Below are 1,153,433 nucleotides of genomic sequence, written 5' to 3'. Positions count from 1 at the left end.
TTAACAGGGGAAACATCTCTGTTAATAGTCACAGAGCTCTTCGGTGTGATTGAAGGAGCTGAATGTATGTGTTATAATATGTTATGTGCAGATTTGTTGATCATACAAGCACTTTGGAGGGTGTTCCATCCCTGAGCATTAAATATGTTTTATTAAAACAAGTACACTGGAAATAAATGCCATAGCATATTCTGTGCATGAGATGAGCAGAGTATAATGGCCCCTTTCTCCCGTCTGAAATAAGGGCGTCTTATTCCAAGTTATTTGCATCCCTCGATACGGGGTGTCAGGCTGGACGGACGGCGAGGAACACGAGGATTAAACGTACAAAAGATATTGATGTACACAAAAGAAGCGCGAGGCTTGCAGGTAGAATTAACAAGACTAACACAAGAAGGGGACAAAGCCCCTCGGAAGCCTCCGTGGGCGTGGGGCCCGCTACTACTCCCTGGCAATGAGCGGCAGGGGCGGTGGAGCCCACCACGCCGCAGCCCACGTCTGTTGAAGAGATCGGGGGATGTTGCGCGCGCTTTGGGCAGGGGGCGAAGGAAATTCGGGGGCCAGATTGTGCTTGGTCATATCTGGCATGGGTCTTGCACCTTTGAACTTTGAGTTTGACTTCAAATGGACATGTAATGTTTTGTCCATCAGGGTGAAGGCACTGCACTGCATATACTTAATAAGACTGCTCACATGCATCTCCATGCCTAGCCTTCGTTTAAGCTTGGCTGTGTGTCGTGTGCAATCTCTTACTGGACATCTGTAGGTGCATTTTTAGTATTAGTTCAGTCTCTCTATGTACTTGCTCCTTTGGGAGACGTGTGTGCATTGCCTTGTGCAGATATGCGCGGGAGTGTTCAGAGCCGCGTTGTTGATATGTCTGTGTGCATCTCCACTTGGGAATCGGGATCTCTCTGTGTCTGTACGTAACACACCCTTTGGCTTCACCCGATTATCTACCTTTTGGTGTACCTGACAGACTCACCTGAGGCCTGGGCGGCCTGCTGCAGCTTCAGGGCAGGCAGGCGCAAGCGCCGAGCGGGCAGCCGAAGAGAGGGCAAGGCCGGCTACCCAGGCAGCAGGGGCAATAATCAAATTATGGCCTGGGGTGCTGCACTGTGACCGTGATGGTCTATTACTGTAGTCACTGTGGCTGGTGGCTGGGGCCTCTGTGAGATGCCCACCTCACAATCCTGACGCACACTTTTTTTTTTCACAACAAATTTTTTACTGAGCAGTTTAAGCAGAGTAAAACTGTGGCTCCCCACAGTCAGGAGATCGCCACCAAGAGTAATGGCACAGTTTATAATGCAAGCACAGTGTCCAATCAATAAAAGGAGAAAAGCCCAAAAAGAACAACCCCTTTACCCACCCCTATCCCACCAACTACCACTACCCCATTACCCCACAACCCCCCCCTTTTCCTATTCTAATCCCAAGCACGTGTGTATATAATGTATTCAACACTTGGGTGTGATGTGATAGGTATGCCACAGATCTCAGGCCCACGCGACACATCTCGTTTATATGTCCTCCTCTCGTTCCACTGAGGGATCCAATGACAGCCCCCTATAATCAGCCCACCGCTTCCAGATCCTAAAATGCTTACGGGGGCATCCCCTTGCTTCAAACACCGGTCTCTCGAGTCCCATATAGTAGTCCAGGCCAGCCTTCCATGCACACAGGGGGGGGGGGCTCGTTCTCCCTTCCACGCCCGGGCCAGGTCTCTTTTGGCCACAACAAGTCCCAACAACAGTAAGTGGCGCTTATATATGTTTCCACCAATACCCTCCATTACATGGAGCAACCCCAACCGATGGGTGCGGGGAAGATCCCACCCCAGGACCTCAGACAAGCAGCCCCATACACCTCTCCAGAAACTAGACAGTCTAGCACACGACCACACAGTATGCAGCAGCGTACCCGGTGCGGCCCCACAGCGCAGACACTCCGGAGACTCAATCAGTCCCGCCTTCCACAGTCGCTCTCGGGTGTAATAGGCCCTATGAAGATATTTGAATTGGATTAACCGAAGCCGCATTGCAATTGCAGTCCCTCGTGGGGATTCCAGGGCCTCCCTCCAATCATCCTCGTCTAGAGGACCAACATCCACCTCCCAGGCCGCCCTAAGGGGAAGCAATGTGGAGGAGCAATGAGTAACCAGTGTCTGGTATATGCGGGAGACCTTCTTATCCCCTAGGTCTCCCATAAAGACCTTCGCTTCGACTGGACTGAACTCAGGGAGAGACTCCAAGTGAGCGATACTGGGGGCCAGCGCATGACGCAACTGTAAATAGCAAAAGAATTGAGATTGGGGCATGTGGAACTCAGTACTGAGCTCCTGAAATGATTTGAGGGTGGCCCCGGACATCACATGACCCAACAACGAGATCCCAATGGCATCCCAGCTATCAAAACCCACCAGAGTAGAAATCTCCGGGAGCAGTCCATTGTTCCACAGCGGCGTTTCCGCCGTTAGCTTACCCCACCAGCCCATACGGCGCAGCGTATGTCTCCAGACAGCGAAATCTGACGCGCACTTTTAAGTGCGCTTCTGCGCATGCCAATCGTCACCAGCCCCACCCCGAAGACAAGGACTTGCACAGACAGACACGGAGACATCTGCGCGCTCGGTGCGCGCCAAGCACCATAATTAATAAAGAGACTCAGAGAGGCCCGCTTGGGGTCCGGCAGCCGTGGACATGCATGCGCGCGATTTAATGAATAAAGACGCTGGTCTGGACGTGCGGTGCTCACTGCACACTATTTAATTCATGGTGGCTCCACCTCCGCTGAGTGAGGGGGCCCCTGGAGGACCCAGGCCCCCCCTCCCCTCCCAACACGACCTGGAGGCTGCAGGAGCCTGCTGTGTTACACCATGGCCTGGTCGTGCGCAACAGCCGTGCGGGAAATGAGATTTTGATCTCTTATCTGATCACCTAGATACCTATCTCATTTAATCCCTTTTCGGATCGATTATTGACTGTCATTGAGTAAAAGGCAAACCCATATAAGTTAAATCAACCCCATAGACTGACGCAACTCTGAAGAACCACTTACGACCAGTAAAGTTTAAAGGTTTATTATAAAACCAAAGTCAATTGCAAATACAAGCATCTCAATATAATGTTCAACAGGTATACAGGTACTAGAAGGAACATGAATTCCCTAAGAAATCTCAGTCTACAGAAGAAAACAATCAAAACTAATTCGAAAATCAACAAGTTGAATAGCATAGACACAAAGTGGATATGATGCGTCATTTACAGAAAAATAAAACAGGTTAAACTGTCCCTACTCTATGCTAGATGGCATCTCTACTCAGCAAGTTCTTTACCTAAAAGGTGTCAGCCGTTTGACTTCCGAAGAAGTTCAAACTCTCTTAGTCTCTGATGGAAACCTATGTCGCGTAGCAGTACCCTTTCTGCCTACCCATCCGCTCTCTAAGAGTCCTCAGGCCATCTGCTCTGCCTTCTCCCCGGGGTGCTGTCCCTAATACAAAATCACAGTGTGGGTGGAACGCCCCTTTGAGACGCCCACCACGTACACATTTCACGTAGTCCTGCTTCTGGTTTTTTCCATAGTTTCGCTTCTTTGAATCGTCTGTTAAGTTGACCTTGCTTCCCAGGCACCGTCTCCGTCGTGCTGGTACCCCCATGACATTCCGGTTGACTCCTCCAGACCAGAGCCTATCTCCTCAAACAGAGCTCTATTCATTACAATTGTAATTTGTACCCCCCTCGCACCTGGAAACAGACACTTCGAAACAGGGCCCCAAATTCCAAGCGTCCCTTATCTCACTAGGCCGTAAAACTTCGACCAGCATTGGCAATTTAATTTAACGAGACTTTTGACTCTTGGCTCGCACGTGCAGATCAAAGCTATCCCCCTATCTCTGTGAGCCCACTAAATTATATGCAGTGGACTGCACTCTTGCGAACCCTTATTTTGTTAGGTTAAAATAACATATGAACACACCACTCTATAATTCTACAAACTCTTCTATACGGTATGACTGTTAACACACATATATATATATATATATAGAATAAGCAAATCATTGATTATAATCGAATCCATGTTACATGAAAGATGCAATGTTATACTCTCATTCTTACACAGTGCTATGTGGTCTGCACGTTTCTTCAATTTGCATTTCATCTCTTTCTCGTTTAATAATTGCATACATGAATTCTATTTAGCACGTTCTACTGTTCTTAAGCCTTTTCACACATTTCTATATTAGCCCAACCTATATACGGGCCTTTCTAATTCTAATGCACACTCTAGAGTAAATACGGATACATATCCTTACTTATTAAGTTACATGTGCTAACTTTACGCTACAGGCTTGTAAATATGGTACGGACATACTTTTCATTCAAATTGCGCTCTCTCAGTTCCCCCCTTTGATGACCTCTAGGGGTCATCACTAACACTTCAATTTGAATGTCACACTGAACTGGTTGCAAGGCTCCCCCTTTTTATCGTTTCTAGAGCTCTCAAGCTTCTATATTGATGATCTTGCAAAGCAGCTAATCTCCTTTCTCGCTCTCTCATGGACCTTTGCAACCGGTTTGATCTATACCATTTGTACATCCTCACTAAACCCCACAATATGATTATGCAAATCAAGATTATGAAGATAGGTTTCAGGATATACCACACAACACTTTTCCCGAGATTGGCAAACCAACCTCCAACTTTACCCATTCCATGACCTACTTTTTCCCAAACATTTATCTTTGTCAAATCTTCGATTTCTTGATGTATTTTTGTAATATTTTTTATAACCTTCTCGAGTGGTTTTGAATTGTCTGGAATGGAAGTGCAACATTCCTGGACCTTCAAAGCCTTGCAGACTCCGCCCTCTTTTGCTAGCAGAACATCTAAAGCAAGACGGTTCTGAAGAGCCATCGCCCTAATCGATTGCATCTCTCCTTCTACTAGCATCAATGACCTTGCAGTATTGGCAGACAACCTATCTACAACTGTAGCTAATCTCCTGATCTTAACATCATTAAGTATCAAACCTAAAAGAGGAAACATGGCTCCAAATACATCTCCAACTACCTCAACATCTCCTACATCCCTTTTCCCTCTTGCCGAAGCCTTTCCCTCTATGATCTCTAAATCCTTTGCATGATATATTTTGGGGAAGACAATTGCCAAATAACATGAACCATACCAATTGTCAGGCAATTTTACATAGGCATTTCTTCCACATACAAAATATACATTAGGAATCACTTGCATCCCTTTCATGAAATCTTTTGTGTAATATTCTAACCGAAAAGCATGTTCACAACTAACTTCACCTACAAATACACTCTCATAATATGTCTTGCTTCGAGTCAAACATAGCTTTCCTTTCTGTGTCCTATCTAGTGCTATTGGACCATTACTACCCTTCTTTTTGTGTGCCTTTTCCTCTTCGGTCCAATCTGTTTTCCATTGTCCTGACATTTTCAGAATCTTCTGCCTCCTGTAACGGTCATCAACTTGTCCAATGAACTTCTTCTCAATCTCTGACACTTTGCAAGTCAGATTATTTCGGCGTGCATATGAAGTATCTAATGTATCCCAGGGAAGAAAGAATTTTGCTAGTCTATCTTCCTTTTTATAGTAGTCCCACTTATTCATTTGTTTATAATTCGGGACTTCAGGCAGTACCGAATCATAATTTGAAAAGTAGTACTCAAACCCCTCTCGACCATAAAATATACTGAGCAGTAAACTACATGTTATCCCATATGTCAGTGGAAGGTGATGATATCTGATGCCTTCATCTACGGAAGCCGGCAATTGCATACAGACAAAACAATCCTTGGCCTCCATGGCATCAATATACTCGTACAATAACTTGGCATATGCGTTTGTCCTGAAATTTCCCTGTGACTCATCTATGTGTAACCTACGGGCTTCATCTGCCAGTAACGCCTTTTCACGTATCACATTGCTCTCCTCCTTCTCTCCAACAAGAGCAGGTTTCAAAGTCGTTACAGGCTTTACATCTGTTGTCTCTTTTACATTTGTATGTCCTACTATGTATGATACTGTGACTACTATGGCTATGAGAGAAATTACTACAGCTACCAGTGTGCCTATTATGCATTTGGCCTTTCGGTTTGGAATGCCAGTCTCCATGTTATCAAACAGCGTGGCTCTCCCTTTTTCGAGGAAAAGTTTTCTTTTCAGGTCTTTATTTGCATTATTTGATTTCTCAGTCTGTGAAGCGCTCTTAACCAACAAAAGTCTCTTTTTCAACAAAGTCTTTTTATTTTCAGCAACAGACAACCCTAGCCCTTCTCCGTCCTCTAAATGTAATCCCTAATTTTCTTCTTCTTTCCACTTGGCGCTAGGTTATCTTCTTCTTTATGGCTTAATCACAAAAGTCTTTATGTATCTACAATGATTCTAGTGCCAGCAGCTCTAATGGCATATTCCAACAGTTCTAAACGAAGGACTTTTTCTTCATGTGCTGGTATTGGATGACCCAAAGTTGGACATTCTAATCGATTCAGCACCAGGTCCTTGATCTGACTTAGGTAAAGGGGAACGGGGAGTGTGAATGTCAGTAACCCCTCAGTTTCGATTCCAGGTGTCAACATCCGTACTTCCACCGTCACAATTGGATCGAGATTGGTCACCTGCACCTCTCTCACCCTCCCGGACCTCTGTCCCCAAGACATCTGCTGCTAGATAGGTCCACTCAGGGGTGGCGTATCTTCTGCAGGGCACACGTACCCTCCTTGATCTTCTCGGACTCTCAGAGCCTGAGTCCGTAGCTCCTTCGTCTAGATCTGAATCTTCAGAGATCGGGACAAGGGTTCTCTCTGGATTTGCTCTCAAGCTTGACCTTCTTCTTCTTTCCGGCCAGCTAGCTTCTCCACTCCTTGTCCTCCTGCTCCTTGTTCTTGGACTCGTCTCTTGACCACTTACAGCTTGGTCGGTGTCTGACTCGAACGCCCAGCTGCTTACTCCTTCTGAGGCAGCTTCGGTCTCACTGGTATATTGACCGTCCTCGGCCTGGTCAGACACGGCCTCAGCCTCTTCAATCACCTCTACAGCTTGACTTTCCCTCTCTGTGGCTTCTCCGCTTTCAGCTGGATTTTCATCCGAGAGAGGAGCTGTTTCTTCCAGAGGTGCTGGAACTCTTCGGGTGTGTGAGGCGTGGATCCAGTTGGGCAAGCCTCCACACTTTACTGCAGTGTTCGTAACCAGTATGACTTGAAATGGTCCACGCCAGCGCACGTCTAGACAGTTCTTCCTGACGTGTTTCTTCACCAGGACCCAGTCCCCCGGACAGAGGTCATGGCACAGGTCCTGAGCTGATGGAACCTCTGCAGCCTGCACCGATCGTCTCACTCTTTCCTGGCGCCTATTCAGGCTCCTGTCGTGTGCCGCCCTGAACCATGCATTGAGGGCTTCGAACTGTGTTGGTCTGGGTAGAGGTCTCGTTGCGAGCATTACCGCTTTCAGCTGATTCAATGCTTCTAACCTAAACGTCCCGTATCTCGGGAACGTCAGTTCCTCATTTCCCTCTGTTAGCTTGCTCCACTCGGAGATCCATAGTATTGAGTGTAACCCAACATTCACAGCCATGTAATAAGCTGGTGTGCCCTCCGGTGGGGCCTCTTCCCCCGCATACGAGTTCCCTCTATCTCTCTTAAAGATCGCCCTTAGACATTTAAAACACTTCATTTTCAAGACTCTACGATTTCCTTAATTTCCTTCCTTATTTACTTCCCGATGGCGAACCACCAATCCCTGTGCGGCTCTCGCTGACCAGCCTATCCCAGCGCGGCTCTACACCAACCAGCCTATCCCAGCGCGGCTTGCTCTGACGTCACTCGTCCCCTCTGCAGCAGTTCCCCTCCTTTCTCAGCTCGTCTCCCGGTCTTGCATGCGTCTCATTCATACATCGAAAAATGACTACTTCCGACCAAGCGATCACTTTTCTTGACTGTACGTCCACAGTCTAACTGTAATTGTCACCTCTACTGGCGAGACGTCTTTCACTTACGTTCAGACGCTCGCCTTAACTGATAGGTTACTTACACACAGTAAACGTCCGACCAGCGTCCGTTACTCATACACTCACTCTGACATTCCCCCTATCACGGTCCTACGGGCGATCAATGGTACCTCATGACCCCCTTCACAATGGTAGACAATTACTCTGGATGTCCGATACACCCGAACCACTTAAGCCCCTCTATAGACTTAAGATTTTCCCCGGTTGCGCGCGCTCACAACCGTCTCACAATCACACTACAGGCATTCAACTCCGCTTGACATTACAACACAGGTACAACACAAAACACCGCAATCTGGCAACGCATGACCCTTATACTCACTCTCGACCGACTCTGCTGCTTTTTCTCTCTCGCACCATCAGCACCTTCTTCGGCAGGTGGCTCTTCTTCTGGTCGTCGATGACTAGGGGCCTTGGGGTAATCTAGACCTAACCTAGGTTGCCTTCCTCAAGAAGCCAACCATCTTTCTCTGCTACCAACTGCGGGAAAGGAGATTTTGATCTCTTATCTGATCACCTAGATACCTATCTCATTTAATCCCTTTTCGGATCGATTATTGGCTGTCATTGAGTAAAAGGCAAACCCATATATGTGGAAAAGGAGCCCAGATTACTACCGATGCCCAGGCCGCTGGCGCAAACCGCCTCTTAGTTCCCATGTTGAATAGTTACCAAATAAAGAGACGGGCGCTGGAAGCAGGAATCAAGAACGGAGTTTAATTCTCATGAGGAGAGCCAGTCATTTCGGACACGAAACACGGTGTCTTTCAGGAGGTGCTCTAACAAGTGAGCTGAGACTCTTTCTTTTATACCTTACAAAACACTTGATAGTACAATCAGGACAGTGTGACGCAAAAGAAAGACATCCCTATAATCCTCGTGTCAATCCTACCCCACATATGTTCACAATAGGGACCCTTGACCTGCTGATAAGAGGGGAGGGCAATCACGCAGCTGAGTGTTCCGTCAACTGTTTAGGATGTGTGCGCCTGATCATAGCCCAGGGGGGTGGGGTGGCTAGGATCAATAGTGGGTCCTTTGAAGAGGAGTGACTTCATACAATAAGGGCAGTAAATGGTATCTCCTGGCTTAGGCGATGGCCTCGGACATGTGTGGTCAGCCGGACTCGGGGGAAGGGGTCATCAAAGGAGTGGTATTCATGCCGCGTGGACAATCGAGCGCGGAGGGAAGGCTTGTCAACAGAGGGGCATTCATGGAAGGAAAGGAGGTGTTGGTCAGGCGCGGCCGTGACTCTCAAGGACAGGGTCTTGCAGAAGAAGGTTTATGACTTGCCCATGTGAGGAGAAGGGAGGGGGGGGAGCCAGGGTGGACACGGGGACAGAGTCACATAGAGAGAGAGAGAGAGATCTTATGACCAGTACAAGAGAGAGCGGGGGCAGTCAGGTGCAGCTGGGGAGGGCTATGTCAGCTAAGGCGAAGGATGCCTCTTCAAGAGGGAATGGGGGGTTTTGTGCGGGTCAAGCAGGAGAGTTGCCTTTCACAGCAGGGTCGCGCAGAGGGAGAGGGTTTCATGGTCTGTGCATGAGAGAGAGAGTCTAAGATACGCGCAGGAGGGAAGCCGGGGATTCCAATGGGTGAAAGGCCATGGTGCCTAGAATGGCTGTACATATGCATAGGGGTATGGGCTCTTACTGGCAGAGTGATACGGTCAATAATTTACGGTATTCATGGTGCCCACGGGGAGAGGAGTGGGAGAAGAAGGGAAATGAATGCTGTTTATGTACATCAACTTCTTCAATTTCCACAGTCGCCCCTTTTTACATTACAGCAGTCATTTTTGCAATTGATGGGTTTTACAGGTAGACAGGCATCGTTGATGAATTTGCATTTTGTCGATACTAACATTTGGCGTACAATCATAGACAGTTGAGGTGATGGGCAGAATGCAGCACATAGGAAATTGCATTTCGTTGTGTTCCTGACAATTAAACGCACTACATAGCATAAATCTTTCTAACTTAAAAATGTGACCAATGAACAGTTTTGACCAGGTAGTTGAGAGCGGAATTCAGTTCAATACACAAGATTTCTTCGTCACAGTGTCTTTTTTATCAGTGAGCCATCACTGGTAGGCTCTAGTCCGAGTACTTTCGTTGGCACTGTTGAGCACCGGCGGTGGAGCTATAGGTCCAGCTCGGTTCTATCCTTACGCGTTGCAGGGTGCGGTCAGTCCTCTGCTGTTTGACCACAGTCCTGTTCCCTAAACAATCCGTTTGGCGGCGCCTTATGCTCGGCACCTACATTTCCGTGGCAACACCCTATTCCCACTGGAATGCAGTTCTTTCCTTTGGCAAAAAGTCACGTGGAAAAGAGGGTGAGTGTGGTTCAAATAGTCGATAGGAGAGAGAGGGCGGAGTTGGGTCAGAGTTCCTGGGACACACAAAAGGGACCAAGGGAGCAAAGGATAACAAGCAGGCAGGCCCATCAATCGAGCCCAAAGAAGGGGGACGGAGACTCCAGGCACACGTGGGTTAGCAGACGGAGGGCTTCAAGGCGGCCCGTCATTTTTCATTTTCCACGTTGAAATTGCGGTCTCGTCCCATATCCTGTTGCTCTGCAGCTCCACCTTTGGTCGAGGTCACACGTGTCCCAAGATCTGCAGTCAGGCTGTACGTCGCATCTGACCCATCTCCTTCGGTGATCGTGAATCTTTGAATAGGTACAAGACAAGGTTTTAGAGAAATGGCAGAAGAAGATATCTACGCATGTGAATTCCTCCCTCAATTCTACGCATTTGGGAGATACGCTCACTGGTCACAGTCAGAGGTCCATTACTAAGCAGTGCATGTGTCAGCATTCCTACTGAGTTCATGGCAGGTTTATTCATCGTCTTATTTATAACTCAAGTGAGGTAAATGAGATTCCCATCAACTGTGCATTACATCATATTCAAAATTACGGAGCATTTCCCTTCAGGACTGGCTAACCTTTTCAAACAGGGCGGGGGTGCCATCATCGAGAGTCAGGCAAAACAGGGTTTTCTCGAGGGTCAACAGCTACTCATGGTCATCATGTTTATATCCGGGACAGCAACTGGAGTCTATCAAAAAAAATGGGGCGGGGATGCTTCGGGCGCTTGCGCTTGGGTGCAAAAGGGGGTGGGGCGATCTGGGCATTGGGGTTCAATCTAGACGTTGGCGTTCGTCTCTGAAGAACAGACATAAGGTGCCATTGACATACAGTTCCCCTATAAATGGCCAGATTTGGGGGACTTTAGTCGTCTTACCTGTCCTTTCCTTTTTCAGCCAATTCAAGTTCATTCATTTTGCAGAAAGGAGAGGCAGTAATATGGCGAGATACAATCATTTTAGTTTCGGTCAATTTCGTTGAACACCTTCGCGTTCAATATGTATCAAATCAGACTGGTGCCGGTGGGGCACAATTTTACCAAAAAGAGGGAGAGAAAATAGGGAGACTTTCATAGAGAGTGAGAGTCGTCCGCAATCTAAACGAGCCATTCGGTACACGTATGACATGGAGAGAGAGAGAGAGAGAGAGAGAGAGAGAGAGAGAGAGACGTGTACGAAAATAGGTCATTTAGTGCGCTCACAACACAGAACAGCAAAGGTCAGGTAACACGCAAATACAGACAGAGGGAAGACATAAATCCGTACATTACATACACACAAACTCAGACAGGGAAGACGGCACATGCATTACACATATATAAGACATTCACGACAAGACAGGAAACAATTGTTAGCCAACAAGATCTGTTTTATATCCTACGTATCTTTACTATCCTATTTATCTACGTGCTTAGCTCTTTTTACCCTTCCCTCCTTTTCTTTCTCGCCCGTTATCTCTGTGAGTGTTCTCAATTGCCAATACTTACACCTCGGTTGGTCGGTCAGAAATTAACCTGGTCACGCTATTTACCCATGGTTGGATCTTAAACCATTTTTCAGTTCCTTCCTTTGGTGGGAAGTTCTCCAGGCTGAGGCAACGGCAAGTATTGATCGGGAGAACAGTCGGACAGCTTGGCTATATCTATAAGAGTGTGAGAAAGGGGGCAGTGCATTTTGAACATCAGCAACATTTCTAACTTCCCAGACGGGTGGTGCCGTGGTAACCCTTACCCGTATATTTATCTTTGTCCTTTCCCTACCTAGTCAAACGTCCAGTTACATTATTTAACGCGTCATTTCTAGTCAATTTTTCGTCATTCAGTACCTGTCCAGTTTCTATGTCAGTCCATCCTCCCAGTCGCTATGTTCTAAGGAGGAACAGTCATGTTTAAGTCTACGTCTTTAAAAAACTTATCGTTATGAGGACTATGCACATATTCCCTCCTTCCCTTTTCGTCGGTGGTTCGACCATCGCTCTCCCATATTTCAGCCGACGTTCTGACGTGACCTGCAGAAGGGAGGAAAAAGAAGGGGTGGGGGGCAGCATTCAAAGTACATCAGCATGCAGTAGTCCGAAAATGTTTTTACCTACCACATACTCGACCTATCTCCGCGTACTGCATTTCTTTACCATCTCGGCGTTTAAGCCCAGAGGGACCAGTAATGTCAGATAGATAATCATTGACGATCTGCGTATCTACATGAGTTACTTGGTCGTAACCCTCTTTGTCGGGTGCAAGGGTGACGGTCAGGTGGCATTTCTGTGGTGTCGTTTTAAGGGTGTCTAAAACACTTTTCTGGCTGCCTGTGACACATAATGTAGCTGCTAAATATCTGATCCTTTTTGATCTACATCTTTCATCATACTTATTCTTCGCTCACAGTAGCAAGACATCCAAAATTCATTAATGCAACTGCTACAACCATGCTTTCTTTTTCAAAATGCTTTTAATAAAAAGTGTTGAGGTACAAATACAGGCCTACAACTCAGTGGGCCGGCTACGAAGCAGATTGAAACTGTACATAAGAAGAACGAAGCTGGTGGCAGTTCATTGCATAAAGTGCAGCAGTGCAATAAAATCGCATTAAACTTCCCTACAGAGCAAGCATGATGCATGTCAGTAATTCATCTTTAATAAATTCATAAATTCATTATCCAATGTTCATTCATTACCTAAATTACACCAATTCATTTTCCAAATCATAATCAGTACCCACCCTAAGTCAGTTCATTGTCCAAGCACATACTCAATATCCTTCGTATCTACTTTCATTATCCAAGAAAAATACATACATATCTCGGGGCAAAAAGCTGCGCGGTCAGGGTGCAACAAAGTTTAGTCAAAAAGTCTCATTTTGTGTCGGCGCCATTTTGGGTGGGGTCAGGCGAGTTCCATCACAGTCAGAATATCTCCAATGACTCGTGGTTGGACCAGAACCTTCCGTTGGAAGTTCAAAAAAGTTTTGAATCATGTGGTTAACAGTTCTAACAATATGGACCATTAGTCAAAGAGTGGGGAGGGCGGCAACAATTTTCCTACCGGGTCATTCTGGTGTTCCACCGGAACTGAACAAGTCTGTGCCGTGGCTGCATTTTAGCCATTTCCTATCCGAGGCTGGCGCCGGCAGGAGTTGCACCGATGTCGTGGTTCCCAGTGAGGGGGCGGGGGCGCCCATGCGGAGGGATCGGGGTGCCCCCCGGCTCTCATAGAATCTTCAAGGTTGAGGAGAGAAAGCATGGGGTGCGTGTCCGTCCTGGGCAAAAGACCGCTTTTTGATGTTGACCCTCTTTAAGTAAGAGCATTGGGGTGTCGCTGGAAGCCTCCACCTGGAGGGAGGTGGGGGAGGCTCGTTCGCGTCACCTCCCCCTTCCAGCGACCCCGCGCCGTTCCTCGGCTCCGTCGCTTCGATGTTGGCCGTGCTGGCTATTGAAGATGGGGGGGGGGTGGTCGGCGGCTGAGGCAAGACAGCCCCCCCCCTTCCTTTTTGACAGGTGGCGGGACTACCTCCAACTCTCCAGGGGTGGACATGTGGCGGGACTACCTGTAACTATGCAGGCGATGGCATGTGGCGGGACTACCTGCAACTGTCAGGCGTTGGGTGTAGTTGCGGCCATTATAGCACAAAGAAATGCCGCCATCCTTGCCTTGGCTTCGCCCATCAACGAAAGCCGGATCGGGTGAGAGAGAGGGGTGGTCGGTGGCCGAGGCAAGACAGCCCCCTCTCTCCCCGCGGCCTGCAGGGCGGCAGAAGAGAAGAGATGGAGAGGTCCTTGTCATTCTTTGGACCGCCTGCCCAACATCATCTCCTACTGACCGCAGCCAGGCGAGCCCCTCGTGCCTCGAGGCCTCGCCTTCCGGGTGGGCGTAACCGCGGACCTGTTGCACTTCGGGAGCTTCCGGAATGGGGGTAGGTACCTATTGAATTGTTTCTATTTCATGTGACCGTTATTTTGGGCGTGGCGGGCAATGAGGCAGACATGTTGGGAGCAGGAATAGGCAGTAGAGCCTAGCTACCTCGTGGCTATCTTTTGCTGTCAAACTTTTCGCCATTTTATATTTCTTATTACGAACTATTTCTAATGTTTCTTATTTTTAGTGAAGTCAAAAGCTCATCAGGGGGTTACTGACTTAGCCTGATTTCTTTTTATTTTTCTTTTCTTTCTCTTCCTTAGCGTGTTTCGAGCTAAAGTTTTCTGTTAGTAGGGAACGGTGATCACTTCATATTTTTATGTGTCCTTTTCACTAGGGGGTACTTCTGGACGGACCAGACGAGTTCCCTCCAATAAATGGTCCGGGGTGGAACTAGATTATCGATCAAGAGGGGAACATATATTCCTTCATTAGGGTATCATCCTGGACAGACCGAGCGATGTACTTCCACTTACTAGGGTAGCCTCCTGGACGGACCAGATGGTCTACTTCCACTAAATGGCCCATGAGCGGGGAGCATATGTCCTCCATAAGGGTAGTCTCCTGGGCGGACCATGCGAGCTACCCCCCAAATAACCAAACAGTGGGGAGTGGGTAGGACTGACGAGTTCACAAAGGGGCATAACCTACCCTTTACTACTTGCAAAGACTAGACAGAATATTTCTATTCCACGTTGTTTGCAAGTAGAAAATACCTCAAACGAAACAATTCCTGGAACAACAATGTCCAGGCAACCAACCAATCAGTGGGGAGAAAAACAGGCATGACGGATTACAACGGGGACAAACGTCTGCATTACCTGCCCTTCGCTATCCAGAAAGGAAGACAGAATATTTCTACTCGTCTCAGTTTGTAGACAGGGAAGATCTCAAAGAGCAACAATCGATTATTAATCGATTTCAAACAATCAGTGGGGAGAAAGGTAGGCATGACGGATTACAACGGGGACAAAAGTCTGCATTACCTACCCTTCTCGATCTGCAAAGAGGGACGACGTTCCTATTCGCCGCTGTTTGCAAACAGAGAATGTCTCGTTCTCCAAAAGAGAACCAATATGTCAAGTAGCCTTCAAAGCTAAATGAACCAATACCAACAATATCAGTATACAAATACCGATTCCAATACAATCAATCAATCAATCAGGTGGATAGAACTACCCTACCAATCAGGCGTAAAAACACCCTACTTAATCTTACCCGGACCGGACCATACGGACAGTTCTTCGACTTCCTCCTCCAGCGCCCGATCGTTCTCTTACTCCATGTAGCATTCCTGTGGGATTCCAGTCAGGACAATAGGTCACTCAAGAGAGGTCCGTTCAGAATTGGCGAAGTTCTTTTGATCGGCAGCCGGGCTAGGGCCCTCTCAAGGCAGGTATACTCCGATCACTTTAGATGTTCGCTTTTTCGTCTGGATCTCTCTTACCGAACCTTATGTCACTGATGGACCCCGCGTTGGGACGCCAATTGTGGAAAAGGAGCCCAGATTACTACCGATGCCCAGGCCGCTGGCGCAAACCGCCTCTTAGTTCCCATGTTGAATAGTTACCAAATAAAGAGACGGGCGCCGGAAGCAGGAATCAAGAACAGAGTTTAATTCTCATGAGGAGAGCCAGTCATTTCGGACACGAAACACGGTGTCTTTCAGGAGGTGCTCTAACAAGTGAGCTGAGACTCTTTCTTTTATACCTTACAAAACACTTGATAGTACAATCAGGACAGTGTGACGCAAAAGAAAGACATCCCTATAATCCTCGTGTCAATCCTACCCCACATATGTTCACAATAGGGACCCTTGACCTGCTGATAAGAGGGGAGGGCAATCACGCAGCTGAGTGTTCCGTCAACTGTTTAGGATGTGTGCGCCTGATCATAGCCCAGGGGGGTGGGGTGGCTAGGATCAATAGTGGGTCCTTTGAAGAGGAGTGACTTCATACAATAAGGGCAGTAAATGGTATCTCCTGGCTTAGGCGATGGCCTCGGACATGTGTGGTCAGCCGGACTCGGGGGAAGGGGTCATCAAAGGAGTGGTATTCATGCCGCGTGGACAATCGAGCGCGGAGGGAAGGCTTGTCAACAGAGGGGCATTCATGGAAGGAAAGGAGGTGTTGGTCAGGCGCGGCCGTGACTCTCAAGGACAGGGTCTTGCAGAAGAAGGTTTATGACTTGCCCATGTGAGGAGAAGGGAGGGGGGGGAGCCAGGGTGGACACGGGGACAGAGTCACATAGAGAGAGAGAGAGAGATCTTATGACCAGTACAAGAGAGAGCGGGGGCAGTCAGGTGCAGCTGGGGAGGGCTATGTCAGCTAAGGCGAAGGATGCCTCTTCAAGAGGGAATGGGGGGTTTTGTGCGGGTCAAGCAGGAGAGTTGCCTTTCACAGCAGGGTCGCGCAGAGGGAGAGGGTTTCATGGTCTATGCATGAGAGAGAGAGTCTAAGATACGCGCAGGAGGGAAGCCGGGGATTCCAATGGGTGAAAGGCCATGGTGCCTAGAATGGCTGTACATATGCATAGGGGTATGGGCTCTTACTGGCAGAGTGATACGGTCAATAATTTACGGTATTCATGGTGCCCACGGGGAGAGGAGTGGGAGAAAAAGGGAAATGAATGCTGTTTATGTACATCAACTTCTTCAATTTCCACATATAAGTTAAATCAACCCCATAGACTGACGCAACTCTGAAGAACCACTTACGACCAGTAAAGTTTAAAGGTTTATTATAAAACCAAAGTCAATTGCAAATACAAGCATCTCAATATAATGTTCAACAGGTATACAGGTACTAGAAGGAACATGAATTCCCTAAGAAATCTCAGTCTACAGAAGAAAACAATCAAAACTAATTCGAAAATCAACAAGTTGAATAGCATAGACACAAAGTGGATATGATGCGTCATTTACAGAAAAATAAAACAGGTTAAACTGTCCCTACTCTATGCTAGATGGCATCCCTACTCAGCAAGTTCTTTACTTAAAAGGTGTCAGCCGTTTGACTTCCGAAGAAGTTCAAACTCTCTTAGTCTCTGATGGAAACCTATGTCGCGTAGCAGTACCCTTTCTGCCTACCCATCCGCTCTCTAAGAGTCCTCAGGCCATCTGCTCTGCCTTCTCCCCGGGGTGCTGTCCCTAATACAAAATCACAGTGTGGGTGGAACGCCCCTTTGAGACGCCCACCACGTACACATTTCACGTAGTCCTGCTTCTGGTTTTTTCCATAGTTTCGCTTCTTTGAATCGTCTGTTAAGTTGACCTTGCTTCCCAGGCACCGTCTCCGTCGTGCTGGTACCCCCATGACATTCCGGTTGACTCCTCCAGACCAGAGCCTATCTCCTCAAACAGAGCTCTATTCATTACAATTGTAATTTGTACCCCCCTCGCACCTGGAAACAGACACTTCGAAACAGGGCCCCAAATTCCAAGCGTCCCTTATCTCACTAGGCCGTAAAACTTCGACCAGCATTGGCAATTTAATTTAACGAGACTTTTGACTCTTGGCTCGCACGTGCAGATCAAAGCTATCCCCCTATCTCTGTGAGCCCACTAAATTATATGCAGTGGACTGCACTCTTGCGAACCCTTATTTCGTTAGGTTAAAATAACATATGAACACACCACTCTATAATTCTACAAACTCTTCTATACGGTATGACTTTTAACACACATATATATATATATAGAATAAGCAAATCATTGATTATAATCGAATCCATGTTACATGAAAGATGCAATGTTATACTCTCATTCTTACACAGTGCTATGTGGTCTGCACGTTTCTTCAATTTGCATTTCATCTCTTTCTTGTTTAATAATTGCATACATGAATTCTATTTAGCACGTTCTACTGTTCTTAAGCCTTTTCACACATTTCTATATTAGCCCAACCTATATACGGGCCTTTCTAATTCTAATGCACACTCTAGAGTAAATACAGATACATAGCCGGGTCTGGTGGCTCAGTGGACTAATGCGTCCACTGCAGGGGCCTGTGTTCGACCTCATGGTCACAGGTTCAAATCCCGGCGGGTCCACTCAGCCTTTCATCCATCTGAGGTCGATAAAATGAGTACCATTGAGTTGGGTAACAATAAACATCTGTTATTCAGCGCCAAGAAACCGCTGGGTGAACGTGCGCTTTACAAATACACATGTTATGTTATGTTATGTTATATCCTTACTTATTAAGTTACATGTGCTAACTTTACGCTACAACTTGTAAATATGGTACGGACATACTTTTCATTCAAATTGCGCTCTCTCAGCCGCATCATTTAAAATGTAAGAACTAAGGACCAGATGTAGGTAAATGTCATTTACCGATTTTTAAATACCGAATTTTACCGATTCGGTATTCAAAAATCGGTAAATGACATGTAGGGAAAAATTCTGTATTTTTTACCGAATCTGTAAGATTCGGTATTTACCGATTCGGTAAATACCGAATCGGTATTTGCTATTGAATCCTATGGGCCTTGAAGCCCATAGGATTCAATAGCAAATACCGATTCGGTATTTACCGAATCGGTAAAAATACCGAATTGCTAAGGGGGACAGGGTGTCACTTTGACACCCTGTTGCACCCCTGTAACTGGCTTTTGCGCCATGTGGCACACAGACATGCCCTTAGGGCATGTCTGTGTGCCACATGGCGCAGGTGTACATGCACAGATGTGCATGTACACATGAATTCGTAATTTACCATGCAATTGTATTGCATGGTAAATACCGAATTCTTAATGCCCTGTAGCACTGTTAGACATGCTACCTACATCTCAAATTACATATTCGGTATTTTTACAGAATGGTAAATTTACCGAATCAGTAAAATTTACAGAATCGGTAAATTTACCGATTCTGTAATTTTACCGATTCGGTAAAAAATACCGATTCGGTAAAATTACCGAATATGTCCATTTTAGGTGCCCCTACATCTCCATAGCCCTTTACTGGTCGGAAACGGCCGAAAATGGGTATTTTCGGCCGATTCCGATCTGTAAAGGGCTACCTACATCTGGCCCTAAGAGGCTTGCTTAATTAATCTGCTGAGTGAGGGGGGCCCCTGGATCATGGGGGCCCCCCCGCAATGCGGGGGCTGCGGGGCCTCTGTTACGCCCCTGCACATTCATCATCACTGGTGCTACAGTCAACCTAATGTCTGGTGATTGGCTCAAAGTGCACAGACCCACTCCTCTACTGTGAAATACCATAATAAAGATATGTAATGTGTATGGTTTGGTAACACCTCGCATATTCTCTGCAGATATAGGCTACGAAACTCATCTTACAAAAGCTGAAGTTTTTGACACAAAGCAAGCCTCAGAACCCTGCTCAGATGCTGGATTGCTGACAAGCTTCAGATAAACCTGTGTGCCATCAGAATCAGGGCCCGCGACCTAGACTGCATCTGTGGTGCATATAGTGATCTTGTCAAAGACATTATATATCTAAAAGGGAAGTTAATAAAACTGCACATTGGTGACATAGTCCGGCCTAATGCTCTAAGCCACTAAGGGATTGATTTCAGTTTGTCAAATTTGGTTACTAGACATAAACTTGATGGATATCCTATCTGGCATATTTAAACTACAACAGAATACACTTCACTTGTAATGCGGCACATTTGATGGCACTTGTAATAAGGAGGCAGAATATTCGTCATGTTTGTGATAGTGTAACTCCTCCACCAAACCCTAAATCAGGCTCTAAGTCATCAAGGAGTGGCATTTCATATATAAAACATAAGTAGTCGATTAACTTAGCAACCTCGAACAAGCTGAAAGGAAGCTGAATTGAAGGAGAGGAGGGACCCTCCCCCTATGTTCTGCCATAAGTAGTTGCCTAAAAGGACAGTGAGCTTGATGCTGTGTGAATGTGCATGAACAAGCACCTACCAAACATAGCACATTGAGGGCATATCACTGTGTATGTTCATTGCAAGACTTTGTGGCAGAGGTAAATGAGATATGATGGTTTTCAAAGCTCTGTCTCACACCTGACTGTGATCAGCTGCTGCTGTTTGGTACAGAATCAAGAAAAATCATCATCTCTAGAATGCATGTTGGCCTACAATGCTTTAAGGGCCTCCATTTTTCAATGTCCAGTGCAATTGAAGTATTTCAGGACAAATTTTGATGGGCTCTATTAGGATTGATCGGTGTGAGCAATTGCATCATGGTACAGGCAACCACAATAAATGAAGACAATGATCACCTCAGAGAAACCATCGATAAGCACTGGGCTCACCCTTTCATTGCTCTACCCTATACTCTCCCTCAACTATTCACCCACTACAATTCATACATACGGTTCACCTCATAGAAGAAATATTCTGCAAGAACTCCTTTACCATCCCATTAGGTATGGGCGGAAAATCCGTTTCGCTCGCGGATTTTGCAGATTTTCGGGAAATTCGCAATCCGCGAGATTCGCGAATCTCCCGCAAAATCCGCAAATCCGCGAGCAGCGGATTTTGCTCGCACTGCTCGCACTGTTCGCGTGAGTTCGCGGCTTCCCAGTACAACTTCGCGCCCCGCGAATAAGTGCTAAATTGCAGAAATACGATCTTAGCAAAACTGAAACTACTTGCCAGGTTCAAAAGTTCAGGCTCATCATTAGTAGCCATTTCCTGTAGTGCTTCCTGAGGGGCCCCTCCAGAGTTCAGTTGCCAGTTGCAACTATTATGTGACCCTGCTCTGAACCTCAGAATAGTTACACATATGCCACAAAGGTCCTGAATTACAGCTAAGGGAGACAAGCAGGAGCCAGGCTGGAAGTTAAAATCCATTAATCAGCCCCTAATTCATTATTGTCAGTTGGGGCAGGGCAGGTGTTGTAACTAATTTTGCAACAATGAAAGCACTTAGCAAGTGCAAAAGATCACTAATCAGGGCGCACTAAGGAAGCAGGTGCCAGCTAAAAAAATATTCTGTGACACATTAATCAGCCCCAAATTAATTCAGGTCACTTGAGGCAGGGAAGGTGTGCTTTGCTTTGCCGAAAATAATGTACACTGGACAACCAGAGGGTGTGGTGATGAAACAGAGGGTGGCATGGGTGGGCCAGAGGGTGGCATGAGTAGTCAGAGAGTGGCAGTGGTGACAGAGAGTGGCAGTGATGAAGCAGAGTGTCCCAAACAGGCTGGACACGTAGAAACAACAAGTTCGCAAAACTTGCGACCCGACAGGTAAGTTCGCAAATTGCGAAATTGTAAAAACCCTCGCGAACTGGCAGAAACACGGGCGAACACAAAAAAAAAAATCCGCAAATTCGCGGGAATTCGCGGATTTTGCGGATTGCGAGTTCGCAAATCCGCAAAATTCGCGAACGCGAGATCCGCAAAATTTGCCCATGCTTACATCCCATCTCATCGAGGCACTTTGTAGATCACTCCATTGGACACCACTAATGGTGTGAGGAGGGGCCCTATGATGAAGCATGCTACCTATTTTGTCCCCTAATGATCCTCCAAATATAGAGTTCATCATAGTATTGGACCTGGTAAAAATGTTCGTGGTATTAGTAGAAATGGTGCGAGAGATGCACTGTGGTTTCTAAGCTACTCCATTTATGACCCCTTTGTGTCTTTCATGACAAGAGTGACATTACCTTTTTTAGCCATCGCTCCTCAGCTATGGGAATTGCAACTTCGAGGCAGTGGATACACCACAATTGGTATCAGAACGCAGTTTATATTAACAATCAAAAACTAGATTTACAAAAAACTCACATTCAAGACTGGCCCTTTGTGAAATGTCCTAAAGGACAACTCTCCATGGTTTTATAAAGAGGAGAAAAAACAGGATGTAGAAGATATGAAGGATGCACTCTCTGCCTCCACCACTATGAAATATGATGTTCAAGCAAAGCTGATGCAATTGGCAGTTGATGTGAGTCGCACAGGGTTGCAGCTACAGGCAGATGGAGAAAGGGCTTCCATTGTGGATGCCAACAGGGCGTTGGCTGAAACTGAGCAAAGTTACTTGGACATTGACAAGGAAGCAATCCAAAGTAGATGCAGGCACTTCTATTTATATCTATAATAGAGTAAGTGCCAGTTGGCTAAGGATCACAAGCCCCTCATTCCAATATTCCAGAGTTCCTTGTGCAAGCCTCATCCTTGCATCAAAAATGGATCTTACAATTGCAGAAATTCTCACTTGAAGTATATTATACAACAGGTACCACTAACACAACAGATTATCTGACCTGGTACCTCTGTCCTGCAGCAGAATGGGTAGTTAAGGGTGGTAAGGGTGGTGGCAGCTCCCTGCTACTCCCGCTTTGTTTTGTGGCCATATTTCGAGCAGCGGGGATTTTTACTGTGTGTTCTGTGTTTTTAGCGCATAGATCGAACTTTTTTTAAATATTGTACTTTATTCTGCCTAACCCCCTTTTATTGTGCAGGAACATCGCGGATGAGCTTTTACTCACCCGTTCTTCTTCGTTAAGCCTCTCCTGGCCCCCTCTTCACCGTAGCTGCTATTTCCATTGTGGCGAGGGTGGGGCGGCCATCTTGAGCGTAGTCCTTCTCCCCAGCAGAACTGGTGGCAGCGTTCTAGCTGGTGGAGAGAGGACGCGCCATAAATTCAGCTGAGGGCAACAGTCTTTGCGGTGTGTTAAGGGTGGTGGCAGCTCCCTGCTACTCCCGCTTTGTTTTGTGGCCATATTTCGAGCAGCGGGGATTTTTACTGTGTGTTCTGTGTTTTTAGCGCATAGATCGAACTTTTTTTAAATATTGTACTTTATTCTGCCTAACCCCCTTTTATTGTGCAGGAACATCGCGGATGAGCTTTTACTCACCCGTTCTTCTTCGTTAAGCCTCTCCTGGCCCCCTCTTCACCGTAGCTGCTATTTCCATTGTGGCGAGGGTGGGGCGGCCATCTTGAGCGTAGTCCTTCTCCCCAGCAGAACTGGTGGCAGCGTTCTAGCTGGTGGAGAGAGGACGCGCCATAAATTCAGCTGAGGGCAACAGTCTTTGCGGTGTGTTAAGGGTGGTGGCAGCTCCCTGCTACTCCCGCTTTGTTTTGTGGCCATATTTCGAGCAGCGGGGATTTTTACTGTGTGTTCTGTGTTTTTAGCGCATAGATCGAACTTTTTTTAAATATTGTACTTTATTCTGCCTAACCCCCTTTTATTGTGCAGGAACATCGCGGATGAGCTTTTACTCACCCGTTCTTCTTCGTTAAGCCTCTCCTGGCCCCCTCTTCACCGTAGCTGCTATTTCCATTGTGGCGAGGGTGGGGCGGCCATCTTGAGCGTAGTCCTTCTCCCCAGCAGAACTGGTGGCAGCGTTCTAGCTGGTGGAGAGAGGACGCGCCATAAATTCAGCTGAGGGCAACAGTCTTTGCGGTGTGTTAAGGGTGGTGGCAGCTCCCTGCTACTCCCGCTTTGTTTTGTGGCCATATTTCGAGCAGCGGGGATTTTTACTGTGTGTTCTGTGTTTTTAGCGCATAGATCGAACTTTTTTTAAATATTGTACTTTATTCTGCCTAACCCCCTTTTATTGTGCAGGAACATCGCGGATGAGCTTTTACTCACCCGTTCTTCTTCGTTAAGCCTCTCCTGGCCCCCTCTTCACCGTAGCTGCTATTTCCATTGTGGCGAGGGTGGGGCGGCCATCTTGAGCGTAGTCCTTCTCCCCAGCAGAACTGGTGGCAGCGTTCTAGCTGGTGGAGAGAGGACGCGCCATAAATTCAGCTGAGGGCAACAGTCTTTGCGGTGTGTTAAGGGTGGTGGCAGCTCCCTGCTACTCCCGCTTTGTTTTGTGGCCATATTTCGAGCAGCGGGGATTTTTACTGTGTGTTCTGTGTTTTTAGCGCATAGATCGAACTTTTTTTAAATATTGTACTTTATTCTGCCTAACCCCCTTTTATTGTGCAGGAACATCGCGGATGAGCTTTTACTCACCCGTTCTTCTTCGTTAAGCCTCTCCTGGCCCCCTCTTCACCGTAGCTGCTATTTCCATTGTGGCGAGGGTGGGGCGGCCATCTTGAGCGTAGTCCTTCTCCCCAGCAGAACTGGTGGCAGCGTTCTAGCTGGTGGAGAGAGGACGCGCCATAAATTCAGCTGAGGGCAACAGTCTTTGCGGTGTGTTAAGGGTGGTGGCAGCTCCCTGCTACTCCCGCTTTGTTTTGTGGCCATATTTCGAGCAGCGGGGATTTTTACTGTGTGTTCTGTGTTTTTAGCGCATAGATCGAACTTTTTTTAAATATTGTACTTTATTCTGCCTAACCCCCTTTTATTGTGCAGGAACATCGCGGATGAGCTTTTACTCACCCGTTCTTCTTCGTTAAGCCTCTCCTGGCCCCCTCTTCACCGTAGCTGCTATTTCCATTGTGGCGAGGGTGGGGCGGCCATCTTGAGCGTAGTCCTTCTCCCCAGCAGAACTGGTGGCAGCGTTCTAGCTGGTGGAGAGAGGACGCGCCATAAAATTAGCATGCCTGCTTCAACGCGCAGCGGTCGCGCATGGCGGGCGCGCCTTAGGCGCGCCGAAGGTAAGCCAAAGGTCAGCCCGTCTGCGCCCGTCCGCGTCTCGGACGTGGCGGACGCAGGACGGGCTGCCGGACTATTATCGCTCCTGCCCAGACCTAGCATCTCATATACTCGTGCGTCTCTGATGGCGCTTCGCCCTTCCTTAGACAAAAGAGCTGACTGTACTATACTCGACCCTGTTAATCCTTACCCATGTACTACCTGCGGTTATTCCTGCAGCATTCATGATACTGCCAGTCCCGAACCCGCCTCTGGCGTGGGTTCGATCTCGGCAGCTCTAATAAATGCCCGCTCTATGAGCAAACATGCTCTTGACATTTACGCTCTATTAGAAGAGGGCACTTTAGACCTGTTGTTTATTACAGAAACGTGGCTGAATGAGTCTTGTGCTCCTGATATTGAATTGGCCATTCCTAGAGGGTTCAAAATCCAACGGAAAGACAGGAAGGATGGCAGGGGTGGGGGGCTAGCAATTATTTTTCGAGAATGCTGGGTTCTTAAGGTGGAAGACTCAGATATTTTAGCTGAAGGCGAGCTTTTAAATTTTGCCTTAGGTCTATCCCCTCATTTCACACTGGGCTGTTCCCTTATTTACAGGCCTCCAGGTCCTTCTGGCCCCTTTCTTAAAGCTCTCTCTGAGACTCTTGTTCCCCGAGCACTGAGGTTCTCTCGCTTTTTAATGCTGGGTGATTTTAATATACACGTTGATGTCCAGGACTGCCGAGAAAGAAAGCTGCTATATGACTACTTTGATTTGGCCTCCCTTACCCAATGGGTTTCCTCCCCTACCCACTCTGGTGGCCATATCTTAGACATTGTATGCACTAATTTCCCACTGATGGTCGAGGCCCCACAAATAGTTACTTGGTCCGACCATCAGCTGATCAGATTCTCTTGGTCCGCCTTGAGAGACCCCCCTAAGCCTGCTAAAACAATGGGCCCCCCAAAAATCAACGTGGGCAATTTGATGACCTACCTTGATTTGAACAGACCCATCCTAGGGGTAGATATGGATTCCGCGCTACAGGTCTTTGACAGTTGGATGAATGCAGCGGTGACTTCTTCTTCGAAGAAGGCTGATCCAGGCAGAAATAGGATGACTCCTTCTCAACCCTGGTATTCGCCCCACCTCCGTACTCTGAAACTTGCTTGCAAGAAACTGGAGCGAGCATGGAGATCAGCTTACTGTCCACAGGCTAAAATAGTGTTTCGCGCAGCCCAGCGAGATTACTATACTAGCATTAAACATGCAAAAACTGAGTTTTTTTCTAAAAGAATTGAGAGAGCTAGTAACAACAGTCGGGAAATTTTCTCGATAGTGAAGAGCTTTCTCTCTCCCTGTGCTGAGCAGGTATCCATGAGCCCTTCTACTGAATGGTGTGAAAAGCTCTCCTCCTTTTTCCTAACGAAAATTGCTAATATTCAACACAGTTTGAGAACAGTTGGAGGAGGCGATAAGATGATAGATAACAACGAAACTAAGGTTCCTCCCACCATCATCATGGAGAGACTTTTCCCTCCTTCGGTCGAGGATACCCTGGCTGCAATTAAATCTTTAAAATCTGGTGCTCCCGGGGATGTCTGCCCGGCCCGGGTGTTGGCTGAAGCAGCCGAAGTTGTGGCTTCTGAAATCTCCCAAATAATAGGACTATCTTTTTCCACTGCAACTGTCCCGAAAATATGGAAACAGGCTAAGCTTTTGCCATTGCTTAAGAAAACAGGCGCTGATCCTGCTGTACCGAATAACTACAGACCCATTTCTCTTTTACCAGCTATGGCTAAAATTGGTGAGAAGCTGGCATTCTCTCAGCTTAATGCCTTTGTGGAAACTTCAGAGGCGTTACATCCTGCCCAATCTGGCTTTCGTGCAGCCTACAGCACAGAGACAGCGCTGGTGGAGGTTACAGAGGCGATTAGAGGGTGCTTGGACAGTGGCGGCAGAGCGGTCCTAATTTTATTGGACCTCTCTGCTGCGTTTGACACCGTTCCTCATACACTTCTCTTGGCACGTCTGGCCGATATCGGCATAGTAGGTTCTGCTCTGGAATGGGTGAAATCCTTTCTTACAGAAAGATCTCAGCAGGTCTGGATTCCTCCTTACTCATCCTCGATCAAATCCCTTACTACAGGAGTGCCTCAGGGCTCTACTTTGAGCCCCCTCCTTTTTAATGTATATCTCACTCCCCTTATTGTTTTAGCTGAACAAATGGGAGCAAAAATAATAGCATATGCGGATGACACGCAGCTCCTGTTTACGTGGCCAGATGCGAACACTGACACTGAGGTAGTGCGTTCATGCCTCTCCGCTGTGTTCAATTGGTTAGCAGCAGCACAGCTGAAGTGCAATGAAGATAAAACTGAAATCTTACTATATGGCCAGTTTCCGTCCAATTTCAGAGAAACTCTATGGCCTTCTGATTTTCCCCAGCCAGGCACCGTCAATATCCCTGCTAAAAATTTGGGAGTCTGGTTTGGGGAGGATTTGCGATTCAAGGCACACATAAAAAAAACTCACTGGGGTGTGCTTCGGGTCCCTAAAAGCTATGAGGAAGATTTTTCCTTATCTGCCCTCTTCAGCAAGAGAGTCGGTCGCAAGAGCCCTTATTCTATCACAACTTGATTATGCCAACTCTTTGTTGTGTGGCTCTCCGGCTTTTTTGGTCTCAAAGCTCCAGATTATCCAAAATGCGACTGTTCGCCTACTGTGCAATGTGCCATATAGAGAAAGTACTCGGACTCACATGAAAGAACTACATTGGCTGCCAGTAGCGCAGAGGATAACCTTTAAAATTCTTACTATAGCTTTCAAGGCAGTTCATGACCTTGGCCCCTCTTATCTGAGAGACAGATTTTCCCGCTATGTCCCTACTCGGGCTCTGCGTTCAGCAGATTGCAATTTTTTAAGAGTACCCCGATTTCAGCGAGTTCGCTTGGGAGGCCAATCTCTTGCTGTTACCGCGGCCAGGACTTGGAATACTCTCCCCCTCCCCCTGAGATTAACTGAAAATTTTGTGACATTTAAGAAGGCACTTAAAACTCATCTTTTCAGAATTGCTTACTAATTTCTTCATTGAAAAAGAAAATTTCTGTTCTCTTCTTTCCCTTCGGCCACTTACCTGTTTCTTTTTACGCGCCAGGACACTCTGGTAGTATATGAGCGCGATATAAAACAGCTAAAAATAAAATAAAATAAAATAAAATAAATAGTAATGCTAATGAAAAAGGACAAGGACTACTGGTAATGGAGAGGTCAAGACCCCTCCCAATCTCCTTGAGAGGAGGTTAGATAAAGAGTATTTACGCATGAAGTTCATCAAATTGCCATGAAAGCAACATCTGAAAATTGATGGAGGCTTTGTAAGAACAGTTCTGTTGCAGGAAGGTACAATAAACACTATGGGCCATATTTACTATGTTTTTACGCCATGTTTGCATCACAAAAGCAATGAAAATTGATGCAAAATCTTTTTTTACCTATTTGCGTTCCAGCGCTAAACCTGTTTAGTGCTGAAAAATCACTTGTTAAATTAACGCAAAGCAGTGCATAGCACTGCTTTGCATTACTTAGCGCCAAGGGGGTGTTCCATGGATGGTGCATGGGCATTCCCATGCAACCACCCAAGGTTTTTGATGTCAAACCTTATTTGCTTAAAAAAGTAGAAAGAGTTTTGTGGCAAAAAGCTGTGCCCATTTCAAATAGGCACTATGAAGGAGACATGCTTTGAGTTCTCCTTTCTTTTCCGACTTTGCATCTGTGTTGCACTGTACAGCACACATACAAAGAGGGAAAAGGTTTAAAGATAGTTCAAGCATAGAATTCTGTACTGGAAGGGTATACTTCCAGTTCAAAACCTATGCTAGACTCACGTGACACCCTTGTGCTATGGTGCAAAGGTGTGTTCATTGCACACAGCAACACATTTCTGCACCAGCACTAGGGAGAGGTGAGGAGAGCATCATACCTCTGTAAATATGGCGCTTTCCTTCTAAACCTGCACATCACAGCATTTACAGCTGTGCACTGCTCTGCATGATCATCTAGTAAATCTGGGCCTATGTTAGTTGCATGTGATGGACTCTTGCTATGATGACAAGGCAGGTAAAGGCCATCTCACCGACATGGCGGCTGGGTCACACAGTACATCACTGAGTTGGGAAGACAACGACAAGTGTCAGAAAAAAATATATGGTACCCCATTGTAAACAACTTAATCAACAACTTAGTAAGTGAATCTGCAGCATGCCAGGGATGGGGAAATCTGGACAATCTGCTTGTTGCCCCATTAGTACTGGAAACATTACTGCAGTCAGGGGAAGAGCTGACTTTGGCATTTTGCCTGATGGATCCAACAAGATGGCAGACATTAACAACTAAACCAAATATCTGAGGTTGTAAAAATTCCCAAACACCAATAAAAAAGGTGAATCTAAAGCTGGAAAAAGTTATGAGCATCCATGGTCGAATGAAAAAAACCAAAAACAGAGAATGGAACTTCTTTTCAAGGGTTAGATGTGCTATATCATTACAGATCATTTGAGTGCTCAGCTCTTCGGCTCTCCATGCCAAACCAGGCACATGGCTTGGCCCTGCCACCTGTAAGGGGGTGCAGTGTCACTTGGAAGCCATCCCTGCTCCTAGCGTCCCCTTCCCTGCACTCATGAGCCCTCTTGCCTGTCCCTCAGCCTAGCTCGTCTAAAGCATTAACTTGGAGCCCCACACCATCACCTGTACCTCCTGTGCCAATCTCACTCACCTTTCTCTGCAGCTCATATCTGCAGTGCAGGGCTGAAGAATTGGCCTGCTGGAGGATGCAGGGTCGGACTTGGGGAGGAAATAGGCCAGAGCACCAAAATAAAAGTGGACCCCATTAGTGAATTAGATGGCTAGAAGAGTGGTCCATGTTTTCAAATTAGGTACATTTTGAACTTGTAAAGTGCATGTTTTTGCAAGGTATGGAGGACTGCATGGACTTGAGCTTATTGCAGACAATGTATCTTTAACTATCAGGGACATCAACAGTAAACCCAACCAAGCAGAACATTAAACAGGCCTAGAAACAATCAGCACTACCCTGACCCACATCATCAACACCTTCAACACATCCCTCACTTTCCCAGATGAATGGAAACTTGCAAAAATCAAATTCCTAAAGAAGCTCACAGTCAACCCAAATCAACTGAGCAACTTCCAACCCGTCTCACCGCATCCTTATCCAGGCGAAGTGATTGAGAAGGTCATCAACAAGCAACAAACAACCCACTTGGAACTTTACCATCTTCTAGACAACAATCATTCAGGATTTAGAAAGAACCACAGCACCGAAACAGCACTCATCATGGCCACCAGTGACATTCAAATCATCCTGGACCAAGGAGAAACAGCAGCTCTCATCCTGCTCGACCTCTCTGCGGCCTTTGACATGTCCCCCATAACACCCTCATCAGAAGTTTCAACGAGATTGGTATATAAGGATCTGCCCTAAACTGGACCTATTCCTTCCTTACTGGAAGAACCCAAAGGGTCAGGCTTTCACCCTTCTTCTTAGAGACTAAGAAATTGATATGCGGAGTACATAAGTATTATCCCTTAGCCCCACACTTTTCAACATATGCATTACTCTGCTCACCAACGTCATCCAATAACAAGACAGCACCATCATCTGCTACGCCGATGGCACCCAACTCATCCTCTCCCTGATAAACAAGACAACCACTGCCAGAACCAATTTCCCCAACTGCATGATCATGGTAGCCTACTGGATGCAAACCAACTGCCTGCAGCTCAACTCAGACAAGATGAAGTACTGATCTTCGACAAAAAGACCTCCCAATGGGACTCCACCTGGTGGCTTTTGGAGCTAAGATCAACACACACATCCACAGACCACACAAGAAATCTAGGGATCATCCAACATCAACATGAAGGCTCAAGTCAATGCACTAAGCACCACCTGGTTCTACATCCTATGGATTCTGCGAAAAATCTGCAAATGGCTGCCTCAGAATACCTGATGGACCATCACACAAGCACTCATCACTAACAGGCTGAACTAATGCAATACTCTCTACACCAGAACATCCAAATAACTCCTAAAGAGACTTCAGACCATCAAGAACACCACTGCAAGATTCATACTCGACCTCCCATACCGCACTCACATCACACCGCACCTCAGAAGCTCCACTGACTCCCCCGCATTGACAACATTCAAACTTCTCATTCACACACACAAAGCCCTACACAACACAGGACCAGAATACTGGAACAGCTGCATAAACTTTAACGAACCCACCAGACATCTAAGGTCTGCCTCACACTCACCCACACACATTTTCCACATCCGAAAAAGAGAAGCACAGTTACTCACTACATTGATTATGGTAGGGCTTAAGAGTCTGGTAGGGGCATTATGGGGGTGTGGCTTTGAGGCAGGCATTTATCAATATCATAATTTTCTTCTTTAATGTAAAGCACCGTAGTCCCCTTTTATAAGCCCAAATTTGGCTAATATGTGTAGGGCGTAATTAGTATTTGTTGCAGTTTTATATAGGTCGAACTTAGCCGAAGGGTATTAAAGCCTTTTACATGAGAAGCAGAAGTTTTACATGAAACCGTAATTTTTGTTTTCTTGGCACAGGGAAATTAAAGTGATTTGTTCACAATCACAGCATGTTGAGCCAACCACGGGAATTCACCTTCCAGTTACATAAAGCAAAAAAGTATTCTTTCATGTAGAACTTGCGCTTCTCATGTAAATCACGTTATTGACCTCATATTAACTTTGAACTATATATAACTACAAGAAAAGTAACAATTGAACACTGCACACATTAGTCAACTTGGCCAAAGGGCGTTAAGCATTCTGACAGCCAATGCCAACTGTATTCCAGTGCAGCAGCCTTACACCCTAACTGACAGCGCAACAGTTCCAATGTTGGGGGCTGTAGCCATCAGACCACATCTCTTTACTCCTGTCACGCTGTCAGTTTGAGTGTAAAGCTGCAGCAGCCACCTAACATTGGAATGCACTCACCATTGACAGTTTGCCACACTGACATGTGCCAACTGAAAGCATTGCATTTAGCAGCACCTGCTCTACACATACTCATACCCCACAGCCTTAACCCCAGCTTGCCACTAGAAGTAACGGTACTCTCTTGATTCAAGGAAAAGTTCCAGTACTCAAGGGGAGAACACTGAGAAGTGTTGGTACTCAGTACCGGTGAGTACTGGCCAATTTAAAGCACTGCCTATAGGCCAGTCAGACCCTGGCAGAATTTCCCCTCAACAGCACATTTTTCAGCAGGAGATTGTCACTGCTTTTATGACAGGGATGCAAAACTTTACTTCATGAAGTGAGAAGCTTCTCACTTAATCTCCCGGCACCCTCCTAGACTAGTTTCATAGGGTCATGGAGAACGGTGGGAGAGTTTTGGTGAAGGGGAGAAATTCCATGATACAGGAAAGCTTTTCAGCATTGGACAGTTGGCACAGTCGGAGAGCAGGCCTGCAGGTGGACAGAAGTGCATCCAAGTTTAATTTTGTGACAGTGAAGTAGAGAAGGTTCAATGCAATGCATCAAGCAGATGGCAAGCACCTGGCTTCACAAGTCTGATCCAAAGCAGTAACGGTGGTGGTCCACTCGTAATGAGGCTTCTGGTAGGGTGCAAGTCAATGTCAAAGCAAAGGTGCCATGGGCCCTCAAGCAAGCAATGTAAATGAGCCCCCAAAATACAGTCATAATTGAGGTTCAGAGGGCCCCCTCACAACACTGGGAATCAGTGCCACTACACCTGCTGCACTATTTATAGCTACACGCCTGATGCAAGACCAATAAATACCAATACTTTAACAATGCCATGGTAACTTTTGTTTCTTCCCAATATTGTGATTTGTATTTTTTCGTTTGTCATCCCATGGTAGTTTAGCAGATCATGAATGCAAGACCTCACAGTGTACATATGCAGGCACAAGATGCGAGAGGCCAACACAGCATACTTAGCTGTTGAGGTCGAAGGCCAAAGCTGTGATCATTGCTGAGGCTGCTGCATGTGGTTGCTCGCCATGACGCAGAAGTGGCCCAGAGTGCTTGCACCCTTCATGCTGCTGTTGACGAAATGACGGTTGCCATAAACATTATAGAGGCTGCAAAACAGGATTTGCTCCATCAACACACTGTCCCCCGCTCTTGAGGTAAGATGGGTGGTGTGCTACCTGCTCACAGCTCGGGTCGGCATAGTGGGTGGGGTTGGGCTGTGTTGCATGGTGTGAGTGAGCACTGTACACTGTGATGTTGGGTGTTAAGGTGAGTTGCAATACAAAAAAAGTGGTTGAGACAGGGTGTCACCGGTGTGGCTTCCCATGGAAATGGTCGATGGAGAATGAGGTCTGTGAGATTTTATCTGATTGCATAGTAACAGATGGATTGGTGATCAGTGAGACTCAATTGGGAGCTGTTTATTAGGAGTCCTGGCCCCTTGATATACCTCCATAAATAAATTGATGTTCAGAGATTGTCATTTTTGATTTGTGTTTTTGTATCAGTCAGTCATAATCACTTTATTTGGTTAATTAAAACCATAAAAGCATGCTAAAAAATCCATTGATAGAACAGAGTAATACATAATCAACGAGCAAAAATCAATCAAACATAATATATGTCCAAGTTACAAACTGTACATAATTTAAAAGTTTAAGAAAGGAATAGGTTTATAGTGCATAATATTCATCAACCAAGCTTACAGGAAATTCATGTTAAGTTAAAAGGGAATAAGCATTTGATATATCAGGTCATGTGGACCCCCTTTTTTTCCTTTCTCTAACTGCCTCCACCAAGAAGCTAGCAACTTTAAACATTTCCCATGGATTCTTCAGCATCTGAAAATATATTAAAGCTGGCCTAGCCTGCAAAAAGCCTTTGTCCTTTAAGATTGGTAAACTAAAACGTTCACAAATGTGCAAATAATGCTCACAAAACAAAGTGCAAGTTGTCTTGAGTGGAGAAATTGTCACAGGTAAAGGGACCCAAATCCTCGCCTTTCTCCACCCCTGAGGTTCGACCAATAAAAAGTGCAGATAGTTGAGTCTAACTCTTACTAAGAGAAAACGATGTTGGGGCTTAGTGACTATCTCTAAGTAAAGCTCCATGGAGTGGGTAGTTTTTACTATTTGATGGGCCAGAACTGTCAGTTTCATCAGCTCTCTAGTCTCTCTTTTTACATGTGCCATGAGTAGGAAGGAAATCTTAGCCCATGACAAATCTTTCTTAAGTAGTTTTTCTGGCATATCAAATATCTCTGGGTGTCCTAATAACATTACTGTCCTTTTTACGTGACTCAACCAGGGGATACTGCTTGCTCTATCTAGTGCTAGGCAATTACGCATGATCTCCTGATTAAATTCTAGTTCAGGATTGGTCCAGGTCGAAATCCATTAGAGTAAAGGGGCCATACTGATCAAATCTGACACGAAACAAATTGCCATTTCTTGATTAATAATATAAGAAGGTATTGCTTGTGGAAGAGCAGGCTTCACAATAAATTATTTTCAACTATTTGAAGCTCTTCAGCATTCTTGTTTCCCCAGATTTCTGAGCCATCATTTAAAATAGCAATACTTTTGCTCTATATATGTTTCTGCGTAGTTTGCACTGGCTTTGCCCCCAATCTGAGTGCAAAATCAAGCACCGCTACTATCGATCTGACCATGGCATTTCTCTTGGCTTTCTTTTGTGGTACCCATGTGCTCCTATTGACAAACAAGACGCCTAGGTACTAGAATGTAGTGATCCTGGTTATTTCATTTCCTTCACAATAATGTGCTTTGGGTTTTCTTGATTTGGCGCCCATAATCATTGTGTGGGATTTAGAGAAATTTATTATAAGATCCAATGATCCCATACAATCGGCAAAGGAGCTCAGAAGACACTGAAGGTCAACCCTGTATGGGCTAAAAGAGGAGCATCATCTGTGTGATATCTTTACTGGCTCCACCCAGAATCTAATTTATTTGTATAAAGGGTGAACAGTTGGGGGTCTAAAATGCATCCCTGTCTAACTCCTCATATAATATGTATGCCCTGTGTATGGTTGCCCATTTGATCAAACCTTACAGTGGCCGTAAGATCCTATGCAGATTAGATAAAAAATTAACAATGTTTTTATCCATACCCATTGAGAGTATCAAGTCCAAAAGTTTAGATCTGTTCACTCGGTCAACGGTAGAGGACATATCCATGAAAGCAAGGTGTGGTTTGCCTTTCTTAGCAATGGTATATTTTCCTGCTAAAAGATGCAGGTTGAGACACTGGTCCATGAACCATTCCTACCTTTCCTAAAACCATATTGCAGGTTTGACTAAACAGTACACTCATTGATCCAGTCTGTAAAATGCTAAAAATCACTCGGTGTAACAGTTTAACTCCCGAGGCAATCAGTGACATAGGCCTATAGCATTGTGGATCTCTTCCCTGGTCTTTTTTAAATAATAATTGACTTGGACCAAGATCCCGACAGCCCATATCAACACACCATATTAAAAACATAATATTTTTGACCATATTGTTGTATCCATCTTGAAAAGATCAGCCGGGACCCTATCCGGGCCAGGAGCTTTATTGCTTGTCATTTGGGTAACGGCCACAGCTACTACGTTTTGGAGAAATCCAAATCATAGCCTTTAACCATAGGTGGTGTACCTGTGGGTCTCTGTCCGATCTGACTCCATATATGTGTTGAAATGATTAAACCACTGCTCCTCCGGTATATTGCATTCCACAGTGGTATCACTAAGGCCAGAGACAAATGGTTTATTGACGATATCCCAAAACTTAGCACTGTTCTTAATAAAATTTACGGACAACAGATCATTCCAGGTTTCCTGTTTAATTTCTGTTTTACGGGTGCTTAGGGCCTGCCTGTACGCTTTACTTAGTGAAGCTATTAAAGTTCTATCTTGGGGTTTTTGTTTCAACACAGAAAGTAACTTTTGAAGGGCAGCTGTACAGTTAAGATCGAACCACCTCTCACAATTATTAGAAAATTCCTTATTAGAATATGAGAAGGCGCTGAACACGTGCTTACAGATCCTGTCATATAATATAAGAATCTCTCCATCCATTTGCCTACCCTCTTGGCAGAGGTCTATCTCATTCCCAAAAGTATTTAATAGGTCGTTTAAAAAAAGATCCGATACTACCTTGCACCATTTAAGTCTGCCCCTTAACCCTTTTTAAAAAAATTAGGCGCTAAGGTGATCCTCTCCGTTTTAGGTGTATCCTTGAGACACCCTAATAATGTAAGGTGTATGGGATTATGGCCACTGAAATGTGACCATTGAGCGGCGTTGTCAGATACCAGAAGAAGTAAAGCTGCATTAACAAATATGTAGTGAATTGTTGAGCTCACCCCCCTTCCCGTAAAGGAAGGGATACCAGCCTCTTCATTCTTAAGATTAGGATATAACAGACCAAATTCTGATAAAATGTCCTCTAAATATCCACCTTGTTGTGTATGTTTGAAGTGTATCTGTAGATAGTTACCTGGACCAAGGTTATCAGTAAGCTGACAATTCTTTTTGCCTGTATGTCTATTAAAATAAATAAAATAACCGAATACGTGATGGTTTGTTTTTCCCTGTATAAATCTAAGAAGCGATTTAAACGGCATAAATGCTCATTTACAGAAGATTTATCGAAAGAATTATAAAAATTAACAAACAAGTACTGTCATATAGTTACTGCTTTTCTATATATTGTGTTAAGTTAGCATGAGTTTATTAAATATTTAAACAACATATTTTCCTTCGGCTTCAGTTTGCACACGGCACATAATTGTTATTGTAGCTTTCAACCTAGACGAAAGATGTGATTTATTTGAGAATAATATGTTATTGCTCTGATATCAGTTGTGCTTGGTACACTTGGTACACTGTCTGCACACTGAGAACTGCACCCTCTAAGAATAACCTAACACAAGGTTGCTGGGAGGCCTGATCCTCGCACCACATTAGACATAACACAAATAATGTTGCTGCCAACATTGGGCTCTAAGCAGGTTTAAGATAGAGTTACTGAGAATGCAAAAACACACTTGATGGTGCTTCGCATGCAGAGAGTTGGTAGCTGACGATGTGATCTTCTTCTGCTGACATTTAGAGGTATGGGCCCGCCCTGCTAAAACCCAAATGAGACCTTCTTAGATATAATATAGTATGCTAAATAGGGTGCGCGAAATATAGGTGATACAGATTTCTATAGATTTTGCATTATAATATGCTATCACCGTTCGCTTACTATGGATTAGTGACTATGCTGATAACTCTGAGTTTTATAATATGTATGTTGGTATTATATAAGATACTGCGTTTGAGAACCTTGCATTGAAAAATAAATATTTCAAACTTGCACGTGTGTTCTTTTACTCCCCGTTGTGGTTTGAAATGATTACAGAGCGAAAGAGTGTTCATGTGTTCCACGATACCTGAGGTAACCTAAGTTCATGTTCTGGTTTGTCTAAATCATAGGGAGTTTGTTATTACCAATGAGACACTGTAGCTAGCTCGGTAAGGGGATTTCTGATACTAAGGTGAGTTTTGGGTCACCCTAATTCACCAAGGTTCTAGATCTCTGTGCACAGTTCTGTGGGAGAACGGAAACCCTGCTACATGGCGCCCATACGTTGTTGGCCTTATATCATGACACTCGAGTAGTTTATCATTCAAACCTTAACCCCTTCATTCCCGTTTCCGGAAAACGGCGGTGTCGGAAAAACCTACCTATTTTTGAAATAGGTCTTTTCAAGCTTGAATCTATCTAAAAATGGTTTCCTTGAATTACTACCCAGTTGTGCTACAAAGTAAACTTTGTTTTTTCACATTCCTCTGCAGTCATGGCACAAGCCGTGGACATCCCGCTGCATAGTCGCATTGCGGTGCGGGACCATTTCCGGGCTTATGATGTCCCTTTGGAAGGCTTGGCTGTGGTTATGGTGGTGAGTGCGGAACATGCTTACCCTTACGAACTCTTTTATTCGTGGGTGACATTCCCGGCGGTAGACGCTAATTCGGGAGTGTTCCATTCGTACACTCCCTCTGCTGTACCTGTGGTTTATGCTCCGTACAGGGCACAAGAAGTACCTATCGATGTTTGGCAGCATGGAGTTTGGTTTGGTGGCGCCCTACCCCATTCTTTAACGGCTCCGAGGTTAGGTCCTTTGTCCATTCCGGGCACAAATTGGCCCGCTTTGGCTGGATCTACTCCTCACCCTAACTGCGCCACTTGTAACGTAGGTGACCTGCATCGTCTTCACGAGGTCGCGGTTGAAGTAATCAGGGCACTTGTTCATTACACAAGTTGTAATGTTCAAGGCGCGGCCCCTAGGGGTGCGCAGCTTCAAGCAGGTCAGGCTGGTTTGAAAATCAGTCCTGTCATGGTGAATTCAGTTATGGGCAAGAAGCCCTTGGATAAGGATGAATTTCCTTTCTGGCTTGCCGAGAAATTTGACCAGCTGGAGGCTGTGTTTCCTAATACGACTCCTGGTGAAAAACACCGGATTCTTACGCTTAGTTTGCCGAAAGATTTGGCCCCTGAGCTTGTTGACTGTGAGACATGGGGTAAGACTTTTGCGGCTGTATATTCGAGGTGCTTCGGCTCCCCGTCTGTGTCCAATCTGTCTACGGTCCTTAAACGTGTTCAAGATGATCACCGGCCGGAATCGGCTGTTGAGTTGAGTTTGCGCCTATGTGGCTCCTTTGAAGTGGTACGCGATCTGATCCTTGCGAATGTCAAGGGGGATGCAGTGTATTTTCAAGTAGCTAACGCTTTGGATCTGGTGCCCAATGCCGAGAAGCCCCGATAGTTAGCAAGGATAATTGTGGCGGCTTATAAAACCGTGGGTCGCAATAGTAAGGGTAATAAGCCTTTTTCTACTAAGGAGAAGAAGCAGCTTCGGAAACTGACGTTCAACCCAAGTCCAAAAAACAAAATTGGCCTAAAATACAGAATCAGGGTAAGCAACAGCAACAACAACAAACACAGGTTTCGCGCCCTGCGTCTCCGTTGCCTGCGCAGTCGGAACGTGTTTATGATTTGCGCGACCGCGCGATGATTAAATCACCTGAACGTTTTCAGGCTTCTGACCAACGCTCTCCTCGTTCCTTTCAGGACTCATCTGCTCCGTCAACCGGTGGTGGAGGGGGCGGCAGGGGCCGGGGTGGCCAGCAAGGACGTGGTCAGCCCCGCCGGTGCAGACAAACAGGAGGGCTCTACGCCTCAGAGACCGCAGTTTGCCAAGAAGAAAGTCGCAGCCTTAACGGCGCATCGCTATGCCCCAGATTGTGAGAACGAGGCTTCGGAATCTGACTTGGGCTCTGACCTTGCTGGACAGCGCGGTGGAGATTATCATAGTGAGAGAGGCCCTCTGTCCACTACTGAATGTGACAGCGACTGACACTTATGTTGTGATTGAGACAGCTGATACAAGAGTTGCTCCCCCTGATAGACTTTTTGAAATTGTCCTGTTAATTGAAGGTGACATACAGCGTACCATAAAAGGGGTATTTTGGGAAAATCTTTCGTCTACGTATGACATTTTGCTTTCGGAGGCTGACTGGCCCCCACCCTTTGTGCTCGCCGCTCCGAGAGGGGAGGAGGTAATCCTCCCCAGTTTCGCGAACACTGTTTCAAGAGTGGAGGCGCGGCACTTTGCAGAAGAGTGGGCTCTGGCGCTTGCACCGGCTGTGTACCATAATCAGTGTGGCTGGGATAAATTGTCCCCAAACCACGAGATTCCTTTGCGGTCTCAGCCGCAGCCTCAACCTCAATATCCCATACGACGTGAAGCAAAATCTTCAGTCGCAGCGATCCTTGAACAATTGGAATATCAAGGTGTAATTGAAACGTGTGTGTCACCGATGAATAACCCCCTTTTTACTGTAAACAAGCCGGACGGCTCTTACCGTTTGGTTTTGGATTACCGGCATTTAAACTCGCATTGCCGTAACTGTGCAGTACAGAATACTCACGGCTCTGCCCTTGTAAATAGTCTTGTGCGTAAGCGGTTCAAAACCACGCTTGACATTTCCAATGGTTTTTATGCCCATTCATTGGACAGTCTAAGTTCCCAATGGACTTCTTTCACATGCGGGGGGGTCCAAAAAATGTTTCGGCGTCTCCCAATAGGCTATAAGAATAGTCCTGGAGTATTTTCCGCCCGCATTGTCTCTCTGTTGGAGAGGGTCGACCCAGATGCTTGTACCTATGTGGATGATATCTATCTCACGGACGACGAACTTTGGGAGCATGTGTGTCGAGTGAACAGTATTATTTGTAACTTTGCAGACATGGGTTACAAGCTTAATTTAGCAAAATCGCACATTGCAGAGTACACAGTGTTGTTTCTAGGCTACGAACTAACCAATGAGGGAAAAGGCTTGGCTCCTCACTTCCTGGAGAAATGCGCACAGTTGCGGTCTCCGACAACACTGAAAAAACTACAATCTTTACTGGGCTTTTTGAATTTCAGAAGAACTTACATTCCGGAATATGCCCAGCGTATCAAGCCTTTGTATGCTTTGATACAACCATCTTTTTCCAAATCATGCTGGCTGCCTGAGCATTCAGCTATTCTGCAGTCATTGCAAGCTGATTTGCTCGCTTCTGAATACTTACAGACTCGTGATAACCAGACCAACCTGGTGATAAGAATTGTCCTGGGGACGGTAGGTTTCACGTGCCTAACTTTTAATGAAGGAGATACAGTACCTATGGCTTACAAGTCACACTTGTACACTTCGGCTGAGTTGCGCTTTTCCACTGTGGAGAAAGTTTTGACGGCTGTGCAGATGGCAATTCTCAAGGAACGTGCTCTGTCACAGGGAAAACGCATGTTGGTTGTTACCCCGTGTCCTGCCTTGAAGGCAGTTACGAAGGCCAGTGTACCAAATTCTAAAGCTTTGCACCCTCGGTGGATTTAGCAATGCGGCCGTTGGAGGATTTCCATTGCATCATTTACACTGATGGTTCGGCGCAGGTTGCGCATGGCTCTAAACATGCCTACGTTTCCGCATGCGCCATTGTGGTCGGTGCCATGGTGAATGATGAGTTCAAGTCCAGTGTCGTGCACACGCAGACGCTTGGAGACTGCACCGCACAATTGGCAGAGCTTCGTGCTCTGATGCTTGCGTTGGAGTAGGCAGATCCGAGTGTGACGACTTTGATCGTGAGTGACTCTTACTACTGTGTCCAGTCTTACAATGAGAACTTGTTCTTTTGGGTTCAGAATGAATTTTGTGATTCCATAGGTAGCACTATAAAACATAAAATGATCTGGGTTCGAGTGGCGGAACTCAAAGAGAAGTTGCCACTCGTGTTTGTAATCCATACTCTTGGCCATCAGCACGTGGGGGTCCACGCTGTCCGTAATTCCCTTGCTGATGAAGCAGCGAAGTCAGCAGTATCAAAATACTTAGTTGCAGCAGTCACGAGGTCCAAAAGTAAGATAGATGATGACGTCTTGGCAGTGGTTGCTGCTACTGAGAAGGGAAGTAAATATCCTGCGGGGTTCCCTTCTAAATACACATACCACTTAAGTCCCGATAAGGTTCCTTATGTGAAAATTCCTGAAGTTGGCGAACGTTTAATTCCCAACTCGGATCGCAGGGCTGCTTTGATTACAGCGGCTCATGAAGGTGTGGCGTCTGCGCATGCGGGCGTCTCAGCCACTGTAACTCAGCTACAACAGAGGTTCTGGTGGCGGGGACTGTACAAACAGACGCGCGATTATGTCCTTCAATGTGACATTTGCCAGCAGATTAAACCTTCAACTGCTGCGTGGCCGCCTCAGACACAGTTGTATATTTCTAATAAACCACTGGGTTGCGTTTATTTAGATCACTGCGGTCCTTTTTCTTCTGATACTGCATATAAGTACATCTTAGTAGCAGTTGATTTATGCACACGCTTTGTGTGGGTCTGGCCCCATCGGAGCGCTGATTCACGGACTGTCATTAAGGATTTGCGAGTCTTTGTAGGAATTTTTGCCTGTGGTACCTTCCATTCGGACCAGGGTCCGGCTTTCGCCTCTAAGGCATATAAGGATGCTAGGGTTTTGTTGGGGGTCCAAGTCAAGTATTCGTCCCCGTACAGACCCGAGGGCAATAGTGTAGTGGAACGAATGAACCATGACTTAAAGCAATCTTTGACAGCTCAAGTTATAGGCACTGGCAGAAACTGGTTGGCCCACCTCAATGGCGTTCAGCGTGCGCTTAATAATCTCCCTAGAAGGTCTCTGGGTGGGCGGACCCCATACGAAATGCTCTTTGGTATCAAGATGTACGTCCCTGACCTCGACGGTCTAGACTGCAAGGCCCAGGCCACGGCCTTTGACGTAGATGAACATTGCAATGTTTTACAGGATCTACAAAAGACCAGAGACAGTCTAGCAAAGGAACATTTGCCCTCCACATCGGATGATGCGTTGCAGATCCCGGTAGTTGGCTGGCTACCCCAAGTTGGAGAACTGGTTCGAGAGAAGATCGATAACAAGAAAGAGTTTGGTCCCTCATATCGTGCACCGGTTTGAGTTCTTGGAGTGAAGGGCACGAGAACAGTCATTTTACCACCACTTCCAGGTCGTAAGGAAAACAGACTTATCTCTATTGACAATGTCAAGACACACAGGGTGGCCGATTCTTCATAGCATGACACCGGCTGTATCCTGTCCTTCCATGGTGAGGCATTCTGTGCTGGCTATTACTTCTGGTGCAGAACAGGAGGTGTCCCTCGAGATGCCTGCTATATCCAGTCCTTTATTAAATACTATTCCTGTTACTAACATTGATGAGCTGAACTACACCTATCCTGCTGATTTATCTATGCCAGATTTGCAGACTCGTTTGGCCGACCAGTCCAGATTCTCTTTTGACTCTGTTTCGGAACTTTCAAAGAAACCCTCAACTATTGCAAAATATGCCACCTTATTTAAAAAACATTTTTTAATTCCCCCTTGGACATACATTTGGTTGAGTCTATTTTCATTTTACCTTTTTATGTCAATTGGTTTTGTGTTTTATTTTTTCCGCCTGATCGATGGCCACTATGTTAAAGAAAGAACAGGAATTCGGTACCTTAATGGAACATTGGCCCCTCTTTCCTCTTCACATTCAGCACACAGACTGAAACGAGACTTGAATACAGTCAACATTACTGCTTGGCCTGTCCTTGATGGGATTGTGTGGGATGCGGTTAGATTTCAGATACATGGGCCCACTGAAGTGATTAATGTTCCGAATGTGCTTAGAGTAAACATGGGAGATGTGATTAAACAAAATATACGTTCTGATGATTGGGATATTCAGGCCGTGGAAGCATTATTCTCTGATTTGATATATTATGCAGCTTTTGATGCTGAGGATTTAGATTCTGTTAATTATGGTGATTTGTTTTGCTTCCAACATTATGGTAATCATTTTCTACATAAGACGAATTCCAGGAGGGTTGCTGTGAATTACACACAGTGGGAACACTGCCCAGCTCCATTAATAGGCAGCTCCAGTACATTTCTGAAAAAATACACTTATTACACTTATTTTACAGACTTTAATCAATCGAATCCTGAGTCATTTTATTTCAAAATGACACAAAAGCCCATGTCCAAAGTTAGACTTACCAATACAAAGTTGCTGTATTCGAAGTCCTTTCTATACAAATTAGCTGTTGATGGCTACGAATTCTGGAAAGGAATAATTGACCTTAAATCGGTTCGGGGTAGCAAAGATTGGCAGGTACAAGGCACTGAGGCTTTGCACCGTGCATGTCTCATCCCGAATCACATGTTGTTTCTAAATTCTACTATTTCCCAAACAACATGCTTTGGATTGGCTACTTCTAAAAAATTAAATACACCAATTATCCCCGAATTAGAAGAATATTCAGGTTGGAGTAATTTTTCTGAATTGTCTATTCGTGAGTTACAGTCTCTATTACACAATTCATCCTTTAATGTATCCAATTTGGATCCAAAGGGTTGGCTGATGTGGCAAAGAAGTGCTGATTCTTGCCAACGTCGCTTTCTGGGGTTGGCTGAAGGGTTCACACAAGTCAGAACAGATCCCCGTTTTGAAACTGATTATACTGTCACCACTTACTCTGTAGGGAAACTGTGTCAGAATTGGTTACAACATTCCACTTTAGCTGCAGTTAAACTACATCTGTCTCAGTTAACTGAAAATGTGGATTTAAATGATTTTATAAAAGGCCCGGCTAAGGGTAGGTCTAAACGGTGGATTTATGCAGTTTACAATGAAATTTGGAAATTTTCGCAAATTGAAGCTACTAACCGCCTGAGGGCAATTGACCAAGCAAATTTGGAGAAAGTGCTTGCAGTTGTCGATAACAGTATTAACATGCTTTCTTCCCGAATTTACACGTTGAACAATATTGTCTCTTCTGTAGTTGACATTGTGAATGATGAAGTGTCGGTATTGTACCATGGACAAAATCAATTGCGTTCTGTAATGCAGTTTGCATGGACACTACAGACTCTGAAAGCGGGTCGCGTGCCTTGGAGTTACATGAACGTGTCATCACTATTTGCCCCATTTAATTTGACTGACAAGCAGTGCATGCTTTCCATGCGAGATGCATCATTTTATATGTTACACATTGAAAAGTTAGAATCTTTGCCCTTTTCTGTAGCTGAGGCAGCTGCTGCTACATGGCTTATCAATGGTGTTATTACTTTACCATTTGCTTTGTATAAATTTACTAATTGTATGCGGTATATTGCAATAGGGCGATATGAACCGCTAGGCAGTGCTTTCCTACATGAGGCATGGTCTTTACCATACACATACAGATGCCTGAAGGATGGGAAGGAAGTGAATCTGAATGGTGAAGAATGCACACAGTCGCCTGACCGTTCACTGATATGCAGACACATCCAGTTGCATGGTTCTTGTAATCAGGACCGGCCTAATTTAGCCTGTGTTTTAAAAGGCACACCGGTTCCTGCAATAGTTCCCACATTCACTTTATTGACAAACGGTAGTTATTTACTTTTGAACAACAAGGACTGTTGTGGGTTAATGGTCGGTATCCCCTATGTGGTTACTGTATCAGAACGTGTGGTGTGTTGCAAGAACGTGTTATATCCACCCACGCATGGGAATTCAGATGTTTCCATCTGGCCGCGCATCCCAACCTTGAAAGCGGAGTTCAATGGTATGAGCCGAATAAGGGCTCTTTTGTCTCAAAAAGAAGTGGCCCTGAGCTCGGCCCGTGAAACTTATGTCCTTCACATTGCTAACACACGCACAGAAGTTCAGGCACTTTTAAATACTGACTTGCCGTTTCATTTCTGCGAGTTAGTTCATCAAATCTTTAATGCCCCCTCCACGTCTGGGTTGGCTCATTTTTTTAAATTGGTTAGTAGTGGTCTCGTGACTACATTTGAAAAGATTTTTGGTGTCATCCCCGCTTTCTTTCATTCAATATTTTCGAGTTTGTTTGGCGGATTCCCTGTTTTGCTGGCGCTAGCTGCAGCAATTTAATATTATTCTGCTTCCTGAAACATGGATGCCCATCCTGCGCAAAAAGCCGCTCAGCCCCTTCTAACACTGTTTCGCAACCGGATGCTTGATTCCTATGGCACCCTGCCGCTTGCGACTTTAAGCACGGCATTTGGATTATCGTTTCGATTTTCCTATTTCACATGTGTCCAGCCTGTGTTTCATTGCCTGAGCTGCGATTTTGACTGGGCCATTGATTTGTGTCTCTGCTTGCCGTTATCTCCTGAAGTCGATTTTAATCACCTGATGGGCTCCGTAGTTGCTCACGAGTTTGTTTGTTCTGGCGAAAGGATTATGGCCTTGGCAGCGATGCATGGACTAATGGGCCAGTGGTACGTCCCCGCAGCGGCGCATGAGTTTCTGGCACATAGCGTTCTTGAGAACCCACCGAGTTGTCCTCTGATGTTGCTAGAGGGTTCGGTGCTGGAGGAGCACGTATGTTTTTTCCCATTGCCTAATTGGATGGCTGAACTGTTTTCGGATGATGACAGTGATTTCATGTTGGAAGCTGTGGCTACCTATTTTGCATATTCTATCCACCCATGAGTGGCTTTGGAGACTTTCACTATAATGGCACGTGACTTTTTAGTAATTGTGAATGGTGCCTTTTCTCTAACGGACATTCGACTTTTATATGTTCAAGGCCTATGATTTTATTTTTGGCCTCCAGTTCAAGACTTTTATTACATTTTTGTTTGGCCACTATAGGCATTCATACATATTTTGTATTATTGTTTTTATATACATCTACATACATTTAGCTTGGCTCAATATTGTTGAACTCTGCTTTCATGTTATGCCTTTATTATGATATTGGCTTGTTCTTTTTGACCGTCCTCGGATCATTGGGGGGGTGTCATATAGTTACTGCTTTTCTATATATTGTGTTAAGTTAGCATGAGTTTATTAAATGTTTAAACGACATATTTTCCTTCGGCTTCAGTTTGCACACGACACATAATTGTTATTGTAGCTTTCAACCTAGACGAAAGATGTGATTTATTTGAGAATAATATGTTATTGCTCTGATATCAGTTGTGCTTGGTACACTTGGTACACTGTCTGCACACTGAGAACTGCACCCTCTAAGAATAACCTAACACAAGGTTGCTGGGAGGCCTGATCCTCGCACCACATTAGACATAACACAAATAATGTTGCTGCCAACATTAGGCTCTAAGCGGGTTTAAGATAGAGTTACCGAGAATGCAAAAACACACTTGATGGTGCTTCGCATGCAGAGAGTTGGTAGTTGACGATGTGATCTTCTTCTGCTGACATTTAGAGGTATGGGCCCGCCCTGCTAAAAACCAAATGAGACCTTCTTAGATATAATATAGTATGCTAAATAGGGTGTGCGAAATATAGGTAATACAGATTTCTATAGATTTTGCATTATAATATGCTATCACTGTTCGCTTACTATGGATTAGTGACTATGCTGATAACTCTGATTTTTATAATATGTATGTTGGTATTATATAAGATACTGCGTTTGAGAACCTTGCATTGAAAAATAAATATTTCAAACTTGCACGTGTGTTCTTTTACTACCCATTGTGGTTTGAAATGATTACAGAGCAAAAGAGTGTTCATGTGTTCCACGATACCTGAGGTAACCTAAGTTCATGTTCTGGTTTGTCTAAATCATTGGGAGTTTGTTATTACCAATGAGACACTGTAGCTAGCTCGGTAAGGGGATTTCTGATACTAAGGTGAGTTTTGGGTCACCCTAATTCACCAAGGTTCTAGATCTCTGTGCACAGTTCTGTGGGAGAACGGAAACCCTGCTACAGTACTTTGGACGCATTAAAGGGCATAATCTGAACCACAAGACAATTGCCAGACCCTGAATCCAGTTTACAATGGTTACCTCTGACGTTTAAAGAAATTAAGGTTAGTAGACCATCCTCTGATCTGCCAGCTTCAGAAGACCGGGCGGGCTAGAAATACGTTGTATAACCATCAAGCCAAAGGGTATTCTCGGTATCCCAGTTTTCTTGGAACCCTACCACATCATACTCCCTTAATAGACCAAGCCACCTCAGGTCCTCTATTTTATTCTTTATAGCCACTATATTCCAACTAAGTGCCTTAGAGATTTACTTTGATCTGGCTGCCTCTCTCATTGTTATACTCATAGTGAAAAGGGTCTGATTGACGGGGAGCAAATCAGGCGTGGAGGAGTGTCTTATTAGTCAGTCATTAGTATCTAGCTGACTCAGGGGGAAAAATCTGGTTGCTGATTTGCAGTTATTTTCTACTGCCCTTTCTCTAGTTACCACAGCTGGGATTAAAGGGCACGTAGGTGGATGATAGGAGCTCAGGGAAAGTGGACGACCATCCCTGTTCTTATGTCTAGTACCTAGCCCATTTTTAACTAACCCTGGGGGTATCTAGACATGTCTGTGTGGTCTACATCCTGGTTTTCCACTACTGGGCAATACAAATAGCCAAGAGGGAATGCTTTTATACCTCCCAGACCTTAGTTACTTCTTTCTCGAAAGAGCCAGCAAGCTACGTTAGTCTGATCAAAATTAATAATAATACAACACCCTCATCCGACTTGGCACCCCAAACAACCCAACGCACCAGCCTGGCCATTATAATGTGAAAAGAAACTTTAGCCCCCCATTCAACAGTTTTGTGCGCCAGAATTTTACTTTGCAAATCAGCTCATCTTTAGTTTCCGCTGTGTTGTCTTTAAGGGGGATACTCCTACTAACATTGCTACTAGAGGAGTGGCCTCTGGTGATAAATGGAGCCTGCATCTACTACCAACCCAGTACGAGGGGGATTTACTTCGCTCTCTCAGGGAAGGAGATTCTGACAGCAGGTGACACCCCATATGGTTTTGAATAGCAGCCGCCTGTCACATTTCTTTGTTTTCCCTGATATAACATTGTCAGGCTTTAAGGGCCCGGGGTGTTGAATATTATGTTGCGCTCCCCTCGTCGGTCCTATCTGTTGAGCACATGAGATGTTTTGGACAATATTAGGCATCTTATGCATCGCGTTATTATAATTTGCCTCAAGATTGGAGTCCATCATTCAGCTAGTTTTGTCATCATGCCTTGTAGAACATTCTTAACACAAGTCCTCCCTGAGTGTGCCGAAGAATGTCTCCAGGCATGTTTGAACAAGGAGTCCTACTGCTGCATTAAAGTGTGAGTTCAGCCAACCCTCCTGGGCCAAAGCTCCTTCACCCCCTCCTGAGATGGAAAATCAGTTGTAGAAGCACCCTGCTTAGTACCTCTTTTCTGCCTTTTTTTGTTGGGGACCATAATCGAAGCAGGGGATACATTTCCAGCGAGTCTTCCCCCTTTTTTGTCATTGGACCCTGTGAAAGGGTCAAAGGACTTTGTATGGTCTGGATGGGAGCACCATCCTCCATGACTAAATCAGTATTAATGTCTACTGCGAGGTTCCTTGCAGTGGCACTACCGTAGGGGGAGTATTGATGGGTACTGCTCCACCCCCTAGGCCAAGCTGTTCCTCCACATCATGAATTTCATCAGTTAATGCCCCTACAGCTGTTGTTAAAAAAGGATATAATGGAAGCACAATCACGTGGCACCTTTGCCTTTGCTTTAACCCCATCAATACTACATGGCAGTTTGCGCTTACCCATGGTGGCTTCAATGTGAACGAGGGGTGGCCCTGATGGAGCGAGGTGGCAAACACAAAATTTTGTGTACCCCTCATGAAATCAATGTCCCATAACAATAATGTTTACTAATTGCATGTTTTGTGAAAATAATCAACCATAGAATAAGATGCACACGTTTTTTTTATTTTTGCTTTTTAAATTACACACAGGGAATACTAATTCTGCTTCTATGTTGCAATAATACTAGCTAATATGTATTGTTGTTGTGTTGTGGACTAATGCATAGCTTCAATATAAACAAAATGCTATTTAAATGTTCTTTTGTATATGTTTTGTGAAAAGAGAGGGTCGATTATGTAAGTATAAAACACATTTGTGTGGCATATTGCTAGGTAACGACTAATGGGAAACATTAGCATGGGGGGGAGGTAAACAGAATGGGTTTCATTTTTAAAATTAACAAGAATTTCTGTTTGTTTCTATGATAGTTCCGAATGTGGCCTGTGAGGACTAGTGAGAAAATGGCCACTCTGAGCTACTGCGAGTGGGTATTGGTCTGCGCAGGCGCGCCAAAGATTTCTGCCAGCGCAAGTGAGCTGACTGTGCTTGAGGGAGAAGTTCAAGGTTGCATCACCCGGAACCTAGGATGGGTGCCAAGCATGAATGAGTGCTTATCCAAGCCATGGGAAAGAAGGGCAATGTTGCTAAAATGCAATGTGCCTAGGCCACAGACTGCTTAAACAATAGACGATTATTAAATTAGCTGAATCATGTGAATAACAAATGCTGTAATGGTGAGGAAGTGCACATCCACCCGAATTTATCCAATCAGAACACAAGATGGTGATGTTAGTTACTTTCCTAGACAGATTAAGTTGAGAATTCGGGTATAAAAAACCCTGGACTTGTGAGGTTGGGGTTGCTTTTTCCATTTCTATCGGAGATGCTGCCCGTTTGATGACTGATTCCTGGATGTAAGAACTCTTATAATTTTTCTTATTTGTTTGCTTTGCAGGACTGTTAGGATAAGATGAGGGTGTTAGTCAGGGATGTTAGGAGAGATTGAATTTGGAACTATCTGTTCTTTGCTAAAACTTTACTGAATTCTATAATAAAGCGATTTTTCTGAGCTCTTAATAAAATGATCACGTTTTGGAAATAAAGTTTAAGAATTATTGAATAAAGAATAAATAAATGCATAATGTCGGACATACTAAAAGTTTGCTTTGAATAAAAGTTAGATAAATGAAGAAATAAAAGCTGGTCCTTGTTTCTTCCTACGCCTAATTTTCGTTCTAGCAGATCCATTGCCATTATGGTCGTGTGTCTGAATATAAGTGTTTAATATGAAACCATGGTAAACAGTTTTGAACTTTTAGTATAAATATTAAATAAGTTTTAGACGCTCCACCAAATGTTACAGCATTTCTCCATTGCGATTCACCAGAAGCCTTGAAGCCAAGTGTAAGTGAACGGGGAAAATGCGCAGTGTTTTGGGCCCCACTGGTGCATGTTTTGAGTGTTTAAAGGTTTCAGGGAAATGGTGAGTGATGATTAGAAATAATTTCTGGAGCCGCGCTGTAGCAGTAAAGCCTCTGTCCGATACTGACGGGCCCAGATGGGCAAGCCCTTGGCCGGGCTTTGCCTGGGCCTGGCCCGGCCCGGGCATGCCCGCACGCATCCCGCTCTGCAGAAGCCCTGAGCTGGATGTATCTGCCTCCAGCTGCGACAGAGACACGTTGGTGCCTCCTGGCACGAAGCCTGCTTGGGGATGGAGTCCCCCAGGTAAAGTGCGGTATGCGGCGGCTGTGAAGGGCTCCCCTGCTGCAGGATCCCTGAGCTGGCTTTATGTGCCTCCGGGTGCAGCAGAGACATGTTGGCACCTCCTGGCACGAGGTCTACTGGGAAATGGAGTTCCCGAGGTAAAGGGCAGCGTGCGGTGGCTGTGAAGGACTGTGAAGTTTTTTGTAGCATTAGAGAAGTAATTTAGCTTGGGTAGACATTGCTAATCCATGCAAAATTTTTTGGAGGGCATTTTTTAAAATGGCAGATGTGTTGCAGTGATGATGTCATATTTCAGGAACCATGAAACCTATATACTTCATCTTGTTGTCACAACATAGGTTTTGGGGGTCAAGAAGTGTTTCAGAGACAGAAATAACTCCTTAGAGCAACTCTGCCGCAAATTTCCAAAATTGCAGATCTATATTGATGTTTTTTTAGCAATCATATTGGTAATTTATTATTTAATATTGTTTTTCTTTCAGGTTTTCAGATGATTCAAAGTCGTAAACATGAGCGAAGCAGGTGTTAGCAGAGGATCTTTACCTCCTGACTGAGTGTTGCTAACTACAAAATCTGAGGTCTCCTTCAACAATGAAAAATGTGTCATATGCCAAACTAATCCAGAGAAAAGCTAATATCAACTGCGGCTTGAAAGAAGAGAGTTTGAGATACTGCAGAAATATGGAAAGACGAAGTTCACTAAATATTGAAACTGATGGGTAAAGAGGATCAAATATTTTATCATTGTAACACGTGCTACAAGTCTCATACAATGGAAAAAAGCCTGGAAATAATTTGGCCAAAAATAGCAGAAACCAGTGAATTATAACAAGAATCCGAGTCTTCTGAGAAAGCAATGATAACCAAACCCCATGCCCATCCACTTAGAAGATCGATGGCTACCCCTCGTCCACCTCCAATAACTGATCAGAAAGCAAAGGATCTTCAATGTGTTATCTGTGATTTTATAGTCAACCAGGGTACTTGTTCCTATTGTGAAAAAGAAAGGGAAAATAGTTGGAATGTGTGGCTCTGAGGGGAATCTTCCTTATTTGGAAGTGTTGCCCTCACACACCCATATAGGTGTCATGCTTAATCATAGGGCTTTGCTCCTTGTGGGGCCGACACTACAATGCCCCATGGGCCCTGCAAGAGGGCTTTTTGGTGGAGATCTTTTTGAATCATCTGTGTTGGTGTGAGGAGCTAAATGTCTAGTGATAAAAGTGATCCAAAATTACCTTAGGGAAATCAAATAAAATTGTATTAAAGGTTCCTTTGGTAAGGTTAAAAAATAAGTCAGGATAATGCATGCAGAGCTAGGAAGCACCACTATCTGGTATGCATAATGTAATGAACTGTCAAAGTTTCATAAATCAGGTCGACATGTTTCACGCCCTGTTATTCTAAACCAGATCCTCAGCGTTTCTTCAGGACCAAAAGTGAGTACTGTAGTATAAGGAGAGTGTTTTATGTATTGTCTTATGTTAACCATGGTTCTAACACATTCGATCAATAGTATCTGCAGTATGCTCAACCCAAAAGGAATCGATAAACCAACCCCTAATAAAGAGCCAAAGTGTGCCTTAGGTCAAGGCAGAGGACTGCGTAATTATTGTTGCGGTTTTGTCTCGGGTGTGAAGTAGCGCTCATGATCTATCCCTCTCCCTGCTGTCCAGTAAGTTATCTGTAGTTTAGCCAGAACAAGGGCCAAAGGGACTGACAAAAGAACAAAGTACATGGTATGTGCGTCGCCAAGGGCAAACATGGTATTATCTGCAGTTACTTTCTTCCAAGATGACATTTACTGCTGAGTAGCTGATCTAAACAGTGAGGTGAATGTATTTGCAGCAGGTTTGCATGCCCATCCAAACTGTATGTGTGCATACATTTGAACATATGAATATGTAATAAGCCCCCAGCAGCAACATAACCACCAGCCTTCAGATAAGTTTGTACTCTTTGAAAAAGCAAATTAAGTTGTAAAGCCACTCTTGAGTGCTGGGAAAATTTCACACTCAGTGAGATCAGAGAAATAATGGTCAACATTGATTAAACCGCAAAGATCCATAATAACAAAATTAATATTTTTCTGGTGAGAATGAACAATGACAGAATTTGTTTTTGTCAATCTAACAAAAGGAATGAGCCACCTCGGTGTGCTGAATTGACTCCTGAAGTTCTTGCTGAAAGATTTTATCACAGGATGCAGTAAAATTAGCAGGAACCATTTACTAAATGTCCTGAAAGATTTAGATTTTTCACTTAATGACAAATGTTGTGAAGCTCCAGAGCTCTGCAATGGAGTTGATAAGAATGCCTGATGTTGTCTTAACATTTTTTACATCATTGTTTAATCAGTAAAGCAAAACAATTACAAACTAAAGTTTTTGAGTTCATAACAAAAGCAGACAACATTGATGTTGGCTTTGAAGACATAAGCTAGGGAATGGAAGACAACCCCATGATCTGACAGGCCTATGCTGTCCAAATGTATGGTCTTTTCCAAATCAGGTTTTATGTATTACATCATGGCAAAAAGAAAACTCTGCTACACGTGATGACTGCCCACGCATTCTGTGACAAATGCAAAAGTAGAGAGCTAATCATTTCAATGATTAGGATTGGTGCATCAACAAGTTATTATGACATAGTACGGAGCAGGAACTTGTTAGCAGCTTATGCTGTGAAATCTTGTGAATCTGACAGCACACCACTTCCAAGACACTTTACCAGGAAAGGTTTTAAAATTGCTGCTCTTGGTAATTTTGAATTTGAAAACAGCTCTTTTTTGTTTGGAACACCCAGCGCACATAATACTGCCATGGTACTTTTCAAGACTGCACCAATGTAGTAGCTGCTGGAAAACAAGCTGTGTCAGCTGTAGGCAGAAGCAACTTACAACCCAACTGCCTTGCCAATGTGTGCAAAATCACTACAAGCCATCAACACGTCCCAGTCCACCTGAAAGATTCAAAGTGGCTGAGGGCATGGATCTTCTTCTACTTAATGCTGCGGTCCGCCAAGCTGATTAAACTGAATTTATCATACATTTTATTCGGTGCGGACTGAAGGATGAAGAAAAACCAGTTCCTCCGTGGGTTAGAATTTATGCTCTGATCTCCCGGAATACCGTCCCACTGAAGAAGGTTTGGTTTTTACCAGTAATACCATCTCCAGTTACAAATTACGCAACAGTATACACAGCTCTAAAAAAATTCCAAAATATGTGGGCTCCGCTTGAAGACCAGCCTATCCTGCCAATTTTCTGTGATGAAGGTGTTTACCGTATTTTAGCTGACATTTGTATGAGCAATCCAGTAGAATTTTATGATCTTTATCCAATGATGGACATTTTTCACATGGCAAAAGTGTATTGCGGTGTTAAGAAAGTTATCTCAGTGGATGTGGCTTAGACGATGCCCTTATTGAAGAAGAAATCTTGGGAAGCAAAACAGTCTAGTCAGTATTGAGTGGAACCCATTATGTTTGTTCATTGCAAGGTGTGCTCACCATATCTGAGGCTATAGAAACATTACGTTGGAATGCTTTTTGGAACAAGAATGACAAATTAGGATAGCATATCTTATCTCAGAAATCAACAAGGCACAGGGTGCACTTCATTCAAACGACATAATGCAAAGCCAGGCAATGTTCAATACATTCAGTTAAAAATCAGAAAACCTGAAAACCAAGTTCATATTCTTTGTGAAACAATATGAAGAAAAATCAGAACTTTGCAAGCACTGGGAAAATGTTTTACACATGATAGCTCTAGTGAAAAACTTGGTCCTGATCTGGAAGGTGATTGGGAGCTGCATGTGAAGACTGTGGAGTCACTGATTACTGTGTATTGCTAATTGGATTGCATAAACTACCTGAGATATGGGACCTGGTATTTGGAAAGATCGAAGAAGCTAGAGGTGAAAAGAAAATACCTCCACAGAAAATTCATCCAAAGACATTTTGTGATGAAAGTTTCAATGCTCTGGCTACAGATATGAGACTGGAACAGATGATCCAGAGATGTTCCATAGATCACAGAAAAGATCCAGGGGAGTTGTTGGTCAGAAATGTAAAAGTGAAAATGTTGTTCAATGGCGGCTAGTTTACCATGAATTCCTTTCTATTTGCAATATTTTTTAAAACAGGTGACAAAGCCAAAATTAATGGACCATCATGAAACTGTTCCGCACAATGAGCACTTCAATAAACATGCTGCAAGCCTTCTTCATGTAATGCAGCAGCAAGAAAATCCTCTTGAAATGACTGAGCCTGTGCGACTAAAAAATCTTTCTGATCAAAAAATATGTGGATAACGATAAAAAGACACATCTTCCAGATGTCCTGGAAGAATCAAAACTATACACAGAACTGAAGCAGGAGAGATTTGTATTGAAACAGAAAAAGCTGATTGACATACTCACTAAATCTAAACATCCACACTTTAATTGCTATAGTAAGAGGTTCATCCAACCATCTACAACAAAACAGGTTACAAAAAACAACTTTCGCAAGCACATAGAGATGGATGTGGCAAAACAAATTCGGGAATTTATTAAGGACATTCTGTCGCATGATCTTCTTCCAACAAAGGCATTATTTGATGGAGATGCTGCAACCAAACCAGTGAAACACAAACTCAAACGGGAGCTTTGAAAAAACACTTTCACCTGAAGAATTTCAGTTTGAAGAGGTGTCCTCTTTGAAAACTTATGTTGTTGTGTACTATATGTCAGAATTGCGAATGGTCAATATTTTATCCATGCAAAACTTCAGAGAGGTCGTTCAGACTGTTCTACAGAAGTCAAAGTCAGTTTGAACCTTGCAAGAACTGCTCATTGTCTTTGACAGTTTTCTTGAACTATCTGTCGAAGAATATGAGAAAATAAGACAAATGTCTCCAAGTGGAACAATTGACCTTGCCTGCATCAAAACTTCGCCACCAATACCTTTGCAACGTGATACATTATGGTCATCAGCATAAAACAAGATGAACTTGGAGATGTTAACTTGCCTATGCATTGCTGATGCTTCAGTGAACACTGAATTTCCAATTATTGCAAATGGAATAATTGTCAATGAAGAGTTGGTACTTGCAGAGATATATTCAAAAGGTACGAGCCATATTGTTCAAGAACTTAACATCAAATTGGAGGAAGCTGACCTTCGTGTTTTGCCACATGTTGAGTGGGCTGTCCGAAATGGTTCCGATTGAGTCAATTTACTGTCAAATGACACAGATGGTATTATTGTGTACTTAGATTTGTTGCAATGTTCATGAGTCAAGGATTGTCAGAGTTATGGCTACGTTATGGAACAGGCAAGAAAATACACTTAATCCCGCTTCATATTCCATACAAGAAACTCAACCCAGAGATGCCCAGTGTCCTTATGAGTGATGACACGGTGAGAAAAACTATAACACAGCTTTGAGCTTTGACTGCTGAACCTATGAAGCTTTTCCGAGAATGAAGTAGAGTGTTGCTTTAGTGACGTAGAAAAATATCTTGTGCTTGTGGTTAAAACTAGTTCTGACTGTCACACATTTGATGATCTTGGTACAGTGAGTTCAAGAGATCAGTCCCGCTAAGTGACCTTCCACCGATGGTATATTCTGTGAATTAACACATTAAAAGACCATTCTACTTGATCAGAAGATGTGTAAATGTTTTGGATCATGCATATGTAGAAAAATATCGATGTGAATTTGGTTGGGAAGATATTGATGGGGTGTTAAAACATACATCTAAAGCCTCTACCCACAGATCACACGTACATATACTTGCAAAACCTGTGCTACAAACAATGTCCCTGTCGATATGTTTTTCTCAAATGTTCAACATTTTGCAAATATAACACGAGCAATTGCCAAAACAAATAAATAAAGTGAACTATGAAAATGTGTCTAAAACCGGAGTGATAAACATTATTTCTATTTCATATATAGGTCATAAACATTGTTTGGCGTATAATTAAAGGATTGAAAAACATTATTATTTGTTTCATTTCTATAAATGTCTCTTTTTCCTCAATTATAGTCGCCATTTTGGAAAAGGGTGGCAGGTTTGCTCTGAGGAGTTATTTTCTATCTCTATGAGACTACTTGACACCCAAAACCTATGTTTTGACCCCAAAATTAATTATATAGGTTGCATGGTTCCTAAAATATTACATCATCACTGCAACACATCCGCCATTTTTACAAATGTTGTCCAGAAAAATTCAGCCTGGGGCAGCAATGTCTACACAAGCTAAATTATTACTCTAATGATCCAAAAACACAAATCAAAAATTAAAAACACCGGACACCAATTTTATTACAGAGGTATATCATGGGGGCAGGATTATAGTAACTGGACACCCCTTAATAGATATTATCTCCACCTTGGTCTTGCACAGTGAAAAGCCCAATCCAACTTTAATGAGGCGACTTGAGGGGAACCAATGATGTGCTGCAATTTCTGTGGGATATATTAATGGTTGTCTGCTCGAGGAAAACTCTTCCTTTTATTCAATTGAAGTACAAGTTAAAGGAAAGGTTTTGGTAAAACTAGATCCTGACTAGTTGGTGATAATTTGTGACAACTGATGTAAATAGAGAAATATCTGACATAGGAGAAAAGTACCCAAGTGTAAATTATACAGGAGTTAAACTTGGGAGCAAAGTCCTGGTTTCTCCAGAATAAGAGTTAGAAATATTTGTAAATGTTGGTATTGACCTGGAACTGTAATTGGAAGTAGTGAATTATTACAATAATGGTGAAGGATAAATCAGAAATCTTGAAATCAACGCAAAGTGTAATGGTCAAGAATGAACACGGAGCATTTATAAATTTGGAAATAAAACAGCAAAAATTGTCCTGTGATTCTGGTATAATAAAACATAAGGAATAGGGTGATAAGAAGAAGACAGTATTGGGATATCAAAGTAATGAAACACAAATCATAAATGTATTCAAATGATTTATTGGTGGATGTGAAAATAGAACAGTTGAAAGTCCTCAGAAAATGTACGAGGTGGGGGAGATTGAGTTCAGCTGTAAAAATATGATGTCAAAGAACAAAAAGAGGATTAAAAGGAAGGATAAGGACAGAATAAGAAAAAAATGCCTTGTCTCATGAAGTTCATATTAAAAAATTCAAATATAAGCCAAACAAGAAAATAGAAAATACAGTTAAATGAATTGAAGGTAAAAACTAAAGACATAACAGGTTTTTTTTTTTAACGAATAGGATGGAGAAAAATTTGTAGCAGAACAGAAAACAGAAAAAAGTAAAGGAATGAAACAATCAGGATGACTACAACAGTGGACAACAGCAAAAAATAGATCAATGGTATGTGAGAGTTTCAACCCACTGAGAAAAGTCAAAGATAAAGCTGAAATTCGTAATATAAAAAAAAGTTACCAGAATTAAGATTCAATGCAGAATTTGGGATCACTCAAGTCTTAAAGGTGTGCCCATGGAACTTATCACCAAAAAAGAGAGATATAATCAGTGGGCAAAATAATAGGAAAAGCATTAGTTTGAACATAAATCACTAAAAAAGTGATAATTAGGCACAAACAGGGGAATAGTAAACATGACTTAGTGGTACTCCCATTGGATGAAATTATTTTGATAGACCATGAGTTATTTCTACCCTTTCACAATAATAATAATTTGATGAATGTAAAGAAACAAGGAAGAAAGAAAATGTTTTTAAAAAAGTCAATACCAGATTGAGATTCACAAAGAAAGGATCACACTAATTGGATTCCCGGAACATTATCAAGCAGAAGAGACTGACAATGAAGGAAGGGATACACAAGCTTAAACCCTTTGGCTAAATGGTTTTCTCCAAAAACAACCTCAGAAGATTCAAAGAAAATATAAGAAATTGAGGATCCAAGAATAAGATCTCAAGAATATAAAAATGGAGGAAGGGCAAGGACACGGAGGTAAAAATATATTTCTATGAAGGGGATAAATGTATTGGAATGACAATAGTTAATTTCAGAAATACAAATGAGCGAAATAAGAATTAAAATATAACACCAATAAGGTCCCCAAATTCTGAAGAGATTTTTCTGGACAAAGAAAGTATTTTGATTCAAGGCACTGAGGGTTATTAACGATTTGGATTCTGTCTTCAAATTGCAAAATATAACTCTCTTTCATTAAAGATAAGAACTGTGCATATATTCTTTCAAAGGTAAAAGTTACTTTCAACTCTCAATGAACAACTGACGAAATATTCAAATTTATAGATGAATAGAATTTGGATATGATATGATGTCAGGTGAATTCAAGATAACTATAAAAATAATGAAGAGAAATAGCTTAGAGTATTTAACATAAAAACTAATACTGGCAAAGGATTTTACTGAAATCAAAATGTAACAATTAAAGGTATTGGACATTTTAGAGTACTCCAAATAGAAAGAATATAAACTTTAGATTAGAATTGGATAGCAGAAACTATCAATCCACAAAAACCATATGAGACTTAACTACAAATATTAGAAGATCGCATCATGGAACATAGCTGGGTTAAAACGAAATAGAAAAGGATTCAACTGTTTATTAGAAAAGGATGACACAATGATAGTCATATTACAAGAAACGTGGTCAATTACAAAACAGGTATTTAATACCCATCTAAAGTTCAACATAGATTAAAAAAGTGTAAGTAGGTGTATGGTAAACTTTGTGGAGGACAAACGATACTGATATCATCATTACTGAATTTAGAGGTAATCAAACTCTACAAAAATCTAACCCCGTGCGCAGTTCGCATAGTAGCGCTATGCGTAGCTACGCGAAGTGCACTTCGCTCTACACAAGCTATGCGAACTGCATAGTGCGGTAGGGAAAATGCTGTTTGCACTGATTGCACAGTGTCGGATGCTTGCCCGCTCTGTGCAATCATTGCAAACGGCATCTTGCACAGTGCAATCGGTCGTTTTCTGCTGCTCGAGTAGATGTGTACTCGAGCGGCAGCTTTCTCAACGCGGACTGGTAGTTTCCTATCGCGAGTGGCCGCGAGCATACGCGACCACTCGCAATGAGAAACCTGACCTCCCCGCGTTGAGAATCTGGCCGGGAGGTTTACTTTCCACGCTCGCGATCGGCAACTTGATGTTGATGATCGCGAATGAGGAAAAAGTTTCACCGGTCACCAGTCGCCAACTTGACTTTGAGGACCGCGAGCAAGCAAAAAATGCCTGCTACGCGCTTTTGCACTGTGCTACGTGCAATTTGCGTAGCGTGTAGTAGTGCAAACTACGCATGCTCCGCAAGCATAACGTAGTCCTACGCCCAGGCCTACAAAAATCTAAATCCTTTTAATAGGAAGAGTCTAAAACATGAATCATTTTGTAAGTAATAAAAAGTATAATATGACAAATAATGTGATTGTAATAGATATTCATTTCCCTCCTGGTAAGCAATTTGATGAAGATTTTACATTTTAAAATGTGATACTTACTGATGCTGATTTACAATATCCAAAGACTCAAGTACTTTTAATGGGAGACTTTAATGATAAGATTCCTTCCCAGAATGATGATAGTGGTAGAAATAATTCTAATGCTTGTGAGAAAGTCATCCTTTCTACCCTGACTAGCACTGGTTGTTACTAACTCTGATTGTGCTCTGGGCTCTGCTAACCAGGCCCAGGGCCAGTGCTCTGTTTAAAAGGTATATGGTAATTAGGTGTAAGTACCACTGGTCTGACCACTTACCTGTAAGTCCCTAGTATATGGTAGGGCATTTAGGTTTAGAGACCCCAGTGGATTTAATGCACTTAAGTGTGTACTGCTCTAGTGTATGTTATCATTTTAACCCTAGCCCTGCTTTGAAGGCTGTTTCTAAAATAAAATGTGTCCAAATTCGACTTTGGAATTAAAAGTGTTATACTCCCTTTTTATTACATATATGTCACCCCTAAGGTCTGCTCTTGGTGCCCCAAGGTTAAAGTGCATTGTACATAAAAGCACAGACATTATATAATGTGTTTTATATGCCGTGATGAAGGAAAAACTGCTAACTAAGGGTCGATTAGGATTGCGGTGAATCCGCATCCTCTGGGCCGGCGGAAGCCACCGCCGGCCCGGAGGATGCAGATTCACCGCTGCGGTGCCTTCAAAGACCCCCCGCCACATTAGGATCGCCTTCCGACCGTGGTGGAAAAGCTCTTATATGCTGGCTGTGTCTATCAGACACCGCCAGCCATATTAGGATGGGCAGAAAACATGCTTTTCCCCCACGGAAAAGCATGTGGTCCTTCGTGTTTGGGGGCCCGTTGCGAGCCCCCAGGGTGTTGGGGGTGCACATGGGGGTACCTATGGTACCCCCCTGCTTTGGTATGCACAAGGTGGCAGGCACCACACGGTGCCTGCCAAGTTGTGCACGCCAAGGCTACACATGCATATTTTACATTGTGGCGGGTGCTGCTTAAAGCAGCACCCGCCGCAATGTAAAATATATGGGATGTGACCGCCAGGGTGGCGGTCACATACTAATTCATACGGAGGGAACGCGGCTGCCCTGCGGAAGGTCCCTCCACCTCGGGGGTGGCGAACGGACGCTGGTCCGTCTGCCATCCTAATAGGCCCCTTAGTTTTCCTCATTGCAGTGTTGTTAGCTCCAGAGGATAACATGTGAATGCTTAAATAAACCTTCATAAAGTCTAAACTTCGACAGGAGTGAGCTAGAATCATATTTCAAAATATCAAAATAATAGTTACAATACATTCAACAACTTGCCAAGGTTGGATTTATAATACCTATTGCAAGAAAGTAGTTTTACAACGTGCTTTCCTGAAGTTACCAAAAACAGCCCTGTGGCACCCTCTTCTGCACCAGTCTAGGTGTGAAGTGGCCTGGGGCCGAAACCAATTGGGGTCCGTGAAGGTAAGCCTGGTGGGGTGCAGCGGGAGTGTGTTGGGAGGTGAGGACGACGGAATAGAGAAAATTTAATGAATAAATAAATCTGTCGACATCCCCACCACCCAGCCCCACTGCGTTTACCTGCATGGACCGCTACTGGCTGAAACAATGGAAGCATCTTGTGTGAATAGATCTGCTGCCTGCAGATACCAGGACAGAAAGGGGGATGGGTAGCCAAAGTATTCTTCAAAGGGAGAAAGACAGATAGTACAGGAACCAGTCCTACCCCCACTTTCTTCACCCCCAGCCAGGTGGGAGCTCCTGTCATTCAAGTAGGAGAGGGTCTGGAAGGGGAGAGTAGAGGAAAAGTTAGTCACACCTGTGGGCTGGGTCAGACAGACCTAAACTCCCAGGAGATATTGTCTCAATTTTTTATTTGGCCTGAAATATGTATTCTGGGACAAAAATAGGCCACATTTCCAGGGAAGTGGTCATTACAGAGGGTAGCAACTTGAACCCTAATGGTTAGCGGTGCCCCCCTTGCTAGACCAGAAACTGCAATAAATATGGGAGAGCGGCACCGCACCTCAGATCCCTTTGTTGGAAACGTCAGAAGAAGAAGGACTTCCCTGCTGAAACCATGGACTGCACAAGAGAAGACTGCACTCATATGGATTGCACAGCTGCACTCTCGAGGATTCGCAAAGGGAGGACTTTGCCTGGCTTCAAAGATCAAGGAGTGGACTCCCTGATCAGCAACAGAAAGAAACAGGCTAGAAGAAGTCACCTGCATCATCTCCAACAAGGACAAGACCAGCTGACCAGTTTTGAATGGACTTTACTGGATTTGACCAGGTGCATTATGGGGATTGTAGTCCTAATACCAAGAGGCCAATCAGAGTTTCTGGATGCTTGGATGGTGCTGTGGACGCTTCATGACCCTCAAAGGACCTTGCAGAAGAAGTTCGGAAAGTTTTAGAACTTTTGGATTACGTTTTGGAACAAGCTCCATAAGGTGACCGACCTCAATGATGAGAGTCAAACTGGCTATGTTGAATCGCGACTTGGCCTGACTGTGCGAGTTTGCCCCGCTGAAACCTCTGGAGCTCCTCGACAACAAAGACAAAGACCTCTATGACTCACCAAAACATTGTGCTGCAGCAGGCCACCATTGTTGATCCAAAGTCCGGATTGTTGAAGCTGACCATTTGAAAGTCAAGAGAAAAAGCTCCAGAAAAGTGACTTAGTCTGAAGGCAAAATTTGACAGGCCTCAACCACTTGTTGTATCCGACCTGTTCTCCATCACGGTCAGTCAGAAAGAAATTCCCTTTGGGCAGATAAACACTAGTACATAAGTACTCACAGACATACAAAAAAACTACTCAACAACCCACATATCGCACGGAAGCAATGTAAACAGGTGAGAATTACTATATATGTGAAAACACTCTGAAAATAATTCAAATTCTTAAAACAATTTATTAAAGATACATTACATCAAGTAAAAACTAAAGATTGGGAAACACATAAGGACGGTACAATAATCAATAAAAACAACATTCAAGTAAAAAAGGAGTGTACAGGGTGAAAGGATAAAAATCAAACAGAAAGCATTAGTTTTGAATTTCTCCTTGATTTATATTCCCAGATTTGCTCCTTAGGCGTCGACGCGTTTCGGCGGTGCTTTCAATTTAATCCGCCTTCATCAGGACAGTTTATAAATAATGTTTCCCAAATAATTTCTCAAGCGAGAGATAAGTCTGGAGATGTATTATAAGGGGTATTCAGCCTCCTTATCATCAAGTAGAGATATTCGTCCAGCAAATAATTTTCTCTCTATATTTTTAGACACTATTAAAACTTAGTTGCTTTAGACGTAAATACGTCTTTGTAAGTTCATGGTGATCTCCAGCACAATGGCTAGAAGAAACAATAAAAATGCTAGTCCGTTAGCACGCAGTAATTTATAGCTTCTATTCCGACTTCCACGTCTTATTCAAGCATCTTTACAAGTCGGTCTTATCATAGATTCAATTCTCGAATCCGGACGTTCTGCGTGCTTCTCTCCGTCTTCTAGCCGGGAAGACGGAGAGAAGCACGCAGAACGTCCGGATTCGAGACGCTTAAGGGTTTGCAAAGAGGGATTTCGCCGTATAGTGGGTATCCTTGGACCGCAAATCATTGAATCTATGATAAGACCGACTTGTAAAGATGCTTGAATAAGACGTGGAAGTCGGAACAGAAGCTATAAATTACTGCGTGCTAACGGACTAGCATTTTTATTGTTTCTTCTAGCCATTGTGCTGGAGATCACCATGAACTTACAAAGACGTATTTACGCCTAAAGCAACTAAGTTTTAATAGTGTCTAAAAATATAGAGAGAAAATTATTTGCTGGACGAATATCTCTACTTGATGATAAGGAGGCTGAATACCCCTTATAATACATCTCCAGACTTATCTCTCGCTTGAGAAATTATTTGGGAAACATTATTTATAAACTGTCCTGATGAAGGCGGATTAAATTGAAAGCACCGCCGAAACGCGTCGACGCCTAAGGAGCAAATCTGGGAATATAAATCAAGGAGAAATTCAAAACTAATGCTTTCTGTTTGATTTTTATCCTTTCACCCTGTACACTCCATTTTTACTTGAATGTTGTTTTTATTGATTATTGTACCGTCCTTATGTGTTTCCCAATCTTTAGTTTTTACTTGATGTAATGTATCTTTAATAAATTGTTTTAAGAATTTGAAATATTTTCAGAGTGTTTTCACATATATAGTAATTCTCACCTGTTTACATTGCTTCCGTGCGATATGTGGGTTGTTGAGTAGTTTTTTTGTATGTCTGTGAGTACTTATGTACTAGTGTTTATCTGCCCAAAGGGAATTTCTTTCTGACTAACGTCAATTGCGGAACCCTATCCCTTTGGTTTTGGGGTCCCTCTCTCTTTTATTAGAGCTCCATCACGGTCAGCCTAAAACTTTGACTTGGTCCCGATCCAGTGCGACCAGATAGCCGAGGTTTGCACTTTTCACTTCTAGGTGCTCAAAAGCACTTTTTTGCTTTTAATCTTTAAAAATTCATTTCTCTGGGGGAGGAGCCAAGCTCGACAACGAGATGGCCGCACGTTAGCTCGGCTCCGCCGTCCTACCTGCCTAAATTCTAATATCCTGTCGCTCATCCTGCCCAAAACGGACAACAACTTATATGCAGAGCTTTGCAGTCACTTACCATCCATCCTGGTGGGTCCGGTGCTCGGTGGATCCACAGCAGCGTCCTCCCGGAAAGTGCGGCCTCCCCGGGGTTGAGACCGGGGCCTCGCCCTTAGCGAGTTGCCGGCGAGACGGTGTCGACGGCGGCCTCGGGTGGAGGTTTGGGGCCGGCCGAAAGATGCCGATGTGCGAAAAGCCCGGAGGCAAATGAACGAGCCTGGGACAACTGTCCGGTGCTCCAGAGGTGGTGTGCGGCAAGTTGTGGGTTGGGGACGCCGAGTTTGGTGGCTCCCCCCTTTGTTGCCGTCCGGCCATACCAGGCTCCTTTGCTCGGTGGCGAAGAGGGATTTTGGCGGAGCGGTGTCGCCGGCAGGTCCCCCTCTTTTGTGGTCACCATTTCAGTGCTGTTGGTGCTGCTTCTGCGCTTCAGGGGGGTCCCGCCGGGGTTCTGCTGTTGAGCTCACCCCTGGAGATGAGTCCGGAGAGACGGCGCAATTGTCGCAAAATGGCGGCTGTTGCCATGTCCTGTGCGGGGTCCCGGGATGCCGATTTCTTGCCCTTGTGCCCCGCTTGGGCCTATACTGGTGAGCTCGAACCCACGATTGGCGACGTCCTGCAAGCTTTGAAGACCTGGAGGTCGACCATGGTCCGGGACTCCTGTGTGCAGGGGGATGTGATGGCCGCCATTGCTCCCAGGCCCGCTCTTGCGGACGCGGATGGGCCCGGTGAGGTCGTTGATTGTTCCCCGCTTTCTGGTTGGGGTAGCGATGATCCGATACAAGAACGGGTGGAACCGCTAGTGTTCATTGACACTGGTATACATGGATGCTGTGAACAGTTTCTGCTTTGCCCTCGGGAGAAGGGGTTCTATTGGCTGCTTTCATTGAAAGTCCAGCAACTTTTCCACTGCCTTTCTTTATCGCCATGTCCTATGCCCACTGGATCTATGCACATTGCGACGTTGGCGAAGAAAGGACTAGGATGAACCAGTTTCTTACTTCGGAGGACTACTAATCGGTGAATGGAGTTGTGGACTGCCCTACATTGTGATACTTTGTTGATTCTTTCGTATTTACGTATAACTGAACACTTGCTAGTTTCGTTTTGGGCCACGCTCATGGCGTCTGTGGGCGGGGGGCAGGGGCCGTACCATTGGCTAAATGGTTCCTCTCCCCAGGCTTTTCCTTTTTCTCTCTTCTTTTTCCGATTCTCTATATTATCTTTCCTATATTTCGGGTTCATAATTAGGGCGACAGGCACGCTGCTGGGGGGGGTAGGCCATAGCCTTCTGCAGGGGTGCAGGGTGGGATGGGTGGTTTAGGGTCTATTAGGTAGTTCTTTGTTTCTATGGCTCTTTTGTGTCCTTTTCTTGGATCTCCACGACTGTGCGTAACCCCGCGGGGTGAGTTACTGTGAGGGGAGGGATAGGTATTTTGGGTAGTATGGTGCCCGTAGTACTGTTTCTCCTGAATTGCTTGATCCGTCCCCAAGCACGTTCGCTAGTTGTACTGTTGCTCGCTATTACCACTGGGGGGCGGGTACAGTAACGTGGAGTCCCCCTACTTCCCTTTCTCTTTAGTATTCTTGTTTTCTTACTTCTAGGGTTGGGATGTATAATGATAGAAACTTATCAGTTTCCCTGATGGTTTTTATTACTGCGGAATCGCTGTTCAGTTTGTTTCTGGGTGCATGTGGTCGGGCGTGGATACTACCACTGAGGAACTATAAGCGAACTTATGTTTTGCATGCTATGGACCTTTCTGATTATTGCTTTTTGGCTGTACTGCAATGAACCAGTTGGATTATTCCCCGCCACGTACACCATGTTGCTACCTATACAACCGATCCTTTCTTCTTTAATATATAAAATTAACCTCCTTTGATCCTATGTCGAGTGGTTCCAGTTAGTTAATAACATTGACTTACAGCGATAGGTAATATCATCTAACCACTCCGTGCCTTTAATTGATGATGGTGCTTTCCAGTTTTGTTCCGTGGCCGGCCCCCGGGTTGTAGGCCCGTATTTGTATGCATCCATTTCCTCAAATAAAGGTTTTCAAAAATTAAAAAAAATAAAATCATTTCTCTGGTTCCCTACATTACATTATTGTCATTTTAAAGATACAAATATTCTCTACTTTTATAAATTGGTGTTGGATTTTTATTGTGTGTTGTGTCAACAGTATGTACTGTTTTGCTGATATTAAATGCTTTACACACCTGTCTCTTAAGTAAGCCTGACTGATTGTTAACCAAGCTACCAAGGGTTGAGCAAGAATTCCTTTATTGAGACTGGACTGGACCTTATTTGTGATTGTGGTGTTATTACTAGCTGTTGATACCTACTTGCACCTAGTAATAAATCACCTTCCAACAATATATGGAAATTTCATCACAAATGTTAAAGAGTGATAAAAGACGACGAAATTCAGGCAATTTTATGTACAGTCTGGGAACTGTTAATAGAAGGCTTTCAAAGAATCAACTGGCATGTGACTCATTCAATAATGGAAAAAACAACCTCTATCATTAACCATAAAGGTAGTGTCAGTAGATTTGATCCACCAACTTATGGATTTTATGATTATGGGAGACATTAAAAGTGGCTATTGACACTTTAACACACACCACAAGGGCATAACATTTGTAAAATGAGATAAATCATAGGATGATAAATAATAACAGAAAATCAAAAAGTCAGTATTGAGAAAATAAAGCATTTTATAATATATTCTTAGGAGAAAAGTACAGATGAAATACTGAGAGAATATAATGACTTTCTTTTGAAAAGAAATGAGACTTTTCTAACATTTAAAATGAAAAATGAAAAGAATTGACCCCATTAAATAAATCAATGAATTGCCATGAGAAATTATAAAAAAATTAAATAAAGAAATTAATTAAATAAATAAACACGGCAAGTTTCTGTATTGCATTATTAATCACTGTAAACAATATTGACAAAACTTGAGGAAACTTGATTATGAAGAAAAGAGGAGGCACTGTGGATGAAAGTAAAAGCATCACTTTAAAAAGTAATAAATGAATTCGGGACTACCTTGGAATAACCTGGTCACCTATAAAAACGTATCTGTGGTTCTAATACCTGAAAGAACTGTGATTCATTTTATGACGCAAATGTATAGTATTAATGAACTACAAGACACTATTTTTACAGAGATAATAACATCTGTGTTGATGATTATTTTAGAAACCATGATGGAAAATAATGAACATATAAAAATTGAAAGCCCATCATTACTGGAAATAGATTCATATATAAATGATATCAAGTCGTCTTGTGCAGAATGTCCAAATGGATTTGGTATAGATATTATTAAGGTGGCTCCAAAAATGTGGGCTGCATTGCTCCATTCACTCTGTAAAACAATTATTCAAGCGAAGAAAAAAAACTGAGTCATGGAAAGGGATCAATTAAATATTACTGTATAAAAAGGAAAAAAAAAACTTTCCGGTAAACTTTAGAATGATAGCTCTCATGGATACAACAAGAACATGCTTTCCATACTGTTGCACCCTTTGGAGTTGGAATAGTAATTTTTTTCCCTACGCTATCCAACGCTTTCCCTACTGTTGCACCCTCTGGAGTTTGAATATTAATTTTTACCCCTATGAAATCCAACGTTTTCTGTACTGTTACACCCTCTAGAGTTGGAATAGTAATTTTTACCCTTACTCTATCCAACACTTCCTACTGTTGCACTCACTGAAGTGGGAATAGTCATTTTTAGCCACCTGCTATTCAACGTTTTCCCTACTGTTGCACTCTCTGGAGTGGGAATTGTAATTTTTACCTCTACGCTATCCAACGCTTTCCCTACTTTTGCCCTCTCTGGACAGGGAATAGTAATTTTTACCCCTATGCTATTTAATGCTTTCCCTACTGTTTAATTTTCTGGAGTGGGAACAGTAATTTTACATTCTACGCTATCCAATGTTTTCATTAATGATTTTTTTTTGGGGACTTTAAATAGTATTTTTTTTATGTATTTAATATTTTTTGCATTATTTTAGATTATGTTGTATTTAATTAACTTTTAAAATATTGAAAGTATATTTAATTTTTTTAATGTATTAAATATAATTAGTTATTTTTAGTTATCTAGGGCCAGATGTAGATGGCCGTTTCAGGCCATTTACCGATTGGTAACATCCGATTTTGGCCATTTCCGATCGGTAAATGGGTGACAGGTATGTAGGGGGCATTTTTTTACCAATTCGGTAAAATTACCGATTCAGTAATTTTACTGAATCGGTAAAATAAAAATTCGGTAAATTTACCGAATCTGAGGCTCCCAGATGTAGGTGGGACTCTTCTGAGTCCCAGAGGCCTTACAGAATCTGTGTTTTACCATCAAATCCAATTTGATGGTAAAATACCGATTCCTGTGTGCATGCACATGTGTGCATGCACACCTATGCCATGTGACAGGCAGACCTGCCCTTAGGGCATGTATGCCTGCCACATGGCACCCTAGCCTGTTTTGGGGGTGCCAGAGGGTGTCAAAGTGACACCCCCTGCACCCTTGTGAAAATCGGTATTTACCGATTCGGTAAATACCGATTCAGTAATGCCCATTCATTCCTATGGGCTTCAAAGCCCATAGGAATGAATGGGCATTACCGATTCGGTATTTACCGAATCGGTAAATACCGAATACTTCCGATTCGGTATTCCAGCACATCTGGAATACCTACATGTCCACAGCTTAGATTTACCGATTTTTAATTACCGAATCGGTAAAATTCGGTAATTAAAAATCAGTAAATCTATTTTATCTACATCTAGCCCGTTATTATTTTATGTGTGTAGATGTATTTGTAATTTATGGTATTTGTTATTAATTTATAATTAATTAAAATAATTAATAAATAATGTTATTAAGTAAGTATATATTATATATTGTATGTTTATTTTTAATTAAAGTTTTATTATTAAATATGTATTATTTATTAATTTTAAACATTGATAAATATGTTTAAATATGTCTAATTTATTTATAAGTATTATTTTCTTTATTTAACTTTTTTTTTACAGAAAAAAACCCAATATTTTTATTACGATATTTTTAACATCGATATTTTAGTTTCGATATTTTTGTACTTACCATGTTGTAGATAGGGTGTCGATATACTTGCCTTCGATATTCCAGCGTCGATGTTGCTGTAGGTCGATATTCTGTCCGTCGATATTCTGTCAGAGATTCAGGACTACTATCTTCAAAATTGCCACCCGTCCCTCTAGCGATAGTGGTAACCTCAGCTATTTATCCACTAGCTCCACCAGAGAGTGAACAGCCTGCCCATAATTTAAGTGGATAATGTGAGTGGTATCTAGGTGAATGTGTATGCCAAGGTATTTTACCGAATCATGGCACCATTCGAGGGGGAATTCACATTGACACAGCTTCGTACTCGTGGTTAGTGGAAAAATAACAGACTTGTGCCAGTTTATGCCCAGCCCTGAGAATCTACCAAAACTGATAATTTCCCTTATGAGGGCTGTTAGGTTAACATGCGGCTTCCGGAGGTAGAGGATGGTGTCATCTGCACAGAGGGAAACTAGGAGAGGACCGGTACGAAACTGTAGTCGTCAGTGCAAATGGCGTTCTTGAAAATGCCTAATCAGTGGTTCCATTGCGAAGATTAACAGGAGTGGGAACAAAGGGCACCCTGTCATGTCCCCCTAAACAGACGAAAGGGTCTGGAAAGGGTGCCATTCAAACAGAGTCTCACCATGGGGCTGCTGTAGAGTAGGGCTACCGTGGTAATGAAGCTTAATGGTAAGCTCATACGTCGCATCCCTTCTAGGAGGAATGGCCACTTCAAGGAGTCGAATGCTTTCTCCGCATCCAGTAATATAGCCGCCGCAGGGGTTTCTGGTTGTATTCTGTGTAACACCGCAAACAGTGTGCGCAGTTTTAGGGAGGTAGACCGGTGAGGAACAAAGCCTGATTGGACCGGGGAGGGAATGTACTCCATTAGTTGAGGCAGCCTATGTGCAAGCGCCTTGGCCAAGATTTTGTAATCCATATTGAGTAGGGATAGAGGGCGATAGGAGCCTGTCACAGGGATTCTGCTCCTACACAGAACTGTCCATAGAGACTTGAAACCTCAGTGAATTAGGGTGAGCCAAAACTCACCTTAGCATCCAAAATCCCCTACCAGACTAGCAATCAGTGTCTCATTGGTTCTTACACACCCCCAATGATTAGACAACCCAGAACATGAACTTAGAACACCTCAGGTAACGTGGAACACATGAACACTCTTTCATTATACTATCATACTAGTCCAAAACGAGGAGTAAATGAAGACACATGCAAGTTTGAAATATTTATTTCTAATGCCGTGTTCTCAAGCGCAGTATCTTAGCTAATACAAGCAAACATATTATAAGCAACAAGGTTATCAGCATAGTTACTATTCCATAAAATACAAAGGGAGAAAGCATGTTAAAATGCTAAAGGGAAGAAGGCTAAATTACACCTAAGTCTTACCCTCCATTGCTAGTATATTATATTATATCTAAAGAAGATCTCTTTAGGTTTTAGAAGGGCGGCCCCATACCTCTGGTCTTAGTAGAAAGGGATCTCATCATCTTCTACACCAGCTCTCTGCATGCGAATATTCATCAAGTGTGTTAGCATGCTCTGCGCAGTGCATTATTAAACGCGCCAAAAACAGATTTGGCCACAGCTGCATATGTGTTATGTCTAGGACATGTGCTGATCAGACCGAACAACAACCACTGTGTTGAAATAACCTTGAAGGCCTCGGCACTCACTTTTCAGACATAGCTTACCAAGCAAAGCTGATACTATAGGAAAAACATATTATTCTTGTGTGAAGCAAAATATTCTACTGGGCTCAAAGCATTAATAACAGTATGTGCCGTGTGCAGAAGCAGAAGAAAGGAAAAATTGTGTTTAAATGTCTAAGAAGCTCATGCTAACTTAACACAGTGTGAAGGCAAAACCTATCTCCATGAAAAGCCACAATGTCTAGGAACTTTGCCAGGGTTTGGGAGGAGAATTATTACGGCCTCCCGGAGCATGGGGGAGAGAATTTGCTTCTCTAGTGCTTCTGCATAAACCTCAATAAGCTGCAGGGCCATAAGATCTTTGAACTCCTTGTAAAAGTCTCCTGTGAAGTTGGCCAGCCCCGGGGCTGTGGAGCCCCGGAGGGTGTCAATGGCAAGTGTGACGTCTGCCACTGATATTGGTACCGCCATGAAGTCTTGCATTTCTTCTCCAGATACATCAGCGTGATCTCTGCGAGGTAATCTGTTTGGGCTGCACTGTCAGACCCAGCCCTGGAAGTGCAAAGTGTGGTATACTATTCTTGTATACTATTCTAGGAACTCATCTTGGATAGCGACAGTCGTGGCAAGCGTGTCACCATTGGTGGAGTGCAAGTCAGTGATGTATGATTTGCTGTTTGGCAGCCTCAGCATTTGTGCTAACACTCTCCTCGGCCTCTCCCCCTCCCCATAACGCCGAGCGGTGTGGTACTTCCCCAGATATAAAATCTCCCTGTCTGCAGTGTCCCTATACTCGGATAAAAGGGCGAGCCGTGTTTCCGGGTTGTCCGGGTTTGGGGTCCCCGAGCATTTGGAGTCTTATGCGGCGATGTCTCGTTCAATACGGGACATCGTGTTGCGGAGATCCCTGAGCACTCTGGCGTGCTTAGAAATATAAACCGCTCTAAAAACGGCCTTGAAACCCTCCCAGAGCACCGCCCAGGAGTCAACCGAGCTGGTATTAATCTCAAAAGAGTCTTCTATAGCTTCTCGCACTTCTGCCTCAAACAATTTTTCCTGTAGAGCTCTACCAGGGAAGTGCCACTGTCGTTCGTACCTCTCTGGTCGTAGGAGTTTCAAATGTAACACTATCGGGGAGTGGCCAGAGTGGAGAAGTGTGGCTCAATGCTTAGAGCGGCAGACCTTGATGCAGAACGCTGGCCAGGGACCAGGGTTCGATTCCCGCCTCGGCGGGTTTCGGGCTTAAATTCCTCTGACCGGATATCTTCGCCTCAGTGCCGATTCTAAGCATGGGTCCCACGCTGCAACTCTGGGCAATAGCTTGCTTAGTCTCCACAAAGGCCCCCTGATACACAAGGGATGCCTGGTTTCACCATGGGATGCCCAGGAGTGGACACCCCACAAGGAAAAGCCAGGAGGGGTTCCCTTGTGGTAGGAGTACAAGCGCCGGGATGCCTCTGGGTCACTGTTCGCGCTATACAAATACGCCACATTTACATTTACATTTACACATGTCCTAGGGAGCGCCATGTAGGAGTCAAACCAATCTGTAAGTTTGGGAGAGAGGAGCCAATAGTCTATCCTGGTCTATGTATTATGTTGACCTGAGTAGTGAGTGTACTCGGTTAGAATAGGATGCGGTTCTGCAAAATATTAACCAGTGTATTTATGTCACAGATGTCTCTCAGGGCTCGCAGTGCCCGTGGTTTAGTATCAGGGCTCAGGAAGTGCTGCCCAATCTAGGGTCCTTTAATAAGTTGAGGTCCCCGCCCAATAGTAGCTTTTGAGGCATGTATTTAGCAAGCTGGGTGCTCAGTGCGTGGAAGAACTCGGGGCGTCCACATTTGGGGCATAAACGTTGCTCAGTGAGACCCTGTGTCCATAGAGGGAACCAGTAACAATGATATATCTGCCTTCTGGGTCACGGACTACGTAGCTTAGACAAAATGGGACTCTTTTGTGTGTCAGGATGACGGTACCCCTGGCGTAGTTTCTGTAATTTGCAAAAAACCTATGTGCGCCCCAGTAGGCTCCAAAGCACGCCGCATCCGTGGGGAAGGAGATGTTTATCTTGCAGGTATGCTATGTCTATCTTGTGCCGGAGTAGGTAATGAATCACCTGTCGCCGCTTGTGGTTATTGTTGAGGCCTTTGACATTCCATGACATCAGGGTTAGTGACGTGTAGAGGGTCCTCAATATTACCTAGGCATGACATTTGGGCTAAGTGTGTGATCAGTCCTGTCAGAACTGCAGCAAGCATCAAACATTTCTAACAATGATAAGCTAAAGTGTAAAAACTAACAGTTAAAGTATACAATCCCCATTCCCCTGCCTCCCCCCACCCAGCCGCCTTCTAATCCAAAGGAGGCCAACCCTCTGTGAATAGTCGAACCTTAAATACAAAGGCCCCTCTAGTTGAGCTGATGTGGCCCAAACATAGAGTTCCCAGGAGAAGATAAACCAACTCAACGGTTACACCATGGGGGGTGGCAGCATGGGGTCGAACCAGCCATAGGCCGTAACAATGAAAAATACAATAAATGTCCTCCAATTCAATACATTAAGTGTATTAAACCAAGCAAATGAGTCAAGCGGTGCCAGCATTGTAAAAGAGCGCTGCACTCGCATCTGAACTGCTGTGGGGCGGGGAAGAGAGGGATCCTCCCACCGTGGCCTGCAAGTTTCGTTGCCTGTATGTGCGACAAAAAACCTGCACCTCCATTGGTGTGTTAAACATGCGGGACCTGCCGCCCACATTTACTCTTAATCTCGCCGGGTAGAGCATGCCATATTGGAGTCCTAGGTTTCACAGAGTGGCCTTCACCCCATTAAATTTACGACGGGACAATTTCGATCCCTGCCAGTCTACATCTAAGGGTTCTCTCGCCAGTCTCAGTGTAGTGTCCCGGTCTCTGAAGTTCAGGAGGCATGCTATTATGGTCCTGTGGGGGTAACCGGGGTTAGGCCTGGGGCCCAGCGACCTGTGGACCATCTCTACTACGAAGCCAGGTGTGAAAGCCTCTCTGCCAAAAAGGTCAGTGAGCAATTTCTCTACAAAAAGATCCATCTGTCCGGGCTTCCAAATCTTCGTTCTTCATGGTGACTTCTTTGAGTAGATGCTCCGTTCGTTCTAGCTATTTGAGGAACTGTGCGGTCCTATCCTCGATGTCCGATATGCGAGCCTCCGCCACGTCAAGTCGCCGATTGTGTACCTTTATTTTGACCCCCAAGTCAGCAATGTTCTTGTCTAAGGTATCAAAGGCCTTGAATCCTGCCCTCATTTCTTGTAGTAGGGAGGCAACAGCCTCTTCGGTGGGCGCGGAGTGTTCCATGGCGTGTGTTTTGTCGGCCGTTTCGGGTGGGTTCAGGGATGTGCTTTCCGCCACTTTCTCAAATGGGAGGGTTCTCTGTTTGGGATCCTTACGTCCCATGCCACTCTGAGGGTGCCAGGGGGTGATGCCACTCAGGCAGGCACTGGGAGAAGCTGCCCCCGATACCGGGTCAATCACAGGATTCAGTGTACTGTGAGCAGCTTTAGGACCTTCGTGTAATGGGTATACTCCATTGATATCCTTGCTGGGCACAGGGAGGCAACCTCAGCGAGAGTCTGCAAAATGGCGATTACCTGACTAAGAATTGGGCCTAGGGTCAGTGCAGAGGTTAGATCCGGATGTGTCCCCTCTTGCCCGCACCTGGATGATTGCTAGGAGGAGTGTCCAATTTTTGTGCAGGCCTGTGGGAGATCTGTGAATTGTGGGCACCAGTTTGTTGTACATTCACAGTGCCTTCACATCTATGGCGCTCTGCAGTCTGTGGCAAGGTGCTCCTTGCTCAGGGGTAGTTACAGGCTCCGGTGTGCCTGTGACCAAATGGCACTGTCTGTGTGGTCATCAGTAGCCCATGGGCAAAGTGCGAGGCAGACTGCCGATTTTAATTCCGGGCCGGACACGCACATCGGATCACCGAGGACGCCGGGTCGCTGGATCGCAGGTTTCTCCCCGGCCGCTCACGGATCGCTGTATCTCCAGAGTTTGGGGTGAACTGCATCTGGAGAACGATACTCCAGGGGCAGCATCTCTTCCGCTGTCAGATGCTTTGTTCTCAGAGCATAAATGGCCGCATTTTGTTGGGGAAATTGTTGATGGGCTGGAACAGCCACCAGAGCTTCTCTAACAAGCAGCCATCTTAGCCGCCGGCTTGGCCACGTCCCCCCGTCCTTTTGCATACTTTTTTTGGGGGCAGTTTTTTTTTATAAACTTTATTTTAGATTTTCAGATTATATCACAGTTATTTGCGTTCAATCATGTCACAGTGAATCAGCATCCAATCATAACAATCGCCCCCAGCAAATGCCCATATACATCATGTCATAGAGAAATCATACAATGTAAATGCCCAACTTAATCATCTCACAGACAAGAGGGGAGAGGGTCTATGTACAAGTCTTCCACCCCGAACCCCCTAAATCACTATAGTATACCCACAAAACAGGGGTGGAGATGACAAAACAAAACACAAACTCAACACAAGTGTGCAAACATTGGCACACTCGTGGGTGGTGAAAAACGACCCTCACTCACACACATTGTGTGTGACATGCTTCATCATAGGGTCTGCTACAACATCCAGGCGTAGCCACACACCGGACAGAGCATAGGGAGGGGGAACAGAAAAATACACAGACAAAGTGTAATACAACGTTGAACGTGACCCTAGTGTCCACAAACAACAAATCAAGACTGAATACAACAATAGACAAACAAAATTGCAGTAGATAACATTTAAAACTGGCTCCTGTATACCTTAGTCAGCTTTATCTTTAGGTTCCAAGGTTAGGATTAAAAAGATAAAAGGCGGTGGTGCCGAAGAGGGCTATAAAGGCCCACTCGCACCCCACTCTCACTGCTTTCGTCAACATGTTTCGACCTCTATTCGCCATTGATAAATGGGTCACTCAGGTCTTCGTCAGGACGTCTTGTTGTCCCAGTCTTATGTGATACCCCTCCTACCTCAATTAGGTGTTAGGAAGGGTATAAGTCACTATCACCCGGCGCGGCACATGAAAGAAGGGGTCGATCGGGGAAGGACTTCGCACCAGAACAGTTGTGTACTCTGGGACTCCTCTCTCCATGTGCCAGGTCAAGTGACTGATTTCGGTAAACTCCTTATGTCACCGTGTTGGCGGAATTCCCTCCACATAGCCTAATACTGATGGGTGAGCGTATGGGTAGTGATGTGGGTGATGGGCAGTTTTTCACCACTCACGAGTATGCCAATGCCCAACTTAAACCTTTGGATAATCATAACAAGGATCACAGTATCATGTTCAAGGCATCCATGAGCCAGTTTAGAGGCAAAGTCCAAAGTAATTTACCCACAGGTCCATGGTAATAGGAAGTTCATATGGCAGCAGGGGATGCGGCACTCGACTCTGTAGTACTGTGTGATAAAAGAAACTCCTTAAGAGGTCCCTAGATATCCCTGGGCCTAGAGTCTACAGGCAGTAACTCAGCATACGTGGCATTTTGGTCTTGACAATAGATCAAATCATCCATCCATTCCTTAAATTTTGGGGCACAACCCCTACCCCATCTGTATGCCACCCTCTGTTTAGCCATCAACAATGATAACGATACAAACCTCCTACACAAAGTGGGTATTTGTGCTGTGTATCCCAACAATGTAAGCAGCGGATCCCTCACCAGAGCACTGCCAGTCATACTGTCCAGTGCTGTTAGTACTTGCTCCCAGTAATCATGTATGGTTGGGCACTCCCACGCTAAGTGAAAGAATCCTGCCCCGCCTGTCTGCACCGGTCACATCTATCTATATCAGTCAAATTGAATCGAAATTTCTTCACCGGTGTATAATATAACCTATGCAGATCCTTATATTGTATGATTCGTAACCAACAGCTGGCGGGATCTGTGCCATTTGTACACAACAATATTGACATTGTTCATCAGTTATTTTTCGCCCCAAGTCCTCACCCAAGTGTGCACGGGACTTACTGTGTATTCCTGCTCTGTTTGCTCTGTTTTCTCGAATGCAATTGTATAACCCTGACACAAGATGTTTCCCATCTGTGGATCCCAGCATTTGATGAAGTTGAAGGAGGCATACTGGTTCTTGAGGGAAATCTGGAAGTATGAACCGCATCCCCTGTCTAAGGCGTACATAGAGGAACATATCCAGAGGCGTAGCTTACATTCCCAGAAGAAAGTGCTCCATCGAGCGAAACCTCCCATTATGGAAAAGATCTCCCCAAGTGACTATTCCTGCACGCTTACACAGCCCCTGAAAACCCTTCTCCTGCAGCAGCAATAAATAAGGATGAATCGACAATGGGAGCCGCGGGGAGTAAAGAGCAGGCAAATTCAGCAGCTTAGTTATCTGGTGCCATGCGTCTACCGTGCCAGTGACAGTGGTGGGTGGCGTCGCCCGTGTGCTGACAGGCCCATCTATTATTCCGGTCAGCGGCACTGGGTCAGCAAGCCAATCTGCTGTAGCTATCTGCGGAATATAGCGAGGAGGGTGCATCCAATAGTAGGCATAGTGCGCCTGTGCGCTTAAAAAATATATCTCGAAATCAGGGATGTCGAAACCATCCTGCTCGTATGGCCTCATCAATGTTGACCAACTAAGTCTCGACTGTCTCCCCCCAACAATAGTCGCAGCAACTCAGAGCGTAACATTTTAAAAAAGAACCTCCCTGGCGTATAAGGTTTATTAAGGAACAGGTAGAGGAACTGGGGAAGTACGATCATCTTAATAAGGGAGGCTCTCCCAGCAAATGAGAGAGGCAATATCCATTGCGTAACATTAGCATTAAAGCGTGTTATGGCCGTACCATAGTTTGCTCTTATGCTTTCCTCCCTGTCTCTGGTCACTTGGATGCCAAGATTCCTCAGCTCCTCATCGCACAATTCTATTGGGAAATCAAGCGGGAATTGCCTTACCGCCAGTGTAAGGGGGAAAACTTGGGATTTCCCCCAGTTGATGCCTATTGCAGAAAGCCGACCAAATTTTATAAAGTAAAGTAGATGGGGTTAATATTCTGTTGCGGATCTCTAATATAAAGCGTGATATCATCCGCATACAGCGATACCAGTATCTGTCAAAGACAGCAGTGGAATGCTTTGTCTTGGTGCAATTGTCTCAGTCCAAAAGCCAAGGGCTCCACCGCGATGGCAAAAAGAAGCGGGGACAACAGGCACCCCTGATGAGTGCATCTGGAAATTATGAGGGGTTGGGACAAATGGCCATTAATCAAAACCCTAGCAGTGGGACGGTGATATAATAGTTCCAGCCAAGACAGGTACATCTAAGGGAAACCCATCCTCCGTAGCACTCCGAATAAATAATCGCACTCCACCGAGTCGAACGATTTTGTGGCATCTAAAAAACCTGCGGTGAGTGGGAAGTCAGGCACCACATTCTAGATTAGCAAAATAAAGTCCTAAGATTATGGGAGGTGGCCCTGCCAGGCACATACCCCGATTGGTCAGGCAACACGAGCTTATCTAGTAAAAGGGACAGCCGATTAGCTAAGACCTTCGCCAAGATTTTCGTGTCGCAATTCATCAGTGACAACTGCCTATAGGAGTCACGGAACTCAGGAGGTTTCCCAGGCTTTAGCAATGATGTGACTATCATCTCTCTTAATGAGGAGGGATGTATTCCCACTTCCAATGACTCCTCATACACCTCCTTCAGGACTGGTGCCATGATGTCGATGTAAGCCTTATAAAATTCAGCCGGTAGGCCATCTGATCCCGGTGCTTTACCATTCTGAAGCTGCATGATAGCCTCCCTAATTTTGTAAATCTCGAATGGAATACCTAAGATCTCCCGCTGGGTATCCCCAAACCAGCCTAGCGCCACATCCCCAATGAACTCCTCTAGATCTACGTCACCATGCCTTTGAGATGTACATAGTGCAGTATAGTGCTCAGTGAATGCATCCAAGATGCTCAGAGAGCCACGATGTGGTGGCTTACCCGGCTCCTGTATTTCAAAAACATGTGTTCTGAATCTAGGACCCTTTGTCACTGCAGTCAGCACCCTCCCTGGTCTTTTTCCCTCCCCATATTTACGTGCTGTCCAGTACCGTCCCCGAAACTTCACCTCCTTGCGTGCAGTATCTTCATATTCAATTAAAGTTGTACAAAAATCTTTCAGCACCTGTCCCACCACCCCTGCGCCATTCGCCTCTCCATCCCTCTCAGACCCTGCTCCAACTTACGTATCGTGTTTTGTATGTCCCGCAGGACCCCAAAACTCTTGGGCATGCAGTGCCCACGAATTGTGACTTTAAATGCTTCCCATATCATTTCAACACTGTCAACAGAGCCTTTATTCCAGACGAAAAAATCTTTGATTTCCTCCCCCAGCACGGCCTGAAAAACCATATCTAAAAGGGCCGTGGGTTGTAACCGCCAACTCGGCCTAAGCCTATCATACCCCGGAGGGGAGAGTGAGACCTTGACTGGGCAGTGGTCAGAAAAGGTCCGAGCCAAATGTATAGCATTGCTGATTGTCGGCCCAAGTCCCCTTGTGAGCAGGCAGTAATCTATCCGTGCCCAGGTTCCTCTATAAGATGTGAAATGCGTACCTTCATGTTGTAGGGGGTGCGTATATTTCCAGCTATCAATTAGCCCACCTTCCTCTATTATTCCCTGCAGAACTTCTTGTGCTTTGGTGAAGTGCTGCAGACCTGCATTGGATCTGTCCAATTGTGGATTTAGTGTAACATTAAAGTCACCCCCCCCAGATAATGTGTGTCAATCCAATTGTTAAGATGTTACCCCATAAATTAGTAAAGAATACTAGGCAGTCCGAATTGGGGCCATAACAGTTGGCTATTGTAACGGTATCCCGTCCCAGGTGCCCCATAGTACAACGTATGTCCCTTGTGTGTCCTCTAACACCCCCAACTTCTCGAAGCGCGTGTGTTTACTAAAAAGTAAGGCTGTGCCTTGGGCATAAGAGGAGTAGGAAGAGAACACACGGCAGCTTGCCCATTGACTAGCGAAGGTATTTGGTGGCATGTTGTGCAATGTGAGTTTCCTGTAAAAGCGCCACGTGAATCTGCTGCCTATCCAGGTAGGCTAGAACCGATCTTCGCTTCTCCGGATCCCCGAGGCCCGAACATTTCAGGAGATTACTCTTAGGATGTTTCCATCCTCCTGTGTCATCAAACCAAATGTCTCTCACCTGAGCCATATATTTTGAGAGCATACATTCCAACTTCTGCATGCATAACAAGACATAGCTGGTAAAAAAAACCTGTGCATTTGTGTTACTGTGACTAACGTACTTCTCTCTCCCCCCTTCTCCCTCCCCCCGGAACATCCCAATCATGTAATTTCCCCCTATTTTACAAGTCCTGCCATTCAATACCTGACTGTATTTGAGCAAGGCCACACATCTTAACATCCGCGCCCACAACAAGATACTTCTGGGGAACCAGATCTGTGTATTGGTTGTATTACAACAATCAAACTCCCCTCCCCATACCCCCCTCCCACTGAAGCATCCCAATCACGCCAGCAATGCGTAACCCTCCTCCCTATTTACCCCCAGCTTCTCAAACAGACCAACAGGGTCCATTCCATCCCCCCATAACCCTAAGAGAGAAGTGAAGAGAAGCAACAAAAACATAGTAGAGATAGTGGGGTTCTCCAAGATGGGGAACACGCCAGGGCGGTCCACGAATTCCTCTTGTCAGTCTGAATGCCGTGCCTCACGCAGCTATGGTCCAGAACCGACTCAAGGGTGACCGACAATGCGCTGTTTAATCTCTCCTCGCAAAGCAACTGTCTAGGCCAGGGCCGATTCCTGTATGTGGTGCATTGCCTCAACACCACATAACACCATATAACGATATTCACTCCTCTACCGGTGACTGCGATCTAGGAGAGCCTACAGATTCCATCTGTGATCTTTTCTGCTTCTTAAGTTGCTTGAGGAACTCTTCTACATGTTGCGGCTTTCTTTTTAAATGTTGTGTTCCCTGATGAATGACACGGAGGCGAGCTGGATACAGAAGGGCATAATCAATCTGAGCTTGTCTGAGCTTTTTCTTAACTGCTAAGAACTTACGATGTTCCTCCTGCACATGTATCGTGAAATCCGGGTACATAGTGAAGGGTATACCATCATAGGTCAGTTGTTTTTTCTCCCTGGCAAACCGTAAAGCAACATCGCTATCGCTATAGCTCAACAAATGAGCAATGATAGGTCTAGGGGTACTGCCAGGAGGAGGTTGCGGTCCTAATGAGTGATGTACCCTCTCAACTACAAAGTGAGGAGAAAGCAGTTCAGCGCCCACCACAGATTGCAGTAATTTCTCAATGTACTCCTCCGTCCTACCCGTATTCGTACTCTCTGGTATGCCCAGCAAGCGGATGTTGTTTCTCCAACTGCGCGCTTCAATGTCCTCATTCTTTGTCGCTATTATTTTGAGAGGTTTATCCATTGCCGACGTTGCCTTCTGCAGCTGGGTAGCAGCATCCTCCACATCTGAAACACGCTGTTCTGCCTCCTAGATGCGTGTCTCATGGCCTTCAATTTTCCGTGCAATAGCATCCATCCGTGTTGATACCGCGTCCATCTTGTCAGACATATTTGCGAATCCTTGTCTGATCTCCAGCAAGAGTGACTTCAGGTCATCGTTCGGCATCTGCTGCTGTTCCTGTTGAGATGCTGCCGCATCAGCATCTACTTCCACTTTCTGCTGTCTAGTGGCTTTTTCCCCTCAAATGTCAATCGAGGTTGGCAAGCATCTGGCTTCCCCATTGTATCCCTGCGTCCCACTGCAGCTGCCAGTGTGCTTTGGTCACTATTACCACAGAGTTTCAGTGCTCACACCTAGGCGCAATTTGTAACAGTTCCGTCACTCAAGCAAATTGCAGAAGCACCCACAATTTATTTGTGTTACTGTAGCGGTGATTCTGGCAGGGGGGCCAGGACAAGATGAGGATGCCCACTTGAAGCCGTGAACATCCAACACAGTCTGCAGAGCCACCACTGCAGACCCACTGCCCACTTACAGAGCTTCACAGTGTCCGCACCTTCAGCCCGCAATTCCATGCTTCTATTGAAGTAAGAGGTGCCTCCTCATCATCCTCACTATTTGTTAGGCATGCAGGGGTCTTGTCCCACCAAGGTGCCGCAGGCACAGTCCAAACTCCTCAATAGTCGCCCCTAACCCTTGACATCTACCTTCCCCCACCTGAGCCGTCACACTGTAATGCAAATATGTTGAGCCCGTCCCGTCAGGGATTCAATGTGGGGTACAGTTTCCGGCTTACCTAGTACCAGTGTTGTGGGCCTACCGTTCTTCCTTCATGTGCCCAGATGCAGTGTCTCAGTCCTCTGGGCCACACCCTCTGTGTTGTGGGCCAGCACCACAAAGTCTCCTCAAGCACAGCTCACGCCCTTCCAAGTCAGGGCTGTGAAAATAATGAAGGCACAGTAGCGTCACTCTCTGAGGTAACCCTCCATTCTAGTCGCAGGTGGGGACCCTTCACTGCACGTTCGCTTTCGCAGCCTGCTCATTGCGTGAAGTTTTCTAGCAATCATTCTCTTTTGAGGAAAAACTATATCTGCTCTCAGCCTCTCCGCACATCAAGTTAGGCAGCATCGAGCTGAGCATTTAGCGCTGTGCCGCCATTAGGATAATATGCGCGGCCGGGACTCCTCTCTTATCCGCATCTAAGATGGCCGCTCTCCACGGGACTCGGACTCCCCACTTCACTCTTAAAATATAGTTGCCACACAACGTCATATGGCAGGAAGTTTACTGCTCCCGCTACACTCACTGTATGTGTATTCTGCAGGGCTAGCCGCTCAATGCCTACATGGAAAGCGGGCACGCTGCAGGTCCGTCCGCCGATCCTCCGTCTCAGCCCAGCCGCCTCGTGGAAGCCCCGGCCTCTCGCGCCCTGCTGTGCCGAGCAGCAGTTCCAGGGACGTCCCAGCACAGCCGCGGCTCGCACTACTCGCACTTCTCGCTCCCACCAGCCGTCGGCTCCGGCCCAATACTTCGCACCGCTGCAGTCCTGAAGGCATCAATGAAAATTTTCCTAGCTATCGTAACGGAAAGTTTCAATTCTATTAAGGACAAGGAGGCGAGGATTATGCAGTCCTTTCTTCTCTTTATTGTAATGAGCACTTCAAAGAAAAACCAATCAAAACGTTTTTATCGAACCACAACTACCATGAGCATATGGGATACAGTGTCCATAGTAACCAACGTCCAATCATGGATCCGTCCGCTGTATAACTAGCCATGACATCCTATCCTCTTCCTCGTCTTCTCTGTGAGGCAGAATCCCCGGAAAACTCTTCATTCCTTCTGATCTTGCCCTAAAGCAAATAAGAAGACCGTTAACCAGTTCTTCTTACAAGAAGGAAGGCAAAAGGCAGTACACAGTATGCACCAGAGACTATAAAGTTTGACAACTTGAGCGTTACCAGGTTGCAACATGAATCCTAAGAAAAACACTGTTCCAACACAATTCATTGCATTAACACAGTATTGAAGCAAATCGTAAAATGAATACTTACTGAAGTACGAAGGTGTACGGGTGGGACGAGACCGTCCCGTCTCGGGAGGGATAATCCTCGCCTCCTTGTCCTTAATAGAATTGAAACTTTCCGTTACGATAGCTAGGAAATTTTTCATTCTATGTCAGGACGGAGGCGAGGATTATGCAGTTTCAAAGCTTATCCACAACAAGCTCTGCCGCTCCATAGATAGGCTTGAAGTAAAACTTTTTGAATGTAGACTCCGAGGACCAGTCTGCTGCCGCCATGATGTCCTCTAGCCTACCGCCCACCTGAATGGCTTAGATGCCATGGCTCCCCTTACGGAGTGAGCTCCAAACCTGGTCACATCTATGCCCGCTTCGGTCATAATCCAACTGACCCACCGAGCGATAGATGGAGCCGAAACCGCCTTAAAAGGCTTCTGCAGTGCTATGAGGAGTTGCCGTACCCCGGGAGGGCGGCAATCCTCGGTCAACTCCTCGTACGCCTTGAGGCAATGCACTACACACAACTTTGGATGATCCGGAAACGTCGGGTATGATACTGACCTGATGCTAGTTTTTGTACGTCTAGCCACTGTGAATGTCACTCCCTCCGGAGTAAACACGCGTGCCGTGATATCCAATGCACGCACGTCGGAAACTCGTTTACAAGAGACCAGACACAGCAACATCGCCAGTTTAGCTGACAGTTCTTTCCTAGTCAAATACCGGTTGTCACGCCAGGAGTTAAAAAACCTGAGGATGATGCTGACATCCCAGAGATTGCGATACCTGGGCATTGGAGGAGAGGAAAGTCTGACACTCTTCATGAGCTTGCAAACCCAAGGGTGCTCCTCCACGGCTTGCCGTCGATGTGAGAATGTCCCGCCGAAATGGCAGACCTGAAAGAGTTAATGGACCGATATGCCAAACCCGAGTGGGTTAGTTCAACAAGAAAATTCAGAATGTGGGTAACGTCAGCCCCCACGGGATCGGCGTGTCTTCCCAGACACCAACGACGCCACTGTTACCAAACCGATCGGTACCTCTTGACGGTACCTGGGGCCCAGGCCCTGCCGATGAGTTCCGCAGCGCCCGCCAAAAGGCGCCCGTCCTGCCAACATCCCCAGAAATCCTCCATGCCATGAGGACTAAGGTTTCCTGAAGTACCAGCGGGTGCCCCTCTCCCAGGGGCCCCAAAAGTAATGACGGGAACAAGGGCAGACGAATCGGACAATCCCACGATAGCTCCAGCAGCTAGGGAAACCAGGCCTGAGCCCGCCAAAAGGGGGTCACCAAGACCAGCGAGGCTTGTTGTCGGCGAACTTGTGCCGCTACTCGAGGAATCATGAGGAAAGGGGGAAAGGCGTAGCCCTGTTCCGTCGACCAATTCTTTAAGAAAGCATCGACCGCGATTGCATCCGGGTCCGGCCTCCAGCTCACGAACCTTGGAAGTTGACGGTTGAGCCTGGAAGCAAACAGGTCCAGTGAGAACGGACCCCAGGTCTCCCTCAAGGCTTGGAAGACCGCAGTGTGCAGCCTCCAATTGCTGAAATCCAGGAAATTCCTGGAATGCCAATCTGCGATCGAGTTCTGAGTGCCCGGGAAATATTCCGCCAAGACTGAAATCCGTTTCTCTAGGCAATAGTGCCAGAAGTCCTGAAGGACTGGGTTCTTTGGACCCAGCGGTGCCAGGGCACAACACCTGAAACCTTCGTGGGTAACCTGCTCCGGCGTACAAGTCACAGAGACACGGGACACTTCCTTCGGCGTCAAAGAGTCAAGGTTTATTTACTGCAGGGAACACAGAAGTCACAGGAAGTACATCGAGTGTAGTTCGGGGAGACTGCTTCAAATTGTATTTGTGGATCGCTCCTTTTATACAGTTTTTACCCATAGGATAACATGATACACAATAGTTTACAACCTGGTTCCCACAAGTCGCTCTCAGAGGGGTCGCTTAGATCACTTTGAAACACACAAGATCCGGAACATAAGTGCGGAAACATTTGGCGGTTCCCAACTGTAAAAACCCATCTTCCCACCATTAGCAAATTCCAATCAGCAGTAAAGTAGATCGAAATAGGAACGAAGACAGGTGCAGAGGAAGACGGAGACAGTAGGGAGATCGGAAAGGGTGTAAAAGGGGAGTGTCGAGAAGCACGAGATACAGGCATCAAAGGGACGTGCCTAATGAGATGCACGACTGAGACAATAAGCCCGTGCGGCAAGATGAGCCTCGAGCGGCGCCATCTGCCTTACAGTAGCATCCCCCTCGTCATAAAGACACTTACAAAGAACATGCGTCTTCCGCCATATCTTGGGAGTCCCAGGGTCGCGAAGCGGACAGCGTCCGTTCGCTGGCTACTTGAGGGCAAGAGACAAAATGGATGCCGTATCTAAGATGGAACCCGTGGGTACAGATGACAAACCCACATAACAAACGAACGGTTTAAGTTAGCACAGCGAAACTGCGCACACTTACAAAACTCGTCATTTGCGGTTCATAGATACTAGACTCGACCATATTCGTGCGAGTTAAAAACACCACTTACAATTGTCACGGAACCTCAGACGCTCCTTTTGCCCTCATGTAGGCAAGCACTAGTCGGAATCATACTCGATATTCATCAGACCATCAAGATGTCGTTGTAGCATAGCTCTGTCCAACCGAGTCCCCTTGGTAACAGATGGTTGTCTCATACACGTTGTAGCACAGAGGCCACATAAGGCAGGACCACACTGCACACAAAGGCAACACGTGAACAGGAACACTACCACAACCCCGATGATCGTCAGAATCTTCCAACCCCAAGTCGACACCAGGCCCCAAAACCAACCAAGTAGCGTCCAATCCCCTACATCCACGTGTATGGATTCGGAGATCTTGTGCAACTTCGAGATGGCTTGATAGACAGTAGGAGCATTATCTGGAATGAAAATGCAACAGCTCGAATGGATCACTTTACATACCCCACCGCGATCTGCTAAGACAACATCTAAAACCATACGGTTTTGTAATGTCATAAGTCTCTCCGCCTGAAGTTCTGTGGTGATATTACCAAGGGCACTGGCAGTAATGTTAGCTGTCGATTCTACCACTCGAGTCAAATGTCTCAGGTTCCTACTATTAACCATAGGTCCCCAAAACGGGAGGAAACCCTTGAAAAAGTCTCCTGCCTCTTGACCGGCAGTATCCTCTTCGCTAATTACGCCTCGTACAACTCTAGTCTTATGATAATCGGCATCTACAGTAAACGTCGGAGGCAACAGATTTGCAACAAAACATGAGCCCATGAAGTCTGCGGGCAACCATGTGTATGCACGATCATGACAGATAAAGTATGTACCCTTGGCAGCCAGAAACACAGGGGACGGGGACATTGGCAAAGCGTAACTTTCAGTGCAAGCACTTACTCCAAGTGAGGCTTGCGAGCCACGACCCACAAGACAAAGATTACCAGTGTGGGGTACGACCCATATTGGAGACGAGCTTTTAAGCTGCTTTTCATTAATGAACATACTATATTCCCCTCTACTTAGGACCCTATAGGCTTGTACCTCTTCTTTAGGGATAAGAAAAGGATCATGGATCTCATCTTCCATCTCCTCTATTGCCATCGATAGCACCCACTGATACGAGGTAGGACCAGCGTTGGGGGAACGTTGTTCTGGAGTGGGGTGGAAACCCAGTGCGCTTCGAAGCATTGTTTGGAATGCTCGAGCTGACCCTTGGGAACTATACGGTAACACCAGATATGGAATTCCCTTACCCGTAGTATGTGGCATCAACCCACACACCCAACAATTAGTAGTGTTAACCACTAACTGATGCTGATGGAGGAGCTGGATAAAGGAATTGTTGCGGAATTCTACACGTCTAGCCTGTTCGTGTTCTGGTAACATATGAAAGGAATGAGGAGAAGCAGTAGAAGTAATGTTAGGGTAAGGAGTAGGAGTAGGGGTAGGAAGTAAGAAGTAAGACATAGTGTAATACACCCCACCCGCCAAAAATGCAGAAGCAGTTAAAAACAAAACAAACAACTGGGATACAAAACATTTCGTACGACTAAGTTTCTGCAGCTTGACTCTATATGCCTGAGCTCCTTCCAAATCATTCAGCTTCGAAAATGCCATTTCCCTACGACCGTCCGCAACGTTTCTTGACGCACTTCGTTCTGTGCAGCAATAGTCAATCCCCAGGAGTTCCTAGGAACCGACGGTCTTTAACCTAGTGTCAAGACCTACTGTCCAGAAGGAAGTACGCGCGCGGCCCTACGGCCCTCAATACACAATATGTATATATTAGCACAATATTTCTCAGCTGTGGAAGAAAAAGATACAAGGAAGAAGCTTGATATATATATATATACAAAACAATTTTCAATGATACGAATGTTCAAAGTTGATCATGGGAAACGAAGATATTGCAGTTATCAATTTCAGCAAAGCAAGCAAATTTTTATTTGTCCTTAGTGTGAGATCGCAAAGAATATCGATGTTTCCCGGGACGTGTCTGCACGTCGAACAAAGGATCTGTCGAAGAGACAGCGTCCTGCTGATCAGTTCGTTGGTCTGGTCTTGAGTCTCTTGCTGACAAATGTTCAACAGTGGCTTTCTGCTGCGCTGAGGGTTCTCCAACAAGCTGTGCGTCGCTAAAAGGTACAAACGCCGGCAATGTTTCTGTTTCTGTTGACGCAATGCCTTTCCTTACCCACGGGTCTGCCGACAAAGGAATAGGGACTCGCTTACAATGGGTAGCATGTACCCAATTTTTCCGCCCCTCAAGACGAACGGCAGTCCTCGTGGCCAGGAGCACCTGGTAAGGTCCGGTGAAGCGAGGGTCCAGATTGTTTTTTCGTGAAAAATTTCGGGTAACCACCCAATCTCCGGGCTGGAGCTGGTGGCCTGGACCCTCCGTCTGCGTCGGCAAGGCGTCGTAAACCTGTTGATGAATTAACCTCAGTTTAGCAGTCAAGTCATGTAAGTAATCAATCAACATCGGAAACTCAAGATCAGAGAATATTCCTGGCCTAGGAACCCCCCACACATTCGCAGGACGGCCGAACACTATTTCATAGGGACTGAGCCCTATTCGGGAGTGTACAGTCGCCCTAGTTGACAGTAATGCTAGAGGCAAAGCATCAGGCCACGAAAGTCCAGTCGTAGCTTGAATCTTCGCTAATTTTAGTTTAAGGGTGCCATTGTACCCTTCAACCAATCCAGCTGACTGGGGATGATTGGCGCTATGGAATTTCTGATTTATTCCAAGGCCCTTACACACACTCTTCATCACACTTCCAACAAACTCACTTCCGTTATCTGACCACACGACTCTAGGCATTCCATACCGAGGAAAGTATTCCTTCAGTAGGATTTTCGCAGTAGACAAAGCAGTATTGTCTTTGAGGGGATAGGCCTCGATCCATCGGGAGAATGCGCAAACCACAACCAAAACGTATTTCAGGTTATTGCATCGCTCCATATGGATGAAGTCCAATTGGATCACCTCAAAGGGATACAAAGGAGGAGCAAAACTGCCAGGGGGAGTTGGGGTTCCTTTGCCAGGATTGTACATTATACACACCATACAATTCTTCACCAAACGTTCAGCACACTTAGTAATTCCATCATTCTTCCACACATCAGCCAACAACTTGCAAATACCTTTCGCGCTAATATGTGCTAACCCATGTGCCATTTGCACAACGGCCAGTACATACGCATCAGGCAACATCCATCTTTTCTGATCTGACAAATCAATCCAGCAACCATTCACATCCAACCTTCCCGTACTTTCTTTCCACTTCATCTTTTCAGTGTCGGTGGCCTCATTCTGAATTGCTTTCACACTCTCTATAGTATTCTCACACATACTTGATTCTGTAGGCCACCTAACCGAATTCGTCACATACATTCGAGTGCTAAGGTTCCGGGCAGTCTCCTTAGCAATCTCATCTGCAAACGCATTACCACGACCAACATCATCCGTCACTTTACGATGCGCACTACATTTAACAATTGCAACTTGAGCAGGCAAAGTCAATGCATCCAAAAGATCGTTCACAAGCTGGCCATGCTGTATTTTCGTGCCATGTGACGTCAAGAAACCACGTTCTCGCCACAATCGTCCGAAACTATGCGCTACACCGAAAGCATACTGACTATCGGTGTACACATTCACACGTTTACCTTTTGCTAATACACATGCTCTAGTAAGAGCGATCAGCTCTGCAGCTTGGGCAGAATTCTGATTCAATCTCGCAGTCTCAACAACAGTATTCAATGTCACCACAGCATAAGCAGTAGTCACATCACCATTCGGCAATTTAAAACATGACCCATCCACATACAGGATGCCATCCGGGTCTTCCAATGGGGTGTTTTTAAGGTCCACACGACCTTTTGTTTCCTCCTCTGTCCGCAAGTAACAGTCATGTTCTGTTACTGCATCTGACTCTGCACTAATTGGTAACAAAGTTGCCGGATTTAGGACATTACAACGTTTTATCTGAATGTGGCTTGCCAAGAGCGTCAATTCGTACCCAGATAACCTCGCACTCGTCAAGTGCTGAGTTTTCGTACGGTTCAAAAGAGTATCGACTGCATGCGGAACCATCACCGTAAGCATATTATCCATGACCAATCCTGCTGATTGTCGGATGGAGACCGCAGCTGCCGCAGTTGCTCTCAAACAACTCGGCAATGCTCTAGCTACTGGGTCTAAGGTCGAGGAAAAATATGCACATGGACGTTGCTTACCACCAAAAGGTTGCGTTAAGACGCTTAAAGCACAACCTTCCCTCTCGTGAACATATAACGTGAACGGTTTACTGTAATCAGGGGTACCTAACACAGGAGCCGAACACAATGAATCACGTAATTCAGAAAAACTTTTCTGACATTCTTCCGTCCATGGTAAAGGAGTCGAAACATCCTTGCACGTAAGAGCCACCAATGGTTTCGCTAGCAATGAAAAATTAGGAATCCACTGCCTGCAGTACGATGTGATACCTAGAAAGGCACGCACATCTCTTTGGGTTTGTGGCACAGCCATGCGCGCAATCGCTGCAATTCTCTCTGGGGTCAATCTCCTTCCCTCCTTTGACAATAAGTGACCTAGGTAGGTTACTTCTTGACAACAATATTGGAGTTTAGAAGGTGACACCTTGTGATTTAACTCACAGAGATGTTGCAGCAACGACACTGTAGCAATTTTGCAAATGTCCTGAGTATCAGCAGCCACCAATAAGTCGTCGACGTATTGGATTAAAGCCGCACCAACCGGCAACCTAAACGCATCTAGTTGACCCTTCAAAGCTTGACTGTAAATCGATGGACTTTCACAGTAGCCCTGAGGAGCGCGTTTGAACCGGAAGCTACGTCCACCAAGAGAGAAACCGAAAAGGTCCCTGCTCTCTTCGGCAATCGGGATGCTGAAAAACGCATTTTTCAAATCAATCACCGAAAACCATGAAGCTGTAGCTGGAATCAGAGTCAGTAGCGCCGTAATGTCAGGCACAACAGGGAATTGAGGAACCACAATTTTATTCACCTCCCGTAAATCGATAACAAAACGATAAACAGGCGGTTTGGTAGGATCAGTACGTTTAAGAATGGGCAGTACAGGACTATTGCACACGTTTCCCCGAGTTTCTTCAATGACATCTTTCTCGATCAAATCATAGATGATCGCTAACAAAGCTCGTTCACCATCAAGGGAGATACGATATTGGGGAATACGTGGCAATCGCACATTCGATTTCAACTGAACAACATAAGGGGAGATATCAAGTAGGCCCACGTCATTTGGACCCGTCGCCCACAAAGATGCAGGAAGAGAACTCAATTCCGGTGGAAGCTTATCGAGGGACAAGTACATGGGAGAGACTACCCTCTCTCCTAACGTAAGCTTTACACCCGCAGGAGAACAATACAAAGTCGCATACAAGCGTTTAAGCAAATCCAGACCCAAAAGATTTTCGCCACAACCAGTAGACAAAATCAATGGAGCTTCGAGCTCACGTGGCCCAATTTTAAGGGGCAAAGGGCGCGAAACTGGATTGCTAACGGGGGCGCCAGAGAATCCAACGGAAACATTTGTTAAGCCAGACAAAGGTGCGCCAGGGAGTTTCGAATGCATGATAGAACTTTTCGCTGCACCAGTGTCCAACAGAAAAGGCTCAACGACGCCCGATGTAGCAACTGCGACGTAAGGCCCTCTCTGATCAACCGGAACTGATACCACTCCCTCTCCTTGTCTTTGGCTGTCCTAGTAATTACTATCGTCAGGTCCCTGATCGACGTAATAATCGTCTACATTGTACTGCGCAGATCGTCCTTGCGATGATCCACGTTGATCGAAACAGTTATTAGAATTTGATGAATGGTCAGAGCGATCATTCTGAGCACCACGACCTCTACCACGTGATGCGTGCTGTGCACCACCACGACCTCCTCTAGACGAATTACCACCACTACGGTCATTTAAAGCAGGACAATTGAATTTAATGTGTCCCTCCTGTCTACAATAAGCACATTGATTGTACCCTAATGGAGATCTCTGAAAAGATGAATCATTACGCGGCTGCGATCGATTCGATTGCGACTGCGATCTATTCTGCTGAGGCGCATTCTGATTAGAACGCGGCGGATATGCTTGTTGTAACAACACTTTAGTTTTCAGCTCTTTCGTCTTTTTATCGGCACGGTCATTTTCCTCTTTTTCTCTATTTTCGTAATATTGTGCCGTAGCCAATATCTGAGCTGAGGTAGAAACGGCCCATGAACTTTCTGAATTTTTCAATTTATGGCTCAAGTCGGGCAATAAGTTCGATACGAATTTATCCACAAACAACCTCTGTCCACCCTCAGTACCCATATCCTGCCCACTATGATCGACGAATGTTTCCTCGAACCTCGTAAAGAAGTCTGAAACACTCTCATCTTTCTTCTGCTTACAGGCTGACAACTTGTCCCAATTTACCCTCATAGCTGGCATAAGCGTTTTCATTAATGTAATGATTCGCTGGGGAAGAAGTTCAATCAACTGATCGGGTTTAGTAGCAGCCACTTGTCCAGCGTCTGCCGCTGTAATGGCAGCCCAATCACCACCTAATTCATTCGCGTGATCTTGGTGACGAATCTTGGCCCATACCGGTTGCGGTACGACATTGCCAAACAACATGTCGATATCGGCCAGATTCATTATCGTAGCGTCTACGAGCTGCGATAATTCTTTGTAATACCCCGCAGGATTTTTGCGAGGATCAGGCAAAGTTTGTTTCACCTGAAGCACTTCCGATCGTTTCCAAGGGAGGTGTATCCACACTCTCTGGAAATGTGCTGGTATTGGAGCATTAGCATTAGTATTATCAGCGGGTACCCAAACTGGCGGAACTTCACGCATAGGATATTGGCCAGACCCATCTCGTTGTTCAATGTCCTCAACGAACAATGCATGAGGAATAGGAGCGGGACGAAGAGATAGCAACCGCTCAATAGCACGTCGGACATTAGTGTCGACTATCAGTCCAGTTGCGAACTGAAGCCGGAGTTCAGACAGGGCGGTCAGCACCTCGTCAGGCGCATTGGCCGCTATCTGATCATGTAAGAACTTGCACATTTCATCAAACACATATCTCTGAGTAGGTATGTTGAATTGATCAAACGTTTCGAGGACAACACGAGGTGGATTTCTAACAGGGTTTATCATCCAACCCATCGCCATATTGTATAGCGCAACACGTTCTCTATTACCAGGAAGCTGGCTACGTCTCTGTGGACCATCAGAACCTGCAGACCCAAAAACAGGTCCGAGCGACTGAAAGAAGTTTGTCGCAAGGGGAGAATCACGATTACGAGTAGAGGGAGAAGAGTAAGACACAGGACTAACAAGAGAAGGAGTAGAGACGTTAGCAGCAACAGGGGTTAACAACACAGGAGCAGTAGCGTGAGCAGTAGCGGGAACAGGAGTATGTGGAAGCGGAGGAGCAGTAGGAATAGAAATAGGCAAAGGAGCAGGAACAGTCGGAAGAGCAGGTGCAGGTTGAGGAACTGGTGGAGGAATAACAGGTGGAAGAACAGGTACGGCAGGGACCACAGGAGCTGCGGTACCCTGTACGTACGGAGGTGGCGACTTCATAAGATAGGACATTAAAGAATCCTCAACTGCCTCTTCCTTCTTATCCGACTCCGTAGGCAAAACAGGATAGCATTTGTCTATGGACATACGCTGTAATCTCTCAAACACTTCCTTATCCTTATCCTCCTTATCACGCTGAAACTGCTCAGCTTTCTTCACTATAGTAGCAACAGTATCTCGCTGACTACGTTTATTTTGTCTGATCTCTTTCTGTCGGGCTTCTTTGCGCCAGAACCGAAAGGCATCAAACATGGCCGGCCTTGATTTACGTTCGAACAACTTTATTTCCAAATTATCTAAGATCGACGCTTCGAAGCTACCGTGAGGTGGCCAACGAAGATCGCCGTCTTTCTTTGTATATTTGATCCAATAATCGTTAAAAGCAATCGGGCCTAGCCCATGTTTGCTATATAAGTCATATGTAGGAGTTCCAACCGGAGGTATCGGACACGAGTCCTCCAGCAGGGAATCCGCACCACAAGGTCTAAAGCAACTGAACAAAGTACTGCGACCAGGCATCTTGCACACTAGCCGAGTTTCACAAACTTCAAGGGTTACGGGATTTCGGGATTTACCAAGTCCCAGCAAAGAACTAAACCCTCGGTCTTTGGCGGCTGCAGTCGTCAAACAAATACAACAACAACAAAGTACGCTAGCAAAGTGTCACCGACAAAAACACTCACACAGCGTGTACAACAAAGACACCCGCTAAAGTGTCTACAACAAAAACACTCGCTAAAGTGTTTACAACAAAGACACTCGCTAAAGTGTCTACAACCAAGAACTCTGGGAGCGACCCACAAATACTTAACTCAAAGATCAATGGCGTCCTCAGGAAGGCCCGTCAATCGTCTCGCTATACCAAGGTCTACGCCAGGCGCCAAAACAGGTCTACAGTCAGGGCAGCAGTCCGTCGCAGCCGTTAGGAGGCGGGAATCTTCGCGGGAAAAGTCTTCGGGCCACTTATTTCGACAACAGGATCGATGAAGCGGGGTGCACCTTCCCTCGGAGATTTCACACGAAGTTCCTCACGATCGTCGGGCTTGGACCGGTACCACTGATGCAGCCCCACGTTGGGCGCCAACTGAAGGACTGGGTTCTTTGGACCCAGCGGTGCCAGGGCACAACACCTGAAACCTTCGTGGGTAACCTGCTCCGGCGTACAAGTCACAGAGACACGGGACACTTCCTTCGGCGTCAAAGAGTCAAGGTTTATTTACTGCAGGGAACACAGAAGTCACAGGAAGTACATCGAGTGTAGTTCGGGGAGACTGCTTCAAATTGTATTTGTGGATCGCTCCTTTTATACAGTTTTTACCCATAGGATAACATGATACACAATAGTTTACAACCTGGTTCCCACAAGTCGCTCTCAGAGGGGTCGCTTAGATCACTTTGAAACACACAAGATCCGGAACATAAGTGCGGAAACATTTGGCGGTTCCCAACTGTAAAAACCCATCTTCCCACCATTAGCAAATTCCAATCAGCAGTAAAGTAGATCGAAATAGGAACGAAGACAGGTGCAGAGGAAGACGGAGACAGTAGGGAGATCGGAAAGGGTGTAAAAGGGGAGTGTCGAGAAGCACGAGATACAGGCATCAAAGGGACGTGCCTAATGAGATGCACGACTGAGACAATAAGCCCGTGCGGCAAGATGAGCCTCGAGCGGCGCCATCTGCCTTACAGTAGCATCCCCCTCGTCATAAAGACACTTACAAAGAACATGCGTCTTCCGCCATATCTTGGGAGTCCCAGGGTCGCGAAGCGGACAGCGTCCGTTCGCTGGCTACTTGAGGGCAAGAGACAAAATGGATGCCGTATCTAAGATGGAACCCGTGGGTACAGATGACAAACCCACATAACAAACGAACGGTTTAAGTTAGCACAGCGAAACTGCGCACACTTACAAAACTCGTCATTTGCGGTTCATAGATACTAGACTCGACCATATTCGTGCGAGTTAAAAACACCACTTACAATTGTCACGGAACCTCAGTCCTTCGCCAGATTCGCTAGTGCCTTGGACCGAGGTCTGCCCAGGCGATTGATATACTGTACCGCCGACATGTTGTCCATGCGCAGCAGGATGCAGCACGACACCTGGTTCTGTGTCAGAGACTTCACCGCAAAGGAGCCCGCTAGAAGCTCCAGGCAGTTGATGTGAAGCTGTAGCTTGTCCTCCGACCACCAGCCCCCCATGGTGACGTCGCCGCAACGGGCTCCCCAGCCCGCTCTGCTGGCATCCGATTCGATGATGAGGTCCGGGCTGGATCCGAAGATCGCTCTCCCGTTCCACGCACTCATGTGTTCTATCCACCATCGCAACTCCGTCCTCGTTTCTTCCGTAAGGGAGATGAGTTCGGAATAAGCAAGTCCCTTCTGGAGGTGTTGCGCCTTCAGGCGCTGAAGTGCTCTGTAATGTAACGGGCCCGGGAAAATCGCCTGAATCGAGGATGATAGAAGGCCCACTATGTGAGCCAGGTGCCGGAGGGAGATCCTGTCCCTCCTCAGAGTCTGGAGAGTTCCTTGCGGATCTTGTTCACCTTCTGCTGCAGGAGGCTGAGGCAGGCCGTGTCGGAATCTATGAGGAAGCCCAGAAAGGTAATCTGTCTCCTCGGAAGAAGTTCCGACTTCTGAGCATTCACTACGAACCCCAAATCCTTGAGTAGGGCAATAGTCATGGTCAAGTGCGACCGAAGTCGGTCCGGTGACTGATCCATGATCAGGATGTCGTCGAGATATATGATCATCCGCACACCTCTCTCGCGTAGCGTTTCCACCACCGGCCGAAGGAGCTTCGTAAAGCACCAGGGGGCCGACGAGAGGCCGAATGGGAGGGCTTGAAATTCGAAGACCTCCTCGTTCCACAAGAACTGCAGGAAGCGCCTGTGAGGGAGAAAGATCGGTACCGTGAGGTACGCGTCCTTCAAGTCCAGACAAACCATCCAGTCCCCCTGTAGGAGAATGTAGCGAAGTAGGTGGATTCCCTCCATCTTGAAGTGGCGGTAAATCAGCCACTCGTTGAACTCCCGTAAATTGATGACCGGGCGAAACCCTTTGTCCTTTTTCTGGACCAAAAAAATGTTGCTCAAGAACCCCGCAGGATGAAGGCGCGTTCTGCGAATCGCACCTTTTTTGAGAAGTTCTGTAATCTCATTTCCGATAAGAAGTCTGTCCTCTGTGGAAAAAACCAAGGGACGAGGGCGAACCCTCTGGTGGGGAGTGCCATAGAAATCTATCCGGAAGCCCTTGACTGTCTGGAGAACCCAAGGGTCTGAGGAGATTTTGCACCAGTTGTGGAGATGATCCCGAAGTCTCCCCCCCAGAACGGATGGGGAAAAAAGGGTAACACTCACCGGATGGGCCTCCCGGTGCATTGGTACCACCGTGGTAGCCTCTGCCGCGCCCTCTGCCGGCGCCTCGACTCGGGTAGAAGTTCCCCTGGCGACCGTCGTTCCAGCCATTGTTACGGCGTTGCTGGGCTTTGTTGTTAGGGCCTTGCTGGGGTTGGCGGCCGGAAGAGCGGCCCCGTCCTCGTCCGGCCCATGCAAAAACCCGTCCGGGGAAAATTTTCTTGATGGAAGTTTGAGCTCTGTCTAACGCAGAGAAAGTCGTCAAGAACTTATTCAATTCTTTTATAAAAGGTTCCCCAAAGAGTTTGCCTTGTGCAATAGGGCCCGCCTCCGACGTGGCTAGATCCCCGAGCTTCGGATCGATCTTGATGAGGAGAGATCTCCTCCGCTCTGCCGCCAACGCACAATTCGCGTTGCCCAGGAAGCATAGGGCTCTCTGTGCCCAACCTGCCACGACCTCCGTGGACATCGCCGTCCCCGACTCCTTGGCCCTCTCGGCCAACTGGATAATCTGGGTCACGGGACCCACGGCGTCCAGGAGCTTATCCTGGCAGTTGCGCCAGGATCGATCTATGCCCCTCCTGGGGTCCTTCATAAATTTAGCGAAGAACGCATAGAGCTTTTCGTCGATGTCTGGAGTGGCTGCCACTCTGCCCTCCAATTTAGTGCGAGGGCACTCACCCCGCATGCGGGTTCGAACCTCTTTTTCCAGAGGTTGGCGTACCTTGCCAGCCACATACACCGCTACTTTGGGGTCTGGGATCCATTCCGACGATCGTGGATGGTAGATCTTTGTCGGATCAAACATATCCGGGGTTTTGTCGTCCCCCTCAACCGATCCCGAAGAATGAGAAGCAGGGCGCCAAGGGCGTCCTGAGTACCCATCCTCCTCGTCCGAGGAGGTATCATCCTAGGTAACACCCTCTCCCTCCAAGGGGAAACCATCTTCCTGGTCAGAGTCTGGGGCGACCTCGTCGCCATCTTCTCCGGGGTAAAAACCCTCCCGGCAGGGTAAATTTTTAAGCGTTCGCACAATCTTGCGGAAGGAGTCCCTCAAGCGATTGAACTCCTCCAAGTGCCCCGCGTGACGCTTCGCTGACTTTTTCCCCCCCCTGCGCGCCCTTGGTTCCGCGGTTCGCAGGAACTGCGCCACTGAACACCCCGGGGATGCTTTGGGTGAGGGCATCCACTCTCTCCCGCAAAGGTGCCAGTACCGAATCCAGCGCCTGCGAAAGCGCGCGACCAACCGCTGGTGGCAAGGGCTGGGACCAGCCAGGTTCCTCCACCTCCTGATTGAGGGGGTTTGACTGTTCAGCAGTCTGCATTTTAGCGAGGGTGAGAGCACTAAACACCTTGTATAATTTTACAGAAGGTAGCCCCCTCGCCGGTGCTCCGACAGTACCGCTGTCAAAATTAGGGTGCGGTGACTGACAACCGCCACTAGATGGCGTCGCGCACGTTGGGCGCGCTAATACACCGAACCGGTGTCAGGGCGAGGGTTGGTGAGTCAGGTGAAAAAAACCCTGCCTCAGCGCACCGACCCGAGGGAAAAGCACCGCGAACGCAGCCTTAACCCAAGCGGTGGCGCCCCACGGAGCTGAGGGGAAGCGAAGCCGCTCTCCGCAGAGCCCGCGCTGAAAACGGCAGAGACGGCGCAAGCAGCGCCTGACGCACGTCGAGCTGCCGAAGGGTTTGACAAGAGATTAAGCGCGCCGCCAAGCTCAGCGCTATTGCACAAGAAAACCACAGTAATAAACCACCAAATATACACGTCAGAAAGATAAAAGGTTTGACTTATCTGACGAGCAGAGAAGAAAGAGGAAGAGGATAGGACGTCATGGCTAGTTATAGAGCGGACGGATCCATGATTGGCTGTTGGTTACTAAGGACACTGTATCCCATGTGCTCATGGGAGTTGTGGTTCGATAAAAACGTTTTGATTGGCTTTTCTTTAAAGTGCTCATTACAATAAAGAGAAGAAAGGACTGCATAATCCTCGCCTCCGTCCTGACATAGAATTCAGCTCCCCATGCTTGTGGAATCATGAAGTTAACGAAGAGAAGGATAAATGACGGATTCTTCTGCCGGTCTGCGGGAGCCTCACTCTAAGGCGGCCATTCCGCTCGTGCGCTCCCTAGCGCCCCCGTCCTTTTGCATACTTGACCGCTAAGCACTGGAACTCCCTGCCCCAGGAACTCCACCTAGCTGCCATCCATTTTTCAGTATAGGTTTAAATTAAGCCATATCAATTTCTCTATTGCCCTAGACAAAAACTTGGTTTCTGTTGCCTATACAGTCTAGTTCTAGGCATCAGTTGTGCTCCATAAAAATGTAATTCATTCAGTAATTTTCTATAGGCCTACATCTAGGGTATAAGGATCCTTTGAGAAGACCACATCTATAATAATGTCTCCATTTCTTGAGCTCACATCTGGAGTATTATGTTTGGTTCTAGATTGTTGGTCTGGAATATTGTGTTTGATACTGAAGTACACACCTTCTGCGCAATCGAAGGCTGTAGTTAAGGAAATTAACATTTGCCCCGCCCCATATCTGCAAAAATTGTACTCTCAAGCTGGACCTAAAAATGGCTTTTACAGTGAACAAGAAAAAAAAAGCGAAGAAGATTGTATTATGAAAAAAAACAAAAGCAAGAGTGGGGTAAAGGATTGAATGTGACAAAATACATGAAGATTGGGCATAGTTTTGGGATATACTATAGTTACTCAGGCATTCCAATGAAAGCACTGAAGGAGAAAAGCTAAATCCAAACTCCCAAATGGCACAGCAGAGAATCTAGCACACTCCTCTGGGCTGAGCCAGGATGCCATTGACAAAGTTTCAACCAAAGGCTAAAGCAACATTTGAAGGTGATTTTTTTAATAATGAAATGTTTTACATTTATATTGATATTAACCCCTGCATATTACATTATATTTAGTGTGTGCTATTCACATTTAAATCGATTAGAGCTAATGTAGGCCTGCATTTCAAAATGGCTAATATTTTGTTGCCATCTTGATTCACATAATATGTCTTCCTTTCTTTCAGGAGAAGCTGAGGCTGCTTTTACAATGTGAATGTGCTCATGTTCTCATGAAATGTTTTCTTTTTAATGATACATGTAGAATGTACTAAAAAGTTGTTTCAATGCACCTGAAGAGTACAGCTTGGTAATGTGTAAATAGTTATGTTGCAGATAACTTTAAATGTAAAGGACGTTTTGCAAAGCCTTACCATGTAGGAGCTTGAGAAAATAATGAGCTTAGCTTTCTACTTGTGCCTTAACCCGATTGGCTTGTTATAGGTGTATCAAATGTTATAATTGTGTGGTTTAAGATAATGTAGTGTAGATGAGAAGGCAAACATCTCTCTTTCTTGACGTAGTAGCAGAGCCGTTCCCCAACTTAGTAGGGTGCTCTCTCTTTATGAGAGAACTGAGTTGCTAAATTTCTTGCTACTGGAGATGATTTCCTAATAACTTGCAATTTGCTTTTATGATCCTAATTGATTTGAACTGCATAGCAATTGATTTGTATTCATGTATTAACGATTGACCACTCATTTGATGATTTGAATGTGTAAGAATGTGAATCATTAAATAAACCCTTATGGTTTGAACTTAACCACTCTCTGTCTTCCTTGTGGAGCGTAATGGGCTTCACATTATTTGAATGTTTTGAATATTGTTGATTAGCCTGAGTTGGAAACAAAAATTCATCAGGGACAACTTCATGGGCCCTGAATTTGCACCAGAATTTGCACTACAACAGCACTCCAGCACATACATTTGAAGTGGCTGCTCCAAGACCACAATGTGTTCATTGAGCACAATAGGACTGACAGAGGCATCATCGGACCTTAAAAGTGATGGAGAGATGACAGAATTACTCTGAATTCCTGGGTTTTTACATGGGCAGTATTCCAATTCGTTGCATGTTTTGTGTCTTTACACAAGGGGAGCAACTGCAAATCAGCCTCAGTTACTTGCCCAATGTAGGCAAGGTATGCCCATCAGTCTAGAGGGTCACTTTGAAGGGCAAGGGGTGCCAAGCAGTCTTGGTGAGTGGATGGTATGTGGTGTGGCAATGCCCACTAGCCTAAGTGGGTGCCCAGATCTGGGTCATGTCACTCGCTCATAAGCTTGTGTTCTAGTTTTTAGAGGCCGCAGCCTAGCAGTTCAGGCTGGCCTGCCCATTAATGAGTGTAGCTAAGCCTTGAGTATGATAGGTTCCCTCCTGTAATGAACAAAATACAAAAATAGATTGAAGATAATGTGGTAAAGCTTAATACATGCATTTTCATCCATTGCTTTTTCAGCTTTGATTTACCAAATTCCAAAAAGCTTTATTCGACGTCTTAGGTCATAAAAGCACAAACTTACATTTAAGTCCATTCACAAAGTATCTACAAGCAATTCAAATATACTCTAATGAAAATTGCTACATACCCCCCCCCGATTAGAGAAAATATAAAATCCTAAATTTCTATATACAAGTCTAAAATGTTGTTAAAAGTCAATATGCTAAAATCTTCGTGAATACACTACAATACTTACTAGAATTAATACCAATTATAAAAGGAGCAATTGATTATACAGAAATGCATTACAGCCTGGTAAAAGTGCTAATGGACAGAGGCCTCGTCGTGGGACCTCACTCTTACGGCCCACACGCACCCCAAATATTTAGCCATGGCTATAATAATCGCTTCAGTGGTATCACTTCTTATGATTCTTTCCGCCTCATGCGCCGTTCTTGTTCCCAAGAGCTTGCAAATTGGAGTCAACCAGGTACAACGTGGAGCTTTATAACCAGTGCATTCAAACAATACATGGGTCAACGATTCTTTTCCTATCCGGCATACCAGTCACAAATCATTTCTAGGTGTGGACCATTTGCTAATAAAAACTCCTAGTGGCAGATACCCACCCTAAACTGAAAATATAATTTTCGCTCAAAGGGTTTTATATTAAAGTCTCAATATTGTTCTAGCCCCAGTGTAGGTTTCCACTCCAGAAAAAGCCCTGTGAGGGAAAAGGACTCGCATCTTCTCACTATGTTGGTCTGGGCCATTTCCCAATATTTGGCCTTCAAGACCATTTTTCCAGGAAAATGTGTGTTTTTGGGATCATCCCAAAGAGGACTCATGCCCATATTCAATAGGGTTGCAAGTTGTCTTAGCCATTTTATTTGGTGCAGTGTATCCACACTTATTACATCTAGAAAGCCAGCTGCATACTCTGCAAGTTCTGGAGCAAACCACAGTCTACACCAGTACAAGAGGGGACGTAGTTTTGCAATTTCCTCGATTGGCTTTCTCTAAAGGTCGTTCAATAATGGTTGTGTCGGGGTACTCTGGGGCAGGCTGGTTATATTCCTAAGGAACCTATTTTCTGAGATAGAAAGTTTAGCTAAGTTCTCATGACCCCAGAGTTCTGCACCATATAAGGCAGAGTTGATGACTTTCATATTATAAATCTCCATAGTAGGGCTAATTATCTTAGTAATAGAAGTATTATATTCATTTTGGAGCACCCACGCCAGTTGTCGGTGTTTTAGGGGTGCTATATCGACCTGATGTGACCAATTTAGCGCCTCCTGAATGTTGACCCCCTAGATATGTAAACTCCATAACCTGATCAAGTATGGTGTTATTCAACATGATACCCCCCTTAAAGGCCATCAGTTTTGTTTTGGACACATTGACCTCCATACCTCGGCTAGCACAGAACTTTTCAAAAATTGTTAGTGCTCTCTGGAGCCCGCTTGGTGTTTTGGAAAGGATCAATGTGTCGTCCGCAAACATTAGTATGGGAACTTTTTCGCATGCTAGTATTGGTGCGTCTGTGGGGGTTAACCTCATACAGTTCACTATCCCATTAATATATAGGGAGAATGGGGTCGGGCCAGTACACATCCTTGTTGAACTCCCTTCTGTCCTGGAAAAAATTACGTGACTTCACCCTGCTTATCCCCATTGGATCTTAGCCTTGTTATCCTCATGTAACGTGATGATGAGTGTCAGCAAATCAAGTGGTAGCCCCATTTCTTGTAATGACTGCCAGAGTTTGTTTTGGGGTACAAGGTCAAATGCTGCCCTAAGGTCAACAAAGACAGCGTACAAACTTCCCTTCCCCAAGTTTACGGTTTTCCAACACAGCAAAATTAAACACTTGGTCGATTGTGCTGGTAAGAGCACAGAACCCTGCTAGAAAGGGCAATAGGATACTGAATTTGTCCATCCAATCATGCACTCTATTGGGCACCAATCTGCCCATCACCTTTTGTAGAGAGTCAATGAGGCTGATTGGCCTATAACTTCCTGGGAATGATTTGTCCCCTTTCTTAAAAACAGGAATAATCTCTGCCCATTTCCAGGATTCTGGAACCGACACCCCCTGGGCAATAGCATTTGACAGTAGATAAATGTACTTGTTCCATCTCACTTTATCATAGATAAATACATCCCCCGGAATTCGATCTAAACCCGGAGTCTTCTCAGCCATAATTGATTTCAGGGCCACCTCGACATCTGCCTTACTGAAGACTGCCTCCTTAAATAATTGCTTAAAAATACTGCCCTTTATTTCGTGCTCACTTGCTGCATATTGTGGTTTGAAATGGTTTACCCACTCCATTTGTGAAACATGATTTTGGGGCTGGGAGGCATGCCCTCCTCTATCCTACTTATGTACACTCTAGAACTGCTTGGGGTTCCTGCTAACACAAGCCTCCTTTAGCTCATCCCACCTTTTACTGTCCCATTTCCTTTTTGCCTTTGTTTGCGCCCTCCGGTATATAGCCCTTGCAACTCGTACCTCTGCTGGGACCCCTTGTTTTATAGCTACCCCTAGGTCTACATGAGCCTTTTTGCACTCTAAGCTATACCATCCCTGTATTTTGGGAGCTGATGCCTTTTTTGATTTGCCCCTTTTGCTAAAATGCGTACGCAATAGTACAGAAAACTCATTATATATATGCAAATGTGTCGCTTTAAGTCTATCGGATTAATTACACTGGCCTGTAAATCACTAATGGCCTGATCTAGCTCTTTATTAATGCTAGAAAGCATTAACGGTAATTCTTTTACCTTAGCCCATTTTACTCGCCTCAAATCGTTTGATGGCGCCCGATGGAGCTACCTGGTTTAGCTATAGGGGAGACAGTTTGGGGATTCCCTCCTTGACGTCACCTACCAAGTCGGTCTTTAGACAGACTTCCTTTCATCTCCCCCTGTCATCCCTTCCCGCATCCTCCCTCTATTTATGTCTCTCCTTCTCTCCTCTCTCAATGTATTGAGACTGAACTATTTTGTCCAATGCCCGATGGAGCTACCTGGTTTAGCTAATGGGGAGATGGCTCGGGGATTCCCTCCTTGGACGTCACCTACCAAGTCGGTCATTAGACAGATTTCCTTTCATCTCTCCTGTCGTCTCTTCCTGCATCCTCCCTATATTTATGGCTCTCCTTTCTCTTCTCTCTCAATGTATTGAGACTGAACTATTTTGTCTGATGCCCGATGGAGCTACCTGGTTTAGCTATAGGGGAGATGGGCCGTGGATCCCTCCTTGGTCGTCACCTACCCAGTTGTTCTTTAAACAGACTTCCTTTCGTCTCTCCCTGTTGTCTCTTCCCTTATCCTCCCGTTCTCACCTTCCCTGCCCCCTCCACTACCTTTCTTTCCTCTCCTAATGTATTGCCTATTTTTTGACGTATTGTATAATTGTTGATCTTTTTCTGTTACATTGTTATCCACATGTAAAGCGCTCTGATACCCTCAGGTCTAGCCAGCGCTATATAAAACTCTTTAAATAAAAAAAATTAAAATAAATAACTAGCTAGCGTATTGTGAGGGACTTTAGGGTGTGAAAGGTCCTAGTCCACACATAATGGGTTATGGTCACTTTCCAGTCTAGCTTGAATCCTCATGTCCTTCACTGTATGCCAAAGTGCTAAGCTATCCAGTACCTATTACGGCCATTGTCAAATGTATTAGCCCCCATTTTGTCAGACAGTGTGTGGCAATTAACAGCCCGCAATCCCCTTTCCATACATATGGAATTAATTTGAATCACCGGGTCTGACCACCTTTTTATTGGGTCTAACTCCTGCTTTGGAATGCCCCATTTTACATTTTCCTCATCAGACATATTACCCTCCTCACTCAGCAGTGGCTCAAACGTCGCATTAAAATCCCCCCCAACGATATTATATGTGTCTATCTGGCTACCGTCAAGAAGATCGTCAAGAGCCGCTAAAACTCCAGACTTTTTCCACCTGGAGCCTCGCACATAGATATTGTATATTTATGTAAACTCGCTTGTATCCCTAGACAATCCAGGATATCCTGACTATGGGTGGGCAGAACTTGAATATTCAGCCCTAAATATTGCTTTTACCCACATTGTTAGGCCATCTGATGGTCTCCCTTTAGGGCCTTTTAGCGACTGGGATGTGAACATTTAAATACCCTACACAGTAGAGGGGGACTGCTGCCCAAGTCTCTTGAAACAGACAAATCTCAAACTCCTCAATAAAAGCATACCACTCTGGGGATCCCATCTTAGAACCTAATCCAGCAATGTTCCATGACAATAGTGTTTTCATTACAAGTAATGTGCTAACAGCCAGATGTCCTCTTAAGGCGTGAGGGCTTGGGTTAACCTCTTGTTCTAATCCAACTTTCTGTTCAGATGACAGGGAACCCTCTTTTACACTCAGATGCAGCTCTGATGCTAAACGTTCATTCACTGACGAGCTGCCCCTGTGGACCACCTCGGTTAATTGCTGTACCTCATGCCTCTTGGCCACATTCGCCGCATTTCAATCTATATTATCCAGGGTGGATACCCCCTGGAGCCTAGTTTGATTGCGCTTGTGTAAACAGGCATTCACTCTACTCTTAGGAGAGCGTTTAAACTGGATGACTGACTGTCCTGGTGTATTAGTACGAAATTCTAGGGCAAATTGATTTTCCGCTAGATCCAACCTGGCCATCGTGAGCTAAATACAATCCAGGAGGTTAGCAGATGCCACCAACGTACGGGCTTTTACTATATCTTCCCTTATTACCAAGCGGCATCCTCTCACTTGCCGTATCCAATGGATGAATTTATTTATTAGGAAATCCTCACTTTCGGGTCTTCTTTTAACATCTAACCTTGGTACATTCACCATAAAGATTTTTAGAGGATTAGGTATTTCCATAGGGTGGTGAGCTGGGTGCATATTTCTCTGCTCTGCCTCTAGCTGGGTAGGATGTGGTGCAGTATTTTTATTATGCCATACCAGGGCCCTCGTCCCACCTGCTGTATAAGAGGTTTTATTTTGAATGTTAGTAGAATTTGGAATGGGTCAAGGTTTTGATAACAACAGCCTTGTGTTCACTGGCCAGGGCCTTCCCAGGTTGGATGAGGCCCCATCTACATGAATTTGGTTTACATGAGGGGCAATAGCTGGTATAACCCTAGGTGTTACCTAAGTAGATAAGAATGTACCCTGTGGGTGACCTGGGCCTCTTCTTTCCCTTGCATCCCCAGGTTGCGTTGGGATAGGTGTAAGTGATTTTACCAGCAATATTAAGTCCTCTATCTGTCCTCTCATTAGGCCCATTTCTTGTCTTAGCAAAGTAACTTGCTGGAGCAAGTCTTGGTGTTCCTTTGTCAAGGCTGTCCCCATTGCCCTTCCCCGCTCACATGCACTCGGTATCAGCTGAGTTGCCTGTAACGCTTCTTCTCTACTGCTTTCGTTTCGGATATGTCCACCAGTGGGAGGAATCTATTAGTACAATGTAATACGGTGGTGGTGTGTCCTATATTAGCTGTACCCCCTTCGGCTGTTTCTCCTCCAATGGTTTTATTGACAACATTCTTTTTAAGAGTTTTATGAAACATAGCCGAGATGGTGGAAGTGGTTAATTTGGCAACAGGGGACGGCCTGGGGGGAGTCGGGCGCAAGTAGGTTGTACTGAGGGTTCTAGCTCTAAAATGCCCTCACACTCCTCAATCAGGGTGTCTATCCAATCTAAGACACAGTTACTGCCTGCGTGCAGCTGAAGCTTTTTGCCTCTTTGCCCTTTCTGCCCCAGTCTAAGCTATTACCTCCGGCCTCATCACAATCCTCTCTACCTTCCGGTAGCTTTCTGTTACCCATAGCTATCAATAAGGGTCAGACAGTATGGCCTCTTCTATCAAACAGTGCACAATACCTACTATTTACCACAATGTATTGCTACCATACGTACACTATCTCCTATATACCATCGCTATACAAAATGATGTGTTGTGTAGTTCCTATATTCCCAATAGGCTCTGTGCATTGGAATAACATAAACGATAGTTTAGACGTAGGACTGAAGTCGACTAGGTCTCTATTGAATATGTTAGACTTGATTTGTGAATGCCAGCTAGCTCAGAGGTCACTAGAAACTTTCTCGAATACACAAGAAGGGATTCGTTTCTGACAACCATATAACATGACAACTTTGTTCCCCAAGAATAAGGAATGTATCTCCAGAGTCGCGGAAACAATAGATGGCTATTTCACTCAGTCAATCGTGCATGCTTAGTTTCACCAGAAGTGCAGAGAAATAGAGAGGCGGGCATTTTCAATAAAAAGGTTATTTATTGAGCAGTCTTCTTTCTCATGCAAGAGAAGTGAATTGCTACAATCGCAATACTTGTCATAAAGTAAAGTGCGTACAGTAAAAAGAGTATTATGAAATAATACTTTAAAAGCATTTATATGGTTTTTAAACCATAAGATACTTAAAATGGATAAAATACATACAATGATAAAAAATGACTAAACGTACTCAACTGGTGCTTCTAAGATATGCCTACCCCGGTGTACCTAACCTAAGCCTAGTACATGGGAAGGAGTAAGTGAGATGTAGCTTGAGTTAAATAGTTTCTGCCAAGAATCTATCCAAGAATTCTCTAAGGGTCTAATCAGCTTCGTACCTTGTTTATAGAATGTAGGAGGTCTTGTATCTCTCTCTCAGGACTCGATCTCCCAGTAACCCGCAAGGGTAGCCAGGAAACACCGGAGCTGGATTTCTCGGCAAGAGAAAAGACAGCGTCTCTCTCAGTGCGTCAGCTGGAGGGTCGGCTTCCTTCAGCACTCTACAGCAGGGCGTCGGGCAAGTAGCTTGTCGATCTGCTCCAAACCACCGTGTGTTTTGCTAGGGCAGATGCTGGTATATTTATACCTGGAAGGTGCCGAGTTTGACGTAAGGTTGGACATAATACGTCAATAAGAACTCGCAGTTCTTTTAGGACTCCAGGAGTTCTAGGACAAATCAATACAGAAGCAGGGGAAAGTCCCGGACTGCTGGAGGTTTGGTCTCCCCAAGAACGCGTTGTGATTTCTAGGAATCTTTGGAAGTAGCCATGCCGTATTTGGACTACATTGGCTGTGTCTAAATATGGTTATGATTCTGATGCCTATATAACGATAATGAGTTATACCTATATAAGGGCATGAATCGGGAAAATTACACTATAGCCCTAGATTCGTCTACAACAGATGGACTAGAATGATCAGTTTCTGAGATTCATTCAAGCCCTTCGTTTTTCTCAGCAATCTGGGATGCCAAAAGTGGTTGTCATGATCACTGTGCCATAGGATTCACCCTATACTCTACTGACAAGGCCCAGATTGGTCAATTCTGGTCTGGGGGTTGCTTGTGTTCCTGTTCAGCCAGGACTTGACTTGGCTCTTTGGGTTGTGCTATTCCTATTGGAGCAGACCATGGACTTTGAGATGACATGGTGGTTGAAAAAAACAATGGGTGTGTCCCAGTAAGGGTCCGATTCCGATTTCGGCCGGAAGGGCTCGGAACCATGTTTGGAGCCCTTCCGACCGATTCGGTCAGTGCCGTCCGGATTCCTTTCCAACCGAGCGATTCCGATGGGCTTGGGCAGAAAGGAATCCGACTTGGATTTCTGGATTGCGAACGACAGGCTCGGAGAGCCTGTCCGCAGTCCGGAAATCCCTCAGTATTCCCCTGGTCGCCTCTTTACGACCGAGGGAGTAAGATGGCAGCTTTTCACTGCCTTTTCGTGCACGAAAAGGCAGTCGGAAGCTGTCTCTGGGGGCCAGCAGGGTCCCCATGGGTGTGAGGCTGACGGATGGCAGCCTGGGGGCACCTAGGGTGCCCCTCTGTTGATCCCTGCACCCGGTTGCAGGCTCCTTGGGGTGCCGGCCACAGGGTGCAGGGATGAACTGCACCCCTGCTTTCAGCAATGCAGGCAATCATTCCGCTCGGAATGCATGCTTGTATTGCAAGGTATATGAATGCGACCAAACCCTGTTCGATCGCATCGTACTAGCAGGGCTGTAACCGACGACAGCAGGTTGGTCGGTTACAGCTCCAGGCCGATGTCGGACGGACTCAGACATTGGTATCGGCCCCTAAGTAGTAAATACCAGTGACTGGGATCAATTCAAGCATTCTTGTTTATATCATAAAAAGTAATAGAGCAGATCCATTTTGCACTATTATTGCTGCAAAATGAGTAAGTAAGTTCTTTTCCAATCCATGTTTTCAATGTGTTATTTTCAGAAACCTTTAGAGTGCTTCAAACAACGTGCTCAACTCCAGCGCTTCATTTGTAAATAAACAAGTGCCCGCACACAAGGTATTCTTCAGGAGGCCACTGCAGCTTGCAATACTGACAGTATAAGTGCTTGCTATTAAACACCATACTCCTGTAAATCTGAGAGTTTGGACAGTTCCAGGCCTCCCAAACAGTAAGAATGGCCTCGACTCGCTAGAATAATTTTTTAAAGGTGCGTTTAATTGCTAAACCGATGTGCTTTCCTCAAAAGTAGACATATGGCGCCACCATGTGGTGGACTGTCATAAGTAAGTGCCTGTGTTAATTAATACTTAGGTGCCCAACTGGAGCATCAGCGAACATCGGCACAAATTAAGTACTTGTCCAACCGTCTAGAACATTAACGCAATTCCAAGTCTATAATTAGTGATATCATCACCAAACAAAATAATAGGTGAGAAATGAAAAGCATACTGGGGCATATTATTAAGGGGGTTTATCTCCGCTTTCTTGGCTTTAAAAGCCAAGAAAGCGGAGATAAAATTATCTCCCTATTACCTAGCTGTAGCTAACACCAGTTAGCGACAGCTAGTAGGAGATAGCAACCATCTTGGGCCCCACTTTGCATGTCAGTGATATTTATCACTAATGACATGCAAAGTGAGCGTGCCAAGATGTTAGCGTCTGAAAACAGTTGCTAACATCGCTATCTCCTATTACCGACTTTTGGAGATATTCGCGCTAAGCGCGAATATCTCCAAAAGCTAACACCTGCCCTGAGCAGTCCTTAGCCATGTTATCCAATGGGAGGTGGATAACATGGCTAAGAGCATTAGCTCGGTAATGCATGAATATCGCTGACTTTTCAGCGATATTCATGCTTTGCGGCGATTTTTATCGCATTTGCGATAAACCTTGGTAATACCAAGGTTTATTTGCGGTAAAAATCGCTGCAGCTCAGCGGTACATTTTTGTCTCTAACCAAGCAATAGCGATAATTATCGCTATTGCTTGTAAGTTGGTAATATGCCCCAGTTGTTCCTAACCCTGATGTCTAGAGTCAGAGCTTCCATGCGTCACAACTCAAGCTGCAAGTAACTCAAGTCCAGGTGCTTCGAGGCCTGTTCATGCCATTAGAAATTCAGGAGTACTATTCTCATAATGCAATGAAAACCTAGAGTAGTTGAGCTATTTATTCATGGATCTTTAAATCTTCAGTGATGTGGGAAGCCACTTCACATGATCCACTTTACACATACACACACACACACACACACACACACACACACACATAAACACACACAAACACACACACGCAAAGCAGTTCCCATTTACTCTCAGAATCAAGCTGCCCCTCCAATCACTCATTGACTCTGTCTTTCCCTTTGACTCAGTACAGTAATCTGCTGCCTTTAGCTAGGCTTGTTCTAAATGCCACATACATACATGGATCGGATCCTTTATTACAGGCTTTGGAGAACCCTGGTCCACAGCATGTGCTTTAGTTCCATGATTACACCCACTTGATATGGTCCCTGTGAAGGGTTCCCCTGCATAAGTGGGGCCTCATTTACAATATTTTGATGCAAGGCAGCAGAGCAAGCCATCCTGCTGTACCCCCATGTGTCAAAATAAAAGGGCAGGAATGCACCATTTCTACAAGATATTGTGCATTCCAGTCCTTCTACCCTGTGCCGGTGCACAAACAGCATCTGTGCACCAGCGCAGACACCCTTATGTCATTTTGCAAGGGTGCTGGCGCTGATGGGACAATTTTTTGTGCACAAAAACAATCATTAAACATTAAAGGCATTTTCCTCTTTTTACACGCATAGAAAGAGAAAAAAAGAGGGGAAATAAAAGTATTTCTCCACGTTGTGCCACTCTTACGCCTCCCCTGGGGAGGCATAGGATTCTGACGCATTCCCAGATTTATAAAACATTGTAACTCAGGGAATGTGTCAGGTTCCATGAATGTTGCGTGGGAATGCTCACAACAGCACCCAAGGAATGCACCTTTCAAGCAGAATAATGAGTGAAAGGGCTCATATTCACAAGGCCATAAAAAGTCACACAGGGTGACTTTAAGTGACCTTGTAAATATGGGCAAGCCCATTGCACTGCCGGTGGATCAAAAGAAGTGACGCACAGACGGCGCAATGGGCTTGTAAATGACGCAGGTGGTTTCCTTGCTTCCCCTAGTCTTATGGCCTGTAGCGTGTGTTTAGCTCTAGGCTACATACTAGCTTTGAAAGGCATTGCCACAATGACTATCTCTTCTTGAGGCCACTTCCATTCCGTATTCCTCTGTTTCCCTAAGTAGTATCAGATAAGCAGTTCCAGTGTAAGGACTTGCCATGGATGAAACGGCATCTTGCCATTTCGGTGCTCCCCTTACTCCTAGCACCAAATAATTTTAACGACATGTTTTGCTATACTGCGCTTTGTGCGCAAACTGTTAGTAGTTGCCTTAAAGCAGGGCTGGTCCTGAAATCAAGAGGCAATTGGCAGGCTCCAGTCAAAGGCCACAGCAGGTCATGCAATCCCTTGCATCAGTTGTGCCTCACACTTGATGCCCGGGATGCCCTCTTAGTGTTTGATTGTTTCACCTCTGCTTTCCTCTTGTGATATATTTCAGTTGTTTCTATATCACATGGGTACCAGGCTGGTATTTCTAGAAAGAATCTAAGGGGCTTATTACAGATAATTATCACTATTGCTTGGTTAGAGACAAAAAATTACAGCTGAGCTGCGGCGATTTTTATCGCAGATAAACCTTGGTATTACCAAGGTTTATCGCAAATGCGATAAAAATCGGCCGCAATGCATGAATATCGCTGAAAAGTCAGCGATATTTATGCATTACCGAGCTAATGCTCTTAGCCATGTTATCCTCCTCCCATTGGATAACATGGCTAAGAACTGCTCAGGGCAGGTGTTAGCTTTTGGAGATATTCGCGCTTAGCGCGAATATCTCCAAAAGTTGGTAATAGGAGATAGCGATGTTAGCGACTGTTTCCAGTCGCTAACATCTTGGCATGCCCACTTTGCATGTCATTAGTGATAAATAGCACTGACATGCAAAGCGGGGCCCAAGATGGTCGCTATCTCCTACTAGCTGTCGCTAACTGGTGTTAGCGACAGCTAGGTAATAGGGAGATAATTTTATCTCTGCTTTCTTGGCTTTTTAAGCCGATAATACGGAGATAAACCCCCTTGATAATATGCCCCTAGGAGTTTCTAAGTGGCCTGGAAAAAATTCTAACATCTGCTGCACCAACATGCAATGTGCAGCTGTGGCTTTACCTGACTTGTGGTAGCATCAACACAGCTTTTATGTAGAGCAATTTGATGCATACTTAGGGCCCGTTTACAACTTTGGCAGTGTGACAGCGGGTTTGGCATGCCGCCACCCCGCTCCCACATCGCCAAAACCTTGTGAGCACTGCCCTTCGGATTACAAGTTTTCTTTTGTCAGGTTGGAGTTTCTTTGGCGGTCCCACTGCGGTTCATCTGAAAATGAACAACAGAATGGGAGCGCCAAAGGCAGTTTCTGCATGGCATGGACTCTGCAGTCCATGCCGTGCAGGAACTGGGGTGCGTGCACACAGGGGGGCACCCACATGTGCCCCCCTGTGTGCACCCCCTTGCACAGGACGTAGAGGGGTGCCGTGGCGGTCCGACTGGCCAAGTTGTAATGGCAGTCGGACTGCCGGTCCAGTGGTGGCAGGACCACCACCGTTGCGCCACCATGAGTTTGACGGTCAAACTCATAATTAGGCCCTTAAAGAGCTCTTAAGAGACCTCTGGTGAGGAATGACTTACACATTCATCCATGATTTTCCTGGCGTTCTGGAACTTGCGGTCCTCATTTTCTAAACGAATAAACAGAATTACAAATCCTAGAATGCAAAGAAAAACAAAGCATGGACTAGATGAGTTACTCTAATTTGAAAGTGGAAAACTTGAGAGCTCTGTATTAAGGGTCCTTTTTGTGGTTTGCAAAACTCTAAAAATAATATGAAGTAAACGTTTTGCAAAATTATTTAACATTTGTTTATTGCACGATAGGCAAATTGATTTATTGCTTGCATGATACATATTAATAAATAGACCCTGCTGACTTTGCACAGTTTCTTATATGTGCATTATGCAAATAGAGCAAACTTATTTTTCTTCATCTTTCTAGGGTGAATAATGGGACAGAAGGCAATGATGAAGAAGCAAGGGGTGCCCAACATAATTCCTGCAGTGGCAGATCAATGCCACATTTTTAGGATATCACACAGTTAAACATTGCATACAATGACTATAAATGAAGATCATGTAAATAGCCATATGTGTCTATCCTGAAAATCTGGCATAGATTCAGGGCTCCTTGGCCTACTTTGGACATCTTCTGATTTATGTTATATAGTTTGTGGACCACATTCAACTTTAACCATTCCATGTTAGGCAAAATGTCGACAAAAATATTTAATGACTTGCTTCATTTTGTTTCAATATAGAGTTGGCTTTACTCCCTATAATTATAAGCTTTCCCTGGAATCGCCTTTTTAAAAAAAAAAAACAATTGCGTGCTATTGGGATACACTGGTTAGATCAGTGGTATGAGGCTCCACTATTAGGAACTGAGGGGCATATTATCAAGAACAGCGTTAAAATTATCACTGGTTTAGCGGCAGAAAACTGCAACTAAATTGGTGATTATGGGCTTGATAATATGCCCTGGAGAATTCCAATAGTAGCCCATGGTAACACCAGAACATGGACTTCTATTGGAATTCTCAAGGGCATATTATCAAGCCCATTATCGCCGCTTTAGCGGCAGTTTTCTGCTGCTAAACTGGCGATAAGTTTTAACGCCGTTCTTTATAATATGCCCCCGATTTCTTCATGAAGTACATTGTAGGTAAAGTTTGGAGAGAACAAAAATTCCGAGGAATGGAGAAAATAGATGTAACAGTAGCTGATACCACAAAGATGTCTTCAGCAGCAAAACATACCAAAAGGGGGCAGAGCATAATTTACAAAAATGTGACACGCATTACTTAATAAACAGTAACTTGTATAACAGGGATTTTAATAAAAACACAGAGACCGCGGTTTTGTTAGGAAAATGAACCACATTGCTAGTCTAAAAATGCAATGCAAAACAACGGATTTTTCATTTTTTGCACGGGAATCAAAGAAATGTAAACAAGAATAAAGAAAAGGAATTCATTTAATTTCAATGGTATGTTTTCGGGGGGTGATTGTTAGTTGAGAATCAAAAGAAACAATTCACATCTATATTTTGGTCAAATGCTAAGGGCCTTATTTATGAAGGCCTTGCGCCGCCGGTGCGTCACTTTTAAAATAGGAAAAAGTGACGCACTGGCGTCGCAAGACCTTCATAAATAAGACCCTATGGGGCAGATTTACAAGCCCCGTATGCCACTTTTGCGCCACCGGTGCGTCACTTTTGTGACGCAGCAGCGGCGCAAAGCCAGCGCCATGCTGTGGGGTATCTACAACGTGATGCATCTAGGGAGCTGTGTCAGGTTTCATGTGGGTGTTCTGGCGCAAGGGGGGGGGTTCCGGCGCAGGAACGCCTCTTAAAATTGGCTGAGTGAAATCTACAAGATTTCACTCAGTCACTTTTACGACCCCGCTGCGTTAAAACCTTGCACCTGCTTGAAGCAGGCTTGACGCATCATGTTACACATAGGTAGGGTTGGCACAGTGCTGGAGTTGCATCGCGTCCTCTAGGCTACGGCAGCAGATGCGACACGCATCTGCATTTCGTTGCGCCATGACAATGCGGCGCATTCGTGGTGGCGCAAGGATTACAATCTGTGTCCCAAGTGTCCTGGCGCATGTAGCTGCACCTTAAATCATTGGTGGTAACATTTCCAGATAAAAATGGTTAGGCAGATTTACAAGCCCCTTGCGCCACTTTTGCGTCATTTTACCATGTTAAAAGTAACGTAAAAGTGGCGCAAGGGGCTTGTAAATCTGCCCCTGTGTCTGCTAGACCCAGTTGCAGGGCAGGAACTTTTAGATATAGTACTATATATATATTAAGGGATCAACCAAGGGAAATTCTATTGGCTAAATAAAAAAAATGCAAACGAACAGACAACACTGGAAAGGGGCGACCACTCGGTCCCCCCGAACGTATGGTTGGGTGCCCCGATCCTCCCGGGAAACCATTTTGGGCAGGGGGCGTGTCCCGGCTGGTATGCCCGAAGCGTCGTAGCCGGGGCGCGCCTTTTCCCGCCCAGGAGGGGTTGTCCTAGACACCTACACCGATGACCACGCCCAGTAGGCGTACCAGAGGAGGGTACACGCCCTCCCGCAGAAGAATAAATAGAGCGGGAATCCGAAGAAGCGTCCTCCTGTTCCTGTGCTCTGAAGGCTGCACCCACTCGTTGCTCGTGAGCCCTCGACGGAACAAGCAGCAATTTTGAGAACTTTTAATTCTTGTGTTTCTCTTTCAGTTATTCGAAGTCGAAGAGTCCAGGACCTCGTTGATCGTCTAGGAGCGGATACTCGAAACCATGGCTGGCAAGAAAGCAGAAAAGGGTTCCGAGACGGATAAGGTTCTACGCCTGTTGACAAACTGGATGGCTTGCATGGACCGGAAACTCGGACAAGTCCAATCGATCGGTCGAGGTCTGGCGGAGGTCAAAAAACAACTGGCTGCACTGAGCAATCCCGGTAACCCTAGGAAGGTAATAGGCCTGGCCTTGCCGGGAATCGTCCCAGAGGGTAGAGGGAAGCGGGTCAAGAAGAGGGCGGTTTCAGGGGAGGTTCCGGTCCCAGAGGTACCCCCGGCCGCCCCTGTCACACCGGCAGACAACCCGGTACCAATCCCAGTCGCGGGTCAACCGATCCCGGTAGTGATTACCCCCGCTAACGATGAAGAAATGCCTCCTGAATTGGCCACCCAGTTGGCTGCATGGCTCAATAAAAAGGCGGGGGGGCCGAGGCACCTGGAAACATGGCCGAACAGGCCAAGCTACTAATCCAGCAGTTGCGGCAGTCGAGAGATGCCGCAAAGGTGAATCTTCCTCTTGTTTCCCCACAGGTGGCACCGGTAGGACCTGCAGTTGGTCTCGAGAAAACGGCGGGAACAACGACCGAACCGGGTAAGCTCGCTTTGCCAATGGCAGGGGAGGGCTCATTACCCTCAAGGCAGGAGAGGGTAGCACAGCACATCCCTATGGCCACGAAAGAGTTGATATAGGGAGACAAATATGTCAATATGTTTTCATTATTAACTGACCATCGCGAGATGGAATATGCTAAAACCCAGAAAGATTTGTGGCACCCGAGCGTGTGGCGCGCCAAGATGGCAGAATTCAGGGTGGATGAAATGGTAACGAATTGGGTGAAGGCCTTTGCAATATTTACTGCAGTTATGGGGGAAAGTAAACCTGAGGTGTTAACTGAATTGTCTTGGTATCAAACTCGTATTATGGATTTTTATGCGATGTATGAGGGAGAGGAATGGAAAGGTTATGACATGAAATTCCGAAAAGCGAAAGAATATGATGCCTCCCTGACATGGGACTGCCTCGACTCGGTCTCATGGCATAAGCAGCTCCTGCCAGGGGCGGCAGGCACATCCTCGCCGGGCGGGATTGGGTCGGGGGTCTTCCGCCAAAAGCCCGCGGTGCCCTTTTGAGCAGGCGCCAGTGGCGATCACCAGCCGAAAACCGGCGGGAATGGCGGCAAGCGGGGGGTCTGTTGGGGCTTCAATCGAGGCAACTGTAACAGACCACAAGGATCATGTAGGTTCAAGCATGCGTGTGCGGGCTGTGGGAATTCCTCACACCCGGAGAGTTCATGTAGATCGAAGAATAGCGGGATGGGAGGAAAGGGAGGGTCCAAACAGAAGTGAGGTAGAACGTTGTGACCAATTGCCTACACCCGTTGATCTCATGGCTATGACTCCTTGGTTGAACAAATACCCTGATCATGTCTCCGCTGGGGTGTTGAGGAAGGGATTCTTACACGGCTTCCACATCCCGGCGGGGGATTTTCGAGGGGACACCTTTTGTAAAAACCAGTTATCGGCGCAACATAACCCAAGTGTGGTAGAGAGAAAAATTGCGAAAGTGGTCAGCTTAGGGCGAGTGGCAGGGCCTTTTCAGCGCCCACCGGTGGCGGATTTCGTCTGTTCCCCATTAGGGGTTGTCCCGAAGAAAGACCCGGGGGAGTTTAGGCTTATTCATAACCTGTCTGCTCCAAGGGGTTCCTCGGTGAACGAGGCCATTGACCCAGAAGTCTGTTCGGTGTGGTACGCATCGTTCGATGAGGCCGTGGCCATGCTGAATCGCCTGGGCCCCGGGGCGCTGATGGCAAAATCAGATATCGAGTCGGCGTTCCGGTTGCTCCCGGTACACCCGCAGGATCAGCGTTTGCTAGGTTTTGCATTCCAAGGGAGTTATTACATGGATAAATGCATGCCTATGGGTTTCTCCATTTCTTGTGCCTATTTTGAAATGTTCAGTTGTTTTTTAGAGTGGGCTTTTACAGAGGCCACAGGGCATGGGCATGTTATGCATTATCTCGATGACTTCTTGTTTTTGGGAGCAGCCGACGAAACGAAATGTGCGCAGGCGCTGCACGACTTCTGCATCCTCATGAGGGAGTTTGGAGTCCCATTGGCACCAGGTAAGACGGTTGGACCATCTACTTCACTGGAGTTTCTGGGAATTGAGCTCGATTCGGTGGAGGGATGTTTCCGTTTGCCGATGGGAAAGGTGGCCAAGTTTAGGGCTGCCTTGAAGCTATGCCTTGGTAAGGAGAAAGTGACCCTGCACCAGTTGCAACAAACAGTGGGTCAGCTTAACTTTGCCTTGAGAGTCTACCAATGGCCCGCCCCTTCTCACGCTCTATTGCACAAGCTATGGTTGGTCTCAAAGAAGGACACCACCGTACGAGACTGTCTGCAGAGGTTCGCCAAGATATGCGCATTTGGTTGGCATTTCTGGCGGACTTCAACGGTCGAGTAGTGTGGAACAAGCCGCCAGCGTCTTCAGATGAGCTAGGTCTGTGGACCGACTCGGCGGGGAGCGTGGGATTTGGCGCAATTTTTGGTAATCGATGGTCGGCGCAAACATGGCCGGCATGGTGGCACTCCGGCGGTCTCACAAGTAACATTGGGTTCCTGGAGCTATTCCCCATTTTTGTTGCTCTTATGGCATGGCCAGATGATTTCAGAGACCGCTCAGTGGTGTTTTGGTCTGATAATATGACTGTTGTCGAATGCATTAACCAACAGGCAGCACGCTGCAAATTGATCTTGAGATTGTTGAAAGAAGTTGTGCTGCTTTGCATGAGACTGAATGTACAGTTCAGGGCGAAACATGTGCCGGGTGTACTGAATCATGCGGCTGATGCACTCTCTCGTTCACATATGCAGGCGTTCAGGGGTTATCTACCCACAGCGGACCTAATGGCGGCACCATTCCCCGAAGCACTGTGGCTAATCGGTGCCCCGGATTACAAGACCTCGTGGCAGCAAGCTTAGCCCCCAGGACGAGTAAGGCATACGAAGGAGCGTTTCGTTCCTATTGCACATTTTTGGGTCCGGCAGGGAATCAGAATTGGGGTCAGGAGGAATCCTTCCTGGGGTTCCTGGTAGCACTCCACAGAGAAGGCCGATCAGCGGCAAAGGCCAATAGGCATAGGGCGGCCATTTCATTCATGGCGCAGGTGCATGGCATAAAAGACCCAACGGGTTCCTTTTTGGTGAAAAAAGCCCTTCGCGGCTGGCAGCGCCTCGAGGGTCGCAAGCAAGATGAAAGGCGCCCGATTGGCTTAGATAGGTTGTCCCTACTCATAGCGAAACTAGACGAGACATGCTCCTCCCAATTCGAAGCGGTTCTGTTCCGGGCAGCTTTCGCATTAGCGTTCCATGGGGCTATGCGGGTGAGCAAACTGGTCGCAAGGAATAAGAAAGACGTTGAGGGAGGCTTGTGCAGGGATCACGTCCAAATTAGGGGTGATTCGATAGTGCTCGCGATAACCAGGTCCAAGACCGACCAAGGGGCTATGGGAAATAGTGCTGTTGTGCAGCGCGCGCGAGGGTCCCCCACGTGCCCGTTACTGTGTATAGAGGAATACTTGGCACTAAGGGCGGCTACATGGGGGGAGAGTTTGCTGCGGCACAAGGATGGCACCCCACTGACGAGGTTTCAGTTCCAGAGGGTGCTGCCACTGACAATCGCTGCTGCGGGCATGGACCCGTGCGATTTTGGGACCCACTCCTTTAGGATAGGGGCTGCTACTGAGGCTACAGCCAGGGGTCAGAGTGCGGATGAAGTGAAACAGTTGGGACGATGGTCCTCGAATTGCTTCAAAAGGTATGTGCGAGTGCACATGTTGTAAAGATCAATTGACGTACACTCACGCTTCTTGTCTTTTGTTTTAATTACAGTTTCGCGAGCCTGTCACGCGGGGCGGAATTTGCAGTCGACCCAGTACCAGGAGACCAGCGGTCATGGATCACCGTCTAGAGAGAGAGTGGTATGGGTCGTGGGCCACTCATACGTGTGGCGCGCCAGGGACGTATTCAAAGCAGGTGACGCGACTCACGCAGCTGGGGAATACGGGTACAGAGTGGCCTTCCATGGGAAGGGTGGGCTCTGTTTTGACCAATTCGAGTCATTTGTTGAGGGTCTCTTAGGGCGGCAAAGGTCACCGCCATCTGTAGTCATAGTACACCTGGGGGGCAATGACTTGGTGACACTGGGTAGGCGAGTGTTGTTTGAACAAGTTTTGTCTGCTGTTAGCTGGTTGGCGAAAAGAATCCCGGGGTGCACGATCGCCTGGTCCCACATGATTCCCAGGAAGGTATGGCGGGGGGGCCTTTCGGTGTCAGCACTGAACCATTCGGTGAAAAGGGTTAACAATAAAATTGGTAGACTGTTTCGCTTTTCGCAGTTGCATAGCATTCCTCATGGGTGTATTCGGGGTGATCACATGTATCTGAATGATGGGGTTCACCTGTCCCGGGAAGGGAATGATTTACTCATAGGAGACTTCATAGCATGGCTAAGGGGTTTGAGGAAGCATGACCTTTAGGAGGAGTAGGGGGGGCCGGATAGTCGGTCAACTATCCGGCCTGTGGCGGTAAGGTCATGATCGGTGAGCAGTAATTTCAAGGTCCCTAGAGGGGGGCGCCACCCAGAATGGATGGGAGCGCCCGGGGGGAGGCGGCCATTGGCCCCTCCCATGGGGAGGCGGCCATTGGCCCCTCCCATGGGGAGGCGGCATCCACTAAGGATGGGTCGCCTAAGGGGAGACGGCCATAGGCCCCTCCCAGGGGAGGAGGCGGCTATATGCCCCTCCTACTAAATCCCGGGGGCCGGATATCCGCGACGGCGGATAGAGAGTGTGGGGATGGGGGGGGAGTCCACGCTGTCCTTCCTACAGATACCTCACACGGGAACTCGGACGACCTTTAAGATGGCGTCGAGTGGAAAGGGGGCCCCCACCACGACAAGGGAAGTTACAGTTGGCAATGAGGGTAGAGTCCTCTGCGCATGCGCCACTTACACCGTGAGGGCGAGAGTTTTGGTAGTAGGGATCTGACACCGGTTAAGACCTTGCCGTTGGCCCTTAATGCAAGGATGTACAATTTTAATTTAGAATGTATGCATTGGCAGGATGTTAGACTCGGCTAGGAAACCTTTGTATTAGAGATCTGTTAAGGTTAGCCAAAGAACATGTCTTCATCGAAATGTAATAAATGTAAAATTGTACATGATTATGAAACTTTTATTTAATGTTTTACATTTTGTTTCATATTTTAATAAATACGGCCGGGAGGGTGACTCCCTCCCGCCTTCCAAAAGTTCAAGCCTGCGTCTGACTTCCCATCCTTGGGGATTGTGTTGGGAGGGGTGACGGGCATCCCGGCCATATTAACTGCAGCTATGATTTCTAAGATATAACAGAAGAAACCCTGGGGAAAGGCCTTGCTAGAGGTAACACCACCTCTCTTTGAAGAGCATTAAGGAAAAAATCAAAGAAAAGGCGGGTTGGTTTGGAATTCTTTCATGAAGGGGAGGAACGGGGCTTTGTTTTGAATGTGATAGGTCTATTGAGATTCCTCGAAGATACTAAAAGAAAACAACAAGAGCGGGTGCCAAGGGAACACGAGGCTTTTATTTATTAATTTTTTATTGTATTTAGATTCTTTACCCTATATTTTGTTGTTTTGAAGGGATGACCTGTTGTTATGTTGACGCCCAGGCTGTTTGTTGCTGCTCTCTTTGTCTTCCGTTTTGTTGTTGTGAAGGGATGAACTGGCGCTATGCTGACACCCAGGATGTTTGTGGCTACTCTATTTGTCGTCCATTTTGTTGTTATCAAGACATGGCCTGTACATGTCAGGGCTTCCTGGCTGTTTGAGGCTGCCTCTTTAAACAATTCTGCGACCACTTGGTCAGGGAAGTCCAGTAAATCACTAAAAGCCAAAATGAAAAAAGTATTACCAATCAATCATTTGCAAAATCCAATAAATTCATGCATAGTCCTAAAAAAGAAAAGAGACCAAAACAGTTGTTATTTTCTCAAGTATCTATAAATATCACTCCAAAGCACCTATCTAAAACTAAACATGTGCAATATACACAGACAATGCACAAGAGTGCTGATCAATTCAACATGACTGCTAAAAAGACTAAACACTTGGGGGCCTATTACGATGTCGGAGGTAAGGTCGCCGATATCAGGTTGGAGGCCTTACGACTGACATCGTCGGTTTCAATTCCAACCGGCCGATTTTGATTCAGCCGGTTGGGAATTGAAACCGGCCGGTCATTCTGGGTGGCAGCAGGGATCTTAGTTTGGGATGATCAGCCCTTGTGTTAATGGACCACTATTGTGCACCAGGGGAAAATTATCAATTAAATTAAAAAACAAACGAAAAAGAAATTGACAGAGGGCACGGTCCTCATTGAAATAGCCTGATTTCCCACCCCTGATGCTGTTTTTACTCGTGGATCGCTATTGTGCCCCCTGGGGAATATTACAAAAAAAGTGAAAAAGAAACAGAAATGGACAGTTGGGGTTTGCCCTCATTGAAATAGTTACCACCAACAGGGGCAGCCCTATTACCAGAACCAGGGGAAAGGTAAAGACTAGAATCCTAACAAAGGCTCAAGTAACTTATTACATACAACATAAACTCGAAATGTGTTAAGAATACATCACATAAAACGCAACAAACTATACATAAAATAGCGATATTAACAAATAATGTTAATAGATGATACCCCTACACACACTCAAACATGTACACAATTTGTTAATAAGACAATAGCATTAAATCTGATGAGATGGTGTGCTCTTTTTTATGCAACAACCAATATAAGGACAGAGTAGTTTTTGGGAGGCACCAGGGTGACATCACAAGCCGGCAGATAAGTGCACTTCTGCTGCTTCTAGTGGGTTTTAGTCTGTTAGGATGACTCTCCATGTTTGTGGGAGACATTGTTTGAAAGGGGAGAGTCCCCCCTTTCTAAAGATGCCTCGTACAAACCTATTCCTGCTAGTGGATCGTGCTCATGGCGCTATCCACGAGGAGGAACACCACTAGGACAATGGAGATCAGTGTTTAAGGGAAACGTATTTCCCTTAAACACTGATCTCACTCATTGCCAATTCATACAGGGCTATTTTCAATCTTCCAAAATACGTTTCCCCGGCTCAGATTCGATTAGAATTTGGTATCCTGAAACAAACTCTAGAGAGGCGGAGCGTATATGCAACAAATTGGCATAAAATTCGCAATGCAGATGCTGGATCTTTATGTGCAAACCTATGGGAAGAACTACTTCGGCACCTCACCCTTGCGCCGAGAGCCTACTTATATGAATCACTCAAAGTTCTAGGCCTGATTGATACCTGGGAAACATCAATCGATCTCTTGTCCTTTAAAAAAGTAGCTAAAAAATCAGCTAGCATCATCTCAGCGATAGAAGACAAGAAAGACCTAGCAAACAGAGCACATGGATGGCTAACGGTGGGTGCCTATGAAAAACTGCGGCCACAAGCGTATTTCAGTATCGGCATGAAAATAAATGTTAAAGAAAAATTCCTAAAATTACGACTTGGGGTAATTCCCATACTTCCACATCTTCCACCTTGGGAGAGAAATAACCCTTCACAGCAGTGTCGCATGTGCAAAACCGGCAAGGAGGACATAATTCATGTGATTTGCATCGACCCTAGCATAAAGGACTTGAGGTTCAATCTCTTACGTCCTTTTTTTAACCTTCATGCCGTTCGGACCTGTAGACAGGCAGCAATACTGTGCTTTTCTACTAGCGACACTAAATTGAACTGTCAAGTTGTGAAGTTCTTTGACCTAATAAGAAAGAGACTTAACCATGCTAGATGAACTTTTTAAAATCCTTTGATGGTAACCATAAAACTGTTAATAACACTGTAATTTTATGCATCTTATTTTTTTGTTATGTTTAAGTAACAACAACTATGGACGTTTTTCAATTTTGTAAAGATTTTAATTAATCATATACAAATAAACATTTACTTACTTTACAGTGTTTAAGGGGTTGGTCCTCGTGGTTAATGTGCCGACCACCCCGGCCTCACCCCCGCCGGGGCCCATCAATAAAAGAAAAAAAACACGTTTTTTTTCCTTAGGGGACACAATTGTGCCCCCATAGGAGGATAAATTATATTATATTTAATGTAAGGGTGGTGTGTGTTCTGGTGTTAGGCTGGCTGTGTGTAGGCTAGAGCTTGGTTTGTTGTGTGCATGGACTGGCGCTTGCTGGCAGTGTGCATGGACTGGTGCTTGGCTGATGGTATGCATGGATTGGTGCTTCCCTGGAGGTGGGCGTTGACTGGCATTTGGCTGGTGCTGTGTATGGCTGGTGTTGTGTGTGGACTAGTGCTTTGCTGGTGGTATGTGCAGAGTGGTGCCTGGCTGATGGTGTATATGGACTGGTGCTTGGCTGGAGGTGTGCGTAGACTAGTAGTGTGTTGGTGGCTAGTAGCCAGTATGTGCACTGACCTGCTTGAAGTGTGTTTGTCAGTTGCCTGATGTTTGAATGCTTGGTGGTGTGATTGGTGTGTTAGTCCTGTTGGCATATGAGAGGGATGGGCCCTTGAATGGTACTGTTTGTAAATGTAACTGTTGCATTGTGTTGGGCCTGAAGCTGACAATGAGAATAGTTTTCTGTGTCTAATGCATGAAAGGCATGTGAATCGACTGAAAAGCGGTTGGAGCCTTGCTGCGGCTTTACAGCTCATGAGCTGTAAATAAGTGGATCTCTGATATGATATTGAAATTATTTACAATGACTTTTGCAGAATTTATTTCGTGAAGCCATTAGTGAATAACGTTTTTTTCTATGAACCATTTACTTACCCATGTGCCAAACCCAACCAGTAGGCCTGTGATTGACTAGTGGATGGGTGTTAAATAATGTTTTGGGATTTATTTTACTTTTACCATCAGTGCATACTCTCTGTAGTGAACACCTTCTTCCCACTCATCTTTATGGAAACTGGTCACTTAGGGAATAATATGTGGCATGTTTTGTGCGGATTCCACAAGGCTTACTTACCCAGAAGCCCTTATAAATTTGATTAATTGACTAAACATATATTTTCCTCACATTTCTGTGGGGGACAGTTGTGGGATCACCGGGTCAGAACAATGTTCCTACAAACCAGCATTTGCCCAGGTCTCCTGATAAAAATGCTACCTCACTTGCGTGAGTGGGCCAGGTGCCGCAACAGGCAGAGGTCCATAATGTACTGTGTAGACATCAAAAGTATCTATCACAAAACAACTTGGTTTTGCAAGGGGAGCACCTGTGTTTTAGGTCCCGGGCTCATCAGCCATCTATACAAACCTACCAAACCTAGACATTTATGAAAACTAGACACCTGGTGAGTCCAGGGCGGTGTGACTTTCATGGATCCCCCAATGTTTTTGCACCCAGAATACCCTTCAAAGCTCACATTTAGCCAAAATGTCAAATTTCCGTGTGAGGAAGTTGTGGGATCACCGGGCCGCCAAAAATTTCCTACCACCCAGTGTTCCCTCCCCCAGTTCTCCCATTAAAAATGCTACCTCACTTGTGTGGTTGTGCCAAATGTCCGCTCCAGGGAAGGGCCCAAAACGTATTGTGGATACATCAAAATGATCTATCACAAAACAGCCAGGTTTTGCAAGGGGTGCACCTGTGTGCCCGGCCAAAAACACAGGTGCCCCCTCCTTGAAAAACCAGGTAGTTTTGTGATGGATCATTTTGATCCCTTCACAACACATTTTAAGCCCTTCACTGTCGGTCGCACATGGCTCACCCAAACAAGTTAGGCTCCATTTCTCTCCGGAGACTTTGGGGAATGCTGGGTGGTAGGAAATGTGTGGCTGACTGTAGTTTCCAGGACATTTCCTCACCTAAATATAAGGACAATTGTTTTTTAGGCAAAGTTTGAACTTTGCACAGGACTCTGGGCAAAAAAACCTGAGCAGAGCCACATAAGTCACCTCACCCTAGACTCTACCAGGTGTTGAGTTTTAAAAAGTTCTGGTTTCATACGTTTCCGTAGTCGAAGGCTGAGCTGGCCCTCAAATTCCACAGCTACCCACATTCCAAAAAACACATTGCGAAAAACACGTTTTTCAGTGTAAAACGTGGTGTCTACGTTGCGTTTGGTGCCCTTTCGTGTTGGGGGCACTTTGCCTACCCACACATGTGAGGTCCCGTTTTTTCTTGGGAGATGTCAGGCGGTAGGAAATGTGTAATTGCTTGCAGATTCCAGGAATTTTCCTCAGAGAAATGCAAAACAAAATTGTTTTTAAGCAAAGTTTGAGCTTTGTTCTGGATTCTGGGGAAAAAAAACAGTTGAAAGCCATGCAAGTCACCCCACCCTGGACTCCCCCAGATGACTAGTTTTGAAACATGCCTTGATTTGGTAGGTTTCCCAGGTGGGGCCCAAAATCCACAGCTACCCACACTGCAAAAAACACAAAATGTTTTAGTGGAAAAATTTGATGTTTCTACATTGTGTGTGGCACCCTTTCCTGTGGTGGGCACTTGTCTTACCCACACAAGTAAAATGTTTTTGTACTTGTATAGCGCACAGCTACCCGCAGTGGGTTTCCCGGCGCTTGTACGAATACCGCAAGGGAACCCTTCCTGGCTTTTCCTGTGAATTGTCCACTCCTGGGCACCCCCATGGTGCAGACAAGGCATTCCTCGTGTTGTGGGGGCCATTGTGGAGACTAAGCAAGCTATTGCCCAGAGTTGCAGCGTGGGACCCATGATCAGAATAGGCACTGAGGCGAGAATATCTGGTCAGGGGAATTAATGAGCCCGAGACCCGCCAGGGGAGGAACGAGCCCTGGTCCCTGGCCAGAGCTCTGCATCGAGGTCTGCCTGCTCTAACCATTGAGGCACACTTCTCCACATTCTCCACAATTAGGTACTGTTTTTCTCGGGAGGCTTAGAGGAACAATAGGTGATAGGAAATTTGGGGTTGCCTGCAGATTCTATGGTTTTTCCTAAAGAAATGCAAGGAAAATGTGTTTTTTTTTAGGCAAACTTGGAGCTTTGCATTGGATTATGGGTAAAAAAACTGGTGAGAGCTACACAAGTCACCCCACCCTGGACCCCACCTCGGGTGTCAAGTTTAAAAAATGTGTTTTATTGGTAACATTCCCTTATTAGGCTCCTTGTTAAAAACAAACATTCTTATAGGTGAAATATGATATCTCCTACTTTGCATTTTGGGGTGTTTTGTCTCGCAGGCGCAAAGCCCAGCTTCACAATTGGGGTATCATTTTTATATGGAGACATTTGAAAATACAGAATAGTAGAATTTGTTTTATTACCAGTTGAATATCTCTACGTATGTGCCTTTCAAATGGAAGCAAGTGGGTATCATAGAAGACATTTTACAAAATGCCCTCGGAAACACATGCCAGTATGGGTATCTATAAATTCATGGATGTACAAACTACCACTGCTCCTAAACTCAGTATCTGGTGTACTATTCGGAAATACAAAGCTTTCCTTCATACTCTTTATCCATTCTTTATAATTTACCAAAAGAGTTACTGTTTAAGTCTGTACACAACGAAAAATAATTGTAAGCTGCAGCTTGGCTGGTGGCTCTGGGTACCTCAGGATCTTGGAGAACCTACAAACCCAATATATCCCACAACAGGAAGGGTCCAGTGGATGTAATGGTTTATTTTGTTTGAAAATCTTCCATAGTAAGGAGAAGTTACAGATGAAAATGTAGACACAAATGGCTGGTTTCTTCAACTCATTTTCTAGATATTTTTTTATTTCAACTGTTACTTTTTGTAGCAAAACCTTGAATGATCAACACAAATGACTCCTTGTTTAATTCAGAATTGTGTCTAACTTTCAGAAATGTATAGCTTTCCAGGATCTACCATGAGTTTCATACCGGTTTCCACCAAAAACTGGAGGGAGGTTGAAAGCACAAAAAATAGGAAAAATTATCTATCTCCCAGTAAAATGCCAAAACTGTACTAAAAAAAAGTGGTTTTCTGAATCAAGTTTATTTGTTCCAGATAAAGGGAGATGGTGATTTTAGCAGTGCAAACCTTTCATTGATAGCATTTCCACAAAAAACATGCGCTCTTCTGCAGAACTTTATTCACATTCCCCAGTAAACATATTTAGCCATATTTTGGCTAATTTCTCAGTCTTCTCCAGGGGAATTCACAAACCCTGGAACCTTTTGATTTCCCAAGATGTTAGAAAACAGGATGCAAATTTGGTGTGGGATACTTATTTGGAAACAGGTTTATGGAGCCCTACCACAAATAGTCAAACAAGGGCTCAGCATTTTTTTTTTGGGGGGGGGGGGGAGGCCTATCATTTAAGGAGTTAGGAATTAATAACATTTACTTCCATCAGATATCATAGTAAAAGACTGCCATTTTGAAACAGTCTTTAAGTAAATTTCACTTAAATCTATCAAATATCATGGTATAAGTCACAGTTAAATACAAGGTAACACAAAACACATCAGTATATACCTATTAGACTAGTATACTTCCTCCAAAGACACATGTACAGTTACACACATCAGTTGGTCATGAATTATACTAGTGAAAATAGAGAGATCTACTCCGATATACACAAAAATTGACATTTACTTAAGAGGGACACACATTTAAGCAAATATGTCAATGATCAACAGTGTATTATTTACAACCGAAGGAGGCCTTTAATGATCTTTTAAGTCAGAGTGACACTATGAGCTTTAAACCTAGAACTACTGGTGGACTATGATTAGTCCAAGAGAAAGGTTTTCATAAATGTGATCACTGCATCTACTGTGAATTCTCACCTGCTAAAGCTCTAAAGTTTGATGATCATATTAACATGAAAGTGTGTCATATACGTGACTTTTATTTTGTATTTATGTTATTGTCTGTATTTGTAAGCAATTGTATGTTGGATCTACAACTAGGAATTTGAAATTAAGGTGGCACTCTCACTTAAGGGCTATACAAAATAACAATGCTATGCATCCTATTGTCGTACATTTTTTAAACGAACATACCTTAAAGAACATATCAGATTTTAAATTCATAGGTGTCGCACAAGTACAACCTCATGGAAGGGAGGGAGATAGAATCTTGGAGCTCCTTTAAGCTCTATGGCAGTTACTCTTCTCGTTATACTAGGTAAGGAGTGGCCTCATGGGGAAAGTGTATAGTTTAAGTTGTCATGTGAATTCCTTCCAGTCAACACTTAGATTTGCTATGCTATTTCTTTTTTTTTTTCATCTTATAACTGCCTTCAATTTGTAACTTGAGCAAATCACTGCTAATAGGGAAACCTTTTTTGAAAATATGAATTGAGGTCATTATTGTATCATATATTGTTGTGTCTTTGAGTGATATTTTATGAACTGCAGAAAGTTATATTTGATATATTATGTTTTTTAACAATGGCAAGTGTGTAACTACACATATGTCTTTAGAGGAAATATACTGGTGTAATAGGTATATACTGAATTGTTTGTGTTACCTTATATTTGACTATGACATAAACTGTTAGATTTGATAAACTTAAATAATGTTGTAAAATGAAAATCTTTTATTATGATACCTGATGGAAGTAAATGTAATAATGCAATGAAAATTCTTAAAAGAAAGATTTTTGAGGTTTGTGCATTTTTTGTTAGGTGTATAATTATCTGAATGCCATATATTTGTTTGGATTGGAGATAATATTTGCTTTTCAACTAAGGGACCATTTTTGATGTCGGACGGAAAGCCATCTGACAGTTTGTAGGAGGCTTTCAGCCCAACATCGATAGTTTCCCTCTGACTGTCGTATAACAATACCGGTGTTCAGAGGGAAACCTGCTGGGGGAATGCGCTGCACTTTCTGAAGGAGCCCGTCGGAGCATTGAAATAACACATAATCCCATAATGAGGGTGGAGCCAGCCTCGGCTCTGTCGTCAGGATTATGATGTCGTTTTCCCACAGCCTTTCCATGACAGCCTTTCCAACATGGAAAGGCTGTCGGTAAATTACTTTGGGGGCTCCTTGCAAGGCCCCCTGGCCCTCCGCTATGGGCCTGGTATCCCCCTAAACATTCCTTCACCATGTGACAGGCACCACATGGTGCCTACCACATTGTGCAGGAATGGTTACAGACATCAATTTTACAATGGCAGCTTGTTCTGCGGCACCTTTCCACCAGATGCACATTCTGTATTGCTTCTGACTGCCCACAGGGTGGCTGCATCCAAATTCTGCGTGTGGAACTGCCTACCTATGGTCGATTTTGAAAATGTTTGATAAGTGATCAAAAAAATCATTTTGCTTTTTTATTGAATTTTTTATCTAGTGGAACTGATCAATAGGCCCTGAGAAAGCGATTTTTGTTGTGAAATACGTGTTTGCCTATTTGTACTTGAAAAATAGATCTATTAAGAATATATTGGGGCAAATTATCAACAATAAGTGATATTTTTCGCTAAATAAGCTTAGCGAAAAAATTTTTATCACCGCGCATCGCCTGATTTTATCGCAGAGATAACGTGGTAGTAGCAACGTTTATCTTCAAAGCGATAAAATATCCGGCAATAGCAGCGAAATGCGTGAATATCGCTAGTAATTCAGCAAGATTCAGGCATTATCACTAATAGGGACTTAACCTGTATATCCACCTCCCATTGGATATACAGGCTAAGAAGTGGTCTGAGCAGGCGTTAGGATTTGGGGATATTCGCTCTTAGCGCAAATACTTTAATCGCTACGCCTGCGTTGAAAATAGGCGATAGCGATGTTAGCGACTGCTTTCAGTCGCTAACAGGTTGGGGACGCCCACATTGCATGTCATTAGCGATAAATATCGCTGACATGCAAAGTGGGCCCAAACCACTCGCTTTCACCTAAAAGCTGTCGCTAACTGATGTTAGCGACAGCCTGCTAATGGGGCGATGAAATTATCGCCGCTTTGCAGCCGAAAACGGACGCAAAAGCGGCGATAATTTATTTTCGCCTGCCTTGGTAATATGCCCCATTGTTCTTTTTGCCCCTCACAATTCATTCGGTTTATGAAATTTTGAAACCGTGTTCCTGTAGAAGCAGGTAGGCACACCCTGAGGAAGCATTTGTTGCCAGTCTATGCGAATCTGCCCCAGTTTTTTTTATTTATTTATGATCCTGTATCTGCAGCTAGACCAGTAGAAGTCATTTGTACCTGGTCATTTTTATTGAATATGCTGAGCCCAAAGAGGTTTTCCTCGAAACCGTTTATTAAGGAATTTAACCCCAGAATCAAGTGAGAAACGAAAAGCTTCTGCTCTGAATCTTTTCTATTGCAGGCTGGCACTTTTTAGCAGCAATGATTCAAGCAAAAGCACTGCAATAAGATAACAATTTTACGACAAGTCACTTATTTCTACTTTACTTATATGTCTCAAAAAGTCAAATGTATGTCAAAAGTGCTCAATTACCTCAGACACTTTTCAACCTGCTTGTACTTTTTCAGTGGTGCCTGGCTGCCGTGCTTCAAGAGCAAAGTACTCTCTGGCGAGGGAAAATGAAAAAAAAACTGTATGGCAGGTGAAAACGAAAGGAAAACATTAGCTCTAATTTGCAGTAGAAGAGAAGCATTCCCTGCAAACATGACAACTGGCGGTCAATGTATGAAATTGCATTTGTATTATTTGATAACTGCATAATGAAGAAGAACATCTATAAAAAAGAAAAATACATAATTTGTCTAGCTAGGCTAATCAGAAAATGTGTTCAATGGTTTCATAATGGTTGGTTTCAAGGCCAAGATGTAGCATGCAGTGAATGTAGAAAGTGCTTTAGTTGTCTTGCCAGTCCAAGTCCACCCAAAAAATCATAGATAGGTAGATATGTCTATATTTTTTTATAGATAAAGGTATATAAAAAGTATATATGCAAAATGTAATATGCTATTTATTAATTTGTTGAGAGTGGGGAGGGGACTTGACTCACAGGCCCCTGCTTGTGACCCCCTCCCTTCCCTCAACAAACATATTATGCGCTGTAAATCTACACACATGGTTTATGCTTTGACATGTTTCATGCCTATTTGCTTTCTCAAATATATTTAAGGAATACAGAATGCAAGGTGTTAAACTTGTTTAGCAAGGTGAAATTACACTTGAGTATTGCAATATATAAAGAAATATATACAAAGAGGTACTTTCAGTCAAACCCCTTCAACTCTTCTTCCATTTGTCTATTCAAGTGCCATCCCATTTTGTTCCCACCCACTACACACTGCAGCAATGGAAAATGGTCCAGCCCACTTCAGCCGCCTGCTGTCTTCACTGTGGGGATGGCCTTTTCTCTTGCTCATATACACATCAGCCTCGAAAGTAGTACACATCAGTGCCTGGTCTGGTGGATCAATGACTGCTATTTCTTTTTTTCATTTGTGTTTTCAAAGGATCATTTTTTATTTCTTTTGTTGCAATTCTATGTGTGCCACCTTCAGATAGCAGCATTGTAACTTTTTAATTAATTTTATGTGAGTTACATATGATGGGATTGTAGCGCTGGCCCCACAAGGAGCAAAAGCCCGATGATGAAGCATGACACACACATGGGTGTGTGAGGGCAATACCTTCCAATACGGAAGACTCCCTCACTTTACACACTCCAACCTTAGGTTCTCTGTATAGGAATAGTCACCCCCTCTTGTTCCTGATTTAATTTCTTACACTGATTCAGAGCTCCATGGAGACTTATCCGGTTATGTTCCATTTGCAGGGCAGATTGCTTAACATATTTTCATCTACCTTTAAATCAATCTGAACATTCCACGTGAAAACTACTGTGGAAACTCAAAGAATTTTACCTTTCAATTTGAGACATTAATTTTTGCTGCCACTAAGTCTGGGAAAAATAATTTTATCATTTAATGTACAATAAGGAAATGTTAACAAAGGATGCATAGGTTCTCCAGACTGTTTTGTAGTTTATATCACTGCCATCCCAAAAAGGTTCCCCAAAATACTTCCTTAACACACTAAAAAGAGATATTCATAGATTAAGAGATCCATTCTCTTACGTTAAAAGAAGTTATCAACAAAACCTCCTTTCATCCCAAGTATTTTCTCAGTAATGTATTTCTTGTAGAGAAGAAAGGAGGAAGTTTCTGTTTGGTGATATATCTCAGAGAGTTAAACTCTAGGACTCTTTACAGAAATTTCAAGATGACATGTAGCCATCTTCTCAGAGGTCTTGTAAAAAGGGAGATGATCTAGTTTGTTTGGATATGAAAGCTGCCTCTGTTGCAGTACCAATATACCCTCCTTATCATTGCATCAATTTCTTTGGAAAGATGAAGTTTAAGAATTTTAGTTCTTCCTTTTGGTCTTTCCTCAGCCCTTTGGTGTTTCAACAAGCTTCTGAAACCATACACAGAATTCTTAAGAGCCCTAGGTCTTTGTCCAATGTCTTAATTAGACAATATACTTCTAATGTCTCAAGATCCGAATGTTCTATAATCTTAATTATCTCTTTCTATATACCTCCCAGACATAGAGAAATCAGATCTCTTTAACTATTTTCTTAGTGTTTGCAATAAATGTCATCTCAACATCGTTATCCTTACTAGTTCGGAAGATGCAATCCATCAAGGAAGAGATCTGGAATATTCTCACAAAAACAAATGAATCCGTTTTTGTTGCTTGGCCAGACTTGTGGGCCTATCAGCTTCATCAATTCAAGCTATTTTCCTGTTCCTTTACACTATTTTGCCCTTCAAAGATTAAAAGTCTTCATTTAATAAAAGGCCTATCTTTCTCCGATCAAATCCAACTCCCTATGGAGGTATGTCAGGCATTACAATGGTGGCTGGAGCCACCATCTCTCATGCACTGTCTAAACTTGATTACTCCAATGGCCTCTACAAGGGAACATCTTTATCAACTATGAAAAGACTACAACAAATTCAGAACTATGCTTATAGACTACTTATTCATGTAAAGCCACAGAGCCACAACTCGCCTGCCTTGAGGGCCCTACATTAGTTACTGGTTGCCAGAAGATCCACCTTCAGACTGCTTTGACTCACCCACAAAGCAATACATGGAACAGGACTACTTTTCATCAGGAATAAAATCACCGAATACATTCAGCAAAAGAACTTTCACTTCAGATTGGGACCCGCCTCAGAGTTCTAGCATACAAGGAAAAAACGATGGGCGGTACATCTTTCTCTGTCCAAGAAGCCAAACTATAGGATTCACCACCCTGAAACATAAGATCCACGGATAACCATCTTACCTTCAGAAGACGACTCAAGAGTTGGCTCTCTCCTACATGACCATCATACTCAGAACACAAATATACTGCATATACTTTTGTATGTGAACATGTATAATTTGATTATATGTATGTGTTTAGAGAAGCGCATTTCAAATATATATATATAAGGTACTCCGCTTCTATTGCACATATCTTCTTTAGCAGAAAATGGACACAGACCCAAAAATTGAAATTAAAAAATAACATTTTGAAATGTAGGGTTTATCAAATGTTTAAAGTAAGAAAGTATGTATGAAAGCTATATTTTTTTAGACTGCAATTTCGTAAAATATGCTCACTGAAAAATATCTGATTAAGTAAGTTGTAAGGATTAGAATATGGGTGAGGGTGGGTGTCCCGCTCACGATCGCACAGTCGCTGGTGGACCAGGAGGGTAGGTATGCCATATTCAGGGGTGCGCTTGATGGCAGACAGATAGTGCTTGCATCGATATATGCTCCCAACACAGAACAAGCTGCGTTCCTCAACAAAATATCACACATCCTTGCCCCTTGGCATGACATTCCTATGCTTTCAGGGGGTGATTATAATAGTGTCCTTGACGTGTCACTAGATCGCTCCTTCCCGTCCCTTCCGGGCATGAGCACACACCACGCTATGAAGGCACTGACTAACTGGCTACACATTGGCCCCCGAAGGATGCTTGGAGACATAGACACCCCCAAGATAGGATATACTCTTATTATTCCGGTGCCCATGACCTGCAAGTGTGACTGGACCGTTACATGCTCTTGGACGATCTGCTCCCCCATGTATCGGAGGTCTATTATTTAGGCCGGACGCACTCTGACCATAACCCGCATATTCTAGAGGTATCATGGGAGCGCCCCCGCCCTCCAATTCCAACCTGGTGGTTACAACCGGATCTTTAAATGGACGCACCCTTCCGGGACCTGCTGGCTGCCAGCATCCCCCAGTATTTTGAGGAAAATGCTGGCACGACCACAACGCCTTTGGTGGAGTAGGATGCGTTCAAAGTAGTGATGAGGGGGACCTGTCTTAGTGAACGGGCAGGTATGCGGCGACAACTAGAGACAGATCTCACGCGCCTTGAAACTGACCTACTTCGTAGGGAAGAAGAGGCACTGGCGGGAAACACTGGTTACTTGAAACGACTTAGAGATGAACACTCCAGATTACTGGACCGTCTCCGTAATATAAAGTACGCAGCACACTCAGCGCGCACCCATCACATGGGAGATAAACCTGGCAGGCTGCTATCGTGGCTGATACGACAAGACATGACTGGGATGCCCGTGACAGCAATACAAAATGCACAGGGAGTCATAGGGCACACCCAAACAGATATACACCGTGCTTTTGAGGAATACTACTTCACAGTATACAGGTCTTACATGACAGCCACGGACATAGACATAAAAATTTCCTGTCCACACTACAGTTGCCACAGCTTACGGCTCGTCAGCAGGAGGAAATAGGTGCCCCTTTGCTGCCGGAGGAATTGAGGGATAGTATATACTCTCTCTCGAATGGAAAAACACCTACTCGGATGTACTGGTACCAGAGCTGTTGCGGGTATACGAGGCAGCACTGGAGTACTCAACACTTACCCCCACATAAAATGAGGCAACGCTGGTCTCTCTTTTGAAGCCCGGCAGGAACCCTGACTTCCTGGGTTCTCATCGCCCTTTGGCCCTGTTAAATACAGACTATAAAATTCTTGCTTCGGCCCTATCTAAGCTTCTTGCCCCGTTTGTGCCGACCCTAGTGCACTCTGACCAGAATGGATTTATACCTGCCAGAAGCACCTCCCTAAATATTCGGTGACTCTTCCATATCCAGAAGTATGCCACGGACCGCTGGCCCAGATCTGGTTGCCTGGTTCTGGACCTGGAGAAGGCTTTCGATTAGTTGGAGTGGCCTTATCTCGCAGCGGTCTTACGTAAGTATGAGCTGGGGGATGACTATCTACAGCTGGCGCAATTACTGTACCAACGGCCCACGGTACGAGTTCGCTCAGGCAAGCTCCTGTCTGACAAAATCAGGGTGAGGCGAGGAACCAGACAGGGGTGCCCTCTGTCGCCGCTACTTTTTTCCCTGGCTATGGAGCCTTTAGCAGCTCTTCTTCAGGAGGGGGGGGGGCAAAATGGGGCATCCCCTTAAGAGACGGACTACAAACAGTGTCCCTATATGCGGACGACCTGTTATTGAATTTACGAGATCTTCATGTTGTTCCGATGGAAATATCAGCCCTATTCTGTAGATTTGAGGCGGTTTTGGGCCTCAGGGTAAATTGGGCCAAATCAGGTGCCTACTCTTTCAGCGAGGACCTAGCCGCAGCTGCAATAATCTTTTAATGGAACTGCACTTAATTGGTATCCGACCATGTTCAGATACCTAGGAATATATTTATAGGTCCCAGGAAGACATGCTGCAGGGTAATTTGGTCCGCGCAATCTCCTCAATCAGAGCACAGATGCAATTCTGACAGTCCTTGCCACTCAACATAATGGGCCCCTATCCAAAAAGATTGTGCTACCGAGGTTATTATATTATTTAGCGAACCTCCCGGTGTATATCCCAGTAAAGCTTGTCAGGAAAATGGAGGGGATACTCCGAGGCTTGATCTGGAATGCTGGGCGACACAGGGTAGCACTGCAGAAGCTATATGCACCCCGTAAAGCGGAGGCTTAGCAGTCCCTCATCTAGAACTATATTATTTAGCGGCACAACTGCAAATGGTTGCAAGGTGGCTCAACGGCAGAAATCTAGCGGACACGGCAACCGGAGATACAGACTGGGCGCAGGCCCAGATCTGTGAACTGTTTCAACCCTTAGGGAACACCCCTCGCCTCACACAAATACATGTCGATTTGGCTCACAGATGTTTTAAAAGGAGCCTTCTTTTAACAAAAGGCACACTCCCGTATGACCAGGTACTACCGCTCCTCGGGACACCCAGAGGTAGAGACACCATGACGGATACGGCACTGGCGCCCTGGGTTGCAGTGGGTGTGGAGACGCTTGGGGATCTGTACACAGATGGTCCCCTGCTGACTTTTGCGACCCTGACGGCGGAAACCGGGTTGCCAACAGGTCAGTTTCTTTTGCACGCAGCCATTGTGCGAACATTCACACAAAGGTGGGGTGACATGTCCAACAAACCGCCGACGCACCAGTTGATACAGTACTTGCATGTGATGGGGGAGGGATCACATGTAATACATTGGCTGGTATAAGCTTTGCTCGTTCATGTATTGAAACCGCTACACAGACTCCGCACATCCTGAACAGAGGACAGAGGTCGCCCCTGGACGGATAAAGAGTGGGAACGTGTTATTGCCAGCGCCACGCACATACCGCGAAACTCACGATTCAAACTCATACAAACTTCTATAGCACGCAGGGCGTATCTTTCACCAGACAAAATAAATAAATATTTTAACGTCACCACTTCTGAATGCCAGAGGTGTCGTCTCTTGGGGGCTAATCTGCTTCACATGTTATGGTCCTGCCCCCTGCTTCTACCCTATTGGTGCACGGTATCAGACACACTCACTAGTTGTGCGGGTATTGAGACGCTCTCCACGTGGGAAGTCTGCATCCTGGGGCTTTACAAGAGGACCAAGGCCAATAGGGCTGGCTTCAGGTTCCGGGACCTGGGCCTCATTACTGCGAAACGCCTCATAACTAGGAGGTGGAAACATAGAGATCCACCAGAGACATCACATTGGGTGAAATCATTTGAGACCTGGGCACGGGCGGAAGGCACCACCCTATACAAGGAGGAGACGGTAGGGTTGCGAAAATATCCCATCGCGCAGATCTGGGACAAAATGCTAGGGAAGCTTACTTGCTCTACTGCTGCACAACATACACCTCCGACGTAACAAACGAGACCGGATACTTGATGTGCCACCCAACCGCCGACACTGCGCTATGCTCACATGCTGCCCCGACTGCTATCATTGAGCTCGGCAGGAACCTCACGCTTCCTTTGGGGGGATAAAGAGTGAAAAAAAAATACTGGGGGAGGGAAAAAATAGGATTACAAAATTGCCCCCACAACATCACACAGATAATTAGAAACACAGCTCACACACCATGCTCACATGCTGACCTAGCGATACCTGCACCGGGAGGGCACTATAGGCACTTGAAACACACACACTCGCTCGACTGACGTCTCTCTTTTTGTTTTGAATTATTATTTATGGTAGTTGAATTAAGTTGTATTGTTATTATGTTGAATGGGAAAAGACAAAATATATCTGATGCACAGAGACTTGACGTTGGCAGATACATTGATCTAACTAGTTGTGACATGCAATATGATACGAGTCCAGAGTGAGATCTCCCTGCGATATCTCCTCATCTGTGCGCACTGATGTTCTTACAACTTACCATCGCTGATAGGGAGAGGCAAATGTAGCACCTTTGCCCCGGCCCTCCACTGGAGATGACAGACTGTGCGGGCCTAAGGAGCCCAAGGAGACCTGGATATGTACATGGGACCCCCCACCCAGAACTGGTTGGCGAGACAGCTATGTGTAGGAACTGTTTGACCTGTATACATAATGTTATGTTAAGAGTGATTCCATTGACATGTCGCCATGTACAGATGCTTGTGAATTAAAGTACCAGCAAAAAGAAAATGCAATAAAGATATTAAAAAAAAATAAAGTAAGTTATAAAGATTAGTAAGCTGTATTTCAGATGGCATCGACAAATCTCCAAATCCTCTTCTCTAACAATATGACACTTTATTACAATATAAAAAGTGACACGTTGTTACAGTAAAAAGAAAAGGAAAATAAACGTATCAATACAACAGAAGATCAATAACGAAATACTTTCAAGCAGTGAATATTTTAGAGCTTGTTTTCTCCGGGACTTCAAAATGAATAATTCTCGTGGCGACGGTTCATAAACTCCTCTGAGATCATAATAACTGTGAAAATTATAATATACATATTCGCAGTATATAATACCAAGGTGGAAATAAACTAACAACCAGAAGCTGGTGACGTTGCAAATACATCTTTACTCTTGGCGCCGGCGGGTCAGGATCTCCTCTGAGATCACAATGACTGACAATATTATAATACACATATTGACAGTATATGAGCCCTAGGGGAAAACAGACTAACAACAGGAATCTGGTGATGTTACTTATAAATCTTTAGGGTTTGCGTTGATGGGTCACCAACACCTCCGAAGTGAATTACAGTGTCAATATTATAATATACAAAGTCACAATATATGAGCTCAAAGGAGTCAGAAAAGGAGCAGTGCTTCCTGTATTCTGTCTGTTGTTGAAAACAAGCTGCTGATGTTACAGAAAAAAAGGCAAAAACAAGCAATAACACTTTTTTAAAAATACAATTCTTTAAATATTAACTAATAGCTAAGTAGTATATATATCTACTATGCCATAATCAAACAACTTACAACTCCGGAATATGTTTTGTTGCCGCAAAACAAGAATCCAACGCTAGAAAAGGGAACCTGCATCACAGAATGGACACAGATAAATAACTTACAAAAATGAAACTAATCGAACAACGGGTGTGGTTTTTATACTTTTTAGTTAGCCATTAGCCATTTATATGCCACGTTTTACATTTTACACATGCTCACGTTTTCACTGTTAAACTTGTGCACGTGTTGGGAAAAGTTACAAAATGTGAAGCTGTAAAGGTTTCGATTTCGATTGTAACACATATAAGGTCCTTAATATGTACATACGTTGGCCAGCTTAAAAACTGTTACCTGGCAAACCGTGTCATTTCCATTCTCATGACTAAAAACATCTAAATAGAAGACATAAAAAAATATATTGTTCACAATAGAAGAAAAAAAAATACTTGCTAATATTTGTCATCACTATGCTGTTAAATTTTAAAAATGCCAGCATTTGTAAAGCATAGAGCTACCCCCGGAAACGTGTGTCGGCACTCTTGGGCATTGGGAAGATTAAGCAAGGTGTTGCCCACAGTGACATAGTGGTGGGCTAACATGCTGTTGGAGCCGGGAATTAAACTGTGAATGCTGTTGTTCAAAGTCAGGTATCATAGGTGCTGCTTCACACTTTTTCTACACTTATATGTTATTACTGCTAATTAAGTTATAAACATTGGTAAATTATAAGTAGGGATCCCTGTTTTTCGTTTTTACTTATTTTTACAGATAAATATAGACAGCAAACTATTTATTTTCCTGCCTGTATTTGTTTTAAAATGTTGATAAAAATGGAAATTGGGTTATTTTTAGAGTGACTCTGAATGCTGTCAATCATGACTACTAGGCCAATAGCTCTGTCGTTCTAAAAGTAAGAGAGTTAAAACAATAAAAGAGTTTGAGTAAAGAGGCTTAAACAGCAATAAATATGCTCGTATAAGAAAACATGCACACTTTAATATCAAGGTTGTGCATATTTTATCATCTGAGTGTGTTTATATGACTGAAAACGGTCAGTCCTTCAGGCATAAGTGCATATTTATCAGAAAAATAAATGTGGAAATATACTCATTTCAAATTCATTTTTTCACAGAACCCAAAATGTATATGGGTAAATACAGATACAATTAGCAAAAACAATATGGATTAATACAGACGGAAATGCCCAAAAAATAAATACCATAAAACCGGGAGCCATCGTTATAAGTTATAAAAGACTACTGTTACAGTTAGTTTTTCACTACAAAAAGTATACACGTCTTTTTAAAATTTACTTAAAAAACATTATAAGGTTCTAGGGACATTGTAGTTAGAAATTGGAAATTAAAAACCTTTGAAATTCACTGAAAAAAACATAGGTTTTACCGAACTTATAGTTAGAAATTTGCATTTAAAAAACCTTAGAAATTCACTGAAAAAAACATAGGTTTTAGGGGCGTTATAGTTAGCTGGACATTTCACCAGTACAAAACCATAGAAATTCCACCGTTATAGTTAATTCAACTAACTATAAACCGCGCCCCTGCAATGCACTGCTCTTCACGTCACATATGACATAATTCGTGGCATGGTCAGTGACATCACATTATGCAAAGAGTATGCCATTCCCCAGGGCGGACAACGTGTTACAGAGGCAGGAGGAGGGAATCCTCCTTTTCAGAACTAGAGTCCCCACACACCGAGCAAGCTGGGTGTCATGCTTTATCATATGGACTTGCTCCTCGTCGGGTCGGCGCTGCAATACCCGACGGGCACCCATAAAGGAGCTCTTTAGTGAAGATCTTTTGTTCCTTGCCGTATTGTGCTGAGGGTGTGAGGGCCCTAAAAAACAGTATAGATGTGATGTGGGTGGGTGACATTAAAAACGGTTAGATAATCCAAATAATTTTATTAAGGTGGTTATCCACCTTCTTAAAAGAAAACAGAGTGGCCGCTCTCTGGCTCTATGGTCCAGTGGGGCTAGGCTCAACTCTCACAGTGTGGTCGACATGTTTCATGCATTGTGGTCAATACTGATCCATTGCATTTCATCAGGACCTAGTGTATATACTATCTACAAGTTGCGGTGGGTGAAGAGAATCCTACCTGCCACACTTCATGGATACGAGTGCAAAGTACCGCCAATCCTAGTTGTAACCTATAGGGGGATGACATGAAAGCAGTATGTAGTCACCAGATACTTTGATCTTGCAGACAGGTCATATCATCCGACATTCTCATAACAGTTGTCCATCTAGTGAGTAAACAGGGATTGTGTAGTCTAACCCCTAGTTAAAAAACAAGGTGTGATTAAAACGGAGACTGGAATACAAAGATGGCTAAAAGAGAGACTAGTGGTAAAACTGGAAGCATTCCCTAGATAGGGAGTCAAGTGTCCAGAAGGTAACTCACCTACCTGAAGGTTAAAACTCACTCCATTCAGTATTTGGGCTCCAGACACCAGTATTGTGGTGTCCTACAGAATTGGAGGCAAGGTAAATAACAGTAAGTTAACACTGGTTTACAAGTTCAACAAGGTAATGAATCCCTGCTGGAATTGGTGTCCAAATATCGGGGAGAAGGTAGGATACAAAATTACCACCCCTCCCCTGTCACAGGGGAGGGGTGGTGTTTCAAATTTCTAAAAATAAATTAGGAACGGGATGTTGGGTTAATAGGGGATAAGGGGGGGGAGTGTTTTAAAATAATGAGTAATAATTATTAAAATATATATTTAATTTAAAAAAATCGAAGTTTTCATTTTGGTAATTGAATTTAAAATTTAGAATTTCTAAAATAATTTTTGGAGTGGGATGTTCGGTTAATAGGAGGTAAGGGTGGGGAGTGATTTAACATTTTGATTAATATATATTAAAATTAGAAATGTTAATTTAAATTTTTGATTTTTTGGGGAGGGTAATTGATTTAAATTTTTCTAAATTATTTAAACATTTCAGGAATGGGATGTAGTGTTAATAGGTGCTAGGGGTGGGGAGTGTTTTAAAATAAAGAGTAATATTTAAAAAACTATTTTTTTATTTTTAAAAAGAATTTTGTTATTTAAAAAAAATATTTAGGGGGCGTGGCCAAGATGGCGGGGTGAGCGGACGCTTCCTCCCGTAGCTCCTCCAGCCCGGCTCAGCTCGAGCCCCGATTCCTGCGCCTCTCTCCCCCCGCGGCCGCACTGCGGGCGAGGGTGTTGTGCCGGAGTTCCTGGGGCACATTTTGGTGCCACTTTGACTTCTGAAGCCCCGGGGGAAGTTCCCGAAAAGTTTATTCGGAGATCGCTCCGAGGATTAGAGCCAGGGTCGCCCCGAGGAGAGGAGCCTGGAGGCGGAGCGTAGCGCGGCGCTGTCCGCGCGCCTTGGCTGGCCCGAGTGCTGAACAGCGGAACGCCGGAGATCCCGAAGGAGCGGACTAGACGGACTCCGCGGAGCGAGGTGGCTTCCTGGCGGTGCCCTGGTGGCAAGCACCATTACTGGGAGACGGACCTTAGCCTGTACCGGCGATCCCCCCACTATCCGGGGTCTCGAGGGGCGACGCCTTGCGAACTCCGCGCCCGGAGGCGCTGGATGGCGGAGTCCAAGCAGTGCCCGTGCCGGGCAATCGACTGGTGATCAGGGGAGGCACCGGGTTCGCACTTTCCGGACCCGTTATCATTTGAGAGTTGCCCACGGACTTGCTGGCCCGGGCTGCCTTCCTGGGTCCCACCCTCCCGCCATCTCGTCTTTGTGTGGCTGAGCCCGGTGGCCCCTGCCCGCGCCCTTCTCACACGGGAGCCTTGACTCGTTCTGGTGCCAGCTCATCTACTGCCCTCCCTGGGAACACGAAACGGGAGGCCTACTCTTCGGACATTGCTACCTGCCCTGCTGGCCCGAGAGCCGTCTTGCCCATGCCCGGACCGCCATTTTGTCGCCTGTGACGCACTACTCTTGTCCTCGGCGAAGGCCTCACATCTGGTGCCCGCGAGCGGTGGCGCTCGCCTACAACAACTGATTCTGGGCTTTGCCGGGCCCCAAGATGACTGGAAGACGTGGCGCGGCACGGGGTGATCGCACCTTGCCGGAAATGCTCGGCAGGTCCCAGCAACTACGCGACAGGACGCAGCCGTCCCCGGGGGCCTCCCGGGCGTCAACGGACGCAACTGCGGGCGAGCCGCCGGTCACGCGGTCCTTCATGGAGGACTTATTCACCTCCCTCAAGGAGGAATTTCAGACTCTTAAGACCGAAGTGGCTGGAGAGGTCCGGGAGGTGCGCAGGGAAGTTGAGGGCCTGGGCGAACGGGTCGAGACTGTGGAGACGGCGGCTCAACGCCGCGATGAGGAGATAACCCATCTCCAACAGGACGTCCTCCGCCTCCGGGAGCAATGTGTCGAGCTCCAGGCCCACTCGGAAGACCTCGAGAACAGGTCCAGGAGGAACAACATCCGGGTCCGAGGTGTTCCATCCGCTGATGAGGGTGCGGACCTGGTGGCATATCTGCAGGACCTGTTCCGTGACATCTTGGAGGAGGGCGAGGATTTCCCCATCCGCATCGACAGAGCACACAGGGTGGGCCGCCAGCGCCAGTCATCGGCACCCCCGCCTGATATCCTGGCATTCTTGCCGGATTTCCCTCTAAAGGAGCGCATCATGGCTGAGGCCCGTAGGAAGCAACCATTGACCTTCCGCGACAGACCTGTGGCGCTCTATCAGGACCTGTCTGCCATCACACTGCAAAAGCGCAGGTCTTTCCGCATCGCTACGGACTTCCTGCGAGAGCACGAGACAGCCTACTCCTGGGGTCACCCCTTCCGTCTTATCTTTCGATGGAATGGGGTGTTGCATCAGCTGCGCTCCTTACAAGATGTCTGCGGGGTGCTGGGTCTTACTGCTACGGAGGAGGACGGGGCTACACCCGCATGGAGGCGCCCTGAGCGGCGGGGCCGACGGAGGTCGAGAAGGCGCCCATCGTCGGCGCCGGTGAGTCGCCCGGACTCGCCCACCATCAGAGCTGACATGGCGGAGGCCCTGAGGACTGCGGCCAGGAACTTGCCTGAATCTACTGGCGTGGCCTTGACGGCCTAATTTTCTCCGGGGGGAGAGACTCTTAGCTTTCACGATGCTGGGCTGGGGGCTGGGGGGCGGGGGGGTGGTGTGTGGCTGGACGTCCACTTGATTGTTTTCTGCAGACTCGCCCATCTGGGCTAGACTGAGACTATGGGGTGTTGTTTTTTGCTTTTTGTTTTGGCTGGTTGCCATCAATGGTTTTTGGGGGGGTTTCATTGTTGGTTTGTCGTGGGGGGGGTCCCGTCCGAAGTTGTCCGAATGAGTACGATGCCGCCTCTGGCCTTCCCTGCGCCCCTACCCCGCGCGCCCCCTCCGCTGATCCCCCGCCAGCTGCATAGCGCGCTGTTTCCCTGGAGGCGATGCCACCCTTGAAGGTAGTGACCCTTAATGTCAAGGGTCTGAATAACCCTGTAAAGCGTAGGGCGATCCTCTCCCTATTGGAGGGGTCGCAGGCGGATATTTGCCTCCTGCAGGAGACCCATTTACTCTCCAGAGATTGCCATAGGTTGCGCTCTGCCAAGTTCCCCACGCAACTTTTTTCCTCTGCTGCGACTAAGACCGCTGGGGTGGCCATTCTCCTAGCCAGTTCCTTTAGGGGGGAGGTGCTGTATAAACATGCCGAGCAGAAGGGGAGGCTCTTAGTGTATCGCATGCGCTTAGGAGGTGTTACCTTTACGGTTGGTTCGGTCTACAGCCCAAACGATCACCAGGATCGTTTCCTGGACTCGGTGTTGGTGGACGTTGCTGCCTCGCCCGACCGCCATGTCATCTTGGGGGGAGACCTGAATATGGTCTTCGACTCCACTCTCGATAGGTCTGCCCAGCGTTTTCCGCAGACAGGGGAGCTTTCTAAAGCGGTGCGGGACCAGATTGCAGAGATGGACCTGCATGATCTCTGGCGCACCATGCATCCCACCGATAGGGACTACTCCTACTTTTCCCACGCACACCGCACTTATTCGCGGTTGGATTATCTTTTGGTGAGCGGCCCACTTCGCTCGGCCGCTACGGCGGCGGACATCGGGGTCTTGTCTCTGTCCGATCATGCGCCGGTCTCCGGAGTTTTTGCGTGGCCGGCGCCCCCCCCCTCGAGAGGGATGTGGCGGCTTCGGGACACGCTTCTTCATAAGAAATCGGTGGTGAAGCGAGTGGAGGAGGTCATCCAGGACTACCTGACCCACAATAGCAACTCTGACACGTCCCTGGCTACACAGTGGGCGGCTTTGAAAACGGTCGTCAGGGGAGAGTTTATCTCCATTTCCTCGGCGGAAAATAAGGAACGCCAGCGCAAGAGGGAAGAACTGACGGCGCAGGTTAGGGAGCTTGAGCAGGTCCACCGCCGGACGGGGGCACCTCGGGTTTGGAAGCAACTGAAGGCGGCACGGAAACTCCTCTCTGCGCTGGATCTGGATCGGGCGGAATACGCAGCGCTGCGCCTGAAACATGCCTTTTACACCGGCGGAGACAGGTGCGGTAAGCTCCTGGCCCATAGGCTTAGGGTTGCGCAGCAACGCAATGTGGTGAAGGAGCTGGTGGGTGTGGATGGGATCCCGGTTTCTGGTGACGCGGAGGTGGCGGATACCTTTCGATCCTTTTACGAGGCACTGTACGCTTCAGAATCTTCCCCACCGGGAGAGGCTGAGGCCTATCTGGAATCCGTGACCCTCCCGGCCTTGGACCCCTCCCAGGCGGACCATCTAGAGAGGGACATTCACGTGGAGGAGGTCCTCTCCGCGATCGCACGGCTGAAGCATGGCAAGGCCCCGGGCCCGGATGGTTACACGGCCTTGTTCTACAAGACCTTCTGTCCCACTATCGCCCCTCTCCTGGCTCGCTTGTTCAACTCCTTCTCCGAACCGGGCGCCATCCCACCGGACCTCCTCTCGGCGACTGTGTCGGTTATCCCCAAACCGGGGAAGGACCGGACCTTGTGCGGCTCGTACCGGCCCATTTCGCTCCTAAATGTGGACCTCAAGCTTTATACCGGAATCTTGGCGGCCAGATTGGGTCTACACTTACCAGGTTTGGTGGAGGCAGATCAGGCCGGTTTTGTACCCGGTAGGCAGACGGTCGACAACACGAAGAGAGTGACGCACGTCCTGGAAAAGGCCTCACGCGTTCCGGGGGAGCGGATGCTGCTATCAGTCGACGCGGAGAAGGCCTTTGATAGAGTTCATTGGCCATACCTCGAGCTGGTCCTTGGGAAACTGGGGATCGGCGAGAAGTTCCGCACTATGGTCTTTAATTGCTACAGGAGACCGTCGGCGTCAGTGCGGGTCAATGGACACAGCTCCAGCAGCTTCACCATTGAGCGCGGCACGAGACAGGGTTGCCCTCTCTCGCCGCTCCTCTTTGCCCTTTATATGGAGCCGTTTGCGCAGAGGATCCGCGACAACCCGGACGCTATTGGGGTGAAGATGGGGCAATACACACACACTGTCAGCTTATACGCGGACGATGTCTTGTTGACCCTAGATGACCCCAGGCGGTCGCTCCCTGCCTGCGTCCAGGAGTTGAACGCTTTTGCCCGCGTTGCGGGCTTTAAAATGAACATGACCAAGTCGGCTGCACTGGATGTGTCGCTCTCTGCCGACACCAGACGGGACCTTCAAAGTCTCTTCCCTTTGCAGTGGTCCTCCTCCACGGTGCCTTACTTGGGCATTTTGCTTGCTCCCACCCTGCCTGCCATGGTCGCAGCTAACTATTCCTCTCTAGGCACAAAGATAAAAGAGGAACTCGGCCGTTGGAACAAGGGCCTGCTTTCGTGGCTGGGCCGTATTGCGGCGGTGAAGATGACGATACTGCCCCAGATCCTGTATCTTTTCCGCGCTCTACCTCTTCAGCCCCCCGTGGGCTGGATACGGCAGGCGCAGGCAGACATCTCCCGCTTTGTGTGGCAAGGCCGTAAGCCTCGGATGAAGCGGGTCCTCTCCATGCTTGCCCCAGAGGCGGGAGGTCTCGGGGTCCCGGACCTCCGGAAGTACTTTCAGGCGGCGCAGCTCCGGTACCTGGTGGAGTGGAGCCGGTGGGAATCGGACAAACACTGGCTCTTTCAAGACCAGGCAGTTGCGGGCCGTACCCTCCAGGAGGTCCCGTTCCTACGGCGCGCTCACCGCCCGCCTAATCTCTACGCTTCCTTTATCACCCGGGTCCCGCTAAGAGTGTGGGACGCGGTGTGTGAGCTGCGGGAGCTCACCACTTTTCCGTCGCCGTTCTCTCCCATTGCTGACAACCCGGACTTCACTCCGGGCCTGGAGCCGGGGGCCTTTTCCCACTGGGTGAGTGCGGGATGTAGAGCGCTCTTCCAGATCTACGGGCCGGAGGGCATGCTCCCCTTCCAGCAGCTCCGACAGGAGTTTGGCCTGACGGAGGGGGACAGACTGCGTTACATGCAGGTCCGCCACTGGGCTCTTCAACCCTCAGTGCGTGACGTCGCCGCCCGTACGATTACACCCTATGAGCGATGGTTGGTGACCCGGGCCTCGGACGCCAAACTCATCACTGATTTGTATAAATTTCTCCAACCCCCGCCGTTTCACTACCATAACCCGGGGAGGGAACGCTGGCACAGGGAACTGGGAAGGACCCTGAGCCACAAGGAGTGGGACAAGATTGCGTATCGGGCGAGGCACTCTGCGTACCACACTGGGCTGACGGAAACCTTTACTAAAGTGTCCACCTATTGGTACTACACCCCGGAGCGGCTCTACGAGATGCGCAAACTAGGCGATAAGGGTTGCTGGCGCGGCTGCGGACAGGAGGGCACCCTCACGCACATTCTCTGGGAGTGCCCGGTGCTGTCGGCCTACTGGAAGGAAGTCTTAGATGAGGTGGATAGGCATTTTGAGATTGAGCTCCCGCGCTTCCCCGCATATGTCTTGCTTGGCCTCCCCAATGACTTGATGTACCCGCTGAAATCCCGCAGGGGCAGGCAGATTGCGATTGCGCTCGGCTCAGCCGTTCAGAACATACTTGTCCTCTGGCGCACCCCCACTGCCCCCTCTATCACTGGTTGGTTGCATAGGCTCTGGCAGGTACTGGGTATGGAGAAGATATCACTAATGGTGGCTGGGAATGTTGACCAGTTCGAGGAGCTCTGGCATCCCTTTTTGGCACTGCTGTCCACGGAATTTCGCGAGCTGACGTGCCCACGGTACTTGCGCCTCCTTAGGCTGACTCCACCGGCGCCTGCGGCGGAGTGATTGTGCGGATTGGGGACCGGGGGCTGGGGGAGGGGAGTGGGGCTATATACTTCTAATGCTGCTTTTCGGACGGGGATGTTGGGGTGTTGTTTTCCTTCCTTTCCTCCTTGCTTTTCTTTCTTCTCCTTTTCTGGGGTCGAGGGGCTGGTGGTGTGGTATGCTTCTTTTTTGCTGTGCCGCAGAGTGTTATTCTGACTGGCCTTGCTTAGGGAGTGGGGGCCTGTGGGGGGTTGTTTACAGTGCCTTACTGCCTCATGTTTTTTGCCTTGTTACCCTCTGGGGCACCCTGCCTCCCTCTTCTTCTTCTGACTCGCTGCAACGTTTCGCTTTTTGTAATGTATGTTTGCCTGACCTCCTGGTCCCCTCCCCGTGTTTTTTATGCCTTAATAAAATACTTTAAACCTAAAAAAAATATTTATAAAATGTGAAAGTTAAACAATTTTTTATGAATTGAATATTGAATTATTAGTGCATAAGATTGTGTTTTAAATTAAAAAAAAGTAAATTGTTTAAATTATAATTAAAAAAATTGTTTTGATTAAAATATTTTATTTTTAGAAAGTTAATGTTAATGAGAACATTTTTAAAAAAATGAATATTTAAATTTATAGTTCTCATTAAAAAAATGTAAAGTTTTTGAAATGTTTATATTTATTTTGTTGTGGATTGGAGAGAAAAATATACATTAATTTCATTTTTTATAAAAGTTAGAACTATATTTAATAATTACTATTCATGTTTATTAGTTTGTTATTTTACAGCACCTTCCCTGACTTTCACCTGACTGGAGTGGGAATAGTAAATTATATTGGGTCAGTGTCCAGCACCTTCCCTGACTTTCACCTGACTGAAGTGGGAATAGTAAATTATATTGGGTCCGTGTCCAGCACCTTCCCTGACTTTCACGAGACTGGAGTGGGAATAGTAAATTATATTGGGTCAGTGTGCAGCACCTTCCTTGACTTTCACCTGACTGAAGTGGGAATAGTAAATTATATGGGTCAGTGTCCAGCACCTTCCTTGACTTTCACCTGACTGGAGTGGAAATAGTAAATTATATTGGGTCAGTGTCCAGCACCTTCCTTGAATTTCGCCTGACTGGAGTGGGAATAGTAAATTATATTGGGTCAGTGTCCAGCACCTTCCTTGACTTTCACCTAACTGGAGTGGGAATAGTAAATTATTATGGGTCAGTGTCCAGCACCTTCCCTGACTTTCACCTGATTGGAGGTGGAATAGTAAATTATATTGGGTCAGTGTCCAGCACCTTCCCTGACTTTCACTTGACTGGAGTGGGAATAGTAAATTATTTTGGGTCAGTTTCCAGCACCTTCCCTGACTTTCACCTGACTGAAGTGGGAATAGTAAATTATATTGGGTCAGTGTCCACCACCTTCCCTGATTTTCACTTGACTGGAGTCGGAATAGTAAATTATTTTGGGTCAGTGTCCAGCACCTTCCCTGACTTCCACCTGATTGGAGTTGGAATAGTAAATTATATTGGGTCAGTGTCCAGCACCTTCTCTGACTTTCACATGACTGGAGTTGGAATAGTAATTTTTATTGGGTCACTGTCCAGCACCTTCCTTGACTTTCACCTGACTGGGGTTGGAATAGTAAATTATATTGGGTCAGTGTCCAGCACCTTCCCTTACTTTCACCTGACTGGAGTGGGAATAGTAAATTATATTGGGTCAGTGTCCAGCACCTTCCCTGACTTTCACCTGACTGGAGTGGCAATAGTAAGTTATATTGGGTCAGTGTCCAGCACCTTCCCTGACTTTCACCTGACTGAAGTGGGAATAGTAAATTATATTGGGTCAGTGTCCAGCACCTTCCCTGACTTTCACCTGACTGGAGTGGGAATAGTAAATTATATTGGGTCAGTGTCCAGCACCTTCCCTGACTTTCACCTGACTGGAGTGGGAATAGTAAATTATATTGGGTAAGTGTCCAGCACCTTCCCTGACTTTCACCTGACTGGAGTGGGAATAGTAAATTATATTGATTCAGTGTGCAGCACCTTCCCTGACTTTCACCTGACTGGAGTGTGAATAGTAAATTACATTGGGTCAGTGTCCAGCACCTTCCTTGACTTTCACCTGACTGGAGTGGAAATAGTAAATTATATTGGGTCAGTGTCCAGCACCTTCCTTGAATTTCACCTGACTGGAGTGGGAATAGTAAATATTATTTGGTCAGTGTCCAGCACCTTCCTTGACTTTCACCTGACTGGAGTGGGAATAGTAAATTATATTGGGTCAGTGTCCAGCACCTTCCTTGACTTTCACCTGACTGGAGTGGGAATAGTAAATTATATTGGGTCAGTGTCCAGCACCTTCCCTGACTTTCACCTGACTGGAGTGGGAATAGTAAATTATATTGGGTCAGTGTCCAGCACCTTCCCTGACTTTCACTTGACTGGAGTGGGAATAGTAAATTATTATGGGTCAGTGTCCAGCACCTTCCCTGACTTTCACCTGATTGGAGTTGGAACAGTAACTTATATTGGGTCAGTGTCAAGCACTTTCCCTGACTTTCACCTGACTGGAGTGGGAGTAGTAAATTATATTGGGTCAGTTTCCAGCACCTTCCCTGACTTTCACCTGACTGGAGTGGGAATAGTAAATTATTATGGGTCAGTGTCCAGCACCTTCCCTGACTTTCACCTGATCGGAGTTGGAATAGTAAATTATATTGGGTCAGTGTCCAGCACCTTCCCTGACTTTCACCTAACTGGAGTGGGAATAGAAAATATTATTGGGTCAGTGTCCAGCACCTTCCTTAACTTTCACCTGACTGGAGTGGGAATAGTAAATTATATTGGGTCAGTGTCCAGCACCTTCCTTGACTTTCACCTGACTGGAGTGGGAATAGTAAATTATATTGGGTCAGTGTCCAGCACCTTCCCTGACTTTCACCTGACTGGAGTGGGAATAGTAAATTATATTGGGTCAGTGTCCAGCACCTTCCCTGACTTTCACTTGACTGGAGTGGGAATAGTAAATTATTATGGGTCAGTGTCCAGCACCTTCCCTGACTTTCACCTGATTGGAGTTGGAACAGTAAATTATATTGGGTCAATGTCAAGCACTTTCCCTGACTTTCACCTGACTGGAGTGGGAGTAGTAAATTATATTGGGTCAGTTTCCAGCACCTTCCCTGACTTTCACCTGACTGGAGTGGGAATAGTAAATTATATTGGGTCAGTGTCCACCACCTTCCCTGATTTTCACTTGACTGGAGTCGGAATAGTAAATTATTATAGGTCAGTGTCCAGCACCTTCCCTGACCTTCACCTGATTGGAGTTGGAATAGTAAATTATATAGGGTCAGTGTCCAGCACCTTCCCTGACTTTCACATGACTGGAGTTGGAATAGTAATTTTTATTGGGTCACTGTCCAGCACCTTCCTTGACTTTCACCTGACTGGAGTTGGAATAGTAAATTATATTGGGTCAGTGTCCAATACCTTCCCTGACTTTCACCTGACTGGAGTGGCAATAGTAAGTTATATTGGGTCAGTGTCAAGCACCTTCCCTGACTTTCACCTGACTGAAGTGGGAATAGTAAATTATATTGGGTCAGTGTCCAGCACCTTCCCTGACTTTCACCTGACTGGAGTGGGAATAGTAAATTATATTGGGTCAGTGTCCAGCACCTTCCCTGACTTTCACCTGACTGGAGTGGGAATAGTAAATTATATTGGGTAAGTGTCCAGCACCTTCCCTGACTTTCATCTGACTGGAGTGGGAATAGTAAATTATATTGGGTCAGTGTGCAGCACCTTCCCTGACTTTCACCTGACTGGAGTGTGAATAGTAAATTACATTTGGTCAGTGTCCAGCAACTTCCTTGAATTTCGCCTGACTGGAGTGGGAATAGTAAATTATATTGGGTCAGTGTCCAGCACCTTCCTTGACTTTCACCTAACTGGAGTGGGAATAGTAAATTATTATGGGTCAGTGTCCAGCACCTTCCCTGACTTTCACCTGATTGGAGTTGGAATAGTAAATTATATTGGGTCAGTGTCCAGCACCTTCCCTGACTTTCACTTGACTGGAGTGGGAATAGTAAATTATTTTGGGTCAGTTTTCAGCACCTTCCCTGACTTTCACCTGACTGAAGTGGGAATAGTAAATTATATTGGGTCAGTGTCCACCTCCTTCCCTGATTTTCACTTGACTGAGTCGGAATAGTAAATTATTTTGGGTCAGTGTCCAGCACCTTCTCTGACTTCCACCTGATTGGAGTTGGAATAGTAAATTATATTGGGTCAGTGTCCAGCACCTTCTCTGACTTTCACATGACTGGAGTTGGAATAGTAATTTTTATTGGGTCACTGTCCAGCACCTTCCTTGACTTTCACCTGACTGGGGTTGGAATAGTAAATTATATTGGGTCAGTGTCCAGCACCTTCCCTTACTTTCACCTGACTGGAGTGGGAATAGTAAATTATATTGGGTCAGTGTCCAGCACCTTCCCTGACTTTCACCTGACTGGAGTTGCAATAGTAAGTTATATTGGGTCAGTGTCCAGCACCTTCCCTGACTTTCACCTGACTGAAGTGGGAATAGTAAATTATATTGGGTCAGTGTCCAGCACCTTCCCTGACTTTCACCTGACTGGAGTGGGAATAGTAAATTATATTGGGTCAGTGTGCAGCACCTTCCCTGACTTTCACCTGACTGGAGTGTGAATAGTAAATTACATTGGGTCAGTGTCCAGCACCTTCCTTGACTTTCACCTGACTGGAGTGGAAATAGTAAATTATATTGGGTCAGTGTCCAGCACCTTCCTTGAATTTCACCTGACTGGATTGGGAATAGTAAATATTATTGGGTCAGTGCCCAGCACCTTCCTTGACTTTCACCTGACTGGAGTGGGAATAGTAAATTATATTGGGCCAGTGTCCAGCACCTTCCTTGACTTTTACCTGACTGGAGTGGGAATAGTAAATTATATTGGGTCAGTGTCCAGCACCTTCCCTGACTTTCACCTGACTGGAGTGGGAATAGTAAAGTATATTGGGTCAGTGTCCAGCACCTTCCCTGACTTTCACTTGACTGGAGTGGGAATAGTAAATTATTATGGGTCAGTGTCCAGCACCTTCCCTGACTTTCACCTGATTGGAGTTGGAACAGTAAATTATATTGGGTCAATGTCAAGCACTTTCCCTGACTTTCACCTGACTGGAGTGGGAGTAGTAAATTATATTGGGTCAGTTTCCAGCACCTTCCCTGACTTTCACCTGACTGGAGTGGGAATAGTAAATTATATTGGGTCAGTGTCCACCACCTTCCCTGATTTTCACTTGACTGGAGTCGGAATAGTAAATTATTATAGGTCAGTGTCCAGCACCTTCCCTGACTTTCACCTGATTGGAGTTGGAATAGTAAATTATATTGGGTCAGTGTCCAGCACCTTCCATGACTTTCACATGACTGGAGTTGGAATAGTAATTTTTATTGGGTCACTGTCCAGCACCTTCCTTGACTTTCACCTGACTGGAGTTGGAATAGTAAATTATATTGGGTCAGTGTCCAGCACCTTCTCTTACTTTCACCTGACTGGAGTGGGAATAGTAAATTATAATGGGTCAGTGTCCGGCACCTTCCCTAACTTTCACCTGACTGGAGTGGCAATAGTAAGTTATATTGGGTCAGTGTCCAGCACCTTCCCTGACTTTCACCTGACTGGAGTGGGAATAGTAAATTATATTGGGTCAGTGTCCTGCACCTTCCCTGACTTTCACCTGACTGGAGTGGGAATAGTAAATTATATTGGGTCAGTGTCCAGCACCTTCCCTTACTTTTACCTGACTGGAGTGGCAATAGTAAATTATATTGGGTCAGTGTCCAGCACCTTCCTTGACTTTCACCTGACTAGAGTTGGAATAGTAAATTATATAGGGTCAGTGTCCAGCACCTTCCCTGACTTTCACCTAACTGGAGTGGGAACAGTAAATTATATTAGGTCAGTGTCCAGCACCTTCCCTGAGTGTCACCTGACTGGAGTTGGAATAGTACATTATATTGGGTTAGTGTCCAGCATCTTCCCTGACTTTCACCTGCCTGGATTGGGAATAGTAAATCATATTAGGTCAGTGTCCTGCACATTCTCAGAATTTCATCTGTCTGGAGTGGGAATTGTAAGTTATATGTTTTTTATATTGGATTGAGAAAAATATTGTTACAACATTTTTGTTGCAAAATCATAAATGCTTTTTAAAGATTTTTAAGTGAAATATAACATTTTAATATATAAGTATGAAAAGATAAATCACAAAACAAATTTCAACAAATGGTATTGTTTGACAAAAAAAATATTAGTATGAACATTTTCATTTACATGATCTATTTATATTAGTGAAAGTACAGAAAATATTACAACAATTTTTTGTTTATGCTAAACCTTAAGGTAAAACAAAGTTATTACACTACATTTGTTTATTTTAATAAATATTTCTTATTTCAAATAGCATGTCTTTTTATAACATTGATTTTTTGAAACATATATACAGTTTATTTTGCATTTGAGAGATTTCTTAACATTTATATTTTTAGGAAACAATCATCAACAGTGTTACATATATTTTCAGATGTTTTTTATTAGATATTTAATTAATAATATTAATATATAATATATATTAATTTAATTAGTTATATATTTTTTGTATTATATTACCAGAAAATAAAAAACAGGTAAGTATATTTTTAATTTTTTTCATGCGCCATATATATATTATAAACATTTAGATATATAGAACATATTAATAATAATAATTAATATTTAATTGTAATTATTATTATTAATTTACAAAGGTTAGTTTATTATAAAGTAATTTTTACAGTCACAGGATAAACAAATGTATGCATACAGTCAGGTATAATGCATGATATGTATTTTTATAACATTTATATACATAAAAAAATTATTAATAATAATAATTAATATTTAGGAGCTCAAAAGTCCGCCCGCCATCCTGTCGGAATTCGGGACCGCCCGCCAAAAGGGCAGGCGTCCCGTGGTGGGTATTAGGATGTGCCCACAACAGTGGCGGGCACATCCTGCATTTTTAGCATTGTGGCGGGCAGTGCTCTCTGCACCGCCCGCCACAATGCTAAAAATACATTGATGCATTTGCTTAAACAAAGCGGCAGGCACCATGCGGTGCCTGCCGCTTTGTTTATGCAAATGAAGGGGGTACCACAGGTACCCCCTGTGTGCACCCCTCACCTCTCCTTCACTCTGGGGGCCGCAGGGGGCCCCCAGAGTGATGACCGCATGCCTTTCCATGGCGGCTTCGCTACTGCGGAAAGGCACATACAGACGCCCATCATAATATGGCTGGCGGTGTCTGATAGACAATGCCACCATATTTTGCCTTTTCTGCCCCGGCCGCAAGGTGACTGGGGCGGAAAAGCGACGGACGGTCTTTCCGTCCGCCGAGGTCCCCCCCGCCATACTAAAATGGCGGGGGGGAAAGGAGTGTGGATGTCGGGCGGGGGTAATCCGCCCGACAACATAATGGGCCTATAGGTATTAATTAATATTTTTTATTTACAAAAGGTACATTAGTTGTAAAGTAATTTTTAAATTAATAGAAAAATTACAATAATATATACATTGAAGTATAATTTTGTATATGTATTTTTTTCTAAGTTATACATATCAAAATTATTTTTAATAATAATTAATAATATTTGTTATTAATAGGTATTATTAATTTACTAATGTTAAATAATTATATAGTAATTTTTAATGTAGAATAAAAATGTTATTTGTATATTCATTGAAATGTAATTTGTAATATATTTTTAGGGTATTTTTATATATTGAAGAAAGTATTAATAATAATTATTAATATATTATTATTAATTATTATTGATTTACAAAGGCTAATTAAACATATAGGGGCGATTCCGATCCGGTAAAAAGCGCTCCGAATAGCCGTTCGGAGCGTTTTTCCCGTACGAATCCTACCCTGCACCGTCCCCCGTACGTATGACGAAGTACGATACCAGGAGAACATACAAATCAAATCCCCGTACGAGTCTCACTCGGAACCCGCTGTAAGCAACATCTATACGGTTCGCGGCTGGTTTATACGACCCAGCAAGTACGATACGTGTCAGGTACGCACCGTACAACCCTTTTTCTACGGGAGCTGAAAACAGTCGTAAAAGCAGAGTTTGCCCCGAAACAGGTACGGTACGGCCCCCCCCGGGTACGGCGCATACACCCCATGATCGCAGGGGTACGGTGTGTACCCCTGCGATCATGGGGGGTACGCTCTGTATACCCAGCGTACATGGGGTATGCACATTACCCCATGTACGCTGGGTGTACGGCACGTACCCCATGTACGCTGGGTGTACGGCGCGTACCCCCCATGATCGCAGGGGTACACACCGTACCCCTGGGATCATGGGGAGTACACGCCCTACGGTGTGTATGTGATTGTGCTCTTTTCCATACGAATCGCCCTTACTTGACGTGGACCGTACGACTCGCGTCTTAATACCCCGGTCTGGATCGTACTCATCGGGTCGTACGGCGTGTGTATGAGTCCTACGGAGATGGCTCCAGATGCAATTCGTACGGATGGTAATTTTACAGGATCGGAATCGGGCCCATAGTAATTTTTAAAGTCACAGAAAATTATTTATGATATTTAGAGTCCAGTATTATGTTTTATTTTTATTTATAGCATTGTATTTAATATGTTTAAGTTAATGCTTTAGTTTTGCAGGGACTATTTTTTAACCACGTTATGTTATTTTGCTTCATTCAGGACTGGAGAATCTCACGGTTGGATGCTGTGTCGCGTTGGGAAAGGTAAGATTATTTTTAAGTATTATTTGTTAGATATTAGAAATGTTTGAGTGTAGTTGGGAGGTGTTTAGTATTAGTTTACTCATTTAGTTGTGGTTTTGGTATGCTTTAGGTGTTCGTTGTACTTTTTAAGGAGGTGTCGTGATGGTGTTTTTGAGGCATAGTGTGTTTAGTTTCTTTTATTAAATTTATGATTATATATATATTGTATATTAATGTTAATGTATTTTTGGAAATGTTTTGGGGTGTTTGTGTGGGTGGGTTTGTTTTCGCAATTTTTTTACAGGTTCCTGGTTTTCGCGGTTCCATTCCGGGGAAGGATGCGTTTTTTTTTTTTTAGAGAAGAGTGTATTAGTTTATTAAACTAATCTTTTTACACTCTTTTTCCATTTTTCGTGGTTTCCTGGAGCGGTTTTTAATGTTTTGAACACTTTTTCGTGTTTTTAAGGGTTTCCGATTAATGTTGCAGAGGAACATGCGTTTTATTTTTACTAAAAGTGTGTATATGTTACTTTAATTTTTAGAGTTGACACACTTTGTTTTCTCGAGATTTCCTGGAGCGATTTTTACCTTTTTAAAATTAATTTTCGGGTATTTAAGGGTTTCCAATTTATGATGGAGAAGAAGAGGCGTTTTTTATAATTAAAAGTGTGTTTTATTCTTTAATTAATAAAATGACCACACTTTTTTTTACTCGGGATTTCCTGGAGCGGTTTTTCCTATTTTGACATTTTTTCGGGTTTTTGAGGGTTTCCATACTTTGGATTTATATTGGATTACCAGTGGAGTTTATGGATTACAAGTTGATGGATTACATCTTCGACTGCTACATGAATTGTAAGTTACTTTATTTTCATTTATTTGGGTGGGAAATGTTTTTGTAATTGTGTTCTATTTTTTGTATGTTTTTAAAAATAATATTTAATTGTCTATATGTATTTGGTCAATGAAAATAAATATGTATGACAATTATATATTATTTTTGAAAATATATTTATGTTTGTTAAATGATTTTATTGTATTATATTGAGTATTTTTATGTGTGTATAGGAAATTTACAGGAGGCTTTTAGCTATTAGAGATAGATAGTCTAGGCCTTGTGTAGAAGGATATAATGTAACCTGACTTTGAAGTAGTCTAAACATTTGTTTAGTTTGTTTTGTTAGTTTAGGTCCTACTTGAGTTATTGATTGGTGTATGCGTAGCTCTTGGTAGCTCTGTTCTTTTTCTAAAGCTTGTAGTTCAGCAGGTTTTCCTCTGCTAGTGGTTGCATGGAAGGTATTGTGCCATCCTTCTACACTTGCTTCTTGGTTTAGTGTGCTTAAGTACACATTCCACCAAGCAATGTGAAATTGTGGTTGGCGTCTGTGTCCAGATCGGTGTAACCTTTCCACCCATGTATTCTCAAAGTAGTTGAGGAGTGGTGCTAGTTTATCCTCATTTTTTTGAAATATGGGCTATCTATTAATGTATTATAATGTTCTGCTACGTCAGTGACAGGGACATATTCTAGGGCAATTATTTTTTTGACTTTTGACTTGGTAAGCAAAAGTGCTATCTGTAGCATATTGGAAGCTTAATGACCATTTTTGGAGATGTCTCCAAATGCTATGGTTGAAATGGTAATAGCAATCTTGTATTGCTGTATGTGGAACATTTTTTAAAATAGAATTAATCATTGCTAATTCGAAATCAATAATTATTTTTTGGGGAAAATAATTATTGGTTTCTTGTTTTATTGTGTTTATTACCTCTATATAGGTATTTTCTTGTTTGTTTGGCAATAGGCAGTAGATAAATGGTATGTTAGAATGATGGTATAATCCATGTATGGTGTAGAGCTGGTAAAATAGTTTTGGGCATGTTTTAAAAGTCCCATCCATCATCCAGTGGTGGCAGTCTTGTAATTTTCTTATATTGTTAGCAGTAGCAAACATTATAATTCTGTTGGTAGGGCATTTGTTGTCATAAAGCAAGACTTGGTCTTTATTGTGAGTTATACTCAATTCAGGGGGTATGACAACTTCTTCTAGTGTTTTAGGATTTGGTAGACTTGTGCTTGTTACTCTTTTTTTTAGGGAGTCAATTGAGGGTAGTTGTCCTGATGCATGTTGAGGAACCTTTAAGAGTTCCTCTTTTAATATTTGTGTTGTAGGTTTTTCAGTGCTAGTACTTGCCTCTTTTATGCTTTCAAGGGCATCTCTGACCTCTATTTCTGTGATATTGGGGGGTGATTATGTTCTTTTTTGCTTAGTACTCTGGATTCTTCAGTTATAGCTCTGCCATAACATTTATTTGAGTAGTATTTACTACATTTCCAAAATACTTTGGGGCCCATTACGATGTCGGGTGGATTGCCCCCGCCAGGCTGGTGGTAGCCACCGCCAGCCTGGCGGGGGCAATCCGCCCGACATCCACACTCATTTCCCCCCCCCCGCTGCCATATTAGTATGGCGGGGGACCTAGGCGGATGGAAAGACCGTTCGCCGCTTTTCCGCCCCGGTCGCCTTGCGGCCGGGGCGGAAAAGGTTTAATATGGTGGCGGTGTCTAATAGACACCGCCAGCCATATTATGATGGGCATTTTGGAATGCCTTTCTGCGGCGGCGATGCCACCACGGAAAGGCATGTGGCCTTCACTCTGTGGGCCCCCTGTGGGCCCCCAGAGTGAAGGTGATGTAGGGGGTGCACACAGGGGAGTACCCCCCTGCATTTGCATATACAGGTGCCTGCCGCTTTGTATATGCAAATGCTGCATTCCATTGTCAGCATTGTGGCGGGCGGTTCTGAGTGCTCCGCCCGCCACAATGCTAACAATGCAGAATGTGCCTGCCACTATGGCGGGCACATCCTAATACCAATCACGGGACCCCCGCCCTTATGGCGGGCGGTCCCCAGTTACAATAGCCGCCCGCCATCCTAATGGGCCCCTTTGAGTCCTGTCTGTCTTTCTTGAGTATACACATACCCCATATAACATAGTAATAGCTTATTTTTCTGAGACATAACAAACTCTGCACCTACAGTCATGTTTGTATTGGTTGTGCTAGGAAAGATTAGAAAGAAACATATTTTAAGTGTAAATGTTGTTATGAATTTTGTAAATGCATTACATTTTCAATTATTATACTTACAATTATTCTTTGGTGCAATTTGAAATGTTCAGTATATTTTTTCCAGCTTTTACTTGTATTTTGATGATGTTTTTTCTGTTGGTAGGAGAACAAATATTTAGTTATTGTATTCTTTTATGTAATTTTGAGAGGGTTTTAGAAGGGAAAGTCTTTTGCAGTTAGCATTTTAAGTTTGTTAAAATATAGAAAATATATACTTACTTTGGCAATTTGTGGAGTTCTTTATTTTGAAGGAGTAAGTTTTGAGTATGTATAAATTATCTGTTAAGGAGATAGTACACAAATAAAATATGTATTACAATGTTGCCTTGATAAAATTCATTTGGTGTGTTTTACTATTATTTAAAATATATACTTACTTTGACAATTTGTGGAGTTCTTTACTTTGAAGGAGTAGGTTTTGGGTGTGTATACATTTTCTATTAAGGAGATAGAACAAGAATAAAATGTGCATGAGAATTTTGCATTTAAAAATGCAGTTGGTGTGTTTCCTAATATTGAAAATATATACTTACTTTGGAAATTTGTGGAGTTCTTTATTTTAAAGGAGTGGGTTTGGGGTATTTATAAATGTTCTGTTAAGGAGATAGTAGAGAAATAAAATGTGCATTACAATTTTGCTTTGAAAAAATGTATTTGGTGTGTTTTAGTATTATGTAAAATATATACTTACTTTGGTAATTTACTAAGTTGTTTACTTTGAAGCAGTACGTTTTGGGTGTGTATATATTTTCTGTAAAGGAGATAGAACACAAATAAAATGTGCATTAGAATTTTGTGTTTAAGAAATTGCAGTTGGTTTGTTTTACAATTTTAGAAAATACTTACATATACTTATAAATAAGTTGTGCAAGGTTTAGTGCTGTGTTTTGGAGGTGTCTGTAGAGTCGATATAAGTGGTTTAAAACAAATGTTAGTTAAAGTGTTTGATAAAATACTTTGGATTGTAAGCTACTACTTTTGTTATAATTTAAAAACAGTTTAACTTACTTTGTGTATTTCTGTAAGAATCTTGTCTGGAAGAGTAGTTATTTCTGGAAACAGTTGGGCAGCGTGTCACCTTCTTCTTTAGAGTTAGAAGTAGGAAGTAACAGTTGAAAATGTTTCCTTTTATACTGTGTTCTTGATTAGTTGTTGTATTTGATTGGTTTATTCAAGAATGGGAGCATTTTATTGGTTGGTTTGAATTTTTTTCTTTAATTGGCTTTTTTTTAGGTAGAGGAAATGCTAGTAAGTTACTAATTATTGTGAAAATATACTTTGATCGTTTTTCTATTTTAAATATATGTTATAATTTCTAAAACTGTATTTTGAAATTATGTTATTTATTATTTATTTAATTGAATTGTTTGTATTATTTTTCGTGTGATAGTTTAATTGTTGTTGTTTGTGTGTTATTTAATTTGTATTATATGCTATATATTTTTCGTAGTGTATTATTTTATAAATATCTATTTTTTGTTGTTGTAGGTATAGATTTATTAGTCTTTTTTACATATTGGATATTTTCTAATATTCGATGTTTGTAGTATCTATATTTTGGTGTTCAATATTTTTGTTGTGTACTGTTTATTTTTGTAGTAGACGATATTATTTCTCTCTATATTTTGTCTTTCGATATTGTGTCTTTCGATATTTATATTTGACTATATTTTCTACTCGATATTTTTATACTTTCTTAAATAGGTATTATTGTTCGATATTATGGTTTTCGATACATCTTGTTTTTCACCTTCCAGTGCCCTATGATTGTCGAATGAATTTTTCATTAGGACATACACCGAGGGTCTGAACAGCTGTGTGTGTACAAGGACACATGTGAATCCCAGTGTGCAATGGTTTTAATTTTTCGTTTCTCACTTATTTCACTTTTTTTCTTTTCGATTTGGCAGTATAACAGTCATACATTATAGACTACGTTATAAGATGGCCCCAAATTGTTTAGCAATTTGCATTATAATGCTGGTACATCATTTACGTCAATGAATGAACATATGACATGCTGCGATTCGATATACTGCAAATGAAGCACAGGGCTACTGAAATCAAAAAAACCACGAGGCAAAATGCGTCTCTCAGTAAGCGGGGCGTCTGCACTACTAAAGTATTTTATACTTTGAGAATTGCTCCTGTGAGTGCTTTCCGTCTGGTATTGAAAAATCATTGATACTTTGTTGCAAAATATATATAAATTGGCAAGATCCCCACCAGAGTATCCACAGCACAGAGGCAGTCCACAGTGTTTTTCTTTTCAGGTAATTTATTTCATCAGCACCATGTGCAAAGTAAACAGGACGGTCGAAGCATTTTGGCTGTTGCCTTCAACTGGACCAGGAAAATATATATATATACATATGATCACCAACGCAAGTAAACTCGCACTCCACCAGGATTATGTTTCTTAGCAGGTTTATTTCAACAACATGTCATTACAACATGCTGTTTCTAACCAACGCGTGACATGTTGTTGAAATAAACCTGCTAAGAAACATAATCCTGGTGGAGTGCGAGTTTACTTGCATTGGTGATCGTTTGTTTACAGGGAAAGCCCGTCCCTGCAACTCGCACCGGGTGTGAAAAGCTGTGCCTTCTGTAACGGGATCATTTTGGTGGATAAAATATATATACATATGTCTGTGAGCAAGGGCGGATGCCCGAAACGCGTCAGATTGCTTGGTTCAGCTTATAAATAAAATCTGTGCTTTAATAATTACTGGATCCGCGTGATTTCCTGGGTCGCTGTGGTCGGAGCCTGGGAGGTTGCACTTGTTCGATATATATATATATATATATATATATATATATATATATATCAATGCGAACGGAGTCCCAATGAGCACTCAGGTCCAAAAACAGACGACAGGGTCCAATTCTTTAAGCCACAATGAAGAGGTTTGTTGACAGCATAAACCCGTCTGACTCGTTTCGCGCTCCACAGATCGCTTGTTCATACAACATGAGTCGATAAAGTTCGTACTTTAAGAACACTTTCAACACAGTGCAATAACCAGCATAGAAAGCGGACTCTAGCCTCTTTTCACAAATGAGCGCCATCTTAGGCTTTGAAAATTCATTACACGTAAATACAGTGATGAAACAGCTGAAATGTCAGTACTAATACCATCTATGTGTCTATTCTCAAGTGAGATCAAGTGGCTGCTGTGCTCAGTTCAATTGTTGAGACGAAACCGCTTCAAATGTAAAAACCGAGCGAAGGTTGACTAAAATGATCTCTGTGATGCATTGTATGCCATGTAGTGTATATGCGTCAATAGGAAAGTAACCTACGCGCATCGAGGAATACTATGCATATCTTAGCTGGTGCATGTGATCGAATAGAGGGCAAGTATGTAATCAGCACTAGTACGTGTCTGAGACGTCATGTGGTGTATGACATATTGCGAGTATGCTCACATACACAGTGTAAAAATTAATTATAGTGTATTGAGCACAGTAAGTTGAAACTCATGGGCCTGGGATTACGGCTGGTTAGTGCCATGGATTATAATCATAAGGATCTTGGTTTACAGCTGGTTAGTGCCTGTGTCTTGTGTCTGGTTAGTGCCTAGTGGCCCACAATTACAGCACTGCAAGGGTTCATTGTTAGCGATAGATGTGCACCTTCTGGCCCTAGGTGAGCATACTTAGGTGTAAGTCTGTGTTACGTATGTAATTTCCTCCATCTTAGAGGACGAACTTGAATAAAAACCTTATTGTCATAAACAATATAGAAAGTGCACATGATAATAAATTTAAAACCAATACAATCCACAGAATATACTCGACACAATGAAGAGAAAATAGAAGATGAATCACGAAAAAAGGATTAGGGTACCAATGCCGCAAGCCTGAGACAGCATCCCTCCCTTCCTTCCTGTGATAGAGAGAAGAGAAGAAAATTGGACATCTAAATTAGAAGAATTTCAATTTCTGACAAGTGCATTCAAAATTTAGAACAAACAATAGTACTCAATGCATGTGTTTCAAATATTCAGGAATTTTTTACTCAGAAATGACCTGCTCAGAGTGTGTTGTCTGATCCCTTATGTTTAGTACACCCCTGGTCAAGCCCTATCCTGACGTATTAACGTCTTAGCCCTGACATAGTGGAATCGAGTACAGGGGATGAAAGGGAGGGGGGATGACTGAGTCGGGTCATTCATTTTGCAAATGTATGGCCATCTCTTCATCCATATTGTGCCCTTTAGGATATCGAGTGCACATGCTTATTATGTATCTCAATTCTTTTTTTTTTCTTTTTGTCCTTATTTGCCTTGGCTCTCTTTGGGAAGCGCCAGCCACCATGCGTATCTATCCCAAGCAATTTCTGGGGTTTTTATCTGGATGTTAAGACTGGACCAAGATACGATGGAATAAGCGGCAGAAGGAACATCCACAGAGATCAAGGTGTTTTATGACCTGCAGACCATATTGTTTAAGCGAGGAGACCTACGGAACTGGCCCATGGAGCTAAAGAAAGGCATAATCATAGAACCCAGGAAAAAAAAAAAAGAAATCCTACTACCAATATATTAGGAGATCCCAGAAGGCACACTTTTTCCTACTATGAGATCTAGCCAAATCCAACCTAGACACTGCGTATAGTGAAGTCAGCCAGCCTGAGTGAGATGGGGCAGCGCAATCCACCCAGAATTTACATATTTCTCTTCTAGCCATAAGAATTGCATAAAAGAGGAGAGATCTAGCTTGGCCTGTGACATTGTCGTCAACACCGAAGATGATTAAAGGAAGATTGAAGGTCAGTGAAGTCTTCAAGATAGAGTCCAGAGTTTTCTTTACCTCAGCCCAAAAGGAGCTGATTAGCGGACTATCCTTGAACATATGAACATCCGATGCTTCGGGAAGGCCACATTTATTACAAACTTTACCAGACAAAAATTTTGACAGTTTTAGAGGGGAAAAATATGCCCTCTGTGCAGTAAAAGGATGATTACGTTTCAGCCAAGCAGGTTTTACTATTTTATGCAGGAGGCTCATATTGGTGCAAGTTTGAGTAGTAGCTAAGCCCCACCTTCTTTCTTATAAATGCCCAGCTTTTAGCTAATGAATAAAGAATTTTTAACTTAATTAAAAAAAAAAATTGTGATCTCCAAATTTAAACAAAAAACCTTCTTCCGGTAGACCTTCTCCTTTCAACATGGCCCGAAACAATTCACCGCCTGATGAGTTGGTAGGTACCTTTAGGAGCATTTGCGAATGCGAAAGCTGGAAGGCTCAAGCATAATATTGTAGGTCCGGTAGAGCCAAGCCTCCCTTTTCCCTCCTCCGCCTAACCTTTTCCATGCAAGTCTTGTTGTTTTGTATTTCCAGATGAAGGAATTTAATTCCCTTTGACATTTCTCTATTTGCTTGGTGCCAAAAGCCAGAGGGATAGTATTAAAGAGAAATGTGAACTTAGGCAAGATGGACATTTTTCCTATATTAATCCTCCCCAGAATAGACAAAGGGAGGAGAGCCCAAGACTTCCTCTGCTTTTGGCACTCCCTGAACACCCGATCTAAGTTCTGTTCAGGGATCTTGCCTACCTCTTGCATGATTCTTATCCCCAAATATCTCAAAGAGGAACCTACATTAAGTTGTGTGCTAGGAATATTCCATGCCATAATTTCAGTCTTGTTGGGGTTTATTTGATATCCTGAGAACTTGCTGAATTCAATCGCGTTAATCACTGTTGGAAAAGCTAAGTCGGGGTCAGCTGTCATGATGAGGATATCATCGGCATATAATGCCACCCTCTTTTCCCATCCTCCAAATTTAAAGGGAACAATGTTAAGCTCTTCCCAAAGGACCTAAGCAAAAGGCTCGATGTAAAGGTTAAAAAGAAGAGGGGAAAGCGGGCAACCCTGCCATATACCTCTCGTGATGTTAAATATATCAGACTGTTCACCAATAATCTGGCAGTCGGGCCTTATACAAGAGTTTAATGGCTCAACAGAATCTGTTTCCCAAATAAAATTTTGCCATGACCTCCGACAGATAAGCCCAATTAACCCTTTTGAACGCTTTTGTTGCATCGAGGACAAACACAGCGAGCGGGAGTGAGAAGGTGGATGCCATATCTATAGCACCAACCAGATCGTACGTTAAATCTGATAATTGATGGCCCTTGATAAAGCCTTTTGATCTGAGTGAATGATGTTGCCTACAACACCCCCCAGCCTGTTTGACAAAATAGAAGCGAAGATCTTATAATCGCTATTGAGGAGGGAAATAGGACGATAGGACCCGCAGTCAGTTGGATCCTTCCCGGGCTTAAGAATCAGCCCTACTGTGGCCTCACTCCACGAGCTAGGAGGATCCTCTCCTTTGATAAGGATATTATTGAAGACTGTCACCAAAATAGGAACAATGTCTTCCTTAAGTACATGATAGAGCTCCCCTGGCAGCCCATCCAAACCTGCCGCCTTTCCTCGTTTAGACTGGGAAATGACTTTGCTTACTTCCGACTCTGTGATCTCAAGCTCTACGCCTAACATCTGGTCATTTGAAATTTTAGGAAGAGAGACCCCTTCTAACTAGACTTTCCTATTTGTGCTGTCCTCAATAATATCTTCCTTATATATTTTTGGGAAGAAATCCCGAAATGCTTTACCAATATTTACATTAGAGAGACAGGGGGAGATCTCACCTTCTACCACGATTTTTTTAATATAATTTCGAATCTGGTCAGATTTTATTTTCCAGGCAAGAAGTTTCCCAGCCGCCTCGCCATATTCAAAGTGGGAGATTTTGCTCACTTCCCATCTTCACGCGATTCTTTCTTGCAGTATGGTTTCAAGTTGGGTCTTAAGAGAATCTAATCTTGTTCGATCATCTCTGATTTCTCTTCCGGTGCCTATTATTTGCTCAATACTGCTCATCTCATCTTCTAGGCCCCTGATGGCATCTCTGTATTTCTTTTTTCTATAAGAGGCTCTGTTAGTGATAGACCCATGCAAGAAAGCTTTCAAAGAATCCCAAACTAAAGAGGTCTTAGTCGAATACAGATTTGTGTCGAGGTAAAACTTAGTCTCGGCCCGGAAGAAGCTAATTTCATCTTCATCTAGAAAAATAGTGCGATCAAAAGACCAGGAACTGTGAGGGCACTGCTGTGTCAGAGTCAGGTCAAAAGAGATTGCAGAGTGGTCGGAGAGGTGAGATGGCAAATAGCAAATATTTTGGACTGAGTCTTTGATGTTATAACTGAACAGAGCATAATCTATTCTTGATTTGTGTTTGTATTTTAAATTTATAAATGAGACCCCTAGTTGATCCCCCGCTCTATCTCTCCATATGTCAGCTAACCCAAGCTGCACCATCGATGTTAAAAGGAGTTGTCGTGACTTGGAGGGAACATTAGCTCTTGAATTAGGTGATTTATCCAAGAGGGGGTCTAACACAATGTTAAAGTCCCCTACCCAAATTACAGGGTCCAAAACACCTAAAAGGTGAGAACAAATAATTTCTAAGTACGACGGATCGTCCTGATTCGGACCGTAGTACCCCACTAGGGAAATAATTGTCCCCCCTAGAGATACTTTCAAAATTAGCCATCTGCCACTACGTTCTTCGTTGTACTGTAAAATAAACAATAGCCCCCTAATATTTGCAGATTGATCTGTACAGATGGAACTATCAATCTACTTCTGATTTTTCAATATGGCGGTAGTCTCAGATTTCAAAAGATGTGTCTCCTGAATTGCAATGATCTGGGCCGGGGAGTCTCTCAAATACTGAAGAATTCTGTCCCTTCTGCTCTTCATGCGCAGACCATTAACATTCCAGGATAAACACTGGAAAGAAGTCATGGAGTCACGGTTTCCTCAGCTATCTCTAAAACCTCCAACAAAAGAAATCTCAAGAAAAAAGCAACCTGAATGTGGCTCAAAAGCGCCTGATATCTGATGAGTGCTGACAAATGAGGAATTGTTACCCTTTTACCCCCCTTAACCCACCCCCCTCCCTTGGGAAACCCATCCCTACTTACTCTGGCTAGGTGATTAGCCAGAATTTTCGTCCTCCAGCTACCTCCAACTGCTCATCATCTCCTTTACTCTAGGCCCCACGAATATTTATGAGTGCTAAGGGAAAGAAAAAGTGCTAAAATAAGATTGAAAAAACGGGCACAAATTACTTCCCGTATTGATCAGTATGAAGGCATATTTCTGGGCCCCTTAAATTTTTACTTCCTTGAAGTTATTAATGTGTTTATAATATGTGTTTTTGGTTTCCCTTTATTTATTTATTTTATGTATTTATATATTCTTTTTATTATTGTTATTTTTTATTTATTTATTTATTTGTTTATTTATTTATTTTCCCCCCTTCTTCCCCCCTTTATCGTCCATCCCAATCTGTTTTCTTTTTTTATTTTATAAGGTTCCCCTTAAAGTAAATAACATAAGCGATCACCGCTCACTGAACTCAACACAAAGGATCATTATTTCATTACATCATTGATATTCGCGTGAGATATCCCCTAAAGATGTCAACAGATCATCTGCCTCGCTTGGGGATCTAATATTGTACATCTTGTTGTTGTACATAATTTTCAAAAAAGCGGGAAATCTCATCTGGACCGTAGCACCTAAAGACCTGAATTTCTCCATTCTTTGACCTAGCTCGCATTGGCGATCCAAAGTGACCTTGGATAACTCAGAGCGCACCTCAAATGGGAAATCCGGGCCCCTTACAGATTTTAGTTTCAGGGCAAGGTTTAATATATTTTCTTTTAGGGAGTAGGTAAGAAAATTAATCAGAATGTTTCTGGGTTTAGTCCTGGCTGCATTCAATCTAAAAGGATCTCGATGCACCCTCTGAATATCCTGCTCCAGGAGATCAACAGGTTCCTCCAAATTCAAAGATTCCTTCAATAACATTGCAACGAAGGCTTTAATATTGCTCCCTTTTTTGCCCTCCGGAACCTTCACTAACCTTAGGTTATTCCTTCGTGAATAATTCTCAATAGATTCCATCCTCTCTTTTATCGCATCTCCCTCCCTTCGAAGGACTTGAATTTTCGTTTCAGCCGTCCCTAAGTTGGCCTTAAGCTCATCTACTGAGCTCTCAAGAGATTCAGTTCTTTGATTGAGCAAGTCCACTTTCTTTTCCAGGACATCACATGCTGCTCTGATTTCTGTTTGATTATCGGCCGAAACCTTGAAGCCCTGTTTTATATCCATTTTCAGGGATGCAAGAAGTGCCCCAATTGAAGACTCAGCTGAAGACTCAGCTAACTCTCTTTCCCCTGTCTCAGAGAGAACAGTGGACTGAGAAGACCCAGGTGTAGCAACAGATATTTGTTTGGAGCTCTTGCTTGAGTTAGGCTCGTCAGGGTTAGGGATAGTGGGAGTATTGCTGTTTAACCCAAGTGATAGGTTTACAGTAGGTAGTTTTTCTGTCATGGTAGAATGGGCAGTACTAGGTTCTACAGGAGGAAAGTCAGACATGAGTGGTAGAAACTCAAGAGGGTGTTTGTATATCTCATTTGAAGCCTCATGATGGATATTCAAAACCTGGGGCTGGACCCTAAAAAAGGATTGCAGGGACGGAGTAATCCGAACAGTATTACTCTTAAGTGCTAATTCCTTCCCAGCCCTCCTCTCTGCCCTCTTCTTTCCAGAGTTCCCCCTTGGGGTGGTACCGTGTGCCAAATCAGAGTCCTGATCCGATTTTGATTGAAGGATCCCCCTGCGCCGGATGTTACACCTTAAATCAAAAGTATCTGTGTCTTCAGTGCCATCACCGAGAGCAAGAGGGCGTGTATCACTTTGAGATAAAAGGGAGCTTTTAGTAAACTTAGAGCGCTTTCCCCTTCTGCCTAGCCCCTTTCCTGCTTTTATTCAATAACTCAGTGGCTTTTGTGGCATGTGATCCAGCTTCCGTCCTGGAGACAACAGAGTGAGGGTCCCCCTGTTTGAATAAAGAGACGCTCTTACCTCTGACTTATTCAGGCACCCCCTTCTGTAGAAACTGTCGCTGTTGCCCCAGTGGTATCTTCCCCTGAAGCGTGTAGCTCTGAAATTGCGGTGCCTGCCGATTTAAAAAAAAGCACCAATCCCAAGTTTACTGGTGCTGCTGGTGCTGGCGCAACTAGAGCTCCCCTGAGAAAGCCCACGCAGAAGGCCATGAGCTGTCGAACTTCTGCCGCGTCTAAGCTCCAGGGCAGCACCAGCCCAGCGCGGCAAGAGTGGGAGCCGCTTGATGTTACTATCCGTGTCTCCGGAGTACATTCAAAGCCGCTGACTCAGCCGAGCAAAAGTAGGGAAAAGAAACAAAAATCACCGCATCAGACGGACACCAAGGGTATTCACAGCAAAGCAGGAGGCAGCCACCCAGCGTAACCCGCGTCCGAGGCCGGCAGGCAAGATGAGAGCGGGCGCCGAAAATCTCCACAATTGGCGGCTCCAGCTCCAGCGTTCCAGTGCCCCAGCGTCCCGGTCTCAGTGGCAGGAAGGAGGGTTAGAAGTGGGAAAAAAGAAAAGCGTCTAGTGCTCACGCCCATGTGGTTGCCCGGAGCATGCTGCCTCGGGGAGGAGAGAGATGCAGAGGAGCAGCGGGAGAGGATGAGCGCCTCCGCTTAGCTAGCGGGTACCATGTTTCCCCCCGTGTGCCATCTCGATTCTTTATGCCTGAGTTTCAGAGTACGGTCGCCACCCCTCTGATTCAGATTTACCTGTTCTACAATGAAGAATGAAAGTTTGGTTTGGTCAGAAAAGTGATATGCCTCAAATTAACGGGCTATGGGGTTTTGTTTGTCATTCTTTCTTATGGCTCAGGTATGTTCGAGAACGCATTTCTTCGCCATGTGTGTTGTCCTACCCACGTACTTATGGTCACATGGGCATGCTAACACATATATTACAAAGGCACTGGTACAGGTCAAGAATTGATTTATTTTTTTCATGCTGTTAGTACTGGGATTCCAGTAGTCTTTGGCCATATGGCTGTTGTTACAGGCTTTGCAATGTCCACATGGATAAAACCCGTGGAGATCAACACCTCTGTTGACACTCAGACTGCCAATGTTGTTGTGTACTAATGTGTCTTTCAGGTTGCGACTGCGTCTGTAAGTTATGCTCGGGCGGTCAGGTAGTGTGGTCCCAATGATCGGGTCCCCTTTGAGGATATTCCAGTTTTTGTTTATGCATTTCCAGATTTGATCGGAATTGCCATTGTAGTTGATAATGATATGAGTCTGGGATGTGTCAGTGTTCTCTTTCTGCGTAGTTTTGGTGTTACTAAAAAGGGTTTCATGTTCCACCACTTTTACTTTATCGGTGGCTCTCTTTATTACCCATCCTGGGCAACCCCTTTCAAAAAATCTTTGAGTCATTATGTTCTGTTCTTTGGTGAAATCTGCTTCAGTACTGCAGTTTCTTTTGGCTCTGAGCAGCTCACCGTAAGGAATACTCAATTTGAGATTCTCTGGGTGGCTGCTCAGGCCATGTAACAGTGTGTTCCCCGCTGTACTATTGCGGTAAATAACAGTGTGAAGTGAGTTGTTCCTAATCTGTACCTTAGTGTCCAGATATTCTACTTCCTTTTCACTTATGTTACATGTCAGAGTGATGTTCAGCTGATTCTGATTTAATCTGGATATGAAATCTAAGGCTTGTTCCATGGTGCCTCCCCAGACAACAAAAACATTGTCTATGTAGCGCAGCCTTCCAATAACTTTGGCAAAGTCATTCTGGAAAGTGCCACATGCCCTGATGTCATTCTCCCACGCCCCCATGAACTTTGCAAAACTGGGCGCGAAACATGTTTCCATTGCCGTGCCATGCATTTGAACATAGATCTCATCATTAAAAAGGGAAAAGTTATTCATAAGACAGTACATGATCATATCTAGAATCATAGTTGTATGTTCGAGGTAACACATCTTTCTTCCTTTCAAGTATCTAGCACAAGCTTTGGTTCCTTGTCGGTGTCCAATTACTGTATAAAGGGAGTTGACATACATTGTTATTAATAAATAGTCTTTTTCCCATGTCAGTGTGTCTACTTTCTCCAGAAAATCATTCAGGTACCTTACGTGGGAGGGCAGTGTCATTACATATTCTCTGAGGAAGTGATCTACGTATTGAGAGACATTTTCTAAGACATTTCCTCTAGAAGAAATTATTGGCCTGCCAAGTGGATCTATTCTTCATTTGTGAATTTTAGGAAGCAGATAAAGAATGGGCAGTATAGGATGATCTTTTTTTAAGAAGCAGAACTCCTCCCACTCTATTAGACCCATGTCTTTCCATTCGTCAGTTTTACCAGATGGAATGATGGTATATTCAGATCGATTAGATTTTCTGTAAGTTCTGGTATCATTCAGTTGGCATTCAGCTTCCTTAATGTACATATCTCTTGGAAGAATGACAATGTTACCACCTTTGTCGGAAGGTTTTACCAGAATGATGGTGTCTACAGCAAGATCACACATTGCTTTTTTCAGAGTTAAGTTGAGATTATGTTTGAATCTTTTCATTTGTTTGGGCCAATTGTTACTTCGAAGATCTAGTCATTATTTTCCTACCTGATCCTGGAACGTATCGATATTATTGTGGTTCATTTTAGGTAGAAATTTCGATTTTTGTTTGAACTCTGGGCAGGCAGCCTGATACTGTATTATATCCATGGCATCAAGTATGCGTAGTGCATCTGTACTCAAGTTGAGACCATTCTCATCATTACTTAATTCGTCAAATGCCATCATGGTGTCAATATTACCTATTACTATTTAAAATTTGGATAGGTGTCTTTCCTCAGGCTGCATGGCTTTATGATTGGCCGGTTTCAATTTATGCCATTTTTTTAATTGTAGCTTTCTGCAAAATTTGAAAATATCAATTCTATCATCAACATAATTCATGGGTACCACTGGGTAGAAGGATAACCCTAAGCATAGGGTTCCCTTATCTTTATTACTAATTTCCTTAGTCAATACATTTACAATGGTTTGGTTTACCTGTTCATCATCCATGATTAATTCCTCTTGTCTCGAGCATGTTTGTTTCCCACATGCTCTTTTCCATTCTCCTTTTTGTCTATGCTTCTGTTTGCATTTCTTCTGCCTCTTGTTCTGGTACCCCTTGGTCTTCCTCTTCTGCTTGATCCCGTTGTGTTCTTCTTCTCCCTGAGTCTGGAGGATGATCTGGTGGCTTGCCGGCTCTGTTTTATGAGCCGGTACTCATCTAAAAAAGTCAGGCGTCGTGGTACAGTTTCTCCTTCCGAATTGGAACTTTCTGAATTCTCGTTATTTGAGTCACTTGTACTTTCCACTTCTGCACCATGTTGTTTGTATGGTGTATTTCCACTTGTGCCTGTTGCCTGAGCGGTTTCATATAAATGGTCATATTTTCTACTGTGTCTTAAAATCCGTCCAGCTTCATAATCTCGACAGTCTCTGTGAAGTTTATATTGTTTTCTTTTTTTAATATCTTCTTCCATTGACTTCAATCTTTTTTCATCTCATCAATGAATTTGGTGATAGTATCTTGGTCGGAATGTTTGTTGATTTCGTCTGCTAGAGTCACAATTTCTTTTTTAATGTTTACTCGATCAGACCAGGCATATTTTACTAAAATTTGAAACATATTTCTTGAACTTGCGACCATTCCTCCAACATCTGGGGATCCGGCGAATCGTAAGATGGAGTAATGTAATTTCTAAAGCCTCTCAGGGCCAGATGTAGGAGCCTTAATACCGGTCGGAAACGGCCGATTTCGGCCGTTTCCGACCGGTATTTGGCTTTTGACATGTAGGGGCCATTATTTTACAGAATCGGTAAATTTACAGATTCGGTAAATTTACAGATTCTGTAAAATACCGAGGCCCTTAAGAGTCAGTATTTTACCACCCAATCCTATTGGGTGGTAAAATACCGAATTCAGGTGTGCATGCACATCTGTGCATGCACACCTGTGCAAATTGACACACAGACATGCCCTTAGGGCATGTATGGGTGCCACATGGCACACACGCCTGCACTTGGGGTGCTAGAGGGTGTCAAATAAGCATGGGCGAATTTTGTGAATCTGGCGTTCGCGAATTTTGTGAATTTGCGAACTCGCAATCCGCAAAATCCGCGAATTCTCGCGAATTTGCGGATTTTTTTTGTGTTCGCAAGGATTTCTGCCAGTTTGCAAGGATTTCTGCCAGTTCGCGAGGGTTTTGTACCAGTTCGCAATTGCGAACTTACATGTCGGCTCGCAACTGTCACGATTATGTTGTTTCTACGTCTGGTTCATCATCACAGGTTCCCAGCACCCTCTGTTTCACCCCTGCCACCCTCTGTTTCACCCATGCCACCCTCTGGTACATCAATGCCACCCTCTGGTTCATCATCACTGTAGATTATGGGGGGGAAAGCAAACACACCTGCCTGCTTCAACTGACATGAATTAATTTGGGGTTGATTTATTAATGTGTCACTGTTTTAAAATTCCAGTCTGGCACCTGCTTCCTTATCTGTAATTTGCTTTCTGTTGCAGTGCAATTTTTTTTCCAGGACCTTTGTGGCCTACTTGTAGCTATTCTATGAGCCTGCTGTGAGGGTCAGAGCAGGGTCATACAATTGTTGCAACTAGCAACTGAACTCTGCAGGGGCCCTTGTCAGGAAGCACTACAGGGAATGGTTACTAATGATGAGTTTGAACTTTTGAACCTGCTGAATGCTTTTTTTGTGTTCGCAAGGAATTCTGCCAGTTCGCAAGGATTTCTGCCAGTTCGCGAGGGTTTTGTACCAGTTCGCAATTGCGAACTTACATGTCGGCTCGCAACGGTCACGATTATGTTGTTTCTACGTCTGGTTCATCATCACAGGTTCCCAGCACCCTCTGTTTCACCCCTGCCACCCTCTGTTTCACCCATGCCACCCTCTGGTACATCAATGCCACCCTCTGGTTCATCATCACTGTAGATTATGGGGGGGAAAAGCAAGCACACCTGCCTGCTTCAACTGACATGAATTAATTTGGGGTTGATTTATTAATGTGTCACTGTTTTAAAATTCCAGTCTGGCACATGCTTCCTTATCTGTAATTTGCTTTCTGTTGCAGTGCAATTTTTTTTCCAGGACCTTTGTGGCCTACTTGTAGCTATTCTATGAGCCTGCTGTGAGGGTCAGAGCAGGGTCATACAATTGTTGCAACTAGCAACTGAACTCTGGAGGGGCCCTTGTCAGGAAGCACTACAGGGAATGGTTACTAATGATGAGTTTGAACTTTTGAACCTGCTGAATGCTTTTTTTGTGTTCGCAAGGATTTCTGCCAGTTCGCAAGGATTTCTGCCAGTTCGCGAGGGTTTTGTACGAGTTCGCAATTGCGAACTTACACCGCACGCCGCAAAATTGTATCACCAAGAAAAAAAAATCCGCTGCGTGCGAATTTGCGGATTTTCGGTAAATTCGCGCGTGTTCGCGGATTGCGAATTTACTGAAAATCCGCAAAATACGCGAGCGTAACGGATTTTCCGCCCATGCTTAGTGTCAAAGTGACACCCCCTGCACCCTTGCTGGATTCGGTATTTACCGATTCGGTAAATACCGAATCGGTATTTCCAATTGATTCCTATGGGCTCAAAAGCCCATAGGAATCAATGGGGAATAGCGATTCGGTATTTACCGAATCGGTAAATACCGAATCTTACAGATTCGGTAATTCAAAAAAAATAATTACCTACATCTCCCTCCTTCTAATTTATTGAATCATAAATACTGAATCGGTAAAATTCAGTATTTATGAGTCGGTAAATTAGATTTACCTACATCTGGCCCTCAGTATCATATTTTTATCCAGGTAACCTTTGTGAATAAAAGCTGGATATATAATTGCCTTTGTGTGGTTCCTTCCACATGGAGTAACTCTATTCGATTTGGATATTTGCGGTCGAACCCCAGCCGCGGAAGGAGCCCAGCTGCTAAAACAGCGTTCCCGTGGTGAGGCCATCCAAAGGTGCTCATCGGTTTGGGAAAGGTAATCCGTCACGAGGAACTGAGAATGCAGCAAGTTTTCATATGGGATTGCCATCAGCCCACTGTGGTTTTATTTATTGATAAACTTTGCGGACTGCAGACAGACTCACTTGAGTGTTATTGCTGACAACTTCAAGCACCAGAAGGCCTTAGGAAATTCGGGCCTCACCCACATGGGAGGAGTGAAAAAGTATAAGTTGTTTAGCTTCTAGCTCTGCAGTTCGCTTTCAGCTGCCAATGATTAAGGGTCACGAGAACCCGAAACGCGTCTGGCATGGCAAAAATCATAGATGCAGCCCAGTTGAATCCTGCATGCAACCTTCGTGAATAAAAGCTGGATATATAATTGCCTTTGTGCGTTTCCTTCCACATGGGGTAACTCTCTTCGATTTGGATATTTGCGGTCGAACCCCTGCCGCGGAAGGAGCCCTGCTGCTAAAACAGCGTTCCCGTGGTGAGGCCATCCAAAGGTGCTCATCGGTTTGGGAAAGGTAATCCATCATGAGGGACTGAGAATGCAGCAAGTTTTCATATGGGATTGCCATCACCCCACTGTGGTTTTATTTATTGATAAACTTTGCGGACTGCAGACAGACTCACTTGAGTGTTATTGCTGACAACTTCAAGCACCAGAAGGCCTTAGGAAATTCGGGCCTTGCCCACATGGGAGGAGTGAAAAAGTATAAGTTGTTTAGCTGCTAGCTCTGCAGTTCGCTTTCAGCTGCCAATGATTAAGGGTCACAAGAACCCGAAACGCGTCTGGCATGGCAAAAATCATAGATGCAGCCCAGTTGAATCCTGCATGCAACCTTCGTGAATAAAAGCTGGATATATAATTGCCTTTGTGCGGTTCCTTCCACATGGGGTAACTCTCTTCAATTTGGATATATATATCTATATATAATCGCTCCAGAAACACCAAACGCACGAGTCACTCTGAAAGCGGGTGCCAGTAATGCGATGGTGTTCACGTTTACAGATTCAAGCTCCAATTCCCTCACGGATACCCAGCCGGGTTGGAAGGAAAGCCAGCACTCACGAAAACATCAGCAGCAGTTTCAGCAGAAAAGTTTTATTTTTCGAACAAACGCGTTTCGGGAATGAGATCCCTTCGTCAGTGTTAACATCGGAATGCACTGCGCGGCACCATTATCTGTGTTTGCAACCCTTATTGACACAAACAACGGACTTAGTTGGTTACACACAAAATGCGCGCCATCTTGAAATGTGTTAAGATTTCACAAATGACCATAGAAACATATCGCATTTTAATGTATCAGCGTGTAAGTCATTTCTAACCATTCACTATTTCATCGACATAATGCACATTAAGGCAACACTTGTCATAAAAACGGTTATTTGATAAACAATTATGCCGTGGATCGGCTACCCATAACTTATGAAAGATCATGTCCTAACTGTTTAGTAGGTACAATTAATCACAGAACATCACTCTGAGCAAAAGTAGCATTGCACAAGACAATGCTCATTCTATACTTGATGTATCATATTTATATTGTTATATTAAACAAGATCTAGCCGTGGATCGGCAATTGCAGCCTTGGTGGCCGCTAAAATCTCAGAGTAATGTTAAGAAAAAAATGACAAACTTTACATATAGTTTCCATGGCCATCAAAAATTACATTGGAGTACATCCTCAATTAAAAATCAGAATTTACATCACTCTTGTGTTTAGAATATAAAACAAGCTAATATACATTCTAAACATGTATCATTCAACCCAAGTGAGTTGACAATTCTTCCCCAATGTTCAGTCCCTTCGGAGCCCTAGTTTCTAGATCGATAATGGAAAGGGGCGACCACTCGGTCCCCCCGAACGTATGGCAGAGTACCACGATCCCCCCGGGAAGCCATCTTGGGCGGGAGGCGAGTCTCGGCTGGTATGCCCGAAGCGGCGTAGCCGGGGCGCGCCTTTTCCCGCCCTAGAGTGGGTTGGCCTAGACACGGACGCGGCTGGCCACGCCCTAGGGGCAGGCAGGGGCGGGTTTACGCCCGCCCTGAAGACGGATAAAAGGAGAAGCAAGATCCGAAGGCATCCTCTTGTTCCTGTGCTCTGAAGCTGCACCTCCTCGCTGCACGTGAGCTCGAGACGGAACGAAGAGCCAATTTTGAGCGTTGTAATCGTTCTTGTTTGTTTTGCAGATACTCTGTTGGAGAATGCCGAAGAAGGCTGGAAAGCGCATGACTACTGAACAGATGCTGCGCGTTCTCATGAAGGAGATGACCGAACTAAAGAGGCGAATGGATAAGAACGAGGAAGGGGGACCGAAACGTCCTTTGGCGGGAGCAGCCCCGGGAGGGAAAAACAAGAGGCCCAGGAGGGGAGCAGCGGGAGAGGGCATCCCGGGTCCCAGTGCCCCGCTCGAGGCACCAACTCCCGTGCCGAAGGAAGGGAATCCGATTCCCGTTGTGGTCACCCCCGTGTCCGAGGAAGATATGCCGCCCGAGCTGGCAGCACAATTGGCAGCGTGGTTGGGAAAAGGTAGCGAGGGCGCCACGGCTGTCGACGCGCAGGAGCTAATGAAGCAACTGCGTGAGTCACGGGAAGCAGCGAAGGTGTCCACGCCGGCTGCAGCAGTAGAGAAGCCACAGGGGACGGGTTCAGTAGCAGAGACAACGTCCGGTGCAGGTAAGCGGCCATTGCCGATTGCGAGGGATGAGTCGGCACCCTCTCGTAGGGAAAAATTGGGTCAGCATGTTCCTTTGGCTATTAAGGAAAAGATATGGGCAGGGGAGTACGTAAACATATTCTCGTTGCTTACTGATCACTATGAGATGGAGCATGTCAAGGGCCAGAAGGAGCTCATGCATCCGAGTGTTTGGCGCGCAAAAATGGCCGCCTTTAAGGTAAATGAAAACATTGGCAATTGGGGCCAAGCGTGGGGGGGTTTTACATCGCTCTTGGGGGAGCGAAGGCCCGATCTGTTACCCGAATTGCCGATTTATCAGTCACGAATCATGGGGTACTCGGTATCACACGAGGGTAATCATTGGTTCTGCTATGATAACCTGTTTAGAAAAGCTAAAGAACATGATAAAAACCTAACATGGGATTGTTATGATTCTGTGTCATGGTCCAAAATGAAGGAGACTGGTATGTTAAAATTGCCATTAGTGGGGAGTATCGTTGGCGAATCTTCCCGCCAGTATGCGGGGACGCCCTTTCGGTCAGGTGCGGGTACAGACAATTACTCGAAGCCTGCCGGTAACACAGGAAAAAGGGGGGTTTGTTGGAACTTCAACAGGGGTAAATGTACTAGGCCCCAGGGATCGTGCAAATTTAGACACGAATGTAGTGGGTGTGGGCAATCATCCCATCCTGAGTCCACGTGCAGAGCCAAAACAGGTGATAACGGGGGTAGAGGAGGCGCCAAACAGGTCTAACATAGTCCGAGGGGCGCCTTTACCTACCCCGATTGATACCTTGGCAATGATTCCTTGGCTCAGTGAATACCCGGATCGTACTTCTGCTGGGGTGTTGCGGAACGGGTTTTCTTATGGTTTCCGCATCCCAGTGGGGGACTTTCATGGTGCAACGAAATGTAAAAATCAGCTATCGGTCTTTGAGCATACGACTGTGGTACAGGATAAGATCAGGAAGGAGGTTACTCGAGGCCGAGTCGCCGGTCCGTTTAGTGTACCACCGGTTCCTAATTTTGTTTGTTCCCCTTTAGGTGTGGTCCCAAAGAAGGACCCGGGTGAGTTTCGGCTGATACATAATTTATCAGCCCCACGTGGTCTTTCCGTAAACGAAGCGATAGACCCGGAAGTGTGTTCGGTGCGGTACGCATCCTTCGATGAGGCCGTAGCCATTTTGAATCGCCTGGGGCCCGGGGCGCTGATGGCAAAATCTGATATCGAGTCAGCGTTCCGGTTGCTCCCGGTACATCCAGACGATCAGCGTCTCTTAGGTTTCATGTTCCAGGGTCGTTATTACATGGATAGGTGTATGCCGATGGGGTGCTCCATATCTTGTGCCTATTTCGAAAAATTCAGTAGTTTTCTACAATGGGTCTTCACAAGGAAGACGGGTTTCCAAAATGTGATGCATTACCTTGATGGTTTTTTGTTCCTGGGGGCAGCCGGGGACCCGGAATGTGGGCAGGCTTTGGCACAGTTTTGTGTCTTGATGAATCAGTTTGGCGTGCCATTGGCACCAGGTAAGACTGTGGGGCCTTCCACTTGCCTCGAGTTTCTGGGGATCGAGTTAGACTCCGCAGAAGGTTGTTTTCGTTTACCAGCTGACAAAGTGTCAAAGTTCAGGACATCCCTGCAGATGTGTATAAGGGGACCTAAGGTTAAGCTGCATCAATTACAGCAGTTAGTTGGCCAGTTGAATTTTGCCCTCAGGGTTATACCAATGGCCCGCCCCTTTTCCCGTTCGATCGCTCAAGCCATGGTCGGCCTGAAGGAGTGCCATCATCGCACAAGGCTCTCGGCAGAGGTCCGCCAGGACATGCGCATTTGGTTGGCATTTCTGTCGGATTTCAATGGTCGAGTCGTCTGGAACAAACCAGCCGTGTCCTCTGAGGAGCTGGGGCTGTGGACAGATTCGGCAGGGAGCATAGGTTTCGGTGCCATATTCGGCACAAGATGGTCTGCACAAACGTGGCCGACATGGTGGCATGACAGTGGACTGACAAGTAACATTGCTTTCCTGGAACTGTTTCCCATTTTAGTGGCCCTGAGAACTTGGCCCGAAGGGTTCAAAGATCACTCTGTGGTATTTTGGTCTGACAATATGACCGTGGTCGAGTGTATCAATAGTCAGGCAGCACGATGCAAATGGATTTTGAGACTGCTCAAGGAAATTGTTTTACTTTGTATGCAATTGAATGTGCTATTCAGAGCAAGACATGTCCCAGGGGTAATGAACCAGGCGGCTGATGCACTGTCTCGTTTTCGTATGCAGGCTTTCTGGGGTTTCCTTCCCACAGCGGACCCGGAGCCGGCACCCTTTCCCGAAGCTCTCTGGTCTCTCGGTGCCCCGAACTTCGTAACCTCGTGGGAGAGAGTTTAGCACCCAGGACGAGGAAGGCATATGAAGGGGCGTTCCGGTCCTATTTGGCCTTTTTGGGGACTGATAGGGAGGAGCTTTGGGGCCAGGAAGAGTGGGTGGTGGATTTTCTGATGTCCTTACATCGGGTCGGGAAATCGGTGGCCACGGCTCAGAGGCATCGGGCTGCCATTTCCTTTGTTGCTAGGGCTCACGGGATCCATGACCCGACAGCGTCTTTCGTTGTACAGAAAGCGCTACGGGGGTGGCAACGCCTGGAGGGTCGCAGAGTAGATGAGAGGCGCCCGATAGGTTTGGATAGGCTGGCCCAGTTATTATACAGACTCCCTGCTACGTGTTCATCTCAGTTTGAGACAGTGTTATTCCGAGCCGCTTTTACGCTGGCATTCCATGGGGCTATGCGGGTAAGCGAATTAGTGGCGAGGAACAAGCAGGATGTTACAGGAGGATTGTGCCAGGAGCACGTCCAGATCAGAGGGGAGACGATGACGGTCTCATTTGTCAGGTCCAAGACCGATCAAAGTGGGATGGGTGACTGCGTAATCATACGCAGGATTCCCGGGTCCTCCATGCGCCCGGTAAGGTGTCTAGAAGATTATTTAGCACGAAGGGTGGCATCATGGGGGGGGACCTTGTTGAGACACGCTGACGCCACCCCACTGACAAAGTTTCAGTTTAAGCGGGTGCTTGCGTTGTCGATTGCCGCTGCGGGCTTGAACCCGGGCGAGTTTGGGACCCATTCCTTTCGGATAGGGGCTGCTACAGAAGCAACAGCCAGGGGTCTGGATGTGGAACAAGTTAAACGGGTGGGGCGTTGGTCCTCCAATTGTTATAAAAGGTATGTGCGGTTGCACATGTTGTGAAGCTGTAGCAATATACTCACGCTTCTTGTTTTTGTTTGGTTTTCAGTTGCGCAAGCCTACGAGGCGGGGCGGACTTTGCAGTCGACCCTACACCGGGCCAGCGGTCAGACATCACCGGCTGTGAAAAAGGAGGTGTGGGTTGTGGGCCACTCATACGTGAGACGTGCCGCAGACGTATTCAAGGCAGGTGATATGATTCACGTAGCTGGGGAATACGGGTACAGTGTGTCCTTCTACGGAAGAGGCGGTCTCTGTATTGACCAGTTTCAATCATTTTTTGAGGGTTTGCTAGGGCGGACGAGGTCACCGCCGTCTGTAGTGATAGTACATCTTGGGGGTAATGATTTGGTCACCACTGGTAGACGACTTCTTCTTGAGGCGATGCTTTCCACTGTAAGTTGGTTAGCGAGGAGAGTTCCAGGGTGCACAATTGCGTGGTCCCATATGATCCCACGAAAAGTGTGGCGGGGGGCTATTTCAGTTCCTGCTTTAAATCATTCTGTTAGGAAGCTTAATAACAAAGTGAGTAGGTTGTTCCGTTCCAAGACACTGCATGCTATTTCACATGGGTGTATTAATGATGACAGTATGTATTTGGGGGATGGAGTGCATTTGTCTCGGGTGGGGAATGAGTTACTCATAGGAGACTTCGTAGCATGGCTAAAAACGTTACACCATGACCTTTAGGTAGGAGTGTTGTGGGGGGTCCGGATAGCCGGTCAACTATCCGGCCTGTGGCGGTAAGGTCATGATCGGTGAGCACTAATTGGAAGATCCCTATGAGTGGGCGTCACCCAGCACGGATGGGAGCGCTCGGGGGAGGTGGCCATTGGCCCCTCATCGGGGAGGCGGTCCCTTCTAAGGATGGGTCGCCGAAAGAAGAGGAAAGGCGGTCAAGGCCCCTTCCTGGGTAGGAGGGGTTACAGCCCCCTCCTGGGGAATTTCCCGGGGCCAGGACGTCTGCGACGGCAGATATGGTAAGTTGTGTGGGGTTTGGGGGGGGTCTACGCTACCTTCTAGATACCTCACACGAGTCCTCGTACGACCTCTAAGTGGCGTCGAGTTTTATTGGGGCCCCCGTCAAGTCAAGGGAAATTGGTAATTGCACTTGAGGTACGCCTCTGGGCCGCCCCTCACAAGTGAGGGCGATATTTCTGGGTTAGGGATCTTGACACCGGTTACGACCTTGCCGTTGGCCCTTAAACGTTAGGAGGTACAATTTCAAAATTTCAAGTAAATGTTTTGCAGGATGTTAGTTCGGCTAGGAGAACCTTTGTATTAGAGAATCTGTTAAGGTTAGCCAAACATCGCAATGTGGTAATGAAATTGTACATAATATGAAACTGTTTATTTAATGTTTTAATTTTGTTTCATATTTTAATAAATACGGCCGGGGGGGTTACTCCCTCCCGTCTTCCAAAGACTCCAGAACTGTTTCCGGTTTCCCATCCTTGGGGATTGTGTTGAGAGGGGGTGGCGGGTATCTCAGCCATATGGAAAGGGGCGACCACTCGGTCCCCCCGAACGTATGGCAGAGTACCACGATCCCCCCGGGAAGCCATCTTGGGCGGGAGGCGAGTCTCGGCTGGTATGCCCGAAGCGGCGTAGCCGGGGCGCGCCTTTTCCCGCCCTAGAGTGGGTTGGCCTAGACACGGACGCGGCTGGCCACGCCCTAGGGGCAGGCAGGGGCGGGTTTACGCCCGCCCTGAAGACGGATAAAAGGAGAAGCAAGATCCGAAGGCATCCTCTTGTTCCTGTGCTCTGAAGCTGCACCTCCTCGCTGCACGTGAGCTCGAGACGGAACGAAGAGCCAATTTTGACCCACCCACCAGCCCCTGATGACAGCAAGTGGTTTTGAATAAAGTTGATGGATAACTCTGATTTTCGTTTACAGGTTGTGGTATTATCGTGATGATTTTGAGTATGTAATAAAGAATGTCGATTTGTGTTACGTTTTGCAAATAAAAAATTCTGCTTTAGTGTTCATTGGTAAGCATGCTTTTAATAAAAGTATAGTTGCTACTGTAATTTTAGTTTAGTCATTTAGTTAGCATTGTCGTATTTATTTTGGTCGGGCGGTAAGGTCATGATCGGTGAGCACTAATTGGAAGATCCCTATGAGTGGGCGTCACCCAGCACGGATGGGAGCGCTCGGGGGAGGTGGCCATTGGCCCCTCATCGGGGAGGCGGTCCCTTCTAAGGATGGGTCGCCGAAAGAAGAGGAAAGGCGGTCAAGGCCCCTTCCTGGGTAGGAGGGGTTACAGCCCCCTCCTGGGGAATTTCCCGGGGCCAGGACGTCTGCGACGGCAGATATGGTAAGTTGTGTGGGGTTTGGGGGGGGTCTACGCTACCTTCTAGATACCTCACACGAGTCCTCGTACGACCTCTAAGTGGCGTTGAGTTTTATTGGGGCCCCCGTCAAGTCAAGGGAAATTGGTAATTGCACTTGAGGTACGCCTCTGGGCCGCCCCTCACAAGTGAGGGCGATATTTCTGGGTTAGGGATCTTGACACCGGTTACGACCTTGCCGTTGGCCCTTAAACGTTAGGAGGTACAATTTCAAAATTTCAAGTAAATGTTTTGCAGGATGTTAGTTCGGCTAGGAGAACCTTTGTATTAGAGAATCTGTTAAGGTTAGCCAAACATCGCAATGTGGTAATGAAATTGTACATAATATGAAACTGTTTATTTAATGTTTTAATTTTGTTTCATATTTTAATAAATACGGCCGGGGGGGTTACTCCCTCCCGTCTTCCAAAGACTCCAGAACTGTTTCCGGTTTCCCATCCTTGGGGATTGTGTTGAGAGGGGGTGGCGGGTATCTCAGCCATATGAAACGGGACTCCAATCTTCTCAGTGTCTGTAATCTGTTACCCCCTCGGGGATTTTCTACAACTTGGTCTAAACAGAAATATCTGAGGAGATTCCTGTCACTATCGTGTTTGATTGCAAAATGCCTGGCTACCGGGTATGTGAAATCCTTGTTCACAATAGCCCGCATGTGCTCCAACACTCGAAGTTTGACAGGATTGATGGTACTTCCCACATATCTATACGAACAGGGACATATCAGGCAATATACTGCATGATCCGTATGGCAGGACATAAATTTGGTGATTTTTCTCCCACCTTTACAGCCTGTAACTTCATATGACAGAGTTCTTTTACTAGCAGAACAGGCTTTACATTTTCCGCAAGGAAAAAAGCCTTTGACATCCTTTAATGTCCCTATCTGTTTCTCCTGTGGTTGTAGAAAACTGTGAACCATCTCATCACGCAGTGAACGTGCCTTCCTGAAGGTTATCAATGGTTTCTCAGGAATATCAGACCCTACTATTGGGTCAGATTTGAGAATATGCCAATGCCTTGATAAAATAGATCTTAATTTAAAGGAATCCGCAGAAAAAGGTGTAATCATGCAGAAGTTCATTTCTTCAGGGGACTCAATTTTTTTATCTTCAAAGAGGGTCCTTTGAGGTATCTTTCTAACTTTCTTTAAAGTATCTTGAAGGAGGTTCCAGTTATATCCTCTATTACAGAATCTCTCTATGCTGTCAGCGGCCGCTGTTTCAAAATCCTCATCCTGTGTGCAGTTGGGCTTGAGTCGCAAAAATTCCCAGTAAGGGATATTCTTAATGAGTTTACGGGGATGACCGCTAGAAGCGTGTAAAACGCTATTACCAGCTGTCGGCTTACGATAAAGTTGGGTGCAGATTTTCCCGCTTCTTACAGTCACTTGAAGATCAAGATAATTCACCCTTTCTTTATGTATCTCCCCTGTAAATTTAAGATTGCACTCATTTTCATTCAGCACTTCTATGTACCGATTAGCCTCATCAATAGACCCATCCCACACTAGGAACAGGTCATCGATATACCTGCTCCATAACACCACCTTGTTGTTCCAGGTGGCGTTCCTGGGGGCCCAGGCTACCTGCTCCTCCCACCAGCCTACGAATAAATTCGCATAGCTGGGGGCAAAGCAGGAGCCCATCGCCGTACCAGAGCGCTGTTGATATAGTACATCCTGAAATGAAAGATATTATTGTATAGACAGAATCTTATAAGTTCCAATAACATCTTATTATGAGTGGCAAATTTCAATTCTCTTTGATTCAGGAAAAATTCAACAGCTCTAAGACCTTGCTCATGGTCTATGCAGGTGTAGAGGCTTGTTATGTCTAAAGTGATTAGTACATATGAGGGTTGCCAGACAAGGGGTTCCACTTTCTTTATGAAGTCCGTAGTATCCCTGATGTAGGATTTCAGAGATAATACGAAGCTGAACAAAAAGTGGTCCAAAAATTTAGAGAGATTCTCTGTGAGGCCTCCAATGGAGGAAATGATGGGTCTGCCAGGAGGGGCTTCAATGTTCTTATGCACCTTGGGCAAATGATAGAAACAAGGAAGAGTAGGGTTCATTGTTTTTAGAAAAAGGTATTCATCCAGATCGATCATCTGCCTATCGTGCCATTTCTTGAGCAAGTTGTGTAGTTCTTCGATACTTGCCCAGTACTCCTTTTTCGTGATGGTAGCATAGCACGACGTGTCTTGGAGCTGGCGCATGGCTTCTGCAACGTATTGTGGTCTGGACATGATGACAATGTTGCCTCCTTTGTCGGAGGGTTTACATACAATCGTTTTGTCCTCTGTCAAACCCTTGATCGCCGTTTGTTGTTCCTTTGTGATATTATGATGCTTATTCCGATGATTGGATCCAATCCTCATCGTCATCAGATCCCTGATGACTACATCCGAAAAGATGTCGATAGCATCCATGGCAGTTTGGGGGACAAATCTAGAATGCAATGGGGAGGGTTTTGACTTTCTCTAAGAAATACGACCAGCCACGTAAAGAGGTTGCGAGAAAAAACCTCATGCCGAAAGGCAACATGGAGATAAGAGTTGAGACCTCCGACTCAGACGTCACTGCAAGTGAATTATCTGAAGATGAGATGGCAAACACCACTGCAGCACCTTCGACATCAACCACCAAGACCCCTTTTCAAGAGGAGTTCACAGTCATCCAAGAGAGCTGGCTCCGAGATGGCAAGAAGAAGCCCACAGAAAAGGTAGACAAACCAGAAGGGGAGGCTGGAAAGGGAAGAGGCAGAGGACAAACAAGAACAACTGCAAGGGTTACCAGAACTCAAAGGAGAGGCAGATGGTGAATGCCTCGGATCAGCTAACCATTGTTAATTTATCACAGAGACAACTAATAACCATAGAGGAGTCCGTTTTAAAACTAGGACTCACTTTTTGTCGTTATAAAAACTTGGAATACACACAGACAAGAATTGATCTGTATAAGTTCGTTCGAAAAGTCAAATTACATAAATTCTTTAAAACAAAACCGACTGCCAAAGAAGCGAAACATCTCAGAAATAACAAAAAAGACACTGATCTATTATGTGTAAATGATTTAACTGCTTGTGAGGTTTTACAGAATCTAAGACGAGAAGCTGACATGGAACCGCATACAACAATCAACTCCTTAACACAAAGATTGGTTGATGTGAACATTGTTCAAGAAGCACCCAGGACTGACTTTAAACTTGCTTCTAGATTTGTCCCCCAAACTGCCATCGATGCTATCGACATCTTTTCGGATGTAGTCATCAGGGATCTGATGACGATGAGGATTGGATCCAATCATCGGAATAAGCATCATAATATCACAAAGGAACAACAAACGGCGATCAAGGGTTTGACAGAGGACAAAACGATTGTATGTAAACCCTCCGACAAAGGAGGCAACATTGTCATCATGTCCAGACCACAATACGTTGCAGAAGCCATGCGCCAGCTCCAAGACACGTCATTCTATGCTACCCTCATGAAAAAGGAGTACTGGGCAAGTATCGAAGAACTACACAACTTGCTCAAGAAATGGCACGATAGGCAGATGATCGATCTGGATGAATACCTTTTTCTAAAAACAATGAACCCTACTCTTCCTTGTTTCTATCATTTGCCCAAGGTGCATAAGAACATTGAAGCCCCTCCTGGCAGACCCATCATTTCCTCCATTGGAGGCCTCACAGAGAATCTCTCTAAATTTTTGGACCACTTTTTGTTCATCTTCGTATTATCTCTGAAATCCTACATTAGGGATACTACGGACTTCATAAAGAAAGTGGAACCCCTTGTCTGGCAACCCTCATATGTACTAATCACTTTAGACATAACAAGCCTCTACACCTGCATAGACCATGAGCAAGGTCTTAGAGCTGTTGAATTTTTCCTGAATCAAAGAGAATTGAAATTTGCCACTCATAATAAGATGTTATTGGAACTTATAAGATTCTGTCTATACAATAATATCTTTCTTTTTCAGGATGTACTATATCAACGGCGCTCTGGTACGGAGATGGGCTCCTGCTTCGCCCCCAGCTATGCAAATTTATTCGTAGGCTGGTGGGAGGAGCAGGTAGCCTGGGCCCCGAGGAACGCCACCTGGAACAACAAGGTGGTGTTATGGAGCAGGTATATCGATGACCTGTTCCTAGTGTGGGATGGGTCTATTGATGAGGCTAATGGGTACATAGAAGTGCTGAATGAAAATGAGTGCAATCTTAAATTTACAGGGGAGATACATAAAGAAAGGGTGAATTATCTTGATCTTCAAGTGACTGTAAGAAACGGGCAATTCTGCACCCAACTTTATCGTAAGCCGACCGCTGGTAATAGCGTTTTACACGCTTCTAGCGGCCATCCCCGTAAACTCATTAAGAATATCCCTTACGGGGAATTTTTGCGACTCAAGCGCAACTGCACACAGGATGAGGATTTGAAACAGCGGCCGCTGACAGCATAGAGAGATTCTGTAATAGAGGATATAACTGGAACCTCCTTCAAGATACTTTAAAGAAAGTTAGAAAGATACCTCGTAGGACCCTCTTTGAAGATAAAAAAATTGAGTCCCCTGAAGAAATGAACTTCCGCATGATTACACCTTTTTCTGCGGATTCCTTTAAATTAAGATCTATTTTATCAAGGCATTGGCATATTCTCAAAACTGACCCAATAGTAGGGTCTGATATTCCTGAGAAACCATTGATAACCTTCAGGAAGGCACGTTCACTGCGTGATGAGATGGTTCACAGTTTTCTACAACCACAGGAGAAACAGATAGGGACATTAAAGGATGTCAAAGGCTTTTTTCCTTGCGGAAAATGTAAAGCCTGTTCTGCTAGTAAAAGAACTCTGTCATATGAAGTTACAGGCTGTAAAGGTGGGAGAAAAATCACCAAATTTATGTCCTGCCATACGGATCATGCAGTATATTGCCTGATATGTCCCTGTTTGTATAGATATGTGGGAAGTACCATCAATCCTGTCAAACTTCGCGTGTTGGAGCACATGCGGGCTATTGTGAACAAGGATTTCACATACCCGGTAGCCAGGCATTTTGCAATCAAACACAATAGTGACAGGAATCTCCTCAGATATTTCTGTTTAGACCAAGTTGTAGAAAATCCCAGAGGGGGTAACAGATTACAGACACTGAGAAGATTGGAGTCCCATTTCATTATCGATCTAGAAACTAGGGCTCCGAAGGAACTGAACATTGGGGAAGAATTGTCAACTCACTTGGGTTGAATGATACATGTTTAGAATGTATATTAGCTTGTTTTATATTCTAAACACAAGAGCGATGTAAATTCTGATTTTTAATTGAGGATGTACTCCAATGTAATTTTTGATGACCATGGAAACTATATGTAAAGTTTGTCATTTTTTTCTTAACATTACTCTGAGATGTTAGCGGCCACCAAGGCTGCAATTGCCGATCCACGGCTAGTTCTTGTTTAATATAACAATATAAATATGATACATCAAGTATAGAATGAGCATTGTTTTGTGCAATGCTACTTTTGCTCAGAGTGATGTTCTGTGATTAATTGTACCTACTAAACAGTTAGGACATGATCTTTCATAAGTTATGGGTAGCCGATCAACGGCATAATTGTTTATCAAATAACTGTTTTTATGACAAGTGTTGCCTTAATGTGCATTATGTCGATGAAATAGTGAATGGTTAGAAATGACTTACTCGCTGATACAAAAAAATGCGATATGTTTCTATGGTCATTTGTGAAATCTTAACACATTTCAAGATGGCGCGCATTTTGTGTGTAACCACCTAAGTCCGTTGTTTGTGTCAATAAGGGTTGCAAACACAGATAATGGTGCCGCGCAGTGCATTCCGATGTTAACACTGACGAAGGGATCTCATTCCCGAAACGCGTTTGTTCGAAAAAATAAAACTTTTCTGCTAAAACTGCTGCTGCTGTTCTCGTGAGTGCTGGCTTTCCTTCCAACCCGGCTGGGTATCCGTGAGGGAATTGGAGCTTGAATATATCTATATATATATATATATTGAAATCCTCCATGCTCTCACAACCTCCTCTGGGTGAAGAGAGAGTAACGGACACCCAGTTGATAGTTTTTGCAAGATTTTTATTGCTCTCACTCCTCACATCGATGACAACAATATATATCTCAAACAACAGCCGCCCACGACATCTAGGGAGCCTCCAACCCTCAGGCCTCAGTAAAGCGGAGAAGTAGCACCCCGTGAAAACAGCACAAAAAAAACAAAGCACTGAAGCCCAGCTGCTAACCAAATCCAAGCTTATTATTCAACAATAATGGTGACAGCAAACAGATTTCCTGTCGCGTTTCGTCTCGGGAGTGAGCCTTGATCACCAATCAATGCATTAACATTGCTGAAAGCACAGCCCGCCGCAATGCCAAAAATGCAAGTTGTGCATTTGAATGCACAATGTGACAGGCAACGCACGGTGCCTGCCACTTTGTACATGCAAATGCAGTGGGGTACCATAGGTACCCTCAATGTGCACCCCCCACCCCCAAAATACCATGGGGCCCGCTACAGGCCCCCAATGGCAAGGACCGCATGCCTTTCTGTGGCGGCGTTGCCACCACGGAAATGCAAATCCCCGCATGTGTCCTAATATGGATGGCGGTATCTACCAGACACCGCCGCCACATTAAAATCTTTTCCCCCCCGGCGGAAAACCCGCAGATGGTCTTTCCGTCTGCCGGCGATCCGCCCGACTTTCTAATGGACCCCTATGTATTTACACAATCAGGCTACCATGTGACTCAATGGCTTCAAGTTCTATATTTCCCAGAATTCACTGAAAATATTAAAAAAACATTTCTTCAGAGTGCAGTGCAAAATTTCAAATAAATCATGATTGCGTCTCTTCAACACTTCTATCACATGCTGCATCATTCTTTTTTCAGTGCCCGAGTTCTTTAAAGTGGACCACAGTTAATCGAAAATTCATCAATACAGTCTGACACATAGTTCCTCATTTTTTCTTCCGATATACTAATTTCAGTTACATACTGGATTCTTTCAGCATGCTGAGGTCTTTATTACACATGCTACTGGCACACTTAATAAAATATCCCTAAAGCAAGGAGCCAGAAAAAGTCTAGAGGAGCTGACATACCTCTCCTGTATCCCTTGCTCACCTCCATGTGTTCAAAGATCAGGATAAATCCTCCTCTTGCATGGGGCCAGAGGTTTATGCTCCCGAATCCCAGCAAACAACAGCAGCATCCGACATCTAGGAAGCCTCCGACCCTGCAGGGCAGCCTCACTAAAGCGGGAACAGAGCACTCCATAACAACTGCACAAAAAACAAAGCACTTGAAACCGAGTTGCTGGCCAAATCCAAGTATTTTATTCCATGATAATGGTGACAGCACACTGATTACCTGACGTCACACACACACATATATATATGTATATATATATATATATATATATATATATATACATATATATATATATATATATATATATATATATATATATATATATATATATATATATATATATATATATATATATATTTCGAAGTTCCCAAATGATAGTGCTCTCAGTCCGCAAAATCACACACAACTCCGCTGCTGCTCCAAGGGTGTTTATTAAACTAACAACATGTTTCGGCTGCGGACAGCCTTGATCACGTTAGTTTGTTGACAGTTTTAATGGTTAATAAAGTGTCGGTAAAGAAACATAGAAACAGGACTTGGAATCACATTTTCTCCGAACAGGGTTTGCCAGAGAAACAATGCCTTAATTCATGTAGTGAGGTCTAACATTGCAATTAATGAGCCACATCTGCTAGCATGAACAATGTTATGTTCAAAAAACAATCGATCAAGCAATAAATAGTGGCAGCGTAATGACGAATGTAAATTAGAATTTTAAAGACATTAGTGCTTGTATCTCAAAACAAAATTCATTCGTGCCGATTCAAAGGGCAAATGAGAAATAACAAACATTGCGATCTTAGTCAACAAAAACAATGAACTTGCCGCCATATTTGTAGTTTTACTAGGACGGCACAAAACTACTCGGTTGTCTTAATGTACGACAGGGTGAGGGTTGCCCCGTGTCCAAGCGGTTGTACATGCTAATGCAGTAGCACAAAGGAGTTAAATATGCCTTATCTTTTAGTGCGGAAAAAGGCAAAATATTCCGGTACACTTGTGTGGGTAACCAAAGTGAAATACAGACAAAGAAATCAAAAGTTAACACATGTATAGATAACAACGAATTTAGGAAATTCTAATACATTTCCTATCGATGATGTAGAGAGTAACCATCAAATGGGGGAAGGAAAGTCAATCAACATTCTGATGAAATCTCTATGTTGGTAAAATACCACTGTACTCCAATGAAAACAAGAATCAAGGTACTGTAGATTAGTACCGGTGCATATGAGATCTATAAGTTCTGGTTCTACCACATCAAGTCCATGGTTGAAAAGACGCCCCCCACAACGGGGCCTACCATACTAAACGAAACTGTCGAGATGTCAAAGTGAAGGTGTGACGTGCTCTTGAAAGAGTGATAGTATAGATTCCAAATCACAGGAAACAACAGATGAGTGAGGTGATGACGAAATTCTGTGCTAGGTGCCAATCTATCAAAAACAACATGAGAGAACAAAATTAAGAACTCGACATGTCAATAAAAAGCTTACTAAGAGCATCATCTTACAAATAAAATAAACTGTGCAAACATGCATGAGAGAGGAAGAATGAAAGAGCATGAAAAAACATACATTTCATAAGAGCATAAATAATGTAGCTAGGCAGAACAGCAGTGTATATCAGGTTAGCTTGAGTTATTCTCTAAGATGGACTGCTAACTCCTCTTCCTGGTTGAGTCCCCCTGGGGCCTTGCTTTGAAACTCTATTATATACTTGGACTCTTTTTGTCTTAGTTTTAAGGTCCTATCTCCTCCCCGGGGATTTCTTTCCATGTGTTCCAGTATATGGTAACTCATCTGTGCTGGGTTAGAAAAATGTTTTGCAGCAAAATGTCTTGCTACAGGATATTTTTCATTGTTGTTAGAAATGGCACGGTAATGTTCAAGTACACGACTTTTGGCCTGTTTGATGCTGCTGCCTATGTACCACAGGCCGCAAGGGCATACAATTACATAGATAACAAAACTTGTACTGCCTGTGAGAAATTGAGTGAGTACTTTTTTTATCCCATTATACTCTACGTTTTTTTTGTGTATACTAAATCTGCACGCCTTGCAGTGACCGCAAGGGAAGAAACCGGCCAAACCAAGGTTCTGCACTTTGGGATAGATGGTGATATCACTTTTCACCACCATATCACGTATGGACCTTCCCTTTCTGTATGTTATAAGGGGCCTGCTGGAGATATCGTTACCGATCACGCTGTCTGCGGTAAGGATGTTCCAATTCTGGGATACAATTTTGTGAATCTGCTTGGATTCAGTATTGAACGTGAGGATGAGACGCATATGTTCATCTTCACTGGTGATATCAGTCTCCTTGTCTTCTAAGGTTTCAGACCTATCGATGCCATCCGCCCGGGATTTCGCTTTTCTTATCACCCACGCTGGATAGCCTCTATCCCTGAATCTCATTGTCATTTCAAGGCTGACTTGCTCGTATGATGCATCAGTGCTGCAATTTCTTTTGGCCCTGAGCAGTTCTCCAAAGGGGATACTCCACTTGAGAGTCTCCGGATGACTGCTCAGGGCATGCAACACACTGTTACCTGCAGTGGCTTTTCTAAACAGGCAAGTCTCTATTTTACCATTGATTGCCTCAATTTTCACATCTAAATACTCTGCAGTAGTGCTACTAATGTTGCTGGTAAGTATAATGTTCAAATCATTCACATTGAGCCTTTTCACAAATTCTCGTGCCATCTCTAGGGACCCACTCCAAATCAAAAAGAGGTCGTCGATGTACCGCCACCACGTGTTGACATATTGCCAAAATTCTGTGAGACTAGGGTCTGAGCGGATGCTTTGCTCCCAGTGCCCCAAAAAAAGGTTCGCAAAACTGGGAGCAAAGCATGAACCCATCGCTGTCCCAGTAGTTTGTCTATACAGGACCCCATCAAAGACAAAATAGTTGTTACAGAGACAATACGACATCATGTCCACCAGCATTTTGCTGTGTTCTCTGAAGCGTAGTGGACGTCCTGCCAAGAAGCTCGCACAGGCTTCGAAACCCTGTTGATGGTCAATAATGGTGTACAAAGATTGTACATCCATGGTAATAAGAAGATTGTTCTCTTCCCATTGTACAGCTGATAGTTTTTTCAGAAAATCTTTCGTGTCTTTTATGTAACTGGGAAGATCGTGTACCCATTCTCTAAGAAAAAAGTCAACATACTTGGATATGTGTTCGGATACACACCCTCTTGAGGACACTATGGGTATCCCCGGTGGATTCGCTGCATCTTTGTGGAGCTTGGGGAGTAAGTACAGCGCCGGGAGTATGGGATGATCCTTTTTGAGGTACCTAAACTCCTCCCACTCCAAAATACCTTGATCTTTCCATTCGATGAGTTTATCCCAGAGTGTCAAAATGCTATTTTTGTAGAGGTCATAGGTGGTAGTGGTATAATATTTATCATCACCTAATTGTCTTAAAGCCTCTCTGGTATACATTTCACGGTCCAGAATCACTATGTTGCCTCCCTTATCAGCAGGGCGGATAACAATAGATTTGTCCTCCATGAGAGAAACAAGTGCCTTCCTTTCTTGCGGTTTTAAATTCTGTTCCCTAGAAACTCCCCTGCCCTTTTTAGTTCTTTGAACACATATCTGTTTGTTCACACATTCGTGGAAGGTGTCTAGATTATCATGGGGCATGTTGGGAATAAAGGTAGACTTTGGTTTGAAACCGGATAGTGCACTGTTGTCTGTTACAAATGCTGCCTCATTCAGCATTTGTGTAGTGGAACCAAGATCTGCTTCCTCTTCAATGTCAGAGTGAATGCGGTCAAGTTCTATAATATTGATAATGCTGTCCACATCACCAATGCAAAAGTTATCATCAATAGTGGTATGGGTAGGTCCCACCTTGCCTTGATAACCCCCCAGTCTTTTGAGTTTGTGCCACTTTTTAAGTTTTAGTTTGCGCACAAACTTGAATATATCAATGCGTGTTTCACAAAAACCAAAGGGCATAGAGGGGCAAAATGAAAGACCCAAACTTAGGGTAGATTTTTCCAAAGTTGACATTTGCCTTTTAGAAAGATTTATCACGGTTTTATTTACCAGTTCCTCATCCATCATTGGCCTCTCTTGGATCGTGTTACGATGTTTCCTGCGTCGCCTCTTGCCTTGCCTCTGTTCCCACCTCTGGAAAAGCCTCTTCCCCCGGTTGTTCCTCTGTTGCCTCTTCCTCGTGCTCGTCCTCTGCCCCTCGGAGTATATACCACTGGTGCCGGAGTCTCCGCTGCCGCCCGTCTGCTCTGGCGCAGATGGCGGGATTCCTCCAAAAAAAATTCACCTTGGGGGGTCGTGCATCAGGCGCGATTGTTTCTTCAATTGATGCATCAGATTCAGTGCCACTCGAGATTATTGATGTTACCCACACGAGTGTACCGGGATATTTTGCCTTTTTCCACACTACAAGATAAGGCATATTTAACTCCTTTGTGCTACTGCATTAGCATGTACAACCGCTTGGACATGGGCCAACCCTCACTCTGTCGTACATTAAGACAACCAAGTAGTTTTGTGCCGTCCTAGTAAAACTACAAATATGGCGGCAAGTTCATTGTTTTTGTTGACTAAGATCGCAATGTTTGTTATTTCTCATTTGCCCTTTGAATCAGGACGAATGAATTTTGTTTTGACATACAAGCACTAATGTCTTTAAAATTCTCATTTACATTCGTCATTACGCTGCCACTATTTATTGCTTGATCGATTGTTTTTTTAACATAACATTGTTCATACTAGCAGATGTGGCTCATTAATTGCAATGTTAGACCTCACTACATGAATTAAGGCATTGTTTCTCTGGCAAACCCTGTTCGGAGAAAATGTGATTCCAAGTCCTGTTTCTATGTTTCTTTACCAACACTTTATTAACCATTGAAACTGTCAACAAACTAACGTGATCAAGGCTGTCCGCAGCCGAAACATGTTGTTAGTTTAATAAACACCCTTGGAGCAGCAGCGGAGTTGTGTGTGATTTTGTGGACTGAGAGCACTATCATTTGGGAACTTCGAAACGTAATTTACCGGCGTGCTCGGCCGGCATTGGTGCCACCTCCCTCGGGGCCGCAGTCAGCGTCTACTGAGCGGACTTTGAAACTCATTTATCCGCGATGACACAGGACCGGCGCATTCAGCTATTTGGACCTTGGTAACTGCACGGATACTTTGAAGGAGAAGGTAAGAGCGCAAGCCTGGGGGCCGCCGCAGTTTGCCATACGGGGGGAGGGGCAGTCTCCTTTCGGCGTCTGTCACCGCTCCTGCGGAGGCATTTGCAGTGCGGACCTCGATTCTTGTCGTTCGAGTCCTGAAACCTTCCGTATTGCACACTTAGCTTATATGAAGCAAGGCCAGCTCCTTCATAACTAAGGTGTGTACACGGATATTCCACGGTACACACTAGGTCCATTTGGATCTTACTAACGTGTCTTTGGAGGCTGAGACGAAGAAGACTGTGTATCATACGTTTTCAGTTACTGTTTGGCATTCAGCACGTTAAGGAGCAGTTTATGCGCAGTAGGAACTTCACACTCATTGAAGGGATCGCATTATTCAGCACAAACCCTGCAATCACATCAGCCCCGAGGGGTGCAACTAAAATGGAAGAGGATGATGAAAGGAGAGCAGCAGCACAAGCCCGTTTCTCGAGACTTAAGAAAGGGGCGGGACAGCCCAAAGAAGACAGAACAGAGTCCCCACCAACTATCAAAGAAAAAATAGAGAAATTAGAGAAATTAAAAAAAAGGGAAATCTCTAAATGGTGGGAGGCCATTTCACTCCAAAATTACATAGACCAAGACATGGTTCCGCGTGGTCTAAGGATCTTTACAACACCCACTTACGAAACACCCAACCCAGCCATGCTGAAGGACTGGTCAGAGAATTCCGCCTTAAGTTCTAAACGTATGCTTGAAATATTGGTTAAGTATGCGTGGATCGATCGAGAAGAACTTCTGAAACAAATTAAGGAACTAATGGAAATGATCAAATCTGAAGCTGATGAAGAAACAGCTAACAACCTGATCACCCCCATGAAAACACGCCTCAAACACTATGAAGAAGATATAAAAGCAAGAAAGGAGAGGAAGTTGGATCGTGACTACAACGATTACGAGAGTGGCAGGATCTTAACGTTTAGTCGAAAATATGACCATCTGTATCAAACTAAACCTAACTCCACAATTACCACACCACAAAATGTGGAATCATCAATAATCTCGAGTGGCACTGAATCTGATGCATCAATTGAAGAAACAATCGCGCCTGATGCACGACCCCCCAAGGTGAATTTTTTGGAGGAATACCTCCATCTGCGCCGGAGCAGACGGGCGGCAGCGGAGACTCCGGCACCAGTGGTATATACTCCGAGGGGCAGAGGACGAGCACGAGGAAGAGGCAACAGAGGAACAACCGGGGGAAGAGGCTTTTCCAGAGGTGGGAACAGAGGCAAGGCAAGAGGCGACGCAGGAAACATCTTAACACGATCCAAGAGAGGCCAATGATGGATGAGGAACTGGTAAATAAAACCGTGATAAATCTTTCTAAAAGGCAAATATCAACTTTGGAAAAATCTACCCTAAGTTTGGGTCTTTCATTTTGCCCCTCTATGCCCTTTGGTTTTTGTGAAACACGCATTGATATATTCAAGTTTGTGCGCAGACTAAAACTTAAAAAGTGGCACAAACTCAAAAGACTGGGGGGTTATCAAGGCAAGGTGGGACCTACCCATACCACTATTGATGATAACTTTTGCATTGGTGATGTGGACAGCATTATCAATATTATAGAACTTGACCGCATTCACTCTGACATTGGAGAGGAAGCAGATCTTGGTTCCACTACACACATGCTGAATGAGGCAGCATTTGTAACAGACAACAGTGCACTATCCGGTTTCAAACCAAAGTCTACCTTTATTCCCAACATGCCCCATGATAATCTAGACACCTTCCACGAATGTGTGAACAAACAGATATATGTTCAAAGAACTAAAAAGGGCAGGGGAGTTTCTAGGGAACAGAATTTAAAACTGCAAGAAAGGAAGGCACTTGTTTCTCTCATGGAGGACAAATCTATTGTTATCCGCCCTGCTGATAAGGGAGGCAACATAGTGATTCTGGACCATGAAATATATACCAGAGAGGCCTTAAGACAATTAGGTGATGATAAATATTATACCACTACCACCTATGACCTCTACAACAATAGCATTTTGACACTCTGGGATAAACTCATCGAATGGAAAGATCAAGGTATTTTGGAGTGGGAGGAGTTTAGGTACCTCAAAAATGATCATCCCATACTCCCGGTGCTTTACTTACTCCCCAAGCTCCACAAAGATGCAGCTAATCCACCTGGGAGACCCATAGTGTCCTCAAGAGGGTGTGTATCTGAACACATATCCAAGTATGTTGACTTTTTTCTAAGAGACTGGGTACACGATCTTCCCGGTTACATAAAAGACACGAAAGATTTTTGGAAAAAACTATCAGCTGTACAATGGGAAGAGAACAATCTTCTTATTACCATGGATGTACAATCTTTTTACACCATTATTGACCATCAACAGGGTTTGGAATCCTGTGCGAGCTTCTTGGCAGGACGTCCACTACGCTTCAGAGAACACAGCAAAATGCTGGTGGACATGATGTCGTATTGTCTCTGTAACAACTATTTTGTCTTTGATGGGGTCCTGTATAGACAAACTACTGGGACAGCGATGGGTTCATGCTTTGCTCCCAGTTTTGCGAACCTTTTTTTGGGGCACTGGGAGCAAAGCATCCGCTCAGACCCTAGTCTCACAGAATTTTGGCAATATGTCAACACGTGGTGGCGGTACATCGACGACCTCTTTTTGATTTGTAGTGGGTCCCTAGAGATGGCACGAGAGTTTGTGAAAAGGCTCAATGTGAATGATTTGAACATTATACTTACCAGCAACATTAGCAGCACTACTGAAGAGTATTTAGATGTGAAAATTGAGGCAATCAATTGTAAAATAGAGACTTGCCTGTTTAGAAAAGCCACTGCAGGTAACAGTGTGTTGCATGCCCTGAGCAGTCATCGGAGACTCTCAAGTGGAGTATCCCCTTTGGAGAACTGCTCAGGGCCAAAAGAAATAGCAGCACTGATGCATCATACGAGCAAGTCAGCCTTGAAATGACAACCAGATTCAGGGATAGAAGCTATCCAGCGTGGGTGATAAGAAAAGCGAAATCCCGGGCGGATGGCATCGATAGGTCTGAAACCTTAGAAGACAAGGAGACTGATATCACCAGTGAATATGAACATACGCGTCTCATCCTCACGTTCAATACTGAATCCAAGCAGATTCACAAAATTGTATCCCAGAATTGGAACATCCTTACCGCAGACAGCGTGATCGGTAACGATATCTCCAGCAGGCCCCTTATGACATACAGAAAGGGAAGGTCCATACGTGATATGGTGGTGAAAAGTGATATCACCATCTATCCCAAAGTGCAGAACCTTGGTTTGGCTGGTTTCTTCCCTTGCGGTCACTGCAAGGCGTGCAGATTTAGTACACACAAAAAACGTAGAGTATAATGGGATAAAAAAAGTACTCACTCAATTTCTCACATGCAGTACAAGTTTTGTCATCTATGTAATTGTGTGCCCCTGCGGCCTGTGGTACATAGGCAGCAGCATCAAACAGGCCAAAAGTCGTGTACTTGAACATTACTGTGCCATTTCTAACAACAATGAAAAATATCCTGTAGCAAGACATTTTGCTGCAAAACATTTTTCTAACCCAGCACAGATGAGTTACCATGTACTGGAACACATGGAAAGAAATCCCCGGGGAGGAGATAGGACCTTAAAACTAAGACAAAAAGAGTCCAAGTATATAATAGAGTTTCAAAGCAAGGCCCCAGGGGGACTCAACCAGGAAGAGGAGTTAGCAGTCCATCTTAGAGAATAACTCAAGCTAACCTGATATACACTGCTGTTCTACCTAGCTACATTATTTATGCTCTTATGAAATGTATGGTTTTTCATGCTCTTTCATTCTTCCTCTCTCATGCATGTTTGCACAGTTTATTTTATTTGTAAGATGATGCTCTTAGTGAGCTTTTTATTGACATGTCGAGTTCTCAATTTTGTTCTCTCATGTTGTTTTTTATAGATTGGCACCTAGCACAGGATTTCGTCATCACCTCACTCATCTGTTGTTTCCTGTCATTTGGAATCTATACTATCACTCTTTCACGAGCACGTCACCCCTTCACTTTGACATCTCGACAGTTTCGTTTAGTACGGTAGGCCCCGTTGTGGGGGCAACTTTTCAACCATGGACTTGATGTTGTAGAACCAGAACTTATAGATCTCATATGCACCAGTTCTAATCTACAGTACCTTGATTCTTGTTTACATTGGAGTACAGTGGTATTTTACCAACATAGAGATTTCATCAGAATGTTGATTGACTTTCCTTCCCCCATTTGATGGTTACTCTCTACATCATCGATAGGAAATGTATTAGAATTTCCTAAATTCGTTGTTATCTATACATGTGTTAACTTTTGATTTCTTTGTCTGTATTTCACTTTGGTTACCCACACGAGTGTACCGGGATATTTTGCCTTTTTCCGCACTACAAGATAAGGCATATTTAACTCCTTTGTGCTACTGCATTAGCATGCACAACCGCTTGGACACGGGCCAACCCTCACTCTGTCGTACATTAAGACAACCGAGTAGTTTTGTGCCGTCCTAGTAAAACTACAAATATGGCGGCAAGTTCATTGTTTTTGTTGACTAAGATCGCAATGTTTGTTATTTCTCATTTGCCCTTTGAATCAGCACGAATGAATTTTGTTTTGACATACAAGCACTAATGTCTTTAAAATTCTAATTTACATTCGTCATTACGCTGCCACAATTTATTGCTTGATCGATTGTTTTTTTAACATAACATTGTTCATGCTAGCAGATGTGGCTCATTAATTGCAATGTTTGACCTCACTACATGAATTAAGGCAATGTTTCTCTGGCAAACCCTGTTCGGAGAAAATGTGATTCCAAGTCCTGTTTCTATGTTTCTTTACCGACACTTTATTAACCATTGAAACTGTCAACAAACTAACGTGATCAAGGCTGTCCGCAGCCGAAACATGTTGTTAGTTTAATAAACACCCTTGGAGCAGCAGCGGAGTTGTGTGTGATTTTGCGGACTGAGAGCACTATCATTTGGGAACTTCGAAACGTAATTTACCGGCGTGCTCGGCCGGCATTAGTGCCACCTACCTCGGGGTCGCAGTCAGCGTCTACAGAGCGGACTTTGAAACTCATATATATATATATATATATATATATATATATATATATATATATATATATATATATATATATATATATATATATATATAACACACAAAGTTCGCCAAAGCTTGGAAGAGCCTCACGCAGGTAGGTAAAGTGACGTGCATTTATTCAGGAAGGCTGCAGGCAGATTAAGTACAAACACACCCTCTAGTGCCGACGCGTTTCGAGTCTGTTCACTCTTCTTCTCGGGCAAAGGCATTCAGCGGAGACAGCTGAGGCAACCATTTAAATCTGATAGTTCCCGCCCCAGTGGGCGTGGCCGATAACATTGCATCTTGGTATTCGTGGTTGCGATGAAAACTCCAGTGAGTCTGTCTCTCCGCATCTTGCCAAACATTAAAAACCACAGTGGGGTGAGGTAGTTGGCACTTGTAGCTGCTGCATCGTAAGTCCTCCATGAGCACTACCCCCTGCAAGGATCACGCCGTGTGGTGTAATCAACTGCGTTAGCAGCTGGGCTCCTCCGCGACCTGGACCGGCCGCAACATCTAAACACACAAAGTTCGCCAAAGCTTGGAAGAGCCTCACGCAGGTAGGTAAAGTGACGTACATTTATTCAGGAAGTCTGCAGGCAGATTAAGTACAAACACACCCTCTAGTGCTGACGCGTTTCGAGTCTGTTCACTCTTCTTCTCGGGCAAAGGCATTCAGCGGAGACAGCTGAGGCAACCATTTAAATCTGATAGTTCCCGCCCCAGTGGGCGTGGCCGATAACATTGCATCTTGGTATTCGTGGTTGCGATGAAAACTCCAGTGAGTCTGTCTCTCCGCATCTTGCCAAACATTAAAAACCACAGTGGGGTGAGGTAGTTGGCACTTGTAGCTGCTGCATCTTAAGTCCTCCATGAGCACTACCCCCTGCAAGGATCATGCCGTGTGGTGTAATCAACTGCGTTAGCAGCTGGGCTCCTCCGCGACCTGGACCGGCCGCAACATCTAAACACACAAAGTTCGCCAAAGCTTGGAAGAGCCTCACGCAGGTAGGTAAAGTGACGTGCATTTATTCAGGAAGGCTGCAGGCAGATTAAGTACAAACACACCCTCTAGTGCCGACGCGTTTCGAGTCTGTTCACTCTTCTTCTCGGGCAAAGGCATTCAGCGGAGACAGCTGAGGCAACCATTTAAATCTGATAGTTCCCGCCCCAGTGGGCGTGGCCGATAACATTGCATCTTGGTATTCGTGGTTGCGATGAAATACTCCAGTGAGTCTGTCTCTCCGCATCTTGCCAAACATTAAAAACCACAGTGGGGTGAGGTAGTTGGCACTTGTAGCTGCTGCATCGTAAGTCCTCCATGAGCACTACCCCCTGCAAGGATCACGCCGTGTGGTGTAATCAACTGCGTTAGCAGCTGGGCTCCTCCGCGACCTGGACCGGCCGCAACATCTAAACACACAAAGTTCGCCAAAGCTTGGAAGAGCCTCACGCAGGTAGGTAAAGTGACGTGCATTTATTCAGGAAGGCTGCAGGCAGATTAAGTACAAACACACCCTCTAGTGCCGACGCGTTTCGAGTCTGTTCACTCTTCTTCTCGGGCAAAGGCATTCAGCGGAGACAGCTGAGGCAACCATTTAAATCTGATAGTTCCCGCCCCAGTGGGCGTGGCCGATAACATTGCATCTTGGTATTCGTGGTTGCGATGAAAACTCCAGTGAGTCTGTCTCTCCGCATCTTGCCAAACATTAAAAACCACAGTGGGGTGAGGTAGTTGGCACTTGTAGCTGCTGCATCGTAAGTCCTCCATGAGCACTACCCCCTGCAAGGATCACGCCGTGTGGTGTAATCAACTGCGTATATATACATATATATATATATATATATATATATATATATATGTATATATATAGAGAGATATAGATATATATATACATATATATATATAGATAGATATATATATATATTTATATATTTATATATATATACAGCAATAATCCTGAAACTTCGGAACCTCTGTCTCCAAGAAATCAGGTACAGACCTTCAAACAATGTGCTCCAGACAGAAGATAATTCAGTGTATAATCTTTATTTGTAGTTTAGCCAGCATGACGCGTTTCGTATGCGGGGCAGCAGCCTTGATGACATGACACTCCGGACATAGTGCTCGACTTAAACAGAAACACTTCCTGGTCAGGCTAGATTGCTCGGCAAATAGAAACAGAAAAAAATACTACTAATAAACATATAGGTATCCTGGATCCAAATACACAATGAACAAGGTAAATCGTAAATACTAGCAATTAAAACATAAATATGTTTTAAAACCAGATAATATGTTTACGATAAAAAATGCAATACAAAAGGTAAATATTGATAAAAAGCTGTAAAATCAGAATCAATCAATATTATTATAGTCCTAAATGCAAATGAAGGCCAAGTGGCCAGATGAAACCATTGTATATTTCTAGGGTCCTATTTAGATAGATTAAATTTCTGTGTCACTTGCAAATATAATCAACTCCTTAAAACATATATAAATATGTATATATACAAATGCATTAATTAGAACTTCATTCAGCACCTTCATAGATAAATAACGTAACTGTAAGAACTCATGGATATTTATAGACCTACGTACATTACTCAATCCGCGTTGTCAATACTTGTAAGGGAATACACACATCATTCTTTTCTTCTCGGAAACTAAGAATACATAAAAGTTCATTTGTTACTCCAGTTTTTTCACTGTTGGTTTCTTCTTTAAATTGATACTTCCAGCAAAGATCAGCCAACACATGTTTTATCTTTACAGACTTTTTCAAGGCAGGAATATAAACATAATACATGTTGTTTTAGTTTCTACAAAGACAGTGGTTGAAGTATATATACTTATTCGTTCATAATCTTAACAGACTAACAACCAAATGTATAGAGATCATATGCCTTAGATATTCGTACCAATTTTATATTTCAAAGAAAAATGGTAGGACTACTTTCAAGAAAGTAAGAATATACATATACTGAGAGAAAAAAAACACAGATATAGTTCTCTTGACCCAAGATTTCATACCAAAGGACAAAGATGTTAAAAGACACCAGTAATAATAAGATCAAGCCTTCACCAAAGGTCGTGTCCAAAGTGTTAAGGTGATTCCACCCAGTTGTGGAAAAAATAATATTATTCCCGATCCTAATAATGTTCCGGCTTTGTTGAAAATGCCACGTGTGCATGTGTAATTCCCGGAACAGTATTACAAGCCCAAAGTTTCTGTAACAAGAATATTAAAAGGACGTCAACTGCAAGACTTTTGGAGATGAGACCCATGAGAGTGTACACAATGCTGATATTAGAATTCCAAAACTTAACTAATTGGTGTATATCAGCATTGCTTCCAAGTATAATCCTATATAGTAGCTTAATATGTTCACGTAATCCTGGTATCTGGAATAGCACTGAACATAGTACCATAGCAGCACGAGAAAAACACTGAAAGTTGGCGGTTCACGAACTTCCGAATAAATGAAGCATAACTGTCATGGATCTAAGTTCAAGTCATGTTTGAATCCACGTTATAGTATTCCCAACAATCAACTGATATCTATAAGAAAGTAATACGGTCAAGACTTGTTTTATGAGTGGTATCACAAAGAACGCATAGTCAACATATATCTTGTTGGTGATCAGTAATTGAACATTAACGTAGTTGTGCACATTACCAAATACCTACTAATGTGAAGACCATGAACAACTTTTTTTGCACATATAAAAACCCAATTTGGAGCCCCATGTTACACATTGTAGTCTTGGTAAACAAAACCCATAGTACTCCCAATTAGATAAAGCAATAGAGTAGGTTATAATCACCGTTGTATTAGTAGTAAATAAGAAACAATAATTACCAAATATGAGAAGTCAAATCTCAAATCAAAAGTGTGCTGCTACAATAAGCCACAATAATACAGAAGTGCTGCAGCCATAATGAGGAAGTCCCTGAAAAGCTTCCTCGCAGTGAACATGAATTAGACAGATAAATATAAACCGCTAATTTTCTAAGCCATGTCTATCTGCCATTACAATGGTAGTCTTCATCCAAGTCTCTAGTGAAAAACACTTACCCGAAAGTAACACCAAGCGTATCCCGAAACGTAGGTCTGTGCATGGCGCAATGAGCCTGAGCGTCTATTTCTCTATTTCGTTTATAGGCCGCCCTAGTCATGTGACTCCCTTGCTTCCAGTCGATAAAATAGTATAAAAGGTTCCATGACGTGAAATTATAGGCAGCGCCATACTGGAGTAATAATATTGTGCGTAACATGAGGCCCTTCAATTTTCTTGAACCTAAAACTGTGGTATGTAACCAGAACGAGGAACAAAACTATATTGGTCCATCGATCCAGGAGACAATTTATCAAGGCCAAAATACCGCACCAAGATTAGGTTAGAATATGAATCAACAAAAAGAAAATCTAGCTACAAACAAATCGTGGGTCGATAAAACTATGAATAATTCTTTGAAAGTAAAAGAAATAGAAGAGGATACGAGGTATAAAAAAAATGGGACAACCTAGTGATTGTAAGAAGTGGTCATAACAAGCGAATTACATATGAGGAACACCAAGGCAGTGAGGATAAAAAAAGTGAAGCATGGTTGCCAAAAAAGACTGCTCAAATAATTTTACACCATTGTATGACTCACAGGGCTATCATGATATTTTGAATAGAGGAAATATCCTTCGGTTGTTGAAATCAATACCAACATTAGAAAAAGTAACAGCTGAAGATATCAAATGTGTAGGTTTTTTACCAAACCCTGAAGGCAGATATCCTCTAACGTTGTTAACAGTGGCCACTGTGTCTATAGCGGATCTAATCATGCAAGAGTAAGGAATCTTTCATAATTGGGGGATACTAATCAGTCAGCCAACCCCTAAGGTATATCCAACACCTTTTTTAAAAGAAGAAAGCCTACCAAAAAGGACAAAGTCAGAAAAAGACGATTTAGTCTTTTCTATATTAAAAAAAACACCTTGGAAAAACAATTTGTGAAGATGAAAAGTCTTCTAAAGAAGCAAAAGTAGAAAACATAAATGGAATGAATGAAAAATGGATAGTGACAGCATTACATGGTAACGAAGAACATGCACAGAACATATCACAGGTATTAGCAGAAGAACAGAATATGGCCATTTTTATAATAAGGATGTGCTCATGGAACATAAATGGAATATGTAAAAAACTAAAAGACGCCCAAATAGATGCATTATCAAATTCCAGTCACATTATACTACTGCAGGAAACGTGGGCAATGGACCCATTTTTGATACAATGATATAAAGGATATTTTGAACCTGCAATCCAAAAACACAAATTTGGTAGTCCCTGTGGGGGGCTAGCAATATTCTTATTGATTGATCCGAAAGTTAATCACGAGCAGTTAGTTACGAATAATTCGAATCTCCTTGCAGTAAAATTGAGATATATATCTGGCAAGGGTAGGAAACCCAAAAACCTTCATTTTAATTAACATATATATTCCCCCAAAACAGACCTCAAGGAAAGACATGTGTGCTGCACTTCATAGCTTTCTACTGGAGCAAATTTTGGAAGAGCCTTTGGCAGATTATATTGGAACAGGTGATTTTAATATAAACTTGTTAATATCCTTCTTACGGGATGACTTTATCCAGTCCCAAAACTAACAATGGGCAATCCCTGAACAAACAACGGAACCTAGAATAAATACCAAACAAAATTTAATGGGGAGAAACTTTTTGATGGATATGGAAGCATTGGGACTAAGAATATTAAATGGTAGATTTCCAATGGACATACCACCAGCTTGGACATTTCACTCACAAAATTTTAATTCACGAATCGATTATACAATGGAATCATTATATACCTTTAACAAAGTGATTTCCTACCATCTGAATTAAGTGCCTGATAGCGACCAGAGCCAACAAATAATGAATATAAAATGGTCCTGTCAAAACCTCAAATGTATTTGACAACGCAAGATCACACATGTACCATCAATTATAGGAAACTTATATGGAAATCAAATATTTTGGATGATACAAAAGAAAAAGCACAAAATCTAGTTCAAGAGTGTTTTAAAGATATAATCAGGAGGACTGTAATTTAGCGATAGGAAAAATTTACACAGGAAATAATGAAGTCTAATGAAATGAATGTGTACAAAAAAAATGAGCGACCCAAACTGAAACAAGGAAAAACTAACATCAACCTCCTGCATACGGTGAGAAAAATTAAACGGACCCGTAACAGACTTAGGAAACAGCTGACAAGTTTCCATATAATGCAGATATACTGGTAAAATTAAATAAATACTAACTATAATCTGAGGAAATTCATTTGGTATGAAAAAAACAAAGCCAGACAGGATTTGTGGACAAAAATCTTTCATGCAGGTACTCAAACGAACTCAAGGGAGTTTTGGAGAATGATTAATGGTCTAGCTAGATCTAATAAATCTGGGGTAGGATCCGCCCTACCTGAAGATGAATGGTTAACATTTCTTATAAAACACCTAAACCAAGAGAATACAGCTAATATTTATGGTAACACACAGAAAAAGATGGTTAAATCAGAGCTAGAATGTGATTATGAAATTTATATAACTAAATCACAAGTGACCAAGCTAATAAAGAAACAAAAAGATAGGGCACCAGGTCTTAATGGTATCCCGTTTGCACTCTACAAAGAAGAACCAGATTTTTGGTCCACATATCTAACTGAGGTTTTTAATGAAGTGGTTCAGAGTGGATTGATTCCGAAATCCAGGAGAGGGTCATTAATATCTCCTAGTTTTAAGAAAGGAAACTGCCGGAGATCTACCGTTTAATTACCCTTCAAGATACCGATACAAAACTGTTTGCTGGGATTTTATTAACAATTCTAACAGATTGGGTAAAGGAAAAGCAGGTACTGCCCCCGAATCAAATAGGCTTCATCAAAGGAGTTGGAACCTCTACAAACATATTAATATTATCTGTATTAATGGATAAGGCAATTTTAGCAAAACAACCCTTGTACTTTTGTTTTGTGGTTTTTAAATCGGCTTTGGATTGTGTTTAATAGACAACTTTTGTGGACAAAACTCAAAAAACAAGGAATTCCTGACATTACTAAAAATGATTAAGCTTTTGCACACTGATCTTGGATCAGGGTGAGGATTGGTGATAGTCGGACACTAACAAAAGAAATCCCTACTTCTGGGGGATTAAAACAAGGGTGTGTCCTGGCCCCCCTGCTATTTAATTTATTTTAAGCTGATCTCTCTACGGCTTTGAATGAAGTTAATGCACATCCTCCAAGGTAATCAGACAAACAAATATCCAACTTCCTGTATGCAGACGATGTCATACTCTTAAGTCAAACCAAAGTTGGATTGCAACACTAATTGATTGTATCTCAACGTATGCAAATGACAATTATATGGTAATAAATGAAGCAAAGACCAAAGTAATGGTTATTACAAAAAACGTGCAACTTAAATATAAATACAAATGGTTGTTGAATGACACTGAATTAAAACAAGTTGCTTCCTATAAATATCTTGGTGTTATTTTTAATGACAATGGAAATTTCCTACCGCAAAAAAATTATATCACAAGAAAAGCAAACAGCTTGGTAGTGGCATTTAGGACCATACAGAAAGCTATATGTGACTTGTCTTATCACCCCTTTTTAAAAGTAATTGTTGTAAAACTATCACCAACTCTGACTCACGGTAGCGAGGCAATAAATGGGAAAGACGCTGAGATCATTAATAATGTGGTTGCAAAAACTTATAAAATGTTATTCTCCCTGCCAAAAAACGCCTCACAAGCGCAAGTGAGGCTGGAATTTGGGTTTAATAACCAGCTATATGCAAGGAAAGGGCAAGCCCTTAAAGTGTGGAATAGAATAAAAAATGATCAAGAAAACCAAATGTCTCGGCTGTTATGGCAAGAAGTAAAAGATAACAGGAAATGACATGTTTGCCCTATCTAAATACAGCGCTAGAAGAATTTGGCATAATACCGATTTGGAACATTACAATCGCTCAGGAAATCTTCAAAAAAACGATTAATAAACTTACTAATCATCTTTCCTTGATAAAGGATAAAGATATACTTGTAAAAAGAAATCATGCATGACCAATTATGAATGGATTCCCAAGAATAAAGGTCCAAGAATATTTTGAAACATCGTGGTCAAAGAAAAACAAACATATCTTTATTAAAGCTCGATTTGGTTGTCTGCCAGGATTATGCCACTTACCCCCATGGAAGAAAACAGAAGAGGATAATCTATGCAGGCTAGGTAAATCCGGTCAAGAGAACATTATACACTTTCTGTGTCTTTGCCCCGAATTAGAATACGAAAGGAAAACTACTCTTAAGAGGCTATTTAACAATCATGGAGTAAGGACATGTAGGCAAGCTCTGATAGCATTTTTAAATTCTGATTTATTAATGAATTCTGCAATTGTAAAATTTGTATGTGCCGTTGGAAAAAAATTGGAGGTATTTCATCTGAATTGCTAATGGATTGTGTTAATACATATTATATATATTCAATTTTTTGATATAAACCATATATGATTTATTGTTTTATAATTTTAAATTTGATGACATTTTAGCTACTTTTGTAAGATTTTATTTAATCAAACAAAATAAGTAAACTTGAAACTTGTAACATGGAAAAAAACGATCCATAAAGTTGGGTTGTTAGCATTTCATATATACTAATATATATTAGATAAAATACAGCATATTTAAAATCTCCATTACATAGGAGTTCAAATGTTATCTCAAAAGATTCAAAACCATCCCACCCATTCCCAGTCAATTATGGATAGATAGTGCCTATGGCCGCCATGTTTGAGAGGCCAACGGTCCCTTGTATTGTAATTTAAATGTATTATAGGCCTCGCATGTAGAACTGAAGTCCTATACAAATACTCCAAATTTACCTTAAATGATCGTTTTTGTCTAGTGCACAAAATAAAAGCTGTAAGTAAATGGTGTCCCTGTAACAAAGTTGTTACAGACCCATCTGATTTAAATGAGCATACCAAAGTATGTGTTCAGAATCATCCTTAGTTTTGTTTAGTCCAAATAAAATGTAAATCTAAATTACAGACTGCACTACTAATACAGGTCGTTTTAAAGCACTCAAAAAAGACAAGAGGTAGAGCTCACTAGTCTCCGATCCAAATAGGAGTTATGGCATTGTCAAATAACCCAATTATGTGGGAAAATCGATCCAGAGAGTAGATAAAGTAGATAAAGTTCATAGAGGAGGAAGTAAACAATATATATAACAATCATTGATACAAGGTAGTTCAGATTTACAAATTTGAGTCCATTGATCCAAGATCTAAGATCTCGTTTGAGGACCACACAAGACGGGTGACACGCACATGTTTTGGCATCCTGAGGGGTCTCAGGAAGACATTGGACTTACTGCCAATGACAGCCAGGAAAACCATGGTCCATGCCTTAATAACATGAAGGCTAGACTATGGGAATATCCTCTATTTGGGAGCTAATGCCGAGTGCATTCAGAAGCTGCAGCGCATACAGAATGCGGTGGCACGCCTGGTCCTGATGCTGCCTAAGAGAGCCCTTCGAAGAGGGCGTTGAACACACTACACTGGCTTCCGATTAGGGAACGGGTGCTGTTTAAAGCCTTATGTGTTAGTCACCGAATTATACAGGGGAAATGGCCCATCTATCTCCATAACCTGCTAACCCTATAGAATCTTACCCGGCAGCTGAGATCTAGCAGGACGGGGCAGGTCCAGGTTCCGAAATTCAGAAGAGCGAGGATGTGAAGGCGCTCTTTTGCGTTCTGGCAGCTCAACAATGGAACAAACTCCCTCTGAGACTCCGGCTGGAGACGTCAGAGCTGGTATTCCGTAAAGAGATGAAAACTTACCTCTTTCCCAAAGAGTAGGCCTGGGCTAGGTAGCGGGTGGGTGGGATGAAATAGGAGCTTGAGGTGCTCTGGTTAAAGCCGCACTGCAGCGTGGGGACACACTAGCCTAGTGTAACCAGGCGCTTTATAAACTCAGTTATTATTATTATTATTATTAACTTCATTTTTATACTTAACAAGAGTCATGTTACACAATTATTACATATAATTTCCAGAAACTTTCTGATCATACATCATGTAAGTCATGATGAAAAACATGTAGCTCCCTATCCACATTGAGCTCTAGGTCCACGGATCTATCAGCCGTCTAGTTTCTAGTTTCCTGAGTGGTAAAGTTCTGTCTCCATCACGGACATTTTCATCAACTACTGCAATGCTATGAAAGTTAATTCTTACAATCTCAGATGTTGCATGTACATTATTGTAGTGAACAGCAAGTCATTAGTTGGTATTACGATTGCAAAATGCTCTAATATGCTCTTGTATCGTTCTTTCAGGGGCCTAATTGTACTGCCCACATAGATAAGGCCGCAGTGGCACACAATACAGTACAGTACACATTTAGTGTTGCAGTTTATAAAATGTCTTATCTGCTAAACCTGTCCTGTATTGTAACAAAAATTCATTGTTTTGATTGCTGCATTTTGGCAAACATTGCATCAAGTGCACCTGTAGAAACCAATTGGTCTATCAGGAAACCATGTTTGTGGCTGTCCTATCTTTTTTGGGTGAATGTAGGATAACCACAGAATGTTTCTCTAAATGTCCTACCTCTGCTATATTTGTGGTTTCTTTGCCTCATATTTATCTAAGCTGTGATCCAATTTCAAAAGATGCCAAGGCCTGTATAAAAGTTTTAAAACATCATGACTATGTGAATTATATTGGGTAATAAGAGCCACATTGCTCCTTTGTCTTTTTCTTTTAGTGCCAGATCTTAAAAGGTTTGAGTGTGTTCTCTTCCTTATATTGCTTTGTGACTTGTCTAGTGTGAACGTATCATATCCTCTAGGTGTGAATCTGGATCTCAAACGATCTGGTTACTCCTGAAAAATTATGTCATTGCTGCAGTTCCTTCTCAAACGTGTCATCTCCCGAAAGGAATAGCTCTGATCAGTGTAGTAGGATGCGCACTATCCGCATGTAGTACAGAATTACACGCAGTGGGTTTGCGGTAAAGCTTAGATGCAATCTTGTTGTCTTCTCTATACAAGGTGATGTCCAAAACGTCTATCCCCTTCTTAGTGGCCGGATATGTGAACCCTAAAAATTCCTTGAGAGTTACATCATCTCCACCCCAAATCATTAACAACTTAGCTGCGGCGCAATTCCCTCCCCAGTGCTGCGCTGTCCATTCGAACTAGTGCTGAATGAACGTCCAATGGACGTGCGCAGCACTGGGGAGGTAGTGCTGCCGTCGGCCAACGCACCGACGCAGCACTTAAGGGGTTAAGATGTCATCTATAAATCGCCCCCAATAAATGATACGATCCTGACATGCTGGGTGTACAACTTCTCCATATATGGTGATGTTCAAAAAACCCCTATAGATATTAGCAAAAGAGGGTGAAAATGTAGAACCCATGGCAACCCCAGATGATTGTCTAAACCATGTACCTTTGTGTAAGAAAAAGTCATTTTCTAAGGTGAAATGGCATATCATTTCGATAGATAGATATTAAGTTAGAGCCTCCATGCCCTTATCCAATGAAATGCTAGTATATAGAGCATTGACATCAAGAGTAACAAATGTAAACTCATCTGACTAAGCTAGACCATCCAATTTATTCAATAAGTCCTTTGCATCTGATATAAATACTGGTATATTTTCTACTATGGTCTGCATGAGTATGTCTATATACTCAGAAATATGTTCTGTGGGTGACCCAATCCCTGAAATAATGTGTTGACCCGGTGGCGAGGTGCAATTCTTATGTATCTTAGGTAAAGTATAGATATATGGGGCTCGCGGTGATGGATTGAATAGATATTTAAATTCCATACCCGTCAAAAGGTAAGAGTTCCGCCAATAGCTCAATTTCTTTTCAATTAATGATGTTACCCCCATCAGTGGGTTTTGTGGTACCATAATGTGTGCGTTAGTTTCCGCTAGTTGATTGTCAATTTCCTTAATATGGTATTTAATATCTATTATAACAATATTGCCCCTCTTATCCGCCTCTTTGATTGTCACGTCCAAATAGCCTGACAATCCTTGTAATGCTGTACGTTCCTCTATACTAAGGTTGTCTTTAAATTTGCTGTGTTTGTGGTTGAGTTTGTCTTCAAACATATATGTTACAGCCTTGTAAAATGAATCAATCAGATTCTCAGGAGGTAACAAGGGTACAAAGGTGGATTTTGTCCTAAGTCCACTATCTATATTTAAATATGCGGCTATGCCCAAATATTGCAAAATTCCACCAATGGTTGATGCTGGCCCAGTACTTTCATCCAATGACAACAACATTTGCAGATCTTGACTATCTTTAATTGTTTTGTCACTTTTAGAGGCAGAAAAAAATAGGAATAGGGCAGGGTTTCTGATTGGCATCAAAATACTTTTCGAGTTTTAGCCTTCACACAAATTTAAACAAATCAATGTGGATCTGAGTAAAACTATGTTTTGACATTGCGCAGAAACGTAAGGCTTTCTTCAATACATTGGTTTCTGCAGTAGATAGTACAAGTTGTGATAGATTAACAATTGAAATCTCATCACTTTGGGCATTAACAATAGTAGTATTGGAGACAGAAATAACCTTAGGTACACCACCCACTCTAGCACTTAGTTCTTTTGAATGTGTGATGTGAATCTCGTTGCCATTCTTTCTGCCTGGTTTGTACCTGATCTTCCTTCCCCCTCGCCTGGTTCTTTTGTTTTTGTAGTTTTTTTGTTGAAGTTTGATCTGGTTCCCTTTCGGTAACACTCTAGTTCCGCTAAAAAAGAAGAGGCTATGTTGGTGTAGTCCCCTCCCCCCATAGTTGCAGATGTCCTCTCTCGAGATTCACTTGTTTCACTAGTAATACTAGATAAATCTGACTCTCTAGCTGAAGTCGAGGCAACAGGCATTACTTCATTACGCACATTCGGTATCCCTCTAGGTTTAAATTCATCAAACTTTTTGGCAAACGTAAAGATTCTATAATTGTTGTCATCTCTTCTAGGTTTTCGCATTTTCTTATACCTAATGTACGTCTGGTGTGCACTAAGAACTTCTCTCAAAATCTTATCTTTTTTTTCAGTCGCTTCTTTAAGGTCTGTACGCTGATGAGCGGTGTTACCCATCATCAGCTAGCCTGGCGGATGAGGGGTGTTAGCCCAAAACCGGTCCCAGGATGCTTGTTTCCGGTTCAGGGAAGACCTGGCTTGGCAGCTTGGGCTGGACTGTTGCAATGAGGCACAGGGTCAAGACTGATTTGCATAGAGCTGGGTCTGAACTGAGATTGCGAAGTGATCTGTGACTGGGGGTAAGTGTCTGAAAAGTGTCAGCACTTGGTCCATCATCTCTTTGTGTTTGCATCATTTGATATATTACATGAAGCACATGATTTTTCAATAATCTGTAACTAAGCAAGATTTTTCAACACAATTAGTGCCTGTTCATGAGTATCATACGGAGATGAAGCACCTAAAATAGACAAGGAGAGAAAAGGAAGGAATGAGAATGAGAATTAGGAGAATGAAGAAATCATGTTTATTTTTAATATATATATATATATATATATATATATATATATATATATATATATATATATATATATATATATATATATATATATATATATATATATATATATATATATATATATATATATATATATATATATATATATATATATATATATATATATATATATATATATATATATATATATATATATATATATATATATATATATATATATATCAGGGCCATGCACGGGGCGTGGATTGGAGGCCCATGGAGCTGGCTGCGTGAGCACCGAGCTTCGAGGTGATCAACATGAAATCCTGAATAAACTCGGCCCTTCGGACCACCCGGTGGCACCCTGAGCAGCAGGCGAGGTGCGACCCTGCCCTGGGGCCGGCCCGGCGACATCCGAGGCATGAGGTGGGGGCTCTGGGTGGTTTCCCCGGCCCGGGCCAAGCGGTGGCCGATAGGCTCAAGATGGCGGTGGCGATGATGCAGAAAGAGCGGGCCTCCAACTGAGGCGATGCGGGGCTCTCGGATTTGAGAGCAAGAAACGATCGGGACTGGAGAGGGGTCGAAAAGCGGGCCGAAAGATTGAAAGAGTAAGGCTGTGCCCGTGTGGGTTGCGAGCTGCGGTACCCTGCGAGGTGGGCACTCTGCAGGAGGGCGGCCTGCAGACAGCGTGAAGGCGTACTTTGAGTGAGCGCACCCTGCGGCCTGGTTTCCTGGTACGGCGCCCCGTGGATAGGAGGCTGTATGGCGGAAAGGAACTGTAGAGCATCGAGTGGTGGACCGCTGATGCCATCCTGCTGCCTGGGTGAGTGGGGTGCGGCCAGACCTGCGGCCCTGGGCTGCGGAGGAGGTCAGGGGGCCAGGGGGAAGGCTGCGGCCTGCGAGCCACAACGGGGAAGGAGGCCTGCGCGAGAAGAGAGCTAAGACTCTGCTGGGAGAGACAGCTGTGGGCCTGTTTGGTGGCTGGCGAGAGGAGAGCTCACGTTTATTTGAGGAGGCTGCATAGGTGAGACAGCCACGCACCTGAGCACGACTGGCGGAGGTGTGCAGCACATTGCGGAGGGGAGCTGGTGGTGGTGACCAGGGCCTAGAGTGCGTCGGAACGAAGAGCAGAGAAGGTTGTGCGTGCTGCGGTGCCGCCAGAGAGGGGAAAACCACGCTGCCAGCACTTGTCGCATGACGGTTCACTGGCCTTGGCCTGGCACTGCAGGAGGGGCACGAAAGGAGTGGTGCTGCGAGCAGTGAGACAGCAACGCATTCATTTCCAGGGGGGACCGGGTCGTGGCCCCTCTGCCGATGCTGGACTGCTGGGTGCAAAGGCACGCTATCGCTGATTGGGCACTGGGGGGGCCCGGACTTGGTCGACACCACTGGACCTCAGATTGCGGAAGGGGGCTGATGGCCTACATACAGTGTCACCGGGGCTGCTAAGGGAATTCCTCCCTGATAAGCGGGGCACCTGACCTCCTTTGGGGAAGAAGCAGGCGCTGGTGCCACTTTGGGAGCCCGGGGTACCGCGGTGAGCAAACTTACACCTGCCCTGTAGCAGGAGGCCTCGACCATGTGGAAACCGAGAGGAAAACAGGGGGGAGCAGCCCAGCCACCGGACGGTGAATTGCAATCCCAGGCCAAGCCGGAAGGGGCGGAGGAGGCCCAGGACCCCCAGTTGCAAAAACTGTTTGACTGTATACTAGCGGCGATTGCTGAGTTGTGCACAGCCCTGCAACAGGACATTGCACAAGTAGCGACGGGGCTGGGACTGCTGAGAGCAGACCACTCTAAGCTGGTCAATAGGGTAAAGCAGGTGGAAGTAACACTACAGGAGGTGACCCCAGCCCAAATGGTGTTGGAGTGCAAGATGGTAGATGTGCTGGATCACGTACGAGCGTTGGAGAAGCGTGCAGAGGATGCCGAAAGCCGGAATAGGCGAAACAACATTCGCGTGGTGGGCCTACCTGAAAAAGTGAAGGGGTCGGATATGGTGCACTATCTGGAGCATTGGTTGAGGACAGTGGTGGCGGCGGAGGGACTATCTCCCTTCTTCACATTGGAAAGCACACAGAGTGCCTTCTAGGCCACCACAGCCGGGGCGCCCCCAAGTCCGGTGATAGCTAGGCTCTTGAATTATAAGCACAAGGACCTCCTACTCCAGAAGGCACGGACGGAAGGGCCGTATCAAGTCGACAACAGTAGAGTGACTATATTTCCGGATTATACACTGGAGATCCAACGCCGCCGCACTTCATTCCTGGCAGTTAAAAGAGAGTTGAGATCGGAAGGCCTTCAGTACTCATTACTATTTCCAGCGAAATTGAAAATCATGCTGGATGGTGGCACTCATTTCCATGACACCCCAGAAGACGCATGGGCATGGCTGGAAACTTACAGGGCGGGAACAGATCGCCAGGGGTGACGCTTGCAGGGGCCCTCAGAGGGACTTCCCCAGCGCAAATTGCAGCACCTTCGACTCAGGCGGGAGGGTGTGCAGAAACCGTCACAGTCCCAAACTGAGTTGGAAAGGCAGTACGCGTTGGAGGCAGTGACAGCGTTGTCTAGCAGCCAGATGTTGCAATCGCCAGGGAGCAAGGACATGGAGCAGGACAAAACACAATCAGACACAGAGACCTCGGACGTTAGGAGTGTTCGGATGCCGCAGGTCACTCCGGCCACGGCTGATGGACTCCTGGATGAGTGATGGATCGAACCTCCGATGGTTGGAGTTGAAAGGCTGCCGGAAGAGCTGTAACCAGACCATGTACTATCCTGTAGTTGAGCGCTATTGGCGCAAAGTGAATTGAGAGGAGGTTTTGGAAGGCTGCTCCGGGGCGGGACAGCACCTCAATGCACTGTGATGTGTTGAATTATTGACCGGTGCGCGGGTGGGAGAAGTTAGCTGTGTTTTCTTGGGGGATCGCAGCACGGTTACTATAAGAGCGAAAGCGGTCACCTGTTGACGCTAAGCCCCCCCATTGCCCTAAAGGAATGCCTGCAGTGGCTACTTCTGGGCTTAGGTATGTGGTCTGTGTTGGAATGGTTTGGATTGGGACTAACAGTTTTGTTTTAGGACCTGTTCTTGGGAGGGTGGGGGGAGGGGGAATTGGGGGACTGGTTGTGGTATGGGGGTTCACCAGTGTGTTCATTTCTGCATGAGGAGGGGAGGAAAGGTTGACCTGTGATGATGGGGGCAGTACCTGATTTGCGATGTATCATTTGGAATGTACGGGGGCTACACACGATGACAAGGTGCCACAAAGTTCATGCATATCTGGTCAGGAGAGGGGTACATGTAGCACTGCTCCAAGAAACGCACCTCACTAAATCAGAGGGACTGGTACTGCAGCGTAGATGGAGGGAACAGGTTTTTAGTGCATCTTAATCAGCGTTTGCGTGGGGGGCTTTGATCTGGGTCAAAGCTGGAGTCCCCTTTCAGGCAACTAAACAAACGATAGACGGTGAGGGCAGATTTGTTGCGGTTGAAGGGTGTCTGTATGGCAGGGAGGTATTGGTAACATTATGTAGTATTTATGCCCCGAATGTGGACCAGACGAGATTTCTGGACCGAATATCCGGTACTTTGGCACATTATCTGGAAGGCCCGATAATATTGGGAGAGGATTTTAATTCAATAGCGGATACGGTCATGGACAGGTCTCACCCCCCCTTACAAGATTTCCCAGTTCGTAGATTGTCCAAGTATAGACTTGATTGGCAGACTAGATGAAATTTGGTGGATGTGTGGAGGACACATCACCCGCAAGTTAGGGATTATTCTTATTTCTCAGTACTGCACAAGCTTCATTTTTGGCTGGATGCTATACTGTGCTCCGCGTTGGTGGTGCCATCCATAACCCACTCTGAGTACCTCACTAGAACTCTATCCGATCACAACCCGTTGCTGGTTACCTTACATTGGACAAGGGAAAAGGCCGAAATCCCTACATGGAAATTGCGCCTGAGACGTTGGATGACCCAGTGTTCCATAGAGAGGTGGGTTAGGGGATAACGCACTACTTTCATGAGAACGCAGGGACTGCTTCAACTAGGGCAGAGGAAAGGAACGCCTTTAAGGTGGTGGCAAGAGGGCTATGCATAAGTAAGTACGCTGGAGTTAGGAAGGCCCTGTTGCAGGACGTTGAAAAAGCAGAACAAAGGCTGCGGTTGGTGGAACAGGCGAGGCCGGAACACCTGGAGAATCAAAAGGAGGTAATAGAGGCTAAGGAGATGCTGGCTATGGAGGTAGAGAGGTTGTGCTGTTTTCATTACAAGAAATATGTTGAGAAGGTTCATGAGGAGGGAGATAAGGCAGGGACGCTGTTGGCATGGCTGGCTAACCCCATACCACAGGGCTCCCCAATGTTGGCACTAGGGGCGGGTGCGAGTACTACGATCTACACTCAAAGTGGGATCCTGAATAGGTTCCGGGATTATTATGAGAATCTCTATGAGAGTACGTTAGCAGCAGGTGAAGCAGATATTGAGTCCTTCTTAGAGAGCGTGACTCTTCTGCAGCTGGATGACGAGCAGGCGAAACAGTTGGGCCGGGACATTACACTCGAAGAGATTAGGTGTGCAATTAAACAGATGGCGAAAAATAAGACCCCGGCAATAGATGGATTGCCTGTCGAATTTTATATGCACTACATAGACTTGTTGGCGCCAAGGCTGCTGGAGGTCTATAGTGAGGCGTGGGAATTGGGACTGCTCCCGATGACGATGCGAGAAGCCCTCATTGTTCCATTGCTAAAGGTGGGTCGGGATGGTACGGACACGGCAGTGTATTGCCCCTTGTCAATGCTCTCCACAGATTATAAGATCATAAATTGGATCTTGGCGTCGCGCCTGCTACATGGTACAGCTGACTAGCCTGGTACATGGTACATGATCAGGCTGGGTTTATCCCAACCAGGAATAATGCTACCAATGTGAGGTGATTGGTGAGGGTTTTGGGAGAAGCCTGCTATGGCTCCCCATGGCTGCAATCCTCTCAGTGGACATAGAAAAGGCCTTTGATAGCCTAGAATGGCCGTATCTGTATAAGACCATGGGGCACTTTCGGCTGGGCGAGGCGTTTGTGGGGTGGACGATGGTGTTTTATACCTCGGCAGTGGCTAGAGTCAAAGTAGGGCAGATGATTTCCCACCATTATGCGGTAGCCCGTGGGATACAGCAGGATTGCCCACTATCCCCGGTACTATTCGCTTTGGCAATAGAACCTCTGGCAGCACGAGCCCGGTTGGGACAGTGGTACGAGGGCCTAGCGTTTAGAGGGGAACAACAATACATCTCGCAATATGCGGATGATTTGTTGATGTTTCTGGCAAATACGGACGATGCACTGGCGGGGGCGGCACGATTTGTATCCGACTTTGGCAATGTTGAAGGACTGTAGGTTAATTGGTCTAAAACATGTTTACTCCCAGTGCAGCCAGGGAGGTTGGCGCCTGTGATGCCAAAGAACGTGCGGTGGGAGCCGTCTTGTTTAGCGTACCTCGGGGTACATATCTACCATGAAGCCAGTGACATACTAGAAGGCAATATAGGGAGGTGCGTGCGAGCCCCAAAGGGGAGCATGGCATTTTGCAGTACCCTTTCGTTATCAGTGATGGGAAGGATAGCATTGCTGAAGATGGTGGCACTCCCTCGGCCACTGTACTTTTTCAGAGCCTTACCTATATGGGTACCATGCTCCGTGTTTGCCCACTTGAAATCCATGGTTGTGGGGTTCATTTGGGGGCCTGGGAGGTGCAGAGTGGCTCAAAACCGCTGTTGAGGCCAAAGGCGGAGGGCCGACTGGTGGTTCCTGACCTGGAACTGTATTATCTAGCGGCGCAATTGCAGGTTCTTACACAGGCGGTAGCCATGGAATTTCGGGGGGCCCTGAAGCTTTGAGAGGCGGTGGAATCCCAAGACATGTCCTGTCTTTCGTAGTATTGCAGCAGCGATTGGACCTTCAGGATCTCTCCTTGGAAGAAAAGACACTGAGGTTGTGCTGGAATAGGAGTCAGCGGAGAGCGGGTGTGCTCCACCCTTATGTGCCTGAGATACCACTGGGGATGCTGACAGCATTACCCCATGGAGGAGACTGGATGTTGTTATGGGAGTGGGAGCAAGCAGGGATCCAAGTGTTAGGGGACCTCTATTAGGATGGAAAGTTGCTACCTTATCAGGTCTTACAGGAGAGGTATGATCTCCCTAGGGGAGGTTTCCTGCTACATGCTGCCCTGGTGCGTGCCATTCAGAATCATTGGAAGGGGGGATTGGTAGAGCCTAAAACAACAATGGCGTGTCAATATGTGGTGATGGCAACTGGTAAGTTTAAAGCAGTGACATGCCTATACTCGAGAATGCTGAATGAGGGATTGGCTCCGGTAGATACGCTACGGATAAAATGGGAGGAGAGCATTGGGAAACCCATACCAGAGGCCACATGGGGACATATTCTGCACAGGGCATGGAGGGGCACCAGAAACGCACAATTTCAATTGGTGCATTTATTTATACTACACAGGGCGTATTTGACACCTGGCAAGATCATGAAATATTAAAATGTTAACACTGCAATGTGGCCTAGATGCGCTAGGGTGGGGGCGGCGTTGGAGCACATGCTATGGGAATGCCATAATTTAGGGAGTTATTGGAGAGAAGTGGGAGAACTATTAAATTCAATCACGGAGCGCCAATTAGACTTTGATATGGCCACATGCATATTACACTGGTTCCCTCATACTTCCAAGACGAAGGTGACGAGTAAGTTTGTAGATAATGGGACTGGTGCTGGCCAAAAGAGAAATATCGATGCGCTGGAAATCAAAAGAGGGTCCCAGCAGTACGAGATGGAGGGCTGAGCTGATAAAATGGGCTAGTGGTGAGGGTGCTATTCGCTTCCAGCAGGCGCGACGTCTGAATAATGAAAAGGCGCTGGATGCGGCAAGAGCATGGGAGGAGCTGGTTCAAACCCTGATAAACCAATCATCTGGGAAAGACCGAGAATAGAGTGAAGGGGTTCAAGTAGGTTACTGTAACACCCAGTAGGGGCATCCTGGCTTTCTATCAACATGAGCCCTATATATTGTATTATTGTTGGCACACTGAACACACCGGTGGTAGGGAGGGGGGGAGCAAGGGGAGGGAGTTATCATTTGTTCATTAGTTTAGGAATAGTATGTAAGCAGTGTTGATTACTTGCAGCAATGCATGAGGACTGGCGGTATGGTGGAGTTATATTCCTGCATGGTTAAGTGACTGCGGGGCATGACAGTTATCTGGCAGAAAGTTGATATGTATTGGGACCCACTGACAACTGTGGAATTGGGGAGGGTGGATGGTTGTTAATTGTGATGGTGATTACATGATTGACAGATAAAAATCAATAAAATATGTTTTCAAAAAATCAGGGCCATGCACCTAGAGTGATTTGTACTGCGAAAATTTCTCTTGAAGCAGTGGAAGCAAAGAACCAAAAGCAATCATGCAGGAAGTTTGAGACAAGGGCAACATGCTATTTTGTGCCCTGGCAATAAATGATTACTAGTAACGCACCAATAAATAATCCATAGCATCAAGGTGACTGGTAAGAATGTGATTGCAGTCTCAAAGCATATGTGAAGAATAGAAACATATAAGGGCAGATATAACTACAAGGAAGTGCACTGTTGTATCCAAAAAACGGCGGCAGATTTGGGAGAAATCCAAATATACACCCATATAATGATACAATCAATTTCTAAGATAAAGAAATTCAGTGAGTATAACGTATATTCTGGTGTAAGAGACTAGTATAGTAATAATTCAGAAGACCCTTCCTAGTGCTGAATCTATTGACACACATTTTCAATATGATACGAGAGTAAACCACAAGTGGAAATCAATGTCTGTCTGGAGAGGATTTACAAAAATAAATCTAGCTTGAGAGCAATGTGTAAAAAATAGTTCTTCCGATTATGGAGAGAGTCTTATCAGCAAAAGAGAAAGATATTATCAGTGCAGATGGTGGGTATTACCTTAATAGAGAAGTGGTCCCAAATGAAAACGTATTTGTGGCATGCTGAACCAACAGCAATGTACAAAGCAGAACATGTTTACAAACAGAGGGATTAGAAATAAGACAGGCTCAAAATAGAAAGAAGAGCATGCTTGCAAACAGATGAAGTAGAAATAGGACTGGGTTAAATAGTAATAGTATATGTTTTTGAGAAGACAGCAGCCATCTTTGAAGGGCCTTTAGTATTGATAGGCCCCATTGAGAGACAATCAATTGTATAGCAAGAATAGAAGAGAAATGGGGGTCATATTATTATCAAAATCATGTAAAATATATTGTTAAATGAAATCATTCTCTTGTTGTCATAATCTCCACTGGTGTGCAAATAATCATATTGTAATAAAAATGCATCAAATGGACATAATGCTGACAAAATCATATTGTGTGAATGTGCGCCAAGGTCATTTATTAAGTAATGCAGTCATATGAATTATGATCACACAAGCGTAGATCAGTCCGGTTTAATCCTCTTTAAAAACAGTCCGTCTTCAGAATCCATTTTAGTTCAGTTTTGTTGAGAATGGCCGAAATGTCTCCTCCATGCATAGGGACCTTAATGACTTCCACAACCCGCCATTTAATGTCAGTCTCGTCATGTCCACACCTTTGGAAAGGTTCCACCAGTGGTGCATTTGCCATCTTGCATCTTATTCAACTCCTGTGTTGGCAAATTCTGATGCATATTTTTTGCGTAGTTTGCCCTACATAACTCATTTTGCAAGGACACATAATCACATAAATAACATTCTTAGTATTGCAGTTAGAAAATTCTGTTAAAATATTTTTCACTTTGTTCTGAACAAACTCTTTTGTTTCAAATGTGTATTCGCACACACTGCATTCTCCGCATTTGAAATCTCCAACCAAAGATGTGGATCCCCACAGGTTGTGCAATGTTAAATTTGTCATAGTAGTAGGAAGGCATGCCCCAACTAAGTACTCTTTTATGTTCTTTTTAAAGACAAAAAGTGGGCGTTCAATGGATAATTGATCTGTATTTAGGATATGCCAATGTCGTTGAGTTCATTAGAAATTGGTGAAAAAGTGGTCACACATATCATTTTATCTGAGCTTTTTTTATTGCTAGGGGAGAGTAGCATCTCACTCGGACTGTACCATGCCCTCTTTATGGATGTAGTGATAAGGTTGCGTGGGTAACCTCTGACCAACACTTTAGTCTTGATCACCTCTGCTTCTTTGAAGAGATCCTCTTTGAAAAAGCTATTTCTAAGTTTCCTAAGAAATTGTGAGTATGGAAGTGAGTCCCTCAGTGCTCTGGGATGAAAGCTTGAGTATGCTTATAATGTGTTTCATTCAGAGGGTCTGCAATATAGGGTAGCGTACAGTAGCCCATCATCACTTCTATCAGTACGTCTAGAAAGGAAATGTGTTGTCTATAGAATTGAATGTGAATGTAAGACTTTTACAATGTGTGTTGAGCCCAGTGATAAATGTGTTCTCATTATATGACATGCATTTGCAAAGCACAAGTGTACCCGTATATATCTTGGCACTGAATAACAGATGTTTATTATTACCCAAGGATACTCATTTTATCAACCTCAGATGGATGAAAGGCTGAGTGGATCCTCCGGGATTTGAACCTGTGACCATGAGGTCGAACACAGGACACTAAGCCACCAGACCCTTTCCAATCATGAAGATATCATCTATATATCTCTTTCACATTAATATGTTGTCATTGTATGATTTCCTTTCAGTCAAAATGGTTTGAGTCTCTATTGCATCCATAAAAAGGAAATGCAAAATTTGGGCCATAGACACCCCCCATGAAAGTGCCCTTGATTTGCTGATAATAACTCCCTTCCAATAAGAAAAAAAATCTTTTTGAGAGTCAATAACAGAAGATCCATAATGAAATCTGATGGGACTGTATGAGGCCGTTCCCTGTTCCGAAGGATCTGTCTAGTCCTGGGACCACTGCATGTCCTTAAGATTGAAACTGAAAAGTTAAATTTGTCTTTTTTTAATGCATTCCATTTTCCTTTGAGGAAAACGGGCTCTATTTAAAAAGAAAAAAAAAAGACATGGTGATCTTCTGACCCAGCAGGCCACCATCCTAGGGAGTGCTAACCATTTCTAATGGGGTCACAAATTGTGTCTGGCTTATTAATATTCATGAGCAGCCACAGTCCGTGCAGGTTACAGCGGTGGAGCAGTGGGGCGTGTAAGGGGGGATTACGAGTGATGATGCGATGGAAAATTAATTACTTATTTAATATTCCCTCTGCATTGTCCCTCGAAATCCCCCCTTACACTGCCCCACCGCTTTTACCAATATGGACCGCGGCTGTTCATGAGGCATGCAATTTGTGATCCCATTAGGAATCTCAAACAGTGTCTGAGACACTGTTATGCATCCTAATTTGCAAGTCGCAAATTGGGAGTCGTTAATGCGACACAATTTGCAAGTTGCAAATTGGTGGGTCATACATCTGGCCATATATCTCTAAAGTAAAAAGTAACTATGTGTCTCTGTTAAAATGCATATTTTCAATTTGATTTGTCATATCAGTACTGTCTTTTACATAGCATCTTGTTCCAGGTACATATTCTTTGATGAACAAATCAATGTATCTTCCAAATGGTTCTAGAATTGAGCCACACCCAGAACTGATTGGTCTGCCTGGGGGAGCTGCTTGATCTTCATAGATTTTGGGGAGGGTGTTTATCACACGAGTTCTAGGGTTCCTGGTGTTAAGAAAAAGATCTTTATTTTTATTAAGGAAACCTTCTTTCAGACCTTTTTTTAGTAAGTGATGAAATGGCAGTCTGTAGTTCCTTCGTGGGGGTTCTGTTGAGTCTCAAGTAGTGATCATTGTCTGCGATCTGTCTCGTGATCTCCTTTTTGTAATCAGAAATTTCCCTTGTCGGCAGTTTCAACAATAGGAGTTTTGTTCATTTTCAGTTTATTGAGCGCTTGTTTTTTGGGTAACTTAGCGATATCTTTTAATACCAGCTTTTCAAATGTGAGAACTTCAGGTGGGATGGCGGAAGATGGGGGGTGAAAACGTAGATGGGGGTTTGAAATTGGTGTATGCCTGAGAAGGAGTGAAATAATTATTCTTTAAAACAGAACACACCCTGATTTTCCTAAAAAACCTGAAGATATCCATTTGTAATTAACACAAATTGGGGAGGGTCGTGGGCACAAAGGATAGTTCTTTGCTCAATAACGATATTTAAGTTGTGGATAAATTGTGGGTAGACATTAAATATTGGGATGGTTTGGTCATTTCTTACGTCTATGAAAGAAAAGGGGATGTTTGTTACTGCTTCTCCCATTGGTAGTATTTGTGACAAGTTTGGTTGTTGTGTGTGTGTTGCATGGTGAATCCTAACTAGCATCACTACATAATACTCAAAGTTTCTATAGCAGGTATAAGTCAAAGTAAGACATTTTTCTGGCATCAGTAAACTAGGCAAAAAGTACCTAATTGCTGCATTGACACTGGCAAGAGTGGCAGGAAATCTTTCGTTCTATTCATCAACTCCGTCAGGGGTGCACTGATGGACAGAAAGGTCCTAAATCACAAACAGCATTTTGGAGTATGCAGGGGCCAAGAAAAGGGGGGGGGCAAAAAAAGTGTGTGTTCCATGTTAAATCTCATAGGGATTTTGAACATGTCTACAGCCCGAACTGCTGGATGGAATTACATCAAATTTGGCAGAAAGGTAGGTTTTGGTCCGGAAAGCATGCTTTATGTTATTTGGCGTAAATCTGTTCAGTAGTTTTCCAAAAATTAGAGAAAAACCAAATTTGTATATCTAGGGATGTGACTCATCTGAGGATCCGACAGTCCCTGTGCAGATATCTGATTGGCTGCCAACACTTCAACCAGGAAGTGTTGGCAGCCATCTTGGGATTCGGCTTTAGCAGAGTCCCAAAAAAAAGGTTTTAAAAAAAAGGAAGAGGGGGCAAAGTAGGGATATCCTGACCCTCTAGCCCTGTATGCTGTGGTCTCCCACCACGGCAAAACAGCATTTACATTTTTTTTTGCTGAAAATCACACCGGATTAGGGAATTCAGCAAAACAAAATGTTAAAACATGTACGGTTTCCCGCTCTTGTTACATTATAAATGATGGGGGCACACGGACCCTCATACTAGGGCTGTTTTTAGCCCTGGGGACTACCACCTCATCAGGGCCTTATTTAAATATTGGAAGGGGACTCCCCCTTCATTGGGCTTATGGAAGCCCCAGGGACCACAAACTCTCTTCCACCTCCACCACCTCCCTGGGGCTCATGTAAGCCCCCCTCCGGGGGTTATAATATGACCCGGGGACCACCACCTCCCTAAAGCAACATTGAAAAAATGCTGGGGCCGCGCAGACCCCCTGTGACCCAGAGACCACTACTTCCCTATGGCAAATTTAAAAAAATGGGAAGGGGCAGAAACAGATAAAAGGATTCCTCCCACACACAGAGAGCTGCATATTTAGCATTGCCCTACATGTGGGAGCAATGCCAGCTCCCACTGGACGTGAGGAGCCGGCAGTGACCACTGTGGCATTTAGGCTCCACCTGCAGTCTCCAAAGGTGCAGACTGTGTGCCCCCACATGACAAGGGGCCTTATGGGATGGGGTCCTTGGTACTGAAATTGGCCCTGGAAGGGGAGGCATAGCACCCACTGAATAGTGGGCAGGTCCGCGAGGATGGGGTCCCCAGGGACAAAATCGCCCCTGGGAGGGGGACTGCATTGCCCCCTCCGCTTGGAAAAAAAGTCAAACGGAGACCATGGGTCTCAGTCTAAATTACCCTAAGTATGCAAATACATATATTCTTCTGCAAGCTTTGCCCATTTGTCCACGCCTTGTTTGAAATGGGGTGTCTGGTTGGCTCGGGTATGCAACTAAGCCAGGCAGAACCAACCGCTCTGGTCAAGGTAAGGGAGTTACACACGCAAGATAAACTGCTCACCCCCTTGGTAGCTTGGGAGAGCAGTCAGGTTGAGCCCAGAGGCAATGTGTAAAGTGTTTGTGCACCACACACACACACCAGTGGCACACTAGGCACACCATAAAAAGAGACTCTACACAAGGTTATATAAAAATATCAGTTTTTATTGTACATATTACACATTAGACCACAATCACATTAATCACTTTGCCAACTGGGCAATTGTCACGACATTACAAGTTAGTGCAATCCAGTAAATCCTTCTAGGGTGCACAAGTCAGAAAAATACCATTCATGTACATAATAATAAGATCCTGAAATTATACTTGTTTTCCTGTCATTACACGGCCTAGAACAATCAGTGCATAAAATGCAGATTGGGTTAGAGTAAGTCACTATGAATTGGCAGGTAGCATCACACCTGTGCAGTCTATAGTAATAAACTCCTTATCACCCAATATGACCATCAACACATGAAACATGTGATGGTCAAAACATATGATCACCAAGACCATCCCTGACATCAATCACCCAATATTACGAGGTAACATCCGGTACCACCCTGAATTCCGAGAGCACAATACTTCTGGGCTTCTAATGCCTATATTTTGGTAATCTTCCGCGACACGTAGATGGCAGGGCACCCCTGCCCACCTACAACTGTGAATCGGGTAGTTCCAGTGATTTTTATGGCAGGGAGCGGGGGCCTCCTTCCAGGCTTAATCCTGTACTGCCCAATTTACAGGGGGCTGTTAAGCGCATTCTCAAGGCCGCTCAGACCCAATGTAGGGAAAATCCCTTCCACGTACCGGCAACCCGCTATCGACCTCGCTGGGCTGCCAGTGTCAGAAAAAAAGAAAGGTATGAATAGCGCTGACCTCAGCTGGTCTCCACGCGGCTCCATCCTCGGTGGCACCACGGCGGAGGCCCCAGGTTGTGAGAGAGGGTCCTCACTGCTCTCAGTGCTAGGCGAAGTGTCCGGCTGGACAGGACTGCGGCTTCCTTCTAGTGCACCGGTGAACTGGCCATCCAGAAAAAGGTAATTGGCACGGATCCCTGTATGCACTGATCATCGTATCTCCTATCTGTTGAGATGCACTCAGCTGGTGGCCAGCGAGGCAGAACTGCGAAGGCTCAGACCCCAATGCAGCAAATAGCCCAGTCACAGAGCTGACACAATGGCAAGAAGTTGAAGATATGCAGTCACAGCACCTGGCCCCAGAAAGAAGCACTCCTCCCTGACGCTAATCCTTTCACAAGTAGAGTTATAAAACATAGCACTCACCAGTGCCACCTCTTCACCAAGACAGGGCAAAAATAAAACAAGCTCCTCCCAGGCTATATAGGTATCAAGCGCTCACCCTGCGCTCTGCTTACAAGGACAATGGGGCATAAGAGCACACCTGTGGAGCACTGGGGGCACCATGGCAGGAGTGCAGGCAGTAATGTTATGTTATGTTATGTTATTTTGTGTCTTTTATAGCGCTGGGCTACCCAAAAGAGTGTCCCGGCGCTTTATTGACAACCTAAAATAGACAAACACAACACACAGATTAAAAGAAACAGGGTCAGCAGAATACGGAAATCTAGGAAGCAAAACGCCAAGTTTTCAGGCCCTTCCTGAAAGCCAACAGATTAGAGGTGCTAAGTAACGTCAGGGGCAGAGAGTTCCAAAGCTGTGGGGCCCGGAGCATAAAGGAACGACCTCCCATACGAGCCTTCCTCACACGAGGGACAATGGCAAGGAACATCGACTCTGACCTCAAAGATCGGGAAGGACGATAGGAGACAAGCCTCTTCTGAAGGTATTTAGCCCCTGTGGCATAAAAGGCCTTGTGAGCAAGAGTTAAGGCTTTAAAAACTATCCGCTGTCGGATAGGCAGCCAATGAAGCGACTGCAACAAGCCAGAGACTCTGACTCGCCTATGCAGGCCAAAAATGGCACGTGCTGCCGCGTTCTGGACCACCTGCACCCGTTGCAGGAGATATTCCGGCAGGCCAAGATATAGGACGTTGGAGTAGTCCAGTCTTGAACCGATCAAGGCCTGTACCGTAATCCTCCTGTGGTCCTCAGAAAGCAAAGGGAAAAACTTCCGAAGCATGCGGAGAAGACCAAAGCAGGTGCCAGTGAGGGCAAGGATCTGAGATCTTAGAGTCAGACCATTGTCAATTTTGATCCCCAAATTCTTAGCTGACTGGCTGGCCACCATACCTGCCAGTCCGGATCGGATTGACAACCGAAGAAGAGCACCTCCGATTTATCTGAGTTGCACTTGAGGCTGTTCAGTTGGAGCCATTTAAAAACAGCCCCAAGGCACTCATGGATACTCTCACCATCAAAATCCTCTCCTTTCCGACAGGTAAAGAGCAGCTGGGTGTCATCTGCGAATGAATACGATCTGGGCCCCGAAGGACTCGGCCAGAGCCGACAGAGGGGTCATAAAGATGTTAAAAAGAGTCGGGCTCAATACAGAGCCCTGCGGGACTCCGACTCCCAATGGCGGCATCTCAGCAGAGCTAGAGGAGGCCCAGACCGTTTGTCGGCGGCCGGCCAGAAAATATGTAAACCAGCTGAGCACCGTCCCCCTCAGACAGATCTCATGAAGTCTGACGAGCAGATCCTCATGGGGGACGGTGTCGAAGGCCGCCGACAAGTCGAGCATGATCAGCATGGCTCTGCCACCCAAGTCCAGCGTCTCCTTGATGGCCTCAGACACCTCCAGTAGCGCCGTCTCAGTGCTGAGATTAGGATGAAAGCCCGATTGAGAGGAATGAAGCAGATCGTGTGATTCCAAAAAATTAGAAAGCACGTTATGCACGTGCTTCTCCAGGGTCTTAGCCAATGCAGGGAGAAGAGAAATAGGTCTGTAATTGGCCAAGACCTCAGGGGCGAAACCGGGCTTCTTGATAAGGGGAATGGCCATAGCCTGTTTCCAAGCCGAAGGGACCACACCCTGGCTCAGAGAAAGATTCAGGAGGGGGTTGACCCACGAATTTACCACTGCCGCCATCTTCGCCAGAAATTTGGCCAGACATGGGTCGAGCGGCGATCCAGATTTAAGATTGGCCAAAAGTGTCAGTGACGAAGCAGTTGAAATAGGCGGAAAGTCTGACAGGACTGGCCCTAGGGGAACCGATGGAACTGGACCAGCCTCAGAGCAAGGGGAGACAACGGCCGGCCGCGGTGTAAAGGAGTCCTGAATCAGCTTAATCTTTGTGGTGAAGAAGCATGCAAGATCCGATGCCCACGTCTCTGTGGGGGCAGTCTGGGTAGCATTCGACCGTGGGGCAACAAATTCCCTGACGATCGTGAAGATCTCTTTGCAGGAATTCGAGGCATCGTCAATCCTCCTAGCAAAGTACCTCTTCTTCTCAAGGAGAATATCTCGGTGATAGGCTTTGACCACGGTTCTGTATTCGAGTCTGGCAGCTGGATCGTACTGAGCTCGCCAGGCCCTTTCCGCCACCTTGCACTGCCTGCGGGAAGCAAGCAGCGCTCCAGTGAACCAAGGAGCAGAAACCCATTTAGGCGATGAACGGGGGGCCCTCAAGGGGGCCAAATCATTCAACCTGTCCACAAACCAGGCCTGCAAGGACTCCAAGTCCCTATCCAAAACCCCCGTAAGAGGGCAAGGATGTTCGCACAGTGCCTGTGACAACATTTCTGGAGTCACCCGGTGAAATGCCCTTGACGCTGATCCTAGCTGTCTAGGGGCACTACTCAGGGGTTTCTTTTTGCCCAGTATGTAAAAGGTGACCAGTCGGTGGTCAGTCCACAGGACCGGCAGAAGTGCCGTCACCTCTATGGGGGACGTGGAAAAGACCTGATCCAAAGTATGGCCTTTGTCATGCGTTGGTTCAAAGAGATAGGGGGCTAAGCCCAAGGGAGCCGTGATATCGGATAGTTTAATCACGTCTGGGTCCAAAGCATCGTCCATGTGAAAATTGAGGTCACCAGCCAAAATGCAATGGTCTGTTCTCATGGCCAACGTTGACATAACAAACTGGAGCTCTTCAAAAAAAGTACCTGCTGGACCAGGGGGTCTGTACACTAACAGCCCTTTCACTGACTGATGCGGCGCCAATGCTAAAGAAAAGGCAAGGGATTCAGACCCTTTGATAGCCTCAGTGGGAATAATAGAACATACAACGGATTTCTTCACCACGAGTGCTACACCACCGCCCCTTCATTCCAGTCTATCCTGCCTATAGATGCTATATTCTGGAGGGATCGCAGAAGCGATATCCGGGTTGGAAGAAGCTCCTAGCCAGGTCTCTGTAAGCATCAGGCACACCGGTTTTTCCGTAGTCAAGAGGTCAAAGAGCTCCTGAGCGTGACTGCGCACTGACCTGGTGTTTAACAGCATACAAAGATGCTTCACAGAGGCCACCTTCCGATCAGGGAGTGTCCGTGGAACATTGCCTGGCGACCAGCCACAACCCGGGCATCTCCTCTTGCCCCTATAGTGACCTGGAAACACCTTAAAGCAGACGCACGATACCTTTTGTAAGGACCGCAGTTGCGAAGATGTATAGCAGACCATAATAGCTCCAGATGAAATCTGTCCACCAGATCCAGGCCTCCCGCCGCTCCGACTGCCTCCGGGACGCTGACGGGCGCAGACGGGCAGGACTCTGGCGCGACTCCGGCACAGCGAAGGCACGCCTGCTGCGCAGGTCCACTGCGCGGAGGAGGGAGCTTTAAATAGGAGTCCCTCTGGACATCCGGAGCGATAGACCACTCACTGTTGGTGTTCCCCGTACTAACACCACTCCAAGATGGCGCCCGTTCTTACCCCACCACCCGGAACCGGGAACTGGACCCGCGAAATGCGGTGGATGCCAATTAAAATGCAGGTAAGAGGGCCCTAGATACTACAAGCTAAAAGCAGGGGTTAAAGAACAAAAAAACAAATTAAATAAGAAAAGGGAGCGTTTAAAAGAAAAGCGCGATAATGAAGCGCCAAGCGTTTGTGCAGCCTTCAGTGTCTCATCAAGGGCTTTCCCCCCGGATGCTCGCCTTAAATAGGAGTCCCTCTGGACATCCGGAGTGCTAGACCGCTCACTGTTGGTGTTCCTCATACTAACATCACTCCAAGATGGCGCCCGTTCTTACCCCACCACCCGGAACCGGGAACCGGACCCACGAAATGCGGTGGATGCCAATTAAAATCCAGCACACAGGATCCTTTGCAGGCTCAAGAGGCAGTCCTTCCAGCAGAACAGCATAATTAAGCACAGTTCTAGTGGTGGTTTATGCTGGCAGCATGAAAGCTTCTCCTCTGGTGCAGTCTGTAGTGCCAGCCGCAGCTGGTTACAGGTCCATGCAGTGTCAACCATCATGGGGTCACAGCCCCTGTACTTATAGTGCAAAACTCTTTGTTCTGGGGGCACTTCACAAACTTTTCAGATGTGCACAACACCCCTATTTACATCTAAAGCCTTGGCCCCAGACACACTACAAGGTGGGTGGCGACAGCATTGTGAAAGTCGGGCATAGCCCTATTCAGGTGCAGGTGCAACTCCTCTCACCACTTTAAATGCAGACCAGGCCAATTCTGGTGCAAGTTAAACTCCTCAAACTACTCTAAATGCAGCCTGGATCTATTCAGGCCACTGCTGAGTCACCCAGGAAAGGCAGGACACACCTCAACCCTCCGTTGTGACTGTCTAGAGTGAATGAACATCCCCTTCTCCTGTCAGTCTAAACCAGACAGTGAATAAAAATTCAGGCCGGGCACAAAGAGTCATAGGCACACAGAAGTGCCTACTTCTAAAAAAAGCATTTAAAAAAAAAATAATTATAAATCTTTTTATTAAATTCAAGCAGGTAGGTGACATAACATAGGAATACAATTATTTATGCACATGATAATCTTTCTTCCCACAAAGTCTGATGGGATTCACTTTTTATACATGACATCTTAGAGTTATATCCTACATACTGATTTCTTTTTTTCATTCCGGGGCAACTGTGCTAAGGGTGGGTGGATCTAACTCCCCCATGGTGCGGGGGTGCAGGGGCACCCTTTATACACATTCCATATATCACAAATGTTCTCCCATTTTTTGGGACATCCCCTCCCAACATAGACTGCTTTCTTTGCCACCATACACCAATCCATATAACGTTTCCATTCTCTTAGGGTTGGTAGTTCACTCGATCCCCATCTACGGACAACGTTACACTTAGCTACCATCAGGCCCAGGGTGCCCCAAGTCGAAGTCCTCCCACACCTTCAGTAAACACCATTATGGGGCCGGTGTGAATTCTATTCCCATTATTCCTGCCATACAAGCAACAGTGGCTTCCCAATAGGTTTGGATTCTTTGACACTCCCATAGAATATGAAAGAAGAACCCTCCTCCCCAAGGCCTCTATTATAGAGGTTTTCTGTTTTCCTGCTCATTTTATGTAATGTGTTGCAGGAAATGTAAGCCCTATGAAGGATTTCGTGTTGGCCCGAATGGCCACTTCTTTAGGGGATGCCAGAATTTCTGGCCAGTCATCTTCCAGTAAGTACCTAATGACTTGTCCCCAGCGTTCTCTCAAGTTAGTCCCTGTTTCAGGCATGGTATTAAGACTTTTTTGATACGTCAGTGATACATCTTTGTGAGTGAGATGTTCTTCGAGGAGTCTACACTCCAACGGCGAGGACTCAGGTATTGACTCACCCCGGGAACTACCGCTCTTATGACATGTCGAATTTGGAAGTACTGAAGAACACGGTGGGGGCTAGTTCATTCCACTGTTGCAGTAGTTCAAAAGATTTCATGTCTACCCCTGTGTGCAGGTCACCCACCCTTAAGGTCTTGATTAAGTCCTACTTGTCAAATCCTGCTATCGACCATATTGTGCTCAATTTCTGAGAATCCCATAAGGGTGTCACTTTTGTGATGTTGTCTTTCCACCCCAGTTTAGCCAGTGTTGAGTGTCAGACTTTGACTGTTACTGCTGTTGGTCCCTCCACTGAGAGACACCTCGGGTTTGTATGTAGCGTCCAGAGATACCCTCTCAGTTAGAGATTTAGGCGATCTATTCTGTAGGCTCGTTCAGAGGGTGGCTGATGATACCAACTTGCTTATTGTTACAAGTTGGGCTGCCCTATAATAGAGCCTGGGGCAGAACTCGATGGGCCCTCTCCACATAGAAAATTTTGGCTGGAGATGTTGCTGGATAAGACTTTCACCAAATAAATCAGGTGTTTGTCCTTCTGCGTGCTCTGGGACTCCAAGAAAGCAGACATTATTACACCGCAATCTCCCAGCTTGATCTTCCAGTCTAGCCTCCAGGGTAGAATTGAGCGCTTGGATTTCTTTCATTTGGGCCTTAAGCGCTGTGGTGTCTGGCACTAGTGATGTATTAGTACTTTCCACCTCTTGTACTCTCACACCCATGTTACGCAGGTCCGCTCGGATCAATGACACTTCTGTCGAGACAGAATCCAATCAAGACTCTAGGGCAGTTTTCACTTTTTGTTTTGCAGTCATTACATCATTGAGAGAGGTAGAGGGTCTGTCTGCCGCTGCCCCCGCCTCCTGGGGGAGGCGTCCCTGAGTGTTCTCCCTTGCTCCTTGTTATCTATCTGTTCGGGGTCTCTTCCAGCCTGCACCTGTTTTCTTTATGGGTCAGTTCCTGCTGCTCTTATACTTGGGGCCCTTGTAATGGCAGGGTTTTTGGCTCTATTTAGCAGTGATATAGACTTTAATCTTGCTCACATCTAGGATAGGTATTCTTAGCTTGTGTTGGCCCTTTTAAGCCCTTTCTTCCAGACCTAGAAGAGGCCATCTATTGCCTATTGGCTTTGGCCTGTTATTTTTGCTTATAGTAGAGGTTGGATCCTGTGGTCCTGACTTTATATTACACATTGGTATGGTTTATGTAGGTACTCTGACAGAGCTAAGGGTTATTTCATCCTTCTCAGGCGTATAGGCCCAGAACTAGAGGGACTCCATCTTGATGGAGCTGAGAGGCTTCAAGGGTAAAGGTAAAGTTTATAGTTAAAGCTGTTGTTCGCTTGGAGAGAACCGGCTCAGGCTGGCCCTTATCGAAGGAATGTATTTTTCTCCACTCCGAAGACACAACTTCAGGCTGGCCAGCTGGGAACGTGTCCTTGGTACGGGGAGGTACAAGAATTTGGTGGGCGGCAGGTTACTGGCCGTAACTTTCCATGAAAGGACAAGCTTCCATATTAGCGAACTACAGGAGAGGAGGAGTGTTCATTCCAGCTTGTGTGCAGTCCAGCTTGGAGGTCAGTTCAGCTTGGAGTCAGAGCAGTGTGGTTCTTGCAGAGGAGAGAACAGGATGTCTGCTGGAGCTGCAGAATAGAGTGCAGTTCTGGAATGGAGAAAGAAGGCAGATGATTGCTGAAGATGAAGAGAGAGAGCAGTGCAGAGAGCATCAAAGAAGGCTGTCAGCTGGAGCAATTGAACCAGAGGCGTGGTGATGTGGTGACGGAGGGAGAGACAGAGAGAGCCCTGATCCCACCAGAGTCAGAGAGAAATCTTCCTTCTAATAGGTGAGGTAGTCTGAACTAGTCCCCTTTACAATTACACCTTAATCTTGTCTTTATTCCCTAGGCTATTGTATGTCTAATCTTTTCCCTTTCAGCGGTGTGTTAAAAGTTCCTGTTACCCTGCAGATAAATTGTATGTCTAATCCTTTTCTTTCAGCGGTGTGTTAAAGTTACTGCTAGTTATAGAGACCCCATAGTTTTGTGTATGTGTACTTTATCATTGTTACAATAAAACTTCCCCATTTAATTAGTGAACTAGTGTGCATGAGTTTTTTTATGATAAAGCTAGCCTGTCTTCTAACCAGTTGCCGTTGAGCCACTGATGGATCAGAAGGGAGTAGGAGCGCTTAAATCAAGGAATAACTCAATCACATAGTGTGTATATCTTTGTCCCCATACAGTGAAGGTAATCCCATTTCCTAGTCAGGTATTACTGTTTGAACAGATGCTACCCCTGATCAGGTAAGTAATAGTGAATAATTAGGGAGATAGGAGACCTGCAACTAAGGGATAAAGTTAGTACACCATCCCATAATCCTGTAAACAGCGTCTTCTGTTCCAAAGCATAGGTAACCTTTTTCTCCTAGTCAGATGTTACAGCCAGAACAGATGCTGCCCCTGATCCGGTAAGTCTGAATAAATAGGGAGAACAGGGAGCCCTTGAGCTAGGGAATTGTTGACACTAAGTAATTCGGCCATCCCATAATAATATTGTAGTAGCAAACCCTTAGTGAATAGAGAGAGAGACTTCCCAACATAAAGAGACAGAGAGCTGAAGGTATTCATAGGAAAGTGGTCGTCATTGGTAAGTGGCGTTAATGAGAGCGCTGGGGAGGAGACCAGCATGGAGGCCTGCCGGATTGCGGGCCGTGTGTAAATGAGAGCGCTGGGGAGGAGACCAGCGTGGAGGTCTGCCGGATTGCGGACCGTGTGTAAAGGAGAGCACTGGGGCTGCAGACCCACGTGTGTAGACATGCCAGATTGTGTGTCATATCTGCCCCAGGGTAGATTAGTCTGGGTCTGAGTGGCCGCAAGACTATAAGGTATGAGTGTGGTGTAGGGCATGGATATCCTTAGTAATCAGTGAGTATTCTTAGTATCCCTATAGATTTAGTGGTGTTTCTGATAATATGAGCTTGTATATTGCGAGTTCCCCATCCTCAGGTAGGTACCCAGGTGCCTGGATAGATGGTCCTGAGGAGGGATGTGGTTACGTTCTGGCTGGGTTAGAGGGGCCCCTAGGGGCTGATCCCATCTAAGCAGAAAATCCGGCCATTACAGCCCTTAACGTGTCCGCTCCAATGTTCTTTTCCCCAGGGGACTGCAGGGCACACCACCGCAGAACCGCCCGGGGCACCCCTGCTGTTTCAAGGCTTCTCCCCCCAGGTGCCGTTGTCAGTGTCCGGTGCCTCTCTCCACTCGAGGTCTGGGCTTTGCTTGGTAGTCTGGGTCGCACTCCCGTAGTCCAGCCGGACCCATGAGAAACCGCCCTTCAGCACTCTCCTCTGCTGCACTTACTCTCCGCAGCCCTCAGACGTCATCTGCCGCAGGTGTGGGCCACATTAATGATGGATTTCTAGGGGCATTGGGAGGTTGGGGCTCGGAGCTGCTTCAGGCAGCAGCCATCTTCAGTCGCTGGCAAGCCACGCCCTAAAAGTAGCATTTTTTAAATAGTAATAAATCTGCTTTCACCAATAAGCAAGATTTATTACTATTATTCAAAACATATCAAACATGGCCATGCTACCCCTTTCATATCAGAAATTACCACTGAAACACATATCAGGGAATCCCCAATGCAAGCCTATGAGAGAGCAGCCTCACAGCAGTGAGAAACCAAATACGTTATTTGTCACTATGAGGACATGCCTCACAGTTAAGGCACATGTCCTACCTTTACCTACACAGCACCTGCCAATAGAGCTTGCTAGGGCCTACCTTAGGGGTGACATATGTAGTAAAGGGGGAGTTTCAGACGTGGAAACCACTTTAAATGCCACATCATTGCGGCAGTAAAACTGCCCGCGCATGCCCTGCAGAGGCCTGAGACGGGTTTGAAAGGCTACTTCTCTGGGAGGCGCATCAGCGCTGCAGGCCCACTAGTAGCATTTAATTTACACGTCCTGGGTATATGGGATACCCAGTACAAGGGCCTTACAGGTAAATTAAATATGGCAAACAGGTGTAGACCAATCTTCGCAAGTTTACAGGAGAGAGCACATGCACTTTAACACTGATCAGCAGTGTTAACTTGTCCAGAGTCATAAAACCAACAAACATAGGTCAGAGAAAATACAGGAGGAAGGCTGAAGGTTTGGGGATGACCCTGAAAAAAAGACAAGTTCCAACACACCTCATTTTCCTTAGTTGTATGTAAAGATCTTCCCACCTTTTCCCGTGCAGATGGACAGGTTAACAAATGGTCAGAGAGCATTTCTAGATAATTTTGGTAATGCCTTATTGATGCAAAGGAATACGAGGACATCTCCGCCAAACAAAGGAACTCTTACTTCACTTAGGTAGGAGGAAGTACCCTCTTCGGTAGAGAGTTTACCTCTTTGTAGTCTTGTCATCTTCTCTTGACAAGGAATCAAGTTATCACAGATTTGTGGATGAAGATGCTCAAGGAACCAGCGGCAAGGAGCAGGCTCGACTAGGCGGCAAAGCACAAGGTACCTTTTGGAGTATATGTGACTATATAGGACACTGTCCCCTCCTTGACCAATAAGCCAGTATCCCTTAAAATCTAGGGTTTAGCTGACCTATACCTCAACTCAGGAAGGACTCTTCTGAGTTTATCTTTTGTTTTTTAGTTAAAATAAATTTAGTGACAAAACTCCCCCATGTTAGTTAGGGATCACTGACTCTGAAAAATGCCCAGGCCCGCTACGCTACATAGTAGAGCAGAAAAGTGTTGGCCTAACAGTGGGACGGTTCTTAACATACCATCTTGCCTTAGTTTTTAGATATGCCTGTAGTCCTCAATTAACAAAGGTATTACACCGGGGAACTGCGGGTATTTTTATTTCACTCGTCTGGATCCCTCCTTTGTCCAGTAGCTCTTTATCCAAGAACTTACTTCTGGTCTTAGTACAACAGGAGGTCAAGTCTGACCTCGTAGCACTGTCCTACCAGGGTGGGAGGAGGTCTCTGGTGATGAAGCATGACACAACAATCTATTCAGTCCAGCTAAGTGTCACCCACAAAAGGCAGGATGGTGGACACACCTCAACTACCCTTGTACCTGTCTACAGTGAATGCAAATCCCCAGCTTCCGGTGGACACACCTCTACTCCCCTTGTAGCTGTCTATAGTGAATGCACATCCCCAGCTCCTGCCTCTCCAAACCCACAGTCAATACATAAACAGCAGAGGCACACAGAATGGGTAAACAAGAAAATGGTTACATTAAAAAAGTGGCATTTTCAAACAATATTTGAAAAACCATCTCCCTAAAAATATGTTTTTATTAAATTCTGAGTTCGGAGAGCCTAAACTTTGTTTCTCTATCTTTTCCCAATGGAAAGTTATACTTGAAAGATGTCACAAGACAACTCCCATGCTAGCCTATGGGACAGATAGCCTTTTAATAGTGAAAACAAAATTGACAGTATTTCACAATCAGGAAATGTAAAACAACTCAGTTTACTGTCCTACCGCTTACATACATGACACCTTGCCCATGGGGTACACCGGGCCTACTTTAGGGGTGCCTTACATTTGAGAAAAGGGAGGGTTAGGCTGGCAAGTGGGTGTACTTACCAGGTCGACATGGCAGTTTAAAACTGTGTGCACAGACACTGCAGTGGCAGGTCTGAGATACTTTTACCGGGCTACTCGTGTGGGCAACACAATCAGTACTACCGACCCACCTGTAGCTTTTGATTTACAGGCCCTGTGCACAATCAGTGCACTTTACTAGGGACTTAACAGTAAAGCAAATATGCTAATCATGGATAACCAATTATAATCTTAATTTACACAGAGAGCATATGCACCTTAGCACTGATTAGCAGTGGTAAAGTGCCCAGAATCCAAAAGCCATGAAAAACAACCTAGGAAAAATAGGAGGAAGAAGCAAGATATTTGGGGATAACCATGTAAAAAGGGTCATCCATCACTGTTTTGTATATTTATTGTGTAATCCTATGTGGAACGGAGGTGGCTAGACGTGGGTCAAAAGCACACCATGCTGTACCTAGTTGATGAGTCCATAATGGTAGTGTAGTTCCTATATTCCCAATAGGCTCTGCGCATTGGAATAATATACACTATAGATTTGACATAGGACTGAGGTCAGTATGTCTATCGAGTTTACTAAACTTAATTGTGTGTGTGCTAGTTAACTCAGAGGCCACTAGAAATGTTCTCAAGCAAACAAGAAGGGATTAGTCTCTGACAACCGCATAAACATGATAACTTTGTTTCCCTTAGAACCGGAACAATATCTTCAGAGTTGTGGAAACAATAGATAACTATTTCACTCAGTCAATCGTGCATGCTTCATTTCTACAGAGTTGCATAGAAATAGAGAGACGGGCGTTTCAATAAAAGGGTTTATTCAACAGTCTTATTTCTCATGCAAGAAATATGAACTGCTACAATCGTTAGACAGAATGCGAAGTATAATGTATACAGCGTGATCAGTAATATAAAATAATACTGTAATAGCATTGTCTGTTGCTATGACATATATAAAAATACATACATAAATAACGCAGGCTAAAAATACTCAACTGGTGCTTCTAAAATACTCCTATCCAAATGTACCTAACCTAGGTCTAGTACCAGGGAAGAAGTAGGTGCTGTTTAGCATAAGTTTAGTTTCACCAAGAATTGCCAAAGGTTTCTCTAGGTTCTAATCATCTCCATACCTTAGAATGAGAGAGGTCGGTATCTCTTTCTCGGGACTCGATTTCCCAACACCTGGATTCTCGGCAGGAGGATGTCAGCTTCTAGTCAGTGCATCAGCTGGAGAGTTGGCTTCCTTCGGCACTTGCTGTAGCGAGCTGCGTCGTGCAAGTAGGTAGTCGAACTGCACCGAACAACACCATGCTTTGCCATGGCAAGTGAAGGTATATTTATGCCTTGAAGGTGCTTAGGAATGCCAGTATTGAGGTAAAAGTCGGGCATATGAACATCATGAAGGAACCCCTAAGGAAAAGATGTTCATACATAGTAAATGAGTTCTTGGGGAAATCAATATCCAGGCAAGGGGAAGTCCCTTCAGCCTAAGAGTCTGGTTTTCCAAGAAATTGTTGTGACGTAGATGAATGGATGGAAGTAGCCATGCCTGTATTTGGGTAGTATGGGCTATGCCTAAATAAGGACTGGATTTATATGCCTATATAGGGCACAATGTGAATTGTACCTATATAAGGACATGAATCGGGAAATTCATTCGGAATCTATAATCGAACACAATAAACTAGGGAGAAACCTGTCCTGGGTCGCTTGTGTTCTCAAAAAAATGTATGGACTGGTGTCATGCTTCCTCATCTGCAGTCCTCGCTCTTTAAAAACCACGTTTGATAAAGAGCGTGCCAACACCTGGAGACAGGAAGGTACTACTATAATTAAGTGGGGGACTGTGCTAAGAAAGTGAGTGAGTGATGTTAAAAATTGATGCAAATACTGCAAAATATTTAAATGTGCAGGTTTTGCTCAATGTTAAAACTGGTGAAGGGAACTTTGGGGATTATTGCCCCATTCCCATTAATGTCTCCATTAATGGAATGGGGCACTAATCCCATTAATGTATCCAATAATGGGAATGGGGCACTAATCCCCCAAGTTGCCCGTACTATATCAAACATGGTTTTTAAAGAGCGAGGAATGCCGATGATGAAGCATGACACCAGGTGGTGTGTGAGGACAGTCCATACATTTTTTTGAGATGCCCAACAGCACATAGGTTACAGGCATGGTGTGCCTTTACCCCCAGCAGGAATCAGACAACTTGTCAGGGTAGCTTCATATTGTGTGATATATGTTATAGTTAGGTTCACAATTTACAGACACAAAACCATAGAAATTCAACAGTATGGTTAGAGTTATCTCAAGAAACTATAACGTGTGCCCTAAGGTAACTATAACTCGCGCCCTTGCCATGCACTGTCAAATACCCCCACATATTACATCACTCAGGATATCTTCTATGACATCATTGATATCAGGGCAACATTTGCTGTAAAAAAATGTATGACAAAACTGCGCATGGCAGGGGCGTAAGTTATACTCACCTTAGGGCACGAGTCATAGTTTCTTGAGATAACTCTAACTATAAATTAAAATTGTATAGTCCTCATTTAATGAACTTATCGGCCTATACGCATTAACATCCCTCGGGCTCTTGCCTTTCTTAACAAAACTAACTATAGTTGACTCTTTAAAATCAGCTAGGATCCCTCCCCCTTTTTTTATTGCATTAAAGAGTTTGACCAGAAAGGGTGTCAACTCCTTCATAAAAATGTAATAAAATTCTATTGGAAAGCCATTGTTTCCGGACGTCTTGCCAATAGATATTATAGAGAGGGCTAGTTGGATTTCTGTTGCAGCTATATCCGCATCTAAATCTAGAATTTGTACAGAGGTTAATTGTGGGAGATTTCGAAAATGAAAATAGGAGGCTATAGACTCATTTGAGACTGTATATTTTGCCTCATATAAATCCTTATAATGCTGCAGGAATATTTTGGCTAATTTATCCTGCTCTGAGACAAGCACATCTGCCTGTGGTACCACCAACTCTCTGATTGTTGCTATTTCCTGTTTAATTCTAGTTGAGTGGGCAAGCAACTTTCCTATCAACTGTCTTTCCTTATAAACCTGGTGCTCATGTAGCTGTGAACTCTGGATTTCTTCTAATATAAAAAACTCTCTTCATTCATATTTCGCTTTCTCTAATTGGCTGCTGACATTATGTGATCCCAGACGTCCATTACTCAGCTGTAGTAAGTTGTCAGCTGTGGACTATAATTGTGCTGTATCTGCCTGTAATTTTTTTAATTGCGCTGCTGCAAAGGCACTCTAAACCTAAAACAGAGATGCAGTACCCTTGTTGGTCAGAAAAAAAGTTGTCTATAGCTTTACTTATATCTGACACCCATTGCTGGTTAGAAAAAAGAGAGTGGTCCTTCTGCCACCTGGTGAACAGTCACAATATCGAATTTTTAATATTGAAATGGGAAAATATTGAGTTTTAAATATCGAGTGGATATAATATCGGGTATCAAAAATATAGTGGTGCCGAATATCGAAATTCAGGTAAGAAATATTGATTTTCAAAATATGGAAGTTAGTAATATTGACAGTCGTGTTGTTAACAATATCGAATTTTTTATAGTGTTTTAAGTGTTAGTATATGTGTTAAAAGTATGTATTATTTTTGTAATGTATGTTTGAATTTTTTTAAAGCAATGAATTTATGTTAATTAATTTTTGCATAATTTAATTTCCAAGCGGGTTTTGGGTTTGTATGGGAGTAGGGTGGGAAAAAATGTAATGATAATAAATTAAAAATTAATTCTTAGGAATTAATAATTATTTTTAATTTAATTTTGCATTTTAGTTCTGTAGCGGGTTGTGGGTTTATAGGGAAATAGGGTGGGAAGTAATTCAATTATAATTAGGTAAATAGTTTTTTTTATTTATTGATATTGATAATTAATTTATTGTTAATTAATTATTAATTGGTAATTGATTTTTATTAATTTGTCATTATTTTTTATGAATTGATTAATTGAAAATTATATTAATTGTATTGATTTATTATTCGGAGTGGGTTGTGGGTTTATAGGGGAATAGGGTGGGAAGTCATTTAATTGTAATTAAGTAATTATTGAAATAATGTTTGTGTATTGATAATTAATTTACTGTTAATTAATTATTAATTGGTTATTTTTATTATTTATTCATTTTTGGTATTAAAAATTAATTTGTTGTTAGTTCATTATTAACAGGTAATTAATGTTTGATAATTAATAGGCATTTGTATTAATAATTAAATAATTATTAAATAATTTGTCATTGGTAATTCCTTTTTATTAATTTTTATTGGTATTCATAATTAATTGATATATATTTAATTATTAAATCATTACTTTCCCTACTGTTACACTCACTGGAGGGGGAATAGTAATTTTTACCCCTACGCTATCCAACACTTTCTCTACTGTTGCACTCACTGGAGTTGTACTAGTAATTTTTACACCTATGCTATCCAACACTTTCCCTACTGTTGCACTCTCTGGTGTGGGAATAGTAATTTTCACCCCTATTCTATCCAGCACTTTCCCTACTGTTGCACTCTCTGGAGTGGGAATAGTCATTTTACCCCTACGCTATCCAACACTTTCCGTACTGTTACACTCTCTGGAGTGGGAATAGTAATTTTTACCCCTACGCTGTCCAACACTTTCTCTACTGTTGCACTTACTGGAGTGGGAATAGTAATTTTTACACCTATGTTATCCAACACTTTCCCTACTGTTGCACTCTCTGGAGTGGGAATAGTAATTTTCACCCCTATGCTATTCAACACTTTCCCTACTGTTGCACTCTCTGGAGTGGGAATAGTATTTTTTACCCCTACGCTATCCCACGCATTCCTTACTGCTGCTCTCACTGGAGTCGGAATATAAATTTGTACCCTCCCGCTATCCAACAGTTTCCAGAATGTTGCACTCACTGGAGTGGGAATAGTCACTTTTACCCTCCCGCTATCCAACGCTTTCCCTACTGTTGCACTCACTGGAGTGGGAATAGTACTTTTTACCATCCCACTTTCCAACGCTTTCCCTACTGATGCACTCACTGGAGTGGGAATAGTAAATGTTACCCTTCCGCTATTCAACACTAAAAATATTGAATATTTTAATATATTATTAAGTTAACAAATATATGTATTAAAAAATAAAAATGCATATTTATTTATTTTAAGGTTAAGTATTTTTAATTATGTTTTACTTAATTCTATTCATTATTTCATTATTTTACATTATTTTTAAGACATTTAAAAAATTCGATATTTTAACAAACTCTAATATTTACAATGATATTTTGGAATCAATATTTTTGTACTTACCTGTTTGTAGATAGGAAGTCGATATTCTGTCATTCTATATTTTTTCATCTATATTTTGGCAGGTCGATATTTTTCTCCTCGATTATCTGTCAGTGATCCTTGCCACCTGGGCATCGCTCTCTTATACTGGCCTTGACTTCGAAATCCACATTAACCAATGAATGGTCAGAAAAGCCATTACCTCTTTTATCAGACCCCGGACATTTAAGCGAGCGAGAGCTTTTAAAAAAATCTATATGTGCAGCAGATTTAAATTGCTGTGAATAACAGGTTTTTTGGGAAGATCCCATATAACTGTTGCACCAAGGATCGATCATAAAATACTCCCTTTTCAGTATATCAATTAATTTCTTTTATGGGGTTTTAATTGTTTCTTTGTTTTGTTTGAGGTATCTTCGGCCAAATCCTGCATGAAGTTAAAGTCCCCACCTAAAACTATGGGTCCTATTGCTTGTGGCCTACTTGCTTATCTGTAGGATTGCTTTAGCGTCATCAGTTACCGGGGCATAATAGCTCACTAAGTGAATCGTCTTGGCATTAATTTGAGTGGTTTTCCAGTTCCATCTACCACTGGGGTCCTGTCTCACGTGTGTGCCTGCCCAATCAACTGTAAAACAAATATAAGGAATCCCTTTCCATGTATTTAAGATAAAGAGACTGCAGTCTCTTGGGGATCCATATCAGAGAAAAAGTGGTGACACACTCAGTTGTATCTAGGGTTGTATCTAGATCGAGAAATTTACAATTTCAACAGGATAGATCAGTATCAAGCATTTTGAAACATGATTTCTGCTTCGCACAATAAAATGTTCGGACAACGGGATTTATCAAAAAATGTTCTCCAAAATGTATTGTGTATTTCTACACAAATCATTTAAAAATTCACATGTATTCTTAAAAACATTTCATAATTAAAAACAATGTTACAATTATACAAAAGAAAAATATGTTGACGCAGCGTTTCGGTGATATAGATGGTCACCTTCTTCAGGACAATTTTTAAAATTTAAAAGCACTAGAGTTAAAACAAAAAAGTGTAAAATACTTGTTATGAAAACTGAGTTATTCTCATATTCATTTTTGCAACACTCAAACATTTATGCATGATACACATTATAATCCCTCCATTGTCCTTGTCATTCTTCAATTGCTGTTACAAAATTATTCAGATTAAACTTTATTCAAAACAAAACATTTCATTTCTCTATATGGTAATAAATGTTATCTTGTTAATACCATCATACAGGCCTAAATGCTATTTGTTGATCCAACAACCTCCTTGTGTCCCCCATTTTCTCTAGATCCAAATTCAATCATAATGTTTTCTTGGGATTGATTTTAATCTCCCAGACCATCCCTGTATACTTCCCAGTTTAGTTATTGGACGATGTTGCTCAGTTATTATTTCATGTGAGCTATCTAGGCAGTCTCTAGGGTCACCCTGCTTAAATTATCTATTATCTTTTGTGGTTGCCTGCATAAGTCGCACAGCCACTGTAGAATTTGATTATCAAGTGTACCCACTCCATACCTGAATCAGTTGCTACGAAGTTGCTGTAATCAATTGACGAGTTCGGAATCTGGCATTTATTTCATCATTTCTAAGATTTTAGAAAAAACATACTCGTCAGGCAGAGAGTTATGTATTGTTATAAAACTTACTCTGCTCTGTCTTAATTAAAATGACCTTGTTATTATGACGGTTGTTCAAAATGTCAGTCGATTATTACTTCCTTTTGAATACAACCCCACTCAGTGAATCCTTAATGCTCACTGTTTGAGAGAGACATTGCTTTAATACATAATACATTATGTTACATTCTGGTTTTTATTCTACCCTCCTGTCTATATTCAGTTTCGTTTGTTTCAGCTTTCACCCAGTTAAGAGATAGTTCCTCATCTCCCCAATTTGTCCCTCTTAAGACCACTCAGTCGGTTATAGCATATTGGTTGTTGCCTTTCATCTGGCCTATCCCCATATTCTCAAGGATGGCTGGATCTTCTATTGCCCCCTTTGTTTTACAAGTAAACTTGTGATGTTATTTAAAGTGATTACCTTAAAGTTTCATTTTAAACTCCTAAGAAGGATGGCCGTTTGGGGTTTCTTACACAATGTCAGAAATTCTTGCTACAAAATAGAAGCGGTCGGTGTTTACTACAGTTTTTACTTTCCAAAGGACCAAACTAGTTAAATACTATTAGGTTTCCCTCTTACCTGGCATCTCTATAAGCAGAGTGTAGATTTTTCACTTTCTTTTAAGGCAATCTGGCTGTACTGTTCCTTATGGCGGTATTGTACTTTAGTTTCTATGGGGATAAAGAGGTACAGAGGGTTATTTTAGTTTACGATTTTTACGGGTTCGGATCTCTCAATCTAGGGGTAGCCTCAAGAGCCGCGTTTCCACTTACTTGTTTTCCTTTTTTCTCTCCGCGATTAGAGCCTTCCCGGACCGTCCTTCAGGGCTGTATTACCATTACTCGCCCTCGGGTTCTGTTTTTATACACCTCCTAATAGGTTGTTGAGAGTTGGATCCGTTGCACCTGTGTTCTCACCTCTCGTTATGGGCCGTGTTAGAAATTCGGCCATCTTTCAATGTTTCAGCCTGGCTTCAGTCGTATTAGCCACTCATACTTAATTTATTAACCCGGGTGCCCATTATGCTGTTTCTTACTACCACTCGAGTTGTGACTATTTAAAAGGATGTTTATGTACTATTTTTACCGATATTCGGCAGTTGAGCCCGATGTACAATAGTATTTCAGGATTCGGGTGAGATTTGTGGCGGCCATCTTTTAGTATTGTTTATCAATCCACAAAGCACGTTTATGTGGCGGACATCTTATACTGGCTATCGGACGGCTTGTGTTTAATGTGCCTGTTCCTTTCATCCTTGTTCTGTTTTGTTATTAAATCGGTACAGGTGTGTTATTATTGTCACTTTCTAATATTTTTGTCCTTATTTTATATGGACTTACCGGACTCATGTCGCATTTACAACGGTCGTCTTTTTGTATTATTGTGTTTTGGGCGTCGGACATTTTGGAATGGTTTTAAGGGCATGTGTATTGTTAGGCAACTTCTTTTTAACCTAATTTTGGGTCACTGTTTCATCCCTTAATCTACATTTTTAAAAATCAATTATTTCCAGTTTGCACCCGCAGTTATTTCGAAATGGGCAAACATCTTCCGTTGGCCAATCCGATGGTTTCCCTCCTGTCCAGGGTTTAAACTTCGTACATTGTAAGCTGGTTTAGAGGGCGTGTGTATTAATAAACAACTGCTTTTTAACCTAATTGTTTTATGTTCTGGGTCACTGTTTTCTCAGTCATTATGCGTTTTTAAGCATGAAATTATTTTCAGTTTACATACACAGTTATTTCTAAATGAGACAAACACCTTCCATTGGCCCATACGATGGTTTGCATCCTGGCCTATGTAGTGTTAGTATAAGGTTTTACAGCTCTTGATGCTACCCCTAGATTGAGAAAGCGAACCAATGGTTCAGATGCTCCGTCCATCACCACCCCCTTTTGTACCACTTTGTTCGCCATAAGTTTGGCAGGGTATGCTCAGACGTGAGTCCCATGCTCACTTTGCCACTGGACTCAAGCAAGCCGGGCTGAAAGCGGCTGAAATGCCAGAAACCGGTCCTCGGAAGCTTGTTTCCGGTCCAGGGAAGGCATGGTTTGGCAGTTCGGGCTGGACTGCTCTCATGAGGCACAGGGTCAGACTGATTTGCATATGGCCATGTCTGAACTGAGGTGGCAGAGTGGGCTAAAGGACGGTGATGGATTAAACCCAGATCTCTTGACTGGGTGTGAGTGTTTGATTGGTTCAGATGCTCCGTCCATCACCACCCCCTTTTGTACCTGTCTAAAAGAACTGTCATTGCCCATCTGAATGAGAGGGAAGAAATGAGCTGGGTGTGGAAAACTCAATCACTTTGTGAGGGTCTGTTGCTCAGGAAAGGATCGGGGACAGCGAACCACTGTTTATACAATCCCAGAAGTGAGAGAAAGAGGCAGCGACATGGATGAAGATGATACTGAGGAGCATACCATCCACCTCATTTTCCCCCTTGGCACCGCCGCTGAAACCTCATGCTGGATGCCACAATGTCAGATATGGGTCAGAGACAAGGTCACCATTACTGTCGGCTGAGGCTTATGGAACTTTGAAACCAGTTCCAAAGTTGAATCCGGCGACAATCAAGGTGTTCGCATATGGTCAAGACAGACCTCTTGTAATGCGAGGGAAGTTCAAGACAACCATCAAATGTGGATCCAAGTTTGTGGAGTCTAAGGAATATGTGGCTGAAGAGGGACACGAAAAGTGATGGGGACCATCATCTGGGTTTCACCAATTGTTGTAACCCAAAAGCCCAAGCAGCCTGGTGAGGTGAGAATATGGGTTGACATGTGCATGCCCAATGTGGCAACCAAGAGGGAACGACATATCACACTCACAATAGATGACATGATTGGAGAATTGAGTGGAGCCAGCTTGTTTTCAAAATTTGATTTACGTTCAGGACATCACCAGCTAGTCCTGGATGAGGAATCTCGGTACATCACAACACTCTCAACTCATGTCGGCCTGAGGCACTACATCTGTTTAAGTTTTGGCATCTCCTTCATGGCTGACGTGTTTCGGAACACCATTCAGTAACTTCTAAATGACCTCGCGAGGTCATTAATGTCAGTGATGACATTGTAATTTATGCCAAGATGGTTCTGGAACACAAAGTGCGATTTAAAGAGGTCCTCCAGAGGATTCAGGAGTACAGTCTAACGCTTCACTGCAACAAGTGTGAGTTCTTACATCGAAGGTTACACTTCTTTGGATATGTATTGTTGGCTGCTGGAGTAACACCGGATCCTGACTAAGTCTAAGACATTAAGGAGGCTCCTGCAACTGCTGCCGTGACAGAAGTTGTATCTTGCTAGGGAGGGTCAATTACTGTTATTCGAGACCTCACTACTCTGACGTGGCCCCTACGTGAATTCACCAAAGTATCCGTCCCTTGGTCGTGGGGCCCGACCCAAGTAGTTGCCTACCAGGCCACTAAGGATGACCTTTCGGATGAGACCATGCTGGCCTAATTCGACCCTCATAAGAACGCTACCATTGCTTTGGATGCCCGCCCCAAAGCTTTGGGAGTTGTATTGATGCAGCATTCGTCTGTAGAGAATGATTTGGTCCTGGTGGTGTTTGCAAGTCGCTCACTAACAAACACTGAGCAGAGATACTCTTAAATTGAAAAGGAAGCAATAGCCATCTGATGGGGGTGTCGCCATTTTTACCTGTATGTATATAGTAACTCGTTCACTGTAACCACGGATCACAAACCGCTCATTCTACTGTTTAAGGGCACTGCCACTAAGCCACATGAGTGACTGAAAAGTGGAGGCTCCATCTTCAAAAGTACAATTGTCAGGTGGAGTACAGACCTTTATCTCACAACCCAGCTGATTATTTATCTAGAAATCCTAGGGCGGCCACTCCTGAAGAAGAAGCAGATGCTGATGAGATGGAAGAGTATGTCTGGTATGTGACAGCCCAAACTTGTCATCTTCCCCTTTCCATGGAGGCCATCTGTCAAGCGGACAGTCAAGATGAATGCCTTCAGAAGGCTTTGGAGACAGTGCAGAATAACCAGTGGCATAATTTCAAGAAGGACTAAGTTGTGCATACCCCAGAGGCATGAAAGGTCATGGAGGAGTTATATCACATTTGCTATGAGTTGAGTGGGGACCCAAGTGGATACTTTTTGAGAGGACATCGCCTTGTCATAGCCACAGCCCTTATGGATTGAGTCATCGAACTTGCCTATGTGGGACATCAAGGCATGGTCAAGACCAAAAACATGTGGCGAGCCTAGGTGTGTCTTCCCTTAATGGATGAAAAAGTTGAGGATGTGGTTAGATCTTGCTACTGGTGCCAGGCCTCGGGAGATGTAAATTCTCCCTCCCTGTGGTGACCCAGAAGGACCAATACGTCCATAGATATGTGCCAGCCTTGATTTGGGGAGCTTGCCGGATGCAAGACACATGTTTGTAATGATTGATGACTACTACAAATATCTGGAGGTGGAGGTCATATCATCTTTGAGCGCCCGCGATGTGATACCCAAACTGGAGAAAATAATGGTCACTCATGGTCTGATTAAAGAACTAGGAACTGACAATGGCCCTCCCGTCCATGGGCAAGAGATGGTGGCATATTTGAATTACTTAGGAATCACTCACAAGAAGATCACACTGAGGTGGCCGCAGTCAAATGGGGAGGATGAAAGATTTTGTGAACTTTGAACAAAGTCATTCGAATTGCCTCTGCGAGCCACCAACCTTTCGAATTTCCAATATATTCATTCCTTCGAGAGAATACCGCCAGACACCACATTCTACCACTGGTAGGACACTGGGGCACCTCTCCATGGGCCGAGTTGTTGTAGATTCCATTCCGCACCATCCCCGCTGGTTGCCAGATCCTGTTGACGACTGCCAAGTCTATGGGACATGTCAGAAATATATTGCTCATGCAATTCATCACCGACGAGAAAAGGTGTCTGACTTACAAGGTGGCGATGTGGTGTTGGTTCAAGATCGATGTCCTGGCAGCATGTTACGATTGCCTTTCAAACTAAATCTCTGGACCATCATCCATCAGAAAGAGACCTGCATCACTGCGAAAAGGGGGTTTGAGACAATCACTCTGAATGTTTCAGCCTTCAAGCGCTTTCATCATTGGCCAGTACAGTCGCTGAGTTGCCCCTCTGGCACGTGATGAGCACGAGGACGCTGGTGGATTGAACTATTCGGAGCAAGTGCTGCCGGATCCCAGTGAGGACATTCCAGGGGTTCAGAGGGGGCCGGAGATCCTGGGGGAGATATCCTTTTGGAAAATAGCGTGACCCTGAGTTGGGTGACGTCCCCTAGTCAAAGCTAGGTCCCAAAAATAGGGTTGTAGAGTTTTTTTTTCCAGTTTAAAACTGCGAATCTTTCAACACCAATCCAAAACTTTCATGTTTCAAGATTCTTTATTCTTTATCTTTGTTTTATTTTCATGTCTTCAAATCAGTTCGAGAAAAACAATCATTGGCATCCAGCCTTATACCCCATGTTTCAGGGTCACGCTATTTTCCTGTATACTGTACTCCATGACGGAGAGTACACCCTAGAGCACGCGACAACAGATTGAACTCAAGTGAATTTCAGTGTGCAAGCGTGATACAATACAGGAGATATCCTTTTCCCAGGCCCCTGTCATGCTGGCTGGACGTAATGCCTGCACCCGAGACAGTTTGAGAAGGAATCCAGGGCGTCCATAAGACTGAGGGTTCATTTACTTCATTTATTTATTTATTTATGCGATTTTATATAGCGCGAACTTTACCCGAAGGTGTCAGAGCGCTTTACATAAGAACCAGTTAAAAAACATAAGGATTTAGGATTACATGCATTACATAAAGGATACAAACACAAAAAATTGTAAATGTACAAGATGTAAAGTCACACAAGGAGGAGATACAAATGGATACACTCTAAGAGTCACATAGGAATGGTAGATAGAACAAAGGTCTACTGCATATACTAGTGATTTCAGTTATCTCTATATACATAGGGAAGGGATATGACTGAATATACTCTAAGAGTCACGTAGGAATGGTAGATATACAAAGGTCTACTGCATATACTAGTGATTAGAGTTACCTCTATATACACAGGGAAGGGATACAAATGGATATACTCTAAGAGTCACATAGGAATGGTAGAGAGTACAAGGTCTACTGCATATACTAGTGATTAGAGTTATCTCTATATACATAGGGAAGGGATACAAATGGATATACTCTAAGAGTCACGTAGGAATGGTAGATAGAACAAAGGTCTACTGCATATACTAGTGATTAGAGTTATCTCTATATACACAGGGAAGGGATACAAATGGATATACTCTAAGAGTCACATAGGAATGGTAGAGAGTACAAAGGTCTACTGCATATACTAGTGATTAGAGTTATCTCTATATACATAGGGAAGGGATACGGATGGATATACTCTAAGAGTCACATAGGAGTGGTAGAGAGTACATAGGTTACTGCACATATTAGTGATTAGAGTTATCTCTATATACATAGGGAAGGGCTACGAACGTATATACTCTAAGAGTCACATAGGAATGGTAGAGAGTACAAGGTCTACTGCATATACTAGTGATTAGAGTTATCTCTATATACATAGGGAAGGGATACAAATGGATATACTCTAAGAGTCACGTTGGAATTGTAGATATACAAAGGTCTACTCCATATACTAGTGATTAGAGTTATCTCTATATACACAGGGAAGGGATACAAATGGATATACTCTAAGAGTCACGTAGGAATGGTAGATAGAACAAAGGTCTACTGCATATACTAGTGATTTCAGTTATCTCTATATACATAGGGAAGGGGTATGACTGGATATACTCTAAGAGTCACGTAGGAATGGTAGATATAGAAAGGTCTACTGCATATACTAGTGATTAGAGTTATCTCTATATACACAGGGAAGGGATACAAATGGATATACTCTAAGAGTCACATAGGAATGGTAGAGAGTACAAAGGTCTACTGCATATACTAGTGATTAGAGTTATCTCTATATACATAGGGAAGGGATACGGATGGATATACTCTAAGAGTCACATAGGAGTGGTAGAGAGTACATAGGTTACTGCACATACTAGTGATTAGAGTTATCTCTATATACATAGGGAAGGGCTACGAACGTATATACTCTAAGAGTCACATAGGAATGGTAGAGAGTACAAGGTCTACTGCATATGCTAGTGATTAGAGTTATCTCTATATACATAGGGAAGGGATACAAATGGATATACTCTAAGAGTCACGTAGGAATGGTATATATACAAAGGTCTACTGCATATACTAGTGATTAGAGTTATTTCTATATACAGAAAAGCACAGTTCCATGAAGTGGGGATGCAGTCACAGCACCAAGGGGGGGGGGACAGAGAAAGGCAGGAAAGTGAGACAAACGAGAGAGGGAAGCAGATAGTAATGAGTGAGACAGTGAGGAGTGTGTCAGAGGCAACAGGAGAGACAATGGAGAGGTCGCTAGGACAGAGGGGGGAGGTCAGAGATCACTAAAATGGCGGAGGAGAAAGGTAGAAGAAGAAGCGAGTCATAAAAGAAAATGGCGAGGAGCACAAAGGTCCAAGTCCGAAAGTCCAGGAAGAGGGCTACCATAGCCAGCAAGTCTGGGGGTGGGGGAGAAAGACAGTCCGCAGTAAAGTCACAGCCTCATTATCCATGAGGAGCTGGGGCAGAGGAGTTTTATCAGGGGACCTGGGGTCGGGGAAAAAAGACCTGAGCTCCGATGTCTGGGAGAGCTGGGGGCAGCATCGGACTGGTAACGCGGGCACTCGGGCAATGCCCGAGGGGCCGGTGTCTTCGTTCCAGCTCTGGGCTGGTTTTTTTGCAGTCTGGGGGGACGATTTGGGTGTCCCAGTGAGTGCCTGAGTGGCTTTTTTGAAAGTATATAGTCATCCATTACCTCCCGTTTAGGAACGGGCAGAGATGTCACTCTCTTGCTCTCCTGGACCAGCCCATTGGTATATGCAGATTGAGCGGGGGCATGGGGCCTGAGCAGAAGTGGCCTCACTGGTTTTCAGGTGTGTTTCACCAGTGTAAATTAATCTGTGCTTTTTTTTATAACTCCCCTTTCTTTTTTTATAAAACTTCTCTGAAGCAGGGTTTTGCGGGCAGACAATATGCAAATGTGGGCCAATTTTTTTTAGCGCGCCCGGGCCGATTTTTATTCCCAATCCAACCCTGGCTGGGGGGGTCATGCCTCGGCCTCCGATCCTGAGCTCCGATGTCTGGGAGGGCTGGGGGTCCTGGGCTAGGGCAGGGCACAGGGGAGCATGGTGTGCAAGATGTCTGTCCCCTCCAGGATTAGCCCCGCAGCACAAGAAGCAACAGTCGTACTAACAGCAAGCTTGTGTAACACGTCACCAATTAGGTATGTGACTTTAACACATGTGTATTGTTTTATTTCGTGGGTTGCATCTTGGAATGTTAATTAGATTTCTAAAGCGCGCGAATACCCTGGGGTGTACCCGTTATTGCAAGTAAGATGTGATATTGATATTGTGCTGCCGTCACGATGTTGCAACAGGTTTTTCTTACGTTTCATTTTTGGGGAGAAATGTAGTGTCACGCCTGTGACGTAACAGGTGCATCGCGGGGCTTGTAAAGGTAGTCCCAACTAGAGGGGTGTAAATGGTTGCCCCCTGTATAGCTGAGCTGCTATGGTTCATTCCGCACCATGTGGTGCCTAGTTAATAAATAAGACCCCCGCCGGATGTGAGGTCACTAGACCCGGCCTGGGGCTATACTTACTACATCACTGTGTCTGCGTATTTTTCTTGCTGCAACGTAAGGCCAGGTATGGCCCGTGATATCAACTGCCTGCGTGTCTGTAAGTCACCGGTCAAACGTCACATTACACTGGTGTTAGGTTGGGTTAGAATTTGTAGGCAGGGGCAATTCATGGCTTGCCAAGTGATTCGATTTTTGTGACTGTCTGGACAGTGATACAGGTTTAGCTGCACTTGACATCGGGAGCTGCAGCAACTTATTGACTCAGTCACAAAGAGGAGGCAGTCGCCAGGCCTTTGTGGCACCTTAGAAGGCTGTGGTTTCATGTTGGAAAAAAAAAACCTGTTAGCAGCCGCTGGGACTCAAAAAGTTGAATTTCATCGTGTAAATTCTGACTGTGGCGGGAGCTCGGCCCCCGTTGTGATCTCGTGGGGTCAGCATGGCGACGAAGCACGTGCTGTTAGCCCCTTAGTCCCTGACCCTGTTAGGTCAGTGGCCATGGGGCAGAACACACCCTGCCCTAGTGAATAACGAAATCTATCTATCTATCTATCTATCTATCTATCTATCTATCTATCTATCTATCTATCTATCTATCTATCTATCTATCTATCTATCTATCTATCTATCTATCCAGTGGCAACAGATACGAAGGTGGACACGTAGTGTGTGTGTGTGTGGGGGGAGGGAGGGGGGTGGGGGGGTGCAGAACACGCAGGCGACCGGAGATGTGTGCTGGGGAAAGAGAGTGCACAGTTGGTGCCAGACAGGCAGGGGGTGTTAATTAAGTCCCTGGTGAGGAAGAGCCTGTTGAGGTCACTCAGAGTGGCATCCCACGGGAGGGAAGAAAACACAGGAACATTATTGATTGCAATTAACCCCCTCCCCCATTCTGCCTGTCCCCTCCCCAATCTCTCCCTGCCCCCTGTGGCTTCTGCTTCACAAAGGAAGAAAGACAAAAGCAAGAGTGTGGGAGGGGGCAAGGGGCGCGCTTTACAGATGGGTGCAGTAAAGGGTGAGCGCTAGGAATATGTGAACGAGAAGGGAAGGAGATGAGAAAGGGGGGACACACACGAGGGCCACAAGAAACAGAACTAGAAAATGGGATTTAAAGTGTGAAACGGTATAAAAGAAAGAAAGTGGAAGAGAAATACAGTAGTAAGCAAACAGATAAACAGACATAGAACGAAATAGAATGAGAGAATGGCTTACGTCAGGTGACGAGAAATATAAATAGTTGGAGAGAAAAACAGAGGAGGAAAAATGTCAAGAGAAGTAGAGACGGGGGAAGGACCAGAAGGGAGGATGGAAAGGGAAGAAAGGAAGAGAGGGAGGTGTGGAGAGAGCAGAAAGATTGGGGGACTGAACAAGAGATGGGGAATTTGGGAGAGAAGGTGAAGGCACAGAAACGGGTAAAAAAAGAGGAAATGGCGAGAGAGAAGCAGCAGGAAAGAAAGGAAGTGATGATGGGTGGAGGTGGCATAGGGAGATATGGAGAGCGGGACAAGAAGGAAAGATGGGAAAAGGGGAGGGAGGGAAGAAACTGAGAAATAAAATAAAAGAATAAAGGGGTGGAAGAAATGAGAACTGAGTATATAGCACGAAGATAACACAGAGAAGGGATGATATCTAAAGGGATGGGAAAGTGTTAGAAAGGGAACAGGAACCAGGTGAACGTAAACATAGAAAGAGACGGATGGGACGGGAAAGAGATAGCGACAAAGAGAGGTGTAGTCACCGGGGGGGGGGGCGAGACAATAGGAGAGTGAGGAGACATGTACTCCGGGCTTCCAGAAGCTCAACCTGTCTCCAGAGTGCTGAGGGGGAGGGGGGATAATGTCAGAGGGAGGGGACGGAGAGGAGAAGGTGGGGAGGGCTGGGGCCCGCGCTCCCTCCATCCTCTGAAGATCGAGGCACCGCACTGAGCACCAGCGGCCAGAGGAGGGGGAGGCTGGGACCGCGGCTGCACCTCGTCCTCACCTCGCTCCTCTTTCTTCCCTCCGCAATCTCGGACAGTCGGGCTTGGAAGGAGCGCCCCTCCGCTCCCACCACCTGTCGAGGGAAGTCACTCCGAGGCGCGCCAGGTGAGCTTCAGAGGGGGCAGAAAACCAGAGCTGGACAGTAACACTCGGCTTCACTCTTTTTGGACTTGGCACCTGCTGGGCACCCCTCCAGAGGGTGGTAAAGCACTACAGCAAATAAAGCGCCTACAAGAAGGTCCTATTGGCACTCAGGGATGAAGAGAGAACGGTCTTGGTTCGTGTAAGGCGCTCCCTCTATTGGAAAGTTTTTCCCAGTCCGGGAGCGTTTTCGAGGTGCATGGTGCCCCAGAAGAGGAGTAGAGGCCTTCTGCGCCCCCTTTGGTAGCTGCGACCCTCTGGTTCTAGCGGGAAGGAAAGCAAGTCTGTGCGTGCGCCCCACCTGGCCAGCGCTCACCCACTGGGTGCCAGAGGTTGGACGTTGAGCGTGTCTGCAGCCTTTTCACCAACTTTCACCTGTTACGGGTTACAGAAGACCAGCCGAGCACGGCTGCACTGCCTTTGCCAGCTTGATCCAGTTGGACATCGCTGAGGGAGCGGCAAGTGGCCCTGTTTCCCCTCCACCTGCTCGGCTCCGTGGGCATCACGAATGGACGAAAGCCTCTTCACATCAGAAGGTGGTCACTGAGAGCACCTGCTCCGCCGAAGCCAGCGTGGGCCCTTTAGGCATCAGCAAGGGGTTATTACGAGTACCCAGGTAAGGGCACTTTATGTAAACCTGTGTCTTCTTCGCCAAATTGGAGACTTAGGACATCCCGAACGGAAGGTCAAGTGATTCTGCCGTCCCTTCAAACCCTGAACCCACTGGGCATTACAGGAGGAACATGGAATGAGGGATTGGCTGTTGGGCGAAGTAGCAAAGCTTCCTGCACCCCGGTCACCAGCCTGGACATGGGAGAGCTCGCGCTGAGTGCAGATGTGCCCTCTTCACCAGTGTCAGCCAGTTAGTCATTCTGAAGGAACTATACACTAGGTATGTGTGTGCCTCATTAGACCGTTTCTACAGGTTTGACATCCCAGACTAAACATTAAGTGCGCCTGTGGCCACACCCCATCCACCTATTGGACTTCCCACAGCAGCGTCGCTGCGCCCAGATTCAGGTTGCACCCATCAGGTGTTCCAGAGGGCAGGTCAAGCATCCTTGGATGCCTTTGCCAGCTCGTTTCCATCACTAGGATAACGCCAAGCGTCTTGAAGCCTGCTGCTTCGGTTTATAACCACTGGGTCAAGCGCTACGACGAGGATAGCGCACAGGTGGGAGACGGAGCGAGAATAGCGCCTAGAAGAAAGAGAAGACTTTGTGTTACTCAAAGTGAAGGAGCAAAAGGATTTCAAAGGAAGAATAAACGGGCAGAAGGAAATAAGAGGCAACACAACTTTTACGCGGTGGCGTGCCCACTGAACACTGGATATTTGCCGCTGAAGTGACTGGGAAAGACGTCCCAAGTCTTTGTAGCGGTTGGCATCACACTTGTCCACAAGCATCAACCACACAGCTCATGCCATGCCGCACACACGCCTCTTGTTATTGGTGACGGCAGTCCTCGCGCTGTGGGCAACCAGAGCTGCCAAGCTCAGCCCCGTGGTGCAACACAAGCGGGCACTGGTGATGAGGGCAGACCGGAACCTGCTGCCCAAGGAGGGGGAACGCTGCCGCCTGGGGGGCGGAAACCGTCGACCTCCCCAGGCCCCCCAGCACCAGCCTTTCGGAGTTTACCCTAGAAGCCCCCCGTCGACCCTTGGGGGTCTCATGAAGGGAGATGCAACGGGGTTACAGAGACAGCCATCCACAGAGGGGTCTCTAGTGGGAAACGCTCCCAGCCAGGGTCTGAGGAGAGTCACGAGAAATGCTCCGGCCATGTGGTCTCCTGCTGGCGGGGACGGCGCATCTGCAACAAGTCGGCACGGCCACGGCAGACGAGGAAGCAAGCACAGTCCTCACAGCAAACTGGGCCGCGGCATTGGCCAGGCCGGCCTCGAGAACGGTGGAAATGGCGGGAGGCGGCCAAGGCATGCCGAGGCACATGCCAACGATCACATTGAGGTATTCCACCCCTGGCACCAGCACCCTGGGCACGGGCCTAAAGAGTGGGACGAGCCACTGCCCGGCCCTTCACATGCAGCCCGTAAAGAGGTGGCAGCTCTTTACTTTTCCAGAAACCGAGAGGAAGTGCTAGTGGTGAGGCCGGAAGTGCTGGACAGGAAGCTGCCCAGAAAGGAGTTCACCGTGGAAGTCTGGGTAAAGCCGGAAGGAGGGCAAGGCAACCCTGCCGTCATTGCAGGTAAGGCTTGTATCAACACGTCCAAGTCAGGCTATGTCCCTCCTCAGAATAATGCCCCCCCCTCACCCCACCCCCTTGTCACACATAACTCTAGTCTATCCCTAACACCGCAAACACAATGTACCTTGGGGCCAATTTATTTTATGTCTCCAGGAAAGCATGCTCCAAATCCTGAGCTTTCCTTTCACAAACTACTGTAACCTGGTACTTTAATCTGATTGGTTTATTGTGAGACAATGCCACTTCTCCCAGAATGCCCTGAATTATTAGTTACTTGATCCCAGAGGCTGCCTAAAGATCGTCTAGCCTGGGAGGCCAAGTTGTTTTAGAGCAATAAAGCGATGTTGTACTGCACCGGCCCCCACAATGTGCGTGCAGGGTTGTCATTTACTATTCGACAGTCTTGTGTTTTTTTTCACGCATCACTGCTAAACATGCTTATCACAGAGGCGAGTAAGTTCTGTTGGCTGAAAATCTAAGACTGCTGCACGCCACCCTCGAGGCATGAGATCAGTTGGCATCGATGTATGCGCTACATAAAGGCCACCTGTGGTAATGCTGGTGTGCTGGGCGAGCCTCCCCTCTTTCAGGGGTCGATAACATGATGAGAAGAGGACACAGCTATTTCTTAGAGCGCAGCACGACCCTAGACATCGGCAGCGCCCGAGACAACGAGCATGCACGATTCCCAGGTCGTTTCTGAGTGAAAGCAAACTCGTGCAAAGCGCCTTGAGGCGGTGGGGGTTGTAGCGCGCTCGAGTCCAGAGCCATAAATGCATACGATGTCTGGCTCATATCAGCTGCTTAAAGTCTGATGTACCCGAGGTGGGACATCTTCAGTGGCCCAGAAAGGCCAGGGCTGCATGTCTGAGTCGCACTCATGATACGGTCTCCCCAGCATCTTTTTTTTGTGTTAGGGTGGGAGGTTGGCGCTAAAACCTGTGGACTATCCATATGCACCCCCAACTGATGGATTGAACTCCTTACTATAAATACAATCCTTGTTACTTCCAACTGAGGAATAAAGAAAACGGATAATAAAGTGATTCGCCCAAGATCACTCAGCGTGTTGAAGTGGTGAAGGAACGATTAGACCAGCTCATGTCTCTTGCTTCCATTAAATTCAAAGGGTTAACCAGTAACGGACTTCAGCTGCCAGGACACCTATGCACTACAAATAACCGAGTAATAAAAACAACAGGGCATTGATTTTATAGAGAACTTCATGACACCGTTTTAGCGTTTCTAAGCAATATGAAAGGTGTTGCCATTACTCACACTAATTCTACTCACTTTTTCACATTTATAGGGTCGAATATCTGAGTAGAGACTTGTTTTGCACTCGTGACCTCCCGGCGACACCTGCTGACACTGAGTTATCAGGCTTATCTTGGTCCAGTAAAAGGCTTTTATTTGAGAACTTCTAGAATTCTGTATTTTAGAAGATGCAGTCCTAGGTAAGCAAATTGAAGCAAATATATAAAGAGCAATCCCAGAGCGGGATTCTAGAAGGAAAGGTTGAATTTGAATGTAGTTTCTGAGGTGGAAGTTTTAGGCAAGTGACACTTTTCAGGCTCTCCCTCATGACCTCCTCCTCGGACTCCCTCACTGCCACCCTCCGCCAAGGCCCCTCATCTCTCCATAGCCCCTCCCCCTAATGACCTCCTCGGACTTCCTCACTGCCACCCTGCGCCAGTGCCCCTCATCTCTCCATAGCCCCTCCCCATCATGACCTCCTCCTGAGACTCCCTCACTGCTCCCCTCTGCCAGTGCCCCTCATCTCTCCATAGCCCCTCCCCCTCATGACCTCCTCCTGGGACTCCCTCACTGCCACCCTCCGCCAGTGCCCCTCATCTCTCTGTAGCCCCTCCCCCTCATGACCTCCTCAGACTCCCTCACTGCCACCCTCCGCCAGTGCCCCTCATCTCTCCATAGTCCCTCCCCCTCATGGCCTCCTCGGACTCCCTCACTGCCACCCTCCGCCTGTGCCCCTCATCTCTCCATAGCCCCTCCCCCTCATGACCTCCTCCTGGGACTCCCTCACTGCCACCCTCCGCCAGTGCCCCTCATCTCTCTGTAGCCCCTCCCCCTCATGACCTCCTCGGACTCCCTTACTGCCACCCTCCGCCAGTGCCCCTCATCTCTCCATAGCCCCTCCCCCTCATGGCCTCCTCCTGAGACTCCCTCACTGCTCCCCTCTGCCAGTCCCCCTCATCTCTCCATAGCCCCTCCCCCTCATGACCTCCTCCTCGGACTCTCTCACTGCCACCCTCCCCCTGTGCCCCTCATCTCTCCATAGCCCCTCCCCCTCATGACCTCCTCAGACTCCCTCACTGCCACCCTCCGCCAGTGCCCCTCATCTCTCCATAGCCCCTCCCCCTCATGACCTCCTCGGACTCCCTCACTGCCACCCTCCGCCAGTGCCCCTCATCTCTCTGTAGCCCCTCTCCCTCATGACCTCCTCGGACTCCCTCACTGCCACCCTCCGCCAGTGCCCCTCATCTCTCCATAGCCCCTCCCCCTCATGACCTCCTCAGACTCCCTCACTGCCACCCTCCGCCAGTGCCCCTCATCTCTCCATAGCCCCTCCCCCTCATGACCTCCTCGGACTCCCTCACTGCCACCCTCCGCCAGTGTCCCTCATCTCTCTGTAGCCCCTCCCCCTCATGACCTCCTCGGACTCCCTCACTGCCACCCTCCGCCAGTGCCCCTCATCTCTCCATAGCCCCTCCCCCTCATGACCTCCTCCTGGGACTCCCTCACTGCCACCCTCCGCCAGTGCCCCTCATCTCTCTGTAGCCCCTCCCCCTCGTGACCTCCTTGGACTCCCTCACTGCCATCCTCCACAGTGCCCCTCATCGCTCCAAAGCCCCACCTCCTCGGATTCCCTCATTGTCACTCTCCAACAGTGCCCTTCATCAAATTAAATTATACCGCGTTGGGTCATCTCAGGCGGTGAAATTAGGGCACCTCATTGGTGGCCATTCATGTCTGGGGGGAGACAGCGTCCCAGAGGGGGCCTTCCTTGATTTTAAAAAGAAGAACAAATAGCCACACATTCTCTTACCTGCTGGTTCATTGTCACAGCCGATGTGATAAGCAGCTGCGGGGCCAGGAAAGGCGAATCAGGATAAACCAATCACGCAACTCTGAGGAAGAAAAACAACCTTCAGAAGAACGTTTTAAATGAAAGTGGCCATTTACTACTGGCCTTCAAGACGTCACTGCTAGGGCCAGGCTCATGGTTGGGTGGGCCATTTTCATGTCTGGGTGGGCCTGGCCCACCCGCTAGGACCGATACTAAACACTAATTCATTTCTAGACTTTTCAAGAGACGATACAGATAGATATGTATACTTACATGTATTGAGTTTAAAAAATATTTCTTTTACTTGTGTCCATATTGGGTACACTATTTTGTTGCCAGCTGTCTACATTGTTTTTGCCTGGATATTTTTCTATCCATTGTTTAGCCCTGATCCAGGAATCTGATTTCATTCAGGGGGTCCCTGTTTAACGCCAGAGAATGCAGAACAATGTCATACATTCACCCCAGTACAGAGATCTGGGCCTAAATCCATCGTTGTTTTTCACTCCACACCACCACAGTTCAGACGTGGCCATATGCAAATCAGTCTGACCCTGTGCCTCATGGGAACAGTCCAGCCCAACTGCCAAGCCATGCCTTCCCTGGACCGGAAACAAGCTTCCGAGGACCGGTTTCTGGCATTCCAGCCGTCTTCAGCCAACTGGACGGGCCTGCTCCACACAGTGGTGTGGTGACTGTACCTAAAAGACGCAATCGTAAAATTAGCTCACTGAGCCGTCTTGTCCGCAGAGCATGTGCCAAGGTCTTTGCCCAACGAGAACATGCTTTTAAGGTGAAATGTACAAGCTGTCCACTGGCAGTTTTCCCACCCGTGAATTAAGCTCAGGTCTATCTTATAGGTTACATCGTTTTGCATGCCAGGAATTCCAGGCCCACGCTGTTAATAGAATAATTCAAAATAACAGGTCCCACAATGCATAGTACTCCTGGCCACCACGCAGCACTGAAAGTAAATGCGTGGGTCAGTCAGGTACTCAGTCGTAGAAATGACCTTTCATCCACCAGAGCCATTGCATAAACAACGTCAGCAGGTGGGAGACTACATCACACAGACTTCCACAGTTTTGAGCTGTACAACATCGGAACGCGTAGTTCAATTAAACGTACCAAGCCAGCTGCGGGCTCGAACTGAACTCACAGTTTAAAGTTTGTCGTGGTGTTTAAGCTAGCCGCTCTAGGCATGCTGGGATCTGTGGACCTATATTTATAATGGGAAATACACTGGGAAATCCCGCATTTATTCTCAATCCAATAACTTTAACAGGATGATACTGTAAACCAGTCTGAGAAAGGATTCGATTCGAATCGAGAAATTCATGCTGTGCAGATCTCTGCTGCAGGCGCATTAACCAAGTAAGCTTCCTTAGACACTAAAAAGTGCAGACTCTTCCCCTTTTCTTCCTTTCTCGCTCCAAAACTTCACATGTGAATTTTTGACCCCAGGAGTATTTTCAAGTTATTTGCATCTGTTATGAATTGTTCCTGCTGGCAGCTGCTTGGCTCACAGTCCGCCTGCTGCTTGTGATGGCAACCGCAAGAACGGTAATACAACATTGGCTAATGGTCAGCAAAGTGGCTCAGTGAGTTTCATGCATGCTCCTGAAATGTGCAGTGAGCCGGAGGTCACAAGTTCAAGTGCGTTCAGTGCTGACAGCCCTTTCAGACTTCTGATGTTGATGAAGAAACCACTGTTACACGTGGTTATTTTAATAAAGCCTTTTATGACGACATACCTGATTTGCCACTGTAATAACAGGCGCCATAAATACTCACTACATTTTTTCACCAGTGAAGGATGGAACGCTTGGCTAGTCCAGCCCGGATTGTAATTTAAGACCTGCAGGGTACTCGCCGACTCCTCTGCGCCAGGGGCTCATCCCACTGAGCTGTATTTCTGTATGCAGCCTTGATGCCCAAGGGCGCCATCTCCATGTGGCGAAATGGCATGTCATGTTGGGTTTTATGTAACACTTACGCTATCCTTGTTAATATTTTCATATTTATTTAGACATTTTCTAAAGCTCACACTCATCCCCAAAGGGATATCCAAACGATAGACAAATTCAAGACCAAGAAAACACCAAACTAAACAAAAGTAGGGAACGGGGGTAGAACATGTAAAGAAGAGACACACCACTAGTCAGAGAAAAACCATGCTCTCAGTGAGTTCCGAAAAGCGGTAAATTTATGCAGGGCTTTAAGTGAGCCGAGTCCTGCCGGTGCTGAGCACCGCCATTTTTTAAACGGGGGCCTCGAGATGGGTCCCTATCGGCTCTGTTTTGTGCCCTTGCACAGGCGTGCAGTTTTTTCCGGACTGCAGTCAGTGACAGCAGGCACATGGATGTGTGCGTGCTCACACTGCTCACTTCTCACTAGTGGAAAGTTACGACATGACGTCATGCCAGGTGACCGTTGTGGGGGAAGGGAAATAATTTATAGAGAGTAATTTTCTCTCAGGATTTCCCTTCTCTTTTTGAAAGCAGGATCAGCAACATCGTCCTGGTGTCACCAAAACTTTAAGTGGAAGACGTTTCAAAATATTATATACAGCAAACCATAGTTGCTGCTTATTTACCTTATGCAACTAACAACCACGACAAAGCCAATAGTCTTGACTTGTAGGTATGATGTTACTTGTATCATGCATCTCGATGCAATGACAGAAGCAGCAAAATACCCATTGGGCAGCACACTATGCTAAGCACAGATTTTTAGCTTATGTGTTTTTAAGTCACGCCCTTAATTACTTCGGCCACGCCTCCTTGAGAGAGGCCCCCGTTTTTTCATTCCACTTAAAGCCCTGAGTTTATGCGTCAAACTCAGTTTTCATGGAAGGTCGTTTCAGTGGATGGCTGCCAAATAGGTAAGGGATCGTCTGTCAGTTCTGGCTGATTGGCTTACCTGAGCCCTTCAGAGGGTTAGTAGAAACAGACTTTATTCCTGAAGATATTTGCACCTGTATTGTAAACCTCCCTGGTGCCAGGGCCGGACTGGGAGCCCAAAACAGCCATCGCAAGTAAGAAGGGCCGCCAGAGCCCACCCTCCCCTGTGAAGCACTGCTACTAAACAACACCATACCCAAGCACTACTGCTTTTGTTACTGGGGGGCCGATATTGCAGCACAGTCGCAAAACCCCCTCACCGCTCCAATCCAGCCTCCTGGGGAACCACCCGATCCCCGCTACTGCTAGTCCGACCCTGTCCAGTGCACATGGCAGAGCAAAGTAAAAATAGCTCTCTCACCTGTAGGAAGCCAGCAAAGGGACTTTACCCTTAAGGGTTCTTACAGAGGCTCTGTTGGAAAAATTACAAATCATACAAGCAACTACATTTTGAATACTTTGCAGTGGTGTAAGGAGATAATCAGGCATTTCGGCATATAGGGCATTCCCGTAATCAAGCCGACTTGTAATAAGTGCTCAAATTATGATTTTACGGTGATGGTTAGGAATTCCACTGTAAATCCTGCAAAGTGACCACATGATTCCAAGGCAGCTCCCACACACTGCATTTGCTGGATCTTTCATAGAAGTTGACTCATTAACGAAGAAGCCTCAGGGCCTGATTCACAAAGGTAAACTCACACTTTTGTGTAAGTTTACGATTTTTTGAAAGTCACTGAACAATTTTACGTGTAGTATCTTTACGACTGCAATGTTTCCTCACTTCCGGCAGAGATGCCACACATAAAAAGATAGGCAAAGATTGCTTTGTGAATTGAAAATAATCGTAAACTTACACAAAAGTGTAAGTTTACCTTTGTGACTCAGGTCATACATTCATATTTGCTTTCTTGGGGCTCAGAACCAAATCCAAAGTGTTCAGCCACCAAGTGCCGTTCCAAATAGAGTCCGCCTCTGTAAACAGGAGTACCTCTGTTTTGTCTCCTTTAAGTTTCAAGCTTCAAAGCACGAAAGAGGAACATGAGGGAATGGGCAGAGGGAAAGCAATGAGCACAGACCTCCTATTTTTCCCAGGTCCCTTCGCGAGTAGCCCATCCAATCCAGGTTTTTTGCATTGCATTCTGGGACTTGTAATCCTCTTTACCTGTTTTACAATGAGAGCCATAAATCAGAGAAAGCAAGGCTGAACCTGGATTGCATGAGTTACTCACGCACAAACTTTCCAAATTTGTGAGAACTGCAAGCCTGAGGGAAAGAATAGGTAAGCGCAAGATGGACCTCAATGCTTTTCCTCGTTGGTTGCTTGTGCCGTGCCTACACTGCCCTAAATCCATTTCAAAGCACTACAGGGTGAACCGAAGGGGCATGAGTAGAAAATAAGCAAGCCTTAGGGTGAGGATGGTAAACAGGCCAGGGTTGTAAAGAAAAGGAGTTGGTGGGGCACAGTAAGGGTTACTACAGGAAAGATAGTTAAAAGAACACACGCAACGGCAAACATTATGGGTTAATAATCAGGGAACTGTCCTGCAAAAATGGAGAGTAAGCAGATATGTCGAGGACACACACACTGTGTCTATGTAGCACCTGCTTTGCTTTCCCCACTCTCTACCCCCCTCTCTCTCTCACCATCTCTTTCTGTGGGTGGTCATGTTAAAGTGCTCTGCAGGGTATTGAAGTGCTGGCCCAGAGCCCTCTTCTGATCCTGCTGCCTGCATTGCACAGGCGGGATTGCCACATCAGGATATCATCTTTTAAGTCCTGTGCTTTCTCCGAGAACCTAGTATGTTCTGGGAGTCGTAGTCTTGATTTGTTGCATTTCAACCAATTAGACAACACACCTGATGACAGCACAGGAAAGTCCAGCACTTAAAAAACAAACAGTGCACTGTATTGTATTGTATGAGATACTTTTAAAACGTGGCTGCCACCCAACGGGTATCCTGGGGCTGGGATTACCAAAAAAAGACACTGTGTGTGACTGAATTGAAAGGTATCTAGGAATTAATCTCTAGGAAAGAGTCTAGTTTTCAACTCCTTCCTGAATCATGGTAGAATGTTCATTTGTCTCAGCTCGATTGGTAAGGAATTCCAAAGACGAGATGCGGCAAAACTAAAAGACCTACCACCTAATCGGGCTCTATTGATGCGGGGGTTACAAACCAGATTGACTGAGGAGGACCGTAGACTTTTAGCTGGGCAGTACCATTGAAATTTCCTCTGTATGGGGTTTAGGCCCCATTTTGTGTATTGCTCTGTAGACAATACACAGTGCCTTAAATTGAACTTTGCTCTATCGGTAGCCAATGAAGATCTTTTAAGGCAATTGAGGCTGATGCACTGCGTTGTCTAATTAATGCAAGCTTAGCTGCCATGTTCTGCATTCTTTGCAGTTTTTTCATCAAGTAAGTTGGTGCTCCTAAAAGTAGGGCATTGCAGGAGTCTAATCTGCTCATAATAATACCCCTTACCACTTAAGGTCTTACTGAGGTCGGTAGAAAGGGTTTCAATTTCTATGCCGAGGTTTCTGTACCCAAACCATAAAGTCCTAGGAGTGCAAGTTAGCCGAGCCAGACCAGAACCCCTGGCAAAGGAAAAAGGTGAAACTAAAGCCCGGACGTTTCTGAGGCCCATAAATGAGTAGCATTGTCCAGATTTTTAATCTGTATTCTGGGATTTGTAGTTTTGTGATCTCGTTTGGCTGCAAGCTCTACAATGGAAAGATAAACAGCCGATTGGCTGAGCTACTCACCTGTGAAATCTGAGGGTTCTGTTAGGCCTCCTTTAAAAACAGATAGTAGAGTTTTCTTAGGCACTTTTTCATTTTTGTTTTTGTGGGAAAGGATTCCTGAAGGAAAGAACTACAATATTTAAGTTTTATTTTTCAGCCAACTGTTTTTTAAGGTTGGCAGAGAATCTACACAGAAGATGCAGGATAGAAAAATGAAGTGAAGAAAGTTGCACTATGCATACCAAAGAAGGATGGGCCATGTTACACTGCACAACTGACTTTTTTTAACTGCCTGCTATACATAATGCCCTCTAGCCATTTGTCGGGACATTGTCATTTAAAATGTATTATTTTATCATAACGCCTTTTAATATTTTCTCGGGAAGATTGAGCCTCAACACCCTGGGGGATGTTAGGGAGATAAATACCTTTGCACCCTCCCAGGAGTAATGAAAGAAACACACAATACCACAGTTTGCTCAGGAACATATGCAATGTATTTTTCTGTGTTCATGCATACTTGCTGGCCTGCAAGGAAGAAGTCAGTGCACATACTGGGGCTCTCAGCTTGCTTCTTCCCTGAGTGACTGGTATCAGGGTCATATATGCACTTATTAATGCCATCCTAGCAGAACTAAAAATAACGTGGTGCCAAATATGGGCAAAGAGAGAGATTGACAAATATGGGTAAAGAGAGTATTGGAGTAGACCACTCAGAACCTCTGGAATTTTCACTGATTTGTGAGAAACCTGTGCTGTGAGATTCACCACTTGGCTCAGTTTATTTAAAATGTTCCCAAATCGAGAAACTACCTCCTCTAACCCCGAGTGTTTTGGGTATATATATATATATATTTCTTTGTGCCCAATAAAGAAAACTTGTAAGCTTACCCGGCTGGTGCGGCTTGTCATTCCTTCGCTTTGCGGGAAGTTCGAGTGAATATATATATATATATATGTATATATATATACATATATATGTGTATATATCTATCTATATATATATGTTCTCTCTACCTCTCTCTCTTTCTGTCTCTCTCTCTTCCTCCTCCTCCTCCTCCCCCTTTACATTAACATGTTCGAGTACAGGGTGCTTTCACATAGATATGTGTATACATATGCTATAAAGATCTTTTCTTTAATTACATGTAGTTATTGGAGGTATAGAACACGCCGTCAAGGAGCTGATCCTGTCTGCTCAACCTCACAGCCAGGTCTCTTACGATTTCTGTTTCTATGTGTTAGTAGCTCGTCTATGCCGGATTGTTTCTTTGTACTTTGTTATCTGTGGTCTGTAACCCCCGGATGAGCAGATGACCCCCAACAATGCAAAATTGTGGAAGGCATGTACAATTTGGACTACTCACAACTGATAAGCCTTTGGCATCGTTGATTCAGGGCACAGTTTTGACTTGCTGTTCTCACAGGTCCAACATTTTTGCATTTCAAGCAAGAGTCCCTCTCCTGGTCTGCTCATGCTCTGATCTACTTCACTGTATTGCACGATTTCACAATAACGAAGATTAACAAACCTCCTTCCATTTAGTCATCAAGGGTAAGAAATCTATCAAAAAAGCTGCTGACATCCTCCATGCCTCCTCTGATGATTCGCCAGGCAACCTAGATCACCTCAATCAAATCACTACCACTTACCTTGATGAGGTAATCCCACTCAAGAAAATTAAAATCTCCAGGAGCAATACTATGAGACACAATTCTCAAAAGCCCCTGGAAAAATGTCAAGCATCCCTGCCCACAGACTACCTTGTTACATCTGTGACCCCAGCTACAAATCCGTCATACACCGAGGAAAGACCTTCATCAGTTTTGATTATTGGTCCTGACAACTCTCCCAGGGAACTCCTTTTTGGTGTGTTTTAAGTGGGCTGAATATAGTGGGGTGTCTCTAAAATGGGCATGGCCTAAGAAGCATAACTAGAGATGTTACCAAGAGGCGTGGTGTATATAGTTAAGGGCGTGGGTTAAAATATATGAACAGAAATCGTGTGCTTCCTATAGATTGCCACTGGATCAGTATATTGGTGCTTCTAATTGAACTTTCTGTTATTTCATCCAGACATATAACAAAGGACAGATGGCTAGAACAAGACAGGAAGTGTTGGACTGGTCAGTGCTTTTAACCTGTTTACGATCAATGGGTAGCAATGATTTTTTTGTGAATAATTAGGTTTGAAAATCTTTCAATTCTGAAAATATGAGAGGGACTTTCACACCTTGACATCACTTTTCTGTGCAGTTTCTCTGTTAGCTACTTACGCCCTATTTCCGCCAACATCTTTTAGGAATCGATCATCCGCGCATCTAACACCTCATCTCTTTCCTCTTCAGCAACTTCGTTTTATTGTCTCTTGCATGCATTTCCTTGACTATCCTTCACAATCCTAATGCACACACTCACTCACCTGTAAGCAGTGCCTTTTCTTCTATTTTTGTTCTGCCCATACTTAGACATCTGTGTACCTCCTTCACTCTCTATCGCACAGAATCACAGGCAAAATTGGCACTAGTGACCATTGCTCCCTGCGCTCTGTAGAGAGGCCAAGGGTTGGATGAGCATATATTCTGAATACTTTTATGACCCACTGAGAGACACTATGAGAAACTTCCACTTCTGGCTGCACTCCAGAGCTCTCAGTCATGCCTCATCAAAACACCCTTCCACAGACTGAACTCACACAGTTACCTAGAGGCGCCTCAGTACACAGTGCTACTATGCAAGCATAACACTCTTCACACAAAACAGCACCCTTGACATAACAACAACTGATGGGGGATACAAGATTTATTAAAACATGTAAAATGTAAACCGGGATGGCATCGCTGACATGGATTACCTTAATGATGTTTACAGTTGTTCAGAAGTTTATCAGTGTTTTTGCCTGTAAAGTTAGGAATTTGAACGTAGGGCCAGATAGAGAACCGCTTTAATGTTAATTTTTCATTAATGCCGGGTCAGAGATCAGAAGGATCCTTTCTGACTTAAATCCCTGGGGCCTTATTTATGAAGGCCTTGCGCCGCCGGTGCGTCACTTTTAAAATGGGAAAAAGTGACGCATCGGTGGCGCAAGGCCTTCATAAATAAGGCCCCTGCTCTTTAGCCTCTAGAAGTCAAGGGCGGTTCCTCTTAAGGAGCGTTAAGGGTGGTGCCCCTCCCCCATTCTGAGCTGTCACCCACTGCAGGTGGAATATATGAGCATTGGCAACTTTAGTGTGGGGCAGGACAGGCTGCCGTACTATGCTCGCAATATTGTACGTGGAGGAGACGTGGTCTGTCACAGCCATCAGGGGTAACAAGCACTATATAAATACAAACCTTTTTTCCTCTTCTATCCTTCCACTATCCTTCCGAATCCAAATAACTGACTAACCTATCCACCACTTTAATTACTTTCATATTTCACTATACTAATTCAACAATAATCCTTTATGGGTCCCGGAGTAGCCTGCTACTCATTGAAAAAGTGATTCAAAGCCTCTTCAGGGATAGTAAGCAATAATAAATGCAATTACAATACAATACAGTGCACCAAGTGACATCATACATCTGGATGGAAGCCTGCTAGTGAAGTATGCATGTCCAATTGACTGCTAGCTTTAATGCGGCCAACCTGACATGCATACATTTGCCATTTGAATCTGTGCTGTATGAGAGCACTAATTGGACAGAAACCCTGTCCCCTGTCCTCTAACGGAGTGCTGGGATGACCCTCTCAGCCAATCGCGATGTTGTTTTCAAGTTTTGTGTTGAAATCCAGAACATGAAAACAGCGTTGTGATTGGCTAAATTTCTAGTACCTCTCACAGCTCTTTGCTGCCTCCACACAGGAGACACTAGCCCATATTGACGGAGGACACAGAGAAAAGGGAGGTCGGCATGTTCAAACTCCCAGTGGTCTGTCAAGCTGCAGGAAAAGTACGCTCATTTTTGTGACCTTATTGTTGAATCGATTCTCAGTGTTTAGTGTGGCATCTGCTCTCAATGTTGAGAGCAGATGCCAGGTTCGAACCTGACCCTCGTTCTCTGCAACTCTGACCTACATATGCCTATGCACGTAAGGAATGGAAGTGGGAGGATTTTGTTCCTGGGAAGGACACCAGGCCAACGTGACAATGGCCTACAACCTGAGCAATAGAACAGTAGCCAGGCCCCTTCCCTTGCTAAATTTCTCAACCCCTCCCCAGCCCTCCATTGCCTCGGGCACTGGCCTAGCAGGGAAGGGGATTGAGTATAAAACAGGACTGATGTGCCATCCATAGGGGCAGGGGAGGGGGGCTAGCTGAGGTGAAGATGGCCCAAGTCTACAACATCACCTGTCCCCCACAGCAAGTCCAACGTAAAAATCTACCCTTCCCCACCCACAGTGTCAGAAGGCCCATGTGCTGAGGTGTCAGAAAAAAACACAGTTTCTGGGCTTCATTGGCCCCACTGGGGCCGAGGTGAAAATGGCAATCATCAGATCCCCAGCCCACCATCAGTGCGATTGTTTGGCAGGGGTTCAAGAAGAAGCCACAGCTGAACATACCCTCTAGGGCCATATCACACAGCCCCCCCAGGAATGCTGCTTTTATCTCCCTGTGTCAGTGCCCTCTGTGGGCTGGGAAAGGAAACACGCATTGGCATAGCCAATAGGTCTCGCGTTTGGGACCTTATAAGTATTTAATTATGCAGCACAATATCCTTGGTGTAACAGCAACTGTTGAATGGCTATACACTTAGAATGTCCCAAAGGCGAGACCTATTGGCTATGCCAATACTTGTTTGTTTTGAAGTGAAGCGTCTACAGTCTAGACAGGTTTGTTATGGCTTCTACAAATCGTTTTTTTTTTTTGCAACAATTTCTTATTTGTAGAAAAACATGATACAAATGTTGCTTGCAGTGACTAATCAGACATGTCAATTACATTGGGGAGAAGGGGAGGTGGAAAGAGAAATTGGTGGGGAAGTAGTTAAGAGCAGGGAAGGGAGAGAACGGAAAAGATAAGTGGAACAAGTAAAATATGTAACAATAGATCACATCTTTATGCCCCTTATATAATCTTCAGATCACAGATATTCCAGTTGTACATCACAAGGGTGTCCCCATATATTGATAGCAAAATTCCAGTACTCAAATGGGGGCAGAAACATATTAAAACATTTTTTGCTGGATAAGATTAGCTTTTATTGAATAGCCAGGTAACATTGTCAGTTGTCCTTCGCCGGATATCTTTCAGATACCAACTCGAATTTCATTTCAGCTCCTAGAGAATGTGTTCACTCTATGCTGTCCTGGCCAGTCCAGTTAGCCAATCTCTCTTTATTCTTTATTCCGGTCTAAGTAGACCATCAAAGCACAAGTATTAAAAAGTACAAAATAATGATTACATACCAAGCAATCAAGGTCAAAAACATTCTGAGTCCTATCTTAAAACCATTAGACATTGGACTCCAAAGAATCAAGTGAGATGCAGAAAGATTTTCCACTTCAATAATTCATAAAAATTATACTATAAATGATATCCCATTAAACCACCAGACACATACGAGTTTCAAAGGCTAATAGCAGATTTTAAAAAATGGGCAACCCTAAAACACATTTTCTCCTTGCATAAGAACTGCAGATAACCCAATCATCCTTAGAGGGCAGTGTAAATTGCCGCCAGGGCCCCAGAATACATCTCCTGTCCGCAGACATCAAAGTTGCCAACTATCTCAGTGTGTGTGAGTTTAAACCTCTGACGTCTGTGAGCCCGTGAATTAAAGTTGGAAGAATGGATGGAGTAATGTGCATGGAATGTGTTTGCAACATTTCTTACCACACATCTTGACAATAGCGTTGGAGCTTATTACAGTGCCATGAAATATGTTATACGTCGCAGTGAGGTTCAATCCACCCCAACACATGCCGGTGAGTAGCGAACCTCACTATATAAGAGGTGTGGAGGTAGATACCATGAATGGAACATTTTTTTAAAACAAACGTTTAATCTTAGTTTCCCGAATTACTTTGTCATGGGTGCAACGTCGTCCATTCAGCGTTCATTCTTGGTGGAGAACATTTTGCCACTGAAGCCTTGCTGCAGATTCCATGAGTGTGGAACAGTGCATTCAAGGGAACTATAGAAGTGCAGATACTCACTGTTCAGAGTACTTCTTTGCTCCTGGGAAGTGCCAAAACTCTCCCATTAAATGTATTGCGGCACTGCGAAGTGCAGGTGCTTTCCCTTTCAATTTAAAGAAGTGCAGACACTGATTAACTCACAGTCCTTGACCATTTAAAGCACTGGTGTAGACTATAATATGCGTAACAAGAGACAGGGTCGGACTGAAGCAGAAAATAGGCCTAGGCATCAAAATAAAAATAGCCCCCATTAGTGAATTAGGTACCTTAAAAAGTGTCCCAGGTTTGCAAATAACGGCAGTTTTAAACTTTGAAAGATAAGCTATATAATTGTTTTGTAAGATCAGGAAGACTGCATGAAATATCAAATAAAATCAAAACAAAAAACCGGCCCAGCAGACTATAAAACAGGCCCACAAATACTTTAAAAAAAATACAGACACACGCGCTAACCTGTCACAGAGGCCCACCGGGCCCTGCCTGGTTGCCCAACAGGCCAGTCCGAGCCTGACTATATATCCCTGATACCAACTCGCTCCACTACCCGAACATGTACTTATTTTATAATTGGAGAACTGGGCCCAGGCGTCGGAGATCTTGAAATAGTTTGTATCCACATTCAGTAAACACTAGTTGTTGAGTGGATTTAATGCCCTTTGCGCCCCTCAACCCCCGGGGACGGGTCTCTTTTAAAGCAGTTTGTTCCTATTTTCTGTCGGCCGTCGAGCATTTTTTTTCTCTTTTAGCCCTTTACAGTTGTGTTCTAATGCCACACGCAGCACCCCTTGGCAGCTTCTGCTTCCTTGGCGTTTTCCCGAATTTCTGAATGTTATGAAGGCAAGACAGCAAGAGATTGTGGTGGGAACCATTTTTGGAAAGTCCCTTATGTGTTTTTAAATCCAGCGCAGCGTATTTGCGCATGTGTCAGGCATGCTGTTCCGTGTCGGCCTTTCAGCTGTTTCGTTTTGTGTAAGGAAATTGCTGTGAAAAAAGGAGTATTTTGCATGGGAGCTTGCCGGGACAGAAGATGGCAAGGGAAAACACCCAAAACCTGTGAGCTCCAGAGTGAATCACGGGTTCTATATATGATAATTCTAGCAGGTCAGAAAATCCCAGCTTTGAAACTGCTTGTTTTGTTTTTTAAGTCTGACCCACAGAGAGTTTTGGATGTTTTGGCAGCCTCATGTCATAATAAACAAGCATTAGAAATGCAATAGGTCTCGCAGCATTAGAGTTAGTGCTTTTAGAATTGTTTATGGGTTTTTTTGTAAATCTTTAGCATGAGGTTGAGGGTGAGTGAGGGTGAGGGGTTGAGGGTGAGTGAGGGTGAGGCTGAGGGGTTGAGGGTGAGGGTGAGTGAGGGGTTGAGGGTGAGGGGTTGAGGGTGAGTGAGGGTGAGGGGTTGAGGGTGGGTGAGGGGTTGAGGGTGAGGGGTTGAGGGTGAGGGTGAGTGAGGGTGGGTGAGGGTGAGTGAGGGTGGGTGAGGGTGAGTGAGGGTGGGTGAGGGTGAGTGAGGGTGGGTGAGTGTGAGTGAGGGTGAGTGGGGTGAGTGTGGGTGAGTGGGGGTGAGGGTGAGGGATTGAGGGTGAGGGGTTGAGGGTGAGGGGTTGAGGGTGAGTGAGGGTGAGGGGTTGAGGGTGAGTGAGGGTGAGGGAGGGGTTGAGGTTGAGGGGTTGAGGGTGAGTGGGGGTGAGTGAGGGTGAGGGGTTGAGGGTGAGGGGTTGAGGGTGAGGGGTTGAGGGTGGGTGAGGGGTTGAGGGTGGGTGAGGGGTTGAGGGTGGGTGAGGGGTTGAGGGTGGGTGAGGGGTTGAGAGTGAGTGAGGGGTTGAGAGTGAGTGAGGGTGAGTGGGGGTGAGTGAGGGTGAGTGGGGGTGAGTGAGGGTGAGTGAGGGTGAGTGAGGGTGAGTGAGGGTGAGGGGTTGAGGGTGAGTGAGGGTGAGGGGTTGAGGGTGAGGGGTTGAGGGTGAGGGGTTGAGGGTGAGGGGTTGAGGGTGAGGGGTTGAGGGTGGGTGAGGGGTTGAGGGTGGGTGAGGGGTTGAGGGTGGGTGAGGGGTTGAGAGTGAGTGAGGGTGAGGGTGAGTGAGGGTGAGGGGTTGAGGGTGAGTGGGGGTGAGTGAGGGTGAGTGAGGGTGAGGGGTTGAGGGTGAGTGAGGGTGAGGGGTTGAGGGTGAGTGAGGATGAGGGGTTGAGGGTGGGTGAGGGTGAGTGAGGGTGAGTGTGAGTGAGGGTGAGTGAAGGTGGGTGAGGGTGAGGGGTTGAGGGTGATTGAGGGTGAGGCGTTGAGGGTGAGTGAGGGTGAGGGGTTGAGGGTGAGTGAAGGTGAGGGTGAGGGTGAGTGAGGTTGAGGGTGAGTGGGGGTGAGTGAGGGTGAGGGGTTGAGGGTGAGTGAGGGTGAAGGTGAGTGAGGGTGAGTGAGGGTGGGTGAGTGTGAGTGAGGGTGAGGGTGGGTGAGTGTGAGTGAGTGTGAGTGTGGGTGAGGGATTGAGGGTGAGGGGTTGAGGGTGAGGGGTTGAGGGTGAGGGGTTGAGGGTGAGGGGTTGAGGGTGGGTGAGGGGTTGAGGGTGGGTGAGGGGTTGAGGGTGGGTGAGGGGTTGAGGGTGGGTGAGGGGTTGAGAGTGAGTGAGGGTGAGGGTGAGTGGTTGAGGGTGAGTGGGGGTGAGTGAGGGTGAGTGAGGGTGAGGGGTTGAGGGTGAGTGAGGGTGAGGGGTTGAGGGTGAGTGAGGATGAGGGGTTGAGGGTGGGTGAGGGTGAGTGAGGGTGAGGGGTTGAGGGTGAGGGGGTGAGGGGGTGAGGGTGAGGGGGTGAGGGTGAGTGAGGGTGAGGGGTTGAGGGTGAGGGTGAGTGAGGGTGAGTGAGGGTGAGTGAGGGTGAGTGAGGGTGAGTGAGAGTGAGGGTGAGTGAGGGGTTGAGGGTTACACAAGGGAGCATTCGTATTATAGCTGCATTAGTACCTGCAGTGAAGGGAAGTGATTCTCAGCGTCCTCTGGATAATAGGACCATTTTACTAGATGAGCTGGGTTTCGCCTCAAGAGGAAAGCTGGAGCAGTTGCTGATGTTTCACAGTCAAGTACAGTATTTTATGGGGCGATCTACTGCAATGCTCAAGCAAGTCACTCTAGATGTATTTATTTTTTTTAAACCCTTTTGTTCCGGCAAGCATTTTCCTGTTAGAAACTCCTCCTAAATCGAAGTTTTAAAAATGTCGTTAAACCCACAGAAAATCCGGAAGCTGCTCAGCACTGATTGGTAGCGTAATCCTGCTTAATAATTCGACATTCCAAAACAAAAGCAATGCACAACATAGAGGTACAGTATAAAAACATGTGCAGATAAAACAAGGTGCATAATGTTTGCACGATGGTAGCTTCACTCAAGCAGGCACTTCAGTCTGTTAAAACAATCATTACTACACAGAACTCTGCAAATCTTTAAGGAAGGCAAGAACATACATAATATTTATGTAAGTAAGTGGACTATCAGGACTAGAAAGTTCCGCCTACTGACTACTGCATCTCCTCATTTCAAAACTTAAATTCTGAAACATTAAATAACTGTTAAACATTTAGTTAGTTTTGTTAAGGAGCGGCTATGAAAACAGTTTAGATTTGTTGTGGCATTAACTAGTTTCACTTTTCCAAAGCCTTAGGAATACAAATGCGTGAGTCTACAATATATGAGACTAGTTGTCTAACACTTAGCAGGCCTCGAGTGACTAACTCAGACACTGCAAGGACTAACGCGAGCTACCATATTCCTGGTACTTCTTTAAGGATCACGTAATGTCGGCAGTAAAATAGTTCTTTGGGGATGAGAGATGTCCTTGAAAATAACAGGAACGCCGCTCAAATAGTTTTACTCCCGTTAATCTATGGGCGGGCTCAACATTTCGTCTGCAAGACAGTGGCATGATGCTAGAGTAAAAATAGACGCTGACTCTCTCGTGGGGACAAGACTGACCAGCATATTTACCGGCTCTGCACAGGGCAATGATCTGCTACCGGTCCCGAGTAAGAATTGCACAAAGACCCTAGAAGATTGTGGCAACTAGTTGGTCAAGCCATTCACGCCACCGGTAGCAGAAGCCGTCGTGCAGCTTGGTCACAAGCTAGTTACAAAACTATATATCGGTACCTGAAATAAAGTAAGCTATATTAAAAGTTAACAAGCAATTGAGGCTTGACTTACCGTAATACAGGCTACACGTTGAGAGGTGCGCACGCCTACAAATCTTCAGGGCTGAAGGCGGTAAACTGTTGAGGAGGGGGGAGGAGAGATGCGACACGGCGGGAGGGGGCGGTGCGGCTCAAATAAACAAACAAGCCGGAGGGAAGAGAGGGGAGGGGGGAGGAGAAATGCGACACGGCGGGAAGGGGAGGGGGCGGAGCGGGTCAAATCAACAAACAAGCCGGAGGGAAGAGAGGGGAGGGGGGAGGAGAAATGCGACACGGCGGGAAGGGGAGGGGGCGGAACAGGGGAGGGGGCGGAGAGGGGACATGCACGCGCCCGTGACTTTTAAGGTCAATGCGCATGCGCATAAGCTTAATGCGCATGCGCATTGACCTTAAAAGTCACGGGCACTGCAAGGAATCGCCACGATTCCTTGCAGTTTGGATAAAGAGTGGATAACTCGCAATACTCTCGCCTTGCTCGATGCGCATGCGCATCGACAGGCGAGACCTAAAAAGTAGTACAAAAGGCGGTGGTGATGGACGGAGATGCCCCGTCCATCACCACCCCCTTTTGTACCGCTTTTGGCCGCCATAAGTGTGGCAGGGTATGCTCAGACGTGAGTCCCTTGCTCACTTTGGATTCAAGCAAGCCGGGCTGAAGACGGCTGGAATGCCAGAAACCGGTCCTCGGAAGCTTGTTTCCGGTCCAGGGAAGGCATGGCTTGGCAGTTCAGGCTGGACTGTTCCCATGAGGCACAGGGTCAGACTGATTTGCATATAGCCATGTCTGAACTGGGGTGGCAGAGTGGGCTAAAGAACGGTGATGGATTAAACCCAGATCTTTTGACTGGGTGTGAGTGTTTGATTGATTCAGATGCTCCGTCCATCACCACCCCCTTTTGTACCGATAATAAAAAGTAAGCATCAATAAAATAGCAAGCGCGTTTCTTGCGATAAAAGGAGGCAGCAGGGGGAGGAGCGAGAGGAGGGGGCGAGTGAAAGTGTTTCACTTGCGAGAGTGAGCAGCGCCAGGAGCGATAATTGCTACCATATGGCACCCCGCGCTCCCGCAAGTGAATCGCCACAAGTGTACGCGTTGCTTTTGAAGGCAATGGAACTCGCGCACGTTTTTGGCTGAAAAGCCAAAGCGATTGCAAAAGGTCTTTATGCCTATGCAGCGCATGTGAGCTGCATAGAAGAGACCTAAAAAGCGGCCCACAGAGGGCACTGAGGTACCGGCTCATCAGCCAATGCCTGACTGCCCGTATTGCCAATCCGTCCCTGGACATAACCAGAATTAAATGGCTGTCATCATGTCTCCACAGCACTCAATGTTAACACACATTAAATAGAACCCTATACAAGCAAACAGAGCACAGACATTTCAATGTGCTCTCAACAGCAATGCCAACCGATACATACCACTGCAGCACACATTAAGACAGAACTCTGAACATGCACCTTAAAAAGTCCTAAAATGCCACAAACTAACTATTTAGGTCCTATCAGTGCCACCGAACCCAATCAGACTCCGGTCCAGGGTGGAAAAGCTTCCAAAGTCTTACCCTGCCCTGTGACGCTATACTAGTGGTAAATTGTAGGAATATAAAAAAGTGATAAATAACAATTTATAAAGCATAATCTGTCTGTCTCGTTGAGGGCAGAAATGTAAGTGGATGAAAAAACTGGTGGGTCCCTCAAAGGGGCGTGTTCAAAGTAATTAAGGGCGTGGTTTAAAATACGGAAGCAAAGTTCTGTGCTTAGCATAGTGTGTTGCCCGACTGGTATTCTGCTGTTCCTGTCATTGCAGCACATGTATAATACAAGTAGCATTATACCTACAAGAACCAAGGAGGATTGGCTTTGTCAAAGGTTGTTAGTTCTTTAAGATAAAGAAGCAACAACTATAGCTGTGTTCAATAAATCAATCACTCAGGAGAATTTTTAAGCGTACTACTCACCCGTGAGGGTCTCAAGTCGCTGTGTGGGGAGGGGGGGGGGTTGGGTGAATATAATATTGAAAATGCTTCAGTTATGAAATGATGAGACTATAAAATATCTTCCAAGTTACATCAAACACTGTGAAAAGTGTTACTGCTGCAAAGTTAACTTTTTTGTCCACCCTGGCGGTGTGGGCAAAAATGAAGAGCCCAATAGGGACCTATCTCAGCACCTGCTTTTTAGAACTGCCGTTGCTAAGCACCAATAGGACCCGGCCCACTTAAAGCCCTTGAGATAGGGACCGTAGAGTGGAGCAGAGAGGAAGGCAGTTGCACCCTTTTGGAGCAGTAAACAGTGGCGGCCGGCATGGATTGGGGGTGGCGGGGCGGAGGTGAGTGGGAGAGAGGGATGTAAAAAAAGAGAAAAAAACATACCTCCACGTCACGTCTCTCCACTGTTGTCGCTGTGTCTCTCCTCTGTCTTCTTGCCAGGAACAGGAGCTACTCAGGATCCCCAGACCAATCACAATACAGTAATGCAGCGTTGTGATTGGTCTGAGAGCCGTGGTTCGGTGCTCAGCCAGGGAATGGGAGCCTGGGTATGTTCTGGGTGGAGAACATTCTTTTTTGTTTAAATAGTTCAGCGTAGTGTGGACCAGGTCCCATGGGCATCGGAGCGCTGCGCAAATGTTGGATACAGTTTTACCCTCAAGAATAGAATTAAAATTATGAAGACTTGATGGTGATGGAACAGTTGATACAGGAGAAGCAATGATGTAGTCATCATGAATCCTGAGTCGACAACCTCACCATCTCGCATGTTGGGAAATATTTTATCACTGGAATAAAGAGAATTTTGAAATTTCGAGTGATAGTGACCTTGCACTGTGGGGATTCACAAAATGAAGCATGGACTTCCTTGTATACACTCTTAGTAGACCCATCCTGACAAACACCGACTGTATCTCTTATCCTTTGAATTCAGATTGGGAAGTTCCACAAAGTGCATTTCCAGCCAAGAAAGCAGATACTTAGGTGCATCAGTAAAGTAAGGCCCATTTAGTTGTAAAGGCTGCCTTCACATCAATAGTTCAAAACACTTAGAAGTCCTCAGAAAAGAACAAAGGTACTGCTCAAAAAGATTATGGACAACGATTGTGGGCCATCTACAACCAGCAAATGCAGGCCTGTGAAAGGGCAACTCTTTCAAGTAACCATCCCATTATATTGGTTGCCAAACGAGATGTCCACATTGTTCCTGTGCAACTGCAAAAATGAAGACATTTCTCTGCTTGGCAAGTACAACTGCAGGTCAAAGTCCGGCTGCTCCCAGCTGCAAGGTCAAAGCCATAAGGTCTAGCCTTTTAAGTATGTATTTTTTGCAAATATCCACAATAGTCAGTAAAAGTTTAAAAGTAATAAAAAGTTGAAATACTGCTGTCCAAGGGTTGCAAACGCGTTTTAAAATAATTTAAAAATGACACATGGCAACCAAAAAAAACATGAATTGATTGCAGAAATGAAAGCGGAGATTAGACCACCAGCCCTGCCACAGAAGTGGACTGTTTTTAAGGTGAACGTACTCATGCACATAAGGAAAATTCTGTCATTTACCGCATAAGAGAACGAATGGATAAAGTGGATCGACCCGTTGCCCCATACTGTGCGCTGTGGTGAGTACAAGCAAGTTGTGAATGACATTTGCCCGGACCAAATGGATGAAGATGGCCGACCATGAGCCTGAGCATGTATGCATTCATGTATGCTTTTTAAAAAAAAATTTTTTATGAGGATGGTGACACAGCTGAAGCTTTCTCTAGGCCAGACCTAAAACAGGAGTTAAAGTTCAGTCTCTATATGCGCGGGTACTATCTCAGCTGATGGGAGCCATCTTGAATGATTGAACAAACATATACATTTAAAAAGCAGCCGTTATAAAGGCGAGTCACAAGGTTCATTTACTCAGGCCATGCTTTGTCTCCTTCCTAAAAAAGACAAAGACACGGCCTATCTCCCTTATAAATACTGATTGCAAAATGTATGCAAAAGTATTAGCCTTGCGGATTAATTAAATCATCCCTGATCTCACAAACATATATCAATCTGGCTTTGTTAAAGGACGCTCCATTACGAATAACTCAAGAACTCTTCTCAACATCATTAATCTCGCTTCTAAAATGAAAACCCCTATTGCGGCCATTACATTGGATGCCGAGAAGGCTTTTGATCGTGTTAATTGGGACTTTATGTTCGGGGCCTTAAGATGGCACGGTTTTAGTCCTCATATCATCCGATACATTCATTTACTATATTCTGCTCCCTCTACTTCCATTTGGGTCAATGGTGCACAATCCAATTATTTTTCTCTTCATAGAGGTACCCGGCAAGGTTGTCCTCTTTCACCCCTTTTATTTGTCCTTGCTTTAGAACCTTTCTTAGAAACAATTTGTCGATCCTCTTCCTATTCTGGTTTTCTTTATAAGAATGTTGAGATTAAATATACAGCTTATGCAGATGATATTATGCTATATGTTTCCAATCCATCCACCTCATTACCTGCCCTCTTTTCCCTGTTACAGGGCTATTCCCTAGTCTCAGGTTATAAATTGAACGTTGATAAATCTGAAGTTCTACCTCTTAATACATTTTGTCTCTCTCATCAGTTTCATGGCTCTGGTTTTGAATGGACCCCTACTCATATTAAATGTCTTGGTGTTCTTTACGCTAACACTATCAGGGAAATCATTAGGCTTAATCATAAAGATGTTCTTAACAAACTTACTTCTCTTACTAATAATTGGACTCCCCTCTTTTTATCTTTGTGGGGTCGTCTCGCAACATTTAAAATGGTGCTATTCCTATTGTTAATTTTTGTCTTTCAATGCTCCCTATCTCTCTTCCACTTTACTTTTTCAAATCTATAAACCGTCTGCTAACTACATTCTTATGGAATAATCGTAAGGCTCGCTTATCTCTCTCTCGTTTGCAACAGGCCAAAAACCTAGGTGGTGTAAACTTCCCCAATATATCCCGCTTTCACTCCGCTTTCGCTCTTAAACAGATTTGGTCTTTTTTGGATGATTCAGTTTCTCTCCCCATAACTGCTTGGAGCTCACTGGAACTTGAACAAATTGCTCCCTTTTCTTTCCTTACTGCCACTCGTCTCTGTCATCCGCCAGCACGTTTTCTTGCCCCTGCTCTCAAACACTCTAAGACACTCTCTTTATCTCTTTACCGCTCATTTTTATCGCAAGCTGAATTACACTCTCTTACTCCTATTTGGTATATTAAATCCCTTAGACTCAATAACAAAGCGCTATTCTGGAAGGAGTGGATCGATAAAGGCATTATCAATTATACTCAAATATTTAAAGACAATACCCTTCTCACTTTTCCTCAGCTCTGTGATACTTTTCATATCTCTAATGCACATTCCCCTCAATATTCTGCTCTTACACTTCCTCTCACTGATTTTATTTCTCAGCAATCCTCATTACCTACATCTTCCCCTACTTCTCTTTCTTTACCAAACTTTTCACTTCCCCTCAAAGAAGCTGTTATTTATAATACACTTTTTTTCTCAAACGATACGAGAACAAAAACTAAACTAGAATTACTCTGGGAGCGGGACCTAGTTCAGGAATTTTCATTTCAGTCATGGGATGCTATTTGGTCTAAAATACATACTGTATCCAGTCCACCAGTACCACACAGACATGTTATTTTTTCTATAATAGAATCTTTTTTACACCTCAAGACTTATGCAGATTCAAATTACTTGAGATTCCAAATTGTTGGTGCTGTTCTCATAATACTGCTGATCTTATGCATATGTTTTTTCATTGTCCTCTTGTTCACTATTTTTGGTTGAAAGTTTGGTCGCAATTGAACAAAATCCTGAATACATCTATTTGGAATGTTCATTGTGATTCTCGCAAGTTCGTAGACCTTGCCTTGGCAATTGCTTTTCAAGTCATTACCACCAATTGGAAAGATGCTTTTAAAATCTCATACATTGCTTGGTGGAACTTGCTCTGTCATCATCACAGACTTGATCGTGCCTTTGCTACCACGACCACTCTGTTAATCAAAAGGGACTTAATATGGTTGCCACTAACTGATTTTCTTTCTAAACATGTTTGAAGTTTTCTTGCTATGTGATGCACCTTTTACTCTTTTATTTATCTTCCTAAATATTTTTTTTTTGTCGTATTATATTGTATTCTCATTCAAATGTATCAGCTATTTTGTTAGGCTATTCCCATCTTTCCTTCTCTTTTTCTTTTTCTCTTTTGCCCTTCTTTTCTTTTCTTTCTCTCCTTTTCTCCTTTTCTCCCTCTTTTCTCATTCTCTTCCCCCTTAAATAAAATTTTTGAAAGCTTTTTCCCTTAATAATGTTTCTATGCCCCCCCCCCCCTTGGGGACATTTTCTTCATTCATATTTTATTAATCATACTTTAACCCTATTATTTTTGTATTTTCTGTATTGGTGTTTACATTGCTTATTTACTTCAATAAAGCTTTTTAAATTAAAAAAAAAAGCAGCCGTTATAAGTCTGGCCATTGTGCGCATCTTTTTTTAAATCACCAGCATCAAACCACATGAAGTCTACAGGAAGAAGTGCAGCGATCACAAGCAAGGCCTTTTTTACAGTGACTCACCACTCATAAAGATACCTTTACTAACCTTCCCTTCAATTCCCTTCAATTAGTGTGGCTCACTGGTTAGAGGCGGCAGACCCGAGAGCAGAGGACGGCCCGGGACCAGGGTTCGATTCCCGGCGTGGCAGGTTTCTGGACCAGGGTCAGCGGACTCGATAATTCTCTCGCCTCGGTGCCCACTCTGATCAGCGGTCACACTCGGCAACTCTGGGCATTAGCTTGCCTCATCTTCACTAACGGCCCCCCAGACCGCCGGGGATGCCTGGTCGCACCCTGGAGATACCCATTAAGGGACCATCTCTCAGGGAAGCCAGGAAGGGTTTCGCAGCGGTCGAAGCGCCAGGACGCCTACGGGTAGCAGTGCGCTATATAAATGCCAACACATTTACAATTCATACACTGCAATTTGAACAAGGGCTTGTTTTTCTATAAAATTCCTTCGATTTCAAGAGCGTTTCAGAGCAAAGGGCAGGTGGAGATATGAAACAATCACAGAATCCTAGCAATGTTTCCGTTATCCTGACAAAGACCCGACATAACGAAGAGGATTACTGAGATAACAAAGAAGTGACTTAGAGGAATTCTGGGACAGGCAGTACATTTCTGTGTCGATATTCAAGGCCAGTGCAAACCAGTCAGTCCAAAATGTTTATTTTCGATTATTCAGCTATCGAACATATAAATAGTATAAAATACTACAAATATAGTTATACTTTTTCAAGATTTCTCGACAAACTATGTGCAAATTGCGGAAAATGACATTAGTAGGCACATTCCTGTGTAATGACACAATTCTGACGAGAAACTCAGCATTTCCCGTGAATACTGCAATTCAGGATATCTGATGGAACAGGCTCTTACGGGTGGCAAGAGTTACTACTAGAAAAATTGTTAAGAATTATCTGATTTAACTGTAAAGATAAGCCTGGGCCTCATCTTGAATTTCATAGTCAAGATAATGTAGGCATTATCTTGATGTATTTGACTTCCCCTGAATCATGAGTCCGAGTCACAGGCCAGGCCTCTTTTTGCTCACTTTTCTGTCTTTCCTCTAGTGTATGTCTCCGCCTTGGCCTGTGTCTTCACCCGTTCTGTCTCCATAGCCTTTGGTGGATGTGAGTCCTCCACAGACAAAGGAGTTGGCGAGACAAGGTTTCTCTCCCATGATCCCTCTCTGTCACTGACCCACATGCTCTACAAGTCCCTGCTGTCTGACCATCTCAATTGTTCTACTTGTTCTGGAGTTCCTGTCCCCACTCTGTTCTCTTCCTGCTCACAGTCCCATCATTACAGTGGCTCTTGCTCCCACTACTCTCTTCTTGTGCAAATGTTATAATTCTGATTCAGTGCTTAATTTGTAAAATATTAAGTGCCAGGACTCTCGTAAGGAGGCCACCCCAGCTTGCACCACCCATCGCCACTGCCAGAGCTGCCAATGACAATACGTACACACCTGCTAGCAATCACTATCTGCTACAAGTGTGACAATTCAGACTGTTCTAGGCCTCAAAAAGCTGTGAGAATGGCTTGGGAGGCAGATATTAGTTGTTTTAATGTTGATTTGATTAATAAACAAGTGCTGTTGTGCTCATCTCTGTATTACACAAACTGTGCCACCATGTGGCAGCTGTCATTAGTAAAGGTGTTGACAAATAAGTGACGGTGCTGAGGAACTGAAGCCACCAGCTCAAATTAAGCACTGTTCTTATTGACTGATCTTATGTGAACAATATCTTTAATGTACTAATAAGAAAAACAGAACTTGGGCTGATTATATCCCCCTGTATGTAACAATATGAATAGACTTTAAATATAAAACCCACTGCTAATTCTCATTGCAAATAAAACAACAAAACAACTAAAAGTTCCGACATTATATTTACATGCATCTGTACTGTAATATGCCATAAGCCCCGTCACAGCTGGCAGCCGTTCCACTCAATAATCACACATGTTTTTTAAGCTTTCAGTATCCTTTTAATTTATTTGGCCAACTGGGATGAGGTTATGTTTTTCTCGAATGGCCTTTTTTAGGTGTCTTTTAGCCGTCTGCTGTCGAAGACCTGTTTTGGACAGAATTAATACTTAAGTGGGCTTTTGGACATGTCATTGCTTTCTGTTGGTTAACTCTCTTGTCAGTATCATTTGCTTGCTTCTGATTTGATGGATTTCCTTTCACTTCTCATGTTTCCCCATCCCCTGGAACATAGATTATTGAAATGCTTTTGATTGGATGGCTTGCATCCTACCACCGATTACTTTAAGAGAGCTGCATTTTTAGGATTCACCTGCGCAACGATAGTGCTTTGCTTGTGAAATCTCTTGTATTTATTATATCTGAATAGGAGGTTCTTATCCGTTCCCATGGCCTAATTACTGTGTTCATTCCCTTTTGTGTGTATTTTGTTTTGTGGGAACTTCCCCTGCTGCACACAAAAAAGGGGCATATTTTCAAAGAAGGGCATTAAAACTATCGCCTCTTTAGCGGCAGGAAACTGCTGCTAAAGCGACAATAATGGGCTTGATAATATGCCCTTGAGAATTCCAATAGAAGCCCATGTTCTGGTGTTAACATGGGTTTCTATTGGAATTCCATACAGCATATTATCAAACACATTATCGCCGTTTTAGCTGCAGTTTCCTGCCGCTAAAGCAGCGATACTTTTAACGCTGTTCCTTGATAATATGCCCCTTAATGCCCCAATACTGTTATGAATGTACGAGCATACGTTATGACACATCTGCTAAAATGCATCATCATGCATTTTTCTTTTTTTTTGCTATTACTGTTGTTGAGCAACAGCACTACAGCAATAACCCTTTTTGTTTTTTGTTTGATGATGCTGGCATAAAGTATTGCCAAAAACAGGAAGCCTGCATTTACAAAAAATGGCCAGATGTTTTGGCTTTGTCAATGCTTGTCTGTATTTGCAGTGGAAAGACTTATCTTCCTGTCTGTAACATTGGCACCTAACACATTGAATGATTCAAAAAATAATTTACACCCTCTGGGGACAAATAAAGAATGCAGCACCTAAAGAGGACACAGATTGACATGCGCCATTTTTACTTTCCCAGTATTCCCCAAATAATGTGAAACATATTTCCCTATCAAATGTGAAGTACTGGCCCATTTAAGACTAAAGTACAGATATTATTGCATGCATTTGCTATTCAATATCCTCACAGTAAAGCTCGCTGTGAACCTGCAGTGTTACTTCCATTGCACTAACACCAGAGATTGTTTGTGCCTCTAACTCAGAGTTAAAGTACAGGATGCTTGTCACATGCTTTTTTTCTGCCTTTCCTAGATATTTCCCCACTGGTAATTCTGGTACTTGTGTGTACCTGTTAATTGTCTTCCATCTCCCATTCTTATTCTGACTAGTGGAGGGCGAAGTTGCAAGATCTTTAACCTTGCAACTTTAAAAAAAATACACAATAGCCTGGCAAAAGCAAGTGAAGGAAAAAAAAGCCACAACCCACCTGTAATGCACGAAAGAGGCCCTGCGCATAACGTATTATGCCTCTGCAGCTGAACTGGGAGTGAACTTCTGGTTCAAACTGAACAAGTTTATTTCCTTTTCCTGCTGCCGGAAGTCCCAGGGCGAGACTTCCAACAGCGTAAAAGGACTGGGTTATGCGAGTCGCAGCTGAGAAACACAAACCAGTGATGCCCTGAAAATGTTAGGCTGAAGATATTACTGCACGGAGTTGGATGGGTGAATTAAAACCATATCAACCTCAATCATATTCGAAAACGTTAAACTTCATTGCAAAGCATAAAGTTACCCATGATTGTTAGACCCCATGTGCATAGCATAGTATCTCCATCGGTACGCCGCTGCCCACAGCCCCAAACCCAAATAACACACATACACCAGTTATTGGAATGAAGAAGCTGCAGGTTTATTTGTTATACAAATAAAAGGTGGGTTATCTTACAGGCGATCCCGTCTGCCCCGCAACCCCTCGTTGCAAGGTACCTGAAGTTTTAGCCAAAGAAACACCAGCGACCATAGCCCGGTATTGAACTTAGGAGGATAAACTCCTCCCACCAGTGGACCTATCGTCCACCCATTCCGCCCTCTAAACAAGGGAGAGTTAACTCAGACCTTCCTCCGCCGGGCAGAGCTCTATATGGCAAGCCCCCGGTTGCTCAGGTTTACAACCGCCCTAAGGACTAACAGGGCGCTGTCGTACCCCAAGTTCCCAAGAAGGAACCCCTTGGAGCATGTATGACTTATGCACGGTGCGCTTTGCAGTGGAGCCTTCAGGTCCTGTTCCTGCGCCTTTCCTGTTTTTGGGATCGCCCTGTAACTCCTCCTGCAACAAGAGACACATTAATACATCAATACTGTCCCCCTCCCCACTTCCCCCCTTTTCAGCGGGTGAGGGAGGGGAGATGAAAAGGGGATCTAGAGTCCAGGCGGGGAGGGGGCTGCCTACGGCCGGACTGCTGGCGGGGAGCAGCCAGAGATGCGACCTATCTAAGGAGGGGGGCAGCAGTAAAGAGGGCGCGTGATAGGAGGGGCCACCCTTGTAAACCCTCCCCTGGCCCCACCCCCTATCCAGCCCCCTAGCTCGCGCCCCCCTCCCCCCCTGAGGATGGGCTGCCCGGCTGCCCACGGAAATACTACAGGGCCTGCCCTCCTACGGGGTCCCCTGCATGGACCATGGGCAACCTGCATAGTATCTCCATCGGTATGCCGCTGCCCACAGCCCCAAACCCAAATAACACACAGACACCAGTTATTGGAATGAAGAAGCTGCAGGTTTATTTGTTATACAAATAAAAGGTGGGTTATCTTACAGGCGATCCCGTCTGCCCCGCAACCCCTCGTTGCAAGGTACCTGAAGTTTTAGCCAAAGAAACACCAGCGGCCATAGCCCGGTATTGAACCTGGGAGGATAAACTCCTCCCACCGGTGGACCTATCGTCCACCCACTCTGTCCTCTGAACAAGGGAGAGTTAACTCACGCCTTCCCCAGCTGGGCGAAGCTCTATATGGCAAGCCCCCGGTTGCTCAGGTTTACTACTGCCCCAAGGACTAACGGGGCGTCGTCGTACCCCAAGTTCCCAAGAAGGACCCATTGGAGCATGTATGACTTAAGCACGGTGCGCTTTGCACTGGAGGCTTCAGGTCCTGTTCCTGCGCCTTTCCTGTTTTTGGGATCGCCCTGTAACTCCTCCACAGCCCTGGGTGTGGCCACCGCTGCACCCAGAGCCCCCACCACTTAGCTCCCTGAATCTCCTCTATTTGCAACTTGCTGCCTCTAGCGCTTCCCCCAGGTCCAGCCCACAGCATTCAACGGATTTCGCATGCAGCAGGACGTGCCTTATGAATCCCTACCCCAGCATCTACGTGAATTTAGCGTGCCTGCGTTCACGTGCATGCGGGCTACTTCCCACGCTTCCTGGGATCTAGCCCGTGCCATATAGGTCTAGGTGTCAACTCTGACCACCAGAGGCCACACGATCCCAGCTCACTGCTCAATGTGCTTGGGTCCCCCCTCATTGCTTCCAGCAGTCGCCGACTGGTTCTAACCTTTCTACTTTTTCTCCTCTACCTGCTCCAGATGGTGAGAATGGCTATCCCTATCCTGGCGAAGCCAAGGTTGGCCATTCCTGAGTACAGGTGTTGACAAACACTCCTACATCCATTCCTGATTAAGGCCAAGGTATGGTCTGACCCACGTTCCCCTCAGAGTCTAGCACCCTGCCCCACTAAATGCCTGGCAGCCAGCTACTGCCCGTGTCTTGGATATGGACTGGATTTTTTTTTGTCCTGGATGGACCCGATTCTGGTGTATGCCTGCACCTGTCCTGGAGGTCTCGAGGATCCCGCTCTTGCTAGTGCGAGCAAACTAGTTTGACTCCCTCGGCCCTGTCCCTTTACCCCAGGATTACCACTTTTAAGTCCTGCCGGTGAATGTCCCCCTTAAGCGAAATGGCTGGTATGGGCCCGCATAGCCAGCAACCCTTCGCCTACCCTGCCATAACTTAACCTAACCTGTCCCACACGTCGCCCCATTGGGGCGCTCGTTGGACCCAGGTGGCAGAAGCAATAGCCCTAACCAAGAGCCTATATCATGTTGTGCAGCTATGGGACACTACTGTTTTTCCCTTACGTCCTTCCCTTCCTAAAATTGTTGTCTAAGCTCTCCTTCTCGGGACAGACTAACCCCTACTAAATAGTGCCTCAGGTCAGGATTGTGGACCAGAATTTACTATAAATAATTCTATTTATTCTGAAAACTATACATGTTCTGTACCGCTTCCAGCTGCTGTTACAATTTTTGATAAGGTGGTGCGAGATAGTAAACTGAACTAGGATGTTAATACCTAGATACGCCAGGTGGGGACCTGTTTTGAAATACTCAGAGTTGTCAATGAACTTGAAAAGTTAATGATTTTATTTTATACCACTTGAGTTTGTTTTGGCCCGGGGGGAAGCAAAGGAGCGTCCGCTTACCTTATTCACGACGCTCGACGATGAAAAGGGGATCTAGAGTCCGGGCGGGGAGGGGGCTGCCTACGGCCGGACTGCTGGCGGGCAGCAGCCAGAGATGCGACCTATCTAAGGAGGGGGGCAGCAGTAAAGAGGGTGTGTGATAGGAGGGGCCGCCCTTATAAACCCTCCCCTGGCCCCACCCCCTATCCAGCCCCCTAGCTCGCGCCGCCCCCCACCCCTCTCCCCCTGAGGATGGGCTGCCCGGCTGCCCACGGAAATACTACGGGGCCTGCCCTCCTACGGGGTCCCCTGCAGGGACCACGGGCATCCTGCAAATCACGTCCGCTCCCCTAATCGGGACATACATTTTCCATAAGTGCCAACATTTTAGAAGAGGAAAGCAGAAGACTTGGAAAAAAAGAATAGGGAGAATGTATTTCCCCCAATGCCCATTGACTTCTATCAAAGGAGAGGCAATTTCAGGTCTCCTAAATCAGGTCTATCAGCATATATGATTTACCCAACTTCCCATTAAAGGGATCTTGTGGTGGGCTGCATTGGCGAGAATGGAGACGCTGCACCAAGTACTGTGTAGGAACCACCTTTATTCTAATTGCGGAGGGAGAGCACCGGGGTCACTAACGCGCATAGGAAACTCAGCGCGAAACGGCCGCCAGCGCTCCTGGCATGCCTCTCGGCATCATGTGGTGTTAGCCACTAGAACGCTACACCACATATCTCCTTCTTGTAGATAAACATAACAGCGTGAACTGTGGACCACACAGTGGTGCTATAGAGGTAACATTCAAAGGCTCTGAACCCTTAACACATGTCAATACATTGTGGAAGGGGGGGCAATGGAAAAAAAGGATACATAACATAACGGGAAATCACATTTCATATTCTCTTTTTGGTAACACTATTGCTCTGCCTATGCGGGGCGTGTGGTGGGTGCTTGTGTCGCATGTGTGTCCCTGTGCGTGTTCTGGTTTCCCCTGTGCTCTCTTGCTGGTCACTATTGAGAGCTGTGGAGTTTTGCTGCATAGTGTCTGCTTCCCGGGCTTGGTGGCGTTCATGTGGCCTGAGCTGTCGTGTGTTTTCAGGACTCCCCTGTTCTTGTGTATTACTACTTTCACCTTCATTGTCTCTTGTTGTATTGTGTCTCTGTGTGTCTTTCTCTGGTCCGTCCTCCTCGTTATCCGACTCCCAACTGGTTGTTCTGGTGCTTGTTGTGGAGTCTTCCTTGTTCCATCCCATCACTTTGTTGCATTTGGCCATTCTACTGTGGGACCATATTTTGCCATCACTTAGTAGGGCAGTTCTCGAGTAGGTTTCTTTGACTTTCAAGGGCTCACTAAACTTGCTTTCGCCTTTCCTATGTAGCTGGGCCAGCTTCACTCGGACCCATTCCTCTTTTTCCAATGAAACCTATCTCATGCTGTGTGTCTTGTTGTAGTGGTCCATGTAGATTTTCTGGGCCTTCTCTAAATTGCTTCGGACAACCGCTGGGGACCACTTTCTCTGTACAGTGAGGTTTAACCAAACTGTGATGTCTTGTGTAAATGGGTCCCGGCCTCGTAGAATCTTAAACGGGCTGTATCCAGTCGTTGTGGGAGTGATGCCGTAAGCCCATACAGTGTGTCTGATTTCCATCTCCCAGTTCTTCCCTGCACTGATGGCTGCTTGGACGGACCCCATGATCACGCCGTTGAACCTATCTGCGAGGCCATTCTCGGCCGGGTGGTTCACCGGGGTATGTCTAGTTACGATGCCGTTTCTCTTCATGAATGCAGTCTATTTGTCCGATGTGAACTGGGGGCCATTGTCACACTTGATGGTCCTCAGAATTCCTTCTCTCAAGAATGTAGCTGTGAGGAAAGCTAGGATCCTGTCCTTGTCCACTTTTCACATAACTCCACTTCTGGCCACTTGGAGTATCGATCCATTAACACAAAGGCATACTTGGGTACGCCCCACGAGTCAAGGATGGGACCAAGGATGTTGACCGACAACTCTTCACATGGGCTGGTGGCAGTGGTGAACTTCTCCATCGGTGGTCGTAGCCTGGACTGTGATTTGTCTGCGTTGCTGCACTGCTCGCAGGCCCTCACGTGCTTCTCGATATGGTTGTCAAGTGTGAGCCACCAATAATCGTTTTTGACTCAACTCTTTGTCTTCACTATTCCTAAATAGCCTTCATGCAGGATCGTGAGTAGTCGTTCCACCAATTGTCGTGGAGGAATCACTTTGTCCCCTCTTAAGAGAAATAGGGCATTCTCACTGATGGACAATTCCTCCCGCACTACCCAGAATTTCCGGCGGTCGGTGTCCAAGTGCTTCTTCTTAGGCCACCCCTGCGTGACAAACTTTTTCAAGATGGGGGTCTGTCTCGTATGCTGCCTTCCATTCCTGCGCACTGATGACTTCTTCCTGGCCATTTGTGAATGCTGTTGTGTACTAGTCCCATTCTGAGTGTGTTGGCGCTCCTTCCATTGCCGCCAATCTGCTGAGGTAGTCTGCCACTTTGTTCTTGTTCCCTGGTAAGTATTCAACATCATACACGTAGTCCAACAATCTGAGGGTCATTTATACAATGCATGGTGTGGCGCAGGCATGGTGGCTAGGTGTAAGAACTTTAACTAGTGGCTCGTGGTCCGTCCTGTGGAGGAACCTGGAACCCCAGAGAAATTGTCAGAATTTTTCCATTGCCCAGACTGCCGCCAGTATCTCCTTCTCTATGATGCTGAACTTCTCTTAATTGGGAGCGAGGAAGCGGGACGCAAAACTGACGGTGGTCATAGAGCCATCCGTGGACTTTTGCGACAGGACGGCTCCCAGACCCATGTCACTAGCGCCTGTGGTGAGGATGGAGAGTGACGGCGACTGGCTGAATCCGTATAGAGGCACGGATTCGCAGTTCCCCATCGGAAATGGCCGACCAGCTGAAGGCATTTTTGTCTTTAAGTAACTGACGTAGGTGGTGTGTCTTGGTGGCAAAGTTTTGCACAAATTTGCTGTAGAACTCGGTCAATCCTAGGAATGAACAAACTTCTTCTTTTTTCTGCGGAGTGGGTGCAGCCATGATTGCTTCTACATTGGATCTCTTGGGAGAGATCCATTTGTCGCTTATTTCGTGGGCCAAGTATGTGACAGAGTGAAGGCCAAACTTGCACTTTCCCCATTCTGCAGTGAGGCCGTTCTGCGATAGGATCCGTAGTACAGTAGCGAGTTTCACATCATGGTCTTGTTTGGTTTTCCCCATCATCCGGATGTCGTCCTGGAAGTATTGCACTCCGTTGATGTATTCGAATAACCTGTGCATACCTTTCTGAAACACGGCTGCAGTGGATGCCAGGCAAAATGGCATCTATCAGAACCTGTAGCATCCAAATAGTGTGATGAAGGATGTAAGTTTCATACTTGAGGGGTGAAGTGAAATTTGGTGATACGCCGCTGTGAGGTCGATGGTTGAAAACTATTTGATTCCCTTGGTCTGGGCCAACATTTAAGTAATTTTGGGCAACAGACATATGTCCACTATGATGTTTTTGTTCAGTTCCCTGAGATCTATGCAGAGACGTACTTTCCCATTGAGCTTGCATGCCACCACTAAGGGTGCCAACCATTCAGCACTATCTACGGGCTTGCTCACACCATTGTCCTCCAGGTACTGTAGTTCCATTTGTACTGCCTCCCTGCAATTGAACAGGATGTTCCGTACTTTGTGGCATACTGGTGTGGCCCCTTCCTTGAGGCAAATTCTGTGCGTAAATTTGGTGAGCTTGCCTATGGTGCCACCAAAGGCATCTTTTAGTGTATCTCCTTCCGGTGTTGGCGGATTGTCTGTCATGAGGACCTGGCTTACGCCTCCTGGATTAAGTTAAAACCCTAATGTCCCTCAGTCTGCCCACCCTAACACAGAGGGTTCCTTTTCTGCCACATACAGTTGCCAATTGAAGTCCTCCCCTTGAACTCAAATCGGAGTGTGCGAAAGCCTACCATGGGGATCTTTTCTCCTGTGAAGGTGACAGGATGGACGTCCATGGGGTGTAGGTGAGAGCCTTAGGTGTGCATGAAGTCCCTCTCACAATTGTTGTGTTAAATGATGGTGTGGGGGGACCCTGAGTCTGCCACCATGGAAACCTGTATTCCCCCAGGGGACAATAAACAGGAGGGTTTCTTAGTGCTGTAGCAATCAATACCCAGAATCTGGTCATCTATGCATAGAATACTGTCCTCATCTGCTACCCCTTCCACCCTTTCAGTGTCGGAATCCTGCATAACACATTTGACAGAGGAGTTGCTAGGTCTACTTCTACACACTTTCCCAAAATGGCCCACCACCCCACAAAATGAGCATTTTACACCGAATGCTGGACATCATCTGTCACTGGCTACGTGTGCTTGACTGCCGCACCTGTAGCAACTAGTCTTGTGGTCACTGGGTGCTTTGTGGGGTCCTACTGCTTTCGACGTGGGCTTCCTGTTGTACCATGCCCCAACCATGGGTGGGGTTTTGAAATTGTGGGCTTTGGTGTCAGTCACTTTGCATACTGAGGCCTTACTCTTGCTGTTTTTCTTCTCGCTGCAGCCGCACATTTTTTAGAGAGTTCTGCTTTCTTCACTATGGCAATGATCTCGTTGAGCGGGGCATCCCCGCTAACCCACAAATTCTCCTGTATATTCGTGTTGACGGTGTGCATTATGAAATGGTTACGTACCAGGTCATCGTGGAGGTGGCCAAATTTGCAAGTGACCACTAACCGATTCAGCGCAGCTACGTAGTCTTCCACAGACTCAGTGTCCGTTTGTTTCCGTTTGTTTCCGTTGGAAGAAGTTATAGCAGCCTATGGCAGTGCAGACCACAGATTGGTAGTGACTGTCCGTATCTTCCATCACATGCTGGAATACGTCATCGTCGTTGGGGGGGTCTAGTCTTCTTTACCATGTTCTCATATACCCTAAGACCCTCCGGCCCCAAATTATGCAAAAGGATTTTTTTTCTGTGTATGCTAGAAAACACCTCTTCCCCTTCGTCTTCCAGAGTAGACAAATAATTCAAGAAATAACATTTTCAGTCCTCCTACTTCATGGCTGGCTCCCCCGGTTTTGGCAGGAAGGGGACTGAATTGGTGAGGGAAAATGTCTACGCACACGTGCTGGCTGGGTGATGGTGCCGGGGTCCAACGGGTATATCCCAGGAAATGCAGAAGGCTAGCTAGCTGAGTTATGGACCAAGCCAGTCCTGTGCACTTGGCCATCAACGGTGTGTGTCCCCGATTCTTCTGCGCAAGGGGCCGGTGTGAATGACAGGAATGCTTCGCTCCTCAACCCTGTATGTGCTCTGTGGGTGCTCTGGGGAGTCGCCAAGTGTGGCTGCAGGCTGGGGAGATTCCTGTAGGTAATCTGCTCCCAGGGCTCGCCTCTAAGGGTACTCTGCAGGTTCTCTGGTGGGGCTGCAGGATGTGGCAGGTTGTGGGGATGAAGGTCCCAGGAGTTGATCATCTCCCCTCACAGGCTGGCAAGCACTCCCCTAGGCACTTACTGTGGAGGAGCTGGTCCTTTGAGGTCAGGCTCGCCGGCTGCTGGGCTGTGGGTCAGGGCTTCCAGCACCTGCCTGATGAGCGGGTCATTGGAGGTCTGGCTTGCTGGCTGCTGGGCTGGCATTCAAGGCTTACAGCACCTGCCTGATGCTGCTTTCAGGATATCGGCGCCTAGGTCATCAGTGGGAGGGCGCTTCACATGTCCAGGATCCCTCTGCCACGCTCTCCCTCCTTTGCAGGATGTCTGCGCCGATCGCGGGGCTTATTTTAATTTGCATGTGGAGTAAGCGCTGCACAGCGTGCCTCGAGCACCAGCGTCATCGCCAATTTGTGGTGGGCTGCATCGGCGAGAAAGGAGACGCGGCACCAAGTAGTGTGTAGGAACCACCTTGATTCTAATTGCGGAGGGAGAGCACCGGGGTCACTAACACGCGTAGGACACTCAGCGCGAAGTTTCTTTGGGGTACTTGATTTGTACCCTACGTTTGCATGAGGAGGGGATTCAGTGTATAATTCCACTTGAAATCTTGCAAATACTTGTCATTTGTGTGTAGAATTTTGTTATGTGTTCATGGTAGTTTATTCCGTTTTCAAGAAGCATTGTCTGGACATTAATTTATTGTTATTTTGTATATTGGTGCGGGTTAATTTTCTAGCTCACTTCAGCCTTTGACTGCTTTGTTTCATAACCCTATAAATTAAGTGCTTAAAGGGGTACTTGGTTCCCAGTGTGAGGCAAAAAGACACAGATTATGAAAGGCAACCATTGACAAAGCTGAGGCCCATAACTATTGACTGCCCTCAGACATCTCTTGCCTGGTTTCTCAAACACAATAAGAAAGGGCTTTGCATTATGAACTCTGATAAACGTTATACGAAAGCATTTTACCTTGTGAACCCCTTGACCCACACCATGGGAAGGAGAATTATATTGTGAACTCTGTACACAAAACTACAATCGCAAAGGGGGTTTACATTGTAAACTCTGACTGAGCTCATAAAAAATGGGGCTGTCAACTCTTAAAAAATGCAGTCAAGTCAAGAAAGCTTTATTCGATTGTAAGCAAACAATCATAAAAGCGCAATAGCAGAAAAAATACATATAATATACACTTCGACAACTTGATAAAACATTATTAAACTTTACCTGCTTTCCTGAAATTCATGAAAAAAAAACTAGATTAGGATGAAGACAGTTGTTTTCTTAAGCGCAAGACTTGTTTCAAATAAGTGACCATTCTGAAAACAATGTCGACATTATTTAGTTGTTTTAATGCCATAAGAGTGGGTCGACATTGGCGAAGCCCAAACCATTTTAACACAGTGACAATGCTCATTTTTCTGGCATCCAAGTAGTATTTGCTGAAGAGGAAACGTGGATCGATGTCTGCTTTGAGCTGTTATCACATGGGCACGACTGTAAAGTTTGGGACCAGTCGTTCGCTTTAGGCAGGGTAACTAATCTGTAGAATATTCCCAAACAGAAGCGATTTAAAAGGAACCTGTCGAAATCACTTAGGACCACGGTGAGGTAGGGTTGAATATTAAAAGTAGTTAAAATCAATTGATTATTCAGGACTGTAGGTTTTACAAATTCATTTGACAGCCTAGCAGAGTCAAGTAGAGACAGGCCCATTAGTTTTAGTTCCTTCCTGGTTAATTCCTTTATGGTACTGGGGTTAGTAAAATACTCAGCGTGATCGAGATCTTGGAAAAACTTTTGCACATAGCTCATTCAAGGGATTCTCCAGGCTCTATCCAATTTCAAAACGTCCAAAATGATATCTCCATTTAATTTTGTCTCATTCTTTGACCAGAGTCTGTGCCATAATAGCACTGGCTCGAGTTTTATTAAATCTGAAACAAAGGAGAGCACCAACTCCGCATGACATATGGTTGCGAAGGTACCATTAGGGACCGATAAGATATACCTTAAAAAAGAGTTTTCTACTCTTTGAATGGGGAGCAAATCAACGGGTCTCCAAACCCCAGTCCCATAGATTGCCGCAGAGACGCACTTAGCTCTATAAATTTTAATAAGTGCCTCCGGTGGTCTTTTCCCGAGCTTAATTGCAAAGGCTCTAAGAGCGGACGTGGTGCGCAGTAGTGCCAATTTTTGGGCCGCCTGTGACCAGGAGTCATTATGGGCAAAAAGAATGCCCAAATATGAGAATTTCTTGGTGACCCCTATCTTTCGTCCAGACACAAACATACTTTTAGGTTTTTTAGTACTCGAGCCACAGGCATAGTGAAGGTCTTGGAGGAATTAATTCTTAGGCCGATCTCATGCATAAATTTGGAGAAGCTATCCAACAGCCTCTGCAGTCCAATACTGGTGCGGGACATCAGTACTGCATCGTCTGCGTATAAAAGGGCTGAGATAGGTCGTCCTGCCACTTGGGGAAAGTCATGGTTATCTTTTAGGAGAGCCTCTCCCAGGCCATTTATGTACAGGTTTAAAAGAAACGGAGCAAGGACACAACCTTGTCTAACTCCGCTATTAATTGGAAAGGAAGCTGTGCGTTCACCCTGCAGCCCGCAACACACACGAGCGTTAGCGTCGCTATAAAAACGTTTAAGAAAATAAATAAGCTATGAATCAACCTCCATTGTGTCTAAGATAGACCAAAGTTTATCATTCATCACACAGTCAAATGCCGCTGTGAGGCCCACAAAAAATAAAAATAAATTCCCCCCCCTTGGCCCTAGTATATTTTCCGACTAAAAGGGACAGGTTCAGGCCCTGCTCAACGGTACCTACTCCGGCTTAATGTCTTCAGAGGCAGATTTAAGATTCATGTCAATGTATACTTTGAGACTTCCGACCATGCTTGACAGTGAGCACATTGTCATGTTTATTAAAGAAAACAGAATTGGTTTATTGGTTAATAAATGTGGTGACAAGGCAGAAGCACTCTGATTTCACATTTTGTAAATGACTTGACAGAGCCTGTAGGTTCAACCTTTTTGATTGTGAAAAGCCAGCATTGCTTTTTTTAGGATTAAAGCCTGCTGGTGTGCAAATTGTCACACAGCATTCACAGAAGCAGACATTTATAGTGTTGGTTGCCCCAAGGGATATTTCTTTAGAGTACATGGTGTCTGCCCTGTTAATTCTGTTCTGCAAGCCCCTTAAATGAGGAGTTCCAATTTGTAATTCCCTCTGAAATCTTGTAACGATTTGTCATTTTGAGCATAGTATTTAGTCATGTGTGCATTAAAGCACTTTTACTTTGTAGCACAAAATCAATGGTTGAACATTGATATATTGCATGGTTTTTTTGTGTGGTACTCAGTGTGGGTTTCTAGCCCACGGTAACTCCTGAGTCTTCCTGGAGTGCCCTGTCTCAATACCCTAAGAGTCAGTTACAAATAATGTTCACATTGTGAAATTTGTGACAAATGCATTAGAAAGGGTGTTACATTGTGAGCTTTCTGAGAAAAGCAAGAGGAAAGTGTTTTATATTGAGAACTCTTTGACAGCTACAATAGGAAGAACGTCCTTTGACAAACACAACGGGGAGGGGCTGTACATTGTTTAACACTAGGAGATCTTCCAACACAAATCTTTAGTTCATATAGTGCTATTGAGGTCTTGACTTTGTGTAGAGTTGTAATTTTATGTTGAGTATAAGGGGCTCATAACGATGGCGGAGGGGCCGCCACTGACGTGCCGGCGGTCCCTGCGCAATCTGGCTCCCATTTCCCCTGCCACATTAGGATGGCGGGGGAATCGCTTACTGACCACGGTGGTCGGAAAGACCGCCCTCCATGCTTCCGCCATGGCAATCATCACGATTCCCTGGCAGAGTGGTTAGCATGTGTGAGATGGCAGCAGTGCCTAGCAGGCACCGCCCACCAGATTGCAATGCTGGCATCAGCAAGCCTTTCCATGGCGGTTCCACCTCCATGGAAAGGCTGGCGGAGCCGGGGTTCTGGGGCCCGTTGTGGGCCCCCTCTGTGTGGGGGGAGGGTCAATGTGCACTGAGGGGTACCTGTGGTACCCCCCTACATTTCCATGCACAAGGTGGCAGGCACCGAGTGGTGCCTGCCACGTTGTGTATGGAAATGCACTATGTGCCATTTGTGCATTGTGAACGGTGCTGCTGCCAGCAGCACCATCCTCAATGATCAATGGCCTGGATACACCAGCCATATTGGCGGGCATATCCTAATACACTGAGTGGGATCGTCGCCTTACCGGCGGCCGGTCCCAGCTCCGCAACGATGGCGGCCTGACTGATGTCTGCCCGCCAACGTAATGAGCCCCTTAGTTCGGTGTGATTTAAGTTCCCTTTCTTTTTAAAAGTATATGTGGTGGATTGGTTAATTAAGAATTTTGTGCATGTTATGGAATACTTGTCTTTATTTTTTTAAGTACGCTGTTGATATTTAATTAAATATATGACCAAAGTGGTAGCTACTCTGACATTTAAACTTTGGGAACGTCTTGCCTCAGACACCTGTTTAATTCATTCACACCGAGCTTTTGAAGAAAGGGGAAAATCTGTTCCCTCTCCCACGTCTGGCCACATTGTCTCACCCACTTGCATTAGATTTGTGCCTCATACGTTATTTTCAGGCTGAACAGTGTGCACAAAGGGAAATTGAATGCTGATAAAATTATGGTATTAGTTATAAGAAATCATCTTTAGACCTGGACTTACGTTTTTTGGTTACTGGATTTTGGCTTACTCCCAGCCCCCTTTTAAAATGTTGGTGTTACTATCAGCGCTGCTCTTACCGTCTGCCTACATGTCATCAAGACTACTGGCACATGTTCTTCCCTTATTACAGCCTTAAAGAAAATTGTTCCTTAACTTTGAGTTGAAGGGGGAGATTGATGATCCAAGAGTAGCTATCTCATCCTGTCATCCTGTTTGGATTGAATCAAAGCAGTGTTGCTTTGTTTACCAATGCTTTAAAGCCGTGATTCTTAACCAATTGACCTCTGTGGACCTCCACTGAATCCCTAATTGAAGACAGTACTCCCAAGCAAGCCTTGTAACAATAATATGCAAAAAACCTGGAACAAGTACTCAAATTGCTAAATATTTAGTCATTTCACAACTGAACGAATATCAAGATCCACATTTTAATTGATCCACTGCCATTGTGGGCTTCTTTTCCTCTACTCTACACTTTGTGGTGCACTTTCTTGCCCATGTGCTTCTCCCTAATTCACTCCCATTGTTTTCACTCCATTTATTTTTCCGCCCCACTCCCCATTGCTTTCTCTCCCCATTTGCTTCTCTCCCAGCATCGTCTGTGTTGCTTACCCCACCTGTGCTCTGTGTGTTGCTTCACCCAAGTCCTCTTGTTTCTTTTTCCCACCCTCTGTGATTCCACCACCATATTGCTTTTGTATTACCACCTCCCTGCACTCCACGTTGTTCACTCTCACCGTTAGTGTTCTTACCCCATCCACACCTCATGTGGCTTCCCCTGCCCTCCTTTTTCTTCCACCAATTCTCAGTGAGTCCACCTCTCCACCATCTGCATTGCATCTGCGCATGTCCTGCGCCCCACGTTGCTGTCTTTCGCTGTTAGCTTGTTTCTCCCACCTGTGCCCCTTTTTTGGCTTCGCCCAACCTGTTACTCCTTCCACCCACCCCCTTCCTCCATGATTCCTTTCAATCTGCGCTCCACATTGCTTTATCTCACCTGTGTTTCTCCCTTTGCATTTGAATCTTGGAAAAGCAGAGGATATTTAGTTCAGCTTCGCCAGGGAGCAAACGACCTGGACCCCATTTGGATCGACTTTGCTGGGGAGCAATTCGAGCTGCTCTATTTCTAAAGTGTGTCTTTGGTGTCACGGTGGGTGGCGGGGGAGTCAGCATCTTTCACTGAATTGCATACATTAGAATTGCTAATTACAAATTGAACATATGTAAACATTAATATGTGCGTACTGGAAAGAAGCCAAGGATAGACTGAGCATGTCATCTGAATGCTGTTATGGCCCACTGACTCACAAGCTTTACTTACATAAAATATGCAATGTATATACAATAATATATTGCTAAAACCATTGGCAAAGTTAATAGGTCCCAAAGGCAAGGCCTATTGGCTTTGCCAATACTTGTTCAATTTTACTGTTGAACTTTGCCTGGACACAGTTTTGAGAGATATTACTAAAACGTAATTGTTCAAGACAAAAGGCTGTCCTGGGGGGATGAGGGTTAGTGCAGCACACCACATGAATTAGCAAAGTTCCTTCCTGTCAGTCCAGGCCCTGGGTTGCCTGTGTGCACACTGTTCAGCCTGAAAATAACATATAAGGCACAAATCGAATGCAAGTGGGTGAGACAATGTGGCCAGACGTGGGAGAGGGAACAGATTTGCCCCTTTCTTCAAAAGTTCGGTGTGAATGACATCAGCAGTGCAGTGCGAAACGTGGTAGGATATTAATGCAAGGCCAATCACCCTGCAGCTTACACATAACATTGAATGGTAATTGGCCTGTTTTTTTAAAGTCTTGCTGTCCCTTTGCTTGGCACTCCAATTTATAGTCATTGGAAGTTATCTTAATGATGTGCCTGGTACCCAAGTCACTTAGGGCCATATGTAGGTAACTTGGAAATACCGATTCCTAAATACCGAATGTTACAGATTCGGTATTTAGGAATCAGTATTTCATATGTAGGGAATAATTCGGTAAAAAATACCGAATCGTTAATATTCCTTATTACCGAATCGGTAATACCGATTCGGTAATAAGGGATCACCTACCCATTCATTCCTATGGGCTTGGAGGCCCATAGGAATGAATGTGAATACATTTGTAATCGTGGGAGGTATTTCAAGGGCGCAGGGTATCCAAAAGACACCCTCTGGCACCCCTGAAATGTGCATGCGTGCACATGTGGCACACATACATGCGCTAAGGGCATGGATGTGTGCCACATGGCACACTTCAAAAAGCAAAAAAGTGCTTTTTGAAAGGAAATCACTATTTACCACCAACTAGAAATTGATGGTAAATAGCAGTTCCTGAAGACTGAGGTGCACTGTTTTATTTGCTACCTACATTGCATTTAAGGAATCGGTATTACCTATTCCTTAAATGCAAGGCCATAAGGAATCGGTATTAAGGAATAGGTATTTACCGATTCCTTAATACCGAATCCTCCCTACATCTGAAATGCTTAAATACCGGTTGGTAACGGTGAAATTTAATGAATTTCACCCTTACTGACCGGTATTTGCCCACCTACATATGGCCCTAACTGTCTAGAATGATGATGACATACCTAGTCAAAAAAACAAATGAAGTGATTTGGGGCCCGATGTAGGTAAGTTCATTTTACCACTTCTTAAATACCGAATCATACCGATTCGGTATTTAAGAAGTGGTAAAATGGAGGTGGGGAGATGTAGGTATTTCAGATTCGGTAAATACCGAATCGTTAAGATTCGGTATTTACCAATTCTGTAAATACCGAATAGGTAAAGCCCATTGATTCCTATGGGCATTGAAGCCCATAGGAATCAATGGTCATTACCGAATCGGTATTTACCGATTCGGTAAATACCGATTTGTGCAAGGGTGCAGGAGGTGTCACTTTGACACCCTCTAGCACCCCGAATTCAGGCATGTGTGCCATGTGGCACACAAACATGCCCTAAGGGCATGTCTGTCTGTCACATGGCACCGGTGTGCATGCACATATGTGCATGCACACCTGGATTCGGTATTTTACCACCCAATTGGATTGGGTGGTAAAATACCGATTCTTAAAGCCCTGTGGCACTCTGACATGTGCCAGCTACATCTGCATTTACAGAATCGGTATTTTACCGAGTCTGTATTTAGCGATTCGGTAATTTTACCGAATCGGTAAATACAGAATCGGTAAAATACCGATTCTGTAAATGCTTGCCCTACATCTGAAAACCGTAATACCGGTCGGAAACGGCCGAATTCGGCCGTTTCCGACTGGTATTAGGGCACCTACATCGGGCCCTTGGTGTTTAGACTCATTTGATACATTTAAACAATGTTTCACCCATTATATAGCGCTTCATCAAGATTACAGAATAAAACATGAATATAATCAGTACCATTTTTTCAAATCATCAAAAAATTATTCATAGATACTATTCAATTTTTTATTGTTGTGCAACCATTATTAACTTTTATTACGCACACATTGTTTTATATTACATATGGGCCCCATCAATTGGGTTTCCATCAATTTCATCACTAAGCGGCTGATTATAATGGTGGTCAGACAAGCGTCCGACCGCCATCCTGTCGGGAACGGGAACGACCAACAGGGAGTTGGCGGTCCCGCCAGGGAAATTACAATCCCACTGCCGTGGAGGCTTTTGGAAACATGCCTTTTAGCATTGAGACTTGTGCTGAGGGCTGCAGCACAAGCCTCACTGCTATGAGGCATGTTTGTGAACATCCATGCAATGTGTGGCAAGCACCATGGGGTGCCTTCCACACGGTGCAGGGACGTTTAGGGGGGAACGATAGGTGTCTCCCAGACCCCATACCGAATGGTCCTGGGGTGAAGGGGGCCAACTAGGGGCCCTCAAAGTCACTTTCCACCTGCCTTTTCATTGCAGGTTAACCACCATGAAATGGCTGGTGGTAAGGGACATATTAATCCCTACCGGGGTGCCTGAGCAGCCACCACCACAACTGTAGGGATTGCAGTCCCTCCGACAGTCTGACGGGGTCCTTGAGCTCGTCAGAAGCGTGGCGTTTGGTCTCGCCACCATCCCTTCAACTGCCCGCCATCGTAATGCGGCGGGTGGTCCTGCAGGATCCGATGGTGGTGGGACTGCCACCAAAGGCCTGACTGTGGTGGTCCCCTCGTAATCAGACCCTAAGTGATTATTAATATGACATACGTAGCAAACATGGCATCTTTTACTCTTACAAGACACCTTGCATTTCCCTGTCCTTACTAACACAACATATTGTTTAATGTTGCCATCTCAGATGATGAGTAGGCATGGGTGAAATTGCAAATTAGTGTTCATTCAAAATTCACATGATTTTCGGGAAATAATTGTATTATGTAAAATAAACTTTGTGCAATAATATGCATCAAAATTGTACCTGTGTTATTCCCTCCCATACAATAGTCCCACAAGGTACTCTCTCAAAGTAATTTCCTTATATGTTCGATAGCAGCCTCGGCTACTTTGCTTATGCATCATATAGTGCCGCAGTGGACAATGACATAATATCCATACATAAAATATCGAACAACAAAAATATTGAAAATTAAATATTGCTACCAAAAATATTGACTCTGTGTACTTAACTAAAAAAAGCCACAAATATTGTAAACACAAATATCGTTATTAGAAATATTGATTTTTACACATATTGAAAACAAACATATCGGGAAAAGAATATAGTTATCTTTAAATAAACATATATCAAAAATATTGATTCCCACAATATGAACTGCAATATTATCACCACAATAATTAAATAATCATAAATAAAAAGATAAAAAAACACTTTTCACATAAAACAATTACTTTAAATAAACCCTAAACTTGTTTCAAACATTTGAATTAAATAAAAAGATACTGCCTCCACAAAATATTTACCATTAACCCCCAAAAGAATGATATATCTAAAATATATACAAAAAAACCCTCCAACAAATTAACACCAACCTAAATATTGATAAATATATATATATAAATACTTTTATAACTAAGACTAATAATAATAATTATATATAAATATATATATATATATATTTTTTTTTTTGATAACTGCTATATTGAAGTAAACACTTCAATATTGCATGAACTGACTGCATAACAAAATGCCACTGCCTTCATAAAAATGTGAAGGACAATGAATGAATTGTAACCGTTTACAAATGGCTGCAACATTTGTAGCAACCTGGATCTCAGCCGCCTTTTGTAATCCCTTTTCTGAGGCAATGAATTGGTTTTATTTTTTTCCTCCCACTATGTTCATGTTTGATGTATTTTAAAAATGACGAAAATGTTGGTGCTCATTGACATTGAGAAAGGCGTGCAACCGAAACGCGTCTGTCCTTGTAGCGTGTAGTTGTGAAGTGAAATAAATATTGAAAAAGCATTTCTCTAGTGTACGCCTCGATTTGTGACCGAGTGAAGGTCACGTTTGGGAATATATATATATAAATATATATTACCTACTGGAGGTCGGCAGTAGGTAGTTATAGTTAGGACCTAGTTACCATAGGAAAATGGCAACACTCTATTCCCAATAACGCCGAATAACGAATCTTCGCGAAATGTTCAAAACTAAATCTTTGTTGATATCAGCTCCTATGCTGGAAGTTTGGGGGTGATTTGTCAAGCGGGACCGAGAAAAAAGGGGGGGTTACAAAGCGTGTTTTCTCCATGTTAATTTCTATAGGAAACATTAGACAAGACTACAGGTCGAACGGGTGAACAGAATTACCCCAAATTTGGCAGGGAGAAGGGTATTGGTCTAGAAATCACGCTTTTGTTTATTTGGTGTAAATCGGTTGAGTAGTTTTTGAGAAATATTGAAATTTACAGATATCGATATCTGGGAATTCTGCCATCTGATTGACTGAGGCGTTACGAGCACAAGCTTGCTGCTGATTGGCTGCGAGCTACGCGAACGGTTGCAACTAGGAAGTGTTGGCCGCCATTTTGTGATTCTGTTGAATCGAGTAAGGGGAAGGAATAAGGGCAGAAAAAAGTGGGAAAGAGGAGGGTAGGAGCACTGTGAGGTCTATGGGGTGGTTACGGTGTGATGTAGAGGGAGTGTGAAGCAAAGTATTTACTCCTACCAGTGTGAAAGTGCTGTTTTGCCCACTGTGAGATGGTGCTGAGGTGAGGTGCTGGTACACTCCGGGATGAAAATGTGCGTGTAAACCGTGAGCTGACTGCTGTAAACTGATGTGATTTGGGGGCTGTAGCATACTGGCCAAAGCAAAGTATTTACCCCTACTGGTCTGAAAGTGCTGTTTTGCCTACTGTGAGATGGTGCAGAGATGAGGGTCCGGTGAACTCGGCGATGAAAGCGTGTGCCTAAACTGTGAGCTGAGTGCTGTAAACTGATGTACCGTGGGTGCTGTAGCACACTGGCCGAAGTGAAGTATTTACTCCTACCAGTGTGAAAGTGCTGTTTTGCCTACTGTGAGATGGTGGTGAGGTGAGGTGCCTGTACACCTGGGGATGAAAGTGTATGCCTAAACTGTGAGCTGAGTATTTACCGTTACCGGTGGGAAAGTGCTGTTTTGTCTAGAAAGAGACGGTGCAGAAGTGAGGTACCGTTAAACTCTGGGATGAAACCCTGCGCCTAAACTGTGAGCTGAGTGCTGTAAACTGATGTGCTCTTGGCGGTGTAGCATATGTGTGCAGGTGGTGTTAGTATGCGTTTATGGTATAGCGGGAGTGGGAAGCAAAGTACTCACTGGTACCGGTCTGAAGACTCGGGGATGAAACTGTGAGTGTAAGTTGTGAGTTTATTGTTGTAAAGCGATGTGCTGTGGGTGCTGTAGGATACTGGCCGCTGTAGCATACCTGTGTAAGTAGTGTTAGTGTGCGTTTATACTATAGAGGGAGTGGGAAGCTAACTACTCACCTGTTCACAATTGAGATGGAGTTGATATTGTAGATGAGGTAGTCTTGTAGGAAAAGACAAAGCTTCAGTGTGTACTGTCTGCACCACTTATATGTATCATTGCAGGCTCTGCACATGTTTTTTTGTTTTGCGTATTGCAAACTGTAGAGCTCAAGTGAATGCCACGTGGCTGTGGGCCCTTGCTGAACGCTCTCTCTGGCCTCTTCTGCAGAATTCAGTATTCACATTTGCAATTGAGTCAGTATTGTAGATGATGCAGTCCTGAAGGAAAAAACATTGCTTCAGTGTGCCCTGTCTGCATCCCTCATACGCATCATTGCAGCCTTTGCAATTTTTTTTTTGCTTTGCGTATTGTAAACTGTAGAGCTCAAGTCAATGCCATGTGGCTGTGGGCCCTTGCTGACTGCTCTCAGTGGCCAACACTGCAGACAGCTGTGTTGACTATTCAGATCAAGTCGGTATTGTAGATGAGGTAGTCCTGTAGGAAAAGACATTGCTGCAGTGCGTACTGTCTGCACCACTCATACACATCATTGCAGGCTCTCCACACTTTTGTTTTGCTTTGCGTATTGCAAACTGTAAAGCTCAAGTCAATGCCACGTGGCTGTGGGCTCTTGCTGACTACTCTCTCAGGCCTACACTGCAGATAGGAGTGTTCACAATTGAGATCGAGTTGATATTGTAGATGAGGTAGTCTTGTAGGAAAAGACATTGCTCCAGTGCGTACTGCCTGCACCACTTATATGTATTATTGCAGGCTCTGCACACGTTTTTATTTGCTTCGCGTATTGCAAACTGTAGAGCTCAAGTGAATGCCACGTGCCTGTGGGCCCTTGCTGAATGCTCTCTCTGGAATATACTGTAGACTTCAGTGTTCACATTTGACATTGAGTCAGTATTGTAGATGATGCAGTCATGTAGGAAAAGACATTGCTCCAGTGCGCTCTGTCTGCACCACTTATATGCATCATTGCAGGCTCTGCACATGTTTATTTGCTTTGCGTATTGCAAACCGTAGAGCTCAAGTCAATGCCATGTGGCTGTGGGCTCTTGCTGACTACTCTCTCAGGCCTACACTGCAGATAGGAGTGTTCACAATTGAGATCGAGTTGATATTGTAGATGAGGTAGTCTTGTAGGAAAAGACATTGCTCCAGTGCGTACTGCCTGCACCACTTATATGTATTATTGCAGGCTCTGCACACATTTTTATTTGCTTCGCGTATTGCAAACTGTAGAGCTCAAGTGAATGCCACGTGCCTGTGGGCCCTTGCTGAATGCTCTTTCTGGCATATACTGCAGACTTCAATGTTCACATTTGACATTGAGTCGGTATTTTAGATCATGCTGTCCTGTAGGAAAAGAGATTGCTCCAGTGCATACTGTCTGCACCATGCATATGTATCATTGCAGGCTCCGCACACGCTTTTTTATTGCTTCGTTTACGACACACTGGGCAGCTCAAGTCACCTTATGTAGGTGTGGGTCGTTGCTGACCGCTCTCTGAGGCCAACACTGCAGACAGCAGTGTTCAGAATTCAGATTGAGTTACTATTGCAGATGATGTAGTGTTGATGGCAACAGATATTGCTCCTAGTACGGCCTGTCTACAGCACTCATTATTGCTGGCTGTGCACATGCTGAATGCTATTGATGTGGCTATGTGAGAGCACTAGAACTGATGGAGTGTTTATGATATAATCTTTTTGTGTATTATTTCAGATCTATTGATTGTGTGTCAGTATACCACAAGTTGTGGTTCTTTTACAATAGAATTATTTCTGTATTATTTCACATCTATTGTCCCTACCTTACTGCAGCACAAATTATTGATTCTTTTAATATTGAATCTCTGTGTGTGATGCAATGATTACTGTTTTAGTTGATTCTAGCAGCAGCCATTCCCGAGGGCTGGTTTACACTCACCCTACATGCATCCAGCACAGACGTCACTGGATATGTGACCCTGGTAAAAAAAAGGACTTGAGCGCACATGCCCGTACCCACTTCCAGTATCTATCTGTGTCTGTGTATTATTTATCAATGTATGATACTGTCTCTGGCCGTACTATATTATGTTGTACTGTAGACAGCGTATGCAACCATGTTACCTCTAGTATTGGAGAACATTTTGGTATTGTAACTTTTAGGTGTATGGCTATCACAGATGGAAGGCTACTTTACAGAGCATGAATATTGATGAAAATGATCGTTGCATGTTGTGTGTAGTGTAAGATATGTGTATATTGCAAAAAAGTTTAGAACAAAGCTCTCTGAGCAGAAGAGGTGTGTTTCCTAAAATGCAGTACGGACATTGACTACAATGGGTGGCGTTTTTGAACTGTTATAATGGGAAATGTTATGAACTAATGAAATGGTTTTTTAGTGGTCACATGGCAATCGCGCATCTAGTGCGCAATGAGATCGCACCCAATGTGATTTTGAGAAAATATATTTACTATAATACAAGTTTATTACAGTTAGAAATATATCTGTTTAAAATATTTTTAATTATCGCTTGCTCTAATATACACTTTAAAGTTATTTAGATATAGTTTTGAGACAAACAAATTAGGGAATGGCATATGTGGCGCGATATCGTACGTCTATGACGTAACAGAGGGCATGGCAGAGTGCATTCGTCGCATTTGGAACACACAGTGGTGCCACCACATACGTACATGATGTAACGCACCGCTTGGTAGTGCGTACCGGTCGCATCCCGCAGTAGCAGCCGGCGTGACCGCATACGTACATGTTGTTATGCGGGACGTGGTGTTACAAACCCGTCGGATACGAAATGTGCATCATTTAAATGTGGTGGATAGGATTTGCGTGCTGATCGAGGTTTGTAGACTACTGTATGGGACTGTAGTTTTCTAAAAAAAAAGCTTGATATGCATATTGTTTGGGGAAGATATAAAGCATTACATAATTTTTAAAGGTAATAAAAGTATAATAGAGTTGCAAAATATTAAAAAACAATTAGAAAAAATATGAAATTAACATTTAAAAAACCTTTGAAATTCACTGTAAAAAACCATAGGTTTTGCAGACGTTATAGTAAGGAATTAGCATTTAAAACATCTTAGAAATCACTGAAAGAACCATAGGTTTCAGGGACGTTATATTTAGTTGGACATTTGACTCATATAAAATCAGAGAAATTGGCCAGTTATAGTTAGTTGAGCTAACTATAACTCACGCTCCCGCAATGCACTGCTGATGACGTCACATATTACATCACTCATGACATGGTTAAGTGACATCACTGACAACATCATTGATGACATCTCAAATGACATCACTGATGACATCATCCACATGGTAATCTGATGCTCATACTAATGCCTTATATAAATAAAGATGCACGCACTCTAAAATACAACTACTATTTTCAAACCAAACACACAAGAATGCCAGATACTTGAGAGCACTGACTATTTCCTAGGTCTATACACACATACATTGTCTTACACATACAGTTACTCATCAATACAGTACTATAATATGTACTGATACATCTATACATACACTCTACCACTCATCCATAGAGTTAGTCACACACCTATTCAGTCAAGAAAAGAATGAATTACATACTCATTTACTCATGTATACAGTTATATACACCAACTGAGTTATGTATACACACACCACATCACTTATTTATGCGGATACTAAGACATACTTATTGTCTTATACAATCACTGATACAAGCAGACACTCATTTATACAACCAATCTTCAAATAACTTACTCTCACGTTTAGTCATTTATATACTCCAGCACTCACATATACTGCCTTAAAACATATGTAGTTACTCACACATATACCACTGAGACATTCATTCACTCACCAACACACCCGTACACACACTAACTCACCCATACAGCCCTTCCCAGATGCACTTTTAAATCCATACAACCAGTTAATTACCCACTCAGACATCTGTGCACAGAGTCACACCCCCTCCACTGATCCACACAGACACTCAGGCACTCATACAGATACTCAGACAAGAAATCAATAACCCATATAGACACCTATGTAGCTACTCACCAACCCATGCAGCCGCTTACACACCAACTGAGAGACTAATACAGACTTTCACACAGTTTAGTCACTTACCCATGCATTCAGTAAGACACGTTCAATCACTCCCTTATACAGTCCGTCATGTGCCTACAAAATAATCCCGTCAGGCACTTGTAAATCCACTCATTCTTCAATACACCTTTGCATAGATATATATGAAAAATATTTAAACTTTACAGAAACACACATTCACTGAATGATGTTATCAGTGATGTCATTTGAGATGTCATGAGTGATGTCATCAGTGATGTCACTGACCATGTCATGAGTGATGTAATGTGTGACATCTTCAGCAGTGCATTGCGGGCGCGCGAGTTATAGTTAGCTCAACTAACTATAATTGGTGAATTTCTCTGGTTTTATATGAGTCAAATATCTAACTAACTATAACGTCCCTGAAACCTATGTTTTTTTCAGTGAATACATATATATATAAATTCAAACTATACTAAACCACCAAACCAATAGAAGCAAGCAAATAATTAAATTAACAGTATAAACGTCACTCTGATTTCAACAACTAAATACTTAAAAAACAATAAATGTCCCTATCACAAAGGTAGCTAACTTCTGCAATTTACTGTGCTGGGAGATGAAACAGTGTGCTCCCACCCCTCCCTGTCTGAAAAGGCTGCCTTGAGTCATTGAGCTGACGAGCTTGTGGAGATGCATTTGTGCACCTGTGAGAGGTACTGAGACCTGAAAGGGTTGTGGCAGCCTGCTCAGCAACCCCAGATTAAATTTGTTTTTATCTCTACTGATGACGGATGATATCCAGAAACACGTGTCTAGAGATTTACAGCACTAACCTGCACCAACTTTGGTGGAATACACCAGGAAATATTCATGTAAGCATGTAACATGAACTACATTTTACCATAATGCTAAGGGGCAAACTGTGCTGGGAGGTGAAGCAGTGTGCTCCCACCCCTTCCTGTTTGAAAAGGCTCCCTTGAGCCAATGAGCTGATGAGCTTGTGGGGATGCACCTGTGCACCTGTGAGAGGTACTGAGACCTGAAAGGATTGTGGCAGCCTGCTCACCAACCCCAGTTTAAATTTCTTTTGATCTCTATTGATGACGGATGATATCCAGCAACATGTGTCTAGAGATTTACAGCACTAACCTGCACCAACTTTGGTGGAATATTCCAGGAAATATTCAAGTAAGCATGTAACATGTACTGCATTTACCATAATGCTAAGGGGCGAACTGTGCTGGGAGGTGAAGCAGTGTGCTCCCACCCCTTCCTGACTACAATTAACTAATTGAAAGCTCTTTCTACCAACAAAATGAAGACAAACATAAAGGACTTTTACAAAGGCAATTGGGTTGGCAGACTTCACCACTCTGGGCACAGACGCCAACCCAAATACCATGGGGGAATGTCTATGACAGCACGTTAGCACAGGAAGCCAAAAGAAACGCAGTGGAAGGATGGCACAATGCCTTCCAATCCACATTAGGCAGAATTCAAACTACAACAATCAAAGCACCAGACCCACCCATCTAGTGGACTCAACCCCACACAGCTCACAAATAGAGTCCTCTGGAACGCATCAAGGCCAGGTCAATGTTCCCCCACTCACGCCCGTTTGTCCAACTCCCAGACCACGGAGGCCGGACCTTCCACCGGAGGCCAATAGATTAATGGTGGTTTTAGCGGGTGCCCCTCACCTAAGATCAGGGGAGAATGAGGATTACCAGTCTCTCAAGAAAAAGGTAATCAAATGGCTTAATTGGAACCGACCCCTGCCTCCCCAATATAATAACGAAATCATTATGGTAAGAAGGGTTCCATGGCTAGGGAAGACTAGGAAAACTATAGTGGGGGACTGCATCATGGTAACCTTCAAGGATCCAGGCACGGTCCGACACATTTGCAGAGGAAGGAACCGATCCCTAGATTCCACCATACAGACCCTCCCAGTATCTTTCTTCTTCCCCCCGATTCCTAAGCGCCAGGCCCCAATATACGATGACTGGATAAGGGTGGAACATAGACGTAATCACAATGGCCCTGTACAACGCCCTTATTTTCAGCCACCAGATACACCTTTCTGTGACTTCAATCGCTTTAACTGCCTGGACGGCTTGGATGGGGTCGACTGACTTACTGCCTGTAAGACAGCGTCAGGGGTTTCGAGCCCCTATGGGTCGCTCGAGCATTTTATTTTTGCCCCCGGCCCAAGCTCTGGCTCATTGAACGATCCATCTGCCATAGATCACGGCAGAATTGAATTCTCTCACCTAGTCACTGATGGAGAAGTCCCTGCTGAGGGGATAACTTTGGCTCCCCTCCATGCGGGAGAGGGGGACAGGGGTTCTATGGTGCCGCATGTAACCTATGTTGCCCTCGCTCCAGGCCTTGCAACACAGGAGGAGCCAGGCCCGACCTCTTCCAATCTTTGCACTTTGACATCACCCACTCCTGAACATCTGAGGATAATCTCCTGGAACATCGCGGGACTAGCAAACAAACTGGAAGAGCCGACCTGGGAAAACTATATAGAAACTGGCGACATATGCATGTTCCAGGAAACCTGGGCTAGAGAGGACTTTGGACACCAAGGCTACGCATCTTTTTTTATTCCAGCAAGGTGGGAAGGTAAAGGCCGCCCCTCAGGGGGCCTTGTGATATGGGTTGCTGCTCACCTGGGCTGTGCGGCATCACGGCTCCCATGCAACTCCGATGACATTCTGGTGGTCTCACTAACATGGCCAAATAAAGCAAACCTCTTGCTGGTTAACATCTATTCACGGCCGATGGGAAAGGCAAAAGAATCACCGACTTTTAACGAACTCTCGAACTTTTTATCTGAACTGTCGACTGATTCATACTATGTGGTGGGCGGGGATTTTAATTCTCATTTCGAGCCACTCCCCGGCCTTCAAGAAGGGTTCTTATCAGATGAAGAAGCTAGGTGGGCAGTACCAGGGGTTGATGTTCCATCGCCGAAGGCCTGGACCCCATTGGCGCTGCAAATCACTGCCCTCACCCTAAGGTATGGACTTAGAGCGTGTAATGGGAGAGTCAACTCGGACACACCAGGCAAAAATACTTACAACCGCCGGGGAAGAGAGTCACACTTGGACTATGTTCTGGTCCAACTAGCGAGGTGGTCTACCATACAAGATTTTAGGGTAATAGACAGGCTGGACAGTGACCACAATGCCCTTGAGTTAGACCTTGTTCATCCAGCACCCCAGGGCTTAGCGACCCAGGAAGAAGGGAACCACCCCACGCTTCTCATAGATAACAGCAGGAGAAGACTCAGGTGGGAGCAAATGGTCACAAAAAAGGACAAACTCCCAATGCTCTATGCAGAGATTACCCCTATCTTGGAAATTGTGGGGGACCTTGATAGTGTGGCAAGTAAAATAGACATAAGGAGTAAACTGTCTGATGCCCACAATGAGTTTATAAAAATTGCGGCACCCCACTTCATATGTAAAGTCCGGAAGACAAGAGAGAGGTGCCATGGCAGAACTCAATGGTACAATGTGGCCTGTAGACGGGCCAAAACAGAACTCCTCGGAGTAATAAAGGAGGGCAAAGGAGGGGAACGCCTTAAGCAATGCAGGCATGCCTACAAGAAACTTCTCGCCCAGGCTAAAATAGAATGGGAGGAAAGCCAGTGGGAAGAACTCACCAAGGCCCTAGCAGTGCAAGACCAACGCCTGTTTTGGAGAATGGTGAACGGGGGATCAGGGAGCTTACATTCGGCTGTGGAGCCTAACATAGCTCCTGGAGTGTGGCAGGCCCACTTCCAGTCCTTATATAGCGCTGAGCCCGGAGAACTCCCCGCGGTGATCGAACCAGAGAGGCAGGGCTCTCAGGCGGATCAAATAACACTGAGGGAGGTCACTGCTGCCATTTCAGGCCTGGCTTCAGGGAAGGCCCCTGGGCTGGACGGGCTACCGGGAGACCTGTACAAGCAGGAGCCCACCGTCTGGGCGCCCTACCTCGCTGCTCTCTTTAATGGCATTCTCGGTGGGATGGAAATCCCTAGTATTTGGCTGGGGGCTGAGGTGGTCCCGATTTACAAAAAGGGATCCCCCCTCCTCCCAGCCAACTACAGACCAATTAGCCTGAACGACGTAGCGCAGAAGTTGTTCGGCAGGGTCCTCCTGAACAGGCTTCAGGAATGGATCGAGGAAGCAGGTGCCCTCAGTCCATACCAGGCAGGCTTTAGGAAAGGGGTATCGACTGTGGACCAGGTCTTTAGATTGAACCTGGTCTACTGGAAGACAGTGAGGTTCGAGGGTGGCAGTTTGTACACGATTTTCGTGGACCTACGAGCCGCCTTCGACCTCGTGCCCAGGGGAAAACTCTGGGTCATTCTGGCAGGGATGGGCGTACCACCAGACATCTTATTGACCTTACAGAGGCTGCATCACAACAATTATGCCCAGGTAAGGTGTGGGAGGTCGGGGGAGTTGACTGAGAGATTCCCCGTGGGCAGGGGGGTAAGACAGGGTTGTGTGCTGGCGCCGACCCTGTTTTGCCTCTTTGTCAACGGGGTAATCGCTCATTTGAACGCCACTGATTACACAGATGCCCCCAAACTAAATGGCAACAGTGTGCCCGCAATAATGTTTGCGGACGACACGCTGTTGGTATCCAAAACTCCCATGGGCATCCAAAGGATACTTGATGCCTTTGTGGACTTCTGTCAGGACAGAGGACTGGAAATCAATGCCATGAAAACCAAATACATGGTATTGAACCCAAGCCCCAAACAGCGCCCGAATCCACTGCTGGGAGCAGCACGGCTGGAAAGAGTAGCCACGTTCGAATATCTAGGCGTGACACTCAACGAAAATATGACCTGGGGGACCCATCAAACCAGAGCCAACCTTAAATTAGTACAAATTACCGGGGGTATTTCCCGGATGATGACCGGCTCGACCTATCGCCCATTGGGGGCCCTAATTCAGATATATAAGGCACAAGCCAGGGGGGCGATCTTGTACGGGGCTGAATTGTGGGGCCATACTCCATCTCGGAATCTGTTAGCCACGGAAAACAGATTCGTAAGGCAAATTACCGCACTTCCTCCCAGCACCCCACTTCTCCCTTTGAGGCTTGATCTAGGGCTACGGCCTCTCGCCGACGAGATAAGTCTAAGACCCATAGCCTTCTGGCGCAGGCTTTGGAGCAGTGACGATCTCGCCGACTACAGGGCGGAATTGGTCGAAATATTAAAACACCCCAAGGCGCTCAGTATCCCCTGGGTCCAAAACATCCAGTCAGTCTGCACAGATCTGGGGCTCCCCGAATTGTGGACTAAACCAGCAGATACAGCACCCAGAATCTCTAAGAGATTTCTGGCGAATCTGTATCATGAACACAAAAGGGAAAGGGCTTTAGCTACCCAGACAGAGGGGTCCCTGTCCTCTAAATTCCTGCAAAATAAGGACCTTTACGCATTTGAAAGGGCTTTTGATCCCATATATCCCGTTCTCACTAGAAAGTTATTTCTCCAGTGGAGATACGGCACACTGCCTTTGCGCTCCTTTTCTAGTACCTGGTCGCAAGTCCCTTCCACCAAGTACTGCCCCCTTTGCGTTGACAAAGAGGAAAATGACTTGCATGTGATTTTTTTCTGCCCAGCATATAGGGCAGCCAGAAAGTACTGGCTGCTGCCTCTGATCAAGAACTTGGGTGGCAGGGAATATATGCCTATGTATAGGATTCTAAAATATGATGTTTCCGGCCCAATTGTTTTTGCGCTTGCCAAATTTTTTACAAATGTGTGGTATACACGTAATCGTCTTTTAAAAAATGCTGGGTAGACTGTTGAATTGTCTTATTTTTAACATTGTTAATAATGCTTGATGTGGATTTTAAATCATGTACTGATGTTTTATCAAATCTGACACAATTATGTGATTTTTAATTTATGTGTATCTTTTATGACCAAATGGTCGAAATAAAGATTGAAAATGAAATTCAAACTACACTACTCAAATTCATAGAAGCATTACAAAAAAAGCAAAGCTACCAAACACTACGAATAGAGCAATCTGTTAGCAAAATTGGCCCTAAACTTAGCAAACAAACCAAAAGAATGCACTATTTGCTACAATTTAAGGTTAAACTCTTCATAAATAACAAAGGAGTAGAGGGGCATATTACCAAGAACCTCGTTAAAATTATCGCTGTTTTAGCGGCAGGAAACTGCTAACCTGGGCTTCTATTGGAATTCTATAACGCATATTACCAAGCCCATTATCGCCCATAAAGCAGAGATAATTTTAACAAGGTTCTTGCTTATATGCCCCATGGTAGTTAGAAATGATAGCCAAAAGCATATTAGAAATAATTGTTAACCCACCTAGGTCCTCACAAAGTATCACAAACTACTCTGGGTCCTCATCTTAAGATAAGATCTACTTTTTCTTTATTCTATTGCACATTTGTTCACTTTGGGCACTTCTTATGCATAGGAAGTCATAGTCTGCTCCTTTTGGCCTTGACACATTAACCCGGGCACGACGCCCTATAGGTTCCTTATCATGGATCCATTTATGTTCAACCACTATGGTGAATGTATTTAATTCTCAATGGTACTATCTCATGATACAACTGATGGTGTAATTTTTACACTTATGGTAAACATACATTTCAATCTGTATGTACCTTTTGCAATCTTGGCTAATATAACGTGGGCACTATGCCACTGTAATTTGCAAACACAATGTTTGAATATATTTATATTTGTTTTGCCAAGTACAAGATTGCGCAATTAGACTGTGCATAATTCAAACAGTTTGCGCACGCACACTACTGAATGCGACTACCGTGGTAGTTTTAAACTTACATTGTTAGTAATCCTTTTGATATATTCATAATCAACAAGTACAATATATAACAACGTGTATTTATTTTGCTTTTACATCCCGGGCAGTGATATATTACATTTGACTCATTATTGTATACATTACAATATGGCTGCCACAGTCATCATGACTATTTGCATTTCAGTAGTCTGTTTATTATTTCTGAAGCTATGTAAGACTTCCTTTCACGTATGGTATTTTGTGTGATCAAATCATTGGCGAAACGCGCCACAAATACATTTTGGTATTCACTCCAAGAGCGACTTCTTCTTCTAGAAGACCATGGGGCCCATTAGGATGTAGGGCGGATCGCCTCTGCCCGCATGGCTGTCGCGGTCAATCCTAGCCCGCCCGCCACCCATTCCCCCGGCCACATTAGTATGGCGGGGGGCCCGGCGGACGGGAAGACCGTCCACCGCTTTTCCGCCCGGTCAATGAGTTGACCGGATGGAAAAGTGTTTCATATGATGGCGGTGTCTGCTAGACACCGCCATCCATATCAGGATGCAGGCGGGAGGGTGCCTGCCACGGAAAGGCATGCAGTGTTTGCGTTTGGGCGCCCGTTGCGGGCCCCCAGGATGTTGGGGTGTGGGGGGTGGCACATGGGGGATACCTATGGTACCCCTCAGGAGTACCATGCACAACTTGGCAGGCACCGTGCTGAGTGCACCGCCCGCCACAATGCCAGGATGCGCCCGCCACTCTGGCGGGGCATCCTAATTACCCACACGGGACCAGCACCCTTATGGCGGGCGGTCCCAATCCCCGAAAGGATGGTGCGCTACATACCCTCTGGGTATGTAGTGCGCTATATAAATTTATTGACTTGACTTGACTTTTGTGTGCAAGATATATGTGACCAAGGCGAGGTGATCGCTGAAACGCGTTGGGTTTTTCCATCTCTCAAACTTAACATGCTGGAATAAATTAATCCTTTATTGCACCAGAACGTGGATGTGGTGATTTTATCGGAGTGGAGTGCATTGGCAGAACTTGTTTTTGCTGTGAAAACTTGTAATATATATTTATATATATATTCACTGAAAAAAACATAGGTTATAGACCATATATAGTTAGGAATTCGCATTTACAAAACCTTATTTTACTCACACAAAACCATTGAAATTCCATATATAGTTAGTTGCACTAACTATATATCGCGCACCCGCAATCCACTGCTGATGATGTCACATATTACATCATTCATGACATGGTCAGTGACATCACTGATGACATCACTGATGACATCTCAAATGACATCACTGATGACATCTCAAATGACATCACTGATGACATCACTGATGACATCTCATTTGACATTACTGATCACATCACTGATGATATCATTCATGTGAGAATACGATGAACCTCTTCAGACTCTAATATAACCTTAGATACAATCAGTGTAAACAGACACTCACAGACTGTCACTCATCCATGGAGTTACTCACACACCTAGTCAGTCATGCAAAGAATCAATCACACCTCCATTTCCTCAACTATACAGTTATACAAACTTTACTTATTCAAACATATACTAACACATATTTACTCTCTTATACAATCCCTGATACAAGTTCCCAATGATCCATACAGCCACTCACACATTCACTGGCTCTTATGCACAGTTATTTATATATGTCAACTCTCACATGTACTGTGTTTTACATATGTACTTACTTTGACATGTAGCACTGAGATATCCATTCACTCACCAATACACTCATGCACACAGTCAACCGCCCATACAGCTGTTTCCACATGCACTTTTGAAACCATACATCTAGTGAATCAACTGCTCACACATCTATGCACAGAGTCATAAACCTTCCAGCCACCCACACACACACTCAGTCTCCCATACAAATACTTGGGCAACCAATCAATAACCCATATAGTTACTCATATAGCTACTTATCAACACATGCAACAGTTTACAGAACAACAGACATAATGATGCACAAATTAAGGCAGTTTAGTCACTAACCCATGCACTCAGTGAGACACATTTAATCACTCACTCATACAGTCAGTCGTGCACCTACTAAATCCTTCATCCAGACACTTATACATCCACTCATTCTTCAATATGTAAGACATATTTTAACTTTACAGAAACATACAGTCACTGGATGTTGTCATCAGTGATGTCATCAGTGATGTCATTTGAGATGTCATCAGTGATGTCATCAGTGATGTCACTGACCATGTCATGAATGATGTAATATGTGACATCATCAGCAGTGGATTGCGGGTGCGCGATATATAGTTAGTGCAACTAACTATATATGGAATTTCAATGGTTTTGTGTGAGTAAAATAAGGTTTTGTAAATGCGAATTCCTAACTATATATGGTCTATAACCTATGGTTTTTTCAGTGAATTTTCAAGGTTTTGTAAATGCTAATTCCTAACTATATATGGTCTATAACCTATGGTTTTTTCAGTGAATTTTCAAGGTTTTGTAAATGCTAATTCCTAACTATATATGGTCTATAGCCTATGGTTTTTTCAGTGAATATATATATATACATACATATATAAACATATATCATCTGTATATCTATATAAATACAAACATAAATGCATGCATACATATACTTATATGCATACAGATGCATGTTATTTACATGAAAGTTGAAAAAACACTAATAAAAGCAAAGCTAAAAAGCCACCTCATTACAAACAGAATGGCTTTAACTTAAACGAGGGCGAGATCTATTGCATTTTCAATGCTTGTTTACTTTGGTTCCATCAAGAAGGCATTCAGATGTGTCACACATTTGCCATAAATTCTGAATGTTAGCACTCTAGTTGCACATTAGATCACTGTAGTAAAGCTACTGCTCACCAGGGACGTCTGCTGCTGGTATTCAAAGTGCATGTTTCAGTCTGCATGTCAGAATTTTTTTAATGAAATAGAAGAGGATTTGAGAAGTCACTCAAAATGATCCCTAATTTTTCTTTCTGAAGCACTAATCATACTTTCTATGGCAAAATTAACCCACTCATGTTGTTCCTTTTTAAATTGAGTGTTTTCAGACTTACCACTTCATTCCAATCAAGATGGCTTCTGGTGTGCCATACTTTTGTCATAAGTAAGACTGTTAGCGCTCTAGTTGTTCTTTAGAACACTCTGGGACATTCTGTCATTGGGCTATACTTGGGGTACATCTGGGTGATATTTGGGCTACATTTAGGCTCTTTTGTCTCTGGTGGCCATCTTGGGAGACTGTATGTCAGAATTTTTTAATGAAACTGAAGAGGGTTTGAGAAGTCACTCAAAATGTGCCCTAATTTTTCTTTCTGCAGCACTAATCATAATTCATATGGCAAAATATACCCCCTCATTTTGTTCCTTTTTAAATTAAATGTTTTAAGAGTTACCACTTTATTCCAATCAAGATGGCTTCAGGTGTGCCATACCTTTGTAATAAGTAGGACTGTTAGCGCTCTAGTTGTTCTTTAGAACACTCTGGGACATTCTGTCATTGGGCTATACTTGGGCTACATCTGGGTGATATTTGGGCTACATTTGGGCTCTTTTGTCTCTGGTGGCCATTTTGGGAGACTGCATGTCAGAATTTTTTCATGAAATAGAAGAGGATTTGAAAAATCACTCAAAATGTGCCCTAATTTTTCTTTCTGCAGCACTAATAATACCTTCTATTGCATAATATACCCCCTCATTTTGTTCCTTTTTAAATTCATGAGATATTAGTTTTCTTTCAAACAATATTCATGATATCACAGCAGAAGGTTTTTTCACATGGTAAAATCACCTTAGAACCCACCACAATTCCTAAAACGAGTATGGTACCATCAACAAATGATTTATAATGTAACTAAAGTCCTAAAACCCTCTATTAACTACAATGCTTTTTAATGAGGTGCTATCATGTATATTGGTCCCAAGATGGCTGCCAAGACTTCTTGGATGAAGTGCTGACAGCCAATCAGATCAGATGTGTGGTTAGGCTCCGCCCAGATATATATCTTTTTTTGAACCTAACTTACTCAAAATCCACTGGAGCACATATATTGAGACCTAGCAAAGGCACATCGGGCTAACAGTCCCTACAATTTTGCCAAGTTTCGTGCAAATCCATTCAGCCGTTCGAGCTAAAAGTGAGGCCAACCGCCCTATGGAAATTAACATGGGAAAAACGCGTTTTGGGACCCCCCTTTTTTCTCGGCCCCCCCTTGAGGAAACCCCCCCAAATTGTCAGGTGCTGCTCAGAAACAAAATGTTCCATTTTCCTGAAAATTTCAGCCAATTCCGTCCACAAACGCCAAAGTTATTAGACATAGAATTTTCAAAAATCCCATAGAGAAAAAATCCTAACTATATATACCTACTGGCGACCGCCAGTAGGTAATATATATTATATATATATATATATATATATATATATATATATATATATATATATATATATACATATATATACATATATTTATATATTCAAAACAAGTTTCCATACTCGTCTAAAGAAACGTACTTGACACTCCAAATGCATGCATGAAGTTTAATGGCAGGAAACAACGCGTTTCACCTCTCGGCTTGATCACGTTTCAGCCGTGAAACCCAACAGTGTCCTTTAAATTTTGTTGGTAAACAATGAAATAGGACTATCCCAGTGTGAAAAACAAACAGTGCAAAATAGTGGCGGCCATTATTGACTGATGTTACAAAGTGTATTACACTTGTATAATGCAATACCGGACTGAAAATGCAACGTTTCAGTTATATATAACAATACAATAACGCTAATGTGTCTTAGCATTTTGCGTGGACCTTCTAAATAAATGTCACAAATGTACTGCTGTTTTGCCACAAACATTGTCTAGTTATAGATGTACGCATGATTGTGTTAGCGTCTAATGCGACATTGTTTATAAAAGTTCGACTTCCCAGTGTTGTTGACGTCCCGCCCCAGTGGGCATATTATTTGATATAAGAGTTTGTTTGTTCACAGCGTCCATTTCGATTTATCACATGCTAAGGTCCCGCCCCAGTGGGCATGTGACCTGAGGTATAATAGCATTAGTCCATAGTTTTGACCCATCCGTTGCAGATCAGTCCATAGAATAGTTTTCAAGTTAATGGTCCAACCAAATCATTTCAGAAAGCCTATAAAAAGTTAAAAATAAGTATAAAATCAGACACCTGGAAAGCAACAATAAATGCAAATTAAGTACATATTTCATTCAGTATTCATGAAAGGTGTACAGCCAATTCTTCATTGGAATTTAACCCATTAGGGGTCATGCATTCAAAGTCTATTATATATCTCGACTCAAGTTTTCGTAGGGCCAGTTTCCTGTCACCTCCACGAATTCCCATATCGATCTTGTCTATCACGACCATTCTTAGATTGTTCACATTCTGGAAATGTTGCTCATGGAAATGTCGTGCTACAGGGTACTGTTCATTGAGATTCTTGATCGCCCTTAGATGTTCCATAACTCTCTTCTTCGCTGTATGTATTGTACTGCCTACATACCATTTGTCGCATGGGCAGATGAGTACATAGACACAGTACATGGTGTTACATGAGAGTGATTTGCGAATAGCAAATTCCCTGCCAGTAGTGGGGATGGTTAAAGTCACACAATCTTTACTATTTTTACACGCCTTACAGTTTCTACAGCATCTGAAACCTGGCTTGCCCTTGATAAGGTTTTTACTCGTGACAGAATTGTGGCTCATTTCATCCTTTAATGATCTACATTTTCGAAATGTAATCTGGGGGTTCGAGTTTAGATGCATTTTCAGGTGGTTATCTGTTAGAAGGACATGCCAATGTTTTCTAAAGATTTTTAATTTCATTGGCTTGGCCCGAAAAGGTTGTAATGAACCTTACTTTTTCGTCCTCCGTTGTTACCCGGTTGGGGTTCAACAGTTCATTTCTAACAGTGGCATCTGCCCTCAAACACGCCTGCCTGATGGTTTTGTTCTTATACCCACGTTCCCTGAAACGTATACACATTTTCTCTTTCTCAGCTTCATATGCTTCATCGGTGTTACAATTTCTTTTGGCTCCGAGCAGTTCCCCGTAGGGTATACTGTCCACAAGGTTACGTGGATGAGAACTTCTCGCACTCAAAAGACATTTTGCCATCTGTCTCCTTGCGGAACAGACTGGTATGTATGGTCTCGTCCTGTATTTCCACTAAAACATCCAAAAACTCGATCCGAGTTTTGTGTATGTGTTCTGTCAGTGTGATGTTCAAATTGTTGTTGTTCAGGAGCTGTACAAATTTCCTAGCAGACTCTGTAGTGCCAATCCAAATCATAAAAATATCATCGATGTACCTAAGCCACAGGACAATTTCGTTGTTGAATTCATTGTATTGCGTGGACACCTGCTCCTCCCACCAGCCCATGAATAGGTTGGCATAGCTGGGGGCAAAGCAGGTGCCCATCGCTGTGCCCTGTGACTGTCGTTACATCTGATCGTCAAAAATAAAAAAATTGTTGGTCAGGCAAAACAGAATCAGCTCTAACAGCATTTTTGAGTGATTTGCAAAGGAAATCGATCTCATTTTTAGAAAATGCTCAACTGCTGTAACCCCTAGGTCATGTCGTATGCAGGTGTATAAGCTACTGACATCTAGAGTAACTAAAGTATACGATGATTCCCAGTGTATTCCTTCAATAGTTTTCAGGTAGTGGGTTATGTCTTTTAGGTAGGTGGGTAGAGACATTACGAAAGGTCGTAAATAGTGATCGATATATTGTGAGGTATGTTCAAGTAGTGATCCCATAGATGAGACAATGGGTCTCCCAGGGGGGTCTGTTGCGTTTTTGTGAAGTTTTGGTAAAAGGTAGAGGATGGGAGTCTTGGGGTGGTCACATTTAAGATATTTGTATTCGTCCCATTCCAACAACCCTTTGTCTCGGTAATCACATAGCAAATTCTCAAAGGCCATTTTAGATGATCTAATGTCTTCAGGGGTGCAGGTCTGATAGCACGTGATGTCACTTAGTTGTCTCTTACCCTCCTGTAAGTATTTCTCCTTAGTGAGCACCACTATATTCCCCCCTTTGTCTGCATTGCGGATTACAATATCAGTATCATTTTTTAAGTCTTCCATTGCCTGTCTAAGAACTGGAGATAAGTTTTTCTTAGTATTAGGCAACTTTTTGTTTCTTAGTTTTTTGATATCTGATAGTACTCCTTTCTCAAAAACCTCAACAGCTTCACACACAATGTTAGGTAAAAACTTTGATTTAGGTCGAAAATCGCTTCCTGGGTTCACATCACAATCCTCATTGTCTAAAAAATCTTCTCTTACAATGTTACCTGAGGAGATTATATTCAAAAGATCAACATCATGGCTGTCAATAGCATTAACTACACCAACATTCACATCAAGGGCTGTACTCTTAGGATGGGTTTCAAACCATTTTTTCAGTTTCAGTTTTCTAGAAAAATAGAACAAGTCTATTCTGGTTTGTGCATAGGTAAAATTGGTAGAGGGACAAAAGGATAGTCCTAGCGACAGAACTTCAGTCTCATGTACAGATAATAGTCTTTGTGAAAGGTTCATTACCGTCATACTTTGGCCTTGCTGCCCCTCGTCATTACTCCCACGGATGTTTTTTCTGCGTTTCTGTCTTGTTTTGGCTTGCTTGTTCCTCTTGCTCTTCCCCGACCCCCTCGTCCTCTTCCTCTTTGAATCCCCTGGTCTTGTTGTTGCTCTGCCCTTCCTTGATTCAGTACTTGGAACTGTAATAAAAAATTGCACTGTTTTCTCTGAAGTTCATCGTTAATTGGCTGGTTAAGCCCACCGTAGATAGGTCAGAGAGGCTGCCATCCGATATATCACTCTCAGTTACTTCAGCTCGAGAGGTGGTACTCTGATTTAATTTTGTTCCCGTTGTTGGCTTATCAAATAAATGGTCATACTTGCGATGGAAAGTGAGAGTACGACCTGATTGGTAATCTTTAAAGTCTCTCAGGAATTTACGCTGTTTTTTTAAAGTAATTTCCTCTTCGACTTTGGCCATTTTAATTTCCAAGTTCTTCATAAAATCATCCAAGGCTTCTTTAGTCATCAAAGTGCCTAGTTCTACCATCAGGCTCTCAATTTGTTCTAGTAGTTTGATGCGGTCTTTTAGTGCATATTTTACCAATATTTGCATCATAGTTGTAGAGCACGCCGTAGAGTTGCTTGACCATTCCTCCAGCATTTTCGGGGTCAGGGTCTTCAAAAGTTGGAATGGTAAAGATCCTTAAGCCACGCGGTACCCTCGCTACTTCTATGTAGCGTTGGAGTGACTCCGCCTCCCACCATTTGGAGAGTTCTTTCTTGTGTAATTTCTCCATTTTTCCAAGTAATGTCTGAAGGTGTATATATATATGTATATGTATATATTCACCACGATTCTTACTTTTCCATTAAATAATCAGCCCGAGCCCAAATCCATAAAGCGTGTAGATTTATTCAAAACAAACAACAAATATATATTTATTTTTATATTCATATATATATATACACACACACACACATCTATATTTTATTAAACCAAAACAGAAAACGAAATCTCAATTCATCACAAGAAATAATTACAACACATAATCCAAACAATTCCTTCACATGCAAATCACTTAAAAATAACATAAACTATATAATATCACATTTACCACCTAAAATAAATTAAATAACAGTTCTGTAGCTGCAGCTTTTCCTCGGTTGCCTCATTTAAAAGTTAGTAATCCACAAACAATTTGTAAAATAAATCCCCCCAAAAATGTAAAACTATTACAAATCCAATCAAAATCCTTCAAAGCAATCCAAAGTGTCTTATTTCCCAATAAAATAAAGAACTGCTCCAGAAATCCTCCCCAAAAAGGAAATCAAAGTAAAAACTATTGCTTTATTATAAACCAAAACTGATTCCTTTTTTAAAAAAAACATTGACTCCAAATGCCGCATTCGTAGACAAAAACTGTAAATTAAATGTAAAAAATCCACCAGCAAAAGACCTTACAGTCCCAAAAATACCTATACATAACAGTTAATCACCAAAAATAACTAACATCACACAATTTAACATAGCCCAATAAATAATACATTACTGAAAGTGTAGAAAAACGCAAAACAACAAACTAGTGTAAAATACTAACAGCAGTACATCTATATATGATATATCTAAATATACCAAAAACTCACAAACAATACTGTAGCTACATTTTAAACCTGTCTACTAAATTCCCCTACCTTCAAAACCCTTAAAAAATGTTTTAAAAAAAGACTTACCTGTCCTGATGACCAGCAGCACCTTACAGCGACCTCGTTCCGGGAAAATAGACTAAAAATAAAACAAATAGGTTACAAAATAGAAAGTACCAATAGAAAACAGCTGCAAAATTAAACTAAAATAAAAATATCTCCCCATAGAAATGAAGGGGAAATATTAAACAATGTTGTATAACATTGTAAAAATATTGTAAGTATACATTTAACAATATTATAAAATATATACAATTATTTAATATCTACTCATAAAATATATGTCAAAAGGGGTGACATTTACTATTCCCACTCAAATGTAAACCTATCTGGGAAGGTGTTGGACACTAAAGGGGTAGTTTACTATTCCCACTCTAATATAACCATATTGGGAAAGGTGTTTGACACAAAATAAATGACATTTACTACTCTCACTCCAATCTCAGCCGATTTGGGGAAAATATTGGGCACTAAAGAAGTGACTCTTACTATTCCCACTCCAATCTAACCATAATGCGGGAAAGTGTTTAATGCTAAAGGGGGTGACATTTATTATTACCACTCTAATCTAAACCAGTTCAGGGAAGGTGTTGAATATTAAGGGGGTGATATTTACTGTTCCCATTTGCATCTAACCATATTTGGGGAAAGTGTTTTACACTAAAGGGGTGCGATGTAAAATTCCCACTCCAATCTAAACATATCAAGGGAAGGTGTTGGACACTAAAGGGATGACATGAATTTGTCCCACTCCAATCTAGCCATACTTCTGGACAGAGTTGAAATGTACAATATCCACTTAAAAAACAATTTGCATAACATTTTACAAAAGAAAAACATTACAAACACAATCAATACTTCCTATTCTTAAACAAATTTTGTAACATAAAACGTACAACGATATTATCTAAAAACATTAATCTAAACTACAAACCTTTATATACATATTTATATTTTAAATGATAAAATTACTATTGTTATTACTGGTAAAATATATATACTGTTCAAAATTATTCACTGCCATTCATAAACTTAACAATAGAAAAACACAAATTAACAATCAAATTTAAAAAATATACAAAAGACAGTTATTTAAATTGTTTAAAAAAATATAACTGACAATTCAAATTTTTATTTAATATTTTTACATTTTAAGCAATTTTTTAAAAATAAACGTAGAAACAATTCTAAATATTCTATTTAATGAAGATTTTTTAATGTTTTTACTATTTTATAATATGTAATTTATTCTTACTTGAAAAAATACTTGGTACCTTCAACATACATCTTAATTAATGTTAAATGTAACTATATTACAATAATATTGTGATAAAAATAATTGTAACAATTCTATATAATTAATTTGCATATCTTTAAAATGCTTACCTTACAATTTAAATCTAAAACATCAATTGTTTAAAAAAAATTAGCATGCATATTTCTTAAAACCCAATATTCAGCTACTAAAACAAATATTCAAAAATTAATTATATACATTATTACAATTAAAAAGACACATTTCCACAATTTCATTAATAAAACAATATCTTACTAAAACACCACTAAAAACAAATAATAAATACAATCAAACAAACTACAATACATTGCATACCATTGAAAACAGCACTGAAAATTATGCTTTTACATTCGATATTCCTGTCCACGATATTTTTGACATCCTGATATTCTTTACAAAACAATTTTTATTTTTTATTTTATCAAACAGTTCCAAATAGTGGTACAGAGCATTAAATAAGACTTCAGAGACAGCAGTACTGTTACAACCTTCCACCTCTAATCTTGCACTCCTCAGAGCCGCCGCTGGGGCCAATTATAAAAAAAAACACATTCTCAATGGAAAGGCCTCCTTCTTCCGCTCTCAACTTGACCGGGCCAAAAATAGACCCAGTGAACTATTTAAAATTGTTAAAAATCAAACAGCCTCTGCCCCTCCTAAGTTGTTGGCCACTATTGAGAGATGCAAAGAAATTGCAAACTTCTTTTTGGAAAAAAATCACCAGGATTGATCAATCCTTTATCTTTACTCCCCCCTTAACCCATTATCCCCCCATGACCCACCTGCCAATTCACCTTCCCTACATGCCCCTCCCCCTGGCGCTTTGCATCCCCCTCTTTTTGTCCCTCCTCTCGACCCCTGCTCCACCAACCACCAGAAAAAAAATAATGCCTCTGCATCATTTTTACACCAGTCACCGAACGTGAAGTCCTCAACATCATTACCAAGCTTAAACCATCTTCCCATTCCAGAGATCCTCTCCCTGCTAACCTGGTCCAAGATTTAAAATACACCATTGCTCCATATTGGACCACTATCATCAACTCTTCCTTGACCTCCGGTTGTGTCCTTGTCTCCCTTCAGCTTGGACAAATCACCCCTACCCTCAAAAATTCTACAGTTGAATCCAACGACCTTAACAATCTTCGTCCCATCTCTAACCCTCCTCTTCTATCTAAAGCCATGGAAAAATGTGCCCTACTCCAATTGGACAAACCCATTGACACCTTCAATCTTTTGGACTCATTTCAGTCTGGCTTTAGAAAGGGTTGCAGTACAGAAACTGCCAAGCTTAACATAATCGACGAGCTTCATCACTCACTCAATCAGGGGGAGTCCACCCTGCTCATTCTCCTTGACCTCTCTGCAGCTTTTGATACTGTCAATCACTCTACCTTGCTTAACACTCTGAAAGATCGTTTTGGCTTTAATGGTTTTGTCCTCAAATGGTTCACCTCCTTTTTCCAGCACAGATCCCAACAAATTAAAATACATGACTGCCTTTCTAAATCCATGCCGGTCTCCTTAGGTGTCCCCCAGGGCTCTATTCTCTCGCCATCTCTATTCAACCTCTTTATGGAACCCCTCGCCCTCATCCTTAAGCATGCTAGAATGAATTACCACCTCTATGCCGATGACACCCAGCTTTACTACAAGATTAAATCCTGTGTGGATGTTCTGCACCTCAATGAGCCCTTGACCAAGAGTCAATCCTGGTTTCATCATAATCACCTGAAACGCCACCCTAAAAAAACTAAAGTCATTCTTTTCTCCCCTAAAAACAACCTACTCCCAATTCAACACTGGATTACTGACCTTAAAGCTCTCAACTGTTTTCTCACCAAATCCAACTCAGTTAAATCCCTCGGAATCAGTATTGACCAGAACCTCAGTCTTACTTCCCACATCAAAAATGTGGCTAAAGGTGCACTCTTCAGTCTCCATCACCTTAAGAAAATCAAACCCTTCATACCTGCAGATGACTTTAAATTAGTTGTTCAATCCCTGGTCCTGTCCTGAATTGACTAGGGTAACGCCACTCTCTCCGGAACACCGAAAGTCTACTTAGCCCCAATCAAGTCCATCCTTAACCTCGTTGCGAGGCTCATTATAGACTCACCCGCTCTCAAAACCCTCAAATGGCTTCCCATTGAGGCAGATCCATCTACAAGACTGCTTGCATTATGCACAAAGCCCTTCATCAAAACACTCCACTGTACCTCTGATAAACTCCACAAAGCGGGCTGGTCTAGAGCATTAAGGAGCACTAACACTCTTGTTCTAGTCCCGCCTCTGTTAAACAAGAAAGCTACTCAATCCCATTCTTTCTCCGGAAATGCACCTACCATCTGGAATTCCCTCCCTAAAGAAATATTTTGTAACCCCTCCTACCTTAGCTTCAAAAAGGACCTCAAGCTGCTCATTCTCAACAAATATTGGGGCCCTTAATCCTTTTATCTGGTCGCAAATCCCCTTCCTCCTCCCTACTGTATAGGTCTCATCCCTATTGATGTCCTGACTCCCTTTCCCTCCCCTCTTTACCTACCTTCCATACTACTGCCATTCTCCTGTAAATTCCTCTTGCTGTTTAGGCCCATGCACTCATACTATTTCATTACCCATCACCTTCCACTGTTCCCCTCCACTTTTACTCCCCTCCTTTTCTCCATCCCTGACCACAGCGCTCTCTAAATCCACTTAAGATTGGTTGTTTACCTAATGTAATCCTTATTGTACCTCCCCTTTTTTTATCCGTACTGTTTTTCATGTTCTTATGGCTCGTATATGTCCTCATTGTCCAAATGTTTCATGTAATCTTTCCTGCTTAAACCCTTGTAAAGCGTTGTGATACCCTCAGGTCCAGCTAGCGCTATATAAAACCTTTTAAATAAATAAACAGAGCAATTGAATATCAATACAACAAGGTTAAAAACATAGTGCAACAACCCATGACTATGTGGCAAGGCCCAAGTCTCCTACCTCATGTGTAATTCATATACTTCAGAGCTATATGAGTGCATATCTCCAAAGATGGACCATGGTCTAGTTGGGCACAGCTCCAGTTGTATACCGATGTATCCAGCCCATTCTCTCCACATTTTTTGGAGTTTTCTGGGGGCACCCTCTTGCCATGTAAATTGGGCATTCCAGTCCCATCCAAAAATTCATGCTTTTGGCCCACTGCTCAATGAAGGGAGCCTCAGCATCCTTCCAGGCTCAGGCAATATTTTGTTTCACGATGATAAAACCCATCAAAAGCAATGCCCTCTGATACCTGTTACCCTCTAAACCATAGGGTCTCTGGGTATGCTCCATCCCAGCACTACTCCCTCTATACAATTCAGTACACCCTTCCAGAAGTGAGAAAGTGTGGGGCAGTGCCAGAATGTATAAATGAAATCCCCACTTGGGCCATCACATCGCAAGCAGCTCCCCATAATTATCAGTCCCATGCGATCCAAACTTGCTCTAGTGAGACATATGTGATAAAGCAGATTAAGCTGTATTAATCAAAATTGGGAGGCTATTACCGCCTCTCTAGCAGCCTTCACCGCCTCCCGCCAATCCTCATCATCCATCAGTTCCAATTCCCTCTTCCACGATATCCTCATCCCAGTCATCGGGTCTGGTAAATTTCAGAGAAGCATTTTATATATGTCAGATAGCTTATGGTCTTTGATGTTTTTGAGGAGAATCTTCACTCAAGTGGGGAATATTCAGTGATGTCATCCTCGGATTGTATATTGGGCAAGAGTGCATGCCGGAACTGGAGGTAGCGAAAGAGCTGCATGGGGTGCATTTCATATTCTGATTGCAAATCTTGAAAGGATTTCAGTGACTCATTGTGCATCACGTCACCTAATGTAGTGGAGTTAATGGGTCCCAAAAAGAGAAACCACGGAGGACTCCGACTTGAGGAGGTCTGTTACCTTGCCACAATGGAGTTTCCAGCGCCAACTTGCTTGCCCAGCCCATGGATTTCGCAGCAGTAGTCCAAACTGGCAGTGGCACTCTCATGGTGGAGGGCAGGTTTTGATGGGGGGTCACCACTGTATAACAAATGTGGGAGGTTGCTGCATCCATCACCCATCTCTCCGTTGTGTATTCCGGATCACCAAAGTCCTCAAACCACCATTCATTTATTATGATTAAGTGTGTTGCTCTATAATACAAAAGAATGTCAAGAGTAGCTATCCCTCCATCAAATATGGGCTGGCAGCATTTCCCCAGGGATATTCAGAGGAGACACTCAACCCCCTAGTAGTGTCCTCCTATTCAATAGATTGTCTTTATAAAAAATGCCTTCCCAACTTGAAAGGGTAATTTTGCAGCTGGTATAGGAGTGTGGGAAGAGAAACTATTTAAAAAATGGCAGAATGTCTAGGGAGGACAGAGGAAGAGTGGATCAGTATTTCACTTCCTTTGCAAAGAATTCTAGCTGTCGGTGGAGCTTGAGTTCATAGGACTGCAGACAATTATTGTTAATGAAGACACCTAAGTACTTCAATCCAAAGGGAGTACCCGCATCTCCTGCACCCATGTCATGACCGATGGGCAGGGAGCAATGGTGTGGATCGAGGGCTCCTGGATGTTCATGTGAATGCCAGGGTACGAATCAAAGATCTGAAGGATCTCAAGCACCCGGTCCCCCTCATTTCCAGATCATCTAGAAACATCAGAACATCCTCAGTGCACAAGGTGATTCTGGCACTTATCTCAGGGGACCATTGAAAGTCCCAGAACAGCGTGCCCATTCGTACCCATGCCGCCAAGGGTTCGATTGCCAAAGCAAAGAGCAAGGTTGACAATGGTTGCCTCTTTTTATCAGGAGCTTATTCAAGGTCACACCTCCGACACACATCCTGGACCTGAGGTTAGTGTACAGGAAGCGTAAATACCCAGTAAACCTTTGCTCGATCCCAACGCGAGGCAGAAGAGCTAATAAATACTCCCAGTACACGGTTTTCCTTAAGGCTTCCAAGAGTAAGGCTCGGTATCCGGGATAACCTCTGCACAGTTCAATGGTATTGTGGACCCTGTGTATATTCTGCTAAGTGATGTGATGGGACATAAACCCAGCTTGAGGCAGACGAACTAGGTGAGTGATGACTTTTGTGAGTTCAATGGCCAATATTTTGGCCAAGATTTTCACTTCCGAATTCAATAATGAAATTGGTCAATAGTTTTCGCAGTGTGTATTGTCGAATCCCGGTTTGGTGACAATTTCAGCCGCTTTAAGATCCAACCACAGCTCTTCATGTGTTACCGCCTCCTTGAGGGCCACCAGCAATAAGGGACCAGTCTCGGACCAGACCAAATGCCAAAACTCTACTCAGAAACCGTTAGGACCCCGCCACTTGCTTGCATGAAACTGCGATAGTACCGCCCATAGTTCCTGAAATGTGACTTCACCTTCCAGGGACTCACAGTCCATGGATGATAGATGGAGTACCGATAGGTTCACTACAAATTGATGAAGGTCTGTATGCAAAAGCACAAACAACCTGCACCCATAGTTACCTCACGGAATGTCTGGTGAGTCCCATGAGTGGTCATCATTGGCAGCCAGTATAGCTGAGTCTTCCTCTGCCTCCAAAGAGTTATCGTTCCTGGGGTATCATTCTGGTCCCATGGACCGGGCTCTCCTATCTATGCAGCTTGGCTGCCTTGTCAAATCTGTGCACCATTCTCTGGGAGGACCCCCAGCACCCCTCCCACCCATCCTCCCATACCCTCATGACGGATAGTCTCCTGTTTTCAATGTGGGGTATTCCTCTACCCAGTCCCAGACTGCTTCAAGAGTGTCAAAGAAGAATGTCTTTTCCTGAAAAAGGACTCTGAAGTGGGCATGGAAGAGAAGCATAAAGGTGACTTCCATGGCCCTCAGTTTTTGTTTTACTTCATGAAAGGATTGTATTTGCTGTTGGACCTTAAAAGTGTAATCTGGAAAGATCATCATAAGAGTTGAGTGGCAGGTCAGAGATCCTATCTTGCCCGCCAGTCTAAGAACAGCATCGCGATCAGCATTGTTTAGCACCCAAACTAAGAATGGGCAAAGTGGTGTGCCCACCGAGGGCTTGGCATTCAGTGCCCTGTAGGCCGGTTCTATTGTGAAACAGTTTGACACCTCACCTGGGAAAAGCCAGGTCAGAAACCAGCTGTATATGAAAGCGGTGGGTGTAGTCCATTCAGCACCCTCACCCTCCAGGTTGCCTATATCGTGCAGGTTGTTGCACCTTGATCTTCCGTCCTCATCTTCAATGTAGACCTCTAGTTGTCCCACCAGGCACTGCCGATGTACCAGGTGAGTCTCATGGGGCTTGACTGCATCTTCAGTCTTCAGTAACTCTGTGAGTTGTATTCCGCAAGTCTTCTCTGATAAGGGCCAGATCAACCTTCAGTTCACCCATCTTGCACTCAAAAGTGACTTCAATATCTTGGATTGCATGTAATATAGAGGTCTGTGACTCTTCGACTTTTGATGGGCTGTTGCCGGCTGCACCTGCCTCATCCAGGGGGGCTTAGTAAATTTGTCAATCTTCTGTTGGGAGGTAGTGGCCGCTAGTTTGTCTCTTGCCATGAGGCAGTCAGATTGAGGTAATGTCCAAGAGAGTGTAATGAGAAGCACAAGACAGTATCTTTCAAAGTTCAATCAGGAATGGGTCCTCTCCCTCCTCCGACAACAGCTTAACCAAACAGCCCTGAGGCTCGATTACTGCCTCAATACTGGCGAACATCCCAGGTTTCTGGAGGATGATTGGAGGGGAGACGAAAAAAGACATGGAGAGAGTAGAGTATGACCCACCAGAGGTCAGAGGCAGCCTCCGCTTGTACCCTTTTGTGTGCAGATTACAGCCGCTTGCAGTCCATCGCCACGCCAGAGTCGCTTCCTGCACACCATGCATGCTCAAACCACTTGCTGGTCCCTGAGCCCCTCTAAAGCCGGCTCCCAGTCTCTGCATAGGTCTCCTCCACTCCTTCACAGATGAGCAGTGGGGCAAGCCCAACTCTGTTTTGCCACATTGAGTAAGCCAGGTAACAAACTCACTGCGGACCCAGGGGCAAGCATATCAAGAGGAGGAAGGCAGAGGCTCCGGTGTACAAGGCCACTTCTACATCACCCCCTATGTTCCCCTCGGTACAGGTCTGTGGATGCTCTTTATGGCCTCGGTGCCACAGGTCGGGACTCCAAGGTGCACTGGCTGCACAGCTCCCTATATTCACAGGGCCCAACAGTACATATACTCCAGATTTGCGGCAAATTAATATATATGGGCCCTCAATGGTACAGTCTAAGCCAATGGCTCCCGCTGGAATGACAATCCGCTCTTGGTTTACACTTTCATAGTAATGGGGGGAGAGGTGTCCCTTTCTCTTCTCCCCACTTTCAATGGCAGGCGAGGCCCCTGGTCACCGTGCGGGAGCCCCCTTGGCAACATGCAGAGCAAGGCTATGGTTCCTCTTCAGCACAGCCTTGTGGGGCTCTTAAGTTTGTCCAGCTGGCACACCCGGAGTGGCTCACCTCTCAGAGGCCACCAACAGGCTGCCACTCCGTAGACTTCAACCGCCCCCCAGGCGCCCACCTATTAGTTCTAGATCCCCCCGGGTCTACACCCACATATTTGCTGGGAAATGCAGTCCTCGCTCACAGCCTAGCCTAAAATGGTTATCGGCTGGGCTGCGGGTGTTGAAGGGAAGTTCTTCTTGCCCCCCTGGCTGGTATGGAGAGTCGCTAGATCCAGCCTCAAGCCAGCAGATGCTGCTCTGGCTGACACCACAGCTGACAAGCGACTCTGTCGGCTGCAGTCGTGGTCGACTGGCGATGTCAGATGCCATCCCAGGTGCTCCGTCCCCCCTAGTATCCGGCCAACAGTTGGTGTAAGTGCGGTGCTGGATGTCAGCTGCCTGTGGCAGCTCAATCTGGGCAGAATAGCCCTGGGGAGAACTGGTTACAGCGGAGATTTTGGATGCGAGTCAGTGGAGCACCTCAGAAATGGCCTGATATTCTTGACGCAATGTTTTTGTACCACAATATTATTTTTCCAATATTTTGTCCAAGCACCGCCACAGCACATGTCCAGGTTCTCATCAAGACAGTTTGGAACTTATAGCTGAAATTTGACAAAACAGTGTTATTGTGAAAAAACAAAGCACATTTAAAGTTTTCAAAATCCATTATTGATGTTTATGGAAGATTCCTCTATTTAATAAACATTTAATCAGGGCCGCCCTAAAGGTGAGCTCCTGCTGCCACAGTTCCCGAGCTGCGTAATCTTAGAATGGGACCTTCAAAGTCTCTTTGAAACATGTAGAGAAGTGTGTGTTCTCTATAGCCCTTCAAAACTCAAGATTGGGTAGAGCCACAGATTGATGAAATAACTTTCAATATCCCAAATTACTACCACTTGCCAATATCACTACTCTGGCCACAAGATATGATGAGAGAAGCTGCCTCAAACGAGGTGTACCACAGGATCAAACCGACATGTGTGGTGGGCAGATTCATTTGTTAGCGAAATTTCAGCTAACCATACAACTTTTGAAAGCCACTCCGTAACCTGAGAGATATCATTTGGCTGATTCAATATAATTTTTAGTGATGGATTGAAGAAAACATACTTCCACTGCCAAATGTCTAGCTAAAGTTTTCAGACCCTATGATATTGTTATTAGCAAATTTTTAACAATGTTCTAAAATTGCCAATGTGTATACTTTATTTCATTACTAGCAGCCTGTCCTGACCTTGCCCGGGAGCAACAGGCTTCCCCGACCCCCGCCCGCCCCGACATTGTCCAGCAGCCCGGGCCCCCGCCCGACCCGTACCCCTCCTGCCCCGACCCCCGCCTGCCCCGACCCCCGCCTGCATTCTCTTTTCTCCTGCAGCCCGGGCTCCTGCCCAGCCCGTCCCCCGCCCATCCCGTCCCCCGGCTGCCCCGACATGGGTCCCCTTACCTCAGCCCCCGCTCCTCCCGCCTGTCCACTGCTCGCACCGCCGCTGGCCTGACCGCTGCTCCTCACGTCGCCGCTCCTCCCCCGCGCCATGTCTGCCGCTCCCTTACCTCAGCCGCCGCTCCTCCAGCCTGTCCGCTGCACGCACCGCCGCTGGCCTGTCCGCTGCTCCTCACGTCACTGCTCCTCCCCCGCGCCATGTCCGCCGCTCCTCGTTGCGCTCCTAGACGCCGCTCCTCCCCGCGCTCCTGACCTAAGCACGCACGTCGCGGCTGGCGCTACTTGGGAGGGACTACTTTCTTTTTTACTGTAAATTTTGTAAATAACGTTTTTTTGTAAATTTATATAGCCTATAACCATCTACACACCCTGACGATTCCAACGGTGTATCGGGTGTGTGGATTGGCGCTGTGGTTCCCGAGTTTACCCGCCTCAAAGGCTGAAAGTTCTTCCTTTATTATAGTAGTATAGATTTTCAAATCAGAGGAATAGCAAATGCTGCAGGTGGACACATTTTGACACGGTCCATCTTGCTTGTTGCTCACAGGTTTCTTCAAGAAAAGTTATATCTGTCTTCAATTGTCAGATATGTAACCTAGCCATTATATGCTTCATCTACTTCATAGCTAGTTTTATTCACCTTCACAGTGGAGGTTACGATGGAATATCGAAATCCATAATCTACAGGCTGATGGAAGAACACTCATGTCGGCATCATACAACTGCATCAGATGCAACAAAAAAAAAGTTTGTAATTTTCAATCATGTAAACATCTATTCCCAAAAGAATCTTTATTCCTTCATTGACGAGGGTAGAGGCAGAAGCGGCTGTCGGTCGGACTCCAGCCCACGTTCCCACTGTCCCGATTATGATGTGCCTTTCTGTGTGGCAACTGTGGTGGGAATCCCTCTTACTTCGAGTCAGAAAGTTGGAGGAAATGAGATAAAAACATACCTTTCCTGCTTCCAGCTTTAGTTTCCATCTTGTACTCCATCGACCAGGTCCCTCCTTGGCTGCACCTACTTTACTCCGCCGCAAAATGACTTCATTGTCACTGAGATCTACGGTAGGCTATCTGTAAAATTGTCCTTAACATTGTATATGACAATTACTGTAGCCTTGTATACTTCTGCATTGCTCTTACATGCAATATTTTTCTTAGGTGTCAAGTAGTAATGCTAATTTTCCTACTCATCAAGGTAAAATGAACAAACCTGTATTGACACTTAAAATATATTAATGTTGTGGTGCTTGTGGGCATTGTGCTTGTGGTGCCTGTGGATGTGCATTCAATAGCTTGTGTCTGCTGTTTGTGTGGCATACAATATGTACCAAAAAAGGGCATAACACATTGCCTACACATACATTATGACACATTCACAACATATATGTGTAGTAAGATAATGATGAGTAGCACTTATCTGTCTCCACACCAGCATGGCCACACTCCATCAGAACTCCGCCGCCAGGACACAGCCAGCACAACTGGAGAATCTAAATCAGCTCGAAGCAAACCTGCCACCATGACGGCAACAGAGTATTGTTAGCCGCAGCAGTCCCCTGTCTATTTCTGCAACATCTATATACGGTGGGCAGACCGCCGTCAGCTTAACCGGGTACTTGGGAATACCGCCATGGCCGGACAGCTATAGTCCTCCCAAGATCCAAATCAGGCCCTAAAACCCAATGAACTGACAGTTCTTTTTAGGTCAGTCCTCTATCTGCATAAGACCTACTGTGGGGTTACCCAGCATTTACAGAAGTCCTCAGCTGTCCATCGCTTACCTTGAGTGGCTTTCTTCTCACTTTCATCTGCTTGGGTATTATTCAAAAGCTTTTCATTTGCCAGCTTGATTATCTTGTGTTTTATCTTGTGTTTTACCCTCCCTGTTTACCATCTCTCTGCTTGACTGGCTTCTATCTTTACACTGCTCACTTTTAGGATTTTTTTTTTCTTTTTGGTTAAGCACTTCATCAGAGTGCATGTTTTTTCCAGCTCTCACCTTCTCCACCCAAATACCAATTGCCATGTGCTATGTTGTTCTTGCCTTCATGTGCTTCTTGCTCTCGTGTGTGTTTCTACCCTGAGCCATGCGCTATACTCTTCTCTCCACCACCCCCAAGCTCTGTGCTCCTCTCTTCTTATGTGCTGCACCTCCACCCCTGTGTTTCTCTCTCCTTTGTGACATTCTTTCCCCTTCCTCTTCCCACTAAATACCCCCAGTTGTTTCTCTGTTACCCTCTTCCTACTTGCACAGTCCTTAAAAAAAAGATGCGCTTTTGTGCTAAAAAATCTTATTGTTATGTTTATCAAGGCAAGTGATACCCTTGTCATTCCGCTGGCCTAGGCATGAGTCATCGCACGTTCAAGCATCATTGGAATGACGCAACACTTGCATCGGTCTCATTCTACAGCATTTCCTTATTTATACTTATTGTTTGTTGATGATGCTACAGAGCATTGTGAAAACAGCCAACACAGTAAAGCATCACCAAAAAGCCATTATGTCCCAAAGGCAAGGCTTATTGGCTTTACCAATGTTTGCTTAAAGTTACAAGAATAAATAAGAATCACAGTGATTAAAACACACGTGTGCTATAGAACTTGGTGGCGGGAGACAAAAAGGTTCAATTGGGCCCATACCCTCTCTCAGAGGCCAGCAGTGGCGGCTGGTAAGGGACAGGTGTGGGGGCAGGGGAAGGTGCGGTGGGTTTAGGAAATACAAAAAAGAAAACATACCTGCTTTTCGCCATCACCGTTGCCACCGCCATTGCCAGCTGCTGCCTCACTGCTGCCTCTCCTCGAAGGAGCAGCAAGCACCCAGGCTTACAGACTCCCCTGACCAATCATGAAGCTGCTAATAGCAGCATTGAGATTGGTCTGAGCGCCATTGTTCAGCGCTCTGAGAGGGAAAGGAAGCCTGGGCATTTTCTCCACCCAGGCAATAATGCAGCCTGGATGGGGAACATGCAATGTGCGCATGCAGGGCCGAACTGGCCATAGCAGGTACCAGGCGTTTCCCTGGTGGGGGGCATTTTTGGGCCCTTGGAGCCGTTTTTGTTACTGGGGCGGCAATATCGGCCCCCTGTAACAAAATCGGCCAAATTGGCCCCAGCAAACAGCTCGGTCGCAACTCCTCCTCCACCCCCAGGGAGGGGCTGGCCCTAGCAGTTTGCCAGGGCTGGTTTTTGTTCCCAGTCCCGACCTGTGCGCATGACTAGCCAGTTCGAGACGGCCGGCTGGAGTGACTGGTGCTGCACTTTAGGTGCAGCACCAGTCACTCCTTTTCCCTGACGTCACGGACCCCAGCCCCGTCCTATCCTAACCTGGCACAACTGGAATACAAATAATTAAAAAATAATAATAACTTGTTATTATCATTTTATTTTTCGCATTGTACTGTTTTTAATTTAAGCAGTTTTGCGATGCTCCACCGCTTTGGCGTAGGAGCCGCCACTGGGGCCAGAATACCTAATTTATTGTGTTTCATTTGTATTCAGACCTTTACTTAAATAACAATGCCAACTATCCGGGTTTCCTTGCTTCCTGCTAATGAGGTTGCTACATAAAATTAATTCAATGCACCTGATCCAGCGGGCTACCAACCTGCGGACATCTATCACTACATACTCATCTGGGCCCATAAACACACTCACTCATTTTAGGTTGGTGAAAACCGCTGGGGATCAAGTCTATAGGGCTAAAATTGTAGGTTTATTTGAATATCAATTCTCTAATCTTTACTGACCTGAAGCCCTTTCTATAACTAATGGATCTATTTTAGTTGAATAGGATTTGATGATTATAACATAGGTTCATTTACCTGATTATCTCACTGAATAACCATAGACTCGGGTAAGTTTTAAATGTTTATCAAATTAATCTTAAGAGCAGAACAAATTACAGTGTTAACTCCATCTTTCGGAGGAAGTAAGATCGGTCTATCCAATTTAAAATAAGATTTCACAACAATTAATACCCCAGGGAAGACAAGATAGAGAGAGAAGGCACATTGACATAATACACAGAATTATATTTACCTAGGATGGTGTGGAAATCAGGCCCCTCTTGCCAAGAGTTAATGGGCCCCTTAGAAAGTTCAGGTGACATGTACTTCGGGACAGGATAGGACAAGATAGATGACCTCCTCGGGATTCGACGCCTACGTCTCACCCCTCTCTGATACTAACTTCCTCCTCAATTCTTCTGCAATCCTCTTCTAATTCTATTACCTGCTCGATTCTTCTGCGACCTTTTGCTTCCTAAGGTAATCAATCAGCTTTCGGACCGCATCTCGGTCTCTCAGCATTCTGACTGCAACTGCTCTAACTAATCTAACTAACTACCCCAATGATACTTTCTTAATGGCATGTACCACCCCCAAATGTTTCACACTTATGAAACTCCTATTTCTGATTGGACGAGCTGAGGGGATGATCATCACACCATGCTAAGTTTAATCATTTTTCTTTAGTTCATTGTTTTAGTTCCCGTCCATTAATTTGTTCTCCCAAGCTTTATTTCCCACCCATATTTGTAAACTTTATCAACAACAATGTATGCAATTTCACAGTTGTCCATTGAAACTTCAGGATGTTCAGCTGGTTCCCAGGACATGTGTGGAGAACGTCCTTGGACGAGTCCCAAGACTTGAGCTCACTGTTTTGGAGTTGTCCCTCTTGCGCATGCTGGCAAAACCATGCGGGTGTCAGACTTTAGCATCATTCAAAGGCCCAAATACAAACTAATAGAGAGGTCAAAAGACAGAGTATTAAATTAAAAATAAAATTATTTCACCGTATACCACCTATCTCTACTCGCATCCGATTTACTTATAAAAATTATCTATGCATAAGCACTTAGTATATAACTTGGTTTAGTTTCAGCAAAGCAGATGCTTAGCAAGTGAGTTTCCAAATGGCCATATTAGATGCTATTGCGCAGAAGCAGAATTTTCCCTCAAAGCGTTAAGATGTCATGCAGCTGACGCATGTGCAGTACATTTTCACGCGTTATCAGCTGTCTTTAATCACATTCGGGGTACTTGTTAGTAAAACACATAGGCAAACTTCCTCTATCTAGAAATATACAGAATGTTGTGCATAATTAGTATTACAAACACTATTAATACTTCATTATGGGATTATATGAGAGGATTGCGTTCGAGCAAGTCTCTTTTATACGTGCCCTTGCTCCATCACTACATCCTTAAACAAGTCGTTTGATGGTGCAGGCCACACAATTCTTAATACATCTCAACTATTGAAATTCCCTATTTTAGGGTTGTGCTTCTGGCCTGTTGAATCGTTTGAGGACATTCAAAATGTGGCATCAAGCTTGCCCTTCAGTTGTCCCACATTCCTCCATCATCAACAGCGCCAAGTACTTCTATGCACTGATTACCAGTCTCCAAATGAGTCGCTGTTAAGGCATGTTTCCGGAGTTGCGCACTTTTTACCAGTTTGGTCTCCCTTACCTTCAACAGAAGTTTCTTAAATACCTTCTCTCTAACCAGTTGAGATCTTTTACTGCTAACCTTATGGTAGTGCCTGAGTCTGGCTTTGCCAGGCTGGGTGGGCAAGCTTTCTCTGTGGTGGCAGCCAAACCATTGGAATTCTTTACGGTTACATCTGCAATTCTGAAATCAATTACTACCCTTTGGGTACCTGTCTCTAGTCGCAGCACTGCCTTTGACTAGAAGAATATGTGCCTTCTTAGTGCCAGCCAGGCCTGGGCAAAATGGAAATTATGCAGGTGTAATTTGCATAATTTCAGGAATTTGGCATTACATTCTTTTATGTGTAATTCACAAAATTATGCATTATGCCGCTCTGAGTAATTACATGTCATTTTTGATTAAAAAAAAGTTACCACAAATGCGCAAACCCTGGTTAACATTTCCTGCGAATGAACTACAACAGAACACGAGCGGCTTTTGTTAGTTGTGTTTTGCTTTTTCGCACTTTCTGTCATCGCAAAATGCGTCCTTGAGTTAAAAAAAACTTGATGCAAGGAATGACGGATTTGTATTGCACAAAATTACGTGTAATTTTGTCTAAATTTGCCTATTTATCCAAAAGCAAATTCACACATTTTACACACCTATACCTAGCACAGGGATGCTACTCAGGTAACAGTGCACTTAATAGGTTTATTTTATATTAGATTACATTACAAGGCATTAAAAGCTGTAACTATCCAAGTTTTAAATCTCCAGGTAATTCACATTTGAGGATCAGAAGACATATAAAAGGGAGCGAGAGTCGGCATTCTTTAATTTCGCTGTTTGTCGAAATGCAAACTTTTTGACGGAGTTACGTGAGATAACGGAGCAGGAATTACTCCAAAATTGGTTTTACGAAAACCTTGTGAGGCAAAATATTACCATGAACGTATACAGCTATGCGATTTTCTAGGAAGATCTGCTTAGGAATGTTATGAGACGTAGGGAAGCCCAAGCGATGACGTGAGCGCGTACTATTTACGTAGCACATTCCTTTACGCTTTGCTGCGTTTAAATACGTCTTGTGCTCTGATGAGAAAGTAAGTTGATTGATGAAACATTTCCGTTGGGGAGAAGACACAACATTCAGTTTGACAAAATTGTGAATCTCAGTCTCTGAAGATGAAGGGTATCGGAAACAGTCTGACAATGTACCAGAGACAAACACGGCACCTGAAAAGCCCATCAAAAGAACCCTCAACGTGGTTAGCGAATGTTTACTAAATAAACCAATTTAAGGTAATAGGCTTAGGGAGGTCTGGAGAAGCAGAACTTCCAAGGCAGCCTGCAGAATGCAACCTTATGAAAAGTATATTAACTTTAACAACCAGTTAGTTTCCTGTATAGGCAACTGTATACTCAAGCACATTGAGTGGCAAAATTTTTGCAAACCTGGGATTTATAAATATATTTCTGTTTTTTTTTTCAACATATGCAATAGAACTTGAGGGTGCTGAAGTAATAAAAAATAAAAAATACTGCTGTCTAATTGTGCATGTTAGCAAAAAGAGTAAGTCAGCGCCTAATTTGTAAAGAAAAATAGTGCCGGGTACCCTCGACAGGAGGACACTAGAGCTTGCACCATCCGTTGCCCCTGGCAGCACTGCAAATAACAGTACCAACACACTACTAATCATCACACTCTTAAAAATGTGACAGTTCATACTATTACAGGCCCCCAAAGATATAAGAATGGCTTTGGTGGTAAATACTAATAATTGGAAATTTAAATTGAAATAATAAATGGAAGTAGTTGTGCTCGTAACCAAATTGGCAGACACCACTACCATGTGGCAGACAGTCATAAGCCCCGGTGCTGGCAATTAAGTGACGGTGCTGAGCACCGGAAAGCACAAAATAAGCACTGGAGCAAGTCAAATATGAACTATTCATGGAAAAAAAAGAAATGAAAGGAGTACATTGCCAATCAACACTGGCAGTGAAGTGGATTGTTTCTTAGGTGAAAGTGCGCATTTGCAAAGCAAAATGGTGTCACTTATACACAAAAGAGCCAGTGGCTGAAGCAGGTTCATCTACTGCATCATGCTGTAGGCTGTGGTGGACATAAGCAAAATTTGAATGACACTTCAGCAGACCAAGGATGAAGAGGGCTGACCAAAAGTCTCTCTTGCCTCTTTTCCCTTCTCTCTCTCTCTCTCTCTCTCGCTCTCTCTCTCTCTCTCTCTCTGTCTCTCTCTCTCCTTATGCAAAGTGAATTAAAATAGATACTAATAATGACTACATTTTGTGAAGAAAAATAAATTCCCTACTCAATCGGTATCTCTTGTTATGGCTGTACAGTATAGGGCTGGGCTCATTGACCCATCAATAATATAGGAATCGAGATAGATTGCAAACTGGCCAACACACATGTAAATAATCTCCATTTAAACTAATCACAGGTGCATTTTATTCATACAACATCTTTATAGATATCTTGAAAACCTTACTGGATTGTACTGTTTAACGTGTCATTACATTCAGCTTTATTCTTACAAAAACCAAAAGTAATTTCACTTTTTTGTCAGTTCAAAAGAAAGTTTAATGGAAGTAAATGTGTTAACAATATAACTAAGATAAGAACATCATATAATAGAAAAGTTACATGTAATGTATCAATTGTATAGCCAAGAAAACAGGTATGGTTGAAAGTAAAAAAAAACAAGCATTTACAATGCAACGGTTTCGCCTTTGCAAAAGTTAGAGCTATTGGCATTGTAAATGACAACATTTTTATTTATGTGTTGGTTTTGAAAACAGATAAATAAATGGCATTGTTATTTACATTGGCAATAGCTTAATCTCTCGCAAATGTGAGACCTATTGTACCCTACTGGACGAGCTCAGCAGACAGCAATTACTTGCAGACGAGTTCTATAACACAACAGTGACACTGCTAAATCCAGCGGATGTATGACGTTACAACGCAGGCTATTACAACGCCTGCCGTTACAACACGGTTTTTACATCGCATACCATTACAACGCATAGTGCTTTTAGGCGCTGGATAGTGAATTATTTAATTTACTATTCCAACTCCAGTCCCCGTGGATAGTAGGGAAGGTGTTGGATAGTAAATTAAATATATTCCCTAGCCTAGAGCGCCCCCCAGCGCAATGCGTTGTAATGGTTTGCGTTGTAATGGGTGCGTTGTAATGGTAGTGCGTTGTAATGGTTGCGTTGTAAGTGATGTTTCCCAATCCTGCGCTTCACAATAGAAACAGAAATGATACATTAGAAGATTACGAGTGAACAAATTACAAAAGCAGACGTTAAGTTACAGGAGGCAAAAGTGACAATTGTGAGCAAACAAAATACACGAGGTAGCAAAAGGTACCTTACAGGAGGAATATACCAACTCGAAAGTTTCAAACCGGAATCACGGAGCGGCCACGTCCGCTGGTTCAAGACGGCGGAAGGGAGACACAAGAGAGGGTCCATGCATTAAGGGTACAACTGTGAGAGCAGAGGAAGAAGCAAACACATGAGTCGGAGTCTCAGCGACTAAGCGAGCAAAGCCAGCGCGTAACACATGAAGCAGAGAGAGCACAGCCGGGCATGGCCAGCACCAGATTTTTATCCTGGTAGGGGTATTGTAGTTTATGCCCAAACAGCTCTTGAATGAGAATAAAGGAATACCATAGGATAAAGTGTACTTAAATATTGAGATGATGTGAGAAAAAAACGAAGAAATAAGTACTTTAAAAAAACACTAAAAGCCCTGGAAGGACCAACACATGGTTGACAGCTGCATTTCCCTTCCAAATACTAATGAAAGAGCGAGCCAAGTAATTGGATTCCTAGTCAAACCCCAAAATGTAAACATTAACACTGTGTTTAGCAATCACAAGTAGTTATTTCCCATGAGAGTTCTTTCAAGAAAATCTAAGAGGACACAATATTTTCCGCGCACAGAGCTGAAAATGCATTGTTATGAAAGAGTAACACCAGGCAGGAGTAGGAAAGATAACAAGCAACGAGGGGGGAGGGGGGTGAGGAGCTCACACACCAACATGGGGGGGGGGGGAGGGGGTGAGGAGCTCACGCACGCATTTTAGGTCATGGCATGGAATATCACGCCAAGACATTTTACCACTGCAGGTCCTCTGAAGGTGGTGTTCTAAATGTGTACAATTTGAGCAGCCCTGGAGTGGTTAACACATCTGTGACTTTTGCAACAGCTGCGCATTCACAAATATAGCTGGTCTTAACCCACTAAACTGGAAGGATTGATCTTTACACAAAGCTTTTTGGAAATGATTAGGCGGTGTGACGATAATGGTGAACATCCACTGCTGATTTACATACAGGGCAGACATTTGCCACGGAAGTAATGGTCGCCGGAAACAACATTTCTGATGAATTGTGGACCCTATTGAAATATGGCATTAATGAATTCCAGGGGTGTTAAGACCAGACCTACCTTTGCACCATATTCTAAAGAAAGATTTATATCAGAACATTAAAGGTCTACATTTTACATTCATTAAAAAGATATTCGCCTTAGGCTTAGAGTGTGAAAGATGTTTAGGTTTCAGATCAGAAAAGCCACTTCTTAGGAAGACTGGTTTGTCAGAATACAATATCGATTCCTCATACACCTTTAAAATGCAAAATGAATAAATAAATTTAGGAGGACAGGGCATTTATAAATAATACAGGCAATATCATTAAAGCAAGCCGGGTGCAAGCCAACACTTCTATTTAGAAGTCCAAGGGACAAGAGGTACAAAATAACATCTATATGGTTTAGACTGCACAAATGTAACTATACGATACAAATTACTCCTATGACTGCTAAAACCGTGCGTGCCTTTTAAATATGAATCACTCAGTCGTTAAAACGCGTAGCCTTGTTTAACTGGCACCCTTCATTATATGCTGATTCTTGAAATAGACTGACTTGTCAATCACTCTGGGCAAGAATAATTCTAGCAGAGTCTCAATAAAAGCAGCCCGGACAAATAGATTGCATCTGGATAAATATAGACTCCACTCTCAAACATGCCTGTCTGAATAATAATCATCATTATTTTGGTTAAGCCAGTGAGTCAGGATCGCAGTTGTGTGAGCTAGGATTTCAGATGAAGCACGACTGATATCACATACTGCGACCAGGTCCCGGATAGCTCTCAATACCGATAAGTCATATCAATCCGGATAGTTATGTTTCAGCACAAGGCCTTGTGGGTATAGACTAGACTAGAGCAATCCACTGCACACTACCTATGTGTAAGGGGCTGGATGCTTTACCACACTGCCACGCACGCACATGCAACGAGGAGGGGAGGGGGGTGAGGAGCGCCCGCACGCACAAACAATGAGGGGGGGAGGGGGTCACAAGCAGGCAACAGAGGCACACACAAAAACTAGGGTGACCAACCGTCCGTAAATTTCACGGACAGTCCGTAATTTCGGCCGTCTGTCCGTTGTCCGTGAAGGATTCTTTAACGGACGCCATTTGTCCGTCATTTTAACAGGGCACCGGTTGCTCCACCCTAAAGCCGGCACAGCTTGCACCCACCTCTTTTCTTCGCTCAGATGCTGCACCAAAGCTCCTCCGATCCCCCGTAGCATTTTAGAGGCACAGCGGGATGGCTACCCTCACACCTCCAGCCCTTGATGACCTGTTATGAGGTGCTTCGAAGGTGCAGAGGGAGGGGCTGCCGGTTCAGGAGCAGCGACATCTATTCACATGCAAACAGCCCTGAATTAGTCTTGTATCTGCTATTTAGAGGGGGGCTCACACATTCCATTTCTACCCAGGGCCCCAAACATCCTAGACTCGGTCAGATTACACCGAGGCAGCACCTGCTTCTCTTTACCGAGCGTAATTACTGTCACTAAATTGTAAGCAAACTCGGTTCTTCAAACATGCAGTCTATAATGTAAGAAAATAAAGAAATGGCACAATCGCACCCACACTGATTAACAAAGTATGGAGGACAATCAGTTCAATCAGCTCTCTTAGAGTATCTCCTGTAAGTACTGTACATCACAGTGAGGGATGGGATTTTGGACAGAGAGCCTGGCTTCTCGTTGTCTTGTGCAGGAGAGTAGCCCAAGATGATACTAGAATACTGCATGCCCACCCCCGTGTTCCCTCTCCTGTGATGGCTCCTGCCCTCCCCTCAGTGATGGCACCTGTCCCCCCATGTTGTGGCTCCAGTCCACCTACACCTGTGGTGGCTCTTGTCCCCCCCTGTGGTGGATCCTGTCTCCGCCCTGGGTGGCTTCTGTCCCAGTCCTGGAACGGCCCCTGCAGCGAGGGTGACGTTCTTGATGGGCCTCTTCTCAAAAGGGCTCAGCTCAAAATTAATATGTAAAGGTCGGCGAGTAAGTAAGTGAAGGGATGGGTGAATGGCTGGATGAATTAGTGAAAGGGTGAATGGATGAATGAAAGATTGAATAAATGGCTAATGAGAGAGGATGGATGGATTGATGAGTGAGGGGAAGGATGGAGAGAAAATGTAAATAGCTGGATGTATGGGTGGAAGGGTAGCTGGATGATGGATAAGGGGAAAGATGGATGAGGGGAAGGATGATGGATGAGGAGAAGGATGGATGGATGGAGGGGAAGGATGGAGGGGAAGGATGGATCGATGAGGGGAAGGATGGATGGAGTGGATGGATGGATGGGTGAGGGGAAGGATGGATGAGGTGAAGGATGGATGGATGAGGGGATGGATGGATGAGGTGAAGGATGGATGGGTGAGGGGATGAATGGATGGTGAGGGGATGGATGGATGGATGAGGGGATGGATGGGTGAGGGGATGGATGGATGGATGGATGAGGGGATGGATAGAGGGGAAGGATGGATGGATGGATGGATGGATGGGTGGGTGAAAGGATGGATGGATGGATGGATGGTTGATGAGGGGAAGGATGGGTGATGAGGGGAAGGATGGGTGATGAGGGGAAGGATGGATGGATGGATGATGAGGGGATGGATGGATGGATGGATGATGAGGGGGTGGGTGAAAAGATGGATGATGAGGGGAAGGGTGGGTGAAAAGATGGATGATGAGGGGAAGGGTGGATGGATGGATGATGAGGGGAAGGTTGGATGGATGGATGATGAGGGGATGCGTGAAAGGATGGATGGATGGATGATTAGGGAATGGATGGATGATGAGGGGGTGGGTAAAAGGATGAATGGATGATGAGGGGAAGGATGGATGGATGATGAGGGGAAGGATGGATGGATGATGAGTGGGTGGGTAGAAGGATGGATGGATGGATGATGAGGGAAAAGGATGGATGGATGATGAGGGAAAAGGATGGATGGATGATGAGGGGAAGGATGGATGATGAGGGGAAGGACGGATGGATGGATGGATGATGGGTGGGTGAAAGGATGGATGGATGGAGAGTCGGTGGGTGAAAGGATGGATGGATGATGAGTGGTTGGGTGAAAGGATGGATGGATGAGTGGGTGGGTGAAAGGATGGATGGATGGATGAGTGGGTGGGTGGATAGTGGGTGGGTGAAAGGATGGATCAGTGGATTGGATGGTGGGTGGGTGAAAGGATGGATGAGTGGGTGGGTGGGTGGATGGTGGGTGGGTGGATGGTTGGGTGGATGAGTGAAATGATGGATGGATTGATGGATTGATAAGTGCAAGGGTGAATGAATGGACGTATGAGTGAAAGGGTGGATGTAAGGATGGATGAGTGAGTGAAAGGGAGGGTAGATGGACAAAAGGATGAATAGATGTGTGAAGGAGTGAAATGATAGATGGATGAGTGATAGGATCAATGGATGGATTCATGAGTGGATGAGTAGATGGATGGATGGATGGGTGGGTGGATGGATGGATGGAAGGAAGGATGGCTAAGTGAAAGGGTCGATGGAGAGAGAAAGGGAGGATGGATGGATGACTAAAATAGTGGATGGGTGGAAGGATTAGTAAGTGAAAGGATGGCTGGATTGGTGAAAGGGTAAATGGCTGAATGGATGAGTGAATGGATGGATGGATGGGATAAAGAGTGGATGGATAAGTGTACATATGGATAGGTTGAAATGGTGGATGGATGGATAATGGAGATAAGTGAAAGGATGGATGAGGGGATGGATGAAGGAATGGATGAGTGAAATGATAGATGGAAGGATACATGATGGATAGGTTTGCAAACGGTTGAATATGGTTGGAAATGGCTGGGCTTACTTATATACTATTGCGCGACCTCTGATGTGTCTGTAAAACGTACCTATTGTCCTGAAGTTTTGTCCTGAATTTTGACCTCCTGTCCTGAATTTGTGTCCTGAATTTTGACCCTTTGTCCTGAATTTTTACACTCACTGTCCTGAATTTGCACCAATGCCAGTTGGTCACCCTAACAAAAACAGGATCACACACAGGAAAACCAGATCACAAGCAGGCCGGCGTGTGTGTGTGGCTTACAAACAAGCACAAATCAGGGTCAGTAACACCGCAGCTAAAGTGACAACATTTTACAACGTACCAGTGGAACTTGTGACCTGCACGCCTAAATTGCCTTTAGCGAATAAGGCTGCTGCCCCACAATAAACAGAAGGAAAGGGAGTCCTGTCACAAGGAGCAGTTCACTTCCGGTCTTGGTGCGTCTCCGCAGCCCGGGATGGAATGCCAGGAATCTATGGCCCGGGACAATGAACAATCAGGACACTTTGCTCTACGACACAGCTTCTCGATCTTTTCCAGCAGGGAAGTCACGATGTTCTTCTCATGCAGGAAATGCTCGAACCTCTGCTTTAAGGACGTAGACAGACATGGTGAAAGCTCCCCTTCTCCTGTAGGTCGGCGAATGAGACACAACGATGGGAGCTGTAGTCTTCGCTCCCCCTCCGTCCGAGATTTCTGTGGCGTTAGGGCTTCAAAAGTATTCAAAAGTAGGATACACTGTAATCTCGTCTGGCTGTCGTCTGTCAGTATCACACCACACAGAAGGCACACAAATGTTTGGGAAACTGAAGATAGTTCAGACCTTTAGCAGATGAGATAACAGACAAGTGCAGCAATTTACTGACCTTTGACCTTGCATCCTTTCTGCAATCGCATTTTAAAGTTTCCTGAAACTACACACGAGAGCACGCTCAACCACAGTATAGCGATTTTTAAAATCACCAGAAAAGTGTGGAACTCACGTAGACATACACACACAACGGGTAAGAGAGAGGTCGGAGGTTAAACACAATTTTTAGAGCTGCTTAAAATAACGCGTGCAGTTTAAGAACTTTTACAGTTACAAAAACACAAAATGCAGACTTCGACAAATGTACCGGACGTATATGAAATGCGTGAAATATATATACCATATCAGACGGCATCTTTGTAGGGGTAGAACTCCATAGTTAGATGCACGATGTATGCATCGGAGATAATGCTGAAAGTGGTACACTACAGCCGAACCCACAAACATACACACAAACTATATACAGGTCCATAACACGATAAACCTATACACGCAGACACTGAAATCTATCTATCTATCTCTCTCACACACACACACATACAGATACACACGCACACAACCACACACGCGCACCTGTACTATGCCTGCAGCTAAATGCAAGGTCTGTCGAGAAGTACGCTCTGCAATTAATACACTCAGAGCAACTGCGATGACATTCGATCACAAAGATTGTGTGCAGATCCCTGACGTCACAGACACACACACAACCGATATTGTGGCCTTCGACGTGCAAGGGTGTGTGCACGGGCGCGCACGAGTGCCGGACCCCCAAACTGTGGAACAGGCACCAGCAGCGGCCGGGAGCAGATCGACACTGTGTGTGAAACCATTGATTGGCCGCCGCGGATGCAGTCTCAGGGCTGGTGCCCTCGCGGCAATAAAACGGCCTTTGTTAAAAGGCGGAGCAGTCACAGAGCGCTTCTTGCTGCTGGGGGTCATGATGACACGAGTGCCGCGGAAGGAGGCAGAGGGTGGGCTGTCCCACCAACAGCCACCCTGAATTTGCAGTCCTTATTGCCCGAGTCCAGGGTGTACATAATAATAAGTCCTGCTTCCTGTGAAAACAAATTAACCTACCCCCAATGCACACAACGCACAACAACAAATGCGCGCCACGCACACTCAGCGGGTCCCGCCTTCCTGACACCCGAGCTCACAGCTGTAGTCCCGGCGCTGACTCGGGTAGTTTCACTTTCAAGAGTGCAGCCTCCGTGCTTCAACATCTAGATACTGCAGCCGCCCTCACTACACCCCGCTTACATCCGTACGTCTGTATTGGTGACTACACTGGCCCGACCTCACGGTGGAATGTGCACAGTTACACAGAGAAGGCCCCGCCACCACACAACAGTGATGCCGGTCAGTCGGTTGCCACAGGAAAGAGTTCCACTGTGGAGGGGGTGAACGGGCCCTCGTCGTAGGTACCTGTTAGGTCCCCTGTGTCAGCTCCGTGCGCTTTCCTCCTCTTCCTCGGTGACGCGTGTCCGGTCGTCTCTTTTCATACTGCATTGTTGACCCGCAATGAGAAAGTTTCATTCTAACAGTCCACGTGTCTCTGTTGTTCGCTACATATACAGTGGGTGCGATAGACTAGACGGGGAGGAGCGAAACGAAGTGGGAGGGAAGGAGCAAGAAAGAATGACAGAAACAATGTCATTTTGAGATTTGGGGGCGTGTTTGCGTGCTCTCCCCTTCCCATTGGCTGGAAGGTAAAATTCCAGCCAATGGGAAGAGGAGATTGCGGGGCTTAAAAAAAGACCCGGAAACGCCCCCAAATCGCGTCAAGGCGGACCCTAAACTCAGTGACGCTCCTCTCCTCCAATGGCTGGCCAGCATTTCCGAGGCCAGCCAATTGAGAAGAGGGGCGTGGTCAGGCCCCCATACTACACACAAAAGATTTCGGCTCCGCCTACTGCTCACGCAGTGGGACGGTAGCCGAAACCTAAAAAGTATCATAAGGTATCACACCAGAATAGATAAATATCAATATACAACAAAATTACATCATATGAAAAATATGCAAGTATAAAATGGAGAATACAGTACCAGATAAAACAGAATAAGTAATTTAACTTCGCACTTTAGTTGCCTACCTGTTTGCACTTTTCTTCTTTGGACTTTAAACCCCTCACCCCTCTGTTTGCCACTAGGAAGTCAGCTCTGTGCTTCAAAAGTCAAAAGCACACTTGTAAGCTAGGTAAAATGAGAAAGGACAGAGTCGCCTGCCCACAGGATCGTAGTCCAGAGGGAGTGATAAAACACATGGAAGATGCGTGTTACTTAGGTTTCCTACCGGTCTGCACAAGAACACCTGTCTTTGTTGCACGTCAAACCCCTCTGCTTTCCCCGTGACGTAGGATCCATGGTCAAAACACACACTAGGCTGAGCCTCCAGTCCACAAGGATCATTTGCTAGAATGAGATATAAACCAAACAAGAGATTCACCTCCTAGCCCATCCCCACAGGGGATATCAACAGGCCAGGATGATAGTGGTCTGTTTGTTAAAGGAGACCACCGCCGTTGAAGGAGAAGAGGCTCCACCAAGAAAGGACGGTGAACTGGCTGTGTGGCCGTCTTGTGCAAAGTGTACAGAGTCCATCACCGACATTCCATCTGGTTGGAACGTGAGGGGCAGGGGATGCTACTCAACTGCATACAATCTTGACCCAAATCACCCTTTGATAAGAGGTCAACACAATACAACACATTCATAATGCAGACAGTCAGTATTGTGCTGCACTGCCACTGTACAAAAAAACTCAACCCTCCTTTTTAAATTGCAAAAAGTACAAATACGATCAGCAATTTAGTTTTTTTGAAAATTGCCCTTTGATCTGTCCAGCTCCTGATCCGCTCTTATTTTTAATACAGAAGCCTAAAAAGTAATGAAGATACAGAAATAAGATTAAAAGTATAACTTTATCTTTGTCCTAAGCAGTCTGGTGAAACTGTACAATTAAAATTGCACTTCTTGTTAAACATGAGCACGCCATGTCAAATAAGGTACTTTACAACATTTCTCCTGGCAACTTAGGACTTAGTTTAGAGTTTGGTGGATGTTTTACTCTGTCACACAAGGAAGGGCTCATCTGTCCGCGTTATTACAAGTGTCCTATTACATAATGCACTTGTGATAGGAAGGACAGGATACCTGTGCCCTTTTGTAATGGGACACCCATCTGCCAAACTCTAAGTCAGTCATTTATTGTCCTCGGAGGTGTGCCCGAATATGACACGTTTACTTGAAAAAGAAAAATCCGATGCCAAATGCTTTCAGGGTGATGGTTTCATTTCCTTGCTAAAGTGGTAGAGGTGCTTTAATAAATGCCTTAGATGCCACTATCAATGTTTTCCACTATCAAACTAATACATTTGAACTTCACGTTGAATTTTTACAAATATTCGCTAATTATGTAATGGAAACTAATGATAGATTAGAGAGATTACATTTTTCGCAAAAGAGAATGTTGGAATTAAGAATTTGAACTGCAATTATGCCACAATTTTGGATGAACTAAACTCTGCCAGGTAGCTTTAAATTTGTAGATGAATTACGAAAGAGAATCTCTAACACCTCCCTTATTTACTTTGTCTGAATCCATTCAGCTACACCTACCCTGTCAAATAATCCACATTGCTCAATCACAGAGCAACCATAGCCCCCTAAGTGGTAAAATTCTGTGGCTGCAACCTGCTATGAGGTCCAGAAAATAAACAATCTGAAATAGTTGTTTTGAATTTAGATTTGAAGGTGAATCTGCATTACAAAAAACCCAGATTTTGAAGTATCTAATTTGAACTAAGGCCCAGAGTAAATGAGAAACAATTTACTTCAGGTATCTAATAGTTGGCTAATTTAACCTTGTTCTTAGCAGGTATTGTGCGAAGGGCCAATTTAAAAAAAACATTAGTAAATCAAACACCTCTGGTGTTGGCTGCCAAGCTTTGGCTTTGCCCATGTTTTTGAATGGTTTATGTAAAAAACTGTGCAAGGGGACTACTTTTGTATGACCCTTTGCCCCATGTAATAAGATGTGGTGGGTGGAAAACATATGAATGACACACTGACAGACCAATGGATGATAAGAGCTGGCTCAGACCCCCTATAAGTAAGTATATATTACAAGTAGAATTTTATTAAAATCTAAAAGTCTTATAGCACTATTAGCACACCATCCCTATGCAAATTTCGAAAGAGAATCACATAATGTCACAAACTAAAACAGAATATAATGTTCGACTCACACAGCGTTACCCATTGCAAGAAGTAAATCGCTGGTGAAAAAGATTTATCCTGTGATTACCAAACAGTTACATTCCATAAAAAAATAGCCCCATAGCGCCTGACGATAAAAGCAGAGAACAAAAAAAAGCATTTTTAGTGATTAAAACAAATGCAATTAGCATATCCTAAACAAGCACTCAAACCTGCGTTCAAAAAACAGCCTTCTAGAGAGATTTCAGCATGCCCTCATGAACACAAATCTGCCTCAGGACAAGTGTATTCCCTAGACAAATAATCCTGCTGAATTTTCAAATGAACCCACTCAGCAATGGAATACGTCAGGTATTGTTTGGTTGCATGCCAATTTGTAATTTGCAGGTATGTGTTTTTCTTATGTGAATCTATCAGCAGCCCCTTTTTTTTCTACACAGACTAAGGTGACCTACATGCCCAGAAATGCGCAGCCCGCTTGACAGGCTAACATTCAGGGCAGTAACAATTTCAATTGTGAAAAACTCAACACCATAATTTCATGGCTTTATCTCTGTTGCAAATATTTAAAAAAGCACCCCTTTTCACCACCTCGAATTGGGTCCTCACAGAAATTGGTCACAGATAAGTTGTGATCGATGGTCACTGGAACTTAACACTAGATCTGGTGGCAAATCCTCTTGGTTGGCAAGACATTTGAAGCAAGGCAGACAAGGATCTGCAATGGCAGATCATTCTCTTTTTGATCCGTGGAAGCGTCTTCATTCCACAGAATGTGATTATACTTTCTTGTCCTGCACGAATGACTCAGAATCTAGAATACACTATTTCATGCATGACACAAACTCGTATTCTCCCGAGAATTTCAAACTGCACCATTGGAATTAGCTGTGTATTTGATCACGCCCAATCAACTTATAGCGAGACTTAGATCTCTCGATCCCAACAGATAGATCTTGAAGTGTGGAGAATCCTAAGTATAAAAAGCCAGAAGAAAAGTAGAACTTGATACTATACTTTAAGAGTTATCTAGATCACTGCTTCCCACAACCCAATGTTTAGAAGAACAAACTTTCACGACCCACCAAGCTTTAAAGGAAATGAGGCGGGTGATTTTTTTATTTATTAGTGGACATGCTCTCAAAATGCTGTATATTACCAAAATCTATCAATCAATCAGGTGATTGTAAAGTGTCACTACTCACTCGTAAAGGTCTCAAGGTTAGAGGGGGGGGGACAGCTGGGCCGCCGAAGGCACTGTGGTTCAGTCAAAGAGCCAGCTCTTGAGGTACTTCCTGAATTGAGGCAGTGACAGTGATTGCCTGAGGTGCAAGGCAGAGTGTTACAGGTCTTTGCTGTGAGGTTGGAGAGAGATCTCATTTCGGCCATGGTTTTGTGGATACGTGGGATTGTAGCCAGGGCCAGTTTGGCTTAGCGGAGGTCTCCGGTGGGTGCGTTGAATGCGAGGCGGTGGTTAAGATTCGCAGGTCCTGCATTGTGTAGAGCTTTGTAGGCGTGTGTGAGGAGCTTGATGGTGATTCTTTTGTTCACTGGGAGCCAGTGGAGGTCTCTCAGGTGGCCAGTGATGTGGCTGCGGCGGGGGATGTTGAGGATGAGTCTAGCGGAGGCGTTCTGAATGTTCTGCAGTTTCTTGAGAAGTTTCTGGGTGATGCCCACGTAGAGTGCATTGCCGTAGTCGATTCTGCTGCTGATGAGTGAGTGGGTGAATGTCTATCTGGACTCAGTGGGGATCGACTTGAAGATCTTTCAGAACAGGCGTAGTATGTGGAAGCAGGATGATGAGATGGCATTGATCTGGTGTCTCATGGTGAGCAAGGAGTCCAGGATGATGCCTAGGTTTCGCGCATGGTCTGTGGGTGTGGGGGGGTCCAAGTGCTGTGGCCCACCAGGAGTCCTCCCAGGTGGAGGGGGTGGATACCATGATGAGAACTTCGGTTTTCTCTGAGTTGAGCGTGAGGCAGCTGTTCTGGATCCAAGTGGTGACGGCCTTCATCCCATTGTGGAAGTTGGTCTTGGTGACTGTGGGTTCGTTGGTGAGGGAGAGAATCAACTGGGGTGTGTCGTCAATTTAGGAGATGATGTTGAGTCCTTGGTTCCTGACAATGGCTGCGAGCGGACCATGTAGATGTTAAAAAGAGTCGGGCCAAAGTAATATACTGTTTGCAATTTTTCTACTACTGTTCTGTAGGTACATTGTGACCGATATTCTTAATAAATTGTGAAGTCAAAAAACTGTCCTAAGCTTTGCTCAAATACTGAAAAAAATGATACCTTATTAGCACACAAATCATAAGTGGGGCTTGTCCCTGGGCGTTCATACCACAATCATCTGTGGACTGGCTTGAAGCGGAAAGGGTTTTGGTCTGGTGCAATAGGCTTATCATAACTAGAATGGGAATTGGCCCAAACTTAGCAATTAGAAAAAAATAATTCTTTAATGACATTTTGTTATATCGCAACAACAGATCACAGACATACATCAGCAAATATGTCAGGACATAAGGTTACAGTGAATACAATAGTATGACAAGATGACAGCAAACAAGATGGAAATGTAATTAGCGTACATGTAAACTTGTTTCATCATCACAGCAAATGGAGTGGACATGGTCATTACGTTCCGTAAGGGTGATGACAAAGATAGAAATAAGACAAAAAAAGCATTATTGTTGAAACAAAAAACTCTAAACAACGGACCAGGCCCTCAGGGGTGGCAACTGAAGCAAATATCATGACCAGTACCAAAATAAGGAATATGGCAGGAGCATCTGTGCAATAGGGGACAATGGCATAGGGCACACATCCCATGAGGTAATTTAGAGCACCCAACATGGCAAATGAAGGTGTGCCAGGTATCCCAGGGCCCTGTACAGAGCTCACAATCAGGCCGGTCTCGACCCCAAGGCATCATACAAAATCAACCACTATGTAGGTGCTTCTAATTTGTCCTGAAGTTTGAGCACATATGTGACACATAGTATAGCAGCACTACCACCCACTAGCTGTAGATCATGGGACATGGATTCAGCCTCAGCGGATGCCCTCTGTGCACTACTTAAAGCTAACATCTGATGGAGGGTGTCTGTACTGCCTTCCAGGACATTGCTATCAAGAGCTAAAATAGGTTCATGGCCGGGACTACAAGTTTCATGTAGTGTTTGGTGTATTTCTTCCATTTGGTAATCCCTTGCAAGCACATGGAGGGGTCGGGCGGTAATTCCACATCAACCACTGACTAGATATGCTCCATCAACTGCACCCATACTCGTGCCAGTGTTGGACACCCCCACACCATATGTAGAAAAGTCCACTTAAGTCGTGTGTAAAGATGCACTGTAGCCCATGATGATGCAGGGTTGGGTTCTCTTGTCCCACTGCCCAAGTAGTTCTAATCTCCAAGATGACTGCATTATAAGCCAGAAATAGACCAGCCCATATGCGTCCTGTAGCTACTGAAAGGAACACAAGGTGCCATCATTATATAAGTCACCTTTGCTGGACACTCCAGCTTCTCGCCACAGTGTCGGAACATGCGCACACAGCAGGGATCTCATCCAAGGCATGCTCCGAAACAGCAACTGTGGGGCATTTGGTGGCTGTCCGTGTCAGAATTGGATGTAATTTATTCAAGCAAAGTTTAGTAGCGTTCACTAGTCTGCCCAGCCACCTGGAGGGGATCCATGTGTTAGCAGCCAGACCAAGACCTGTGTGACCAGCTCTTCCCAGATTGCCCTACTCTCCCCTATTGTGTCAGCCACTGCATGGGCCACTGTATCTGTACCGCCACAAAATATAGATCATGGTCGTTACCTCACAAACCACCCTCCATCATCGGCCACAGGAGTATCAAGTCAGAGTTTAGCCCTCGCAGGTCACCGAAGAAGGCTCTAGTTCAGATCACCAGTATCGCTGCAAGACAATATAACATCCGCAGAAGTACTATCATCTTGGCTGTGGAATTGACCTATTGACACCCAGGTCCGCCCTTCATTACTGTCTAGTAGATACTTGCCGGTGTGGTACAATTAACACCAAAGTACTGGAATATCTCATGGCACTAGGGTGGGTGTGTGGGCTCCAGCTCCTCCATATTAGCATGCTCCACCCTGCACAAAATAAAAGTACAGGATTTCCCCATCTACTCAGGGCCTGTAATTTCTTTGAAAGGGTCCAGCAGATCAAATAGGGCTGGCAGTACTTAATTGTGGACTCGTAAATAAACCAGCATATTATGTGCATAGAGGAAGACTGTGGGCCAATCCTTTCCAAATGCCACACCCCAGTTTGGGTTCTTGTTCGCAACAATGGGACGAGGGGCACCATGGGTAGTGCAAAGTATATGGGGGATAGGGAGCAGCCCTTGCGTATATCTCTGCCGATCCCAAAGTAATGCAAATTTTGGGTGTCCTGTCCTGACCCTGGCTCGTGATGTTGGTTAGACAAACCGACAAACTCAGGTCCCATCCCCAGTGCCTCCAGCATGAATCGCAAGTATGACCACTTTAGGGTGTCAAATGCCTTCTCAAAGTCCAGGTTGACCGCCACTGGAAGTTCTATGGCATCCTCAACTGCTCCCATAATGTGACATCACCACTGTGTATTATAATAGGTGACCCTGGGGAGGATGAACCCACCTGGTCAGGGTGGACCAGTGACCAAAGCAGTCAATTGGCGATCACCTTGCTTAAAATCTTATAATCAATGTTGAGCATTGATAGTGGCTGACAAGACCTCAACTCGAAGAGATCCTTGTCTGGTTTGGCCAACACCATTATGAGGGCCTCTCATAGAGAATCAGGCAACAGGCCCCGCTGGTGCACCGCTTGTTAAAGTAACTGGGGGGCAAGGTTTGCCCTGAACATTGCACAATATTCCACAGGGAACCCGTCTGTGCACTGAATCTTGTTCTGGGCCATATGACAGATATCCACCTGTATCTCCTCTATTTGTAAGGGTTTCTTCAACTCCTGATACCGCAGAGGAGCGGTCAGAATGCAATCCGGGGGAGGGAAATACAGCACCTCGTCATACTGGATGAAAGACCTAATTTATGTCCACTTGTGTGTTTACAATATCGCAGCAGCCACACCAGAGTATGTCCCGGCTTGTCACCTTCTGCATGCTTGTGAGCCAGAGACACCTTGTAATCGATGTTATTAAGGCGGCACAACTCTTCTCTATGCTGACACCAAAGCTCAGTCAGATGTGCCCGTGCCTCACCCACTAATATCACCCCTTACTTGGCCATCCACAGGCACGCCTCCAATTCTAAAACGCTGTGGAGGAGGGAGGATCGCTCCCCCCATGTGGACTTAATACACTGACCTCGCACTGCCTCCTTCATGCGTCCCATTCTATTTCCTTGGTTCCCACTGATCCCTCGTTTTCCTCAAAGAAGTGAAACAAGGTTGTGCTTATGATGTCTCTAGAGGCCGTTTCAAGAAGGGCTTCCGTCTGCAGTTGCCAAGTTGGTACCTGTGCCCTGACCTCCCCGCAATGAAAGGTAACCTTGTGAGGACTGTGGTCATGTATTGTCAGGCCCAAGTATTTAGTGCTAAACACGGAAGCCAGAACTCTGCTTTCAGAGGATTTAATCCAACCTGGTGTACCTGGTGGCCCGGAGCATAATAAGAGTATTCCATCTTCCCCGGTGAGCCATCCGCCAGACATCATACAACTGCACTGTGGCTGTCCATTGTCTAAAGTGTCTAGTCGCATGGAGGCCCTGGGTCCCTGGGAGGGGTATCAAGCAATCCAAGCAATCCATGTCTTGCAATGTATACAATTGAAATCCTCTTCCCAGATATCCTGTGCTTGGGGTTCCAAAAGCAAGGCCGTCTACAGGACGTAAACGAACTTGCCCTAAAGCGTGTTTGGTCCACTGAGAGGGGTTGACCATCCAGTGCTCCCGCTAGCAGCACATAGCGGCCTTCGGGATCCACCACAACTCTACTCTGCACATAGCGCACCCCTGGAGCAATACAGACTAGAACCCTTTGAGCATTAACGGAATGCCCAGTGCCAAATACCTGCCCACTGCAGCGCCTGGACACCTTCTCTAGTTCCTCAGCACTGAGGTGCTTCTCCTGGAGGCAAGCAATTTGAATGTGCCTACACCTATGGTATGCACATATCCTGTGTCGCCAGTTCCGGGTTGCCTTGCCTCTAATATTCTAGGTCCCTACATTGTATGTGTTAGCCATGTGTGCTGAGGGGCTTCCCATGGCCAGGGACTCTTAGTTTGTCCTCCCACCATGCCAACCACTACTCTCGCACTCTCTTCAATGTCCTAACAACAGAAATTGCAACACAACATTAATTCCCTCACCCTTATCTTGGATGCTAACAGGCATTGTGACACAAAGTCCTCAACAGTGCAATAAGTAACTCACACGTATCCTTAGTGCTAAAAAGTCCTTGCAGAAGTCTCAGGAGTGTTAGGCGAAGAGTTATATGTTGCAAGAACTGGTGACCAGCCAGACGTCCTGGACCCAAATGCGAAGTTTGTATAGCAAAGAGCCCCCTTCATAGCAAACATGAAAACCAGGTGATACCTAACTATCTCCATCAAGCAAGAGCACAGGCCACCACACTCACCATTAGTGAAAAGTCACAGATCTGGGATTTCTCTTCGGGGCGATCTTACAGGCACAATTGTGGTCTCCCTATTTGAGGTAACTGAACTGAGGGCGCCCTGTACTTATTCAAGATATGAATCAGGGTTCAGGACCTGAAATCTGTTGATGCCATGGAGGGAGACCTCCACTACCATCTGATCTCATTCCTTAGCAGCCTGTCCCTCAGAGGGGGGACCTCCTGGCTTGCATGAGTAGCAGTGGCGCCTAGGCCTCCCTTCGGACCAGCCCAGTAAATCATCTCCAGCTGCTCATGGCTGGTCTTGCACCCTCTTGGAGCATAACTATGCCCATGCCTTCTCCAGGATGGGAAGAAATGAGTTACATCAGCAGCCACTACTTTGAGCTTGGCAGGATAAAGTAATGCATACACCAGTCCCAAAGTATGCAGTTGTACCTTGACATCTCTGAAGGAGTTACAACTTCTCTGAACCTCTCCTGTGTAGTCCGGGTACGCCATGATGTTGTTTCCATTGTAGGTCCAGCAACCTCTTGCTCAGACAGTTTCAGTAGGAGATCACTAAATGTATAGTTGAGCAGGGTGCTATTACTGGACCTGAGAGAGCCCCTGAATGAGAGGGGGGAATGGGGATCCTGTGCACCCTCTCGATAGAGAAAAACTCTGATATCCGGTTAGCCAGGACCGTAGTCGTCAACCAATCCTCCAGGAAGCGTTCTATGTTAGGGCCTTCCAATCCCTTGGGGAAGCCCAGTAAATGGACTTTGTTGCACCGAGAGCGCTTCTCAGCGTCCTCCGCCTCACTTTGTGGTTGCCTACATTGGTTGGCAATGTTTTCAGTTGGTCCTAGATGGTAATGAGGGAGTGTTGCATCGAAGTCAAGGAATATTCTGCATCATACATTCTCTGCGTAAGTTTGACATGGTCAGCCCACACCAGCCTAGTCTCTATTTTGATTGCCCCCACTTGAACATCGATAGCAGTTTTAGAGTCTTATATAGCTTGTATGACCTTATTGAACATCCCAGTGTGTTTTTCGAGGGTGCATTCTAACTGGCTAATCAGGTACATCGGTGCAGTGGAGGTTACCAGCATCACCATGAAAGATTGCCTGGGCAGAGACTTGCAGCTGTACCATGCCCCAGCAGCTGCCATCCATAGTGACCAAATGTATGGAATAAGGGGGACCAAGTCCTGGTTGTTAATAGTGCACTGGGGGGAGCAGGGATGGGAAGGAGCACCAGCCAGCCGGCACCGGAGGAGGAGCACAGCAGGTGAAAGTGAGTTATCAATTACAGAGTGTTAGTTCCATAATGTCCAAGGCCCGCATTGCTGAACGTGATGGGTGTTTATCCACACGAAGCAAGGAAGGGGGAGGGCATCCCACACAGATCCGCACTTCTGTATGGTGGATTTAGAGAAACCCAGGACCCTCTCTGAGTGGCTGCCCTCACCGCAAAACGGTGGTCGGGGAACTATCACTCTCAGGGGATGAACCCCCACATACCACTCATCTTTCGCCACCAAAGGAGCAACACCATGGTGTCAGAAACATATTTGCGCAGACAGAATGTTTTTTTCTTTTCACGCTTGATGCCAGAGACAAACTTACAATATAAGCGAAAAACGCCAGAGATGTGGCTTGGCTTTACACACTGCTTGTATCTTCTTGACAAACAATTTACTCGAGGAATAGCAGTCTTCATTGAGAGGAGACGATGTAGCATATTAGGCAGAGTTGCTGACTTTAGAACTGGGGCACCCTGTTGGAGTCTCAAAATCCTGTGATTCTTGGCAAACCTGTTTCCCCATGCCTATGAGCAAAAAATGAATGTGTCCTTGTGTAAATTATTTTTTGCTCATGACACCCAACTTATCTTGTCCCTGGAGGGGAGTCAATTGATATCTTTGGAAAACTTTCATGCCTGTATGCAGGACACTGCAGACTGGCTCAAAAATAACTCCCTGCAATTTAACAGTGACAAGACAGAAATATTATGCTGTGCAGTTCGGAAAGTTCCACTCTCACTCCCAACTGGCTTTTGGCCTATCCCCACGGTCACTCCAATGATACCCTCGGAGATGGTGCATAATTTGGGAGTCAGTTTTAATGATAGACTGAGTTTAGAAGCTCAAATAAATAAAGACAGATGGGAACTGCTTTGCACTCATTAGAGTGCTACGGAAGATTGTGTCAATGTTACCAACACAGGTCAGAGCATTGGCAGTAAGGAGTACCATCTTGAGTAGGCTTGACTACTGCAATGCTCTGTTGCTGGAGTCCCCAAGGTATTTGATTGGGAGACTCTAGAGAATCCAGATGATGGCGGCCAAATTAGCCTTAATGAGGTCACGACGCTCATCAGCCTCCCAGGCGCTTATGGAGCTTCATTGGCTCCCAGTCCTACATAGGATACAATTTAAGTTGCTTTGTATTGTTTTTAAAGCTCTGCACGGTATGGGGTCCAAACCGCTGCAGAACAAATTTGAATGGTATGTCCCCACTCGCAGTCTCCGCTCTTCGTCAGCAAAATTGGGGAAAGTCCCCAGGTTCCGAAGAATAAAAAGAGGCAGAGCTTTTACCATTGCAGCGGCTCATCTTTGGAATAAACTTCCAATCGAATTGAGACAGATGGAAGACCTGTTGCAGTTTTGGAAGAAAATAAAGATCTGGCTTTATCCTTGGATATAATTTGTAAACCTCCTATAGCCCTTGGAACTTTGTTGGTAGGACATACCTATCTTAGCGCCAGGATACCCGTTGGGTCACAGTGCGCTTTATAAGTACTGATAATAACAACAAAGCACTCCAATGCCTATGTTTGTTGTCCATGCTATATAGAACTGCAAAAAAGATCATAATCCTTTCATGTTTTTTTAAATTTGTGCCAATTGAAGCCGTAACTGCAAGGCACTCCTGTTAAAGACACACACATGGCTTTTATGAACTTAAAAAATATGTTTTGCACTTCCCCGATTTTTTGTGAACCACCATTCAATTCAACAGGGGGTATCCCCTTTCACTTGTGTTCGCTGTCCATTTTTCCCCCGCTGTCAGTTGTTTCCCAACCACCACACTCCTCTCTTACCTAGCTTCTAAATTACCATATTTACAGTAAAGGCTACGCGCAGGAGTCAGAAACACATTTGTACAGACAGAATGTTTTTTTTCTTTCACACTTAGTGCAGGAAACAAATTGCACAATATAGATGACAACCATCAGCGATGTAGCTCTGCTTTACACGCAGCACTTATCTGCGAGACAAACGATTTTCCTGAAAGGAATGCCATTCCTTATTGAGAGGAGACGTTGTGGCGTAATGGGCAGAACTGCTGACTTTAGAACTAGAGGACTTTTTCCGAATCTCTGGGTCATCTCAACATTCTGTGATTCTAGGCAAATTACTGTTTCCCCATGCCTATTAACAAAAAATAAATGTGTCCTTGTGCAATTTCATTTTTGCTCATGAGAAGCGCTCCAAAACTTTTGCTTCAAGTTTGCGCCATATAAAACTGCAAAAAAGAAAATAATAATCTATGTTTGTTTTATTAATTTCATACCTGCGCCTATTCAAGCAATAATTGTAAGGCTCTACTGTACAAGACACACCCGTGGCTTTATGAACTTAAAAAAATACTGTTTGCACTTAACTCACTTTTTAGTGAAGAGAACTGGGCTTTCTTTCGGTGGCACAAGCGTTCATTCGGTTAGGGGTATTCTAGAGGAATCCAGAACAAGTGCATCCAGCAGGGGGAAGTGAGAAAATATTACTGAAAAATAGTCTATAATGTGATTTGAGAAATTTGACAAGAGAGGCAATTCCAAACTGCTGAACACAAAGTCATTTAATTATGCTAGTTATTGGCCCTCAGCTGACTAATGCACCACACCTCTTCATAGGGCAGGTAAGGAGGAATAGCGAATACTTACAATTTTGTTGGCAAAATATATGTCACTTCCTTCTCTCGTCCCTTCCGAAAATTCACTATTCTGTTTTGATTGATATGGCCTAGAACCTTGACTGGCAGACACTGACTGCATTCTGGACAATATGACTCGGTGCCCCCACTCTCAATGTTCCAAGAAATGTTCCAGAATGCAGCAATAGGCTGCTACACAGTGCTTGCCCACCAGAGGCGGCTTTGAGGATGAGAAGCAATAAAGGACAAAGGCCCACATGCATCATTGTTACATTTTGCACTTCCTAATTTGCGAAAAAATAGGAATCGCAAATTAAGAAGTGCAAAATGCTATGCATCATTGTTTTCGGTATTCATTTGGGATTCGGTAAAAAAAATCGCAATTTTTACCGAATCCCAAATGAATACCGAATTCTTAAGTGCATTTTCGCAATTCCTATTGATTCCTATGGGCCAAAAGGCCCATAGGAGTCAATGGGAAGGCATCAGCAGATTGCGAGTGGCACTTTGAAAATTTCATGGGTGCAGGGGGGGGTCCAAAGGACCCCCCCATGCACCCCTGAAATGTATTTTTCGCATCATGTTTCACACACACATGTCCTAAGGACATGTGTGTGTGAAACATGAATGTAGAAAAAAAAACATTTGCAGCATTTTAAACACTTTTTCCAAATTTACCGAGTGGTTCAACCACTCGGTAAATTTGGCACCCTAATTGCGACTTTGCACTTGTGAAAGTAATGATGCATTGCTTTTAAGAAATCGCACATCTGCGACTTCTTAAAAGCACCCCCAATTTTAGAACTCGCAACAATGTTACGAATTCTAAAATTGCTTCATGCATCCCAAAAAGCACTTTTGCATTCGCAAACGGCCGATTTTAAGTAATCGCACCGTTTGCGACTACAAAAATGCTTGATGCATGTGGGCCTCAAACCACACCCTAGAACAGTGATGTCCTTAATTAGAAATCGCTATTTGGTAATCACAGAATGCAATGCAACAAAACAGAGAGCCAATAACGATTCTCTAATTGAGATTCCTTATGAATCGCAAGTGCAATTAAAGAAACGCTATTTGCAAATGCCACTCCATTCTTTCCTAAAGGTCAAGGCCCATAGGTGATCTAGCATTACCTAAATTGCGATTCGCTATTTGCATTCCCAATTTAGGGAATCTCAAAAAATTGTGATTACCTAAAATGCAAATTCTTTTTTTTTCATGCATCAGACGTGTCCATTTTGCGATCATAAATCGCCGATTTTTTCGAATCATACTGTTTGCAGTCACAAAATTGCTTGATGCATGTGCCCAATTGTCTTTACCTCTCACACTCTTTGCTTTTCTCAGCACCTCTCATTTGCTGATCCTTTTCTAATAGCTTCATCTCTCTCCTTTTGGCTTCTTATCTTTCTTATTCTTTTTCTCTGTCTAGTGCTCTGCCTTTCAAAATTCTATTTTTCTCTCATTCTCTCTTTTTTGCCTTCTCTTACATTTCCTCAAGCTCTTCTTTTCTCTCTTTCTCTGTCACTTTCTTTCTGTCAAACCACCCTCTTTATTGTACACTTTCTCTCTCCGTTTCTTTTTCACAGATTTACTTAACGCTTCTCTTCTTTACTACTTTTGCACACTCTTGTCTTCCCCTCACCTAAATTGTTCTTCCTCTTGTGCTGTTGTAAGACCCCTCACACTTTTCCTTAGGTGGTGTGAAAAGGGCTGACAGTTTTACTTTGGATCAATGCAAAATGCCCAGATGGACATTGTCATAATATAATTTACTCCGTTATCTCTATGGATTGTGCATTTTCCAATACATTATGGAAGGTGGATTGAGTCGGTGCGACTGCATGTGTCTGGGTCTGTGTCTGGGTCTTCTGACTGGCAGATACATATGTGCTTTGTGAGAATGGAATGTTTATACGAATTTCTCAGATGAGATGAGACAAAGGTCTTGGAAAAAGTTCCTGGTATGTTTGACCTGAGAGCTGACAATGACCGAGATTTGCCGAAGCTAGACTGTTTATTCCTTTTCCCTAGTAGTGAAAGAGAGACATCTCCCTCTTCTCGGGGCGCTACATTGTTCCCTTAAAATGACTGTTGTCCTGCATGACTGTGAAGTTAGATGAGCAGTAGACCCAGGATTATTAGGACTCCTCGGGCTGTATTATGGAAAGGGTTGCGGGGGCGCAACAGACATGTGCACCCGCTTTGCATGTCCCCGGAGCACTATGGTATTACATAAAGGAGGGCAAATGCTTGTGCTGCCCTTTCTGTAATAGAGATAGCGCTGGCACTCCTATAATGCCAGCTCTATCACCAGAGGGTGTTCCCTAATTTGCATGGGGGTGTGGCCCCATGCAAATGAGGTAATCCGTTTGCCTCTGTGCCCACTCCGTATTGTGGACGCAAGTGCAGAGGCAAATAAACTGTCAGTGTGCCCTCTGATAGCAGCCCTCTGGAGGGGGGAGGAGGTGTCTTATGGACTCCCCAGACATCCCCTTGCACTGGGCCGGACTGGGAACCAGAACCGGCCCTGGCAAAGTCCTCGGCAGGCCCCCCTCCCCCCTCCGGGAGGAGAAGGGAGGGGGGAGAGGTGCGACTGCGCTCTGTGACAGGGCCGGTTTTCGGCCGTTTTTGTTACAGGGCCGTTTTTGCAGCATAACAGCCCTGTAACAAAAACGGCCCCAGGGGCCCAAAACCGGCCCCCAACCATGCGGCCCACCGGGGGATTGCCCGGTGCCCTCAACGGCCAGTCCGGGCCTGGCCTTGCAGGCGGATGAAGTTACTCACTGCACCCACTTGAAAGGGTATCTCTAATCCCCCTTAAAAGTGTAGGCGGTTGCCGTCTGCATAATTAAACAGAGTGGCTGCTTCTAAGTGGCTTTGCATTTCACTTGAATAAGCTGCACGACACCTCGGCTGGCCTGGGGGCAGCGCATTCAATCTAATACGGTGCACTCTCATTGTTTACGCAGGACGCACCTTTTGAAAAGTGTGCCTGGCGCAAACAAAGAGAGCGTGCCACATTCTGTAGTATGGTTCTGTGGCCTTATTATACAAGGGCTCCAGAAGTGCAAATGACGTTTGCGCCCGCTTTATGCAGCCTCCGGGGCACTTTGCTATTACAGAAGGGGCCGTAGATGCTTCGCGGCCCCTTTTGTAATGCAGATAGCGCAGGCTTACATACAGCACCAGTGCTATCATTGGAGGACGTGCCCTCATTTGCGTGGTGGTGTGTCCCCATGCAAATTAGGGAATCACACTGCCTCTGCAATGTATTACCGATGTGGACGCAGTAGCAAACAAGCCTTTAAAAGGTGCACAGAAAGTGTGCCGTGAAAACGAGGCGCGCTTTCAGTGTTACTTCTAAATAAAGCCCTCTAAAGGGCTGAAAGGGGGTCACATGGACCCCTCCAGTCTTTCTCTTGCAGGCAGGTGCAGTCACTCACTGCTCCCGCCTGCAAGGGGAGCTCTAACTCCATGCTGTGAGCACAGTAAGGAGCAACTTTTAAACACCTGCTCCGTATTTCTCTTGAATGCGTTACCCCGGGTGCACCACAAGTTTGCGGCTGCCCCAAGGGCAGCTCATGCTTCCTGATAGAGCACACTTTCCATGTTTGCACCCAGTGCACCTGCAAGGTGCGCCGTGGTGCAAACATGGAAAGTGCGTCCAATCCGTAATATGGACCCTGGTGAGCCTCATGATTTCAGGTTTCTCTCAAAGGTGTGGAAGAGACAGACGCATGACTTCTTGGCCAACAAGAATTATACCCCAGTAAAGTTAAAATGAAAGGATGAAGGGATGTGATGAAAGTGAACGAGTGTGCCACCTGTCCTGATATTTAGTTATAGTCAAGATTGAGGGATCTTAAGAGAATGAGGCATTACCTATTTTAATCCATTCCTTAATTAAGCACAACGAGTTCTCCTTCTCACTTCATGGGAACGTGTTAGGAAAAATATATATAATTTTGAAAGCATTGGTAAAGGTAGTAGGCCTGGTTTGCATCTTCAGCTATAAACCAGACCTAAGACTTTGCCAAAGTTGCTGGGCACACTGAAATTGCCTTTCAGCAGTGGCTCAGTGATTGGAGCATGGGAGAAGCTGGGCATTCTGAATGTTATCAGTGGCCAAGCGGCTGAATGATAGGAAAAAGGGTTGATCCTTGAAAGGAAACCATCAGAAAATGTTTCTCCATAGAGTTTAAAAAAATGTGCCTCAAGGTAAAAAAAAAAAAAAAGAAAAACAATCTCTTATGTATACAGTGCATATGAGATAAAGAAAATAGAAAAAAGTGTGATAATCAAGTGCACTTGTTAGATGTAAAACAGTGCCTCTTTCACTGCAATGGAACCACGTCCCTAGAGGCAGAAAGATACACGAAATCGCCAATAATATGAAGTGAAAGATGTATTACTCTCAAATAAGGATCCAAAATGTGTTTTAAGCCTGCTAATTCATTAGCTGAAGTGGTCCTGCAGGCAAGCTGCACTGTGAAGCTAGACCTAAAAGGTAAATAAAAGAACAGGGAAACCAAAGCCGCTTTTGTGGTGGGAGTAAAGTGTTCAACACTAATTGCTCAGCTACAATCACTTTAGAAAGTCAATGAGGAATATTCCATCTATTGGTCGACGTCCACTTAACACCACTGTGCACTCAGACCCAATTCAGTGTATTCTAACTCACTCGAGAGCTATTGCTATAGTTCTTGGTGTTTACCACCTGAAAGTAAGTGTTCCTAAGCATAAAAGTGACAGGGGTCACAAATAGTGAATCTATAGGGGACCTGTTTGCCCATACCAGCGGTGTCAGAACCACAAGGTTGTCAACCAGAGGCTGAATGGACAAATGTTGCCTGTAGAGGATGTGGCCTAACGACCAGAGTGGCAGACTTTGGGGCTGAGGAACTAGGTTAGAGTCTGGCGTTGGCTCCTTGTCCTGTGATTCTGGGGCAAATCACTTAATCTCCCTGTACCTATCAAAAATTAATGCGAATTATAACTGGTGCTCATGTAAAGCACCCTTGGGTTGAGTTTGTAACATATAAAACAGCAAAACAAAAAGGAGGTGATAAAACAGCACTTGATCAATTTTTATTATTGTGCCATATACATCCGGACTGGCAATCAGTGTTATACTAATTGCACATGCAATCGGCTTAGATGTATTGCTATTTATACACTCAGTGGTATTCTATACATATGCAACATATTTAGATTTTATTGCTGTACCACATACAATACAATCCTTTAGATGTTATGTTGTACTGTGTACAATACAGTGCTTAATTTGTAAAAATATAAGTACCTGGTCCCCTTCATTAGGCCACTTCCTCTTGCACCACACTGTGCCCTTGCCTGCGCTGTAAACTGCAGTAGCAACACAACTACTAAACATCACACTCCTACAAATGTGACAATTCTGACTATTCCAAGCCTCCAAATCTATAAGAATGCCTTTGGCAGCAGATATTGTCATTTTTTAAAATTTATATTGCATTAATAAACAACTGTTGTTATGCTTTTCTTTACATGAGACAAATACGGCCGCCATGTGGCAGACTGCCATACGTGCCGGTGTTGACAATTGAGTGCCGATGCCGAGCACCTTAAACCACTGGCTCAAATTAAGCACTGGTATAATACAACCCTGCAAATGTTATTTTGTACCGTGTACAACACAACCCTTCAGACTGTATTGCTGTACCATGCACACCTGGGATATCTTGTGATACCATGCACCCCAACCTGTGCATATTTTGTTGCTTCATATACACCTAGACAGGAATTATTGGTTGCACTATACACAACTAGAACAGTGAGGGGCTTATGATGTCACCAGCCAGGGAATATATGTATCCATGCTGCATTCATGGATGAGCAATGTAATGCATGCATCCATTATAGACTCAAGGATGTTCATATCCTTGTTTGATTCCTCCCAACTCTAAAGGGTAAGACTGCAGTTTGTTCACAAATATAAATGAAATTTATATCATTGCAGATCATTCCAAAGCCTAGATTTGTATGCAAATAGTAGCTGATTAACATACATATTAACATACATATTATGTGGGGCATCTCGCAACACACTCTGATATGAATACAGGTACTTCTCCCCTAATCTCACGCAGGTTAAAGGGCCTGATGACTGACTATTACTTTGGGCAATGGAGAGATGCAATTTGTTCCCAACATTTTGCAGTTTTACAAAGGTTGCAGAGTTTTACACATTGCCACAATCAAATCAGACTCTTTCATGCTTAGAGGAGTAAGTGAGTTTGGAACTCATTCAAAGTGAAAACATTTTAAAGTAAAGAGCCTATTATCTTGCTTAGTTAGCATATTAGAAATTTGGGGTGATTCAAATAGGTAATCTGAGACAAAAGTCTAACTTTACGACTTTTGGTATTCACAGAGATCATTTACGAGTTGTATCTTTACGTCCGAAGTCAGGCCGGAATCTTCACACCCGGGCCATACTCTTTGACTGGGGCCGTACTCTAAAGCTTACGTTCCCCTCAGTGTTGACTGTAGTGTTAACACTACAGTCAACACTGAGAGGAACGCAAATTGATCATGATGCAAAGGAGCAAACTTTTCTGGGATATAATGTAGTGTCTGGTCACACACTTTTCCCTGCCCAAACTGATTTTCATGACCTCCTCTGCCATTTTTCACACGTTCCTAATGTTCCCTTTTGTAAAAACTGCATTCTGGCTCACTGATTACACTTCATCTGGCCCTAGCCGGAGAGTAGAGCCCAAGCCAGAGAGTACGGCCCGAGCCGGAGAGTACGGCCTGTGTGCAGAGAGTACGGCCTGGGTGCGGAGATTCCAGCCCATCTGCAAACGTAAAGATACGACTCGTAAATGATCTCTGTGAATACCAAAAGTCGTAAAGTTAGACTTTTGTCTCAGATTACCTTTGTGAATCGGCCCCATGTTCTTTTTGCGGTTACTAAATAAGTAAAATGCACCACTTGTATTGTTTTAAAAAAGTAAAATATTTGGGTGTTGGGAATGAGAGATTGTGCACAAAACCATTAACTTTAAAAAAAACTTCTAGCGCTTTTTATTTACTCAGTGACAGCATGCTGACGGCTGCTATGAGACACGCATCTGCATGCTGGTACTGTTCAATTTTCTTTGAGAACAGCCATGCTGGTAATAAAGTAATTAAGCTAGGTTGAAATGGTTCCATCGGAAAAAGGTATTTTGCTGCATCTTAGCCCCTGCTACCCCAGGTGAATGCCCGGTTATCATGCAAGCCTGTGTAAATTATCTTGCCATGTGTGGAAAAAGTTTGGATGGGCAAAATTTAAGCAGGAAATGTGAACACTTTTGGGTCAAGGAAAAATTGTAACGTGCACAAACATTTCTGGCATAAAAACCTTGCCAAGTGCTGTTGTGTTGTTCCCCTCAAAGAAGCATAGTGGAGGTAATAATAGCAGAAACGATATAAGTGGCTGCACTCTGGCTCATTTTTAGGTCTCGCCTACTAGACAGCGCATGTGCTATTTGTTGAGAGACATATTGTTAGCTTACAGTAAGCTTAGCGTTTGTGCATTGCTTGCCATTGGTTGGCTTCATTGTCACTCTCAGATGCTTGTTTCTTTTCGTTAACTTGTGAGGACATTCCTTCCTCTTCATTTTTTGTCCCTCCACTGAAGCATGGGCGCATTACTTCTGCCTTTCCACTGATCATTTTTTAGGCACTACATTTTTTCTTTTGTTTCAGCACTTCGTTAGAGTGCAGTGATTTGCAGCGTTCTCCCTATTGTGCTTCTCTTCCCCCTCTGAACCAGGTATGACAGTCTTTTTTGGCACCCCCCATTGACCTCCTGCTCCATGAATTCCCTCATTACCACTCTCCAACAGTGCACTTCATCTCTCCATAGCCTCTTTCTGACATACATTTTATTTTTTATAGTGCTACTCATAGCTCACTCACACTCAGGTCTGTGATCTGCCTTGTACACGTTCTTTTCAGCAGGCACACTAACCCTCTGCGCTACTTTATGATGAGCCAAACTGCCACTAGACAACATTCTAATCTCTCATCAGTTGGAGTATTCATCACCAGAGTTACCGTGACATTTTAATTTTTGCCTGAAAACTGCTGGGCAGACACGGAAGTTCATGTTTTTAAACCAAAAGTTATTTTTAAACACAGCGACCACCATCTAAGTCAGCGCTAGGTGCAGCTGCACCGGTCTCACCGTCGTAAAGCTGGCCATGTCTGTGGTAGCCCTCTTTTTCGCCTTTGTGCTTCACCCTGGCGGGATCCCATTGTTCGCTCTCTGTTTAGTTTTCCTACAATCCCAGAGCTCCCTGTTTCTTTCTTTCCTTGTTAGATTGCTTTACTACCCGTGTCCGTTATGTTGCTTTGGGAGGGAGGAGGGGGCAATCCACACGACAACCATTTGTGTGTGTAAACGGCCGCTTTATTGAAACAGGTACACATCACAATTTATTTAAACTGGCACTTTGTCTTACAAAACGAAAACCTCTCTAAACATCGATTTACCTGACCCCTTGACATTTCCTTCCCCCACCCCTACAATCCCCACATGATAAAAACACCCACCCTGCAACATACAATGCATAACTTCCAATATATTCAATTATACACAATCTTATCACATAACATTAGAACGCCTATCCTCCCAAGACTTACAATCCTATCTACCTTCCCGCAACTCCCCAAAGTTAACGATAAACTACCAAAGCGTTTGTTCCAAGCAACAAAATTACAATAATGTAAACCCCTATGCACCTGTTCCAAATGCAGCCCCTACTAACAAAAAACTACCCTAACCAACTCCCACAAAAACCTTAAGCCCAGGGAGGGCGGGCGGGGCCAAAAAACCCATCCTACAGCGCTCCCAGCCACCAGGTCACCAGAACCTAAAATGGTGGCTGGGCAAGCGCTAGCCCTCTCTTCATAAACTTGGGCTACTTTTAAAATTGGGCTGCCTTTGGGCTATTCCAAGGCAGCCCAAAGCCACAAAATGGCTGCTCCCTTCTCGCCCCCTACCCCTCCCAATATGCCTGGGGGGCAGACCTCTCAATGATCAGCTGCCACCTAAACCCCCCTTGGGAGGGAGGAGGGGGCAAGCCACACCGACAACCATTTGTGTGTGTAAACGGCCGCTTTATTGAAACAGGTGCACATCACAATTTATTTAAACTGGCACTTTGCCCTACAAAACTAAAACCTCTCTAAACATCAATTTACCTGACCCCTAGACATTTCCTCCCCCCACCCTTCAACCCCCACATGATAAAAATCCCCACCCTGCAACATACAATGCATAACTTCCAATATATTAATTAATACACAATCTTATCACATAACATTAGAACTCCTACCCTCCCAAGACCTACGATCTTATCAGCCTTCCTGCAACTGTAACTAACAAACCTGTAATGTAAACTTCCAACCTGCTTAACCTTTCCCCACTTCTGTTCACCAACTCCCCAAAGTTAATGATAAACTACCAAACTCCAGCCAAACCTGCCCAACTTCAAAAACAACTCCCCCACCCAGAAAAAGACAGGAGGGTAGGTGACTACGCCGCCTCCCTCTTTTCCTGCCCCCCCTTAACTCCCTGCCCTGATAAACCTTACCAACTACCTTCTCACTCCCTGCGCACTCCCAGCAACCTGGACAGCGCTTCCCGGAATTCTAGCAAATAAAGATCCATACCAATGCGTGAAAGGTGAACACCGTCGCCCCTAAAAAACTCCGGCGCATCATACCGAATGTCCCTGTGCCATATCCTTGAAAAGCCTAAGTGCCTACAAAACCGAACCATTTCCAAATTCACCTTCTTTCTGGCCTTATCTACTGCCTGAGGCTTCACTGCCCCTCTCCATACCTGACGCGGAACAAACTCCGTCCAGACCACTGTACACCCAGACCACTGTCTCTTAATCTCCTCCAGATCCTTCTTCATGGCCCTCATCAACACTAACCCCTTCTCTCTGACCATGTCGTTCTCCCCTAAATGGAGGACCAAAACATCCGGACACCTACCCGCCACCAACAGCCCGTTAAGCGTCTCCATCAACTCCCTCCAAAGCATACCCCCTTTCCCTTTCAAACACATATTAAAAACATCAGGATTAATCCCAGATTCTCTTCAAAATAACTGTCTTAGGCTTGCAAATGAGCCTTTTTTACAAATGAATGGCCCACGATCCACACTGACATATCCCTGGCGAGGGGACCTGCCACCGAACCTGAAACGAAAAACAAGAGTAAGTACAAGAGCCACATACCCAAACGCGCCATCATCGGCTAGCAGCTCCGCGCACGTATCACCTGTAGCATTCGGACGACCACCTGTGCAGGCGCAAGATGTCCCCTCACCCCCCAATCTCGGCTGTGAGCCTCCTACACAGCGCCGATCCGAAAGAAATGCATGCCGTAGCTCCTCCCATCCACACCCAGCAGGGCTAGCGTCTTCCTCAATATGGCCAGCAGCTGTGAGCCTGTAGCCTCCCGCCCATCTGCATGCCTGAAAACCATCCCTTCCACTGACTTCCCATCCCTCAGTCGCCTTCCCCACCGCATCGGGCATACCCTTTCCGAATCCGCCACTGGCAACGATACCCACCGACCCATGCTCCTCCGGTCCTTCTTAGATTTTCGTAGCCAAAGGCATACTTCGGTCCCTCTAAAGGAAACCTCGGACCACAAAATCCCAGCACCCCCTCTGGAACTCAGCAACTCAGATACCCAAAAAGCCCCCGCGAACATCCACACCATTAACGTGGCGAACAGGCAGTTCTCTCCCGCGTCCTTGCAGACCCGAGGCAAGGCCCCCAACACCCGTTCCAACAGAGCCAAAGACAAAGGTTGCCTAACCCAGCCCAACTTCCCACACTCCCGGACCCAACCCTCGAGCATCCTGGAGCCGAGTTCTCCTGCGGACGGAGCGTAACCCCACAGAAGTTTACCCATAAAAGCAATCCCCACCAGCTTTCCCGCTATCCTGACCCACGTGAGCCCCTTCTTAATGAGCGACAAGATAAACTGTATAACATCCTCCTGCCTCCCCCTCCCCGAATGCCGCCATCTCGCCCCAGACGCCACAAACTCATCCCATGCAGTCATGTAGGTCGCACTCATCAACTCCACCAAGGACCCTAAAACCAGCTGCAACATCCTGTGTTGCCTACGTTCCACAGTTGTGGCGGCATGCCGGTCGGGTCCTGATCCGCGTCCTTGGCTAACCCATGGAATCTCCCCCACTGCGAACGAGACAAAGCATCCGCTATGTCATTATCGATCCCAGGCACGTGCACCCCACTAAAAGCAATATCATGACGCAGGAAGCCCAACACAAACACTCGCAGAGCTTTCAGCACCTGCTCATCCCTGGCCGACTGCCGATTCACCACCTCCACCACCGTCATGTTATCCACATGAAATGTCACTCGTCTGTGGGCCAACAACTCCCCACAAAGCAAGATCGTCACCACCAAAGGGAAGAGCTCCAGAAATGCAATGCTCCTACCACCCCCCCCGCCAACTACGGGGGCCACTTCTCCGCACACCACCACCCCTGCCAGTACAGCCCGAATCCATCGATCCTCTCCGCGCCCGAAATAATTTGGACTGCCACATCCGCAGGTCCTCGCGAATGCCTGCAGAAAGCTGCACGTGGTGATGCGGTGGCCTCCACCCAGCCAAGGTCCTGCCCAATCTCCGAAAGAAAGTCCTCCCCACTCGCACCCCTCTGCAAGCAAAATTGAGGTGACCTAAATCACCTGTATTTAAAAAACCGTAACTTTGTGTCTTGCCAACATTACCTCCAGCAGCCCCAACATTTGCTGCTTCTTCTCCACTGGTAAACGGGCTTCCATTGCCCCTGAGTACAGCTCTGTGACCCAAAAACGACAGCGTCATGCACGGCCCCACTGTCTTCTCCGGTGCCAATGGCACGCCCAACTCCCCCATGAGCTCCTGAAACCTGTCCAGCGCAATCTGGCAGTCCGTGGAGCCTGGGATGACGACCAAGAAAAAGTCATTCAGGTAGTGCGTTACTCCTTGGTGACCCATCCGTTCCGTGAACAACCATTGTAGGAACGTACTGAAACATTCAAACAGTGCGCAAGACATTGAGCAGCCCATCTGCAATGCTTTGTCCACATACCCGCGGCCGTTAAACTGGATCCACCGCAAGCCCCAGTTGTCTGGGTGGACTGGAAGCAGCCGGAAAGCCGACTTGATGTCGCACTTTGCCATCTTCGCTGTGGCACCCGCAGTCACCAACAAAGCCATGGCTGCGTCCACAGAGGAATTAGACACTGTGGTCTCCCGCTCATTAATGTAATCAGTTACAGAGCCACCTTCGGGCCACGATAAATGTTGAATGAGGCGAAACTGCTCCTCCTCCTTTTTTTGCACTATACCACAGGACACAGGACACAATAAAATCCACCAACCGCCAGTCTGCAAAGGGTCCCACCATGCGGCCCTCACTGACTTCCTTATCCAATTTGCCCTGCACCACCTCCGGGTGCTTCTTGGCAGACCTCAAATTGTCAGCCCACCTGAGAATACGTGATCCCTCATAGCCCAGGCGAAAGCCCTCCAGAAACCCGACCCGCAACAGATCAGCAGCCCCTTTATCCGGATAGTCCTGCAGAGCCACTACCAAACGATCCACCTTAACTTGCGTACGAGCCCTTTGGCCCAGGCCCCTTTGCCCCTCTACCACCCCCAGATTGCTGTTGGCCTCCTGACCGCACACCCCCTGTCTGCTCCTGCTGTCTCCCCTGCTGCTGCCCCGTGGCTCCGCAACACCTGACCAGGGAGTGTCAATACTTCCCGCAGCTCGAACATTCATGCCGAAACCCGCAATGTTCCCGAGTGCACGCCCCCTTATTGTAATCCCAACATGATCCTGTGGAACCTGACTGAGCCTTGGCCCCTGCCCCACCCATACTCGGGATGGGCGACCCTGAAAGGACTGGTAAATAATAGGCAGCCCACTCGCAGTAAAGATAGTCATCCCAACCCAGCCAGCCCCATTGTGTACTGCCACAAATCAGAGTCCAGCTCCCCCCATTTCGCTTCGGGGTCTGATGCCATACGGGCCCTGAACTCCTCATCATACTGGGCCCACACGTAACTTCCCCCCGTAATCTGGGCCTTCCTGATGACGTCCATGTACTTAAACATGGACAACGACAGCTCGGGGAGCTTCTCGCAGTACACGCTGGGCCTCTTCTGGAGTTCATACTCCTCCTCCTTGGAACCCTCCCAAAGGTTTCGTTACCCCCATATATGGCAGCCGCCTGATTTTTAATTCCTTTCTCTCCGGTTTCACCGCACCCTCTCCTGTCACACCATCACCCACCGCGCTGGCCCCGCTCGCGGCCCGCCTCCATTTGTCCCATTCGTCCCGATCCCGAGGGCCCCACATCCGCCTTCTTGTGGTTGTCCCCCAGTGCCTTACCATTGGGCCCCGTCACCCCTTCATCTGGGCCCACCCCTGTGTCTGACACATACTTCCCCTTCCGCAGCCTGTTCTCCCTTCCCCCACCTCCCCTTCACCCCTACCGAGACCATGTGCGCCGCTGCTGCCACCGCTCGTTTACCTGAAGCCAAGAAGGCCACATGTCGCTCTCCACCTCTCCGATCCAGGGACGCCGTTCTCACCTCCCAACGCGATGCCCGGGCCGTCCTCTCCAACTGACCCTGTGACACCTGAAACACACTATCAACACGATTACTCAGCCACCCACTACCCTCACCATCTCTCAGCTCTCCTTCCTCCATACTATCCTCATCCTCAATTAGCTGCACCTTGCTAGCAACATAACCCCTTCCGGCCGCCGACGCCGACTGCACCCTTCCTGAAACATTAAAAACATCCTGAGTGGCGCTCCTCCTCTGGCGTTGCTCCCCAAGCCGTAGTGGCCCTGTGGGTGTAGGGGTCATCCCCCGGTGCCTTCCCACTATTCCCCGTCACCCCTTCAACTGGGCCCACCTCTTTGTCTGACACATACTTCCCCTTCCGCAGCCAGTTCCCCGCTTCCCCACCTCCCCCGCTCCAACTGAGACCATGTGCGCCGCTGCTGCCACTGCTTGTTTACCTGAAGACAAGGAGGCCACAAGAAGGCCTTCTTCTGCCGGCTGCGACGGGATCCCCCGCCGGTGCCGGGCACACCGCGGCAGGCTCAGCCCTCCCTTGGCATCGATGGGCAGTCCCTAGCCCTGCCAAGTCAGGAACCCTGCAGCGCACTCCTCCTGAAATATAAACAGCAGGTCTGGTGTGCTGGGTCCCTCAGTCTGCACCTCGCCCACACCCTTATAATGCCCCCCTGCCCCCAGCACACCTGCCGCCCCTGCCTCACTGACCACTCTGGGGCCACCTCCCCACCCCGTACTCTTCATCCTCGCTCCATGCCAGTCCCCCAAACCCCACCTCATCTTAAGAGGCCCCCCCCAACACCCCAATCCCTTCCTTCTGATGCCCCCCTGTCCCCTCCCCCTCTTCCCCCGCTTCCCCCCCACCATGAGGACCAAGACACCCCACCCTCCCTCTGCGCCGCGCCCCCAACAGACCCCCAGACCTCCCAGACCCCCTCATATATGTCACACAGATAAGATACAACGCTCATACGTGCTTTTGGCTATTGGCGATGTGGATACATATACCACATGAAGGGATTTATGCACAACAAAGCAAAAGAATCAAATAGGGGTTAACATTGCAGCTGTGAAAAATCCAATATAATGCAAATAAATGACCATACAGAGAAAGGGAATGCCAGACAGATGTTTGATGACCCTCAAGTCTAAAGCATAACATTAGGAATAATAATAAATGCATGAAATACTATCCTCGGAGCAGCTAAATTAATGGCTTAAGTGTAGCAATGAAATCTGGTAGCAAGGCAATTGCCGCATAATGTAGTTAGCTCGTTGCAAATCATATAAAACAAATTAGGTTAATCTCTGTAATTTCGTTTTCAGACAATCAAGTCACTGCATTCATATGTGCGCGGGCGTCATGCCTTGTTATTGGAACAACAGAGTGTACCTCATATGCCGATATACCAATGCCAATGTCCACTCCTCTGTCATGGAGGTGCACATAGCCGTCACCTGTTTGCTGATTCACCGTTCGCAGTCTGGGTGAGACTTTTAATTAAAGGCATCTAATAAGAAGCCCAAGCTACTTATAGCATTAGATATTTAGGCCTGGATTATGAGTGGGTTGGTGTTTGAGGATTCCTGCATAAACCCATACCTGCCAACTCACACGGTACTAGCGTGTGACACAAGATATCGGCTCCGATCGCTGGATCTCCTGGTGACGAACCGATATCAAACGGTGTCAGGGAGAAGGAGCTGAAACCCACTGTAAATAGCGGTTTTCCAGCTTGTTTTCCGAGGCTTTGAACTGCATATGTCACATGTTTCCCTTACAATGCAAAATTAATGTAGTGAACTGTATCAAATAGAATTGATTTTTAGCGCTAAAAGTGTACAGGAATCGATTTGTGAATGTAGGTAGTCTTGCTAAAGAAATAAGGGGCATGTTATCAAGGGCAAAAGGCCCGCTAAAGCGGCGATAATTTCATCGCCCTATTAGCAAGCTGTCGCTAATAGCAGTTAGCGACAGCTTGTAGGCGATAGCGAGCAGTTTGGGGCCCGCTTTGCATGTCAGCGATATTTATCACTAATGACATGCAAAGAGGGCGTACCCAACCTGTTAGCGACTGAAAGCAGTCGCTAACACCGCTAACGCCTATTATCAACGCAGGTACAGCGATAAAAACATTCACACTAAGCGCAAATATTGCCAAAAACTAACGCCTGCTCAGACCACTTCTTAACCTGTATATCCAATGGGAGTTGGATATTCAGGTTAAGACCCTATTGGCATTAGTGCCTGAATATCGCTGAATTTCCAACGGTATTCACGCAGTGAGCCACTATCGCAGGATATTTTATCGCATTTGAGATAAACGTTGCTAATATCACGTTACCTCTGTGATAAATTCCGGCGATGCGTGGCGATAAAAAAAATATCGCTAAGCTCATTTAGCGATAAATATCGCTAGTTGTTGGTAATATGCCCTATGTTCCTCCCTGTGATTGATGTGTACCTTGAGATGGCACTGAGCATTTCTTTTGTTTCAAAAACCCAGTCTGATTTTTTGGGGCACATGTTTTTCCTCAGCAGAGGGAAAAGATAGTTAAAATCGTTTAGTTATAAGTAACTTATTATTTGGTTTATTCTGAGACATGAAATAGAGACATGAGTCGATGATGCTAAAACTTACTTATCTGGTGATTGTGATAAAACCAATTTCATAACCACAAGAGATTTGCATATTTAAATGTTCTTACATTTGATGGTAATGCATAGAACTGTGGTTTTGTTTGAGCTTATCTTAAAGTAGGCAATGGATATCCAGGCCATGATAAGGAAGAGGCAGTTTCTAATCCAATAGATATCTTTGATGGATAAAACCTATGGGTACATTTGAGTTTTGTCAGTGGAGTTTCATCCCAAGGTTGGCAAGTAAACCATTAACAGCTTTTCCTGCATAGACTAAAGAAAAAGGGTGAAAAACATACATCACCAAGGCATGCTGCAGTGCTCAGAGCTTTTGAGATCTGATTGTGAACATCTTGACTCGCTGATGCCTTTGGCAAAGTAGTATGTGAAAGACTAGAGCACTGTACTAGTAAATCCCATGCATGCTAATAGTATGTCAGTGCACAGGGGTTGACAGTTTCAACGTCTTGATGTTATTGTTGCCTGCTTTCTTCATGAAATCATTGAAGACCTGTATGAGTGCAATGTCAATGCTAAATTGAGGTCTGGAGCCAGCCAAGTAGTCATGTAGGAGCTTGTGGGTGTTCATTGTTTTTTTTGCAACTTTAAGTATTTTGTATTGCATCATTCGCATGAAAACTGTACGTTTTGTGATAATTTATGTTGCATATATCCCCACATAACACAAATTAAAAGGTTTTACATTAGATAGACTTTGAAGAATACAGGTAAACTTGAAGTAAAAAGTTGTGCATGCATTGTCCAATGTGCATTGAAAATGTTCTGGCAGCGTGGCGAAACATTATTTAAAAGTGTAGAGAATAGAGAACAACCTTGCACAGGAAGAGATAAACTGGAAAATTTTGCACGGTTTGAGAAGCATGGCAAACACTTCTCAAAACTTCACTGAAACAAAAGCTTAGCATACCCCCATTGTAGCCATGTCCCTGTAGTTACATGGGACTGCTTTATTGATTAGTCTCATGATGAAGGAGAGGTGTGCTATGGGACAGTCGGAAACGTCTTTGGGTTTAATATCAAGATTTGCCTTATATTGAGTAGCTTGGGGCAGGATACTTGCATGGCTGGCGTGATAATGATGATATGGATGGCTATGAGTGCTTCATATAAGGTCTACTTTATGACAGTGGAAGGCAGGATGTTGCATTCGGATGAGCTGGCCTTAAGAACTGCAAGACTCTAAAATATACCTGTGATGGAAAGTGGATTCAAGGTGCGCCATTTGTGAATGCTCCTTTATGGGATGGTCGTAGTCAATTTAGGGCCTCATTACGAGTTTGGTGGCGCGGCAGTGGGACCGTCCGGCTCCCGCACCATCAAACCCGGGTTTGAACCACCTACCAGATTAGGAGTTTTCTCCTGTCTGGTGGGTGGTTCTGTGACATTCCAACCGTGGTGCCTATGAAATAGGCACTGCAATTGGAATGTCAAAATCAGTGCCTGCATGACATGGACTGCTGCAGTCCATGCCGTGCAGGTACTGGGGTGCATGAGCACAGGGGGGCACAGCATATGCCCCCCTGCATGCACCCCATGGCGCAGAGGCACAAGGGGGACATGTGGGGCCCCCTTTCTTTCCTCCCTGCCACACTTTTCAAGACAGCCGCGCCACCACCAGAGATCTCTGATCCCTTCTGTTGTGGGTGTCCCAGGGAAGCAATATGTTTGTCATGTGATGTGTCACATGCAAAATAGTGACCCTCAATCCTCAAACTTACTCATGAGCTTCAAAAACCGCTTTAAGTCAAGTATTACTTGGTTTAATGCTATTATCATTAAGCAAACAAAATGTTCAAGATAAACATACTGGCAAATGCAAAACTCAAAATTCAAAATCATTCATCATAAGTGTTTATTCCAGTAGCATAATCAAAAGACATGCTTATTAAGACATTGAACATGTGGCTCGTACGCTAGTCAGGAACGTGGCACTGAGTATTTGTGAAAATAATGCAGGCAGATGCACAAAAATACACTCCTGGTTTGTAGGGAGACCAGAATTTAATAGGGTGGTGTTGATATATATATTTTAAGATCAGGTTTGCTTTTTCATGCATCTTTTTATTTTTCTTGATGTTTAAGTTATAGAAGGCTTTCATTATATTGGTGTTGCTGAACACTGTCTTATATCAATAGTGAGTGTTTCCACTATGGGTAGACGATTAATGAATGTATTAATGAGTTCCTTTTGGAGACATAATTTAATGTACTGTTGCAGGATATATTTTCAAACGTATTCTTATGCCAAGGTTCACTTATGCTTATTTCTTGGCATCAATGATTTAATTATAACTCTTTGTATGATTTATTGCCATATGTTTTAATGTCTTTTAAAAGTATACTGTCAGGATTGGTGAGTGCTGACTTTCTATGTTGTGTATGTGGTGTGCATCAGCTGCACATGAAACTTTATTAGTGACTGTTTGATTAGAGTCTTCATTAATTATAGTTGTGCAGTCGGCTGCTTTTGCTGAGATGACAAGAGCCCCCTGTATGGACTTGAGAGTTCTAAGCTGTGAGTTTGTCTCGGGTTTGAGTTCACTTTAGAACTTTTTTTTCTTTTGGCGGAAGGATATTTTGCTGTCCTTGAATTTATGAGTGCATCATCATGAAGATGTATTCGCTTTTGTGTATATGTGCTACGAATGTCAATTAGGGGTTGGGGAGGCAGTAGCTACTGCCCCTTGCTTTCCCTTTGGTACACCAGACACTGGCCTTGATGCCCCTGGTGTTAGGGGGCATGAAGGCAGCAGCAGGAACGTAAAGTAAACGCCGGTAGCCAGGTTTACTTTGAATAGATTGTTGAAGAACTAAGGCTAGGGTCCTCAGGTGATTGGATCAAAGAGTGTGTGAGTTCACTACCACCACTCTTATCAACCAATCATTTTTGTAAATCGATGGCCCTGATTTGCAGTGCAAAGGAGCAGCTGTTAGTGTGTGGAGATTAGTGAGTAGAGACAGACATTGAACCTTGTTGAACATTAGATGGAGTATCTTGAGATCTTGTTTGAATGTTTTGATAAGAAAGTCTTTGAAACATTTAAAAATATTGCTTTTTCAGTTTAGGGAGGCAAGGCGGATGAGTTGAATTGTAAAGTGATGTCTTCAGTCTAATAGCATTGGGAAGAAGCAGATGGGAGGAGCGATTGTGATCACTGGGTCTAAGTTGTTGCTTTGCTTTATTTGATGACTTCTGCTGCAGTCTTGATGCCTCCTGTGACACCATGTATTGGATGTGTAAGAAATCGAGGGGGATATGCTCAAGAACATGTGAGAACCATCGCAAAATTACCTCAACACAATTTTCAACATCTCAGCTATCGTGGGGAAAATTACGCTGTGTTAACTAAGTATTCACAACACGGAGGCACCATGGGATAAGCCCCTGACAACGCGTCAAATGTCTGCAACAAAGTCAATGCTACGTTGCAAAAATGCAACACACGAACTCAGATTCAGATTCTAGCTTTATTCGATTTTTAGTTTTAAAAAAACCCATAAAAGCAACAACAATACTGTGAGAAGGTGGCCTGATATGCAGTGGTCACTATTCTAGTGAACACTATGTATCAGTCCAGCAACCCTTATTGATGATTGGTTGTAAGTCAACCTTATAGACCAGCTATCCTAGTAGCGTGGATACGAGCAGTCTAAGGCTAAAGACTCGAGAGGGCGTGTTAAGCCAGCTGTTATACCACATATACCCCTTGAACACCAAGTGAAAGGACACCACAGAAGTGTTATGAAAATAAACAGTTATTTATTAAGAATCACAACAGCCCTGTACTCTTTATGAGGACAGGGTACTAAGCACAAACCAAAACTCTTACAAAAATACTTAAGTTAGCACAGAATATACAAATGCCCGAGGGGCACGGAAAACCATATACTAGAAAAGTGGAATGCGAAATTACTAGCAGGTAAGTACAGTACTAATAGGCTTTGGAATCGCTAGGACTTGACTATAGAATCGTTAGATTACTTCTAGGAGACCCAGGGGACTCGGGTGCAGTGTGTGCACTCTCACACGAGATGCGGGACAAAGTCTATGGTAGCTAGAAATTGCAAAGTTAGTGTTCTCGGGCGAACCCGACCTGGTAGGGAGAAAACGAAAGTAGATTCTGACCCTTAGATAGTGAGGCTATGCGGGGGCACCGAAATGCCGAAGTTACCTAGCCCAGGGGCTGCAGCTGCATAGGACTCAAAGGACGTCGGGAATCCTCGTTGACGGACCAGGAGCCTGGAAGAAAGAAGTTGCTGGCAGGCGACCAGTGAAGAAAGTTCGGTGGATCCAAGCCTGGATCGATGGAAGATGACACCTGAAAGCAGAGGGGACCAAGTTCGAGACTACTAGCCAGTAGTCAGTGGGCACCAGGAGGGCACCGGATGGTAGCCACCTCGACAAGGCGTGTGGGTGACGCTGGGCTCGGAGATCTCACGGACCAGGAGGCGTTGTCGGCGACCAGGAAGGAGGATCGAGCTGTCCCACGAAGATAGAAGCTGTCGGCGTCGCTGGACCCAGGATTGGGCAACAAAGCCTTGGCAAATTCAAGCCCACGCGGTGGACCTAAAATGGCGTCTGGAGTGGACCAGGAGGGTCCGGGGGGCCTCTCTTCAAGAAGGAAGCAAGGGCCAGTCTGGAGCAACCAGACCAGCAGCAGTGATGTCGTCGGGCGTCGTTCAGAAGGCCACAAGCCAGCCGGCTAGTAGCCAAACAACGCGGTGCACAGCAAACAGCAGAAGGGCCCCACGCCGATCGTGGAGATGCAGGGAGGCTGATCTTGGGTGCTGGAGCTGCGCAGGGTTGGGGCTTCTCGGACCCCAAAGCACTCACCCGTGGAGGACACGGTGGGCTTGCAGTAAAGATGTCGTGCAGTCTTGGCGATCGTCGGTCCCTCGAGGTCTCGTCGCACTCACGGTTCTCAGCTTGGCTGTAGAGGTGAGTAGAGGTCAGAGGTGCCAGGGAAGCCGGGTCTCGTCGAGCTGGGTCGTCGGATTCGTGATGAAGGACTTGCAGCAGGCCGCAGTGTTCTTTAGGATGGTGCCTGCGGATGCAGGGTGACTACTCCTTAGCCACAAGGGAGAATCTTGAGGAAGAAATCTTGAAGTCCTTTCGCAGAAAGTCGTGTCTTGATTCCAAAGATGATCTAATTTGAACAGGGGGCCCGCTCCCATCTTTATACTAAAAAAGGGGGCTGACCCGGTGACTAGGTCCTGCCTATGGGTGGGACTAGGTGGGGGGTGGTTACACCCCTCTGCCATGCCGGACTTCCCCAGGCCAGGGGCTGGTGTGCCCCTGGAACTGGTTCAGACCGGCCTATGCGTAGTGAGCCCCGGGGTGCCACTCAGCAGTCACCTTCCTGTAAAGCCCTGCCTACCCAGGATACACAAAACCATGTCTGGGACGGTGCTAGCACCGCCCCTGACAGGAAACCCTTTGTCCAGGCTCCCCTCGCTGGAAGGACTCCCAGCTGCAGGGGGTCAGACTCGTGTCTGTGGTGGCAGCATCCATTTTGTGGAGCTGAGGCTTCAGTTAACTTTAACTGGGGTTCACAGTTACATACATGTCGTGTCCCTCTAGAAGGGTGGAATGCTAACCCCGTCGCCAGAATTGGCGAGGGGTTAGTATTCCAATTCGTATGACACCATACTCGACATGTTTTGATAAAGCAATACCAACGTTAGAATTTAACCGCGAGGATTATAATGCACTTAAGAGTATATGGTATGCGATATCATGGAACAGCTATTAGGACTTGATTCCGCAAGCTGCAGACAGGCTCAGCTCATGCCAGAGCACCATCTCACACGATTCCAAGCACTCTGCCTTCAGGATTGTCAAGGCCTGCCATAGGAGTGACTGATAGGAATCTGTGTGTCCATTTTAGGGTTAGGTATAGGTATACTACACCTACAGCAAAGCGTGTTTACACGACTTTGCCCCAGCTGTCATGCAGCCAGTTGTGTCAAATTTAAGAGGCCAGCCAGGGGTGGCATAATACATGCTGCAGCCCCTGGTAGCTCTGGGTACACCTATGCCCTGAGTTACAGGGTTTGATAAGGTGGCCCAGTACCAATTGGTAAATGCACCTAGGGTACATGTCGTAATTTAGAAAGAGAACAGCCAGGCTGTGGGTCTGATTGGCAGGCCCACAGCCAGAGAAAGTCGTAAACCAGTGAAACAAAAGCAAAAAATCTGGGTGATCATAGGATTGCAGACCCTACTCTCCTACATGACCCCCCCCCCCCAAACTTTGGGACAATAAGCTAACCTTGACCAGGTGAGTCTTCTTGTTCTAAGTGGAAATATCTGGAGAGCCCATCGGCATTGCCATGATCAGTACCAGGTCTATGTTCCACTGTAAAGTCCATCCCCTGTAGGGAAATGGACCACCTAAGCAGTTTGGGGTTTTCACCCTTCATCTGATTTAGCCACAAGAGGGGCTTATGGTCGGTCTGAATCTTGAAGTGAGTGCCAAACAAGTATGGCCTCAGCTTCTTCAGGGCCCAAACCACAGCAAAGGCCTCCCTCTCAATAGCTGACCAATTCTTCTCTCTGGGGGTCAGCCTTCTGCTTATAAAAGCAATGGGCTGATCTTGACCATCAAAATTCAGTTGAGAAAGAACAGCTCCCACACCCAACTCAGAAGCATCTGTTTGGACAATGAATGGTTTGGAGTAGTCTGGACTCTTAAGGATAGGTGCTGTGCACATGGCCTGCTTTAGGTCATCGAATGCTTTTTGACAGCCTGCTGTCCACTGAACCTTTTTTGGCATTTTCTTACTTGTCAGTTCATTTAATGGTGTCACAATTGAACCATAGTTCCTGACAAACTTCCTATAGTAACCAGTCAGGCCCAAGAAAGCTCGAACCTGAGTCTGGGTGGTTGGAGGAGCCCAGTCCCTGATTGACTGTATTTTGCTCTCCAGTGGCTGAACCTGGCCTCCACCTACAAGGTGGCCCAGGTATACAACCTGTGTCTGCCCTATCTGGCACTTGGTTGCCTTGATAGTGAGGCCTGCTGCTTGCAGAGCCTCTAACACTTTCCTCAGGTGGACCAGGTGATCCTCCCAGGTGGAGCTAAAGACAGCAATATCATCTAGATATGCTGCACAGAAGTCATCCAGCCCAGTAAGGACTTGATTCACCAACCTTTGGAAGGTGGCAGGTGCATTTTTCAGACCAAAGGGCATTACCACAAATTGATAATGCCCACCAGGGGTTGAAAATGCTGTCTTGGGCTTGGCATCCTCAGCTAACCTGATTTGCCAATACCCAGCTGTTAAGTCAAATGTGCTTAAGTAGTTGGCAGAAGCCAATCTATCTATCAGCTCATCTGCCCTTGGTATTGGGTGGGCATCAGTCTTAGTGACTGCATTGAGACCCCTGTAGTCTACGCAAAACCTCATCTCTCTCTTACCACCCTGGGTGTGAGGCTTTGGCACTAGAACTACTGGACTAGCCCAAGGGCTATCTGAGGGTTCAATGACTCCCAACTCCAACATTTTCTGCACTTCAGTTTTTATGCAGTCTCTAACATGATCAGGCTGCCTGTAGATTTTACTCTTAACTGGCAGACTGTCACCAGTGTCAACCTCATGGGTACACCAATTGGTCTGACTGGGTGTCAGAGAAAACATATGTCTGAAAGACTGAAGAACCTGTTTACAGTCTTTCTGTTGATGCTCAGAGAGGCTGCCACAAAAGACAACACCATCTACTGACCCATCATCAGGATTCTGAGTGAGCAGGTCTGGGAGAGGGTCACACTCTTCCTCCTGTCCCTCATCTATGGCCATGAGCAAACTCATGTCCTTCCTGTCGACATATGCTTTGAGCCTGTTGACATGGAGCACCCTGTGGGGGCTCCTGGGAGTTCCAAGGTCCACCAGGTAGGTGACCTCTCCCTTTTGCTCAAGAATTGTGTGGGGCCCAGACCATTTGTCTTTGAGTGCTGCTGGGGCCACTGGCTCCAACACCCACACCTTCTGTCCAGGCTGATAAACAGTCAGGACAGCCTTTTGGTCATGCCAAGCTTTTTGAAGTTCTTGACTGGCCTTAAGGTTTTCTGATGCCTTCTCCATATACTCAGCCATCCTGGAGCGGAGACCAAGTACATAGTCCACTATGCGGGTTGCAGGCTTTTTGAGAGGTCTCTCCCATCCTTCCTTCACCAAACACAGGGGGCCTCTCACAGGATGCCCATACAAAAGTTCAAAAGGGCTGTAGCCAACCCCCTTTTGTGGGACCTCTCTGTAAGCAAACAGAAGGCAGGGAATCAGGACATCCCATCTACGCCTGAGCTTTTCAGGTAGTCCATGAATCATCCCTTTTAGGGTCCTGTTGAACCTTTCAACAAGCCCATTGCATTGTGGATGATAGGGTGTAGTGAATTTGTAATTGACACCACACTCCTTCCACATAGCAGTTAAGTAGCTTGACATGAAGTTTGCACCTCTGTCAGAGACAACCTCCTTAGGGAAGCCCACTCTGGAGAACACTCCAACTAGGGCCCTTGCCACCACAGGTGCTGTGGTGGTCCTAAGTGGAATAGCTTCAGGATACCTGGTGGCATGATCCACTACCACCAGTATAAACTTGTGCCCTGAGGCTGTCTGGGGTTCCATTGGACCAACAATGTCAATCCCCACTCTTTCAAAGGGTACCCCCACCACAGGCATTGGTATAAGGGGGGCCTTTGTTGTGCCACCTGACTTACCACTGGCTTGGCAAGTGACACAGGAGCGACAAAACTCCTTGGTATCCTCATTCATGTGAGGCCCGTGAAAGTGTGAGACAAGTCTGTCCCAAGTCTTTGTCTGGCCTAAGTGACCTGCTAAGGGAATCTCATGGGCCAAGGTAAGTAGGAAACCTCTCTGAGACAAGGGTACAACCAGCCTCCTGGTCATGCCAGGCTTGGGGTCTCTTGACTCAGTGTACAGGAGTCCATCTTCCCAGTATACCTTGTGGGTACCTGTGGCGTTCCCAGCAGCCTCAGCAGCAGCCTGCTGTCTGAGGGGTTCAAGAGAAGGGCAGCTTAACTGGTCCTTCCCCAGGTCTTCCCTTGAGGGTCCCCCTGAACCCAAGAATTCAACTTGATCAAGTTCAAACTCTCTGGGCTCAGTTTCCCTCAATTCCTGTAGGTCAGCCTCCTCTGAGACTTGATCCTCAACCTGGGGCAAGGGGGAAGGCACAGCCTTAACCCTGCTGCTCTTTTTCTTGGAAGGTGTCTGGTCCATTGTTCCAGGATCCAGCACCTGTTCAGTGGGGCATTTCCTGACCTGTGACCTGGTCACAGCAAACACATGTGCTGGCAAGCCTAACATTTCCATGTGAGTCCTCTGCTCCACTTCTGACCATTGTGATGACTCCAAATCATTGCCCAACAAACAATCCACTGGGAGGTCTGAACTAACTACAACCTTCTTTTGGCCAGTTACCCCTCCCCAGGAGAAAGCTACAATTGCCATACTGTGACTGGTAGTGACATTGCTTGCATTGGTCACCAGGAAATCTGTACCTGGCATGATCTGTCCAGGGTCCACAAAGTTAGGTGTCACCATGGTGACACTGGCACAAGTGTCCCTATAGGCCTGAGCCATTTTTCCATTTATGAAAGGTGTCTGTCTCTATTTGCCCAAACTATTGGGACTTATGTCAGGGGACATATCCATATCCCCTGTACTGACAAGGACAGCCTGAGTGAGTGTACCAACTAAGTTGTCACACCCCTCAGAACCCAGGGTTAACCCTACTAAACCCTTGGGAGGTGCACTACCACTGCTGGCTGTACTAGGGGGCACAGGTGCCTTAGGGGCTGCAGTGGCAGGAGTCTGCCCTCCTCCTTTCTTGGTGCACTCACTAAACCAGTGAGTTTTACTTTTACAGTATTGGCACCACCTTTTAGATTGGCCTTCTTTCTTCTTTTGGGGAGCCTGACCCCCACCCTCTTTGGGTTGTTGGGGACCTGTCGAAGACTTCTGGTCATTTTGTTCCCCCTTAGAATCTTTACCCTTCTGGTCTGCTTTCTTCTGACCACCTTGATTCTGGCCCTGGTTCTGTTTAACTCTTGTTCTAACCCATCTGTCTGCCTTCTTTCCCAATTCTTGGGGAGAGGTCAGATCTGAGTCAACAAGATGCTGATGCAACAACTGGTTCTGACAATTGTTTAAAATTTGTTCTCTCATCATCAAATTATACAATCCTTTATAATCAGTAACCTTACTGCCCAGCAACCAGCCCTCAAAAGCCTTAGTGGCACAATCTACAAAGTCAGACCAATCTTGAGACTGAGTTTTCTGGGTATCCCTGAACAGCACCCTGTACTGCTCAGTGGTTAGGCCAAACCCTTCAACCAGTGTATTCTTCAAGACTTGGTAATTGTTAGCATCCTCTACCCTTGTGGTGAGGAGCTTGTCTCTTCCTTTGCCTTCAAAGGAGAGCCACAAGATAGCTGCCCACTGACTCTGGGGAACACCTTGCACAGTGCAGGCCCTCTCCAAAGCAGTAATCCATTTGTGGATGTCATCCCCTTGTTTAAAGGGGGGCACTATCTTCCCAAGGTGTTTTGTATCAAAACTCTTTTCCCTATTGCTAGGTACAATGCTGCCACCAGTGGGGACTACCCCACTTAACTGTTGCTCTCTAGCAAAGGCAAGCCTCTCTTTGGCCAGGGCAAGTTCTTCCCTTTCAATCCTCAGATTGGCTGCCCTTTCTTTAGCTTCATACACTCTCCTCTGAGGGGATGTCATCCCTCTTTGAGAAGAGTTGTGAGAGCCATTGGTTTGAAGGGATCTGCCAGAGCCTCTTGACAGAGATCTGGCTCGTCCATTCCCAATGTTAAGCTGACCTGATAGTGGCCCCAGGGGTCCCCCAGTACCACTGTCATGTTTGCTTAAGTTGGACCTGGTTAGTCTACTGACTTCTACCTGTCCCTTGTCTGCCTCATCTCCAGAGGGATCCTCATTCTCATCCTCCTCTACATCTTCATTCTCAGTTGAGAGGTGGATGAGGTCAGGGTCACCTCTGGTTCCCTCAAGGGGAGGCATACCTCCATCTGGATTAGAAGAGCTAAGAAGTTTCTCAGCTTTTCTGGCATCATAAGTCTCTAAGAGACCAATCAGAAAGGAAGTTGTGGGGTTAGACCCCTGCTTAATCTTCCTAGAGGTACACACCTGTCGTAACTCATGGAAGCTAAGCACAGTATATCTGGAAGGAAGGACCTGTGGAGGGTCCACTGACACAAGGGGAGACTCAGAGTTTCCTCCTTTGTCCGACATACTGTGTCTAGTGTGGTGTAAGTGATGCACCTACCTACACTATGTGTTCACCTACTGATCCCTTGCTAAGAGTTGCAGCCAAGGTGTGCTAGGCCTTGAGGAGCTGCAACAGCTGGTTCAGTAGAACTCAGAGTATTCTAAGCTTAGTTATATGTACTAACAGTACTTATGTGATCTTTCAACAAGATATTCTTAGGATACGTGTGGTAAAACAACAGCAAGCTCAAATCCCACCGCTGCCACCAATGTGAGAAGGTGGCCTGATATGCAGTGGTCACTATTCTAGTGAACACTATGTATCAGTCCAGCAACCCTTATTGATGATTGGTTGTAAGCCAACCTTATAGACCAGCTATCCTAGTAGCGTGGATACGAGCAGTCTAAGGCTAAAGACTCGAGAGGGCGTGTTAAGCCAGCTGTTATACCACATACACCCCTTGAACACCAAGTGAAAGGACACCACACAAGTGTTATGAAAATAAACAGTTATTTATTAAGAATCACAACAGCCCTGTACTCTTTATGAGGACAGGGTACTAAGCACAAACCAAAACTCTTACAAAAATACTTAAGTTAGCACAGTATATACAAATGCCCGAGGGGCACGGAAAACCATATACTAGAAAAGTGGAATGCGAAATTACTAGCAGGTAAGTACAGTACTAATAGGCTTTGGAATCGCTAGGACTTGACTATAGAATCGTTAGATTACTTCTAGGAGACCCAGGGGACTCGGGTGCAGTGTGTGCACTCTCACGCGAGATGCGGGACAAAGTCTATGGTAGCTAGAAATTGCAAAGTTAGTGTTCTCGGGCGAACCCGACCTGGTAGGGAGAAAACGAAAGTAGATTCTGACCCTTGGATAGTGAGGCTATGCGGGGGCACCGAAATGCCGAAGTTACCTAGCCCAGGGGCTGCAGCTGCATAGGACTCAAAGGACGTCGGGAATCCTCGTTGACGGACCAGGAGCCTGGAAGAAAGAAGTTGCTGGCAGGCGACCAGTGAAGAAAGTTCGGTGGATCCAAGCCTGGATCGATGGAAGATGACACCTGAAAGCAGAGGGGACCAAGTTCGAGACTACTAGCCAGTAGTCAGTGGGCACCAGGAGGGCACCGGATGGTAGCCACCTCGACAAGGCGTGTGGGTGACGCTGGGCTCGGAGATCTCACGGACCAGGAGGCGTTGTCGGCGACCAGGAAGGAGGATCGAGCTGTCCCACGAAGATAGAAGCTGTCGGCGTCGCTGGACCCAGGATTGGGCAACAAAGCCTTGGCAAATTCAAGCCCACGCGGTGGACCTAAAATGGCGTCTGGAGTGGACCAGGAGGGTCCGGGGTGCCTCTCTTCAAGAAGGAAGCAAGGGCCAGTCTGGAGCAACCAGACCAGCAGCAGTGATGTTGTCGGGCGTCGTTCAGAAGGCCACAAGCCAGCCGGCTAGTAGCCAAACAACGCGGTGCACAGCAAACAGCAGAAGGGCCCCACGCCGATCGTGGAGATGCAGGGAGGCTGATCTTGGGTGCTGGAGCTGCGCAGGGTTGGGGCTTCTCGGACCCCAAAGCACTCACCCGTGGAGGACACGGTGGGCTTGCAGTAAAGATGTCGTGCAGTCTTGGCGATCGTCGGTCCCTCGAGGTCTCGTCGCACTCACGGTTCTCAGCTTGGCTGTAGAGGTGAGTAGAGGTCAGAGGTGCCAGGGAAGCCGGGTCTCGTCGAGCTGGGTCGTCGGATTCGTGATGAAGGACTTGCAGCAGGCCGCAGTGTTCTTTAGGATGGTGCCTGCGGATGCAGGGTGACTACTCCTTAGCCACAAGGGAGAATCTTGAGGAAGAAATCTTGAAGTCCTTTCGCAGAAAGTCGTGTCTTGATTCCAAAGATGATCTAATTTGAACAGGGGGCCCGCTCCCATCTTTATACTAAAAAAGGGGGCTGACCCGGTGACTAGGTCCTGCCTATGGGTGGGACTAGGTGGGGGGTGGTTACACCCCTCTGCCATGCCGGACTTCCCCAGGCCAGGGGCTGGTGTGCCCCTGGAACTGGTTCAGACCGGCCTATGCGTAGTGAGCCCCGGGGTGCCACTCAGCAGTCACCTTCCTGTAAAGCCCTGCCTACCCAGGATACACAAAACCATGTCTGGGACGGTGCTAGCACCGCCCCTGACAGGAAACCCTTTGTCCAGGCTCCCCTCGCTGGAAGGACTCCCAGCTGCAGGGGGTCAGACTCGTGTCTGTGGTGGCAGCATCCATTTTGTGGAGCTGAGGCTTCAGTTAACTTTAACTGGGGTTCACAGTTACATACATGTCGTGTCCCTCTAGAAGGGTGGAATGCTAACCCCGTCGCCAGAATTGGCGAGGGGTTAGTATTCCAATTCGTATGACACCTTACTCGACATGTTTTGATAAAGCAATACCAATGTTAGCATTTAACCGCGAGGATTATAATGCACTTAAGAGTATATGGTATGCGATATCATGGAACAGCTATTAGGACTTGGTTCCGCAAGCTGCAGACAGGCTCAGCTCATGCCAGAGCACCATCTCACACGATTCCAAGCACTCTGCCTTCAGGATTGTCAAGGCCTGCCATAGGAGTGACTGATAGGAATCTGTGTGTCCATTTTAGGGTTAGGTATAGGTATACTACACCTACAGCAAAGCGTGTTTACACGACTTTGCCCCAGCTGTCATGCAGCCAGTTGTGTCAAATTTAAGAGGCCAGCCAGGGGTGGCATAATACATGCTGCAGCCCCTGGTAGCTCTGGGTACACCTATGCCCTGAGTTACAGGGTCTGATAAGGTGGCCCAGTACCAATTGGTAAATGCACCTAGGGTACATGTCGTAATTTAGAAAGAGAACAGCCAGGCTGTGGGTCTGATTGGCAGGCCCACAGCCAGAGAAAGTCGTAAACCAGTGAAACAAAAGCAAAAAATCTGGGTGATCATAGGATTGCAGACCCTACTCTCCTACAAATACATACATAGATATCTCAACATTTCATTACAAGGTTAATATCATCTATTAAAACAGGATTAAATCAATGTGACGAGTCAACTAATCATTGTTCATGCATATTCAAGACTAATTGGAGGCTAGAGGGTTAATGGCACAGGGTACACGGGATCCCCTTCTCCAGGAATTATAGTTCATTGTCATTTGTCTTGGTAACGGAATATGTTGGAGGCTCGGATAAAAATCATACAAGTCCCAGATACAAATGGGGCCATCTCCTTCTTTGGGCTGGCAAAATCGTAGGTAGGGGACAATGTTCCTATTCTTAAATTTGATTAAAATCAGGTCCCCCGAAATGTCTTTGGACAACGTACCTAGCCATCCCACCCTCCTGACACTCAGGATTCCACCATCTAGGTCAGGTGGCAAAGGTCTGTTATGCTTTAGCCAGAAAATGACCTTATTTAGCAGGTCCTGGTGTGTTTTGAGTTTGCCCTGGCTAAGTGCAGGGACCCCAGAGAGGACAGTCACGTATGGGGCGGCTTCGGGAGGTAGATTTATGCGGTGCCTTCTTTCTAGAGCGACCTGGGCGCTATATGAGGTACGAACGCGGAATTTAAAGTAACATTAGGGCCAGTTGGAATAGGTGTAGTAAGAGGCAATTCTAGAGTTTGGACTTTCCTGCATGCAATGGGCTTAGACTTTTCGTAGTTGATGGGAGGATTAGGGCAAATAGGTATAGCAGTTTTATTGTTTGGTAGAGAGTTCCTTTTAAGTGTTTTTTCAATGCTGGTCAGCCTGTCCCCTAGATCATTAATTTTAGTAACCAGAGGTGATATTGCAGATATTAACAATTGCTCAAACTGAGCTAGTAAGGTCAATTGGAGGGGCGATACAGGGTCGTCTGTTCTATACACAGCCTTATCCGACATTAATATAATTGGGTTAGAGGGGGATGGTGTAGGGCTGGTGCACGATTTTTGAGCGTTAGATTGGTTCTCATTGTCTTTTTCCTCATCGTGCTTCCTTGTACAATTTAGACCCCGGGACAGTGTATTGACTTGAGATTGGTCTTTATTGGAAGGTAGAGGTACATCCCGTGGAGTGCCGTTTAGATAGTCAACATCTATACCCATTTTAGGGGGGGTTGATGCATCCGGGACATACTTGGTGCCACACAGGGCATTCAGCTCCTCCCAGATGGACATGGTTAATAGAACAAAAGAACTCCAAAAAGCGACAATAGGCAGTACAGTGCGAGATAGATTAGGAATTAAAGCGTCTCTATACCTCCTCCTTGGAAAGAATCAAGTGGGGTGGCCCGTCCCGTCCTCCTCTGGCCTCTGAGGGCCGTAGAGGGCCCGCCCTTTGCCCGGGCTTCGCCCGGCGTCCCGCGATGCAGAGCAGAGCGCAGTTTTAAGGCGCCTCCTGGCGCTCTCGTGAGGTGACAAAGCAGCGCAGCCGCTGAGGCTGCCGGGAGATGGAGTCCCGGGGCGGCGGCGCTATGGACAGCAAAAAATGACTCCTGGCAGTGGCGGCTGCAATGGGGGCCTCCTCGCCTCCCCCCTCCGGTCTGGTAAGTGTCCCCCCGCTCCGCCGAGCAGAGCGCAGTTTTAAGGCGCCTCCTGGCGCTCTCGTGAGGTGACAAAGCAGCGCCGCCGCTGAGGCTGCCGGGAGATGGAGTACCGGGGCAGCGGCGCTATGGGCAGCAAAAAATGACTCCTGGCAGAGGAGGCTGCAGTGGGGGCCTCCTCGCCTCCCCCCTCCGGTCTGGTAAGTGTTCCCCCGCTCCGCCGAGCAGAGCGCAGTTTTAAGGCGCCTCCTGGTGCTCTCGTGAGGTGACAAAGCAGCGCCGCCGCTGAGGTTGCCGGGAGATGGAGTCCCGGGGTGGCAGCGCTATGGACAGCAAAAAATGACTCCTGGCAGTGGCGGCTGCAGTGGGGGCCTCCTCGCCTCCCCCCTCCGGTCTGGTAAGTGTCCCCACGTGTCCACACGAACTCAAAAAAGTTGCGATGAGGCCAATCGCGATACAAAAAGCAGCGAAACCAGCGGCAAGCCTGCAAATCCCACGCGCCTGGCAGGAAAATATACTATAAAAAGAACAAAAAGAACACACCAAAAACAATCCAAAGTGCGTAGCAACATGGATGCACCCGGACTGCGTGCAGAGGCCAACGCGAACCCCACAAGTCCCGCAGGCCACCAACAAGGAACAATGGGGTCGGGGAAGGCCAAGAACAAGAGGGAGAGGAAGACAGGGTGCAGTCCACAGGCAAACCAGATCAGTGTCACAGAGGTGATAGAACACTACCATCAACTGATCCACAATTGGACTACCATGAATGCAGTCCGAGTGTCGAGGAGGGCAATGGAGGAGGCCAAGAGGCGCTGCCATGATGTGAAAACCAAACCAAGGTAAAACCCGCTGCCAACAGGAAGGCAGCAACAACGACAGGAGGTGGAAGTCCTGCGCCACAGGGGGAGCTAGAGGAAACTGAGGCCACAGTCATCAGTGTGGAGATGGTGCAAGGAGCTGGAAGTCCAAACACAGCTCCAGAGGACCTGACACAACATTAACAGGCGAGTAATGACCAGGGACGGGGGGAGATGGGCACAATGGCACACATGAACAACAATGTGTAGCACACTGCACACCCACAATGACCCTGGATCAAGTACCTGATCCCCATGGCACACTGCAGCACACACACATAGGAAGAACAGCACATCCACATTGATGACAATGTGGTACAATGTGCAACCCGACACTACAGAACAGACAACACAACTGGCTTCGTACATGCGCAGAAACAGGCCAACTACATCTAACAGAGCAGGAAACTGTGAGATGGGAATGTACGCGTACAACTTCACATCCGTCATGCAGTCCAAATATCCACTGTCCACCATCAAAATCTAGCACCTCCCAAACAGTCACAATGTACATTGCCATACAGTCTGCATGTAAACAAGAACAATGCGCCAACATCCATGTCAACACAATGTCGACATGCATCTATCCTTAACATTGCAGAGGGACAAACAACAACTCCAGCAGAGCAGACCAGAAAACTCATCAGTGATGCCGGAGCGGACCACCACACCTTTGGAACGGACGCCCTACAACAGCTCACGGACATCCCAAGCAACCCATCCCCAGGAGCAGGGCAGCCAAGCCACATAGCGGAGAACCCAGCCCCGGCACACACAGACCACACAGCAGGAAGCACCCACAAGCACAGCTGTTTCACAACACTTCACTGAGCCACACATGCCATTCCAATGCCAGGTGTCAGAATGCCAAAAGGAAGTGGCCAAACAGGTGCGGGTGGGGTCCGAACCCATGGAAGATGAACTAGATCACATACGTGGGTATCTAATACCCTTCAGGGACGACCTATACCCCACAAAAGAGACCCAAACTGCTATAGAGACACATGCAAATGCACATTTCCAGTACAGAACCACGCCCAGAGGCACGCAACTAGCATTCACACACCCACGTTGGCTCTGCGTTGGACGGCCAAGTCCACACCTCTTACGTATTGAGTGGGTGACGACAAACCTACATGTCCAAGCTCTAACCCGCTGCCTGCGGTGACATGTCTGCGACCTCTGTACACAGCACAATGTAATGTCGAGGGCCCAGGGCCCTCATGCATACAACATGACCACAGGGACACATGCAGATAGTATGTGGAACTGGCTATGGGCATGTGCGCCCGGCCCCTTTATTGGCAGGACCGCATGTACAGTGACACCTGTGCTGGATTTCTGTGGGCTGAGTGTAAGCCAGCCCGCATGGAGTGGTTGGTGCTGACAACAGCTTGAACAGTGAACACCATTAAAATGGAAATTGAAAACACCAGCATAACAGAGACAACTGCGGAGCATCATGTAGGTAGCTGGAGTAAGTACAGAGGTCACCCAATATGCAAACAGTGTCTGTGAGTTGGTGTGCACTGAGGTTGGGGCACTAGAGCTGAGCACGCTCATGTGTTCAAATTGTCTAGGATTGTGTCCCTTCGGGATATACCTGATGCAGCTGCAGTGGGGTGTGTTACACCTGCATCATCTTCCTCATCATAATACCAGGTCTCCCACACTGCCTGAGGTGACATTGCTGCGCAACCTCTTCCCAGCACAAAACTCAATCAGTAACGGTCCATGGGTTGCGGTGTACTGAGTCAGTGGCACCTGGAGTGCTAAGCGGAGTATCAGGCAGATGATGGCATCCACGATAGGTGTGAGCAAGTCCGTTAGTCTCCCAGTACCTCTGTTTCTACTTTTCTGTTTCTACTCTGGCGGATGGCGGATGGTGGATGGCGGTTGGAGGTGGTCCTGGTGATTGTGGCTTGTGCCTCCTGCAGTGATGCGATGTCCGTGCCGGTCAGGACTCAATTTGAAGTGTGAGCCCTGGTGGACATACCGTCACCCGTGATTGAGCAGCCTGTGGATACTATACTAGCGGTCACGTACCCGCTTTAACTAGAACGACCAACCTACTCCCCCCATTGTGGCCCGAGTGGCGTTCCCCTATTGGACCAAAGCGCAAGGCGCTCCAGCCACCGTCATCGATCTTTGGATGCTCCGGTTTCCCGCAGAGATTCTCTCACCAATATCCTACCTCAGGGTTGTTCTCATAGGGAAAATGAGGCTGTTTTACTATTAGGCATTCATTACATGTCCTGATGAGATCCGTAAATTGTGTTTAACGGATCGAAACGCCGTCAACAACCATGTGCACCTTATACATACGAAATTACTTATATGCTCCTTAAAAAGTGTAAAGGTGTCAATATTGTTCTGCGTCATTATCAAAACTGTGCAATGAACAAGTTTACAGAACGCCAAAGCTTTTGCCTATAAGCCCTTTTGTTTTGTTTCCTGTTATCTGTTTCCCCTCTCTGATGTTCTTTTTGTGATAAGCCGGGTACAGGCTTGTGCCCTGTCTTGTATATTGTTTGTGAATTATGAGTTACATTGATTGAAAAGTAAACATTGAGACCTCTGCCCAGCTGGGTATGTCATTTACAAATATAGTAATGACTTCGTCTATATTCATTGTTTGAGTATTAATGCTTGTAGGCGGTCACTGTTGCCTTAATAGTGCACTAAGGTTGGGGCACTAGAGCTGAGCGCGCTCATGTGTACAAATTGTCTAGGATTGTGTCCCTTCGGGATATACCTGATGCAGCTGCAGTGGGGTGTGTTACACCTGCATCATCTTCCGCATCATAATACCAGGTCTCCCACACTGCCTGAGGTGACATTGCTGCGCAACCTCTTCCCAGCACAAAACTCAATCAATAACGGTCCATGGGTTGCGGTGCACTGATTCAGTGGCACCTGGAGTGCTAAGCGGATTATCAGGCAGATGATGGCTTCCACTACATGTGTGAGCAACTCCGTTAGTCCCCCAGTACCTCTGTTTCTACTCTTCTGTTTCTACACTGTCCGATGGCGGTTGGAGGTGGTCCTGGCGATGGTGGTGTGTGCCTCCTGCAGTGATGCGATGTCCGGGCCAGTCAGGGCTCAATTTGAAGTGTGAGCCCTGGTGGACCACAGTTGAGCCCAGAGGCAGCGGACAGAGCAGGGCCACAGACACATGGCGTTGAGGACCCCAAGGCCATCGTCTCAGAGGCCATCCAATATTCCCATCAGACAGTGTCCCTGACTTGAGCTGCACATCTAGTAACCACCGGCTGAACTGCAGCTCTTTGTAGAATTATTTTGATATTGGATACTATATAATATTCACTGTCCACTGCTAATCTCATCCCATAATGCTTTGCAGGGCCTTTGGTTGGGAATGTTTTTTTGCCAATAACTGTGCTTGGGGTGGTCCTAAGAGGATGGGACCACCACCAAATCGTTCAATAAGATGTGCTTTTTTGTTTTCAAGGCATCTGTTTGGTACTCCCCCTAGGTTAGGGAGGATCCCAAAATCATCACCTCTCTCACTGCTTGCTAATTTTTCAATAAGATGCGCTTTTTTGTTTTCAAGGCATCTGTTTGGTACTCCCCCTAGGTATGGGAGGATCCCAAAATCATCACCTCTCTCACTGCTTGCTAATTTTTCAGTTTCACTTGTGTGATTGTACTATATGCACTTTAGCATATATTGATACTTATTTTATCATAACTGGCACTGTGCAGGATGCCATTCGCAATTATTTTGCAATTTTTTTACAGTGCAGACAAATACACAGTGTCATCACCTATACTACAACAAGTATACTACGTGCACTACGCCCAGGCTTACTCCAAACACCAGCGGTGACATGGATATGTGTGTGGTCTGCATACTGCAGTCTGGCCAGCACATCCATGCCACACTTGCATTGTGTACATTTTTATTCATAAGTCACTTACCTCCTTCCACATGCCTGGTCCCCACCTCTTCCCACATTCTGCTATAGTGTGTCTGAGGTGCCATGCCGTTGATGCTTATTGTACATGGCTGGCCCAGGTTCCCACAGTAAGTTGTGCTGTCGTGTCTGGTGGGTGTGCATGTTGTTTGGCATGCTGTATGTGAGCTTGTGATGTGCATTCCCAGTGTTGTGAGTTGCATGATTGTGGAGTTGAGGTGTGTGGTCTGTTCATTTGGTATTTGCCAACGAGCAGTGCATTTCCATGGGTGCCATCCTGGTAGCGCTGGTTGATGATGGACTGTTGGAAGATGTAGGGATCATGCTCGCTGCCTGGGTGGTTGGCGACGATGTTGGTGGAGATTCCCCAGTGGTCCGCTATCGCCTGGACATTGATGAAATACGTGCGTTTTCTGTTGCGGTTATTGTGTGCAGTGTTGCCAGGGGACACAAGTAGGACATGTGTGCAGTCAATTGACCCATGACACTTGTGGGAAGCCAGCTATGGCGTAGACACCTTGCTTGGTCTCCAGCTGTTCCTGCGCATTGTGGGGGAAGAATAGATGGTGGTGTTCCAAGCTGATGATGTCATCCATGACCGTTGTGAGGGACTTGGATTGGGCTGGCTTTGAGGCTCCCCTGACTCTGGCGGTTGTTGGTTGGGAGGTACTAGAGGCCAACAGATGCAGCACAGCTGGCAGCTTGTCTGGGTGGGATGGTTGTCCGCTGTGTTGGTACCGTCAGCTTGTGGGCATGATGTTCAGGATGTTTTAGATGGGTGTCCCTTTGGACCTGTAGTGGGCAATGACATACTCTGGTGTTGGGTCTGTGAGGTTGGTGTGTTTTCTGAGGGTAGCTGTCTTTGTCTGCGCTGCCTCAGTGTTGGTCCGGAGGGAGGCGGGTCCTGAGGGGGGGTGGCGGTGGGTGTTGTGCCCTCTTGGGGCTCCGAGCTGCATAATCGGTGGCTCCATGTCCTCTGTTGTTCTTCTGGTGTGGCTGTGGCCTGGGCTCCCTTTTATGGTGCAGGCTGCCGTCCGGCTTTATACTAGGTCAGAGCGGGTGTTAATTTCCTGCTGCTAACGCGCCTTATCACAATTTTGGGGATCTTATCGCCTATCTGGTTGGTCGTTGAGAATGTTGTGGAGTGGTGTTGTCGCAGCTTTTGGCACGGGAACGCCTACTCTGCATCTCATTTACGATAGTTGCGGGGGTCATCAGTGGCAATGTTTTTTGCGGCTGCTATCGCAAGTAAACGGGTGATATGGGCTGTTACATTTATCACCACTTTGGCTGCAATAAAGTGCTTTTAACTCAGCGATAACTCCTTGTGAATATGCCCCTGAGTTATTAGTTGAGTGTCTCAAGTAATATTCACAGTTCATGTCGGGGTGAAGCCTTAAAGTCGCTAAATGCATCTGAGCTCAACCTCCCGGTAGCTATGGCACAGAGCAGAAAGGCTTGTGTAAAGTATTTCTGCAGTGTTATGCAATGTGTAAAGTATTTCTGCAGTGTTAAAAGAGTAATAAAATTAAAATGCAAAATAATAAAAATCCCAAACTGAATTAGAACAATAGAGTACATTTAATAAACAAAAAGACACCAAAATGAAAAAAAATCAATAAGGGGAGCCAGAGATATGCATTTTAAAGTTTTAAGTGGAATTAGTTCGAAGAAGCACAAAGTTGCCAAACATAGTCAATAGTTGCATCAGAACATGACCTAGGTGCAATTTGTAGCTAACCATGATGAAGCACAGGTGGAATACACTTACCAGGTTCCTCCTGTTCAAGTTTTTACCTTCTGGAATTAGTCCTTTTAAGTGTCATTCCACAACAGGAGTATATTGCTGAAGCCCCCTAGTCTAGTCCAGGCCCAATTGCCACTTGTCAGCGGGGCAGTTGCATGAAAAGGCCTCTTGTAGCTTGTTATGTTCATATAGCTTTAACAGGAGGTCAGTCTATGACTTTTGATGTCCATGTCTTTGTTTTAGGTACAAGAAGGAGATTAGGTCCAGTCCTTTAAGATCTTCATGTGTCTCATACAACAGTTTCAGTCCTCTTTTGATCTTCCACATATCCAGGAGTGTTCGGAGGTGGATGTCTGGCGGTGCCCCATTTGTGACTGAAAAAGCGAGTGGGTGGGAATGATCCCAGGCTATGTCCATACCAATGAGATATAGGTTCATGAGGCTAACCCTACTTAGTTTGGACATTTTCATGACGGCCGAAGACTTCAGCTTCTCTAAACTTTGGCTCTGAGAGCTGGAGGTGTGTGTGGGGAGTGTACTATGGTATTTCTAGTGTCCCCCCACATCCAACACTAAACTCCAGTTTAAGCAATCCCTGTATCTTTAATAAAGACAGAAGTTTGGTAGAGTAAATAGTGATCTTCGTAAACACACAGTGGATACACACAAGTAGGTTTGCCATTCTGTTTCCCTCCTTTGACATACGCTCCAAATGTCATATGAAAAACCCCAGTAGGCCTGTCAAGCAGGTCTTGGCACTCCAGTAGGATCTGACACTGTGATGTCAACAAGAGCCCACTGCCTGGCTGGGACGGACAAAAGAAGGGTGCAGTCGAGTGTTAGCCACATTTGGAGTGACAGGATAGGTCTCTTTGAAGTTTAAATCCTTAGCCCAGCCCTTCCAATACCCAAGGCCATTTGTCCCTGTCCTGGGAGCTAGTTCACACCTCATTAACATATATTGAAAGGATAATTACTGTCTGGCAGAAGTGGGCAGATTTAGCTGCCATGAACTCCAGATAAGTCAAAGGTAACTTTTCAAAAGGCATCTTTACAAACCATGTGTCACAAATTCAACTTGAACAAAATCCCAAAATTCAATCTGTAGCTGTTTTGTAGGTGGAGATTACATTTATTAAATGTAATATTGTATCCCAAAGCTTTCGCATAGAACAGCCAACCTGCTACAGTGAATGCAGGTTTAGGGCTTTTTCACTTTAAGGACATGTTTAGCATTATCTTACATCTAAATTCCATGCACCCTGCATTATGAGCAATAAGACCTACATAAGGGTGACTTATAAATATGTAAAAGGAAGATTTAGGGCTGTCAAACCAGTTAAAACCTACACAGCCAGGCAACTGGTGGGAGGCCTGAATTAATGTTTACTGTGTCACCATAGTGGATGTCATAATGTGTGCTGCAGCCCACCGGTGACATTTTTTCTTACCGGCCCTCGGTACACCTTGGTACCATATACTAGGAATTTAGAGGTAAGGTAAATATACCAAGACATATACCAATTTTACCATGTTGAAAGGAGGAGCATAAGCACTTTACCACTGGTTAGCAGGCATAAAGTGCACAGACTTGAATAGCCAGCAGAAACAGGGTTCAGCAAAAAGGCAGAACAATCTGGGTGATCCTGCACAAAGGTAACATTTCCAACAGGATGGCTTCTTTAATGGGTTGGGGAGGTGAAAAGCGTGTCTATCATCTTTTGTTTTGTGTTCACGTCTAAAGTGTGGCTGAATTGATAGGATTGGTTGCTGACCTGATATTGTGTTATGGGGTCAATTGACTCAATAAGAAAGGGCTTGTTAGGTCCCAGATGTCTGTACGCCAGGCTGAAAGGGACTGTCTGGGATGCAGGGATACTGGAAAGTTGTTATTAAAGAATTCATATGACTGGATGGCTGTTTCCGGGAGGGTGCAAGACCAGAACGGTTTATGGTTGACAGCAAGGCCTCTTCTAATCTTGCCTGTGAGCTGTAGTGTTATAGATCAGGAGCAGATACACTGGAACGTTGGTGTGCCCTGGGAAAAGGTCAGTACAAGTACTTGTACTGCACCTTCTAATCCAAAGGGATATATTTTCGACCAAGAGATACAAAGTGCAGAGGGTTGGGTGTGCTCCTCAATAAAATGACACATTAAAGAGACAAGGAAAGATGCCTAATATGCTTCTTTTTTCAAGTTTTAAACTCGTAATATGATGCATTTTACTTAAACTATTTTTTGCAAAAAATGGCAGTGGCAGTGATGACGCCCCCTGCTGACTGGTTCCTTGTGCAGAGTATTTCCAGCTACTGTTGTGGCTCAGAACTGAGGTGCCCTGATGTGGCTCTGTGTAGATCGCAGTATTGTATACCAGGTCAGGCCTGAGTTTCATTGGCAGGGCTGAGGTGCTCCCAGCAGTGGCAGGATTGAGGTGCATCCGCAGAGCTCTGTATGGGTGATCCTATTAGCGATGCACAGTATAGCCCTGGTGGAGGGAGGGGGTGGAGCAGGCCTGACATGCCCCCTCCTCCTGCTCCAGGGACCGTCTGGAGCCGCAGGTTGGCCCCAGCATCGGAACGCGGCCTCTCTGCTGCAGGCCTTGTCATATCGCACCTGACGAGAGTGCTCTATGATGACTTCATGTCTGGTGCCTCTGATGTCTGCAGCGCTCCGCCATCCATCACTGACAATTACAGAGCAGCGAGCCCCCGACCTCCTGGAGGAGAGAGCCCAGGAGCTGGACCCTTCGCAGCTCTCTCTGCCTCCCTCCCTCCACCCTCCATCCTCCTCCCTCCTTCACACTCCTCAGTCCTTCCCTTCATCATCACCCCCCTCTCTTATCATCGTCCATATCTTCCCTGTCTACTTCCTTGATGTTTTCTTTGCCCCTTTGTGTTCTTTTCTCTTCTGAATTTCATTTTTTACATCTCCCTTGTCTCACACTTCCATTCACATTCTTTCGAGTTTGATCGTGTTTTGTTTCTGATTTGTTTTGTTTCCTTCTTTCCCGCTTTCCTTCTTCTTTTGTCCCATCGAATATTGCACCCTGTCTTAATCCTCCATCCACCCACCCCTCTGCACATTCCAAACGCATCATCACTACAACATTCCAACAGCACACACGAACACACTGGCTGAGCAGGGGATGTAAAAGGCATTACAAGAACAAGTACATGTAAGAAGGATACTACACCCTCCTCCACTTCTTTCTTACCATGTTACTTTCCTTCCTGCCCTTGTTTTCTTGCCCTCGTTTCTTTTTCTCTTTCCTTCTTGTTTCTTGAAGGAATTGTTACAACATTTGATGAAATCTGTAAGTCAAAAGGTCGCATCTGTCGAGGTGAACTCCGCCTTTCATGCTTTGGAGCTGGTATATGCAGTGCCATTACCCCGGGACCCGCCATCAGAGTGGGGCAGTGACTGGCTTGTCCTCTCTGGACTTAGCTGGTTTCAAGGGCACTTCAAGCGAGAGACAAACAATTGTTGTCTTTCATTTTAGTGCTATATACAAATTATACATATGGTACCGAGCGTGCACTATGCAGAAAAACAAAATAATATTCTCAATCTTTCAAGAAAATGTCAGCACCGCAGTATTTGAATATGTACCCAACTTGCTGATAGGCAGCTCTCAACCAAAAGAACCTGTTAGCTGATCCTAACAATAACCAGTCCTTGAATATTTCCAATAAATTGCGGTAAATTCAAGTTTGCTACATTGTCTGGCTGTCCAAATGCAGGAAGCTGATATATTGTGGTGTTGTAGCTGTCGGTTAAGGGCTATAACGGTTGTTAAATGCCCTCTCCTGAGTTATAGGCCTGAGCCAAAGGCTCCAGTCTATAATGATACATCAGATCAAAGATATGAACCATAAGTGGCACTCCCTTTCCATGATAGTTAAGTGCAGATTTTGCCGATACCATAAGGAAACGTTTAATCACCTTTTGGGCCGCTGACCCGTGCTCTTGAATGCCCTCTGCTCCCTGTTAAAACCTCTGTTCCTCCCACATGGAACACAAACCTGCAAAAAGGCTAGGGGGCAGATTTATGTGGGACTTGCGCCACTTTTGCTCTGCCGTTGCGTCACTTCTGTGACGCAGCTGCGGCGCAAACCCTGCACCACGTTGCAACATACTTACATCGTGACACATCTATGGAGATGCGTCACTTTGTAAGGCCCTACGCCACATGAAACCTGCGTCAGGTTTCATGTGGGCATTTCCACCCGGGGGGGGGGGGGGGGGGCGCGTTCCGTCGCAGGAATGTCCCTGATAAGATTTCACTGAGTCACTTTACCAACGCTGATGCGTCAAAACCCTGCGCCTGCTTGAAGCAGGTGTAAGGCTTGACACACCACTTTACAGATAGGGCAAGTTGGAAAAGTGCTGGAGTTGCGTGCCGTACTTAACACAACTTCAGCACTGCGCCAACTTCACGCCCTAGATACGACACGCATCTGTTTATTCCTGCGCCATGGTGCGCTGCATTGTAAATGCGGCACATCATGGGTGGCGCAAGGAAAAACTTGCGTGCAGTATCTTTCCTGGCCATCTCTGCTGATTTGCAGAGATGCTTCAGTCAACATAAATCTGCCCTAGGACTTTGGCCTTCAACATAGTGGAGCCATGTGATTTGGCAAAATTCAGCAAATACATCAGCCTTTAACAATTATTACTTAAAGACACTGACATGCCTGCTCGCTGCCCTAATTAAGACCACCATGAACAATTGAAATGTAATGTTTTGTACGATTGGTTTTTAATATCCATTAGGATGGACTTTTTAAATGCTTTTCACTAGCCATCCTCTCAGGAGATGACTAGACAATGATTTGTTTCATGGCTTCCAGATTATATGTACTTTAAGCACTGATTTGCATATCTATAGTTAACATGCACAGGACTGAGCAGACATTCCTTCTCAGGAATTATTTATGACTCCGAAACTTTTACGGAACTTATTTAAATATTTTTTATTTATGCTTGCATTTAAGATAACATGCATTATATGTATAGTTTGCACAGTCTTGTTATTCTCGCACATAAATTAACTGGTTTCAGCTTTGGCCTTGTTTGCAAACTTGCAATTTAATTTTTATGGTATTTATTTACGGTGGACCAGTCAGTATATGTGATATTTTCGCGCTGGCCCAGGCCTGTGAAAACAACTTTTACAATCTTCATACTCTCCAGACTAATTTGATTTACATTCAGGCCTCTATATATACATTGTAATGATTTTAATTAATTATACAATATAGGAATTTGTGACTGACTGAACAATTGGTATAGACCAGACAGAAGTGCTATAATACTACTTGACCATTACATTCACTAAGTGTAGAATGTTCAAAAAAATAAACAGGGAGAAACAGAAAACCAACACTGGAATGTTTGGAGCAGAAGGTCTGTACCTTTTATTAGTGGCACTGGGCAACTTTATTGTCATCAATAGAGTTCTCAAAATGAAAATGTTCTAAATAGGAAATATTACCCAAGGGGGAGGGCATTCCCGGGTAATTGTTGGCTGAGGTGTACAGCAACGGCCCAACTCCTCTCCGGACAATAACTAACCTGGAGTGCCACTGTAAATCGAGCCCTTAAAAATGGGGGTAACATTTACGAAACTGCAGAATTTTGTATTCTTTTATGGTACAATTTGGGAGAAAGTTTACATGAAGCAAACCTGTTTATTTTTTTTCTGGGAAGCTTCTGCAATTTTTTTTCGTATTGAAATACATTCATGTCAATGTCAGGTTTTGAGGCAAATAAAAAGGACACTACAGAAAAAGTAGGAAAATATTTTAGTTACAAAATATCTTCTTTATTGATGGTGCTAAACACATTTTAGGAATTGTGGTGTGTTTTGAGGTGATGTCTAGCTGTGGAAAATGCTGATAAAGTGCTGGAATTAGAAGAACTATCTTTCAGAGAAAACTTTTTCTGTTATTATTATTTCATGGAAATTATGTTTGTCTCTAGAAGCTAAAATGAGGATGCATTTTTTTAAATACATTCAGAAATATCTTTATCATCCATGTGAGTAAAAGGTGTGTCATGTTGAGCAAAGAATAGTTCCCAAGCAGCAGCCTGTCAGTTGATTCCCCAGTGTTCCACTCCAGCTTCATTCACCACCAGTGTTGCCAGCATTTCAAAACCTTCCCACCCCCAATCTGTTCCACTGTAAATGCAAAGTGAGCCCAAAACAAACAAGTAATAGCTCATAGCCAGCCCAATGGTGTACCTCTGAAACAATTCAATCAGTGCCTTCGGGAAACATTTTAAGACATAAAGCAAACCTCTATTCAACAGAAATGTGTAGAACCCACAGTCCTTAAATTATTAACTGTATTACACGTTAAAGATGGAAATGTAGAAATGGAATGGGACAGCAGGGTATGGACAGTGGCGGAAGGAAGGTTTAAGGCACAGGGCATGAGGGTGCAAGCAACAAGACAGCACAGTATAGGCCAGTGGTATAGGGCGGTTTAAGGCTTGGGTCAGGTTGATGCTAACTATAGGGGTGTAGGGTGTAAACTTTGGTGCAGGAGGGCTCAGGAAACTGTGGAAGACTCTGCAATTGTCTCTCCCACCTCCTAGACCTTGAACACAATGGAGGGGTTCTGAGAAGAGCTCTGGTATGGTCCCTCCTAATTTAGGAGCATTTTTACAAGCCCCTATTACCACCAGAACAACAATTGTTGTTACTTTGTGGCGGCGATACTGGCTTCACCTGATTTACAGGGCTGCTTTGAGCCAGTTAACGTAGCTTAACACTGCCTTGTCTAATGTTAAATTACAGGCGAATTTTGGGAGCACCTTTTGCTTCATGAATGACTCCCCCATTGCAGCGTGTTGGTCCCGTCACTCCCCTCCGAGACCCCCACAATCCGCAGATTAGAGCGACATGAATGATTTTCGAGGTCTTCAATTTTCTTCTCCAGAGTTATTTTATCTTGTGCTGTCGAATTAGCTTGCTGGATCATAGCATTCATTTGGTTCTCTAGTTGGGATATCCTCATTTCGGCCTCTTGGATTCTGATGGGAAAGCTAGCGATTACCTCTTCAATTTTCCCCAGTGATTTCTTCATATCTCAAATCTCTTCTAGTATTAAATTTAACATGGTCTTGATGTCTATCTGGTGCATGTTAGCTAACCCTGGGCGAAGCACTACGCTATGCTCGCGTAGTTTGCGAAGTTTGCGCAACTTCGCACTACGCGAGCTGCACGTAGCACAGTGCGAGCACGCATAGTGCAGCGTAGCGTAGTGCAGCTGTCATTTTTTGCTTGTTCGCGGTCCTCAACGCCATGTTCGCGACCGCGAGCAAGCAAAATGACATCCCGGAGAGATTCTCAACGCGGGGAGGTTAGGTTTCTCATTGCGAGTGGTTGCTCATGCTCGCGACCACTCGCGATGAGAAACTACCAGTTCGCGTTGAGAAAGCTGCCGCTCGAGTAAAAATCTACTCGAGCAGCAGAAAACTACAGCTCGCACTGTGCAAGATGCCGTTTTCAATGATTGCACAGTGCCGGATGCTTGTCCGCACTGTGCAATCATTGAAAACGCATCTTGCACAGTGCGAACATGCTACTAAGCAGCTCGCGTAGTGCTACGTGAAGTTTGCGTAGTGCGAAGTGCACTTCACGTAGCTTCGCGTAGCGTTACTTCGCGAACTACGCCAACCCTTAATGTTAGTCAGACCCATTTGAGTTTCTGACTCTGATTCTTCAAGCCTTGACTGGGTCACAAATTTATCTCTTCGTACAGGTGGCTCTAAACTACCCTTGTCTTTGATCGCAACTAATGGAGTTTTCTGAGCCTGGGAGAGGCCCTCAAACAGTTTTTGCAATATATTTTTACCGATGGACGAGAGCGAGATCCGGGATGCTGAATAGATGGCTTTCTTTGAATACGCACAGGACTAACTTCTTCTGTCAATGTCTCCCCCGCTCCAGGAGCCTGAGCTAAAACACCTGAGGGAGACAACGAGGGGGCTGATGGAGACATTAGTGGTGATGATAGCATATTGGGAAACAACGTTGAGTTTACTAATGGCTCAAGTATTGCCTCCCCTGATGAACCTTGAATTGACATCACAAGGACTTGGGCAATGATAGGTAGGAGATTCTTTTTTACAAAAAGAGGCACATCTCTGGGGTTTTTTAGCTCTTATTTTTTGAGCCCTGAGAGAACCTAGTGTTGTTGCCTGCTCCTTATCCTTCTCCTCCATTTCTGAGCCCTCAATTACTATTGAATCATTAGGATCTTCCACCCCTTACTGTGCTTCAGACAGATCTATCTCCAAGCTTTCAGGACTAGAGCTCATCTCCACACGAAGCATTTTACTCCCGGCTTTGGTCGATGGCTGATTGAGTTTTGCTTGAACTAAGCGTTTTTTAGCCTTCATCGCAGTAGCGGCGTCCGTTTTGGCAGATGATGCGTTTTTTAATTGTTTTCCCATCTCCGTTCCGCTCTCAGTTCTAAAATTTAAAAAACACATTTTCTAGAGTCAGTCAGCAGCCCACCAGCAACTTCGCCCCTTTCACCCGAATTCCCTTTTTCAAAGATACAATGCTGCAGCGCAGCCACCGCCTCCACCTCCTCCACTGCTTGCACCATTTCCACTCTAGACCATCAGTGAGATATTAAAGCTCATCTGCTTCTCTCAGTCAGCTTTCTGCCTTGCTGCTACCTCCCCAGCTCACCGCCTCTCCTTACAACGTTAACGGCAGCTTCCTTTGATTTGCTCCATGCACCTGGAGATAAGCGTCCAGCAACCGGCATCCGGAATCTCACCTTTCGCCATTCACTGTTGCACTTCTCCGCTTCTCCGCTTCCCCAAAACTCCACTACTCCAAAACTTCTAACAATCTTCTCATCGCCAGAGTCGCCGAATCACCCAGTAAGTAGCGCCTCACAAAACTGGGCTGCCCCTTAGTCTTTTGCTCACGTTCACTTGGGGAAACTGCATGACGTGTGAATGCGCAGCTCTAGTGTCCGCCATGCCCAGCTTGCTCCATTGCTGAGGGGAGGAGCATCAGTCACCTGAGGCTAGCTGGAGGCGGGGTTCTCCACAGCCATCTGCAGGTATTGTGGTGTTGATACAGATATCAAGCCAGCTGTTTCAAAAATGTGAGGAGAAGTATGGAATTTTATTGATTTATGTCAATCTGCATTGCAAAAAAAAGTTAAAAGTACAAAGTAAATGAGACAGATTCCTACCTCCATCAGCATCCCATTTCCACATCGGTTTACTCGGAATACCCCTCCTGTCTCTTAATGCCTTCTTCATTTTAAGGTGCAATCAAAAAACAATGTCCCAATAGGTTAGAATAAACAGTCAATTAAGTATGCATGCACATCGCATTGCTAGCAAGGAAAAAGGAGAACACTCTTTGAGTTAAGACAAGATAGTCAATCATCTTATTTTATGATATAAGTTCATGGTCGGTAATATACAGTTATAAGCAGCACTGCATAAACTCAATTAGGGGACAACCATATAAAACTTGGTGCTCTACAAAAGTGACTGTCGTGAAAGTGGCGACGCAAGTGAGGGAGTGAACAGCATGAACGGCGCACTGTGAACAGGGTGCAAGTAATCTACAGTGGGTGGCTCAGATCATGTGACAAAGTGATATCACAGATTAAATATTTCTTTCCATTATTTGAACCACATTAGAAAAGTACGCCTATTAATAAGCTGTAAAGTCGACGGCGTTTCGATCCACGTTAGTAAGGATCGTCATCAGGACTTGGTTGTCTGACTTGGGGCGTGCTGGAAAGGAGCTTGGTTTGGGGCGATCAGAGGCGATCGTCAGGAATTGAATTTCAAACCTGCATGGGGGCAAGGCAAGGGAGGGCAGGGCGGTCGTCTGCAATCCGCCGAATTCCTGCACGAGTCCTAAAGATCTTCATGCCGGGACCAGACTGAATCCTGAGGTCTTGTTCACCAGACGATCGCCTCTGATCGCCCCAAACCAAGCTCCTTTCCAGCACGCCCCAAGTCAGACAACCAAGTCCTGATGACGATCCTTACTAACGTGGATCGAAACGCCGTCGATTTTACAGCTTATTAATAGACGTACTTTTCTAATGTGGTACAAATAATGGAAAGAAATCTTTAATCTGTGATATCACTTTGTCACATGATCTGAGCCACCCACTGTAGATTACTTGCACCCTGTTCACAGTGCGCCGCTCATGCTGTTCACTCCCTCACTTTCGTCGCCACTTTCACAACAGTCACTTTTGTAGAGCACCAAGTTTTATATGGTTGTCACCTAATTGAGTATATGCAGTGCTGCTTATAACTGTATATTAGCGACCATGAACTTATATCATAAAATAAGATGATTGACTATCTTGTCTTAACTCAAAGAGTGTTCTCCTTTTTCCTTGCTAGCAATGCGATGTGCATCCATACTTAATTGACTGTTTATTCTAACCTATTGGGACATTGTTTTTTGATTGCACCTTCCTTACCCAGTCCTGATCAGGTATATGGGTCACACTCCTGTAATTTGTACTTCCTTCTTCATTTTAAAACATTACTATTTTGGAAGATATGGTCATTTAAAAAAAATCTTTTTAAATGCGCAGAACTATATTTTTTGGGGTGCAAGCAGCTATTTGCAGACAGATATTATATTTAAAATGAATTGATTTGAGCTTCTCTGAGTAGGGATGCCGTCAAAATAAGTTGCTATTTGAATCTTTCATATTTCTTTTTACTTCTCAAGCTTCCCATCATCAGTTGTTGCATCCACCTTCATGAACATACACTTGCTGCAAACGTATTATTATTGTTTGTAAAATATAAGGAAGTGTTAAAAATACATTTAAAAATATGTATTTGTTTTCTATAAACACATCACTCCGTTTACCTTTTAAAAAAAACCTAAACTCAACGGTAATTAATTAAAACATATTTCAAAATAAGCATTGTAAATCAGGCAAAAAAATGAGGCACCTATTTTAAAACACAGTGAAAACCCTCATGGGCTATACTATTTCCACAGATTGGGAACAGATTGAATATGTAACAATAGCACATGGAAAATAATATTTTGGGGGGTTTCTTTATTTCAGGAACTTATAGCAGCAAATATGAGAACCGTTTTCATTTACATGCAGAAGCACAGGAAAGTGATTAGAAAGCAATTATCTCCAGTAACATCTTTTCCACTGCAGGCACATCTGTGAGCTTAGGTGAACTCTGTAGTTTTTTTTAGAACATTGTGGCCATCACAGGCAGCTGTTGGTGGATAATGGCATAGTAATATGTTGTTTAATACTGTGATGAGGCTTATCTAAAGCACTAGCAGTGATTCGCATGGGTGGATAGTAGTCAGCTAGGAGTCAATTAAAATCCAGCATTTACACGTTTTGAAAATTCCTAAGAGTAAGAACTAATGAGCAAAATTGATGACATCATAATGCTGCCACATAGACTTTGGCATCAATTATACAGGAGCAGTGGCTGGTTAAAAAATAGAAGTTTGAAAATGTTAAATGAACAACAACGAAACTTAACTTGAGAAGAGTCATGGCTTCCAAAAATGAGTGGAGTAGCACTATGATTTTTTCAAAGTAGTTCTACCCATCAGCTCAAGAGGTCAGTAGGAAGGCTTCCATTATGATAGGACTGCCTTCTTAATATTTACAGCTTTGAATACAGAAAAGAGCTGGAATTAGAATTCAAGTTGTAGCTCTACTGTACCAGGTGTGGCATTTAGTGTAGAGTGAATGAGAGCTGAACTTCCAAATATGTGAGTCTCACTCCCATTGAGTGAGGTTTGAGGTCTCAGAATTTTGCTAGTGTCATTAGGCCGATCCTCTGTATAGAGGCTTGGTCCTCTTTCCAATTAACATTGACATAAGGGTCAGATAATCTGACCATAAGGTAATTTGTATTTTAGTAGTCCTGCTGCATTAAATATTTTAAGCTTTATGTGTTTGTTACAATGTTTATAAAATCTCTGATTATATTGTTACATTGATGTTGTTGAGATAATCTGGATCAGGGTTTCAGAAGAACTTTATGAAAATCTTTCTAAAGCAACATCACTAAGATACCTGAAGCCCAGTCGTGGCCTTCCTTTTGCACTAGGAACCTCAAAAGGTTTACAAGACGATTACCAATTTGGATTTCACCCATAAAATGACTTGCAACTTATTTGGTGTGTCAGGGAGAATCATTTAGCTAACAGGGAGAGGCAAACTGTAGTTCTTGTGATATTTGACCTCTCGTGAATCTTTAACATTGGGCTATCCAACTTTAATCGACAAGGTTTGGACCCAGACCACATTTTCAGGTCACCCATTTGATATACAAAACCATACAAGTAATCTAAATGGGAATTATTTGTACAGTCAGCCATTCACCTTAACATATGGCATGGATCCTGTCCATTTAGATCATTTTTAGTACACCTGCTTTAACATAATAAGTAACAAGGTTATATTTATCTAACAGGAGGTTTTTGCTGGGTTCAAGGATAATACCCTCACCTTATCTATCCAACTCTGCGACTAAAGAGATGCAATTAGAACTCAAATATTAACCTATAAATAACCGCCAATGAAACATAAGACTCTCAGAACACCTGTCACCATAATCAGACTTTTACTAATCACAGCATCCTTAACTCGAGCTGAGACTGCTATTAGAACCACTGCAGCATAGCCACTCACTCTAGTTGCAGATAGTCATCAGAAGAGTACAACACCCACTATCTGCGAGAAGTCCATCACAACTGAAATTGCATTGGGTGAATGGCGGGTGATATGGGTTATGCTTAGGGCCACAAGAACTGAACCTCCTCTGTGAGCCAACACACAGAAACAACCTACTCCACATCCCCTCATGAAAAGCCTTTGTGAAGAAAACCCACAGCCTTCCCACTAGCCACCTCCATCAAGTGCAGCTCATAAAGGACATTCGCAAGTGGTGAACGTCCCCTGGATGAACAAGACTTACAAACAGAGAGGCAAGAGACTGAAGAACATGAAAATGCTGCACAATACAAATACCCAGCAACATAACTGATGTAATTATCAACCACATTCTGCAGGTTCATCATTTGTAGTTCTCTCCTATTAGAACTTTAACCATAGCCTTTCTATTCTGTCCCTGTGCCCAGGGGAGCATTCCACACTCTTTACACAGGGATGTTGGAGAGGTTGGACCACCTAACATAAGTATGCTGTATGTGTTGGCTGGTGCTCAGAGCACATAAAATGCCTGTACATGTGCAGAGGGACCAACCTTCCATCCTTGTACATTAGACAAGAAGCAGGTTGGGTTGGGTTTTACATGTATTTTTGAAGAATGTTTGTTGTCACTGGTAGAAGGCAGAGAGGGGGAGAATTCAATATAAACCAATGGTTTAACAGATAAGGTTAAGAGCAGGAAGTAAGGCGAAGAGCGCAGTAAAGAGCAAAAGAGGATGCCAACATGGTCCTTATGCAGACAGGCTATCAGGAATTTTGAGAGTGAAGCAAGAATAGGAAAGAAGAGATAATGGAAGAAGGGGTAGTGCTGCAGGTTAATTTCAAATGTGTAGTAGAAATTTTAATTTTATGTATGCAATGGTTTTGTGAAATTATGCATTACAGTAATACATTTGAAATTTGAAATATGTAGTAAAGTGTGATTAAAAGGGCGAAAGAAAGACTTTGACTTTTAGGGAATGGGTTATGGCAAGGGATGGGATAGTGCTAAATGTTAGAATGTTGTTTATGGCAGTTTAGTATGCAACCTTTTCGATAGCAAAGAGCATGCCTATGGTTTGCCCTTCCACAATGTCTCTATGCCAAAAAAGACTCTTTAGACCCGATATTCGCATATGCTATGAGGCCCCATGTGTCCATTGTAGAGTGAAGCAAGTGATGCACCACTGGGACCCTTTTCAGAAACACAAGAGACTTCTAAAGGGGTAATTACACAATAACTTCAATAATATGCTGATAGGTGCCAGAAGAATCCACCTACTGATTTTATTTCAATTAAAGAATAATACAAACATATATTTTTACATTTAAGATGTAATGAGGTGAATTTTATTAGAGGTCACATTGAATGAGAAAGTGTTTATTCTGAATATTGTTTTCAATTCGAAATCAGTCATGTCGTTTCATAGGGTCATTGAGAAAGCACACACACTGGCATTAAGCCACAGAAATGTTTGCAAAAGTTCATATGGCCATGGCCTCTGTCAATGGTAAATCCAATCTGCTGTATATATTAGCCCATACAGTAATCCATGTGTTCTTTCTTATAGATGAGTTGTGGTATGATGTAAAAAGATAAAGTGGATAATTGTCGATGTTTCGGTCTCTTGAGTAAAAAAATATGTGAGATCTTCTTCAGGTCTGGGTGCAGAAACACAAACGGACGACCTTTTTAAATCTATGTACTAACTAATGCATTGAATTTGATCTAACTTCAGTGTGAAGTACCTATAAAATCAACAAGTAAAAGATTACAATCTGAATGCAAAACTATAATGGGAAACAAAACACTCATCAGCCTACTTCACAATGAGGAAATTATTGATAATTGGAGGGTTACTGGGTTGCTTTATTAGGTATTGCAGCACCATTGAGACCTGCTGCATTTCTTGAGGCTGAGGTGAGGCAGATCTGGAACTAATTGTATTCAATCCAATATTTTGGGTCACAGGCTTTGAAGCTTACTCTTGTTTAGTCTCTGCCTGCTTTCGCGGCCCGATGACCTTCTGCACTGACCGAGATAGAATACTTGTGAATCATCTTGGACTCTGGGTTGCTCTTTATTCCTCAGATGGGCCTATAAGTGAGATGATCTTTATTGCTCTTTAACTCAGTCGCCATACTTATGTTTTCTGCAGCAGCTGCGAGGGTCAGTTAATTTTGCCAAAGTCATTTCATGTTAGCCGAACCCCGTAAGCCTAGTCTGTAAAAGCAGTAAGAGATTTTCAACCATTTTGCGTAGTCACACTTCTGCCTGATTTACTCCTGACTTATCTGTGCCTTTAACATTTGAATTTTGGAAGTAAATCTGATTTATTAACTGAAAAAGCACTGTACCGGCCTTCTTTGCCTTCTCTGTACCTGGCCCCTTTGCTCTTCCTCTGCTTTCTTTTCTTGCCCATTCTCACTCAGGCATCTTGACTGTTGTCAGTGCCTGTACTCTTCCCTCTCGGCATCTGTAGTCTGTGAGCTCTCCATGCCTTTCGTCTCTGTTATCTCCAGCACTGCCTGTGACCTCACTAGAGCTGTCTTCGTTTCATTCTTTCCTCCCACAGCGTCTGCAGAGGCCATCTCTGCACTCAACTGCTCGTGATTTATGGGTGCCATATTGATCATGCCAACATTTCAAGCAACCCACCTTCTGAAAAAAAATCCTGCAGCATGTGTTTTCACTTAACCATTTACCTTTTCCCAGCTGTGGGTATGTGTATACATAGATGGTTTACACAGCTGGGCTTGCACCTGCCTTCCCCTCTCAGCGAACACTATTCTTACACTCACCTCAACCTCAAACGTTGGACTCATCCTGCGGACAGACTTGACTGACGTCTCCGATTCGCCATCAAGTTAGTACAATTGGGCAAAGGGTTTCTTCAATGCTTAACTTGTTAAAAAAATAAGATGAAGAAGAAAAAAGTGTATCGCCCAACGAGTTTTTTAGGAGCACGGAGCTGGCACTGCCGAATGTTTCTCCCACCAGGGGAGTAAAATAGGCCTCCGCAGTCCACGGGCGGTGGGGCAGCACCCTTAAGGGGGCCTTCGTTTAGCCTGAGAAGGCCTATGGATATCTTTGAGATATGGGAGTGTAAGGGGGCAACTCGGAACATGTTGCAGGAATACCCCATAATTTTGTTTTAGGCCACTGTCAACCACCAACCTGCACTTACTGTCTCTTAATCACACTTTTGCACATTCTTTTTTCATCCCCGCTTTTCCCATCTGGCAATTTTCTCCTGTCTTTATCTTTTTATTTCTATCTAATTTCTCTCTCTTCCTCTTGGTCAAAGTCTAATCTATACATATATAAACAAATGTAAGTATGTCTGTCTGTTTGTCCTTTATGCATTACTACACCATTCATCCAATCAGCATGAAACTTTGGGAAGTTGTTGAGTACACTCCCCCGAAGGTTTCTAGCAAACAAATAAAAATAAATAATAATTTAAAAAAATAAAAAAAATAAAAAAAAATAATTTGTTAAAAGTTGTTGAGTACACTCCCGCGAAGGTTTCTGGCAAAAAAATAAGAAAAAAAAGTTAAATATCGCCCCCCCTCGGCCCCCAGGGCCCTCATAATCTTTCCAATACTGAACGTTTACAGTTTCCGGTGCGACTCGCTTTTGCAATGACCATCAACAAAGCACAAGGACAATCGATGCAAGTGTGTGGACTAGATTTGGAGAATCCGTGCTTCTCACATGGACAACTGTATGTGTCCAGCTCACGCGTCGGAAAACCTTCTGATTTATTTGTGTACGCACCAGACGGAAAAACAAAAAATACCGTGCATCCACAAGCACTCGAATAAATAAACAGAATTAAAACAACACTTTAAAATGTTTTCCATATTAAAATGAATAAGTTTCAATAAAAATGACACAATGTAAATTGAATGTTATCATAACAAGTTTCCTTAACCGCATCGCTGCAGCGGTTATTTTTCTGCTGCGCGGCTTTTTTCTAAAAGCCGCGTTAGATGACGAGCTCAGCTCATCCGCACACGACCACCGTGGCTGATGACGAGCTCAGCTCGTCATCAGCATCGAAGGGGTTAAATTTCCTTTCTTCTGAGATCGCACCAACGCACGACGGGTAAGCTAGTGAAATATAAATCCTGGTTCTAATAAATGAGTGCCTGGCGCTAAATAAATGCATTTCTTGAGAATTGGGATACTCATTAGGGCCCACAATTGTCAGCTGCTTTCTACCTTGGGATTGGCTGGCACTATTGAAGTAGAACAGAGAATGTGCTAGAAGAGTGTGTTGTGTTGGGGTGTGGCAAGAGCTGAACCAGGAATGGAGTTTGATGGGAGAGTGTGCTCTTAGAGATAGGACATGGAAATGATGCAAAAGGCACAGGCATGATAAAGGGGTGCGACAGTGCACTACTGGTGGTCGACCGGGAGATGGGAGACACTAGCAAATGTTGATAAGGGAACTGTAGGTGAAGAAGGAATGTACTATTAGTGGTAGTAGAGTGAGTGAAAGTATAAACAATAGAGGAGGGAGTGGTGAGGTGAAGTAGAGTTTTGGGGCAGAATTACCACTTAAGCATGCAGCGCAGTTCAGCAGTCGCAAATGCTGTGCTGAGTGAGAAGTAGAGAGCAGGAGAGCACCAAATGTAGTGAAATATGGCACTCTCTCCCCTTTCCCTAGTGCTGGTGCTAAAAACAGCTGCTGTGCATCAGGGAGATACCTCTGCACCAAAGTGCGAGGGTGTCTATTTGAGTCTAGCATACGTTTTGTACTGGAAGGATACCCCTTCCAGTACAAAATACTATGCTTAGACTAATTTTTAACATTTCCCCACTTTGCATGTGAGCTGTAAAATGCAGCACACATGCAAAGTCAGAAAAGGAAGGAAAAATTGAATCAATCCTCCTTCCTTGCGCCTACTTCAACAGGACGCAGTTTTCTGATGCCAAACCCTATCTACCTTACTTAGTACATAGGGTTTAGCATCAGAAACGTTGGGTGGTTGTATGGGAATGCCCATGTTCCACCCATGGTACGCCCCCTCGGCACTAAATAATGCAAATCACAAGTTTAGCACTGGGAAGTAAATCAGAAAAAAAAGATTTTGCGCTGATTTGCATCACTTTTGTGACGCAATAGCTGCGTAAAATCTTAGTAAATCTCCCTCATAGTGTGTTGGGGTTGGTACAAGGTGGCCGATACATGTATGTCGGAAGCTGTACATAGTGGGATGCTGTTTAGGGGGGTTAGAAGGAAGTAGTGATAGGTGGAGGGGAAGGTGATGTCAGCGAGAGCATGGTGTAATGGAGTGGTAGGACTGAGACTCTGGAGTTTAGTGTAGGTGAGTGTAGTGTTAAAGTCACTGTTGGGTGGACAAGTTGAAGACAATGAGTCTGAGATGGGGAAGGTTGGAGTGATGTACTTTGTTAGAGTTGGAGTAAGTCTGGAAATCCATGTTGTCTGAAAATGGGACAGCGACAGATGGAAGGGAGGGTGGTGCCTGCTATTGCAGTGGGTAAGAGTGGAGTGATAGTAGGGGTGCATAGTATTACAGTGAATGCAGTGAAGGGAACACACAAGACTTAGAAGTGGGCAGTAGGAGGAGGGGGTAGCATATTTATTCAGAAATTATTAAATTGAAGGTGAATGATGATTGGCTGAGGGGCGAACTAGTGACCAATGGGGACCAGAGGCAAGGCCAGTGGCTAGGATGAGGTGAGAGGAAATAGGGGGTGCCAGAAGTCTTGTAGCCGAGGCTGAAGATGGCTAACATCACCAATAAGAGTTTTAGCAGGCTTCCTGGTCAGGTAAGCTGGATTGGTAAGCAAAATGGCCTCCTCTTTTTACTGCTGTCATCTACAGATCACAGGTTCGAATCCTGGCGTGGCCAACTCATCTTCTGAGGTCGGTACATGAAATACCATCAAGTTTGGAAATAGTAAAAATTGTTTTTTACATTGACTGGCTGGTGTGCACTTTACCATACTATATATAAAATGTTAGTTGTTCCCTGGTTATGACATGGCGGCCTCGTGCAACTTTGCCATTGCCGTTTACATAACAATCAAATTTGTGTTCTTCCATGCTGTCTCGAGGAAGCCTTCTGCAGCATCTTCTAGGTTGATATTTTTAAGTGTTTGCATAAAATTGAGTGTTTAGCAGAGTTTGTCTCGCTTTACAGTAATTTTAGACTCATTTACAGTATTTGCGGTGTCAATAACAGTAACATTTATCTTGCTTACTGACGGCGTGTACATTTCATGTGGAGATATTGCTGTTTATGTGTCTGTGTTACACGTGTGTGTGTATTACACGTGCATGTAGGTGAGTGCTGTTGTCCAGAATGTTCCAGCGCCAGCCAGAGACGTAGCCTTCTGTGACGTCATTATTGGAATGTTGAAGCCGAAGCCTGGTGACAGAGAATGCTCAGGAGTCTAGGGCTAGGAGGTGAAGAGAGAAGGTTTGGCGGCCAGGCCCTGCAGCCATCTTGTCATTGACCCTGATGATGCCTTCGAACAGGTAGTCGATAGGTAGCTCTTAGATTTGGAAAACTGTTCGGTCCACTTTCAAGCTGTTAATGCGAGCGTTGACCATTTTCTGAAACCATAAACCGTATTTTGGTAACCCACCCTGGCTTCGGAAGGTTGACAGGTGAATCCTGAGGTAACTAGTTCTCAAATGGACCACCATGAGGTCACAATTTTGGCAACTCTGACGAGATAGAAGACTTTCATTGTAGGACCGAGAGAACGTATAGGAATGACTGAAATGTGTGGGAAGTTGAATGTACTACTGTACTGTCAGTAAGTTAATAGCCAGTCATAATGTGAAGATAGGAAACGTATGTGGCATTCAGAAGAAAATGTACGACACGAGAAAGTGGTTCATTCAGCGGAAAACAATCACTTCAGTTTTGAGGGGTTGTAAAAATCATGACAATGTGCTTTATCATTGGGCATTAGAACAATTACTCGTGCTTTACAAAAGATGTCTGAATCAATGTGCCTGACAAAAGAGGTGTGATTCCAGAGAGGAGTTATTGGTCCACAATCAGCTCGCATCGGGTTCCAATAGAAAACGATGATATATCCTGAAACAAATGGGATATAAATCTGTAACGTATTAACAAAAGGGTTCAAGTCAAGAGGATGTATGATTGAATATTGTATGTACAAAGTCTGACATACACCCTGGAGCATATTTACTAAAATAATATCGGAGCGTGGTGTTACGCCGAATGTGGCAATGCCAATCTCCAACATTCTTGAAATGCCTGTATGCACCGTATTCACAAGAATACAGTGCACTCCTCCGTTTCCCGGTGCACTGAGGCAAAAAAAGCTGCCTAGCGCCATTGCAGACACCCTGCCGCCATGTTGCAATGGTGCATGCCCTGCATCAAAGGCGATTTGCTCTTTCAATGAGTGCTGCAGAAAGCAGCGCAAATGGAAAAAGCGAAATACGAGAAGAAAATAATGATTTCTCCTGGGTTCGCCATACTAAGACCAAGCATTCCCTGGCGTTAGTTTTTGGCACTGCCTCGGCCTTGTAAATCTGAGACAGTGTCAAAAAGCAATGGGTGTTGCAGTGGAAGGCCCACATCAACACCCTTTGCACAGCCATTTGCCGCAGAGGATTGCGGCGGAAAGGGGCATATTTACAAGGTGGCATTAAGCCACATTAAGTGGCTTAGCGCAACCGTGTAAATATATGAAATGGAGCCACGCCACCAGAGCATCAAAAAAGGTGGCGCTCAGGTGGCCAAAGGGGCTTCTAAATATGTCCCATTGTGTCCTATAAACTGTTCACAAATTATTGGTCCACTGGGAGTAGTTTTTGCATTATTAACTCCAATGGTGTGATTTTTTTGTAAATGTTGTTTAGGACACCACATATCAGACGACATTCTGTCTTCTACCATCCCATTAGTCCAAAGGGTGCAAAGCTGCTGTTGGTGTACGCACCAGAAGCCTCAGTAGTCAAGAGCGGGCTGCATAAGTAGTGAGCTGCCTCCATACTGAGCTCCTATGTGGTTTGCTGTAGTGACTTTGGCTAGTGCAGAACTTGGCAGCTGGAAAGCTGGAGTTGGTTTTTGGCTACATACAAACCCCCTTGCACTGGTTTCCTCTGTGGTTTGGCAACCATTGTAAGGCACCGTGTCTATGTGCAGGACTGGTTAGATCGCTTATCATCCAGCGTTGTGTTTTTGGCCTGGCTCCTTCTGCTGCTAAGAAATCTGATGCACCGAGCCCAGCTCTTCAGATAATGTTTAGATTGGCTAAGCAGGGCTAAGGAGGCTTCTCAAAGTTACTGAATCAACATGCCACCCTCAATAGCATAACAGACAGCATTTAATAGTACTAGGTGTTACAATTCCTATAGAGTGCTATGCAATCCCTGCGAATGACCTAGCCCAGAATCTTTTTTTTATTTGTAAGTAGCCCACATTCACTAAAGTTTTGCACGGGCAGTCACATGGTACAACACGGTGCAAAAATTTACTTTCCATTTTAATGGCGTACTCTCACAGCACTAAATTGCGGTGTGTGGTACAAGCGTACCCAACGTATAGTAAATGCCTGCCAGCATGTGTATAATAACATTTGCTAGTTTAGTAGCTGGTTGTTTGCACCTGTAATAAATTACACAAGGTTCATGTTTATTAACATATTGCAGTTTTCAGGTTCAATATATTTATATTTTTAACTGAACTGACAATTGCTTGCTCAACATTAGAATGCAGTGTGATGTCACTTTCTGTTAAGTCACTGGGGTCAAAAGCAAACATGTTTTGTCACTTCTGTGACACCCTATGATTATGATGCAAGGAAGATGGTAGCAATTAACAGCATCAACATTCGTGTTCACGTGTGTCACCGACATTGATAGAATTCATAACATTTAAATGCAGTTAAAACAAGTAAAAGATGCGCTGGGGCGGCTCCTCTGCAATGGCGGAGGAGCGTTGGCCCACTGGCTCAGAGCCAGCAGCAAAAAAATAAAACAATATTTCATAATTGTTTTATTTTTGAGCAGCTAGCTCAGCCAACGTCTGTAGGTAGGAGCGGGCCGGGGCTTGGGAGGGGGGAGGAGGAGTGCTATGTGCACTCCCTAAGTTCACATATGTGTTTGGCCAGTCGAGCAAAACACACATGCAAACTTAGGTTTCTCTAACACGGCTGTATTGAACAGCAAGGTTAGAGAAACCCCACAGACTCCTTGACCTGCGCAAAACGTCTTTCCAGCCTGCTCAGGCCAATCACGCGGGGATTAGACAGGGAGTCTGTGACGTAGTCACAGTGTCTGCTGGGACAAGAAAACCCAGCACCTAGGCATGACATGGGGGGCGGGTGGCAGCAGGTTAACTTTTTAACGTTTTTTAAAATGATTATAGTCCCTTGTCCTCCCCTTCCCCGCGCCCCTTCCTGTGCTCCCCTTCCATGCCTCACCATTTTTAGGTCTCGCTGGAGTAGCATCCGAAGGATGCGTCCAGCTAGAGACGTATAGCCGTCCGCCTCAGGGGAATTAGGGACAGGAGGGTGGCACGCGCTTCTGCTGCTGGATTTGCCTGCGTGAACGCGCACGTCGGCTCCGTCCACATTCTCAGCAACATGCGTGCGCATACACACACAGACAGACACTCGCTCGCTCACACCCCCTCCCCCCCACAGTCATCGGCCTCTTTTAAACACACACACACGCATGCACACACGCATACACACAGACTCTAAGGCACATACACGCACACTCACACACATACAGAGCCCCCCGCCGCCGCACGCGCACACACACATGCCCCCGCCCTCGCAGCTCAGCAAAGGCCCCCACTCACCGGTACTCGTCTCCAGCTCTCCATGCGAGGGCTCGTTGCAGGTGGCGGCGGTCTCTTCCTTCGGTGCGGGGCTCTCTCACCTCACGGGAGCCCCGCTAGCGCCAGCCGCCCTTCTCCTCCTGCCCACACGTCCCAGTCCTGGGTAGGCTCCCGCCTGGGCTTCCGGTGTGTCTTGACGGCCCGCCCCCGGCCTGCCTGACTTCCGCCTGTGTTTGTGCACGCCACGCATGAGTCCATGACTTCCTGCTGTGTCTCTTTGGTATTATCAAGGGAAAAGGTATTTTAATAATAAAACGTTACAAATGCTAAATTATTTGGTGCGGTATGAGGAGAGCTACACAATCCCTGTTCACGTTTTTCACTTCAAAGCACGCTCCATTGCACACCCAGGTGTGCCTCGGTCCCAACCCCCAATCAGTCTCCTCCATCCTAACCACGAACCTCCAGGGGCCAAAGTAGCAGACATACAGAGCTCCCCCTAACCCAGCAATAAAAACTCCTCGCTGCCTCCTCCCCAGGCTGCCTAAGCACGGTGTCCCCCCCTTGCACCCTTCCACATGAGCCCCAGGACGATAAACCATGCCTAGACCCAAACCCAACCCCACCCCCTCCAAAGACGGCAGCTCCGAACCTAAGGCTCATATCCCCCCAAACCCAACCATCCCCCCACTGTCTGTCCTGTTACGCCACACTCTATGCTCCCGAGCCCCATCTCAGCAGCTGCAACACCGTCCTCCTGTCCGTCTGTACTTTTTTCAAGCCCACAAAAAGATGTTAATATTTTACTTCTGTTCTTGGATTTTCGTCTCAATAAAATACACTGAACATAATCTTCACAAAAGTTAATTACAGAAATGTACGCTAGTGCCATTATAAATTACAATAACTTTTTTCTAAGTATTAATTATAAAAAAAATTAAAAGCCATTGTTATGTGTATTAACAATACATGTAAGTCATGTAAATACAACACATATTGCATTACAAATGCTATAGGTGTCACATTTGCGAAAGTTATAACTATTGGCATTGTAAATGACAAAGCTATTAATTTCGCTATTTTCAAAACCAACACATAAATAAAAAATGTGTCATTTACAATACCAATAGCTCAAACTTTCCTAATGCGAGACCTATTGCATTGCAAATGCTTGCTTGTATGTTGCGGCCACCACTGGATGCACTGCCAGAAAAGTCAAATAGAGCTAATATTTTATGACAATAAAATATATTGAATAAGCATACATTTCTGTCCTTAATAATTACAGACAGAGAGGCAAGAGGGAGAGAAAAAGAGAGGAGTTAAAGGACAGAGAGTTGTTGGGTTTGTTAAGACGCTGTCTGCTAATTTTTAGGGGTTGTTTATTTGTTAATTCGCTGGGTACCTTTTTTAGATTTCATAAACTTATGTTTACGCCTTTGAGGTTTTTGTTTTTTTAGGCCCTTTGAGGGTAGATATGGGCGAACTTGTGTCAATACACCTAGTGATATGTTTTGTAAAACTTTGCAACATTTTGCATTTTCAGGGATTTTCCAAATGCAAAACATGCACTGGCAAAGGCAATAGGTCTGGATTGTATATGTTAATGTACGCAAACATGATTGCATGCTTCAGTTCACATGGATTATCACATTAAAGTCAGAAAAAGTATTCCAAAAACATTACAAATGCCTGTTGTGTTGAAAAAAAAGGTGTAAAGGGCTCACCTTGCAAACTGAGTTCACACATACAGTCCTAGGGTCAAAACCTTGGTAAAAGTGTAGCCCTTTACACCTACCGCCTAACTTAATGTAACATATTTCAAATTTACACATTTATCCCCCCGCCCTCCCCGTCTACCCTACCACCTCGCATCGGGAGCAGCCGCCACTAGAGATACTAGCACCAACACAGGCAGGTAGGCGGGGGGGGGGATAAATCTATACGAATATAATAAAGAGAGAGCCCAAACCTCTGAGGCGAGTAATCTCAGGAACCACAGCACCAATCACAACACCCAATACAGCATTGGAAAGGACAGTTGCAGTAGATGGACATAGGCTATACAGCTGCCCACCATATACATTAGAAACGTAAAAGAACCTTACCAGCAAAGTAGTCCCTTGTGGGCGTGGGCGTGGGCGTGGGCGGGGCGCGGCATGACGACAAAAAGCTTTCCTTAAATGTGTGCGCTGTGCTGGGGGCGTGTGCTGGGGGCGTGAACAAGGCCAAGGGGCACGGCAATTGCAATTGCGCGGCACCAAGGGCTGTAGCCAATGGGCGCGACAAACGGCAACAATCGCGAGGCACATACCCAAAAAAGTGCCTTGATGGCATGTGGAAAACAAACGTGTGCGTTGGGCCGGGGGCATGGCCAAGGCCAATGGGTGCGGCATTTGCGCAGGAGCAAGGGGCGTGGCCAAAGGGCGCGGCAATTGCCGGGGCTTAGGCGGGGGCAGACGTGACTGATCGTGCCTGCGGGGACAATACCTGCACAGTATCCTGCACGCTGTCAGCCATTCAACTCTCTGCATAAAGGGCTGTGCCTGCCGGGACACTAACTGCAGCGTCTCCTGCGCGCTGTCACACACTCAACTCTCTGCATAAACGAATTGACACCAGGTGCACTATATCAACCAGGGCTGGAGCCGGGCTCAGGCAGCGGATGACGCGACTAAGCGCGCCTGTTGGGACACTAACCTTTGAACTGACTGCTCTTTCCCAAACGCGCAGCGTCTCCAGCGTGTGCTGTCACCCACTCAACTCTTTGCATCAACGACTTTACACCACAAGCACAACATCAAACAAAATGGGAGCCGGGCCTCAAGTGGGGGATGACACGATTCAGCGTGCCTGCGGGGACACGAAATTTACAACTGAATGCACTTTCACACACGCTTACCTACAGAAGTGGAGTACATACACACCAGAGACATCTGCTAATACTTCTTACTCCGAGGTACACACAGTATCTGCACACACATGCCTAACCATTGTGACACTTCATGCTAAAAATGTTGTCTACAGCAAGATTTTAAAATACATTTCCCTTGCCTATTACACACATTCTGTTTCATACCCGGACAACGTTGGGATGGGCTGCTAGTGTGTAAATAAAAAAACAAAGCTTAACATTTAAAAAAAACAAATACATTACGATTTACCTGATGCTGCATCTACTCCATCTTGCTCCTCTGCCGATCCTCGACTGGCACCCACTCCGCATATTCCCAGTGGCCAATCAGATCGCTTCTCTTATGCTGGGAATAGAATTCCCAGCATGAGAGAGGCGCTGGGATTAGTCTGGGTAGATTGGTTTGCCACTCAGACAGTGCCTGGGAGCCTGTGGCTTTTCTCCACCAGGCTGTGCAATGCAGCAGAGTGGAGAAATGTTAAATGTGCATGATGGTTTGGCCAGCCCAAGATGGCCAGCCAAATCGCTATGCGCATTTGGGAGTGCCCACAACTCCTCCACTAGTATAGTCCTGGGACTCGGCAACCCAGTAGAGGCAACAGTGAAAAAGAACATGATAATAAAATTATTTTATTATCATTCTATTTTTCACTGTTGCCTCTGCTAGGTAGCAGCAGTGGGCCGACGCTCCTCCGCCATAGTGGAGGAGCTTCCCCTGAGTATCTCTTTCTCTCCCAAGCTCCTTGTGTCTCCCTGTCCTTGTTGTAGGGAAGAGTGTACACAGGCTTGTGTAAGGTATTTTTATTAGGAGCAGATCAGTGCATCTACCCAGGTGAAGCTCCAAGTAAGAATAATGGTCCCATCACTTACATTCAGAATGCCCCCTGCCACCCGGGAGACACCAAGGCACGTGGAAGGCAAGTACTTTCTCCCCCTCGAATATAAGAACGAATACAACAGGAAAAAACAGAAATTAAAATATTTCAAATCATTAAATAACCTCACATTAACATCTACAGTTAAGAATTCAATAAAAGCTCAAATATTAGGAAAAGTGTTAGAACTGGGGATCTCTAGTTGGCAATGGTACACACCTTTGACCAAATAGGGCCCCTTGCTTCTAAGTCAGGGAAAGGGATTACACTACTGGATAACCCCTGCTCACCCCCTTGGTAGCTTGGCACGAGCAGACAGGCTTGTCTCCGAGGCAGTGTGTTAAGCATTTGTGAAAACATAAAGCAATACAGTGAAAACACTACAGATGGACACCACACTGGTTTTATAAAAAATAAGCATTCTTTATATAGACTTATCACAAGAACACAAACGATAAAAATCCACAATACTGTACTTAAGATTGGCTTAAAGATGGTAGAAGTTACTTAATTCAAGTTGATGATAAATGCAACAAAGTTCTTACAAAAGTACCTGGATGTGCAACGAACCAAACAAAAGGTTTGCAGGGATGGAGATGCGTTGGTTCCTTGCTTCGGGTGAGACGATGCATCGCGCCTCAATGCTTGCGCAGAGTAGAGGATATGTCTTGGTCCTTACCGCAGAAGAGGTGATGCGTAGATTCTCATGATGCGTTCCGGTTGCCATGCAACAAGATGGCACCTTGATGCGATGATCCGGTGCGATGCGATAAGATGGCGCCCTTGATGCGTCGCCGTGAAGACGATGCGTGCACGCCCGATGGCAGTGCGGCAAACTCTGTACTTTGGAGCCGCAGCAGGTTCTGCAACACGCTTCTCCGGTGATGCGACGGCGACCCTTGTGGTGGCGACACGCTTCTCCTGGGATGCAACACAAACAGCTGCGACGAGGCACGCTTCTCTGGTGATGCAGCAGCGGCGGCACACTTCTCCGGCTATGCGACGGCAACAGCTGCGGCGGCGACACGCTTCTTCTCGTTGAGTCGCGCTTCCAGCTCCCAGCAACACGCAGGCTTCTGCTTCTTCAGATGGGAGCTGGTGGTGAAGTCTTGTAGCCCTGAGACTTTAGCAGGAGGCAAGCACAAGTTCAAGTCCTTGGAGAAATATTCTGCAAGATGGTGAAAGTTCTTTAAAAGCTCCTTCTCCTCTCCTTGGCAATGAAGACACCACTGCAGTCCAACCCAACAACACAGCACACTGGCAGGGGAAGGGGGGGCAGTCCAACGCCTACAGCTTCCTTGGTTCTTCTCCTTGGCAGAGGTTCGTCTTGTTGTTCCAGAAGTGATCTAAAGTCTTGGGGTCTGGGTTCCTGTTAGACGGACCGGGAGGGTCGGCCGAGTATACGGGGAGAGGTCTCCAGGGAGAGCCGTCTCCAGCGATCGTACAGACAAGTAACTTCCCCCCCACAGACGGACACCACACAAGGATAAGGTTAAACGATACTTTATCAGCAATTCTTTGAGTACGGTCAAATGGTACAAGGAGGTCTGGACTCAGGGGTCCCCTCGGTTCGGGTCTCTGGTGGGGAAAAGGGGTAGCGGGACAGTCTTGTTACCAAATGGGTGGATGGATAGCTCTCAATCCTCGAGCTCGGCGTTCTAGATGACCGGGCCGCGGCGGAGCCAGCAGGTCCCGAGATGGTTGAAGGTGGCGACGGTCCGCGGCGGAGCCAGCAGGTCCCGATGAAGATGGAGGTACAAACGGTCCGCGGCCACGCCAGCAGGTCCCGACGACGATTAAGGTTTACGGAGGTTGCGGCAGCGCCAGCAGGCAGGACGGTAGTTCGCAAGGTAGGGCTACGGCAGCGCCAGTAGTCCGTCAAGGATGAGTTCTTCTCTGCGTCTCTCGACTCCAAGATACAACTGCCTTCCTGCTCTGGAGCTGCCTCAGTTATAGGGCTGATGCCCTTTGATGTCCGGACCCTCGCACTTGGAGATCGGTGGGTCCAGGATGAGGGAGTCCAGACACCCAGCAGGGGGGTGGAGCCAGCGCCCGGGGAGGCTGGGGGCGAGCGGTACCTGGTGGGGGAGAGCCATCGACACCTCTTTCTCCCATTGACCTGCCAAGTAGTCCACTCACCTCCTGGGTGGATGGTGGTGCCGGGATGTCTGAGGCCTGGCCAGGCCCAGGGTTAGGGTCGGTCGGAGGCCACGCGGCCTCGTGGTGCAGTGTCCAAGATGGCGCCCAGGTCGGGCGCGCGGCCCAGTAGTGGATCGGGCCCAAGGGGTCGAGATGTTCAGAGGCAGGGGTCCCGGAGGGGACGGAAAACGTGAAGTGGTGGTGGGTAACACTTGAGGGGCCGGGCTCGGGCCTGGTCGGGTAGAGGGGGAGCGGGTCCTTCATGTGGCCTGTCCAACATGCGTCCCCCCCAGCTGAAGGTGGGGAGAGTCACCCATCCTCTTGGGGACTCTCCTCGTCGAGGCGGAAAAAGCGTGACAGGCCATCCGCGTTGGCGTGGTCTTGCCCAGGTCGATGTTCCACAGTGAAGTCCATCCCCTGTAGGGAGATGGACCAACGTAGTAGTTTTGGGTTCTCCCCCCGCATCTGCATCAGCCACTGCAGGGGTCGATGATCGGTCTGGACCCGAAAGTGTGTGCCAAAGAGATAGGGCCGGAGCTTTTTGAGGGCCCATACCACTGCGAAGGCCTCCCTCTCGATGGTGCTCCAGCGTTGTTCTCGAGGCAGGAGTCGCCTGCTGATGAAGGCCACTGGCTGATCAAGGCCTTCGGGGTTCAATTGAGACAGGACCGCCCCAATGCCGTGGTCAGAGGCATTCGTCTGGACGACGAATTCCCGGCTGTAGTCGGGGGCCTGAAGCACAGGGGCGGAGCACATGGCGGCCTTCAGTTGTTCGAAGGCTGTTTGACAATCTGGGGTCCAGTTGACCTTCTTTGGTTGATTTTTGGACGTGAGTTCTGTGAGGGGCCCCACTATGCTACCATAGTCCTTCACGAACCGTCGGTAATAGCCCGTGAGTCCCAGAAAGGCGCGTACCTCGGTCTGGGTGATGGGGGGCTGCCAGGACTGGATGGCGGCGATCTTGAGCTGCAGAGGGGCCACCAGGCCGCTTCCCACCTGGTGTCCGAGGTAGGTCACGGACCCCTGACCAATCTGGCATTTGCTGGCCTTGATCGTGAGGCCAGCTCGCTGAAGGGCCTCTAGCACCTCTCGGAGGTGGTGGAGGTGGTCGGACCAGTGGTGGCTGTATACAGCGATGTCCTCTAGGTAGGCGGCACTGAATCCTTCGAGTCCGGCCAAGACCTGATTAACGAGTCGCTGAAACGTTGCTGGGGCATTCTTCATGCCGAAGGGCATGACCTTGAAATGATAATGGCCGTCAGGAGTGGAAAACGCAGATCGTTCTTGGGCCCGGGGTGTGAGGCCGATCTGCCAGTAGCCCGCCGTCAGGTCGAAAATGCTGAGGTAGCGGGCGGCTCCCAGGCGGTCGATTAGTTCATCTGCCCGGGGGATGGGATGTGCATCTGTTCTGGTGACTGCATTCAAGCCCCGGTAGTCGACGCAGAACCGGAGTTCCGGTGTGGTGCCGGGGGTGGCTGCTTTGGGGACCAGTACTACTGGGCTGGCCCAGGGGCTGTCTGAGGGCTCAATGACCCCGAGCGTGAGCATCTTGGTTACTTCTTCCTGGATGCAGGCCCGTACCCGATCTGGTACGCGGTAGGCCCGGTGGCGGATAAGGGGGCTGTCCCCCGTGTCCACGTCGTGCACACACCAGGAGGTGACACCTGGGGTGAGGGAGAATAGGCTGGCGAACTGCAACAGAAGGTCTCGGCATTCTTGGCGTTGTTCCAGGGTGAGGGCCTCCGAGAGTCGGACCCCGTCCACGGAGCCGTCTTTCTCCCGAGTCCGTAGGAGGTCAGGGAGGGGTTCGGAGTCTTCTTCGGCTCCATTGTCTGTGGCCATTAGGAGGCTGAGTTCTGAACGCACGAAATGGGGTTTCAGTCTATTAGCGTGGAGGACCCGGAGGGGGTTCCGTGAGGTTTCCAGGTCGATGAGATAGGTGACAGGGCCCTTGCGCTCGACTACTTTGAAGGGCCCCGTCCACTTGTCTTGCAGGGCGCATGGTTCGGTGGGGGACATCACCCATACTTGTTGGCCGGGTTCAAATTCGATGGAGGAGGCATTTTGGTCATACCACTTTTTCATGTCCTCTTGACTGGCCTCCAGGTTTGCTTTTGCCAGCTCTCTGAACCGTCGGGTCTGGTTGCGGAGGGTTAGGAGGTATTTGAAGACATCTGGAGGGTTCTTTAGAGGGGGCATTTCCCAGCCTTCCTTGACCAGGCTGAGCGGTCCCCGTACGGGGTGTCCATACAACAGTTCAAACGGGCTGAAGCCGAGGGACTTCTGGGGGACCTCTCGATATGCGAAGAGGAGGCACGGCAGTAGCACATCCCACTGGCGACGGAGGGGCTCTTCCAACCCCCCAATCATCCCTTTGAGCGTGCGGTTGAACCGCTCAACGAGTCCGTTTCCTTGAGGGTGATAGGGGGTCGTGAATCGGTAGGTGACCCCACACTGTTGCCAGAGGGACTTCATATATTTTGAAATAAAGTTCGTGCCTCTATCGCTGACGACTTCTCGGGGGAAGCCCACACGGGAGAAGATCCCCATCAGGGCCCAGCCGACTACCGGGGCTGTCACAGTTCGCAGGGGAACAGCCTCGGGGTAGCGGGTGGCGTGGTCCACCAGTACCAGGATGAACCGATGTCCTTGTGCTGTACGGGGGTCCAGGGGCCCCACAATGTCTATCCCGACCCTCTCGAACGGGGTGGTAACCACTGGAAATGGTTGCAGGGGGGCTTTTAGTTTGCGGCCGCTCTTTCCACTGGCTTGGCACGTGGGGCAAGATCGGCAATGCTGGAGTACATCATTCCTCATTTTAGGCCAGAAGAAGTGGGTCACTAGGCGGCTGTAAGTTTTATCCTGGCCCAGGTGTCCAGCCAGGGGGACATCGTGGGCCAGATTTAGCAAGAAGTCTCTAAAACGGAGGGGCACCACTAGCACTCGACTGGCCCCCAACTCCGCGATCCTTTGTTCACTGTATAGCAGCTCATTGTCCCAATAGACCCAATGTGTCCCGGAGGTATCTCCTGCGCTCTGGGCGAGGGCTTGTTGGCGGAGTCCCTCGAGGGAGGGACAGGTCTTCTGCTCTTGGCGAAACTGCTCCTGTGTGGGCCCCCCCTCTTGATGCCACTGGTCGAGGCCAGAGAGGTCCAGAGGTTGAGCTGGTTCTGGGGGGACGGCACGGTCGGCGTCTTCGACTGGAGCGACCGGGGGAGGAGGCGCCGGCCATTCAGGTTCCTCGGGTCGGGGATTGGTCCGGGCGGCCATGGACCGGGTGGTGACGCACGCCCAGTCCGGGATGCCTAACATCCCCAGGTGTTCTCTTCGTTCTACGGCTGCCCACGGGGAGCTTTCAAGGTCATTCCCCAGGAGGCAGTCTACGGGGGCATCATCTCGGACCGTCACCTTCAACATGCCGGAGACTCCTCCCCATTCGAAAGGGACGCAGTCCATCCGACACAGACTTTCCGAGTTATCGGCTGAACGGACAGGGCAGAGAATATTTGGTAGGAACTGTTCTGGGGTCACCAGGTGACAGCGGACGGCTGTTACACTGGCCCCGGTGTCACGGAGGGCTTCGGCCCGGCGTCCATTGATGCTCACCCATTGGCTGTACTTCCGGGTGTTAGCGGGTAGGGGGACCCGCGGGACCATGTCTTTCCCCCCTAAGCAGGCTAGAGCCATGGTGGCTGGCTCCCATTCTTGATGTTCTTGCTCATATTCTTCTTGTTCCTCGGAGATCTGTTCTTCCCCCAGGGCAGCGGCAGCCACCTGGCGGGGTCTCGGGCTCTGGTTCTGTGGGCAATTTGGGTCGTTTGCGTAGTGGCCGACTCGCTGGCATCGGTGGCACGTGACATTGGCCCTATATCCCGGTCGTGCCGGGGTGCTGCCCCGGTTGGCCGGGGGAGTGGTGCTGGCAGCGGGGGCGGCCGGAGTGCTGTCTCTTCCTCTTCCTTGGCCCCCCCCCCCTCCTCCTCGGGGACGGTGCTGACCGTGGTGGTTTCGGTTCTGTTCATAGGACCCATTTCGGCCCACTCTGGTGATTTCCCACCGGTCAGCTTCGCTGCGAGCTGCCGTGGATCAGTCAATTTGCTATCGAGGAGGTGCTGCCGGAGCTCGATGAAGCAATTGTTTGACAGATGCTCCCACACCATTAGATTGAAGAGTTGTTCGTAAGTTGTGACATTGCTTCCTTTGATCCAACCCTCGAAGGCTCTGCTGAAATAGTTAACGTACTCCACCCAAGTTGTACCCGGGATGCGGGTGCAGTCTCTGAACCTCTGGCGGTACATCTCGGGTGTGAGCCCATAGCGGGTGAGGAGGGCCGCTTTCATGTGGTCATAGGAGGTCATCAGATGGTCCGGGAGCTGTAGCAGGGCATCGCGGCCCTCATTGAGGAATCTCCCCCATAGACCGGCTCCCCAGTCGCTTCGATCGATCCGGTGGGAGGTCATAGCTATCTCGTAGGCCTTGAACCATTGTTGGATGTCGTCCTCTCGGAAGTATTCTCGGACGACATCCTTGGGGATGTGTACCTTCTTATCTGTTGCTCCCGGGGTGCGGGGTTGCTCGGTCGCCCCTGATTCCTTGTTCTGCTTGCGTAAGTCTATCTCAGCTAATTTGCGCTCATGTTCATATGCCAGTCTTTTTTCCTCGAGCTCTCTTTGTCTCTGTTTTTCCTCTCTTTCTTCTCGGAGCCTCAGATGTTCTAAGTTCAGTTTCTGTTCGGCCAACTTGAGTTCACCATCCATTTTGAGCCGGGCCATTTCTAGTTCATGTAGTCTTGTTCTTTCTCGTTCCTGGATCTCGTTTTGCGAGAGACCCGTTCTTTGCTCCTCGGGAGCCGCGGTGTCTTTTTCTACTGCTGTGATATTTTGGTCCGGGGGTCTGACGGCCCCGGTTTCTGCCCAGGACTCCAGGGCCTGTTTGAAATCATCTTTGGTACTTAGACCGGTGGTAGCGATACCTAGTTCGATGCAGAATTGTTTTAATTCACGATGGCTGTATTCTTCCACTTTCTCCATCTGAAATTTCTCGGTGGATCCGCTTTCTTTGGTAGTCATCGTGATTTCGTCGTGGGGTGAGCTACTCTGTGTACGATTATGCGGTGATTCGGATCGCGCCGCTGGCCACCAATGTTAGACGGACCGGGAGGGTCGGCCGAGTATACGGGGAGAGGTCTCCAGGGAGAGCCGTCTCCAGCGATCGTACAGACAAGTAACTTCCCCCCCACAGACGGACACCACACAAGGATAAGGTTAAACGATACTTTATCAGCAATTCTTTGAGTACGGTCAAATGGTACAAGGAGGTCTGGACTCAGGGGTCCCCTCGGTTCGGGTCTCTGGTGGGGAAAAGGGGTAGCGGGACAGTCTTGTTACCAAATGGGTGGATGGATAGCTCTCAATCCTCGAGCTCGGCGTTCTAGATGACCGGGCCGCGGCGGAGCCAGCAGGTCCCGAGATGGTTGAAGGTGGCGACGGTCCGCGGCGGAGCCAGCAGGTCCCGATGAAGATGGAGGTACAAACGGTCCGCGGCCACGCCAGCAGGTCCCGACGACGATGAAGGTTTACGGAGGTTGCGGCAGCGCCAGCAGGCAGGACGGTAGTTCGCAAGGTAGGGCTACGGCAGCGCCAGTAGTCCGTCAAGGATGAGTTCTTCTCTGCGTCTCTCGACTCCAAGATACAACTGCCTTCCTGCTCTGGAGCTGCCTCAGTTATAGGGCTGATGCCCTTTGATGTCCGGACCCTCGCACTTGGAGATCGGTGGGTCCAGGATGAGGGAGTCCAGACACCCAGCAGGGGGGTGGAGCCAGCGCCCGGGGAGGCTGGGGGCGAGCGGTACCTGGCGGGGGAGAGCCATCGACACCTCTTTCTCCCATTGACCTGCCAAGTAGTCCACTCACCTCCTGGGTGGATGGTGGTGCCGGGATGTCTGAGGCCTGGCCAGGCCCAGGGTTAGGGTCGGTCGGAGGCCACGCGGCCTCGTGGTGCAGTGTCCAAGATGGCGCCCAGGTCGGGCGCGCGGCCCAGTAGTGGATCGGGCCCAAGGGGTCGAGATGTTCAGAGGCAGGGGTCCCGGAGGGGACGGAAAACGTGAAGTGGTGGTGGGTAACACTTGAGGGGCCGGGCTCTGGCCTGGTCGGGTAGAGGGGGAGCGGGTCCTTCATGTGGCCTGTCCAACAGTTCCCATATTTATACTAGCAAATCCTTTGTCCTCTGAAGGCAGAGGGTCCTGTACCCAGTCCAAACCAGGTCTGTGCAGTCCTGGAGCACTTTGTTGACAAGACTTCTTCTTTCCTTTGACAGTGTGGGCCAGGGACATCAGACACACCACAGGAGGTGGAGCCAGCATTGTGGAAGGCAGGCACAGCCCTATGCAGACCCAGGTGCTACTCCTCCCACCTATCAGCATGCAGATGGGTCTATTCAGCCTTGTGCTGACTCACCCTTTCTCCTGGAATCCCAAGCCCCTGTCACTGACAAAACCAGACACACAATACACAAGCTAGCAGAGGCAGGCTGGATGGTTAGGTTAGGTAAGAAAATACATATTTTCTGAAAGTGGTATTTTCAAACACAGAATGTTAAAACCAGCTTTACTAAAAGATGTTTTTTATCATTCTGAGTTCAGGCTTACTAAATTCTAATTTCTAACATGTTCCCTGGGTCAGTTAGGCTTATACGATGTTATACTCAAACTGCCCATTCTGGCCTATGGGAAACAGATAGCCTTGCAATAGTGAAAAACGAAAATGGCTGTAATTTACTATTAGGACATGCCACCCACACCAGGGCATGCCCTACCTTATACTCACAATGCACCCTGCCCTTGGGCCTATCTTAGGGGTATGTGATATGAAGAAAAGGCAAGTGGGTGCACTTACCAAGTCGACATGGCAGTACTAGATTGCACACAGGCTCTGCAGTGGCTGGCCTGAGACACACCTTGCAGGCTGCTTCTGTGGGTGGCACAACCAGTGCTGCAGACCCACTAGCAGCATTTGATTTACAAGCCCTGGGCACACATGGGGCAATATACTAGGGTCTGACAAGTAAATCAAATAACCCAATGATGGAGTCACTAATCAATACATCAATTTAACATAGGGAGCACTTGTACTGTCGCACTGAATAGCAGTAGCACAGTGCCCAAAGCGTCTAACCAGCCAAAACATATCAAAAACAGAGGAGGCAATCAGTAAAAAATGGAGGGGAGACTCACACCAATGGTACCAGGTCTAATAAAAAGCATAAACACATTACCCCATAGCATAACTCTTAAACCTTGCAGGTTGTAGTGTGCTTCAACTGTAACTTTGACAATGAATTCCACACCCTCTCATTCAACAGGCATACCACCTTTGTTTACTCCGCCATCTCCACCATCAAAAACTTCATCCCAAAGCAAATCTCTGAAACTGCTCTCAACGTCCTCTGTTTCCTCTCTCCACAAAAGGATCTTGTTGCATTTGGCCAAATTCCCAAAATGCCAAATATTGCCATCATTTAGCTTGGCTGAATTAGAAAATAACTGTGTCACTTGCAACGGTTTGCTGAACTGTAAGCAAATGCCTCTTTTTGCATGATTACCCCTAAAGTTTTGGACTGATGCTGAGCTCTAAGAGTGTACTGTGGCCTGCTAAGCCGACCACCATGCCAATGTTCTAACCCCTTACAAAATGTATGTTGAATTGACTACCCCTAATTGTCATCAGTTGGCTTACTTATAAGTCCCTAGTATGTGATACCAAGGGAACCAAGGGGATGTAAGACAGAGTGCTCTCCGAGGGCTGCAGCAATGGTTGTGTCACCCTGTGTGTGACAAAGTAGAAAATGATTCCCAGCGCGCCACTACAGCCTGAAAGAGCAGTTTTAAACTGCTAGTTCGACTTTACCATTTAAACCAATGGCAAAGTCTTCACTTCCCTTAAATATAGGAATAAAGATTGCTTCCAAGGTGTTCCGATGCGTGGTCTCTGCTCATTCGCAAGAAACAGGTTCTGGTATATATAGATATCGCTATAGATATAGACATCCATACTAATATGATAAAGAGAGAGCCCAAACCTTTGAGGCGGGTAATCTCAGGAACCACAGCACCAATCACAACACCCAATACAGCGTTGGAAAGGGCAGTTGCAGCAGAAGGACATAGGCTATGCAGACGTTCACCATATACATTTAAAAGGTAAAAGAAGCGTGCCAGCAAAGTAGTCCCTTGTGGGCGTGTCTGCGTTGTGCTGTGGGCGTGTGCTGGGGGCGTGACAAACGCTGGGGGCGTGTGGTACGTTCCACCCTTCATGCCATGTCTCATATCGTGTGCTAATCCCACCCTGCTCCATTTAAATACCCCTGCACCCCATAATCATAACCCACCCTTACTTCTTAAAATACCCCAACACCCTTAAACACTAACCCATCTTAACCCTATAATTATACCCTGTACCTCAAAACCCAAACCTAACCCTAAACCCTAAAAATACCCCTGTACCCTAAAACCCAAACCTAGCCCTGAACCCTATAAATACCCCTGTACCTCAAAACCCAAACCTACCCCTGAACCCTAAAAATACCCCTGTACCCCAAAACTCAAACCTAGCCCTGAACCCTAAAACTAACACTGTACCCCAAAACCCAAACCTACCCCTGAACCCTAAAATGCCCCTGTACCCCAAAACCCAAACTTAGCCATGAACCCTTAAAATACCCCTGTACCCCAAAACCCAAACCTAACCCTGAACCCTAAAAATACCCCTGTACTCCAAAACCGAAACCTACCCCTAAACCCTAAAAATACCCCTATACCCCAAAACCCAAACCTAGCCCTGAACCCTAAAAATACCCCTGTACCCCAAAACCCATACCTATCCCTAAACCCTAAAACTACCACTGTACCCCATAACCCAAAACTATATCTGAACCCTTTACATACCCAAACATCCCAAAACATATACCCCAGTACCCCAAAACATATACCCCTATACTCATACTTACCTTATCCAAACATTAAAAAAAACAACATGCTTTTACCATTCATGCATTTACTACGGATTTCGTTGTAAATGTATGCATGGTAAAAGCAGATAAAATGTAATGCCATGCGTTATAATGGCATTGCGGAGTCATGGTACTTTCGTAATGAAAGTATGCGGAGTGATGGTATGCGGAAAGAAAGTTGCGGAATGATGGGTGTTTACCCTCCCCCGGTAAGTACATTGGTGAGACGGCGGCCCACATCTACAGCAACATACTCATATTTTTTCACCACCCATTTGAAAAATGCAAAGGTCTCTCTCATTGATGGCCAGCACCGACATACACTTTTAGACACACCTACCGCCACAAGTTCTAGAATTGCGAACTTTAGAGCTGGGGAGCTACGTTCGAATCTCGGCATCAGCTCAACAGCCTGTGATTCCAGGCAAATCGCTTTGTCTCCCCGTGCCTACCACAAACGAATGTGTTCTTCTGTAATATAAATTGTGCTCATGCCATGTTGTCGAGTTCGCGCTATATAATATTGCAAGGAAAAATAATGTAGGGAAGCTCGAGTTCACACACTACTGAACGCGTACTCTTAAGTGCATCAGCAGTGCACTGTGAATCGGAGAGTTTCAAAGGCCTGTCATAGATAAGAAATGCTATCAAAACGAAATCCTACAAAACAATATACTACTGGCCGGCAGCAATTCATACCCGGACAACGTCGGGACGGGCTGCTAGTAGATATATATATATATATATATATATATATATATATATATATATTATTATATATATATATATATATATATATATATATATATATATATATATATATATGTATATATATATATTTTATATATGTATATATATATATTTTTATATATGTATATATATATATTTTTATATATATATATATATATATATATGAGCAAAGTTCCAAATTGGTGAGGGTGCACACGTTGTAAGTAAGCTTTCGTCGGTTCATCTTCGCTGCTTGCATCCCCAACAGCGCTTAGTGAAAGCGACAAACCACGCGAAATGGATTCAAGAGTTCGTTAGTTGTACTGTTGACCTGACGCGTTTCAAAGCTGTGTTGCTTCTTCTTCAGGGGTCTCAGTGTAGTACAAACAGAGCACAGGAGACTCCACCTATGCAAACTTTCCTTAAGTAGGGTGTGCTTAGTGCACGCTTTGCATCTTGGGAGTTGTAGTCTTGGGAGTCAGAGTATCACCTTGAGTAGGTCCTGTGTCAATGTTTTTAACTATTGTCAGTTCCTTTATACCCTTGGTGGGCCTTGAAGCAAGAACCGTGGTGTTGGTTAGTCTCTACTTACAGTATCGTAATGGTTGGAGCAGTTCCAACCACGATATCCTTGTGGTACTACGGATGTTGCTGCCCCCCATGGCAGGACTGCCGTGCTGTAATACGAGTGAGCAAAGTTCCAAATTGGTGAGGGCGCACACGCTGTAAGTAAGCTTTTGTCGGTTTATCTTCGCTGCTTGCATCCCCAACGGCGCTTGGTGAACATGAACATTATGAACATTATGAACATTATGAACATTATGAACATTATGAACATTATGAACATTATGAACATTTCGCCTTGATTGCTGGACAGGTTTTACTTGCAGCCAGATGTTCCTCACTACCACATCTAAAACATCAACAATAAAAAATACCTCACAAGTGGAAGGTGTAGGCTTATAATGAGTTCTTTTGTGAGAATTCTGTTTAACCTTTGAGTCAATTTTAGATGATCTACTTGGTAAAATCATGCAAATAGTTTCATTATTTGTGGAGATGAGGATTTTACAGCAGCTCTGGTACATCTTTTCGACAATTTTGTTTTCTTAGCCAACAAAATGATGTCCTTGGGTCTGGATTCCCAAATCACTCACAACCTCTCCTGTAAATGAATGTCATTGGTGTGTATTATGATTTGGTCCCTTATTAGCTCATCATGTAATGCACCAAAATTGCATGTAATGGGCAATTTATTTAGGGCTGCAACATAGTCATCTATCTTCTCATCAGTGTCTTGCTAACTCTAGAAGAAATTATAAAGTTCAATTGCTGTGCACACAGTAGGCTGAAAGTAATTACCCAAGTTGTCTAATGCATTCTTGAATACATCATCATCTTCCTCTTGAGATCTAACTTTCATATCCATTTGTTCCTCCCTCCTTCCCCCCCTTCCTCCTTTCCCTTCCTCCTCCCTAGCAGCGAGTATCTCCTCGCGGAAAAAACTCCTCCAAAATGTCATCTTCTATGGTATTTATTTATTTATTTATTTATAAATGCCATTTGTAGAGCGCGTACAATACCCTTGGGCGTCTCGGCGCTAAAAGTGCATTGATGTCTCACATGATCGGAAGTGCGGAGATGTGGATTACTGATTGAATAGCCATGTTTTCAGTTTTTTTCTGAACTGAAGAAGTGTGGGACTTGCTTTTATGTGGTTAGGTAGGGTGTTCCAAAGTCTAGGGGCCGCGATTGAGAAGCGGCGATCGCCCCAAGAAGCTGTTCGGCTACGTTGAACCACTAATTGGTTAAGAGAAGTGGATCTGAGAGTTCTCGGTGGGTTATAAGGAATCAGTTGATTTTTGAGGAATCGAGGTCCTTGATCCTGTAGAGATTTGTAAACTGTACACAGAGATTTAAATTTTACCCTGTTGTGGATGGACAGCCAGTGGTAACTTTTGAGCGTGTCCGAAATGGGTGCAAACTTAGGTTTTTTTGACAGTACGCGAGCGGCAGCATTCTGCACGGTCTGTAGTTTTTTGATAACTCTGCTCTGAGCATTGAGCAGCAGACCGTTACAGTAATCTAGCGATGTAAGCACTAGGGAGGTAACTAACGTTTTTGCTGCTGAATCTGGTAGATAAGGTGTAATTTTTCTTACCATTCTAAGCTTGAAGTGGGCGTTAGCTGCCACCTTGTTTGCATGGGCCATGAAATTGAGCTGGTCATCGAAAGTAACACCTAGGTTTCTGACTTTGACCGTGGGGCCGGGAGGTGTGCCTAAGGCCGATGGCCACCAGGTTGCCGACCAGACTGGGGAGAGATTACCAAAGATAACCACCTCCGTTTTATCGGAGTTAAGCTTTAGGCAATTCTTTGCCATCCACTCGCCGATAGCAATCATCCCACTTTGGAATCTCTCTGCCACCCTCTGTCCATCGCCCTTTATAGCCAGCAGATATATAATTCAAGAATTATTCTTTCCAATTAACCGTTTTCGTGGGGGTTCGCTAGGAGTAAATAAGAATGCCTGTGGAGGTGTCAAACTAAATGTCTGGGCGTCTGCAAACATATTAGTAAATCCAGAGGCACCTGTATTGCTATAACAACTGAAACAAAATATAACCAGACATGCACATGAATGGTCACCCTAGTATTTGTGGTGTCTCCACTCCAACATTTCTTTGCAGAAGTCACTACAAGCACTAGAGTGCCACCAACTCTCCAATTGATGTTTTGCAATAGCATCCAATCCAATACGGCTGATTGATGTGCGACATTCCCAGTGCGTAATACGTTAACACACAGAGTTGCTACATCAGCCATTGTCTCTGTGTCTAATGCGAGAGTGTTACTAGGTACTAGGAGCTAGCTTGTGTTACATGCCAAGTTCTGGGTGTGGCATCATAAGCGCTTTGACAAATGTGTGTGCATTGCTAGGCACTCCAAGCTGGCTAGTGTTACATGTTGAGTTCTGCATTTGGAGTCTCACGCACCCGCTATTGTACAAGAAATGCGTTACCTGCACTGTCCCCACCACAATCGCCAACCAATGAATCTGCATGGATTCAATGATAAAGCTGAGTCAGCTGACATGAGAGTCTCACTGCTGGTCTCTGACATGTACTCTCTTTACGTTCGGTCCGTCTCCAGTTTGCTCAACTCTGTGCCATTGTCCACGTCTCCTGTCACAGTGTCCATGTCTCTGTGGGAGTGCAGGGTGTGCCCGACAGGGCCTACAGCGTGGCGACGCTTGCGCAGCTAGAATAACGGACACACACACCTCGCTGTACTGGTGTGGACCGGAAGTGCCGCGCCCCCTCCGTCCCTTTATTTAAAGCCTTCTGGCCACACCTGGCCAGAAGGTGATACAATTGTGGGTAGTGCTTCCGGGGGCTCAGGCTGAGACCCTCGGAGCACTAGAGCGCTACATCCCTTCCCAACTTGGATTTTGAACAAAAAATAAACTAAACAGTTCAGCATGCGAAGTCAGCCAGTCTGTGGTTAGGCCGTGGGTTGGGCCTAAGATTGTATTGCCACTTGCCTCTCAGAGGTGTCTGGTTTCGAGAGGGTCCTGGCGATATCGGAGATGTTTCTTCCGCCATGTCTGGGGTCAGGCATGCGCTGGTTGTGGCTGTGTTCCCTTCGTCTTCCCTCGCTGCCGATTGTTCATGGTCGGGGTTTTGCTCCCTCGGTGGTGGTATCTGTTTAAACCATGATATGTTTCGAGTTACTTCCTCTCCGTTTCGGCTGGCTGTGATTGCTGTTCCCCTGGTCTCTTTGATGATCCAGGGTTCTGGTTCGAACGGTGTTTTGAACTTTCCTCCTGGTCTCCTTGTTCGGATTAGCACTGTCTCTCCCGGGTTCAGGGTTCTTGTCTGGGCTCTCCTTTTGCGGCTTGCCTTCTCGTTGGTCCTTCTTCTTCGTTCTGGTGTGCCTGCTGGCGAGTATGGTGCAGGGGTCCAATTGTCGGCCATGGGTAGCAGGTCTCTCCGGGGTCCGGCCAACATCAAGGCCCATGGTGACTGCATGGTAGTACTGTGTGGTGTGCTCCTGTATTCCCTTAGGAAAGCTTGCAGTGCTTCTTCTGGGTCACTCCCTTCTACTGATGATATTCGCAGCACCTTATTCACTGTCCCCATAAACCGTTCTACTTCGCCATTTGCCTGTGGCCATTGAGGAGTGATTCAGTGGTGTTTTATTCCCAGATTCTGCAGAAATTCTTGGAATTCGCCCCCTTGGAATGGGGGTCCATTGTCCGTCTTGATGACGAGCGGGATGCCGAACATTGCGAATGCCTTACTGAGGATTGGGCGAATGTTCGCGAAACTGGTTGACACTGCTGTTTCCACTATGGGGTACTTAGTGTAACTGTCAATTAGTACTACGGTGATCTTCCCATCCGGGAAACTCCCAAAGTCCAGACTTAGCCACGCCCACGGCGACGGGGCATGGTCTTCTGTGATTACGGGAGCAGGTACTTCAGGGCTGCTGGTTATTTGGAATGCTCGGCACTCTCGTACAGTGGAGTCAACGCTCTCTTCCAAATTGGGGAAACATATTTTCTCACGCATCCTAGCTTTCATCCTGCGGGTGCCTTGGTGTCCCTCGTGTGCTAGGGCGGTCGCCCTCTCTTGTAAAGTCTTGGGGATAACTACACGGGCTCCTCTCAGTATCAGTCCGTTGTCAGCGCAACTGAGGTCGTTGTGGATTTTCCAGAATTGGTGCAGGCGTGTTTTGTCCGTCTCGTTCCACCCGCTGACATCCTTTAGGAAGTTCACCCATGACCCTGAATGTATTGCTGCTTTCGCCCGTTGGATGACTGCATCATTGTCATAGTGGGAAATGATGGTGTCAGCAGTTAACGCTCGGGGACATGCTCCGGTTGATATCATGTTGATGAACTCTTCGGTCTGGCTTTCTTGGTCCGCGTTGTGGGGTCCTTCTGCGAAAGGATGTCGTGACAAAAAGTCTGCCGGGTTTCTCGCCCCGGGTCGATAGACAAGGTCCATTTGATATTGTTGCACTTGGATGGCCCAGCGTTCAATTCTCGGTGGTGGGTGTGGTTCTGTTCCTCGGAACAGAGGAATCAGTGGTTGGTGGTCCGTCACCATTCTGAACGGGTGGCCAGATATGTAGAGGTGGAAGTGGGCGCAGGGCCGCAGGCCCATTTCACTGCCAAGGCTTCTCTTTCAATTTGCGAGTATCTTGATTCTGTCGATGTCAAGGCTTTGCTTGCGAACGCAAGTGGGGCCCACACCCCTGGTTCTGCTTCTTGTGAGAGTAGGGCTCCCAGTCCCACTGGGCTAGCATCCACTAGTATCTCTGTGGGTTTCGCAGTGTTGAAGTAGGCCATTGTGTTGTTGTCTAATAGTGCATCCTTGATTTGGTGAAAGGCCCTGTCCTCAGTGTCTGTCCATTTCCACGAACATTCTTTCTTCGTCAGATTTCGTAGCGGCTCCGCGATCGTGGCTAAGTTGGGTATGAACCTTGCACAGTACTGCGCCATCCCTAAGAAACTCCTCACTTCGGATGCGGTTGTGGGTGCCGGAGCGTTCTTGATGGCGTGAGACTTGTGTGGGTCCACCTTAACCCCTTCTGAGTCGAATACGTATCCAAAGAATTCGATTGACTTTCTGAAAAACTGGCATTTCTCTTTGTGTAGGGTAACGCCATATTGTGCGAGCCTCTGCAGGGTGGCTCTCAATCTGTGGTGATGCTCCTCACTCGTTTTGGCGTGGATCAGGATGTCGTCGCTTACATTCAATACTCCTTGGAGGCCGGATAATATTTCCTTAATTGTGTTTTGAAAGATCTCAGCAGAGGACGATATGCCAAAATTCAGTCTCTTATACGGCCTTAATCCTAGGTGCGTTGAGAAAGTTGTTATGTAGCGGCTCTCCTCCGCTAGCCTCAGCTGATGGTATCCTGCGTTAAGGTCTAGCTTAGAGAACCATTGGGACCCGTTTAAGTCTGTCAGGATGTCGTCTACAGTTGGTGTGAGGTGCCGCTCTCGTCGTATGGCTTTGTTTGGGATCCTCATATCTATGCAGATGCGGATTTTGCCTGGCTGGCGTGGCTTCTCGGCTATTACCATTGGGGACACCCACGGTGTAGGTCCTGACACCTTCTCAATCACTCCCTGTGCTTCTAGCTGGTTCAGTTCTTTCTCCACTGCTGTGCGCAGATGAAACGGTATCCTTCGGTGTCTCAGTGCCACTGGTTGTATGGCTGGGTCAATGTGTAATTTGATAGGCGGTCGCTTTATGGTTCCAAGACCTTCAAATAGCGTGGGGAACATTTGCAGGATGTCTTCAGTCTGGAGCGCTTTGACTGCGTTCGCAAACGCGATGAGGCGGAGGTCTTCCGCCGTATTGCTTCCGACGAGTAGGTCCGCCTCCTTGTCTATGACGTGGAAAGTCGTCATTACTTCGTTGTCTTCAGCTTTAACTTGAACCACCATCTTCCCTCGCAGCGGAAGTGGTTCTTGACTGCCGTAGGTCAGTATTCGTGCTTTTGAGGGGACTAGCTTGGGTCTTGGTTTCAACGACTTGTAGTGTTGGATGCCCATGACATTTACGGTGGCTCCCGTATCGATGACGCCGGTCACTGGTGACCCATCAATCTGTATTTGGCATTTTGGCTGGGGCCTGCGCCGTCTCTTTAGTTCACTTACGAACGACACGTAGTAGCATTCATCTTCATCTTCTGTGGATGACTCATCAAATTGTGCTTGCCTCGGCGGTTTGCCGGACCGGGACGATGCTGCGTCGTCTAGTGATAGCTGCCTCACGGCTCCAGTGATTGACTTTCTTCCCGAAGCTCCTCTTCCCCTAAAACCACCTCTGCACACGCTTGCAAAATGGTTGGGTGTTCCGCACTTCGAACATGTCTTGCCTCGTGCTGGGCAGCCATCTTGGTTGTGCTCTTCTCTGCCACAGTAGCCGCATGGCGTCCGGCGTGGCGTCCTGGTCGGCCATCTTCCTCTGCTTCCCCGACTGGCGCCGCGAACCGCGTCTACCCTTTCTGTCTTCACAGTTGCTCCAACCTCTGCTCGTGGATTCAGGGCGGCCTCCATCGCGGTCGCTCGTGCATCTGATAGCTCGTGAGACCTGGCGAGGATTAGTATTTCTTCGAGTGATATGCGCGGTTGCCTTAGGATTAGCGTTCTCAGGTGCTTATTGCGACAACCTTGGATGAGTTGCGCGGTTACTTCCTTCTTCTCGTCATCCTCAGTACACGTGCTTATGAGATCCCTCAGGCGAGCATGGAAAGCGTCCATTGTTTCTCCTTCCCTTTGTTTGGACTGGCAGAATTTGAAGCGTTCATAGTGTGGATTTAATTGGGGGTCAAAATGGGCGTTCAGCGCAGCAACTGCTGCGTCATAGTCTGTGTCCTCCCCTGTATCTGGCAGGTGCTTGAATAGTTTATATAGCTCTGTGCCTCCAAAATGTAGTAGCAGGGATCTCTTCACTTTGGCGTCCTTCTCCCTCGTGGCGGTGAAGTAGTTGTTTAACTGACCTAGCCACACGGCCCACCTGGGTGTTGCTGTGCCCGGGTCTATCAGTTCACTGAAAGGCGGCAATGCTTGGATTTGGGAGTGGACTGACGGCGCTGGAGGTTGGGCCACGGGGACTACTGCTTGTGCGTGGGGTCCTGCTCGCTGTGTCGGGTCAGCTGCTTGCTGCGCACCACCTGTCGCTCCCCCTGTATTTGTAGACATTCTGGTGTTGGACGGGGTCTATCGCTCTCTCACTTGATATTTCACTTCGTTTCTCTCCTTGCTTGACAAGTTGTGCCTGCCTATGCTTGTTGAGGCAGGTGGGTTGGTCACTGGTATTGCAGCTGTCACACAGGGTATCAGAAATCACCCAGCTGTGTCTCAATGTACCCCACTAGTTCCTCTGTGTCTCACTATCGGTTCTGGTTTTCTTGAGTATTTTTTTCTTTTCCTCCATGCGCTTGTGCTTGTTTTTTTTTTTTTTCTATCGGTGTGACTCGCAGCCTTAATGGCAGGTGCTGTTGCTCCCCTTTGCCTGCGGGGTGACTGCTTGCATTCGGGGCCTTGCGTTCATTTGCCCTGGGGCGCCTCTCTTGCCTCGCACTCTCCCAGAGCCTCCCTCGAAGGCGTCGGCTCCTCACCTTCTGCGCATGCGCGCACTGCCAGGCCGGCTGCTGGGTCGTCTTCCTCGGCGTGCTCCCTCGCTTGAGCTGTCCTGCCGCTGCTGCCACCGGTGCCACACGCAGCTCCTTGCATCTGCTGCTTACCGGTATGTGGATTCTTGTCTTGGGTGGCTGACTTCCTTCGGTCGTCGTCCTCGCTCCGCTCCGGCGCTGCAACCGGTGTGCTTAGGCCATGCGTGATCGGGCAGGTAGCGCTGCCGGCCTGCGCTGCTCGATTTAGGCTGATCCCACCCTCGTCGCCAGTGTGGGCGTGCAGGGTGTGCCCGACAGGGCCTACAGCATGGCGACGCTTGCGCAGCTAGAATAACGGACACACACACCTCGCTGTACTGGTGTGGACCGGAAGTGCCGTGCCCCCTCCGTCCCTTTATTTAAAGCCTTCTGGCCACGTCTGGCCAGAAGGTGATACAATTGTGGGTAGTGCTTCCGGGGGCTCAGGCTGAGACCCTCGGAGCACTAGAGCGCTACAGTCTCCATGTACCAGTGCCCATTCCCATATCTCTCTGTCCCATTATCCCTGAACATGTGTTCGTGTCTCAGTGTCTGTACATTTGTCTTAGTGTCTGTCTCTTTCTGTCTTTGTTCCTGTCATAGTGGTCATCATTGTCGTAGTAAATGGTTTGTCATTAATGACCTCATAGCTGCCACGTTTCCCAGGGCCAAGGGTGATGTGCTGCTCTAGTCCAGGTTTTTTCCTCTGAATTTAGAGACTTGTAGTCCTGTTTTATATTGGAATGAACAAGACCACAAGCCCCAGAATTCATTTAAAAGCCTGAACTGGAGCAACTTATCGTGCATGGACTTGGGTTACTTGGCAGGGCTGTAACTTTCTATTTCCTATTTTTCTCTTAATTTCTTAAAACTTACTGACTGAATCGGGTGTAACCGAAAATGATCATCTCATATGTAGCACTTATATCAGTGAGGTTTATTCTCCCTCACTGCTGTATTCAGTTATATAACTACCATATGTGCCCTTCTGCCCTTTTACTGTTTTCACTGATATGGGAGATTTGAATATCTCCATCATGTCTCCACTCTCACTTTTATATTCTATTTGTAATGCAGAGTTAATTAACCATATCTATGGTCTCTATCATATGTCACCTCTCCCTATTCTGCTGTAGGTATTCTATTTGCAGGTAGCTCTTTTTACACACAGAATTATTTACATGTATTTTTCCTTTATCCTGCCTCCGCCTATATAGTATTTATTTTCAGTTACTTTTTGCTGTGTCTCTGACGTTTTAATAAACATAAACAACAGACTGACCCCAAAATCTCCAGAAGGGTCAAGGTCACCTCACCAATGAAGTCTAACTGGAATCTTTACTAAGTTTAGTTGACGCCACAGTAGACTGATCTTGTATTTACCCTTCCATCTTCTTCCTCAATCTCCCGCTACATTGGGTTCCTAGCTTCAGCCGTTGGCTAGCTAACATTAGACGCAGCCGTCCACCCATAGATGGTATGTAGCTTCATGCGGGGTGATTCACTCATGGATTTCAATTGAAATTAGCCAGACACAGCACCTACTATAACTAGGGCAAATTTGTACCCCGTTGGTTTGACCGGTTATTAATGTAGTAATAATCCCTGCATTTTTAAAAATAATTATTGTTAGTGTGTCTGGTAGATGAAGGCAGAACTTCCTATAGAAAATTACGGCAAATTCATTCAGATTTGTCGCCTTAGTGGTTTTCATAGTTCCTGTGCCTTTTACTCAGAGCTGTCTGGAGAGAGGGCATCTGGGAATCTTTGTATTGGACTCCACCGGCCTAATTGGTGAAAAGCCAAAAACAGCGATGCAGCACTTTTCATTGTGCCATCCTTGTGACACCATGGATGTACCATATTTAAACTATGGTGCTCCATGTCACAAGGATTGGACAGATACGCCAGGAATCCTGACGTATTTGGTGGCTCAGTAATGATGCATTGCTAAAGTGTGTCAGAAAACGTACGCAACTCCAGGAATGTGTCATTACATATGGCGAGTCCCATGTAAAAGACCCTGTGTCACTCCGTTCGCCTGCCTGAAGCAGGCTTAAGGTTTGTGTTGCAGTCAAGTCGTAGGAGTGGCGCAGTGAAATCACATAGATTTCCCTGTGCCACTTCTACAAGGCTTTTTTACGTGGGAACGCCCACCCTGCATACATTATACTTAACAGTGGTATAATGTAGTGCAGGGCTTTACAAAGTGACACATCTGCCTAGATGTGTCACTTTGTAAATAGGGCACAGTGTGGCGCATTGTTTATGCCACACCGTTTTTAAGGGCCTTATGCACTTTTTTTAACCTTGCATGTTTCCTCATGTGTAGCAACTAAACTGGCTATACCAGCAGGTGGTGACAAACATTGTCTTTTGTCTTCACCAAGAACAATGTTTTTCTGTTTACAAGGAGAGAATCAGAGTGGACCCGCAAAAACTTCTTGACCTGGGCCCCACAAAAGTTTCTGACATGCCTGCTGTGAGTTCCTCTTTGTCCATTATTGGAGCTACCAGGATTGTCCTCTGCTTTTCTGTAAGTCTTACTTGTCTTTTGTCTATCATCACAGCTAGGTTTAGGTGATGCACTACCCTTCTATTCCATACATTTTTGCACTGTGCTTCCCGGTTAATATCCTCCCTCGCTGCATTAGTGATTATTTTTGCTTTGTTAAAGATATCAGTCATAAGATTGGCAGATCACTTATATTTTTTTCATATACATAATTTATTAGATTTTATAAACAGTAAAATGCATACATTCAATCAAACAGAAATATAGTTCCAATTAAATTGGACACACTATCATAGTCTTTTGAAAGTACAGAACCATTCAACAAAGGAAAATACATGTTCATCATACTATATCAAACAAATTTCTCAAATCTTCTTGAAGCAAGTAAAGGCCAGATTTGACATTGCATCACGCAAGGCAGCATAAGGAAATGCAAGGGGTTCAGTGAGATTTTACTAAGCCAAGCAGGGCCACCTTGCATGGCTGTGTCTGGCTTTAGTAAACATAGAGTAACGCAAGGCAGGCCAAGTCACTGCCTTGCAGTACTCTGCGCCCGGAAGGCGTTACATGGGTGGAGAGCAGGTGTTCCCACGCATCCACTCATGCTTGTTAACACTTTCCCAGATTTATGAAGAGTAGTAAACCTGGGAATGTATCAAAATTGTTCACTTTCCTAATAGAGGTGCCGCACAGAGACATATCTCCTCATTTGTTTCCTCTTTCTAAGTGTGCTGCATTCTTCAACACACATAGAAAGAGAAAAAAAGCTACTAAGCTTTGTTTTGCCCAGGAAGGTGGCCCTTCCTGCACCAAAACACTTCTTTCCATAATGCAGGCACCCTCGCACCATGGTTCAAGGGTGCCAGTTGGCACTAGGCAGCACTCAGAGAGAGCAGGAATGTACCATATATTAGTAAAATTCCTTACCTCTCCATTTCACATAGTGCAGCACATTATCTTGCTGCGTTGCTTTGCCTAAAACGTTTGGTAATCTGTCCCAAAATCCATTTCTCACCATTCTAGCCCTATTGTGAATTCAATAACCCAGTAGTCATCGTCAACACCGCTCTCATAGTGCCATTTATACACCTTGTTTTTTGTGGTTATTACAATAAATCTTTCCACCTATAAAATAGTACCACTACTCAATATTTCAATCTTAGGATTTGTATTAAAGATATCTTTACAGGAGAGGTGCAAATCACAATTTCCTCTCATTAAAATGTATTTAAGTATGTTCTTACAAAAAGTCTTCTCTGTATCAAAGCGTACCAACACATTTTAATAATCACCTACTTCTCAGCGTTTCAGCATGAGCCTGAATTCAACCATTGTAACTTCTCATTTTCAGCAGAGCCCAATCAATCGGAAATAAATCTTTCGCTGAGACAGCTTAAGCTGTCTCTCTGCATTGGTCTTTGTGAAGGGTTGCCAAAGGTCTGGGAGACAGTCAGAAGGCATCAATTAGATTAAGTGGGTTTTAAGTTTCTGCTTGAAATTGATGCAGGTAGCCTCTGGGGCAAGAATTATCAAGGGCTTGTGAGTTGTATTGCCCCTGGGTCAAGCCAGGTGATGCAAACCCTTAAATCACATTTACTATTCCACCTTGGGTGGTTCTGCGTGGCATAGCAAATCTGGAGTAATGCAAGGCAGGACAAGTCTCTATGTTGGAGAAGGCATTCCAAAGGTGGAGGGTGGGTGTTCCTATGCATCCAGTCATGGTTTTTGGCACATTGCCAGATTTCATAAGACTAGCAAAACTGTGAATTTTGTCAAAATGCTACACCTTCCCAAATGAGGCATAACAAGGAGAAATATCCCCCACATGCATCATCCCGGCCGTTTGCGAATTCTAAATTGCGAAAAATAGCGAAACGCAATTTAGAATTCGCAAAACGGGATGCATGATCAATTTCTAATAATATTAGCGATTCGGTAAAATTCGCATTTTTTACCGAATCGCTAATATTATGCGACTTCTATTCGCATTTCCCATTGATTCCTATGGCCCAAAAGGCCCATAGGAATCAATGGAAATTGCGAGTGGCACTTAGAAAATTTCATGGGTGCAGGGGGGGGGTCCAAAGGATCCCCCCATGCACCCCTGAAATGTATTTTTCGCATCATGTTTCACACACACATGTCCTAAGGACATGTGTGTGTGAAACATGAATGTTGAAAAAAAAACATTTTCGGCTGTTTAAACACTTTTTCCAAATTTACCGAGTGGTTCAACCACTCGGTAAATTTGGCTCCCTATTTGCGAATTTTCACTTTCAAAAACATTGATGCATTGCTTTTAAGAAATCGCACATCTGCGACTTCTTAAAAGCACCCGCAATTTTAGAACTCGCAATAAATGTTGCGAATTCTAAAATTGCTTCATGCATCCCAAAAAGCACTTTTGCATTCGCAAACGGCCGATTTTAAGGAATCGCACCGTTTGCGACTACAAAAATGCTTGATGCATGTGGGGGTTTGTTTATTTCTCCTCTTTATTTTCTCTTTCCACATAGAAAGAGGAAAATTCCCCTGACGATTGTTGTTGTACCAAAAGGTGTCCCTTGCTGCACAAAAACAATCCTGCTCGTAACACAGACACCCTAGCACCATGGTGCAAAGTTGCCGGCATTGACGCTTGGCAGCCACAAGTGCACCAGCGCAGAGTGAGCAGGAATGCACTATATGTAAGTAATGATGGCACATTTCTGTTCTCTCCATTTGATGCAGAGCAACGCCGAAAGTTGTCTTGCTGCGTTGCGAGAAATTTTGATGAATCAGGCTCTGGGTGTATTTCAAAAGATATGCCCTCTCTTTATCTGAAAATTGTGAGGTCTCATGGAGAGCATGAATTATTAAAGGTTTGTTTTTCCCTTGTGTCACCCAAGGTGATGCAAGGACAATGGAAGCCCATAAATGAGATTTACTTTGCGTGGCTCTGCATGGTATAGTAAATCTGAAATAACTCAACCCATGGTTTTTGGAGCATTTCCAGATTTACTAACACTAGTACACCTTGGAATGTATCAAAATGGTACACCTTCTAAGGGTGGGTGGTGGGAAGGGTTAACGAGGAGAAATATGTTTATTTCCCCTTGTATGTTCCTTCTTTCTACATATGGTACACATTCTGCAGCTCACATTGGAAGAGGAAAATGCCTCAGAGGATTGTTTTTGTTTAGGAAAGTGTCCCTCTCTGTACAAAAACAATCCTGGCTTTAACACAGGCACCTTTGCATCATGGTGCAAGGGTGCCTGCATAGCAAGTTGTCTTGCTGCGTTGCAGCAAATGTTAAAAAATATGCCCCCAAGTGTTTGGCACTAGGAGAGAAATGCTCATTGGTGGTTGATAATTAGCGATCCTGACTTCCGTTGGCATGATGCACTTCTCTTTGTATTTGAAAATATTTTTGTACCCTAGAGATCCAGAGAAAAAGTCTGTCTGGCTTGATGCGTGCTAGAACGATGAGCTTGTCTGATACGTGATTCCTTCAATGAAGTCTGAAGGTTAAGTGCACTCCAGCGTTTTGGTCCTTTCATAAATCAGATATTCTACAGATATGTTTTTCTAGTCAAAATACAAGTTGATAATATTTCTTCAGATGAGCAAGAGCAAAGCGACTCTTCCTATATGTAAGCTGTTGAAGGGAATATTCTGCTGTGTCCAAAATTGTGCACGGATCTGTACCTGAAGTGCAAATCCCCAGCGGAATATCCCTTGGGATTAGGATTTCTATGTTGACGTTCTAAGTTCCATTTCTTCTCTAAACATGTAGCATATTTTTTAAGCCAAGTGGTTTAAGCAAACAAGCGACCTCTATTCAGTGACATCTCAAACAATTGGCCAAAAATGTTTGAGAGGAGGAAATTGATGTCCGAATCCCTCAGAGTTCTTGCTATCTTCTCTTACCGAATACACTGAATGGGTAATTCCATGGAGCTGACATGAGGTGCGCCCCTCCGGAGCACATCACCTCACCACTCCCAGCACTACCAATGTCCAGCTCAGCACTGCTTAGGGAGGTCTTGGTTGCAAACAGGTTTGCAGTGAAATAGAGCCATGGGTTTTTATTCAAGTCCACCTGGCCCTCTTGCCACATTTATTCCAGGTTAATCATATAATAGTCATCTTGGTTCTTCCTTGTAGGACTATTAAAGTCTGTGGATGTAGCAGTCTGCTCTGAGCATTCTACAAACATCTCTCTAGTCTGACTTCAGCCTTCATTGGAATTCACAGCATATTGCTTCTCCTTTTATGAGATACACCACACTGACTATTGCACAGTCATCCCCTTTTCATGTGTATCTGTGGTACTGGATTATCAGATTAGAACTCTCCCTCCTTTACTGCATTCATCCCCCTCAGAATGCTAAAAGTCTATATTAAACGCCCCACCTCCCTTTTGACTGAATATATAGATATGATGTATGCAATATCTATATTGTATCTTCTCTCTCTGGCTTCAGCAGTATTTGTGTTTATTCAGGTATTCATTGATTCTCTCAGTTCCTAGCCTATTCGTCCTCCTTTTTTCTAGGTTATGCAAGCTTAAATCATCTCTTCATAAGATTGTATACTCAGTCCATTGACAACTGTGGTGTTTCCATTCTGGATTGTCTCTCACCTGGAACAGCCAGTCTTGTTTCAGAATTCAAAAGACTCAGTGTATTTAAAACCTAGGGTTTTATGGTCACTGTAAAGCAGAAAAAGGATAATCATAAATTCTGGCAATTGGTTTGAAACTGAGAAATGTATCAGTAGACACTGATGGGAAAAACATAATGGAAAAGTATATAATGGTGAAGGGCATAGGAATGTCACTCATGCTGATGCCTTCAACTATTCCTTGAAGTCCTATTTAAGTGACAAAGTACACCAAACCCTCTAAGGCGTACAGCCCTGATGGTTGGATGGGTCACCTTACAGCACATTTCAAAATGGTGTTCTGGGCTCTGGTCTTAGCCAATATTTTGAGGGAAGTTTTGTACCTGAGTTGAACTACAGAAGAATAGGATGGTTTCGTTTTGGTGCCCATTTTTAACAAGGATTGGCAAAACCAGTACGTCTGGTGTGAGGGTGGGTGGAGTTTACTGAGTTTTACCCTGCGGGATTCCGTGGAAATTCATAAAACCTCTGCGAGATACCATGGAGTTCCATGAGCAGAGGAATTTTTGCACGTTATGCTGGGAGCTTGTTCCATGCTGCAAAATCAGCGCGAACAGCACCATGCAACGCACCAGAGGGCGCTGCTTCTTTCTGCCGCTCGAGTAGATTTTCTACTTGAGCAGCAGCTTTCACAACACATTGGGTAGTGACCTGCCACAACCACCCACATTGAGATATTGCTCCAGGTCTCATCCTAGTGCTTGATTTTCTCACTGGTGCTCACCAACGTAATATTGGCAAGTCGTACATGAGAAAAACTCCGCCACATGGCACTTTGCAGAGTTTTTCTGGAAAGCCATACTCCTGGATAACGGGTGGGCAAAAGTCTGCAAACTTTGCCAGCAAAGTGGAGTTTACCGCCCACCCCTAGTTTGGTGCTGGCCTCCAGACTTTTGGCTTTCTCAATGCTTCTTTAGCCATGTTGTTTTGCAAACTTTACAGTTGAGGAACCCTTTGTTGCCTCATTGTATATAAAAAAAGACATTGGATCAAAGCAAGCATATGTTTTTGGTCTCAAAAAGCACACATTAGCTATAGAGGTCCCAGGCCCACAAGGGAGCTATGCTGTGTGTGTATGTGCTCCTTGTGAAAGGGCAGAATACCCTCACTTGCAGTGAAGTTAGCCAATGGCTGAAGAGGGCTGACCCATCGCCCCATGCTGTATGCTGTAGTGGGTGAACAAAATTGTGATTTATACACTAACAGACCAACAGATGAAGATTCTGGTTGAAAGCCCCTGTAAGTAAATATATTATATGCATCATTTTAAAAGGGATCGACTGTTAAACGAAAGGCAACTGTTGAACTGTCGTCTGTTGACAGAGTAGCAAAGTACTTGCAGGGAATTTTTAAAATTACAAAACAAGGAGAAGGCAAAGAATATCCTTCATATGTCTCAAACTGGACTTTGTAAGAATTAAGCAACAATAATCAGGGGTTTTGTGTTTTCTGGCTGGATAACCTTTGCATTGAAAAAACACAAATCTGCCCTTATATAGTGTGTGTACACCATTCAAGGCAGAGCCTTTGTCAACAGACAGAGATCATTTTTATTTTTCAAATTATGCTACCTAGGAGTCCCAGAGGAGCTCTTGAGAAGCACAACTTTGCCTTACACCACACTTACCTTTATCGCATACAGAAATAAACCTTTATTGATAAGATATCCTTTTTAAGATGGAGTGAAGCAAGGTTGCCTATTGGCTCCTTTGTTCTTTAGTATATTTTATTGCTATATCTTCGGAGTGTCCTACTGGATGTGAAAGTATTCCTTCGTAAGACTGGAAGCACACATACCCACACTTTGTGACACAGATGATGTGTTATTATGTAGATACACTCCTGTTTTTGCAGTGTTATATTCTTAGGTACTACAAAAGTGAGTATAATTAACTCGAATGCAGATATTTGAAAATCGCCAAAGCAATAATGTTTAAAACTATTTGGGGAGGGTTACTGGCTTTTAGAAATAGCATGACAAATATCACGACTGATACCTGAGAAGAGTGAAGAATGTATATGCGTTTTCACATGAGCCTACTGCCCCTCTAAGATTTATCGGACAGTGTGGTATCACTGTGGGCTGCCATTGGTGCAGGTTATGGAATAGTGAAACAGAGCCTGCAGAAAATTATTTTCTAAATTATAATGAAGTGAAAAATACAATTAGACTACTACTTCTTTACTTAAATAATTCTCATTTATGGAGCACACTAATGTGATGACTTTTCTTCATTTGGTTATAGTAATGAATGTTATCAGTGTAACTGTTTTTGATTGTTGTTCTAATTCAACTGCAAATAATATATGATTTTTAATTCTGCGTTGCAAAGCATGTGAAAATTGGAAGTAATGCAAACGTCATCTGTTTATACAAAGTGTTTTATGAATTCGCAAACCTAAACAATATATTTATTTAATGGAATTGTAACAGGGTCGGTGCTTTCTTCAATTTTGGGGATCAGTTCACCAAATTTTAATGAACTGGAGTTTGCTAATGTGAGGCTATGGTCTGAGCCAGCACTGGCTCTGGAGCAGACGAAGGCTGGGCAGTTGCCTTGAACACCAAAAGAAATGGGTAGATGAGCCCACTTACAACCAAGTCTCCTTCTGTATCCTATGGGAGTGGTTTAGGGGGCAGAATGCCACTTCACCCTTTTAGTTTCACGAGTTCCTTGAAAGGGTGATAACACCTCCACTACACCACTACAAACCTCACCATTTATTGAACATTATTTCATGACTTTGCAAGAGCCTGCCTTGGTCCTAAGGAGTTGAGGAAATTGAATTGTGTCATGGGCCTTTCGGAGAGGAAACTGTAGTGTGACTTTGTTGTAGGATCAGTCTAGCCTTGCCTGTACCTCACTGTGTAATGTGAAGATGTTATACTGCCAAGTACGTAACTCCTTTTGCCTAACTTTTCTTTCTCCTATCCAGGCTTGTTTGACAACTGCTCCCATGTGGCCAACAGTAAAGGATGGACCCTAGGAATCCTCTCACCCGAGCACACTGGAAAGAAGGATGCCCGCTTTTTTTTTACTATCCGCACAGACAGGGCCAGGATGAGCACCACTGTGTCTGGACACCAGAATTACAGACCAGGCACCTGGACACACCTGGCAGCCTCATACGATGGTCAGCAGATTACTCTTTATGTGGATGGTACACGGGTAGCCAGCCATAGCGGACAGTCAGGTGCCCTCCATAGTCCTTTTATGGATTGCTGTCGTACCCTAATACTTGGTGGAGACAATTCCAAAAGTCGGCATGCCTTCCGTGGTCATCTTGGATCTCTAGTGCTGTGGGCCCAGGCCCTTTCACAGGAAAACCTACGACAAAGATATATTCATAGGGTGGTGAAGGACTGTGCAGACGTCATGTTCAAAGCCAGCTTTGCCCACTTAGAGAAGCAATGGGCACCTTTTCAGGATAGTGTATACCCCCTAGTGGAACTCTTACCAGTACCAGAGTTGGATGTTGTTTCTCAACTGATGCCCCCACCTTGTGGACAAACAGTTTGTGACAATCTTGAGCTTATTTCCAACTACAACAGCTACTGGCCTCTCCGTATTGATAAGCTTGTTCGTTATCGCGTGGTCAACGTGTGTGAGGATGATGGAAGCAACCCAACCGTATCCCTTGAGCAGATCACCCGCCAGCACAAGGCACTCCTTGAGGCCTTTACTCGCTACAATATCAGCTGGCAGCTCTCCATTCAGGAGGTGCGCAATTCCTCCCTACGCCGTCGTATCATACTGGCTAGCTGTGAGTCTGGGAAGATAGGCAATGAACACTGTGACCCTGAGTGCGAACACCCACTGACAGGATACGATGGTGGTGACTGTCGCTTCCATGGGCGATGCTTCTCTTGGAAGAAGCGTGATGGCATTTGCCACCCAGAGTGCAACAACATGCTGGACAACTTTGATGACGGCGATTGCTGTGACCCTGAAGTTACAGATGTTAGGAAGACCTGTTTTGATCCTGACTCACCAGAAAGGTAGGAATGTGGTATAATGCCCCATGTCTTCTATTTTATTCCAGCCATTAAGATATCTTTTTTATCCCACAGGATTCTCATGGGGCAACATGAGAAAGGTGGAAAGATACTTTGATCAAATTGTCTTACTGTAGATTGTTGGTTAGCAGTGTCATGAAGGCAGCAACATGAACAGAAAGTAAACAGGGCTCCATGAGAGTTTATTTATGTATTTAATTAGTGAGCAAGTTCTATATTAGGTCTATTTAAATAGCACTTCTGGTATATTGTGGTAATAGGGCAGTCTACATGAAATTTAATGTATAATCAGAAGCGATTTGTTTCTCTATAGCTTGGAATTGTCATAGAAAAAGAGAAGGCTACTTGCTGGAGTTTTCACTTGTTACCCTTTCCCTTACTCACAAATAGACTACAAATCCAACTCTTAGAACCCCTAAAAATAAATAATGTTATTGCGCTATTTCTTCACCTTCCAGTAGCATGAGAACTGACAGTGTCATGTGTCACAATGATGCAGAACTTCCACTTCAACATGAGGTTAAAATTCACACACAAACTGAATGATTGATTGTGTCTTCATAGTTCCCTCAAGTAACTATAACTCATGCCCTAAGGTAACTATAATTCACGCCCTCACCATGCACTGTAAATTGCCCCACATATTACATCACTCATGACTCCTTCTGTGAAATCATTGATAATGTCTCGGCACTTGGCAGGGCTGAGAGTTATAGTTATCTTAGGGCACGTGTTATTGTACTTGAGATAACTGTAACTATAACTGGTGAATTTCAGTGGTTTTTAAAGTTTAAAATGTTACGTTGTGAACATTTCACCTAACTATGACGTTACTTCAACCTCTGATTTTTTCAGTGAATATATATATATATATTCACTGAAAAAACCATAGGTTTAACACCAGTTATAGTTAGCTGGAAATTTTACTGACATAAAACCATTGAAATTCCCACGTTATAGTTAGTTGGACTCACTATAACTTGCACGTGTAATGCACTGATGACACCATCCAGTGAATGTGTGTCTTTCAGATAAATAAATATGTTTTATATATGTATGTTAAGGTCGATGGAAGAATATTTGTTTAAATTATTGTCTTAATGGATGTTTCTTTTTAAAAAAATAATTGGATATCTGCCTTATTAAGAGTATCTTAGTGAATACATACATTAGCGAGTGAAAGTAGGTCAGTCTCTCTGTCATCAGTGATGTCATGAGTGATGTCACTGACCATGTCATGAGTGATGTAATATGTGATGTCATCAGCAGTGCATTACACGTGCAAGTTATAGTGAGTCCAACTAACTATAACGTGGGAATTTCAATGGTTTTATGTCAGTAAAATTTCCAGCTAACTATAACTGGTGTTAAACCTATGGTTTTTTCAGTGAATTTAATAGGTTTTTTAAATGCTAATTCCTAACTATAACTGGTGTGAAACCTATGGTTTTTTCAGTGAATTTCATAGGTTTTTTAAATGCTAATTCCTTTCTATATCGAGTTTCTAACCTTTTTTTTTTTTTACAATTTGCTGTTTTTTTTTAAGTATTCATTTTTTTAATATATTTTTTTTCTTTTGCGCTCTGGGTGCGCGCTCCGGGAAGCTTTCAGCTAAGCTCTCCGGTAAGCTTTCCGGTGAGCTCACCTGAAAGCGCACCCAGAGCGCTACTGTCGTTCGTGAAAAAAAATATGAATGAAAAGTTAATAATAATGCAAAACATTTTGCTCCATACAAATAAAATCCGTTTTTTTTAATAAGGAAAATGATTATGTATTTCTGTAAAAGTTTGATGACGTCACTTTGGCGCGCAACGTAAGTGCCCTCGGAAGCGCCTACGATCGCGCCGCGTAAACGCACCCGGAAGCGCCCAAGATCGCGCCACGTTTGCGCCCCGGAAGCGCCTACGATCGCGCCGCGTAAACGCACTCGGAAGTGCTCCGGAGCGCGCTGCGTAAGCGCGTCGGGTCATGTGACCCTAAAATAACACTTTTCATTGGTTGCTAACAGTTTTTTTTACAAAGAATGAAATCCCCACCCATTTCCTTCACTATTGCTTTGTACTTGGAGAGAGCAAGAGCTGTTCTGTGTACTATCTTCATCTCCTACTTTCCTGATCCACAGCAATGGCTGCAAGAGAGTCATCCAGCAGTGATTCAGAGGCATTTGTAGATGAGGACCCTCCTAGGCAGAAGAAAAAAATCCATTTCATCTGGAAATTTTATAACATCCCTGAAGGAGAAAAAAAAGTCAACGCTCCAAAAGTAACCTGCAAAATATGTGGTAGTACTTTATCCAGAGGCAATCCTCTGAAAAAATATAGTTTTGGAAATGCCAATTTAATCAGGCATGTCAAAAGAAGACACCCAAACAACTTTGCGAGGGAGAGTGTCAGAGACCTGGCACGGAAATTACCCACAGATGGCGGCAGCCCCTCCACTGGTGGAGCAACACCTTCGGGACCATCCCGTAGAAGAATGGTCCCTAACATACAGCCAGAGTTTGCAGGCATCAAATTTCTGTGCACGGAGTGTGATGAACTGCTCTGCTATGGGGAGCAGAGTGTTGAACTCATTGCCCAAAAGAAACAGCAACCCCGCTGCCCTGACAGTCCCTAAATTTTCACATTTTTTTGCTCCTGTTGAGCCGTTTTGGAATCCCTGTTTTTTGTTTTTCCCTTGACAAAAATCCCAAAAAATTATAAAATTGTTTTAAAAAGCCAAAAAAAGTTCAAAAAGTTCAAAAAACACAAAAAAAATATAAAACAACAAAAAGAAGAAAAAAAAAAGTTCTTTTTAGAACTACCTCCAATTTCTAAATAAAGGCTTTTTTTTTTTATAAACTGTCATCTTTTTCCCTCATTTTACGCTCCCCGGTGCGCTACCTGGTGCGCGTACCGGGCGCTTCCCCCGCGCAAAACGAAAAAAAAAAATAATATTTTAAATGCCCCGCGGGGCCCTTTTATAGCCCCCACATCAAACCTAGGGCGTCAAGGGGGGGCTACCCTGCCCCCTTATGGTCATTTCCCCCTTTGTTTTGGCCACCTCTCGTGTCTCGATCCTACCGAGACACAAGATGGCGGCCGCTCCGGACTGTTTCGAATGTTTACAGACAACTGAGAGCCAATCAGCTTTCTGCGCGCAAGTCGCGTGTCGCGCCGGGAGCGCACTCCGGTGCGCGCACCGGAGAGCGCCTATAGATATATATATTTTTTGGAACCTAAATTACTCAAAATCCACTGCAGCACATATCTTGAGACATAGCAAAGGCACATCGGGCTACCAGTCCCTACAATTTTGCCAAGTTTGGTGGAAATCCATTCAGCCATTCGGGCTAAAAGTGAAATCGACCGCCCTATGGAAATTAACATGGGGAAAACGCGTTTTGGGACCCCCCTTTTATCTCGGCCCCCGCATGACGTATCCCCCCCAAACTTTCAAGGAAGAACCGGAGCTCGACGAGGCCATTTTCAGGAAATTTTCAGGCAGATTCGTCAACCTGTGCCAAAGTTATTCCAAATAGAATTTTGAGATTTAACATTGAAAAAAATCCTAACTATAACTACCTACTGGCGACTGCCAGTAGGTAATATGTATATATATATATATTCACTGAAAAAAACAGAGGTTACAGGGACGTATAGTTAGACTCATATTTCACATGCACAAAACCATGAAATTCTGTAGGCATAGTTACCTGATCAAATTATAACTTAGGCCCCCCGCAATGCACTGCTTATGACCTCACATATTGCATAGCGTTTTAGGACCCTAGTGTAATTTTCCCGATTTATGCCCTTATATAGGTATAATTCACATTACCCTTATGTAGGCATAGAGATCATAATCATATTTAAACATAACCCATCCAGTTCAAATACAGGCATGGCTACTTCCGCTAGTTCCAAACAGCCACAATGATTTCTTGGAAAACTCAGCTTCAGCAGTCAGGGACATCCCCTTTCTTGAATATTGATTTGTCCTAGAAATCATGGCGTTTTCAAAGAACAACCATTCCTTTGGGGTTCCTTGGTGACGTTATTATGTCTGACTTTACGTCAAACCAGGCACCTTCAAGGTATAAATATGCCCACACTTGCCCTAGCAAACAGACAGTGGTTTGGAGCAGTTCGACTATCTACTTGCCCGATGCATCTCTCTACATCAAGTGCCGAAGGAAGCCGACCCTCCAGCTGACGCACTGACAGAGAGGCTGCCTTTCTCTCACTGAGAATCCTGCTCCAGTGTTTCCAAGCTCCCCTCGCGGGGTGTTGGAAAATAGAGTCCCAGACAGAGATACCAGACCTCCTCCATTCTAAACCAAGGTACGGAGCTGATTAGACCCAAAGAGAAATCTTGGATAGATTCTTGGCAAAGAAACTAAACATATACTTACTTCTTCCCTCGTGCTAGACTTAGTTTAGGTACATTGGGGTAGGCGTATTTTCGAAACACCAGTTGAGTACTTTTAGTCTTTGGTATTTATATATGTATTTTATGGCTTAGAAACCATACCATGCTTTTACAGTATTATTTTATAATACTCTTCTTGCTGTACGCATTCTACTTTACAGCCAGTATTACGATTGTAGCAGTTCATTTCTTTTGCATGAGAAAGAAGACTGTTCAATAAATACTTTTATTGAAAACGCCCGTCTCTCTATTTCTCTGCACCTCTGATAAAACGAAGCATGCCCGATTGACTGAGTAAAATATCTATCTGTTGTTTCCACGACTCTGAAGATACGTTTTATTCTTCGGAAACAAAGTTGTCATGTTTATGCTGTTGTCAGAAACGAATCCCTTCTTATTTATTCGAGAAGGTTTCTAGTAACTTCTGAGCTAGCTGGCACTCACAATTAAGTCTAATATATTCAATAGAGACCCAGTCAACCTAAGTCCTACGTCGCAACTATAGAATATATTATTCCAATGTGCAGAGCCTATTGGGAATATAGGAACTACACTACAGCATCACTCATGACATGTTCAGTGACATCACTGATGATGTAAATGTAAATGTAAATGTAGGTGTACTTATATAGCGCAACCTGTCACCCAAAGGGCATCCTGGCGCTTGCTTAGGGAACCCGTCCTGGTATTCCCCTGTGAGAGGCCCCGGCAGGGTGTCCACAGGGTGAAAGCCAGGCATCCCGCCGCGAGGGGCCGTAGTGGAGATTAAGCAAGCTATTGCCCAGAGTTGCAGAGTGAGACCCCGTGAGTCGAGTAGGCACCGGAGCGAGAATTATCGAGGCCGTGGAATTTTTGAGCCCGAGACCCGCTGAGGCGGGGAATCGAACCCTGGTCCACGGTCGATCCCAGCTTCCGGGTCTGCCGCCTCTAACCACTGAGCCACACTTCTCCACACTTGATACCACTGATGACATCATCTATGAAACCACTCACACCCCCATACAACCTCTCGTACACCCACTCATACACCCACACAATCACTCACACAGCTACTCACTCATCCATAGAGCCACTTACACACCAAGTCACTCACCCACATAGCCACTCACTTATCCATACACCTACTCATACAGCCACTCACTCACTCATACAGTCACTTATACTGCCACTCACTCATTCATACAGCTACTCACACACCCACTTATTCACCTGCACTGCCACTCACACACCCATTCAATCACCCACACAACCACTTACATATGCAGTCACAGATCCATATAACCACTTACATGCCCAAACACTCACCCATACAGCCACTCACACAGATACTGACTGTGCAATACACCCACTCAGGTATCCATACACCCGCTCAAACAGCCACTCACTCACCCAAACACCCATGTACTCACTCAGTCACTCACCCATATAACCACTTGCCCATCCACTCACTCACCCATACAGCCACTCACACACTCACTCACCCATACAACCACTCACACAACCACCCACCCACCTATACAGCCACTCACACACCCTCTCACTCACCAATACAGCCACTCAGTTACCCATATACCCACTCGGACTTCCACTCTACACTCATACAACCACTCACAAAACTATTTGCACACCCAGGAAACCACTCACACACCCATTCACAGACCCCTACAGTCACTCACATACCCAGTGACAGACCTATACAGCCACTCAAATGCCCACTGACAGACCAACACAGCCACACACACCCACTCACATACCCAAACAGCCAGTCAGACACCCCTCACACACTGATACTGACAGTCAAACAGCCACTCAGATCACATATGTTCAAAATAGTATCACTCATTAGTAATACAGAAAAATAGTAATTTAACTTATGCAACAGCTTGGTATATATCTTTAAGTCTCAGAAATGTTAGTGAAACACTTACACTCACTGGATGGTGTCATCAGTGCTGTAATTTGAGATGTTATTAGTGATGTCAACAATGATGTCGCTGACTATGTCAAGAGTGATGCAATATGTGAGGTCATAAGCAGTGCATTGTGTGGTCGTAAGGTATAGTTAGTGCAGGTAACTATAACTGCTGAATTTCTATGGTATTGTGCATGTGAAATCTGAGTCTAACTATAATGTCTCTGTAACCTATGCTTTTTCAGTCAATTTCTAAGCTTTTTTAATTTGTGTTTCCTAATTATCACATCCTTCTAACCTTTGTTGTTTCAGTGAATTTCTATGTTTTAAAAAAAAAATTCATTCCTAACTATAACCTCCCTGCAAACAATGTTTCTTTTAGTGAAGTTTAAAGGTTTTTAAATTGTATTTCCTAAATGTAACCTGTAACCTTTGAGAGTGTGTGTGTGAGTAGCTGTATAGGGCAATGAGTGGGTTTGTGAGTGGCTGTATGGCTGTGGGACTGATGTTTTATTGGATTTCGTGTGTGTGTAGCTGTATGGGTCGATGAATGGATGTGTGAGTAGCTGTATGGGTCTGTGAGTGCGTGTGTGAGAGTCTGTATGTGCATGCGAGTAGGTGTGGGAGTGGCGTATGGATGTAGGAGTGAGTGTGCCAGTAGTTTTAAGTGTGTGTGAGTTGCTATGTGAGTGAATTTGTGAGTCAGTGAGTGGATGTATAAGCAGCTGAATGGGTCTGTGAGCGGGTGTGTAAGAAGCTTTGTGGATGTGTGAGTGGGTTTGTGAGTGTCTGTATGGATCTGTAAGTGGGTGTGTGAGTGACTGTATGGGCCTGTGAGTAGATGTATGATTGGATTTATGGATCTGTAAGTTGGTGTGTGAGTGGCTGTATGGATGCATGAGTGGGTGTGTGACTGGTTGTGTGGGTGTGTTCATGACGTTATGGGTGTGTGAGTGGCTGTGTGGGTCTGTGCCTGGATGTGAGAGTCCCTGAATGGCTGCATGAGTGGGTGTCTGAGTGTCTGTGTGGTTGTGTCAGTAGTTGTGTGAGTGACAGGGCCAGAATGGAACCTCACTAGCCCCTTTATCCAACAAGAGTCAACCGTTTTGAAAAAAAAGTGTCCACAGTTTTGAAAAAAGAAGTCTACCCAACTGGAGTAATTTCTACTGGTTAATTAGTAAGTGCTAACTTGTTGTGTAAATGTCTAGTGCATATTCTACACTACAGTGGCTTAATGGACAGGAGGAAATGCCTTCAGTTACCTTCTGTGCATTTAATTTCAGCAATGTAATTGTTCCTCATGCATCTCCTTCCAGAAATATGTGATAACATGAATTCTCCTATAGAAAAGATGACAAGACTACAATGAGGTGAATCTCCACTAAACAAATGTACTTCCTCTTAACTGTATAAAGTAAGTGCTTTTTGTTTGGTGGAGATGTCCTCATATTCTTCAGCTTCAAGAACAAGTCACCAAAATTGGGGGAATGAGCTGGGGGCCTTTGGTAAGCTGCCCATCATCTGGCATAATGCGGGAAGGCCTTTGAATGATACTAAGGTGGACGAGGAGGGCCAAATGGGCAGAGCTTCATGGGGAAATTGTACATTTGCATACTCGTGGTAATTTAAAGGGAGAACCATGGATTCTGCTCTCCTGAGGAGAGGATTTATCACAGTAACTACAGATTGTGCTTTGATAGATCAACAATGTCTTCACCCCCACCAAGGATTTTAGATAATTTTTCATTTTGGAATTGCCAAGAGAACAATTCACCAAGCCCAGGAGGTTTGAATCATTTGTCCTGTACAAAACGCTATGTTTGACCGGGGACCCAGTGCTTAATTTGTGCCGGTCCTTGCCTTTGCTTAGCACCAGCACTTATTTATCAGGGACGAATCTACATAACACCACCCATCTGCAAATGACAGCACATCATATGGCAATGTGAATGTGGCGGAGCTGTAGACTAGACAGTTTTTAAAAATGAATTTACCTCAGTGACACGGCGCATCACACACTGGCCAGACAATCCGACTCATTATAATTTATTTAGTCAATGAATTAATCCAATATAATCAGCCTATCAGAGTCCCAAACAGTGATTTAGTCATGACGGTCACGATGCGCATTTTCAACTTGCTTTAGTTTAGGCAGCAGTTCTTGTGGGTGGGCGGGACACTGATTGGGTAGGGGGTTGCATTGGGGTCTGCAGCGGAAGCTGTGCGGCAGGCAGCATGCGTCAAATTGTTTTCAAGAGGACATTCCCTGCACACCTGAACGTACCATGCCACGAGTCGTCAGCAGTTGAGGTGGTTAGGCCAGCCCAGACGTCAAGTGCAGGCAGCAGCAGCAGGCCTACGCCGCCTATCGCATATAGGCATGCAGGCAGGCCGGCCAGTGCCCGACCACCCACCACTACCAGTAAATGTAAGTAGCAGCCGTAAGCCACTACCAACTCTGCTAGTTTTTTCCTTGGGCGTGGTGGTTCGTGGGTGGTGCGACATGACAGTCACCGGCATGGTAGATTCGGCTCCAGCTCAGCTCCACATAATATCCGACTGGGTCAAGTTAAATGCCCTGAACTAGCCCCTGCCCTACTTACAGCCTTCTCCTGCCCTGGCCTGGGCCGGGAAGTGGGATTTTACTTTCACATGGTCAGGTGCCCAGTGCCCGGCTCTGGAGGCATGATTGCTCAGGGCAGGCTTTGGACTCGTCGCTCGGTGGTCACTTCACAGTTCACTTCATGCATATGAAGTGAACTGTGAAGTGACCACTGAGTCATGAGTCCAAGGCCTGCCAAGAGCAATCATGCCTCCGGCGCCGGGTACCGTGTGCAACTAAAATGTCACTACCCGGCCCGGAGAAGGCTGTGAATGACAGGGGCCAATGCAGGGCCTTTAGTTAAACTTAACCTCAGCCATGCTCCAAAGCCACCGCCACTCCTTTAACTGCCAAAGTTACGAGCGCCTTCCAGCTCCTTCAGGTGGAGGAGCTAACAGACATGGGGTAGCGCTGCGTGGACCATTCCACAGCACTAATGCAGAACCTAATCTTGACTCAACAGATGTTCGCAATTTCAGACCCATTTCTCGCTTAGCTTTCCCAGCCAAAATGTTGGAGAAATGGATTAATACTCACGTGAGCAGATATCTTCAGGATGCTGAGGTGCTTGACTGTACTCAATATGGCTTCTGGGAGGGCCATACCACAGAAACCACCCTCTTAAGATCTACTGACGAGATTAGGAAAACTCTGGATCAGGGTGGTAATGCAGCAATGATTATGCTGGATCTCTCCGCAGCGGTTGACACAGTCCATCATGATCTTCTGACTGGCTCAACATATACACAAAATTACTTCTCCACGCCAACATGGCTTCATTTCGGGCCGATCGACCACTGATGATGTTCAGAGGGTCATCACACTCTACAACATTACAGAAGTGGCAGGAGACCCTATGGCTCTAATACTATTAGATGCCGAGAAGGCCTTCGATAGGGTCTGCTGGCAGTATCTGTGGACAGCAAGGTCGAGGTGCGGTATCGGTAACCGATTCATTAAAGCCACCTGTATGTTATACACAAACCCTGAAGCGGTTGTCTCAATAAACGGAGAGATGACCGGGAGCATCAGAGTTACCAGAGGGACAAGACAGGGGTGTCCGTGTTCTCCGTTATTGTTCGCTATTTTCATTAATCCTTTCATTCTCAGACTAGAATCCAACTTGGCGATACCACCAATCAAAACCATCAATGGCAATATTAAAACGCTAGCCTATGCGGACGACATAGCAATAGTTACCGGAGAGCCCAACGTAGCAGTAAAAGCAATGGAAGAAGATGCCAAACAATTCGGGGAGGTTTCAGGATACAAACTTAATCAGGGAAAAACCCAAATAGTTGTCAATAATAAGATTACATACTATGATGACCGGGTAGTTACCAACGCCATGTATCTAGGAGTAAACATAACATAAGACCTAGACAATCTGGTCAAAATTAACCTGGAACCCCTCATAAACCAAACAAGCAAAAACCTCCGGAGAATTCATAATCTCCATCTGACCTTAGTGGGAAGATGCAATGCCATCAAAATGCTATATCTCCCAAAAATTTTATATTTCTTTCGGACCATTTGTTTAGATTTGACCTCACAAATATTTCAGGACATAGATAACTTATAGATAACTTATTCTCACAGTTTATATGGAATTATAAAATACCACGTAGGGCACTCAAATATATTACACTCCCCAAAGAAAGAGGCGGGCTCTCACTACGGAATTTTAAAATATATTGGTGGGCCACAATCATACAGTATAGGAATATACTACTGACCTTGTATAACCCTGTTGAATGCAAGGGAACGATCCCGACACCACAGGGTTTAATATTAGGTAGTGAAACACAAGCACATCTCTGGTGACTAACCTACAATTTCTACTACAAAAAAGTACGATTTCAAACCCTAAGGGGTGTATACTCAGCCTGGAACAATGTTCGAAAGCTTCTGGGTATTGGGAGATTTTCTTACTACACAAGTATTAGTGGGAAATACCAATCTCCCAGAAACCTTTAATGACGCATGCCTGATAAGGTGGCAAAGGGCAGGGATCACCCAGTGTGGTAATTTTTATTCCAGTATAGGATTCAAATTATTTGAGGAACTGAAATCAGAGTTTGTATTAAACCAATCAGATTTCTTCACATTTTTACCAATTAGACCTTTCTTAATGAAGAAAGGGGGAGGCCCGGACAAATTTGGGAAAATTCACTTAATCGACACAATAATCCTTACCCGCACAATAAAGATTGGTGGTATATATAATAACCTCATATCCGCTCTACCTGATGACATTCCGGAATGTATAACAAATTGGCACGAAAAATTAGACGTGGGGGAAGATACCTGTGAGAAATCACTTAAGGCATCACAACTATGGCTAATGTCGGCTAATCTTCAAGCCCAATATTATAAAACTTTCTTCCAGTTATATTATACCCCGAACAAGATTGCCAAATGGGGGTCGGGCAGAGGTACAGAATGCCCTCCCTGTAAGCAGTACGAGGCAGATATGGTACACATATTCGCCACATGTGTCACATTGGGTACAATACGTAGGGAAATCTCCACCTTTCTATCCAAAATCTTTAACATACAAATCAAAATCACAACAGCAGAATTAATACTTGGTTTAGATGGAGACATCCGGCCAAAGGAAATTCAAGGGCTTATTTTTATTGCAGCAGCTGTATTCAGATTATGTTTGGCTACAGCATGGCTAGACCATAACCCCCCTGCTTTTGAACAATGGCGGGCCAGACTCTTGGTCACATATAATTTAGAAAAGGCTATATATCGAAAGAAAGGCAGAAAGAGACAAAAGACGGGGCTGAAAATTTGGGACCCACTGACACATTAGATACAGAATTCGGTCGGATAACTATATAATTTAATCTGTTTGCAATTGTATGTATCGAGAAAACGCATATTATGTTTACTATAATTTGGACACAAAAATGTCAGGTATCATGTACCCTGTTTTTATTTTTCAATTGTTGTTTTTGCTCATGTATATACTCAAGCTTGGGGGGGAGGGGGTGGAGGTCATGTTGAATAGTTCTAATTTCTACATATGAATTCTTATGTAAAATCAAGGAGGGGATAAAACGAAAATGCCTCAATAAAGATTTACAACAAAAAAAAAATTATCTTCTGATGGACCGATTGTCAGCCTGCGGAGTACAGAACTCCGCCTGGAAGGTCTTAAAGTCTTTCCTCTCTGATTGTCGGCAGATAGTGGCCTTCGGAGAGTTTTGCTCGGCCCCTTTCCAACTTCCCTGTGGTGTTCCACAGGGATCATCACTATGTCCAACTCTATTTAATGTATACGTATCGTCCCCGGCTCCATTGATTAGATCTTTTGGTTTCCGTCTTACCTCCTGTGCGGACGATACGCAGATAGTGGTATCACTCCTTCCAGGATCAGAAGGGGCTGTGATCCACAAACTTCATGATTGTATGGAAGCAGTTGGATCCTGGATGGCCAGTAATTGTCTTAAATTAAACTCAGACAAGACTGAGGTCATTCTATTTGGGAATGATATTAACTTGTGAACCCCCGAATGCTGGCCTGACTCTTTGGGACCCCTGCCTTCACCCTCCACACATGTGAAAAAACTGGGAGTGTACTTGGATGACAGATTGGACATGAAAAAAAAGGTTAATGCCATGGTGTCATCCACGATGTTCACCCTTAGAACTACTAAGAAAATTCTCCCTTTCTTGCCTAGGGAGAGTCGACAGACGGTGGTTTCGGCATTGATTATGTCAAGACTGGACTATTGCAACAGCCTCTATTTAAACATCCAAGAGAGGCTGTTGCATAGGCTACAGATGCTGCTGAAACTGATGCTAGGCTGATTTCGAGCATACCAAAATTCTCCCCAATCTCTAGTGAAATCCGTAGACTTCACTGGCTGCCTGTGAGGCAACGAGTACATTTGAAATCCATGTGCCTCGTTTTTAAGTCGCTCCAGAACCAGGGACCACGCTATCTACAGGACCAACTCCAATGGTATCTACCAACTAGGACTTTACGCTCATCAGCTCAAAAATTGGTGAGAGTACCACCAGTGAAAAAAGCCCGCTGGGGTGGGAAAAGCTTTGTGATGGGTGCCGCAAAATTGTGAAACCAGCTTCCCTTTCACCTGAGGAGTTGAACTGATTTGTTACCATTTAGGAAAATGCTTAAAATCTGGTTGTTCTAGAACCACTTCAATCTCCCCCTCATTTAGGATAGCAGATAGCGCCAGGACACCCACAGGTAACAGACGCGCTTTACAAATTAATTAACGTAACATAACATAACAGGATCGAAAATCAGGGAAAGAAGTGAGTCTGAGCCAACCTCACAATTGACACATGATTTACCTTACTAAATAATACATGAATAAGAGCTGGTGTGAGTTAAAAACAGATGAGGACAGAAACATACATCAGGGGCTTATGTACGGCCATTCAAATGTTTTGCTGGGAAGTGATAGACTCTTCGTTGCATGTAGTAAGTACTGCTGTGCCTTTAAAAGTAAAGTGGCTGTCACAAGGAGTGGGGTTCATCATGTGGGGGGGTGGATGTGATGTGTGTGTGTGTGTGTGTGTGTGTATGTATGTATGTATATGGTGCTATTGAATATATTGTGGCTATGTCCTTAGAAATGTAACGTAGTTATGTTTTTGAAGTATCTGTTCCCACTGAGTGTAATGTGCTTCTGCTGAAAAGTGCCTCATATATTGACAATCGGTTCATTAAAAGTAGAAGAAGAGAAAAACGGAAAGACAGTGATAAAGGGAGGAAAAGGAAGAAAAAGAATGGGAAAGAGTGAGGTAAAGGGGCGGGGTTCTGGTGGTGAATGAGAGAGGCATGAGGTGTAATCAAGACACGCAGCCATAGTATTCACCACCTCGACCTTTGATAGCACTGACCGCAGGCTTCTGAGAAATCTTTAGCACCAGCATTTATTATTTTACTAATTAAGTACTGCCGGGACCCCATCCCCCGGCCAAGAATTATTAGGAAAAAGGGGGCTGTGCCAAAGGTTACAGGGACACTATAGTTAGGCTCAAGTTCCACTCATACAAAGCCAGTGAAATTCAGCAATTATCATTAGCTTAGCCAACTATAACTCGCTCCCCCAGAATGCACTACATATGACCTCACATATTACATCACTCATGACATGGTCAGTGACACCACTGATGGCATCTTCCAGTGACTGTGAGTGTTTTAAAAAAAGTTAATGATTGTTAAATATTTATACCAAGGTGTATTGGTGAATCAGTGGGTGTATGAGTGCCTGTATGAATAATTGAATGGGTGCATAGCTTACTGTATAAGTGAGTGATTAGGCGTGTCAGTGAATGTATGGGCGAGTGACTGGTTGTGTGAGTACCTATATGGGTGTTGAAGTATCTGTGTGGGTGGGTGAGGGGAATGTGGCTGCCTGTATGGATGAGTGAGTGGGTGAGCCAGTGGCTATATGGGTTAGTGAGTGCATGTGTGAGGAGCTGCGTGGGTGAGTGAGAGTGTGTATGGCTGTGTCAGTGAGTGAGTAGATTTGTCAGTGGTATATGGTTGAGTAACTGGGTATGTAAAAGGCAGTATAGGTGAGTGATGGTATGAGTGACGATATGGGTGGGTGAGTGTATGTGAGAGCATGGATGTGTTTGTGCTTGTGTCAGAGACTGTACAGGGAGTGCATATTAGTATCTGTATGAGTGAATGTGTAGGTGTGGGTGTCTGTATGGGTGATTAAGTGGCTTTGTGATTAACTGTATGGGTGAGTGACTAGGGCCTAGATGTAGGTAATAGCAATTTACCGAATGGTAAATACCGAATTTTACAGATTCGGTATTCACTATTCGGTAATTGCTATGTAGGTAGAATATTCGGTAAAAATACCGAATCTGTAAGATTCGGTGTTTACCGATTCTGTAATTACAGAATCGGTATTTGCCATTGATTCCTATGGGCCTTGAAGCCCATAGGAATCAATGGCAAATACCGATTCTGTAATTACAGAATCGGTAAAATTACCGATTTTGCAAGGGTGACAGGGTGTCACTTTGACACCCTGTTGCACCCCTGTTTCTGGCTTGTGTGCCATGTGACACACCGACATGCCCTTAGGGCATGTCTGTGTGCCACATGGCACAGGTGTACATGCACAGATGTGCATGTACACTGGAATTCGTTATTTACCATGGAATAGTATTCCATGGTAAATAACGATTCGGTAAGGGCCTGTGGCACTGATTACAGTGCCACCTACATCTTGATTTACAGAACATTCGGTATTTTACAGATTCTGTATATTTACCGAATCGGTAAATATACCGATTCTGTAAATAAAATGCCCCCTACATCTCAAAAGCAAAATACCGGTCGGAAACGGCCAAAATCGGCCGTTTCCGACCGGTATTAAGGCTCCTACATCTGGCCCTTGGTGTATAAGTAGTTCTATTGGTGACTGTCTCGGTGTGTATATGGGTATATGAAAGGATGTGTCAATGGCTGTACTAGTGAGTGAGTAGGTGCTAGAATTGTTGTATGGGTGAATGAGTGGATGTGTGTGTAGATCTATGAACCAGTGAGTGGGTGTTTAAATACTGGTATAAGTCTATGAATGGAATTGTGAATGGTTGTGTGTAAGTGGGAGTGGGTATATGAAAGGTTCTATTGGGGTGCAAGTAGGTGTATGAGTGGTTCTGTGGATGATGTTATCAGTGATGTCATTTGAGATGTAATCAGTGATGTCATGAGTGATGTCACTGCCCATGTCATGAGTGATGTAATATGTGAGGTCATAAGCAGTGCATTGCAGGGGCATATGTTATAGTTAGCTCAGATAACTATAACTGCAGAATGTTATTGGCTGTGTAAGAGTGGAGTGAAATCTGAGCCTATCTATAATGTCCCTGTAACCTCTTTTTTTTCAGTGAATTTCTAAGGTTTTTAAAATTGTATTTGCTAGCTATAAAAACCCTGTAACCTTGGGTTTTTTAAGTGAATTTTGAAGGTTTTTCAAAATCTATTTCCTGACTATAACGTCCTTGAAACATTGTTCTTTTAAACTAGTAGTCATGTTGGCAGCGTACTGGAGGGGGTGGGGCCTCTGACCAGCTCTGAGAAATCCTGCTGTGTCGAACTTACTGGAGTTAACAGGAGGACTTCTGGGCTGCCAAGAACTCTCAACATCAAAGAGAACTTAATCCCCTAACCAGCAGTGCTCCAGGAGACACATTTGCAGAGTGATGTCAAAAGGAGGCATTGCCTTCAAATACCTCTCAGCAATCCCACTGTATGGCTCTTACTGGATGTTACAGGAGAGGTTATTGGCCTCCAAAAACCTTCAGCAGACAAGGGGACTTCATCCCCCCACCAACAACACGCCTGGAGGCGCGATTGCAGAGTGGTGCAGAAAGGAGTCGAGGCCTCTGGTATCTGCCAGTACATTAAAAAATATATATATTTTAAATTCCTAGGCCGATTTTTGTAATTTTTTTTAATAAATGAAGGGAGGGTGCGTGGCTCCCCTTCCCTAGGTCGATTTTGGCCCTGGGATCCCCATCCCACAGGCCTGCCGTTTTTTGTTTTTTTAAAACATGGGAAGAGGGGCCAAGCAGCCCTCCCACCTGGACCAATTTTGGCCCCGGGGACCCCATTCTCCAGGGCCTGACCTCTATACTGTCATTTTTGTTGTGGACCACAGGGAGCCTGAAGGCCGCTGTGGTCCCTGCTGGCTCCCGGCATCTGTCAGGAGCTAGCATTGCTTTTGGACAAAGGGAGCTGCTGAACATGCAGCTCCCTCTGTCCAAAATCAATTCTGCTCTGCTTTGAGTTAGTGGGAGCATTTTACAACTTACTCGAGGCAGAGCAGAGTTTTCTATGGCTTGGCGGGAGCGGTAATGCTCCCCTCAAGCCATAGAAAACAGCAATGTCCCAGGGAGGGCACCCTGAAACATTGCTTGAGCCGGCACTATGGGGGGTCAGTTCCCAGGGTCATCTATGGCTCCTGGAGGGAGGCCACACAGCCCCCCTCCATTACAGGACAAAGCCCCAGAAAGGTGGTGGTCCCCGGGGCTGAGGAGGGCCATGCAGCCCCCATTTTAATTTTACAATTTTTCCTGAGGTGGTGACTAACCCCATAACTGTGGGGGGGGCACATGCCCCGCATTAATATTATATTTAGGACCAGGGAGGTGGCTGTCTCCGACACTGTGGCGGTGTGCCCCTGGGGCTGCGGGGGAGCAGCGCTGGCTCCCCGCATTATTAAAACATTTGCCTTGGGGAGGCGGTGATCCCCAGGGTGTGGGGGCTGCCATGAGGGCAAATCCTGCATAAAATATGAAAAATGCCACAAGAAGATTGTGGTCTCCTAGGCTTTGGGGATCCTAGGAGTGAGGCCCTGTACTCCCCCTCCTACTTATTTGGACATGCCCATAGGACCTGGCCCATCCGGGGGCTGATTCGAAACGAAATGCAAGAGACTACGCTTTGTTTTAAAAAAAAATTCTGCAGGAGTCGCAGATTAAGCATGACTCCCAAAGAAAATGTTTTTAAAAATGTTTTTTTACCTTGTGAGGTCCGTGTGGGAGCCCCCAAAAGAACTAAGGGTCAGGGTATTTCTACCCTGTCCCCTTTTCTTCTTTTTAAATGTTTTTTTTTCCTGTGACTCGATTGAAGTGTTAGCAGCCAATCAGATGCTCAGCACAACAACAGAAGGGGTCACTGATCCTTCGTGTCTCTTTATAAACAATTGAAAATTTCTTTAAATAACTCAGCAACTACTGAACGAATTCATAGCGTTTAATAAAAAGGTCGCTTTCTGGACCAACAGCTACTTTTCTGCCAAATTTGGTGCAATTCAGTTCAGTAGTTCGGACTGTAGCCTTGTTTAAAATATCCTATGGAAATTAACATGAGGAAAACTCATTTGAGGACCCCCTTTTTTTTGGCCCCTGCTTGATGGATCACCACAAATGTTTTAAGACAGCAACCGAAGTGAGCGTCAGACTACTTTTGAAAATGTTGTGAAGATTCATGAAACAATGCCAAAGTTATTGGCAAAACAAAAAAACGCTATTCCTATGGAAACTACACCCTACCTATAACTACCTACTGGCGACCGTTTCCAACATGTTATGTCAATGGGGATTTTTCATTTTTTGAACATGACTACAGCCCGAACTGCTGAACGGAATTACCCCAAATTTGGTAGAAAGCAAAATGTTGGTCAAGAAAGCATGCTTTTTATTGACGAAACACCCCGAAACCTACCTACCTATCTATATATTACCTACTGGTGGTCACCAATAGGTAGTTATAGTTAGGACCATCTTTCCATAGGAAAAGCGTTTTTGATTTTGCCAATAACTTTGGCACCTCCTGGTGAATCTTCATGATATCTTCAAAACTTTTGCTACAGTCAGTTCAGCTGCTGTGTTAAAAGTTTACTTTTGGTGTGATCTGTCAAGTAGGGGGCCAAGAACAAAATGGGGTTCCAAAACTCGTTTTCCCATAGGGATTTTGAACACTACTACAGACCAAACCACTGAACGGAATTATATCAAATTGTGCATAAAACTAGATGTTGCTCAAGAAAGCGGGCTTTTGTGATTTGGTGTAAATCTGTTCAGTAGTTTCATAGATATGAAAGTTACAAAATATAGATATCTGGGGACGCTGATCCTTGTAGTAGAGTCGCGTATACACAGTCCCCAAGCTGAAATTTGATTGGCGGCCAACACTTCAACTAGGAAATGTTTGCAGCCATCTTGGGACTAGACTTGAAAATAAAGAAAAGGGGGCAGGGTAGGAATGACCTGACCCCTCAGATATAGTGGGGGTCATACAGGGACCCAGCCGACTGTTAGAACAATTTTTTTATTCAATTTTGTTGCAAATTCGGAGGCAGACACGTGGATCTGTGGTAAATTGGAGAAAAAAAAGATGCGCTGTCTCCTGCACATCTTTTTTAGGAAGCTCCCGGGTGGGCCAAATCCAGAGGAGTTCTAAACAATAAAAGAGGGGGGCACAGGAGGCCCCCCCACTTAGGTTTTATTAAAACCCCAGGGACTACAACCTCACCAAACTAACACTTATAACGTATGCGGGGCGCACAGCCCCTGCAGCCCTGGGCACCACCACCTCCCTGGGCATTGCTAAAATTAGTGCGGAAGAGGCCCATAAGGCCTCCGCTGCAGTTCCAGAGGCCGCCACCTCCCCGGGGCTAATGTAAAACTAATTGGGGAGCCTCACTGATCCCCCCCATGGCACAAGGACCACCACCGCCCGGGCTGTTTTTTATGCAATGGGGGGCCCCAGGGACCACAAGCTGCCCAGGGCCAAAATCATTGTTTTTTGTTTTTTTAATGGAAGGGGGGCAGGTGGCACTCTCCTGGACCGGTCTGGGCACCAGGGACCGCCACATCCCTGTGGCATACCGTCTTTAAAGAAAGGTGAGTGGGTCTTGTGGCCCCCCTCCTAGAGCCTTACATGACTGTGGGGACTGACACCCCCAGGGCCAGCTTCTGCTATGTCATGGGGTGCTCAACCCTGGAATATAGCTGTTTGCTATGGTTCGGCTGGAGCTTTACCTGGCATTCAGACAGATATATACAAGCTAAATCCCTACCACCGAGGATTTAGTGATAGAGACGAAAAGCATACCATTGAGGTATAGAACATTACATATCTATGTGATAGCAGAAATGGCAGGTAATCACAACACATTTAGGTAATGGGGAGTAAGCTTGATACATTACGTAGATATTGGGATCTCCCATTGAGATAAACTTTGAAGATGTGAGCTAGGAGCTCAGTCATGACTACATTGCAGGGACAACTAATAATTAATAGAATAGAAATAAGGTACGGAATCTATCTTTGATGCTGCCATTTGTCAGGGCTTATATCAAGTCATGAAAACTTGATTGAAATATGTATAATAATACATCCACTGGTAATTATACAATTTTAGTATGCAAAATCATTTAAATAATGAATCGTATAATCTGAATCTCCATAGAATCTGACGTGAGAATGTGCAGAATATAATTGCTTAGTTATTTGTTTGTTGGGAAAAACTGCCATTCCCATAATGCCTCATAATGCCTAATGTGGGAGAAAGATATTTAAGGTAAAAGTAATGATGGACTCATGAATACACAGTGAGCAAGACCAGTTTGGTTGAAACGCGTTGGTGAAAATGCAATGGTGTGAGTTGTTATGACTCAATAAATTAAATTGGAATATTCCATTTGAGAGTCCAGTGTAATTTCTCTTATTTTACTCTAAATATTTATATATATATATATATTTTCACTGAAAAAACGATAGGTTTCATTGATGTTATAGTTAGTTGGACATTTCACTTGTATAAAACCAGAGAAATTCTGCAATTATAGTTAGTTCAGCTAACTATAACTCGTGGCCGTGCAATGCACTGCTGATGACGTCACATATAACATCTTTCATGACATGGTCAGTGACATCACGGATGACATCTCAAATGACATCACTGATGACATCACAGTTTACATAATCCAGTGACTGTGTTTCTATAAAGTTTAAATATGTTTTATATACGTGCCAAGGTGTATTGAAGAATGAGTGGGTGTATAAGTGTCTGGATGGAGGATTTAGTAGGTGCGAGACTGTATAAGTGAGTGTTTAAATGTGTCTTACTGAATGCATGGGTCAGTGCCTAAACTGTGTAAATTTCTGTATCAGTGTGTCTTTTGTTGTGTAAGCTGCTGCATGGGTTGGTGAGTAGCTACATGAGTGTCTATATGGGTTATTGATTGGTTGCCTGATTGTGTGTGTGGGTTGGTGGGGTGTGTGTTACTTTGTGCATAGATGTGTAGGTGAATCCCTGCTTGTATGGGTTCAAGAGTGTGTCTGTGAAGGGATCTATGGGTGAGTGAGTGTGCATATGGCTGTGTTGGTGAGTGAATGGATGTCTCAGTGGTGTATGTATGAATGACTACATTTGTGAAAGGCAGTATATGTGAGTGTTGGAGTATATAAATGACTATACATAAGAGTGAGCGATAGTGAGAGTGGCTGTATGGATGAGTGTGTACTTGTATCAGTGATTGTATAAGAGAGTAAGTATGCATTTGTTTCTGTTTAAATAAGTGATGTGGTGTGTGTATAACTGTATAGGTGAGTAAATGGAAGTGTGATTAATTATTTGCATGACTTACTAGGTGTGTGAGTAACTCTGGATGAGTGGTGGTGTGCGAGTGTCTGTATAGGCATAAGAGTGCATATGATAGTATTGTATTGATGAGTCACTACATGTATGAGTGATTGTATGGGTGAATGAGTGGATATGTGGGTAGACCTAGGAATCAGTGAGTGCGTATGTAGTAACTAGTATTGTTGTGTCGATGGTTTCGAAAATGGTAGTCTGTATTTTAGAGTGGGTTTATCAAAGGTTATATGTGGGTGTGAGGAGGTGCATCAGATTTTCACGTGGATGATGACATGGTCAGTGATGTCATCAGTGATTCCGTTTGAGATGTCATCTGTGATGTCATCAGTGATGTCACTGACCATGTCATGAATTATGTAATATGTGACGTCATCAGCAGTGCATTGCGGGGGCGTGAGTTATAGTTAGCTGAACTAACTATAACAATGGATTTTCTCTGGTTTTGTACGAGTTAAATGTCCAACTAACTATAACGTCCCTGTAACCTATGTTTTTTTCAGTGAATTTCTAGGGTTTTTTAAATGCTAATTTCTAACTATAACGTGCCTGAAACCTATGGTTTTTCCAATAAATTTCAAAGGTTTTTTAAATGCTAATTTCTAACTTTAACGTCCTTGAAACCTATGTTTTTTTTCAGTGAATTTTAAAGGTTTTCTAAATGCTAATTTCTAGCTATAAAGTCTCTGAAACCTGTGTTTTTTAGAGAATTTCAAAGGTTTTTTAAATTCTAATTTCTAACCATAACGTCCCTATTAAACCCCCTTGAATCCTCAATGTCCGTCGGGGCCAACTAGCCCACCAGGTACCTCAAGTAAGCGCCACTGAGTTGCATTGCAGAGAGGTGTTCAGAGTTCACGCCCCTTTTTACACCACACTGCAAACGCGGCTTGTGGCGCACTGCTGCTTGTAGAATTAAGTCCACTTGTATCCTGAGATCCTCAGGACACAAGAGGACCTCAATGCCAATCAGCAGTGCACCAAAAGCCGTGTTTGAAGAGTGGTGTAAAAAGGGGCATGGCATCTTGCCACCTCTCTGCAACACAGCTCTGTGGCGCTTACTGGAGATACTTGGTGGGCTAATTGGCCCCCAGGGACCCCCAGGGACCCTCAGGATTGAAGGGGACTAAATTCCCCAATTTACAATGCACCAGGGGCGCGTTTGCATCCTTGTTGTTTCAGACCCCACCCCCTCGCTGCACGACTGTGCAAATTTGCCCCCTGGCGCGTTGTAAGTTGGGGGATTAAGTCTCCTTCAATCCTGAGGGTCCCTGGGGGCTAACTAGCCCACCAGGTACCTCCAGTAAGCACCACAGAGCTGCGTTGCAGAGAGGTGTAAAAAGGGGCCTGGCCTCGGACCACCACTTTGCAACACAGCACTGTGGCGCTTACTGGAGGTACTTGATGTGCTAGTTGGCCCCAGGGACCCTCAGGATTGAAGGGGACTAAATCCCCCATTTACAACACGCCAGGGGCTTGTTTGCACACTTGTTGTTTCAGGTCCCGTCCCCTTGCTGCACGACTGTGCAAACGTGCCCCTTGGTGCATTGTAAGTTGGGATATTAAGTCCTCTTCAATCCTGAGGTGTATATATACACACACATATACATCCAAATACATATATATTGATTGGGTACATGAGGGAAAATAACAACAAAACTAGGGCAATAAGATGAATACACTTAGGTTCTGATTACAAGTTTGGCCGTCCATGGGACCACGGAACCCGTGGTGGAGGCTTGGTGGCGATCGGGGACCAGCTGCACCAGTGGTCTGACCGCCTTACTACGACTATGGCAGTCAGACCATTGTGAGACAGCTGCAACCGCCATTGAATCGCAATCCCCAGTGGTCTTGAGGCATCAATATGCTTGGCAGTGCGGCTGAAGCACCGGCAAGCATATTATGAGTTTCCTAACCGCCAGCAGTTTCATGGCATTGAGCCTGCCATGAAAATGCTGGCAATGAGGAAACAAAAGTGGCCCTACCTGGCCCCCTGTTGCCTCAGGCCACTGGAAGGCATACAGGGGGGCACATGGTGTGCCCTGCTGTGTCCATGCACCCCCTTTCCTACACAGCATGGACTTGACAGTCCACGCCGTGCAGGAACGGGCTTTGATATCCCAATTGTGGTGCCTTTTTGAAAGGCACCGCCGTCGGAACGCCAAAGGATTGCCTGCCAGATTACAAAAAAAACTTGTAATCTGACAGGCAGGTGGCGGCCCTGTTTGGCAGTCTTGAAGCATGGTGGCAGCGTGGCGGCCCACTCTAGGACTGCCAAACTCATAATCTTAGTGTATACTACTGTCCACAGGGTAACCCAGTGAAAAGGGTTACAATGGGAATGTAGCCACTTTCTAGGTTAGACTGACAGTGCCCTGGTGAATAGTTTCTCTAGGGATATGTGTAGCTGCACAACTTTATAATTCAATAGCCACCCTTGTTTGGATCGATATACTTTGAAAAAAACAAATATTTGAAAAATGACTTTGTACACATGGTCTACATTAGGCTGTGATTCCCATGTCAATAATTTCTTCTGAACATGTTTCATTGTTTTCACAGGGCCTAGCTGTGCAAATCCTCTCCTTTCATGTTGTGCCATGTTTTCTAACCGCGTTGCTATACACAGTAATCTGCCAATCTCCCTTTGTTCATGGAAGCTGTTGTGAAAGGGTGAGCCAAAAATATTGAAAAAGACCACAAAGGATGAACATAGATCGTAATTACCAGGCTCGAGGGGCTTTAGCTTGGTGGTGGGTTGCTTTTCCACTTTCAAAAGTGAGTGAGATTGTGTAATCATTACATACTCAGCACGAGCCTGAGTACGAGTTGGGTATAGTGGTGTCCCCAGTGGGATACCCTTTGCCCAATCACAGGAGTTTTGGTGTTCCTGCATTCAGGTTTACCAGGGTGTGAGAACATCTGCTCGCCAAAGCATCCAACCAGTAAAAGCACATGTGAGTGTGGGAAGATGCAGCAGGAACAATCTGTCTGTCCCCTGCCTATCTTCCCACCTAAGGGGAGCATGGAATACCATCCCACCACCACCCTACAGCTTGCTTTCCCCAACACAATTTCTTCTTATCCATTGCCCGATACTGTCTGCCACTCTCATTATCCATGCTTATTCCCCATACTGTGAGAGTTAACTCATAATTGCACAGTGCTGAAATATTTCCACATGGTACCTGTGTTTATGATGCAGAGACTGTGCCAGTACTGTCCATCTCTCAATGGGCATCTTACTAGAAGGCCAGAGGCAGCATTAGTGTGACAAGTCTGTGTAAACAGAAAATGTACTTCTACCATATCACCTTACAGATTACTCGTACACCTCACTAATTGAAAATGATCGCTATACTCACCACTGCCCTTAAGCTCCCATCATCTTGGGCATCCTGAGCTGCTATCTTCTTCCAAGCCTAGTTATCCTTGGAGGTAAACTTTGACGGACCATCTTCCTCTTCTGAATCCTTAGTCCATTCCCAGTATTAATTTGTCCTCCTTTTGCCTAATACTAGTAGGTAACAGGAGGATGACTTCCCCAGGTCACCATAAAACTCACTCCCATAGGAACACAGCTAACCATGGGCAGAGCCCAAGGCTGAACCAACTCTCTCTTGCCTCAGTCATGCAGACACATTGTACGTAAGACAGACTGTCAGGTAAAGACGAAATATGGGACCCCCTCAGATGATCGCAGAGGTTAGATACATTTAACACGTTCACTCAAAGGTCAAATGGAAAAAGGGTTGAAATATAAACAGCCCCTTTATCGTAGGCTGATGGCATTAAATGTGTGAATGCTTATTCTGTGTGACTAGGTGAATTTCCACACCATGTTCAGTCATGGATGTTGATTCACCAAAAAGCCAAAAGTAATGGAGGAGACTTCATCCAAACTTGGACTCCTGGTGACACCTCAGAGATTCCTTGTCCTATCCTCCGACCCTCCACAATCCCATTTTTGCTGCTGAGGTGCAAAGGAACCTACAGAAAGTAAACAAGGCTCTCAGAACTATGTTTAATTTATATTCCTGCAACTGTCTTCTTGATTCCTGAGGCCGAAGCAGCAAGGGCAGTCCAAGAAGCACCAAAGGGTAAGACACACAAAAATCTGCTGAAAAAACTGTATAGACCCACCTGCCATGCTAACAATAAGCAGTATAGCCAGCTGCAGCCTGTCCTAATGGGCTGAGGGGTCATACCCCCTCACCCTTTGGCCTCTACAAAGAATGTCTGTCAGTATAAGCAAAGGTCAGACTGACAGACACTCTTTATTTTTAGGTCAGGCAGCTAAGAGCTAGACATGTGCTAAATGTGCAGGCTCCTGGCTGCCTGAGCCGAACTTTGGGGCTGAAGGAGTCACCACTCAAGTGGGTGTGACGTCTTCAGTCTGGCAAAGCACCTCAAGTCCCTCGCCCTCGTGACAAGGGGGAGCGTCACTGATTGCTTTGGATCTGGGCTCTTCAGTTCTAAGCCCTAAAGAGCCCAGGGCTGAGTGTCAATCACTGACACCTCCCCACAGAGTGGGGTGGGGTCAGCAGTCTCATTGACACCCATACCACTCTGTGACGAGTGAAGGACTTCTGCCTTCCCTCATTGTCTGAATGAAGGTAGCAGCCCCAACCCTCCTCGGACCTCCAAGGCTTAGGATTGCTGCCTTCCCTCATTGGCTAACCTTAAGTCTGCCAATGAGCGAAGGCAGAAGTCCCAACCCTTCTGCGGTCTCCAAGGCAGAGCTGCGCAGGTCAGTCAGATTTTATTTGGAATGTTTGCAGCGTATCTGCTTGAATATTTGAGAGTGAGTGTTGTGAATGGATGTTTGTGTGTGTGCATGTGCATGTGTGAATGTATGGTAGTGAGTGAGTGTGTATGTGTGCATGAGCAGCACCCCTACCCCCTCCCTGGTAAAAGTACAGGCATTCATTGTGGCATAGAGAGCTATCAATGTATGTGCTGCTGCTTGTGCTCTGTTTTTCTGTGTATTTGTTTTTCCGTGTTTGTGAAGGTTGCACTTCTGCTCCCTGTATTGTAGCTGATCTGTTGGCCAGTGTAAACTTGCACTGCTTCTGCAGTATCGCACTTCTTATATGTGCATGTTGGAGTTTGAAGCTTACATTGTTGCTGCTGATTCTTCTGTGCAGTTGAAGTTTGTTTGCCTATCACTCATATTGTAACCTTTTTCTATTTATGTTAGAAATATTGTAATACTGCTGATTGTCCTGAACCTGCTCTTTGTGAGGCAAGCTTGCACTGCTGATTCCTATATTCAGTGGCAGCTGCAGCCAATTGAAACTGGTAGGGCAGCACGGGCCGCCTCGTTTCTTCTGCTCCTCTACTCCTCTGGCAGTGTATGGGCCTGAAAGCCCAGGTTTCCTACCTGAACCAAACGCTGCTCTCACAGCATGAGAGCAACACCAGGATTTGTCTGAGCAGCCTCGTTTGCCCCTCAGACAGGGCCCGATTCACAGAACTAACTTGAGACAAAATCCTAAACTTACTACCATTTTGGTATTCACAGAAGGCACATACTCATTTTGGTATTCACAGAAGGCACTTACTCATTTCGGTATTCACAGAAAGTAGGAGTCCTAACTTCAGGACTCCTAAATGCCTTCTGTGAATACCGAAAGTCTTAAAGTTAGGATTTTTCTCAGTTTAGGAGTATCATCACACAAGACTGGGAAGAGGTTAGGGAGCCCTGAAAAACACACACCCCGGGCCTGGCCTGAGAGAACACAGCCGATGCAGGACCATTTAGTAGTGAAAATGTGAAACAGTATGCAGCCCTTAACTCTCTTCTGCCCAGAAAAACATTTGAACCGTCTCAAAGAAAACTCAGCGGGTTAATGCGCCTGCAGCAGAATACTTCAGTTTAATGCTAAAATTGTGAATTATTTTGCTGTACTGTTTTTACTTTCTTGAGTGTTTTTCCCTTGCACCCAGGAGGTGTCCTCTGGCTTGGCTCCAGAGAGAGACAAATTAAAGTAGCATGGTGGTTTAAATGATTCATCAAAACAAGAAAAGAACAAGCATTTACAAGGCAATAGGTCTTGCATTACTGAAAGTTTGAGCTATTGGTGTTGCATTATTAGCTCAAACATTCATTAATGCGAGAACTATTGCAGTACAAATGCTTGTTTCTCTGTGTAAGGGAAGGTTACCCTGCTAATATTTAGGTTTTCTGTGTGCCAACATTGCTGCTGCCTAGGCTGTAACTGGTGTGTGTGTGTGTGTGTGTGTGTGTGTGTGTGTGTGTGTGGGAATGAAGTTGTTGCTGCTCTTGGTGTTGCCTGTTTTTTGAGAGAGGGAAGCTTGCACTGCTGCCCCCTATGCTGTTTATTTGTGCTGGCCAATGCTATTCATGTTGTATTTCTTTAATGAACGTTTTGATGTTCTTCGCCTCCGTTTCTTTGTTTTTAGTTCCAAGTGAACCCAATCTGCCCAAACTGGAAAAACCACAATTTTTTGGATGATTGGAAGTTCACTACACTCAAACTTGTTCAAGATTTGAGGTTAGATTTTCAAGTCTGTTCCTTATTGTCTCATCTTTTCATTTTTTTTATTACTTCCATCTTGGATCTGGAAGGCTTTGTAGAGTTAATCATGCTTGTTCAGTTTAGAGTGTCAGCAAGGGAAAAAGTGACTGATAATGGCAGGTTGTGCGAATGGCCAGCAATTTTGTAGAGTTTACAAGGCTGTTTTTTTTGTTTGTTAAGTCGGATTTGAAACTATAATACGCATTTTAGTTGTACGTCAGGGCTAATCCAATTCCTTAGGGTTGATTTGTGTTTCTTGTACAGAAACAGTGGGGGACTACCCATGTATCCCGTCCTGCATTTCCCTCGAGGTCTTGAAACTTTGTAGACCGGTTTTTACAGGCAGGGGGCTCTACTGACACCTCTGCTAATTTCTACAGGTTATTTGAAGCAGGTAAACCCTGCTCTGTAAGAGAGGGAGAGGAAAGACACAAGGAGGGAGATGGGAGAGCAGAGATAGAAGGGAGAGGGGCAAGTTTGAACATTTTGCTAGGACTGCTTTTAGTTCCAGTCCGGCCCTGTCCAGAAAGAGGTTGCGACATCTATATTGTGCACCCAGTGTTCCAGTTTTCTTGGCTACAATTATTGTCTATGTCCCCTCTTGCCTGCCCTCTGTGGTCCGTTGTGCAGGAGTGGCAGGGTGGTGGGGGGTGAGGGGGGGGGGGGATAGTGGACTCGGACATACGACGGAACGTAGTAAAGTAGGTAAATAAATAAATAAAACTATTTACCTTGGACGCGCTGCATTTCCGAGTTGGCGGTGCAGCACGCGCAATGTGAATTGTTGTATTTATTTATTTACTTACTTTACTCCATTCCGTTGTATATCCGAGCCCACTACCCCCCCACCCTGCCCCTCCCCCGCCCCATAGCACTCCCTCTGCGAGCCCGACTGCCGCTATCAGTGCCCCTTCTGCCTACCCTCCCTGGTCAACTTGCTTGCCTCTGCTACCTCCCTCGAAGTCCAGTCTCTGTGCGCGTGCTCCTGATCACTCGCTCCCATTGTCTATTACCACTGTCTGTCACCCTGCCCTCTGTTGCTTTACCTGCCCCCTATCCTTGCACCCCCCACTCTGTGTGTGCATGCACATGTCCCTTCCCTCCCTAGTCCATTGTGCTGCCACAGCCCCTGTGCTGCCACTGCCCTCCATTGCTGCCTGCACACTTCCCCTGACTCTCTTTTTTATTGTATGAATTACATATATTGTCCTTATAGGGACTTCTGGCAATCTTTCAAAATGCTTCTGTAAGCCTCTATCTGTGGCATCTTACCAAATAATAATTTCGTTGAAATTGTTAGCTCCATTTTGTAGCCCCCAAACAGACCTTTTTTTCTTACACGCATTTCAATTAAGATACAAAGAAGAGTAACCAAAATTGTATATCATCATCTGTGAGGTATGATCCATAAGTGATACACCAGCCTGATAGGGGGTCAGAGTTCAGAAAGTTATTACTTGAGACTTCTGTTTTTTTCTGCATGCCCTAATTTCATTGTATAATTATTTCTGCGTTGGGTTAACAGACATATTTTCTTTGCAAGTAAAACTCTCTAGCTGGCCATCCGATTATTTATTTTGGAAAGGGAATATCTGTTTTACCCACCAAACAAATGCCACACATTAAAATGAGGCACACAGAAGAAAACCAGAAGGGGAAACCAGACGTATTTGTAACTGTTGAGTAATGACCCATAACAGGCATCCACTATCTCCAATTAACTTTTTTTAAACTTTTTTACATCATTACTTAATGTGCTGCTCAGTACATATGTCTGTTTCAATTGACGGCACCTTAAATTCATTTTACCCACATTAGGCCGATTCAAAAACTGCAGTTTGTAGTATGTATAGTAGTATTACGAAGTGCTAGTCCTAGGTCTGCAAGTGGAGACCTTTGTCTCTGACACTCCTATCTTTTTTATGAGAAGATATCCTCCCCTATTATAGAGATCTCTGCACATATACACCTCAATTTTTGTATTAAATGTTGGTGGGACAAGGGAGAATGGGAAATACTACAACAAAATAAAAATAGTTTATGGAGATATAAGGAGGTGTTAAAGAGGGGTTTAGGGAGAGACAAACACCCCAACAATATTAAGCTCTTTGTTATTCACAAACTGATTTTGTACAGAATATACAGCCATTAAGGTCCTATAACAGTTCTAATTGTACCCCAGCTCAGTCCTGGGGTAAGTCCAACATTACAAATGACCAGCCATCAAAACAAGAGCACCCTTCTATAGAAAATAATGAAGGAAGGATCTTAAAATAATACCCAATAGGAAATAATGTTAAAATAAAACACACACACACATACATACACACACACACATATATTTATATTCATTGTATTTAATGTCAAAAATATATATACCCAATCAATGAATTATATATTATCATGAATTTTAATACACTTTAAAACATAAAACAAAATGTATCTTAATTTTTTGAAAGAAAAAAATTGTTAACCATAGTTGTATACATTACATTTAGAAGTCTTACATTTACGGATTAAATACAAATAAACACTTTACTGTAGGTGGCATTCTTAAAATAAATCTTTATATAAGGAATTATATATTACTTAAATATATCTAAATTATTATTTTTATAAATATTCTTTTAAGAAATTAATACTGTAACTTTTTTACTTGCTCTTGGTTAAAAAGGTCAAATTATTTTAAGTAGTTTTACTAAAGTATTTAAAAGTTTGATAGACGTTTTTTTCTTTCCCCCCATAGTTTACCATTAGGTGATCTCTGCCCTGGTGGCAGAACTCTGCCTACATGTGAAAAATTGTGAGCAGTAATTTTATGCTCCAAAATCGTGCCTCAGCCCCTGGTTTCAGGGAGTGAGGACATGTATGTCTGCAGTCTGTTATAACTTTACATTCAGAAATGATGAATAGCCAAAAGTAGTAAAATTACTTCAAAGTATAGGAGTAAATCTACATGTCAGTAAATCTACATGTATTATTTTACCTTTGTGAATAGGGCACTTTCTGTGCAGAGTAACAACCTCTGGGAAGTCAGTTATGCTTTTCAGTACTTACTGCAACGTATACTAACCTGTAGTGGTTAGAAAACAAAGCATTTTTTAAAAAAGGGTTTTGTTTTTTCTGTTCATGTGCAATGATTTTCAATGAAAAATACTTGTTTTTTTCACACCTTCTTTAGAAAATGAGTTATACGTATACAGTTTCTCTTTCTTAATGGAGTCATGTGAATGGGCCTTAGAATTATACATATCTTAACACTACACTATTCCTTTGTTGCTTTTTTCGTTTAATTTAAAATGCTTGTCAATGTGAGGTTCCTCACATAGGACACTTACACCAATGTGTAGATTTGAGAAATTACTTTATAAAAAAAAATCGCTTTTTTTATATACAGGGAAAACCTCTTCTCCCAAACCTCCTTCGAAAATAGGGATTATTGATGTCACTTTCCCAGATCTACTCTAGATCAGCCTTGAATCGTCATTGTCATGTAAGATTGCAGGAACTTTAAATCCCCATGAGTGATCTACTGAGCCCACAGATTCCTTCATATCTTACTCAAAGATGCAACAGGTTTTGTGAATCCAAAAGATGTGTGTCCAACCTACTCTAGCTGTCTGTGCTGTACCTGGTCTCTTATTGATGTAAACATGTATTTCTGTTGAAGTACTGTACACTCTGTATGGAGCTTAAGGCACGACTGCTGGATTTGGTTCTGTGTCCACGGGGTTTGTCCAGGTAGGAGTATAGCTGAGTGGAGGTGTCTTCTAGGTTTGTCGAAGTTTATGTGTCTGTTGAGGTATGTGGAGTCAATGTTGTGTGAGGCTTGTATGTGTGTGTGTGAGGAGTTAGAGCAGTGCTCATTTGTGAATTGGGAGCCAGTGGAGCTCTTTGAGGTGCAGGGTAATATTAGTGTGGGGTGGGAGGTTGAGGGTGAGCCATGCCTAGGAGTTTTGTATGATCTCGAGTCTGCTGGTTAGTTGAAGATCTTTTTTAGTATCTTGAGTGTGTGGAAGCAGAAGAGAGAGAGGGAATTCACTTTTCAGGTCATAATGAGTTGGTAGTCGATTACTATTTTGAGTTTCTTTCACCTCGATGGGTTTCTCTGGAATCAACCTTATACCCTCCGGCCTTTTCGTTGACCCTTTTTATCCCACTGCGGGGTAGAGAGACTTTAGACAGGGTTCCTACGCGCTTAGTGGCAACGGGATGCCCTGTGTACAATTGGGGGCTTTGTGAAAGTTGAGGCAGCATATAAGCTTCAGCAGGAGCATTCAGGATTCCAGGATTCATCAATTTGAGACTGCTGACAGCGGATTTGAGGTCTTTTTTCTGGTCTCCTTGCCCTTTGCTTTCAAAACGTTTGGCGCTTTGGGTGAGTCGTTTTTTGGTTCATTCCAAGACATTGCTATATATTCCAGTATACAGACCTTTGGGCAAAACTTTGCGCACTTTGACTTTCAAGGCCCCCCCTTTTTTTTTTGAGCCTTTACCCTACTCGAACCTGCTCCTTACTACTGGATCTCTCACAGACCTTTGACTCGGTTCTGTGAGCCATGCCATAATGGAGACGTGGACCCCATCCTATATTTGATGTATATATATATCCTGTTCTCTTTCCCCGAACAGCACGGCGTACTGTTTGGATTGCTTAAATATCTGTGCCCTGAAGAAGGTGATGGCTAGACCTTAGCCCACACCGAAACCCTCATCGGCACTTTACTGGACAGAAACCCTATGGTGATATAAATATAAGAACAGGTGAATACTCACTGTCCAAAGTGTTTGTCATTCTATTTATCATCCATTGCCATCAAAGTACTGTGGAATAACATTGTTTGTAAGCTGTTCTCGAGCTCATGCTGTTACCAGAGATGTTTTCTTGTTTAATGTAAGTATTAATCATCACCTTACCACTGCATTTCTAGTGTTCTGGTCCCTGTCCTCACATTTATGAAATTCTTTTTATTTGTGTGATAGTGTTGGTAAGATAGTAGTATGAATAGGACTTGGATATGAATGATTGTATAGATGGTTAGGATGCAATTGGTTTGATTTCTTGTTTTTGCCATTATTTATTGCGTTGGGGGGATCTTAATTTCATGTGTTCCTGTTGGGACTTGAGGAATATCACATATCATTGCCTTGATATTATTTGTGTTGTTTTGAATTTTATGTATATATACTTCAAACTACTATATAAAAAACAACCTATGTCTGTCAAAATGTTCATATGTTGAATAAATTGAATATATATTTCACATTTTTTCTTTAGCCTATCATTGTTATTCACTGTTTCTGTCTGACACATCTCTCACCTTGCTCCTTGGGCTAAGAACTGACCTCCGGCCCACCAGAGACACTAATCTCTCAGATTTATTTCTAGGCAGGCTATTCTCTTTCCCTATCGGGGAAGGTTTCTTTATTCAGTGTTGGTAGAGATGAACAGGTGGGCTGCTAGACTGAAAGGACCTGGTCGGGGCTCAAAGTTTTCATAGATACTTGTGATCTTGTTGTTAAAGAATATGGGCAGCTGAGTGCAGAGGGCCTTAGAGGAGTTTAAACTGGGGAAAGGTGTTGCCAAAGAGGTGAAGTCTTTCACTATGGCAAATATTTCCTTTGCGCTGTTGGTGATGCTTTCCATGACGTCAGTGAGCATGAAGCATTTGGTGGCTCTGTTTTGCTGATAGTAGTGTCTGAGGGAAAATGTGTAGGTGCTCTTGTCAATGATATTATCCCCTTCTATGTTCAAGTTACTTGCAGTGCTGTTTGGTGAGCCTGATCACTTCTATGTACCAGCTTACTTTGGGTCTGATTCATGTGGCTTAATTGGCTTTGAGCAGAGTCAGGATATCTGCATAGGCAGTGATTAAAACATTGAAGTTGGAGAAAGATTTGGAGGGGTTGTTGTTGTGTCAAGGCCAGTGGTGCAGGAGTTGCGAAAGACCAGAATACTTCTAAGATCTTGTTCCAGGCTATTGTGAAGATTTGGTGGTGGAGTTTCTGCAATGGCGTGGAATGGGTATGCAGACCAGGCACTTGGTGTGGGCTTGTCTACTGTGCTGTTTCTGAGCGGTTGAAGATGGAGCCCAGTAGGTGTCCAGTGGCATGTGTGGGGATACTTGCTGGGTGAGTCCGAGGTTGGACAGGTCTTTGAGGAGCTTGGTCATTTTATCAGTGAGGTTTTCCAGGTGGTGGTTGAGGTGGCCATGGAGGATGAAAGTACTGTAGTCAAGGATCACAGAGGTGACCAAATCCGCAATGGTGCTGATAAAGTTGGCACATAGTCCAGGAGGATGTTAGCCAAGGGGCCCACTTAGGATGTAGTTGCCGTGGCAATGATGGGTGCCTTTGAGGGAGTCAGCCAGGTTTTGGTCAAGAAAAGGACTCTGGTCCACTGAGAGGTCATGTATCAGATCCCAAATTTCGGTGGAATGTTTCGTGAGGGTGCGAGTGTTTAGAAGTATGCAGGACTGGTAAAGGTGTGTAGTAGTGAGTTTGGTGTGTGAATCCATGTGTTTTGAGTGTGTTGGATGTGTTCGTTGTGTGAAAGGGTGAGGTGGGTGCATATGAAATGCAATGCTGTAGCTATTCAGTATGTGTGATAAATGCTTTTACTTATGTTGCATGTGCTGGACCTCTTCCCAGTGTTCGCTGGGATTATTTGCTACCGCAGACAAAATTGCATATTGATATTTCCATGCCTAACCACCCAAGTGCAAACTGGCTTGCATCCTCTGCTATACCCTGCTGGTTGTATGTATAGGCTCCTCTTATAAAAGTGCTGCCACCCTTTCAGAGAGAACTTGTAGTTTTGCTGGCTTTGCTGTAACTAAGGGATGCTACATCTGCTGCTGCCTTTAGTGGACATGTTCTGTGGGAGGGAATCTTGTAACGCTTCTGCAATTGCTGCAGCTGTTCTGTAATTAAGGCAATTTTGTGTTGCTGTGCATGTGCCGTAGGTTTGCAGTACTACTCTTGTTTTAAACCCGCTCTGTGCCTGAGGCAACACTCAAAGCTGCTGCCAATGCTCTACCTACTCCAAGGCTGTCTAAGGGAAGCTAGCACTGAAGGTCATTTTGAACTATTTACTCTATTTTTCATAAGCTTTCAGTGCTGATGAAGCTTGCATCGCAGCTATTCATCTTTGTATGTCATCCTGACACCCACTGAGTTCAAGCACCTCAAAACATGTGACCCGGGAGTGGTAGTGCACATGCCCATGGTGACAGCAAGACATATCAAAATGTCATTTACAAAAAATGGGTTGAGGAGCTAACTTTTTTTGTCTCTGGCCTCAGAAAATATAAATCAATGCAGCCCTTAAAAAGGAGCTTCAATGGGGTTATTGGGTGGCGTATGTGCAGATACAAATGGAATCCATTACAAAATAAATGAACATTTAAGTGTCACCCACACTACCATCACTTCTTGATAAAAAAAATATATTTACTTCTTTCTCAGTTACAGTTCTGCATTGTACGTTTTCAACATCCCCCATGGTGTGGTGTACTCTATGGCCCACAGGTATAGAAATACTGTCCTATGCATGTGGTGTTGCCTAGTAGCCAGTAGTGGCTGTTATTGTCAAAGAGTTGCGGGTGGGATGTGGGGAAGAAGTAGTCAGGGGATGACGGATGACAAAGGACAACATAAAATAATTAATTCAAAAAGATAACTTACCTGCAGCACACCCTGTCATGCTCTTCTGCTCCTCTCCTCTCCTCTGCAAGCACAAGCTCAGAGACTCAGCTGCGGCCAATCCTGGCACAGGATTGGCCTGAGCGCTCAGAATTTGCTCTCCCAGTGAGACTGGGAGCCTGTGCCTGCTGTCTCCAACCTGGTAACCCAATTCAGGTTGGAGACAGCTTCAATGCGAATGCCAGTTTGGTTGGCTTCAGCCAGCGCACTTACCAGTCCACCTGAAGCCTGTCATCCCCTTGGGCCCACCCCCGAAGACTTGGCAGGAAAGGAGAACTAAAACAAAAATAAAACATGTTTATTATATACTTTTTCCTTACCTGGGCAACCCTCCTCGTAGCTCTAATGCACATGAGACCTCTGTTTGAATCTGGCCTCTCCCATTTATCATATTAAACAGTCTTGGGTATCTCTGTACCTTGTTTCTCCTCTCTGACAAAACTGAGAGTACAGAGATATGAATCAGTTTGCATTTAAGACAGCTCACACTGTCATACAAGATACTACATTGACACAATGAGCACAGCATGTCATCAATGACAATGGAGAGCATTTGAATGACCTACATCCAAACACACAACACAGCAACAAAGAGTTAGTATATAAACTTCTCACTTCCACTTCCATTTACTGTGAAAAAAGCATTCTCCAAGTCAATAGTCCTCGCCCTTAGAATGAGAGTGGCAAGTTAATGGCTTTGCCAACTCTTTCTTGTAAAGCTGTTTAAAAAGAAGTAAAACAAAAAATAACATTTAAAAATGCTATAAGAACAGCAAAGTTGAGTACTGTTGTGCTATCCATTCATGGAAGTGTCACTTAAGAGCACTGCCGAATTCCAAATGGGAATCAAAACTCGATCATTTAGTCATAATTCAAAGTATTACTTCGATGAACATTATTCTCTTCAATGTAAGTTTTTCTCAAACTTTCAATGTGTTTATATCAACTATTGGAGGAATATTCCATGTACATCAGTGGTATGCACAAAACAAGGTAACTAATATCCGCAATGCATTCGGGCATGTCTCTGCCCTTCATCAGAGGTTATGTTCCTGAAAAGAATCAAACAAGGCAAAAATGAAACAACTGTTGAGGTGTGGACAGTAAATACTGCCCAGGATGAATGCACTCCTGTGTATTAAAAAATTAGCCCTGAGTGCTAGTATGGTCATTTCAGTGGTTGGGGTCAATATTGCAGTGATAAAGAGTAATAGCGAATCCCGTCATGTTAGTATCATGGTGCAGACATTGCTCAATGACATTACCTGAAAAATGGCACAGAGTCATAATGGGTGAAAATCATATATGCAACATGCTTGGCTTCTCAAAATCTTACAGCACGAAAACTATTTGTGGTGGTAGCTAAACAATACGTAATGTGCGCATAATTTATCTCATGACTCTAAACATAAATGTGAGAAGCTTAAACGTTATTCATGCTGAGACACATGGAGGCGACTAAACGATTCATGATGCATGCCTGTGTCTGCAAATATAAGTACTTAAATGTTGCTTATGCCGAGACAAAGACAAACATGTTAAAGCTTATGCGATGAAGCTATATGCAAGAGAAATACCTTAACGATCAGCGTAATCTTAGGTGTTTGCATCCTGTCCTAATGGGAATCGCCATTCGTATATACAGGTGGAGTGAAGAAACTTTAATATAGAGAGAGGACTACGTGTGTTGTTCGCCGGTGGTGGCTGGCATCTTATAATGTGCTGTTGCCAAAGGAAGTGCTGTCAAAAAGCAACCTAGTTTATGGCGCCGAATATTGCCGCCATTTTGAAGTGGTAAAGGCATTTTGCAAGATAAAAAGATAATCAATGGAAATATAAGACAGTGTCAACAGAGTTAGAGGGTGGAGGGATGGAGAAAGATTGAGAGAAAGAGTCATGGAAAAAAACAAACAGAAAAAAAAGTTGAAAACAGAAAAACGAATGAAGCAAAAGAAAGAAGAGAGAAGAAAAAAGAAAAAGGAGGAAAACAAATATATGAGATAAGGTGGTACAGAATACATGAAGACTTTTAGGAAACAGCTGTATTCAATACGGGCATTGAGACCGTGGGGCATTAATGTGTTCATACGTTTTATCCAGAATGTCTCTCTTTGTAAAAGACATTTTCGATTGTTTCTTCCTTCCTTTACATCCACCGGTTCCAAGATTAAAACATTTAATTGACTGATGTTGTGGATCTGAGATAAAAAATGTACTGCCAGAACTGATTTTGTGTTCTTATTTCTGATGTTACTCTTGTATTCATTCAGTCTTGTTTTAATCTTCCTTTCCGTTCTGCCTAGTTATGCTAATCCACATGGGCATTTCAGTAATCAATGGTGTCCCTTCTGAATTTTCTAACTTTTTGTTCTTTGAGTTCTTGAGTATGTCGGGACAGTTGTACATTGACATCATTAAAGAAGAAGTAATTCACGGTGCGCGTGATCCATATCCGTTTAGAAGAACAGCAAACGCATACCTTAAAACTAAACATTTAATTCAATATTGTCAATCTTGCACTGACCCTTCTGTCACTAACTATATTTTGATTTTTTAGTGGAAGGCTAGCATTGCACCTTGCTTTTCGTGCTGCATCTGTTTGGTAATGGATGCTTACACTTCTCCCTGCGCCCATTGTAATGCCTGTTTTGTGAGAGAGGCTTGAACTGACTAATTATTAATTATGATCATTTACAATGAGGCGTGCCTTCTGGTTTTCTTTCATGCATTTATCAGTTTCCAGCCTGGCTACTTATATGGCGCTGTGCTCTGGAGGTGATTCTTGAAGATGAAGTGGGCTTGGAAGGGGTAATCACAATGGCAACCTCTGAAAGTGGTGGGGTGCAGCACATGCCCTAGAATTCCAACGAGCAAATGAAGCAAGCTGGTCCAACTTCTTCTAGAGGGCTCGAACGGGGGTTCTGTTCCCAAGAAACTTTTTTAAACCATTAGGTCAAATAGTATATTTTAAAGCACCCTCACAAATGTCCCAAAAAAAACAAGTGGTCCAGGAGGGCAGTCATTAAATTTTGAAGTACTTTGGGCCAGCCCATTGCTTATCATTGTTTTGATTTCTTGCCAATATAAATGTCTTTCTTCTTATCCAATGGTTTTCCTTTCTCTTCTTGCCTTTATTCTTCCCCTGAGACATAGCCTCTTAATCTTCTTGTTCATTGGCTGACATATTTTTCCACAACTCCACATCAGGGAACTATTTTTTCTTTTTCTCTGAGCAGTCCCTAGGAGGGCCTGTGTTTTCATACTTTCTCCGCATTTCATTAAATAATGAAGTACTGAGGGCCAGCCATTTCTTATTCAGTGGCTTTCCTTCCTCTTTTTCTTCTTGCCCCTCCCTTGAAGCATAGCTACTTTACCATTCTTTTCATTGACCGACTTGTATTCTTCCCCACTCCACATTACTGAACATTTTTTTCTCTGAGCACTCCATAGGAGTGCCTTTATTTTTGTGCTCTCCCCCCATGTGCTGTGGTATATTTTTGCCAGTGTTTGACTTAAAAAGCAGACTTTAGGGGGATGATTTAGTTTTATCTCCTGCGTTCTCAACAAGTTGCATCACAGAACAGGCCTTCATATACAAAGCAGAGTTGACTGTATTGGGGAGGGGCAAGTGTTGCACTCCCTCTCTGCTAGAGATGCCTCTTCTTCCATAGGTTCATAAATTAGCTCCATTGGCTGCTGCAAAGCAGCAATTGGCCTGAGAATCTGTTCCAGGTCTTATTCTTGTGGAAACTGAATTAGGCTTGGCAAGTTTTATCCCGAAAAGATGGACACTTACACAACTGCAGCCTCAGACAGCTGTTAGGTTATTTTAAGTACCTGCACCAGTCCTGTGTGCTATTATTAAAAGCTGGATCTTGTGCATTAGATCTTATAAATTATGGTCCTAGTTTTCTAAGAGAAAAGTATTTTAAATAAGCCACGCCTTTTATAAAGATTGAAACTATTGAGTTCGACAGTCAGTTTTAATGAACTCTAATATATGGTTTTGCTGTTCCTCTAATATTTTTGAATGTTACTTTTTTTTAAAAAACAGTGCTTTACAAACAAGGGTTTTAAATAACCAATACCTTTCCACTTGCATTTTAAAGGTGCAACCTATTGGCTTTGTCAATGCTTTTTTTTACTGCACATATAATTGGAAGTGGTATGTTAAAATACTCTTTGTAGCTGTGCTGTGTGTTTGGATGTAAGTCTTCCAGATGTGTTCCTCTGGCACTGCTTACATTCTGTGCACTCTGTGACATTGTGGTCGCTTGTATGGCAATGTGAGCTGCCTCAATTGCAAAATGAATTGCCTCTCAGTACTCTCAGTATTGTCAGATAGGGGAATCAATCTACATAGATGCGCAAACAAGGCTGTGCTATGTTGTGAAAGGGAGAGACCTAATTCAAACAGAGGTCCCCTGAGCCATGGAGCTATTAGACAATGCCACATGCATTGGACAGTATTTCTATACCAGTGGCATATGGGGTACACCACACCTTGTGGACTTTTGTTCTATGAAAATATACAATGCAGAACTGCAACTGAGAAAGAAGGAAACACTATTTTTAATCTAGAGGTGATAGTAGTGAGGGCGACGCTTAATGCTTATTTATTTTTGAATGGATTTCACTTGTATCTTCACATACCTCACAAAATAACCCCTTCAAGACCAATTTTAGGGCTGCATTCATTTATATTTTTGTGAGACCAGGGGGACACAAATTAGCCCCTTATCCCATATTTTGTACATTCATTTTGGTATAGCCTGCTGTCACCATGGGCAGGTGCACTAACCCTCTAAGGCTAGCTCTGCTATGGGTTGCAGAGTTTGAGGTACTTAAACACAGTTGTAACAGGGTGATTGTATGAAGTGGGCCCCTTCACAGTCCCTTGGAGGGGAATCCCCTAAGGTTTTGTTACGCCACTGCTAATGGGACCAACCCCATCTCTGATGAGAGTGATGCTTTTCCCTAGGAAGCTGCAGATAGCAATGAAGGGAGCAAGGGCATCCAGACCTGCCACCATTGGTGTAACAATTAGCCCCTGCAGGCTCCGCGGTTTGGGGGCACGGGCTCTAAGGTGCCCCTCTGACAGTGTGGGCAGATGCTGGGCCCCGGCCAAAGAACTCCTGACTGGGCCTGGGGGCCATCAATGAACTTTGCAGGGGGGGGGGGGGGGCCTCAAGTTTCCATACGACACTGCCCTTTACTAGGCCTGGGTGGAGTTCATGGAACTCTGCGAAGTGACCAAACACTCTGCAGTATTACGCGGAGTTCCGCAAGCGGCGGAGTATGTTTGGTCACACTGTTTGCGTTAATTTTCAGCACTGGGCGTTTGTCCCGTACAGTAAAATCAGAGCGAATGGCACCATGTGCACGGCAAGAGGGCGCTGCTTCTTTTCTCCACGCGAACGGAAGGTTTCTCATTGTGAGACATTCCACGACCGCCCTTGTTGAGAAATCTAACCGCCCCTGTTGAGAAATCTCCCCGGGAAGTGGATTTTCCTTGCTTGCCACGAGCGAGGAAAATAGCGGAGACGAGTTTTTCGCAACTCTACATGCATTGCGGAGTGAAGAGAAGTCTGCAAACTCCGTCAACGGAGCGGAGTTCACCGCCCAGGCCTACCTGTCACCAGGTTCAAAAGAGCAGCTGCAATCAGTTCTGATAGAGAACACTGAGTATGATGACCCCTTTTAGACCCCTTCTGCTACAGTAGTGTTTGTTAATCCCGCTGAGGCCACAAGAGACAAGAGCACAGCAATAACGTTGTAATTGTTTTATACTTTCAGCTCTGTGGAAAGCAGGCTTCCATGAGCTGTTCTTTTCAAGCACTCACACACACGGGGGACTCATAACACCTCATGGAGGGTCAGCCCTGGGGGTCCTCCAGCACTGCGAGAGCTGCCGGGACCTGTGCTACACCCCTAACTCTTGCTGTACTTGTCTGTGTGGAATAGCTACGCCTGAACTGCTATATCTGTCGTATCTATTTAGGTATCTGTGAAGCTTGCATTGCCACTGCTCTCACTATATCTTTTTTCTGAGTGAGGGATGCTTGTACTGCTGATTCCGCTATTGAACCTTTTCCTTGTGTGTGGGGGAAGCCTGTACTCCAGCATCCATTTCAATTGTTCTGTGTGTGTGATGGAAGCTTACACTGCTTCTGGCTGCACTGTAACTGTCGCCTGTCTTTAGGGATGTCGTACGTCTGCCACCTCCAGAATACTTTTTCCTTGTGTGTGTGAATAAAGTGTGTTCTCTTCTTCTTTCCTTTTCATCTCAGTGTGTGATGGAAGCTAACACTGCCTCTGGCTGTACCGGAACTGTAGTCCGGGTGAGGGACGCTTGTACTGCCTGGACTTGGTCCGTGTCCAATAAAAGCTTGCAGTGCTGCTCCTGCCTTTGCATATAGCCAGTGTCTAACCCAGGGTGGTGTGGAGTGCAAAAAAACGATGGATTTAGGCCCAGATCCTTGTACTGGGGTGAATGTATGACATTGTTCTACATTCTGTCCATCAACTGTGTTTTTTGCAATTTTCACTCCAGTAGTGTAGCATGGATGCCTTGGGCCCTGGTGCAAAAAAAGAAAGTACCCCACTGGACTGTTGCTGGAGTGGCAATATATAGCAATTAGAAGGGTTCATGGGCCCCGGTGCACTGCACTTGCTGCACCAGTGGTAGCTACGCCCCTGCCTGCCTCAGATGTACCTGTTCTGTCTACTGGGTCCACGCTTCCTTTGCATGTTATTGATTAGTTGTGCAATTAAAGGATGCTTTTGCAGGACTAGGAGAACAAGTGCTTCCCTGCACGTGTCGGTGAACGTCCATGTGCACACAGAATGAAGCCCCCTTCCATTGTTGTGCTTCGGCACCTGCCAGCTCTCACTAGCCTGGCCCCTTTCCCACCTTCGCCGCCCCCGCCCGAGCACTCTAAAAGTGCCCTCCGATGCCCAGAATGTGTCTATTTGAAGTGAAGTTCCCGTCCATTAGACGTCGAGAAAAATAGATTGAGTTTCACGAGGTATGTTGTTTGTCCGCCGAAGCTGCCTGTCTTCTCCCGCGCTCTGCAGGGTGGGGAAATCGTGCCCCCACGAACGTGAGGCCTGGTCCAAGAGCCCCCAGCCTTTCCACATCTCCCACACAAGCAGAGATGCACCATGCGGCGCCATTTCCCCAAATTCTTGTCTGGGTATGCGTTTCGTGGTGGTCTCAGCGCTGGTTCATATTTTCCCATAACTGGTGTTTTTATTCCATCCCGTGATATTTTGCATTAACCATATAGCGTGGAGTTCCCAGGCGCACCCCATACTGTGTCTATTCGGCAGCGTGGGCGGCTGATAGAATAGCTGGATCAAAACAAGCTAAAGGTATTCACATATGGGGCGCCATGGGGAACATATGTTTAAATTACTTCTGTTTTACCCGATCGAGCAGAATGTGTTATATTCAGGAATTGTGGAGTTATGTTGCAGGCAAATTATGTGGCATAATGCGGCACATTTTGTGATAGTAGTTCTTCGCCATTTTGACATTTTGACAAATTTTAACACTAGGCAAATACCAGTTGAACACACTAATACAGCTATAATCGAATGAGAGGTGACTTGACAACCTTTGCAAAGATGCTGCCTTTGCATGGCAACACGTTGCCTAGTTGTTAGTAACTTTTAATTTGTTTAATGGAAAAAGGTTTTGGTTAAAATTTGCCGATTAAGCATCAGAAAATGGAATATGAGCTAGATGTATGAAGATTAGGAATATCGATTTCTTAAGTACGATTGCTTACCATTCGCAGTTAAGAAATTGCTATTCCTAATGTATGAAACTCTTCTGAGGTTCATTAGTGATTCCTGGTCTGTCGTAAACAGACCTACCTCATGCATATTAATGAGGTATGTCGCAATTTGCAACCCACTAGGATTCGCTGCCATCACAGGGATGGTGGTCTGCATATCTGTGATTGCTTTCTAGTAAAGCAATTTAGAAAAAAATACAATTAGTTTTCCTTAAAGGAAAACGGGATACATTCAAATAGAAAAAAGTGTAATTTTAATTTTTAAGAGTAGGCAGTGGTCTGTAGGACCAAAACCTTCTCTTTAAAAAAAGACTAAAAACATATTCAACCATTTGAAAGTGTATGGGGTTACCACCATCTTTAAGTTTGCAATAAATTGCAAATGATTTGCGACCGTATTTCGGTCGCAAAGCATTTGTACATAACACTGCAAATTGATATTAGGAAGGGATGTCCTAAACACACCCCTTCCAAATACTGAATCGCAAAAAACAATTTGGCATTCGGTAACAATTTACCAAATCCCAATTTGAACTTTGTACATCAGAAGAAGCATTTTTGCGGTTGCAAATTCTACGAATCAGGCGGCTCAGGGAAGCCAGGAAGGGGAAGCCAGGAAGGGTTTCGCAGCGGTCGAAGCGCGGAGATACTCCTCCGGGAGTCGATCCTAGCGCTATATAAACCTGCAATTAATTAATTAATTAAATTGTGACCGCAAAAATGCTTCGTACACCTGTAGTAAGTTGCAAAGGCGGCAAACCTATACTTATGAGGAAAACGCCGGGGAAGCTGAATCGTATAATTCCAGTGGCCCTGGTTCTGTTAAGTGGTGGGCATTTTTGTAGTGCATTTTTACCATGTATGTGATCCTGTACCACTTTCGGAGGCTGGTTGCCCATTTTGGTTCTGGGATTATCAATCACTGGTTTCAAGTGGTATGTTGACATTATTTTGGGTATTTTTTAGTTATGATTTGAATGGGATTGTGGCTACTTATATCCTGTTGTGGATCTGTGCCATGTATTATGTGTATAAAAGTGTGGGTCGTAGGATTTTCTTTCAGTCTGCTGGCAGTACACATCTATTCAACTCTAAGGCATTATTAGGTGACTGGAAAGCTTTGATGTAAAATTATGCCATGTGGGTGTTGTGTATGTATAAACGAACTTGTTATGAATGATTTATATGTGGTTGAGCAGATATGGATGCACTGTTGAGTTGGCAACATGTGATGGCGCCAGAACATCATGCCCACCAAGAACAGTTTCCTGGAAATCCATGCACCTTGGTTTAGTGTGTTGCATGCAAGATTGCTAGTGTAGAGTCCCACAAAGAGTCCAGGAAGCATGCTATTTGTATTCAATATCATAACATGGCTGCCACATTGCAACAATTCAGGATCAGGCAATCTCTGTGTCTGTGTGTCCTTTATTGTCGTCCCAATATGTCAGCATTTGTGACAAACAGTTGCACACTCTAACCCTAGAGCACAGATGCTGTGCTGCACATGGCACCCTGTGTTTCACCCTTCATCTCAAAAGCGTGAATCAGGGTCTCACGCTCAAACACTGCAGAATCGAAAATATTGCATACGCAATTCGAAAAAAGTGGGAGAAGAACTCAGTAAGTATTAACACGTAGGGCCTGATTCACAGAACTAACTTAAGACAAAATCCTAAACTTACTATCATTTTGGTATTCACAGAAGGGACTTACTCATTTTGGTATTCACAGAAGTTAGGAGTCCTAACTTTAGTACTCCTAAATGCCTTCTGTGAATACCGAAAGTCTTAAAATTAGGATTTGTCTCAATTTAGTAAGAGTAAAGTTAGGACTCCTAACTTGAGGACTCCTTAATGCCTTCTGTGAATACCGAAAGTCTTAAAATTAGGATTTTTCTCAATTTAGAAGTAGTAAAGTTAGGACTCCTAACTTTAGGACTCCTAAATGCCTTCTGTGAATACCGAAAGTCTTAAAATTAGGATTTGTCTCAATTTAGTAAGAGTAAAGTTAGGACTCCTAACTTGAGGACTCCTTAATGCCTTCTGTGAATACCGAAAGTCTTAAAATTAGGATTTTTCTCAATTTAGAAGTAGTAAAGTTAGGACTCCTAACTTTAGGACTCCTAAATGCCTTCTGTGAATACCGAAAGTCTTAAAATTAGGATTTGTCTCAATTTAGTAAGAGTAAAGTTAGGACTCCTAACTTGAGGACTCCTTAATGCCTTCTGTGAATACCGAAAGTCTTAAAATTAGGATTTTTCTCAACTTTACTACTACTAAACTGAGAAAAATCCTAACTTTAAAGACTTTCGGTATTCACAGAAGGCATTTAGGAGTCCTAAAGTTAGGACTCCTAACTTCTGTGAATACCGAAATAAGTCAGTGTCTTCTGTGAATACCAAAATGAGTAAGGGCCTTCTGTGAATACGAAAATGATAGTAAGTTTAGGATTTTGTCTTAAGTTAGTTCTGTGAATCAGGCCCAATGTTTTGAAATTGTCCAAATAAGAACAGAACATTGTTAATAGTTGTAGCAGTCTGATCTCACAATTTTCCAAAAAAGACAAATATTCCTGTGGGGGAGAGGTAGCTTGACAAGCACTAAACTTTATATTCCCATTTATACATTCCTATTTGCCCTTCGATTAAAAAACAAAACAATCTGTGAATTTTTTCTGGGCACTTTTACTTTCTCTTTTAATGATCTAGACTGAGATTTGACTGCCTTATTTCAAATTGTTAAAATGAAACAGGTTTATCATTTTATTGCCATGTTTTCATCTTTGTATTAACATAGGTTTTCATAAGAATATTCTTTCATCATAACAATTTTTCTTCAGGAAGTATTTTCTTCTGGTTTTCCTCCAAACTTTCCAAATGCTTCCCAACCCCAGAAATTCATTGACTGCATACACAATGCCTGCATAATCCTTTGTCAGCCCACATGTAATGATCTCTTTTTATGTCGAGCCTATCAGACAGAGCAGCTGTCTGGTTGCGACAGACATGTTGTTACCTTACCAAGACTAATCAGGGGCTTGAAACACGATCATTGCTTACAATTAAATTGCTTTCCTGTCATTTTCATTTGCCTTCTTCCTAATCATGTCACAGCTTGTCAGTCTTGTACTTATCCCTTCCACGGAGCATTGTCTCTGTAACATCTATTTTGATTAGTTGGCTTCTGTGCTTCCACCGCTTGCTTTTGAAGCTCCCTTTCTTCCTTTTTGGTTAAGTACTTCATAATTGTGCATGTGTTTTCCAGATGTCTCCCTTGTGCTCTTCTGCCACCTGTTGCTTCTCCTCCATACACCCATGTTACTCCCCCCAAAGCAACCTCCATGTTGCTACCCCTCGCCAGCACTAAAAAAAAAACCTTTTGTGTATTTTATTTCTTATTACTTGTCAATCCAACTCGAATTGGCAAACAAAATGAAAAAAATTGCAGCTGTGTCATTGGCTTGCTCTTTTTCTTATTTAGCCATGCTTCACAGTATCAGAGATGCTGTACAGCATGGCTAAAAACAATTGATGAAGGAAGTTAGTCTCAAAGGTGAGACCTATTAGTTTTTCCAATGCTTGTTCTTTACACCTCCTTTGCCGTAGGCTACAAACAAGCACATGGCCAATTCAAGATAAGTGGGGAGGATCCACCGAGCTCTCCTGAGCCCGCTCCCCAAGATAATTTCCCCAGTGTTTAATTTCAGGTGGTGGTTGCTGGTGGGGGACACCAGCAACCACCACCTAAAAGTCTTGGGATCCAGCACTTATTTTTTCTTATCAAACAATAACCACGAGCAAGAAAGGGAAAACACACAAGGCAAAGAAGTAGGAAGAGAAAGACAGAAACATTGCTGCCAGGGAGAAAGCAGGAACCCGCATGAGCAAACTAAAGGGTCAGGGACTTGATAATTGATGGAAAAGCCACGAGGTTGATTCAAGGCTACGAAGTCTTGGTATTCAGTAGTATTCACTGTGACATTGCAAAGCACTAGCCGCAGGTTTCAGAGCAGAGGTTGGAGACCTGCACAGATTCAAATTAAGCACTGAATTTTCTCCACAAAAACCTTGTGTCACAGTCCCTCTGTCCAAAGTCAAGCACTCACACATAGATGTAGCGTAAGGCTACTTAAACAGCCTGTTTCTAAACGCTCTCATCTTCAGCAGTGTAGAAATTAAGATATTGTGGAATAAAGGGGTTTGCCCAGGGTCACAGTATTTAGCGGTGGGAAGCTAGGATCAGTAGGGTTCCTAGTTGTGCGTCACTAGAGCTGTTATGATTGGACACGTGACTGGCAGTTATTAAATTAGTCCCACTATGGCCCACCTGGGTCTAACCTTTGACCTCTGGTGTTCTACAGCTCACTGGTAACGTGGCTAAATGTATGTTTCTATCTTTTATACACAAATTGAGGTTATGTTTGGCATTTGTAATCCTGGCTAAAACTCAGAACCCTCACACCAAACCCGCCCAGTTATCCTTGGCCTGTGTTAAGACCGAGCCCAGATTCAAAGAATAATTTGGATCTGAATTCATCAGAAAGGGGGTGGGAAAGCCAAACTTCAGACACTTATTATGTGAGTTTTAACTAGCCAGCGAGCTCATGTAAAAATAACAGGCTTTAATTAAGAGGCAGAAAATTATGATTAGCCATCAAACCATGGCTCAAACATTTTCAAATACATCCAGTTCAAGTTAGAATAAAAGCAAACAGGCAATATGAGCTGAAAAAAATATTTTGCTTAAGTAGGAGTTCTCAGTACTTTGTTGTACCGGTGCAGCATCGGTGTTCAGGTTATGGGGAGGGGCTTATTGAACATGGCTGCCTTGTGTTTGCATTTTACATGAGGAGTTGGATTAAACACTGTCCCATTCAAGTAAAAGAGAAACATTTCCCCATTGTACACCTAGTTTGTTTAGACAGATCAAGAGTATGCTTGAGTTTTGTCCTATGGTTCTAGGGGACTGCACTTGCGGGAAGCTCACTACTAGACATACTACAGTATTAACTTCCTAAGAGTCAGGGCCACTGGAAATATGCAGCAGGAGAGGACCAAACTATGCAGCAGAGTTGAATATATTATTATTGGAAATGGCCCTTTCTGCAGGGTCACCCCCAAGCTTTTTGCCTTCCTCTGTCCCTTTTTGCTGAATTTGTTTTTGTTGGCTTTAGGACTCTGTGCACCTTAACACTGCTAACTAGTGCTAAAGTGCCTGTGCTCTCCTCCTAAAATGCGGTAACATTGGCTTATTGACAGCTGGCATATGTAATTTACTTATAAGTCACTAGTAAAGTGCACTACATGTGGCCAAGGCCTGTAAATGTTATTCTACTAGTGGGCCTGCAGCACTGATTGTGCCACCCACTTAAGTATATCTTTAAATATGCTTAAGGCCTATCATTGCAGAGCCTTTGTGTGCAATTTAAACTGCCATGTCGAGTGGGCACTTAAACCCCTTGCCAAGTCATAAACTCCCCTTTTTTGCATATAAGTAACCACTAAGCTAGACCCTAGGTAGCTCATAGCGCAGGGTGCTGTATAAGTAAATAGCAGGATATGTACTTTTAGATTTTACATGTCCTGCTAGTGAAAAACTCTCAAGTCCATTTTTAACTACTGTGATGCATACTCCTCTCATAGGTTAACATTGGTGATTCCTTATCACATTTAAGTAGCTATAACTCCTAATTGAGTAAGAGGTAGGTCTGTCATGTTTAGTACCTATGAAATTGTACTGAAAAATCCTCTTTAATAGTAAAGTCAAATTTATCATTACAGTTCTGAAAATGCCACTTATAGAAAGTTAGCATTTTCCTGCTCTTAGCCCTGTGTGCTTGCAGTCTGCCTCCAATACATGGTTGGGTGGGGGTGTCAACTGGGCTTTGTTCATTCCCTCTAGACAGCCACAATCAATGGGAGCTTAGATGTGACTTGATGGACCATCCTGGGAGGATGGGAGGGAGGAGCTGGGAAAAGCCTCACACTTACACCTGAATGAGCTGTGTCCCGTCCCCACACAAAGAGCTGCATACCCCCCTGTAAGGAGTCTGGATCCTGGGCAGGAAGGAAAAACCTCTGTGCACTTCAAAGGCCCTTCTTTGAAGTCACCCCCTCTTCAAAGGCACCATTGGGTATAAGTACTGGACCTCTCATACCACCAACTCAGTACACTTCTGGACCTGTGCATATTCTGTCAAGAAGGACTGCTGTGTTGCTGAAAGATTGTCACTATGCTGGGCTTCTGCTCTGGCAAACTTCTGCCTTGCTGTACTGACCTGCTGACTTTTTGCCTGAAGAGGAAGAACGGAACCTGGAACCTGTCTTGAACCCAGGATGCCAGAATGACTCAAAGGACTAGTCTGCTGTCCTCCTTATCTGAGCCACAGGGACATAACAGCCTTCCTACAGCTCCTAGACCCGTCTTCAGCAAGTTCTTGAACCCCAAGAGGCACTTCTTAGGTCCCTGGGCCCTTGAGTAGAACTGTAGCTCCTACAATCAAGCTTTTGGATTCTGTACGAATGCAACGGGCCTGTTTGCACCGGAACTGCACCACTCGCCCAAAGAATCAGCACGAGCTGCCGCAAGTGCGACTCTTCGCATAGCAAGCCTCGCCCACTGGCATGGATCGCCACCACGAGGCTCCACCCCATCATTCTGTGATGTCTGGCCTGCTCTTTGCACTCCACCGAACACCGCCAGTGATAGTCTTCTTTCTCCAAGCAAACTTCTGCCCCTTGAACGGGGCTCATGGCACAATTCTTGAGAAGGTAAAACTTCCTCTGGACATATGTGGGGCTGTATCTGACCCACGCTCCATTGCAGTCAGCTTGAAAGTCTGGATTTGACCGGATCCATTGCGACCAGATTTCCCTGGTTGGCACTTTATGCTTTTAAGCTCTACTTTACTGTTTATTCATTAAAAATGCATAACTCTGTTCTACTTTTTGGATTTTTGTCATCTGCTCTTGTTTTAATTATAGAATTAGGCAACATTTTTCTAACCTGGTGTGGAGTCTTTTTGTGTGGTGTTTTCACTGTTTTAGCGTTTGAAGTGTTGCACAAATACTTTAGACATTGCCTCTAAAGTTAAGCCTGCCTTCTCTTTGTCAAGCTACCAGAGGGTGAGCACAGGTTAATTTAGGGTGCGCGTGTGCCTTACCCTGACTTTGATTGTGGTTGCTGTTTGGCCAGGACTTACACCCCGCCAACCAGTAGCCCAATTTCTCATAATTATGAAGCAAAAAAAGGCAAATTATGCAGCACATTTTGTGATAGTATTACTTCATTATTTTGAAATGTTTACCCATGTTGACACTGCCTTACAAAAGGATTGCCTAATCAGTACCACTTTAACACCCTAAAACAGCAATAAGCTACTGAAAGATAACCAGTCATTCTTTGCAAAGGGCCTTCCACTGCGCTGCACAATGTGTTGCAACTTTTTCAGTAACTTTTGATCTGTTTGAGCTAGAGAACATTTTTTTGCTGTTAAAATCTGGAAGTTCTGAGGCAGATGGTGAATTATGTGGCAAATGCTGCTCATCCATAGTTATGTGGAAAACGTTGCTGTCACTGAATCGCATAATTCCCATGGCTCTGCCTTTAGTGCATGCATATGCTTGTGACTTCTTGTCTACCTATTACGTTAATTTGGGGCGTTTTCTGCCGCCTCCTTCTGTAGGGATTTTATGAAGACTAGCAGCAGGCCGATTTCAAGGACCGGGGTCAAATTCTGATCTTTGCATAAATGGGAGTTTCCCTAGGGATCGGAATTCTGAGTTTTAGCATAAGGGCAACACCTTTGTAATTTTCTACTAATATACTTCATCAGGTTAAATGTGTGGGAAAGACTCCATCCATGTGGAAATCGATGCTGTAAAGAAATGTTCTATAATTATCTCCTTTGTTTCCTGATCAAGCTCAGAAAAATAGTTTTTTACCACATCCAGTAATTACTTCACCTGTTTTGATATTTACTTGGAATTGTAAATACCTCACCATTTACCAAGGCATTCATAATCAAAGCCTTAGTGTCAGGAGCAATGCAGATATAAGTGAGATAATAGATCTCAGGGGATGATGGCTCTTATGATCTCTCAGATATGGAGCTGTGACTGCTGATCTCAACAATTATAACGCCTTCAAATGCCCAGTGATTTGTAACCTCTGCTTGTCAGAGCATTTGCTGAGGGATTATGATGTTTTAAGTTTGTTGCCTCAATGTTTCGAAAGCATAAACTTTGAATTTAGGATACCTAAGTGTTGGTGTCTCCAAAATGTCCCCAAAGTATGATAAACATCTACCAGGAACTCTGGCAGATGGACACCAAACATGCTAGGTCTTCACATTCTCAGACTCCCCTTCCTCCCACTGTCTAGAAAACCTAAACATGCACAAAGATGTTGACATAACAAATACCTACAATTGTCAAGACAGCTTGGATTTACTGAGACACCTAAACTCTATATACCTCCGACATGACTCAGCCATTATTCCGAGAGGTTTGGGAATTCAGCTGAAGCTGAATGGATGAATGAATGAATGAAAGAGTATGTATAAAATGCTCAGCTACTCAGAAAGAGTGTCCTGGCGCTGAGACACTGAATCAGACCTGATGCTGCCCTACAGGGTGGGAAACCAGGGGTTAGTTCCGGAAAAGCCAAGTTTTGAGCATTTGCCTGAATATGGTTACATCGGACAGCTGCCTGATTGTCAGAGGTAAGAGGTTCCAGGCACGTGCAACTTGCACCTGAAAGGAACGGCCGCCCATGCGGATGTGGTATATCTTAGGAATGGAAGCCAAATTCAGTGTGGAGGAACTAAAGGTTCGAGGAGGCACATAGCGTGTGACTCTCGTTCTGAGGTACTGTGCTCTGGTACCCTGCAGGGCCTTAATGAAGAGAACCAATGCCTTAAAACAAATTATCTCTTTAACTGAAAGCCAATGTAAGGCCTTCAGGTGAGGAGAGATATGAGTCCTGGGTATGAGCAGGAGAACCACGCATGCGGCCGCACTCGGAACCACCTGTAAGTGATTAAGCAGATATTCCAGTCTGGAGGTGATCAGAACCTGGACAACGGTCTTCCTGTGATCAAGAGGCAAGAAGGGGAGGAATTTCCTAAGCATCCATAAAAGCCCAAAACAGGAGCCTGCAACTGACTGGACCTGTGCACTCATCGACAGGGCGCTATCCATCTTGATGCCAAGATTTTTGACTGTGCTAACAGAGAAGAGGGAAGATGACATAAGTGATGTCCACCACAGTTTCCACTCATCCGTGGGTGGAGAGCCGAAAAAGATGATCTCAGATTTATCAGGGTTACATATAGCTGGTTCAACCTCAACCAGGAAAACACCTTTGAAAGACATAGGTTTATCTTTTCACCTTCGAAGTCTGCTCCTTGTCACAGGTGAACAGAAGCTGTGTGTCATCTGCTTAAGTTCCATGCAAGAAGGTCAGTCATTTGCTTTGCTCTTCAGATATTCAAACTTATACCGACAGGTTCATCAATGTAGATGATAGCGAGCTCCAGGAGACCAGGCCTGTGATTTGGTCTTCAAACCTTTAAACATATGTTGAGGTGTTCTGGAATCTAGCAAGTGACCAATCCTTGGAGTTCAAATTGATGTTTTGCGCTTCAGATTTTCGTATCTATGTTGGGGGGGTTCAGGTGTTCATGCAGCCAACCACTGATCATTCCATGGCGTCCCAGATCCGTAGTTTAGTAGCAGCTGCTCCCACTCTCGTCCCTTTTGCTACTCCTGGCTCTGACCTTGCTATTCCCTGTTTTAAGGAGACAAAGAATAGAAGAAAGATGATAGATCTTTTTGAGCATGTGCATTGCTCTCCTGCCTTTTGGCTAGGTTTGAAATACAATATACATACCAAAATACATTGATAGGAAATAGGTGCAAGAAAGCTGTGTCTAGTTGCTTCACTCTCTGGTCCGTGCCCTTTCGGTAGACTCTTAACAGCCAAATAGGAGGCCATTGAAAGCCATGGTTGTGAGAAGGAGTCAACTGTGTGATATCATCAGGGGTCAAAGGATGATTGTTGTCACATCCTCTAGCCCTGGTTTTTGATGAAGCAATGGCCATGCATCCACCCAACATCTGGAGGTTATCCTCTTCTTGCACACAGAAGTAGCATTTGGGAGACTATGAAGTGCTGAATTTGAGCCGGTGGTTTCCGGTGCTAAGCACTGGCACTTAATTGCCTGAACCTGCACTTATGACAGCTACCACATGGTGCTACTGTTTGTGTAATTTAAAGATGACCAGAAAAGCAGTTGACGAGGGCAGCACAGCACATTTTTTTTTTACAAATTATGCACTGGAAACATGCAACATTAAAAAAAATGCTTTTATCATAACTCTGTAACTTTGGAACTGGGGAACCAAGTTCGAGTCCTGGGTGGGCTCATCATCCTTTGATCCTGGGTAAATCACGTAATCTTTCCTGTGCCCAAAAGAGTGACTCTGACCTTGTGTGATGGTATTGATGCTCATGTAAAGAGCTCCAATGCCCTTCTGCCCAATTTGAACTATTTAAAACTGCAATGAACAACTGGCCTAGGACGCCATCCTTGTAGATTGGAAACTTGTGGTAGGATTAACAAAAGGTGGGGTGCATATGTGTCTTTTCTCTGTGAGTGAGTAGATGAGAGGGCATACTCTGCAGCTGCTGAACGTGCGTCGTCGTGCTGCTTGTACCTTTACCGCTGACTAACCACCTTGAAGAGAAAGGCGGGGGCCGGCATCAGCCCCGCCGCAAGTTTGGCGGGGCCGGTCCCCTCTCGCCTGCTCGCCGTAAATTTAAGGGCCTTAGAGGCCGGCGCCATTTTTGAATGGGGTCGCCCAGGGGGAGGGACAAGTGCTCGCTCCTAGAACTCCAGGGGCGGTACATCCGGTTGGCTGGATGGGTGCGGGGGAGGGGGAGGGGGGAGTCACACTTTGTTTAGGCTGGTTGGCCACCCCGCACGGGCACAATTACGTCACTAACCGGCACAGAGTGCAAGGACCCCCTTTAATGGATTTAATGGAGCAAACAGGGGGGGGGGAGTACCCTCTCAGTAAACGGGCCCTCTGTGCCTTTTCACTCCTATGGGAGGGCGTGGCTAATATTGATAAGGATCTGACACCAGTTAGCGACCTTTGCCGTAGGCCCCAATAGGATACACAGAAAAGTAATTAATGAATGATTATGATTCAGATGTTAGACTCGGATAGGAAATACCTTGTACTAGAAGTATGTTAAGGTTAGCCATCTGATATATGTACATATTAATTGTAATCAAATGTCATGCTACATTTTCTGCATACAAAATATGTGGAAATATTGTTTATTTAAATTTTTTATTTGATTTTAAGTTTTTATAAATACGGCTGAGGGTTGTACGACCCCCGCCTCTAAAGAAATCTTCTCTCATGTCCATTCTCTAATAAATGTTGGTTAAACACAAGGCGGGGGAGGGCGATGTTCGGTAGTCCCTGGCCATAATAACAGCACAGATAGTCACCAAAGGAATGGCTGGAATTTAAACACATTTTCTCAGGCCCAGTATTTTCCAGAAGCTGGTCTTCACAACTAAATTGTATTGGGGGTTTGCGAATGGCCTACACTTTGTTGACAGGAAGGCAGCCTTTGGCTACCACCTCTCTCTCTCACAATGTGATGTGTGCAAGGGCTCTGAAGGGAGGTGTTGAGGGTTTTGTTGGCAGCACTCAAGATGAGGTTGCGGCCCCGCACAGCGTGGGAGGCGACTGGTCCTGATTCTTGAGTAGCACATGAAAGTGATGCGTCGAAGGTTCTAGCAGCCGGCGCCTATAGATTTCCTCCTGCACCAGCAGCCCTGGGCAGAGTGAGCCAAGAGTTCCCCTCGGTCACGTGAGCACTAGCTCTCATCTTTCTTGCCTTGTGCCCTAGCCTGCCTCTTCCAATGAGCTTCATGGCAGCTGGTCTCGTGCTCTGAATAGCCTGGGCTTCCACAATCTTGTCTGTATTCTCACCACAGAACTCCCTGATGGACCACTTTACCACTCCCCATGTAGGAATCTGCTTTCGAGAAACTGTGGGTTTGGCCAAGTCCCAGCCTCTCTGGGTCTCCTATTGCTCTTACTCCGGTATCTGCCCATTTGAGCCCTTCTACATCCCCTTTAAAATCCCCTACTCGCCCTCTACTTCTAGGAATCCTCCTTGCCTGGGAAGAGTGCACGTGCAGGTCAGCTGGTTCTGTTTCACTTCCTACCGCACAGCAATTCACATGTGGTAGGCCTAAACAAGTGGGTTTAAGAACTGTAATCTTACGTAATGTCAGCAATTGTGAGTTAAGCTTGTTAAGCACAAATCTCGAAATTTTACTATTATACGACACTGTGTAAATGACATGCCAACTGCAGCCAAGATTTAATGTGACTGCACCGGAACAACGCGGAGGTACAAAATGCGAGCGGCTGCTATTTGCAGAACGGGTATTTTTTGCGATATTTCGTTATCAAAACATTAACAGTTTTGTCCAAATAGGACACAGTTTTATGCTAAAATATAGCGTCAAATGCCGGTTTTGCATTTTTCCTAATTTCATGTAAATTCATGACATTTTCCTGAGATTTTGTGTAGTTATGCAAAAACAAGTTCGACTGCTTTTGCATACTCCTAGAGGAACCAGCTACAGCATGAGCAATGACAGGGTCAGTTGAGACAACACGGTCCCAGGTCTGGTCTAGGCAGAACCATTCTAGACCTTGGAAGGAATCGCTATAGTTATTCTTCCTTTGATATAAAATGAAAAGAGATCACTTATCGTAGTGAAAGGTATGTTTCACTTTCTGTGCACATTCAATTCTTGGTCTCTTTTTGAAGAAAACACCTTCCAGATGATGAAGTGGGTTTTCTCCCCATCTCTGGTCAATCTGTAGCCACTCATTATATGGAACATCTCAAACATGGGAGCAGAGGTCCTTTAATGCTCATTTACTCCTTCCCTCTCTGCCTAGAGTGACCCAATTCAGGACAATTCGAGAGTAAACCATTTTATCTTTGCATTTCCTGGTTTCCGTTTTCTCCCACAAAGTTTTTAGAAGTTTACCAGCCACAGACATCATAAAAGTTAAAATATGTGTTTTAAGTCTGAAAAACACGTTTTTTATATTTTTTTCAAGCATTTGTTTTAAACCTTTAAAGCTTTGGGGGCATAAGCAATGTTTTTGAAAAAACTTCACAATGGTTGTGGCATGAAAAACATTACACATTCCTACGCCCATTTGAAGGATTAGCTCAATAGAAGGGAAAATAGATTTCGCACTACATTATACTTACTGAATCCCTGGACTCATTTGGAAATAGTAGAGATGGTTCAAGACTTATTGCTGCTTATTCTGAATAGCTCACAGTACCGATTTGTGCAGAAAGAGGAGTTCCATTGAAATAGGAATAACAAGGAATATAGTAATGCCACCATAGGTTTTTCCGTGAATACCTTCTCCAGAATTAAACCGGGAGGAATTTGTCCACAGAAAATGCCCCCAAATTCAGGAGTGGCAGTTGGAAATCGGTGCAGGAACACCACTCTCTGGTGTTATTTCTATTGCTTTGGAGCTCCATAAGGGATTACTTGAAGTCCCATGGTAATCTAACTCCATGGAATTATGAATGGCCATGGTATCAGTGATCCACGGGGCAAATGAATTCATCAGGATTATTGAGGCATTTGGTAAAAGCCTTCACCTACTTTGGTCCCACCTTTTCTGTACCGCCCTCTGCAGTTCTGGCACCCACTGAATATTATGTTTCTACACCTTTCAGGGATGGACTGTCTTACTTAGTGGTTGAAGTGCAATAAAAACGTATGAGAACTGTGATCCTTAGTTTAAAGGGGGTCGGGGTAGTGATCATTGTGGTGGAGTCAGAGATGTGGCTGAAAAGAATAAAATATTCTGTAACTACTTTGTTACTCTTTGACCAGCAAGTAACTGATAGCCAAAATATAATGCACACACGTTCAGTGACAAATCAATGAAAGTTGAATGCGCTTGTTTATGCTATGAAATCACAGTTTATGGGATCAGTGGAGATGTCTGTCTGTGTAACCAGAGTCCCAAAATTGAATCATGGTTGGCATAGTGGAAAATAGTAATGAATGAATGAATGAATCTACACTTGTAAAGCGCATGGCTTCCAAAGGCCTACCAGCGCTAGAGACAAAGCCATCACACAATCAAGCGATCAGAAAGTTGAGAGATGATTGGCCTCGAGTCGGATATGATCTGGGAGCTGGTTCCAGCATTTGGCCGAGATGAGGGAAAAAAGACGTCCCCCACTCCGAGCTCGGTATACACTAGGAACTATTGCTGGCTGTTTTTTCTCAGAGCGCAAAGATCTTTTAGGGAAGAGGGGGGATAATGGATTGAAGAATCGGAGGGCCTTAGCTGAGAGTGCCTTATGGGCAATACACAATGCCTTAAACTGAATTCTCTCAGCCACTGGAAGCCAATGCAGGGATATAATGTAAGGTTTAGCTGATTCCTGCTTGTGAACCTGCATCAGCAGTTGCGCCGCACAGTTGCATTTTTTTAATGGTTGCAGCTGGAGACCATAGGTATAGCACATTGGCATAATCAAGCCTCGAGAATATCAAGGCTTGCACCAAAAGCTTCCTAGCAGAAAAAGGCAAAAGTGGAACAACCTTCCTGATAATTTTTAAAATGCCATAGCAGGTACCTGCCACCCTGCATGCATGTTCCTTAAAGTTCAGGCTGTGGTCCAGCTACTCCCCAAGACTTTTTATTTGAGTCTTGGGGGAAGGCATCACCCCTAAACATTTAGGCCAGAGGGCATTGATGTCCATAATAGTGGTTTTACCTAAGAGCATCAGTTCGGTTTTGACTTCATTCAGCTTTAGGAAGGAGTCATCCATCCATTCGGAGATACCTTCCAAGCAGCTGACCAAATTGCTCTTAACATTGTCCAGACTGTTGAGGGATACAATCAGCTGAGTATCATCAGCATAGGAAATGATGTTAACCCCAAAGGGTTTAACCACCTCGGCCAGAGGGCGCAGATAGACATTAAAAAGTTTGGGGCTCAGGGCCGAGCCCTGCGGCACCCCACATCGTAATGGCATTCTTTTGGAACTAACATTGCCCTCAAAGACCTGGAATGACCGATCTACCAGGAAAGACTCAAGCGATTTGAGTAAAATTCCTATCACCCCAATCTCTCTAAGTCTTGAAATCAGAAGTTGATGATTAACAGTGTCGAAGGCCGCACTGAGGTCAAGTAATATGGTAGCTGTGGACCCGCCACTGTCTAAAATTCTCCTGGCTTCTTCGACCACAGCTAACAAGGCTGTCTCTGCGCCTTGTTTGGGCCTAAAGCCAGTTTGAGAGGGGTGAAGACTTTCATTCACCTCCAAATGTTGGAGAGAACGGAATTAACATATTTTTCACATATCAAGGAGGTGGCCTTTCTGGTGGGTGGGGGCAGACTCTTTCAACTTCAGTGTCAGAGCATCCAAATTGTCTATCACCGCCTCAGCATCCGCAGAGGAAGATAGATCAAAATGCATATTGAGGTCACCCAAAACAGAAACATTAGAAAAAGAGCTAACCGATTTAGCTCGGAAATCCAGGAGGTCCCTGATAAAGAGGCCCATTGGGCCTGGAGGGCGATAAATGAGGACCTCAGAAAAAGTGCACGTAGGGGACAAGCCAAGAGCAAAAAGACAGCTTTCACAGTCTGGGATCAGGCTGGGTGTTATCCAACAGTTAAACTTGTCTTTAAAAATAATAGCCAGCCCCCCGCCTCTGCTCCCTTCCGGATCCTGTCTCTGAATCACCTATCCAGGGGGCAAGGCTTGTACTACCGCTGGATCAGATACGCTTGAAAGCCAGGTTTCGGTGAGAAACAAGGCATCTAAATCATGTTCCTTAAGAAGCAAGAAGAGTTCAGTGGTGTGTTTAGGTAAAGACCGGCAGTTTAAAAGAGCCATAATGTGTATTTATAGGGCTGCTAGGTCTCAACTTGTAACAAAAAGCACTGTGAATAAGTCATTACTTAAAAATGTTATTATATTTTAAGACAGGCTGTTGCAAAAACATTTAGGGGCCCATTAGGATGGCGGGCGGATTGCCCCCGCCAGGCTGGCGGTATCCACCGTCAGCCTGGCGGGGGCAATCCGCCCGCCATCCGCACCTAAATTCCCCTCAGCCATATTAGGATGGCGGGGGGGACCGGGGCGGGCGGAAAGACCGTCCGCCGCTTTTCCGCCCCGGTAAAACGTTTAATATGGTGGCTGTGTCTATTAGACACCGCCAGCCATATTATGATGGGCTTAAACAGATGCCTTTCCATGGCGGCAGGCATGCGGTCTTCAATTCGGGGGCCCCCTGCGGGCCCCCATGGTGAAGGGGGTTGGGGGGTGCACATGGGGGGTACCTGTGGTACCACCTGCATTTGCATACACAATGCGGCTGGCACTGCGCGGTGCCTGCCGCTTTGTGTATGCAAATGCATACATGCATTATTAGCATTGTGGCGGGCAGTGCTGAGAGCACCGCCCGCCACAATGTTAAAAATGCATGATGCGCCCGCCACTGTGGTGGGCGAATCCTAATATGCAGTGCGGGACTGCCGCTCAGCTCGCGGGCAGTCCCGTTTTCCGCGAGGGTGGCGGGCGGGCAAAGTCCGCCCGCCATCCTAATGGGGGCCTTAGTATTTAAGATAAACCAAGTGCTATCTAACTATACCTATTTAGTATTGTTGTTAGTAGGTAATTAGACTGTACCCAGAAAAAAACCTTTTTTAAGAAGTTTGCATTGAAAGTATGCGCCCCAGAACCTCTCAAAAATAATAAATCTTGGTCAACTTTAAGCTTCAAATGTCTCTGTCAATTAAAGCCTTTGCTGGTCTGGCCGTCGAGCAGCTTTAGAGTTGCTGATTAACCAACTGCACGCAGTACATATCTTCCAGGTAGTGGGCACCTCTCTGGGAAGGCTTGTTTCTTCTTTAGCTCTCTAGTCCTCCCTCTGCCTCACAGTACAGAAGAAGACGTCTCCCACCCTTCTTCTTTCTGCTGGTGGCATCTCAAGGGTAGCATTAGTGCCATGAACAATGTTTTTTAAACAAAGAGTATGGGAACTATAGTTATACATTTCTTTAAAAAGCTCAGAATCATTGTTCCCAGTGGATCCCTTCTATCTCTGGTCTTATCTGACCAGGAAGATTCCTCAACCACATTTTCAAAAACATCTAGCTCCTTACAAAACAAATTAATTATTTTACATTTTTCAAAGAGTTTCACACGTTCATCTGTTGACGTTCCCTAGAAAGAAATAGTTGCTCGTGAGAAAGTGGTGTATTTCATAATGCCTGACTGCCAAGCATAAATTCACCGCCATATTTGTTTTCCAAAGTGTTCTGGTTTCTGCAAGAGGGCCAAAGAGGATTGTGGCTACATTCAAAGGTAGGCAGGCAGAATTCAGCTGCAGAATACAGTCTGTGATTGTCAAAATCCCCCTGAAGGCAAGGAGTGGTCCCTACTTTGCAGTGATGAAGCATGATTACCAAAGGCCCTAAAAACAAGCTCGAAAATGAAACCCGATTGGTGAGTGGTATAAGACAGCCATAATTGGAGAGCAGTAGGCATTTCGCTGCTCTGAGCACAGGTGCCACTGCCCACGCTGGACTGTTGCTAAGAATGCCCTGCCACCTTGGTATTTAGAAGTTTACCCATGAGAGGGAGAAGGAAACGATTCTGGGCAAAGATCTCAGGAAAGAAGAAAGATATGTGCATTTTGTTGAACAGAATACTAAGCTTTTTGGGTGCCCAGATAGGCTTCCGACGCCCAGGGATTCAGCTCCAGCTCACCACTGACACCTCCCTGAGTTTTAGCAACACACTTACTCATAAGCGCCAGGTTGTAAGAGCTAGTTGGGCTTGGGCCACACCAATAATTTAAGAGCTGCAGGCAGATGCCAAGATTTTTCGCATTGTTTACAAGAAAGACAAGTGTGAGTTGGTGCTGTCAGCCAAAGCTAAAGAGGCATGGAGAAGATACAGGGCAGGAAGTGCACGCCATCTCTCACTTTTAGGATCCTTATCACCTAAGCAGCAAAACATTCAACATAGAATGTCTGTTGTGTTGAAAAAGGGCCCTTTCAAAAGGCACGAAGCAGACTTACCTTCCCTTTGCTTAAACATTTTTCATTTTTTTGTCATTCATAAGGTGAACTACATTTTACTATTTGGAAAATATTCATCTGATTTATATTAGGGCATATAACTTTTCAATGTTGTTTTCACGTGTCCTTTTGTGTTCCTATCTACTTTATTGTACATTTGTTCAGTGCTCAGACAATCAGGAGGTCTCTTCAGAGCACATATAAAAACCTAACAAGATCAAAACCCTCTGAGATGTCTGTATGTAGGTTATAGATGAAAATAGCCATTGTAAACAGGCCCATATAATATAGAATGCACATTTTTTACCTGAGCTTGACTGCAGAGGAGGCATGATGAGGTTGTGGGAGCCCTTCCAAGGATGAAGTAACATTGTAGCTCATTGTCTATGCAAGTTATCCCTTCATCTACTTATTTAGGACTTTCCGCTACTTTCGGGGCTCCAATAAGGGCTGCTTGGGTGTCGAGCCCTGCTTGCAGTGGCATAGCCAGGGGAAGCGTTGCTGTCTTTGGGGGTGGCGCAGCTGAGCAAGTTGTGTCTGTTGACTACCACCATCCCCCACCCCTGAGAAAAAGTAATCCGTCTGCTGCCAGATCTCCCCAGGTGCTAGATTGTCCATCACCCGCCAGCACCTCCCCCGCCCGGAACAAGTTGTCTGTTGGCCGCGAGCCGCCCCAGCTCTTACCTGCACTGGGCGGCAAACTTAGGGTCCGCCCCGGGTGGCAGTAGGTCTAGCTACGCCACTGGCTGGTTGCCTAGTGTTATGCAAGAAGAATACATATGCAGCTTATCAAAGGTCTGGAGTCTGAAAGGGTTAACTGATTCTTTTGCATGCATTATCACACACGTTGGTAAAGTATCCTGCGGGACACACTTTGCATCTCATGTCGAAGAAGCTGCTGATGTGATCCGAGTCCTACCGATAATTTGGTGAACCTGGCTCGCCTGCACCAACTCCATTACGCAGAGTGAAATGTTGACTGCTTGCCAGTAGGACACCATGTTCACAGTCCTCGGACTTTCCCAGTTAGACCCTGGATGACTTCATCTGAAAATCAAAATTATAAGGAGGTTTAGAAATTTGCCTTGTGAGGTCCTAATGAGGATGAGTCCTCTGAGCTGTATATCCCTTCACTTTTTTGCAGCCCCCACACTTAAGACAAACCATATGCCAATAATTTTGCCCTCAAACAGTTCAGGAAGAACTATTCTTCTATGGCTGGGGATCAACACAAGTTTGCATATGCTTGATAGCTGCCTGTAGTAGCAATTGGAAGTGAAAAACAGGTTGGAATGGAATGTGCCTAAAGCAATCATCAACGGACTGAGTTACTTTAAGCACTTCCATACATAACTTTGTATTTTTTAAGTGAGGTGTATTACGTGATATGCCCCTACATGGGTCCAAGCCAGCCCTTCTGCAGTTGGGGCTCATGCTGCACCGCGCCAATGACGCCCAACTAAACTAGAACACATTCGAACTCCTGTACAGAGATGCGCCTTGCCCTCTGGCTTAGACTGTCTCTGTTGGAGTTCTAATGAATCAGGGGGCGGCTCCCTCATTTGAGCAAAGGAGCGTCGTCTCACAAACAAAAGCCTTAGTCCAGAGCTAAAAAATAAAATGGTAGTAACGTTTATTATTACCATTTTATTTTTCAGCAACCAATCCATCCCGAAATAAGCATCAGAACAGGGCAGGGCCATTGCTGTTGAGTGGCAGCAGGTAACTTTGTGCTCCCAAGTTTAAAATGCGCATGTCTCTTTGGCCGGCTTTTTTGCAACAGCCAGTCAGGCATGCACATTTTAAACCTCGCTAACCCAGCTGTCTTGATACAGCTGGGTTAGAAAAAGCAAAGGCCCCCATGCTCTTGTGGGTGCTGATAGAGGCCACTTGCACCAATCCTAGCTTTGCGCTCATGCTGCATGAGAGCAGCGCCCGGATTGGCTTGGGAGTCAGGAGCGTGCATGCATCAAGGAGAGAAGGATCGAGCAAGATGTCACGCTCGTAGAAAAAGTAAGTGCCTTTATTTTTTTATGTGCCCCCACGCACTCACCACCTGCAGGACATGCCAGCCACCCCTGTAGTGAGTGGTGGCTGGCACCAATGATTTAAGCTGCACCAGGCCAAGGAGGACTAACTATGACAAAACACACCTGTGGTTGCTTTGTCCTGTTCAGGGGGTACCATGCTTGCAATTTGGGCTTCCCTATCTCTTTTTTGTCCGGGGCAAGACTGATCTGCAACGAGTTGGTCACTGTTTGTATTGTCACAGACAAGATAAATATGATGGAGTGGAACAGATCTGAGTAATTGCCAGTGGGTCATTGGTCATTCACGCATCTCAACCCATCACTTTCGCTCTGCTCTAACCAAGTGAACCAGTCCTAGATGGAACAAAATCAATTAAGGACATGTTACTGCCCCTTTAGGGTTTGTTGGGGATGCATAATTGTGGTCCCCAGGAATGGGGAGCCCTAGTGGTTCATGTCTGAAAACATCATGCCATTGAGGCACTCAGGGTTATGTGACAAACCCAAAAGGCACTGTAGGGATAATTTGAACAGCAGAGTACAATGATTCGTAAAGGGAAAGCTTAAGGCTTAAAACATGTCATTAAAGGTAGGATATAATCTGGACTGACGAACGTGGAGCAGGAGCGGGATTGTTTGGCAGTCTGTTACAAGCATATAAATATGGGCCTGAGACTCCTAGTGAAAGGCCACTGGCATGCACATCTGGGCCAACTCCACCTAGTGATCTGGTATGCAGGTCAGGGCTTGTAATTTCTTGTGATCTACGCCTGGCATGCAGATATGGGTCAGTGACCCTGTTGGAAATGGCCCTTTTTGCAGGATCATCCCCAAACTTTTTGCTTCTTTCTCCCTTATTTTTACTGACCTGTGGCTGTTGGCAATAGGACTCTGGGCACTTTACCACTGCTGATCAGTGCTAAAGTGCATATGCTCTCTGTGTAAATTGTGATTGTAATTGGTTATCCATGATTGGCATATTTGTCTCACCAAGATGTCACTAGTAAAGTGACAAATGCTACTAGTGGGCTTGCCATTATGCAGCACGCTTGAAGCACATTGCTGCAAATCCTGCCAGTAGCACATTATTGCTAACCAACGTTTTAATTAAGTGTTAATCATTTCGACAACCCGCCACTAGTCGTGGCTAAACCTTGGAGTTCCACCCAAGTGACCGCGCCAAGCAAGGGGCTACACGCCTTCTTCGGAGCAATCTCTCCGCTGGTCCGCTCAAGCGGTCTCCGACCATTTTAATCAAGGCGGGATCTGGCTGGCCCTACCCCCATTGAGCCTCCTTGTTCTTGTACCACAGCCTTAACTGTATATACCATGCAAATGTTATGTTCTAGTCCTAAAGATGATCCCGTACAATTTTGAGCACGGGATCGAAACGTCGACTTTCTCTAATAGTGTCACATATGACCATTGTGCCTAATTTGTGTGATTACTATTTTGGCTACACTTGTTGAATCCTTTCACATATTGAATTACAAGTGGCCAATCTGCCTAGTCTTTGCCTGTAATTGTATAAGTGTTGTTTGCCCTAAACTGGTTGAATTGTCCTTTGATGTCTGCACACCTTCCCTTCACTATTTGGTACAGGACTGTGCCCTACTCTAAATTTTGTTGTTCGTGTATCCTTCACTTTATTTTTTGAACATTATAAAAATAAAAATCCATGTCCGGCTGGACATTGGAACTATATAGTATCCCACTGTGGTCTATATTCTATTCTCTACCCATTCCTAAATATATGCTAAGGACCTTTGTTCTTTTAAAGTGTACTAGTGGGCTTGCAGCACTGATTGTGCCACCCACATGAGTAGCCCTAAAATGGTGTCTCAGGCCTGCCACCGCAGTGCCTGTGTGCAGTCTGTGAACTGCCATGTCCCCCTGGTCAGTGTCCCCACTGACCAGGTCTAACCCTTCCCTTTTTGTGCACATTGGTCACCCCTATGGAAGGCCCAAGGTACCCCCCTGGGCAGGGTACGCTGTATGTGAAAGGTAGAGCATGTACTAGTGCAGGTGACATGCTCTGGTAGTGAATGGCAGCCATTTTCGTTTTTCACTATTGTAAGGCTACCTTGCCCATAGGCTATCATGGGGAATGCTGGCTACAGTGGCTACCAGCATATCTTCCCATAGGAGAAAGATATGATATAAACGTCTGGTATCCCTGAACTCAGAATTTAATAAAACATCTTTTAGGAAAGGTGGTTTTTAAATCCTGTGTTTGAGAACCACACTTTTTAGAAAGTGGCTGTTCTCTTGTCTGACCTTTCTGTGTGCTTTGGCTGTTTGTGAATTGACTGTCTGGTTTGTAAATGACAGGGCAGGGGGATTCCAGGAAACAGGATGAGTCTGCCCACTGGTGAATAGAGAGATCTGCATCTAGATGGGAGGGAGGAGTTGCACCTGGGACCTGAATAGGACTGTGCCTGCCCCCCACAGTGCTGGCTCCACCCCCTGTGGTGCGTCTGATGTCTTTGCGCTGCACTGTGAAAGGAGAGAAGGAATCATGTCAACAAAGTGCTCCAGGGCTGTGCTTTTCCTCCACAATGCTGGCTCCACGTCCTGCTGGGTGGCTGACGACCCTGCCCCTCACTCTGAAAGGAAAGGAGAAGCCAGGAAAACAAACTGCTCAAGGATCACCCAGAACTAGTTCAGACCCGGCTCAGAGCCCTCCTGCACAAAGGGAAGAAAGACTTTTAGGGGTATAAGTACAGGACCCCTGACTACAGAAAATTAGATGGAATCAAGAAGGAACCTCTGCCAAGGAGGAAGCTGAAACTGAGGAAGAAAGACTGTCCTGCTGTGTGATGCTAGATTGCCCTGCGGTTGCTTTGCTGCCAAGGAGAGGGGAAGGACTTTGCTTGATGCTGTGTCCCCTTGCTTGAAGGAATCTCCAAGGGCCTGAGAAGAGCTGGCTCCCTGTTTCTGAAGTCCCAGGAACAAAAGGACTTCACCCCGAGCTTCCCTGAGCTCTGCTGAGAGACCTCTGTCCTTCCTGGAGTGCTTGGCCCATGTGTGGTGCCTCTGGAAGTTGTAACTGTGTTGGGTAGCTGGAAATCATGCTTTTAAAGACTTTGCTACAGAAAATTTATCACAATCCTGGCCGAGCGATAAAATTCCCGCCGCTACGAAGACCGAGATCGTCGCAGTGCCTGTCGCCGCTGCCTGAAGACGCCGCACCCTTCGTTAGCGGGAAGATTCCTGCCGCTGCGAACATCGTCGCAGAGCCTTTCATCGCTGGGTGAAATCATCGCATCACGTCGCTGCGAGAATTGTCGCAGAGCCATCGCATCGAGGAGCTTCGAGAGAAAGATCACCGCTGGACCGCGCATCGTCGCCCCGGAGATCGTCGCAGCACCCGAGAATCATCGCATCGTGCCTTTGCGGGAGAAAACTTCCTACAGAACCTATGCACCGGAATTCACACAATTGGCCTTCCTCCCCATACAGACCGGATTCATCACAGCACGTCAGCTGCTGCAGTGGGGCTGTCACTAACGCCTCACCAGGGTCTCAGGAGCAACGCATCGCTTGTTTTTCACCGCTACAGCTTCTGTGCTTGGAACTTTTTATTGCTAACAATGGTACTGTGGCTAAAACGTGACGCAACTGTGGATAATTTTATTGCTAACCTTAAGAACATTAAGAACTCATTTGCAACCATATTCTTGAACTGTGTATGTTGGATTTTTGTTGTTTTGGTCTTGTATAGTTTAGATTTAATACCTTTATTTTTCTAAACTGTTGTGGGGTCAGTTTGTGGTGTTTTCACTGTGTTACTGTGAGTTTTGGTACAAATACTTTACACATTGCTTTTGGATAAGCCTGATTGCTTGTGCCAAGCTACCAAGAGGGCGAGCAGAGGTTATCTAAAGAGTGTATCCTCCTTACCCTGACTAGAAGCAAGGGTCCCTATTTGGACAGTGGTACCTACCTCTGCCAACTAGAGACCCCCAGTTCTAACAGACCCCTAGTAATCTACCACCGACCGATGGATTTGACTTTTGACCAATAATGTTCTAATAATAATACTAATAACTGAATTTATGATTCGGCTTAGCAGAGGTCCTCTATGCCAGAATTTTACCCCCTCTAGCTTATGGCTTACAGATCTGACCCACCACGACTCCTAGTGGTCTGACATTGGCATGTAGATCTGGTCTACTCCCCTAGTGATCTAGCATGCAGATCTGGACCCATAACAACCCCTAGTGGTCTACCAATGAAAGGCATATCTGACCAGTGACTGCTAGAGATTTTCAACTGGCATGTAGATATGGATCCATTGATGCTAGTGATCTGCCAATGACAAATAGAAATGCATTTTTAGACCCTAGTAATCTGCCACTGGCATGCAGATCTGGGCCAACGAGCACAAGTGATGTGCCAGTCAGATCTGGATTTATGACCACTACTGATCTGCCACTGGCTTGCAGTTCTGGACCCGTGACCCTTTCAATCCTGGGCCACCCCTCCTGCTCTTGTAGGGCAGTATTCTGTGTAAGGGCACACATAAGTCTTTAGCAGTGCACAGTGTGGGCAATGGAAAGGTCTGACAGTGTGGTTTGCCCACTAATAGCATGTTAATCGTGGTGGGTGGTGGTGGGGTGTGCCAGCGGCTTCAAACCAGGCCTTTCTGTGGTCCCTGCCAGGTGAGAACGTGGCAGAGTTCTATTAGAAACTAATGTACACCACTGAAAACCAGAACACAACATCTGGAGCACTCCAAACACTGACCTTCTGTTTCCCCTTCCAACTCACTTTTCCTGCTCCATCTTTCAGTAATCTACTTTCATCAATCATAGGTTCTGATATTATTGATGAGTATCTGTATTTACTGCGAGTCGTGAATGCAGTTCTTTCAACATAAATGATAAAATACCTCCTGTTGGAATTATCACTTTCTGGTTGGCTGAGGCAGTATCCCAGCCAAGCAAAACCTACCACTCCCATCAGGGACGGTTTGTCATGTAATTTCTAAAAATACATAGGATCTGCGCGTTTGTAGGTAACATAAACGAAGGGATTGTGTCTAGACTGATTCAAGATTACACACACTGTATAACCTGAGCTCACCTTTGGGTAGCTTCACACTGAGCAGTCAGGCTTACCACAGACGAAATGTGTAAAGTATTGGCACAGCACTCACTCACAATAAATATCTTGAGCATCACAAAAGAGACTTCACACGCAATATATGTAAATAACGTTTGTATTCAACATACATATTAATCAACACAACTTGAACATCTTGGATTTTGGAGTATAAATCACATGGGGAATTATTTCTAGCACGAGTAGGCCCATCCATGTTCTAATTACATCAGTAATATGCACACTTGGGAAGGAATCTAATCTTCACCCCATCCCCTCCCTAGCAATTCGTATAACTCAATACCACATAGTTATAGGGTGCACGCTGGGTCACAGCAATATCAAAAATATGTACATACAACAAATTATAACACTTTTTAGCTGCATCCTTGGGCAGAGGCCGCTCGGATAAAACCAATGTCAAACGTAATGCTATTCAGGCAAGAGATCAATGTATCTGGCAAACCGCTGTCCAGTGTCTCGAATGATGGGTGGTTTCCCACAATCACTCTCACACACACACTCACTCTACACCGCTATGCGGAGCAACGGGTATCGGACAAGTACATTCGGAATCGCTCACACACATATTCACTCAGCATCCTATTGCTGTGCAACTGATACCCAGCAGGACAATTGGTTACACACTGCAGACCCCTTGGGCCCGTGCCTCTCTCCCCCCTCCAACTCACCCCAACTATCCTATACCCACAGATTGGTGACACCACATCCTCTCCCTGGGCATGAGGCAGCATGTGGCTGAGGTCACTCTTAGTTAGCGTCCGGGGAAGCAGGTGGGGGCAGGCCACAAGGTCCATTAGGAGGCAGTCGGCAGAAGGGGTTTGGCAGCCATTTGAGAAAATCACCCACAGGATGCGGAGCAGACAAGAGCTGAGGACAATAAAATGGTCACACCAAAGAGTCCCCAAGGACCTTCCGGCACCAGTCCAGTCTTTCAAAGCACTGGGGGGTCACGCAGTGTCTTGTCTTGACCTGCTTCCTATCAATCTTGTAAGCGTTCCTCCAGCCCAGTCAGATACTTTCATCCCCCATGCCCGAGCCGGGCAATACTACCTAGCAACACAGTGTTGTTGGGGAAGGCCGATGGCGGAGGGCAGCTGGTCTACGCTGGGAGCCAAGTAAGGGAACAGTAGATGAATAGGGATTGAAGCAGGGGACCCTTGGAAGGTGGAGGTGCCCAATCAGGTACACAGTGATCAGAGTAGTACCCAGGCAATCTGGACAAAATGTTGCGTGAGTAATGATACAGGTCACACCAGATTGTTCCGGTCACACACAATGAAGGGTTACAAAATCCATACCTCCTTGAAAATGAGGCACATTGTCCAGTGCACATTGATTTTGGTCACACCAGACAGCTCCTCCAAACACAATGAAGAGTTGCAAATTCCGTACCTCCGTGGAAATGAGGCACAACATCCGGTGCACGGCGATATTGGGCGCAATATACAGCTCCGGTGTCACACACAGGCGCAAGTTCAGCAATGCCTCACAAGGTGGAATAAGGCACTACTACAGTAATGCCCCCAACTCTGAGGGTCGCAACCTGTGAATCAGACACCTCACACAATGAGCATGCAGTTGGCGTGTCGCACAAGAGAGATGTGGCACGATCGGCACCAACAACTACTCGTTATGCATGCCAAGGTCCCCACAATGCAGGCGCCTCACACTTTAGATGCAGCCCAGAGTTTGGGGATATGCACAAGGCAATCTGGTCTCCACACACTAATCATAGGTCCACAACTCCATCGTTCTACCAGCTGGAATCCAACAGACAATGAGGGCACTTGAGAGGGTACCGTGCTCAGGTGTCACTGGTAGACACTGTGGGTCCCTCTTAGGAGATCTGTGATGTCTCTGAGACCTCCAAAAGAACAGGGTGCAAGCTCAACAAGCTCTTGGAGTGCACACTTTAGGGAGCCACACTTCAGCAGGTAGACTGCCCAGGCAAGCCACTATTAAGGAAGGGCATGCGATCCTTTTCAATGGCAGTAATCCTCCTTGTGCACAACATAGTCCTGTGGCAATGTGGCGATGGGCATCACCTAGTTCCAGTTTCTCCCATCCCACGCCCCCACAAGTGTATCTCACCCTGTGCTGAAGTATGGCACCAATTGTTATACTGGACTGTGCCTTATAAGTTGAGTTTGGTTCAAAGGGTCTCCCCTTTAACCACAGATGTTTCCCCTAATTTTCATTCTTGTCTGCCATGAGGCCATGCATTGCAGATCTGTATCTTTAGTGGGGCCATGATCTGGCTCCAGAGGCTAAGTGTCAAAACCTCTTTCTCCAATCTCTCCTGCCAGCCACCAAATGGCAGAGGTCTGTTGTTCCAGTTGCATGCCCAGTGTTTTATAGCTGTCGCTGGAGAATACCCAGATGTGCTCCCCACCCTCCAGTGTGGGCTGGAGCCAAGCACCAAGGCACACAAAGAGCTTAGAGCACAGAAATGTCCACTTTCTAGCAGTGGCATTTCTGTGTGAATTACAACAAAGCCACCTTTACCACTGGCAAGAGGTTGTTGCTGTGACTCCAATGATAGGAAACATCACAAAGCTGCTCCACTAAAATCCACTATTGCAGTGATTTCACCCATTTCCCCATGTTTGCCTATAGGAAGAGCAAAACTCGTATATTTGATCCCTTAAGATGTACCCTCTGGGTACTCAGATGGAAGTGACAGATCCTCTCAGGATGGCTAGTGACTTAAACAGGCCAGTTTGAGTAAACCCACAATTGCGTGCATCAGCCTGCACTGGCAGGTTGGACTCGTCTTTAAAACATTATTGGTGCAAAGCACACACCAGCCTGGAATGACAGGCTGGACAAGTATTTAGGAGCACAATCAGTGCAAAGTGCACACCATCCTGCAATGGCAGACCGGACCCGTGTTTAGGAGCACCAGTGGTGCGAGTGTGCACACCAGCCTGCAATAGCAGGCTGGACACATGTTTGCAACCCCAGGTAAGCAGCACTTCGTATTATGTGTAGGAAGGGTGCATGTACTTTTACACTGGATTTACAGTGGGAAAGAGCCCCAGGCCCTAAGGCCCTAACAAGTGGATCAGCAACACCTGAGAGGAGAAAGCAAAACGTTTGGGGAAACACTGCCTGAAGGGTTCGGAGCTGACACCTCCACACTATCTATCGAACAATTGATCTATCTGTCTATCTATCATTCTATATATCTATTGATCAGTCGATTGGTATGTCGGGCTGTCAGTCTGCCTGCCTGACTCCCTGCTTGTCTGTCTGTCTATCTCATTCATACCATTATGGTCCTCTTACGGTGTGTGGATCTATCTTTGTAATCTATGCATCTATCTAGCTATCGATTTGTTTTTCTAATATATGCACCTGTTTTTAGTCTATGCATGTGTTTAATGATCTAATCAAAGAATTTGTCAATCTATGTATCTGTTTGTCTATCCAATCTACTCACCTCTCTCTATGGTTTTTTGTTTATCTGACTAAGCTATTCATGCATCGATCTTTTTCCTATCTAATCAATGCATTTGTCTGTCTATCTGCTAGTCTTATGCAGTTTAAACTCTTTGTCGCATCCTTGATCAGTGACGAGTCACCTAACTTTAAAGCAGGCACGGTCTCTCTTGCTCAGATCAGCGGGCTTGAGTGGAAGCTGTATGCTGAAGAAACAGCCCTTAATAATTCAGATTTAAGAAACTGGAAACCGTGCTGACTGCTGAGCCAACATAGTTGTATAAAAACAATTCCAAAGCCGGTACTGATTCTAAAACGCACATTTCTACGCACATGTCCACCATTAAGAAAATAAAACGTAAGGAATAAAAAAAATAACATTTGTTCGTCTCCTTCCAAGGTCAAGTCAGCACAAATCCGTTTCCCTGATGACAAACTGTGGCTGGAAATGAAGGGTTTTAAATCCACCGCAGGCATCTATATCTGCTTCAGGGGCGGGTCAACAAACTGAAGTTGGCTCTTCACAGGAGGAGGACTTGTTTCAAAGGTTAAAACAAAGTCCTGCAGGAATAGAAGAAACATACGGCAGAACCATCATCTGGGGCCGTTTATTGGTATTAACTTTGATAGCTGTCTCATCGTTAATAAATAGGCCAGCTTTGATTTAAAGTTCTAGAAATAAAGATTGCAGCAAAAGCGCAAGGACCCCAGAAAGCATTGCAATAATAACCCCTCTGACAACAACTCCTGATAGGCCTGGACCAGAGAAAGCATCCATCGGTCGCACCCGTAACTACAACTGGCCCCTCATAAAAGTTTGTGGGGCACACATTGCACTATGCGAGTGAGCCGAGCCCTGTCCAGGGTCGGACTGGCTTATAGGGAGGGGCAGTAACATTTTACGATTGTTCAGCCGTGGTGTTTTTCGCATAAGTATAGATTTGCTGCATTTGCCACATAATCCATCATCTGCTGCATAATCTGCAGATTTTAACAAAAAATGATTGATTCTAGCTCAAACGGTTCAAAAGTTACTAAAACACACAACACTCATTGCTGCATAGTAGAAGGCCCTTTGCAAAGCTTGACTGGTCACCTTTCTGCGGCTTATTGTTATACCTGGATGTTAAACTGGTACTAATGAGGTACAGCCAATGTCCAGGCAGTGTTAACAAGTGTAAAAATTACAAAATTAAAGAACTAATACTATTGCAAAAATGTGCTGCATCACGCCACATTGTTTGGCTCTTCTTGCCACATAATTTACTCAACTCTGCTGTATAATCTTACCTCCACTGCCTCACAATTCCACTGGCTTGGTCTCGCAGATCAGTATCTCGGCTGGTCTTTTAGGAGCTGTGGGACAGTTTTACTACTGCTTGCCATTATTTTATCACCTTTTTAGGGCTTGGCCTACGTCACCACTTCGTCAGGAGTGGGGCGGAGCTCCGAGCTCCTATTCTTAAGGGCTTCTGAATCGTGCAGGAAAAATTCCTCAGTGCGCAAGTTTTTGCAGTAGTTTTTTTTGCCATCTGGATGTTAATTGGTCTTCGCGGTCGTGTCTTTTTAGTAGCCTTCACGCAATAGGCCATATGTAATTCATTTTGGCCACTTCCGCCATAATCTGTGCGGTTATGCGCACGGCCGTCTATAAATATTAATTAGGAGCTGTAAGGGAGGCGCTGTAATGGAATCCAGATGCTGTGGGCGCGTTCACCATTCTGTAGTGCGTTTGGTGGGCGCGCGTTCGTCTGCATCGCAGTTCAAACAGCTCGTGGTTCCCCACGGCGCGGTATCTGCAGATAACAGCCAGCTATCTCCTCCAAATAAAGATAGCCAGGAACAGCAGTGCGTTTGTTGGGCGCACGTTCGTCTGCATCGCAGTTCAAACAGCTCGTGGTTCCCAACGGCGCGGTATCTGCAGATAACAGCCAGCTATCTCCTCCAAATAAAGATAGCCAGGAACAGACTCAAACTCAGACTTTTCCCAGAGTTGACCGTGGAACATCTTGTAAACTAAAGCCTGGGATGTACTGTGTGCAATCTAATGCGGGCTGGTGAAGCACACTTTATCCAAGAGATATCGAGGCACCCTCACAGGCGTTGGTCATGACAGAATATAAACACACACATTACTGCTTATCACAGCTCCTGCTTGGGGACGGGGCATATCTTTTAATAAGTAATATTAATAATGGGCAGTTATATGATGCACTGCAAGGCGTGGCTTGTCTTTTAGCAACAAAATAACATGGGTTGTTCTTGAGCAACACGGAAGTACCTCTGTTATCACACTTGTAAGGATGGAAGACTGCCTCAGCCCTGCCAAGTGTAAACCTGTGTTTAGAACTTTGCATAACCAAAGGAAATGGCCTATTGGCATATGCACGTGGCTTGTAACTCTGGCATTCACACTTTACCCATAAATAGTGCGATTCTTTGTAGACCCCATGTATCCAGCGACCAGCTAAGGTGCAAAGTAATCGACCATGCAACTTCACAAGTTTTTTTCTCAGACTCGCTACCTATCTGTCGCAGACAACATTGTAATCATTACTTTAACAAATGCTTAGACTATGCTTTGGGTCTGCTCCTTGTCTATTGCAATGGCTTTCCTCCCCATCACTCTATTTGTCTCGCCCCTGGAGCATTTAGATTTCACTATGATTTTTAATTGGATCAGTGTATCTTTCTAGTGGTGACATCATAAATGAATTCTTCATTTGGATTATTTCTCTGCTATTTGAGATTTATCATTTTATAGGTGTGCATGTTACGATCATTCCCATCTCTCTCTATCTCTCTCTATATATATGGTTTGTGAGTTCTCTCTTTCCCTCTATCCCTTCCCCAACCTTCCATCCAGCCAGTCAACTTTTTTAGGGCTCGGCCTATGTCACCACTTCGTCAGTGAGTGCAGAGTGAGTGCGAGAGAGACAGTGAGTGCAGAGTGACAGTGACTGCAGAGTGACAGTGAGTGCTAAGTGACAGTGAGTGCAGAGTGACAGTGATTGCAGAGTGACAGTGATTGCAGAGTGAAAGTGAGTGCAGAGTGACAGTGAGTGCAGAGTGACAGTGATTGCAGAGTGACAGCAAGTGACAGTGAGTGCAGAGTGAGTGCAGAGTGACAGTGAGCGCAGAGTGAGTGCAGGGTGACAGTGAGTGCAGACTGCAGTGCAGAGTGACAGTGAGTGCAGAGTGACAGTGATTGCAGAGTGACAGTGATTGCAGAGTGAGTGAGTGCAGACTGAGTGCAGAGTGACAGTGAGTGCAGAGTGACAGCGATTGCAGAGTGACAGTGATTGCAGAGTGACAGGGAGTGCAGAGTGACAGTGAGTGCAGAGTGACAGCAAGTGACAGTGAGTGCAGAGTGACAGTGAGTGCAGAGTGACAGTGAGTGCAGACTGAGTGCAGAGTGACAGTGAGTGCAGAGTGACAGTGAGTGCAGAGTGACAGTGAGTGCAGAGTGAGTGCAGAGTGACAGTGAGTGCAGAGTGAGTGCCAAGTGACAGTGAGTGCAGAGTGAGTGCAGAGTGACAGTGAGTGCAGAGTGACAGTGAGTGCAGAGTGACAGTGAGTGACAGTGAGTGCAGAGTGACAGTGAGTGCAGAGTGACAGTGAGTGCAGAGTGACAGTGAGTGCAGACTGAGTGCAGAGTGACAGCGAGTGCAGAGTGACAGTGAGTGCACAGTGACAGCAAGTGACAGTGAGTGCAGAGTGACAGTGAGTGCAGAGTGACAGTGAGTGCAGAGTGACAGCAAGTGACAGTGAGTGCAGAGTGACAGTGAGTGCAGAGTGACAGTGAGTGCAGAGTGAGTGCAGAGTGAGTGCAGAGTGACAGGGAGAGTGACAGTGAGCGCAGAGTGAGTGCGAGAGTGACAGTGAGTGCAGAGTGAGTGAGTGCAGAGTGAGTGCGAGAGTGACAGTGAGTGCAGAGTGAGTGCGAGAGTGACAGTGAGTGCAGAGTGAGAGTAGAGTGACAGTGAGTACAGAGTGAGTGTAGAGTGACAGTGAGTGCAGAGTGAGTGTAGAGTGACAGTGAGTGCAGAGTGAGTGTAGAGTGACAGTAAGTGCAGAGTGAGTGTAGAGTGACAGTAAGTGCAGAGTGACTGCAGAGACAGTGTGTAAGGGTGCACATTGTGTGAGTGTGCAGAATGAGTGTGCAGGATAAACAGTGTGTGACTATGCAGGGTGACATTGGGAGTGTGCGGGTGAGCAGTGTGTGAATGTGTAGGGGCAGTGTGTGAGTGTGCAGAAAACACCACACACACATACACCACACACACATACCACACACACACACCATACACACACCACACACACAAACACCACACACACATAACACACACACAAACCACACACCTCACTCTCTCAACACCACACACTCGTCACCACTCACCACAACACACTCACCACCACACTCACTCCCCAGGCTCACCCCCACAGACTCACCACCACACACTCACCACTACACAGAAAACAACACACACAACAACACACCCCCAGTTTGTGAGTTCTCTTTTTCCCTCTATTCCTTCCCCATCCAGCCAGTCAACTTTTTTAGGGCTCGGCCTACGTCACCACTTCGTCAGTGAGTGCAGAGTGAGTGCGAGAGTGACAGTGAGTGCAGAGTGACAGTGACTGCAAAGTGACAGTGAGTGCAGAGTGACAATGAGTGCAGAGTGACAGTGATTGCAGAGTGACAGTGATTGCAGAGTGAAAGTGAGTGCAGAGTGACAGTGAGTGCAGAGTGACAGTGATTGCAGAGTGACAGCAAGTGACAGTGAGTGCAGAGTGAGTGCAGAGTGACTGTGAGCGCAGAGTGAGTGCAGAGTGACAGTGAGTGCAGACTGCAGTGCAGAGTGACAGTGAGTGCAGAGTGACAGTGAGTGCAGAGTGACAGTGATTGCAGAGTGAGTGAGTGCAGACTGAGTGCAGAGTGACAGTGAGTGCAGAGTGACAGTGATTGCAGAGTGACAGGGAGTGCAGAGTGACAGTGAGTGCAGAGTGACAGCAAGTGACAGTGAGTGCAGAGTGACAGTGAGTGCAGAGTGACAGTGAGTGCAGACTGAGTGCAGAGTGACAGTGACAGTGAGTGCAGAGTGAGTGCAGAGTGACAGTGAGTGCACAGTGACAGTGAGTGCAGAGTGACAGTGAGTGCAGACTGAGTGCAGAGTGACAGTGAGTGCAGAGTGACAGTGAGTGCAGAGTGACAGTGAGTGACAGTGAGTGCAGAGTGACAGTGAGTGCAGAGTGACAGTGAGTGCAGAGTGACAGTGGGTGCAGACTGAGTGCAGAGTGACAGTGAGTGCAGAGTGACAGTGAGTGCAGAGTGACAGTGAGTGCAGAGTGACAGCAAGTGACAGTGAGTGCAGAGTGACAGTGAGTGCAGAGTGACAGCAAGTGACAGTGAGTGCAGAGTGAGTGCAGAGTGACAGTGAGTGCAGAGTGACAGTGAGTGCAGAGTGACAGTGAGTGCAGAGTGACAGCAAGTGACAGTGAATGCAGAGTGAGTGCAGAGTGACAGTGAGTGCAGAGTGACAGTGAGTGCAGAGTGACAGTGAGTGCAGAGTGAGTGCAGAGTGAGTACAGAGTGACAGGGAGAGTGACAGTGAGCGCAGAGTGAGTGCGAGAGTGACAGTGAGTGCAGAGTGAGTGCGAGAGTGACAGTGAGTGCAGAGTGAGAGTAGAGTGACAGTGAGTACAGAGTGAGTGTAGAGTGACAGTGAGTGCAGAGTGAGTGTAGAGTGACAGTGAGTGCAGAGTGAGTGTAGAGTGACAGTAAGTGCAGAGTGAGTGTAGAGTGACAGTAAGTGCAGAGTGACTGCAGAGACAGTGTGTAAGGGTGCACATTGTGTGAGTGTGCAGAATGAGTGTGCAGGATAAACAGTGTGTGACTATGCAGGGTGACATTGGGAGTGTGCGGGTGAGCAGTGTGTGAATGTGGAGGGGCAGTGTGTGAGTGTGCAGAAAACACCACACACACATACACCACACACACATACCACACACACACACCATACACACACCACACACACATACACCACACACACATAACACACACACAAACCACACACCTCACTCTCTCAACACCACACACTCGTCACCACTCACCACAACACACTCACCACCACACTCACTCCCCAGGCTCACCCCCACAGACTCACCACCACACACTCACCACTACACAGAAAACAACACACACAACAACACACCCCAGCCGTCAATGAATGCTTTCACCAGGCACAAACACCAACAACCATCAATGTACGCTTTCACCAAAAACAAACACGACCATGCATCAGTGCCGCTAAACACCCACGCACACAACAAACAATGTCAGTGCAACTTTCACTAAACACACACACACAAAAACAGCTGACTGTGCACCGGCCACTCTTTCAATTGGCACAATCATCAGCAGCTGTCAGTGCACATTACCATTTACAATGCCATTATCTCAAACTCAAACAAACCCGAGCCCTAATGCATTCCTAATGCTTGTTTTGATATCTGCTACTGTGCTTAGGCCTGTTTTTTCCCCAGTCCGACCATGCCCTATCCAGTGTGAATGTGCTGAGGGGAATGCTGGAATGACCAATCCTGCCTTAGGCTTCATTCACTATCTTAGTGAACTGAGCGAGGAAATATCGAGACTCCAAAAACACTGAGGGGGATCTTTACAACACAATGTTTGAGCGCTGTGTTACTCCAAAATTGGTAACACCGCTCTGTAACATTTTTTAAAAGTAAGGATGCCCCATATTAAAAAATATACGGTGATCCCCTGTGTTTCCCCTAGCGCTAGCGCTTAAAAAGCTGTTAAGCTCCAAGGAAGGCACCCTTACACCATGCAGGGGCGGTTCTTTATGTGCAGGAAGGGACACCTTCCTGCACATAAACAATCTTGAAAGGCAATTTGCTGTTTCTATGTATGCTGTAGAATGCAGCACACGTAGAATGAGCAAAATATGAGGAGAAATTAATGATTTCTCCTTGTATCGCCATCCTAAGACCAGGTTTTACCTGGCCTTAGTTTTTGGTACTGCCCCATCCTTGTAAATATGGGACAGCATCAACACGCAATGGGTGTTGCCGTACAAAGTAAAACTGAAGTGTGAGAAGGGCCCTTTAGTTTCAAGATGACATGAAGCCACCTCAAGTGGTTTAACGTCGCTTTGTACATAAGACGAAGGGGATATCGCCACCAGAACGCCACTGTGGCCCTGATTAAAGGTGACCCGGAAATGGGTGAAATATTTACCACACCCGTTGCATACTGCTCAACCTTTGTAGCAGCTTTGTGGGTGAAGCTCTCACTTTTAGTAGGGGATTCCCAATTTTTGTTAAACAAAGTATAACATTATTTTACCTGCCTTCCACATATTTGAATCAATATGTGTGAAAGACTCTGGAAAACATAAATTCAGATGCTTGTCATATTTAACAAAGTAGTGTTCATGTTATGGAGGGGTTCTGTCATGCTTCGGTACAACTATGACTCGCATGCTGGAGGAATAGTTCAATGAGTTGATCGTTCGTGCCCTGAACCTACTTTAGCTGGAGGGGGGGTGTAATAGTGTAATTTTCGGAATTTCACCTAGCAAGTGTAATGCAAAAATGCCGAAGTTACTTTTGATCATACTGATGTAACAGAAGTTCACCAGTGCCTAGTATTGATTGGTAGGGCAAGAGTTTGAATCGCGGCAAAACCCACTTAGCCATTTGTCCTCCTGAAGCTTGGTAAATTGAGTGCCATGAACTGGGAAAAAGTAACATCTGCTGTTTGCCAGGTGTTCTAAGTAGAGAGAATGTGGCTTAACGGCCAGAGCAGCCGACTTTGAAGCTGGGGAACCAGGTTTGAGTGTGGGAGGAAACTCAAATATCCTGTGATTTTGGGCAAATCACCTAGGCCCAGATGAACGACCCTATTTTGCTTGCGCAAACGGGTTTGTGGCCCGTTTGCGCATGCAAAATACAATAGGGCCATGTATAAACCCTATTTAGCGGGTCGCAATTTGTTTGTGACTCGTTAATTAGGATTAGCAACTCGCTATTAGGAAGGGGAGTTCCAAGGACGTCCTTCCTAATAGCAACTCGCTAGCCTATGTAAGAATGTTTTGTGACCACAATTGCAGTTGCAAAACACTTGCAATTTACCACCCTCTTCAAGAGGGTGGCAACCCATTCGCAAACATGAAGTGTGGAATTTTAGACTGTGGAATTTTAGTTTACGAACTGAACATCATCTGCGCCAGCTTGTCACCCATGTACAACGTGCACGACAACCATTTTAGGTATCATGGTCTCCCTGTCCACGATCGGTTGCCAGCGCGCCCCTCTGACCCAGCAAGCATCCTCCGCGCACCCTGGCTCCCCCTCCCTCCCTCTCATGAGCATAACCCTTCTGCATGACCCTGTCCTTGGGAGTCACGCCTGCGCCTGACCAGCATCTCCTCTCCTCCCATGAATGCCCCTCTGTTGATAAACCTTCCCTCCGCGTTCGATTGTCCACGCGGCATGAATACCACTCCTTTGATGACCCCTTCCCCCGTGTCCAGCTGTCCACACAGGTCCGAGGCCATCGCCTAAGCCGGGAGATATCTTTTACTGCCCCTTATTGTATGAAGTCACTCTTCTTCAAAGGACCCTCTATTGATCAAGACCTCCCCACCCCCCGGGATATGATCAGGCGCACACATCCTAAGAATCGGCAGAACACTAAGCTGCGCGATGACCCCCTCCTCTTATCAGCAGGTTGAGGATCTCTATTGTAGAGGCATGTGGGGTGGGATTGACACGAGGATTACGGGGATGTCTTTTTTCCTTACTTCACAATGTTCTGATTGTAATAAAGAAAGGTCACATGCCATAAACCAGTGTATAAGAGGCCAGGCCTCCGAGAGGCTGTTAGAGCACCTCGAGACGATACCTTGTTGTCTGATCTGATGTGTTCTGCTCCGTCGGAATAAAACTTCTGTTTCCTGCCTTCTGGTCTCCGGCGCCTGCCTCATTGCTTGGTAAATTGAATGGTACAAAGGCGGTTAGCGCCGGGCAAATCTTGAAAAAGGTCATAGCCCTACCTTTTTCCACAATTGGCGTCCCAAAGCGTGGGGCCCATCAGCGACACGTGGATCCAGTGGGAGAGGTCCCGACGACAGAGTGAACGACTGCAACGATCGGGAGAGCTCGTGTCCGATAGACCCTCGTCTGACAGCCGATCGTCCGACCTTCACTAGTTCCGAACAGACCTCTCTCGAGTGATCTACGGTCCTGACTGGGAACCATCAGGAGTGCCACGGACATCACGAAGAATAGAGGACGATCGGGCGCTGGATTCAGAAGACAGGAAACCGTCCATGCGGTCCGGGTAAGGTCGTGTAGACACGACAAACCGAGAAAATAATTGTTTGGTTTGGATAATACTAGTATTACGCTTTGTTGAACCCTCTGGAGATTCACCGTCTGCAAACGGAGAAAACAACAGGCTCTCTCTTTGCAAGCAGTGAAGGATAGGTAACGCAGACTTTTGTCCCCATTGTAATCCGTCGTGCCTATCTTCCTCCCCCACTGTTTCCCGAACTATCGTTCGTGGATTATTGTCTGGAGATTCTTTGTCTGCAAACAGGGAAGAACAAGGTCTCTCTTTGCAGGTAGAGAAAGAGTGGGTAACGCAAACTTTTTCGTACCCACTTATTCTCCCCACTGATTGTTTGATTGACCGTACATTAAGTGTTCGGTATTTGTTCTTTTGAGGTATTCACGGCCTCCAAACAACGTAGAATAGAAATATTCTGTCTAGTCTTTGTCCGCCGTGATAAGATAGGTAGTGCAGACCTTTGTCCCCGTTGTAACCCGTCATGCCTATCTTCTCCCCACTGGTTGGTAGCCTGTACAGCCCGGACCGCTTATTAGAGATGAATCATCCAGCTCCACTGGAGGGCACCCCTAATAAGGACATGTTCACTAAGCATGGACTAGTCGCTATAGCTTATACTAAGTTATGGCATAAATATACAAAGAAGAACCCTGAAAGTCAGTGGCCACTGATAGGTTCCTTTGACGATCATAAAATAAAAGCATTAGAAATAGCGCTCCAGAAAAATAAGACTACGCCCACTATGCTCGACAGTATCGGCATGTGGCGCAAAGAAACGGAACAACGAAAGAAAAGAGAAGAGGCAAAAATAGGGAAAGAATTACGAAAGGCAGCCCACCTAGCCGCAAAGCAACTAGAAGAAGAAATAAAAGAAAGAAAGGAAACTACGCGAAACCAAGAATCAGGGTCGACAGGCCAATGTCCTGTTAGGACCCCCTCTGCGCTCTACCCTGAATTGCCCTCCAAACAGCGGGCGAACGATGAGTTACTACTAGGTCCCCCAATCATCTACATGCCCCCTCCGTATGCCCCCTGCCAACAACACTCGCAGGCCCTAAATGCAAACGAGAACGACCTCAGCGCTAGTGCACCGGCCCTCACTGCCTCCGCACCAGCCGCATTAACAACATCGTCAGACGACCCTGAAGCTAGCAAACAACCACCAGCCAGACCAAATAGGTTGAGCAAAGATGAGCGGGATGGGATCGACAAAATAGCAAAGACATTAGTAGAACGAAGGGAGAGCGAAGAATACACAATGAGCATATATAATTCACATGCCGACAGCCACAGGCGGCATTTCATTTTGCGATTCAGCTACCACACCTTGAACGCATATGAAGATAGGTACCAAAGTAAGGGCCCGCTAAACTAACCAAGCTGTATAGGAAGATTGATGTTGGAGATGGGACTGAATGTGAGGTGACGGAGCTCTTCATGCAGATGCTTGAGGTCTTCCGCCACCTCACGGAACAAAAACCAGAAACCAAGGTTACAGTCCCTGAAACGACCTCAGTAGAAGTAGCCAATACTATGATGCCCATTAGAGAGGCGGCCCCTTACTGGATCCCGCCACGTGGCCAGGGAACAAGCGATGATATTAATAATGTAGATGCAAAAGGGAGGGTTGTGTATAATTGGGTTTACCAACCATGGGACCGACAAGATATCCTAACCTTTAAACAAACTCTGCCCGATTTAAAAAAGAACCCGACAGCATTCTATACCGAATTAGGCACAGCCTTGGGTTCGACGATAATGACTTTAGCGGATATTGACTTGTTCTTCGGGTTATGCCTGCCGGCTGACGTGTGGAAGCAAATCCGGAAGGCTGACCACACGGATCTGTTTGGACATACCTGGGACCAACTCGGTAAATTAGATAGACAACGAGAACCTGGAAGGAAACCAGTAAAAGACATACTAGAACTCCCAGACAAAATAGTTCAGAAATTAAAGACACTGATCCCAGAAAGAAAGGTAGACTGGTCGATAGTCACGGCCTGTCGACAGAAACCCCAGGAAGATGTGTCAGAATACTTCTCCCGGTTCGAGACAGTGTTCTCCGACTACAGTGGCCAAGACATGACCACCGCAACCGGACAATACCTGTTTGTACAAAATTACGTAAAAGGCCTAACACAAGAGGTCTCCCAAAAGCTGCAGACGAGTGAGAGTAGTTGGGGGGCCTCCAAACCCGCAGCTATCCTTCAGATGGCTCAGTATTACGAGCACCAAAAGAATGAGAATGATAGGGCGTCCGAGAAAAAGAAGAAAGATTTAAAAGAAAGGGTAATGATAGCCCAGATACAAGGTATAACGGTAGGACGGGAACACCAAAGGGGGAACTACCAATCAACCACCCCCAGAGATCTACCTCCTAAAGATCACACTCCCACACCCCACACTAGACGTAGAGACATTAGCAATGACCAATGCGCCTTCTGCAAAGGGTTCGGCCATTGGAAATCCCAGTGTCCTGTTCTGCTAGAGATGAATAGAAATAGGGACTCCAGGGATGTGGCAGGTGGTCCGAGAAATAGAGTACAAGGACGAGGGCACACCAACGACACCAACAATGACAGATCAGGGAGATTGAACACATTTGACCGTCCCCGACAGAACCAATATCAGCTGTCCGAAGGTGAAGATGCCCCCGACTTTGCATAGGACTGCCAGGGGCAAGGGAGGGATCCAGTCGAGCTCTGTGTTGACCAGCAAGGTCCTTATGTCACCGCTAAGGTCCTGGGTACAGAGTCTCCATTCTTGGTAGACACTGGGGCGACACGTAGTGTGTTATCAAAACGACTGATTCCAAGGGCACCCTTGTCTGGCTCACACATAACGTCGATAGGTTTCGATGGAACGCCCTCCACTAACCCCCTGTCCGTACCTATTACCTTTGACCTAGAAAACAACACCACTGACGCGACATTTCTGCTCTCCTCCAACTCCCCTGACGCCATTATGGGCATTGACTTACTGAAACATTTTCGAGCCACTATTAGGTGTTCCCCAGATGGAATCCGAGTCATCCTGTACGACAACCCAGACATGCCCAGATCCTGCCCCTCACGACACATGTGCTCCATAACTAACGCTGACCTGTCCTTGCTTGACACCCTGCCTCCGTACCTGTGGGCCAAAAATGACTCTGATGTGGGACGAATGATGATTGACCCTATTCATATAACTGTAAGACAGGACGCTATGCTCCCGAAACTCCCACAATATCGGATATCCCCAGAGGGCGAGAAGGCACTGGTAGCGATCATTCAGTCTCTGGTAGATGCAGGAGTGGTTGAAGAGGTGGTCAGCAAAGTCTGCAACAGCCCAATCCTACCTATTGTTAAGAAGCAAGGTGAAGGAGATGAGAAAGCGTACCGCTTCATCATCGACCTGCGAGAAATTAACAAAGTGGTTGTACCCCAATACCCTGTAGTCTCCGATATCACCACCATTCTGACCCTCATCCCGTCCACTGCCACCACCTTCACTGTTATCGACCTTAAGGTGCATTGTCTGTCCTAACTCAATCAATTGGTCCTAAGCAGCGCCCTTGTGCCTACTTCTCCGCCACTCTTGATCCTGTAGCCAGAGCCTTACCTGCCTGCCTTCGAGCAGTAGCTGCCACTGCTGTCTCTATCCGTCAGAGCGAGGGAATCGTACTTTCCAACTCCCTCACCGTGCTAGTACCCCACGCTGTCGACACCCTCCTGAACCAAACCAAGACTCAACACCTGACTAGCGCACGACTGACAGGGTACGAACTGACGCTACTTGCACCCCACATCACACTAAAGAGATGCACGACTTTGAATCCTGCCACATTGTTGCCCTTGCCTGAAAATGACCCCGACGTTCCTCCCATACACGACTGTGTGACCCTCACGGACGAACAAACTAGGAGTAGAGTTGACCTCCGAGATACTGCTTTCACTGATCCCGATGGAGAGCTATGGGTAGACGGCTCATGCATCAAACTCCCAGATGGCACCACTTCAGCTGCCTATGCAGTCACGACAGCCCGAACAGTAGTTGAGACAGCCTGCATCACACAACGATCTGCCCAGGCAGCTGAGCTGATAGCCCTCACACGAGCATGCATCATAGCCACGGGGACCACTACGAACGTATATACAGACAGCCAGTATGCCTTCGGGGTGGTCCACCATTTTGGACTCCTGTGGAGGGAGAGGGGATTCCTGATGTCCCACGGCACCCCAATCCTCCACGGAGATCTAGTCTCCGCCCTGATTGAAGCAGTTCTCCTCCCCAAACGATTAGCGGTGATCAAATGTCAGGCACACAAAAGGGTGACAGACTTAGTCGGACAAGGGAATGCACTGGCCGACATCACTGCACGAACCACAGCTGAGAATAGGACGGTGACACGCATGTATGTGACCAGGTCACAAGCAGAGAAATGGAGTGACACAAGGGTAATGATCAGAGATATTCAGTCGGCCAGCACCCCTCACGAACTGACTAAGTGGGCAAGGGTGGGTTTGAAGGACGAAGAGGGCTGTTGGCGAACGAAGGATGCAAACAAGTGGTTGCTGCCCGACTCATATCTGATCCCCATACTAACGATGGCACATTCCCCCGCACACATAGGATCTGCACCCATGATCGAGCTCATTTCCAAAGTCTGGCACAACGACAAAATCCCCGACTCAGCCAGACGCCTAGTCCAGCAGTGCCTTATCTGTCTGCAACACAACCCCGGGAAAGGAACTGTGGTACCCCGGGGAGAGTTTGGGACCCCCAATCACCCCTTTGAGGTCCTTCAGATGGACTACATCCAACTAGAGAGATGCCAAAGCTTGAAGTATGTACTAGTCATCGTATGTGCCTTCAGCAAATGGGTAGAGGCCTATCCAACCCGTGACAACACTGCCATGACTACTGCCAAAGTACTACTGAAAGAATTCTTCCCTCGCTATGGCCTTTGTCGAATTTTATGGAGCGACAATGGCCCCCACTTCATAGCTGAGGTTATCCAACTAATCCTAAAGGGGTTGGGGTGAAGCAAAGGTTTCATGCGGTCTTCCACCCCCAATCCGCCGGTCTGGTGGAACGCCATAATGCCACACTGAAGTTAAAATTGTCAAAAATAGTGGCCACCACTGGACTTAACTGGCCGGATGCCCTCCCACTGGCCTTGTTATCGATGCGCTCCACTCCCACCAAGCACCATTTGACCCCCTACGAGGTCGTGTTTGGGCGACCGATGAATCTCTGGACTGCTCCCAAACCGACCTCCATTCATGACGTCCCAGACGTCCTACTATCTGATTATTTGTGCAAGTTAACTAAAACGTTGTCTGTCATTCATCAACAGGTGCAGCAGGCCATCCCCGATGCTTCCAGGGGCCCCGGCCACGACATCCAGCCGGGAGATTTCGTCCTAATACGAAATTTCCAGCGGACCAAGAGTCTGGAACCTCGGTGGACGGGCCCCAGGCAAGTGCTGATTACCACCCGAACGGCGCTTCGAGTGGAGGGGAAGAAGCACTGGCTGCACGCACATCACTGCCGGAAGGTCTCTGCAAACCTGGCCACGACAGAAAACGTCAACACCCAAGAAGAGCTCCTGAACAAAGACCGACCGACATTGAACTGTTATCCCAATACTGAGGCACTCGAACTTGCAAAATTCTCTGATCCCACTGTGCCATCCAGAGAAGGGTATTTCCTGCGTCGAAAGGAGGGAGCTTCGGCTAAGTAGGCCACGGACTAAGTTAAATCTCAGAACGGTGACCTCAGCACAACCAAGGGTTGCCGGGAGAGAAGCTAAACGAAGTCTGTGGTTCTGCCCACTACCGAGCCCCTTGAAGGTGATGGAAGCGCCAGATGAGAAGATGATGGAAGCGCCAGATAAGAAGATGATGGAAGCAACAGGAAATACCCATTATAGAAACCCAAAGACTGACAATTTGCACAAATCAAAGACAATAGCCCTCTTTATTGTCTTCCTCTTCTGCCTCCTCCTCATGACCTCCTTCTGGATTCTGGAGGAAAGCACACCGGCTCATGAGGCATTGCTACCTACTGCACAACCAACACCCCTGAAAGAGCATCACCTAGTCTCTCTGTCGCCTCAGCTGCGAGAAAGGCGCAGGGAATTCTGGAACAATTCTTTCGTGCAACTGTTGCACCAACACAACCTTGCCGCAAACGCTACGAACTGCTGGATCTGCGGGCTGCTCCCGCATGCCGCTGGACACTCCATCCCCTTCATCCCTTCTCCTTTCTCAGTTCACGGCTCCTGCCTCGCCTGGTTGATCCTCATGCAAGAGAGCCACAAGGACAACGCCACCTCCAGCCAGACGGTGTCGCACTTCTACTCTGGTTTCTGGCTGAACAAAACCGGAAAGACTTCTGCTGCCCTGTGTCCTGCGCTAGCGGGCGCCACCTTCCTTAAAGACATTCCAGCCAAAGAACGAGTCGAAGTACAGGTGCTCCACAATCCAGCCAGGACCTCCTTCTCTCATCTGCAAAAACAAACTACCGCTACTCTGACTGTGGCCCTGTCTGTTAGCAATATCACAGGTCTTGTGTGTCTCGAAGGCCATGGAACGCAGCTGGTGGGTCACAGTGCCTGCCGAATCACCAGAACATTGGACTCAGTTGACCCCCCTTCCTTTGTTGCTTCTCCAAACATGTACTTTGTGTGTGGCACCAAAGCTTACACCTGGCTCCCGAAAGGTTGGAAGGGTGTCTGTTACATTGCCTTCGTTCTTCCGCCCACGTATGTAGCCCCTGCCAACCATCACCGGCAGAGGCGTGCAGATGACATTGGACAAACCGACTCCACCGGAGCACAGTTCCTAGATGCAGCAAAGGGACTTGTTCCTCTGTGGGGCCCAATGGCAAACAGCCGCGCTATCCGACACCTGACCCAGGCAGTAGAAACAACGATCAACATCACGGCTGGCATCCTCGCCAACAACACGGCGGAGCTTCAGGCGGTCCGCCTTGTGACCCTTCAAAACCGCCTTGTCTTAGACGTGGTCCTAGCCGATCGAGGAGGAGCATGCCGCATCATCGGATCCAGCTGCTGCACCTACGTGCCAGACAACTCGCCTTCAGTCTACAAAGCCATTGAACACCTCCACAGACTTTCCTCGGAGGTTCACCAAGAGCAGGAAGGATGGTCGCTTGGGAGCTGGTTTTGGGACACTTTGAAGGACTAGGGTTGGAAGTTGTTTTCCTTCGTGCTGGTACCTGTTGTGATATTATGTGGGTGTTGCTTAGGTATCCAATGTCTGCCATATTTGTGTGGCCTTGTTTCTAACTGTATGTGCCCAAAGACTTTGGACTTCCGAAATGAGCACATGAGTCCCCTCTATGAAGTAGAAATACGTGGCCTTATGGGGATAAATCCGAACTGACAAGTTGGCGAGACATGTTAAAAGGGAGGACTGTGGAATTTTAGTTTACGAACTGAACATCATCTGCGCCAGCTTGTCACCCATGTACAACGTGCACGACAACCATTTTAGGTATCATGGTCTCCCTGTCCACGATCGGTTGCCAGCGCGCCCCTCTGACCCAGCAAGCATCCTCCGCGCACCCTGGCTCCCCCTCCCTCCCTCTCATGAGCATAACCCTTCTGCATGACCCTGTCCTTGGGAGTCACGCCTGCGCCTGACCAGCATCTCCTCTCCTCCCATGAATGCCCCTCTGTTGATAAACCTTCCCTCCGCGTTCGATTGTCCACGCGGCATGAATACCACTCCTTTGATGACCCCTTCCCCCGTGTCCAGCTGTCCACACAGGTCCGAGGCCATCGCCTAAGCCGGGAGATATCTTTTACTGCCCCTTATTGTATGAAGTCACTCTTCTTCAAAGGACCCTCTATTGATCAAGACCTCCCCACCCCCCGGGATATGATCAGGCGCACACATCCTAAGAATCGGCAGAACACTCAGCTGCGCGATGACCCCCTCCTCTTATCAGCAGGTTGAGGATCTCTATTGTAGAGGCATGTGGGGTGGGATTGACACGAGGATTACGGGGATGTCTTTTTTCCTTACTTCACAATGTTCTGATTGTAATAAAGAAAGGTCACATGCCATAAACCAGTGTATAAGAGGCCAGGCCTCCGAGAGGCTGTTAGAGCACCTCGAGACGATACCTTGTTGTCTGATCTGATGTGTTCTGCTCCGTCGGAATAAAACTTCTGTTTCCTGCCTTCTGGTCTCCGGCGCCTGCCTCATTGCTTGGTAAATTGAATGGTACAAAGGCGGTTAGCGCCGGGCAAATCTTGAAAAAGGTCATAGCCCTACCTTTTTCCACAGAAGGAGTCCCCAGGCGATACCTTCCCCTTTGTGAATGCAGGAGAATTTTTTTTTTAGGGGCAGGCAGTGGTCCCAGGGACCACTACACGCCTTTAAACCCTCCCCTGCTGGTGACGGAACCTCAGCCGCGGTCGCGCTGTGCTGATGACGGAGCGGTTCTGTCACGGCCCGTTCGGCACGCCTGCGCGGCACGGATTCCGCGCCTGCGCTGAGCTTTCCATTGAGCGGGCGGGGCCGCGACGGAACCGCTCCGTCATGAGCACAGCGCAACCGCGGCTGGTGATGGAGCGGTTCCGTCACCAGCATGGGTGCGCCGCGCGGCCCCCCCGCCCCCTTAGCACTGCGGCGGAATAGCCGCCGCATTGAAGGGGTTAAAAAATGAAATGAAAACGTTCCATTTTTCTTTTTTAAATGCATCCTGTTTACCTTTAAGGAAAACAGGCTGCATTTTTTTAAAAAAGCTGCTTTATTTAAAAGCATTCCCAGACATGGAGGTCTGCTGAGCCCAGCAAGCTACCATACCTGGGAGGGCTAGCCATTCCCAATGGGGTCGCAAATTGCGAGTGCCTCATGAAACACACAGGTCTTGTGTGTCTCGAAGGCCATGGAACGCAGCTGGTGGGTCACAGTGCCTGCCGAATCACCAGAACATTGGACTCAGTTAACCCCCCTTCCTTTGTTGCTTCTCCAAACATGTACTTTGTGTGTGGCACCAAAGCTTACACCTGGCTCCCGAAAGGTTGGAAGGGTGTCTGTTACATTGCCTTCGTTCTTCCACCCACGTATGTAGCCCCTGCCAACCATCACCGGCAGAGGCGTGCAGATGACATTGGACAAACCGACTCCACCGGAGCACAGTTCCTAGATGCAGCAAAGGGACTTGTTCCTCTGTGGGGCCCAATGGCAAACAGCCGCGCTATCCGACACCTGACCCAGGCAGTAGAAACAACGATCAACATCACGGCTGGCATCCTCGCCAACAACACGGCGGAGCTTCAGGCGGTCCGCCTTGTGACCCTTCAAAACCGCCTTGTCTTAGACGTGGTCCTAGCCGATCGAGGAGGAGCATGCCGCATCATCGGATCCAGCTGCTGCACCTACGTGCCAGACAACTCGCCTTCAGTCTACAAAGCCATTGAACACCTCCACAGACTTTCCTCGGAGGTTCACCAAGAGCAGGAAGGATGGTCGCTTGGGAGCTGGTTTTGGGACACTTTGAAGGACTGGGGTTGGAAGTTGTTTTCCTTCGTGCTGGTACCTGTTGTGATATTATGTGGTTGTTGCTTAGGTATCCAATGTCTGCCATATTTGTGTGGCCTTGTTTCTAACTGTATGTGCCCAAAGACTTTGGACTTCCGAAATGAGCACATGAGTCCCCTCTATGAAGTAGAAATACGTGGCCTTATGGGGATAAATCCGAACTGACAAGTTGGCGAGACATGTTAAAAGGGAGGACTGTGGAATTTTAGTTTACGAACTGAACATCATCTGCGCCAGCTTGTCACCCATGTACAACGTGCACGACAACCATTTTAGGTATCATGGTCTCCCTGTCCACGATCGGTTGCCAGCGCGCCCCTCTGACCCAGCAAGCATCCTCCGCGCACCCTGGCTCCCCCTCCCTCCCTCTCATGAGCATAACCCTTCTGCATGACCCTGTCCTTGGGAGTCACGCCTGCGCCTGACCAGCATCTCCTCTCCTCCCATGAATGCCCCTCTGTTGATAAACCTTCCCTCCGCGTTCGATTGTCCACGCAGCATGAATACCACTCCTTTGATGACCCCTTCCCCCGTGTCCAGCTGTCCACACAGGTCCGAGGCCATCGCCTAAGCCGGGAGATATCTTTTACTGCCCCTTATTGTATGAAGTCACTCTTCTTCAAAGGACCCTCTATTGATCAAGACCTCCCCACCCCCCGGGATATGATCAGGCGCACACATCCTAAGAATCGGCAGAACACTCAGCTGCGCGATGACCCCCTCCTCTTATCAGCAGGTTGAGGATCTCTATTGTAGAGGCATGTGGGGTGGGATTGACACGAGGATTACGGGGATGTCTTTTTTCCTTACTTCACAATGTTCTGATTGTAATAAAGAAAGGTCACATGCCATAAACCAGTGTATAAGAGGCCAGGCCTCCGAGAGGCTGTTAGAGCACCTCGAGACGATACCTTGTTGTCTGATCTGATGTGTTCTGCTCCGTCGGAATAAAACTTCTGTTTCCTGCCTTCTGGTCTCCGGCGCCTGCCTCATTGCTTGGTAAATTGAATGGTACAAAGGCGGTTAGCGCCGGGCAAATCTTGAAAAAGGTCATAGCCCTACCTTTTTCCACAGAAGGAGTCCCCAGGCGATACCTTCCCCTTTGTGAATGCAGGAGAATTTTTTTTTTAGGGGCAGGCAGTGGTCCCAGGGACCACTACACGCCTTTAAACCCTCCCCTGCTGGTGACGGAACCTCAGCCGCGGTCGCGCTGTGCTGATGACGGAGCGGTTCCGTCACGGCCCGTTCGGCACGCCTGCGCGGCACGGATTCCGCGCCTGCGCTGAGCTTTCCATTGAGCGGGCGGGGCCGCGACGGAACCGCTCCGTCATGAGCACAGCGCAACCGCGGCTGGTGATGGAGCGGTTCCGTCACCAGCATGGGTGCGCCGCGCGGCCCCCCCGCCCCCTTAGCACTGCGGCGGAATAGCCGCCGCATTGAAGGGGTTAAAAAATGAAACGAAAACGTTCCATTTTTCTTTTTTAAATGCATCCTGTTTACCTTTAAGGAAAACAGGCTGCATTTTTAAAAAAAAGCTGCTTTATTTAAAAGCATTCCCAGACATGGAGGTCTGCTGAGCCCAGCAAGCTACCATACCTGGGAGGGCTAGCCATTCCCAATGGGGTCGCAAATTGCGAGTGCCTCATGAATATTGATGAGGCATGCAATTTGCGACCCCATGGGAATCGCAAACAGTGTCTCTGACACTGTTGTACATAGCATTTTGTGACTTGCAATTGAGCGTAATTTGCGAGTCACTAAATGCTATCTGGCCCTTCATCTACCTGTTCCTAGAAATAAAAAAGGGAATGTGTCCGTTTGTAATGCAACAGGTGCTCATGTAAAGCGCTCTGACTGGGGTGGCAGAAGTTTCCTGGTGGGAACTACCAGACTCTGGAACTCTCTTTCTCTAGAACTAAAAAAGGAAGCCCAATTGGTAGCTTTTGGAAAAGCATTAGAAATGTGGCTTTTCAATCTCTGATCTCGTGGGTCGTCTTCTACGGTCTTTTTCTCCTTGAGTCTGCACCTAGACACCCTTGGGTCGTAGCTGCACTATATAAATATTTGTTTCGTTTCATTTTTCATTAATTTCATTTCATTTCATTATGATACCTGCAAAAAAACAAAACTGAATTTTTCTTTGGAAAATGAAGAATTGAATGCATAACTGGTGTTTTCCGAACCAAATTGTATTTTAGGTAAAATTTGCCAGGAATAAATCGCAGGGCATGTGGCGTTTACCTCAGCGCTGTTCGGAATTCTGATCCTTCAAAAACAGGAGTTTGTACAGGGATCATAAGTTACCATCCCATTTGCAATCAGAGGCTAGGTGACTTCCATCAAATGGAATGTTCTTCTCAGTGATATTATTGAGTGGAAGAAATTATAAGGAACTTGCGGGAACGCAGGCGAAGGGCATATGCAGAAAGCCAAGAACTCAGGGAGGGAGAGGGACACTGGTATCTCTGGGTTAGGGGTGTGTGAAATTCACATAACGTGCTTTTGCATATTGTATTTGGGCAGTTTTATATAGCGTGAACACGAGCCAAAGGTATCAGAGCGCTTTACATGAGCACCATTTGCGCTACAGACAGACACATTCATTGATTTCCCCAGAATCACAGGATGTTGAACGTCCCTGCTGAGACTTGAACCCACTTCCCCAGCTTCAAAGTCGACCGGTTTAGCCGTTAGGTCATATCCTCCTCCCTAATTATGTGAACTTTCTGGAAAATGACATGAAATTCCGCATAATAATTATGTGAAATGCAAATCCATCATTTAGTTCTCCATTTTACTGCAAAACGCATCCTTACATCAATTCATACACAAAGACACATTTCAAGACAAAGATTAGTACGTGAAACACAATTGCTGTGAACAGTTGCTTTCGTTCTGGTTGTTTGTGTTGTTCTCGTGCTATAATTTTGCAGCGAATGGCGGTTGGTGTAAGTACGCAACTATAAATTGTCCCTGTTTTTCATGGATACTTCTCAAATGCAAAAACCTTCACAAACGCCGTAAATTTGCAAATATTTCCATAGACTGTGGCAAAAGTTACAGAACAAAAAAACTTTTTAAACCTGCACAGCACTATTAGGGCTAGTCTGTCCTAAGCTGGCCTCTGTGTTTCCGTAGTCAACATCCTCGTGTTAAAAGAGTGAAGAGGCTCTCCAGCACATTAGACTGAGGGACCACTCTAGGTTCAAGGGTCTTGCGCCGCTGTCCGCCATGAGTCATCCTACCTGCTGAATGGGAAGCCTAGCACACTTTCTGCCATGATTCATGGCACCCGTTGAATAGGAGCCTCTCTCGGCCCACCTCGGGCTCCATTATCCACAAGAGAAGACCCTTGACACCGTCAAGGCACCCACTCTACGGAAAAGGCATCCGGCAAAACAAAGGTGTCCTCATGTTTACACCTCATATCCACAGCAGGAAGGCGGAAGGCACAGCGTACATTAAAATATATGAGCACTTTTTGCATTATGGAATTATTGCTTAAAGTAATACTACTGCGTGTTATGATGATAATGCAAGAAGTGGTGGACTGGGACCCAACCAGCAGACTGGACCATTAGCTTTGCAAGAATGCCATAGGACCTTGTGCAAGCAATGAAAATGGTCTCTTTGACTGCTGATGGGGTAGTAAAATACAACGAGTATCTTGGTTTACCGGGTCCCCTCAGGGATATAGGCCCCGGTGCACTGCACCTGCTGCAACAATGGTAGCTACAATCAATCAATCAATCAATCAATCAATCAATCAATCAATCAGGGGTTTAGAGTTCACTACTCACCTGTGAGATTCTCAAGGTGCTGCGTGATGGGGGGGATCGGGGGGGGGAGGGTGCAGCATTGGATCAGACAAAAAGCCAGGTCTTGAGGCTCTTCCTGAAGGTATCCAGAGTAGAGGAGCGTCTGATGTTTACTGGGAGCTCGTTCCAAGCTCTGGTTGCTGTGTAGGAAAAGGCTCTTCCACCCGCTCTGGATCTGCGGATACACAGGGTTTCTGCTAGGGCGAGGTCAGTGGAGCGGAGGTTCCTTTTGGGTTCGTAAAGGAGATTCTTTTGTTGAGGCATTTGGGTCCGATGTGGTGGAGGGATTTGTAGGCGTGGGTCAGTAGCTTGAAGGTGACTCTCTTTTCAACAGAGAGCCAGTGGAGGCCTCGCAGGTGCTGGGTGATGTGCTCATGTCGGGGGTGCAGAGGATAAGTCTGGCCGCAGTCTTCTGGAGTTTTTGTAGCAGCAATTTTTTGATTCCTGCGTATAGGGCGTTTCCGTTTTCCAGGCTGCTTGTTATGAGTGCATGGGTGACAGTCTTTCTGGCTTCAGGGGGGATCCACTTGAAGGTCTTGCGGAGGATGCGGAGGGTGCAGAAGCAGGTGGAGGCGACTGCTTTGATCTGATGGTGAGGGAGTAGTCGAGTATGATGCTGAGGTTCTGGGCGTGGTCCGTAGGGGTGGAGGGGGTTGCCTAGGGTGAAGGGCCAACAGGAGTTGTCCCAAACTGAGGGGGTGGGTCCAAGGATGAGGACTTCTGTCTTCACCGAGCTGAGTTTCAGACAGCTGCTGCTCATCCAGGATGCGACGTCTTGTATGTCTTCTTGGAAGCTGAGTCTGTTCATTTCTGGGTCTCTTGTGCGGGACAGGATGGGCTGGGTGTCATCGGCATAGGATACAATGTAACCCCGGGCGTCATACTCTGCTACACCAGCAGAGTTTGCAGTTTCGTACCAACTCCATGCTCCGCTGGGAATGCGAAGTTGGGCAAAACTCTGTCTCTGTGGCGGAGCAGAGTACAAGGCCAGCCCCCTTAAAAAAGTTTTTTTCAAAACCCACGTAGCCTTACGTATTACGTCTTGCATGAACTGTGCAGTTCAAGCAAGACATAACATGCAAGGGGACGCGAGGAGGAGAACGACATAAAAAGGGAGACACCGCAGCAAGGAGGAGGGCAGGCAGGAGACAAGGTATGTGGGTTTTAATTTTTTTTTACGGCTTATGTGGTCCCAGGGCGGAGCGGAGCGTAAGTTCCACAGAGTTTTTAAAAAAATCTCTGTAGGTTCAGAGAGGAAAGGCGGGAGTTTGATCTGTTGGGTTCTGCTGGCGAGGAAGGAGCGGAGCCAGTCAAGGGCCGTTCCCTGTATTCCTGCTTTGTGGAGTCTGGCTGCAAGAGTGAGGTGGGAGACGTTGTCGAAGGCTGCAGGGAGGTCGAGTAGGACGAGGACTGCAGTGTGGCCTTGGTCTGGTAGCTTGCGGATGTCATCTGTGGTGGCTAGGAGGGCTGTCTCGGTGCTGTGGTTGCTGCAGAATCCAGAATCCAGAATGGGAGGGGACAAGGATGGAGTTCTCTTCGAGGAAGTTTGTCAGCTGGTCATTGACGATCTTCTCTGTGACTTTGGCTGCGAAGGGAAGGAGAAGTAGGTCGGTAGTTCTTCAGGTCTGCAGGGTCTGCAGTGGGTTTCTTAAGGAGGGGCTTGACTTTTGTGCGATTCCATTTTTCGGGGAAGATGCCGGTTTCGAAGAAGGCGTTGTTGGTGTGTCGTAGCTCGGGCACTGTGGCGGTGGCGGCTCTGTGGAAGATGTGCAGGGGCAGGGATCTGTGGGGGCTCCTGAGTGAGTGCTCTTCATGGTAGTGGCGGTATCGTCAGTGGGGACCGAGGTCCAGGCGGTGATGGTGGGCTGGCTGTCGTCACTGGAGGGGTAAGTGGTTTCTGGGGTCTGCTCGCTGAAGTTGTCGTGGAGGGCCTTGATTTTCAGGTGGAAGTAGGAGCCAAGCTTGTTACAGAGGTCCTGGGAGGGAATGACGTCTGAGGCTTAGCTGGGGGGTTTCGTGAATTTCTGTAAGATGTTGAAGAGTTCCTCCGAGTTGCTGGAGAGGATTTTGTTCCGGACGAAGGTCTTCTTTGTGGATCTTATGCGTTGGTGGCATTCTGTAATGGCGTTCTTGTATGTGGTCAGGTCTTCCTTGGTTTTGTTGTTTCTCCATTGTTTTTCAAGGTGTCTGCAGGAGTGCCTGGCTTCTTGGAGGTCGGTGGGGAACCAGGTGGCCTTCAGGGGGCATTGTCTGTAAGCATTGTGGAGGGGTGTGAGTAAGTCTGCGCAGTTGGCGATTCAGCAGTGTACTTCCTTGGCAGCTGAGTTAACATAGGTCGAGACGGTGGGGGGTTGTCGATGAGGGTGGAGTTGAGTTACTCCTTGACTACTTTACTTCAGTTCCTTTGTGGGGCCGAGAGGTGGGTTTGAGAGCCGTGGCGGTGCTGAAAGAGAAGTGAACACAGCAGTGGTCCGTCCAGAGGGGCTGTATGGTGTGGCTAAAGCGGATGTTGTTTCCACCTGCGAAGATGGGGCTGAGGGTGTGTCCTTCCTTGTGGGTAGGGGTGGTGATGAACTGTTTCAGTCCAATGTTTGTGGGGTTGTCCAGGAGGGCAGTGGAGTTGGGGTCGCTGATGTTGTTGAGGTGGAAGTTCAGGTCTTCGAGCAGTATATAGTCCATGGAGGTGTTGGCGTGAGGTGCAATGAGGTCAGCAATGGTAGCGGTGAATTAAGCATGAGGTCCAGGGGGTCTGTAGGTGAGGGTGCCGCGTAGTGTGGTTCTAGGGCTGGTCTGGATCCGGAAGTGGAGGTGTTCGGTGGTGGTAGAGGAGTCCCTCGTGGAGGTGCCAGAGAGTCGGAGGGAGCTCTTGTGTGCGATGGCGAGTCCTCCTCCTGGGCGATTGGGGCGGTCCTTCCTCAGGATCTTGTAGACATTGGGAATAGCAATGGCGATGTCAGATGTGGAGGAGGCGTTGGCCCAGGTTTCCGTGAGGAAGGCGACGTCTGGCGAAAGGGTGTAGAGGAGGTCCCAGATTTCTACGGCATGTCTGTGCATGGAGCGCACCTTGAGGAGGATGCACTTCAGGGTTTCGGGGGTGTTGTCGTCCGGCTCATGAGTGGCAGCTGTGGTGGTGAGGAGGGTGGTGAAGGTTTGGCGGCAGTGGCAGCAGGAGAACTTGCCGTTGGTGGTATTCTGAGTCGACAGCTGGCAGTTGCTGTTCCTACCGGGGTTGAGTGCGAGGAGGGCTGCTAAGTCGTAGAGGTGGGTGGTCGGAGAACCAGGATCTCGTGCGCTGGTCGTGGTCGGGTCGTGGTTGGGTCACGGACGGGCGCAGACAGGCTTGCCTTTGGCCCACCTTTAGCGCCTACTGCCCGTGTCCGTGCAGCGGCCACCAATAAATAGGGGGAGGGAAGTGCAGCTGGGAGCCGGGAGCAAGAAACAGGGGGAGAGGCCACGTGGGCACCAGCGGTGAAAAACGGACAGGGACATGAACGGAGGCAGAAGCGGATCAGTGGGCTAAATAAACTAAAAAGAAATAAATCTAATAGAGGAAAGAGGCAGCCTTGATATTTGCATTCAGCAGCACCTGCCTTGGGCATCTGAGAAAAACTTGGCCTCCTGTACTTATTTTGTAACACATTAAGCACTAATTATCATGAAATAAAAAATTGCTTTGTTTATGCTGTCAAAACTCTTTTGATTCTAGTTAGTCTGATTCAATGACCCCAATCCCTTTTGCGGAGTCCTGAGTACCGATTGCCCAACACTTTAGCGATGTGAGCCATGTGCACAACAGCCCTTTTGATATGGAGTCCAACCTAAATCCAGCCACCCTGTCAATAGGTGCCTTGTAGAAGATATGCAAGTCAATAGGGAGCTGTATTTACAAAGCTGACTGCAGGAGAAGGAGCTACAGCACACTATTTGCCATCTTGTGTCTTCCGTCATGCTGTTACAGTATTAATGCACCATCCAAGTCACCCTGTAGCTTGGTGCATGAATGTGTATTGGGCTGTGAGCACATGCAATGTTGTAGCCCTAATTCAGCAGAGGACCTAGTCTGGAAGCTGTAATGCAGTATTTTGATAATTCCAATAACCATGTCATTAAAGTGAAGGGGAGAAGTATTATAGGCAGGTGGCTCCACTTCCAATGCTCCTATGTCTACCAATAAAAGTGGAAACACACTTTCACCATTTTTTTTATGTCTCCCTTCTCTAGTCCAAAAACAGCATTCTCTTTTTTTCTAAAAGGAGTGTCACCCACTAAGCTTTCTAGTGACATGCTTTCTCCTTGAGCCCTTGCCTAGATACCATATGCATCTGGGTGTGCTCAACCTTGGTCATCAAGGACGCCTTTTTAAAGTGGGGCAATCTAATTTTAAAAATGCCTAGAGGATGTCCCTATTGCATGCCTTTATTAAGGGGCCCGCTGGCATGATTAAAAACAAATGTGATGCTATAGAGAGTTAGTTACTACACCATCTAAGGTCTACATGTTTCAGCCATGAGAGTACCCTGCAAGTCAAGTGGCTTTCTTCAGGACCAGTCCTCGACTCCTATCTGTATCACTCTTTAAATGTCCATACAACATGCATGAAATTCACTCATGCATGCCATGTATGCAACCAGTCCGAGATCTTTTCTTGCTTTATGACTAGTTTCCACCTGTTGCCCCTAGAGCTTACCTTGCAGTCACACGTTCGTCAAAGGAATCCGCCCTCATGGACACCTAATTACAGACATTCAGGAGATGAAGTCCACGAATAGATGTCCAGGAGGGCAGTCTCCTTTGGCAAATGTGTGACTACAACGTCTGTCTGACTCTAGCATCTCACAAAATACCTATAAGGGGCTTTGTCGCAGTCCTCTTCTGCTACTGGTTTGTTCAAGTGTCATTCACCTTCTTCTTCTGACTCTAAACGCAAATATCACGGGGCACTGGACCAGCTCACTTCAGTCACTGGGCCTGTGAGTAATGGCATTTTGCCTAATCTATTTGCGCATCTCTCTGAAAATGAGTGTGTTTTAGTTCCAGGGATCAATCCTTCAGTCATTCAGTTTTCCATTTTTACATTGATAGGTCCCTTTTCATTTCTTTACTTCTGGTGGCTGCCTTTTTTTTTCCTAAAGGCAGTCACCATGTTTAGAAGAATTATGTCAGCCATCTTGTATCTTTACAGCAATGACAGACTATGTATAGTACTGTTCCCAGAGGGCAGTCTGATGCTTACTGATTGGTCGTCTTGGATTGCTATTGTGCATAGTGTATCATTGTTTTACTGCTACAACTTGGCCAATATATTGCTTCTGAACTGAACTTGACAGCCATGTTGCAACTTTAAAACAACAATACACTATTGGAAGACAGCTTCCCGCTGCTATATATAATCTTATGCTTTATTGCAAGCATATGCCCGCAATGTTTAGGTGGCTGCATGTTTTGTTTTCTTCTACTTTTATTCTATTAATTTATGTTGCATATGCTTGTAAATTTTGTGATTTATTGTGAATGGGTAAGTGGGTGAATGCAAAAACGAGTCAGTGGTTGGATACATGGATGCAGGAGCGCAGGAATTACAAATGTATTTCATGTATTATGATGGCTTATTAATTGTCTGAACTCACCTGCCACTGAAGAGACAATTTAAGTTATAAGCCAGAACTATTGACATTGCAGAGTGCTTGTTCATAGTTATTTCCTGGGTTCTTTTAACAGTGCAGGCATCAGGTTCTGCTGATCGTCTGTTGGAATTAAATCTGTCTATATGTTTGGGTCTGTGTGGTCTGTAGATTTGAACTACTCTTGCTCACCAACATTATGACAGCCGCTTAAGAGCTTCTTTTGTTGCTCCTGGGGGGGTCAGAAGAAGAACAAGGAGTGGCAATTACAGAAACCCTACGAACATGCACAACACACATGCTTAAAGAAGGTCAGCTTTGCAGCTTGCTGTGAAGGCACAACCATTTACATTCCTGCCCTAAACTCCAGTGGCAGTGCACTGTTAAATTGAAGTCAAGGTTCATTACAAGCTACTTCGGTTCTTAGATTTGGGGGTCTCTAGTTGGCACAGGGAGGTACTCGTGACACATAGGGACCATTGCCTCTAGTCAGGATAAGGGGATTACAATCCTAAAATAACCCCTGCTCACCCCCTTGGTAGCTTGGCACGAGCAGACAGGCTTATCTCAGAGGCAGAGTGTTAAGCATTTGTGACCACATGCAGTAACCCAGTGACAACACTACAGATGTACACCACACAAGGTTTTATATAAAAAATAAGTATTCTTTATATAGATTTACCACAAGACCATAAACGACAAAAATACACAATACTGTTACTTTAAGTTGGTAGATTTAGCTTAGTTAAGTTCAGTTCTTGAGATGGGACACATTGCGTCAATGTACCTTAGGTTGCGTTGCGCTTCCACGACAAGCAAAGTCGCAGCGAGGGAAATGCGGCAAAGTTCAAGTACAAAGAAATAAAGATGTGAATATATTCCAGATGCGGCACGCTTTTCCGGGGAGGCGAGAAGTTCTCGGTTCGATGCGTGGACTGCAGCGGCGACACCCTTATTCAGCGGTGCGACGGCAACAGCTCCAACTGAGGCACTCTTCTCCCACGATGCTTGAAGCTTCCGTGCAATGCAACAACTACAGCAGTGACATCCACGATGCGACAGCAGCAGCTCCGACGGGGGCGCGCTTCTCGGGCATGCGAGGCGCTTTTCTTCGATGCGGTGCAATGCGACAGTTCCAGCAGCGACACCCTCCTTCAGAGTTGCGATGGCAGGCACAGCAACGGCAACACGCTCAGACTTCATTGCGAGATTATTCTTTCAATGCGGTGCAATGCGACAGCTACAGTGGCGACACCCTCCTTCGGAGTTGCGACGGCAGCAGCAGCGACATGCTTCCTCTTCGTTGCGGCACGCTTCTCTCCGATGCGCTGCAGTGCGACAGTTCCAGCGGCGACCCACGCCAACATTGCCAGGTCTAACATGAGAGATACATTGATTTGTTCATGATCAAAACATTAGGTGAACTGGGGAAAGCTGAACATGGAATACTGATAAACTGCTTACACACACCAGACAATTTAACCACTAGTAGAGCTCTCAAGATGTTCAGGTCCATGCGTAGGCAGCTAGGTTTGTACTTTGCAAGTTAGTCCTATATATAGATTAGAAAAAAGGTCTGCAAGTTTCAGAATGCAAAGAAAAATCCATGACTGGATGAGCTACTCACATATCCACCAGGGAAACTTGAGAACTCTGCAGTTGCCCGCATCTGTTTCCTTGAATCTAAACCCCTTGCACTGCTGGCAGGGCAAAGTCACTGTGTTGCTCCAACTTCTTCTTTCTACTACCATAGCTGCTTCTGGAGAGGTCCAACAGAATGCTCAAGGACTGGAGGAAAGTGATGATCTTTCAGCAAACCTTCGTCTCCCCTCTTGATGGAACGTCTTTGGCTTCCTTTGTTATGTTAACAGAATTTCTACAGCGCGCTAATGCCCTTGGGTGTCTAGGCACTGACGGACTGCATACTGTACAAAGAGCTTAATTTTTGAATAGCCATGTTTTAAGGTTTTTCCTGAACTCTATCAGAGTAGGTATCTTCCTAAGAGTAAGGGGGAGAGAGTTCCAGAGCCTAATGGTGCTTTGACTTAAAACTGCTCTCCCCCCAATTTGTCGTCCTGATTCTGTAAGTGGACATCAGGAAGGCAGTAACCGATCGCAGTTGTCTATTGGGGGAATACCAGTTAAAAATATGCCAAAGAAATTGTGGACCTAATCTGTGTATTACCTTAAGGGCTAAACACAGTGCCTTAAATTTGTCAGCCCGCACATCTTCAAAACTAGGAGCATCATTTACAAAGCCAGCACCCCCACTTATCTTGTCGACAAGCTCGCCATCTGTGATGGTTCCCGGCACACCCGCAGCCTGGACACCATCAGATTGCAGACTAAATGTAGCAAGCATTTGCAAAGCAATAGGTCTCGCATTTACTTGAGTTTGAGCTATTGGCATTGCAAATGACAATGCCTTTTATTTCTATTTTGGTTTTTAAAACAAATAAATAAAAGGGAGTTATTTACCATACCAATAGCTTAAACTCGTTCTAGAATGTTCCCAGTATCTGTGCTGAGTGCCTGCACCCATGTCCCCGTCTGCACATTTCCCTGTCTGTGCACAAGTGTAGGTTGATTTAGGGGAGGAGGAGAACTTCCTAAATTAAAAATGCTAGTTGTAATTGGGTGGTGATGGAAGCATTAAATAATGATGGGGCGGGGTGCATATTTGGGATCTGGTTGTATGGCATTGTTGTATTGTATGGTATAGTCAGTAGGTTTTCACCTCCCACCGTGTGGATTTCATGGTGTGGCTTGCCCGTTTTGCAACCCCCTCCCGCTTCGCAGTTTCATCCCCCCCTACCCTTGCTTGTTTTAGTTCCTGTCCCGAGACACAAGCGGACGAGCACCAACACTGCGTCTGTGTATGACATGCACATCACAAGGGGGCTCATTCTGCATTTCATCCTCCAGGGATTAAATCACTGCTGAACAGCAAGTTTTAGTTCTGTTCTTGGAAGGGACAGCAGATAAAATCGGTTCTAGCATCACAGATGTGTTACAAACTAGCTACAAATGTGGGCAAGGGCTTCCAGCGCTTCCTCATATTCAGTGTGGGAATATGTGGCTGTGTGAAAGGCGCGAAACGTATGACGTGTAGGAAAAACTCACTTTCACGTTTCTTCACATCTGTGTGATATCAGTAACACAAAGGTTTGCTTTAAGAGGAACCTTCTTATGTTCCCATCACTTTTTACAAGCTATGACTATAATGCACACTATCCAGCGTAAGAACCAGATCAGGCATTCAGGCCAAAGCAGCACAGCGCTTCGAGGCCAGATAGTGACAGGAAGGCGCTACACAGATGTGAGTTTGTATTCACTGTAGTCCCTAGAAATGTACCCTCACGGTGCGTTTAAAGCACCTGCTTATGGAGCAGTGTCACTCTGAAGCGTAATAAAGGTGCCTCCGTAACTGAAGTGAAATGGAATGTATAATACCTGCCGATTTATTTTTAGGATCTGTAAAGTAAACTGCGCATGTCAGATGTTAATATATAGTGAGTTAGTAAAATTATATAGTGTAGTAATATGTGGTCTTGTACTGCACAGCCAAAAAAACGCAAACCTGCTCTCTCTGGGACCGCAGAAATTGAAATGAGACCTATTGCATTGCAAATGCTTATTTGTTTCTTGTGTTGCAGTAAGGGATGATACTGTACTGTCACGTATGTCTATCTCTACTCTGTGAGGAGGAAGGCATCAGAAGAACTTGGATATTGCAACATCCTAACTCCTAGTTTAGTAGGACCCTGGAGGGCCCTGGGTAGCTTTTATCCGAGTCAGATTCCCAGGAGAGCCACTTAACTTTGTAAACAAGTAATATTTAGATCTTTTTTGTGCAAATGTATCTCGTGGGTAGGGTATGCTGAAAATCTGGCTTGAATCCGGCCCTCTTGGACATCATTTGGACACCACTGTTCTAGAGAAAATAGTTTTATATTATTTCATGAAGTCCAATGTGTTCTGAAGATTGAAGTGTCAACTTCCCCCTGCAGATTGCAGAGTCAACTTTCCCCCTGCAGATATGTGGGGGCAGGAGTCACCCCAAAGCACCTCACTGTCCCCACAGGGATGGATGGCACTTGCTACACTAGCCTCTCTCATTAGAGGAATTACCCTAAAGATATAATTCGCAACCATGTCGTACCACGTGATTAATATGTCTCGTCCAGTTAAGATTTTTTTCTCCTGCGGTAGAAGCGCCTCGGTGCGCGGTGGACATTGCTGCTGTGTGAGAGCTACATTCAGCATCAGGTAGGCCTCGTGGAGGGCGGAAACGATACAGATGAGGAGAGTCTTGCCTCCACAGAGGTGACGAAAGTCAAGTTGATCAGAGGCGTAGCAAGGGTGCCCCGGGCCCCCATGCAAGCAAGTGAAATGCCCCCTTCCGCCCCCCCACCATTCAGTATGGTGGTTAAAGACAGATATAATTGGGATGCAGTCGACCCATAATACCACATCGCTGCAACAGTACCAAAGCATCTGTTCCCCTCAACATCCTGGTCAAGCTGGGGACTAAGCAGGAATTTCTGGTTTCAAAGCAGATACATTACTATCGCCAGGCCGAACCAAAACCGCCTTTTAATGACCTATAATAATACCAAATGAGCATTCATTATTAAGTACCTTCCAAATGTGAATGTAATACTAATAGAATGGGCGCTATGTAAAAACAAGTTTCATTGATGAATGATGACTGGTGACGCCTTCAGTGAATCAATGATGCTCTAGGCCGGGATGCGCATTGTGAAGGCTGTGAGATGCACCTTCCAATAGAAGGCTACTTCAGTATGTGACATGGCATTTGGTGGCCTCCTATCTGATCATTTAGTCTCGAACAAATCAAATGCGCACTGGAAATACACCAGGCGGGATGACATCCACAGAAACACAAGGGGTGAGAGGATGTGGCGTTAGGGACAAAGCTGCCGACCTTGGAGCTAGGGAACCAGGTTCGAGCCTCGTTGTCAACTCAAGAGTCTGTGATTGTGGGGAAACCACTTAATTACCCCATGCTTATGTGTCCTTGTAATACGTAACTGATGCTTATGTTGTGCGCTCCAATACCTTCGGGTCGATTTCGTGCTGTATCAATTGGCGGTAGCAAACGCTGACTGCCCATTAATCACCCAGGACTTATTTCCCTGCTGCCGTAGTGCCTCGCCACTCCAGGTGTTTACATTCTCCGTCGGAATTTCCCAAAGATTAAAGTATGTTTTTCGGAAGCACGTCTTCTGGTCTGCAGCTCCTCTCTCCCTGCCGCCTTGTAAACAAGCAATGGCCCATCGCTGACATCTCTGAAACTCTTGTGTTTCCAGTGTGCTTGGCTGTGAGTGGAACATTAGTCAGGACCGCTCGAGGCACCCAGTGCGGCCCCCTTCCCTCCAGGTACTGTAAAATATTCAGCCCACGGAGTCGTTGGGAGGGCAGCCGGGGCATTGTCTCAGCACGCGAAACTGACAGCGCGGTGGGAGCACAAGAGACGCCATCGCCGTGAGCGGGCACATCGGCAGTCCCGGCGCAAGCTGAGAATTGCCAGAGAAGACACGCCGAGCTCCGAGTCAGAATTGGAGCCTGCTGCCGAGACCGAACCGCTCCGGGGGGAGAGGAACACGCAGAAAGAGCCTGGTGAGTGGGGGGGGGGGGAGAGAGGGGGGCAGAGAGGGAGGGGATGTGTGTGTGTGCGTGTGTGCCTGTGTGTGTATGTGTGTGTGCGCGCGCGTCTGTGTGTGTGTGTGTGTGAACAGCATGCCGGAATCGGAGCGTGTGTTCACACGCGCGACCTGATCCGATTCCGGCATGCTGCGCGTGTCCATCTCTTGTCTCCCTTTTGGCTCCTTGTAAGCAGAGCCGACAGCAATAGGTCTCGCTGCGACAGGGCTTTCGCCCTGTATCGCAGGTGCGAGACCTAAAAAGGAAAAAAACCTGTACAACAGGCCTTTTTCATCTATGCACCAGGATCTGGAACAACATCCAGGTGTCCATCAGTGGATGGATGGGCAGAGATGCAGTTTCTGTGCCTAGATCCGTTTCAGGTCTGAGCAGACCAAAACAGGCAGCACCCTTCACCTGAAACCTTTACCCCGATGCCCAAGCTAGACGTCCTAAAGACATTGCTGACATAGAGATCCCTAGTGGTATTTTACATTACATTGTTGGTAATGCTAGTAGTATGGAGTCTTGGGAATTGGAGCTCTAGAAAAGTGCAGAATGTGGGGAGTGCAGTGAATAGAAGAGCTTCTAAGTAATGCGAGACCTAGAGGGTTCCTCTCCTTTCAGTGAGCATGTTGGAGAGGTAGAAGTAGTATGAGGTCAAGGGAACTATAGGGCATGAGACACGAGGTAACGAAAAGCCAAGGAACAAGGGGTGACTGTCCAAGATACTACAGGTAGACGTGCACAGGAATAGGGGCCTAAGGAAAAGTGGGGCCTACATCAGAGGCTAGTGTTAGGGACCTGCTGGTAGTGAGGTCCAGGAACACGGGGTGTTTGCTCTGATGTTAAGGTTAGCGAGATGCAGGCAGTGCGGATAGCTGTCTATCCCTAGGTGTTAAAGTTAGAACTAGTTTCAAGGATGTAATCTTATTAGATTTGAGGAATCTAATGGATATCCCTGCTGCCTAAGGATCACAAATATACCAGCTATATCACATGACCTTTCTTAATGTGCTGCCCCCTACTTTCTGTAACCCAAGGGACTGTTCTGCTCTGCACATAGCAGAAAGCTCTGTGGGCACCACATGTGTCACGGACATCTTCTTTATACAGAAGACATATGCCGTTGGTTAGGCAGATGGAAAATCTGTGCACTTTAAATAGCATAGCTATGCCACAGATAATATAGTTCTGCATACCAGACAGAAAAGATGTCCCTCATTCATAAAAGCCTGCATGGGGTTGCACAGATCAAACAGCTCCACATTTCAGACAGACAAAAACTTCTCTCAGTTTACAAAAATGATTGAAGAACATCAGACAGCAGAGCTGCCTCTCTTGATGCACAAATGAAATGGGCAAATGCTTCGGTCTGCGTGGTTGCAGACTACTGTTATGGCTGTTGCCCGGATATCAGCGCTTTACTCATGCACCAGGGCTCTGTACAGCATATGACCCCCTTCCCCTGGATTCTATAAGTGGTCAATTTGTGATTATTTGTTGAAAAAATCTTCCGGTGTAGTTTGTCTTGCCTCTGAGGCATACACCTTAAACAGAGAGTGCAATGGGACAAGGGATAGGAGATACAATATAGTAGTCTGCCTCAATTATTAACACATATCTGTGTCTGTACATATTACGCAGTATTTATATAGGGAAAAGTCAGCCAAAAAGTCATCAGAGAGCAGTACAGGTTCAAAGACAGGCATAAAACCAATGAGTGATAGGAGAAGTGACTGGTTATTAGATTGCTACTTCATTGTGATGTAGTGTTCTGTAAAAATGGTGTGCTTTCAACTCTTTCCTAAATTAGAGCCCTGTTAGGGCAGTCCTGCATATGGGGATGTTGTTCCGGATCCAGGGTGCATAGATGAAAAAGGTTTGCTGTCTTGTTTTTTCTTTTTCACACTTCCCATTCTGCTGCCTTATGGTGTTCTGGTTATGCCGAGATCCACCCAGCATGTCGAGTTTGCCTGTAAGATAAGCGGGAGTGGTGGTTGTGCTGGCTTTGTAAATGATGCAGCTGGTTCTGAAGGTAGTATGGCTTACAAGGGAAGCCAATGGAGTTCCATCAGGATGGGGGTGATGTGATAATATTTCTTCAGGTCCTGGATGAGACGTGCTGTGGCGTGTAAGGTGTCCTTGAGGCGTGCCAGTGCAGAGTCTGAGAGGCCATGGGGCGGGGCATCATCACCATCCAAATGCGAGAGTGTGATGGGCTAATTAGTAGTTCTGAAGATGCTTCCTGGAAGAAACAGTTTCATTTTCTTCGGAAAAGAGAGGCAGTCCAATTTGACTGCTGTACTCTACTTCCTGCCTCACTAACATTGAACAAGAGTATGCAACCATGTTTCATTCAGTGGTTGCTACTGAACCCCTCTCAACCCCTCTCAATCATGGCACAGTAAATTAGTGGGTAGCTAGTGCAACCTGCAGCCTAAAAGTAACAAAATTGCTGTAAACCTGCACTTGCCTGCAATTTGGGCTAATGGGAAGTTGCCTACACATATATCCAAGGGGGACTGGTCTGAGAAACAGACAGGGCCACTGAATTCATGCAGCAGAGAAGGACCAAATTATGCAGCAAGGTTGACTAATTTATACATCAAGTAAAGACACATTATGCAGTCTAATGTGGCCCATTCTGTGGCAGTATTATTTCATTATGTTGCCATTTCTACACACTAACTGTCTGGGCAAAGTTTTCACCTCATTAGCATCCGTTTAACACCTATGCACAGCAATCAGCAGCTCAAACGTGACCAGTTAACCTAGGCAGCGCCTTTAGTAACTTTTGATCTGTTTTCACTGAAGCAATTTATTTCCTAAAATCTGCAAATTATTCAGCCAATGATGGAATATGTGGCATGCGAAACAAAAAACTGATAAAATATCAGCTAGGCAACAGTCACAAGAGAGAGAGGGAAAATAAAAATAAAAATAGCGATACCCATGACTACTCTCCCAGTTGAGCCCATTCTGACGCTAACCAGTCCTCAATGCCCAGATTTTTACCCACCTAGTCAATCATAGGAGACCAAATCATTCTACTGCATCTACTGGCCCCCCTGCCCTTACAATTGTAGAATGATTTTTCTAAATTGTAAATACCTAACAGGCGCCCAAACCATAATTGTGTAGTAGGTGGTTCAGCACTCTTCCATGCCGTTGCGATTGTGAGCTGAGCTATTGTGATAGAGATAAAGATGAACCACATCTGACCCAAGTCTCCTTTGTAATGCTGATCATAACTGAAAAGCATCATAACTGAACTGATAAGAATCTCTTTTCAGAACATCTTCTTCCTAAATACCTTGATTCCCTCTTTAAATGACTTCCACCTCTCACAGCTGTAAAACATATGAATCATGATGACTGAAGCTTCTCCATACATAAGAGAACTATCATCCTCCCTCTTGCCCTAACTGAACAGCTTGGCGGGAGTGTAAAAGAATCTAAACATGTTTTCATAATGTTGATTTCTAAGACTAGATAGGAAAACTTTCATCCGAATCCCTCTTGAGGCCTATAAATCTACATCCCCCTCTTCTAGCTTCCCTACTTATCTTGTCCCATACTTCTCTAAATCGTCCAAAGCCATATCCATCAACATTTTATATATCTGACCAATCTTAGCGCCCAACTGCTGGACTTCATCTAAAAAGGGGATTCTTTCCATCGAGAGTATACCTTGCTCAATCTTACTCATGAAGTTCCTTATCTGTAGGTATTTAAAGAACGTCCTGGTCCCTACCCAAAATCCTGATGTAAGTCAGTGAATGAGCACATCTGACCAGACGAAAATCAATTACCCAGCTTGCACATATCAGACTGTTCCCATTGTTTACAAATTCCGTTATGAAATATTGACAGGAACAGTGGGGACACCACATAGGGGTATACCAATTGAAAAATGTCATGACCAGCAGCTTGCTGACCCTGCTGTAGACTCTCCAGATGGCCATCATGCTCTTAAATCTTACTTTTTATTCTTGGTTCAACCTGTCTCAGGAGACATCCCCATGCTGATTGCTGACCACCCAAGTGCCAGCACATAGATAGAAGAAGGCCCTGAACTTTACCCCGGCCAGCCCTGCTGCCTCTTTCTGCTAAAAACAGACCCCCCCCCCTCTGCTGTAGAAGCACAACCCAATATTAAAACAAGAAACTAGGGGCACCAAACCTCCCCACTATCGTGGAAGAGCTAAAATGTGGAGGGCCCTTCAAGCCTTCTTTTATTGCCACACAAAATGTATACACATAGCATCCAGCCCCCTGAGGAGGGGCCCATCTAGCTCAAGAGGTATAGTTCTAAACAGTTACAGTACCTTGAGAAAGACATCTTTAGCACATTGCACCTTACCACTAGGGTTGGGTGTAACCCATTAATGCGTCTCAAATCAGAGCTGATCTTGCTCAGTAATGGGTCTTAATTGATTTGATATATGGATCCAACCTTGGGCGTTATCCTTATCCTAAATATGTAGCCATATCAACGTGATAGGTGTCTATCAAAACAATATTGGCAGTGCACAGAATCTGGTTTTTTTTCTCCGTTACGAAGGTAGCCGGAGATTCCTCCAAACGTCTGTGCCAGTTTCTCAACATTGAGCACCGCATTGAGAGGATCTGGAGTTATTATTGCAACATCAACAGCGTATGATAGTACCTTTGCGTCAAACTCGTTCACTCAAACCAGCTTGATGATCTGACTTCGAGCAATTGTCATAACAACGGATCCTTATAACACGCAAATATAATAGGGGAGCTGGGACAGCCCTGCCTTGTTCCACTAGTAATTAGTGTCCTCTCAGACTCTAGGCCTACGATTTGAAGTTAGGCAAATCTGAAACATGGCCAATGTAACAGTTTTTCAAGGTGACTATTTAATTTGGGTTTCCACGTTGGAAGAACATAGGGAGAGATTATGTAAAGTTAAACAAAATTACAAGATGCTTGCATGAGCTTCCAAATTTTGCAAATTCAAATGTTTTTGTGAAAAGGAGAGTATCTCAGTGATTGCATCTCATCTGATGGTATCTTTAACGTTTTCTTTGATTAAGGCTATTAGAGATGCACCTCTACCTAAACACAAAAGCCAGTTGGGATCATTTCTAGATTTGTGTGAATATTATTCAAAATGTGTTAAAAGTGTTTTGTTACTCACTAATTCTATGAGAGCACTTATGACAAATATGCACGTTCGGTTGGACAAGACAGATGTGCAAAGATTTTGATTTAGTAATATCTTGTTGCAAATGGGTGATTAAACACTTTAAAACTTTTCTTTGGGTGTTATCATTTTGTTTTGCAAACTGATCCCAAACCTCTAATATTTCTTGCAGCAGGGAACAATACAGGGAATGTATATTCTAGACTTGCAATGATATTTAGTAAACTATTAATTTCAATTTGACTGTCAAACAATTTGCAGGGAAATTTAACTGCAGAACAGAATACTGGTCAAGGTGACCTATTACTGAAGAAGAGAATTATGTGTTAGGTAATGATGAGGATTGTGCTGTAGCATACGTCTTGATATGATATTCTTAGTGACAATTAATGGCAAGAAGCCTTGAATAGGGATATAATTTATAAGAGTTTAGAAGAAGCAAAAAACTAAATACATTGTGTCAAGTTTGTCTAGGTAAACCTATGTGTCTAATCACCTACCAGTTTTATATGACATTAAAGATTAATTAAATCATGAGAATATTATTGTTCTTATAAGTGACAAGATTGTTCACAATCAGTATCAGAATGAGCATCATTGCAGTGGTCATCTGGGAGACACCGGCACTAAAAAGTTAATTACAGAATGTTATCAGTGTACATATATGGATGTACTAATTAGTAATTTGGTTAAGGTTTGCCCAGAATTCTCCAACTCAGACAAATAGTTGAAGACACACCATGCTCCATTGGTTACTGATCAATTTCTGAAATAACCATGACAACATCTGTTATTATATTTTCTAGGACAGTAGTAGATTAATCCTGTCGATTGTAAATATGTAATGGTTTTAGTTAAACATTTTCCAACTGGGTGTAAAGGAAATTCATCAATGAATACGCTACAGAGGAAGTGTTATATTTTTTGACTAATCATTTTTACAGAGAAGGCTTTCCATTATCTATAACTACACATAAAGCTGTTCAATTTTAGACAGACAAGTTGCAACACTTTTTAATGCAGGGTGGTATTACTCACAAACATGTTCCTTTATGTTCTCCATCTAGCAATGGCCTTGCTGATGAGTTTGGCAGTGCGGGAGTGGGGCCGCTCCGCTCCTGTACCGCCAAAGCCATGTTTGAACCAAACAGATTGGGAGTTTTCCCCTGTCGGTGGACTGTTCATTGGCGTTCCATGGGTGGTGCTTATGAGTTAGGCACTGCAAATGGAGCGTCAAAGGCAGTACTGCTGCAGTCCATGCTGTGCAGGTGGTCGTGTGCATGCACACAGGGGGGCACATATGTGCATCCACATGGTGTGAGGCACCTGGGGGCCCTGTAGGACCCCTTTTGTTTCCTCACCACCACACTTTTCATGACTGTCTCACCGCCATGAAAAGTGTGGTGGTGAGGAAACTTGTAATATGCTTAGCGGGGCTGCAGCTGATCCCTGGAGGTTGTGGTGGTTCAGGGTGTCCCCGCCAACGTAGTTTTAATAGAGCGATCGGAAGACCGCCACTGCCGTGCCCATGTGAGTCTGGCAGTCCGTAGACTGCCAGACTCGTAATAAGGCCCTAAGACTCCCAAATATCTAACCAAGGGGTTGTCCAGATATTCTGCATGTGGTTAAGTCCTCAGTCAAATTGAATGGTGGTAATTGATGGAACTTAGCAGGATTATGAAAATTAACATTGAAGATAAGGACAGGTTATCGGTATCAACAAATGATTATATGTTTTTTATTTAGTAGTGTATGATCCTACTTTGGAATCTACATCTGTTATCACATATTCTTCTAATGTTCAAAATGAATCCTATTTGAATGTTCGAAATTTTTGAAGGAAACAGAGAGAGTTCTATATCAAATTGTCTGAATGTACGGTATTACCAACATTTCATTTACACCATCTAGATAGTCAGCATTTTTCTCCTTAAGGATTGCACCCTGTGGACTATTCTTGATATTGGAAATAGCAACGTCAAAAAAGTCAGATGACCTTCACATTAGCATGCTGGGAAAGGTGCGACAGGTTAAGCTTTCCAGGCGTACTACTGGAATGTTTGTGAATGGGAAAAAATGTACAAATCTGCAACATGACTATCTTTGCAGGTAATTATTCATGATTCCCTTTGAAAGAAGGGTATTTAAGTTTTTTAATGCTTTGGACCTGATTCACAAAGATAACTTACACTTTTGAGTAAGTTTATGACATTTAAGGTATTCACAAACTTCACTTTTGTAGTAACCTACATTTTTGTAGTAACATACACTTTTAAGTAAGTTTACCACTTTTAAGGTATTCACAAACTTCATTTTTGCAGTAACTTACACTTTATAGTAACTTACATTTTTGTAGTAAGTCCAACACTACACATGGCCAACCACTGGTAGTGCAACACATTATCGAAAGAAAAGTGTAAGTTTCTACAAAAGTGCAGTTGGTGAATAGCACTTTGTGTTAAGTTTTGTAGTACTTCTCTAGTGCTGCAAAACGTACTACAAAGTGCAAGTTGTGAATTAGGCCCTTGCTGTTTATGTGCTTTCATAATATTAGACTTTTTTGGGGTTCATTAACGGTACAATATTTTTCTCCATCATTTTTCTTGACCTTGCTCGACTCACTTTTTTGTGAAGGGAGGGACTGTGTATTTCTTGAGCTCTCCTCTGGTCTATGTCTGTGGTATCTAATTGCCTGGCTATAGATCACATTTTATTTTTGCGTAGCTGGAATAGAAACTGTTGTTGTTCAGATGTCTGTCTCGGTCTGTGTTATTTTTATAAAGAGTTGGTTTTAAATGTCTATCAAGTTTATAAAAATGGCTGAGTTTAGGAAGCCAAATTCGGCGGTAGAGTCTCAATTCCAAGTCCAGAAGACAGGTAGAAGTTAATACAGTGACTGTGATGCTGCCTCAATTCGTTTTTTCAGTCCAAATGATGACTTTTCTCATCTATATGTGATAAATGCCTTTTTATTTGCTGTTGCTGTTTTTGGCATTGTCTTCGGGTCTGACCAAGAACAGGCTTGCATATTGTGTTCCATGCCTAACTTCTTGGTCTGGAAAAGGTGTCTGTCCAAACAGGCTAAGTTGTCTTTGAGTTCGCATACACACTAAACATATCCTTTTCACCTTTCTCGACTGCATACATGCTTGATGCCCGCTTTTCTCTATCACAAACACACACTCTAGATGTGCATCTTGCACAAGTACAATACACTCGCAAAACACACACATGTCTACGTAATGCACACATGCTTCATGTATATCTTTGGCAACTGCACACACATATAGGCTTGCACAACACACTCTTGCTTGATTAAGAACTTACAGTGTGATTCACACTCGCGAACACACACATAAACTTAACATGCAGCTTTTTAGCTACATACACGTAAAACACATGCGTGCTTCATGAGCACCTTTCAGAATTACATAGGCTCAGAAAATACAGACACACAAGCAGGGTCTGCACCTTTTGAAGTTACACAGACTCACACAACGCTCACATGCTTGGTGAGTACCTTTCAGAATTACTCAAACACAAAGCATACAGTCTCATGCACGATGCGCACCTTTTGGAAATATGCACATGCACACACACATCCACATTGACAAACTCGCACAACATACACTTGTTTGATTAAGGCAGTACAGAGCGCCTCGCATTCTCAAAATACACACATAGCCATAATGTGCAACGTTTGGATTTGCATATACTCACAACACACACACGTTTAATGTGCACCTTTCAAAATGATCCACACCTACAAAATACACACAAGCATGATCTGCACTTTTTGGAGTCACACAGTACACACGTGTACTGTGCACCTTTCAGAATTGCTCATACTCACAAATCATGCAGGCACATGCACAATACACACACAAACATAAAAAGGCACATTTCCACAACACACTCAAGGTGGGTGTGTGCCCGAGTTGCAGAGACTTACAAAATAAAACATACTTCCATGATCTGCACCTTTTTGGATTTCATATCTTCACACTACAGATGTACAGTTTTTGGGAATTGCCTTATGATTTGCACTTTTTGGAGATACATGAGAGCAACATATATATAGTCAAAAAATGCTTTTCCTATGGAAACTAGGTCCTATCTTATACGTACCTACAGGTGACCACTAGTACTACATTACCTACTAGCGGTCACCTGTAGGTATGTATCGGTAGGAACTAGTTTCCAATCGGAAAATCATTATTTGACTATATCTTTGGCACCGTTTTGGGGTGGTGCGTAAAGCACTTTAACATTTGAACACTCCAATATGGCCACCGCATATGTAAAACATTGTCCTACCACTATGTTGTGTGCCTGTGATGCAATATCTGATGTTATCAGATGGCTGTTTGTTTTTGTGCACTTATTCACGTGATCAAGGCTGCGGATGGAAATGGATTTTGCCAGCTATATATATATCAACAACATTTAAGTTTGTGAGATCCTCTAGGCCCAGCCCCCTGAAAATGTTGATTGGATAGTGCCAAAGTACTCTGAATATTAGGTATCAAATGTTGGGTGTGTATGGCATGCTTCATTGCATAACGACCACCACTTCTCAAATGCTTTATATTGTAAACTTGTATATATGTAAGTAAAAGTGACTTTTGCCACACATTTTGACATATATTTTGCCTAAATGTAATAGTATTTAGAGCATAAAATAAGTTTTTGGCTTAAAGTATGGGTGATACAAGGTGGTGGAGTTGCTGGTTACATATGTAAAGCTTTATGTTCAAATCTGCAAGGGGTGCCTTCTGATTTACCCTCAAATTTCGCTTACATCAATTTGTACCTGACCTGAGCTTAAGTGCATGTTTACTAATAGGCTTCCCAAACAAGGAAGCCAAGGTGTCATCACGATACCCCACCACAGTATGCTAAAAAATCTGAGGTGTGTTATTTGTTACTGATTACTTTTTTCAAGAGTACAATGTAATCACCTCTTTCCAGAGTTTCGAATTGTGGAGCCGTGTGGCATTTTGTTGTTTAATAACCTTATTAGTTAAAGTGATGTCTGTCTGTTTCTGCCCGCTCCCTCCCCTCTAGGGCCTACATGAGCGTGAAAGAGCTGAAGGAGAGGCTGAAGCTGAACAGCACCCACTACCTCAATGTCTACTTCGCGAGCTCGGTGAGGGACGACCTGGCGGGAGCTGCAACCTGGCCCTGGGACAAGGAGGCCCTCAGCCACCGGGGTAAGGACTAGAGACGCGGGCAGGGGCGGAGAGTGGAGGGCAGGAACATGACTGGTGGTGCCTCATAGACGATGGCCAAGAGACAAGGAGACCCTCAGCTACCAAGATAAGGACTCGGGGGGCTATTTACGAGAATGTCACACAGTACAGCAAGTCACCTTGCTGCACTACATGACAGCGAAAGGGCAGGAGGAACGCACCGTATTTAAGGAACATTCCTGCCTTTTCATCTGCACTGGCGCCCTTTCAGCTGACGAGTGCAAACGCAGGCACCCGCACACCATGGGCCGCTCAGGGCCATGCAAAATGGCCTTGTGTGGCTTCATAAATCACATGTATTGTTTGCGTCATTCTTGCACTAGCGAAGAGCGAAGCAAACTGGCTCATAAATAGGCTTCTAGATCTGGAGGGTACATACGGTGTATGACCTGAGGTGCCTCAGAGACCCTGGCCACAGGACAACGAGAACTTCAGCCTGATTGCTGCTGGCCAAACCGATCCAATGGAAAGGTGTTGACAGTGGACAAATAATATGTCTCAATGACTATTAGGGTGTGCTTCATTTGTATGCCAAAAAAAAGCCCAAACAGGCTTCTGATGTCTTTCAGCACCCCACTGCCGGCGCACCTGAATGCTGGGGTTGCTGAAAGCTGGCTGCTGATAAATACCGATACTGCGTAAACTTGATTCCACCTCAGGCCTCTTTCATCCACCACCCTGCACTTCCTGTCTCTTTATCTCCCTCTTGAAGGTGGATGTGCTTCCCTGCTTTCTCCCTTTCTCAGTGTTTTCCTATTTTTCTCACCTTCCTTTCTTCCTTTTTCAGTTTTACTGTCTCTTGCTTTGGGTCAAAGTCTGATGCACAAAAAATGGCTGCAGACAGGCAGAAATTAGGCATTGCTCCTAGTCACCAAAGTTACAGAATTACTGGCAGCATTCCTTTATGGAACGAGGAGTTGGGCCCTAAGTTAAGGTGTTGCAGTGAACCTCAGTAGGGTTTTGTGACTACAGAAATTACCCCCTCAGGACTTACACTATCTCCCTATCCTCTTATTTTCACTCAGGTCATTTTTTGCTACTCTTTAAACTTTTCTCTCTGTTTTCCTAACTCACACTTTGACCTTTAGCTCTCCATTTTCTGTAAACTGTCTCCTCATCAGTTCTGTCGTCTCTTGTTCTTTCTCTTACTATTTCTACCACCTCAGTTTCTTTCTCTCTCTCTCTAGCACTGTCCCTATCATGGAGATATCTCCCTAACCTATTCTCCTTCACACTATCTCTTTTTTATCCCAACTCTCTCTCTCTCTGTCCTCCATCACACAACTGTATCTCTAACAAAAATCATATCTGCTCTGTATTTTTCTCCTGGATCCGTCTCGAGGTGTCAGAGTCTGTTTTTCCTTAAGCTGCCTCTCCTTGTCTCACTCTCCCGTCACCAGCCCCTTCGATCTGTCTTTTTTTCCATTATTATCTCTCAATCTCTATTTGACCCTCTCCTCCTGTCTCTTTCGTGTTACTATTTGCACACCCACATCATGCTTAGTGTCTCCTGTTCATTTTGTTGCTCATTTCTCTGTTTGCCACCAGTGGCGGCAGACACAGATAAAAAGTGGTGAACCAGAAGGGTGGGTGCGGAGATGAGAGGGCTGGAGGAGCGCGCGGCGGGGAGTTTCATAAAAATAAATGTTAAATGACTTTCCTGGTGCTGCTGGCCGGCTTGCGCTTCATTGCTTCTTGTGTTTGTCCCCAGCAGTTCTTGAGAACAGCATCACCAACTCCTCATTCAATCCCCTGCTCTTAGGCATGAGAGCAGCGTGGGGATTGGCCTGAGTGGGTTGGATTAACACTCGCTCCGGGAGTCTGTGTTGTTCTTCAAACCCTGCTAGGCAATACGTCTGGGTTGGAGAAACCTGAGTGCTCATGACAGTTTGGCTGGCCTAAGACGGGCAGCCAAATTGACATGAGCACTTAAAAGTACACCTACCACTCCTCCTCTCCCTTCCATGGCCCAGCCCCGCCCTTCCTTGCACACGGTGGCTCAGCCAGTAGCTGAAAAATAAAATATTTTATTGTTCAGCGGATGGCTCCGAGCCAGTGGGGTGACGCTCCTCCTCCATTGCGGAGGAGCCACCGCTGTTTGCCACTCTTGCTATCACCTTCTACCCTCCTCGATCTGTTTAGTTTCCGCCTTTCTCTCCCATTCTGTGTCTCCTATTCGCTAATTATCTAAAAATACGTGCGTTTCATGAAAGTAAAGTCTCAAACTCAAAAGATCAGCACAAAGTAGACAGTGTGATGGTTGAAAATCAATACGGTATAGCAATGTGATCACAATAAACAACAAAGGAGCAATGTTCACCTTCGTTTGTTATTCATTGATTAAGAACAATACTTCACAAATAGGCACACAAATACCCACAGATCAAAATGAACAAAAAGTAATAGAGATCTTCAACACAGTAATCACACAGTTGTCTTAAGATCCCACCTGAAGGTGGGGCTGAGTTTTTGCAGAAGACTTGAAAAACTGCAGTGCACTGGGAGCACATCAGGTGGCAAAATTGTATAAGTCCTCACACATGCTTCTTGATCTTGAAGACGGAGCTCCTTCACATTTCTCCCATTGAGAATGATAGAATAGACACTGACCTCAATTTGAAGGGTTTCTTTTTCAATGAAATATTTCATCTGGTCCTTTTTAGGTTTCACCTGCACAGGGCTTGTGCTGTGCTTGGGAAATCTATTGTAAATGTAAAAATTACTTTCAAAGTGCTCATGGCCCATCCACTACTTACCATTGCATACCGATGATTGGCTCCGATATCACTTGTTCCCTTACTTCTTATTGGTCAGAGCTTCCTCCTTGCCTCTGTTTCCTCTTGGGACTTCTCAGTATTATCTTGTTGTGGCGCATGGACCAAGTTCAGCTTCCGGTCTGCAGCCAGTGTCCTTCCACTGGCCGCAAGCTCCTACTGGTTCTTTCTTTTGCTTTTGCATAAACACTCTTATAGAGCAAAGGTGTCTGCAGTCCCTCTCCCTCACACCAGCCCCCCCCCCCCACCCATCCCCCCCGCCCTCATCCCATGGTTTGTTGTATCCTCCGGTCTTTATCCCCCCACTTTCCAGCAGCTGGTTGTCTACATCCCTGCCCTCCTCCCACTTTTCACTGTCCCATTCACCACCACACTTCTCCCTCATGTTGCTTCCTTTCAACTCCCCCATGATGTTTTTGTATCTGTTTTATTTTGCATGTTGCACAGCAGCACGGACGGCCGTGCAACATGCCTTAAAGGGAAAAAAAGGGCTATGACTTGGTCAATGCTGACCCCGTCACAGCACTTTTTAGGTCCCTCCTGCACGAGCATGAGCTAACGCCTGCACTCTCGCTTGCGAGACTCTTGTATTCTATGGCGGACTTGGATCCAGCCCATTACTAACCACCATCTCTTCTTTGCTGCCTTTTAATTTGGCAGCTCTTGCCATGTGTTGTTTTTTTGTTTGTTTCAGTGGTGCATAGAAGAAGCACCTATTAAATAAGTTTAATTAGTACCCTCCGCTGGGCTTCTGTTGCTCGCACTGTGTTCCAGGTACTTCTTTTTCTTTTGTTTAAAAAGCACTGTGACACGGTCCACACTGGACCTTCATATCACTTTTTTGTACTATCCCCAGTGGTACTATCCCCCACTGCACCTTCCTGTTTCTTCTATAAGACCCTTATTTCTTCTTCCCCCTCCCTCCTGTCGTCCATGGGGGCTTATTTACAAGCTGCTGGTGCGTTGGTGCGTAATTTTTTATATGAGAAGCGTAATGGGCTTGTAAATATGCCCCCATGTTTCTTTTTCCCCCTCCCAGAAGTAAAAAAAATGCTATGAAGCAGCCAGCGCTGAATACTTCCTATGAATACTTCCTATCACTTATTTTAAATTGTCCCATTATCTACCCCTACACCCGATTGCCAAAGCCAGTAGCTCGTTCATAGGCAAGACCTATTGGCGTTGCTTGTGCTTGTTTTCTTTTTTACTTGCCAGTGCTGCGAGATATTAGTGGTTCACACCGCCCCTTGCTAACGTAGTCTTTGAATTTATTGAAGAGTCAGACTTGTTCAAGATTACAAGTAGTGTTAGCAAGAGCTGCAGCCGAAGCACTCATACTGAACTTTTCAGGCACAATTCAGAACACACGACCTCAACCTCTCTACAGAGTAGCACCAAGGTGGCTGTCTGGAGTGGGCACGCAGAGATGCCTTCCATAACATGTCCATTGTCTTGAAAAAGGGTGGTGGTGCACGTTTTAAGCCCTCCCACCCCATATTCTCACACACTGTAACGCGACCTCTATAAAGTCCCCAGCCCATTTCTTCGACTTTCTCAGTGACAGAGATCAGTGTAGTGCAGGGCTCAAGTCGGGGGTACACACAAGTAGACGGCTTCCTTCCACTATTTTCACTGGGTGGATGCCGTCCACCTTGCTACAAAGTTGGGCCCCACTAAAATATGCTGAATTTGTCCCGGTGTAGAGCTGCAAAGTGCAGGCACGAGGGGTCCTTCTTATTTTAAATTCCTGCTGGCACAAGTCAAAGGACGACATTAAGGGGCCATCAGCCCTCCTTTTGTTTGAGTATCCTGGCTGGGAGGTATGTGGAGCCTCACACCTAAATGCAATGGAGGGAAAACATAGGCGCAGAGCTTGTGGTCACTTCACAGGTACTGAGAGAGGCATGCTTTTGACTTTGTTCAGCCCCTGTATGTAAGAGATACGCATGAACTGTAACATCAAAAGTGTTGGTCTGGCCCAGTATTTACACACATAACAATTTGAATACCACTATTTTGTTTTATATTTTTGATAGCACTACTCATCCCAATGCAGGGTGTTGAAGAGCTGTCTATAATAGGTAAACATTATACATTGACAATAAATCATATGTGTTAGACCTGACATCTTTTGGCGTGATTACCCCCATCTTTTTGCCTCTGCCTCCTGTATTTTTCGATGCTGTGCTGGATTCGTTTTTGCTGGTTTAGATGCTTTGGACACTCTGCCGCTGCTGATCAGTGCCAGAGTGTAAGTGCTCCCTATATAAAGTGTTATTCTGATTGGATATACCTGTTTGGCATATTTGTGTCACCATGAAGTCCCTCGTAAAGTGCACTGGGTGTGCCAGGGCTGGTGATGACAGATGCTACTCATGGGCCTGAAGCACTGATTGTGCCACCCACAGGAGTAGCCCTAACATGGTGTCTCGGGCCTGCCACTGCAGCGCCTACGGGCAGTTTAGAACTGCCATGTCCTCCTGGTCCGCGTCCCCGCTGACCAGGCCGAACCCTTCCCTTTTCGTGCACATCAGTCACCCCTATGGAAGGCCCAAGGTACCCCCCTGGGCAGGGTGCCGTGTATGTGAAAGGTAGAGCATGTACTAGTGCAGGTGACATGCTCTGGTAGTGAATTACAGCCATTTTCGTTTTCACTATTGTAAGGCTATCTTGCTCCATAGGTTAACATGGGGGATGCCGGCTACAGTGGTTACGGCATTTCTTCCCATAGGAGCAAGATGGGACATACGTATTTAGTATCCCTGAACTCAGAATTTAATAACGCATCTTTTAGGAAAGGTGGTTTTTAGATCCTGTGTTTGAGGACAGCACTTTTAGGAAGTTGCTGTTCTCTTGTCTGACCCTTCTGTGTGCCTGAGACTGTTTGTGTATTGACTGTCTGGTTTGTGAGTGACAGGAGCGGGGGAATCCCCCCAGAGGCTGGATGAGTCAGCACTAGGCTGAGTGGAGCGATTGCTACCTGAGCGGTGGGAGGAGTTAGCACCTGGCACAATGCTGGCTCCACCTCCTGCTGGGCGGCGGAGGACTCTGCCCCTCACTCTGAAAGGGAAGATGCAGCCAGCACGTCAAGGTGCTCAGGATCCACCCAGAACTGGTTCAGACCGGGCTCAGGGCCCACATGCACTGAGAGAACAAAGACTTTAGGGGTATAAGTACAGGACCCCTGACAACAGAAAATTAGATCATCCTGGAAATCAAGAAGGAACCTCTGCCAAGGAGAAAGCTGTCGTTGAAGAAGGAAGACTGTCCTGCTGTTGCTCTGCTGGACTGACCTGCTGTCGCTTTGCTGCCAAGGAGAGGGGAAGGACTTTGCTGTGAGCTGTGTCCCCTGTCTTGAAGGAGTCTCCAAGGGCCTGAGAAGAGCTGGCTCCCTGTTTCCGAAGTCCTAGGAACAAAAGGACTTCACCCCAAGTCTCCCTGAACTCTGCTGAGAGAGTTCTGTCCTTCGTAGAGTGCTTGATCCAGTTGTGGGGCCTCTAGAAGTCGAACCTGAGCTGGGAAGCTTGAGACTAAGCTGAGAAACTTGTGAAGCTGAAAAGTGTCGCATCGCTCGCTTGCGGAGCGCAACCCCGACAGTGCGAGAAGTCCCCGCCGTTACGAAGGTCGAGATCGGCGCAGCGTCTGACATCGCTGCCGAGGCCGCCACACCCTTCGTCTGCGGAACGCACCAGGCCGGTGCAGGGGAATCAAACATCGCTGCGAGTGTCGTCGCAGAGCCTGTCGCTGGGTGAGATCACCGTGCCGCTTGCTTGCGGACCGCATCACGTCGCTGCGAACATCGTCGCAGAAAACATCACATCGAGGAGCTGCGAGAGAGAGGGTCACCGCTGGACTGCGCATCGTCGCCTCGGAGATCATCGCAGCCCCTACGAGATCAGCGCATCGTGCCTTTGCGAGAACAGACTTCCCACGGAACCTACGCACCGGAATCTACGCAAGCTGCCTTCCTCCCCTTACAGACCGGATTCGTCGCCGCACGCCCGCTGCTGCAGCGGGGCTGTCGCACCGTCTCCCCAGGGTCTCAGGAGTAACGAGTTGCTTGTTTCCACCGCACCAGCTTCCTGCTTGTGGAACTTTGTTGCATCTAAAAGGTACTGTGAGTCAACGTGACGCAACTGTGAACTTTTCACGCATCTGTGGATTATTGATCGTAACTTAAAGAACTTTGATTACAACCTGAAGAACTCATTTGAAACCGTAACCTTGCATTGTGTATTTTGGATTTCTGCCGTTTTGGTCTTGTGTAGTTTAGAATAAATATCTTTATTTTCCTAAACTGTTGTAGAATCAGTTTGTGGTGTTTTCACTGTGTTACTGTGAGTGTTGGTACAAATACTTAACGCATTGCCTCTGGTTAGCCTAGACTGCTCCGGCCAAGCTACCTTGAGGGCGAGCAGGGGTTATCTAAGAGGGTTATCTCCTCGTCCTGACTAGAAGCAAGGGTCCCTATTTGGACAGTGGTACCTACCTCTGCCAACTAGAGACCCCCAGTTCTAACATTGGTGGCAGCGGTGGGATTTGAGCTTGTATTTGTACTTGACCCACAGTAATTGGTGTACATCACTAGTGAGTGCAGACCATTACGCCACCGCATACTACTGGTTTTTGAGTTTTTGCATTCTGTTGTTGAGTAACTCTTCGGAAAGCATCATGTCTCTGAATGGGAAAGCGCCCAGTGAGGAGGCAGAGCTAGATTTGGAATTCTCGATTGAAGATCTGTACTCCTACCCGGTAAAGCATCTTAGGTACTTCTGCCAGCAGTTTGAGTGCCCCATAAAGAGCGCCTACAGGAAGGAGGAGCTGCAGAAAATCTTGAAAACCTATTGGGAAGCACAGGAAGGAAATGAGGTTGAGGATGTAGACAGTGCTTTTCAAGGCAAAGACCTGCCAGTGGGCAGAGTAGGCTCAGGAGCTGGCAGCAACCACTCCAGTAGGGGCCTCACCCCGGAAGAGTTACAGGAGAATCAGAGAATAAGAGAATATGACCTGGAGGTCATGAAAATGAAAATGAAGCAATTGGAAGTCGAGAAGGCGGCGGAGGAGAGCAAGAATGCCCGCGCTTTAGAGGAAAAAAAATTGCTTTTGGCTCACGAATTAAGAATGAGAGAGCTGGATCTGCAAAACAGAGAGGCGGATGCCGGTTCAAATGGTGGCAGCGCACAGCCAGTGCATGGGGGTAAAGTATATATTCCCAAAGACCTGGTACAGAATTACCATAGGAGTGAGGATATTTATGCCTGGTTCACTTCGTATGAAATTGCATTGAAGATGAATGATGTGCCTGACAAGTATTGGGGGGCGGGCCTGTGGAAACATTTTGAGGCGTCTGGGAGGAGTGCTCTAGAGCCCTTAGAGTTGACAGGTGCCATGACCTACCCCAATATGAAGGAGGCCTTATGTCTCAGGTATGGCCTTACCCCAGAGCAGTACAGACTGCAGTTTAGAAACTCCAAGAAGAAAGAGTCTGAGACTTGGATGGAGTGTGTGAATGGGTACTCGCGTGCACTGGAAGGTTGGATGAAGGGCAGTAAAGTAACTGATTTGAAGGGGTTGTTGCATTTAATCAGTTGGGAGCACTTGAGTAGTCTTTGTGTTCCAGAGCTGCGCCAGCATCTTTTAGACAGCAAGCTGACCGACCCCATTGAGCTTGCTAAGGAGGCGGACAGCTGGTCTAGTACCAGGGTCCACAGAGGAATTGTGGGTACCACAGCCAAAGGTGGGCAGGGTCCCCAGCAGAAGAGTGGGGGGGACAAGGGTAACCAAAAGGAGTTCTCGCAAGGGCCCCAAAGTAGTTCCCCGGAAAAGGATTCCCAAACCCCCAAGCCTAAACAGCCATGGCCCTCTAAGGGTAGGCGGGACAAGAGGAATAACCAGGGTCCCCCTACCTGCTATCACTGCAACGAGGTGGGCCATATCGCTCTGAAATGTCCCAAGAAGAAGCCCGCACCCACTGGTGCTCCTGCGCCAGCGTTAGCTAGTGTAGCTTTGGGTGGGGATTTGGTTTCTAGTGACTGGGGAGAGCTAGCAGTCATGACCCTTGTCTCGCTAGGAGACCGAGAGATGGCCCCGGAAACCTTACTGCCCTCTAACACTAAGAAATATGGGCAGAAGGTGACCATCAATGGGAGGGAGGTTGAAGCACTGAGAGACACCGGAGCCAGTGTGACATCCGTGAGGTGTCAGTGGGTGTCTGACGAGCAAATCATCCCTGGCGTACTCCGCCCTGTAGTGGCCGCTGACAGTTCAGTGCGCCTCTGCAAGTTAGCGAAGGTTTCCTTTGAGTGGGGAGGAGTCTCTGGTCTTTTGGAGGTAGTTGTCAGTGATGCCTTGCCTGTGGACTGTCTGTTAGGTAACGACCTGGAGAGTTCTCCATGGAAGGACATAGAACACCGAACTCACTTGGAGATGTTGGGTCTGCCTGCGTGGATCTGCGTGACCACGCGCGCTACGGCAGCCAGTAAGGGTGAATCAGCAGAACTGGAGCCTGAAACAGTGGCCCAGAGACCTGCCAGGAGAGGAAGAGGCAGAGGGCGCGGGAAACCGGCCCCAGCTGTTCCCACGGTCCAGGAGGAAGCAGAACCTGAGGGGGATGCCCTGGAACCTACAGGGGAACAGGTAGCCAAACTGGGAGACCTACCTGAGCTGACCCATTGGCAGCAAGAAGGTGGTCCCTCCAGGGAGGAGTTCTGCCAGGCGCAGAAGGAATGCCCTTCCCTCATTGGTCTGCGGCAACAGGCTGTAGATCAGGCAGCAGGTGGAGCAGTCAAAGATCACTATGTCTACTGGGAAGGTGACCTACTCTATAGCGAGCCTAAGTTTGCTGAGCCCGGTGCAGCCCATGTGCTGGTGGTACCCGAGCGCTTCAGAAACTTCCTAATGGGTCTGGCTCACGACGTGCCTCTCGCAGGACATCTGGGGCAAGACAAGACCCTAAACCGGCTTGTCACCCACTTCCACTGGCCCCAGATGAGGAAGCACGTCGGTTCCTTTTGCAGATCTTGCCAAACCTGTCAAGCTAGTGGCAAGACTGGAATGAAGTTGAAGGCCCCCCTTCAACCCTTCCCAGTGGTGAGCACCCCTTTCGAGCGGGTGGGCATAGATATCGTAGGGCCCCTGGACCCCAAGACAGCCTTAGGCAACAGGTTCATCCTGGTCTTGGTGGACCATGCCACCCGATACCCGGAAGCAGTCCCTCTCAGGACAATCACAGCACCCGTGGTGGGCCGTGCATTGATGGGGATCTTTTCCCGTGTGGGGTTCCCCAGAGAGGTGGTCTCCGACCGGGATACCAACTTCATCTCTAGGTACATGAAGTCTCTGTGGGAGGAGTGTGGGGTAACTTATAAGTTCACCACTCCTTACCACCCTCAAGGAAATGGGCTGGTCGAAAGGTTCAACCCGACCCTGAAAGGTATGATTATGGGCCTAGCGGAGCCCATGAGACGTAAGTGGGACGTCTTGTTACCATGCCTTTTGTTCGCCTACAGGGAGGTGCCTCAGAAGTCCTTAGGGTTCAGTCCCTTCGAACTCCTGTATGGCCACCCTGTCGGAGGACCTCTCTCGCTGGTGAAGGAGGGTTGGGAAAAGTCCCGTGGGAAAACCCCCCAGGATGTGTTCAGCTATGTGCTGGCCATCCGCAACCAGACACAACGCTTCAGGAAGCTCGCTCAGGCGAACCTGGAAGCAAGCCAGGAAGAAATGAAAAGATGGTACGACCAGAATACCACTCTGGTCGAATTTCAACCTGGGCAGAAAGTATGGGTGATGGCGCCAGTGGAGCCTTGCGCGCTCCAAGACAAGTGGTCTGGGCCATACGAGGTGGTGGAAAGGAAGAGTGAGGTAACCTACCTGGTTAACCTGAAGACTCCCAGGCAGCCCCTGAGAGTTTTGCACGTGAACCGCCTCAAACCACACTTTGAGAGGTCTGAAGTAACCATGCTCCTGGCTACAGATGCAGGGATGGAAGAGGATAGCGATCCTCTCCCTGACCTCCTGTCAGTTAAGGAGCACGATGGGTCAGTGGATGGTGTGGTCCTCTCGCCCACCCTGACCCCAGAACAGCAGAGCGACTGTCGCCAAGTGTTGGGTCAGTTCTCCTCTCTGTTCTCCCTGACCCCAGGAGTCACCAACTGGTGCGTCCATGACGTGGACACTGGAGACAGCCTGCCTGTGAAGCAAAAATTTTACAGGGTAGCTGACAAGGTCAGGGCCAGCATCAAGGAAGAGGTTTCCAAGATGCTGGCGCTAGGGGTGATTGAGCCCTCTAGCAGCCCCTGGGCTAGCCCAGTGGTCTTGGTCCCCAAGAAAGCTGCTACCCCCGGTGGCCCGCCAGAACTCCGGTTTTGCGTGGACTACCGTGGGCTCAATGCGGTCACGAAGACTGACGCACACCCTATCCCCAGAGCTGATGAGCTCGTGGATCGGTTGGGAGCTGCCAAGTACCTCAGTACGTTCGACTTGACTTCGGGGTACTGGAAGATTGCCTTAACTGACGGGGCCAAAGAGAGGTCAGCATTTTCAACGCCAGAGGGGCACTTCCAGTTCCGTGTCATGCCCTTTGGGTTGAAGAATGCCCCTGCCACGTTCCAGAGACTGGTTAACCAGGTACTGTCCGGGCTGGAGGAATTCAGCGCCGCATACCTGGATGACATTGCGGTGTTCAGCTCCTCGTGGGAAGACCACTTGCAACACCTCTGCGAAGTGTTGAAGGCTCTGCAGAAGGCAGGCCTCACTATCAAGGCCAGCAAGTGCCAGATAGGGCAGGGATCCGTGGTGTATTTGGGACACCAGATGGGGAGCGGCCAGGTGGCGCCCCTACAGGCAAAGATTGATACCATTCTGGCTTGGGAGCCCCCCAAGACCCAGACAGAGGTGAGAGCCTTTTTAGGACTCACCGGGTATTACAGACGGTTTGTCAAGGGATATGGCACCATTGTCGCCCCCTTGACAGAACTCACTTCCAAGAAGTTGCCCAAAAGAGTTGACTGGACTGACGCCTGCCAAACTGCTTTTGATGCCCTGAAGACTGCGATGTGCACAGCACCGGTGCTCAAGGCACCTGACTTTTCCAGTGAGTTCATAGTTCAGACGGACGCTTCAGAGCATGGTGTGGGAGCAGTACTCTCACAAGCCACTGAGGAGAATGGAGACCAGCCGGTAGCTTTCATTAGTCGGAGGCTACTCCTCAGGGAACAGAAGTGGAGTGCGATTGAAAGGGAGGCTTTTGCTGTGGTCTGGGCTCTGAAAAAGTTGAGGCCCTACCTGTTTGGGACTCACTTTCGCGTTCAGACCGACCACAGGCCCCTCAGGTGGTTAATGCACATGAGGGGTGAAAATCCAAAACTGTTGAGGTGGTCCATCTCCCTACAGGGAATGGACTTTACGGTGGAACACCGCCCTGGTACAGAACACGCCAACGCTGATGGTCTGTCCAGGTTTTTCCGCCTTAGTGAAGAGAACTCCCAAGAGGGTGGGTAGTTCTCCCCACTTTCAGCTGGAGGGGACACGTGTTAGACCTGACATCTTTTGGCGTGATTACCCCCATCTTTTTGCCTCTGCCTCCTGTATTTTTCGATGCTGTGCTGGATTCGTTTTTGCTGGTTTAGATGCTTTGGACACTCTGCCGCTGCTGATCAGTGCCAGAGTGTAAGTGCTCCCTATATAAAGTGTTATTCTGATTGGATATACCTGTTTGGCATATTTGTGTCACCATGAAGTCCCTCGTAAAGTGCACTGGGTGTGCCAGGGCTGGTGATGACAGATGCTACTCGTGGGCCTGAAGCACTGATTGTGCCACCCACAGGAGTAGCCCTAAAATGGTGTCTCGGGCCTGCCACTGCAGCGCCTACGGGCAGTTTAGAACTGCCATGTCCTCCTGGTCCGCGTCCCCGCTGACCAGGCCGAACCCTTCCCTTTTCGTGCACATCAGTCACCCCTATAGAAGGCCCAAGGTACCCCCCTGGGCAGGGTGCCGTGTATGTGAAAGGTAGAGCATGTACTAGTGCAGGTGACATGCTCTGGTAGTGAATTACAGCCATTTTCGTTTTCACTATTGTAAGGCTATCTTGCTCCATAGGTTAACCTGGGGGATGCCGGCTACAGTGGTTACGGCATTTCTTCCCATAGGAGCAAGATGGGACATACGTATTTAGTATCCCTGAACTCAGAATTTAATAACGCATCTTTTAGGAAAGGTGGTTTTTAGATCCTGTGTTTGAGGACAGCACTTTTAGAAAGTTGCTGTTCTCTTGTCTGACCCTTCTGTGTGCCTGAGACTGTTTGTGTATTGACTGTCTGGTTTGTGAGTGACAGGAGCGGGGGAATCCCCCCAGAGGCTGGATGAGTCAGCACTAGGCTGAGTGGAGCGATTGCTACCTGAGCGGTGGGAGGAGTTAGCACCTGGGCTGAATAGGGCTGTGCCTGCCTGCCACAATGCTGGCTCCACCTCCTGCTGGGCGGCGGAGGACTCTGCCCCTCACTCTGAAAGGGAAGATGCAGCCAGCACGTCAAGGTGCTCAGGATCCACCCAGAACTGGTTCAGACCGGGCTCAGGGCCCACATGCACTGAGAGAACAAAGACTTTAGGGGTATAAGTACAGGACCCCTGACAACAGAAAATTAGATCATCCTGGAAATCAAGAAGGAACCTCTGCCAAGGAGAAAGCTGTCGTTGAAGAAGGAAGACTGTCCTGCTGTTGCTCTGCTGGACTGACCTGCTGTCGCTTTGCTGCCAAGGAGAGGGGAAGGACTTTGCTGTGAGCTGTGTCCCCTGTCTTGAAGGAGTCTCCAAGGGCCTGAGAAGAGCTGGCTCCCTGTTTCCGAAGTCCCAGGAACAAAAGGACTTCAGCCCCAGTCTCCCTGAACTCTGCTGAGAGAGTTCTGTCCTTCGTAGAGTGCTTGATCCAGTTGTGGGGCCTCTAGAAGTCGAACCTGAGCTGGGAAGCTTGAGACTAAGCTGAGAAACTTGTGAAGCTGAAAAGTGTCGCATCGCTCGCTTGCGGAGCGCAACCCCGACAGTGCGAGAAGTCCCCGCCGTTACGAAGGTCGAGATCGGCGCAGCGTCTGACATCGCTGCCGAGGCCGCCACACCCTTCGTCTGCGGAACGCACCAGGCCGGTGCAGGGGAATCAAACATCGCTGCGAGTGTCGTCGCAGAGCCTGTCGCTGGGTGAGATCACCGTGCCGCTTGCTTGCGGACCGCATCACGTCGCTGCGAACATCGTCGCAGAAAACATCACATCGAGGAGCTGCGAGAGAGAGGGTCACCGCTGGACTGCGCATCGTCGCCCCGGAGATCATCGCAGCCCCTACGAGATCAGCGCATCGTGCCTTTGCGAGAACAGACTTCCCACGGAACCTACGCACCGGAATCTACGCAAGCTGCCTTCCTCCCCTTACAGACCGGATTCGTCGCCGCACGCCCGCTGCTGCAGCGGGGCTGTCGCACCGTCTCCCCAGGGTCTCAGGAGTAACGAGTTGCTTGTTTCCACCGCACCAGCTTCCTGCTTGTGGAACTTTGTTGCATCTAAAAGGTACTGTGAGTCAACGTGACGCAACTGTGAACTTTTCACGCATCTGTGGATTATTGATCGTAACTTAAAGAACTTTGATTACAACCTGAAGAACTCATTTGAAACCGTAACCTTGCATTGTGTATGTTGGATTTCTGCCGTTTTGGTCTTGTGTAGTTTAGAATAAATATCTTTATTTTCCTAAACTGTTGTAGAATCAGTTTGTGGTGTTTTCACTGTGTTACTGTGAGTGTTGGTACAAATACTTAACGCATTGCCTCTGGTTAGCCTAGACTGCTCCGGCCAAGCTACCTTGAGGGCGAGCAGGGGTTATCTAAGAGGGTTATCTCCTCGTCCTGACTAGAAGCAAGGGTCCCTATTTAGACAGTGGTACCTACCTCTGCCAACTAGAGACCCCCAGTTCTAACAATATGTGTGTAATTCAATGTACATATGACAATGTGTTACAAGGTGTACAAATCGCGTTCCTTCATAGTTCACTGTGCTATCTTAGAAGGATAGCACATTATGAACTGTAGGTAACAAAAGGATCTTTGTGTTAAAAGCAACAATCCACTACATAAAATAATAATCTGTCATCTGCATGTTACATGATGTGCTTTGCTGGAGACACATTAACCCTCTTGATTAACAACTGGCGACAGACACAATATGAATCTCTCCAGCAAATGTGTTAACCTCCAGAATTATTTTACCACCACTATTATTATTACTTGAGATTTACTGGGCACACAAGGATCTCTGCAGCAGGTGCCCTAACCCCATAATATATTTTAAAATGCAGACTTTGCAACCAATTAAGTAGAACAGATTTACTGCCCCATTTCTTCTTGCTGGTAATTTCATTATGGTAGAGTTTAAAAAAAGATAAATGTATAAGTTGAGGCGCAGATTTTGTGTGGAGGTTGTGTCACTTTTTTGTCACAGTCCCAACATAAAATCTCACTTGTTAAATCTCATAATGCGCTCAAAAACACTCGTGATAGAACTGCTCAACCTATATCCGAAGAGTTAAGGTCTGGTGTCACTTCTTATGATGTCACTTCCAGTGAGGTCAGGGGTTGTGATATCAAGCCCTGTGATGCCATGTGCGATGTCATGCACCCGATTATCACTTGGAGATTGTCTAACTTGCTTAGTACCCCTCACTTCTTTTTGTAGGACTTGTGCCCGGGTGGGGGGGGGGGGGATACTTGGTTGGCCCTCTAAACGTATTTTATGCTTTTAAGTAGAGAGGAGGTGCGTTACTGCAAAAGCTGATGACTTTGGAATGGTGAAACCAGGTTTGAGTCTCACTATATTTTAATGCCATCATCCTGTGGTTCTGGGCAGATCCCATAATCTCCCCGTGCCTAAAACATAATCTTAAAAACATTCATGTGTCCTTGTGTAATGTAACTGGTGCTCATGTAAGGTACTCCAGTACTTTCAAGTTGGGTTTGTACTAAATAAAACTGAAATAAATAAATATGCTGTATGCAATACAGCTCAGTATCATAATGGACATATGTACTTTCGTCCTCCGTACTGTATACTAAGTGTCCCTATGGACATGGAGTTATCAGTGAAGCAATTTTAAAAGTATTTGCAAGGAAAATGTATATCCCCATCTGTTCTGTGAGGCATAATTGTGTCACCATCTTGGGTCCCCACTGGTCATCATATCTTTAAAGATCTGCAAACTTGTGATATATAACTTCCCATCTAATAGGGGTTTCTTTATTTAATGCAAGCAAATCTTTATTTCGGCAACATGCCATAAAAGTACAGTTCAATACACATTCTGATAAAAATTAATAAAAGCAAAAGACAGTATGGCAAATGGTTAAAACATTAAAACAATTATTAAAATCCAGTTCAATCATAATAACACAGTATAATTCACATCCATAAAATCAATGTATTCTCGCAACCACTTACAAAAAAAGTGCTAAGTGCTTCAAAACGGCTTGGATCGGGGTGGGGCACACTGCCTCCAGAATGACAGGCCCTATTGGCTGACGGCTCATCTTTTGCCTAATTCTCCACACGAATAACATAACGTGTTCCTCTGTTTCCTTAGTATTCCCTCAAGAGGATCAAGCCCTCCTAACTGACCGAGGAATGCGAGCCCATTTATTGGTGAAAGAGGCAAGTGGTAATGTACTGTACCAAAAGATACAGCTTACTGGCTGTTGGAGGTTCACTTTCTTCAAGGAACTGTTCTCTGATTTAAATTCCTCCTACATTAGAAGAAAAGAATCGGTCAGGGTGCCAAAAAAAGGTTGAACCTGCAAGTGACTCGTTTTGTACTGCCCATAGCTTTCCTTTATGACAAATGTATTAATTGAGGCAGCTGCCTTCGGATCATCCCACAGGTTCCCACTCCCTATCTGTCCCAGGGTCTCTCTAACATACTTGATCCAAGGTATAATTCCTGAACCAGGAATGCCTAGGACTTCCCCCAGCCCCTTGCAGTAAGGTTGGAGCGCGGGGTGGCCCAGATTCGTCTCCAGCATAGGAATGGTCTCATTCCTATCCCATCAAAGATGGACCTGAGTCCCAAATCTAACCTGAGGGGGAGCAGTGGGGTACTAGTAGGTAAACCTATCAACTGGTGCAGCAATCAATTTTCCAACACTACCATTTTGGCCATGTCCTTATGACCCCAAAGCTTAGCATCATAAAGGGCTGCTCCCAGAGCATGCTGTTTATATATTTGGATCACTGGTGAAATTGGGCGTAAATGAGATCTTCATTACACATTAGCCAACACCCAGATGAGTTGCTCTAGTTTGAGCCTACACCTTTTAATTTGGCACTGCCAATCTAGCTGTTCTGTGAGGATCAATCCAAGATAATTAAAGGTGTGTACGCGTCCCAGTGGGGCCCTTTAAGTTTGGGGTTAGAGCTAGTGGAATAACAAGGGTTTAGAATTGTGCATTTAGTTTTCGCCACTTTCATTTCCAGGCCCCTCTGACTGCATAAGTTCTTAAAACAGTCTAGAATATTTTATAGCACAATAGGTGATATAGATAGAAGTGTGCCATCAGCAAACATTAAGGCCTTAATACTTGCCAAACATGGGGCATCACCATCACTTTGATTCAGGTATGAGATCAAGTTGTTTACATAGAGAGTGAAGAGGGTAAGGGCAAGAACGCAACACTGTCTTACCCCTCTATTAACTGCAAATGGTTCAGTCAACTCTCCCAGTTGTCCACATCGAACCTGGGCATACTTATGTTCATTAAGCGTTATTAAGGTGGCCAGGAGATCATTGAGAACTCTCATATCTGTCAGTATCTGCCGGGACATTGATCCGGGAACCAAGTCAAATGCAAACTGCAGCTCAACGAACACAGCATAAAGTTGACCACCCCCAGAACCACCATTTTCCAGAATATTATTTGAGGTTGAAAAACCTGGTCCACAGTGCAGATGCATTCCCAGAAGCCTGCCTGTGATGGTGTTAAAATCTTTCTACTGGACAACGATTCCTGTAATCTTTCTAAAAGTAATCTACTAAAAGTTTCTGAGAGCTGTTAATTAGGCTTATTGGTCTATTGTTTGACTGCTGCGGTGGGGAACCTTTTTTATGGATTGGTATAATCTCAGCCCCGCCCAGTTTGATTTAATGGGTGCCTCTGTCAAGACGGCATTAAAATATAGTGAGATACAGATCTCACTGGATCTTGTCCAGCCCAGGGTCATTGTTTCAGATGATATTATTAATTGCAGATCTTACCTCCTGAATCGTAATGAGTGGAATTTCTTCACCAGTACTCCCTTCCCCCATCAGCTAATTTGTTACCCGCAGAGTAGGCCAGGTAACCCTATCTTCTCCCTTCATAGAACAGAAGCTGGAGAAATGAGTGACCCAATCTGCAGTGAGGACATTAGTCTCAATGGGCTGGTACCCCACTTTGCATCCTGTAGACAACAGATTTAAAAAAGGAAGCTGATATCCTTTTCTAACCACGTCTAGCTGTCCTTCCCACTTTCCATCTCCCAATCCCTTTTAGCATCTTTAATACCTTCTAATAAGCCTCCCTCCGTGCTTTTATCACACCCTTATCTTGCTGTTTGATGGTGGACATTAGGGCTGGCCTTGCTTTCTTACAGGCTTGGTTGTACCAAGTCTAGGGATTTTCCTCCTGATGACCCTTTTTGTTTCCCCATAGAAGTACTTTTTCAGTCCATCATACAAATTATTATTAATAATACTAATTCTTTCAATTGTTTCCCCTGGTCTATGTCTCAATCCAGTAGAAGGAGTCCCTCGACACCCTCTGCTACTAGATAATATACTGCCACCACCAACTCCTGGGAATGAGCCATGGTGGACCACTTTACACTATGCTTATAATTGCTTGTAGGAATTTTCGATCAAAGGGCACAGCAACCCTAACACACTTGCAGCAAGCGGGGAGGTTAACAGCAAGAACCAGGACATTGTGGTCACTATCATGTCTGATTAGTACAACCATATCAATTAGATGCGGCCAGGCCCTTACATTTATCAATATATAATCAATAAGGCTGGTACATGAGATGCAATTAACTGTGTGTTTCCCTTCCTTATCGGAAGCTGTTCTTCCATTTCCAGCTCACAAGCCCTGATTCAGTGTTAAATCATTAGTTTGTAGTGGTGGGGGGACCACTTTTTGATCTATGGCATTTCTAGTTTAGGAATACACCAAGCACTATCTTCATCCTAGGTGAGTGCTTTTGCATTATTGTCCAAAGGTTCAAACTGGTAATTGAAGTCACCACCCACAAATGTTATTACTTCCACTGGGGCAGTTGCCATATGGGAATCCAACAACTCTATGATTGGAGAATCACTATTATTCCCTCCTGGCCTTAAATACACATTATAGATGTAGGCTGTTAAAAGCAGGCATGTCAATGAGAAGCACAGAATATTTGTCTCATCATCCTGCTTCAACACCCTGCGCATGCTCCGGAAGATCTTCCGATGGATCCCCACAGAAACCAGGAAGACGGTCACCCAGGCCCTCGTCACCAGCCGCCTGGACTACGGGAACACCCTCTACACTGGAACCACAGCCAAACTCCAGAAAAGACTCCAGCGCATTCAGAACGCCTCAGCACGACTCATCCTGGACATCCCTCGCCACAGCCACATCTCTGCCCACCTGAAAGACTTGCACTGGCTCCCCGTTAACAAAAGGATCACGTTCAGACTCCTCACCCACGCACACAAGGCTCTCCACGACATGGGCCCGAAGTACCTCAACAGCCGCCTCACTTTCTACACTCCCACCCGCCAGCTCCAATCCGCCAGCCTCGCCCTCGCCTCCATCCCACGAATTCGGAAATCCACCGTCGGAGGAAGATCCTTTTCCTATCTGGCAGCCAAGACATGGAACTCCCTCCCCACTCACCTACGGCTGACCCTGGATCACCTCTCCTACAGGAAATAACTCAAGACCTGGCTGTTCGAGCAGTAGCGACCCCCCCCCTCAGCGCCTTGAGACCCTCACGGGTGAGTAGCGCGCTATATAAATTCCATGATTGATTGATTGATTATTATTTCCTTTACCCTACAGGTTAACACTGTGCTGACCCAAGTGGTTAATCCCCTGAGGGTCTCCAGTGCCCCTAGTTATTGCCTCTTTGCTAAAACTAACATAACCCACACGGTACACCGGCTTGGTAGACCAAGTTTCCTGGAGGAGACAAAGTGCACACATGTCTATAAACTGAGCCCATTCTAGACACTTGAGGTTCGAGGATAGACCGGCTATGTTCCAAGACAAATGTTTGACCGGGGGGAGGGGGGCAGACATTTTAATTACTGGATCCACATAATTTTGGGACCTAGATGCCCAGCCATTAATTAGATGTATTAGTGCAGAAGTTACAGTATTTGCCCAGATGTAGGTGTCCCTTACACTACTATCTAGTTCAGGTCATGTCTTGGCTGGTCTCGTGTATGCTCTACGGTTGAGCTGAGTTGGCTCTCTGTGGAGTAGCGGGAGTTTGGATCCAATCATCTCCAATCATCTGTAGTTTCTGGATGACCCTCAAACTCCTTTTCTGTGTTGTCATTGACCCTTAACATGGCCTGAATCCCAGCTGTAAGTACTCCCTGGTTATTACACCCTGGCGTTGTTCGTTGTAATGTTTTTGTGCCGCTTCCTCACAGCGCCCACAGTACCCAACTGCTGAATTGGTCTCCCCTGCTCCTTTCCAGGACTGCTGCAGATCGATCTGTTTTGGGGAAGCCTCTATTATATGTAAGTCAGTCGACCCCCAACAGGATATCAAAGCGATTCGAAATGGGGACTCTAAATGCACCTAGCCCATTCGGTAGTTCATTAAAGGCAGAAACCATCACAGATTTCTTTATTTTGCTATGAATGCCAGGAATAAAGAGCTTTTCCATAAATTTAGGGAGATAAAGTATAAACCTGCCAGGGGGATATTATGTTTTAGTATGCAAAAGAACAGTGAATTCAAACAAAGCGGGTCATTATGATGACGGGCGGACTAAGTCCGCCCGCCATCATACCGGGACCCGGGACCGCCCGCCATAAGGGCGGGGGTTCCGATCAGGGCATTAGGATGCGCCCGCCACACAGGCGGGCTTATCCTGTATATGTACCATGTACCATGTATATGTACCATTGCAGCGGGCGGAGCAGAAATCTCCGCCCACCGCAATGGTAAAAGTGCAAGTTGTGCTTTTCTAAGCGCGACGTGACAGGCACTGCGCGGTGCCTGCCATGTTGCACTTAGGTACCCCCCATGTGCACCCCCCAAGCCACAGACTCCCAGGGGCCTGCAAGGGGCCCCCGCAGGGAGTCTCTGCATGCCTTTCCGTGGCGGCACCATTGTAATATGGCGGGCGGTGTCTAACAGACACCGCCTCCATATTATTCATTTACAGGCGGGCGGTGTTTCACACCGCCACGGTCCCCTCTGCCATCCTAATATGGCGGGGGGGAATTGGGCAATAGATGTCGAGCGGATTTCCTCCGCCAGGCTGGCGGTGGCCACCGCCAGCCTGGCGGAGGAAATCTGCCCGACATCCTAAAGATCCCCAAAGATTGGAAAAGCTAATATGTTTTCACCTATGCGTGATCTATTGGCTTTGTCCATTTTTCTTAAACGTGTTGCACAGCAGCATATACTGCTGTGCAGTGAAGTAACACAACCTTAGCAGCCCCCACCGTAAGGAATGGTGGCGGGCCCCTTAAATGCCAATCCCTCACAGTCGCCACCCACCCTTTAAAAGTGCTTCAGCTTTGTTGCCTGCATCCACAAGACATCAGCAGGAGTTTTCGTGATACGTTTAGCGTCAAAGAGAAAACAGTTATCCTTGTGGGGTGAGCATGTTGTACATACATGCACACTAAATTTAGACCTTTTATTATAATATTGTTATTTTTACTAACAAAATGCAACTTTAGGAACTGAGTGAAGGTTCCCCTCACTGATGTCTAAATAGGGGAGTCAGTTTGTATGGGATGTGTATATGCAAATTAGATCTAATTACCAAAAGGAGAAGATTAAGCAAGTTATTTCTATTTTGTCAAAGCAAGTTAATCTACCATAAATTCGCGGAGCTCCCATTCTATGAGACTGACAGTTCCCCTTTCCATTTAATGCTTCTTTTTGAGCTCCGAGCTGTAGCACCAGTTTATCTGTGACTTAACGTGTGTCCTCCCTCTGAAGTTCACTTCTAGTGACACCAGTGATGTTTTAAATATTGCACATAGGTAAACGCATAGAGAACATAATGCAGATGTATGAATGACCCACGCAGGCATCGGTAATATGGATAATTGCAATTTGAGTAATAGACAGTGCCACTGGAATTAGGCGATTCTGCAGCTGCGTTATTTTCCATATTAATATGCATTTGTTACATAGTTCATCATAGCTTAGCTGGGGCAGCTGCGCGCTTAATAAAACGGTTAACATAAAATATGCTGCATAAGCTGACAGGTGTCTGTGGCTTTTTAATTATATTTGTATGTTAAACTGGTACAAAATAGATGAACCTTTTGCCCAAGCAGTGTTAATTTGCTAAAAAATGACAACGTTATATAGTAATATTATCACAAAATGTCCTTCCATACTGCATAATTCCAAAGGCCCTGGTACCAAAAATTAAATTATTTGTTAATTGGCTCACATTCAGTGTAAGAGATGCAGTCACCTTTTCAATGCATCTCTTTGGGTTAAAATAAATCAAATGTCCCTACAATAATGTCCCATTTTTGCATATGCAGGCTTATATTTCACTATGTCAAACTGAGCTACTAAGTTTAAGTCAGTCTATTTGTGACATTTCATTGTTTACAGCAGCTAATGTGTGACATTTTCCGGCCTCACGCGTGACACTCTGACATCTTAGGGAAAACATTGTCTTTGACCCAAGCAGATCATTGTTATGCATATATAGCAGGAATTTTCCCTACCTCACGTTCACGGATCCTTTGTGGGTGACTTACCCAAATTGTGTCAGGACTTTTACCTAGCAATACAGATTGACTTCATTTGGACCTCTCTCAATATCATAACTCCCCTTTCAGCAATAGTTCCCTTACTGCTGCCTGCCACTATCACCTTCCCAATGAAATCATGTGCTCCGTCCCCTTCCTCTCAGCCCCTGAGACACTTCCTTGGTATTACTGACTGCCTTGCTCTACACATGCAGAAAGTATTTTATTTTGGAAACTAAAACAAGTGATGCTTCTGTACATCCCTGCTATGGGAGATACCAGTATGAAAACACAAACGTACTTTGTGGTAACAATGAGGTAAAAGGCCTCCATGCCACATATGTGTGCAAGATATTAACAATTAGACCTTACACGGTGACCTCAGATTTTTACATTTCAGCTTTGAGTAATTAATGCATTGCATTCTGGTACTTGTAGTCCTGTCTGTAATGGGAAAAGCAAAATAACAAGAGTCAGGTTAAAAAAAGATACATCTGACAAGAGAGAGGTTAAGAGCTCTGCTTTAGAAGGAATCCTGCAACTTAATGTGATTATTTCAATATTGAATTCACTTAATTGTTTAAATATATGAAGCACTTCTAAAGAGTTCAGGGAAGGCGGTCACTTTAGTTTTCTATACTGTGCTTTTATTAGTGCATATTTGTCAATTATTTTAAAATTACATGTATTGCATACTGCTTTTAACTTTGGCCTGGCACATTATTCAAAGTTATTCAAAGCATGCCCAAGGGAAATAAGAACTCTGGGGTTCCATCAGATCCCTTAATGGCAACATTGTGAAATCACCTGCAATGACTTGCATTTACTTTCCTGACCTTTTTTTTCCCCCTTATCAGTACACACTTTAAACACCTAATGCAAGAAGAAAATGTTAGAATGTGTTCTACAGCAGTCCTAATGACCCCTGACTGATAACCTAAGTAAACATAGGCATAAAGCAATGTTAAAATCAATACAGATCATTTCTTATAAAAACTTTACTTAACAATCATGTGTAGGCTTTTGCAGAATCACAAAATGTGAAAAGTGGATTGGCATTTTTCTCTGAGAAAGGTATTAACCCTGCCTCTACTCCAGTAAGTTCTGCGCTGCAACTTCCCTCTAAAACATGCAATACTCTCTGGAGAATGCTGTCTCTCAGGGGCCACCACCCACTCCTGTAAGGCGCCTGACAGGCTAGGATTGAAAAGAAACAAATAAGCAGCCACGGCCCGTGGAGAGAGTTCCGGTGCGGCAGAGAGGCGGGGCAGGTGAGGGGCCGGGTGGGAGGTGCTAAAAAACGGAATATGGATAATTGGAGGTAAGTAAACAATGTAATAAATAAAACGAATTTCGTAGCACGCACTGCATTCATTTTGCGATGCAGGGCGCGCTACGAAATTTGTTTTATTTACTAAAGTATTTACTTATCTCCAATTATCCATATTCCGGTTTTTAGCACCCCCCACCCTGCCCCTCCCCCGCCCCGCCTTCCTTCCCCACCATAACTCCCTCAACGGGCCCCGGCTGCAAATAAGTTATGTTTCTTTTCAGTCCAGGTCAGCGCTGTGGCAGCTCAAAGCATGCAGCACACAGCAGCTACTTTAGAGAGACACACACTGCACAGGCAAGCTGAGTGTTCCCCTTGCTATAGAGAAGACTGCCCCGCTCGTACCGCAGGGACTACGAGGTGTTCGTTACACCCCTGCTGCTGTGCAGCATGACTTAAAGTAAATAAAAAATGTCATGACACTGTCAATGCTGGTCGCGACATAGAGCTTTTTATCTTTACTTTAAGCCATGTTTCACAGCAGTCTGTGCTGTTGTGCATCATGTCTAAAAATCATTGACAAAGCCAATAGATCTCTCATAGGCAAAATCTATTGGCTTTGCCAAAGCTGGTTTTCTTATCGTTTCATATAAAAATGAACAGATGATGAAATTCTGAAATACTCTAGGCACGTTGAGGATTGGGCGGTGCTTTTGAGGAACTGATAGAGGAGAAAAGAACCCCTGGAGTGATCTGTTGTTCACAGTGATCCAGCCTGCCTAAAGTCTAGTGGCGGAAGTGACTGTGAATCTCTGAAGCTTTCTACAGTGAGTGGACAACAAAGTCTATATCTTTTCCTAGGGGCTAGAAGGACTGTGTGACATCTACGGGGAGCCAGGTGCAGTTGTCCTACTTTCTGAGGACAAGAGTATAAATGAGTATTGTAGAAGAGTAAAAGTATGACACAAATTATACAAATGTTGACTGGGAGGAACAGTGAAGTTTGGGGAAAAAGCCATGAGAGGGAATGAGTGCAGGTATTCCAGAAGAGGGAAATAAGATCAATACAACCAACCTTATATTTGTTCCCTAGGTTGTTCTTGCCACGGATCTGGTGAGAACATAGCCAGATATTTTATTTTGGATGGTCCCTATAGCATTTGGCCATACACTCACAGAGGATGGCAATGCCCTTCAACAAGGGCCTGAAGAAATATGATCAAATCCCTGCTATGCTGATGGAGCGTCACTGGCTCTCCTTTCCAGCTTACACCATCATCAAAAGCAGCTGCATCACTTACAAAGCCATCACAACCTGTACCTCTGCCTATGCCTTGACAAACTCACCATCTCAGGTGGCTCTTGGCACACTCGCAGCCGGAACACCATCCGACTGGAAGTGAAGACATGCAAAAAACAAAAAACATAAGGCAACAATAATAGTACGGTTATTATGGATTAAAGTATTTGCAGGAGAGGCACGTGTTTAGGACCAGTTTTTAATCAAAAAGCGTAAAGGGTTAATATGTCTCCTCCACAGCACATTATGTAACATGCAAATGACAGATTTTTATTTTATGTAAATGGCTAAGTGGGTTACTACTTTTAACAGGGAGATCCCTTTCTTACTTGAAGTTCAAAATATGTACACCTTCTAATGTAGCACAGTGAGCTATGAGGGGCACCTTGCAACCCTCACTATCTTATGTAACACACCCTACCAATGATTTACACACATATGATTTGTTGTCAATGCATAATGTGTTTGTGTGATATAAAGTGCTCTGACAGCTTGCATTGGAATGAGTAGTGCAATAATGCCATTAAAGAAATAAAGAAATATTGTGGCATTTAAATTGTTATTTGTGTAAATACTGGTATAGACCAGCACACCAGGCATTCGTACAGTGCATGGATATCTCTCATATACAGGAACTGAACAAAGTCAATAATATGCCTCTCTTAAGCACCTGTGAAGTGATAAGCTGTGTGCATTTGTGTCCCATCCATTGCAGTTAGGTATGTAGCTCCCCCATAGGTCCCAGCCAGGATTCTCCAACAAAAGGAGGTCTGTTGGATCCTTAACATCAGCCTTTGTTATGGGCCCACCTAGATTCTGATAAGCCTCCTCCCCGCCTTCACGTTGCTGCTCAGAACGAAAGCAGACAACGTGCAGGCACTGCTGAATGTGTCAGTGGGACGAGTTTAGCATATTTCTGTGGGGCCCAACCTCTTGGCTGCGTAGACGACTTCCACCCTGTGAAAAGAGCGGGTAAACTCATGCCCTGCGTGGGTCCCCTTTCACCAAGGGGTTGCACAAACCTGTATTACGCCTCTGTCCTGCCATCAGTCTTTCTTTGCCTCTGAGCAGAGGCTGCATCACCCTTCTTGACCATGGCTTTTAGGCTAACGCTGGAAGCTGTAGACTGTGCTCTGAGGCAATGTTATTAAAGCAAGTGCCAGCATCGATTTTGTAGTCCAAGGCCCTAGGGACCATTCGAAGCTGCAGATGGATGGATTGGATGTGAGGGAAGGCAGATATCCACAGCCTTGACTCGGCTCCCGAAGACAAAAGACAAACCTTGGAAGGCCGCCGGTCCCAAGTTAACCACCTAATCTGCTTTCTCTGTATTTCTCCAGTACCGCTCCCTGCCCATGACTCCTTCTCTGCCTGGAAAATCATTGAAGCTTGAAACATAGTGGTGTCCAAGATCCACAACAAACAAATGTTTGGACCCCATATTATTTCAATTGTGTGATCATGGGCACTCACGTTAATACAGTTTAATTCTTGTTTATGCAACACCGTTCGGATTTGCTGTGATATACAATGCTATATAACATATTGATATATGTTATGCGTCATGTAACTGTATGCCTTTTGCCATACATGTAATGCTATGAATTATATTGAAATGCTGTTTAATCTGTTCTAATCTCCCAATGATGTTTATTGGTGCTTATCTCAATTATTCCTCACCTCCCTGACTATAATTTAAACCCGGTGAATCTCAAACCACACATCGGAAGACTGTTAGCCATAATGCCTGCTCCCTCCTCGTATCCGTACCCTTTTCCTCCATCTCTATCACATGGGATGTGACCTCGTGTGGCCTCCATCCCCCCATCTAATCCTTGATAGTTGGGGTTGGGTGAGATGTGGTTTTTGCTCTTTGGAATTTTCCTATCCTTACTTTTGGTTTTCCTACCTCTCCCACTACCTGCTTTCTTAACTTACTCTCTTCAGATCCTCTAAGGCTGTGTGACTTTCATCCACACGGAAACTTTCACGTTCCCTCATAATGCTCATGTAACTATACCTTACATTTTATAACTACTTTACATTCAGACAGATCCACAACTACTGTAGCAACATTACTGCTCACTATCCTCATATATTCAACCAAAAAATCAAAAGATAGATACATTTATCTCCATACAAAACATCCTAAAATTCACTACACTCACCTATACTAGTCCTCATGCTGCCAAAATTATATTCTTTTCTACACTTGCGTATACGTTTTGTTCATGCTTCCAAAATTATATTCAATAATTCACAAAGTTTGTGCACCACCAGGTCAAATTCAACCCCTCTGAACTATGGTCTTTAGCTCATTAACAATCCTCACCCTTAATGTATCTCCCTCAATACAAATGGTATCAATCACCCTGTTAAGTACAGGAATATTTTGGACTGCAGTGCCAAGTTCAAGGGTGACAATCCTCCTGAATGCAACACAATACATCATCACTGGATACACAGTACTTCCTTCTCCCCTGCTTCCAAGAAAAAGAATGGGGTTACCATTATGTCTAAAAAAAGCAGGTCTCTCAATTCTGGACAACTTTCATGATACCAAAAGGAGATGGCTAATCACAAATGTGAAGAACAATATCACAACATTCCATATAATCAGCATATATACCCCGATGACCGATGATCCCTAATTCTGGATTACTTTAAACAAAAAACCATGAGAATTACCAAATAACTCAGGCATGATACTTGCCAGAGACTTCAACCTCTCTTGGGACATCCGTTAGACAGAAGCTCCTCATGCAACTACAGACCCAATAAATCTCGTAAATAAATGAGAACCCTATGCAAAATGCATTGCCTAGAAGACTTTTAGCCCCTCCATAACCCCAAAGTTAACAATGTTACCTTTTTCTTGCATCTCTATAACACGCTTTGAAAAATAAAGTACATTCTTACAAACAACTACCTCACACAGTTCTCCTCCACACCAACCATCGAACCTATATTTGTGTCAGAAAGCACATGCGTTACCTTAGAATTAAAACTATCCAATAATGTCCCCAAAATAAAACAATGTAAAATGAATCAGGTGGTACTACAAGATCAAGCTCTCAAAGACAAAATATGGATAGCTATTAACAACTTCTTTAGCAAAAACAGCATCAACGAAATTCCTCAAGAAATCTAATGGGACACCATGAACGCTACAATTAGAGGAGAACGTATTAACATTATGCTCAGCATAAGCAAACATACAAATTAAAGATTACATGAACTAGAAATCTCCATTAAACACTTGACAGCAATTTCAGTAATTCAATAAACCCAAATCTCCTTTACCAGCTGAAAACATTAAAGTACAAATGCAACAAAATAATAAGTGCCTTTGCTCACACCTGGGTCCAGAAGAACTAAACGAAAAAAATTCAAAGAGTCCAATAAGGCAGAAAAAACATTTGCAAGCCATTTAAAATGTAAAAACAAGAAAAACCGTATCACCTCAATTAAGAATAAATCGGGAGTAACTACTGTTGATCCTCTAAAAATAACTAGAACCTTCCAAGAATATTACCCAGAACTATATAACCCAGAGAAAACATCCACTCCCGACAAATGCCTCAAATACCAGGACAAAATCGAACTACCAACTTTAAATGACACTAATAAGATTACACTCAATCAACCCATTTCGCCTTATGAAAATTAAACAAGCAATAGAATCCCTAAACAACCTACAACTCCACATAACATCCCAATTCCAGCACTTTGAAACCACTGGGGGAATACTAGGTACATCCTCACAAGCCAGAATCACAGTAATCCACAAAGAAGTGAAAGACCCGCTAGAGATTAAAAACTACCAGTCCATTTCCCTAATAAATGCAGACTGTAAAATCTACGCAAAACTTTTGGTGATGGGATTGGAAAAAGTCCTTCCATCTTTCAAACACTGAACACAAACAAGTTTCGTAAAAGGCAGGCTAGGATCTGACAATATCAGATTATTCTGCCACATCATTGAAAGAGAAAAATCACCCACTTTTGTCATGGCCTTGGGTACTGGGAAGCCCTTTGACAAGTTCTCCTGACCCTTCCTACACATGGTAATGCACTAAATATAGGTGAGAACTTTATTTGCAAGGTCTATGCCCTATACGCACAACCTTCTGCCCACATATGACTCAACAGATATCTATCAGTAAAAAATTAATATGGCTCAGGGGACAAGACAAGGCTGTCCCCTATCCCCACTACTATATTTCTTAGCCATTGAACTCCTTCTAGCAGCAATCAGATCTAATATAAACATAGAAGGACTACCAATCGACAATGACACATACAAAAATGTTGCCTATGCAGGTAATGGTTTATTCTTCTCACAAGATGCTGAGACTGCTATCCCTGCAATCTTAGATAACATTTCGTCATGCATAACAGTTTCAGGGTACTCGATAAACTTTGAAAAAACAGAAGTCTTTCCACAAAATAACCTAACCATGCCCTACGTAGTGAATAATACAAAACTACATTGGCAACCATCCCAAATCAAATACCTAGCGATTCATTTCAAAAGCAACATGGAATACATAAGAAAGTTAGCTGAAGAAAACCTTTAAAAAAACGTTAAAGACCTACTCTCACAATGGACTACTAAATTTATGACATGATGTGGACCAGCAGAATGCATCAAGATGATGATAACTACCTCAAATAAATGTTAGCATTTCCATGCTACCCCTACACCTGTCACACACATTTTTCAACAGCATAGACTCCTTACTATAAGATTTTCTATGGAAAGGGAAACCAGGTAGAATCACTCTTAAAAAAGGCTTTCTAATCAATTAAGCTTCTTGTTGGCACCACCCTTTCCCCTATACCAAACCTCTATGACTGCACATCGAGGAATACCTCACAAAACCCTTCTCCCTATTATCAACACTAACTATGAAACTGTTCAATATCCAATGCTCGCAGAGCGTAACCAGAGATACCATCCCAGATCTTAAACCGCATGATAAAAAATTCCCTCTCAACATTTAACACTTGGAATTTGTATCCCTTTAGAACAACACTAAAATCTAAATCAAAGGGCAATTCTCCATATGGACGTCATGGGAATAAAAACATTCTATATGTTAATGACCTAGGTTTCGCAGCTAAACTCACATCATTTGCAGACTTAAAAGACACCCACAACTTAGATAATATTGACTTTTGCAATGCCTCAATCTCGAGGTTACCATAAATAAGTGGATTAAACCGCACAAATCATACCTTATTAACTACCTCATGAAGCAGCCATAACTTAACGCCAACAATAAACTGACAGCTGAGATCCCAAACAGATTGGTTAATCTACACCATTCAACTGATCAGACAACCATAACAGAAACAAAAAAATTGAAGAAATCCGGATCCTCTCCCACATAATCAAACATTTCCCATACTCTCACAATGCAAATATTGAACTTTACATAAACCTCACTGGACAGCAGAACAAACTCTATAAACTAGGGGCTAGATGTAGGTAATTGTAAATTACCGAGTCGAAAATACCTAATTTTACCGATACGGTATTTTCGAATTGGTAATTGCTATGTAGATAAAAAATCTGTAAAAAATACTGAATCGTTAAGATTCGGTAATTACCGAATCGGTATTTACCGATTCGGTAAAATAGGAAAAGAGTCAAGGGTGGCAGGGTGTCACTTTGACACCCTGTTGCACCCCTGATTAGTGCTTGTGTGCACATGTAGCACACATACATGCCCTAAGGGCATGTATGCTTGCCACATTGCACAGTTGAAAATGCATTGATTTGCATTTTCAAATGTATTCCTTATTTACCACCAACTAATATTTGGTGGTAAATAACGAATCCTTAAAGCACATGAGCACTATTTAAAGTGCTTCCTACATGTCATTTACCGATTCGGTAAATACCGAATCGGTAAATGATGATTCGGTAAATACCGAATCCGTAAATACCGATTCCGTATTTACCGGATTTGTAAATTGCCCCCCTACATCACAAAAGCCTATTACTGGTCGGTAACGGCCGATTTCGGCCGTTACCGATCGGTAATACCCTAGATCTCGAGTCAGACCAAAGGTGGAACTGTCATGAATCACCATGCACCCTCAACCACATGCTATTCAACTGTAAGGTGATAAAACTATTTTGGAAGGAAATCCACCACATAAACACGTGGAATTTTCGACACTGTGATTCCTCTTCACTTCCATGCAGTGATAGTGGGCCCTTTGTCTCACCCCCTGAAATACAGCTAAACGCTCAGGACATGAGCCTCTTTGACCTCCTGCTAACTATGGGAGTCAAAAATATTCTATGTGAGTGGAAATTGTTCCAAAATCTAACCCACCATACCTGGTGGGCATGGGTATGCTTCACAAGAAGTGCAGATATCTCTTTACTTAATTAACAACTTCAAATCCCAGAGCCCACACAAACTATGGAATAAATGTGATCTATATATCCAAAAAGTTAAGCCAACCTAAGACATCTTCTTAACAGATCTCCAAGCATACCCTCAATGTACACTGAAGTATATGAACCCACTATGTTCTACATCAAGCAACCACTACACAATGCAGGCTTGCACTATCGCTACCCTACACCAACACGCCGCTCAGTCTACCGAACTTACATTTCTCCTAACCCCCTCGCCTCTTTCTACCGTCCATGGGTTTTATTTCTGCCCTAGCCCTCTCCCCTTCCTCTTTTTCCTTTTCTCACTACACTCTTTATTAATGAGGTTATAACCAACAATACTTTACTCTAAACAGTATCTCTAATGTAACACCCCATGATTCAAATATCATAAGCATTCTATTCAACAAGTACATTATTTCCACTTTATACCATTTAACGAATAAATAATTTTGAAAACAAAAAAAGGTGCAAGACGAGTTAACCTTAGGGAATTGAAATAAACGGGGATAGCCCAAGATTCACCATCTAAATCCCCCCATGCTGTTGGTGCATGGGTGTTGGCTTGGTTCTTTTGGCCGTGCTTATATTTCTATGGAACCCAAAGCTGGACAGACGTATGGTCTAATCGTCCAATAATACGCAGATGATACCATACTAAACCGCGAAATAACAACTCATCTGGAGATTAAATGCATCTATAATTGCTGGAAGCCACGCCAAACACAGCAGTCATTCGAACATTTAAAATATATCCTCTCACGAACTGCATTTCTGCATCCATCTTCATTTCATTTGTAAATCCCCAAACAGAACTGGCATGCAGTTTTAAATCTCCCTACCGATAGCATCAATAACTAAATTGTTGGGTTTCATTTTGGTTTGAAAATTACATCTCAACCTACACCCTGTGCTTAATATGTTTTTAAAAAGTGCAGGGAGCCCCAAGTTTTTCGAAAGAGGTAGCTATGAGTCCTGCCGAATTTCGAGGTCTGACATACCAAGGTTACCTCAAGCCGCTTTCTTCTATCACTATAAACTTTTTGCTTCTTTAGATCCCTTATTTACAGCAAACTTTTTTGGGGGAATCAGGACTTACTTTACTTCATCATATTTTGACCAGCATCCCGAAAGAGAAAATCAGAAAAGGAAGACAGAAGGAGGAAGTGAAAGATAAAGGAAAAGAGTGAAAAGAAGTAGAAAGCAGGGATTTCTACCTTTTTTTGTCACCGTTTTCCCTATCTTTCCCTATCTTTCCCCAGTTTCTTCATCTTTCTCTGCCCTATCTTGTATCTTTCTCTTCCTCCTTCTTTCTTCCTTTTATGCTTTCCTCTCTTATGGTGTTGGTCAAAATACGATGCTGAAAAGTAAGTCCTGGCTCCCTAAAATAAGTGCCGGTACTGAACTCCTGCAACCAACGACACAAATTAAGCATTCCTCTTGTTCAGAAACACGGTGAGCAGACACAAATTTAAACTTTGCTTTCCCTGAAGCATAAGAGAAACATCATAAATGGATCTGACCTCTGAAGGGGTGCATGCACTGACGATGTCCAGAGAAAAAACAGCAATTACAAGGATGGCCGAACCAAGCGTTGCCTTTTCAAAGTGGTCAGATCAACGAATGAGTCTTAACCATGCATTCCTTTACCATGCATGTTGTTACAACGCCATGCCTTAGGTAAAGCAGCATTGGACTTTAATGCTTTCCCTGCTGTTGCTCGGACTGTAGTTGGAATAGTAAAATAGATTGTCCCAAATGCCAGCGCTTTCCCTAAGCAAGTCGTTGTAAAGACTTGCGTGGTTATGATGCGCTTGTTGTTCCGATTGTGTTGTTAAGGAACACGTGGTTTAGGCATGCCTTGTTTTGTCATACAACCATCCAGAGAGGTGTATACAAATGCTTTGCTGAGTGGCTTCTTGGTCAATTTGCTTATCTTGATATAAACTGATTAATTTTCAGTGATCCGTTTGACCACAGCTACCTGCACATCTGTCGGTACACAGTCTTCTTACGTAAGGTCACTGTCCATAGAAACCTGCTAAATGCTCACAAAGGATTGCATTGTTCTCACAGAAGGACCGTGTCGTGCCTTGAGAGTGGCACTAGGACCCTGGGGCACAGGGTGGGGACAAGGGACACCGGACACCACATCCGGTCAGAGGAGGGGACCAGGGGTCAGTTGGCAACAGGACCTCGGAGCAAGAGGTCGGGGGCACCAAGCATGTACTGAGAACAAGAATAAAGAAGCAAGCAAAAGCCCTACCGTCTCCTGTGTTTCTTGAGGTCAGGGGACACGACATCTGGCGACGAAGGGACGAGCCCATCTGCGTGCTCATCGGAAAAAGAGCGATTTTACACCAGGAGCCCACCCTGGATCGCATTGTGCCCAAAAGAAGAAGACTGCCACAAGCGCCAATAGAGAAGAAAAGCGACGTGGGAGCCCACCCCAACCGTCGCGGGAGAAGACTGATCGGACCGGTAAGCGCCGTGCAAAACAGCGCGAAGTTTAAAGAACTGGCCCGAGCTCGCGCGAGAGTCTCGGCGGCCATTTTGAGGTCAGGCGCGAGGGCCAATCAGCGAGCAGCATCGCACGGGCGGCCATTTTGAAGCCAGGCAGCCCCGCGATTGGCTACGAAGTCTCGCGAGACTATCGGCGGCCATCTTGAAGTCAGGCGCAAGAGCCAATCGGAAAGCAGGAAACTAGGGCGGCCATTTTAAGGTCAGAAAAGACACGAAAAGAGTGAAAAAGGCCAATTTAAAAGGAAAAGAAAGAAAAAAAAGCACAAGCAAAGACAAGGGATAGCGAAAGTAAAGGAAATAAAGCAACAAGAAGACAAAAACAAAGGGAAAACAAAAGAAACTACTTAGCAAGTTAAAGAAAGATAAAACAGACAAGAAAGACAAATCATAAAAGAAGAAGAAAGAAGAAATGGCAGACCCAAAGCAAAGTGCGCAATACAGAAGACCACTACCATTCAGTCTTACTGAACCACAAACAGGAATTAGATGGGAAAAATGGATAAGACGATTTGAAAACTATGCGGAAGCGACGGATGTGACGGAAGCAAAGAAGAGAGGTCTATTTGTAAATTTAGTAGGAGATGAAGTGGAGGACCTCATGGTAACTCTGCCAAAAGAAGAGATTGCCACCTATGATCAGCTAAAGAAATGCCTAACGGACAAATTTGATCCGCAGCAAAACGTTGACTTCGAACGATACACCTTCATGATCGCATTTCAACAAGCAGAAGAGTCCCTGGATGACTTTGCGACCAGGTTGCGGAAGCTGGTGATGCATTGCGCTTTTGACAAATTTGACAATGAACAGGCAATAAGATTGCGCATCATCGAAGGCTGTCGCGACATTGCATTTCCCACAAGGATCCTAAAGGAACCAATCTCACTGGAAAACATTTTGGCACTAGGACGGGCCGAAGCGAGGGCGACCGAACATGCCAACGAAATGGAACGAGGCAAAGGACGAAGCACAGAACAGATTCAGCGGATGACGAACAACCGTTCCGGAGGCTGGAGAAAAGAGAAAAACGACCCGACGGCGAAAAAGCAGACAGAAGGAACATGCTACAGGTGCGGACTAGAGTTCCCGCACAGAGGACTATGCCCGGCTTTCAGCCAGACCTGCAGAAAGTGCAATGGAAGAGATCACTATGCAAGTGTATGCCAAAGGAGACAATTCAGAAATGACCGAGGAAGGCCGGGACGAGCAAGAATGCCAACAAACAGACACATCAGACATGTCGAGACAGGAACAAGAAGCTCATCAGTAGAATCCGAGGAAGGGGAAGAAGAAGAAAAAACAGAACGACTGTACCTCATGACCGCAGAGTCAGAAACAGACGAGGAAGATGAGGATGAAAGAATATGCCTGATAGACAAGAAGAAGATAAAGAAAACAGAGTCAGTCAACATTAAGGTCGGGCCACTCGAAGCAGAATTTATCCTGGACAGTGGCGCAACGTGCAAAATCATGTGCGTCTCTGAATACGACAAGATGGAAGTAAAGCCGATTTTAAAACCATCTCGAGTCAGAGTATTCACGTGGGGGGCCAAAAGACCAGTAACTAACATGGGAAAATTCAAAGAAGAACTGACATACAAAGATCAAAAAACAACTGAAGAGATACACGTACTGAAAGGAGACATCCCGGCACCATGCCTACTGAGCAACGTCACGGCTCAAGTGATGGGTCTCATGGCCATGACATACAACATGTCAGAAAAGAAAAACATTCTGAAGGAATACCCCAAATTACTAAGAGGGCTAGGAAAGCTGAGAGACTGACAAATAATACTGCACATTGACGAGACAGTGAGGCCAGTCGCACAGCATCACAGAAGAGTGCCTATACATCTGCAACCACAGGTAGCAGAAGAGATAGAAACGCTGCTAAAACAAGACATAATAGAACCAGCTGAAGGAACGACGCCCTGGGTATCGCCAATTGTGGCTGTTCCAAAGAAAGGCACCTCGAAGATAAGAATCTGTGTAGACATGAGGATACCGAACAAGGCCATTGAACGTGAGCGACATCCGGGACCACACTTGGACGACATGATCAGCTGTCTCACAGGCACAAGGCGTTTTTCCAAACTGGACCTATGTAAAGGTTACCACCAACTAGAACTGGATCCTCAGTCTCGATACATAACAACGTTCTCCACTCACCTAGGTCTGTTCAGGTACAAACGTCTACGTTTTGGAATATCATCAGCAGCAGAGATATTTCAAGAAACATGACAAAGCTCTAAGAGAAGTGTGCTCACACCTGGAGGAATGTGGTTTGACGCTGAGTGAAGACAAGTGTGAGCTAGGGCGAAATTAACTGATCTTTTTCGGCCACATCTTCTCCAGGAAAGGAATGCGGCCGGACCACAGCAAGGTGGAAACACTGGAAAAAGCAAAACAACCAACGGATGTAGCGGAAGTAAGGTCATTTCTTGGCCTAGCAAGCTACTGCGCAAGATACAGCCGAGATTTTGCCACTGTAAGTGCACCACTAAGAGAGCTAACAAAACAAGGACAACGTTTCCTGTGGACTGCCGAATGCAGCAAAGCATTCGAAGAAATACGACAAGCAGTCACAGCACTGTTGGCTTTCAAAAGGGTACATGAAGAATTATCGGAATGCGGAAACGGAATAATGATGAGAGGCACACGGATAGTGATGCCCAGGACACTGAGAATAAGGACCGTGGAACTGGCACACGAATCACACCGAGGAATAGTAGCAACAAAAAAGATGCTGCGGGAAAACGTATGTTTCCCAGGACTGGACAACATGGTGGAAGAAACGGTGATGCGCTGCCACATCTGTCAAATAACAGGACCATCATCAAAGCCCGAGCCACTACAAACGTTTCCATTACCGAAAGCGGTGTGGACAGAACTGGCAGCAGATTTCTATGGGCCTTTAGAAACAGGAAGTTATCTGTTGGTGATCATAGATGAATATTCAAGATTCCCAATAGTGAGACCAGTAGCATCAACGTCAGCCAACGCGACCCTGCCTGTGCTAGATGACGTATTTGCTGCGTGGGGCTCACCGCAAACACTAAAGACAGACAATGGACCGCCATTTTCTGGCGAGGACTTCAAGAGGTTCATGGCGTACCTGGGAATAAATCACCGAAGAATAACGCCACTGTGGCCGCAGGCAAACGGCATGGCCGAACAATTCATGGGAACAATCAAAAAGGCGATACAGAGAGCAAAGCTGATGCAAATATCCAATGGGCAGGCCCTATGTCAGGTGCTAAGAGACTATCGCAACACACCCCACGGCTCCACGGGAAAATGCCCTGCAGAACTGGTACTAGGGCGCTCAAGCAGAACAAGACTGCCACAGCTAAAGGAGATAGAGCAAACAGAACACAAGGCCATCGCAACAAGAGACAAGGACCAGAAAGCGAAAATGAAGGCGTATGCTTACCAGAGAAGACACGCGACAGGCACAACAATCAAAGAAGGAGACACTGTGCTAGTGAGACAAAGACAAGTAAAAAAGTCAGACAGCGCATTCGCAAAGGAACCTCTGAAAGTGACTGAAGTAAAGGGGCCCATGATCACGGCATCAGCGGGAAAATATCACATCACACGGAACAGCTCCCACTTCAGAGAACTGAAAATAAAGGAAGAAGAGACACCAAAGGAAGAACAGAGTGAAGACACTGCACCAACAGAATAACCAACTGACATCAGAGAACAACGACCAAGAAGAGAGTGCAAGAAGACAAAGAGACTGATTGCAGAGATGTAAAGAGAGAGCTCGTCTTGCACATATCAATCTCCATCTGCATCTCTCTCTCTCTTTCTCTCTCTTTCTCTCTCTCTCTCTCTCTCTCTCTCTCTTTCTTTTGTTCACAACAAAGGGGGAGATGTCGTGCCTTGAGAGTGGCACTATGACCCTGGGGCACAGGGTGGGGACAAGGGACACCAGACACCACATCCAGTCAGGGGAGGGGACCAGGGGTCAGTTGGCAACAGGACCTCGGAGCAAGAGGTCGGGGGCACCAAGCATGTACTGAGAACAAGAATAAAGAAGCAAGCAAAAGCCCTACCGTCTCCTGTGTTTCTTGAGGTCAGGGGACACGACAGACCGGTGTGACAAAGATTTATTTCCTGGAGATGTGAGGCTCTGTGATCTAAAGATAGAATACCCTAGCACATAAACCTTGATTTTCAAGAATCTTTAAAACAATCCCTTGTGCGATATCACGAGGATTGGGAAAGGTCTCACTTAGGCTTGTTCAGGAAATATCTGCTTACATGCAACCTCTGAACTCTGTACCTTGCCTGTGTATTTTATGATGCTTAAGCCAATTGACTCTTAGCATATCTGAGGTCCATCCTCGCAGGTCAACGTATAAATGGGTAGAATTAACCGCTCGCATATCCATGGAAACTCTAGCTCGCTCAGGTCTCTTCTGGATCAAGGACTGTCTGATCACAACATTTTGTTCAAGCCTGAATGCAGAGCTGCAGCTGTCCTACACTACTGTAGAAGAATGTCTGCCCACTTCCATAGCTCCTTGCAAGGGTCTCTACTAGCCAGATATTTATTTCCTTCCTAACATGTTTGTCTGAGGTCCTAGGCCATACAAAGTTCAAGTCGAGATTGTTAATATGTAAGTATGCGGGTCCACCTTTGCTAAATGACTGTTGCCAATTCTTTTTTTGTCCAATAACTGATTAAGCGTTTGACTTGCACCATATCCACATAGTAGGGTCTACCAACACACCCACTTGTTAGAAGAGTGCTTGTGCTCTGTAGAACTGCAAAGAAGGAAAGCATAAGATTAGCGTTTCAATGTTGAAATTGCCCTAGCTATAATGTGCTGCCCTCACTGCAATCTGTGTGCTCTAAGCAGACAACCACTGCTCATAGCATTGCAATATTCTATTTTTCACAGGACAATTGCCCTAAGTAGGGAAGTTTGCAGGCAAAAAGACTGAGAAAAAGTAAAATTTCTAGCTAAAAGCAACTGGTAATTGCAAGTTTGACAATTTGTAGAATCTGACGTTAAAATCTGACGTTCCATGGCGAATGAGTTCTCAGACATTACTCCGAGACACCTACTAAATACAAAAGATTTTGGTGACTCACCAAGAGACAGGTTACTGTCACAGGACAGGAGGTCCAGGGTGATAAGGGACCATTACCTCTAATAGATCCAAGATTTTTATGGACCTAGGCAAGTAATATTTTGGGGCCCCCTTTTTGGAAAAAACTTTGAATTTTATTGCCTACTTTCTGCTAATTCAAGTCTGCAAAATACTAAAGAATATTGAATTATATGTTAAATTATAAGAAATTATGTCTGATGAAATCGGCCAAATATATATATCATGACTGGGATCCCAAAAACCTAAGATGACATTGGGTATAGAGAGAGAGTCTGAGGTGCAGGTAGGTAACCAAGTAGGAAGAGATTGAGATAGTGAAATAGAGGTGATTTACAGAGAAAACTCATCACTTTTCATGAGATCCTAGTTTAGAAGATTGGGGCCCTACGCAATTTCCCATGGATTAAAACATCTCTGACAAGACAGCTGATGGGCCAGCCATTACCAAGATCCCGGGTAGCCCACCTTTAAATACCTCTTGAAGGTTATTCTTTAACCTCTAGCAGGGCTTATTCTTTACCCAGGTAGCATTATAGATCCTGGTGTATTGTGGAACTCTTTTAATCCTCTGTTTTTTTGTTTGTTGGGAATTTACTCTGTGCTTGTTTAGACTTTATCAAATGTTTTTTTTTATGACATTGTGATGTTTGCTAATTTCCTGTGTTAAGCAACATTGCACCGTTGACCAACAGTTAGCAAAGTTTACCCTTCAATAAATACCCTCAATAAATTAAACTAAATTCAGGCCAGTGGTAGTGATTTAAGAGGTACTCTTTTACGTGATCTTTCAGTTTTTCCTGTACTGCTGTTCTTGTTAGCTTCCCCGGTCCTTCTCCGGGAGCATGTTGTAAGGAATGGGATAAGGAATAAGGATAAAGTCGTATTGAAGTTTGCTGCAAAGTATTTGGACATGATACAGTTCCTTGTCCCCGCTGATTGAGGCAGTGCTTAATTGATAAAATAATAAGTGTCAGAGCCATGACCAAGAGGACACTGCAGCATACACCACCCATTGCCCGGGCATCACTGCTTATGACGTTACCAAAATACCTACTAACCATCTCTCTCGCCTGCAAGTGCAATAATTCATATTATTCCAGGAACCCAAAGCTAAAGGGTTGGTTGGAGAGGCAGGTATTAGTGTTTTTTTGATAGTATACTGTATTCATAAACAACTGTTGTTCTGCTCATCTCCAAGTAAGATGAGCAGCACCACCATGTGGCAGAGTGTCATAAGTGTGGTGATGACAATTAAGTGCAGGTGCTGAGGTTAAGTACTGGTGCTGAGCAACGGAAACCACTGGCTCAAATTAAGCACTGGATTGAGGAAAGGTAACGCATGGGATTAGAAAGGGTGACCTAGTTGTAATGAGGTTTGTTGGTAATTGTAACGTTCTAGTGGTCCGAGGGTCTCGGCTGAGCCCCGGAACCACTTCCACACATTGTTGCACCTTCAGGCCAGGCGTGGCCTGAAGGCTATAAATAAATGGTCGGAGGTCGCTCGAGACTTCCGGTCCGACCAGAGCAGCCTTGTGTCCGTGTCCCATTATTTCTACTGAAAAGCACGAGGCCCCTATGCATGCCTAGTCCCTGCCCTGATCAACAAAGTGCACATAAGTTAGAGCAAACCTACACTGGCGACGAGGGTGGGATAGCCCTGTCCCTACCTGAACGCGACGTCTGCTGCAGGCTCGAGAGCGGAGCATCGAGCGGGACACGGGTCCTTCCCAGGACCGACGGCGAACCTGTCCCCATCCAGGACCGCACAGGAGGCGACCAGAAGCTCCAAGCCCGGTAAGCAGCCCGAGAACGCTGCGGAGGCCGCCACAGAGCCCCGCGCATGCGCACACGCAAGCCGGCACCACGAAGAGCCGAGCACACGCAGAGACCGCGTGTGAAGCCCAGCGCAGGCCCAACAACCAAAGGAAGCATCGGCAGAGCCGCCGATAAGCGAGGGAAGGTCGCGCCCTCACAACAGGCTAAAACAGCAGACAAACGAGAAAAAAAAAAAAACAAGCAGTGGCAAAGCCAAACGCCATCACGAGTGATACACACACTAGCCAACAAGCATTGGCAAGACAACATTAAGAACAACACCACAGACCCCATCGAGCCAACAAGCATTGGCAACAAACTTGAAATTAAACAAGTGAGACTTCAACACAGCGTGCAACACCACACGCCGCCAACCAAATGTCCAACCAACCAGACAACAATGCAGTACAGCACCAAGCCGCAGCACCGGGCAACAATGCCGTGCAACAACAGGCTACCACAGCACAGCCTCCACCCCTGCAACATGCGCAACACGCTCAAGTACAGGCATTGCCACCCTTCAGTGGACTAGCGGACCCCTCAACTGCCGCGCCCAGGTGGGCTGTATGGCTAGGGAGATTAAACAACTATTTCATAGCCACGAGGGAGAAGGACAACGAAGTGAAACGCTCCCTGCTAATCCACTTCGGAGGTGAGGAGATATACAAGGTGTTCAAGCATCTCCCGGACACAGGAGAATCTGATGTCTATGACGCAGCAGTCCAAGCTCTCAACGCGCATTTTGATCCTCAACTAAACCCACATTACGAAAGGTTCAAGTTTCGACAGTCTCGACAACGAGAGGGCGAAACCATGGATGCATTCCACGCTCGCCTGCGGGAACTCGTCAGCACGTGCACCGAAGACGATCAGAACAAGGAAGTCACCGCCCAACTGATTCAAGGATGCAGAAACAAACCACTGAGGACTCTGATCCTCAGACAACCCAAGATCACGTTAGAAGAGATCCTCCTACTTGCAAGATCTCATGAACTGTCCGATGTACGATCATCTGCGATGGAGGCAGCACTCAACACCAGCACAAGCCCTGGAGTGACGGTTAAGACGGAAAGAGTCGACGCGATCAGAACATCCTCAAGAAGCGGAAGAGGCCGATGGCCAACCCGAACGCAGAGGAAATCACAGTGTGGATACTGTGGACGAGAAGCACATGACGCAGAAAGCTGTCCCGCACGTGGAAAGACCTGTTCAAACTGTGGGATCCCGAATCACTTCTCTAGCGTGTGCCGAGGGAGAGCCAGAGGACGAGGATCGTCCAGTAAGAAGTCACTGTCTGGAGCAGTCCGACAACTAGAAATAGAAGAGAGACAATCGCCACGAGACATGAGGCCACAATACCGACGGTACGACAGACTTGATGATTCATCTGAAGAGGAAGACGACGAATGCTACCTCGTCTCGTTCACGAGTGACCTAAAACGGCGGCGAAGACCACAACCTAAGTGCCACATCCTAATAGACGGTTCCCCAGCCGTCGGAGTAATTGACACTGGCGCAACAGTCAACGTCATGGGAATCCAGCATTACAAGAACTTAAACCCAAAGCCAAGACTGATTCCGTCAAAGGTCCGCATATTCACATATGGCGGGAAAGAGCCACTTCCGCTGCGAGGCAAAATGGTGGTCCAATTGAAGGCAGAAGAACACGAAGTAACCACAACATTCCACGTGGTAGACAGAGAGGCAGACCTCCTCGTCGGCAGCCACACGGCGGAAGACCTACAGCTCATCGCGTTCGCCAACGCTGTCAAGAGCACTCAAGTTGACGAACTGTTACTGCAACTCCCAACCCTATTTCAAGGCTTAGGCATGATCAAGAGACCGCCAATAAAACTACATATCGATAAGACAGTACAGCCCATCGCTCTCCGGCACAGGCGGATACCATTCCATCTCAGAACAGCGGTGGAGGATGAGCTAGAGAAGCTAGAACAACAAGACGTGATTGAGAAAGTCACTGGCCCTACCCCGTGGGTTTCACCGATGGTGATCGCCGAAAAACCCCGCCAACCAGGGAAAATCCGCATCTGCATAGACATGCGCATGCCTAACAAGGCCATCAAACGTGAACGACACCTCACACCGACAGTAGATGACATTTTAGCAGACCTCAACGGAGCCCAGTGGTTCTCTAAACTTGATCTTAACGCCGGATACCACCAACTCCGGCTGGCAGAAGAAAGCAGATATATAACGACATTCTCCACGCATCTTGGGCTGCGAAGGTATAAACGCTTGAATTTTGGCATCTCGTCAGCTGCCGAAATATTTCAGAACACGATCAAAGAGGTGCTATCCGGACTACAAGGGGTACTAAATGTCAGCGATGACATCCTCATCCATTCAAAAACCAGCGAGGAACACCACCAGAGGTTACGTGCAACACTGAAACGACTTTCAGAACACGGTGTCACACTACACCGAGAGAAATGCAAATTCTTCCAAAAGACAGTGGAGTTCTTTGGATACATCTTTGATAACCAAGGAGTGAAAGTAGATCCACGCAAGTCACATGCCATCAAGCATGCACCAGCCCCATTGACAGCGTCTGAGGTGAGGAGCTTCCTAGGGATGGCGCAGTACTGTGCACGTTTCATTCCTGGGCTCGCAACAATCGCAGAGCCGCTCCGTGCCCTAACCAAGAAGGATGCACCATGGAAGTGGGGTTTCCGAAGAGGAGCAAGCGTTTGCAAAAATCAAGGCAGCACTGTTAGACACAACGACTCTTGCATACTTTGACACAGCCAGAAAAACTGAAATCCTAGTCGATGCCAGCCCAGTAGGGCTTGGGGCCCTACTCACTCAAGAAGCAGAGCCGGGGGTATGGACACCCTTAGCATTTGCCAGCAAGGCGCTGACGGCCACCGAAGCTCGCTACTCACAAATCGAGAGGGAGGCACTGGCAGTAAAATGGGCCTGCAACCATTTCCATCTATATGTGGCCGGGTGCCCTTTCCGACTAGTCACCGATCACCAGCCGTTAATACCTCTTTTCAGAGGAACCGCCCCACATCCACCTCCCAGAATCGAGAGGTGGGCAATCCAAGTACAACAGTACCACATGGACCTTGTTTACCGGCCAGGAGAAAAGAATCCAGCGGATTTCCTATCCCGTCATCCAGCAGCGGAGACCATGGAATCAGGGGAGGAAGAAACGCTGTTTGAGGAAGAAATCAACCTTCTAGCACAGAGCGCGTGCCCCCAAGCCATGTCAATCCCATTGATACTGGAACACTACCGCCAAGACAAGGTACTACAGAAGGTGACAAATACCATCCAATCTGGAACGTGGCAAGGATTTCTGAAGGACAACCATGACTGGCCAGAAGTCGATCGCACCAGATTAGGACACATATGGAAGATCCACAACGAGCTTAGCATGGCTGAAAATGGACTAGTCCTCAGGGGACGCCGCATAGTGATACCCCTAAGTCTGCAAGAGCACGCCACCACGTTGGCACATGCGGGGCACCAAGGAATACGAAGGATGAAGAGTCGAATGAGGGAAAAAGTGTGGTTTCCAGAAATGGACGTCAGCATTGACACCCTAGTAAAGAACTGCCGAGCATGCCAACTCACCAGCAACCAGGAAACTCCGGCACCCATTGTCACTGAAGAACATGCCCCAACACCATGGTCATGGGTTAGCATGGACTTTGGGAGCTTCCCCGATGGGCGTACAACAGTCGTGCTCATAGACTCATTTTCCAAGTATCCTATTGTGGAGCTAGTGGAATCCACCAGTTTCAAGAACGTCCAGCCCATCTTAGACAAAGTGTTCGCCATGTTTGGACGCCCCCAGATACTCAAAACGGACAATGGGCCCCCATTTCAGGGAGGTGAATTTCATGAATTCTTGAAGAACTTAGGAATCAAACATCATCGCATAACACCGCAGTGGCCGCAGGCGAATGGTGAAGCCGAGAGATTCATGCGGACCATCAACAAAGTGCTGAGAATAGCCGGAATAGAGGAGAGTGACCCAGAAAAAGCGTTACAACACTTCCTCGGTGAAAACAGAAGTACGCCACACAGCACAACACAAATAACACCGTGGTCATTGATGTTTGCAGGAAACCGACAGGATAGTCTCCCGATGACCGATGGATGGACAGCAGAGCAGTACAAACCCGAAGAAACCCAAAGGAGGAGGAGAGTAAACAACGACAGAGCAAATAAAAAGAGGAGAACACGTAGTCGAACACTAGCACCAGGTGACACAGTGTTGCTGAGAACCCGACGGCCGGGAGGCAAGTTCAGAACACCATATGAACCCGACCCCTGGGTCATCAAGACCACGAAAGGCACCGCAATCACCGCGCAGAGAAATGGAGAAGAAGTAACCCGCAACATATCCTGGTTCAAGCGGATCCCTGCAACGTCAACAGCAGATGAAGGAGGCCTTGAAAGCTACATGGACATTATGCTCACTGATCAACACGAGAATCATACCCAAGTAGCACAACATGAAGGGGATAAGACTCCGGCGACTGCAACATCACCAGCGCAATCCCCGATGCAAGCAATAGCCCCAGCGAGAGGAAGAAACATGTACCATCTGAGGCCAAACCCCAGGCCCAGTCAGAAACTGGCGGACTTTGCGTATGATTCATGAGCAACGTTGAACTTTGAGAAACAAGAACTAATTTGGGAAGGGATGTAACGTTCTAGTGGTCCGAGGGTCTCGGCTGAGCCCCGGAACCACTTCCACACATTGTTGCACCTTCAGGCCAGGCGTGGCCTGAAGGCTATAAATAAATGGTCGGAGGTCGCTCGAGACTTCCGGTCCGACCAGAGCAGCCTTGTGTCCGTGTCCCATTATTTCTACTGAAAAGCACGAGGCCCCTATGCATGCCTAGTCCCTGCCCTGATCAACAAAGTGCACATAAGTTAGAGCAAACCTACAGTAATCATGTCCTTCTATATCATTCCTCATGGGAAAATTCTTTTTAGTTCATACTGTAACAGTGTATTGTAAATTACCTTCTAACTAGGTTTGGGTGGAATTAAATTATAGCAGCGTTATTCTTGAAATTTCAGGAATTTTGTGCAATGCTTACGAAATTCTTGAAATTACACCATAATTCTAGTTTACGTAACAACAGGGTAAAAATTGACATTAAATAATATTACTCCAAATGCAGGAGAACAACAGCATGCGGGTGGCTGTTCTTTGCGGTGCTGCTATTTAAAGAATCCTTGTGGCAAAATTGATGCAAGGCAACATTTTACAGTAAAATATAGTGGAAAATGAGTTTGCATTTCTCATAATTAAGCGTAATTTCATGTAATTTTGCCGAAATTATGCTAAAGCAAATTATTTAAATTTTGCACACCCCTACTGCTATAACTCTTCTCTGCTCTTCCTTGCAGCTTTGATGTATGCCATCCATTACAATTTGATTTCTGCTTCGTTTACAGGCGGAGTGGTCTTGAACCCTGCATACTATGGCGTGCCTGGCCACACTAACACCATGATCCACGAGGTAGGCCACGTCCTTGGCCTCTACCACGTCTTCAAAGGAGTGAGTGAACGGGAGTCCTGCGACGACCCTTGCCGCGAGACTGTGCCCTCCATGGAGACCGGGGACCTCTGCGCCGACACCGCCCCCACGCCAAAGAGCAAGCTCTGTAGGGATCCGGACCATGCCAATGATACCTGTGAGCATGCCCTCTTCTCTGGGACACCCTACAACAACTACATGAGCTACACAGGTGAGCTGAGGACACGCAGCGTGTGCACCCCGATTTTCATTGGTGACACTCTGATGACAGTAGAGGTTCTAAAACCACATGGGGACAGAATATATAAGTTAGAAACCACGTAAGCCATCCTCAAAGTATACACCAGTACACAGGTTAAATAATATACCAGTTTCCAGTATCACATGCCATCTAGGGATGTACGAGAGTAAGTGAGCAAGCATTATCGACCTGATTTAGAATTGTGTTCCAATAAACGATCCTTTGATTTCCTGAGGAAGTGCGTAATCAGGACAAGGATCCAATGGTGGAATGTATTCTACTCTACTATGTGGCAAATAAAATATTAATGTTTGCCTAATAATGGGTAAATAAATAAGATATAGGGCCAGATGTATCAAGCGTTTTCCCATTCGCAAACGATCCAATTAGCAGAATTGGCCCATTTGCGAATGAGAAAAAGCCTTTTGGGATGTATCATCCCAAAAGGCATGCGCAAAATAGGGAATCGCAATATTCGTAATTGCCTATTTTGCGAATGCATTTAGAGAATAGCAATTTGCAATTCTCTAAATGCAGGAAACGCTTTTCAAATTGCAACCCTGCCTTAAGGAATCGCAGTTTACCACGCACTTCAAGTTGGTGGTAAACTGAAAATCCTTAGAAAAATGCACATTTTTGCATTTTTCTAAGTGTCATGTGGCGCACATACATGCTCTTAGGGCATGTATGTGCGCCACATGTGCACATATGCATATTTCAGGGGTGCAACAGGGTGTCCTTTTGGCACCCTTGCACCCTTGAAATTGGATGCCTCTAGGGCCATAGAAATGAATGGAAGGCCATTCCATATTTCCGACTTGCAATTTGCGAGTCGCAAATAAGGAATGTGTAGGATTCATAATTCTTTTTGTGAATCCTACATAGATTCACAATTCTTTTTGTGAATCATACATACATTGCATTTTGTGAGTCTATAATAACAAATCAGTAAAATTTGTTAATAGGGACTCACAAAATACTAACAGGCACATGCATCAAAGTTATTTAAGATCGCAAACAGTGCGAATCGCAAAAATCAGCCATTTGCGATCGCAAAATTAGCTTTTGCAATGCATGAAACAACTTGCCACTCACACTTTAAAAAATCGCAATTATTTACGAGTTTTCAAATTGAGATTGCATTTAAGGAATTGCAATTTGCTATTCCTTAAATGCAATGCAAGAACCACTTGAGAATAGCGATTTCGCTAATAGGGGGCGCAAATTACCCTGAAGTTGAACTTCATGGTAATTTGCAAAAACTTTGAAAAATTCACTTTTGTGCATTTTTCAAAGTTTCATGTTGCGTACAGACATGCCCTTAGGGCATGTGTGTGAGCAACATATGTACACAGAACAATTTCAAGGGGTGCAACAGGGTGTCCTTTTGATACCCTTGCACCCTGAAATTGCATACGCAATTTGTGAGGACCTATTGGTACTCGCAACTAGCACATGCAATTTCCCATTCATTGCTATGGGCCTGTAGGCCCATAGGAATGAATAGGAAGCCAATCCTTATTTGTGACTCGCAATTTGCGAGTCGCAAATAAGGAATGTGTAGGAATCGCTATTTTTATAGCGATTCCTACATGCATAGGCTTTTGTGGGACCTTAATTGCGATTCCTTAATTATCGCAATTAACCCCTTCCATGCTGATGACGGCCGGGAGCCGTCATGGCCCACAGTGCCCGTGTGCTGATGACGGCTCCCGGCCGTCATGACCGCACCCGCGATCGGAATGTGCCGCACAGGCGCAGAATCGCGGCCGCGCCCAAGGGGTTAAGGACTCACAAAATCCTACCTTGATGCATGTGCCTGTAAGTTAATACATCTGGCCCAAAATGTTAAATGGTTTTCCATAAATCAAGCAGGGTTGGATTGGGATTAGAAATCGGCCCGGGCCCGCTAAAAAAAAGTGGCCCACAATTGCATATTTCTAAGTTTTATTAAAAAAAAAAAGGGGTGGGTAAAAAAAATGCACGGATTAGCTTACACTGGTGAAACACACCGGAGTACAAGTGAGGCCACTTTTGCTCCGGCCCCCTGCCCCCGTTCATTATGCATATGTTAATGGGAAAGGGAGTGACACCTTTGCCTTTTGATAAAAGGGATGGACGCCCATCTACTTCCAGAAAGGCCACTCAGGCACCCACTGGGCTGCTGGCAGCATCCAAGCAACGCAGAAACCGCCAAATCGCTCACAGGCTGCTCAAAAAAGCAGCCCACAGCTGGAACTGAACACCGGCACCTCGGGCATTGCCCGAGTGCCCTTGTTACCAATCCGACGCTAGAATTAACTAAGCTAAGTTTACATTCTGAACCCAGGGGGGCAAAGTTGTCATTTTTGGGCATCATTTAATTTTTTTTATAATTTCCGTGTGTCTTTGAGGGTAAAGAAATCAGTTCTGTTCTATGATATCAGGCAATACTTGGTATGTCTATAAAGGGCGGTGCCTTAAGGGAGACGATGGCGGTTCAACGTCACCATTTAACTTCTTCAGCATTTACAGCCTGGACTCCCTCTTTCTTTATAATGCTGGGGCCCCTGCATCCTAGGTCTCTCTGCTGAGAGCTCAGGTAGAGGCGGGTGAGGGATGCTAGACGTCAGGCCTCTGGGGCATGGTCAGCAGTGGTTTGCATGTTTCGCAGGGTCGTTAGGATGGGGTGGAGCTGCTATGAGTACTGGCCGGGTCTTGTGTGCATTTGTAAGGATGGTGTAAAAGGCTGATCACCCTGCCTTGTACCCTAATCACGTCTCTGTCTATCTCCTTCCCGTGACCACCCTCTGCTCGTGATGTCTGTTTGACCCCATGTTTATGTGTTCCCTCCCATCTCATCCATACTGATATACTTGTGGCAAACCTCTCTCACTCTCTCTCTCCGCCTTCTTTTTTCCCATCTCTGCCCCTCCACTTTTCATTCCTGATGCTTCTTTTTAAGTAACCTCCACTCTTTTTCCTCCTTTGCGCTATTCTCCTGTTGCCCTTTACCCTCTTCATATTTTCTCCTTCTTCTACTCTTCATGCTTGCTCTCACTTGCCCACCCTCTATCAGTTGTCTCCCCGTCTCTCTCATTTGCTCTACTGCGCTTCTCTCTTGCTCTCTCACTACCCCTCTTTCACCTCCGCACATGCTCCTCGCTCGGTATACTGCTCTTTCCCCGTCTCTTTTCCTATTGTCTCTGCTGTCTCATCTTTGCCCTCACGCTTCCATTCCTCGTCCCATATCCCTCGTTGTACCTACTGCATCTTTCCCGCTGTCTGCTCTCTCTTACGGTCACTTCCCCTGCAGTGTCTCTGCCCTTTTCTATACAATTCCCTGTCTCTCATCTTTTGCCTTTCACTTTCACTCTTTAAATTACTCCCCCTCTCTCTGCCCCTGTTCACCCCATCCTTGCTGCTCTCTTTCTCTCTATCCCCTCATGCTCTCCCTTACCCCTCCATCTCTGTCCTCTCTCGTTCCCCCTTATGCCCCCTCTCCCTAACCCTCTTAACCCACTCCTTTTCTCCCTCCCTCAGATCCCTCTGGGTCAACTTCCTTCTCTACTTCCTCTCCTTGCTTCCCCCTCTCTCTCTGTCCCCTGTTTCCTGCTTACATTCTCCTTCTTTGTCTGCTCCCAATTGCACCAACACACTCTGCTTTCCTCTCTCTATCCCCCTTTCCTCCCTCCTACTTTGTCTCTCTGCCTCCTCTTGCTTCCCTCCCCCTTTGTTTCCCGTTGCTTCCCTTACCTCTCCCTCGTTCTCTGCCTTCAATCTGTCTGTGTCCACTCTTACTCCATTCTCCCTCCTCTCTCTCTTTCTGTCCCCCACTTGGCCCTCCTTTTGTCCCCTCTTACTCGCCTTTTTCCTCACTGCCCCATTCCCCCATGGCCCTTCTTTGCTCACCATACCCTTCCCCTGTTCATATTCCCGCTTGCACCTTCTTACCACTTCCTTCCCTCTCTGACACCCTTTGCTTCCCTTACTCCTCCCCATCACCCTTTTTAGGTTGAGCATTCGAGACCGCTAGTATATACTTTAGCATATACTTATTATTATATACTTATATGTGTATTGTGTATGTACTTTGTGGGCTCTGGAAATCATCCCTAGGACTTGTGTGCTTCCGCTTAGGGACTTTTTTCGGCTCAATTGTCTCTATTTAACTGTCTTGATAGAAAACGATCAGCAGAGGTCAGTAAAATACCAGAATTGCTTTCTGCAGTGGGACTTTCTTTTTTTAATTTTTCTGGCAACTGCCTCTACTTAACTTTTTGATAGAAAACGACCAGCAGAGGTCAGTAAAATACCAGAATCACTTTAGCATCCTCTAGATTCCAGTCCATAGAAATTGTCTTCTACAAGCATCCGTAGACAATAATATTTTTTTCAAATCTTGTATTTTCAGTGATATGACCACAGAAGGCCCTGATTTTATATTAAAAACAGATTTGGACTATACATTTTTCTGCTGAAAGGCACTATTTCTCTTCATGTGTTCCCATACCTGGCATGTCACAAAGTTTGGTGCTTACTTTCCCTCCATGTTAAAGAACAGTAGATGTTTCAGCACCCAGGCTAATGTGTTGCATAGCTAAATAAATATAAGGTCCCAAAGGTGAGACCGATTGCATTGCAAATGCTTGTTGCTCTTTCTTACCACACTCTTCCCTCTCTGACCCTCCCTTGCTCCCTTTTTCTCCCCATCTCCTCTCCGGCCTCTCTGCCATCTCTGCTTCCGCTTTCAGATGACGGCTGCACGGACAGCTTTACTCCAAACCAAGTTGCCCGGATGCACTGCTACTTAGATCTTGTTTACCAGAAGTGGAGTCCAAGTCGAAAGCCTGCCCCTATCCCTATGCCTCCCGTGGTGATTGGACAGTGTCAGGATTCCGTCTCCATCCATTGGCTGCCTCCTATCAGCGGTGTTCTATATGAAAGGTAGGCATGGCCAACATCTAAATGTTCATATCGTTCAGTTCAAAGCATCCATCTGTCTCAGCCCTCTTCTAGCACAGCCAGGCATTCACAGCATGTGACTGGCTAACAGTGCTGTTCAACCAAACGTCCACCTCATGTGGCCAATGAACAAATGTGCACACCATGGGTGCACCCTGAATATCGACCCCCGAATATTGATGGGACACAATATTGAGGACAAAGTATTTAAAAAAAATATCAATTGGTAATGCTGCAATTTCCATAATTAACTCCTAAAATATGTACCTAAGAGGTACACATCTTCAAGGTACGTACATGTGGCATTAGGAATAGTATATCTATACTTCCATATATGAACCTACCTTTCGATATTCTGTCATTGATATTCTTGTACCATGATATCCTGAGGATCAATAATCCGTAGTACAATATTTATCCCAGCAGAATGAAACAAGTCCTGTGGCACACACATCCATATGCAGAGTACATGAGACGGACCCAAAGCTGCATCGAGCACATCATGTTCTCAGTAGCGACCCATCCCCTGCCAAAGTGGCGGGGCGGGCCGAAGGAAGGAGGTGGCAAGGGGGGGTGGCGCTCCTCCGCCCCAATGGAGGGGCCACCAATGCATGTTCTTCCAAATAATCATATATAAGAATGATTAACCAGTAGTTTCGACATACTTATAGATCACCATGCCTCCAGTTAATGCGAACTTGCGGAACTATAGCAAATGGCACATAGGCGCCAAAGTTGCTATCATGCCACACAAATGTTAGAACTGCTTATGTGAATGCTGGTGCAACCATCACACATCAACATCCCTGGCTGTCTCCATATCCACTGCAATGATAAAGATGAGGTCAGAGAGCTGCTCTTCAATGAGGACAGGATCATCCAGTTCTGGGTACCAAATGCAGGAAGATGAGGTAGTACAGAGCTCTAGGGCACTATGGGCAGGCTGGTACAGTGCTGGGTATGGAAGGTGTAGTTTGAGGTGTGTGTACTATTGTTGTGTGGGCATTAAGCACTATGGCACATGTCATTTTGGTGTCTATGTGGTGCACAAAGAGCCTTCTAGTTTCGGGGGGTGGGGGAGGGTGGATTCTTTAAAAGAGCTATGGGCAGTTGTGTAATTGGGGTATAACCTGAAATTAAGAACGTTGTACTTCCTGCACATGTCAATAGAGACTCATCAATGAAAAGGCCCTCCTTTCAGCCCCAACACTTTGGTGACGAGATGTTCACAATCTGCAGTGTAATGTAGGAGGACTGTAGGTGTGGGGAAGCTGTTCCACCGTGTACAGACGAGCTTCTTGAAGCTACAGAAAGGTGCTGACATGAGAAAGGTACAGATTGGAGCCATGCACCCTGACATTCGCCGGCAAGTAGTGTGAACGCTCTGATAAGCTGGAAGAGTCCAGTCAGAAGAGTGGGCAGACAGCCATGCAGCAATCTTGATAAACTGACTTTGATGCACTTAATCTCAAATGTCTAGCAAACGACTACCTGGGCAGAATTATAGAGGGTGTCACCTGGGATCCATTTTTCAGTGATCAGAGTGCTGGGAAGTTTATCTCTCCTTAATAAAAATCTTTTTTCGTTTTTGTTCTTAAAACCACTTAGATAAATACAACAAAAACACAGTAAAATAAAAGTACAAGATTCATAAAGAAAATAGGAAGGCGCGTTCAATGGGTAGGATAATCCATATATCAGCCTCAAAAGTTAATAGTAAAACCAGAAGAAATAAATTCAAATAATTAAACGTGAAATAAACCTTGTCAGCTATAAATACAATTGTTTTCAACATTTTAAATCAATTTAAGTACAAAGCAATAAAAAAAATCTGAGAAGAGGAACAAGATACTGCCGACTGAGTGATATGAAAAAGCCACAGAATATGAGAAAGTACATGGTGTTTTGTTTAATCTGTCTCTTTTCTTGAGGTCTGGGCATTTGGACAACAGGAGCTCAGCGGTGTGGGAGGAGTGTGTGAACCTTGAACTGTGGATTGGTGAGTGGCATCAGACAGTGTTAATCAGAAGCAAGGACTGTGCTTTTGACTCCACTGTGGTGGGCAAGCACTTTGAGGACCAGGATTTATTTTTCTTCATTAGATTTTAACCCTGAGCAAGAGAGGGAAAGGCAGAAATGGGAGAAAGAAGGAAGAAGAGGAAGATAGGAAAGCCGTGGCAAAGGTGGAACGCAGGGATGAAAAAGAATCTGCACGAGTGAGATAAAAAGGCAGGAAGTGGAGGGGTTGGAAGAAAGAGGCATGGGTGGAAGCAAGACTGGTTAACCTTGGTATTTGGCAACACCAGCATTTACCAGTGCTAGCTGCTGGCTCCTAAGAAAAAAATTGAGGGCCTGCCCTAATTATAATTTTTTTTTTACAAATTAAGCACTGTAATAGGACTGTTATTTGTCATCACCTGTTGCCATTGAGGGGGGCTATCTGCCACCTTTGTTTCTACACATTACAGGCCATAATAGTTGGGTGCTACTGAACGCGTATGTAGTTGGGTGCTACTGAACGCGTATGTAGTTGGGTGCTACTGAACGCGTATGCTCTTCGTTTCAAAATAAGGTGTGCAAAACTCTAACTCACACTCCATCAATCTCACTCCCCCACACTCTCTCACTTATTCCTTCTCACTCAGTCATTTTGTAACTCTCATTCACTCTCAAATCTAATTTTCTCATCCTTACTTCACTTCACTTTTTTCAAATTTCATATTCTAATTTATTCTCAAATGACTAAATAGCATACACTTACTTTCACTCTCACATGTATGCTCACACACTTGCACTTACAATGCTGCCTACCACACACATGCACACATTCACTCTTTCAAATTTGCTCACGTACAATCCTCCACTTACTCACACTTATTCTCACTCACACTCTCTAACACTAATTCACACTTCCTCGCAGTCGATCTCACACTTGTCCATCCTTCCTCTCACATTCTGTCTTTCTTGCTCACTCACTGTCACTCTATTCACATGACCTACACGCACTCTCATTCTCACATTTCCAGCTTACTGTGACTCACTTATTCTAAGTTGCAGTTACACTTACAATCACTCACTGTCAATTATTCTCACTCACTCCACTTATCGCTCACTCTCTCTCACTTTCACTCATAAAGCATACATGCTGACACATACAAAAGTTTTGTCTCACACATGTATGCACCTAGCATTTGAGCATTTCTTAACTTCGCTTCCTGTGCCGGTCTAGTTGGACGTCCCCTGCTGTATAGAGCATTGGGACAGGAAGGCAGCCCCCTTCGCCTCAGGCACTAACAGGGCCAAACTGGCTGTAGTGGGCACCAGGCGTTTTCCCAGTGGGCCGGAAGGGTGAGGGACCCATGGGGGCCGGGTACTTGACACTAGCACCCCTGCCCCCCTCATTCCCCCCCATCAGGGAGCTTCTCAGTACCGCCCCCCCCCCAATCAAGTGGAATTTCCTGGCTTGTTTCCCAGTCCGGCCATGGGTACTAAACCAGGAAACTAAAACCTGGAGCCTGCACAGGTGCCAGCATGCAGCCTCTTGGGTTTTTACCACGTCCTCCCTCAACTTTTCACGGTCAGTCAGGAGAGGTTGAGGTGACAGCCTGATTGGCTGGTAGCCACGGGCGCTACAGTCATGATGATGCTGTCCATGCGTGTAAGAAATTGAATGTAATGACGTATAGAATGGTGGGATGTAAGAAACCTGGCATTTAAATGCAGCTGGAGGGAGAATGGAGACCCTACAGGTGCCATAGTAACGAGAACCAAACATGAAAAAAAGAGCTTGATACCATCTACCCAGAGGTTTCCAGACTCATCCCATCCTTCAATATGCAAGGCAGGGAGGATGAGGAGTGTACAGGTCACCAGGGTATGAAAGCAAGGTGGACATGTCCTGGTAATCAAGGGCACAAAACGCAGGGGCACTAATAGCCCAATAATCTATTCAGTTTATGCCCAATTTAGCTTCCACATTACAACTCACATGGAATAGCAAGTGGATATAAAATACTTGATATGCAAAATAGTGGATCCTCAAAGTAGCTAATTTATATGAGGTAGACTCCCTAATCCCCTCCTAAACTAAAATACCCTTCCATTTTGCTTGTTTGTCAGTACTTATTTGATAGGGTCTAGGTGAATCCAAGCTAATCTGTATCAGGAATGGAGTTGTATGTGGGTCAGGTCCTAGGAGTAAATGTGTGTGTTGGGTGGACACATAGGGGTCTGGTGCCTCTCCCATCCATGGTAACCAAGGTAAGAAAAGCACAGAGATGCAGGTGACTACGGTCATACTCATCCGTTCTGGATATAACAGTGCATGTGGGGAACAGAACCCCATGACACCAGGGGCAGGGTGGCATAGTCCTGCTTATTAACACCCTCAGCTTCTCCCCCCAGACACCACCTCTAACCTTGAGATGGCAGTTGAAAACTTCAACAAATGGATCACCGACTGCGCCAACTTAATCGCACTCCTCAAACCCACCAAAACAAGCCGGCCCTCCAAACACTTCCGCTGGTTCACTCCAGAACTTAAATCCATTGAACGCAACTGCAAAACGCTTGAAAGGGTCCGGTGAACCAGCAAAACACCGAACGAACAAGCCAACTTCAAACTAGCTCTCAACGAATATCACCAACACCTGAAAACCAACAAGAAAAGGTCCCTCACCTACCATCTCAAAGCCAGCTCCAGCACCACCAAGGAGCTCTTCTGCATCATCGAAGAGTTCTCCAACCCCACAGCTTCTGAGAACACCATCACACCCTTCCAGTACCTCTGAGATATCCTAGCAGACTTCTTCTACAACAAAATCACCACCATCTACAAACACTTTCGGCCCCCAACCACCTATAGCCAACTTCAACACTCTTCAACCTCACCAACTCCGACAGAAACACACTACTCACGTGGGAACCACTCTCCACACAGACCACCACCACCATCATGAGCTTCATCCACTGGGGAGCTCATCCATCACCTTTGCCTCCTTCCCAGAGGGGTGGAAGCAGGCAGAGGTCAAACCACTCCTCAAAAAGCCCACAGCAGACCCTGAAGAACCCAAAAACTACCGGCCAATCTCCTTGCTCCCATCTTAAGCTAAAGTCTTGGAGAAAGTAATAATCATCCAGCTCACCAACCACCTAGAAAACAACAATCTCCTAGACCACTCCCAATCTGGATTCTGCCTAAATCAGAGCACAGGAACTGTCCTAATAGCAGCCACAATGACATCACGGCTCTCCTAGACAATGGAGAAACTGTCGCCCTGATCCTCTTTGACCTCTCCGCAGCCTTTGACACTCTGTCCAACTATACCCCCCTACAAGTATTCACCAGTTGGGGATGTAAGGAAAAGCCCTACAGTCAATGGTGTCCTTCCTCTCTGAAAGAACTCAGTTTCCACCTCCCACCCTACACCTCAGGCCAAAGAATATCATATGCGGTGTTCCCCAAGGGTCCTCACTGGGCCCAACCTTTTTCAACACTTACATGACTCCCCTGGCCACCTTAGTCTGATCCTATTGTATGAACATAATTTCTTAGGCTAACAACACTCAGCCCATCCTTTCCCTATCCTCTGTCACCGCCACCACCAAATCCAACTTCCACAGGTATATGACCACCGTCACCAGCTGGATGCAACTCCACAATGACAAATCTGAGATACTCATAGTCTAGAGCAACCCCTCCCCAGAGAGCAACTCCTCGTGGCCAGGTGAACTTGGCCCCTCACCCACACCACCAGAGCATGAAAGGAACCTTGGCATCATGCCCAACAGCAACCTCACCATGAAGAAGCAGATAAACGCCGTCTCATCTTCCTACTTCCTCACTCTACACATGCTCCAGAAAATCTTCAAGTGGCTTCCCATCAGCACCAAAGGCAGCTGAACCCACCCCCCCCTTCCGCCCACCCCCAGCGCCTGGATACCCTCACAGGTGATACGCATCGCTTTACAAATCCCATTTGATTGATTGACTGATTAAATGACACATTTGCTGGGGCAGTATTGTGACAAAGGAAGTGGTAGGATTTTAATATTCCTCTTCACTTTTCTTTCTTTTCCTACCACAGGGACCCTGGGGCTTCTTGTGGAGACTGTGCAGATGATGGGACGCTGCGTCAATATGCCTATGACGCTACCTCGCCACGTGTCTGTGATTCTTCTGGATACTGGACACCGGCTGAAGCTGTGGGTAAGGCTGAAAGCAGATCCTACATGCCATGATTTTTATAATGCATTTTCCTTCTCTTTTTTTCCAAGAGATGTCAAACATAGATCCAGAAGAGCTGGATTAAGTAGAGACTTTTAGGGTATCCACATCCAGTGCTTAATTTGAGCCGGAAGTTGCTGTGGGGAGCACCAGCTCCTATTTTTTGGGACTGACACTTATTTTACATGTACCTTTTATTTACCAAGCGCAAGAGAGTTAAAAACATGGAGAGCAGAAAGACGGAGAAAGAAAAAAACAGGCAACATTTTCCCAAACAGAAAGCAGGACCTTGCAAGGTCAAGAAAAAAGGGCTGGAAGTGTCTGGTAGTGTATTAAAGAAAGAGAGAGATAGTCACTAGCACACCTATTTATTGAGTGCTTGTCTAACTTTTAATGAAGTAAAGCAAATGTATTCTATCTATAGCGTGCTGCTGGGTGTCATAGGCTGCCTGTCCCTAAGTTGTCTGAATTATTTCAATGTTCATTGATAATACTTATATCTGATTTTTCATCTCTTTTGTATTCACATACTGTTCAATGGAAAAGTAATTCCTTCTTGACTAATTTCACATAATCTTTCATGAATCATAAGCTTATTGTGATAATGACATCAATAATATTAACATGAATATACTGATGACGGCGATTGGTGGTGGTGGTTGGCCGATGCATTTCGGGACATGTAGTCCCTTCCTCATGGGCCACTGTGGGTGAAACAATATAAAGACAAAATATAATTGCACATTTCATGATATCATACTGCCATTATTCTAATTTCAACAGTTTCATTGTGTGAAGCCAACTAAAAAAATCGAGACACACCAGTTGCCACATGCGACTAGTGTTGAATTTAATAGTCCAAATACAGTTTTCTGTTTCTACCCTGTTTGGGTGATTGCAGAGTTATTAAATTCAGTGATATAGGTGCTCTGTTGTTACTGAGATAGAGATAATAGAGGTTAAGCGTGTGTAACAGGCACGATATGTGAGTATTTATTTCTCGTGATGTAAACAAGAATAGAGCCCTACCGAATGTGAGGGTTGAAATAGAGACATCATGCTAACGTGTCGCATGCGAGCAATAACTGTACGGGAACAAAACTCCTAACGTTTACATTCATATAAGATTAAAAAATGAGAGTGAAGGTGCCCTAGCTATGTGAAGCCGAAGTAATTGTGAATCATGCACAATATAAAGGGTAGGCTGACCTTCGTAAATGTAATGGGGTAAACAGGCCAAGGCCAGATGCCCGGCTACAGCGCAGATGGGCAGCGCAGGGGCAGGCCGCAGAGCCGCAGCAGGAGGAACAGACTCAGCCCATGCTTAGATACTTGGCCGGAAGTGACGCCTCGAGCGGTCGCCACCCCATTTATTAGCTCCCCGCAGGCCATGCCTAGCCTGCGGATGTAGGGATGCGTGGGGCTGTGCAAACACTAGAATGCCAACATTACACCCCTATCCAACTCAGTTCTTTTGAATGTCTTTACCGTTCAAATACGTTGATGCCCAGGGGCCATGGGGTCCCAGGGTCTCATGAACAGACATAGTCCTTCAGTTTCTGGCTCAGGCGTGGATTTGGTCTTAGGTGGTATCACTGTGAACCAATGTGCCCTTCTTGGGTGGACGGACCCGGACTCCCCGGGTCGGCCTCACGAGGTGGAGACGGAGAGATGTCTAGGGCTTCCCTGGATGGGCTGGTGGCAGGTGCCTCAGCATCATCTTCAGCTATGTCCTCGGTTCGGGACATTGGGTGTAGGATGACGGTCTCTGAGCGGTGGTCTGGCGAGACTTCTTTGAACCATGATGCGTTCCGGGATACTTCCTCCGTCCCCCTGCGAGCTGTTACCATTGAGCCATTTGTCGTTGTTACTGTCCAGGTGCCAGGTTCATATCGTGTCATGAATTTTCCTCCTTGGCGTCGGTTCCGCAGGATGACCGTCGCTCCGGACCTGAGCCTTCTGGGGGTGGCCCGACGGTGTCTACTTGCCTCTTGGTTTTGCCGCCTTCTCCGTTCTTGCATTCCCTCTGCGTCCAGGGGAAGGGGCGACCATTCTGGTGTGGCAGGAAGGAGGTCTTGCCGCGGTCCTTGTAGCATCAGGGCCCACGGGCTCCGTTGGGTCGTGCAATGCGGGGTGCTCCGGTATTCCCTCAGGAATTCACACAGCCGGTGTTCCGGGTCTACTTGTTCGACTGTGGATATTCGGAACATCTTCTTTAACATTCGCATAAATCTCTCGACGTCCCCGTTTGCCTGGGGCCATTGAGGGGTGATGCGTCAATGGGTGATCCCCCGTTGCTGGAGAAACGTGGCAAATTCAACCCCTTGGAATGGGGGTCCGTTGTCGCTGCTGGCCTCTTGCGGGATTCCAAACATCGCGAACGTTTTCTCTAGGACAGGACATACGTGGCTAAATGCTGTCGATGCCACTGGCTCAACTATGGGGTATTTCGAGTAGGCGTCCACTATGACCTGGGTATGCCGGCCTCCGGGGAAACTGCCAAAGTCCTTTGACCACGGTACGGTGCAGGCTTCTTCAGTGATGACGGGTAAGGGCTTCTCCAGACCCCCTGTCAGCTGGCACGGCATGCACTGCCTGACCCACTCTTCCACCATTTCTTCCAACTCCGGGAACCATACCTTTTCCCTCATTCATGATTTCATTTTGACGATGCCTTGATGTCCTCCGTGAGCTAGTTGGACAGCTCGTTGCTTGAGGGTTTGCGGTATCACTAGTCGATGCCCTCTCATCAGGACGCCGTCTTCGGTGGCGCTCAACTCGTGGCGGACTCGCCACATCTTCGTGAGCAGCTCCTGATCTTCCGGTGCCCAGCCATTCGCTTGCCGTAGGTAGTCGGTCCAGGAGCCTTCTTGTACCGCTCGGAAGGTCTTGGTGTATATAGCATCGGTGGTGGCTGCCTCCTTTACGTCCTCCAGAGACATGCATTGGGGGCACGATGTGAGGGCCACCCAGTGTGCAAACTCTTCGCAGCCATCGTCCACTTCGGGGTGGTCTGCGGAGCCGGGTGCCTGGATAGGAAGTCGGCTGGGTTTTTGGATCCTGGGCGGTAGGTGACCTCCATTTCGTAGGATTGTAGCTGGACAGCCCATCGGTCAATCCGTGGCGGTGGATGGGGAGCCGTCCCCTTGAAGAGAGGCACTAGCGGCTGGTGGTTGGTCACCATGGTAAATGGTTGTCCTCAGAGATAGAGGTCAAAGTGTTTGCAAGCCCACTTGATGGCGAGCGCCTCACGCTCTGTCTGGGCATATCTGGCTTCTGTCGGGGTGAGGGCCTTTCTGGGGAAAGCTAGGGCGGCCCACTGGCCTGGCGTCTGCTCTTGGGTGAGCACTGCTCCCAGCCCGACCGGGCTTGCGTCTACTAGTACTTCTGCTGGTAGGGCCGGGTCGAAGTATGCTAGCGTGGCCTTTTCTAGGAGCGCGTCCTTGATGCTTTGAAAGGCTTCCTCTTCTGTCGGGCCCCACTGCCAGATGGTGTCCGCCTTGGCAAGGGCTCAAAGCGGCTCGCTCCTGGTAGCGAGGCCGGGTATGAACTGCCCACAGTATGTGGCCATACCCAGGAAGCTTCTTACCTCCGTCGGCGTGGTAGGGACAGGGGCGTTGTTGAAGGCCTGTGATTTCCGCGGGTCTACTTGGATGCCTTCCTGGTTGAATACATAACCGAAGAATTCCAGGGAGGGCTGAAAGAATTGGCACTTTTCTCGATGGAGGGTCGCTCCATAGGCACTTAGACGCTTCAGGGTCTTGCGGAGGTGTTTGTGGTGATCTGCGGCGGTGGCAGAGTGGATGAGTATATCGTCACTCACATTGAGCACTCCGGGCATCCCTGACAGTAGTTCTCTGATTGTGTTCTGGAACACTTCTTCCGCGGAAGATATGCCAAAGTTCAACCTCTTGTATCTTCGGAGACCCAGGTGGGTGCTGAAAGTGGTGATGAAACGGCTCTCTTCCGCCAGGGGTAGTTGGTGGTACCCGGCGTTCAAGTCGATTTTAGAGAACCACTTAGATCCGTTGACGTCGGCGATGATATCGTCCATCGTGGGTGTTATATGGCGTTCTCTTTTTATTGCCTTGTTGGGCAGTCGCATATCTATGCAGAGGCGGTTGGCTCCTGGCTGCTTGGGCTTCTCTGCGATGACCATCGGGGACACCCATTGGGTTGGTCCGGATACTTTCTCGATGACCCCTTGCTTTTCTAGCTTCTCCAGTTCTTGTTCGACCAGAGGTTGGAGGTGGAATGGGATCCATCGATGTCGCAGGGCGACAGGGCTGACTGTTTTGTCAATGTGTAGTTTGATGGGCTCACACTTTATGCAGCCTAGACCTTGGAACAGTCCAGGAAACTGTGCTAGGAATTCTTTTGCCTGGTGCACTCTGATCCTTCTGGCGAATGCAATCAGTTTCAGGTCTTCGGCCGTGTGACTGCTCAGGAGAGTGTCGACTTCCCTGTCAATTATGTGGATGGTGGCTGTTATTTCTTGGTCGTCCGCCTTGATGGGCCCCACCATTTTTCCTTTCAGTGGCAAGGGTGTGTCTGACCCGTAGGCGAATATCCTGGTCCTGGACGGAATCACTGGCGGGCGAGGGCGTAGTCTTCGGTACTGTTGTAGGCCCATGACGTTGACTGTGGCCCCCGTGTCAATGACTGCCTGAACATCTGTTCCCGCTACCTGGACGATGCACGTCGGCTGAGGTCTGCGTCGTTGTTTGAGTTCTTTCGCGAACGACACCAAGTACACCTCCGCGTCGTCGTCATCTGACGAGTCTTTGACTGTTGGTAAGTATCTCACGGGCTTCTTTGGCGCGTCGTCAGGTGTTTCCGTGTCCGTGATCGCCAGTTGTCGGACTGCTCTTGCCGGTGGTCTCTGTCCTCAGAAGCTCCTGGTGTTGTTGCGCCGTCTGCATACGGCCGCAAAGTGGTTAGGGATGCCACAGTTCGTGCAGGTTTTCCCTTTGGCTGGGCAATCCTTTGCTGCATGAGGTTCATGGCCGCAGTACCCGCACTTCGTCCTGGGTGTCTCCGCTCTGGGCTTTCGGAACTGGTCGCTCCTTTGCTTCGGTCTCACAGCACCCGCCCTCTCTGTCTTGACGGCTTCCGTTTTTCCTTGTGGCTTGGTCAGCGTCTGGTCCATGGCTGTGGCTCCTGCATCCGATAGGTCATGCGACCTAGCGAGTCTCAGGATGTCTTCTAATGTGATGCCAGGTTTCCGTAGTATGAGGCCACGTAGCGTCTTGTCACGGCACCCTTGGATGAGCTGACTCCGGATGGCTTGTTGCTGGTTTACGTCGGTGCATGTGCTGGCTAGTTCTCTGACGCGTGCATAGAACGTGTCCATGGTCTCTCTTCCCTCTGGCGTGCTTGGCCTAGCTTGAACACCTCGAAATCTGGGTTCAGCTGTGGGTCAAAGTGGTTATTAGGCGCAGTAACCGCGCCAACGTAGTCATCTGCAGTCCCTGTGTTAGGGAGGTGTTTAAACAGTTTAAATATTTCGTCTCTGGCATAGTGAAGGAGGAGGGACCTCTTGACTGTCGTGTCCGTTTCTCTAGTCGTGCTGAAGTAATTGTCTAGCCGTTCTATCCAGATTTTCCATCTGGGGGCTACCGTAGCAGGGTTTTCTAGCGCGCTGAAGGGGGGAAAGACCCCTGATGCTGCACGCTGAAAGGGAATGCGGATCGTCGTGGCCTCTTCGTTGTCTACCATGTCGGCTGGTTGAGGCGTGGACTAGGGCTGCAGTACTGTCTCTCTGGGCCGGCCACGTGGCGCAGGGCGTGGCATTGGAGTTCGCGCCTGTTTGGGAGGTAGACGGCTGTTTCTCTCACCCCCACTCCTTACTGTCTGGATGGCGTCGACTTGGCTCGGTTCCTCCTTTTCTCCTTCTTTTCTTGCCCTTGCGCCGGTGACCCGGACCCCCGCGGTCTGTCCTCGCACATCCTGCGGGCCTGTGGGGCAAATCGGCGGTAGCAGGATGGTACTGGCCGTAGAGCAGGGCGTCGGGCACTCACAGCAGCATAGTAATCAATGTCCGGCCTTCTGTTGGGCACTTGGAGCCTTGGGGACACAGTTTCAGAACCTCACACGAGATGCGTGAGATTTGGCACCTCTCACCTCGTCTCTGCCGCACACGCGTGATGCGTGAGGATAGGCGGCGAGTCGCGCGTCGGCCAGGCCTCGTCTTCAAGGAGGCGGCGGTTTGGGCAGGGAGACTGCTGCTGAGGCGCTGGAGGCGAGCAGGGCCCTCGGAGGTGGCAGGCAGGCGGGCAGACACCGGACCAGCCTCAGATGAGGGGCAGCAGGCCACACAGTCGGGAAGGCACCGGCAGCAAATGGAAGTGCGGCGGAGCCGTGTAAGGGAGTCGGGCGCTCCTCCAGGTGTGGCAAGGCACGGGCAAGGGTTCGGATCCCATCCTCGTCACCAGTGTAATGGGGTGAACAGGCCAAGGCCCGATGCCCGGCCACAGCGCAGATGGGCAGCGCAGGGGCAGGCCGCAGAGACGCAGCAGGAGGAACAGACTCAGCCCACGCTTAGATACTTGGCCGGAATAGACGCCTCGAGTGGTCGCCACCCCATTTATTAGCTCCCCGCAGGCCACGCCTAGCCTGCGGATGTAGGGATGCGTGGGGCTGTGCAAACACTAGAATGCCAACATTACAGTAAAGACACAAAATGTGGCGAAACCACGTGAAAATAAACTGGTGCGCCGAATAGTGTGAAAAGTTAATAAACCGTGAGCAAACGAAACATGCAGTATGAAGCTGCCAAAAGACGTGATAGTTATGCGTGAAAAACGCGACTTACCTGTATAAGTCTGTTCACGAGTAATTGAATCTACAAAAGTGTAACACCGAGAGATTACTGAATACAGTGATTTACCCAAGTACCGGAGTAACGTACAAATGCACCAGAACCCACTCAGCTATGTGAAAGGTTGCCGGTATCAGTATACAGAATACTGCTCTGACTTTTGATTTCTCCAGTCGTTACAGTGTGGTTCAAAAGACCGCAAACCATAAATTGGTTCCTAGTCAAGTGTGAGATACTAGAAATAAACGACGCGAGTGCCGAGTGAAGGAAAGTGCGCAGCGGCCATCTTGGTGTGGTTAATGTGGTGTGAATAAAGTTACATTGCGGATGACAAGAAGTTAGTGTGAACATGTAAGCAAAGATAATATTCAAACAGTCCCCTGTATGACAAAGCCAGACAAGTACTGGATAAACAATATACAAACGTATACTGGCTAAACAATATACGTAAAAACACTGAAGATTTCTGACTGTCTGTAAAAACAATCCTTAGTGTACAATGTGCATTTGCTATTTGTCTGTGCTCTATGGACACAAAATCTCCTATTGAGAATGATAGGAATGATAGTGATTCTGAGTTGGGAGAATAAACTAACGGTGATAATTGGTTCTGAATATTTGGACCAACAGAATTACTGTTGCTTCCAGGATGAAGTTAAACTCATGTGCTAAATGAGAGTGGTCATGACTAACATGTGTCTGAGTGTGGAGTGGAAGGGCTACAACTGTGTTACAGGAAGCAGCTTAAATCAAATTTATCATTCAGACCCTGGGGTTTCATAGTTTGGTATTTTTTCATTAAGATCACCTCACGTTGTGATAAGTGCTGGCTAGAATCCCTCCCTTCTTTGCTTACTATTTTTTCAATCACAATGAATCTAACTTGAGAGATGTTGTGTTGGTGATTGAGCCAGTGTACTACAAGATTGGAGTTTGTGTTTTTGTTCCGAATCATGCTCTTATGTTCTCCGATTCTCACTTTGATTTTCCTTTCTGTTTTCCCTATATACATGAGTCCACAGGGACATTTGATGCTGTAAATAAAAAAACTGGAATTACAGTCTGCTGTGAAGCGTAATGTGGCCTTTTCTCCGGTTCTGCGGTGGGTTATGAAGTTTTGCTGCATGACATTATTGCAGTGGGTACAGATGTTGCATTTCCTCATGCCTCTGTGCTGAGTGTTGTCAACGGATTTTGTGAAAGTAAACTTTTCCTTCAAGTTGAAACTTCTTGTGTATGCAAATATAGGTCTTTCTCTGAAGATGTTAAAATCTTCCTCTTTTTGGAGTAATTCACATCTTTTAAAAAAAATATATTTTTATTGATATTTAAAAAGACACAATAACGAATAACATATATCTGGTTTAAGACAATTTTTTTAATGTTCGGAGATCTTGTTGAAAATTTGGGCACAAAAACATTCTGATTGCTGGTTGTTTGTTTAGGTTTGGTAACTAACAGATCTTTCCTTTCAATGGCTGCTACTCAAGATTCAGCTTTGCCAATGCAATCTGAAGGATAACCTCTTTCATGAAATCTTGTCTTTATGCGATCAAGGCCATGTAAGAAGGCTTCTGGTGTGGAAGAAATCCTTTTCATGCGAAGCATTTGGGAAAATGGAAGATTACAAATGAGTTGTGGGGAATAAAAACTTTAGTATAGTAACGTGTTATTTCTGTTGTTGGGTTTAACGTAAGTCTGTGTCTGAATCGTAGTATTCTTTTTAATAATCATGACGTCCGGAAATGGTAATTAGTTGTGACTGAAATGATGTGTGAATTTAATCCTGATGTTCTTATTGTTGAGTGACTTGATGTTATTTTCATGTGCAGTTGAGGTTCCAGACCATATTAAATAAATGTTGTCAATGAATCGACGGACCATGACTTGCTCTTGATTCCATTAATTATTGGACAAAATATGTTCTTCTTCAAATGCTGCCATAACGATGTTGGCGTATGTGGGAGCTCCCCCAAATCCCATGCTGGTACCACTTATTTGTAGAAAATAATCATCTTCAAACAGAAAATAACTATGCGGAAGATAAAATAACAGCAGTTCAAGCAAAAAGATTTTGTTCGCTCCAATTTGATCCATTTGTAATAGGGCCCATTCAACTGCATCAATTCCTTCTTTGAGAGGGATGGACTTGTAGAGAGAGGTCACGTCTAAGGTACATAGTACCCATTGCTGACTGTTAGTAGTGTCCAGAGTGTTGAGTTGATTGAAAAAGTCGGTGGTGTTTTTGATGTTGGTTTTCCATGTCATGACGAACCTTTGTAAAAAATAATCAATGTATTTGCCTAACGGTTCAAAGATGGAACCTACTCCTGAGACTATAGGTTTAAAAGGAGGGTCGGTAGGATGCTTATGTATTTTTGGTAACGTATACAGGTGGGGCCGCTTAGGACTGAGTTTAGTCAGATACTGTTTGGCTTTTGTGGAAATCCAGTCCATGGTTTTAGCATGTTTCAGTATTTGCTCCAAGACTTTGAGGATTTCATTGGTGGGATCATTTTACACTCTTAAATAGGTGGATTCATCAGTTAGGTGTTCTTTGACATTTTGGTGGTAATATGTGGTGTCCATTATAATGAGGGCACCACCTTTGTCTGTTCGTTGGAATGTGAGTTCTTTTTTATTGGCTAACTGTTGTAGAGTTCTTATCTCTTCCTTTGTGATATTTAATCGTTTAGATTATTTAAAGTTGAGTGAACGTAGGTCTTGGAGAACCAGTGTTTCAAATAAATCTATGGTTTTGTGCGAAGTAGGTGCAGTATATGTACTTTTAGATTTGAACTCAACATATTCTTGAGGTTCAGGTGTTGTACTGTCGGTGATCACGTTCTCAAAAAAAGTATCTTAATTTGATGGTGCGCATAAACCTGAAAAAAGCAATTTCAGTTTCTGGTAGGTTAGAGTTATATGTTGGCATGAATGACGTGCTTTGTTTAGAACATCTTTTTGTTTCTTGGTTAGGTCAATAGAAGATATATTGATCACTATGTCCTTTGACTCCGTAGATTCGTTTTTCCCTTTTCCTTTTCTTTTGGTTTGTCCTCTCCTTGTTTTTGTACGTTTGCACTGCTTTTTTGAGCTGCTTGATCTGGAGGTTGTGGTGGTTGCTGGCCTTTGGATAAAAAAGATTCTGCAGCAGTTATCGGGGTTGTTGTGTTGTATCTGTACTTTCTTGTCCACTAGTGTATGGTATTCCAGCATCCTCTGTTTGTAGAGGTGGTCTTGTTGCTGATAGTTCACAATCTGATACCACACTCTCTTCTGAAGAGGTGTATTATTTCTTAGTAGGTCGACATTGAGAATACATTTCTGCCCAAGTATAGACTTCATTTAAACGGTAATCTATTGTATCTCGTTTTAATTTTTTTTTATTTTTGGTAAACCTTTATTGTTACGTAAAGCAGTTACAATCACGGGCCTACAACCATCACGGCCGGCCATTAGTTCAGAGACGGTCAAAGCAAATCAATCAAGCCATAAGAATGCAACAGTCCGCCTCCCAAATGCCCCGTTGTAGCTCAGGATAATGTCTGTTCCATATTGGTACCAGGATTAAAGAGGTTTCTTTTAAATTTTAGGAAGGAGCAGGATCTGGTGCCGCACAATCAAATAATACCAAAGCAAGGGGTTATCATAGATCAGGATATTCACAGTCAGGACTACTGCAGGCAGGACGTTGGCGCTAGCACACATTAATCAGGATAAACAATAGGCTGTACATTTCGCCCACCAATACAGTCTACGCCTGCTGTAACGTAAAACTTTATAAAGACATCCACCCTTGTAATTTGAACCATTAGAAGGTACGGAGAGCAACCTATTACTCGGTTCCCAGAAAGAGAAGAAGAAGAGGAAAAGTAAAGGGAAAGCCGAGAAAAACAAAAGAGAAAAAAGAGGCCCTAGAAACAGAAAAAGAAAAAAACAGTAGTACCCCTCCCCTAACCCCCCACCCTGCAGCCCTGCCTACGGCTACGGCCTCCCCCTTAGCAGCTTGCATGTCGCCCAGTGTGTGGAACCCGAAATATAGAAGAGAGAGGAAGAATAAAAGAAAAATATATATCGGGGGGTCCCAGTACAGGCCCCCAGCCCCCCGCGTAGCTTACAATTATAACAGCGCTGTTGCAAAATATCCAGGACACCAACCGAAACAGGACAGCAGTCGCCACGCCAGCTCACCCAGTCACCCAACCTCGATAAGGGCCCCCCTTTCAGCAACTGAAGAAGACGATCACCATTTTGCAACCCAGACCCACCCGGCCATAATCAGAGACGTGTCCCAGTCCATTCAAGGCGTAGCCAAACAATCAAAGTACCAGAAGTACAATAGGCAGGGATGCCCGGAGGAAGGCAGGAAATCTTGCAGTACACCAGGACACGACACACTCCAAAGCCGTTCACAGCCCACGACCATTTCCCGAGCAGCAAGACAAAGTCCGGTTCAGAAAGAGTATGCAGTTCACTTTGTCTGGGTTGCATGACGATATCAGCCATCGGAGAAAGGGCAACAGATGAGACCCCACAAGCCTCACATCTGATGGAATCCCCGACCACTCCATGTACCCATGGACCAGGCGCCATTCCGACGATTCGCTTTGTAACGACCCAGGAGTCCCCACGCACAAACTCTCACTTATCAGCAACATGTAGGGTCATGTAGAAACACCCATCCGGGTCTCACCAGAGATTGTAGACGGAGTCACTAAACCAAAGTCACATGGAGAAAATACCAGCATCAGGCTCTCTCGTACTTCCACATGTGCCGGGGTCTGATCGCCATGTTAAACCAATCCACACTTTGTGCTGTCGGTACACGGGGGGGGGGGGCATACGATCTTCGCGCTCCGGTTGAAATGTGCGTCGCCATCACCTTGGGCGGGTACGGCTCCATGAGGACGATGCTTCCAAACGGGACTCACGGCATAAGTGCCGCCGGAGCCCACACCAGATCCGCAATCTTGTGCATCGTCCGAGCGTCCCCCCGGTTGCACACAATGTGGTAGCCATCTCCACCTCCCCACCGATGGTCCCATGCATGCCACCCAGTGCATCCGAGCGATGCCAAATCGCCAGGTATCAACCGGCTCCAATCACCTGAAGTGCGGGATACAGTCAGCTGTAAGCGGGTCGCGCGAAGCTCCATCAGGGAGACAAAGAGCGGTGTCGCTTGTCCTCGTTCCGCAAGGCAGCAATTTCCGTCCAGCATGGGGGGACGGCACGCAGCAGCGAAAGCTAGGTTCACGTTCGGGGTAGGTCAGAGCACCTCGGCGGGTGACCGGCATTTTCCGGGTCTTCCTGGCCGTTGTAATTCCACTAGCGGCCGGCAGCAGTATCACGCGAGGTCCCGGCTCCGGGACTCGCGTAGGCCACAACGACCGGGAGGACATATCTCTGTCCCCAGAGCTCGGAGAGCCTCCGGAGTCACTCTCGGCGGGTCAGGTCCCTCTCCGACGTCCGAAAATATATCGGCAGTGCCGCCTCGACAGCTGGATCTGGCAGTAGGGGGAGAAGGTCGACGGAGCCGGGAGCCCGGGCGACTATCTTGGTCGCCTACCTGGCTCCGCCCCCCTATTGTATCTCGTTTAAATTTCCTTTATTTCCTTTCTTGTAAGTTTTTGCCATAGCTCTCTAGTTTGTTGTTGACTTCTTCCAAATTTTTTGACCAATCATTGACATCCATCCCTGTGGATAAATCCCTTTGGGTGTTAAAAATTTCATCCTCCAATTCTTTAATAGATTTTGACAATTCTTCTATGATTAGAGGATTTGATTGATTGATTAAATGACACATTTGCTGGGGCTGTATTGTGACAAAGGAAGTGGTAGGATTTTAATATTCCTCTTCACTTTTCCCCTGAAGGGACAGCTTGTTCCTGTTTACTCCTGCTGTTTGCTCCTGCTGTGCTGTGCTGCTTGTCACCCGCTCTCTCGAGCCATCGCTGCCTGTTGCGGCCCCCTGTCATCACCGCCCGAAACTGCCTGATATTGCATTGTCATCTGCCGTTTTGCCACTTTTACCGACTGCCTCTGTCCTCTACCCTCACCACTCACCATCCATGGTGTAGGGGGCTGCGGCGGCGGAGGTGGTGACGGCTATCGCAGTTTGTGGGTATGTGGTCCGGCGGGAGTAATTTTAGAAGAGACAGCGCTGATGGTTGTAGAGGCGGGGTGGCTTTTGGACAAGGTTACCCGCACACCACCGCTTCTTGCAGAGAGGGGGCAGTGAACACCCAAACAGCTGACAGTTGACAAACTGTCCTCACCTCGCCTCTCCTGACTCCTGGCTTCACCAGCTTTACCAGCTTTGTCATCGGCCCTTTCATCAGCCCCCAATCCACCTCTTGGCTCCCCCGGTCTGGAGTGCCGTGGAGTACAGCCCAACCCACTGTGCGACATTAGGGTGGTGAGTTGAGGTGAAGGCAAGGCTAAGGTCCTCCTTGCTGGCCTGCTGGACTGCTTGACCGCTGTTTCGGGCACTTGGTATCGCCTAGAGAGCAGTGAAAAGGGAGAATGGAGGAGAGAAGTGCCTCAGCAGCCGGTCCCCCACCCCTGTGGCAGGCACCCCCCAGGTGCAAGGAAGTGTGTGAGGAGCGCATCTGTCACATGTAGGTTTGGAACCTCCTGTAACTGGGACATCGGCAGACACTCTCTCCTCCTTCGGCTCAGTATCCATCCGGAACTCCCACCTGTTCAATACACACAATTTATTACATATTACGAGTTACACCTGATACGGTCTACAGAGCGAGTCATGAGATCGGGCCGAGTAAGGAAGACTCCTTAAAGTCAAAGCCCAAGTCCAAACAAAAACAAGGTAAAGGAAAAGCGAGTATAGAAGAGTCAAGTGGCCCACGACAAAAAAAGCATGGAAAGCACAGAAAGTATCCCAGTCACAGGGTCCACCTGCACCAGCTTTGGCACAAACTCTCCCACTACTGGTGATGACGTCATCGCAAAGCCAAGAACGGGAGAATTCGCTTTTCATCCAACAGTCAACCCAATGCAGTCACAAGGAAGACAAGGGGAATGTGCCCTCATAAGCATTCATGGGGCTTCCTAAAGGAAAAAGCCCTGCACATTCCAACCTAAAATCTACCCAAGATTTGCGTTTTTGAAAGACCCGGGTACAGCAATCTACTCAAAAAGGGCGAATGTAAAAGGGCTACAACTGCCATTACAGCCAGAGAAGTTTGGACCAATCAGCCAACTAATCAGTCAGCTGATCAGGCTCTACCTATGTCACTTACTGCTCCATGTGAACCCCAATTCCAACCCTAAATTCACCAGTTCAATAACCAAGTTCAAAATCAAGTCAAAACCGACCAAAGGAATACATCCACGACAGACAATCATCCACCAAAAAGCACCATTGACACTAGGACAGCTGAAAATGTAGTTGAAGAGGAAATAGGGGCAAACTTTGGAATTGACGCACTAGGGGACACGGCCCAGAACCAGTTCACTGATCGTCTGGGAATGGCTCTCTTGCTGCCTCTAAAAACAGTTCCCCACACCAGCAGCAAGTATTAAAGTCAGGCGTATCGGATGCACCAGATTATCCGGCGGTCTCCCACAGTTTCATGGCCAGTAAACCATTAGAACCTCCAAAAAACAGTTCCCCACGCCAGGGCAATTATTAAAGCCAGGGGTACCAGGGGCACCAGACTATCTGGCGGTCTCCCACAGTTTCTTGGCTAGTAAGCCATCAGATCGCCACACAATATCTCCCTATGAAGACTCACGTATATCAAGCTCGGACTTCTCCTTCCTGGCCTCACAGGAATGGGAGGAGCTTGTCACTTCATATAATCTAAAACCTGCTCAAAATAACACATCTTCTGTACCAATTGATACACCAATGCAGGAAAGAAGCCATCACAGTAATGCTACGCCCATTGAATTAATTTGGGCGGCAATTCTAAACTTAATGCAATACTCTACTGCAGCCTTACAATATCAAGCTTACGGTCCTTCAGACACTGGCGGATTTTATGTCGGGGATCGACAAAAAACTATCTGAACTCAATAACCTAATTAAGCGGGGACAAGAAGCGCTGCATGGAAGCCAAACCATTCATTTTGAATGCACTTGTGCACCAATAATTGACAAGCTAACAACACTACCAACTATGCTAGGGAATCTTCTATCAGAAAAAAAAAGGCAGTGCTTCATTATCCCTTACATCTACAGACGTGCGGCACAAGGTAGGGACCGCCTCACCTGAACCCCAAAAAATCAAACCAACAGCAACCAGCTCTTGCAACACTGTTGCAGATAATGACGCAACACCAACAATGGCCCCAATAAAAACGGCTCTTTCAAATAAAAACCCTACACCTTGAAAAGCTCGTAACAAACAAAAAAGGGAGGGTCGCAATAAGAAGCCACTATCTGATGCTTTATATACATTAAGTACAACATCGGTCATCGCGGTTGAAACAGACCCTGATTTTGAAGAAACCTGGTCCACTTTTGTTCCCGTCCTGCCTGGCAGGTTGGATCACTCCTCTGTAGAGCCCCCAACAACTACGGCTGTCACCTTGGGGCCACCACCGAGTCCAGCAAGAAGGACATCCCAAAAGTGAATGCGAGGCAGGAGGTAATACTAACAGCAAAAGACCCAGTAAGAAGGAATATCCCAACAATGAATGAGAGGCAGGAGTCAACATTAATAGCAAACTCCGAAATACATCAGGGAGGGTCAACCCCAGGGGACACCACCCAACAAATTTCTCTTGAAAAAAAACGAGTATCGACAAAAACAATCAGTGGCCCTGTAAAACAAAGCTGCTCACCAAGCAAAAACAAGTTTCTATCTGCCCTCCGTCAATCTCTCGTAATTCTGTCGATCAAGGAGTAATCCAGAACCATCTTCTGGATCAAAGGCCTCACCTACAGGTCGAAAACCCTACTAACAGAATTAAGGAAAGTACAACAGAAGAATTGGTCAGCATCACTCTCATTCCTTAATATGAATCACGGGGAAGAGATGGCATATTAAACAGAGGGAACATTTTACGACTCTTAAACACCATCCCGAGCCCTGGGAATAATAATTAATTGGACCTACTTTCCATAGAATTCCATCCAAATAATAACTGCCTGGGCCCGGAGGTGATGAGGACAAGATGGAGCTCAAGCGAAATCGCGAACAAAATCAAGGAGGAGGAAAGCACACTCAAACACTGGGGTATAAAATGGCAGTCAAATTGAAACCTCCTTATCCAACTCCATTCTTAAAAGCCCGAATTATCATCTCAAACAAGGATAATCCACCAGTTGCCACTTTTCATTCCTCAAAAACATCCTCCTATTTAGATTACATGTTTGTAATACTAGCCATGTTCGATCAAATAGCAACTTTTAAAATAGGTGACAATGTCCAGAGTGATCACTTCCCACAGGAAGTATTGTTGAATGTGAGGTCTGATGCTACACTAGATACCTGGAACCCGGCTGCAAATGAAGAACTCTCTAATCTAAAGCGTTTAAGGTGCAATTCCAACAACATTGAAGCTCTATCAGCCACTGCTAAAATCTTATTTGAGAGAGAAAAAGAAACTGGTACCACAATTGTGACAGCATGGGAAAACATAATTAAAACCTTCAGTGGTTGCGACCAGGACCAGGAACGAATCAAGACACTCAATTAACAAAAGTAAATTCCAGTCCAGAAACTAAGCGCCTCAAACGCATCACAAACCAAACACTTCAACAACTGCGGAAACCACCAGCGAACCTGGAGCTGCAGTCCACCCTTTGACAAACGAAGTCACTATTGAGAAGGAGGAAGTGGAGAAAAATAAGGCAAAAGAATGACGAAATGTGGGCTACATTATTGCATGATGCCAAGCAACACAACAGCGCAAAGTTCTGGCAAACAATCCACAAGCTAGAGCGACCGAACCACTGAACCACCCAGGAATTAGTTCCAATATAACAGAGGCCGACTGGTTAGACTACCTCTCTGCCCATTTTAACAACAAGGGAGGGGGACCAGACAAGGTAGCGGGAATTGCGGTACCGGATATCGAATCCCCCAACAAGGGAAAAGCAACACAAAACTGCACAACCAAAGTTGACTTGGTCAGCAGCACTAACATCCATAAGCAACAGGGGATTCTGCCGGCTGTTGATTTAGACTCTACAGACCCCACTGAAGAGGAAGGATATGCTTCCACGGAAAAACAGATAAAAGGCCTAATAACCAAGGGTAGAGATATGGGAGCACCCGGCCCCAACGTTATCCCACCGGTACTGTATAAACATGACGCCGTCTTCTGGAGCAAGGCCCTACTACCAGTCTTCAAGGGCTTAAACACCACAGTCACCATTCCAGAATCTTGGAAAGGATCTATTATTAGCCCTATTTTTAAACAAGGCAAAAGAAATGATCCAAATAACTATCGACTGATCGCCTTTCTTGACGTAGAAGCCAAATACTATGCCGGAATAATCTTGGATGAGCTAACATCTCGGGCTTCAGATAAATCCATCATCCCCATTAATCAAACTGGGTTCTGCAGTGGCTAAGGTACTACAACTAATATACTGGTTCTTACATTGTTAGTGGATGCAGCAAAAGCATAAAAAATGCCCCTCTTCCTGTGTTTTATTGATTACACTGCCGCTTACGACCATGTCAATTGTTCCAAACTTTGGGAAAAAACGGCAAAATTGGGGTATACCAAACACACTTCTGGATCAGCTAAAGTAGCTGCATACAGACACATGGATCAGGGTCAAACTAGGGACAGGGTCACATATCTCAAAACAAATCATGACCTTGAAAGGCCTCAAGCAGGGGTGCATCCTTGCCCCGATTTGTTTTAACCTCTTTTTGGCCGACCTGCCTGGGGAGCTGGCCAGCTGTGTATCCCACGATCCAAAACTGGGAAACAAGCTAATGTCAAACTTGCTATATGCTGGTGACCTGGTTTTAATCAGTCGGACACCAATTGGCCTTCAGCACCTACTAAACACAACAGGCAGTTTTTCTAACCAGAATTCTCTCAAAATAAACCTCAAGAAGACCAAAATTATGGCAGTCAACTACCACAAAAAGAAGACCAATAGCTGGTTCCTTGATGGCCAACGTTTGGATCAAGTACAAAGTTACAAATACCTGGGAATACTAATGGATCATATTAGCTCATTCAAACCTCAGCTAGAGTCCATGTGAAGAAAGGGGATCACAACGTATTTACCACTGAAGTAACTGAAGAGACGGCTTCCCTACCTCACGTTTGATCCCTTTTTACAGGTCCTGAGGGCCAAACTGCTGCCGACACTGAGATACAGGAGTGAGGCTCTTAAAGGTAAAGAAGCAGCAGTCTTAGACGTCATAATAGTCAAATCCTATAGAGCAATATTCCATCTCCCAAAATATGTCTCCCCGGCTGAAATCCGGTTAGAATTTGGGGTCCAAAGACAAACGGTGGAAAGAAGGAGTACCTACGTTAAAAGATGGTACAGAATCTGAGGTGCTGAGGCTGGATCTTTAAACTCCCACCTCTGGAAAGCCTTGCACAAATCAAGAAAAATGTTCAGCCAGGGATTATACGTTTGACTCTATTGAGTCACTGGGCCTGACCGAACTTTGGGCTGTTCCAACGGATCATCTTTCCTTCAAAAAAGCTGTGAGAAAAACAACATCCATGCTATCTGTTCTAGAGGACAAAGCAATTCTTACTAAAAAAGGCACATGGCTGGATAGTGCTCAGTGACTATGTAAGGCAAAAACCACAAGCCTACTTGAGTGCCGGAATTAAGATAAGCAGGAAGGAAAAAATTCTAAGGCTACGCTTGGGGGTAATTGCGATCAAACCCCATCTTACACCACGGGAAAAGAAAGGAGGCACTCCGACTTGTCGTCTATGCGGAAATGTCTGCAACTGTCACAATTTAAAGGACATAAGATGCACCTTGCTACATCCCTTTTTCAGGCATTACGGCATTCGGTCCTGTAGGCAGGCAGAGAAGCTTTGCTTCAATCCTACTGACGTTCAGCTTAACTGTCGGCTAACAAAATGTTTTGAGCTGGTAACTAAGGGACTTAAAATCCTGTCGCTATCCGAAACATGCTAAAATGCTCCTTAAGTATATTAATTCTCTATCTTGCATTACCTGCACTTGCACTTTAATCACCAAGGGCCCGATGTAGGTGGCAAATTCCGGTCGGAAACGGCCGAAATCGGCCGTTTCCGACCGGTATTTGGCACTTTGAGATGTAGGGGGCCAGTATTTACCTATTCGGTATATTTACCGAATCGGTAAATTTACAGAATCTGTAAAATACCGAATCGGTATTTTTACCGATTCGGTATCTTCCAGATGTAGGTGGGACTCTTCTGAGTCCCACAGGCCTTTCAGATTCGGTATTTTAACACCCAATCTAATTGGGTGTTAAAATACCGAATCCAGGTGTGCATGCACATGTGTGCATGCACACCTATGCCATGTGACAGACAGACATGCCCTTAGGGCATGTCTGTGTGCCACATGGCACACAAGCCAGTATTGGGGGTGCTAGAGGGTGTCAAAGTGACACCCCCTGCACCCTTGCTGGAATCGGTATTTACCGATTCGGTAAATACCGAATCGGTAATGCCCATTGATTCCTATGGGCTTCAAGGCCCATAGGAATCAATGTGGGATACCGATTCGGTATTTACCGAATCTGAAATACCTACATCTCCCCCCCTCTAATTTACCACTTCATAAATACCGAATCGGTATGATTCGGTATTTATGAAGTGGTAAATATAGATTTACCTACATCGGGCCCCAAGCCTCTAACTTGGACAATGGATCTGGTTGAGCTGTGCCATCCGACTTGAGTAGTTGTGGTAGACATTGCAGTTAGTATTAAATGAGATGTAAAAGTTTATGAGAATCTTTTTTAAAACAGATGATTTTATACATTAGGAATATGCAATTGTTGACCATTTTATATTATGTGGTTTTTAATAGTTTTTATATGTATTTATCTGAGCACAATGGGAATCTTTCTGTCATGTATTTGAAAAGATTTTAATTAATCAAGCAAAATAAAATACTATCTTATCTTGTTTTGGGCTTGAGGAAGAAAGTGAACCTTGAGCTGAGCCAGAGCCCGTCATCTGGCTTGATCATTGTTCGAGATTTCATTAGCTTGCTCAACTCTACTTGAATGATATAATAACCAATAACAAATACATAATACGGGCCAGTAGTTAGCATGATCGAATACATATTATAATTGTACTCCTGAAATAAAAATATCTCTCCTCCGTGTTTTCTTCCCTTTGGGGGAAGTTATTGTTGCAATTTTATCCCCTGCACCCAAACCTCCTAACTTTCTGTGGAAGTTATTATTACAACGTTTCCTGATAAAAGCATCAATTTCTACATCCCCAGCATATGTACGACAATTCACCAAATTACCAATGGAGGCACATGTGATATAATGGAACCTTTGGCTTTCAGTGACATCACTTGGATGACCCTTTTCCCTCATTAGGTGCAGTGGTAGCCCATAATGTCCAGCAGGGGTGGGCACACACACACACACACTTGCACACTCTCACACCTGCACACACATAGATCCAGCATGTAAATATGCACATGCCCATTCACATCATGTAAGCATGCAGGCACAAATGCACAAACCTTCATAAATACACACATGCATGCGCCCAACATAAAAAAATGAAAAGTATTGGGCCACAGCGATGATCGCAGGTGGCTGGAGGAAGCCTCTGCTGTTTACTGGAGGAAGGAATGCTGCCTCCTCTCATTGGCTTACTTGTTAAAGTTTAGCCAATGAGAGGAAGACCTTCCTTATCACATCACAGAGTGGGATGTGGTCAGTGAGAGTTTCTGACCCAAACCCATTTTGTAACTAGCTCTACTGATGAACTCAGCCTTGGCACTTAAGGGCTTATAAATGAAGCGTTCAGGTCCAAGTCTATCTGTTAGCCTCCCCCTGTCATGGTGGGGCAGCTCACAGATGACTTTGCTGGGCTGAGGAGGTCCCACCTACCAGGCCGTGAAATCTTCAGCCAGGCAAATTTCTCCTCAGGCACCCAAGTACCTGCACATTTGACACATGGATTGAGCCTGGCTGCATGATGCACACATGCAGAGTGTCTCTCAGGTTGACTTTTGCCAAGCCTGACAGACACTCTTCATGCATCTGAAAAAGATGGGAGGAGAGGGCCCCTCCACCATTCACGACAGGCTGCTGCTGCTCAGCTAAGCAATAGCTGTCTATTTACTGCTGAGGAACTAGGGGAAGACCAAGGAGTCAAGAAAACAAACTACGTTCTGTTCCTTCTTCTTCCTCCATGGCCTTGAAGTCAGGGGTAGCAAAGGAGTAGCAAATGGCAAGCCAGGAGAAGCAATCGTTACCTCTTGTTATAATGCAAGTATTTCCGTGCTCCACAGCTCCCTGATCTTAGAAGTAATTTTCTTTATAAAATGATTATCAGTGTTGGACTGACCTGTAGGGCAATCTTGCAGTGCTGAAAGGTTTGGTTTGACTGGCCAGCTTGTGAGCTGTTTTTTTGTCTTTTTGTGAGCCTGTTTTATGGTCCGGTGATTACCCTGATATTGCCACAAATACTGTTGGCAGCAAGCTCAAATGCATAGTCTCTCATACCTTGCAAAATGCCTATTCTGCTTGTCTTTACAGCATCAAAACTGCCCCAATTTGCAAATGTGCTCCACTTTTTTAGCTATCTGATTCTCTAATGGGGGCCATTTTTTGATGTCGCCTGGCGTTAGCAGCGCGCATGCGCTGCCCTCGCCATGCGAAGGTCTTTGGAATCAATACGGATTCCAGATGTGCACGCGGACGGACAGAAGATGTGCACGCGGGGACTGCATGCTTTACTCATGGCGTGAGACGGGCACACTATTTTCCACACTGGCGACAGCTTGACTTCTCTTCTTCCTTGTTTCTCAGGAAACTGCCAGCCTGCTTGCTCTTTTTTATTTTGCGCACACGCTCTTCATCTGGGGCGATAACATTGAATCCATCCTATTAAAATGTCAAAGTGTTGATTTATTCAGAATACCTGCAAGGAGCTGAGCAGGGGAGACCCTGTGCCATGAGGCACAGGGTCAGACTGATTTGCATATAGCCATGTCTGGACTGGGGTGGCAGAGTGGGCTAAAGAACGGTGATGGATTAAACCCAGATCTTTTGACTGGGTGTGAGTGCTTGATTGATTCAGATGCTCCGTCCATCACCACCGCCTTTTGTACCGCTTTTGGCCGCCATAAGTGTGGCAGGTTATGCTCAGACGTGAGTCCCTTGCTCACTTTGCCACTCGATTCAAGCAAGTCGGGCTGAAGACGGCTAGAATGCCAGAAACTGGTCCTCGGAAGCTTGTTTCCGGTCCAGGGAAGACATGGCTTGGCAGTTCGGGCTGGACCGTTCCCATGAGGCACAGGGTCAGACTGATTTGCATATAGCCATGTCTGAACTGGGGTGGCAGAGTGGGCTAAAGAACGGTGATGGATTAAACGCAGATCTTTTGACTGGGTGTGAGTGTTTGATTGATTGATTCAGATGCTCCGTCCATCACCACCCCCTTTTGTACCGCTTTTGGCCGCCATAAGTGTGGCAGGGTATGCTCAGACGTGAGTCCCTTGCTCACTTTGCCACTGGATTCAAGCAAGCCGGGCTGAAGACGGCTGGAATGCCAGAAACCGGTCCTTGGAAGCTTGTTTCCGGTCCAGGGAAGACATGGCTTGGCAGTTCGGGCTGGACTGTTCCCGTGAGGCACAGGGTCAGACTGATTTGCATATAGCCATGTCTGAACTTGGGTGGCAGAGTGGGCTAAAGAACAGTGATGGATTAAACCCAGATCTTTTGACTGGGTGTGAGTGTTTGATTGATTCAGATGCTCCATCCATCACCACCCCCTTTTGTACCGCGGTGTGGAAACAACGTCCCCAATAACACAACAACAATTCTAATAACACAAATACATCCACACATTTAATACTGTAGCGCAAGGGTTATATTCAGTTTATTGTCCCTGTACTTCAAGCCTAGGTGAGAAATAAATAAAGTGCCCCCACTCCGAGGTGAGCGGCCTCTGAACCCCTTGCATTCCAGCTGGACTTCACCCCCTCGCACCCCGGCTGGGGTTCAACCTCCTCTGTTAAAGGGCAAACACGAAGAGACCCCTCAGCAACCGAGGCCGGTTGTGCAGGGAGGTCGTGTCGGGGTGGCTCTTTTTGACGCAGCCATTTGTAAAGAGCCATAAATGCAGATTTCATGGCGATGTAAGAAAAATAAAAGCAGCTTCACATGCAGCCCAGCATCGCTGACGGGTTTGTAAAAATACCCCAGGTATTCAGACGCAAAGAGTCTAATATTCCACTTATTATCACTGAGGTGGAGACATCTTTACTCCATTGAGGTTCCGTGACAATCGTAAGTGATGTTTTTGACTCGCACGAATATGGTCGAGTCTGGTATCTATGAACCGCAAATGACAAGTTTAGTGGGTGTACGCAGTTTCGCTGTGCTAACCTAAACCGTTCGTTTGTTTCGTGGGTTTCCTCATCTGAGCCCACGGGTTCCATCTTAGATACGGCATCCATTTTGTCTCTTGCCCTCAAGTAGCCAGCGAACGGACGCTGTCCGCTTCGCGACCCTGGGATTCCCTGACTCTTGCAGAAAGACTCCTTTCCTTTGAAAGTGTCTTTATGATGAGGGGGGACGATACTGTAAGGCAGATGGCCCCGCTCGAGGCTCATCTTGCCGTGTCGGTCTATTGTCTTAGCCGTGCATCTCATTAGGCACGTCCCTTTGATGCCTGCAGCTCGTGTTTCCCGATACCACCCCTTTTACACCCTTTCCGATCTCCCCACTGTTTCTGCCTTCCTCTGCACCTGTTTTTGTTCTTCCTTCGATCTGTTTACTGCCAATTGGAATGTACTCATGGTGGGAAGATGGGTTTTTACAGTTGGGAACCACCAAATGTTTCCGTATTTATGTTCCGGACCTTGAATGCATCAAAGCAACCCCTCTTGGAGATAATGATGGGAACCAAGTTGTAAACCTTTGTGTATCATGTTAACCTATGAGAGAAATGTGTATAAAAGGAGCGACCCACAGTAGCAATTTGAAGCAGACTCCACGAACATACAGACGCTGTACTTCTTGTGACTTCTGTGTTTCCCTGCAGTAATAAACCTCGAATCTTTGACGCCGAAGGAAGTTTCCCGTGTCTCTGTCATTTGTACGCCGGAACAGGTTACCCACAAAGGTTTCAGGTGTTGTCCCCTGGCACCGCTGGGTCTTACAATAACCCAGTCCTTCAGTTGGCGCCCAACGTGGGGCTGCATCAGTGGTACCGGTCCAAGCCCGACGATCGTGAGGAACTTCGTGTGAAATCTCCGAGGGAAGGTGCACCCCGCTTCATCGATCCTGTTGTTGAAATAAGTGGCCCGACGACTTTTCCCGCGAGGATTCCCGCCTCCTGACTCGCTGCGACGGACTGCTGCTCTGACTGTAGACCTGTTTTGGCGCCTGGCGTAGACCTTGGTACAGCGAGACGATTGACGGGCCTTCCTGGTGACGCCATCGATCTTTGAGTTAAGTATTTGTGGGTCGCTCCCAGAGTCCTTAGTTGTGGTTGCTTAGTTGTTGCATGGTTCCATTGCATTTGTGGTTCTTAGTACTTGGTTCTTTGTTGTAATATTTGACGCCTGCAGACGCCAAAAACCGAGGGTTTTTTGCTCTTTGCTGGGACTTGGTAAATCCCGTAACCCTTGAAGTTTGTGAAACTCAGCTAGTGTGCAAGATGCCTGGCCGTAGTACTTTGTTCAGTTGTTTTCGTCGTTGTGGTACGGATTCCCGATTGGAGGACTCATGTCCGATACCTCCGGTTGGAACTCCAACATATGAGCTCTACAGCAAACATGGACTAGGTCCGATTACTTTTAATGAATATTGGATCCGCTATACTAAAAAAAGACGGTGTCCTTAGTTGGCCACCCCATGGTAGTTTCGAAACACCGATTTTAGATAACCTCGAGGCTAAATTGTTTAAGAAAAAATCAAGGCCGGCCATGTTTGATGCTTTTCGGTTGTGGCGTAAAGAAGCCAAACAGAGAGAGATCAGACTGTTAAAACGTAATCAGAGAGATGGAGTTGCTACCATAGTAAAGAAAGCAGAGCAGTTTCAGCGAGATAAGGAGGAAAAGGAAAAGGAAGTCTTCGATAGATTGCAACGTATGTCTGTAGATAAGTGCTATCCCGCTTTACCGGCGGATACGGACAAAAAGGAGGAAGGTACCGAGGACCCCTTAATGTCTTATCTCATGAAGTCACCACCTCCGTATGTACAGGGTACCATCGCTCCTGTGGTTCCCCCTGCTCCTGCTCCCCAACCAGCTCCTGTCCCTGTACTTCCAGCTGTCCCTGCTCCTCTACCTACTTCTGTCCCTACTGCTCCTCCACTTGTACTTCCTCATACTCCTGCTCCCGCTGCCTCTACTGTTCTGGTTTCTCCTGCTGTTCCCTCTGTTTCTGGTACTTCTCTTGTTACCCCTTTGGGTTATTCTTTGTCTCCGTCTGTTCAACGTCGTACCCCCTCTGTAGCTGCTAACTTCTTTAATTCTCTTGGACCTATTCTTGAGTCCGCTGGTTCGGACGGTCCTCAAAGACGAAGTCAGCTTCCTGGTGGTAGGGAGCGTGACTCATTGTATAATATGGCTACGGGTTGGATGAAATGCCCCGTTAGGAATCCTCCACGTTCGGTATTGAATACATTCGATCAGTTCAATATACCGACACAAAGATATGTTTTTGAAGAAATGTGCAAGGTTTTACGTGACCTAATATCGGCTGACGCATCTGATGATGTAATGACTGCCTTGACTAATCTACAGCTTCAGTTTTCAAGTGGAATGATAGTAGGTAGCAATGTTCGACGTGCAGTCGAGCAATTACTGTCTCTTCGTCCTTCTATAATGCCTCGAGCATTGTTTGTAGAAGATATTGAAGGACCGCTAGGAGCACCTGGTCAGTATCCCATGCCCGAGGTTCCTCCAGTGTGGATGCCAGGTGACGCTAACGCTGCTCCGCCAATCCTGCCACACTTTCAGAGAGTGTGGATCCATCTTCCATGGAAACGATCGGAAGTTCTCCAGGTGAAGCAATCTTTGCCTGACCCTCGCAAAAATCCTGCTGGATATTATAAAGAATTATCGCAGCTCGTAGACGATACGATAATGAATCTTGCCGATATCGATATGCTGTTTGGTAATGTCGTACTGCAACCTGTATGGACAAAGATTCGTCAAGAAAACCATGCAGTAGAATTAGGTGGTGATTGGGCTGCTCTTATCGCGGCAGACACGCGACAAATTGGTGGGGCTAAACCTGAACAGCTCATTACCGATCTCCCTCAGAGAATCATTACCCTAATGAAAACGCTTATGCCAGCCATGAAGGTGAATTGGGACAAACTGTCCGCTTGCAAACAAAAGAAAGATGAGAACGTCTCTGATTTCTTTACGAGATTTGAAGAGGCTTTCATTGACCACAGTGGTCAAGACATGGGTACCGAAGGTGGTCAGAGGTTGTTTGTGGACAAATTTGTTTCAAACTTGTTGCCTGACTTGAGCAACAAGTTGAAAAATTCTGAAAGTGCATGGGCTGTTTCTACTTCTGCTCAAATATTGGCTACTGCTCAATATTATGAGAATAGAGAGAAAGAGGAGAACGATCGCGCTGATAAGAAGACGAAAGAACTCAAAACAAAAGTATTGTTGCAACAGGCGTATCCTCCGCGTTCGAGTCAGAATGACTCGCAACAACGTAATCGATCGCAGTCCCAGTCAAATAGGTCACAATCACGAAATGATTCCTCTTCACAGAGATCGTCGTTAGGGTACAATCAGTGTGCCTATTGTAGACAGGAGGGTCATTTGAAATTTGATTGTCCAGTCCTCAATGAACGTAATAGTGGTAATTCGTCTAGAGGAGGTCGTGGTGGTCCTCAACAGACATCACGTGGTAGAGGTCGCGGTGCTCAGAATGATCGTTCCACTAACACTTCTGACTCCAATAATTGTTTTGATCAGCGTGGATCGTCGCAAGGGCGATCTGCTCAGTACAATGTAGACGATTATTACGTCGATCAGGATGCTGACTACGGTAATTACTAGGACAGCCATAGACAAGGAGAGGGAGTGGTATCAGTTCCGGTTGATCAGAGAGGGCCTTACGTCGCAGTTGCCACTTGGGGCGTCGTTGAGCCTTTTCTGTTGGACACTGGTGCAGCGAAAAGTTCTATTATGCATTCGAAACTCCCTGGCGCACCTTTGTCTGGCTTAACAAATTTTTCCGTTGGATTCTCTGGCGCCCCTGTTAGCAATCCGGTTTCACGCCCTTTGCCTCTTACAATTGGGCCACGTGAGCTCGATGCTCCGTTGATTTTGACCACTGGGTGTGGTGAAAATCTCTTGGGCCTGGATTTGCTAAAACGTTTACATGCGACTTTGTATTGTTCTCCTGCGGGAGTGAAGATTACTTTGGGTGAGAGAGTTATCTCTCCAATGTACTTGTCTCTCGATAAGCTTCCACCGGAATTGAGTTCTCTTCCTGCATCTTTGTGGGCAACAGGTCCTAACGACGTGGGCCTGCTTGACATCTCCCCTTATGTTGTTCATTTGAAATCTAATGTACGGCTGCCACGTATTCCCCAGTATCGTATCTCCCTTGATGGTGAACGAGCATTGTTAGCCATTATCTATGATCTGATTGAGAAAGACGTTATTGAGGAGACTCGGGGAAACGTGTGCAACAGTCCTGTGTTGCCCATTCTGAAACGTACTGATCCTTCGAAACCACCTGTTTATCGTTTTGTTATCGATTTATGGGAGGTAAATAAAATTGTGATTCCTCAGTTCCCTGTTGTGCCCGACATCACGGCGCTACTGACTCTGATTCCAGCCTCAGCATCTTGGTTTTCAGTGATCGATCTGAAGAATGCGTTCTTCAGCATACCGATTGCTGAAGAGAGTAGAGATCTTTTCGGTTTCTCTCTTGGTGGCCGCAGCTTCCGGTTTAAACGTGCTCCCCAGGGCTACTGCAAAAGTCCATCGATATACAGTCAAGCCTTGAAGGGCCAACTAGATGCGTTTGTGTTGCCGGCTGGTGCAGCCTTGATCCAATATGTTGACGACTTATTGGTGGCTGCAGATACTCAGGACATTTGCAAAATTGCCACGGTATCGTTGTTGCAACATCTCTGTGACTTACATCACAAAGTGTCTCCTTCTAAACTTCAATATTGTTGTCAAGAAGTAACCTATCTAGGTCACTTATTGTCAAAGGAGGGAAGAAGGTTGACCCCAGAGAGAATTGCAGCGATTGCCCGAATGACTGTGCCAACAACTCAGAGAGATGTGCGTGCCTTTTTGGGCATCACGTCATACTGCAGACAGTGGATCCCAAATTTTTCACTGTTAGCGAAACGATTGGTGGCTCTTACGTGCAAGGATGTTCCAACTCCTTTACCATGGACGGAAGAATGTCAAAGAAGTTTTTCTGAATTACGTGACGCGTTGTGTTCGGCTCCTGTGTTAGGTACCCCTGACTACAGTAAGCCGTTTACACTATACGTGCACGAGAGAGAAGGTTGTGCGTTGAGTGTTTTGACGCAACCTTTTGGTGGTAAGCAGCGTCCATGTGCATATTTTTCCTCGACCTTGGACCCAGTAGCTAGAGCATTGCCGAGTTGTTTGAGAGCAACAGCGGCAGCTGCGGTGTCCATCCGACAATCAGCAGGATTGGTCATGGATAATATGCTTACGGTGATGGTTCCGCATGCAGTTGACACTCTTTTAAATCGTACGAAAACTCAGCACTTGACGAGTGCAAGGTTGTCTGGGTACGAGTTGACGCTCTTGGCAAGTCATATTCAGATAAAACGTTGTAATGTCCTGAACCCGGCAACCTTGTTACCCATTACTATGGAATCAGATGAAGTAACCCCTCATGACTGCTATTTGCGGACTGAGGAGGAAACAAAAGGTCGTGTGGACCTTAAAAACACTCCTTTGGATGATCCCGATGGGACTTTGTATGTGGATGGTTCATGTTTTAAATTGCCAAATGGTGATGTCACGACTGCGTATGCTGTGGTAACTTTGAATACTGTTGTGGAAGCTGCGAGATTGAATCAGAACTCTGCCCAAGCTGCGGAACTGATCGCTTTGACTAGAGCGTGTGTGTTGTCGAAAGGAAAACGGGTGAATGTGTTTACTGATAGTCAATACGCTTTTGGCGTTGCCCATAGTTTTGGACGATTGTGGCGAGAGAGAGGTTTTATGACATCGCATGGCACTAAGATTCAGCATGGACAACTTGTGAATGATCTTTTGGATGCACTCACTTTGCCTAAGCAGGTGGCGAATGTTAAATGTAGTGCGCATCGGAAGGTGACGGATGATGTTGGCCGTGGTAATGCGTTTGCGGATGAGACTGCTAAGGAGACTGCCCGGAACCTTAACACGAGAATGTATGTGACGAGTTCGGTTAGGTGGCCTACAGAAACGAGTATGTGTGAGGATACCATTGAGTGTGAAAACGATACAGAATGAGGCCACCGAGACTGAGAAGACGAAATGGAAAGAGAGTACGGGAAAATTGGATGCGAATGGTTGTTGGATTGATTTGTCAGAGCACAAGAGGTGGATGTTGCCAGATGCGTATGTGTTAGCTGTTGTGACGATGGCACATGGGTTAGCACATATTAGCGCGAAAGGTATTTGTAAGTTGTTGTCTCCTGTGTGGAAGAATGATGGTATCACGAAGTGTGCTGAGAGATTGGTGAAGAATTGCATGATATGCATGATGTACAATCCTGGTAAGGGAACCCCTACGCCTGCTGGTCATTTTGCTCCCCCTTCATGCCCGTTTGAAGTGATCCAGCTAGACTTCATCCATATGGAGAGATGCAATAACCTGAAATACGTTTTAGTTGTGGTTTGCGCATTCTCCCGATGGATTGAAGCCTACCCTCTCAAAGACAACACTGCTATGTCCACTGCGAAAATCCTACTGAAGGAATACTTTCCTCGGTATGGAATGCCACGAATTGTATGGTCTGATAACGGAAGTGAGTTTGTGGGAAGTGTGATGAAGAGTGTGTGTAAGGGCCTTGGAATTACTCAAAAATTCCATAGCGCCCATCATCCCCAGTCAGCAGGTTTGGTTGAAGGGTATAATGGCACCCTTAAACTTAAACTAGCAAAGATTCAGGCTACGACGGGTCTTTCGTGGCCTGACGCTTTGCCTCTAGCTTTGTTGTCAACAAGGGCGACTGTACACTCCCGAGTAGGGCTTAGCCCCTATGAAATAGTGTTCGGCCGTCCTGCAAATGTTTGGGGGGTCCCTAGGCCAAGTGTGTTTTCTGATCTTGAGTACCCGATGTTGATCGATTATCTGCATGATCTGACTGCTAAACTGAGGTTAATTCATCAACAGGTCTTTGAAGCACTGCCGACGCAGACGGAAGGTCCAGGCCACCAGCTCCAGCCCGGAGACTGGGTGGTGACGAGGAACTTCGGAAGAAAAAGAAACCTCGAGCCTCGTTTTACTGGGCCCTTCCAGGTCCTCCTTGCCACGAGAACTGCTGTCCGTCTGGAGGGCCGAAAACACTGGGTGCATGCCACCCATACGAAGAAGGTTCCTATACCTTTGCCGGCGGACTCTTGGGTGAGGAAGGGCATTGCTTCATCTGAAACTGAAAGATTGCAGACCTTCGTACCTTTTAGCAACGCCAAACCTGTTGGAGAATCCTCAGTGCAGCAGAAAGACATTGTTGAACATTTGTCATCACAAGACTCAAGATCTGAACATTTGACTGATCAACAGAACTCTGTTCCATCATCGGATCCCTTGTTTGATGAACAGACACGTCCTGGGAAAACTCGATACTTTTTGCGATCCAATCCCAAAGACTAATACATTTTCATTTCTGTCCCTCGACATCTACATTATCCCATTTGCCACGATCAGCTTAAATACCCGTATAACTGTGATTATTTTGTAAATATTGAGTTTTTTCCACATATGTGTTTTTGCTTCCACAGCTGAGAGACTTTTGTACATACTTGTATATAAAATACCTTACATCCAGGTGAACCGTAGGGCCGCGCGTGTACTTCCTTCTGGTTAGTAGGTCTTGACACTAGGTCAAAGACCGTCGGTTCCTGGGAACTCCTAGGGATTGACTACTGCTACACAGAACGAAGTGCGTCAAGAAACGTTGCGGACGGTCTTAGGGGATGGCGTTTTCAAAGCTGATGGATTTGGAAGAAGCTCAGGCGCAAAGATTCAAACTTCAACAAATTACTCGGACCAAATGTTTTATGTTTCAGGTGTTCCTTCTGTTTCTGATTGTTTCTTCATTATTGGCGGGTGGGGTGTATTACATGATACCGTACTTCCTACCTTCTGCCATACCTATTCCTACTTCTGAACCTAAATCTACCTCCACTGTATCCCCTCATTCCTTCCATATCTTACCCGAACACGAACAGGCTAGACGTGCGGAATTCAGAAATAATTCCTTTATTCAGCTCCTTCATCAGCACCAGTTAGTGGTTAACACTACTAACTGTTGGGTGTGTGGGTTAATGCCACATACCACGGATAAGGGAATTCCGTATTTGGTCCTTCCTTATAGTTCCCAGGGTTCAGCTCGAGCATTTCAAACAATGTTTCGAAGTGCACTAGATTCCTACCCCAATCGAGAGCCACATCCTTCCCACTTTGGCCCTGGTTCGTACCACAAGCCTTTGGCTATAGCGATCGCTGATTTAGATAGGGATATCTATGAGCCGTCGCTCATCCCAGAGGAGGAGGTGCGAGCCTATAGGGTCCTGAGTAAGGTTGAGTACAGTGCGCTCGTGGGTGAAAGACAGCTTAGAAGCTCGTCTCCGATATGGATCGTACCCCACCTCGGTAATTTCTGTCTATTAGGTCGTGGCCGAAGATCGAGAGCTCGTCTTGGAGAGAGCGCTTGCTCCGAGACTTATATCTTACCGATGCTCTCTTCCCCTGTGTTTCTGGCTGCCAAGGGTACATACTTTATCTGCCATGATCGTGCGTATACATGGTTGCCCTCTGACTTTGTGGGCTCATGTTATATCGCAAATCTGTTGCCTCCGACGTTCACTGTTAATGCAGACTATCACAAGACTAGAGTTGTGAGAGGCATGATTAGCGAAGAGGACACTGCCGGTCAAGAGGCAGGAGACTTTTTCAAGGGTTTCCTTCCGTTTTGGGGGCCTATGGTCAATATTAGGAACCTGAGACAATTGACTCGAGTGGTGGAATCGACAGCTAATATCACTGCCAGTGCCCTTGGTAATATCACCACAGAACTTCAGGCGGATAGGCTCATGACGTTACAAAACCGTATGGTTTTAGACGTTGTTTTAGCAGATCGAGGTGGAGTATGTAAGGTGATCCATTCGAGCTGCTGTATTTTCATTCCAGATAACGCTCCGACTGTCTATCAAGCCATCTCAAAGTTGCATAAGATCTCTGAGTCCATACACGTGGACGTAGGGGATTGGACGCTACTTGGGTGGTTTTGGGGCCTGATGTCGACTTGGGGTTGGAAAATTCTGATGATCATCGGAGTTGTCGCGGTGTTTCTGTTCACGTGTTGCCTTTGTGTGCAGTGTGGTCCTGCCTTATGTGGCCTCTGTGCTACGACGTGTATAAGACAACCGCCTGTTTCCAAAGCAGCTCAGTTGGATAGAATTATGTTGCAGCAACATCTAGACGGTCTGATGAATATCGAATATGATTCTGACTAGTGCTTGCCTACATGAGGGCAAAAGGAGCGTCTGAGGTTCCGTGACGATCGTAAGTGATGTTTTTGACTCGCACGAATATGGTCGAGTCTGGTATCTATGAACCGCAAATGACGAGTTTAGTGGGTGTACGCAGTTTCGCTTTGCTAACCCAAACCGTTCGTTTGTTTCGTGGGTTTCCTCATCTGAGCCCACGGGTTCCATCTTAGATACGGCATCCATTTTGTCTCTTGCCCTCAAGTAGCCAGCGAACAGACGCTGTCCGTTTCGCGACCCTGGGATTGCGGAAAGACACCTTTCCTTTGAAAGTGTCTTTATGATGAGGGGGGACGATACTGTAAGGCAGATGGCCCCGCTCGAGGCTCATCTTGCCGTGTCGGTCTATTGTCTTAGCCGTGCATCTCATTAGGCACGTCCCTTTGATGCCTGCAGCTCGTGTTTCCCGATACCACCCCTTTTACACCCTTTCCGATCTCCCCACTGTTTCTGCCTTCCTCTGCACCTGTTTTTGTTCTTCCTTCGATCTGTTTACTGCCAATTGGAATGAATGTACTAATGGTGGGAAGATGGGTTTTTACAGTTGGGAACCACCAAATGTTTCCGTATTTATGTTCCGGACCTTGAATGCATCAAAGCAACCCCTCTTGGAGATAATGATGGGAACCAAGTTGTAAACCTTTGTGTATCATGTTAACCTATGAGAGAAATGTGTATAAAAGGAGCGACCCACAGTAGCAATTTGAAGCAGACTCCACGAACATACAGACGCTGTACTTCTTGTGACTTCTGTGTTTCCCTGCAGTAATAAACCTCGAATCTTTGACGCCGAAGGAAGAGTCCCGTGTCTCTGTCATTTGTACGCCGGAACAGGTTACCCACGAAGGTTTCAGGTGTTGTCCCCTGGCACCGCTGGGTCTTAGAATAACCCAGTCCTTCACTATGCCCCTCCCCACGCTTAACATTGATAATCAATACCATATTAGAATGTGCGCATCTGCATTTATTAAGAATATACGTATTACGGAAATTATGGCGAGACCATGAAATAATAAAAACTTCACCACGAAAGACATATTATGAATGGGGAAATCGGATATCAGCGTTAAAGCTCTCTCTGCTGCTGCAGATCACACATTTATTCACAGCCTGAGGTGCCAGGATTTCAGTCTTTCCTACTTGAAAGAAGGAGTTTGTGTGGGCCGGGTCCTAAAAAGCAGGTGCAGAGACGGGTCCCTATCGGGCTCTCCTTTTGGCATTCACCATCAGGGTGAAATAACATCTTAATTCTGCAGTAGTGCCACCCTCCACTGCCTTTGAGGTAACTTCGAAGCGATTTGTTGTAGTTGTTTCATAGTCTCATCATTGCAGAACTGAAGCATTGTTATAAACAACAAAGTCATAGTTGTTACTTATTTATTCTATGCAACTAACAACCATTGACAAAGCCAATTGTACTGTTTTGTAGGTGTGATGCTGTTACGTGTTGTATTATTTATCTGGAGCAATCAGAGAAGCAGCAAAATATCAGTGGGGCAGCACACTATGGCAAAGCACAGGTTTTTAGCTTACGTGTTTTTAAGCCACGCCCTTAATTACATTGGCCACACTCCTTTGAGAGACCCCCCCTGTTTTTTCATCCCACTTAAAGCCCTGCTTGAAAGCCTGAGTGAGAATACAGGACGCGATGACTGCTCAACGGCATCTGTTTTCTTCTATTTTTTCTGCTAGGAGGGAGCAGGTAAATCCCTCCCCCTTTTCCTTCTGATGCATATGGTGATGGCTGAATGTGTGTATGCCTGAGAGTATGAATGGTTTCTGTATATATTGCCCTTCTGGTTCTTGTGCTGGGCCAATATCGCCAAAGAATATATTTTTATATGTCTATGAAATGAATCTCTTTGAACAAATGAATGTCTTCTTACTACGAAATATTTAAAAATAAAATGATTTGATACTTGACAGCGTTTTTGTGGGCAATTGTATTCATTTGAACTCCTTAGTCTTCTAGAGTTTTGGGAACTTCCCGCTCATGTTTTGATGACTATTAACTCCCTGGTGGGTTGTTCCCCTTTATCCTTTAATTAGGTTCAGGGTCCCTTTTGTGTCATTTATATAAATCCCTCCCCCCCACCTCCAGTCCATTCTCCCAAGTATGCCCAAGGTATTCCTAGAATCGCCGGTGCTGCCCAGAGATAGAGCCGTGCCCTGCTGTCCTCTCCATTCTGTCGCACTGAGTGACTCCCCCTCCCTGTCGTCCCCTCCTCACTCCACTCTCCTCCACCCCGGATTTGTTTAATCTGCCTTTCTGCTTGCTCAGCCGGCTCTGTCTGTTCTGTTTGCTTGCAAAGGATAAAACCCCTCTCTTGTAGACCACAAGTGGGGTAGAGGCAAGGACAGAGTGCCGGGCGGGGGGGGGGCACAAAAGGGGTGGGTGGAGGGAGTGCAGCATGGGAGCCAGAGATTGCATTTATAGCACCAACATCACCCAGAGAGGTGTCAGAGCGCCTTACAATAGAGTGAAGAACGTAACATGAGACATTCAGAGTAACAGGGTAGCAGGGACAGTACGTAAAGCTCCTACGAGTAAAAGATATTCAGAATGGAGTAGAGGAGGCAAAACTTAATCTCTGGTTTAGGCTGGACCTGGCTCAGAACGTCTGGCTTCAGGACCAAATGGCCCTTAGGCCCCTGGCTGTGGCAGCTTTCGCTGACACACCACTGCTGACACCACGCTGCTGACACCACGCTGCTGACACCACTTCTGACATACCACTGCTGACACACCACTGCTGCCTCACCGCTGCTGACACACCACTGCAGCCACACCACTGCTGACACACCACTGCTGACACACCACTGCTGACACACCGCTGCAGACACATTGCTGCTGACACACCATTGCTGACACACCACTGCTGACACACCACTGCTGCCTCACCGCTGGTGACACACGGCTGCTGACACATCGCTGCTGACACACCGTTGCTGACACACGACTGCTGACGCACGACTGCTGACACAACGTTGCTGACTCATCACTGCTGAAATGCCATTGCTGACATGCCGCTGCTGACACCACTGCTGACACCACACTGCTGACACCACGCTGCTGACACCACTGCTAACATAGCACTGCTGACACCACTGCTGACACACCGCTGCTGACACACCACTGCTGACACACCACTGCTAACACGATGCTGCTGACACATCACTGCTGACATGCCGCTGCTGACACACCGCTGCTGACAAACCACTGTTCCCCGCATGAATAGAATAAGCATTGAAAATACAATAGGTTTCACCTTTGATTAAGTTAAAGCCATTTGCTTTGCTAATGTTATTGTATAGCAAAGCAATGGCTTTAACTTAATGAAAGGCGAGACCTATTGCATTTTTAATGCTTGTTCTTTTAGTGCTTGGGACTATAGCTTTCCCAATCAGACCCTGACTCATTATGCTTATCAGGTGTACCTCTCCCTCTTATGGGATCTCTGTAAATCTTTGTTATTGGTTGCAAGATGTTGTTCTTGTTCTGTAAAATTTGGAGTTTGTTTCTCAGCCAGTGTGCTGGCAATAATTCGTAGTATGGAACCAGAATATCATGGCCTTAATATTGTCTGACATATATATTGAGTTTCACACGTCGTTTACCTACATATCACCCCACCATTAGAGTTAGTAATAGAAAAACTTCATTAATGGACTGATATATTTATAAACAATATTTAGTCCCTGATATTTATATCATAGGATATTTATTATTGATACTCTAACATACAGCCAACATCTGATGTAAGTAGCCTTGTCTTACTGACTCTCAGTGCAGTTGACAGTACTCCAGGCCATTTTATGACCACAATTCTGGTGAGGCTCAGCCATTCCCTTGTAAACTGGTATGCACAAGAATGACTGTTATTTAGCAGGGCTGTCCTGTACCTCGCACAGGGCATACCTGACAATATCTATGTCAATTATTAATATTGGCCTGCAAATATACTGACTTGACAATATCAACAAGTCAGTATTGTGGCATCAATATAAGTGTAAATATGAAAAGTCTTTTCTTGTAGTAGAACATATTCACACTATACTAACCACAAACCCATCATATGGATGCTGTGCAATTTTATGTGTATGCAAATAAAGGAGGGGGTACCCCTGACTAGAGTTCCTAATTCGGGATATGCAGATAAGTTTGGAAAAACAGGTAATTAGGAACAATATTTAGCTAATGGACACGACCTGACATCAGACAGTAATAAATCTGGTTAAACACCATGTATGGTACAAAAATACATATTTTATTTTATTTAAAGATTTCTTTATAATTAAAAGGCACACAGTTTAATGTCTCCTCTGTACATGTGATGTTTAATCTACATATATCGTATGCTATACTGTTTTGTTCATTTCTGTTTTCCAATACAGTTTATAACATTTCATGGTTTGGAGACTGTGATGGTGGTGCTATACAAACTGATCATTTGCGATCTAAAAACATGGCTAGATGTAACAACTACGCGCGTTTCGGCTGAGGGCCTTCATCAGGAAGCCATGAAATTCCCAAATGAACCTTTATTTAATCGGAATCAAAAGTTGAAAAGACCTTGGGTCACGGTGGTCCAAATGAGACTGATTGAGTTAATGGAGATTCTGGATGAGTGGTCCGTCGCAATGGCCCGTACTAAGAATTTGGTATTCTCGGGAACTGCCCGGAAAGGAAAGGAGATTGCAGTGAAGTTAACTCGAGTGCCTGATTCGGCAGTCCGTCAGGAATGTTAGTAATGGGGATCTGAAGGTCGGGTACTTCTTTCAATTCGGTGCATCCAAAGCGATGTCCATGTTAAGGTAATCTTAAAAAGGAGTTCCGCCTGCCTTCCAATGGTGGAGTCTTCCGGTATCAGTCGGTCGGACCCGAATATTGTTCCTAATTACCTGCTGTGCAATTTTATTTCAGTGCGTGTGGGTTGAAGGGATTGTGCTAGTATAATGGGGTGGGTCGAAGTGGTGCGCCATGACATGGGCATGATTTGGATATTGGCAGACAGTTTACTCCGTCACAACGGAATGGATATCTCGCCTGCCGAAATCTAAATCCCATAATATCCTAAATCAGACCCTATGTTTCTGTAGGGATAAACTTTAGAGTACCCAAATTCTGCATGAAGGGATGAGTTGGGAATGAAGAGAAAGGTGCAGCAGATGTGACTAGCCATCTTTGAAAGCATAACATTGTATAAAGAATTAAATATGCAGTCAAATATTGTGCATGTGTGTGTCTTCTAATGCTTAGATTCTAAGAATGGCGCGAGTATCAAGAGGGAGAGAGAGGACCAGATAGCTAGTCCAGATCCCCGGTTTATATGTCAATTAATCAAAAAGAGACTAGCTAGGAATAGGGTTAGCATGACATTAATATTATAACCATCATGGTGACTCAGTATTGTTTTGTCAATTGGTGGTGGCACCTGCTGGGTGTCTTTAGAAAGCCCTCACCCACCAACCTAGGTGGTGGCATGCTTCATCATCGGGCCCACCCAGTGACACCTAGCGTGTCCCGGGTGTGCTACGACGCCTGATTACAGCGGAGCAGGTATGTCACTGTGTGTGCGGTGAAGGGTGATAAGTTCGTGAGTTTAAAACGGCTTGGCGGGGGTCCCAGAGGGTGAGGACACTTTATTAAATGGGCCTCCGTCAGCGGTTAAAAATAAGGCTGTGGGACGTTAGAGGCGAGTTACGACCTCCTACGTCCTTAATGTGTCAACATGTTTCAGCCAGTGCCTTATCAATATTCTGGCTTTCTTCAGGACAAATAAAAGGTGTGTGTAGTTAAAACTAGGGGGTGTGTATTGTAGACTATGTGTCTTCACGCCCTAAAGTGTATCTAACTGTGAGAGGGGGATTCCCTTCTCAAGATCACGCTAGTTTTAGGTTGGTTTAGCTTCAAGGTTATTGAAGTGGCAAGGGGTTGGCCAGGATTTCTGGCCAGCACAGGCGTTGTACCTGTTGTGCCTCCTTCGCAGATTCGTTAGATTCTAAGAATAGCATTTGCATCGATATTCACGACACTGTGCAAAACTACTGATAAAGGCCAGTGTCATGTTTCTATAGCAGTATGTATCTATTGTAATTTCATGTGCTGTGCCTACTGCCAAACCTGTAGAGTCCAGAATTAGGCAAAGCATTTGAGTCTACAAGCGAGGTAAGAATAACGTTGTCCTGTGTTTGCCTGCACGTATCTGCTCCTCGACGTGGAGGTTGAAAATGTGAGATGTTTAGTTAACTTTGCGAAGTACTTCCTTCTAATGTGATCTTCTTTGCCCAGGTCCACCTGATGTTGATCAGCCATGCACACCCAGCCTGCAGGCCTGGAGCCCTGAACTCCACTTCTACCACACAAACATGACGGTGGAGTGTCCACAGCCACATGGCTGCATCCTGGAGCTTAGCTTCTTCGTCCCTGTATACCCAGAGGCCCTTACACTATGGATCACCTACCTCTCTCTGGACCTTCCCAAGCCACTTTCTGATCTTGAGCTGCTGATAGAGAACGGGGAGTCCATTCACCTAGGCCCCATGGACATCTTCTGTGACATGCCACTCACCGTCAAGCTGGCCGTTGATAAAAAGGTTTCCGGTGTGCGAGTCTACACCTTCGATGAGCAGATGGAAATTGATGCTGCCATGTTGACATCTAAACCTGGAAGCCCAATCTGCTCCCTCTGCAGCCCTGTGTCATATAGAATTTTTCGAGAGCCTCCTTTCCGCAAGGATACCTTCTTTACCACCACACACCCCACCCAGACGTTCACGGACTGGTAAGTATGACTGTTGCTGTTATGTTTGGAGTTTGAAAAAAGGCCGAACAAGGTATATGACCTAAACAATCTGGCTACCGTTTTCGATGTCACCTTATATTGCATGCTGTAATCCAAGCCGAGCTGACACTTTAATAGGAAGAGCTAAGATAGCAATCGTAGGGAACCACATAGTAGTAGTGCCAAATTACTGCATAAGGCTCCAGAATGACATTTTCTGGTGGATGGATGTGTTCCAGGAGACAAAATGCCATTTTGCCTGGAGCTGTAAAAATCCTAGAAGAGTCCACGGGTGTCCAAATTAGGTAAAACAGGTTAAAGAACGCAAAACTGCAATATTTTCAGGATATGCATGTAAGAAAAATGTTCAATAAGTGAATCAAAATTGATCTCCATTGTTTAGCAAATGCTCATACTGTAAGCCTGGCCTGGATCTGGACCTCCTGGTCCTATTGTGAACAGCCTTGCTAATGTTCCTAGAGTTTCACTTTGAGATATCTGTGGAGCATTGTTTTGGAGAATACAAAATGGCAATATTTGACAAGTCCCCCTTCCAGCATTGTCAAAAATCTCTGATTATATCATATTACTTGAAAGATTGGTTTGGAACTTCTACAGCTTATGACATACCTCACCCTACTTTGAAAAAAGACTATAAAAATGTTAACTTGGCTTTCCAAAGATGGTTGAGTCTTTGAAACTCACAAAAGATCTCAAGTAGAATTAAGAAAAGAATAAATATAGAAATGGCCCTTTGAACATCTTAAGCTTTGTCAATTAAATTCCTGCCTATCTTACCCCTTGCTTATCAACCTTCATTAGATCTAAAAAGTTTTTATCAACTGGCTGGTGCACTCAGTGCACTCTTTCTAACAAGGCAGGCAATAAAGCTGATGGCGTCCATTGCAACAATCTTTGCTGGCACTCCCCTCCCCAATGACCTCCTTCTCCACGGACTCCCTCGCTACCGCCCTACATCACAACCCCGCATCTCTCCATAGCCCCTCTCTCACATACATTACATTTGTTTTTAAATGCTCGTTGGGGTCGACTTTATTAATAAGAAAGTATAGCAACCCAAATGAACCACTTTAGTAACATCAGGAATACATAATGAAAGATTGGGAGAAAAAACATAACGTCCTAACCTATATTATGGAGTTTGCAGGTAGCTCTTTGATGCCAGTTCATAAATCACTGTTCTACATTAGGATTGTACCGTATGAACTGCAAGTAACAAAATGATTTCTATCAGAAAAGCAATAATCCACTGAAAAATCCACGTAAAATACAGTCCTGTGATCTGCATAGTACATAGACATTCTTTGCAGCAGGCATTTTAACCCTCTACATTACTTTATGATTAGACAAAACTCCCACCTCTCTCCAGTAGGAACATTAATCACTAAAGTTATCTTGACATTTTTATTGTTGCCCGAAAACTGTTGGATGCACAAGGAGCTCTGTAGCAGGTGCTTTTAAAACCATTAGTTAATTCTAAGTACAGTGCCTCGCAACCCCCACTGTCCCCATAGGTCAGCGCTAGGTGAGACTGCACCGGTCGCAGTCACACCACTCCAAAGCCAGCCCTGCTCCCTAATCCTTGGTCGTGGGTGTTGGACTTTTATTGAGTTTCCTTTTCATTGTGTTTTTTTTTTATCAGGGTTCTCCAAAGTTGGTCCTGGTGGGCCGTATTCATGCCAGATTTTTAGGATAACTACATTTATCTAAATGGGCATATGCTAAAAATCTGGCATGGATCCGGCCTCCAGGACCGACTTTGAAGAACCTTGTTTAAATGAATTAAGGACTAGGCAGTGATACTGGCACTTTTTCCTCTCCTGATTGTGGTTGTTAATTTGTTTATTAAATGAGCCTTTAGTTTAGTATCAGAAAGCTGTTTTACAAACTGTTATTTAGAGTAAGTGATTGCTCAAGCTAGCTCACCTCCAACAGGGTGGGAAGCTTTGTTGTTTTCAATACATACAATATGTCTAACAACCACCCTTTGTACCATAGTGTGTGCCACCTGATAGTAACAGAGGCTACACTGGGAACACCACAGAGCTGGTATCTACATGGCTTCAGATTGGAGGTACCTGGTGGTGCTGGTGGGGTAACATTACATCTAACCCCCAAAACTGATTTCCTGCAAGTAGGTTTTTAGGGGGCCCCAAATATCCCTAGGTCTCGATGTTACGGGGAGTGTTGTTGGAAATAATTCCCCATTAGTATTACAATAGATGAGGCTGTTTAACCATGATTTGGTAGTGGGAACCAATTTATCGCCCCAATGTCGATCTATCTCTTGTTTGGCGAGAAGGAGCGCAATAGAGGTGTAGCAGCGTATCTGTTTGGGGATGTTGCGAATGTAACCCAGCAGTGCTACTTCTGGAGTAGAGAGAAGTTCCAGGTGCGTCATCTGAGAAAGGATTTGACATACTGCTCTACAGAACCTACCAATTTTCTCACAGTTCCAAGTCATATGGACAAAATCAGCATGCTGTGTCCCGCATTTGGGGCAACTGTGTGATCTACAGGGGTCGAACAAGTAAAGTTTGGAGGGGGACATATAGGTTCTCCATTGAAACTTAAATTTAATTAGTTTATGGCGAGTGTTCAGGGAGACTTCCTTCGTTTGAGTGCAGCAGAAGGACCAGTGGGAATCCTCTATAGGGTGACCTAGATCTCGTTACCAGGTTTCTCGGATTTTAGCATCTCTAGTGGGAACTAGTAACATGCAGGCCTTATAGAGCTTGGAGATTAAATGCTCCCCCCCAGTGTTTGTGAATAACAAAGTCAGAGGTGCAAATGATTCCGGTTCCAGTGGGAATTCAGATATCAACAACCTCAGTGAATTGCGAAGCCTGCTGAGAATGCAAGTGTCCATAAACGAAGCTTCGCTAAATCTGATGTCCTTGGAGCTGTGGAAAGTATGTCCGTTTGCAAATAACTCACCACAGGTGTCCAGGGAGTACTTAACCAAAGTACGTTGTATTAACTTCTCTTCGGTGATAGGTAGCCAAGGGTTGTTGAGTAATGGAAGCGCCGAAGAATATAACTTGTGGCTGTCAGTGATTCGTGCTATTTTCTTCCAAGCCCAACTAGTGGTAGATACTGTTTGGATGTCTCTGGGATCTCTTGGGAACCCCTTTGGGAGGGTTGTTTTGAGTGAAACCTGGGGAACCTCTTGGGAGGATTGTTTTAAGTGAAGCCAGGGACACCAGGTCTGCATCTAACTTCAGATACAAGATACGTGCATCTGGATGATACCATGAGTGGGCACAGCTGCATTATGCCACCAAATAATAGATCTGAAAATTTGGAACCCCAAATCTGCCCCTGTTGTATGGTAGTGTCAAGGTATCCCAACTGACCCTGGCTCTCCTCCCACCCCAAATCAACCGGATAAGATGCAATCTAAGTGTGCGGAAAAAACTATTGGGCAGGGGGAAGGGTATATTTTAAAACAGATATGAAAACTTATTGAGAACCACCATTTTTATAATGGCCACCCTCCCCGCTAAGCAAAGGGGGAGCTTGATCAGCGTTTCACCTGCTGTTCCAAGGTGTGCATAGCCAGGCCACATTCAAGCAACACCACCTGTGCAGCTTCAATATGAATTTGAATCCCCAAATATCTGGTGGTATCAATACACCACTTCAGCGGGTATTCACACTCCTACTTGGACATGTTTGTTGTGAGCCTTCAGATTGACCCCAATTTATGCCTAGGCCTGAGTACCTACCAAATCGGATGATCTCACAAACTAATGGTTCCAGATTCTCTTGGGACGGCAAACATATAATATAATATCATCCGCATATAGGGAAATTAAAAGAGGTCCAGTCGTAAACTGAAGTCCTCTGTGCAAGTGCCATTTCTGAAATTGTCGAACCAAGGGGTCCATAGCGATAATAAACATCAGCGGCGAGAGCCGACAACCTTGTCTGGTGCCACGAAATATTTTAAATTGCGGGGATAAAGCACCATGAAGCCTCAATCTGGCCATGGGAGAGGTATACAGCAGTGAAGTGAGTTCAATAAACCCCATCCGCCATCCCCCTCATTCCTCATAACCTCCAGGAAAAAGGGCCACTGGAAGGAGTCGAATGCCTTTTCTGTGTCAAGTAACACAGCAGCGGCTAGGAGGTCAGGGTCAATCCTATTAATGGTGGCCAAGAGAGTTCGGAGATTGAGGGCTGTAGATCTATGAGGTACACACCCGACTGCGCAGATGAAATATAACGGTCTAGCAACAGCGCAAATCGCATAGCTAACATTTTTGCAAGGATTTTATAATCCAGCTTTAACAACGATTGTGGCCTATATGACTCACATAAGGGAGGGTCCTTGCCTGGCTTGGGGAGTAGAACGATCACTGCCTCTCGCTGTTTGGGGGGGAGCTCACACCTCTGAAGGGACTCATTATACACCTCTAGTAAGTACAGAGCTCATAAAAGCAGCCAGTAAACTCGTCTAAACCCGGAGCGATCGAGTTATTCACAGCGTCTATAACGCTAATGATCTCTTCCAAAGAGAATGGTTCCGCCAAGAACTGCTGCATGACGTTTTCCAACCAGACAAGCGCCACTTCAGCCAGGTAAGTATTGCGATCAGCGTCACTGTGGTTAATATGCATTTCATATTGTTGAGTGTAATAGTCAAGAAGCTCCTTCTGTATATCGGGAGTGCCGGTCAGAATTCGCCCTTGCAACGATCTCAGACTTATATGCATGAATTACCCGCGCGGAGTCTCAATTGCCACACCAAGGTGCGGCCCGGTCTATCTCCCTACCCGTATCTGAGTGCGATGGCATATTTGCTGAGGAAGTGTGCCTCGCGCTCCTCTGCTTCCTTGAATCTATGCAATAGCTCCAATCTGCGGCTTTGTTGGGCCGGTTCAGGTCGTGCCTGCTGTTCCCCATCCAAATCAGTCAATTTCTTCTCGATGTCTGACAGTGTACGCCTTAAGTAGCAGACAACCCCAGCGTTTTGGAGATACAGATCCCCCGCATGTATGTTTTAAAAGCCTCCCAGAGGGTAGCCCAGGACTGTACCAAACCATTGTTTATGTCAAAATATTCAGTGATGGCCTCACGGAGTTCAGAGTGAAATAGTTTGTCTTGTAATGCCTGACAGGGGAATCTCCATTGCCTATTGCAGCCTTCCGGTCGGAGGACTTTAAAGTGAGAGCGATGGGGGAGTGATCAGAGAGGGTTCTGGGTAAGTGGAGGGATTCATTGTACTATGCAACCAGATTGGGGATCACCACCCAATAGTCTAGCCTCGTTCAGGTATCCTTTGGGACGGAATAATGTATGTACGGCAATTCCCCGGGTCTACAGCTACGCCACACATCAACGAGACCACATATCTCGCACAATTCAACTAAGGCGCGATGCTCACAGATCTTCGTATTTGGAGATTCTGAGGTGCTATCAGGTGTGGGATCTAAAAGAAGATTGAAATCGCCCCCCCATTCAAATATGCTCCGTACCTACTTGTAGGATTTGAGAATGTAGTGAATGTAAAAAATCTGGGTCATCAACATTGGGCGTGTAAAGGCAAACTAACGCCATCCAGTGCCCCATGAGTTGCCCCACTACCATAGTGTACCTACCCTCTTTATCAATGCGAACCTCCGAGAGACAGAAGGGTAGTCGCTTATGTATAAGTACAGCTGTTCCCCTTGCATAGGTGCTGTAGTTAGCAAAGTACCTGTGGGGACCCCAGGAGGAGGCAAAATGAGAAACCCAACGTTTTGGTAAATGAATTTCCTGCAGGAGCACTATATCAATGTGGTGTCCCAGCAAATAATTCAACACTTGTTTCCCTTTTTGGCATTGTTGAGGCCTCTGTCGTTCCAAGTAAGCAGTGTAACATTAGCCAGGTACGACAATTGACTACCCACTGCCATAGCCTAAGCTGGAAACAAATCTGTACTCTTTGAGAGCATGACATCACACCAGTTACATTTAGAGGCTGTAGATTATACCAATTGTATACTACCCCAAGAAATAAACCCCCAGATACCCCACACCCAACCCTGCAACCCCAACCGCAGGGAGCTACCCCATTGAATAGTAGGTAGAATGCAATAAAAAATATACCGAATCATGGGAAATAGAAAAAACATACATTCTGAGCAATATAACCAACATTCTGTGATACACACTTGGGGGGCGGCAACGCCTCTCCATTGACCCAACATTGCAAGACGTAAGAGATAAAGTAGTTAATGTTCTAATGAAAAAAGGATTAGCAATGGTCACTGAACAGCCTACAATACACTTACATACTCAAGTCATTTGGTTGAGAAAAGTTCCACACTAGCTGCCGAGCCACTGTGCGGAGGAGAGGTACTGTGGGCTTCATTGACCTGTGTGCCCCCAGGACCTTTATAGTTCCAGCAGAATTCCTGTACTTCTGTGGGTGAGTCGAATACCCTTGATCTACCAGCAACATCCACTCGCAAATGTGCTGGGTAAATCATCCCATACTTGAAGCCCAAATTTTGAAGAGTGGCCTTCACTCCAGTGAACGTTCTCCGCGCCTCCTGAAACATGGCAGTAAAGTCCAGGAAGAAAGCAATTGTGGTAAACTGCCAAGTTAGGGTGTCAGCTTCAGGGGCGAGATGTAATGTGGTGTCCCTATCGTGGAAAATCAGGAGACGAGCCAATATGGAACGCAGGGGGTGCCAGGGATGGGCCTAGGCCCCAGGGTGCGTTGTGCTCGCTCTACCAGAAAGGTGGAAGTAAAGGACTCCCTACCAAAAAGGGCCACGAGCAGAGATTCAACAAAGGTGTCCATGCGCCCCGTGCTTGTCGACTCAGCCACACCTTAAATGCACACATTGTTGCTCCTGTTCCTGGCCTCTAAATCTTCGTTTTTCATGGCAATGGATTTTAAAATCTTTTCCATCCGATCTAGTCTTTTCAGTGATTGCGCGGCTCCATCCTCCAGATTGGACACCCTGCGCTCTGCGACATCTAATCAGCATTTGTGGCCATCCAGTCTGGCTCCCATGTTGTCTAGCCGCTTCTCAAGCAGGTCGAAGCGGCATCTAGTGCCTTGAATCCAGCTCTCAACTTTGCCATCAAAGCATCCGAACTAGCCGATGCGGGCCCCACTGTGGTAGCTTCCAAACCTCCCTCTGCCATGGTAATGTCGGGGTCGCTCTGTACACCACTTGACTTTGTGACTTGTAAGATCCTTTGCTTGGGATCTTTACATACCATGACGCAGATAGACAGTGTCAACAAAGTTCGCTTTAATCGTTGGATATGCATCCAGAGACTCTAGCACTAGCAGTATCTTGCAGTGATGCAGAGACGGCCCATAAACTAGAATGGTGGAGGCCTCGTGGTGAAGGCTGGATCAATCACCCTCTATGGCACAGGTTGCAGAGCAAAAACTACTCCCAATGAGGTTGCAGCAATCGCCAGCATTTGACCGCATTGCAGCTCCTGTGGGACGACTCATGCAAAGGGGCCAGAGAATGGGTCGTCTATGTGTCTGTCCCACAGGCTCAGGAGCAATCCTGCCCGGCCTATTGGCCGGCTCCCAGGCTCACTGGTGGTCCCTGTTGGGGCGGGGCCTCCTGGAGTAGCAGGGTCGGACTTACCAATCGGCAGACGTCTGGAGGATCGTGGTGGAAGAGGAAGTCCAGCGGTCTTCGTTGGCAGCCGCCGGCCCTTTTAGTCTCTCCAAGCCTCAAGGACGGCTCGTCAGTGCTCCACAGTTGGCGGTCACAGATCTTAGCCGAGGCCGCCCTGCGAACAGTCTCCCGCAGCCTCCTCTCCCAGATGGCAGAGACAGGATATACCTCCGTGTGCAGAAGAGTGGCTGACACAATGTCACTTATCTCCCCCTCCAGATGGGCACAGACCACTTTCTCCGCAAGGGCTGTCGGAGACGTGAGGTCCAGGGGGGCTCTGTCAAGGCCTCTACGTGCGCGTTGACGCTCTGGGCCGCTCTCAGCAAATCGTCCGTATTTCAGGAAGTGTGACTTCTCGGGACTCCGGAGCAACCGAGTTTCCCTGATTGGCAGCCACACAGACAAATCACTAGTGACCAGGGTGGTTAATCATTTAGGGCGGATAAAGTAAAGATGTTGGGTCAGACGGCGGAGCTCCTGTGCTACCCGGCACTACGTGGTCGGTAGCCTGGCCATGTCCCCACAGTCAAGAAACATGATATGTTTATCCAGGCATTACAGACTTAAGCCAAATTGGACCCAGCGAAAAATTTCAGATGAAAGGCTCTGTGGACAGCAAGGTCAATATCAACAAGTGTTTAATGTAGCTCTCTTCACAGAACTTCAAAACTGTGCAACTTGTGAGTCGGTGAATACCCTACCCCTCTTACTCTTTGTTTGCTGTGACATGCCACAAAGACACATTTCAGGTCCCATATTCCACTTGGAGGAAAGGATTTAATCTCAGGGGCTCTTGTGGCACCGTACAAACATTTGCTTTACAGTAGCAATCAAACCAACATTAGGGACACTAGGTGACTGGTGCCTGAAACCAATAAAGTATAATTGCCTCTCTACATGCATATTTTTAGTTGAATTAATAAACCTGTAAGGTTTATTAATTTTTATGCAGAGCTTTTTTCTCATCACCGCATTGTTTGGACAGGTCATTGACCTCTCAGAGACCCAGCAGCACCCGCTTTCTATTTCTCAAATCTCCATATATACTGGCATCTTCTGTGTACTGACAGCCTTACTTCTGCCTTGTTTGCTTGCTTCATGTTGTGCTGCACAGACAATCCATGAGTAGAGTAAGCTTCAGGCACAGCTAGCACAGGTAGGAGCAGTGGAGTCAGGTTGGGCGGGGCAGGGTGGGGCAAGGGGAAGTCGACAGACGAAGGGATAGGTAAAATTAAATGAATAAATAAATAAAACCAGTTATATTGCGCTTGCCGCATTGCCGAGTCGGCAATGTGGCAAGGGCAAGGTAAGTGGTTCTATTTATTTTTTATTTTAATTTCACCTATCCCGTCATCTGTTGTCCCACCAGACTCCCGCGCCACCACCTCACCGCCCTTACCTGTGGCGGCCGCGCCTGGTAAGCTTGTTCCTCGGCTCAGCATCTGGTTCACCGCCACCCTCATCTCAGCTAGCTCATGCAGGTCCTCTTTAGGTCTTCTTTTTTGTGCTGATCCTGAGGTATGGTTGCCTAAGTTTCAGTGATTGCACGGAAGTATACTATCCTGAATATAGTTGTTGGATGAAAAGACATCTGTAGCTCGATCCACAAAGATTTTGCTGCGGCTTACTCTTGTAGTACTTCTGACTTGCTCCTGAACTCCAGGAGTAAGCCACAACTATCCAGAGAGCATTCTTGGCTTAACTCTGGAATTTATGAATAAGTCAGTATTACAAGAGTAAGTCACACCTATTAATTACAAAATCGTTGTGGATCGTATCCAGAAGTCCATCATTTCAAGTTTACACAGTAGTAACAACAGATGGGAGATACAGTTCTGGCGACTACAAGTTTTCCGTTGTCCATAGGCCCAGAAATATTGGGTCCATTCCGGACACGATAATTGTGGGCCCGGATACTCGGGTCTTGGACTTGCTAGCTACGGTGTGGAGGCTGCGGGAAACTGCTGTACCCTGCCATGGCCTCCAGAGCTGGGACTTAATCCAATCTTCCCTCTTGCCACTCAATTCCCAAAATACAGATGATAGAAAAGAATTCCCTACACATTTGCCACCTACTCCAAAGTGATACTTGTGAGTGGAGTTAAGCATGTTATTTTCCAAAAAAAGGAGGGAAATAAGACATACTTCGTCCCAGTATTCCCTGGTCAGCGTTTTGTTTCCCATTCCAGAGAAAATAACTCATAATTCCCAGATATAGATGAGAGGAGACTGGCTGTAATTAGTGATTTCAGCCCTCTGGAAGCCCTGCACCTATATTCAGGGAGCTTCTAAAGAGGATCTCAGTGTCCAGACCTTTCAAGGAAGTGTGTCAGGGTAGCTTTTCCTGGGAGCAATAAATGAACTGCACCTTCAGCTCATTGATGGAGGCTGATGATAGTCGCCAGAAGCTAGACTTCGTAAACATTCACGATGCACTTGTTCGCTTTCCTCCCACTTTCCTGTCATTCCTCTTGGATGTGGGTATGTCCGACTCCAAACAAATTATAAGTGACTATGTGCTCCCTTCGCCTTCTTTTTTGTGGAGGATTGGAAAAAATAGGTTTACTCCACCCAAAATATATTTCACTTGGTGAAGACTGTATAAAATAGGGCCATCCTAACATAAATAATTATTTTGGCCAACATGAGATTCACCAGTATAGAAAAACCTTGGATGCCAAATGTACCTCTATTCTCTAAAACTCTAAAAGCTATAGAGGCATTTCCATCCACAATTTCAAAAGTCAAGATTTTCTTTTAGAGCGAAATAGATTTAGCAAATTCTGATGAGTGGTCAGAAATTCAAAATGCAAATCAGAAAATATAAAATGTTAACTTCCATTGTATTTCAGGATGATTTTTGTTTTCAAATTAAGGCATTTTCAAATCTGAGCTCCTAATATTTTGTCGAATCTCTTAGCTTCTGTTATGCTGGAATGTTTGGAGCACAACAGTCTTAAAAAGACAGATTTCCAAAACTCAGTCAGAGGGTTCTGAGCGTACTACTCGCTCAATTCCTCTTGCTACATAGTCCCCGCTGAGGACACCACCTCTGAGTGATTGGGCTAAGCACATAGCCTTCGAGACATCCTTTTCCCAAGTTCAGAGCTTAGGGTAAATAGATCTACCCCAGGGAGAACATGTCAACCTTCCCCCGTTGGAACGAGCCATATGGTGGAATCCGGCCAGTAATGCGAGTGAGAACCCAAACAGGCGCTTGGACAGGAGCGGCCTCGACCGACCCCTCAGAGTTGTACCAGGTTCCCGGGCTTATTTTTAGCCTTCAAACACGTGTAATTCAAGATGAAATGAGACATTCCTTTGTAGCTTATGTGTAGCATTTTTCTACCCAGGATTTTAATTGTGTAATTTATAGTAATTTGTCTAGAAAGAGAGAATGAGCGGGAGAGGTTTTTGAAAAGGTTACGATTTTGGCTCGTCTCAGTTTTTACATAAGCAGCTCAAGAAACTTGGCAGCAGTACTCTGCTAATAATCCATAATAGGCCACTGAAGGCTGTTCTCGCGTGTATCCCTTCCGAACCTCCCAGGGCGTGCCCAGTTCCAACATACACAGTGGCAGCAAGTTTACGTACCTCGTATCAGGACTTCCCAGCAACAATTCTTCAGGCTGCCAGTTTGTGACAGACGAGCCATGTTATGATCTCCAAATGTTGACCCGGTGGGCACAGTGGAATAACGTCCACGCCTCTGAGGCTCCCGAGAAGCAGCAGCAAATGTGTGGGAGGCATAGCGGTCCCACCCTCACCCATAAATTTTTTTTTAAAAAACAGACAAAACAATACAAAACGAGATTATAGCAAGCTAAAGATCTTTCCAGGAAAAGATGCTTGAATAAAGTCTCGAGTTATAAATAAAAAGCTACAGTGAGTGTCGACAAGTCTGGAAGAAGGATCGAAATAAGAAAAAGATGAGCATGATTTTACCATCATGTTTGTGTCGGCCTGTACTAAGCAAATGCACTGTTTTCAATGTACAAAACAGTATCTACCTATTTTGTTCCATGGTCATTATTCAGTGGGAGAACAAAAAGAGAAAATCATACTTTTAACTCGGCTGTTCTTTTTATCTTATTATCTTCATGTATGTTATAGGTTTTAGGTGTCACACAAACTGAGATCAGTTTTTTATTTAACTTTCAAGTGGCTGCACCAAAACCCCATTCTGGATAGTGCATGGACCCAGATCACATTCTTCAGTCTATGGCATTCGAAGGGGCAAAGAGGATCTGGTCCAAGCAAAGACACCCAGCCTAGCTCTAAAAGGGGTTTGTCTTTTTTTGGGCGAGATACAGAAAATGGTACCAAACTGGAGTCCAGTACCGGCACGTCTTCTGGAATGTACATTCTGGTCTTGTTTCGGGGAGCAGAGAACCATTTTGGGAGCTTAATGCCAACCAAGCCCTCTATCAAGCCTGAGTAACAAGAGGCAAGCACATTTTAATAATTGCTTTTACAGTGCTCATTGTACGTTCACCATGGGGTACAATTATGTTCCTCTTCATCGCCAAGGACCACATAGTCCATTTTCTTGACCCATAAGTCCTAGCCCTTAGTCCTTCTCTATTTTCCAGTACCACACAGTGCACTCCAATGTGGGGTACTCTTCTACATATGGCTTTGCCTTGGAGCCACATAATCCAGTCTCCTTGCACAGAAGTCGTTTGCTGCTGCTGTTTCTTCTCCCACGGAGAAAATTACAAAAAACAATTTGATGGACAGAATGTAGATCAATGTCTTACATTCACCCCAGTACAAGGATCTGGGCCTAAATCCATCGTTTTTTGCACTCCACACCACCCTGGGTCAAATAATGGCTTTATGCAAATCAGCTCTGACCCTGTGCCCCATGGGAACAGTCCAGTCCGAACTACAACAGCCATATCTTTCCCAGACCGGAATCAAGCATCCGAGGACCGGACCGGTTTCGAGGTAACACCTCTCATCAGCCCGGCTAGCTTGACTCCAGTGGTGTGGAGGCTCTGGGACCCACGTCTGAGCTACCCCAGTACACTCAGGGAGAAAATTACAAAAAACAATTTGATGGACAGAATGTAGATCAATGTCTTACATTCACCCCAGTACAAGGATCTGGGCCTAAATCCATCGTTTTTTGCACTCCACACCACCCTGGGTCAGATAATGGCTTTATGCAAATCAGCTCTGACCCTGTGCCCCATGGGAACAGTCCAGTCCGAACTACAACAGCCATATCTTTCCCAGACCAGAATCAAGCATCCGAGGACCGGACCGGTTTCGAGGTAATACCTCTCATCAGCCCGGCTAGCTTGACTCCAGTGGTGTGAAGGCTCTGGGACCCACGTCTGAGCTACCCCAGTACACTCAGGGAGAAAATTACAAAAAACAATTTGATGGACAGAATGTAGATCAATGTCTTACATTCACCCCAGTACGAGGATCTGGGCCTAAATCCATCGTTTTTTGCACTCCACACCACCCTGGGTCAGATAATGGCTTTATGCAAATCAGCTCTGACCCTGTGCCCCATGGGAACAGTCCAGTCCGAACTACAACAGCCATATCTTTCCCAGACCGGCATAAAGCATCCGAGGACCGGACCGGTTTCGAGGTAACACCTCTCATCAGCCCGGCTAGCTTGACTCCAGTGGTGTGGAGGCTCTGGGACCCACGTCTGAGCTACCCCAGTACACTCAGGGAGAAAATTACAAAAAATAATTTGATGGACAGAATGTAGATCAATGTCTTACATTCACCCCAGTACAAGGATCTGGGCCTAAATCCATCGTTTTTTGCACTCCACACCACCCTGGGTCAGATAACGGCTTTATGCAAATCAGCTCTGACCCTGTGCCCCATGGGAACAGTCCAGTCCGAACTACAACAGCCATATCTTTCCCAGACCGGAATCAAGCATTTGATGACCGGACCGGTTTCGAGGTAACACCTCTCATCAGCCCGGCTAGCTTGACTCCAGTGGTGTGGAGGCTCTGGGACCCACGTCTGAGCTACCCCAGTACACTCAGGGAGAAAATTACAAAAAACAATTTGATGGACAGAATGTAGATCAATGTCTTACATTCACCCCAGTACAAGGATCTGGGCCTAAATCCATCGTTTTTTGCACTCCACACCACCCTGGGTCAGATAATGGCTTTTAGAGCTGATTTGCATATCGCCATTGTCTATCCCAGGGTGGTGTGGAGTGCAAAAAAACGATGGATTTGGGCCCAGATCTTTTGACTGGGATGAATGTGTGACATTGATCCACATTCGGTCCATCACCTGTTTTGTTTGCAATTGCCGCCATAAGTGCGCTGGGGATGCTCAGACGTGGGTCCCAGGCACTCCACACCACTGGAGTCAAGCTAGCCGGGCTGATGAGAGGTGTTACCTCGAAACAGGTCCGGTCCTCGGATGCTTGATTCCGTTCTGGGAAGGACATGGCTTTTGTAGTTCGGACTGGACTGTTCCCATGGGGCACAGGGTCAGAACTGATTTGCATATCGCCATTGTCTATCCCAGGGTGGTGTGGAGTGCAAAAAAACGATGGATTTGGGCCCAGATCTTTTGACTGGAATGAATGTGTGACATTGATCCACATTCGGTCCATCACCTGTTTTGTTTGCAGTTTCTTCTCCCACAGCAGCGGGGCAAGGGAGTAGCTAGCAAATTAAAATACCCCCCTCCCCCTTTGTTCTATACCTCGAATGCCACTGGGTGAGTGAAGCGACTCCCCCCTACCCACTCTAGATGAGGTCCCTTATCCGCGTCTTCTGTTTATCTTTAAGCCTTTAATGTATACATCCACAGATCCATCTTTTCATACTTTCATCCATCCTTTCACCATTTGACCCATCCTTTCATTATTAGTTTTCCATCTGTGCATCCTTCTGGTCACACTTCCAAACATTCATACATCCTTTTACTCATCCATTCCTCCATCCATTCCTCCATCCATTCTTCTACATCCATCCACCAAATCATCCTCCTTTTATCAATCCAGCAATCCATCCTTCCACACCTCCGTCCAGGTGACCATTCAGCCATTCACCCATTCATCCAGACTTTTATCATTTTAGCCACTTTCTTTCTCTCCCTCATGCAAATATTGTTTTATCCTTACGTCCATCCATCCATTCGCCCTTGCATTCATCCTTTTTACCCTTCCTTCTTGTCACTGTTCTTCCTTATTTCCATATGCCCTACATTTCACTCTTCCTTCCAGCCCTCTCTCTCCCTCTCTTTTCCTCTTCTTTTCTTTGTTGTAATGAACTTTCCTTGCTTGACCTCTGTTATCAGTGTCCTGTATTTTTATATCTTTAAGAGCTTTTGTCTGCAGAGCTGCAGACAGGAAAGGCTCATAAATAATGGTGAGTGTCAACATCAGCCGCTTAAGCTGCAAAAGCAGAGGGGGTGGCGGTTCACGGCGCCAGTGCTACAGGCAGTGCTTAATTTGTTACAAACATAGTCCCGGGGCTCTCGACAGGAGGACACTAGAGCTTGCACCATCCTTTGCCCCGGTCAGCACTGTCAATGACAGCACCAACACACTAGTAATCATCACACTCTTAAAAGTGTGACCATTCATACTATTACAGGCCCCCAACGCTATAAGAATGGCTTTGGAGAGAAATACTAATAATTGGAAATTGAAATGGAAATAATAAACAGAAGTTGTTGTGCTCGTACCTTAATTGGCAGACACCACTATCATGTGGCAGACAGACATAAGCCCCAGTGCTGGCAATTAAGTGCAGGTGCTGAGCACCGGAAAGCATTGGCACAAATTAAGCACAGGCAACAAGGTCCATACCATTGAGTGGAGAAAGGAAACACGAGTTTAGGCTTTCTTATCACAAGGGGCTTTAGCCAATCTTTGATCTGAGCTTACTACAATGTCTCCTTCTCATGGTATTTGTTCTTTCTTTCTAGGGACGTCACGCCAGGCCAGGTGTACCACTACCAAGTGCAAGTTCAAGCAGGGGCAGCACTTGGAGTAGCCACACCCCCTCTGGCTCACAGGCATGGCGCCCCCTACTGTGGGGACGGTAAAGTCACAGCGTAAGTTTTATTCTGGCATTAATTGTTAAAGGCAGTTTAATCTGTATCACTGCTGAGGTAACTCACTTAATTATTTGTATTTTAAATCGTAAGGATGTCGCACATAAAATAAATGTTTCAGCGAGAATTCACTAAGGTATGTTCTTGGTTACAGTCATATAAGCCAGTGTGTGGGAAGTTTAACGTGCAACCACATGCAGAAAACCCTGTATGCAGCCTAAGGGAACAGAATGGGTATATAAAAGGGAAACTGCCAGGCAAAACCTGTTACAATTCTCATTTATGTGATTTTATTTTATTTAGGGTTTTTATAAGTGCTGCTTAACTCTGCCGGCCTGATTATGAAAGGTAAACTTACACTTACTCATAAGTTTACTATTTGTCGATATTCACAAACTACGTGCTGAGTTTTATGACTCTGTACTCACCATATTTATGTGTGTGGAGGTCTCTGCACCCATAGACTCCGCACACATAAGTACAAGAAGAGCGGTGTCATTAACCTCTGCACATTGTTTGTGAATTGCATTTTTTAGAAATACAAAGTGCAGTTTGAGAATCAAGCCCTGCGTTTTAGGTCGCCAGTCTCAGGGGCAGACTGGGAACTGCTGCGAGCCCCACTAAGGGGGTCATTAGAATGGCGGACGGACCCCTATCGGGAAACGGGACAGCCCACCATAAGAGCGGGGGCCCGTGGGGGAAATTAGGATGCGCCCGCCACAGTGGTGGGCGCATCCTGCATTTCTGTCATTGTGGCGGGCAGTGCACTCAGCACTGCCCGCCACAATGCCAGGAAGGCATGTTGTGCACTTCCATGCACAACATGGCAGGCGCCCGCGGTGCATGCCATGTGCATGGAACTGCAGGGGAGTATCATAGGTATCCCCCATGTGCACCCCCCCACCCCATGGAGTACCTGGGGGTCCGCAATGGACCCCGCAGTCTATTTCCGCCTGCCTAGAAAGGCATCTTCCCCCACCCATGTTAATATGGGAGGCCGTGTATACCAGACACAGCCACCATATTAAACCCTTGCCCCCGGCCATGGTAATATGGCGGGGGAGGGGAAATGGGTGGCGGCCGGGGTCGGATCACGGGCGGATCGCCACCGCCATGCGGGCGGTGGTGATCCGCCTGTGATCCTAATGGGCCCCCAATTGTTCAAAATAAAATGGCAGTAAAATCATTTAATTGACTGTTTATCTGTCTCACAGCGGGCCGTTTGGGCAACACTCCCCTGCCCTCACAAAGAAACTGCAGCTGGAAATAAGCAGATAGTTAATGGGCAGCAACAATGAAGAGGATAATAGAAAAAATAACAATAATTGTAAAACTACCCCAAAAACTCCAAATCAAAATATTACTAAGAGCTTAATTACTTTACTATCAAAATCAAAGAATATTGAGAAGATAGTTCTGGGTGGAAGAATGCTACTAAGAGATCAGCACGAGGAGACTAAGACCTCTACATTGATTAGTTTCAGTCTAGCAGGTAGTAGTTTTCGGGGTAATGCTGCTTCCTACCTGCTTCTTTCCAGATTCCGCACATGTCCGTTAGTGCTGATCCTTACCTTTCGATAATGCCTGTGCACGCCTCTCCATTTTCTATGGCTACCATGCATCCATTGTTTGCATGTCCCTCACTACTAGGTGCATTTGCAGGATGTCTTCAGAGGGTGCCACCAGCCAAGGTGATTATTGATTTACCTTGAATCCAGGATCCACCCCCACCGCCATCGCACCTCTCACCTGGCTACAATGCAGGACAAATATCAAATCCATTCGACTGAAATGACAGAAGCAAGACCGGACAATTAACCTGCATAATTCACATTCCATCAGTTTCTTATTTATTATTAATTATCTGCTATCAAATGCTGTATATCTTAACATGTCATTAATGTATTCATTATCTCTTTGTTAATTACAGTGCCCATGTGTTTTCCCCTCAATTGCATGCATAGTTAATCATATCTCGTTGCCAGTTAAGAGTGTATTTCCTGGGATTATGAAGAAACCCTATGGTAGGCTTTAGTCATGTGAACATTATTTGAATCTAACAGTAAATAAGATGATGACTTGATGAAGAGAGCACTTAAAAATCCTTCTTCAGTGTTAATCCTTTAGCAGATTATTTCTCATGGATGTGTTTTTTTTAAATTTAGATTGATGGTCTCATAGCTCAAGACAATATTTTCCTTTGTTCAAAGCAATTTCTCCATGCATAAATTCAATTTAGAAGCTGCTAATGTGTAAAATTATTAGGGCTTCATTTAGAGGTGGTTAATAAAGACACATCAGTCGAAAATCGTCAGATGTCAATAATTCAGTTCCCCTGGCTCCCTGCTCTGTTATATACGGTGAAGCCGGTAAACCAGCTCCACCACAAACACCACCACTGCCGCTGGCCAGCCTCCTCCGCCCCATCATCACCTTTGTACGAGACAACCTGTACCAAGGGGCATGGCAGTCCTAGCGGGAAAAATGTATTGGTGTCCCCCATGCACTCGTAAAAACTCGCTTTGCACAAAACAGGGGTGGGGGGAGCCAATATTACCCTCTAGAGCCTAGGCTACACCATAAACTTCTGAACTAAAAAGGAAGTTCCAGCAAGATAAATGTAAAAGGGATTTGAAGAGAGGCCAACTTTCTATTTGCAATCTCTGGTAGATCAACTCGCCTAATGTGATTCCTTCATTTTAAATCAAATGGTATGCATCGCTTACATTTTAGGAGGCATTGCTGTACTTAAGTCAACAAAAGGGACACTGACTGCAAAATTGATTCCTTATTTTGACCATTTAATTATTTTAAAGTCTTTTGTCAATTTTACAAAACTAATAGTGAGTCACAAAACATTGAAGAATACTGCAATCAATCATCATACAAAGTTATAACAAAGGTGAAAGAAATCACAAAGTACCAGTTTAGAATATGTGAACAAAGTAACCACAATGACGGATAGCCTGCCATCGTTAGGGCAACAACAAAAGAGAAAAACCCTCTCCACGTAACAACGTCACCACTGCTGAAGGCAATTAATTTAAGCTATGAATTAGTTGGGCTATTATGAATTAGCATTGTTACCTGAAGACAGTTTGGATGATGAACTGATTGATTGCAGTATTTTTCAAGGTTTTGTGGTTCACTATTAGTTATATAAAATGGACAAAAGACTAATTAAATGGTTAACATGACAAATTGGATTACAAAATTATCTTCTGCAAATGCACAGGCTTCAAAATATACACTGCCAAAAAGTTGACCTTTCTGGACAAAAATTCACCCTCTATCTAATTTCTAAATCCAGCAATCTAATTTCTCACATATTTATGGATGAGTAAATGTATCATGCTAACTCCACTTCTAGCATATTTAGGGGATGTCCTAGTTAGTGACAGTCTTCAGCTTGATGCAGGCTGGGTTGGAACAACACTACACCATGCACATTGGCACATGATGAAGTCCTGAAGTTTTCAGGCTCTGTGGTTCCAAGCTTATCTACCAGTGGTAGTCAAAGCACCATGATTTGCAAGAGGGTGTGTTCTCCTTACTCACCCTTAAGGCCTGCAGACTGGTGAAACAAGGAATGCCTATCACTACATTGCACTCTGCACTACAACAACACACCCTTGCCTGTGAACAGATTCCTCAACGCAAGCTGACTCCGTCTACAAAAATCTCTACATGTTTGGTCCTCCTCAAGGTGATTGCCAATGCCATTAGTGTCTGAGTCCATCATGAGGTGCTGCCTCCTTCTGAGTGGAGCATTTTGGATAATGTTGGTGATGTCAGATGCTCTGTCCCTTTTCCTTACCCGTGTGTTTTCTTTGAGAGATCTTTCTGGGCTCAAAACGTTCCCTCTGACCAGGGCCTCTCAGAGAAGTGCTATCCACCCAGAAAAGTGTCCTGGTGGGTGAGTGATCCCATTCATATGGAGAAGGTAACAGTAAATGTACTACAGCATTGCCTATCAATCCCCAGCAGTTGGGCTGGCAGGAGCCTAGACTCCTCTTGAATGTACCCAAGCCAACAAGGAGAAGAGCTCTGCCCTTCTAACAAGCCTACAGGACATAGTGTATGGCAACCTTGGTGTCTTAGCGGCTAGGCTGCAAAGCTGGATTCATCTTCTTCCATAGAGAGGTAGGGCGCAGGTCATCTTTTGATCATGCATGCATATTGGGGAGTGGTTCACTTCAATGGAGATATGGGAAGTGGGACTAGGGCTTGCCTTTCATAAAGTAAAGTTCCCTGGAAAGACTCACAGGGGGTCCTTTTAAGGGGAAAACTATTACAATTGCATGACTCTGCATGGCTACACCTTGCTAGGATCATTGCAAACTTTAGAGACTCCTAAATATTGTGCCTACCTGCACGAATACGACAAGTCACAGCACAAACATTTACAATGCACGCGTTTTTTACATTGCAACATTCATTACAACGCATGATTTTACAACACATGCCATCACAACGCATTTTTAGAAACTACATTTACAAAGCATTCCATTACAACACATACCATCACAACGCATAATACTTTTAGGGCAACAGTAGGGTCAGTGTTGGATAGTGTAGGGGTATTAATACTATTCCCACTCCAGTGAGTGCAACAGTAGGGTAAGTGTTGGATTGTGTAGGGGTAAAAATTACTATTCCCATGTACCCCAAAACACATACCCACCCTAAAACTTAAAATATTCTCATTACTTACCTTATAATGTGTTGTAATGGCATGCGCTGTAGTGACATGCATTGTAATGGCTGTTTTGTAATGGCATGCGATGTAAAGGCTGTTGCGTTGTAACAGCTGCGTTGTAAAGGTAGTGCGTTGTAATGACTGCATTGTAATGGCTGTTTCTCACCAGCAGTTACTGTGCCAAAAAATGCCTGCACATTTTTACAATGGTCATCCTCAGAGGAAGCGGGTAATGCACACTAGCCATTACCTCTGACTTGCAAGTTAGATTTTCTGGAAACACTTACGTGACACCTCTCAATTTGTTTAGAATCCTTATTATTCCGGGTCCTGCCACTGACTGAATCCCTTTAATTTAGAACCTGTTGATGTGTCATTAATATGTACAGCTTGTACTGCAGTGTTCCTGTTCTTGGCCCCGTGGATCACAGCCGGCATCTGTTGCTAAAGTTTGACTTCCATTGTGCTTGAAGGTGCAATTTCAGAAGAGCTGTACAGATCTGCAAATATCTTAGAGGTCACACACTAAAAACTATGGCTCCTTGCCACAATATGCAGTCTTTACTCCAAGAATAGCCTTAGCGTAATGACAGATTGTCCACTTTCCCTAATTGACTTAGGGTGATTTGATTACATTCAGTGCCATTGAGCTCAGGCTGATGTATTCATGACTGCGAGAAGGTGTAGGTCGTGATTCGTCATCTAGTCTAGACACTTGTCTCACTTTCATCAGTAGACTTCTCTTCATTTGTTATGGCTGTTGTTCTTGCTAATGGTTCAAGATTTACAACCTTGTTGTTGAACTAGAAAGCTCCCCACAACTGACAGACAGAAGGCAGCTTCTGAAGAGCATGGGAATGTGTTGGGCTCCTTATCCTCTCTTGCCATGAGCCAAGGCTACCTCTCGGAGATCCCAAGGTTACCATTTCCACAAGATCTAAGTTGACTGTTGGGAGCTAGTGCGTAAGGACAGATGTCATGGCTTGAGGAATAACAGGTGTCCAAGTCATTCTTCTCCTAAGATGCTATGCAATGTTTGTGTATACATACAGAGGTGGCAGGGAGGGGATGTTGAGTTCTTTTTGCCAGCCCATTTTCCTGCTTGCTGTCGAACCCACTTGGAATATGGGAGGAGTTTTGTCCACCATAATGTTCTTATGCTTTCCTCTGGAATTAGCACTTCTCAGGAAACTGATGATTTTCTTTTTCCACCCAAATCTTAAGCTGGTCCTCTGGCCTTTATATTAAGAAGAGCAGTAATAAGACATCCATAAAACAAGGCAGATTCAAACCCCTTCTTTACTCCCTCTATTTTATTTAGAGTGCAGTGGAATGGGGGTGTTTCCATTGTTGGAGATGCCATCACAATGCCATTGAAAACAACTTCTCAACTCCCCAAACCCTGCTGGAAACAGCATCCTTTCTGTCCAAGACTACCATTAACCATGTGCCCAATGGCAGTCCCAAAAGGAAAAGGCCATGAATGTCCTTAGAGAAATGTCTCAGCTCATGGAGGGCATTTGTCATGTTATTCCTGATGATTCCTGCTTTCAAGGGCTGTCTTCATGAATATCGTAACTGACTACTAGTCCAACATGCCAGTAAGACATAGTGGACCTGCTATCACATACAATTTTTCGCCTGGATTGGTTACCCCTATTTACATTTTGGTAGAAACAGTGGATGAGGAGACCAGAAACCTCTATATTAGGTGCCCTGGTGCAGCTGGCGTGACAGTGGTAGAGTGTCAATCACACCAGACCTTGTAACCTTCAACACATCACACAGTCTCTATCTCTGTAGCAGTATCATTATTATTTTATGTCTGTCCCATCTCTATTTAAGTATGGCATTGATTGTGCCCATAAGTCATTCTTGAAAACAGTTACATGCATCTATCACAATTTATGTATTTGCATATTCGTTTATGTGCTTCTTGCTTCAGGAACCTTTCTATGTAGAAATACTATTCCTGATCAATCTTCTCATTAGTCTTGCCTTATAAGGTCACATATATTTCCCCTATTTTAACAGTATGCACAATGTAATGTCCCAATCATATCTCTCTTCTCCTTCCTACAATCTGAGTCTTTGCTTCAAAATCTTTCAAATAAAGTTCTTCCACCACCTTGATATCTCTCATCAAGACTCTCTCCAATCTTTCTTATCTTTGTGGAGATGTTGCCTTCTGTTCTTGGCCAAGTACTACAGGGCACTATCACTCCAGATCAAACTCCACTCACAAGCCCACTCTGTGTCCCATAACAGAAACAGTTCCTTACAAGACTCATTTATTGGGCCTTACACCAGTACTTCTTATCTTGGTGATTAAACTTCTATATGGAACATGATCTGGGAGGTTTTTTTAAGTGGATTAATAAAACAGGATAATAAACCACCATACCTTAATCTCAGATACATTCTGCAAGCCTGATGTTAAGGCAACTTCTTGGAACCTATCAATTTCTTTACTTTTTCCATTCTTTGGTTGCTTATCACTGTTTACGGACTAGATCAGGAACCCAATTCAAGGAAGGTGAAAGGTTCAGCTAAGCAATGAACAAGTAGAAATTGTTGGTAAACAATGATGTGGAATGGTTTTACATTTTCTCCTTTAACATTTTACATCCTCAACTTCAGTCACGATGACAAAAAAAGGAACGATGTCACCAGTCTAAAGGTTATAATTATTTTCAGAAACACAAGCGCACATCCTATGCTATCTACTCCTGTTCCAACCAGGTCAGATCTTGATCTCTTTGGACTGATCACCCAAAATATCACAGCAAAACATTTTGACATACACAGAATTCCCAGAGGACCTGAATATTTGACCTAACATTTAACCTTAGGAACATTTTTCTCCTTGTGCGCCAGCACTTATACCATGTCTTTAACTCCCTGAAAACTGCCCATACCTGCTTGCGAACAAAGTAATCACAGTCATTCTGTAGAATCAGGATTCAAGGGTGGTATGACTCTCGTCGAGCTGGCAACACTGATATCTCTCGACTAGTGTAAAAGTTCAAAGACCATCTATGGTTAAGCCACTGTCCACCTTGGCTCCACTTATTCCAGCCATGACCATGAACCAGGCAGTAAGGACACGCCAAACATCTTTGCCACTAATATCAGTCTTCCTTGGAGTGCCATTTATGGGCCTCACATGGCACTGTACTCTTCATTACATCTGAATCAGTGTCCACCTAGAGTTCCCTACTAGGAGATCTCTGTGAAGGGTGGGAAAAATGGGGGGAACTCAACCTTAACCGACTGGCATCTCAGTCCCCACTTCCACTGCAGTGTTTGGCAGTTCTGCAGCAGATCCGCAGTGTCTGTTCTCACACATCACTCCGGATCCATAGGCTTCCACTGTGTTTCTACCCCAGCACGGTTAGTTGTCAACATCCAGGGACTGGCAGAGCTCCAATCACTTCCCCAAAGTCAGTAGAAAGGACCTTTCTGCTGAACACTCATGAGGATCTCTTAGAGGAGAAACCATCTCTAAACTCACCTGGCCACTTTCTTAGGGATCTTAAATGTCTCCCAGTGCTTGATGGAGTTTGCATCCTAGAGACCGAGCATAAAGAGAAATTCAAAGAACTAATGCACTGGGCATTGGTTCTTTGAATTTCTCTTCTATGCATGTGTGAAGACTATACACTGTTCTTCCCTTGGGAGTGTAGTAATGTTGACAGTTTAGAGATACTATAAACATCCATAGAAGTATCTGGAAGATCTTATTCAACAGTGGGTATCATACTCCAAGTCCTTAGTAGATTTACAGTCCCTTCCCAGGAGAGCATTTGTTGTCCTGCAATTGAGGTCATCCCTGCGAAGGTCAGTTCCATAGTATGGTTAGACCAAAAGCCCCACTCTTTACTATTTTAAACAGTGGTAGACCAAATTTGCCCACTCAGTTTTGCATATGAACATCAAAAAAGTACATCACAATGATGTTTATTAAATTGGTTACGTTGCACACTGAGTTAAGGATAAATGCCCGAGTGATGCAAGGCTGCCAATCATCAATACTCATGAATAATACTGCGCTCTGTCTAATGGTGTGGCTAGGGTTATTCACAACCCAAAGTCTGGCCGTGGGACAGTATAAGTTAATTTACAATATAAGGGTGATGTTTTCAGGCTTCAACTCTGGTCAGGTCCACACTCACAAGATGTTCCCCATCCAGCATAATATGACTAGCTTAGAACAAACTATACCTGTCTCATCATAAAATCAATACAAAGAATGTACTATGAACTAAACCAATGGCAAGAACATAGCTTAGCTGTGAAAACCTTGAAATCTTGTACACTCATGTGAAAGTGATAATAGGAAAGGGAGTTACCTGGTCTACGCTGCAGAATGGACAGGGGCACCAACTCCATCTCCCTTAAGTGGAACTTGAGCATGTGCAACGCTTTCATAGCGTAGAGCTTGGCAGTTGCCTATAACATCAAGTTAAGTGAGGCTCCAAATTTGAGGAAAACATGAAAACAAATAAAATGAAAAGGAAAAAATATTGGGTTAGGGGGCGTGGCTTCGAGGGCGAAGATGGCGGACGCGGCTCTGTAGAGCTCCTGCCAGCCCGTTCTTTATCCGCTCACTTATCCTGGCCCTACCTCTTCTTCCCCCATCTCAGCTAGTGCAGGAGTTCCCTGGAGTCCAGAGGGTCCCAGTGGTGTGCTTCATCGAGCTCCGGGCGCCCGCTGGCGCGATCATCGAGGGCCGTCCATTCTGGGCCTACTTGCCGCGTGGCGAGCCGGGGCCTCGATTTTTCACCCCTCCGCTGGTGACGCCACGGGACTGGCGGGGTCTCGGTCAACTTGGCCCGCGCGGCCGGGGCGGAGTCACTGGAGCCGGAATCAAGGGCTCGTGACCGTGCCCGGCGGAGAGTGGTCCCGGCTCGTCGGTGGCGGGGACCTACAACATATCCTGAGTGCCCAGTCTTGTCTCTGGCTGGGCTGCGGCGGGGCCCGGGGACGGAGGATCCGGCGGTTGGCCCTGGCCTGGTGGCCCCGGCGCCTCGGAGGACGGACGAGTCCCCCCCCTCGCTCCAAGGTTTGCTTTCTCTCCCGACGACGTGGGACGGCCTGCATCTGTACCTGTCCCGTCAGTGACCCGTAGCGGATTTTTACATCGGTCCGCCCCGTCGGCGGCCATGACGAGGAGCAAGGGCGGCCACACCGCGGCCACAACGGGGCCCATGGACAAGTTCGCCGGCCCGGGGAATGGTGCTGGAGCGGCCGGAGGGAGTCAGACGGCCGGCCCGGACAATGCAGCGTTGCTCACGGCCATCATGCAATCCCGGGACATGCTGGACGCGAAGATCGGCGCGGTGGGCGCCGACGTGATGTTGCTGCGCCAAGACCTCCGCAATGCGGTGGCCCGCATCACGGAGATGGAAACCCGGGTCACGACGGTGGAAGGCGATGTGGGTGCCCTGAAGAAGAGGGTCGCCGACCTGGAACAGACGCAGCGGGGCCTGGCGCTCCGGGTGGAGGACGCCGAAGGACGGGCACGGCGAAACAACCTCCGCTTTGTGGGCTTTCCGGAGGGGTGCGAGAAGGGGCCTATGGACGTCTTCCTTTCCCGGTGGCTGGAGAGCTGGTTGCCCCCGGACGTCCTCTCGAACTGTTTTGTGGTGGAGTGAGCCCATCGGGCCCTGATACAAAAGCCTCCGGCTGGAGAGCGGCCTCGCCCGATCATAGCCCGGATCCTGAACTACCACGACAGAGATGTCATCCTCCGGGAGGCGAGGCTCAAGGACACCCTGCAGTTCGATAATTGCAAAATCATGATTTTCCGTGACTATACAAAGTTGGTTCAACAGCAGCGTCACTCCTTTCTGGCGGCCAAGGCCAGACTCCGGGGCCTGAAACTCCAGTACTCCCTGCTATACCCGGCCCGCCTTCGGGTCATTTTCAACTCAAGGACTCACTTCTTTGATACTCCGGAGGCCGTCTTTGCTTGGACCGACGAGGCGGTCCGGCTTCGCCCACATGTTCAGCCGGGGCTCCACGCCGGCTCTTCCCGCAGTTCTTCTCAGGAGCGGGGCGATCAGCCTGCCAAAGGGAAGCGGCACCGCAAGTCCCGATCGAGGCGGAGATCCCTGTCTCGGGACCCTCTTTTGGGCGACACGCAGCAGGAGACAGATCATTCTGGCGGGGGGTCGTGACTTCCAACGGCTGACCCTTCTGCTGCTATCTACTTCTCGCCTGGGGTCCCCTGCTGACACGGCGGACCGCTGCTCAACGATCCAGGCCGGATCTGGTGCAGTATTACTTGGCCTTTACGGGCCTTAGCTGGACTTATGTGGACCAATGCACTATATATGCGATGTTATTGCTGATGTTTATTGATGGAGGTGGGGGGGGGTGGGCATGTTTGGTGGGCTGCCTCCTGCTGTTGGGGTCGGGGAGGTTCGTGTTTTGGGGTGTGTGCTTGGTTAGTACTTGAGGGGTAAGTGGGATCCATTGGTATGCCTAACTTTTGGTGCTCTGTTTTGTGCCTTAACTACAGTATGCCGCGACAGGTACTTCATTGTTTCTTGAGGTATTGGGGTGGGGGTGGGGGGTCGGGGTTGGTTTGGTGGTGTGTTGGGGAGTCTGGCTGTGTGGGGGGTGTGGGAATTGGGGTACTGTTCGTTGGGGTGCACGTGATCTTTCTGACCTATGCTGCTGTGGGGGTTGGGGCCTGGGCCGGGGGCCGGGGTGTGTGGGGTTTGCTGTATAGGGATGATGGCTGATGTCCCTGGCTTGGCGCCTTCTGGCGCCGCTATGCGCATTCTTAGCTGGAATGTCCGGGGTCTCTTGGATAAGATAAAACGGGGGGCGGTACTACGTTGGGCCAAAAGGGATCTTGCAGACGTGCTCATGCTCCAAGAAACGCACATGCTTGGTACGAAGGCCCTGAGTCTCCAGCGCTTTGGTTTCCACCAGGTGTTCCATGCCGGGTTTGCCAGGGGCTCCAGGGGGGTGGCTATTCTTGTTCATAGGCGCCTGGCGTACACACACGAGCGCCAGTGGCTAGACCCTCAGGGGCGCTTCGTGTTCATCCAAGGGAGAGTTGGTGTGGAGCCGGTGGTGTTTGGGTGTGTGTATGCTCCCCCCCTCTGCAATGGGCTCTGGCTGAACGGTTATTTGCTCTGTGGGCTGAATTCCCTGATTCTTTGGCGGTGATTGGTGGCGATTGGAATGATGTGGTGAATGTGGCCATGGACCGGCAGCGGAGTCTTGGGGTGGCGCCTGTCCCCGCTCCTACGCGGCTGGGCGCTATGTTGGATGTATTGGGTTGGGCTGATGTATGGCGGCATTTGCACGCGGAGCGCCGCGAGTACACTTACGTCTCAGCGGTACATGGCTCCCTCTCGCGCCTAGACTATGTCTTCGTCCCACGGGCCTACCTTGCCAGAGTGAAAGGGGCGGCGATTCGGCCTCGCGGGCTCTCCGACCATTCCCCGGTGGCGGTCCAGATAGACCTACATAGACCGCGCCAGCCCTTCCGATGGCGGATGTCCACGTGGCATCTGCAGCGACCTGACTACTCCCAACATATTCGTGGCGCTATTGCCCAGTACTGGCAGGATAATCTAGGTGTAGGGGTGGACGCGGTGACAGTTTGGGAAGCCATGAAACCCACGCTGCGGGGCATCGATCTAGCATGGTGCTCGTCGGCTCGCCGGGCGCGGTTGGAGGGCATAGCCGCGGCGGCGGAAAGGGTGGAGGAGCTGGAGGCGCGCCACAGAACTGCGGCGGATGACATCTCCCTGCGACAACTTCTGCAGGCGCAGCAGACGCACTCTGCAATCTTGTTGGATGAGGCTCGACAAGCGTGGCTGGCCACCCGTAGCCAGGTGTATCAGTGGGGCGACAAATCATGCAAGATGCTTCATCGACTCTGTCAACAAACCTTGCAGCCACTTACGCTCCCAGGCCTTGTGGACGCTGCGGGCGTGGCTATCACGGACCCGGCTACTCTGGCCGCTAGCTTTGCGCATTACTATAGGGGTCAGTACGCCTCCCGGGAGGCTCTTACTCCTGCCGCCATCGCCGACTATCTTGCCTCGGTCCCCCCGGCCGCGGTGTCAGATGAGGTGCGGGATGCTCTTGACCTCCCCCTGACGGCGGAGGAACTTGGAGACGCGCTAGGTCAACTGAATGTGGGCAAAGCGCCTGGACCAAGCGGCTTCCCCAGTGAGTTCTATCGAAAATTCCATCTGCAGCTGGGGCCGCATTACCTACGTGCTTTGGAGGCGGCGCGTGGGCAGGGCCGCCTCCCGCCGGACTGGCGACATGCTGAGATCGTTGTGTTCCAGAAGCCGGGGCGACCCCCGGACCGCCACGACTCCTACCGGCCCATTTCCCTTATTAATTTTGAGGCCAAGCTCTTGGCCAAAGCACTCGCGAACCGCCTGCTTCCACATATCACTGCCCTCGTGCATCCTGATCAAGCTGGCTTTATGCCGCGCCGGGCGACGCGGCACAACATTCGGCGGGCACAGGCGGCGATTGATGCTATCGGTGCCTCGGAGGACCAGGCGGCGTTGTTGCTGGCCGACATAGACAGCGCCTTTGACTCAGTCAGTTGGACCTTCCTATTCACCCTTCTACCGCTGCTGAACCTTGGCCCGACTTTCATCTCCTACGTCCGCTTGCTCTACACGGAGGTTACTGCCTCGGTGCGGATATCGGGGGCGGCCTCGGCACGATTCCCGGTTACCCGAGGCACACGTCAGGGGTGTCCGCTCTCTCCCTACCTATTTGCGCTGGCCATGGAGCCGCTGGCTGCTAGGGTCCGTGCTGACGCGCTGTATCGGGGCTTCGTCTGGGGCTCGGACCACACGGACCGCATTGCTTTATATGCGGACGACGTGCTCTTCTTTATGACCGACCTCCAAGTTACTGGCCCCCGGGTTCTGGAGTTGATGCAGGGCTTCGGCCAGGCGTCGGGACTCTATCTTAACCCGCGCAAATCGACTCTCTGGGTGCTGGGTGAGGGCACGGTGGACCTTCCATGGGCAGCCTCCCTCCGGATGGCAGTGGAGGGGGTGAAGTACTTGGGAGTCTTTCTCTCTGCCTCGCCTACGGTGGCATGGGGCCGGAACATTCAGCCGGTCTGGGACCGGGTCCAGCTGGACATCAAAACATGGACACGTATGCCTCTTAACATATATGGCCGGTCGGCCATTTTCAAAATGGTGGCCTTGCCTCGTCTTCTTTACCAGCTACAGAACCATCCCTACCCGATTGACCAGCAGTGGTTTCGCAGTGTTGATTCAGTGTTAGGCAGGTTCTTGTGGGCTGGAGGCGCCTCTAGAGTGGCGCTCCGTACGTGCTTCCTTTCTACCTACTGCGGTGGCTTGGCTACCGCGGATATGCTGTCCTACTATCAGGCCTCTCATCTCCTGGTGCTCAATGAGTGGTGGTATGGGGACCGTGGTGACCCGGCCTATGCTCTGGAGCACATTCTAATGGACGGCGCCTCTCTCCACACTCTGCTGTACTCGGCTAGGAGGAGACGGCGGCTCCCACGCGTGACCCAGTTAGTGTTTGCCGTTTGGCGGAAGGCTCTACACCGCATGGGGTGGTGGGGAAACTTACGGCGGAGACTCCGCTGTGGCGTAACGGCCTGCTGCCGGCGCTGGCGTCGCTGCAGGGCTTTGACGGCTGGGACGCAATCGGGATTTCGTCCCTGGGGCATGTCCTCTCCGGCACCACTCTTAAATCCTTCCAAGAGCTCAGCACTGAGTTCGACATGCCCAGGTCCCAGTTCTTTCGCTACCTCCAGCTCCGCCACGCCCTTACTCCTAGCCTGGTAGGGCTGGAGCAACTCCCGGACTTCAGTCCCATAGAAGCAAAGCTGTTTATGGGTGACTTGGGTGATAAAAAAGTCTCCCAGATCTACCGATCCCTGGTCACGCACTGCTCCCCCTCGCTCCTGACACTGAGGGCCCTATGGGAAGCTGATGTCGGTCCCTTGGACGAAGACGACTGGCGCGAAGCCCTGGAATCCCCCCGGGGGACGGCCATTGCAGTCCGCCTCCGCTTTATACAATTTAAATATCTGCATCGAGCTTATTTTACGAGGGAGCGGCTGTGGCGGGCGGGGCTGATTGCCAACCCGGAGTGTCTGAGGTGTGGTTCGGAGAGGGGCACCCTCTTTCATACTGTATGGTCTTGTGAGCGGTTGACTCGGTTTTGGGCTGGGGTTTGGGGTTGCCTGTCTGAGGTGTTGGGATGGGATTTGCCCCGTACGCCCCGGTTGGGCCTTTTGCATGTGTTGGAGAACATTGGGGGCAACGTCTACAAGCGCCATCTACTGCTGTTGGGACTGGTGGTGGCAAAGAGAGACCTGGCGCAGGCCTGGAAAAGCGAACGAGCCCCTCCCCTTAGTTCATGGAGGGCAGGCCTGGACTTCATCATGGGCCTGGAGCAGCCTGTTTTTGAGGCTCGGGGGTGCCCCCGCAAACATTTCAAAATATGGAAGCGATGGGCGGACTATAGGGGCCTCCCCCTCGACCCTCCTATGGACATGGACGATGCATTGCCTCGAGATGTGGACCCAGCACCTTAGGCCGCTGACCGGCCCCGCATATATCTCTCTTCTATTCTGGTTGCTTAATGGTCACGTGCACGGGGTTAGGGTGGGATAAGGGGTGGGCAGTAGTTGGGGATTGGGGGGAGTTCTGGGGGTTGGTGGGTGGCTGTGTGTTCTGAATATCTTGAAAATTGCTGTATACGGGGGTTCGATGCTATGCCATAAATGTGCCTTTTCATACTTGCTGTTGACAGTCTCCTCCTGATTGTGGAGGGCTGTGCCTGCACTTGCTTGACCCTCTAATAAAAATGGTTTTGAAAAAAAATACTGGGTTACATATTGCATTGTTTCTATTGGATGCTGCCAATTGCATGCAGCTAGAATAGGGTCACTGCTGGGCTTGGGAAATGAATATAGAAAGAACTGACATTGTGTAATCCGATCCCCCAAAAGAACATTAGAGATATGCTAGGGTGTGTGTCACAAAAATAACAGAGTATCTTGATACAACGTGTCAGATAGAGTCAGAGTCAGAGTCAAAAATACTTTAATCGATTATTTAAAATCATAAAAGTATACTACACACACAATTATAATAGAAAAAACATACATACATACACAAATTTATAAGACAATACTATTCAATACGTTACAAGCAAGTGTTAAAAACAATTAAAAAACGATTAAGAACATTTGTGCAGGGAAAAGTCAAAAACAATTATTACTTTTTTAAAGATAGGTCAAGTCCCCTAATTAATCCATCACATTTAGTTCTGTAGATAATTTCATTGCCATATTACTTCGACACTACAGGGACCAAAATTGCATGACAAATAAAGTTAAAAAGTCGATCTAAACCTTGGCTATTTACAAAGGAATGTATGACGTTACAACTAATTCCGTTGCAACGCATGCCTTTACCACGCATGCGTTACAACGGAATTCGTTTTCCACGCTTAACCTTTACCTCGAATATACCTTTACCACGCATACATTTACAACGTTTTTCGTTGTAAATGTATGCATGGTGAGGGCATACTCTTGATAAAGGTTATACCTCTCCCCTTAAATGCCCCCTGCCTCCACTCCTTATATTTACCCCTGCACTTAACCCTTAATACATATATATTTATTTTACTAAAATGCCCCTTACCTTTTAATTCGCCTTCTCTCCTTCTTCTTTGGTTACGTCGGTCGTACGTCGTTGAGAGGAAGCGGAAGTTACTTTCCGTTTCCTCTCTAACGACATCGATTGCTTCAGCTTCGTCTTCACTTCGGCTTTTCAGGTAAGTTTTTTTTTTGGGGGGGGAGACCCCCCAGCCCCCCCTTTTTATCCCAACGCTTTCTTTTTTTTATGGGGGAGACCCCCCAAACCTCCCCCCCCTTTTTTTTTTCATTTACCACACATGCCTTTACTACGTATTTTGTAGTAAAGGTATGCGTGGCAAAGCCTCTCGTTGTAACCATGCATGCGTTGTAAAGCATGCGTGGTAAAGGATTTCGTGGAAACGGCTTTGTTGTAGAGGCCGTTTCCCTTTACAAAGTACATTCCGTGATTGAGATATTCAATAATCTGAGCCGTTTGGCTCGCATCGCTGCTACCAAAAAGTTGGCGACCCCAAACATCACAATAGGGGTCTCCATGAGTTGTAGGAACAACAAGGCGGGTTTTACTTGCTTAAATCCCCTGTCCCTCAGAAGTGGTAGAATATATTTTTCACTCCCCTCCGCAAAAAAAGGACAGAAAAATACAAAATGAGTCAGGTCTTGGTCAGTAAAAGCATCGCATTTGCATGGAGCGTGATCCCTAGGCTTATTCCATTTCAGATATTCACCCAAAAGAAGATGCATCTGGTTGAAACGGAATTTCGTCAGTAGCCACCGGTGATATGGTCTATTCACTACCATCAAATAAGGCTGAATGGACATGGTTGAAATTACTGTGTAGTGAGCCCTTACAGTGATTTTCTCAATTTCCTGGGCTTCACGATGCATGTTTCTGTGTTTCAAAAATTGGACTTTAATCCATGTAACATCATCCTTACACAGCCTTTCCGGATTACAATACAATTCCGGGCGGCCCAATTGAGTAGCTACAGATTTGATATAGTTCAGCCATTTTATGTCTTTAACTCTATCTCTCCCCATACAATCGCTGATGATTTTGCGGTTTAGAGTCAAGCTGGGGTTTAGCCATAATTTCACCCAAAGAAGTAGTGGGGCCAGGTTAAGGGCATCCTCGATATATCCTTGCCCTAGTTCCGACAGGACAGAAAAAGAGGGTGTGGACTGTGGTAGGCCTAATAAAGAGCGCATGGACCTATTCTCTTCTTTCTGTATTGGGGCTAGGTCCTTATATCCCCAGATCCCAGCCCCGTATCTAGCCAGGGCCAGGGTTTTGGCTCTATACAGGGTGAGTATGGCTTCAGTAGGTTTCCCTCCCAATCTCTTAGTGAAGCTCAATATGGCTGCAAATGACCTTCGTATGGCCAACGCTTTATTGACAATCTGTGGGGTCCAGGTGCCCAAATCATCAAAAATAACACCAAGGTATGTAAATGTTTTAACTTTGGACAATATCACTCCATTACATCGCAGGGTTTTTGTTGTTTTCTTTCCTTTCCCAATTGACATAACGTGCGACTTTTCCATATTTACAACCAGGTCTAGTTTCTGCATAAAAGCCCCAAAAGCATCAAGGAGCAACTGTAGACCATTTGGGGTTCTGAAAATGAGGACCGTGTCATCGGCATACATCAGTACGGGCAAAGGGGACCCACCCATGTTAGGTATATCTGGTGTAGCCGTTGACAAAACTGAATACAGAGAGTTGATATACAATGAAAATAACATGGGGGCCAAAATGCACCCCTGTCTAACCCCTCTCGCTGATCTAAAGCCAGCGGTGCATTTACCATCCATTGACATACGTACTGAAGCAGTCAAGTCACTGTGCAGGTAGGCTAGAAAGTTTACCAATACAGGGTCCAAGCCCATCTCCAAAAGAATCGTCCACAGCTTCGACCTATTTACTAGGTCGAACGCTGTGGACAAGTCCATAAAAGCCAGATGGACTGACCCCCTAGCAGCAACAGTATATTTACAAATAGTCATATATAAATTAAGACACTGTTCCTCAGTACCCCTCCCCGTTCTGAACCCATATTGGGTATTGCATAAAATTTCATTTTCCTTTTCCCACTTACTAATTTTATTTAAAATGACTTTGCCAAGAATCTTAAATGATGAATCAAGTAACGATATCGGTCTATAACACCTAGGATCACCCCTTTGCCCCTTCTTAAAAATTGGGATGATGACAGAGTGTGACCAAGAGATAGGAATGTTAGAATTATTCATACAAGCTAGATTAAAAACATTAGCAAGTACTATAGACCACACATGGGGGTGTGCTTTGTACATATCAGCGGGAACCCCATCCGAGCCGGGGGCTTTCCCGCCAGCTGTGTTTTCTATGGCATTTAGTACTTCTTTCACCGTTATTCTTAATGGAGTGTCTGTGATTAAGGAATCTATGGGGGTGAAAGGAGTAATAGTGATCTTACTTCCATAGATGGTTTCAAAATGGTCTAACCATTGTTTCTCGGTGATATTCACCTCTAGTGCTTCGTTTTCTCTGCCATTGAACAGAGGAGAGTTCACTATAGACCAGAACTTAGCACTATCCCTTAGTGTTAGATATCAATGCGACAATTTTACATATAGTTTCAAAAGCTTTAATGACATTCCCTCCAGTAGACAATGGGTCCCTGCATATGTTTAATTCTACACCTACTTTATCACACAAATCATTGAAAAAGTCGTCGGCGACAATCCTAGACCATTTAACTCGTCTACCTTGGTCATGAGCCCGGATTGCGGTGGGGTAGATTGATTGTTGACCAGTGGTTATTATGGTAGGATTAATATTAATTAATTCCATAATAACCGGGATATGGTCACTGAATGCCGTCAAGATAGCGTTGTAAGAAATGACATGTTTAAGAATGCTAGGTGACCCAAAAATAAAATCGATAATAGTGTTACTACCCCTAGCACTATAAGTTACTACTCTGTCTTTAGGGTTCGCAAAAGCGGGTTCTGATATATCCAGATTTATCAGTAATTCTTCTAAAGCACCCCCTTTTGCAGAGTGTTCAAAGTGGGGGTGAGTCAAATATTCATCTTCCAGGCAAACACCATTATAACAGTTTAAATGACAAAGGTGTGTATTAAAATCACCAAATAGCATATAATGAACAAAAGTAGATTGACTCTTTTTGTAATCATTTAAAAAATCAGCCAACATTAGGATATTTTCACTTCCTTGTGAACCTTCTGTTGAATTATAAAAATTTACATAGAGGATTTTTTCCCCCGTATTCATCAAAACCTCTAGAATTAAACAGTTAGGAGAGTTAACATTTATAATTTTCATCACCCCCGTGTGGCTTACTGAGATTAAAAGCAGTAGGCCTCCCTTACTTCTACCCCTATTTGACTTTTGCGCTACCACAAAAAAAGGATACATATCCTTCTACCCAGAAGTTACATTCAGTATCCCAAGTTTCTTGTAATGCAACCACATCCTGTTGTTTTATGATTTCCAGCCATTGTGTATCATCCCTTTTGGCTTGAAGACCGGAAATATTCCATGTCATTAGTTTCAAAGTTCTGTTGTCCGTATTATTTCCAGGCTGTTCCTCCACCCCCTCCTGAGTGGTCAGTCAAATATTAGTATCAAGATTTGTCAGGACATCAAAACGGTTCCTTAAGTCCAAGCCTGGGGTCAAGGCCGCAGGGTGTTTGTTATTTTGGGCCAGTTGGGAACTTAGTGGTTGAGTTGCCCAATTAGCTAGTTGCAATTTGGGTCGTGGGGTATTTTTCCTGTGTGTTATGTTGTGGGGGTTTTTTTGTATTGGGCGGGGGTAAAAAAAACCCAGTGGGACCGCACGTATTTGCCCTTGGATAATATTTGTGGCGTCCCAGAATAGCCTTGTGCAGACATGTGGTTTTCTAAAGTTAATATTGACACAATCATCAGAAAAGCGTTTGGCCATCGGACCCAGCCAAGTAACTCTTCTTGCCAAGCTAATGTGTGCAGAAACGTCACTAGGGCCTGAGCAATTTGCATCGCACCAGCTCTTTACATTTTCCATAAGAGTTAGCTGAGTTTCAGGTACTCCTGGTGTAAGCCTTGGTACGTTAACCAGTACTGCCACGAACGGGGTTGCCTCTGGGGGTAAGTTTACCATAGGTTTAGGATATTTCCATTGCCCGTTCTATGATGAAATGTTTTATCAGCATCCTCTTCATTTACCTCATAAGTATGGTTAGTTTTAGAGTCCGAGATGTTCTGTCGAATAGAATGCAATGTTTTATCAACAATTTTAGAATTGATGGCAGAACTCACTGTCGGGATGAGTGGCAGATGTACTGGGTTGGGCATAGTCTCTGCACTATTGATCTCCTCCATAGGTTGGCTATGTTGTTCTAGGGTCTGTTGTGGGTCTAGAGCAAGGCGCTCTGTAACCTTTTGGAGCAACAGTGAATTCATCCTCTCACATTTGCTCAAAAGACCAGATATGCAATCTTTAAGGGTTTCTACTATGTCACTTGAGATCTTTATCAGTGTAGATTCGATGGTATCTGTTAAGACCCTTTCTATCGTACCTTTGATTGAGCCTTCGAGCTTAGTTGATGGTTGGCGTGATTTAGTGTTGGCTCTATATCGTAGGTTTTGCGTTTTGTGAGGTCTCGCTCTTTTTCTACTTTTACATGTTTTAAGTTCCCCCTCCAATGTTTGAACACACTCAGGAGTGTCAGGTACCACTATCGGATCCACATGATGCACTGAGTATTGGTCATCGGGTAAGATGTCATGGGCAGTAGAGATGACAATGTTAGGTTCTAGGGGTATCCTTGACTCATTGTGCTCGATAGATACACCCTCCAGGCCAAGTTCGCGTTCTTTCTCAGCGATTTCTTTATTTAACTTCCCCACAGCTGATGTTAAGTATGTCAAGATGCTTTCAGATGCATTAGTTTTACGCGCTATTTTAACTTTGCTAGTGCCCCCTGTGATCGAGGTCTGAAGTTTTCTCTTACCCATTTCCAAGCTGTAGATGTTAGGGGACCGGCCTGTCCTGTCCTCTGTCGTACCCTGACGGCCACAGACGGCCCGCCCTCTGCCCGGGCTCCGCCCGGCGCCACCTGCGTGCATCCCGCGACGCGGAGGAAGCCTCTCGCTGAAGTACCGGCCAAACCGGAAGTCACCGCTAGGCTCCCTGGGAGCTGTAGTCTCCAGCCGCGGGCCGCGAGATGGAGCAATGCGGCGCGGCGAGACTGCAGCGTTGGGAACCCAGGAGCCTTTGTTTTGCTGGATTAAGTGTGGCAGGTAGCGGTAGCGTGTGTCTCTTCACTCCTCTGCGCCTCCGCGTTAGGCTGACTCTCCCCCGCTCCACCGAGGAAGCCTCCCGCTGAAGTACCGGCCAAACCGGAAGTCACCGCTAGGCTCCCTGGGAGCTGTAGTCTCCAGCCGCGGGCCGCGAGATGGAGCAATGCGGCGCGGCGAGACTGCAGCGTTGGGAACCCAGGAGCCTTTGTTTTGCTGGATTAAGTGTGGCAGGTAGCGGTAGCGTGTGTCTCTTCACTCCTCTGCGCCTCCGCGTTAGGCTGACTCTCCCCCCCTGTCAGATAGAGTCATTTTCTTTATTTTATTTTTATTCATGAGTATTTGTCTGTTACTCAATCACAACTAGCCCTATATTCCTTCACTTTGCATGGTTTTCAGCTTGTATTGTTAAAAGTATTTCACAAGTAATTTTGGAATTTAAATTCTCTTTTTTGGTTAATGACAATACTAATGGAGTGCAAAAAAGTACTTCATGTGGAAGATGTTGCTTCCTCAATGTCTCTTAAAATGACAAAATGGTTGTAATAGAGATTGGGACTGGCTTGCAGCTACCCTTGAAACTTCATTAATTTGTTCCTAGTAGCAGGGCATGTCCATGAAGGTATTCACATTCCTTTGAGCAGGGAGGGATAACTGAGTATGGTCTTGAGGAATGTGGGTGGCCTTTTGAGACTGTAGGAAGATGCGCAGTCAATTTTCTCATAGACTATGCATTAGTTTTTCCCAAGCGACCTGGGCCTTAGATTACCATGAACTTTGTATAAAAGCATGTGTTGTCAGATACATAGGAGGTCCTCAGTAGAGTTTTTATATTTAAGCGTGTCAGTTAACAATCCCTATAGAGTAGCCCAAAGAGTAAACTAATAGTGAAAGAACATCATGAGGTAAGCAGTAATTGGTCTTAATAGATGGTTATATTAATCCTGCTCCATCTGTTAAAACATACTGAAGTACTTGGTTTCCCATTGTCTGAAGACCTTGTTTGATCCACGTGATTCAAATCATAAATTTACAACCACAGTAGAGGATGAGGATGGTGGCGTTGATGCTCTGTTTGCGAGGGATTCCATCAGTTGATATTCCAGCACCAATGAAGGGTCTCAACGGGGAAGCGAGGTTGAGTTTCTTACACGAGATAATGAGAAAAACCTTTGTGCTCACATTAGTTTCTTTCTTGCAGATATTCCAATACAGTGCACTAATACTGGTCCCAGACAGAAGGTAGTATTAGATTATTCCTTAACTTGGATGTAGTTATATGATGTGTGTGCAGAGTTTAAATGTATTCCCAGATGTGACAGTGAACTCTTCCCTATTGCCACCAACATAGATAAACTATTATAAGATCTCCATCTTTGAGAAGAGCAAATATACAAAGCATGTTAGGGTTGAGTAAGTAGTGGTTTGGAAAGAATTTATCATAACCGGTGAATTTCCATCCAGCAGTACATATGAAGGCTATTGGAATAATGGTGGAGTCCTGTAGACCAAATAAGTAAATGCCTTGGTTGAAATGCTGTCACCGACAGGAAAAGGAATGAACTGTGATAACACCAGGATGACTCTGTGGCAATCTTGGCCCATAGCTTCTTTCAGAAATGAGAACTAAATATAGGACAGCTTCATAAAATCTTTGGAACCTTGGTCATTGTGACTGAAATGCAGGCAAAACAGGCAGTGTTTTTGGCAAAGAGAAAATATAATGATAAAAAATTGGCTGACTTTCTTGAAATTTGTGAGTGTCAATATAGCAAATTATTTTGGTAAATTATTAATAATTTAGAGAGGGGCAGCTTTCTGGCCCCTGTTTTATCTTCTGTTCTGAATCATGGCAGGTGCATGTTAATTTTAATGAATGTTAACCCGACTGTAGTAGTAGTGCAGTTTGATGGGGGGAAAGGGGTGGCAATGCGCAATTGACTGCAGAAGCAATAATAAAGGTTATACAGTTCTGCAAACTTACAGATGGTTTGGCAACCTGTTCATTCCCCTAAAGCATTATTTAACGAGAACCCTTATTTGTGAGTTGACTGGTGTGCCCCTTATTTAGTTGCTATATTGCTACACATGCTGTCCTGAGACTTGGGGTGACTCAATCTTGCATCCCTTTCACAAGAATGAAGACTTGGCCTCACCGCAAATTAACAATTTATTGTAGTTGGATGCAAATGCCTAGGCATATGCTTGATTAATACTAGAGAAGTTTCATGACTGGGCCGCAGATTTTGACCTGCTCCCTTATCATCAAACCGGCTTTCACTCAATTTGCAGCACACAGAATATTGTCCAAGCAAATTTATTACTGTTGTGTCGCCACATTAATGTTACACACATCACATTGTTCCTTTGTTTTTTTTAATAGAGAGCTGCTTTTCTTGGGGCTGACCAGGCACTGAGCTAGGAAAAGCTACCTCACTGGAGTATTTAAAAAACTTTGCAATGCATACATATTAAGCTCAGAAGTGGGGTTGCATTTTGAATAAAAGTTACACTAATCAGTGGCTGAAACACGGGTATGTTTTAACACCTTTCTTTTTCAGCCACTATACCACCGTCCTTGATGAACGTTGTTAGAAACGGGACCCCTGGCTGGCCAAGGCTCCGCCAAGGTCAGTCAGAGATCACTATTTCTAAGTCAGGGCAAGAGAGTCACACACCAGACAACCCCTGCTCACCCTCTAGGTAACGTGACGCGAGCAGCAAGGCTAATCTCGGAGGCGATGTGTAAAGCGTTTGCGCGCGCACCCAGCAACAACACCCAAGGCCCACCACAAAGGAAACTCCACACAAGGTTATATAAAAATAGCCTTGGTATTATAGCAAAAAACATTTAATAACAACACACACTTTACAATGTGCCAACAGGCACGGGCAGAATTTACAGGGGATTATGTACAGGACAGGGCCACATGGACCACTGTCAGGGGTATGCACTTTTAGAATAGCACTTGTTGTAATAATACTTTGTAGAAATAATACTTGTAGGTATAGCACTTAGCACATAGACATAATGACTGTAGCACCAAAATAGTAAATACAGCACGGAACCAGTAATTACTGGTAAAGGGTAAATGCCTCCTACGCAACCCTAACCATCTTAGAAAAATCACGCAGGGAACTAGGACCTTGATAGCAGGACCTATAAAAGGAAAAACAATCACCTAAGCATCAAACACATAGCAAAGGGAAGAAGCAAAACACATGAAGCATAAAAACATTCAGAGGTGTAACAAGAACAAATGTGCAGGAATCACATTAGCAAGTAAATCATAAATTGCGCAAGGTGCACATAGGCACAACACTAGAACTGTCCCCCAGGCCAACTGGCCTCGCAAGGGCTGAAATGCCCTTAGTCCAAAATGTCAGGGCAGGCTGCGCAGGCAGCAAAGAACAAACCGAAACGTGGCAACTGCCCACTAAATGCTGGGCAGCTGTAAAGCAATGATGTGCCAACGTTGGAGCCTCGTGGGCTCAAGAACACAATGATGATGCAACACACAGCGTGGGAGCCACGGGGCTCTAACCAACTGACTGTCTCTCAAGAGCCTCGCTGGGCTCTGCAAAGCAATAGCACCTCGAGCCTCTCTGGGCTGGTAAAACAAATATGGGCTGTGAGCCTCTCTGGCTCGGAACAAAGAACTGGCACACAAGCCTCTCTCAGGGCTCCAGAACAAATATGGGCGGGAGCCTCGGGGCTTTAGATAAACAAGGTGACGCCTGGAGCCTCTCGGGGCTCGAAGACCAAGTGTGGCACCGCTGAGCCTCTCGGGCCCTAAATAAAGAAAATGCTCCCAGAGCCCTTGTGGCTCTAAATCAATAGAAATGCCCCTGGAACCTCTCTGGGCTCGTAACACCAATGGGCCGGTCTGAGCCTCTCGGCTCTTAAAACAAATTGCCCCTCGTGGGAGCCCCTCACGGCTCTGAAACAATTGTGGGCACCTTGGAGCCTCTCGGGCTGAACCAACAAAATATGCAGCCGGAGCCCTCTGTGGGCTCCGCAACAACTGCTAGGTCTTTGTTGCAGTCCCGCTCGGGGGACTGGAAATCAGTAACGGATATGTGCCCCGTCGGAGCGGCCCTCTTCCAACTGGGGCCGCTCAAAAGCACAAGGAAACTGCCCTTGAGGCTGGAAAACCGGAGCAACACTCACCGGCTACTGTGGCGGGGGCTCTCTGATGCCGCGCTGGCTCTCTGCGGCGTCTCCCCACCTCGCGGTGCACGGACACAGCTGCTCCCAGGGCTCTCCTCCGCTTCCGGATGCCCACACTTCTCCTTCTCTCCCCGAGGGCTGCGGTACTCGTCTTTGGGTGCGGGGTTCTCCTCCCACACCACACGGGGAGCCTCGCTGGCGGACACCTCTCGCAGCACTTCCCAGTGCGGGGTGGGCTCGCGCCTGGGCTTCCGGATGTCCAAAGGTCCCGCCCTCGGCCTGCCTGACTTCCGGCCGGGCGGCAGGAGCGATTTCGCTCGCAGACACGGGCAATGGGGCTTTCTTAAATAAATAATCAAATCGAGGTAGGCACTCGATCGTGGCATAAAAGCGCTACTAAGAGCTCTGGGGAAAAAATACAAGCACGCCCAGCGCTATAAGCACAAATAAAGCGCTCCCAGGCGCTAGGGGTTAAAGGTAAAGCGCTCTCAGCGCTAAAGGCAAAATGCAAGCGCTTTCAGTCGCTGGGGTCCCAAAAGGCCAGGGACCAGAACAGAAGTTCTTTTAGGCAGGCAGGGGGGCAAGGCTGGGCCCAGAGCCAGCTCACTGGGTCTCTAGGCAGGGAGACAATCCAAGTGGGGGTCCACCTTGCCTCAGCAACAGCAGCAGCCCCCTCAGGCAGGATCCTGGAACAGAACAACATTCATGGGGACACAGTCCCTTTTTATACATGTAAATCCTTTGTCTTACTTCAGGGTGAGGGAAAAAACCAGTCACAGCTGGTCTGGGAGCACCCTTGATGTGCTCAGCCCCTCACTCTATTCACTGGCAGGGCTAGGATCATCAGTCGCACCACAGGGGGTGGAGCCAGCATTGTGTGGGGAAAACCCAGCCCTATTCAGGACCCAGGTGCACTCCTCCCCAGCCATCAGCATTCTAATCTCCACACTCACCACCGGGCAGACCCATCCAGACTCCTGGAGCCAGGCTCACCAGCCAGCTCCAGCCAATTGCACGTCAGACACATTTTACACTAATATGCCAACTCCTAGAAGTGGCAGTTCCGCACAAGACACAATCATGCCACATACATCATTGCGAAGCATTCAATCACACGAGTCCGCACATACCAAACTCGAGCCTGTACTCCCCACGCATCAGGAATTAACATGGACACACACATTCCCCATGCATTCCTATGGGAGAGCAGGCCAGCCTTACTACACGCACGCACTTTAAAAAGTGCGCAGAGACCAAAAATCACCAACACAGATCACATATTAAAAGCACAACGATTAGGGGTGAACCTGCCATAAGGGCCAACTCCAACAAACGTCTTGCTCTTGTTGGCACTTTTCCCAAAGCTCCTTTATTAAAGTCTACAGACAAGTTTGGTCAAACAGATGGTGGCCTTTAAGGGACTTTTTCTGCTCTTCTCAGTTCACTCACAATCACAAACTGATAGTTACGACATTGAATGGCAACAGTTAGGAATTTAATTGCACATGTATGTCCGTTATCTATATATTGATTTTCTTACTAAGTATCCACCTAGGTGGTGAGTACCAGGGCATATTTAGTTGCCCAGAATATTCAATTGTGAACATGAAAATGTCTCACACCTATATTATTGCCACAAGGTCAGCAAATTATCACAGGTTATTAAAAAAGTCCATATATTATTTGATAATCAGTTTTTAATCCATGTAATTCCACCAATGCCAGTCCAGGAGTGTCATCTCCCTATGTTTACAAGATATTGTTTATCTCCTTTTAAAATCGCATCCAGTGCCTATTAAAGTGCAAAATCCTCCAGCGTGCCTCGTACCAGATAACGTGTAGTTTAGAGAACATTTATCAGGGCTGGAAGCAATGAATATACAAAATCATTGCAAGGCAATCCAATGTCTTGATACCCTCAAGACTAATACTCTTAAAATTTAAAGCACACACCTTACCACTACAATAGTGTGCATCAACATTTTTTGATAGTTAATCCAGACAAAAGAAAGATTATTGTGTTCACTCACCAGTATGTAAATATTGGGCATTGATCTCTGAGTTGGAAAAGAATTGAGAAACTCCATATCTATGAATATTTATCCTCTGGATGGTAGAGGGTGGGAATTAAAGATCTCCTTCGAAAGGCTTAAAAACTAGGCAAACAGATAATCATTCACTGCATTGAATCTTTGTTAAACTGCAGAGGCCTTCCGCCTATCCATTCCTCTTGGTGCTAAAAGCCCAAATCATCCCCCTGCTAACAGATAAGTTGGAGGTCAACCCATTAGATATTGTCAAAGGCTGGATTTGGCAGATTGCACCTTATTTAGGTTGATGTTTTTTCTGCCCACGACATTGAAAGAGGTCCACTTTCACCTGGAATTTGTATTGCTGAGATACTCATTAGTATCTGAATCATAGTTTTGAAAGCTCTTCTTTATGATTTGTTTTTCTGAGTTTGGCTCATTGGCGGCCACAATAGGGTAAGAGATGAGGCATGGCCATAGGATATATAAAATCAATCCATGGAAATTTTTCTTGCAACAGTCACTAATATCACTTGAACTTAAATTTTGCATGTAATGTTACAACATCTAAATCAATGTTTAAAGATCTTGTTACATGTAATGTTCATCCTATAGTGCAGTATACTACTATAAATTTGTGTTTAAAATAAGGTGCTACAAAAATATTGTACTCAGGTTATCATGTAACAAAATTCCTGGAAACATAAGTATATATATGTTGGCACTGATTTACCATATTACGTCTACTACACAGCTCATGGTTTACATCACAATCTTTCATGATATTTTGGTAGTCAATATTCTGGTTATGATATTTTTGTAACACTGTAGTTTTGTGCTTGACATTCTGATGTGCAACCCAATGTAGCGCTATCGAGACAAAAAACCATTTGAGGGTAGCACGTTTCCCTCTATTGTTGCACTTACTTAGCAACTAGTTCAACAGCAGGCATATTAGCATATAGCAACATTGCTTGAAACTCGCCATACATTTTAAGACTAAAGTTTTTACTAATTCCTTTATGGAAATGTAAATGCTCCTGGCCCACACTGTGACAACCACAGATCCTGACAGTTATGCGTGCTATACAAACACCCTGTGTTCAATAGTACGCACCTCCCCCACTATATTGTCCCAAGGATCTTAGTGGCTTCAACCTATTTTTAGTAAGGTTGGAGAGAGTAACTGTCAGGAAGTTGTTTTCTTGGTGATAACCTGCAGTTAGCAACGAGGATCATTCATGGAATGGGCATTTTGTTACACTCAGATTAGACTAATATGTGTATTATTTTGTGCTATGTGTAAGCTTCATTGGTTTTATTGCACGAATGTAGCTTGTTTTTGATAAATTTTTTAATGTTTTTATATTGCATGATACTCAGCCCATAGTACATTTTATTCATTCCCTTTGTCACTCTGGATATTCGAATGCAACACCTCGAACAAAGTGTGATATAGAGTCATCATTTTATTTATTCACTGTTTTATTTTTGTATGGGGCTCAATCAGCGAAGTCTCAATATGCCAAAATGAGCAATGTTATTTTTGTTGGTTTTATGGAGCTCAGGGAATGCTCAATGATTTTTTTTAGCTCGAGATAAACCAATGCACAATTCAGGCCATTCAGCAATTAGGAAGGCTAGAGACAGGTTTTCACACCCTTCTTAATTTCAGTACGTTCGGCTGTGCATGTATATTCAGTCAAAGATCTCTTTACAACTGGGAATTAGTAATCATCAATATACTGTTCGCCCAAGCAATTGATAGCCTCTTACATACCATCCAACAAAGATTTGGTGACAATGTTCATAGAACTGGTATCTCCTGCGATGGTTGCCACTGAGGGACAAACAGACAAGAACAAAGGATTGGCCTCTCATTCCTTACAGGGCTGTGGATCAGGCTTCTGTGGGTTGTGACAAGCCTGGGCAAGCAGTCTGGGTGGCATTGACAGCTAAGAAGTCACATATCAATAACGTAAATTAGTTCTCTTCTGGGGATAAGTTATGCAGCTTTTGTCAAAACTCGCCCGATAATCACAAGTTTGTCATTTTCCTAGATAAGCGCACATTTACTTAAGATCTATGCATTTATCACTTCATTTGCTAAACACCTACATGTGTTATATCAAGGGGAATTTTAGTCTCTATGATTGCCAAACATATAATTATTCCAATCCATAAAAATATGTTTCTGCAACGAATGTCAGAGAGCAATTAAAGTGGTCCTTACATCTTATTTTCAAATACAATACACACTTATCCCCCTTCGACCCCCCAATTTGGCAATTTTTCCGGGAGTGGAGTATAAATCAAAAATTGACGTAAAGTGCTGGCACTTTAAGTCTACCAGTCATTAAGATCTGATTCGCCATATCCAGAGAATCCTCAATATTTACACCACTGTTCAAGTGTAACAGGTGTGGACTGCAAACTGCAGATTCGGTTCATATGTTTTTTTCTTGCCCTGGATTAGGTGTGTTCTTTCATGAGATTGAATATTTTTTGTCTAATATTTTGGGAATGTCAATTAGTATTACTGTAGATATGGTAATTTTGGGAGTAGGAGTCGATGCGGCAGGTCTTGCTAGGTCGCGGTCCATGAACGCAATTTTGTTCAGTGCCATGCCCTGGCCCGTCTTTGTATAACAAGTGAGTGGATAAGCCCGGATTCCCCTACGTTCATTAGGTGGAGGTCCAGATCGTTAGATAGTAATAACTTAGAAATGGCAATCTACAAAACCAAAGGCAGGAAAAAACAGGGCCGTTGGATTTCAAATATGGACTCCCCTAATCGATGGGATACAACAAAAGAAAATGGGGTTAAAAGAGCAAATGAAGTAATATATGATGTTTGGTTCTTGTGTATAATTATGATGGAAAAATAAGCAGCAGTATATAGGAATATGAATGTATTCTCCTTACCTCTTCTGCCCGCAACCTTAGGGTCATATTGGACACCTCCCTCTCCCTAGACAAGCAGGTCAGCAGGACTGTGTCTACCTGTTGCAATGCCCTCAGGATCTTAAGAAAAATCACTCACTATCTTTCCCCTGAGGCATGCAAACAGGTAGCAATAGCGGTCATTGCCTCCAGACTGGACTACTGCAATGCCCTATACCTTGGCATTAGCAATGGTCTGATCCAGCGCCTCCAGACCGTGCAGAATGCGGCTGCCCGGTTTGTTGTCGGCGCACCTAAATGCTCCTCGGACACCACCATCAGAAAAGACCTGCATTGGCTTTCCATGCAGGCAAGAATTAATTTCAAGGCCTTATGCCTTACTCACCGTGCCCTCAATGAATCTGGACCGGAGGCCATTAGTGCCCTGGTGGCCCACTATATCCCTGGGAGAACTCCCCACTCTTCCAGTAAAAACTTGCTTGCTGTCCCCCGTATAGCCAAGGCCAGGTGGGGCGGAAGGTCTTTCCGCTTCCTTGCACCCAGACTCTGGAATACGCTTCCTAATGATCTCAAAGTGATCTCCTCCCACACCCTGTTCCGTAAGGCACTCAAGACCTGGCTATTCCAAGAAGCCTATCTCTAATTCCCCCGCTGGTGATATTTGAGCTCTCTGGTTACCACCTTCAGCGCCTTGATGCCTACGGGTTTAGTTGCGCTCTCTGTATACAAATTTCCATTAATAATAATATTAACAATAATATATGTGTAACTTGGCGGCACGACATGTAACATATTTGTATATTATGTTTCTCGTTATTTTTTAGTGTTTTTTGTTTATTTTTCTTCTTGGTATGATTTTGTTCCCTAATGTACCATAACCGACTAATGTATGTGCCTTTGTTAAAACGGGGTGAAAATCAATAAAAACATAAAAATACAATACACATATTCTATTTGGTGTTTGTTATTTGCTATACATTGTCATTCATTCTGAAAGTTCAGACAATTTTGCTCCTTTATTTAGTCGAAGGCATAATCCATCCATTTTCAAATTTTTAATATTTTCCTCTTAAATATGTCGACACATTTTGGTCTTTTGTTTTTTACTTACTAGGCTTCCTCAGGACTATTGTTCACGGACCTTATAATATATGCACACGCAGAGATACATGGCGTTAAAGTCTGTTTGACCATTATGTCTATGCACCAAGGAGGATTGGCTGCGTCTTGATATGATAATTGTTCAACCATCTCATTTCTCATTCCAAGTCGTCAGTGTGTCTGTCTTATTAGCGCTTCCATGGAGCACAACAGAAGGGCACCAGCTTATGTATCATGGTTAGTGCTATTGGAATTATGCAATTCAGCTCCCATGTGTCTTCCACATAATTCTACATTTAATGCAATAGCTAAATAATCCACCATCTATTGCCTTTGCATTTCAAATCATTCTTAAATTACTAAAATGCATCACACATGGTGGTGCGCAGTGGCAGACCGTTTGCTAAGGTTTGAGTGGTTACCCTTCAGTTGCAGAATGCTATATCCAGGTGTTGAACTGGTGCTGAAGTAATTCCCTGATGTATTGATGTATTTCAACATAGATACATAATTTATATGAAGTAAAAATCTATTTTGCCATTTGAACATCTGGCCTTACATTTTTGGAAAGTTCTGTGGTCTCACAGTCATCATTCTTCCTGGTAGATCATCTATTTCTCGATGATACCTGGAGTACTAAACAGGCCCTGATCGCTGTCGTACATGATCTCCGGACAGTAGCGGCTCGTGGTGTGAGTGCTGCCGGGCGCTGACGTTGGGCGGGGAGGGGCAGGGTGGGGAGTAGTAAACTACGGATTACGGCTGATTAGAGGTAAGTAAACATATAAATGAAATACTACAATTTTGTTGGGCGACGCTGCATCGCCAAATGCGAAGCAGCGCACACAACAACATTTGTTTGTTTTATTTATATGTTTACTTACCTCCAATCGTCCGTAATCCGTGGCAGATGGTCTTTGCATCTGCCACGCTTCCCTGAGGATTCCCTGCGCCATCAATCTGGCAGGGGGAAAACTACAGCCACGGCCCATGGAGGGAGTTTCGGTGGGGCGGAGAGGCGGGCGGGGAAGGGGCAGGGTGGGGGGTGCTAAAAACTGGAGTATGGATAATTAAAGGGGAGTAAACAATTTAATAAATAAAACGAATTTCTTAGCGCACCCTGCATCGCTTTGCAATGCAGGGCGCAATACGAAATTCGTTTTATTTATTAAATTGTTTACTTACCTTCAATTATTCATACTCCAGTTTTTAGCACCCCCCCCCACCCTGCCCCTCCCCCGCCCCGCCTCTCCGCCCCACCAAAACTCCCTCCACGGCCGTGGCTGGAAAACTGCTGTCAGGTGGCGGAGGACCCGCCACCACACGGCTGGCAGTGGCGGTCCCTCGGCCATCGTAATGAGCCCCTGAGTTTGGCTTTTTTCCTCTTTCTAGTAAAAACCTTAAAAGGCTAGGGGTCAAAGCTAACCCCACCTAAATGCCCAAGTCTCTTCTGTCATTTCCACAAGCACATACTCATGCACAATCCCTCTAAAAAATATACTTCGACATAAGATGACAAAATAGTGGAATAATGCTGTCACAGAATATGTTATGTTTTGCCACATAATTTCCTTTTTCTTGCCACATAATTGTCATCCATCAGAAATAATTTGGCCTTCCCAATAGCTCTTCCCATGCATCCTGCTCCTGACTGTCACCAAGAAAGCACAGCCATCCCAGGAACAACACAAGCTGTGTGAACTTCAGGTGGTTCCAGTGTCAGTTTCTGACTTTTGACACCTCCAAATTTGCATAGCATAACTATAGTCATGGGAAGAAGAGATAGAGCTTTGAACTTTTTATTTATGAAAATTCAGGATGGAGAAGAGCTGCCCTGTTCCTGCACGAGCCCCCACCATCCCTCTCCATCAACCAAGCTAAAGCCTCATAATGCGTTGGGGTTATGTTATGTTAACTGCATTTATTTTGCGCACAGCTGCTCCAGCGAAGGAGCGTCCTGGCGCATGGAAAAGGTGAACATAACACAACGCGGAAAAAAGTGAGAGTCAACATAAGAAGATTAAAACAGGTAGGTTTTCACGGCCCTGCGAAATGCTAGTAGATCCTCTAAAAGGCGGATTTCCAAAGGAAGCGAATTCCAGAGAGCCGCAGCTCTCACACGGAAGGAGCGGCCGCCCATCCGACTAAGCCTGAAACGCGGGGTAACCGCAAGGGATTGCCCTAGGGATCTGAGGGAGCGAGTCGGGACATAAGGGGATATAAGGTTATTGAGGATCTCAGGTGCCGATCCTTTTAAAATTTTAAAAACAAGGCTGAGTACCTTAAAATGGATTCGGCTTTTCACTGGTAACCAGTGTAAGGACCTCAGAGTGTTGGACGTGGGACATGACCTCGGCAGGCCCACCACTGCTCTCGCAGCCGCGTTCTGGACGCGCTGCAGGCGGACGATCTCAGCTTGGTTAACTCCCAGCAGGAGCGAGCTGGCATAGTCCAGCCGGGAGATGATCGTCGCTTGGATGACCAACTGTCTCGTCGGAGCATCGAAAAATTTAAGCACCGGCCTCAGTCCGCGCAGAACACCAAAGCAGCATGCTGCCACTCTCTTAGTGTGGGTGGTAAAACATAAGGTGTGGTCGAGCCATACTCCCAGGTTTCTGAGCTCCATCACCGGTATGGGGGCGGGCCCGAGCTCCTGTGGCCACCAATTGTCCCCCCAGCAGTCCGTTCCTCTTCCCACGATCATCACCTCAGTTTTTTTTGCGTTCAGCTGGAGACAGTTGTTATTCATCCAGCTGGCCACCTCTCTCAGCCCATCTCGGAACCTGGGGGCATCCAGTTCGGCGTCCCCGCTGATCGTGACCGCTAGCTGTGTGTCGTCGGCATATGAGACCATAGTAAGGCCCCACTGCCTGGCGACATCAGCCAGCGGCCGCACGTAAAGATTGAAAAGCGTGGGACTCAGCGAGGAGCCCTGGGGAACCCCCAGGTCCAACTGATGGAATTTGGACTGGAAAGGAGGGGTGGCAACGCAGAAGGTACGATCGCTGAGGAAGGAACGGAACCACTGCAGAGCGGGGCCACAAATGCCAATGTTCTCCAGGCGGTGTAGGAGGATGCGATGGGACACTGTGTCAAAGGCAGCGCTAAGATCTAATAAAATAAGCGCTGCCGTTTGACCTGCATCCAACACACTCCGCAGATGTTCCACCATTGCCAGAAGGGCGGTCTCCGTGCTGTGCCCAGCACGGAACCCATTCTGCGTAGGATCGAGAACATTGGCCAGGGCCAGATGCTCAGATAAGGCTAGGTTAACATGGGCCTCCATGACTTTGGCCGGCCAGGGAAGCAATGAGATCGGGCGATAGTTTTCCGGTTTTAAAGGATCCAAAGATGGTTTTTTCAGGATCGGGGAAACCACCGCCTGCTTCCACTTGGCAGGAACAGTGCCTGAAGTCAGGGAAAGATTGATTAATGAACACACTGCCGTGCGCCCCTGAAAAGACGGATCTCTGAAGAGAGCAGGTCTGAGTGGGTCCGCCGGAGAGCCGGACTTGACACGTTGTGCCAGCTTGACAAACCCATCCCAAGAGAGAGTAGGGAGAGAATGTAATACCAGGCGGCTGCAAAGGTCGTTCCGAGGAGAAAGTGGTAATGTCATGCTGGGAAATGACAAATAGATGTTCTTAACTTTCTCCAAAAAGAAAGCAGCCAAAATCTCACACTGTGAGGTGGAACCATCCACAGGCGGAGCCGCTCTCTTAGCCATCAAGTCTTTTAAGGCTTTAAAGATGGTCTTCGAGGGGTTATGGCTATTACGGAATTCCGTTGCGTAGAACGCCGCGCGGGCTCTACAGATAGCTCGATGGTAGAGCTTAACAGCGGCCAAGTACGCGGTTTTTTTAACGGCATCGTACGCCTTCCGCCACTCCCTTTCTGCCAGCCTACACGAGTTCTTCAGAGCGCGGAGAGCACTGTCGTACCAAGGGCTCGACTGCCTGGAGCTGGATTTACTTGCAATAACAGGCACCAATCTGTCAAGCACCTTAGTAATCCAGCTGCAAAATTGGTCGTAGCCCAGACTAGCGTCAGACAGAGGGCCAAGTGGCTCTTCGGCCATGATACGATGAAGATCCTCAAGCCTGAGCTTATTCCAATGCCGCCGCGGAACCCACTTTGGAGGTGGAATAGTAGGGGTTACGGGGAGAGGTAGCCACATGGACACCAAATAATGGTCAGTCCAACACACTGGAGAAATAGCCGAGACTTGGACATCCGATAAGTTGGTGAAGAATGGGTCCAAGATGTGTCCTGCCACGTGCGTGGGTTGAGTGACAAGTTGGGTCAGCTGAAGGGCCTCCATATCCGCCAGGAAACCACTAACGGCCGCGGTCTGTTGGGTGTCAAAATGGAGGTTGAGGTCACCTATGATGCAGAAATTAGCGCAATTACTGGCTAGCGTACTCACTGCCTCAGGGAAAGCTCCCCTGAAAGCTACATCGCTGCCAGGAGGGCGGTACACGACCATCCCAGACAGCGTGAACTGAGGACTGATAGTGATCTTAAACAGGGCGCTTTCGCAGCCTGCAATATGCAGACCAGTCCAGGAGCACGCAAAAGTAGATTTTAACGCTAGGGCAATACCTCCACCTCTAGACAGCCGGTTCCATGTAAAAAGTGAGTAACCTGGGGGACAAGCCAGATTAATTATGGCTGTGTCTGTATCCTGGAGCCAGGTCTCGGTGATGATAAATAGATCCGGCTCCTCGTCAGTAATGAGGTCCATAATAGACAGATGGTGTTTAACCAGAGATCTGGTATTGAGATTTAATATCCGCAGACCCTGAGCTCGACCATCACTCAACCGGGGCACCCTTATGCCAGCCAATGGGGCGACGGAGTTATCATAGGCTCGAATACCCGTGGACTGGTCAAGCGACCATCTCTTGCAGGCACATTGGTAAGGGCCACACAAAGGATGTTTAAGTGCGACAGCACATCGAGGGAGGGAGTGGCCAATCGCCTGGAGCGCTGCACTGGTGTACACAAGCATCCTGCCTTCCAGAGAATAATGGGCGGAAGTGGCCCGCTGCGCCCCGCGCGTCCTTAGCGCGGACGGGCGCAGACGGGCAGGACTCTGGCAAGACTCCGGCAAGCGACGGCGTCCTAGCTGCGCGTTCCCGCTGCGCGGGAGAGAGCGACTTTAAATAGGCGGCGAAATAGAGGAAGGAGCGCAAGGACGCTCCAAGATGGCGCCCGCCGAAAATGCCAGCGTCCCAATCAAAGATGGCGCCTGTCGACGATCTCCACACCACCCACGGAACCCGGACCCACCATCGAACCATTGAACACATTAAGTTCATTTGTTAGGAATCCTGCTAAGGAGCGATGACCACTGAAGGCCAGATATCCTGCTTCCTACTTCAGAATCATACAGTTCATGAGGCTGTAAGGATGATTTTATGGGATTCTGTATGCAGAGGCGCACTACCTAAATTTGTTATTAATTCTTTCATTCATGCATGCATTCATGGGAATAAGGATTATACGGGAAAGAGAATGAAAATTCTTCTTACATCACAGTGCCATCTGCTGTCTAGTTTTAGAAGCTATGAGGACTCTCATGATCAAAATTAAAGAAATACTATGATCTGTCTAGTCCTTCAATGTGGTCCCATTCATCACATGTACTTGACCTACCACACAAGTCATGCTTCTAGGTCTGTGGTTGAGAGTAAATGCCACTATGAAATTATGTGCTATTTCATTTCCTATTTCAACCGATGTGGTGGTGGTGTCTGCCAGGTGAATTAAATGTGTTCCTTTATGTTGAAAAGTAGTCTCTCAATAGGATTATTTTTTATGCACTTTTTGATGTCTTTTACTCAAGGCAGGCTTTAAAAACAGCAAACTATTTTAGATATTTTTATTCCAATCTATCATCCCCATTAAAGTTCATTAAAAAAAATATCCGACGGTAGGATCCTGACACGAAATTACAGATCAGGAAGGACGTTTGACATGAAAAGTGCAAACGGTAATCTGACAGATATGCAACATCTGTGAAGTTAGCCATTGCTAATTTAGGGAAATTGTTTTTCAAACTTTTATAACTACCCAAAGCTGACAATAAGAGGAAAAACTTCAGAATCAACTTTTTTTTTGTTGCATTCAGCTTTTCAGGAAATATTTACCACAAACGTTTTGACAGACTCGGGAAGGTTTACCGAGATGATAAACTTTACAACTTCAGGAAATTGCAAAACTTGCCATATTTGAAAAACCGCATAACTGCAATTATTTTATTGGGTCCCTAAAGTTTGTTTTTTTGGTTCTAATTGTTTTTAGGGTAATGTTATGTAAGGTGGATTAGTAGAGCACACTATCACCCAGGAGGGTATCCTAGCACTGAGCAGGTGTGAGTCTAGCCAAATCTAGGACCTAGTGGGAGTACTTGAAAAGTCAGGTCTTTAACTTCTTGCAGAATTCAAAAAGTGAGAAAAAGGCTCTTATGCTTTGAAAATATCTGTGAAGAGTTTGAATTGTGCTCATTTGTGTATGGAAGCCAGCGGAGTTCCTTCAGGTGTAGTATGATGGGAGTGTGGCGTGGGGAGCTGAGAAATGATTCTGGCCACCGTGTTCTGAATGGTTTGCAGCATGCGTGTGAGTGTTTTGTTGATTCCGGTGTAAAGAGATTTCCCCAAGTCCAGCTTGCTTGTGACATGGGTGTGTGTAGCAGTTTTTTGAGTGCTAATTGGGAGCCATTTGAAAATCTTCCTCATCATCCTCATGATATGGAAGCATGAGGCTGCAAAGGTTTTGACTTGGTTGGACACGTTGAGTTTGCTGTTGATGACTAGCCTGAGTTTCTTGGCATGGGTGGTTGGGTTGGTTGTCAGTCCTAGCTCTGTAGGCCAGCAGATGGAGTCCAATAGTAAAGTGGTCTTCCCAAATATCACAATTTTGGACTTGTTGGTGTTGAGTTTCTGACATTTGGTCTTCATCCAGTGGGTCAACTCAGTCATGTAGTGAATGAACTTTACTGAGTAGTTGATGTTTTGTCCTGAGGGGCAGAATGAGTTGCATGTCACCAGGATAAGAGGGGGCATTGATGTCATGTGACCTGTTGATGCTAGCTAGATGGGTCCTGTATGCTTTGAAGATGATTGGGCTCAGGGAGTATCGTTCCGTAACTCCGCAGATGAGGTCGCAGGCGACCGAGGTGTACGATGCCAAGCTGCCTGACTGGATCTTCTAGTCAGGAAGGAGCAGATTTATCGTTGTCAAGGACCGACTGGTCACACAAGACTTCAGGTGTCTCCCCAGGAGGGTCAAAATGTGGGTGGGGGGTGGTTTTGTTTCTGGGGGCCGGTTTTACTACAGTGCTGCAGTGCTGCAATATTGGCCCTCAGTAACAAAATCAGCAGGCCACCGTAATCTATTCAGCACTCACTGTCATTTCCAGCCTCACTATGTTTTGAAATATGTTATGGTTTTAAATGCACCACTGTGTTCTTTGTACATCCAGCAGTTTTCAGGCAACAATAAAAGTATCAAGTTATCTCTGGTGATTAATCTTCATGCTCAAGAGAGTTTGAAGTTTTGTGTAGTGTCAGTTTTGACTCATGTAAGGTAGCACCTGCTGCAAAAAATGTGTACCACGCAGATCACATAACTGTATTTTATATGCATAGCTCAGTGGGGTAAGGCTTTTATTACAGTGCAGTTCATTTCATTAGGTGTAATCGTAATCTAGCACAGTGTGCTATGAACTGCGATCAAAGAGATTAGAAATTTATGCATTTTCCCAGTCTTTCATTATCCTAATGTTGTTAAAAAGGGGTTGTTTGCATTGAAAACAATTCTTATTAGTAAAGCCAACTTTAACCACTGTGTTACATTTTCAATCCTGAGTTTGTGCTTCTCCAGACCAAGCACTCTTAAAATATGCCTACAATAATGGATGACATGAATCCACACTCGTAGTCCACTTTGTCTTATGTAACATTTTCTATGCACTGATTTACATACATATTATTCGTTGTCTCTATGTGTGTGTGATGTAAAGTGCTCTGAGACTCTATACTGGTATTACAGTCATTATAAAACAAATGGAATGCATGTGAGAGAGGGGCTATGGAGAAATGAGGGGCACTGTTGGAGAGTGATAGTCAGGGAATCATTGAAGGCTAAGCAAAGACTGTCGTATACTGGTGCACCACAAGGCCATCATTTACTGTACTTTAAAAGCTAATACAATTGAATATACCATGAAAACTATTGTAGCATGCTCCCTTTTCACCATTGTTCCCAAACATTCTTGGTGGGGAGAACCCCCTTTAAACCCCAGCGTTAGTGGTCAGGCTCAGTTGCTCACTCACTACACAATGTACAGGGGCTGGACTAACAAAATTTGCTAGGGCTGCTTTGAGTACTCAGTCCCACCCTGATCGATGTGCATGTCATTGGAGTCTGATGTTGTGTAGGGGTTGCAAGAGGATGAGATATACGACTGTGTCAAACTCTTTAGAGAAGACCAGGACGATGAGGGCTGTGTCCTGAGCCATGCACTTGCCACCCATGGCAAAGATGAGGGCTGTTTCCAAGCAGTAGTTGGGACTGAAACCAGACTGAGTGATGTCGAGAAGTTTGTGGTCTTTGAGGTATCCAGGGAGACATCTGTTGATGATTTTCACTAAGACCCTAGCCGGAAATGGTAGCAGGGAGATAGGTCTGTAGTTGGCAGGCATTGAGGGGTCAGCGGATGATTCCTTCCGCAAAGGAAGCCAGTTGCAGGTTTCCAAGCCTCTGGGAAGATCACAGAAAATGTGGATGTGTTCAAAATGGGTGTGAGCATGGTACTGGTGGGTCTGCAGTCCTATGGAGTGGATGGGGCTTGAGTGAAAGGCTCAAGTTGCTGTAAATGGGGTTGATTTTGTTGCTGAAGACTTGAGTGAGAGATTGTTGCAGAGGTCGTGTAAGGGAGTACTTGAGTTGGAGGGGGCTGCTGGTGAAGTGAACTCCTTCACAATGGTGAATATTTTTTTGCTTCTGTTGGCGCTAGCATTGATGCGGTCCACCCGTTGTCTGGATCATTTGGTGATAGTGTCTCAGGGCAGATTTGATCATGCTCTAGTCTGCATTGCCGTGACTCATTCTCCATTTGTGCTCCAGTTGCTTGCAGTGGGGTTTTGTCAGTATGAGTTAATCCATGTACAAACTGACCTGGGGTCTAGATCTTGTTTTGTTGATGTGTTTGGGGGGGAGGGGCAGAGAGTCAGCACACAAAGTGATCCAAATATTAAAATTCCTGGTGGCTTTGTGGAAGTTGCTGGTGTTAGGTCAGTTGAAGTTGAGAGCAGTGTTCCATTCCTTGCAAGCAAGGCTGTTCCAACTTCATTTTGCTAATCAGATAGTGGTACTTGTTGAACACATACTACTGCACTTAGAGATAAATTATTTATTATGATATGTGTAAAGGTTTGCAAACATTCTCTAGTTTTGCCATTGTTGCTAGATATAGCGGGGTAGTTAGAGTTTGGTGGATGTAGGACATTGTCTAAAATGCAGCGCATAATCTATTTCTACTAACTCTAAATAACACATTTGCGAGTGACCAGGCTCCTCTCCTACTCTATTAACTTTCACTTAGAAATAGAGCCTAACATATGGATTTTGGTGCCTACCATCCCAGACTCAGCATGTCCTGTCATTTTCAGAGCATGTTCCACCTTTAAATATTGTCAGGTTCGACCTGTTGAAATGTATTCTGGGGATACATATTGTATTGCACCCAATACTTAATATGCACACCTCATAATTCTGATATGAGGGGTGAAAAGAGTTACAGCATACATCAGATTTCTGGGGGCTACTTCTAATGTGGGCCTTAGTGTACAAATTATCATAGTTGAGTGCCTGAAAGCAACAAGTATTAGGTCCAGTTACACACCCTTACAAACATCTGTAGACTGAATCCGTTGCATGTGGAGGAAGAGACTGACTTTGCTATAACAGAAATATGTTTAGAACCTTCCTCACTATAGGGGAGTGAGAACAGTCTTCGCTATAGAAGCAGAATACCAGAGTTTAAGAACATAGCAGGACATTGCTTATTTGGTAGTCCTTTCCATGAGGCTGTTTGGGTTACTATTTGGTGATATTGAGTTAAAGGGTTGCTTTTTGATGACCTAAGATCAGAAGTTCGTTGGTAAAATTGTTTCTCTAGCTGTTTTTGAAAGTTCTATAAATATTACAAAGTTTTCTAGTTTAATACAGGCTTGCGGGGAGAGCCAGTGTGTGGTGGTAATGATGGGGCTTGGTGACATTTGTAATGACTGTTGATTTGGTACGTGGTGACATGAAGGTTTTATTTACTTCCGCCCTCCTTGTAGTCACCGAGGAATCCAGAAAAATCCTAGATCAAGGAGGATCAGTGGCAGTGATCCTCTTTGACCTTAGCGCGGCATTTGATACGGTCAGCCACGACATACTGCTGAACCGTCTGTCTAGTGTTGGAATAATGGATAAAGCCTGGCTTTGGTTCGAGTCCTTCTTGAGGGACAGATCCTTTCAAGTATTTGATGGTGAGTCAGTGTCCACTAGTAGACCATTGAGGTGTGGGGTCCCACAAGGCTCCTCTTTAAGCCCTGCGCTTTTCATCTTCTATCTGAGGCCACTGGCTGAGGTTGTTCGTCCATTTGGGGTTAAGATTATTTCTTACGCGGACGACACCCAGCTTGTGGTCTCATTGGCGCAGGAGACCGACATGCCAATGTCAGGCGGGCTTAGAAAGTGTTTAGAGGAGGTAAAGAGCTGGATGTCTTCATCATCCCTCAAGCTCAATGGGGACAAAACGGAGCTGATGCTCCTGGGCCCCTCTAACCCCATCTTTTTCAACTCTCTGTGGCCCCCCTGTCTAGGCACCCCCCCAGCACCCAAGGACAACATCAAGAGCCTCGGGGTGTGGCTGGATAAGACCCTTTCATTTAACATCCAGGCCACAAAACGTTCGGCTACCTGCTTTGGCCTTTTCAGGATGTTAAAGAAAATTCTCCCCCTTCTACCCATGGAGGCTAAGCAGGTAGCCATCCAGGGTTTGATACAGTCCCGCCTAGACTTCAACAACGTCCCCTACCTTGGTGCTCCGGAGTACACCTTGCGTAGACTTCAGACAGTGCAGAACTGTGCGGCTCGCACACTGCTATAGCTCCCACGCAGACAATCAGCCAAAGCTGGTCTGATCAGCCTGCATTGGCTACCAGTGCGTCAGAGAATCCTCTTCAAGGCCATGTGCATTGCCCACCAGGCCTTCTGGGACACAGGTCCTATGATCACCCGTGACCTAGTCAATCACTATCAACCCAGCAGAAGCCTTCGATCGAGCCAGGCCTTTATGGCTATTGCTCCGAGAATAAAAAAGACAAGGTCTGGCGGCAGGACGTTCACCTATAATGCCTCCAAGACCTGGAATACACTCCCCCTCCATCTTAGAGCTAACCCCAACCTTTCTTTATTCCGAAAACAGTTAAAGACATTCCTATTCAACCTCCCTCAGTAATCTCTGCTAGCAACTCTGCCAGGCCACCTCTGTTGGTTCCTAGCGCTTGGACGCCCCCGGGCAGCAATCGCGCTTTATACATTTACTTTTCATTTCATTTCATTTCATTCATTTCAGAGTAGCTTTGGTGGAATATTAAACGCTGTTCAGTAGGACATGTTCCTCAAACCCTGAAAATGTAAGCAAACTTAAAGCCACTTTAGTGGATCAAAAATTGGTGGGAAGGACTAAAGATTTTACCATCCCCGGTGGATTGCTGGTCCTTTTAGTCACATAAGCCTTGAATGTCAAAGTCACTGTAGAAGCTAGGGGCTAGATGTATGAAGCTCAAATGGGTTCGCAAACGCCAACTCATTTGAGCAAAATGGTATGTATCTAGCAAATTTTAGTGCAAATTAAGGAATCTCAAATTTGCGATTCCTTATTTTGCGATCGCATGTAAGGAATCGCAAAATTTTCGATTCCTTAAATGCAATGTATGATGCAAAAAAAATTTGCTAATTGTCCCTAAGGAATCGCAAATTACCACCAACTTCAAGTTGGTGGTAATTTGCGAACTTCTTGCACATACATGCCCTTAGGGCATGTATGTGCACCACATGTGCACCCATGCTTATTTCAGGGGTGCAACAGGGTGTCCTTTGGACACCCTTGCACCCTTGAAATTATTCTCAATTTGCGATTAGCAAATTGCGAATCGCAAATTGAGAATAATTTCACATTCATTCCTATGGGCCTCATGGCCCATAGAAATGAATGGGAAATTATTCCTTAATCGCAATTAAGTCATTTTTTTACGAAACCGCTAAAAAATAGCGAATTTCTAAATACATACCATTTTGCAATTCTCAAATAGCGATTCCTTAAAAATTGCTATTTGAGAATCGCAAAAGTGTATCTTGATACATCTAGCCCTAAGCTACTTTATGCAGAATACTTTTGTAGGCTTTATCACCTCAATACATATGTTAAATAGCTAGTACTAAATATTGTTTTTTAGGCTCCACATTTAGGAGGAAAAATGTTGTTTTTTATTCAATTTAATTCAATGTGTTTGGCAGACATCCAGAGCTCGATTGACCCAAAGCAGGGTCTGAAGGGATGAAACATATGTCAACATCAATATATGGAAGAGCTGATTGCCATCAGTATAGTGATGAATTGTGATATTTTCAGTGGCCAAAAATACCATACTGAACGCAATAGCTGCAAGAGCAGAGCAGTATAGGACCCCTAGCATGCCTGAGAGTGAGATGGGTCTGAGGTCTCCAAATGGGCAACATACTGACCCTCAAGGAAGATGGAGAACCAGTGATAGGCATACCTTTATGTATATAAGAACCTAATCAAAAGGCAGTTGAGTACTGTACAATGTCAAAGGCAAGATACAATCAACGAGTGATTGGTAGCTGTTCTGGGGATTTAAGTTGTCTGGTACTACTTTGTGATGCTGTGTTGTGGTGATGGTTTAGTTGATACCCATCAACTGGGATAGTTATGAGGACATGGTAGCTACAGCCCTTAAAACTACCGATAGATCCTACAGCGCAACTATGGCAGGAGACTTCTGTCATTGATGCCAAGAGCATAATCGACTACCTGTATTTTTTTGTTCTCCATAAAGTAAGCCAATGACATGTTTCCCAGATCATTCTTAGACTCCTTGAGCATTAGTTGCAGTATAAAACCTGAAACTGACCTTTTTGTCACTGTCACTGGTACTACCTAAAATTTCATTTTTACCTTGTTAGTGGCCCTAAAACCGCACTGGGACTAGGTCTATCCTAGGGATGTCACTTCACTACATATTGCCAGGATGTTATATTTATTTCTATATTAGGGCTCATCCTCATCAGGTGATTTTGGGCCAGATGTATGACCCACCAATTTGCAGCTCACAAATTGCGTCGCATTTGCAACTCGCAAATTGGGATGTATAACCGTGTCTCAGGCACTGTTTGCGATTCTTAATGGAGCCGCAAATTGCATGCTTCATGAATATTTATGAGGCAGTCACAATTTGCGACCCCATTAGGAATGGCTAGTACTCCCAGGGATGGTGGCCTGCTGGGGCCAGCAGACCACCATGTCTAGTACTGCTTTTAAATAAAGCGGTCTAATTTTTTTAAATGCAGCCCGTTTTCCTTAAAGGAAAACAGGATGTATTTAAAAAGAAAATTGAAAGTTTTTAGCTTAATTTTCTAAGGGCAGGCAGTGGTCCCTGCTCTTAAAAATATGTTGTCACATACTAACAAAGGGGAAGGGGTTCCCTGGGGACCCCTTCCTGTTTACAAGTGGTTTACCACCTACTTGACGTAGGTGGTAAACTGCGAGTGTTTTGCGGCCGCAAATACGGTTGCAAAACAATTGTACATGGCAGTGAGTCTCGCTATTCCTAACAGCCGGAGTTGCAAATGCTATTTTGCATGTCAGTGACACGCAAAATAGCATTTGTACATGCCATTATTCTTTTTTGCAGTCGCAAACGGGAGAATCTCCCGTTTGCGGACGCAAAAAAGGGTTGTACATCTGGCCCTTAGTCCAGTTGGCTCAAATGAAGCAAACCAGGACTTTAACACTTGCTGGGCATATAGGGGCCGATTATGATGGCGGACGGACCTGAGTCCGTCCACCACCATAGAGTAGGAGGGAACCGCCGCATGGGCTGCGGAGTTCCCTCCTGTGCAATTAGGATGTGACCGCCACCCTGGCGGTCACATCCTCTATTTTTAACATTGCGGCGGGTGCAGCTTCAAGCTGCACTCGCAGCAATGTTAAAAATGCACGCATTGCATTTGTATGTAGAAAGTGGCAGGCACCGCGCGGTGCCTGCCGCTTTCTGCATACAAATGCAGGGGGGTACCATAGGTACCCCCCATGTGCACCCCCCACCCCCTTCACCTAGGGGGCCAGCAACGGGCCCCCGCAGTGAAGTTACACATGCTTTTCCACGGCGGAAAAGCCGCCGTGGAAAAGCATGTTTCACAGCCCATCCTAATCTGCCTGACCGTGTCTGAGAGACACCGTCACCATATTAGAGTTTTTCCGCCGCGGTTGTAAGCCAACCGCGGCGAAAAAGCTGCGGACGGAAACCAGGACCCACCAGCCATCCTAATGTGGCGGTGGGTCTTTGGTGGGTCCGCAGAGGATTTTCCGCATCCTCCGGGCCAGCGGTGGCTTCTGCCGGCCCGGAGGATGCGGAAAATCCTCCATCGTAATAGGCCCCTAAGTTTGCAAATGAAAGCACAGTGTGGGAGGACCTATGGCAATCTATATCCTATCTACTATTATGTGAAGAAAATGGGTCAAAATATTAACATGGCTTTTTACCCTCAGTCTAATTCTTGCTTTAATTATTTGAAGAAAATGGGTCAGAATGTTGACATGGCTTTTATCCTTAGTCTGCTGGCTGATTTGTGCATTCATTTCAGTTTTCTGGGAAGAGATTGAAATGAAGAATCGGCATACAGACTTTCATTACTGGTGCACTGGACACACAACAGGCTTAGATGTGAGAAAAAAATGTAAAGGTTCACCATGCAATAGGTAAATACTGAACTGCATATTTTTTAACATTTACTCTAGAAGCCTGGGTGAGGAGTGTGATGATGGAGGCCTTATAGATGGTGATGGATGTTCCAGAAATTGCCAGAAAGAGAAAGGATTTAATTGTGTAGGTGAGTAAGGAGCCTAGTGCTTACCATTCAGTGATTCACGGGCACAACAAGATGCTATACTAAAGGCACATATTATGATAGAATTCGAGGCTACCTGGAGACAGAAGAATAAATCATGTTTTAAGTCAATAGTGACATGTGGCTATTCAGTAGAGCATATCTATTAATTCTAATGAGCCACTGCACTTTACACATGTGGGGCTAGTCTGATGCACTGCATTTTCCAAACCCCTTTCCAAACCTCTGCAGCTGAGCGTGAGTGGGTAGACCCAAAATTCGACTTGCACTTTGTAAAAAGAAGTAGTCTGTCCTATATTTATTACCAAGGGGAACAAAAGTCTGGAGAAACACTGAATGCACTCAGTATAAGGTAAAAATAAAAGGGGTGAGCACTGGAAGATCAAATGAAGAGGGATCCTTTCTACACAGTGTCGGATTTTGGGCAAGTGAGTGTAGTCGCTTTCAAAGGAATTGACTGAAAGTTGAAAAATGTGAGGTAGAAAACTTCTAGTATAAATTAAAGCAGTGTTTGAAAAGTGGTTTGAAAAAAAGAAGAGCTATAAAGTCTCTATATTAGCACAGAAAGTCTGATAGATGTGTATAGGATGGCTTCAGTAGAGGTAGAAGGGTAGTGGAGTTGAGGAGAGTTGGAGGAAGGGGTGGAAAAGAGATGAAAAGTCAGTGGGCAGCTGAAATATTAAGCAAGTCATACACTAAGGTGGCGTGTGGATAGCAGGTGAAAATAGATCCTATGAAGTGTGGGAGAGTCTGAACACCTGTGTGGTAGTTGCTAAAATGGGAAGACAGGGGATGAGTAGTCAGAAGAATCCTTAAGACTGAGGAGAATGGATAATCTCAAGATCAGAGCAGGATGAGGATCAGAAAGGGAGATTTAATATTTTGGAATGAGGAATGGCTTGATTGCGAGACAGCTATATACACCATGTAAGAAAAAGGAACTCCATCAAGTTAAATATTCTTCTATTTGTCAGAATAGGAATGGTATTCTGGTAAAAAGATCAAGTCATAGTTAATATTTTCTGAGAAATAGTTGATTATGACATATGTGAAGGTTTTAATAATTAGGGGTTTTCTCTCCTCTGAACCTTTGCAGGATCGCCCAGCTTGTGTTACATTCATGATGGAGATGGGGTGTGTGAGTCTTTTGAGAAGCAGAGCAGCATCATGGACTGTGGCTTCTACACACCGAAGGGTTACGTTGACCAGTGGGCCTCTGAAGCCTACACTTCCCATGAGGACCCAAGCCAGTGTCCTGTTTCCATGGTAACCGGAGAGCCAGTGGCAAAGGTAAAGTCATGGCTGTCCATGGATCACAGTGGACCTTGCCTCCAATATTTCACTGAAGCAGCTGTTTTGGGGGAAGGGGCTGGTGAGGGCAGTCAAGCATAACTATTTTAATGACATTGGTTAAGACAATTGTTTGCAGTTTTGTTCTGATGGACACGCCTAACCTTAGATTCCTCTTCTGTTGAATTCCATGGGTGCCAGACTCTAACTGGAAACCTTTCCAGCAATTGCGACCACACAGGATAGCTGCTGCCATCAGACTCCATTGCTACCTCATTTCACCTCCAGAAGTGACAGCGTGAAAGCTGTAAACGCCACCCCTGCACCCTGACATAAATTACTTGTTTTCCATGCCCTTCCATGTGCAGTCGGGGCTCCGCTCCTGAAGTGTTTTCATTGCTTGACCAACCTCCAAAAGAATTTGGCTGACAGTACGCCAGGAATGACCTCCCTTATAACTACAGGTTTCAAGCCGCCCTGCACTAGTAGGAAGCAGATGTCCACGACAGATCCACAAGATGTCTGTCTTTGGTGTCTTGGATCAAAGTATGATTCTAAGCAATTTGACAAATGCTCTCTGATGTATTCAGTGGGAGACAAAGATTTATGTCACAGAGCTCAAAAGCATGGTCAATCACACTCCAAATGGAATACCTGTTCCCACTCGAAGCTCCGGTCTAGCTCCAGGCCCAGATCCTCAGGTAAGTCTAGAACAAAGTACAAGCACAAGTCTTGGTGCAAACACCAGAAGTCGAGATGGGAGCCCTCCATGACTTCCACTCCAGGGAAAGTCTGTGCCAATCATCTGATTCCAGCCCTATTTCACAGCTGGTGTTGATGAACCCTGGGTTCTCAGGGGCCATCTGTGATTCCCTCAAGGAGGAATTGCTGCCACTTTCATGGATTGATCTGGGCCACCCCTGGAGCGCCTTCAGGGTGACGTATCCACCGGGGCCCCATGCTGAACCTTCACCAGCAGGGTCTTTTCTGGCACCTACTGACTATGTTAGTCCTCCTCCGAGGTATCAAATCATACCTCCAATCTCTTCCCAAAAGCCATGTTGCCAATGTCAGCTGTGACCTCAAAGATGTCAGTCCCGGATTCAACCACAACGCCAGTCACAGTTCCGGAGCCTGATATTGCTAGATCTCTGCCAATGTCTCTCCATGAGATAACTTAGTTACAACCAGTTTTGGAATGTTCTCCAGCAGTGCCTCTGCCTCAGCACAAGTACCTTCAGCACCTTGTTTGGCTCAGACTCAGATTTATAGGGAATTCATGATGCCCCACATCGTGGGGATTATGAGGAAGGGGCTGATGATTTGCCCCCTCACTACATTCATTGATGATGAACTTATGTAGTCTTTATACCTCATCAGAAAAAGAATTGGACTCCCCACTGGGCCCCCCACAGATAAAAGTGCCTCTTTTGCTGTGGTTGTATGGAGGGAAGTAAACTTTTGGAATTACAATTGCCTACTGAAGAAACTAAGGCTAACCTAACTGAAATGATAGAACCTGACCTTTCATGTTCGGAGCCTTTTCTGCCCTTCAATGAAGCCCTAACAAACAATCTGTCTACATTATGGGTGAAGCAATGCTCGGTGCTGTGATGTGCCACCCTATTGCTAGATGCCACTGACCTATTCCAGGTGACCTAGCCTTTTTGACTCCGCACCCTTCCCTGGAAAGCCATGTAGTACATTGCTTCGTCCAGCAAAGTGTATCATAATACCTTTCCCACTGCTCAGCCTGACAGAGATTCTAAACATATTGATGCTCTTGGCAAGAGGGTACTCTCCTCCACCAGCTCTTTGAACTCTTTGAATTAGGTCTGTCTGCGAGGTAGACACATGCATACCCTCGGGGCTGTTGTGTCGGGTGATCTACGCTCATCAAGGGGCATCTAACCCTGACTAGGCCTAGCACGTGGTCCTAGAATAAACTCAGCCAGACACTGGGAATAAAGTTGCTTGGTCGGTCGGCGCGCGTCTCTGAACGCCCTCTCACGTGCTCGACCTCTTTTTATTATAGGGCGGTCACATGACCAACTTGTCCGTCCCTCCGGACCTCGGGGGCGGACCCTCGGGGACACAACATTCCTCCTAAAACACGAAAAACAACAAAACCAACAACACACTGTAACATTGCAAATATAGTCTGATCGAGCCCACTGTCTCATTAGCATCGGGACTGGTACCTTCAGCGTCTTTCACAAATGCTAATGCATTCAGTTCAAAACATGGCAGGCGCACATATAAATTAGAACAGTCTTACGTAAAGTAGTCTCTCAGCCAGCTGGAGGGGGTGGGGTTAGCACGTAGCTGGCGCTGGGACCCTCGCTGCGTCATCGGCTCGGTTCCAGTCTCCACCTCTTGGCTTGGCGCCTCGTTGTCGGCCCCCTCCGGATCTGGGGCCTCATCCAGGGCCTCCAGGTCTCCGCCCACATCCTCACCAGGGACCGGCTGCTCAGCACGTGGCCGGACCTCGTGCTGAGATGTTGATTCACCAGGCGGCACCATAGTTGCAGTTTCGGTTTCTCTGCCGCCTTGCTGGCGCCTTGGCTCGCTACTCGCCGGGTGGTAGAGTTTGAAATGGGATACGTTGCGAGTCACCTTGTCTCGTCCTCGAGTAACTGTGATGCGGGTGCCCTTCACACCACTGACTCGCCATGGTCGTCTTTCATAACTGAGTTTGAATTTTCCCCCAGTGGCCCGATTTTTTATGAGCACTAGGTCACCTCTTTTGATGTGGGGGGCCACCGCCCTCCGTTTCTTGCTGATCTGATCATAGGCGGCACGCCTCTTCATTTCTACAGTCTGTTCCTTTATCAGTTCAGGGGCCCACTGGGGATGATGAGGAATGGAGTCCGTTATTACTCGTCCTAGGAGAAGGTGTGCAGGAGCTACCCCCGTTGTAGAGTGAGGGGTCTGGCGGTAGCTACGGAGAAAGGTGAAGATGGCCATCTCCACAGACTGTCCTTTATCATGTGCAATGCGGATTACTTTGTTTAGTGTTCTCATGAATCGTTCGGCCTCTCCATTGGCCTGAGGCCATCTTGGGGTGATGCGCCTGTGGCGAATTCCTTGGGATAAGAGATAGTCTGCAAAGTCTTGGCCCTGAAATGGCGGGCCATTGTCCGTTCTGAGTTCTTTCATGGCTCCGTGCGTGGCAATGATTTTCTCTATCTTGGGAATCACACAGTCGGCACTGGTGCTGGTGATAATTTCAACTTCCGGGTACTTGGAGTGATCATCGATCATCACTAGCGTGTGCCGTCCATCCGGAAGGCTGCCAAAGTCCATGCTGACCCTTTCCCAAGGACCTCGGGGTCTGGGTTCCACGATTATGGGTGCTTCGCGGGGGCTGTCACCTGTGGTCTGGCAGGCCGGGCATGTGCGCACAGCAGTTTCCACCATGTCGTCCATTAACGGGAACCACACCTTTGTTCGCAGCCGGGCCTTCGTTTTAACCATTCCCTGGTGTCCTACATGCGCCAGCTGAACTACTCGGCTCGTCAAAGCCGTCGGGATCACCAGGCGATGCCCTCGCAGGAGGCACCCTGCCTCGTCTTCATTCAGTTCAGCCCTCACGTGGTACAGACCGTCCATGATTTTCTGGGCCTCGGGGGTGAGCACCTTCCAGCTCTCCCTAGCTTTCTGCCAGTTGGCTGTCTGGAGCAGGTCTTTGGCCCGCTGTATGCAGGCATCCTGAGCCGTGGCGCTCACCACCTCTTCCAGGGATATGGGGCGCGGGCATGATCTGGCCACGACCCATCGCACATAGGCCTCCGTCTCTTCAGCTTCCTCCATCTCCTCTGGGGTGGCCGCCCGGGGGTGTCGTGACAGATAGTCCGCCGGATTCTTTGCCCCTGGCTGGTACTCAATAGTACAGTTGTACTCCTGTAATTGCAGAATCCACTTCTCAATTCTGGGGGGTGGTTTGGATGATGTACCTGAAAACAGCGACAGCAGTGGCTTGTGGTCTGTTACTACTGTGAAGGGTTTGCCATATACATACAGATGGAAGTGCCGGCATCCCCAATGAATCGCGATGGCTTCCTTTTCAATTTGGGAGTACCTTTGTTCAGTGTCCGTGAGGGATCGGCTGGCAAAAGCGACGGGGGCCCAGTCTATCTCGTCCCGGGCTCTCTGCATCAGGACGGCCCCCAATCCCGCCGGTCCAGCATCTACTGCAATAAGGGTGAAACGTCTGGGGTCAAAAAACGCCAGCGTGGTGTCGCTGGACAGCGCACTCTTGATGGCTTGGAATGCTCTTTCCTGCTCCGGTCCCCAGTTCCATGGTGTGGAGTCTTTGGTTAGCTCACGCAGAGGGAGGGTCAGGTTAGCTAGGTCTCTTATGAAGCGACCACAGTAGTTCACCATTCCGAGGAAGCTTCGGACTTCCGTGACAGTCGAGGGCGGAGGTGCATCTTTGACGTCCTTGACCTTGTCCGGATCAGGAGTAACGCCATCGGCCGAGAATACATAGCCGAAGAATCCCAGCTTGGTCTGAAGGAACTCGCATTTATCTCGGTGCAGAGTAAGTCCAGCACTGCGGAGCCTGCGGAACACCTGTGCCAAGCGTTGGTTGTGCTCAGGAATTGTCCTTGCGTGTACCATGATATCGTCACTAACATTGATCACCCCCGGTATGCCAGCAATGAGCTCTTGGATGACATTCTGGAATACCTCGGCAGCACTGGAGATCCCGAAACTCAGTCTGGTGTACCTGCGCAGTCCGACGTGAGTGGAGAACGTCGTGATATTCCGAGACTCTCTATCCAGCACGAGCTGATGGTACCCCGCTCTGAGGTCCAACTTGGAAAACCACCGGGCCCCAGCCATCTCTCCGATCAGGTCATCGATCGTGGGGGTGATGTGTCTTTCCCTTTTGATGGCCGCATTGGGGAGGTGCATGTCCACGCATATCCGGACCGCTCCCGGCTGCTTGGGCTTCCGAGTGACCACGATGGGCGATACCCAGGGGGTGGGTCCGGACACTTTCTCAATGATGCCCGCAGCTTCCAACTTCTGTAGCTCTTCTTCAACCAGGGGCCTCAGATGAAACGCGACCCGCCGGTGTCGCAGGGCCACCGGTTGGACAGTGGGGTCCACATGCAGGTGTATTTCCCGACCCTTGAATCGGCCAATCCCTTCAAACAGGTCCGAAAAGTCTACGATCAGTTGCTGCACTGACTCCTCGTGCACCCCAAATGCAAAAGAGACCACTCCCAGGTCTTCTGCCGTCCGGCAACTCAGAAGCATGCCTTGGCCTTCCTCCGACACAAAGATGTTGGCACGCGTGATTTTATCTCCGTGCCGGACTGCTGCTTTGAACTTTCCTCGAATACGGAGGGGCACATCCTGGCCATAGGCAAAAACGGTGATCGGAGTGGGGCGGAGGCTGGGTGGAGTAGCCATGTCTCCATAGAGGGACGCACTCATCAGGTTTATTGATGCGCCCGTGTCCACCGTCGCCATGATGTCCTGATCAGCCACTTGTATTGCGCATTGTGGTAGTGTCATTGTGCGTCGGGTGGCTGTGCCGATCATGTGCACCTTGTGTGGGGACCTTTCCTCCTCGTCGTCGTCCATGTCACTGCTGCTGGGCCCTCCTTCCGCGCCTTCAGGCTCCACCACCGCGTGTACTGTCTGGCGGGGCTTGCTGAACTTTTTGGACCGACACACCTTTTCAAAATGGTTCATTTTCCCGCACCCGGAGCATATCTTGCCCCGTGCTGGACATTCTGGCGCCGGGTGTCTCGGGCCTCCGCAGTAACCACATGACTGCGCCGAGGCTCCGCCCTGCGGAGTTGTTGTTCTCTTCACCCATTTGGGCTGTGGGCGGACCTGCAGTTTGTTCACCGGTTCCACTTTCATATTGGCCTGCAGAGCTGCTTCCATGTGGGCTGCTCTGGCCTTGGACAGCTCCTTCGTGCGGCCCAGCGTGAGAATGTCTGGGAGGGGTTTCCCGGACTCTTCTAGAATTCTCTCGCGCAGTTTGGCAGAAGCGCAGCCCTGTATGATCTGTCCTCTGATCTCCTCCGTGACATCCTGAAATCCACACGTCAGTGCCAGTTTCTTCAACCTCGAGTGATAGGCGTCCAGTGATTCTTCTGGCAGTTGCCGCGCTTGCCTGAAGATGAACCGTTCATAGTCTTGATTGGCCATGGGTTCAAAATGCGCATTGAGCGCGTTTATGAGCGTGTGGTGGGTTTTAGGAGTTGCTTCCGTGAGGGTGCGGGCGATGGAATGAATGTCCTTGCCACCAAGATGGAGGATCATGGCACACTTCTGCTCCTTGTGGACCTTGGTGGCCTCAAAGAATATGAATAGCCTGTCCACCCATTCTTTCCACTTCGGTGCGAGAGTGGACGGTGCACCTTCCACCACGAACGGCTCAATGGGCGGAATGTTAGCCATCGCTTTGGGCGGCCGGGAGGATGTCCGTGGGCAGCCGGGCTGTGATCCAGCGGCAGCCGGAGCGCCGGACGCACCTCGCGCGACCAATCAGACTTCTGTGCGCCGCAGAGAGATGCAGGCCAGCGCTGCTCACCTGAGGAGAGCCAGGGATCAGAGTGTTTCCTCCAGGCAGGCAGAGCGGGGGGGGTGTGTGGTGGCAAGGCACGAGCACCGCGGACACGTGGTAGTGCCCGCAGCCGCCTCACCCCAATAGGGACACACACACGCACCCCGAGCGGGGAATCGATCACCACCCTCGTCGCCAATTGTTGTGTCGGGTGATCTACGCTCATCAAGGGGCATCTAATCCTGACTAGGCCTAGCACGTGGTCCTAGAATAAACTCAGCCAGACACTGGGAATAAAGTTGCTTGGTCGGTCGGCGCGCGTCTCTGAACGCCCTCTCACGTGCTCGACCTCTTTTTATTATAGGGCGGTCACATGACCAACTTGTCCGTCCCTCCGGACCTCGGGGGCGGACCCTCGGGGACACAACAGGGGCCATGGTGGGTGTGATCTTGTCCGCTGTTTCTGAGGAGTTTCGAAATACTTTTACCCAGATAGTCCATGATGGAGAGGATGCAGCACAGCACTTCTTGCACACTAGACTGAACACCACAGACAGTGTGGACTGTGCTATGGCCACTAGCATAGATGTTCATCATCACACTTGGAGGAGGGCACCCTTACATTTTTCTCCAGGGATATGCATGCATCACTTGTAAACATCACTGTCACACAAAAGAGCAACTGGAATAGGTAGCAAAAGTAAATAATCAATCCTATTTTAGAAAGGATGCTATTCCTGGTACCTTTTGGGTATCCAAAAATATTGGAGTACACATCTCACTCACTTAATCGTGACATGCTTCATCATGCATCCATACAGTAGGTTTAATTGAGGAATTATGTTCATTACAAAACCCTAAGAAATTATTTATCCACACCTCAGGTACCCTATGAATAAAGGAACCCTTCGAGTATACCTGTAGGTATTTTTAACCTTCTAACTCTTATCTGGATCCGGGGGCGGCTCTAGGCTCATGGCGGCCCTGGGCAGGGAGCGTAGGTAGGGGGCCCCCGGAGGAACGTGGGCGTGGAGGCCAGTGAAGAGGGGGGGGGGCAGGGTGTTTGGAAGTGGAACAGACCCGGAGGCCGCCAAATCCCTACCAGGGGCCGCCACGCAAATCTATATCCATCTTCAGAGGATTATTATATTAAGGATATATATTGGCGTGGTGGCCCCTGGGGTTTGGCGGCCCTGTGCAGGTGCACAGCTTACACATGCCTAAGGCCACCCCTGCTGGATCCCTGCTCATCCAGTAACATTCAATCTAAGATCTCCCATTTCTCTTTGGTTGAGTCCGCCCTGGTGGTATCATCCTGCCAGTGTGTGGATTGGCGCCGATGATGAAGCATGTCACAATTAGTCAGTGGGTTGGATTCGTTAGTGCGTTAGATCAGTAAGGGGGAACCTAACACCCAATCCTTGTTTCAAACTTTTGAAAGATAGGTGTATTCTGAGGGTAAAGAAGCATAGAGGAAGAAGAAACAACATTGAGAGTACGACGCAAGGATTACTTAGAAGCATGTGCCGGTGCTGCCAAGTGCCAGAGTGCTGAATGTCAAGGCTGTCCAATCTTGAGTTCACCTCTTCCCTCTTTCTCTCCCCCCCACTCACCCTTCCTTTCTCTTTATTTACCTCTGTTTTCTTATCCTTCTACTTTGATGATGAAAATGAAGACCTTGTTCCCAAAACTCTACCCCACCACCTGCAAAAATCAGCACAATTTAAGTGCTGTTGCAGCCCATCTCTCTGACTCAACTCTCTATTAGGAAGGAGGCAGATAGACAGACAGACATACACTGGAAGTACAATATCTCAAAAGGTGTGCTTTTGTCACTGTGTCGTTCAGAATTATCACATGCCACTGGGGAGCTGGTGAACAATTATTCAGCACCCAGGTCTGTTTCCTATTCCAACGATGTGGAAATCCAATGGGTGATCTTTTCATGAGCATACACTATTGCAAATGGTTTCTCCTAGTCTTCTTGAGGAACCAGAATCCATCTACCAAGGGTATGCTTTGCTCCTGATGTGGTCAAATTAGGCAAATTCTTCCCTCTTCCATTCTCTTTTCTAGATCCATCCTGGTGATTTCTCTTGTGGCCGAACCACCTTGGGACTCACACTTGATTCCTCTGGCAGTGGAGGGACCTCCTTTATTAGAGAGGTCTGATGCATCTCTCCTGTCTTGGTTTTGATCATGCCTGAAACATGATTGACTGAAGTGAAAATGTTTCTTTGGGGATCTCTGCTGCATGTTTCCACCAGTCCTTCTAGCAGATGACATTGCTCTGTGATATTTTCCCCATTGACTGTGGTAGTGTGTTTTTAGTAATTGTACCTGTTATTCTCTCTCCACTGCCTGTGCTTGTGAAATCTCTCTCAGACCTGTAAATTCCACTTCTCCCAACGCCTTCACTAATGGGGCAGCTTCCCGTTTTCATTCCTTGATCATTTTTTTAACCCCCCTCTTTCTTTTTGAAATATTTCATGCAGGTCTGTAAGTCACACTTATCCAATGCCATCTCCGAGCCACCCTCTGCCTGGTTTCCTTGTATGGCTAGGCAAGGAGACGCCTGGGGCACAGAAGAGGAGGAGATGCCCATGACCTCCAATGGCAATGAACAAGATGAGAGGGTCTGGCTAAAAGTAAGTCAAGCCCAGTATGTATTTATCTTCTGACAATGATGCCATATGGTTTGTTCTGGGTGCTTCTACAGGCTGTTGTGAGGTTGCAGTTATGTTCATGAGGATGTAGTGCCACATTTTAGCATATCGCTTAGACATGCTTTTGAGATATTTCCTCTGCAGTGCTTAATTTGAGCCAGTGGTTTCCAGTGCTCAGGACTTGCACTTAATCAACACCAGCACTTTTCATAAACACCAGTTAAGGACACATTCATAAATGGTAGGCATGGGGAGATTAAGTGATTTACCCAGAATCACAGGATGCTGAGCCGACACCGAGACTCGTAACTGGTTTGCCAGCTCCGAAGTCGGCAGCTCTAGCCAATAGGCCACACCCTCTCCCCAGTTTCATGGTTAGTAGTTGGCTCTGTTTTATGCGGCACTATTAGGAGAAAAGGGCTGGTGTAAGCTGCCTCCAGACGCGAGCCCTGGCACTTTTTTTTTTTTTACAAATTAACAACAGTTCCTCTGTTACGGTTGCTCAGGAAGGGGCACACAGGAAGTGAAATGGTGGGGAAGCCAATAAGAATCCCAGCACAGAGAGAGCTGGGTGTCTTAGACGGTGTGATATATGTTTCAAAGACTGCATTGATGTTGTCTTGTTTCCAGAGAATTACTGTTCTTCTTACCTTCTAGCCTGCACTGATGACTTTGCAATGTAAATAATAATCAAGTTGTGTTCCTACGAGAACTGTCTGTTGTATCTTAGACAATAGGTGACAAGGATGTCAATCTCCCTGGTTGCAAATTTTGCCCACTTCTTCAGTGACTTTATATAGCTTCAGGTACCAGTGGCGGCCGACATGGCTTGTGGGTGAGGGGTGGGCAACAGAGGGTTGCGGGGGTGTCACACGGTGCGCTGTGGGGGGGTCATGATTGCGGGACGGAGCCTCTCCAAAAAAATTCAAACAAATAACAATTTTCCCCGCAGTACCGGGTCCCACGTCTCTGGTCCTGCTCCTGCTCTCCTGCTTCTGACTTCAGGAAGAGGAAGCAGTCAGGCTTCCTCCCCTAAACCAATCAGAGTGCTGCAATCCAGCGTTGTGATTGGTCTGAGCGCCGTGCAATGGAGCTCAGCCAGGGGCTGTAGGGGTGGGCATGTTCTCCATGCAGGCTATAATGCAGCCTGCGTGGAGCATGGGGAAAGTGTGCATGACTGGTTTGGGCGGACCGAGAGGGCCGACCAAACAGTCACTGCGCACTTAGGAGTGGGCAAACCACTCCTCTCCTGTTCTGCTCTCTGCGCAGAGCAGCCCTGCCCACCAGCCCGCCCGCAAAGAAAACATAAAATGATAATAACTTAAAGTTATTTTTATTTTATATTTCCTTCAATTTCCACTGCTAGAAAGCAGTGGGGAGAAGCTGCTCCACCATAGCGTAGGAGCCTCCACTACCAGGTACTTCCTATTGAGGTGTAAAGGGTGGTGTTGTCAGATGAGAATCAGACGTTATGCACAGACCCCTATAAAAAAGGGTGGATTATGAGTGTTACATATTCAAATCAACTTATTAATATACCAGGGAATCAATTGACTCTTTTTACATTGCTGAGTGCACATTGTAACAACGTGTTGGCTTTAAAGTCTCAAATCATTGCTTAGTTAGAGTCCCTCATCATTCATAAAAATACTTGTACAGAAGCCTCTTTAACTGGAAGACATCCTCGACATAGCAAGAGCTGCTCAGAGTGCTTAGTTTCAGGTCCAAATGTGTTCGTTTCAGAAAGAAAGTGCCATTAGAACAATATGCCATATGAAAGACACAGTGGCTGCAGAAAATTGCTGCAACTTGAGGTATTGCCAGAAGACCCGGCTCAGGCAGCAGCTACAGCCTCATGTATACAGCGGCTGACAATAAATACCACGAACATGGCAAGCGGGTCGTTTCACAAATATGTGCAGGCAAGCACACGAAGAAACAAATGGACTTATTCACAAACCCCTTGCACCGCTGTTGTGCCACTTTTTGTGACACACCAATGGTGAAGTGTGCTGCACCACATTTACAATGTCATGTAAAGCCACCTTGCGTGGCTTTTCGTGGCCTTGTAAATACTGCCCCATATCGCGCCTCAGTTTGCGTGAAAGGGGCATGCCATGGGTGTTGCTTTGGGTGTTCCCATGCAACACCCATGGATTCTGCTGCATTTCCAGATTCCCGACAAATCATAAACCTGGAAATGCGTGAAAATACTATATATAATAATATATATGAGAAACCTGCTACAGTCCAGACAACCCTCTGTGTTGGGGGCATGGTTAGCCAAGCCGCAGATTGGCCGCTTGGTGAGCGAGCTCAGCCGGGAACAAATACTTTACACAATCCTGAAACCAGAGGCCTGAAAGGGCACGATACCTGTCCCCTGGGTTAGCCGATACCTTTGCGGTCTGTGGGGCGCTTGGGCTACTTGACACCGAAGTTTGCAGCGGGGAGCCCCTTGGACCTAGGCGCCTGAGGCGGCCAGGTTAAGCTAGAAATCGAGCCCGCGGCTGCGGTGGGCCGTGACGCCGGAGAGGTATTGCAGGTCGGCAAGAGGCGGAGAGGTGGATTGACAGCGGCGGAGAGCATTGCTCCGATCCCTGCAGCCGTAGCGGACACCGGGATGCCAGTGAGTGACGACTGTCCGCTGCCACAATCCGGTGGGTTGGGCCTCGCGGGGCAGCAATCGCCATTTTAAGCACAGCAGCCCAGGCCCGCTTGTGAGGAGGTCGTCGGTGGCTGCGGATGCCCCAGGACTAATACACCACAGGAGGAGCTTGTGGGAGTGGGCAGAGGCGGCGGCTGTTGGTACAGGACGCCCGCAGGTAAATGGGGCACAGTGACGCCGCTGCACAATAAAGTCCTACTTGGGAGACAGGACAGGGCGAACCCAGGAGGGCCCTCTGGCCGCCATTTTCTTGTGGACCCGAGGTTGATACCTGGCAGGGACAACAGCGGAGGCCGTTGGTGTAATCTGGGGGTCCGTTTGGTGCAAAACAGCCCAGGTGCGTGGAGAGCAAGCCAGGATTGGTATATATAGCTCCACCTAAGCGGACTGAGCCACGATACCAGCGCTGGCACTTGCAGGTGTTGGTATACCTGAAGGTGTGCTGAGTGGTGTCCACAATTGCTGGTGGCGGGGGAGGGCCGATAGTGCCTCTGTACTAGACGGCCACGTGAGGAGCGAAACGAACACAGTTTATTATATCGCATCTCACCTCTGCCCGCTGTGACAGTGCCTGGTGGTGAAGGATTGTTGTTGTTGGGAGGCCTCGACCCACTCTATGCATGGCTGGCCCTGCTGCCCATGCTGAGGAAGAACTGTGGAGCGTGCTGTGATTAAGCTACTGCAGCTGTGATTGCGCCGGTGGGGTCCACGCCAATGTACATGCTGCGCTTTCTTGGTCAATGTTGTAAGATTGGGATTGACGCAAAGCGCTGCTGACATGGTAGTGCCCGGTGTTCTGTAGCTTGGCTGGCGCTGTTGTTCCTCAGTAACCTGTGAGGCAAATTTGTGTGCCCTGCGTCGATTATTGATTGCCGCTAACATGGGTAAGCCTGACGCTAAACAGCCGAAGCTGAATTTTGACAATAAAAGGTCAACAAGAAACAAGGAACCAGATCCAGATGCCCAGAGTGATTCACAGCATGTCTCCCAAGCTGAGGACCGTGGTGAATATCTGCGAACATTGATGCTAGAAATGCATTTCAGCTTGCAGAATATTGACACATCGCTAGATACCCTGACTGAGCAGTTGGATTCTGTGAAGAAGCAAGTTAATACCCATGAGACCAGATTGGATAGTCTGGAGAGTAGGTACACAGAATTCCATGAATTCCAGGTGGAAACTAGGGAGCAATGTTTAAATATGGATAAACTGCTGGGTATTATTCGGGCCAAGAACGATGATTTAGAGGCGAGGTCTAGAAGGAACGATCTCCGCATTACTGGAATTCCAGAGACAACTGCTATATCCAAGATGGAGGTCTTCGTATCGGATCTTTCGCACAAGCTGTTTGATACTCGCCTGTCATCAGAATTTGTGATTGAGAGAGCACACAGGTCCCTGGGGCCGAAACCGCCTTTTGGGGGATGCCAAGGCCAATCCTGGCTAAATTATTGAACTACCAAGACAGAGACCTCATTTTGCGACTGGCAAGAGAAAAAGGCCAGATCGTTCATAAGAGCAATAACATCTCCTTCTACTCAGACTTTACCCCGGGGGTGCAGGCGGCGCGCAGGGAATTCCTCCCGGCCAAGTGCATTTTTATGCAGGCGCAGATCCCCTATTCCTTGCTATACCCTGCTAAACTTACGGTGTCGCACGATGGCACAGCGCATTATTTCACGGATGATAAATCTGCCCTTAAGTTTGCCAAACATGTTGGTGGGAAGAGCTCCAAATCCACTGGTCCTATTAAGGGAACGGGCGGGAGACAGGCTCAGTGAAAATGACTGATTTAGTACATAGACCTTGCTGTGTCTCACCTGTAATGGAAGGTGATGTGGTTTGAAGTTATTATACTTGTTGGATGAAGAATATCCTTTGATGTGTTATGTGCGATTCTGATTTTGCGGGACTGGAGGTTGGGGTGTTGTAGCCCCAGGGCGGGTGAATGTCCATTTTTGGGTTTCCTTTAATATATGCTGTATGCCGCTATAGGCCTTCCCGCATTACTCCCGGCCACCCTGTGAAGACAGGGAAGTACGCCGGTCATGCCTCACCATCATGGGAGATCTCCCTTTTTATTTCTTTTTGGTGTTTTCAAAGATTATAATTGGGATGCATACACTACAACCTGATTGGGGTTTGGTGTGGGAGGAGGGTGGGAGTTGAGGTTCAGTTTTTTTTAATGTACAGTTTTTTTTTAATGTATGCCAGCACACAGCTACGTGTACACCTGGAGTGTTACGAGGAGTCGGTGGATGGCTGCGCGGCAAGGTAGCAATAGATACGTATTCATTCTTCAGAATTAATCACACGCTAATACACTAAATGTCCTCACATGGAACATCAGGGGGTTAAACGATGGTAGAAAGTCCAGACTGGTGCATGCATATTTAGTTAGGCACAACATCGATATATGCTTCCTGCAGGAAACACACTTAAATGTACAGCCCTCAAAGAGGTTATGCCATGGCAGATGGGGGACTACGCACTCTGCAATTTACTCTAGCTACACACAGGGAGTTGCTGTGCTAATTCGTTCTGTTGATCCGAAGGGGAGGTACATAATAGTACAGAGGAGAGTGGGTGGCACTCCTGTGGTGATCTCCGGACTTCTTCTGTGAGGTCTGGTAGCGCATTTGGGCAACTGACTGCTGTGCGGTAATCTGGGTGGGGACTTTAATGCAGTGCTGAATAATACCATTGATAGACAGGGTTCGGCCCGCACTTTGCATCCACATGCCAGCACAGCGCTGCAAGATATCAGACTTCATGGGATCTGTTGGATATTTGGTGATCTAGACACCATGGGGACCGGGAGGGGACATGCATCTCTAGCCACCATGGCGCCTGGTCCCTCTTGGACTACTGGTTGATTTCGAGGGAGGTTGCTACTTGGATGCTGATGGTGACCCACATGGTGCGCTCGTTATCAGACCCTGCCCCCTGCTTGCTCAAGCTGCGCCTGCCTGGTGTGCCCCCGCACGGTTTCACGTGGTGTTTGCCCCCCCACGCGCTCTTAGACGAGGCATTCAAGGAGGAGATTTTATCAGACATTGTGGAGTACTTCACCCTCAATTCGGGGTCGGTAGACATCAAAGCATTACTCTGGGAGGCGTTCAAAGTTGTAATAAGAGGCCAATGCATTGCAAGACAGGCTGGGTGGGGTGCTGAAGGCCATCAGGGGTACTATCGCTTACCTGGAGGGCCAGATAACGGAGCCGGAGGGAAAATTCTATTAATAAAACGACTCCAATACAGCTGCACTCCTAAAGGCTAAACAGTTTGCTGAGGAATCCAGCGAGAGGTAACATTTTTGGCCCAATATGCTGAGGCGAGGCGGTATGGCGACGGGGATAGACCAGGCTGCACATTGGTGGCCATGATCCGTCTATCTAGGTCCACAACATTCATACATAAATTAAGCACAGCCGATGGGGGCATTGTAAGGGGCCCAGCAGAGATCTGACTGAGTTTTCCAATTTTTAATTATCCTTGTATGCGACCACCCAAGCCACTAGCCCAGAGGGACAGGATTTTCTGGACTCCATTGCCTTAGTATGGTTTAATAATAAACATAGAACATATATGGACCTCCCCATAACGGTGGAAGACGTGGCTCAGGTCATGAAAGGTTTGCCGCTCGATAAAGTCCCTGGACTGGATGGCTTGACCACTGCATTTTATAAGGTCTATGTTGAGGAGCTGGCCCTCAGGTTACTTGCAGTGTATGAGGAGGCACTGGAGGTGGGTGTCTTGCCGGCTTCAATGAGAAGAAGCTATAATTATAACACTGCTGGAGCCTGAAAAGGCAGAGGCGGAGTTGGACTCCTACAGGCCACTGTCACTGTTTAATGTGGACATAAAAATTTATGCTAAGCTATTGGAAAACAGATTACAACCGCTCCTGCAAATGATTACACTCCCGGACCAATCAGGAATTTATTCCTGGACGGTCGACGGCACACAACCTGCGTACACTGTTTGCAGTGCTGCACTATCTCCACCCAGACGTGCAGGCCGCTGCCATTTTTTTAGACGCAACTAAAGTGTTTGATACGCTAGAGTGGACATATTTGTTTACAATCCTACCTCGAATGGGTTTAAGCCCTTTGTTTGTAAATCATATTAAATTATTGTATACTATGCCGTTAGCACGAATAAGAGTAAATGGCTTGCTATCTGATCAATTCCACATCACGGGTGGCACACGTCAGGGGTGCCCACTCTCACCCCTGCTCTTTGCCATTGCCATGGAACCCCTGGCTGCCAGAATTAGGTAACACCACATGGCATGGGCTTCAGCTTCAGCACGCGAAGCTTCCTTATTTCACTATAAGCGGATGATGTGACCTTGTACATTTTTAGGCCACGAGAAAATCTAGACCTGTGATTTTCCCACTGACTGACGGTACTCCTATGGTGACGTCCGAGTTTCCCTTAAGGTGGGAGACTGAGGCCGTCAAGTACCTAGGGGTGTGGATCAGCAGAAGATTGCAGGAAATTTGGAATTAAAATTTTGGCAGGGCATACACGTGGTTAGAGGGAAAGGTGGCACTCTGGTCCAAATTGCCCCTATCAATAGCTGGAAAGATAGCGCTGACGAAAATGGTAATATTGTTTCGCACGCCAGCGGTCACAGCTGCTTTCTCTGGTTTGGGCGTGAGGGCAGGCCAGGGTTTCCTGGGACCTATTGACTCTTCCATTAAGGCAGGGTGGCCTGGGTGCTTCGGATATGCAATTATATGCTCTGTGTGCCCAGGCACAGTTTCTCCACTTCTGGGTGCATCAGATGCCATATCACCCTCATGCGGCGGTTGAGATTGATGCAGTGGCCCCTGTGCCACTTGGGATGGCATTGTATCAGAAGTCACAACGGCCCAGGGGAGACGTAGACATGGCGAGCACCCTGCTATGGGAGTGGAATATGCTTCAAAAGAGAGCCAATTTCCCCTTACTGTGTGCGCCATCTGTGCCATTGGCACGGAACCCCATGATGCCCTGCATTGAAGATGGGGTTAGTAAAACCTTGGTTGAAGAAATGAATTCATACACGTTTGCTGACCTATATCCAAATGGTGAGTTTTGACCCCCCCTGTTGGAGCTGAGGGTCACGCTGTGCCCTTCGCAGGACTGTTTTTATATCATAAACTGAAAGCTGCATCTCATGCATTGTGGGTGGGTTTTCCCGAGGCTCCCCCAACATTGCCAGCTCTAGAGCAAATCCTGAAAATGTCTTCATCGCGTAAATTAGTCATACGTCTTTATACGAGTATGCAAAACACAGCTCTGGTGGTGCAGCTGAGGTCCCTGTTGCAGTGGACCAGTGAACCTGACCCCCAATTGACAGAAGAGCAATGGGACTTCTGCTGTAGGCAACTGACCGAACTCTCCCCAAACTTCAGGCTTCGCCTGATATATTTTACATTTTTGCACAGATATTACAGGACGCCAGTTTGCCTTTATCGCATGAAGCTAAGGGAGGATGATAGATGTTGGAGGTGCGGGTATGCCTCAGCTTCCTTCCTACATATTGCGTGGGACTGCCCACGGATACTTGAATTCTGGCAAGAGATTTTTACCGCGATTAATCAGATTGTTGGCAGAACAGATGTTCCCACCCCGGCGTTAGGACTTCTAGGTTATGTGAGGGAAACACCACCAAAACAGCGCGAATTGCATGCACTTCTGTTATTGTATGCAAGAAGGCAGGTTGCCATCAGGTGGGGGAGGAAGAAGATACCTACATTCGGAGACTGGCTATCTGACGTGACTTACGGACACACACAACTTGGGGCCTCATTTATGAGGCCTTGCGTCAGTTTTGCGCTGCGGATGCGTCACTTTTTGTGTCGCATCGGCGGCGTAAAACATGCGCCTTGTTGCGCCATATTTAAAAAGTGACGCATCTAGGTAGATGCGTCACTTTTTAAACCACTGCGCCACATTATGCCTGCGTCAGGTATAATGTATGCAAAGGGGGCGTTCCCCCGCAAAAAGCCTCGTAATAGTGACGGAGTGAAATCTATGAGATTTCACTGTGTCACTTTTAGGATGCGGTTGCGTCAAAATCTTGCGCCTGCCTCACAGCAGGCGTAAGACTGACGCAAGCCCTTTCACATGGGGCTTTCCCCATGTGAAAGGACGCATTGCTGGAGTTGCGTCATTTTTGTGACACACTCCAGCAATGCGTCACTTTTGCGCTTACAGATGCGTCAGAAATACTGACGTATCTGTAAGTCCTTGCGACATGATGCGTCATACATTAAATATGACGCATCATTGGTGTCGTAAGGAGTGCGCAGTGAAAAGTGACGCATCGCTGTTTTCACGCAGCGATGCGTCACTTTTCATAAATGAGGCCCTTGGTGTATTTTGGGAATTAATGCCCCCGGCCTCGAGACCTCGGGACATATGGGAACCATTCTTTTTTTTTTTTAAGACATTTTTTATTTTCTTGTTTCCATTCCATTTCCAGAAGTTTACATACATCTATTAACTACAGTCATCTCCATTTCAAATTTGGACAAAGTATATAACACCAAGTTATGTCCCTCCTTCTTCCCCCCTCCTTCCCCCACCTCAGCTCCGGGTACCTACAGAGTGTCTTGCCTACCTATACTCATGGGCTACTCTCGGGGGTCAAGGCCTCTTGTGGCGGATCACAAATGTTGCCTCGGAACTCATTCCATTTCCCCCATATTCTCATCCATTTCTTGGGGCAGCCCCGATGGGTGTATACTGCTTTTTCTGATACCATAGCTGTGTCCATATCGTTTTCCCATTGCAGCAGCATGGGCTCTAAACTAGATCCCCAGTTCATAGCTATATTCCGCTGGGAACCATTCTTAAACTGGGCGCGAGGCAGATCTGAATCCCCTGTTCCCAGCCCCAGTGCGACTGCATAGTGGTACATTGCCTCTAGACGCTGGGTTGCTTTGAGTTGCACTTGTGGACCCCCGCATGTGTGTGCCTCTGATGATGTGGGTTTGGCTTTTCCTTGCTGTTTGCTCACAACCAACAATGTACATGTTGTTTCCTCCTGTGATGGACTATATTAAAGACTGTGATGCTGTATATGGACATATTGCTCCCTAGATTGTGCATGCCATTCGCCTGATGTATCGTTTTATATGTGACATTCCGAAATATTGTGCTATGATATTTTTTTATATGTGATGATGTGCTGGCTAGTTCTGGTTGGAACTAAGGTTCCTCTTGTTTGCATTTGTATTTTGACTAAAATCTCAATTAAAAAAAACCCTGTGTGTCAAGACACAACGCCATAAAGTTTAACAGACAGATCATCATTTCCTGAGTGCATCAAATCGAACACCAAAACCTTTTTCTCAGTGAAAGGTAGTTTATTGTTTTATCAGTGATGCTGAATGATGATGACGAACTGATCAAACTAATACTTGATAGCCTCCTTGGTGGACACTGGTTCCCTGTTAACATCATAAATGAGGAAGACATTGCTTTACTGCCAGGGGACCCTTAGTTCACTCCAAGAGACATTTCTATCCCTACAGATACATGGCAGCCATGCATGCGTTGCTGTAGACCTGTAGTACTCAACATATGGCCCAGGGGCCACATGCAGCCTCCTGACCTTCACATGCCCCCCAGGGCAACAGCAGCACTGGGCTGCTGTTTACTTCAGAAAGCAAAAGCATTTAAAAATATGTAAAACAGAGGGAAAAAAGTTCATTTACAGGATAAATGAAGTAAAAGAAAAGAAGCAAATATGGAGCCTTGCAAAACGTAACTTTATGAACACTTTAATTTCTGAATACATCTTGCAATAAACATATGAAAATATGATAACATCTCTTCAAATTTCAAAAGTATATTTCATTAACATGCAGAAGAACACATTAGTACATCAGAATAGATAAGTGCATTCGGAAGTAATGTATTCAAAACTGCCAGGTTTCAAAAATGAGTGTAGAAATATTCATGCCTCCTTACACCCTGACAATAAAGCCAATAGTAGACTAAGAGACAAATCAGTTGCCACGTGGAGCCTCTGAATTGCCAGGGTTGTTATTATACATGGGCAACTTTATAATTTATTAAGTCAAACACAAGAGATTAATACAGTATGTATCCTGAACTCATGTATTTCAAGGTGCTCTTATATGTCATAACTAGCAGCCCGTCCCGACCTTGTCCGGGAGCAACAGGCAGCTTCCCCGACCACCGCCCGCCCCTACATTGTCCACCGCCCGTCCCGTCCCCCGCCTGGCCTGTCCCGTCCCCCTCCTGCCCCGACCCCCGCCTGCCCCTACATGAGTGCCCTTACCTCCGCCGGCGCTGCTCCCTCCTGTCCGCTCGCACCACCCCTCCTCCCCTGCGCCATGTCCGCCGCTCCTCCTACGCCGCCGGTCCTCTGCTCCTGATGTCACCGCTCCTCCCCCGCGCCATGTCCGCCGCTCCACGGACGCCGCTCCTCCCTCCTCCCCGTGCTCCTAACATGACCACGCACGTCGTGGCCGGCGCTACTTTTGAGGGACTACTTTTTTTTATGTAAAATTTGAAATAAAGTTTATTTTTTAAATTTATGTAGCCTATAACCATCTACACACCCTGCCGATTTCAACGGTGTATCGGGTGTGTAGATTGGCGCAGTGGTTCCCGAGTTTACCCGCCTCAAAGCCTGAAAGTTTCTGCTATATTATAGTAGTATAGATGTAGATTTATGATCTGAAAAATGTTTGTATATCTTGCCCCAAGTGCAGAGATTTGACCTCTATGTCATACACCCCAGTCTTTCTGAGGTGGCTCTTTCCCCACAGCACAATGGAAGGGGAACCATTTGTAAGAAGTATCCTATGCTTAAAAATATTTTGAATAAACAATTAAAAAATGTACTCTTAAATATACCGATGTTGCATCCAAGGCCACCTACAGCTCTGAGTATTTTAGCTGACAGAAAGGCTGGCTGAATAGAATGCTCGGCAGCCCGATGCAGTGTTCTGGGGGATGAAACCTGGCAAGGCATACTCGGCCTTCCATCCTTCTAAGGTCGGTTGAGGGATTACCATAAATAGGGTAACAATGGCATCTGTTTTTTGACAACATTAAAAACGACAGGCCAGTATAGTGAGTACCTAAATGAAAACCATGTTATGATTAGTAAACCAGTCGTCACTTCACTTGTAAGCGCTCTCGGTTTAACTCTTGCCTGCCCCAGCCCTTTGCCTTTGACCTCCCGACTTCACAGTAGCTACCCCAGACTACAAACCTTGAGTTCCCGCAGTGCTTGAATATGCTTCCTATATTTCACTTAGTTCACACATTACCTCATGAAAGAAAGCTGGTTAGCTTGACAGGCGCCACCTTTCGCTGACCCGTTGCCCTGCATGCACGCACACGCACTGCCGCTCATAAGGAGCACAGCTGCGGCATGCTACAACAGGCTCACTTGAGCCAATAAATCTTCAGCTTTAATGGACAGGAAAATGGCAGGAGGCACGTTGTCTGCTGTTACATCACCTGCGTCTCTCTCTCTCTCTCTCTCTCAGGTACGTTGCAATCAAGGCATGACTAATTATTTTCATACATTGCCTTCCTTCACGCTGAATCAATAGTAGCCCGTCCCGACCTTGTCCGGGAGCAACAGGCAGCTTCCCCGACCCCCGCCCGCCCCTACATTGTTCCCCACCCGTCCCCTGCCTGCACCGACCCCCACCTGCCCCTACATGCGTGCCCTTACCTCTGCCCGTGCTGCTCCCGCCTGTCCGGTCGCACCACCGCTCCTCCCCTGCACCATGTCCGCCGCTCCTCCTCCGCCGCCGGTCCTCTGCTCCTGATGTCACTGCTCCTCCCCCGCGCCGTGTCCGCCGCTCCTCGTGTGTTACAGACTCTGCTATATACCTCTCCCCCATTCTCTCCCAGACAATTCTCTGCCAAACTGCTTTTCCACCTCCTTTTTCCAGGATTTCTGGAGGGGGTGCCATCTTGTGATAGCATCTCAGAGATGTCTGAGACCTGTTTCTTGTTGTCTTCTTGCAATAGCACCTTCTGTACAATTTAGTAAAGTGTCTGCAGAGCACAGGTCTAAAGGAGGTATTCAAAGCCCAATGCAGAACCTTTATATAGTGAAAACGTTCAGACTCAGGGATATCATATTGGGAGTGGATGCAGTGGCAGCTGCTCCCAATGCTGCATGGTAGGATGGCAGTGTGGAAGGGGATACATAAATACAAAAACAAAGAAAAACATTTAAAGAATAAGTAAATTACAACTTACCTGAAGCTGCATCCTCTCTGTCTCACTGCTCAGGCTCCCAGATGCCAATCCTAGCACTTCTCTCATGCTGAAAACACCATTCCCAGCATGAGAGAAGCACTGGGAATTATCTGAGTGGCCTGCTTTGCCACTCATACAGCGCCTGAGAGCCAGGGACTGATTGCCACCTGGCTGTGGAACACAGCCAGGCGGAGAAATGCTAAGTGCGCATGTTTGTTTGGCCGGCCTAAGACAGCCGACCAAACTGTCATGTGCTCTTAGGAGTTGCCCACAACTCCTCCTAAAATTGAGGATGGCCTGGCCCAGCCCACCCTGTGACTCAGCTACCCAGCAGAGACAATGGTGAAAAAGATAATGATAGTAAAATTATTTTATTACCATTTTATTTTTCACTGTTGCCTCTGCTGGGTAGCAGCATTGGGGTGACACTCCTCCGCCATAGCAGAGGAGCCACCCCTGATTGGACATCCAGGAAAGTTTTAAGTTTTGGGTAAGCAAATATTTCTCCAAGCTTCTTGCACCTTTTTCATCTCCAGTTTTCAAATCCACAGGATGGATGTAGGCAACCTTGAGACAGCTAAGGACTGCTTAACCACACTTTCCAGTTTGTTACCCTTGTTTAGCTAGCAGGCTGCCCATCTCCCTGGGTCAGCTAACACCCCAAATGTTGAAATAATGCAAAAATGGAAAGGCAACATTAATGCATCAAGTCCGAAATTAGAGTTCCAGTCGTCTTGAAATTATTGTAGTTGAAAATGTAGTTCTTTATTATTCTTCATGAAATACAGCCATACAGCCAGCGCGTTTGGCTTATACACAACACACGCTTCCTCAAGGCGACTATACCTTAGAAGTAAAGTGTCAATAGCATTCTCTGTACACTGGGCCTCTTAAGGTAAATACACTTATGTAACGACCAGGTCGCCACACATGCTTTCTTGGTGTGTCACATAAGTTTACTTACGTTACGTCCAGTGTTGGTGAACACAGTGTATTGATCCAGGATGAATGCAGGGATTCCTAAGAGTGGGGTCAGTGGTGAGGAGAAAGTAGTAAAAGCTTGTTAGAAATGGGGTTTCTGGTTGGTTATGGTATACACCTAAGCCAGGCAGAATCCCTCAATCTAGTCACGGTAAGGGAGTTACACACCCAAGATAACCCCTGCTCACTCCCTTGGTATCTTGGGAGATCAATCAGGCTTATTCCAGAAGCAGTGCGTAAAGTGTTTGCGCAACACACACACACACACACACACACACGCACACACACACAAACACACACACGCACAAACATCACTAGGCACACCACAAAAAGAGATTCCACAAAAGGTTATATAAAGATATCCTTTGTATTGCACATGAAACATATTAAACCATAATCACTGTGCCTCTTGGCACTTGTCATGACGTCACATAGATCATAGATCACTTTGCCATAAGGCAATGGTCATAACATTACAAGGTATTGTACTCAAGTCAATACTTATAGGGTGCAAACGTTGTGCAAACACCATCAGAACAAGTACATATTATGCAGTTCCTGAAGTGATACTCATTATCCTATCAAATGCATGTCAAAATGACATAAATCATAACATCAGGGCCTAAAATACAGATTAGGTCATACACAAATCATGGCCTCAGGGCAGATTGCGCAAATCCTGGCAATGTAAACCAAAATGCATCATAAGATCAGGGCACAAACTGTAGCAGCTGGGTAAAGCACCCAAGATACAGAAATCACCAATCACTCTGCAGACATGACAGTACAAGCGTCAGACCAACCTGCATCAAAACATTAGGGCATAAAATGCAGCAGTAACCCCCATGGATGAAAACCCATGCATTAGCATGTCACAATACCAGCAGGGACCAAACATATTCCCAGAACGATCTAGGCTGTAGCATACCTGCATGCCTATTTGGGTGTATCTGGTACTGCTACATAGGGTTCCGATAACAGGAGGTGCAGTAATCCTCACAGGGAATCGAGGGCCTCCGTCGAGGTTTCACCCAGTCCCGACAAGTGAGCCACAGTGCTCCAGGCAAGTGCGCACAAGGTGGGGAGAGGGATATATCGCCTTCCTATGCAGGGAGATCTCACTGGTTCCCCCACGTGTGACACAATGGTGTGCGGTTGCTTTCATTCAGAACAACCACTGCAGCTGCCAACCCTGTGAGTCCCAGCCTCTTTCTGGTCGACCGGGTTGTTCATACTCAGGGCAAAAGAGAAATGTGGCCACCCTGTCAGTGATGGTGGGAAGATCTCTATGGGTCCCCCACGGCAGGATTTCCACAAGGGCAGCCACCTGCGAACATTCGGTGCAGCTGCTGCAGTCTAGCTACGTTTGAGAGCTGGGGCAGGCTCCAGTGCAGGGTCCACCAACTTGCTGATGTTAGCATTGCTCTGCAATGCGGAGACTCTGTGCCAAGGTTTCCTTTCAGCTTCATTGCTGCAAGCTGGCCCATGTGCTGGAGGTGAAGTAGAGGCCCTCAGTGGGCACCGTCCCTGCCACGCGAGTCCTTCAGGAACCGTGCCAGGCCACAAGAAACCTCTCAGGACACAGGGATCCTCGACCACGAAGGCACACTAAAGTGAGTGCCTGCTTGTGCCCTTGGGGCACTAAGTAGTGCATGTTTCATCACACAAGCTGGCTGGAAGCAGACAAAGGGTTAAACAACGCATGAGAGAAGGCAGTTGGGGTCACTTCAAATACTTTTCAAAAGTGTGCAACACCCCTATTTACTTTCCAAGCCGTGGCCCCAGACAGTCTAACGGGGGGCAGAGACAGCATTTTAAAAGTCAGGAGCAGCCCTATTTAGGTGCATTTGCAACTCCTCCCACCACTCTAAATTGAGACCAGACCTATTCAGGCGCAAGGGAAACTCCTCCCACCGCTTTAAATGCATTTAAGGTCTATACAGCCCAGCGCTGAGTCACCCAGGAAAGGCAGGACACACCTCAACCCCCCTTGTCACTGTCTAGAGTGAATGCACATCCCCTTCTCCTGTCAGTCTCCACCAGACGGTGAATACACATCCAGGCATTGTTGCGTGTTTATCTAGGTTCCTGATCGATACTGTGACCTTATGCCCCTATTCGGCTATAAATCCATTTATTCCCTATATTGGCATAACCGTTCGAGTGTGATTTTCTGAAAAGTCATCTCTGGCCTCACACGAACAGAGCCACATTCCAGCATGACTCTCTGCTACTTCCTTTGCGACCAATTAGTGCAATGACAGAGCAGCAGTCACTATCTGATATTCCTAGATAACACTCCGAGTTCTTCAACAAGATAAAAACTTAGCAAACCTGGAAATCCCCGCTTGCTATGTTTTGATTAGTAATGGAACTCTAATGAGCAACTGATAACTATCACTTCCTAGTGACATCTTTAATTGACGTCTTATGTCCAGCAAACTTGCGTCAAACCCGGCACCTGTCAGGTATAAATATTACCAACGTTGCCTTAAGCAATGTTCGTTGCCTGTTGCTGATGCCAGCTGCCTGCATGACCCTGTGTTGGTAAATCTAGCACTCTGTCGCTGCAGCCTGCTATCCTGTGGTGGTGAAGCTGCTGATACCATTATCGCCGCTAAAGCGCGACCTATGGTGCAGTACGCTTAAGGAGCCGAGCAGCCGTCCCTCTGCGAAGACATCCAGCAGATTCCAGCTGCCCGCGGACGCTGTCCCCCCTCCTTCCTCGACGCGCTGAAGAGAAGCCGCTGCCTTTCTCGTGCAGAGAAATCCAGTCCCGGCGCTTCCGGTTTACCCTCGCGGGTGACTGGGATATCGAGAGAGACCCCTGAAGGAGATACCAATCCTCCATCATTCTATTCAGAGGTATGGTGTTGACTAAACCCATAGACGAGAATTCTTGAAACAAACCTTGGCAAAACCAACTTAACTTAAGCTACTTACTTACTCCCCTTTTCACGTGTTAGGCTTAGGTCAGGCACACTGGAGTAGGCTTAGTTAGAAGCACCAGTTGAGTATGTTAGCCTAATGTATATATGACTGTATATATGTTTTATTACTTTTAAACCATTGTATGGCTAAGAAACCATATCAATGCTTTTACAGTTCTATTTCGCAATACTTATCTTACTGTACGTACTTTTTATAATAACAATTATTGCAATTGTGGCAATACATTTCTCTTGTACGAGAAGAAAGACTGTTCAATAAATGTTAACCCTTTATTGATACACGCCCGTCTCTCTATTCTCTACATCTCGTGAAAGTAAACTGCACTAGACTGACTGAGTGAAATACATGTCTATTGTTTCACACGACCCTAGAGATTGACTCTTGATCTGAGGAGCAAAGTTGTCATGTTGCACGGTTTTTGGAAAGCTGAATCCCTTCTTGTCTGTGCCAGGGAAGCTGATCACTTCCTATGCAGAGAAGAAAGTTTCCAGTGACCTCTGAGCTAGTTGGTAACACAACCCAATTAAGTTTAGCATAGTCAGTGGAGGCCTGGAATATAAGCAGTTCCACGTCGATACTACTGTTTATGTTATTCCAATGCGCAGGGCCTAGTGGGAAACTAGGAACTACACTACATGGCGCCCAAACGTTTGGTAAGGCGATAAACTAACGCAAGACTTGTAGAGTAACTCAGTCGTGCATATTTCACACCCCTTTCTCCCGTAAATACTCCAATAGACGTCTGGAGTGGGTGAAAGGTTAAAATCCGCCCGACCTTAGTAGGAAGAGATTCCTATGTAAAGCTCTGGTTTATTCAACGTTGAAGGATACAGTGTTCCAAAATATTGTGCACCTAATCTTTGTCTCCTTGGAGACCTACTCTGCAAACCTCGCATTTTTACAATGCCAGAAAACGGAACCTCTGGGGCCGCAGCAGATGCGACTCAGCAAGGTCCTGAATACACAGACCGGGATGCTATTATCATCCCGGTCCACTTAAGAAGATCTATAACTTTAAAACTTATAGAAAACGGACTGACACCTCAAGGTGGTACAGTAATTTTCGTGATAGAGGCTCACGAGTATCGGCAGACAGAGGTATTCTATTCATGGATAAACTTTCCAGCGGTAAACGCTAGAACAAAAGAGTTTCACTATTACAAAATAGAGAAACCTCCGGAAGAGTACGCTCCTTTCGAGGAGATTGAAATTCCACTTAAATTTCAAGAGCACCTGCTCTGGTTTAATGGCGCCCTAAAACACAATGATCACATAACCAGGCTCGGTCAACTAGGTAGACCAGGAGCCACGTGGCCAGTTCTAGCCAGCTACACACCACATCCTGACATTGTAAAAATGTCTAGAGAAGAGCTGTTAGTACAGCTAAACACATTAATAAAAATACATAGGCAATTAGTCCAATATGTAATGCGGACTGCAACAGTCCAGCCAGCGGTTAATTCACACCAGCTGACCCCTCATCAGGGGAACACAAATAAAATTACACCACAGAACATACAGTCATGTCTTGGTAAAACACCCGTAAAACGGGAACAAATTCCTTTCTGGTTAGCACAGAAAATCACTCAAATAGAGGCAGTATTTCCTGATACTACCCCTATAGAGAAACACAGAATCTTGACCATCTGCCTTCCTATGGGAATCGCACCACACGTGGAGGACTGCGACACTTGGGGTACAGTCTTTGCTTCCATTTATACAAAAACACACGGTGTTCCGTCTATGGCGGTAATACCAGAAGTGCTAAAACAGATTCAAAATGAATTCGGTCCAGAGCCCGCTTTAAATCTAGGTATGAAATTACTGAAAGACTTCAAGCAAGTCTCGGCTATATTATTAGCCAACATAAAAGGAGAAGCAGCATCTGTGGCGATTCGCCAGAAAGTGAGGGAAACAGATATAAAAGATCCTGTTGAGCTTGCAAAATCATAGAAAAATGCTATGAAGAATTAGGTAGAGACAGCTTGGGTGGGAAACCAGTAAAACCCCAACTGCTCGAAAGTCCTGAAAAATTATTTATTAAAAATAATTTAAACACTCCTAAAAAGAGCTGGGATGGAAATAAACAATCCACTCCCAAGGAAAAAGTTTTCCAGTCCAGAGGAAGGTCTCCTCAACGGAGGGAAAGAACTCCGACTCGAGAACGCCAGTCTCCCCAGCGGGAGCCCTCTGAGAAAAGATATAACCTTAGAAATAGGGATAATCTAAAAAAACCTGATAGATATCAAAGTATTGATACACGTCCCTCTCGATCTTTTCCACAGAATTCGGAAAGAAGAGGACGGTCAGACCCAGGAGAGCACACTAAGTCCAAAGACAAGGAACCTGCTCAAAATAAGAAATCTCAATTTCAGAAAAAGTAGGTAGCCAGTATTAGAGTAATCAACCATGCCGAGAATACTGAGGACACTGTTGAAAAACGGGGAGTGGGCATTGACAATGTTGGACAGTGCAGCAGAAATCAGTATAGCGCGCAAGAACTTGATGAGTCATCTGGAGACAGTGGACACGAATGAATACATTCAGGTTGAAACTGCCGACACCAGACTTAGCGAGCCCCATAAAATATACGAAATAACATTGCGTATGGAGGGTGATAAGACTAGGAAAATTAAGGGTCTATTTTGGGATAAGCTCTCAAAAGGCTATGATATTCTGTTAGCTGAAAAAGATTGGCCCCCAGAGTTTGTCAGGGAGTGCCCTCGTGGCGAAGAAGTGATTATGCCTGCCTTCTCGAATCACATTCCGATTCACAAAAAATACACATATGCAAGGAAATGGGCAGTGGCCCAGGCACCTGCATTATATAAAAATCATGTAGGATGGGATGAGGACTCAACTCCTCACAAAATCCAATTAAAAAGTGAACCAACTGCCCAACGGCAGTATCCCATAAAGCAAGAAGCTAAAAAACAGGTCAGGGAGATCTTAGATCAACTTGAATACCAGGGGGTGATTGAAACATGCACCTCTCAAATGAACAATCCTTTGTTTCCTGTCTCCAAGCCAGACAATTCATATCGTCTAGTTTTGGACTACAGACACCTTAATACATGTTGCAAAACCTTTGCAGTACAAAACTCGCGTAGTGCAGCCCTAATGAATAACATAGTTAGGAAAAAATATAAAACGACATTAGACATTTCTAATGGTTTCTTTTGTCAAAACATTGCACCAGAAAGCAGATATTTGACCGCTTTCTCTGCATTTGGGTCGCAGAAAAAATTCTGTCGACTCCCACAGGGGTTCAAGAACAGCCCAGGACTATTCTCAGCTAGGGTAACAGAGTTACTACAAATCTATGATGATGAAGCATTATCTTACGTAGATGATATTTATCTCACAGACGACGACTTGGATACTCACTTGAAAAGAGTGAACACCATTATACTTGGGTTCGCAGCAGAGGGTTACCATTTCAACTTTAAAAAGTCTCGAATTGCCCATCTGACAGTACTGTTTTTAGGGTACGAATTATCAAGTGAAGGGAAAAGCCTAGCGGACAACTTCTTAGAGAAGTGCGCTGTACTCCAAGCTCCAAAAACGCTGAAGAATTTACAATCCATACTAGGTTTTCTGAACTTCGGAAGAACTTACATCCTAAATTACGCAGAGAGGGTTAAACCTCTCTACGAACTAATAAAACCTGATTTTAAACAAATCAATTGGACTCAAAAACACACAGAAATTTTGAGATCACTGCAAACAGACATGTTAGCAAAAACGAAATTAGACACACGTGACAACACACGTGATCTTGTAATCCGAGTCATCCCAGGAAGATGCAGATTCACGTACCTAACCTCTAATGAGGGAGAAAAGGTACCAATTTCAATTAAATCTCACTTGTACACACAAGCAGAAAAAACATTCAGTCACACAGAAAGAACTGTGAACGCAGTGCAAATCGCATTAGCAAATGAACGAGAACTAGCACACGGCAAACGGATTAACATCCTCACAGCGGAATCCGCCTTCGAAGCGCTATTCAGCCCAGTAAACCTGCCTACAGTGTCACTGGATCCGAAATGGATACAGTGCATAGATTCTCTAGGAGCGGAAGACGTGAAATACTATTTCGCCCCGCAATTTGAAGAACTGAATGATTTAGAATATGAGGAAGAATATTCTCTGCCAATCGAAATTCTGCCTCTCCCACAATATGCCTGTATAATCTATACGGATAGCTTTGTACAGCATTTTAACGTAGAGAGAAAAACCTACGATGCAGCATGTGCGATCATTAAAGGTCGTTGGCTGTGCGGTAAATTCAGACCGAAAGTAACAAAAACTGAATCTGTAAGAAACTGTTCGGTTCAAAGAACTGAAATCAGATCTTTAAAGATGGCGCTCGAAAATGCAGAACGTGAATTCCCGACACTTATAGTGTGCGATTCTCATTTTTGCGTCAACTCTTACAACAATAAACTGCCGAGTTGGATCGAAAACGACTACAAAGATGACACAGGTGCCACAATAAAGCATAAATTGCTCTGGAACGAGGTAGCTCTTTTAAGTAAAGAACTACAAAAGACTCACGTGATTCACGCACAGAGTCTTCAACGTGATGGCGTTCACGTTGCAGGGAATTCATTGGCTAATACAGCCACCGCGGAAGCAACTAAACCGGCTTCCGTAGCCACAAAAAAGCGTACAGATAAGTACATAGACGGGGAAACCATGCTGGCAGTAAAAACGACCGTAAAAGGCGACTGTGCAGCACTACCCGTAAACTATCCACTCAATTATGCATACATAATCGATGCAAACTCCGTTCCTTTTGCTCGAATCCCTGGAGTGGGGGACAGAGTAATTCCAAACATGAACAGGAGAATATTTTTAATAGCAGACGCACACATGGGTTTGGGTCTAAGGCACAGAGAGATCAAGGAATCTCTGACTGAATTACAATCAGTATTCTGGTGGCCGGGAATGAGTGTAGAACACCAAATATATGCAAACAACTGTGAAAACTGCAATAGGGATCGCAGTAGTGAACAATGCTACCGGCTACCGATCAGAAACAGCGTAACGCTGCCTGCACCCCAACCTGCGTCCTATTAATCAGTTAAGGCTAAAAGCACTTAAAAAAATGAGGCCTCCAGCGCTCGGCTGACGCTAGAACGGTTATAAAAGATTTGCGAGTCAATATCGGCACATACGCAATTACCACGTTCCATTCTGATCAGGGTCCTGCTTTCAGCTCTCGAGCCTATAAGGAGGCCATGGCCAGCATGGGAATTGGGTTGCGGTATTCTTGTCCGTCATACCCCGGAAGGGAACAGTGTGGTAGAAAGAAAAAACCGTGACATAAAGCAATCTATAACAGCGAAGGTATTAGGTTCAGGCGCTGGGTGGGTCAAACATTTAATAAGTGTCCAGACTAGTCTTAACAACATGCCAAGAAATTCTCTAAAAGGTTTCAGCCCATACGAACTATTGTTCGGAATTAGAATGCGAGTTCAGGACCTCGATAGTCAAATGTCAGTGGTACAAGAAGAAACAACGCACTTTGATGTAAAGGATCGTTTGGCTGTTTTACAGGAACTGAATGAAACAAGAAAATCATTAAGCAACATAAAGTTAAAGCAACAGCCAAGTACCACTGACGAGGCACCACCCGCAACAGCCCCAGCAAGGCCTGTCTGGATTCCAAAGATTGGGGATCTAGTCAGAGAAAAGATCGCGGTTAAGAAGGAATTTGGGCCTTCTTACAGAAAAGCAGTACCTGTCTTGGCAGTCACCGGAACAAGATCAGTTGTGCTACCGCCCCTTGCTGGTAAAAAGGAGAACATAGTCGTGTCTATCGATCTGGTAAAACCACAAGCATGTGGCCTATAATCAACAGTAGGCCCAGTGGACTCCCAAGAAACAACAGAATACCCAAATTTGCAACAATCCAAGAGGTTCAAACTGAAAGACTAATCACATTCGATCAGCCTGCAGTGCACAATGAAGGACTATGCAATAATGCCATGGAACTCGTGCCTCTTGAAACACAGATTGAAACAGTTCGTCAAGATACAACACCAGTCTACACTAATGTGGCATCAGAAAGTGCTACCGAGAGACAGATTGAAAGAACAATCCCATCAATTGACAGAACTGCCTCTGGTTATTTCATCAACTTCGACAACTTCTCTGAAGATCAAAATGACCCCGAAGTGATGCCAGAAACAAAAAAGACTTTTAAAGAAAAAGCAACAGAACTCTTTCATCAACTAAAAGAAATCTACCTTGTTTCCCCTTGGCTAAAATTCTGGTTCGGTCTAGGTATATTTTTCCTCCTGCTTTGGCTCATCATGGTACTGTGTTTGGGAAAATTCATTGAAGGAAAATATATTACAATGGACACAGCAAGTCAGAACATCAACCTAGTCCTGAAACCACACAGATCATCCCACGTGAAGAAAAGAGAACTGTCAACAGTAAATGTCACAGCAATTCCAATACCTGGTGGGGTAGTATGGGAGAAAACAGACTATGAGATCTATGGTCCGGTCGAAATCCTGAAGTATCCTCATCAACTAAAGGTTTCCTTAAGTGACTTTTTGACACCAAGTACATTCTCTGATGATTGGGACTTTAACAGTATTAATGACATGATGTCTGATTTAGTAATGTCAGCTAGATTCACAGATCATGATTATTTACAAGGTTCATCTAGTTATGAACAGTTGTTCTGTTACACCCACTATGGGGATCATTACTTGCATAAATCTGCACAGCCTAGAAATGTTTTTATGTATAATCAATGGGAACATTGTTCTACACCACCTAAAAGCAGTTCTAAAGCATTTTTTGAGAAATTCAAATACTTCTCAGGGTTTAACACCAGTGATGCAGAAACGTTTTATTATAAACTGTTAGAGAAAACAGGAATGAAAACAATGCTGACAAATTCTAAATTGATATATTCAGAAGCATTTTATGACAAAATGATGACATTTGGTTTTGATTATTGGAAAAATAATATTGAAACGAAAACAATCTGGGGTACAAAAGATTGGCAGGTGCAAGGCATTGAAGCACTATTTAGAACCTGCATGATACCAGAACAAATGTTGTTTTTAAATGACACAATACACCAAACATCTTGTCTTGGCCTAGCTAAGATCAAAGACCTTAGAACACCGTCTATACCAAAGCCAATAGCTGAGAATACAACCACAGATATTGATTTAGACGTGTCACACATTTTACATTTCAACAGAACACATCCTGATTGGAAAAAGTGGTTAATCTGGCCTACAGACACAAATAGCTGTCAAGATAGATTCCTGAATAAAACACAGGGGTTAAAAATGACCAGATTAGACTCGAGATATTCCCAGAGACAACATCCAGGGATTATAACAACATACAGTGTAGGGAAACTCTGCCTCGAATGGCTAACAACATCCACACTGGCTGAAATTAAGCAACACTTGTCTTTACTAAAAGAGGGTGCTGATTTGCGCGATTTCATTCTTGGACCACGCAAACAGCGTCAAAAGCGTTTCATAGCGACCAGTATCTATGCTGCTTACAACGAGGCTTGGAAAGTAAAGCAAATTGAAACTGCTGAAAAAATACGAGAAATTGATCGTATTAATTTGGAGAAATCACTTTCTGTAGTAGACAATGGGTTAACGACTCTGTCTTCCAGAATATATTCGTTGGACAATATTGTATCCTCTGCCTTTGATGTGATAGACAGAGATTTGCTAATGTTACAACATTGCCAATCTCAATTACGCTCTATTATAGAACTAGGCTGGACGCTGCAAAATCTTCGTTCAGGCTATGTGCCTTGGCGTTTAATCAACACAACGTCATTATTTTCCAGTTTTAACCTTACTGATAAACAGATCAGTTTGGCACAGAAAGGAGCAGACTATACAATCCTGAGCATCGAAAAACTCGAGAGATTACCATTGACAATGTCAGAGAGTCCTGTCATTGAATGGATAATACACGGAATTATCACAATTCCGATAACAACTTTCCGCTTTAAAAAGTGCCTTGAGTACATACCTGCTGGCCAATATGAACAATTGGGTAAAGGATATGTAAAATCTATATGGAAATTACCATACACTCATTCTTGCTATAGTGACAGCGACAAAAATGTATTCCTTAGTGGTGAGAATTGTAAACATTCACTAAGCGGTATACTTTTGTGTCAGGGTATTAATTTACACGGAGCATGTGATGGAAATTCAAACAACCTTTCATGCCACCAGCTAGTCACACCTGCAACTCAGATAGAGCCCTTCTTTATGCAACTCGCAAACGGGAGTTACATTCTTAGAACGGATCACAGATGTTGTGGCCTGACGCCAGGGAAAAGTTATCTAATAGAAGTAACGTCCATGGTCAAATGTTGTATGCAAGCATTGTTCCCGAGCGGGCCTCCAGACATAGTGACTCCCCTCTGGCCTCGTCTGAATCTCTATTCTATACGAATTGATACATTAAGCAAAATGAAATCTGTACTTTTACAGACAACCGTGCCTATAACGTCATCTAAAGAGACGTATGATCTTCTAGTCGCAAGGACGGCTACTGAAGTTCATGACCTTTTATCAACAAATTGCCCCGTGCATTTCGTAGAAATGTTCAGCCAACTCCTTAACATGTCTAGTGCAACAAGCATCCCAGGCATATTTAAGACAGTCTTTTCGGGACTGCTAACACCCTTCCAGGCAATTTTGGGAATCTTTCCTAATTTTGTGCACTCCATTTTTGGCGGCATACCATTATTTTTGGGACTCATCGCAGGGATTCTATTTTTGACCCTCCTGCTACGTTATGGCAAGCCTCGGCTCAGACATAGCTCCCATGGGAATGGAAGAGACAATCCTAGCAATGCGCTACCGGGACAGGATAACTAACGTCCTTGGATTGGCCAGGCTGGGAGATCTAAACATGACCTGGTTCCTTTCATTCAGACCAATATGGCAAAATTGCATTTTACCTGTGCTACGGTGTATGCTTTGCGGCGATGAATGCGTGTTGGACATCTGTCTTTCACTTCCATCAGCAGTACCAATGGACGTCGATACTTTGCTCAGTCCAATAACGGCTCACGCATTGTGTTGTCCCCAGCGGCTACCAATCCTGATGACGGCATTCGTGGAGACTCCTGTACTACAGCCAAGTGGTAACAGTGGAGCGAGTGACAAAAGCAACATCATCCAGGTACAACGTTCTGTGAGCATTGCTGGTCCTGCCTTCAATGACAGCAATCATTCTCACACCTGCCAAGTTACAGCGCTATCTAATTTGGTTGAACTATCACCTGAATCTGTAGACCAATTCTTTGAGAGCCTGTCTGATACGATGTTCTCACCCACAGAGAAACAATAACTTTTAGAAGCTTTCCGACACACAGTGTTCCCATGAACTCTGAATTCGGCCTTCAGTTTGGATCAACAAAAACTGCAATAAGCTTTGGAAATTTATATTTTTCGCCGTTCAAGCAATAATTCTTTGAATTGGACAATTTTTCTAATATTGACCTTTTTTGGCACGAACAATTCTTTGCTTAACGTAAAAACTATTCTTAGAGAACAGAAGCCTCACACTTCTATTTTTAAACACATCTAGAGACATAACAACATTACACCAGCCTCTAGCACACATGTTATTACATGCATTTTTATGTGATGATTTATCTCGCATTTCTTCTGTCAGAGATACTTCATGTGTAATTCTTTATGCATAATCGTTCATTGATTTCATATGCAATAATTTTTGAATGATTACAATGCTTTAAAAAACGTGCAGTACCTAAATTCCATGTATTACAAGTACGCCTATTTCGAATGCATTTATGTATTTTGGGGTGGGCAATGTTACACATGCATCTAATTGCTTAGTTTTAGTAATTTTGATGGACATTAACCCGTGGAGTGGGTGTTGCGTGTTTATCTAGGTTCCTGATCGATACTGTGACCTTATGCCCCTATTCGGCTATAAATCCATTTATTCCCTATATTGGCATAACCGTTCAAGTGCGATTTTCTGAAAAGTCATCTCTGGCCTCACACGAACGGAGCCACATTCCAGCATGACTCTGCTACTTCCTTTGCGACCAATTAGTGCAATGACAGAGCAGCAGTCACTATCTGATATTCCTAGATAACACTCCGAGTTCTTCAACAAGATAAAAACTTAGCAAACCTGGAAATCCCCGCTTGCTATGTTTTGATTAGTAATGGAACTCTAATGAGCAACTGATAACTATCACTTCCTAGTGACATCTTTAATTGACGTCTTATGTCCAGCAAACTTGCGTCAAACCCGGCACCTGTCAGGTATAAATATTACCAACGTTGCCTTAAGCAATCTTCGTTGCCTGTTGCTGATGCCAGCTGCCGGCATGACCCTGTGTTGGTAAATCTAGCACTCTGTCGCTGCAGCCTGCTATCCTGTGGTGGTGAAGCTGCTGATACCATTATCGCCGCTAAAGCGCGACCTATGGTGCAGTACGCTTAAGGAGCCGAGCAGCCGTCCCTCTGCGAAGACATCCAGCAGATTCCAGCTGCCCGCGGACGCTGTCCCCCCTCCTTCCTCGACGCGCTGAAGAGAAGCCGCTGCCTTTCTCGTGCAGAGAAATCCAGTCCCGGCGCTTCCGGTTTACCCTCGCGGGTGACTGGGATATCGAGAGAGACCCCTGAAGGAGATACCAATCCTCCATCATTCTATTCAGAGGTATGGTGTTGACTAAACCCTTAGACGAGAATTCTTGAAACAAACCTTGGCAAAACCAACTTAACTTAAGCTACTTACTTACTCCCCTTTTCACGTGTTAGGCTTAGGTCAGGCACACTGGGGTAGGCTTAGTTAGAAGCACCAGTTGAGTATGTTAGCCTAATGTATATATGACTGTATATATGTTTTATTACTTTTAAACCATTGTATGGCTAAGAAACCATATCAATGCTTTTACAGTTCTATTTCGCAATACTTATCTTACTGTACGTACTTTTTATAATAACAATTATTGCAATTGTGGCAATACATTTCTCTTGTACGAGAAGAAAGACCGTTCAATAAATGTTAACCCTTTATTGATACACGCCCGTCTCTCTATTCTCTACATCTCGTGAAAGTAAACTGCACTAGACTGACTGAGTGAAATACATGTCTATTGTTTCACACGACCCTAGAGATTGACTCTTGATCTGAGGAGCAAAGTTGTCATGTTGCACGGTTGTTGGAAAGCTGAATCCCTTCTTGTCTGTGCCAGGGAAGCTGATCACTTCCTATGCAGAGAAGAAAGTTTCCAGTGACCTCTGAGCTAGTTGGTAACACAACCCAATTAAGTTTAGCATAGTCAGTGGAGGCCTGGAATATAAGCAGTTCCACGTCGATACTACTGTTTATGTTATTCCAATGCGCAGGGCCTAGTGGGAAACTAGGAACTACACTACAGCATGGGAACAAAGAGTCATAAGCATACAGAAATGCCTACTTCTAAAACTGTAAAAACAACAGTTGATGGACAGTATGCAGAACAATGTCATACATTCACCCGAGTAACAGAGATCTAGGCCTAAATCAATCGTTTTTTTGCTCACCATGCCATTCCAGTTTGAACCCAACCATATGTAAATCAGTCTTGACCCTGTGCCCCATGGGAACAGTCCAGCCCGAACTGACAAGCCAGGTCCTTCCAGGACTAGAAACAAGCATCCTAGGACCGGTTTCGGGCTTTCAGCCCTCATCAGCCAGGATAGCTTGATTCCAGTGGCATGGAGAGCACGGGACTCACGTCTGAGCATACCCGTCCCTCTCTGGGTGACAAATGCAAAACAAGCATTTGCAATGCAATAGGTCTCGCATTAGGAAAGTTTGTGCTATTGGTCTTGTAAATGACAATTTTTTTATTTATGTGTTGGTTTTGAAAATAGCTAAATTAATAGCTTTGTCATTTACAATGCCAATAGTTATAACTTTCGTAAATGTGACACCTATAACCTGGGGTTACGCTGAGTGATGCTGTGGTGGTGCTGTGGTGGTGCCGAGTAATGCTGTGGTGGTGCTGTGGTGGTGCTGAGTGGTGCTGTGGTGGTTCTGAGTGATGCTGTGGTGGTGCTGATTGATAATGTGGTGGTGCTGAGTGGTGCTGTGGTGGTGGTGCTGTTGTGGTGCTGAGTGGTGCTGTGTTGGTGCTGAGTGGTGCTGTGTTGGTGCTGAGTGGTGCTGTGTTGGTGCTGAGTGGTGCTGTGCTGGTGCTGAGTGGTGCTGTGGTGGTGCTGAGTGATAATGTGGTGGTGCTGAGTGATAATGTGGTGGTGCTGAGTGATACTGGGGTAGCACTGAGTGGTGCTGTGGTGGTGCTGAGTGATGCTGGGGTGGCGCTGAGTGATCCTGTGGTGGTGCTGAGTGGCGCTGTGGTGATGCTGAGTGGTGCTGCGGTGGTGCTGAGTGGTGCTGTGGTGTTGCTGAGTGATAATGTGAGATAGTGGTAGGGGAGAAAGAAAGAGAGAGAGGGGAAACAGGCAGATATGGGCAAGAGATAAAGAGAAAAACATCACTTTCTTAGGGGGCATCTCGGAAGGTGTGGGCACTGGACAATAGCCCATTTCGGCCTTTCCTGAAAATGTCTTTCGATCTCAGCATCAAGCTCTTAACCCAGTGAACTGTTCACACATGGGCAACAACCCTTTTACTAGTTTGATCATTGCCTCTCTAAGTAATGTGGTACATGGGATTGATTCAATTGGTTACACAGTTGGAGCTGTTTGGTGTAAATCTTCATTATAGAGTAGTTTGGGGAGAGGTTGACATGCAAGGACCAGTCAAAGAACTGCAGGTCCTCTCTTGAGCTTGAACATACTTTTCACCCTGATACCGCCAACTTGGCTCACAGACAAAAGTGTAAGAAAGTTGATGTACTGAAGTAACAACCCTTAGGAAGGCTGATCTGTAGAAGCAGGCCTTTGATTGTTAACTAGAAATAGGAGGCACAATGACCGAATATTCTTGTGTGGTGAAATTAGTACCATGATACTATGGTCAAGTCAGTACTAGAACTAACCATCAATTAATCACTTTGTGGTTGCCCATGCTTGCATTGTGCAATTTATCGCCATAATATCTTCAGCATGCTGTTATGGTGATAATTCCCCTCCACACACAGGTGCGCAACCATCATTCATAGTAACATTCAGACTGTGTTGCTGTACGCACTGGATTGCCTGCTTACTGATGTCACAGGACCGAACCTGAAACCAATAAGCATCTCCCCACACCCACCAAGTTTGGTAGACTTTTCTTCACTCTGACTAACCACCTCGCCAGTGTTACCTGTAGTCTCATTTTCAATCATTTATGCTTCTACCTCATTATTATGTGGTCTTCAAGGAAACAGCATTTAATTTTGCTTTGCAACAACAAAGCACCTTCAAGAGGACGCACGATGAGAACTAGTGCTACCGAAAGCAGACTAAAAAGTATTTTTAAGTGACAAATGATTAAAACCTCTTGTTGGCTATTGCCAACAATGAATTTATATGATTATGCGCTCACCAGGCTGCGTCGGGAGGGAACGTGGACAGGCAGCTTGGGCACGAGGACCTTTTCAGAAGACGAAGCTCCAGTTTTGTTTTGGTGATAGCAAATGACGGGTATTGTCCGAAAAACATACAAAAGGTGATGGGAGAATGCTTACAATAAGTCCAACCACTGGCAATCACTTGGAATAACATTCCAACCCATCACTTTTTTGCCCACCATACCATCTCGGAGTAGACGCAGCAATATGCAAATCAGTCTTCACCCTGAACCCCACCAGGAACAGTCCAGCACGAATTGCCAAGCCAGGTCTGCTCTGAACTAGAACACGAGCAACCCAAGACCGGTTTTGCTCTGGTTGGGGCTCTTCAGATGGGTGTAACTTGGATTCAGTGGCACAGTGAGCAAGGGACCTATGTCTGATCATACCCTTGGACACATAGGGCGTTATATCAAATACACAAACAGTTGTGCGAGAATGCTTGCAATAAATCTAACCACCGACAATCGCTCTAAGTGGCATTCCAACCTCTCATTCTTTTGTCCACCATGCCACCTCAGATTAGACCCTACCATATATAGCACTGTGTGTTTGATGTACCACCCTAAGTGGCAGGGGTATGCCTGGACATGGGTCCTGTACTCGCTGTACCGCTGGAACGAAGCAACATCTGACTGAAAAGGCCCAATATGGGCAAAACAAGTCTTGGGGTGGTTGTGTTCCTGTTCAGGGAGGACATGGCCTGCCAGTTCAGACTTGACTGTTCCTTTCAAAGCAGGATCAAAACTGATTTGCATTTGCATTTGGAGAGGATGTGAAGCTGCGCCCAGAGCTGCCAACTCGGGAGCTAGGGATCCAGCTTTGAGCCTCAGAGTCTGCGCCACATCCTGTGATTGTGGGCAAATCATTTAATCTCCTTGTGCCCATGGACAGCGCCTGGATACCTTCACGGGGTGATAAGCTATGTTATATAAATCTTCAAACTTAACTTAACATAAACTCAACTTTGTCTGGGTCCGAACTGAGGTGGAATAGTGGGAAAAGAAACGATGGGTTGAAATAGTACCCAGAGTAATTACCAGTGGTTGGACAAACTACAAGCAGTTAGCCCATCATCTTTTGTTTGTTTGGCATTGTTTGAAGTCATGTAGGTGTCAGGCCCAAGTAACACGAGTGTGGAGTGTCTGAGGTAGGATATCAGAGCAGGAGATGAGGAACACTTTGAGACAGGAGCAATGTGCTGTTCAGACTCGCACTGCACACACCCTTGAGAGTTGGAAGCTCTGAAAACTGGCCTTGTGGATAAAAGGGTCTCACAGCAGATGGATAAAGAGTTTAGTATGTGCTACAGGAAAGTTAAAAGAATCATCTGTGCTGCTGGCTCCAGCGAGCTCCTCTCCGACTTTTCATTTCAATATCCGGAAAGCTGCGCAAAAAAAAAAACCTTCTAAAAAACACCCTTCACAACGAGTTTGGCTGTCAAGTGAATGGATGGAAGGCTCTTTGCATCCCAGAGTGAGCGACATTCTACTTGTCAGCTGCTGTCCCCTGCAGGGGCGGCGGGAACATATTACAGGGCAGTGCTTACCTTGGGAATTAGCCTGCAAGACCCCGATGCTGTCATCAAACTGCATAGACTTGATGTTGAGTGACGCCAAGATGCATTCCTTGTCCTGCAGCGAGGTATCATCAATATTATTCTGATTGGCTGATAGAATAACACATGTCACAGAGGTTGATGTTAACGGCCCTTAGATCAGCGCGGCTTAATGGCGTCCCCTTTGGCAAAAGGATAAAAATAAAAACAAGCCATTTAAATCCCACCAACTCTGCCTAAATGCCTCGAAGCTCAGGCAACATTGCTCTGCTTCAGTTCCCATTGATGCATTCACTCCCTGTGTAACGCTTGGAGCAATGGAAGGAATATGAGGGGGCTGCAGACATGGAGATGTAATATGTCTTGAGGCAGCAAACAAAAAAACGAGGCCTGACACGCAAATCGGATTTCCAGCCGGGAGAAAGGAGAGGCGTGACACGCACGAAGGAAGGAAGGGGCGGAGAAACAACGGAGCGGATTGCCGAGTCTGGACACAGGAAGGAACAGGACAAAAGGAGTATAACAGACCCGGTGAGGGGGGGCGTCGGGGCACATTGACGGTGCTCGCCTACCCCAGTGATGGAAGCCCTGCGTGTGCCCAGTGAGTGGGGTTGGGAGGGTGTGTGTGTGCGCGTTTGTGTGTGATTGTAAGCCCTGCGCTTGTGTGTGATTGTAAGCCCTGCGTGTGGGGGTGGGGGGGTGAGTGTGTGCGCGTGGGAATGTGTGTGCGCATGCGTGACTTTGCCTGTGTGTTATTGAGAGAGCATGTCAATGGGAGGCAGGGGATGTGCACGGCGCCGTGCACGCCCTCGAGGAGGAATCTGAGACAGCAGAGGCGAGTGCCCGAACGCTGTCTCAGATTCCCCCGAAACTGCTGACAATAGGTCCTTCGCTGACGCTCGACCTAAACAACAGTTGATATCGCTTTCTTCATCCTAAATTGGTAGGGTATGCCCAGACGTGGGTCCCTTGCTCACTTTGCCACTGGATTCAAGATAGCCTGGCTGATGAGGGTTATGAACCTGAAACCGGTCCCAGGATGCTTGTTTCCAGTCCAGGGAAGACATAGCTTGGTAGTTCGGGCTGGACTGTTCCCAGAGCATCCGCCTCCCCCATTCCGTTCCAAAGCCTCCGAGATCATCTGCGGCGTACCCCAGGGATCCTCCCTCAGCCCAACGCTGTTCAACATTTACATGGCCCCGCTCACACATGTAGCCCGACAGCACGACCTCAACATAATCTCCTACGCCGATGACACTCAGCTGATCCTCTCCCTCACCAAGGACCCCATCACCACCAAAGCCAACCTCCATGAAGGAATGTAGGCCGTCGCCGACTGGATGAAGATCAGCCGTCTGAAGCTGAACTCGGACAAATGGAGGTCCTCATCCTCGGCTCCAACCCTTCAGCCTGGGGCGACTCCTGGTGGCTGACGGCACTGGGGGCAGCGCCCCAACCACAGACTAAGCATACAACCTAGGAATCATCCTTGAGTCAACACTCTCAATGACCAAGCAAGTCAACGCTGTCTCCTCCTCCTGCTTCAACACCCTCCGCATGCAAGAAAGACTGTTGGAGAGTTTCCTTACTGGCCGCTCACAAACTGTCAACTTGGGTTTCTATCGTTCCATCTCCAGGGAACTCACCAAGGGGGGTCCACAGGGCTCATGTTTAAGCCCCACATTATTTAATATGTATGTGGCCCCCCTTGCTGACATTGTGAGAACATATGGGTTTACCCCGGTGTCGTCGTATGCTGACGACACCCAGCGCCTGTTTCCTTTCCAGACTCTTACCCCAGAAACTAAGAACCTTTTTGCTGAGGGTATGAGAGCGGGATCTAACTGGATGACCTCCAACTGTCTCCAGTGTAATGTGGGCAAGACAGAAGTTATGCTTTTTGGGAAAGCCAATCTCCTTTGGTCTCCGGATTGGTGGCCTCTGGAGTTAGGACCTATTCCCTGTCCAAAACAATCAGTCAAGAACCTGGGAGTGCGACTGGACCACAACCTCATTTTAAACGAACATGTGAATCTGGTGACTGGATCCTGTTTTCGAACAATTGGGCTCCTAAAAAGGGTATTTCCCTTCTTATCAGACAGTTACAGAAAGACCTTAGTCCAAACACTCGTAATAAGTCGGTTGGATTATTGCAACGGCCTTCTTATTTCTGCGAATGAAAATGTACTTAACCGACTGCAGGTGGCCCAAAACACCGCGACCAGATTGGTTCTCAATCCCCCCCCCCCCCCCCCCCCCGAGAACACCATCCAGGCCACTCCTGAAAGAACTCCATTGGCTGTCTGTGCATCAGAGGATCGAGTTTAAGATCTGTTGTATCATACACAAGAGTCTCTTTGGATCCGGTCCCTTTTAACTAACTCAGAAATTTCAAATCTATGCACCAGAACGCTTTTTGCGCTCTGGCAGTCAATTCCTTTTAAAAATACCTCTCATCAAGAAAGCCAGGCAGGGTGGCCGAGCACTCTCCTATGTAGGTCCCTCCCTCTGGAACAAACTCCCTATTGACATGCGACATAACACCAACCTTCTTTCCTTCAGGAAAGCACTCAAAACGCATCTTTTTCAGTAGGTTTAGACTCTCACCTGCATGTCCCAAAGGCACTGTCGGACACTTACAGCGAGCAAAGCGCGGAGATACCCTTTCGGGGGTCGAATCCTGCGCTATAGAAGAAATTAAATAAATAAGTAAATAAACAGTCACACAGTCGCTCGTCAGCAGCAGACTCCCCCCAAAACACGGGAGCCCCAACCAAGCTTATTAAACGACTACAATGCATCCAAAACGCCGCGGCACAACTGATCCTCGACGTACCATGCCACGGCCACATCACCCCCCACTTGAGAAACCTGCACTGGCTCCCTGTCAACAAGAGGATATCCTTCAAGCTCCTTACAAATAATAGGAGAAATTTCGCTAAGCGTCATTTCTCCTATTATCGAGCTTCACGCTAACCCTGTTAGAGACAAAAAAAAGCAGCGCTAACCACGGTTAACCCTGCTTTTTTACGTCTGCTAATTTTCACACTTAGCCATGTAATCTAATTGTAGGTGGATTACATGGCTAAGCCCACCATGGGCTTTCAACAAGGATATCCCTATCCTTGTAGTTTTATCGCTGCATTACCAGCGATAACCTCCGAAAATGCCGCTATCGCTGGATTTTTTATCGCCTAGGCGGTTAGCGTTGGTAATAACGCGATAACCAGGCGATATTATCCAGCGATAGCGTGCGTTCAAAAAATGAACACTAAGGGCCCTTAGTGTTAATTTTCCCTGTTCCTTGTTAATATGCCCCAAAATTGGCCGTTTGTTACTACCAGGACATGCGACACAGTTAAGGCACATGTCCTACCTTTTACCTACACAGCACCCTGGCCATAGGGCTAGCTTGGACCTACCTTGGGGGTGATTTATATGTAGTAAAGGGGGAGTTTCAGACATGGCAACCACTTTAAATGCCATGTCACTTTGGCAGTAAACTGCGCATGCAGACATTGCAGCGGCAGAGGCCTGAAAAAAGGTTGAAAGACTACTTCGGTGGGTGGCACAGCAGCTCTGCAGGTCCACTAGTAGAATTTTATTTACAGGCTCTGGGTAAATGGGATACCGCTGTACAAGGGACTTACAGGTAAATTAAATATGACAAACAGGTGTAAACCAATCTTACCAAGTTTGCAAGAGATAGCACATGCACTTTAGCATTGATCGGAAGTGGTAAAGTGCCCAGAGTCATAAAACCAACAAAAACAGTTCAGAAAAACCACAGGAGGAAAGAAAATGTTTGGAGATAGCCCTGCAAAAAAGGGCCAGTTCCATAAGGGCTTCTTTCTCTGATAAGCTATCCCAAACCACAAGTGTTACCTTGGTGATGGGGATGAATGCAGCCCCATGCTCATGAACTGTCGTTTCTCTGTGTGCATAGAACCTAGCCTATAAAGACTCCTGATACCGTATGGTCCATGAAGCACCAATGTTTTTCAGATTCATTTTATGTCAAATGTACCATATATCTAATTTGGGAGGTCTAGTAGAATTGTTTTATGTTGGACATTCAAATCACCCCCTTCCTGACAGGATTTTGCTGCACCCGGGAAGCTTTTCTATGGTGTTGTCCTGGCCAGATGAACTTTTCTAGTGATTTCTTTAATTGGTGGGGGATGGATCAATTTGCTGGGAGCAGAAGGATGAAAAACCCCCAGAGAAGGCTCAGCAGTGAGATCATCTTATGACCGCTGTACGACCTATCCATGAAAACCTTCTCATATGCAATGTCTGTGTGTCTAATCGCACTAACTTGAGCAGTGTATTGTAAGGTGCTGGGTAATGTATTACCTATCTGAATTCCTAATAGGAAACAGACGTATCTTACCATTGAAAGGGAAACTACTGTCTAGGTTCTGTTATCTGTTCATGGGGGAGTGACGGGTTTAGGGCCAGTGATTTATTTACATTCTCTTGGAATCTTGAAACTCTGCCATATAATTCTAATTCTACCATGAAGGCTGGTGGAGTGCTGTTTGGGTGAGTAGTCATCAACATAAAGTTGTCTACATAAATATGTATAATCTGTTAGACTGTCCCCCGGCAGATTCCTCATATTTCCTTCTGGTATCCAGGGTCCGACTGGGACATGAACTAAAACTGGGCATCAAAATAAAAGCGGCCCAAGTAACAAATCAGATAGCTGAAAAAGTGCCCCACATTTGCAATTAGGGGCAGTTTTGAACTTCTAAAGAGACTCTCTCCAGGAGTTTTGCAAGGGATGGGAGACTGCATACCTTTGTGCTTGCTCCAGGAAATGTTTGTTTTTTGAAAGAACAAGGGGGACCCAGTGGGTAGCTATGGACCATGGGTATCAGCTAAGTTTTTAGAACAGCAGTCCTAAGCTTAAGCAAAATCATACAATAATGTTATATAGACCACAATAGGCTGCTATATATTTATCTCCCTTGTCCAGCCGGACAGGGAATTTATTAATCAGGTAAATTAATAAAGTTCAAGATATATTTTAGCAACAAAACATTTCATTGCAGTAGGGCACAGTCCTGTACCGTACTGGAAAAGGATAAAGGAGAAAGTAGTAGAGGAAAGAGTGTGTCAGGCAAGGAAAGTGAGCAAACAGGGTACTGTTTTGAGTCAAGATTGGCACTATTCCCTGGAGTAACACATACATACATTAATATACATTGATTAAATGTATGTCTACTCAAAAGGAGTCGACGTTTCGATCCCGTGCTCAAAATATAAGGGGATCATCTTCAGGACTTAAAGAATTAATTTGCTTGGTTTGAAAATTACAACAGCCTGTTAGGAAGAAAACAGGGAGGAAAAAAGAAATAACAGAATTTTGTCAATTCAAGAGAGCTGTCATCTTATCCATTATCACTCCTATGTCACTTGCCACTTCCAAGTATACACCAGCATGCCAGGTAGCTTAAGGCTAAAAGTGTATCTGCACCTCTCCAAGATGGCGGCCATATTTTCCTGAAGCCACACAGGGCCCCTTTGCTGCCTGTATCACGTGACCCCGTGGCTCATCACTAAAAATGTCTGCCACTTTCGACTAAGCGCGCACTCGGACAAGCACAGCTGCCTGCCCGCATTGAGGACCGCTGTTCTCAAAACTTCCCAGGAAATGTTTGTGGCAGTATCAGGGAAATCAACAGTAAAAAAGCAGCTCACCATACCGTATAACAGGACCAGAAACAATAAGGCAGTCCGAACCTGATCTGATCTTGATGACCAAGGGTTCTAACATCCGATCAAACAGAATGGGGAGAGAGGGCCCCCCTGTCTTGTCCCTCTGCCACTATTAAAACAGAAGGAGGTGCAGCCATTAGCACTTATCGTCACCTAAGACTTAAAGACAGCAGCACGGAATGAATCTTGATCCATGGCCAACTGGTACCAGTGTCTCTTTTGAGAAAGGGCCACAGGACTCGATCAAACAGTTTGTCAGTGTCTAAGACTGCAAGAAAGCTTCCTTCTTTGTCCTCTGAACATTGTCCACTAGATGCAGGGTGGCCTTGGTGTTTTTGCTATCACTCTACCTAGGGATGAATCCCGCCTGTTCTGGTTCTGTCAGTCTGGGCATAACCTTCCACAATCTGTCCATCAACATACCAGTGAAAATGTTCACGTTCATCAAGGAAATCGGACCGTACAATCTGCACAATTTATGTTCCTGCAGAGTTTTGGAATCACTGATGTAATGGTCTGTGACATCGTGTCTGGGTAGTTAGTGAAAAGCTGTTGTACCTACGAGATAGGTCAGGCACAAGCTACGTAGCAAAGGTCTTATGGAATAATGGGGCGTAGCCATCTATTCTGAAGGACTTAGCTATCTTCAACTCTTCTTTGGCGAACATCACCTTACTAACTTATGGGTTCCTGTAATGGAGTAAAATTGCTCCTTCATAGGTTTAGTGAGTCGACTATAATGTAGGAATTCAGCAATCTCATTGAACTAGACTTCTTCAGAGGAATAGAGGGATTCATAGAAATCTCTAAAGCAGTTAACTAACTTCAGGCCCTTTATTTCTAAATCTATTTAGTGGAATAGGCAAATTGTAGTATCAAAACATCCATTTGCACATTATTGAAGCTGGTGGCTTATCACTTCAGGGTATCACTTTCTACATCCAAGAGTAAGTTAAACCTGAAATCAGATCAAGGAGTCATAGAGCCTATAGAAGAGTTTCACCCATGATTTCTGTGTGCAAGATGCAGTATGCTGGACAAATTCATATTTGGGCAGACATGCTCCAACCATTTAAGGATATATAGTAAGAGATGCATCTCCTTCCCTGCATCCAAGACATAATTGATCAGTTAAATGTTGTCCAATTTTTGATCTAAGTTATATATGAATAAAGGCAATTGTATGCTAGAGCTTGAAGAATTTTTCTGCTATGTACCCATGCTCATCACACTCAGATTTGATGTGTCCTAATTAGCAGAGGTTTTCCAGGAAGTGTTTAAGAGAATTATCAGATACATACCAAATTGCTTGAAACATAGAGATTACATTCCTGTGTTTGGGAATACTAAAGAACAATGTGCCAACACCCTTGTTAAGGTTTTGGGTGCCCTTCATGAAATGAACTTCTCATTCAAAAAGCAAAAATTTGACTTTTGAAATATTCACTCTAATTTTATAGAAACGTTTTCCCTAACAATGGTATGCATCCAGGCCCCAACAAGAAGGAAGTCCCAACCTCAGCATTTACTACTGACAATGTGTTAACTGTCAAATCATTCCTTGGCATGGTGAGCTATTGTGCCAGATATATATTGAAGATTTTGCTTCAATAAGTAATCCCGCTCCATGGCCTCACCAAGAAGGTCAACCCTAATAATGGTCTCAATGGTATCAGACTGCTTCTGAAACAATCAGACTCCACATTGCCAAAGCAGATGGCATGGTTTATACTTCCAAGTTGAAGAGGAAAGGCTGGGCCTTGTATGGGCTTCTGAGTATTTACACTTATTGGTACATGGGAAGCCTTTCACTGAGGAAACTCATCATCAATCTGCCCTATTTTTGGCAAGGCCAAGAGACCCACCCCCATTGCACTAAATTATGGGGCTTGAGAGCTAAAGATTATTAACTCAACACCATCTACAAACCAACAATATATCAGAATCCTTCCAGTTTTCTCACACACATCCCCCCTTACCAACTCCGCTGCTATGTCATTGATCACAAAGGAGTACATTTGTTATGTTATCTGGTGTGGTCTGCTGCCTTGTACAAAGAAGACATTGTCAAAGCCTTCTAAGAAGACCCCATTCTTCAAGCCGTTGCTGAAATGGATTCACTCACAATGACAGCATGAACTTGACATACTACATAGGTGCGCTAGTGTCTGAGCAGCTTGCTTTCCGACAAGCGCAATGTGAATTTGTATGAGCCAGAAACGGTCTGTTTCTCATGGGAACTTGCTTTGTTATCCCTCAATCTCTGTGACGAGAAGTTGCTGAACTGGCTCACGTTGGACACTGGGGAATGGTGGTACCCAAGAGACTTTTGAGATAGAAGGCGTGGTTTCCATTTACGGACAAACCAATGGAGAGGGCAATGTCTTTGTTTGCCAAGCCTTGGTAAAGCCAGTCCTTCTGAACCTATCTCCATATCAGAACTGCTGGGAGAAATCTAGGATGAAGGTTTTATTTACTTCTTTGGCCCCATAGTTCAGTGAATAATTTCTTCTAAATGGGATAGCTTAATTTTTGATGTCATGGCAGCTCTTAGGACATCAGCTGATGTGGTTGATTTCTCCCCTGCATAAGGTTTTTTTGACTTATGGCATTCCAACAGTTTTTATATACAACAATGGACCACCTATCCGAGGTAGAGAGTTCTAAAAATTTGCAGAATACACAGAGATTCATCACCACAAGATTATATCACTTTGTCCTCATGTCATTCGAATTATGGTTAATTTCATGACCTCACTATAGAAAGCCATGCACACTGCCCAAATATCTCACTCCCATTTCATGGACTTGCTGTATCAGCCTGTGAGAGACTATCTTGACTCCCTGCACCTCATGACTGTCTAAACTGCTATTTACTTGAAAGCTCAGTTCTCATCTTCTTCTAGAATCCTCTGAAATGCACTGCATCTTGAAAGAAGTGACATAACATGATTGTGAGACAAAAGACAAGATGAAGATGTATGCGGATCAAATCAGACATGCAAGGCAGTGGAAATAATAACAAGGAGCTTAAATACACACCAGTTTGAAATACACATGTGAGGATGACCCCCACTTTGAGCCTTATCCATAGATGATCATGGACATCAAGAGCTCCATCATCCTCTAGAGATGTGGGCTCACCATTACCCGTAACTGATCATCCACATTTTGATGGAAGAATTCTGCCAAAATTTATCGATTGAAGAATTGTTGGACACCTGAGGAGGAGGTTCAAGCAGAAATAGCTCTGTGATTGATTTCTTTTACTCATTCTTGGCTAATTAAGATATTATCATCACCTCTATCTCCTGATCCTGAACCTGATCTAATTCCTCTGTCCTCCCACCGTCATCTTTTCCTTCCACCCTGAATGGCTCATCACTGCAATTAAATAATGCCATGTGTCTGTTTAGGTGGGTCAATATGTAGTGTCAAATTGTCACACATCTTTCAGTCATTAGAATGTTGAGTGTAAGACTTGTACTCAGCACTTAATTTGTAAAGAAATAAGTGCCCTTGTCAGGATACCACAGCAGCTTGCGCACCCATTGCGCTACTAATGACAATTCATACAAATCAGACTTTTTATACATTAAAAATGACAAATACATGCCTACCAAGCAATTTTTATGACTTTGGGTGGTAGGTTTTAGTCATTCTTCATGTATATAGAAATATTAAACAAATTCTGTTGTGTACATCACATAATTGGACAAACAGTGCCGCCATGTGGTTGGCTGTCATAAGTCCAGGTGTTGACAATTAAGTGCTAGTGTTGAGCACCGAAAATCACTGGCTCAAATTAATCACTGCTTGTACTCCCTCCAGGTGTGGCAGCTAGGAACTTGAGCTGATAGAGACATTTGTCTCCAATAAAATCCTTGGCTGATTCCTGGTTCTTTGATTTCCAGCCATGGCTATTTTCCCTCAATGGCACCCCCATATTACCCCTCTTTTGCTGATAAAACTCTTTCTCTGCTGAGATCAGGATACATGCATTGTTGTAGGAATATTTCACCCATTCCCACTGTTGAATGTGTCTGCTATGGTTATTTCTGTGGCTAGTGTTAGTTGGGAATCTCTTACCAGCAAACTATAGTATTTCAGTTTCATTCCCCAACTTTAGATCCACTGATTTATTACATCTGTTAAATATTCATGTTCTGATTAGCTTTGCATAATTCACATGTTTTCTCCAAATTCTCACAATCCCTCCCAAATATTTGTTAATGTAGTTAACAAATATGAGTAGAATCACTCAAAGTGTATCTGCTAACCAATGAGTGCATTCAGCATTCCAAGGCAGAGGTTGCAGCTCCAGATTTTTTCCAGGCATCCATGGTGTGCGGCTTTGCATGCACAGGGACAGTCTTGTGATGGCGAAGTAGTGTGTTTTGCATAGCTCATGGTAAGTGCAAAGATGCTCAGTGAAAATGGGTTCCCTGTGTACTGATTACATTGACTTCTCCTGTAACAGGCCAATGATATGAAGATTATGAGGCATTACTTGCTGGTATGTTAGGTATTGCTGGGTCAACTTAGCTCTTGAGGGGAAAATGGTTGGTCACTATAATCTTTTTGCTATTGCCCTTTACTAAAGAGGGTTACTTCAAGAGGTAGACTTAGATGTGATATTACATATAACTATTATCCTGTCGCGGAAGGAATCTCCTCCATGATATTTGCTGAGTCTGGTATGATGGTTTCTTGTACTCGCCACAGTGTTCGCCACTTCAAGTGAGAAGGGAGTTTGAACCCATTTGTATCCATACGCTTCTTAACCTATAATGGGCTGGGATAGATTATACATGGGAAGAAGTACTTACACCAGACATTATAATGATATTGCAGGTAACTGAGGAGTTTTGTGACCATGTAAGGAACGAGGCTGACGGTGAAGTTCCTTTGTAAAGTGAGCAAACTCAGAGGGGATTTAAATATTCTCAACATCTACTGCAGAAATTGTTTTATTTCTCACAGTACATGGACACACCATCACCCTTCCCACAAACCACTTAATACTTGGTCTTTCTCTTTCATATGAAAAAGGTAGTATGGCTGCAGAAAGGGAGGATACACATGGAATCTAGAGTGAAATGAAACACATCAAAAATAGCAATTTATTGCAAAAAGAAAAACTAGAATCAGTTTATTGTAAGTCAGATTTAAAAAGAGCTAAGGCTCAGAAGGTGAAAAAAAAGACAGAGGGATTTTATTTTTCCTCTAATAAACATGCTGTGCAAACAAAAAAATGAACATGTTGCCGTAAATATCTCTTTTCTGCTGATCACTGCACAGATCATAATAATGAAAAGCCGTTTTTCGTTCTTCATTGCCTTGTTTAAACTGCAGCTGTACTTATGATCTGTGACTTTCATTTCACTTTGGCTGCTGACTCTGGCAGGGGACAACATCGCTTACAACGCAACTTTTACCACGCAGTGCCTTTATGACGCAACTTTATAACGCAAACCATTACAACGCATTGCGCTGGGGGTGCTCTAGGATAGGGAATAGGTTTAATTTACAGTCCAACACCTTCCCTACTATCCACGGGGACTGGAGTTGGAATAGTAAATTAAACTATTCACTATCCAGTGCCCCAAAGCACTATGAGTTGTAATGGTATGCGTTGTAAAACCTGCGTTGTAAAAGCATGCGATGTAAAAGCATGCATTGTAATGTCGTACATCCCCTGGCAGGAAACATTGTGAGGTCTCAACTCTATTGTAATACTTTATTACATTTGAGCAACTAAGTCATTTAATTATTAATGAGTCTAGATATGTCACAAGTCGCCTGTAATAAAGAAATTAGAGAACAGCTTTTATACACAGATTGCAGGTTCCCATGTATTACATATACACAATTATGCATTCCTTCCTATCCCCTCACTTTTCCTTACCTTTAATTTATTATGGTTCCTGTCTGTTAACAAGGTGTGCTTCGATCGGCCTGGAGTTGCGACCTCTGTTTTCCTTTACTTGGCATACGATGGAAGTGTACAGGGCGACCAGCAAAGACCAACGGTGACAGTTTATCTGACTGATGTGACAGGACACAACCACTCAATTGGTGAGTCAAGTGTAGATTTCCATGTTTAAGTGAAAACGTTATTCATGTTTTGGTGGGTACGATGGGACATGCTCTGATACCACATTCTCATTTAACACTTTTCTCTCAATACATGTAGGAAAGTAAACACAATTGTACAACACTCACAAATGTCAGCATCTTTCTGGGCAATATATGGTTCTCCTTCCCAGAAGGCTAACGGCTCTGTCCTCTCTCCTCCTCTTTGCTTAGGAACCCATACATTGTCCTGCCAAAGGAACCCGCTGATTCTCAATGTCACCCACAATCTGAGCTTCCCCTTCTACCGGACTGCCTCCGTGCTGCTCAACTTCTCCTCTGCCTCGGTAGGCATCTCAGCAGTAGCCTTGAGAACCTCCACACACCTCGGTCCAGCTGTTCCTAACCACTGTACAGATATGGAGGGGTCTGGTAGTTACGAGAGGCTAGGGTAAGCAGCTGCAAGGTTGGCAATGCCATCTGAAGATTGTCTCTGGTCTTGAAACTGTTTGTCTGAGTCCAAAGGTTCACCAAAATGTAAATGAGAGAGGGAGCATTTATGGGGAGACGTTGGACGTGATGATATTTTAGAGTCTTTTTTGGGAATGCACCTCTGTGTCGATGGGCTGGCATCCCTGTGCCTTCCCCCAAGGTATTCTTTCAAAAGGAAAAAAATGTGATTCAGAGCACATCTGACTCTCGCTGTTACAGAAGCTAATGATTCTGTGACCCTGCGATCGTCCCCAGAGTCCATCCTATCCTAGAGATAAGAGATACTGCATCCATGTGTCTATTTTAAAAGTGACAGACTCTGTTTCTCTGTGGCAATCCCATGAGCACTCCTCTACTCCAGTGCTTATAGCTTTGCATTGCACCTTTGCCAGGAGTTGGTGATGGGATCTACTGGCTAAGGTGTCAAATGATGGTGTAAGAGTCCACTGCCCTGAACTGCTGGGTAAATCACTGTATCTCAATGTATGCTGCATACTTTTTCTACCAAAATTGTGAGTGTTTAGAAATACAGTATTCTGAAGATCAGTTTTTTAGGTAGAACTTATATATAACCTATGTTTGGTCTCTCTAATGCCAACAATATAAAATACAGAAATATCCAGTATCTTTCAACACCTTTTACAAATGTAATTTTTATCTCTTTTTTCCAAGTTTAATAGCTGAACATGAACGATTGACTGCCACAATCTTTCTTGCACTTTGCTATTCTTTGCTACATTTCATGTGGAAGAGATGCAGATGTTACTTTGTTATTGCCACAGAAAGTTACAAGGTAACATGTGCCTCTCAGCCACTTAAAAAGGGTCACAAGCTAGCAAGGAGGGAGAAAGATGACAGATACTTAGGGCCTGATTTAGTAATTGGAAGACCGGTTACTGTCAGAAACGTGACAGATATCCTATCCACCTCATTATAGGTGCATGATATCCCATGGCACTTGTAAGAAGGCGGAGGGGATACCCATCACTTTCATAATAGAGTAGCACCCTCTAAACATAAATCATTCCCTAAGTGTTAAACTTTTTAACCTATGCTAGATTAGGCTGGAAAATAGTACCTGAAGGTATGTTGGAAAACATAAAATGACTGGGTGGTTTTGTGGTTTTGCATTGTCGGCCATGCAATACCCAACCAAAACAATTTGGATGAACCCTCAAGTTTAAGAGCTTTATTAAAAAACAAACATTACTTATAGAGAGGAGCTGTGCAGCATCATAGTAGACCCCAGACCTTTGATGGCCATAAAAAAGTCACTTTTGTGCATCTCAAGAGCAGATTTAGTGATCTCTGTAAATGAAACACAGCTCCATTTAGAGAAAAAACAGAACAGCTGACAACAATTGTAGGCTGTGACGTCCACCCATCTTTTGCACTATTTGTCCAATTTAAAGTGCAACGTATGTGCGTTTCCGGACAGCAGGGTCTGACTTGCCTTTAGGGCAATCTGGCAAAGCTCGTAGGGCCGGTCTGATAGGCCGGGGTGTGGGGCATTTCCTTGGCTGTTTGTGGGCTTATTTTATGGTTTACTAGGCTGGTTTTTATCTTTGTTTTCCCTGATATTATCCCACACATTAGCTGCAGAAAGCACAAATGCACGCAGTCTCCCATTTCTTCTAGAACACCTATATAGTGAACCTTTGCAAGTTCAAAACTGCTCTGGTTTGCAAATGTGGGCCAGCAATTTGTTAGCTATCTGATTCTCTAATGGGAACCACTTTTATTCTGATGCCTAACCCTTCTTTCTGTCTCAGGGTCTCATTTATGTTATTTTTTGCCATGGGGCGGCCCAGCAGGTCTTGCTGCTGCGCTTGCCTATGGCAAAAGAAAAGGGCAGGAATGTACTGTATCTATTAGATGTCCTTTTCCCCTGTGCCGGTGCACCATTGGATGCTATGCAAGTGTGCCTGCCTTGCGTTGATGATGACTTTTGTGCAGGAAGGGAAACCTCATATATATACCTGTGGCACACTGCGCCACCAGATCATCAGAAAAGTGATGTTCCAGCAGCGCAATGGTGCCGTTAGTGCATCATAAATGAGGCCCTCCGTCTGCCCTGCCCGCCACCAGCTCCACTGTTGGCAAAACACTTGCAAAGTTCAAACACTGGTGAGAATAGCATTTCGGTTGCCATTCTGATGCCATACCTGCCAGTCTTTTCCCTGTCTGGAGCAGCCATGTGCACCATGTTAGCACCAGACAATACATCTTTAAAAATGTCCCTGTGCACTGTGAAAAAAACCTGACAGTGTATTGGGAACCTCAATTTTCTAGTTTCCAAAGGAACTCCCTTCTGTGGAGGTTTGCCTTTAGAAAATAGTTAAAGTGCGAGGAGGTCTGGCATGCCGCTATTGCGAGATGGGTTGGCCATCACTTTTTGTTTTAGTCAGTCAGCAAGAATGCTTAAATATAGTGCTCCACATTAGAAATAATGGCCTTTGCTGGCTTTGTAAATGTATAATGTGGATGTTCTGTGTTCATTTCTGTTTACAAATTACACTGCTTGTCTTATCTGATTAGCAGTTACCTTTGCATCTGTGGATATATGGGGGTACTCCTGCATCTGTGAAGATTTGTGTGGTTCATAGTTGAGGGGCTTCTATTCTGGTAGATGCTCATATTTAGCTCCTCCCAGGACTTCATGGACGAGACAATGTACAGTGATGGGACCATAAAGAAAAAGGAAATTCACATAGTGAGTTAAATAGTGAGTGGATGTAAACGTTGATGTGTGAGTGAGCTGATGAGCTGAGTCAACAGATGAACGAGAGTGCATGAGACAGTGATGTCGAGCAACCACATTTTTCATAAAGAGAATCTACATGACACATTAGAAACTATGTAGGAGGCCCATTTACAAATGCTGGAGAGTTGTTAAGGGACACAGGCATAAGGGAGGAGGGGTTTGAAGGTTTCACAAGTACAAGGTAGGGTTTGCATTTCCCCACAAATAAGTGTTGGGGCAACTTTAAGGGTCCGAGAGAAAAGTATTTTGGAGGCCCAGAAATAATTTTTAACACATGTACATGGGGCCCTCAAATAATTGTCATGGAGTGAATAGTGGTCTCATTTAAATGATAGGGGGACATAAAGGGTTGGGGTTTAAGCGCCCAGCCACTAGTTATTGGAGAGTCTGTAAAGATCCACAAACTAAATGTTAAAGGGACTTGTGACAACAAAGTTAAAAGTAAGGCTTTTGTTCCTCCCACATAATTGTTACTGAGAATTTAAATGTTAGAAAAGGGGAGGATTTACCTTTACCAGTTTCTGGCCAGCTCAGTAGCTCAGTTCACTGACTGTTGCTGGTAAGAATGAACCTAGACAGGCAAGGCATCTAGATTGAAGGCAACTCCTTCAACTCCTGTATGATAAGTATGTTTCTTGCTCCCAACTCAAGATTTGTGTTGTTAGTGTGGTGTTGTAATTTATTTTAGCTAGTACTTAAATGTTAGTAAGTCTTCTTAAATGAGGAAACCCTTTAAAGAAGGATTTGGGCTCCATCACTGTAGGACATTGCCTCTACCCATTAGCTGCAAAGGTGAAGGGGTCAGCTTGTGTGTGCCTTCAGATTTTGCCAGCTGGGGATGGTTTAAAGGTCCCATGAATGAATGAGGTAACACTGCAGGTACGTGACTTTTTGGGACAATCTGGTGGCGCAGAAGCCTGCTCCATATTTACTAGGCAGCACAAAACCACTTTATTTGGCTTAATGCCGCTTTGTAAATATCGCTCCCTTTAACGCAGTTTTCTGCGTTAAAGGGGCATACAATGGATGTTGCTGGGGGCGTTCCCAGCAACATTAATGGCTTTTTGGCACTGCCCCAGATTTATGAAAGATCTTTACTCTGAAGCAGCGCCAACAACGTATGCCTCCCCAGTGGAGGTGTAAGGGAGGCACAATGAGGAGAAATATATTTATTTCTCCTCGTTTTTCTTTTTTCTATGTGTGCTGCATTATGCAGCACACATAGAAAGAGGAAAAAGCCTCTTATGATTGTTTTTGTGCAGGAAGGTTTTGCTTCCTGCACTGAAACAATCCTCCCCGCATCTCATGCACCCTTGCAACATGGTGCAAAGGTGCCTGTGTTGGCGCATGGCAGCCTATTGTGCACCAGCAGTACAGGAATGCCCTGTATCTGATAGATACAACGCATTCCATATCTGATAGATACTCTGCATTCCTGCCCTTTTCTTTTGCCGTAGGGCACCACAGCAGGAAGGTCTGCGGCGCTGACCTGCAACAAAAACTCATAAATGAGGCTCCAGAATTCTAGAAACGGGTGTTAGTTTAGTTATAGGCGTAAGGGTTGTGAGTTTGGAGTATAGGATCAGAGCTAGGCTTAAGAGGCTTAACAGGTTTGGTGTAAAGTACAGTGCAATGCTTAGGCTAGAGGCTGTGGCTCTGGCTTAGGGTTTTTGGATAGGTTGTCCTGGTATTGGCTTAGGCTTAGTGGTGTTTCCTCTGATTAAAGGGGTCAGGATTAGATCTAGTGAGATGGGTTAATAATCCATAGGTGTCTAAGTCTGGACCTGAACATAGAAGCTTAGGTTTAAGGAATAACTTAGAGGTTTGGAAAAAGGTATAGGCCATATACTTGTGACTACAGAGTTGAGTCTTAAACTCTGGTGCAGGTTTTGAGGTTTAGGTTAGTAATTCATGTCTGGAGCATTAGATTGAGTCATGGAGTTTAGACCTAGGGCTGCAAGACCAGACAATGTAGGTATAATATATTAGGGGGACAGGTTTAGGTGTTTAAATAAGGCTTCTATATCAGGGGTTAGGCATCAGCATTCAGGACTCAGCTTATGGACCTTTCAACTGATGCTTTAAATGTAAGGGTTTAAAACCAGAGTTTGTTAGAGTAGACATAAGGATTTAGAAGTTTAACTAAGAGCTTTAATCTACAGTGTATTGCTCAGTACTTAAGGTGTCAATCTGGTGGCTTTAGCAGATGGTTTAGGCGTAAAGTTCCAAAGCTAGGTTTAAGAGGCTTGGGTTATATCTAACCATTTAAACTTGAACCTTGACATTTAAGATTTTGCAGATGGATTTAGAATTAACGTCTTAGTTTATGCCTTACTGATTGGGTCTAGGGTGTAGGCTCTGGCTTGTGAGTGTCTATTTAGTGTCCCCAGGCCATGAATAAGATAAGGGCCTAAGGTATGCTCTGATGCTCAGGGACTGTTTTCCACTCTCAGGGGACCATTGCGCATTTTTACTGAGCAGGTGCACCACGTCTCGCATGGTGTACCTGTACAGGAAAAATGCATGCCAAAAGGGATGCCCTAAATAGAGTGAGCCTTCTCACATGGACATACAGTTGGCCCTTTGACAGATAGGCTGTCTCTGGAAGGGTTCAGAGGGCAAAGCCAGCTCAGTCCCCAGCAACAGATCGTAGGGCCTAATTTTGAGTTTGGCAGACAGGGCATTCAACCACAAAATGTGTGTGGCAGAGTGTCCTGTCTGCCAAAACTAATGTTATTCCTGCTCTATTTAGGATCAAGGGGACTGCCATTTTTTGCAGTTGAGGTGCCCTTGCTGACTCCTACAGCAGAAACCTTACACCGACGGCCCAACTGACCCCATTCACAGTGACCAGTCTGATGCACTTTGTTTCAGGTCAGGAACACCTGAGAAACCCCGGCAGTCCTGAACCTGGTGGTCCATTATTAGAAACAAAATAAAAATAACCCCCAAATCCATTTTTTTTTAAAAAACATAATTTTTATTGCAGATTTACAGTGTCATATAAGTTACATTGGGTTACTTCGTTCACTTCTCTCTTTTTCCGTTTGCCTTCATTTCTTTTACACAGCCTTTCGGCCCACAACCCGGAGGTCGGGCGGCGATACACCCTTGTTCAGTTCTGTGTGGTCGGTGTAACCCTCCCTCTAAAGTATGAACTCATCTGCTTTTCTGAAGGTCTACTCTATAAACTCCCCCCCCCTGAAAATCCCCCCAACTCCCTTCCCTCCCCCTCCCTACGTGTCCACCATCCACTCCGGATTATTCACTTCTTCCCTAACTATGGGTGCTAATAGGAGTCGCCTTCAAATGCGGTCTAGTTTTGCGATGTCCCCGGTTCCGCGCTAGGGCCTACCTCTGTGTTTTCCAAGTCTGTCTCTTCCCCCTGCTGCGCACTGTCTCTCAAGGCTTGAACCATCGTCTCCCAAACCGCCGCCGTGTCCAGTGCCCTATCCGTTGGTTTACGGCGAGCCATCTGATATCTGTGCGTACTATCACAAGCGGACCATTTCAAGAATTCTGCGGCCCATCTCCTGTGTGTGGGACCTCCTCTCGCCTTCCAGTTTCTTGTAATTTCCCGCTTGGCTACCAGTAAGGCAATGTCAATAAATTTGCTCGTTGTTTTGTTTTTAGGCGTGTGGGGGAACCAGTGCAATAAGCAAACTGCTACGTCATATTGGATTGTTCTCTCCGTCACCTCCGACAAAGTGTCACCCACCTCCCGCCAGTATTCTCTGAGACCAGGGCAGGACCATAGCATGTGTACCAGCTCTGCTCCCTCGAGAGCACATCTCGGGCATCCCGCATTATCCGCACCGAAGTATTTCTTGATTTTCCCCGGTGTTAAATATGCCCTGTGTAGCACATAAAAATGGATCTGCTGAAAGCGCGCGTTCCTCGTGCTGTTCCTGGCTCGCCGCACTAAACCTTCCCAAACCGTTTCCGGGATCTCTCTATCCAGGTCTGCTTCCCACTTGGCCTTCAGCGCCGACAGCGGTGGCAAATTCTCGCGGAGCATTCTCGAGTACAAACAAGTCACCGCTTTATAGGTTCCGGACGCCATCATGGTATATTGGCAGGCCATAGTTGTCGTTGGCTCTATTAGCCCCTCCTTCCAGTGCGCTTGAATAGCCCTAGTTACCGCGGCGTGCAGCAAGTAGCCCCCTCTCGGTAGCTCATATTTTTCTTGCAATTCCTGAAACGGTATCAGTGCTCCATCGTCATAGAGGTCTCCCACCACTTGTACTCCTGCTGCTTCCCAGCTCTGCAGTTGGGACCAGTCCCCCCGTGGGGTAGTGCTGTTAACATCCCTAAGGGTATCTCCGGGGCGTACGGGTGGTGCACACCCGCCCGACGCCGAGAGCGGTCTCAACAAAGCTTGAACGTTCGTTCTTCGGGTGTCATATCTCCTCGTGCTATCCTCTGCTGCAGAGCTATATAAGCCAGAATGTGGCGTGGGGTGCCCCTATCCCTCTCATCTTCCGGACCGCGATATACTCTCGCTATCTCCTGTGTAAAGATCTGCAGTTGTGCAGCCAAGTAGTAGAGTTCAAAATCGGGTGCCGCTAAACCACCCTCGTCCTTTGGGCGGGAGAGGGTCGCCAGAGTGATCCTACGTCTGCCCGTCCCCCATATGAAGGAGGTCACCAGGGATTTCAGTTGTGAAAACAGGGCCCTAGGTATCCAAACAGGGAGGGTGCGAAAGAAACAGAGTAGGCGCGGCAGGGCTATCATTTTCAACAATGAGATGCGTCCCGTGACCGTCAGTGGCAGCGTGGCCCAAAAGGCCATACAGCCCTTCAGCGCTTGTATGCATCTGCCTATGTTGCCCTCCAATACGTCCGAAGCCTTGTGGTAGATATATACCCCTAAGTAGTGCAAGCATACCGGCTCCCATCTAAGCTCTAAATGATGGTCAGGCTGTGCTGTGTTCCGCCGCAGGGGGAACAAGCAGGTTTTCGACCAATTAACCCTTAGTCCTGAAAGTTCCCCGAAGCACTCCAGTAAGCGTTCCGCTCCCTTCAATGCTTCCGTCCCGTTTTCCTGAAATAACAGCAGGTCATCCGCGTATAAGGAGATAAATTGCTGTCCTCTTCTGCTATTTATTCCCTGAAAGTGCTTGCCCGTACGGGCTTCAGCCGCTAGAGGCTCAATTGCCAGGGCAAACAGGAGGGGGGATAGGGAGCAGCCCTGCCGAGTGCCTCTCTCCACCGGGTACTGGTGTGAGACAAGGGGTCCTATCCTCATCCTGGCTACCGCCGCCGCATACAGTACCTGCGTCCATTTGATATATCCCTCCCCCAGTTCAAAATGTTCCATGGCCCTATATAAATAGATCCACTCTAGGCTATCAAACGCCTTCTCTATATCTATGGATAAGACCAGGGGAGTCTGAGCTTCCATGTGTGGGTTGTCCACCAAACGTGAAAGTCTCCTTATATTTATAGTCGTGCTCCGAGCAGGGATAAATCCCGATTGGTCCTTGTGGACCAGGTCGGGCATGTGTTGTAGGAGCCTCGCCGCCAGAATGGAACTTAATATTTTGTAATCCGTGGTCAACATGGACAGCGGCCTGTAAGAGGCCGGATATTCTCCAGCTCTGCCAGGTTTTAATAGTGGGATCACTAAGGCCTCTCGCATGGACTGGGGCAGTTGTCCTGTCTTCTTAGCCGCATTATATACCGCCTGTAGTTTAGGCGCCAATAAGTCTATGTATGTACTATAAAATTCGATGGGTATGCCATCTAGGCCCGGCGTTTTGTTCCGAGCCATTCGTTTAATTGCCCCTCGAATCTCGCCTAGTTCTATATCCCTTCCCAGTGCGGTCGCCTGTTCCTCCTCTAGACGTGGCAACTGAAGATCCCCCAGAAAGGCATGTATGACGGCCTCCCGTCCCGCCAGTGCACTGCTGTATAGGGTCGTGTAGTAGCTCTGAAAGCAGTCCAGTATCTTCATCTGCGAGAAATGCCTTTGGCCCTCCGCCCCTTCGACCGCTAGTATCGGAGAGCTACGCCTGGCAGGGTTCGCTAGCCACGCAAGTAGTGCACCCGCCTTATCCCCCTCAACATGGGCCTGAAGCATATATGCCTTATAATCGAAGCTACGAAGGCGCTCCACCTCTACTGCTACTGCTTCCCTAGCCAAGTTCACCTCTTCCTGCAAGTCGGGGCGCCCCGGCCTAGTCCGTTCAGCGTCCCTCAGTGTGGAGTCCGCCTTTTATAAATCCCCCATCAGCACCGTCCTCGCATTATCACTGTCTGCACGACCTCCCGGGAGCACAATATTGCGTCGATTCGGACATGTAGGTCGTGGAGACTCGAGAAGAACGAGTAATCTCTCTCCACAGGGTGTTGTATACGCCACACGTCCTCCAGTCCCCAACGTTCCTGCCAATCTAGTCTGCCTTTTGTGAGGCGGTGAACGGGAGAATCTGCCAATGGCGGGTGGGATCTATCTAGTGTTGTGTTCGCTACGGAATTGAAATCCCCCCCAATCAGAATTGGGCCTGTTAGGAAATGCGCCAGTGCTCCCGAAAGTCTAGTGAAAAAGGACACCTGGTCAGTGTTTGACGCGTAAATGCTACACAGTGTAATGTCCCTCCCTCTCAACCTACCCTCCACCACTACATAGCGTCCCTCAGGGTTTACCATGTGCCTGGTCGCCTGGAACGGGACCCCCGCCTTGACCCATATTAAAGCCCCTCTGGCAAACGCTGAGTACGTGGTGTTGAATAACTGGCCTCGCCATCTCTTTTGTAGTGCTATCCCTTCCGGCTTAGTAATGTGAGTCTCCTGCAGCAGTGCAATGTGTACCCCCCGGCGGACCAGATAGGCGTGTACTTTATGTCTTCGTGCCATTGTGTGTAGCCCTCGCACATTCCAGGTTATACATCTTATTTCGTTTACATTAGCCATTGTCCCATAGTTCGTGATTCTGCTCCCGTCTCAGTACTGCAATATCATGAGTGGTGGACTCTCCCCAACAAACCTTTAAAACATCTGGCTTAGTGTGTCCCCTCCAATTCTGTGTTATCCTTTGCTCATAAGCCATATCAACCCCAACAATACCCATTGCCACCCCCCCCCCCCAGAATAGGCCCCAATTTCAAACTATCAGTACCCATCCAAACTAAGTCAATCCCCTCAACTGCCAGACTAATTCACAGTCGTAACCGCGGTCGCCTTAAGGGCAAACGGGTTGTGGCTAGGTCCGAGGGAGGTAACAGCCGCCCTCCCCGCCCCCAGTAAGTAGCAGCGGTCTGGTCGCTCAGCTTGAACCCCCCCCACAGCAATACCTTACAGTTGACAATTGTTGTTCTCCGTAGGAGTGGCATTCCAGTGTCCGCATCTTATCAAATGTTCAGGATCTCCCCCGAGGTCTGCGGGGTCACCGACGGGCCCTTGGCACTTCTTGTCTCCGATGCCTCCGACTCTGATCCTGTGTCTTTGGTCTCTGAGTGTGAGCCCCTCTGCGATGGCGAGACGTCTGCGTTGGACAGCGCTTCGACCGCCTGCAACGCCGCTTGCCTCTCCGCCTCCGTCTGAGTCACCGAGGGTTTTTTCGAGCCTTGTCGCCTCCATCGCAGTCTTTGAGACTTCCGCGTTTGTGTCTTCACTCTCTCCCGCTACTCCCGAACTCTGGCGCCATCCGTGCCCGCTTTATACGTCTCCCACCAGTCCCAGGCATCCGCCGATGTAGGGAAAAAGTGTTTCTTGTCATCTAGTATAACTCTTAATTGGGCCGGGAAGAGCAGGGAGTATCGAATTCCCTCATTCCGCAGTTCACGTTTTATGGACAAAAAGGAAGCCCGCAGGTTCTGCGTCTCGAAGGTGTAGTCCGGAAATAAGGTCACCTTGCTGTTTGCCACCTGGAACGGCCCCACTTCTCGGGCACGCTGGAGCAAGAGGTCTCTGTCCTTATAGTGTAACAGTTTGGCCACTACAGGCCTGGGAGGCAATCCGGGCTTGGGGGGCCTAGCCGGGACCCGGTGAGCACGTTCCAGGGTGAAGAATGGCGACAGGCCTTCCGTTCCCACTTGAGTCTTTAGACAGTCGTCCAGATACCCTATCATATCCTCCCCTTCTGTTTTTTCCGGCAGGCCCACTATTCGAACATTACTGCGTCGGCTTCTGTTTTCGGCATCCTCGGCCCTTCTCTCCAGCGTTTGTATTCTCTCCATAGCATCCAATAGCCGTGCTTCCATGGATTTGTGGGCCGGGGCTAGAGCCTCTAGAGTCTCTTCTGTTTCTTTTACTCTATCCTTGAGTTTATCGTGGTCAGCTCGCAGGAGCTCCAGACCCGTCACCACCTGCGTGATGTCGTGTTGCAAGGCATCTTTGGTTGCTGTAATAGCCTCAAGGATGCGGTCCTGAAGCTGATGTAAGTCCGATGGTCCCGCTGTGCCCCCCTCCGGGGACTCGGAGGCCGCGGCCCCCTCGGTTTTGCCTTTGATTCTCCCCATGGCACGATAGGTCTTTCAGAACACCGTATCTCGCGTTCTTCCCCTCCGCAGCTATCAGAGGGGGTCGTCCTCTTTTACTAGCTCAAAGGCAGTTCCGTGGTCAGCTTGAGCACCTCCGCTCCTTGCTGCAGTGCTCGTGGGGGTGTTATCTCTTGAGCACCCGTTTGAAGTTCAGCCCTCCATGTAACACTCCCCCGGGGTGCGGTATTCCATCTTCTGCCAAAGCGCGGGTCAACCTTTTCGCCCGGCCAATTCAGCAAAGTTCCTCAGGGTCTAGGCCACATGTCCATTGTGCCAGGGGGGCCGGCTCTTCGATGGCGCCCCGATTCGCAACTGGGTGGCCCTTAGGTCAATCTACTCCAGCTCCTCCCCAGGAGCTGGCCAACCAGGCTCCGGTTCCGCACTTCGCTTTTAAGCGGATCCCCACTTTCCAGGCAGCCCCGTCCCTGTTCGTCAGAAGTCCGCGAGCCCCCGCCTGTCTGAGGGGCAGGCCTGGGGTCGCGAGCCGTCACCGGGATCCAAGGTTGCGGGGACCTCCCCTCGCCGCGCACTGTAAGTCGGCTTCTGAGGCCTCCGGGTTACGGGAGCCAGTCTCCGCTTGCGTTACATGTCTCGGGTGCAGGGCCCACTTCAACACCCCCTCACCTGCCGGGTCGCCGGAGAGCCTCCACCGTCCCCCGGGCCGATGATGCAGGGGGAAGCCTCACTTTTGCTCCATCGGGCTCCTTCCTCCTCGGCGTGGACAGCGGTCTCCTCCCTTACCGTCCTGTGGTCCGTCGCAACGGGGCGGTCCCCTGCTCTGTCCGCCGTGCGTTTCCCCCTGGCCGGGACCGGCTTGCTGTTAACTCCCCCCCTCACTCCGGGTGAGCCATTGGCCCTGCCGACAATCAGAGGGTCGCTCACCTCTCCTACAGCTGCTTGGGGGGGAGTCACCTCTTCGATAAAGCCCCAGCCGGTCAGGGGTCGGAAGGGGCCGCCGCCGTCCCCGCCCCTAGGCACTCCTCGGTATCCTTCTTTGTTCTCCCGGTGCCGGAGTCCCAGCCCGGCCCAGGCCGGAGCTCTGCAATTATTGCGCTTGCTCAGGGTACGCTTCAGCGCTTCCGAGTCCTTCGCGCTGCGTGCAGAGCACAAACCCCGCACCCTCAGCCCAGCACGAGGCTCCTCCACTCCAGTCGCGCTGCTTCGGTGTGTTCGCTTGCGGGGGCATCCGCCATTTAGTGCTTTGTCCCGTCTCGGCCTTCGATGTTCCTGCCTCGCACTGGGAGGCCGATATTTCACTCCTCTACGTGTCCGAGGGCGCAGGCCTCGCACTCATCGCCTCCGGTCTGCTTGGAGAGGCTCTCGCGGGCGCCACCGCTCTTTTAATAGGATGATTGCGGGGATCAGGCGCGGAGCTCCGAGCTCACGCGCCATTTCCCTCAGCTCCGTAGCCACGCCCCATAACCCTGCAAATCCATGGAGAAAATCTCCTGTGTCTCATGGTTATTAGTGTTTTTTTCCAAAAGCGAAAACAAAAAGGTTTGCTGAGTGGCTAGCTGAAACATGGCGGATGCTCAGCAAACTTGCAGTGCCTTCAGAGGAGACACCGTGACAAAGGCTCCTCTTGAGGCACAGAGATTCCTGCAGGTCCAGCAGGGATCTCAAAATATGGTAGATAGTAGCCCAGTCAGAGTGCTGGAGGAAATTATCTGAACCACCGTTACGGACAACAGCATGCCCGGCAAATATTAAATCAAGTCCTTAGTGCTTCCCCACCATTAATTCAGGTGGTAGAAACTGAGTTTTTTAGGTATGGGATCCAGCAATTTACAGCAGAGCTCTTGCCCTGCCAAACCCAAAAGTAATACTTCATATTTTAATACGCTCCATACAATGTAACCTGATACTTTTTTGCACCTGCTCTTATGAATTTCCATCACAACAGCCATCATTTATACACTGCACTATTGCAACAGCCTTTGACTTCGAATGCCACTTAACCGTACCCAACATCTAAGGGTGTGAAAACATTGTCAATGTGTGTCTTTATAACCATACTGTAATCCTAGACCACATGCAACTGACACTGTCACTCATTTGTTTGGGTTCCAATCAATAGCTGTATTTAGTACAGTGCATTCTGTTATATGAAATAACTTTTTTTATTGTGTGGCTACTCTTTTCTGGGTAAGCTGTGCACTCACACTGTGATTTGCAGCAGAGTTGACCTCACTACTGCTCTGCTAGAACTGGTGACTTTCCATTGGAATCAGCTCAGTTCTGTGATTTCTTGCTGTTTGACATAGACAAAGCAAAACACCTAGGTAAGAGTCTTGTGCATATGTGCAGGAGCGGCCAGCAACATAAAAATATGGCGAGGCATGATGCCCAAAAAACTCACCATATGTATGTTGCTGGCCACAAGCTTCGGTCGCCCTCTCTCGTTCCGGCGCTCTCCTCAGACTTGGGAAGAAAGGGAGGACTTCCTCACTTGTGTCATGCAAATGCAACCAATCCTGAAGCTGTAGTGCAGCTCCACCCAGTGCTCATTTTGAGGCTGGGCAGCTGCAAAACCTCTGCTGGGTTTTCAGTCTTGGGGTTGCAGGTTTTGAAGTGTGCATGACAGATTGGTCGGCTGTAAACAACCGGTCAATCTTTCATGCACACTGCAGGAAGCTGATGTAAGTGCAATTGCACTAATCAGCCCCACCCCCTACTCTCGGGCTGAAGCAGTGTGAGCCTGCCACACATAATAAAATGGTATTTATTACCATTTGATGAATGTGTGTGCCTGCTGCGCTGGTAGCATGTGGGGTGATGTTACTCCGCCATAACGGAGGAGTGGCCGCTGCATATGTGTATATGATTGTTCCAAAACTACAAAAGTAAAAGAATCTCTTTTTGGCCTCAAGATTTAGGGCCAGATGTCCAACATTAGGAATTCCATTATCCTAATTGAAATTCTCTCTGAATCACAGTTAGGACATTGGTATTCCTAATATCTAAAACAGTTTTGAGTGTCATTAGTGACTCCTAGTGGGTCGCAAATAGAACTTCCTCATGTATATTAATGAGATAGGTTACAATTTGTGACTCATTAGGAATCACAGCCATCATCGGGATAGTGGCCTGCTAAGGTCAGCAGACCACCATGTCTGGTATTGCTTTTAAATAAAGCAATCTTTTTTTTTTTTTTAATGCGGCCCATTTAAAAAAAAAAAAAAAAGTACATTTTGCAGTTTCATTTTTAAAGAGTTGGCAGTGGTTCGTAGGACCACTGCTTTCTCTTTAAAAAAGTATTTTTTTTAACATTCCCCTTTTGAAACTGGTGGTAAAGTGTTATTGTTTTTGAGATCAGAATTCAGTCGCAAAACAGTAATACATAACATACTGATTTGGCATTTGGAAGGGACGCCCTAAACAAGCCCCTTCCAAATACAAAATCACAAATGCAAAATGCGGTGCAGTAACAAGTTACGGAATCACATTTTGTACATTTAAAAAAACATTTTTCCCATCGCTATCTGATTCTGTGAACGGGCCATTTGCGACCGGAAAAATGATTTGTACATCTGGCCCTAAGTGCCTTAAAGCCTTTAAGGGTTATATGTTTCCATGAGAAGAAATGCCAGCATGATAAGACATTACATATCTGATTGTCTTGAGATGGTGGGGCTCATTGATCAGCTTGAAGATGAATGTGAAAGAGTTAATATACCACAGTGGATTCAATGGAGAATAAAAGGAAAAAGGAAATGAAACCTTTTTCCATTTGCTCTGCTATGTTTTAACCCACATACCCAGTAACCTGCTCGATTCAGAGACTTTTCTCCTGCAATATGTGCATAAGTAATTGGCATGGTGGGGGAGAAAAATTTCTCAATATACTTTGGAAAAAATGAATTAAACTAAATTTTAGAATTCAAAAATATACTTAGAGTATAAAGCTGCATTTATATACACTTTTAAACATTTTAAAAAATAACGCACCTTAAATTACACATTTGCATGTACAGTTAAAAACAGTACATGAATTAGAATAGGTTGATGATTAGTCAGCTCATTAGAGGATAAAGCTTCAAAATGGTTTGTGACTTTGACTGGATTAACAAGTTTTCAGTTAATTAGGTGATCAGTGCCAACACGTTTTGCAGTATTAAGGTTCTGCTTCTTCAGGGCTCAGATCTAGACATGAACCAGAATTATGACTCCACCATTTTTTTTTTAACATCGTTTTTATTGCAGAACCAGATCTTACTTATACCATACATTCATGAGCACTTTACCATTAACAGTACTTATTACTTGCTCGGGTGATTCGTCTACACAGCCTATTGGCCCCCAACTCGGAGGTCGGGCGGCGTCAAACAATTGTTCACCCCTCTCAGCAACCCCTGAGCACTTTAAATCCTCGTGCAAATATGTCTGCAGTCTGCTTTTACATTTTCCCCCCCTCCCCCTCCCCTAACTTCTCCTCCTCCCCAACTTCCCAACTCCCCCCCCCTTTCTTCCCCAATGCGTACGCCTATGCCTGGATTCGCAGTCAGTGTATGTATATGACCGTTGCCAGGAGGAACGTGTTGTTCACAAAGAGTGTGCTCCTAGTGTGCCAGGGGGATCTTCAGGTCCTGAGTCAGAGTGCCCCTCTTCCTCCTCCAGCGTACTATCTTTGAGCGCTTGCATTAGTGCCTCCCATGCTGTCGCCCTTTCTAGCGCCTTATCGTCAGCATTGCGACGGGCTAGTTGATACCTAAGCGTGCTTTCGCTCGCCGCCCATTTAAGACATTCATAATACCACCGCTTGTACGTGGGTCCTTTTTTTGATTTCCAATTTCTAGTAATTTCCCTCCTAGCCAATACTAATCCCATATCTATAAACTTACTAGTTATCTTATTCTTGGGTGTGTGCGGAAACCAGTGCAGCACTCCTACCGCCTTAGTGTACTGTAGCTCCCTGTCCGTTGCGTTATTCAATGTCTCTCCAATCTCCTGCCAATAGTCTCGTAAATGTGGGCAAACCCGTAGCATATGTCCCAAATCCACCTCTGCTGTATTACATCTGGGGCAAGCTGCATTTTGCACCCCAAAGTATTTCCCAATTTTTCCCGGTGTGAGGTAGGCCCTATGGAGGATATAGAAATGTATCAATTGAAATTGTGCATTTCTCGTGCTCTTCCTAGCTCGCTTCAGCAGTTGCACCCAAGTTGTGTCAGGAATCTCCAGCTGAAGGTCCAATTCCCATTTGGCCTTCAGTGATGTCAGTGGTTTTAACGTTTCTCGCAGCATTCGAGAGTAAAGGCAGGTCACTGCCTTATAAGTGCCAGCTGCCATCATCGTGTACTGGCAGGCCATGGATGTGGTGGGCTCCTGCATTCCTTCCCCCCAGTGGGCCTGCATGGCTCTGGTCACAGCAGCATGCATCAGATAATCTCCTCTCGGCAGATCGAATCGATCCTGCAAGGTCTGGTACGGGAGTAATACCCCGTCCTCATACAGGTCACCTAGCATTTGTAAGGAAAAGCTCTGGAATGGATCATCTCGTTCCTCGCAGGAAGAACCCAGAGAGTCCGCCTCCCCCCATTCAAATCAGAGGCCACCGAAATCATATGCGGCGTACCTCAAGGCTCATCGCTCAGTCCCACCCTTTTCAACGTTTACATGAGTCCCCTCGCATCCATCGTGCGACAACACAACCTCAACATCATCTCCTACGCAGACGACACCCAGCTGATACTCTCCCTCACCAAAGACCCAAAAACCGCCAAAACCAATCTACACGAAGGAATGAAAGAAGTAGCCGAGTGGATGAAGAACAGCCGTTTAAAACTAAATTCGGACAAAACGGAAGTCCTCATTTTAGGATCATCCCCCTCTGCCTGGGACGATTCTTGGTGGCCCCCAGCCCTGGGAACCGCACCCATACCTACTGATCACGCACGTAACCTGGGCGTCATCCTGGACTCCTCCCTCTCTATGACTAGACAAGTCAACGCCGTCTCATCCTCATGCTTCAACATCCTAAGCATGCTCAAAAAAATATTCAGTTGGATCCCCACCGATACTAGAAAAACGGTCACCCACGCACTGGTCACTAGCCGACTGGACTATGGAAATACCCTTTATGCCGGAACCACAGCTAAACTACAGAAAAAACTCCAACGCATCCAAAACGCCTCAGACAGACTCATACTGGACATCCCCCGTCAAGCTCACATTACCGGCCACCTGAAAGACCTCCATTGGCTTCCCGTAAACAAGAGAATCACATTCCGTCTCCTCACCCACGCACACAAAGCCCTCTACGACCTAGGTCTAGAATGCCTCAACAACCGACTATCCTTCTACATACCCACCCGCCAACTACGATCATCCAATCAAGCCCTCGCCGCAATTCCGCGCATCCATAGATCCACCATGGGAGGAAGATCCTTCTCCTACTTAGCGGCCAAGACTTGGAATTCTCTCCCCTCTCACCTCCGTGCTACACAGAACCACCTCTCCTTCAGAAAACAGCTAAAAACCTGGCTTTTTTCGATAAATAATGCACCGCTCATCCCCTCAAGCGCCTTGAGACCCTCTGGGTGAGTAGTGCGCTATACACATTCTTGAACTTGAACTTGAACCCCACATCTTCCCACCCCTGCAGTCGCAACCAGTCGCCGCCGTGAGGCAGTGCTGTCACCATTCCCAACTGTATCTCAGGTGCATACATACATCGTACTCCTGCTCTTCGTCGCGCTCGATTCCAACAGAGCCTAAATGTCTGCTCCTCTAGGGAGAGATCTCTGAGGAGGAGCCTCTGCTGTAGGGTGATGTACACAAGCACATGCGTCCCTTTCTTGTTCTGGGCCCCGGTACACCCTCGCCACCTCCTGCGTGAAGATCTGCAATTGAGCCGCCAGGTAGTAGAACTCAAAATCCGGCACTGCCATGCCCCCCTCGTCTTTTGGTCTAATCAACATGTCTAAAGCTATTCTGCATCTGCCCGTACCCCATAGGAATGATATCAGCAACGATCTCAGCTGTCGAAAGATAGAGCCTGGTATCCACACCGGCAACGTGCGGAAGTAGTAGAGGAGACGCGGTAGGGCTATCATTTTCATTAAGGAGATACGGCCTGTCACCGAGAACGGAAGAGTGGCCCAAAAGGTCAGGCTTCCTTTCAATGCCCTGATACAACGGCCCACATTGCCCTCCAACATATCTGCCGCCGAATGGTACACATATACTCCCAGGTATTTCAAACAATTAGGCTCCCATTTGAGTAGCTGGAGATTAGTAGGCCGCTTCTCCCCCTGTCGTAGTTAGAATAAACTGGATTTGGCCCAGTTAACCTTTAAACCTGATAGCGTACCAAAAATTTTGAGAAGTCTTTCTGCGCCCTCCAGCGCCTCATCCGCATTCTCCAGAAATAATAAGAGGTCGTCCGCATACAGCGAGATAGCCTGCGGGTTCCCCCTGTGGACTATGCCCTTGTAATATCGCCCCGTCCGTGCTTCTACCGCAAAAGGCTCCATCGCCAATGCAAACAGCAGAGGAGATAGCGAGCACCCCTGCCTAGTGCCACGGCCCACTTGATATTGGCTCGAAATTAAGGAGTCTATCCGGACTCGTGCTTTCGCCGACGTGTACAACACTTTGGTCCAACCAATATAATTATCTCCCAGGCCGAAACGCTTCACGACCCTATAAAGATATTCCCATTCCAAACTGTCAAACGCCTTCTCGATATCAATTGATAACACCAAAGGCATGCTCGTCTCTGACATTGGGTCCCCAATTAGTTGTATCAGTCGGCGTATATTGATGGTAGTATTCCGCGCGGGAATGAAGCCGGATTGGTCCCTGTGGATCAGCTCCGTCATGTGGCTCAACAGTCTATTGGCCAGTATTTTGCTCAGGATTTTATAGTCCGTAGTCAACATGGACAGCGGACGATAGGAGGACAGTTTAGTACTCTCCCTCCCCGGCTTCAGCAACGGGATCATTAGAGCTTCGCGCATGGATTGAGGCAGCCTCCCTCTCGACTTAGCTTCGTTGTATACCGCCTGGAGCTGCGGAGCTAGGTGCATCAGGTATTTACTGTAAAACTCTATGGGCAAGCCATCCAATCCCGGGGTTTTGTTCCGAGCCATCTGCTTCACCGCACACCCTATCTCCCATAGTGTAACGTCCCTACCCAGATCGTCTGATTGGTCATGTTCTAGCTGTGGCAATTGCAGTCCCTCCAAAAAGGTGTCAATCTCAGACTCCTGGCCCTCTGATCCGCTCTCGTATAGCCTTTCATAATATGACCGGAAGCTGTCCAAGATCTCTGTTTGGGTATTGTAGGTGTTTCCCCCTTCTTCCTCAATGGCCAAGATCGGGTGACTACGCCTAGTTGGGTTAGCCAACCAGGCAAGCATCGTCCCTGCCTTGTCCCCCTCGGCATGCGCCCTCGTCAGGTAGACCATATGATCAAAGCTCCGTAGCCTTTCCATTTCAACCGCCACCGCCTCCCTGGCCTTGCTAACCACTTTCTGTAGCTCAGGATGGTTAGGACGCGCCAACTCGGCATTCCGCAGCGCTCCCTCAGCCCTATCTAGATCGTTTAAGAGCGTCCTATGGGCTCCCGCATATGTCCCGATACAATGTCCTCTGATGACAACCTTGAAAGCATCCCACTTCATCGCTCTGGAGGTCGTGGTGCCACTATTTTCTTCAAAGTATTGAGTGATTCTCTCCCCTAGCGCTTCCCTGAACAGTAAGTCGTCCAAGGTGTCCGGACGTAGCTGCCACGTCGGGACTAGCGAGATCTCGGTCATCCAGTTTACCGTCAACAATAGGGGATTGTGGTCGGACAGCGTGCGGGTCAAGTACTCAGCGTTTGCCACAGTAGAGATTACCAGCGAGGAGCACAAAAACACGTCAAGACGGACGTGAAGATCGTGTAGACTAGAGTAATATGAATAATCCCTCACTGTTGGGTGCAGCGCCCTCCAAGCGTCCACCAATTCCCATCTCTCCTGCCATTCGAGCCTACGCTTCACCAGTCTATGCACCGGCGATGCTCCCAGTGGTGGGTGAGACCTGTATAACGTAATGTCTGCCACGGAATTAAAATCTCCTCCCATGACGATAGGGCCTGCTAAGTAGCTCGCCAGTGTGCCTGAAAGCTTTGTCCCAAAGGCTGATTGATCAATATTGGGTGCTAACACGCTACATAGTACTATGTCCCAGCCCCTAAGTTTCCCCTCTATGGCCACAAATCTGCCCTCCAGGTCTATTACTTGTCTAGTCACTTGGAAGGGAACCCCCGCTCGGATCCATATCAGCGCCCCCCTTGCAAATGCAGAGTATGTGGTGTTGAACAGTTGCCCTCTCCACCTTCGCTGCAGCGCTATGCCCTCCTGTTTTGTCAGGTGTGTTTCGTGTAATAGTGCAATCTGAACTCCTCTACGAACTAAATAAGCATGAACCTTGTGCCTCCTCGCCATAGTGTGCAGCCCCCGCACATTCCAGGTCACACATTTCAGCACTCCAGAGCTAGCCATTGTCTCTTGTAAACCAATTCACAGTAATAACAGTCCGCTTCCAGGAGCTTATGGCGGCTTCACCCCAACCCACCCCCCCCATGCAACAATCCCCCAAACCCCACATCCCTCACCTCAAGCCCCCCCAACTACTCTTGGCATCCTCCCCCCCAGAACAGGACCCAACTTTACAAAAGCAGCTCCCATCCAAACTTCAACAAAAGGGTCAACTATCCCAATCGCTATCCCTTTACTCCGCAGTCTCCACTACGGTGGCCTTATGGGCCAGCAGGTCGTGACACGACTCCAAGGTTGGCTACTACAATCCCATCCCCCCGCCCCACAATCCCCCCATAATCACTCACGAGGTTACAATCTTCTGCGCCATAGTCTTTTGCATCGAGGAGTCTCGGTCCCCCCAGGGACTTCGTATATATAGTTCTGTACACTCCCTCTCAAGCTTCTATAATTTCCTCCGATGTTTGTGGTGTCACCACTGGGCCCTTGGCGCCACCAAGTTCTGAGAGGTCCGTTTCCGAGCCCGTGGCCTGGCCCTCAGAGTCCGAGCCCTTACATGATTGGTTGCGTACCGTTCCCGATAAGTCAGCCACCGCTTGTAGTGCTGCCTTTCTCTCCTCCTCCGTTCGCGATGCTGTCGGTTTCTCAGTTCTCTGTCGGCGCTTCCGGAGTCGCTGTGATTTTTGGGTCGGCAGTCTCCGCTTATCCTCCTCAGCTCTGACCTGTGCTCCGTCCGTCCCGGCCTTATAAGTATCCCACCACGCCCAGGCATCTGCTGATGTGGGAAAGAAGAGTGTTTTATCATCCACCACAACTCTAATCTTGGCCGGAAAGAGGAGTAAATATTTTATGCCCTCCACACGCAGCTCACGCTTGAGCGACAAAAAGGAGGCTCGCAGTTTCTGTGTTTCAAATGTGAAGACCGGGAACATTGTCACGTTGTTATTGTCTACCTGGAAGGGGCATGCTTCCCTGGCCCTTTGCAACAACCAGTCCCTGTCCTTATAATGCAACAGTTTTATCACCAGCGGACGGGGCGGTTGGCCCGGGGCAGGTGGTCTGGCTGGGACCCGGTGTGCCCGTGCCAGCGTGAAGAAAGGTGAAAGCCCCTCTGGCGCCACTTCCGTCCGCAACCAGTTATCCAGAAATCCCACCATGTCGTCACCCTCCTTTTTCTCTGGAAGGCCAACCAAGCGTACGTTATTGTGCCTACTACGGTTTTCAGCTTCCTCCGCTCGCCGTTCCAGCACTAGTATTCGGTCTAGAGTATCACCCAACCGTCCTTCCATAGATTTATGCTCCGGTACTATCTCTTGTAGAGTGACCTCCGTGCTCTTGACCCTGTCCTTTAATTTATCGTGATCCGCTCGCAGGAGCCCCAATCCTGTTGCTACTTGAGCTATATCTTGTTGTAGAGCTTCTTTCGTGGCCGTGATAGCTTCCAATATGCGATCTTGCATTTGTTGTAATTCTAAGTAGGGCCCTGCTCCGTGCCGTCTGCCATCTCAGAGCCAGTAGCTCCTTCCCCTTTTCCTTTTGGCTTCACCATCTCGATTAGTTCGCCTGCCGGCGGCTTCTCTCCTTGAAAACCCAAAATTGGGGAGGGGGGTTCTCACACTGTCCTGGGGTGGAGGCTCAACTGCCCTTTCGTGAATCGTTCCAATGGGACCGCAGACTCTGGACTGTACGTTCCGGCCAGCTCTCAATGTCGCATCCTCCGGTCAACGCCCTTTACGTGACAGTAACCAGGTCAGGGGGGGGCCCTCACGATATCAGCACTGTCCGGCTTGGTCTAGCCATCTGTGTTGTATGAGGCCTCCCTTCAGCCACTGCCAGACCTGCGCTCCGCCAGGAAATAGGGATTCCCCCACTCCTATCCGGTCACTGCTTTGCTCACCTCCGGCGTATGTTGAAGTCTCGGGCTGGATTTGGCCGCTCCTATCGTTGCCCACTTTACGGCACTCATGGCCTCCCAAACCTATCTGCGCTATCCCAGCCCAGCTTGAGTAGCCGTCTCAAATGAAGCTCCCCCTTTTGGGATCGGGGGTCCCCACGTAGCCTCAGCCGCCTCCAGGTTCTCTCAGGAGGCGTGGGTCCGCACTTAGGCTCCGTTCCACCTTCCCGGATGGGGGAGGGGGGGAACTTCTTCCCCACTCTTTCCTGGATAAGAGGAAACAAGCGGGTCCGCTCTTCAGGCACCGTGAGTGTCGAGTACCCGGCCTCTGGACACCCCCGATGCTCCCCAGGCAGCGGGTCGCCGGTGCCAGTTAACGTCAGTTAGCGCTGATATCCCACCAGCCGCCCGTGGGTATGGCACAGTACCACTTCAAATCCGCAGTGCCCATTCGGAGTTGGTCGACCCCATTGTGCCGGTAATACCACCAATGCTCCCTACTAGTGGCTGCTCTCCCAGGGCTCCGAGGCCCGTTCAACACCCTGTGCCTCTGTGCTCTCGCTCCAGGCCGCCACAGCGTTCAAGCTCTCGCTCTGACCTGCTTCTTGGTGTGTTGCCGTCTCTAGGGGTCTCCAACACAATCGCAGCTCAGTCCCAGCCAGCAGCGAGTTTCACAGAGTCTCAGCACTATTCCGGGTCGACCTATGGCTTCTCAGTCAGCCCCTCAGCATTCGTCTGAGCCCTGCGCAGGGTCCACTCCCGCAGGGGACCGCCTATCTCCCTACGTGTTTCTTGGCCTCCCTGACGCGTCCCTCGAGTTCCTGTCGTCCTCGGAGGATTTCCTTCTGCAGTCCGCCGGGTCAGCCCATATGGGCTCAGAGCCACCCAACACGCAATGAATCTCAGCGCAGCCCCAGGCCCGCGCGCCAGTCTCCGCAGCGGGCTAGGCTAGGCTCCCGATCCAGCAGCCTCCGCTCGCTGCTCTCCGCCCTGCACTACCCTCGTCAGGCTTATTTGGTGCTTGCTTCCGATCTCCGAGGGATTTGCACTCCGGAGCCTCAAGTCGCCGCTCGTCCCACAGCAAAGCTCACCACCCGGCTTGCCTCTGCTCAGCGCGGCTGAACCCCCCTTGCTCCGCCATTACATACAGGACTTCTCTCGGCTGCTGAGCTCAGGGACGGCCGTCATCTTGCCCTTTGTAATCGCCGTCCGTTCGGGATCCAATTCGCCTCAGCTGCAGGACTGAGTGGTTGCCCTGTCCGCAGGCAAGGAGGGGAGCCTGGGCAAGTCCGAGTGGCACTACCGTTGTTTGGGCCGTCGCTGAGGGAGCGCCGCGCTCACTCAATCTTTATCGTCTTCGATTCCAAGTTCTGGCCGCCATATTGATTTAGTGCGCCCGGTGTCTCTTTGTTCTTTTGCTGGGCTATTGTGGTATTGGAGAAGCCTTAAACCCCGTGCCTGGGGGTCCGCCGCCGTTCCGGTATCTTTTATGCTCGAATCATTCCTTTCACGATGAATTTCGTGCTGTTAAACAGGGTAAAAGCGGGGATCGGGCGCGGAGCTCCGGGCTCACGCCGCCTATTCCCTCGGCATCCAAGCCACGCCTTATGACTCAACCATGACCTCATTTGCATATCCCAAAGAGTTAGTATTTGAAATTTTAACAGAGATAGGCCATGAACTTAATTCCTAAAATCCTTTATATGTTAATTTAAAGGGAAGGTCACAAGAGATTACATTGGCCAAGATTTCAATATGTCCTTATAGTATGTTACCTGTTGCCTCTTAGTGAAATAGGGCCAGATGTAGGTAAATCACATTTACCGAATTTGAAATACCGAATTTTACCGATTCGGTATTTCAAAATCGGTAAATGGGATGTAGGTACCAACATCTGGATTTGTTACCGATTTCTTAAAAATTCGGTATTTACCGCTTCGGTAAATACCGAATCGGTATTTGCTATTGAATCCTATGGGCCTTGAAGCCCATAGGATTCAATTCAAATACCGATTCGGTATTTACCGAATCGGTAAATGCCAAATTTGTCAAGGCTGCAGGGGGTGTCACTTTGACACCCTCTAGCACCCCCAAAACGGGCATGTGTGCAATGTGGCACACAGACATGCCCTAAGGGCACATCAGTCTGTCCCATGGCACATGTGTACATGCACAGATGTGCATGTACACAGGAATCGGTATTTTACCATGGATTTGTATTCCATGGTAAAATACCAATTCTGAAAGCCATGTGCCAATGGAAAATTGGCTACCCACATTGCATTTTCGGTAATTTTACCAAATCGGTAAATATTACCGAATCGGTAAATTTACCAATTCGGTAATAATAACGATTCGGTAAAATTACCGAAAATGTGCCCCTACATCTCCATAGCCCTTTACGATCGGAAACGGCTGAAAATCGGTATTTTCGGCCGATTCCGATCGGTAAAGGGCTACCTACATCTGGCCCATAGTTCTTAAAGTAAGGCCTTTGATAAAGCTATCAATATGGTCTGCCAGGTGTTTTCTTCTCTCAGAACTCAATTATCACCTGCATTCATCTTGTGAACTAATAATTACTAAACTATTCAAACTAATAAACCAGCTTTGATCATCTAGTAGACTGAAAATCAGCTTATTCTAATACTCAAACTGTTTTCACTGAATATGGAAATGTTTACATACATTTAGTGACAGACTCTAAATAGATTTTTGAATTACAAAACATTGCTTGATTTTTTTTTTTTAAATAAAAGTATATACAGGGGCTTTGCTCCCTCTTGTACCAAGTATTTAAGAGTACATTGCATGGAAGAGGTGATGGTATGTGGGGTGTTTTTCAAGTATAATCTTTATCTTTGTAATTTATTCCATTTGTCAGTATTATGCCTGCCTATATCGAATTGTACCCCTTGGCAGCCAGATAACATAGATTGCAAGAGTGTTGGTGCAATTTTCGACCCATTTATTTGACTACATAGGAATGACTGTTGCATCTGGTGTGTGGAAGAGCGTTTGTTGGTCCTTCGTATGTTTGTGCAAAATTCCACTGATATAGTTTGTGCACCAAGGGGAATTTTGGTTCAATATTGCACCAATACTTCTTTTTTACTTGTGAAACCTCTGCAGCACAATCTATAGAACAATTATATGTCAATATGAAATTGCTACAGCACCTCTGCAATCTATGCAATGGGGACAGTGGTGCTTGTTTTCATGATTGCCTTGAAATCTTAGTGAATCTCTTGTTTGATATATTTTAGTTTTAAATGCCACTTTCCATGTTTGATTTCTTTTTCTTCCTACCAGCTGCCCACATCGATCATGTGTGGACAACATTTGCCAGTCACTGCAGATCAGCAATGCCAATGTTAATTGCACCGCGACTAACCCAGGACATGTCCAGTGCACAGTGACCTGTCATCAGGGTTTCACCCTAAGTCCCGGAGGTGGTCAGGAACAGAGTGGCACTCAGGTTCGTCTTTACGTGAAGGCACACTGTCATTAGGCACAAGTAGTGAGTCAGGGGTCACTTTGAAATATGCATCAATGGTAGGGAGCAGCTTAGTTCTGGAGCACACAGTTAGGAATTGTGGCAACCAGTGAAGTCTGGGTGCAATATGTCAGGAAGAAAAGGTATGTTTGTGAGAAATTGTTCTATGAGTTTTCACCCTAGGACTTTCATCCCAGTTCTGGAGGGAAGTGAGATCTAGATGTTAGAGCCAGAACTTGTATCAGGACTCCTTGTCCCTAATTCAATCTCTGAGGAGTGACAATGTTTAGATGTAGGAAGCAGTACTACTGTTAGGTTACTTTTGTCCTAATTCCACCTCTGAGAAGTGGGGTATTCAAGAGGTCTGAGTTTGAAGTTAGAATTCAGATCTCCAGTTTTTTCCTCTACAAACTCGCCTCCAGCCTCATTAACTGACCTTCCATTCTGGGGTTGATCTTCCAAGAAACAATACATGTCTGAATCACTATGCATATTGCTTTCATGGATTGCTATGCCCTGGTACCTTTAACCCCATTGAATGTTTACATATTCATGTTTTAAGCCTCTCAGAACATGGCCTACATTTTAAACTTCACACTGTTCCGGAGTCCAATTTCTGAACTGCCTCTGATTGGACCTCAGGCTTTTGGAAATGTAAAATCCAGAATCTGGTACTGTAATGCAGAGTGTGCATCCACGACTAGAAATAGTGTGACAACACTGTTCTCGGAAGAGTGCACCATACAGCAAATGTGTCGCCTAGAACTGGACACTACAATCAGATGAGGACTCTAGAAATAAACAAAATACTCCAGATGATGCTTCCAAATCTATAAACTGATCACAATGCTACTTCACCGGGGAGAAATTTCAATGACTCTGGCGCAGTTGACATATTGTTGGGAAAGTTGTATTGCACTTGTTATCCAGTATTGGGGTATCCTTCATAGATTCACATGCCTGAATCATTCCCCGTCGCCGAGGCGGGAGTACCACGGTAAATAAAAAAGCAGTGCCAAAGGTAAATAATAGTAGTAGGCCCTAATGAAAAGGCCTGAGGCCTAGATCCTAGTAGCCTATCTACATCATTATGCTAAAAGGACCAAAAAACTGGTATCAACCAATCAGCTATCAGACTCTGGCGCAGTCGACATATTGTTGGGATAGTTGTATTGCACTTGTTATCCAGTATTGGGGTATCTTTCATAGATTCACATGCCTGAATCATTCCCCGCCGCCGAGGCGGGAGTCCCACAGTAAATAAAAAAGCAGTGCCAAAGGTAAATATTAGTAGTAGGCCCTAATGAAAAGGCCTGAGGCCTAGATCCTAGTAGCCTATCTACATCATTATGCTAAAACGACCACGAAATTGGTACCAACCAATCAGCTATCAGCACCCTCTAGAACACTCTCAGCAGAGCCAGTTCTCCTCAGATTTTCACCGCACGTTGTGTGGAAGTGAGTCCCCCTGAGTGCCACTAAGTATTTCTTCATAATGTCTGATAAGAAGGCCTTGTTCAAGCCCTGCAGATCCTGCGACAAGAAGAGAGTCCATGTTGATGATCAACATAAGGACTGTATTTACTGCCTCTACCGTAAGCATGAGGCAAAATATTGTAAAATATCCGGTACCTTCCTTCCTAAGACTCTCAGGGATAGAGAGGCAAGAGTCCTGTTGTGGCTTAAATCTTTTTCGGCTGAAGGGGATGATAGAGCCTCAACTTCCAGCAAGAGAGCTAGATCACAGGATAGTTCTTCAAGTGAGGGGAGAAAACATCTGAAATCCTCCCACTCTACTTTTGGCCCTTCTCAGAGGTCTCCCTCTACCTCCTCGGGGCCTACGCAGTCTCCACAGACTTCTGCTCTCAAGGACTCTAAGAAACAATCTTCTAAATCAGTGAGTAAAAGCCTCTCAAAATCTTTGGCTTTCTCTCTATCGTCGACTATTTCTATCACGTCTTGTGCTCCTTCGTCGACAGCGACTTTCTCTACTACTTCTATTACATCTCCTATACTGTCGACGAGGATTACAATAATGTCTAAGAAGACTTTTCGAAGAATCGTCGTCAAAGACCTCATCGACGAAGTCGTAGTTGAAACATACATCGATGAAGGTACCGCCGACGAAGCTTCCACCATCAACGAGAGAGGTATCCTCGACGAAGATGCAATTATCTACTGTGCTGTCGATGACTTTCCCGTCGACAGCAGTCCCGTCGATGAAGACCCCAAGTCCATCGACGATGAACCTGTCAACGTCTAGCCTGTCGATGATGATCCCATCGACGTTGAGCCCGTCGACGATGATCCCGTCGACGTTGAGCCTGTCGACGGTGATTCCGTCGACGACTCTAACAAAGAGCCAGTCGACGACAAGTCCATCTACGGAGATCCCGTCGACGACCATTCCATCTACAATGGTTTTACCTGCTCCAACTAAGGCTGGACGTCAGTTTCATCAAGGAGCTCTCAGCTTAAGACCTTTCAACGGCATGAGTATTCCAATATTTCCCCTCTTACTCGATCTCACCTCCTAGAAACATATGGCCAAGAGGAGGATGATGATTATGACAATGAGGACGAAGAAGGACCATTTGGTGTAGCTCATCATCCTTCTGAACTGCATATCAAATGTCAAGATGACACTGAACAATATTACCTAGAGGACATTGTCGTTCCTCATCACACGATGTATCATAGACAATCTCGGCAGTCTGATACCAGCCATCTGCGCCAAATCTTATCCAGGACTTGCAAACCATGCTCGTAGATTATAGGCAGCCGTTTCCTCCACAGCAGGTTACTCCACCTCCTCTGCCTGTGGCGGTTCCAGATCCTTTACCTACACCTGAGTCCGACACCAAGGCCTCTAAGTACAGAGCCTCCTCAAGATCACCAACCTTCTCAACATTCTCAGGATCAGGACACTTCCTCTGAGGAGGAAGTTGAAGAAGGCAAATTGCCTGAAAATCCTCATGTGGATCCATGGGATTCGTACATTATCCATATGCCTTCGCCCCGACTCCTCTGCCATCTGATTCACCACCAGAGGATATAGGTGGGTTTCATAACCTCATGCAGCGGGCTGCACTATCAGCAGTGGAGCAGCTTCGTGACCAGGAGCAGGCCACTGTATATCCAAACGAAATTGCTCTTACAATTGAAGCGCCACACATGATGTTAAGATGCTGACAGTGATGGGCCGGTTGTTCCTCGAATTTACATTCATTAGGACCGATGTTGCCTATTCATCTGGGCACAAAGAAGTAATGAAACGGGCGCAATTTAGAACATGCAACCCAACGGATTTTATTTCGAGTAGGAAAATATAATAACAGCTGCGGGTACTAAGAACATTGACTAACCCAAAACTACACGAACCAGAATGCTTGGTGCGACACGCCCTGCTAGGCGGTACTATTAACCTGAAAACGAGCACAAGACGTAAGACAGCTGTTTCTTTCCTTTGCAGCCAGCCATTGAAAAAGAGAGATTGCCTCCAGAAACGCATTTGCCCCATAGCGAGAAGAGACTTTTCTGGGCAAAGTGCGTTGTGTCTCATTGCTGCGCAGTGAATAAACAAGGTGGAATCTTAACATCGTGTGTGGCGCTTCAGTTGTAAGAGAAATTTCGTTTGTATATATATATATATATATATATATATATATATATATATATATATATATATATATATGAAATCAAAGGTTCTCCGTTTTGAAGAACTTCACTCCGGACACAGTGGGACTTCAAAAGCAGGTACTTTAATCAGGATTCTTAGCAGACCGGTTTCGGCATGTGCCTTCTTCTTGTGCTCTCCTCCTTAGTCCGTGAAATCACCTCACTCATTTATAATTACAAGCTCCTCCCTCCTAGTGGTGGCTGGGCTCACCTGCTCCACATTGCCTTAGCTCGCCTCTGTGTTTGGAACTACCAGTTCCGAGATGCAGCGGGCTGGCAATACTGAGTAGGTTGATGAGGCTTCACATTAAATCACTTGTGTGTCTGTTTTCTGTCCCTTGCTCTCTGCCTCCACCTTCGAGTTTTCACAGCTTTCAGAGCAGACAGGATGCAGCGTCTCTCCGCTCCCTCTGCGCTCGTTGATGTAGGTTAGCTGGAATTGTCTCAAAGGTACTGGGGCGGACCGTGGCCTTACTCCGATACCTCGGCTAACATCCACATTCATTTCCAATATGCCCACGGTCACTTTCAAGAGGGTCCTTCGTGCGCGTTACTGGAACCGCGCTAACATGAAATCAAAGGTTCTCCGTTTTAAAGAACTTCACTCCGGACACAGTGGGACTTCAAAAGCAGGTACTTTAATCAGGATTCTTAGCAGACCGGTTTCGGCATGTGCCTTCTTCTTGTGCTCTCCTCCTTAGTCCGTGAAATCACCTCACTCATTTATAATTACAAGCTCCTCCCTCCTAGTGGCGGCTGGGCTCACCTGCTCCACATTGCCTTAGCTCGCCTCTGTGTTTGGAACTACCAGTTCCGAGATGCAGCGGGCTGGCAATACTGAGTAGGTTGATGAGGCTTCACATTAAATTACTTGTGTGTCTGTTTTCTGTCCCTTGCTCTCTGCCTCCACCTTCGAGTTTTCACAGCTTTCAGAGCAGACAGGATGCAGCGTCTCTCCGCTCCCTCTGCGCTCGTTGATGTAGGTTAGCTGGAATTGTCTCAAAGGTACTGGGGCGGACCGTGGCCTTACTCCGATACCTCGGCTAACGTCCACATTCATTTCCAATATGCCCACGGTCACTTTCAAGAGGGTCCTTCGTGCGCGTTACTGGAACCGCGCTAACATGAAATCAAAGGTTCTCCGTTTTAAAGAACTTCACTCCGGACACAGTGGGACTTCAAAAGCAGGTACTTTAATCAGGATTCTTAGCAGACCGGTTTCGGCATGTGCCTTCTTCTTGTGCTCTCCTCCTTAGTCCGTGAATTCACCTCACTCATTTATAATTACAAGCTCCTCCCTCCTAGTGGCGGCTGGGCTCACCTGCTCCACATTGCCACCTTCTCAACATTCTCAGGATCAGGACACTTCCTCTGAGGAGGAGGTTGAAGAAGGCAAATTGCCTGAAAATCCTCAGGTGGATCCATGGGATTCGTACATTATCCATATGCCTTCGCCCCGACTCCTCTGCCATCTGATTCACCACCAGAGGATATAGGTGGGTTTCATAACCTCATGCAGCGGGCTGCACTATCAGCAGTGGAGCAGCTTCGTGACCAGGACCAGGCCACTGTATATCCAAACGAAATTGCTCTTACAATTGAAGCGCCACACATGATGTTAAGATGCTGACAGTGATGGGCCGGTTGTTCCACGAATTTACATTCATTAGGACCGATGTTGCCTATTCATCTGGGCACAAAGAAGCAATGAAACGGGCGCAATTTGGAACATGCAACCCAACGGATTTTATTTCGAGTAGGAAAATATAATAACAGCTGCGGGTACTAAGAACATTGACTAACCCAAAACTACACGAACCAGAATGCTTGGTGCGACACGCCCTGCTAGGCTTTACTATTAACCTGAAAACTAGCACAAAACGTAAGACAGCTGTTTCTTTCCTTTGCAGCCAGCCATTGAAAAAGGGAGATTGCCTCCAGAAACGCATTTGCCCCATGGCGAGAAGAGACTTTTCTGGGCAAAGTGCGTTGTGTCTCATTGCTGCGCAGTGAATAAACAAGGTGGAATCTTAACATCGTGTGTGGCGCTTCAGTTGTAAGAGCAATTTCGTTTGTATATATATATATATATATATATATATATATATATATATATATATATATATATATATATATATATATATATATATATATATATATATATATATATATGTATACATATAATGTGTACATAACGCTTAGATATCCATGAAGGGATATGACTATGCATGTATCTTTTCCTATGTATAGATCATGTTTTAACTGTAAAGGATTGGGTTGTTTATGCCTTTGTTAATTATTTATGGATGCAACTGGGAGTTTATCAGCACATGTCTCCCTCCATCCGCAACTGACTGTATACTTGGCATACTGCTTGCTACTCTGATTCAGGCATGTGAATCTATGAAAGATACCCCAATACTGGTTAAGAAAACAAGTTACTTACCTGTAACTACAGTTATCCAGTCTTGGTATCTTTCATAGATTCACATGCACCCACCCTTCTCCCCGGAGAGGCAGTTCTCTATTTTTGGGATACTTATTTCTCACTTGTGCTAACGAAAATCTGAGGAGAACTGGCTCTGTTGAGAGTGTTCTAGAGGGTGCTGATAGCTGATTGGTTGAGAACAATTTTGTGGTCCTTTTAGCATAATGATGTAGACAGGCTACTAGAATCTAGTCCTCAGACCTTTTCTTTAGGGCCCACTACTATTATTTACCTTTGGCAACGCTTTTTTATTTACAGTGGGACTCCCGCCTCGGCGACGGGGAATGATTCAGGCATGTGAATCTATGAAGGATAGCAATACTGGAAAACTGTAGTTACAGGTAAGTAACTTGTTTTCTTATGCACCATCATGCCATGTCACATACCTATTCCGCATTTGTAGAAATATTTTAGAGCAGGAACATGGGAACAATGCAAATGACCAAAAGGCGAGTGGCTGTCATTTGTGGTACTTGTGTTTCTGGAGCCATTTATTAGCTAAAATATATCTATAAAAGCTATATTTGCATTTTGCATAATTAGTAATAAGTAGTTACACAAAAGTAAATTACGCAATGTTCACATACCCCTAAATGCTACAAACCAAGCCTCCAGAATTGGACACAACTTCAGAAGTGGCATTAGGAACTGGACACAATGCCCCAGATGATGCCTCTGGATCTCGAACCATTCTTTTCAGAAGAACTCACCAGGACAACCTTAGTTTACTGCGGTTTACACTTCTCCCTGAGCACCCACCTTTCATTACAGTTTGATTGCATTGGTAATCAATTGTCAGATCAGTGATACAATCCACAAATCCCCAGCTCTCTGGAAGCCTTTAAACCCTCTCCCCCCACTACATGCTATTACTCAGGAGTCTTGTACCCTAAGTGCATGACATTGCACTCAGCTGCACTGAACATAAGGTGACATCACTTAGATCACTCTTACATTGCTACAATTCCTTGTTTCCACTTCTTGTATAGTATCACTGTTGTAGCAAATTGTTGTGTAAACTGCATAAAACACGCACCTTACTTACTAACTCCTTTGCACTATTACCTATGAGTGCATGCAAGATCACTAGGTTTAGAGGCCTAGAACTCCCGACTTCTCCTGTTCCTCAAAATGGAATATATTGAGCAGCACTATTTGTACATAACCATAAGGATGCTCCTTATTACCTTTGCCAAATTCAATTCCAGCATAAGGCTAATCAACTCTTTGAGTCATCCACAAACCCTAGAGTTAAGGTCAAGTGGCAGAAGACTTAGCTCTTCCTCTGTAACCCTAGGCCAGCACAGGTGAGGTTTAGTTGTTATTCCCATACCATGGTATGGCTGCACATACAGTAGCTCTTGTGGAGGTATGTGGTGAGAGGTAAGGGTTGCATTAAGGGCTCCTTTGTACAAATCCTATCCCTGAGTGGAGTGAGGAGGACCAGCGGTGAGGTCCCTCGACTGGTGACAATTTTCAGAGGCTTCAACGTCATACCATGCAAAGTTGCTCTGGGTTGGGGTTAAAGGACCTGAACTCTAATCCCAGTTCAGATCAGAAATGTATCATTCTTCTCTTGCAGAAAGAAGCTATTCTCAGCTGCACACTTGGAAGGTGGGATAGATCTGTGACTTGTGATCCTATTGACTGTGGAATGCCTGACCAATCGCTTGTCTACTATGCTGATTTCTCCTGTCCTGAGGGCACAGGATTTGAGAAAATATGTTCCTTTTCTTGTTTACATCCAGCAAAACTACAAGGTATCTGCACTATATCTATACTTCTGTCCCTGAATGCTAAAATGACTGCTCTAATATGTATGCATAGCTAAAATGTTTTTTTTTCAAATACTGAAGCTATTACACAATTATTATATCCCCTGGAGGTGCACTCTCGCTGTCACATGTTCATTATATCACAAACTAGAGCATTATTCCTGTTACATGGTCACTTTTGGCTGCAAGGCACACATAACTATAGGCCCTGATTGCAAATAAAAGCTTTAGTATTTGTTCACTTTTCATGAATGAAATTCTGATTAAATAATAAATAAAGGTAAAATTAAGCATGTCATGTGGGGCAGTCATCGGGTCATGCTTAGAGCCTAATTAGCTGGAGAGAATGAAATCAGATTGAGACAAGACCTTCACTGGGACTAAATGCATATTTTACAGGAATTGTATATATTCTATAAAATATGGACTTAAGGCAAATGTTTCATGGCTATGACATCAACTCTGTGAAATATGGGCTTTCAAACCACTGCGTTTTGTATATGGGTAGCGAACCACATAATATGATCAAGGATAGGCTTTGAGAGAATTTGATGACCATTGCATTTTTTTGCAATCAAAGCACTCAAACTTGTAAAATATTTTGCATAAGGAATCCCTGGCACTACATTATAAAAATATACCAAATCTCCAAGGATCTCCATGACCGTTCAGAGACATGAAGCCAAAAAGCGAGTGACTTCATTGTGGCATGGCACTCCCAATTTCCATTGCTAACAAGGTGTGTTTGTGGATACCAGGTGACCTGCTCCTCTATTTATCCTCAACTTTGTGCAGGCCATGAATACGCTGGTGACCTCCTTTTTAAAATGTTGAAACCCCTCCCCCTGAGCAAAGTGAGCGTAGTTTTGGGGGGAGCACTAACCTCATCCTGGGGTAAGGTGGTGATTTAATTAGTAAACTCATTGCCTCATTAGAGGAAGATGGCACATTCTACCCCCACCTTTGTGCAAGGAAAGATAGTAATTATTAAACTACCCACTTGTCCTTTGCAAGTTAAGGCATGGAGGACTCATCACCTTCTCCTACCAGGCCGCCAATACCTGAAATGCCCTCCCACTCCACCTCCTGACTGCATCCACGCTACAGAAGTTAAGAGATGGTCTAAAAACCTGGATATTTGGCTGACAACTCCCAGCTGCACCCACTTCCCCCTTCCCCCAGCACCTGGATACCCTCACAGGTGATAAGCAGTGCTCTACAAATCGTTGATTGATTGATTGATTCAAACCCCTTAGCACTGTTTGTTTTTTATTCTCTTCCATTGTTTGTGAACATCAGTGAACATTTAAAAAAATTAGCCTGGATTTTGAGGGTTGTCAAAGAACCAACCCACCTAATCCTTTGCTTCATTACTAAAATCCCTCTTGATGTCCCAGAATAATACTTTCTTATTCACTTTCTCAGAGGTCTAAGACTGCTGTCACTGTTAGGAAGTGTCACTGTTAGGAAGTTAACCATTCATACAAACTGTGCCTGGGGAGAGCTGTGTGCTGTGTCACAGAGATATTCCTATGATGCCGACTTCATACAAGACAATGCTTTAAGACTTATCTACATGTGCACCAACGTTGTTTTACCATGTGCCAGAAGCCAATGGCATCTTGGAGCTGAATTCTTAACACACAGAAACAAGGATGCACATGCCTTTTGGAAAGTTACAACTGTATTCATAAGCATATCTGAAAGATACAACACAGAGCTAGCAGAAACCCTTTGCCCCTTGCTGTGCAATACATGAAACTGAACCTGCACCAGATGAACACAGTACATGAACCTTAGAGTACCCCAAGACTGTGGTGAAGTCTAAGTTATCCTCATTACTTCCTTACACAGCTGGATTATGGATGCCAATGACAAGATTCAGTAAAAAATCCTTGGACATGAATAATGGCGTGCTTATACGCAATGTTCTCTTCCTCATCTCCTAATACTATCCATTCATAGCTTGAGTAATAGGAGTTGCTGTATGGTGGGTGTGCTGAACCTAATTCCCAAATCACGTATCTCTACTGTAGCAAAAGACAACAGAACACCTCTTTTTGCAGAACATGCTACATTTCCAGAAATTTCCTAGATGGCTACTCCATTTCACGGTTAATGGGCATATAGATTCAGCTGACTACACAGAATCTCAACACATTCCACTTAAATAATTCAAACACACTCACACACACACATTCACTCCTAAATCCTACGTTCGAGGCGGGTTTACATTTTATGCCTTAATTAACCAGGTGTTCCAATCTCACATAAACCTTGTCCCCCCATTGGTAATATTACTTCCTTGCAGCTATCAACATCTTGTTTTTCCAACAGATCTATAAATGAAATCCCTGAGTTGTGACTTTCTGTTTCTGTGTCACAGGGACAAGCCAGTGGTTGACATGTTTGGAAGATGGACTATGGTCCCTCCCAGAAGCCTACTGCAAACTCGAATGTGGTGCCCCACCACCCATTGCCAATGCCAAGCCCCTGCAGATTAGCTGCTACCAGGGCCCCCATGATGTGGGCTCCATCTGCAGATACCGGTGCAAGCCAGGCTACCACGTGGCAGACAACAGTGAGAAGAAGACTAAGAAGTAAGTGTGGCAGTATCAAGTCCCAATAATCTTACCTAACATGACATGCTTTATTCCACATCAAACTCACATGGCATGCGCCTCAGGTGCAGAGGTACATAAGATATGGTAAACAACAACAGATGGGATGAGTGAAAACCACAGGGTGGTCACTCATCACTAATCATTAAACAATTCTCTTCTAGTTCCATATCAGAATCAAAATGTTCCAATCCAGTACACGATCGACGTCCAAAGTTTTCAGTGGATAGGGTGAGGAGGTGTCCTCACTGGCCAGGAAAATAGAAGCCTCCAGTTGAAAGGGTAATGAGGACAGTGATTTAGAGGGTTAGCGTTTGTGTAGGTATGGTTCAAGACATGCTCTTGTTGAAAGGGATATTCACCATTGACACAGCCTCCTTAGAGCCAGGAGGCTGGTGTGTACAAATTGAACAAGAAGAAAGTTTGAGGTTTTGCTTGTAATACAGGAAATACAGAAAGATATAGCCACAGTAGATGCAATGTTGACAGGCTTGTTGATTTATTCATGCCACCCTCCTGACTCTTCGAAGGAAAGCCGCACAGTGAGCCAACCAACAAGACTCACAATAAAGACATCTGGCCAAATCCATTGAGGGATCAGGTAGCTGGGAGGATTCCCACTTTGGAGACTACAGCCAAAGGAGTAAGGGCTATATTCTCATGAAGTCAGCACAAAGCTGCATCAGGAGCAAAAGCACAGTGAGTTGTAGGACAGCTAGTGCTCACAGGTACCACTGCAGAACCAGGAGCACCACAATTCCAGGAGTTGTGTTACCATGAGGCGTAGGTCCAGGAGTGCCTTGGGGCACTAGTCCAGGAGTAATCCAAGCTGCCCCTCCAGTGTCATCCTGTTCAGTGGTCTGCTTGCAGCGTGATGCACAGATCCTGGCAGGCAGCCCACAGTAGTTCACAGTGGTGTTCTTGGTGAACATAATCTGGTATGGGCCTTGCCACCTGAGTTGGAGCGCCGACTTTCACTGATGGATCTTCACTGGATCCAGTCTCTAGGCTACAGATGTGACAAGCTCCAGTCAGGCATGTGGGCAGGGCAGATTGGGCATACAAATGGAAACTGTTGAGACGGCCAATCAGTTTTTGCAGTACCACAAACAACTCATCACATCACATTTAAGTGCAATCAAGTAAAGCTAGAGATATTGGAGGGGCAGAATGAAGTATTACTGATCGTCTGATTATAATTTCATTGGTATTTGCTTTAGTCTTTTCTTTGGGGCTGTCTTGAATTTACCAGAGTGCCTCAGATACAATGTCAGGTCATTCAGCCTTATTTGACAAAACATCTTAGCTATCTTAGTCTTGGGAGTTCCATTAAGCATCTCTACTCTCTCTGAGGATTCAAGAAGGTAAGCATAACAAACATGTTGTTTGATTCCTAAAGCTTTACATACATCTTGAACCACAGATGACACATAGTAAGTACCCTTGTCACTCCCTAGCTGAAGATGAATTCCAAACCTTGGGATAAAACCTCTAAGCAGTTGCTTGGCTACAGTAATTGCATAAGCTCTAGCAAATGGGTATGCTGTAATCTTTCTGGAAAACATGCACATTAGAACTAAAACATATACATAAAACAAATTGAGGCATTTGAATGAAAGCGATTTGAGTGTGGATGAAGAGTCCCCCTGATGGTGCATTATCAAGAGTTGTTTTGACACCTTTCCCAATGTTGTGAACACATGAAAGTTTGCTATGTCATAGCACTGACATCTCAACTTCATTAAATATATTCATTCTGAATCATATAATCATATCATCAAAAATAGTTATAAAAATGTCATCACACTTAAACGTTAAAAACATGAACTCAGCAAGAGAGAGTCATGTTTCCATTCCATAGGAAATATTCCATAGGGTGTGAACTGTCTTGTCCTTGTACAATCTCTTTATAGGTGTGATACTCCAATTGGCATGCCAGAATTAACACTAAGAGTTAGTCACCCTTTCAAGTAAATAATTACTTTGTTAAGGAATATAAATCCCCATCAACTAGAGTCCATTTGTTACATTTGCTATTTATGAACTCCTCCAAAAGATATTGTTGATGCATTTCGGCTTCACTTCTTCAACAGCCTCCTCAAGACATATACAAGAACCACATTTTTACTTCCTAACAACATATATATGTACATTCATAGTCACCATATATTGAACGAGTCAATTTTTATCATATAACACACTTTTACTATATGCTACAGTCTGAACCATATAAATTAACTTTGCTCATGGATCAGTTAATTGTCCAATCTAATCATTTATCTCATGCTCATTTATATGCCTTATTTTGGTTAACAAAAAAATTATGTCTCAGGAGGAAGGTAGTCAGAAGACATTTCAGCTTACTTAAGGCCTGATTATGAGTCTAGTAGTCCGAGGACCGCCACACACGTGGTGGCATGGCAGTCTAGCTTCCGCTGCGTCGGCAGTCCGACTGCTCTATTACAAGTTGGCCATTCAGACCACCTGGGAACTGCCATTCCCTGGAGGTGGCGTGGTAGTCAGAGGCTGCAATATGCTTGGTGGGACTGCCGTGGCCCCTCCAAGCATTTTACGAGTTATCCTCTCCTCCAGACTTTATATGGTGGTTCCTCCTCCATGTAAATCTTGGAGGAGAAGAAACAAAAGGGTCCCTACAGGGCCCCCTGTGCTCCTCCAATTGTGCATGCACACAGGGGGGCATACCATGTGCTCTCCTGTGTGCATGCACAAACGTTTCTGGACTTTTAAGTACATGGCTTGCAGGAACCTTGTGAGGTCAATGGAACTCAAATATGGCATTCAATTTAACAACTCATGCATCCGCTTTCTTGGTGTGGGGCTTATTAACAATGATTGGATCCTAATTACTAGTCTGCATACTAAACTGATATACAGGTACACATTATTACATTTTAGCAGTTAGTTAAGACTGTCAAAGAGAATTTACTTATGGAGAATGTCTACATATCAAGAGAAATTGTACAAGGAAAGACAAATACTTTGACAATGCTAAGACCCAATACAGTAAATTAATGGAAAGGGAGTGCTCAATGAAAATATTAAAATACTCCATGAAGAGAGCATGGCTTATTTCATGTGAGTCCCTGTTACAATACAAGGATAGGGAGAATAAGATTCCTATCACATGTGTGATTACTTACAACCCTATATCTAATAACATTGAAGGACTGCTTAAACAGAATTAGAATCTACAGGCACCTTTACATGCCTTTAAAACGGGAAAAGATATTTGAGATTACTTCTTGAGATTAGCCAGGTGATCAGGAAGAAGACAATTTTGGAAATGCTAGCACTACCCAGATTCAATAGACTTTTAAAGTGCGGACAATACACAGTATGCACACTTGCGAACAATACTAAGGAAGTCATTATGAATAATATTACTATCAACCAGTACCATTTTTTCAAATGCAATGATAAAAATGTGATCTATGCTATTCCATGCCCTTATAAGAAGACATAGATTGGTATGACAACATTATTTGCTGACTGATTCTGTGATATATTTGTCATGCATTCATTTTCAAATGTTACTCTAAATGTTACAGTGAATTGTGACAGTACAATTCACGTAGTATCAAAGTTGAACCAGAATTATAACAACATATTCATCACAGTTTTGAATAATGATATCATCATATATATCATGCATCCAACAGATGCTGAATGAATTTATTGTATAAGTGCTTGGATGTATCTATAATTTCTGTATTATATTGTGATTGCATATGTAACAATCAAGGTGTTATTTGAAAAAAATTGTACCTCTTGGATCATGAAGTAGTACAAGTTTGGATTTTACACCCAATGAAGCTATACAAACAATTCTTTTCCCACATTAGACATATTGTTTTTCTAACTAAGTGGTTATATACAACACATCACTACTTCATTATCATGCTCATTCTAAGTTGTATTATTCCAGTGTACACCCCCCCCCCCCCACATTAGCCATATTGCTTCATATAGCACACAAATTTTGTGGATACGAACCCCCTTGTCCAATTCATGCAGTATGCTATGACAGAAATGATAACCCTATGATCTTCAACCACTCTGTGATGTCTGGTGCACAGGAAACTTTAGGCATTCACAAGCACATTTTAATATTTGCAGGAGACCCTTTCCTGAAATAAATTATAAATGTTCTGTTTTCTGTTTGAAGGCTTAACTTTGCTGGAAAATAGACAATATTGCAAGCTGGGCTTTGACCATAATGGGTTTTAAAGGACAGGGAATCTGTAAATGCAGACCCACTTTTCTTATTCGTTCAGCATTCCACAACAACAACTGTCAGCCTTTGAATTTAATACTCTGATATACCTGAGATATGTTTGACCATTAGGAAGTCACATGTTCTATTTTAATATTTGTAGGAGATATATTTCTATGTGAGATTACTAGTGGTTGGTTCTTCTTCTTGGGAGCCCAGTTAAGCCGAAACAATATAGACCCTGTTGAAAGTTTGGCTGACTTCAAAAGATATCAATATTCCTAATTAAAGATATATGCCCTGCAATTGGGTATGTTTTTGTTTTTTTGTCCTTTTGATAAAATTCCATCGTATAATACGTTGCCATTTTGGCCACACAATTGATGACTAGACGTAAGCTATGGATGTTTATGATATACCTCCTTCCAAATTATAATGTAATATGCTGGTTCCAATTTGGATTTTTTTTAAAATGCTTTGTATTTCCCTTCTCTTTAACTCATGATTAAAAGTAGCTGCAGGAATCTTTGATAGGCTTCCTGATCTACACAGGTATTTACCATTTGCGTAACCCAGTGGAAGTCACACAGTTAAAATCCTCAACCAATTGTATCTTTTTAATGTGTGTGCAGTGTGAGGTAATAGTCAGTGAGTAATATATCTGTTCCTCTTTAAAGGAACACAATATGTAGCCTACTAAGGAAAGCTGAAATGAGTTCTGATAGACTTTTTTTAAACCAGAATGTGGTGCATACATGAGTATGAGATATTTGATGGGAGTGGACAAGTAACCTTCTCATGTGCAAAATCCATACTATGATTAATAGTGTAGCACACAGTATGCGTATGTTATGTAATAAGAAGCAAATCATTGAATATGTTTTGACATATGTCCTAAAGTGGCTGTAAAAGAAGTGATACTGAAACACGTTGACAACATCCATCAAAAATAATAATTGTAACAAATGAACAGTTTAAGTGACACAGATTTATAGTCAGGAACAAATGAATCATTTATAAGAGAAAGGAACTACCTCTTGGTGCTAATTCTGACACACAAATTGGAATGTTACACTCTTAAAGAAATTTTACAGGGGCTGGATTTAAATTTAGTTTGCTTCAATTGGTTTTTAAAGTTGTTGAAGTACTCAATATCAAAGGTACAATCTTCTAGTAAATATATTTTATTCTTACTGTTAGTGCATTTACACCAGTCTTCGATATACCTACATGTTTTTCTTAAGTCTCACCTAGACACCGCTTGCACTGTCTCTTCGAAACATGCTGTATTCAGGTATGGACTTGAAGCTCTGCCCATTTTCAGCCCATCTTTTCAATTGGCTCCTGTTATTGTCCATACAAAATGGTTGCTTTTGATTTGTGCATAGGCTTAGTAGTCCCTCCTTTGTACCGCCTTTTCCCCTTTTGTAAACTCCCATGAGGACTGGCCCTCTTATATGTGTTGTTACTCCTTATAGTTTATTTACAGTTTCTGAGCACTGTTTTCTTTAAAGTATTTCTCCTATTGTCACAACATGCTTTCCGGGAATTGCTTGTGTGTTTTTTAAGCAGCGCGGCCACACTTTATCTTATCATATGTGTGCATTGCTTCAAGAATGGCAGGCGGGCCATTAACACTTGTCATGAAATAATATATATATATATATATATATATATATATATATATATATATATATATATCTTTTTTAAGGCACTGTGCTTTTAAGGCACCTTCAGGTTCGAGAGCGTCAGCTGCCATTTCTTTTGTGATGCGCGGCTAGCTGAGCTCAATTAACACGTGAACAAGGGGCCTTTGGCTTGCAGCAAATCATCCCCATTCCTCCTCACATTAACACATGTGGCCACTTTCTTAAACAACGCACAGGCACCCGCTTTCACATCAACATGGACGTCTGCTTTCATAAACAACACGGGGCCCGCTTTCACATCAAAACAGGCGCATGCTTTCTTAAATAACACACAGGTGCCTGCTTTTATAAACAACATGGGCGTCCGCTTTCACATCAAAACATGGGCCCGCTTTCACAACAACACGGGCGCCTACTTTCTTAAACAACATACAGGTGCTCGCTTTCACATCAGCATGGGTGACCGCTTTCACATCAACACAGGTGCCCACTTTCACAGTACCAGTTGAACAGTAGAAAAATGCAGAAGCTCTATATTTATGATGGAGAAAGCCTGATGGTACTGGATTGGCTGCGGGACCTTCTGTCAGTGGATTGGCTGCAGAAGTTCCTGTTCATCATTCATTTGCTCCAGGAACTTGGAGACATTGCAGTGGTTTGCGATTGGTCAGGAAACAGCCTTTTATTTCTGCAATGTTTCAAACTCTGCACATGCTACAATCTAAAAAACAAGCCATTACAATGCAACAGATCTTGCATTTGTGAGAGTTTGAGATATTGGCATTGTAAATGACAATGTCTTTTATTTTTCGTAATCAGGGACTCGCAGTATAAAGTTCATGTACTACGAAAGGTTGCAGGTTTTCAAAACACATAAATAAAAGGTATTGTCATTTACTATGCCAACAGCTCAAACTCTCCAAATGCAAGACCTATTGCATTGCAAATACTTGTTCCATACATGCCATCGAGTCCCTTTTGCTGGAGCTTTTCCGGCCTTGAATTTCTCTACTCCATTGCTCTCATTCAGAACCATGTAAACAGTTAGCCAGACCTTTATCATAGGTCATCCTGTGGAGGGCGTAGGGTAGAAAGATAAGAGTGGGAGCCAACAAATTCTCTGTCTGCTCTTCTGGAGGGAGGTAGAAGAGTCCGTTGGTGCCTTGCTCATGTTCAGAAGTCCCCCACCCTTCCCAGGCTTTTTGGGGCTCTCTGAGATGTTCCAGGGTGACTAGATCAGTGTACCCCTTTAATTAACACGTTCGTTTGCTAGGGCCTGTGTAAAGGGTTCTAGGCAGTTCTTGCCCACACCTCTCGGCACACTTTTGGAGCCTCCTGCTCTATGCTATGAAATGCACACACACATTCAGCTCCGGATATCATTGCTGTCATCAATGATGTTATTTGAAATGTCATCTTTGATGTCATAACTGATATCATAGAACATGTCCTCATTGATGTAATATCTGAGGTCATAAGCAGTGCACAGTGGGGGCACAAGTTATAGTTAGTTCTGCTAAGATTAACTGGTAAATATCTGTGTTTGTTTGTTGACAATTTTAATGTTACCACTGACATATTCCCCTAACTATAACATCACTTTAACCTTTGGTTTTTTTCAGTTAATTTCAAAGGTTTTTGTTCAACAAAACACATCTTTTTATCACACCTAACGATAACATTATTTTAACCTTTGGTTCTGTCAATTAATTTCGAAGTTTTTCTAAACAAAAACAGATCTTTTAATCACACCTAACTATAATGTCACTTTAACCTTTGGTTTTGCCTAGTGCATACTCTACAGCTGCGTACAGGACCATGAAGTAATGTCTCCAGTGGCTACTGGGCTTTCCTTTACAAACAATGCAAAACAAATGTTTAAAAAAGTACACTTTAAAGTTATTTGTTTTGCATTGTTTATTTAGAAGTGCCAGCAGCTCCCCAGTCTCAAAATCAGCCCCTCAGCAGTGAACCTTGACCCCACCCTGCCAACTCAGCAAAAAACGCCAGGTAGCCAGTCCGGTCCTGCTTGTGTACATGTAATTTTGACAATGTGATTGTTCCTTGACCCATCTTCATACTGAAATCAGTACTAAAATGAATCCTTGTATAGAGAAGATGATGAAACTATAGATAAGGAGTTGAATCTCCACCAAACATGGGAACTTCCTCTTAATTATATGAAGTAAGTGTTACTTTGTTTGGTGGTGATGTTATCATATTGTTATATGGTAAGTAGGACTGTGTATGTGAGCAACATAAACTTCAAAATATTGGAAATCAGTTTAAACATAACATCAGAAAATGTTGTCACAATTCCTAACTATCTCACAGTTACGCATCTAAACCCCTAATCTTACCGGTATACCAGATGGTATCTGCAACCTTGAGTTTGAGTTTGAGTTTAAAAATATTTCTAGAGCGCACGTACACCGAGCGGTTTCATGGCGCTATGTAGTACTACCAAACCCAAGGAACGAGAAAGACTGGGTAAAAAGAAAAGTTTTGAGGGCTTTGCGAAAAAGGGGGTACTGGGAACAGGATCTCAAGTGAAATGGGAGAGAGTTCCAGAAGGCGGGAGCCAAAGTACAGAACTTGGATCCTCCCCATTTTTTTTCGTTTGAAGCGAGGGACAATGAGAAGTTGATGAGTGGCTGAGCGCAATTCTCTAGACGGGGTGTAGTCGTGGATTGCAGAACCGATAAATGCAGGGGCAGAACCGGACCAGACATTGAAAATGATGCAGCCAAGCTTGAATAGGGCACGTTGCTGAACAGGGAGCCAGTGTAAAGATTTCAGAAGGGGCGTGACGTGATGTGATTTTGGTAGGTTGAATACCAGGTTCTGGACCAACTGGAGACGCCTCACGAGGTACGCCGGCATGCCACAATAGAGGGCATTGCCGTAGTCCAAGCGGGACATCACCATTGCCAGAAGTATAAGTTTGAGGGCAGATGGGGAGAAAAACCGAGAGACTTTGCGGATTGAAGATGATAACTCTTTATTCCCCGAGGAAATCATGAAAACAGATCTACCCTTTCATTGTTACTTTTGCATGCCCAAAGTAAACACAAGAAATATACAAATGTGGATTTTTAAACATTTATTGAAACAATGGCATTCTTGCATAGAAATCATGAGCTTCAATCATTAGGCAGAAGAAACAAAGCATTTAACGGGCATTACAAGAATGGTGAAAAAAATAAACAGTTCAACCATGAACACATTACTATGTGATTATACTCCTATCTAATACTACCTATACTATTGAGAGCATAGTTGGAGTTCCCTCTGCCAGATCCATTGGGATAGCCTAACCCCCATACCTGGGTATGATATGCCAAGAGGCCGATCGGATGTAGAGAAGGCTATAGTCCTTTGCAGGATAGAAGTCAGAGTCAGCAGGGCTGCAGCTCCGTCACAGCGTACTGTGTTCTAGGACAATCCTAGCAGAAGTACTCCCTTTTTAAATGTAACAGAGAGGCCATTTATATAATAAAAGCACTGTTCCACTCGAGTGGTTTCAAAGGTGCAGAGCTGATGCGATGGTCTGTTTAGAGCCTTAGAGCTATCTCCAACCGGACAAATAAATACAAGGGCATTGTGTTCTATGTACTTAGCCTTGTACAGAATAGAAAAACAACATGATAATACTTACAAAAAATGAACTGCATGTAGAATCTTCTCAGTCCATTTTTGTGTAAGTGTAAAACATGTAAATAGTCACCATTAGACAAATATGTCTGGCTAAAATGTGAAACCAAAATGGAGACTCAAAGCGGGCCCTGATGTATTTTTCAACAATATTCATGTAGATCAAGAATGCACCACGAAAATTGGTGGGAAACGAGCTTGGGCCACTGGTAGGTTGAGCTTTCAGCCTGGAAAAAGGCGGGAATGCCATTTCTTATTTTAAAGGGTAGGGCGCTGCGTGGACCCCCACCCCAAGCCTCTTTAGGCCCTGGAGATCTAATCCCTCAGGGCATCCTCTACCCAAGTCTATTTTGACTCCAGTGATCCCATCCCTGGGGGCCGCATTATTTGAAAGGTGGGTACCCCGGTGCCCACCCAAAGTACCCACCATACACATGGTAGATGCTAAGGGAGCCCAGGACCCAGCTTCCCAGTCGACTCACTGCATGGTGCAGGAGTTGCCATTGCTTCAGCCCGGAGGGAGCAACTATTTCTGCTGCTCCCTCTGGACAGGAGCAATCTGTTAATCTGTTTCAGACTTGAGATGTTTCAGATCTCAAGTCTGCTCCCATCTGGCTGGAACATTTTTAAAACTCCTGCCCATTGGTAGAAGACTTTGTGTTTGCTCCCGTTTGGCGGGAGTTTTCAAAATGTTCCCGCCAGGCGGGAGCAACACAAGGGAAACTGTTGTGTCCAGGAGGTGGGCTCCCTGGGACACAGCAAGTGAGCCAACCCCATTGGATAGGGTCCCCGGAGCCATCAAAGGCTCAGGGAGGGGGGTTACGTGGCCCTCTTCCTTTTTTAAAAAGGGATGGCCCTGGGGGAAGGTGTTCCCAGGGCCTTTTAAAGGGATCCCATACAAAATAAATGAGGTACCGGGAGACCGGGTCCCTGGGTCCCTAAATGACTCAGGGAAGGGGGTATATACCCCCTTCACATATTAAATAAATTGGGCATCGGGTCCCCAGAGCTGAATATGATTGGAGAGGGGGGGGGGCTGGGCGTTACCCCATATTAATAAATTAGGCCCGAGGGATGGGGTCTCCGAGGCCGAATGCAGATTGTGAGGGGGTCTCTCTCGCACCCTCTCCCCAATTTAATGAAATCGGGCCCAAGAGGATACGGTCCCCGGGTGTCGCTCGAGAAGGAGGACCAAGTGCCTCCTCTCCTTAATCAAGGAATGCAGCCAGGGCTGCCATTTAGTGTTTTGTATTTTTTTCAATCCTGCGGCAGTCCCTTGGAATTGTTGCAAATATTGCAATCTTTTTATTTTTGGCCCAGGAGAGGTCCTTCCGGGTCCCTCCCATGCGGCCTAGTAGGGAAGGGTATCCCTACCCTGTCCCCTTATATAACTTTTTTTAAAGTTCAGTACTGGGGAATAATGGGCATATTTACAAGCCCCTATCATCACCATAACGTCACTTTTTACAAAGTTGTGGTGGTGATGGGGCTTCGCCTTATTTACAAGGCAGTGTTTTAATGCTGCCTTGTAAATAAGGCATCCTTTCACGCTATACTTAGCATGAAAGGGAAGGGTAAAGGGTGTTGCAATGGGCGTTCCACTGCAACACCCATTTATTTTTATGCTGCCTCATATTTATAAATATGAGGCAGTGCCAAACTTAAACCAGGGAAAACCTGGTCTTTCTCTGACGCAAAGAGGAGAAATTTTTAATTACTTCTTGTTTTTGCTGTTTCCATGTCTGCTGCATAGTGCAGCACACATGGAAACAGCAAAACATCATTGATTGTTTATGTACAAGAAGATATCCCTTCCAGCACATAAGCAATCATTTAAAGAAATGATGTGTTGCAACTTCTATGTGTACTCCATTAAGCAGCACACATAGAAGTTAAAGAACACCATGTATTGATTTGCTTATCAGGATTAGTACCTCAGCGTGTCTTTTGGTTCACTTGCTTTACAGTCATTCAGTTTATTTGAATGAGCAGCCAATGACATATCTAATAGTACCGACAGGTAAGACTGCCTACAAGGGATTCTTTCTTCTGCTTATTCTCATATTTTTTAGAAGTCATCTGCCATAAGCTCTGAGCAGTAGCTTACATAGAATTATTTTGAAAAATTCATTATTTATTTTAACATAAACCGATATATGAAGAACTGCAAAGGAACAAAACAAAGGCAGGTGTATACTTCTTGTAACACAAATTTATGTTGAAAAAATATTTTAGAGAGTACACAAAGTACTGCACATATAAACACACAGTGACCAAGATTTACACGTTTTTGCTACCGCTCTTATCACATTGTCACTTATGTGGTCACCCATTCCATACACTATGTACATAAGCAAACTGTAACTAATCATACAGAAAACAATTCCTCCGGTGAAAAAATCACAAAGAAAATGGGTGCAGTTGTCGATGTTTCGGTCTATATGGTGAAGGCATCTGCTAGACCATCATCAGGACGGTAGTTTCATATGTTGAATGACCCTGGGGAAGCTGCATAGGTGACTATAATAGTTGATTATTAGATGTAGTCTGGTCCGTTGAGTTCGTTTTGAGGGTATGGAAAGCACACTGAGCAGTTGCTCCTCCAGCAGTCCACCACAGGGTTATATTTAAAGTTCCAATGTGGTCAATTACTGCATTGAGTGTTCAAGAACTGTAACCTCCTACTCAGCCTCCAGGTAACTGATAAATCCCTTGAACAGCAACAGGTAGAATCCTGGATGGCATCAGAGAGACATGACATAGACTAGCAGACACCAACACTAAGAAAGGACAAAGTGGGAGGAAAAGCAGGATGTAACAGTTACATATATATATATATATATATATATATATATATATATATATATATATATATATATATATATATATATATATTTATTTCTGCCATAAAAAGTATAAGTGAGAATATTTCCAGCTACATTGATTTTTATTTGCAGGATCTAGTGAAAAATCTGCCAAGTTACATCAAAGACACTGGTGATTTTTTGAACAGATTGAACCAAATTCAGTGGCAAGATGACCGGTGTATTCTAACATTGGACATAGAGTCATTATACACGTGTATTGAACACTCTAAAGGAGTTGAAGCCATCAAGCATTATTTAGGACTTAGATCCTGTGAATACTATAGCCACAACAAGATGTTATGTGACTTGGTGAGCTGGTGTCTACATAATAATTTTTTTACATTTGACAAAGAGATCTGGAAGCAGATCAGGGGTGTGGCAATGGGATTGTGCTTCTCCCCCAGTTATGCGTATTTACACGTTGGCTGGTGGGAGGAGCGGGATCACATCGTCACTCCAGGTTTTAATCATGTCAAGCACTGGATGCGTTTTATAGATGATGTGTTTTGTGTGTGAGAAGTGCTCGTGATTTTGTGAGTTCACTTAACAACAATCAGTACAATCTTTTCTTTAATTTTAATATAAGTAGAGATATAGCTGAGTTTGTGGATGTACAGATTAAAATAGAAAACCACACCATCAAACCCACTGCCTGCAACATTATTTTACATGCAAGCAGTGGGCTTCCAAAACATGTGATTGAAAGTATCCCGCCTGGGGAACTACTGCGACTAAAAAGAATATGTAGTACCCTGAAAATTTTGAGATGGGAGCTAAACATATGGTGGAGCGATTGAAAGCCAGGGGGTACTGTGACTCTACATTCTCAAGGGCCTTATCTAAAACCCAGGAAAGATCTAGGGAATCTTTGTTAGAACCAAATTCCCATGAGGTGACAGATGGTAAGAAAACTCTGCTGTTGATAATATCTTACAGCAAGCAGGAGAGAAAAATAAAATCCATCATAAAAAAGAATTGGCCCATCATTATGACTGATGGTGTGTTGAGCAATAGACTCACTGAAAACCCCACTATTACATATAGGAGAGCCAATAGCATGCACAGCAGGATAGTGTGAGCTAGTCCAGAATTGGGTAGTGGCAGTACCTGGCTTACCAAAAATGGATTCTACAAATGTTCCACCTGCCGTGCTTGTAAATTTGGAATCAACACTACACATTTTGATACTCCTTTCGCCAATGTCCAAACTGCTATCAAAGGATGTTACAATTGTCGGACTGAGTATGCTGTATATGTCCTGGCATGCACCTGTGGTTTACGCTATGTGGGTAGTACAAATCTGCAGGTGCATGTCAGGATATTGCAGCATCTCAGGGCAATCGTGAATACCGACCGTGCCTATCCATTAGCATGCCACTTTAAAATCACACACAATAAGGATTTGTCGTGCCTTACAAATTTTGTAATCGATGCAGTAGCCCCCCTTAGAAGAGGAGGGGATAGGGAAAAGATACTGAGGAAAATGGAAACCAAATATATAGTTGAACTTGACAGCAAACATCCTAACGGGCTGAATATGACAGAAGACCTGTACAAGTTCTTATGAATTTGCAACATAATATTCCTAGACTTCCACTGTTACTGGGCTTTCATATATTTTAGAACATTTATTGTCCTGATTAGTGATACCTGTTGATGAGTTACATAATCAATTGAATAGTATTGATACCCATCTAGCTGAGATACGGGAGATTAGAAAGGAATAAAATCCTGACTGTATATATATATCACATGTAAACATAAAAAAAAAATATATATAAAAGTAACCCTACAGATACCAAACAATGTATATATTTACAAACAATTCTTTTTTTATTATTATGAACACATGTATATAATTGTACATACACCTTTTCTTTATTTGTGAGGATAAGTGTAAAAAGGTCTGAGTATTTGTGAAAATTATCATTTGTTTTTTATTAGTTGACCGTGTAGGTTATAAGTTAGAGGGTATCACAGTTTTATAGCACTTATTTCTAAACACACATGACGTACCATTGCCATATTATTACTATAAGTATGCCAGTAAGAAAGTTGAAGTACGAACACATAATATAGACAGGGTGAGGAGGGGTTGACTTGCTGAGAAGCACAATATAGGAGATTTTAGATTAGTATTTAAATTTTAAATTTATTAATCTGGTAACTTTTTTAACCCCTCCCATGCGGGTGACGAACCCCAGCCGCCACGCCCCGCGGTGGGCGTGTGCTGATGATGGCTGGGGTTCATCACGGCCCCGCCCTGTTCTTTTGTTTACCGCACAGCGGTAAAACGCGGCAGCAGCGAAGGGGTTAAGCTAAAGACCACCAATGAGTTGTAAATAGTGAAAATGTATACTCTGCACATGTTTTACAATGAATAGTATGCAATTCCACGATTTGTAAATTGTATATAGGATATTTCTTGGGATGTATACTTTCAACATATGGTAGTAATTAATTCATGCATGTATAGCACAAGTCACTTTTAGAAAACTTCAAGTATCCGCATTTAAGCAGCTATGATTAATTCCTACTTACTGAAGTTATCTGTCTTTAAATATATTATATTTTACATGGTGTATTGAAACTTCTGACGAGCTAAATTGCAATATATTATTTGCTCTATTTCTTCTGGTGAACAAAAAGTCAAAGTATTATTTCTATGTTCATGGTCGAAGTCATGTGACTCACTAATGGAGGTGTAACTCACAGGAGAAAAAAAAGTATATAAAAAAGAGAGCTGACACGGTGACTGGTGTGTGATCAAGAGCACTCTGATTCTCGAAACGCGTATATTCCAACCAAACCCGATCTTTATTAAATCGGACTCTGACACAGGAGCACAGTTAGCTATTCAGTTTGAGGGTGTATTTTAAAACAGCATTACGCGTTTCGGCACCTGCCTTGTTCACATGGGCAGCCATTTAGAAATAAACAGTTTTTTTATACATCAGAGAGAAAGTCGTCACATAATCACTGGTCTCAATGGATATGGTAGACTGACTATACATATTGTAAATCTATTTTATCATCCAGAATAAAGTTTTTCATTTTCACTCTATCTGAAAAAGTGGCACTCACAGTTTACATATTTTAAAGCACCACTTTGAACACTTAAAATAATTTAATTGCATTTGAACTAATTGATGCATTTTTCTCAATAAGTTCCTCAACTTCCTTTTGTGCATTACTTCATACACAACTAAAAGTGACAAAGTGCTCTTTCTTATAGTCCAGTCAATGTGCAATATTTTCTTTTCAATTTGTTAGTGACAGGTTGATTAATCTTTAATATTATTCTGGCTCAGAGTTGATTTGCCTTCGAATCTTCACTAGACAAAGATAGTGGGCAAGTGCCCTTTCTCTGAGTCCGATTCTTTGGTAGAGTCTATTACATCATATTCTGCCCATCTTTCTGTCAAGAAATGTGTAGACCAATACATTATTAATAAGCTCATCACATGCTAGTATATGAATATATAGTGCACATAATTTTTCACAAAATTGACACTTTAAAATATTTACATTATTAAGAAGAGAACATTTAAATAATCTGTGCAAAATACGCAAATAATCAACTGTTCCTTTTAAAGTGCAAGTGCTTGTCAAGAATTTTTCTTGACAGTGCAAAACACTTATATAAAGTGCCAATGTGCTACAGTACTTAGGATGTTCAATTGTATGTGCAAATATCACATTTTTCCAAATAAAGTGCAAGTGCTTCCAAATGTATAAAAAGCAATATACCTCACTAAAAGAATTTTTTAGCATTCAAATTAGTTCATATACTTCAATTGATCCTTAGCTTTTAACACATATTCATAGTAATTAGTCATACACAAATTCATAACTCAATTCAATTTCAATCAACGTGTTCTTTATAATATTTCCTGTTTATATTATTTCCATTGTTAGTTTAATGCTCTCTGATGATTCATCTATCTAAAACCAATTAAAAAAACTTTTTAAAATGGATTTTACTTCTTATACTAAGTGTACGTGCAGATCCTCTTCCATGTTTAATCCATTGGGACTTTTTGTATTAAACAGGAGTATATATTTAGATTCAAGTTTTCTTAATTTGCTTTCACGGTTGCCGCCTCTCGGATCTTTCGGGACTTGATCTATTGCAAAGTACACCAGGTCATTGAATTTTCCTCTGTGCACTTCATTAATATGCCTCGCAACTAAATAATTTTTGTCATTCTTTATAGATCTCAAGTGCTGCAAAATGCGCACATGGACCATGTGGATTGTGCTCCCTATATACATTTTAGGGCATGAGCACCTAAGAACATAGACGACAAAGTCACTTTTGCAATTTAAGGGCTGTCTTATTTGCCAAGCACTGTTCAACAGAGGGGAAATTACTTGCTGTTCATTTTTCCCATGTTGACACGCCTTACATTTGTAACATTTATGGAAGCCTGGACTTACTTTCAACCATCCACATGTCTTTTTCACTTCCGGATTTGTTTTAAATAACTTATCCCTCATTGACTTTGCTCTTTTGTAAGTTATCATTGGCCTTTTAGAAGTTTGCCCTTGTAATACTGGATCCTGCTTCACAAGATACCAATGTCTACAAAGAATCTCTCTTACTTTCGCTTGGTATGCATTATATCCAGTAATCATCCTTTTCTGGCCTTTCAAATTTTTCTGTTTAGCCAAAAATCTTTTCTTTGTCTGGTTTCAGTAAATCACTTCTCTGAATACCGCTGACTTTATCTTCTGCCTGCTTTAGTATCTCCTTCCTGTATCCTCTTTGCAGAAATCTCTCTGTTAAGGCTATTTGAGCCTCATTCAGAGAGGCCTCGTCACTGCACTTTCTCTTCATCCTAAGATTCTCTGCATAGGAGATACTCATTTTTAATCTAGGAGGATCAAAGCTTGTCGCGTGCATAATGGTATTGCCCGCTGTCAGCTTTCTGTAGGTACATGTTTGGATTGTTCCAGCAGAGATGTAGACTTCTAGATCAAGATAGGTGACGCTTGTTTCACTAATATTCTCAGTGAATTTCAAATTTAAATTGTTCACTTTGAGGTTGTCAATGAATGTCTGGGCTGTCTCTTTTGATCTGTTCCACACAATGAACAGATCATTAATAAAGCTTATCCATTTTATGACATGATTTGTCCAATCCCTGTCATGTTCGACTATGAGCACCTGCTCCCCCCACCAGCCCATATGCAAATTAGCATAGCTGGGGGCGAAGCAGGTGCCCATTGCCGTTCCTTGCAGTTGTCTGTAGGTATCCCCTCCAAAAATGAAATCATTATTTGTTAGGCATAACCTACACATTTCTATTAGCATGTTAGTATGCTGGTATAGGTTAATAGGCCTTTTGTTGAGGAAATACCTTGTCACTCTCAACCCATCTTCATGATTGATGCTTGTATACAAGCTTACAACATCTAACGTGATTAGAAGGTAGGACTCTTCCCACTTTACATCTGCAATTTTATTCATGAAATCCCTGGAATCTTAGATACAGGCTGGCAATTCTCTTACAAACGACTGTAAGAATGAGTCCAAATATCTCGAAGTTGTCTCAAATAAACATCCAATGGCGGAAATAATAGGCCGCCCTGGAGGTTTATCCTTCTGCTTGTGGATTTTAGGTATTAGATAAAGGATTGGCATAACTGGTTTCTCAACTTTGAGATAGGAGTACTTAGATTGACTTATTAAGCCCAACCCTCGCCATCTAGCTAAATCTTTCACAAATGTATGTTTAATTTCCACAAGATTACTTTGGGGAACTTTCTGATAACACTCTTTATCATGTAGCTGTAGCATTGCCTCATGGTTATAGGCATCTAAGGGCCTAAGGGCCAGGTTTCCGCCTTTATCAGCCTGCCTTACTACTATATCAGGTCGACCCTAAATCTTTTTAATCACATCAATATATTTTTTCTCAAAAGCAGATTCATTTGCCAAAAATTCCCTGGACGATCTTTCCGACATTCTCTTTAGATCTTTTATCACTAAGTCAGAAAACATGTCTATGGCATCTTTAGGTGTGTTTGGGGTAAATGTAGACTGGGGTTTAAATTCAGTCGCAGACCTGTCAAATACATCCATACAGAATAAGTTATCTGCTTGATTTATAGCCCCTGTTACATCATCCCGCTCACCCTCTCTAAACAACTGCTGGCAATCAAACAAAATGTCCATATCACCTACTTCTAGGTTAGCAGGGCCTTCACTTATCATGCTGAATTCTCCTTTCAGTGGGAGGCTTTTGCTGCTGAAGAATTTTCTCCATTTTAATTTCCGAACATATTTGAAAAAAATCAATTCGCACTTGAGTGTAATTGAAATTTGTATGTTTACAAAATGTCAATCCTAATGAAAGAATCCTGGTTTCCTCATCACTCAACACTAAATCTGTCAAGTTTATGACACTAGTAGTGGGGGGTTACTTCTTCCAAGCCCGCCGTTGGTAAAATTCCTTCTTTTTCTTTCCAGACCTTAATTCCATGCCCACCCCGTCGGTTTTTTAGTTTCTTTGATTTTCTCTTTTTTTATTTGGAAATTTCATCCTTGTGCTTTGAGTCCGGTCCTGGTATAAAAAAACAAACTCCTCATTTATGGATGGTGGGTTCAATGTAGTTGTCGCCTGACTGCCTCCATCTTCTGACGCTGTCTCTACATCAGAGCTTGCCAGTGAGCTTGTTTCTGATATATCTCCTTTTTCTGCTTGTACTCCCACTTGTTTTCCTCGAGTATCTGCAGCTTTGGAAAGTCTCTATTTACGAATGCCATCAAACCTGCGTGTAAATGTATAGATTTGCCCACGCATATAATCCAGAATCGTTGGAATTGTGTTGCCTTTCTTTCAGTAATTATTTGTTTGTACTTAGGGGCCGATTAGGATTGCGGTGAATCTGCATCCTCCGGGCCGGCGGAAGCCACCGCCGGCCCGGAGGATGCAGATTCACCACTGCGGTGAATGCAAAGACCCCCCGCCAGATTAGGATGGCAGGGGGGTCATCTGCGGACCGTCCGCCGCTTTTCCGCCGCTGTCCACGGCGGAAAAGCTCTAATATGGTGGCAGTGTCTATCAGACACCGCCAGCCATATTAGGATTCATGCGGAAACATGCTTTTCCACAGCAGGTTTTCCGCTGTGGAAAAGCATGTGGTCTTTGGTGTTTGGGGGCCTGTTGTTGGCCCCCAGGGTGTCGGGGGTGGGGGGTGCACATGGGGGGTACCTATGGTACCCCCCAGCATTTACATGCACAAAGCGGCAGGCACTGCGCGGTGCCTGCCACTTTGTGCATGTAAATGTTAAACATGCATTTTTAACCTTGCGGCGGGTGCTGCTTCAAGCAGCACACGCCGCAAGGTTAAAGGAGCAGGATGTGACCGCCAGGGTGGCGGTCACATTCCAATTTGCATGGAGGGACCACCGCTGCCCATCCGGACGGTCCCTCTTCCTCCGGGGTGGCGGACGGACACAGGTATGTCCGCCATCCTAATGGCCCCCTTAATTAGGCGCCCATTTCAATCTGCATTAAATTTGCTCATCTCTGCTTCACCCAGGATTTTAATGAACTCTTTTTCCATTGTGGTAATTTCAATTAATATTTTCTCTCGAACTTTTGCAGCGTACTTAATTAATATTTTCATCATGTTTTCAGATGCATTTGCATTGTTTTCTGTATATGTATATATATATATAAATTATTGAGAAAACTGGAAACTCGTATGGTTGTTGAGTAGGATAGTAAAAATCCAAATGGATTGAATAATACCGAAGATTTACATAATTATTTATGAACATATTTTTGACTGTGTTTTCTACAGAATGATGTAATTTCTAAAGAAACTCTTTCGATATATGATTTTAATATATCCACACAATCGCTTGGAAGGGAATGAAAAATTATCTTTTGCAAACCACTAGAAATGTTATCAGAATTTTAACATGGTGTTTTAATATATGTTGTGTATATGTATATGGTAAAAGCACGTTTTGCACTCTTTGCCCTTTATTCATCAGCACTTTATTGGATGGTTTCCATTTGGAATGAATAATGTTAGTACATATGTATTGATAAGGCATCTCAAACTATTGTATGTAATAGGGGTCATGGATATAAAGTAATATTTAACCAAGCATTCATGCAGAAATAAGAGAAATCCCCAGTATGGTTATGCAAATTCTGACAATATACTCTAACAATTTAAATATACGGTGCATCATATCAACTCAGATACATGTTACAGTTTATTTGGTCACTGATAGAAGCAATTGAGAAAGGTATTCAGCAATAACAGCCTTAAGATTCTGCACAGTGTACTATTTATAGATATATATACATATTCATTTGTAAAATTAATTTTAATTGTATATGTATTGTAATAACATGATACCTGTATTTGAGTTTTTATAGGTATTCTATGATGAATTTTATACTGAACTATTTATATGTTATTTATATATATTTATTGGATAATTTGCACTGCGTATATTACAGTAATATTTGGACATAAAGGCATTTAAGCCGATCAGAAACAGTATGTATAAAGAGATAACCATAACAGCAATATGATGAAAACAAGATTAAATGTATACTGATTTGCTGCTATGCGGGTTAGAGACAGCTGCATAGAAAAAAGTATGTCTTCTATGTCTAGCCAATGGTGAACCACGTGATTGATGCACTGGGGGTGGACACCAAGCACAATTTAAAATGTCGGCATTTCTTCAATTCTGTGTGTGATCAAGAGCACGGCTGTGCTGGAAACGCGTTGCAGCAGAGCGGAAATAAATAAATAAATACCTTTCTGCCAAGAACCTTGTGGCCCGTCTCCCTCATTTCGCCATAACTGGAGGTGGTGAGGGAACGCTGGAAGTGATAGATATATGTATATATATATACACACACATATATATATTGTTTTTTCAGAATTATATATATACACACACACACACACACACATATATATACTCGCACAAAACCAGTGATATTCAGCAGTTATAGTTACCTGAGCTAACTATAACTTATGTCCCTGCAATGCACTACTTATGACCTCACGTGTTACATCACTCCTGACATGGTCAGTGACATCACTCATGACATCAATGATGACATCTCAAATGACATCACTTATGACATCATCCAGCGAGTGTAAGTATTTTGTAAGAGTTTATGATTTTATGATTGTTAAAAATATATACTAAGGTGCTACAAAACTTAAAGTAGTATACTAGGTGTACTACTAACGAGTGATACTATTTTTTATATATATCATGTGAGCGGCTGTGTTGCTGTATGTGTCCTTGTGCGTATGGGTGTCTGAGTGGCTGTATAAGTGGTTGTCTAAGTAGTTGTGCGGGTGAATGAGATGCTGTGTGAGTGGCTGTATTGGTGAGTAGGTGTGTCAGTGGATATATGGATGTGTAAGTGGATGTGTAAGTGGCTGTATGGGTTAGTTGGTGGTTGTCTGAGTAGGAGTTTTGTTAATTGACTTTGTGTGTGAATGACTGTATTGACAGTGAGTGTCTGTGTGAATGACTTTATGGATGAGTACAGGGATGTGTGAGTGCTTGCATGAATGTGTGAATGGTTATGTAAATGGTTGTGTGAGGGAGTGTATGAGAACCTCTATGGGTGAATGGCTTTGTTGAGAGGCTGATTAGATGAGTGAGTGGGTGTGTGACTCTGTAGGTAAATAAGTGGGTGTATGAGTTACTGTATGGATGAGTGTGTGGTTACATGGCTGGCTATATGAGTGAGTAACTGGTTGTATGAGTGCTGTATGGGTGAGTGAATGGTTGTCTGAGTGGGTGTACGAGTGAGTGAGTAGATGTTTGAGTGGCTCTATGGAGAAGTGAGTGTGTGTGTGAGTACTTGTGTAGGTCTGTGAATGGGTATGTCAGATGTTGTACGGGTGTGTGAGTGGACATACAAGAGGTTGTATTGTGTGTGAGTAGGTGTGTGAGTGGTTCTGTGGATGATGTCATCAGTGATGTCATTTGAGATGTCATCAGCGATGTCATTAATGATTTCATTAACCATGTCATGAGTGATGCAATATGTGAGGTCATAAGCAGTGCATTGCAGGGGCGTACCTTATAGTTAGCTCAGGTAACTATAACTGCTGAATTTCACTGGTTTTGTACAAGTGAAATCGGACCCTAACTATAACGTCCACGTATCCTTTTTTTTCAGTGAATTTCAAAAGTTTAAAAAAAATTCTATTTGCTAACTATAACGTCTCTGTAACCTTTGGTTTTTTCAGTGAATTTAAATGTTTTTTTAACTAGTAATCACGCGTGCAGAGTAGTAAAGAAAGAGGATTGGGCCTCCAATCAGCTCTCAGGAATCCAGCCGTGTAGGAGTTACTTGAGGTACCAGGAGGGCTTCTTGCCCCCAAAGTCCCACAGGAGTAAAGTGGACTTCATTCCCCAATCAGAAGTGCACCACAAGCTGCGTTTGCAGAAGGGGGCATGGCCTCCGGACAGCTCTTAGCAATCCCACTGTGTGGGACTTACTGGAGGTAACAGATGGGGTAGTAGCCCCCCAAGGATGTCCTTGCGGCCAAACTACCCCTCCTGTTACTTCCAGTAAGTCCCACACAGCAGGATTGATGAGACATCATCGGAGGCCATGCCCAGTCCCCTTGGCAATTGAGGGTCCTTGGGGGCCACTATCCCTCTTATTACCTCCAGTAAGTCCCACACAGCTCGATTGTTGAGAGTTAATGAGAGGCCATGCCCTCTTTCTCCACCACTCTGCAAATGTGCCTCCTAACGCACTGCTAATTGGGTGATAAAGTCCACTTTCATCCTGAGGCCCTCAGGAGGCAAGGAGACTTCACCCGCCCCCCCCAGCAGTGTGCTAAGAGGCATATTTGCAGAGTGATGCAGAATTGGGGCGTGGCCTCGGACCACCTCTCAGCAATCCGACTGTGTGGGGCTTACTGGAGGTAACAGGAGGTCTTCTTAGCCCCTAAAGACCTTCAGGAGCCAAGGGGAGCAGGAGCTGGCATTGCCTTTGGACAGAGGGAGCTGCAAACATGCAGCCCCCTCTGTCCAAAAGCAATTCTGCTCGCTTCATGGAAGCGAGAACATTTTTAATGCTCTCTCTTCCACAAAACAAAGCAGTGTTTGCTATGGCTTCACAGGCAGGTCGCTCCCCACGCCGCGACAGCACCACCTGTTCACCTGTGTCTCCCAGCTCGCTGCTGCTGCCCTGACGCGAGTTCAAGGCCCTCCTCCAGCTGCAGGCTACCACCTGCACCTCATCCCTGATGGCCAGTGGTAGGCCGTAGGTTGCTTAGTGTAATTGTATTGCACTTTGTTGTATTTGGTTATTTTGTTTTCATTTTCATTCCTCCAGTTCCCTCTTGTGGTATTTCTTTGCCCTGTGACCTTTTCTGCCTTCTCGCCGTTCCTCCTGTGGTTCTCCTGCTGCTGCGTCCCCTGCAGCCCCCTCCCCCTGCTCGCTACACTTCGCCTTAGTGTAATTGTATTGCATTTTGTTGTATTGTTTATTTGTTTTTGTTTTCATTCCTCCTTTTTCAATCTTGTGCCATTTCTGTGCCCTGTGCCCTTTTTTGCCTTCTGTACCCTCGCCATTCCTCACCCCATTTTTCCTGCTTCTGCCCTCCTGCGGCCCCGCCCCCGCTCGCCCATCCATTCGCTCCCACCTCCCAGCTGCTCTTCCCTCCCATCTGCCCTTATTATTGAGGCCCCTGCGTGGTGAGGAGAACGACCCTTGACCCTTCACAGGCAGGCCGCTCCCCCTGCCGCAACAGCACCACCTGTTCGCACGTGTCTCCCAGCTCGCTGCTGCTGCCCTGCCGAAAGTTTGAGGCCCTCCTCCACCCGCAGGCTACCACCTGTGCCTTATCCCTGGTGGCCAGTGGTCCTGTTCCCCTTGTGCCATTTCTGTGCCCTGGCCCTTTTTTGCCTTCTGTATACTTGCCATTTCTCACCCCGTTTTTCCCACCGCTGCGCCCCCTGTGGCCCGCCCCCCCGCTCCCCCTTTCATCCGCTCCCACCTCCCATTCTTAAGGTGGCTGCTGGTGCGCCAAAGGTGCACCTAAGGCAAGCCCGTCTTCGCCCGTCCGAGTCTAGACCTCGCCCAGCGCCAGAACCCCTGGCCCCGCGAACACCACAACACCAACACCGCTACGATGCCAGCACCCTCCACGCACTCAACACCGGATGATCACACACCTGCTTCCTGGCCACCCCGAAGCACACCCAAGGACCCTTCTCCTGCCAGAACTGCAGCTTCACCAGCATCCGATCCGCCAAGCCACCCACCGTGAAGGAACGCAACCACCTCAGATGCATCCTTCTCAACACCTGCTCTGCCCGCAAACACGCCGTTGAACTCTGGGACCTACTCTACTCAACCTCCCCAGACGTCACCTTCCTGACAGGGACCTGGAGGAACCCCTCCTTCTACCCGACATCTCCATAGCCATTCCGTATGGCTACAAGATCACCCGCAGGGACCGCACCAGTGGAACAGGAGGAGGAATCGCCATCATCCACAGAAACACCCTCAGACTCTCGACCAACACCGACAACACCCTCAGCACTGCCGAACACCTGCACTTCCATATCCACACCGACCCAACACCACCCTCAGAGGAACCCTCGTCTACAGACCCCCAGCCACAGTTCAGTGACAAAATCGCAGACTTCGTCAGTACACACGCCCTCACCTCTGCAGACTACATCCTCCTCGGGGACCTGAACTTCCACCTTGAGAACAACAACGACACCAACTCCACCACTTTGATCGCCAACCTCGCCAACCTCAGGCTCAGACAGCTTGTCACGGCACCCACCCACTCTGCCAGCCACACGCTTGACCCCATCTTCTCCGCAAGCTCCCACGTCTTCTTTAGCCACTCCACCGAACTCCATTGGACCGACCATCGCTGCATCCACTGCATCTTCCGGAAACCAACCACGCACCACCGCACCTAACAGATCCCTCGCCACTGCTGGAGCAAAGTCACCGAAGACCAGCTAACCCCCACCCTTGCCCGAAGCCCACCCACCGACCCCACTGACCCTGACCCACAAACTCAGACAGTGGATCGAATACTGCACCAACACCCTCGCCACGATCAAGAACCCTCCAACAGACATACCGCCTTGATGACAATGCACACAAGAGCAAAGAGCTCTTCAACATCGTGAAGGAACTCTCCAACACCAACAGCATCCCACCCTCACAAGACCTGTGAGACTCCCTCTCCACCTTCTTTAATCGCAAGATCGCAGACATCCACGATAGCTTCAACGTCCCAACCACCCCGACAGCCACGGAGGCTTCCGACCGCACAACCACCATCCGCACCGATCCCTTGCTCTCCTGGACAATATAAGCGACGACAACACCATCAAAAACATGAACACCAACCACTCCAGATCTCCGTCAGACCCATGCCCAAACCACATCTTCAACATAGCCAGCACCACCATCGCACCCCATCTCCAGAAAGCCATCAACATCTCCTTCGGAGCAGCGACCTTCCCGGAGAGTTGGAAGCACGCTGAGATCAACGCCTTACTCAAAAAACCCAAGCCTGACCTTAAGGACCTCAAGAACCTCCGACCCATCTCCCTGCTCCCGTTCCCGGTGAAGAACATCGACAAGACCATCAACAAACAACTGACCCGCCACCTTAAGGAGAACAGCATCCTGGACCCGTCCCAGTCCGGGTTCCGCAGCAACCACAGTACCGAAACTGCCCTCATCCCCCAACCGATGACATCAGGGCCCTGCTGGACAATGGAGAAACCGCTGCTCTCATCCTCCTCGACCTGTCAGCCGCCTTCGACACTGCCTGCCACCGCAGCCTACGCACGCGACTACACAATGCTGGGATCCGGGACAAGGCTCTGGACTTCCTCTCCGGCAGAACCCAGAGCGTCCGCCTCCCGCCTTTCTGCTCCGAAGCCACTGAGATCATCTGCGGCGTGCCCCAGGGCTCATCCCTCAGCTCAACATTGTTCAACATCTACATGGCCCGCTCGCCCGCGGCGCCCGACTGTAATGATCTCAACATTATCTCCTATGCTGACGACACCCAGCTTATCCTCTGTTCCACCCCCTCGGCCTGGGACAACTCCTGGTGGCCAACCGCACTGGGAGGAGCACCAACACCCACCGACCACGCACGCAACCTGGGGTTCACCCTCAACTCTACTCTCTCCATGACAAAACATGTCAACGCCATCTCATCCTCCTGCTTCAACACCCTCCGCATGCTCCGCAAGATCTACAGATGGAGCCCCACCAAAACAAGAAGAACGGTCACCCAGGCCCTCGTCAGCAGCAGGCTGGACTACGGAAACGCCCTCTACGCAGGAGCCTTGGCCAAACTCCTGACCGACTACAACGCATTCAGAACGCCTCTGCACGCCTGATCCTCAACATCCCTCACCGCTGCCACATCACACCCCACCTGAGAAACCTGCACTGGCTCACTGTCAATAGCAGTGGGCGGAATTTGCGTAATCGCGTTTCGCAAATCTCCGCAAAACGGTAAAATATCTTCGCGGAGATGCAGAAATTCCACGAACACGCAGAATTGCTTGTTCGCGATGCTTTTTTACTGTTCGCAATCGCTGTTTGCGTGCTCGGGGGAAATATCTTGTGAACACGCATTTTGAGATCGCAAACAAGCAAAACATTTCGTGAAGTCGCGGAACGCAGCATTTTGGGCAATTTTGGGTTCTCCGCGGAATGCAAAATTACCCAAATTCTGCAATTTCCACGAGCGGAACAGAATTTACTGCCCAGGCCTACCCGTCAACAAGAGGATCACCTTCAAGCTACTCACCCACATACACGAGGCACTACACAACACCGGGCCAGCATACCTCCACAGACGACTCACCTTCTACACCCCCAAACGCCAGCTCCGAAGAGCGACCTCCGGCACCAGATCGTTCGCCCACCACGCTGCCAAGACCTGGAACACCCTCCCCATCCCCCTATGGCAGACCCTGGACCTTCTAACCTTCAGAAAACTACTTAAGACCTGGCAATTTGAGCAGTAGCAGCATCTCCCCCCTCACCCCCAGCGCCTTGAGACCCCTCGGGGTAAGTAATGCGCTTTTCAAATGTTGTGATTGATTGATTGCTTTTGGACAGAGGGAGCTGCAAACATGCAGCCCCCTCTGTCCAAAAGCTATACTGCTCCGCTTCATGGAAGCAAGAAATTTTTTAATGGTCTCTCTTCCGCAAAGCAGTGTTTGCTATGGCTTTGCTCCCGCGAATCGGTAACAAACTGCAGTGTCTCGGGGGTGGCCACCCAGGGACATTGCTGGAGTTGGCCCTGGGGGAATGGCGGACCCCAAGGCAATCTAGGCTGGGCACCTTTGATCACATTTGCCCCAGGGAGGGGTTGGTCCCCAGGGCCCTATGTCCCCAAGAGACCCCCTTAGTGATTTTGTGTTTCAGAGAGGTGGTGGTCCCCTGGGCTGTGGGGAGGCAATAGGGCCTCCCCCACTTTTTTTATTGTTAAAGTGTGTACCCTGGGGATATGGTAGTCCTTGGGGCAGTGGGAGGCTGTGTGACCCCCCAAAATCTGTTTTGAATTAGCCCCAGGGAGGTGTCAGTCCCTGGGGTTGGGTGGGTGGGCAGGAGCCTCCCACACATTATTATTCAATATAGCCCCAGGGAGGTAGCGGTCCATGGGACTGCGTGGCCCCCTTGCATTTGGATTAATTATCCCCGGGGAGGTGGCAGTTCTCGGGCAGCTTGAGGGGCAGAAGCCACCTCATGCATTATTAATGAATATAGACCCGGGGAGGTGGCGGTCCCGGGGCTGCGTGGAGGCCACGTGCCTCACCCCCACATTTTCTTTGTCTTTAGCACCGGGGAGATGGCGGTCTCCAGGGCTGCAGGAGGCCCATGCAGGCCTCCCCATCATTACTTTTAATTGCCCCTTGAACCTGGCCCACCCAGGGACCTAATTAAAGGAAGAGCAGGAACCAGTGCCTTTTTTTTCTTTATTATCGTCAGGATTCACGGGTCCACTGCGATTCCTGCTGACATTTTTTTAATACATTTTTTTGGGTTCTGGGCGGGGTCCTTGTGGGATCAGTTCAAGAGGCCTAGAGGGTCAGGGTGTTTCTACCCTTCCCCCTTTTCTTTTTTAAAACTTTTTTCTTGTGACCGAGTCACAAGATGGCTGCCAACACTTCCTGGTTTGAAGTGCTGGCACCCAATCAGATCTTAGGCACCCGATCTCGAGGGGTCACGAATCCACCTCAGCCACATCTGTATATGTGAGAAATCTTTACGTTTCTCAGCAACTACTACCGGTTTTCTGGCCAAGCGCTACCTTTTTGACAAATTTGGTTGTTATTCAGTTCAGCAGTTTGGGCTGTAGCCGTATCTAAAGTTTCCTATGTAAATTTACATGGAGAAAAAGTGTTTTGGGCCCCCCTTTTCCTCGGCCCCCCACTTGACAGATCACCCCGAAATTTTGAAGACAGCAGCTGAAGTGACTGGCATATTAGTTTTGAAAAGTTTAAGGATTCATCAAACAACGCCAAAGTTATTGGCAAATGAAAAAACTTTATTTCCATGGAAACTACATCCTAACTATAACTACTCATTGGCAATGGCCAGTAGGTGATACACACACACAACACATAGATATACTTACCTTACCTATATAGACCTGCTATATGTGATAAAGGTATGAATGACAAGGAACCAAAAAAGTGTATGCATGGTAAAGACATGCGCGATAAAAGCTGTGTAATAAAAGGCACGGTGTGATAAAAACATCATTGTAAGGGATGTTTCCCCATGATGTCATTCAACTACCAACAGCATTGTGTTAAATTGACTTCCCTGTACTGGCTACCACTTTATGAATCTTCTCCTATGTCTCACTACTGTAAAAGGAACTGCTTCACTACCACTTGATTATTGACTAAATTCACTAAACCACATTCAAACCAGTCAATAAAATGTCACTTCACTTTTCTTTTAGGTACATTTGCCAAGAGCAACTGGTCAATACTCTTCACAAACAACTACTTTCCTACTTTTTTTTGTTGTCAAATCGTATGCTCCAGTTAAATTAACTTTTTTTTACACAGATGCAACATACAGTAAGACTCTTCTTCAGTGTAAAATCGATAAATACGGCTGTATAATACATAATTCATGCCTTGGAGGCAGTAACATTTGTAGGTCCTAAAAGCTGTCAACCAAAAAAGATGGATGCACATAATAAATACATCTGACCCGAACACATAAACAGCACAACCACGAAGCAATTTGGTACTGGTAGAGGGTAATTTCGGCTAAGTGCCAGGTTATATCTCACCTGACTTGAACCAACATTTGTACCGGTAGATTGGCACAAATACTATTTTGTTCAGTGGTCATGCAATGCACATGTCGTTTCAGAACTGTTGATCGGTGCAAATATTGCAAAGGTGCAATTTACTTGATCCGACCGATCATCTCTTCAACATTGCTAATTTAGAATTTTTATGCTTTTAAGAAAGAATAAATAATAACAGAAAAAACAACATTCAGAAAATAACAAATGTAACGGTAAGAAAGAACGTTTAAAGTTGGTGCGCATTTGGCAGGTAAAACCTTTTTCCTTCCAATTTCTTTTCAGTCTTTTAAATAAACAACATGTCTCTAGGATTACGGGAGCAGACAGAAGCCAAGATAAAATAAATAAAAACACATTTATTAGAGGAAGGCAAAGACATGGAATGGACCATTAAAGGAGGCCGGGGTGGATTTAAGGTCCCAGCGCTGTTTGATGGTGTCCAGTAGGCCTCGGAGCTGGGTCGTGCCCCCTCCTCAAGTGGCACGGGTCCATGTCTGGAGTGCAGACCCTGCTGAGTCTCTGTCCATGGCTGCCAAAAATTAGCCCGTAGCGGCCCCTCGGCCGTCTGAGAACTCTGGAAGGGCCCTTCGAGGGGAGAACAAAGATAGACGGGTGAACATTAAGGGAAAACATAGGAATTTAGGATAGAGAAAGGGGGGCAGAGGTAAAGGAAGCAATGCATGGGTGTAGACCAGGGGAGAATGATAGAAAATGGTGTTCGGCTGAGGTGCAGACGGCAAAGGGGCGTAAGGAACAGATATTTAATTTCTGTTTATCTTCTGACTTGTTAATGATAATGCTCACAAATTGTACACGTTTACACAAAGAGCTCCTGTCCCTTTAAGACCCGTTACTCATTCAGCCACTTGTTTGCTGGCGATGGCATGAAGATTTTATCACATCAGGTCTGTACTTCTTTTGTCAAAGCGCCTTTTCGCTACACATTCACTTCAGCCTATGCTGCGTGCTGTGCAAGGCCCATGTCCCGCATGTAGCTACGTCACAAGCAGAACAGCATCCGTGCAAGATAGTTGGGGCCTCATTTATGAAAAGTGAAAACAATGCGTGAAAACAGCGATGCGTCACTTTTCATTGCGCCCTCCTTGCGACACCAATGATGCGTCATGTTTACAGTTTGACGCATGTTTGCGCAAGGAGTTTCAGATAAGTCAGTATTTCTGATGAATCTGTATGGCACAAAAGTGACGCATTGCTGGAGTGTGTCACAAAAGTGCCGAACCGGCGGCGTATAAGTGACGCACAGCCTCATAAATGAGGCCCCTAGATACTAAAGATCTGCCCACCTGTAAATCAGGTGGATGGACTGAGGGCTTGGCAGGGAGAGACTCAGTTGCAGCTGTGATGGAGTACCCTCCTTGCCAAACTCTGAATCAGGCCCAAAGTCTGTAAGAAATCAGTCACTGGAAGGAGGCCCTTGCTGCCTGAGTGTTTGAGATCTTTGTACATTGAGAAAAAGCCCTGCTACTTGAGACCAGAAGAATCGTGTTGCTTTTAGCTGAGTGCGCAGTCGAAGCCTCTGAAATCTGTGTCATCTGAAGGATTGCTCTGATGTCTGAACCTGTGAGATCTGTGCAATCAGAGTGATGAATCTGCCGCTAGTTTCCTCAATCAGTGCAAGATGTGTAACCTGAGAGCTTGGTTACCTCAGGCCAGTACAACCTGAGGGATAGCACTGATGTCTAGGGGCAGCACTGGAAGATCAAATTAACCAAATGGATCACTCTTCTTTCAAAGTTATTTTGCATAAATTCCTTGTTCTAGAAAAGATAATGGCAAAATACTTTGATTATGATTAATATTTCTTGTTTTTCTGCCAGGAAAATCCTGAGAATCCAGTGTCTTGAGGGTGGACTTTGGGAGGAAGGCAGCTGTGTCCCCGTGGAGTGTGACCCTCCACCGCCTGTCTTTGAGGGGATGTACAACTGCAGTCACGGATTCAAACTGGACAGTCAGTGCACTCTCAGCTGTGACCTGCATAAGCAACAAGTAAGATGACCTATCCTATACTTTCCTTCTTCACAGGGACAAGTGCCTTCGGACCAGATTGGCTAAACCCAAATGATGCAGTAAAGATTTTTATAATTATCAGAGTAGCCGACCCAAAGCATAGTGGAGCAGTGCAAATATTTCTCAAGTTACCATAGCAATAGTCTCACTTTTCACACATCCCTGATAGGACTATACTTCTGTAGACACTTAAGAAAATTCCAGATGGTAAAATTACCACATATAACGAATGTCATTCATTAAGATCTGGAAAAGATGTTTATATATTTTTACGCATACGCAAGGCCCAACATTTTTGTACACTTGATGCCAAGGCCTGCCTAGTTTTTTCAGGACCAGGTAAGTATTCACCAGTCCCCCAATCTAGCCCCGAAACACTCTGTCACCATCATAAAAGGTCCTGGTGTCACAGATTACAACTCACCACCAGCTCCTAAGTCTATCACTCTTGCATTGGGAGTTCCTGTTGAGGCATTTAAGAGCCAACATGACCATGTTCATCTACATGGAATATGGACAGACACACATCTGCTGGCTGTAAGAGGCAAGTTGAGCACTGTTCTATATTTAATTGGCGAGAGGACCACCATAGCGTAAGAAACACTGATTGTGATAGGAGAGAGAACTTCCAACTCTATTAATATCTAACCACTTGCCAGCTCTTGCCAAGCAATTCAACATGGCCTACAGTTTTACTATGGACTGCTTTTTGTTTTTTTGCTTTTTCTATTTATTTCTTGTGTTTATCCTGATGCATCTGCTGGAGGTCTGCTCAATGCATTCCTTACCTGTTTTTTGATCAGATATTTTTTAATTATTTTCTGTCTCTTTTTGATTGGTGTACACAAACAGAAGATAGACTGATAGGGGTCAAGCAAGCAGGGGTGAACCCGATATGTTGTAAGTAAGATATTTCGTTTTGCAGGTTCCCATTCTGTGCACAAAAGATGGCACCTGGACAGAAGAATTTAAGCTGTGTAAAGACCTCCAGGGCGAGTGCCTGCCTCCACCATCAGACCTGAACAAAGTGGAGTATACGTGCGACGACGGCCATGGCATAGGTACAATATTAAGGATTTAATGTGGTACCATATGACAGGAACTTCCCTCCAGAATAACCACCTGGAACATGTAATCACCTGACACCCTCTCCAGGAACATGCCTTCTGATGGCAGATAAGAGTGCATAGGGCTATAATCCTGTATCACATCCTGAAAGTAATTGACACTCCCCAAGAACAGGAATTTCACGTGACACTTACACTCCTTTGACACTATCATGCCGAGCATATACTGCCTCCTGATATCAAATACTATGTAAAGTTCTCTAGCAAACTCACCCGTGGCTCAGAGCACTACCTGGACTATAGATTCCTTTAGCAAACTGTTGCTGACAGATGGATGTCTCGAGAAAAGGCATACTTGGGACAGGCCCTCTCCTGGCACATCATATACAAAAGGAGCTAGAGAGGGACTGAAAGCACGTCGATGGCGCCCTCCACTCAAAAAGCCAAACCAATATCACACCCCTTGATATTTGTCACACCTAATATACATCTCTCTAAGGGCAAAACCCTAAAGCCACAGTCCTTATTAGGGGGAGGTCAAGCTGCGATGTCAGTTCAGACTCAGCCCTGTACCCACGTGTGATACTTTGTTCTAACGCCTGGTGTCAAGGGACATATTAATCAAAACAATATATAATATATAGGAAGTACCTCATGTAAGCGTCAATGTTGGCTGTTACTCACCATCTGGCTCGCCATATCATCCTCGGCAGCTTTCCTATATTAACAGGAGGAACCAACACCATAGCTGAAGCTAATGGTGTTTCCTTGGTACACTTTCTCGTTAATCCAAAAAAACACACAACAACCTCCTGTCAGTCCTCATTCAAGAAGAAATGGCTATGCTATCTTCCCCACAAAGATATACTAAAAATGAGTCGAGTATGGCAAATCGCACACGTCTTTTTTCAATGCCTATGCTCAGGATTCAAAATGTTTTTAATCATGAGCATAGACACAGAATAAACTCGCATCTGAGCTTGACCCAATAAAGAATGTGGCTTTTGGGTGGTGCCCCTAGAGAGATATATATTATGTGTGGCAAATATCAAGAGCTGTGCTGTCTGTTTGACTCTCCTGGCACAGCCTGCCGCCTCACGCAGTGCTGACACACACTTGTGAAAGTCTTGCACGTTGTTCCTACAGCTTTTGCAACTCGAGACTCTCAGTCTAGTAATTGTCTGTAGCTGAAGTGGCCTCTATCCCTGTTGACAGATGACCCTGGCTCCAGGACAACCCCTGCCTCAGATTCTAAACCGTACCTTTTACTTTCCTTAGGCTCCATCTGTTCCGCGTCATGCCTCAACCCACCAAGTGACGTTGTAGTGCTGCCTAAGAACATCACTGCAGACACGATGGAGTACTGGATGAAACCAGCAAGAGTAGAGGTGAGGGGAGATGCTGCAGGTAGCGTAAGCTATCTGACAGGTTGAGATTTGATGAAGGATGTCATACTATAGAGCTTGTTTTTGTAAACTTGCAGTGCAAGAGTCCATTCTCTGGTTTGTGCATCATGTGTGGGAATCCTGTACTTGCGATGCATGAGGGTAATGATTTGCTATGTATGTAATTTTGCGCTTTTGTAGCATTCAAACTCAGTTAGAAAAAAATACAGCATTGCACCTGGTCAGGATTCCTGTATACGATTCTAGATTGTTTTCAGGAGGCACAGTATTTGTGAGTGGTGAAACATACGTTGTAGAAATGTAGTGTGGTTTGAAGGGGTGATTCTTCAGACTTTTCTGGATTAGTGGATGCCTGGGAAAGTTCTGGTGTTGAAAGAGATATTGGGCCACATTATGATGGCGTTGGGACCGCCACTCCCAGGCTGTCGGTGGCAGTCCCACTGCCATCAGACCTTGCTTGTCTGCCCACCGCATTATGATTGCGGGTAGATGGAGGGCGGTCCGAGAGACCGAACATCATGGCCCGTCGGACCGTTAGAGGGACAGTAATACCTACAAGGGTGGCAGTGACTGTTCAGGCACCGCCTTAGGGATTACAATGTCAGTTTCCACCGGCCTTTTCATGGCGGTTAAGCTGCCATAAAAAGGCAGGTGGAAAATGACTTGGGGGCCCATAGCTGGCCCCCCTTTTCCACTGGACCTCTGACATGGACCCTGGAGTATTCCTATGGTGCCCCCCTAAACACCCCCTGCACCATGTGGTAGACACCACATGGTGCCTTCCACATAGTGAAGGGATGTGTGAAATGTGTTTTTTTGAATTGCGGTGTGTGCTGCCTTGAAGGCAGTCGCATCCTAATATCGATGTTGGGACCGCCGACAGCTAGTCATGCGGTCCTGTTCTCGAACAGGATGGCGGTCGGAGGAAAGTCCGACTTTCATCATATTAAGGCCCATTGTTCCAAATTCAAGAGATGTAATTGGAGATGGTTGTCTTCCGTATTTTATCCTTTTTACCATAGTTTCCAGCCTGGAGATGCCCTGGCTCCCTCTGTGATGCCACAAAAGTATGAAACGGTATGCCTAGACGTGGGTCGTGCTCTCCATGCCAATGGAGTCAAGCTATCCTGGCTGATAAGGGCTGAAAGCACAAAAACGGTCCTAAGATGCTTGTTTCCAGTCCATGGAGGAGCTGGCTTGGCAGTTCAGGCTGACTGTTTTCATTGGGTGCAGGGTCAAGACTGATTTGCATATGGCTGGGTCCAAACTGGAATAGCATGGTGAGCAAAATAACTATGGATTTAGGTCCAGATCTCTGTACTGGGGTGAATGTATGACATTGTTCTACATTCTGTCCATCAATTGTTCTTTTTACACAAGTTTGAAAGGGTGCTGGTTCTGTTGACCTTGGAAGTGATGGGGCTGGTCTTGATGATAATGCAAACTTGGTTGGGGAGCCAGTGTAGTTCAGTCAGGACAGGGATTTGCTATATAGGAGGAATTCTAGGACTATGATTTGCAGTATTCCTGGACAATGATTTGATACATATGTGGTATTCCAGATACAGGATAGTGATTTTAAAATTCCTAACTTCAAGTATCATTGCAAGTAGCATAGAGCAATGATTTAATATAGATGCTATACCCTAAAATTCTGATTTGCAATATATAGAATATTCCATGAAGTAACAGTTGTTATTAATAATCCTTACCATGGCTCTGCTCTGCTTCACTGTTGATAAGCTATCACTGGCCAGCAGGGCCGGACTGGGAACCAAAACCGGCCTTGGCAAAGTGCTGGGCTGGCCCCCCCTCCCCACTCGGGGGGGTTGGAGGTGCCGCCGAGCACTTTGCTAGGGCCGGTTTTCTGCCGATTTTGTTGCAGGACCGATTTTGCAGCTATGCTGTAAAAACGGCCCTGTAACAAAATCGTCCCCCAGGGGCTCAAAACCGGCCCCCACCCTTGCGCCGTACCGGGGGATTGCCCGTGCTCGCGATGGCCAGTCCGGACCTGCAGGCCAGTACTCTGTCCTGAATTAGATACTTCAATGTAGTGCACTAATGTATAACTAAATCATTATCAGAGAGAACTTTGGCTCCCATTACGATGCCGGTCGAACAATCATCTGAAGAACATAGTAGCGAGATCAGTACTAGCGGACAGGCAGTCGGTGGTCCCACTGGCTGAATTACAAACTTTTCGCAGTGTAGGCGGTCGGAAACATGCCTTTTGCCAAGGTATCCACATGCCCACAATTATGCAAAGGTAGCTTCCTTTCACACTCAGAACAAGTATAGGACATGTGGCAGCATTGAAGCCTTCCATTACTCTTAGCACAGATATGTCAAGTCTGGCAGCAGCAGTGAAATCTTGCCTCATGCACAGAGAACTGGAGGCTGCATCAGTACAAGCATCCCTCACAATCAAAACTTATAAAGCACGGCAGACAGCAGTACACAATTCCCTCCTACACATTTTGGGTACAATATTGACAACAGCAGTGGCCATTACTCTTGCACACTAAACAGTCACAGCACAGGTAGCTGCAAGGCAACGTTCTATCACAGCAGCAGAGATGCAAGCGTCTTTTGCATGTCAAGCAAATACTGTCTGGTAACGGCAATACAGCCTCCCACACACAGCACCAGACAGATTGAGAATTTTGCAAGTTTCCCTCAATGTGCTTGAGAAGCTGAAAAAAGAGACAGGGAGAATTGATATGGACAGATTCACAGAAGCAGGACTAATAGCTCTCAGTCTGACAGAGAAAGAGTGTAGAGGTCTCATATTGTGTAATTCCCATAGCATGGTTATGAGGATCGGCCAAGGTTGGATTACTGACATAATATTGATCCAACAAATATCGATAAACACAAATATCTCAAATAAAATATTGAGAACAAGAATATCGACTGCGTATACCTACCAATAAAAATAAATAATATCGAACGCACAAATATCATTGCCCAAAAAGTTTTTTACATATATTGATAACAAAAATATAAATATTGCTGCATATAAATAAACATGTTACATGTCAAAAGTGCTGATGCATACAATATCCATCACAATATTATTGCCAACATAACTAATAACTTAAGCAAATACACCACAAATCCAATTTTTACTTAAAACAATTACTTCAAATAAACCCAAAACTTATAATAGGCATCTATAATTAAATAAAAATATATTACACTAACCAAAATTCAACATACACCCCAAATAATCATACACCAAAAACAGATTATTTTAAAATCACTTAAACAATTATTATTAACTATAAACATATACACAGAAAACATTATATATATATATATATATATATATATATATATATATATATATATATATATATATATATATATATATATACACAATTAAATTAAAATATTAATAAAAAAAACTATATATTATAGTACAAAAATAAAGCATAAATTAGTGTTTGCCAAGCAAAGTCTCAGCTGATGAAAAAAATCAAACTCTACTAAACTAACCAATAAAATAACACTATAAACAAATGTAACCAATAAAATAAAACAGAAAATTAAACCAACATTATAAAAGGGACATTAATTAAAGCAACTAAATACTCCAAAAATGACAAACGCTGCAAGAAGAGGAAACTCTGCCAGGTTCTTACAACAAGCGATTAAAATATAAATAATTAATCTCATACCTGCATATTCAAGTACGTAAAGGTTTCCAACCCACTCGGATTAGGAGAGTCCGACCGACTAAGTACGATGCATCCAGATGCTTCCAGATACGATTTGTTTGGACTCCCATTGACGTCAATGGGAGCCTATGTTCCTAGGAGTCATATAGACGAGCGGAGAAAGGAAATCTCCAACACCAAATTACGAAGACGCAAAATAACAGCTGCCCTGCAAAACCGGAATGCCCAGGACCAGAATTTAAGATGGAGTATTGCTGGGGAGTCGTATTCCAGCATAGAAGATGACGCGCTAAGCCATGCCCTGCCTTGAAGTATTTTTTGACCACAGACTCCAACTCCTCGAGTTTTCAAGACATATAGATGGTACACAAGTCCTCTTTTTGAAAAGCGATTATCCCTGATGAAGACCTTCCCATAAAGAATCGCCAGTCAGCAGGTCGAAGCGCGTTGGCTCTATCAACAGAGAGGCTCGACACAGAACAAGTTGTAGTTAGGTCCCAAAATTGGACAATACAGAACCCATGTAATAGGGTTCTTTCCGCGAGTTCTGAATATTACTATTGACCTCTCCTTTGGTTGGTTAAGTAAATTAGGTTAAAGACGGGGAAGTAATAACCCACCTTGACTCTAGTTCATCACAACAGAATTTAGCAGGACTACCTCGTGCCTGAGGAATGTTTTAGGACATCATATATGCTTTTAGAGTTATTGTTAGGCAACATTGCTTTTGTGAGATATACATACATTTTACTGCTAAATGCATTGTACATTCAAGTTTTCTTTATTTTGTGAGCACATATTTTCTGAAAAATGTTTCTCCACCTTTAATGTGTGTGTGTGTACATATAGAGAGAAGGCAATTGGGGCCTTGATCTAGCTTTTTTGTGACAGGATTGATGTTTTTTTGCATAACAAAAAAAAGAAAAAAAGTAAGACAATTTGAATGAATAGAACCCAAGGATAATTAAACAATCCTTTGGGCAAAATATTGACTTTGTGATCTATGATGTCAGAGGTATTTAGTTTTTTAGGTCTCGTGACCTATCAATGCGCATGCGCATTGAGCGGGAGCGAGATATAAAGGGGCTTAAACAGAGCTTACCGAGATCGGGCGATTCCATGAAGTGCCCGTGAAAGCTCGCTCAATGCGCGTGTGCATTGCTATAAAAAGCACGTGCACAGACACCAGCCTCCCTCCCACAGTCATCCCCCAGCGTGCGCTGTGCCTACAAGCCTTTGAAGTGAAGCTTAGCTTCACTTCAAAGGTATCCGCTACCCCCGCCCCCTGCTTCACACGTTTATCGCATTTCTCCTCCCTCCCTCGCCTCTCTCGCCCTTCAGCGTGCAATTATTTAAGCATTTTTGGCTTATGAGGGGCACGCTTGAGGACCCACACCCTCCCATCGTGTGATGTAGATATAGGCAGATATGTACCATCTCCTACTGAAGTCTATCTCATGTTTTTATTGTTGAGAATGTCCTTTCTCTCTCTTTTTTCCCCCTTTTATTTCGTACCGTCATCCTTTCTTATAAGCATGAAGGAACAAATAAACTACTTCCCCCACTCACTCTCAACCTCGGTTAGCGAACTACCACTACACATCCCAAGCTAGACCTCCCCTTTCCGCTCTTGTTATTTACCAATTGTTTAAAGTAGTGATGTAGCCACTGGTAGGACCTCAAACTGCATCTAGAAGAAAGCCTTGATGAGAAGGTATGTCTGCTGCTTCTAAGGTGCCAGGCTAACCACCGAGTCTCAATAAGATAACATCTTGGCCGCCACAGTCCTAGACAGGGAAACAAAATTCACACTAAATTAGGCATGCAGTGCCTGAGGAAAAGGGAGTGGGCTCACTCCCTAGCTCCCAACAGCCCCCGTCCTCCTACGAACTGGATGGACTGAACACGCCCCCAGTGCACTTTCACTGAGCAAGTGAACGTGTTCACTCACCCACTATCTTTCTCTAACTTTAGGGCATTATGATCAGCCAGAACAGGCTCCCTGAACTTTTCACTGCTCAAATATTTGCTGTTTTGAGATCAAACAGCATAAAGGGGGAGGAACGAGGCATGTAGTGTGAGCATGGCGAAAAAGTCAGGATGCTTCGGTTTCAAACACCACACAGAGGAGAACAAACTATCGATGTAGCGCTGTACATGCACTCTTTGAGCTCTATCGATGTAGCGCTGCACATGCACTCTAAGCTTTATCTGTATAGCCCTCTCACCCTCACCCCCTCACACCCACACACCCTCACACACTCACACACTCACACACCCTCACCCTCACACCCCCTCACCCTCACACACCCTTGCTACCCTCACACCCTCACCCCCCTCAAAACCCTCTCACCCTCACTCCGCCTCACACCCTCACCCTCACACACCCTCACACACCCTCACACACCCTCACCCTCGCACCCTCTCACCATCACTCACCCTCACACACCCTTACCCTCACCCTCACACACCCTCAGTCACCCTCACACCCTCACCCTCACACCCCCTAACCCACACCCTCACACACCATCACCCTCACACCCCCTCACTCAACCTTACCCTCACACACCCTCACCCACCGTCACACACCCTCACCCTCACACCCCCTCACTCACCCTCACCCTCACACCCCCTCACTCACCCTCACCCTCAGACACCCTCACACACCCTCACCCTCACACCCCTCACCCTCACACCACTCAGTGCTACAACACATATTGTGTTACAATAGGTGTCACATTAGCGAAACATAAAACTATTGGCATTGTAAATAACAAAGCTATTACTTTCGCTACTTTCAAAACAAGCACATAAATAAAAAATGTGTCCTTTACAAGACCAATAGCTCAAAATTTCCTAATGCGAAACCTATTGCATTGCTGTGCTTCTCTCCCCTGCTGCACTCTCCTGCTTTCTAGAGATGTGGCCTAACGACCAGAGCTGCCATCTAAGTAACGTAAATACAAAACATGTTGCATTCCAAATGCTATAGGTGTCACATTCGCGAAAGTTATAACTATTGGCATTGTAAATGACAAAGCTATCAATTTAGCTATTTTAAAACCCAACAAATACATAAAATATTTGTTATTTACAAGACCAATAGCTCCAACTTTTCTAATGCGAGACCTATTGCATTTCCAATGGTTGTTTGATTTATGTTCCTAACAGCATCGTAATTTGGTCCTCGTCAGGAAGATGCGTTCCCGATTCGATTCATAAGGAGCAAATGCCATTAGGAGGCCTTCCTAACCGCATCGTAATCGGGCCCTAGGTGGGCATGCTTTATGAACCAAATCATAATCGGCCACAAGATGGAAAATAAACCTAACTCCCTAAACCTCAAAACATTTTGAACAAAAGACCCACTCGGATTAGGAGAGTCTGACCGACCAAGTACGATGCATCCAGATGCTTCCGGATACGATTTGTTTGGACTCCCATTGACGTCAATGGGAGCCTATGTTCCTAACAGCATCGTAATTTGGTCCTTGGTCAGGAAGATGCGTTACCGATCCGATTCATAAGGAGCAAATGCCGTTAGGAGGCCTTCCTAACTGCATCGTAATCGGGTCCTAGGTGGGCATGCTTTCTGAACCAAATCGTAATCGGCCCCAAGATGGAAAATAAATCTAACTCCCTAAACCTTAACACATTTTCAATAAAAGACTATAGGTTAATATAACTTCTTTTACTCTTTCAACAGAAAACTCAGCACGTGCTTCACGTTAAAACAAGCTCAAATAAAAAGCTGCAAAACTGTCAAAAACATACAAATAACTAAACAAATAACTGAATTTTTTAACATTTGATAAATAAGATGCATAATATTAATTATAATACATATCTACACTGCTAAACTATTTACAGATAAAAGGACAGAAGAGGCCAAATATATAGCTTCAAAGAAAAGAAAGCAATTATTAAATCATATGGCCTACACCTACAGCCAAGAAAGTGCATCCACTGAAACTATAAATTGGAAATGTACTGAGTATTATTAAAATGCAGGCTATGAGGGTAACTACAATAGAAACATTTGCGATTAATGTTAAGGAGCACAACCACCCCCAAAATTTCCAGAAATAAAAGCCTAAATTTAAGGGCTCATATACAAGGAGCTTGTGCTGCAGATGCATCATCTTTTTTAACTTTCTTTGCTCCATGTTTACAAAGTGACGTATCTAAGCAGATGTGAAAGTTTTAGTCAGCCTGCATTGGCTATTACCTTCATCAGAATGGACTGTGTTGTGTTAGAATTAATATATGCAAGGTACGTGTTCCCACGTATGATTCCTGTAAAACTGATACAGGGGGATTTATGACTTTTTGGAAAAGTGACGCATCGCCTGGAAGAAGGCCGCTGTGCTTGCAATGCGTAAAAATCCCTACGCCTCTGAAACCAGGCCATAGGAATGATCAATTGGCCGTGGCATAAGAATCTGACCAGCTGCAGTCACTTCCAACAATGTAATCTGCAAGTTAATCGTGTCCCCTCGACATGTAACTGCACATGTAAGGTAGGTAACATAGTAAATGTCACATTCCACTACATTATTGTCTTGTATACACACACATGGGGCCCGATTACGATGCAGTTAGGAAATCTTGCTGACTGAATCGGTTTGAAAATGGTTTCTGACCCACTCGGATCGGGAGAGTTCGACCAACCGTATACAATGCATCTGGATGCTTTTAGATACTATTTGGGACCCGATTCCGATCTCGCTAGGAAAGCCCTCCGTACAACTCAGATTTGGAGGGCTTTCTGAGCGAAACGTGCTCCAGGAGTCCAAACGAGCGAGTATAATGCAGCAGTATGCTTACCGACTCGGTTTGCTCAGACTCCTATTGAACTCTATGGGAGCCTGTGTACAGATGCGTATGGGTACACAGGCTCCCATAGCAAAAAGGGGTGGGTGGGGAAAACCGTACACACTGTGGCGGGCACCATGCCTGGATCGGGGGGACCCATGGGCACACCCATGTGACAGATTCAGAGGGCCCCGGGTGAAGGGGGGCCTGCTATGGCCCCCGAATGTACAATTCCAACAGCCTTTTCGTCTCGCTGAGACCGAGGCGAATCGGCTGTCATAATCGTCCATTGTACTAACTCGGTCGGAATTCGCCTCCATAGCGCATAACGATTCGGATGCGAACGAGTTGTACGGACAGGTTTGGGTCCCGGAAATGATTTGGTCGGCGCGTACGCGATCTTGCGCATTTTACTTGGTCATTCAGACCTGTGTACAATTCGGTCACAAACAAGGGCTACACATCAGATCGGGGAAGGTCAAATCCGATTCGGAGGCCTTAAGAAACGAGATTGGAATCGGGCCCTTGGTTGGACTCCCATTGACTCCAAAGGGAGCCTATGCTCGTAACCACATTGCAATTAAGGCTGGGCGTAGTTGGCGGAGTACTACTACGCGGAATTCTGTGGAAATGATCCAAAACTCTGTGAACTCTTCTCTGCAACTCCGTTACGTCTCACCCCAATTAATAAACCAGAAACCTTACATACCCTTAATCCCGAATGTGCTTCGGATGGCCCGGCCGTCCGATGTCACGGTGAGCTTGTGCTGATGACGGCCGGGGGCGGTCCGAATCCCGGCCACTCAATAAATCCCCCCACAGTGTGAAAATTTGAGCAGCTCAGACGGGGTTAAAAAACAACAAGTAACTCTGTGTTTACATACAAAAATGCATACAGTCATCTCACAAAAGAGAAAATGAAAATACAGCAAGCAGTGAGAGAGGGTATGATTTTGGTGTCCTCACTAACCCAGGGAGAGAACCAAGCAGATGTCTTGAACACAAAGAGCACATCATGCTGAACGATTGGTGGTGGTCCCATCCTCCTAAGGCCACCCCAAGCACATTTATGAATCTCGCCCCAAAATGCTTTGGCATTGTATTTTTGCCCATTACTTTGCTTGGGGTGGTCCTAGGAGGATGGGGCCACCACAATCATTGAGCATGATATGCTCTTTGTGTTCAAGGCACCTGCTTGGTCCTCCCCCTAGGTTAGGGAGGACCACAAAATTATCACCTCTCTCATTGCATGATATTTTTCAAAGCTCACGTTTCTGAATTGATTATATGCTTTTTAGCATGTAAAGGTAAAGTAGTTTTATCAAATTGTTGTGGGTGCAGTTGCTTACTCCAGAGTGTATGCATGAACTCTGTAATGCACGTATTAATAAAACAGAAATTTCACATACCTTTAGTAAAACAACAAATAACTATCTTTACATACTAAAATACATATAGTGATCTCACAAAAATAAAAATGAAAATATAGCAAGCAGTGCCTTTTGTTAAACAATAAATAATTCTATCTTTACCTGCTAAAATGCATATCATCATCTCTGAAAAGTAAAAATGAAAATATAGCAAGCAGTGAGAGAGGTGATGATTTTGGGGTCCTCCCTAACCTAGGGAGAGAACCAAGCATATGCCTTGAAAACAAAGAGCACATCATGCTGAAATGATTCGGTGGTGGTCCCATTCTCTTTGTGTTCAAGGCATCTGCTTGCCCTCCCCCTAGGTTAGGGGTGACCCCAAAATCATCACCTCTCACATTGTCTGGTATTTTTCAAAATTCACTTTTGTGAATTGGTTATATGCTTTTTAGCATGTAAAGGTAAAGTTGTTTTATCAAAGGGTTGTGGGTGCAGCAGCTAACTTCACTACGTAGCGGAGTAGGAATTATTGCATGAATTCTGTGTTTTCAATGAAATGCGTAGTTACTAAAGCTCCACAATCTCTGCTAGCAGAGAGGCGTTCATTGCCCATGGTTAATCGTAATCGGGCCCTCGGTTGGGAAGACATGTTCCCGATCCGATTCCGAAGGAGCAGATGCCGTTAGGAGGCATTACTAACCACATTGTAATCGGGCCCTAGGTGGGAATGCTTTCCTAATCTCATCATAATTTGGCCCATAACAGACTCACACTATGGACTAGATTACAATGTAAATCAGAAACCCTTTGACCTGCGGTCCGAGGCTTTCCGACTTATATCATTGGTTTCAAATCTGACAGCCTTATTACGATGAAGGCTGTCAGATTTGAAATCAGATGGCCGGACTGACTAGGCAATCAGAGGCCGCTCATAATCCCCTATGTACGGCGTTTACATGGTGGGAATTTGATGTCGGTTTCTGACAGGCTTTTGATGCCGGGCTTTTTGACATGAAAAGCCTTTCGGAAAGCAACTTTGGGGGCCCTTAGCAGGGCTGCCTTGCCACAACGGCCTCCGGTTGGAGGCCTGGGGGCACCTATAGTGCCCCTCTGTTAATCTCTGCATCACGTGGCAGACACCATCAGGTGCCTGCCATGTGGTGCAGGGATTAACAAAAACTCCCATTTCTCAATGGGACCTTATGCTAAGGCCGGTTTATGGCTGCAGCACAAGCTCCCACAGAGTAATAGGAGTGTGCAACCGCACCATGTGCGGTTGCATCCTAGTAATGTGGTCGGTCAATCCTGATTCCGCAACTGTGTCTGGCGGGCGCAAATCCGCCCAACATCCTAATGAAGGCCTATTTGTCACACATACGTAGGTATAGTGGTACATAGAAGTACACTTTGCACACTTGTATGCAAGACATACAGGACCAATGTAAGAGAGTCCGAGGTAGGTTTTTCAACTTTTCACACTATGGGCCTCTTTAGGATGTCGGTTGGACTACCACCAACAGGCCTTCTGTGGAAGTCCAACCGACATCCAGTAGAGTTGTCCGACCACTGCATTATGATATGGTTGGTCAGATTGCATCAGTAGGAGGGACTGACCAACACTTCTGATGAGCTCAAGGAGCCCGTCGTTCCGTTGGTCGGATCGTATTCTCTACAATAGGGGTGGAGCCTTCTCAGGCACCACCATAGGGATTATGATATCCTTTTCCTATAGCCTTTCCATGGCAGGCCAACTATGTATTACTCCCCCAAATATTCATACACCATGTGCCAGGCACCACATGCTGCCTGGCACACGGTGCATGGAGGTTTATAAACATACCTTTTTCCATTGCAGCTTGTTCTGTGGCCATTAGGCCACATCACAAGCTGCAATTAAAAAAAGCTGTGCTTCCAACCACCTTCACGGCGGCCACATCATAATTTGGTGGGTGGGACCGCCGACTACTTGTCGGTTGGTTCCAATCACGCTGTGATGGCAGTAAGATGCTCATTCGACTTCCATCGTAATTAGGCCCTATATTACATTAGTCACCATACAGCAGGCTACTTGCGTCTCTCAATACTAATGCATTGCCTCTGTTATTTGACACATTGCTGTAGTTTCATCAGTCTCGTGACCAACTACAGCAATCTTGGGCCTGGTGCCTTACAGCATCCTTCCCACATATACACCAGTATTACTGACACATCCGTGGGTCCTTGAGCCATGGTGCCCCAACTTGTAAACACAGCGCATTCATGGCGTCATAAGGATTTTCACTGCCAGAGCAAGTAATTTTGACACATTGATCCGTCACTTCTTGTAAATGAGTGCCTTAATGTTTTGTAGCTGTAGATCTTTCTCCATCTCCACATAACAAAAAATATTAGTCCACAAAAAAGATAAGAATCTAAATTCAAAATGGCCCCAAAAAATGAAAACGTATAAACAATCCTATCGAAATCCCTCAAAGCAATCCAAAGTCTGTAGGTTCCATAAAAAAACCAAAGAAGTATTAAAAAGAAGAACTGTCCCAGGAAACCCGAAAGAAAAGGAAATTAAATTTAAAAAAACATCAGTTTAAAATAAACCAAAACAGATTTCCGTTAAAAAGAAATGTAAACTGCCCTAGAAATTGTTCAAAAACAAAAACCAGCAAAAGAAATGCTATAGACACACCTGCATAATAGATTACAGTCCCAAATGTACAAAAACATAACACTTAATCATCAATATATGAATAACGTCACATAATTTAATATAAAACATTCATACATTAATATCACATGCATAATGACAAAACAGTGCAAAACACTATCAAAACACATCTAACTATCCCAAAACCTCAGAAACAACACTATGCCCAACTTTTAAACATACACCTAAATTCCCCCTACCCTCTAAACCCTTAAAAAATCTTTTAAAAAGAACATACCTGTTCAGATGAATAGAAACCCCTGACCACAACTTGGTTCCTGGAGAAATGACCCTCAATACAACCAATAGACTACAAAATAGAAGGCAGAAGTTAAAAAAAAACTGGCCCACCAAATGATTATAAAAAAAAAGACTATCTCCTCAAAGATGTCAATAGGAAATATATTAAAAATGTTTAATAAATGTGTAAAAAGAAATACATTAAACAATGTTTTACTTTTTTTAATTATAAATTAAATATTTGTATATAATACATACTATTATTATATACTAGCAGCCCGTCCCGACGTTGTCCAGGTATGAATTGCTGCCGGCCAGTAGTATACTGTTTTGTAGGATTTCGTTTTGATAGCATTTCTTATCTGTGACAGGCCTGTGAAACGCTCCGATTCACAGTGCACTGCTGATGCACTTAAGAGTGCGCGTTCAGTAGTGTGTGAACTCGAGTTTCCCTACTTTATTTTTCCTTGCAATCTTATATAGCGCAAACTCGACAACATGGCATGAGCACAATTTACATTACAGAAGAACACATTCATTTGTGGTAGGCATGGGGAGGCAAAGCGATTTGCCTGGAATCACAGGATGTTGAGCTGATGCCGAGATTCAAACGTAGCTCCCCAGCTCTAAAGTTCGCAATTCTAGAACTTGTGGCGGTAGGTGTGTCTAAAAGTGTATGTCGGTGCTGGCCATCAATGAGAGAGACCTGTGCATTTTTCAAATGGGTGGTGAAAAAATATGAGTATGTTGCTGGAGATGTGGGCCGCCGTGCCACCAATGTACTTACCGGGGGAGGGTAAACACCCATTATTCAGCAACTTTCTTTCTGCATACCATCACTCCGCATACTTTCATTACGAAAGTACCATGACTCCGCAATGCCATCATAATGCATGGCATTACATTTTATATGCTTTTACCACACATACATTTACAACGAAATTCATTGTAAATGCATGAATGGTAAAAGCATGTTTTTTAAAAATGTTTGGATAAGGTAAGTATGGGTATAGGGGTATATGTTTTGGGGTGCTGAGGTATATGTGTTGGGGTGTTTGGGTATTTTAAGGGTTCAGATATAGTTTTGGGTTATGGGGTACAGGGGTAGTTTTAGGGTTTAGGGATAGGTATGGGTTTTGGGGTACAGGAGCATTTTAGGGTTCAGGGGTAGGTTTGGGTTTTGGGGTACAGGGGCATTTTAGGGTTCAGGGGTATGTTTGGGTTTTGGGGTACAGTGGTATTTTTAGGGTGCAGGGCTAGGTTTGGGTTTTGGGGTAAGGGGTATGTTTAGGGTTCAGGGATTGGTTTGGGTTTTGAGGTACAGGGGTATTTATAGGGTTCAGGGCTAGGTTTGGGTTTTGGGGTACAGGGTATATTTATAGGGTTAAGATGGGTTAGTGTTTAAGGGTGTTGGGGTATTTTAAGGAGTAAGGGTGGGTTATGATTATGGGGTGCAGGGGTATTTAAATGGAGTAGGGTGGGATTAGCACACGATATGAGACATGGCATGAAGGGCGGAACGTACCACATGCCCCCAGCGTTTGTCACGCCCCAGCACACGCCCACAGCAGACACGCCCACAAGGAACTAATTTGCTGGCACAGTTCTTTTACCTTTTAAATGTATATGGTGGGCGTCTGCATAGCCTATTTCCTTCTGCTGCAACTGCCCTTTCCAACGCTGTATTGGGTGTTGTGATTGGTGCTGTGGTTCCTGAGATTACCCGCCTCAAAGGTTTGGGCTCTCTCTTTATTATATTTTTTTAGACTTTCCAATCTTTATTTCGGCCATTTGGCCATAAAAGAAAACAGTACACATATACAGTTACAATAAGTCAAAGCATTAAAACATTGGAAGTACATATGTAAAAATACTATAAAAACGGTGCGTCTAAAATTTTAAGGGGGGCCCAACACCTTTAAAATACGGTTGCGCGTATGCCAAACATTGGTAAGAAATTTTGATAATGCGAGGACAGTCGGGCCAGAGAGATCAGATTTTAAAATCCTGTACATTGGAGCATATTCCCTACCACCCATATTCCTAATCAATGGGAGAAGCCAGTATTTCCGCGCTGCCCTGTAGGCTGGGCAGAAGAAGGCCACATGTAAATCAGTTTCCTCCAAAGCAGCACAGGCCAAGCACTGCGTCGTAGTGGGGGGCGATGACCAAGTACTTGTAAAGGACCGGAAGGGCAGTGAGCCGTATCTCCATTGGAGAAACAGCTTCCTAGCAAGTACCGGAAAGATCGGATCCAATGCCCTCTCAAACCTATAAAGGTCCTTGCATTGCAAAAACACAGAGGATAGAGACCCTTCTGCCTGGGTAACTCGGGCCCTAGCTAATTTGTGTTCGTGGTATACGTTAGTCAGGGACCTTTTAGAGATGTTCAGTGCGGCATTCGCGGGGTCAGTCCATAGGTCAGGGAGCCCTAGTTCCATGCAGGTGGATTGGATGTTTTTGACCCAAGGGATACGGAGCGCTTTTGGGTGGTTCAATAATTCTGCCAGTTCCGCCCTGTATGCTGCTAGGTCATTACTGCTCCATAACCTACGCCAGAAGGCTATGGGTCTCAGGCTTATTTCATCAGATAATGGTCGTAGACCGAGGTCAAGCCTCAAGGGGAGGAGCGGGGTACTGGGGGGAAGCGCGGTTATCTGTCTTATATACTTGTTTTCTGTTAGTGACAGGCTACGGCATGGTGTGTGTCCCCACAGTTCCGCCCCGTACATGATCGCTCCCCTGGCCTGAGCCTTGTATATCTGGATTAGGGCCCCCAACGGGCGATATGAAGAGCCGGTCATCATCCGGGCGATACCCCCTGTGGTTTGTATAAGTTTGAGGTTCGCCCTGCTCTGGTGGGATCCCCAAGTCATGGTTTCATTAAGAGTCACACCTAGATATTCAAAGGTGGCAACCCTCTCAAGCCGTACTGCTCCCAATTGCGGATTCGGCCGCAATTTTTGGCTTGGATTTAAAACCATGAATTTAGTTTTGGCCGCATTGATTTCTAGCCCCCTGTCCGTACAGAAGGCTACAAATGAATCAAGGATCCTCTGTGCCCCCATGGGGGTTTTAGATAGCAGCAGGGTGTCGTCCGCAAACATGATTGCGGGCACCCTGCTGCCATTGAGTTTGGGGACGTCAGTATAGTCGGTGGCATTTAGGTGGGCGATTACCCCGTTGACGAAGAGGCAAAACAGGGTCGGTGCCAACACACAACCCTGCCTTACCCCTCGGTCAACGGGGAATCTATCGGTCAATTCCCCCGACCTCCCACACCTCACTCGGGCATAATTATTATGGTGGAGCCTCTGTAAGATTACTAGGATGTCCGGGGGGACGCCCATCTCTGCCAAGACGCTCCAGAGTTTTCCCCTGGGCACCAGATCGAATGCGGCCCGTAAGTCCACAAAAATTGTGTACAGACTGCCGCCCTCGAATATTGCTGTCCTCCAATAAATAAGATTCAACCTAAAAACCTGGTCCACTGTGGATACCCCCTTCCTAAATCCCGCCTGATAGGGACTAAGGGCACCCACCTCTTCCATCCAATCCTGGAGGCGATTCAGCAAAACCCTGCCAAACAGCTTCTGTGCCACGTCGATTAAGCTGATGGGTCTGTAGTTGGCCGGGAGGAGAGGCGAGCCCTTTTTAAAGATAGGGACCACCTCTGCCCCCAGCCAAGTACCAGGAATTTCCATGCCGCTTAGAACTCCATTGAAAAGGGCAGTAAGGTAGGGGGCCCATACAATGGGCTCCTGTTTGAACATATCCCCAGGTAAGCCATCCAGTCCTGGCGCCTTTCCAGAAGCAAGACCTGAGATGTCAGCGGTGACCTCACCCAGCGTTATCAGCTCTCCTTCATAGCCTGGCCAACCAACCTCGGTGACAGTAGGAGATTCTCCCGGCTCAGAGCTGTAAAGAGACTGGAAGTGAGCCTGCCACACCCCTGGGGCAATATTGGGCTCTATTGCCGATTGAAGGTGCCCCGACCCCCCATTCACTATCCTCCAGAAGAGACGTTGGTTTTGGATCGCTAGGGCCTTGCTAAGTTCTTCCCACTGATTTTCCTCCCACTCGGCCTTAGCGTGGGCAACTAGTTTCTTGTAAGCCCGCCTGCTTTGTCTTAGGCTATCCCCCCCAAGTCCCTCCTTAATAAGTCTGAGGAGTTCTGCTTTTGCCCGTCTGCATGCCGGATTATACCAAGTTGTTTTACCTTGCCGCCCCTGTCTAGGTTTTCGTGAGCTACTAGAGAGATGAGGGGCCGCAGCTTTTATAAGGTCCTCATGAGCCTTGTACAATTTAGCCCGGGAATCATTATTGCTTGCCTCATTGTCCAAGCTCCCCACAGTTTCCAAGATGGGAGTTATCCCCTCATAGAGCATTGGGAGTTTGTTCTTTCTTGTAACCAAGTGCTCCCACCTGATTCTTCTCCTACTATTTTCCAGGAGAAGCGCAGGTTTGTTCCCTTCCACATTGGTCACAGGGACTTGAGGGCCAGGATTGACAAGGTCGAGCTCGAGCGCATTATGGTCGCTATCTGACCGTTCCATAACCCTAAAATCCTGAATAGTCGGCCACTTCACTATTTGGGCCAGGACATAATCCAGGCGAGACTCTCTTCCCAGTCTGTTGTAGGTGGTTTTACTGGGTATATCTGATTTCATTCGCCCGTTACAGGCTCTGATTCCGAACTTTAGGGTTAGAGCTGTGATTTGTAGTGCTAGTGGGGTCCAAGCCTTAGGGGGGGAGCTTCCACTGGGCGGACTGCCCATCTGGCCTCTTCTCCTGATGAGAACCCCTCCAAAAGACCAGGGAGTGGCTCAAAATGAGAATTAAAATCCCCTCCCACCACATAGAATGAATCACTCGGTAGTTCAGATATAAAGTTTGTGAGTTCATCTATGGTCGTTGATTCCTTTGCAATTCCCACTGGCCTAGAATAGATGTTAATTAACACAAGTTTGGCTTGGTTAGGCCAGGATAATGAAACCACAAGAATGTCCTCTGAGTTAGCCGACAACCGTGTTGCCGTGCAGCCTAGATGAGATGCAACCCAGATCGTAAGCCCCCCTGACGGACGGCCCTTGCCTTCCCACCTAGCTGAGATGGAAAAGGACATGTAGCCTTGATGACCATAATTCTCTCTAGCCCAGGTTTCCTGGAACATACATACATCTCCAGTCTCGATGTAATTTACCCAGTCCGGGTCTCCCAGTTTGTTGGCAAGACCAGCAACATTCCAGCAGATTAGCCTTAGGTGTTCGGGGGTGTCAGTTGCCGTGCCAGAAGGGTTGGAGGCGATGGTTACAGGTGCTGTTTCGATCAATAGTTCTTGCATGTTACCAATGGTGGGGGCAGATGGCTCAGGGGGACTGCAGGGGCCATTATCCAGGAGCTCTGGTCCATTTAATAGTTCAGGATCATTGCCAACACTATGGGCGAGTGGATCAGAGAGTCTGCAAGAGCCATTATCCTGAGTCACCGTAACATTCAATAGACCAGGAATTTTACCAGCGATCGGGGGAGATGGATCAAGAACTCCGTCGGTGCCATTATCCAGAGTCACTGGGTTGTGAACAGAGAGTCAGTCAACCCCATCCAAGTTGTTCAAGCAGTTAAAGCGGTTGAAGTGGGAATACGGTGTATCAGGCACTTGGAAATTAGGGTGCTGTGCATATGCTTTGTGTCCGCGTCTACGTTCCACCCTTATCCATTCGTCATGCGGAGGAGCATAGTGCATGCGAATAGGAGGGAAGAAGAAGGATACTGGGAGGGTCTGGATGGTGGAATCCAGTGATCGATTTACTCCTTCACAAATATGCAAAACGGTGCCCGGGTCTTTAAAAGTTACCAGAATGCAGTCCCCTATTATTGTTTTTCTGGTCTTCCCTAACCAAGGGACCCTTCTAACCATAATAATCTCGTTATTAAAATGAGATGGTAAGGGTCGGTTCCAATTTAGCCACTTGATCACCTTTTTCTTTAGGGATTGGTAATCTTCATTTTCGCCAGTTCTTAGTTGAGGAGCACCTGCTAACACCACCGTTAGATTGTTAGCTTCTGGCGGAAGATCTGGTCTCCGTGGTCTTGGGACTGGTCGCCCCGGGGGAAGAAGGAGGGTGCTGCCAGCTTCGGGGAGGCCATCATTGGTCCCTGTCTGAGAACTTTGGGGGGCAGAGTCTATTGGTTGTGAAGGCCTATGAGTTGGATTATTACGCGGTGCCTGGACTGGAATAGCCATTAGTTGCTGCAGGGGGGGAGCAGTAGAAACTCCCCGGGGGGGGACTATGTTGGTACCCTGTAAGGCTCCTGTTTTAGGGGGATTTCCTACAGGGAGATGAGGTCCCACATCCTTGGATTGCTTACTAACTAGGGTGTTTAAGGTAGTAAGGGATGTCTCTAGTATAGTCAGCCTTATCTCAACCTTTTTCAGGCTATCACTAATGGGCTGCAAAAGGGAACGAAACAAGAATTCTATACTCCCTATGGATGTGAGAGGGGGGTTTGTGTTGGGTGTGTTGGCCACTGGAACGCTGTTAATAGCAGCTATACTGGGGCTTGGATCTTTGGGGGGGACAGCGATAGGCGCGGTCTCATTGTCCTTCCCAGATTGGAGTGCATTTTTATGTTTTTTACCAAAATCTAGGTGAGATAGTTTGGTTTTCCCCCGCCCCCCTGTGGACTTCCTACAGCGTTTACTAGGTGGAGGCCTGTGCAACTCCACCACAACACTTTGCTTTGGCTTGCTCTTCTTATTCATATTCGGGGGGGGAGATTGAGTAACCTGGTTAACTGGAGTGTCAGATGGCAGGGATGGAGTTGTGTCTGCGACTTTTTCAGGCAACATGCCAGGGGTACTTGGGATTTCCCGAAGTAAGAGGGGGAAGTCCTCAATGGTCGTCGGATTTAAGCTATTGGGGGGAGTACCCTCCTCTTGAGAAATAGGATACGGGATAATTTCTGTCAGGGGTCTACTCTTCATTGATTCAATAGATCGCCGACGGTCCGCCCTGCGTCTCTCTAGGGAGTTTTCTTTGCCCCCATCTCCTTTGGCGGATTTGAAGTAGTTATCCAGCGTCCCAGTATTACTACCCCGCTCCCTTGATGGAATTTCACGTGTTGGCGGTGAGGGCATCACCTTATGCACAGTCAGAGTTCAACCAGAGTTTGGGTGGGAAAGGATAAGGGGTATGGCCCAGCCCAGCCTCCTTTGGCCACTGACGGCCACAGACGGTCCCGCCCTTGTCCCGAGCTTCTCCCGGGACGCTCCCGCGCGCTCCCGCGCAGCGGTACTCACGCGTTAGTTTATGGCTGTGGTGGAGGTGGGCTGGTCGTTGGGGGCGGGGCGGGGAGGGAGAGCAGCCCAGGTGGAGCGGGGCGGGTTGCTGGGGCTCCTGGGAAATGGAGTCCCAGCCCTCTTGCTCGCAGCCCTCGGCCCCTGATGTACCCCAGCGGCAGCTTCACCCCAGGAAGATAAGCGCCCCTCTGCGAAGCGGGACCCGCGCAGCGGGTTCCGCGAGGCGTGGAGAAAGTTGTACAGAGTGTCCTCACAAAATCCAAGACGGCAGAGGCAGGTCTGTTGGAAGGTCCCACGAACTGCAGGGCAAGCCGGTATTTAATAATTCACCTGGTCGTTGGGGGCGGGGCGGGGAGGGAGAGCAGCCCAGGTGGAGCGGGGGCGGGTTGCTGGGGCTCCTGGGAAATGGAGTCCCAGCCCTCTTGCTCGCAGCCCTCGGCCCCTGATGTACCCCAGCAGCAGCTTCACCCCAGGAAGATAAGCGCCCCTCTGCGAAGCGGGACCCGCGCAGCGGGTTCCGCGAGGCGTGGAGAAAGTTGCACAGAGTGTCCTCACAAAATCCAAGACGGCAGAGGCAGGTCTGTTGGAAGGTTATATTAGTATCGACTAATAAAGACATGTTGAGATAATGTTAAAACATATATTTAAAAAAGTTCATTAATGTATAAAAATTGTCATCAATGAAGGTTGACAATTGAAAATGTAGGATGTACAAACATATTTTATTCACTTCCCTTTGTAATTGCTTGTTTTTCTACTTTAAAAATATACTTGTTAAAATGTAAAACTGTACAATAAATGTAAAATAATTTTTTTTTTAAATGTGTGACATCTTTTTATTATACTATATTTAACAAAAATCTTATACACCAAGGGGCATATTATCAATAAACGGCGTTAAAATTATCGCCGCATTAGCAGCAGGAAACTGCCGCTAAAACGACGATAATGAGCTTGATTATATGCCCTTGTGAATTCCCATAGAAGCCCATGTTCTGGTGTGTACATGGGCTTCTATTGGAATTCTCAAGGGCATATTATCAAGCCCATTATCGCCGCTTTAGCGGCAGATTCCTGCCGCTACAGCGGCGATAATTTTAACGCCGTTCTTGTTAATATGTCCCCAAGGGAGTGACATTTACTATTCCCTCTCAAATCTAAACCAACTTGGAGAAAGTGTTGGACACTAAGAGGGTCATTAGGATGGCGAGCGGACTTTGTCTGCCCGCCATCCTGATGGTAAAAGGGACCACCTGCCATATGTGCGGGGGTCCTATGGGTGACATTAGGATGCGCCTGCCACACTGGCGGGTGCATCCTGCATTTTTAACATTGCAGCGGGCGGTGCTTTCAGCGATGCCCGCCCCAATACCAAAAATGCATGTCGTGCATGCACAACATGGCAGGCACCACGCAGTTCCTGCCATGTTGTGCATGCATATGTAGGGGGGTACCACAGGTACTCCACATGTGCCCCCCACCCCCAACATCCTGGGGTCGCACTCCCCGCCATACTAATATGGTGGGGGAAATGAATGGCAGGTGGGCTAGGATGTAGGGCGCATCGCCACCACCCGCATGGCGGTGGCAATCCGCCCTACATCCGAATGGGCCCCTAAAGGGGTAATATTTACTATTACCATCTATACACTTGGGATCAAAAGGGATCTGTGAAAGCCAGGAAGTACTGATCCCTAAAGGATAATATCAATCACTCAGAAGTACAACCGGCTACGTCAAAAAGGAAACAAAATAAGAGAGAGGGCATCCTATGGAGACCTAAAAAGGGGGGGGGGATTCCCTCAGGACAAGAACCCTCACTCACTGTTAGGTGACATGCTTCATGATTCGGGTTCCCTCCTCACAACGAAGTGTGGGCTACAACTCCCCTGGGTAAGGAGGTGAGGTGTTTTATCTCAGAAGATGAGCGTAGAGACGTTGTGAATGAGGGGAAGAGTGCAAAAGGGTGTGATGGGTGTGATCTGAAAATGTCTGTCTGGGTTCACTGAAACTTTATTTGGTGGTCACAGCGACATAATTAAAATGAGAGACGGATAGGAATTCAATGGAAATACCCTATTGTGTTAGGTCAACATGTTTCTGGCACCGGACATTCGTCAGGACCTAAGTAGCCAGTCACTCTGCAAAAAAGTGATAAAGGTGAAAAATACAATAAACAGGGGTATACAAGCCACCACTGGAACTGTGTGGCTCAAAGTTCAGAGTCCCTCTACTGTTCAGTGGGAAACATGAACTATTGTGCATACAAGTTACGTACACTTTCCATGCTCTTGAACCATCTCTTGGTGCCCAGCTGTAAGTGTCGCGGTCATCCCTCAGAGAGATGGCAGGCAAGGGACGCTAAACTTTGAGCCATAATATTTATATTATAAATGTGAATCAAAATCCCAATATTTTCACAAATATGTTCTACCATTCATACACTTAAAAAAATACAAATACCTAGATGTAAAATAACATTATCAATAAAAAGATTATCTTAAGAATTCCTATATTTACATATTTTTAAATGTGTAAATATAATTTATTACAAATGTAAAAATATTTTCTAGATTTGTAATTTTTTTTAAATTATGACAATCTCCTAAAAATAATGTTATATTTTCAATTTAAACACCCAAAAGAAAAAAATATACGACTTAATACAAATTTTCAAAATTAATTTATATTTTTAAAAAATGTAATTAAAAAAAATTAAATCATTTAATTAAAATCTATATTTAATATTCAATTTTAAGTATTAAAGAAATGTTATAATAAAATGCATTTTCAAATTCAAAACAAATAACTTGCATATCTTTCAAATAGTTAATTAAATTTTTTTAATTTACAAATATGTGATTTTTTAAATAAAACTCCCCACCCTTATCCTGTAATAGCCCAGTCCAGCTACTAAAACAATAATTCAATAATTATGAAAAACCAATAATACAATGTAAAATACAAACTTTAAAAATGTTATCATTTAAAAAGTATCAAAAATATAACGAAATGAAAAAAAATTGCAAACACGTAGAAAAAAATTATAAAATACCCTGCATACTAAATAACACTAAAAAACGATATTGTATACAACAATATTTACTACATCGATACTTTTCACAATAATCAAAACAACACTAAAAACAATCATTTTTGCCTCCAAAATTCCTGTCCACAATATATTTAAACTTTGATATTCTTGACACGATATTTCTGTACCACAATATTTTTTATCTGATATTTTGTCCTAACACCCCAAGGTTAAAAGACTTAAACCAATGTTGCCAAATGATGTTTTTGAGACTTTATAATGAAAAAGCTGTGCATTTGTGTCCACTGTGAGAAATCAATGGCTTAGAGTTGGTGGTGGTCTAGAGTTTATGTGATGTAGATGCTGTTGCAGGGAGTAGATGGTGTCATGGGAAAGCGGATTTGTAAGCTGTAGAAGTTGCAAGTTTTATATAAAGGTGTAGGAGATGATGTAGGATATAGTTCGTTTAGAGTGTTCAAGTTTGAGTAAGTGATGCTTGTGTAAGGTATGGTTTTAGTGTGGAAGTGGCGACTTTGGATATGAGGGAGTGGTGTAGCTGTAAGGTAGTTTGGTATGTGTTGGGTATAGGTGGTTTGAATGGATAGTGGAGGCCACAGGATGTGAATGGTTTGTAGACAGTGCTAGTGTATATTGTTGTATGAGGTAAAGGTGATGTAGATGGTATTTGTGGAAGTTATGACCTTGGGTAGTAAAAGGAGGAGCAGCACACATCAGGGAGCAATGGGGATAGAACATGCTTCTCCTGGTCCCACCAGAGACTTGATTTTCCAGCTTTACGTAATCTGGAGGGTAATTCTTAAGCTTGTGGAAGCAACAGGGCCGAAAGTAAATAATGCCACTGTCTTCTGCTGCCATAGAGGACACAAACGTTTTAGAGACAGAAGAGGAAAATACAACAGATGAAAGGGCACAGGAGGTGCAAAAGGGTATAAGGTATAGGTGATAGGATGTACACTGTGATGTAGATTGTAGGAGGTGATGAAGGGTGTATAGTGCAACTGATGCAACTGGTGAAGGATGTGGTTGCTATATCCTGTCCATGGCAGAGTGAATAGGTGGTGTAGGGTGGATATGGATAGCAGGATGAAGGGTGTAAGGTATAACGTGTACTTGGTGCAAGGTATAATTGATGCTGTGTTTAGGCGGTTCAGGCGGTGAGGTGAAAATATGGCTGTTGTATAGATGTGTGGGTGTGAGGTCATAGTTAAGGGTCTAGATGATAGTGTGAGTTGCAAATATTTATGTAGGACTTCTGTGGAAGTAGGGAACTATTATGTAGGATACGGATGGAGTGGTGATGTAAGGCTAGCCTAAGGTGTTGCTGGTGGTCTGGTCAAGTGAATGGCAGAAAGCACCATTTCCTCAGGAGCAGAGGAGTGTGAAGTGCTACTGCCTTCTCAGGGTGCCTCACAGACATCATGTCCTGGCACATTTAATGTGGAAGAAGAAGTATGTGCTCAGGATAGCAGTGGTATTGGTGCAGGGAAGAATAGTGACCTAGGAAGAAAGACAGCAGCGGGAGGGTGTAGATAGTGAAGAGTGTAGGGGTGGGTTGAGGTGTAGATGGTTCTGTGAATCTCAATGGCATTGGTGTCAACAGTCCTGAAGACATAAGGCTCTTTCTACCCTATTTTACCAATACACCTCAACACACCAGACCAACCACACAGCACTAGTCCATTTAAGATTACACCATAGCAAAGTACACTACACAAAACTACACTGCAGCACAACACGTCCTACAAAACATCTTGCCATTCCATACAGGATCAGTGCTAGGGCACCTTCCCATCCTACTCCCCAATACACTATACAGCACAACAGTTTACCATGTATCTCCATGCACACACCTCCTCCACTAATCTCAAAATACCACTACAAACCATCCAACAACACTCTCTCCTGCCAACCTCACCATCAACATACTACTCTTCAAACAGTAACATACAAGAAACACCTCCACTGAGCACATCACAATGTCCATAACAACAACAAATGTAATCCATTCATAAATTCACCGCACTCCACCTACTGTCTCAATTCTCATAGTATCATGCCATACCACAAAGCAGCACCATAACACCCAATAGTACAACCTGCCACACCACTTTACATGTAAATATAACATGTAACCTGTTCCTCATGATATAGTGGGGAACTACACTTCAATATCCCCCATTACACAACACAACATCATGTTACACAATACCTTATCACATATCTCTGCATTAAACTAGCTAGTTCTGCATCACTTTTATGTTATTATTTTTATTTGAAGAGTTTTATATAACGCTGGCTAGACCCGAAGGTATCAGAGTGCTTTACAGGAGGAATTGTAACATTACAAGTTACAAATTACATCCGTTACCAGAGCATAGTAGAACATAGGCAAAACAACGATGTTACAGTAATTCGACGAAGGGAGGGGGAGGAAGGAGACAGGGCGAGGAGACAGGGAGGACAGTGCCCAATGTCTGGCTGGGTAGGTGACTTCCAAGGTGGTGAGCCAGGGCAGATCTCTTCTATAACTGTCTAGCAGCTCCACCGAGCATCGGCCATGTTGCTCAGGTCTCAGCGGTCAGGGAAAAACAAGGTTACAATAGTTAGGCTGCATCGACGAGACGGAGAGAACAGTGCCCAATTTCCGGCTGGGTAGGTGACAGCCGAGGTGGTGAGCCAGGGTGGATCTCCTCTATAGCTGTCTAGCAGCTCCACCGGGCATCAGTCATGTTGCTCAGGTCTCGGCGGTCACGGAAAAACATAGTTACAATAGTTACAGTTGCATAGTCAAACACAGAAGAAACAAGCCCCCAATAGAGGAATAGAAGGAATGTGGGGGGGGGGGCGGTAGTAAGAGAGGGCTAAGAAGCAGTACAGTTCTGGCAGATTGGCAGTGGTCGAGAAATACCTTGTGGGGCCCAGGAAGTAAGAGTAAATGGACCCATAGCTCAGATGGGGTCAAATTGTCATTAAGTCCAGTGTCACGATTAAGCGGTAGGTCATCTCGGCAATAGGGGGGTACCGTGCAGTATTGTGTTCCATGCCCCTGTCTGTGGTATCTGTAGTCCAGAGCGAACCATCCATGCGATTGGGAGGTGTTTAGCAGGCTTCTGCACTATCGGGTCCGAAGTGCGTGGATGCTGACGATAGGTATACAGCACTTCGGGGTGGTCCTGCAGTAGTGACACTCCCTTAGCTGTATCATTTAGTCTATTGCTTATTCAGCACATCTATGAGCCTTGCTGTGGTCCTTGTTGGCATCTTTTACTATCCTCGAATTTCTGCGTGTCTATGCCCATTAAGGGAGAAAGTAGTTCAAAATTGTATAGGGAATAAGAAAAGAAATACATACCCTATATTAATCTAAACCCATCAGGACAATCATTGAAAACTATTGATGTACCTAGCCCTTCCAAGATGGCCACCACTTGGTCGAGAGTGGAGCAGCTAGTAGCTGTAGTCCTTTGTTTGTCTCCCGTGCGCAGTCCTCTTTCCATTGCCAGCTTCTTAGCATGGAGAACTGATAGCTGCCATTTTGCAGGGACTGTCGGTGAAATATATCTGTGAGCTCAAAATGGATGAGCATACCAGGGCACATAACCTTTCTTCACATCAGCTGTCCTTGCGGCACAGCACAACACCCAACATTATTCTGAATCATTATTCTGAATCAGACTACATTCCCCAACATTGCTTAACACTGCCAAACATCACAAACACCATCCATCATCATTCAACACCTCACTATGAAACACCCAATTCACACCATACTACAATGCATCACATGACACTACATCATGGTATGTAATAGGATACCACATTATACAACACTGTACAACCACACATCACACCAAACATACTGTGCTGTACCACACAACAGCTCAACATATTTAACTTACAGATTAGAGAAACGTGTACACATGCAACTCTACCCAACAATAATTTACTATGCTCAACAGCACTGACACCACTCAATAGAAAACCGACATCCCATTAAACACTTTGGGGCATATTAGGAAGAACCTCAGTAAAATTATCGCTGTTTTAGCGGCAGGAAACTGCCGCTAAAACGGCGATTATGGGCTTGCTAATATTCATTAGAGAATTTCAATAGAAGCCCAGGTTAGATGTGCAGGACATCTAACCTGGGCTTCTATTTGAATTCTATAACGCAAATTAGCAAGCCCATTATCGCCTTTTTAGCCGCAGTTTCCTGCCGCTAAAACGGCGATAATTTTAACGAGGTTCTTGCTAATATGCCCCATCATTTTATGACATTGTATCCCATGCACTAAGGCAACCTCATTACAGCCAGTACAACACCACATAATAAAGCACATCACAGGATACTACACTTTAAAAGCCAACAGTAGTCAAAACTCTACAGAAAGGACTACACCACAAAATGTCTGTACACAATAAGACCTTGCTGCAAAGTACTGCACTATATCACTCCACCACTATCATTCATTTATCAGAGTTTTTCACACCATGTAGCATGGTTATGAGTACATTCTTTCTAGCATGAGGGAGGAGGCATAAGACTTCCAGGACGTACTTCATGGAGTTTTGCTATGCGGAACTCCACAAAGTGACAAAAAAACTCAGCGGAGTTCCGCAAGTGGCACTAATATTCCTGCTGCTCGAGTAGAAGTTCTACCCGAGTGGCAGCTCATGTTCACCAACTTAACATTGGCGAGCAGGAAAAAAAACCTCTGTTTCACTACGCGGAGCAGAGTAAGAGATAAAACCACAGGATTTGCCCACCGAGAGATAGAAGGGAAGAAAGACACATGCGTTCAGCACAAGGCAACATTAGTGAGAGTATTGCCTGGAAACTTGAAGACGCTTTCAAACCATAAACATAAGAAACATAAACACCAGAAATATACAACCCAAGACACAATATACATTCCCATCCCTACACATACACACAGGTTGGACTGGTTGCAACACCAGTCCCTAAATGAGGAATGCTGTGTACAATGAAATGTTAGCAATCAGTGAGACAGAGTACATGAAGAACAAGAGAAGAAAATAAACAGACACCAATGTGGGATAAAAGACAGGAATAGAAAATATACAGTAGACTAATAAATAGTGGCGTCTACCCGTAAAAAAAATAGGGTAAGGCGCAATGGCATCAAACTCACCATAAATGCTGTCCTTCTCCCTGGTATTTCACGAGCAGTAATGGAAGGGCTTCCTTCCTGCTCAGTGAAACGCAAATCCAACCAATCCTGGAGCTGCTCTCATCAGCATGAGAGGTGCTCTAGGTTTGCTCGGAGCAGGCTAACCCAGCGCTCACTTTGAGTCTTGGGTTTGTGCCAGCAATCCCCCGGCACATGCTGGTTCGCCCTAGGTAGCCAGCCTGCCAATCCGACATGTGCACTGAAAGAGGCAGCAGTAATCCTGCATTAGCAGGATTCAGCCCAGCCCCCTGCCTCATACTCGCACTCTACACAACGCAAGCTGGTGGCAAAATAAAATAGGATTATTATGTCATTTTATTTATGTGTGTTTACCTGCTGTGCTTGCAGCAGGCGGAGCAATGCTCCTCTGCTCTTGTGAAAGAGCCACCGCTGTTAATTAAAATAAATTAAATAAATGTCGTATACTTGTAAAGTGCACAGCTGCCCCAGCAAAGGGGCGTCCTGGCGCTGTATACCGCTGGGGAACCCATCCTGGCTTTCCCTGTGAGATGGTCCCTCCTGGGCATCTCCAAGGTGAAGACAAGCATTTCCAGCGCTGATGGGGCTGTTAGTAGAGAGTTGCAAAGAGTTGCTGAGTGGGACCCATGGTTGGAGTAGGCACTGAGGCGAGAATTATCGAGTCCACTGACCCTGGCCCAAGACCCTGCCGCGTCGGGAATTGAACCCTGGTCCCGGGCTGACCTCTGCTTCCGAGTCTGCCGCCTCTAACCAGTGAGCCACACCACTCCATAATTATATATTCTGACTGTCAGGGGCACAAATTAATAAGGGGTAAAACACAAGTAGTGTTAAGGTCAATAGGTCAGGCTTTAATGTGATAACGCAAACATAGGCCTTTACAAATGTTTGCATGTGTTGCATTCACAAATGGTGTCTAGAATATGAAAGACAGCTCTATGGGGTTTGCGAGTGCTTGCTTAAAAAGTAGCTAAAGAGGATTGATTTATGTATAGAATGCATATAGGAGATAAAGAACTAAACGTGACAGACTGTGTGATGAGAGAATGTACTTTTTAGATGTGAAAATTCCTTCTTGCAATGGAAGTGCTTCCTAGAGGGTTGATTGATACACAAAATAGCTAATAGCATGAGGTGAGTGAGTGATAGTCCCTTGGGTGAAGCCTCAGCCCAATCATATATATATATATATATATATATATATATATATATATATATATATATATATATATATATATATATATACATATATATATATATATATATATATATATATATATATATATATATATATATATATATATATATATATATGATAGATAGAGAGATAGAGAGATAGACAGCCAGACGGACAGACGGACAGACAGACAGACAGACAGACAGACAGACAGATATGTATATATATATAGGGAACTGGTAACAATAGATCTAATTCCGCTGAGACGCAACATGTAGTATGGATGGACTTCAAGCCAACTCAAACAGAGCCAATTGGCTGTATGCACAATATAATAACTCTGACATAAAACATAACCAGATCCATATCTGCACTAACGATGCAATGTTTTCCCCCGAATAGTAAGTAGCAAAACAAAACTGTGTTAAAGTAATTAGATGAATATTAAACTGAATTAATGGGCGCAAAATAGAAAATTGTGCTGAAAGGTTATTGCAAAAAGGGAAACCAGAAGCACACACAAATCTGTTGATTTAAAGCACAGTCGCCAACATACCTAATGTATAGTTCACGTGAGCACAGAGCCTTGTTGTGCAATGCCAGAAGCAGACCGCAGCTGTAAAAGGAGAATACGAGAACCTGCCAATTAGTGAGTAATGTAAAGGGGGGATTTAAGTTCACCGGAAACCCAAATAGTATTCCGCATACACAATCAAGCAACATCGATGGAAATTTTATCCCGTTATTATTTCACTCTAGGCCTCAACCAGCGTTCAAACCGGATGTGGTATGAGAGAGTGCAAACGAGATGTACAAATAGGCAGCTGCAAACATTGTGATTCGCATAATCGCAGCGTTTGTGCCCACAAAAAGGCATTTTACCGTGTACGGAACCCCTTTTACGACAGGGGAAAGTATTTCTGACTCATAAACCAGAGTTTGTGGCCCTTTCCGACTGACGAGTCACAAGCAGGAACTGGAAGGGGTGTGAAAGGAGCGTCCCCTGCTACTTGCGATTCAGAAAGGCATATATCAGGAGTTGGGGAAAGCTTTACATTTGTGAATAGTGTCTAGTAGCCTCAATAGAAATTCCCTGAAGTCTTACCAAACTCGAAACCAATTTTAAAACCAGCATGTGTCGCAGTATGCGAGCTGTTGTTCACGTCCACCGCTCTATCTTTGTGACGTGAAATATACAACCGCAACACTATAAGAGAAAATCCTTCTGGTGCAAACTTCCTTTAGGCCTCAACATAATTTTTTTTTGATTGGTTCTTTGATCAGTGTGATGTGCACACTGAAAATGAAACTAGTTGTTTATTAGTGCCAGCTGGCTTTGCTTTGATCGGTGCTCAGTGGGCATATCTCTGCCCGAGAACCAATCCAAGAGGAGACAACTGACGAAAAAGGGGGTGGAATCCCCTTTTCAGGAGTAGACCTCAAGAGCGGGTGGATCCCTGCTTGGGTTTCGCACGGGAGCGTGGGTTCCCTCAAGCAGGAATCCACCCACTAGACACACACCAGGGAGCGTGGTACAGCCACCAAGGTATGAGCAGGTGTTCCCATACTCACAAAAACACCCAGAATTTTCTGGGCCCTTCGTGCGGGTGTTTGCCCCCATTGCACCCACCAGGGGGAGGAGAAAATGTTGGAGTGGCCTGCCCAGGTATCAAGGCTTGTCCCCCATGATGGTCCGAATAGTTTTTAGCTTACGCCAATTCTGCCCTCTTTGGTGGAGGGGGGGGGGGGGGGGAGGGGGGGGTGAATACACTAAGGAAAATGGTAAAAATAAAGATGGTTCCCGCCCTGGCATCAGGCTTTGTCCCCTCCTCATAATGGCCTCAGCAGTTTGTCGTCTCACAAGGGGGGAATGAGGAGATTTAAGGACCAGCGAGGGCAGACTCCTCAATCTTATTTACCAGGCACACAAAAAGCCCTACGGTCCAAAGTCAATCAATCAATCAAAGCATTTATATAGCGCACTACTCACCCGGAGGGTCTCAAGGCGCTTGGGGGGGGGAGGGGGGTCCGCTACTGCTCGAACAGCCAGGTCTTGACCTGCCTCCTGAAGGTGAGGTGGTCCTGGGTCAGGCGGAGGTGGGTCGGGAGGGAGTTCCAAGTCTTGGCGGCCAGGTAGGAGAAGGACCTTCCTCCTGTGGTGGCTCTCCGGATGCGGGGGATGGCCGCGAGGGCGTGGTTGGTCGATCGAAGCTGCCGTGTGGGAGTGTAGAAGTTGTTATGTTATGTTATGTTATACTTTCTTGTATAGCGCACGGCTGCCCCAGCAAAGGGGCGTCCCGGCGCTTGATCAGAAGAGAGAAAGCAAACGTAGCCAACAGAAAGATCACAGCAAAGCCAATTACTGACAGAAAAGGTGAGTCTTAATGGCCTTTCTAAAGGCCAAAAGATCATTTAGATTCCGGGTCTGTGTTGGAAGAGCGTTCCAGAGTTTTTCAGCCAGGTAGCGGAAGGAACGTCCTCCCGTCAGAGCTAGCTTAACCTGAGGAACCACAGCCAGACACTGTCCCATCGATCTAAGGGCTCTTCGAGGGAAGTACTTTGTCATCAAAGGGCAAAGCATAGGGGGAGAGTCCATTTTCAGAATCTTAAAAGCGAGACACAAAGTCTTGAAGTGGATTCTTTTGTCGATAGGAAGCCAGTGTAGCTTTGAGAGCGTATCAGATACTGATTTAAACCGGGGGAGACCAGTTAAAGCACGGGCTGCTGCGTTTTGGACGCGTTGTAAACGAGCCTTCTCCATCTGGTTAGTTCCCAGAAACAAAGAACTTGCGTAGTCCAGTCTTGAGAGGATTGTAGACTGTACCACAAGCTGACGTGTAGGTGGATCAAAATTTTTTAATATTGGCCTCAGATTACGCAAAAGTCCAAAGCACATGGCAGCAGTTTTCTTTGTGTGGACCACAAAACTTAATGAGGAGTCAAACCAAACTCCTAGATTTTTAACTTCCTTTTTAGGAGTTGAGGCGGCTGTTGAGGTATCCTGGGCCTTGGTTGTGAAGGGCTTTGTGTGCGTGGGTGAGGAGACGGAAGGTGATTCTCTTGTGGACCGGGAGCCAGTGCAGGTCTCTCAGGTGTCCGGAGATGTGGCTGTGTCGGGGGATGTCGAGGATGATTCTCGCTGAGGAGTTCTGGATCTGCTGGAGTCTCTTCTGGAGTTTGGCAGTGGTTCCGGTGTAGAGGGAGTTCCCGTAGTCCAGTCGGCTGGTGACGAGGGCCTGGGTGACCGTCTTCCTGGTCTCGATGGGGATCCACCGGAAGATCTTACGTAGCATGCGCAGGATGTTGAAGCACGACGAGGAGACAGCGTTGACTTGTATGGTCATGGAGAGGGAGGAGTCCAGGATGAAGCCCAGGTTGCGTGCGTGGTCTGTTGGTTTGGGTGCGCTGCCCAGGGCGGGGGCCACCAGGAGCCGTCCCAGGCGGAGGGCGAGGAGCCCAGGATGAGGACTTCCGTCTTGTCTGAGTTCAGTTTCAGGCGGCTGTTCATCATCCACTTGGCTACGTCTGTCATCCCTTTGTGTAGGTTGGCTCTGGCGATGGCGGGGTCGTTGGTGGGGGAGAGGATCAGCTGGGTGTCGTCGGCGTAGGAGATGATGTTGAGGTTGTGTTGGCGTGCGATGGCCGCGAGGGGGCTCATGTAGACATTGAAGAGGGTGGGGCTGAGCGAGGAGCCTTGAGGAACGCTGCAGATGACTTTGGTGGCTTCTGATCTGAACGGGGGAAGGCGGACTCTCTGTGTCCTTCCGGCGAGGAAGGAGATGATCCATTCTAGTGCCTTCTCCTGGATTCCGACGTTGCTGAGGCACTGCACTAGGGTGCGGTGGCAGACAGTGTCGAATGCCGCGGTAGGTCCAGGAGGATGAGGGCCGCTGTTTCTCCGTTGTCGAGCAGGGCTCGGATGTCGTCCGTGGCTGCGATGAGGGCGGTCTCGGTGCTGTGGTTGGCCAGGAAGCCAGACTGCGAGAGGTCAAGGGATCCGTTCGTCTCGAGAAAGGCGGCCAGCTGCTTGTTGACGGTCTTCTCGATGATTTAGGCCGGAAATGGGAGGAGCGAGATGGGGCTGTAGTTTTTGAGTTCGGTGGGGTCCACTGATGGTTTCTTCAGTAGAGCACTGAGTTTGGCGTGCTTCCAGCTCTCCGGGAAGGTAGCGGTGTCGAAGGAGGTGTTGATGATGTCCCGCAGATGGGGTGCGATGACCGCGTCGGCCTTGCTGAAGACGTGGTGAGGGCAGGGGTCGGTTGGAGAACCGGAGTGGATGGAGTTCATCGTGCAGATGGTGTCTTCGGTGCTGATCGGGGTCCAGGCGTGGATGATGGTGGTAGGGGGCGTTGGTGCGGTCGTGGGGTGCGTAGGTTGTATGCTGAGGCTGTAGTGTATGTCTGCGATCTTGGTGTGGAAGTAGGAGGCGAGGAAGTTGCAGAGGTCTTGTGAAGGGATGATGTCGTTGCTTCCGGCGTTGGGGTTGGAGAGCTCATTGACGATGTTGAAGAGTTCCTTGCTGTTGTGTGCGTTGTTGTCCAGTCGTTCCTTGAATGCCGTTTTCTTGGTGGCGTGGATCAGTTGGTGGTGTTTACGAGTGGCGAGCTTGAGGGTGGTCATGTTGTCTGGTGTAGGGTCTCCGCGCCAGGCTTTCTCGAGGGCTCGGCAGTTCTTCTTGGAGCTCTTGAGTTCGTCGGTGAACCATGGGGCTTTCTTGCTGCCGGGTCTGCTAGGCGGGGTCTTCAGAGGGGCGAGGTCGTCTGCGCAGTTGTTGATCCACTTCGTGAGGTTGTTGGCGGCCTGGCTGGGGTTCGCTGAGCTGGCGGGAGGGTTCTGGCTCAGGGATGTGGCGAGTTGGTCGGCTGTGATCTTGTCCCAGCTTCTGCGTGCAGCCTGTTGCAAGAAGTAAGATGGGCGAGTATGTGGATCGAAACAACTATGCTGAGAGTGGGGAGAGGTAATTCCCTTTTAAGGACGGTTTTCCTCACACACCAGAGGTATCATGCTTCATCATAGGATAACTACTCACATCACGAACCTACTCGTGACACGGGTACAACCCCCTCGCTGCGAGGGAAGAGTTCAGGGATGTTTTAAAGAGGGTATTACTGAAACCCAAAGAAAGCGTGATGTGTGGTGTAGGGAGTGCAGTGCTCAAAATTGTGATATAAAACTAGCTATGATGTTAGCCAGATAAAGCTTATCATTACTATGTGGAACAAGGATTAAATAAAGATAGTGTGTAGTGTAACTGCCGACATTGGAGGCAGTTGCACTGGCAAGTGATCGACATTTCAGCCTACTGACCTATATGAGTGTCTCAAGCTTCATCAGTATTTCTTACTAGCTACTGCTAAACGTGAATAAACTAGGTGAAAAAGGAAAAATCCACAGAAACGTCGGTGTGTAATACTAAACCAGTGATCCAGCAGTTCAGCAGATTCACTGGTAAAACCTGTGGTAAAACAAAAGACAACAAACTGCGCAGTTGAAATAGTGTAAAAAGGTACAGCATAGTTGGTCCACATAGTTGGTCCACATTCTCACACAGCGAAAGAAACAATAGTATGTACATTGTACATGATTATACAGCAGAACTAGTGTGAAAATGCACTATGTAATTTCTTAGTTCTGCAAAACTCACCTGCAACAGTCAGGTACTATACCATATCTGTCCTGGGTTGAGAGCCTTAGTTACATACGTCAATCCAACCTAATGGATAGAGGTGGTGGCATTAAAGTGTGAAAGGATGTGTGCTTAATTATAGCAGGGACAAGCATACAGTATCTGAGCAATCAGTCAATAAAAGTCCTTTGTGTTTATAGATGGAAGCAGTTAATGTCATGAGTCAAGGCTGTTATATAAGCCTCACGAGCGGAAACAGAAAGCGCATGTCAGGGCCATAAGAGTGCCATGGGTCCTGCCCTTAGCCAGTGGTGTAGTATTAATGAATACGCCCAGTCACAAATTGGGAGCTATAAATAAATATAGAGAGTGGGAGAATTTGAAATAAAGGTAAAACCAGACGTAAAACCGGAGTTAAAAGACCTGTGTGAGAAGCGTGTGTGACCTCAATTAGACAGGAGATGCCAAGCCCCTAAAGGCAGGAAGAATGTCAAGAATGTAAGGGACTAGCCTGTTGTTACCCCCTTTCCTTTCAATTCACATGCATAATATCAGCAGGCTTAACTGGCCTGATCCCTCGCGCTATCATTAGCCATTGCGCTAAATAATCATCATGACAACTGAGTGATATTGTTAAACAACTCAGTGATATTGTTCTGGCTGGACTGTTCCAGCTATCCTGGCAGATACCCCGAAACCGGTCCTAGGATGCTTGTTTCCAGTCCAGGAAGGACCAAGCCTGGCGTTTCAGGCTGGCCTATTCCCATTGGGCGCAGGGTCAAGACTAATTTGCATATGGCTGGGTCCAAACTGAAATGGCATGGTGAGCAAAAAAAAACTATGGATTTAGGCCCAGATCTCTGTACTGAAGTGAATGTATGACATTGTTCTGCATTCTATCCATCAATTGTTCTTTATGCATTTGTCACCCCGATTGTGCGCCGAAGGCGCGCCAAAGGTAAGCCCGTCTACGCCCGTCCGCGACCGGATCGCGCCCAGCGCCAGGACCCCTGGCCCCCGAAGACCCCGACCGACCCGCCTGACGTACTCCGCCGCCACCCTCACCGCACTCAACACCGGCCGACTCCCAGAATGCCATCAAGCCACTCCACGACGTACCCACGGCCTTTCAGCTGCCACGCCTGCAAGTTCTCCTGCATCCGGACCAGCCTCGCACCAGCACCCGCCAAGTCGAACACCAGCAGCACCCACCTCAAGTGCATCCTGCTCAACACCCGCTCCGTCCACAGACACGCCATCGAACTCTGGAACCTTCTAGACGCCACAGCCCCTGACGTTGCCTTCCTCACGGAGACCTGGATGAACGCCTCTTCAGCTCCCGACATCGCCATCGCTATCCCAGAGGGCTACAAGATCGTCTGGAGGGACCGAAACGCCAACCAGATGGGAGGAGGCATCGCCATCATCCACAGGCACACCATCCGTCTCATGACCAGCACCGACAACACCCTGACCAGCGCCGAACACCTGCATTTCCAGATCCACACCAACCCGAACACCACCCTCAGAGGCACCCTGATCTACCGACCCCCTGGACCACGCACACAATTCAGCGAGGACATCGCCGACTTCGTCAGCTCGCATGCCCTCCCCTCCCCTGACTACATCCTCCTGGGAGACCTCAACTTCCATCTAGAGAACAACAACGACCGCAACACCAGCACCCTGCTCGACAACCTCGCCAACCTGGGACTCAAGCAACTGGTGTCCACCCCCACCCACCTCGCCGGACACACACTCGACGCAGTCTTCTCTGCCAGCACAGACATCGACTTCAGCCACGCCACAGAGCTTCAATGGACGGACCACAGCTGCGTCCACTTCACCTTCAAGAGAACGACGACCCACCACCACCAGCAACAGGCCGCCCGCAGAAGCTGGAACAAGATCACAGCAGACCAGCTCACCACCTCCCTGAACCAGCACCCTCCTGCCAGCTCAGCGAACCCCAGCCAGGCCGCCGACAACCTCACGAAGTGGATCAGCAACTGCGCGGACGAACTTGCCCCACTGAGGACCCCGCCTAGCAGACCCGGCAGCAAGAAGGCTCCATGGTTCACCGACGAACTCAAGAGCTCCAAGAAGAACTGTCGAGCCCTCGAGAAAGTCTGGAGAAAGGAACCGACACCGGACAACAGGACCTCCTTCAAACTTGCCACCCGGAAACACCACCAGCTGATCCGCGCCGCCAAGAAAACAGCATTCAAGGACCGGTTGGACAACAACGCACACAACTGCAAGGAACTCTTCAACATCGTGAAAGAGCTTTCCAACCCCAGCGCAGGAAACAACGACATCACCCCATCGCAAGACCTCTGCAACTCCCTCGCTTCATACTTCCACAACAAGATCGCGGACATACACAACAGCTTCTACAACCAACCAACGCACACCATGACCGAACAACCACCCCCCACCACCACCCTCCACGCCTGGACCCCGATCAGCACCGAAGACACCATCCGCACGATGAACTCCATCCACTCCGGATCACCGACCGACCCCTGCCCTCACCACGTCTTCAACAAGGCCGACGCTGTCATCGCACCCCACCTGCGAGACATCATCAACACATCCTTCGACACCACCATCTTCCCTGAGAGCTGGAAACACGCCGAACTCAGCGCTCCACTCAAGAAACCAACAGCGGACCCCACCGACCTCAAGAACTACCGCCCCATCTCGCTCCTCCCGTTTCCAGCCAAAGTCATCGAGAAGACCGTCAACAAGCAGATGGCCGCCTTCCTCGAGACGAACGGATCCCTCGACCCCTCACAGTCCGGCTTCCGAGCCAATCACAGCACCGAGACCGCCCTCATCGCCGCCACCGATGACATCCGAGCCCTGATGGACAATGGAGAAACAGCGGCCCTCATCCTCCTAGACCTCTCCGCGGCATTCGACACGGTCTGCCACCGCACCCTAGTACGGCGCCTCAGCAACATCGGAATCCAGGACAAGGCGCTGGAATGGATCATCTCCTTCCTCGACGGAAGAACACAGAGAGTCCGCCTACCACCGTACAAGTCAGAGGCCTCCGAAGTCATCTGCGGCGTCCCTCAAGGATCATCTCTGAGCCCCACCCTCTTCAACGTCTACATGAGCCCCCTCGCGGCCATCGTACGCAAACACAACCTCAGCATAATCTCCTACGCCGACGACACCCAGCTGATCCTTTCCCTGACCAACGACCCCACAGCTGCCAGAGCCAACCTGCACGAAGGGATGAAAGAGGTAGCCGAGTGGATGACGACCAGCCGCCTGAAACTGAACTCGGACAAGACAGAGGTCCTCATCCTGGGCCCCTCACCCTCCGCCTGGGACGACTCCTGGTGGCCTCCCGCCCTGGGCACCGCACCCAAACCGACAGACCATGCACGCAACCTGGGCTTCATCCTGGACTCCTCCCTCTCCATGACCAGGCAAGTCAACAACGTCTCCTCGGCGTGCTTCAACATCCTACGCATGCTACGGAAGATCTTCTGGTGGATCCCCACCGAGACCAGGAAGACCGTCACCCAGGCCCTCGTCACCAGCCGACTGGACTACGGCAACGCCCTCTACGCCGGTACCACCGCCAAGCTCCAGAAGAGACTCCAGCGGATCCAGAACGCCTCAGCCAGACTCATCCTCGACATCCCACGAACCACCCACATCTCCGGACATCTGAGAGACCTTCACTGGCTCCCCGTCAACAAAAGAATCACCTTCCGCCTCCTCACCCACGCACACAAAGCCCTACATGACCAAGGCCCGAGCTACCTCAACAGCCGAGTCAACTTCTACGCTCCCAAACGCCACCTCCGATCAGCCAACCACGCCCTCGCCGCCGTCTCCCGCATCCGAAGAGCGACTACAGGAGGAAGGTCCTTCTCCTACCTGGCCGCCAAGACCTGGAACTCCCTCCCGACCGACCTGCGCCTGACCCAAGACCACCTCTCCTTCAGGAAGAAGCTGAAGACCTGGCTGTTCGAGCAGTAGCGGCACCCCCCCCACCCCCCAGCGCCTTGAGACCCTACGGGTATGTAGCGCGCTTTATAAGTGTCATTGATTGATTGATTGATTGAGTGGGACGGGTATGCTCAGACGTGGGTCCCGTGCTCTCCATGCCACTGGAGTCAAGCTATCCTGACAGATAAGGGCTGAAAGCCTGAAACCAGTCCTAGGATGCTTGTTTCCAGTCCAGGGAGGACCTAGCCTGGCAGTTTGGGCTAGACTGTTCCCATTGGGTGCAGGGTCAAGACTGATTTCTGTTGTTTTTTCCTTTTTCTCCTAGTTCATTCATGTTTAGCTGTAGCTAGTAAGACATCATGATGAAGGCCGAGATACTCATATAGGTCAATAGGCTGAAACATGTCACTCACTCACCAGTGCAATGTCCTATAATGTCGGCAGTTACACTACACACAATCTGTTTTTAATTCTATCACCAGGTAGCAGTAATAAACTTTGTCTGGCTAACCTCGTAGCTAATTTTATATCACCATTTTTTTAGGACTGCACTCTCTACATCATGCTCTCTTTGGGTTTTAGTGATACCCCCTTTAAAACATCCCTGAGCACCACCCTCGCGGTGAGGGGGTTGTAGCCCGCGTCATGACTAGGTTCGGGACGCAAGGAGGTATCCCTATGATGAAGCATGACACCTCTGGTGTGTGAGGGAAACCGTCCTTAAAAGGCAATTCCCCTCCCCCTCTCAGCATAGTTGTTTCCATCCACATACCCGCCCGTCTTACTCCAGACCAGAGGGCTTTTTGTGTGTTTCCTCAGCAGATTGTCTTCTGTTCATCAAGTCAGTGGGTCATGGCCCAACTATGTAACAGGCCCAACAGTCTTTCTACCCCCACCCAGAGGCAGTCAGGGAGAAGAAAGCCTACCAGTACAATGGCAGTTTGAAGTTTGCAGGGCATTCTGGTTAGGAAACTTAGGACATAGTTATTAGAAGCTGGCGGAGCCCTCTGCTGTACCAAAATTGGTAACGCTGCTCTCAGTCAGTTTTAAAACGCAAGGATGTGCTGTAATTACAAGGATGCAGCGTGCCATGCGTTTACCTTAGCACTAAAAAAGCTGACTAGAGCCAGCACATGCAAACTGGCGCCTTGTTGCAAGGGTGTTTGCGCTCAGGCATGATTGTTTATGTGCCGGAAAGAACACCTTCCTGCACATAAACAATCTTTATAGGCGATTTGCTGTTTCTATGTGTGCTGCAGAATGCTGCACACATAAAAAGAGCAAAATACTAGGTGAAATGAAACATTTCTCCTCATATTGCCTGCTTAAGACTAGGTATTCCTTGGCGGTATTTTTGGCGCTACCCCATAGCTTGTAAATATGGGACAGCGTAAAAAAGTAATGGGTGTTGCAGCAGAAGGCCCACTGCAAATCCCATTGCACACCCCTTTCCCCTTTCATGTAGCTAAGAGCTACATGATTATCAGCATTATTTACAAGGTGGAGTTAAGCCACATTAAGTGGCTTAAGTGCCTTGTAAATAATCAAAGGACTTAACGCCTCCAGAACGTTGGAAAAAGTGATGTTCAGGTGGCGTTAACTCCTTGTAAATATGCCCCTTAGTGGGATCCACACAAGTCACACTACCCTGGACTCCCCAGCGTGCCTGTTTTTCAGAAGTATTAAGTGGGTATTAACCCTGGGCACGAATGACGTAGCTACCCATACTGCCAAAATGAGTCAGTTTTTATAGCGAAAACTTGAATTCTTCACATTGCATTTTGGGGCCTTTCCTGTTGTGGGTGCTAGGCCAGCCGTACAAGTGGGTTACCATTGTTATTGAGAGAAGTGTAGAAATACAGAATAGTAGAAAATGTGTGACTATAAGCAGAATTTCTATCTAGTTTTGTCTTCTAAATGTAAGCCAGTGTGCTAGAAAGAATACATTTTTCAAAATGGCCTCAGAATCATATTTTTTTTTATTAAGAATTTTTATTGAGTTTTTCAGAATAACAAGCGAAAAATACAAAAAACAAGACAGAAAGAAAAATAATATCCTTATCAGAACTATAAAACAGAGTACAAATAATACATGAGTAAATACTGTAAAATACAATATATTAAATGCAACCAGAATAAAGAGGGGGGGAGAAAAGAATGAAGAAAGAACATATGAAAGAAATAGGAGAAGGGTAGAAATGTAAAGGATAAAATATGGTGAAAATATCGACAAAAAATAAAAGATAGGATGAATTTAAGACATAGGTGCAATTAAAGCAAGATATGATGTGAAAGATAACCAAAGAAGATCAGATTTAATTTTTTGGGGTAAAGTGGAAGAGGAGACAGAAGCAATTCTATGTTCATCACAAATGAAATTCCACCAAATCAAAGAGGATAATTTGGAATTATCTTTCCAACATGACATAATAACTTTTAACGCTAATGCTATAAATAGATCGAATATTAAAGATATAAGTTTACCAATACCAAAATCAGGTGAAGATGAACCAAGAAAAACATTTTGCAATGATAAAGTTATATTACAGTTGAAAATTTTCACACACGTAGACCAAATAGAACGCCAAAAGCTCAAAACATTAGCACAATCATGAATTTGGTCTTTTAAAGTTCCAGTGGAATTAGAGCAAGACCAACATAAAGGAGATGAGGTAGGGGAAAACTTGGATATACAAAGAGGAGTTATCACTGCTCTATTATGAATAAAATAGAGCGATTGGGTAATACGAGCAGCAGGTGAAATTTTGAACAACTTAGACCATAATGTATCCCAATCAGAGACAGGGAATGTAAAACATAAGTAAGATTCTCAGCTAATTCAGTAAGGGATTTAGGTCTTTCAGTAACATATTAAGATAATAGTTTATAAATATGAGCTGCTTTAGGTGTAAGTTTTCGAGAAATGTTATATAGTGGTGTAGGTGGAGTCAGTAAAGCGGAGACATTGGAGAGATCAAAGGTAGTTAAGTGAGAAAGGAGAGCTGTTGAAATTAAACTATATTCCCCAATGAATGTATAAGGTAAATGATATTGTTGTTGTAATATAGAAAAGGGAATAACAGAATTCTGGTGAATACGTTGATAAACAAAGATAATTCCCTTTTCCTTCCAATGTTTATAATAGAACAATTGACTTTTATATTTAATGTACCTGTTGTACCGGATAGTAGAGGATAGAAAACATTGTAATGGGTCAAGGCCATTGACAAAAATATTGTATAGTGGGTTTGGGAGTACTTTAAAATAGGATACTTTGCTATAAAAGTACAGTTAGACATATAAATTATATTGCGAAAAGAAAAATCTTTTAATAAGGATCATTCAAAAGAAATCCATCTAGGTATAGGGGTGTCGCCGAATTCATAGGAAATGGCAAAAAATTGTCTGATTAAAAATGCATCATGATAAGCTTTGAAATCAGGAAAACGCACACCTCCTTCAGATTTGGGGCGTTTAAGCTTTGTAAGGGAAATGCGTGGGTGCTTTTTATTCCAAAGTAATTTTGTACAAATGGAGTTGATTTGTGAAAAATAATATGGGGGTTCCGAAAAGGTAACATAGATAATGTATATAGAATATGAGGGACAATCATCATTTTAATGGTGTCAAGTCTACCCCACCAAGACAAATGAAGAGGTGACCAAGAAAGTAAAAGAGATTACATCTTATTTATTATTGCATTAAACATATGCTTAATTGTGACAGGTAAAGTAGCAGAAAACCAAATACCAAGGTATTTTATTTTAGTAGGACACCAAGTGAAATTAGTATCTTTAAACATATATTGATAACAGAGGGCATTCAGCTGTAGTACTTCCGTTTCTGTTCAACCTATGCCCTGAGACACTGGAATATAATTTAACCTCTTCTCAAAATTCAGGTAGGGAAGTAAGAGGATTGGACATATAAACTAATATATAATCTGTGTAAGCTTACATTTTGGTTTCTAGGGAATTATGTATGAGGCCAGAAATATGTGCGTTAACACGGACAAGTTCAAGGAAGGGTTCAAGACATAGAACAAATAACAGGGGAAAAAGAGGACAACCTTGACGTGTACCTCTAGATAGGGAGAAAAAAATAGAGAAACAGCTATTTACAAAAATGCTAGCACGAGGGTGAAAGTATAACAGTTTAATATATAAAATAAAAGTTGGGCCAAATCCAAACCAATAAAGTGTTCTAAACATGAATTGCCAATTCATTCGATCAAAAGCCTTCTCGGCATCTAGAGACAGCGCTGTTAAAGGGGACTTAATTGTCTTACTTAAGGAAATGACATTAGCGAACATTCGGGCATTATCTGCAGCCAATCTGCCTTTAATAAAGCCTGCTTGATCCGTCTTAACTAGTAAAGGGATTATATTCTCAAGACAGGAGGCAAGAATTTTAGCAAATATCTTACAGTCATAATTAATTAATGATATAGGGTGATAATTTTTACATAGGGAATGGTCTTTATCAGGTTTAGGGATAAGAACAATCAAGGCTTCCATAAAGGAACCAGAGGCTTTAGATTCACCAATAAAGGAGTTAAAAAGTGCCAAAAGTTAGGGAATGAAAATAGAGGAAAAGGTGGAATAAAATTCAACAGAGAGACCACCGGGGCCTGGTGCTTTTGACTTCTTCAAAGATTTAATAGCATCAGATATCTCCTGTGAAGTAACATCTTTTTTCAATAAGTCAAATTCATCAGGTAAGGAAGGGTGATTGGGGAGGCCAGAAAAGAAGGTATCTACGTTTTGAGGGGAGGGATTCATATCATTAGAATATAGTGACTGGTAGTATTCATGAAATACAAAAGCAATGCCTTCATCCGATGATGCAAGGGCATTAGTGGATTCATTTAGAATGGGTCCAATATTTTTACATTCAGATTTAATTTTTAAGTAGTTGGCCAACATCTTACCGGCTTTATTTTGACCCTCATGATATTTACATTTAATTTTAAGAAGAACATTACAAGCATCAATGGTAGCTAGTTTATTAAGTTCAGATTTGGCCTTAATTAATTCATGAAGTGTTGAGGAGGATTTAGAGGTAAAATATGTATGTTCCAAAAGTTTCAAATGTTGTAATAACATTGCATTACGAGTAGTTTTCTTTTTACTCGCAACATATGAAATAGTGAACGCTCGAAAAGAGGCATTAAAGGCATCCCAATTGTTAGAAGTAGCGGTGTCAGAAGGGTTATTAAGTGTGAAAAATTCATTTATGAATTTAGTAGCTTCTGTAATGAAAGGGCTATCAGACAGTAAAAAATTATTTAACTTCCATCTACTAAATTTGGGGGAACTTAAGGAAAGGTCCAAAGCAAAGAGCACAGGTTCATGGTCAGAAATGAAAAAAGAACCAATCTCCGAAGACAAAAGCGATGGGAGAAGGAATTTACTAATCAAAATATAATCTATCCTAAAATGAGTTTGATGAACATTTGAAAAAAAGGTAAATTCATGGGTATCATTGTTACAAGTTTTCCAAGCATCTTATAATGAACGAGAGGCAATGGCAGGTTGAAAGGCTTTTTGGGATTTAGCCGGATTAAATGGATTTATCCGGATTAAATTTACATTTGGATTGTCTGTCAGAATAGGTGTTTAACCACTGATTAAAATCACCAGGAGCTACAATATTAGGACAATCAATAGAGGCAAGTAAAATCTTAATAGAATTCCAAAATTCAGGATCCGGTCTGACTGGGCCATAAATGTTCAATAGAACTAATTCTTTATCTTGTATAACAACGTTAACAATTACCCATCATCCATCAGTATCGTTGTGGGTAGACAACATTTGTACATGTAGTGCTTTATGAAACAAAACGGTACAAAAAGGGGTGGTGATGGACGGAGCATCTGAATCAATCAAACACTCACACCCAGTCAAGATATCTGGGTTTAATCCATCACCGTTCTTTAGCCCACTCTGCCACCCCAGTTCAGACATGGCTATATGCAAATCAGTCTGACCCTGTGCCTCATGGGAACAGTCCAGCCCGAACTGCCAAGCCATGTCTTCCCTGGACTGGAAACAAGCTTCCGAGGACCGGTTTCTGGCATTCCAGCCGTCTTCAGCCCGGCTTGCTTGAATCCAGTGGCAAAGTGAGCAAGGGTATGCTCAGACGTGAGTCCCTACTGGCCTTACTCGGGGCTCCAATGCCTCTTGTCCCAAAAATGTCAGGGTTCTCAGGGGGACCTTTCTCAGGGCTTTCTGGCTGCCTCAGCATCGACCATAAAGTGGGCAAAGGCACTGGGGCCTGGGGTGTACTCTCCCCTCCTTCACTCCAAATAACTGGCCCCCACGTTGCAGTTGCCCGCTACGGCGGGGCAACTGAAGAAAGATCAGGCACTGACAATACTAGTGCCTCGGGAGCCCCAACAGCACTCTAATCCACAACTTGCCCCATGGTGCAGCTGCCTGCAATTGCAGGGCTGCTGAGGAGAACCAAGAACCTGCACCCACTGTGGGGGGACATTCAACGGGCTCCTGCCTGTGCCCAAAGAGAAATCCGCACTAGCTCCACCAGTGGTTCATAGCGTGCCAACACTGCGCCCCATACCGTCCCCACTCACCGGGACAGACCACTCCAGTCACCTCTCCTCGGGCAGGGAAGGCACCGACAATGTGCCTCGGCAGTCCCTGCCTGACCTAAACCTCTCCTGCCCTCTCAGCACGGAAGGCGACTCTGCGGGCTCCTCATGCCTTCACCGGTGCTGAAAGCACCTCCGTGGTCTCCTCCTTACTTCAGCTGATGGCCAGATGCCGTGGGGCTCTCCCTCGGGCATGGGAGCCCCGCCGGTACTGAACTGCAGTTTCTGCCCCAGAGGGCGAGTAGCTCCACCTCCGGCCAGGTGGCTCCTGCCTGACTACTGGTCGCCGTGGGCAGCACAGCGGCGCATTCTGGCAATCTTCTGGTGGGGCAATGTGGGGTGGGCACCCGCTAGGTTCTAGCTAGAAGCCACCACAAAGCTGCAATGTGGGGTGGGCTCCCGCTTACTTAACATGAAAAACCACGGAGTAGGCTCCCGTCGATAATTACCTATATGCGGCAATACCGTGGGGTAGGCACCCGCTTCTCTTAAAAAATGCATAACCTAGGGTGGCCTCCCACGCAGAACAGGAAAAATGCGGGGTGGGCACCCGCTCTTCCCACTCACTGTGGGGGAATCCCCACGTCGGGATTCCTTCGGAAATGATCACCGTTTAGCGCTGTAAAGCCCACGCGCTCTTCTCTCTCCTGGGGCAATTAAGGAATTAAGCACAGCGCTCACAAGGCGCTAGAATCCCAGAATAGAAAAGTCCTTAGGGTTCAAGAGAATAAAGCACAAGGTCCCAACAGTCCTTTTAGACATCTAGGGGCAATGCAGGGCCCAGGGAGGCAGCCCTCATGGTAGCCCCCCTGGGCCCCAGCAGCAGCAGCACGCCTCTGCAGGAGCAGCAACCAAGAACTGAACAATTTTATGGGGACACAGTCCCTATATTTATATTTGAAAAACCCTTTGTGTCACAGCATAGGGCTGGGGGGATACCAGTCAGAACTGGTATAGGGGAGCTTTGTGCTCAGCTCTTCTCTACATTGTCAGGTGGGGGCTAGGTACTCAGACGCACCACAGGAGGTGGAACCAGCATTGTGGAGGGAAGGCACAGTCCTAGTCAGGTCCCAGGTGCAACTCCTCCCTTCCATCTACATGCAGATCTCCCTATTCACCATCTGCAGACCCATCCTGGCTCCTGGAGCCACCCACATCATCCAGCACCTGTCAATCACAAGCCAGGCATGCAATTCACATCAGGCAGGCAGACACACTGTACACAGAAATGCCAACTTCTAAAAGTGGCATTTCTCCACCAGTCACCATAAATCTGCGCACACCATTGCGCAGCATTTATTCTCACAAGTTCGCACATACTTAACTCGCCCCTGCTCTCCTTTCATACCAGGAACTACCAGGGACACACGTATCCCCCATGCATTGCTATGGGAGGGCTGGCCCATATCATCACACACACACAGAGCGCACGCACTTTACACTGGACCACAGTGCTAAAGTGCACAGAGGCCTAAAATCACCAACACCAGGTTACAGAAACAGGCTAGGAGTTTCGGGATGAACCTGCCAAAAGGGCCAAGTACAACAGTACCTCTTTCTAGTTACAATTAACAAGTGGTTGAATTTTTTCTTTTTTAAAGGGGCATTTTTTAAAGGTATGGCCTCACACAAACCCTTGGTGTCATGCTTCATCATCGGCCATCCTATCATGCCACCACATTCTCAAGTTGCTGATCAGCTACTCCAATGAAATACTTGGGAGCCTACGCTTATGGATGGAGGGATGGGATGCACACAATACGCACATAAAATAAAAAATCCCAGGAACCCTTACAAAGATGATTAAATCCTGTGTATACAGTGATGCCTGAGAGTCATTATTACTCCTCCATCAAATGAGGAGGCAAGTTGTAGATGTATGACCCAGAGAGTCCATGGCTGTCTTTAGGACCAGGGATCCCATATTCCCTAAATTCTATGTGTGTTACACATACAGAAGTTACTGACTGGTATAGGTTGTTTGATTCTCCTGCTCAATAGAGATTCTCTTAATCAGTGTTTTGTTTATGAGGTACTATGAAAACACAGTTAAACAGACAAAACATAATTTAATAACACGTAACCAGGGGAACTATGGGGCATATTATCAAGAACAGCGTTAAAATTATTGCTAGTTTAGCTGCATAAAACTGCGGCTAAAGCGGCGATAATGGGCTTGATAATAAGCCTGAAGAATTCCAATAGAAGCCCATGTTCACACCCGAACATGGACTTCTGTTGGAATTCTCAAGGGCATATTATCAAGCCCATTATCGCCGCTTTAGCTGCAGTTTTCTACTGCTATACCGGCAATAATTTTTAACACCGTTCCTGATAATATGCCCCTTAGCTCCTTGATTGTTCCCTCATGCACACATTCACCAAAGTACATGCTGAACTATAAAACCGAGATCAAACCCTCAATGCTGGTCAACGTGACACTATCAGTGAGCAAAATTGTGAGCATTCAAAATCTTTCAGCGTGAGGGGAGGTTGCAAAATCCCCATGCATTTCCCATAGAATTCTTTAAGAAGCACGTCCGCAACAACTACACCACATTTGGCAGGAAGCTAGATCTTGGTCCACAGATTGTGCTTTTTTATGATTTGGTGTATGTTCATGCAGTAGCTTTTAATGTATTAAGGTTTAAAAATATTTGCATATCTGGACAGTTAGTTTTGAGGGACTCTTCTCATCCAATTAAAAAACAGAACATTCTGATTGGCCCAGGGAGCTTTTTTTAACCTTGAGCCAATTCACTCCTGCGAGAGTCAGACTTGTGCAGGAGTGGGCTATCTGATCGGCTGCCTTCAACATTAAAAAAAAATGTTGCTGTAGCCATTACAGGACTCAAGGACTTATTCCCAAGTCCTTAAGTTAACAAAATGTATATTAGAAGGGGGTAGGGTAAGTATTCCCTGCCCATTAGGCCCTGTGGGAGGGTGGGGGGGGGGGCTTAAAGCGATCCCCCTAGGGCCTAAATTAAAAACAAAACAGCATTTTTTGCCGAAACCCTGCTGGAGTCTTGGGGGATCGCGGCCAAAAAATAAGGTAGCCTGCCAGTTTATAATACATATATAAAGAGTGGGGTGTCAGAAGGGTCCCCTCCTGGGCTCATTTAGGGTCCCAGGGATGCCAACTCTGGGGACTGCTATTTTCAATTAAGGGGAGAGTGTGTGAAGCCCCCCAAGCCAATGGTGGCCCCAGGATCCCCAGGGACCCCATATCCTGGGGCCGAATTTGTAAAAAGGGGAATGAGGTCACGCAAGATCTTCCCCAAGCCTGTGAAGACCCCTGAGACCACATTCCCCAGGGCTGAATTTTATAGAAAAGGGAGGATGGGTCATATGGTCAGACTAGTTAGGTCCCGGGGACCCCATCTTCTGGGGTCAAAATGTAAAAAATGGGAGAAGGCCAGCCAGGCCGCCTCCCTGAGCCTTAAAAAGGCCTATGTACCCCATCCCCTGGGGCCATAACATTAATTTGAAGGGAAGAGGGCTGAGTTCCCCCTCACTGAACCTTTAAAGGCCCCTAGGACTCTATTTCCCAGGACCAGCTCAGCTACATGCACAAGGCTTGATTTGAATCTGCCCAGTGGTATATTCATGATTTGATAGCACCCTACCAGCCCACACATGTGCTTCAGTCATCTACACAGTCCCTGAGTAAAGTGCCAAGAATTTACAAAGAATGCAAGGGGAGAGTGGGGGGGGCACTCATTTTCACACTTTGGGCCAAAGCTTTTGAATGATCTTCCATAGTCCCATAGTCCTGCGAAGTTGCTCTTCTCTTATAGCATGTTGTAAAGATTTGAAGACCTGGCTGTTTTAGAACTAGGGGCTACTCTGACTCTATCTGGGATTGGTTCTGGGATACCCTATGGGTAGCTGTGCGCTTTAGAAGACACAAATAATAATAAAATAATAATAATAAAAACAAGAGAGGTATCAGCCCACCGAAGGGCATGAAACCTAAGATGACTTAAATCCGAAAAGAATAAAAGAGAATAAAGATAAAAGTACATGATATCCAAACTACCAGCAAGTTTAGAACATGCACTCCAATGTAAACAAATAGAACAAAGCATTGGAGAAACAATAACAACAGCAATAAAATGCTATTAAACCAAAGGATTGCCAGAAAAAATTGCATACCAGATAATTCGGGCACAGCCTCTAATAATTTGCACATGTTTCAAATACTGTGAAAAATGAAAACACAACTGCTCCTTGTATGTTAAAAGAATAAGTTGAACTTCTCGAAACAAAGGTGAACACAAGATTGCACAAGCACCTGTAAGTTATTTATTCAGCTCTTTTTAAGCAGTTGTACTTTATTTATTTAGCCCTTTTATAAGCATTTTGCACTAAGCACAACAGGCACTTTATAGAAATTCCATATTGAAAAAAAATAAACACCATTTCCCAGAAGCAAATGGGAAAGAAGGCAGAACTGACGAGAAAACCATGAGAAATGGAACAGTGGTAAAGGACTAAGCTCTCTTATCCTGTGATCAAGGTTCACGTGGACCGAAACTCATCAGGTGTTGTACTCTCTTTGCTTTTAATAAACTTGGCAGATTTAAATCCACCCAGGAGAGCAATTCTTCCTTGTTGCCACCTGGCGACAACTGACAGTAATGTGTGTGTGTGTGTGTGTGTGTACGTGTGTGTGTGTGTGCATGTATGGTCCAGTAGAAGACTCGGGGCCGAAACGCGCAGACCTTCCACTACCGTTTTGTAATTTGCACTATGGTTTGACAGAAAATAAAAGAACACGTTTTGAGTACCTTTTAAGCGTGGTGCTGTGATCCTTCGCCGAATCAGACAGGAACCGAAGAACAGAGGAATTTTAGAGCATATATATTTATATGTATGCATGGAGAGAAAGAAAAAGTGAGATAGACACAGAGAGGCAGTTGCTGTTGCCCACGGTACAAGGGTGCCTGCATTGCATGCTGGGTTTTTTTATGAGGAAGGGGCACCTTCCTGCACAAACACAATCCTGAGAGGCTATTTCCTCTTTCTATGTGTCCTGCGGAATAGAATTCAGTCCCATGGGAGTCCCTTGGTACTGCCACGGTACTAGCAATTTCAAATATAACGATTTTAAGAGTGTATTCTCCCATCAGCCTTTTCGGTCATGCAGGACCAAACAATCTGATTGGCTGGCTGGAGCTTAAAGAAAACTGTTGGAGCTGCTAGTGGGAGACACAGGCACTCGATCACCATGTGCTGTATAGTTTGAAAAATATATAAGGGAACAGGATAGGGACACCATGACCCCTTGGCACTTATGGGGGGTGAAAAAAAAATAATAAATATACTTGTGTGGTTTTTGGCTATGTTGGTTGGTAGTAATGCCCTACCTAAAAGTACTGTTGCTTCGGTGTTAAAAAGAAAGACTTGGAGGAATCTTACTCTTCTCGCTCTATACTTTTTTGTTCACTAGTGGTTTTAGTTTTGACGATTTAAGAGTTGGATCAATATGTTTCTTTGAGGCATATGTTTTGCTGTGAGTACCGAAGGGTGCGTTGTTTTTGTGACTATTCAAGAATGAGAGGCCTTCCTTGAGTACCCCAGGCTGATCAAACGTGGTTGTACGTCACTACACTAAATGACAAATTATCAACCTACAGCAATGAGTACCGCAATATTGTCATTTCTAAGTAGATATCGATAAGTATAGATGTTCTGTTCTTAACTCTATACTGCACACCTTGACATGTATTTCATCAAGGACCATAGATGTCTAGTTAAGAATAGTATATCTATACTTTCCTATATATATTTACTTTCACAGTGGTCAGAACTCAATATTGTTACAGGTTGATATTCTGTCTTCGATATTGTGACAGAACATCATACCAGCTTTTATATTAATGAGTATTCCTGTGTAACTACCTTTTTAACAGTATTCAGCATTTAATGTTCTGCTGCAAGTACCACAGTGCAAGGTTTCTGCAAAAAAAAATCCATCACTGAAACTAAATTCATTAGCCCTCTCTAGACCTCAATGTAGGCTTAGAGATCCAGCAAGAAGGCGAGGATCCTTAATCAGGCAGGCCGTTGTCTGCCAGGGGAGTGAAGGGTGTGACCTCTAATGACCTGGTAGGCAGGATGGTCAGCTTGTGAGCCTCCATCCAAGGGTTAAATGACTCTCTAAGTCTTCAAAACTCTTTTGGAAGATAGTTCACCAACTAATGCCATTTCATGTGTTTTTCTTTGCCTTTTTTGCAGAATATTGTATGCACCGGCATGCTCAGATGGCATCCTGATCCAGAAGTTCTCCACTGCATACCATCGTGTGAGGTAATTGTGGTATCCTGCGTGTCTCCATTCCTGGCCTGAGCGAGGTTGTGCACGTTGTGTGTGTACCTTTTGTCAGTGTGTGTATTACCCCCCTCCTGGGTTTCACAAGTTACTGTTGGCCCAGGCAGTGAAGAACCGAAGGACAAGTAAGATACATGCATTACAACATTGACAATGAGGATAGACTTCAAGCCTATATGCCAGCTTGCCGTCATAATGCATGTAAGCATGTTGCAAACCTTAAGAAATAAGCCACTATTCATTAAATGAAGGCCATGTTGAATACTAAAGAAGATCTATTCCTCCTAAACTGGCATATGTTGCTTAACTTTATATCACTAGAGCATCATGGAACATTTCAAGGGTGGAATGCTTGGGTTTGATACAGGGATATGGTGATTGTCACCTCTAGCACTAGGCATGCTCAGTTTATTGATATGGGAATACAGACCATGCACATCTAGGGCTAAATAGATACTGGGAACTGCACAAGATGAGGATCTGTCACACTGATGGATGTGTTTTTTAGGGGCTTGACACAAACATGCAGAGCTTCATTGCTTCATATCTCTAGAGCTAGGTGCAGAGCTTGGGTCAGACCATCATGCCTTTGTGATGTTCATCACCATACAATTAACGAAAGCATTGGAGACTAGTTAGTCCACCGTATGGAATGAACTGCCTCACTACAATAATGATTTAGACATTAGAGCTATTTCCTCCAGAGCAAAGGCTGCAGCAAGTGCCTTAGCTTGGGGAGTTCCAGTTTGGGACATTTGCCAGGCAGCCACATGGGCATCTGCCTGACCTTCCACTTGCACTACTGCACTGATTTGCAAGTCTGGAGAGCAGGTTATTATGCCCACTCAATTCTGCAGGACTTCCTTGTGTGACATCCACTCCCCAGACCCACTGCTTTGGAAGAGGCATGGCACTGGTATCAATTCACAAGGGCCCTGATTCAGAATGAGCCTCTGCACTCGTGTCGGAGGCTCCACAGTCATGGCGGGATCTCCACACTAGGCCATGAGAATCGAGATCCTGCTATGAATATGGAGCCTCTACCCTAAGTGCGGAGGATATTTGTGAATCAGGGCCAAGGTGAGGAATCTTCTACTAGAAATATCCATTAATAGAATAAGTAACTGACCTTCAGATACTCTCTTTCTCTTGGATATTTTATCTAACCACAGACTCCTGACTGGCCACCCACCTCCCTGTTCCATGGAGGTGATGTGCAGGTAAAAATAAGGCCCCATGTTAGATTTCACACATTGCCACTAAAAGTCAATTCAGTTAGCTGTGGTCCCGCATTCCTGGTTACAGAATGGTCTAAAGATTAAACTGACGTCATTGCTCAAGGGTGGCACCTTTTTAATCTCTGTGTTGTTATGTCTTAAGGGAGGGAGACAGCGTCCTTGATAGAGTCTGTAAACTGAGAGAACTCACAAGGGTGGAATCTGTGGTTAGATAGAGTATTCACTAGAAAGAAAGTTACACAAACGTTAAATAACTTGTTCATCTGGATGGTATTCTCCCAAAGAGCCAAGAACCATATATAATGCTGGATTCTGTGTTCTTTCCTGCTTGTCCCCCTGAACAGGGAAATTTAACAGTTTTTGAGGCTTATAGATGGAATTTTTTACAATGAAGATTTTATTTTATGGAAAACAACATTACTATCTACCTTCATTGAATGTTTATAACGGTGGGAAGCTTCAAGGGGGGTCTGAATAGTTACATACAGAAAAGAATTTCTGATGGGTTGCGCTTTCACGGTAGCAAATACCTCATATACATATCACTACTCTAGTATAGTTACTAGATGACTCCCCATCAGGATGTGATACTTAAAGCATGGGCTTTCATTTAACAGCCTAATACATTGAAGTAGATGTAATCTCGATTCCCACCAATGAAGCCAATCAGAACAAATCACCAGATTAAGTCGTTTTCTAAAAGGACACCCAGGACTAGAGTCTTATTGGCATGGAGTCATGTCTTAACCTCGTCTATCTCATCTATCAGACAATCTCTATAGCTGCAGAAAGGGGGGAAGTTTCCACAGAAATGTGCCTACATCACCAATACAGAAACATGTACACTGAGAACGTGGCCTTTGCTCCTGGCAGCACAAGGTGAATGTAATCTGAGAGGGTGATTATCACCTCCTCACATTACAATTTGTGTAGGAGAGGATCAAGAAGAACTCCTCCCTGAATATTAATATATGAATGAAAAACATTGGAAATGCTTTAAATTGCAGACTATCTGTACACATTTGAAAACTAAATCGGATACAATGATTAACTTCGTTCATTAGGATTTAGGCTTCTGTTTCCGGGTTTTTACTGATTTGTGCACATACATGCAGACTGTAAACATCGTGTTTCAACACCCGCGCTTCTTATTAAAAAACTGCACAATACAGAAAATAGAAACTATTTTGAGTGATTTTCCATGCAGTCGAACAGTAATTGCCAGAACAATGTTTGTGCAGATTTACAGCGTGGGGAACTGAAAAAGAGGATATGTTTTTTATACAGCTGCAGGCGTGTGAAGGGATTTGCACTACAATTCTACTGTTTACAGATTGCTATTGTTGCATTGTTGTATTATACATGGCTGCTTATTACACAGTGGTAGTCACTCCTGTGTAGTTATGGTTCAGATGCATTGAAAACACATTTTATGTGCTTATAGCTTTGAACCCATGTTCGTACTCATTTAGGGTCTGGCATGCCAATTTTGTGCAAATCTGTCCAAGGGTCAAAATTTAGGGGTGGATATGGCTGAGATACCCGCCACCCCCTCTCAACACAATCCCCAAAGGAGGGAAACCGGAAACAGTTCTTGAAGTTTTTGGAAGTGGGAGGGAGTGACCCTCCCGGCCGTATTTATTAAAACAAAAAATTAAAACATTAAACAGTTTCATATTAATGTACAATTTCATTACCACATTGCGATGTTTGGCTAACCTTAACAGATTCTCTAATACAGAATTTCTCCTAGCCGATCTAACATCCTACAAAACATTTCCTTGAAATATTGAAATTGTACATCCTAACGTTTAAGGGCCAACGGCAAGGTCGTAACCGGTGTCAAGATCCCTAACCAGACATACCCCCCCCACTTGGGAGGGGCGACAGCACTGAGGCGTACCTCAAGTGCAACTACTACCAATTTCCCTTGACTTGACGGGGGCACCTATAAACTCGACGCCAGTTAAAGGTCGTTCGAAGACTCGTGTGAGGTATCTAGAAGGTATCGTAGACCTCCCCCCAACCCCACACAACTTACCATATCTGCCGTCGCAGACGTCACTGGCCCCGGGAAATTCCCCAGGAGGGGGCTGTAACCCCTCCTACACAGGAAGGGGCCTTGACCGCCTTTCCTTTTCTTTCGGCGACCCATCCTTAGAAGGGACCGCCTCCCCGTTGAGGGGCCAAAGGCCACCTCTCCCGAGCGCTCCCATCCGTGTTGGGTGACGCCCACTCATAGGGATCTTCCAATTAGTGCTCACCGATCATGACCTTACCGCCCGACCAAAATAAATACGACAATGCTAACTAAACTAAAAATTACATTGGCCACTATGACCGAAAAGGCATGTTTATAAATGGACACTAAATCCGAATTTCTTTAATCACAAAACCTACATAAAATAGACCATTCTTTATTACACACTCAACATCAACACGATACTACCGCAACCTGTAAACGAAAAAGAATTATCGATCAATTTTATTACAAACAACTGGCTGTCATCAGGGGCTGGTGGGTGGGTCAAAATTGGCTCTTCGTTCCGTCTCGAGCTCACGTGCAGCGAGGAGGTGCAGCTTCAGAGCACAGGAACAAGAGGATGTCTTCTGGTCTTGCGTCCCTTTTTATCCGTCTTCAGGGCGGGCGTAAGCCCGCCCCTGCCTGCCCCGAGGGCGTGGCCAGCCGCATCAGTGTCTAGGCCAGCCCACTCTAGGGCGGGAAAAAGCGCGCCCCGGCTACGCCGCTTCGGGCATACCAGCCGAGACGCGCCTCCCGCCCAAAATGGCTTCCCGGGGGGATCGAGGCACTCTGCCATACGTTCGGGGGGACCGAGTGGTTGCCCCTTTCCATATGGCTGAGATACCCGCCACCCCCTCTCAACACAATCCCCAAAGGAGGGAAACCGGAAACAGTTCTTGAAGTTTTTGGAAGTGGGAGGGAGTGACCCTCCCGGCCGTATTTATTAAAACAAAAAATTAAAACATTAAACAGTTTCATATTAATGTACAATTTCATTACCACATTGCGATGTTTGGCTAACCTTAACAGATTCTCTAATACAGAATTTCTCCTAGCCGATCTAACATCCTACAAAACATTTCCTTGAAATATTGAAATTGTACATCCTAACGTTTAAGGGCCAACGGCAAGGTCGTAACCGGTGTCAAGATCCCTAACCAGACATACCCCCCCCACTTGGGAGGGGCGACAGCACTGAGGCGTACCTCAAGTGCAACTACTACCAATTTCCCTTGACTTGACGGGGGCACCTATAAACTCGACGCCAGTTAAAGGTCGTTCGAAGACTCGTGTGAGGTATCTAGAAGGTATCGTAGACCTCCCCCCAACCCCACACAACTTACCACATCTGCCGTCGCAGACGTCACTGGCCCCGGGAAATTCCCCAGGAGGGGGCTGTAACCCCTCCTACACAGGAAGGGGCCTTGACCGCCTTTCCTTTTCTTTCGGCGACCCATCCTTAGAAGGGACCGCCTCCCCGTTGAGGGGCCAAAGGCCACCTCTCCCGAGCGCTCCCATCCGTGTTGGGTGACGCCCACTCATAGGGATCTTCCAATTAGTGCTCACCGATCATGACCTTACCGCCACAGGCCGGATAGTTGACCGGCTATCCGGACCCCCCACAAAACTCCTACCTAAAGGTCATGTTTCAACGTTTTTAACCATGCTAAGAAGTCTCCTATGAGTAACTCATTCCCCACCCGAGACAAATGCACACCATCCCCCAAATACATACTGTCATCATTAATACAACCATGCGGAATAGAATGCAAAGTCCTGGAACGGAACAACCTACTCACTTTGTTATTAAGCTTTCTAACAGAATGATTCAAAGCAGGAATGGAAATAGCCCCCCGCCACACCTTTCGTGGGATCATATGGGACCACGCAATTGTGCACCCCGGAACTCTCCTCGCCAACCAACTTACAGTGGAAAGCATTGCCTCCAGGAGAAGTCGTCTACCGGTGGTGACCAAATCATTGCCCCCTAAATGTACTATAACTATAGACGGCGGTGACCTCGTCCGCCCTAACAAACCCTGAAAAAATGTTTGAAACTGGTCAATACAGAGACCGCCTCTTCCGTAGAAGGACACCCTGTACCCGTATTCCCCAGCTACGTGAATCATGTCACCTGCTTTGAATACTTCTGCGGCACGCCTCATGTATGAGTGGCCCACGACCCACACCTCCTTTTTCACAGCCGGTGATGTCTGACCGCTGGCCTGGTGTTGGGTCGACTGCATAGTCCGCCCCGCCTCGTAGGCTTGCGCAACTGAAAACCAAACAAAAAACAAGAAGCGTGAGTACATTATTACAGCTTCACAACATGTGCAACCGCACATATCTCTTATAACAATTGGAGGACCAACGCCCCACTCGTTTCACTTGTTCAACATTAAGACCCCTGGCTGTAGCTTCTGTGGCAGCCCCTATACGAAAGGAATGGGTCCCAAACTCGCCCGGGTTCAAGCCCGCAGTGGCAATTGACATCGCAAGCACCCGCTGAAAGTGAAATTTCGTCAGTGGGGTGGCGTCCGCGTGTCTCAACAAGGTCCCCCTCCATGATGCCACCCTTCGTGCTAGGTAGTCTTCTAAACACTTTACCGGACACATGGAGGACCCGGGAATCCTGCGTATGATTATGCAGTCACCCATCCCATCTTGATCGGTCTTGGACCTGACAAAGGAGACAGTCATCGTCTCTCCCCTGATCTGAACGTGTTCCTGGCACAAACCCCCCGCCACATCCAGTTTGTTCCTTGCCACCAGTTCGCTTACCCTCATCGCCCCGTGAAATGCAAGCGTAAAAGCGGCTCGGAACAATACCGTCTCAAACTGAGATGAGCATGTGGCAGGGAGTGTGGCCAACAACTGGGACAACCTATCCAAACCTATCGGGCGCCTCTCGTCTACTCTGCGACCCTCAAGGCGTTGCCACCCACGCAGCGCTTTCCGTACCACGAAAGACGCTGTCGGGTCCTGGATATTATGAGCCCTGGCAACAAAGGAAATGGCAGCACGATGCCTCTGGGCCGTAGCCACCGACTTCCCAGCCCTACGCAAGGACATCAGAAAATGCACTACCCATTCCTCGTGGCCCCAAAGCCCCTCTCTGTCAGTCCCCAAAAAGGCTAAATAGGCCCGAAACGCCCCTTCATATGCCTTCCTCGTCCTTGGTGCTAGACTCTCTCCCACGAGGTGACGAAGTTCGGGGCACCGAGAGACCAGAGAGCTTCGGGAAAGGGTGCCGGCTCTGGGTCCGCTGAGGGAAGGAAACCCGAGAAAGCCTGCATTTGAAAACGAGACAGTGCGTCAGCCGCCTGATTCATCACCCCTGGGACATGTTTTGCTCTGAATAGCACGTTCAGTTGCATACACAGTAAAACAATTTCTTTGAGCAGTCTTAAAATCAGTTTACAACGTGCTGCCTGACTATTGATGCACTCTACCACGGTCATATTGTCAGACCAAAATATGACAGAGTGATCTTTGAACCCTTCGGGCCAGGTTCTGAGGGCCACCAAAATGGGAAAAAGTTCCAGGAAAGCAATATTACTCGTCAGACCATTATCATGCCACCATGTCGGCCACCTTTGTGCCGACCATTTTGTGCCGAAGATGGCGCCAAAACCTATGCTTCCTGCTGAATCTGTCCATAGCCCCAGCTCTTCAGAGGACACGGCTGGTTTGTTCCAGACGACTCGACCATTAAAGTCCGCCAAAAATGCTAACCAAATACGCATGTCCTGGCGGACCTCAGCCGATAGTCTCGTGCGATGATGACCCTCCTTTAGGCCGACCATCGCTTGGGCAATTGAACGGGAAAAGGGGCGGGCCATTGGTATCACCCTCAGGGCAAAATTCAACTTTCCCACCAACTGCTGTAATTGATGCAGCGTAACCTTAGATGCATTTATACACACTTGCAGGGCTGCCCTGAACTTCAACACTTTGGCAGCTGGCAAACGAAAACAACCCTCACTGGAGTCTAACTCGATCCCCAGAAACTCGAGGCAAGTCGTAGGACCCACCGTTTTACCCGGTGCCAATGGCACACCAAACTGGTTCATTAACACACAAAATTCGGCCAAGGCCCGGCCACATTCGAGATCCCCGGCTGCCCCAAGAAACAGAAAATCATCAAGGTAATGCATTACATATTGGAAACCCGTCTTCTTTGTGAAGACCCATTGTAGAAAACTACTGAATTTCTCGAAATAGGCACAGGATATAGAGCACCCCATCGGCATACACCTATCCATGTAATAACAACCCTGAAACCTGAATCCCAGGAGACGCTGGTCGTCTGGGTGTACCGGGAGCAATCGGAACGCTGACTCGATATCTGATTTCGCCATCAGCGCCCCGGGCCCCAGGCGATTCAAAATGGCTACGGCCTCATCGAAGGATGCGTACCGCACCGAACACACTTCTGGATCGATTGCATCGTTTACAGAAAGACCACGTGGAGCTGACAAATTATGAATCAGTCGAAACTCACCTGGGTCCTTCTTGGGGACCACCCCTAAAGGAGAACAAACAAAATTCTGCACCGGGGGTACACTAAACGGGCCGGCGACCCGACCTCGAGTAACCTCTTTCCGGATCTTATCCTGTACTACGGTCGTATGCTGCAGGACGGAAAGTTGATTTTTGCACTTCTCCACACCCTGAAAGTCCCCTACCGGGATGCGGAAACCATACGAAAATCCGTTCCGCAGCACCCCAGCAGAAGTACGATCCGGGTATTCACTGAGCCAGGGAATCATCGCCAAGGTATCAATCGGGGTTGGTAAAGGCGCCCCTCGGACTACATTAGACCTGTTTGGCGCCTCCTCTACCCCCATTCTCACCCGTTCTGGCTCTGCACGTGGACTCAGGATGGGACGACCCGCAACCACTACATTCATGTTTAAATTTACACGATCCCTGGGGCCTAGTACATTTACCTCTGTTGAAATTAAAGCAGAAACCCCTTTTTCCCGTATTGCCGGCAGGTCTCGAGTAATCGTCGGTACCCGTACCTGAACGAAAGGGCGTCCCCCCATATTGGCGGGAGGATTCACCAACATTGCTTCCTACCAACGGCATTTTCAACATTCCTGACTCCTTCATTTTATCCCATGTCAAAGAATCATAACAATCCCAGGTTAAACTTTTGTTATGCTCCTTCGCCTTTCTGAAAAGATTATCATAACAGAACCAATGGTTACCCTGGTGCGATGTCGAGTACCCCATGATTCGCGACTGATAGATTGGAAACTCGGGAAGCAACTCGGGCCTACGTTCCCCTAAGATTGACGTAAAAATTCCCCATGCATTGCCCCAATTGCCAATATTCTCATTTACTTTAAAGGCGGCCATTTTTGCGCGCCAAACACTCGGATGCATGAGATCCTTCTGACCCTTAACATGCTCCACCTCATAATGATCGACAAGCAACGAGAAGATGTTCACATATTCCCCCGCCCAAATCTTTTCCTTAATTGCCAAAGGAACATGTTGACCCAACTTTTCTCTACGAGAGGGTGCTGACTCATCCCTCGCAATCAGCAATGGCCGCTTACCTGCACCGGACGCTGCCTCTGCGGTCGCAATCGTCCCTTGTGGCTTGTCTACTACTGCAGCCGGCGCGGACACCTTGGCTGCATCCCGTTTCTCGCGCAATTGTTTCATCAGCGCCTGTGCCTCGGCAGCCGTGGCGCCCTCGCTACTGTCGCCCAACCACGCTGCAAGCTGTGCTGCCAGCTCGGGCGGCATATCTTCATTGGACATCGGGGTGACCACCACGGGAATCGGATTCCCCTCCGCCGGTACTGGGGTTGGCGCCTCGAGCGGGGCACAGGGAACCGGGACGTCTCCCCCGGCTGGTCCCCTCCTTGGCCTCTTGGCTTTCCCTCCTGGAGCTGCTCCAGCCGACGGACGCCCCGGTCCCCCCTCCCCGTCTCGCTCCGCCACCCGCTTCTTCAGCTCGGTCATCTCCTTCATGAGGACCCGAACCATCTGTTCAGTCGTCATTCTCTTCCCGCCTTTCTTGGGCATTTCTCCGACAAAATATCTGGAAGACAAAAGAAAGATTACAACGCTCAAAATTGGCTCTTCGTTCCGTCTCGAGCTCACGTGCAGCGAGGAGGTGCAGCTTCAGAGCACAGGAACAAGAGGATGTCTTCTGGTCTTGCGTCCCTTTTTATCCGTCTTCAGGGCGGGCGTAAACCCGCCCCTGCCTGCCCCGAGGGCGTGGCCAGCCGCATCAGTGTCTAGGCCAGCCCACTCTAGGGCGGGAAAAAGCGCGCCCCGGCTACGCCGCTTCGGGCATACCAGCCGAGACGCGCCTCCCGCCCAAAATGGCTTCCCGGGGGGATCGAGGCACTCTGCCATACGTTCGGGGGGACCGAGTGGTCGCCCCTTTCCAAAAGATGTGTTTTCTCATTTTAGCTGTCATTAGATTTTGATCGTGACTAAAGCTAAAATGACTGAATGGATTTGTACCAAATTTTATATAAAAGTGTGCCTTTGTTACTTTGGTATAAATCTGTTCAGTAGTTTTTGAAATATAAATATTTTTAAAACTTGCTGAGCGGGGTAATCCTAAGTGAATTTAAAAATTCAAAAATGTAATTTATGATTCGAAAATGGAGCCTTTTTTCCTTTTTTTTGTATAATTTTTTATTGAACAGATTAGTAGGTAGCCGATGGTACAAAACATATTTCACTTTAAATTTCAATATCAATACATTTCAATAAATTTCTAAAAAAAAAACTTAAAATATCAGACAAGAGATAAAAAGATAAAAGGGAGCGAGATTCCTCGAGATAAAAAAAACAGCCAAAATCCTCATTAAAGCTTTCAAGACATTATGTGCAAAATCTACAATTTATAAAGTGCACTTGCAAAAGTGCAAAACTGCAATAAAGTGCTACTGCAAAGTGCAAAAGGTACAATAAAGTGCAATCTTAAAAGTGCTTAGTGCAAGCTGGTGCAAAGCAGCAAAAGATGTTAATAAAGTGCAAATGTCCTAAAAAAAAAACCTGTTACATTCATAGATGAAAAGGCTGTTAATAATGAAAAAACTTTTATCATCTACTCTCGATTTTCTTTTCGAATCATCCTCCCTTCAATTGTTCTAGATTTCCAAAATATTTCCAATTCCTTTCAAATCTCCCGATGGCTCCCACTCTGCCAGCATAAACCCTTTCAAAAAGACAGGTTCTCCTCATTTTGTTAAACCATTTCAATTGTGATGGGATCTCCCTGGATTTCCAGTTTTGAAGTATTAAAGAACGAGCAACAGCGCAAGATATAAATATAAATACTTCTTCAGCTTTATTAAACCCACTCCTATCATTGCATATACCGAACAGGGTCGCTTCTACCACTGGCAGAAATGTTTTCCCAATGGCCTGTTCGATATCTGCAAATATCCCCTTCCAAAAAGATTCTAGCTGCGGACAAGAGAAGAAAATATGATGCCATCCTCCCTGAGCACTAGCCATACATCTGAAACACTTATTCTAAACTTCAGGGTACATCCTCTCCAGAGCCTCAGGTGTATAATACGCTAACCAACGAGATAAAAAGGACATCCTCTTATAACTGCCTGCGCGTAGAGATTTATTTCCCAGCTGGCACAGAGCGTCCCAATCCTTCGAGGAGAAAGTACACTGAGTCGAGAGGCTTATTTTCTCCAAATGTCTGTCTACTAGTGCGGTTTGTCCAGAGCAATGAAGCATCTTGTACCAATATCCTATACCTTTATTGTTTCCTCCGTACAGGGCTGTTAACATGACATTAGGAGAATTAAGCAAGCCACTTATCTCTTTTCTGATGAAGTAGACAATCTGCATATATTAAAAAAAAGTCAGACGCCTGGGACTATTCGTTCTAGCAACCACCTCCTGCCAGCTAAATACCCTGTTTTGGACTACCAGATGTCTCAACTCACGGAGCCCGCAAAGTTCCCAATTTTTTATGCGGTTCAAACTTACTTGGAGACCATATTTGAGTACATTCAATTAAACTTAAATAATGGGAGCCATCGGAACCATGTTTTTTATAAAGGAGCGATAGTCTTGACGCATATTCTCTTAACGTCTTGTATCTTGACCTCTTTGGAAGCTTTGCAGTTTTCAAAAAAATTGGAATTTGAGAACCTGCCTCTCGTAACATCTTTACAAGAAAAAAAACGTATCTCTTGTCTGATTAACCCTCAGTATTCCTGCCAGTATATCAAAAAATGCTGCTTCATAGTAGGTCCTTAAATGGGGTAGAGCTAAACCTCCTTGATCAACTGAGAGTTGTATCACGGGCAGCTTGACTCTTGAAGCTTTATTGCCCCATATAAATCCTCTCAGCATTGTTCCCCGCTCTTTAAAGAAACCTAAATTAATTTTAATGGGAACATTGCTGAACAGAAATATAAGCAGGGGCAGCACTGACATTTTGATCAATGATACCCTGCCTATAACTGATAAAGGAAGCAAAAGCCATTGATCTAGAAGGTTCCGAATTTTATTCTTCATACTAGTGTAATTCAGGACAAAAAGCTTATCATATTCGCAAGTCACGAAGATACCCAGGTATCTAATTGGGTCGCTTCTTGCAGCTTGGACCTGCAAATAAATAGGGAGAAAATGTAAATCGGTGTTTAAAGCAAGGACCTCGGTTTTATAGCCCCCTATCTTTTCATAGTCCTTGAGCTCTCTCATTAAGTTCTCAATATTTTCTTTTTTAGGTATTAAATAAAGGATAATGTCATCGGCAAACAACTTTAGCTTTGACATACCAATGATAGCGGGCTGAATAGCCACATTATCCCTGGTCTTTACCACTAGAGGCTCAATAAAGAAAGTGAAGAGCAAAGGGGACAACGGGCAACCCTGCCTTGTTCCCCGATTTACCTTAATCTTCCCAGCCTGTTTTGCATTGATTATTACTTGAGCCGATGCTCCCTCATAGATATTATGTAACATCTCAATAATTGAGACCGGGAATCCGAATTGGCCGAGAGAATAAAACAGTGCTGCCCAGTTGACTAAGTCAAACGCCTTTTCTGCGTCAATCATTAAAATACAGGCTGGAATCAAATTAATATTAAAATAGTCCAAAGCCTGAATTAGGAACTCAGTGTTTGCTGCCATATAGCGTCCTGCAATAAACCCAGTCTGATCTTGGTGGATAACTTCCTGGGCTGCGAGCACAAATCTTTCCGCCCATATTTTCATGACGATTTTATAATCCAGATTTAATAAGCTAATTGGCCTGTATGAATTCACCTCGTTGTGGTTTTTGTCTTTTTTAACAAAACATATAATTGTGGATTCCTTAAAATCCACAGGGACATGCCCACCTAATCTAATATAGTTAAATAGCTTTTACAAGGGTGTTACTAGTTCTTTAAAAAAAAACTTGTAAAATTCAATTGGGTACCCATCCTGATCGGAAGCTTTTGCCCCGGATGTTGCCTTTATACATTCTTATATTTCAGAAGTACTTATTTCAAGCCTGATTTGGTTAACCCGATTTTCAGAAATTTTGGGGATCTCTATATTTGCAAAATATTCCTGGATCATTACTTCCTCTACCTGGTATTCCATAGAGTAAATTTTTTCGAAATGGTCCGGAAGATCCTAGAGATCTTGCCACCATCCACCTCCTCCAGTCCACTCTGAGGGTCTCGGATTTTCACTATCATTGAAGACTCCTGCCTCTTTCTCGCAGAGTTAGCCAGTAATTTTCCCACCAACTGGCTGTCTTCGTAGACCTTTTGCTGGAAGGCTTTCGAGCTATTTATCTCTTCCACAATAAAAAAATCCTGTAAAAGTGCTTTAGCCTGCTCTAATTGACTCGAGTGTTGTTGGAACTGTAGAGCATATTCCTTCTCTACGGGTGACTGAAGCTTAGATATTTTTAGCTTTCTTTCATTCGCCTGGGCACTAGTATACGCGATAATCTGGCCGCGTGCTGCAGCTTTAAATCCGCCCCAAACAGAAAAGGGTTCAGCTGTATTGTCATTCATTTCAAAGAATACTGTAATTTCTCTCTCTGAATCCTGAAACCCAGTCCTGATTTTGTAGCAGGGTGCGATCCAGCTGCCACCTGGGACGCTCCCCATCCACCCCTCCAAATACTAGCTCTAGTTCTATTCTGCCGTGGTCAGAAAACGGATTGCATCCAATCAGAGTTATTGAGATCTGGAGAGATCTAGATATTAAAAATAAATCTATTCTGGATGCAGTCTGAATCCGCTGAGAATAGCATGTAAAAGAATATTTTTCTACGTTCCTGCAACGCCAGGGATCCCTTAATTGATATTCATGTAAGAGTGCCTCAAAAAACATTTTGTTTTAGGTTTTAACTGCTTCTTTTTCTTATTAGAAGTGTCCCATATCAAATCTTGAATATAATTAAAGTCCCCTCCCAGAATAATCTGTCCTGGGGCTCCCCTTAAAAATTTGTAAATCTCTGTCAACCCAGAAATATGTATGATCAAGGATGGGGCCGTAGTAGTTCACAACATGTATTACTTTCTCTTGCAATTTTGCTACAACCCATAGCCACCTTCCCTTGGAATCTCTCTGAACCTGTAAAAATTCCCAGGGCAGATCCCTCGAAAAGTAAATAGCAACTCCTCTCTGGGCCACCCCTGTTGATGAAAAAAGGCATAAGAAAAATATCTCGGGATAAACAACTTAGGGGTATTAGACTTCAAATGTGTCTCCAAAAAATTGACCACCTGGGATCTAAGAGATATTACCCATTTCAAAAGAGCCCCCTACTTCTGTTTATTTAACATCCCATTAGCATTAATTGACAGGATATTGCATGTATTAAATTTCATCTAAAATAAGTATTTTCCTTGTTAAGTACCTACCATTAGAAATTGAAAAAATGCTATACCTATTGCACATATTCCTTTTTACTGCATTTACCCCCCCACCCCCTCCCTACCCGGGAATGTGGAAACTCCCTTCCCTTCCGCGCTGTCCACATTCCTCCCACTTCTTCTGTTCTGGGTGTCCTCTTGCTACACCCTAAGTGACCCGTTAATCTGGGGCCGCCCCATTCTTACTATTGTTTTAAGATTAACGCTAGACAACACACCTCTTTTACCCCCCAAAAGGGGAAAGAAAGAGAGAAAGAGAACAAAAGAGAAAAAAAACAAAAAACAACTCAGAATGAGTAAAGCATTGCAAACCATAGGTTAATTTTTTCAGGCCCCTGAAGAAATCTCCTTAAGAAGAGATTGTGCCTCTTCTAAGTCAGTAAACAAGTACAATTTTCCCTTGACTAGGACCTTCAACTTTGATTGCTGTGCAATCGAGGCTTGGGCGCCATTTGCTTTGAATAAATGTAGAATTTTAACAAATTCTTTTCTCCTTCTCGCAGCTGCCGCTGTCATGTCTGAAAAGATCCTACATTTTTGTTGTTTCTGACACCGAAAACTGTTGTTGTTGATAGGCTCTAGAAAGAATCCTCTAATCAGAAAAATTCAATAAAATAGTTCTTGGAATGTTGAATTTGGAAAGTGCTGTGCCGGGACCCGCTGAGCCCTTGTTATAGTCAAATCCCCCTCAAATTCAGGTAGAACTGTTTGCTGAATAAAAGAATTGACCCACTGAACAGTGTCGGAGCCCTCTGTTCCTTCTGGAACCCCTACAATCCTTAGATTTGATCTTCTAGAGTGGTTTTCAAGCTCCTCTAGCTTGTTTTCAAGAGAGTTTTTCTTCTTGGCTGCCTCCCTAGCTTCCCCCGTGACCAGGTTCATTTGATCTTCAAGGGCAGAGATCCTTGCCTCTGCCTCCTGTAGTCTATTAGGGAGTGCCAACATTGGCTACTCAAATTTGTCCATTCTTGAATGTAAGGCAGCTATCTCCACTTGCTGATTGTTCTTTATTTCTCGGATCTCATCAAGGATCAAATTCAGCATTTCGCGGACATCTAGCTGATATCCCACCTCAGATCCCGGGAGGCTGGCTTTTCCTGCCAGTAGATCTACGTTGGTACTCAAATTTCTCTCATTAGGACTCAGCTGCACATCTTCTCCCTCTACTCCTTCTACCCCAGATACTCCGCTTTGTATATTCGGTAATTGAGAAGAATCTTGCACAAAGTCCCCCTCATCAACCGTCTAATTTGTGGAAATTAGGGGAGATTGCGGTAGGGATAAGAGCAGAGGTTCAGGTCCCTGGTCATGGCAATGCGTCTTAGTCGTTTTTGTCAGACCTGAATCTTCGGACAGTACAATGTTAGCTGGCGAGGCAGCAGGAGTTGGAACTGTAGGGGATTGTGAGGGGAGAGACTTCGGAGTGGTTCTCTTTGCAAAGAGTGGGCAATCCTTTATCTCCTTTCCTCCAATACCGCTCTTATTTTTGCCCTCTCCAGCCTGAGGTGGTGTTTCTGAAACAGATACCAAGGTAGAAGCTGGCACTTCTGCTTCTAGTTCGGATTGCGCAGTTATATTTAAAATGTTTTCCCGATCCACAACTGCCTTCTTCGGCTCAGTAACTTGCAGAGAGGTATAAGAGAGGGGTAACTCATCTTCAGAGGACTCAAGCATGGTATCCTCAGCCGAGTTCTCTTCCCTATTTTTATCTTTATTTTTATCATTATCCTTGGCTGCTTTTCGTGAAGCCTTCCTGGCTAAGGCAAAGCGGGTCTTTGTTTTCTGGCGGGCAGCCAATTCAACTTTGCTAGGCTTAATAGACTCTTCTCCCTCCTTCTGAGGTTTGCCCATTATGCCCTTTAATTTGACAGGGAAAACCCCCCCTTCCCCTCCTCACAGTTTTTCTTTATATTTAATATTTCTGCCAGCCGTTACTCACAGTGTTACTCGCAGCATGAGAATGTTCCAGGATCCCTTATCCCTCCACTGCAGCAGCAACAGCAACTTGTTGTATCTTCTTCCTAAGTCAATTTGGTGCAATGTTAACCCTGCGCCGTCTTCAGGGCTTAATAAGCTCCGAGCCCCCACCTCAGTTCCAGCTCCAGCTCCAGCCATGGTAAAAGTTCAATCAGCAGCCGCTTCAGCCGTTTCTGCGCGTTTCTTTGCGTCCTCAAACACTCCTGCCCTCGCAGAATTGCATTCCTCAGGAACCACGTACAAGTCACAAACAACGAGCATCAAGCCCCGAGGAAGCCGTAAAAAAGCTGTAGAAGCTGAGTCTCTTAAATCAGCAACAGATTCACAGAAAGATTCAAACGCCCCCAGCTTCTCACTCGATTCGCGGGGCGCCGGTGGCACGGCCCCCCATGAAGAAATCCATAGAAGCAGAATCAAAGCTGCAGCAGCATTCTGTCGGCTAGCTTTTCTCTGCCACCATTCCAGGGGCAGGATCCCAGGTCACGGGTCACGGAAGGCTACGCAGAGGCGTGGTACTCCGTAGCCATTCCCCCCATGACTCATAGCCTTTTTTCCTGTTGTCCCTTTCAGATCCAAGATTGGAACTCCTTGCATCCAGAAAAAAGTAAAAACTCCATATAAGAGGACAAGGTTAGCGCAAACATACCCCAGGCCATATTCAATGACCCTGAATGGGCCACTTGGGTTACAAAAATAGTAAGAGTTGTAGGGTCCGCTGATACTTTTTGGGATTTACAGGACTCTGATATTTAAAATAGGGGCTGGGGTCCATGGTACCTAAACAGGTACTGTTGACATCTGGCATCTTTGTAGGTGTTAGGGTTCCACAAGTCTCTAAAAGAATCCACAAACATAGCAAACTTCACGTCCAAGTATCGCAAATCCGGGGCAACCCTTGACAATCAATTTATCACCAATGGGGGTTTGCTGTCATAGAGTCAGAACCGCAAATCCGAGAAAAGAAAAAAATCATCATGGTTCAGAGATATTTGCCCTGGGTTCACAGTACCCAGCTTTGACATTTACTTGGGGTGTATAAACCTATGATCAACAAATCAAAAATAATTGAAAAAAAACAAAACAGGATGTGGCCAACGATCAAGCACTATGGAATCACCACTATGCATAGCAGGGGTTTGCAGGCCTCAGCGGGTTTGGTGCTGAACCATGCCAGAGGCCAACCCACAAGCCTGTTGCCCTATGACCAACCCCCAAGCATGTGCAAAAGGGGATCTTCTGCCCGCAGAGCGTTGGGCGTATGTCATAGACATTGACAAGGCTACACCCAATAGGAGGTGGTCACCTAAGGTGATTTGGGTGAAAGGCCTGCCAAAGGCCAAGCCCTTCCCCCAAACCCTAACACTATCAAAGCATAGGTGCATCTGAGGTTGGCCACCCTTTGATATTTTGGCACAGGGCCAGGAAGGAGACCAGGCCCTGTGGCTAAATTTCACTTTGCACTGTGAAGGCTCATGCAATGAGAGTTGGCCACCTGGGGAGAGTTTGGGTTCAGGGCCTGGCTGGGGGCCAGGCCTAGGAGCACACTTGCCTGAGCACAACTGATGGCCGTGTGAACTTTAGGGTGGCCTCTCATGGAGATTGGCACGCCAACCTCTGCAGTGCATTGCCAAAAACCAGGTTTGGCACAGGGCCTCAGCAGCAGCCAGGCCCTGACGCCAATCTCTGTTGTGCAAGGCTAGAGGCCTCATGCAGCAGGTGTTGGCCACCTGTGGCAGGTTGGGTGGTCGTCCTGGCTAGAAGCCAATCTCCCAGCCAAATCCTGCTGTGAACAACTGAAGCCATGAACAGGGGAGCAAGCTTGAGACAAGGACTTATGGCCTATCCCTCTATGTGCTGCCAAAGGCTAACAAGAGGTGGGATTGGCCACACACTGATGACTGGGCACAGGTCTGCCCTTCACCCTTCCGCTGATTCACTGTGTACATAACTAAAGGTCCTGCAGAGTGGGGTTCTCTAGCCACCATGGGTTGAGTGCAGCACCTTTCTAGTGACCAGACTCTGTAGCAAATATTTGTTGCACATCACCCCGCATCTGGCCAATACCAGCTGCACACTGTCTTACTGAGGTTCACATTTTGTCACTCACCCAATGTCACACTCACTCACTATTACTCACTTTCTAAATTTCACATAATCTCTCAATAATACTCTCTCTCCTTAAATCGCCCAGCCCTTTTCCTGTCTAAATCTTTTATTCACTCAAACCTGTTTCAACTTATACAAAATAGACAGTATATAGTTAAATCTTTTTTAAGCCATTAGAATTGGTTCTGATAACAACCATGTTTGTATTGTTTTAAAACAAAATAAGTATTTTTGTTTTTACTTTGTTTTCAGAAAAACAAAATAAAAATAAAAAAGTATAAAGGGAAATAAACTAGGGGGGGAAACAAAGCCATTTTTATTTTCTAGTGTATTTTGATGGTGAAGCACTTGATTTTTGCAGGCCCTTCCACTTTGCTGCCAGCAAGAGATAATTTTGCCACAGAGCAAGCAATGCAATCTGTTAGAAATGGGGGTGTCTAGTTGACAGAGGTAGGTACCTTTGTCCAAATAGGGACCCTTGCTTTTAGTCAGGGTAAAGGGGATACAACTTTAGATAACCCCTGCTCTCCCCTGGGTAGCTTAGCACAAGCAGACAGACTTATCCCAAAGGCAATGTGTAAAGTATTTTACGTAAAACACACAGTAATACAGTGATAACACCACAAATGGACACCACACCAGTTTAGAAAAATAAAGTATCTTTATCTAAACTCAACAAGCCCAAAACGACAAACATCCAAAATACGTGTAATAAGAGTATGACTTTTCAAAGGTTTCAAGTAACTGGGTCCATAGAAAACTATAGATGTGTTATTCTACACAAAGTACCTGGAAATGCATCAAAATTCACAAGATCAAACAGGGCAGAGATGGGAAGTGTGGAGAAACAGAGAGATACGTCAGTTCCTGAGTCCTTGGGGAGGCGATGCAACAGTTCTGCTGCACGCAGGAGAAGTGATGTGTAAAAAAATCCAATAAGAAAGAGAAAAGGGGACAACGGATCCAGATCCTAAGCATGCCTGTATATAATAGAGGGTATCTGAGGTAGGCTACTTGTCATCTGCACTAGTAGATCCATTCCCCATTCATTTGCAAGACTTAGAGATGAGCCAAGAAAGGTAGAAAAAGTGGTAGTCTGTGTGGAAATAATTCCATTCATTTTTTGAGTAATTTTAGTGTGTCTGGTGACTCTTTTTTACAACTTCAGAGTCTTTCAGGACGAAGAAAATTAATAAAGTCAAAAGAATTAAGTTCATGTTGCGCCAACATGTGTTTCGCCCCTTCACACTGGCCCATCAGCCTGGGGCTTCCTCAGGGCGTGGAGCGAACGATAGTTATTCCTCATTTAGATGTATCAGGTTTCTTAAAAAAGCTTCTGCTGTTTGGCTGTAATCGGTTTGATTTGTTTTAAAAAATAAACATGTATTGAGAGTTCATAGAAAGGAGGAAAATTCATATACATAATGTCATATATGGATACATACCCCAAACTGTTGAAAAAGGGGAAAGATTGGCTTAAATCTAAAGTGCAAAGTGTTGACCATTATAAATAGTCATTTCAAAGTAATACTATCATAAAATTCCTATAATGCAAAACTGATCCTATTAAATTAAAGTGCAGAGTGCTAAACCAGGATACACACGTACATGTGTATTCTTACTTTTTATACCAGATGCTACAAAAGTGCAGAGAAGAATCACATTAAGGGAAATTACAAAGTGCTAAGTGCTATGTCAGGTTAAATAACCACATATATGTTCTATCTTCTTAAACCAGCTGTGAGATATTATCCTATATTTGAAAAACACTCCAATATTTCTCATACTTTCTTACTGCTCCTGATCTTATTGCATATTTCTTTTTGGTTTCTTGTAAGTTAAGCAGTTTTGCTCTCCATGCATTAAAAGGAGGTACCTTCTCTACTCTCCAGAGTTGTAGGATCAGAGATCTCGCTATTAATGCTGCGATAAACACACATTCCTTGTGCGCGCTGATAATAGAAGAGCAGCCCAGAACAGCAATGGATTCATCGAGTGAGATGAGGGAGTCTATTGTGACTCTAAGATATTTCTCGATCTCCTCCCACAAACTCAGAATTTTTGAGTATTCCCATATGATATGTGTCCAGGTGCCTTTCTGTGCACAACAAAAGCATTCATCCTCTATTTGAGGGTATATTTTATGAAGAAAAGAAGGTGTTCTATATATCAACCATTTCAAATAGTACTGCATACGTTTAAAATTCGCCCCTCTGAATATCACTGTGTTCTACTTATTAAGCCTATTCAAGGTTGGTTTAGGGATCTGTATGTCTTCCTTTTTTTCCATCTATCCCTAGCTTTTTCATATAGTGAAAGGGACTTATTCTCATCAAAGATTTTAACCCAGTTGCCAATCTTCCTTTGTATGGGGTGGCTAAGGGCTTCACTGATATTAGCTTTATAACACAAGTTTTCCATATCTAGCTTTTCCAATATAGGTTTTACCCTGATAAATGACCACTTTAAAATTATTTTTGATTGCTGAAGCCCCATTTCAATCTCCGCCCAGGTTTTCCTACAGTTCCCCTTAGTAGAATCCTGGATCTAAATATACCCGTTTTCTTCCATAACCTTAGTATGTTGTTCTCCAAGATACCTGTTTCCCCCGTGGACATATTCGAAAGCCTGGTTGAAATATTAATCCTTGAAATATTGTAGTGTGCTAAAAGCTGGGTTTTTTGTTTGAATAACTATTGTAGAGTCTTATAGCGTACTTTCTTAGGGTATTTTGTGACTCTTGTAGGGTTTACAATGTTATATTCCCTTAGGATCTTTTTTTTTATAAAGAAATGATCTGCCTCTTGCGGATCCAAAAAGAAAAATCTAAAAATGTGATGTGCAAATGTTGTATAATAATAATTTCTAATATTCGGAAGAGATAATCCTCCTTCTGCGACCGAATAGTTTAAAGTGCTGAGTGCCAATCTTGGTACCTTAAGAAGAGAACATACTGTCTATTTCTTTAAAAAAAGAATTCTGTGTTGTACAAGGGGCTGCACTAAAAAGAAAATTAAACAAAGGAAAAATAGGCATTCGGATTAATGCAACTCATCCTATTATTGATAACTGGAGCTGATTCCACCATGTTAGCTGAGAGTGTACCATTTTCAGCAGTGGAGTATAATTTAAGGAAAAGAGGTCTTCTACTCTCTTAGTTATATAGATCCCTAGATACCTCTTTGGGCGAGTGTTATATGTCTGTCTAAATTCTGATTAAAGAGAATTCCCACCACAGTCACATAATATAATTTCTGTTTTGGTCCAATTGATTTTATATCCTCCTATTCTTTCAAAGTCTGCAAAAACTCTCATAATTTCCACCTGAGTGTCTATTCTTGAGTCCCGGAAGAGAACAATATCGTCAGCGTATAATTTTATGTTCGTCATTCTTTGAACTGGAACCATATGAGCTCTTTTGTCCCTGATTGCAATTGCCAATGGCTATATAAATAGAGCAAATAGAATTGGGGAGAGGGAACAGCCCTACCTGGTTCCTCTATTTATTTTGCATGTGCCTACATTGACAGAGTTGATTAAAGTTTGTGCCTGTGAATTTTTGTAGAGTTGTTTTAATAAAAATAAAAACTCATTTGGGAAACCGAACTTTTCTAAAATCATAAAAAGGCAGTTCCAAGAAACAAGATCAAATGTTTTTTTGGCATCTAAAAAACAGATCTGGGCCTCAATCTTATTGATATTAAAAAAATCCAATGCCTCTAGTAAAAAAATTGTATTAATATAAAGTTGTCTTCCTGCTACAAAAACCACACTGATCTGACCCAATAAGTGATCCTACCATCTTATTTAACCTGTTGGCAAGAAGGTTAGTGAAGATTTTATAGTCAGCATTTAAAAGGATTATTGGCCTTTATGAGTTCACATTTTCATTATCTTTATCTTTTTTTAAAATACTGACCACTACTGCAGTGCAGAAGGATAATGGTGGGTCTCCCCCTTGTAATAGATAGTTTGCAAGTCTTAAAAATTCAGAGCTAAGAGTTGTAGAAAATACTTTTTAAAATTCTGTGGGAATGCCATCCTCACCGGTAGCTTTACAATTAGGCACAGAGGTGATAACCATGTCTGGCTCTTCCTTTGTAAATTCAGCTACCAGCAGCTCCTTGAAATTATTTCCCAAGGTTGGAATTTGCAATTTGTGTAAGAATTAGTTAATTGTTTCTAAGGAGGCCTGGTGAGCTGTCTGATAGATATATTTATAATGTTTCAAGAACATCTCGCCTATTAGTGACGTAGTCTTTACGCGAGTTTTAGTCACTTTATCCTGAACGCATTCAACTCTGTTTCAAACTTACCTTTCCTTTGCTTGCCAAGCTAGCAGTCTTCCCGTATATTCACTATCTTTATAGCTTGTCTGAAGATATAACCTGCTTGCCCTGTCACCTAGATCATAGTAAAATTCCCTCATTTTTATTTTTGCATTTATTACTTCTTGCCTGGTGTCGGGAGTCCTATTTCTAAAATACCCTTGATTTGCATCGGCCAGGCTCTTTTCTATCGCTGATCTCTTCTCCTTTTTAGCCTTCTGTTCCGGTTTCTCTTTTGAAGTGATTATGCCTCTCAATGTAGCCTTGAAAGCATTCCATAATATATTAATTGGGGCAGAGTCCTTATTTATATTAAAAAAGAAACTAATCTCCTTCTCTATTTCTGCACACCACTGTTTGTCTGCTAAGTTAAGTTTGTTAAAATACCATATTCTTGATGTTTCTTTCTCTGTTTTCCCTAAAAAGGTTTCCAGCTTAATAAGGGCATGATCTGAGAAGGCATTCACTATCTGCTCGTATTTACTAACTTCCAGATTATGTGAAGTTAGAATAAAGTCTAGCCTAGATAATGAGTCGTATTTTGCCGAATAACAGGAGTACTCACGTTTATTTGGATGGTTGAGCCACCAGTTATCAAAAATATCTAAATCTGTCTTATACCTTAGTAGAGCAGTGGCTACTTGTGGTTTATTTGGTCTTCGGTCTTTTTTAGTTGAATCAACCGCAGGATTTTGCTGAAAATTAAAATCAGCACCCCATATGATCTGGCCCGGTATGCCTGATAGGGCTTGCTTTAACTGAAGAAATTGGGAGCGGGTCATCCATGACTGGTGCATAAATAGTAGCGAGTATCAAATTTATCTGGTTTATTTTCATATGGAGGAATGTCCATCTTCCACTCGTGTCTGAAGGTGATGCTTCCACTTGGAATTGCAAAAAACACAGTTGATGGACAGAATGTAGAACAATGTCATACATTCACCCCAGTACAAAGATCTGGGTCTAAATCCATCGTTTTTTTGCACTCCACACCACCCTAGGTTAGTCACTGGCTATATGCAAATCAGCTCTGACCCTGTGCCTCATGGGAACAGTCCAGTCCGAACTACCAAGCCATGTCTTTCCCAGACCGGAATCAAGCATCCAAGGACCGGTTTCTGGCTATCAGCCTTCTTCAGCCTGGATAGCTTGACTCCAGTGGTGTGGAGAGCCTGGGACTCACGTCTGAGTATACCCAGCACACTCGGGGTGAAAATTGCAAAAAACACAGTTGATGGACAGAATGTAGAACAATGTCATACATTCACCCCAGTACAAAGATCTGGGCCTAAATCCATTGTTTTTTTGCACTCCACACCAACCTGGGTTAGACACTGGCTATATGCAAATCAGCTCTGACCCTGTGCCTCATGGGAACAGTCCAGTCCGAACTACCAAGCCATGTCTTTCCCAGACCGGAATCAAGCATCCAAGGACCGGTTTCTGGCTATCAGCCTTCTTCAGCCTGGATAGCTTGACTCCAGTGGTGTGGAGAGCCTGGGACTCACGTCTGAGTATACCCAGCACACTCGGGGTGAAAATTGCAAAAAACACAGTTGATGGACAGAATGTAGAACAATGTCATACATTCACCCCAGTACAAAGATCTGGACCTAAATACATCGTTTTTTTGCACTCCACACCACCCTGAGTTAGACACTGGCTATATGCAAATCAGCTCTGACCCTGTGCCTCATGGGAACAGTCCAGTCCGAACTACCAAGCCATGTCTTTCCCAGACCGGAATCAAGCATCCAAGGACCGGTTTCTGGCTAGTATCAGCCTTCTTCAGCCTGGATAGCTTGACTCCAGTGGTGTAGAGAGCCTGGGACTCACGTCTGAGTATACCAAGCACACTCGGGGTGAAAATTGCAAAAAACACAGTTGATGGACAGAATGTAGAACAATGTCATACATTCACCCCAGTACAAATCTCTGGGCCTGAATCCATCTTTTTTTGCACTCCACACCACCCTGGGTTAGACACTGGCTATATGCAAATCAGCTCTGACCCTGTGCCTCATGGGAACAGTCCAGTCCGAACTACCAAGCCATGTCTTTCCCAGACCGGAATCAAGCATCCAAGGACCGGTTTCTGGCTATCAGCCTTCTTCAGCCTGGATAGCTTGACTCCAGTGGTGTGGAGAGCCTGGGACTCACGTCTGAGTATACCAAGCACACTCGGGGTGAAAATTGCAAAAAACACAGTTGATGGACAGAATGTAGAACAATGTCATACATTCACCCCAGTACAAAGATCTGGGCCTAAATCCATCGTTTCTTTGCACTCCACACCACCCTGGGTTAGACACTGGCTATATGTAAATCAGCTCTGACCCTGTGCCTCATGGGAACAGTCCAGTCCGAACTACCAAGCCATGTCTTTCCCAGACCGGAATCAAGCATCCAAGGACCGGTTTCTGGCTATCAGCCTCTTCAGCCTGGATAGCTTGACTCCTGTGGTGTGGAGAGCCTGGGACTCACGTCTGAGTATACCCAGCACACTCGGGGTGAAAATTGCAAAAAACACAGTTGATGGACAGAATGTAGAACAATGTCATACATTCACCCCAGTACAAAGATCTGGGCCTAAATCCATCGTTTTTTTGCACTCCACACCACCCTGGGTTAGACACTGGCTATATGCAAATCAGCTCTGACCCTGTGCCTCATGGGAACAGTCCAGTCCGAACTACCAAGCCATGTCTTTCCCAGACCGGAATCAAGCATCCAAGGACTGGTTTCTGGCTAGTATCAGCCTTCTTCAGCCTGGATAGCTTGACTCCAGTGGTGTAGAGAGCCTGGGACTCACGTCTGAGTATACCCAGCACACTCGGGGTGAAAATTGCAAAAATTACAGTTGATGGACAGAATGTAGAACAATGTCATACATTCACCCCAGTACAAATCTCTGGGCCTAAATCCATCTTTTTTTGCACTCCACACCACCCTGGTTTAGACACTGGCTATATGCAAATCAGCTCCGACCCTGTGCCTCATGGGAACAGTCCAGTCCGAACTACCAAGCCATGTCTTTCCCAGACCGGAATCAAGCATCCAAGGACCGGTTTTTGGCTATCAGCCTTCTTTAGCCTGGATAGCTTGACTCCAGTGGTGTGGAGAGCCTGGGACTCACGTCTGAGTATACCCAGCACACTCGGGGTGAAAATTGCAAAAAACACAGTTGATGGACAGAATGTAGAACAATGTCATACATTCACCCCAGTACAAAGATCTGGGCCTAAATCCATCGTTTCTTTGCACTCCACACCACCCTGGGTTAGACACTGGCTATATGTAAATCAGCTCTGACCCTGTGCCTCATGGGAACAGTCCAGTCTGAACTACCAAGCCATGTCTTTCCCAGACCGGAATCAAGCATCCAAGGACCGGTTTCTGGCTAGTATCAGCCTTCTTCAGCCTGGATAGCTTGACTCCAGTGGTGTGGAGAGCCTGGGACTCACGTCTGAGTATACCCAGCACACTCGGGGTGAAAATTGCAAAAAAACTCAGTTGATGGACAGAATGTAGAACAATGTCATACATTCACCCCAGTACAAAGATCTGGGCCTGAATCCATCGTTTTTTTGAAATCCACACCACCCTGGGTTAGACACTGGCTATATGCAAATCAGCTCTGACCCTGTGCCTCATGGGAACAGTCCAGTCCGAACTACCAAGCCATGTCTTTCCCAGACCGGAATCAAGCATCCAAGGACCGGTTTCTGGCTATCAGCCTTCTTCAGCCTGGATAGCTTGACTCCAGTGGTGTGGAGAGCCTGGGACTCACGTCTGAGTACACCCAGCACACTCAGGGTGAAAATTGCAAAAGACACAGTTGATGGACAGAATGTAGAACAATGTCATACATTCACCCCAGTACAAAGATATGGGCTTAAATCCATCGTTTTTTTGCACTCCACACCACCCTGGGTTAGACACTGGCTATATGCAAATCAGCTCTGACCCTGTGCCTCATGGGAATAGTCCAGTCCGAATTACCAAGCCATGTCTTTCCCAGACCGTAATCAAGCATCCAAGGACCGGTTTCTCGCTATCAGCCTTCTTCAGCCTGGATAGCTTGACTCCAGTGGTGTTCGAGAGCTTGGGACTCACGTCTGAGTATACCCAGCACACTCGGGGTGAAAATTGCAAAAAACACAGTTGATGGACAGAATGTAGAACAATTTCATACATTCACCCCAGTACATAGATCTGGGCCTAAATCCATCGTTTTTGTGCACTCCACACCACCCTGGGTTAGACACTGGCTATATGCAAATCAGCTCTGACCCTGTGCCTCATGGGAACAGTCCAGTCCGAACTACCAAGCCATGTCTTTCCCAGACCGGAATCAAGCATCCAAGGACCGGTTTCTGGCTATCAGCCTTCTTCAGCCTGGAAAGCTTGACTCCATTGGTGTGGAGAGCCTGGGACTCACGTCTGAGTTTACCCAGCACACTCAGGGTGAAAATTACAAAAAACACAGTTGATGGACAGAATGTAGAACAATGTCATACATTCACCCCAGTACAAAGATCTGGGCCTAAATCCATCGTTTTTTTGAAATCCACACCACCCTGGGTTAGACACTGGCTATATGCAAATCAGCTCTGACCCTGTGCCTCATGGGAATAGTCCAGTCCGAACTACCAAGCCATGTCTTTCCCAGACCGGAATCAAGCATCCAAGGACCGGTTTCTCGCTATCAGCCTTCTTCAGCCTGGATAGCTTGACTCCAGTGGTGTGGAGAGCCTGGGACTCACGTCTGAGTATACCCAGCACACTCGGGGTGAAAATTGCAAAAAACACAGTTGATGGACAGAATGTAGAACAATGTCATACATTCACCCCAGTACAAAGATCTGGGCCTAAATCCATCGTTTTTTTGCACTCCACACCACCCTGGGTTAGACACTGGCTATATGCAAATCAGCTCTGACCCTGTGCCTCATGGGAACAGTCCAGTCTGAACTACCAAGCCATGTCTTTCCCAGACCGGAATCAAGCATCCAAGGACCGGTTTCTGGCTATCAGCCTTCTTCAGCCTGGAAAGCTTGACTCCAGTGGTGTGGAGAGCCTGGGACTCACGTCTGAGTTTACCCAGCACACTCAGGGTGAAAATTACAAAAAACACAGTTGATGGACAGAATGTAGAACAATGTCATACATTCACCCCAGTACAAAGATCTGGGCCTAAATCCATTGTTTTTTTGAAATCCACACCACCCTGGGTTAGACACTGGCTATATGCAAATCAGCTCTGACCCTGTGCCTCATGGGAACAGTCCAGTCCGAACTACCAAGCCATGTCTTTCCCAGACCGGAATCAAGCATCCAAGGACCGGTTTCTGGCTATCAGCCTTCTTCAGCCTGGATAGCTTGACTCCAGTGGTGTGGAGAGCCTGGGACTCACGTCTGAGTATACCCAGCACACTCGGGGTGAAAATTGCAAAAAACACAGTTGATGGACAGAATGTAGAACAATGTCATACATTCACCCCAGTACAAAGATCTGGGCCTAAATCCATCGTTTCTTTGCACTCCACACCACCCTGGGTTAGACACTGGCTATATGTAAATCAGCTCTGACCCTGTGCCTCATGGGAACAGTCCAGTCCGAACTACCAAGCCATGTCTTTCCCAGACCGGAATCAAGCATCCAAGGACCGGTTTCTGGCTATCAGCCTTCTTCAGCCTGGATAGCTTGACTCCTGTGGTGTGGAGAGCCTGGGACTCACGTCTGAGTATACCCAGCACACTCGGGGTGAAAATTGCAAAAAACACAGTTGATGGACAGAATGTAGAACAATGTCATACATTCACCCCAGTACAAAGATCTGGGCCTAAATACATCGTTTTTTTGCACTCCACACCACCCTGGGTTAGACACTGGCTATATGCAAATCAGCTCTGACCCTGTGCCTCATGGGAACAGTCCAGTCCGAACTACCAAGCCATGTCTTTCCCAGACCGGAATCAAACATCCAAGGACTGGTTTCTGGCTAGTATCAGCCTTCTTCAGCCTGGATAGCTTGACTCCAGTGGTGTAGAGAGCCTGGGACTCACGTCTGAGTATACCCAGCACACTCGGGGTGAAAATTGCAAAAATTACAGTTGATGGACAGAATGTAGAACAATGTCATACATTCACCCCAGTACAAATCTCTGTGCCTAAATCCATCTTTTTTTGCACTCCACACCACCCTGGGTTAGACACTGGCTATATGCAAATCAGCTCCGACCCTGTGCCTCATGGGAACAGTCCAGTCCGAACTACCAAGCCATGTCTTTCCCAGACCGGAATCAAGCATCCAAGGACCGGTTTCTGGCTATCAGCCTTCTTCAGCCTGGATAGCTTGACTCGAGTGGTGTGGAGAGCCTGGGACTCACGTCTGAGTATACCCAGCACACTCGGGGTGAAAATTGCAAAAAACACAGTTGATGGACAGAATGTAGAACAATGTCATACATTCACCCCAGTACAAAGATCTGGGCCTAAATCCATCGTTTCTTTGCACTCCACACCACCCTGGGTTAGACACTGGCTATATGTAAATCAGCTCTGACCCTGTGCCTCATGGGAACAGTCCAGTCTGAACTACCAAGCCATGTCTTTCCCAGACCGGAATCAAGCATCCAAGGACCGGTTTCTGGCTAGTATCAGCCTTCTTCAGCCTGGATAGCTTGACTCCAGTGGTGTGGAGAGCCTGGGACTCACGTCTGAGTATACCCAGCACACTCGGGGTGAAAATTGCAAAAAAACTCAGTTGATGGACAGAATGTAGAACAATGTCATACATTCACCCCAGTACAAAGATCTGGGCCTAAATCCATCGTTTTTTTGAAATCCACACCACCCTGGGTTAGACACTAGCTATATGCAAATCAGCTCTGACCCTGTGCCTCATGGGAACAGTCCAGTCCGAACTACCAAGCCATGTCTTTCCCAGACCGGAATCAAGTATCCAAGGACCGGTTTCTGGCTATCAGCCTTCTTCAGCCTGGATAGCTTGACTCCAGTGGTGTGGAGAGCCTGGGACTCACGTCTGAGTACACCCAGCACACTCAGGGTGAAAATTGCAAAAGACACAGTTGATGGACAGAATGTAGAACAATGTCATACATTCACCCCAGTACCAAGATATGGGCTTAAATCCATCGTTTTTTTGCACTCCACACCACCCTGGGTTAGACACTGGCTATATGCAAATTAGCTCTGACCCTGTGCCTCATGGGAATAGTCCAGTCCGAACTACCAAGCCATGTCTTTCCCAGACCGGAATCAAGCATCCAAGGACCGGTTTCTCGCTATCAGCCTTCTTCAGCCTGGATAGCTTGACTCCAGTGGTGTGGAGAGCCTGGGACTCACGTCTGAGTATACCCAGCACACTCGGGGTGAAAATTGCAAAAAACACAGTTGATGGACAGAATGTAGAACAATTTCATACATTCACCCCAGTACATAGATCTGGGCCTAAATCCATCGTTTTTGTGCACTCCACACCACCCTGGGTTAGACACTGGCTATATGCAAATCAGCTCTGACCCTGTGCCTCATGGGAACAGTCCAGTCCGAACTACCAAGCCATGTCTTTCCCAGACCGGAATCAAGCATCCAAGGACCGGTTTCTCGCTATCAGCCTTCTTCAGCCTGGATAGCTTGACTCCAGTGGTGTGGAGAGCCTGGGACTCACGTCTGAGTATACCCAGCACACTCGGGGTGAAAATTGCAAAAAACACAGTTGATGGACAGAATGTAGAACAATGTCATACATTCACCCCAGTACAAAGATCTGGGCCTAAATCCATCGTTTTTTTGCACTCCACACCACCCTGGGTTAGACACTGGCTATATGCAAATCAGCTCTGACCCTGTGCCTCATGGGAACAGTCCAGTCTGAACTACCAAGCCATGTCTTTCCCAGACCGGAATCAAGCATCCAAGGACCGGTTTCTGGCTATCAGCCTTCTTCAGCCTGGAAAGCTTGACTCCAGTGGTGTGGAGAGCCTGGGACTCACGTCTGAGTTTACCCAGCACACTCAGGGTGAAAATTACAAAAAACACAGTTGATGGACAGAATGTAGAACAATGTCATACATTCACCCCAGTACAAAGATCTGGGCCTAAATCCATCGTTTTTTTGAAATCCACACCACCCTGGGTTAGACACTGGCTATATGCAAATCAGCTCTGACCCTGTGCCTCATGGGAACAGTCCAGTCCGAACTACCAAGCCATGTCTTTCCCAGACCGGAATCAAGCATCCAAGGACCGGTTTCTCGCTATCAGCCTTCTTCAGCCTGGATAGCTTGACTCCAGTGGTGTGGAGAGCCTGGGACTCACGTCTGAGTATACCCAGCACACTCGGGTTGAAAATTGCAAAAAACACAGTTGATGGACAGAATGTAGAACAATGTCATACATTCACCCCAGTACAAAGATCTGGGCCTAAATCCATCGTTTTTTTGCACTCCACACCACCCTGGGTTAGACACTGGCTATATGCAAATCAGCTCTGACCCTGTGCCTCATGGGAACAGTCCAGTCTGAACTACCAAGCCATGTCTTTCGCAGACCGGAATCAAGCATCCAAGGACCGGTTTCTGGCTATCAGCCTTCTTCAGCCTGGAAAGCTTGACTCCAGTGGTGTGGAGAGCCTGGGACTCACGTCTGAGTTTACCCAGCACACTCAGGGTGAAAATTACAAAAAACACAGTTGATGGACAGAATGTAGAACAATGTCATACATTCACCCCAGTACAAAGATCTGGGCCTAAATCCATCGTTTTTTTGAAATCCACACCACCCTGGGTTAGACACTGGCTATATGCAAATCAGCTCTGACCCTGTGCCTCATGGGAACAGTCCAGTCCGAACTACCAAGCCATGTCTTTCCCAGACCGGAATCAAGCATCCAAGGACCGGTTTCTGGCTATCAGCCTTCTTCAGCCTGGATAGCTTGACTCCTGTGGTGTGGAGAGCCTGGGACTCTCGTCTGAGTATACCCAGCACACTCGGGGTGGAAATTGCAAAAAACACAGTTGATGGACAGAATGTAGAACAATGTCATACATTCACCCCAGTACAAAGATCTGGGCCTAAATCCATCGTTTTTTTGCACTCCACACCACCCTGGGTTAGACACTGGCTATATGCAAATCAGCTCTGACCCTGTGCCTCATGGAAACAGTCCAGTCCGAACTACCAAGCCATGTCTTTCCCAGACTGGAATCCAGCATCCAAGGACCGGTTTCTGGCTATCAGCCTTCTTCAGCCTGGATAGCTTGACTCCAGAGGTGTGGAGAGCCTGGGACTCACGTCTGAGTATACCCAGCACACTCGGGGTGAAAATTGCAAAAAACACAGTTGATGGACAGAATGTAGAACAATGTCATACATTCACCCCAGTACAAAGATCTGGGCCTAAATCCATCGTTTTTGTGCACTCCACACCACCCTGGGTTAGACACTGGCTATATGCAAATCAGCTCTGACCCTGTGCCTCATGGGAACAGTCCAGTCCGAACTACCAAGCCATGTCTTTCCCAGACCGGAATCAAGCATCCAAGGACCGGTTTCTGGCTATCAGCCTTCTTCAGCCTGGAAAGCTTGACTCCAGTGGTGTGGAGAGCATGGGACTCACGTCTGAGTTTACCCAGCACACTCAGGGTGAAAATTACAAAAAACACAGTTGATGGACAGAATGTAGAACAATGTCATACATTCACCCCAGTACAAAGATCTGGGCCTAAATCCATCGTTTTTTTGAAATCCACACCACCCTGGGTTAGACACTGGCTATATGCAAATCAGCTCTGACCCTGTGCCTCATGGGAACAGTCCAGTCCGAACTACCAAGCCATGTCTTTCCCAGACCGGAATCAAGCATCCAAGGACCGGTTTCTGGCTATCAGCCTTCTTCAGCCTGGATAGCTTGACTCCTGTGGTGTGGAGAGCCTGGGACTCTCGTCTGAGTATACCCAGCACACTCGGGGTGAAAATTGCAAAAAACACAGTTGATGGACAGAATGTAGAACAATGTCATACATTCACCCCAGTACAAAGATCTGGGCCTAAATCCATCGTTTTTTTGCACTCCACACCACCCTGGGTTAGACACTGGCTATATGCAAATCAGCTCTGACCCTGTGCCTCATGGGAACAGTCCAGTCCGAACTACCAAGCCATGTCTTTCCCAGACTGGAATCCAGCATCCAAGGACCGGTTTCTGGCTATCAGCCTTCTTCAGCCTGGATAGCTTGACTCCAGTGGTGTGGAGAGCCTGGGACTCACGTCTGAGTATACCCAGCACACTCGGGGTGAAAATTGCAAAAAACACAGTTGATGGACAGAATGTAGAACAATGTCATACATTCACCCCAGTACAAAGATCTGGGCCTAAATCCATCGTTTTTTTGCACTCCACACCACCCTGGGTTAGACACTGGCTATATGCAAATCAGCTCTGACCCTGTGCCTCATGGGAACAGTCCAGTCCTATCCCAGGGTGGTGTAGAGTGCAATAAAACGATGGATTTAGCCCCAGATCCTTGTACTGGGGTGAATGTATGACATTGTTCTACATTCTGTCCATCAACTGTGTTTTTTGCAAGTTTCAACCCGAGTGTGCTGGGTATACTCAGACGTGAGTCCCAGGCTCTCCACACTACTGGAGTCAAGCTATCCAGGCTGAATGAAGGCTGATAGCCAGAAACCGGTCCTTGGATGCTTGATTCCGGTCTGGGAAAGACATGGCTTGGTAGTTCGGACTGGACTGTTCCCAGGGGCGCAGGGTCAGAGCTGATTTGCATATAGCCAGTGTCTAACCCAGGGTGGTGTGGAGTGCAAAAAAACGATGGATTTAGGCCCAGATCCTTGTACTGGGGTGATTGTATGACATTGTTCTACATTCTGTCCATCAACAGTGTTTTTTGCAATTTTCACCCCGAGTGTGCTGGGTATACTCAGACGTGAGTCCCAGGCTCTCCACACCACTGGAGTCAAGCTATCCAGGCTGAATGAAGGCTGATAGCCAGAAACCGGTCCTTGGATGCTTGATTCCGGTCTGGGAAAGACATGGCTTGGTAGTTCGGACTGGACTGTTCCCATGGGGCACAGGGTCAAAGCTGATTTGCATATAACCAGTGTCTAACCCAGGATGGTGTGGAGTGCAAAAAAACGATGGATTTAGGCCCAGATCCTTGTACTGGGGTGAATGTATGACATTGTTCTACATTCTGTCCATCAACTGTGTTTTTTGCAATTTTCACCCCGAGTGTGCTGGGTATACTCAGACGAGAGTCCCAGGCTCTCCACACCAATGGAGTCAAGCTATCCAGGCTGAATGAAGGCTGATAGCCAGAAACCGGTCCTTGGATGCTTGATTCCGGTCTGGGAAAGACATGGCTTGGTAGTTCGGACTGGACTGTTCCCATGGGGCACAGGGTCAGAGTTGATTTGCATAAAGCCAGTGTCTAACCCAGGGTGGTGTGGAGTGCAAAAGAACAATGGATTTAGGCTCAGATCCTTGTACTGGGGTGAATGTATGACATTGTTCAACATTCTGTCCATCAACTTTGTTTTTTGCAATTTCCACTTGGAATTGGACATGCTTATCTATGAAGATGCTCACACCGCTCTGAGCTGTCCCCGACACGGAGGAACAATAGAAACACGCCCAGTTTTTAAACATTTTACTAGCATCTGTTAAAGCTCGGAAGTGTGTCTCTTGTATAAAGATCACATCTGGGTGGTGACTTTTTAGCCAACTCTGTATTGCACAAGTTTTACGTCTATTGTTCAAGCCATTAGTGTTCAAAGACAGGATTAATAACGTATTCCTATTCATGATGTAAAAAATGGGGAGAAATAGCTTATTTTATCCCTAGTCTACGACCCATACCGACTAAGAAATAACTTGTGCTAAATGTGCAAGATGCATTTCTAAATTGCAGTTTGTACAAAGGTGCCGAATATATGGATGGGAGACTAATTGAATTGATTTCTCTTTTTTTCTTCCCAATCAGCCAGTAACAGACTGCTTTACGCACTAAGAAACAAATTGTTTCAACTGTGCAAACTGCTCAATTATTTAAACCGATACACTGCCATATCTAATATGACAATTGTGCAAATCATACATTAATGTGCAAATCACGCAGTTATCAGAGCAATGTGCTACACTGCCATATCTATTATGACAATTGTGCAAATCATACACCAATGTGCAGATCACACAACTATCAGAGCAATATGCTATAGTACCGTTTATAGCAATTGTGCAAAAACTGTTTAAAGTGCAAATCGCGCAGCTACTAGGGCAATTAGAGCAAGATACTACAGTACATATTATTTCAATTGTGAAAAAACAAACATTAAAGTGCATTAAGGTGCAGTATTTGATGTGAAAATATATTGTAAACTGTGCCGATAATTGTGTCGGGCAGTATCCAAAGCAACAATACATATCCTCTTCTTTAACTCCTTCTAAAACCAAAAAACTAAATTTTCATCTAGGAACTCTCTTTTTTGAACTGCTTAACCCCCACCACCTCCCCCCTACCCCACCCTCCCTGAAAGAAGGGAAAACCCCAATTGTCCCACTTCTATTCCCTCCTCTCCTTCTTTTTACTGGATGCCATCTTGTTGCATCCTGTTGCGTCTCCTGATTCACCTTACGTCCGCCCCCCAGAGAAGAATTTTTAAACTTTTGGACTTTTAAATAATTCTCATGTCACTGCTCGTTTCAAGGCAGGTTTATAGCCAAACAGTTTCCACAGAGTTCCCTTTTCCTTATGCTACATTATGACCTTCCAAAAGGTTTTGGGCTTCTTGTATGTTCGTGAAAATAAAAAACATTTCTTTGGCTATCACTTTTAATTTGGATTGATGCAAATCATCGCCTGCACCCCTTTGGCCTTTAAAGAGTCAATCAATTTAATAAAATCCTTCCGTCTATGGGCAGAGGCAGCTGACATATCTGAGAAGATTTGATTTGTGACGGTCATTTGGAGGAAAAAAAAATACTTCAGTCGACATAGCCAGTGCACACTTGGGGGCCGATTCACAGAACTAACTTAAGACAAAATCCTAAACTTACTACTTTTGGTATTCACAGAAGGCATTTAGTAGTAGTAAAGTTAGGATTTTGTCTTAAGTTTGATTTAAGACAAACTTAAGACAGACTCAAGACAGACTTAAGACAAACTTAAGACAACATCCTAAATTAAGTATGTCTTAAGTCTGTCTTATGTTTGTCTTAAGTCAAACTTAAGACAAAATCCTAACTTTACTACTACTAAATGCCTTCTGTGAATACCAAAAGTAGTACGTTTAGGATTTTGTCTTAAGTTAGTTCTGTGAATCGGGCCCACAGAGATCATCTTCAAGCAGGTTCACAGCAAAGTTCCAGTCTTTGTCCTTTCCTTGGCAGAAACAGCAACTGCAAGCCAACCCCACACAGCACACAGCAAAGGTGCAGTACTCATCACATGTCTTCAGCTCTTCTCCTTGGTTCCTCATGACTTCAGAAGTGATCTAAAGTTCTGGGGTTTACGGTCTACTACTTATACCCCAGCCTTTGCTCTCTTTGTGCAACGGTCTCTGAGCCCAGTCCAAACCAGTGCGTTATGCCCACAGGGGGTGGAGACAGCATTGTGCAAGGGAGACAGGCCCTATTCAAGTGCAAGGAAACCTTGTTCCACTACTCTAAATGCAGTCAAGCCCCATTCAGCTCAGCTCTGAGTCATCCAGGAAGGACCAGACACACCTCAAACCTCCCATTGGCTGTCTACAATAAATGTCTACAGTAAATGTACATCCCAATCCCTGTCACTCCAAAACCAGGCAGCCAATACACAAACAGGCAGAGGCACACAGAATGGTGAAAGAAAATCCCTACTTTCTAAAAGTAGCATTTTCAAACACACAATTTAGTTACTAAAAGATGTGTTATTAAATTCTGAGTTCAGGGAGTCCAAACTTTATTTTTCTATCTTGTCCCAATGGGAAGTTATACTTGTAAGATGTTACAACATTTCCCATTCTATCCTACGGGGCAGATAGCCTTTCAATATTGAAAATCGAAATTGGCAGTATTTCACTAACAGGACATGCCACACACACCAGTACATGTCCTACCTTTTACATACCTCGCCCTGCCCATGGGGGTACCTTGGGCCTACCATAGGGGTAACTTACAAGTAAGAAAAGGGAAGGTTAGGGCCTAACAAGTGGGTGCACTTGCCCGGTCGACATGGTAGTTTAAAACTGCGTGCAGACACTGGAGAGGCAGGTCTGAGATGCCTTTACAGGGCTACTCATGACGGTGGCACCTTCAATGCTGCAGGTCCACTAGTAGCATTTGATATACAGGCCCTGGCACACCCAGTGCACTAAACTAGGGACTTCCCAGTAAACCAAATATGTCAATCAGGAGAGCCAATTGTAATACCAATTTTACACAGGGAGCACTTGCACTTTGACACTTACCAGCAGTAGCAAAGTGCCCAAAGCATCTATGCCAGCAAAAACAAAATCCAGCACAGCTTCGAAAATACAGGACATAGAGGCAAAAAGCCTGGGGAAACCACGCCAAAGATGCCAAGTCTAACACAATCCCATACTTGCAAAGCAGGAATCAATTTCTACTTGATCCTCCTGCAGGGTATCTTCAGGTAAACATTCTCCTGGGGGGACGGAGAGTTGTAGTGTAAAAATAAAATGTACTTCTACTGTGTCCCTCTTCTTCTTGCCATTGACTTCTGTTCATGGCAAGCATTTAGATGCTTGTGCATCAGTGAGGTTCTAAAGCAGCATTTTCCCTAGTTTTTGTTTGGAGTTTAATATAGCGCAAACTCAACCAGAAGGTATCAGAGCACTTTACATGAGCACCAGTTGCATTACAGAGGGACACATTAATTTAGTTAGGCACAGGGAGATTTAGTGATTGCCCAGAATCACAGGATGTTGATCATCCTGCTGGGACTCAAAACCAGTTTCCTAGCTTCGCGGTTGACCACTCTAGCTGTTAGGTCACATCCATTGCCGCTGCTCAGCTGTTTTTGGCACAAAATGCAAGTCATGAACTGCGAAGGCCTTTTTTTTCACCAGATCGATTCTTGTGGTGACTGAAACTCCTCAGAGGGAACAACTTCTAGTTCTTCATTTTCTTCTTGTCTCTCTTCTCCTGGAACTCTCCTTTCTTGTTCTTCTTGTACAGCTCCTGTTGCAAAGGTACAAAAATGTTTGGTTCCCCCGAAAAGTAAACAACAGTCAAATAAATGTACATTTTCCTGTGCTTAAGAGCTATGCAATGTTAAGGAGCCCAAAACACTGTTTCAGATACCCACAAAATCCTTTGGTGTGGACCAATATATTTTCAGGAACCAACCAAACCTCTGCAGTGCTCCATAAGTATTTGTGGATCCTCAACAAACTCTGGAAAATACTCTTGTTTGGGACCAGCACATCCTGATTTTGCAACAATAAATCCTGGTACAATAACACCTACTTGATTCTTTTTTTTATGTAGCACTACAAATGTGACATTTTGAGTTGTACCTCAACAACCCCTACTTTCAAACAAATTGGGGTTTGCGTTACTGATTTTTTGTTTAAGATACTCAAAATGGAAGTTCTGCCTCTGCAATTCTTCATGAACCCTGAAACGTATATGAATAAATTAAAATGTAACACTACATATATGATATTTGTCGTAGTGCCTGGACAACCCCTGCTTTGAAGCAATATTCTACCATTTATTCTAATAACAAATACAGCTTTTAAAAGCGTTACTGGGATTGCGGTACTTAGTTTTGAAAATTGAGGTACTCAGAATGGAAGATCCACCTCTGCGATTGGATTGGGAACTGGAAATTCTTGACAAATACTCAAACAACAAAAAAGGAGTGGTCTGATAGGGTCAACATTTTGCACACAGAAAGGCAAGGCCATTTCCCATAGAAAGCAGGACTCCATTGTCACATGGGCACTGCATTCTGTCCATCAATTGTTGTTTTTGCATTTGTCACCCCGAGTGGAACGGGTATGCCCAGACGTGGGTTCCGTGCTCTCCATGCCACTGGAGTCAAGCTATCCTGGCTGATAAGGGCTGATAGCCCAAAACCAGTCCTAGGATGCTTTTTTCCAGTCCAGGTAGGACTTGGCCTGGCAGTTCGGGCTGGAGTGTTCCCATTGTACGCAGGGTGAAGGATGATCTACATGTGGCTGGGTCCAAACTGGAATGGCAAGGTGAGCAAAAAAACTATGGATTTAGGCCCAGATCTTTGTACTGGGGTGAATGTATGACATTGTTCTGCATTCCGTCCATCAATTGTTGTTTTTGCATTTGTCACCCCGAGTGGACGGCTATGCCCTGACGTGGGTTCCGTGCTCTCCATGCCACTGGAGTCAAGCTATCCTGGCTGATGAGGGCTGAAATCCCAAAACCGGTTCTAGGATGCTTGTTTGCAGTTCAATGAGGACCTGGCCTGGCAGTTCGGGCTGGACTGTCCCATTGGGAGCAGGGTCAAGACTGATTTGCATATGGCTGGGTCCAAACTGGAATGGCATGGTGAGCAAAAAAACGATGGATTTAGGCCCAGATCTTTGTACTGAGGTGAATGTATGACATTGTTGTGCATTCTGTCCATCAATTGTTGTTTTTGCATTTGTCACCCCGAGTGGGACGGGTATGCCCAAACGTGGGTCCTGTGCTCTCCGTGCCACTGGAGTCAAGCTATCCTGGCTGATGAGGGCTGAAAGTCCGAAAACGATCCTAGGATGCTTGTTTCCAGTCCAGGGAGAACCTAGCCTGGCAGTTCGGGCTGGACTGTTCCCATTGGGCGCAGGGTCAAGACTGATTTGCATATGGCTGGGTCCAACTGGAATGGCATAGTGAGCAAAAAAACTATGGATTTAGGCCCAGATCTTTATACTGGGGTGAATGTATGACATTGTTCTGCATTCTGTCCATCAATTGTTGTTTTTGTATTTGTCGCCTCGAGTGGGACAGGTATGACCAAACTTGGGTCCCATGCTCTCCATGCCACTGGAGTCAAGCTATCCTGGTTCCTGAGCGCTAAAAGCCCGAAACCGGTCCTATGATGCTTGCTTCCAGTCCAGGGAGGACTTGACCTGGTAGTTTGGGCTGGACTGTTCCCTTTGGGCGCAGGGTCAAGACTGATTTGCATATGGCTGGGTACAAACTGGAATGGCATAGTGAGAAAAAAACAATGGATTTAGGCCCAGATCTTTATACTTGGGTGAATGTATGACATTGTTCTGTATTCTGTCCATCAATTGTTGTTTTTGCATGTACTTAAGGGCGTCCTATATCCCCCTGTACCTGCACCATTGTGACCAAATCTTCTCCCATTTCTTGGTACAGCCCCGCTTTTTGTATAGAGTTTCTTCTGCTCGCTGACACCAATCCAAATCATTTTCCCATTCAGTCACTGATGGTGGCTAGGGTGCTCCCCAGTGACTGGCGATGTTTCCTTTTGCAATTCCAGCCGCCAATGCCAATCAAATATTAATACATCCTGATCTTTATAACTTTCCCTTAATCAGTAGTAGAAGCCCTTAGGACAATCCTCCAGACATTGGGACTTCCAAGTTGGATACTTTTGCTATTATTCCCATGACCCCTGCCAAAACTGCACAATCTTGGAACACTCCCATAGGATCTGAAAAAGGGAACCCTCCAGCTGGCAGCCACTAATGCAGAGCGGTGATGGTGCCCTCCCGCATTTGAACAACATTGTGAAAGGATAATATGTACGGTGTAGTACCTTGAGCTGTACTAATCTGAATCTCGTGCAGATTGCTATTTCTCAAGGGCCTTAGAGTGCCTCTCACCACTCTTTGTCATCTATATTGCCTAAATCTTGAATTGTAGATGTCGCCTTCTCGGGGATAGGGTCTGCAAGGAGTCTATCTTCTAGGGGTGGGGGGGGAGGGTGATCCGGCAGGGTAGTGCCCTGCTGTATGTGGCTCTGCAGGGTGTGTGTGAGTCTCAGGTACAGGAATATTTGAGTCGGGATTGACTTTATTCTTTTTGTAGATCTTTGAATGATAGATGAGTATTGTTCCTCCACACAACATCCAGACATTCTATACCTATTGTCTGCCAGATTCTAAAGCCTCCCAATGTCGCTACTACCTTCAGCTTGTCTCCAACCCACAGGTTGTTACTTTGTCCTGCCATCCCAGACTTTTGTGTGCCTTACCCCCTTTCTTGTGCAGAATAGCGCACCCTCTTGCTGTGTGGTTATGCTAGATATTAATTGGAGTCTATCTGTCTTTTATCTCATATCCCAATATATATATATTTGATTGTTTTACGTTCTATTTAAGGACTGTAGTAAAGTATACACATTTTAGTCACCTTTCTTTAGACTAACTGCATTCTGCCTTCATGCATCTGGAGATGTTAAGACCGCCAGACTTGTGGTGGGGTGGCGGTGGCGGTCTATCAACCACTACATTACGACCTTAGTGGTTGTGCTGCCCTGGGACCGCCGACTCCGCCAGGGAACCACCATTCCCTGTCAGTTGCGCAGTAGTCAAAAGGCATTAATATGCTTGGCGGGACCGCAACGGTCCCACCAAGCCTATCACTACTTTCTTCACCTTCACGGATTTCATGGAGGTCTTTCCTCCATGAAAACAGTGGCAGTGAGGAAAGAAAGGGGTCCTACAGGGCCCCTTTTTGCCTCACTCCATGTTGATGCACCCGGGGGGCACAATATATGCCCCCCTGTGTGCATGCACCCCCGGTTCTGGCATGGCATGGACTTCCAGTCCATACCACTGCAGGAACTTCCTTTGACGTTCCCATTGCAGTGTCTTATTTATAGGCACCGCCGTGGGAATGGCAGCAGAACCTCACACCAATGACTAAAAAAAGTCATAATGCCGCATGGCCTTTAGAATGAAACACAGAGCCCAAGAAATGGCACCATACCTAAACACACTACCCTAGATTTGTCTTCTAGAACTAGGCTTAAATATACTTAACAAGGACAACAGAACTGGACAGTTCTTGAGACATGGATCTAAAACGAGGCTTAATACAATTGGTTAATCCACCAGAAATGGACAATACTCCAGACATTGCCTTCAGAACAACACTTAATACACTTGATGAGGCCTTCAGAACTGCACAATACTTCAGATATTGCCTCCTTAGTTGGACACAAATGAACAATTGGAGCTATTGCCTCCATATTAGAAAACAGAAAGCCAGGTGACTCCCACACCCTTCCTAAACATAATTAAACAATAGGTTTGCAAAATTGGGAGCCTCCATCAACCTTCCTCCGTACCACATTAGACAAAAAAAAATCCTCACCTAGATGTTACAGCAGCACAACCCCAATTCAAGGGCAGATTGTAAGGGCTTAATCCACACAATGGGGGCAATAGTGGTCAGAAATGGACGTTATGAAACCCTGTCACAGTGTGGCACCCATTCAAGCCAAAGTAGGGCCTAGAACAGCTATAGAGTCCAACTTCTGAACAGTATCAGAGCCTCAAAAACTCACTACGCCTGAGGTAGTATATTTAAATTTGAGAGCAGCAACTAATGGTGTTAGCAGCAGTCTGTGAGGAATGCCTGAGCACCGGGGACAGTCCAAAGCAAGCCACTTACGCCTGCAGGACTTCTCAGTGCTTTCCAAGAAAACCACTTTACCCCTTTTCCAACACAAACTGTGCACGCTTTGCTTTTCCCAAATCCAGGTGTGTTGTGAGCAAATCTGACCAGCGAGTTGCCAAACGCTTGACAATTTCTTTTCATGATTAATATTGTGGTCATTTAAAAAAACATATTTTGGTTGGCTGTAGGACATTGTCTATTGTCTGTACAAAATCAGCGTATATTGCTTTTTTTAATAAAAGAGTCTCTGCCAATAATTTGTCAGAGCTTTACGATTCTTAATTTCTAAGCTGATCTCTGCAGGAGAAAAGAGATATCTCTGGGGCAGTTATACAATGTAGTACTTTAATTCGAACCTTCACCTACTAAATCAAGGGATGACTAAACAAGCGAGTTGAAGTACTTTACTTATGGGCCTCCTAATTTGTGCTTCGTTTCTATTAAAATCTACCCCTGTTATTTGATATATATATATATATATATATATATATATATATATATATATATATATATATATATATATATATATATATAAAGCTCAAAATCCTTCCAAGCTCGTAGAAGAACAAGACAGCACTCGAAAGGTAGAATGTTTCAACACACTAGATTTTATTCAGCGGAGGGGTGCACACAGACGCGTTTCGGCGTTCTGCCTTCGTCAGCGTGTGTTACACTGTGTTTACTCTCGACATTGTTTTAAACATTGTTATGTCACTCCCACATTCTATAAAGCATAGACAAAGAAAGGGGACTCGCGCCATACACGGAATGAGGGCAGCCATCTTATAGTGATTGTTGTGATTGCCAAACAGATCAACATCATACATATAACAAACAAACAATAGAGCCCACTGATGGGCAGTTGCCATATTCTGAGTACGGTATACATCACGTAATAATCCAAAATGGACAAAGTAATCCAGCCGTGGATATGTATATATATATATATATATATATATATATATATATATATATATATATATATATATATATATATATATATATATATATATATATATATATTACCTACTGGCGGTCGCCAGTAGGTATATATAGTTAGGATTTTTTTCCTATGGGACTTTTGAAAATTCTATGTCTAATAACTTTGGCGTTTGTGGATGGAATCGGCTGAAATTTTCAGGAAAATGGCACATTTTGTTTCTGAGCAGCTCCTGAAAATTTGGTGGGGTTTCGTCAAGGGGGGGCTGAGAAAAAAGGGGGGTCCCAAAACGCGTTTTTTGCATTGAGTTTTCCATAGGGCGGTTGGACTCACTTTTAGCTCGAACGGCTGAATGGATTTGCACGAAACTTGGCAAAATTGTAGGGACTGTTAGCCCGATGTGCCTTTGCTAGGTCTCAATATATGTGCTCCAGTAGTTTTTGAGAAATTAACGTTCAAACCAAGATATATATCTGTAACAGCGCTCTGGGCAGCGATCCGGTCCGCTTACTTTTCGCTTATCGGAACTTTGCGCGCAGAAAGCTGATTGGCTCTCCGGTGTCTGTCAACATTCTAAACAGTCCGGAGCGGACGCCATCTTGTCTCTCGGTAGGATCGAGAGAGAAGAAGAGGTGGAAAACGAAGGGGGAATTTAATGAAAGGGGGCAAGGTATCCCCCTCTTGACCTCCTAGGAATGTTGTTGGGGTTATTAAAGGGTCCCGTGGGGAAAATAAAAAAAAAATGATTTTTCACGGTAGAAGCGCGGCCGCGAACTGGTAGCGAAACGGGAATTCGCCATTTTGTGCTTCGTAAATTAAATTACTAGTTATAAGTGGGTACGGGAGACGTATCCTAATCCCCTATGTTTCCTGAGGGTGGGTGAGGAGGCTGATATATGTTGATACATCTCTTCCAGCGGCTGTGCGTGAGCTTTTTTTTTTTTTTTGCTGCGTGACAGTCCGAAGCGGCCGCCATCTTGTCTCTCGGTAGGATCGAGAGAGAAGAAAAGGTGAAAAACTAAGGGGGAATTTAATGAAAGGGGGCAAGGTATCCCCCTCTTGACCCCCTAGGAATGTTGTTGGGGTTATTAAAGGGTCCCGTGGGGAAAATAAAAAAAAAATGATTTTTCACGGTAGAAGCGCTTCACGGGCCGCGAACTGGGCCGCAAACTGGTAGCGAAACGGGAATTCGCCATTTTGTGCTTCGTTAATTAAAGTACTAGGTATAAGGGGGTGCGGGAGACATATCCTAATCCCCTATGTTTCCTGAGGGTGGCTGAGGAGGCTGATATATGTTGATATATCTCTTCCAGCGGCTGCGCCATCTTGCCTTTTTTCGAATGCCACAATTTTGTCGTGCACGGCAGCCATTTTAGATGCTAGGCTGGTCCCAGGCTATCACCTACCCCTGCGGATGTAGTTTATGGCCCCAGCTGTAGAGAATTCAGACATGCCAATTCTCCTGATTCAGGCGTGTGAGTACTGATTTCAGTGCTAGTCTCCCGCCTCCCGATTTCTGCAAGCAAAAACCCGGGGGCATATTACTAACAACTAGCGATAATTTTTGTCTATAACTTGTTTAGAGACAAAAATTATCGCCGCACATCGGCGATTTTTATCGCAGATAAACCTTGCTATTATCGCAGAAAAGTCAGCGATATTCATGTTTTATCGACCTAATGCTCTTAGCCATGTTATCCACCTCCCATTGGATAACATGGCTAAGACCTGCTCAGGGCAGGTGTTAGCTTTTGGAGATATTCGCGCTTAGTGCGAATATCTCCAAAAGTTGGTAATAGAAGGTAGCGATGTTAGGGACTGTTTCCAGTCGCTAACATCTTGGCACGCCACTTTGCATGTCATTAGTGATAAGTATCACTGACATGCAAAGCCGGGCCCAAGATGGTCGCTATCTCCTTTTAGGTGTCACTAACTGGTGTTAGCGACAGCTTGATAATAGGGAAATAATTTTATCTCCGCTTTCATGGTTTTTAAAGCCAAAAAAGCGGAGATAAACCCCCTTGCTAATATGCCCCACGATTCCTTGGGGGTTTCAGCTGATAGGGCTTGGTATTGTGTTACATGGTAATTTTTCCATGAAACGTCAGAGGGTCGATGTAGGGGTTCTAGAAGAGGTGATAAACCATTTAAGCCTCATGAACAAGCGCATGGTCTTTTAAAGATTTCTGAAGTACTCGGGGCGGCGGTGTGTGTGTGCCCTCTTTCAGGAGCGGGCGGGGGGGCACTGCCAGCAACTTGCCAGGTCAGGTAGTGTTCAACACGTGCATCACCCTTTCTCTGCTTGCTATTGCGCTCCATGCTTCGGAAAGGTAAGAAAAAGAACGTGCATTTGAGTTTGAAATGTCCGATCCTGCAGCAGCACACTTCCAAAGCCCACACATGACAATAACCCGATTCAAGGCCCCATTCACCCGTTTTTCAAAAAATAGATAACACTCCAACAAAGTAAGGTTATAAAACTTTATTAACTTTTAACGATAATGAACAGAACAAAAACTAAAAACATTTAAACATTTATTAACACAAAAAGCAACAATGGTTAGAAGCTGTCTTTTGTGCGAATAGTCCCAAGGCAGCACAACGTGCAGAGTTCTGGACGGCACCCAGGTGATGTCGCCTGGGTGCCGCACTGGTTTAGGGATCCTACAATGCTGCTCCGAAAATTGGCGTGGGGTGTCCCGGGTGGGGCGGGGGGAGGCCTCGTCAGTAGCGGTCTGTTGTGCGAATAGTCCCAAGGCAGCACAACGTGCAGAGTTCTGGACGGCACCCAGGTGATGTCGCCTGGGTGCCGCACTGGTTTAGGGATCCTACAATGCAGCACAGAAAAACAGCGTGGGGCGTCCCGGGTGGTGCGGGGGGAGGCCTCGTCAGTAGCGGTCTGTGTCCAGTGTCACATGGCTGACACAACATGTACGACAGGCACCCAGGTGATGTCCAGTAAACTGCCGCACTGGTTTTGGTATCCTACAATGCTGCTCCGAAAATTGGCGTGCGGCGGCCCGGGGGGGGGGGGGGGGAGGCGGCGTGAACGGGCCTCCCCAGGTGGCGGCCATCTAGCTGAGTTGCGCTCGCTCTTGCGGCCACAGCGTCTCGCTCACCATGTTGTGGAGTTGCTCCCACTCTTGCAGTGCAGCGATAGGCGGCTGCCACATGGCTGTCAAAATGGCGGACGGCTCTTCGGTTTTGGGCCTGGTCCACTGAAATGGCCCTGGGACACCTTGGAAGTCGGACGCTTGCCTGCTAGGGCTTGGGCTCCATTCTCGAAAAGCGTCCCCTCAGCCGTGAAGATTGTATAAAAGTCTTGGGGGCCCCCGACTCCCGCAGGCTTCCGGTGGGGAGCGGCTGCCATGATTGCTCGCGGAATGACCACGACGGAGCCACGAGATGGTGGTGCTCTCATGCTGACGCCAGCTTCAGTCTGAATGATCCAGAAACAAGGTGGGGCTTTCATCGTTTGGGAAAAAAAATGTTCTAAACCAATGAAAAGTGTTATTTTTAGGTCATATGACCAAGCCTTCCATCTTTAGGAAACCAAAAGTAAAATGAACCAATGAAAAGTTTTATAAACAAGTCACATGACCTGTTCTGCGGCATAGGGCTACAAAAAGCGTAGAAAATCCGTTGGCACGTGAGGCGGCGTCAGTAGCGGACCGATGTGCGAATAGGCCGAAGGCAGCACAACGCGTCGAGATCCGGATGGCACCGAGGTGGTGTCCAGCAAATTGCCGCACTGGTGTGGCCATCCTACAATGCTGCGCCGAAAGACGGCGTGTCCAGCTGAGTTGCGGTCACTGTCAGTAGCGGACCGATGTGCGAATAGGCCGAAGGCAGCACAACGCGTCGAGATGCGGATGGCACCGATGTGGTGTCCAGCAAATTGCCGCACTGGTGTGGCCATCCTACAATGCTGCGCCGAAAGACGGCGTGTCCAGCTGAGTTGCGGTCACTGTCAGTAGCGGACCGATGTGCGAATAGGCCGAAGGCAGCACAACGCGTCGAGATCCGGATGGCACCGAGGTGGTGTCCAGCAAATTGCCGCACTGGTGTGGCCATCCTACAATGCTGCGCCGAAAGACGGCGTGTCCAGCTGAGTTGCGGTCACTGTTGCGGTACAGTGACTCGAACGCACCGAGATCCGGATGGCACCGAGGTGGTGTCCAGCAAATTGCCGCACTGGTGTGGCCATCCTACAATGCTGCGCCGAAAGACGGCGTGTCCAGCTGAATTGCGGTCACTGTTGCGGTACAGTGACTCGAACGCGCCGAGATCCGGATGGCACCGAGGTGGTGTCTAGCAAATTGCCGCACTGGTGTGGCCATCCTACAATGCTGCGCCGAAAGACGGCGTGTCCAGCTGAGTTGCGGTCACTGTTGCGGTACAGTGAGTCGAACGCGCCGAGATCTGGATGGCCAAGTTTCAAGTTTCATCTGGCAGTTTTTCTCCATCCCTCCTGGATCAAAGAAGGTGAATGCTAAATATGCCACCTGCCTCATCTGAACATATGAAGTTAACTTGTATACACTGTGGTGCTATGCTGTCCTATGGCAACATGAGCATCAACATGATGAATACGGCATTCGAAAATCATAAATGCCCTAATGCACCCAAGAAGTAATTTTTTTTTTGCTCCAGTTGAGCCGTTTTCAATGCCTGTTTTTTGTTGTTTCCCCTCCATCAAGAACAAAACAAAAATACAAGGCGCTAAGATCCGAATGGCAAGTCCTGGATGTTGAGTGCCTCAGTTGAGAGTTCTGAGCAGTGCTTGTAAGACTGTCTGAAGCTTATTTGCACCTGCTGCAGCTTCACTAGGTCCGGCGGAACTTTTTTCCTTTTCCTTTCTGCTTCTTTTCCTACAATGCGTTTCATCTAAAGACACGACCAGGTCCCTGAATGTGTGCAGGGGGACGCTATTGATTGAATGAAAATGGCGGCTTGACACAAAGCTGACTCAAGCGTTACTGTTGGTGCTATACAGACAAAAATTGGTTTTCAGTTTGTACATTCTTCAGGTTTTTTTTTCCATCCAAGTCTGATTGAGAGTTTGTAGAAAAATGGCTTCAGATTTTCCACATACTACTCTTCAACATTCTTCCTAAATGTAACAATGTGAAACTCACTAGGAGAACGGCTGTTTCTGTTTCCTTTCAAAATGCTGCCACCAATATTTTCTGAATGGAAGACACCATCTTGTAGCATAAAGGGCCGAAAGGGGTTCTGGTCTGGCCGATGGTTGGTGGAGACATTTTGACTATATCTTGGACCTGCCCGGCCTCGCCCAAAATGGCGCCGGTATAAATGGGACTCGTAACTCTTTGCCCGCAAATGTATATCTAGAAAATGTTATTGTAAGTGGCCCTGTCGTATTTTAATTACAAAATGTACGTCCACCGATTCCGCAACTGTTAGACACCTTTGTTCTTGTCACCTAATGGCCCGCTCGTTACGTTCTTCTACAGTGTAAATGTCTCCTCATCATATACGATTTGAGTTTGCTCCGTGGCCGGCCCACGTGGTTATAGGCCCGTATTTGTATACTGACATTTTCACAATAAAGGTTTTTAAAACAAAACACGGTAGTAGTATTTTCATTTGTAAAGTTTTTACTTTTAGTGACTGTTTTCGAATCAGTAAAAGGCAAGTGAAATAAAGCAGTCCAATTACATGACGGATAAAAGGTATAATATGTAGGAACGCAGTAAAGATAAATGGTCAAGGGCAGTTGTGTTTTTCATGTCTGCAACATAAAGTGATCGATAAGAATCTGATAATCAGGCGCATCGGCGACTAAGACAGCAGGCCGAATCTCTTTTACTCAACGGCTCCGTCATGGAAGGAAGAAACGCCCTTTTTCTCGAAAAAGGAATATATTTTACTTGCCAGACAGTTGTAAATTTTCCGGGAAAGTACATTAGCCTGGAATATTATAACATATGTTTGAAAAAAAAATATTGTTCGAAAATAATAAAAAGCGTAATTTTTAGGTCATATGACCAAGCTTTTCATCATTAAATTAACAAAAGTAAAATGAACCAATGAAAAGTTTTATTAACAAGTCACATGACCTGTTATGCTTACGTTACGCGCTGCGCGCCGCGCCTCGGATCACTTCCGGGTGCGCTAACGCGGCGTGTCATAAAACGCATTACGCGACAACGTAGGTCAAGAATATAGTCTAAATGTCTCCACCAACCAGCGTTCAGAACACAACCCCTTTCAGTAGTCCAAAAAGTTCTGTTAAATGACAACAGAGGGGACAGGCAACAAGAACCATCAGTCAAAGAGGGGAGGGCAAGTTCTTCTCTTCCGGGTCATGTTGGGGCGCTACCGGAACTGATCGAATTGGTAGTCTACAGTGTTTCTGGATGTTTCAGACTAAAGTTGGCGTCAGCATGAGACCACTACCATCTCGTAGCTCCGTCGTGGCCATTCCACGAGCAATCATGGCAGCCGCTCCCCACCAGAAGCCTGCGGGAGTCGGAGGCCCCCATGACTTTTGTAGAATCTTCACGGCTGAGGGGACGCTTTTCGAGAATGGGATCCAAGCCCTAGCAGACAAGCGTCCGAGTTCCAAGGTGTCCCAGGGCCATTTTAGTGGACCAGGCCCAAAACCGAAGAGCCGGCCGCCATTTTGAGAGTCCTGTGGCAGCCGCCTATCGCTGCACCGCTAGAGCGGGCGCATCTCAACTACATGGTGAGCGAGACGCTGTAGTCGCAAGAGCGGGCGGAAAACAGCTGAATGGCGGAAGAGGCACAGTGTAGCAAAAGCGGGCGGAATGGCAACTAAAACGATAAAGGGGCGCCTCACTACAGCTTGTCTTCAGGTCAAACGGATTGTGGGACAAGGTCCAGAATTGAAGAGTCATCAAAAGGCAAAAAGTACCGCCGGACCCCGGGAGCCGGCCGCCTATGTCGGGGGCGATCTCAGGCTACACCAGTGCTATAAGACTTGGGGAGGGTGTCGGAGCCAAGCGTCTTCTCCGAGTCCATGGCCATCACAGCGCCCCTCAGGGGCCTCCGTCAAGCTGTTTAGGAAGGTAACATATCATATTGTTTTCTAATGCAGTCAGGTCCACAAACGACACTCACTTACTTTGAGAATAGTGAAGCTGCAGTAGGAGGAAATAAGCTTCAGACAGTGTTACAAGCGCTGCTCAGAACTCTTAACTATGGCACCCAACATCCAGAACTTATGCTATTTGAGAATGGTAGTGACATCGAAGCATCTCGGGGACCAAAACCATTAACGTACTTTCACGTATGAAAATCTTACTTGGGGAGGGGGCAGGAGCGAAGCGCCCCCTCCCAGTCAGCGCCACCACACCGTATGTTGAAAATCTGAAGCCATCGTTCTACAAAGTCAACCAAACTTGGATTGAAAAATCTAGAAAAATGTACAAACTGAAAACCAGTTTTGGTCTGCATAGCATCAGTAACAACGCTTGAGTCAGCTTTGTGTCAAACCGCCATTTTGATTCAACAAAGCACAGGCATTGAAAAAGGCTGAAATTCAGAACTCTAAACTATGGCACCCAACATCCAGGAGCTTGCTATCCGGATCTTGGAGCCTTGTGCTGTTTTCGATCTATTCACACATCGGTCCACTACTGACATCATCTTATAAACCAACGTTATGTAAATAGTTTTTTAATAAAATGTTTTACCCTATTTCTTTGCTGGTGTGTTGTCTATATTTTTAATATTTGCATAGGGTTTGTCATTATTTTGTGCGGGATGGGTGATGGAGCCGAGCTGTCTTGCAGCCCTCATGGTGTGGAGCTCAGTTCATCTCACTATTTTCGTATTTCTCAAGAAGGGTTGTTCCTAATATTTCTATTTTAGCGAGGTCAAAAAGAGATCCAATTAGTGGCCTACTGATTTTGCTCGATTACTTTTATTTTTTTACACGATTTTTCACTATCTGCAAAGACTAAACAGAGTATTGCGACTTTGTGCTTGTTTGTAAATAGAGAATGATCCAAAGAGAACCAATTCTAAAACAGTAAATGCTTGGACAACAATCAATCAAATGGAGAGACAAGGAGGTACGACGGATTACAACGGGGGTAAAGGCCTGCGTTAACTGCCCTTCTGTATCTGCAAAGAGAGAGTACTAACAAAGGCAAAAGAGGGGAGGGGGGGGGGGCAGCGTTCAAAGCACATCAGCGTGCATAAATACGAAAATGTTTTTATCTATCACGTACTTGACATTTTAAAGCTTTTCATATTTGCTATTAAAAAACCAATGAAATTCACAGAAAAAACCATAGGTTATAGTGGATATATAGTTAGGAATTTGCATTTACAAAACCTTGAAAATTCAATGAAAAAACCATAGGTTATAGGCCATATATAGTTAGGAATTAGCATTTACAAAACCTTATTTTACTCGCATAAAACCATTGAAATTCCATATATAGTTAGCTAACTATAAGCGCTAACTATATATCGCGCACCCGCAATCCACTGCTGATGATGTCACATATTACATCATTCATGACATGGTCAGTGACATCACTGATGACATCACTGATTACAACATCCAGTGACTGTATGTTTCTGTAAAGTTAAAATATGTTTCACATATTGAAGAATGAGTGGATGTATAAGTGTCTGGATGAAGAATTTAGTAGGTGCATGACTGACTGTATGAGTGAGTGATTAAATGTGTCTCACTGAGTGCATGGGTTAGTGACTAAACTGTCTTAATTCGTGCATCAGTATGTTTGTTGTTGTGTAAACTGCTGCTTGTGTTGATCAGTAGCTATAAGAGTAGCCATATGGGTTATTGATTGGTTGCCCAAATATTTGAATGGGAGGCTGAGTGTGTGTGTGGGTGGCTGGGAGGTGCGTGACTCTGTGCATAGATGTGTAAGCAGTTGATTCACTAGGAGTATGAGTTCAAGAGTGCATGTGGAAACAGCTATATGAGCGGTTGACTGTGCATGGGTGTGTTGGTGAGTGAATGGATTTCTCATTGCTACATGTGCAAGTAAGTACGTATGTAAAACACAATACATGTGAGAGTTGAGATATATAAATAACTGAACATAAGAGCCAGTGAATGTGTGAGTGGCTGTATCGATCACTGTGAGCTTGTATCAGGGATTATATAAGAGAGTAAATATGTGTTATTATATGTTTGAATAAGTAAGATGTGTATAACTGTATAGTTGAGGAAATGGAGGTGTGATTGATTCTTTGCATGACTGACTAGGTGTGTGAGTAAGTCCATGGATGAGTGACAGTCTGTGAGTGTCTGTTTATACTGAGTGTATGTAAGGTTATATTAGAGTCTGAAGAGGTTCATTGTATTATCACATGAGTGATGTGATCAGTGATGACAAATGAGATGTCATCAGTGATGTCATTTGAGTTGTCATCAGTGATGTCATTTGAGATGTCATCATTGATATCATTTGAGTTGTCATCAGTGATGTCATTTGAGATGTCATCAGTGATGTCATCAGTGATGTCACTGACCATGTCATGAATGATGTAATATGTGACATCATCAGCAGTGGATTGCGGGTGCGCGATATATAGTTAGCGCTTATAGTTAGCTAACTATATATGGAATTTCAATGGTTTTATGCGAGTAAAATAAGGTTTTGTAAATGCTAATTCCTAACTATATATGGCCTATAACCTATGGTTTTTTCATTGAATTTTCAAGGTTTTGTAAATGCAAATTCCTAACTATATATCCACTATAACCTATGGTTTTTTCTGTGAATATATATATATATATATATATATATATATATATATATATAGATATACATACACGTTTTTTTCTTTATTTTTATGTATGGATGGGCTTAAGGTGTTGGTGCTCTTTTCAACAACGCTACGGTAATTGGTACTGCAGTGGATATATATATATATATATGGATTAAGTTCTGTTACCAGGATGAACCCACAGAAGATACGGACCACCACACGAGTTGCAGAGTGTCACAGCAGGCGTTTATTCAACCATTTTGCAGCTTAAATTTGGCATGACGCGTTTCGGGCAGGGTCTGCCCTTGATCACATGACGGACATGCAGCATTCTTTCATTTAAATAGTGCACACACTCGGTTTTTTCGCTTCAATTCACAGTGATACCACGTGATCTATGCATAGACATAGAAAGTGAACTACAAATGTAAGGTGTTTAACATATGCTTACAAAATGGGCGCTGATTCTGGATATTTTAGAGTTTTGGCAACATTATTGTATAAGGCACCCGCACACAAATAATCAAGGTAACAATTACGTGCAACTGTACATTTATAACCGCCTAAATGCGTGTTAAACCATTGTGTAACAGTGAGCTGGCAACATGATTCTGACAAAATGACACTTTCTTCTAAAGAAAGAATATATTACACATATCTAAACAGCGAAGCAATTATTATACCAATGCATCAAAATTTATATAACATATGAATATGTTAAAATTCTAAAAAGACATATATAAAAGTCCATAATAATTTAAATGCATAAATAAATAAATATTATGCTAAAAACTATATTGTGCAAAATTGGCAGTATATTCCGCATTCGCTGAGATAGCCTTAGTGTGTCTAGTTCATTGATCACAACAGGAGTTTGCTTACTCAGTCATTCCACTACCTTGTCACGTTGCAATGTGCAAATGTTCACTTGTATTAAAGTGCCAGTGCCGAAATCTATAAACAGGGATAGGGACCTATCCTTGCCCATCTGGCAATCCCGGAGGGTCGACCACCTTGGTCTTACTCCAACAGCAATTCCCTTTGTAAAGTGCTAAGTGTAATAAGTGCAACCAAAAGTTGTGAGGTTAAAAAATGATAATTTAAAAAGAGAGGTACAATTGACAGGAAAGAACTGATAATAGGTTCGTGGTCAACCATATAAGAATCACTAGGGCATTCATTAATTAGATCTGTTACATGGAGCCCGGAAAGGATACAGGTTGTGTGATTATATAATGGTGAGACTGGAGAATCAGGCAGGACAGTTTTAACTAAGGTTAGAGGAAGGTATGTATATCTTCCCTATCGTTAAGGCCGTTAGGATGCTTGCTGTTAAGATTCAGAATGTATCTGGTCTCTAACTGCCTCAAAGCCTTGTCCCTATCTCCACCTCGCTTTAACACCGGTGCCTGGTCAATTACAAAGTATGTCAAGCAGTTCACATTCTTATTGTGACTCACCTTGAAATGACGGGCTACCGGGTAAGCTGGATCACAGTTAATTATTGCACGAATGTGCTGTAGGATACGCATGTAAACAGGATTTTTAGTACTTCCTACATATCGCAAGCCGCATGTACATGTGAGGACGTATATAGCGTACTCAGTGCGGCAGTCATACTTTCCCCTAATGGATATTTCTTTTGTTCTAAACGGGGTTTTGTATGTGGCAGTATTGGCTCCGAAATTACATGCCCTGCAAGTGGAGCACTTGCGGAAGCCATTGCTTGTGGGCATCCAAGTTTTAATACTGGTAGACCCGGCTGAAATCTCCCTCGATAAGAGATTAGCCATGTTTTTTGATTTCCTAAACGTTACGCTAGGATGTTCTGGCAACGTATTTCTCAAAATGGGGTCAGTTAGAACTATGGGCCAATTTTTGTTTATGATGTTGCGTATTTTGCGCTCCTGTCTGCAGTACGTAGTGATGAGTCTGGGTGAATTATTCTCATCCGCTGTGCTTATGTTACTCTCAGTGGTGCTGGGCAGTAGGGTGGTTCTGGGTCTTTCACTTGTTTTAATCATGGCTTTTTTCAAAATTTCCTCACTATATCCTCTTTTGCGCATACGCTCTAAGCATAATTGACTGCAGACATCAAATTGCTCCGGTGTACTGCAAATACGCTTCAGCCGTAGCAATTCCCCGTAGGGTATGCTGGCTATTAGGTGACGTGGATGCGCGCTGGATGCATGTAATATTGCATTACCAGCAGAAGGTTTTCTATAGGCCGAGGTAATGAGTGTCTCGTCAGTTACTTGTATCTGGACATCCAAAAATTCCAATTTGGAGTTACTCATATTGGAGGTGAAGTGGAGATTAAACTCATTGATGTTTAACAAGTTAACAAATTCTAATGCGCTTTGCATGCTTCCCTTCCAAATAACAAAGACATCGTCTATATAACGCAGCCATGATATCACATTGTTCTCAAATATGTCCCTGTGTGTATTCATGAGGACTTGCCTTTCCCAAAAGCCCACGTGCAAACACGCGTAGCTTGGGGAAAAGCAAGCCCCCATGGCCACCCCCTGTTTTTGTCTATACAAATTCTTTTCAAAAGAAAAGTAGTTATTGTTCAAGCACCATGAAATAAGAGACATTAACATTTTGTTATGCATAGCATATTCAGCAGGACGTGTATTTAAAAAGTATTCCACACCCCGCAGACCACATTCGTGTCTTATGCTGGTATAGAGAGACTCTATATCCAGAGATAGTAAGATCCAATCCTTTGACCAAGTAGTATTGTTGAGGTGTCTTAAAAAATCCCCAGTGTCTTTCAAATAAGAGGGCAAAGCTTTTACCAGGTCCTGCAGATAAAAGTCAATGTAAGTGCCCACATGTTCAGTCATGCTTCCTATCGCCAAGATTATAGGGCGTCCAGGAACAGGGGTGGTGTTTTTATGAATTTTTGGTAGCAGATAAAGGAAGGGCAACTGGGGGTGAGTGTTGAATAAAAATGTATATTCTTCATTTGATATCAAACCCTCTGATTTCCATTTTAGTAATTCCTTTTTGATGTTTTCCTTCGCTTTATTATATACGCTCCATGTTATCTGCTCATAACACTCACCGTTATTTAATTGTCTTTTGGCTTCAGCATCATATTGTTCTTTGGGCCACAGGACCACATTGCCCCCTTTATCCGATTTTTTAATTATGATAGAGGCATCATTGGCTAGCTTGTCAGTTAACTTTTTCAAAGAAACTTCTCGTTGGTTCAGCGTGCGTCTTCTGTTTCGATCAATAGAGCAGTTCAAATCCTTTATCTCCTCCACGATACGATCATGGAAGACGTCGATTGCGTCTCGTGGCATTAGTGGCATAAAGGTTGACTTTGGTTTGAAAGGGCTCTCCCCGGCACCTTTTTGCAATAGATTCAACTCTCTTAACTTTGTTTGGGTTGGCGCTTGAGAACTCAAATCGTCTTCATTATTTAAGCTGTGTAAAGCCCAAAGTGCTGGTATTTCTCCAACTTGTAGGCCGGAGGAATCAGAGGCTGCCAGCTTATCTTGTTTCTCTTCTCCTAGATTTTTAAGGGTGTGAAACTTTCTGAGTTTTAGTTTTCTAATGAAAAGGAATACATCTACTCGTGTAGAGGCGTAATCAAAGTTGGTATTAGGACAGAAGTTGAGACCTAAAGCAAGCAATTGCTCTTCAGCTTTCGTAAGTGTTGTTGTACTGAGGTTCACTACAGTGTTGTCTTTCATTGCTTCTTCTTCCGCCAGTAGTTTTGCCTCCTTTTTGGCTTGCCTTTGCCGTTTTCTTCGGGCGGTTTTTCTGACGGTGTCCCGCCTTCGTCGACTTGTTTTCTTTCCTTTCGCGGTCTCAAGGTTTTCAGTCTGTCCTGTACTAAAAAATCAACTTCATCGCCCAGTCCTGGAATTGTGTCCACATTTTCCAAACTACTAGAATTTGAACCAACTGAGTTCATGCTGGACTCACTAGTCAGCGATATTGTATCTAACTCTGGTGAATCTCCAGTTGCTGCTGGTTGTCTGGCTTCCAAGACATTAGGTTTAGTTATCGTTTTACCTTTCATTTTGCGAATATTCTCATATTTTTTAGCAAAGGTGTATATTTGGCCTCTTTCATAATCTTCCAGGTCCCTGGCAAATTTATGTACTTTTCTGTTTTTTATTTTTTCTTCATATTTTTTTAAACGTTCTTTAATTTCGTTCATTTTTTTCAAAATCCAGTCCTGGTTTTCCATTTTGCTCAGATCATGTTCTATTTCTTCAATTTCTTTGGCCAGAGCTAGCCGGTCAATGTCAGCATATTTAATTAGAATTCTTATTAAGTTCATCGATTGTTGTAGATTGCTATCCCCCCACTCGAGTAGCATTGCTGGATTGGGGTGCTCGAAGCTGGGAGCTAAAAGTATGCGCAGACCCCGAGGGACCCGATTCACTTCCACATACTTAGTAAGAGATTTGCTCTCCCACCACTTGGTGAGTTCTGCTCTCATTTTCTTCTCCAAGCTTTTTAACAACAAATTTGCGTCTTTATTTACATCTTCCGTTACATTTTTTTGCGTGTTTTTATTTGCCTCTTTACTTTTGTTTCTGACCACATTCTCAAATAATGCGTCGACTTCCTGTTCCCTCTCGCGTACCGCATTAGTCAACATGGTGCCAATTTTGTATCTTTTCGAATTAGGCTGCCGCACATCAATCACCTGCACGTTTCTGTGCAACTTGGCGTTTTAAGAAATGGCAACTTTTCGCTAGACTGTTGCAACACGTAGCCCCGTCTCGTAATGCTTTCACCAGGTTACTCACCGGGAACGAGGTCAAGCCTTCGCGGGTCCTCCGACTCAAGCGTCGGCGTCCTCGAGTACCGGTTTTCCCATCTTCGAAGCTCACAAGGGGTTCAGCCAGCCTTTGGATTTCCTTCCGGAGCGACAGAGAAAGTCGGGTTGTAGGCGGCTTCCAGCAGTCAGGGCGGGGTCCGTAAAGGCGAAAGCAACCAGCAACTTCCGCATTGGATATGGATTAAGTTCTGTTACCAGGATGAACCCACAGAAGATACGGACCACCACACGAGTTGCAGAGTGTCACAGCAGGCGTTTATTCAACCATTTTGCAGCTTAAATTTGGCATGACGCGTTTCGGGCAGGGTCTGCCCTTGATCACATGACGGACATGCAGCATTCTTTCATTTAAATAGTGCACACACTCGTTTTTTTCGCTTCAATTCACAGTGATACCACGTGATCTATGCATAGACATAGAAAGTGAACTACAAATGTAAGGTGTTTAACATATGCTTACAAAATGGGCGCTGATTCTGGATATTTTAGAGTTTTGGCAACATTATTGTATAAGGCACCCGCACACAAATAATCAAGGTAACAATTACATGCAACTGTACATTTATAACATTGTCTATTGTCTGTACAAAATCAGCGTATATTGCTTTTTTTAATAAAAGAGTCTCTGCCAATAATTTGTCAGAGCTTTACGATTCTTAATTTCTAAGCTGATCTCTGCAGGAGAAAAGAGATATCTCTGGGGCAGTTATACAATGTAGTACTTTAATTCGAACCTTCACCTACTAAATCAAGGGATGACTAAACAAGCGAGTTGAAGTACTTTACTTATGGGCCTCCTAATTTGTGCTTCGTTTCTATTAAAATCTACCCCTGTTATTTGATATATATATATATATATATATATATAAAGCTCAAAATCCTTCCAAGCTCGTAGAAGAACAAGACAGCACTCGAAAGGTAGAATGTTTCAACACACTAGATTTTATTCAGCGGAGGGGTGCACACAGACGCGTTTCGGCGTTCTGCCTTCGTCAGCGTGTGTTACACTGTGTTTACTCTCGACATTGTTTTAAACATTGTTATGTCACTCCCACATTCTATAAAGCATAGACAAAGAAAGGGGACTCGCGCCATACACGGAATGAGGGCAGCCATCTTATAGTGATTGTTGTGATTGCCAAACAGATCAACATCATACATATAACAAACAAACAATAGAGCCCACTGATGGGCAGTTGCCATATTCTGAGTACGGTATACATCACGTAATAATCCAAAATGGACAAAGTAATCCAGCCGTGGATATGTATATATATATATATATATATATATATATATATATAGATATACATACACGTTTTTTTCTTTATTTTTATGTATGGATGGGCTTAAGGTGTTGGTGCTCTTTTCAACAACGCTACGGTAATTGGTACTGCAGTGGATATATATATATATATATATATATATATATATATATATATATATATATATATATATATATATATATATATATATATATATATATATATATATATATATATATATATATATATATATATACATATATATATATATATATACATCTGGAACACTCCAAACTTTCTCATGCAAGTAAGGCACTGACTCCGTGAAATAGATGATTCCAAATAAATTTATTCTCTCATTTAGGCTGCTTGACGCGTTTCGGCGGTAAGCACCCGCCTTGTTCATATATGTTTTTTTTGCTGTTGTTTTATTGTGCGTATAGGGTTAGAAGTTTTGGTGTTCCATTCCACTACACATTGCAGTGGTTATTTTTCTGTAAACTGTCATAGCATCACAATTTGTGACATGGAGAGGGCAATAACTGTACCCAAATTTTAAAATATCCACACCTTGCATTCTAAAAAGTTTAAATAACATTTCCACCGGTGAAATTTGATGGAGTTGAAATTGATTACAAACTTGTCAATTCACAACTTTGTTTTAGGGTAAAACCTGGGCAAATGTTTATTTTTTTGATTTTTTTTCTTACAAAAAGTAGTTTTCTTTACTTGCAAAACATGATTTTTTTAAAAAAATCAGTCTTTTTTAACACTTCGATATCTTTGAGGTTAGCGAAGTGTAAAAAAAAATAATCCTGACGAAATTGGTAGAATATTGCACTTCCACCTTCTCAAATCAAAGTTGGACCACTTAAGGCCGAGTTGGTTGTCAGTGGTTGGCGCCGGCTCTCTTGTCTTTGGGTACCAGGACATACAGTTCATTATCGGACTCGAGGGAGAGAGAGTCAACTATTGGAAGTAGGAAAAAATAAATAGAAAAACTGTTGCAAAAGGAGTAAGTAGGGATCAAAAGAGGAGGAAAAGAACCTACAAAAGTGAGTTACGCAGGATGAGAAAGGAATGAAAAGAAACAGCAAGAGTGAAATAAGGAGGCTCAAAGTGTAGCAGAAAGGCAAGTGGCAACCTTGATATTGGGCAACTGTGGCATTCGGCAAAGCCGTCTCCTACTCCCAAAAAATCTTTTAGTCCCTCCAGCTACAAATTTAGGGCCTAATTTATGAAAAGTGACTCATCACTGTGTGAAAACAGCGATGCGTCACTTTTCATTGCGCCCTCCTTGCGACACCAATGATGCGTTAAATTTACAGTATGACGCATCATGTCGCAAGGAGTTACAGATACGTCAGTATTTCTGACGTATCTGTAAGCGCAAAAGTGACGCATTGCTGGAGTCCTGCAATGGGTCCTTTCACAAGGGGCAAGCCCCATGTGAAAGGGCCTGCATCAGTCTTTACGCCTGCTGTGAGGCAGGCGTAAGATTTTGACGCACTTGAGTCCTAGAGGTGGCGCAGTGAAATCTTATAGATTTCACTGCGTCACTTCCATGACCCATTCTTGCATCAAAGCGCCCCCCTTGCATACATTATACCTGGCGCAGGTATAATGTGGCACAGGGGTTTACAAAGTGACTCATCTACCTAGATGCGTCACTTTGTAAATATGGCGCAACAAGGCGCATTTTTTCGCCACTGGTGCGTCACAAAAAGTGACGCACCAGCGGCGTAAATGTGACGCACAGCCTCATTAATGAGGCCCCTAGTTTAGAAAGTATGCACAGCTTATGGCGTGCAAAAAACTCAGAATGCCTTTGTGGGATCTGACATCGCATATTCAAGCAAATGTTTGCATTGTTGATTTACATTTAGAAACTTTAAAATCCTGTTTGCGCAAAGGAAAGAGGCGATTTAACAGAATATGCATGTTACAGGACTGGACATTATAGACATTGGCTAATATAATATTTCTACATATTGAGTACAAAAAAGTAAGGGCCTCATTTAGAGCTTAGGAGGCAGGGTACTTTGCCTCAAATGTGGCAGATTACTTTGTGGGTTTGCAATGATCCTCTCCAGAAATGTCTCATTAACTCTAAAAGCAATCCAAAGTGCATTTGGCGCTACGAAAAGGTTGCATTTCCATCGTAAAACTTTTTTTCGCGCAGAAAAGAAAATCTTTACCCAGTTTTGCGTCATTTGGTGTCTCATTAGTTCTGGTGTAGAGCATTTGTAAATCTAGACCTAAAACTCTTCCCTCGTAGCTGAAGGTAAACTCAGATCATCCCAAATACGCCCAATGAATAGGGTAGCCGTTTATTCATATATATCAGCTATAAGCATGGTGTAATGTAAGTGCGTTCCATTCACAAATTCACTTTAATGTGTGTGGAACATCCCTTCAAATGCCGTAGTGACGTTGTGGTGGCAATAGGGGCCTGGCCTTTTTCACAAGACTGAGTTAAGCCACTTAACATGGCTTAAAGCTGCCTTGTGAATAATGTCCCCTTTCACGCTGTTTTTTGCGTGAAAAGGGCGGGCAATGAGTGTTGTGGTGGGCATTCCACCGCAACACCCATTGATTTTGACGCTGCCCCCTAGTCACAAGGTGGCAGTGCCAAAATTAAGGCCAGGAAAACCCTGGGCTTAAGTTGGCGAAACGCTGAGAAATGCTTTATTTCTCCTCGTTTTTGCTTTTTTCATGTGTGCTTCCTCGTGTCCATGGTCTGTCAATGTACAGGAAGGTGTCCCTTCCTGTTCATAAACAAACCTTTTTTTCAAATGCTGTTTTGTAACTTACATGTGTGCTGCATGAAGCAGCACACATGTAAGTTACAAACTGGCGTTTTAGGTTTGTTTATGCGCAGGAAAGGACACCTTCCTGTACATAAACAAACCTCCCTGCTTGCAGACACACTTGCACTCTGGTGCAAGGGTGCCTGCGTTAGCGCTAAGTTGTGAAACTTAACCCCATCGCAGGGGGAAACGCCAGGCTGCTCCATATCGTTGTGAATATGGTGCAGCCTTGCGTTTCTGAAGTGGTGGAGAGAGGCGTTAAGCCAAGAAGGCTAACGCCTTTCTCCGCCACTTCCTTGTGAATATCCGATCCAGTATTTTCCCAGGTGGGCTGCTCTATAAACACACATATTTCACAAACAGCATCCTTATTCTTCTCCCGTAGGCCGCCTTAAACATTCACACACTTCATACACAATCCCCCCACTCTTCCCAGAAAGAGTGCTCTATAAACCTATTAACTTCACACACAACACCCATACTCTTCCCTCGTAGGCTGCTCTAGAAACACACAAACTTCACACACAAAACCCACACTCTAAACGGATAGGCGTCTCTGTAAAACAACAAACTGCACTCACAACACTCACTCTCTTGCCAGATATGCTGCCCTGTAAACCCACAAACTTCACACACAACACCCACACTCTTCCCACATAGGCTGCTGTGTAAACCAACAAACTACACACACAGTCCCCTCACTCCTGCAAAATAGGAAGATTATAAATGCAAAAAAGTGACACACAGTACTCACTCTCTTCTCACATAGACTCAGAGACTGCTCCATAAACCCACACTTTCAACATACAACCCCCACACTCTTCCATAACAGTCCTCTTTCAAATCCCACAAACTTCACACGCAGCCCCCACACTCTTTCATAACATGCCACTCAATAAATCCACAAACGTCACACGGCCCCCACACTCTTCCAACATAAGCTGTTCTATAAACACACACCCTTCCAACCACACCCAACTAAGAGAGTAGTCTCCTAAGCAGAGATGGTAAGTATCTGGAAAAGGTGACTAGCTTCATTCGGCCACAGAAGCACTTTGAGCCCCTGTCAGGGGCATGAGGTTGTATACAAATATGGTACAATGCAATGCAGAAATTCAAAATGACAGAAGTGGTGTGGTAGCTTTCTCCCTACTTCTCTCAAGGACGTCAAAGCACAGGATGGGGAGGGAGCACCAGCTGAAAATAAACCTAATCTCCGGATCCAAACTGGCAACAGCTGAAAGACATGTTAACTAATTGCATGGCTACTTTGGGACTCTGCCTCTCACAACAGAAGAAAAGCCTTGGAAAAGAGGGGCCAAAACATGGCCAAGGAAAATGAAAACAGGTATTGGAGAGAGGCCAAAGCAAGCGAATAAAAATATGGAGTGATTTGAGGCCGCACAGTGGCGCGGGTCCCTTGTTCTCCAGTCTTTTTGCTCTTTATTTTTTGTTTCCCTCACTCTTACGATCCCACTCTCATTTCAGTCTCTCTCTCACCACTGTTTCTCTAATGTTTCCCCTCTCTGCCCTTTTCCCACTGTCTTAATTTTCTCTCTCCACAGATCCCCCTTCCCCTGCCTCCCATCCCTGTGCCTACACCTCTCCTTCCCCGCCCATTCTCCCCCCCTACACCTGTTTCCTCTCACCTTCTCTCCTCTGTACCACCATATTTCCCAAAGTCCATGCGCCTCTCATTTTCATTTTCTTCTTTCTTTTAATTACCTGATCCACAGGAATGGTTTAGCACGAGTTGAGTCATCAAAAGACATGGCATGTAAATATAAATGCTACAGGTCATGCTAAAGACTCTCAAATTATAGTTCTTTAAACATGAACCTTTTCGCTGGTTAATACCCCAAATCGTTTGCCTGCTATACTTTCTCCCCTTCTCCCTCCTCCCTGAATGTGCACCTCCTAAAGACGTTCGTTCTCTCAAAATGTATGCCCGCCTCCTTTACTCCTTCACCCTCTCTAAATACTGCTTCATCCTTCCAAAATGGCTTTTTCTCCTATACTTCTTCACAATCAATTCCCTGCCTACTTTGGAATCATCCAAAATCCCATTTTCTTTTGACTTTTCTCTTGTACCAAATCATCTACTCCCTCCATCTCTTGTAACGTCAGTACCAACTTTCTGCTTTCTTCTTATAGCATTACCGCCCACTCCCTGCTTCTGTCTTGTGACATCACTTCCCACTTCCTGTGCGCCTCTGGGATCAGGGTGCACTCTCCGCCTGTCTCTGTCATCACTTCTAACTGTCCAATTGTGTACTTGTGATATCACTGACTATTGACTTGTCTCTTGTGGTGTCAGATTTGGTGATGTCATGCCCCCTCCCTGCTCGTTTCCTGATGTGTCAGTGACACTCGCTGTTATTCCTTGTGATATCACTTCCTGTTTGTCTCCTGCGTGAATAACCACTCATAGCTTCTCTCTAGCATCAGTGCCCGCCCTACCCTTGTCGCACGTGACATCAGTGCCACAAGCCTATTGGTGATATTACTGCCCCCTCCTAGATTATTTCTTTGGCATTGTCTCTGTGGCATCGTGTTGCCTTAGTACCACTGGCCGAACAATGTTGCAATCACAAAATCACTTTTAGGTCCACTTCTAGAATAGATTGTTTTCGGATCTGCTCCCTCATTTTAGCTTCTCTCGCCTGGTGTATCTTTTCACCCATCTTCTCCCAACATATGTGTGAGGTCACTGTTATTGGCAAACACTTTACAAGGGACTGTGTTCCAAAGACATTTAGTAGCCACATGTAATAAAGAACAGAGGCAGGCAGGTACATATAGAAACTCTAAACCCAATTCTTCGGCACTAAATCTCTCTTGTAGCTAGCCAAGAACATCAGTTCAACATGCTACTCAGTTTGATCTCAGTTTTTTCTCAAAGAGGTTTTGATGCCTCTTATGGTTTTTGCTTGATGTAGTAGCTGCCTGTTCCATTACTTTCCTGCTCGAAAGTTCCTTGAACAAAAGACTATTCTTCTCCTTCCAGAAACTCTTCATTCATCTGCTATGTTGTTGTTCTCGTATGTCGTTTGTACTGTTGTGACTTGGCCTTTTTATTCCACTTTGGCACGATGGATTGGCTGTCTTTAGTAGCTTGTGGAGCAGGGGATTGTAACTGGTACCCGGTTAAATGACACCAGCCTACAGGGCACAGGTCAGGGGATTTGGTCTATCCACTGATCATGTTCATCTTCTCATCCTTCAAAATGGATTCCTAGGAGGCGAGGGATGCTGCACGTTTCTGTAGAGACACACACTCGTTTGGGTTCCATAAGATCAACAGCTTCCGGTTTTACTCCAACAAGAAACCCGTGACTTTGAACATGCTTAGTAAATAACTTCACAGGCGCGGCAACTGAGCCTGTTTCTTCTGAGGTAGTCAAACCATTCGAACGCTAGCTTTGCATAACCTCGGGGCGAGGTCATGTGAATTTCACAGAAGCCAACAGGAAATACAGAAGCACAGGAGGCAATATAGCAAAACCAGTCTGCGTTCATGAGTTCACCAGCAGTGAACACCTTTCTCATAGTTGCAGGCACAAATAGCCGAAAGGTTCAAGGGATCGATAGCTTCCTGTTTCACCCCTCTTTAAACCTTTTCCTCTTTTTCCACTACCATTACCTTAATAAATAAACGTGGTAGTGTATCCATCTGTCTATCTTGCTGTTTTGTGAAATCAATTATGTTGAATCTATGCTCTATACTTCATGACCACCCTAAGTGATGAATGAGTGGGCCATACTTGAGGCACCAGAAGTCATCAGTTTTGTCTTCACTTTCTTCATAAGCGAATTGTAACCATCCATCGATTACACTGTCCACAAATGCCACGCCTATGCGGCAAAGGTGTGTTTTGTCCACGACTTCTAGCGCATGGAAGGCTTGAAAAGATACTGCATACTTTCTTATACTTTTTGAGAAAAATCTTCCGGAAGGTTTTGTCACCAGTAAGTCGTTTTACTAAAAGCAGTTTCCAGTTTGTGTACTTGTGTTGTACAAGTTCGAGGTGGAACTAAGGGCTTACCACTAGTTGAGCACTGACAAACCAAATGAACATAAGGGCACCAGATATTACACCACGAGTCTAGACTTGAATCATTTTCTAAGTCCTCATATCGAAGCAAAGCATTACAATTCGCTAACTTCGCTATCCCTTCAATCCAAAAGTCTTTGGGAGTCGAAGTTTGGGTCTTCTTCTCTCACGCTAAGGGGTGCAACGTCGACACCTGCAGTCCTTGCGGTGCAGGATGGGCCCCCAAACCTTCAAGAAGTCCCAACTCTTCAGGGGAACCCATTCTGACCAAAGCCAATGTATATCTGTGAAATATTGGAGACTCAGGGGCTCATCTACACATTCTGCAGGGGGACCCCATCATTTTGCGTTAGTCCACTGCTCACGTCTTCCAAAATATCATCCCAGCCGTTTTCCATTGGTGCATGTTTGAAAGGAGAAGCAGAAGCTGCTATAAAATTACTGCTTGTGATATACTTACCGCACATAAATCCTTCCATATGGTTTGCTGGCGTTGGTTTTGATTGATTTTGCAATGTGGCTTGATGCTGAGCATAAGCTGCTAGCTTTGCAACCTGAGGTTGTTTCTGAAGCACTTTTGGCTGTTTTGTTGGAGATTTGCTCTGAAGTCGTGCAGAAATATCTGCTTTCTTTGAGTTATAGGAATAACTTCTCGAACATGAAACACTACAGTAACAATTTATTTTAGAATTAAATCAGGCTTAATTTGAGCCGGTGGTTTCCGGTGCTCGGCACTGACACTTACTTGTCAACACCTGCACTTAAGACAGTCTGCCATGTGGTGGCACTGTTCGTCTAAATTGCAGATGAACACAACAGCTGTTAATTAATTGAATATCCAATAAAAATGACTAATGCCTGTCCCATAAAATATGAATTGTCACACTTCTATGAGTGCGATGGTTAGTAGTTGTGTTGGTTCTGTCATTGGAGGCACTGGCAGGGGAATGGGTGGTGCAAGCTGCAGTGGCTTATGGAAACAATTTTTTTTGATAAAACCTGCAGGTTATGCAGCAGATGATGGGTCATGTGGCAAATTCATATTGATGTGGAAAACGCAGTAACAGCATAATTGCATAATTCCAATGGCTCTGTTTATGAGTGACTTCAAACTAGCTCTACTATTGTATTAGATGAACTAACCCATCTTTATTGCCTCTAGCTTTCCAGCCATTGGCTTGCCTTCATGTAATTGTCCTGAGCCGTGGTAAACTACCAGGTTCCTTTTTCACCTGCTATATTGATATATCTGGCACACAAATGCGGAGTTATGAATAGTAAATCTATACTCGCTCTATATGCCCTTACACATTGACGTCATTTAGGGGTCTCCAGGAGTTGCAGCTGTGGCTCCTGGCTTGCTCCTTGTGACTCCTGACACGGTCTTTGCAATTCCTGGCCTGAGAGATCACAAAGGCAGGAACAGAAGGAAAATGGGGCTCGTCTGATCCCCCTTTACCTTTTGTTGCTCTCCCAAAACTCGGATGTTTCAGTTTATTTGTTTATCTTCAGTGACTCCACAAGGGATCTTTAGGGAGCACCCAAGTGCCACAGATAAAACTGGTGTGGCCACCTACACTGTGGACCAGGCTCCACACTCAGACACACACCCACACCCACACACACACATACGCAGGCATGCACACACACACACACACAATCAATCAATCAATCAGGACATTTGTTAAGCGTGCTACATACCCGTGAGGGCCTCAAGGCGCTGGGGGGGGGGGCGGGGGGGGGGGGCTGCTACTGATCGAAGAGCCAGGTCTTGAGAAGTCGTCTGAAGGCCAGGAGGTCTTCGGTCTGCCATAGGTTGGTGGGGAGGGTGTTCCAGGTCTTGGAGGCGAGGTGGGAGAAGGAACTGCCGCCCCCGGTTGTTTTTCGGATGCGTGGCACCGTTCGGTGTTCCTGCGTAGAGGGCATTTCCATAGTCCAGCCTACTGGAGACGAGAGCCTGTGTTACTGTTCTTCTTGTTTTGGTGGGGATCCACTTGAAGATTCTGCGGAGCATTCGTAGGGTGTTGAAGCAGGATGAGGAGACGGCATTGACCTGTTTGGTCATGAAGAGGGTGGAGTCGAGGATGACTCCCAGGTTGCGTGCGTGGTCCGTGGGTGTCAGGGCTATTCCCAGCGATGTCGGCCACCAGGAGTCGTCCCATGCTGAGGGGGTGGAGCTGAGGATGAGGACCGCCGCCTTGTCCGAGTTCAGCTTCAGTTGGCTGTTCCTCATTGATTCGGCGATGGCCTTCATTCCTTCGTGGAGGTTGGTTTTGGCGGTGTGAGAGTCTTTGGTGAGGGAGATGATCAGCTGGGTGTCGTCAGTGTAGGAGATGATGTTGAGGTTCTGCTGGCGGCGGACGTAGGCGAGGGGTGCCATGTATATGTTGAACAGTGTTGGGCTGAGGGGGGAGCTCTGGGGTATGCTGCAGATGATCTTGGTGGTGGTGGAGCTGAAGGGGGGAGGCGGACGCTCTGTGTTGTGCCGGAGAGGAAGGATGTGGTCCAGTCCAGGGCCTTCTCTTGGATCCCGGCGTAGTGTAGGTGTATTCGTAGTGTCTGGTGGCAGACCGTGTCGAAGGCGGCTGACAGGTCCAGGAATATGAGGGCTGCTCTTTCTCCATTGTCGATCAGGGTCCTGATGTCGTAGGTGGCGGCAATGAGGGCGGTTTCGGTGCTGTGGTTGCTGCGGAAGCCGGACTGGGACGGGTCCAGCATGTTGTTGTCCTCGAGGTAGCGAGTCAGTTGCTATATATATATATATATATGGTATTTTAGTCCAGGTGGACCAGAATGTCCCAAAATACCAACTCTCTCTTGATACACCTATATGTTTTTCGATGCGTGCAAATTATCATCCCCTGTGATATTGACATCCTATTTTCAAAAGAATAAACAAACAGATAAAGAGAAAAAATGTGTGTTAAGTGAAAATAAAAACGTATTCATATGTACATATAAAACAAATACCAATATTTTCTAAGTTACAGAAAAGATTTGCAAACAATATCCTTCTACTCCAGTTGCACATATATCACACCAGGTGAACAGCTAACTCCTCATTTGAGTTCATGCCCACAGGCTGTGAAGTCCCAAAGTCTATGATATACTTAGACTCCATTATTCTCAATTTATGTAATCTGTCCCTCCTCTTGCAGCCTGTGCTACGGCATCTAGAACTACATAGGCCAGCAAGTTGTCATTTTGACCATGATAGATTTTAAAATGACAAGCAACTGGATACAGTTCATTATTGTTCCGTATTGCTCTTTTATGTTCCAGTACTCTCATTTTTGCTCAATGTATGGTACTGCCTATATAGTACTTATGCCAAGGACATATGAGGCAATAAACACAATACTCAGTGTTACAATCAAAGGGCATTTTGATAGTACACAGTCTGGTACTATTTGGTACTTTTATATTGACACAATTTTTACTTCCTTTGCAGGCTTTGCACTTCATACAGCACTCAAATCCCACAACATTTTTCTTTTTTACCATTCCAGATGACACAGCATTTTTACTCAGTTCATCTTTTAGGGACTCTCCTTTCCTAAAGGTAATCTGTGGGGTATCATTTAAGCATTTGTTCAGCAGCCCATCTGTTTTTAAAATGGGCCAATTCTGAGTTAGTATCTTACAAATTTTATATGCCTGGCTGTAATATGTGGTTATGAACCTAATTGTACCTTCACTGCTCTCCAGGTCCTTTTGTTTTGGTGTAAGTAAATCTGACCTTTCGAGTGTGTCAACCTTCATAACTGCTTGTTCTATTGTCTTTTTAGAGTACCCTCTACTAGCAAATCTACTGCACATTTCGGATTTCTCTTTCTCTAATTCTTCATGGGTTCCACTATTTCTTTTAGGTCTTATCAGTTCCCCGTATGGGATACTTTGTATCAAACTGTACGGATGAGCGCTGGTGGCATATAATAGACTATTACCTGCCGTGGTTTTTCTATGCAGTTTCGTCACTAACTCATTATCCTGTACCTCTACTTTGACATCAAGAAACACAATCTTTTTCCTGCTCGCCATGCGGGCGGTGGCGATCCACCCGACAACTTTGTCCGCCCGCCACCCGCCCCCCACCCATTTCCTCCCGCCATATTACTATGGCGGGGGGGACCGCGGCGGTTTAATATGGTGGCGGTGTCCATCAGACACCACCAGCCATATTAGTATGGGCTTTTTGAAATGTCCCAGCAGGCTGCACCAGAAGGTTAGGACAGGAGCAGAGAGGTTATGTGGCACCCTAGGATAGGCCATAGTGTCCTCACTTCTGGCCTCACTTCTGGAACCTTCTGCCCTCACTTAAATGTCTTGGTTCACTGAAAAAATATTGCCACCAAAAATGTCCATGATATTACCAAAATATCATGACAAAAAGATCGATTTCAAAAATATTGTCATCCTATACTTATGATGGCAAGTACAAAAATATCAAAAAATAAATATATCATTGTCAGATATATTGTTGTATTAAATATCGTTTTTTAAATATATATACATTGAAACATTAAATATTAAATATATTAAATAGAAATATGATTTAAAATAAATACATAGGTTTTATATATATTTTAACAAATATAACAAAAACATGTAATAATTAATATATATATTTACATACATCTACTTAAAAACTATTATTATAGTAATAATTTTAAATTATATTATAAATGCAAAATGTTTAAATAATATAAAAATATAACAAATAAATACATATGTATATATATATTTCAATAACATAACTTTTTTTTAAAACAAAGCTTTTTAATTAAAATAAAAAAGTAAAAAACATAAAATTCTTAGAACTAGATTTTCATAAATATATTTTACACATAAAACATTAATATTGATAAATATTATAATTTTAAATAAACAAAAACATAACAAATTATAATAATATAAAATAAATGCTAAAATATTACATTTATTACATATACTATTCCCACTACAAGTTATACAAAAGTACGCAAAGTATTATAGTAAGTATGTAAACAATATACTACTTCCACGTCACATAGCGCAAAAGCAATAAAACTAGGTAACATTTGCAATCCTTCCTCCAGTCAATGCAACAGTAGGGACAGTGTTGGATTGCGGAGTGGTAGCATTTACTATTTCCATTCTAGTCAATGGAACAGTAAAGAAAGTGTTGGATTGTGGAGGGGTAATACTTAATATTCCCACTCCAATCAGTGGGACAGTAGGGAAAGTGTTGGATTGCAGAGAGGTAACATTTACTATTCCCACTCTAATCAGTGAAACATTAGGAAAAGTGTTGAATTGCAGATGGGTAACATTTATGATTCACACTCCAACTGTAGGGACAGAGTTGGATTGGAGAGGGGTAAAATGTACTATTCCAACTCCAATGAGTATAACAATAGGGAAAAATGATGGAACACAGAGAAATAAAACTTACTATTTCTACTCCAGTCAGTGGAACAGTAGGGAAAGTGTTGGATTGCGGAGGGATAAAATTTAATATTTCCACTCCAGTCAGTACAACAGCAGGGAAAATGCTGGATTGTTCAGGGGTAACATTTACTATTCCCACGCCAGTCAGTACAACAGTAGGGAAAGTGTTGGATTGTGGAGGGGTAAAATTAGCTATTCTCACTTCAATGAAAGTAACAGTAGGGAAAGTATAGGATTGCTGAGTGGTAAAATTTGCTATTCCCACTCCAGTAAATGCAGCATTAAAAACAAATAAATTATCTTCAAAACATTAAAATAATTTAAAAAACAAAGTAAATAAAGAAAACTATAAATATATAGAAACAAATTCAAATATATTTAATATTACATTTAAAAAAATAAAAACAAATTACATTGTTAAGTATATATCACAAATAACTACAAATATAATTATAAATAAATACAAAAATAGTTTTTATAGAATGTATATTTTTATTCAGAAATTAATTATTACCAGAAAAAGTTAAATAATTTTAATTTAGTTACTTCCTACCTCATAACCCCACAAAACCTAAAACCTACCTTTAAAAAGCAAATTATTTACATGTTTAATATGAATATTTATCAACAAACTAATTATCATTAATCATTAATTAATTATAAGTGATTTACTTCCCTAAATATACCCTGACAAAACATAATTAATTAGCAATGTAATAATTAATATCAATTGAAAATATTAATTATTACTTACTCAAAATTAATTTACTTCTCACCCTATTCCCTCACATAGCCCACTACCCATGTCTAAAATTTAAAAAAAAGTAATTGCAAAATTAACATAATTAATTAGCAATTAATTAAATGTTATTCTTTAAAAATTAATTATTCATTATTGAAAATGAATTAACTTCCCACCGTCTACCTCTATAAACCTCACAACATGCACATAAAATGTAACTTACATTTTTTATTACACACATAAAATAATTCATTTTCATTTAAATAGTTAATACTATTTACCAACTAAATATTAATTAATTTAAATAAGCTTACTGCCCAACTTTCACCCCTTTAAACCCCATAACCCAAATCTATACATAAATGTAATTACAAAATTAACATAATTGTTATCAATTAATATTAATTAACAACTCATTATTAGTTAATTAAAAATAAATTGCTTCTCACCCTATACTCCTATAAACCCCACAACCTACATATAAATAAAAATGAATAGCACAATTAACATAATTAATTATCATTTAAATAAATGTCATTAATTAAAAACAAAAGGGGTGATTCCGATGTTGGGTGGATTTGTGTCATACATACATGTCTTGTAAACAGGACAGACCGACTTCCAGTCGGCAGTCCCACCCGCCTCAGTATGATGCGCGCGAACACTGTTCAGTCGCATTCCAACATTTCCCTGTAGGAGCATGCATTACGGCCATTAACCAGCCATAATACATGCTCCCATAGGGAAATGGGAGGTGTTATTCCCTGCTACCCCTGGCAGACGCCTCAAGGTGCCTGCCATGGGGTGCATGGATCAACATGGGGGTACCATAGGTGCCCCCTCCGCCCCCAACAGGAGGCTGCACACACAATGGGACCCTGCTGGGGGCCCCAAAACACACTTTCTGGCATGGTTTCCATGTCAGACAGGTAGACACGGAAGTCATGCCGGAAACCATGCATCGAAATCCCATGGGCGGACAGGCCTGCCCTTTGGTTTTATGAGCCGGTTCCGACTGGCCGGCAGGCTCAAACTAGCCAGAATGACCAGCCGGTTTCAATTCTGATTGGCTAATACATAATCACCCAGTCGGAATTGAAACAGGCGATGGGGATCAGAAAGCCTTCGACCAAATGTCAGATCCTTTCTGAACTCCATCGTAATAGGCCTCTGGCTACTGATTACTTACAATTAATTAACATTGCACCCTTTACTTATATAAACCCCACAACCTGCACCTAAAATGTAACGAAGCAAAATGAGTATGCAATTAAAATAATTAATTTTCAAATAATTAATACTCTTTAACAACTAATTATTTAACAATTATTTTAACTGAATTTACTCCCCACCCTTTACTTCTATAAATCCCACAACCTGCAGCTAAACATTTTTTTTACTGAATTAACATACTTAATTACAAATTAATGAATTAATAATAATTATTAACAACTCCTGTACCCCTTTAAACCCCACAACCCGCATATAACATTTGCATACATAAAAAATGAATAGCACAATGAATGATCAATTAAATGAATAATATCAATTAAAATATTATTATTTAATGACTTCTAATTAAATTACTTCACACCCTTTGCCCCTATAAACCCGAAACCTACTACAGCACTACAAATCACAAAAATGAATTAATATAAATGTATTAACTACTTATAATTTAACAAATATATTAAAAAAATAAACAATAATTATACAAAAAACGTACATGATATATATTTAAAATATATAATAAAATGTATAACAAAAATTAAAAAATGATGTTATAAACAACTGTGGGGGGTGATTAGGATGGCAGGTGGACTTATGTCTGCCTGCCACCCTATTGGACAATGGGACTGCCCGACTTGCTGTCGGCAGTCCAGTCAGTGTTATTACAATGCAACCGCCTCTAAGGTGGTCGCACTGTCTATCTTTTGTATTGTGGCGAGTGCTGCATGCTGCAGCACAAATATTTGACAGGAAATATATCCCTGCACTATGTGGCAGGCACCATGCCGTGCCTGCCATAGGGAGCATGGATTAGTAGGGGGGCACAACACCCAGATCCAAGGGCCAGAGGGGAAAGGGAGCCCACTGTGGGCCCCCAATGTCCCTTTCCGCCAGCCTTTTCATGGCAGGTAAATCACCATGAAACGGCTGGCAGGGAGGGACATCATAATCTCTACGACGGTGCCTGACAGGCACCGCCACCAGTGTAGGGATTGTGGCTGTCTCCGACTCACCGACTGGCTCCTTGAGCCTATCCGATGCATGGAAGTCGGAATTTTTGACCGCCATCCTTCTAGTATATGGTGGCCGGAGAACATTCACACCATGGTGGTAAGACCACCACCGACCAGTGTTGTTGGCGTTCTCACTGTCATTGTAACCAGGCCCTATATTTTTGTAAATTATATTAATGACTTTGATATTTTAAAAGTCGATATTACCTTAAAATCGATTTTCTTGACAGTGATATTCTTGCAGACAATATTTCCATATCACAATATTTTGGACACCATATTTTGGTATGATGATATTTTTTATTCAATATTTTGTCTGAATACCAAAGTTTTGTGTAAGTGGGAGACCTCTCTCTTGTTTTGTGATTTTCTTCTGGACACTGGGACTTAAGGTTGCAGGCATGGATAATAGGAAGGAAGAACCTCCTAATGGCTATCTGGACTAAGGACTCTAACTTCAGTTGACCCCAAGGACCAGTGGAGCTCTCCCCAGGACAAGGGAAGCTGGTCCCCTTACCCCATCTAAAGACTAGTTGAGGAAAAGACTGGGCTTCTGCACCAAGGAGGAGCAAAACCCAGAGGAAACAGAGGACAAAGGCTGGCGCAGGGAGCCAGTGGAACTAGCCGCCGTGCAAAATGTGCTGTCTCGGAGGCTAGGAGGTCTAAGGTGACCAGGGCTCACCACATGGACCAAAATAAGCCCAAAAGACTGCAAAACGGCCCAACGAGCCCTGTTATATCAGCAGGAGAAGGATCTTGATTTTTGACCCCAGCGCGATCCCGAAGCGCATGGAGTGCCATTGCCCAGCCGTTCTACACCCCTTGAGCGAGCCAGGGCCCAGGGGTCGCCACACAAAGGATCTTTTATTTTCAAATAAAAAATGACTGGAGGCAGAGCGTTTGAGGGCCCCCGACCCAGCATCCATTGGGACTGGGGATGGGGGCCTGAGGACCCCATACAGTAAGAATGGAGAAGTGCCATTGTGCTTCCCCCAATGACAAGTGAAAAGAAGGCGGGCTCAGGACCCTTACACCTGGCCCCAAGGTGACGAGGAGGACAGAGAAGTGCCCTCACACTCCCCCCAATCAAGGTGGGCCTGCTCAGCAACCCAGATCCATGTCTTTGGGGAGCAGGAACCCACCACATAAAACGCATCCTGCCTGCAGGTGTAGGCAGGGTAGAAGAGACCTGCCGGCTCCCACTGAAGAATGGAGAGGTTCTGCCCATGCGGGGAGTCGGCGGGGCAGTGAAGGGTGGGCTCCCTCTGCTTTTCCCAATGCCTGGAGACAGAGGTGCATGGATGGGAGCAGGCAGCCCCGTGCACCTCAAACAAAAAGAAAAGATGCACAGGATAAGGCTGCATGGCAGAAAGAAAAGAGGAAACAAAGGCAGTGGCTACAGGCTTATCATATTTTTACAGCTCCAGGGGAGCAGCCCTTAATGCCCTGCGAGGCTCCTCAATTCAACAGATTGTCTCCCCCTGTGGTGGCCCTCAGACGGTGGGGCCACCATCAGCAGTAAAATAAAATTAATGAAAAAAAAGATACAAGGAAGCTGCAGGAGTTCAGCAACTTCCCCAAAGAGGCCCCAAAGACTTTTTTTTATTGTGCTGACCCTAAGAGGCACATTAGTATGTGAGGTGGACTTTGTCCGCCCGCCATACCAGTGGGAAATGGGACCGCCCGCTAAGGGTGCGGCGGCCCCTTACATCCCATTAGGATGCGCCCGCCACACTGGCGGGTGAATCCTGCATTTTTACCATTGCTGCGGGCAGTGCTGAATGCACCGCCTGCCGCAATGCCAAAAATGCATGTTGTGCTTTGCAATGCACAACGTGACAGGCACCGCTCGGTGCCTGCCACGTTGCACATTGAAATGCAGGGGGGTACCATAGGTACTCCCATATGCACCTCTCACACCCCGTGCGTCCCTGGGGGCACACAACAGGCCCCCCCAAGCAGACTCAGCATGTCTTTCCGTGGCGGCATTTCCAAAGCCACATTCTAATATGGCTGGCGGTGTCTTTCAGACACTGCCACCATATTGAACCCTTTTCCGCCTGGGGGACATGTCGACTGGGCGGAAAAGCAGCTGACGGTCTTTCTGTCCGCCGCGGACCCCCCAGCCATTGTAATATGGCGGGGGGGGGTCATTTCTGCAAGGATGGTGGGCGGATTGCCCCCGCCGGGCCGGGTTTGACTACCGCCGGCTCGGCGGGGGCGATCCGCCTGCCATCCTACTGGGGCCCTATGTGTAGAAGGTCCAAAAAAACAGGATTATCACAAGTTTCAAGCACTCCTAAGGCTGCAGCATATGCTCTTCAGCTGGGAGTGCAGCACACTCTAGGGGCTAAGGTTATGACTGCAATTACTCTAGGGGTGAGGTCTATAGTTGAATATTTTGTGTTCATTACGTAATTCTCTCTGGGTGTTGTTTTTATAAAAGCCTCTTCAGTGGTTGAAAGTGTATAAAAAGCGTGCAGATCAATGAGAACTTCAATTTGTTAATAGATTATTGAAATATTAAAGTTGACTTTAACTATTGAACAAATGTGCATATCCTGTATTAACATTAATAAGTGGATTTACACATGGATGTAAATGATTATTGCATTTACTCTTAAAATTATGATATTTTGTCATGTTGTTTGTTGGTTTTCACCCCTTTAGGGGGGCTAGAGATGATTACGCAATGTCATCAGAAGGTATTTCCATCCGCCTTATGTATATTTATAAATTCCTGCATAGTATTGAGTAGTTTGTGTGTAATAAATTCACTTTTCCTTTTTCAAAAGAAAAAGCACAGACTGGCTAATTATTTATTAGTGCTATTATTATGTGCCCGCAAATGGTGACTATGAGCCCACACCACCTCCCTTGAGTAGGCCTTGGACTGCTCAGTTCCGCTACCCTGAGAGAGTCAAGCACTATAATGGGGTATTTTGTTTCCAGTGAAGGACAAATGTAGACCTATTTCTTGTGCAGGTCACACAACTAATCACCCATTCCCATACAATAGCCCTAGAGGCCTCATCCAGTTGCAGAAAAGGAATTTGTGCATCCTGCTCCTCACACACCTGGAGTCAGTTGGCACCCTGAATGCTGACATGTCAAGTTAAAAGCCCAAAGTCAGAAACACTGTAGAGAAAAGATACACTTTATTGCTGGGTATCTCATTTTCTGTACTGCACCTCTGTATATTTGCTGATAAGGGCCTGATGGAATGCTCATGATATATAATATAATTATCATATTTCATTAGCCTCATTAACGTAGATGACACAGGCTTCTGGATTTATTAATTCTGTTTCTCATTTGAAATATGTTTACAATGCACTTTACTAACCAACATTATTTAGCAAAACACGTTTTCTTTTCTTATCACACAGTTCCAGTGCTTAATTTATGCTGGTGGTTGCAAGTAGTGGGCACCAGCACACGTGTTTGGAGACTGGATTTTTTTTTTTCATCTTTGGCCTTGGACCCAAAGCAAGAGAGAGAAAGGCAGAAAAGGTCGAAAGAAAGAGTGAGACGTTAGAGAAAGATGGAAAAATAGTGACAAAGGATGAAAGCAGGGCCAGAAAATAGCCTATGAGCAAAAAACAACAGGAAGTGTAGGTATGGTGGAAGCGAGAGGCATGAGGTGGAATCAACATCAGGCAGCCTTGATATTGGGCTGCCTTAGCATTCCGCAGTGCTAACGTCAGGCTCCTAAAACATTTGGCCACTGCACTTATTTATTTATAAATTAAGTCCTACACAGTTTGTTTTGTGACACACATACTGCATTCTTTTCTTTTGCCAACATATCATATGGAACAGGCTAAGGGTTGGGACAAGAATGTCTCCTGCATTGCCTTACAGTAATGTCCTGCACCTGCAAGTATCTGGTAGCGCAATATTTGGATTTTAAGCACCAGCTTCTCACTAATCCAACATGTGTGTTAAGGCCTTGGCTAGCCTTGTGGCAAGGGTCTGATCCTGGGCTTGTCCTGGACCTGGAGCGGTGCACTAGTCGTACCCTTGATAGTTGCGGAAGACTACTGTCCATGCCATGGGTTCATGCAGTTGTGGCAGGATACTGTGTTTTGTAGAGATTTACCATGATCAGTACTTTTTACTTGTGTCATAAGAGTGGGAGACTACTAGGTTCAATCATATAAATTTCCACTGCTAATGATGAACTCAAAATCCTAGCACGATAAATGTATGTGTGTGATATGTAAAGACTGAGCAGCACACTGTATGTTGGTAAGAGTGAACCACAGTGGCATAGGTATTCAGGTTCTATTTTGAAACAAGAAGAAGGTAAGGTTAGTTTCCCAGGTGGTGGAAGTGAATTGCTGAGAGGGAATCCAGACACTGAAGTGGGCAAAGAGTAGGCAAGTTCTCCTTTAGAAATTCAGTGAGATCTTTTTATGCTGAGGGACTGCTGATTAGTCTGCCTGAAGATTACCATTTGGTGGATAATAGTAGTTAGGGATGCGGCTTCCAGTTTTCAGGTTGCAAAGGGTCTTTTGAGGAGTGTCAGCCTTTTTTCTCTCTTCCTGATGACTGTCAGGTGTGACTGTGATATTTGGTTACAGCAGTGGCTTTACAATTGTCACTGCACCCCCTGTGGTGCAGGGGGGCTCCCTCTGGCACTGTGCATAAGCGGTGGGGCCCCTGGCCTTAAAGTTCCGTACTGGGTACGTAGATTGAGGGACCTCCTCCATAAACTTTACAAGGGGCCCCCTCAAGTTTCATTACGCCACTGGGTTACAGACTGCTCACACCTCCTTGTGCTTCTGTTGTGGATGGCCCAACCTGGAGACAACCCTTCTGTGAGGAGCATCGCTCAAGACAAAGGCTGAGTCTGGAAGACAGCCTGAGAAGGGCACATGAAAAGAGAACCAAACCAAACCGTGCCTGAAAGTACAGATTGAGGATACACATCTCATGTCTGCTGTACTGGTATAAGAGTGGGAGCTTCTAGTTCCAAGACGGCGGTGCCCCACAGAGTCCCTCGAGGACTACTGTGCCGCTAAAGATAGTGTCAGCTTGACTGCCAGTTTCCCAGAGGCATTGGGGGGCATATTTACAATAAAATGTTGGAGCACAAAGCTGTGCTCTGACATTTTGAAAATGCAGGGATGCACCATATTCACAAGAATACGACGCACCCCTGGGTTTCCCATAGCGCTGGCCCAAAAAAGCTGCCTAAAAAGATGCCTGGCGCTAGCACAGGCACCCTGCCGCCATGTTGCAAAGGTGCCTGTGCTGCAGGGACAATTGTTGATGTGCAGGAAGGTGTTCGTTCCTGCACATACACAATCAATAATGGTGATTTTCACCTTCTGTGTGTACTGCAGAAAGCTTCACATATGGAAAGAGCAAAAAGCAAGGAGAAATTAATAATTTCTCCTCATATCGCCATTCTAACGCCTGGTATTCAATGGGACTCGTTTTTGGTGCGGCCTCAGCTTTACAAATCTGGGGCAGCATCAAAAAATATGAAATGCCCACAGCGACACCCATTGCACACCTCTTTCAGATACCTGCTGAAAAGGTAACATATTTACAAAGTGGTGGTAAGCCATAAAAAGTGGCTTAACGCCACTTTCTAAATATGGTGCAGGGCATACCACCATCGGAGTGTCAAAAAAGTGATGCTCACATGGCGTTAGGGGCTTGTATATATTTCGCTGGGTTGCTGCAACCACGAGTCCAACCTGTTTTCCCTTGTTCCCCCCCCCCTTTCCCAATAGGCCCATTTTAGGTCCATTGGTGATACTCCTCTCTTTAATTAAGTGATGGTGCCAAGCCCAGTAAACCACCGGGTCAAATTAAGCACTAGCCCCCAGTATATGGGAAGGAGTTAGAGTGGAGGTAGAGTAAAAGTGAGCCAGCCTTCTTAGCAGTATGTGCATCACATCCACCTAGCTGGTATCTGACACTCTTCTTCTCTGCATAGTATTACAGTTTGTAGTATGAGAAAGCATTTTGCTTTCCCAAAGGGACACACAGGACTGGACTATCACATTATTGCACTTCCCGGTCTTTGCTGAATTCTGAGCTTGTTGTACTTCAAAATAACCTTTCTGAGAAGCCTGTCTTTTATTTTTTGGTCTGCTCTTTTGTTCCTAATTAGTCCAGTAGACGGTAGTCTAGATCTTGATTGCCATCCTCAGTATGGTCGAGCGTGTTAGGACCAAAGAAACTGAGTCAGCATTTTTCCAGTAGTGATAGAGAAAATGACAAAGAGAGGTCTCAATTTTGATGACCATGATATTTTGGAGCAATTTTGAGTGTTTGACAGTTGGGAGTTTCCTCGTGTTTCTTTATTTTCTGGAGGTTTTTATTGTTTAGCTGTCCATTTTGGACCGAGGAAAGGTTGGGGTCAGTGTTTGTAAAGTGCGTACTGCCAGGGACTGTCAGTCACTGTTTTACGTCTCGCCGAACAGCGTCCATGCGTTGTATATACGAGGGATTTTGTATTCAATAAAGGGCTTGGAACCTGTCCATCACTTACCATTTACTAGCTTGATTAGCATGCTTTTTAGCTGTCTCCTAATTGACCACCATATGCCTCACCACACTTCCTTTTATTTCTCTTGAGCATGGACCAAATTCTACTTGATTTCATTTGATTAGTGTTCTTCCTTGGCTCGTAATTAAGCAAACTTTTTTCCCCATTTTTCTGTCCATCATTTCTACTTCCATGCTACACCTTTGGGTTTTTTTTAACTTTTTTCCAACTGGGTTGTTTGTTGTAGCCTTAGTTTGTTTTGGAATACAGCTCTTCCTTTTGCACCACTAAATGGCATTAACCTTTGAAGCAGTTTCTGACTTTTTTTTACAGTTTGCCACTTCCTTTTATAGCACTAAACAAATAGCACTTAATAGTGCCTTTTTAAAGTGCCTCAATTGTTTGCAGTGCTGCAGTTAATCATTCCTCCTTAAAACTTGTGCCCCAGTCTTAAATGTATTCCACCTCTTCTATGTGCTTACAAAGTTTGTGTCTGTTTAAAATGCTTCAGTTTTGTGCAGCACAGCAACTACTCACATTCTCTTTAAAACGAGTGCCTAAAGGCCAGATGTACTAAGATTAGGAAAAGCAATTTGCCAAATGTGCTTTCCCACGCATAGCAATGAGGAGATCGCTATACCTAATGTGAGATCGCTATACCTAATGTGTGAAACTCTTTTGAATCTCATTGGTGATTCCTAGTGGGTTGAAAATAGACCTACCCCATGAATATCAATGGGTTGGGTCACAATTTGCGACTAATTAGGAATCTCAGCCATCACAGTGATGGTGGCCTGAAAAGAAAAACGACAGCGACACCACCACCCTTCTGGACAACCTGGCCAATCTCGGCCTCATACAACTTGTCGACACCCCCACCCATGTAGCCGGACATACGCTCGACCCAATCTTCACCTCCAGCAAACACATCTCCTTCGATCACACCACAGCTCTCCACTGGACGGACCACTGTTGTGTTCACCTCAGCTACAAAACCACCCCGACCCACAACCCCCCACAACCTATCCCCCGAAGAAACTGGAACAAAATCACCACCGACCAACTCCTCACATCGCTCCTCCAAAACCCACCCGCCCTCTCATCAGACCCAAACCAAGCTGCCATCAAGTTCAAACAATGGATCACTCACAGCGCTGACGAATTAGCACCCTTGAAAAACCATCACACCAAACAAAACAACAAAAAGGCCCCCTGGTTCAACGACGACCTCAAGAAATCCAAGAAACTATGCCGTACTCTCTGGAAAACATGGAGAAAAAACCCAACCACCGACAACATGACCACCTTCAAGGCAGCCACCCGCAAACACCACCAGCTGATTCGATCCACCAAAAAATCAGCATTCAAGAATCGACTCGACAACAACGCCCATAACAGCAAGGAACTATTCAACATCGTCAAAGAATTCACCAACCCCACCGCAGCCTCAAACGACATCACTCCCTCTACAACAAAATTGCCAACATACATAACAGCTTCGAAAACAGCTCCAACGAGCAATCCTCCCCACCCCCCTCAGAACTTAAACCACCCTCTAACAACCTCAGCGCCTGGAACCGAATCACCACTGAAGGCACCATCCGCCTCATGAATTCCGTCCGCTCTGGCTCGCCAACAGACCCTTGCCCCCACCACATCTTCAACAAAGCTGACTCCATCATCGCACCCCATCTCCGTGACGTCATCAACTGCTCCTTCAACTCTGCTACCTTCCCAGAAAGTTGGAAACATGCCAAAGTTAGCGCCCTCCTGAAGAAACCCACAGCAGACCTCTCTGAACTACCGCCCCATATCCCTCCTCCCATTCCCGGCCAAAGTCATTGAGAAAGCCGTCAATACCCAACTCGCCGCCTTCCTCGAATCTAACAACTCCCTCGATCCCTCACAGTCCGGCTTTCGAGCCAAACACAGCACCGAAACCGCCCTCATCGCAGCAACAGACGACATCCGAACATTACTAGACAGCGGAGAAACAGTGGCCCTCATCCTACTCGACCTCTCCGCCGCCTTCGACACAGTCTGTCACAGCACCCTCATACAACGCCTCAGCAACATCGGCATACAAGGAAAAGCCTTAGACTGGATTATCTCGTTCCTCGCCGGAAGAACCCAGAGAGTCCAACTTCCTCCATTCAAATCAGAAGTCATGGAAGTCATCTGCGGTGTACCACAAGGATCTTCACTTAGTCCCACCCTCTTCAACGTCTACATGAGTCCACTCGCCTCCATCGCGCGCCAACACAACCTCAACATCATCTCCTACGCTGACGACACCCAGCTGATCCTTTCCCTCACCAAAGACCCCAACACCGCCAAAACCAATCTTCACGAAGGCATGAAAGAAGTAGCCGTATGGATGAAAAACAGCCGCCTAAAACTTAACTCAGACAAAACGGAAGTGCTCATCCTAGGATAATCCCCCTCTGCCTGGGACGACTCATGGTGGCCTTCGGATCTGGGCTCAGCACCCATACCCACAGACCACGCACGCAACCTTGGCTTCATCCTGGACTCCTCACTCTCAATGACCAAACAAGTCAACGCCGTCTCATCCTCCTGCTTCAACGTACTTCGTATGCTCAAAAAAATCTTCCTTTGGATCCCCACCGAGACAAGAAAAACTGTCACCCACGCACTGGTTACAAGTCGACTAGACTACGGAAACACCCTCTACGCCAGAATTACAGCCAAATTACAGAAAAAACTCCAACGCATCCAAAACGCATCGGCGAGACTCATTTTGGACATTCCTCGCCAAGATCACATTTCCGGCCATCTAAAAGACCTCCACTGGCTTCCCGTCAACAAGAGAATAACATTCCTTCTCCTCACTCACGCACACAAGGCCCTCTACAAACTAGGACCCGAATGCCTCAGCACTCGACTATCCTTCTACACTCCCACCCGACAACTAAGATCCTCCAATCAAGGCCTCGCCGCAGTTCCGCGTATCCAAAGAACCACCATGGGAGGTAGATCCTTCTCCTACTTGGCGGCCAAGGCCTGGAACTCACTCCCCACTCACCTCTGCCTTACACAGAACCAAATCACCTTCAGAAAGAACTCAAAACCTGGCTATTCGATAAATTATGAACTCCTCCCATAGCGCCTTGAGACCCTCTGGGTGAGTAGTGCGCTATATAAATTCTCGAACTTGAACTTGAACTGATTGGGTAAGCAAACCACCATGTATGTGATTACTTTTTATTAAAACAATCTTTTTTTTTTTTAAATGTAGCTTGTTTTCCTCAAAGGACAGCTGGATATGTCTAAAAATAAAAAATTAACTTGAAGTTTCATTTTTTTAAGAGTAGGCAAGGGTCCGCTCCCTACTCTTAAAACATTTTTTACCAGCCATTTTCAAAGGGGAAGTGGTTCCTTGGGGGCCTTTCTCATTTGTGAATTTTTTGCAGTCCCCACTCTACTCCAATCTACCTAACTCCACCCTATGCTACCTGACTCCAATCTACCCCACTCCATTCCACTCAACCCCAATCTACCCGACTTCACTCCAATATATCTTAATCTACTTCACTCCGATCTTCCCCACTTCACTCCAAATTACCCCAGTCTACCTCGCTCCTCTCCAATCTTCTCCAATCTACTCCACTCCCCTCCAATCTACCCCAATCCACTCCATTGTATCCCACTCCATTCCAATCTATCCCACTCCATTCCAATCTACTCCACTGCAATCTACCCCAATCTATGCCAATCTACCCCACTCCACCCCTCTCCATTTCACTCTACCGCACTCCAATCTACCCTACTTCACTCCACCCCACTCCAATCTACCCCACTCAATTCCAATCTACCAGACTCCACTCCAATCTACCCCTCTCTATCCCACTCCAATCTACCCCACTCCACACCACTAGAATGTACCCCACCCCAAACTACCTCATTCTATCCCATATCTACCCCACTTCAATATACCCCAATCTATCCACTCCAGTCTACCTAAATCTACTCCACTGTACCCATCTCTAACACAGTCTACCCCACTCCACTCTACCCCAATCTACCACTGCACCCTACCTCAAATTACCCCACCCCAATTTACCCCACTCCAATCTACCCTACTCCACCACACGCCACTCTACCCCACCCCATGTCACCCAACTCCAACCCACCCCACCTCACCCAATTCCACCACAATAACTTTGATACATTCTGAACAAGAGCCATACTGGTTTATAACTAGGCTAAAACACATTGGCTAAGCCAAAAGCTCTCGCATAGGCTAGAGATATTGGCTTAGCCAATGCTTGTTGGGTCTGTCTTGACAGTGCTGCCATTTTACCTTATGAAATCAACAGAAAATGCGTTTTCAGAAGTACACTGGAAGAGGGGCTTTGGATACTCCTCCTCTTACAGCAATAGATAATGTAGAAGGTTTGTTCTTCCATTTTAACCTTGTGAGAAAACATTCCCGCATTTAGCATGACTGTATTAGCCTGATATATTTATTGTGAAAAGTTATGAAAAAGGCAGTAGGCCAGGCATATTTATTTTGAAAAGCATTTGTGTAAACTCAAAACACATGTGTTATTACTCTACATTAGGCCTGTGGTGAAGTTGTTACATGGAATCTGACATATCACGTCGCAAGCAAAGTATTTGGTGTTTGCCGGGGGAGGGGCGTGGCCGACTACGCCAAAAGATGGTGGCTCGGCTCTTAGCTCTGGCCGAGTGTGCCTGCATCTGGCACAATCCTGAGGACCCTGTGGGCTATGGCAGTAATGTTGGAAAACCAGTGCTGAGATGGGGACCCCGGCAATCTGAGGGCAGTGGCGGAGGAGCCGCCCTGAGCCTTGGAGCCAAAGAGTGCACAGCGGTCTGGGCCCCATATTACCAAGATGGCGTCTGCAACTCCCTGAACACAGTCACCAACAACTGCCCTGCAGAGCACCCTGTGAGGGCGCAACTGACAACTCTGGAGTTTTCCCATGACTGGGGAGAACTGGGGCCTCTGGGATTGCAAGAGGGCAGCTGTGATTGGCTGAAAGCAGCCACCTCCAGCTGGACTGCAGAATCCTCCCTAACCTGCAGGGGGCTAATGGCAAGACCGGGCCCCTGGAACCCCAATTGGTGTGGAGAGGTCTGCTTGGCCACTGTGAGGTACCAATAGCGCCATATGAACTGGGGAGGGCCCTCCACAGCAAGGTGGTTTGGCAGTGGCTTGGGTTCCTGTGACTCAGACTAACTCGGCAGAATGGCCATATTGACCTTGGGGGCCTGAACAGAGATGCTGGTAAGGGGATCCGAGTGGCCGAACAACATGCAATGGCATCCCTCACCTGTGGTGCACATGGGACAATTTAAAGCCACCCCTCGGCCAATCTCCCCCCCCTGTGAATTGACGGTGACACCCACAATCATAGCCCTAACGATGGGGCAAACTTGATCAATGAAGGACACACCATTGGAGGCGTGGACTGGAGCAGTATCAAAATGTTGCAGCTGTGAATCCTGAGCTCCAAATGCCCCCTCCATGGTGCAGATGCCAGAGATGAGGGAACCGGTCGGCAGATCAGCATCCATCAAGGGAACAGGTCGCACGCTCCCATGCATGAGCAGTGGAGGTGGCCTCCTCTTTCCGCATACTTGACACAGCACGACTGCATAACGATATGGGGATAAACCCCCCCTACCCCCCGCTACTCCTGCAACTTAGTGCTGGGGAGGATGAACGATGGAGCTTCTCTGTCACTCTGCCCTGGGGAGCGGGAGTTGGAGATTGTTTTTGTTTGTTTCTGAGCCATACCCAGCTGATACTAACCTGCCTTTACACACATGTTTAGACCGCACCCCATCCCCTCATTAACGCTTTACTCCCATGGGTAATCTGGTAAATATACAATTTTTTTGTTTTTCATTTCAAAATATCTTTTATTGTTTCTCCAAACATATAACATAAAACATATAAACATCAGCGCATAGTTGTACAAGGATGCAGCCCAAATTGGTTATGTTATCGATGGTACAGATGCACAGTATATTTAACATGAAATGTGAGACCCATGAGGTCTATAAGAAAGTGACACATGGTGCAAGCATACCTGAGACGTCCGGCTGACATTGCCCTGCTAGAGAAAATGCACCTAGACCATGCAGAAATCCAGAGACTGCAGAGGTGTTGGAGTGGACAGGTGTACCCCACAGGGTACTCGGCGTACACTTGCGGAGCCCTGATCTGGGTTAACCCCGCAGTGCCCTTTCAGGAACTGTCTACCAACATCGACGGGGAGGGCAGATTTGTGTTGGTCTTGGGCACGCTGGATGGCATACATATCCTGCTGAGTAGCATCTACGCACTGAACGTGGGTCGGCCACAGTTCATAGATGCCCTATTGGTGGTATTAGCACAGTATGCACAATTTTCCAATATGCTCGGAGGGGATTACAATTGTGCACTGGACATGGCTCGCAATAGGTCCACACCCCACCCCATGACTCACCCATTAACAAGATAGCACGAAACTTGGACTGTTGGGTCACACTATGGAAATTGGACAATATTTGGTAGGGTAGTCACCTAGAACACTGGGATTATTCCTTTCACTCACCAATTCATGTTCTCCATGTGCGGTTGGATTTGTTTATGGGCACACATGAGCTGGTGGAAACAGCTGTTACCAATAAATGTTTAGCATGCACCATCTCTGTCATAACCCATTTCTGTTGCGCTTGTGATGGGGACACTGCAGAACACCAATCCCAGCTCGGAAACTCCCCCCTCACTTCCTGTGGGATCCCATGACATGCGACCTACTAGCGGATGCCATTCAAGATTGCTTTCAATACGAGCATCAGTCCACGACACACTTACGCATGGAGTAGGAGGCCTTCAAAGTCGCTGTGAGGGGGAGGTACATGCAGCACTCTGTTGGGGGTCACTTGTAAAGGACCTCCTAGAGACAGAAAGTGAGATGTGTCAACTGGAGAGGGATCTCCCAGGCTACCCCTGAGTGCTGGCACAACTTGAACAAGCACCACAACAATGCCATGAACTCCAAGACCAACTACGAACACAGCTTTTGAGGCCTACTTGCACACCATGCATACAGAGGGTGGGAAGGCGTGCAGATTGGTGGCTTGTTTAATCCGAGCGGAGCATAGATTCCAACCTGTAACCCAGCTCAGGAAAGAGGCTGGCAGCATGGTGTATTTGCAAACAGGCATCAATGATGCCTTCAACATATACTATTGCAAACTCTATGAGCAGCAGGTGAAGACTACAATGGTGGACATTGAGTCCTTCCTGGACTGAGTTCCACTCCAAGTCTACGAAGAGATGATAGTGCTGCGTTAGGTGAACAAATTACAGAGGCTGAAATTAGGGAGGGCACTGAAGGATCTGGCTAGGGGCAAGACTTTGGGTACTGATGCCTCCTGGCAGAGGTCTACCAGGAATACGCCACAATTCCTTCTCTTTACTTGGCGGCACTGTACTCAGAAACCTGTCATAAGGATTTTGTCCCGAATACGGCCCGGGAAGCACTCCTGGTGTTGTTCCCTAAGCCGCAAAAGGAACCACTGGCATTGCCTCAAATAAGCCATAATCTATGCTAAATCTTGACTGCAAGATTTTAAGCAAAATACTGGAGGATCTGTTGTATTTTCTCATTGACACTTTGATTTATTGGAATGGAATGGAATGAGGATTTGTAAAGCGCGTTAGCTACCCAGGGGCGTCCCAGCGCTGCGAAAAGGTTGAGTTGAGCCAGAGGGCTGGAATGAGTGGGGGTGAGTGAAGAATTAAACCGAGGTTTTGCTGAAAAGCCAAGTTTTAAGAAGTTTACGGAAGGTGAGTATATTGGGTTCTGATCTTATTGGGAGGGGAAGAGAATTCCAAATCTTGGCTAGGTTGTAAGAAAGCGAGCAGCCTCCACATCTAGCTTTCCTAATGCGTGGGACTGAGGCGAGGTGGGAGGTCGCGGATCTGAGGGGGCGGGAAGGCTGATAGGCTTTCACCAGGGGGGAATTCATGGATGGACCTGTTCCCCAGTATGAGCGGTGTGCAATGCACATACTCTTGAATTCGATTCTAGATCTCACCAGGAGCCAGTGGAGGTCCCTCAATCTGGCTCTGACTGAGGTTCGGCGAGGAATATTCAGGAGAATTCTTGCCGCACAATTTTGAATAACCTGGAGCTTGTTAAGTGTAGACTGTGGGGCCCCAAGATACAGGGCATTTCCACAGTCCAGGTGAGAGAGGATTAGTCCTTGAACCATAATCCGTCTTGAGTGGAACGGAAGGAGAGGAAGAATCCTACGAAGTAGTCTCATCAACCCGAATCAGGTGGCAGCGAGCTTGGTAGCTTGATGGTTAAAGGTGAGACTTTGGTCGAGCCAGATCCCTAGACTCTTGATTTGCTCCTTGAGTTGCGGGGGACTTCCTAAACAGAGGGGCCAGATAGGGTCAATGGATTTCGTGATGTTATTACCAAGGAGCATTACCTCTGTTTTGTCCCCGTTGAGTTTTAGACAGGAGCCAGACATCCAAGCATCGAAATGGCCGTATCCCACATCACACTTCCTTTAATATACATCGCCTATTCCATGTATTGAGAGATGCCCCTCCGGAGGGTTACCACAATGTGGTGCTCCTTTATTGAGCCCGTCTCCTCTAGACCTACGAGGACCGAAGCCGCGATGTCTGACAAAGAAGCTGCCGATCTACCCTCCTCATACGATACCCCCCCATTGACTCCCCTAAATCCAAGATCCAAGTGATCACAGGTCTCGGAAGAGACCCTCCGTTCACTAAACTCCCCAGACCGCCTTTCCTCACCTCCCTTCCCAGAGCAACCAAGGAATTGAACCCTAGCTCTAAATAGTTTTCCACCAACTGCATGCTCATCAACTGCAGACCGGCATCCATGCATGCAACTAAACTAGCAGAAGCCATTCTCTTGCAGGACGTTGACATTGCGTTCATCACGGAGACCTGGCTCTATGAGCTCTCCTCACCATGCTTAGACATGCTTGTGCCCCCAGGTTGTTCCATTATCAACAAAAACAGAAAAGACCAACGAGGGGGTGGAGTTGCCATCATCCATAAAGACAACATCTTCATCATGGAAAGAGACTTGTGCAAATACAACACCTTTGAATGCCTTACCGCAAACATAAAGACCAAAGATAATGGAACACTGCTCTGACACCTTTAGTATCACCCACCGGGCAACACCTCAGGTTTTGGAGAAAAACTATCAGACCTGATTGTTCACTGTGCTCTTGGAGTCTCCAACACCTTAATTCTTGGTGACCTTAACCTGCGATGGAATGAAACACATAATCCGCTAATTCAAACGCTATCCAATCTTCTTGGTGACAATAATCTAACACAACATTGCTCAGAGGAGACGCACTACAAAGGAGCTGCCTTAGATGCCATCATAGTTAAACGAGACGCAATCTCGATTGAACACGTACTCCCTGTGGACTGGTCGGACCACCACATGATCCTATTCCACATCAACCAACAAATTCTCTCTCAACCGCCATTGCAAGACCCCCCAAATGGGTCAGAAACCTCTCTCAGATTCCAATGGAAGTCCTGGAAGAGAGGATAAGCTTGCTCCTGCCCTGCCCCAAAGACCACCTCTCCACTACCTAACTCACTACGCGGTACAACTCTAACCTGGAGACTATGCTGGACCAACTCACTCCGCGAAAGTTGAAAAAAGGTAGAGCCATTCAGTCCAGGTCCTGGTTCAACACTGACTCTAATGCCAAAAGGAGGAACTTAAGAGCCATAGAAAGAAGCTGGAGGAAGAACCATACCTCCTCCCTCCGCGAACAACTCAAAACAGCCAGCAGGGACTACAACAATCACATCAAAAACAAGAAATCTGTGTTTTTTTGCTCTGCACTGGAAAGAGCAAAAAAAAGACCTAGAGAGCTCAACAGCATCCTTAGGCAACAAACCTCCAAGCCTGTGGCGTCCAACGAACTATGTGACAACTTTGCCAAATTCTTTAACAACAAGATCACTAAGATCGAACTCTCTCTGGACACCATTAACACTCGACCCACCAAGAGCACCATGTCCGGAGCGATCGTTGTCGCTCCTTGCCCCTCATCCAATTCTTGGCTAAGTTTCCGCCCCATCCAAGAACATGATATAATCACACTGATCTCCACTTCCAAACCCTTTTCCCATGTCCTTGACCTCATTCCACCCCTACTAACCAAAAGACTGATGCACTCCCCATCACCGCTTTGGTGTACAATAATAAACAGCTCCATGGAAAATGGAGATGTTACAGACTGCCTTAAAGTAGGTCAAGTCACACCCCTGTCGAAAAAACCTGGCCTTGACGTGACGGATTTGAATAACTTTAGACCTGTATCTAACCTTCCCCTTCTTTCCAAAATCCTAGAAAAGTGCTTACTCCAACAGCTTACCCAATACCTGGATAACATCAACGAAGCAGTCCTCCAATGGTTTACCTCATTCCTACACAATCGCACTCCAAAAATAAAAATCAAAAACTTTGCTTCTGATTCTCACCCTATCAACAAAGGGAGTCCCTCAAGGTTCAGTGCTCTCCCCACAACGCTTTAACATCTACATGGAATCCCTCACCAATCTACTCGGAGCTGCCAACATCCGCTTCCATATTTACGCAGACGACACTCAGATATATCTGGAAACCTCCTCCCTCAGTGACATTCAAAGACTAAATGACGTACTGAATGATGTCCAACACTGGCTGTCTGCGAATCATCTTAAACTAAACCCGACAAAACCGAGATATTTCTCATTTCAAACAAGGAGAAAAACCCTCAAATTGCTGAATGGCTAAAAGTCGTAGATGCGCTCAACGGGAATCTCACCCTAGCTGACTCTGTCAAATCACTTGGCAACACACAAGACCCGAAACTAAACATGACCAGACACATCAAGAATTCAGCTAAGAGCGCCTTCCTTAACCTTAAACTTCTGAACAAAATAAAATCCTTCATCCCGCCTGGTGATCTCAAACAGGCCACTCAAACACTGGTACTGTCAAGGCTGGACATTGGGAATGCAGTCCTCTCGGGAATTGCAAAGTCACACCTAGCTACCATCAAAACAACTCTGAATGTGGCAGCCAGAATGATCACCGGAACCAAGAAATTTGACCACATCTCTCCTGCACTCAGTGAACTTAAGTGGCTCCCAGTTGAAATGAGGATCAGCTTCAGAGTAGCGTACATCACTCATAAAGCCCTACATACCGGCAAACCCGAATACCTGGCGGCCAAACTCAAAAAAGCCGGTCAGGCCAGGAACCTCAGAAGCTCGAAATCCCTCCTTCTCATCCTGCCATAAACTTAAAAATAAAAACTGCGACTAGTTCCTTCACCGGAAGCGCGCCCAAAATCAGGAACTCCATTCCCCCCACATCAGAACCATTCCCTCCTTTGTAAAATTCAAAAGCCAACTCAAAATCCTGTTCCTCAATCGTGCCCCAGGGAGTCCATAGGAGCACTCAGAGTGGGGTAACAGACTCTTAATTACCACTCCATCATCATGTCAGCGAGACTACGAAACAGATGTTCCCTCAACTACAAAGCTGACCCCTCATCATCGCCCTGTATTATATTTATCTCTTTCTCTTGTCTAGTTTGTTATCTTTGCAATGTTTACTCTGTAAAGCGCTCCGATACCCTCGGGGCAGGCTAGCGCTATATAAAACTACTAAAATAAATAAAAATAAATCTCTATAAGGCCTTCAATTCGGTGTATTGGCCCTCCCTCACAACAGTCATGAAGAGGATCAGACTGTGGACAAATGGCAGTGATTGGGGACACTCCTATATGCAGGGACGAAGTCTGAGTAAGCACTGGGCGGATGTATGATTGAACAACTACTTCCTAAACCACGAATTCCATAACCACGAAGGTTAAACAACGAGCAATGCCAAACAACTACGTCGTTAAGAACGAATTCCTAAACCACGAATTATTTTTTAATTGCTCTTTCCCCATTTACACCACTATGTTCTTTGCCCATCACATAAACCACCAGCACACATTGGCTAAGCCAGAGCATTCCCTGCAAGCTGTGCCCCGACGTGCTACCAACAGGAAGGATGAAGTCAGTCTGCAGCCCCGCGCTCGTCATAGCCCGCCAGCCTGGAGGCTGCAATGTCAAGTAAATCATGCCAGGGGGGCGAGTAGCATGTGAGGTCAGGGGTAGGAGAAGGGTGAAACGCACAGGCGCCAAACATCACCAAACTCACCAAACCTCATCTCATATTCTAACCACCATATCATGCTTTCCGTGCGGACACCCTGTACCCAGTCACCAAGCATACCCCGCATTGTAACTACCTAAGCAATTGTGTGCCACCGGCAGGATGAAGGCAGGCTGCAGCCCCGCATTCTACCTAAGCAAGCCTTTGCCACTGGCAGGATGAAGGCAGGCTGCAACGTAAATTAGTTTTGCGAGTCCTTCCCAAAAATGTTATGCATGTCACTTCCCCGATGGCTCTGTGCCCTTGGGGGAAATGAGGTATTCAAGGAGAGGCTCGCCGCGTAACAGAGCTGGAGAAGTCAGGGGTGGAGTTGTGTCCGTCTCCTGCTTCGAAAAAACCCAGCTCCACTACCAGCAACAATTCCGTCTCTCTCCGTGGGAAAAGAAGAAGAGAGGCATGGAAGAGCACCATTTTCTCCCTGTTGGTGAAATTTGATTTGTGACGCCTCTGGCGCGGAGGGGGTGCTCTCTGTTCTCTCCTAGAGTGCTGTGCGACTGGCTGGTTAGGAGTAGGATGGGCGGGGGAGGATATTAGAAATGTGTTTTATATAGCGCGAACTTGGCCCCAGGACATTAGAGCGCTTTACATGAGCACTGGGTTACGTTACACTAGGTCGGTAACATTTTTAGTTACAGTAAAAACTATTGTGAGTTTATAGTGCAGTACATTCCGCCCATAGTTTACCTTTTGTCAGGCAGACGTGGTTTAAGTAAGTCGTTGTTAAGGATGGCGTGGTTAACTGATTGGTCGTTGTTCGAGATTCGTGGTTCCGGTCATTCGTGATTCAAACTTCGTTGTTAAGGATGTTTCCCCACTGGGCAGCTAATATCAGACACCATAAATAATTGACAGAGGCACCCACAGGTTTGTCCGCTGTCTCCCTTACTATTTGTCCTGGCCATCACGCCGTTTGCTGCTCTAATACAGATGGAGGGGCAGGACTGAGGCATTTGCTTGAGGGATGGGTAACACTCCATTTCCGTGTATGCAGTTGATATGCTGTTGTTCATTGGGGACGCGGAGGCAGATGTGCCTTGGGAAGCTTAGGAACTTGCGCGCTTTTGGGAAATTTCAGGGCTCAGATTGGGACAAAACATGTTCATTCCTGGTGTTGTCCACCGTACAGAAAACTCCACTGCCAGTGCTCAACCTCGGCATACAGTGGGAACCGACGAAGTTCAAATGCCTTGGGGTCAAGGTCTACCATGCAGATGGAGATATTAGAGATCGCAATTTGGGACTCGCCCTACGCCAGGTGAGGTTTACAGTGACTATCTGGCGCATACTACACCTGCACCTCAGGGCCAGAGTGACCCTAACCAAAATGGTGATACTCCCTCGATTCCTACATTTGTTTATGGTGCTACCAACTTGTATCCTGCGACGTGGTTTAGGACCATGAACACTCTCATGAGGGAGTTCATACAGGATAAAGTACAACACAGAACTTTGCTCCGTCTCCATTAGTGGCAGCTTGGGGAGGGCGGGCTGGCTGTACCTGATCTAGAACTGTATTCTGCAGCAGTCCAACTGCAGTGGTTGGCTTAATGGCTGGTAGGAAGAGAAGTGCCCCTTGGGTGATGCTCAGAATGAGGGAGCCCTGATGGCCCTGATGCTGGGCGGAAATATGCGCACTCTCAACCACACAACGATGCTCATGATTGTGATGATTGTGATGAGGTGCTGGAAGGGGATAGTGAGCAGAACTGGGGATAGACCCCTGTACACTTTGGCACTCCCGCCTATAGGGTTCCCCACTCCCAGAGGAGGTTACCTCTTGGCCCTACGGATGGCTGAGTGGATGGAGACTGGGATTCTCACCACAGTGGACTGTTATATGAATGGTGCGCTGCACAGTTTTGAAGACATGATGATCATGGAGAACTTGCCGCATTCCCAGTTCCTGGTTTATGGAACCCTAATTGGATTAGTGGGAGCCGTTTGAGGGGCGGGCCAGATCAAACCTCAGTATTAAAAACTCTCCTTATGTTTGTGGGTGGAAGGAAACTGGTATCCTCTCTATGGCGATGGCGTCCATAGATGGGGGCAAACTGGTGCGTTAACTGACAGATAAGGAGTGGACAATGGTTTTTACAGCATATGTTCAGTGTCCCGCACACTGCATAGGTTGAATGTCATTACAGGTGCTGCGGGTAAGTCATGCCGTCGCTGCTCCTTGGTTGTTGTAAGATTCCTGCATATGGTATGGGAATGTCCATTGATCACTGCATATTGGCAGCAAGTAACACATGAACTGGAGCGGGTTACTCACCACCCAAATATTGTATTAGATATCTGTCTGCTGGGTCTCTACCGTAGATCCCTGGCTAACAAAGTGAGTTCCAAATGTATTGACCTGGGACTAGTACTGGCTATTCCACAGTCCCCGGAAGGGACTACTACACTATCTGACTGGTGATAAGCAGCTGCAGGTGGCATTTATTGGAGACAGGTGACTGGGGTGGGCAAACTACACACATTTTTGTTGAGAGAATATGCCATGATTAAAGGGAAAGTCTGCATGGGCACAAATGGGTAGAATGTTGGTTCTATCCAGTTATTGTTTCACTCACCAAACATCTTCGACTAGTACTAATACACAGGCACATGTTAAGTGATTTAATCAATGATGCCCCGCGTGGCAAGCGTCCTGCTAGGCCTATGAAGATGCAGAATTTTGGGTATGTTAAATGTTAAGAAATGTATCAATAAAAAGATTTACAAAATTAGTGGTTTGGTGTTTGTTTGCACCCTCCGATAATCTGTGTTGGCAGACAATTTACACTGAAAGAATACTTTTTGGACCCTTTTAGATGAGAAAGTATTTTGTTTTGCAAATTGTAATCATTTTGTATTTATTTTAATTTTATGACTGTTTGCACAAATGGTTGCCTTATGGAAAAGTTTACGCTAAATACAGTAGTCCCAAGTTGGTTATGTTGACTAGCCAACAATAAAGGGGAAGGGCCTGATTGGTTGACTGGGAAAGGTTGTGCCTGATTCCCTACGTCTGATCTGTTTATTATAAAGTTAAAACAAAGGCAGTAGGCCCGCGTATTTATTGCAAACAGCATTTATTAAAACCAATGGTCCCTGAACAGTGGATTGGTAATACGCTGTGCTGCAGGCTTTAGATAGATATTTCTCAAATTATATTACTGTACTCGACAAGAATTCTGGTGTTTGCTCACCCCTTTTGACAAACCCTGTGGATAGAAGACTTTCACAAAGATAACCCTTATCAGACCTTTTTTGAGAGGGTTGTATGTTGTTTTGCCAATTGTAATTCTGTACATAGTTGTGACTTTACAATGTGTGCCTGAAGTTTGCTAGCATATGCACAATTAAGTTGAACGGTGTTGGTCATGGTAACAAACTAAAGGTCATTGTGGGCCTTATTGGCAAGTTTGGAAAGTTAAGTCAGATTCTATAGATCAGTTCTGTTTGTTATGAATTGGTATAACAATGCCAGTAGACCGGATTTAATTATCATGAAAAGCATGTTTTAAAGGCAATACGCTTTGCTAAACCTGTTGGCAGGTATTTTGATATATGAAATCTCAGCGATTACTGCAGTATACATATACACAAAGGTAATAGTGGTAATACAAGGATGCATATCCAATTAGAACAACATTAAATGTGGGTATTTGGATAACACATCAGTTTAAAAGTGAATACTGTGGTGCTAGCAGATATCGGATACCCTACTACCAATGGTGCCAAAATAAGGCTTTGGTGAACATGTCCACCACCCCATATATATGTGCAAAAGATATCGCAGTACTCAAAAAAATATATAGTAACACAAAGTTTTACATTTAGTCCCGTTGAACAGATGACTGTTCTATGCTTGTTTATTTTCCAATTTCTTCTGGAACACCAAGTGGTACATCCAACATCACACAGGTACAGCCAACATCTGTTTCATCACATACGTGACTTCTTCAAGGTTGCAGGTAATGTATAGCATAATACCAACAGTATAAGCAAGATCCTACATATGCAAACATTATTAAACGAATATATTGAATTGCTGTAGTAGGCAAGGGTTTTGGTTCTGGTATTATATTTAAAAAAAATCATAGTTATAAAGGTGTTGCACTGTGATAATCCTTATTAAGCGTTTTAGGAGGGATTTTATATTGTTTTAACAACTCATTTTGTACATATTTGTACATGCCCTTCTATATGCTTGATCCTGATTGTTGTCTTGTGGGATAGCTTATGCACAATACAGTAGGCCTGAGTTGATTATGATGACAAGCCAGTGGGAAAGGCTATATATGGGCCTGTTTGGTTCTCTAGGAAAAGTTATGTAATCTGCCACAGATCTAATCCATTTTCTATAAAATGTACACCGAAGGCAGTCAGCATAATTTCTGCATTTTGAAAAGCATATGCTAAAGCCAATAGGTCTTTAAGGTTACATTGTTATTGCACTGTGTTAAATCCTGAAAACATGTATTTGTTAAATTTAATCTCACAGATTATGTATACAGAGGTTTTGATATTGATTAGCCACTTTGACAAACCCCAGGGGTAGAAGAGTTGGACTGTAACAATGTTGCTAGAATTTCTTTGGAAGTCATTATTTGTCTTCCAGGATCGCCATGGTATTTAGAGATGTGCAGCATATAATAGAATATTTATTATCATTATTGAGTGTGAGATGGGGCCATGAGATGCGAAGCCTCAACTGAGTCATGATGTCCCTCCTCCCCCTTCACAATGGTAATAAATATAATATTGCACTAAGCGGATCTCCATATATGGTTTATTCCAGGGCATATGTTCATGTGTACTTGCATTAACAAAAGTTGTTTAATCAAAATCAGCATTCAAGAGGTTACATTTGTGCAGTATGGTCATAAATATATGAATGTGCCATTATTAGTAGAGTTGCTCTAAATAACACACTAGTGAGCCATTTTTATTTTCACTGCCATGGAATAAATATCTACCTACCTATCTCTCTCTATATGTGAATGTGTATGTATGTATAAATATATATTACCTACTGGTGGTTGCCAGTAAGTAGTTATAGTTAGGACCTTGTTTCTATTCAAAAAGCATTTTTTCTTTTCCCAATAACTTTGGCGCCCGTTGGCGAATCTTCGCGAAAATTTCAAAACTTATGGCCCGCTCCAGTCCGCTATCGTGGAAGTTTTATGGTGATTCGGCAAGCGGGGGAGGAGAAAAAAGGGGAGTCCCAAAATGAGTTTTCTCCATGTTAATTCCCATAGGAAACTTAAGACACAGCTACAGCCTGAACTGCTGAACGGAATTACACTAAATTTGGCAAAAAGGTAGCCATTGGTTCAGAAAGAGACCTTTTTTTTTTAATTAAAAAAATAAAAGTCAAAAAATCAATTTCCCATAGGAAACGTTAGACACAGTTATAGCCGAAACTGCTGAACGGTATTACACCAACTTTGGTACAAAGGTAGCCCTTGGCTCCCGACCACAAGCTTTATTCTAATTGGCTGTCAACACTCCAAACCAGGAAGTGTTGGCAGCCATTTTGTGACTCAGTAGAATCGAGTCAGAAGAAAACAGGGAAACAAAGGTGAGAAAGAAGAAAAGGGGGTAGAGTAGAAACACCCAGACCCCCTAGGCCTCTTCAGGGGGTCCCACAAGGACCCCCAGGGAACCCCAAAATGTTTTTGTTTTTTTAAAGAAACAGCAGAATGCGCACTGGGTGCGCAGATCTAGACGAAAAAATAAAAACAAACAAAGCGAGGCTTCCTCGCTTCGTTACTTTTACCCCCTCTGGGTGGGCCAGGTCCCGGGGGGGATTTGGTGATTGTAAAGCGGGGGCTCCTAGGGACCCCCACAGCCTCAGGGACCGCCACCTCCCCAGTGCTCTATTTTAATAATTAAAAAAACCTGTGTGAGGGGGCTCGAGCCCCCCCACATGCCCTGGGGACCACCACCTCGCCTGGGGCACTAACTGTTAAAATTTGGGGGTCCTTTTTGGACCACCACCTCCCTGGGGCTTTGGAAAAGTTGTAAGGGGGGGCCGGTGGGCCCCCTCCAGGAGCCTTCGATGGCCCTGGGGACTGCCACCCTCCAGGGCGGGCTCCTGCAGTGTCCCGGGGTACCCACACTCGGGATACTGCTGTTTGCAACGGTAGGGGAGGGAGCATGTCTCCCCCTCTACTGTAGCAAACTCTGGTTTGGATTTTGGAAGAGAGAGCAGGGAAACCTTCTCTCTACAAAAATCCAAAGCAGAATTGCTTTTCCACACGGGGAGCTGCATGTTAACAGCTCCCCATGTGGAAAATCAATGCTGGCTCCCAGAGGACGCGAGGAGCCGGCGGGACTGCGGAGGCATTGGGGCTCCCCCCACAGTCCCCATCGAAGTGCTTAGGCGCCGGGGGATAGGGTCCCCGGGTGAATATAAATTACTGGCAGGAGCCGGGAGGTTTTTGAAAAATTTGGAGTCGCGACCCTAGTGTGACTCCCAGCGCGGCCCCCCTGTGTGAACACGATGGGTGTGTGACTCCCAGCGCGGCCTCTGGTGTGAATGCGAGTGGTGCGCGACTCCCACCATGGCCCTCTGGTGTGAACGCAAGGGGTGCGCGACTCCCAGCACGGCCCCCTGGTGGGAAAGCGAGGGGTGCGCGACTCCAGCCATTAATCTAGGTTGTATGTTTGGATCTTGGGTGGCTCTAAAAAAAGCTATTGTGTTTATTGGGAGAATTTGGTAGCTACATGTAAGTGCTGATGCAGAGTATGAAGTTGTTGAGAAAGACTGTTTCCCTCATCTGTGAAAGGTACACCATCTCTCCTGTAGATGCCATCCATATTAAAATGCAGATTGTTGCTGTATATGGACCCAATACTAGGATCTCTGAGATAAGCAGAAACAGCACGTATATGATGTCACATGGGGCCCGCAAGCATCAAATACCGTAATGCATGTGTTGCGAATATACAGAAGAAAGAGTCGCACACCGGTCACATACCATTCGCACACACCATGTAACATTATACATATATGACTTAACTGAAAAGCACGCACCCTTCGCACACTGTACGTGGATCCTTCACGACTTTTCCAAAATGACAGCTAGAATATGCGCACCCGCCGTGGTAGGTACTCTTTGGGTGTGCGACTCCCCAAAAAATTTGGATTAAAAAAATAAGAATAATAGTAATATAAATATATTAAAATTAAAATAAATAATTAAACAATATTTCAGTTTTAATTTTTTTGTTGACATTTTCAGAAAAATATATAATGTTGTTTAATAAATAATATATTTATAAATAAACAGTTATAAAACTGTAGAAATTTAGTACAAAAAACATAAGTATAACTACTATTATACTTAAAAATTAGCATTTAAAAAACCTTTGAAATTCACTGAAAAAACCATAGGTTTCAGAGACGTTATAGCTAGAAATTCACATTTAAAAAACCTTAGAAATTCACTGAAAAAACCATAGGTTTCATGGGTGTTATAGTTAGCTGGGTTTGTATCAAACTACATGGGTGGATGCATGGGAATTCTCATGCTCCACCCATGTAATGCTTACTTGAGGCGAAGTAAAGCAAGGCAGCGCTATGTGCTGCATTGCTTTACTTTGCACTTACTAAACCACATAAAGGCACAGGAAGTCGCTTTGAATGGCTTAGTAAATGCCAAAATTGTTTTGCATCGAGACTGCAGCACAAAAGTGGTACAACCCTGATGCAAAGTCATTGTAAATCTGGGCCCTAGTTCACGGTCCTATGCCTAGGCAGACTCACAAGAATCCCATACAATGGAAGTGAGGAGTGCACATTAGCATATATGCAACACATGTTTTGCAGAGAGAGAGAAATGAAAACTATTTATCAAGTTAACTTGTGCTTCAAGGAAGCCTTACTTTAAGATGCAAAGCGCCGTCTCGCTATATTAGTAAATTTAGCTGTGCATCAAATCCTATGGGTGTTTGCATTGATCTGCCCAAGTAACGCCCATTGACTCAAAGTGAAGCAAAGCAGCGCAAATCTCTGTTTGCAATGAGAAAAGGACACCTCTATCCATGGGAAAGTAAATACCAGTGTGTTGATTTACATCACTTTACAATGGCAAAAAGCCTTAGTAAATCTGGGCTCCAGACTTTAACTGCTGCTGCTTAACTCATGCACATTTGCCAATTATGGTGCATATTTTGGCCATCAGGCGAAAGCAGCACATGACGTGTTCAAGCCAAGGACCAAGGTAAGCAGAAGGAAGAGGAATTTAGGACTGATAGTTTCCATGCATGATTAAGACAGCTGATGATGACCTACCTGTACACTGACTCATCCTGAAGATAAGACAAGGAACCAGGTGGTCTAAAGGTGCTCCTTTGCCAAACTAAACAGTTATATGCCTAGCGAGCTGCAGATATTGCTAACAATTGCAGAGGATCACATGGAAAATTCCAATGCATGATTCTCCATCAAAAAGAAGACACCTCACTTTTTTTACGCTCTCGTGGTGCAATGTGGTGCATCATATTTACAAGGCGACGCAAAGCCTCTTAGTGTGGCTTTTCATGGCCTGGTAAATATGTGCCTCTTTCACACAGAACACTGCATGAAAGGGGTATTCCATGGGTGTTTCGGTGGGTGTTCCCACACAAAACCTATGGAATCTAAAGCATTCCCAGATTTCTGAGGGATCGTAAAACTAGGAATGCGTCACCCCTGGGGTGGCATTAAGGAGGCGCAATGAGGAGAAATATCCTTATTTCTCCTAGTTCTTTCCTCTTTCTATCTTTCTATGTGTGCTGCATTCTGCAGCACACATAGAAGAAAACATATCTTGTGATTGTTTTTATGCAGGAAGGTCTCCCTTCACACCTACAATGCAGGCACCCTTACACCATGCCGTAAGGGTGCCTGCTTTGGCCAATGGCAGCCCATTGTGCACCATCGCAGGGGAAAAGGACAGGAATTTGCCATATCTCATAGATACAGCGCATTCCTTACCTTTTCTTTTGACGCAGGGCAGCGCAGCAAGATTCCTTACAGCACAGCCTGGTGCCAAAACCTCGCCAAAGAATATCCAAGGCAGAAAGGTTGGCATACTTACAGCCTAACCAGCATGTGGCTACTAATTGAGGTGTGCTATCTCGTGACGGGGAGGTCTGGCCTGAGAACGTTTGTGAATATTAAACGTGCTGAAAAATGAATCACTGTCAAAGTTTACAGACATAAAGCAAAATCAAGAGGCACAACCAAAGGCCCTCATTCATGGAAAAAAGCTCTACACAACAAAGGCATGTCCCTTTCACCCACTGACACAAGTGATAATACCTGGGAGGAAATAGCCAGGAAATATTAATTATTTCTTCAGTCAGGAAATAAGTGATCCACCGAATGCAAGTTAACTAAAAACATCTCTCAACATCAATGTTAGCCATGTAGGTCAGCAAGTTGAAATGACAAAAATTTTTGTAATCAATTCAAGCAAAGCCACACTGCTGAGCTGCCGCCCGGCCGAAACATTGCATTCAATGTTCTTTGCAGTGTTCATGTAGAAATTAAAAGGCATGCTTACCATGCAACCACCGATGCCTTTTGACACAAAACCTTAGCTACAAAGAATTGTATTGTATTGTATAGTAATTGCATTTATGTAGCGCTTACTACCCCTGACGAGGCGTCAAAGCGCTTTTTCGGAGAGTAGCATGCTACTCTTTGTAGACAGGGTTTAGCGCCAAAAGTTAACACCTCTTCAAAGGAGGCGCTAACAGTAGAAATGTTTTTATTACTCTTTTCTTTTCGGACTTTGCTTGCATGCTAGACTGTGCAGCCCACACACAACGTGGGAAAAGCTTTTAAACTTGTCTAGGCATGGTATTTTGTTCATTAAGTGTACCCTTCCTGTACAAAACCTATGCTAGACTCACGCACACACCCTAGCGCTGGGTGCTGCGCTGCGTTTCGTAACTTCTTTGAAACTCTGGCCCTCAGAGTGCATGGACTGTCTTAGGAGTGTATGAAACATGCATTCCTGGAATTACGTGAAATTTCAGGAAAATTATGTGAAACTTCGGGTATCTACCGAACATGTAAAGCAATAGTTTAGCTCTATATTTTAGTGAAAAAATATTCCTATTTTTAATTTTTCAGCCGAGAAGACATTTGGCTGTATAAAAATGACCAAAAAACACAAGTGGCATGAGCAACAGCTGCTAGCAATTTGGCCGTTTGTGTGACTCCTGAGCGCATTGGAAGAGTGTGCAATTATGTAATATGGGGCAATGTCATAATTATGCACAAGGATAATGCCACATTCATGAAATTATGTCAAATACACCAGTGTAATTTAATTTTTGCTTGGGCCTGGACTGTTTTTGAAACAGAGGGCCATATTTATGAAAACTGTTGCATCGCTGCGTGAAAAAAAGCGATGCAACAGTGTTTACTGTGCCCTCCTTGTGACATGATGGATGTGTCATATTTACTGTATGACTCACCATGTTGTAAGGAATGACAGTTACGTCAGTATTACTGACGTATACGTCTGCGCAAAACTGACGCATTGCTGGAGTTGTGTCGAATGCGTGACGCAACTCCAGCAATGAAAGGGGGAGGGCTTTGATTATAGCATTGAGTCACCCAACACCTGCTATGAGGCAGGCGTAAGGATCTGACGCAGTGGCGTCCTAGAAGTGGCGCAGTGAACTCTGATAGATTTCACTGCACCACTTCTAGGAGGCTTTCTTGCATCGGAACACCCACCCTGCATACATTATACCTGACTCAGATATAATGTGGTGCAGGGCTTTACAAAGTGATGCATCTGCCTAGATGCATCACTTTGTAAATAGGGTGCAATGTGGCACATATTTTACGCCGGAACTGCCTCATAAAAAGTGACGCAATAGCGGTGCAAAGGTTACGCTGAGGCTCATAAATAAGCTGCAGTGAGTTTAGACTGCACTTTGACAAAATTAAGCAACCAATGGCTCTCTGCTTCAGTGTTGGATTCTGTTCCATGCTCGCTTTAGAGGTGGAAAAAGAAAAATAGATTCCAGTGGATCCCTACATGATTGAAACGGTCAAAAACACAACCTTGGGGGCACCATCAATAGTAGTCATGCATAATCAGCCTAATGCAACGAGGACGTGCGTGTACATGAGGTTTCCTGACAAATGCATAAAGTGAAAATGCCACTGAATCCAGCGGCGGCTCCACAGCAGTGAAAAAATGAAAAAATAAAATGACAATAACACGTTGTAATTATCATTTTATTATTCTGTTTTGAGTCCAGTTTTAAGAAAGTGCGCATGACAGTTTGGCAGCCCATCTTGGGCCGGCCACACAGTCATGCACGCACAGCATGTTATCCGCCGAGCTATAATGCACAGCCTGGGTGGAGATCTTATAGTCCCTGTCTGAGTGCTGAACCACAGCACTCAGACAAATCACGACGCTGCTGCCATGCTGGTGACAGCAGTTTCTTGATTGGCTTAGGGGAGCCTGTGTGCTTCCTTCTTCTGGGAGGAAAGGCGATGAAAGAGAGACAGAGGTGTGCAGGAGTAAGTGTTTTTTTTTTATTTTTCACCCCATCGCACCCTTCGCCCGACCACCCCATCCTGTACCAGCTGCCACTGCACATACTCCCACCATCGATGACCACTCTATCACTTTCCATAACTTGAGTCTATCAAGGCCATTCTTCTCGGATGTGATACTAATAAAGGTAACGAAGAAACAGGAACCCTTAGCCCAAAGATAGCCTGGATTAATGAATCTGTGTTGTAACAGACACAACATCACAGTGCATTAACTGTCCACAACCCAGCTTTCACTCATTGACTTTATACTTGTCTTTGACTTTTGCAGCGATTCGCTGCCTTTTGGCTAGGGCTGCTGTATAGAAATAGCATATACATACATGCAGACATATATGTTGAGAGAATGCCTTGGAGATATCCCTCAGGAGGTGAGGCGCAGGGCGGGCAGTGGCCTAGAGGTCTGTATTATCTATGTTATGGTTTACTGAGCCTGGAATGTACCGCAGCTGGACAAGGTGGTGCATCATCAAGTCGCATTAGCAGCGTTGGCAGCCGTGTTGCTACTCACCACAGGAAGTGCTTTGGCAAGCGGCCCGGAAATAGAGACTGTGGACGCATATGCGGCCCACCAGGCACAGCCAGGCAGGCAGGCAGACCTAACATCTTTTAATCAGATTATGATAGAATTTAAATACTGGTGCGTCAGAGGAGTGAAACAGCACTCTCTGTGGAATGTTTCACCCAAATGACCTCGATGGTGATGGTAGTAATGCTAGGTATTACAGTAGGACTGTTTATATTGCTATTATTCACAATATAAAAAAGAGTTCTATTACCTCTGCTAATAATGACACTAACTCTAATAGTATTTACAGTAATAGAATAAGGATAATAACAATGACAGTATTAATAATGATGAGAATAAAAATGTGTGCTTATGTAGCACACGCCATTAAATAAATTGTCCATTAGCAGTTTTAAGTTGTTGTTTTTCTTACTCATCTCAGTGGTACTCATTGTGTGAACTTAGGAAGGATGGAAGGCTGAGTGGACACTAGCATGATCCGGCCCTGGCCCTGAAGATTAAAGGCAGATGCCGAAAGAAATTGAGAAAATCAAGTCATTGCTCCATTTCACCCTAGTGCAGCTTCAATTTAAGAAAGAGTTGAAGACACACTTCTTTAAAGAACACCACATCACAATGTAGAAACAGTCCATTAACCAGCTACCTCTCCTATCACACGCAGGGTTTATGTTTGCCATTGACCCTGTACAGCTCTCCTCTGTGTTTTGGGCTAGGTTTGCCGTATACAAATGCCACACAAATATATATAAAGCATTTGTTGGCAGCACACTTCCTATAATCTTGCTAACAAGCTTCTAAAACCCTGAAACCAGTCAGGTGACAGGGCGAGTGACAGTAATGTCGTCTGCGCTACTTTCACAAGTCCTCAAATGGCTTCGATCAGTTCTGGCCTGATTATGCTGTTTAACTCCTGAATGATCCAGTAAATGTTTAACAGCCTTCTCATAATGATCATCTTGGACTTTACAAGAACTTTACAGAAAGGGGCAAGGAGAGGACTTGCAACAGTACTATATATATGATTACATACATTACTAGCACTTGTGTGTTTTTAGCATAAATTATACAAGAACATTGTTTATCTAAAAAACATGATTTTATTTAGGGTGTTAAATATCTATAAACGGGGCTATTGTTTATGAGCTTGATGCATTCTTGAGATGGATCAGTTAAAAGAAATAAAGTTAAATACTCATAAAGCCTGGTCCTTTTAAGTGACATCATAAATTTCATCACTTATGCATCACCTTTGACATGATTAAATAAACCATAACGTGTGCCAAGCCTTGAGCTGTCTATGACATCGCACATTAAATTATTGATGACATCATAAGTAACAATATTGATGACACAAGTGACATCACTACTTCTAGTAACAATGTTTTTTGCTTCCCTTCTTTAAAATGATATTGATAGAAATGTAATTATTGTGTTGTTATATTGTATAGCACTTGTTCTGTTTATTGTAACAACTATGGTTTTTCAGATGTATCAATTGCTACTGAAGGTTGGCATTGGTTGTGTAGAACATTATTTGAACAGATAGAATAAGGATTTTATTCACAATGCCAGGAAAGATCTTAACAATGCACAATTTTAGCTTGCAGAGAACTTTACTATTGTGAAATGGAGATTGCTTTTCCATTCTTTAACATGAATTGCTGCTTTTTTGATTTTCTTCTACCATTTTTTATGTGTTGCAATGTATATGCCCCTGTGTAATATGTTTAATATTTGCTCATTCATCTTTTTTGAGCTTTAAATCTATGATCTAGTAGAAATATTTTAATATGCATTTTTTCATTTGTTATTTGTCTCTAGTTTCAGTTTTTCGTAGTTTTCTTTTATTCTTATTGTGGCACCTAGAGACATAGGATATAAAATAGTTATAGTTATATTCTCACTGTTAAAGTCATACAAATGCACTTGCATGCATCTTATTATTGGTGTAGTGAAACAACAAGTCACTATATGGTGCTGAGATGCACGCAAACATATACATGGAGACAACTCTTTTTATTATGCCCCTTCCTTGCTGCATCAGATCCCTACAATTTTCCGGACTTTGACCCTGATTTAGAGTTTGGTGGATGGGACACCCAGTCGCAAATGCCACTGATATCCCTGCCGCTGCATTACAAGTGCCATAGGATATATTGCCTTGAAATATGGCAGACGGGACACCCCTCACATTTGTGACGGAGAATTCAAACTATCAAACTCTAAATTAGGCATTTTGATTTGGGTAGAGGCTTACTTTTTCCACATTTTGAATACTCATGATTTCTGTACGCCTTAGCTAGTGATCTTACACAGGTATCAGTGTTATGATTATTATTAGTTTATTTGACTGTATGTCATTGATAATAAAGAGTATTTAAAGGTGTGTCATGGCGTGCCTGTAAGCCTATGGGGGCACGTGGTTATGTGAGTGTTAATATTTTCGTGGTCGGTAATATTTATGTGTTCCTGTGTGTCTATCAGTGTAATTTACAATGTATGATATATTAAATCCATATCCCTGTTTGCTTTAAGACTGTTTGTTTGAAAAATATTGGGCCTCATTTACGAGGTTTTGCCAAAGGGCAGTGCCGCAAGGAATATTCCTGCACTGCCCTGTATCAAAAGAGAAGGGCAGGAATGCACCATATGAATTAGATATGAGGCCTACCTGTCCTTTTCCACTGTGCTGGTGCACAATGAGCTGCCTAGCACCAACACAGGCACCCTTGCGCCATGGTGCAAGGGTGCCTGCGTTGTAGGGGTGATTGTTTTTGTGCAGGAGGGGACACATTCCTGCACAAAAATAATCACAAGAGGCGTTTTCCTCTTTCCATGTGTGCTGCAGAATAGAGGAAAAAACGAGGAGAAATAAGGATATTTCTCCTCGTTGCTCCTCCCTAACGCCACCCCTCTGTGGCATTAGAATCTGACTCATTCCCAGGTTTACAAATCCTCGTAAATCTGGGAATGCTTTAGATTCCATGGGTGCTGCGTGGGAACACCTACAGCAACACCATGTACACCATCTATGTGTGCTGCAGGATGCAGCACACATAGAAAAAGGAAAAATGAGGAGAAATAAAGACTTTTTTCTCGTTGCGCCAGGGAGGCGTGGAATGCATCAGTTTCTGTGAGTGTTATGTGAGAACATCCACAGCAACACTCATGGAACTCCCCTTTCACACAGTGTACCATATTTAAAAGGCCATGAAAACCCACGCAGAGTGCCTTTGATTGGCCTTGTAAATATGTGCCAGCACACAGGCGGAAGAGTCCCCATAAATAAGACCCGGTGTTTGTAAGTGTAGCTTGAAATATAAGGTCAAGTGTTCGTAAATGAGTCATATACTGCAGGGGTCACTGAAAAAATATCGAATACAAAAATATAGGGGAAAAAATATCGAAGTAAAAATATAGCAAGACAAAATATCGAAATCCTATCTACAAACAGGTAAGTACAAAAATATCGAATACATATATATACTTAATAAAAATATCAAATGTATTAAAATAACTTTAAAATAATTTAAAATTTAATGAAATAATAACTATAATTAATTAAAACATACTTAAAAATACTTAAATACCTTAAAAATTATTAAATAATTAATTTAAGTTAAAAAATAAAAATACAACTTGATTTTTTAACACACATATATATATATATATATATATATATATATATATATATATATATATAAACATAATATTAATTAAAAATATACAATATTTTTACTGTAACATAGCAAGAGGTTAAAATTTACTATTACCTCTCCAGCAACTGCAACAGTAGGGAAAGTGTTGGATAGCGTAGGGGTACAAATTACTATTCCCACTCCAGAGGGTGCAACAGTAGGGAAAGCGTTGGATAGCGTAGGGGTACAAATTACTATTCCCACTCCAGAGGGTGCAACAGTAGGGAAAGCGTTGGATAGCGTAGGGGTACAAATTACTATTCCCACTCCAGAGAGTGCAACAGTAGGGAAAGCGTTGATTAGCGTAGGGGTAAAAATTACTATTCCCACTCCAGAGGGTGCAACAGTAGGGAAAGCGTTGGATAGCGTAGGGGTATTACTATTCCCACTCCAAAGGGTGAAACAGTAGGGAAAGCGTTGGATAGCGTAGGGGTACAAATTACTATTCCCACTCCAGAGGGTGCAACAGTAAAAATACAAATTATTTACCAATTAACAATTAATTAAAACGAAATTAAAAATCAATACCAATAAATAAATAAAAAATATTAATTTAATAACAATTTAATTACTTCCCACCCTATTCCCCAATAAACACACAACCCAGTACAGATTTTTTATAAATTAAAATTAACATAATTATCAATTAACCAACTAATAAAAATTAATTACCAATTAAAAATAATTACCCATTAAAAATGAATGAACAATTAATTCTAAAAAAATACCAATAAATAAATTAACACATTTAATTAATTACAATTAAATTACTTCCCACCCTATTCCCCTATAAACCCACAACCCGCGGCAGAAAATAAATTAATAAAATTAACATAATTATCAATTAATCAATTAAGAAAAATTAATTAACAATTAAAAATTAATTATCAATTAATAATACTCACAAATTAATAATTAATTAACAATTAATTCAAAATAAATACCAATAATTAAATTAACACATTTATTAATTACAATTAAATTACTTCCCACCCTATTCCCCTAGAAACCCACAACCCGCTACAGAAAATAAATTAATAAAATTAACATAATTATCAATTAATCAATTAAGAAAAATTAATTAACAATTAAAAATTAATTACCAATTAATAATTCATTAATCACAAATTAATAATTAATTAACAAATAATTCAAAATAAATACCAATAATTAAATTAACACATTTCATTAATTACAAATAAATTACTTCCCACCCTATTCCCCTATAAACCCACAACCCGCTACAGAATTAAATTACATAAAAATGAAATAACATAAAGAAATACACTTAATTTTTTTTCGATATTATTAAAAATTCGATATATCTTAATTCCTATATGATATACTTCGAAATTTTAACTTTCTATATTTTAAAAATCGATCTTAAATTACTTACCTTCAAAACGATATTTTTCACCACTATATTCTGTCCATTTGATATTTTGACCATTCTATATTTTTACTTTGATAATTGTGCCATTCGACATTTTTGAGTCGATATTATGTCTGTATAACCATACTGCGGATTTGTGTTTCTGTGTGTCTCTGAGCATGTGTCTAAGCCCACATGAGTATGAAACAATGGATTGCGCAACGCACTTTTTATGTAAGCTCTATAGCTGATACAGAATAGTTGACGGGCCATTAATAAGAAGATGCGAAGTCACGCGTGGTCCATGACCTCTCTCTCTGCCCTCAACAATGGTAATAAATTGAAACATGCAATCTATCAGGCAGTAAAAAATGATTTTCTTATGCGAATTTCACACAACTGTGGTAATTAATAGGCTTTTGACCTTTGGCTTGTAGTAATAAATAGATGCTCTACGCAAAATTATATTGGGTGACTTTTATTTTTCTTTCTATAACGCAAATAGGTATATATTTATATATGGTTTGTTGTAGCGTTATTCATGTTTCTCTGCCCACAACAGCATACAGCATGGGGCGATGGATCAGCTCAATTCGGCCATTGGCTAACTGCCCTGTCAATTACAGTTTTCTGCTCTATCACAAGGAGCACATCCCATTCAAAACAGTTCCCTTCAGTTCGAAGAACCACTATTGCCAAATGTGTTACTTTTTGAGCCAAATAATTGTTTTTCTTTTAGCCAGTTGTTTATGTTTGCACCTCACACAACAAAAAAAAGTTTCATAAAACCATATCCAAGTAAAACAAGCACTGACAATGCCAAAAGGCTAGCAATCACTGCCAGATCTATTAGTCAATGTTTGTCTTTATTGGTTTGTATAATAGGATACGCCAATGGTATGGCTGCTAAAGTTTTCCATATTGCTCACTCGATTTCTCTCTTCTTCTGATTTCCCTCCCTCCACTTATCTGTAGTCTGCTTAATCCTGCTCATTATGTCTCTCTCTCTTGTTTCATTTAGATTTGCTTCTGTCCCATATTTTGCCTTGTTTCGTTGCACTAGCTCACATTCTCTTCTATTTTCCAGAGCTGGTTTCGGTGACCAAGTTGAGACTAGACCACCATTGCCCATCCACGCCACAACAGTTTAACCTCTTGCCTTAGGAGTTGGGGAAATGTTACTTAGCCTGTAAAGAAAAAAAAACTCCACTACCATGCACTTTTCCCCTCTTTGCAGAGAGATATCTCCTCTGCCCCAATTCAATTAACTTTTCATGAATGCGTCTTTTCTCTCCTTTCTTTCTATTACTTCTTTTCCACCTGTGCTGAGGTACATCCCTCTTCTGTGTCACTCAACCATCTTCTCCTTTGCTCCATGTTTTTCTCTCTCAGTCTCTGTTGTCTCTATCTCCATGTCTCACTCTATTTTGCTTCCCTCCTCAGCCTTTCCTTGCCGATGGCTGGTGTGATATCATCAACAACAGGGCCTACTGCCGATATGATGGCGGCGACTGCTGCGCGTCCACCCTGTCCTCCCAGAAGGTAAGAGGATCCTTTGCTACACATGCCGCATGTTACTACTCTAACCTGAAAAATGTAAGTGTACATCTAGCCTCGGATTCATATTAAAGGGAGTGCGTAGGATCACATGGTGGTCCACAGGTGAGCTCCAGAATCCACTTTTTCTGCATTCATTCAAGAACCAAACCAAGCAGAGAAGCGTCACATTCTTGCATCATTTCATGTCATCAGATCTGTGACGCAAGCATTGAGGGGGTCACTGCTGAGTCACCAATGTATGAGATATAGCTTTGGAAGAAAATGTATTGCCGAGATTAGGGAGAGGTGGGATGGAATCTAATTGTATAGTTCCATTGTTTTCCTTCCTCTGAAAGGTTTGGTCTCCATAGGTTTCACTATTTTCAGAATGACTGGCTTCTGATCAATGATCCCATCACTAATAGTTGAAGAGACATAATGGAAATAGTAATCTAATAAATATTGTTATTAAAAGTGAGAGATACAAGAACACATAATATCACCTTATTACATTGAAGTTCAAGTTAGCAATATGCAGTAGTTTTTATTTTATTGAGTTTTATAAACCGCAAATTTGTTCCAAAGGGCATAATAGCACTTTACATAGTTTTCAAAGTAGCAGTTATATGAGTTGCAAATGGAGTAAATACAATTTATTTTATTTTGAAAGTTTTAAATAGCGCAAACGTGACCCTTGCAGGTATCAGAGCACTTTAACATTGTCCAGAGAGCAGAAACCTATATAATCAATAATGCAATAGGACTCCACACCAGTTTAGAAAATGAGAGAATATTTTTATGAGTAAAAAAATACCAAAATGACAAAAATCCAATAAGTAGAACTCAAGATATACATTTTTAAAGAATAAACTGTTTTGTAGTGCTTAAAAACAAATAGCGCCAACCGGGGCTATCTGGTTGTGCTTGACTGGGGCAAATCCAAAAGTTCAAGCAAACTGCAAATGTGCACAGGCCAGACTCAGGGACCAGCCTTGGCCCCAACAGCATACAGCATGGGGCAATGGATTAACCCAATTCAGTCATTGGCTAACTGGTACCTTCAATGAGTCTACACAGAGGATGCTGGGAGCAAGGGAGGCGATGTGTCACTTTCAATCTCACAGATGTGGAGATGCATCGATTGCGAGATGCACAAAGTCGAGGATGTGTTGAGTGTTAAGATTCAGTGAACGTTGTGGCGATGCGTCATCGTCGAACGTCTGGGCCATAGGCGTTGTGTGCAGCATGAAGCTATGCGTTAGCGCAGAGCAGCGCAAAGTCAGAGATGCGTTGGAAACAGGAGATGATGTGTCACGCAGTCGCAATGAGGAGTCTACGGTTCGAGCAGCAGTGGCGATGTGTTTATTGTAGAAGGAAATGCATTGATTCTGATCAGCGCAACGTCATCAAGGTGTACATTTTCTGGGTTGCAGCACTGAAAACTGACTTCCAAGGGCCCAACACTAGATTGAACAACTAGGCAGAGCAGGACTCACAACAGACAGACTCTGCAGATTGCAGATTGCAGGGTGCAGATTGCAGTGTGAAGTCACAGCCCCCTCAGAATATGCAGGTAATCTGCTACTGATAGTAGGCCAACAGGGACTAAACGTGGTATCCAACCTGAGAAGGTGGTAATACTAAAAAGACTGAGGGGTCCTCTGATTACGGGTATAATATTGAACTTGAAATTGTTTCATGCTAACTCCTGACTCTTACAAGGGTGAGACCTTTAGCTGGGGGGATAACTGAGGGAGAGGGGTGGGTGCGTTAAAGTACTTTTTTTCTTGAAACGACAAGCCCTGGTCTATAAATTGGTATTATTGTGTCTGTTGGTGGATCGTTGAGCGCTAAGCTCGAGCATGCCACACTAAGTGACTGAGAAGCCTTTCACAGCTCATCCTCACTACTCAGAGAGTTCACTGCAGAAGGGGTTGCACTTGGCCCACTTTGTAGAGTCATAGTAGGATGACCCCCAGGACATCAGTGGCAAATTACCTCAATCCCCTTGGTTAATGGTCCAGCAGCCCCCGCCTGCTCTCTGGTCCCCTGAATGGATTAAAACACTCCATAATGGTGAACTGAGAGCCCTCTTAACAGCTGCCTAGGGATCACTGAGTGCAGTCTTATGGGCGTTCAGCCACAAGATGGGAAACCACTGAGGGTCAGCAGAAGAGGCATAGTAGCCTTGGTGACCTGTAGAGGGGTTCTAGAAGCCTGAAGCATGCAATCTGACCCCGCCCCACAATTTGTTTGTCATATACTGTTATGGTAGAATTACCTCAGAGTAGGCCCATGCTCTGTGCATCTATCTCTGGCTTATGCTGTTTGGGGCAGAGCCTACATTGTATCGCGTGCTGGAGCAGGAATCGAGCCTCAGATCCCACAGTAATTTGTTTTGCTGTCTGGGCTTTATGCTAAGCAACCTGCATTTTGACTGTGAGAGCTGTGCCTGTGTTGTGTGTGAAAAAGGCTGGCATAGGGGTCCCCTCTACTATAGATGTTCTGTATTTCAAGGAAAGCTCGCACTGCTGTTGCCCTTGCTTACTTTTTTTCTAGGGCATATTCTCAAGGACCTATCGCTGAGTTATTGGCACTTCATCGCAGCCAAAGTGGCAATCAATTTATCGCCCCATTCACAAGCTGGTGCTAACAGACCATATCACCAGTTTACCCGCAATAGCAGCCGCAAAAAACATCGCCACGGATGACACCGGCAACTAACGTTAAAGATATGCAGAGTAGGCGTTCCCGTGTAAAAAGCTGTGAAAACACAACTCCGCCACATTCTCAATGACCAGCCAGATCAGCGATAAGATCCCAAAACATGCGATAAGGTGTGTTAGCAGCAGGGATTTAACACCTGCTCCGATCTGGTGCAAAGTTGGACGACAACCTGCATCATAAAAGGAAGCCCAGCCCAAAGCTATACCAGAAGAACAACAGATGCCATGGAGAAACTGATCATGCAGCTCGGAGCCCCAAGAGGGCCACAACACCTACTGCCACCACCCCCAGGTCCGCCAACCCCACCCCCGGACTATCACAGAGGCAGCACAGACAAAGACAGCGGACCTTCAGAAAATGCACCAGCCTCACAGACCTAACACCAGAGGATGTCATTGCCCACTACAGGCTCCAAAGGACAACCATCCTCTGCATCCTGAACATCATAGCTCACAGGCTGACGGTTCCAACACAGCGGTAAACCAACATCCCTTCACAGACAAAGCTGCTGGCTGTGCTGCATCTGTTGGCCTCTGGTACCTTCCAACCAACAACTGCCAGAGTCGGAGTCTCACAGCCAGCCCTATCAAAGTTACTCACAACTGTCTTGGATGCCATCATCAGCTTGGTACCCCAGTACCTTCACTTCTGCCACACTGCGCAGGAACAGCTGGAGACCAAGCAAGGCTTCTACGCCATAGCCGGCTTCCCGCACGTGTTGGAGGCAATTGACTGCACACATGTCCAACTTGTGCCCCCTGCCGACACTGCACACAATAGAAAGCACACGCATTCCATCAATGTGCAGGCAATAGTGGACCACCGGGGACTCTTCATCAATGGCATCACCAACTGCCCAGGCAGTGTGCATGATTCCTACATCTTTCGACAGTCCATAATCAACCGGTGCATCCAGGATAGCACATACGGAAATTCTCTGCTCGTTGGTTGGTGAGTACCAAATGAACACACCACACACCCCAAATCCACAATCACGCAACTCACAACTCTGGGAATGCACATGTTACAAACTCACATACAACATGCCAAACAACATGGCCACCCACCAGACATGACAGCACAACTTACTGTGGTAACCAGGGCAAGCCATGTACATGATCTATCAATGGCATGGCACTTCAGCCACACAATAGCAGATTGTGGGGAGAGGTGGGAACCAGGCATGTACACAATGCCAAGTGTGGCATGGATGTGCTGGCCAGACTGCAGTATGCAGACCACAGACATGTCAATGTCGACATATACGGCTGGTGTTTGGAGTGTAGTGGACAGTGGATGCAACCATGGCACCCCAGACAGTGATTTGCAGATCGTGGAAATGTAGGTTGTTATGTCCGACCCCTGTAAGCGTGAGCGGAGTGGGCTGCCAGCGTATGCCAGGCCAGTGTAGGGGTGTGAATGTAAAGCACATAGGTCTGGGCGTGGTTCTCTTCTGGAATGCCCAACGTGTTTGCCTTGGCGGCGCCTGCATACCCTTTTAGCTCCGGTGCCACCAAGTCTGTTCCCCAACATTCATGACCACTCACTGGTTGAACTTTGGTGGCGTCTGAGTATATGACCTGAGGGTTGTCCTCATCATCATGTAGCTGATACTGACTTGGTGGTTAAAATTAGTCTGTAGCATTCATCTCCTCATATTGCCTGTTTCTGCTTGGTTCTGCCCTCTGCATCATGCCCTGGAAGAACACCTTCCACTGTCCCCCGCAACCCTCCATGACTTTCACCTTGGACATCGACAAGGACCCGCTCAGCTCTCGTGGCCCTATCTCAGTGCACCGCAAGTCACAGTCCTGTGGCGGTGTGCCTGTGCCGGCCGCAGTGCATCCTGTACCACTAACTCTGTGCAGCTCAAGTAGTGGACCCTTGCTGTTTGAACTTTGAACTTCTTATTGTCTGATCACTGTTATAGTTGTTGCCAGCACTAACCACACCCTGAGGGCTGTCTTACACTCACCCCACACCCATCCAGCATAGGCGTAACTGGACATGTGACCCTGGGAATAAAAGGGGCCGGGCGCACGTGCCTGTAGCCAGTCCCACAAACTATCTAAGTGTGTCTGTGTGGTTAGTATGTATGCATGAGGGCCCTGGACCCCACCACATTACATTGTACTGTGTACAGCGGATGCAACCATGTCACCTCAGGCAGAGGGGTAGACCCGGGCCAGGTAGCTGTGTCCTACCCCCTCTGTGAGCGTAAGCGGAGTGGACTTGCATACAACAGCCCAGCTTTGGGGTGTGGTTCATCAACCCGGGGATCTGGGCATGGTTAAGTGTTGGCCTTGCCAAGGAGTTAACTAATGCATGTGTCTCTGTTGTAGTGTCGCAATGGACAATTTCGCAATGTAGCATGCCCCCGGAGTGAGGGCTCGGCCGAAAGGGTGAATGAGGGAGAGCAAGCCTGCTCGGGGTCCGGGATCATACATGCCAACTGTTGTGTGCGTCGCTATTTCCACAGCATAAGCCAAAGGTCTACCCCAAACGCATGGCGAGAGCAGCCAACCATGAACTTCACATCTGTGTCCGCACTATCCTTACCATAGACCTACACACACGTGGCCGTCCATCCTCAGCGCACAGCATCACTGTGTCATTGTAGGGCTTGTGGACATGCTCAGACAGGCATGACCTCTGTCCCTCCGGGCAGGTCACCCCCCGAGCACACTCCCCATGAGTGAGCCCGTCCCCTGGTGCCGCCTCTGCCCTGAGCTGTGCCCTGTGCATCACTGCTGTGCCCCGACCGCCGGATCCGCTTGGTCCGCGGATCTCCTGCGCCTCCTGCCACCAGCTGTGCCCTCTGCTGTGCCCCGACCGCCGGATCCGCTTGGTCCGCGGATCTCCTGTGCCCCCTGCCACCAGCTTGCTTCGCCGCCTTTTTTTGTCTTTTTCCCGCCGTTTGCCCTAGCCCCCTGTGCTCCCCCCCTCTTTCTCGCCCAGCCCCGGCCGCGTTTCCCACCACCTCCCCGCCGCTGCCCCCCTGCGGCCCCGCCCCCTTCCCTCGCTCGCCCTCCCCATTCGCCACTCCGCTCCCCCTCCCAGCTGCCCCTCCCTCCCACAAGACTATTTAGAGTCTTTTGTGGCCAGTGAGGTGCAGTGACCTCTGTCCCTCCGGGCAGGTCACCCCCGAGCACACTCCCCGTGAGTGAGCCCGTCCCCTGGTGCCGCCTCTGCCCTGAGCTGTGCCCTGTGCATCACTGCTGTGCCCCAACCGCCGGATCCGCTTGGTCCGCGGATCTCCTGCGTCTCCTGCCACCAGCTGTGCCCTCTGCTGTGCCCCGACCGCCGGATCCGCTTGGTCCGCGGATCTCCTGTGCCCCCTGCCACCAGCTTGCTCCGCCGCCTTTTTCCCGCCGTTTGCCCTAGCCCCCTGTGCTCCCCCCCTCTTTCTCGCCCAGCCCCGGCCGCGTTTCCCACCACCTCCCCGCCGCTGCCCCCCTGCGGCCCCGCCCCCTTCCCTCGCTCGCCCTCCCCATTCGCCACCCCGCTCCCCCTCCCAGCTGCCCCTCCCTCGCTCCGCCCCCCCCCCACTCTCCTCATATGGCAGAGTGGCGAACGCGCAGCGTGCACGCGCAGCGGGCGCGCCCTAAGCGCGCCGAAGGCACGCCAAAGGTAAGCCCATCTGCGCCCGTCCGCCCCTGGACCGCGCCCAGTGCCAGGACCCCTGGCCCCCGCAGAGGCCACCCCACCCGCCGGACGTACGACGCCTCCACCCTCAACGCACTCAACACCGGCCGAATCCCGTGATGCTACCGAGCCACCCAGAGACGCACCCACGGACCCTTCAGCTGCCACGCCTGCAAGTTCACCTGCATCCGGACCTACACCGCACCAGCACCCACCAAGCCGAACACCAGCAGCAACCACCTCAAGTGCATCCTGCTCAACACCCGCTCAGTCCACAGACACGCCATCGAACTCTGGAACCTCCTCGACACCACAGCTCCTGACATTGCCTTCCTCACGGAAACCTGGATGAACGACTCCTCAGCGCCCGACATCGCCATCGCCATCCCAGAGGGCTACAAGATCACCCGGAAAGACCGCGACAACCAGACTGGAGGAGGCATCACCATCATCCACAGGGACACCATCCGCATCACGACCAACACCGACGACACCCTGACAATCGCCGAACACCTGCACTTCCAGATCCACACCGACCCCAAGACCTCTGTGAAAAATGAATACAATCTTGGTGAACATTATCTGCGCCATCTTGCCCCCCCCTTTTCGAGCCCATTCGTGCGCGTAAGCGGCAGCCATTTTGAGCACCATGGCCTCCCTGCCCCTCACTAATAGCCAGCGCGTCTCTCTCTCTCTTAACCTCGCAAGCATTCCCCCGCACGCTGACAACCCCCCCGCTCTCTCATGCCTTGGGTCATAAACCCCTCTCCAGCGCAGCTTCACCACGGAACCCCATCCTGTTCCCAGCGCGACACCTCCCTTCATTCCTTTCATGGCCTCAAACCCTTTTGATGCAAACCCCCTTTTCCTGTGTCCCCGTTTGTCTTCCTCGTTCCCAGGCTGCCACCTGACCCTGCGGATACTGTTTATTACCCCGTACAGTAGGAAGCTTCCCCTCCCCATCAAAAGACCCCCGAACCGATCAAAGCCCCCACCCCATGAGATCCGATCAACCCCATGCATTCCGTGAATCGGCGGAATGCCCTGCTGTGCGACCACCACCACCTGTTGTGACCGGGGTGGGGAATCCAACTGTAAATGTATGTGGGAACGGGTCTGAAGGGGAGATTCCGAGGATGTCCTTTCAAATACTAAAATATTACGAGAATGTGTTATGTGCAATAAAGGTTGTAAACTCTAGTATAAGAGGCCAGGCCTCAGAGATGTGGTTAGAGCACCTCGTGACGATACTTGCTGTCTGAATTGATGTGTTCTCCTCCGGAGAGAATAAAATCCTCGTTTCCCGCCTTCCAGTCTCCAGCGCCTGCTTCTTCATTGATTAATATTGGTGGGTCATAGAGGCGATACCGCCGGGCAACATAAAAGGGTCTTTGGTTACCGGTTGTCTTTGGAACCCTTTTTTAACAATTGGCGTCCCAAACGTGGGGCCCATCAGCGACTCGTGGATCCAGTGAGAGAGGTCCTGACGACAGAGTGAACGACTGCAACGATCGGAAGGTACCCTGTCCGATAGACCCTTGTCTGACAGCCGATCATCCGAACTTCACTGGTTCCGAACAGACCTCTCTCGAGTGATCTGCGGTCCTGACTGGGAACCATCAGGAGTGCCACGAGAAGTACGAAGAGAAGAGGACGATCGGGCGCTGGATTCGGAAGACGAGAAACTGTCCATGCGGTCCGGGTAAGGTCGTGTAAACACGACGAAATTGCGATAGTGATAGATAATTGGAAGTAATTGATAATTGTTGTGAAAATACTAGTATTACTCTTTGTTAATTTATTGGAGATTCGCTGTCTGCAAACGGAGAAACAACAGGCTCTCCCTTTATAAACAGCGAAGGATAGGTACGCACCCGTCGGACCTATTTTTCCCCCTCCCCATTGAACAATTGCCCCCCCCCCCCCCATTGATTAACTGTTATAGATCGTTTTCTGGAGATTCTCTGTCTACAAACAGGGAAGATTAGGTCCCCTCTTTGCAGATAGTGAAAGGGTAGGTGACGCGAACCTTTGCGAGCCTACTTATTCTCCCCATTGACCATATTGATTTTTTATTTTTGACCTAACATTGATTAACTGTTATAGATTGTTTTCTGGAGATTCTCTGTCTGAAAACAGGGAAGATTAGGTCCCCTCTTTGCAGATAGTGAAAGGGTAGGTGACGCGAACCTTTGCGAGCCTACTTATTCTCCCCATTGACCATATTGATTTTTTATTTTTGACCTAACGTTGATCGATTGCTCAGAATTGGTTCATGAGGTATTCACTACGTGCAAACAACGTAGAATAGAAATATTCTGTCTAGTCTTTGCGCGCAGTGATAAGATAGGTAGTGCTGATTATTATCCCATTGTGATCCGTCATGCCTGTCTTCTCCCCACTGGTCAGTAGCCTGTTTTACCCGGACCGCTTATTAGAGATGAACCATCCGGCTCCGCTGGAAGGCACCCCTAATAAGGACATGTTCATGAAGCATGGATTAATTGCTATAGCCTATAGTGAGCTGTGGCATAAATATACAAAAAGGGATCGAGAAAGACAGTGGCCACTGAGAGGATCCTTTGATCTCGACAAAATAGAAACAGTAGAAATAGCCCTTCGTAGGAATGAAACAACACCTATTATGCTCGATAGTCTCGGTATGTGGCGCAAAGAAGCCACGCAACGAAGGGAAAGCGACGAATTTAGAAAAGATGAAGGGACACGACGGACAAACCTCCAAACGTCTAGTAGGCAAAGGGAAGGGCCAGCGATGGCACAGCCCCGAGGAGTAGACATGAAAAGCGAATGGTGTAAGGGGATGTGCCGACAAGCCAACCCCGGAACACAACGACCTGAAGGTAACCCCCCGACATTACGCACAGGACGGACAGATTTAAAACCAAACCAATGTGCTTTCTGTAAATGTCTTGGACACTGGAAAGCCCAATGCCCGATTCTGCAAAGCATAGGTAAGAATGGAGGGGTGACAGAAAGGACGGACCGACAGAAAGGAAAAAGACGTGAGATAAAAACCAATCAGACTAGTGCAGACAGAACAGACAGGACCACCCCGTTTGATTATGCTCGGTGGCACAGATTTCGTCAGGCCAATTTTAACGACACGTTAGAGTTCTGGGACTGATTGCTCTCTGTTGCTCCCCCACTCTGAAAAACAAACACAACTGCAGGTCAGTGTAAACAACCCCCCGTTAGAGAAAAGATTCAAGAAAGCCAAGCGTCTATTACATAACTTAGGATTTAATTACGGTAAAACACACAACCAACAGTAAATAGAATAACTAGTAGAACTCTCTAAAAAGCAAACTTGACTAATAGGAAAAATACAAAACATGTTATGCTCACTCCGGAAGTCCTCGAAATGTAACAGTTCGATGGTCCCGCCCATCCGAAACACATAGCACGTGTGGGGCGGGGCCTGCCAGCAACCATGAGCCCAAAAAGAGATTGCTGGCGAGAAGGTACTGGAGACCCCACACAGCGGGCAATGAAATGGTCTTCCCATATTGCCCTTCCAGGGATGGCGTCCCCCGGGCCGCGAGTAGGGAGGGGGCAGATGAAAACGACCCCCTCCCTCATATCTCCTGGTCCGGCCATCACGAATTCCTCCATCGAACGGATGCAGGGTGGGCAGGGAGGAAGAGGCGACGCGGACGAGCCTCTTCCACCTCCACAGGTAGGAGGCTTCCCTGCCCTGGCCCGACGCCGATGTCCTCCAGCCGAGCGACGGCCATATACCTACGCTGCACCGGAAATATAATGTCCGGCTGGTATATTTCCGTAACACAGGACATATAATGCCCGACTGGTATACTTTCTCAGTACAGGATATACAAGACCCGGCTGGTATACTTGCGTGGTACAGGACACACAATGTCCGATGGGCATACTTCCGGAGTACCGGATGTACAGTGGTCCCCCAAGAGTCGGAATCAGGGGTGTAGGGTGGTCATCATGTGCGCCCCTGATTCCAAGAGACGGCGTAGGATGCACCGGGAGAGGAAGACGGCACGGTGAGCCTCCCTCACCTCCCCAGATGAAGGCGCCACTGCTGCACCCTGGCGCCCCGAACCAAAATGTCCTGCTCCAACCGCATGATGCTCTGTTTTTCGCCATCACAAGAAGTTTTCCTCCGCTCCTGATGGATACGGCAAAGGTTGCTGCAGGGCCTCAAAATGGCGTCTGGGCCCTTGAAAGGCGGGTCTAGGCCGCTGGAGTAACTTTGTCCGAAATTGCAACTCGGGCGCTTGCCCACCTGGGCGCAAGCCCCCACCATCGACAAACATCCCCTCGACTTTGAAGATTCTACCAAAGTCCCAAGAGCCCTCGGCCCCTTCAGGCTTCCGGTGAGGAACAACTGCATTGATCTCAAATGAAATAACCACGGCACAGCAACAAGATGGCGGTGCTCTCGTGTCTGCATCAGCTTCCGTCTGAACCACCCAGGAACATTATGGGCTAACGAACTTGAACAAGTTCCGGCTGAACATCAACATGACCCGGTAAGAGAGACTCTACCCCCTCCCTCTCTTGATTGACGGTCCGCACCACCAGCCCCTCTGTTAGCACAGTTTTCTTTTGAACTGCCGAAAGGGACTCTGGTCCAACCGCCAATTGCCGGGGATATTTTTGCCCCTGATGCTACTTCCGGACTAAACCGGCCTCGCCCAAAATGGCGCTGGTATCAATGGAACTTACGGGTGCCGCATGGTGTTCCTTAGCTAATGAAACTTGATGTACTAAGATATATACGTATATATATGAACCATTGCGCACTCAATGTTAAAGGGAGGAGGGTTCACTTGGCAAACATTTAAGAAGAGGTTCTGTAAAAATGTTGATTTCAATGAACAATTTATTTTTGATATTTGTTGTAACTGATACATAACGTCGCTCATGATGCACGCCCGCGGTTTGCATTTAGGAAATGTGATTACGATGAGCTTGACTGGGTTTCCATCTATGAACTGAAATGCCCCTGATTCCTTCGTCACGCAATGAAATGTTTTTGGTTACTTACAAATAATTAATTAGACCTTTTTACATGATCTTGTACTACAAAATAACCCCCTACTGTATGTGCTTCCATCGACGACATGTCAGGCCAAAATATGAATGCGCTCTCACCTTTTACGTACTGAATAACTCTACAAATAAAAGTCTTAGAAGCTATGGATAGGCTCCGCGTACTTTTGTAAATACGGGTATCGGTGGGAGGGTTTTTCTGTGCGCAACTGTTCTGCTCTCTTTTTAAGGTTATCCGAGAAATGGTTGTTCGGCCCTGGGTTGATGGTCAAAACAAAGGTATGATACGCTGCTTATGAAGAAGGACCTCGACTTCAGAGAATGGGTAAAGTAAAATGGTGTGATTGATAAATCGCTATAAGGATATGGTGGTCGAAGGTACTAAGGTACAGGGTTGAACAAAGAACTGGTATGCCTTAAGAACATCACAGCTTTGGGAATGATTTTGGGACCCCGATGACCGGATACATCTACGAAACCGGGTACCTCGCGCTAGGCACCTCTGATTCCTCTTTTTAGCGTTTTTCACTACACACGATCCTTAACGCCATCCTCGAACCTCCCCATGAACCACCTATCACATTGCCTGCCCCCATGACTTTAAGAAACCAGAACCCTAAGGGATTATATCCCGAAGAGACAAGTACGATTATGTGGTAAGTAAAGGATTTTCGTGCCCTTACATTTGATGTGTTCGAATGTTGTCCCCCTACCTCCCCTTTTTCCCCCCCCCTTTTTCCCTCTGCAGGTTACATTAGAATCCCGATTAGAGTATCATAAGGGACCTGGAACCACGTCACGCCCGATGCATGAAGACGGACTAGCGCTACAAAATGGCACAACAAGGACGCTCTCACGACCTTTTTACCAAATCTAACGCTTTTCTGTCCCAAAACTGCATGCTTCCACCCTCCTAACACAGACCCGAAACGTCTAACGTTGGGTAACGCACTGAATAGCCCAAACAATACACGGTCATTCTCTATGTCACACGTGTACTGTTCGGCCTATTGTCTCTCTCTCTCTCTCTCTCTCTCTCTCTCTCTCTCTCTCTCTCTCTCTTTCTCTCACTCACTCTTCCACCCCTCCACACTTTCCCTCTTCCTAGCAACTGGCACCTAATTGGCGAACCTGGTGCACCTCCTGATTGGCCCCAAATACCACAAGTATTTGTGCAAATCTGTCCTAAATAAAATTGTATTGGTACCACGTTACTACCTCTCCTTTTCTACTAAAATATGGATGAAATTTAATTTGGCCGATAGGAAAGGGACAGGTAAGACGACTAAGGTTCCCTAAATTTGACCCACTCTCAGGGAACTCTTTGTCAGTGGCTCCTATGATAAAAATGTGTCTGTGGCAATGCGGCCATCCCCATTGCAAATTGTCTCCGTACCCCAAGCCGTAAGAAATGATCGAGAACACCCCCATCTACCCAAAATGTCCCCAGTTTCGATATCAGCCACCCTGAACGAGAACTTGAAAAACGCCCCCCTGCTCTAATTCACTGTGTCCCTAGTTGTTTCCCATAAGATCCCTCCTTCCCCGAGAATAAGTTTAATAATTGTTTCAAACCACCCCTCCCGAGTTTTTGTAGTAACCAGGTTGCGAGGATTTATATAGAAAGTTAGAAGGATGTGTGCAAAGTTGAAAATTAGATTGAAAAACGAAAGAACTTGTTGCAGTAGGCATGGTTGAAAATAAAATGTTTTTATGTAATGCAGATTTGTTTAGCCTATGTTCACCTCTCAGAAGGGTGCCTATCAGACTATGGTGACTAGCACGTTACACTTTTTCGTAAAATACAAAGCTCTGAAGACCAGCCTAGCCTTGCAAGACTCGTACTAGGGAAATAGGTCTCTACCAGAAGAACTGACATCAACTATAATAGACTTATGCAATAAATGAGTACCAGACCTCGTACCTATTACAAATGAACGTAATAACCATCAAAGCGCCAAAGAATTAGCCACAAGAGGAAATTGTAAGGAATCCAGCAAACCCATCATCAATTGTTTATACGTTAGCCGCAAGAATCTCCAATGTAGCGAGTGCTTACCCCAGTTGCTTGGTGTTGGGAGAGAAATAGACTTATGTAATTACCTTTTTCTGCAAAATCTCTAAAGACTGTCTTTTCAAAACTCATTTAAGGATATCACTGTCGGAGGAGAAAGAGACCGGATGTGGGAGCACGCGGCCTGACTGCGGATTGCGGAACGTCAGCAACGGAGGCCGAGGCGAGACCACAGCAGTAAGGAGTCGCAGGACGGGGTACTGTTTCAAACAAAGCTAAGGAAAGGGCTGACCTGAAGCCCCTGCTCTATGATCAACGTGTGCCAAGAGTCCCCGCTCTCTGAACATGGTTACGGACTCGCCTGTCGCAAACTCTCCGCCTCCCCCTGATCTGTCCCCGACTTGGCCTTGCTCCATCCCCTCCTCCTCCGACCTACCATAAGGACTGTTCACACCCGCACCTTTCCATCCGAACTCCCAAGTTCCTTCAAATCCTACTGAGTTACCCAGAGAAGAGTACTCCCCGCGTCAAAAGGGAGGGAGCTCCGATTAAGTAGACCACGAACTATGTTAAACCCCAGAACGGTGACCTAGAACTCCACCAAGGGTCGCCCCCGAAGAAAAGATAAACAAAGTCTGTGGATCTGCCCGCTACCAAACACCCTGAAGATGATGGAAGCAACAGGAAATGCCCACCACAGAGACTCAAGAAACAAACAGATCTCACAATTCTGGAACTATCGCATTTTTATTTTGCAAATCAATGCTCTGCGTTACAAAAGAAAGTGCACCTGTTCCAAAACCGTAAAACATTGCTCCTATGAGATTTGTCGAAACAAAACAAAATGTACCCCTGCCCGCAGACCTCCGACGACTCAATCCACATGAACATTTCTGTTGATAGGTAATCCAGGTGCTTAACAGTGCCAACAGAAGACGACAAAGACACCGAGAACTCTGATTTCTATTTTTTCTATATCTCATTTCTCTCCCGACCACCATTGGACTAACTATGCTCCCGCCGAATACAAAAAGGACTTACTTATATGATAACTTATCAGCTCCTGTTTTTAAATGACTATAAGTGCCTATGATCTGTACCCTACGCCCTCGCTACGTAATTCTAGTCTGATATTGCATTACGATGATTTTTCCTGCAACCAACTTAACAATGAACCCGCTTACTAAATGATGAAATTTTTCAATGTGATGTTTATAAAATAATGTATATGCACAGTTCCTTTGCCTAAATCCCCTCTCCCTTACTTGTGATTGCTGCATATAGGTGTAGATAGGAAATAGGCCAGCAAGATGTCTTGGAAATGTTAAAGGGAGGACTGTGAAAAATGAATACAATCTTGGTGAACATTATCTGCGCCATCTTGCCCCCCCCTTTTCGAGCCCATTCGTGCGCGTAAGCGGCAGCCATTTTGAGCACCATGGCCTCCCTGCCCCTCACTAATAGCCAGCGCGTCTCTCTCTCTCTTAACCTCGCAAGCATTCCCCCGCACGCTGACAACCCCCCCGCTCTCTCATGCCTTGGGTCATAAACCCCTCTCCAGCGCAGCTTCACCACGGAACCCCATCCTGTTCCCAGCGCGACACCTCCCTTCATTCCTTTCATGGCCTCAAACCCTTTTGATGCAAACCCCCTTTTCCTGTGTCCCCGTTTGTCTTCCTCGTTCCCAGGCTGCCACCTGACCCTGCGGATACTGTTTATTACCCCGTACAGTAGGAAGCTTCCCCTCCCCATCAAAAGACCCCCGAACCGATCAAAGCCCCCACCCCATGAGATCCGATCAACCCCATGCATTCCGTGAATCGGCGGAATGCCCTGCTGTGCGACCACCACCACCTGTTGTGACCGGGGTGGGGAATCCAACTGTAAATGTATGTGGGAACGGGTCTGAAGGGGAGATTCCGAGGATGTCCTTTCAAATACTAAAATATTACGAGAATGTGTTATGTGCAATAAAGGTTGTAAACTCTAGTATAAGAGGCCAGGCCTCAGAGATGTGGTTAGAGCACCTCGTGACGATACTTGCTGTCTGAATTGATGTGTTCTCCTCCGGAGAGAATAAAATCCTCGTTTCCCGCCTTCCAGTCTCCAGCGCCTGCTTCTTCATTGATTAATATTGGTGGGTCATAGAGGCGATACCGCCGGGCAACATAAAAGGGTCTTTGGTTACCGGTTGTCTTTGGAACCCTTTTTAACACCTCCCTCAGAGGCACCCTGATCTACCGACCCCCGGGACTACGCACACCATTCAGCGAAGATATCGCCGACTTCATCAGCCCGCACGCCCTCCCCTCCGCTGACTACATCCTCCTGGGGGACATCAACTTCCACCTGGAGAACGACAACGACCGCAACACCACCACCCTGCTTGACAACCTCGCCAATCTCAGACTCAAGCAGCTGGTGACCACCCAAAACCCACCTCGCCGGACACACACTCGACGCCGTCTTCTCATCCAGCAAAGACATCGCCTTCAGCCATGCCACCGGACTCCACTGGACGGACCACAGCTGCATCCACTTCACCTTCAGAAGAACCACGATCCACCACCACCAGCAACAGATTGCACGAAGAAGCTGGAACAAGATCACAGCCGACCAGCTCGCCGCTTCCCTGAGCCAGCACCCTCCCGCCAGCTCAGCGAACCCCAGCCAGGCCGCCGACAACCTCACGAAGTGGATCAGCAACTGCGCGGACGAACTCGCCCCACTGAAGACCCCGCCCAACAGACCCGCAGCAAGAAGGCCCCATGGTTCACAGACAAACTCAAGAGCTCCAAGAAGAACTGCCGAGCCCTCGAGAAAGCCTGTAGAAGGGAGCCAACACCGGACAACATGACCACCCTCAAGATCGCCACCCGAAAGCACCATCAACTGATCCACGCCACCAAGAAAACAGCATTCAAGGACCGGCTGGACAACAACGCACAAAACTGCAAGGAACTCTTCAACATTGTGAAAGAGCTCTCAAACCCCAACGCCGGATCCAACGACATCACCCCATCGCAAGGCCTCTGCAACTCCCTCGCCTCCTACTTCCACAACAAGATCGCTGACATACACAACAGCTTCAGCACACACACAGCGTTCCCCACGACCACACCAACGCCCCCCACCACCACCCTCAGCGCCTGGACCCCGATCAACACAGAAGACACCATCCGCACGATGAACTCTATCCACTCCGGATATCCGACCAACCCCTGCCCTCACCACGTCTTCAACAAGGCCGACGCTGTCATCGCACCCCACCTGCGGGACATCATCAACACCTCCTTCGACACCGCCACCTTCCCTGAGAGCTGGAAGCACGCCGAACTCAGCGCTCTACTAAAGAAACCAACAGCGGACCCCACCGAACTCAAGAACTACCGCCCCATCTCGCTCCTCCCGTTTCCAGCCAAAGTCATCGAGAAGACCGTCAACAAGCAGCTGGCCGCCTTCCTCGAGACGAATGGATCCCTCAACCCCTCTCAGATTGGCTTCCGAGCGAACCACAGCACCGAGACCGCCCTCATCGCTGCCACCGATGACATCCGAGCCCTGCTGGACAACGGAGAAACAGTGGCCCTCATCCTCCTAGACCTCTCCGCAGCATTCGACACTATCTGCCACCGCACCCTAGTGCAGCGCCTCAGCAACGTCGGAATCCAGGAGAAGGCACTGGAATGGATCATCTCCTTCCTCGACGGAAGGACACAGAGAGTCCGCCTACCACCGTACAAGTCAGAGGCCACCAAAGTCATCTGCGGCGTCCCTAAAGGGTCCTCGCTCAGCCCCACCCTCTTCAACGCCTACATGAGCCCCCTTGCGGCCATCGCACGCCAACACAACCTCAACATCATCTCCTACGCCGATGACACCCAGCTGATCCTCTCCCTGACCAACGACCCGACGCCACTAGAGCCAACCTACACAAAGGGATGAAAGACGTAGCCGAGTGGATGACGACCAACCGCCTGAAACTGAGCTCAGACAAGACGGAAGTCCTCATCCTGGGCTCCTCGCCCTCCGCCTGGGACGACTCCTGGTGGCCCCCCGCCTTGGGCACCGCACCCAAACCTACAGACCACGCACGCAACCTGGGCTTCATCCTGGACTCCTCCCTCTCCATGACCAGACAAGTCAACGCCGTCTCCTCGTCGTGCTTCAACATCCTGCGCATGCTACGGAAGATCTTCCGGTGGATCCCCACCGAGACCAGGAAGACGGTCACCCAGGCCCTCGTCACCAGCCGACTGGACTACGGCAACGCCCTCTACGCCGGAACCACCGCCAAGCTCCAGAAGAGACTCCAGCGGATCCAGCACGCCTCAGCCAGACTCGTCCTCGACATCCCCCGACGCAGCCATATCTCCAGACACCTGAGAGACCTGCACTGGCTCCCCGTCAACAAGAGAATCACCTTCCATCTCCTCACCCACGCACACAAAGCCCTACACGACCAAGGCCCGAGTTACCTCAACTTCTACGCTCCCAAACGCCATCTCCGATCAACCAGTCACGCCCTCGCCGCCGTCCCCCGCATCCGAAGAGCGACAACAGGAGGAAGGTCCTTCTCCTACCTGGCCGCCAAGACCTGGAACTCCCTCCCGACCGACCTGCGCCTGACCCAAGACCACCTCTCCTTCAGGAAGAAGCTCAAGACCTGGCTGTTCGAGCAGTAGTGGACCCCCACTCCCCAAGCGCCTTGAGACCCTCCGGGTGAGTAGTGCGCTTTATAAATGTCTTTGATTGATTGATTGATTGATTGATTGACAATGGTGTGCCGTAGGGATGCAAGTGATGCAACCACGCAGCGCACACTAGTGAATAGGCCCGGGGGTGGATGAGCAGCAGTGAGGCTACGTAATACACATTGATGCCGCTCATTTGCTACAAGCAGTACATGCCAAACATGAATCACTGAGTCACACATATCAAACACCAATGAACCCGTGAGCTTGCCAACACATCATGCATGACCAACTATTGACTCATGTCTCTCTGCACTGTCACAGGTGATCAAGGATATGTACTCTGCGCTTGGATGATGACCCCCTCCGAGCCCCGAACACACAGGCCCAGAGGTAGTACAATGCGGCCCACAAACGTACCAGGGGAATTGTGGAATGCACATTTGGAGTATTCAAGTCACATTTCAGGTGCCTGGACATCACAAGTGGAAGGCTCCTGTACAACCCAGACACTGTGTGCAAGATGATCACTGCATGTTGTGTGTTGCACAACATATGTGTACGCACCAATGCCCCATGGATACAAGTGCCAGATGCACCAGACGATGATGAGGACGATGAGGCAGGTGGACCACACCCCACTGCAGCCGCAGCAGGAATAGCCTGTAGGAACACCATCATTGACAATTTTTTCACATGAGCACGTCACATTGTGACAGTCCTTAGCAATCATGGGACAGTACAAAATGACCACAGGCACAGCATGTGCAAATATGCATTCCAAGACACATTCCCTGTGTGCATGTCACTCATCTGTACAAACACATCACTCAGACGAGTGTACGTGCAACATGTAGTGATGGCAATTTCATGACTTGAAAATAGATGGTGTGTGTGCCACCTCTGTACAGAGAGGCTGATTAGGGTGACACATATTCGAAATGCCAGTTCTGTGTGTCACAGATAGTATGGTAACCCACTCTTCGGCGTTTCACATGTGTTGCACAACATTACATATGGGCTGTCATTTGTGACCTACAAGTGACAATAGGGATTCTTTTGGGGTCAAATTTTTACCACCATGATTCAGGGATGCACCCTGTGACTCAAGTCCCACAACATGAGCAACATGTACTTAAGGGGGAGTCACTGCCCCTACATTCGTCCATGCTATCATTCTTGATTGATCATAGACATGTCACATCTGTGTGCAGGAGGTGTTGATTGTCCCTCTGCAATGTGAGGGGGAGATGCGGTTTCACAGTGTGTTCCATGTATGTTTCCACATTGGCGCTGTTTAATTGCAGACTGCATGTCAATGTACATTGTGACTGTTTGTGAGGAGATGCCTATTTGATGCGGGACAATGAACATTTGTTTTACATCACGGATGTGGAGTTGTACTCGTACATTGTCAACTCACCGGTTTTTTTCTCTGCTTTTCTGGTGCATTGTCCCGCATGACGAGTGGGAATTGCAGGCCTGTCGCTGGTTAGCACAGATTTTTCTATCCCGGTTTAAGACATGTCTGCTTTTTTCGCATTCGTGTTTCGCATTTTTGCGGCGTCGCGTTGATTTTAAATAGGTCATTTGACACGTTATCGTGAGACTATCGCATGGTACCGCCGTGTTGAGGATACAAGGTTGACACAGCGTTATTTTCCCGCGATAGACTGTGATGTGAAGAGTTGCAGTAATTTTTACATAATTCTCACACGTTCTTGAGAATATCCCCCTCTGTGTGTTATGGAAGCATGCACTGATACAGCTGTCTTTGCTGCATAGACTATTGGGTATTCTTCATTCACATTGAGAGCCTTATTTATGAGCCCTTTACACCGCCGTTGTGTCACTCTTTGTGACACTGCGGCAGTGTAAAGTATGTGCCACACTACGCCCTATTTACAAAGTGACGCATTTAGGCAGATGTGTCACTTTGTAAACACCTACGGTACATTATACCTGCGTCAGTTATAATGTATGCAGGGTGTGCATTCCGGCACAGAAAAGGCTTGTAGAAGTGTTGCAGTGAAATCTATGGAATTTCACTGCGACACTTCTAGTACGCCACTATGTCAAATCTTTATGCCTGCTTGAAGAAGGAGTGACGCAGGTCCTTTCACATGGGGCTTGCCCCATGTGAAAAGACACATTGCTGGAGTTGTGTCTGTTTTCAGACACACTAAAGCAATGTGCCACTTTTGCCCCTACAGATACGTCTGAAATACTGATGTATCTGTAAATCCTTGCGACATGGAGCGCAGTACAGTAAATATTGCGCATCCATGGTGTCCCACGGATGGCGCAATATAAAGAGTGTCACATCACTGGTTTCCCCCATCGATTCAATACTTTTCAAACATGAGGCCATTAATATTTAGAGGGTTGAGGTGGGTATGCACCCTTGAATAGCATCTTCGTTCTAATAACATTTCACCCAAGCAAATGTTTTGTGTCTGAAACCTTTGTCACGAGGCCCTGCTTTCAACCCACTCCCATGCTGGTTGCCTGAGCCACTCTCGTCGCCCACATCTGCTCTTTTTTACTGCCTTTCTGTCTCAATCTCCCTCTCCTAATGCATCATCATTCTCTTCGCCCCTCCACTCAGCCATATGACTCAGCGGATTGAGGTATGGTGGCTGGCTGGCTTGCAAGTTTGTGGCTGTTGACTTATACATAAATACCTTTTACAGATGGCTGGACATTTTTGAATGCTTTGCTATGTCAGGATGAATGAATATTTTTTAGATGGGATAGATGAGGATAGATGAATGGAGAAATAGTCGAACTCTCGTGCCCTTCTGCTTCCCCTGCATTCCGTGGCACCCATCTTTACAGCTCTCTGAGGTCTGGTAGGGCTTGGTCCATGTTCTATGAACTGCAAAAAATGAATGGGTAAAAACTTTTACCCATCCTGGGGAATCTAGCCCAAACAGAGATAGTCAACAGCGTACTTTAAAGTCCGATTGGAAATGTCATTACAATTCAATCGAACGTAGGTTTTTTACTCTCCTCCTGACACATATTCAGACCAAAGTAGATGATGAATAGAAGCTAGAGTGGGTTGAAAAGGAGAAGAGGGAGAGGGAGAAAAAGAAGCAGAGAAATACTGAGAGAAAGGAGAAAAGAGAAAGAGTAGAAGAAAGAGAAACAGGAGGCGAGAAAGAAACGAAGTACATACAGAAGAATAGTATAGGAGACATACACTTTGAGATTGATCACACATGGAGGAGGTGAGTGACTCTCTGTTGCCTGGTTTAATACCAGTTGTGAACAAGCAATGGCAAAGTCAATAGGCCTGGCTTGCCCTTTGAACTGCAAGGCTTTGCCAGTGGTTGTTATGAGCGACATAGGAAAAGGTTGAAAAGAAGCCAACTGATGCACTGAAGAGCGGCAGGTGACAGTGAAAAAGTGCTACCAGGTGCACTGAAAGGCATCAGCAGTCTGGTAGCAGTGTGATAAGAAACCACTGGGCACGCTGAAAGGTAGATGCTCACCGACATCTCATGAAATCAATACTTGCAGTTGCAGTCTTGGAGTGGCACCATAAAGCAGTGGCCAGCAGAAGGATGAAAATAGCTGTCACCTTTACTAAAAAGTGGCAGTGACCCAGCAACATAATGAAAAGGAGCCATTGGGTGCTCTGAAAAGCAACAGCAACCCAACAACAGGATGAGCGGGAGCTGCCTAGTGAACTGAATGGTAGATGGATGATGAAGTCTCGCGAGATTGAGAGTTTAGCCAGCCATCTTGGCATTAGCCTATCATACAGAAGGCAATAGGTGGCCATTTTAGGATCAGGCTCTTACTGCATCCATGGCAAAAGAAATAAAACATGCATGATGTAGTAAACAAATATATTTATTAGTGTATAGAATACATGTATGAGGCATATAATTGAATGTGCCATGATTGTACTTTGAAGAAGGGAATAAGTCCCTCGCGCATTACATGGTGTACTTTTCTGTGGTGCAGTCAAAGCCAATTCTACGCATATGTTAAAGTTTTTGTAACAATAGATGTGCAGCTTAGCCAAAGTAGCTAAATTTGAAAATCAGCAAAACAATAAGTGTAGTATTAAAAACTAAGCAACACATTTAAGCCTTTGCAATGCACTAGATAAACACAAACCCAGCGAAGTGAAACTTTTCACTGCAAATACTTAGCGGATGTCCTTAGCCTATACGCTAAATGTGGTCACACAATGTCACGTTGGAGCTGGGTAACTGGAGCCTGCATTATTCTGCACTGCAAATGACATGTAGAGTAAGGTTAGAAAACGTATTTTACTACCAACGCACAGACATGGACTCCAGTTGGCAGGCAAAGCACTGCTACCCATCACTTGCCCTTTGGTAGGCCTGGCACTGCTCATTGATCCTGATCACAAATCCCTCTTTGCCTTCTGTGGTTTCCACGCCTTTCTTATTCCAAACATAATGCCACTGATGTGTTGTTAAGAGGTATTACGTAATTGAAGACCAGAGTGTGTAATGACAGGTGTACTATCCTTCCCACTGTGGTGAACTCACGTCCTCGTACGCAGACCATATTTAGAATGTATGAGGTCAACGTCCTACACAATACACACACAAACAATAATATTCAATTGAAAGGGTTTCACTGATGAGGCATCAAAAAATTTAACTTAGATGTTGAGCTAACTTTCCTTACAGAGATGGACAAGGAAGAGCTGATTCATAAAAGGCCCCCCGCACTCATGGCAGAGACCCCACAGTAGTGGGGGAGTCTCCCACTCGGGCGGAATCAAGACTGCCCAGAGGTCGTTGACTGACTCTCCTATGACTCTGCTATGAACGCGGTCCCCCGCCACCAGAGCGTAGACCTTTTGTGACTCAGGCCCGCCACCCTCAGGGCTATTTTGATTATCCTTCACAGTTGGATTGTAGTCTTCTAACAGTTGGTCTTCCCCCTTCCCCCTTTGTGGGGCACAATAGGCAATCCTGCCAAATACCACGCATCAGGCGTTAGTCTAATGCATTTCAGTGTGGTGCTCCGCATCACCACAGTGAAATGCATTGCCACGCACAATAAGGCATAGCGCCTCTGCTGGCACTGAAACACTGACTAAAAATATTATATCGAAGTGTGGTAGCTGGCAGGGTGCCGCTAGTGGCGTGCGTGCATTGCTCCTGTAGGCTTGGGGCTCACAGCTGAGCTAGTAGGCTGCTGGCAGGCTCATTGCAACAATGTATCTCAAGATTCATTGATTCCCGCGGTGCAACTCTCAGCCTGACGTCACGTCAAGGTAGTGCCCAATAGCTACTACCAACCCATGATAAACCAGTCAGGTTGCGAGATACAAGTCTAGCGCCGGCTGATGCTGGAGCGGAGTTTGTGGTGGGAGGGCAGCTGGCTACAGGTTTGCCACAATCATGGTGCTCGCAGCGCTGCCTTCTGCTCTCACTGGCCGCCACGTGCTGCCAGCTGTTATATCAAAATATGACCCCTCGCCTCCGCCCGAGGCGAATTCAAAATTGCTAAAAGAGATAGAGTCAGTGACCGTTGCAGCTGCCGCTAGGACAGACTGTCACTGGACAGGACTCACTGAGGACTAGGCGGCGGGCAGCAAATCCAAATTGCAGTGGTGGCTCGTGGCCCGAGCCTGCCTTGCAGAGTCGCTGCCAGCAAACCAAGTTGACGTAAGTTACCACCAGCCACCCAAGATGAGTCTGTATATTTGTTGATAACACAAATTCCTTTTTTGGCAGCGCGCATTCAGGCAGCTGGCTGCAGTCAATGGGTGCTCCTCTTGTTAGTTACTCTGACTCATCTGTAACTGTTCATGTTGTTGGGGTCTCACATCTCAGCACATGGCTGAACTGTGTCTAAAGTGGGTATGACATGATGGATTAGAATGTGACCCAAGTAATTTACCTGTGGCTGAGATTATTTCAATTATTTCACCCAAAAGCTTTTTGTTGCTGTCCAGCGGTACTAACATAACATCTGCCTCTATGGCCCCAGAGCCAGGCAGAGCACTTCGTCTAACCGTCCACATTCTGGAATTGCTTCTCTGAGCCCCAGAATCCAACGCAGCTGTTCTTTCTCTGTGGCTCACACGCTGACAGAATAGTTTATCTCTCCCCAAGAAACCCTGGCAGAGTCGCTCCTCTCACTGCCAGCCAAGGTCCCTTTCAGGTGCGTTCCGACCTATAGGGTTCCAGGTCTGGCTGTTCGAACTGGGCTGTTCCAATTGGGAAGGAACCAAGGGGCATATTAGCAAGGGCCAGATCACCACTTTATAATCACTTTTTGCGGATAAAGCGGCAATTTTTTTATCACCCAATTACCAAGCTGTCGCTAACAGCAGTTAGCGACAGCTTCCAGGCGATAGCGACCGGTTTGGGGCCTGATTTGCATGTCAGCGATATTTATCGCTAATGACATGCAAAGTGGGCGTACCCAAACTGGTAGCGACTGAAAGCAGTCGCTAACACAGCTATCGCCTATTAGCAATACCTGCGACGCGATAAAAAAACGCGTGCTAACCGCGATTAGCGCCAGGATTTTACACCTGGTAAAAACCTGACTTAGCCATAATAGTCAATGGGAGGTGGATTCTACGGCTAAGTCCCCACCTGCCTATTAGTGAGATTTTCCTTAGCGATAGGATTTCTATCGCTGGAAATCTCACGTTAAAGATGGGATTCGCCGCTATCGCTTGAATTTTTCTCGCCATGGAGATAAACGTTGGTAATACTGCATTATCTCCGTGATAAAATCCAGCGATAAAGAAAGTCGCGCTAAGTGCGGTTTGCGATAATTATCGCAAGTTGTTGATAATATGCCCCCAAGCCTTGTTCGTAAATAGATGGACTCTTTGTAGCATGGGCAATCAAGGATGGACTGGAACAGCCTAGGAATTACAAGTGGTTCAATCAATCAATCAATCAAGGGTTTATAGAGTGCAACTACTCACCCGAAAGGGTCTCAAGGCGCTGAGATGGGGGGCGGCAGCTCCTGGATATTCATGGTGATTAGTCGAAGAGCCAGATCTTGAGGTCCTTCAAGACCTTGGAGAGTGTTGGTGTCTGTCGGAGAGGGAGAGTGTTCCATGCCTTGGCCGCAAGTGGTTGGGATTAATTCAAGCACTCTCCAGCCATCACCTTTTTGTTCTCTTCCAATACTGGCGTAACCTCTCCCCTCTATTTCCCCAGAGCCCGACAGAGTTTCTCTTTGCCGAGACACTGGTAGACCTCCGCTGACAACCAGGATGAATATATATTTTTTCAGGATGTGAAACTGAAATGTTAGAGGAAAGGAAATACAAACTGTGATATTGGTGTACACCAAGAGACTCAACAATGAGGCCTCAGGGCACAAGCATGATTTTTCTCTGGGAGCTGAACATTGTTACCATGCCTCAGCCCAGCTGTGGTTTTAGTTTAATGCTTGCCTGATCAATAATGTTTGCATCAATGTGTTTTTTAAAAATACTTACAAGGTCTGCCAAGAGGTGGAAGGGAACTGAATATTTTAAGAGAGGGGAGTCTCGTAAGGTAAATGGAGGGACTTGGTGGAGGGGAGACATCTGAATGATGGCAGGAAAGAGACTGTGCCAAACATGAGGTAAGACAGCAGAAACGGGATAGCAGTGGCTCTACGTAGGCTCTTTGTAGGTTTGTGGGAAGTCCAGAATCTTGTTACTAACCTGGTTACACAGTACAATCAAGTTACAAGGGCACTAGGTTAGTGGCATGCCCTTCCATTTCTGGGGGCAGATTTACAAACCCCCTGTGCCACCAGTACGTTTCTTCTTGTGAAGTACTGGAGGCGCATTTCACTTCTCCATATTTACAAGGAGAGGAAAAGCCACCCTACGTGACTTTTCCTCTCCTTGTGAATATGGCCCCTTCACATGCAGCACTTTGTGTGGAAGGGCCTTGCCATGGGTGTTGCTGTGGGTGTTCCCAGGCAACACCCATGGAACGAGACACATTTCCAGATTTACGAGTAATCGTAAATCTGGAAATGGGAGTCAATGCTACGCCTCCCCAGGGGAGGCGTAGCGAGGCACAAGGAGGAGTAATGTTTTAATATCTCCTCGTTGTTTCCTCTTTCAAAAAGTGCTGCATTCTACAGCACGCATTTAAATAGGAAAATGCCTGTAGTGATTGTTTTTGTGCAGGAAGGTGCCCCTTCCTGCACAAAAACAATCTCCCCATGACGCAGGTATCCTGGCACCATGGTGCAAGGGTGCCTGCGCCAGCGGATGGTTGCAGTTTGTGCACCAGCGCAAGGGAGAGCACAGGCATACACCATATTATTGTAAATATGTTGCATTCATGTGCTTCAGAAGTGCTGCAGCGTGGCACAACCAAAGGGCTTGCGTTGCCGCGATACGACAATTCCTTGTAGATCTGCCCCCAGGTGCTTTGCAGCCGTTTTAAGATCTTCTTAGAGTTTCTCGCTGCTCAAATGTGTGTAATTTCTGATAATTATATGTTTCCTTCATCTTCATTGCTTGATTTTGCTTGCGAGAAAGTGTCATTCATAGTGGTTGAAATGTCACTCATAATTACGCTGAAAGTATGAAAATGTCACACGTAATCTAAAATCTTGGCAGCTATGGAGGGGTGACTGTATAGATGTGTGGACTGGCTATGCAAGAAAGACGATTTTAACTTTTAGCATACAGATTGTGAAAAAGGCATTACCAGTTTGGAGTTCGGTGTCCAAACTATTTTTAATCATAGGAACTTAACATAAAATATTCAAAGATCAAGGCTGTATAAATACATATTTTTCCTAAATCGAGATTCCTCTTTTCCAATGTGTGCAAATAGTGCCACCAAGTGTACGGTAGCAGAACTGTGCCCAAGGAATGGAAGGTTCATATTCATTTATTTTATTTATATTATTATTATTATTATTATTATACAATCATCTATTCATGGTTAAAAAACAACCCTTTAAACTTTATCAGATCTGTTTACTGCTTCTGTAAGAAAAACATCAACAATTTTGATTGCTACCAAAGCTATTGAATTGTGGTCACAATTCATTATATGGAGAGGCGTCTATGCACCCCTGTTTTCTTGGACAAACAATCATAGGCACCTGCAGTAGCCTGCATATAAACAAGCCATGCTCCAACATTTCAACCAGGGGCGTAGCCCTCCATGCTGTTGCAGGTGAAGTGGCACCGGAGCTCAGGGGAGAGAGGGGCCCACTGCACCAAAACTTCGGGCATTTTTTGCTGGCTATCAAAGGGGTGGTGTTCCCACTTTCCTTAACTCCATTTGGGCCCAATGTACAGCTGTATTGGTTTCAACAACTGGAAGTAAAGTCGTCAAACTTTACATTCAGATACAATAGTGGTCAGGGCTCCTGTGACGTCATCTTCTCTATTAATTGCCACACAATATTTATCATGCAGTAACGAATCAGTGCTGGACTCCTCAGTAGCTCTTAAGTGCAGAGTTTTGGCTAACGGCAACTTTAATCACACTACAATTCATATATATATATATATATATATATATATATATATATATATATATATTACCTACTGGCAGTCGCCAGTAGGCAGTTATAGTTAGGATCTACTTTCCATAGGAAATCCGCAACATTCTATTGGGAATAACTTTGGCGCCGGTGGACGAATCTTCGCGAATTTCTCAAAGTAGGTGGCCCGCTCCGCTCCGCTTCTTCCCTGAAAATGTGGGGGGGATTCGTCAAGCGGGGGCCGAGATAAAAGGGGGGTCCCAAAAGGTGTTTTCTCCATGTTAATTTCCATAGGGCGGTCGAACTCACTTTTAGCCCGAACCAAACTTGGCAAAATTGTAGGGACTGGTAGCCCGATGTGCCTTTGCTATGTCTCAAGATATGTGCTCAAGTGGATTTTGAGTAATTTAGGTTCTAAAAAATATATATATCTATATGCGCGCCCCGGTACGCGCACCGGGGAGCGCAGCGGGCGCGACATGCGAGGTGCGCATGGAAAGCTGATTGGCTCTCGGGTGTCTGTAAACATTCGAAACAGTCCAGAGCGGCCGCCATCGTGTGTCTCGGTAGGATAGAGACACAAGAGGGGCCAAAAACAAAGGGGGAAATAACCAAAAGGGGGCAGGGTAGACCCTCCCTGACCCCCTAGGTTTGATGTGGGGGACATAAAAGGGCCCTGGCGCTGAAAACAACAAAAAAAAAATCGATTTTCGCGGGGGGAGCGTACCGTGGAGAAAAAAGCATGACAGAGTTTCCAAAAAAAGTTGCTTTTTTTTATACATTAGAGGTAGTTCTAAAAAGAACTGTTGTTTTTATTCTGTTTGTTGTTGTTTTTTTTTTGAACATTTTTGACTTTTTTTGACTTTTCTGAACATTTTTTTGGGGGGTATTTTTTAAGGGGAGAAACAAAAAACAGTGAATTCTAAAGGACTCAACAGGAGCAAAAAAAAAGCGGAAAAAATTAATGTTTCCTTGGGCACTTGTGGTTATCCCAAGCACGGTTAATAAGTGTGATGTATTGCTCTCCATAGCATATTGTTTGTCCACAAAAAATACAAACCATTTTAAAATTGGAAAACGTTGGTTGTATGGTGGAGCACATCTCCCTAACTTCCGGTCCCGATGGGGTGGAAACATTAGTTTGGGAGGTGCTGGCAGAAGATTGGACAGGGTTTCTGGCCAGTTCCCTGACCTCTGCCCTAGCATAGTTATTTGGATGCTTCCGTAGCATATGTCTGATCATGGTATGGTTACTAAAGGAGTATTTTTTGTTGGGATTCCCCCTTGACAGCTCCTGATGACATATTAAGAAGGGTGCCTTAGGCGCATTTACTTTTTTTTTGTCGTTGGGGATTGAAAAAAACTGCCAGATGATGTGCTCTTTAGGTTTGTAGGTAATATTGTCCTCTTGGACGAATCTCCTCTCCTCCTCCTCCTCATCCTCCTCCTCTTCTTGATCTCCACCACTGTGAAGTTGTGGTGGTCCTTGTGGTGGTGGTGGTGGTGGTGGTGGTGGTGGCGGTGGTCCAGAAGATCCAGCAGCTGCAGCTAATTTAGCCATTTTCTACTGAAATAACTGCAAGTCCACCTCTCTCAAAGCACAAAGGTAGAATGAGAAAAAAAGGTGGGGTCTTTCATCATTTGGAAAAGAAAACTGTTCTGAACCAATGAAAAGTGTTATTTTTAGGTCACATGACCTGGCCGTACATCATTAGGAAACCAAAAGTGAAATGAACCAATAAAAAGTTTTATTTTCAGATCACTTGACCCGATGCGCTTACGCTACGCGCCCAGGGCCGCGCCCTGAGGTGCACCCGTAGTCGCGCCCCGGAGCGCGCCCCGGGGCGCGTAGCGTAAGCGCGGCAGGAAATTGCGCGATCTTATGCGCTCGCGTGCTCCCAGGTGCGCATACGCAGTGCGTCATATGATGCATCACGCGGTTACGCGAAACGTCACAATGTTGTTTTCGTACGCGAGAATAGCGCTAACGAGACGCTCACCGGTACACGCCCCGGGGCGCGCCAAAGCACTGTGCTTACCCGTGCGTTCACCGGTACGCGCCCCGGGAGCGCTCCGGGGGAAAAAAAAATATTACATAATTATACAATATAAAATTCGTTATAAATTTTTTTACTTTTTATACCTATAGAGAAATGCTATTAAAAAACCATTGAAATTCGCTGAAAAAAACATAGGTTTCACACCAGTTATAGTTAGGAATTAGCGTTTAAAAAACCTATTAAATTCACTGAAAAAACCATAGGTTTCACACCAGTTATAGTTAGCTGGAAATTTTACTGACATAAAACCATTGAAATTCCCACGTTATAGTTAGTTGGACTCACTATAACTTGCGCGTGTAATGCACTGCTGATGACATCACATATTACATCACTCATGACATGGTCAGTGACATCACTCATGACATCACTGATGACACCATCCTTGTGACAGAGTGACAGTTCTCCTTTCACTGTAAAGTAACCCTTGAAACACATATTCCAAAATAGAAACTAACATTTTCAAAAAAATGGAGATACCCATACCAGTTACAACAACCAATTCAGTAATTCCACCATTTATATCCACATCCACTCATTCACCAACAGTTCTATATAGTCACTCATACATATACTTACTCATCATATGTAGTGATACACCTATACATCCTGTAACACACCGACAGTCTTCCAAAAGTTGCTCACACACATACTCACACATGCAAATAAACTATTGAACATCCATTTATTTGCATATACAGCTATACACACACTACCACCTTACTTCTAAGGAAACTTACACATACTTATTCTCTTAAACAATCACTTATAGAAAAACATACTTATTTAAAGAAGAACTCTTTTAATCTCTCACTCTCACATATACTCACTTATATACATCAATACTCACATATACTAGATTAAAATATATGTAGTTACTGATAAAGACACTAGTGAGACAGTCATTCACTTACTAACACACACATATACACACTCATCCATCCATACAGTCCTGCACATATGCCGTCTTCCAAACACATAAACAGTGAGTCAGTCATTGATGCATCTATGTACTAAGTAATACCCCCACCAAACCATACAGACACTCATACTGATACTACAAAAAAACATCTAATAACCCATATACACACACGTAGCTACTCACCAACCCATGCAGCCACTTATACACAAAGTGAAACACTGATACAAACATTTAAATATTTAATCAATACTCGCTAATATATGTATTCACTAAAATACACTGAATAAGCCAGTTAACCAATCAATAAAAAAAAAAAACATCCATTAAGACACTTATTTAAACATTTATTCTTCCATCGACCTTTACATATACATATATAAAACTTATTTATTTTTCAGAAAGACACACATTCACTGGATAGTGTCATCAGTGATGTCATGAGTGATGTCACTGACCATGTCATGAGTGATGTAATATGTGATGTCATCAGCAGTGCATTACACCACGCGCAAGTTATTGTGAGTCCAACTAACTATAACGTGGGAATTTCAATGGTTTTATGTCAGTAAAATTTCGAGCTAACTATAACTGGTGTCAAACCTATGGTTTTTTCAGTGAATATATATATATATATATATATATAGCTCTCAATGATGCCAGATGTGCCTCGTTAGAGTTTGCAGTGACTGCTGTTTTCAACATCAGTTTTAGATTTAGGTACAGCACAACGTGGTCTTCCAAAGAAACCTCTAACTGCAAAAAAAGACAGCCACTTTAATCTGAAGGGCATCATTTAGAGTCTGGTGGAGGAACAGCACTGTATCCTGGAAGTGCTTCGACCCTGCCAAACTCACGGTTCACTGACCCCATTTGGTGGAGGGGGGTATCTACAGGGTTTCCATGGGCAGGACCTCAACTGGCTTCCTTGGTAGAAACCCTTGACCTAGTGGCCCATCCGCCACTCAGTCATCAGATCTCAGTGAAGAAACGCATTAAGGGCCATATTTATGAAAATGTGGTGCAGTGCAGCAAGTCACATTGCTGTGCTGCGTTCCTGAGAAAGGGCCGGAAGGCACCGTATTTAAGGCAATGTAGATCATTCCTGTCCTTATTCTTGCACTGGCATACAATGGGCTGCCTAGCCATGGACATAATTTGGGAGTAGTCAGGAGTCACAGCTGTGACCTCTAGCTTGCTCCCTGCTACTCCTGGCACTTCCTTAGTGACCCTTGGCCTTAGAGATGGCAAAACCTTTGCCTCCTCAGAGGCCAGGGGAAGCAAGGAAGTGTCAGGAGTAGCAGGGAACAAGCTAGAAGTAACGTCTGCGACCACTGACTACTCCCAAATGACATCTATGCTAGCGACAATGCAGGCACCCTTGCACCGTAGTACAAGAGTGGCTGCATTGCAGACAGGATTGTTTTTGTGTAGAAATTGGCACCTTCCTGCACAAAAACAACGCTGAGAGGCTTTTTTCTCTTTCATTCTGCAGCAGGCAGAGAAAGAGGAAAAATTGAGGAGAAATAAAGATATTTCTCCTCCGTATGCCTCTCCTGGAGAGGTATATCTTTATGACGCATTCCCAGGTGTACCGGTTCTTGTAAATCTGAGAATGCATAAAGAACCATGGATATTGCGTGGGAACTGTTTGCATTGTGTTACATTACTCGAGATCTATGAAGCCACGCAAGGCAGTGGCGTACCAGAACTTCAAGCACCCCCCCCCCCCTGCAAAGAGCATGGATGGGCCCCCTTCCGGACTTACTTGGGAGCTCTCAGGCCAGGGTACTGCACTGAGGGGGCCCCCTGGAGCTTGGGGCCTTTGATACACCACTGGCGCAAGGTGGCCTTGAATGACTTCATAAATCTTATTTTACATTTGTGTCACTCTTGCACCATCTTGTGTAGTGCAAGAGCGACACAATGGGGCTCATAAATATGCCCCTCTGTTTCTTTTCTCTAATGTTAAATATTAACATAAGTTGCTCACAACATTACCAGAGCATAAAACAAATGAAGCAATATCGCAAAAAATCAAACACATAAAATCCACCCTTAAATCATTTCTGAGGTGAGATACATTTTTTTTTAAAAAGCCCATTGGGCAAAAGAAGCTGTGAATGTGTTGCGTCAAAAACCGAAACAATTGGAAAAGAGAACCCCCACAGCACCAGAATGGAGTCTAGGTGTTGTTAATGTCCTAGAATAAAGCACTAGGGGGCATATTATCAAGCCTGTGCGCTAAAATTATCGCCGCTTTATCGGCCGAAAACGGCCGATAAAGCGGCGATAATGGGCTTGATAATATGCTCTATGGAATTCCAATCGAAGCACATGTTAGATGTGAAGACATCTAACATGGGCTTCGATTGGAATTCCACAGAGCATATTATCAAGCCCATTATCGCCGCTTTATCGGCCGTTTTCGGCCGATAAAGCGGCGATAATTTTAGCGCACAGGCTTGATAATATGCCCCTCTAATTTATGTTTGCTCAAGGACTTTACCTTTACTAGCAGTGTAATTCTTGGGACACACAAACAAGCAAAAAGATAGTTTTATTTGTTGTGTGTTTGGCTAAAAAGAAGAAAATAACTGTCAGAGTTAAGGAACTCCTTCAGCTTCACTTCACTCCTGGCTCTAACCAAATTAGTTGGATTGTGAACAATTTTCTAAGGCTTCAAAGAGTACCCGAGGGAGGCCTTTCTGATTCATCAACAAAAGTAAAAGGCGGGAACCATATGAGTGCCATATTAGAAGGGAAGTGATGACTTTTATCTGATAATCAAAGGTTTAAGAGAAAAACAACGACAGCAAACTGTAAATAAAAGCGTGCACTAATTAACAAATGAACATTTCAGATTATAATTGGGTCTTCGACTTCATGCGAGAATAAAAATATATACCCAAGTACTTGTATACCCAAATACAGCTCAGCTCTTGGTCCTACGGTTTCACGAGCCCCTGTAGAATTAGTTTTAAGCCCCGTTTGTACTTTGACCACTTTAATTATTTGTAAATTAGCCACAAGCTGCAAAATGAGGATCTCTAAGACATGTTAATGTCCATCTGTTCATAAACGCAGAAAAGCAACTCATCTGCACGGTAGCAAGCATACATTATTTTAAGATTTTACTCATACTGTACTTATGCAGGCCCATGTTACCTAAAGTTTTATCTCAATGAAAGCAATTAATTAAAAAAAAAAGTGGGATCATGTAATTGGTATCTCAAAGATGGAGGAAAGGTGTCTGCTAGTCTTAGACGAGCAGTTAAGTAAAACAAATACATATTAAAAATTAGTTGGTGTAAGTATGAAGCCTTATTGAACACCCATTTTACAAGGTATTAACGAGTGCTGGTGGGTAGCTAGGAAATGTATTGCAAGTGAAAAGATGTAGGAGCATATATTCAAAGATATTGCGCCACCTGAATGTCACTTTTTTTGACGTTCCGGTAGTGCAATGCCCTGCAGCATATTTAGGTATCTGCGTGAAAGGAGTGTGCAATGTGAGTTGCTGTGGGTGTTCCATCACAACACCCATTGCTTTTTTACGCTGCCCCAGATTTACAAGGAAGTGTTAATGTGAGACAGTGACAAAAACGAATTCCCATGCAATAGCAAATGTTAGAATGGCTCAACAAGGAGAAATACTTTTATTTCTCCTCGTTTTTTCTTGTGCTAAATTCCGCAGCAGGAGCAAAATAACATTAATAATTGTTCTGTGCAAGAAGGTGTCCCATCATTCACATAAACAATCATTAAATAATGGTGATTTGCTACTTCTAAGTGTAGTGCATTCTGAATGACACATAGAAGTAGCAAATCACCATTATTGATTGTTTATGTGCGGTAAGGCACACTTTCCTGCACATAAACATTCATTCCCTGCAATACATGCACCATTGCACTATTGCGCAATGGTGTTAGTGTTGGCACTACACAATTAATTTCAGTGCCAGAGCAAGGGAACCACAGGGGTGCATCATATTGTTGCAAATACGGCACATCCCTGCATTTGTGTGGCAGAGTGTGGCACTGCAAACTTTGCTGCAGCTCCGCGCACCATCATTTCCTTGCAAATATGCTCAGTAGTTCGGCCAAAATCGCTGTCATATTCTCTGGGGAATCTAAAGGTTGAAGTTTGCTCCAGAGGAGACAGAGACTAATATTGTCAAACGCCTTTTAAAAGTCTGTGAACATAGAATGCAAGGGCACAATGCAGGGGGCCAAGGATTTATTGGCAAGCAGAGCCAGGGACATTGTGTTGCAGGTAGTGGATAATTATTCCTGTCTGTGTATGTGGAAACATGGCGTTTCCATTGATTATTTTTCTAATCTCTTTATGTACAATATTTAAAAATATTTAAGCCGGATGACACAGCATGGCAAGAGTCCTGTGGTCTACCAGTTCATTTTAAAGTTCACAAGAGCAACCCATTACACCAACGGGAACATGCCTATAAATATATGAACCAAGAACAATGGTTCACCAGGGACTCATTTGTAATGAAGTAAATGCTTGTCAGTAGACTAATTACTGTAGGCATTTGAAGAAAACCAAAGAAAGTCTAGCCTTTAGAGGTATTTTTGTACTATTCATAGTCAATCGGAAGGCTTGAGCAAAGAAAACAACAGCAATTAAAAATACTTTTAGTACTTGACACAAATAGAGAGAAAAGGAAGAGTGAGTTCTTTGGGCAGATTTACAAGCCCCATGCGCCGCCGGGGCATCACGTTGCGGGACGCACCGGTGGCGCAGCCTGCTAAGGGATATTTACAAGCACAGGTAAAGTCACCCTGCGTGACTTAACATGTGCTTGTAAATATTGCCCCTGTTCACGCAACACTTTGCGTGTTAGGGGTGGGACATGGGTGTTGCTGTGGGTGTTCCCATGCAACACCCATGTCCACTGATGCATTTCCAGATTTATGAGAAATTGTAAACCTGGAAATGTGTCAGTTTGCTGCGCCACCATATGGGTGGCGTAGCTAAGCAAAACGAGGAGAAATGTTTTCATTTCTCCTCATTTTTTCCTCTTTCAATGCATGCTGCATTCTACAGCACGCATTGAAGAAGAACAATTCCTACAGTGATTGTTTTTGTGCAGAAAGGTGCCTCTTCCTTCACAAAAACAATCTCCCCATGCCGCAGGCATGCTTGCACCATGGTGCAAGGGTGCCTGCGCCGGCGCATGACAGCTGTTTCTGCACCAGTGCAGGGGAGAGCACAGGAATGCGACATATCATTGTAGATATGTTGCATTCCTGTGCTTTGTACGTGCCATAGCGTGGCACAGCCAAAGTGCTTGCGGTGCCGCGCTTCAGCACGTTTTTGTGGATCCGCCCCTCTGTGTCTTCAGGGATTGCATGCAAAACAAAGAAATATCACAAACATAAAGGGTGTGTATATACAAAAGGCACAAAGCTTAAGTTTATATACACTTCAGGGCTACTCATTAGTAATGCTCTCAGTTTTTTGGTACTTTTTTTACATTTCTGTCTGTATTTTTCCACATTCAATTTTCACAAATTTTAGCCATATTTATCCACACTTATGTAGGGTTTTGTGAAACAACGAAGCTGAAACCAATATATTTCCACATTATTTAACTGATAAATGTACACTCATACTTGAATGCCTGACAGGTTTCAATGATATAAACAACCACAAATGAAAAAACAATATAACTATATGAAAACATGCGCAATTTAGTATCAACTGTAAGCACATCTACTGCTTTTTAGGCATCATTGCTAAAATGTATTTCTTTTTTAACCCCCTTACCTCTCATACAGCACAGCTACTGGCCTGGCAGTCATAATTAAGAATCACTGGAAAAACAACCTAATTTCTATTTTTATCTCCATTAGACAATAAAGACAGGCAGGAAAAATAAGGGCCAAATTTACTAAGATTTGGCTCAATGCAGCAAGACAACTTGCTGCTCTGCATCAAATGTCGAGCGCAGGAATGTGTCATAATTACTAAAATATGGCGCATTCCTGCTCTCCCTCTTTACGCTGGCGCACTTGTGGCTGCCAAGCGGCTGTGCAGGCACCCTTGTGCCATGGAGCAAGGGTGCCGCATTACAGGCAATATTAATTTTCCTGCACGAAAACAATTCGTAATCCCTTGCATGCTCATGACGGCTCCGGGCCGTCATGCGTCACGGTGGGCGTGTTCGCACGACGGCCGTGAGCTGTCCATATCCCACCCGCTGTTTATTTCTCCCATACAGCGCGAAAAATCAGCCCGCGTCCAAGGGGTTAAAGACTGTAGCACATGTAGAAAAAAGGAATAACAAGGAAAAATAAAGACATTTCTCCTCATTACCCCTCACCTGGGAAGGCGTAGCACTTTGATGCAGTCTCAGGTTTACTAGTCAAAGTATCTCTGGGGATGTGTGAAAAACCATGGGTGGATACATGGGAACAACCCTACCCCACCCATGCAACACCTTCCCAATGAAGAGTAACGCCAGGCACCAACTTCCGCTGCCTTGCGTTACCCCTGATTTACTATGCCAAGCAGAGCCACACAAGGTGGCTCTGCGTGGCATAGTAAATCTGACTTAAGTGCTTGTGTTGTGCTACATCACCTTGCTTGTCTCAAGGACAACAAAAGCCCTTGATTAATCTGGCCTTAAATGTTTTTCTGTCTGTATTTATCTGTGAAAATCAGTAAAAATGGAAAATAGGGAGCCTTACTCATAAGATATATATATATATAGCCACGACCATTTGATAAGCATCTGTCGACCATATCAATAAGGTTTCAACTTCTTAGGAATGCATAGGTCTCATCAGGACTGAGAGGAGGAAGCACACCTCAATAAGAAAAAGTAATGTAGGTCCAGGAGCGCAATACGAAAAATCGCTGACTGCAGAATTATAAAAAGAATACCGTATTTTCCGGTGTATAAGACGACTTTTTAACCCCGTAAAATGTTCTGGAAAGTCGGGGGTCGTCTTATACGCCGGGTACCAAATTTTATGGTATGTTTTCATGCGCTTTTTCATAGCGAGGACTTCACTCGAAGGTGTCAGACCGCTTCACAATAGGAAACAACAAGAAACAACACACCTTATGTTAAAAAATACAGCCACCGGCACTGGCAACGTCCACACCCAGGCCCCGCGCCATGAACTGTGCAAGTATCGAAAGCGAGCGTTTTTTTTCATAGCGAGGACTTCACTCGAAGGTGTCAGACCGCTTCACAATAGGAAATAACAAGAAACAACACACCTTATGTTAAAAAATACAGCCACCGGCACTGGCAACGTCCACACCCAGGCCCGCGCCATGAACTGTGCAAGTATCGAAAGCGAGCGTTTTTTCATAGCGAGGACTTCACTCGAAGGTGTCAGACCGCTTCACAAGCGAGCAAATGGCGCCATGAGTCTTACCTCGACTGCCGCTGCCACTGCACACGCGCCTCCAACCGCTTGCACATCCCCAGGCAGACGAGGCAGCAGGACGAGGCAGCAGGACGTCCGAAATATATAACGGGCAGCCAGCGCCGAAGATGGCAGCCCCCGCTGTGTTGACACGTTTGGCACGCGCTCCTCTCTCCATGACATGGGCATGGGCATAGAAAGGGGACTGTAGAATGTTCCCGAAGGCAGTAGAGCACTTGCCGTGATTGGCTGGTTGTTGCGAAGAGGAAAGGCAGTCTGGTGAGCAGATATTTGCCGTACCGTACATGTGGTGGTGAAGACAGTACAGCACAAGTCTGTGCACCTGTTCATACTGTACAGCACCAGTACATCAGGTGCAAATGGCTGACAGTCAAGAACCCGGCAAGGCTCCAGCAGTACATCCAGTGCAAATGGCAGACAGTGAAGAACCAGGCAAGGCTCCAGCAGTACATCCAGTGCAAATGGCTGGCAGTCAAGAACCCAGCAAGGCTCCAGCGGTGGCAAGAAGAAGGAAATATGAAGCCAGTTACAAACTTAAAGTTGTGGATTTTGCCACGGAACATAATAACTGTGCTGCTGCAAGACAATATGGAGTGCCAGAAAAGATGGTTCGGGCCTGGAGAGCAAATGAGAAAGCATTACGGAGTATGCCAAGGGGTAAGTGTGCATTAAGAAGAGGCACTCCACATTGGCCAGAACTCGAAAAGCATGTAGCAGACATGGTGACCGAGCATCGCCAAAGCGGTTATGTCGTGACCCGAAATAAAATCCGATTGGTTGCACTTCAGTGGGCCAAATCTAACCCAGATCTCAGCAACAGATTTAAGGCCACTGTATCCTGGTGTACCAGATTCTTGGGAAGGCATAATCTGGTATTGCGGCAAAAGACAAAAATTGCCCAAAAATTACCTGCGGATCTTGATGCCAAAATGCATAGCTTCCATCGCTACGTTATTAGGCTGCGCAATGAACATGGCTATGCGCTAAGTAGCATCGGAAATATGGATGAAACTCCAATGAATTTCGATATGATTGCAAACAAAACTGTCCATCAAAAAGGTGAAAAGACAATTTTAATAAAAACAACAGGACATGAGAAGTTCAGTTTCACAGTGGTACTAGCATGCACAGCTGATGGCGCAAAACTGAGACCAATGGTTATTTTCAAAAGAAAAACAATGCCGAAACTCAAGTTTCCTGTTGGTTGTTTTGTGCATGTGAATGAGAAAGGATGGATGGATGAAGAAGTTGTAAAGCTATGGCTTGATAATGTATGGAGCAGGCGACCAGGTGGACTTCTACAAAGACGTAGTCTACTGGTGTGGGATATGTTCAGGGCTCATTTAACTCCAAGCAAAGGCTGGCAAGACTAAAAACAGATGCTGCAGTTATACCTGGAGTATTGACATCGTTGGTGCAGCCACTGGATGTGTGCCTAAACAAGCCATTTAAAGATCGCATCCGAGAACAGTGGAATGAGTGGATGGTTAGCGGTGAAAAAACATTCGCAAAAGGAGGAAACATGCGTGCTCCACAGTTGGATGTTTTGTGCACCTTTGTCATAAAGGCCTGGAACGACATCGATGCAGAAACTGTCATAAAGTCTTTCAAGAAGTGTGGCATATCAAATTCATTAGATGGTATGGAGGACGACTACTTGTGTCAAGATGAAGAGGATGCCGAAGCAGAGACCACATCATCTGATACGGAATTGGTACCAGATCCATACGATGACTGCCTTACAGATGTACCACAAGATCTCATTGACTTACTTATGAGATCAGATGACGAAGAGGAGGATTTTGAAGGCTTTTAAAGGGAACGTTGTAAATCCTGAAGAAATCGCTTGGATTTATGAAAAGTTATGGAAAGTTTAATCCACTTGCACTGTTTCATGCACTAATTTATGTTTACCGTACCGTACATGTTTGATGACAAATAGGTACGGTATGTTCACAAGTGACAGTTTTTCATATGGTTCTAAATAAAAATATTGCGAGTAAAGCAATATTGTTTATACAACCAATTTGTTTGAGTTCAGTCTTTGAGTTTGTAAAATAAACGCTTAACACTGTCCACTGATAAAGCCTTACTGCTCACCCACAGGGAGGAGGATTAGAATCACTAATACGGTAAGTTCAAAATACGGTACATTCTCGGAATGGCTATGCAGGACTGCGTTAGACTGCGCTGGAAGTGGGGGTAGACTTATACGGCGAGTATAGCACGAAACCTAAATTTTATCAAGCAAAGTAGGGGGTCGTCTTATACGCCGGGTCGTCTTATACGCCGGAAAATACGGTAGATCTTTTTAGTATTAGGGTTACTGTAAAAACAGGTGACCAAAAAAAGAGTGAAACACGGGTCAGACCTTTTTTATTTTTATTTTTAAACTTTTTGCCCCCCACTGGGATTGTCTCTCGGTACCCCAACACCCCTCCAGTGTTGAGGGTCACCGTCCGCCTCGTAGATATCACACGGAATATAGGAACCCGCCCATATTGGCTGAAGGTAGAGGCGGCCCACTTCTGAGCCCACACTCAAATTGTGCAATGTTTCTTCTGTGTGGATAATCGTTCAGCACCTCACTTATGGATAGTAAGTGAATTATAGCTACAATACAAAAAATAAAACTTTTTTAAAAGTAGGAAAAACCCACTTTTAAAAGTATACTTATCACATAAAAATAGCCACCATTTAATAATAACAAGCGCCTCAAAGTCACAAAGAAACAGAGTGTAGTTTTGTACTTTAAAAAATCCTTAATACTCACCCAACCACAACATGACCCCTTTATTAAATTGTCCCTGGAAAAAAATGAATTTTCTGTACCGACAATCTCTGTTGTTTAAGAACAATCTAGTAGGGAAACAGTTAACTTTAGAATAATTATGTTGGAACAAACAATATCAAAAGAAAAAGCTCGAAATTCAGGATTGATTCTCATCGATACCAGCAAGAACCTGTGGGTGGAAGTAACCCTGAATGCAAGCATTGCTTTTTAGGCACTTCCTGTTCCACCCTGGTAGACTCTAATTTGGCTCATTACATAGTGAACTTTCTGATCCAGAACATCAAAGCCTATGTCAATGGGTGCCCCGAAGGAAACTCAGACTCTGGCCTGGTACCGGGGAACTCACAACCCAACTTAGAGCACCATGGTCCCCTCCTTTCCAGTGGATCAGCCCCGGAGAGCACCCATGGATGGTGCCTGAATGGCCAGCGGGACCCTTATTGACTTATCCCAAAGGTATCACCTAGCAAGTCGTTCTAGTAAAGGGAACTTATGCAGGGTAGCCCGATTTCTCTTTTGCATGAAGAATGACCTATGCACCTTAGAGAATGCTCCTAAATAAATGCACAAGCACCTCGTATGCACGTACATGCATTATATACCATAAAAAATACACGACTGCTACAAAATGAAACATCGAAGCCAGAGCGAAAATAAGTTGGATTTTGACAAAAGAGGTGCATTTTCACCACTTGTGCAAGTCACCACCTACTGTAGCATGGCCCTTGGTGGGAATGAACAACATGGAGGTGGGCAGGCTTATTCTTATGTGGTGTCCAGAACAAAACTGTGGACCGCCACGCTCTGAGGTGCAACTTCGTCATGCGCAATCAACACACGAAGTGGTCACTAAAGCGTACTGTTTTTTGTGGTTGTTCCTCTGCATATTCCTACCTTGTTTTAGATGTTTGTACCCGGATCAGAGTAACTGTTATTCCCATTGTCTGCATTAATTGCTATTTTTGAAGGCAGAAGTGATGGGAGAGAAACTGTGGGGTATATTTACAGGGAAATGTTGGAGAGCAGAGCTGAGCCAAATTTAGCAGCACCGCGTTCTGACATTTCCAAAATGCAGGGTTGCACCGTGTTTACTAGATTACGTCACCCCTAAGTTTTCCCTAGCACTGCTGCTAAAATTAGCTGCCTAGTGCCTACACAGACACCCTTAGGCCATAGTGCAAGGGTGCGTGCGTTACAGGGAAAAGCCTGTTTATGTGCAGGAGGGTGTCTCTTCCTGCACATAAACAATCAATAATGGCAATTGTTACTTCAGAAAGCAGCACACATAGAAGTAGCAAATCATAATTATATAATGATTGTTTGTGTGAAGGAAGGGACACCTTTCTGCACACAAACCATTGTCAATGGTGTTTTGCTTGTTCTATGTGTGCTGCAAGATGCAGCACACATAGAAATAGAAAAACGAGGAGAAATAAAAGTATTTCCATGGGGAGAAATAAAAGTATTTCTACGAGGAGAAATAAAAGTATTTCTCCTCGTTTCGCCATTTTAATGGCTACTATTGCATGGTGTTAAATTTTGGCGCTGCCTCAGATTTACACATATAAATCTGGGGCAGCTTCAAAAAGCAAGGGGTGCTGCGAAGAAACGCCCACAGCAACGCCCACAGCAACGCCCATTGCACGCACTTTTTACGCAAATACCTGTGTGAAAGGGTACCTGTGAGAAGATGGCCTGGTATAAGATGTTCACGTATGTAAGTGGACAACTTGCACCAGTCCAGACAACCTTTATGGTGATTTAGGAAGTCTTAGACAACCTTAGAAGCTCTCTAAGTAGTAGCTGTGGAGAGCAGGCTTCAGGCTTAGTCCAGAAAGAGTGTAAAGCAGCTTGTTTTACCAGAATGCGATCTTAATAGTATAGATTAAGTGAAAAAGAACCACACAAGGTATTTATAAAAATATGTATTTATTATATAATACTCTCTAACACATACAAATATGTCAGACCGGAGATAGGAAGAATGCACACAATACTTAGCAAAGAAACACAGTAAATAGCACATAAAACACAGTGGACCCCAGTGGGGGACCAAAACATATACTAAGAAAGTGGTATAAGAACCACAACTCTCATCAAGACAGTTTCGAGAGGACATAGAAGCGCTGGGGACCCAAGGAACCACCCACCGTGAGTGACTAATAACCCCACGGAGAGCGTGTGCAGTATGGCAACACCACAGCGTGCTCCGTACAAGTCTATGTGTAAGTTGCAGTTGGATTTTTAAAGATTAAGGACCCTTCCCAGTGGACCTTAAAAAAACTCAGTGGAGGACAGAAGGTTGGAGAGACAATTCACCAGTGGAAACCCTAGTATCCATGTTACCTACACCAGGGAAGCTGGGTGCATACGTGTGAAGTGGTGTCGGAAACTGTCGTCAAACCCAATGCCGGACCTCACAAATGTGCCACTGTCGAAGAAGAAAAAAGTGTCAGTTGGAATCCAAAGGTGGATTCTTGTTCAAGCAGAGGGAACAGAGTCTATGTCACTCAAGAGTGACCAAAAGATCTGGAAGACGAATGCCCACCGTTGTCGAGAGTTGCAGGAGAGTTGATGAGTTCCTTGACTCTGCAGCTGTGAGGACCAGGCGATGCTGAGGAAGACCAGGAACCATGCAGGAGCTGTCCCATGAAGGATGTTGAGTGCTGAGGGGTCGATGTCCAGCAGGAGCACCAACAAGCCCTGGCAAATGCAACAAATGCAGGAGCTGAAGAATGAGCAACGTCGGGACCAGCAAGGTCCAGGGGACTCACCACAAGCAGGAGAGCCAGTGCAGGCCCAGAGCAATCAGGGGAGCCCAAGAAAAGCAAAGGTGACCCTCAAATGGACCCACAGGCCGGAGGCACTGGAGTTGCAAGAGGACCTCAAGCAGATCACCAAAAGACGCAGGCCATGATGCCCACGGTGTGGTGTGGCTGAATATTTTGATCACAGGAGATGCTTGAGGTTGGGGCTACTTGGAGCCCGAAGATCTTCTTGGAAGGAAGTCAACAAGCCTTTGCAACTGCAAGTTGACACGGTGCACAGGTGTTCAGTTATTAAAACCCTCACAAGGGATACTGGCCTCAAACTTGGTGAGATGGTAGGGCAGGCCTCAGGTGCTGTGGAAAACCACCACCTGTGCTGCAAAACCTTTCAGAGTCTGGAGGAGCTCAGGATAGCAGACCAGTTGACTTAGTTGCAATGCCTGCAATTGCAAGGGAGTGACTCTTTCACTCCAAGAGAGATTCCTTCAGGTGACTTTGATGCCCACAGGCCTTGGAAGGCTCCTGTATTGTGCAGAGGCACAGTCGATGGTGCAGACTAGAAGGGAGATGAAGTTGAGCCCAAACAAAGTCCAGGGAAGGCCAGAGTGCCCAGGCGGTAGAAGAAGATGTGGCATCTAGTCTGAATCTTATCCCACAACAAATCTAGGGACCTACACCCAGATAAGCCCTTAAGTACCCTAGGGAAAGGGTTGGAATGATTCAGGGGACCCTGCCAGGGGAGGGTCTGGACAGAGGGGAGGTTACTCCTATGTCCTTTGTCCAGTTTTGCGTCATAGCGGGAGCCAACGGCTCCCGGGACTGGTTTGAACTGGACTATGCATGGGGACACAAAATGTGACCCACATGCAGACTGAGTGGTGCTGACAAGCGCACCCACCCTGCCCCAATACACTAAATCATGTCTGGGAGGTGGTCACATCTCCCAGTGACAGGATGCCTATTGTTCTGCCTTGCCCTGTCCGAGCTTGGCTCAGCAGCAGAAGGGCAGAATTGTGTCTCTGGTCAGCAGCAACCATTTTGTGCTGTCCGGGTCTGAAAGACTGGTACCGGGGACATGGAAAGCCTAACGGTGGGCTTTTCCAGTGCTTGGAATCATACCTCCCACACCATTTACGGTGTGGAGCTATGATTTCAACATGTTTAATATCAAACATGAAATGATTCGTTGCTGTCCGTTTTGAGATGGTCATTGCATAATTACGCGGTGCCCCTCTATATGGTCGCTTCACTGACAACCCGTGAGAATGGATTCCGTAGGCTCTAGGGGTGTCCTGCTCATGCAGGGGTACCCTCTCACTTAGACCAAAGCCCCAGCATTCAGAATTGCAAAGGCCTGCTCTAGGTGTAACTTATAGGTTTTATGTGCAGGGACCCTAGATATAGGAAACCTATATCTTTTGTAAGTGGTGCTGCAGCCAGCTTACACAGGCTGCAATGGCAAGGCTGTAGTTCCATTTTGGATGGCCTCCCATGGGTGGCATAATGCATGATTCAGCCCACGTGGGACCGCTAGGGTACCAATGCCCTGGGTACCTAGTGTCATATACTAGGGACTTAAAAGGGTACCCCAGTATCCAATCTGGGAAGTACCTTAGTACTGAACATAACAATTTAGGGAGAAAGGGATAGACTGGGGTTCTAATTATCAGGATCCCAGTCAGACTAGTCAATAACAGCTTAGCACCAGGCAAAAAGTGGGGGTAACCTTAGAAGAAGATCCTACTTTCCTACAGTACCATATTTACAAACAGTTGGGGCACCTCCGCTGAGGCGGAGGAGCATTGCCCCACTGCTCTCTGAGCAGTTGAAAGGGAAAAACAAAATGATAATAACTCAATGTTATTATCATTTTATTTCCTACTTCAGTTGCTCAGTTTTATGTGGGGCGGGGCTGGCCAAAGCAGGGGGGAATAGTGGTGGCACTCTCTAAGTGCGCATGACTGTTTGGCTGGCCGTCTTGGGCCAGCCAAACAATCATGCGCACTTTGCATGTTCCCCACCAAGCTTTAATGCAGAGTCTGGTGGGGAACATGCAAAGGCACCCAGTCCCAGTCTGAGTGCGAAACCATGATGCTCAGACCAATCACGATGCTGCTGTCATGGTGACAGCAGCATTGTGATTGGCATAGGGGAGCCTGGGTGCTTCCTGCTGCCCTAGCCAGGTAACTGCTTTTTAATGTTTTTTTCATTCCCATAGACCCCCCTGTCCTCCCCGCCACACCACCCCGACCTGGTAGCGTCTACTACTGCTTACAAAGCGGCATTAAATCACAAAAAGTGGCTTAATGCCACTTTGTAAATAAGGAGAAGGGCACAGCGCCAACAGAACATTGCTAAAAGTTATGTCCTGGTGGCCCTTGTAAATATACCCCGGTGTCTGGTATTTTCATTCAAAATTAACACCTACAGGCAGTACTAACTATCTGGGGTATCAGAGTCGCGTACACAGTAGAAAATAGTCCTACTCTCAATTCACACCGCAGGATGGCACCAGACCTACCAAATCTGAAATTAAGGGCCTTATTTACAAGCCCATTACGCTAACGAAGAGTCACTTGTTTTGTTGCACCGGTAGCGCAAGGGGCTTGCCTATATTTACAAGGCCACATAAAGTCACCCTTCGTGACGTTTCATGGCTTTGCAAATATGTGCCCCTTTTACGCTTTACTGCTTGAAAGTGGTGCTCCGTGGGTGTTGCTGTGGGTGTTTCCACGCAACATCCATGGAACCTGACACCTTCCCAGAGTTACAATTTTTTGTAAAGCTGGGAGTGCATAGGAATCTTACGCCTTCCCCGGGGAGGTATAGGAGTTGCACAATGAGAACAAATACTTTTATTTCTCCTCATTTTGTCCTCTTTCAATGCATGCTGCATTGTGCAAGTACATAGAAAGAGGAAAATGTCATCAATGATTGTTGTTGTGCAGGAAGGTTTCCCTTCCTTCACAAAAACAATCACCCCCTCCATTGGCGCATGGCTGCTGTTTGTATGGCGTTGCAGGGGAGAAGGACAGGAATGAGCCGTATCTTGTAGATATGGCACATTCCTGCCCTTTTATTTTGACGCACAGCAGCGCAGCTATGCTGCCGAACATCAAAATACAGTAAATGAGGCCCACATTTTATTGTGTGAGGTGTGGTGGGGACTTGGAGGGAGGGGTGGGGTCTGGTGGGGGCAGAGCTTTGAGCACATCATCCCATTGTTAATCATGAAGGATGTCTGAGTCCAAGGTCAGGGGAGGAGCTTAGAGCCTGTAATATCTGAACACACCCCTTTCCCTTCCTCTCCAAACAGCAAACTACAAAGGCTTGTAAGGCTGCCGCTGACATCCTAAATGTAGTGTCCTCCCTAGCCCAGGAGCATGCAATGAAACATGCAGCACACAGAGCTCTGCAGCAGATGTCTTTATTCTTCAACGTATGATCACACACGGAATGCTTTGCCTCATAACTTTAATAACCACATGTTAACATCTCTCAGCTGCTTGGGTAATTTCTGTTTACAGTCCTCCCAGAACCACGAGGATCCTTGAGCGCATAATCTCAAGGACTCTACATCTCCCCCTTTGTTAAATAAAAATGTACAAACAACTTTAACATCATATTTCTTCAATGAATCATCGCGGTTAAGGGTGGGCGGAGTTGTAATATGTGGAATTCCGCGGAGTTGCACAAAAAGTCAGTGGAATTCTGCTGAGTTCCGCACAGTGCATATTAGATAATAAAATATCTATTGCAGTTTGCCTATAAAGCAAACGCATATGGCAGTGAAGTTACAGCAAAACTATTGTATCAAAAGTTCAAAACTTCCTACATAATACAAAAGTATGAGCTCGAGCTCTCTTCAAGCACCAGCTGTGAAGTGCACCCTGGTTTGAGAGTGACACACTGGTAAAAATATTCTCTGCAAGGAAGATGCAGCATTTTAAAGAAACTGTGCAACTGAAAAGGCAGCAAGTCACATGCAGCTTCAGCAATGCTTCATGGTGTCTCTTGGCACTGCTGGCTTCAGGGACCACATTACAGCAAACAAATGATGGACGGAATGGTGACAATGCAAGCATTTTCCCCCAGTCAAATGGCATGGCATGGTGAGCAAAAAAACGATGGATTTAGGCCCAGATCTCTGTATTGGGGTGAATGTATGACATTGTTCTGCATTCTGTCCATCAACTGTTGTTTTGCATTTGTCACCCTGAGTGGGACAGGTAAGCTCAGACATGAGTTCAGTGCGCTCCATGCCACTGGAATCAAGCTATCCTGGCTGATGAGGGCTGAAAGCCCGAAACCGGTCCTAGGATGCTTGTTTCTAGTCCAGGGAGGACCTAGCTTGGAAGTTCGGGCTGGACTTTTCCCATGGAGCACAGGCTCAAGACTGATTTGCATAGGCTGGGTTCAAACTGGAATGGCATGGTGAGCAAAATAACGATGGATTTAGGCACAGATCTCTGCACTGGGGTGAATGTATGACATTAAACTGCATTCTGTCCATCAACTGTTGTATTTGCATTCAGGGACCACTCAGCCTCTGTGACCCTGCACTGCAGCTCGGCTCGTATCATCAGACACCAGGTCCATCTGCAGCTGTGTGAGCGGCCGCCAGGTGGAAACTAAGAAGGATGACCTCGCAAACACAAACAGTTCATCAGTTGAAGCCGCGGGGGAGGGCCTGTCAGGGGACTGGGTCAGGCATTTGAGCACCACCACCCCCACAAGACGGAGATTGTGTTTCATTCTTGTGAGAAGGGGCCGCGTTTGGTGGGGACAGGAAACCACAAGCCAGGAAGACACTAAAGGGCCAGGCTCCACCGGTTGCACAGAGAAGCAAACACACTGACAGAAAGAGCAGAGCATAATGGGCGGGTGGCAGGGTTACACTCTGCTACACACCAGAGGCAGAGTTTTTTGACAAAGGCCACAATCCCAGCAAGAGATGTGGACATCAGTCCACATTTCTTCTTCTTTTTATGTTTGATTAAGTTCTATACAACGTTATCTTTGGTTACAGTAACATAGTTTCGTTGTGTGACAACTTAAAAAAAGAGTGGACTACAACCCAAGTGGATTCAAAAGAACAATTTAAATATGTCCTGTCCACTTGTACATTGCTGATTATTCTTGATTGCTTTTTAAAAACTGTACCCCATGAAATGAAATTTGATATATAAAACTTTTTTCACAAAACTACTTCCCGTGTAGCATTTTCTATAGTGAGTTGTTACTACTTTGTCAAAGCAATGAATGTGGAATCAGATCAAAATTAGGTTCTTTAATTAATTTAAGTTGATCACAAAATCACTGCCAGTCGAGCTTGATCAATTTCCTGTTTCCAAATCATTTTTAATTCAATACACACAAAAAAAACCCTTGCAAGCAATTTGCATTTACTATATCTTAGCCCAAGCTCGCAAGGGTATATTGGGTCACCCACTTCCATAAACCTAAGAAGGATCACAGCATGGTCACTTCTTATGGGAGACAAGCAGATGACAGTGCTTTCATTTTAGCTGGGTCAGGAACCATTCCACCATCAGAAAATATGTGCCCTACGGGGGAGATTTACAATAACTGATGCATCTCTGCATATTAGCAGAGATGTGTCAGTTCAAGTGCGTCATCCAAAAAAACCTTGCGCCACCATGGATGTGTCGCATTTACAATGTGGCATGCCGTGGCACAATTATTGACAGATGCGTCATGCATCTGTTGACGCACTGGTAACGCATTGCTGAAGTCGTGTCACAAGCACGATGCAACTCCAGCAATGTTCAGGAATGCCTATTCTTAATGTGCTGTGTGACTCCTTACTCCTGCTTCAAGCACGCATAAGGTTTTGACGCAGTGGCGTTGTAGAAGTGATCAGTGAAATCTTGTAGATTTCACTATGTCTTTTTTACGAGGCTTTCTTGCGTTGGATCGGCCACCCTGCATACATCATACCTGACGCAGGTTTAATGTAATGCAGGGCTTAACAACGTGACGCAGCTCCCTAGATGTGTCAGGTTGTAAATGTGTTGCAACGTGGCGCATTGTTTATGCCACTGCTGCATCACAAAAGCGATGCAACGGTAGTGTAAAAGTGTCGCAAGGGACTTGTAAATCTGCTCCAAAGTATTTAAGTTTGGTCTTGTGAAACTCAAACTTTGCTGCATTCAGAGTGAGGCCTTCATCAGCAAGTAACTGACACACTTGTGTAACAGCCTTGTCATATTCCTTTTGTTTTGATTCAAATATCACCACAGTAATTAAAAGCATGTGTAACAGGTTGAATTACTCAGTGTATACCATCCTGAAATATTTCCGCAGCCGTAGACACTCCAAAACTCAGTCATTTGTATCTGAATAGACCAACATAAATGAAAAAGTAGCAATGTGCCTACAAATATCTTCCAGTTCAAGTTGATGGGATCCCTTGTTCAAATCAAGGTGGAAGAAGACTTTGGCTCCATTTAGTTGCATGATCATTGCTGCTTTCTCTCTCGATTGCTTTGTTGGCCTGGTGCATATCAACTCAAATGCATACTGCACCTCCACTGTCCTTTTTTGCCACCAACACTGTGGGTGAATCTCACTGCGTAGGACTGGTGGATTGTTCAATTATGTCATGCTTCAACAACATTTCTAGTTCTTTCTCAACAGAATCTTGCAAGTGAAAAGGGACTCTGCGGTGTCGTCGTGAAACAGGATGAATGTCCTCATTAATATGATGTTGCAATTTCATTTTCTTGAGTTTTCATAAACCATGAAACAATGCAGGAACTGACTTACAATTTCAGATGGAGTACGAAGGTTGTCATTAAGAGATACCAGTCCTATGTCAGCAGCAGTGGCAAAACTGACTGGGTATGCACTGGACAGGGATCATTGAAGGGCATGGGTCGCCACATGCAATGATGTCATTTTGTGCTGCATGTTTGCTTTGACCCTTGGCTTTCCAGTGCTTTAAAAGCAGCCCAAGTGTATACCTTTGTGCCTCTTGGAGTGAGGCAAGGCACAGGGGACAGGCAGTTAAACTTCTCCACAGGCATGATGTTAATGGAGGCACCACTGTCTATGATGATAGTTACTGGCTGATCATTCACTTTCAGTGTGATTTTGGGACAACGTCCAAGGGAAGTTTGCCATTACATTTGGTCAACTTCTTTTGAATTGTGATCTTCTTTACAAGCTGCTAATCCTACATGTACATGTCGCTCTTTGGTTGCTACCATTAGCAAGCACCCATCTTCTTCATCAGTACTCAACAGCGATGTTGAGGAGCCTTCGTGCAATGAGCTTAACGACGATTGATCTAGCCTTGTTTCGATTTGTCATAGTTGATGGTGCTTTTTAATTTTGTGGGCATGGTAAGAATGTTTCTGGAACCTTCTAGCACCCATTTTCTCTTGTTGTGCTGACAAATTAGATTTTTCTTTTACTTTGCAAGGTGATTTTTCTTTTACTTTGCAAACTATTATGAGGTGGTTTTCTTTCCCGCATCCTTTGCATGCCTGTCCAATGGCTGGATATTTACCTTCATGGAGAAATGAAAATCCACATCAAAAACATAACTTTGATTTCTTTAACCCCTTCGATGCTCATGACGAGCTCAGCTCGTCATGAAGCACGGTTGAGCTGTGCTGATGACAAGCTGAGCTCGTCATGAACAATGGTAACTCTGTGAGTGCAGCACCGGGGGGGAAAACCTCTAGCAGCCAAGGTGTTAACAATGTGTGCGTATTTACATCTTGTTTTTGCTTGTGCTTGCTTTTCATGGTCATGGCCGATTTATGATGGGCGCTCGCACTTCCTTATGAGAAGCTCATTCTTCTGCTCTTGCAAGCAATAACATTTTCTCCAGACTGTGTGTTTCTCTCAACATGCGCCTTCTAAACGAATCAGAAAGACAACCCTCAGTGATTCTGAGACACATGGCTTCTTCATTGGTGAAATCAGACAACTTGCAATGCTTAATTAGTGTATCAAGTCTTTCAACAAACTCATCAATTGTTCCACCAACCTGTTGTTGTGCTTGGTTGAAGATGTATCTTTCATAGTTGATGTTTGGCATTCGACTAAACTTTGCTTCCAATGCTTCTTTTATCTCTTGGCATGATTTTGTTTCAGTTGGTGAAACATTCTTTATCACTCCTTTCACTCCATCACTAGCAAGGTTCTTTAAGTATTTCTTATCATCTTCTTCTTCTAGCACATCTATGAAGTCATGCACAGTTTCTATCCATACAGCCCACCTGGCACCAATGTTCTGTTTCTGATTTGTCAAGTGGCAGTGGTGGTTTCAGGAACGAGGCTGCATTGTATTTTGCACTCTCCTTTTGAGTCATTGAGAGCACAGGGTGTTCTGGCAACTTTCGCTGTACCCTTCGACAACTTCTGCAAGCACGACCCTCATGCTTGAACTTAGGCCACCACACGTGAATGAAGGTCGTAGAGCGCTTCACTTGCTTATGTCAGTAAGTAGGTTTCTGCTTTCATACATGGGTATAACTGCCATTAGCGCTTGCTTTGAATGGACGATGAATCTGTGTAATCCTGCAAAACAATATCTATTCTTTCAGCTTTTCCAGTAGATTCTGGCAGGCTTTTTGAATGTTCTTCTCTGTTGGGCCTTCAACTTATCCCAGGGCCATGTGTGGGATGGAGCGGGGCTTTGACTCCACATACACCGACCTCAGACTGCTTCGCATCGATCTGCGGTGCATGTGGCATGCATGGGCAGTTTGCTATACAGTTGCAAACTCTTTAGGAGAGGAGTCTTGATTCTTCAGGGCATGTATCCCCTACTCGTCGCCTGTTGTAGCATCCTCCCGAGCCTGGGAGCATGCAATGAAACACACCACACTCGGAGCTCTGCAACAGACATCTTAATTCTTCAATATACGATCACACACTGTACACATTGGGGCATATTTTCAAGGACTTATTGCCAATTTATCGGCACTTAAGCGCCGTAAAAGTGGCGATAGATTTATCGGCCTATTCCCAAGCTGGTGCAAACTGCTGATATCGCCAGTTTATCAGCGAAAGCTGCCGCAAAAAAAGATTGCCACGAATGAGAGCGACAAGTAACAATGCAGAGTGGGCATTCCCGTGCAAAAACACATGAAAAAAAAACACTTCGCAATATTCTCAACGACCAGACTGATCTGAGATGCGATCCAAAAACAGGCGATAAGGCGCATTAGCAGCAGGGATTTAACACCTGCCTTTTACGGGTGTTAAGCAGGATGACAACCTGCAGTATGAAAGGGAGCCCAGCCACAGACTCCCCCCCCCCCTCCCACCCCCCGGACAACTACAGAGGCAGCACAGAACAAGACATCTGACCTTCCGAAAAAGGCATGGCCCCTCCGCCACACAATTGCAGAATGTGGGGAGAGGTGGGAATCAAGTATGTGTGAAGGAGGCAAGTCACCCATGAATAAGAATATACACAATGCCAAGTGTGGTGGTGATGTGCTGGACAGACTTCAGTGTGCAAAGCACAGACATGTCCATGTTGACATATACTGCTGGTATTTGTAGTGTTGTGGACAGTGCACACAACCATGTTACTCATGTAGTGGGGAAGACCTCGTTCATGTAGCCTTGTCCTCTGTACCTGCTCTGGCTACCTCCATGGTGCTTCGCAGTTGTTTGTGTTTTTTGTTGCCACTCATAAGTGATTTTTCCGGCCTGACTTGTGGTATTTGCAGGCCTGGCGCTCCTTTTTGCTGAATTCTGGTTTAGATTTTTATAGCCGTTCGGTAATTTTATCGTGGACATTTGAAGCGTTATCGGGAAACTATTGCATGTTACCCGCCGTGTTTTGAATACAACATTAACACAGAGTTATTTTCCCGCGATAGCCGGCAATAGGAAAAATTGCGTTAACCTATTTTGACTATGATTATCACACATTCTTGAGAATATCCCCCCCATTGTCCCATAACATTATAACCACACCTTAACACCTCCCGCTGCTTGCGTAATTTCTTCTTAAAGTCTTCCCAAAACCGTGAGGGCCCTAGCGCTCATAATCTCAAAGACACTACACTGGGGAGTTTTGTGAAACCCCTGATGGATGTCAGCTGCACAGAGCCTCCACACAATGAACTGGAAACCCACATTCTGCAGGGATTTCCAACTCATGGTGTGCACACTGTGTGCTATCGGTTTTTCACCACATGAGCATGCAAAGGAAGCTGATATTGTGTGACATACGGTGGTGCCGTGAGAGTTGGCAGGTCTGTGACAGGTCAGGGTATTTTATTTTGCACCTGAAGTTGAATTTCAAGGGTAATTACTGAATTTAGCACATACAATTCCTTTAATAAGTTAGATGTTTGTACTAATGTGGCTAAGCCGCTGCAAGAGCAGTAAATCAGTAGAAGGACAAACACAATAACAGACCTAATGCCTTGTAAGTGATATAAAAAGGTCTGACGCAAACCAGAGGCTATCCTACTGACAGGTAAATTTACATATTTTACTGCTTACCCTCAATTGCTAAGCTCACTCATTACAGCAGAATTACGGGGGGTGAAGTGTTTTTTTAACTACATTTCAACAATTTCTGTTGGGGAGGCAGTGTAAGTGCTCGGACGAATTGAAATGGCAAATAAATAAATGTCAGTTTCTTCCTGTAGCAATAGTCTAATTGGTCTAATTGGTTAGATACCACACTTCAAAAGTAGTGCTAACACGATGCAGACAATAACAAAATCAAGATAGTTAACTTCGGATTTAAAGATAAACAGTTAAAGAACGGAAACAAGTACCTTGGGTTTTAGCCACATCAAGTGAGCACTGCAAGTACTAGTTATAACACAGCATTAGATGAAGTGATCACTTAAAGTGCTAACTTAGGACCAGTCTCTGACACAATTTTGGGTTGACGGGTATCTTAAATAGTTGAAGAGCTGGAGCAGCGCTGTTTTACCACCTGAGACAATGGGGAATGGTTGCTTGTCAATGGAACTTTAAAAGGCATGCACTGCTTTTGAGTTGGAATGCCACAGAATTTCTTGCCATTTTTAAAGTAAATAACAGAACATAACTGTAGGAAGGTGGATATCTGACTATGGTTACCCCCAAACTTTTTGCCTGGTGTTTAGCTGGTTTTTGACTTAGTTGGCCTGGGATCCTGCTATTCAGGGCCCCAGGCTGATTGCTCTCTCTTTAAAATGGACTCCATGTGCCTTAGGTGCATAACACAATTGGAATTGGTTCACCTTATTGGCCCCTGTAACAGTGTACCATAGGTACCCAGGGCATAGGTGCATCCAAGGCCTACCAGGGGCTGCAGCATGTATTGTGCCACCCCTGGCCTGGCCTCTATATTTGACACAACTGGCTGATCACTCAGCTGGGGTAAGTTGGTGTAATCACCTCTTGCTTAGATATAGTCTCCCTATATCTAACCCTAAACTGGACACCTATGTTCCTATCAGTCACTCCTATGGAAGGCCTCATCAATCCTGGAGGCAGAGTGCTTGGAAATATGTGAGATGGTGCTCTAGCATGAGCCGAGCCTGTCTGCAGCTGTCGGGAACCACTCCCTAAGCTGCTCCGGGATATTGCCATACCATATACTCTTAAGTGCATTATAATCCTCGCGGTTAAATGCTATCTTTGGTTTGGCTTTATCAAAACATGTCGAGTAAGGTGTCATACGAATTGGAATACTATCCCCTCGACAGTTCTGTCGACGGGGATAGCATTCCACCCTTCTAGAAGGACACGACATGTGTGTAGCCTTAACCCCGGTTAAAGTTAACCAGAGCCTCAGATCCACAACATGGATGCTTCTGCCACAGACACATGTCTGACCTCCTGCTGCTGACCAAAACTCAGCAGAGGAGGCCTGGACAAAGGATTTCCTGTCACAGGGAGGTGTCACACCACCCCAGACAGGAGATAGTGGATTGTAGCAGGGAGGTTTGAAAGAAACCAGACAGTGCCTGGGGAGCACAAGGCTTCCCCTTGCATAATCCGGTCAAACCGGTTCTGGGGCAGCCCAGCCCCAGCTCCAGTGAGACCTGGACAAAGGAAAGGGGGTGTAACCACCCCCCTTCCTGGTCCCACCCATAGGGGAGGGACCTAGCAGGAGATCCACCCCTCAGATTGGAATAAGAGTGGGAGCAGTGCCAATGCAACTCAGATCATCCTGAATCAACTTAAAACTAAGAAGACGACTGGACTTCGACATTCTGCTGCTCAGAAGACTGAAGAAGAATATCCCTTGTGGCCTAGGAGTGGCCACCCTGTGAACACAGGTACCAACCAGCAACTCGACGTCTGCTTTGCCGCCGCCTCCCGCCGGAGCCCAAGCCCAGAGCCCGACAAGAACCAGACTCCCAGACCTCTCAGAGCCCGATCCACAGTCCCTGCAAAGAAGGGACCCGTGGAGGCACGGAGTGACGTGGGACCGGACCTCTTGGAAGACACTCGAAAAGCTGACTGCGCAGCTTCTGAGGCATCCTCGACGTTGTGCTTTGGGGACTGAGAGCCCCCACCACCGAGCAGCCCTTGCACCGAAGATCAGCCCTCCAGCATCTCCACGATCTGCGTGGGGCCCTTTTGCATTGTGCCACTCGACGCGCCATCCCGGCCACTAGCCACGTGGTCAGCGGCCATCTTGGTGACGAAACCGACGATTTACACAGTAGGTCTGATTGCTCCAGACCTACCCAAGCTTCTGCCAAAAGGAGCACTCGCTCTGACCTAGCTGGTCCGAGTGTTAAGCATCTTTCAACTTCTGCGTGGTTTGCATCTGCCAAGGCCTGTTTGCTCCGATCAGGTCGCCAACACCGCCAACAGCGAGAAGCCTGCGTGCGACAGCTCGTGACTGACTCCTGGACGTCCTCGACCCCGGGTGTCCACGTGGCTGCAGAGAGAAGCTACACAACAACGCCTGTTTGCACCCGACATCGCCTGGTTCCAATCTGATTCCACGGAAGTCACTGGCTAGTGACTTTGAACACTGTCCCCTCTGCTTTCAGGTCTTCACAACTACAGATCCACCCTTGGATCCACCGGAACTCTTCACCTCGAGCCGCCTGCAGCATCTTCAGCTCCAAGCACCATCGACCAGTGTGACGAAACCCGACACTACTTCGACCCTGTGCACCCGCTTCCTGTGGGTGAGGTAACTCAGCTCCGCCGGTGCTCCTGCACTGGTACACATCTCAAGGGCCTGTGTCTTAAGTTTCAGCTCCCTAGGTCACTCGGAAGGTTCCTAACTTTCTAACTTTGTACTTTTTACGCACCATAGACTTTGCATTGGAAAGTGCATGCACTTTGAACACTGCACCCGAGTCCCGTGGGCCTTTCCCGACTTAATCATTGCTAGTCTCGAATAGCTCCAGCGATTCCCAAGGCCCTAGGCCTGTTCCCTTTCCTATTGGTATCTCTTATACCACTTTCTTAGTATATGGTTTAGGTGGCCCCTAGGGCTCATCCATATTGTGCAACTTTTGTGTATTTTAAACTGTCTTGTGATTTAACGCTTGTGCTTCTGTGCTCATAAAGAGTCCAGGGGATTTTATAGTTAATAAATCAATATATATTTTCAATATATATCTGTGTGGTGTCCCTTTCATTTGGTATTCAAGGGGGTTGTGTATGGTATAACAGCTGGCTTCACATGCCTTTCAGAGTTTAGCCTAAGACTGCTTTGTCCACGTTACCACTAGGATAACTGGTCTACAAGGTTGAATTACAACCATCATCATAAGGGTTGCTTGGCATGGTACAAAGTGATCACTAAGAATTAGTGAGCATTATATACCAGGCCAACTTCTCACAATAACACAATCACATACAGGAAGCAACATACCAACACAAATAAAATATAACAAAACTGTCAAAACAGATTACAACGGAACAAGCACAATACAGCATAAAATCACATTGCAATAATTCAGGCCAAAACTTGCAACAAAGAAAGACAACAGAACATATCGCCACCACAACAAAATGCCACAAAACAAGTATGAATAAATATTCCTACCACAAATTACCACTTATAGAAAGCTGCTTTAACAGAATTGTGATAAAAGGTGTTTGCACCAAGTACAGCCTTAACCACCAAGGGCATGAAATAGGACCAGTGAAAACGTTTTGTGATCTGGCCCATGGACTTCAATGTTAAACATAGTAAGGGCCATATTATCAAGCAGGGTGTTAAAGATTATCGCAGTTTTAGCGGCAGAAAACTGCCGCTAAAGCGGTGATAATGGGCTTGATAATATGGCCTTGTGAATTCCATTAGAAACCCATGTTCTGGTGTGAACATGGGCTTCTATTGGAATTCTCCAGGGCATATTATCAAGCCCATTATCGCCGCTTTAGCAGTAGTTTTCTGCTGCTAAAATGGCGATAATTTTAACACCCTGCTTCATAATATGCCCCTAAGTTTCTAATGAGTGGCACGATATTGCGAGTGGGATTAAATAATGTAGTAAATTTACTGTAAGTAATTTAAAAGTGCAATTAGGCTGATTCTAAAGAAACTGATAACGCCTTTGTTTATAATAGCAATAGCATGAAAATGAATGATCGTGACTGTGGTTCTGAATGTCTTGCCTGTGTAGGTGTTTTGGCGAATTTGCCCTAACATGGTGCTGGTGATGTAGCTTCTTCTCAGTGATCAGCAATTTTAGATCAAAAACTTCTGTTTGTGAATTAATATCTGACATTGGTGGTTATCTCTCCTCAAGCTGATGGATCTCCGCTGTACCGCTGGACATATCCCCCTGGACTGCTGGCTCTCCACAATTACCCAGTGTGAGGATTGCGGTGTAATATATGGTATGGTTGTGCTACCTTACTTTATTATACACTTGCAAAACTCACAGGTCTGACTTCGGTACAGTCAGGTTCATTTAAAAAACCTTTAACTCAACCCTGGGTAGCTGTGACTTCACGCAGCCGAGCTTAAACAAAGAAACTAGTGTAAAGCATTTAGAAGCACTAAACCACAAAATAATAAGTCTCACAACACGAAAGAAATCTGACACCAATTTCTAAAAATAGATTCGATTTTATGAATTTTTAGATACCAAGATGAGCAAAATGCACTGGAGGGTTCCCGAGATACAGTTTTCCAAGTAAAATACAAATCTCAGCTTTTAGTCCAAAGTGCAAACAAGCAGTGGTAACTGTAAAGTTTAGAAACATTTGAAAATGTTGAAAAACATTTGTTCGGCTACTCCAGCCTGAGTGGGATGATCCAAAAGGGGAAGGTTGAGGGGGGCCCGTAAAGGACTATTTGGTCAGTTACTTAGTCACCAAAGCTGACGCAAGTCCATTTCCACACCTTACATCCAGACCACCATAGACTTCAATGGAGGGGTCCTTATGTTTGGGATACAGGATACTGAGGATGCTGAAAGATGCTCTGTGTGCTGTGCAGTCGACAGGGGTTTCCCTGCAGTTTTCTTCAGTCCACGGGTCAAGTGGGGTGATTTTGGCCACAGGGGCCGGTGTCTCTCGAAGTCCTCTTTGAGCCAGTAGACGGCCAGATGTGGCTGGGCTATAGATCTCCGTGCACAGCGGGTCCAGCAGTATACTTTGGTGAAGGCTGGTGTCCCTCTTTGATGGCCAGTCTGGACTCAAACAACACTCCCTGGTCGAGCAGATTCAAGTACAACTTTTAGGTGCCAAGGATCAGTCCTTTGGGTTGCCCAGCAGAGGTCAGCAGCGATTCAGAGAAAGTGGCAACTGTCTGGACAGAATGAGCTATGCCAGCTTTGATGGCCCTGGTGCTGGCTGCAGAAGGGTAGCCAACTGAGCCTTGGAGTTACTTTTTTGGTCTGGGGCTCAGGAGTGACTTTTACATGGGCCAGGAGCGCAGGTACAACCCTCTATTAGCTAACCAAGGTGTGGCAGGTGCAGTCCTTCTTGTGTCCTTTCTCCAGTTCCATTGTGGTCTGAGGTTCAGGTTTTCCAAGAGAGCCATATTTATGCCCAGAAAGTTCCCTGGGAGATGCTATTGCCACTAGCCAATAGGCTAAAAGGATCCTTCCCAGCCTGTGACAACTTCCGGCTTTGTGTGGCAACTAGCAATCCCAGGATCCACTATTCTGAACACTTCCAAGTTGACTGAATCCTTCAGTGGATTTAGAAGTTGAGTAGCCCACCCTAGAGGTGTGGTTACCTGTGGGCTGCATACCCACAGGAAAACCAGTTTGGGCACTGGTCTCCCCTCTCTGTTCCTGCTGCCAGCATGCCTACCTGAAAAAAGAGGCAACCCTTCAAGAGTGTGATTGCCATTTGCCCATCAAAGTTTGCTTTGCTTTTGAATCTCGCTTTTTGGGCCAACAACTGGAGTGGCTCCCTGCAAGGGAGAGGTAATACAGCTTCCTGTAGAAAGCTTCTACTGTTTTTGAGCCAGGGAGTCTTTCCCGCAACTCCCCAAGAGGGGAAAAGACTGTCTAGTGACCAGCAACTTTGTGAGGCCACTGGACAAACTATACAACAGTGTGGCAACTTTCTAGAATTTTGCTTTCCTTGAAAGTGACACCATGGGGTCTATTACGATGGCAGGTGGACAAAGTCTGCCCGCCATCTTATTGGCAAATGGGACCACCCGCTATGTGTGCAGCGGTCCCGCAAATCCAATTAGGATGCACCTGCCCCACTGGCGGGCGCATCCCGCATTTATTACATTGCGACGGCGGTGCTATCAGCTGCACCCCCCTCAATGTAAAAAAGGCATTTGTGCATTTGCATGCACAACGTGGCAGGCACCGCGCGGTGCCTGCCACGTTGTACATGCAAATGCAGGGGGGTACCATAGGTACCCCCATGTGCACCCCCACCTCCCCAACACCCTGGGGGCCTGCAACAGGCCCCCACATTCAAACTCTGCATGCCTTTCCATGGCAGCAACGTCGCCATGGAAAGGCACATCACCGCCTGCATCTTGATATGGACGGCAGTGTCTTGTAGACACCATCACCATATCAAGCCCCTTTTCCGCCCGGTCACCTGTTTGTCCGGTGTAAAACCAGTGGACAGTCTTTCCATCCGCCGGGGTCCCCCCTGCCACCCTAATAAGGGGGAGGAAATGGGAGGCGGGCGGTGAATAATGGCGGGCGGTTCGCCACCGCCATACGGACGGTGGTGATCCGCCTGCCATTATAATAGACCCCCAAATTTGACTTGGGCATCACATCAGGTTTAATGCCACGATTCGTTTTGATACCTTGAAGTGTCCATTTTAGAAGTCCCATTCAGAAGTTAGCCGGGCTGAAAGATCACCCAGTAATTCTGTGTTTTAACCAATGTGGCTACTAACATTATCACAGCAAAAACAACAGTTTTGAAGTTTTGCTGTTAGGACATATCAAAAGTACATGTTCTACTTAATAATATACAGCTCCCTGCCTCAGGGCTCCATAGGCCTTCCTTTGGGGAGAGTTATATATATTGTTAAGGGAAATGGGGGGTTTGCCATTGGTTTATATGGCAACGCCAAACTAGCAGTTTAAAAGGGAAACAGCCATTACAATGCGGTTGTTACCAAGCAGAGCTATTACCCCGCACGTGTTACAACGCATATACTGCTTCCACTCATAGCTTTCACCACACACTTTTTTACAATGTATGTGGTGAGGGCATATGATGATAACAGTGGTAAAGGCACCTGCGTGGTCAAGGCTATCAGCATTGTTAGATGAGCAAAAAAATCCTTCCGCTTCCTCTTGATGGCCTGTACCGCGCCTCCCAAGAGTTGCCTCATCGTCGCCCTGTTAAAGTAAGGGGTTGGTGGGTATGGATCTTGGGCTTTCGACTGGGGATGTTTTTTTAAGGAAAGGGGCCAGCAGTATGTGACGCTGGAGTACAGATTTAGGGTTAAGGGCAGTAGGCGGGAATTTTTTAAAAGGGCTGGGGGCCAGGAGGGGGTCGGGCTGGGGTCTAAATTTAGGGCTTTGGGTATGGGGTTGGGTATATTTTTTTAAAAGGACGGGAGGTGGTATGGGTCATGCTGGGATCTATTTTTAGGGATTAGGTCAGGGGTCGGGTATTTTTAAAAGGGTTGGGTTGGAGGTGCCGGGGACCAGCTTGAGGACTAAGGGCATGGATCAGGGAAAAAAGGTTTATCATGCATAGGCCTTTAACTTACATGCTTTATAATAAAAATGCATTGTAAAAACATGTGTGGTAAAAGTTATGCATGGTAAAGGCATTTGCGTTGTAACACATGCGTGGTAAAGGCATGCATTGCAGTGGAATGCGTTGTTCACCACACAACCACTTAAAACTGCTTTTCCAGGGTACAGTGGCAGGTTGGGAGCCAGTTTATACTTTGTCATACACAGGGTTGCACAACCTGTGCTGCAGCCCTGTGGGGACACTCTGTATAATATGTCCTGGGTTACCTTGGTACCATATCCAAGTCACCTACAAATAAGTCAGCTTATGCCAATTGGGGATAGCCAATTCAAAAAACATTTTGTAAGAAACAATCACATTGCCACTGAGGTATGGTTAGCAGGCCTCAGTGCACTCAGAGTAAAAAAAGCGGCAGCTGGTTGTCCAAATAGGAGCAAAAAGTGAGGGGAGACCTGCAAAAAGCCTGTTTCCTTACACCATGGAGATCAATGGATCAATCAGCATTTGTAGAGTGCAGCACTGTCACGCCCTAGGGGTATCTGGGCACTGAGGATGCTGTATCTCCGTCAAAAAGTCAGGTCTTGAGTTTCTTTCTGAAGTGTGCCAGGGAAGGGGCTGTTTGGAGGTGGAGGGGCATGTTGTTCCAGATCTTGCCGGTGATGTAGGAGAAAGAGCAGCCACAGCAGTGGCTGCGATGGATGCATAGTGTGTGTTTGTGTGTGTGTGTGTGTGTGTGTGTGTGTGTGGGCGAGTGTGGAGGAGTGCAGGTGTCTTGCAGTCAGATGAAAATTCAGTTGATGGTTGATGTAGGATTGTATAGAGCTTTGTAGGCATCCGTGTGTAAGGATCTTGAACTTCTAGATTGGGAGCCTGGGGGATAATGTGGGTATGTTTGGGGAGGTCCAGGATGAGTCTGGCTGCAGCGTTCTGTATGGTCTGGAGACTTTTGAGGTGCTGGGTGGAGATGCCAGCATAGAGATCATTGCCATAGCCAAGGCAGGGATATGCCCTGTCCTTGGTTATTGACTCTTCAGAGTACCCCAATGGATGCCTTAACCCCTTCTTGAAGCTGTCTATATTGTCTGTGTATACCTGTATGTGTAGTTGGTTTTGCACTCTAGCCCATGGAGAACAATTCTTGGTTGTGCCACTGTACCTACTTCTCCCTGTATCATTGCTTTCCACGTTTGTTCTATGGAATCAGTACTTTTGACTCTACAGTTTCCTAATGGATGCCCCTGCCTAGGTTATGTGATTTCTTCCTTTGACGTTCTTACTCAGGCTATCTTTCATCAGTGACCTTACACATGATCCTCCCCTCATGATTAGTATCCCTCTGTGGTGGTCCCAAGGATGTCTCTGCCCGGGCTGATGACCCTCACCAGTATGCCTCTTAGATTATCCCCCCATTAAAACATCCCAACCAACGGAAACTTGGCTCCCCGTGATTGCTTTTTCTATGCCCTGCCACTTACAAATATGCGATTCATAGATATATTTCTTTAATTATTTTATTTATTTTTAAACACAACATATATTTGTTAAAGACAAACTATCATGCCACCCATATAAATATTTACAACATACTTCCAACAAAGCTTACATTTGTATAACTATACGAAATTCATCCTCACTCTTCATTCAGTAATCGATTTACCATAAAACAGTGCCTGTATGACTTTCTATTAGTTAACCATTCACAGTTATCTGCCTCAGCACGAGCATCTGGACATTGTAGGTCAGGCAAGACCCAAATCAATCAATCATTTCAATCAATTAATCAATCAATCATTTGTAAAGCGCACTACATACCCGCAAGGGTCTCAAGGCGCTGGTGGTGGGGGGGCGCGATGATCGAACAGCCAGGTCTTGAGTATCCTCCTGAAGGTCAGCAGGTCTTGGGTCTGTCATAGGCTCAGGGGGAACCAAACTCCTATATCTTTATACAATTGGCGGGCAACCGTTACATGGAAGGTCATTTCCTCCATTTTGTTCCCACAAGGGCAGATCTCATCCTTCTTTTCATTTTGGAAAATTGCCTAGGGTACATACTCCTTCACTTTTGCAAGGGCGAGATTGTAGATCTCTATCTTATCACTCTAGATCTAAACCCCGTTTGGTCAACTCAACCTTTATTGCCTGTCTTTGAGGAAAGAAAGTGCATCCAATACCAGGTTAACTTTGCTAATGATGACTCAACTCAGAAAAACCACAAACTACTTCTAGCTTTTAAAGATTTATTACAAGGTTAAGGTTAACTGCAAATACAGGCATCTCAGAATGAGATTCAAAAGATATACGGGCACCACTTCATACATGTGCTCTCTAAAAGCCCTCAGGCGAGCAAAGAACACTACGAGTACCAGTTCTAAAATCAAAAGGGCTGCGAGCATAGACACGTATTGTGATCTCTCCGTCATTTACAGCAGGAGTGAAAGGTTCAGGTTAGGCTGTCCCTACCCTGCTCTGGATGGTATCCCTACTTAACAGAATCCCAACTTATCAAAAGGTGTCAGCTGTGAATGACTTCCTAAGGAGGTCACCCACACTTAGTCTCTAGATGAAAACCTATGATCGCCAGTCATGACCCCTCTCTGCCTACCCATCCACTCTCTAAAGGGTCCTCAGGCATCTGCTCTAACTCCACCCCGGGGTGCTGTCCCTAATACAAAACATAATAACATTTGAGACGCCCCTTGTGAGACGCCCCTCACGTGATGACAATTCTGGCTTTTTCCAGGTTGCTTTTCCTCTGGGTCTCGTGCGTTAGCGTTGACCTTGCTTCTCAGACTCTTCTCCGGCCCGCCGATACCCCCTAAAACATTCCTGAACCCTCCTCCGTGTCTGCACCAATCTCTTGAACAACGTTCTATTCATCCAATTATTAAATTGGATCCCCCTCACAATTGCAGACAGACATCCGTAGCTGAATCTTCATTTCTCATAAACTTCTAACAGAAGCTTGCAACATTTTCCCCTGACACAGTTCAGCCTGTACCAGTACGTGCAAATCAAAAATCCTTTCATCATTTCAGGCCTACAACCCTCTCGCAAGTTAACTAAAATAACATGTTAGCATCTTTCTCTGGCATAACAAGAAAACACATCTATGGAATATAAATTCAATGAATAAACAAATCAATGTAACATTAGTGCCGTCCATGTCTATGCGAAACAATTTGTGTTTCTAAACCCCTCTGACCTAGCCATAAGGCCCATTCCCTTCTATGCCTTACAGCATGATCTTTTCCCATTCGCAGCTACAAAACATGGATCCTGATTAATCACGTCTAATAAGGTTATACTTTTTCACACATTTCTACATTAATTCTACTTCTATATAAAATCTCTAAACTAGCTACACATTTCAAGGTATAGGTGAATATATTTTCAGCACTCATAGCCTTTCTCTTTATGATTTGTGCGTACTACTTGCAATTCGAGTGCACTCATACATTTTGTTCAGTTTGCGCTCTCTCAGTTCCCCCCTTTGATGACCTCTAGGGGTCATCACCAACATTTAAACTGAACTAATGGCTAATGCTCCTCTTTTCTGCGTTTCTAGAGCCCTCAGACTCCGATACTGATTATCTTGTATTGCAGCCAATCTCTGTAACTGCTCTCTCCTGGATCTCTCCAATCTCCTCGATCTATACCATTGGTATGACCTCACCAGTCCCCACAACAGGATCACACAGATCACTATTATGATGATAGGTTTCAGCATATACCACACAAAACTCTTCCCTAGGTTGGCGAACCAACCTCCAACTTCGCCCATTCCATGAGCCACCTTCTCCCAAACATTTACTTTGGTTAGGTCTTCGATCTCCTTGTGAATATTAGTTATATTCATAATGACCTTCTCAAGAGGTTTTGAATTGTCTGGAATGTAAGTGCAACATTCCTGGACCTTCAAAGCCTTACAGACTCCGCCCTCTTTTGCTAGCAGGACGTCTAATGCAAGACGGTTTTGAAGCACCATGGCCCTTATCGACTGCATCTCTCCTTCCACCAGCATTAAGGATCTAGCAGTGCTGGCAGACAACCTGTCTACGACTGTTGCCAGTCGCCTAATTTTGACATCATTGAGGATCAGTCCTAAGATAGGAAATGCAGCTCCAAATACATCTCCAACTAATTCTGCATCTCCCACATCTCTTCTCCCTCTCTTCGAGGCCTTACCCTCGATAATCTCTAAGTCTTGAGCATGGTATATTTTAGGAAAGACAATTGCCAAGTAACATGATCCATACCAATTGTCAGGTAGTCTCACGTAGGCATTTCTTCCACATACAAAATATACATTTGGAATCACTTGCATTCCTTTCAAGAAATCCTTTGTGTAATATTCAAAATTGAAAGCATGTTCACAACTGACTTCTCCTACGAATACATTTTCGTAATACGTTTTGCTTCTGTGAAGTCATAACTTCCCTCTTTGTGTCTTATCCAAAGCTATTGGACCACTACTACCCCTTCTCTTGTGTGCCTTCTCTTCCTCGGTCCAATCCGTTTTCCATTGTCCTGATTTCTTCAAAATCTTTTGCCTTCTATATCGATCATCCACCTGCCCTATAAACTTCTTTTCGACTTCTGACACCTTGCATGTCAAATTATTTCTGCGGGCATGTGAAGTATCTAAGGTAACCCAAGGAATGAAGAACTTGGCCAATCTGTCTTCACTCTTCCAGTAGTCCCACTTGTTCATTTGCTTGTAGTTTGGGACTTCTGGTAACACTGAGTCATAATTAGAGAAATAGTATTCAAAACTATCTCTCCCATAAAATATGCTAAGCAATAAGCTACATGTAATGCCATAAGTCAACGGGAGGTGATGATATCTAATGCCTTCGTCTGCAGATGCAGGCAGTTGCATGCAGACGTAGCAATCCTTGACCTCCATGGCATCCACATATTCATACAAAAGTTTGGCATAAGCATTTGACCTAAAGTCGCCTTGGGACTCATCCATATGTAACCTACGGGCTTCTGCTGCTAATAACGCTTTCTCATGTATGTTTCCTCCTATCTTACCAGCAACAGTGGGTCTTGGTGTTACTACAGACTTCTCGTCTGATACCCTTGCCTCCCTCTCACGTCCCACTACATATGATACAGTAACTACCAAAGCTATTAGAAGTATCACTCCTACTATTAGTGTGCCTATTATACATTTGGCCCTACGGTTCGGACTACCGGCCTCCATTTCTTCAGACAGTATGATTCTCTCTCTCTTGGTTCAACCCAAAAGTTCTTTTCTTCTTTATTCCTTCACAGTCTCTTTTGATCAACCAGTCTTTAGAATCACACAATTGGAAGCTGGCAGTCTCTTTTTGCAAAAGTCTTTTTGAAGCTTTAACACAGACAACCCTAGCCCTTCTCCGTCAACTAATAGGAAGTCCCTAAGATTCTCTGCTTCCTAGGCGCTAGGTAATCTTCTTTTTCTTGCTTATTTACAAAGTCTTTAAGCATCTACAATAAGTTTCGAGCCTGCGGCTTGAATAGCATAGTTCAATATTTTCAGGCGAAGAGTGTGCTCTTCATGGCTTGTTATCTTTGTTCCAAAGTCAGGGAATTGCAATTCAGTGAAAAACATGTGCTTTAACTTGCTCAGGCGGGGAGGGTTGGGGAGTGTGAATGTTAGTGACCCTTCTGCTTCGACTCCGGGTACTAACAGCTGTACTTCCACAGTGATGATGGGCTCAGAGCTGGACACCACCACCGCTCGTATCCTCCCTGTCTCCCGCTCCAAAGACATTTGTCGCCAAATATGTCCACTCAGGAGTGGCGTATCTTCTGCTGGGCACACGTACTCTTCTCGACCTTCTTAGATCTGGTGCTTCAGCGCCCTGCGCACCTTCCTCCGGGTCTGAATCCTCCGATATTGGAGCAAGGGTTCTCTCTGGAGTTGACCTCAGGCTAGAACTCCTTCTTTGTGGCCAACTGGCTTCTCCAGGTACCCTTCTGCTCCTTCTCCTTCTGGTCTGTTCGCGCTCTCTTTCAGACTGGTCGGTGTCTGATTCGTACTCCCAGCTACTTCCTCCTTCTGTAGCGTCGTCCGTTTCGCTGTTGTACTGACCGTCCTCAGCTTGGTCAGACTCGTTCCCTGCTTCTTCTTGCACCTCTACAGCTTGGCTAGCCCCCTCTATGGCTTCTTGGTCCACTGCTGGACTTCCATCCGAGAGAGGAGCTGTTTATTCCAGAGGTGCTGGAAGCCTCCGCGTATGAGACGCGTGGATCCAATTGGGCAGGCCTCCCACCTTCACTGCTGTGTTCGTGATCAGGATGATCTGGTAGGGTCCACGCCAACGAACATCTAGGCAGCTTCTCCTTACGTGTTTCTTCACAAGCACCCAGTCTCCAGGGTAGAGGTCATGGCACAGGTCCTGGCACGATGGAACCTCGGCAGCCTGCACCTGAAGGGACACAGAATGAATGGCGTCAGACAGCCCCTTACAATAGTCCAGGATCATATCATCTGTGATATTTAACAGTGCAGCAGTTGGTACTGAAGGCAGTCTCATTGCCCTCCCCATCAACACCTCATGCGGTGACAGTCCCGTTCTTCTGTCTGGGGTACTACGGATACTCATAAGGACCAATGGCAGAGCATCAGGCCAACTCAGGGATGTTGATGAACACATTTTGGCAATCCGATTCTTGATGGTGCTGTTTATCTGCTCCACAATTCCTGAAGCTTCTGGTCGGTAACTGCAATGCAATTTCTGATCTATGTTCAGAGCCGCACAAATCATCTTCACAAGCTCACTATTGAAATGGGTTCCCCTATCTGATTCCAAAGAGGCCGGTACCCCGAAGCGTGGAATGAGTTCCCTAAGCAATAACTTGGCTACCGTGAGGGTGTCACACCTGCGTGTAGGGTATGCCTCGACCCATCTGGAAAATGTGCAAACAACCACCAGGACATAACGAAGGCGGTTGCACCTTGGCATTTCGATAAAATCTATCTGCATCCTATTGAATGGACCTCCAGACCTCCCTATGTGACTCAATGTAACTGGTGTTCTTTTTCCTACATTCAACTGCTGACAGGTCACACAACGCTGGCAGACGGCTTCTGCTGCTACTCTGAACTTAGGATTGTACCAGGTTTGCCTGAACACCCTTAGCATAGCATCTCTCCCTAGATGTACTGGACCGTGTATCTGTCTGGCCATTGGGCTCACCATCTCATTGGGTAACACGGCTCTTCCGTCAGCCGAAACCCAGAAATGTGCCTCACCTATCACACATCCTGCTGTCCTCCAGGTTTGTTTTTCAAAATCGGGTGCATTTTCTTGCATGCATTTTAACTCATCCCAAGTATCTACAGTTTCCAATATCATAGCTAATTCAGTTCTTACATTTATTCCGCCCACTTCCACCTCCGTGAAAGAGTACCCTTGTTCTGCACAGTATCTCGCGACTTCGTCGGCATATCTATTGCCTTGTGACACGAAGTCCATATTTCTGGTGTGGGCGGTACATTTTACAACTGCAATACCTGCTGGACATTGCAAAGCTTCTAACAGTAAACGCACAAACTCTCCATTACGAATGGGGGAGCCTGAAGAGGTCATGTAACCTCTTTGAGACCATAATTGCCCGTAATCATGAACTACCCCGAAACCATATTGGCTGTCGGTGTATATGGTGACTCGAATTTGGTTGCTTGCCAGGCAGGCACGCGTTAATGCAATAATTTCAGCTACCTGAGCGGAGTGTACTCCTTCCAGGCATCCGGCTTCCACAACTCCAGTAATTGTACAAACAGCATAAGCTGCTCTCAACTGCCCAACTTCGTCTCTTACACATGAGCCATCGACAAAGAATACTTCATTGGGGTCAGTCAGTGGCTCATCCACGATGTCGGGTCTCGGTTTGGTGCATAGTTCAGTCACATCAAGGCAATCATGGTCTGTACATACATCATCATCTATGTCACTTGGGAGTGGCATCAAGGTAGCAGGGTTCAAAACAGAGCATCTCTTGAGGGTCACGTTCTCTGCTGCAAGAATAACTTGCTCATAGCGCGTGAGCCTACTATTGGTCAGATGCTGTGTTTTGGTCCTGGTCATTAACAGTTCAACTGAATGGGGCACATACACCTCTAACGGGTGTCCCATCACAATATTTTCACAGCGCTCGATACTGACACCTGTTGCAGCAACGGATTTGAGACATCCGGGCAACGCTGCGGCTACTGGGTCTAAAGTAGCCGAGAAGTAGGCAACTGGTCTACGGGCATTCCCATGGATTTGGACCAAGACAGACAAAGCACAACCCTCTCTTTCACAACAGTAGAGCAAGAATATGTTATCGTAATCAGGCATTCCCAGAGCAGGAGCACGACACAGGTCCTCTCTTAGCTGCAGGAACGCCATCAAACAGTCTTTGTCCCATGGTACCGAATCACTCACCTCCCTGTGCGTCAGTTTTTGCAAGGGTTTTGCTTTCAGTGAAAAGTTCGCTATCCACTGTCGGCAATACCCCACCATCCCTAGGAACATCCTGACCTCTCTCTGTGTTTTGGGCGCATTCATCTTCATGATCGCCTCTATTCTGTCTGGGGACACCTTCCGTTTCCCCTTCTCTATTCTGTGCCCCAAATACTGCACTTCCGTCAAGCAGTACTGCAATTTTCCCGGGGACACCTTGTGCCCATTTGCAGCTAAGTGATTTAGCAAAGCAATGGAGTCCTCCCTGCAAGCCTCTTCCGTTTCTGACGCCACAAGTAGGTCGTCTATGTACTGGACCAGAACTGACTTCTGGGGCAGCACTAGACTTTCGAGATTTTTCTTCAACAGCTGGTTAAAGATCGATGGGCTTTCCGTATACCCCTGAGGAATACGACACCATGTTAGGACGCGACCTTCCAGCTTAAATGCGAAAAGAAAATGGCTCTCCTCGTCCAGAGGGATCGAAAAGAAAGCCTGGCAAAGATCTATCACAGTGAACCATTCGGCTTGGAACGGTATCTGAAACAATATCACTGATGGATTCGGTACCACTGGACAACATGAGACGACTATGTTATTAATCTTTCGAAGATCCTGCACTATCCTGAATTTTCCGTTGGGTTTCTGCAAACCCATGATCGGGGAGTTACACGGACTACCCACGATTTCTCTCAGTATTCCCTGCTTAATCATGGACTCAATCACAGGCTTTATTCCTGCAATCGTTTCTGGAGTCAATTTGTATTGGGGTGTTCTCGGAAACTCAGCATGGGGTTTCACTACAATTTTCACTGGGTCTACTCCCTTGACCAATCCAATCTCTTCCCCCGTGAAATCCCACACTTCTGGTGCCACGGTCTCCCTTAGATCCCATGGGAGCTCATCCACTGTCAAAGTGGGATACAGCTCCACACATATTCTCGAGTTTGCGACTTTGAAGTCTGCATCATCATCATTGGTCAATACCTCCACTCCTTGCGGTGTACAATATATGGTACAATTTAATTTACACAAAAGGTCTCTTCCTAACAGACATACAGGACTAGAATCGCAAACCACAAACTGATGCTCATCGCTGTACTTCCCTATTTTCACCTGTACTGGTTCTGTCAATGGGCTTGTTATTCTCCTGTTTGCAACCCCCACTACTTGGATTGTCTCTCCAGACATGGGCAGGCCTGGAACTGCGGCTGATCTTATCGTGGATCTGGTGGCTCCTGTGTCCACTAAGAATGTCGTGGGGCACCCTGCCACTTCTGCCTCAACATAGGGTCCCCTTTGATCCACATCTAAGGCTGCCCCGAGGGTGCAGTCTTCTCTCTCTACTCTCTGTCCGGTTAAGGGATCTACGTAATAGCACTCCTCTCCTCCTACGAAAAGAGGCATTTGTCTATAGGTCTTTCCCGTTGTTCCAATTCTGGGTGGTTGAGGGAACTGGGCTCGCGGAGCTGGGGTCCCCCCTTTAACCACCTTTCCTTGGTACGGCGTTACCCCTCTCCCTGGAGGGCTTTGAACCTCTTCCTCCTCTACTTCTTGTTCTCCAATTTCAACGTTGTAGGGACACTCGCGTTTCCAATGCCCCACCTCGTTACACTGGTGGCATCGGGTCGTCTTTTTCAGTGCAGCTATATCTACCCTCGGTCTAAAGGTGGAGTTCTCCTCATTGCCCTTGTTCTGACTGTACTGTTTCTTACCCCCAGTCCCTGTTCCCTGTTGCTGTGGCTGTTGTCCACCCTTACTAGCTGACTGCATCTGCACCACCATCAGTTTTTCTTTTAGCTTCTTTGCCTTTGAGTCTATCTCATCACAGCAGTACCTCGCATATCTCAGAATTTCATCCAAAGGTTTATTTTGCCAACAAATCAAGTGTTGCTGAATCATTAAACTAATATCCGGTCTCAACCCCAAGACAAACTTAGACACGAACTGTCCTATGTCTTTCGGGTCCATTACGTCCAACCCGCTATATTGTTTAAACGCCTTCAGCAATCTCTCATAATATTCATGAACTGTCTCTTTGGGTTCCTGTCTAGTTCGATCTATTTTGACCCAATCTATGTCCTGCATTGGCACCTTGTCTTTCAGCCAGGTCATCACCCTCTCGTATTTTACCATCACTGTCTCGGACGGTCCATTGGTCCGTGGATCTCTCTCTGGTTCTGCTGTGGGCCACTCGGCACTAACCTTACATGCGGTCCACAGGTCTCCTGGTACCACTATGTCAAACAGTGTATTCAGATCTATCCACAGTACCTTGGAGATTTTTACAAACCTCTCCACCTGTTTATACCACTCGACTGGGTTCTCCCTCAATTTAGGAAAGGAGTTGGTAAAAGCTGCTAGGTCTCCTCTACTCCATGGCACATGCACATAGTTCCCATTTGCAACCTCACGCAAAGGGTATGCCTCTACTCTCTGCAGTCCTCCCTCTGGGGTCATCCCAAGCATGCTTCTCCTGACGGTCCCTTTCTTGGACCACCTTTCTTCCCATTTATCAAGCGCTCTCCATGTCCTTATTCCCGTGATCAGTTCCCTTATGTGTGTTTTTAATCCTATTGTTCTTCTCTCATCTAGGTCCTGATCGGAATAATGTAGCCTATGGTTACCCTGTAATGCTTTGGTCCTTGACAGGTCTACCATATATTTTCCTGCTAGTTCAACTAATTTCTCATGTGCCGCTCTCGCTTTCCGAGTGATGTCCTTTGCCATGAACAGTATCTCATCCTGTTCATACATTTCCATTCTCTCTAGAGGCAAGGTACCATCCACCATATCATCCAGATCTTATTTTAGGCTAGCAACATCAAGTCTCTTGGCTTTTATCTCGGCTCTCAATATCTCTTTCTTAGGGGTTTCACTGGTCTCTCTACCATCCCAACTCCGAGTCCTACGTTTGGGCTCAGGGGAGTTAAGGGGTGTCCTCCCTTGTTCCCATCTCTCTAGGTCCCATGCTCGGCCATCCTGTCTTGGAAGGTGATGAAACATGGGCCTGTTCCCCCCAGTTTCATTTTGTCCACTCCCTCTGTCCTCTCTTGCTCCCTGATAGGATTCCCTGCTGTTCTCCCTTCCGTCGCTATTCTCCCGTTGCCTAGTGTCGCTCAAGATTCGGTAGGTTCCTTCTCGGCTCCCCATCTCCCCAGGACTGCGTTCCTGTCCGTAGTCACAGGGGTTATGGCGAGAGCTCTCGCAACTCTCGTTCTGCCCATTATTGCCAGACGCATAGTGGGTGCACTTAAAACTGTTCCTGTACTCTTGCGTTCTCCTGTCTCCTTCACTGTGTATTCTACGAGACACCTCCCCACACTCAGGGCTCCTGTTTTCCAGGTCTGGTCTACCTCCACTCCTGGTATGACGAGTGTCTCGGCTTCCATCCTGACCCTTCCCGTCCCACTCCGGACTGCTTTCCTCAGCCCCGCAGTGAGTCCGGTTCCTGCTATCCTGACTTTCCCTCCCAGCTTCCGCTGCTATGAGGCTCTTGTGAGCCTCTACTACCTCATCCCATTTCTTCATGTACTCGCTTAGCTCCTGGAAGGATTTCCGTCCTGATCCCCTCAGATCCATCGGCCATCTAGGGCCCCCCGGATCTCCTGTTGAATCTGCTGCTGTATGTACTGGAGTGCTCCACTCCTTCGATCTTGGCAGCTGACTTGGGGAATTGATTGCATCGTTCCTCCTTGCCATCTCCGCTCTCTCCCTGTCTCCTCGTACCTGTTCCTCCCCTCTAGCTCTCTCTGGGTCGTAAATCGATACTATAGGGCCTATAGTAACAGGTACTTGCAGGGCATCTGGCAGTGCGTAGGAAGTGGCACACTCCGTTTCTGGCACCCTTTGTACCACAAACCTTCCGACCACTTTCTGCACCGGACTAGGTTGAGACGACTCTTTACTTGCCGTGGGATCCCAATCTGTAGTGGGAAGCGGTCCATTCTCCCCTTTGCTAGGCCCCCCTTCCCTGCATGGCTCGACATTTCCTGTCTCTTTATTGTACGGGGGTGGCCTATCTGTTAGTAACCTATTTATCAGGCTATCTTCTGTCTCGCTCTCCTCATCTTCCTCAAATGGGCTCTTGTTTCCGGTCACCTCTAATACTGGGTACAATTTGTTTACTTCAATGTTATGCACTCTCCATCTTTTAGCATCCGCATCCCATTTGGCATCCTGCACTGCTCTTACCGATTGTTTCACCCTTTCTTGTCGTCTATTCAGGTTCCTCTCGTGCGCTGCCCTAATCCACGCATTGAGAGCTTCAAACTGGGTCGGTCTAGGCATAGGTCTCATTGAGGTCATGACTGCTTTTAATCGGTGTAGCACCTCTAATCTGAACGTCCCGTACTTTGGGAACGTCAGTTCCTCATTTCCTTCTGTAATCTTACTCCACTCTGAAATCCACATTATCGTGTGTAACCCAACATTTGCCGCCATATAATAAGCCGGCGTACCCTCCGGCGGGGCTTCTTCCCCATCATAAGATCTTCGTCTCTCTCTTTTAAATGCCGCTCTTAGCCATTTAAAACATTTCATGATTAAACGTACAATTTCCAGCCTCACTATTCTGTTTACTTCCTGATGACAATCCACCAATCCTAACGCGGCTTTGCTAGCTGGCCTATCACAGCGCGGTCTTGCTCCGGCCGGCCAATACCAGCGCGGCGCTTTCTGACGTCACTCGTCTCCGCTTCGCAGCAGCACCCCTCCTTTCTCAGCTTGTCTCCCGGTCATGCATGCGTCCCATTCATACACCGAAAAATTACTACTTCCGACCAAGCCGTCACTTCTCTTGACTGTACGTCCACAGTCTATCTGTAATTGTCACCACAACTGACGAAACGTCCTCCGTCTCTCTGATAGGTTGCTTACACACAGTAACTTCCGACCAGCGTCCGTTACTCACGCACTCACTCTTACGTTCCCCCTATCTCGGTCCTGCGGGCGATCAATGGTACCTCATGACCCCCTTCACACTGGTTGACAATTACTCTGGATGTCCGATACACCCGAACCACTTAAGCTCTCTTTGAACTTAAGATTTTCACCAGTTGCGCGCGCTCACAACCTGTTCCACAGTCACTCTACAGGCATTCAACTCCGCCAGACATTACAACATAGATACAACACAAAAACACCGCAATCTAACACGCATGACCCTTTATACTCACTCTCGACCGATACTGCTGCTTTTCTGTCTCACGTCATCCGGACCTTCTTCGGCGGGCGGTTCTTCCGATCATCGATCTCTAGGGGCCTTGGGGTAATCTAACCTGGCCTAGATCACCTTCCTCAAGAAGGCAACCATCCTCTATAGCTACCAATTGCAAGGGCGAGATTGTAGATCTCTATCTTATCACTCTAGATCTAAACCCCGTTTGGTCAACTGAACCTTTATTGCCTGTCTTTGAGGAAAGAAAGTGCATCCAATACCAGGTTAACTTTGCTAATGATGACTCGACTCAGAAAAACCACAAACTACTTCTAGCTTTTAAAGATTTATTACAAGGTTAAGGTTAACTGCAAATACAGGCATCTCAGAATGAGATTCAAAAGATATACGGGCACCACTACATACATGTGCTCTCTAAAAGCCCTCAGGCGAGCAAAGAACACTACGAGTACCAGTTCTAAAATCAAAAGGGCTGCGAGCATAGACACGTATTGTGATCTCTCCGTCATTTACAGCAGGAGTGAAAGGTTCAGGTTAGGCTGTGCCTACCCTGCTCTGGATGGTATCCCTACTTAACAGAATCCCAACCTATCAAAAGGTGTCAGCTGTGAATGACTTCCTAAGGAGGTCACCCACACTTAGTCTCTAGATGAAAACCTATGATCGCCAGTCATGACCCCTCTCTGCCTACCCATCCGCTCTCTAAAGGGTCCTCAGGCATCTGCTCTAACTCCACCCCGGGGTGCTGTCCCTAATTCAAAACATAATAACATTTGAGACGCCCCTTGTGAGACGCCCCTCACGTGATGACAATTCTGGCTTTTTCCAGGTTGCTTTTCCTCTGGGTCTCGTGCGTTAGCGTTGACCTTGCTTCTCAGACTCTTCTCCGGCCCGCCGATACCCCCTAAAACATTCCTGAACCCTCCTCCGTGTCTGCACCAATCTCTTGAACAACGTTCTATTCATCCAATTATTAAATTGGATCCCCCTCACAATTGCAGACAGACATCCGTAGCTGAATCTTCATTTCTCATAAACTTCTAACAGAAGCTTGCAACATTTTCCCCTGTCACAGTTCAGCCTGTACCAGTACGTGCAAATCAAAAATCCTTTCATCATTTCAGGCCTACAACCCTTTCGCAAGTTAACTAAAATAACATGTTAGCATCTTTAACAAGAAAACACATCTATGGAATATAAATTCAATGAATAAACAAATCAATGTAACATTAGTGCCGTCCATGTCTATGCGAAACAATTTGTGTTTCTAAACCCCTCTGACCTAGCCATAAGGCCCATTCCCTTCTATGCCTTACAGCATGATCTTTTCCCATTCGCAGCTACAAAACATGGATCCTGATTAATCACGTCTAATAAGGTTATACTTTTTCACACATTTCTACATTAATTCTACTTCTATATAAAATCTCTAAACTAGCTACACATTTCAAGGTATAGGTGAATATATTTTCAGCACTCATAGCTTTTCTCTTTATGATTTGTGCGTACTACTTGCAATTCGAGTGCACTCATACATTTTGTTCAGTTTACGCTCTCTCACTTTTCAACGTTGCCAAATACTGCTCGTAGTCCATACTGACCCATCATCTTAAGCCGAAACCTTTCACATATTTTATATATTTGTGTTTGCTTATTCAGCTTCATATCCTTATGATTATTGCTTAACAAAACCATTTTCTAGCTGCTCAATTGGAACATAATAGCCTTGAAAAAGCCATACTTACGAAACATATGTCGGCTGAATCTGATGTCGACTATATTTTCATTTGGCTGTTATACTGAACTGCACGTCTCAACCAACAGACATACATATATGTATACTTTATAAAATCTCTATACATAGTGTTGGAAGGTGGTGACCCCAGGGGTCAAGATGACTCTCCTAACCACCCGGGACCTCCTCTCCCACAAATACTGCCGAGTCTTATCGAGGGGGAGTCCCCGCCGGGGAGGACTGATCGTACACACTGTCGACACACCACACTTACTAACGGATACCACACCGTGAGTCTTTATCAAGCGTGAACTTTTATCAAGATAAAAATGAGGATCAATACAGGGCGATCGAGGGATCGCGAAAGTCTCGTAGCAAGGGAACGGGGAAGCGGGACAGTCTTAGAGGGCCAGCTGGCACGCCACGCACCCTGCGCACAGTTCTCAATCCTCGAACTGGGGGGTACGGGGGCTGGCGATGGGACTGGCTGTCCTACTCACTTCGGTGTCAGATGGTCGTGAGGGTAGCGTCGATGGTCCAGCCGGACCGGAGAGTTCTTCAAGCCGTGACGAGGTCAGCAGGGCTTGGTCAGGAGTACTTTGCCGTACTCGTAGGCAGGTGGAGCCGCGGCAGCGTCAGCAGGGCTCTGGATGGTAGCAAGTGTCTCTCGTTTCCCCGACTGAGCCGCGACAAGGTCAGCAGGGCTCCGATGGTTCAGTTCCATAGATTCGAGGATGAGCCGCGACGACGTCAGCAGGGCTCGGTGGGTCAGAGTCCGTTCTCCTCAAGGTCAGCCGCGATCAGATCAGCAGGGCTTTCTTGTCCAAGATACAACTGCCGACTAGATGGAAGGCAGGCTGTCTTATAGTTCAGGAGCTCTTTGATGTCCGGACCATCAGAGGCAGGAGGCCGGAGGTCCGAGGGCCAGGCGCCCGGTTGTCTGGGCGGCGGTGTCTTTGATGCTTTTGGACCATGCGTCCAGGGAATCCCAGACGCCCATCAAGGCCTGGAGCCAGCTCACTAGGAAGCCAAAAGGTGCGATCAAAACCAGCCCCCAGGGATGGTTCAGAGGTGTGAGGACATCCAGCTCCTCTGGAGGGGGCCGGAGGTATGATGGAAGCCTTGGTTTCAGGTACTTGGTGAGTCGTTCACCCCCCTGGGCGAGTCGGGCGCGCCGGACGCGTACACCTAGCTGCAGCCGGGAGCGGCCAGAGGCTGCCGAAAGGGAAGAAGGCGGCCGGCTGGCCGGGGTGGCCAAACATGGAGTCTGCCGGTCACGTGCAGGGGTGCAGGCACGCGGTCTGGAGGTCGTTTCAGGTCCGATGTAGGAGTCTCGTGTATAGTTCTGGGTGGACGGGAATTAGTTCTGTCCGTCGTTCTGGGTTATGGGGGGTCAGCGAGGGCCACGCCACGAGGCTGGGTCCAACACATAGCGGGTTGGATGTCATCAATACCTCATGTTATGACAAATGTTTAACCTCATCCCTACATTGAATGGAATGTTTTGCTAAGATTTATGTTACATGCCTAATTAATAGGACTGACTGTTTAATTGTTTAATCTTCTACCTTTAATTGAAATACTTTCTGATACTGTTTATCATTGACACATTTTGGTGTGCTCTGGACAATTTTCTGTATTCTGAGTGATGTATCTCCCATCACTCCAATTACACCTTTTGGGTATTACTTATATCATTATTGGTGCTAATTGAATACATTGTTCCTTTATACACAGCCACAATATACTAGTGATATGCAGTTAATAATATCCACTTCGACCATTGTAAACTAGTTTCTATACTGTCCACTCTAGTTACTGGTGAAGCATGAATTGCCCAATTAAGTGCTTATTATCAAAAGACATATTTCTGGTTAGATGCCAAGAAGATGCCAAGAAGTAGCCATGTTTACATTCTCAGCAGCGCATCCGTGAATATTGCTTCCATAGCTGATCTTGTCCCTAATATATTTGTGCCACTTAAGTGAATGCATTTAATAGTGACCACTTCCATTTTTTCCTAAACCAGGTGATCCCTTTTGCTGCAGACTGTGATCAGGATGAGTGTGCATGCTTGGACCCGAGTGCCGAGGAGAACCGATCGCGACAGCATGGCGTGCGCTAGCCCACAGTCTGACCATGAGGATGCTTGGCCAGTCATCAAAGAGGGCACCGGTCAAAATGAAGCGGAGGGAGAATGGGACATTGTGTATATGAAATGTGTGCTCATTAAATTATATGAAATACTGTGTAACCTGTGTATATTGGGGACATTAAAAGAATGTGGACAGTCAAGATATGATGCGGAATTGTCCTTGTTATGACCCTTGGGTGCCACTTTTGCTATGCCATTCACACATTTTCTTTACTGGCTATAATATTCACAGTGGAAATACATTGAAAGTCAGTGAATTTGATCTTCTGTCTGTGCACGTGAATTTCATGCAGGAACAGTCCCTGAGGAGAAACTGACAGCAGATATTGGAGTGGTAGTTGCCTAGTAATAGATATCATTGATTTGAATGGAAGAAATGTACAATGGCACATATAACAGTCAAATCAAATAAAAATGATCTTTATTCGGTTTCAGATAATAAAACCATTAAAACACAAAACAAAATATGATAAAACGCTCCTCACAGGCACATACCACATAAAACAATAACCGTAGTTTCAATTAAAGTCAGCGGTGCAATGGCTAAACCAAGATTGCTCTAATGAACCCAATTAATCACATCTAATAAATACATTATTAATGCAACAGGTGAGCGAAAAGATACAAAGGGTCAGATTTACAAGCCACTTGCGCCACTTTTGCGTCACTTTTAACATGGGAAAAGTGACGCAAAAGTGGCTCACGGGGCTTGTAAATCTGCCCCAAAGTGCGTGGTGCCATAGATGGTATGGTGAAAACAGGATGATTAGTCGCAACTAGACATGAGCCTAACAGCAGATTTCAAAAACATTTGCACATAAAAAACAGTGCTGCCCTTAAGCATTTGTAAAAAGATAAAAGCGGGCCGCACTGGCCTGAAATTAGCCTTTTTCAGGATCTGAACTAAGAAGGTCTTTCTAGGTGTGTCATAAAAACGACAAAATATAATACAGTGAACCATGTCCTGTGGGGATTTTCAATCACAACCTAAAGGCAACCAGCTTTAGCCGTTACACTGCCCCCTTGGATGGGCGAGAAGGAGATGAAAGAGGTCAAACCGAAACCTGGTCAACAGAAATCGATCATATGAACTTACGAGCTTCAGCAAGTACGGCTCCACCGTCAGGGTAGTTCTTGACATGATGAAGCGACGTACACTTGGCTTCCCAAGCTACTTCTGTTCCCTGGGCAGTGACTGCTGCGCAAAAATGCCACCTTTATGTGGTTCCAGTCCTTCTTGTTTATTGATCTGGGTGATAAAAAAGGGCTCCTCTCACCAGGCTCCTGAGACTTTCCTCGATGTACTTAAGCCAGGGTATTCAGGAGACATGATCACATATAACAATCATGTGCTAACCAACGCCTAACCTCAAATTAGTTCTCTAGTGACTAGTAAAAAAGGGCGTGGTATCATATGTAGCCATACACCTGCGATTGGGCAAGCAGAACACACAGGAATATAGCAGGCACCATCGTTGTCCGGAGGAAAAGGCAAAATTCAAACAGTTGGGAGAGTATGTTTACAAGGTTATAGAATTTTCCACATGGCAGTTCCACGCTGGGCCATCTTAACTGCAGTATAGGCTCCCAAAGAAAGCAGTGCACTGGACTCTTGCTTACATAATCACCCATAGGAATAACATTTTTTAACAGTGTTAAAATCTGGTTTAAATGGGGCCCCTATGCAGGTGGGGCCACCGGCCAACTGCCCAGCATGCCAATGCATTAGGACGGCACTGGTTCCACATAAGAATCAGTTTCAGATCTTCTAACTCTTATGGTGTCACCAGGTGACACATGCTACCGGCTCCCTTCACATGGTCATAGTGAGAAATAAGTGAGCTGGATTCCATTACATAAAGTGTGGGCCTCATTCAGGAGGCCCCTTGCACCTTCAGAGCATCACTTTTTTTGACACTCCAGTGGTGCAGTGTGCTGGCTCTTATTTACAGGGCCACGCAAAGACGCTCTGCATGGCTTTTCATGGCCTTATAAATATGGCCCCTTTCACGCATTACTTTGAGTGAAATGGGCGTTCCATGGGTTTTGCTGTGGTAATTCCTGCACGACACTCATGGAATCTGATGCATTCTTAGATGTACATGGTTTTGTAAACCTGGGAATGTGTCAGACTCTTATGCTTCCCCAGGGAAGACATAGGGGAGAAGCAAGGAGGAAAAATATCTTTATTTAGCCTCGTTTTTCTTTTTTCTATGTGTGCTGCATTGCAGCATACATATTAAGAGGAAACACCTCTTGTGATTATGTGGTGGAAGGTGGCATTTCCTGCAGAAAAACAATCATCCCTGTAATGCAGGCACCCTTGCAGCATGGTGCAAGGGTGCCTGCGTTGGCGCATGGCAGCCCATTGTGGGCCAGGGCAGAGGAGAAGGACAGGAATGCGCCATTTCTCAGAGATATGGTGCATTCCTGCCTTTTTCTTTTAATGCAGGGCAGCAGAGCAGGATTCCCTGCGCCAAAACCTCATAAATGATGCCCTAAGTTTCCAGCTCGTGCTTAGAGTCTCTGCATTGTGAGGCTACTGTGTGCTCCACAAGTCACTAGGCGTTTGGAAGGCAGACCCAGATAACTTTGTTTTTGTTGTTTTGGAGGGTAGTTGTCGCTGTGGCCCAAAGACAGCCTCTTGAAGAATCCTGCTCCTCCTCCTCTTCCTCCTCCTCACCAGTATAATGACATGGTTGAGAATTATTTTAAAGTTGGCAGGTCTGAAGATAGATGACAGAACACACAGAAAATTATTTCTGTCAGCCATTTTATTATGAAATAAATTTACATGCATTTCACACTCACAATCCGCTTGCATGTGAATGAGAATTCTGTCTAGGTACACTTTCTCCCTGCAGCTCTGCTGTACCATCTCTTGCCTCCAGACCCTGACCTCCTCCTTGGGAGGCTCAAGGCTGCTGCCCGCTCCTGCGCCTGCTGCCCACCACAACTTGGACCAGACTGCCTGCAACCACCGTAACCTTTCTCAGCTGTATTTTTAAAAAAAATTCCCTGTTGTGCCACTGTTATTGTGTCCATCTGTGTCTTGCTCCAATTCCACCACTGTTTTTATTTTCTCGTGCCTGCCTGTTCCTTGGGCTGCTGCTGCCCCTGCGCCCCCCCCCCTCTCCCCGGGAATTTACCCGCGGAATTACCCTGCTCCCGCCTCCCACCCTGCCCTCCCTTCCTCCTCCCCTACTTAATGGACTCGCCAAACACGACCCACAGCCAGTTCTCCTGCCTCCACTGCCACCAGACACTCACCGCCACCCCAGCCTCCAACACCACCGACGTCAGCACCGCCAACACCCTCAAATGCATCCTCCTCAATGTACCTCCGTACACAAACACGTCATGGAAATCAGGAACCTACTCGACTCTCTCTCGCCCAACATTGCCTTCTTCACAGAGACCTGGAGCAACGCATCCTCTGCCCCGACATCAGCACTGCCATCCCAGATGGATACAAGATCCAGAGGAAAGACCACCCCAACCACCCAGGAGGGGGCCTCACCATCGCTCACAAGAGCACACTCCCCCTCACCAACTCCAGCAAAACCTTCTCCTCCGTCGAACACCTCCACTTCCAGATCCAGACCACCCCCAAAGCCACACTCCAAGGAACCCTCTTCTACAGACCCCCCAGCCCCGAACACCCTCCGTCACCACCATCATCGACTTCATCACACCCCACACCATTGCCTCAACAAACTACATACTCATTGGAGACCTGAACTTCCACCTCGACAACCCCAGTGACCCCAACTCCACTATCCTTTGTGAAAAACTCACCATCATTGGACTTAAGCAACTCGTCAACACACCGACCCAGAGAGCAGGACACACCCTCGACCCATCTTCACGGCAGGAAACAGCGTCCAATTCAGCCACACAACGCAGGCACCATGGACCAACCACCACTGTGTACACTTCGCCATCAACAAACCAAAGGCACCCAAACCAGCCCCACGCCCCCTACGAAGGAACTGGAGCACGGTTACCGATGAGCAACTTAACTCCACCCTCACCCGAGACAACCACACCTGGGCACCCGATGCAAATAATGCAGCCAGAGAACTCCACACCTGGATCTCCGACTGCTCAGACAAGCTTGCCCCGCTGTGCAACCCAGATAGACAACACCTCAGGAAAGCCGCCTGGTTCACCACCGCTGTCTAAGAAGCCAGACGCACCTGCAGACGACTGGAGAAGAACTGGAGAAACACCAAGACAACCGAAAACCACACCACCTACAAGGACGCCATGACAGACTACCACAACCAGATCAAAACCACCAAGAGAAACTTCATCCACAAAAAAATACTGACCAAATCCAACAACTCCAAGGAACTTTTCAGTGTCATTCAATAATTCACCAACCCACGCAGCGAAGCCACAGACATCACTCCATCCCGAAATCTCTGTGACAAGCTGCGAACCTATTTCCACCTCAAGATCAAAAACCACTATGACAACTTCATCGACCATCCACCAGGTGCCACAGATGCCCCCCACCCCGCCAGAAACACCAGCCAGCCCACCATCTCCAACTGGACACCGATCACGGCCAAAGACACCGCCTCGAACATGAAAAGCTTACACTCTGGGGCCCCCACCGACCCCTGCCCCCTCACATCTACCTGAGAGCCGCAGCCGTCATCGCACCCAAACTATAACGCACCATCAACACCACCTTCGAAACAGGCACCTTCCCAGATGACTGGAAGCATGCAGAAGTCAGACCTCTACTCAAGAAGCACACAGCTGACCCACCGACCTCAAGAACTGTCGGCCCATCTCGCTCCTCCCCTTCGCAGCCAAAGTTGCAGAGAAAACAGTCAACAGGAAACTGACACGATTCATTGAAGAGAACGGCGTTCTCGACCCATCCCAATGCGGATTCTGAAGCAACCACAGCACGGAGACCGCCCTACTCGCTGCCACGGACAACATCCGCACCCTCCTGGACCAAGGCCACTCCACAGCTCTTATTCTACCTGACCTATCAGCAGCCTTCGACACAGTCTTCCACCACACACTAGTCACCAGACTACACAACGCAGGCATAAAAGGAACAGCCCTGGACTGGATCCGATCATTCCTCACCGGAAGAAGCCAAAGGACCAGACTCCAACCCTTCCTCTCAGACTCCATAAAAATCCTGTGCGGAGTTCCACAGGGCTCATCGCTGAACCCCACCCTCTTCAACATCTACATGGCCCCCCTCACAGTTATCGTCTGACAACACGGCCTCAACATTGTATCCTACGCGGACGACACCCAGCTCATTCTCTCCCTCACCAAAGACCCCACCACTGCCAAACTCACCTTTCAGAAAGGAATGTAAGACGTTGCAGTCTGGATGACGAACAGCTGCCTGAAGCTCAAAGTAGAGAAGACAGAAGTCCTCGTCCTCAGTACCACCCCTTCTGCATGGGACAGCACCTGGTGGCCGACCCTCCTCGGAAGTCCACCTACCCCCTCAGACCACGCCAAGAACCTCGGCATTGTACTTGACTCATCACTCACCATGAACCAACAGGTCAATGCCGTCACCTCCAGCAGCTTCAACACCCTCTGCATCCTCCTCAAGACCTTCAAGTGGATCCCCCATTAGTCAAGGAAGACAGTCACCCACGCTCTCATCGCCAGCAGACTGGACTATGGAAACGCACTCTATGCCGGCATCAACAAGTCCCTACTCTGCAGAATCTAGACAATACAGAACACTGCCACCAGACTCGTCCTCGGCATCCCCGACACGAACATATCAGTCAACACCTATGAAGTCGCCATTGGCTCCCCGTGGAGAAAAGAGTCACTTTCAAAATCCTCACTCAAGCCTACAAATGCCTACACAACAACTGACCCAAATACCTCACCGACAGAATCAACTTCCACGTACCCAAAAGAAACCTCCGCTCTTCCAACCTCGAACAGGCCGAAACCCCACGCATCCACAGAGCCAGAGCAGGTGGAAGATCCTTCTTTCACATTGCAGCCAAGACCTGGAACGAGCTACCGGTAGACATCCGACGCGTCCCCTCAGGAAGACTCTCAAGGCCTGGATCTTTGGCTAAACAGATCTGAGGATCCTCCCTCAGCGCCTTGAGACCCTCACGGGTGAGTAGCGCGCTTACAATTCCCTGATTGATTGATTGAGAATTATATTTTCCTTTTCTGTGCATTTTTCTGAAAACTTATTTGTAGCGGAATAATGAGCACAGAATTCGTAATACTCCTATTTACTTTTATTTATTTTATTTTGTTAACATCTTTTAAATGTGCAGGCATGTGACTTTCAGAAAAGGAATAAATACTTCAAATTAACAGAAATTTCATCATTAACCTTTTTATAAATAAATATGCAATCCTGCAAATAAAGGTCATACAATTACAGCAAGTAAACGACCACAAACTCCCAAACAAATGAAAAGATAACTAATTAACGCAAAATGTGTGTGAAGATGTAAGAAATAAAGGGAGATATTTACAATAAAATGTCTGCACACAGTGTTACTCCAAAATTGGTAACATCGCACTGCGAAAAACTTTTAATGGAGGGAAGTGCCCTATTTACAAAAATATGGTGCACCACTGTATTTCCCCTTGTGCTGGTGCTAAAAAAGCTGCCTAGCGTCAGCGCAGGCCCCCTTGTGCCATGTTGCCAGGGGATCTGCGCTGCAGGGGCGATTGTTTATGGCAGGAATGGACATCTTCCTACACATAAACAATCTTTAAAGGTGATTTGCTGTTTCTATGTGTGCTGCAGAATGTAATGTAAAATACGAGGAGAAAGTAATAACTTCTCCTCACATCGCCATTATAAGACTGAGGGCCATATTATCAAGAAATTGCTATAATGATCGCAAAGCACGCTTAGCGCATTTTTACCTATTGCCATCTATCACTGAATTACACTGCCCTGTTACCGGCGTATTAGCAACACTTTGATAAAAGGAGATGTTCAAACCAGCGATAGATGGTGATAAACATCATTAGCATGTGAAATCAAGCGATAATTTCACAGCGCTAATGAAAAGCTTGTAAATATGGGAGTGTGGACTTAATCTGTCAATCCAACTCCTATTAAAAAGATAGCTAAGTCAGGATTTTAAACACACACAATTGAAAGGAGCGTCTATGTAAGTATCGATTTCGTGCATCAAGTTATGCAATTATCCAAACCAACAACATGACCAAAAGATTCACTGCAGGCCTTGTTCTTCAATGATGTCTTCAAATCTTTTATTGTGTAGTACAAGTTCAAGTCGAAAAACAAATCCGCTTTACTGCTATTGACACTATTTTCATAAATGGAGATGATGAGGGGTAGTGGGGAATAGGTCTGGGTGGCTGTCAACATTTTTGAAAGGTCTAATAAAGAAAGAATGCCTTCAGATTTCTCAGCAATGCCATGCAGGGCTATGTAAGAACTGTTCCTATGAGATGAAGGGGAAGGAAGCCAGATTGGAGTGGATCAAGAAGCGAACTGGTGTTGAGACGCATTACAATGTGATTATAGATGAGCTGTTGGGATGCATTGGGGATTAAGGAGAAGCTAAAATGAAAGAAATGATTTATAATAGTAGGGTGCTTCTGTTTATAGACAAGAAACTAGCCAGCATTTATGGAGAGATTAACACTGCGTGAGAGCGTAGAATAATCAGTTAAAAATGTCCCTAACCTGTCTACACTCACTTAAGACATTTCAATGCTCTTCACAACAACTCTGCATTGTCTCTTTTACTTTGTTCTTCCCTTACTTTATGTGAAGCGCTCCCATACCCTTTGGGGTCTTGTTTGCGCTACACAAAACTTTTTAAATAAATAAATAAAAGAAATGCAGCAACTCTACAAACACAGCGTGTAAAGCACACGTCGTGCTTGTAGACTTGCTGAATTTCTCTACTTAATAGAGCGCAGCTGTGGGGTGATTTACACTTTTCTGTGCTTGGCATAGTGTGCCACCCTACTTGTATTTTCCTGCTTCTGTCATTGCATCCAGATATGATACAACAAGTAACATCATACCTACAACAAGTCGGACTATTGGCTTTGTCAATGGTTGTTATTTGCATGAGATAAATAAGCAGCAACTATGGCTTTCATATAATATTGAAAAAGCTTCCAGGTGACACCACGATAAGGTTGCTGCCCCTGAGTTTCAAAAAGAGAAGGGAAGCAAGTGTTAGTGAAGACAATACTACCGACAGATGGATCAGTCATTTACACACTTGCAGCTGCCATCTGTTCAGACCTACATCTCGGCAAGATAAAAAATCTTAGCAAGGCCTAACCAACCTTCCACCCTTCTTAGTTCATTCCAGTGATCACAGTTACATAGGGCAAGCGTTTAGAAATGACAAGATGGCCAAAAATGCTCCTTATAGAACCCCCCAAGGTCGATATACAGAGACACTACTTCTGAAGTATTGCCATATCACATTTGCTGTCTTCTCTGACATATCTTTTGACCTTTTTTCTTCCACTCCCCAGCTGCTTTCGCCGTCTACCTCTTTTCGTTTTCTTCTTCCTCATATCGGTCCCGCTCCACGTTTACCCACTTTCCCCTTCTCCCCATCCAATTCTTGTCTCCATTTCCCTCTCACTGCCTGTACTTTGCTCACTCTCTTACCGGTTTTCCATTCTCAGTTCTCCCTCCCAGTTCTCCAACGCCTCTGGGTGCCTTTCTTTCCGACCCTCTCTTACAATTTCTCCATTACCCCTTCCCCATTTCTCGTCTTTGCGTCCTGACTTTTTTCTACCATGTTCCTCTCTCCCCCTTTCTCCGCCACTAAATCCTATTTCTTACTAGTCTCCTCTCCTTTTCCTTCAGGATATGTTGCAATCTTGAAAACACATCCCACTAACCCTGAATATTACATGGAAGCACATTTAGAATTTGGACCAGTGTGCCTCTGCAGTGTCGGTGACCTGGCCAAAATGGACATGAAAAAGCTGAGATTGGATCATAAATCCAAAGCTGTTCTAATCAGGGGCCCCAGAAATAAGTTTGGCCCTGGCACTCAAAATCATTAAGATGTCCCTGTGCATTTGTTAAAGTTTCATGTTAATCGCAGCACCCATCATGACCTGCAATTAACACGAAAACCTTAACAAACGCACACAATCACCCCGCAGCACATCCTTTTAAAGAAAAGAAATTCAGCAATATAGCTGCCAAGGTTTCAAATTGCAATGCGGGATGTTTTCATAATTTCACTGTAATTATTAGTGCCATTTGAACAGGGCCGGCTTTAGTGCTGGTGGCGCCTGCTGTGACAGTATTTGTTGGCGCCCAATGACTACCTCAGCCACAATACTCTTATTACCAACCTTTAACAGTGATCTCCAAGTCTCCAAAACACCTCTCTCTTTCATATTTATTTTATTTAATAGCACCATTCATACCAGTATAAGGTGTTTAGCACTTTACGTCACATACACATTATACAGAGACACTGAATCATAGTGAAAGGGAAATGTTACATCGGACAGAGGAATAAAATGTCTCTTCTTAACAGAGCTAGGCTGCTAGGGTCTTAAGCAAACGTTTGTAGTGATATTTGGAGCTGCACACACGCGGGTGTTGTTCTTGGCTCATATAGCCACGGCTGCAGCGCACAGAGACCCTACACTGACGCATATAGAGGAAAAAAATTAGAGGGAACATTGTTTACAAGGGAGAGTTAAGCCACGTTAAGTGGCTTAACGCCGCCTTGTAAATAAGGAGAAGGGGATATCGCCACCTGAACTTCCCTAAAAGTAACATTCTGGTAGTGATATCCCCTTGTAAATATGCCCCAAAGGCTCTTGTGGACAAAATTGGTAACACTTTCCCAAGTAGAGGAGCTTTCTATTGCTCGTTGAGGAGACATACCCAGGAAAGTCTCTTCTGGTGGTACGAGTTGTGCTAGACCTCTTTCAGTGGGGTCTCATTTCAGTTTTATTTTAGGTAATCTAAAAGCCCCCAAAGATACTAAATTGTTAACAAGACTTTCGAGCTTGAAAGCAATGCATCCCACCCCTGAAGTGGTACTGGGCGGTTCTGTGATATTGGGTTTAAGATATCGTGCTGCAAGAATATTTGCATACAGCCAGGTTCTGAAACTGGGATGGTGCAGTGAGCTAAAAAACGGTGTTGGATCTAGCCCTGATCTCTTGACTGGGTGAGAGTATTCTGTTTAATTCAGAGACTCTGTCCCTCACCACCCCTTGTTGTAAATATTTTTGTCCACCCTAAGCGTGGAAGGGTATACTCAGATGTGAGTCCCTTGCTCATTGCACCATCAGGATTCAAGCAAGCCGGGCCGAAGACGGCTGAAATGCCAGAAACCGGTCCCCGGTAGCTTGTTTCCTTCCCAGTGTAAGAATTGGCTTTTGTAGTTTGGTTTGCCCTGTTCCCATCATGCACTGGGACAGGAACAGACTAATTTGCATACAGCCAGGTTCTGAAACTGGGATGGTGCAGTGAGCTAAAAAACGGTGTTGGATCTAGCCCTGATCTCTTGACTGGGTGAGAGTATTCTGTTTAATTCAGAGACTCTGTCCCTCACCACCCCTTGTTGTAAATATTTTTGTCCACCCTAAGCGTGGAAGGGTATACTCAGATGTGAGTCCCTTGCTCATTGCACCATCAGGATTCAAGCAAGCCGGGCCGAAGACGGCTGAAATGCCAGAAACCGGTCCCCGGTAGCTTGTTTCCTTCCCAGTGTAAGAATTGGCTTTTGTAGTTTGGTTTGCCCTGTTCCCATCATGCACTGGGACAGGAACAGACTAATTTGCATACAGCCAGGTTCTGAAACTGGGATGGTGCAGTGAGCTAAAAAACGGTGTTGGATCTAGCCCTGATCTCTTGACTGGGTGAGAGTATTCTGTTTAATTCAGAGACTCTGTCCCTCACCACCCCTTGTTGTAAATATGCAAGAATATTGTAGCAAAAATGCCAACGACCAAAATATCAACAAGGTAAGTATATGTAGGTAAGAATAGCTTTACTTTACTTAACATCTATGTACCTGCATGATAAGGTTGCTTTTGCCTTTCAGAGTCTTTTAGATTAATCATTTGCTTTAAAATTAACGTGTTGCTAAACACCGTACCTAGCAATTCAATGCACTGCACACTTGTCATCTAATTCCATTAGGTAACATTATGAATCCTGCCTCCTTATTCTCCTTGACCTTTCCTCAGCGTTTGACACTGTTAATCACAACAACCTCCTATCCATTTTGAAGCACAGGATGGGGCTTTCTGGTGCCGTGCTGCAATGGTCTCGTCCTTCCTCCACCACAGATCCCAAAGAGTTAGCGCAAACCACTTTCTCTCCCAGCCATCACCAGTATCCATGGGGGTACCCCAAGGGTCCGTTCTATCTCCGATACTCTTCAATCTGTTCTTGGAACCCTTAGCTAATGAACTGAATTCTGCAGACATTCTCTTCCATATGTATGCAGATGATACGCAACTCTATCTGAAAATCTCCTCCCAGAATAACCTCATATCACTCAAATCTACCCTAATAAATACTCAAAACTGGTTAACTGAGAACCACCTCATGCTCAACACCTCCAAAACAGAATTACTTCTCATTTCTCCCCCAAATCACATCCCCAAGATAGACCTTTGGATGAATCACCTCACTGACTTCAACTGCTCCCCCATCATTGTTGACGCAGCCAATTCTCTCAGACTCACCCTAGACAAGCATCTGAACATAAAAAATCATATCAGCAATTTGTGCAAGGGAGGTAATCACCTAATGAGGATGCTTGGGAATCTCAAACCTTTCCTCCCACAAGCAGACTTCAAACAAGTAGTCGAAGTGCTTGTTTTGCCAAGGCTAGACTATGGCAGTGCTACGCTCTGTGGCCTCCCCAAATATACCTTTGCCCCACTAAGGGCTTCACTGAATGCGGCGGCCAGATTGGTCACAGGTACCAAATGAAACAAGCACATCTCCCCAGTCTTAAGATCCCGAAATTGGTTGCCCTATGAAGCTAGAATTCAGCTAAAGATTGCCTGTCTGCATCACAAAGCCCTCCATTTCAAAACCCTCAGTTATCTAGTGCAAAAGCTAGAATTATACAGAGGGGTAGACCTTCTCGGAGTGCTAACTCTCTACTCCTGAAACCACAGATCTTTCGCAAAAAGAGAACACGTCAAAGAGCTTTCTCCGGCTCTGCGCCGAAGATCTGGAACTCTCTCCCTCCGGAAATGTGCAGAATCTACTCCAAGGTTGCCTTCAAATTGGGAGTAAAAAAATTCCTCATGAACATGTTCCTACCTTGAAAGGGTCTCGGATCGTCTGCTTTAATGCTCTGGATTTACATCCTAAGTCCTGCCTTTGGTGTTATTCTGCTTTACTAGTCACTTGCTCCCCTCCCAGTTCTCTGTGGTCCAATTATTATCTTACCCTTTATTGTCCCTTTTGTTCGTAACCTTTTTTGTTTGATATGCATTCTTTATTTGTTTAGGTTGGTTTTCCTTTTGATGATTGTACTGTGACTATTACCTTCCTCCCCTAAAATTGTAAAGCGCTCTGATATCCTTCGGGACCACGTTCGCTAAATAAAATGTTATGAATAAATAAATGAATAAATATGTGAATAGAGACAATGACTCATTTATTGTGCCCTTGGGGTGTGCACCCTGAGTATCTAACCCACAATATCAGCCAGACAGATTTTTGAGGACAAAATATTTAATAAAAAATAAAGACTGATAAGTAAATCTAGATTTTCTATATCTAACTCCACATATATGTACCTATGCCGTACATGTATCTTAAAGGTATGTAGATGTGGAATAATAAATATATACTTCTGTATATTGATTTACTTTCCGATGTTTTAGCCCTTAATATTCTGTCCTCAATATTCTTGTGCCATGATATTGTTGTGGTTGATATTCAGCAGTACAACCCATTCATGGTACGGAATACGTGTACTTCCTTAGAAAAAAAGACGTCTTTCCACACAACACTGTTTTAGAGAACCCGAAAAAGTAAAAAGGTAGCACAAGTGATCAAGGCAACCAATATATAATTGAATTTGATCCTAACAATGTGAGAAAGCTTTGCCTGGATGACTGATGGAACAAACCCAGGACATCAACAATATCTGCAAGGCTCACATGCTTATATATCACAGAGTGGCGCATAGGGTCAAAAGGCACACTCTGCTGTCAGAACTGGTGAATTGACTAATCACCAGCAGCAGCCGCCATAAACGAAAGGTGGTGGGGTGGGTGGGGTCGCGTAGGAGGCTTCATGCGAGGGTGGGGGGGATTGAATATAACAAAACTTTTGCCGCCGGCCACTCCAACACCATGTCTGCTGGCGCCGCCTCTCATCTTCCTGCCTGCTGGTCCCAGCAGCTCCTGGGACAGACTCCCTGTTGTGGGACTTGGTCTGAGTAGGCAGAAAAGACTCCCAGCTCAGACCAGGGAGTCTCAAACCTACGTGCGCTTGTGTGTTTTGGCCAGCCGAAGACGGCCGGTCAAAACACATATGTGCACTTAGGGAGTGGAGTGCACTAGCATTCCTCCTCCCACCTCCCACACCTCTGCCCAACCCTCCCAACAGCACTGGCTAAGAGCCGACAAATGTAAATTAAAACGATGCAAGAACATTGTTTTAATTTACATTTTCTGGCTCTGATCCAGGCAGTGAGGCGACGCTCCTCCGCCATTGCGGAGGAGCCGCCACTGCTAATCAGACACCTCAGCAGTTCAAAATATTCAGTCACGAAATGGAATCAGATGCCACCAAAGCCAACCGATGAGCCTTTACCCAACAATGCAGGAATCTCCTCCATTTTCATTCTCTGAGAAGGTTTGTAACGCTATTAACCCAAAACCGGAAAAATGCACCTGCTGTGCTATTGAAGTCACCAAGATCCACACATACGGAAGGATGGAGGAGGGGGCAAATTAAGAAGTTTTTGCCATTTATCGTCTATATTCAGTCTTCCATCCAGAGGAAGTCCTTTGATAGTAAGGCCCACAATCATTAATACTATATGGAAACCAAGGGTCCTCCCTATCTCTACCAGTCAGAGTTTAAACTCAAAGGGCCTCATTTATGAAAAGTGTTGCGTTGTTGTGTGAGAACAGCGATGAAACACTTTTCAGTGCTGCCTCCTTGCGACATCATGGATGTGCTATATTTACTGTACGGCGGTCCATGTTGCAAGGATTTAATGGAATGTCAGTATTCCTGACGTTTCCGTAGGGGCAAAAGTGGAGCATTGCTAGAGTGTGTCTGAAAACAGACACAACTCTAGCAATGAGTTGTTTCAAAGTGCCTGCAGCATTCTTACACCAGCTGTGAGGCAGGCGTAAGGATTTGATGCAGTGGCGTCCTAGAAGTGTTGCAGTGAAATATGATAGGTTTCACTGCAACACTTCTACAAGCCTTTTTTGAGGTGGAACGCCCACCCTCCACACATTATACCTGATGCAGGTATAATGAAGTGCAGGGGTTTACAAAGTGACTCTTCTGTTTAGATGAATCACTTTGTAAATATGTCACTGTGCGGCGCATATTTTACGTCACCGGTGCATCTCAAAAAGTGATAAATAAGTCCCTTAATGCACACTGAATCCAACTCAGCTGACATCAGAGAGGATTTTCCATGGCATCAGCATGCAGGACAAACTGTAGTCCAAATCCACAGGCTGTGGGTAGCGTACGCAGTAGGGAAATCACAAAATGTTTCTGGAATGGCCGGAGAACTGGGATGAAAAATAGAGCATGAGTAAAATGGATTTTCACTTTCTAGCAGGAAGCGATCAACAGGTAAGAAAGGGCACACGCAACTAAGGGCCCGATGTAGGTAATCCCAGATTACCACTTCATTATTACCGAATCATACCGATTCAGTATTTAAGAACTGGCACTGGGGATGTAGGTATTTTTACCTAATTGATTACCGAATTGGTAAGATTCGGTATTTACCGATTCGGTAATTTGGCATTGATTCATTTGGGCCTTGAAGCCCATAGGAATCAATGGCAAATACCGATTCGGTAATTACCGAATCGGTAAATACCGAATCCTGCCAGGGGGAACAGGGTGTCACTTTGACACCCTGTAGCACCCCTGTTTTTGGCTTATGTGCAATGTGACACACATACATGCCCTTAGGGCATGTATGTGTGCCACATGGCACAGGTGTACATGCACAGATGTGCATGTACACAGGAATTCGTTATTTACCACCCAATTGTATTGGGTGGTAAATAACGAATTCTTAGAGGCCTCTAGCACTGTCAACAGTGCTACCTACATTAGAATTTACAGATTCGGTATTTTTACAGAGTCTGTATTTACCGATTCGGTAATTGTACCGATTCGGTAAATACAGAATCGGTAAAAATACCGAATCTGTAAATAAATGCCTCCTATATTGGAAAAGGCATTTACCGGTCGGTAACGGCCGAATTCGGCCGTTACCGACCGGTAAATGCCTTCCTACATCGGGCCCTAAGTGACCAAATCGTTCCCTTGTGGTGGTACCCTAAACTTGTTGTTGCTGCTATTCTTCAAAGTCTATAAGCACCCGTCGGTAGAGCTGCTCCTACAATACCAGCTAATGGATGATTCCACCTTAGGCCAGACTATGAACACAAATTGCTTAAGACACATATATTACAGGATGGAAGAGAGTTGCCTGTTCCTCAAAATGACCTAGAGAGAAATCTTGATTACAAAGACCTCAACTTAGAATACATTCCCTTTTCTGGTTGCTACAAAAGCTAAAAGAAGACCTCTCACTTGAGCAGAAATTTTAAAAAACAGAAGTCTAATTTATCCACAACTCTCCTTCTAACATAAAATGGCAGCCATTAAGAAGAATACTGTCTTCGGACACTCAGGCCCAGATTCTCAAAGGTTTAGCGGTACTTTTGTAACTCAAAACCAACGCTATACCTTTTTTGGGATTCACAAACCAATGTATATTGGTATTTGTGTAGTTTGTGTGGAAAAATAACTCAAAGCAGCACAAAACACTGTTCTGCATTACTTTGCATCAAGGGGGCATTCCTGTCCGGCAGTGGGTCAGTCTCCCCCTTTCCTCTCAGACCCTACACCAAGCACCTGCGTAGTCCCTCAGGGGTCCTCCATCAGCCCTACACTCTTCAATGTCTACATGGCTCCATTCGCCCCCAACGTCAGAACCTACAGACTCAACATTGTGTCATACGCAGATGACACCCAACTTATTCTCTACCTATCCAACGAACCCAACACCGCCAGACACAACTTTCGAGAAGGCATGGAAGCCGTCGCCAAATGGATGGAAAACATCTGCCTACAACTAAACGCCAACAAGACAGAAGTACTCATCATGGGCCCAAACCCCGATGCCTGAAATGACACCTGGTGGCTCCCACCCCTCTGAAACCCGCCCATCCCCATGGACCACACACGCAACCTGGGAGTCATCCTGGACTCCGAGCTCAGATTGGACTGCCAGATCAACTCCGTCTCGTCCTCCTGCTTCCACAACCTCCGCCTCCTATGTAAGACCTTCAAATGGATCCCCCTCGAACACATAAAGACCGTCACTCACACTCTGGTCACCAGCGGACTTGACTATGGCAATGCACTCTATCCCGGAAAAAACAAAATCCTCACCCGCAAGCTACAGAACATCCAGAATGCCACCGCAAGACTGGCCCTAAATCTGCCAAGACACTGCCACATCTGCCAGCACCTGCGCACACTCCACTGGATCCCCATTGAGGCCAGAGTCACCTTCAAAATGCTTACCCTTTCAAGGCCTGTATGCAGGCTCTGGCAGTATGGATGAACTCGCATTGTCTGAAGCTCAACGGCTCCAAGACGGAGGTAATGGTGATCGGTGGGACCAACCTGAGCTGGACAGCGGATTGGTGGCCATTATGCCTGGGCCCAACGCCCATTCCCTGTAAGCAGGCTAAGAACCTGGGGATATGGGTTGATCCCACTCTATCCTACGAGGGCCACATTCGTCGCCTAGTGGGAAAGTGTTTTGGGGTATTAAAAACACTCAATCACACCTTTGACTTACTTCCTCTGGAGGCTAGACGCACCTTGACTCAAGCATTGGTGACGTCCAGTATGGATTACGGAAATGTCTTGTTTTTAGGCACCACAGAAAAAAGCATGGGGCGCCTGCAAGTCCTTCAAAATACGGCCGCTCGTCTGGTCCTGAGGCTTCCCAAAAGTGCAGCATCCAAACCTGCTTTAGCGGCCCTACACTGGTTGCCGGTCAGGAAGAGAGTTATGTATAAATCTCTCCTAATATGCCACAGGATACTCTGGCATAAAGCTCCACCCTATCTCCAAGACCTGGTACATAGATATGAACCTAGTAGAGCTTTACGCTCAGAAGGAACGGGCCTGCAGAAGGTTCCCCACGTAAAAAAGAGCCAAACTGGGAGGTCGATCTTTTAGAGTAATAGCGGCTCGAAACTGGAACAGACTCCCGGTTGGCCTCAGACTGGAAGGATCGGAGGTAAGCATGGGCGAATTTTGCGAATCTCGCGTTCGCGAATTTTGCGGATTTGCGAACTCGCAATCCGCAAAATCCGCGAATTCTCGCGAATTTGCGGATTTTTTTTTGTGTTCGCGCGGGTTTCTGCCAGTTCGCGAGGGTTTTGTACAATTTCGCAAAACGCGAACTTACCTGTCGGGTCGCAAGTTTCGCGAACTTGTTGTTTCTACATGTCCAGCCTGTTTGGGACACTCTTCTTCATCACTGCCACTCTCTGTCACCACTGCCACTCTCTGACTACTCATGCCACCCTCTGGCCCACCCATGCCACCCTCTGTTTCATCACAGCACCCTCTGGTTGTCCAGTCAGTGTACATTATTGTGGCAAAGCAAGCACACCTTCCCTGCCTCAAGTGACCTGAATTAATTTGGGGCTGACACAGAATATTTTTTTAGCTGGCACCTGCTTCCTTAGTGCTTCTTGATTAGTGATCTTTTGCACTTGCTAAGTGCTTTCATTGTTGCAAAATTAGTTACAACACCTGCCCTGCCCCAACTGACAATAATGAATTAGGGGCTGATTAATGGATTTGAACTTCCAGCCTGGCTCCTGCTTGTCTCCCTTAGCTGTAATTCAGGACCTTTGTGGCATATGTGTAACTATTCTGAGGTTCAGAGCAGGGTCACATAATAGTTGCAACTGGCAACTGAACTCTGGAGGGGCCCCTCAGGAAGCACTACAGGAAATGGCTACTAATGATGAGCCTGAACTTTTGAACCTGGTAAGTAGTTTCAGTTTTGCTAAGATCGTATTTCTGCAATTTTGCGCTTATTCGCGGGGCGCGAAGTTGTACTGGGAAGCCGTGAACTCACGCGAACAGTGCGAGCAAGCCATAAAATCCGCTGCTCGCGGATTTGCGGATTTTGCAGGAGATTCGCGAATCTCGCGGATTGCGAATTTACCGAAAATCTGCAAAATCCGCGAGCGAAACGGATTTTCCGCCCATGCTTAATCGGAGGCCAAGTTCAGAAGTCTTTTAAAAACTAATTTGTACAATCTGTAAAGCACTGCTTGGGCGGGGGAGGTGACATTGCTGTTTGTGAATCTTTATCTCCACACGCCGGGATGGCGTCACCAGGCGCTTTATAAACTACTTTATTATTATTATTATTATTATTATTATTATTATTATTATTATTACCCACACACACACAAAGCCCTCCACGACACCGAACCAGCATACCTGAACAGCCGACCCAATTCACACGCACCCCAAAGGACCTTACGATCAGCCCAGCTCTCTTACGCAGTGGTCCCCCACACCAGAAAGACCAGATCGGGAGGCTGTTCCTTCTCCTTCCTCGCGGCCAGAGCCTGGAACGCCCTTCCGCTCCACCTCCAACAGACAACATCGCTTCCCATCTTCGCAAGAAACCTCAAAACCTGGCTCTTCGACAGACCCCCCTTGTTGATGGACTGGAACCTGCAACCCCCTAACCTCAGCACCTTGAGACCCTTACGGGTGAGTAGTCGCGTTTAACAAATGCCTGATTGATTGATTGATTGATGGGTGGTACATGGGCATACCCGTGCTACCACTCATGCTTTTTGACGCCAAATTCTATTCTCAAACATCAGTAGAAAGAGTTTAGTGCCAAAAATTAACGCCACTGAAAAGCAGGCGTTAAACGGAGAAATGTGTTCATTTCGCTGTGCTTTTCCAACTTTGTAAGTGTGCTGCACATTACAGCACACATGCAAAGCAGGAAAAGCTTTTTCACTTGTCTAAGAATAGTAATTTTTACAGGAGGGATACCCTTCCTGTACAAAACCTATGCTAGACTCACACACACACCCTAGTGCTAAAGTGTGTGCGTGGTTATCAGCAGTTGAAATCCACGCTAGCACTAAGGAGAGGGGAGAAGAGAGTCATTTCTAAGTGAATATGGTGTTCTCCTGCGCCCTCCCTGTCATGAAACGCAGCGTAGCATCTTTGGGTGCTGCCCTGTGTTGCCTGTCAGCTTACAGAATCTAGGCTGTAGTTCTGAGAGTTCTTCTTCCTCTCTTACAAACACACTATTGAATTGACCTAATTAGGGCTGTGGTGGTGTCCTCACTGGCCTAATGCAAAACACAGTACATCTGTATGCTGGAGGTAAAAATACTACTACTATAAAAAATCCTGAAAAAGCATCTGCATTTTACATTGTTAAACCGGTGATATTACTCTCACTCCTGGTTGAACAATATGTCAAATTGTAAATACTATGCACCATCCATAAAACAGGACCTGAATGCCAGTGGAAAACAGCTCTTCTTTACACCCTCAGTTGCATCCTCTGGCCTTGCAAGCCTAAACTAACCACATCAACATGTTCAAGCGCAAGAAAGCTGGAGGAAAGACCTTAAGCATGCAGTGGGGAAAGGGACTCAACTCTGGAACTCCATGAATGGTCAACTGAGAGCATGAGTGTAATGAAATGCCTCTTTTTACATGATCACCCTCAAGGTTTTGGATTGATACTGCTGGTTTGTCGACCCTAAGAAAACACTGAGTCCCGCCAACCACGCCTCAATGTCAGTGCTCTGGCTCGTAAAACATGTAAAGTTAATTGGCTGATACTCAATTGGCACAACTTCAATAACTTATAAGTCCCTATTGTATGGTACCAGGAGTACCAAGGGCCTGTAAGTTAAAGTGTCCCTCATAAACTACAGCACTTATTGTTCCACCACAAATGGGACTAAGTAAAACACGACTCCCATCCCACCACTGCGTAGTTTATGAATTGCTAATTCAAAATTGTCATTTAAGGTAACTGCAAAGCCCAAACCTCCCTTCTTAATATATGTCACCCCTCAAGCAAGCCTATTGAATCCAAAGGCAAGAGGCAGTATATTAAGAAGCATAATGTGTGTTTTACATGTTCTGAAAAAAACAAACTAAATTGTCATTTTTATTGTGTACAGAGTAAGTAGCCTCATTGGTGAGTGCAGAGTTACACGATGACAACTCAGCAGTGCTAACTTCAGAATGGGACTACTAAAAAAGATACTTCAAGGTTTCAAAAGAATCAGGACATTAAATCCAACTCCATGCTTAAATGGTATTTACTCAACCTTTTCAGTAAAAGAAACTTTAGAAAGCTGCCACCCTGTTGCCCAAGTGTCCTGGGCCATTTATGGTTGCTGACCACAAGACAACTTTCTGTCCTCCTGGGGAGGAGTGTGAATGACTCCCAGGAAGTATTACAAGGGCCTGCCACGGGAAGAGGCGTGGATCTCTTCCTGGCAGGAAAGCTGAACGAGGCGTGAGTCCAACAGCTGAGCTTCAAAGGTGCAGCTGCCTTTGAAGGGCAAAGAATGTACACACACAGGAATGGCTCTCCTTTTGTTCTTCTATATATGATGGCAATGGGGACAGAGAGGGGATAACACCTGCCAAGCTGTTTTTACCATGCACATGTTTCCCCCAGGTAGCAACACAGCTAGAGTGAGCTACCAAACTCCACACTGAGAGAAGGGTTCCGCCATCTAAGGAGTGGGCAGAATGTTAAATCCTGGGATTGCAAAATGCCACACATTGCAGGCAGTTGTCATCAGGTAGGATGGACCGAAGAAGCCCATTGGCTAGTTACCACCAGATCCTCCAAGGGAGCTTTCTTGGCATAAATATGGCACCTCTGACACCCAGACCTCAGATACCATCTGGACTGGAGGGAAGGCTGAAGACACAATGACCTGCTGTTCTCTGGACCTCGCAAAGAGAAGCTGTTATACTGACTGGACTGCACCTGCTGATCCTTGGGATAGTAAGAAATGGTTGTGCCTGTGGGGTTTGACTCAAGGCAAAGGCATCCTAAGCCCCAGACAGAAGAAGAGACTCCAAGAGTCAGCTGGGTGACTTCCTGTTCTCAGCTACAGGGCCACTAAAGATGAAAAAAGCTAACCTTGGCTAGTCAGTAGCCACAATCACTTGATCGCCACTGATCTCTGGCACAGACATGCAACCCAAGAACCTGAGCCTCCATGCTCAAAAGTTGCACACAAGTCTCCTAGAGCTGGGAGAGTTGTCAGAGTGGAGGCTGGCAACACAAAAAAGAGACCAGCCTCCACCAAAGGGAGCTGCTGATTTTGTTGTGACCGGAGATTAGTAGTACAGTGGCAACTGGACTTTTACTGGACCACACCAGGACTTCGAGGGACATGGGCCCCTGTGGCCAAAGTCACCCCACAAAGACCATGGCCTGAAGAGTAGCCCCAGGAAGCTGCCTGTCAACCGCACAGCATCCTCAGCTTCCTACAGCATATTCAGCATCTTGTATCCCTTGCATCAGGACCTCTTTGTTGATGTCTATAGAAGTACTCCCACATAGCCTGGAACTGGATTGGATACTGTTTTGGTGACAATGTAACTGGTCTCACTGCCTCATTTGCCCCCTTGACTTGCTTCCTGTTCGAGTTGGTCACCCAAAGTGGGCAGAGCACCCGAACACCAGCATTTGCCAATGCTCATTTCCATTTCTACTGAAAAGCTGTTATTTATTCTTTTCTTATATATTTATATCTCCGGAACCCTATGGTGGACTTTGTTTGTTTTTGTGTCAAACACTTTATAAAAATAGGAGCTACTTTTATGAATTGGTTTTGGTGTTCTTTCATGTTGCATGACTTTCTTATTTTGTTATTTTGCTTTACACTTGATCCTTTGTTTACGCCTAACTGCTCAATGCTACAGCTGCCCAGGGTTGAGCTAAGGTTTTGCAAACAAACCGGACTGGACCCAAGATGATATTGTGAGTGTGTTACACAGTAAGGTCGTACAACCACCCAATATAATACACCACTTTCCTCACAACTTTTGTCATAACTGCCGCGGCCAGCCCTCACGCGGGTAATTCCCCGTCTGTGCGGGGGTTCTATTGCAGTGGGCGGTGTCATAAAATGCCAAGCTCGTCACGAGAACAGGTTCACTGTGCAGCATGATGAGCTGGGCTCGTCACGAGCACCGCGTGGCCCCGCACGGCCCCTCCCCGCCCGCACCACAGGGGAATTAGCCCCGCGTGGATGGGGTTGAGACTACTAAATGCCTTCTGTGAATACCAAAAGTAGTAAGTTTAGGATTTTGTCGTAACTTAGTTTTGTGAATCGGCCCCTATGTGTGTAGCAAGGAGAAATATCACTGGCAGCTATGAGAAGCTAAGGATTTTGAGAATGGCTTGTCACCCTTCAAGAAGAAAAATTGACTCCAGACTTTGAGAACACTGACGTTTGTATTAATTTATTAAGCATTTTGTTCAGAAACACAGTGCATACAATAACTGCATAGATGTCCACAGACAGGACAGTGGACTAACGCAGGCAGTGGGAATGTCAAACAAAGATGAGGAAGGCATGAATGCAAGGAATGATAGCAACATGGAGGCTACAGAGCCTGTGGAAGAGTGTTGGTTTCAGGAACACGCCCTTTCCTCTAATTTGCCTCAAGTGGGAGTGGCCTCTTTGATAGACGTCAAGATGGAGGAAGACTTTTTCAGGGTATTTGTGAAGGCACTGAGAGCAAAAACCTCTCCTACAGGGGGATAGTTCAGTCAGTTTGGAGCTAGATGGCTTACCAGACAACTGACCATAGTGAAGAAGTGGAGAGTTTGTGATCTTAGGTGGTTGGTGACTGAGGATGTAGTCGATGTCTCTTAGTATTAAATAGGTGGGGCCTGGCCAATGATGGACCTGAAATCTAGGTTGAAGTCATTATATGAAGATCTGTGTTTGACAGACTGCCTTGTGCCTGTAGGGAGAAGTCATGTAGGTTGAATGGGGTCAAATAAGATGAGAGTGGTATAGTTGAAAGTGCGATTGAGGGTAAAATTAGAGTGGGAGGAAGAAAAGTAGGCTTTTCAATAGTCAATGTTACTGATCACCAGAGGGTTAATAAGGGTTTTGGAACCCTGGAAGTTGCAGTATTGTTGCATTTTGTGGATATCTAGTAGCTGGAAACAGATAGGATTGGCCCTCGAGTTAATTAAAAATGGAGGACCTAATCTTGCGTTTGAAGTCAACACAGAAATTGCAACATGAGTCCTCTGGAAAATGTAGGCGGGACGGATGGCCTTCCAGATAGCTGTCAAAGTGAGAATTAATGAACCCTGGGCAAAGCACTACGCTATGCTCACGTAGTTTGCGAAGTTTGCGCTACTTCGCACTACGCGAACTGCACGTAGCACAGTGCAAACACGCGTAGCGTAGTGCAGCGGTAATTTTTTGATGGCTCGCGTTCCTCAACCTCAAGTTGGTGACCGCGTGCAAGCAAAATGACATCCAGGCGAGACTTTTTCCTCGTTCGTGATCAGCAACATCAAGCTGCCGATGGCGAGCTTGGAAAATAAACCTCCCGGCGAGATTCTCAACGCAGGAAGGTCAGGTTTCTCATTGCAAGTGGTCGCGACTGCTCGCGATGAGAAACTACCAGACCACGTTGAGAAAGCTGCCGCTCGAGTAAAAATCTACTCGAGTGGCAAAAAACTACAGCTCTCACTGTGCAAGATGCCGTTTTCAATGATTGCACAGTGCCGGATGTTTGTCCGCACTGTGCAATCATTTTAAACGGCATCTTGCACAGTGCGAACAGGGTAACGCAGTTCACGTAGTGCTATGCGTAGCTCACGTAGTGCGAAGGGCACTTCGCGTAGCTACGCGTAGCGCTACTTCATGAACTATGCCCAGCCCTAGAAATAATGATCTTGGTGAGTTCAGGGTCAAGCATGAGGCAGTTTGTGTGGTCACACAATAATGGATGGACATGTTAGGAGCCTCAAGCTATGTCTGCTAGAAACCTATATGCCAGTCAGAAAAACACATTTTCCCAGAAAGGTCCCCTAGGTTACAACTACAAAATAAAATAAGACCAAAGTCATGTCACTGCATGGGTAAGCTTAGAGAATGGCACTTCTTGTAAAGTGGCAGGTGTGGGCCAGTCCCTGGTGAGACAAAAAGGTTCCATTGCTTATGCATCTTCTGCTTGTACTTGGCATCGTTTTAAAAGAATCTACAAGGGGCTATCAATCAAAATGGTGGACCAGAATACTTTGAGCATCCGAGGTCTGACAAAAGGGAAGTGAGCCCTGATAGAGTACAAAAAGGCAAGTAATGGCGGAATCTTTGTTAATGACTTGACCTACCCTTGCAGGAGTGTTGAAAGGTGAACCCCAGTATGTTCCTGAGCATTACTGTCTTCAGCACTTGTGCTCCCAACAAAAGCCTCTCATATCATATACTTTGAATAAGCTAACCATGGTGGTTGAGGTAATTGGTTACTGGTGGCTTGGGATCTGTCCTACTAAGTCTCTGCAAACTGGGCCAATACAACCTTTTCTACTTGACTCTTGTGGTAGCAAGAGTGAGCAGTCACAGGCTTCTCAGGTCGGCAGTGTGGGGGCACAAGCTCAGACCTCAACAATCAACCAACAGATACAATAACTTGACTAGCCAGTTCAGTGCTTGTCTTTCTAGAAAAAGAAAGCTCTTTTTAATCTTCAGCAGTACTAAATAGTACACAATTCAATCCAGTTTACAAGGCAGTGATCCTGGTCAAGATTCTTCGTGTTGCTCTGTGCCCGCTGATCCCACCCGAGTGATCGTCGATGAGCTTGTCTTACCAGAAATTATGGAAGAGGCACAAATCAGGTTCGGGTGCACATTCTGGTTCCGCAAAATTCAAAAGTGCAATCAGTTTATGCGTTTCAGGTGTTCTTCTTACCAACGGTGGTGTAGTGAGTAGGAAATTAGGGCCATATTTATGGACAAGTTATGTAGCGCAGCAAGTCACCTTGAGGCACTGCACTGCGTGTGCAGGAAAAGTATAGAAATGCACTATATTTAAGTCAATACAGTGCTTTTCCCCTCTGCTGGCACCCTTTTGGCAGCCTAGCGCCAATGCAGGCACCCTAACACCATGGTGCAAGGGTGCCTGTGTTGTCAAGAAGATTGTTTTTGTGCAGGAAGGGGCACCATTCTGCACACAAAAAAATCTCCATAGGCTTTTTACTCTTTCTATGTGTGCTGCAGAATGCAAATACATAGAAAGAGGAAACAACGAGGAGAAATAAACATATTTCTCTTTGTTACACCTCACCAGGGAGGCATAGGTTTTTGGCGCATTCCCAGGTCTGTCACATATACCTGGGAATACATCAAAATCCATGGATGTTATGTGGAAACATCCATGGAATGCTTTCCTGGTGCAGGGTAATGCCACACAGCGATTTGAACTGCGTTGCATTATGAAGCCACAAAGGGTGGCTTTGAATGGCTTGATAAATCAAATTTTTTATTTGTGTTGCTCTTGCACACACATAAGCAGGTAGGGCCCAACTGGGCTGATACACTCACCAAGAGAGTTGCAGGCCGCCATAGGGCTGATATATTCACAATGGCATCTGCAGCGCTGACTGGGCCAACATGATCACCATGGTAAACGCAGGTCTGACCAGCCGACACAGTCACCACACAAGTTACATATTAAACTATTTGGGGACAGCCCCGTAACACTAGGAACCTGGGGCCTCATTTATGAGGCCGTGCGTCACTTTTACGCTGCCACCAGCAGCGTAAAAAATGTGCCTTGTTGCACCATATTTACAAAGTGACGCATCTAGGTAGATGCGTCACTTTGCAAACCCCTGCGCCAAATTATACCTGCGCCAGGTATAATGTATACAGGGGAGGCGTTCCGGTGCAAGAAAGGGTCGTAGAAGTGATGCAGTGAAATCTATGAGATTTCACTGCGTCACTTCTAGGACATCGTTGCGTCAAAATCTTGCGCCTGCCTCACAGCAGGCGTAAGACAGACGCAGGCCCTTTCACATGGGGCTTGCCCCATGTGAAAGGAAACATTGCTGGAGTTGCATCACTTTTGTGACACACTCCAGCAATGCGTCACTTTTGCGCAATACAGATACGTCAGAAATACTGAAGTATCTGTAACTCCTTGCACCATGATGCGCCATACTGTAAATATGACGCATCATTGGTGTCGCAAGGAGGGCGCAGTGAAAAGTGACGCATCGCTGTTTTCACGCAGCGATGCGCCACTTTTCATAAATGAGGCCCCTGGGCTACTGAAATGCAAAACAATGTGGGAGAATATAAGCCTAAGCCTCCTAGGCTAAATACAATCAAACTAGTTCGATAAAGTCTTCAAGTACTTTTAATGCAACAAAAAGTAACTAGTGGACTCATATGATTTATCTGTATGCTAACACTGTACTCCTATTCTGAATTGTATTGACTAAATGGAAACCAGTGGATTCTTATGATTTATCCGACTGCTAACACAGTACTCCTATTTTGAGTTGTGTTGAAAAATGTGTATTCCATCAGTCAATATTTATGCATGTATATATGTTGTATATAATCCAATGTGCTGTTGATAATTTATTATACAGCACCTACATACTATTATTTTCATTATTGTCACTACTCAGGTTCACTGCGTCGTTTTTTTCTAGCACGGTCATGGTAGTTGATATGTTGTATTAAGACCACTTGAAGATTTTTATCCAATTAGTCTGGATGATTATATTTAGCCTAGGCGGCTTAAATCCTCCCCCGAAGGGACCATTGTTATTCATTTGCACAACAGCAGTTGTAGCTCAACTGGGCTGACATCATCACTAAGTTAGTTACAGCCCTAACCTACCATACACAATCACCACAGCAGTTGCAACCTTAACCTGGCTGGTAGGATCACGAAGGTAGTTGCAGCCCTGACCATTCTGGTGCATTCACTTACGCTTTTCACAGTTTCAGCCAAGAACCTTCTTAGAGACCAGTGGACCATCTGCAGGAGGTCACTCACTGGAAGGTCACTTTCTCTGGGCATCTCTCCATCCTGGGACATGCTGGGCATCTCCTCTTGGACAGCCTATCCCCCTGAATGGCCAGGAAGACTCCTTCCTCTTTCAGCAGAAAGGTAGGCGTCTGAACACTCTGAAGACCCTTAGCTCCTCTTTCAGAGAGTGCAGAATTCAGGTGATGTCCCATCATCTATGGGTGACTCTCTGTCAAACACCAGCCCTGCAGAGTACTCCTATTCCTTGGTCATGAAGGATTTGGAACTGGACCAAAGTGGTGTGGTTTCGATTCCACATTTGTACACATTTTCTACACAGGGAATGTGGATCAACTGTTCCAAATTTCAGAAATGGTTTGGGGTGGTTCTCTTTCAAGTGTTCCTATCAGGCTTCTTTCAGACACATCATTTGTGCAAAGTGATGCTTCTCATAGCAAGGAGCACTGGAGCGGTCTCCAAACTGGAGCACACGCAACATGGGCATGATGAAGTGTGAGGTTTCTGCACCTAGCTGTCATCGGCCTCTCTGAAGCAGATCAGGGTAGGCCCGCCTTAGAAACCTCTTCACGATGCACAATGGAAATGAATGGCTGTGCTTAGGAAGAACTACTCTGCAGCATCTTACTATGAAAAAGTCCTTATGGAATTTCTGAAGGTAGCTCCCACTCTGTCCTCCTCATTTCATTGTCTGGACCTCAACCCACCAGTCACAGGAATGAAGGTGATACACTTCCACTGTCTAGGTGGCTGTCCTCATGCTCTATCTTGTGCCATGCCAAACCAACCCTAAGCATATAAAATGGATTCCTCTGGCTCCAGTACTTGGATTCACTCACTAGAGTCATACTGCTGCACATATGCTACATGCACAGAAAAGACACCCTTGACATGCATACAGGATATCAGAGCAGGGGTATGGGCCTTCACGTAACAGCAGAACTTTACACAAAAGGGACTGTAGGCCACACTATGAGTGATGCAGATAAAAATGTCTTGTCACACTAAACTTATACTGCCACCAGCAATTTATCTGGTACTAGCAGCCCGCCCGACGTTGTCCAGGGGCAATGAGGCTCAGTGTGCAGTCCTCCGGAGCGCAACCACCACCTTCAGGGCCCCCACAGACTTCCGGCAGCATGTCGTGTCTCGAATCCCAGTTGGCAATTACACTCAGTGTGCAGTCCTCCGGAGCGCAACCACCACCTTCAGGGCCTTCAAATCCCAGGCCCCCAACCACCTGTGCAGCCGTGGGCCTAAGACCAGGTGACACTCACCGCCGCCGCCGCTCCTCAGCCTTGCGCTCATGGCCGCTCCTCTTCGCGCTCATGTCCGCTCCTCAGCCTCGCGCTTCTGGCCGCTCCTCCCCACGCTCGTGGCCGCTCCTACCCCTGGGCATGTCGGACCTCTACCTTAGCCCATCGCGGGCGCTGCCGCTCCTCAGCCTTGCGCTCCTATCGCTGCTCCTCGCGCTCCTGGCGGTTCCTCCTTGCGCTCCTGGTTTACTTCCTGAACTTTACCAAAATGTCTGACGGTGATGTCAGCACGTTCCTCGTTAGCGCACACGCCCACCTCAGACATGGCACTACTTCCAAGGGACTACTTTAGCAAAGAACGTACTTTGCCCTTGTAACATATATTTTTTGCTGATATATAGCCTATGACCATCTGCTTACCCTGACCTTTCCAATGCTGTATCCGGTGTGTGGGTTGGCGCTGTGGTTCCCGAGTTTACCCGCCTCAAAGGCTGAAAGTTCTTCCTTTATTATAGTAGTATAGATAATCAGGACAAGGAAAGTAGTCCTTTGTCCATTATGAGGGCATGCTTGATGCACCTCCCCTTACCCTCCCAGGTCAAAGGAAAGTACAGGTCCCGGGCCTTGTGTAATCAATGACATGTTAGGCCTCTGCGACCATGCTTAGATTAGCAGGATGCTATTGGCAAAATAAAAGGATACCAGACACACATTCAGTCAGACACTCAGGGCAGGGGAGAATGCCTATATACAATACAGCGGACATTCCCTTCCAATACCCTTAGGACTTAAAGTAACCTGCTTTGAGTTCCTTTTTGTGAGTGGGGTTTAGTTAGCTTGCGATTTGACAAAGCAAGAGAGGCAGGCCATAGATAAAGATAGTGAGCGAGAGGCATGCCAGCATTTAGGACAAAGAGAGAACTGGAGAAAACCAATTGAGACCTAGCTAATTGACCGATGCCCAGTGGAGCTACCTGATAGCTGAAGAGGAGATGGGCTGCGGATTCCCCCCTCGGCCATCACCTACCCAGCCGGACCTTGGGCAAACTTTCCCTTTGTCTCTCTGTTGTATCTTTACCCTACCACCTTTCGCCCCAACCCCATCTCACTCCATTTTTTTTTCTTCTATGCTCCTTAGTATGTTTTTACTGGTATCATTGGTAATATGTAACTGAAATAAGTTTGCAACTATGTGGAACCTCATGTAAAGCACTTCGATACCTTCGGGTCTAGCCAGCGCTACATAAAACTCTTTACATAAATAAATAAATAAATCAGGGTAAATGAATTTCCCACAAACTTGCATTGAAGTGGACAACATTGTATGCACAAGAAAAAAAAAAATAACCTAATGTTTTACTTAGAAATCATGAGCCTCTCACCTAATTGGCAGTAATTGGTAGTATTGGCACGAATGCAGTATATCTGGTCTGGAAAGACACTAGTTTTCTGAGAGTACAAGATGGAATGGTTACTTCAAACAGGTAAGGCAAACATTATCTTGGCAGAAAAAATTAAAACTCATCTTGACATTTGAAATGTTCTCCATTTTCTGGAATGTTACTACAAATAACTTTAGCAGTTTGTTGCACACTTTCCTCAAGCAGCACAGGGCTACAGGTTCATGGCACATTATAGACATTTACAATGTGCAGTTGAGTGCACTATGGCATTGGTAATTCAAGTACATTCATTCTCTTGCGCTGCCGTTGTATCACTTTTTTGTGATGCTGCAGCGGAGTATTCAATGCACCAAACTGCGCCCTATTTACACAGTGACGCATCAAGGCAGAGGTGTCACTTTGTAAAGGCCAGCGCTACAATATACCTACGTCAGGTATAATGTATGCAGGGTGGGCGCTCCTCCATAAAAAAAGCCTTGTAGAAGTGGTGCAGTGTAATTTAGGAGATTTCACTGTGCCACTTCTATGACTTGAGTGCGTCAAAATCCTTACGCCTGCTTCAAACAGGTGTAAGGATTGACACAGGACTTTTCACATGGGACTCGCCCCAGGGTTATGACACATTGCTGGAGTTGCATTAGTTCTCCAACACACTCCAGAAGTGCGTCATTTTTACACCACTAGATACGTCAGAATTCCTTACATAGCTGTAAATCCTTGCACAGTAGAGCGATACATTGTAAATACTGCACATCCAGTGTCATAAAGATGGCGCTATGAAAAGTGACGCATTGCTGTTTTTCGCCAGTGTTGCATCACTTTTCATAAATGAGCCCCTGAGTGTATAATAGACATACATGTGACATCACAGTAAGTCACACCATTTTTCTTTGCCAATGCTTGTTTTCTTACTGCTTTCTCAGCCAAGCCAGGCTTAGCCTACCTTCTGATACTCGGGTTTCTAACTGATCCTCTTTGGTTGCTTACACCACATTTTTTTTAAAATATGCTTACAAGTCATGGAGCCTGAATATAATCAAGCCAAACTCTCAATCAACTCCAATGTTCTCCTAGGACCCAAACAAAGTACATACAAACTCAATGAAAAATACTTCCAGCCAGGAAATTAGTAATATTAATTTTAATATTAGTTATTTTACATTTTAAATATTTTTTTAGTAATACTGATTCCTGATTACAACCCATTGTTTTTCTCAACAATCTAACGGTCAGATTAATTTTTGACATTCATTTTTACAGTAGTTTTAAAGGAACATAGAATACCAAAGTCAGTATCATACAAATTAACAAGAATAAAACATGGCCGAACCATAACAATATTAAATAGTTGCACGCACAGGTAGCTGAAAGATTTTGTACATTTACAGAATACGCTAAAAAAAGTTAAAGATATTGCAAAGAAACACTTCCTCCTGACAAAAATCACCATACTCGTGCTCTCATTTGTTTTCGCTTAGTGCCCTCACCCCAACTTTGTTTAAAAAAAGGGCAATTTTTGGCAACAATATGGGCACCGTCTGGATGTATCTTCTCATCCTAAGGCCGTAAGGACTTCGCAACCTGCATTTGGCTGCAAGGAGAAGACATCCTAGTTGTCCCCAAGGCCTCAAGAACTTCCTGACTTGCGTTTGGCGGTATGGCGGAGAGCAGTTAATCATTGTTAAACCCTCAAGCACTTCCTAGCCTGTGTTTGGCAGTGTGAGGATATTCTATAGTCACCCCTAAGGCCTTAAGAACCTCCTACATGTATTTGTGGTCAGAAAGACTTTCCATGGTCGTGCCTAATGACCCATAAACTTCCTAACCTGCATGTGGGTATATGAAAGAGATTTCATTGTCATCCCCAAGGACTCAAGAACTTTCTAAACGCTTTTTGGGGAGGTGAAGACAAATAAATATTCATTCCTCAGGCATTGAGAACTTCCTACCCTGGTCTAGGAGTATGCAGGAGATTACCTAGTAGTCACTCAAGCACGCACCTAAATCCAATGTTTTCGCTTCTTAAGAAGTTCCTCACTCAACAATGGCAATTTATTAGAAGACTTTTCTCATCGGAAAAGATCTCCCAAGTATGCAGATCCTTTCAGAAACTACTTTCATCAGTCTCAGAGGAAACTGAGGGCCACTGAGTGTGGGCACAGTGGGCAGACAAGTCCATGGGAGGGAGATGAGGGAGAGAATCACTAGTACTCACATACTTAAGTCTTGACAGCCTCAGCAGTGTAGGAGGGCAGCATGCTTGACAGATTCCCAGGTCCTTAAGATAAAGCCTGAGGTTGAATGACAAAGGTGCTCCAGGGAATGCAGAGGGTATATATGCTTGCTGTTTGCAAACTAGTTTACTTCCGTGTTACAGAAGCTGCCACAGACTCTTCCGAAGACCCCTTCTCTAATACCTGTTACAGACCCACATTTGACATTTTGCACCTTTGCAGTGTGAAGGAGGTATGCCATCACTTGCATGGAGGCCTGGCCCCATACAAATTGGGGTACACCTTCTCTCCTGCACCATATTGCCCACACAGGCTCAGAGGTATGCAAGGTGTCTCTAGGGAGGCACACAGTGCCCCACTGTGGGTGTCACCTGGTGGAGGGCAAAAAGATGCCAAGTATGTGTAGTCACGCACTCCACTGACCTGCTGGGGGTGGGTATTTGAACATTTCCAAATGTCAGGCCAGTTTATGGACAGTGCGAGATGGAGTGGTAAATTGAAACTGCAGCTCCAGAGAAGATGCAGGTCCAGAGCCAGAGACTGAAAGAGGGAACATTAAGATGATTTTACCAGTGAAAGGTAGAGGAGGTGATCCAACACTGATATGAACAGAGCACAACTGGAAATGCTCAGGCATGGCCATTACAAAGAAATGACAAAACATCTGCTTTTTGATCAAGCCAAATAATTAAAACCTTTCATTATCAGACTAACCTGGAAGTCAGAAGAAACACTCTTTCTCCATCTCTTGATGAACTACTCTTCACAAACGTTGAGAGCCCTTAACAAACAATCCAGTTAACGCCCCATGCCCCCAAACCCTCATCTATCCTGGAAACAATTTTCTATGCATTGAGGCTGGTAAAAGTAGAGGTTTTGATCAAATTATCAAACAATATCAATACACTCAGACTGCATGCAGAGCACATCTCAAGATCCTCCATCAAAGAATGCTGGCAGTGGCACACACAAGCCCTGGACATTAACAGCTCATCAACATGTCACCACACAAGGGGAGGGATTCCACCCGCTCTAGCAGGAAGGCCATGAGGTCCTGGCCAACTACATGCAAATCCCAAATCAGTTTCACCCAAGCAAAATCCTCAAAAAGAAAGTTAGGATGTAAACCAACATCATCTGGTGAATCAGAATTCAGATCCAAGGGAGAACAGAAACCTCTATTAAGATCCAAATACAAAACTACATGATGATACAGAAAAGAAATTAACAACACAGTGTGCCTAAACAATATATCATTGGATGAGGTGAAATGTTCCACACTTGAATGGTTCCAAATCAGAAAATCGGATACTTAATGGTGAGTGGGATTAGGCAATCCATTTCTAGTTACCTCCACCCATGGGTGCATCACTTACAGCTCAGAAATATGGGCACAGCCTTTGAATCGAACCAACTCTATCTGGACTAGGAAAGGCAGAGGTTAACGGTACCAGCATTCAACTTCTTCTAGTCAACGAAGTCCTACCACTACGCAGAGCATACCACACAATGGACCTGGCAAGCCCTATCATCATGGCATGACTGATCATGTAATGTGAGCAACCCAGGATTTCCAAATAAATCAGACTAAAACACTTACAGATCCAGCTGCTGAGACAAGCCTCAAATCAAAGAAGTGTTCATAGCAAACACTCAGGCAAAGCACTCCATTGTGTCCGGACCACTGCTAAACAGAGTTTACAGTCTTGTGCACAATGATGGAGTTATTGTGGAAAAATCCCAGGTCTCGTGTAGAAGGTGACTCCCCAGAATATCCTATTTAGGAACCTCAGCTCACCCAGCAGGAAAACGAAAAGGGGACTCTCAAACAATGACCCCAGGTCACCCCCACGCCGCACGGCTCCTCGTGATTGCCCGAGTCTCTGCCCTCTGCTCCGCCGCTGCTGAGGGTTTGCCCCTGGTATCTGGTAACTGTGTTTTTTCGCCCTCTGTACTTTGCTGTGGACTGTATATTGTAATTTGTATTTTTTGTACTGTATTCTCAGGCGCTCCTTGCACCCCTGCCCTCTGTGCCCCCCTGCTCCTCGCTTCCCACCGCTGCTCTCCCGCGGCCCGCCCCTTTTTTCCTTCTGTTTCCCCTGCCCTTGCCCATTGGCCACCCCGTTCCCGCCTCCCAGCGGATCCTCCCTCCCACTTGGCCTCTTAGGGAGGCCGCGCGGCGAAGGTGAGTGTGACCTGACCTCAGGTCACCCCCCAGGCCGCACAGCTCCTCGTGATTGCCCGAGTCTCTGCCCTCTGCTCCGCCGCTGCAGAGGGTTCGCCCCTGGTATCCGGTAACTGTGTTTTTTCCCCCTCTGCACTTTGCTGTGGATTGTATATTGTAATTTGTATTTTTGTACAGTATTCTCAGGTGCTCCTTGCGCCCCTGCCCTCTGTGCCCCCCCTCCGCTCCTAGCTTCCCGCCGCTGTTCTCCCGCAGCCCGCCCCCTTTTTCCTTCTGTTTCCCCTGCCCTCGCCCATTGGCCGCCCAGCTCCCGCCTCCCAGCTGCTCCTCCCTCCCACTTGGCCTCTTATGGAGGCCGCACGGTGAAGGTGAGTGTGACCTGACCCCAGGACACCCCCCACGCCGCACGGCTCCTCGTGATTACCTAAGTTTCTGCCCTCTGCTCCGCCATTGCCGAGGGTTCACCCCTGGTGTCCGGTAACTGTGTTTTTCCCCCTCTGTTCTTTGCTGTGGACTGTATATTGCAATTTGAATTTTTTGTACTGTATTCTTAGGCGCTCCTTGCGCCCCTGCCCTCTGTGCACCCCCCGCTCCTCGCTTCCCGCCGCTGCTCCCCCGCGGCCCGCCCCCTTTTCCTTCTGTTTCCCCTGCCCTCACCCATTGGTCACCCTGCTCCCGCCTCCCAGCTGCTCATCCCTCCCACTAAGCCTCTTATAGCGCACGAGTGCAGCGGGTACGCCGCTGGCGCGCCAAAGGCCACGCCTGGACCATGCCCAGCGCCAGAACCCCTGGACCCTGCGCCCCCGCAACACCAGACTGCACTGCGACTCCAGCACCCTCCACGCACTCAACACCGAACGAGACCACCCCTGCTACCGGACCACCCCGAAGCACACCCAAGGGCCCTTCTCCTGCCGGAACTGCAGATTCACCAGCATCCAGCCCACCAACCAGAGAACCCAACCACCTCCGCTGCATCCTCCTTAACACCCGCTCCGCTTGCAAGCACGCCATCGAACTCTGGGACCTCCTAGACTCTACCGCCCCCGACTTCGCCTTCCTGATGGAGACCTGGCTGAACGCCACCTCAGCGCTAGACATCGCCATAGCCATCCCACAGGGCTACAAGATCTCCCGCAGAGACCGCACCAACGGAGTGGGAGGGGGAATCGCCATCATCCACAAAGACTCTATCAGAATCTCGACCAACACCGACGACACCCTCACCACCGCCGAGCACAAGCACTTGCAGATCCACACCGACCCCAACACCACCCTCAGAAGAACACTCATCTACAGACCTCCTGGACCACGACCACAGTTCAGCGACCCCATTGCCGACCTCGTCAGCTCCCACGCCCTCGCCTCCACGGACTACATCCTCCTCGGGGACCTGAACTTCCACCTCGAGAACAACAACGACGCCAACTCCACCGCCCTGATCGACAACCTCGCCAACCTCAGACTCAAACAGCTCGTGACGACACCCATCCACACCGCTGGATACACGCTGGACCCCATCTTCTCCACAAGCCCCCACGTCTCCTTCAACCACACCACCGAACCCCACTGGACCGACCACAGATGCGTTCACTTCACCTTCAGGAAACCCACCACACACCACCGCACCCAACAGCTGCCACGCCGCTGCTGGGGCAAGGTCACCAAGGACCAACTGACTACCACCTCACCCTGAGACCACCCACCGACCCCAGCGACCCAGACACCACCGCAATCAACTTCAAACAGTGGATCAATGACTGCGCCAACACCCTCGCCCCTCTTAAGACCTCCACAACCAACCACACCAACAAGAAAGCTGTCTGGTTCACCGAAGACCTCCGGATCTCCAAGCACACCTGTCGCAAGCTGGAGAAGAAATGGCTCCATGACCGAACACCTGAAAGCCACACAGCACACAAGAGCGCCACCCGCAGACACCACCAACTCATCAGGGCTGCCAAGAGGACCGCCTTCAAGGACCGCTTAGACAACAATGCACCCAACACCAAAGAGCTCTTCAACATTGTGAAAGAATTCTCCAACTCCAGCTCCAACACCAACAACATCCCACCATCACAAGACCTGTGCGACTCCCTGGCCACCTTCTTTCACCTCAAGATCACCGACATCCACAACAGCTTCAACTCCGACACCCCCGCACCCACCACCGAGTCCACCACCCCTGCGACCACCACCCGCACTAGCCGCCTGACGGCCTGATCCAACGTCAGCGACGAAGACACCATCAAAACCATGAACTTCATCCACTCTGGATCCCCATCTGACCCCTCGACTCCACCCTCTCCATGACCAGACAAGTCAACGCCGTCTCCGCGTCCTGCTTCAACACCCTCCGCATGCTCCGCAGGATCTTCAAATGGATCCCTCCCAACACGAGAAAAATCGTCATCCAGTCCCTCATCACCAGCAGACTCTACTACGGGAAAGCCCTCTACTCAGGAACAACAACCAAGCTCCTGAAACGACTACAACGAATCCAGAACGCCTCGGCACGACTGATCCTCAATGTCCCCCGACGCAGCCACATCACACCCCACCTGAGAGGCCTGCACTGGCTCCCCGTCAACAAGAGGATCACCTTCAAACTCCTCATCCACGCACACAAAGCCCTACACAACACCGGACATACATACCTCAACAACCGACTCAGCTTCCACACCGCCACCCGAAGCCTCCGCTCAGCCAACCTCGCCACAGTTCCTCGTATCCAGAAAACCACCACCGGCGGCAGATCCTTCTCCTACCTCGCCACCAAGACCTGGAACGCTCTCCCCACCAGCCTACGACAGACTCAGGACCTGCTGGCCTTCAGAAAACTCCTCAAGACCTGGCTCTTCGATAAGTAGCGGCCCTCCCTCCCCCTCAGCGCCTTGAGACCCTCACGGGTATGTAGCACGCTTTACAACTTCAGTGATTGATTGATTGATTGACGTAGGGACAGAACCCTAGGGGGTAAAGGTCCCCAGACCTGGAGTTCCCTCCACCTGGCTATTAGATCACGGTCTACCTACTTTTCAGCAAACATCTGAAAACTCAACTTTTATTGACTGTTTGCTCAAGATCATGACTACAGAGACTCAGTTACACCAAATGACCAAACTGTACCTGCTCCCAGGTGACCATGTACTTTGAAGTAAGTGACGCTATAAGCTCATCCGAGTAATATGTTTTGGTTTCTTGCATGGATATGTATGTGTATTGTGTGAGAGGAGATGAGTTTCTGGATGTGGGCCTTTGTGCACAAGTCGATTGCATCTACATGTGTGTTTTCAGGTTTGTTTTATAGTGATTGTGCATGGCGATTGTATTGCATTCCGTAGAGGTGTGTCTCAGAATGTATATTTTGATGATTGTGTGTTATGCGTCTAGGTAAGTCTATTTGTGCATGTTTGTGTGTATGTGCTTTCTTTTTGTTTTTAGCGAGTGTGTGGTTGTTGTGTAGGTATTTCTATATACGTCTGCATGATTTTTGCTACTTGTGTGTTTTGTGAAGGTATTTCTGAATGTATGTTTTTTACATGTATTTGTTGATGAATGTGCATACTGTGACGGGATGTCTCTTTGTTTGTCGGTATATTTTAGTATATCAGTATTTTTCTGTGCTCTATGTCTTTCTGAGCGCGTATGCCTGTGCTTGTCCCAGCAAGAATTACATAAAATATTTATTGAACACAGTACCAATTCTGCAATTGACAATATTACAGCCCTTTGATGCAGCATATGACAAATTGGATGCCAGCTCCTTGTCACTCTCTGTTCTACAAAGTGGTTTGACAAAAGCCCTGAGGGAAGGCAGCTCCTCTGAAGACGTTAAGCCACATCAAAAGTGAATGACCTTGCACAGATCCTTCGCATATGACTTACTTCTTATACTCCGAGTCCTGATTTAAGATTCTCTACTTGAACAAGACAAAGACAGAAACGTTTTTCCATATCTCAGTATCTAAGTAACTGTTTTCTCCAAGCAAGTATAATCAACCAATGGGTATTTTGAACTGTTATTGTCTCCCTTCGGTGCATTCTAATCTCCAAAACGAATGCAACTGTATTCTGACTCTGAACAATGCGCTAGCCTCCACCTGATCTGAAATGTAGTAGCTGCCTACTCCAAACCTGCAGGCAAGTTCTGCAGTTGTAGTCACGCTTAAGCTCATTTCTCAGAGAAAATGTGTATACCCGGATCTGTTCAAGCCCTGATTCTGCTTTGAAATCCCTCAATAAAAGGCTGCAGGGGTTTATGGGAAATTCTGATGTGCTCTGCACAATAAAATAGATCTTTTGTCACTTTTCTTTAAGTGTTATATCACTGAAATCCGGTATCTGGTGGTCAATCCAGCTTTAAAGCTGTCTTTTGACTCAAAAGGTGACACTATTGTTGATGTAGGGTTCATTTACAACATTGTGAAACATTTAATGGCAAAAGTCAAATGTAAACATAATATTTGCACATGATATTATTGCAGGGTTTGGCGTCAGCATGCAAATAATGATTAACAGAGTATACCACATACAGCATGTTTGCGCATATTATTCATCTCTTTGCTCTCATTAGCCTTTGCTGGTGGTACCCTATCAAGAGGTTCACATGATTTTATGTGGTATAAAATTAAATCTCAAATTTACGGTGAAACAGTAAAAATGTGCAATAATCCAATTACCGCCAATTAATATTGGAGGCTAAATCGGTGTGTTAAGTTAGTCTTGGCTTTTACTAAAAAGGATGCATTGTGCAGCGAGAATCTGATTACCCACACCTTGTGTGTGAGTCAAAGAAAGGGGCATATTTAAAGAGAAAATGTTGGAGCGCATATCTGCGCCAAACGTCCTCCTTTTTGCGTATTCCATGTCTGCTGCATTCTCCAGACACATAGAAAGAGCAAAATGCCATTAATGATTGTTTATGTGCAGGAAGGTGTCCCTTCCTGCACATAAACAATCATTCCCCTGCAAAGCAGACACCCGTGCACTATGATGCGAGGGTGCCCGAGTTGGCGCTAAGCAGCTAAATCAGTGCCAGCGCAGGGGGAAATGCAGGGCTGCACCGAATTCTTGTAAATACAATGCAGTCCTGCATTTCAAAAGTGGCGGGCGTGGCATTAAGCCAATGAGGTCAATGCCATACTCTGCCACCTCTCTCTGAAATGTGCCCCTTAGTCTGCAGTCTGATGGCGTTGTGGCTATGGGGGTGTTGAGAACAGCTAGATTTAGTGAGTTTGCTTTCAAGAAAGAAGGGTTTAAAAAAAATGTTGGTCACTAAGTGAAAATCTGTATTATGTGCTGCTCATAGGGCATCTGGCTGTAGACTCACCAGCACCTCGTCTGATGCTTCAACCGGGTCTAAAACCTGAACCTTCGCTCTCACATTCAGAGATTAGCCCTTCAGATGGAAGGTGAGGGCCACATCTTCCTGGATGTATGGATTCTACCACACCGTTTGAGATCACTCCTTCACACTGAGACTGGTGGGTGAAGTTGAACTCTATCTCACTCTTGTTAGGCGCCCCTTCAGTCTAAGACCCCAGTGTGTCTAAATCCTGAGTTTCTCTCACATTTACTGATCAAAAATTCAACCAAGGCCAAGGGTTGGATGTCCCTAGAAGCTGGGCACTCTTTATCACTCAGAGAGAGCTCCTTCAAACTCTCACTCTCAGAGAGCACTCATTCAGACTCTCACTCCCGAAGAACCTATCTTAAGACTGAGGTTGCTGAATTCTCTCCTTCCCCGAGAGAAGCACCATCTCTATGGAATCGGAGAGAGCAATAATAATAACAACTATGCAATAACTCACAATGACCATGCCTGGCACCAAAATATGAAAGACACTGGTACAATAGGAATAAAGTTTCCCATGTACATAAAAATAAAAGCAATTTGTGTATTTGTTGATCATTTCTAAAAACATTTGGAAAGTGTATTGGGGTGGCATGAACACATGCAGTCTACTTCTTACCCTAAGCA

At 45.4% G+C, this 1,153,433-nt stretch overlaps 1 protein-coding gene and 2 pseudogenes across 1 annotated transcript; 1 reads left to right on the top strand and 2 right to left on the bottom strand.

The window, feature by feature from the left end:
* Positions 1-97,501: 97,501 nt before the first annotated feature.
* Positions 97,502-99,026, bottom strand: LOC147747854 (uncharacterized; annotated as a pseudogene).
* A 160,963-nt stretch (positions 99,027-259,989) lies between these two features.
* Positions 259,990-1,113,177, top strand: PAPPA2 (pappalysin 2). Its single transcript, XM_086956586.1, has 22 exons — positions 259,990-262,365; positions 466,380-467,442; positions 583,695-583,840; positions 630,558-630,851; positions 635,615-635,807; positions 641,912-642,033; positions 681,058-681,550; positions 697,144-697,272; positions 744,218-744,309; positions 745,424-745,617; positions 754,645-754,797; positions 798,463-798,598; positions 798,830-799,046; positions 825,028-825,193; positions 832,960-833,137; positions 835,539-835,752; positions 867,374-867,542; positions 868,489-868,624; positions 869,909-870,018; positions 921,995-922,066; positions 1,033,741-1,033,839; positions 1,112,907-1,113,177. Exons 1-22 carry the CDS (start codon positions 261,588-261,590, stop codon positions 1,113,000-1,113,002), a joined length of 5,250 nt encoding a protein of 1,749 aa, XP_086812712.1. The 5' UTR covers positions 259,990-261,587; the 3' UTR covers positions 1,113,003-1,113,177.
* Positions 986,904-991,974, bottom strand: LOC147747853 (MBT domain-containing protein 1-like; annotated as a pseudogene).
* Positions 1,113,178-1,153,433: the final 40,256 nt, after the last annotated feature.

The sequence above is a fragment of the Lissotriton vulgaris genome, chromosome 1_1 (assembly GCF_964263255.1).
Source record: "Lissotriton vulgaris chromosome 1_1, aLisVul1.2, whole genome shotgun sequence".
NCBI classification, from domain to species: Eukaryota; Metazoa; Chordata; class Amphibia; order Caudata; family Salamandridae; genus Lissotriton; species Lissotriton vulgaris.
The sequence above is the reverse complement of the archived record's forward strand: the minus strand, read 5'-3'. Positions and strand labels throughout refer to the sequence as shown.

Coding starts and splice junctions, on each gene's coding strand:
- PAPPA2 (XM_086956586.1), top strand. CDS start 261,588: ATGCCGCACACACGCCTCTTGTTATTGGTGACGGCAGTCCTCGCGCTG. Junction 583,841..630,557: donor GGAGGCCCTCAGCCACCGGG/GTAAGGACTAGA, acceptor CTTCGTTTACAG/GCGGAGTGGTCTTGAACCCT. Junction 697,273..744,217: donor GGGGACGGTAAAGTCACAGC/GTAAGTTTTATT, acceptor CATTTACTCTAG/AAGCCTGGGTGAGGAGTGTG.